Source organism: Heteronotia binoei, chromosome 6 (genome assembly GCF_032191835.1).
Source record: "Heteronotia binoei isolate CCM8104 ecotype False Entrance Well chromosome 6, APGP_CSIRO_Hbin_v1, whole genome shotgun sequence".
Lineage (NCBI taxonomy): Eukaryota > Metazoa > Chordata > Lepidosauria > Squamata > Gekkonidae > Heteronotia > Heteronotia binoei.
The window spans coordinates 69,540,332-70,693,764 of NC_083228.1; the positions used below are offsets into that span (position 1 = coordinate 69,540,332).

A 1,153,433-nucleotide genomic window follows, 5' to 3' on the forward strand; every position below is an offset into this window, starting at 1 on the left:
GTTCAGTTGTCATCCCAGGAGAGCTTCAGGCTTCACCTGGAGGTTAGCTACTCTAGGCCTGGCAGCACCCTCTAGGTGACTTGATGCCATCTGGCTGCCATGACTTAGCTGGGCCTGGCTACTTGTTCCTGTTCAGTAGCAGCCTATGTGACTTAGCATGAATTGTTATGACAGCCACTATGACAGCCACTGTGACTTAGCAGTTGCCAACTCCAGGCTGGAAAATTCCTGGAGATTTGAGGCATGGAGCCTGGAGATGGTGAGTTTGAGGAGGGGCGGGACCTCAGATATGTGCAATGCCATAGACACCACCATCCAAGTCAGCCTTTCATCCTGGTGAACCATTGTTGCCAATCTCCAGGTGAGGGTTGGAGAGCACTCAGAATTACAACTGCTCTCCAGAAGACAGATAACAGCTCCACTGGAGCTGGGCGGGGGGGCGGGAGAGAAATCAAGCCATTTTCAGAGATTTGGTTCTTTCTTTTTTTGTTGACTGGAGGTTGGGGGAACCTTCTACCATATCCTGCATATAATTCAAACCCCTCATCTTTGATATCTATATTGCTACCATATAGTCTTAAGAACTAAGGCCAAAGTAGATGTTGGATCTGGGTTCTCTGGACCCAAGTCATATGCCCTGTAGCACACAGCAGCTTTAGGGAATGGCTGTTTTTTAAAAATAAAGGAGATTCTGTTTGGACTTAGAATGATGCAGCAGAGAGGAGGAAGGACTCCTGCTCTCCCCCCCAGCTGTTTTACTGTGCCAAAACAGTGGGGGGGGGGAGTTGTTTTCCATTTTTTGCTGCTCAACATGGAATATCTGTGCATATAGAGCATCACAATTGGGAAAATAATTACCCCTCCAGCACAGTTTTTGCATGGGAAAATGGCTGAGCAGGCAGGATCCCTCCCTTCTCCCATTACACTGTTCCAAGCCCATTTTGGTCCTCCATTTCAAAAAAATATAAGCCATTCTCTGCAGCTGCTGTGTGGTTGAAGTAGGCTTCCCAACCCGCCCCCCCCAGCAGTGGACCCTTGAATTTGCAGCCTTCGCCCCCACTTTCAAAAAATCTGGAAGCGTGGGTGGGTGGGAGAGAGAACATACCTGTAGGCATCATGTTGTTGTAGAGCTTCTGATCCGTTTTTAAAATGTGTGCCCCTTTAAGGCTGCACAGGAAACAGGAAGGACTTCATGGGAAAGGGTCAGTAACAGTTTCCATGGAGAACGGCCCCTCCCTTTCTTTTCCTGTGCAGCCTTGCTTTTGTTTTCACAGCAAGCAAAGTTCTGCTGGAAGAAGACCAAGTAAGTATTTGTGTGTGAGAGAGAGGGAGGGGGCAGGGAGGGGGGATTCCCTGGTATGGAGGCCCTCCCCCCCTTTAGAAAGCATGGGGGGGAGGGAAATGTCTACTAGGCACTCTATTATTCCCTATGGAGAACGATTCCCATAGGGAATAATAGGGAATTGATCCATGGGTATTGGGGACTCTATGGGGTTATTTTTTGAGGTAGAGGCACCAGATTTTTAGTATAGCATCTAGTGCCTCTCCCCAAAATCCCAAGTTTCAAAACTATTGGACCAGAGGGTCCAATTATATGAGCCCCAAAAGATGGTGCCCCTATCCTTAATTATTTCCTATGGAAGAAAGGCATTTAAAAAGGCGTGCTGTCCCTTTAAATGTGATGGCCAGAACTCCCTTGGAGTTCAATTATGCTTGTCACATCCTTGTTCCTGGCTCCACCCCCAATGTCTCCTGGCTCCACCCCCAAAGTCTCCTGGCTCCTCCCCCAAAGCCCCCAGATTTTTCTTTAATTGGACTTGGCAACCCTAGGTTGAAGGGAAACTGAGTAGGATTCAGGGAACCCAATCCCAACTATTTTAAAACAAGCACATCTAGTTTAGCCCTTAGAGTGCCCCAGACTACTTGCATGGTTCTTTGTACAGGAAAAGGTTAGAGGCCAAGATTTCCCTAATCTTCTAATTCTGGGCTAAGTCACATTTATGGCAGTACCTGTGCAAGTGCCTTGAAAACACACAATGGGCTCACGTTATCATAGATGTGCTATTTTTTTACAACTGATGCTTTCACAGGGTTTTTTTTTTTGGTAGCAGGAACTCCTTTGCATATTGGGCCACACACCCCTGATGTAGCCAATCCTCCAAGAGCTTACAGGGCTCTTAGTACAGGGCCTACTGTAAATTCCAGGAGGATTGGCTACATCGGGGTGTGTGGTCTAATATGCAAAGAAGTTCCTGCTACAAAAAAACCCCTGCACTTTCATATGGCTGTTATTTAAGGCCCACAACTTTGAACAGGTCCTCTAAATGCAATTCTCATTTTTTAAAATTAATTTTTACTAATTTAAAAGAATGTCAAGGGTCCTGACCTGCTCATTAGATTGCCAGTTACTTTTGAAAGCCTTTTCCAATGCTGATGAAGCTAAACATGGAAGCATTACAGGAGAATATATGGAAATGATATATGTAATTACTTGTGGGAACTGTCACGAAATGCCAGTTCAGATTCATTCCATAAATGGCACAAATTCAATCTAGACTTTGAAAGAATCTAATTTAATATCTATTAAGATTAATTCCTTGTTATTGTTCAGTGTCAGCCCTGATCAGTGGCTGCACAGAGCACTGGAATCACACTTCATTGGTCTGTTTTGCTTTCCCACTTTCAGTGAAGAGAAATATACAACACAACTGTGGATGCTTAATTGGGTCATATGAAATCTCTGTACCATGGTTTTGCAAACAAGCAAAACAAGTTATAAACATGCAAGGTGCCATGGATTGAGTTGCTGTAAATTAATTCATAACTAACCATTATTTTAACTCTGGCAAGTCACTCCCAAGTCACTTCTTTATTGCTTTCCTGAGCTCTGTAAATTGCAGCAGAATTGCTACCTGCCATATCTCAGTCCTCTTCCCACCACTAACTTCCATTTTTCTCTTACCAACAAAAATGGAGAAATGTGGTGGTGGTTGGTAAAGCAACCAGACTAAGCTAGTTGGGGTTCCACAAGGGCACACACCAATGCTCCTCCAACTAGAAGGCCTTATCTTCTGTTGTCAGTGGGGAGCCACTTCCAAGATGGGAACCCAGAAAATATATTGTGCCTTCCTGAAATGTTCCTCTTAGGTAATTTTAGCCTAGCATTTTTCATTACTTTTTAATTTTGTGCACTATAGTGAGTTTAAACATACAGAATTGGTGTGTGACATGTAATATAGGATTACAGGCTGTTTAAGTAATATATTAGACTATTCTATCAAAGCTGGGCATTTACATCCAAAACCACCACATTACAAGTTAAGCTGTTGAGTTTTAATTATGGTGATATCGTTGCAGGGGAAAGGCAGTCTCTGGGAGCACATATTTCATTTGCCATCTCCTACACCAAACTCCTAACAGCAGTAGCTAATCCAAAATAGGAAGATGATTAAAGCAGACTCAGGAAGGAGATGCTTAGGGGTTTTAAATGTTTTTATTTATTTTATTTTTCAGTTGCTAGAAGCTTGCTAGTCTCTGTATGACTTTTCACAGAAAAGGCTTTCTCTCCAAGGTCACATCACTTCCTCCTAGGAGAAGACTTATATGCTGCTGGAAATTCTTGTCATGTTTGCATGTAGCACTGTGGATAAGTCTCATGCAAATTGTTCCAAACTAGAATTCCAATACAGAGACTTCGTAGTTCCAATTGCACTATTTTAATATCTACCATCCAGTGGAAATTTAATAGAGTGGATTCACTTAAAGAGTGTCTGCCAGTGTTGGAGGCTTATCGAAATTAACACATGAACTTATGATAATGTGAACACAGTAAGACAAAAGAAATATTAGACAGTTTTATATGAATATGATTAATAGCATCAGCCATTACTCTAGGTGGGCTGAAATTCACAAGGGTTATCAATCATGTTTCAAAATATAAACTGATTCTGAGAAAGAAATATTGTCCTCAAAGAGGGGCTGTCTGTGATAGCTGGGCTTGAGGCAGGGTTTGAGATGCTTCTAGATGCCTAACAGTGGCTATGGTTGATGGACACAACTGAATTAGTAAAAAAAGGAAACTTTCAGGGAATGTATAATGCACTCTGTGCATCTTGTGTTAAGTGCTAGACACTGATTAATTTCTTATTGTAGAGAGAATCTATCTTTTCAGCTCAGTCTGCCATGGCTGATGTATTTATTTATTTAGAAAACACATATGCCACCTCTCTAGAGATTGGCTCAAGGCAGCTCACAAAATAAAACTCATTTTGACATTGTGCAGAGTACTAGAAGTACATCTGAGAGACTTGGGTTCAAAATCGACCTCAGCTAAAGATTAAGAGGTCATTTTTTACTTTGAGAAATTTACCATGGGAAATATGGTCTTTCTGTGGGGAGGGATCATAGCTCAAGGAAAACTGGAACAGATGGACCAATGATCTGACTTGGTATAAGGCAGATCTCTCTCTTGATAAATTCACTAAGTGCAATCCTATGCAGAATCATTCCGGTCTAAACCCATTAAAATCAAAGAGCTTAAACTGGAGAAACTCCACACAGGATTGCACTGTCAATGGTCTTATGAAAAGCACTGTTAATTTAGCTTTAGCCTCTCCCTTCAATGCAGGTATCATAAGACTATTTTACCATACAGGGTTGTTGTGTGTATGCCAAAGATAGTACAAGAGAAAATGGCTTTTAGCCTTCTTTACAAATCTAAACTATTTTTAGTTCTCTAGTGGAATAGGAAGTCATTGTTGTTAGAGATTTAATAATCAGAAATATAAAAAGATGGTGACCAGCTTGCCTGCAGATATCTCACACCATGATGTTAGTCTGCAGAAATGATGGGAAGAAGGCAGTGGCTGTAGCAGAGTTGTACCAACAACAGTGGAAAATGTACTTATGTGACAATTAGGTAGCTAGATTGGATACTGAAGGCCATGACTACAGGAAATACCTGGTCCATGTGCAGAACTAAACATGCACAACTGCCAGGTCCCAAGAAGTGAAAGAAATAGAAGGAAGGTTAGCTTTAGTAATGTGGCAGGCTACCTGGCAACAGCCAACACAGTAGGACAGACGTTCCTCTCTAGGGTTGGGAGCATTCCTGGAGGGGGAGGGGACATCTCCAATGTGATGATGTCATGCATAAGTGACATCATCATGTTAGGGACGCAGACCCATGGAAGGTGCCATTAGCACCAGCTTGCAAGAACCATTTAAAGGGAACATTTACCTGCAGGTAAGCAGGTGCTACAGTGCCCTGCATTCCTCAACTCCAAGCAATGAATTTGACACATGGAATTCAGGTGTGCATGCCTTCACTTGCAAAAGGCATTTAAAGAGACCTTTTAAATGTTTTTTGCAAGTGAGGGCCACATGTACCTGAACTCCAACTGGCAAATTTATTTATTTCTATTTGTTTATTTATTTATTACTTTCAATTTATATCCCGCCCTCTCCGCAAGCGGACTCAGGGCGGCTTACAACATCATAAAATACAATCAATCCAATAAAACATATAAAACCATAATTTACATATATCAACTTTAAAACCCTTCTATGGCGCTATTTCAGTACAGTATAGGCAGTATCGAATTCTCAACTGTGATTGCCAGCATTCTGTAAGATGTCCGGTGGCAGCCCTTTTTCAAACCCACCATCCCTGCGAACAGGCTCAGGGTGGCTGGAAGCTGCTCCTCTCCCTGTTATCTTGAAAGATTTAAAGGACCCACAAGTTGTTGGGTGGGCCATGTGCTCCCACCAATCCATTGGAGGACCCTTTAAATCTCACAGGAGGGGAGGGAGATTGGTGGCTGCTGGTGGTTGCTCTTTGGGCTGGGGCTTGGGAGCAGGGCTTTCCCTGTGAGACAGCTGGCCAGTGGCAGGCAGCAGCCTGCAGAATAGGAGATTCCCCACTCCCACCTGGGGACTGGCATCTGTATTCAATCAATCAATCAATCAATCAGATTTTATTAACAACCCATGGCCAGTATATATATAGATGCTACAACAATCATTCAGAATAATAAAACCATAAAATGATTTAAACAATCTAAAATTAAATGCACAGTTTTACAGCTCTAGTAGGACAGTTAGCAAATCAGTTTTCCACATTTCCTTGAGAAACATAGGTGGAGGGCAGTTTTATCATCTGAGTGCAAAATTTTGCTATTTTCTTAAAAGTCTCCATGTTCTCATCAGAAAGAAATTTACTAACAATCTTTCAGAGCTTTTGGAACCTTTTGGTAATATTGGAGAAATAGAAGTCAAACGAATTTCATTATATATCAAGCAATGGAGATGGGTGGCCAACGGTAACTCTCCAGATGTTTTTTTTTTGCCTACAATTCCTGTCAGCCCCAGCCATTGGCCATGCTGGTTGGGGCTGATGGGAGTTGTAGGCAAGTTCTGGGATCCGTCATCATGGCTTCAGGTTGCTTGCGGACACTCTCCGCAGCAATTCTGATGATACCCCCAAAAGGGGGGGCTTGTTGAGCCATCTCTTTGGCATGAGAGTTCCACGAGTGGGTGAAAGGGGCCAAAGGCAACTGCCCCCAAGACCTGTCATGCTTCCCGAAGTTTCGCGGCTTTGAAAGCTGAAATCAGCAAAGAAAGGAAGACTCCCGAACACTTTTTGCTTTCTTTTTCTTTAAAGCAACATTCCTCCACATCAAAAGCGACAGCTCTGCCTAACAAGTAGGTGTTTTATCTTCTTCAATTCTACCCCCTGATGGGCCACTTAACATACCATCAATAGATTAGCTCACGGATTACTTCAAAAGGTCCAGCAACATGATGGGCAGTCTTAATTACTCAAACTGGTTTGAATATAAACAATAAAATTGACCCAGACTTTAATTGGACATATAGTACAAAGAATATCAAGAATCTGCAAAATGATCTGACTATAAAAGGGAAACACAGAAAGTTCTGTCTCCTTTATCTGTTTGTAACTGAAAGAATGTCTCTTAACAAGCTCTGTTAAAGTTGCTGTAGAACAAGAATTTACAAGGGAGAAGTGAAAAATAACCTGATTTGAAAGACTGAATTTACGCACAAGTTGAGTTCTAAAATGGCATCATTTAATGAAATAGCACATGGAAAAGATACCAGTGTAATTTTCAGATCTTTAAAAGAGGATTTTATTTCACTTAAGCAGCATCTTAAAGATTACTTCATGTTTACAGCTAACTATCTGAGCGAAGAGGATCTAACAGCTAATGAAAGGGCAAATCCACAGGAGCCTTGCATTACAAAGAGTGAATCAGTGGCAGTGAAAACAGAAGGGAAAATTGTGATTATGCAAAACAAACGAGGAGAAAAGAAAATGGCCCTCTCTGAAGCAGATGCTGACCATCAACAAGACCAACTGGAGAAGGAGAGATGGCGAAGAACTCTTTTTTTGGTGGTTGAGGAGGCGGTCCATGTCGAGAAGAGGCAAATTGTACTTCAATTGTCTAATCTGGAGTTGGAAAACAATCCGCAAAAAGGATTCTGGATCTTTTCTTCTGTTTTGGTGAACTACTGAATAAGGAATCTTTATCAAGAAATGTATGATGCCACTAGAAGATAAGTTATGATCAAACGGGCTGCCTTGGATATAATTTGGATGTAGAAAGAAAGGAACTTAAACGTTTTTAATTCTGGGGAAGAAGGATTTTGAAATGTGGGGCTTTTTTGTGTTTGGTTCTCTTTCTCTTTCGTATTGACAGTCTGCCTATTTAGAGAGCTCAGTCTAGTAGATTTGTTTTAACATATTTGTAGGAGAAATGTTTTAATTAAAGACAGATAAAGTATTTGATTATAATGGAGATATGTTATGCAATTTCTTATGAATAAAGAAAAAATATTCATGTGCTTTTTTGATTAAGCTTTTGGTTAAATTAATAATCTAATTTGTGCTAGTCATAGCTGCAAGTTAATTTAGTAAAATTGGAGGATGAGACAGTTTGATTTGTATTTAAGAAGAATTGTTTAGTTGTACAATGCTTTACTAGTTTATTAAAAGAATTATTCTTTTGTTTCTTTGTCCTGGTAAAAGAAGAAAGGAAGGTAACATTTAATGGAGATTGTTATACTTGTAGGTAGAAACATTAGAGTATTATATCGAGAGATGGAGTTATAATTGATATATTTGTACTGGTTTCTGTTTTCTGTTTTTTTCCCATTCTGTATGTTCCCTTTTCTTGCTTTTCCCCTTTTTATGTATTATCTGCAATGCTGCTGTCCTGTAGTAGTTTAAATCAATAAAAAAAAATTTAAAACTGGGAGTTGTAGGCAAAAAACATCTGGAGAGCTACTGTTGGCCACCCCTGGAGTAGGACATGTGTTGGCATCTGTATTCCTCTCAGCGCCATTGTGGCTACAGCAGGGATGCTCAGAGTTTGGCTGCAAGTGCACCCAATGCCACACTACTGCCACCTCACCCCCAACCATGGGACCCAGAAAACCTGAGCAGGGTTGGCTCAGCAGTTGGTACATTTGGACCCAGGCTCCAAGTGCTCTCATTGCTGCCCTGATCCAGCTCAGGTATCAGGAAAGCTGAGCAGGGTCAGGGCAGCAGCGAACATGTTCAGAGCCAGGCTCCAAGCACGCCCATTCCTGAGGAGCCCTGCCAAATCTGCTTGGCCTTCCTGGGGCTGGGGCTTCCTTCCTGGGGCTGGGAGGACTGGGTGGGGAGTGGCTGCTTTTGCGTTCAGACCTGGGGAATGCAAAAGTGGCTGGACAGCACCTGAGCACTTTGGTCCTTGGAGCCTGTACAGACCTGGAGAAAGCAAAAGCGCCCTGGTGGCATGTGTGCTCCATGGAGCCTGCTTTCCATTGGAGAAGGCACACTCCAAGGAGCACAAACACCATGCATGGGGACAGGGGGCACTTAGCAGTGCACCTTAAGCCAGGTGGCACCCGAGGCAGCCACCTACTTGGCCTTCTCCCACTCGCCAGGCATGGTTGTTAGGAAATCTATCTTATAGTATCTTTTGCATTTACATGGCTGACTCAGTGATAAGCAGATGTGCCTGCCTATCAGCATAATTTATAATGACTTCCCTGATTTTCTTGACCCCGTTCTTAAAACATATCAAGAATACCTGCTCAGAGCACTAGGACAGGAAAAGGGGAGAAGGAGGAGGAGGAGGAGAGATTGGATTTTTAACCCCCCCCCCCCTTTTCTCAGAGTCTCAGAGTGGCGTACAATCCCTTTTCTCTTTCCCTCCCCACAACAGACACCATGTGAGGTAGGTGGGGCTGAGAGAGCTCTGACAGAAACTGCTCTGAGCAAAACAGCTCTGAGAGAGTTATGACTGACCCAAGGTCACTCTAGCAGTTTCATGTGGAGGAGTTGGGAATCAAACCTGGTTGTCCCAGATAAGAGTCTGCACAACCACTACACCAAATTGATGTATATACAGAGGAAGCTTATGAATGTTTGCTCATATGTCAATCCCACTGCAATCATGCTTCTTATTACTTTTATTTTATGTTACAATGGCAATGGTTGCAATAAAAAGCACCCAGCTTCATCTTCAGGACTTGGACTTGGAGGGCAAGTAGAGGAGTATCTGGGGGAGGTCTCCTGTGACTGATGTCTCTAGCTTGCACAGGATCTGTTTTGTACACTCCTGAACCTTGGTCATTTTGACAGGCTCAGGTTCAGGAGTGTATAGAACAGATACAGTTCAAGGTAAAGACATCAAACTTGGAGAGCATGTAGAGAAGCATCCAAGGGAGGTTCACTGTGAATTTGGTGTTTCTTTCTTTATCCAGAAGACCTCAGACCATTTGCAAGACTTTGTAGAACTGACATAGATTGTTTTGAAGCAGAACTCAGACTTTCCCAAAAGTTCTAGAGAGGTATAAACAAGAAAGACAAATAAAAATCTACTCAAAAAAAATGCTTATACTTCTTGAAGAATGAAAACTGTCTTTCAGTCAACTCCACAGACTGCACAACAGCACTCACAATACCTCCATCAAGTGCTGGATGTGTCTTTCTTTCCGAATACATCCATCAAGTGCTGGATGCTTCCTTGTTTCTTTCTCATGGAGGAGGAAAGGAAGAAAAAAATATAGAACAATAAGAGACTTACTCAGATGAAGCAATCTTATAGCGACCAAAATCTTGAAGAACTAGTACACTATAGAGCTTCCATTTATTCAAGTCTATACAACAGTATTAATTCATGGTATACTTGTGAGATCCAGAGTCAATGGGCAGCTCTATTACTTATAACTATGTAATTCACCATCTGACTGCAATTTAGATCATGTTGACTCAGTCTTAGCCACAAGTTACTTAGGTTAGGTCACATTTGTTGCTAAAGGGGCTAACAGCAAGACAGTAAAGATGCTTTATATTTAACTCCCACTTGGTTCAGAGTATCAGTATGGTCAGGATGTTTTTTATCAGAGTGGTTTGATATTGTATTCATGTTTATATATGAATGAAAAATACACTTAAGAACCATTGGGACAAATCTGTGAAATGACTGCAACATACAAGGATACTAGCTATGCATATTTTTGGTCAATTCTTTTTCCATTTGGCAAATGTTTTCTCCTTGAGCTGTCTGTTTCTCTTTCCTCACGTCACTTTTTCTCGTTAATAATAAAACAGATCTTTTGCCTCTGGATTATTTCCAAGATTTCTAATAGAATTATTTAATGGACAGATGGAGGGAGTCTTTTTATATAACCCCACTGCGTGTTTGCCCAGCTCTTTCACACTCATTACTAGAGGTTCCATCTGAAGATTCTGGTCTAAAACTAAAATGATTGGAATTACTTAGAATTCAAATTTTCTAAAGTGTAATGGTGGATCTATCCATTGAAACAAATACTGAAAATTTAATATCCCTGTATACTGTAAAAGAAAATACATCTGCCATATTGAATATGAATCCCACGGGCTGAAGACAATGGCAGTATGGCAGTTGTTTTTCTACTAAAGAAATTAATTCTCTCTACCTGTATTTCTTCTCTTTGTGCAGTAAAACATAGCATCAAAGTAGACAACTTTAGTCACTGCTTTCTCCAATTGTCTGCATTATACTATCTAAAGAAGTGTTGAGAGTTGTTTTGTAAACCAGGGGCTATGCTAATTACAATGTATATACAGTACATTGTGACATGCTTTTAATGGTAAGCTGACTCTAGCAGGTATCTGAAGAGGTGGCATAGAAGTATCCTAAATAAATAAACACACTTGCAACTAAAACAAAATCCTAGATGCCTCTTCCTTCAAAAAATCCTCTTACCTGAAATCCCATCACTGGGGAGACAGGCTGCTACTCTGCCATGGATACTAGCAGCCTGAGTAAGAGTACTGGATGGCAATTTGGAAGGGGCATAAGGGAAGCTGAATGGCTCTTCTTGCATAGCCAAGCTTTGCTCCCCTTCAGCAGACCAATGCACTGTTCAGCATAAGCTTCTCTGAATCAGAGATCACCTCATAAGATACATAAAGTGTACATCTACTAGGTTGATTCATTTATACTAAATCCTGTCTGTGGAGAAATGCATTCCATTTTTGGACTACAAAATCCCCACCTTCCTTTTATCACTGCACAACACCAAGAAACAGCTGAGAAGTTAATGCCCCTCAGACACCCCCATTCGATTCCTGGCTTCCCCAAGCACTCAGTAGTTAAGGCTTGGGTGTGCAAATGCTTCCATCTGGCAGAGAACTATTAAAGAGCCATATCACACCCTAGCAGGAATGTAGACAGTTTGGAGGGGACAGAAACTTTGGGAAATCAAATGCCAAAGACTGTATCTTGCTATGAAGGTGGAACAAGAAGGAATAACATACAGAGGAGTTGGCATACAGATGAAGTAAATTACCTGGACATGATGGACCAAGGACCTTTTTTGGAAAGTCCATTTTGACTGATGACATCTGGAGGAAAGAACTCTCAACAAAGCTCCATCTTGATGGCTGTCATTGACACATGGAATTAACAGCAAGCCAGCAGCCCAAAGAAAGCCAAAGTAATGAGAAGCTGTTAGAATGCTGTAAGTTCTAAATTTAAAGAGCGCCGCCTTAGAATAAGATCAGCTAGGTTGTGTATAGAATCAAGGGGCAAAACGTTGTGTATTTGAACCATTTCTTTGTATTCCTTGCTTAACCCATGGTTGTACAGACTATGTGTGTGAACTTTTCATTTTCAATAAATCTTTTTTCTATTTTAAATGCTAGTAAGTTGTTCTCTGTTCCAGATAGATCTTGACCATTTGAGCACATTATCTAGTATAGTTATCTATCTAGTTAGTATATAAAGATTTAGCATTTGTAGTGGCTCAAATAGTATTTCCTAGGAGACTGTGAATGGAAACCAGTGGTACACTTACAGCATTGGTACTGAGGATGGAATCCACATGAACAGACTGCTCTCTTTACAATGATTGTGCCAGTGTCTCAGACAACTGAGTATCCAAGGCTTGTATATTTTGGGTAGTAGATAGAAGGTGCCAGTCAAGTTTCCTGAGGGTATCCATATAGATTTGTTCCTGCATATATGTGAGTAATTTCTTCATACTTCTATTTAGCTCTTTATGGTATTTCTTATTGAGGTCTTAAGATATTGTAAAATGTGGTATTGGAGAATTGTGTCTCTGTCTCTTTCATATAGTCCAACTTGATGATTATTATGACAACTGCAACTCCTTCAGCAGGTTCCATTACTGTGATGTCAGGATTTTTTTTTAAAAAATCAGTAATAATGAAAGATCTTCTCTATGTGAAAAACAGATATTTTTTTGCATGCCTTCATTATACATAAAGCCATGACAGATCCAATATGCACATCTACACATTCACAGTTAGGTGTATAATTTTAAACAAAGCTAGAGTACATAGACAAGGAACCCACAAGAAATGAAGCAGAAGACATGATGTGGGGGAAGGGGTTTCTTCCTTTCCATCATCTGTATTCTCCATTTAAAACAACAACAAAGATTCCTCAGTTCACAAACACATCTCTTGGTGATACCAGGAAAGAGAGGGAAGATCATTCATTTGTCTACTTATGCTGTGTTATAGTGGTAAAGAGCAGTGGACTCTAATCTGGAGAATTGGGTGTGATTCCCCATTCCTCCACATGAAGCCTGCTGGGTGACTTGGGCCAGTCACAATTCTCTCAGAACTCTTCTCAGCCCCACATGGTGCCTGTTGTGGGGGAGGAAAGAAAGGTGATTGTAAGTTGCTTTGAACACATTGAGGTAAACCTACTCTTCTTCCCTGCATGTGAGAATTTTAAATGCCTATAGAATATTGATATCTTTTCCTATGTGACTGATACTTGGAAGAGTGATGTGCAATCCCAAGCAGAGTTACACTTTTCAAAGTCTGTTGATTTCAATTCATTTAGAAGGGTATAACTGTCCTTAGGATTTATCTTTGAATCCCATGGAATTTCATCCAAGATGGTTTGTATAATGAACCCTGTTTACATTCTAATTTTCCTCCAGTAATGAAAATTTTATTACTGACCTATTTATTCTCACCACTGAAACCTGTCCCAAATTTTCTATTTGGCAACTTTAATTTGTTGCTATTTATCAGTAGCCAAGGACAAATGATTTTAAGTATAGCTAAGTAGGGTTATTAAAATCCCAAGTATTAGTTTTATGACGCTACTCATATTCCATCACTTTTCTTCATGAGGATCTCTTTCTTGGCCTTTTATTATTCTACTCTGAATTGTTTCCAATTTATCTGCCTCTTTTTTAAAAAAAATCTACATTTAAGTGTGAGCACAATACTCCAGCTGTGGCCTAACCCATGCCAACTGGAGTGGAACTATAACATTTCATGTCAGTGAATCAATTTGCTGCATATGAAATTAGTACATCAATCTTGCAAATATCTGTTGAGCTGGCACTGGCAACATGGCTATTCATCACTATATACCAGACCAAGAAGCAATGGATACACTTCTTGCTGATCACACTAGCAGTAGGTTCCATGAACCCTGACAGAACCTTTTTGATCCCTTAGAACGTTATGTTATGCTAGACAGCAAGAAAGACAGAAGCACATTCTTTTATAAATTACATTCTTAGCATATTGATATATTGTCTCTGGTGAAGAAGAGTACAATAGGAACACATGCTCTAGTCAAATTTGGTTGATATCAGCTGTGAACCAAGAAGTTATCAACTTCTGGCTAACTGTTCTGTCAATAAACTTAAATTAGCAACTGTTGTAGTTGGTGTTGGAAGACCATACTTAAAGAATACAGACTTGGACCAGATATATTACTGATAACTTATTCACAAATCAATCTGAATATTAATCAATATGACCTGCTGAACCATTACTCAATGTGCCCCTGGCCCAGAGTTTAAGCAGGTGGTTACTTAAGAGGGGGATTTTCAGTGCTAGCACCCTGGCTGTGGAATTCATTTCCTTCCTAACAAAATATACATGGGATATTAAAGTATTGTGTTTTACTGGGGACTATTACTTTTGTTTTATTAGTTTTTCTGTGCTTGTACACCATGCTCTAGCAGATATTTTAATAGAAAAAGTGGGATACAAGTTATAAAGAAGGAAGGAAAGTAGTCAATGCTGTCAGAAGTGGAAGAGGAGGGACATGCAAAGATGTTGAAAGGGTTCTAGGGAAATGTAGGTAACTTAAATTCAAGGATGTGACATATCCCTTCAAAATTAGTGGCAAACATTGGTGTACCCAGAACATTGCTACTTAAAATGGGTTAACTGGTGAGTGGTATAAAATGAAAAGCTGAAAAATTATAATGAATTATATTAGCAAAATGACTTTTTGGAAATGTAGGTTGTTATTTCTATAATGTCTGCTGCATAGGTTAAGGATTCTGTAAACAAATTTGCTTCTCAATTGAAGATGAAAATTTATTTCAAATATACCTTGTTTTGCATATTATTTTCACTGGGTGCTGAATATTTGAACTACCACTGCCTACAAGCTGCAAGTCAGTGGAGTGTCAAATTTCTGGTGGGAACATTATAGGCTTTACAGAGGTTTTACACAGACATTGTGTGCATTGTATAGCTAAGGAATATTACCTAAATGGGATACAAACATAGTGCTCTTAAAATAAGAATGCTCCCTTTGCATGTTTGGTTGCACACATGTATCTCTGGACAATCTGTATTTATTTGTGATCACTGTATGGTGTATATAGGGTCTGAATTCAGCAGTGCTTCATAAACAGGGGAGAAATCAGCAAACACAGGAAGAAAAATTAGAAAATATTAGAAAATACAGCAAAGAATAAAGTAGACTGTCATGGGTGCTGGGGACCCTGCAGAAGAAACCGAGCCTGCAGAGCCTGCAGAAGGAACTGTGCCCCTGCCACCTGCACCAGTGCCCCTGCCTCCTGCTGAAGAAGATCCAAGCCCCCCTGCCTCGCCCTCTCGGGTGGCTCGTGTGCGTGACCGCCTTCGTCAGGACCTCAGGGATCGGAGGAGGGCGGCACGCTCACAAGCAAGACGCTCCCTGAGCCCTGAGTGGTGAAAGGATTCTGGCCCTTCTAAGTGTGAGGATGCTTAAGTTTTGGCAGGATCCTGGCTGCTGCTCTGAGACAGCAATTAGCCCAAATGAGCAACAGGCAGCAGAGGGCTATATAGCTGTGGGCTTTGGGAGGAGGCTTTGTGGAAGCAACTAGTCACATACCCGACATCCTAGCATCCACTCCGGCTCTTGACTTTGGCTTTTGGATTCCTGACTTTGGCTTGGACCTCTGGACCCCCTGACTTCGGCTTCTGAACCTCTGACCTGTGATACCTGGATTACGATTCTGTTTTGGCGCCTTGGACCCTCCTTGCTCACGAGTTGCTGACCTTGGACTGCCCCTGGACTTTGCCTGACTCAGCCCCAGCTCGTGACATAGACAAGGTATGGAGTATTTACTCTGCAATACACACACACACTGCTAATATGTAGAAGGAGGTTGATGGGGGGGGGGGTAAAAAGGTAGGGGGGAAATCATAACTGCCAGATCCTGATGAAAGGGGAAATCAAGGGAAGAATAAGAAGATATTGGATTTACTCTGCCCTGTACTCTGAATCTCAGAGTCTCAGAGAAGTCACAATCTCCTTTACCTTTGCCCCCCCACCCCCCCCACACACAACAGGCACCCTGTGAGTTAAGTTGGGCTGAGAGAGCTCTTACAGCAGCTGCCCTTTCAAGGGCAACTCCAACGAGAACTATGGCTGACCCAAGGCCATTCCAATAGCTTCAAGTGGAGGAGTGGGGAATCAAACCCGGTTTTCCCAGATAAGAGTCCGCACTTAACCACTATACTACATTTAACCACTACACCAAACTGGCTCTCACTTCCACCAAACTGGAAGTAGGTAGCGTGATCTTGCTCCAAGTTTGTGGGGGTGGGATTGAGGCTATTTTTTCAGACTGATAATTCTATTATCCAGAGATTTCAGCCTCCTTTCCCCAATCAGGATTGGATTATATTTTTTATATTTTACTGGATGGTGAAGTTAACTGTTTCCAAATTCAGGTGGAAGATTTGGAATTGGATCAGATCACTTTGCACATTCTCAGAATTTGAAAGTTTTTATTGGTTTTCTAGAAAGTTAAAGGGAACGGGTAAAGGGGAATAGAAAGTTGAAGTTACAAATATCAGTACTATAATAATCTAATCTGCATGTAGTATACTTTCTTAAGATACAAATATTATCACATGTTATTATCTCTTTATATTAAATCATCAACATCTAAATGATATGTTTTAGTGATTGTAAGTCTTCTTGTTAAAATGTCTATTTAAGCTTATGTTTCCAATATAAATGATATTATAATATAGAGTACAGGAGAAAGGAGATGGAAATTCACACCAAAGAATCTTAAGAGTCTTGCGCATCTAGCCAAACATATATTCACCCAATATTTTCTTGCTTCTTCCTTAGATTTCCCAGCCAACAACTGGGATAAGTAGTCCAGCTCAGCCGTTTCCAGAATTTTCCCCATCAAGTCCATTCTCGTGGGGATCTCCTGAAGCTTCCATCTCTGTGCCAAAAGAATTCTAGCTGCTGTGCTAATGTGCACAAATAAATGTCTCATCTCTTTGGAGTAATCACTAAGATATATGTTCAGTAAAAATAGTTCTGGTTTAAATTGAATCTGTGTCTTCAGAATTTTCTGTAATAGTTCATGGACCATCGTCCAATAGTCTTTCACCACCCCACAGGTCCACCACATGTGACAGAAGGACCCAACATGTTTAGTACATTTCCAACATTTGTTAGAAATGTTAGTATACATCTTACACAGTTTCTGCAGAGTTATGTACCATCTATAAAACATCTTGCACAGATTTTAACTTAGTTAGTTTGATATTGAATTTCCACATCTCCCATTCTTCTAGCATAATATTACGCCCCAGATTTTTCGCCCATTGAACCATACAATCTTTTGCAATCTCGTCCGCTTTGCACATTCTCATACAACCAGCTGAAATTTGTGCACACTCTTAATATGTACTAATACAATGCTAGCAACCAGGGCTTTTTTTGTAGCAGGAACTCCTTTGCATACTAGACCACACACCCCTGATGTAGCCAATCCTCCTGGAGTTTATAGTAGGCATTGTACTAAGAGCCCTGTAAGCTCTTGGAAGATTGGATACATCAGGGGTGTGTGGCCTAATATGCAGAGTTCCTGCTACAAAAAAGGCCCTGCTAGGAACTGATCAATGCCGTTGATTGTTGAAACTTGACAATAGTACACCAAACAGAATATACCTGTTTCAAATGATGTATAACTTGACATGATATCCTTGGACAGATGTAATTCAAGGAAGCCAATATACACCAATAGCACCTATCCAAGAATGTACTGTGTTGAATGCCACCCGCTGTTCAGGTAGAAAACTACTCAAAGTATTGCTCATTTTAAATTACAAATTAAACAAATTAGTCTAACGCTGTGGGAAATAATTGCAATACTGTTGGGTTCTTGACTTGAAAGCACACAGGCATTGTAAGCAAGAGAGATATAATTTTTTTCCATTTTCAAAAAAGTCAAATCAACTATAACTGAAGGCTCTGTGAAAGGCTCTTCATGCATGCAGAAACAAAGCTGAGCATTCCAACCATCTTCTTTCCCACTTGTAGTTACATTCCACACATACATTAAGATTATATTTTTATTCCACTCCATGCATTTCTCATTTGTGTTCATAATTTTTCCAGATGACAGCTTCCACGCTATGTAACTATAGCATTTACTTCCAATTTCCTTATTTAGTTAAGTGTTAATCTTCATTGTGGTATGGTGGTAGTTTTCTCCACAATGCTCTTAACTGCTATTCTAATAGAATCATTCATTAATACTGATGGCTTATTCAGACTGATAATTAGTTTTCTGCAAGGTCACATTCTCCCTGCTTAATATAACCCCTTACACATACAGCAAAATTGGTTGATTTGATTTTCTAAAGCAGAATAAATAAAATAACATAAAGTGGCAGGCTATGGGCAGATTGATACTCTAACATCTGTCAATGGAAATGGATCAGGGCAGTCAGAACTGTGTCTAAACTATTCAACCAAAATAAAGAATGCATATTGCGGTTGCAATCTAATGCACAGTAACCTGGTAGCAAGCTCTACTGAATGCAGTGAGGCTTCCTTCTGAGTAAATATGCAAAGACATGTATTGCCCAAACACAAACTATTTAAAAACTGCATGCTTTATTTAAAACAAAGAACTTGAGCATTTGATTGCTTGTTTTTCAAAATATTAGATTTCATTTGCAGAGTGCTTGAGCTAAGTTGCTTTGTACATTTGTGCTCTCTTTTGTACATTTTTCAACACATTTGTGCTCTCTTGGGGGGATAGCTTTTTGTGGGGAGGGTCTGTGAATTTCTTCAAGGTGCTCTTACAAATAAAGTAGAACATCTTACTCATTTTGATAGTGTGAATCCTTCTCCACCCTTGTGACTTCATCAGCTTAGTTCAGCAAACTTTACAAAATTGCATTTGAAAAAAACAAATAAAATCTAAAACACCCACTGTTCACAAGCAGCCAAGCAGAAAGTTGAAATACTATGGCTTTTACTATTTTGACAGATTTAAGATCTATTGCCAAGGATAAAAAAGACACAAACTAACTGTGATAATATATTTTAAAAAGCTTTTCTTTGGTTGTGCTTGTGTCAGTTCTTCAGTCTACTAAGCCGAGGGCAAAATGATAAATTTGGGATAGATAGAATGGCTGAACTGAACTGAAATGTCTTTGGGGCAATCACATCCAGTAGTCAGATGTGGCTGTCCATTTTTAACCCAACAAAAATCGAGATATAGAGACTGATGCAGAGCTTAAGAAACTGTTCCTTTGGAGAAAAGGAAAAGGCTGCCAACTCTTAACTTGGAGAAAATGCCTGTTAAGCTCTGAGGCTGCAAGGATTCCTGCTCCATCATTGCAGTGATTCATTATTCCATTTAATTTTCCTGTTTTTTAAAACCAGTGTGACTCCAGTTTTGCTTTATAGTAAGCAAGAAAAGGAAGGCAAATTGTTCACCATAACACTGAGGGTGAGGTGCCCCATTCCTAAATAATGCCTTGCTTACTTAAACTATTAAAACAACACTCCTCATCTCTAAAAGCAATTTCACACATTACATGGCAGCAAACCCTGGTTTTCTGCTTACTGTGGTCTTGTTGGTCAATCTTGTGCACTTTTTTGAATGTACCTATTTATGAATTCAATCAGAATTTGTATTTTCATATGTTCACTTAAGTCACAAAATTACAACCACAGATGAAAGGCTATGTATGTTGGTTCCATTCACCAGGATGCATACCTTTTTCTTTATATGTCCACTATGGAAAATGCTAAAGACTTTTTAAAAATGAAAGCTGGGAATTCGGAGAACCCTCTAAGCCTATTGATACAGTGGTCCAGTGATATACTGATATTTTAGTGCCTTTTTAAAAAAGTGCCTTTAAAAAAGAAAGAAAGAGGGAATGGTTTGATCATAACAATCTAACAATCTAATCACTGAACAGTGGGCTAAAGGTGGTTGGGAGTCAGTGGGACAAGAAAACTAACAGAAATATGCACAAGGAAAAAGCTGAAACAAAATCAGCTTGCAGGAAAAAAAACATTGGAGTAAAAGTGATCTTTAAAAAAAAACCAGGAAAAAAAAACCCAGGGGGAAACAAAAAGGATAAAAGGATTCAGTATAGGGCCAGAACCAACCCCCCCCCCCCCAAAAAAAAACCCATGGGGAAAAGCCCTATTTATGTAAATAAAGAATTAACATTCTTATAGGAATGTTTGAAAGCAGTTGATGAATATGTTTATTTAACATTTCTGGTAGTTTTGAACCCCATAATATGGAGAGAAATTTAAAATGGGGAAATTTCATAAGCCTGATAACCCAATTCATGGCATTCTGAGTACTACTTTCTGTGAGGTTGTATGCTTGTGTAGATACATTTGAATGAACAAAATACTCACAATTACATACATTTTACTTACTTTTGCTTACTTTTAGCCTGCTTTTCTCCCTGATGGGACACAAATTAGCTCACAAGAGAAAAAAGAAAAACAAAATGCATACAAACCAGTCAACAAATAACTAGAAATAGTTGTAGTTTCAAAATAGTATTTGTTGTTAACACTTCCCCCATGACCCATCAAGTAATCTTATTTGCTTGAGTTCTGACATTTCTTTCAATGGCTGTGGACACAGAAAAGCACTGTTTGGAATCTGGCATTTGACAATTTGATTTCTCTTTCCCCTCTTTATCTTATTTGTATTCTTGTCCATGTCACATTAAATGATGCAGACCTTACTTTTAGGGTAATACCAGACCTGATGTTTATGAAATAAAAGATTGATATCAGCTTCATAAACTCTGGGGAAGCAATATCTTTCTTGCATGATGACAACCTTCTAACTGCAGGCATCTTTGTATACTGTAGTTGGTGAAAACATGTTCACAATACAAGAACTCGTGGGCATTCGATGAAATTGCTGAGCAGACAAGTTAAAACGGATAAAAGGAAGTACTTCTTCACCCAAAGGGTGATTAACATGTGGAATTCACTGCCACAGGAGGTGGTGGTGGCCACAAGCATGGCCACCTTCAAGAGGGGGTTAGATAAAAATATGGAGCAGAGGTCCATCAGTGGCTATTAGCCACAGTGTGTGTGTGTGTGTGTGTGTGTGTGTGTGTGTGTGTGTATATATATATATATATATATATATATATATATATATATATATATATATATATATATATATATATATATATATATATATATATATATATATATTTGGCCGCTGTATGACACAGAATGTTGGACTGGATGGGCCTTTGGCCTGATCTAACATGGCTTCTCTTATGTTCTTATGGAAGGGGGGGAGGTATTTTCTAGTAGCTGGAGGATTTTGTGTGTGCTCATGCCGGTGGAGGAGGGGGGGCAGAAATCCAGTGTGTCATTGACTTTGTTATCACTTTCGAACGTGCCAGCTAGGCTGTTTTGTAGGTTTCATGAATCCTCAAAGCCAAACAAAAATTAAACTGAAATGTCACTGGCTGGATGCTAAAAATTCATATTTTGCAAGCAACCTGTGAATTACCATGACCAAACAAAAAATAAACAATTTTTCATGATAGTTTGACAGTATGAGGCTCTATATCCGAACCTATGCAAGACAGTCCAAACTAATTTCCAAGTAAAAGCCTGCCCATCACCATGAGTATAATGGCAATTTAAAAATGGAGAACCAGATTTTCCATAAAAAGCTACAACATTCCACAAAATCCACCACTACTGGTTAAAGGTGTGCACAATAAAACAGCTACTTGTTTGTGTGCTTTCATGATAAAGGAATCATTTTTGAAATTTTGGGTAGCAAATTTCAGAGAGTCTGTGGCTTCATTCCAAAATAATAAAAAAACAGCCAATAAATCTGAATGCAGAACAGCAATCATTAAAGATAATAATCTCCATTTCTGTGACTAGTCCAGAGATAGTACTTAAAAGTTTAGTTTCTTTTGAATGCAAATTTATTGGAGACTTAAGGTGCCTTTGTAATGTTTATGTAAAATATACAGATGGGGCATAATGTAAGCAAACAGATTATTCTGTAAAGTAGCACAGCCATTGATTCCTGCAGCTGTTTCCAAGAGCCCCTTTCATTTTGTTCAGCTCTAAATAGAAACTGCCTTGTTTCTCATGCCTCCATCCTACAGAATACTTGTCACGTTATATGTTTCAGGTAAGGTGACACTGTTGGGAGTAAGGAACGGTAGTCATTGCATTCTCTTCAGAAAACACCATTTCATGAAAAGCAGTCAAACATAATGTAATGAAATAATGTAATTACGGTCAGTCTAGTTTGGGAAATAATAGGATATATGAAGAGGACTCACAAACACTTGGAGGTAATTTCATTTCCCCTTCTAACCTTCTCGCACACTGTCCTTTTCCTCTTCCCCAGCAACCCCAGTAGCCTCCCCCCCTTTCTTACTTTCTTCTCTTATTCCCACCCACAAACCAATCCAACTTTAGCTTTCCCTTCCCAGTTTTCAGTTTTTCCTCCTTCCCTCTCCCTGCCAACTCCCACCCCTAGGAATAGTATGGCCAAGCTGCAAAAGTCAGAGAGGCCACCACAGATGGACCTAGCAGGCTCACATGGGAACAGCTGCTATCAGATCTTGATATGGGATCTTAAGTCTATGCAAACTCGTGCATACTTGTGCAAAATTCAACATGAGAAGAGAAACTTTAAACTGAAAGAAAAGAGGTTGGTTCTGATGGAATATTGTATATATGTCATGTTGTACTCCCATAAGAAGTTTTTACAAGTTTTTCAACATAGAAGTGGCTAGATTTGAAAGGTTTCTTTTTCTGTTATAGAGCTCCTCTGGGAAGAAGAAAAAATTAAATGTGTGCCATAAAATAGTTAATTTCAAAGGGTTTTATGTTTGGGGATGTTTATGTTTCACAGATTGTTGCACTTTTGCAGGAATAAAACAAAATGAAAAACATATGCTGGATTCAAACAACTGTGAGTAGTGAAGAACCTGCAGACTCTTCCTTCTGCCCTCTCCCCACCCAGCAGCCTACTTACCTCAGTGCAACAAAATCTTTTTCCTCCTTCTATATTTGAAGCTGATTTTTAAAATCTTGGTTTGTTTCTTTCACAGAATCCATAACCAATGCTCCAAAACAAGATCTGGCTGTAGTAACTCTGTGCTGGGCCATACTATTCAGTTCCCTCATCTATGTTGAAAGTGTTTGAACTGTTACAAAATGATGAGATTTGGAGAAGAAACTTAAGGATATAGGAAGTGGAAAGGGCACAAGAAATAAAGTGTATAGGTAGAAATTAAACAGGTCTCAAAGTTCTGAGAATGATGATGAAACTCCTACCTTATAGTTCTTTCTCGGTCATTTCTAGTCTCTGAAATTTCCAGGCTTTCCTATTAAAGAATCTGAAGCAGGAAGTTTTAAACACACACACACGCGTGCACGCACATAAATATATATATGAACCATCAAGATGATATTTGATTCAGATAAAGGCAGGAAAGTATTTGGAATTCAAGGAAACATTGTATCCAAATGAAATTGATTGAGGAATCTGTAGGCGGAATGTAATTACCCACCTTGGAATTTGCTCAGGGCAAGAGGGCAGCTCTCCCACCCATCCCCTTTACTTGAATTGAATGTCTCATTTGGAAAGGTGGCACCTACATAAGTGGTTGCTTGATAAAGTAATCAAGGTGCTGAGGAGTTAATTGGACAATCTGCTGTGAAGTCTGTGCAAGCTTACTTTTAATATCAGCCAGTCCAAAAAGGGACAATGTGCTCAGATTAGACAAATGGCAACAAAATAGTTAAAGAGATGTAAAAACCCAGAGCAGTATTTGTTGCTTTCAAACTACATTTTTTTAGAATTTAATTGTGACAGAATAACTGGATTGAATAACTCAGTGAGCATAAATGAGATGTCCCACTAAGCTAACAATACTCTTTTAGTGGTATATGGTCAAATGGTTGATTACATCCATAGAGATTCTGGGCTGCAGCTTCAGAGCTCATTCTTCCAGAATCTCTTCTGATCATAAATTAACAGTTCCTCAACTGACCTTGATCTTTCTGTCACTTTATGACAGATTTTAGAATGATTATAAAACCCACCTGCTTAAGCCTGCATATTTTGAATATTGCCACATTCGCTAATGAATCAATTCAGTGCAGATAAACCTGAATTCTATATCTAAAAAAAATAAGTAAAAAGACAGCATACAAAAGCAAAACTACAGTTTCATTAAAAGCATCAAGAAAACATAAATTGTTATTAAAATAATCAATAGCACATAGACAGAGGGCAAGCTGACCTCCATTTTGACATAACTTTATTCATATTACATAAAAGCAGGGCTTGGATTCAATGGGAGCTCACAGGAGCACAGCTCCTGAACGTTTTTGAGAGTTCCACCTCCTCCATCTGAGAGTTCCACCTCCTTGTTCATTGAATAGTAGGTGCAGCTGCATAACAATCCCTGGATGAGCTCCGCCACCTATTTTTCTACAAAATGACCCCTGCATAAAAGGAATTTATCTGATTCAGTTTATGCTGCATTTTGACATATATTACAATGTATATTGCTTTGCAATCAATGGGACTTGATGCTTTGTAAGATTGCACTATAAGGCTGTTTGCTTTATTTGCATTATTACATCATTCACACCAACATCTTTTAAATAATTAGAAAACAGGTTTTGTAGTTAATCCATTTCAGGACATCAGAAGTTATTAAGGAATACACATGAGTTTATTTCATATTATTGGGTATTTTTTAAAATATATACTGTATATATATTTAAATGGAAAAACAGAATGCAAGAGAAATTTCTCTCCATTGCCACAACATAAACTCATGTAATAGATAAAGTACAGCCTAATTTGTAAGGGGCATTGGATTAGGTAGGGGTGGTCTCTGAACGTAAAATATATAAGAAGTGGAATAAATATCTGTGTGACAAACACTGGCTCCTAAAACAATGTTGATATAAAGCCTAGCTAGTCTTTTGCAGTTCTACAAACATAAACTTCTGTGGTTCCACATCACCGTTCTATAATCTAATATTTTAATTAGCTCTACATAATAAAACAGCAATGACAACAGGTTAGGAGGGGAATGTAGTTCCATTAGAATCCAAGAGGGGACAGTGTATTGCTCACCATTCTATTATGTTAAAAACTAAGAAATGGGCCAGAAGGTAAAAAGAAGCAATTTTATTTAAGTACTTAAAACTTTATTTTCCTGAATACCAAAAAACATACCTAATAGCAATTCATTTTTAAAGTAATGAAATATTTACAATTTGGAGCCTTCGGCAGCAGAACAGCACTGTATGTTTATTTTGCAGCTCAGTAAATTATAGATAGACAAGAAGTCAAATAAATGCTTTCAGCATATCATGTTAATCCAAACAAGCTTTCTTTATGCTTTTTAATCTGGAAAATTTGTTTTTGTTCCCATATTCATAATTATGAAGACACCTATAAGGCACCATAAATATACCTAGGATCCAAAAATTGTCTCAGTTGACTTGAAATATATTCTGTATGACTTCAAGCCATATAATTTCTCTGCACAATTGAGTGTTTTCTCTCACTGTCTCCAAGCCTCTGCTAGGCCTTGAAAGCAAAATTGTCAAGATTGCAATATAAATATTTACTAAATAAGAAAACATATATGTATGGTGCATGTATTAAAATGCATGCAAACCACATTGTAAAATACTTGGACATTTTGGTATTTGTACAGAAACGTTTGTACAAAATTCACCAAGGTGTCTTTTTCTATCAGAGTACTCCACTGATGTAAATACAGCAAAATCCTATGCAGATTTTTCCTATTTTAGCTTGTTTATTTCAGTGGATTTAGACTGGAGAAACTCTGCATAGGATTGTGCTGCAAATATCCAAGTATACAATGTATATTACTTTATTAACAAGATGGACTATCTCTGAACAAGAACCTGGGAAGATACTGAATATTCTGCAACAAAAGAAATTACAGAACAGTCAAAAAGATAAATTGGTAAACAGCAGTATGGGGTATAAATTTTATTCAGTATTTAGATAGTAAGATCAAGATATAGGTGCTCTGATTAGGGGAAGTTGTAGTGCCATATAGTAGTAAGCAAGTAGATTTAGAAGTCACAATAGGGCATTCCAAATGCCTAATTTCCCCACGGAGCTACACAATGAAATGGAAACCTTTATTAGCCCTGGCTGGACTTCAGGTCTCAAGAGTAGAGATGTTAAGTTAAATGTGCCTTTGGTTGCTTTATGAGCTTAAGATACTGTTTCAATACACTTTCTCAGTAATATGTTAGTTGTACTTTTGATGTCCACTATATGTGGTAATTATAATTAATACTGCAAGAAAACAAAGTATTGTGGCATTCACCTTAGCTGGCCAATTTCTTCCTGGCACTGCTGATCTAATTTTACATCCGACTTGTGCCTTTTTCACTTGACAGTGCTGGTGCTAATTTGGAATAAGCTATTTAAAATAGACTTTTGTTGGATCATGGAACTGAATGAACAGACTCAAATTGCCCCCACAGACAGAAGGAAGAGACGGACACAAGGGTTTGGGTAACTAAGGGCCACTTTCTTTATTATTAAATTAACAACAAGAGCTATAAACATAACAGGCAGTACGGCATGGATGAAATACCCCTCCCCTGCTGCATGACGGGCAGGCTACCCTGCCCCTAGGTATAGCCAAAATGTATGGCTCGTACCTGGCCGGCCTAGCAAAGGTTATGCCCTAGAGTTCCAGCCCCCATCCACATGGCTGAAGAGCAGATCAATCCATGCAAACCCGAGGCAGTCCGCTTCATCATTCAACTAGTCCGCACAGCCCAGGAATGATTTAGCTAGACCCCGTGCCCCAAAACTGGGGTGGTATTGGTGCTCACTAAGCTACATAATGGAAGTTAGGCAAAAAAAACAGCCAACCTGAAAGTGACCAGCCTACTTAAACCAGCCACACCCTAGCCAATTCCACAATCCCTTCTACAAGCAGTGTGAGGTAGGCAAAAAACACCACTTCCAACAACCAAATAGGAAGAGATGAAAAAATTCCTACCTGGTCCCCTATAAATTAAGAGCAGCCAGCTATCGCCCACACTGCCTCAAGGGCGGAGGGTGGGCTGAGCACGAGGTGAAGACTGAGAGGCAGAAGCGGAGACAGCCATTAAGGTGTGCCTGCTCCACCCTCACCTCCCATAATGTCCTGCCCGCTTCTCTTCCTTACGAAGGGGCAAAACGGCCCCCGGAGACAAGGCTATGCAGCCTGCCTCTGGTTGGGAGCCGCATTCTGTGCTCATATAAGAGGAAGTCTTGTGAGTTAACAGTTTAACTAATAAAAGCATGACTCTGCATACAAGTAAACTGCATTTGGAACATCACTGTAAAGGTTGCTTAGGTGGACATTTATGACTACTTTTGGATTTTTTCAACTTTTAGAGCTATCTCTCTTCGGAAAAGTTTGATTTTCCACAACATAGCTGATACAAAATACAAATACCATGTAATAGTCAAAGGATTTCAGCTGAACAATATGCCAAAAGTGTTTAAGCATGATCACTTCAGCTACAGCTATCACGGTTCAACTGCTGAAATCCAGATTAAATAGCTACCAATTGCCACTTGCTACCTTTTGGCATCAAAACCCATCTCAGGGGCTCATTCATCCATACATGATGCAAGTTCAGTGACATGACACTCTTTCTTAGATTGTTATATGTAAGTTGTGTCCTGAAGTGGCAGATGAAATTTCAGCTTTGTTGAGTTCTGCACAGATTTTGAGATCCAAATATGGTCTCTGCCTTTTAAGAGATTTTAATTAACCAAATAAGTGACAGAAGAAATAATTTCATATGAAAAATGAGTGCCTCAACTCTACATGTTTTGTAAGTTCTTTTCTCTTATACTTTAGAATTGAGTTATTACCATGAATCAGTCCAATGCTATATTCATACCTGTCAGTAACTATTAGAGTTTGAGCATATATTCACTTGGGGCTTTTTCAATTAAATTAGTTCATCAACTCAAAGCTAGATGAGCAGTTAATATATTTCAGATGGAGATCTATAAAGAGTTGGAAGAAAAAAGTTAAACACTTTTAAGTTGCATTTTTTTTAACAATGGGAGAATTAAGCATGTGTTGAAATCTTTCCTACCTTCTCTCATGTGCTCCACCCTTGAGGATTCTCCTCAGGCCCCAGATTAAAGGGAGGGAAGGGGGTTTCTGCACCCAGGCCCTCCTCCTCCCTATCAGCAGGTCCCTGTCCTTAGCATGGGCAACTGTGCACTGTCTTCCTCAGCCTGTCACAGGAGTCTCCTCTTATATCTTCTCACTCCCTCATTTCTTTCCACCCCTGAGCATCCCATAGGCCCTGAGTCCTGTTAGTCATGGATGGACTGCAGGCCATTGGTCAGCCCCCACAGCTCAAAAACAGTTAACTTTGCCCCTTTCATCAAGCCTGCTCTTGGCATCAGGTGAGCTCACCCAGGTCAGCATAATGCTGGGAGTAGGTGGGATGGGGCTTCCCCATCCAATGGTACATCCATTGCTACTTTCACCTGCCTTGGCCTGTTGGTCTTCCGCATTTAGTGAGAGAGGTTCCTGAAGACGCAAAGGAATCCAGTCTTGTACACAGCTGTGATTAGACTAGCTATATACATTTATTTACAACTATAATACACACTAGCAAAATGCTCCACACAAAATTCACCATCCAACCTCCAACAAGTAGCAGAGTACTACTGTACATTTATACATGTTGTCAAGTCTGAATAAAACTCTGGCTCAACCAGAGAGCATGTTGGGTAAAAACAAAGTAGAACCAAATGCTGCTAGTGCCGCTCTTCTACTCCCCCCTCCCTTTCTTTAGAAGCTCTCCCTGCTTTGAAATGGTGATGTGTGAAAAGCCTTATCTGAACCTTCTCAGCCCAGGCCTGTGGGAGTCGTAGGAGCCTAGTGAAACATCAAGGCCACTACGCCTAATCAACATGAGAATGTACTAGTAACATCTATGTGTGAATGTCCCCTGCACAATTTCCCTGCCCGTAGGAATGCTTTTGAAGTGACATTTATATGCAATGTTTTTACTGTATGATTTTAGTCTCTTCAAACCCTGGCTCAGGCCGCAAGAATCCAGTATCAATAAACTAGCTTCTTTGTATCTACATCGACTCGTTATTGAATCTGCAGACTCGACACATGTCCTCTACATAAGTGACCAGTCAGATTTAGTGCTGAGTGATGGTCACATCACTCTGGCTGATGAAATCTGGCTGTCTTCCAGATGCCCTTGTCAGCCAGATCATCTAATGTCAATTAGATCCTTTGCTTTCAGCGGTGGTCTGTTGCCTGCACATACACTGACACCCCTCCTCAGGTGCAGATCACTAGTTTCAGCATATTCCTTAGTGTTACAAACTTTTCCACAGTGACATTTTTAGTGAACATGTCAGCAACATTACATTCAGATTTACAATGCGTCAACATTACCAGTTCTTTATTTACTGCCTCTCTGACATTCTGATAACGGATGTTGATATGCTTACTTCTGCATTTTATTCCCTTTGCCACTGCTAAATGTTGAGCTGCTGTGCTATCGCAATGCATTTCTACAGGTGTTGGATCTGGTAACTTCAGATCTTTCATTAATTGAGTTAACCATTCTAGTTGTATATTGTTCTTACAAAGGAGGCACAAATCATCCACATTCCTGCCCATATACCTTGTGGCTAAACAGACATGGATCTGCCACACTTTGCTTAAACCCTAAGCCCTCGAGTGCTGTACTCAGGCACTTGTTCCATTCATGGGCTGCCTGTTGGCCATACAATGCTCTATTTATCTTAAGTACAGGCATATTATTTTTATTGGGGAACCCGGGGATTGGCTGCAGGTACAGCTCCTCTTTTATGGTGGCATTAAGGTATGCTGTGGTCACATCAAAATGATGTACTGCCATGCCACTGATATCAGCCTTACATAGTGTTGCTTTTAGTGTTTCGAGTCTGACTGTGGGGGCAAAACATTCATCAAAGTCCCTTCCTTCTAGTTGGGTAAATCCTCTAGCCACTAGCCTAGCTTTTTTCTGAAATGTCCCGTCTGTAAGCCGTTTAAGCTTATACAGCCATTTACAGCCAATTACTTTTTTCCCAGCCGGCAGCTCGGCAGGTGTAAATACGTTATTTTCAGTTAGTGAGTCGAACTCTTTTTGCATACCTTGCAGCCAGCCGGCACACTCTTTATCATTTAGAACTAACACGTCCTCGTAGCATTGTGGCTCTGTTGCGTGCACATAATTTATAGCTGTGTCAAACCCATACCTCTTCGGAGGCACTCCCCTATTTATTCTGGTTGACACTCTGATTTCAGGCTGAGTGCTCTGTGAATCATCAGAGCTTTCATGTTTTACATCCTCTGAACTGTCAGAGCTTCGAGTTCTCTGCCGCTCCTCTGTTGAGGAAGTCTCTTGTTTAATATTCACATGCCTCTCCTCACTCTGCTGAGACACCGGTAACTCTACACCACTGGGCAATTCATTTGCATGTACCCTGCTCCAACTTTCGTCTTCACAGAATGAGGCAGACCTGCTAAATCGCAGCATATTATGCTCATCTGCGAATCTGTACGCCTTCATTCCATTTTGGTATCCCAATTTCCTTGCTCTGGCACCCCCTTTTCATCTTTTATCTAATGGTACATTGACTCAAGCCTTGGAGCCAAAGATTCTAAGGAAATGTAAGCATGGTTTCTTCCCATACAGCACCCTGTATGGAATGTAATTTATTGCATGAGTCCATAACCTGTTTATTATAAAGCACGCTGTCTTCAGTGCTTCTCCCCAGTAAGTTATTTTTAGCTCGCTATCCTTCAACATAGCGTGAAGCATTGTCTGAAGTACTCTCCCTTTTCTCTCTGCCACCCCATTTTCTGCTGGGGCAGAAACATTAGCAATCCTGTGTTGTATTTCCTGGTCTCTGAGCCAGGAGGCAAATTGTTTTCCTACAAACTCTCCCCCCATATCCATCTGTAAAGCACTTATCTTGCAATTTAACTGCCTTTGCACATGATTTGCCCAGTATCTGAATGTTGAACACACTTCTGACTTTTGTTTCATGGCATACACCCAAGTAAAACGACTATGGTCATCAACCAAGATTAAAGCATATTTGTTTTTAGATACACTGGGGGCATAAGGGATGATCACGTCGGCATGAATTAGCTGCAGGGGCCTCTCAGAGTCTCTGTTGCTTACTTTGGCCACCGGGTAGGCCTTAGATTTTGCCTGCTTACACACATTACAATCAAGAAAGGCACTGCAGGACTCAACCTTTTCACCTTGTAGAATGGCCAGGGTCTTATTAATAGTGTTGTGACTTGCATGCCCCAGCCTTCTATGGAACCTATGAATACATTTGTGATGAGGCTGCTTGTTACATACCGCTTGTGCTTTCACTCCTTTCTGATCCAGCACGTACACATTGTCTCTCAATACACCTCTGGCCAATAGTTTACATGCCTTAAATATTTTACAGTTACTTACATCAAAGGATACAGTAAAGCCTGCCTTTGCCAATGCTGAGACATTTAGTAGGCTTGTCTCTAGACTAGGCACACAAAGCACGTTCACAAATTTGTACACAGTTCCTTGGCAGTGGACCTCAGCCTTTCTGCCATCAGCTAGACTCACGAATTGAAGACTTGCAGGCTCAGTGTCTTCTAGCAGTCTCTCCTCGCAGCAGAACATCTGGGTGGCCCTGGAGTCAATAATCCACGGTGCTCTTTGCAGACCCGAGTCAGTCCTCACCAGTGTCGCTTGCTGGTTCTGCAAAGACTTCTGCCTGCCTCTCCGTAGCTCAGGGCAACTCCTTCTCAGATGTTTTTTGCTGCCGCAAAAGAAACATTTTTTCTTTACTTGCAACACTCCTTCGGTGACTGCTGCCAGCTGCTCCCACACTATCAGGCTCTGGCTTCTGCTGGCTTTGACGAGCGTAGGCTGCCTCCTCTCTGCACTCTTGCTGCCTTTGGTCTTCTGCCAGGAGCTTTCCAGTTATGTAACTTAAAGTAAGTTTATCAGCGTCCTGGCCCTCGAACGCCATCAACAACATATCAAATCTCTCGTGCAGAGAGCTCAGGATTATATACACCTTATCTTCTTCCGTGATTGTTTTACCTCGCTGTTCTAGCTCTTGGAAGCATGCAGATAAGCTGTTGAGACGGTCTCTCACCGTCTCTCCGGCCAGCATTCTCTTCCGATACAGCTTCCTCGTCAGTGCTATCAGCGAGCCAGCTGTTGTCTGCATGTAGATGGCCTTAAGTGCATCCCAGGCTTCTTTCGCCTGCTGTTTTCCTCCAACGTGCACCAACTGATCATCCGATATACTTAGTATTATGGTTGCGAGAGCTTTCTGGTCCCAGACGGCATCTTCAGGTGTGGGGTTTGCAGGAGGAGCTGATACACAGTTCCACAGCCCCTCTCGCTTAAGAAAAGGTTCTATACGCAACGTCCACACGTTGTAGTTAGTAGGAGTCAGCTTATCTATCAGCACCATAGCCGCTGCTGTAGCAATCCTGTTCAGCAGCTGCTTCTCAGCTACTGCTGTTCTCCTCCACTGAGGCAGCTTCCTCCTCACTTGTGAAGCACTTCTGCGTCTTTCTCCAACACTGCATCTTTCTCCTCTACTCACAGCACTCAGCGCAGCGGAAGAGTGCTGGGCCCATAATCCTGTTGGTTTTCCATGTTTAGTGAGAGAGGTTCCTGAAGATGCAAAGGAATCCAGTCTTCTACACAGCTGCGATTAGATTAGCTATATACATTTATTTACAACTATAATATAGACTAGCAAAATGCTCCGCACACAAATTACCATCCAACCTCCAACAAGTAGCAGAGTACTACTGTACATTTATACATGTCCTCTAGGTAAGTGACTAATCAGGTTTAGTGCTGAGTCATGGTGACATCACTCTGGCTGATGCAATCTGGCTGTCTTCCAGATGCCCCTGTCAGCCAGATCATCTAATGTCAATTAGATCCTTTGCTGTCAGCGGTGGTCTGTCACCTGCACATACACTGACAAGGCCATCCTCTGCCAACTGTGTTCTTTGAGAGGAGGCCTTGCTGGGCCTGGGGCATCTCACTTGCCTTTCACTCAGGTGGCTGCCAGGACTTTTGGTTGACCCCAGGGATTTTCCTGTGCCCTGGCGTCATATTGCTGGATTCTCCCCAGCCCACTTTCTGCCTTCTTGGACCATCTGTCTCTGCCTCTCTCTTTGGAGGGCCCAAGCCGCAAAGCAAGATCACCCATGTTAAGGGAGGTCCAATGGGCCCTTAGTCTGTCTCCATGCCAAGTTAATATGATCAGCCAGGTTCCTCCTGGCTGGACATATCATTGGGGCATGGAATTCCCCCCAGAGGCTAGACTTCAGTCTGGACTCAGTGGAGCTAGCTCCTGACATAGTAGCATTTATGCTTAACTAGCTACAAGATGCTGTAGCTACATGAGTGGCCCCACAGAGGCCAAATGGTGTTGGCGTGCTCTGGACCACCTAGTCAAAATAAAATAGGACAGGATGGCTGGGATGCAAGGACACTGCCCAAAGAGTGGTGCCTACACCAGCAAGTGATGGAGCAAAAAGGCAGCAGCAGACAAGCCAAAGAGGGCAGGAGGCATAAGCTGGCACTGAGGAAGAAAACACTGGTGTTGGGGAGGTGAAGACAGAAGTCAGAAGAGGTCATTGACCAAAGATGGTGAGCATTCCCACTGTGAGGAAAATACCCCTATTTCCAGAACATCGTAGTCATCCGCTGGGTTGCCAGGGTGCCTGGAGATTCAACTCACTCACATCTGCCAGGAGAACGTGGGTTTTGTCTACCAAACTGGAAGGGACTTATGAGTACTAACAGCCACAACGTTGCAGCAGCACTCCGTGCCTCTGGAGGAGTACTAACCAGGAGAACGGATGGTTTCCAGTCCCTCCGTGCGATCCCATCTTGGCCTTGGAAGCAGAAGAAGCTGTGCCACTAGGAACTGTCCAGGAAGCAGTTTTCAGCCTTGACCAGAGAATCCATCTTGGGAGGCTAACACCACCAGCAGATATTTTCCTGCAGTGCCAGACTCCATTACAGCAAAGCGGGAGGCCCACATACTCAACAGATGTCACCTATGCATAAAAGCCATCAAGCTTATCTTAGGCATGGACCCTGTCAGATCGCCTAAGCCTTTGTCCAACGGAACTCAAGACAAAGACTGGTGCCAATAGAAGATCGAAGAGGAGGAAGAACATCTTCGCCCAGAGCCAAGTTCCATTGCATAGACCGGGTGTTACCTAGGTAGCAATTTGGCCATCTATTGTCACTCTTTTAGATAAGTTTGATAGACTTTAGTACCCCCCACCTTAACAACTTTTCCCATAACGGTCATCCTGGAGCCTCTCTACCTGGCCCATTGTTACCTGGAAGTCCAATCAGGTAACCAGGGCCCAAGCTTATTCATTGGTCAGTTATGGGCATCCAATTAGGTGCCACCAATTAACTTGCTATTGACTTCTGCAGAAGTCCAGCCCTTATGGTCACTGCAGAGCTTCCCTTTTTCTGAGGTCATGTACCAGCTGACCACTGTCATCCACCCCTGTACCTCCCATTCCCTGAGGGCTCAAGGTAGTCCTTATAACCTGTGACCCAGCTCCTCACAGGTGTGCATCTAGCAATACCCCAGTTCCGCTGTCTAGTTACATCCCCAATTCTTGGCCAGCTGAGGGTCCCCTCCCCCTAGTCCTCGTTCATCGCCATTGGAGCCTTCCTTGAAGACTACAATCGGTAACTATCACCCTGTTTGTCCATCCTTGTGTTGTCTCTGAATCTCTCTCTATTTTTCTTAGGACTGTACGTATGTATTATGAGTTTATTATCTTGTATGTGTGTCAATATTTTTCTGGAATAAATTTTAATTGTTTTTACTTAATTAGTGTCCCTGGTAATTTTAAGCAATAATTTCTGGACGTGTATCCTGTATACATAGATTAAAAGATCCTTTTTAAGCCAGTTGCCCACCTGTCAATTCCCCAACCTCATTTTGAGGGCATTTTGGCTTACACCACAGCCAGCAAAAGGCAAGGTTGGGGCTGCATCAGTTGGGAGACCTTAAGGAGAGACCAGGCACAAGTGTGGTAGACAATAGGTATGCTGGAGGCTCTCTAGAAAAGACAGTAGATATGGAATTGTAGCTGGGAGGAGAGCTCAAAGGAAAGGTTCACAAGGCTAAAGAATGTTTACAAGGCTAAAGAAGGCTATGGTTTTGGACACAGAAATGTGAGTAGGACTATTCGGGCAGCGCAGCCAATCAAGGGAATCACAGCAGCCAAGGTCATAGAAGAACATTTGAGGAACCTGGCCCATGCATAAACAGTCATGATCCTAGTTTGAGGCCACATACAGATTTGTCACACATGTCTAAGTTTGCTAAATAGCATCAGTGTGGCACAGTCACCAGACATCAAGAGTTATGTAGTCAAAGAACATCACTCCAATGTTAAATGTATTTATGAAATGTATTGGGTTTAATGATACTGCATCAGAAAATATTTTCCACTAATAACATTGGAAGTCATTACAGCTGTTGCTGAGATGCTTGGGCTTGTGTTATAAGCTAAAATAAGATTGGAATTTTATTAATAAACTAAAATAAGCTTGGATTTGAATTAATAAGCCTCTTAGATGAGTCTTGCTTTTATAACAAAAATCTAACCGCAATATTTGGGATTATTATGGAATTCCCCCATGTTATTGTCCTATGATCAGAAATGTATTCCTCTTAATCTTCTTCTGTGGCTTGAAGAATCTTTTTGTAAGTGGCTTTGGAAGTTCATTAACACAAAGTGAAAAAAATAATTATGCATCATTTGCAAATTGACTTGTTCCCATGTCTGCACAATTCACGGTATGGAAGAACTACATTCCAGTAGTTGGTCAAGGCTGTGGAAACCTTCTCAGTCTTGGAAGTGAATGGATTCAGGTACTGGCATTCCAAACAAAAATTGAGCTAAGAAGGGAGTCTGAAATCGCAAGCAATTGATCAGGACCATGGATAGAAAACAGGAGAGCTTGTTGCAGGGCTCACAGATGGTATATGGAAAGTTAACTTGCTGTCTCTCTAAGGCATGATAGCAGGTTCCTGCCTCTTCTTTGGTGAGGATTCTATTCAGAAATCTACAGTGACTCCTCCTGGAGTGGCCCAAGACCGAAATGTTTCAAGATCTTCCTCTTCCTCTACCGTTTTGGAAGATGAGCATGTAAATAACCCTGAGATAGTGAACCTGATGCTGTTAGATCCAGTGATTGTGTTGCCTGGAAACAGATTAACAAAGCCAGAATGGTAGCCAGAGAAAACCTGTTGCAAGACAGGCCCAAAAGTGACAATAACAAAACACCACTAGTGGTCACATATAGCTCTCAACTCAAAACAGTTTAATGTATAATCTGGGATTTACAACATCTACTGGGTAATTTCACAAGTACTAGGGGGCTAACCTTTTCTTGTGCTTAGACAGCCCCTCAGTCTCAAAAAACTCCTCACCCACAATAATGCAACATCTAATTTGAACATGGACACAGGTACCAAGGCTTGCAATAAACCCAGATGCCAACTTTGCTGCCACATACACCCAGACAACATAATCACTTGGCCTAACAACAAAAACTTCACCAAACCCTACACTGAAAGATAAATGGGCACAAATCTGACATCAAGAATCACAAGACTGAGAAACCTATAGGAGAACATTTCAGCCTTCCAGGATGTTCAGAGGGTGACCACAAAGTAAATGTTTTATGGCAAAGGAACTTCAGGAACATATTGGAAAGGGAAATGGCTGAATTACAAGTTATTTCAACACTCCAAACAACACTCCCCCAGACTCAACATATGTAGTGAGATAAGAAACCAACATAATTGTTAAGTTAGTTTAGTCCTTACATGTATTCTCACCAAGGACTATACTTCCTCTTTATTTTACTGCATTTCTTATTTGGAATAGTAGATTAGAATATTGATTGTAATGCAATGAATATTATAATGGTGTATTGGAATGGTTTTCTCTGGTCTGATAACAGAGGAGACATAACACTGCACTACAAATCACCCCCCTCAAAGAAAAAGATGCTATTTAAGCTTGAAGGGAGACAGAGGGAGTGCAACATCAAGGTCTCAGTTAATTACTCTTAGTGCTATTAAGAAGGATACATTTACACATCTATCTACAATTTTGATGCATATATTTGCTTTACTATTTCCCCCCAGAATTAAATTCAAACAATGGTGATGGTCAGGCATGGGCATAGAATGCAAAAATGGTGGTTTGTGGTGGTTTGTGTGATTGCCCTGAACCAGAGGTTCATTTTATTTCATGATTCATGTGGTTGCCCAACACAGTTCATGGTTCATTGTTTCATTTGGTTCAGTCACCAGGAGTCTTCAGCAGGCTCTCCTTCACTTACCCTCCAAGTTTGGTGAAGATTGATTTGGATGTCCAAGATCTAGCCCCCCAAAGCAGGTCCCCTCAGGAAAGCTCAGTTTCAGCCCTCATGATGAAAACTAACTCTTCTGTCTTTGTGTTGCAGTACAAAGAGAAAGTAGTGAAGTCAGGGTGTCTGCTCCCATATGGCAAAATGGGAACTCTGTGGTTGGTACCCAGAGCTACCAATCAAGTTATGGACAACTGCTATGAGTTTTTCTAGGGCTTCCAGAAGTCCATCCCCAGAATTGCCTAGGAATTGCTTGAATTGGCACCAGGCTGTCTGGGGAAACAAAATGCAAAGACAAACCAAACTGCAAAGACGAACAAATGAAGCACCAAGAAGAAAGGAGGTTCATTTTCCTGTTTGGGCATGGTGTGAACAAATGAACTGGTTCATCCCATCTTGAGCACAAATTGCATTTTGTGGTTCTGTTTGTGCCCATATCTTAGTGATCGTATAAATTCATCTTGAGCACTAATTGCAATTTGTGGTTCTGTTTGTGCCCGTATCTTAGTGACCGTATAAATTTAGCTTCTTATTCCAGTTTGATCTGTTAAAATATCTTTATTACATTGTATAGTAATTTGCTGTTCAACCTCGGCCTTATATGTATGGCCTGGTAAATTCCATTTCATTGTATCTGAGGAAGTGTACATGCACATGAAAGCTAATACCTTGAATACAACTGCGTAATAACTATGAAAACAAAACAAATCTGGGCAGCCTATCTGAACAGCCTATAAGAACAAAACCTATGTTTATATTTTGTTTTGTTCTGGTTTTTACCATTATTGCAGTCGCTGCTTTTATTGGTTTCACTTTCACAAGGCAAGTAGCATTTTAAAATAAGACACAAAGAGAGTGCAATGTTTCTTAGGGGGACAGAGGCTCTGAGATTTCTTGATTGATGGCAAGCTGTAAACCACCAGAGTTACATGTGTGAGGTATTCAAATTTTGTAACATATAAAGTTGGATTTGCCTTGCTCTTTTGCCTCAATGCCTGCCTTGCCCTGCCAACATTTCTCTTTCAGTCTGTTTCCCTGTTGTTCTCCAGGCCTTACCTACCATCCAAGCAAATCTGCCTCAAGGTCTCTCTGCTGCCTGCCTGCCTTCCCAGATACTTTTCTCTCCTGGTGCCACCAAATGTCCTTGCCTTGTCAGTCTGCCTTTTCCTTGTGCTACTGTTATTCACACTAAGAGACTGCAATGTTCACTGTGACTTTTTGCAATCTTGCCTATCAGTCTTCCCATAGACATAAGTGCCTTTTGTTGCATCAAAAGCGGGGAGGGTTTTTTATCTAAATTTAGACTACATGGGTTTCCTTGATGCTCCTGAATTTTCGCCAAGTTGGATGGAAAACTGAAAATACAGACCCAAGAAAGGTGTGTGTGTCTTCTACTGAAACCAATAATTGAACTGAATTCTTAAAACAAAGCAACAAAAACAAAACTAAACTACACAAATTGTCCAATAACAAAATAGTACTTTTGGAATAAATAACAAAAATGAAAGAAATGAAACAAATTCCCATACACAAGTCTATTGCTCAATCAATACTAAATAGAATTTTGGAAATAGACTAAAAAAGAGATGTCTAAGGGGGAGGTATTATAGAAGTTTATAAAATTATGCCTCACAGTGGAGGGAGTTGACGAAGATAAATTTTTCTCCCTCTCTCAAAATACTAGAACTTGAAAGCATCCAATGAAACTGATGGGCATTAGATTCAGGACAGACAAAAGGAAATACTACTTTACCATAGAGAGTAATTAAAATGTGGAATTTGCTACCAGAGGATGTAGTAATGGCCATTGAAATGAACAGCTTTAAAAGTGGATTAGATAGATTCATGGACAATAAGTCTGTTATTGGCTACTAGTCATGTTGGCTGAGGGAAACTTCCACATTCAGATGCACTAAGCCTCTGAATCTCAGAGCTAAGAGGCAATATCAGGGGGAGGCCTCATCCTCTATACCCTGTTGTTGGCTGTCCAGAGGAACTGGTTGGCCTTTGTGTGAGGCAAGGTGCTGGACTAATGGACCAATTGGTTTGATCCAGAATGTTTTTAAACAACCAAGTACCAGTGTTATGCTAAAATACAGCATATTCTGGATCAATACATCATCCATCATTTAGCCATTCAGGAAAGACTGGCTAGTTTTTACAGATGTAATCATGGGTCAAAGATTTCAAAACTATTTCAGTTTATAGTAGATTAAAATTTGGCATTATCCCCAGATTTGCATTTTTTCAAAGAAGTTAGAAAAAATAACAAATCATGCTTTTAAAAAGTGCCAAAAGTAGAACTGCAGACTGCTTAGCTGTTGCTTTTCACTGGATTGGTTTCTAATGCTGAGCGTTAATTGGAAAATAACAGCATTCCAGACATCTTTTAGAAAATCAATATGCATTCTTCTCCCTTCCACCTCTCTTTTTCTCTTGCCTTCTTAAGGATGAATCCATTAGAGAGAGATTTTTGGACTTGTGGATAAATGTGAAGCCCAGCACTGTTACCTCTCCTTTTGAAAATAATCATAATAAGTAAGATGGAGACTTGTCTATATTTGTTCAGCCATCTTCTTTTATAGTGGTCTTTTATTGCCAGCAACCATGGCAATGGCAAACCACCCCGCAAAAAGTCTGCCAAGAAAACATCATGCTCTGATATCACCCATGGGTTGGTAATGAATGGTGCTTACACAGGGGACTACCTTTACCTTTTACCATTTCTTTTACCTTTTACCATTGCCCTCTAAAGGCAAAAGGAGATATGACATGTGTTTCTGCAGGCACACAAATGTGGATCAACACTTCACCATGAGGGATGTGTTTTTTCTGGCTGTTTCATTGTAATGCTGCTTTGCAGCTGAAGTAACTGCAGACTGATGTCCAATAAACCCAAATAATAGAAGAAAGAAGATGGGAGAAAGACATTGAAACACTTAGAGATACAAGCCAATAACATATTTTTTTTTTTAAATGAAAGCACTGTAGTAAACAAATGATAATTCCAGAAATGTTGAATGAGACAAATGTATTTCAGATTCCCACAGGATCTAATTAAAACTTTTTTAACCACAAACCAATCAAGAATTATTTTAGTTGATGCAGCACAACCCTTGTACAGTAATAAGGGATACATACTAAGCTGTTGAGAGAGATTACTTGCACTGTAAAAAAAATGACCTGATAACTTTATTTACTGTGGTTTTTCAAGGCTGTCTGTGTAAATGTGCATATGTATGTTTACATGGCATTTCTTTTCAGAAACTGCTAAAGAACAAATTAGATAAAAAGCCTAGATGGTTTATTGGCTGAAAGTGTTTTGTGCACAGATGTTAGGGGTGGAAAAGATATCCCTTGCGTGTTAAGGATTCTGCAGAGTAATAGTATGGATTTGAAGTCCCAATAAGGGAAGTATATAGAGCCCTATAAAACATTTAAATGAGCTAACTGGCTGCTCAGAGGATTTGAATCTGAAAAAAACAGCTCTTCCTATGATGAAAAGAGAAACTCTGGAGACAAATTATACCAGAGGTCACAATTTAAAAAGCAGCACTTGACAAGGGTTGCACATCTGGGATCCAATGTGTATGTGACTTTTATAATTAGAACAGGAAATAACTGACACTTTAAATGTTGTTAGGAATATTTTATAAGCTATCCAAGCTAGGTAAAAGTTGTTAAGGTATAGCTGGAGAACCTCTCGGGTATTTGTCAAAAGTACAGATGACCCACAAAGGACAACCCTTTCTACTACACTTTCATTCTAGTTCCAATACATCTGTCTTTATCACTGTTGTCTTTCAGTGGCATTTTGAGGCTTGGTGTATCATTATAATTGCTATCCTTGTCTCAAAGTAGGAGTCAGTTTTTCCTCATTGCCTTTTCGGTAACATTCCTGTTGTGTTCAAGTGGGCGCTGTGTTGGTCTGAAGCAGCAGAACAAAGTTTGAGTCCATTAGCATCTTTAAGACCAACAAAGTTTCATTCAAGGTATATTCAAGGCATGCACACAAAGCTGATACTTGGTGCTTGTGTATAAAGTGCTATTAAGTTGCAGCTGACAAGGGAACCCTACAGGGTTTTTAGTGCAAGTGATTAAGCACAGGTGGTTTCCCTTGTCTTCTTCTGCAAAGTCTTCCTTAGTGGTCTCCTATCCAAGTTCAACCCTGCTTAGTTTCCAAAATATGATGAGATTGGGTTACACTATACCATTCCACATCCTCAACACATCTTTATAGTCACACAAAGAATACTCAAGACTGTCTTATACTGAGTCAGACCACTGGCCTATCAGGGTCAATACTGTCTGACTAACAGCAGCTCTCCAGGGTCTTAGGTGGAGGTCTTGCACATCACCAACTCTTTATTTATTTAAAATATGTATACTGCACATTCTTTGCTTAGATTCTATGTGACTATAAGTGCAGAACAAAATTACAAGGATGTACAAACATAAGTCCATGCAACTTGCCATTAACTGATAGTTTCCCCCAGACAATATATGACCTGAACCTGGGATTGTCTACATGCAAAGCAGATGCTCCACCACTAAGCCACAGCTCATTCCCTCAGATCTAGCTTGAACAGGGAAGATGTTGGCTCAGCCCCAGAATATCTTCATAGTACCAAACATAGCCTTGAAGTAGTGTAGTAATAACTACCGAGCATGCACAGAGTTGATGGCACTCCAAGACAAAAGTGTACAGTTTCATTTTGCAGACTTGAGGCTGATTGTGTGACTGACTTCTTAGAAATATGTACTGTCTAGATGGTTTTGCTTTCATAAGTATATCACATGGCAATGAGATTTTATTTTTAATTACTATTATCAGGGCTTTCTTTGAGCAAGAATGCAGAGGAACCCTGGCTTGCTGTCAGGCGGTGTGACCTAATATGCAAATGAGTTAATGCTGAGCTTTTTCTACCAAAAAAGCCCTATTATTATTTAAATTGTAATCCCATCCATCTTTGAAAGAGCACAGATTGACATTCATTGTCCCTCACAGCAGCCCTGTGAAGTAGGCTAGGACAAAAGCCAGTGACTGGTCCAAAGACATTCAGTAAGCATTGTGACTGAATGGGAATTTAAAGCACCAAGGTTTTGGTCTAACATTCTAACCATTATACTGTACTGGCACTCTAGTAATAATGTGATGGTAGCATTATGATGAAATGAATCCACTGATGAAGAGTATTGCACAATGAATGGCCTCTAAAAAACTCCTCCTCCTAGTGAATGGCAGTTTTGTATCCACCAATGATGTTGCCCTGAGCAGGTTTTCCACTTGAAGGTTGTAAGGTATGCGGGAAGGAGCTCTTCAAATTTCTCTGAATGCAGACCTTTAAATCTGATCTGAACACCACGAATTGTGTGGACAGACAACAAAACTGTAAAATGAATGTAAAGTGACATTACCATCTCATGCCAGTCTACTGATTGCAGCATTTTGAACTAACTGAAGTTTCCAGTTATAGTTAACAGCAGTAAACACCCTGTCTGTCATTATAATCAGGCAGCCATTTATAAGAATTATGATCATGTGCTTGAAAATAAAGCTAGTTCTTTAAACTAAAGTTTTATATTGACTTACATATTTTAAAGTGATATTTTGCCCATGTGAAGAAGGTTCTGTAGTACTGTTTGTATTACTGTAGCAATGGCAATCAAATCATCTTTGATAGCCTTAAAAAAATCCATTGAGACATTATATAAAGCATAATTCCAAAACTGCAAATGAATTAGCAAGGCAGAGTCATTAATCTTCCTATCATTTCTGTGTTCCAGTTTTATGGAAACAAAACAGTATCCTGCAATGCTAGCCATAATAGTTACCGCTGAACATAGAATATTTCAGATCAGATTAAAACCATGATTAATTGCCTTTTTTTTTTTTTTACCAAAAGTCATATGCATGGCAGTGCATTGACTGAATGGACTTGAAAGACCTAACTCAGTTTAGGACTGTACCATTAGCTGCTTACATTAAGTAAATATTCTCCTTAACCTTACAGCCCAGGCAAATTGAAGCTGGATTTGCCTTGCTGATATTTATTTAAGATTTTCAGACAAAATCCTGGCTGTTCAGAAGCTGGTGCTGTACTTTTTCACAGAGACAGATCTTTCTATTTATTACTGCTCACTTTTTCTGTTCCCACAACAACAAACTGAGACTAAACTTCACTATGATCTTATGCCAAAATAGCTAAATCTGAGTTATTCAAAAGGATATTTTATTGTTAATAAAGAAATCATTATTTTTGTTACACAATATCATGTTTGTACAACCCTTGGCATACTGCATCCCTGTTTAGTCAAAACTATATTTTTAATGTTTCTGAATTTCATACACTCCACTCATGTTCAAAACTGACTTTGCATTTTTCCCTAGGACTCTTTAGGTCCAATATTTTAACCTTGAAATACTCCACACTGATGCTAGAATGCTAATCCCCTATTTCAGGACTTGTTCCCCAAATTTCTTACCATGTGACATTTAGTTCTCCTTCTTCTGGCAACATAAAACATACCTTCTCCCTAGAATATAAAACCAAAGAGGTTATCAGAAGGGGGAGGGGGGAAATGAGTGTTTGGCTTAAGTACTGTTATTGTTCTAACATATTTAATTTGTTTGAATGTACTGGGTTTTAATTGTTCACTGCTTTTAGTATCCCTTTTTTTGTTCTAAAGCAGTAAAATAAATGCATATATCACCATATACTTATCTCATCAATAAAGATGACAAACGGCAAACAGGATTCACAGGCCATTACATTTGTACTCTTTCCCTTTTCATCATTATCCTCTTGCCTCCATTAAACTCCTCTAGAGTCAAGTGAAGAGCTAAAGGTGACAGTGATAGAAAAGAATTTTTATTGTCTTGTCAATACAAATAAACCCAGAGCTGATAAAATGTCAGATTGTTCCTTCAGCGATGGCTGAAAGTCAGTGATCTCTGCAGAAGAGGGGGGAGAAATACAAATGAATTTTTGATGTCTCCTGGGATCTGTTGAAGATTTATGCTATCCTAGTAGTCTGTCATGAGGGAAGGTAGCTTAAATAGTATTTATGGTTTGTCTCTATTTGAATTGCATAGAAGTTGGAGCAGCTTTGTGAAAAACGAGAAAAGGCATCCCTGGTTTAAAGCAATAATGAAGAACAGAAAGTTATTGCCCTTCTGGATGGGAAAAAATGGAATAATGAAGACGCAGTAGAAAAAGTACTGACAAAGAAATGTGTCTTGCTAAGAACAGATGGACAAACATCTTATAAATCACCAGTGCATGTGTGGGGGCTAAATTGATGGGGCATCTGATTCTATTTTTGAATGATTTAATTTAATCTCACTTTACCTCACAATGGATTTCCTTTAAAATTCTCCTAGCCCAGCTGTGAAGAACCCATTTAGAGTTACTACCCTTTAGGAGTTCTCCAAATATCACAGCTGTTTTCTAGTGTGCAGAGATCAGTTTCCTTGGAGAAAACGGCTACTTCAGAGGGCAGACTCTATGGCATCACATTTCTGCTGAGCTCTCTTTTCCATTCCAAGTTCCATCCTCCCCAGGTACCTCCCCCAAATTTCCATGGAATATCCCAAACTGGATTTGGTGAGCCGAGATCAATATGATGCTGTGGTTACATAGGTATAACCTGTAACTCCTGGAATTAGGCCTACATAAGAACATAAGAGAAGCCATGTTTGATCAGGCCAATGGCCCATCCAGTCCAACACTCTGTGTCACGTAGTGGCCAAAAAACCCAAGTGCCATCAGGAGGTTTGCTTAAGGGTATGGTTGCAACAATGTTATGTGAAACTAAGCTAATTTGGGACAGGACAGGAGGCCTCTAGGAACCCTCTATATGCCACCTGATTTCAATGGAGAAAGATAGGATAGAAATGTAATATCTTGTACTTGAATTGTAAGGTCAGTTATTCATATGGCTGACTATGTTTGCTTCTGAAACTCCATTACTCATTTTGTTCAGTGTTCCCAGCACTCATATAAATAGAATTATCCATGACTTCCAAGAGTGCTATATAGGGAGAAAGAGAGAGACATAGTCTTAATTTTTTCAGAATCTACCAAGGAAAGAAATTTCAAGAGTAAATACTTTTTTAAAAAAATCTCCCTTTCTGAAGTGAAATATAGTGGCTAGGTGACACTACTTCCTATCATATCTGTATACCAAAGTTCTTATCCTGTGTAACATTTTGAGAATTGCTTTCAAGTCATTCTTGTATACAAAATATGTCAGTGCTTTAAAAAAACAAATTCAGTGGGTTTTTTTCATTTGTGAAATAAACCTTCTGGTGGGGGAGGGCGGGATATAAGAATAAAATTTGATTTGATTTGATTTGATTTGATAAGCTGTATATGTTTTGATTTGTAAAAAGCAGAGTCCTGTATTCATTCCTGAGAATTCTAACATATACGACCAGCAATTATTCATACATTTTTTTAATGACATCTGATTTAATTTTCAAGAAATTCACATTCAGAATAATAATAATTATAAATACTGAGGTCCAAAAAGCAAGTATCATGGCACACACACACAAAAATTGTGGACATTCTGCATAAGTGTAAACAAATAAAATGTTCTTTTTTTAGGGCTTTACCTATTTGGTCTTTTAAAACATTACTATATATAAAATATAAACTGATTTGCTCAATTGCCTTTACATATTTGCTCATTTTTGTCAGCATATATGATGAATTTGACATTTACCACTAAACATTATGCTAATCTAATCTTAGCATTGTTTCTTTAGTATTTGAAATACCACAAATGTATGAAAGTGGATTTATTTCTGGCCTATTTGATTGACAAGAAACAATATCTGGAGGAACCTGAGTCAGGATTCAAATAACATTTTTAGCATGTTTTTAAGCCACCTTAAAAATACTGACAAATGAAGAAACTGACAAGTCAAAATATAAAACCATTCAAATAAAATTATTTAAAATATCTAAAAGAAACAAAGCACATAAATATGGTCAACAAATGTCACCAATATGAATCTAGTTGGAAAGCCTTCCATTAAAAAACTTTAGTTTGGTCTGAAAGGCCAATTGAGATGACTCCAAATTAGTTCTGCATGCTCAAGAGAACTTTGTACTTGTACTTAACAAACAGCCTCTCTTCCCTCCCCCATACTGTGCAAGAAATCACTTTTGACACTAAGATTTTCAAAAATGCTTTTGATACAGCATTGTAATTTGACTTCCAAATAAAAAAAGGTCAAATGTCTATTGGGAAAATCTAGCCATTGAATGGGTCTATAAATCATTGGGTTCCAGCTATGAATACTTGAGTGCCCAATGGCTTGGCCCATGTTGTAAGCAGGGAACTAACTGCTGTAAACCAAATTGCCCTCAAATGAGGTAGGGGAATATATTTAAGTGGGCAAAAATGGCTAATTTAGTGGGGTCAACAACTTTTTACACCAGAGTGGTTCTTCCCGAATGCCCAAACCAAATAATGAGGAGATGATAAACTAAAATTGGGTATTAGAAAAATCAAACATATAGTTGCTGAGAAATATAGAGATGAATAATTGGATGGGGAAACACAAAGGTAAAAACACAGACAGGGCAATACTTTACCAATCTTAAAGGCTGTAGAAGAAATGGTCCAGTAGTGAAAACATAAGGGGAGGGCCGAGTATGAAAGGGCCCAAAACAGAGTTTGGGGCTAAGTGTAAGACAAGACATACCTGAATGGCCATGTTCTGGCCTTGATATAGTCAAATTGGTGCCCTCAGGAGATGATCTCAGGTGGTCTGTGACATGTAGGTCAGATGACCTGTGATGCTATATGACACTTCTTACATGCCTCCTTGACATCACCAAAAGGGGCAGGTTCCCAGGAGGTTGACTAGGTTAATGGGACATAATGGGACTACCTAGCCTAAACAAAGAAACATAGATGGGGAACTGAGTCAAATTGCTACCTCATTGTAACACCCGAGCAAACACAATGGGGATGATCTGCATGACAGGATTCAACAAATTATTTCTTATATAATGGTGAGAGAAAAAACCATCCATCTTTTTTTCCCATAGTACATATAAGCGTGCCAGCCGAATTTATTTCCATGACCTTCCAACGCCAAAAGTTTTCTGTTTAATAGCATCACCCATTCTTTTATCCACAATAAGCAGACTGCTTCATGATATAGTTTTAAATCTGGTAACTGGAATCCTTCTCTTTCTTTTGCATCTGTTAAAATTTTCATTTTGATCCTTGGTTTCTTCCCAGCCCACACAAATTCTGAGATCTTCCTCCATCTGTTAAATTGTTTGCTGTCCTTCACAATTGGAATAGTTTGAAATAAATACATTATTCTTGGTAAAATGCTCATTTTAATTGCAGCTATTCTTCCCAGCAATGACAAATTAAGTTTATTCCATTTTATCATGTCTTCATCCATTTTACGCCATAGTTTCTCATAATTATTTTAAACAAATCAATATTCTTCATTGTTATCTCCACACCCAAATATTTTACCTTCGAGGTAAATTTTTGATTTTTCTTTATTTATATAAAATTCTGCCAGTTCTCCATATTCTTGTATTTTAGCTAACAGCAAGGGTGTTACTTGAGTGGGATTTTCATTTATAAACATTATATCATCTGCAAATGCTCTATATTTATAAGTAAATCCTTTTATTTTTAATCTTTCTATTTCTTTGTCTTCTTGAATTTGCATCAGCAAAATTTGAAGTGTCATTATAAACAACAGTGGAGAGAGCGGACACACTTGTCTTGTACCTTTTTCTAATTATCATCTCTTCTGTAAGGTTTGCATTTATACATAGCCTTGCACGTTGTTCAGTATATATTGCTTTTATCATCCTTATAAAGTCTTCTCCCAACTCCATTTTCTCCATAACTGCAAACATAAAGTCCCAGTTTAGATTATCAAATGCTTTCTCTGCATCCGCAAAGAATAATGCTACTTCCTTTTCTGGATGTCTTTCGTAATATTCTACATTTACAACAGTCCTTATATTGTCTCTTATCTGTCTTTTGGGGAGAAACCCCCGCTTGATCTTCCTTTATAAAGTTTATCAAATATTGCTTAAGTCGTTCTGTCAGTATTCTTGTGTATATTTTATAGTCATTATTCAAAAATGAAATCGGTCTATAATTTTTTATATTCGTGACATCTCTATCTTCTTTTGGAATTAACGAAATCACTGCTTCCTTCCATGTATTTGGTATTTTACCTTTTAATCTTATCATGTTCATCAATTTTAGAGTTTCGGTATTAATTCCTCTTTAAAGGTTTTAAAGAACTTAGCTGTATATCCAGCTGGCCCAGGTGCCTTTCCAATTTTCATTGCATTGATCGCAGCTTCAATCTCTATTCTTTCAATTGGCGCATTCAAAACTTTTTTCATATTTTCTGTTAAGGGTGCTATTTTAATATTTTGTAAATATAGTTCCATCTTTTCTTTCTTTATTTTAACACCCTTAAATAGTTTAGCATAATATTTAAAAAATTCTCTTTTTATTCCTTCTTGATCCACCATCTCTCTTCCATCAGCCACAATCTTAGTAATAATTTTACTTTCTCTCTTTTTTTTCAATTGCCAGGCCAGGTACTTTCCAGGTTTATTTGCTCCCTCAAAAGACTTTTGATGTAATTTTTTCAAATTCCATTCCAGTTCTTTATTTAACAAATGTCTCATTTATTTATTTATTTATTACTTCACATTTATATCCCGCCCTCTCCGCAAGCAGACTCAGGGCGGCTTACAACATCTTAAAAACAATTCAATTCAATAAAACATATAAAACCATAATTTACTTATCAATTTTAAAAACATTCTAGTGCTGTTTCAATCCAATATAGGCGGTATTGACTTTCCGACTATGATCGCCAGCACTCTGTGGATGTCCTGGTGGCAGCCCTTTTCCAATCAAACTGCAAATGCCTGTTTGTCAAAGATTTCAGGTTTTCATGGCTGGTAACATCACTAGGGTTTGTAGAATCTTTCGGGCTCAAGTGCTGTGTTCTACTGGAGAAAGTTTTCCTTCCAGACATTTCGTTCTCAGCTGCGGAGAACATTCTCAGTGGCATTGCAGCCAGAGCAGGCGCTCTGACCTTCTTGGCTGTTGTGCATTGAGCAGCCAAGAAGGTCAGAGCGCCTGCTCCGGCTGCAATGCCACTGAGGATGTTCTCCGCAGCTGAGAACGAAACGTCTGGAAGGAAAACTTTCTCCAGTAGAACACAGCACTTGAGCCCGAAAGATTCTACAAACCCTAATGTCTCATTTGTGTTTGCAATATTGTAATCTCCCTCATAATTTTCTTTTTCCCTGGCCTTTCCTTAATTCACCTTCTTTTTTCTTTATTTCATTTTCAATGTCCAACATCTGTTTATCTTTTGCCCTCTTATCTTTATTGTTCAGTGTTATCAATATTCCTCTCATTACTGCTTTATAGGCATCCCACACCATCTGGAATTCAATATCTTCTCTGTCGTTTATATGGAAGAAAGCTTTGGTTTCGTTTTCTAGAGATGTCACTATTTCTTTATTCTGTAGTAAATCTTCATTTAATCTCCATCTCCTTGATTTTTTCAACGATTTTGTAATCCACATTATTGGGTTATGATCAGCTCCTATTTTAGGCAAAATCTCGATTTTCTTTCTTATACGGCCCAAATTTTTAGTGCCCCACAACATGTCAATTCTAGAAAAAGAATGATGTCTCTCTGAAAAGAAGGTATAGTCCTGTACTTCAGGATTAAATTTCCTCCATATATCTTCCAGATTTTCTTGTTTAACCAATTAAAAAAAAAGATTTTGGCAATTTTTCTTCTTTATTATTTTTTTTGTCCAGATCTATCCAATGCATTCTGAATTGTTCCATTAAAGTCCCCCATTATCAAAACTTGATCATATGTCAATTCATCAAGTTGTTGTGTAACATCCTTAAAAAATACATCCTTCGCTCCGTTTGACGCGTACAATCCCAATAACAACGTTTTTTTCCCATTCAAGTTTATTTCTACTGCTACAAATCTTCCATTTTTATCTTTAAGTACTAATTTCTGATCCAATTCCTGTTTAACATAGAAGATTATTCCCCTTTTCTTCTGCTCAGCCAGGGAATAAAATTCTAATCCCAATAGTTTATTCCATAAAAATTTATAATCCTTCTGTTTTATGTGTACTTCTTGTAGACAAACTATATTACAATTTTGCTTTTTAATCCAATGAAATGTTGCCCTTCTTTTTTGTGGTGAATTTAGTCCATTTACATTCCAAGATAATAATTTGTAATCCATCATGGTGCAAATTCTTTATGTTCTTCATAAAATCTATGCAGTTCCTGTTCATTTGTAATTGTAATTCTTTTCCCCTGAAGTTCAAAGCTCAAACCTTCAGGTATTATCCATCTATACCTCATTTCATTTTCCCATAATTTCTCTGTCAGTTTTTTGTATGTTCTTCTGTCATTTATCACTTGCCTTGGTAACTCCTTCATGATTCTTACTCTACTACCTCCCACTATCAATGTCTTTTCAAAATTTTTATTCATGATCTTTCCCACCATTTCCTTTGTCATATGACCACATCTCTTCCGGGGTAGGAAAATGCCAAGCTGAGCTGCTTCTCATAAAGGGAGCAGGCTGGAACTTCTGTTCGGGGTAGTGGAAGGGAAATTAATGCCTACTGCCTACTTTTCTCAGTCAGAGATTAGTCCAAGATATGCACAAAAAACTTTGAGGAGATTTACCTTGGCTAAAAGGGAGTCCCAGGGGGCGGGGGCTCCTTTTAGGCTTTGAGGGGCCTCCAGAGAAGAGTTGCATTTTCATCATCTGCAGAAGTTTCCAGAGTCATTTATTTGACATAAGCTCAACAGAATCCTAACCTTCTTGGACATTACTAAACATCTAAAGCTACACAAGACCGGTGTGGATCTGGATAATTTGCAGAAAAGGTACCGATTACTATCTTTCATTCCGGGACTATTTAAAGTTAAACAGAATAAATTCAGAAGGTGGGAAATGGAAATCTAGAAAGCGTAGAAGAAAAAGGGATGAAGAGGTGAAATTTGGACTTTTTAAATTTAAAGGACAGTGCTAAAAAGTGAGAAGGAATTTATTGTTTGGTATACTTGCAGTTTTGAGAAAACAGCACCATCGTCACAGACCTGCAGCATATACAGGAAGTACGTCAAGTATCGTGAGATCTCTCTACCAGCGAAAACGGGATTTGGTGGCAAGTAAAGCAGGAAGCATTAGATGAAAAGCCTACTCTAGGATTATAATACCATAGAGAATCATCGGCGGCCATTGCAAGGAGGTCAAAATTAAAATAATATTTTAAGGTGTTTGGGACATTAATAATTGTTGGAAACAATTGAGGTGGTGATGAAAACATTATTGTTAATAATGGATTTTAGAAGCTTTTAAAGGAAAAAATAATTTTTTTAAAGGGAAGTAGAAAGTTGCTACCGCCATTTTGAAAGTAATAAAAATTTTAAAAATTAATATCTCAGCCTAGGAGGCTCTGAGGACGGTGAAATTAGGCTTGGTGGAAAAAGCAAGCTGTAATCTTTTGAATCTAATAGTCAAATTTTAAATTGGTTAGAGTAAAATTTTTGGTGTTTTTAAATGTCAGAGCATAAGCAAATCCGTACAAGGGCTACTTCTCTGGAGAAAATGCAGGAGCAATTAGAGGCAATAGAGGCTAGAATGATGAAAGGTATGAAAGAGATGATAACTGCCTCTAAGAAAGAAATTATAGAAGAGATTGAAAAAGATATTGAGGATCTCAGAAATGAGACTGAGGAAACATCTAAGAAGGTGCAGGAGGTAGAAGGGAGAATGAAAGTACATGATTCCACCTTGTTGAAAATACAAGAAAAAATGGCAATCCATGACTGCAAATTGATGGAGACTCAGATACATCTGAGAGGAAAACCTGAAAAGGAAGGTGACTTGAAAGAATATAATAAAAACAATTGCAGAATTTTTGGAGGAAGATCCAGAAGAGACTAAAAACATGTATGACTACATGTATAGAGTGAATTCATTTTATGCCAAAAGGAATATGGCTTCTGAAGGGTGGCTGCTCTATGCACTGTCTTTGCTTAGTGACAGGAATGCCATTAAAGTTCTGCAAGGCTTGGCTGGAAAGCTTGCTATCTGGGTGCACATTAGTACAAAGTTCTTATTTGGGCTATTATTATACCCACTGCTTTCTTCTTGCCACTGAATGTCCACAGAAGCAGTGTGTTAGTGTTATTTGATGGCATAAGTCCATAACATAAGCCCACAAAAGCTAAAGTCCTATAGTTCTGACTCTTGTCCAGAGTGAGCACAGTCCATTAAAGATGGAGGAGGGGGTGTGGGCTTATTTTGTTCAGCAAGGTGTTCAAATGTGCCCATTGACCTGATTATGCTGCTTTATCACAGAGAGTTTTTTTCCACAGCTGGCTCTTCAGTTCTTAAGCCGCCTCCTCCAATTCAGTTCAATGTTTTTGAACTGAAACTTATTACTAACGTACCTATATGCCTTCAGTGTCTGCCTGTGAATCAAGATAATCTTTTCTGAATAATTCTCCTGACTGTGCAAGCACAAAATGCAGGTGATGCGAACAAGCTAATACTGCTGATTTAAAAGATACATCTGATCACACAGCTGCATAGGGGAGACAAAAGTGATTCCCTGCTTTACAATATAGGAAGATCATTTTAATAACAATCATGAGTCCAGGAGGAGGAGATATGTGTCTTTAGAATCAATCAAGAAAATCTAGTTCTTATTCTGAGCAAAAGAAACTGGACACTGCAATTATCTGGGCCTATAGAATAAGCAGCTACCCTGCAGGCACAAGGCTGCTTGAGACAAACCTCAGCAGCAACCATTGATGCAATCCAGCTGGGAGCTTGCCTCATGTGCCATTGATGGAGTCAAGGAAGGCATGTTTGGCTGCTGATCATGTTCATGACAAACTTCACAGTGTGCCTAATCCCAGTTTGAAACTGATCAAACAGAATAATAAGTATTCTGATCTCAGCTATGATGGGCCAGTGCGCAGGAAAACAAGCTGAAGTAGATGGGCTAATGATCTGACCTGATCATGCTACACTTGTGATATTTGAAATAATGGGATAGTTGTTAGGATTTTATCTTAGTGAAACAAGAAAATATACCAGATTGATTATCCTGTTCTTGAAAACTAACAGCAGTCTCCTAGGAGGTAAGTCTAACACAGCAGGCCTCTTCTGCTCAATCACAGCTACCATTATATAATATACCTTGCAGACAGAAAAATAAAGATTGTTTAAAGTGGTGGTAGATTGGTAAATCAACAATGCTGTAAGAAAAAGCCCCCTACTTTTCATACTCATGGACATCATGATCACCAGTATGGTTGCCAGGGTGCCTGGAGTTCTGACTCACACACATCTGCTCTAAGAAGTGGACTTTGCCCATGGTTTCTAAGGCTTATGTGGATACTATAAGCCTCAGCTTTGCAGCAGCATTCTACATCTCTGGATGGGTGTTAGCCAGAACTAGAGATGAGCTTCCAGCTGCTCCTTGTGTGCCCAGTCTCGGCTGTTGCAGTGGAAGAAGCCACGCCGCCATGAACTGTACAGGCAAACAGTTTCCAGCTTGTTTCCATGAAGCAAAGGCTAACACCAACAGAATCCATCTTGTTTACCTGACTCCATTACAGCAAAGCAAGAGACTCATGTATCCAACAGCTGCTTCAACTTCTGCATAAGGCAATCAAGCTTAGCTTAGGCATGGATCCTGCCAGACCACCTAAGCCTTTGTCTAACGGAACTCAAGACAAAGACTGGTGCCAAGAGAAGACTGAAGAAGAGGAAGACCATCTTCAGTGAGCCAAGTTCCTTTGTGTAAACCGGGTGTTACCTTAGGTAGCAATTTGGCCATCTATTATCACCTTTTTAGATAAGTTTGGTAAACTCAAGCACACCTCCACCCAGTAATTTCCCCCATTCTTTCCCTTAACGGTCATCCTGGAGCCTCCCATCCTGGCCCATTGCTACGTGGAAGTCCAATCAGGTAACCAGGGCCCAAGCTTGTTCATTGGTCAGTTATGGGCACCCAATTAGGTGCCACCAATTAACTTGCTATTGGCTACTGCAGAAGTCCAGCCCTTATGGTCACTATAGAGCCTCCCCTTTTTCCACCCCTGTACTTCCCATCCCCTAAGGGCTCAAGGGAGTCTTTATAACCTGTGACACAGCTCCCCACATGTGTGCATCTAGCAGTGCCCCAGTTCCGCTGTCTAGATCCATCCCCGATTCTGGCCACAGTTGAGGGTCCCATTTCCCCCGTCCTCTTTCATTGCCATTGGAGCCTTCCTTGAAGACTACGATCAGTAATTATCACCCTGTTTGTCTATCCATGTGTTGTCTCTATATCTCTCTCTATTTTTCCTAGGACTGTATGTATGCTTCATGAGCACATTGCCTTGTATGTATGCCTATATTTTTCTGGAATAAATTTTAATTGTTTTATTTAATTAGAGTCCTTGATAAATCTAAGCATTAATTTCTGGACGTGGATCCTGTATACATAGATAAAAGATCCTGATTAAGCCAGGTGCCCACCTGACAATTCCCCAACCTCGTTTTGAGGGCATTTTGGCTTACAATGCTTGTGGCCCCAAAAAGGTAGTATGAAGTAGGCTATGCATAGGAGACAAAGCCGTAAGAAGCAGGCTGGATCATTGGTCATGAAACCATGCCTAACCCAAATCAAATGCTCTTAGTCCAAACAGTGTATGTCTGAAGAAGATGTATAAAAAAGATTCACTTAGCTTTTATGATCATTTTATACCAGTGGCATGAGAATTCAGACTCTGCTTTCACACCTCAGTGCAAGAAGATTTTGGTGCTATTAAAAAGACATATAGACCAATTTCTCACTAATGTTGCCCCCCCCCCCCCAGGCTTCTGTTTTCCCCCGCCACAAGTGATCAACCACTAGTTGCTCCATGGGCGCATTTTGAGGTAGGGCTCCTTCCAATTCCTCACACAGCATCATAATCCTTAAAAGACAGCATCACAAAAGTGTGTGGAGAGCTGGAGGGAGCCCCGCATCAAAATGTTCCCTCAGAGCAACTGGTGGGAAATTGATCGCCTGTGCTGGGGGAAACAGAAGCCTAGGGGTGGAGCAACACTAATGAGAAATCAGTCATAATCTTTGTGGGGAAGTTAATATATTTATTTATTGGAAATATTTATTAACCGCTTTTTTTCCTTACAGAGCTCAAGGCAGCTTACAACATAGATATGATACATAGAATATGTTTAAAAAATTAAAGCCAAAATTCACTACTCAGGATTGAAAGTAAACTTAACCAAATGCTGTCCTAAATAAACCATCTCTAGCTGCCTCCTAAAGAACAAAAGTGAGCATCAATACAGTAGCATTAATATGTTCAACTGCAATATCCTGGCTGAATGAACTTTTATGGGTTTATGAATTGAATCCAAACAGTCATCTTCTGAAGGCATTAATGGATGAGGATTTTCACTACAAGTCCATTTCTCTAGCCATTTGAATAGATTATTGTTGCTTTTTACTTGATGTTAAGCTCTCTTGGGCTCTTGGAAAGGTGGGGCATAATTTTGTGCAATTAAATTAATAAATGTCTGAGACACTCAGCTAAGTTTCTTTGTTTATCCAAGACCATGAGGCATAAATGTGGAGAAGTCATCCTGAGTTTCATAGTAAATCCATATCTAAACTTCTTTTAGATTGGGCAACCTTGGGTAAATACATAGACATAAGTAACAGGTATACCAAATAACTGACTGGCACATTTTATTTATTTGTTTATTTTATTAAATTTTATAATTCCAGCTTGGATTAATTTTAGCAAGCATTGCAGGCCAGAGCTCTGTCAGATATGGGGATGCAAGACAACAAAACAACAAACAAAAACAAAAGGACTTTCTTTCAAATCTTTCTTCCAAATCTACCTTTTCCAATAACAGCACTAGAGTCTTGCTTCCTTATTGGAATTAAGCCTGAGTATGTGTAACATTAATGAACATATATCCTTCTTCATTCCTCTTCACTGCACTGCCTCTTAACAAATGTTAGGTTGGTAGTTTCTCAAAGCAGAGACCTGTCTCCTTGTGATCTCTAAAGCACCATGTACATTAATGGTGCTGTATAAATGTAAATAAAATTCACAGAGGTGACCAGAAGATAGTTGACAGAGACTTTAAAAATATCAATAGGATAACAAAATAAGGCCCTGTTTGTTTTGATCAGTCCTGGATACAGGTGCTAAAAGATAGCCAGTTTGGTGTAGTGGTTAGGAGTGGTGACTCTAATCTGGAGAACCAGGTTTGGTTCCCACTCTTCCACATGAAGCCAGCTGGGTGACCTTGAGTTAGTCACAGATCTGTCAGAGCTGTTCTCTCAGAGCTCTCTCAGCCCCACCTACCTCACAGAATGTCTGTTGTGGGGAGAAGAAGGGAAGGCAATTAAAAGCTGCTCTGAGACTCCTTCTAAAAGAGAGTCTTCTTATGTATGACCCCCCCCTCCCTCAGAAGAATAAATCAGACACATTGGGTTGGAATGAATATAGGGCCACTTTATTAACTTTTTACAGACCATAAGCAGCAAGATTAACAACAAGGTGGAACAGGTCATGCCAGTGGTTAGCCTTGGATCCCTCCTTGCCATGAATTGGGTGAGCCATCCTGATCCTGCTGCAAATTATCCTAAGAGAGACACTAATTGAGAAAGGACGGAGCTTTTGAGGAAGACATGAAACTGCTTATATTCAAATAGCAAGTCAGGCTCAGGAATCCTTCTCTCCTATTTGGAAGCTTGTCTCTTGTTCAAGAGAAGTCCCATTGGCTAGTGGAAGAAAGAAGGTGAAAAGCACTCTCTATGGGACTACATCTGTAGAGTACCTGTTTTTGGACTGAAACAGTTTTTCACCATTCATGGACTGTACTTTATATTGTTTTACTGTTCTACACTGTAATATACTTTTTGTATGTTTGTTCTGAATAGCATGATCTTTTCATTGGCCTAATAAGGGCCCTTGGCTCCATCCCCGCACCAGTACCCAGATAGGCATGGAATTGTCCTGGCTCTTCCTCCTTCATGAGGGAGCACAGGTAGCCCCACCCCAGCCCTACCAGCCTCAAGTGCTGTCGGACCAGGAAGGGTCTGGATTGTGGTAGAGGAGTAAAAATGTACCAAAGTGGCTAAAAGGAAGATCAGCAACCTTTTAATTTATTGTTATCTACACTGGGCTACCTTAGCTGAGGTCCATGAAACCATCAGTGTGCTGTATCCCGTAGTTGTTAAATCATGTCAGTAGAAAGATGCTTCAAAGGACCCCTATAGCAACAGTTAAAGACTAACTGCTTGTAAAATTACAACTTATTTACTGTGGATGTTTTTACATCTGTAAACTACACTATAATGGAGCTATTTTAAACATTATGAGTTTTCTATATGGAATCTATATGGAAACAGTGTGAGTGGATTGTTACATGGGATGACTGTACATGCACCTGTGCAGAGAGTGCACATGCGTAGACAAAGCCACAGCCAACTGAGATGTTTGAAGCAACTCCAGACTGTCAGCTTTTTGATTTCTACTATAGCTAGCAGACATCCAAAGGGGAATTTCTCTTCAACTATGTTAGAAGAAACAATTGGCTTTGTACTGTCAGTCCTATTTCTCTTCTTTTTCAGCACTAGTTTGCTGCCTGTAAGAAAACTGTTTCTTGAGAAGAAAATTGCAGGCAGTCTTGTTAGTTTATTAGAAGAAATACAAAAGCCACACAGTTGGGTAATACCTTTATTACAACTGTCTGGCAAGCAAGTATGCATAGGATTTGAACCTTAATTAGGTCATGCTAGGTAAAAAAAAAAAGAGTCTCAAGCAACAGTGGGGACAGAGAAGCATGGTAACTCTTCCTTTGAAAATATAAAAGCCAGTAATGATTCAGGTCTGCCTCTTGAACTAACCAGAACACAGAGATGCCTTATGACACAGAAATTGGAAGAAAGAAATAATGTGGCAGTTTTTGTTGCCAATGCTGGAGATTAATTTTAAGTAATATATTTAGCATACAGTTAATAGAAGCCACGTGCAGTATTACCTAGTGGCCAGTGCTCCCTATAAGCTGAGTTAGCGTGAGCTAGCTCAAAGATTTTAGCCTCCAGCTCACACATTTTTGTATTAGCTCAGGAAGGATGACCTCAGAGCATAATAATTAATGCATAGCTTACAATTTATATGCCAGTACCTCACAACTTTAATTCCAGTAGCTCACAGAGTAGAATTTTTGCTCACAAGGCACTAAAGTTTAGAGGGAACATTGCTAGTGGCTGGAGTGCATATTGATTAATCCATAGATAAAGTTTCACTGTTCATCCTGTTGTGGAAATTTATATGTAGCCCACCAGTACATGCAAGTTTCCCCAATGAGGGTTCCCAAGCACCCAAGACAGAATCTATTACAGGTTGGGAAAATGGCTCCTGGGGAGGTAGGGGAGGCTTAAGCCTCTTTTCCATGCAGGCCATGCAGGTAAATCAGGCCTTTACCTCCATGGGAATTAAGTTCTGAGCATGGAACTCCCACAGCATATTTGTTGACATGTGGGGGATCCTCATAAATCAGCCCTAAATTTGGGTATTAGAACGCATAACACTTCACTTAGTCCAGATATGTCAGTGATAACAACTGCGTTTTGATTATCACAAACAAAACAAATGAGAGTGAACCAGGGCTGGCAAGTTGGCAGAGGAGCAAAAAGGGATCCTTTATCAGTTGTCACATTCAAAAGTGAGTCTTTTGTAAGACAGAAAGTTTATATAGGCCTTTTGGAAAGGTAAAATTAAATCAGTATTAGCCTGAGGAAGTTCTAAGATGACTGAAAAATAGGGCTTTTTGTCCCTGGACTAGAAGAGCTAAAGCTTTATAATCAACTAACAATTTAAAATGCAGCTGTCGCTGTTAGCACTCTCTAAAGCTACTATGCTTAGAAAATTGAGAACTGTACAGTCTGCTAAGAGAAGACAAGAGTTACTGGAAAAGATAATAATCAAGAAACAAGAAAAGAGGAAGACCCAACATGAGATAGACTGAGAGGTGATATGATCACCATCTTAAAGTACTTGTTAAGACTGTCATATAGAGGATGGTGCAGATTTTTTTTCTGCTGCCCCAGAAGGTTGGACCAGAACCAATGGGCTGAAATTAAATCAAAAGAGTTTTTGGCTCAACATTAGGAAGAACTCCCTGATCATTAGAGTGGTTCCTCAGTAGAACAGGCTTTTTCAGGAGGTGGTGGGCTCTCCTTCCTTGGAGGTTTTTAAACGGAGGCTAGATGACCATCTGACAACAATGAACAATGTGAATTTAGGGGGAGGTATTTGTGCCTTTGCTGCATTGTGCAGGGGATTGAACTAGATGACCCTTGGGACAGGGGCGACCCGATGCCCCATGGCACCCTAGGCAGACTCACTGCCTGGCACCCCCCCCAAGAGCCCCCGCACCTCTGTGCCCCCCCTCCCCGGCGTGCCTTTTCCTCCTCCCTCCCTTCAGATCATTCCCCACACTGGCGTGTCAATTTCAACACTGGAACCGGCTCTAGTGCCACGTTCTGGCTCTCTAAAGCCCCCCCTCCCCAGCCAAACACTCAAATAACGAGTAAAACCACACCGCGGTGTTGAGGCTCACTCACTGTCTCTCAGGAACAGCATCCTGAAAGGGCAACCCCTGCTGCCACTGACTTCTCCCCTCCCCACTTCCTGGATGGGAGAGGAGGCAGCAGGGGTCACCCTTTCAGGATGCTGTTCCTGAGAGATGGTGAGTGCACCCTGGCCCTGTAGTGCGGTTTTACCTGCAATTCGAGTGTTTGGCCAAGGAGGAGGCTCTTTAGAGAGCCAGAACGCAGCACTCGAGCCAGTTCCAGTGTTGAAATTGACACGCCGGGGTGGGAAAGGGTCCAAAGGGAGGGAGGAGGAGGCGCACCAGGGAGGGGTGAGGCGTGGGGGCGCAGAGCCACAGGGGGGAGGCGAAGGGAAGGGAATGGAGGGACAAGCAGTGGCAGCAGGTGGCGGTAGCTGTGGGGGGCAGGCAAACTAAGTGTTTGCCTGGGAAACCAGGAGGGGGAGTGAGGAGCCCAATTTGGCACCCCTACCCTCTTGGCACCCTAGGCAACTGCCTAGTTTGCCTAGTGGGCGAGCTGGCCTTGCCTGGAGATCCCTTCCAACTCTATGATTCTATGACTCATCAAGGAAGTCATAACCCTCAGTTTGCAAGACCTAAGCAAGGGGATTAATGACAGGGCATTTTGGAGGACATTATTTCATAGGGCCAACATAAACTGGAAGTGATTTGATGGCACTTAACACTCATACATAGTCTTCTAAGAAGCTTGACCTTGAAAATATAGGAATAGCTCTGCTGGGTCAAATCAGTGATCTATCAGACCAGCATTTAGTTTCTCACTGTGCCAACCAGATGTCCCAGAAGGCCTACCAGTAGGACATGGAACCCAGGTCTCTCCCGTATTTTCCATCCATCAACTGATATTCGAACATAAATTCATCTCATCCTTAATTATAGATCTGGTTTGAAAGTGACTTTTGGAGCAAGTCATAGGGCATAATCTTTCATTCTTCAGTTTTCCAGTTTTCAAGACAGTGATAACACCAAGCAACAAATTAAAAGAGATGGGAAAAGCTGTACAGTTTCTGAACATTTATTATTAATTGTTCACAGATTATGCTAGTAATAGTGATCATTTATCTGCAAGAAGTTCAAGCCAGTAAGAAGATAATTGGTTTACAGAAGAGTAGTTGAGGCCCTGCCAGTCAGATTACAAATAATACTTCATTATTTCAACTTGCACTGAAAGTACTGTGAAACCTCAATTAATCCCACTGTTCTACCTTCCTTGTTATCACTTGTTGAAATTCCCAATGCTGCTAAACCAGAGAATATTTAAGGGCAAGTAATAAAATAATTATGATGGGAATTTTTAAATAAATATCAGTTTGAAATACTCTGCAGTGAACCTGAGAATGGAAATACTTAAAAATAAATAAGTGGCCTTAAAATGCAGCCCAGTATAAATTGCACTCAAATAATGGAAACTTCTTGTAGGATTAATGAATGACATATAAGTTCCTCAACAATGGAGTTTGTTGTCATGTGGCTATATGAACACACAGATATAGGAGTTAATTAGGCTTCCCAACCCTCCCGCCCTGGTGGGGGACCCCAGGATTTCCAGCCTCTTCCCCCGCTCCCCCAAAAAATGGAAGCGGGGGAGGGGGGAAACGGCGCCAAGGAGTGTGGCGAGCCCCCCCTTCTCGGAGCGGGCGACACTGCTGCCGCCTCTTCTCCGTAGCTGCTGCTCCGAGATGGGCGCAGCCTGAGCCCATCTCGGAGGAGCAGCTACGGAGAAGAGACGGCAGCGCAGCGGCATCGCCCGCTCCACTCCACCTCTGAGGTAAAATCAGAGAAGGGGAGGCTGGAGGCAGGCCAGGAGCGTGGTGAGCCGCGAATCTGGGTCTTTCTAGGACCCAGACTCGCGGCTCACCACGCTCCTGGCCTGCCTCCACCCTCCTTGTCACACGCTCTGTGTGTCACACCCTCCTTTTCACACCCTCCACCTTTTCACACGCTCTGTCTGCGCCGCCCCGCTACTCACTGCTTGCAGGCAGGCAGGGAGAGGCCGAGCAGGGCCGCGGGGGTGACGGGACGATGCAGCCCCTGCTGCTGCTGCTTTTCCGACCGGGCGCGCAAAGGTGCCCGGCGGCCCGGAGGAAGAGGAGGGCCTTGTGCGGCCTGCTGCTGCTGGGGCGCCCACCCGGGCCTACTGCTGGGATGCTCCGCTGGGCCCTGGGGGGGGGGAGGAGCAGCAGGCGGCGGCTGGGCCGGGAGGCGGCAGGGGCTTGGAAGAGGCGCCTTGCGCAGGGCTGCTTTGCCGCGCCTTCGAGCCTGTGGACCTGGCAACTCCTCGTGCAGTGAAGGGGGCTCCCTCCCTCCCAAGAAACAGCTGGCCGTATTCAGGCGGGGGAAGGTGATGGCGACCGCTTTGGCATACTTGACATACCTCCCAATGTCAAGCATGGTTAAATACTATTGGTAATTGATTGTTTTAGGGTCCTGCATAAGCTGGTCTGTGCACTGTCATGAAGGATCCGTTCCTCTTAGTTTGTTATTGTTCAAAAGTCCAAAATTTTTACTATCCAGTGCTTTACAATTCCAAAGTATTCCTACATACATAAAGTATATGACTGAAAAGCCACAAGACATCCACACATTGATAGCAGCACAAGGTTGGCAAATTTCTATGTATGTTTTGGGTTGACAAAAGCATATTTCAATTTTCAATCTTCTTCCAGTTATTATTAACCAGTGGAACTACTGTTTACCAATAAGCATTACGTGTGGTATATGGCTGTCAAAGCATTATGTCAACACTTGAAAGCCATAATGATTACTGATGAGCACTAGTTCCACTGGTTAATGATTGCAACAACAAGAAGACTGAACATTGAAATATGCTTTTGAGCAGCCACACCAGCAATAAGGAAACTACATAAGCCTATTTCAGGATGCAAACTAAAATAGTGAAGAGTTTAAAACTGATTGGTGAGCAGCACACACAAACACATACTTCGAGTCTTAATGAATGCTTGTAAAAACATTTTATTTAGTTAGTTTTCTTATGCTATCTCTTCAGAGTCCTGTTTGACGCAGTTTGAGCAAACTAAGGATGTATCAACACTACTGTTTGTAAACTTTTTTGGGGGTCAGTGGGACCTGTAAGCCTATGGTGTGTTTCTATAAGAGGAACTAGAAACCAGGAATTCAGTACCCTCATCAAATGACTTATCCAGATTTTGGAGAAGTCAAAACATGTAAATGACTATAAAATGATATAAATAAGTAGTAACATCATCCTCAAGATCTTTAAGTACACAGCCTTCTTAAGGCATAAGCTGTACGTAGGATTGCCACCATTTTATGGGCTTGTGCCTTTAACAACCACATAGCAGGAAGAAATACAACACTGCTCCTCTTTTTTGAGAAAAGGTTCAGCATGTGATATATAGCTCTTAAAGATACAGGAGTCCATAAAAGGCAGCAAGTTTAGGAATACATCATTTTTTATGTGATATAGAAAATAAAATGAGTCCACTTGTGAAGAGGGTGGAATAAAAAGCTAAAGTAAATTAATTAAATAAATAAATGCTAGGCAGCCAAATTAATTACACTGCTAACTTATACATCTATATTGATCAGAATGTATTTTATATTTTTGTAACATCTCTCTTCCACTTTATCTATCACATTAAGGAATTAATTCATGTCACAAAGTGCAAAAGGAAGCCTTCTAGGGCTTTTTTGGTGTCACGTGAGAATTTACCTTCATGGCCACTTTACTTCTTGCAGGCAAAGAATGAGCACTTGATATACGCTGTTACATTTGAAGGAGTAGCATGTGTCTGTTCCAACATGTATATATACCTGTTAGCCATGGGTCCTCATTAAGGTTGTCAACCTGGGGGGAGGGGGCTGCATATCTCCCAGAATGACAACTGACATCCAGACTACATCAGTCCCAATGGAGGAAATGGCAGCTCTGAGGCTCCAACCCTCTCTAAAATCTGACCTCTCCAGGCTCCACTCCAAATCTCCAGGAATTTTCTGACTTGGAGTTGGCAACCCTAGTCATCAGCAAGAATTCAATATGTACATATGGACCGAAACAGATGCAGGAAGTTACCTCAAAAGAAAATGGCATGCAAAGAATTCATTATTTGTGGAAAACAGTTGTGAGCAAAAATGCTGTACATTCATTTATAAAGACTTGCATTGATTTCAGTGGTGTTAACATTTTATACAATATTTTATGCATAGTACTCATGGGTATATAAGCATGTGTATGCTTCATTAATGACTACTTGCATTTCAAAATCTTAATGTGGAATAGGTAGAAGGGGAGTAAACATAGACTTTCAGATGATTAACACTATAGAATATTTGACAAGGGGAAACCAAATGCTCAAGGGGGAAAATAAAATGTTCAAAGAGGGGCTCTAGTACTGGGCTATATATTACTTGCCATTTGGAGCGACAGGGCATACTCATTAGAAAGTAGAAATTTCTCTGCAATCCTCTTGCCACTTTTCTGTTCCTCAAACCATATTTCCATTCTTGACAGTTTTAATCCAAGCAGATCTTGGCAATATTTGAGTGATTTATTTGTTTCAATTCAGCTTGACAGTTACTATTCAAGTTGCAGAGTTATACGGTGAGTGTTGGCAACTTTGACTTCAGCAAAGGTGCCCCTTGAAGGTTGTGAGTATCCCGGGGGACACAAGAGGAGTCATTCTGATGAAGAAATATCAAATTTGTTGTGCTCCTTAGAATTCTGGGCAATCCTGATCAGGTTTACTTCAAAGTGAGTGAGTTTTACAGGACAAAATGTAGGGAAATATGTTTAGCATCACAGCTGTGCAGAATCTATGTTCACTTAGAAGTAAGTTCCTCTGCATTTAATGGGGCTTACTACCCCGGTGGGTGTACAGGAATGCAACTTAAGTGTGTGCGCATGCCAGTCATATTCCACACCATATGTTATGCTTATTAGGATGATTTACTGCCACTGTTGGCACTCCATCGCACTTTGAAATGCTGGAGCCTTGCACTCACCATGTCCTCCCTCCCATCCGAAGTAATTTTTAGTTCCTCTTTTAACCACTATAGAGTTACACACAAAGCAATCCTAAGCAGGTATACACAGAAATAAGCTCTATTTCATTCAGTAGGACTTGCTGTCATAAAAAGAGCTTTTATGATTTTCAGCCTCATGGTGCAAATAGGGATGCTGTCAGTCTTGAGAAAATTGTCCTGCCCCTTTAATAAAAGTTTAATTGCTTTTGACTGCCCATTTCTACGTATTAAGCTTCCATTAAGGGCCATGGCGTTTTCCTCTAGGTCTGTTAGCAATCCTAAAAAAGGAAATCCTGAACAGAGTTTAGTTGAAGACAGTGGGATCAGAAGAATTTGTTTTTATTTTAAAAATCCGTTTTATCGAGCATATTTGTGTTTATTTTCATGCCTTTTGGAAATATTTCTGTAATCTTCCCCGAGAAATAAGGCAACGGGTGGTGCAAAGATATAAGCCCGGTGCTTCAGATGGTGGAGAGAATGAAAAAGTTGCGGCGGGTGGCTGGAAGTGAATGGATCGCCCGCGCTTAGAAGCTATTTACGAGAAAATCCCAGCGAGTACAAGCGATTGGCGAGGAAACAGAGGGAGGGGGAAGGCGGGGGAGAGTGAGGCGATTTTGTGACTTCCACAAAAGCAAACCCGGAGAAATCACCAACCACGGCTTGCTTGCGCGCTCTCTGGCTCGGTCTCTTTAATTCAGCTCCTCCCCCATGTGGTTGTGGCTTTCCCTTCCATCAAAAGCCTGATCAGCGACGCCAGCTTTAAGGGGAAACCCGAAAGAAAGCAGTTTTTCTCTTCTCCTCGAACTGCATCAAATACGACTGTGTCTGAAACTTCTATGGAGTTATTGCGGTCTTCTGGCAGAAAAGCCAACACATCTGCAGCCCCCCAACTCTCTTCCCATTTTGCATCTCTCGCATAGACTCTCTCCTTTTCCCTCATCAGCATTAGGAGCAATGGGAAAAGTTACTGGCTGGTACCCAGGCTGGCAGATGGCTCTGCTAGCCGCCTGGACATGGCTTTTGATCCTTACTTTTGGCTTTGCCGGAGCAGAAATCACTTGCAGATCGTGCCATTGGCAGGTGCAGTTACACGAGCAGCAGCGGCAGCAACCTCAGCAAGGATTATTAATACATTTGAGGACAAGACGAGAAGGCGAGGAGGCATGGAGGTTATCTGTGGAGAAAAGAGGTGAGAGGCAGCCTGGTCATGGGCAGGAGGTGGCAGATGCTGGGGATCGAACCTTATTCGCTTCTGCGACCGCTGGGGAGAAATATGCCAGCCTGGAGCCACGGAGACCGATGGGATCGAGGAAACTGTCCGGCGAGCCCTCCGAGGCGCCGATCAGCTTCCGACTGTCGCGCTCGGATGTTGATAAGCCCACCCGCTCCAAGTTCCGTTCTGATTCTCCGCGGTCCCCCGGGGATAAAGAGCGGCGCTCCTCTGAGGCCACCCGTGCTGCCCGGTCGGCGCCCCTCGGCTGGCTAAGAAAAAGCAGGGCAGGTTGGACGAGGCAGCAGAGCCGGAAGCCTAGAGGAGCTCCTGCTGAAAGAGACCCGCAGCTGGAGAGCCGGGCACCGGCGGAGCAGCTGCAGGGGAAAGCCACGCGCTTTCGGCTGGAGGAGCTGAAATTGACTAGCACGACCTTTGCCCTCACAGGGGATTCGGCGCATAACCAAGCTATGGTGCACTGGTCGGGTCACAACAGCAGCGTGAGTAGATTGAAACCAAGTCCGGGATGTTGGGGAGGGGGGAGGCAGCAGTTCAGCCAGGTTCCAAGCCCTAATGTTGTGCACACCAGCAGATTCCAGAAAGCACGAGCTAGTCTAGCCATCCCACCGCTTCCGACAGTTTTGCTATTCATTGTCGTTTTGCTCTGGCGGGGTCTCGGGCTTGTTGTGTCTGAAGTGCTTCCGTGTGGCTTCTTCTTTGGAGCAGAAAGTTTCCTGCTCCACTTGGCACTCCCTTGAATTGCATCTCAGTGCGTTTAAACATGGCACAAAACTTGTCTTTGTGTACTGAAAGTGGGGAAGGGTGCGTACTTGTCTGGAAAGAAATTAAGTTTAATTGTGTAAGGGATAAATATTGGTCGTCATTTTAATAAGAAAGAGAAGCATGGGAAACTTCAATCCTGAAATGCTTTATAGGCAAAACCAGTGGCAGAAATGTTAACCTGAACTATAAGAGTGAGGGATGGAATTATTAGAGAAGCTATAGCTGAGGCCAGATATCTTAACTGACACCCCCCTCCAATCAGTTTCATCCCTGCCTTCCCATTGTTGATGCCATGACATATATTTAAATAGGCAGTATTGCATGGTTCTGCCTTTCTCCTCCTTGCTTCCAAGGCCATGAACAATTTTTCATTCCTTCTGTCATCAAGAAATCCTGTACTACTGACTGGTTTTGAAAAATTTAAAGAGCTGTCTTTCCTGAGTGGGACACTGGGGTAGAAAGTGTCTCTCAGTGTCTACTCTGTCAGGAGTTAGTCCTCTTCTAGTTTTAATTTAATAGATTGTGTCATGAGCAATCACAGTTCAGTTTTGATCAAAGGCATGCTAGTTTTAGAATCTCCCTTCAAGCCTTCCCTTTTCTGCAAGCACATGAAAAGAGCTCAAGTTTGCAGCTGAAGACTGCTCTACTTTGCCCCTGTGCTTTCCCTGGGGGCACTGAAGTGTCCATTTGTATAAAAATGAGACTTCAGTTTTAGGATAAGGGCTTTCGTTCACCTGTTGTTCTTTTGATTCTTCCTGTGGTTTAGAATCAGCTTTCCCCGCTTCTGTGTATCCAAAGCAACCCAATGCCTTTTTAATTCAGATATTCTTTGAAAAATGAGGTAATTTAAGCCTTCCTTGATGTTTTGTGTTGGCATGGTGAGGACTCATCCAGATAAATTAAGCTACGTTCATTCCCAGTCCTGTCTAAGTATTAAACTGGCTTTTAGATTTTGCAAATTGCAATGTGAAGTGGGGCTGTGTTTAATTCGGATCCCTGAGAACTAGTTTTTTTCCCTTATGAAAAGTTAAAATGAAGGCTAAAGGAAATATAAGAGGTGCCAAGAACACAGGGGGGGGGGGGGAGAAAGGAGTTGTTTCTTATATACAGGATAGATGGTTTATTCCAAGTAATACATTTAAACTTTCATGTGCCATTCTAAAACTTTTTGGGATTTTTTTGTGATTTAATATTGATAATTTTTGGATGCATGAACATAAATAATTGCATGCATTAGTGTCCATGTGGCTGTTGTAAACTCATCTAGAGGATTCAATTTTCATCGACTAGGCTATAATTTTAGAGGCTTTTCAGGAAGTTTTTAATCCAATAATGTAAGTACGATTCTCCCTCTTGCAAATTTCTAGGACCTTTCTCCTTTCTATCCAATTTTGGCTATCAGATCTTGGATACAGTGCCATTAAAGCCAGTCTTTCAGTTTGAACTCTGGACTCTTAAAACTGATTGAACAAGTTTCTCACTGCTAGTGCATTGATTTATTTTCCTTAGCAATAGCTTACAACTTAAAAATAGGGTATGGAAAGCGTTGATTAGACATTCTGAGGTTGAAGTACAGAAGAGCGTTGATAAAGTTTTTAAATTCAAACAATGTGTAATTTTGGCCATAACAATGATGTGGATAATAAAAGGCTACATTCCAATTTACCTTTATGGCAGCCCTTCTTTCCATGTAAGTGAAGAAATGTCTTCAAATCATATCCCTTGAAGATTGCTTGTCTTTAAAGCCAACACAGGGCTATACCAGTTGAGCTGAGTGTTGTATTGCTCAGGTCACAGTAATAATATTGTAAGAAGGGAATTGTGAATTACTGTGTGTTTTCAATAAGTTGTGTGTGTTTTTTTTTAAAAAAGCATGCCATTTCACAATCATTGTGACATTTCTTCTGGGAGTAACACATGGACAGAATTTGCTGAGTCATCCTCACTGGCAAAATCAAGGTTACTTTATGAGGTATCAGTGGCTTGAACAGTCTGAAGTACAAGGTGTCATCTTGACCAGATGTCTCTGTTGTTTCAGGAATTATAAATTTTAAAAGTTGTGTTAGATATATTATTGTTTCGAGCGTGGGTCCTTAACCTTTTTGAGCCCATGGGGACCTTTGGAATTTTAAGGGGGGGGTGGAGTGAGCTACTGTAGTAAGTAGAGCCAGACACAATACCTCCCTCCATGCTTACCAAAATAATTGCAGAATGGAAATAAAAAGAAATGAAGGAAAGCTTTGGGGAGGAAGAAAGAGAAGGGGAGATCAGGAAACCCTCAAGGGGGAAGAAAAGAAACTATAATGCTTAATAGTCACCTTGATCCTACAGTGGCTGCTGCCAGGACTTTTTGTTTGTTCATTTGTAGAAAAAGCACAGCAGGAACTCATTTGCATATTAGGACACACCCCTGACATCACCATTGTTTCACAAAGGGCTTTTTTGTAGAAAAAGCCCAGTAGGAACCATTTACATATTAAGCCATACTCCCTGATGCTAGGGCAGCTAGAACGGCATTTCTGTGTGTTCCTGCTAAAAAAAAAAAAAGCATTGGTTGCTGTTGCTGTATCTTTGGAAACTCCTTTCATTTGAAGGAGGGAAGCCAAAGAAAAACTCTGTACCATGCTACAGTCTGGAATCATGTTGCCTTCCAGAGATCATAAGCAATTCTTTGTGTCTCATTTGGATCCATGTAATTTGGACTTTAGCTCCATCTCAGCTAGATTTGAGAACAGCAGCACTTTAGAGACCAATGTTTTGGGTTATAAGCATTTGAGAGTCAAAGCTGCCTTTTTCAGACAAGTAGCAATGGAGATACCCAAGTCTTTTTATCCCAACCTAATGGTGGGAAAGAGGTTGCAAAGAAAGGAGTTGCTCCAGATCCTAGTCTGCCAACTGTTTATCCCTTTTTTATATGTTCATGTTTATTGTCCCTAGCCATTGGTCTTCTCAGTTAAAGCACATTTGAAACATTAAACATTCAAAACATATTTACAAAGAAAGTTAAAATTTTAAAACCTCAGCTCACATTCAGTTCAATACTATAAGAACATTTCAATTGGAGACATTCTAAGAGGAGACAGAAGGTTCCACAACAGACAGCATAAAAACTAGTTTTTTGCCACTTTTTATGTGGTAGAACCACCACTGTTTGTGTGCAGTTGTCTCATATATTCAGAGATGTTTTGCTTAACCATACAGTCCTAAGAAGAGTTATGTTCACCTAAACCTATTGACTTCAATAGAGTTAAAAGGCTACAACTCTGTTTAGGATTGCACTGCACTGTAAGAGGGGAGTCTATGGTTTTATCATAACTAACTCAACTAGGAGCCCACTGAGTGATCTTAGGCAAACTGCACTTGTTCCACGTTCTTCATTGCTAATTTGGGGGAGGAAATAATAAACTGTTGTGATGATGGATATGAAGTGTTTAAAAAACTTCAGATAAATATTATATACACATTTATTAAGCCTTTCCACATTGCTGCATATGCATTCCTAGACAACTGCTCCTCTTGAGTTTCTGCTTATTATGCACCTGTTAAAGGCAACCCTCCCCCCCAAAATGGCAACCTTATTACTCTAAGTAATAACTGGAACTTAGGGTTCCTTTATGTTGTACAGTAACTGGAAGTGCAACTGGTGAAATATGCACAACATTCAGAACAACTGTACAGTTGAATGTAGAACCAATTGGAAGCTAACAGGAAGAGCTCTCTTACATTTTTTTGTCCATGATTCTACTTTTTGTACTATAGAAATTCTGTGCAACAAATTATATAGCAATGCACCTCTGTCTAAACAGCATCAAATTTATGGTACAATTCTGACTTGAGCACATTCCATGGGGAGCATCATATGGCTTGTTTACTGGAAGCACATTACCTTAGCTACAGGGGACACATACCTAAATAGATTAGGTTAATCTTGGAACTGGTTAACTTACAGAGGAAACCTAACATTTTGTATGCATGTAGTCCACAAGTATCCTAATTACTGGACAAAACTGGAAGTGTTACATTTGTGCATCTCTTCCTCAATATTTGACCTATATATCATTGTATAGTTAAGATACTATCATATTAGCTAGAAAGCTGAAATTTGCTCCAGGTAGAACCAACACAATTTAATTACTTTAAAAACCTCAATGAATTGAAAATGACACATTTGTACATTACTGCTTCAAAATGGAAGATACTAAGTATCTACAAAATGGTTAAGGTGCCTCCACTCTAACATAAAAGCTGAAATTTGGTATATATGCAACACTAACTAAGGAATACATGGGATGGAGCATTGTGGAAGTCGCAGTGCCACTTCACATAGCTGAGTCAACTCTGCCTTGTTCAATGAAGTTTTCCCCATAGGACCTGGCATGTATAAAAATGCTTACAGAATGCAAACCATGTTAATTCAGTGTATGTTAAAAATCTTTTTATTTGGATACTGTTATTTGATAGATAAAAGGAATAAATGGAACAAACTTTTCCATGGTGGTAGGACATTTCTGGATTAACTGGTGACATTAATGGCTGATATTTCTCCTTTAGTAATATTTAGATTCAGTTAAAGGAAGTAGTGATTAGGACACCGAGGGAAGATTCATACATTCAGATTTATCTAAAATATGTATCACTCTACCTGTAGCAGAGGGATATTAGTACCCTACCTCTGGTGTTGCAGAATGAATGGCATATATCTACGGTTGTATGAAGGCCTGTTTTTAATTTATAGTGTAATGCAGAGTTATTCCAGTCTAAGCCCATTGAACTCAATGGCATTAGGCTAGAATAACTCTGTAAATGATTGCACTGTTAATCTCTTATATCAGCAGTTTCTTACATAAGTAGGAATTGCCTTATACTTCAAGTCAATTCTGAAATAGGCATATTACATTTATAACACCTGGAAATAAAACCAACTTTTATAACTTTCCATAGAGTACACAACAATTGAATTTTGTTAAATAGTAATTTGGCATGTCTGGAGCTAGCACAGTTAGCTATAGAATAGTTTGGATTCCTTACCTATCTATATACCCCATTCCCAACTATGCACCCTATGTATGGATACTTATTTTTGCCAATAGGGGGCATCTGGAGGGTAAAGAGATGTTTCTGCACACTTGGGGCACTCCCCTGCATTCCCCAGGTATGCTGAAAAATATTACATGTTTAAAAAAGTATATGGGGGATTTTTAAATTATCCCAAAAGTATAACTGCATTATCTACACATGAGCAGAGAATGTACTTACAGAAGCATGGGGAAAGTTACTGGAGTCCTCAAGGGAAGCTGCTGCACAAAGAACCATCCCTGCTGCTGCCTACACCACCACTAGGACTGCTGGGATAAGCAATTGGAGCTGCAAGGGAAGTCACAGTGACAATAGCCATCCCGGCTGCTGCTAGGTCTGCCACACCAAGAGCCATCCTTGCTGCCGCTGAGACCACTGCTCCAGGAACCAGCCCCACTGCCACCAGGACTGCTGCCAAAAAAAGGGATGGTAGGGTCACAGCTTCCCAAGCTACCACTGGAGCTGCTGGCAAACAAGAGGGAAGCAGGGCCGGAACTTACTAAGGCACAGTCAAGGAACAGTGGGAGCCTGTGGAAGAACAATGGCCTGGCTACCTCAAAGGTTACAGAGTGGGACTCCCAAGTTCCTGAAGCAGGAGCCTTCCTATTAGTAAGGGAATGGGGGGAAAGAAAAGGGAAAACCTTTGCTAACCTTTCCAAAGTCACAACACATTGCACAACGTTTTATTGCCGGTTTCCCCATGTTATGAAGCAGTTGTGCATATGACAGTGGAATTGGATAGTTTTAGTGGTATTTATAGGTGATCTATAGATATAATGCTACTCCATATTCTCACAGAGTAAGATTGGATCTTTGGCATATAGACATTGAGGGAGTCTCTTCCTATGGAAAGCCACTTCTCTTAATACAAAAGGCTCTTCCATTGATGTAGGTACCTTTTGTGTTATCGGAAGGCTCCTTCCATCTGAAAAATGAGCCTCTGTAAGCAGATCCAACCCATTATGTGGTTTTCTATACAATGGGTTTTATATTAGTTTACAGTCTGTTTTCTTGATTATTGAAAATGTTCTCCTGCTGTTTTCAGATATAGAGCTGTTAAGTCAAGTCATGCCTCATGGTTCTTCTGAATTTCATCTTGTGCTGCAGTCATCTTGTTCAGTAGAAGGCAGTTTACATATAATGGAGGTAAAACACTAATTTAGGAAATCATTGTTATGCAGGCAAGAGATCTTCATGGACAGTTTTAATGGGGTATATGGTACTTTGCTATGAGGACCTTGCAGGGAACAGTGGTAACCAGAATGTGACACTGCAGGCATAGGCCAGTGCTTCAGCTGGAGGTCTGGCCAAGCACTCAGCTGTGCAACTTCAAAAAAAAAATGCTGATGGTTCACCTTCCTTTGCCACAGAAAGACAAAACGTGGAAAAGACGGATATCTGAGACCTGGAACAACAGGTTAAGGAACATCTTGGCCTCAAGTGGAAGGCAGGCATCTCCAGGCAGAGAGGCATGAGGAAACATCCTCTCACATAAGGACTTTAGTACCCGATGCAGACCTGCAATGAGGTAAACCCATGCCCAGAGGAGGAAGTGGGATTTTTATATCTGGCAGGCCTGGGACCAGATCTGTATTCTCAGAGTACTATGAGAAATGTGGGGGCTGCTCAGGATATTTGGAGATGACTGGAATGCCAAACATTTGTTTCCAGTGTTCTTGCTAGGGACAGAAGGCTGCTATTCTAGCCATACGTACTTGGAAGTAAGCCCCATTAAACTCAGACTTTCTTAATAAATGTGCATAGTCTCTCAATACCTTTATTGGCATAGATTGAAAAACAACATAAATCACAGGTTTTCTTATATACAGAAAACAGTCAACTTACCAGAGCTTTATACTCTAAACCTCATACAATCAAGAGGTGTACTTTACTACTGAGAAAGTAGTATGAGTGCACTGAAACAAGCATAGGATGCTTAGGCTATGTTAGCATGAAAAATTGAAGTTAAATTCATCTTGCTCTTGCTTGAAAATGTTTGAAACTAAGGGGCGAATTAGACAGTGAGCTGAGGTATTATTTGAAAAATAAGGTATTCAGATTAAACAGATGTCTTTGAATGAAGATAACTTTCTCTAAGTAGGTTATCTACCTGTGTAAAAAAGGTTATCCACCTATGGGAAATTCCACAGCTCTACAAAATTGTCTGCTGTTTATTGGAGAAGCATTATGATGTCCCTGAAGTAAGAAAGGAATAATAATACAATACCTTACTATGTATTTTAATTTAGATGTCAGAAGAGTTAGGCATCGTAAATATTATGTCTATAGAAAGTTGTAAATAGCCACCTTGGAGACCACTGGTGGAAAGGTAAGATGTACATCTCAATAAAATAAAATGATGGCATCTTACTTTTTTAATGGTTAAAAGAAGAGAATCAAAATGGCACTGCTTGTGTTTGTAACTATTAGAACAAATAGTATATCTTGGCTTATTTGTTTAATAAAATGCTTTTTAAAAATATATATGCAGTGGGCTATAAGAGAAGCCATGTTGGATCAGGCCAGTGGCCCATCCAGTCCAGCACTCTGTGTCACACAGTGGCCAATATGTGTGTGTGTGTATATACATATATATATACACACACACACATACATACACACACACACACATACACATATATACTGTGGCTAATAGCCACTGATTGGCCTCTGCTCCATATTTTTATCCATTAATGCAGGCACATATCTGATGTACATATTCTCATTAATCTGCTTAAATATATCATGCCATCTAATGCAGCAAAGGCTAGGAAATGGTAACATTATTTTCCTGATATCTGCTTCATTAAGTTTACAGCCAAAAAGAGTGATTTCCCCCAAATACTCCCCCTCAAAAGAGGTCTGGAATTATGTCTACATAATAAGTCCAAGAAATTGTTCAAAAGAAAAGCTGTGTAATAAGATCCTTTGTTGTTGGTATTGAAAAGGCAAGGTGAATAACAGAACAATGACACAACTTTATTTATTGGTGTACAAACATTCTGTGTAGAACCACCGAGCTTTTGGGAATTTATATCTGCAATTCTATAAAGCTTATTCATTCTCAAGCATAAGAATTGAACTCTGAATTCCTTAATAATGTGAATCTCTAAATTTGTATACTAGGTCAGCTTATGTTTGCTTTATTGAAGAGAATGTCGGAGGCTACTCTATTTTTGAAGCACAAATAATTTCACTTATACAGTAACAGATGGCATAAACATGCTGTACACTGATTGCACTTAAACACATTGCATTTGGATTGATTTGAACACTCCCTCTGTAGTGATTGATCTATAATGGTTCATTCATTCATGCCAGGCATTCGTTCATATTATTGTCATCAAGTGATAAATCAGCCATAAGAATATTCCTGCATGGTATTTTTTCCCCCCTGCGTAATGCCTCAACACCAAGTGGAGACTGTTGTTCAGTCGCACAGTCAATTCCGACTCCTTGCGACCCCATGGACATAGTCATGCCAGGCCCTCCTGTCTTCCACCAACCTCCGAAGTCTGCTCAAATTCATGTTTGTTACAGCAGTAATACTGTCCAGCCATCTCATCTTTTGCCATCCCCTTCTTCTTTTGCCCTCTTCCTTTCCTAGCATCAGGATCTTCTCCAGGGAGTGCTCCCTTCTCATTTGGTGGTCAAAGTATTTGAGCTTCAGCTTCAGCATCTGACCTTCCAGCGAATAGTCTGGGTTGATTTCCCTTAGGATTGACTGATTTGATCTTCTTGCAGTCCAAGGGACTCTCAAGAGTCTTCTCTTCCTTATGGTCCAGCTCTCACAGCCATACATTACTACTGGGAATACCATCGCTTTGACTATACGGACTTTTGTTGGCAGGATGATGCCTCTACTTTTTATTATACTGCTCAGGTTCACCATAGCTGTCCTCCCAAGGAGCAAACATCTTTTGATTTCATGGCTACAGTCACCATCTGCAGTGATCTTGGATCCCAGAAATGTGAAGTCTGTCACTACTTCCCCTTCTATTTGCCAAGGAGTGATGGGGCCAGATGCCATGATCTTAGTTTTTTTGATGTTGAGTTTCAAGCCAACTTTTGTGCTCTCCTCTTTCACCCTCAACAAGAGGTTCTTTAGATCTTCCTTACTTTCTACCATTACAGCAGTGTCATCTGCATATCTAAGGTTGTTGATGGTTTTCCCGGCAATCTTAATTCCGACTTCTGCTTCATCCAGGTCAGCATTTACATGATGTAGTCTGCATATAAATTAAATAAGCAGAGTGACAATATACATCCTTGTCGAACTCCTTTTCCTATTCTAAACCAATCAGTTGTTCCATATCCCGTTCTGACAGTTGCTTCTTGACTCTCATACAGGTTTCTGAGGAGGCATGTGAGGTGGTCTGGTACTCCCATCTCTTTAAGGACTTGACACAGTTTGTTGTGATCCACACCATCAAAGGCTTTAGCATAGTCAATGAAACAGAAATAGACGTTTTTCTGATACTCCTGTGCTTTCTCCATAATCCATCAAATGTTGGCAATTTGATCTCTAGTTCCTCTGCCTCTTCAAAACCCAACTTGAACTTCTGGTAGTTCCCGATCTACATACTGCTGAAGCCTAGCTTGTAGGATCTTTAACATGACCTTGCTGGCATGTGAAATGAGTCCAATGGTGCGATAGTTTGAACATTCCTTGGCATTACCCTTCTTTGAGATCAGAATGTGAACTGATCTTTTCCAATCCTGTGGCCATTGTTGTGTTTTCCAAATTTGTTGACATAATGTGTGCATCACTTTAATAGCATCATCTTTTAGGACCTTGAATAGCTCAACTGGGATACCATAATCTCCGCTCACTTTGTTGTTAGTAATGCTTACTAAAGCCCATTTGACTTCACACTCCAGGATGTCTGGCTCAAGGTCATCAATTTCACTGTCATGGTTGTCCGAGACATTGAGAGCCTTCTTGTATAATTCTTCTGTGTATTCTTGCCACTTCTTCTTGAACTCTTCTGCTTCTGTTAGGTCCCTACCAATTTTTGTCCTTTATCATGGCCATCTTTGCATGAAACGTTCCCTTGATTTCTCCAATTTTCTTGAAGAGATCTCTTGTCCTTCCCATTCTATTATTTTCCTCTATTGCTTTGCATTGTTCCTTCAGGAAGGCCTCCTTATCTCTCCTTGCTGTTCACTGGAAATCTGCATTCAGTTGGGTGAATCTTTCCTTTTCACCTTTGCCTTTTGCTTTCCTTCTTTCCTCAGCTATTTGTAAAGCCTCATCAGACAGCCACTTTGCTTTCTTGCATTTCTTTTTCTTTGGGATGGTGCTGATAGCTGCCTTCTGTACAATGTCATGAACCTCTGTCCATAGTTCTTCAGGAACTCTGTCTATCAACTCTAGTTCCTTAAATCTATTCTTCACTTCCACTGTATATTCATAAGGGATATGATCAAGGTCAAACCTGAATGGCCTAATGGCTTCCCCAGTTTTCTTCAGTTTAAACCTGAATTTTGTGATGAGTAGCTCATGATCTGAGCCAGTCAGCTCCAGATCTTGTTTTTGCTAACTGTAAGGAGCTTCTCCATCTTTGACTGAGTTTATAATCAATCTGATTTCTGTGTTGCCTATCAGGTGATGTCCACTTGTAGAGTTGCCTTTTAGGTTGTTGGAAGAGGGTGTTCGCTATGACCAGCTTGTTCTCTTGACAAAACTCTATTAGCCTTTGCCTGGCTTCATTTTGTTCTCCAACAAGTGGAGATACAGGACAGTAAATCTAATCAAAGGGTCTGCTTTTGGTAGGAGGATCAGCCAGCCTTTCTATTAGAAGAGGAGTCTATTCAAGGCAGGAAACCTTCCTGTGTGGAAGGAGTTTTCATTCAATGGAAGGTATCTCACCAGGAGGAAGCAAAGGATATAATCCAGGAAAAACTAAAAATATGACCTTATTGTGAATTGGACAAAAAACTATCAGAATGTGGGAGAAACATTGACTAGATATGAAGTGCATGCAGGGTTCTTCTATGTATTTACGTTCGACCAGTCTGTGCTACAGTTTGTTGTGGCTTTACAGAAACTTACATCAAAATTAATGGGGTCTTTTTCCTTTGGAGTAAAAGTGAAACAGCTGCCAACAGTGGATATAAAAGCCACAGTACCATCAAACACAAAATAACATTCCCAAAGGTTTTCCTTTTGCCTTTTTTCACAATAGATTCACACTATGCTATTCTATGTACTCTCAAAATGTGAGTACATTTGTGCTCCTTATTGATACAAAACAAAATCCTATAGGACGGAAGCATTCAGCTGAGATAAGGCAACACAAACTGCAACTAGCCTTGAAATAATTTTTAAAAAAAACCCCTCTTTTCCTCCCAGAGAAGCCTTTCATGTTCCAGAACCAAATCATATGGCTGCCATAATTCTCCCTGTGTCATGATCCATCTCTGGCAGTATTTTCCCCGATGTTACACAGCTAGCTTTTTAAAATATACAGTTCGTGTGTGTATACACACACACACACATACATACATGGGAACTGTGTATTTTAAATATATATATGTTTTTGAGAATAGCTATGTGGTGATAAAAATAAATGAAAGAAAGATTATTCATGGTCTTGGGGAGAACCAATCTGGGACTGAACCAAGAAGATAAACCTGTAGTCCTTTGTGGAAACACTGGGTCCTTTAGCTGGGAGACTGACTTTGAAAAAAAATATCCACAGATAGTTGACCTTATGTTGTTTATTTATGGGCTTTTGCTCTTGCGGGGCCTTTTACACACACACACACGCCCTGGATCCCAGAATCACAACTAATCTCTAGACTACAGAGATCAATTCCCCAGGAGAAAATGGTTGTTTTAGAGATTGGACTCAATCTCTATACCATGCTGAGATTCCTCCTTCTTCTAAACCCTGTCCTTGTAAGGTTCCACCCCCCAATTTTTAGGAATTGCCAACTCACAGTCCAGGAGCAAATCCCAGCCCTCCTATGGAAGCTTGATGGGTGACTTTGGGCCAATAACATCACCTCAGACTATCCTGGATCAAGGTTGTTGTGAGAATAAATTGTAAGATAGGAAAATGATGTAAAACACTTTGGGTCACTAGTTAGCAGGGTATAAAAGAAGTAAATAAAATAAGGAACATAAAATATGTTCAGAGGCAGCATGCTGTAGTAGTAGATGTTGGGAACTTAGGCTGCAGTCAGATGACAGGCTTAGCATGTTTTGAGGACAGTTAATTTGATCCTTATTTTTTTTTGTGCTGGAGAATTTTATCTAAACATCCACCCTTAACCTACTGCTCCACCCACTCACCTCATGGTTGACCATTCAGTTACTTTCTGTGTGATAACCACGGAGTGGTTGAGCAGGCAGCATCATTTTGTTTGTTTTTAACGCATGTGCATAAGCTCGTAGCCAAAGCACCAGCTCCTTTTTGACAGCTCCGCAATCCTTCCACCAAGTACAGTGATCATTGGTTCCTATACAACTGTATTTCCCTATTAGAAAATACTCCCTTTCCCACCTGACCTTACTCCTTTTCCCACTCATTTCATAGGGAAGTTTTCTCTTTTTCTCTCCCCATAGAGTTTACCTGCCAGATCAATATTACAAAGTGGCTTGGAGTAAAGCTCCAGGGGTGGAATCTTGACTGCTTATATGGGAGCCTAAATAGGGACTATTTCGAGCACTGCCCTACTGCAAGAAATGGCAAAAAGGTCATTTTTCTTGAATTTGTCATTCTATAAGAACCTCCAGGAGCTTCCAATCCTGATGGAATACCTGAGCACTGAAATGTTCAAGCAGTGATTCACAACCCTGCCGCAAAGATCTGATGATGTGCACATTTGCTAACTGATTTTATTTTAAAGGAGTGAAAAAGTAAGGGAAGATTCAGACTTCTCAAATGGCTTGAGATCGCAACTGAGAGTTCAGACATCTGGAAATATGTAGTGAAACCAGCTACATCTGTAAGGACTGTGGACTTCCCCCAGCATCAAAAAACTCACAGAAAGTGGGGTGAGGAGGGGGAATGATGAATGGGGAGCAGGATACTGATGATGGTGTTTGAAATTTAAATAAGAGGGTAACAGCAACAACATCAGATCCAACAGCTCGTCTGATTGCAGACTTAGGTATTTGTCTGTCCACTTGTGGATGCAGAATGTATGTTGAAACAAACCTAGTTCTGATCCATTCAGGTGGGTAGCCATGTTGGTCTGAAGCAGCAGAACAAAGTTTGGGTTCAGTTTCACCTTTTAGATCAACAAAGTTTTATTCAAGGTATAAGCTTTCATGTGTGTGGGTTCTGCTTCAGATATAATGATACGGAAGTTACCAGTCCATACATACAGATAGAGGGTTAGTAGTAAGCATAGTGAAGATGTTTAATAGATTCAAGGATCAAACAGGAATAACAAGCTTAATTTATATGGTTATCATTTGTTTGGGTTTTATTCTGGGGGAAACATAGTGAAGGAAATAAATGTCAGAATTGGAGATAAATGTGTAAATGTACCTTTCCTAATTGTGGAATTCTGAGAATAATTAATTGAGGCCCCCCATACTTGAGAGGAAATATATGGAGCATAACAACAGGGTTAAAAAAAACAACTGAAGTAGCTCTATCACTGGAAACTCTATGGTAAAACAGCAGTTTATGGCAATTTCTAGAACTGCCCCATGTGGCTTTAGGAATTGCCAGAAACTCTTGGTAATTCTTAGAGCTACGCAATGTCACAGTTTTTTCCCATAGAAGTGATATAGTGGAATGTGTGTGTTTAAATTCTTCCACTGCCTCACCAAGTGGCAGTGGGCAATGGGAGACTGAGTATACTTCACCCCTACCAGGAGGAATGGGACCTCTAGTCAGGGGACAGCTTTTTTCTAAAATTATATAAGCAATTTTGATATAAGGATAAACTAACTAACGTAGAGCTAAAACCTTTTCTTACAGTTTCATTGAGAAGTGGTGTGTTAAAATGGTTGCATTTCAGATCTGTGACCTTCAGATGAAATGAAATTGAAGCAACTTGCAATGCTTTGGCATATTATATAAAGTTTCCCATCACTGTGCTCTTAATGTCAACGCAAAAAGGACATACACTGATGAGTTGGCTGAAGTGATTGGGGTGGCTGTAATGCATGCAGAGCTTGCTGGTGTTTGGATATCAGAACTACAAACCATTGATAATATTTGCCACAAGGACTAGGTAGTTCTCTGCTTAGCAACAAGCATCTGACAGATTGTTTTTTAATGTCTCTTATAATTTGAAGTCCAGTTGTAGATAATTTCATGTTATGCACTGATTTGCTAACTCATGAGTGAACAGCACAAAAGGAAGTGGATAGAGAAGCCAATCATGCATATTAACATTGGATGTATTAGTCCATTGTGAGAGAAATATTTTCATGGAGTCTGTAGCTCATTCATGTGTAAGTAACTATAGGTGAATTAACTCCAACTGATTGATTATCTGGAAGCACGGGAACTCTTTTGGTTTTTAAACTAATTAGGGAACCCTTCTCTACCTTAGGTTTCCCATACTGTAAGTGATAGGACTTTGGGATTGCTAGCTTGAAAGCACAATTGTCAAATGCTATAACCACATGAAAACTGAACAAAATAATGGTAAGTAGGTTGTTTTGATATAGGCTTTTAATGAGATGTTATTTTGATGTTGAAGGACTTTCAGACAAGTGGCCTTTTGTCCATGTAATCTGAAGGGGTATAGTTACAATGCAATCCTAAACATCCTTTTAAATCTGTGGATTTAGAGAGGTATAATTTTACTTAGAGTTGTTAGAGCCAGAATGTTTAAAGACTACAATAAACCATCCCTTGAAATTTACTTGAGCAAATATAAAAAAATATTAATGAATATAGTTTATGTTGGAAAATAAATTGATAATAAAAGGAGGACAAGTTTGGAATTGGCTCCTGTTAATGTCTTGGGTTTGATTTCCTCTAGCTGATTTATAGTTTTTGGCCTTGAGAAGAATAATTTATGAATCAATGGTTTTATATCCAGAATAAATCCTAGAACAAAGGGAACCAAGTTCACAACAGTTATCTTTGGTATGCTCAGAGGTGTCTAACCATGCCTTTTGAAAAAAATGAATCAGATGTTTTAATAAAGTCACGTGATGTGAGGCGCACATATTTATGTCTGTATAAGACAGCTACATTGTAAGCCCCCAAAATCTCTCATGTGTGGGTTGTGTTCAGATGGGAATAAACTACTTTGCAGTCTTTACTGTAGCATCTTTGAAATGGTTCATATGAGATATTGTGGGATTCATGATGAACTAACTGAATATCCTTTCCACCCATTCCGTATCAGAGTTGGTTTATTTTCCCCAGTTCACTGAATGGTTAAATTCCTATATATCTATTCGGAAACAGCTCCACATTGTTCAGTGCAACTTATTTCCATGTAAGGATATATAGGGCTAAAGTTTAGAGAACAAAAAATTGCTACGTTTTAGAATAATATTCTGGTTATCTTAATTTAAGATTTTGCATTTCTGAATAGGATCTTCTCAGTAAACATACATGGCAGAATATCATTATTTCTGAAGCATGTAGAAGGGTGTGAAGACGGGTGACTAATTCAATTTTATGCTCAAGTGAATGCTAAAGGACTATTTTTTAAAATAGAAGAATGGTAGGTGGGAGACTTATCTTAGTCTAATTTATACATAGGTACCTTTTAGTAGTGATAATGATAACATTTATTGCTAAGATCATACAATTATTGCAGAGGCATTTGACCGCAGGGATTTGACCTGGAAATGTAATTTGCCGTCAGTAGAGTTTTAACTCAGGCTTGCAAACAGACTTAAATATATCATTACTTGTTGAAATGTATTCAAGATAGTGCAACATGTTATCTCCAATCCAAAGGTACAATGCTCTGTAACTTGAAAGATAGTGGACTTTAGAATATCCAGTTATTTTATCTCTTTACTAATAAGTCTACAAAACGATACACATGTGTTGATCTGTATCAGATAATCAAGTGTTGTGTACTTGTACTTGTTCTGCTTATATAATGTGAAGATCCCTTTTCAGTAAATATAGATGTGAACATATTAAAATTGGCTTGCCATATGTGCTGGCTCTTCCCATTCTGCTGACTCTCACAATGGGAGAAAATGGGGTGTATGTGACACAATGACTTCTGGTTACCATGTTTTCAATACTTTAGGAATTTTCCCAATTTCTGTGGCCTTCACCATATAGATTGGGGAAATTCCTAGACCATTGGGAGACATGGTGACTTCATGGGTCTTTATCAGAAAGTGATGTCAATGTATTGTATGAAACTTCTTATTTCCTGCCTGTAAATGCACCTGGTATTGCCAGGCATAGGCACGGCTACACTAGCATAAAATCTAGCTAAATGGATTTACCCTTTTATTAATACCTACACCACCCACCTTTGGTAGGAAAAAGGTCTGTGTGGAAGAAACTCTTGAGAAAAGCTAAGACTATTGGGAAGCTATGTGTGGAGAAAAGGAGGAATGAATAAGGAATGTGGAGTGAATAAGGAGGAATGTGGGTGAATAAGACATAAATTCTTTTGATAAAAGACATATGAGATGTTGTAGTCAGTTGCTTTCTATACTGTGTCATCATTTTTGGTGCTTATTGCTTAGAGAAAGAATCTCTAAATTATGGAGGATAGTGGTGAATAGATATTTGAAGGTACTTTGCTAGTGGTCATCAAGGTGCTATTCAGGAATAAAAATATGTTCACAACATATATATTATGGTGTGTCACAGTGACAGTGCAGCAAGTGGCTCTGAACACTGAAAGTAAAATCAGGATAGGAATTGCACTGAAATAGGGACTTCCAGGATCCATCATCTTGGCTTCAGAGTTGCTTGCGGATGTTCTCCGCAGAAATTCTGATTCTAGTCGTTGGAGGGGTATCACACAAGTGATACCCCCAAAGGGGGGGCTGGTTGAGCCTTCTCTTTGACATGGGAGTTCCATGGGTGGGGGGAGGGGGCCAAAGGCAACGGTCCCCAAGACCTGTCATGCTTCCCGAAGCTCCGCGGCTTTGAACGCTGAAAGCAGAAAAAGAAAGACTCCCGAACGCTTCAGCTTTCTCTTTCTACAGTATGCTCTTTAAAGCAACATTTCTCCACATCAAAAGCGACAGTTTTGCCTAATAAGTAGGTGTTTTATCATCTTCAACTTTATCCCCCAATGGGCCACTTAACATACCGTCAATAGACTAGCTCACGGATTACTTCAAAAGGCCCTGCAACGTGATGAGCAGTCTTAATTACTCAAACTGGCTTGAATATAAACAACAAAATTGACCTGGACTTTAATTGGACATACAGTACAAAGATTATCAAGAATCTGCAAAATGATCTGACTATAAAAGGGAAACACAGAAAGCTCTGTCTTCTTTGTCTGTAACTGAAAGAATGTCTCTTAACAAGTTCTGTTAAAGTTGCTGTAGAACAAGAATTTACAAGAGAGAAGTGAAAAACAACCTGATTTGAGAGACTGAACTTATGCACAAGTTGAGTTTTAAAATGGCATCATTTAATGAAATGGCACATGGAAAAGATATCAGTGCAATTTTCAGATCTTTAAAGGAGGATTTTATTTCACTTAAGCAGCATTTTAAAGATTACTTCATGTTTACAGCTAACTATTTGAGCGAAGAGGATTTAACAGCTTATGAAAGGGCAAATCTACAGGAGCCTTATATTACAAAGAGTGAATCAGTGGCAGTGAAAACAGAAGGGAAAATGATGATTATGCGAAACAAACAAAGAGAAAAGAAAATAGCCCCGTCTGATGCAATTTTAAATCTTCAACGGATGCTGACCATCAACAAGATCAACTGGAGAAGGCGATATGGTGAAGAACTTTTTTTCTGGTGGTTGAGGAGGTGGGCCATGTCGAGAAGAGGCAAACTGCACTTCAATTGTCTAATCTGATGTTGGAAAACAATCCATAAAAAGGATTTTGGATCTTTTCTTCTGTTTTGGTGAACGACTGAATAAGAAACTTTGATTAAGAAATATATGATGCCATTAGAAGACAAGTTATGGACAAACGGGCTGCCTTGGATATAACTTGGATGTAGAAACTCAAGGAACTTAAAAGTTTTTAATTCTGGGGAAGAAGGATTTTGGAATTTGGGTTTTATGTTTGGTTCTCTTTCTTTTTCCCCTGATGAGTAGGTAAATATTGACAGTCTGCCTATTTAGAGAGATCAGTTTGGTAGATTTGATTTAACATGCTTGTAGGAGAAATGTTTTAGTTAGAGATTGATAAAGTATTTAATTATATTTGAGATATGTTATGCAATTTCTTATGAAGAAAAAAAATATTCATGTCCTTTTTTGGTTAGGCTTTTGGTTAAAGTAATAATCTAATTTGTGCTTGTCATAGCTGCAGGTTAATTTAGTAAAATTGGAGGATGAGACAGTTTGATTTGTGTTTAAGAAGAAGTGTTTAGTTGTACAATGCTTTACTAGTTTACTAAAAAAAATATTCTTTTTGTTTCTTTGTCCTGGTAAAAGAAGAAAGGAAGGTAATATCTAACGGAGATTTTTATACTTGTAGGTAGAAACATTAGAGTATTATATCGAGAGGTGGAGTTATAATTGATATATTTGTACTGGTTTCTGTTTTTTCCCATTCTGTATGTTCCCTTTTCTTGCTTTCCCCTTTCTTTTATGGATAATCTGCAATGCTGCTGTCCTGTAGTAGTTTAAATCTATAAAACTTTTTAAAAACCAGGAATTGCACTGAAACGCTGCGATAGTTCTTGTTCCTGACTGCCTTTTGGAAATGCCAACATTTGCCTTAGGAAAATAAATTGGATTATCTCCAAGTTAGAGAGTGTTAGTTCTTTCCATCCCCAGTTTGATGCCACAAAGTATATGTGAGATTACTTTGCTGACAAAAAGTTTGAGGGCTGGATCTATAAGGAAGCCACTCTTGTTGTAATAGAATCTCAATACCACTCCAATGATCTTGTTTGCTGAAGATTTTAAAGAAGCTATGTGGGCATTCCAACTCAGGGTTTTGCTGAATATTAGACGTAACAGGGTTTGTTTTATTTTGAGCAGGAATGCATAAGAACACAGTTGTGCCTGGCTTGGCCAGAGCTCTGACTCAAAAAAGGGTCTCTGGCAGAGGGAAGGCACTAGGTACCCACACGCTCCCAGACCATGCACTCTGTCCTCTCTGCCACCTCCAGCCTCCAATGAGCTTGCAAAGAGAGTGAGAGATGTAGAGGCTCCCACGAGTGCCCCTCCTGGGAGAAACTGGGCCTGCCATTGCCTGCTCTGCTGCATGTGGTCTCTCTCTCTCTGGCCATGTCTTGTGTGGGGAAAACAAGGTCTCTTATTGGGCTGTGTGAGAACACACATCAATGAAATGCAGCGGGTGGCACTGTACTGTTCTGTGTCAGTATGCGAAAAGTAACCTAAATGGGTGCTGTCACTTCCAGTGATGTCAGGGGGTGTGGTCCAATATGCAAATGAGTTCCTGCTGGACCTAAATATTTATAAATTTTACTCTGTTTTATTGGAGTTCCTTGTATACTCCAGAAATACTTTTTAGGCTTTTTTCCCCCTTTAATATCACTACTTTGGTTTTGAGTAGTTGATGGTAAATTTTTCTTCTGTAAAGTAGTCTCCCAAAATATCCAAAAGCCTCTTTAATCCACTCGTGGTTAAAGAAAGTAAGACCATATCATCTACATAGAATAGGATTGGTATTTTTTTGTTGGCCTATTGTAGGCGGGACAAATTTAGGGCCAATTAGGCTTAGTACAATATCATTTATGTATAAGTTAAAGAGTACAGGGGCTAACACACAACCCTGTTTGACTCATTGACATGTTGGTGTTTCGCTGGTCATTGAGTCTGAGGTGCCCACTCTAATTTTTGCATACGTGTCTGAATGTAGCTCATGGATAAGGAACAACAATCTCTGTTTTCATCAGTTTGTCCCAGACTCAGTTCCTAAAATGAATCAAAAGCTGTGGCCAAATTTTTCAATTTTATAGTGTTTTTATTGGATTGATCAAATCATACAAACAAACAGAATGATACCAAACATTGTCAGAAGCAAATAGACATCACATCGCCGTCATGATATCCCAATATACAGACCCAAAATAGGATTAGCATCATCCTATAACTACTTCTTACATACAGTGTGAGATAGTACTGTGGTCTTAGAATCTCAAATCTAAAATAAGTAACTTTCCTTTCTTCCAGGTATAAAGTAACCGTTTAAATTAATAGTAATGGTAATAGAAAAATAATAAATTGATAATAATATTATCAAAATAAATTTTAATTTCCTTCCAACCATAAATATACTTTTCCCCATCTTTTTTTTGCATCCTCCTTGAGATTTCCTTTTATCACATTTGCTAGTATATCCATTTCAGCCACTTGTATAATTTTTTGAATTATTTCTTCCCTCTTTGGGAGCGCTTTAGATTTCCAGTTTTGGGCAAATAAAATTCTCGCCGCAGTTATAATATATACTGTGATGAACTCATCCTCACGTGGGACCATCTCTCTAACTAACGAAAGTAACATACACTCTGGTTTGAGAGAGAAATTAACTTTAAGTATATCTACCAATATTTTATGGATCTCCTTCCAATACTTTTTAGACACACTACAGGTCCACCATAGGTGGCAATAAGTTCCTACCCTCACTTCACATTTCCAACAGGTAGGTGGGATAACATGATTAATTTTATTTAATAATACCGGCGTGATATGCCATCTGTAAAAAAGCTTAAAGAAATTTTCTCGAAAATTGACAGGCTTTATAATCCTATAATTATTTCTCCATTACATCTCCCATTGTTCCAAAGTAATATTAATCTTTAAATTTTTAGACCATTTTAACATCACATTTTTGACAGTTTCCTCTTCCAGTTTTATTTGTAAAAAATAATTATAAACCTTCCTAATCAGTTTTCCAAGTGTCGTTGTTATTATCATATCAAAATCGAAGTCTTTCTTGGTAAATCCAGCTATTTTATCTTTATTATACTTTGCCAAGATTTGTGTCATTACCCACCAGTCAACTAATCCCTCTTGCTTCCAAATCCTCCTTCTTTCTTATTTTATTAGTTTCGTCTAATAAATCTGTGTATCTTATTGTCTTTCCAGGGGACCACGACTGCGGTCGGATTGCTGCCTCCGCAGGGGATAACCACCTAGGCGTTTTATCATATATTTTCTTCTTAATTTTTGTCCAAACTTGCAATAAAGCTTTACGAATTAAATGATTTTTAAAGTAGTTTTGGGGTTTTTGAATATACCACATATTTGCGTGCCAACCTGCTTGCAGATCAGCCCCTTCTAATGTTAGTAAACGAGCATCTTCTAACGTTACCCAATCTCTCAACCATAAAGTTGAACAGGCTGTGTGGTAAATCTCATAGTCCGGGAGGCCAAGGCCTCCATTTTCTTTTTTGTCTGTTAAAATTTTCCAACTAACTCTAGGTTTTTTTCCCTGCCATACAAAATTTTTAGACAGTTGATTTAATTTAGCAAAAAAAGAATCCTTTGCGGCGAAGTTTGCCATTTGAAACAGAAATAAAACTTTGGGGAGGATATTCATTTTGAGTAGTGACACTCTTCCCATGAGTGAAAGTCTCATATTAGCCCATTTCTTAAATAAAATATCTATTTCCTTTAATAAGGGGTCGTAGTTGTCTTCGTAAATAGTACTGCATCTCTCAGAGATCACTAAACCTAAATATCTAACCTTTTTGTCCCTTGTAAAACCCGTTTTCCTTTCGAGATCAGAAATTGCCTGTGCTGTCATATTTTTAGTTAACAGTTTTGACTTGTTTTTATTTATCTTCAAACCAGCAACTTTTCCGTATTCCTCAAGGTGATTGAAAACCACCTCTACTGACTCCAGAGGGTTTTGGAGAACCAAAACCATATCATCTGCATAGGCTAATATTTTATAATCTTCACCTTTAACTTTCAAGCCCTCAACGCTATTATCAGACCTAATTATTTCATTTAATAATTCTAAAGAAAATATGAACAGAAGTGGGGATAAAGGACAACCTTGCCTTGTACCCTTACTGAGACAAATTTCTTCTGTCAGATCTCCGTTGATTATTATCTTAGCAAATTGTTTGTCATAAATTGCTCGTATATTATTTACAAATTTATCACCAAAATTTGACTTCTCTAAAAGTTCCAACATAAAATTCCAATCCAAATTATCGAACGCCTTTTCCGCATCAAGAAATAAAAGTGCTAATTGTTTATCTCTTTTGAACTCAAAATATTCCAAAAAATTAAACAACATCCGGACATTTGTTCGCATGTATCTCTTTGGTAGAAACCCTGTTTGATCAGGATGGATAATTTCCCTCAGAACTAATTTAAGTCTATTAGCTAAGATCGTAGTGAATATTTTATAATCTGTGTTAAGCAGAGATATAGGACGATAGTTCCCAATATCGTCAGTGTCCTTACCTGGTTTTGGAATAAGCGCAATATTGCTATGCCGCCATGACTCTGGAATTTTAGCCAGGGACCAAACCTCGTCCAATAAGTTTTTAAATGGGTCTAATAAATTCTCTTTAAAGATTATATAAAATTCTGGTGGTAGACCATCGGGTCCTGCAGCCTTATTACGTTTTATCTTGTTCCAGGCTTCTACAATTTCAGCCATCGTTATCGAACCAGTTAACGTTTCTCTCTGCTCACCTGTTAACTTTGTCCGCACCTTATTCGAAAGATATTCTTCTTGTTTAACCTTATGTCTCTCCTCCTTTTTATATAAATTCTTATAAAACTCTTGGGCTATTACTTTCATGTCCTCCAGCACAGAGGTATTCCGCCCACTTTTATCCCTTAAAGTTTTTATCATTTTCTTTTCTCTCTCTTTTCTGACTCTGTATGCAAGCCACTTACCAGGTTTATTTGCATTCTCGAAAAATTGTGCTTTCGAGTAAGCTATCTTTCTCTCCATCTGATCTATAAAAATTAAATGAACGTTATGCTGAAGATTTCTGATCTCAGACCTTAATTCTTTTAATGAGGGGTTAGACTTTAACAAGCTTTCTTTAGTTTTAATTAAATCTGTCCATTTCAACAAGTTACTACTCTCTTCACGCCACTTATTTGCACTGTAACTGATGACCAACCCTCTAAAGAAGGCTTTACTAGTTTCCCAAATGATTGACTGAGATACCTCCTTCTGTGTGTTTATAAGAAAAAAAGACTTCAATTCTTCCTCTATATATCGAATAAATTTCTTATCTTTGAACAAACTTAGGTTCATTCTCCACCCCGATTTCCTCTTAGGAGTATTTAATGATAACATAATGGGTGAATGGTCAGCAATAGTAGAAGGGAAAATTTCCGCTTCTTGTACCATTTTCATTAAACCTAACAATATCCAAATTGAGTCAATCCTAGACCAGGAAGCATGTCTATTAGAAAAATACGTATAGTCTCTTTTTCTTGGGTTAAGGGTACGCCAAACATCCACTAGGGCAAGTTCATCCACCAATCTCAAAAAAGGTTCGGGGAGGATATTACTACTATTCATTTTACCTTTCTTTTTATCATTTTTGGGAGTCCTGTCTAGCTCTGGGTTTTCGACTGCGTTTAGATCGCCAATAATACATACATTCTCATAATCAGCATCAGTTATCTTAGAATATAACTCTTTATAAAATAGTCTTTGATTGTTATTAGGCGCATAAACATTTATCAAAAGGAACTTTTTAAAATCCTTTATTATCTCAATTCCGTGCATTCTAGCTTCATTACCCTCGAAAATTAGTTCTGCTTGTAGTCCCTCTTTGACATATGTCACCAACCCTCTCTTTCTCTTATCCTTTTCTGATGTAATAAAAGCCTTACCCAGTCTTTTATTATATAAAAAAGCTTCATCTTTTTTCCTCATGTGAGTCTCTTGTAAGCATAAAATATCTGCATTAAGTTTTTTCAACTGAAGGAAAGTTCGCTGCCTTTTCTGGGGGGAATTCAAGCCATTGACATTTATCGAAATAATTTTTAAACTGTTTGTCATATTGATTTCTCAACTTTCTCAACTTTCTATTGGTTTCTTTTTTCCCCCTGTAACCTAGTCTCCCTTTGTAATTCTTCTGTTTGGGGAACCTCTCCCCCCTCTTGTTCCTCTAAATCCAGTAACTGAAATGCTTGTGATGGGTCTCTTTGTTCTAGCTGTCTCTCTACCCCATTTAGATTTATCCCCTTAGTTTTCTTTAACCAATTGCCACTGTGGACTTTGATAAATTCTTCTAGTTTTATGATCGAGTCTATCTTAAATCTATTGTTTGAATAAGTGAACAGCAGGCCCTCTGGAACTAACCACCTATACAGAATCCCTTTTTCCTGCAAGGCAAGAGCCAGCTGCATGTATTCTTTTCTCTTAATTCTAATCGACCAAGGTATTTCCTTCATTATCTGTATTTTTGTCCCGTTTATAGTCAGCAGCTGGTCTCTTGCTTCTCTCCAGACCCTTTCTTTAATCATCTTATGAGCAAATTTTAAATGGACCTCCCTGTTAAGTCCATTTTTCCTCGCATAGGTAGTGTTGACTCTATACACAAAATCAAATTCTTTCTCCATTTCTGTCTTATCCATCATCAGTAAGTCAGCTAAGGCTTCACTCATCAATTTAACCAAATTTTCGTTCTTCTCCTCAGGTATATTTAAAAACCTAAGCACATACTCCGCTTGACTCATTTCCATTTTTGTAAACTTCGCCTCAGATTTCCCCTGATTTGTTTCTATCTCTTCCATTTTACCTTCCATAAGTCTGAGCTTACCCTCTATTGATTTAGTCATTTTGACCACCTTGATTGATAGGAATCAACTCTGGAACAATTTTAAGTTTTGCATTTTACATTTTAGGGTATGCCTGCAGTGACACAAATATGATATTCTCATGGAAGTGTGCTCCAGGGCCTATCCACAAAGTGCTACCTCTTTAAAACCTTTCATTCAACCACCTCCTTGCTTTCCCCAGTTTTTCAATCCAGTGCAGACCATTGCAGACACACAAACACACAACCATGGCTTTTAGCAGATACATGATGTCTTATTCTTAATACTTACACAAAGTCCATTGAAAATGAAATATTTGTGTGCATGCAGAGAGACATTCTTTATACAGGTAAGTAAAATGCTGGATGAAGGTGATATGAAAGCAGAGAAAAACAAAGAGGCATAGAAAAAAGTGAAGCATGGAGACAACAGCCAGGAAAAAAAGAAAAACAGGCTAAAGTGAAAAATTTGTGCAGATATAGAATAGAAAGGAATTTGTAGAGGGGCTGAATGGGATCATATCTACTGAGCTGTCCAAAGTGATCCTTCATTGATCAAAACTTGCATGCAAGTATTGCATTTGTGTGTTGTCTGCACCCTCTATTTTTGTACTCTACACAGCCTGTACTTGTCAGAATGTGTAATATAGGCCTATGTGTAGAAGTTCTGTTCAACTAATGAAGGCCAGCAGATGTCTCCCCCTCATGTATTCATTTCTACACTGTTTGAAAAGCTACGCAGGGGAAAGTGTATTCAGTTGGTTCACAGTCTAGAAATGTTAATTGTGTGGTGTGAAATTGCCCCTACTTTGTACTAGTTCAAGATTTGGACTGAACATTAAATGTTAAAAAACAGTACTGTGTTCCCAGCAATACCTACTGCCATAGCAATTCCCATGTGCAAATAGACCCATCTTTTTGCTCTATGAGATTAGAATAATTGTAAAACAAGAAAATACATGCTAGGTTTCATGGGAGGTCACAAAGGGCCACAGCTTTTAAAGAACAAATTATACTACTGTGTAAGGAAGCTCCACTAACCTCTTCCTTAGACATAATGATAGATTTTCATTTCTATAAGCATTAATCTAGATCTCTACCATGTGAATTTCATAGCGAAAACTCATTTTTTGAAAAATGTGGATACTTGTCTTAGTTTGCTATTTACTGTGGGTGTTCAAATGAACATTTCAAGTCTTTGGTCATAGTCTCCTTTCTTTATGACAATATAGGAGGAAACAAATCTCCATTATTTTCTTCACAGTAAGGCCAGTAATTTTCTCCACTAGATTTGGCAGCTATGCTCAGTTGGTTGTCCATGCTGGAATATGGTTTGCTCTTTCCCTTCCCTCCTTTATTATGAAAAGGTCCTACTCTGTACACCACCTCTTTTCCTCCCCATGCTGTGCTGCTGATAGCCACAGAATGTTGACATTGTTTCTGGGATGCCTCATTGTGATGGACACATTGCAACAGAAATAGTGGTTTAAGTAACCTCAATTGCCATTGAAAGGTGAGCTCATTACTACAACAGGCAACAACCACTTGAGACACCATAATGTGCCTTTGAAAGAAACTTTTAAAACAAACAGCCTTTTATTTTGTCTGTAATGACTGGTGAAAAAGTTTACTCCATCTCATAGCACATGGAAGATAACTTTATAATATGGACAATAGTAGTAGGAACCCTGAGGTAGCTGGTATACATTTTGAATTTTTGATCAATATCAAAAGTTATTTGGCTTTTCAAACAAATGGACATGAACTAAGATGACTCTGGTTGGGAAGTGAATAGGGGGGCCCTGGGCAGAGAGTTCCAGGGGTCCCCTTCACATCCATTCAGTCATGTGTCTCACTACCAGCCGAGGCATCCTTCTCTGCTGGAGTTGCCAGGTTCCTCCTGGCAACTGGTGGGGGATGGGAGGGCTTACCAGTAGAAAGAAGAAGGCCTGGGCCACATCTTTGGCATTGCATAGGAAGTGACATCATCACACATTGACTTCTGGTGACGCTTTGGTATTTGGGCAAAAACTCTGTGGTAAAACTGGCTTCTACCATAGAATTTTTGCCCAAATACTAGAACATCACCTGAAAGTTGCTGGTATGATGACATCACTTCCTGAGCAATGCTGAAGATATAACCTAGGATTTCCTCTTTCTACTGACAAGTCCCTCCACCAGCCAATGGATTAGCAGCTGGGGGGCAAGGCCTGCCAGTGAAGGATCTCCGCCTCCACCAATGGGTATGGCAACCCTATTCCCTGCCTTGCTTGCAAGCTATCCAGCTGGCTATGCTGATAGCCATCTGCTTTGGCTGCAGCCCTTTTCCTCATGATACTGGTTGATATATGCAGCTTTGAGTATGAGTGGCAGAACACTTGTGACTAAGCAGGCTGGGAAAATACCAGTAGTAGAGTGCTCTGTCAGAAGTCCTGGGCTTTGGCAGCTGCCCTACCTGAAGGTATGCTGATGCTGGTTTGGGGGATATTTTGCTTCCTCTTGAACTGGCCTGTTCTGCAGATGGTTACCAATTAGTAGGGTTGCCAGTTGGCCACTTATAGCTGGCAATGCCCACCCATGCTCTCCTGTTCCTTGCCCACATTCAGTGGATGAAAACCTAGAAATGACATCACCATGTTGAGTGGTTTTTGACATAAAGGTTAGTTTGATTCCAAGCATGTTGATTCAGTGACAATGCTTCCTAGTTTTTACCTGAAAGTAACATCCTGTACTGTATGACATCACTTCCCTCAAACTCCACCCCATAAAGTCTCCTGGAACTTGTGCCTGGCAACCCTGCCAGTTCATTCCAAGTATTGGATATTACCTACAAAGCGTCTCAAAACCTACAAACAAATCTAAATGACTGAATCTGATATGTGCTTCACTGCAACAGCTGCAATCATTTGAGTAAAGGATTCTGAAAGTTCTAACCTGCAGCTGCCCATTTTGAGCATTTTTTTCCCTGCAGCTCTAAGTTTATGTACTTCATTTCTCTTCTCCCCGCCCCCCCTACAAGGGACACCCATGGTAGCTTACAACATTCTCCCCTGTCTTCTCACCCTTCTTTTCCAGTTTATCCTTAGAACCCTCTGAAGAGGTGAGGCTGAGAGTGTGTAATTGGCCTGTGGTCACCTAGCGGGCATCCATGCAAAGTAGGGATTTCAACCTGAGTCTTGCACAGCCAAATCTGACACTCCAACCACTATATACTGGCTCACTCTTTGTAATGGCTTGCCTGAAGAGGTCAGGAGGAGAAAGGGTCTCACACTTCTGTCATTCCACAGAATGACTACAAGGGATTTGTTTAGGAGGGTATTTTTATGCAGGGAATAGTGCTGTAGCAAAATTGTTCAGGAGGATGTGTTTTTCCAATGGGACAAGTTTATAGCACTTGTTGCATGCATTTTGTATTTTTACAGCATTGTTTTTTTAATCCCTCCAGTTCTTATGTTTTATGTCTTATTTTGTATTGTTTCTGTTCCATTGCTAAATTTTGTAAGAAGTATTGACAAGAAATGTGGTCTATAAAGTAAATAAATCAAATAAATAAGAAAAACAAATAACTTTTAGAAGGGAAACTTGTGCTGCAAGTGAGTAATTTTCAGTGTGAAATTTGGAGCCTGGGATTCAAATCCTGATTCTGTCTTGTACTGTCTAGGTGCCTTTGAACAGTTCATCATCCTTTGAGGACATGCATGAAGTAACTTTTTTAAAAGCCCATTTTATCCTTGCTGATTCAGATTATTTGATTCATGTAAGCCTCATAGCAGCTGCGGTTATACCACCTTGCTTGTCTGTTCTGAAAAGCAAGGTAGGATGACTATTTGCAAATATGTAGAGTTGACAGAATCCATATAGTGGAAAGAGGAAGAAAATTGTATAGAAACCAGGTTCAGGCCCCTGGTGGCAGCATGGGACCCCTGAACTGTAAAGATATGAAATGAAAGCACAAAACTTTATACTTACATCATAGGAAGAGGAATACGGAGAGTTTCAAGTCACTGCAGAGATTCTGGGGTTTTGAAACACATCAGTCAAGTTCTGACTTCAGTTATAGTTTATCCAGTAAAATAAAATATTCTCCACCCCCCCCCCCCCCCATTCACACACACCTTGAAGAAGGGGAAGGGAATCCAGGAATTTCCAGGTCTGTGGGATATTTACTAATAAGCAAAGTAAGGGACATTGCAGGGTAGGAAAGAGGTGTGTTATATCTCATTTAGCTGGAAGTTTCTTTCAACTATTTAGCATTGGGTCATGTGAGAAAAAACCCCCTATTTAGCCAAAGATGCTAATGTATGGTGATTCCCCCCCCCCACAAGACTTGAGTGATATAGTGACTAGGGATGTGTAAAAGAAAAAAAAGGAAACATTTGGATTTGGGGGTATTTGGGGCTAAAAAATTCAGGGAGCCACATATCACTGAATAGTAGATTTGGTAACCAAATCTGATTCAGGAGATATTTGACTATTCCCAACTATACAGGCCCATTATACTCTATGGCAAAATAGGGTGTAATCAATTGCAGCTGGGGGGAGGGGGTTTAAGGTAGAGGCTCCAAATTTGCAGGACAGCTGCAGAAGTCTCTCCCCCACAGACCCCCAAGTTTCAAAAAGATTGGACCAGGCATCCAATTCTAAGGGTACCCAAGTAGGGTGCTCCCATTCCCCATGCTTTTCTGTGTCGGGGGGGGGGGGGATGTGTCAATTTCCCCATGATTGGAAAATTGACACTGGGGAGGAGGGGTTTGAGGAAGAGGCACCAAATTTGTAGTGTACCTGCAGGAGCCTCTTCCCCAAGGAACCCCCAAGTAAAAAAAATTGGACCAGGGATTTCCATTTTTTGGGATCCCAAACTGGTTCCCATTGTCTCCTATAATGGGAAAAACTTGCAAACACAGGCAGCAGTCAGATTCTCTTAGGAAAGTCAACTGTGGTAAGGATGCATGTTTGCAAGGAACATAACAGTGCTATGTGCCCAGTAAAGGGTCAGGCCCATGCACAGGACTTAAGCAAATCTGAGAAACTCTCTAAATTACAAACTGGGGGGGGGGGTGCTTTCTGCAAGGACCACAGCACAGAAACAGTGCATTGAACACAATCTGCTAAGCAGCAGAGCCCTCTGCCAACCTAATAGTGACCAGTCCAGTAGCACACTACCAACTGTTGTCCAGCTGCTTAACATTGCCACAAGGCAAACCAAACGTTAGAGAATTAGAGATAGGCTGTGAGGCTTTTGCGAAATACTTTGCAGATAAAATCTCGTCGCTCCGCCAAGACCTGCCGATCACATTAGATACAGTAAGTGAAATTGAGGCTCTGCGCCTGTCTTCGGATTTAGTGCTGGACCACTTCGACCCACTCAGCCTGGAGGAAGTCGATGGGATCCTCTCTGCTGCTCGCCCAACAACATGTGATTTGGACCCTTGCCCCTCCTGGCTGATTAAATCTTGCCAGAGGGAGCTTAGATGTCCTTTACGGGACATCATAAATAGATCCCTCTTAGAGGGGCGTTTTCCAACACCTTTAAAAGAGGCCTTGGTCCGACCCCTCCTGAAAAAATCTACAGCAGACCTGACTGAATTGGCAAACTATTGACCGGTGTCTAATTTACCATTTTTAGGTAAAATTATCGAGAGGGCAGTGGCGCTGCAGCTACAGAGGTTTCTAGATGACGCTTCTGTCCTAGACCCATGTCAGTTTGGTTTCCGGCCGGGCCACGGGACGGAGACGGTCCTGGTCGCCTTGGTAGATGACCTCCAGCGGCAACTGGATCGAGGCGGTGTGGCGGTGCTGATGTTACTAGATCTGTCGACGGCATTTGATACGGTCGACCATCAGCTGCTGATCCACCGCCTCGCCGACATAGGGGTTAGGGGGTCGGCCCTTCAATGGCTTTCCTCCTTCCTCATGGGTCGGGGACAAAGGGTGGCAATTGGGGGCGAGCGATCCCAGAGGCACACACTAGATTGTGGGGTGCCTCAGGGAGCAGTTCTCTCCCCGATGCTATTCAACATCTATATGCGCCCCCTTGCCCAGAAGGCCCGGAGGTTTGGTCTGGGTTGCCATCAATACGCTGATGACACCCAGCTCTATCTGCTAATGGACGGCCGGCCCGCCTCCGCCCCGGGGAACCAGGACCGGGCTTTACAGGCTGTAGCAACGTGGCTTAGACTGAGTGGGCTGAAGCTGAATCCAGCGAAGACAGAGGTTCTCTGTGTGGGTCGTAGCGCTCTGGGGAAGGAAATATCTCTCCCAGCCTTTGACGGTGCCCCGCTGAAGGCGGCGCAACGGGTAACAGCCACTGCCAAGTCTGCATTCTTCCATCTGAGGCGGGCGAGGCAGTTGGCCCCTTTCCTAGAGCGTCGGGACCTAGCAACGGTGATCCATGCGATGGTCACCTCAAGACTGGACTACTGTGACGCCCTCTACATGGGGCTGCCTCTGTGCCGGACCCGGAAGTTGCAGCTAGTGCAGAATGCGGCGGCCAGGCTGTTGCTTGGTCTCCCAAGATGGGAACATATACGGCCGGGGCTACGCGAACTTCACTGGCTGCCGATTGTATACCGGGTCCAGTACAAAGTGCTGGTCATTACCTTTAAAGCCCTATATGGCCGAGGACCGACCTACCTGAGGGGCCGTTTCTCCCCGTATGAGCCCCAGAGAGCACTGAGGTCAGTAGGGAAAAACAGACTGACCATCCCTGGGCCAAAAGAAGTTAAACTTCGAAATACCCGCACACGGGCCTTTTCTGCCGCGGCCCCATACTTTTGGAATCAGCTCCCAGAGGAGCTGCGGGCCCTGCGGAGCCTTGATCAGTTCCGCAGGGCCTGCAAGACTACCCTCTTTAAGTTAGCGTTTATGAACAGCTGAACTATAAGTGTACAACACGCTAAAATGGTCCGGTTCAGGGATCTGCTATTGATATGCCAACCGACAGAGATAGCGTCAAACAATAAGGTTACCGCCAGATGTACTGTTAGATTTAGAATTGTTCTAATTAAGTATTGATTGGTTTAATGTTTTAATGTTAATTCAAGGTTTTATTACTGTACTATTTATTTTTGAATGCTGTTAGCCACCCTGAGCCTGCTGTGGTGGGGGAGGGCGGGATACAAATAAAATTTTACTTACTTACTTACTTACTTAACCCAGTGCCATTGTGGCCTGGGTATACTGAGAGATGAATGGACACAAATCTGAAATCAAGATTCACAAAACTGAGCAACCTGTTTTACAACATTATTTTAAAAGACTGGAACATAAGAGGCCAGGGGTAATAGAAAAGTGGAGATTCCTTCCCAGAATACAGCCAAATCAACTGTTTTTCAGAGTTATATTTGGTTTGGCCAAACCAAATGCACACCTCTAATAGTGACTCTTATGAGTTAAATATACTCTGATTAATTACTGAGAACTAATTAGTGTGTAGTCTCAAAGTCCAGGTGCTAGGCTGAAGCTGCCATTATTTCTCAGTGAGTGTAATGGGATCAGGGTGAGGTTGTTTCTGATTCTTCACTGTGGGTTTTTAACTTTTGCTGTGAAGAAGCCTTGAAACTGAATTTTCTGAGTCTGCAGAAAGAGGAAGATCATCTTAGGGGTAAATGGAAAGGAGGGGCAACAGCAGTGGAAATTTGATGGCAGTAGAGGGTGCATGTTATAGAGAAACATGGGAGCACAGTTAGGTTCAGAGACCTCTTTGTGTGCAAAAGTTCTCCTTGTCTTTCCTCTGTCCTCAATAGGGAGATCCTGGCCTGGAAACTTCCCTGCCTATCAGTTATCCATTGCTTCTCACCTGGAAAAGATAAAGTTTCTTGGGGAGAGGGTTCTCTACACTGCAAGCTTATGTGCAGAGCACTGAAGACCTGACTGATAGCATGGGCATTGTGTTGGCTAGGCCGTGCTAGGTAAGGAGAGACAGAAGGCAAGTGAGAGGTTTTGCAGAGAGGGGGAATCTTTAAACCTGCCTGTGTTCAAAAAGAATGCTTTCTACTGCAGGATGATTTTGCCATGATTTTCTGCTTCTTTTGGAAAAGTGACATTACAATCTTGGTTCTAGGGTTTCCAGGCAACCAGAGGAAGATAGGGGAGGAAGGAACTTACTAGTACGTGAAGGGACAATTGGCATCCCCAACACAGTAATGTCATTGCCAGTGCTACCTGGAAGTGATATCATGCCAGGGGAAGCACTCTCATATTCACCCAATGTGATGGCATCACTTCCTGCTTGTGCCAGAAGTTGCATCATTATGTCAGCCAGTTTCCTTCTGGTACCTAGCTGAGCAGCAGTGGGTGGGGTGACAGGGGACACAAGATCTCACACCATAAGTGGGAATATACATATGTACTTGGTTCTTACTAGCAGCAGGTTCTTCCAAAAAGAAGCTCAAAATTGCAACTCTATAGGGGCTCATAATCCAGTAGGGACTGGACAGTTACTTACAGGTTTCTTCCAGGTATTTCTAGGAAGGCAAAATCATGGAGAAGGGAACTGTCATGTATTCCAGTTATTCTGAGGACTTGCCATGGTTTTCTGAGGATTCTCCCACCCCCAATTTATTGAATTCTGTGGTTGTGCTAACACAGTGGCCAAATTGTGGCTTGGGAGCCACATGTGGCTCTTTCACACATATTGTGAGGCTCTCAAAACCCTCACTGCATTTCTCTTTTTAAATCACTTCTCCAAGCCAAGCCAGCTTGTGGCTTGGAGAATGCATTTAAAGTTAAAGTTGCTTTCTTTCGCTTCTTTCCATCTACTTTCCTTCCTCCCTCTCTTCCTCCCTCTTTTCCTTCCTTCCTTCCCCCCTCCCCTTCCCTTCCCTCCCTCAAACATCTGATGTTCATGTCTTGTGGCTCTCAAACATCTGATGTTTATTCTATGTGGCTCTTGCATTAAGTAAGTTTGGCCACCCCTCCAGTCTGTTTTTAATTTAAGATGATTTTGTGTATGAACAAATAAATTCAAAATAAAGAGTAAATCAGCGCTGCAGTGGACAATGAACTTAATAATCTACAGTCTCTCCATTTTATACCTTTGAAATGTGGTATATCCACAGAGTTGTTAGCTGCCCTGAACTTTTTAGGGGAAAGTGGGATATAAATTTGATTAAATAAATAAACAAGAATGCAAAAAAAAAATGTTATTATGGACAACATGAACATATACAATAATATCCGAAGCCTATGCAGTGTTAAATATAGCAAGTTGAACAATAAGACCAGTTCTAACCAGGTAGAAGAAACATTGATTTCAATAAATTTCCTTTTCCCATCATCTCATTTTTAAAAAAAATCCACCTAAAGCAGGGGTGGCCAACGGTAGCTCTCCAGATGTTTTTTGCCTACAACTCCCATCAGCCTCAGCCATTGACCATGCTGGCTGGGGCGATGGGAGTTGTAGGCAAAAAACATCCGGAGAGCTACCGTTGGCCACCCCTGACCTAAAGGAATAATTTTTTACCCACTAATGTGTTTTAGCTGGTTGTAGATGCTAAGACATGAAACCTGAAGCATGAGAGTTTCTGTAGCTTACATCTGGAAAGTGGGAAGAATAATAGCCTATCTTTTCATGTGCTTTTTGGCGTAAAGAATTTATGAGAACAGGATTGCAAAGTATTTTGTTCATTAAACATGTGGGTTTACTTATTTCGTTAGTTGCACTGCTTTCAAATTAAAAAGTTACATAAAATCAGAGTGCTTTTTTTTTAGTAGGAGCTCCTTTGCATATTAGGCCACACACCCCTGATATAGCCAGTCCTCCTGGAGTTTACAGTAGGCCCTGTATGAAGAGCCCTGTAAGCTCTTGGAGGATTGGCTACATCAGGGGTGTGTGGCCTAATACGCAAAGGAGTTCCTGCTACAAAAATAGCCCTGCATAAAAGCAACAATTAAAATCACATTTAACAAATTCTTATTTGTTTAAAATGTAAAGAATGCACATGGATTTTTTTACCTTGGCACTATAAATTGCCACCCCCCTTCCCCACACCTTTTTAGAATTTAATAATCTGTTAGTAAACAAGACAAACAGGAAGCAGATAGCATATGGAATAATAAATGCTAATTTAGCTGAAAACAGCACAAAAGGGGGGGAAGACTTATGTCTATCACAGAATATACAAGAGGTCACTGCTAAATCTCAACGCTCAGTATTTCAGCTGGAGCAAGTGCAGTAAATGATGCAGATGATAATTACTTTCTTTTTATTGCATAGTAAATAGCTGTGTACAATCTCTCATAAATAGCTAGAGTGCTACCCTGGAGCGCATAAATCTTAAGGAGCATTTCCCCTGCCCTGCTAATAATCTTTGTAACATGCAAGGCAGGCATCTTTCTCCAGCTGCTTTTGCCCTCATAACACATTAGAATTAGCTACCAGGGCCTAGAGGAGACAAAGTTGCAAAGAGAGAGAGGGGGGTGGTGGTGGTGGAAACAATTGGTGCATCTAATTCGTACTATGAACAGTTTAGTGTTCTTACAGTGTCATCCATAATGGAGCTAAAACTTTTTAAATCCACTGAAGTAAATGGATTTAGAAGAATGTACATCTATTTAGGATTGCACTAGTAATGTATTATGTTCTCTGTGCTCAGTGTGTCTGGAAGGGTGCGTTGGCATGTATGTGTGCAAGAAACTGCACTGAACACATTCCAGTGTTCAGCTGTCATAGTGCATGCTGGCAAGGAAGTGGATTCGCCGACAAACAAGTCTATTGTCTTGCCCAGTATATAGCTATGAAGGTAGAGTTTAATTGTCAATATGTGTGTGTCAAAGGACTCATTCATACCGAGTTGGCCTCCAGCCAAATTATCCGTCATTCAGTGTGTAGACTCTGGGGCTTGTTGCATTTGCTTCAAGATTGTTGACATTCATTACTGGAGCAAATTGTAGTCTTTCTATCTTTCTGGCATGATACATTGCACTTATATGCACAGCATATGTAGAGGATAAACAGAATAACAGAAAAATCCATTGTTTCTATCTCTTTTGATGAACCAGAAAGGCACATGGCAAGACCTTCCTATACAATAATAACAGTCCCATCTTAATAACTCCAGATGGGCAGCCATATTGGTCTGAAGCAGTAGAACAAAGTTTGAGTCCAGAGGCACCTTTAAGACTAACAAAGTTTCATTCAAGGTATGAGCTTTTGTGTGCACACACACATCTTCAGATACATTGAAATGGAAACTAACAGTCTATACATACAGGCAGAGGGTGAACAGCAAATGAGCATACATTACTCTTTGCATCCCACAATTAAGAAGGATGCATTTACACATCAGTTCCCTATTTTAAAATATTTGTTTCCTTCATGATGTTCTCCCTGTAATTAAATCAAAACAAAGACCATATAAACTTAGCTTGTTATTCCTGTTTGGTCTTTGCATCTGTTAAAACATCTTCATTATGTTGTATGCTAGTTCACAGTTTAGCCTCTGCCTATACAAATGGACTGAACTTCCATTTCATTGTATCTGAAGAAGTGTGCATGCACACAAAAGCTCATACCTTCAATGAAACTTTGTTGGCCACTAGTCCCATCTTAAGTTCCTGTTGTCAGTGTTATACCAGCCCCTCTAGCCACTGTTTGATAAGATGCAGACAACACCTTGCTAGTACCCTGCTAGCACGCATCAAGCACATAGCACATTCCAGTGGCACCCCGTGACAGGCAGTGATGAACGCAGCCAACCTTTTTCACAGTGGCATAGTCACACTTCCCATAGTCAGCCTACTGCTACACACTTGTAGGAAACAATGCATTGTAAGGGGAACTGTGGCAAGATCAGTAGGAACTTTGGTATAAACACATGCAGGCAACTCTGCAACTGTGGGTTAAAATGTCCTCCTGCAACCATGTTCCCTTTAGCCAGGTGCATGCTCATGGAACAATACATAGCCATCCTAGGCACATCAGCCTCTGCAATTCATTTGGCACGGCAATCCCAGTAGAGTATCAAAAACCTTTACTGCCCAAGGTTCATGCTGGGGGAGCAGTGTCACTAACCTTTTACCAGGATAGGGGCTGGAGAAGCAGACACCAGAACAGCAACAAGGAAACACAAACTGCAAATTCACAGAAAGCAAATCATTAGCTGCCTGGGGGAAGCATCTATAGGGACATGTCATAGGTTTGGTTTCCACTATGGGTGATGCTGTCAGAAATCCCAGAAATGCTGTACCCTACCACCACTCTGCCATGCAGGCTGAATAGAATATAAGATGTGAACAGTGATCTGGAGAGGTGAGTAACCTGACAGTCTCCCCTGTTCCTTTTGCAAAAGCATGCTCCTTACTTAGTGTGAGTCCCAAGGTCTATTCAGTGTTGGAATATTCTGAGGTGTTGTGCCAATGGAATCTTTTCCCAGTAAAATAAAGTAGTGACACACATGGTGAGCTGTGTAGGAGAGAGCTAAGAAACGAGGATTAAGCACATCGAAATCACAAGATGTGGATATAGTTCTGGTACAATGTAAATTTTATGGGAAAACCTCATTCTGTTGGCCCTGCTCACATGCTTACATCTTTCAGACAGCCTATAGGTGGGATACAAATAGCATCTTCAGTTATCAGCTGATTTCAATTATTTTATTAATCCAAACACAGAGAAATGTTCTAAATGAATTATCTGAAAGGTCCTTGACTGGGGTAATTTGTTTTCAGATCAGGGATATCAATACCAACATGACAACATTTGCCAAGGTTTAATGTAAGGAACTATGATTTATGATGATCGTTTGTATTGGCTTAAATCCTATGAAAAAGTTCCATACACACTCTTTCCTTTGCCTCTTGACTAGTACTCAGTTTTTACAAGATCAGTGGTTTCCAAGAACTAACAAGAACTTACAGAAAAGAAATCATGCTACTCCGTGTAACTTGCTCACAAGATACAAGCCCTTGTAATTTTGTTAGGCAAGCTTTTGATTTTTTTTCTCATTCATTTCCACAATGTGAGGTCAGTCCTTGTCATTCCCATTTTAGAGCTAGAATAGAGAGGCATAGAGACAGAAACTTGCCTAAAGGCAGCAGCAAATTCACAGCTGAACTAAAATTTGAACTTTTGTATCTGCTATTATGAAGTGTCAAAAACTGGAGAGTGTCACCCAGTGTGTGTTATTTTGGGATCTCTGCTGTTATCGCAGTTCTTCGCAAGAGTTCTGATTAGGAAATATTTTATGAAATATTAATTGGATCTCACAACTGATTGGATGATTCTAGAGGTAAAAGAAATAGAAAGAAATTGTCTCAAAGAGATTGCCATACCAGTGGGAAGCAGCATTGTATTTAATTTATTCATAATTAAATATTAAATTAAAACCAATCAAAAAGGGATTGGTTTTAAGTGAATATTTAATTGAATATAGAAGATATGTTTGATGATATTGTCGAGGTATATTAAATTAAGGTGAAAGTGGAATGTATAAAAGCCCATGGACAATATACTAATCTTCTGGGTGTGGAGCAGGCATCCCTGGGGTGTGTGTGTGGGAGAAGGTATTTGTGAACCTCTTGCATTGTGCAAGATCCATTCTGATTTTATGATTCTGTGTTCTTAAATTGTAGACTAATTCCTTCTTCCTTGAAGGAGGTGTTTCACAGTGTCATCCTAAACAGAGTCAATATTAGGGTGCCAACTTCTGGCACTTGATGGTGTGCCACTAACACCAGCACCTACTGCCAAGAACCTGGGTGTGTTTCTGGATGCCTCCTCATCACTGGAGGCCCAGATCACACACATTGCCTGCCTGATGTTTCTTCAAGTTGCACCAAGTCAGGAAACTGGCCCCCTTCTTGTTTTGCCCTGACCCTAGCCACAGTAATCCATGCAATGGTCACCTCCAGGCTAGACTACTGCAACTCACTTTATGCTGGGCTACCCTTAAGACTGACCCAAAAGTTGCAACTGGTCCAGAATGCAGTGACTTGGGTTCTGAGAGCCAGTTTGGTGTAATGGTTAAGTGTGTGGACTCTTATCTGGGAGAACCGGGTTTGATACCCCTCTCCTCCATTTGCAGCTGCTGGAATGGGCTTGGGTTAGCCATAGCTTTCGCAAGAGTTGTGCTTGAAAGGGCAGCTGCTGTGAGAGCTGTCTCAGCCCCACCTACCTTCCAGTGTGTCTGTTGTGGGGAAGGAAGATAAAGGAGATTGTAAGCCGCTCTGTCTCTCTGATTCAGAGAGAAGGGTGGGATATAAATTGTGGTATTATTATTATTAGAACCCCACTGTCAGCACATATCCAACCTGTGTTTCACCAGCTGCACTGGCTCCAGGTTGAATACTGGATCAGGTTCCAGGTTTTGGTGTTAATCAATCCTTAAAAGTCTGGGACCAACATACCTTCAGGATCACCGCTGAAGTGCACTATGCTCAGCTGAGAAAATCTACCATTGATCCCTGCCCCCCAAAAGTCTGGCTGTCCTGGTGGAACTCTCTGCCAAATGACATCGATGCCCTGAGGGACTTAATGCAGTTCTGGAGGGCTTGTAAGGCAGAGATGTTCTGCCAGGTTTATGGTTGAGGACAGCGAGAATCTTAAATCAGAGTGGCTCCTTCTATCCTTTTCCACTGGGATGGGGATTTAATTTGGCCCATTTTAGGCACCAGGGCTTTTTTTTTTTTTTTTTTTTTGAGCTGGGATGCACAGCAATGCAGTTCTGGCTGGCTCGGCATCAGGGGTGTGGCCTAATATGCAAATGAGTTCCTGCTGGGCTTTTTCTACCAAAACCCCCCTGCTAGGCACCATTTAGAATTAATTTTGAACTATTTAAATATTTTATTGTTTTATTGTCCATTGTATTTAAATTTGATCAGAATTTTATGAGATGTTGTACACTGCCCTGAGCCCCAATACTTCAGGGGTGGTGCTCTAGAAATCAAAATTATAAATAAACTTTAAATGGTATATCTCTGCTTAGGGCTCCCATGTCAGTATGTCAGACTGTGGGTGGTGAATGGTGTCATTCCAGACTAAATTGTGTAGCACAGCAACTCCTTGTTCCACCCCAAAAGCATAACTTGGAGCTATGTTTGGACCTGGAGTGGTGAATTATTGACCAGGACTCTGCCTCTGTAAGAGCCAATGAGTGGTTCTGTATAGAGCAGGCATACGGTGGTACTGTCATTATATGCAGACTGTGCACTAGGCACAGGAAATTGTCATCTGCATGTGCAGTATAGCTACCACTGTGAATAGAAGAAGCCATTGCTGTTGGCCCCCTCCCAAATGGAGCCACTTTTGTGGCCAGCATTTCTCCCCACCACTTTTTTCCCTTGGGGGCAGGGGGGCTCTACCATCATCTTCATAGGCAGGCACTCTTTCATTAAGCATTCAAGTCAAAAGGTTTTCTGCCAGTGTTAAAATTAGACAGGTTGGAAGGCACTATTAAAACTAAGAAAAATAAGTTCAGCATAGGTTTTTATGAGTCAGAGTTCTCTTCATCAGATTCATTATGTGCACATCCATAGTAGGGATTTTTATATTTGAAGTTCCAAGTAACTGAGAGGAGGGAGAGAAGAGATGTTACTAAGGGACAGACTACATAATACGTTTGTCACTTGTTTACAGTCATTTGCCTGTGTTCTCCATAACTATGCAGCAGCTGCAGAGTATAGCTTCTTTTTTAAAAAAGAGCCCAAATTGGCTGAGAACAGTGCCATGGTGAGAGGAGGAAGGGCTCCTGCTGTCCTCCCCCTGGAGATCAATTCGAAATAGAAATTTTAATTATACCAACCATAAGTGAGGGCAAAGTGAAATTGTGATATTTTCATCATTGGAATAATAACAATTCTAAATAAATGATTAACACTGATATCCTGAGAAGAGTTACACCCTTCTAATTCCTTTGAAGTTGATGGCCTTAGAAGAGTGTAATTCTGTTAAGGATTGCACAGCATATTAACCATATTAGAAAACAGATTTATTAAAAGCACATACAAATGTTATTTTTTTTTCATTATCAATTATCATTGGGACAAATATTTTAAAAAGTGACAGTCTCCACTTTCTGTTATTCACAGTACTGTATCCAAAAGGGTTGGTATCTGTCACATTATATGTTAGGGAAGAACAAACTGGGATCTTGCATGGTGAGGCACAGCTTTTTATCATCTCTTTTAATGAGCCATTTTTAATGGTCTCTTAGAGTTTGAGGAAATATTTGTCTTGCATTTCCTTGTTGCTGGTACAATGGAGCTAACAGTAGGGACTTTATCAGTTAGCTGTTAAAACACACACATGCACACAAAAGACTTTTAAGAGAAATTGTGTAGGTATGGTCAAGTGAAGAGAACAGATACAGTTCCCAGTATGCAATAATATCCTTGGAAAGTGCACCTTAAATAGGGATTCCATTCATTGATGCATGACAACTGAAACACACTGCTCAGTATACACTTTGTTTAAAGAAGGGCCCAGAATCAGTTCCCATCATCTTTAAGTAAAAAATCTAAAAAAAGTTATATACCAAAAGCCTTGGAGAGCTGCAGCCAGTCTTTTATCCCCTATTTTCTTTGATTGTGTGTTGACTGCCCTTTGAGAGATCTATGGATAGAGCCGGTGATAGTTTCCAAGGTTTCCCTTGTTTCTAAGTTTTTCCTGCTTTCTGCTACTGATCATGGTATTACATGGCTATGGCTAAATTTCTGGTAGCAGTGACTTCTACCTGAGATGGAAATAGAGGGGAATATTTGCAAGGCTGGTTCTGTCAAAGACTGCTGGAAAGTTTATAATAAAGTAAATAATACTGGGCTAGTATAGGGTTACAAAGCCCCTCAGATGAGTGGGCGGGGGGTGCACTTGCTGGGAGTGGGAAGCGAAGAAGTTGGAAATAAATGCAGTGTGCCTGCATCACCCAGAAGTGATGTAGGAACATTGAGGATGTTGGGGGTGACACTCTGGTTAGTGGGCAAAACTATAGTATAATAAGCTTCTTACCATAGACTTTTGCCCTCAAATCAAAGCATTGCCCCTCTGACATCACAAATGTGCCTACGTCACTTGTGGGTAATGTAGGCTTGTTGTGTTTATTTTTGGTTTCTTGCCTGGATTTTTTTTTGACCTAGGCTAATATGACCAATAAGCTGAGACATTATAATCAGTTTTATATGTTTAACAAGTTGAACAATATGGTGATTAGGTGATGGGTGGGTGACATCTACATTTTTGTGGGTAGGTGGGGAAAATAATCAAAGACACAAGTAAGGCTGGCATGTAGGAGTAGGCCAGGTAGGTGACTGCCTAGGGTGCCACCTGGCCTATAGGGACACTGGGGGTCCCCTTCTACTGTACCACCACACTGCTCTGGTCTTCCTGGGTCTGTGCAGACCCAGGAAGGAGGCAGCAGTATTTACATTCTTTGGAGCCTGCATAAGAGTGCAGGCTGCCTTCCCTTGCAAGGGAAGGTCGCTTCCCAGGTCCAGCAGGGGCAAGGCTTAGGATACTGGAACCTGTGGCACCAACCCTGGACACAAATACTTATTCTATCCTGGTTGATTTTTACATGTCATAAAGTTGGCAGTGGGAATTTATGTGTTGAGCTATTCCAGAATTTGATTTTACACTTCGGGTTGCTAGCCTCCAGGTAGTAAAAACCAGGGAGAGATTGTGAAAAGCAGCTATGTAACAACAACAACAAAAATTCCAAGGCTATCACAATTGCAATTACTAATATTTTAAAGAAAAATCTTAATTATCCTATTACAAATAATTGTGTAGTAAATTTATGAATATCGGTTCTCATTAACAAGATCACATCATGACGCAAATACGGCACATAAGTTGAAATTTCATACAGATTCAATATAACACAATTCAAATCAAGTCTCTTTAACCTCCTGACCTATTGAAGCAGAGAAATAACGAGGTCTGCACAGACTTACTGGTATGAAGCGAGGTTTACTTTTTGGTACCAAAAGGAGGACTCAGTCGGTCACAGGCCCCCATAATGACCGAGATGCATTTCTCTGAGTGCATACAATTTTCTAGCAAGCAAGTAGGCTGGCGCAAGTTTATCTGATTTCAAAGATCCCACCTCACAGACCTCTCCCCAGTAAATTTCCATTACATGATTCTTTTATCTATTTACAGCAAGTTGCCTGTAGAAGGCTGCTCCCTTATCTAATCTTCCAGCTGGAGCTCACAGCCGCTGGGTGGTGGCGAATTTCTAACCACAGCATTGCAACAGACACCTTAGTTTGGAGGCAAAACATGCTCTTATTCAATATAGCAATTATTATTATTAGGGTATTAATTATTCAGGGGCTCTCCATTTCCCCCTTTTCAGTCTTCTGAAAACTTATTTAGTCTGAAGGAGACTGACCATCCTCAAATTAATAAAGTACTGTTTCCTTTCCTCTGGAGACATATACATAATGTTAACATTTTTCCCTAAGGGAGTGAGAGTCTTCATGGCATTATTAACACTATACTTTATAATAGGAATTAAACATGGCAATAGCATTAACCCTCCTAAAGAAATGCCAATTAAAAATAGAATACGTTTCTAATCTCCCATAATTTGCCCAAACCATGATACATCCAAATTTTTCCATTTCTGCACTGGTACATGAGCAATTTTACGAATTTCAGGTGCTATATTCTGTACAGCTTCTCCACTATCAAAAATAAACAAACTTTCCACAGACTCCACCTTCCTCGGCTAACAGATAATCCAATGCCAGGCGATTTTGATATATTGCAGCACGCATCTGGGTCTGCTGTCTAGCTAACAACTCTAATGCCATGGCTGTTTGATACGTTATAATCTCTACCACAGCTTGCAATCTAATAATTTGATTAAGCATATACACAGATGTTCGGTAGCCCCAAGACCCATCCTGTATCCATGTCGCTAGGCCATAGTACTCAATAATCCGTTGTAGGGGGCATTCATCTCCCCACTGCGTACCTCCGATGTCCAAGGAACACTTTGATCTAACATAATCATCAAACACTGGGGTTCCTGGAGCTGAACCAACATTTGAAGGTAAAAGGAAAAAGCTGGGGTGTATTGTTCCAATAATGCAAGTCCAATGCCATCTCCTGGGCAGGAGAGTATAAGCCATTTTACCACAGATCCAATAAAACCCTTCAGGAGCCATCCATTGATCAGAGGACTCTGAAGCAGCTTTGGAATATTTATTTATGCTGCTAATATTTTCCCACGGCTGAAAATCTTCTATAACAGTGCCATCCACTTCTACTCATTTTGGCTTCTCCTTAGTGGAGCTAACTAGCAGGGTTCTGTGGCACAGAAAATGCCCAACATGCTTTCCATTCATCCACAACACAGCTCAAGAAATACACAATTCTCCATTCACAGCTGCCTGCAATTCCCAATTTTTTCTTTCTTCTGGCCTTGACTTCGATCTAGGTTTATTCCATCAGACCAAGACTGAAGGAAGAACCTCCATACCTACCCAAGGCTATCTTTCACTCATCAGTGGACCTCCATACACCCAACAGTTTGAAATATTTAGGGAGGCAGCTATCTGTTTAGCCAGGGCTATAAAAAGATTACTCCCAGGCTCTGGAATAACAAATTTCTCATCCTGAGCCTCATCAAACACAGTCCTATACAGCAGGGGTGGCCAACGGTAGCTCTCTAGATGTTTTTTGCCTATAACTCCCATCAGCCCCAGCCAGCATGGCCAATGGCTGGGGCTGATGGGAGTTGTAGGCAAAAAACATCTGGAGAGCTACCGTTGGCCACCCCTGCTACACAGAATTTTCTTAGTCTCCTGGACAGGTGCCTTAAACTTAGGGTTAGGCTTTTTGATTTTGTAAGATTTTAAATTAACCGGCCAGTATGCCCACAGTGAAGTCAGGCAGCAGAAACTCCCTCTATAGGGTATTGTCCCTCCTGAACTGGGATATTCAATTTTTGCCTGATAATATCACACTCCACATTCTACACAAACTATTTTTGTATTTTGTTCTATGCAAGCCCCATACACTTCCCTAGATTGAGCACGCAGCATGCGTTGTGAACTCTCTCCTTCCCAACATTTAGAACATCTTACAGTTTGAAAACTACGCACATAAGCAAAAGCACAGCAGAAGAACATAGCAATAAAAGTGCTTGAAGCTTGCATGATTCTTTGGTTACACACTCAACACAAGGCATAATGAGGGAGGCTCAAGAGATTTAGAATAACTAATACAAGGAAATATCTAACTCTTTTTGTTGCTCCAGATGACTTCCTCAAAGCTTCGGCCATGCGTAAACCAACCAGCTTCCGGGGGTGACTGGGACAAGGCTTGTCAATGAAGCTCGGGGGCACTGGACCTGCTTTCAAGCAAGTCCCACCAGTTTCAAGTTATTGACTTTTAACAGTCTTTACTAGATGGCTTAGGGCCGGATAGAGTCTTTAGTAAGTTTCAAAGTCAGTGACTTCCCAGGGATTAGCTGTGCTTTCCAGTGGTCTGCAGCTGGTTTTAAATGAGACCAGTGAATCCACATTGCCACTCCTTAAACCTTGACAGCTGTAGGGGAACTTAAAAGAACAGTAAACGGGCCCTTCCATTTAGGCTGTAAAGTCTTAGCCCTCCATCTTTTAACCCACACACTGTCTCCTGGCTGGTAAGCATGTACAGGAGAATAAATTTGATATGGCAGAGTCTCAAACACATACCTATTCACATCTTTTACAGCTTTGCCCAAGGCTTGCAATTCCTCATAAGTTATAAGGCTCCCTAACTGAGAGAGGTCGCCCCAAACTCCCTGAACTATAGGGAGTTCCATAAACAATCTCGAATGGCGACAGCTTAAGATGTTTGTGGGGCAGGCAGTGCAACTAGAATTGCAATTGGCAACGTTGTAGTCCATGGCAAATGGGTTTTTTGACAGAGTTTAGACAGGGCGTTCTTCAAAGACCTATTAGCCCTCTCGACTTTTGCTGAACTCTGTGGGCGGTAAGTGGCATGCGATTTCCAAGTAATGCCAAGCAACTTAGATACCCCTTGCACAGTTTTCTCAATGAACGACATTCCATTGTTGCTTTCAATAGTTACAGGTAAACCAAACTTCAGTATGATGTCTTTTAACAGAGCTTTTATAACCTCATTGGCTTTCTCAGTGAGGGTTGGGTAAGCTTCAGTTCACCCAGACATTGTGCAAATAAATACAAGCATGTAACGGTAATGTCCAGCTTTAGGCATCTCAGTAAAATCTACAACTAGGGAGGAGAAAGGTGTTGCTCCCACTGACTGACTTCTAGGAGGTTGCGTGGGGCTTGACCTAGGATTGTTCTTTGCACATGTAATACACTGCACAGAGGCTTGGGCTGTCAGTGAACTCACACGGTTGATGTATGCCCATTGACTCCCAGAGCGTTCAAGAGTAGTCTTCCCATAATGTGTTCCTTCATGCAGATTCTGAATTAATGGCCATGCGACAGCATCTGGAATATAAATTCTGCCATCGGAAAGAACATACCAGCCATCTCTTCGTTTGGTTACTGCCCCTTGAGTTTGAACCTACTGCTCCTCAGCTAGTGAATACCGAGGACTCCATTAGGTTAAGGAAACTTAAAAAACTGGCAGATTTTCTGTGCTTCCCTGATAAGACTTTAGTGCTACTTCCTTAGCCGTTAAATCTGCCTTCCGATTTCCTCTTGCTACCGGACAGGGACTTTTGATGGTCTTGGCAATGGATGACAGCTATGTGCTGGGATGCCCAGACAGCTTCTAACAATTCCAAAATTTCTTTCCCATTTTTAATTCCTTTGCCACTCACAGTAACTAAGCCTCTCTCTTTATACAAGGCTCCATGGGCGTGCAATGTCATGAAAGCATATTTAGAGACTGGGTAAATATTGGCTTTCAGTCCTTTTGCTAACCAGAGTGCTCCGATGAGGGCAATTAATTCTGCCTTCTGTGCTGAGGTTGAAACTGGCAGCGCTTCTGCCTCTATCACTGCTTCTAGAGTAATGACCGCATATCCTGCTCTGCGCTTTCCATCCTGGACAAAGCTACTCCCATCAGTGAAATATTCAATATCTAGATCTGAAAATGGGGTATCTTTTAGATCAGGCCAGCTAGAATAGACCTTTTCCATAAATTCCATGCAGTCATGTTCTAATTCTTCCCCAGGAGTTGGCAACAGGGAAACCGGGTTCAGAGTTGACACAGTCACTATTTTCACATGGGGGTTTTCACACATAAGAGCTTGGTATCTGACCAAGCGGTCATTAGTGAACTAATAGTACCCCTTGTGCTCAAGAAGCGTTTGCACCTAATGAGGCACTCTCACTTCAAGCTGGTCGACTTCCTTCACAAGTTCTGCCACTGCAGATACAGCACGCTTACACGGAGGCCAACCTTTGGCCACATTGTCCAGTTGTTTAGACAGATATGCTACTGGTCAGGGCCAGGATCCCAGCAATTGAGTTAGAATGCCTGCAGCTATTCTTTCTCGCTCATGCACATACAGAGTAAAGAGCTTGTCAGTATCAGGTAGTCCCAGAGCTAAAGCCTGCATGAGCTGGCACTTTTAGGTTTCAAAGGCATTTTGACATTGCTCTATCCATTCAAAAGGTGCTTTTTCTCCCCCCTTAGTGACTTCATATAAGGTCTTTGCTGTTATAGCAAAATTCGGGACCCAAGTTCTGCAGAACCCTGTTGCTCCTAAGAATTCTCTCAGCTGGCGCCTGATAGCGGGCACAGGAATGGCACACACGGTCTCTTTTCGCTCCATGCCTAGCTGCCATCTGCCCTGGGATATATGGAAGTCTAAAAATTTCACTGTCTCCTGACATCGCTGAACTTTCTTCGGAGACACTTTACACCCAGCCTCAGTCAGAAGGGTTAGCAGGGCAGCAGCAGCATCTTGGCAAGTCTGTAAGTCTTTGTCCCCTATCAGCAGATCATCAACGTATTGCAGGCACACAGCTTCTCCTGGCATAGTTGGGAACCAGCTCAAGTCTTTACAGAGGGCATTGCCAAAAAGGGTGGGTGATTTTTTTTACCCCTGGGGTAAACGGGTCCATGTATATTGTAACTTTCTACCAATCTCTTTCTCTTCCCACTGGAAGGCAAACAGTGGCTGACTTTCAGGTGCCAGTCTTAAATAAAAGAACACATCCTTGAGATCTACCACTGAGAAATAAGTGGCTGAGGCAGGTATAAGTCCCAACAAGACATATGGGTTTGGAACTACAGGATGCAGAGTCTGTGTGCAAGAATTAAGAACATAAGAGAAGCCATGTTGGATCAGGCCCATGGCCCATCCAGTCCAACACTCTGTGTCACACAGTGGCCAAATATATATACACACACACTGTGGCTAATAGCCACTGATGGACCTCTGCTCCATATTTTTATCTAACCCCCTCTTGAAACTGGCTATGCTTGTAGCCGCCACCACCTCCTGTGGCAGTGAATTCCATGTTAATTACCCTTTGGGTGAAGAAGTACCGTATTTTTCGGACTATAAGACACACTTCCCCTCCAAAAAAGTGGGGGGGAAAGTGTGTGCGTCTTATAGTCCGAAGGTACGTACCTTCGGGGGGGGCCGATCTGCTGCCTCTTCCTCCGATCCGGCGCTTCCCCGCGCCTGCCTGCCTGGCTCCATCTTCTTCAGGCAAGTGCTGAGATCGCTCCACGTGGCCCCAGCGCTTCGCAAGCGCCGGCTGCAGAGGGGGCAGCGTGCTTCCTACTTGCCTGTGTCCCTGCCTTCAGCTGTGATGTTTAAAGCAAGCGCTGGGATCGCTCCCTCCCCCCTCCGATCCCAGCGCTTGCTTTAAACATCACAGCTGAAGGCAGGCACACAGGGAAGTAGGAAGCACGCTGCCCTCGCCACAGCCGGTGCTCGCAAAGCACTGCGTTTGCGGAGGAGGCGGGTGCTTCCTACTTGCCTGTGTTCCTGCCTTCAGCTGTGATGTTTAAAGCAAGCGCTGAGATCGGAGGGGGGAGGGAGCGATCCCAGCGCTTGCTTTAAACATCACAGCTGAAGGCAGGGACACAGGCAAGTAGGAAGCACGCTGCCCCCTCCGCAGCCGGCGCTTGCGAAGCGCTGGGGCTACGTGGAGTGATCCCAGCACTTGCCTGAAGAAGATGGAGCCAGGCAAGCAGGCGCGGGGGAAGCGCCGGATCGGAGGAAGAGGCAGCGGATCGCCCCCCAGGAGGAAGGTGCGTCCTATCCTCCGGAGCGCCTTATGGTGCGAAAAATACGGTACTTCCTTCTATCCGTTTTAACCTGACTGCTCAGCAATTTCATTGAATGCCCATGAGTTCTTGTATTGTGAGAAAGGGAGAAAAATACTTCTTCCTCTACTTTCTCCATCCCATGCATAATCTTGTAAACATCTATCATGTCACCTCGCAGTCGACGTTTCTCTAAGCTAAAGAGCCCCAAGCATTTTAACCTTTCTTCACAGGAAAAGTGTTCCAAATCTTTAATCATTCTAGTTGCCCTTTTCTGCACTTTTCCCAGTGCTATAATATCCTTTTAGAGGTGCGGTGACCAGAATTGTACACAGTATTCCAAATGAGACCGCACCATCGATTTATACAGGGGCATTATGATAATAGCTGATTTGTTTTCAATTCCCTTCCTAATAACTCCCAGCATGGCGTTGGCTTTTTTTTATTGCAATCGCACACTGTCTTGACATTTTCAGTGAGTTATCTACTACGACCCCAAGATCTCTCTCTTGGTCAGTCTCTGCCAGTTCACACCCCATCAACTTGTATTTGTAGCTGGGATTCTTGGCCCCAATGTGCATTACTTTGCAGTTGGCCACATTGAACCTCATCTGCCACGTTGACGCCCACTCACCCAGCCTCAACAGATTCCTTTGGAGTGCCTCACAATCCTCTCTGGCTCTCACCACCCTGAACAATTTAGTGTCATCTGCAAACTTGGCCACTTCACTGCTTACTCCCAACTCCAAATCATTTATGAACAAGTTAAAGAGCATGGGACCCAGTACTGAGCCCTGCAGCACCCCACTGCTTACAGTCCTCCACTGCAAAGACTGCCCATTTATACTCACTCTCTGCTTCCTGTTATTTAGCCAGTTTTTGATCCACAAGAGGACCTGTCCTTTTACTCCATGACTCTCGAGCTTACTAAGGAGCCTTTGATGAGGAACTTTATCAAAAGCTTTCTGGAAGTCAAAGTAAACAACATCTTTTGGGTCTCCTTTGTCCATATGTTTGTTCACCCCCTCAAAGAAATGTAACAGATAAATGAGGCAAGATCTTCCCTTACAGAACCCATGCTGTGTCTTCCTCAATAACTCATGTTCATCAATGTGCCAGTCATTCTGTCCTTGATGATGGTTTCTACCAACTTTCCTGGTATTGAAGTCAGACTGACTGGTCTGTAATTTCCCAGATCTCCTCTGGAACGGAGGCAGATTTCAATGAAAGATTACATATTTTTGTCAGGAGATCCACAAGTTCACCTTTGAGTTCTTTCAGAATTCTTGCATGTATGCCATCTGGACCTGCTGATTTATTAGATTTTAATTTGTCTATCAGTTGTAGGACCTCCTCTTTTGTCACCTCAATGTGACTCAGGTCTTCAACACCCCTTCCAAAATAACTGGTTCTGGAGTGGGCAAACACTTCTCATCTTCCACAGTGAAGACGGAGGCAAAAAATGCATTCAGCTTCTCAGCCATTTCCTTATCCTCCTTCAGTAATCCTTTTACCCCTTGGTCATCCAAAGGCCCCACTGCCTCCCTGGCTGGTTTCCTGCTTCTAATATACTTGAAGAAATTTTTATTGTTGGTCTTTATGTTTTTTGCAATATGTTCCTCATAGTCCCTTTTTGCCTGCCTGATCACAGTCTTGCATTTGATTTGCCACAGCCTGTGTTCCCTTTTATTAATCTCACTTGGACTAGCTTTCCACCACTTAAAGGAGTCCTTCTTACCTTTTACAGCTTCCATTACTTTGTTTGTTAACAATGCAGGCCTTTTCTTATACCTGTTTGTGCCTTTCCTATCTCGTGGTATATATTTTATTATTTATTTATTATATATTTTATCTGAGCTTCTAGGATTTTAGTTTTAAATAGCCTCCAAGCTTCCCTAAGAGTTTTGACTTTTGTATAGCTCCCACTTGTTCCAGAAAGCACCCCAGTGCCTAACAAACTTAAACCCTTTCTCCCTACACCATCATCTCATCCACACATTGAGAGTTCTAATTTGTTCCTTTCTCTCCAGCCCTGCACGTGGAACAGGTAGCACTTTTGAGAAGGCTACCTTGGAGGTCCTGGCCTTAAGTCTCCCACCTTGCAGCCTAAATTTTTCCTCCAGGACCTCATGACTGCATTTCCCCACATCGTTGGTGCCAACATGCACCACGACCACTGGCTCCTCCCCAGCACTGTCTATCAGCCTATCTACTACATGCATAATGTCCACTACCTTCGCACCAGGCAGGCAAGTCACCATACGGTCAGTATGCGGTTTTGTCACCCAGCTGTCTACTTGCCTAAGGATCGAATCACCAACTACCAAGACCCCCCCCCCCCCCCGCCCAGTGATGGTTTCTTGGCATGAAAGGATACCCGCTCACCAACTGAAGAAGAGGTCCCTTCTGATGGCACATTCCCCTTATCCTCAGCATGGTGCCCTGTTCCCTCTCGACCTTCAGCAACGGGGCTGCCACGTTTAGAGTGGGGCTCATCTAATACATCTCCGAGAGTCTTTTCCAATTACAGGAGCTGGTTGGTAAAGCCGCCACTTTTCTTCTCAGAAACATATACACCTGGATACTGGATACATTCTAGAACATATACACCTGGATACTGTAGTTCGCCTTCTGAGGTAGTGTAAGGCAACTCAAAGTTCATTTGACTCTCTGACTCAAAAGTCAATTGGGCCCGCAACTTAGATAGCAGGTCTCTTCCCATCAGTGGCACCGGGTAGAAAAATGGACAAAATTGTGGCGGACTACATGGCCTCCTACTGTACAAATTCATTTGGCTAGAAGTGGTCTGGATTGCTTGTGCCCTGTAGCCCAATTATATTAATGTATTTGGGAATTGAAGGAGCAATCTTAACAGGCACCACAGACCGTGCAGCTCCAGTATCTATAAGTAATGGAATCTCCTGATCCCCAATATCAACTGTGACCATGGACTCCGCAGGGCCAGGACCATCGGTGCCCGGTCTGTTCTAGTCATCCCATCATTCCAGACCAGCCAGGCTGTACATAGGCTCTTCTTCGTTCCTCAGATATATGCCACTCTGGATCTGGCCTCTCCCTCTGCCTTTGGCTCTGGCTCCTCTGCTCCCATGGCTCCCATTGGTGAAAATGCAGGGTGGTAATTGACTGTAATCTTTCTTTTAGCTAATTTCCCTGTTCCTCTCAATTAAATGTTTAATGGGTTGCAATTATTAATCAGATTTGGAATATTTTCAAAATACCTTAAACATGTGGATTCAGAAATGCTGTTAAGAAAAAAGGGGTAAAATGGAGGGGAATCATTTCTTTAAAAATGTGTGATTAATGGTAGATTAATAAACCATAATGCAAAATGGAAGTATGAACACCTAGCTCATTTCCTTATAGCAAATCAAATTTTGTGTTTCCAAGGGTCACAATTGTATTTTGAAAATATGTTCCCATTTTATGTTGCATTGGGATTTGACCTGGAGCCTCAATGTGTAGATAGTGTACATATTTTGTGAATATGGACCTGTGGAACCTTGTAGCCCAATTTTATTCCTTGTGATAGAGGTGAGAAAGTACAGTTTATCAGCTTGTGTAACATCCTTTATAAGTCAAATGGGACAGATCCAGTCAGTTTCCGAACATAAGAAGACATTGCCTTTCTGCAGCTCATGAGTTTTCCCAGAGATTGTAAAACCTTCCTCCTCCAATTAGTTTTTAATTGGTAATCTGGGTGGTGAGCTATTTTTATGAAGGACTTTTGAGAGAATCTGACTAATGAGATGTTTTTATTGGGCTGTTTTTAAAAGTATTTTGAACTGGAAATTTTATAGATAGATATGGTTTTATTAGATTTTTTTAACATATTGATTGTTGTCAGTCTTCTTGAACATAAGAAAGGCAATGTTTGAATACATAAATGCCAAGAACAAAACTACCCTAATATTATGTCCTACTAAATAAGGCACAAGGTGTTGGAAACACTCCCATTAATATCTCTAGTATAAAGGAATCTCCCAAATTATATATAACGTTTTCTCCAGCTCTGAGGAAAGTACTACTTGGTTGTTGCATTAGTGTGGGGTTTAGGGCCACAGAATAAAGGCAAAGGATCTCCTTGCATTAATGGTGGGATTGTCACATAAAATTTTATAATCTTGCCTGTGGGGTGCAGATTGGGCTTCTTCTCTATACACTGCATAACAGGTGTAGATTATGAGCCTGCAGATAAGGCTCTTTACTGTGTATTAAGCAGCAGGTGTTGCCCAGTGTGCAGTGAAATAGTTATTTTACAAAAGGAAAAGCTCTCTTCAGCTATTTGACAGTTACTTAGATCTATGGAGACTTACAGTTGCGTAATGAAAGGAACAATTAGAGGGAGCTAAATGAAGCTTTGAGGTTAACTTTTTTTAAAAAAGCATAACTTCTTAATGCTTCTTCTTAGTGAATAGTTAGTTCCCAATGGACCCACATTTTGCTCTTCACCTTCACAGAGTGCAAGAGATTAGGAACTTCAGTGTTGTATTATTTCTCATAGCTCCAAAAAGGATGCGGTCCCTATGGCAACTACAAATTGCACATCAACAACAAAAAAAGTAGACAGTGCTACTAATGTCTCTAAAGTGGAGAAGTGGGATGGTGATTCATTGTATCTGTGCTGATATAATGTGGGTGGATAAGGTCACAAATGAAGTAGGCCTTAGAGACAGAGAAATGACTGTAGATATAGTTTTTCTTGTTGTGATTTGTTTGCTTCATTGCCTTAGTCTGGAAATTCAAAAGCAACCCAAGCCATCTCATCCATATTAGTAGACATACTAAAGAAAGCTGGCCAGTTCAGCCAATATGTATTTTTGCATCATTCGTTTTAATTGTATTTCTGTCTTTATATTTGTAGCTTTAATCTGTAAACAAGGACATCATAAGGGATACAGGTAATTACATGCATTAGATTGAAGAAACCTTGCCAGAGGAGATTAGTTTACCCTCTTGAATTTGGCAGAGATTGGCATTCTGTTGAAGAGCTTCTATTGTCTGGGGTTGGAGAGGACAAGAAAGGGGTATGTTCCTTTGTAGATAGGAGAGCAGCAATAGAACACAGCAGCCATGGGAAATTACAAAAGACAGGGACACCTGCTGAAGTATGTACTAAAACAGCATAATTGTTGAGCAGATTCACTGCTTTAGGAGGTGTCAAAGATGCAGAAGCCTTGAAAAAACTGCACACACAATGGCTTTATTCTTTTTCCCAAATAATCTATTAATGTGTATTTACTGAACCCCATGGCGCAGAGTGGTAAGCTTCAGTACTGCAGTCTAAGCTCTGCTCATGACCCAAGTTTGATCCTAGCGGAAGCTGGGTTCATATAACCAGCTCAAGGTTGACTCAGCCTTCCATCCTTCCGAGGTTGGTAAAATGAGTACCCAGCTTGCTGGGGGTAAAGTGTAGATGACTGGGGAAGGCAATGACTAACCACCCCGTAAAAAAGTCTTCCAAGAAAACGCTGTGATGTGATATCACCCCATGGGTTGGTAACAACTCAGTGCTTGCACAGGGGCCTAACTTTTACCTACTGAGTTTAATGTACAAAAAGTGAGGAACGTGTTTTGGTATGATCCTAAGCCTGTTTAAAGCAAGTTTACTGAGTTCAGTGAGGTTTATTCCCTAGCAAGTATGTTTGGGATTACAGTCTAAAATCTAAATTTCATACCAGCACATCCTGCTCAAGTTACTTGATTGTTTTACAGGGAAGTATTAGTTATTTGGCATTTAAAACCTTATATTCTGCACATTCTGTTTAAAAACAGACCATGAGTTCCTGCTGGTTAAGTCTGGATGAAAAGTTTATATGATTTCTGAAGTCTAAAATGGGAAATGGAGCATAAACAGTGAGGACCAATTGAGCACAGCATAATCTGGTCTAAGCCCGTTGAATTGAATCCAGACTAAATTTTCTGCTAATTTCCACCAATTTCCCTTTCCTGATGCAGGGAACTGAATTGCCTGTCATGCTGTTCCTGAGGGTCCCCTGTGCCCCAGGAGAAGCAATTTGAGGATAAAATAAATAAATAAATACCAATGGGCTCATGGGGGAGGCAGGAATGTTCTGTTCTATTGGCGGAAGTAGCTTGCATGAGCGCAAAATTTAGTCTGAATCCAACTCACTGATGTTAGTGAATTTAGCCTCGAGTAACTCTGCATTGCATTGCAATATATATTTTTAAATTCACTGAACACTTGTTCAGAAGTCACACAAAAAATCTGTGGAAGCTGTTTGTACAGAGACCATGGAGCTAACACCAGCCAGTTTTGTGATGCCTGAAAAAGTGTATAATTTTTTTAAAAAAACTATTATCCTGTTTTTTAAGCAGCAGACAGAATGCTTTTAAGTAAGAGAGATGCCTAACAGAGAAATGTACATTTTCATACAGTACCTCTCTGTGTTGTGTTCCAAAAGCTAACTATAATTTGCATCATTACTGTCTGCTTGTTCAGTTTCAGAGTTTCAATAAATAGATTTTAAGACCCAAAAGGGACCATTAGAGTCTTCTCTTTTGACACCTATTGTGTGTGTTACATAAAGAGATATTGGTACTTAGTAGAGTATTGATTTGGGCAGCATTTTGTACACCAGGGATAAATTTAGCAAAATTACACACATTAATTTAATCAGGTTTTTATTACTATTTGAAAAGGTTTGTGAGTGGGAGGAAAACAAAACTTTTATTTGTGTTGGTGAATGAACAGATCACAAAAATATGAATGTTTTCTATCATATATGCCAGTGGCATGTAAAAGAATGCTCTGGGGCATGGAAAACAAAGAGGAAAGTCTTCATTCTGTTGAGCACCAGAGACATCTCTTCATATGGAATGTGATAAGCATCAGAGTTCTACTGTTTCACATCATTGGGAAACAAAGAGGGGCAATATGTGCCTCAATCAGAACACAGATGTTCCCAGGTTCGGTACCTAATATCTTCAGTGAGAGGATTTCAGGTAGTATGTGCTGGGAAAGACTTTTCTCTGCCTGGGACCTAGAAGCTGGTCCCAGTCTACATCATATATTCTAATAACTTAATTGGCCTGATCTGTGGATACTTATATCCATGACTTGGGATCAGGTAGAGAAAAGGGAGATTTTTCTGCAAACTTGGGAGACCTCCCATGTTTGCAGAGATATCTGAAACCTTAAAAATAGGGTTTTTTCAAAAAACAAAAAACAAAACCCCCATACAGAGTAATTGTTGTCTGCACTTGCACACATAATGCACCTCTTCTGCCAGCAGCTACTCTCCTCCTCACAAGGTGTCTCCCGTTGCCAGCTCTGATAGCATGCATCTTTCTCCACTGTCGAATGTCTGGGCCTGTTACAGCTCCCCCCATTGCTAGCATTTCCAATAGGGCTTCCCCCATTGCTGGTGAGGCTTGGCCTGGCATGCTTTCCCCCATCCAGATCTGAGACAAAGTATGCAGTTCAGGAACCAATTTTCATGTGATGCTTTGCTATGGCTCACATGCTACAGTGGTATGGATGAAATGCTTGGGAGATTAGAGGAATGCTATTGCTAGAAAATTATTAGGATGCAAGACAATTTTATCTGGCAGGGCTTTGAATAGGATATAAGTTGCAGACATCTTTTGGGAGAGGAATTATGGGGATTGATTCAAAATTGCAGTGCTTTGGCTATGACATAAGAAGAGCAATTAGAGTTCCCAATCTCCAGTTGGGGGCAGGGGATCCCCTGGTTTGGAGACCCTCCCCTGCTTCAGGGTTATCAGAAAGCAGAGAGGGTGAATGCCTGCTGAGCACTCCATTATTCCCTCTGGCTTCAAGACTAAAAAGTCCCAGACTCTCCAGTTTGATGTAGTGGTTACAAGCATGTACTCTAATCTGAACTGGGTTTGATTTCCCACTTATCCAGATGAAGTCTGCTGGGTAACCTTGGGTAGTCACAGCTTTCTCAGATTTACCTACATCATAAAGTGTCTGTTGTAGGGAGAGGAAGGGAAAAGAGACTGTAAGCCCCTCTGAGACTCCAAGTGAATGGTGGGGTATAAATCCAATTCCTTCCTTCCTCTCTCCCTCCCTTCCTCATAAGAAATGTTCCCCAACCTCCAGTGATTCTGGTTGTCCTACTCTGTATTTTTTCCAGTTCTGCAGTGTTCTTTTCAAGATACAGCAACCAATATTGCACATGTTATTTTAAATGAGGCTTCAGCATAGTTTTGTACAAGGACATTACAATACTGGACATTTTATTTTCACTCCAAGCTCTGCTCATGACCTGAGTTCGATCCCGGCGGAAGCTGGGTTTAGGTACCTGGCTCAAGGTTGACTCAGCCTTCCATCCTTCTGAGGTCAGTAAAATGAGTACCCAGCTTGCTGGGGATAAAGTGTAGATGACTGGGGAAGGCAATGGCAAATCACCCCATAAAAAGTCTGCCATGAAAACGCTGTGATGCGATGTCACCCCAGAGTCGGAAATGACTGGTGCTTGCACAGGAGACTACCTTTACCTTTTATCTGAGGCTTCATGGCAGACATCTACTTGGCGAGCAGGACACAGGCATCTCCAGTTAAAAGGATCAAGTAGGAGGTGATGTGAAAGACCTCTGCCTGAGACCCTGGAAAACTGCTGTCAGTCTGAATAGACTGTACTGACTTTGATGGACCAAGGGTCTGATTCAGTGTAAGACAGCTTTATGTGTTCATGTGCGTTCTCTATTAATTTCTTTTTCCACTACTGCTGCACCCTGGCTTAACATTTTCATTCCTTTTTCATTGAGTTTTTCACAACAACCCCAAGATCTTTTTCAGTCTTAGTCTCAGTCAGTTTAAACTCTATTAGCATATATTTAAAATTAGGACTTTTTTTTCTTAGAAAGTAACAATTGTGTAAAATATGCTGTAGGGTACTGGCATTTCAGATGATCCTGCTTTGACATTCTTTTGCCTCAGTGGAGGCAAGGATTGTGTAGCAAGAATTTCATGTGACTCCTCTGTGATTTTCCTCCTATAGTGTTAACTTTAAGATGAGATATAGGAATGTTTTCTAGGGAAGCTGAAAAATTGTACAAGTGCCTCAGGAAAAATGGGACCATGTGGAAATTCCTTAGAAATTATGAGTGCTGAGTGAGGTCCGTGGACAGTGTAATGTGCAGTGGAACAAATTGGATTTGTGATAAAGCTGTACTTAGTGATTCACATTTCTACAATTCCATAAAACAATAGTCCTGTACTGCATATTCAATTGCCTGATGTTGGTTGCTATCCCGTCAGAACTTGTATATTTCTAGCTTCTTGACTAAAGGGTTTTAGACATCACCATTCATTAACAGTCAGACCCCCAAAAATCAATCTGTCACCTATTTCTATCAGCAAAGGATGCAGTTTGGTGGTGTGGTTAAATGCATGGATTCTTATCTTGGAGAACCAAGTTTGATTCCCCATTCCTCCACTTGCACCTGCTGGAATGGCCTTGGGTCAGCCATAGCTCTGGCAGAGGTTGTCCTTGAAAGGGCAGCTGCTGTGAGAGCCCTCTCAGCCCCACCCACCTCACAGGGTGTCTGTTGTGTGGGGAGAAGATATAGGAGATTGTAAGCTGCTCTGAGTCTCTGATTCAGGGAGAAGGACGGGGTATAAATTTGCAAATCTTCTTCTTCTTCTTCAGTCTCTTTCCTCTCAAGGCAGTCTCCATGTGCAGAGTGGTATAAATGCCCTTTGTTCCACACTGGTTGCCAATTCCCAGTTAAGGGTAGGGGATCCCCCAGTTTAAAGGCCCTCCCCCCACTTCAGGGTCATCAGAAAGTGGGGGGGAGGGAAATGTATGCTGGGCACTCCATTAGTCCCTAAGGATGCAGATTCCCATAGGGTATAATGGATAATTGATACGTAGGTATCTGGGACTCTGGGGTGGCTGTTTTTTGAGGTGGGGGCACCAAATTTGCAGCAAAGCATCCAATGCCTCTCCTCAAAAGACCCTCCCAAGTTTCAAAAAGATTGGACCAGTGGTCCAATTCTAAGAGCCCCCCAAAGAAGGTGCTCCTATCCTTCAGAACTCCCTTTGGCATTCAGTTATGCTTGTCACAATATTGCTCCTTGCTCCACCCCCAAAGTCCCCAGATATTTCTTGAATTGGACCTGGCAACCCTACGTCTAGACCACCTTCTAGGCCCTTTGTCCACACACTATTTGTTCCACCTCCAGGCCTTTCCAACAGAAATAGGGACAAAGCTGCTTTTGGAGAATATACTGTGAGGGCTAGGTGGGATTTCTAAAGATGAGGTCTGCAAAAACCATAATTTGTTGATACAGGCTTATTAAGTTTATTTAATTTTATCCTTCCCTTTAAGTTGTATAGAGTATACAAGGTTCTCCTGTGCCTTCTTCATTTAGTCTTCACAACTAGATTAAAAGAAAAAGTGACTGTCCAAATGTCATCCAGCAAGCTTTATTGCAGAGTGGGATTTGAACCTGGCTGTCCCAGATCTTAGTCTGATTGCCTGACAACAGTCTTCACTTTTCTATCCCTGTTTTTTTTTTTTTAAGATTACTGAATTTGTAATGCTTTGAATCTTGAAATCACAGCCAGCTTTCTCTTCTCATTCAACTTTACTGTAGAGTGCTCTTTAGCTTTTTAATTCTGGTGAAGATTTCTTTTGGAACCAAGTCTTGACTGTCATATCCTTTTCTGAAAATACAGAATAGTTATGAGAATATCATTCATTAGCATTATAATGTCTGAAGAAGAACTTCTCTCAAAGTCTGTTTTAACTCACATATTTACAAAGTTTTGTCTGAATTTTTCAGTCAAGTACCTCAACTACTTGTTTAGCTGTTAAGAGACTGACAGATAGGTGGAGATTTAAATAACTCAATACTTCTGTCCATTCAGCTGTTACTATTTTCCTTTTAGAAGATCTTTTGGCATAAAAGATGTTAGTAATCATTCACCCTATTTACTGGGAGGGGAGTCTATTTATGAAGTAAAATATAGATATCGGCAGGCCTCAGATTCAGCAGGAGCTCACCAGAATGCAGCTCCTGAACCTTTCTGAGAGTTCCACCTCCTCTTTCCCACCTTGTCCATTGAATAGTAGGTGCAGCTGCATAACAATCCCTGGATGAGCTCCATCACTTATTTTTCTATAAAATGACCCCTGGACATTGGAATGCCAGCTTTTTTGCTTGATACCTATTCCACTCCCTCTTAAGATAGCTGGGGAGGATTCCTGTTTGTTTTGTTTGATTTGTTAACAGTGTCTTCCTAATGTGGAAGATGGCACATATGTAAGTGCCATCAAGTCACAACTGAGTTATGATGACCCCAGAAAGGGGCTTTCTAGAAAAGTGAAAAGCAGAGGATTTACCAGGGTCTTCCACTGCAGTCTTCTTTAGTGGTCTCCCATCCAAGTAATGACCCTGATAGCTTCTGAGATCTGACAAGATCAGGCTACACCATGCTGCATACCTTCCCAATGTGTATATTAGTGAATAGCATTTTTCCAGTATAAAATCTTTTTAGTCTTTATTGGTGTACTTCTATTTGTATTTATTGTTTGAGTTAGTATTGTGGCCAAAAGAGTAATCCATGGTTTAGTAAGGCAATTGGATAATTCACCCTCACTTTGATATAAATAATATTGTTGCATTCCTTGAAAATTGCGGCATCAGGTCCAGTTTGTATAGACATTAAAAGCACAAGTAAAATCAATTAATAATATATTCTGGAGTTATTAAAGATAATATTCTGCTGCAAGTCTGTCAGAACCTGGGGATTATTTTGGCGGGATCTAGTTTGGGCAGGAAATTTCTAACAGAACAGCAAATAGCTAGTTTGAGATTTGTGCCTTTTATAATATAACTAGAAGTAAGGTCCGTTGTGAAGAAAAATACAACGGGCTCTAGAAGAAGGCTCTGGGTGAGTGCCCGCCACCCTTGCTATCTTCCTACCCACCCAAGTGAAGGCATTGACTCCCCCTCCACCTCAAGGGGAGTAGATCTCTGCCATCTAAAGAGCAAATGTAAATCTGAGTGATCTCCAGTGGTTTCCCAGGAGGAAATGGCATTGTAGCTTTCTGAGGTCCTATCTCTACTCAAACTCCACCATCTCCAGACACCACCCCTAACCTGGAGTTGGCAACCTATCTCCTTCCCTTTATCTGCCCCTCTGACGTCAAGTTTCCATTGCCTTCCCCCTCCCTGTGGCCTCTCCATAGAAGAATGACAGTTTTTCTTCACAGTGGGAGGGAGGATCAAAGCAGTTTACATAATTCTCCTCTCCCCCCCCCAGTGTGATCTGAACAACAACCCTGTGAGGCAGATTAGGCTGGAAGTCTGTGACTGGTTCTAAATCACCCAGTCAGCTTTCACAGCAAGAACCTGGGTCTGGCGGATTCCACTCTGAAGTCCTAACTGCTATGCCACAGTGGCTGTCATAGGGTGGCTGCTGCTGAGCAGTAGCAAGCACCCAGGTATAGGGCAGCTAGCCCCCAGTGGAGCCATCACTTTATCTGCCCCTCTGACTTCAGTTTTCCACCACCTTCCCTGCTGCCTCTACATAGGAAAAAGACAAACTCCACTACAGAATCTCCAGGAATTTCCCACCAGCCTGGAAAGGTACCACTAAAGGCCTTTGTGCAAGTGCCCCTCCAGCCTTGCTGTCTTCCCACCCACCTAAGTGAAGGCATTCACTCCCTGCCCACCACAAGAGGAGGTGATCTCTGCCATCTGGATAGCAGTTGTAATTCTTAGTTATCTCCAGCCCTCACCTGGAGATTGGCAACAATAGTTCCCTGAAGGAAAGTCTTCTCCCTCAGAGGCCTGTAGTGATCCCTTAAGAATTTCCCACCAACCTGGAAAGGTACCACTAAAAGCCTCTGGGCGAGCGCCCCCTAGCCTTGCTGTCTTCCCACCCACCCAAGTGAAGGCATTAATTTCTTCCACACACATACACCTCAGGGGGAGCTGATCTCTGCTGTCTGGAATTCCCTAACCTGGAGTTGGCAACCCTGGCAGCCTCTACATAGGAAAAGGACAGTCTTTCTTCACATTCGGGGGAAGGGGGAGGACCAAGCAGCTGGACATTGGTAACAATGGTTTCCTGGGAGGAAATGGCTGGTAGCATCAAGCAGCTGACACTGTAATGAAAGCCATTGCAAGCTTCCCTTTTGCTCCCTCTGAAGTGGCCCCTCCCTGCTGTGAACAAACATTCCTTATCAGTTGAAGATATGTTAACTGCTACTGTTTGTGTGGATTAAAGGGAGGAAAGTAGACAGACAGAATGAAATAAAAAGACTGAAAGACAGAGATACAAAGAAATAATGAGTGAAAGAACAGAAGGGGGAGGTAGAAAAAAGAGGGGAGAAAGGAGTAAGAAAGAAAAACGAGAAGGAAGATAGACAGGGCTCTGAGGAGAGGCAGTAGTGATCAGTAAGCCCCCTGAAGAGGACTGTCTCCCTTAGAGGTCAATGGCCATCTGATGATGTTCTTGCCTGACAGGGCTGGTGATGGATGAGGGAGAGCAGAATCAGCCAATGGCATGGCAGAGACAGATTGCAAGCCAATCGTGCAGGAATGTGGGGAAGGCTGCAGTGGGTGGGTGATAGAGAGGCTACCTAATTGTAGCAAAAAAGTGGTGACAGACAGTGTGTCAGCCAGTACTTGGTGCAATAGAGTCCTGGTGACTGCAACAAATCAGGACACCGGAATTTGCCACCACAGCTTTGGTTTTATGACAAAAGGATACACTGCATCACGCTTAACAGTGGTTAAATAAAAATGTACATAAAATTGGCTTGTTGATACAAAATTGTCAAGTTCACAGACATGCCTTATCCACCTTCCTCATGTAGAGAATCAGTTAAAAACTGACTTTGGATACCCATGACATATGAATGTAGGTAATGAGATTGAACATATGAAACTGCCTTATACTGAATCAGATCCTGAATCAGGGTCAGTATCATCTACTCAGACTGGCAGTGGCTGGAGATCACTCAGAATTACAACTGCGATCCAGATGGCAGAGATCACCTCCTCTTGAGCTGGGCAGGGAGTAATGCCTTCATTTGTGTGGGTGGGTATTATCAACACAATTGTTATCATAATACTAACAGTTAAAACTAACAATTAAAAGATGGTGCATGAAGAGGGAAGCATCACCTGGATGCTTGTTTCCCCCCTTATCCTGGGGGAGAGCAAACATCCTACAATTAGCCAATACAAATTTACAGACAAAAATGGGAAAAGGGGAAGGGGTGGAGGAGAAGGTTTGATTTTATACCCTGCCCTTCACTACCTGAGGGTGTCTCAGAATGGCTTACAATCACCTTCCTTTCCTCTCCCAACAACAGACACCCTATGAGGAAGGTGGGGTGAGAGAGTTCTGAGAGCTGTGTCTGACCCAAGGTCACCCAGATGGCTTCATGTGGAATAGTGGTAAATCAAATCTCGTTCTTCAAATCTCGTCCACTACTCTTAACCACTACACCAAACGGGCTTAATTGGAAGGAAAAACAAAAAGGGGAGGCCAAGTTAGAGTGAAAACTGTTGCTGCCCTGTGTAACTGAATGAAATCACGCATGCCTGGATCTTGCTCAGCAGAGAATTATTCAAAGCAGTTATTTTTCTTCAGAGAACTACTCAAAGTAGATCTATTTCTTCAAACTATATGAATCTGTTAAAATGTATTATATTTTTCTCTCTAACTAGTATTTCTCACATTATGATCCCCATAAATATACTAATAAATCATTAGTTCTCATTTTGTGCTTCTAAATTTCTGATGTGATTCATCATTTGTTCTTCATTCTCATTCTCCACTGTTCAAATAATTTGTTTTCAAGAACACTTCTCTTATAACCACTTTTAAAATACTTCTGTTTGCCTCTGAGTGATTAAGCAGTTGCAGTAAGAGGGGAGGAGCTGGATTCTGTTGTGACAGGTGTCAGTTATACTACCTTGGTAGAAGGACTTTGTACATTGTCATCTACTTGTTTTCAACTTATTTTCTCAAGGCTAAAATTACTCTGTACTGTTAATGTTTCTTCATGTGATACATGCTTGATTGTTTTCTTGCTCTTTCTAGATTCCCTTCCAATTTATCTGAAGAACTGGTATCCAGTAGACTTGTGCATTTCTTTCATAAATAATTGCAGTAATTACAAAAATGGAGTGTTTCATGATTCCTGTAATTAATTTGAAAACAAAATAAATTCTCCATCAGCCTATAAAAATTATTTTCTTTTGTTCTCTTTTTTCATTATTGTACTTTTGCCTGTTTCTGATTCTACTTGGTTTTACAGCCAGCTTTTTCCTTGTGTTTCTTAAGAGGAGGCTCTTGGCTTTCATGATTGACTATAAGCTTTAACCACTTAGATTACATACATGTGTGAGGTATTCCAATCCTGAAGGTTATGGGTAACACTTTGTCTTCCATGCTCCTTTCTACCCTGCAGTGCCAAATTTCCTCTTTCAGTCTGTGCTCCTTTGCCTACCTGTTGCTCTCCAACCTTTATCCTTTGTTCAAGCAAATCTTCCTGCCTGCCCAGGTACCTTGCCCTCCTTTTGCCACCAAATGTCCTTGCCTTGTCAGTCTCTCTTCTTTTTGTTACTGTCCTTTATGGTAAATTGTTGCTGTGCCAAATTTTCTCACTGAACACTGCTGTCTATATTACTGTATGTCTGGAATCTTTCCTGTCAGCTTTCCCACAGATTTTAATGCTAAACATGAGTACCTTTCATTGCCTCACGTGTACTCTATCTGCCTGAAATTTTAGGTTGTGTGCACTTTAGAGAGTGCTACAGTCTTCTGAGTGGTACAGTCCTCTGAGGTGGAAAATCATGAATGTACAGACCCAAGAAAGGGGTGTCTTCCCCTGAAAACAATCAGAAATAATAATGAAATGAAATTATGAAAATGGAGCAACAGTAACAAAAGAGACAATGCAAAATGAAACCTTATTAAATGACCCAATAATGAAACAGTCCCATTTTGATAACAATAATGAAATAAATGAGACTCCCATGCACAAATCTAGTGTCCAGAAGTGGGATCTAGTATTTTGCATTTAAATAAACACACGCTAAAAAACTATGTGCCTTTGTCTTAGGCCAGCAAGGAATATCCAAGCTAAGAAGCAGGATTCTGTGAGAGGATTTCCATGCTGAATCAGGAACTGGGTGCACAGAACAGGCATGGATTTGCATGCAGAGGCAACTAATTGAATTTGTTTGTTTTATTTGGATATTTGTAGTCTACTTTTTTCCCAAACTGGGACCCAGAGCATCATTTCCCTTCCTTCATTTTATCCTTACAGCAACAACCCTGCAAATGAAATTAGGTTGAGAATGTATGACTGGCCCAAGGTCACCCAGCAAGCCTCCCTGGCCAAGTGGGAATTTGAAACTGGGTCTCCCAGATCCTAGTCTGACACTTTACCTACTATATCTTGCTGACTCTCCCATCCAGTTGGGATAGGGTTGCCAGCCTCCAGGTAGGGCCTAGATGTCTCCAATTTTTACAACTGATCTCTGGCTGGCAGAGATTAGCCCCCCTGGAGAAAATGGCTGTTTTGAAGGGTGGACTCTATGGCATTGTACCATGCTGAGACCCCTCCCCAAACCCCACCCTCTTTGAGACTACCCCCAAAGTCTTCAGGTATTTTCCAACACAGACCTGGTAACCCTAAGTTGGGAGATGTTTTGCAAAGTGCATGCCATTAGGCAGCTCCTTTACATGTCTGAAGCTGATGTGTGCATATTGTTTGCACTGATACCTTTCACAATATTTTACTCCATGTGTCTTAGTTCAGTCTACTATCCCTTTTTCTTTATTGTGCTGTGGTATCCTCTTATTCACTCACATTCAGCATTATGTCCATTATTAGGCAGCTGTATCCAGTGTATTCTTGCACATTTGGGTTCTTCTTCATTGTTTGCAGTAGGGAAGCCCACTTTCTTCCATCTTCTGCTGTTACCTTTTCCAGACAAACATTACATTTTAAAGAATTAAACTTCCCAGTGTGTGAAGCCTGCCTAGAGTTCTTAGCCTTTGCTTTGTAGAAACCACAGCAGCAACCTACGCAACTATGCAGTAGTGAAGTAGGAGTTGACCCTGCCAATCCTTTGAAAAGGGCTCCTTCACATGTTTACAGTCAGGGCTTTAAGTATCTGAAAAGGCTGCATTCTCCTTTATTGCCTGGAAACCAGACTGAGGGAAGTAACAGAAGGAATTAAACCATCCCTTGGGAATGAAAGATCAGATGTTTAATGGTGAAGTCACTGTGTGGCAGTTAGAATTAGGACTGGAAGGCAGTTTGTTGGGTTAAATGCAAAACAGAATATGAGTCCTGAAGTGCTAAAAATTAATTGGACACTTTCAGGATAAGAAGCAGGATAAATTAATTGGACACTTTCAGGATAAGAACAGCCAGGCAGTTTATTTGCAACAGGGAAATGCTCTTTTAAAAGTATAGTTTGATTTCTCTTTGCCTCAAGCTGCTAGTAAACATAAGATTTCCCTTCACTTTGGCAATTAAATCAAGCCAGGTCAGTTTCACTCTTTTAAGGAAGACATTTTCCTTAGTATTTTAATAGATCCCTAAAAGTTATAATTCCCTTCTCCTTCCCATAGCTGTTTCTGAAATGTTACAAAGGCCCAGTTTTCACTTTACGTATTGTGCATGCACATAATTTCAGCCATGGTTAGGCTCCTTCTTGCATGATACAGCTAATTCATAGCTTGGAGAGATGCAAATCCATGTTGCCTTAAGTCACTATCCTACTATGGCCTCCCTCAAGTCTTCTGTACTGTTCCTAACAACTAGAAACAGACTGATCATAAGCCTAATGTACACATGCAAAAGAACGAAGCGGTAGACTCATGAAGTAATAGAAGGGCGAGGAACTGCATTTTAAAAAGCTCTCTGCATAAAAAAAAATGTGTGTGGAAAACTAGAACAGCAGGGCATGGAGTCCATGGCTGGACTAGTGTATCTATTGATTCTGGTGACTGCAGTGCTGTGCTAAGGGCACGCTGGCTCTTTTTATATGTCATGAACAAGAACTGCTGTCTTGTAAACCATTGCAAGTTTTTCAAATTTTGGATGAGTAGTAGCATGCATTAATATATATATATATATATATATATCATGGTAAGTGATATACAGTATGTCAAAGAAATGAATACACCCCCTCACATTTTGTAAATATTTAAGTATATCTTTTCATGTGACAACACTGAAGAAATGACACTTGGCTACAGTGTAAAGTAGTGAGTCTACAGCTTGTATAACAGTGTAAATGTGCTGTCCCCTCAAAATTACGCAACACACAGTCATTAATGTCTAAACTGCTGGCAACAAAAGTGAGTACACCCCTAAGTGATAATGTACAAATGGGGCCCAAAGTGTCAATATTTTGTGTGGCCACCATTATTTTCCAGCACTGCCTTAACCCTCTTGGGCATAGAGTTCATCAGAGCTTCACAGGTTGCCACTGGAGTTCTCTTTCACTCCTCCATGGCAACGTCACGTAGCTGGTGGGTGTTAGAGACCTTGCACAACTCCACCTTCCATTTCAGGATGCCCCACAGATGCTCAATAGGGTTTAGGTCTGGAGACATGCTTGGCCAGTCCATCACCTTTACCCTCAGCTTCTTTAGCAAGGCAGTGGTCGTTTTGGAGGTGTGTTTGGGGTCGTTAACATGTTGGAATACTGCCCTGCGGCCCAGTCTCCGAAGGGAGGGGATCATGCTCTGCTTCAGTATGTCACAGTACATGTTGGCATTCATGGTTCCCTCAATGAACTGTAGCTCCCCAGTGCCGGCAGCACTCATGCAGCCCCAGACCATGACATTCCCACCACCATGCTTGAGTGCAGGCAAGACACACTTGTTTTTGTACTCCTCACCTGGTTGCCGCCACCCACGCTTGACACCATCTAAACCAAATAAGTTTATCTTGGTCTCATCGGACCACAGGACATGGTTCCAGAAATCCATGTCCTTAGTCTGCTCGTCTGCAACAAACTGTTTGCGGACTTTCTTGTGCATCATCTTTAGAAGAGGCTTCCTTCTGGGACAACAGCCCTGAAGACCAATTTGATGCAGCGTGCAGTGTATGGTCTGAGCACTGACAGGCTGACCCCCCCACCCCTTCAACCTCTAGCAATGCTGGCAGCACTCATACGTCTATTTCCCAAAGCCAACCTTTGGATATGACGCTGAGCACGGGCACTCAACTTCTTTGGTGGACCATGGCGAGGCCTGTTCTGAGTGGAACCTGTCCTGTTAAACCACTGTATGGTCTTAGCCACCATGCTGCAGCTCAGTTTCAGGGTCTTGGCAATCTTCTTATAGCCTAGGACATCTTTATGTAGAGCAGCAATAAGTTTTTTCAGATTCTCAGAGAGTTCATTGTCATGAGGTGCCATGTGGAACTTCCAGTGACCAGTATGAGGGAGTGAAAGCAATAACCTTCACACCTGATACCTTGTACCACTAACGAGTCACATGACACCAGGGAGGGAAAACGGCTACTTGGGCCCCATTTGGACATTATCACTTAGGGGTGTACTCACTTTTGTTGCCAGCACATTTACACTGTTATACAAGCTGTAGACTCACTACTTTACATTGTAGCCAAGTGTCATTTCTTCAGTGTTGTCACACAAAAAGATATACTTAAATATTTACAAAATGTGAGGGGGTGTACTCACTTCTGTGACATACTGTAAACTATGCGTTTATCATGGGCACTGGAGGGAAGAGGCTGTCTGCCACCAGTCCTATAGTGATTGCATCTGAAACATGGGAGAATTGCTCAGGGCCCATGAAGTCGCTTTTGCTTTTTGTGGAATTTCCCCCACTGTAAATCTGTGTTATGGTAGGTTACGCTAGCCTTGTGACAGGTGGCACAAGTCTGAAATATAGGTAGGCTTGCCAATCCCCAGGACCCAGCAGGGGTTCTCCCGCTTTCCCAGGCTCCTTCCTGCTCCCAGTCAGCTGGCAGCGGGGGGAAGCCCTGCCCCCACAGTGTCAGCCAATGTAACTTTTCTGAATAAAATGCTTAGCTGAACTGTTGCCATCTTGAAACGCTGTTACTAACCATGAGAAAAGACCTTGCATATCAAATTAGAAAGTTGTAGATTGTTGCCAATGCTTGATGTGAACATTTCTTCTCCTTGATACTAACAAAGGCAGAAATTCCCCCTTTGAAGATAAAGCGCCTCCAGGGACAGCTGCCTGGCCATCCCCAGAAGACTAACAGTAACAATAAGATAAGAGAGGGAGACCATGTGAATCTTCGCACCTCAACTCAGCAATGTTTAGAATTGTGGCTTTGTATAGTTCCCTTTGATGTACCCCAATATAGCATGCCATCTACTGCTACAATGTATCAGTCTCAATCTTCCTTCGTGCCGATGCTTATGGATTATCAAATAAAGCCTAACTTTGCAACAATTCGAGGTCTGGTCAATTTGAGATCCCATCATCTGACACATAGCCCCCATGTGCCTTTCCACCTCTGGAGGCTTCAGACTCCACTGAAAAGGCTTCCTCTTGGGATGGTGCATCTCATCTTTAAGGCTGAAGGGGGGAGGGGGAGCAGGCAGAATAACATGGCTGTGAAAGCAGCCCAGACCCTCCGTTGGTTACACAATCTTTGCAGAGGTCGTTTGCAGCCCAGACCCTTCATTGATCGCATAATCTTTTCAGAGGTCGGTTGCTCTGTGTTACTTTTAAGAAGTTGGAAGTTCAGCAGCTCATGAGTAGAGATGCCAATCCCCAGGTGGGAGCAGGCCCTCCTCCACTTCAGAGTCATCAGAAACGGGGGGGGGGGGAGGGAGGGAAATGTCTGCTGGGCACTTCATTGTTCCCTATGGAAATCGATTCCCTTAGGGAATAATGGAGAATTGATTTGGGGGTATCTGGGGCTCTGGAGGGGCTACTAAAAGTAGAGGCACCAAATTTTCAGCATAGCATCTAATGACTCTCCTCAAAATGCACTCCAAGTTTCAAATAGATTGGACCAGGGGGTTCAATTCTGTGAGCCCCAAAAGAAGGTGCCCCTATCCTTCATTATTTCTAATGTAGGGAAGGCATTTAAAAGGTGTGCAGTTCCTTTAAATGTGATGGCCAGAACTCCCTTTGGAGTTCAGTTGTGCTTGTCACAACTTTGCTCCTGGCTCTACCCCCAGTGTTTCTTAGTTCCACCCCCAAAGTCTTCTGGCTCCACCCCCCAAAGTCCCCAGATATTTCTTGAATTGAACTTGGCAACCCTAAATAAAGGACATCTGCAAATGTAATACTGTGGGGAGAGATTAATTATTTGTCAAATGCAAAATGCTGTCATGCCTGTAATTTTTAAAAGTTCAGTTATCCATATTTTTAAGTAAACTATGCCCAGACAGTTCCATTTTTAATATGCTGTGGTTTGTTTATTTTGGGAGACTGCACTCTGTTTATCAGATAGATAAGACAGCAAATAGGGGAGAAAAACCCAAAGATTGAGAGGATTCTGGGGGCGGGGGGGGAATGGTGTGAACTTCATGCGACATGGCCGGATAAGAGCATACCAGTGGGCTGCTGGCTTCTCCTCTGTGTCCCACAGTCTTTTTTTTTGCCCCCATCATTCTAGAAGGAAAGGGAAAAGTGGCAGGAGCTTCATCATCCATTTTCCAAGTAACCCAGAGGAAGCTGCAAAAAAGACAAATTATGTTGTGCCTATTTTAAACAGCACAATCATCTTTGTTCCTAATTAATCTGTGCCTACACAGATTCCATTTTTAATCTGCTGTTGTATTACATTTAGACAGTCAATGGATGTAGGATATTTTTTAGCCAGTTTAGTCTAGTTATCAGAAGGATGTGTGTGAAGGTAAAGAGAGAAAGAGAGAATGGCAAGTGGTGTAGCATTCTCTTTTAAAATAAGCTGGGATGTCAGTAGAGTTGTCAGGTCCCCTTTTTGCTCCAGTGGGGGGGGGGGGTTGGTGGGGGTATTCCAGGGGTGGGCAGGGACATCACCCGGAAGTGATATCGTTGCTTTGGCAATGTTGGGGGCAATGATCTCTGTGCAACATCCCCAGTGTGATGATGTCACTTCTGGGTGATGTCACCACATTTGGGGATGTTCTGTGGTGATGTCTCTGTTTCCAGACAGGGTTTCCCCGGCCAGTCAGCTGATCTGTGGTTGGGGAAGCCCCCAAAACGAGGGGATTTCCCACTCAGACCTGGGGACTGGCAACCCTAGATGTCAGAGAACCTGGTACACATTGTTTTAAAGTAATAACAGTCAACTACTGATTTTTAAAAAGACCTTCTAGTGACAAGGGGAGGAAATGGCTGCTGCAGGGTCAGTGTCAGGGAAAGTGGTTGTGGGGAGAGGAAGGGAAGGAGACTGCAAGTTGCTCTGAAATTCCCAGTGAAGGGTAGGGTATAAATCCAACCTCCTCCTCCTCCTCCTCTCTCTCTCTCTCTCACACACACACACACTCACACACACACACACACACACAGTGTGTGCTTCCTGCTCTGTGCAGGAGAGATATAAAGGCAAGCCTCTCTCTCTTTCTGATGCATACAGAGAGAGAGAGAGCGCTTCTGCTTCTTTCTCCAGGGCTGTTCCAGGAAGGGAGGGGGAGGAAAAAGAGTCTCATGGCAGCTTCAAGACCAACAATGTTTTATTCCAGGTATAAGCTTTGGGGAGGGAGGGTAGGTGGATGGATTTTTATGACAAGCACAGTGCACATTGAGGGAATTATTTTGGCTTATTATGTAAAAAAAAATAAATTTAAGACTGTTCCTATCTAGATTTATTTTCTTTCAAAAAGACCCTGATTAGGAATTAGAACATCTGGATTGGTCATTATATCTTGGAGAGTGGAGTGATTTCAAATGCCAAATGATAATAGCACACAGTGGTAATGAGACCGGAAAAGCAGGTATGAGACAGAAAAACTAGCTCGCAATTCAGTCCAGAAGGATGCATTGTCTTGAGCTTCATTATGAATTGCAGTTCAACTGTCTCTCTCTTTCTAATCTCCCTTTGAAATTCCTTTGAAAGATCACTGCTGCTTTTAGGTCAGCAACTGAATGTTGTGGTTTCTGATGTCAGATTTATGACTGTTTATTCTTTGCATCCTCCTGGACTGAATGCTCCTGGATGGAACTGAGACCTAAGTTTCTTGTCTTATTACCAATGCTGGTATCTCAACATCTACTACCATTCTGCATATTACACCTAATCCAATCAAACTTACTACTGTCATTCATCTGCTATTGCCATTTGAGATCTGAACTCACCTTTATAAAGTTTCTATCTCCATTACCTCATGTTACATTTTATGGCATGTACAGCCTGCCCAACAAAGTCACATTTGTGTCAAATCCTGCCTTCATAACAAATGAGTTCAACACCTCTGAACTAAAGCCTCCTGCCTGTCACTGTCTCTCTGTCAGTGGTGCTGCAGGTGAGAGTAGGAGGAACTTCCTCTGCCACTGCCAGGCCAACCATTGCTGCCTCTTTGGCTGCACCTCTGTAGGCAGGAGGAGAAGAAGGAAGAGTTGTTGATGATCTCACTGCCTGTCCAGCAGAGCTCTGGATAGGGGAGAACTGTTGTTGTTATTGCCACCACGGGACCCATTATCACTTCTGGGTCTATCATCATTGCCTCTCCCTCCAGCTTGGGGAAGAAGAGCCAGTGGTAGGCAGGAGAGAAAGAAAGAGACTGCGGATGCAAGGGAAGACAGAGAGAGAGAGGCCAGGTCATATCATGAGACCTGCTCAGCCTGACAGACTGAATGGAACAGAAAGCCAGGCCAGGGAAGAAGTGATGAGAAACTTTCAGGCTGCAGTGAAGATGCCCATGGTAAGGAGAACACTGTGGCCACAATCCCTTCCACTTTGAGTTGTGAGGCCCAGCAAGCCTCGTCCCACTGGACAAGTAGGGCACAACTGGGGGACATTCAGGGGTGACCACACTAGAAAAATTATTGTAGGGGTTAAGTGCCAGCTCAACCTGCCTCCAGGGTGCTAGCACAGCCTGCTGCTGGGCTGCTTCCTGGCAGCCCTTCTCACAGCACCACAAATTTAACAGTCAGCTTCCATGTCCACCTAGCTGATAATTGGTGCCACACAGTCCCCTCTCCTCACTTTCTGCTTAGATGGCAGTTTTGGCCAGGTTCTGAAGGTTGCCAGTTCCTGGTTGGAAAATTCCTGAAGATATGGGGGTAAAGCCTGTGGAAGGAGGGGTTTGGGATCTCAGTGGGGTATAATGCCATACAGTCCACCTTCTGAAGCTGCCATTTTCTTCAGGGAAGTCATGTCTCGAGAGCTGGGGTTATAAGAAGAGATCTCCAGGCCCTGCTTGGAGATTGGCAACCTTACAGGTTCTTGTATCAAGGCCCTCTTGCTCGGATGCTGAAGGGGCCTGCCAACTTAGAAGGTGAATCTGGGAGGGGTCTCAGATTCAGATCCCTGGCCTTGCTGCAATCTTTCCCCACATTTTGTAGCAAATAGGTTGGAGAAAGATTGTAAGAAAGACACTGAAGCACCAGGATCCTGTGGGGAAATGGAAATAAAATAATGGAAATAAAACTCCTGCTCAATAGCAAGCTACATGTGCATACCTTTAGAATTTTGTCATGTTGGTGGACGCAACCACAAAATAGCCGCCACAGGAGACGGAGCCACACACATAGAGGAAACCTGAGTATTGGGGAGAATAGGGTAATTTTTAAAATACACTGGGAAAGAGGAGTGATGGAGAATAGGGTTGCTGAGTCCTGCCTCCTCCCTGGTGGGAGACTTTGGGAGGCTTTCCTGGAGGGGGCAGGGATGTCCCCAACATGATGACATCAAGCAGAAGTGACATCATCATGTTGGAGACTGGTGCCCAGCATGCTTGAACTCCAAGTAGCAAGTTCACCACTGGAGTCCACCCCCCCCCCCCACACACACATACACACTTCTTGCAAGCAGACCCTTTAATTTTTTTTTTTTTTTGCATAAAGTGGGGGATGCATGTGCCTGACCTCCAGTGGCAAAGTTGCCACTTGGAATTGAGGCATGTCCTCCCCTGCTTATTTCAAACAGCATTTATAGTGACCCTTGAAATGCTGTTTGCAAAAAGCAGGGCCTCGGATAACTGAACTCTAGCAGTGAATTCACTGCTTGAAGTGGTCACCTCTCTTCCAAGAATCTCACGGGGGGGGGGGGGAGGGGAGGCATGGTCCGGTGGTCAGTCTTAGGGGTGGGGTGCCCCCCCCCACAGGCCAGGTGGCTGGTGGCATTTTGGAGCCCTTGAAATTGGGAAAATCCCCGGCTCCCACCTGGGAACTGACATCCCTAGGAAACAATGTTTTTAAATCTATCCAACCCACTAGCCAATCAGAAGCCCTGCTGCACAAGTGCCCCCAGCCACCTTCTAAAAACACTTGATAGGCACCAGGAATGATGTCGGCAGGTACCATGTGTGCCACCATTGAGCAGTAATAATGAAATCTGCTACCTGCCCTTCCACAGCATATGCCTTACAATAGACTGTTCTTTGCCTGCAATTGACTTGCTACAGGATCTTGGGAAAACCCATGCAACCTTCTAATGGTCTGACATCCTCATCAGTCAAATGCATATAATAATATCAAATTGCTTCACACTGAGATTTAATTGAGAAATGATTGCTCTGTGTTGGCAGACCTCTGCTATATGAAAGTCCTCTCATAAAGTCCTTTCTTCAGCATTTTCCTGTTAGCCTTCGAGCAACGTATATAAACAAAATTGCAGTGTGACTGTTTTCATTAATAAAGAAAAAAATCGATGCAGCCATTTCCCCCTAAGGTAAAAGGTAAAAGGGAGACAGGGGAAAAAACCCCATATCTTTATTTTGCTAGAACAGCAGCCTCTTCCACAGTACGTTATTTTTCCCAATGAGCGTATTGAGCCAACTGCACACAAGTTCTAGCTTTTAAGCCTTAGGCAGTACATGGTATTTAAAAGCAATGGGATCAGACTCCATTTTTTTAGGATATAAAGCCTGCTACCTATGCAAAGGGAGCTGTGGTCCAAAAGAATAGCAGCTGAGCATGGAATGCTGCAAATGTGCTGGCAAGAAATGTACTGCAGTTTGAATGAGGCGCAATTCTGTTCTTCCTTTGTTGTGAAAATTCATGCAACAATGTTATGGGAAATGAGTAAAATAAGCCATATATGTACTTGTACCAGTTTGATCTGTTGAAAATGTAGGTAGAACTTTTCGGAGCATGTGAAGGAAGATAGGTAGGTAGGGTTCCAGATTGGTAGCGAGTATCCCTGACTCCTGTGCCTTCTTATAGGTTGCCAATATAGGATATGAAAAAGTCCTAGCCTTTCTTGGTTTTTTAAAAAAATATTGCCCCAGGTTTTTTTTGTATCCTTTTCACACAGGTGCTATGTAGTACTCATGAGAATTTCCCTCAGAACAGCAGGTGAGTTATGGGCTAGTAAACATGTGTATGTGGTGCAGTGAGATGAAGGGGTGATGAAGCCATACCCTTTTATCTCTGGTTTTAGCTGTAGGTATAAAGGTACAGACAGAATAGCTGGGTTGCAGCCTGGCAACCATATTGATAGAGGCTTGGGAGGAGGTGGGGAGAGAAACAGCACTTTTCAGGAAAGCAGACTCCACAGACATAAGAAGACTGCTATTCCTCTTGCAAGCGCTTTATTAAAAGGCTTCTGTGAAATGCCTTCTCTATACCTCCATCTCTGCTTATCCCACAATGGACGCACAGCTCATATTTGTGTTGTCCTATCCTTTTTTCCTTTCTCCTGTTATCCTGCTTGTTACTCTTTTCAATTGTAAAGTGAATCTTCATTGTCTCAAGGCCCCTTTGTCCTTCATCTGTAAAATCAAATTCAGATTGTGAGACTTTTTAGAAATGATTAATGCTAATTTTTTGTGGGGTGGTGGTGGTTATGAATAGTGCCCCAACCTTCCTGTATTTCTCTTCCTAATCTTGCTCGATCAGGATGGCAGGGCTTCAATTACAAAACAGTGTCAAGCTGCAATGATTAAAGGATTTTTAAAAAATACATTTGGAACACCTTATATTCTGTTTGCGGTGGCTTTGGACAAAAGCCCAGATCTGTGTGCAGAGTGGGGGGGTGGGGAGAGAGAAATTAGTGGGAAGAGAATTCATTTGGTGGAAGAGACTCTTGCAGTATTTTGTCACGGCAAGAAGATTGATAATGAGCATTAGTACAGCAAAATTGTAGTGATTTGTATATATTCCCATGTCGACAAGTTTGCCATTATAAAACTATCATAGGTTACCATGGCACAGGAATGCTGTTTGATACCATCAAACTGACTTGCTCTAATTTATAATGTTCTCTGAAAAGTAGCTTGCATTTGGACAATTGTGTCAAGCCTGTAACTAAGTTGTAACTTTTCATCTATCCAGGACAATTATTTTTAGTAAGGGTATGCTTTACAAGGTCTTTATTTTTTTCTTTTTTGCTGCCAAAGCAAACCCACTGTGTCATGGTGAAATGACCTAAGAGCTGTCATACTCTTGAAAGCACATACACAAACAAAGCACAATCATCATTTTCTTGTCAGTTGCCTTTACTTGCTGTAGGTGTTGTATGTGTGTGCGTACAAATGTGACTGTGTGGGTGTAAGAGCTGACAAGCTTAAACGTTTCAGCTTGTTGCATTAGAGAGGCTGCTGATGGACAAAAGTTGAAGGACTGTTTAAATCTTCATTTACGGAAGTTAAAGAAGCAGAAAGAGTCGTATTTTGCACAAGACTGTTTCTCCAGATGTCCTTATTTGGGTCACAGGCCAAGACCCTTGATTAGCTTGAGACAGGATAGATGCTATATGCACTACAATGCCTCAAGATGTATTATCTCTTTCCTGACTACTTCATGAATGACACCTCAGTTGTATTCTTGTGGTGGTGGGGGTTCTTTCACAAAACACTGCAGCTTGGCTCATTCTTTGTAGAGTAGGACATTTCATCTGCATACCAAAATGCTCATATTAGCTTTGCAGTAAAAAGATAGTGTTTTCTCTCCCCCCCCAACCCCCTCCCCAACATATTGTATCAGTACATGTAAAGGTAAAGGTAGTCCCAGTCGTTTTCGACTCTGGAGTGATGTTGCCTTCACAACGTTTTTATGGAAGACTTTTTTATGGGATGGTTTGCCGTTGCATTCCCAAGTCATCCACACTTCCCCCCGCCCCCCAGCAAGCTGGGTACTCATTTTATTGACCTCAGAAGGATGGAAGGCTGCATCAACCTTGAGCTGGCTACCTGAACCCAGCTTCTGCTGGGATCGAACACAGGTCGTGAGCACAGTTTGGACTGCAGTACTGCAGCTTACCACTCTGCCTCATGGGGCTCTTATCAGTACATGTACCTGTTCCTTATAAAAGCTGTCTTAAAAAACAAATCTAGCATAAATCTGAATAGGTTCTTTCAAGCAAGCATACACAGACATTGCATAGCTGAGCTTCCACCTTCTCCCAAAAGCAATATTGAGAAAACCAGCTGACAACTAATATGACTAGCACACAAACAACATCTTAAAAGTTTTAATCTGTAGACATCCTTCACAAGATCTTATTGCTTTAAAAGTCATGTTCTTTTCAATTAATTCATCCACTTACAAAGGACAATGTAAGATCTAGTGAGTGGCATCATGCTTTTCATCAGCTTCAATGGCAACAAGCTGGACCCTTAGCTCTGCCTTTCCTTCTGGCTGAATCTGTCCTCTCTGTTAGTGACTATGTCTTTCCTCATAACCCCTTTCTTTGTAGAGAAGATAGGATCTGGGATCGAAAAAATGAATGTCATACAGATTGGTAACTCAACAAAAAATAACTGTCAACAAAAATAATTATCACTTCTGCCAAAAAACCCCAAACACCTGTTTTTTCTTCTGTTCTGCTTATATGCTTTCTTTCCTTCCACAGGGTGAACACCTGTGACCTTGCAATGACATATGCATTATCCATGATAACAATGAAGCTACCCAGTTGTTGATGCTGAGCCCTGTCAGATAGTGGCAGTAAGTGGAAGAGGCAGCCATTGTAGCCCAGTGCCATCTTATGGCAGGGGCTGATATCATAGAGAGATAAAATGCTAGTTGCTGCTACTCTTGACTGCTGCTTGTCCATTCAATCCCTGCATGCCAAATTCTTCATGGAATTAGGAAGGAGCAGCAGTTGAGACCACCAGTACACTATTGTTGTGCTTCCTACTTACTACAACAATGCTGATCTGAAGCTCACTTCTCCAGCAGTAGTGCCACCAGAGATGGTAAAAGGTAGCATCAGGCCAACCAGCCCAACTGGCACCTTAGAGGAGAAACTGCAACCGCAGTAGCATCAGGGGAGGAGAAGAAAGTGATCCAGCTATACTGACTGTGAAGTGGGCTACTATTCATTTTATGAATAGGCTTGAATGAAAAAAAAAAGATCTGCCCAGGATCTTTTGCCTGCACTGTAATTGTCATGCTCTCTGTACCTGGCTTCTGCTTCAGAGGAATGTGGAGTCAATATCAGGAAAACACTGTCAATGACATAGGGTGGATTTTGCCCTTTTTTGGTTCAGCATTTTCCTTTTACTCTTTGGAGTGACTTACAGCCATTCAGAGGTGAAAACAGAACATCCAAGTTTAGGCCTGCCCCTAGTAATCCAAGCCATTGAGATTCAAGCTTGTTTCCTATCTAGGATTTTTTCTGGTCACACTGATGCTGGGAGCTGGTTTTGATATACCTAAGGTGCTCCGGACCATAGGACGCACCTTCCTCCTGAGGGGTGATCCACTGCCTCCGCCTCCAATCCCGGCGCTTCCCCCGTGCCTGCCTGCCTGGCTCCAGCTTCTTCCAGCAAGCGCTGGGATCACTCCACGCTGCCCCCACCGCAAACCCAGCGCTTTGCGAGCGCCGGCTGTGGAGAGGGCAGCATGCTTCCTCCGTGCCTGTCTGCCTGGCTTCAGCTCTGATGCTTACAGCAAGCGCCGGGATCGGAGGGCAGAGGGAGCGATCCTGGCGCTTGCTGTAAGCATCAGAGCTGAAGCCAGGCAGACAGGCATGGAAGAAGCACGCTGCCCTCTCCACAGCCGGCGCTCGCAAAGCGCTGGGTTTGCGGAGGGGGCGGGTGCTTCCTCGTGCCTGTCTGCCTGGCTTCAGCTCTGATGCTTACAGCAAGAACCGGGATCGGAGGGCAGAGGGAGCGATCCTGGCGCTTGCTGTAAGCGTCAGAGCTGGAGCCAGGCAGGCAGGCGTGGGGGAAGCGCCAGGATAAGAGGCAGAAGCAGCGGATCGCCCCCCCCCCCGGAAGATAGGTACCTTTGCTCCATAAGACGCACACACTTCTCCCCCCACTTTTTTGGGGGGGGGGGGAAGTGCGTCTTATGGTGTCTTATGGTGCGAAAAATACGGTAGACTAGCAGAAGGTCTATTGCTATGATTATGTCCTGAGCATGTCCTGAGAGGCTCTTATATTACTAGGACCCCTAAGCAGAGTGCAGTGTGTGTCTTTGCACTCTGTACATGTGCCTCTCCCCCATAGTTATTGTCCCTTCTAAGCAAGAGCTGGGCTATCCAGCTTTCCTTTTTGTGTGTGTAAAGATTTTTATTTTCAAATGAGGAAAGGGAAAGTAAAGTATAGAAAAGTAAAAAAGCAAACTTCTGTTCAGAAAAATAGAATGAATTCTGCATATCGTTATGTCCTCAAATACAAGTGGTTCTATCATATCATTATTAATAGGCATTTACTTCTTATCATTAATCATATAAAATTATATTGTAAGTTCCCCTTTACGTTATCAATATAAATTATGTTTGGCTCATATCCCCATCAAATAGTTTGAAAAGTATTTACCCCACTCATCTTTATAGCAGTTTTAAGTATCTAAGCATACACATAATTTCTCCCAATATTTTCTTGCTTCCTTTTTGGATTTCCCAGCAAGCATTAAAGATAAATAGTCCATCTCTGCCGCTTCCAGTATTTTCCCGATTAGCTCCTTCTTCGTAGGTAACTCTTGGAGCTTCCATTTCTGGGCGGACAAAATCCTACCTGCAGTATTAATATGTGCCATCAAGTGTCTTAGTTCTTCTGCATAGTCACTAGGATATATATTCAAAAAACAGTTCTGGTTTAAATTGAATCTGGATCTTCAAAATCTTTTGGAATAGTTCATGGACCATCTTCCAGTATTCTTTTGCTTTCTCATAAGTCCACCACATACGATAAAACGACCCCACCTGCTTTGTACATTTCCAACATTAGTTAGACATATTAGAATACATTTTAGAAAGTTTTTGAGGGGTTACGTGTCACTATTATGTGTAAACTGACAGCTTATAGCATGTGCTGCAAAACAGAAAGTAGATCTGAGAGGCTTAGATGATCTACTTGACAGCTGGTGGCTGGTTGCCAGAAGGATTGCATCAGCCAAGCAGAGTCAGCATGACACAGCAAGTTGCTGATTGGCTGTTCACTGTATAAATGTACAGAGCAACTGTGGTGATTGTGGGTTTAAGGAGTTGGAGTGCAGCGGAGCATATTGTCAGTCAGGAGAGTGAGTTGGTGTAAATAAATGTATATAGTGGTTTTACAGCTACTGTGTACAGCCTTCATTCTTGCGTCGCTAAGCATCACCCTCTGGGTCTCTCTACGCGCATCGACAGGGTTATGGGCCCAGCACGCTTCCGCTGCGCCTAGAACCTGAGACCTGAGAGAGAGGTGGTAAAAGAAAGGACGCTGACTTGCTCCAGAGGCTGCCTAGGAGGTGAGACCAGCAGTGGCTGAAAGGAGTCTGAGCAGGATGGCTACAGCAGCAGCTACAGCGCTGGTGGATAAGCTCACCACTACCAACTACAACACCTGGTCGCTGAGGTTAGAGCATTTCCTGAAGAAAGAGGGGCTTTGGGACTGTGTGTCAGCTCCTCCAGCTAATCCCACAGCGGCAGAGGCCGTCAAGGATCAAAAAGCTGTAGCCAACATCATCCTAAATGTTGCAGACGACCAGCTGGTGCATGTCCGTGGGCACCAGAAAGCAAAGGAGGCTTGGGAAGCTCTCAAGGCTGTGTATGTGCAGAAGTCAGCCGGCACGCTGATATCCCTATGGAGGAGGCTCTACAGGAAACGTATGCTGGCCAGGGAGTCGATGAGGGACCACCTCGACGGTATGTCTAATTGTTTCCAAGACCTTGAAGCAAGAGGGAAGGCTGTGGCTGACGAAGATAAGGTGTACATCTTATTGAGCTCTCTGGACGATAGATATGACATGCTGGTGTTAGCATTTGAAGGGCAGGATGCTGACAAGCTAACTTTGCCTTATGTGACCGGCAAACTCCTGGCTGAAGAGCAGAGGCAGCTGGAAAGCAAGAGAGAGCAGACTCGAGCCAAGAAAGAAGAGAAGCCGAGGTCTGTCGGGGCTGGTTCCAGCTGGCAAGCCGAGGAGGAAAAAGCTTTACAGGTGCGGAGGAGGCGCTGCTATCTGTGTAAACAGCTTGGACATTTACAAAGATTTTGTCCTCATCAACAGCAGAGGAAGAGCTGGCAGCAGTCTTCAAGGACTCCCCAGGTGACTCTGGTAAGAACTGGTCCGGGACTGCAGAGTCAGCCTTGGGTTGTGGATTCTGGGGCTACTCAGATATTCTGCTGCTGTGAAGAGGAGCTTCGAGACTGCAGGCCAGCTGAGCAGAAGACTGTCAGCTTGGCTGATGGGAGACAAGCTAGTGTTCTTTGCCAAGGCACGGTCTATTTTCCTGGACTCAAACACAGGTTTGAAAATGTATTATGTGTCCCAGAGCTAGAAACTAACTTGTTAAGTGTCTCTGTTCTGGCAAAAGCTGGGTTTACCGTAGTATTTGATAAGCAGGGCTGTGCAATTTTGAAACAAGGTAAACAGCTGGCTAAAGGCACTCTAAGAGCCAATGTGTATGAGCTCATGCAAAATGTGGGAAAAGCTCATACTGTGTGGAATGGGCAGCCACACAACAGGTGCATCCACAGGCTGCATAGAAGGCTGGGTCACGCCAGCTATAATACAATAAACAAAACTCTAGAGATATTAGAGGGAGTGAAGGTTGACAAATGCAATGCCTTTTTAGATTGCAATGTTTGTAAAGAAGCCAAATCAAGGGCAGTTCCATCAACCAGAAGGAGTGTGCGTATGTCGGAGAGACCACTCCAGTTAGTACATGCCGACCTGGTGGGGCCGTATGCACCCAGTGTTTCTAAAAATAGGTTTGGCTTAATTTTGGTTGATGACCACAGCAGGTTTGCGTGGGTATATGCCATTAAGCACAAAAGTGATGTCTGTGCCACCTTCAAATACTGGGCAAAGAGAGTGCAGACACAGTTAAATGCTAAGATTGCCTCAATTCAGACTGACCAGGGGGGTGAGTTCCTGAATAAAGAGTTTTCCAACTATTTGAAGCAAGAAGGCATAGAGCACAGGGTGGCCAATGTTTCCTCTCCATGGGAAAATGGGATTGTGGAACGGAAAGCTGGAATACTCCAAGGTATTTGCCATGCTTTGTTGCAAGATAGTGGTCTCAGGCAGGCATATTGGGGTGAAGCCTTAAAGGTGTCCTGTTATATTTCCAATCGCTTGTGGACAGAGGCTATAGACGATATACCCTACAGGGTCCTGTATGGGAGGAAGCCATCCCTAGATCACCTAAGGATATTTGGTTCAAAGGCTTGGGTGAACATCCCTCTGGATAAGAGGAGAAAGGGAGGTCCCAAAGCCAGAAAACTTGTGTTTATAGGGTACCAAAATGGCATGAAGTCCTGGAGGTTTGTGGACAATAATGACTTAATTAGGCTGAGTAGGTCTGCCTCGTTCTGCGAGGATGAAAACTGGTCAAAGATTCATGCCAATGAAATGCCTGGGGAAAATAAACTGCAACTGTCTCTAGAGAGTGAGGAGGGGCAAAAGCCAGAAAGCTCACTGAAGCAGGAGAGAGACAGTGTGAGCAGTAAAGCAGGCAGCAGTGCACAACAGGAGACAGCTGAGGCTGTAAAAAGGGAGCCAGTCAGGGTCTCTGCAAGAGAAAATAAGGGGGTGCCGCCAAAAAGATATGGTGCTGACACTGATGTGAATTATCTGGGCAAGGGAAACAGTTTGCCAGATGCAAAGCCAAAAAGCAGTGTAAGTGCACCAGAGGTACATGTGGATACTTCCTTCACTAGGGAGGAAAATGGTTATACTTATGTATACGATGACCACCCTAAAACATATCCCAGTGTGTTGGAGCTGTTAAATGAAATGTCTCTTGGAGAGGATGGAGACACCTGAGCAAAGCCTGGAAGGCAAGGTTGTAAGCAATAACTGAATTAAAAGGTTGCAATGTACAATGTAAAGTGCTGGCAAGAGACAATGCTGTAACGTTAAACAAACTTACTGTTTGAATGTATGTATTAAGCTGTAACTGAAAATGATTGTTTGTAAAAACTGAGCTGAGATGTAACAATTTCAAAACTGTAAATGTCATGCTATGTGTAAAAGCTATGTTCTGTAAAAAGTCTGTAAGAAATGTAAATGTCCATCTACAGAAACTCCACGGTACTATGTATGTTACTAACAAGTCTGGGAAACAAGCCAGCAAAGAGATAAGGCAAGTGCTCAGTCTGGGCAGAGAGCCAACTGAGGAGATATGGTCAGTCTGGGCAGAGTGCCAACTGATAAGGATGTGCTTGCAGGTTAATTGGCAAGCGGAGAAAAATGTGTGTGTGTCCAGGAAGAGTGGAAGTAACTGAACTGAACTGTAATGTATATATGGAAAGCTATGTAATCAATATATTGATGGTGAAGTAATCAATATGTATAAGCAATGTTGTAATGGATGGATGTCAGCACCGCTATAACCTGAGGAGGGGTGTCACTATTATGTGTAAACTGACAGCTTATAGCATGTGCTGCAAAACAGAAAGTAGATCTGAGAGGCTTAGATGATCTACTTGACAGCTGGTGGCTGGCTGCCAGAAGGATTGCATCAGCCAAGCAGAGTCAGCATGACACAGCAAGTTGCTGATTGGCTGTTCACTGTATAAATGTACAGAGCAACTGTGGTGATTGTGGGTTTAAGGAGTTGGAGTGCAGCGGAGCATATTGTCAGTCAGGAGAGTGAGTTGGTGTAAATAAATGTATATAGTGGTTTTACAGCTACTGTGTACAGCCTTCATTCTTGCGTCGCTAAGCATCACCCTCTGGGTCTCTCTACGCGCATCGACATTACGTACCATCTATAAAACATTTTGTAGGGGGGGGTGGGGCATGATGGAACATGGCGGACGCCTGAAAGAACTGCTCCCTCTCTGATCCACTCAAATTGCACATTCCTCCCTGCTTGGGACCACATCTTACCTGGACTCAATGGTGGGAAGAGTGAAGGGTAAGTCCAGATCCTCCCGGGCTACCCAAAACTTTTCCAAATTTCTCAAACAAGGCGAAAAACGCCATTCTTCTACTCGGGCCTACGAAGCGCTAACTGGTGGTGAAATGGCGAGTGAAACATCCGCTCAGGCTGAAGGGAGTACTTCCCTCTCAAATCAGACTTTTTTTGATGCATTGGCAGAGCTGGAAAGCAATACTGCCTCTAAAATCGCACAAGCGACTTCTCCTATACAGGAGTAACTTAAAAGGCTTAATGAAACCCTCTCTGATGTTGCCCAGACAGCCAACATTGCTCATGAAATGGCATCTCAAGCGCAGTCTGATATCTCTGCTTTAAAAATCACTGAAAAATGGGAACGACAGAAAATTATGTCCCTGGATAACAAACTGAGGGAATGTAACTTAAAATTTTTGGGGATCGGGGAGAATTGGAAGATTCACAGGGCATAATATGGTTTTTAATCTCATGGCTAAAACAAACATTGGACTTAGATGACGACGCTACACTGCACATTGAGGCAGTTTACCGCCGAGGGCCTCTAACTCCACATGCAAAAAACTTTCCTAGAGATGTGATCGCTATGTTCTCAAATGCTTGCACTCGGGACAAAGTACTAGCCACGGCACATTCCTCTGATGGCCTCCTCTTAGAGGGAAAAAAGATCTTAGCCCTATTAGACCTTTCCCAAGAAACTCTGCAACATCGTAAGGTTTTAAAGCCGATCAACAACCGTTGGATGGACAATAGAATCAGATTCGGCTGGTTCTCGCCAACCCAACTCCTCGTGGTCCACCATGTACAGACACCTGGCATTAGACCTTTCTTTGGGACACGAGTTTCTTCTAGCTCTTGGGTTAGAGCAACTGAGATCACCTTCCCGCATTTCGGATCACTCAGGTCGCTCTTCTTCTTCAACGCGCTCCATGAGACGAGACAAGAAGTAACTGCTTGCAATAGGTGGAGCTTATCGGACTTTTAAAAATATAAAACATTTTGTACAAGTTTTCTTTAAAAGACATTGATTTGGTAAGTTTGAATTCCACAGTCTCCCATCCATCTAACATAATATTACGCCCTATATTCTTCGCCCATTGTACCATGCAATCCTTCAAAATCTCATCTTGCATCCTCATCTGTAATAGATAAAAGTAAATTTTCAAAATTAATTTTTCTTGAGGACCTAATTTTTTTTTGTCAAACGGGTATTGGTCCTTATTAAACCCCATTGCCTTATCTTTTACATATCTGGATCCTATTTGTGTTCTGAGCCACCAGCTCATATTAATGTTCTTACTTTCTAGTTCTTCCTTAGTTTTTAGTTGATTGTCTTGTTGCAATAAGTCCTCATATTTATAACATTGATTTGGTTTCATAAGATTTGGAGGTGTAAAGGTTTCAACAGGAGATACCCATCTTGGAATACTTTTATAGATCTTCGGTTTTAACCACGCCCATGTATAGTAAAGAGATTTCTGCAACCAGTGGTTTTTGAAATAGGAGTGTCCTTCTAGTTTTTGGTACCACAAATACGCATGCCAGCCTTTGGTAAGTTTATGCCCCTCCAAAAGGAGTTCTCTTCTATTCTGTAACAAAGCCTAGTCTTTCAACCAGATCAACACTGAGGCCCTGTAGTACAATTGCCAGTTTGGCAGGCCTAGCCCCGCTCCTTTTTTACAGTCCTGCAATACTTTGAGCTTAATCCTTGGTATTTTCTTTTGCCAGATATATGCCAAAATCATCTTATTTAATTCTTGAAAGAAGGCATTAGTTAAAAGCACTGGGATAGTTTGAAATAAAAATAACAATCTTGGCAATATATTCATTTTAATTGAAGCTATTTTTCCATTAAGGATATATTCAAATCTCGCCATTTTTCCAGATCTCTTTGGATTTCTTTCAGCAATTTATCATAATTGTCCATCTTTAATGTACTGCATCTGTTTGATATATAAATACCTAAGTATTTCACTTTCTTCTCACAGGAAAATTTGGACTTTTCTTGAAGAGATTGTATTTGTTCTGTTGTCATGTTCTTAGTCAAAAATTTCATTTTCCCATAATTTATCTTCAATTCTGCCCAGTAGCCAAATTGGGTAATCTTATTTGTCAAACAGTCAATTGAATTAAGTGGTTATTCTAGTATGAAAACCAGATCATCAGCAAATGCTATCAGTTTATATTGCTCGCCCTTGACCAGCACGCCTTTAATATTAGAGTCTTCTCTTATTTGTTTTTTCAAAATCTCTAAACATAAAATAAATAGGAGTGGTGACAGTGGACAGCCTTGTCTTGTACCCGTCTGAATAATAATTGGTTCATATGATTCACCATTCACCATTACTTTGGCATTTTGAAATGAATATATTGACTGTATTATTTTAAAAAAAATTTCCCACATTCCATGCCTCTGAATTTTTGTATCTTAAATTGCCATCGGACATTGTCAAAGGCTTTCTCTGCATCTAAGCAAATTAAGGCTAACTGCTTCTCCTGATGACTTTCATAATACTCCAGTATATTCCATATAATCTTAACATAGTCTTTTAGGTATCTTCCTGGTAGAAATCCTGCTTGATCCTGGTGTATAATAGTCAACAGAATCTTCTTCAAGCGTTGTACCAGGATAGAAGCGAAAATCTTATAGTCCACATTCATTGGTCTAAAGTTCTTTACATCTTTCAAGTCTGTACCTTCCTTAGGGATTAAAGATATTGTAGCTTCTTGCCATATCAGTGGAATTTCGGCTTCTCTCTGAATAGTTTCTATCAGATGTTTAAATGGGACCGATAAACAATCTTCAAAAGTTTTGTAAAATTCTGCTGGGAAACCATCTGGATCAGGTGATTTACCATTTCACATACTTCTCTTATCATTATTGGTTCATTTAGAGTTTTCCGCTGATCATCTGTCAGTTTACTAAGATTATTCTGCTTAAGAAAGTCTTCTAGACCTTCCTTTGCCACTTGCTTATCTTCATACAGCTTTTATAAAATTGATCCATAATTTGAAGTATCTCCTGTTTTTGAAATTTTTCTATATTATTTTCATCTTTCAAAGATGTTATTATTTTCTTCGCATTTTCTTTTTTCAATCAATATGCAAGCCATCTCCCCGGTTTATTAGCATGTTCAAAGTAGTTCAGTTTTCTCTCTACTTCCACCAATAGTAAGTTAAGTTGATGTTGTATCTTTTTTATTTTGTCTTGAAATTCTTGTTTTGTTGGTTGTAGTTTTAGATTTTTCTCAGCCTGTTCTGCCTGCTTCTTTAACTTTTGAAAATTCTCAGTTCTTTCCTTCTTTTTCTTAGCATTGAATCTAATTGCCAGTCCCTGGAAGTATGCTTTTGCTGCATCCTATACCACCTGCATCTTCACTTCCTGAGTTATATTTTGTTTGAAAAAGAATTTCATTTCTTCTTTGGCTTCCTGGAGAAAGTTTTTATCTTTCAGTATTTGTGTATTTAACCCCCAATTCTTTCTTCTTTGTATTCCTTTAAAATTTGCGATTACTGGACTATGATCAGATATCATTCTGAGTCGAATCTCCACTTTCACCAGTTCTTTCATCAAACCTGTAGAAAGCCAACACATATCAATTCTTGACCAGGACTGATGACTAGAAGAGTAATATGTGAAGTCCCTTGATTTTGGGTATCTCGTCCTCCAGGCATCTACTAAATCCAGTTCATCGGCTAGTTTAAAAAAACTTGTTGGCAGTTGTGAACCATTAGATTTAATTTGCCTATGTGTCTTCCTGTCCAGTTGTCTATCAAAAACTGTATTAAAATCTCCAAGTATGCAATAGTCTGTATAGTCTAGACTCGCTAATTTGAGATGCAGGTCCATAAAAAAGTTTTCCTGATGATCATTTGGGGCATAAATATTTATCAGCAAGCTTTTTCTGCCCTCCACAGTAATTTCCACCATTAAAATTCTTCCATCTTTTGATGCAAAACAAAGCTGTGGATTAAATTTGTCTTTTACATACATTGCCACGCCTCACTTCTTTTTATTCATACCCAGTGCAGCAAATAAATTACCAAATTTTTTATTCTTCAACAAGTTTTGATTTTTAATCAATATATGGGTTTCTTGTAAACAGATAATATCAACTTCCAATTTTGCTAGGTATTTAAAAACTTTCCTTTTCTTCAACGGGGAATTAAGTCCATTCACATTAGTAGAGACTATTGACGCCATTATGAGTCCTTCTTATCACTATCCTTTTTATGTTTTTAAATCCATAATCTGGTTTGGTACTTCTTTGTCTCACTTAAGTCTTCTTCTGCTGAGCTTTCTTCTTGCCCATCCTCCTTCTCTCTTCTTCCTTCCCAAAGTTCTCCAGGAAGTTTTCAGCTTTGAAAATTGAGTTAATTCTGTATCTTTTACCTTCAAACATGAACAGTAAACCTTCTGGCATCAACCACATGTAGGGTACTTCTCTTTCTCTAAAGAAATTTGTCAAAGTATGATAATCTCTCCTCTTCTGTCTTAACAGGCCATGGAACCTCTTTCAGAATTTTCACTGTATGCTCTTCTGTTACCACTGGTTTATCTCTTTGTTTCAGAATGTTATCTCTGGTTACTCTTCTGGTAAGCTTCACATGAATATCGCTGGGTAGTTGGTTCTGTTTGGTAAAACTCAATGGTACCTCTTTCCCTGAGGTACTTGCAAGATTTCTGCAAAAGTCTCACTGACCATTTTCTGCAAATCTTCAGACTTATCTTCTGGAACATTCTGCAGTCTCAACATATAGACTGCTCTGCCCATATCTAGTTGGAGAAATCTGCTGTCATACATCTTTTGATTACTTTCCAACTGTTCAACCTTCTGAATATTACTCACCACCTACTCATCTAAGGCTTTCAATGCCTTATTAATTTCTGCTGTTTGCTTTCTATTTTCTTGAAGTTCTTGCTTAACTTCAGCCATTTGCTCTCCTATATTATCTGCCTTGTCAGTCAGTCGTGAAATGGCTGTTAGTAGCATGTTTTGCATTTCTTCTACTTAATTCCATAGCCTCAGAAACCCAAACAGCAGTAGTCCAAACTATAAACAATATCAGTTACGCTAGCAATGAGTCAGAAATATCAAAGGCAAACCTCAATAGGAAGAGAGATGAAAATAGACTCACATCAACAAAGTTATTGTACATTCTTAAACAATATAAACAAGTCCAGTCCAGTCCTCAAGGAAAAAGTTCAAAAAGAAAAAAAAAATAGTCCAGAGAAGAAGAAAAAAGAAAAATAGTCCAAAAAAACCCCACACCTCCAAGTAATCCAAATGCTCCCAGATTAATATTGCAAGTTATAATCCAAACCAAGATGTCCGGTTTACATATCTTCTTCCCACAGGTCTTATAGTTTTGTAATCCAAAGGAAACAGACAGCCCAAGCCACAGATCACTAGAATTAAAAAATAAAAATCCAAAGTAAAAAACATCAGTTGTAATCCAACAATTTATTTAAAGCCCTCCAGGTCTCTGTAATCCATCTCTAATCCATAAATGCAGGTAAAAATAAAAAAAATAATCCTGTGTATGGTTATATAGAGTTCTAAATCCAGTCAGTAATTTTAAAACCAGCCCAAAAAAAAATGAAACCATCTTCTTTACAGACTTTACGGGCTCCTCCATTGTTCTTTCTAAAGTCAACAACATGACTCCTTCTTGAAAACCGGTATTCAAACCAGGCACCTCTGGCTCTTTAAATATAATGCCTCTGGAGAAACCCAGCACCAAACCGATATATCACAGTCACTTCTTTAGCTATCTTGTACCTTAAGCAGTTTTTCAGAAGCTCAGTTCACTGCTTTTTAAATATTCAATATCAAAAATCCATGTGGGTCAATCTTTCCCGTGATTTAAATCTGTTAAAAGTCAACTTTGTCCTCTCATAGTCTGCTTGAAGCCTCACAGCAGGAGGAGGTTTACCCCCCCCCCATCCCCGTTCTCTTTATGAGCTTCCTCCGATACCGCACCAGCCTTCACACTTCCAGGCTTTGCTTTTCCAAATATTTAAAGTGAAAAAGAGAACTTACAGTCATCAGTGTGCTTTTCAGTTCATTTTGATTATGCAGAATTAAGATAAGAAGAAAGAAAAGTGCCGGTGTTCATCCCAAGTGCCATTTAAAAATGGCGATCAGGACAACGGGGCTCCACAGCATCCATGAATCCGGGAATCAGCTGCTGCTGATGTCTTGGTCACAGCAGACAAGTTGCTTGCCTGCCAGAATCCCTCCTGGATCTTGGACTCAGGTTCCCCAGCCTGGGGAATCCCCCGATGGGCTGATTTAAGACCGACCATCAGAAGCAAATCCATGGTCAGTCTTAATGATGGGTCGCCAAGACCGGAAGTCTGCATTGCTTTCCTTTAGACAAAGGAATGAATGGAAGCCATTAGTTCTTATAGAGGAGAGTGTAAGGGGCACAGTCAGTGACACCAGTGGGTACTGGCTTCCTTCCACTGGTTTCCATAGTCATTGAGATCAAAGCTGCTCTGTCTGTGTAGACTCATTGGAAGTTCTGTTGTTGGAAGAATTTTATGAAATGTTGAGAACTGGTTTTTCTGTAGAGATTATCCATTACCACAGGCATGTCCAACTTCGAACAGGTCGTGATCTATTTTTTCCAGACTGGTGATCTACCACCATGAAAATTAAGTTTCAAATTAGTTTTGAATTAGATTTTAACCCACCAAAGTTGGGTTCCACCGCCCCTCCCTTTTACAATGCACCTTCTGTCATTTACTGGTAAGCAAAATAAACAAAAACAAAACAGAGAGACGAAGATCCAGAAAGAACTGCGAACAGTTTTTCTTAAATTTTTATTGTTATAACTTAATAACTTCCTTTAATAACTTCTTAATAACTTCCTTTAACTTTTATTGAGTAATTTATGTTAAATGTAGGTCAAGTATTGATCCAGGCTGATCTTGCGCAATCTTTAAAATGTCGCTCTTGCTAATTAGTGAGGCGTATGTGTCTGCATTTCATCCACCAGCTTTTTGAAGTTAGGTGAATAATGCGTGGGGGCCAGTCTCAGGAAATCCTGGAGATGTTCATCTGTCATGTTGGAACACTGTGTACTCTTCATCATTTTCAGATGGGAAAACGCAGATTCACACAAATAAGTTGAACCGAAACAGGAGTGTACAGCTACACTGCATCTTCTCAAGTTGGGAAATTTGTCTCTAGGCACTAGCTTCCAAAACAATTCTTGCTCAGCATGGGTGTTGAGAAAAAATGTCATTTTTAAGGGTTACTATTTCGTTTTCAAGAGTAATTTTTACTGATAGCAGCTGCAGTTTCCTTAATGTTCATATCTGCTTTGAATGGGTATGACAAGTACTCCACAACTTTTTCAATTCTTCGAAAGTCACAGAATCTTTTTTCAAATTCCTGGATAACAGAGCAGATTTCTGTCACATACTTCTTGTTCTGAAAAACAAAATTAGATCCTGCATTAAGTGAAACTACTGCCTCCCAAAGTGGCTTATATCACTTGAGAAACACTTCTCTCAGACTTATAAAAACTTACAAAGACTTGGAAAAGAAGAACTTACAATCTTCAAAGATAAGAAACAGGACTGGAAATGTATGGAAAAGGAGGAGCACTGGAGCTACACTGAAATTTCCTTGCTCGGTATCCATCTGGGGAGGTTGCAAGTGCAAGATTTCAGTGGCCTTGGGCATCTGGCTGGTGACAGAGAGCAGGGTTTCCTTCCCCTTGCTTTTGTAGCCCCTAGGATACTGGCAGATGGAGCAGACTATTTAGGGTTGCCAATCCCCAGGTGGGGGCAGAGGATCCCCCAGTTTGGAGGCCCACCCCCCGCTTCAAGGTCATCAGAACGTGGGGTGGTGGGAGGGAAATGTCTGCTGGACATTCCATTATTCCCTATGAAGACTGATTCTCAGGGGGTATCATGGAAAATTGATCTGCAGGTATCTGGGGCTCTGGGAGGGGGGCTCTGTTTTTTGAGATAGAGGCACCATATTTTCACTATCACATTTGGTGCCTCTCCCCAAAATACCTTCCAATTTTCAAAAACATTGGACCAAAGAGTCCAATTTTATAAGCCCCAAAAGAAGGTGCCCCTATCCTTCATAATTTCCAATAGAGCAAAGACATTTAAAAGGTGTGTGGTCCCTTTAAATATGATGGCTAGAATTCCCTTTGGAGTTCAATTATGCTTGTTGCAACCTTGCTCCTGGCTCCACCTCTAAAGTTTCCTGGCTCCACCCCCAAAGTCCCCAGATATTTCTTGAATTGGACTTAGCAACCCTAAGACTATTATTTTGGGTGCAGCAAAGGAAGAAGCAAGTTCTCTCTGGCAGTTGGTTCTGGTTAGGATGATTTTATATTATTGGTCTGCTTTTGGGGATATAACTTAAATTTGACATGTCCCTCCTTTTTGGACAAATATCACTGATCTGCTCATTGTCGGAGTATTTTGATCACTGCAGACCGCCTATTTATGTCATCACTGTGTAACCAACCACAGCAGATCACTGACTAAATGCCTGACCTGTACTTCTTCATCATGTTCTCAAACTACAATTTAACAGATGATAAGAAGCCGATTAACATAAGAGATTTATTTTTAACAGCTTATGACTTGTACCAGCGTACTTGAAGGACCACTTACTCCTTTATGAACCTATATGACCACTAAGGTAATCTTCCAAGGCCTTGTTTTGGGTGCCCCCACCTTCTGAGATTAGGCAGATGGCAACATGGGAGAAGGCCTTCTTGGTCATGGAGCCAAAACTATGGAACTCTCACCATTGCCCTTCTGTCATTGCCATCCGTCAGCAGGAAAGGACTGCTTTTCTTCCCTATCTGGAATTTCCTCAATGATCCTTCCTTCCTGTCATTATGTTTTGTATATGTATTTTAGCTTGGTTTTAGTTGCTTCAATGATGTGTTTTTGTTTGGTTTTTGTGGTTTTTAAGATGCGTTTTTATGATGCAAGTTTTTGTTAGCTACCTTGGTGGCGTGATGAAGGTAGAAAGATGGGGCATAAATTTTGTAAATAAATAAACTTCTACCATAGTTGAGATACCTGTTGGCTGCTATGTTCTTACCCATTTTTTTATCATTAGTAGCAGCATAAAACTTGCCTACAAAAAGCTGGCTACTGACTCATGAATAGATCCAGTGGTGGGCAGCAGAGCCCAGGCTGCTTGGAGCCCTTCTCTTCCCAGGCAGCAGTTTTGCTGCAACCTTTCAACTCAAGCAGCTTCAGCATTCCATAAAATGTTGCAAGTCCATCTTTTTGAGATCACCTGGTATGTAGTACAAACTCAATTATTTGTTCTTGAGCCATATACTGGCAGTGAATGAGTGCAAGTTGCTGGGCCATCCCAGATACCAGTTACTCTTGAGGTTGACATATCTGTGATTGATGGAGCATACCTTATAAACTTATTTATGTACCACATTGGGCTGCCTCATTCACATTTTATAAATCTTGCTATCTTATCTTTGTAGACCTTGTGCAGAGATGAATGATGGCCTCAAAGCTAGAATAAAGATGGAGATAAACATCTGCCTTTTGCCTTTGGTTTCACGCTTTTTTCCATCATATCAGCATTCTTGAGTGTGACAGTTTATTGTTTCATTTTAAGACAGATACAGAGAACCATCTGTCCCATAGTTTAAAAATGGTGCTGAGATTTAAAATGAAGCATTTATCATCACTTATGGCTAACTGGAATATTCACAACTCATTCTAGCTTGGAGCTTTTGATACTGAAAGAGTTGCACCATAGACATTTCACAAATGTCTTCCCAGTGTGGTTTTGTATTGAACGATTTTATAAAAACTCAGCTCAGGATATTAATCAGGTATTCATTAAAATTGTCTTTTGCCTAGTACAGTATTGCCATTGAGTTTTTATTGTGTTATGTGGTGATGAAAAACAGTTGTACAATTATTAGGGCAGACAAAATAATTAATGAGAACGCAAAGCTGGGAACTGGATTTAATTTGCTGGATCCAGTGATCCATTTGCAGAAGGCTCTGGTAGTTGTGACTAGTGTCTGCCTTCCCCCCCCTCCCCTCTCAGTAGTAGTATTTTTGACCCAAAGAAAGTTGATTGGCAGAGCTGCAGAACTTGCGTGAACTCACAGTCATGCATGTGGAAGGGCTGCAGTATGGAGTGGAAAGGGAATGAAATTGTTCTTTCCACCTCTTTTGTCAACAGAGCAGTATTGATGGAAGGGGAAAATGAGGGCAATTTAACCCCTTAAACATAAGAGAAGCCATGTTGGATCAGGACAGTGGCCCATCCACTTCAACACTTTGTAACACAGTTACAAAAAAACACAAAGCAACAACAGGTGCCATCAGGAGGTTAACCAGTGGGACTAGAACACTAGAAGCCCTCCCACTGCTGCCCCCCCCCCCAAGCACCAAGCATAAAGAGCATCACATGCCTCAGACAGAGAGTTCCATCTATACCTTGTGGCTAATAGTCACTGATGGACATTTGCTCCATATGTTTATCCAGGGCTTTTTTTCTAGAAAAAGTCCAGCATGAACTCATTTGCATATTAGACCACTCCCCCTGATGTCACACAGGGCTTTTTCCACAAGGAAGCCCGGCAGGAATTAATTTGCATATTAGGTCACACCTCCTGATACCTAGCCAGTCAGAACTGCGTTCTTGTGCATTCAACCAGCCAGAACTGCTTTAAACAAGCCCTGTGTTTATCCAATCCCCTCTTGAAGCTGTTGATCCTTGTAGCTGCCACCACCTCCTGTGGCAGTGAATTCCATATGTTCGTCACCATTTGGGTGAAGGAGTACTTCCTTTTATCCTTTCTAATTCGACTGCTCAGCAATGTCATTGAGTGCCCATGAGTTCTTGTATTGTGAGAAAGGGAGAAAAATACTTCTTTCTCTACTTTCTCTACCCCATGCATAATCTTGTAAACCTCTATCATGTCACCCCTTAGTCAATGTTTCTCCAAGCTAAAGAGCCCCTAGTGCTTTAATATTTCTTCATAGGGAAAGTGTTCCAACCATTTAATCATTCTAGTTGCCCTTTTCTGCACTTTTTCCAATGCTATAATATCTTTTTTGAGGTGTGATGAACACAGTACTCCAAATGAGTACTCCAATTTATACAGGGGCATTATGATACTGGCTGATTTGATCTCTCCCTCTTTGGTATAAACATGGCCTTTTTTGTGTGTACTTAAATCCAGAGTCTGGGGTCATGAACAGCCAAGACAAATCTTTCTACAGAAAAATCTGATATTTTTTTAACCAGCAAGCAAACTGAGAGGGTTAAAACACCCTAAAATGATAGAAGCAGTGCCTGCTTGCTAGTGTTCAACAGCAGCCTCTCCACAAAGGCCAGTGTAGTATAGTAGTCAGAATTTCAGAGCAGATTTGGGAGACTCAGATATGAATTACAACTCTCTCTTGGAAGCTCCTTGGATGGCCTTGGGACAGTTATATATTCTCAGCCTAACATATCTGATGGGTGTTGTGAGAATAAAATGGTATGGAGAATGATGTAACTACTCTGGGTCCCCATTATGGAAAAAAAGTGTGGTATAAATGAAGTAAATACATAATAAATATAGCTGAAGAGGGGTGAACAAATAAAAAGTAGGTTGGGTGGTGGGTGGGAATGAGAAGGAAACAGGATAACAGGAGAGGCTCTAGGGACTTTTGAGAAAGGGAAAGGAAATAATGGGAGAGGGAGAAAAGACTCAAGTCTCTGCAGGATTAAAAAATCTACAAGCCTAAATCAGGAAGTTAGATGGCATTTATTTATTTAGGATTAATTTAAAAATGTGAATTGTTATGTAGAAAATATAATGTGGACTACTTAATTAATTATGTAACTTGGGTCATGAATTAATAGAGTGCAGTCTCCTTATCAGTTGGGGCACATAAGAAGCCGCTGAGCTATTTAATGAGTTAAAGTCCTGACTGTTAGCTATGTGGCTGTGGAAACCTTTGAATTTCTCAGCCCATGCTGTTTCAACCCCCAAATTCCCATTCTAGTTTTGCTTTTGCTTTATGTAAGTCAAACCTCTGACTTAATTTTTGTACCATTTTCTTTTTCCTCATATCAGAAGGAAGGTTCTTATAAAATGTATGACTTTTTCAATATTACCTATTGTTGAATCATTACACATCTGCATGATGTAAATAGTACATATAATTACTGTAGAAATTGCTTCTAAAACCCATATAAAATACATGGTAATACACATTGAGCTATAAAACAAACAACTTAAATGCAGACAACTTAAAGCAAGGGTGTCAGATGTCTGACCCAAGGGCCAAATCAGGCCTCCAGAGGGATCCTATCAGGCCCGCGAGCAACTCACTGTCATCTGCTGCCTTCTCTCTGTCTTGCTTCCTTCTGCATCACAGCTTGCTTTGCCTGGCTTGCTCAGTTGCACAGGAGCTACAGAGCAAAGACTCTTATTTTCTTTGTTGGCTGACCAGCACATGAAGCAACTTACTGTATGTGCAAAAGCTTGCAATGCCCAGTCATTTCATGTTTCCCCTTGGGTCTGTTGGTGTAATGAATCTATCTGCACCCAGTCTGACAGCTATGTTTTGACAGCTGGTGATCTAGCAGGCATGCTAGGTCACAATGACCTTATCAGCAGGCCGGTTTGAGCCGGCAGAAGCCAAGAGAAGAAACCTGCTGAGTCAGCATGACAGTGCACAGCCAGGATTGGCTAGTAGGACTATAAGAAGACTGTGTGTGGAACGCACAGGTCTCTCTTTGAGAGTTGGTGTGTAGGCGGAGCATTTTGTCTGTTAGAGTAAGATATTGGACTGCACTAGTGAGCACTTATTGTATATATCTGTAAATACACTATTTTGGCACTAGTTGCAGGTGTCTGGCTGATTTCTTTCCTGGAGCCCTGTGTTGGGCAGGTCACCAAGCTCACTCTGCTAACTCCCGCACCGACAGGGTTATGGGGCGAGGGCGGTTCCGCTGCGCGGAGGAGCACCGTGAGAGTTGAGCCGACCGAGAGTTTGGAAAGAGCCGGAGGCGAGGAACGCCGGTTGAAAGACAAAGCGGCACCAGCTATCTCGTTTTGAGAGCCAGAGGGACGACGGCAGCCAGCTGTGTGGAGGAGTCGGCATCATGGCTCAGCAGCAGCTCGCAGCGGCCGTTGAGAAGCTCAATTCAGCCAACTACGCGGTGTGGAGCCTGAGAATGGAACACTACCTCAAGCGTGAAGGGCAATGGCTGTTTGTGAGTAATCCCCCTGCAGCGTTATCTCCTGCCGAGACTGTGTTAGCCGATAAGGCACTGGCAAACATCGTGCTGGCTATAGGAGATGACCAGCTAGTATATGTGCGTGGGAAGGACACTCCCAAGGCTGCCTGGGACGCGCTCAGTGGGGTTCATGTTAGTACCACTGCTGGCTCCCTTATGGCCTTGACTAGGAAAATGTTTCGCACTGTTATGCCAGCTGGAGGGTGTGTGAAAGACCACATCAAGAAGCTAACGGACTGTTTCGTTGAGCTTGAGGCCAGAGGCAAGACTGTAGCTCCAGATGACAGAGTTTACATTTTGCTGTCATCGTTGCCGCCTGAGTTTACTCCCCTGATAACTTCCCTGGAGACAGTGGACGTAGCAACCCTGACGATGGAGTACGTCTGTGCCCACCTGCTTGATTTCCAAGAGAGGATTGCGGCAGTGAGCTGTCCGGGGGTTGAGGAGCGTGCGGCTATCGGCTCGTCCGGGAAGACAGCCAAGAGTGAGCCAGCTTTTGCTGCTGGCAGACGGCCAAAGGCTGAGAAAGAGGAGCCGACTGCAATGGCAGTCCGACGCTGCTATGGCTGTGGGTCGTCACAACACCTGCTTCGAGCTTGCCCAGAGAGGGGGAAGAAGCGGCGTGGATGGAGGCAGCGAGAGCGGAGGACCACCAGCCCGTGTGAGGAAGGAGCCCGGCTGGTCACGTCTGCAGTAGAGAGCACAGGGTCTGCTTGGATTTTAGACTCTGGGGCAACGAGCCATCTCTGCTGCAAGAAGGAGTTGTTGAACAATGTTGACATTCCTGAACACAGGCATGTTAGATTAGCTAACGGGACCATGGCCAATGCTACTTGCTCAGGCAATGTGAGGTTTCCTGTGTTAAATTGCACTTTGCAAAATGTGTTATGTGTACCCACACTACAGTCAAACCTGCTAAGTGTTAGCACGCTAATTGACCAGGGATACCAGGTGAGGTTTGAAAGGACCTGCTGTAAAATCCTGGGAGGTGGGGGAAAGGTGCTTGTAACTGGAAAAAGAGAAGGTAAACTATATGTGGTCCAGAATGAATGTGCCCAGGTGGCACAGGTGTCAAATGAGCCTGTGCACAATAAGTGTATACATTTACTTCACCGGAGACTGGGGCACTGCGGGTTTAGAGCGTTGAAAAAAACCCTGGAGTTGGTGCCAAGTCTAAAAGTGAAACCTTGTAAATGTTACTTGGATTGTCAGGTCTGCAAGAAGACCAAAAGCAGGGCATGTGCTGTGTCTAAGGAAAGCACAAGAGAAAGTAAGCGTGCCCTAGAGCTAGTTCACTTAGACGTGATTGGCCCATTGCCAAAAAGTCTGTCGGGGAGGAGGTACTGCTTAGTGGCCACAGACGACCATACGAGGTACTCTTGGGTCTTTGCCATGGTGCATAAATCTGAAGTGTACAAGGTGTTCACAAAATGGGTCAAAGCAGTTGAGAGACAATTAGGTGTAAACCTCCAGGCTATTCAGACCAACAGAGGGGGGGAATTCCTATCAAATGAATTGAAATGTTGGCTGGAGAACAAGGGCATTGCCCACCGTTTAGTGAACCCAGCCACGCCCCAAGAAAATGGGAAAGAAAATGGGCTAGCAGAGCGCACAGGAGCTGTGTTGCAAACGATAATGTACAGCATGCTTGAAGATGCAAGGTTGCCAATTTGTTATTGAGCAGAAGCCATGTACTGTGCTGTGTTTATTCATAATCGTGTTTGGTGTGAACCTGTAAATAATTTGCCCTATAGGTTGCTGTATAACAGGTATCCAGATTTGAAATTTTTGAGAGTCTTTGGGACACAGGCTCGGGTTGGCATCCCCTCCGAGAGCAGCAGGGAGGGGGATGTCCGGGCAGAGAGCCTGACTTTTCTGGGCTACAAGCCAGAGGCCAGGCGTTATCGCTTTTGCGATAAGAGAAAGAAAATAATCCTCAGTGAAACTGCCCAGTTTAACGAGCAGTCCAGCTGGCCTCACTTACACTCTGATAAGAGACAATTTGTACTCCTGCCAATTACTGATAATGATGCCCAGGGTAATTAAGCAGGAACATTCTCCCGACCGGGAACTGGCAAGCAGAGGCTCAGAGAAACGTGAGCTCCAAGGTGGTTCAGAGCCTCAGACGGAGAGTCAGGAGGTGGAGTGTGAAAGTCAGGAGGTGCAACCTCAAATCACAGGGACAGAACAACCAGCCCAGGAGGTGGGAACAGATCAGCCTGAAGAAGATAAGGCCGGTCCTAGCACAGAGCCACGGGTGTCTGCTAGAACCACAAAAGGCAAACCTCCTGCCAGGTATAAGGTGCCCTATGTCACTCTGACAGTTAAACCAGACCCACCAGGGTTTGAAGAAATGCTGAAGGAAAAGGCTAAGAAGTGGAAGGCCTGGGTGGCAGAGTGCGAGGCAAAGAATAGGGAGGCTGAAGCCAAACGTCAGAAGGAGCTGGCTGACCAGGACAGTGATGATATTTTCTATCACCCAGACGAGTTCCTGGACTGGTAATGATAAATGTGTAAATATGAAATGTATGTTACTGTCTGTATGTGAACATGAAGACTATGTACAGTGGTTGGGTGTACTGGGTTCAATAGATTAGGAGGTGTGTTGGTGTAATGAATCTATCTGCACCCAGTCTGACAGCTATGTTTTGACAGCTGGTGATCTAGCAGGCATGCTAGGTCACAATGACCTTATCAGCAGGCCGGTTTGAGCCGGCAGAAGCCAAGAGAAGAAACCTGCTGAGTCAGCATGACAGTGCACAGCCAGGATTGGCTAGTAGGACTATAAGAAGACTGTGTGTGGAACGCACAGGTCTCTCTTTGAGAGTTGGTGTGTAGGCGGAGCATTTTGTCTGTTAGAGTAAGATATTGGACTGCACTAGTGAGCACTTATTGTATATATCTGTAAATACACTATTTTGGCACTAGTTGCAGGTGTCTGGCTGATTTCTTTCCTGGAGCCCTGTGTTGGGCAGGTCACCAAGCTCACTCTGCTAACTCCCGCACCGACAGGGTCTTGGGCTCAAAGCATGGACCATGAAATTTCTGTAATGAATGTCAATAATTCAAAAATAGGTTTGGAATTTACAGGCACACACCTAAACAACACCTGAACAGCCTACTCAAGATTGCTACAGTACAGATGTTGTCTCCAGATTTTGATGCAATAATTTAGAGCAAGATGTGTCAGTTATCAGAGACTGTTAAATAAACAAAATTCCTCTTCTCCAGTAGCTGATAACCAAGATTTAAGCTTTTAAAAAGGGCTTCTGTCCCAGGACCTAGCTATGCATTCATTTCCATATCCAGCTAGGGGCACTGTGTGGATATCTGCTTCATAGTTCATATGGTCCTACAGAGGTATTAACTCGGCTTTTTCTGAACAGGAATGCACAGGAATGTAGTTCTATTTGGCTTGGCATCCGGGGGTGTCACCTAATATGCAAATGTGTTCCTGTGTGAAACTGTGATTGTGTCAGGGGTGTGTGTCCTAATATGCTAATTAGTTCCTGCTGGGCTTTTTCTACAAAAAAAAGCTCTGGGCATTAAAAACCCCATTTATCCCAACCCCATTTATCCCAACATTTGTGTGGATATCTATGCACTGGGCTGGGCACGCTATTTTCTGAAAACTGTATGTATATCAGCTTTACCACAATTTGCACACAAGCAGTGGCTTTCAGACATGTCTCAGTATGGTAAAATAAATGTTCAACTATGAAAATGTTCAAGTATGCAAAAAAACATAAAGACCAACAATAAAAATTTCTTCAAATATATTAGAAGCAGGAAACCAGCCACGGAGGCAGTGGGGCCCTTGGATGACCAAGGGGTCAAAGGATTACTGAAGGAGGATAGGGAAATGACTGAGAAGCTAAATGAATTTTTTGCCTCCGTCTTCACTGTGGAAGATGAGAAGTGTTTGCCTGCTCTGGAACCACTTCTATTGGAAGGGATGTTGAAAGACCTGAGCCAGATTGAAGTGACAAGAGAGGAGGTCCTACAACTGATGGACAAATTAAAAACCAATAAGTCACCAGGTCCGGATGGCATACATCCAAGAGTTCTGAAAGAACTCAAAGTTGAACTTAAGGATCTTCTGACAAAAATATGTAATCTTTCATTGACATCTGCCTCCGTTCCTGAGGACTGGAAGGTAGCAAATGTCACCCCCATCTTTAAAAAGGGTTCCAGAGGAGATCCGGGTAACTATAGGCCAGTCAGTCTGACTTCAATACCGGGAAAGTTGATAGAAACCATTATCAAGGACAGAATGAGTAGGCACATTGATGAACACGAGTTATTGAGGAAGACTCAGCATGAGTTCTGTAAGGGAAGATCTTGCCTCACTAACCTGTTACATTTTTTTGAGGGGGTGAACAAACATGTGGACAAAGGAGACCCGATAGATATTGTTTACCTTGACTTCCAGAAAGCTTTTGATAAAGTTCCTCATCAAAGGCTCCTTAGTAAGCTCGAAAGTCATGGAATAAAAGGACAGGTCCTCTTGTGGATCAAAACCTGGCTAATTAATAGGAAGCAGAGAGTGAGTATAAATGGGCAGTCTTCGCAGTGGAGGACAGTAAGCAGTGGTGTGCCGCAGGGCTCAGTACTGGGTCCCATGCTCTTTAACTTGTTCATAAATGATTTGGAGTTGAGAGTAAGCAGTGAAGTGGCCAAGTTTGCAGATGACACTAAATTGTTCAGGGTGGTAAGAACCAGAGAGGATTGTGAGGAACTCCAAAGGGATCTGTTGAGGCTGGGTGAGTGGGCGTCAACATGGCAGATGAGGTTCAGTGTGGCCAAGTGCAAAGTAATGCACATTGGGGCCAAGAATCCCAGCTACAAATACAAGTTGATGGGTTGTGAACTGGCAGAGACTGACCAAGAGAGATCTTGGGGTCGTGGTAGATAACTCACTGAAAATGTCAAGACAGTGTGTGATTGCAATAAAAAAGGCCAACGACAACATGTGGAATTCACTGCCACAGGAGGTGGTGGCGGCTACAGGCATAGCCAGCTTCAAGAGGGGGTTAGATAAAAAATATGGAGCAGAGGTCCATCAGTGGCTATTAGCTACAATGTGTGTGTGTGTGTGTGTGTATATATATATATATATATATATATATATATATATATATATATATATATATATATATATACATATATACACAGAGACATATATATATAATTTATTGGCCACTGTGTGATACAGAGTGTTGGACTGGATGGGCTGTTGGCACGATTCAACATGGCTTCTCTTATGTTAAAATGCTATAATAATAATAATAAACTTTATTTTTATATCCCGCCCTCCCCCGCCAAGGCGGGCTCAGGGCGGCTATATGTGAAGTAGGTTAGAATCAAGGAATTTTCACGTTCTAATTCCTGTTCCTACTGAATTATTTTATTAAGTGGCAACTACAGTGTGCTACTCTAGTGCCATAAACCCATTATGCATAAACCCATCATGCATAATTGCAAATTACAAAACTCTGTCTCTTTACCACCTGTGAAATGAGGGTGGAATGAATGAATGAATTAGTGCTTACCTTGCAGTGGACTGGGGAAGACTGCTTAATATTTGTATGGCATTGTTAAAAATCTAAAATACTATGCTCATGCTAAAAAGAATTGTGAAGATCATGGCATAATGTATGGTCTAGTCAGAGCATCACAGGAGACATATTACAGAAGTGTCAAGGATTAAAATAATATAACTCACTGGTGTTCATAGACTATATACATGAAACAAATATATCAAATCAGCAGTGAACTTTGGTGAGAAGGATGTTTTTCCAAGATAATTTCTCAAAGATTCTTGGAGTCTAGTATTTCAGTATAGAAAGACTTCCTAGAGACTCACTACCTTGACGAGGAGGTGAAGCTGATCAAGAGGCTGGGGGATCACGTGACCAACCTGAAGTGGGTGCGTGCCAGCGAGGATGGCCTGACGAGTACCTCTTCGATCGCCTCACCTTTGGCAAGTTCAGTGACTGAGCTGCAGAGTTGCTGGTTCCCTCCAGAGTCCTCCCACCAACTTGTCCAGTTGTGTTGCTCTAATTTGTCATGTGTCTGTGTTTAAAAAGTTTTTTTTTAAAAAAAGCTGGCTGTTCATTGAAGAGACATGCCTCTGTACCCTGCGCATCTTGGGGGGAAAGTCTGTAACTGGCATTAAATAAAACTTGGCATTAAGCAAAAAAAGAAAAGAAAAGCTTAACAGGGATCTTACGGATCAATCCTAAACAGTTATACCCTTCAGCAACTTCAGTGGATGGGTATTCAATTTTAGATGGCACAAACTCAGGTTGATAGGTTCTTTTGGAATTTGGCAAATTTTGTCAATGTATCTTTCAGAGAAGTCTCTATATTGTAACTTCACAGGCAAAGAAATATATTTCAGATACAGTTCCCTATGAGAAGATAAAACTGCCATGAAACCTGCAACTCTTTTAAAGCCTGAGTGTTTTGAGATATTCAGATGTGGGGGAGGGGGCAGGAAGGGCAAGAACAATGAGTCACACTGTGGAAATGTATGAGTCCCAATCCATGATGCTTCAAAGAAATCTGAAAAGAGACAGTGTAATTAGCTTACACTTCCTGATCTCCTTTAAAAAGTTTGACTCTCTGAAGCTACTTACAGTGAAATACTGATTGCTGATTAATTCTTCCCCCTACCCTGCTATTTGATTGAACAAGTTAAGTGCTAGCTATAGTAAAACAGTTTCCTTGGCTTTAATTGAAACTGTGCACTGTGCAATTACACTCCAAAAACATTATGGCTTTGTTGTTGCAATGTCCAATTAAGATTTTATTTTTCATAATTAATATTTTATTAAATTTTAATAAAAGAAACTATAAACTGTAGAAGGCTGGCTAGAGAGCTGATGATAAGACCAGCTTGTGACTCTTCCCTTTGCAAGGGCATTAGAAAACAGCTCTTGTGGACTAGGCACACTTAATGCTGACATCAAATATCAGTAATTATTAGTAAATAGACAAAGGAAGTAGCACACTTTGGGGCTTATTTAAAAATTAATTTAGACAACTATTTCTTTTCCTGAAAAAATCACCTCCTCCCAGTTCTTTGTTCAATCTATTCCTGTTGGTCTATGTCAACTTCCCATGCTCATTTGTTCCATGGTGACCAGTTGTTTAGCAATCCAGGTTAGGGCCCTTAATATGAACAAGTTGCAATCAGGAATGCAGCAGTTTTCACACACACACAAATGCATTCAACATGTGATTTCTTTATTTGTGGTACTGGTTTTGTGTTGAGCCAGACACCTCATCTCCTTACTTTGATATTTACTCTAAATTCAAAATAGTGTTTTCTTTTGTCCATGCACCCTGAATGAAGATGTGAGACACCAAACATGACCTTATTTGTAGCTGATGTATCTCTACAGAAATCGTAGCCTTAAATAATTCATTTCATGTGTGTGCGGGCTACTACAAGGTATGAACCAGTAGGCTGGGCAAACCCATCCTGGCTACAAACTTGACTATTGGCAGCTTCATTTATTGTAGTTTGCACATCAAACTGTGCCAAGAGGTGTTACATCTCATCATCTTTCCTCCATGACTCAAGCAACTGAGGGCTTGGGTGATGCTACTCAGCACCAAGGATATGCCCTACCAAACCTACCCAACTGCACAAGACAATTTTTAAAAATTGTATTCAATTTTTTTAACACAAAGATGAAACATGAGGAAAGGGGAAACAGTGTGAGGACATACATATGTAGAATATTTTGATTTATTTTCAAATGTTGAAGGAAATAATAATTTTTTAAAAAAGTTTGAGGATCCTGGCTGCGACTTATGAATAAAATGGAAAGGCAGTCAATTATCCGTGGCTGCAACTAGATCTTTGTGTACTCAAGAAGAAAGCACCCATTATGTTGTGGAAAGAGGTTATTGCACTACTTTCTCTGGCTCACTGATGTTCAAGGTTCTGTTTTGGCTAAAGTTGTATAGTGATGCAAAGACTGAATACTCGACATATTCATGATTTACTGTGAGTTTCAGTTCTTGGTTAAACATTCAGAATGTTTTTTTCATAGGGAAACAGAGTACATGGCAACTAGTTCATCAAGAGAAAATCTGAAATGGTTTGCACAAGATTGGAGTAGGGCTGACACACTGGATCCTGGGCTGTTTGAGCACTCACCAGCTTGGCTAGACCTGCTAGGTTCCCACCTCTGCTTATCTGGCCAGTGGGAGAAAAAGTAAATGGAAAAATCAGGAGTTGCAGGCAATGTTATGACACACTGACATCACTCTCTGTGTGCCTGGAAGTGATGTCAGTGCATTTCCAGGGATGCTCATGTCCTGTTTTGGCTCATGTCCTGTTTTGCCAGTTGCAAACAGGGGGTTGATTTTTAAGTAATTGGCTTGACTGTCAATTCGATTGTAGATGTTTGGCAGGTGACCTCACTGTATAGTTACCTAACCATGCAGTGCAATGCAGTTGGAACAAAGTTTCAGTTCAGTGGCTTTCTGAAGATGTGCATTCTCACAAAGCCTTATGGAATTCTTTACCCCTCCTCCATCCTTGGTGCATGACTCTTCTGCTCAGCAGGCAATTGTTTAAATAGACAGTTCAGTCACAGATCATATAAATCCGTCAACAAAATGTTGCATTTGAAAAAAATCTTACACCTCAGTAAGGGTAAGTCCAAGGGGTGTCGAACACATTTGTTATGAGGGCCGGATCTGACATAAATGAGACCTTGAGGGGCGGGGCCATGTTAGGTTGGGCCGAGCCATGTCGGGCCAAGCCGTATGTGTACCTATTTAAGATTAGGTAGTAGATAATTAAATTTTATAAAGAACACAGACAAACACATATATATATATTTTTAAAACTTGCTTAAAATGTTAGCACTCATTGGTCTTAAGGATGCTTTCTTTGTATTTCTCCCATGAGATCCAGAGAACTGGGCAAAGGAAGCTCTGGCTCTTTCCTTCCTTTCTCAGGGGACTGTGGGGAGGAGAGCCTCAGCCAATGCAGAAAATAGAGGTTTTGCTCTGTAGCTCCTGAGCAATTGAGCAAGCCTTGCAAAGCAAACTATTATGCAGAAGGAAGCAAGAGAGAGGGAGAAGGAAGCAGTTGACAGCCAGTTGCTTGGGGGCCTGATAAGAGCCCTCTGGGGGCCTGATTCAGCCCCCCAACTGCATGTTTGACACCCCTAGTCTAAGTAGTCTCTAGCACAGCTAATGGCTTTTAAAAAGTTTGAATCAGCGACATCCTCGCGGATGTATACTTTTGCAAAAAAGCAAAACAAAACCTGACTCAAATCTGGTTGATAGTCTTCATGGCCATTCAGCAAGTCCAAGTGCTGAATGGGTCTGTGGCAAAATTAGTAGTGTCTGTAACAAATCCATTAACTGGTCAAATATAATCAACTGTCAACAAATTGATGCAATGAATGATGATTAAACGTTGCATGAGGTCATGAATGTCGTTCAGGGGTGGGTGATTTTTTTTTTGGGGGGGGGGAATGCCAAAAAAAAAAAAAACTTCACCCATTGTCAGAAGACAGCAATAGAGGGAGATTGACAAATCTTCCTGTCACCCTATACAAAATTAATAAATAAAAATAGATAAATAAAATGAAAAATAAAAATAGATAAATAAAATGAAAAATAAAAATAGATAAATATAAATAAATACAACCATCCTTTGGAAACAAGAACAGATGATTTTGAACTCCAAATCTGGGTAAATTGATATGTGAAAAATTTCAGGACCATCCCTAGTTTCTGATATGGTCGAGACAAATTATATTAGCTATACCAGAAAACCAGTTTCCTGCCACTTGTATTAATGGCAGGATAACATATTTTCATGCCAGATTTGCATACAATATTCCCCGTGATTTTTTTTTACTGAGAAATTGTGTAGAAAATATATTCTGTGTGAAACATTATCTATTTAAAGAAATGACACTCTCCAGTTAGCTCCCATGTGCCATCACACTTTCCAAATGGCCATGAAGCATCTTTATAGTAAATACCATATGGATATGAAGATGGATCAAACACAGCAAAAGTTTCTGTTTTTATAGGTACTCCAGAATTAAATATCCCCACAAAGGATAGGTTTGATAGCTTTCATAACTATCTACATTCAAGGAATGGCAAATCTTGAGTACCTTTAATTGTTCAAGACCTATGAGCCTGCAGTAGTCAGGATCCTTTTGTTGATACATAGTTCATCTTCTTTGTTGGAGGACTTGTGGACATTGTACATCTACCTCGAGCAGCTGGGAAATGCCCCAGCCCCAGGTACATCTGGGCTTGAGAAGATATTGGATTTATATCCCGCCCTCCACTCCGAAGAGTCTCAGAGCGGCTCACAATCTCCTTTACCTTCCTCCCCCACAACAGACACCCTGTGAGGTGGGTGGGGCTGGAGAGGGCTCTCACAGCAGCTGCCCTTTCAAGGACAACCTCTGCCAGAGCTATGGCTGACCCAAAGCCATGCTAGCAGATACAAGTGGAGGAGTGGGGAATCAAACCCGGTTCTCCCAGATAAGAGTCCGCACACTTAAACACTACAACAAACTGGCTCTTTACAAGCACTGGGATTAAGAGATGTAATAAAAATGAAAGAAAAACTACAAACCAGCAATAAATGAGATCCCATTATAGTGTACTATTTGCATTATAACGGTTCATTAAAACAAAAACAAAAAGAAGAGGGGAGGGGAGGAGAGGGGAGTGAACAAACTTGATTCCCAGTACTCTGTCTCTGCTTTAAGGAAAATAAACCTAAGGCTAGTTTTAAACAGACACCTGTGCACTAATTTTTACATATACATATACTGTGTAATAGAACCTGTTATGGAAAATGCTTTCCTATAAACATATACAGAAGCAAATTCATCAGAGGACAGCAGCATAGGTCCAGAGCAGATGTAACCAGGGCTTTTTTTGTAGGAAAAAAATGCAGCAGAGATCATTTGCATATTAGGCCACACCCTCTGATTTCACCATTGTTTCACACAGGGCTTTTTTATAGAAAAAACCCCCAGCAGGGACTCATTTGCATATTAGGCCATGCCCCTGACACCAAACTGCGTTCCTGTGTGTTCCTACTCAAAAAAAGTTCTGGATGTAGCGCTGGTTCTGTGCAAAAAATGGTTTATAAATTATGAACCAGTTTTCAGAAAACACAAATCCTGAGTCTTTTCTATGCTCTGTTGTGAATTATCCCATTGTTTGCCTTATTTCTTATTTAGGATTGTATCTGTGTGATATTATGCATGATTAACACTAACCCAGGTTTCCACATTAATCAGGATTTGAAGCCAGGATTTGAAGGTCAGTTGCACAACCTGGTTAAGTGGGAGCCTGGTTAGTAGGCTTGCTAGCTCTGGTTTGGGAAATTCCTGCAGATTTGGGGATAGAGCATAGGGTTGTCAGGCTGGTGTTAGAAAATACCTGGAGACTTAGAGGGTGAATTCAGGAGATGGCAGGGTTTGTGGGGGGAGAGGTCTCAACATGGTACAATGCCATAGAGCCCATCCTTCAAAGCAGCCATTTTCTACAGTACTGTACTGCAGCTTTACCACTCTGCACAACGAGGACCCTTGGCTACCAAGGAGCCATTGTTAATTTCTGTCCTGGCAGTGAAGTCAGTATTCTTAAATGTCTATTATTATACACACACTTTCAAAAGGGATAAGATTCCCACCACCCACCACCCCCACATCAAGGTTAATTCAATAGAGAAGACTTCTCTTTTCATATTTGGCAAAATTGCATTTATATGCTGCTAAGATGTCACCTTCTGGGCAGCACATCTATTATGGTTAAATGTGATCCAACTCACTTTAGGGGTCATGTCCTTTCTGATTCTGGTGCAATCAAAATGTTGATAGAATGGTGCAGTATAAAACCCCCTGAGCAGCTTTCCAGTTTCTTAGGTTGTTTTACAGTGTAATACCTATAGGTTTCTCACCCTCCTTCCTTTCTACATTTCATAATGATCTGCTTTGACTTAAACTTATCCACTAATCAAAACCTTTCTCAAAAGTAATATTTTGTGGTCAGTATGGATTAGCTATTGCTGAGTAGTTAGCATGGCCTCTTAGTATTTCAGAATAACAGTTGGTATTATATTTTATGTTACTGCATGCCATATTTTACTTGTTCTGTGTTATTCAGTTTGGCGATTTGTTACAACATATGAATAATCATATATTCTGAACTAAAGGGCATTCATTTGGTATAACAGAATGATGATCTATAATAAGGGACAATGAAAATATATCCATACAGCTGTCATCATCATCACCATCATAATGAAAGTACTTGAAAGAGGGGATATAGGGATGAGGCGCTTGGTCTAGGAAGCATTCAATCAAACTGCATGGTATTGCCTACAGACCATGGTTATAAAAGTTTTAAATTGTAGTTTGTATACAGTTTCTACATTTTCTACAGTTTATACAATGTATATTGTTTAAAATGTATAAACTAGAAATAAGAATGGTCTGCCTCGCAGGATAGTTGTAAGGAGGGATGCTACAATTTTTGCCCTGAAAAGGTGGACTAAAAATAAGGTAATGGTGTGGCTGGTAAACATATTGTGTTTGACAGGGCAAGCCACAGATCTGTTCAGTCTGCTAACCATCCAAGCCAAACAGCTACTGAATAGCTTGGCAGCTGAGCAGTAGCTGTGGTAATGGATATTTGTTTGCTTGTAGTGGTGAAATTTCATTGACATACCTTGTAGATGCTTTTGCATCTGGACTGTGGGTGACATTGATTCTGCCCCAGGTCATGGTTGATCAGGTCAGGTAATAAATGGACATTGGAGTGGAACTGTGCTTCCCAAAAGGCTGTGTGAAAATGTACATACCTGATATAACAGAGTGAAATGAACACAAAATTGTGTGGTTTTTCAGAGCTTGTTTGTAGCAGGAGCTCCTTTGCATATTAGGTCTGCACTAAGGGCCCTGTAAGCTCTTGGAGGATTGGCTACATCAGGGGTGTGTGGCCTAATATGCAACGAGCTTCTGCTACAAAAAAAAGCCCTTTTTTATTATTCAAAAAGTGTATAACCACTGGTTGATTGATTTGTTGTCTATTTATATATACAATTTATGGCTGAGTGGCATAAAGTGAGAGATCTATGGTGGGAAGGAAAACTAGAAGTTTTACTGGGCTGTGTGAGAACACACGTGTGAAAAACTGCTGATTGCTCTGAATTGTACGGTTTGAATATGCATGAAGCAACTCAATGAACATGTTCGAACAGTTTGAGAACAGCCCAATGATTAATGAAACTTATTTCCCTTTTTGTGAGTGGTAAACAACATGAGCCGAACTGGTAAGCATTCAAGCAACTCTAGGTGTAAGAGAAAAATGAGATAAGGTCTGTTAAACGATCATGTAAAATATTAGAGAGGGACATAATCACACTCTGTGCTTTGTATGCTTTTCTTCCTGCTTCCAAGTACTCGTACTTAGATGGGGAATGGGCCCATCTTTAGTGAATAGTCACATTTGAAGAATTCCAAGTATTGCTATTTAGTTGATGTTAAATTGGCCAGCCGGGATCTTCATAATCATATATTTGGTCGATTTTTGGTTACTTCAGTGATGTTCAGTTTTGCAGCTGCATGTGTTTAAAAGAATGAGATATGCTTATGAACAATGGCTGGCTTATAAATGATCTTTCTTATCTGTCAGCACCTTTAAATAATCCATTGACAGGTCAGCATTTAGATTGCTTTCAAGCCACTTCCATTGATTTGAACTGAACTAATCATGCACTTAAGGTTGTCATGTTCTTCTGTGCAGATGGGGCAGAAATGCATTCTCTATTATTAGCCATGACAATCAAATTTTGTGTATTTATTATAGAGGGGGATATAGAAACTGGCCTCCTCTGGCTCATTCTTCCAACACCTTTGGTTAAATAAATAGGAAGAATAAAGAAGAGCAGCAATTTTCAATATTTTAAGTGGTTTTATCTGCTGTGCTATTATATATGATCTACTAGAGGTCACAGTGGTGTGTAGTAATTGGTCTGTCAAAGTCCATGTGCAGTCATTCACATTAAACATCTATCAAGCAATTGAAGAAAGTAACCAAATAAAATAAATTAATAATGCATTAGCTGAAAGCATTAACTACTATTATTAATCTCACTGGATCCAAGCTGGATCAGAATTGCACATAGAATTGAGCGGAATATTGTACTCAATAATATGGCTGTAGGAGTACTTGTCTATGTGCACTGGTATCAGATTACAACCTGGTACCTTGAAAAACTATATTCAGGGTGTTAGTTAAAGCTATGTCTTTGGTAAATAGCTGAACATGTTCTGTGGAAAATACAGTTTGTGAAGGAGAGATGAAACATTAAAGGAAGGTGAGAAGGTGCGTGCTGCTAGTGGCCTTTAGAAGTGCTGGAAGACTCTCTAGATGTTTAGTCAATGTCTGAGCTATAGATGTTTTGTAGCTGGCCTTTCACATATGAGAAAAATATTTGAAGAAATTAATCATTCCAGGCACATCAGGAGAGGTACACTCTAGCACTTAGGAAAAACTCTACAGTTATAGATTTTTTCCCCAAATGCTAGAATGCCCCCTGTGATGTGTCTGGTGAGATGATGTCACTTTCAGATGCCATCATTGCGCCAGGCAGATTGCAGTGTGCTGGTGCATTTTGAGCGTGGGACTCCCCTGCTGGCCAGTTCCATGGTGGTGGCTTGGAGGCCCTGAAATTGTGAAAAACCCTGTCCCTGGTGGGGGAATGGGAACCCTAGTTCTTGCTATTTTTGTGCTGTTTGCTGCTTTGCACAGTCATGCATCTTCTTTTGAACTTCATATAGAGTTGCCAACCTAGGGTTGCCAAGTCCTCCGCGGCCTCCGGCGGAGGATTGATGTAACCCAGAAGTGACGTCATCGCGCCAGTACTATAGAGTTTTCCCTCCCAAATTACTCGTGCATCTGGGAAAACCATAGAGTTTTTCAAGAAACACCTAGAGTGGCCGGTGTGTGGCGTCGCAGGCATGATGACTTCACTTCCGGGTGATGTCATTGCATTGGCAACATCGGGGGAGGTTCCCCCCACCAGCCCAATGTGGGTTGGCGGGTTGGAAACCTCCAGGGCAGGAGAACCCCCACCCAGCCCATGGGCTTGGCAGCCCTATGCCAGCTTCCAGGTGGGGCATGAGGATCTCCTGCTTTTACAACTGATCTCCAGCTGGCAGAGATCAGCTCCCCTGGAGAAAATGACTGCTTCAAAGGATGGACTCTGTGGCATTGTATCATGCTGACCTCTCCTCCCCAAATGTTCCCTCTCCCAGATCCACCCCTAAATTCTCCAGGTATTTTCCAACACAGACCTAGCAACCCAACTTCATAGTTCAAATCATAATAAACTGAAGCTTAATCCAGACAAGATGGAAATGCTACTGTTGAGCAGAAGGTCCAACCCAGGATTTAAAGTTTTACATGTTCTAGATGGGTTTGCACTCCCTTTGAAGGAACAAGTCTGTAGTCTGGGGGTCCTCTTGGACCCAGGCCTAATGCTAGATAAACAGGTGGCTGTTGTGGCCTTTTTTACTAGTTTTGACTGATTAGCCAGTTGCAGCCTTTCCTGAGCAGAAAAGATCTGACCACTGTGGTACGTGCCCTGGTTAGACTATATTACTTCAAGGTGCTCTGTGTGGAGCTGTGGCTGAAAAGTGTTCAGAAATGTCAATTGGTACAAAATGCTGTTTTCTGGAGTGTGTTGTAGGAACCATATTACTTCAGTTTTCCACCATCTAAATTGGCTCCCAGTCTATTTATGAGCTCAGTTCCATGAGCTGATGTTGACATTCAAACCTCTATATGGTTTGGGATCAACATACCTGAAAGACTGCCCTACTTTGGATGCTCCCACTTTCTGAGATTAGATAGAGGGCCTATTGCATCATGGGACCAAAACTCTGGAACTCTCCTCCCAGGGAGACTTATCTCTAGCTTTTAAAAGTTTTATTAGCTTTCTAGAAATTGAGAGCAAAGAGTAGGAGGAGACAGAAAATAGTAGTTACAGATCAATCCTAGTCTACATCTAAAATACTTTCTTAAAATACATGTTGTCACATATTATTATCTCTTAACTTTACATCATCATTATTTTGATATTTTTATATTGTAAATTTTCTTATTAAAATACCTATTCAAATTGACATTTTTAACAGAGAGAATCTTATAATACAAAATACAGGGATAAGGAGATATAAGTTCACACCAAAGAATCTTAAAAGTCTTGAGTGTCTAGCCAAATTTAGAATTTCAACCAGTATTTTCTTGCTTCTTCCTTAGATTTCCCAGCCAACAACTGGGACAAGTAGTTCAGCTCCGCTGTTTCCAGAATTTTTCCCACCAAGTCCATTTTCATGGGAGTCTCCTGAAGTTTCCATCTCTGCCAGAAGAATTTTGGCTGCTGTACAAATATGCACCAACAAGTGTCTCATCTCTTTAGAATAGTCCTCAGGAAATATGTTCAATAAAAATAATTCTGGTCTGAATTGAATCTGTGTCTTCATAATTTTCTGTAATAGTTCATGAACCATTTTCCAATAGTCCTTCACCATCTCACATGTCCATCACATATGATAAAAGGAACCCACCTGTTTAGCACATTTCCAACATTTGTTAAACATATTAGTATACATCTTACACAATTTCTGTGGGGTCATGTACCATCTATAAAACATCTTATACAGATTTTCTTTAAAAGTAACTGGCTTAGTTAATTTAATGTTAAGTTTCCACAACCTCTCCCATTCTTCTAACATGATATTATGACCCAAGTTTTTTGCCCATTGGACCATACAATCTTTGGAGATTAGCTTTTCTTGAGGTCCTAAAAAGATTTTGTCAAATGGATATTGCTCTGTGTTAAAGCCTACCATCTTGTCTTTGGCATACCTAGATTCAACATGTATTCTCAACCACCCACTCATTTTAATGTTTTCTAGCTCTTCTCTGGTTTTCAGTTGATTGTCTTTTTCCAACAGGTCATCGTATCTGTAACTTTGATTAGGTTTTAAGAGATTTGGAGAAGTAAATGCTTCACCTGGGGATACCTATCTTGGAATTTTCTGATAAATTCTCATTTTTAACCATGACCATGTGTGGTACAAAGATTTCCAGAACAAATGATTCTTAAAATAAGAATGTCCTTCAAGTCTTTGATACCATAAATACACATGCCAGCCCAAATTAAGATTGTGACCCTCTAACAACAGTTGTCTTTTGTCATTCAATAGTATCCAGTCTCTTACCCACAGCAGCACAGAAATCATCCAACTGCTCCAGGTCATAAATTGTAATCCAGGGCTGGATGCCCCATTTGTAATCCACAGGTGAAATCAAAAATTAACCAAACAGCCCAAGAGAAAAAAGAAAAAAAATAGAATAAACCAGAGCAAAATAATCCAGATACTCCCAAAAACAGAAAAGAAAAAAAAGAAAAAACTCCAAATATGATATGAAAAACAAGGAAAAAATGAACATAAAAATAACCCCCCCAAAAAATATTCAAACCATATGGAAAATAGAACCAGACTTAGTAGTTATATCCATAACATCCACCATCAGAGGTTTATAATCCACTTCAAAGGTTTGCACGGGTATTCTTCCTTCAGCCAACAATCTAATTATATTTTATAGTCCGATATACACAGCCCACAAAGGTTTAAATGTCTGTTTGAAGCTCACACAAATTAGTTCAGAGCACTTCAACACAACCTTCAGATTGCTTCTTATGCCAGCTGTCCTTATCCATATATATTAACAGGGAATTTTCCCAAAGCCAAGTATTTCTCCAGAAGGAAATTTAAAACAAATCAGTTCAACTGAGCCATCAAGTCTTTTCTATATTCGTAACTGGTGTGCTTCATACTTCTCATGCAAGAGTTATAAGCATACCAGATTAGGCAGGAACTTTTGGAAGCCTCGGAGGAGAAGGAGAGAGAGTCCTGTCCCCACTTTCTCAACCTTTGTCTCTGCTGAAGTTTCTTTTCAATCCCAACTCTCCACTTTCCCTGCTTAGAGAAGCTATACCGCAAAATTTGATATTTGAAAGAAAAGAGCACTTACAATCTTCATAAAGAAGATGCAGCTTGTTCAATTCATGCAGCGTCGCTAGTTAGAAAGAAGAAGAGTAGAAGTCCGGCAGTCAACCCCCGTGCCATTTAAAAATGGCGATCGGAACAGTGAGGCTTATGGCGAACCGGGATCAGGAGGCAGCCTTCACTATCACCCCCATCCCACAGCTCAAGCTGTCTGCCTTCCAGGACCCCTCCTGGGTCCCAGAATCGAGTCTCCCAAGCTGGGGAGACCCCTCTACTGCTTGATTTAGGATCGGCTCTGAACACGCTGATCTGAGCCACTCCTAATGCCGGGTCGCCAAAACCGGAAGTCTCAGGGAACTTCTCTCCTACAGTTTATTTCTTCTCCTGTTTATATCTTCTTCTTCTGTTTTGCTTGGCATTCCCTCATCTTTCAGTGTCCAATATTTTATTTTTCCTTCTTGTCCAATGTTTTATTTTTTTAATGTGTTTGCATGTGTATTTTAGCTTTGGTGTTAATTTATTTAATGGTGTGTTTTGTTGGTTTAAATGTTTTTATGATTATATTTTATTATATGTATATTTCTTTCTTTACTTTATTAGCTTCTATGACCAAAGTTCTTAAGCTCAACCAGAATGAATCAATTATCAAACATATATTATATGTACATTATTAAATTATTTGTAAAATATTAAATGGCTGAGAGGAGATACTGCTGAGAGGCACGGGGGGAGGAAGATTTTCTCTCTGCGTTTGCACCCCAGGGGTGCAAAAGCAGGGAGAAAGCCCCTGCCACCTGCACTTCTCAGAAAACTCCTGAGAGACATTGGGGGGGGGGGGGGGGGAAGAGATCTTCTCTCTGCATTTGCACCTCAGAGGGTGCAAAAGCAGGGAGAAAGTCCACACTCTCTGTATCTCTCGGGAGATTCCCAAGAGGTGTGGAGGGGGGAGATCCTCTCCCTCCATTTGCACCCCAGGGGTGCAAAAGCAGGGAGAAAGCCCCTGCCACCAGAACTTCTCTGAAGACTCACCAAATCACATGGGGAGTGCCCAATTCAGTGCCCCCAGAAGGCCACCACCCTAGGCAAATGCTTGTTTGCTTAGTGGCAGGGTTGGCCCTGACTGGCTGGTAGCTTGGGTATGGCTGGAAAGGCATGGGTTAGGAAGAGGCTGGTTTTGGGGTGCTGGAGCTGCTTGGGCTGGAAAGGGCATGCCTCTAGGTTGGAGGAGCCACTGAGCATGCAAGGAATGGGGATTCTGCAGTTATTTCACAGCTGCGGGACCCAAACCAGGGAAGAATTTAAGGGTGGGTGCACAGAGGAGTTGGGCAGTGCAGGATGTGAAGAGTACACATGCCTGAATGTGGAAAGAGGAGCCAGAGGGTGTAGGTCAGGTGAAGAGTACAATGTGGCCAGGAAAGGGAGTGACAAGAACTGCCCTGAGAGCCATGCCACTGTAAGGAAAGCCTGAATAAAGAGTTTGTGAACACAACCTGCTTGATGTAAGAGTCGTCCTCTTTGAGAGAATGGAGAGCCAGCCAAAACCAAGCCTGCTAAAGCCACCCTCCTTGACCCTGCATGTGGCATAGGTAGGCATGGAATGTACCCTGGATACTACACCTTCCCTTATTCTCCTAATAAATGTGCAGTGAAATGCATTATTACATGTTACAGAATCGCTATAATCCAAACATGTTGGATTTTAGAAATATCTTTTACAATTAAAAATACCAATGGCAAAGCAAAATAAAATCAAGAAGTTAATCTATTTATAAGAACCAATCAAAGGTGTGTGGGGGGGGGGGGGGGTAGAAGCATGGAATTGTTGTATCCTCTTATCCTGGCCTGAATTATTCCCTAGGTGAACTGTATTCTAGATATTTTACAAATTCTTTCTTTAGTCCATGCACGTTACATAAAGAAAGGACTTTGGCTGCTTTCTCATCCTTATATGGTCTTCTTATCAGTGTTCCCTCTAAGCTGAGTTAGTGTGAGCTAGCTTCTGGCTCGCACATTTTTGTCTTAGCTCAGGAAAAATGGCCCCAGAGAAAACTAATTTATGCGGTAGTTCACAACCTTGATGCCAGTAGCTCAGAAAGCAGAATTTTTGCTCACAAGACTCCACAGCTTAGAGGGAGTATTGCTTCTTATCTTTGCTAACTTCCAGAAAGGTCAGTTGAAGTTTCATATCCTAAGTAGGTTTACTGAGAAATTTTAGATGAATGTGATCATCAGGTTAACTTACCTCATTCACACTCTATTATTTACAGGTGAGGTATGTTCCTCTTTGCAGGAGAGGCCATTGCAGTGACCATCTGCCAGGCATAGCCAGACAGTGACCACGCGGCGTTCACTACACCGGGAGAGGAGAGGCTATGTATTGCGCATGCACTTTCCCTGGGGGGGTAGGATTCCCAGAGGGAGCCCACCCCCCACCACCCCCTTACCACCACCTTACCAAAGCTTTCGATACCGTTAGCAGGAAAGGCCTGTGGCAAATCTTGGAACGTTTAGGATGTCCCCCAAGGTTCCTCAGCATGATCATCCAGCTACACGAAGACCAGCAAGGCCAAGTCAGACACTGCAACGACCTCTCGGAGCCCTTCCCAATAGGCACAGGTGTAAAGCAAGGCTGCGTTCTCGCGCCAACTCTCTTTACGATCTTCTTTAGCATGATGCTTCAAAGAGCCGCAGTAGATCTAGATGAGGACGATGGTGTCTACATCCGCTATCGCACCGATGGCAGCCTGTTCAACCTGAGGCGACTAAAGGCACACTCCAAGACAATGGAAAAACTCATCCGAGAGCTACTGTTTGCTGATGATGCTGCACTCGTCTCCCACTCGGTATCAGCTCTGCAGCATATGACGTCCTGCTTTGCAGAGGCTGCCAAGCTATTCGGCCTAGAAGTTAGTCTGAAGAAGACAGAAGTTCTCCACCAGCCTGCACCCCAGGAAGATTATCACCCTCCCTGCATCACTGTGGGTGAATCAGTTCTGAAGACAGTCCAGCAGTTCAGCTACCTGGGGTGCATCATCTCCTCAGATGCCAAGATCGACAAGGAGATTGACAACAGGCTGGCAAAGGCAAACCGTGCATTTGGCCGACTGCACAAAAGAGTGTGGAGCAACAAGCATCTGAAAAAAGGCACAAAGATCAATGTTTACAAAGCGGTTGTGATGACAACCCTCATCTATGGCTCCGAATCGTGGGTTTTATACCGTCATCACCTGCGACTCCTTGAGCGCTTTCATCAGCGCTGCCTTCGCACCATCCTCAACATCCACTGGAGTGACTTTGTGACCAACACTGAAGTCCTCAAGCGGGCAGAGGTTACCAGCATCGAGGCACTGCTGTTGAAGACGCAGCTGCGCTGGGCAGGGCATATTTCTAGGATGGAAAACCACCGCCTTCCCAAGATTGCCCTGTATGGCGAACTCTCCACCGGCCATCGAAATAGAGGGGCACCAAAGAAGAGGTACAAGGACTCCTTGAAGAAATCCCTTAGCACCTGTCACATCAACCATCACCAGTGGTCTGACCTAGCCTCAGATCGCAAAGCATGGAGGCACACCATCCACCAGGCTGTCTCTTCCTTTGAGAACACACGCATAGCTGGTCTTGAGGACAAAAGGAGATTGAGGAAGAATCGCACTGCTACAGGACCAACCCTAAATCAGACTTTTCCCTGCAGCCGCTGTGGCCGGACCTGCCTGTCCCACATTGGTCTTGTCAGCCACCAGCGAGCCTGCAGCAAACGTGGACTATTGCACCCTTCTTAAATCTTCGTTCGCGAAGCCAAGCCGAGAGAGAGAGATGTTCCTCTTTGGATCACCTTGATGTTACCCGGCAAAGTTTACAGTTCACACTGTGACAATTTTGTGACTGTGTAATAGCTACTTGACAGTGCAGTTGTGGCCAGTTCAAAAACTAAAACATCTCATTTACCAGTGATGAGGTCATGATCATTCAAGTTTTCACACTGAATAACATGTGGTTGCACTTCGCAGTCAGATGCATCTTTGGATCTGACTTAGATGAGACCTTGTTGGGCTGCGCCATGTCAGGCTGGGCCATATGTGTTCCTATTTAATATTAGGCAGCAGAGAGATAAACTTTATAAAGGACACAGAAAAACACAAATATTTTTTTTAAAAAAAATAAAATAAAACATGTTTAAAACATTAGCACTCATTGGTCTTAAAGGTGCTTTCTTTATATTTTTCCCATGGGATCCAGGGAACTGGGTGAAGAAAGCTGTGGCTCTTTCCTTCCTTCCCCAGGGAACCAAGAGAGGGAGGAGCCTCAGCCAATAGAAGGGAGAGAGGATTCGCTCAGTAGCTCTGCTGTGTGATTGAGAGAGCCTGGCGAAGCAAGCTCTGCCCCCTCTTCCTTCCCAAGGGAAGAGCCTTAGCCAATGGAGAAAATAGAGGCTTTGCTCTGTAGCTTCTATATGATTGAGCAAGCTTGACAAAACAAGCTGGGATGCAGAAGGAATCAAGAGAGAGGGAGAAGGAAGCAGATGTCAGCCAGATACTGACACCCTTGCATTAAATGGTCAACATAGATTGTATTTCATGTTATTTATGTCTGCACAGCACACCAGCATCGATTTCCAAACAAGATCACAAAACCTAATTGCAAGATCAGCTGGGTTCATGAGCAGACAACTAATATACACAGAGATACTAAATAGTCTCAACTAAAAATCTCAAATTTGCTCATTTTTTTTATTATATGCCCTTTTAAAAATTAGAAATGGTGGGAATGGCACACAGGAAGTGGTGGGAGCAGTGATAGGTGGGGAAGTGGTGGTGAGAAAGTCTAATCACAACAAGAAATGTATATCATTGCACATCAGACATTTGAATAGTTCTTGAATAGTCGTCTCTATGCTTGCAACCAGTGTACAGGGTACGAATCAAACTTGCTAGTGATCAAGCTACCAGTAAATCAAACTTTTCTTTCTCTTTGTAATTTTCGAGAGGATTCTAGGAAAATTTGTTGTTGGAAGTTTCTTGCTTTTTCCTGTCATTGCATCTTCTCTTCCAAACCAGAGCCACTGAACAAGGATAAACCTACCATAGATTGGAATTACTAACTGCAAAAGTCCATACTGGAAGGCTGGATTAGACTAATTTCAGAGCATACAAAGAGAACAGTTTAGGAACTGTCCAACACAGATAGCTAAGACATCTTTTATCAAGAATATCTGTGGGGTGAGGAGTAATTTTTAGGAGTAATTTCACAGTGCAGTTTTTCACTGTACATTTGTGTCGGAAGAGGAAGTTGGTGTTGAATGATAACGTAACAGCAACAGTGAGGTAACTTGCACTGAGATATCTTTTTCTAAAGCTTGTAATAAGTATGTATTATATCTATAATAATGTGCTTGCTCATAAATGTGTAATAAATGTGTATTATTTTTGCAATGACATTTGCTTGGTTATAAATATAAATGGTTTCATTGAAAAGAAACTGCCCTTCCTCAAAACAAGGAAGCAGAGAAGTCTTTTATGATGAGAAGAGGAAATTGCTTTCCTTTTGGTAGATAATAGGAAAAAAGCACAATAGATCTTTTTGAATGTTCAGTGTAAATAGATACTATATATGAAAACCAAACAGATACAAACACCAGCTGGCACATGTGAGGTGATGGTATTTAGAATTTTATTGACATACTTGTAGAAATCATAAAGGGAACAAAGAGGTCCAATGAAGCTATTCTAGCTCATTTTCAAACAAGTGGAAACCTGCAGACATTTGTGGGAAGATTAATTCTGCATTTAGCTGTCCTCACTGAATGATCTGGAGGTACATGTGAACAGTTTCCTATAAATGCACCTCCAGATCCCAAGGCATGGGATTTTTGTTCTGTGCTTGGACAAATGCTCATATGAGTTATAACTCAAGGAGGGATTTGTGGTATCCAATATCTAGGGAGACTGTACTAAATTTTAAATCGTTGTTGAGCATGTAAAATTAACAGAAGAAAAATCTAGAAAATAAGTAAATTGAAAGACCAATAAGTTTGGGGAATTTGTGGGTACTTTTACATGGCGACTGTTTGCAAGTGAGTTTTGCTATTCTTGCACAGTAAAAATCCAGCTGCAAAGCACATTATTTAGTGTGTGTGAATGTACCCACTGAGTGAACTAGATGGCATTAAAAAAAGGCACTGTGGGAATAAGCAAGAACAAACAAATCAGATTATTCCTAGTGAAGCCATCCCCATTAAGCTAGATATGCTCCCTTGAGCTAGATCGAAAACAGAATCTACCTACAGTGTTTTTATGATTGTACAGTGTCCCAAAATAGGGAGGGGTAAATCGGAGGGCAAGGGTTGTAGATTATTCTCCAAGGGCACTTGAAAAAGAGGAGTTGAAAGGATAGGTTCAAAGAGCAAGGAGGCTAGAATTGGAAGGGGTTAGAGTATAGATCAGGGATGTACTGAGTAAGAAAAATCCTGTTATAGTTTTGAATCCAAGATTTGCAAATGACACTTTTACTCTTATTCCTGATTTTTGAGTAAGGTGGTGCTGGTTTGGGATTCAAATTTGTTTACCCCCTGTGGGTTCCAGAATTTTGGGACTATTATTTTAAATGGAGAAGCAATTTGAGGGTCTGGTGAATTTAATAATAGCAAATTTCCATAACTAGTACTGTATCTTATCTATAGGCTTCCTAAATTTCAAGCAGAATGGACAAAGGCGTTCCATGTTACAGACCACTGAAATACTCTTATCCAATGTTCCTATGGGGGCAAATGATGGTGGCCCAGCACAAGAATACTAGCCACTGATATTTTTTTTTTAAAAAAGAATCCTGTTTGGATTCAGTTTCATTACATACTGTCACAGAGACCAACTGACATTTTTTAAAAAACTTTTCTGATGAAAATCCAGCATTTTCCATCCTTCCTTGTTGTGGTCTCTTTTCACAGAGTAGAGAAAGTTTCCATTGCAGAAAACTGCTCTCCACCCCATCACTGCAATTTTTTGAAAATAGTTTGATTTAAAAAAAAAATAGAGCACATGTGTGTGTGGTTTTATGTGATGAATCAATCATATAGTTGCTCTAGAGGTTCCTTAATTATTTACTACTACTATTTAAGGAGTTCCTGGTGGGTGGGGTCTTTGATTTCTCTGAAAATATCATCTGGATCAGAGCAGCAGCTGTGAGCCTTAATAATTCCTTCTTTGAGGCTTGTCTGCAATGAGTGATTGGCTATAAGTGTTTCAGTTCATTTTCAAAAATCCAGTTTGAAAGGAGAATTATTGCCTGGTAAATCAGGGGAATCAAAGAAAAACAAGATGTCTGCTGCTCCTGCTACTAAGCACCGATATATATATATATTTAAAAAACAGGGTTTTTGGGGCTGTGTGTGTGAATGTATGTGTTTTGTGCACCTAAGAATCCCAGATTTGTGTTTCCCGTTTTGGTTATCATGGTAAAAACTTGAAACAGTGATTTTCATATATTTTTTGCTAAGGAATGTTGGGAAGCACTCTCTTAGTGTGAATTAAGGAAGCAAAGTGGAAAGTTTCATTAAATGCCTGACCCTATAATCTCAGTTTAGTTACAGGTTTCCTGAAGTAGGGAAGGGGTTTAGACAAAAGAGAGGCTTCTGTCTTTGCATATCAAAAAACAACCTTCTTGGAGTCCAGGAATCTGCCTCTGGCCTTAAAATTCAGCCTTTTCTGAAAAAACAGTATAGCCCATGACATCAACCCTATCCTTTACCAATGACATCAGGGCTGGCTCACCCACTAGGCAAACTAGATGGTTGCCTGGGGTGCCGGGAGCCAGGGGGCACCAAACTGGGGCTTCCTCCCCAAGACAACCACCTAATTTGCCTCCCTCCCCCCAACACCACCAGCTCCCTCTCACCTGCTGCATTCCCGCCCCCCCCCCCCAGAAACTCGCCCTGCCACCGCCCGCCCCCAAAGCTTGTGCTGCCAGCTCCCTTCCACTCCCCCAGAAGTTCGTCCTGTAGCTGCCCACCCACCCCCTGAAGCTTGCACTGCCAGCTCCCTTCCTCCCCACAGCTTGCCCAGCCCTGCTCTACCACTGCCAGCTCCCCCCACCCCTGCTTGCCCTGCCTCTGCAGCCAGCTGCCTGCTGCTGGGAGAAGCTCACTGCAAGGGTGCCTGGCTTCAAGAAGTCTACATGTGTTTTGAATGGACCTCTGGAGGAAGTTTCTTCCCCCTCCTTTCTGGAAAGGAGGGGAGAGAAACTTCCTCCAGAGGTCTGTTCAAAACAAGCACAGACCTCTCAAAGCCGGTATAGCCAAGCATTCTTGCAGCGAGCGGGGGGTGGCGAGCAGGGGGAGTGGCAAGTAGAGTGGGGGGGCAGGTATGGGGCTACTCACGAGTAGTGCCTGCCACCTACTCACAAGTAGGCGGCAGGTGCTGGGACTTAGGGGCGGGTGGAGCTGTTTTACCTAGGGCGCTGAAAGGGCTTGGGCCAGGCCTGAATAACATTAGCAAGATCTGTATCCAGATCCATCTCTCTGTCCCATTAACTCATCAGGTACCTTCTTTCTACCAACATTTTGCAAAAATAATATTGAATCTGCCACTGGTAGAGCGGGGCCAGCTCTATCAAAAGTAACTATCAGTCAGTGTTTACCTTTGATTTTGATCTCTTTTGAATTATTTTCTTAATTTTTTTCGTAAACAAATACATTCTTAGGCTCAATATGACATTTTATTTATGATGAGTTCTCTAAACAACATTCAGCAAAAGTTTCCTCCCCCCCCCCCCCACACACACACCTTGATGTACAAGACGAAAGAGTCCCTCTGGTTCAATTAAGAGACTCAACTACCAGAGTGTCAAGAGATAAGATCTGCAGTTCCTGTATTTAGTTTACATATGGATATGGAAGGATGAACCCCCCCCCCCAGCTTTCCTTAAACCCATCTTCATAAAACCATAATATTTATACATTTCTGATAAGAAAGGCCAGCCTGATGATTGGCCTTTAATCTTCAAGTTCACCTTATTGGTTCAAAGAAATCTGTCTCTATTCTGATAGGAGATCACCAGGATGAGGTAATTGCTTTGGCGTTCCTTTGATCTGTACTCCCCAATTCCTATTTCCCTGACATCTGGTACATGGGCCAGGAAGTCTGTGGTTATGGTGGTCCTCTAAGAATGTGTGTATAGCCAAGGGGTGTTTGTTCAGGTTCTTTATCTAAATTTTTGGCTTGGTTCCAGAAAATGTGTAAAAGGCAGAACTGTGTAGAGGCGTAATGACTCTTTCAGGCTGGGAGGGGGGGTCTCTGGAGGTAGGAAGAATGTTTTCCTTTTCAAAGGAAATGTTTACAAAACACAATGACCTTCATACACTATGTAGCTTCAGCTAGAGAAAAAATTGCTTTGTAATATGTAATGTGCTTAGTAGAGACTTTAAAAAGAAATTATCTTTCTTTGTTCTCAAAGGCTTAATGCTAAAATTACTAAGGCCTGTAGCCCATAGAAAAGTGCTATTTCATATATATTAAGGCTGCTTCTATTATTAGAGTTAGTGAAATATGCTCTATGATTAGATTTAGTGCAAATATGTTTGGCACTCTGTGCATGTTCTAGTGCAAATCTGAATCTACATTCTATACCCCCCTGTGAACTTTGATATAATGTGTGTTAGGTCAATTGAATGCAGGCATAGTGACATCTGGTTTTATGATTGTGTATTCAGTAAACATAGAGAGCCGGTTTGGTGTAGTGGTTAAGTGGTGGACTCTGATTTTGGAGAACTAGGTTTGATTCCCCACTCCTCCACTTGCAGCTGCTGGAATGGCCTTGGGTCAGCCATAGATCTCATAGGAGTTGTCCTTGACAGGGCAGTTTCTGTGAGAGCTCTCTCAGCCCCAACTACCTCACAGGGTGTCTTGTGGGGGAAGAAGACAAAGGAGATATTAAGCCACTCTGAAACTCTGATTCAGAGAGAAGGGCGGGGTATAAATCTGCAGTCTTCTTCAGTCTTCATAGAACAAAATAGAAGTGGTATGTATGGTAGGTGGTTGAGCCAAGTTTCTAAAAGTCAAGTGGCCACGTCCTGATTCATCATCCCTTTTTGAAAAGGCATTCAGTATTCACTTTAGTCTCCACCTGCTGTACTGATTGGTCACAGAGCACTATAAAGAAAGACTTTCAGCCACTTCCTGTTATGATGGCAACTCACTTTCTGTTTGACATTTTGAAGATTACAGAACTCAAAATTTAAACAGCCTAATGAGCTGCAGAAATAAAATATTTATATGTTAGAAAGAAAGAAGGTTCTATTGTATAGAGTGTGCAATCATTTGACTATCACAGATGTGCTTTGTAAACTACATGCTACTTCCAGGGAAGACAGCTGGAAAAGAATGAAATGTAGAGTATTTGTTGGTTTCAGTAATTTTTGATTGTGCTTATCTAACAACATATTGTACAGTTTTTTAAAAATGTTAATTTCCCTTTAATTTCTTGCCTTTGTTGTTCTTTCATCAGCAGCAAGAGGAGAACGTTTCCATTTCGTCCTCATCAGGGAGATGGCAGCACTAAGTGTTGGGTTGCGTTATTGAAATGATAAGTCTTGCTGACAGAATGAGGGGGAAACAATGCTTGCAAATGGAAGGGGCGTTCTTAGGCTTAGGGAGCAGACTAATTAAAAACCAAGCCAGTAAGTTAGATTAAAAAATAAAGAGGCCTGTTGATTATTCATTAAAACTCTAATAACAGAGACAGTTCAATGGTTCAATTAGTGTCTGCTTACAGAGAAGCCAGATTCCTGCATCATGTAATGCATAGTTTCAGAAGCATTGAATACTGTTGCACAAGAATGTTCAAACTTGTGGCTCCATCATGGTGTGTTCATGTGTACAGGGGCAGTGGCAGCAGCATCCAAATCACTTATGTGACAAGAAAGCTAGTGAAGCTTTATTCAAGTAATCTGTAGTTGCATACAGGTACACAGAAATTAAAAAAGCAGGATATAGATAATATGGTGAAATAATTGAGCCATAACTTCATTAAAATAAACTCCAGTGCTGAAGAACTTTTGATTAACTATATTAACTATTCCTCCATTGAAGTGGGTATACTCAGTCTGTGTTTAGATAGCTGAACCATAATCGTAGTCATAAGAACATCTATCAGGGGTGTCAAACATGCAGTAAACATGCAGTTTGGGGGCTGAATCAGGCCCTGGGAGGGCTCCTATCAGGCCCCCGAGCAACTGGCTGTCATCTGCTTCCTTCTCCCTCTCTCTTGCTTCCTTCTGCATAACAGTTTGCTTTGCAAGGCTTGCTCAATTGCTCAGGAGCTACAGAGCAAAACCTCCATTTTCTCCATTGGCTGAGGCTCTCCTCCCCACAGTCCCCTGAGAAAAGAAGGAAAGAGCCAGAGCTTCCTTTGCCCAGTTCTCTGGATCTCATGGGAGAAATACAAAGAGAGCATCTTTAAGACCAATGAGTGCTAACATTTTAAGCATGTTTTAAGTTTTTTTAAAATATATATATTTGTGTTTGTCTGTGTTCTTTATTAAATTTATATCTCTGCTACCTAATCTTAAATAAGTACACACATGGCCCGGCCCAATCCGACATGGTCCAGCCCAACAAAGTCTCATTTATGTCAGATCTGGCCCTCAAAACAAATGGATTTGACACCCCTGATCCACATCATTGTGTGTGCGGCAGAACAGTTCTGATCTGACCTGCAGGCCCTATTCCACTATTCCTTCCAAAGTTTTCCCAATACCCGGAGGTTCTTTTCTCTCTCTCTCTCTCTCTAATCAACTTCTGCCACCACCTGACTTTTGTAGGAATTACCAGCTAGGAGGATCAGGAGGACACCAGCTTGCCTTCCAAACTCTGAAGCCTTGCCTCTGTGTCTCCTGCTACCCATCATCTGGTTACCACAGGGACAGCCTTGTGATGTCAGCATATGCTTGCTAGTAAGACTGCAGGCTGGAGTCTAATGCCACTGACAGTTCATGATCTGTGACAGTTCCTGACATCTTCCCTTAGCAGGTGCAAACCGGTTCTGTCCAGAGGACTTGTGCCTAAGCAGAATGACTCAGCACAGTGTGCTGATTGGTGCTTGTATATAGCTATATGTATATAACTGAGGAGAGCTTGTACAGTGTATCCTTTGCTATCGTATGTGTTGTCTGGCGAAGCACTTTGACCAGTGTATATCAGGACAGCTATAACTTGTAAATCTGTAAATAAATTTATATAGTTAGCACAAGTCAGTGTGCTGTATATTCTTAAGCCTCTCGAACCCAGAGCATACCAGCGAATACGCCAACATGTGAACCATTAGGAGAGTAGCCACTTGCCAACTAATTAACCTCCCCTTCCTCCTGCGCTCCTTTTAAAATAGCCTGTCCAAGGTGGTGGAAGTCTATGTGGGACAGAGAACCATTACCAGTATTAAAAAGTTACAAAGTATTTATTAAAAAGAAAATGTTCACAAGTATACTCTTAGCATAGTGCCAAACTGAGCAAGGGATTCAAAAGAAAAGGGTAAAATGCAGCTCCTCTATCCCTCCCTTTATATGTGCCCTATCAGATGTTAAATATAAGTCAGTCCTCTTAGCTTAGCAAGTTACAGATACAGCTACCATTACCTTCAAGTATCTTTCAGTTGTACAGGCCAGCACATGGCAATGGCTGCCTCCTCTAGACCTCACTTAAGTCTGCCTTGATGGAATCAGCTCAAAAGAGCCCCTCCTTCTTGCTCCAGGGAGTTTTCTCATCTCTTTACTCCCACAGATTAGGTCAGGCTGGGTCAAAGAAGCTTTTTCTGAAGTCTCTAGGAGTTTCTTCCTGAAGTCTTTCTGGTAGGAAAGGGAGGGAGGGAGTTCTGGCCATCACATTTAAAGGAACCACACATCTTTTAAATGCCTCCCCTCCACTGGAAATAATGAATGATAGGGGTACCCCCCTTTGGAGCTCATAGAAGTGGACCCCCTTGTTCAATCCTTTTGAAACTTGGAGAGTCTTTTGAGGAGAGGCACTGGATGATATGCTGTAAATGTGGTGCCTCTACCTAAAAAAATAGCCCCCAGAGCCCCAGATACCCATGGATCAAGTCTCCATTATACCCTATGGGAATTGGTCTCCATAGGGAATAATGGAATGCCCAGCAGACATTTCCCTCCCCCCCCTACTTTCTTATGACCCTAAAGTGGAGGGAGGGCGTCCAAACTGGGAGATCCTCTGCCCCCACCTGGAGATTGGCAACCCTATGTGCAACCCCATTGTTGATCCTACTGCTCCACTGATTGAGGGTTGGGGCTGGAGCAATGGGGTTGGGAGGTTCTAGGCAATTGTGTCAGGCAACCTATTAAGTCTATCTGGGGCTGTATGCAGTGGTGGCATCCTGCCAGTGGTGGAATAGGAGGAATGCACTAGCATAGAAATTTCAAGTAAATTGATTATTTGGATTGTAACACACATTTGTGAGTTAGTGATTAAACATCAACAAAGTGTTCACATGCTGCATTGCAACCTCCATTTTGTTCTTTGTCAAATATTGTAAATATGGCATAGATATTTTTGTCTGTTGCTTGCAGGGCTTTTTTTTGTAGCAGAAACTCCTTTGCATATTAGTCCACACACCCCTGATGTAGCGAATCCTCCAAGAGCTTACAGGGCACTTTAGGGTCATATCATTGGGTGGTCATGTCATTGGCGTCCCAGACATCAGTTTTAGGCAGTCAGCCCTCTACAATGTAAATTTCCAAATGGGGTATGGATATTTGGCTGTATGACATTATGGATAGCTGAAGGTGTAGGAGTGTTGGCAGGAACTGAAGGAGGTAACCACCACCCCGGCTCCTGTGGTGGTTTGGGCATTGGGATGGATCCTTTTGGTTAGGAAGGCAGTGCTTGTGTGGCCACTTCTCGCAACTCTGGAGATTCTGTGAAGGGTTTTGTAGTGGAGCTAATTCAGTGGCATGCCCAGCTCAGGGGCTGTCAGCAGGACTTTCACCACTAGGTGGTATGAGAACCACATGGCAGCCGGCACCCACATGTCTCACTGGTGTTTGCTATTCCTTTGTTGCACCCCAGCAGGTGGGCTGGGGTGCTCATTGGGCCACAGGTGGGTTGCCCAATGCAGGACCTTTCCCTATGCTGCACCAATAATCCTTTGGTTTAATTAATAAAAGCTGTGGCCTTTATGTTTTCCAAATCACTGGTCTGATTGAATCTTTTGCATATTTCCTTGCCTGCAAGCCCTCTCTATGCCCCCAGCACCAGAAGAAGAGCCACTACTCTACTACTTCACATATATGCTGAGAGGGGGAACAGGATGATGAAGTAAGCTCACTCAGTGATAGCGATAATTCATTTTTATCTTCTAGTTCCAGTTCACACCCTAGAGATCAGTTTGCTTTTATGTTTCCAGGTTTTTCGGTTTGCTAGTCACACTCCTTATCCAGGCACTCGTAACAATGAATCCACCTCTTCCTGTCATGTGTGGTATGATTTATAGCTGTGTGTGTCTCTTGTGCCACCTGGTGTGTGTGTGTGTGGGGGGGTGTTAAATGTTGAATATCTAATCACTAGGTCTCAAGCAGTAGTCAGTCAGCGGGTCCAAAAAGCTCATATTCAATCAGGTTGTGATAGAGATGATCACTTCATGTTGTTCTTTTCCAGCAATGTGTTAAATGGATTAAATGAATGTGATTTTTAAAATAACCACATTTATTAGCCAGCTAAATATTAAGGCAAATATTTTGACAGTAACCTTCAAAGAAGAGTTGGGCACGGTATCACATATATACACTCAGAGTCACAAAGGTACACAGACTACAACAAACACAAAGGCTTGAGAAGCCAAAGCTTACTGCAGTTGGCTCCAGCTGTATTGAATCCTGTAGAGTTTTGTATTTTAATTCCCTGATATGTCTTCTAGAAGGGTTATACAAATTCAGTTATAAAACAGAAGTAACAAAGTTAATGGGAAAACTATACCCCCAGAAGCTGGAAACGTTGTTCCCAATTTATAATTCAGTATAGCAAAACAAGTTATACTTCACTATATATAGCAGACTACAGTTGGCAGAGATAAAGCGCAGACAACACACATACACAGTGTTTCTTTCAGGTTGGTAAAAAATGACCAATGTGCAAGCTTTGCATTCAAAATAACTTTTATTCCCACCCTGCTCCCAGTATGACGTGCTTTATAAAATATTACCAGCTAAAATTGAAAATTAGATTTTATAAGGAGTCTTGAAATGATGTTTACCAAAAATGTACTTTGATTAGTTTAGTTAAAGCTTATTAAAATTTGGGTGATAATGCTGTGTACAGTGTATAAAGATCTCACGAACAAACTCCAGTTTAAATAAAACAGAAGTCCAGAGGCACCTGTAAGTCTAACTACATTTATTCCCATATGAGCTTTTGTGAGTTAGAGATCACTTACTTAGACACAATGAAAACCTCATTATTTAACAGCAGATTAAAGAAGGGAGAAGGGAAGAGTGGCTCAAAGAGAGGCCTTTGTCATAAATGAGGTATGATTCTCCCTATTCCCCTTTTGTCATTTTCTGTGTAATAATGAAAGAAAAAGATTTTCTTTTCCTTGTATCTGAGAAAGGTAGTAATTCCAAAAACTCATGCTGAAATAAATGATTTTAGTCTTTAAGTTACCATTTGACTACTGCTTAGTTTTGCTAAAATAAGCCAATACTTGTTACCACAACTGTTCTCCTACCACCACTATTTCCTTCCCCAAGCCACCAGGAGGCTTTTAAAAACTTGGCAGTATTTAGATTGCTATTGCATTGTAATGTTATCTACTTAGGGTTGCCAAGTCTAACTCAGAAAATATATGGGGACTTTGGGGTTAGATCCAGGAGACTTTCTCATTCCCTAAAATAAATAAGTTATACAGTCTTTATTTCCCCACATCAAGCAGCTGCAAGTCCTGTGTTCATGTTCTCTTTCTCTCTCTCTCTCTCTCACACACACACACACGCAGCAGCAGCCAAAATAAACAAATTGTAATCCCACACTTCCGTGGTCTCACTGGGGCAATTTACTCACGAGTTGCTGAAATTCCAAGTTCTTCAGACTAACATAGAGAAACAAAAGGTTCTAGTTTCCCCTTTACTATGCAAACAATTTCTGAAAAGATGGTAAAACTAATGGAGGGTCTGGGCTGCTTCCCCCTCTCCTTTAAGTTTCACAGCTCAGTGGGAGCAGCCATGTTGTTCTGCCAGCTCACCCCGCCCCCATTCAGCCTGGCTCCTATTTAAAGGTACACACACTGTCTAAAAAGCAAGCCTTTCCAAACATCATCATAAGCCTTCTGAAGTGGAAAAGCACATGGTGGCTGTGGATACAAGGCTTCCCCCCACTGACCAGCTGACTGGGTGCAGGAAGGAGCCTGCAAAACCGGGAGATCCCCTTCTGGGACCTGGAGATTGGCAAGCCTATATCTACAAGATCCTTTTAAATCCCATCCTTAATTTTTTAACTCTTTCTTGCCAGGATACTCCTTTTCTCTTCTATCGCTGCAGTGAAACTTACTTTTTAAAAAGAAATGAAAGCTGGAAACTTAGAGAACCTAGTGGATAGATCAGTAAGATATTATAATACTATAATGACCTAGCTACAGCCAGTTTAAAAACAAAAAAAAAGCTGCTATTGGCATAAGAGAGGGAAGGACAGATATGTGGGAATGGGGGAGGGAAGAAGCAGGGAAAAGGACATCTGGAAGCCCCATTTCTGCTGCGTTAAATTTGCAGTCATAGCGGCAACAGGATAGCCACAGGGCTCATCTTTGTATAGAAGACACTGTGTAGAATTTAGAGAGAGGCAGGACCTGTGATATGCTCCAATTTGACATCTATTTTGTGTCTCTTTATTCTCTTTGTATAATATTTTATACAAACCATATATATTTTACATGCTTATGCTGTGCAGTCACTTAGCTCAGAATTCCCATTATTGATGGATGAGGAGCAGAGGTGTGTGTGTGGGGGGGGGGACATACAACACAACAACATCACATCCAACATTGCATTAGACATTGCAAGGAACAGAAAGATCACAGAAAGAGTTGTGGCAACAGTGTGTCTCTTTTCATTTTTCTCTTGGCCTTGAGTGTGACCAACAAAGAGCTAGAGGTTGCTTCAAGCCAGCTCATAACCCAAACTTGAACGTGCAATGTTTCCTGCTCTTTTCAAATATCACTGCCTTATTTGAACCCAGTGTAGCAGAGACCCTTGAGCCAAGCACATCCGTTGCTGTCCAGGGAAGTGTAAAGTAATAAATGCTAAAAAAATCTTGAGAAGGACTTTTGACTTTTAATAAAGCCTGGAAATACTATACAAATGAGGCAGAATGGTCTGTCACAGCTGAAGTTATTCTTTAGGGGGAAATTAGATGTGCTATATGTGAGCTGGCATATCAGAAAAGTCCTGAGGCGTATTAATTTCCATGTCTGTGGTACAACTATGTTTTGCCAGTATTTTAAAATAAAATATACATACTTTTTGTATACAACTGGGAAGATGTCTAGATATGTACTGATAACAGAAATAAGAAAAATATATTAGTGTTACACAGATCCTGAAATTCTGTATTTTAACTTTCTGTAAATACAGGTTGGGTACGATGAACTGCACTTCTAAAAGCGTAAAATTTTTGTATAAATATATATACTATGAAGGGTTAATTCTTCACAGAAACAGAGAGCCTGGAATGACAGGCTGCTCCAAAGAATCTACTTGGTTAGCATCAGCTGATCAGAAAAAGACTTGAGAGCTGAATACTGAGGATAAATTCAGTCTGATAAATTCAGTCTGATTTCAGCCCTAGCTGAGAAGAGTCAAGTATTGACAGTGTCTGAATTCATGCCTGACTGAAAATAGTTTAACACAGATGGTGTACTGGGGACATTGGCAAGGAAGAGTGAGTAGTTAGGGGAAGACTCCCATTTGAGCCAAGGAAAGAATTTCTCTAACAAGTCAAAACAGGGAGATAGCTCGGAAGAATGAAGCGATTCCTGGTCTGGTGTGGTTAGGACTGCCTTGTGAAATCTTAAGAGTCAGTTAAAACTCAAGAAGACTACTAGTGTGTTTAGAGAAGGGCTTTGTGTACTGAATAGAGTGTCCCAACTTTCTGGAAACAAAAAAAATCAGTAAATACTCAAAGTGTACTGGAGTGTTTGTGAAACATTGGAACAAAAACATGTGTCACTAGGTGTGTTGTAGGAGGCAGGGCTTTTTTGAGCAAGAATGCAGTTTCAGCTGGCTTGGTGATGGGGGCGTGGCTCAATATGCAAATGAGTTCCTGTTGGGCTTTTCCCACACGAGCACTGTATAAAGCAATGGTGGTGTCAGGGGGTGTGGCCTAATATGCAAATGAGTTCCTGCTGGGCTTTTTCCTACCAAAAAAGCCTTGGTAGAAGGCAGGTACTTATGAATTTCCTGCATTTTGCAAGGGGTTGTACTAGATGAGCCTGGAGGTCCCTACCAACTCTATGATTCTATGCTGGGAGAAAATGGCCTCTTAATGATTCAAAATCCCTCTTCTAAAAATAATAGCTAAGAGGAACAGCTAACATTGCCAAGTCTGATTTGGGCAATTCCTGGAGATTTGGGAGGAGGAGTCCAGGAAAGGCAGGGTTTGTTGTTGGGGATAGGGATTTCATCAGGGTGTAATCCCAGAGTGCATCCTCTAAAGCAGCCATTTTCTCCAGGCAAATTTGTCATCTGGAAATCAGCTGAAATTCCAGAAGATTCCCAGGCTCCACCTGGAGGTCCTAGGAACATCACTGTTCAGGTTGGCAGCCCCATCCATGTGCTCACCTGCTCCAGAAGAGATGCCAGCAGGGAATAGCCTCACCCAGGGACTGCTGAGGCATACAGCCCAGATAGAGTTTGTCGGGGAAAGAGAAAAAGTGAGGCCATGCCCAGAAAAGCACTAGGAACAGCTTTAGATACTGGCAGACTCAGTCAGCAGCCTACAGATGGGAACAGGCCTGATGAGGAAGCTAGCAGCAAATGGTGCCTGTGCTGGCAAGTCGTAGCAGCCTGTTGAACCTCAGAGGAGGGTGGGGCAGGAAAAGGGAGCTGAGAGTGAGGCCATCGGCCCAGATTCCACTGACCAGAGACCCACCCTTTTTGAGAGGGCACTGGAGGAATCTGAGGTCAATCCCCTCCCAGAAAGTCCTTTATTAGACTGACCCAGGGAAGACCAGGGAGGAAAGGCCCAACCATGGAATAGGCAATTGATGGGAAAGAGGGTGGGCAGGATGAAAGATATCCCTGCCCCTTATTCTGAGGCTCTTTCTTGGACAGGGGTTATAAAAATGAATGCTGAAGAATGCTATGGTCTTGTTCCACATTAGTCTGTCAGTCACTTAAGGTAGGGTGGCTATCTTTCCCTCCATGTATTTTGAGTACTGTACTGACAAAGGAGATCTAGAAGGCCCAGATACTTCCTCTTCTACACTAAAAACCTAGGTCAGGTAATAGGTCAAAATTACATTTGAGATTCCAAGAAAAATGCAACAATTTGGCAACCTTATTTAGATGCTGGTAATATTGGCAAGCCCAGTATAGGAAGAGATTTTAAGTAGGAATAAAGGGAGGGGAGAAGGAGGGGGGAGGAAGTTTGCTTACAGGCAAAGACAGTTATACAATAGTGATTAAAATTATATTGGAACTCAGTCAATGTTCTCCAGGCTCTACTAACAATGATAGGTTGACCCCAAGGTTTTTAGTCATCTACAGTAAAATGTAGTTAGTTTGCCAAGATCCAGGAATGTGACATTCGGGGGGGGGGGGGGGAGTTTCATTATAACCCTAAATTACTGCCCACTTATATGATTTAGACTGGGATTCCTTTAAAGAAAAGATGCAAAGGATCTTTTGAGCCTATGGTTAATATATTTAGAATAACACAGTAAAAGGAACAACATCAAAAATTATCAAATTACTGCTACCACAGTGGGTTACTCTTAAAATATAGGCTTAGTATTTCCTAAAGGTCAACACATCAGGATGTTAACAGTATGTTAATAACAATACTTTCTACCTAAGAAGCCCATGGGGAAATTTCTATTTAAGCTGACATTAAGCTGTTGTCAATTAGAGTGGGGAAAAGTATAATAGTGCTATTTTGGGATGCCTGGGAGCGTGCTAGTTAATCACAGCCTATGGATGTGAATGCAGTGGGCTACTGGGAGATAAAAAGATTACAGATTGAACATCTGAGCTGACTTTCAGGCGATTAATCTCTTCACACTGCCAGAGACTGGCTAATCCACATGACTTCAGCTTTTTAGGACTTCTTTGTAAGATGTATCCTTGATATGATGATATGCCTCCCAATATACTGGTATAATATAAGAGACTGCTCCCATCTGACAGCACTGATATGCCATGGGCAGGAAGAATGGGACTGGGGGTAAATGAAAGTGAGTGAGTTGTCCATATGCACTCAGTCAGTGACAAAGCTGAGAGGAATCATTGGTTCATCTTCCATCTTCTTGTGCAGCCTCACATTGGGACTGCACTTGTACAGGCCAGCCATGGGACATTTTCTTTCTAGTTCAAAAAACTGCAAAGAGGGGGTGCCCAGGTCCTTTCCGAGCTGATGCATGAATTGGGACCTCCCTTATCTTGGCAACTGGCTTCCCCACCCCCCTTGGCATTCTTATTATAATATGTCACCATCCTAGTTAAATAGATGGGCTGGACATCACCCTCAAATTAGAGAGGGGCTTGGCCAGAATGCATAGGGATACATGGATGCCCGCTCCACAATGGTTCTGTTTCAGTCTCCATACCATGACCCTGAAGTAAAGGTCTCCATGACACCTCACTATAGTTCCAGGAGTGCTTTCATGATGATTCCACCTGATGATACCATGGGTAACCCAACCTCAGTATCTCCTAGCTAAGACCTCCATCTCTGTGGATAACAAATGCTAAGAATGGTGAAAGCCCTTGACATTGATGTTTTCACTTCAAACAGAGGTCTGAAGGACAGAATTTTGAGTCATTTCTACTTCAACACTCCAGGAGTAGTTGCATTTCTGATCCTGGAAGGTCTTTCTGACATCATGGTTCCAACCTGGTAGAAACTAGAAACCTTGTAAGACTGAAAAATTATACAGAATAAAGCAGGACTCTTGTGAGTTTCTGTCTACATGCCCTCCACTGTCTTCATTGGTCATGGAAGAGATGCAGGCAGGGGTGGAATTCTAGCAGGAGCTCGTTTGCATATTAGGCCACATCCTCCTGATATAGCCAATCCTCCAAGAGCTTACAAGGTTCTTTTTTGTAAGCTATTAGGATTGGCTACATCAGGGGTGCGTGGCCTAATATGCAAAGGAGCTTCTGCTAGAATTCCACCCCTGCATGCAGGCATGCCAATGGCCTGGCCATCATTCATCCCCAGCCAACAGGGAAAGCCACCATCTGGATGCTTTGGGAAGTCAGTGTTATGCTTCCTCCTCTCTCAGTTCAGAGTAGCAAATTATCAAGTGATTATGAGAGGCTACCAACTTTTCCTCTGGGAAGTCTTTCCCAGTACCTGGATAAATTGCCTAATGAATTCAAGTCCCTGACTAAACTTACCCAGTCCAAGGTGATGAAATTTTTGAAACAGAGTATTCACAAAGTGTATACCTATAGTGGTGATGCATCTGCACACACAGGGTTGCTCTGTATTTTTGTACCTTGATGATTGGTTGTTGTGGCCTACTGAATGACCATGTTCACTGCACTATTTGCACCTGTAGCAGGTTAGCCCTAATGGTGAATTGGGAAAAGTCTCACCTTGAACCCTCTCAGTAAATACAATTAATTGGTACCTCCCTCAATGTCATCATAGGGAGAGCTGTTTTTTTTGCCTCATAGAATCATAGAGTTGGAAGGGATCCCCAGGGTCATCTAGTCCAACCCCCTGCACAATGCAGGTAATTCACAAATACCTCCCCGTGTATCCCTGTGCAGACAGAGCTAAAGGCATTAAGGCAATGGTGTTAAGCTGCATTAGAAAGCATTGGCAGCCAGTGAAGGCAATCCAATGGCTGTTAGGGCTTAGGGCTTATGTTTTCCATTAGCAAGACTGAACATGTGGAGCTTGCAAATCTGGTTTGTCAAGAAGTATGACCCTAACAAACATCCCCCAAGGCTAACTTCTGGTGCTCCTCCCCCCTGTACTGATAATGTCACCGAGACACATGGGGGATGCCCAATTCGGTGCCCCCAGATGTCCAGCACCCTAGATAATCACCTAGTTTGCCTCATGGCAGGACTGGTCCTGAGGGCCAATGGCTTTTAATGCAAAATATTAATGTCCTGGAACTTCACGTGGTAAGATTTGCCCTTACCTCCTTTTCAGATATTCTCAGAGGCAAGAGGGTGCTGATTCAAATGGACAACCCTGCACAGTATATTATTTAAGGAGGTTCCTGGAGGCTTTGCTCAGAGGCAATAGCAGCTTGGGAAATAGCTCTGAGCATTGGATCCCTTCTCAGGGCCATCCACATAACAGGGACTTTGAATATAGAAGCAGACAACATGAGCAGGGTTTATCAGACCAACTATGAATGGTCTATCTAGCACAGATACATCGAGGTGATTTTTGACATCTGGGGGTATCCTCAGGTGGGCTTGCTTGTCACAGCCAAGTCTAAGAAAGCACCAGAATTCTGCTCCCTAGTAGGCAGTGATCTGACTTCCCTGGGAGATGCATTCCAGAACCCTTGGTCAGGCAGATTCTTTTATGCATTCCCTCTCTTTCCTTTCCTAAACAAGGAAAGATGACCAGATGGACAGATTGTATCCTCATAGCTCTCTTCTGGCCCCTCTAGATTTGGTTCTCAGAGTTGTTCCACTTAGTGGTCATAGACTACATACTCTTTCCTCCTGCCTGAGACCTGCTGATGCACAGTCCACTTTTGCAGTCTGATGTTGCATGGCTACACTTGATGGCATGGAGGATCTGGCCATAGAGAGCTTCTTCTATCAAGGGGTACAGGACATATTGTTTAAAGCCGTAAACCTTCAGCTAGATATTCTTATGAGATGAAGTGGCCTTGATTTGAATCCTGGACATCTGCTAAAGGTGAGGTCAATGCCCTTTTACCCGCCTATTATCATCAGTTTTAGAATACCTGTTGTCATTAGCACAGACTGGTTTAGTGGTGTCTTCAGTGAGGACCTACCTAGTGGTCATTGCAGCTTTTCATGAGGAGGTGCAGGAAAGTACTGTTTTGCTCATAAATTGGTTCAGTGTTTTATAAAGGGACTATCCAATGTTTTTCTTCCTAAATCTCATATTGTCCCACAGTGGTCATTGCCCTTAGTGTTAGCCAGACTGATGAAACCACCCTTTGAGCCTCTAGCTTCTTGCTCCTTGGCTTTACTCTCAAGGAAAGGTAGCATTCTTAGTGGTTGTTACCTCAGCTAGAAGAGTCAGTCAACTGGCAGCACGCAGTGTTGATTCTCCTTTTCCTAAGATGTTCAGTAAGCAAGTCATATTACACCCAAGTCTAGACTTCCTGCCTAAGGTAGTTTCCAAGTTCCACTGAACACTGGAAATTTTCCTACAGGTATTTCCCCCGCTTCAAGCTCAGAAGCAGAAAAGACCCTACATACCCTTGATGTTAGGAGGACCCTCCTTTACTATATAGATAGAACCAAATCATTCCATAAAAACAAAGTACTATTTATTTGTTAGTGGGGCTCCAAGAAGGACAAAACTGTTTCAGACCAATCCATGTCCAGATAGGTAATTGCTACCATCCATTCCTGCTGCATGGCACCGAGAGTCATGTCCTCTTGATGTGAAAGAAAGCTCTACTCGAGCACAGAGGTCATCTGTCACATTTCATTGATGAGTTCCCTTGCTGGACATTTGCAAGGTAGCAACCTGGTTGACATATTTGTGAAGCACTATGCTTTAGAGCAGAGATGTCAAACTCATTTATTATGAGGGCTGGATCTGATATAAGTGTTACTTTGTAGGGCCAGGCCATGCATGCCATAAAATGTAACACAAGGTATCAGAGATATAAACTTTATCTAGGTGATTTCAGTTGTCAAATGGCAATAGCTGGTGAATGACAATAGCAGGCTTGTTTGGATTAGGTGTGATATCCAGAGGGGTAGTAGGCAAAGAGATAACAGTGTTGGTAATAAAACAGGAAACCTGGGTCTCCCAGTAGGAATCCAGTCCAGGAGGGTACAAAGAATAAATGGACATAAGATTGACATCAGAAGCCACAACATTAAGTTGCTGACATAAGAGTCACAGTGCTCTTACAAAGGAATTTCAACGGGAGATTAGAGAGTTCTGAACTGCAATTGATAATGAAACTCAACACAATGCATCCTCCTGGACTGAACTGAGAGCTCATTTTCCTGTCTTATAACCAATGTGTGCTATTACCATTTGGCATCTGAAACCACTCCACTCTTCAAAATATAAGGACCAATCCAACTGTTCTAATTCCTAATCAGGGTCATTTTGAAAGAAAATAAATCCAGATAGGAACAGAGAAATCCAATCTTTTTTAAAAAACTTTTCAGAATAAGCCAAAATAATTTCCTCAATGTAGATTGTGCTTGTCAGAAGAATCCATCCAGCCATCCTCCTGCCCTCTCTCCCTTCGAAGTAGTGTGCTTGCACATAAAAAGCTTATACCTAGAATAAAATGTTGCTGGTCTTGAAGCTACTATGGGATTCTAACTTTGTTTTCTCTCTCTTTCCTCCACTTCCTTTCCTTCCAAAAAGAGAAGCAGCTCTGGAGAAGGAAGCAGAAGGGGTGTATGTGTGTGTGTGAAAGAGAGGATTATCTTTGTGTCTCTTCTGCAGGAAGCAGCCATAAGAACATAAGAGAAGCCATGTTGGATCAGGCCAATGGCCCAGCCATGGAGCTCTGTGTTTGTATGTGTGTGTGAGGGAGAGAGGGAGGGAGGCAAAATGCAGGAAACAGGAAGCAGGAAAGAAAGAGCCACTGAGAGAGCTGGGGGGGGGGGCAAGCTACATTGCAGCTGTGGGGGACAAATTTTAGCCCTGCACGGGCCAGCTCTGGCCTATAGGCTGCATGTTTGACAGCCCTGCTTTAGAACTTCAGGTCAGGAAAGAAGCAGATGTGGGCAAGGCAATTCTACAGGCTCTGTTCCAGTGAGGGACTTGCCCCTCCTCCTCTGGTAAGTAGCTCGCAAATGGTCCCAATGTAGGGTTGCCAAGTCTAACTCAGAAAATATCTGGGGATTTTGGAGGTGGAGCCAGGAGACTTTCACATTCTCTAAAATAAATAAATAAAATTACAGCAGTCATGTTCCCCTGAATACAGTCTTCCTCATTCCCTAGCAGCTGCATGTCCTCTCTCTTTATCCTCCCCCGACAAAGCAGCCAAAATAAACAGTTTGCAAACCCACACTTTTGTGATCTTACTGGGGTAATTTACTCATCATGGGAGTTGTTAAATGTAACCATCTGCTCTATATTCAACCAAGTTCTTCAGACTAACACAGGGAAACCAAAAGTACTAGTTTACTCTTTACTGTGCAAATGACTTCTGAAAGGAATGTAAAACAAACCCTCCATTTGTTGTGCTGGTTTCCCTCCCTTTCTGGCAGTTCACTGGGAGCAGCCATGTTGTTCTGCAGGCTCACCCTGCCCCCATTCAGCCTGGCTCCTACAGATTTAAAGACACACACCCCTTCTAAAAAGCAAGCAGTTTCCAAGCTTCTTCTAGCCTTCCAATGTGGAAAGGTATATGGTGTCTTTTGGGCAGGGTTTCCCGCTTCCAGCCAGCTGACTCGGGGCAGGAAGGGGCCTGCAAAACTGGGGGATTCCCCTCTGGGACCTGGGGATTTGGAAGCCTTTCCCAATGTTGGGCAACGTGAGAAGACGAAAGATAAAAACAGAGTTGCACTTACCTGTAACTGTTGTTCATTAACATCTTCTGTGAAGATACACATTCCCTCTCTCCTGCCTCACCGAGAGCTCTTACAGAACCTATTGAGCCATGGAAGGGGGCTTGCAGCAGCTTATTGGGAAGTGAGTAAAGGGGTGCCTGCTGCTGGAGAATTTGATGTGTTGGGCAGAATTCCTATGCATGCCTTGGCTCCAAAAGGGACAAGGCACCTCCTCTTTGGAGTTTTTTGTGTTAGAAAAAAATGTATCTGTACAGAAGACGTTGATGAACAACAGTTACAGATAAGTACAACTTTATTATTTGCAGTATCTAAGTCAAGCTAAGCTATCCTCCTGAATTTCCGTCTGTCTCATCTTCATTTGCTTTGCAGTGAATAATTAACAAAGATTGTTTTTTAAAAAAGAGAATTCCCCACAAGCCTCTCTGTTTGGGTGTTCAATCACATGCTGTCTGTGGGTTAAAGAGCATTACCCTTTCTTTCAAACTGTCTGGAAAGCCAATAACATAACAATGGGAGCAGAATAGAATCACACTAACTCACATCAGCGAACAAGAAGCTCTTTGTGAATTAACAGAATGTTGGAATGCACCAAGAAAGTGAACCTACAATGGAGAAACTCAGACAATGTATCACAGGTTGTATGCTATTTATTAGAAAATAATATGGCCAGTTTAATGGCCTTTCTTACAAGCCTGTGATTTGTTTTCCTGGCTGGGATGTTGTGCCTTTACCCACCACATGGTAGTCAGAAATATAATCAGAGATAGGGTAAATTTCAACTTCTGCCTATTAAGCAACTGTTAAAAGGATAAAGGCCTAGCCACTAGAAAAGGTGTCAAACTGCAATATATTTATTTTTTTAGAATCCTCATGCGATTCTGTACCTCAAAAGTAGATAAAACAGAACAGGAGAAACTATAGGAAAATGCAATTGAAATGGTCAAGGCTGACCTCTGTGAATGAAGGTATAAACAAATGGGCTTCTTTAGCATGGGAGGTGGGATGCCGATGAATACAAGGCAGGGTTTCCCCTTCCTTGCCTAGAGATAGCAACAATTCTTATTTAAGCATTCTATTATCACTCTCTGCAGTAGTTATTTCCACAGGATGATTTAGGACTCCCAGCTCTCGGTTGAGAAAAACTTGGAGATTTGGGGAGGGTAGAGACCTCATCAAGGTTGAATGCCATAGAGATCATCCTCCAAAGCAGCCATTTTCTACAGAGGAACTGATCTTGTTTACCTGGAAATCAATTGTAACAGGAAGGGATCTCCAGGTACAACCTGGAGGTTAGCAACTCTAGGATAGGGTTGCCAGTGGGGGGGGGGCTTCCCTTGTGTGCACTTTGCAAGTGGGGTGCGATGTCTTCACCTAGAAGTGACATAATCATGCCGAGGATGCTCTAGTATTTTGATTAAAAACTCTATGGCACCATAGAGATTTTTACCAGAATCCTAGAGTGTCCCTGTGCCACATGCCTGACATGATTATGTCACTTCTGGGTGACATCATTGCACTGGGCACATAGGGCACTGATGGAGCTCTTTAAGGTGGGGCTTCCCCCACCGGCCAATCCTGTGTCAGTGGGTTGGAGGCCTCAAAATTGGGGGAACTCCCACCCCCAGCAGGAGGTTGGGAACCCTGACCTAGGATGATTATACATCTTCTATGTTTCTTTCCTCATTCTCTATGTTCTGTAGTGATTTGGGCTTCACATACATTTTGCTTCATAGAAAGCTAGGGACATACACAAGGGTCTATTTGGGGCAGATCCCCAAATTAAGTCTCCCTGGGTGTTAAAGCAACTGGCATTGTCTCCAGTTTAGGGTGAGTAAATTTACAAAAAATCATAGTGGCTAAAGTGACTAACCTGAGGCTATAGTATTTTGGTTACATTATGAGAGGTCAAGAGTCACTGGAAAAGATGGTAGTGATAGAAAAAGTTGGTAGCAAAAACAAGGAGGGAAACCCAACATGAGATGGCATGACTCTATATAAAGGAAGACATGGCCCTCAGTTTACAAGACTTGAGCAAGACTATTAACAACATGAGGTTTTTGGAGTTCAATAATTCACAGGGTTGCCATAAGTCAGAAGTGATTTGACAGCACTTAACACGATACATAGTGACAAACATTAGCCACTTTTCCTCAAAACACACCAAAGGGTAGTGCTAGCATCTCATATTTATCATTGAGTTATTTAGTATTGACAAAAGGAAGCTCTTTTTTCATAACATGTGATTAGTTTATGGAGCTCACTGTCACAAAGTGCTCCAAAGACCTGATAGGAAATTTATTCTAAATCATTGCGTGAGATGACCTACCAGTTGCTTTGAAAAGTTTCATTTCAGGTCTAATTGTCACATTAAAGAACCATAGTACAGACATGGAGCTCTGCTCAGGTAGAAGAAACAGAGGCTAGTTCCCTGTATGAGCACAAGCCTAACTGAAGCCAAGGCATACACTATCCATTCGTGCATGTGTAGGTTGTCGGCCAGTGTTTAAACCATCTCTGGTAGTTGTACCTTTAAGAACAGTTTGATTTGCAGGAATTAGCAGTGAAACTTTGAGCACTATGGGAATAAACTATATCATTGTTGATTTTTATAGACTGTGCATTGCTGAAAGAGCCATTTCTAAAGGTGGCCAGGCTTGCTACTGATGCAACTGTTCTGGATAGAGTTGGGGCTATGAGGGGGCACAGCATCGTGGGTGGTGCTATGTTACTTACAGTAAAAGAACCAGAAGTGACAAAGTAGTTATAGAGCTATGTTTTGTCACTTTTGGTAAGAACTTCTGGTACTGCCCTTTAAAAAAAAAAAACACCTTTTCTCCTGCTGCTACTTGAAGTGGCAGTGGGTAATGGGACCAGTGGGTGGAGGGTTCCTTGACTGCATTAGTGTCTTGACAGACCTACTTCAGGAACAGAAGTTGAAAAGGTATGCAACTTGGTCAGAACTGGGCAAAGGAGGATTGCGAAGGGAACAATCCTGGAAAAAGGGCCCTGTCCCCAGGCCACCTTGGCTATCCTTGCTCTGCCCCCTCAAAGAAAGGAGAGAGAGTCTGCCTGACTAGCACAAACAGGAAGTGCTGGGTCAAGCCGTGCAGCTGTGTAAGATGAGGCTGGACAGGGCCCATCTGGGTAGGTTGAGGCTGGCAAGGCCCATCCTTTGCCAGATAGGGCAAGGCCAAGCTAGGACTCTTCATCTCTGGATCAGGTGCAGTTAGGTTGGGCCAGGCATGTCCCTCACTGTGATGAAATAGATCAAATGGACACATCTCTCACTGTGGTGAGGCCAGACAAGGGCAGTACATCCCTTAATGCATGGAGCTCTTGGCTGTCATGTAGCTGGTTCATTCTATTGCTGCTAGGGGTTGCCATCCTAGAGAAGCTGAGCTACAGAGAGAGTTTTGTGGATGAGACATTGGCCATTTTCCCACTGAGCTTACCTCGGAGCGACGTCCCTCTTCACCGCGCAGCGTCTGCACGGATTTCCCACCAACTGCTCCGAGGCTGCTCCGAGTAACCAAGTAGAGTCGCGGCTTTTGCATCGCTAACGTAAACTGGTTTTTAGCGGTTTCCATTTGCGACGCAAAAGGTCGGGAACTTCCTGGTTCCTGTGCTGACTCCTGTGCTGACAGCTCTTTTACTGTAATGGAGAGTGAAAGTCTCAGGGTTGGAGGTTGTCCATCTGAGGAGGAGGGATATGCTCCTTTAGAAGGGACCCCTTTTTGGGCAACCAACCAATATCCTCTCATACTGAGGATACCCTTCTGGGGTTGGGTGGAAATAGGATTTTGGTAGTGGGGGATTCAAGTATTAGGAATATAGAGAGAAGTGTCTGTGACAGGTGTTTTGACTGCATGATAACTTGCTTGCCTGGCATGAAGCACACAACACAGACTGTTTAGACAGGTTGATAGATAATGCTGGGAGAGGAGTCAGCAGTCATGGTGCACATTGGCACCAATGATATTGAGAAATGTAGTCATGTGGTCCTGGAGGAAAAATGTAGGTTACTAGGCAGAAAATTAAAGGCCAGGACCTCAAAGATGTTATTCTCAGAATTGCTACCGCAAGTGTAGGACCAGCTATATAGGCATGGATCAGGAGTTTAAAAGCATGGGTAGAAAATGATGGCAGGAGAAAGGGGAACTTTCTGGGACAAGCTGAGCCTGTAGAAAAGAGACAGGCTTCATTTGAAGCAAAAGGAAACCAGGCTGCTGGTGATTAGTATCCAAAAAGTGGCAGAGCATCTTTTAAACTAATCCTGGGGAAAAGCCAAAAAGAGCTGGGGAACGTCTAGTTTGGGACAAGTAAGTCCAAAAGGTTGATTGCTTAAACACTCAGGGTAGAACTGATAGGACCATAATATAACTTGGGAGTGAAGGGAGGAGGGAAAGTATGGGGCATGTACCCATGCTACAGTCACTGTTTTCAGGAAGACAGTCTGAACAACTGAGTAAAATTGAGGTGACAAAAGATGAAGTTCTAGACCTATTTGGGAAATTTAAAACTAATAAGTCTCCAGGTCCTGTTGGTATACACCAGAGAGTTCTTAGAGAACTTGAATGTGACATTGTTGCTCTCCTAACCTGTATACATAACCTCTCACTACATTAAGCTGCTATACCAGAAGAGTGAAAAGGAGCAAACATTACACTGATTTTAAAAAGGGTTCCAGAGGGAACTAGGAAATTACAGGCCAATCAGCCTAACATATGTCCCAGGCAAGTTAGTTGAAACTGTAATCAAAGACAGAAGTACTAGGCACGTAGAGGACCAAAGCTTACTGAGGCAAAATCAAATGGAAGTCCTGCCTCACCAGTCTTTGGGAGTTCTTTGAGACAGTGAACAATGTAGACTGTGGTGACCCGGCAGACATTATATATTTGAACTTTCAAATAGGGTATCTTGTCAAAGACTCCTGAGTAAACTTAGCAGTCGTGAGGTAAGTGGATGGACTCTCTTTTGGTTTAAAAATTGGTTAAATGACAGGAAGCAAAGAGTAGGATTCACTGCCACAGGATGTAGTGATGGCCACAGGTATAGACAGCTTTAAAAGGGGATTAGGCAGATTCATGAAGGATAGGTTAATCAGTGGCTACTAACCATGGTGACTAAAGGGAACCTCCACAGTCAGAGGAAATAACCCTCTGAATACCAGTTCCAGGAGGCAACTTCAGGGAAAGGCCTTGGTCTCTATGGTTTGTTGGTGGACCTCTAGAGGAACTGGTTGGTCAATGTGTGATATAGGATGCTAGACTAAATGGACCACTGGTCTGATCCAGCAGGGCATCCTTATGTTATGTTCATTGAACCTTGGGTTGGTAAGAAAAATGGGCTGCATGCATCCTTTGCTGTGTTGGGTGAGGCCATGAGCCTCTCCTTGTGGCAGATTGCATCCATCCTCTTCTTTGGGGCATAATAGCCCAAGTGGGCAGTTATCACCAGACTGGATGGTCCCATACTATCAGCCCACTGAGTTTTTTCCTGGTGGCCTTAATGGCCAGTTCACCACTGAATTTGAGGATTCTGCTTGAATGTGGGAGAGGAGACAGGAAGCAGTCTAGTGTAGGTTTAGAAGATGAGTTATGTAAATTAACTAGGGTTTGTACAACAAATTGTGTTTTAAAGACGCTCCAATATACCAGTATATTTGATAGTAGTCTAGTTCTTATATTTGAAATGTTTCTTCATTAATCACTCTGTGTGTTTGTGTTTGCATATACACACACCTTCACAGTAACTGGCGGTGCTGATGCTGTTAGACCTGTCGGCTGCGTTCGACACTGTCGACCATTGGCTACTGGCCCGCCGGCTCGCCGACGCAGGGATTAAAGGGTCGACCTTACAGTGGCTTTCCTCCTTCCTTGATGGACGGGGACAAAGGGTGGCAATTGGGGGAGAGCTGTCCCGGATGCACCCACTAGTGTGCAGGGTGCCACAAGGGGCAGTTCTCGCTCTGATGTTGTTTAACATCTACATGCGCCCCCTTGCCCAGATTGCTCGGAGATTTGGGCTTGGGTGCCTCCAATACGCAGATGACACCCAGCTCTATCTACTAATGGACGGCCGACCTGACTGCGTCCCAGAAAACCTGGACCTAGCATTGCAGGCCGTGGCAGGTTGGCTCAGGCTGAGTGGGCTGAAGTTGAATCCAATGAAGACAGAGGTCCTTTGCTTGGGCCGCGGTGCTCCGGGAAGGGAAATCCCCTTGCCGGTTTTTGACGGTGTGCTGCTGAAAACGGCCCATAGGGTCAAGAGCTTGGGGGTTCTTCTGGAGCCTTCATTATCAATGGAGGTACAGATAGCGGCCACTGCCAGGTCCGCGTTCTTTCACCTTCGACGGGCGAAGCAGCTGGCCCCCTTCCTGGAACGCCGGGACCTAACAATGGTGATCCATGCTATGGTCACCTCGAGACTGGACTACTGCAACGCCCTCTACATGGGGCTGCCCTTGTGCTGAACTCGGCGGCTGCAGCTGGTGCAGAACGCGGCGGCTAGGCTGCTGTTGGGACTCCCAAGATGGGAGCACATACAGCCGGGGCTGCGCAGACTGCACTGGCTGCCAGTGGTGTACCGAGTCCCTTACAAAGTGCTGGTTATCACCTTTAAAGCCCTATATGGCCCAGGACCTGCCTACTTGAGGGACCGTCTCTCCCCATATGAGCCCCAGAGAGCGCTGAGGTCAGCTGGAAAGAACCAGCTGAATATCCCTGGGCCAAGGGAGGCCAGATTAAAGACCACTCGGGATCGGGCCTTCTCCATTGCAGCTCCACTGCTGTGGAATCAACTCCTGGAGAAGGTATGGGCCCTACGATGCTTAGACCAATTCCGCAGGGCCTGTAAGACCTACCTCTTCAAAATAGCCTTCACCTAATACCGAGCCAAGAAAGTCCCACTGGACATGTTTTTAGCCACTGAATTTTACTAAAGACCTAAGTTATAGCACCACAATGTTAATTTTAATACATCTTGTAAATTGATTTAATGATGATTTTATAATTATAATTGTAATCACTATGTATGGTTTTATTGTATATTATATTCGTATGTTGTGAGCCGCCCTGAGCCTGCCCTGGCGGGGAGGGCGGGATACAAATAAAAAGTATTATAAAAAAGTATTATTATTAACTAGGGCATTGAGTACAGGACTAGATTAGTCCCATTCTTCAAGTTGGAAATAGAGTTGCCAACTGCCCTGGAGAAAAATGTCCTGTCCTTTAGTATTTACCAGGTAGTATTGTTTTCTTCTATGATTTAGCTACTTCTTTCCACATATTGAGCTTCTAAGGGAGAAGTTCATTCAATTAGGTTGCTTTGATTCATTTAAATTTAGCATTTCAAATTTGCAGATCATAGGCATTCTAAACTAATTACATCGCATCACTAGTATCCATAGTTTCAAATCTTATTGCCACAGCACACAGCTGTTCTCCATTCCATGGCACCACTTGGAGAGAGTCACCCACACTTGCACACTATTCAAGGTCATATTTAATGGGCCACTACTGGGTTCCTTTCCTTTCTCTTATCACTGTTGAGAATGTAGTTCTTTATAGCTGTGAGGTCTCAATTAGCTTTAATTACAGTTGGCTCTGTAACTTTAATTAAATATAGGTGATAGCCTTTCTTCAATAATTGTTCCCCAGAGAAATTACTTTAGAGGGTGTGATATCTTTCATGAGGAACAGTCACAGTGCACTTGGACTGATATGTGGTGAGACACATGGTGTAAAGAAAAGAAATTCATCTCTTCATTAATATTTGAATACTGTCATTTTCTCCCCCCCATCCTCCAACTTTAAACTAAATTTATTGCATTTTTCAGCTCATGTCAAATGATGCAACTTAATGAGATCTGATGGAAAGATTTGTTCCATAGTCTATTTGATTTATAGTTATTACTAATTATGATATAATCAAAGCAATGTTGATGGTTCATAGAGACCTGGATGTGCCCTCTTTCTGTATTCTCAAAAGCTTGGCTGTGTGAAGGATCTGTGACCATAGATGCTATCCTGAAGCCTCTTATCACCCCAAGATTGTAGTCACTGGGATATTAGTAAAAGCACAGTCAGTTACCTTTGTTTTCTCTCAGTTCGTTGGTAGCTTGTCTGTTCTGTTCAGACAAAAGCTGCTTTTGTAGGGGACAGCTCAATTTCATTTTGAAATTTCTGAATTTCCCTAGTAATTTTCCAACAAGCCACAATCATGCCTGCTTAGATGTTAACAATTCTGTGATTTTAGTTATAACATTCCCAAAGCTTGCTGGCTGATAAACTTGCTAGTGACTCACTGGCAGTGGGCAACCTCCTGCTTCCTCATCCCCAGTGTTCACTTGATGGAGCATCAGGAGAAAAATTGGGGGCGGGGGAGGCCAATGTCATGGCATCTATGATACTCTAGAAACTTCCTGAAATATCAGTGCTTTTGACCATAGAGATTAGGGAAGATCCTAGAGCATTGCAGTGACTCTGACATCACTTCTGGGAACTTGCATGGTTTTCTTAGATAAGAGGGAAGCTACCCAAGCTTGAATTTTGTGAAGCTGCATGGCTGTGAGAAGGTGTTAATTGGGATCCCAAAAAGAAAAAAAATTCTTGCTTGAGTGTGAATAATTAGACCAACAGAATTATTCTTAAGTGGAATAAGACTGCTTGGTGAAGGGCTACACTCTGAAACCCACGAAGGCATCCAGAAATTGCATTGTGTATTTCAGGAGGCTTCAATACATCAGATTACATTTAATTTGGGAATATTGCCAGCAAAATACCTGGAAGAAGATTTTCTGCCGCATTTCAAGGACATTGTTTATAACTGAGCCTTTTGGACTTTTGATACTTGTCATTTGTTTGTTATGTTATGTTGATATTGTATAAATATTATTTGCATGATCTTGTAGTGATATTGAACATAGTTTCTCAGTAGTTGTTCCTATGGCATCTGTACCATCATCCCTGGCTCTACTGCTGAATGCTTCCGGGTGTTTCTTGCAGAAAGCTGGCAACCCTACTGGGTGATCTTTGGCCATTGACACATTCTCAGCCCAACCTACCTCACAGGGTTATTGTGATGATAAAATGAAAGAGGATGATATAAGCTGTTTTGAGGTTCTCACATCAGAGAAACATGGGGTATTAATGAAGCAAACAAACAAATTGGCTTTTAGCTTTTAGTCTTAAAAAAAACCCTAAACCAAGAGAAAGAGAGAAGAGCTTTGGGCTACAAAATGGGAGTAAGACCCATTTAATAAAGTAGTGCTTTCTTCAATGCAGTCCATACTTAAGAAAAATTATAAAGTTTTGTTTAGGAATCTGTAAAAATATGTCTATCTGCCTCATTCATCACAAATAGATGAAGACAGTCTAGGATGGCAATTCTGTGCATGGTTACTTGGCAATCAGTGCCATCAAACAAAGAGCAAGTTCTGATTGGTCTTGCATCAGACCAAGATATAAATATGTTTGACCTCCATGAAGAAAAGGCAAGTAATGGCATTTATCTGGTATTAGACACAGAGGGGTGGCAGAACCCAGACTTTGAAGTTGTTCCTTAGAATGGCTTCATCTCATGTAATCCCTTTTATTTATGTCTTTCTATATGTGGTTCTCCCCCCCAAAAAAATCATAAAGAAAAGTACTTGTACTGGGGCCCACTTTAATTATTCAAACCTATTTCCTATTTCACATTTCTCTCTTATTTTCTATCTCACGTTCACTTTTTTGTTTTCTTTCAAAGTCTACTCTGATCAACTACAGCCGTGTTCAAAGACAAGATTTTCTTCCCTACAGCCCCATGATGATAAATCTTCTTGGCATCTATATTACAATTTCATCTTCAAAGTGTTGCATGCAGTAAATAATTCAATCCCTTGTTACCACATGTGAGGCAGGTAGGAAGCACTGTTAGCCCCATTTCACAGCTGCAAAAGAAACTGGTAAACTGCAGGGGTGCTAAAGGTTAGCTCTTAGCTTTATACTGATGCATCTAAGTAAAACTACCTTATTTCCTCTTAGGCATCATTAAAAGATGCTCAGAGCAACTTGGTGTTGTGTTTAATGATTGCACAGATAAGTTGGGATGGTTTGGGAGGAAACCTTTGCAATCTCAAACAAGAACCATATTTTTACCAATCCATTCTATCTACTTTATCAGCATTAAACTTATTATTTACCTGTGAGGTTATTGTGAAGATAAAATGGGCATATGTAAGCATACATCATGCATGCCATCTTGAACTCCTTGGAGGAAGTTGGGATAAAAATGTTCTAGATTGATAGATAGGTAGGTAAGTTATGGAGATGGTCAAGTCATTATCTGCTGTATGGTCTATGATCTTTAGATTTTCAGTGTCAGTCTCTGATGGATAATAGTTCAAAAACGGGTGTGTGATGCTGTTTGAAAATATTATACTTTTAGGTGATGAACTCACATACTTCCGAGCTCTTTCTATAGGATCACTCTTTTGGTGGTAACTACAATAATATTTTTTTCTCTTCTGGAAAACACTCACTTTCATGACAACAATTGCAAAATCCCATTGTTTAGATTAAGATTTAAATTCTTCATAAACAAATAGAATACTGAAGAGATTTGTGCCACACTTTAAAAAATATTATGTTGCCATAAAGAAGTAAATATTCAGCATGCTTGAAATTCAGGATTAGAGACTATAATTTACAGCTCATTTTGCAACTTTAAATGAGTGCGTGAATTAAACTAGAGGTACTTTGCTCTGCTTTGAATAGAAAGGCTTTGTTGTTTAGTAGCAGACAGGTGTCAAATACTCAGAACAACATAGACTAGCTTCATAAATCCCTCTCTTCAGCAGTTCTCATATATACTCACTAAATCTAAAGGCTGGATAGCTATGAACAGTTTCAAGAAGTATACATATTCACCACAATCAGCGTTCTGAAATGGTTTTTCATTCTGGTGAAATTTAGGATTCAGATTTCACTGATGGTCCTAAAGAAGGGCAAAGGGGCCTCATTGTACATTGTGGTGAAAGCTGTGGAGTCTACCATTCTCCTGTTGTGCAGTGAGTTCCCTTCCACTTGAATATTCAGTGATAAAGCCCACTTGTGGGATAGGGCAAGATATAAATCTAAAAAAATAAATTAAATAATAGTCCTATAACCTGTTATATTGTACACTTGTAATTGTAGCCAGACTGTCCATGTTTCTTGTAGCCAGTCACTATGGATGGGGACTGAGTAGTCTAATCTATCTGGCTGTGCTGTCTCACTGCTAATATGCCTCATTTTTTCTGCTCACTACTACCACTGCTCCCCCAACAAAGGAACATTGGCACTGCCGCCTCTTTTTCCTTTCTATGTTTCTGGCCTCCTTGCTCATTTCATTAATGAAAGGAAACTATGTGGCCCCCTGAACTAGTGGTACTGGTGTATTGGAGGGGGACAGTCCCCACTGAAAAGTCTAAATTCATCATTTTTTTTGTTCAACCCTCAAACCTTTCAATCTGGGCCAAATTTGAACTGGGTCTCACACCTGCCTTGTACTGATACCCAGTCTTCCCTGACATTCCCTGCACCTCCTGGGTAGGGTTACCAACTTTCCACTGGAGGAGGGAGATCTCTTGCCTCCAGCACTCATTGTCTGCCACCATTCAACTGTGCAACAGGAGGAAATTCCCAGGCAAAAACGGGAATGTGCAATCAGTGTCCCTGGTGGTCAAGTCAAGTCAAGTCAATCAACTTGACTTGAATAACACTGAGTAAAATGTCCCTGGTGTTGCTTCTGGTATGATCTAGAAGTGAGATAATTGTGCCAGGTGACACTCTTTGGTTTAAATAACAGAAATCTGGGCAAATGCTAAAGTGTCACTGTTGGTGCAATGGTGTTACTTCCAGGTCATGCCATTGTCAGAAGCAACATTATTGCACTAGGGACACTAATCGTCCTCAAACAGAAGTCCCTGCCTTCTCCATTTCCTGATGGTTGCCATGCCATGCCTGGTGACTCTACTCCCAAGCAACAACCTTTACTCTTGTGATGTGTGTAAATGCCAGATGGTGGGGAAAGGCTCCGGTGTACCTCCTTTATAAATATGTTTTTGTTTTGTGTGTGTGTGTGTTATTGTTGTTTTTTTGCTTGGGGGAATTGGTAAGAAGAGTAGAGCAGCCTTATCATGTACAGACTGGAGAATGTATGATTGTCCATTTTTAGCGCTTACAAAATTCTCAACTTTTTTCTAGCACTTGACAGGGATGCTTAAAAAAGCCAGGTTTCCAGTGTTCATGCCAGAGGCATGAGGTTGCCTGCCTCTTGGGTATGTGTATAAAGTGCGGCCAAGTCACAGCCAAGTTTTGGCAACCCCAGCAAGGGGCTTTCAAGGCAAGTGAGAAGTAGAGGTGGTTTGTTGTTGCCTTCCTCTGCAGAGTCTTCCTTGGTGGTCTCCCTTCCATGTACTGACCCTGCTTAGCTTCCAAGATTAGACAAGATCATACTGTGCTTTCTTTACTCCCATTCTGCCTCTTACTAACCCAGAGAAGACTCTGTATGAGACCCCTGTCCCTTTTTTTATGCAGTATGAATTGCATCGATCCTTTTCTTCATGCAGTATGAACTGCAGTGTTCCTTCCTGTGTACATACTGCTGGATATGGGGCATATATAACTGCTTATCTTAGAAGCAGGAGAAGTGCTATCACCGTATACGATCCCCTGCTGTAATCTACCACATTCTCACAGGTTCATTTCATGCTGAACTGGCAGTGCAGGAATTTGTCATGTAAACATCATCCTCGATTCTGCTGTTTGATGCCATTTGATCAACAATACTGAACATGTTAAGCTAGCTTGATATATTTCCATAACACATTTATGTAATTAAAAATAATAAAATCTCACCGGCAAGAAGAGAGAAACATAAAATATGATCTACAAGTAAGACTTTTCAATCAGTTACAGTGACATTAAAACCTTTTAAAAGGTGTTCTTTTTCTGCTAACAATACCTTTGAATGCTCCAATGTTACGGAAATCAGATATTTTCCCCATGCTGAGTAACATGGAACATTGAATGAAAAGTAGTCATAGTTTTTACAGCGTTATTCAAAGATTGAGTATCTCATTCGAAAATCTACTAACATTTCTGCCAACATCTGTTTGGCTAGATATAATATCATCAAGCAAGAGACAAAAAAGCTACAAGTAATTGTTTTTTGTTACAGGATTCTCGAATATGCATGGAAAATATTTTTGGGGAAATGAGGCATTGTCTTCTTTCATGGCATCACTGAAAACAGAAAGCCCATATTTGTTGCTTGCCACTGAAAGGATGTCTTTATAATTTGCTAATGGATTTATTTTCAACTTCATTTTAGAAGTGTTCTATAAAGTCACTGATTGCAGATCTCTTGAAACTGGCCTTGATGCTGCCCTGACCTGGCAGGCCTGATCTTGTCAGGTCTCAGAAGCTAAACGGTTGACTCTGGCAAGTACATGGATGAGTGACTTCCTTGGAATACCAGAAGCTGAAAGGTGGGGTCAGGCTTTATTCAGCCACATCCTTGAATATCCTGCAGGTCCCCAGAAGGGCTCAGTCATCAGAAGTCGCCATGACTTCCAGGCACACACACACTCACATATCATACACACATGCTCATAAAAATACAAAAAAAGAAGAAACTGACCTTGCTGCTGTAACAGTAAATGGACATTCAAAAAGCAAACAGAAACTTGCTCTGCCCTGTTGGAGACTGACTCTGAGTGTGGGAGGAGTTTTTCATTATAATACCCCCTGAATGAAAAAAAAAATTAATGCACAAAAATATATGTAGTTGTTTCAGAGGCAAAGAGCAATATGTGAATCTTATCATAGTAGCAGTGCTTTGTGGTATCTAAAGAGATGGGTTACTACTTATTGTAATGGAAAATAGAAGACTCACTGGGCTATATGTGTTCTTTGAATGGTGAGTCTTCTCTTTGAAGAACTTTGCTGTGCATAGAAATGCGTAAGTATGCATAGCCTTGGGAGGCAATATTGAAGTCTCCAAAATTTCCTCCAAAGAAAATGATCTTGGATATATTCCATCCCAGAATAGAAAGGTGTGAAGAAAGAGGCTGGTGACCTGGACAAGGCCTATATTACAATTCAGATGTATCAAAAACTTAGGTTCTTCCTAAGGATTTCTGCCATCCAACCAGTTTGTATATGGAGATGCACAATGCCAATAAAATATCAAAGTAGAAATGAGGAAAATCCACTTTAATATTGCCTTAAAACGTGTGATTTTTAAAGAAATACTGATTTCTGCCAGAACGAAGGGCATACAAGTAAGTTTTCTTGACAGATATACTTTTTATTTCATAATTTCTAAAAGATTGTGATAAAATTATTTACCAAGCCAGATAAAATTATTTACCAAGCCTCTTTGTCTCAAGCGAGCGTCAAAAAAAAGTTAAGGAAGTTTAGATGAAAAACATTACTCATATTGGTTTCATTAATCCTGTTTTTCAAGATTTTTTAAATTGATTGTTCTTTATGCCTTTGTTTGTGCGGCTCCAGTTCAGTATCAGAGTTTTATCCCAACAATCAGGAATCTCAGTCGAATTATTTGGTTTTTAAAAACAGCTGCCAAGGGAGGGGATATAGTTGACAGTTGTCAGGCTAAAAAAGGAAGTATTAATTCTTCACCACTCCAGTATTCATTGCTGAATAACAACAGCAACAAACAACATCTGATCTTGTGTATTTTTACACCACCTGTTTCTACTAGGGAATGTAGAACAGCATACAAGACTCTCCCTTGTCCATGGTATCCTCACAACAACCCTGTAAAGTAAGTGAGAATGAGAGAGTATGATTGGCCAAAGATCACCCTGCAGGTTTCTTGCTAAAATAGGGATTTGAACCTATGTAATCTTCCATAACCCTAGTCCAACACTCTCAGCCAGAGGTGTTGAACTCATAGGGCTGGGTCTGACTTAAATTTCACTTTGACAGGCCTGGTCATGTGTGCTATGACATGTAATGCCAACTAAAAACGTAAAGGTAGTCTCCTGTGCAAGCACCAGTCATTTTCGATTCTGGGGTGACGTTGCTTTCACAGCGTTTTCACAGCAGACTTTTTACAGGGTGCTTTGCCATTGCCTTCTCCAGTCATCACTTCCCCCCCTGCAAGCTGGGTATTCATTTTACCGACCTCAGAAGGATGGAAGGCTGAGTCAACCTGAGCTGGCTACCTGAACCAGCTTCCGCTGGGATTGAACTCAGGTTGTGAGCAGAGGGCTCCGACTGCAGTACTGCAGCTTTACCATTCTGCACCACGGGGCATATAAACTTTATAAAGGATACTGTCAAACCCAATTAACAGCAAAAATTAACAGAAGTTACAGAGAGAAAGAGAGAGACAGTATAAGTGAGTGAGTTAAGGTAGCGACAGGCAGGCAGGCTTGCTCACCCACTTGCTGCAGTGGGGAGAAACCCTTAGCTGACACTGCCTGGTTGTTTCCAGTGGGTGAATTTATCATTTTGCATTTTGTCATCCACTTTCAACTCTCCTGTTCATTTGTTTTCAGCCTCCCTCTGCCCCATTTCTTCACTATCCCCCTGCCACTTTTAAACCCCTCTTTCTCATGCCTCAGCTTCTCCCTTCTTCCTCCCCACCCCCCAGCTATATTTGCATAAGGCACCTCAGATACAATAGGAAAGAAGCTACAGCTCCTTCCTGTTTCTTTGTATCCTATATTGGCATCTCATTCTCACCCCCCCCACACACACTTTCCATTCACTTCTCTTTTCTCCATGCACTAGACTTTGTACAGCTGACTATAGCAAGTTTGAAGCAGTTGCCACTCTTCGCTCCAGGTGCATGTGTGTGTATGTTCTCCCTCAGGAAGCAGAGGGGGGATATTTGGAGAACTGCAAGATTTGCTCATGAAGCATGTGCATTCTTCCCTTAAGAATTTGGGAATGTTTGTGGCAAGGCAGATGGGAAAGAAAGAAACTTTTCATCTAGTTGAACAAACTTTTGCCCCATGTGCTACTGCTCTTCTTCTCCTCCTCCTCCTCCCTCCTTCCCTCCCTCCCTCTCTTCCTTGTATACTGTGACCTTTACAGTACAATCCAGAGAGGGGGAGCGGAAAGTCTTTTGGGAGCAGACGAGCTGCTACGTGGATGCAGGAAGGGTTTGCATTCACATATGACTGGTGCTGCCACAGCGGGGGGGAGTTACGTGGGCGGAGGGCTGCCCGAGCGCTGCTCTGCCCGAGAGCAGTGGCGCCTGAGGGCTGTGCCTGAGCATGGGTGGAAGTGAGGCAGAGCGCAGCGTTCAGGCAGAGGAGGGGGTGGAGTTGGGGGCACAGCTTAGGCAGGTGTGTGTATGTCAGCTGCCCCGTTGCAGGGAGGTGGATCAGAGACTGTTCCTTTAAGAGAGCGCCCAGCTGAAACGCAGTCTGCTCTTCCAGCCACCGCCTCTAAAGGTGCTCTTGATCTCTACCTCCGTTTTGCAGGTGGGACTCAAACACAGAGGCTTCCACGTGTGCCACTCCATTGCCCCCCCCCACTCCCTCAGTTGTTTCTGCCCGCTGTTCGGAATGGAGCCCCGCCCATGGTGAGACTGCCCAGAGTGCTCCAGTGAGACTGTTGCACTCTGTTCTAGAAAAATAAAGTCTGAGCTGTGCTCTTTGTTGTCCCTCCTGCTTGGCTTCTGCTGCACATTCCCTGGGTAACCCCCCCCCCCGTCAATGGTCTCTCCAAGGGAATGCCTGGGAGGGTGGGCAGACTTGGGCCGCGGTCAGACGCACCATCAAATCCATCAGCAAGGCGTTCCTGTTTTGCCGAGTGCCTGTCCCGTCCTCCACCTTGCCGAGTGCCTGTCCCGTCGTTGACTAATCAGATGGCCCGGCCTTTGCGCATGTGCATAAACAATGCCGCTGATTGGCTCAACCTCAGGAACTATTTTCTAGAAATACGGACTAAACAATGATTATGTCACAAAATTCAACCCCACAAAATTAAAAAGAAACATTTGCAGTTGCTCGGAATTCATCTGTTGTGGTGCTTAAAGCACCCAGGAGCCCTTTTGCCTTTTGCTGATCCTTTTGCGGTTATGCGTGTATCGCTAAGATTTAAAAAAAATGGCGCTGATCTGGGATGCAAGTTGAGACGACTCGCTAATGCTGGCATGATCAGACAGGGGAAATCTGTCTTTGGCCCGTTGTCAAGCATTTAGAACCGGATTTTATCCACTATCAAAAAAGTCCGACAGTAAGTCGCAGCATGACGGGATACCCACAACTCACCGACTACTCCCAGATGTTGTCATGTGGACGTGCACTTTCAATCCGAAGAGCATGTGCTGCTGTGTCGGATAAAAATGTACGTCTGACCGCGGCCTTGGTTTTGAGGGGGGCGGTCTATGAGCCGCCACGCTGCCCCCCACGTGGCTGGACGGGGAGGGAAGTGCTGCCCCTCGGCCTGCCCAGGCTGACAGCCTACCTGACCTCACAGGGCTGTTGTGCGCAGGGCACTAAGGGGGGGCTGATGAGGTGGACTCAAAGTTCTGCAGCTGATGCACTCGCACTCTGAGTTCCGCGGCCCCCGGGCGAGGTGTTCCGTGCACATGGCAGGGGACATCAGGGCAACACAGGAGGGTCTCTGGGTGGGGGGGTGTCTGCTGCTGGGCTGCTCACTCCCACACATTCCAGCCTCTGTCTATGACAGCGAACTCCTGAACTTGGTACTTCCTGCTTGTCTGTCTGCCTTTGGCAGAGTCTCTGACAGCAGGAGGGTGTGAGAAGATTGACAGCTTCTTCGTGGTCCCATGCGGGCCTGTCTCGCCCCCACCCCCACCTCATCACCAAGCCAGGCTTCTTGTGCGCTCATGCCCAGCCTCACTTCTGTTCCCTCCCTGTGTTGGTGGGACATCTCTCCTTTGCCTGTGATTGTCTGCCCATCATTGGCTCCGTTCTCTGTTTGGGGGTGGGTTGGGGATGACTGTCAACCTCTCTGGGGCCTCCTCTCCCCATCCCTGACTGTCATGAGCTGCGGCCAGGATTGGCTAATGGGGGGGTGGGCTGGCCCTCCCCTCCGGCTGCCTCCGTCTCCCTTGTACCTCCTCCAGCAGCATTGCCATGGCGACTGTCTCCCTCATGGCAAGCTACATCTCTCCCCTCCCCATGCTCCAGCATGCCAAAGTCCTCAGGAAGTCTACTAGCAGCGCGGCAGCTAAGCCACGGCCGGCCACCCCTTATGTCTGGATTGGGCTGCCCATGGACAGGCCTTTGGGGCTCACACCTTTCTATGTGCCCACTGAGCATGAACTTGCCAGTTGTTCATTTTCACATGCAGAGACTTCCAAAGCATTTGCTTGCACCACCACCACTCCTTCCCCTGCAGCCACCTGCCTTCCCTCCCTCTCACCAGTTGCTCACAGGCCAGATAAGAGCCCCAGCAGGGCTGCTTGTGGCCCAAAGGTTATATGTTTGACACTACTGCTGTAGGTACATCACACTGACTTTCAGAAATGCCTGTCATGCTGCTTTTAGTGCTGTTAAGGAAAAATATACCATATTTACTTGAAAAGAATATGTCTTGCAATGTAACATGATCACCCCTAAACATGTTATACACACACACAACTATTATTGGAAATAAATGTAACTTGTATGCAAATGCAAGTTAGCCCGCCTCCCTTTTGATGGTATACCCATGAAAAAATCCTAGCCTTGCAGACAGAATCCTGTGCATTTTGAAATATTGAAATAAATTCAGAGCAGTTCAGAACAAAGGTAAAAATAAAGTATTTTGTATTATAAAAAAGAAAAACATGTCCCTAATGTCACACCAATAAAACCTCACCTTCTTTCTTTGTACCCACGCATAAGACAGGGCTACACATTCACTTTGAGGTTTTTCCTTGTCCTTCTACTTTCTCCACTAAACAAAGAATTTTAAATAGGGAGTGATGGGGAGAGGAAAGGTCAATGGGTCAGTTCATGGTTTAGAGATGAAGTGGGAGGTGGTGTAATTAAACCCCACTTGGAGGCTGCTGCCAGAGTCCTTGCAAATAAGGGCACAAAGAGTAAATGACAAAGTGAGGGAAGTTTGATAAGCCCTTCTTCTGGATGACACATCTGGCAGCTGGAACTGCTTTTCAGCTTGGCAAGGTTTCTCAATCAATATTTCTACACTCCATTGATCTAGTGGAATGTACTATAAAACAGCAGCAAGATTACATCCAAGCCACCAATTTTCTCTGCCTGTAACTCATGGGATTGCTGATGGACCAAACATGAGTCCGTGCTATAAAAATTAACATCATGAAATATGGCTTTTAAATTTCAGAAGTGGGTAGGTGGATGATCTGTGAGGCTTAAGGCTGTATGGGTTTAATTTCATTCAAACTCCTCAGGGATGGGAAGCCAGAATAAATGCTACAAAATGCAGAATGGTTTCTCCTATGTGCTGAGACAGTGGGACTGGGAGATAAGCCATGATTATCTTTCTCTGTAGATAGATAACAACAGCGCTCTAAAATAATACCCTCTTTGCCTATGGGGGCTACATTAATATCCTCCTCCGGCAGTGTTATTGTATGCTGTGAGCTTTACTCAGTACAGTTTTGTGACAGGTGCAATACATTATTTTTACTTTCCAAAGTACACAATCTAGTAATAAGAAAATGGTATCCAGAGCTCTGAATATTCAGGACTACTCTTTTGTCTTGACTTTGCAGTCAGCACTGGCCTCTTGGCCTCTTTAGTCCAACAGGAACAAAAATCAGAGCATCTTCAAGGACTGTAAAGGTGTTTTGGAGAGCCAGACATAGCCACCCCAGACTAAAATGGTAGTGGATATTCTTAAATTAAGTAATATGCCAATTTGGAAAAGGAAACCTGGAAACTTAAGATGTATTAAGTTGGGACCTGAACTCATTTAAAAGAGGAATGAGAGTGCCCAAGTCTCTTCTTTATGGCTGCCAGTAGAAGTTTCCAATGTGTTGTACACAGTTATAAAATTACTGGGAAATCAAGTCAATGTGGCTATATTTTTAGATGACTTCCAAGTGCAGTGTTTGCTAGTTTCTTCTTGGACACAGCACATTTAATTACCAAATTCCAATTTCCTTCCATGCTTTAATGTTGCCAGTTAAGGTATGTTGATAATAAAATATGAGTTAATGGTTTCCAATTTCTTCTAATTTTATGGAACAAGTTATGATTAACCTGTGGTGGCACCTCACCCTTGGAATGCTTTCAATCCCTGGCATCTCCAACTAAAAAGGGTCCAGGCAAATAGGAATGAAAAACTTCAGCTTGAGACCCTGGAGAGCTGCTGCCAGTCTGAGTAGACAATACTGACTTTGATGGACTGAGGGTCTGATTCAGTATAAGGCACCTTCATATGTTCATATGTTCAATTTCTCCTTTGAGGCTTACCTGACCTTTACTTTAGTGTCTTTTAGACATGAGGCAAAACCACAAATATTTATCCAGGTTAGGGGGTTTATCCTAGCACCTTTTCAGTAGTCTAATTCTGTTATATGACAGCTTTTATCCTGCTTATGTCTAGTAGTTTGAGTATTTTGAATCTAATAAGCTCCAACTTAACTTTGAAAAAACCAAAATTCTTGTCTTCTCAAGAACTTGGAAATTATTCAAATGGGACTTTAATGGAAATAGAATAGAGCAGGTTAGACACTTTAAGTATCTAGGTATTCATTTCCAATACAATGCATCTTGGACTGTTCAGCGAAGGTCTGCAACTAATATGGCTAAGGCCAGTGCCCAGGCTCTCTGTCGTTTCTTCTACAATAAGGGAAATCAATTTGTGCCGGCTGCTCTGAAAGTTTTTAAGGCCAAAACATGTGCGCAACTACTATATGGTATGCCGTTATGGATTGGTGCGTTTGATTATTCCTTGGAATGCATCCAAGCCAAATTTCTTCATAAAATTTTGGGAATGCCATGTTGTGTGCCTTATGCAGCCCTATGCCTAGAATCGGGGCAGGTCCCACTTGAAACTAGGGCATGGCTCTTAACTGTTAAATATTGGTTGCGAATACACTATAACTTCGATCCTTCCAGTCTTATCTTTCAAATGCTCTCAGAATCTAGTTACTCTAATTGGCTAGACTCCATTGAGAAAAAGATTAGCACTGTTGGTTTATCTTTAGAGTCATTATCCATGCTCTCACAAACAGAGGCATTTCGTATGATTAAAGTCAGAATTCTGGATATTGAATTACAAAATCTCCACAGCGCCGCTAATAAAACTTGTTCTCCCGTGAGTCTAGGGCTCTCGTTTGATGTTGGCCATATGGCTTCCTATCTCTATTCTTTGCAAAGTCATCAACAGCGTAGGGCCTTTTCATTGGCAAGATTTGATGTTATGCCATCAGCAGTTTTATATGGTAGATATCACAACATACCCTACCCGGCCAGACTATGTCCATGTAAGTCTGGATCTATTGAAACCATTTCACATATTCTTCTGTATTGTCCTTTTTATCTAAGTATTCATGGTCGATTTTTGGATCCTATTCTTTTAAATAAGATGGGTCTGGCTGATCCAGATAAGGTCCAGTTTCTTTTGAAGGATGTTACTCCTGACATAACTGTAAACACTGCCTTATTTCTGTACTGGGTCAAAATGATTCGTCAAGACAAGGAACAGTTTTGTTGTCCCATTTAACTGTGATCTTATGTAAATGTGCTTTAATCCTGATGTCCAGTATTTTCTGTTTTTCAACCCATTGTTCTTTTAACCTGTTTTTACATGCCATTAAAGGTTGATAGATTGATAGTAGTTTGTGTTAATGTACAGTTGCCAATTTCCAGGTGGGGCCTGGATATCTTCTGGAATTATAATTGATCTCCAGACTCCAAAGATGTTCCCCAGGAGAAATGGCTGTTTTGGAATCTGAACTCAATGGCATTATAACTCATTGAGGTCCCTCCCTTCCCTAAACACCATTTTCCCCATGCTCTACCTTCAAAACTCTAGGAATTTCCCAAAGTGAAGTTGGCAACTCTATTTTAATAGCTTTTTAAAAATATTGTAATGTTTTTAATTGCTATCTCAGGAATCCAAAGAGACACATAGAAATATCCTAAACAAACAAATATAACTTTGGTTGGACCCTTCTACCTCTTAAATACATAACAGCCAAAATGAGGGCTGAGACACCTTTTACACTGATAAAAATCATGCATAATACTTCCCTATTCCTTCACTTGCAGCTGCTGGAATGGCCTTGGGTCAGCCATAACTTTCCTAGAGCTGTCCTTGAAAGCTCTCACAGCCCCACCTACCTCACAGGGTGTCTGTTGTGCGGGAGGAAGGTATATAATAATAGATTTTATTTACGGCAAAAGCCAACATCTTCAACAAAAGGGATAACTATACATATCCATAAGAACTATCTGTAAAAACATAATAAAAGTATTATAACATTATTAAAATTGAAAAATATTGAGAAATGGCCATTAAAATAAATGGACTCCAGCATTTTAAGCTACTAGTAATTTTCTCGTCCTAAAGATGAACCAACCAAATTTAGCTATTTTAAGAGTAACTGCATGATATTTTCCCTCCAGGAGTTCTTTAATTTGGCATATTTTTTGACTGCTAGTAGGGGGAGTAATCATGGAAGACAGGAGGGATTCCCTATGCTTAGTGTTCACCTTGCTTTCATAAAAGACATGAACTAATGACTCTATGCCATTATTACAGCGAGGGCATATATGAGCTTCATAGAGGATTTTCCTGTATCTATCCGTAACTGCCGAAAGGAGGGTGTCCCACATCATAAGGGAGAATATTCTTCTGTATTCATGGTTTTCTAGGTGAAACAAATATGGCATGGGAGATAACCTATGAAATGGCTCTATAAAGGTGCACCATTTTTGTGAGTTATTAAGTCAGTTTGTCTGACAGTATCTGATATTCTTTATGCCAGATTGCTAAGGTATTGAATTGATAGGCCATAAAAGGGAAGTCTTTCAGCCATGGGGGCTCTATAATATCTTGAAGGATTAAGCCTGTCAGTCCTTTGGGATAAAAAATTGGATGGTATTGGATGGCCAATATCCAGAGCCTTGCCTCTACTGGGACCATGCCCAATTCATAGGCAGAGTGGGCTGAAGCTGAATCCGACGAAGACAGAGGTCCTTTGCGTGGGCCGCGGTGCTCTGGGAGGGGAAATACCACTCCCGGTTTTTGATGGCGTGCCGTTGAAAGCGGCGCGCCAGGTCAAGAGCCTGGGAGTTTTACTGGAGCCTTCATTATCGATGGAGGCCCAGGTAGCTGCCACTGCCAAGTCAGCATTTTTTCATCTGAAGCGGGCAAGGCAGTTGGCCCCTTTCCTAGAGCGCCGGGACCTAGCAACAGTGATCCATGCGACGGTCACCTCAAGATTGGACTACTGTAATGCCCTCTACATGGGGCTGCCTTTGTATCGAACCTGGAAGCTGCAGCTAGTGCAGAATGCAGCGGCCAGGCTGCTATTAGGACTCCCGAAATGGGAGCATATACAGCCGGGGCTGCGTCAACTGCACTGGCTGCCAGTTGCATACCGGGTTCGCTACAAAGTGCTGGTCATTACCTTTAAAGACCTATATGGTCGAGGACCTGCCTACCTGAAGGACCGTCTCTCCCCATACGAGCCCCAAAGAGCACTGAGGTCAGCAGGGAAGAGCAAGCTGACTGTCCCTGGGCCAAGGGAGGCAAAATTACAGACCACACGGGCACGGGCTTTCTCCATGGCAGCCCCCAGCCTGTGGAATCAACTCCCGGAGGAGGTGCGGGCCCTGCAGAGCTTAGACCAGTTCCGCAGGGCCTGCAAGACCATCCTCTTCAGGCAGGCTTTTTTAGAATGCTGATAGAGGATGACTGAACGGAGGATCCAATAAAGTGATTCTTCAATGACTCTTGCCACTATTTAAATATGTAACAGTGCCCGGAACACCTCTGCTGCTGTTAAACTATAGAATAGATATATTATAGATTATAGATGCTGGATTAGTGTTGTTTTAAAAAATTTTATGCTGTTTTATAATTTTAGTGTGTCTATATGTTTAATGCACTTAATGTATTTTAATTACTGTACTTATAACATGTTTTATTGAATGTTTGTTAGCCTCCCTGAGCCTGCCTAGGCGGGGAGGGCGGGATATAAATAAAATTAATAATAATAATAATAATAATTTCTAATAAGAGCATTTGGAATGCTGGGAGAGACCCGCAGAATTGATCTCAGAAATTTTGCTTGGACAGTTTCCATTTTGGGGGGATTGTGGTGATATTAAAAGGGGCACCAAATGTAAGCTGACTGAGCGTTTTTGCCTTGAACAATTTGAGGGCGGCTATCACACATTTACCCCCCTTGTTCTAATAACATTTCTGGATTGCCCCTGCACTGCTTTTGGCCTTTAAACTAATGGCATTCATATTATGCGTTCTTGAACTGTTTGTCTGGAACATAACCCCCTGGTAACTAAAGCTTTTAATTTGCTCTATTGGAATATTGTCTAAAAACCAGCTGTGAGGTCTCGGTGTTCTCTTGGCAAACACCATTACTTTAGTTTTAGAATGATTTACCTCCAACTTATTGGACTGGCAGAGCTGAGCAAAGGCTTTCAGCACTCTTCTGAGACCTATGGGTGTTCTTGACAAGAGGACAGCATCGTCCGTGTAAAGGAGAATTCCAACAGGTTTGTTTCCTAATTTTGGAGGATGGTGATCGGATTTATTTATGTATGCTACCAATCATTAATAGGGGAGGAAGGTAAAGGCTACTGTGAGACTTTGAGATTCAGAGTGAAAGGTGGGGTATAAATCCAATTTATTTCTTCTTCTTCACAAAAAGGTGGTGGTTTGGAAGTATGTGCAAAATGCTTGGTATCCCTAAAGGATCTCCATACCCTTATAGATGAGTTTGCAGAACTTGAATATGCTTTCACTGGTATACTAATTAAAACATACTCTGAAGGTCAATGTATGATGGACTAATACGAACAGTACTCTTTCATGAAGTAGTCAATATACGACTGGAAGAGAACACTACTGGGCAGCAAGCCTAGTCTGGACCTTTAAATTTTTGTGGCCATTCAGAGTGTCGCTAGCTTCTGGTGAAAAATCAAGAAAGTTTCATAAGCACTGAAAGAAGCATGGTTCTCCAAGAAATAAAGAACATGCCCCCCGAAGTGTTCTTGAGATTGTTGCCTAACACTCCTTGTTTCCTTTTCTTCAGTGGTTTTGTAGCCCAATTAACTATGCTTTCTGCTGGCCTCACATGTTGATTGCAGGCTAAGCCATAATGGGAGCTGTAGAAGCCTCATTTCTGCCTCTCAACCAAAACTATATGAGTCCCTGAAGCAAATCCTAGAGGCTGTGCATCCTCCATTCAAGCACCTTTCCCATGATTAGGTGTGGAGATAAGGTATTCCTGCTCTCAGTTTTTTGCTGTTTTATGTCCATTGCACAGAAAAAATAACCAGGGTTTTTTTGAGCAGGAATGCACAGGAACGCAGCTCCGGCTGGCTTGGTGTAAGATGGTGTGGCCTAATACGCAAATGAGTTCCTGCTGGGCTTTCCAGGAGAGCTAGTTTGGTGTAGTGGTTAAGTGTGTGAACTCTTATCTGGGAGAACCGGGTTTGATTCCCCACTCCTCCACTTGCACCTGCTAGCATGGCCTTGGGTCAGCCATAACTCTGGCAGAGGTTGTCCTTAAAAGGGCAGCTGCTGTAAGAGCCCTCTCCAGCCCCACCCACCTCACAGGGTGTCTGTTGTGGGGGAGGAAGGTAAAGGAGATTGTGAGCCGCTCTGAGACTCTTCAGAGTGGAGGGCGGGATATAAATCCAATATCTTCTTCTTCATCTTTTTTCCTATTAAAAAAGCCATAGAACTAACAATGTTGGCCTTCAGTTCTGTAGCTAAGGGCTTGTTTATATATAAGATTGCCATGTGTCCACTGGCGGTACAGCAGCTAGTAGAAGAAAACAATTGCTGTTGGTAACATGAGGAAAAACAATTGCTGTTGGTAACAGCATGATGTCACTTCCAGGAAAACCTGAAAGTGACATCACAGCTCTCTAAGAATCACAGGAAACTATGTAAAACCACAGATTTCTGGGAGATGCCTAGAGAGGTGTGATATTACTTCTGCATTTTCCTGGAAGTGATCTCATGTCATTGCTGAGGGCTACCCCCTATTTGCCTGCCCCACCCAGGCCTAGCAAGCCTATTTACAATTATGTTTCTGATTAGATGTTATTTATGTGCATGAAAGTTCTTAAGTGCTGTGATAGCATATAACCAAAACAGCAGTTTTTTCTCCAAAAATGAGCTTGCAGCGACTCACTAATCTATGACTTCAACTACACACTTTAATGTATCATCAATTGGAACTGTATTTGGACAATTAACTTGTATGATTACTCGGTTGAAAAATGCAGCATTTGAATTGGGTTTTAATCAGTCCTACTTCTCTGTGCCATGTTCTTTGCAGAGCTGCTCTAATCAGTGCATGTATGAATGAATCAGATAATGTGTTTTAAGGCAGATTTTGAACTAAATTTGCCCATGTTATCCAGGAAATAAAACTATCTTCATTTATATATAGAAATGTGTGTGTGTGTGTGCAATAAATAAATAAATAATATTTATAGATCAGTATTATTTATTTATTCATTCATTCACATTTCTATCCCACCCTTCCCAAATGGGCTCAGGGTGGGTCACATCAGAGATAAAACAATTACGAAGATAAAACATAAAATCAAACAAACCAATTAGGATATATTGATACTTACTGAAACCTGTTGGCCACAGATGAGTTAGCTAATAAGGCTGCCTAACTATTCAAAACATGTAGCTTACTGTTGACAGCTGTCAGAAAAGACGGTCATGTGCTCTCCTATCCAAACAGTTGAACGTTTGGACTGCTGGCTGTGAACAGTCCATTGAGATGGGAATGCCTAAGGATGGAAAATAAGACTAAAATGAAATGACTGTGTTTGCCAACCACACATCTCAAACAGAGATTAAAAAAAAATCTCTTGAACTGGTTCTTCAGTTCTTTCAAGGAGTGGCCCTTTAGTTCACAACTGTAGACTGAATTTTTGATATAACTGACTATGGCATGACCTTGTGCAGTTGTTGCTCCACACATCATTGTCATTCTGATAATCTGAATTTCTGCCATCTGCTGAGTTCAGGTTTGAACTTGAATGTCAGTTTTTGGCTGCAAGTTAGAAGCAGGGAAAGTTAAGGACCATCTGCTACTTTCTACCAAGCCTTATTTTAAAGAGGCCAGTGTGCTGTTCTTCCGATAAAAGCACTTCTCATAAAAGAACATTCTGCTTTGTAGACCAATACAATGTTAAATCAAAATTTGTTTGTTTAAATGCCTCTTGTACTCTTGAGAGCACAACCTCTGCATAAAATTTGTTTATGCCTTAGTAGTTGGTGAGGGTGATCTCTTCTTGGTTGGAATTTGATCAGTATCTACAAGTGTTCTTGGCAAGTATTTGATATTACAGTCCCAATCTGTTTTTCAAGAGTTTTCACTTGGGTCGTTTTCGCACTCACCTTAATCAGCAGCGACGACCCTCTTCACCGCGCAGGATCTGCGCGGATTTCACACTAATTGCTGCGGAGCACCCAGAAGAGCCGGAAAGTCCCGGCGCTTTTGCGGCGCAAACGGAAACTGGTTTTTGGCGGTTTCCGTTTGCGCCGCAAAAGCGGCGGGACTTTCCGGCTCTTCTGGGTGCTCCGCGGCAATTAGTGCGAAATCTGCGCAGATCCTGCGTGGTGAAGAGGGTCGTCGCTGCTGATTAATGTGAGTGTGAAAACGACCTTGGTTTCTCATGTTGGGTAATGGGTGCTGATGCTGCTGTGTTCATGTGCATTATTCCCATGTCCTATTGGAACTGAAATGGTAATGGATGTGGATGTTACAAACTCATAGTGTGGATGTTTTCCCATATCATTTTCTCAAGCAGTAAGGTTTTGTTTGAAGAAGTACATGCCTATATGAAGACTTCATAATTTCACAGTGGTCACTGAAAATCCTCATGCAAACAAGGGGCTACCAGTAAAGAGCTTCTGTACATGCACTTGTAAAACAACACAGTATGGATGCATGTACAGTTGAATGCTTACTGTGCATCTGCAGACTCTCATTCAACATTCTCAGCTTTTTGGAAGAAATGACACATGATGTGTAATGTAGCCATAATACTATAAAAGCTTGGCAAACTCTTATTCTAAACCAGATAAATTTGGATCTTATCACTGTTATGCTTGTGTCTCATTCCAGCTCTTCAGGTTGCTCTGGTGCTCTTAAAAGTTATACCTTTTAACTTAGGCTTGCCAACCTCCATATGGGGTCTGGATATCTTCTGAAAATACAACTGATCTCCAGTCTACAAAGATAAGTTCCCTTGGAGAAAATATCTGCTTTGAAGGGTGGAGTCCATAGGGTTATAGCTCACTGAGGTCCCTCTCCAACCCAAACCCCATCCTCCCTAGGCTCTAAAACTCTAGGAATTTCCCAACCCAGATATGGTAACACTATAAACTTCTTCCTTTCTAATCTCCAGACATCTTAGATGTTTTAGAATTTTTTATTTTATTTTTTTGCTGTAAGAATTGCAAAATTTTAGTTCTTCAAGTCGTTTTGTTGTTGTTATTTATTGCTCAGGACTGTTTGAAAATCTCAACCATATTTATTTAGAAAATGCATATGCTGCCGCTAGAGACCTGGTTGCAGTGACTCACAAGGTAAAAACAATATGGTATAATCATAAAAACAGCTAAAATTATATTCATAAGGGCATGGTATGGTGATTGTTTCCGGTATCACAGTCCAGAAAATAGTTGCTTTATACTAGAAAGCATCCACTGGATTTATTTTTGTCCAAACATATACATATAATCTTCATGATTTGGACAGCTCAATGGATGACATGGAATTAGAGTTGCCACTGCAAGATCCAGGTTGGAAAATTCTTGGAGATCTGAGAAGGAGCCTGGGGAGAGTGGGATATAATGCTTTCCAAAGCAGCCATTTTCTCCAAGGGAACTGACCTGTCACATGGTGATCACTTGTAATTCTGGGAGATCCCCAAGCCCTATTTGGAGTTTGGCAACCCTACATGGAATCAGAGCATTATAAAGAAGCAAATAAGAGGTAGGTTTGATAATACAGTTATATTCTCTGACCACCTTGGCACTATGAAATAATTGCCGTGTATGTACATAAACCTTTATTCTCTAAGTTTATATGATAACAGCATATTAAAATGTGGGTCTGCATGAAATATAAATGACTGCTTCAGGCAGCTACTCTATGACATAATACAATGGTCAGACTGGCTGTAATATCATAAAACCATGCTACATACTAATGAAATTCAGGGAATTTAGTAAAGGTTCATGTGAAATTAATACTGTTATTCTTACTGTAAATTTACCAGAGGTCAGCTGCAGTTCAGCATTGGATGAACTGAATATATTGGTTAATAGACTGAAACAAAATTAAAACCATGTGAGGGGAAAATAAAAATCATACCTGGGTTCTAAGATTAAGGACTTAACTGGAGATTCTGGTATCTAAAAGTGATTTTTTTGTTACAGATAAATCTCTTTTTTGATTGAAATGAAAATGTTGGAGATCATTAAAAATTAACTATGTGTTTAATAATAGAAGGACTATCAGCTCACAGGCTCTGAACAGGCACCCAACCAGGAGAAAACACATGTTCAGCATGAAAAGAAAAGGCAAATAACAAAAGTTAGGTGGATAATAAGAATAACCTCACTTAGAGAAATGGAAACGGACACTACCATGATCTAGCAATGGCAAAGAGTTGAGTATGTTTGGGAAATTTTAGTCCTTTAGAGGTTTTAAAATATTTAAATATTCTTCTATGCCTCATTGAAGTAGGTTCAAGGGGGCATCTGTTGGTATTGTCATTTTTTTTTGGGGGGGGGGTCTCTTCCCTCTCTCTGTTAAACTCAGATTTGGATAATACAAAGAAAGAGCTCCAAAAGGGCTTCAGACTAGGTCTGAAGACCCTAATGTTGTGACAGTTGGCAATTCCTGGGGATAGCAGGGACTGCAAGATATAATGCCATAAAGGTCACCCTCCAAAATAGCCATTTTTTCACAGCACTGATTTCTGTAGTCTGGAGATCACTTGCAATTCTGAGATATATCAGGGCCCTATCTGGAGGATGGCAAGCCTATAAGACCTCTTTTGTGGGAATAAGCTTCTGCTTTGAATGGTAAGTGTCTATCTTTACCACTACCTGTTTCTGAGAAAGCTCTGGCCACATAGGTAGGGATGAAAGGAGGAGAAAATAGATCAGAGTATTGTTGTGGTAGGAGTATGTGTAACAAAATTCTTCTCAGATATATGGGAACTCAGGCTGCCAATTCCAAATTGGGAGATTCCTGAAGATTTGGTATAAGGGCCTTGGGAGGGCTTAGTTTGGGGAAGAAAAGGTACTCAGCAGCAATGCAGTGTTGGAGTCTTCCCTCCCAAGTTGCTATTTCCTCCATGGAATTGTTCCCTGCATCCTGGAGTTGTAATTCCAGGAGGATGACAATATTAATTTCTGGAAATTGGCAATATTAATGAAATCCCTGTTCAACCTGGACCCCACTGACAGGGTGGAATCACTGATCAGAACTGTGGTTCTTGATTCCACATTCAGTTTTTAAACAAAGAAGTGGACGGGTTGAATTTTTAAAGGATATTTTTCCCTAAATCCCACTGAGTTAGGTGTCTTTCCTGGTACTTTTTAATGTGAGCATTGACATCCCAATGTATACTTAAGACAAACCAAATGTTCTATACTTCATGCAAGATTGTATTCACCTTTTTCCAACTCAGATACTGTCTCTGCATATGTGAAATGTTATAAATGCAAGAGCTCTTAAGAATATTGCATTGTGCAGGAAGGTTAGAAACCATTCCACTGCTCTTGCTCATTGCCTAACACAAAAATTCAGCAGGTAGATCATTTCATGTCATGCAGATAAAGTGGTGGGGAAAACTTCATTTGCTAATGTGTTAGGCTACTGTTAAAAGTGCAAGACAGTGGAGCAGATTTAAAGCAATGGCTGACAACCCTATTAGCAGATGTTTGTACTCCTGAAGCCTAGCAATTTGCTTTTTTCAACTAATTTGATGCTCTTGTGTTATAAATTACAAAGTACAATTCATAATTGTGTTATGAATCACAAAGGCTGTTTTGCCAAATATTTATTTACCCCTTACTTTTTCTCCCAAAACACTTTACAAAACATACCCCCTTCCATTTTATTCTTACAACAACAACAACAACAATAATCTGTGATAGGTTAGGCTGAGGGACTGTGTCAGGCCTAAAGTCACCTAACAAGGTTTCATATGGCAGTCAAGATTCATACCTGAATCTCCTAGATCTTATCTGACACTGTAACTACTATATGACACCATCTATCCCTTAAAAAAACCTACTTTAGTTAAAATGTTCAGGGGCCTTTTTGTTGGTGCCTAAAGAGGGTTCTCTCTATCTTCTAGCCAAACCTATATAGTGTTAGTGGGTAGATAATTGGATAGAGAGGTCAGCTGATGTCACTATTGCATTGCTGAAATGCATGAGGAAGTGGTGTAGTGACTCGTGGTACTCTCCCATTGAGTGGGAATCATCTCAATATGTACTATTATAAAAAAGAAGTTATCATACAGCACTGAGGAATGTAGTGATGAGGAAATATAGGATCCCTGATTGACACACCAGAGACTGTGGCCCAGCAAAATCAGCCTCTGTCCTGGAATTCAGGCAACACAGTGGAGATGGTTCTCCCTGTATGGGCAGGACAGTGATAATCTTTTGCCCACCTGCCAGTAAAAGGCAAGATACTGTATGTAGCTTTCTGAATATCCTGATTTGCAGCTAGGGTTGCCAATCCCCAGGTGGGAGTAGGGGATCCCCTGATTTGGAGGCCCTCCCCCCGCTTCAGGGTCATCAGAAAGTGGGTGGGGGGGAGGGAAATGTCTGCTGGAAACTCTATTATTCCCTATGAAGATTTATTCCCATAGAAAATCATGGAGAATTGATCTGCGGGTATCCGGGGCTCGGGGAGGGGGCTGTTTTGGGGGGTAGAGGCACCAAATTTTCAGTATAGCATCTAGTGCTTCTCCCCAAAATACCCCCTCCCAAAGTTTCAAAAGGATTGGACCAAGGTGTCCATTTCTATGAGCCCTAAAAGAAGGTGCCCCTATCCTTCATTATTTCCTATGGAAGGAAGGCGTTGAAAAGGTGTGCCGTCCCTTTAAATGTGATGGCCAGAACTCCCTTTGAAGTTCAATTATGCTTGTCACAGCCTTGATCTTGGCTCCACCCCTAATGTCTCCTGGCTCCACCCCCAAAGTCCCCAGATATTTCTTGAATTGGACTTGGCAACCCTATTTGCAGCCATAGTTATGATTGGGTAGAGGCAATGTCGGGAAGCATGGGGACTCAACCACTACTTCAGGATAGGTCAAACAGAAACTCCCCCAGACAGGAGATAAAGAGTTAAAGGGTTTAGCAAGCAAGGCAGGGACCAGCAAATGAGGAGTGGAGGAAAGTCTGCCTCAGCTAGTATCTATTTAGAAGTTCCAGCTTTGATTGAGTCAATTTCTCTGAGAGTGGCTCATCCACAGGGTATAGATGGAACTGGGGCAGTGATGCGCTGCATTCTTGGTGTAGGGAGGGCAACAGTGGGAGGGCTTCTAGTGTTCTGGCCCCACTGGTGGACCTCCTGATGGCATCTGAGGTTTTTTGGCCACTGTGTGACAGAGTATTGGACTGGATGGGCCACTGGCCTGATCCAGTATGGCTTCTCTTGTCTTCCTATGAGAGGAGGAGCAGGTGGAGCAGAAGAGTTGAATTTATACTCCACCCTTCACTTGGAGTCTCAGAGCAGTTTACAATCTCCTTCCATTTCTCTCCCCATGACAGACACCCTGTGAGGTAGGTGGGGCTGAGAGAGCTCTTTTAGAACTGCTCTTAAGAGAGCAACTCTTTCTGATTTCAAGGATTTATAAATTTCTATTGAAGTGGTCTACAGAAACTGGCAAAAATGAATAATCAGGCATCAGACAGATGTTGGAAATGTAAAAAACATGAATGATCTTTCTACCATATAAGAACATAAGAGAAGCCATGTTAGATCAGGCCAATGGCCCATCCAGTCCAGTCCAACACTCTGTGTCACACAGTGGCCAAAAAAAAAATTATATACACACACACACACACACACACATACACACTGTGGTTAATAGCCACCGATGGACCTCTACTCCATATTTTTATCTTTTATCTTGAAGGTGGCTATGCTTGTGGCCGCCACCACCTCCTGTGGCAGTGAATTCCACATGTTAATCACCCTTTGGGTGAAGAGGTACTTCCTTTTATCCATTTTAACCCGTCTGCTCAGCAATTTCATTGAATGCCCACGAGTTCTTGTATTGTGAGAAAGGGAGAAAAGTTCTTCTTTCTCTACTTTCTCCATCCCATGCATTATCTTGTAAACCTCTATCATGTCACCCCGCAGTCGATGTTTCTCTAAGCTAAAGAGCCCCAAGCGTTTCAACCTTTCTTCATAGGGAAAGTGTTCCAGCCCTTTAATCATTCTAGTTGCCCTTTTCTGGACTTTCTCCAATGCTATAATATCCTTTTTGAGGTGCGGCAACCAGAACTGCACACAGTACTCCAAATGAGACCGCACCATCGATTTATACAGGGGCATTATGATACTGGCTGATTTGTTTTCAATTCCCTTCCTAATAATTCCCAGCATGGTGTTGGCCTTTTTTATTGCAAACGCACACTGTCTTGACATTTTCAGGGAGTTATCTACCATGACCCCTCTTGGTCAGTCTCTGCCAGTTCACCCCCCCATCAACTTGTATTTGTAGCTGGGATTCTTGGCCCCAATGTGCATTACTTTGCACTTGGCCACATTGAACTGCATCTGCCACGTTGACGCCCACTCACCCAGCCTCAACAGATCCCTTTGGAGTTCCTCACAATCCTCTCTGGTTCTCACCACCCTGAACAATTTAGTGTCATTCGCAAACTTGGCCGCTTCACTGCTCACTTCCAACTCTAATCATTTATGAACAAGTTAAAGAGCATGGGACCCAGTACAGAGCCCTGCGGCACCCCACTGCTTACCGTCCTCCACTGCGAAGACTGTCCATTTATACTCACTCTCTGCTTCCTATTACTCAGCCAGTTTTTGATCCACAAGAGGACCTGTCCTTTTACTCCATGACTCTCAAGCTTTCTAAGGAGCCTTTGATGAGGAACTTTATCAAAAGCTTTCTGGAAGTCAAGGTAAACAACATCTATTGGGTCTCCTTTGTCCACATGTTTGTTCACCCCCTCAAAGAAATGTAACAAGTTAGTGAGGCAAGATCTTCCCTTACAGAACCCATGCTGAGTCTTCCTCAATAACCCGTGTTCATCAATGTGCCTACTCATTCTGTCCTTGATAATGGTTTCTACCAACTTTCCCGGTATTGAAGTCAGACTGACTGGCCTGTAATTTCCCGGATCTCCTCTGGAACCCTTTTTAAAGATGGGGGTGACATTTGCTACCTTCCAGTCCTCAGGAACAGAGGCAGATTTCAATGAAAGATTACAGATTTTTGTTAGAAGATCCACAAGTTCAACTTTGAGTTCTTTCAGAACTCTCGGATGTATGCCATCCAGACCCGGTGACTTATTAGTTTTTAATTCGTCTATCAATTGTAGGACCTCTTCTTTTGTCACTCAGGTCTTTCAACACCCCTTCCAAAATTAGTGGTTCTGTTGGGATTACAAATGGAAAATTTTCTGAAACAAGATAGAACGATGGTGTGGTATCTGCTTTCAGCTGCAAGGACATTATATGCGCAGTTATGGAAGCAAGATAAAATACCAGAAAAATGGGACTGGATTTTAAAAGTTATGTCATGGAGTGAAATGGACAAACTTACAAGAATCTTAAAAGACTATGATTTGGAGAAGTTTAGAAAAGAATGGGAGAAATTTCAAAGCTATGTTGAAAAACAATGGAAAGTAAAGGGACATTTAGTGATTTTTGATAATAGCTGAAGTGTGGTGGAATAATGGACTAAAGTCTATGAAGGGATTATTTCTTCTTTCTTTGAGTTTAAGGAGACATTTTTTTCCATATTGTTATAATGTTTTAAAATGTAGATTTTTGATTTGTTAAGTTACCTTGGTGTTTTGTTTTGTTTTTACAATTTTAAGTAAACACCGGCGGGGGTCAAGAAAAGGGAAGGGAGAAGAAGGGGGGGGGGGAAGTGTGATGTATTTTTTTCAATTTGTATTTTTTTAAAGAATACTATAACAATATATTGCAAACTAATAAAATTGTTTTAAACCCAAGAGAGCAACTCTTTCAAACTATGACTGACCCAAGGTCATTCAGCAGGTGCTTGTAGAGGAGTGGGGAATCAAACCTGGTCCTCCCAGATCACCTAATCACTACACCATGCACTTAAGCACCACACCAAACTGGTGCTCTCTGGTAGGACAAAATACAGAGGACTGTCAAGGAAAAAAAACAGGACTCGTGTAACATGGTTTGCCTTGTAATTTTCTTTCTTTTACTTGGTTTATATAACACTTCCTCTTATGTTAGGATACTTTCTTGTGCATCTGTGATCCTAGAAAATAGAGGTGTGTGTTAGTGAATGAAGATCTGTTTCCTTTTTAAAAGTCCCCTACTGAGATCAAAAGGTTGTTATCCAAGAGACTGGCTGTTACCCATGCAAGGATCAAAGCACCTGACTCTAGAGAATTAGTAAACAGGATAGAAGGAATGAATAGTAGTTAGCACATCCATGTAGATCACCTCTGTCAGTGCCTCAAACTACTGACAACAAAGCCATTTCTGAGCTGGTCCCTGTTTGAAGTTAGTTGAGACTATATGTCCTGTGATGAAACATTGTGAGATTACTTTAGTGTTATATGGAAGAGGTTGTTGATGTTGATTAACTGTGAAGCTGTATGAATTGTGGTTCGTGGATTATTTGATTTGAAGGAAAATGGAGTAGAGCTTTTCACTACTTGAAGATTTGTTGAAACAGGAGCTATAAGTTGACTCCCTGTGCTTTGGTGCTCTACTATTTTCCATGAATGCACTCTTTGAGAGTTTTGTCTATGTCTCTATGTATTTGTGCATTCTCACCATTCTCACATTATTGTATTGCTATATAGTCTTAGTAATTGTTGGTCACTATAACCATTTATGGTTGTGTTTTGTTCATTTACCAGTGACCTCTCTCCATTGTAAATAATGACAACAAAGAAAGGGCAGAAAGATTTGAGTGGTGACCAATGTTTCCTCTAAGCTGAGTTAGTGTGAGCTGCCTCATAGTTTTTTAGCCTCTGGCTCACACATTTTTGTCTTAGCTCAGGAAAAATGGTCTCAGAGCAAACTAAATTATGCAGTAGCACATAACTTTAATGCTAATAGCTCACAAAGTAGAATTTTTGCTCATAAGATTCCACAGTTTAGAGGGAGTATTGGTAGCGACAGGTATCTACCCCATATGATAGGTGGGAAGGGGGCAATTTAGGGTTGGCAGGTTCCGGTTGGGAAATACTTGGAGATTTTGGGGGTAGACCTTGAGAAGGATGGGGTTTGGGGAGGAGAAGGACTTCAATGGGGTATAATGTCATAGACTCTACTTTCCAAAGTGGCCATTTTCTCTAGGTGAATTGACTTCAGTTTTCTGGAGTTCTTTTGTAATCCCAGGAAATTACCAGCTTTGATTTGGAGGTCTGCAACCTTAGGGCAAGTGAAGATACTAGCAGACAAGGAGAACAAAGAAGGGTGGCAGATCATTACAAACTCTCCCTTTAATGAAATTTAGAGCTCCTGTTATTACATAAGTGGTAGAACCTACAATACTGGTCTTGGCACGTATAACATTTGTAATGATATGGAAGCTTTTTGTCTTTTTGGGAAATGCACCAATAGTGAGTCAAAAGCCTTGGCCCAAAATAGATTAGAGAGTAAATGGATATGAAAAACAATGGTTTGGATATAAACATCAAAGTGAGAGTGAGGGTCAATGATAGGTTTGGATATACAGCTGTGCTTGCTGACTTCTATCACCCTCCCCCCCTCCATATTCTCCCCTGGAACTGCTGAGAAGCAATGAGATGGTTGCTCATTTTACTTATTTTAATGTCTGTGCTACTAAGGCTTCAACTAAGGTTCATCCCAAGTTATGATGATCTTTTCTAAACCAATTTGAATGAGTCTGGAGGATGTTAGTTCTATCCTGCCTGCATTAACTCTGACAGACAAGATGAGAAGGAAGTTGTATAACCTATATATTGTGAAGAAAGAAACAATGAAAGATATGCCATAAAAATATAAAAACTGCCTCTGAAATCCCATAATATTTTATTGCATAATTAACTTGCTGACATGCTCTCCCTCCTGACTCCCTTTAACTTGGAGCATCTGGATGGGGTGTTGTGCGGAGCTCAGTTCCGTTCTCCCCATACAGCAATGTTCTGATTAATTAATCATTGTGAGGGTTTGAATAATACATTAAAGATAAACTTCAGTGCTTGGCAAAAAAAACAACAACCCAAAAAGAAAATCTTGCTCTTGTTACAGAAAAGATGTGGTCCCCAAACAGCCAGCAAGTTGTAAAGGTAAATACGACTGAGTGTTCCTTGTTCACAAAGCAACAATAGCTTGTGTTCAGATTCATGACATGAGCATTTTCCAGCCTAAGCTGTCACCTACTCAGAGTTATGATCTTTTCATATAATGAAGAGAAGGACAAATGTGGTGGCAGATAATGAATATTTGAGTAAATAAACAGTACCATGAGAAGAACAATGAATGGGAATGTAAGAATCATGGTCTCAGTTGGTAGGACTGCAATCAGGTGATTAATGTTTTTGTATCTGGAAATCTGTTAATTTTTCTTTTGTATTGTTTCAGTGCTTTGATTCCTCAACACACTAGAAACCTCCATATTGCTTCCCCAACCCTTAAATGACCGTCTCAAGTTGAGAGAGAAAGGCTTGGGGTAGAGAACAATAGCCATATCCTTCAGAAAAAGAGAATTGTTTTCCTGCAAGCCATATCTTGCAGAAAAAGAGAATTGTTTTCCTGAGGATTTTATTTCCAGTGGCAGTTTTGGGGAACATTAAAAAAATTGTAAGATTATTTTTCTTTTTGAATGAGTGAAATACAGTTTTAGGACATGGTCTTACTCAAAATGTATGGTATGAATTTTGTAATATGAAACCATTGAAAGAATTAAAGATAATCCCTATTGTATACTCTAGACATTCAACATAACATATTCTCAAGGGTATGTTAGATGTGTGGAAGAAGGAAACGAGGAGTAGTCTGCTTTTCCTTGCTTCAGTGCCTCCCATTCCAGGATCTACCCAACCTCACTAAACTTTGAGGGGCTTGCAGAAGATGAGAGGCTATTAGGTAGGGTTGCCAGCTCTGGGCTGGGAAATATCTCGATATTCCGTTTCTAGCAGCCAGCAGCAATGCTGCTAGGCTGCAGGAACATATTTGCCCGGGAAGGGAAAGGAAGACTTTTGCAGCCCGTTTGGGCGTGCTTTGGAGGGGGCGGGGCTTTGCTGTAGTAACAGCAGGACCATCAGCTCCCTACCTTAGTTCACGGCTGAAGTTCAGCCCTCCTGCCCGCCCTGTTTGTTATATAGGCAAGTGCTGGTTGCCTCATGATTTCGGGGGCCGGGTATGAATTTTTTGCTCTCCAGCTGATTGACTGTTTGCTGGGGTGTTTTTTCGCCTACCTTACATAGCAGGTCAGTGGATTGTGGATTTGGCTATATGGAGGTGCTGTTAAATAGGTTGGTCACTTTAGTTTGGGAGGTTTAATGGGTTTATGGTACTATGCAGCATGGGGAGGACCAGAAAGGGAGGACCTTTTGGGAAGTTAGGGGTCTGGCAGGATCAGCCTTTGGGTTTGATGACCCGGGGTGGGAGAATGCAGACCATCCTGGAGGCTTGACTAGAGGGTGCCTTCCACTGAGTTGTGCGTCTGGTGGTTGGGCCCTCTGGGGCTTGCCTCCTTGCTGGGCCGGCCTGGCAGGAGCTGTGACACACAGCTCTGGCTGGGGGCTGGGTCTTTCTCCTGTTAATGGCAGGGGAGCAGTCTGTTGAGACCCCTGGCTCTGACCAGGCCACAGTTCTGGTTGCCCTTACCGTTTATTATTATACTTAATAAAGTGGCCCTTAGTTATACCAATACCTTGTGTCCAACTCTTCATTCCGATTTGGAGGACAGTTGGGGAATGGAGCCTGGAGAGGTCAGGGTTTACGAAGAGGAGGGACAGCAGCAGGGTACAATGCTATAGAATCCACCCTCCAAAGCAGCCATTTTTTTTTAGATGGGGCTGATCTCTGTTGTGTAGAGATCAGTTGTAATAGAAGAAGAAGAAGAAGGAAAATAATAGAAAGGAGTCTCAAAGCAGCTTACAATCATTTTCCTTTCCTCTCTCCACATCAGGAATCTTATGAGGTAGGTGGGGTGAGATTATTCTGAGAGAACTCTGACTGGCACAGGATCACCAGCAGACTTCATGCAAAGAAATAGGGAATCAAACTCAGTTCTCCAGATTAGAGTCCATTGCTTTTAACCACTACTATACCATGCTGACTCTCATGATAGTGGGAGGTCCCTACCTGAAAGTTGGCAACAATGAGTGCTCCTTCATCTTTGCAGCACTGACAGTGTACTCCTAAACTAAGTTACACCCTTCTAAATCCACTGAAGTCAAAGTGTTATGCAGAGTTAATTAGATTATATCATGTTTTCTGTTGAAAGATCTCATGCTTAGGAACATTGTAATTCTACCTCTGTAAACATACAAGCCAAAAGCAGTTTGGTTCTGCCTTCCAGGTTAATTGGATCACCTGAGTCTCTTATGAAATAAATAATAGACGTAAAGAAAAACATGGTAATTGTTTTATTAGCAAAACTGGAGATTAATTTTAGATACTATATTAGAGAAAGAGTCAACCTGGGTACAGTTTACTTCTGCTGCCAGTAGTGATGGGAATTTGCTTTTGACAGGTAATGCACCTTTTAGTGCAACAGGCAGATCATTTTTTTTTAATTTATATGGCTTATATTTTTAAAGATTCAATAACAAATGTCAGCTTTTCTGTCCCTGTATCATTATATGCCAAGATCAGTTTGTGACATTTTAATTCATAGAATCATAGAGTCATAGAGTGGGAAGGGGTGTCCAGGGTAATCTAGTCCAACCCCCTGCACAATGCAGAAAACTCACAAACATCTGCCTCTAAATTCACAGAATTTTCATTGCTGTCAGATGGCAATCTAACCTCTGTTTAAAAACCTCCAAGAAAGGAGAGCCCACCACCTCCCAAGGAAGCCTGTTCCACTGAGGAATCGCTCTAATGGTCAGGAAGTCCTTCCTAATGTTGAGCCGGAAACTCTTTTGATTTAATTTCAACCCATTGGTTCTGGTCCTACCTTTTGGGGCCACAGAAAACAATCCCACACCATCCTCTATATGACAGTCCTTCAAGTACTTGAAGATGGTGATCATATCACCTCTCAGCCACCTCCTCTTCAGGCTAAACATTCCCAGCTCTTTCAAGCTTTTCTCATAGGACTTGGTCTCCAGACCCCTCACCATCTTCGTCGCCCTCCTCTGGACCCGTTCCAGCTTGTCTATATCCTTTTTAAAATGTGGTGCTCAAAACTGAACACAATACTCCAGGTGAGGTCTTACCAGAGCAGAGTAAAGCAATACCATCACATCACATGATCTGGACACTATATTTCAGTTGATACAGCCAAAAATTGCATTTGCTTTTTTAGCCACTGCATCACACTGTTGACTCATGTTCAGCATATGATCCACTAAGACCCCCTAGATCTTAGTGGATCATACTATTTTTTGCACATACTACTGCTAAGACAAGTCTCCCCCATCGTATAACCATGTATTGGATTTTTCCTACCTAAATGCAGAACTTTACATTTATCCCTGTTAAAATTCATTTTACTGGTTTTAGTTCAGTTTTCCAGCCTGTCAAGGTCATCCTGTATCCTGTTTCTGTCTTCTACTGTATTTGCAACCCCTCCCAATTTAGAATCATCTGCAAATTTAATAAGCATTCCCTTTATTCTTTCATCCAAATCATTGATAAAGATGTTGAACAAAACAGGTCCCAGGACAGATCCTTGAGGCACTCCACTTGTCACTCCTTTCCAAAAGGATGAGGAACCATTCACAAGCACTCTTTGGGTGCGATCTGTCAACCAGTTACTGTTAGGATTTTTAGAGATACGATTAGCAGAGTAATGTAGAGTAAACTGCAAATAACAGCCAGGCACAAGGTTTAGTTTAAGAACAAAGTAGTTTACTTTACTAATGAGGAAAGGGTATGACTGGGATTTCTAGAAAACAAAGGAAGGATTCAATATCCTAGCTAGCTTCTAAACTACGCTGACTCTCTTGAGTCTTAACTTCAACTGTGTTGAGATCTAAGGGCTTAAGACAAAGGGCAATAAAGTTACCAAATGCTTTCCCTCAGACCACCACCCAAATATATGGATTAGCCTATTAGGGCTTTCCCTTTCAGGTCACTATGCATATTGATACCTAGCCTTTGGCGGGAAGTATGTGGAGATATTCTCATTGGCTCTACCAACTCACTGGCTAAACATCAGCATGCATAAACAAACACTTAATTAACTCATGATGACAGGAAGTGAAATTGCATCAAAAAAACCCAACAGTTACAGATCCAACTAATGGTAACAAGATCCAAACCAACTTTTACCAACTTGTCAACAAGGATAGTATGTGGAACCTTATCAAAAGCCTTACTGAAATCAAGATAAACGATGTCTACAGCATTCCCCTGATCCAATAAGGTAGTCACTTTCTCAAAAAAAGAGATCAGGTTAGTCTGACATGACTTGTTCTTGAGAAACCCATGCTGGCTCTTAGTAATCACATCCATTCTTTCTAAATGTTCCAGGATTGGCTGTTTGATGATTTGTTCTAAAACTTTTCCAGGTATAGACGTCAAGCTGACGGGTCAGTAGTTACCCAAATCGTCTTTTTCCCCCTTCTTGAAGATAGGGACAACATTTGCCTGCTTCCAAACTTCTGGCACCTCTCTTGTTCTCCAAGAATTCTCAAAAATAATAGCCAGAGGCTCAGAAATTACATCCGCAAGCTCTTTTAGAACTTAATAAAAGATATTACATTACAAATTGTTTTGAATTTTTTTTCTAATGGACCAGCACAGCTTCCTGCTAATTGAGTTAGCATTTTAAGGCAGTAGAGTTCTTAGGAGCTTCAAAATTTATACTGGACTTCCTAATTTCAAATTAAAATTAATTAGTTCTTTGTAGTAAAGTAAGTACATTATTTGTACTGGAACAGTCTCATACAGTCACAATAGAATTGTGTATTTAGATATTGAGTGAAACTTTATAACTTTAAAAATGCTGAACTGTTTAATAGTGTATTGTAATTATCATACAAGGTACACTATAATAATCATATACCAAATTAGTCATGTTCAAGCAATAGCAATATCCTTGAAAATGTGTCATATATGCCTAAACACATTAAAATTAAATATATTAATTTTTTTGTATTCTGGGTAAATAAAACTTTTGAAACAAATGTCACTCATCTCAAAAGAAAAATGTTTCATAAAAATTGTTTAGCCCTTCCCCAAATTTATTTTTCTTATCAAAAATTGAAAAAAGTCATTGGGGAAAAAATGTGGAATGTCATCTTTGTCCACTTTTCCCCCAGGCTTTCAGAGCCAGAACAGAATCTAATGGATTTTAGCAAGGCAGAGTCAGATTTGTTTTGTTATGGATAGATCGTGGCAAAATCTGATGTACAAAAATTGATCCCCTGCCTCCCCTAAATAAAAGCAATATGGTTTTAACTTAATGTCACATACCTCTTTTCACTTTTTCATAATTCTCAAGTAATTCTGAGGAGGTAGTTTGGATTCTGTAGAAGTATGGATTCTTTATACTGTTGTATTCATTCATTTGCAAGTCCCTTATAGTAGACTTTTTTTTTTTTTTTGCCAGTTCTCCTCTTTCTTTAGATACAGATTTGATATTCCTTGGCTCTTTTCTTATCAATTCCAGAGCCTTGCCATGCCTCATGTTTACACAGCAGGCCAGTGGGAAAAGGTCAGGTTTATTTCTCTGACCTTTTACAGTTCTGTAAACATTGGCAGCTGGTGGTCCTCATTGCCCACATGTCAGCTACAATGAGGTGTTATTTCAGGTAATGACATGCAAGCAACCAGTAGCTGAGCTGACCACTAATGCTCTTCAATGGGCATCTCTGAATTCTTTCTCACTAAGAGAGTATAGAAGCTCGTCTCCCTTCTCCCTTCATTTACATTCTGAGGCTACATTTATGAATCTTTTTATCTCTCAAGTCAGACAATATATGATATGGAACATGAGGCACTGCCAGGGTGAATTGTTTGCTTGGCAAACTGGTGTCAAATTGTTAGGTTCTAAAATGGGAGCCGTAAATTGAAGAAAGAAATAATTCTCTGCAATGCAGAACTGTGTGGTGACATATGTCAGACAGGATGGTGAGAGTAAGAAAGAAATAGCCCCACAGTGAAAGGACAAAGTGTTTTTTTTAAACTGCCAAAGGGGAAAAAAATAGTCAATGCTGACCTTAGGGTTCTTGAAATATGTTCACAAAGAAGAAGCAAATCTAGAATATTCAGTAATTTTGGAAAGGGCTTTAGATACCATTCATATATGACAGAATGAGAGGCTGCACATGTTCACAAAATGTGCAGAGACAGAGAATGGGAGCAAGTGCACTGGCCCCATCCCTTGCCTCTGCATGATCAGCCCTAGAGGAGATTATATAGCCAAAAACATAACAAATTTAGTTGCTAAATTTGCATCCTGCCTTTCTGACCTTACAAGGGTTACTAAGGCAGCTCACAAATTAAAATATACATGATAAAATCACACCTTAAAACCATTAAAATAAACCCCCTCCCAAGCACACTATATTAAAACATGCACACACACTCACACACACAGTTAAAATACATACAAAACAGAGTAAAAGTACATGCTAAGGATGGACATGGAATGTGAAAATGGTGGTTTATTTTGTGATTTGTTTGATTTTGGACCTGGTTCACGGTTTATTGGTTCATTTGTTTGGGAGGTGAAAAACTCACTGGGAGTCTTCAGCAGGTTCTCCTCCACCCAACCTCCAAGTTTGGCAAAGACTGGATTTGGAATGTCCAAGCTATAGCCCCCCAAAGCAGGTGCCCTAAAGGAAAGCTCAGCTTCAGCTCTCTCAGGACAATTCCTCATGCTGCAGAATGGGAGCTTTGTGATTGGCTTTCAGAGCTGCAAATCATGCTATAGACAACTGCTATGGGTATTTCTAGGACTCCTGGAAGTCTTCCCCCAGCATTGTCTAGCAATTCATTGAATCAGCACCAGGCTGTCTGGGAAAATGAACTGCAAAGATGAAATGAAGTACCATGGTCAGAAGCAGTTTGAAATAATCCATGAATCTGCCTGATTCATACCTGAGTCACGATTTGTGGTTTAGTTAATGCCCATGCCGAGTATATACAAACCATAAAAGCTTTGATTAAGAAGGTGGCATAATTGAGAGACTGCAAAGCAAAACAGAAAGTCTTCACCTGCTGGCAGAAGACAGAAACAGGAGGCAGATGAATCTCTCTCTGGGGAGAGAATTCTAGAACGTCGGTGCCATGAACAAGAAGGCCTTCTCCTGGGTTGCCACCTTCTCAGAAGGTGAGAGCACCCAAAGCAGGGCCTCTAAAGATGGCCATAGTACTTGGGTAGGTTCATGAAAGAGTGCGCAGTCCTTCAGGTATGTTGGTACCAAATCATATAGGATTTTGAAGGACAAGACCAGAACCTTGAATTGTGCCCAGAAACAAATTGGGAGCCATTGTAGATGGTCCCTACAACCCACAGGCTGCAGCATTCTCTACCAATAGAAGTTTCCAAACACTTCCTGAGGGCAGAGTTCATTGCTGTAATCTAATTTAGATAAAACCAGGGCATGCATCACAATGGCCAGATCTTTTCTGCCCAGGAAAGGCTGCAGTTGACCTATGAGTAGGGTGGCCAGAATGTCCCACCCTCCCGGGAAAGTCCTGCCCCCGCCTCCTGAATCCCGCGTCTCGATTGGCCAAGCTCGGGACTCATTCAGAGTCCCGGATTGGCCAGTGCCCCTGTCCGTCATTTTTTCTCCATTATTTTTTTAATGATGAAGCCAATTACAAGGCAGCCTGCCTCCCCCAGCCAATCACAGGGGCACCTGGAAGGCGAGGGGGGGCATGCCAGGCACCAGGGCTCTCACCAGATTGGGCCCTGCTGCCTGCCCTGGAGGCGGAGCTTCCCGCCCGACTGCAGTTAACCAGAGAAAGAAGAGAGGAGAGAGAAGAAGGTACGATGGGGAGGGGAGGGGGAGGGAAAACTGGGGTGTTTGGGGGAGGAGGGGAAGCCCCAGGACCATGTGCTTTTGCACCTCCTGTGGCAGCAACTCATGAGTAGGGAGGCCAATCCCCCCTTCAGAGGCAACTAGCCAGGAACGGGGAGGAGGGAAAGCCCCAGGAACATGTGCTTTTGCACCTCCTGTGGCAGCAGCTCGTGAGTAGGGAGGCCAATCCCCCCTTCAGAGGCAACTAGCCAGGAATGGGGAGGAGGGGAAGCCCCAGGACCATGTGCTTTTGCACCTCCTGTGGCAGCAACTCGTGAGTAGGGAGGCCAATCCCCCCTTCAAAGGCAACTAGCCAGAAAGGGGGGGGGGCAGAGAGAGGGAAACATCTTCATTTCCTATGAAAGGAAGACATTTTAAAAAGGTGTGCTGTCCCTTTAAATGTGATGGCCAGAACTCTCTTGGAGTTCAATTATGCTTGTCACACCCTTGTTCCTGGCTCTGCCCCAATGTCTCCTGGCTGGCTTCACCCCCAAAGTCTCCTGGCTCCACCCCCAAAGTCCCCAGATATTTCTTGAATTGGACTTGGCAACCCTATCCTTAGGCCAGCTTGCTTTTTAAAATTGGGGTTTCCTCTCCCACTTTGCCTTGTAAAATTGTCTATCACAGGGTGCTTAGGCTGCTTGGTGTAAAGGTTGCTTGTTGGCTCTCTGGATGTTGTTATGGTGGTGGTGTATATTTTTTTTAAAAAGAGAAATAATATCTGTCTCCTCTCCGACAAGAGGCTTGTTGTGGAAAAGACCAACCCCCTGTTGTCTTTTTTCCCCCTCCTTCTCTCTCTTCTTTCTTTCTTTCTTTCTTTCTTTCTTTCTTTCTTTCTTTCTTTCTTTCTTTCTTTCTTTCTTTCTTTCTTTCTTTCTTTCTTTCTTTCTTTCTTTCTTTCTTTCTTTCTTTCTTTCTTTCTTTCTTTCCTTTTTTTGTTTGTAGGGATCCCTGGAGGTCCCTTCCAACTCTGGATTCTTTGATTCTAAGCAGGTGCTCTGCCACTGAGCCACAGACCCTTCCAGTCTGCTGTAGACTGACCTTTTGTCTAGCGAGATGGGTATTGTCTGCTCAAGCTAGCATTGGCTCTCCAGGGTTTCAAGTGGAGGTCTTCACATGACATGATCCTTTTAACTAGAGATGCCAGGGTTGAACCTGGGACCTTCTGCATGCCAAGCCAAAGCCGCTTTCTAGCTGCTTATACTGCTTTCTAGCTGTCTTATACTGACCTTTGGTCTATCAAGATGGGTATTATTCAGAGGTGGAATTCTAGTCGGAGCTCCTTTGCATATTAGGCCTCACCCCCTGATGTAGCCAATCCTCCAAGAGCTTACAAAAAAGAGGGTTTAGTTCCATAGAACTTACAGCAAAACCCAAAAAAGAGTTATAGTGTTTTAAAGGCAGTCTTTTTGTATGTGTGTGTGTGAAATCCTTTTCTGTTTGCCATTGGAAGTTGTGGAAAGTACTTCTGAGCATCTTTTAATAGAGGCATGTGAGAGTCCTGAGATCTGGGGTGGCAGGGTGGCATCAGGAAATACTTCTTAGTTTTAGGAAAGGAGAATCTAGGTTGTTTTTGTAATAGTTATTTGAGGGTGGAAGATAAAGTGAGTAAAAGTTTTACACTGCCCACAAATAACGTTCCTGAAATGACCAATAATATTAGTACTGGGATCAATGACTAGGAGTTGTTGCATTCATAGGATGTAATAGAATGCGGGCAGAATGAATTACTACAGAAACTATGAATGTGCCAGTATTCTCTTAAATATTATGATCAAGTTTCACTGTCTTGATTCTGCGCTTGCCCCGTGCATGCATAGAGACCATGTGATCACATTTAAAGGATTGTGCATTATTATTATAGTGAATAATAATCCTACAGTGGAAATCTGTTGCTCATTCTAACCAGTGTATGTGCTGCAGTATCTTAATTCTTGCTCCCAGAGTTGTGGTTAACCAAGCGAAGACTGTGCAACTTTATTCAGTTTTCTTTCTTTTTTGAGAGAGCAAGCAAGGCCCTTCTTTGCATCAGATTGCATGTCAGAAGCATTTTTGAAATTATTAACTTAAAGGGTCTATGGTGTGATTCCAAGAATAGTTAAGCAAGCATGTTGTGAGAAAATACAGTCAGTTTATGGCATAGTTGACAATGTGTCTATTTTTAAATAGAAGAATAAACTTTTAACTAAATTGAAGTGGTCTGAGTATCAAAATCTTCTAAATTTTGTTTCTTAAAATGAGGCTTCAGGTTATGAGCTCTTCTGCCAGTAGGTAGAAATGTCTTTTTAGGTTTTGGCTAAGCAGGATTGGCATTTGAAAGACCACCAAGGACAACTGTGCAGAGAAAGGTAATAGCAAACCACCTCTGCTTCTCACTTGCCTTGAAAGCTCTTGCTGGTTTCGCCATAAGTCATCTGCAACTTGACTGCACTTTACACACATGCACACACACAGTTGAACAAACATTCTGCTGGGATATGGGACCTTTAAGGAATTCTTTATATCCCCTTTGGACACTGGGTGTACTGTTTTCCACTTTGGGAGAAGAAAAATGAAACTGGCATATGACTCATCCGTTGGAAGGGAAGGTGGCATGGTATAGCTAGATCTTGTCAGTCTTAGTTAAGTCTTTGGATGGGAGACTTCCAGGAAGGCTGCTGAGGAAGACAATGGCAAACCACCTCTGCTTTTCACTTTCCTTGAAAGTCCCTTGCCGGGGTTGCCATCAGTTGACGGCACAGTACACACACACAGCTTATCCATTACACTGCATCTGGCGATCTTTGCGGACTCCGCTTCCTTCAGCTTGCGTGTTTGGAAGCTCTCTGGGGTGGGGACCTGGCAGAAGTCCGGCAGCTGGAGGCGGATGGGAGCAACCCTAAACGGTGTTCCACCCCCGCTCCCCAAAATGCGAATCTGGGAGCACCCTATGGATTGCAAAGCAGGTCTCTCTGCTGGGAGGGAGGGCTGCTTTTGCTCTTTCCCCAGGATCGGAGGAGCGCCTGTGGGGGGAGCGCGGCAGGGAGGAAAGCCGGATGAGAGTCGAGATTGGCCAGCCGCTGGCCGTGAAAGCAGCCTGAGGGGATAGGGTTGCCAATCCCCAGGTTGGGGGCAAGGGATCCCCCAGTTTGGAGGCCCTCTCCCCACTTCAGGGTCATCAGAAAGCAGAGGGGAAGAGGGAAATGTCTGCTGGGCTCTCCATGATTCCCTATGGAGACTGATTCCCATAGGGTGTAATGGAGAATTGATATAGGGTATAATGGAGAATTCTCGGGTGTCTGGGGGGCTGTTTTTTGAGATAGAGGCACCACATTTTCAGCATACCATCTGGTGTCTCTCCTCAAAACACCCTTCAAGTTTCAAAAAGATTGGACCAGGGGGTCTTATTCTATGAGCCTCCAATGAAGGTGCTCCTAGCCGTTATTACCAATGGAAAGGAAAGGTCCCCTGTGCAAGCACCAGTCGTTTTTGACCCTGGGGTGACGCTGCTTTCACGTTTTCACGGCAGACCTTTTTAGGTGGTGGTTTGTCATTGCCTTCCCCGGTCATCTACACTTTCCCCCGAGCAAGCTGGGTACTCATTTTACTTCCTGTTTCCGGCAGTGGCATTTGGGGGAAATGATGTCACAGGAAGTGATGTCACTTCCTGCTTCCGGCAGGCGGCGCAGGGAAAACGATGTCACAGGAAGTGATGTCACTTCCTGTTTCCGGCAGTGGCATGACATCACTGGAAGTGACGTCACTTCCTGTTTCCGGCGGCGCGCGCTTTGCGCGCGCACGCACACATTCATTCCCCCCTCAAGGTGTCCCTGGCTGGCCTGCAGATATTATGGCCACCCTACCTATGAGCTGAAGCTAGTAAAAGGCACTATTGGTCACAGCTGACACCTGATTATTTAGCAATAGGCCTAGGTCCAAGATAATGGACCTGTTCTTTTAAGGGACTGCAGATCCATTCAGGATGGATGACACCTTAAATCCAGGGTCAGACTTTTCACCCACCAATAGCATGTCCATTTTGTCAGGATTGAACTTCAGTTTATTAGCCTGTGTTCACTCCAAAACTGCCTCCAGGTATTGATTCAGGGTTTCTACAGCATTCCTGGGATCAGCTAGAAGTGCAAGATAGAGCTGAGTGTTATCATATTGGTAACATCCAGCCCAAATCTCTGGATGCAGGCCTCATTTTGGGCAGGAGCTCACAAGAGTGGAGTTCCAGAACCTCTAAATTTTATTGTGCTCTTTTTCTCACCCCTTCCCCCAAATACTTACTTCTGGGCTCCATTGTTCAAACTCCCTGTGAGAATTTTGCTGAATTCTAAGATTTGACAAATTTTCTAATATTTTCCCCATAAAAAAGGAGAAATAATCAAAATATATAAAGCAGACAGATGGAAATCATCATGCCACTGTGGCCACATAGGAGAAAGTAATTTTTAAAGTATGATGGGAATAAGGGTTTATGATAACAATTATAATTCAAGAAGCATTTTAAAGTGGATGATGAGTTGATATAATTTAGTACACCTTCCAGTGATGTCAGGGGTATATGCAAATGAGTTTTGCTAATGAGCTCTGGAACGTCTTTTTCTATGAAATGATTCCTGTCTAGATGACTTCACCCAGTGATTTCATGTAGATGTTGAAGAAGAAGATGATGATGATATTGGATTTATACGCGCTCCTTCAATCTGAATCTCAGAGCAGCTTACAATCTTCTTTACCTTCCTCCCCTACAACAGACACCCTGTGAGGTGGGTGGGGCTGAGAGCATTCTCATAGCTCCACAAGAGCTATGGCTGACTCAAGGCCATTCCGGCAGCTGCATGTAAAGGAGTGGGGAATCAAACCCAGTTTTCCCAGATAAGAGTCCACACACTTAACCACTACACTAAACTGGTTTGGGGACAAAATGGAGCCCTGTTAGACCCCAAAGACTGAGCACCTTCTGAAACCCATCTTTCAGGTAGGACTGCAACCACTACAGAATGGTGCCTCCCAATTAGGGTTGCCAAGTCCAACCCCAGAAATATCCGGGGACTTTGGGGGTGGAGCCAGGAGACTTGCCCGCTCCAGGATGGGGCGGCTCGCCATGCTCCCTGGCGCCGTTTCCCCCCTCCCCCCGATTCCGTTTTTTGGGGGAGTGGGGGAAGAGGGTGGAAATCCTGGGGTCCCCCACCAGGGCGGGAGGGTTCGGAAGCCTACTCCCAATCCTACTCTAGACAGGTGGTTCAGAAGAATACCATAACTGATGGTATCAAAAGCCACTGAAGGGTCCAGGAGAATCAACACAGTTACATTTCCTGTGTCCATCTCCCTGTCCAGGTCACCCAAATCTTCATGTGTCTCTCAGATGACTGGATCCTGCTCTTATAAAACGTAGTTCCAGTGTAGCTACAAACTGCATTTGCGCAACATATTACTTTGCAGGGCTTTTTTTGTAGAAAAAGCCCTGCAGGAACTAATTTACATATTAGGTCACACCCCCTGATACCAAGCCAGCCAGAACTGCATTCCTGATCAAAAAAAGCCCTGTTTCTTTGCATACTGATTTTTTTCCAGATGACTGGACTAAGATCTCACTTTTAACTGCAGTTTCTTGGATATCCACTTGACCACAACAGGCATTCTAATAGAGAAATCTAGTCTCCAAGATCTTACAGCAGTCTATGGTCAGCTCACAGTAGCTTCACTCAACATACCTTCATAACAGATGTGGTTAGAAGTAGGGGTGTCTGCTCGGTAAATACTGAGCAGAATAAGTATCTATTCAGTCAACTACAGATTATACAATCTGAATCAGCTACCGAAATAGTCTCACCCAAATAAAAACGGCTATTATTCGGCTTCTATTCAGGCGCAGCTAGAAGTTATTTAAAGAGACCATAGTCTCTTTAACTGCCTTCTGATTTCACTCATCGAGTCGTGCCATGGTGGCTGTATGGCTCAAGTGAACTCAGAAGGTATTTGAAGTTTAAATGTCTTCTGAACTCTATTATACCTATGGGGGCAGTCCCCATAGGGCATAATGGAGCCAAATAAATCTGGGTTTCCCTGAATATTTACCCAAATCCTAATACGATTCTGATATTGGGGTTCAGGGATATTCAGGAATAATGATATTTTTCAGGTCCAATAGACCCAAATCAGAAAAAAAATTTTTTTGCAACCCTAGTTAGAACTACAGTTTGCAGTCGTGCTTGAACTGTGGGAGAAGATGTAAAGGGGCTGGTTTTAATAAGTGTGGACAAATGATACCTCTGTAGTCTTACCATAGATAAAAGGGCTATTGAGAAAATATAAGTCAGAGACATTTGTGTAATTTGAGCACTGGTGCTGAGTCAGCCCTATCCCTCTATACAGCAGTGAATATCAAGCCCAAATTCAGTTTACTGTTAAACTATATTCATTGGATTACCTTGGGCAAGTTACTTTTCTTTGTCTTTCCCACAGGATTCTTGTGAGGCTAGAGTGCAAGTTTCAGTAACAAATAAGAAGCTCATTGTGTGTATGTTGGAGGTCAAGCCCACAGTTTGAATAATGAGAAATATGGATAAATGTCAGCACAAATGTGAACTGCCTCCCTGTAGAGAAATTAGTCATTTCCCATCTTATGTAAGTTATGGCTGACACCTTCCATTCTACCTGGGGCTGGATTTCACTGGCTGGTAATTGAGTCCTGCATTATACACCATTTGGAACATGTTTTGTGATTCCCACAGTGACAGATAGTACACCGCATAATCAAGGCAATGTTATTACTCATTAATACTGACTAGCTAGGTCACCCTCATACATTATGCAGGGAATACACCTCTGCTGTGCTTTAGCCCAAGGGAAACATTAATGGTCAAGTTCCAAATCTTCAACCAAAGACCTAGCAGGTAGTTAACTAGACATGTTGACATCTCTGTTACTTTAGTGGCACTCTTGGGTATTTTTGTTCTAATACGTGCAACTCCTTTTGTGTCTTGCTAATATCTCATTTTGGTTGTTGAATATTTATAATAATGGGGGTCTGACAGTTTTACATGCTGTGATCATTTTCATCAGCTGTATGAATGGTGTTCTATTTTCTAGGAAAAATGTTCTGTTTTGCAGAAGAAGAAAGGAACAATCAAATGGTCTTTGTCTTTTGTTCAAAGCAAAACAATGAAACATTGCAATTGGGAACCTGCAGAGAGAATTTATCATTGTGACTGGTAAGCAAAAGAGAGGAACAACTCCAATATCACCAGCAAGCCTAGTACTGCAACAGAGCAGCTTGGTTTGTTTCTCAACATTGAATGTATTTAAGAAAATTTTTGAACAGACGTTAGGATGCCAACATAGAAATTCAGGGTTTCATTAAAGGTCAAGAATCTACTACTTACCCAGGAACCAGAAAGTTTTGGGTACCCTCTTTTTGAGAAATGGAAGTTTGATTAATTCTGTTCATTTCTGCTTCAAGAGCAATAGATTTTTATCTTGAAGTTTCCCTGTGAATGAAAGCCTGAATGAGTGAGTGCCAATTTGTATTTTCCTTCCATGCCAGGCAAATGGTCTTCACCACCCTCTAGATAGTACTTTGACTATTATTATTTGGCATACCAAAGTGATGAATGAACCAGGAAGTCCATAAAAATTCTTTTTAAGATTTAAGATCACATATCTGAAGTAAATGATCATGGCAGCTTGGGAACCAGAATGAAATAATTAAACAATATATAATTTGATTGTTAGATGTGACAGGTTGTAGTTGAAAGCTGCATGAATGCTACCTAAGTCTCCATGACACTGTGAGAAGAAAATCCACCACCACCACCCCGGCATTGTGGTTCTTTCACCCAATCCCCATCAGTGGCCAGTGGTGACCTGGCAACCCTACTCCCAAGGTAGCAGCAATATGTTTCTGAACAGATGAATATTTGCACATTTTTGGGCCATGTGCTACATTTTAGATGGATATAGCAACAGATCACTGGGGAAAGACAAATTGTTTTAACTCTGTTGTTGCCATTCCTGCCCTCCAAAATTCTCTGTATAATTTCTGATAGTTTTGGTACTATATATATATATATATATATATATATATATATATATATATATATATATATATATATATATATATATATATTATTGGCCACTGTGTGATACAGAGTGTTGGACTGGATGGGCCGTTGGCCTGATCCAACATGGCTTCTCTTATGTTCTTATGCTCAGATATTATAAAAATCACCTTGATATGGAAATATGTAAGAATGCAACATTAAACTCAGAATGCAAATATAAAATATTAAATGTTAAATGTTTGCCATTGTGAATCAGAACACAGATTTTAACTTGAAGTAGAACTCAATTTTTGTAGTATGATGCACTCAAGGCCAGTCTGCCTTAGCAGATGCAAATACTTTTAATGCTCTTTAATGTTGTGGCATTGCTACTTCTATCAACTAACTGGAAAGGGAATAAAGTCTTTTTGCTCTCAGAAAATGGTTTACATAAGAACATAAGAAGAGCCTTGTTGGATCAGACTAGTGATCCAGCATCCTTTCTCACACAGTAGTCAACCAGTGTCTCTAGAGGGCCAACAACAGGACATAGAGGTCAAAACCTTCCCTTGATGTTGCCTCCTGACTATAGGATTCAGAGGTTTCTTTTGGGATTCCCTTGCATTGATAAGGAGAAAGGGACCAAATGCTTTCTTTAGGACTGGTACAGCTCAATTATATTATAATGCAGAATTGTTTTTAAACCTGAAAATGCAGCCAAAGTGGTGGTGGTGGTAGGAAAATTTGGATCTGATCCATGGCATAGGGGGAATGTAACCCCTCCCCTTATATCCCCCCCCCCAATAGAATATATATCCCAACTGTTAATCTCAGTAAGGCAAAAAGGCAAGCAAAATATGGATACCTTTTTACAGCCCGCCCCCCCCCCCCAAGGGCTAATAGCAGCTTTGGGGATTGAATGTCATTCAGATAAAATAGCCAAGATAGGAAAGTGTTAATCACTCCCCTCCCCACCCCCGCCCTGCAATAAGAGGGTGTGCTTGGTATAAATCAAGTCTAAAAAATACCTTATCTGTGTTTATTGGGTATTAATTCAGCCAAATACAGATCAAAGGATCTGATTCGGCTACTGATATAGTTAAGCCCTAATAAAAGCTTTTAATATATTTATAGCTTTTAATGATGTTGGCTATACCAAGGAGAAGGTCTGGTGGGCTCCTCAAGACAGGTCTGTGTGGGGCGAGGAGAGACCTTCTCACTACATGCAGATCCTGCAGCCAGATTCTCCTGCCAGGTAGTTTAAACTGCTGGGGAGGAGAAACCTCCAAGCCAGGTCTGCATGTGATAGAGAAAGAGCTCCCAACTCATATAGATCCTGGGGCCAGCTCTTCCTGCCTGGTGGTTTAAACTGTCAGGCAGGAAAAGCCTTCAAGCCATGTCTGCATGAGATGGGAAAAGAATTCCCTGCTGCATGCCAATCCTGGGGTCAGCATTAATGCCTGCCTTCTGCAAGCCATGTGACTGTCCCTTTAAATGCCTTTTCTAAGCTATGCAACTCTGCAGTGAGTGAACTCACTGTGGAGTCATGTAACTTGGAGAAAGTATGCATTTAAAGGGAAATTCTTTTTTCCTTCTCCACTGGGAAAAAATGGAGGATGGGGGCGCCTTGTTCTGGGGCCTAGAAAATTGGACCCCCGGTCCAATCTTTTTGGAAATTTTGGGGGTTGAGGAGGAGCACCAGTAGCGATGCTGCAAATCTGGTGCCTATACCTCAAAAAACAGCCCCCTCAGAGTCCCAATTGATTCTCCATTATAGCCTTTGGGAACCATTGACTAAAATTGTCCCTGTAAGGTATAATGGAACTTAGAAATTTGGCAATCCCAATTATTTCCTAGATCCCAGTACCATACTGATCGTGGGATTTGGGAATATCAGGAAATACTGATTTTTTTTTTTGTTCAATATATCAGCATCTGAAAAATATCAATTTTATTTGTCCTACACGCCCCCCCCCTGCATTTTCCAATGCTGCAGTCCTGATGTGAATTGCTCTTCTGTGGTTGTTTTTCTAAGATTTGGAGGGGGGGTGGAATATTGGAAGATTGGATAATGAATGTTTCATGTAATGTATGGTCTGACCCTATCACATTTGATCTTTGGAGCGTTCTAACAAGTACAATAGAGAATCTTGTGACAGCTTTCAGATTAACATATTTACTGTGGTATAAATTTTTATGGGCTAGCCTAGAGCCCATTCTTCATTATTTTGGCCTCAGCTCTAAAATATATCTATGAGACCACCAGAATGTGTTGATTGATTTTCTTTCAAATGCTATTTGAAAAGGTATCCGAATTACAGAAATTTCAAAGCCTGTTTTTAATCAGATGACTGATTATGAGCATGATCCAGCTAAAGCTGACCACTTTAAGTCTCATTGATTTCAGTGACTGAATGCATTATGTGCCTAAATCACTACAGTTGAAATCAATGAGACTTATAATTGCTAAACTTGGACTGTATCATGATCCCTGTTTGAAACTAGCTTCAATGTTTTAAAGGTTGAATCACACCATTTTTACTTTTTTAAAGACAGCCGTGCACAGTTCAGGAAGAAACTTCAAGGGACAAATGACCTCTCTTTGTCAAGGCGAGGCACCACATACTTTCTTAAAAGTGTGTGGTTATTATCTACATTTATAAGTAAATTGTAATAGAAACTTGGCATCTTTGAGAACAGTATTGTTGAACACTTGAAACTAAAAGCTTCATCAGTACTGGATCAATTCATCTGAAAACTCTCTAAGCTTGGGTATAAATGTTATACCATGATTAGCTTGCTTTACAACACTTCAAAGCTTCAGTAAAGCCAGTCATTGCAATAAATAAATACCTAATGAGCCTTTTCCCTGCCAAGTAAAGGGGGTCCAAGCAGCAGGTGATGTTTTCAATCAATCAGCATAAAACCTGCCTCAGCTATGTGAAATCTGTTTAATATAGAGAGTGGGATGATGAAAAACACTGGTTGGGAGAGACTTTCAATGATTAGTTTGCTTTTTTGGCCAGTGGGAACCATAAATACAACCTATTTTAATCTCCTCAAGTAAAGTCCAATATAATTATATATAGTACTAAATTTGTGTATATCATTCTCATTGGCATATTTTAAGGCCTTTGGCTATACCATGGAAGGCCATGGTTATAAGTTTCTCATGCTGTCTTGTAGAATCATCACAAGGGGCCCAGTTCAGTCTTACTTCCTCTTCTTAATTGGCATTGACATCACAGAGAGCAGTAACTAGTTCACCAGAAACTTAGATGATGGATCATCATGAGTGTATATATATTTTTATGGGCTAGCCCATCATGAGTGTATATATATTTTTATGGGGGGGGAATGTCCTGCTGTATCTACAACTCCAAGATTAGTTAAGAACCCAAGGGGTGGCTGTTTTGAAACATTTTCCTTCCCAGATTGCTTTTTTACTGGGCTTGTTACTCTAGTATTGAATTGCCACCATGACAAAAAAAAATGGATTCACTGAACCTGGTTACTTTTTCAACACCAGAAAATCTATGTGTTTATGTGTGTAAGAGAAGGATCCATGGACCCCTCATCACCAATTCTGTGCATATCTGTGCAGTCCTTTTTTCAGCATTGACTAACCTCATCAGTGTAACCCCAACAGTCTTAATATGTGAGCTCCTCCCGACAAATCCTCAATACACACCCAAAAATAATGAGTAAAATAAATCTTTAACATTGAAACATAAATCCTAGGAAGCATTTGTAATTGGGAACCATCAAAAGGCAAATACAGTTAGGCAAAAAAATTGGAATATAATTGAAAGGTAAATTGCTAGAAAATCGTCTACTAACAAAAAACATTCCCCTGCTCAACATTCCCCTACTTTGGAACATGTCAAAAGTAGAGCATTTTGGCATCGCTTGATGGGGCCTTTACATGGTATCAGAGTCTTGACATACAATTCCAATCCAGCTAACAATTATATAGATTTTACTGCAGCCTAGGAGTACCTTTTTTACTCCAATCAAATGGCTGGTGGCTCAGATCCTATGCTTTACTCCAGTTCAAATTAGTCAACCTGTTGTTGACTAATAATATCAAAGTCTAGATAATAGAGGCTATGCTTCCATAGAAGGAAATTAGAAATGGTCCACCATGTCTTCTCTGTCACCTTGGCCAAATGGTGAGATAAGCCCAGAATTCATTTCTGTTCTGATTGTTATATAACCCTCCTTTCCTGAGTTTAATTGTTCCAATTCCACAGTATAGCATATGTTGTTTTAAGGGCATCCTTTCATAACAAAAGCAACTAGATTTCAGGTTTTCACGGCTGGTAACATCATTAGGCTTTGTAGAATCTTTCGGGCTCAAGTGCCGTGTTCTACTGGAGAAAGTTTTCCTTCCAGACGTTTCGTTCTCATCTGCGGAGAACATCCTCAGTGGCGTTGCAGCCACTCTGGCGCTCTGACCTTCTTGGCTGCTGTGCGTTGAGCCAAGAAGGTCAGAGCGCCTGCTCCGGCTGCAACGCCACTGAGGATGTTCTCCGCAGCTGAGAACGAAACGTCTGGAAGGAAAACTTTCTCCAGTAGAACACGGCACTTGAGCCCGAAAGATTCTACAAACCCTAATAAAAAAGCAACTAGCATAATTTAAAAATGCATTAAGTGTACATCAATATAAAAACAGTTAAAATACTGAACTCATGACATATTAAACAGCTGCCAAATGTTTCCATTATTCACAATTAGGTCATAAATACAGTTATTTGTAAAAAGCCATATAAATAGGTTTGCTTTGCAAGATCTGTCAGCAGACTGAATATCTATCAGCAGGCCATTCCATAATACTAGTGTCACAATGGAGAATATATGAGAACTTCGTCAAAAATAGTGTTACAAATGGAGATTATCACAAAAACAAACTATTGTGAGGTCCATTTTTCTTGCATTGTTGAACAAAATATCATTATTGCAATTAAGTTAACATAATTTGAGGTACTGCTGCTTCATGAGATTAGGTTTTGGGGGATGCAGGATTGATGGATTTCAGTTTATGGCAGTTCATGAAGATCAGAAGGCTGTGATTTTCTTCCGCCTTTCATAAAAAACAGCTATTTTCAGCTGTTTGGTTGAAATGGCTCAGAGGCTGTCTTTATTCTTGAAAGGGAATTACTAGCGTATTTCTTTACCAATCTAATGCTTGCTTTTTTGTGTATGTGTGAGGGGAGTGTTTCTACAGAATATTGAAGATCTCAAGAGATCTCCAAAAATCGATCTTCAGATCCTAGTTTAGCAGAGATCTTAATGGTTTATATAAATCATTTTTGTCTTTCAGTGTGAGGGGATCCTCTGACCCTTCCCATCCCCCAGTCTGTAATGCTTGCACTCAGGAGGTAGAAGCAAAATTTTCTTGGGCATAACAGGCAAGCAGAAGAGCAGTATAAAGGTTCAAAATAATTGGACCACAATAGTCTATAACTCCTAAATATATTAAAAATATGGACAAGGACTATATTGGGTGTTGCTGGAAGTATAAAGAAGCAGAAGACTCTTTTCACCATATGTGGTGGACTCTCAAAAAGAAAATAAAATTTTGGAAAGATATGCCTCCAGATATTCAGAAAGTTTTAAAAATTAATTTTGAAATGAAACCAGAGACTATGCTACCGGGCATTTTACCAGATAAAACTGAAAGAATACTTCATGAATTTTTCAGTTACATTCTGACGGCAGCCAGAATAATATGGGCAATGAAACGGAAAGCTGAGGAATGTCCAAACAATAAAAATGGCAGAATATGCCATTATTGCCAAACTAACCAACTGTCTAAATTGGTCAAAGAATTTGAGGGGGATGGGAAACTTGCCATGCTTACTATAAGTAAGGATAAAAAAATGAATGACTTGTATTAGCTACTGAAATGCTTTCTGTTATTTCAATTATTAGCATAAATTAGCATATATATTATTATAGCTGTATATTAATATACTAATTTAGGCTGCTACAGATAATAAAATGGCATAAATATAGGTATTTTCTGAAACAATGTTATACTTCATGAAATAATGATACACAAGATTACAAAAAGTTAACATTGATGTATATATGAACTTTATCGCTATCTTTTTGCATTGTTAAAAATGCTTTTAAAAATAGTCTTAGATTTAAATTTGACTGTGATAACTGCGAAAGTACTGGGATGTATGAAGATTTCACTTTAAACAAAGAAACCTGTTGCAGCAAGAAATAATTAATGTTAGCGAGAGTAACTCATGATAATAAATGTGTTTTTTTTTTTGTTTCCCAAAAAATCCTGGATATCTTTGGGATTCTGAAATATATCCCCAAAACACCAATATGTCCCCAAACCACCAAAATCTGAAATATACTCCTAAAATGCCAATAAAGTATTTTTCAATTATATTTTCAGCTTAGGTGTATCTGAATGCACATCCCTACTCTCAAATAAAATTCAGGCACAATTCATTTCAACATATTTCATGAATATGCATTATAGATGATAATAAACACTGATTTAAAGTAATCTGAAGCGAGCAGTGGCTCATGAAAGCTCATACCTTACCACAAATTCTGTTAGTGTTTAAGGTGCTCCTGAACTCTTGCTCTTTTCTACTCCTAAAAACATGATTGCCCATTTTGACTGATTTAAATGAATACCGATGCCTTCACAAATTTTAAGACTGAAAGATATCCTTTCTTGGATCATATGCATATTTTGGTTCTAGAAATAATTTCTTTTGTGTGGTGTTGCAGATCTTTTATGATATTATCCCTCTCTGCAGTGCTTGCTGAGTGAGAGGAGGGTGGGTTAATTGTTTTATAATTGTGCATCATGTTTCTCCCAGACAACCCAAGTGATTTATGCTCTGTCTTTGCTTTGCTTGTTTTCCTCTGTAAATCATTATCTTAGGAGGTGCATACTCTTCAGTCACTCCTCGGAAAAGCACGCTCCTTCTGCTAAACTCAAATATATATGGGGAATTGCTACTGAGAAACTTCAAATGGATAACTGAAAGCAATATCATAGGAGCCAGATTAAACAAGGATGATAAGAATGAGCTAATATATTTATTTATTAATTCAACTTGTATCCTGTCCTCCCCACCGAAGCAGGCTCAAGGCAGCTCACATTAGGAGGTTATAAGACCAATATTAGTAGACAAAAGATAAAAATACATGTACATCATAAATAAAAACATATAAAACAATTACATAAAATATACAGCAGAGATCCATGAAACCATGATCCTATGCTTTACTCCAGTTCAAATAAGATGGTCATCTTAGCTTAGTGATGCTGATGTGCAGGAGGAAGGGTGAGAAATATCATGCAAGCATAGTACTAAGATGAGTGACCTAAAGAGCAGTGATTCACATGAACAGGGATAATTAATTGTGAGCAGAAGTATAAAGAATGATCATGTACACAGTTTAAATGAATTCTGGTTTTTTTGCTTGAAGTCTGCACAGAACATATTCAATATTACACAAGTATCATATACTTTTAAGTTATATCATGGTTATACTTGCAGACATGTTGTATGTTAAAAAAAAAAAAAGAAATCAGGTTTTGTTTCCTGAAGGAACTCGTTTTGATCCTCCCACATTGGAAAGAAGTTTGTTATGTATTGAACATAAGTGGCCAGGCCACATGGCGATGGCTACCGAAGGCGACCCTCGGGGTCCCGGATATGGCTCGCCAGATGCCCCGCCCCTCAACATCTGTGGCGGGAAGTTTAACCGACCAGGATTGGCCTGGTCGAACCAGGGGGGCCCGTCCGAGGAATGTATATATGCGGGACCCCGGCCTGCGTGCTTCGCTCTTGTAATGTGCTTCCATTAAAGTATGTTGCCTTCAAACCGTCTCGGTTCTCAGTACATTACAGTGGCGATGAAGGTGGGATTCTAGCCCGCCGAATTAGAACGGGCTTCGCGGATCTGACGGAGACGACCAAGGCAACCTGTTGAGCGATCACGGCCGCCACCATGGCTACCCAGAGCGGGACCACGGGCCGTCTCAAAGAATTCAACCCCGCTACCCCAGAGGGATGGGAGACCTACACAGAGCGGGTCGAGTGCTACCTGCGGGCAAACCGCATAACTGAAGACTGCATGAAGCGGGACGTCCTCCTGAGTGTCTGCGGGGCGGCCACGTTCGAGATCGCCAAGGGTCTCTCGGCCCCCGCGAGGATCATGGAGAAGTCTTACGAAGAGATAGTCCGGCTCCTCATCGGGCACTTCCTGCCACAGCCCTCAAGTGTGGCCCGCCGGTTCCTCTTCCACAAGTGGGACCAAGAGGCGGGAGAGTCGGCTGCCGACTACCTGGTGGCCCTCCGCCAAATCACGGGCAAATGCAGTTTCGCGCAGCTGGAAGAGTCCCTGGCAGACCACTTCGTCTGGGGCATGAGGGACGAGAGGCTGCAGCAGAAGCTGTTCGCGAGAGAAGAGCTCACCCTCCAGAGCGCTTTCAACAAGGCTGTGGCGTTTGAGTGGTCCACGAGGACCTTTCCCAAAACAAGAACCGACACCGTCCACCAAGGAGAGATGGACCCCTACGGACCGGAGGAGGAGGAGGCACTCCAGCTGCGCCGCCAACCAGGGACGGGCCCACGAGTGACCCAGCGACCCTGGGCAACGAAGAGACCAGCCTTGACCAGGTGCGCCAGCTGCGGGGACCAACATGAGCGAAGGTACTGCCCCTACCGCCACGTGGTCTGCAGAAGCTGCGGCAAGACGGGCCACATAGCAAGGGCCTGCCGGTCCAAAGTCACCCGACACCGCCAGGCGACCACCAGGAATCGACCGGGGACTACGCGACAGCATCTACCAGTGTACAGGTAATGAACTTGCCCAATGAGACCCCTGCAAGGTCAAGGTCTCAGTCAAGATAGAGGGCAAGCCCTGTCTGATGGAACTGGACTCGGGTTCCTCCATCTCCATAATATCGGAGGAATCCTTGAGGAGGCTGTGCTCGCGGGCCAGCCCCGACTGCATCTGGCCGGTTTCGTGCTCCAGGACTTCTAAAAGAACCCTGTGAAAGTCCTGGGTTGGGCAACGGTGGCGGTAGAGTACAAGGGGTTCAGGGGCAACCTCGAAATCCTGGTGGTCAAGCAGCAGCTCACCACACTTTTGGGGCTAGCCTGGTTCCAGCCACTGGGGATAAAAATAGTGGGGGTGCAGCAACTGGGTATGCGGGGATTCGATGACGTGTGTAAAGAGTTCCCAGAGGTGTTTGACAGGGCCCTGGGGTGTTATAAGGGGCCCCCCATATCCTTACCCCTCGACCCCCAAGTGCGGCCAGTAAGGTTAAAGGCCAGGCGGGTTCCGTTTGCACTAAAGCCTAAGATTGAGGCCGAGCTAGATCGCCTCACGGCCCAAGGGGTGCTGGAGCCCGTTTCCCACGCTGAATGGGAGATTCCGATTGTGACCCCGGTTAAGCCGAACGGGGACGTGCGCTTATGCGCAGATTATAAGTGCACTATCAACAAGGCACTTCAGGATAACCCCTACCCCGTCCCAGTCATCAGCCACGTTTTGGCTGTGCTGGCGGAGTCCAAGATTTTTGGGAAAAGAGGCTTGGCCCAGGCGTACCAGCAACTGCCCGTGGACGCCGCTATGGCCAAGGCACAGACCATAGTCACCCACAGGGAGGCGTTTAAGGTGCGGAGGTTGCAGTTTGGGGTGAGCGTGGCCCCAGGGGTTTTCCAGAGTCTGTTGGATTCTTTCCTCAAAGGGATTCCCAGGGTACAGCCGTTTTTCGACGACGTTTTGATCGCTGCCCCGGACACAGAGGAATTCTGCAACCGGCTGCGTGAAGTGCTCCGGCGTTTCCAGGAGGCCGGCCTGAAAGTAAAGCGGGAAAAGTGCTCCCTGGGTGTGCCCAGGGTAGAGTTCTTGGGGTTTGTGGTGGACGCAGCAGGAATCCACCCGATGCCCAACAAAACCATAGCTATTGTGGGAGCCCCAACCCCAAAGAACAAGGCGGATCTCCAGAGTTTCTTGGGGTTATTAAATTTTTACCATTCGTTCTTGCCCCACAAGGCTGCTATTGCAGAACCCCTCCACAGACTCTTGGATAAGAATGCCGGTCTGGGGACAGCAGCAGGCAGCGGCATTCCAAGCGGTAAAGGACCTTGTATCGAACGATGTGCTCCACCATTTTGATGAGGGCCTACCGGTGATCATAGCATGTGACGTGTCGCCGTATGGGGTGGGCGCCATCCTGGGTCACCAACTCCTGGACGGGAGGGAGGTCCCGGTAGCCTACAACTCCAGGACCCTAACTTCAGCGGAGTGGAACTACGCGCAAATAGACAAAGAGGCCCTAGCAATTGTTGCGGGGGTGCGCAAGTTCTACAACTACTTGTATGGGAGGCGGTTCACTATAGCCACGGTCCACAAGCCGCTCCTTGGCCTCCTGGCCCCGGATCGCCAAACGCCACAGATTCTATCACAATGCGTTTTGCGATGGAACCAATTCCTTAATTCTTACACCTATGCCCTGGTCCACCAGCCGGGCAAGGCCATGGGTCACGCAGACGCCCTCAGTCGCCTACCACTTCCCTCCATAGACCCCGATCCGGCTCCAGCCAACTATGTGATGCTAATGGAAACACTGCCAGAGCGGCCCCTACATGCAGCAGAGGTAGCAAAAGCCATGGGGCGAGACAAAACTCTCGCACGGGTCCTCGACTGGGTGGTGAGGGGCTGGCCAGAGGGAAAACTGGGGGAGGAGTTCAAGGCATACTCCACGAGAAAAGAACTAGCCGCCCACAAGGGGTGTCTGTTATGGGGGAGCAGGGTGGTGGTTCCCCCCACCCCGCTGTGGAGACAAGTGCTGGAGGCCCTGCATGAAACGCATCCGGGGATCGTACGGATGAAGGCCATAGCACGCAGCTACGTATGGTGGCCAGGGATGGACGAAGAAATAGAGGGATGGGTCCGGAGGTGCACTGCATGTCAGGAGTCTCGGCCTGAACCACCCAGAGCCCCCGTTCAGCGATGGGAGGCACACAGAAAGCTGTGGGCCAGGCTACACATAGATTTCGCAGGCCCCTTCCAGGGCCAGATCTTCTTCATATTGGTAGATGCATACACTAAGTGGCTGGAAGTCATCCCGGTGGCTTCGACATCCATGGCTGCGGCAATTCGGGTGCTACGCAGTGTCCTGAGCACACACGGGATCCCAGACACCATCATCTCTGATAATGGAACCTCCTTCACCTCCCGGGAATTCCGGGAGTTTTTGCAGAGGTACCTGATCCATCACATAAGGTCTGCGCCATTCCATCCAGCTACCAACAGCCAGGCAGAACGGATGGTGCGCACCACAAAAGAGGCCCTGGGCCGCATAGTGCAGGGGGACTGGGACCACCACCTAGCCGCATTCCTATTTGACAATAGGATAACTCCCAACCCTAGTACAGGGGTCAGCCCTGCTGAGCTGTTAATGGGACAGAAACTCATAACGAGATTAGATCGGCTGCACCCCGACCGGGCCACCGACATCCGAAGCTCCCCCGAGTGCAGAGAGGCAGCTAGGGGGTTCTTCCCGGGAGACCCCGTATATGCTAGGAACTGCGCGAGCGGTCCCGAGTGGGTGGCGGGGCGGATACTTCGAGTAACCGGGTCCCACCACTATGATGTGTCAACGGAGGGCGGCCTCCTCTTACGGAGGCATATCGACCAGATACGGCACCGCACCGTGCAAGAAGAACCAACAGAAAGGCAGAGCATAGAGGCGCCCGCTGCCGTGGGTCCACAGCAAAATAGCCCCGATCCTCCGTCCACTCCAGCCGAGCAGGGAGCCTTGCCCAACCAGGGCGAGAGCAGTGCGGTGGCAGGAGCCCTGGCTGAACAGCCAGTCAGGGACAACCACAGGTCGACGGGTCCTCCCAGCGGGGAAACTGCCGTTCCACCCGGCTTAGTAGCCACGGTCCCGGCGACGGCAGTGGCCACCGCTCCCGCTCTGCCGGCCAGCCTAAGAGGTCCACGCGGGAGCACATGGCCCCCGCGTACTTAAGGGATTACGTGTCCCGAGCTAAGGGGGGAGGTTATGTATTGAACATAAGCGGCTGGGCCGCATGGCGATGGCTACCGAAGGTGACCCTCGGGGTCCCGGATGTGGCTCGCCAGATGCCCCACCCCTCAACATCTGTGGTGGGAAGTTTAACCGACCAGGATTGGCCTGGTCGAACCAGGGGGGCCATCCGGGGAATGTATATATGCGGGACCCCGGCCTGCGTGCTTCGCTCTTGTAATGTGCTTCCATTAAAGTATGCTGCCTTCAAACCGTCTCGGTTCTCAGTACATTACAAAGTTAATATCTAAGGATAAGTTACATAGTTAAAGGAGGAGGAAAGCACATGTATGGTCCAGTTATCTGTTGGATGGTGTGTGTTTGCTGTCCCTGTTTACAGCTTCAAGAAACTGACAACCACTTTGCAATGTGATTGTCTTATAGTGAATTTGTGGTTTGATGCCACAAACAGCCCAATTGTTGTAAAGAAAACATTGCTCATATAGCCTGGAAACAAAACAAGACACTAAGTAAACATGTTTTGTTTATTGTCTAGATACTGTTAAATCACACTATCAGTATGAAAAATAATCAATGTAATGCTCTGTAAAGAAAACAGATTCCAAGCTTCAGAAAAAAATTAAAGCCAAAGGGTTAACTTGGAAGCAAGGGAAGGTTATGGTTTCAAAACACTCATGCCCTTGGTGCACATGTTTAATACATCAGGTCTGAGCTGCTGTTCCAGTTTCCGATGCTGTCCTTGAGAGAGGATGTCATGCAGATGCTTGAAGAATGAATATAAGTTTATGATTCCAGCACCTGAAGTCCTATCATACAGTGAGCTCCCTGGAGATGATAATCATACAAAACTAATATTACTTAGCTAGTGATACTGTCATGCTGCCATGCTGAGTTACATGGATTACTTTATTTGGCCACCGTGAATGTGTGACCGATTAAATTCTGATTCAGTGTAAATAGAAATGTGATCAAGGATATTGTAAATGAAAAATGGATAGCCATTAGCTGGATCCCAGGATCATACAGTTGTGTCCTTCAGTCAGCCAGAGATAGTATCCTTGTTATAATATACAATGCTGCCTTCATCTATCTCTGTATTGGGAAGGGTGGAAATCCCCTTGATTTAAATTAATGTATTTCCTGCTGACTTGAAGGTTGGAGTAAGCTTTTAGTTGACTTCACCAGCTTTGACAGAAGCTGCAATTGTGTGGTTTCAGCTGTACACATGGGTGATCACAAAATCTGTGGTGAATCTACTTATTGTAATGGAGTAAGCCAAGAGTCTTTTGTAATGGAAAGCAACGGAGTTTGTGGGGCCACAAACCTATTTGGTTCACAAATGAACTTTCCAGTTTAGTTTGTGGTTCAGCCAAAAAGCAACACAAACCACATTTTCTGACTTATGCCCATCCCTCTTTACCACATTTTTGATTCTAAAGCCATGTCTAATAGTGTAGAATTCATAATTACTTATAATAGTATCTGTTGGTTCTGTTCATATAGTAAAAACATTGGCAGCCACTCTTCTAAACAGGAAAATATGAAAATATTTTGAGCTGTTTACATCCAGACTGCAAATATGCAATCATTTCTGATTGGTAGTATGTGTTGCAGTAATACTTTTGCTAAAGAAGCATGATGTCCATTCTGTGCTTGCACAGAGTGCCTACCACCCTCTACAACTTCTCTTATTTGGATAATGGGTCGCAAATAGGCTAAGATGTCAGGCTCACCACCCTTCTTTTCTCTTTTAAAATATACAGAGAGCCATGACCATTCAACCCCTCAAGTCCTGTCTCTCACTTCCAGGGACATACACAAACAGGGTAGTCCAGCCCCTTTTAATAACAAGCTCACACTGAGTTATTGGAGTTGGGGCTCAAAACACTGTTTCAGTTACTCAGGGGTGTCAAACATGTGACATGGAGGCCGAATCAGGCCCCTGGAGGGCTCCTATCACACCCACAAGCAATTCATTGTCATCTGCTTCCTTCTCCCTCTCTTGCTTCCTTCTGCGTCACCACTTGTTTTTTCAGGCTTGTTCAATCACGCAGGAGCTACAGAGCCAAGTCCTCTCTTCCTCCTGTTGGTTGAGGCTCAACAAGCATCACCACTTGTTTTTTCAGGCTTGCTCAATCACACAGGAGCTACAGAGCCAAGCCCTCTTCCTCCTGTTGGTTGAGGCTCAACAAGCCAGTGAGGTGGATTAGGCTGAGTCAAACTCATTTGCTATATGTGTGTTTGTCTGTGTCCTTCATAAAGTTTATATCTCCCTGACCTGGCATTACATTTTATGACACACATGGCCCAGCCCAACAAGATCAAGATCTGACCCTCACAGCAAATGAGTTTGACACCCCTGCCTCCATTATATGTATAGACCAAGATATTAAATTTTGTGTGTGCATGCATGCACTTCTTCCCTTAGACACTCACATGCAGGGTTAAAAAAACCCAGGAAGTTAAATTTTATTTATGGTATGAACCTAACTCTGATGAAAGTAAGGTATAAGTAACAACATTTTGCTTCCATTGAACTTTTGAACTCATGCCCCTGTAATTGAGATCCTTTAGCTACAAACTATTTTCCGTCTGCTCTAAGCAGCTGTTCTACACAGTTCTGCTCCATCAGATATCCCCCCCCTTTAAAATTTCAAACTGCCAACTCTCCACTGCTGTTCTTACGCTCTCTCTCTCTCTCAGCATTCCATCAACTCTCATTGGTTGCCTTAGGGAAAGGCAGAACCTAGCCTATCTGTCATAATAAGTTTGCTGAGTGAACACACAAGTGGGGAGTCACAGTTACATGCTTTTACACCAAGTTTTGACTATATGGTGATGCAAATGTTTTCTCATTGTAGTTATCAGGGTTTTTTTGGTAGAAAAAACCCAGCAGGAACTCATTCACATATTAGGCCACACCCCCTGACATCACCAATGATTCACATAGGACTTTTTTTGTAGGAAAAGCCCACCAGGGCCTCATTTGCATATTCAGCCACACCCCCTGACACCAAGCCAGCCTGAACTGCGTTCCTGCTCAAAAAAAGCCCTGGTAGTTATAGAAGAAAACACCACAAAATAAATGTCCCCATGTGAACTGGAACAGTTGGAAAGTTTAAGGTTAGAGTGGAACTATATAATCCTTGTTGATATTCTACATCATAAAAGCCATATTGTGGTGCAGAGTGGTAAGCTGCAGTACTGTAGTCCAAGCTCTGCTCACAACCTGAGTTCCATCCTGGCAGAAGCTGGCTCAAGGTTGACTCAGTCTTCCATCCTTCTGAGGTCAATAAAATGAGTATACAGCTTGCTGGAAGTAAGGTGCAGGTGACTGAGGAGGGAATAGCAAACGACCCTGTAACAAAAAGTCTGCCAAGAAAATGTCATGATGTGATGTCACCCCATGGGTCAGTAATGAGTCAGTGCTTGCACAGGGGACTGCCTTTACTTTTATATAACCCTTGTTGATATTTTGCGCCATGAAGGCCATATCAGTGTCAGGTAAATTGGCTTGTAACTTTAGACCTGTCTGATTTCTCTGATCCATAGCACTACATTTTTCTCTTGTTTAGTTATTTGTCTCCGATTGTACTCTGATGTTGCAGCTTTCTTCTCCTACCCAAGAAGGAAAAGGGAAGAAGTTTTAATAGGGAGGGAATTTTACAATAAGAATTAGGGATGAACAGATCACCTCTCCCAGGTGTATTCTGTCACTGTTCTATGGTTCCTTTATACATTGTGTTCCTCTCTAACTGCCATCAAGCAAGAGAAGAGAACTTGAAAATCATTAAGAAATCTTGAAAATGGATGTTCTGTGGTGCCCTCACATTTTGGCCACTGATTATTATCTCCTGTTGTATTATATATTTTGTTTTATTTCACTTGTTCTTAGTGTGCTGAACCACTGGTGGGATGGTATATACATTGTTATTATTATTATTATTATTATTATTATTATTATTATTATTATTATTTAAAAAAACATCTGATAGGAAGAACTGTTGGTTGTTGTTATTTATGTATTTTACAATTTTAAGTACAGACAGCACAATCCTGGGGGATGCCAAGGCAGAGGCAAAATTCTGCACGGGGGGGGGAAGGGGAACAGACAATGTGCACCCCTCCACAAAACATGGATAACATAGCAAGAATGCTGGAGCCCATAGCTACACCCAGCAATTGGACAACATTAATGGATGATGTCCCTGTGATTGGCACATGCAGGTGCAGCCAATCACCACCTGCTGATCCAGATACTGCCCATCAATGCTACTTTCCCCTCCTCCCCACAGAGCCAGTGAACAGGGTGGCACCGGGAAGACCAAGCAACATGTAACAGAGGCACAGAATTTGGGGAGTAGAGGGAATGGGAGGGCTGTGATACCATGGAGTCTCCCCTCCAATGCTTTCTTTAGGGCAGGGTTTCCCAAACCTTTCTTTCCCATGGCCTGGTTATTTTTATACTTCTCCTTCATGGCCCACTAAAATTTGGGGGTTGGGTGGAGCTGGGAGATAGGAATTATGTCATTTCCTGTGGTGTCACTTCCAGGTCAAGGGCCAAGTGATGTCACTTCCAGGGCACACTGAACCAAAACTCCACCTTTTCCTGTGATGTCACTTCCAGGGCACTTCCCAAACCTACCTCTTCTTCTGAAGTAACTTGGTTTTCAGAAAAATCTCTCTGAAAGTCATGCTGAGCTAAAATGGGAGTGGAAAGTGGGTGGCCTGCAACTTTTTCATACATTCCCAGAGTCCTCTCTTTCTACCCTCACACCTGCATGCACCTATCTGTTTGTGTGTTCTTCTTCAGCTTGCAAGCACTCCTAATGCCCATGTTCAGTTGCCTGCACCACCTACACACCCCTTCCTCAACAGCACTGCCCAGTGTATGCAGTTGGAAATGCTGTTGCTGTTGCCATCAGGAATGCGAGTGCTGTGTACCTCCCGTTTTGGGCCCTTAAAGCTGTTGTACCTGAAAATATGCTGACACATTTAGTAGGCACTTTCAGCTGCTACTGCTGAAACCCTTCCTCAAGCTACAACCAAGCTTGCTTGGTTTCAATAAAATCTTTTGACAGTTATTTTTCATACTTTTCCTTGACGGAAACAGCGGGAAATTGCTATGAAAGGTAGCAGAGAATTGTACTGCAATTAATGAATTAATTTCAAGTTATATAAAGTTCATACAAGCTTTTCTGCAGTTATCCCAAAAAGGATATTTTAAGGGTCTTGCAGCTTTTTACTGGCTGTGTTTTCCATGCCTTTAAAAGCAACCTGTTGTGCAGATATTTAGCCAGTGAACTTCTTTCATCCTTTTTAATATCTACAGGAGAAGTTTAATTTTGGTGTCAGACAGCTGTTAAAAGCAGGACCAGTAAAATGGTGCCAAGTTCATAGTACCATCACTTCCAGTGCTGTTGAGATATACAGCAGTAATCTCCAAAAATCTCTTTCTGTCCCACACCTCTAACTCTCACTCACTCACACAGAAATCTCATAGAAAGGCCAGCTGGCTACAACTGGGGGTGCCAATTTTTCATTTACAGGGCTCCTATGTCTGCAACAACAGTATGATGAACAGAAAAGTTTTATCCAGTAAAAAATGGAAGGAAAGAAAGAAAGGGAAAGAATGAAATGGAAGGAAAGGAAAGGAAAGGAAAAGAAAAGAAAGATATGGAAAGAAAGAACATAAGAGAAGCCACATTGGATCAGACCAGTGGACCATCCAGTTCAAAATTCTCTCATACAATGCCCAAAAAGCACCATAATGTCCACCAATGGGGCCAGGGCACTAGAAGCCCTCCCAATGTTGCTTCCCTCCACCCCCAGCACCAAGAATACAGACAGAGCATCCCTTGCAGAGGGAAAAAGAAAGAAGGGGGGACAAAGGGGGAAAAGCCTTACTCACCATCAGATTACCCCAGCCAGCAACAATTCTGCCCAGGAGTCGTTTGGTAAAAAAAAAATAGCTACTGGAATGCCCACTCCCTGCCCCTCCTGGCTGAAAAAACACACACCCCTTCTTTGCCGCCCAGGGCTCCCAGGGAAATCTCCCCAAAAGAACATACTGCAAGATACATGGAAGTTCATATCTTGAAGAACACTTCATGGATCTAAAGTGCCAGTGGATGCCTGCTTTTCTCTCAAACACTGGGAGAGGGGGAGAAGGAAGGAGAGGCAGCCCAGCTCCTCTCTGCACAACACAGAGATGGGGGAAGGAAGAAAGCCAAACAGAGCTCAGGCTTTGCAGCTTGTGTCAGTCTTCAAGACTAGCTTTTCTCTGCATATCACAGAGACGGTGGAAGAAAGGAAGCAGAGCAGAGGCCATGCTTTGCTGAGTGCGGGGCTAGCTTTGGCTTTTCTTGTGACCTGGTAGTGAGGCTTTTGTGGTCCCAACCCTGCAAATGGGAAACAGTGCTTTAGGGGAACTAGGGTAAACAGAGGGCAGGGGAGGCACAGTGGCATCATGCTGATGAGCTGATGTCAGTTCCAGTAAAAAGTGAAAATGACATCACTGGATGCTCTAGGATTTACAAAAAATATTCTGTGGTGAAACCTCACCATGACCAATTTTGTTCCCTCCATTTCCTCCCACCAACGTTTCAGGTACTGGCAGGCAAAGCATGAGATCTCCCACTACAGCAATATACTATAGGAGAATACTTCTCAACAACCTTAAGGGGAATTGATCTCTGTCACCTGGAGATCACTTGTAAATCTGCAAGAGCTCCAGGCTATACCCAGAGGCTGGTATCCACAGTTCAAAGGGGGACAATTTCATAAGCATTCCAAGTAACAATTCTGAAGTGAAGACTGGTGACTTATCAATGCTAACTTTTTTTTTAAGACTTGCAGTAAGAAAGGTTGTAGCTAGCCTTTGATAATTATCAAGATGATCTGTTTTCCCCCCAAAATATAAAGCTTCTCTGGGGGACTATTTTTTACTAATGAAACTTAAGTGGCTTTAAATAGAAAGGTAATGAGGCAACAAGGAGAATATCAACTTGAAAGGTATGTAAGATTGCAACAGTCTTTGAGATATATCACATAGATTTTCCCTGGAGTATACTGACAGCCAGCATGATTTAGTAGTTAAAAATAGCAAACTCTTTGATTCCCTATTCCTTTGGATGAAGCCTGGACTGGCCACAGTTCTCTCCAAACTCTCTCAGCTCCACATGCCTCACAAGGTGACTGTTGTAGGGAGAGGAAGTAAAGGTGATTGTAAACCATTTTGTAACTCTTTGGGGTAGAGAAAAGTGTGATATAAAAACCAACTCTTCTTCTACTGTCAGTTTTGTTTCCCAAAGATCCTGGAAAATCCCCCCAGCTTTCCTTTTCCGCATGTACCTTTTTAGTGATGGAGAATTCTACCTATCCACATCACATGTTTTTGCTTAAACATATTCAGCCGTTAACTGTTTTATGATTGAAATCAGAATCTGACCCTGGCTGAACTTCATTAATGACATCTCTTGTCCCATCTTTTGTATAATTGTGCAGAGGTGGGAGTGGGGCATGTAAAATGGCATATTAAAAGTTACATTAGTGAAGTCAGTAGAATCGGCATTCTATTTGAGCTAGCTGCTTTTGTTGCACTAAGTAACATAGGCATTACTCTCATTTGTATTTCATTTCACTTACCATTACCTAAAAAGCAAGCTGGATTTTTAAAAAGTCGTTTTCACTGTTGTCCCCAAAATGATAAGAGTCTTCTATTAGTCTTCTAAAAGAGCAAATATAGTACATTAACAGAGGAATTGGATGTGATGGGAAACAAAATATGTGCATGTGTATATGTGCCCAAAATATTGAGTCTGGTCTTTTTTATTAATATATGCATTCTGTATATAACCTAGCACAAATTAAAACAGTAACATATATGAAGTCTCTCATGTTCTCAGGTGTATGTGGGTGTTAACCAAGGATGTACAAATACGTTTTTCCTTTTTTTAAAAAAAAATCATGCACAGATTATTTTCATTCTGCCTCTTTTCTCTGACAAATTTCACACTTTCTTTTATGCCATTTATTGACACAAAATAAGTGAATTTTAACAACAGTATTTCTGTCAGATGTCATTAGTGTGATATGGCGGTAAGTGTGGCTGCAGTTCTCTTCTGAGCATGCAGAAACCATAAAGGAACTCTGAATTTCCAAATCAAACCAGAACATGTCATGTAATTTTTGTATACATGTAAGAGAACTTGGTTGAGGTGCATAATGAGAGGAGTCTCTTAGGACAGGGGTGGCCAACGGTAGCTCTCCAGATGTTTTTTGCCTACAGCTCTCATCAGCCCTAGCCATCAGCCATGCTGGCTGTGGCTGATGAGAGCTGTAGGCAAAAAACATCTGGAGAGCTACCGTTGGCCACCCCTGTCTTAGGAGGTATTCTGGGAGATATATGTTAGGTCATTGAAAGTCAGATTGACCCTTCTGCAGACATACACACACTGGGGGTGCTTTCACGCAGCGACTGTTCACAAGTGGATTTTTCCATTCTTACACAGTAAAAATCCAGTTACAAAGCACATTATTTAGTGTAAACTCACTCACTGTCTACCACTTACTGATTCCCAACATAAAGCTTTTGAGAATGGATTCAGTGTAATGGTTTTGAAACGCATTCTTCAGCAGTATGCCAAGCACTTCCACTACCGTGGAAGTTTTTGAGAAGATGAGGCTGTTCCCCTGCTTTCTATTGTGCCTTTTTGGTCCAAGCGGGTGGAACCAGTGAGATCTGGCCCCTGTAGCACTTGGCTCAGTTCTGCAGGGTCTGTAAAATTGATACGTTCCACCAGGCATATGGTTCAGGACAGTGACAGTTAGAAATAACAGTGACTGCTCATGTTCTTTCCTTCCTTCATTATCCTCTCCTGTTTAAGATCCCTTCCTATGGTTAGAATACAGATTGTATGCCATCTATCCAGCTGTACTGTGGGAGTAAGATACAGCACCATCTAGTAGATTAATTGCTGAACAGTGTTGGATTTTAACTGCATTTTATATATTTTATTATGCACTGTTGTATATTACAAGTTGTAAGCCATCCAGAGTCCTGCTTGCAGAAATGGAGTGGGATAGAAATGAACTAAACTATACACCTCCCTTGCAAATGGCCCAATGATGATATTGCAGCTACTAGCTCAGTGGGTTGGGTGCCAGTAGGGTTGCCAAGTACCTCTGTGCCTCTGGCGGGATACCTGGAAGTGACATCATTGCATCAGTGGTGTCGCGTGGTGTACACTCTAGATGTTTCTGGGAAAACTCTATGATTTTCCCAAATGCTCTAGGCATTTGGGAGGGGAAAATTCTATGGTGCCTTTTGTACCATAGAGTTTTCCCTCCCAAGTGGCTGGAACATCTGGGAAAATCATAGCGTTTTCCCAGAAATGCCTAGAGTGGACACTGTGTACCATTGTTGGTGTGATGACTCCCCTTCCGGCTGATGTCATCATACCGGCAATGTCGGAGGAGGTTCCCCCCACCAATGTGCAATGTGGACCAGCAGGTTGGGAACCTCCTGGGTTGGGGAACCCCTGCCTGGACTGGGGGCTTGGCAGCCCTAGATGCCAGCACAGTGAGGTTGGGTGACACACAGACCCAGCCGTATGTTACCTGATCCTGTTGCTGATGTAGAAGTGGTTTTGAACTTTGTACTCAGAGTGGAAATTTAAGAATGCTTTGAAAGGTTATTTTCCAAGTGAAGTGAGCATCAGAGCTGCTGAATTTTCTTGTGACTCAAATGGTGAAGAACTGTTAGGGAAATATTCCCCCTTCTTCCCTCTTTCACCTGCCTCAACCTCCACTCTACTGCCTGGGAGTGAGTAGAGAGCTGAGATGAGGGAACATTCTTATTGCCTCTCTTTATTCTTCTTCATTCTTGCATGCTTAGCATCCTATGGACATTACATGCCCTAGTTATTGAGGAGTATGGAAGAGGCACGGAGAGAGTCAACAGAATTTGCTCCTCCTCTAAACTACCTGCTGTTGCCACCAACACATCACATCCAGTGTCAAAGAAGATAAGTCGGCAAGGTGAATGAAAAGAGGAGAGGAGGTAGACATTGTAGGTGGGGTGCACTCTGAACCCTGTGTTGCTCCTGATGACATGATTGGCTGTGCTGTATTGTTCCAGGTTCCTGGAATCAAGCTTGTAATAACACAATCAACATTCACAAGTAGCTAGGTTTGTAATAGGTTGTGACAAAGGAGAGCTCGGTGAGGAGAAAGTGGGGAAGGTCACTCATTTCCAGTATGCAGACTGAGACAAATATTTTGCTCACACTGCTGTGACCATGGGCAGAGGTGTACATGTAGGAATAGAATCAAACCCTATTCTTTGCTTGCAACAGGTGGCACCTGCTATCTTGTACCAATAAATGGTATACACTGCAATCTGCAGCACACATGCTGGGGTCATATTTTCCTGTTCTAAAGGGGAATTTTGATGTGATCACTAAAATAAGACAAGAGTCCAGGAGATCATTATAGTCAGTATCTTACTGACTGTAAATGTTGGATGCAAAATCACTAGTAAACCTAGAACTCAATGCATTGCTCTAGCATTAGTAACAAATCGAAACAAATATATAATATGGAGAGAAACTGGAACTTTAGTCTTGCACAGAAATGTGTTGTTCACAACCTGTCTCCAAAGTGAGACAGCTCAAAGAGACAGTGCTTGACTGTAGAAACAGGAGCTCTAACAGGTGGAATACCTCCTGATGTCTCAGAACTTGGCACAGCAGAGGAGGAGAGCTCTACAAATGGTCTTTCCCACCTGCTTGGCATCTTTCTTCTGTGTGGGGTGCCAATTAATCCAGAAGACTCTATGTGGTTAACTCCCTTCATATATTTGGAATAGTTACGCACATTCCCTGGAAATATGGGATCACACTGTGGAGGAACCACTGCCATGTGTATCTGAAAGGAAGCCAAGAAAAAAACCCACAATTTAAATATTCTGCTCAGTCCTCCAGACTATACAAATTAACTATGATTATTCGAATGGGAGCAGTTTGTGCTTAAGTGTTCTAATGGCAGCATCTAAGTGTTCTGAGTTACAGAATCATAGATGTTTGTATGTACAAGAACCAATCCATAAATAGTAAGTTCTTTAATTATCTTCCCTTCATTGGCCTATTTCAATCTTTCCTTCTGTCTCACTGACTATTATTGTAAACTGTTCTCATTCCCATTCTGCATGGTGAGTCCTCCTGGTCTGTGAGAAGCACCAATATTCTTCTGGGGCATGAAAAATACACTGCCATTGCTGCATGTATTATGTCAAGCAGTTAAATTTCAACTCTGAGAGAATGCAAAACAATGCCCCCTTTTCTCTCTTGCCCTTCATCCCTTCATGATGCAATTGTGAACATGTATATGTGAACAGCAATGACCTGAAGAGAATTCCCTCTGCTTGTTTATATCTTATTTTTATGTGTGCAGGCAAACCATCAGTCTCCCACCTGCAATCTACTGCTGCCCTCTTTTGCAAAGAAATTGCAGACAGAAAAGTGGTAATGTGAAGAGTAAATACTCAGCAGTGATTGAAATCTAAATGAAGCTCAGACTGTATCCGCTTATGATGGTTGCTTCAGGGCTAGATGTATTATAAATCAATTCAATAGACAAGTTATAAAATATTTAGTACTAACGAACTCCAATGGTTAGGAAAAGGATTTATTTTTTTTAAAGCAAGATTATTGTTGTAAACAATGCCAAACAATTTCACATTAATTTCTTAAAATCGGTCACATTGAAGGGAACTTTTCTGGCTTGTGAGCATTAACTTCAAACATTTTTTTGTGCTTCAAAGGCTAGAAGAACCAGCAAGAGACCAGCTGTGCATGTATGTGACCCGTCTTAACATTTCCAGCAGCTAGTCAAAGAGCAAGGATGATAATATGCCAAAGTGTTTTAACCAATCTTCAGACTTTTAGGACTTATAGAATGCCTCTCCTTTCCCTCAGAAGTCATTACCATTACCACCCTGCATATTACATTTCCTATTGTATTAATTTTAAAATACTTTTTTTTCTTTTGCAAATGTTGACAGGGCTGCTTTATTGAAGGTGAGAGACAAAAACACAGGACTCAGTCCTTTCCTTCCTGCTGTTTTCTTGCTGAAAAAGTCACCTTGCATTGTTTTTACCTTTTCTGGAGAAAATGTATGGACATTTGTATTCTTTCCTGTAACAGATGCCCAAGCATCTCAGTGAGAAAATAGCATAAGGGGAAAGGATTAAAGACCTTTCTCACCCCAGCATTTTGTTCTCCATGCCACTTCTCATTTAGTTGAAATTCTGCCATACAATAAATAATAAATACTTTAAACTGTTGGAAAAGATAATCCAGAGATTTCATGTGAGAGGCCACCAATAGGCAGGGGGTGTGTCCAGCTAGATTTCTCCCCAAGAGCTGAGTCAACTAGTTTTGTGTTAGTCCTGGTCAAATGCTTGGAGAAGGTGATGGGATGGATGAGGACCAATAAACTGAAGCTTGATCCAGGCAAAACTGAGATGCTGTTGGTCAATGAAATGTTTCCTTAACATTCAAGGTATTAGATTATCCTCAAGGGCTTGACTTCCTGTGAAGGAACAAATTAGTTTGGACTTGCCTTGGGCCTGCTGCTGAGTTCTGGATTTTGGTTGTAGATTTAGGTGGCTGAAGGCATGTCAGTTTGGGCCAGTACACTAAAGACAGCAATACTTTGATAACTTGAATCTGGCCACAGTGACCCACACTTTAGTTACATCCAGCTGATTTGCACTTTATGTATAATGCCTTTGAAAACTGCCAGGAATTTCAGCTGGTCTTAATTGCAGCAGCTGGGCAGGATACAGTGAACATATCACCACTGTGCAGGAAAATCTGCATTGGCTGCTCCTTGATATCCAGGCACAAGTCATCATGCTGTTTTTTTACCTTTAAGACTCTAAAGAGCTTAGGGCCAGGTATATGAAGGAGCAGGACTTTTTTTGGTACAAATACTCTGCAGGAACTTATTTGCATATTAGGCCACACACCCTGATGCCAAGCCAGCTGGAACTATGTGTAGGGTTGCCAAGTCCAATTTAAGAGATATCTGGGACTTTGGGGGTGGAGCCAGGAGACTTTGGGGGTGGGACCAGAAGGTTGTGACAAGCATAATTGAACTCCAAAGGGAGTTCTGGCCATCACATTGAAAGGGTCTGCATGCTTCCACAGGGAATAATGGAGTTCCCAGCAGATATTTCCCTTCTCCTTCCCCCCACTTTCTGATAACCCTGAAGCGGGGAGAGGGCCTCAAAACCGGGGGATCCCCTGCCCCCACCTGGGGATTGGCAACCCTAACTTGTGTTTCTGCTAAAAAAAAAAAGCCCTGATCAACAGTTTGAAAACCATACAGAAACAACACTTAGTTTAGAGTATCATCTACATTCTAACTACTGTAGTATAGCAAAATGGAAGCAAATAATATCCAGAAAAAAACTTTATACCAGAGATAAAACACAAAATAAAACTGAGACAGCCTATGCTATAAGGAAGTAAAATAGTTATCAGATATTAATGCAGCATTAAGCATTTCCTGCTTAACAGTTGAACTTTTAATACTGTATGGCTGAACGAGCCTCTCTCAGGAAAGTTCCAACTACTGCTTTATGACAAAATAAATTGTCAATCAGTAGGAACCAATACAAGGAGTATAGCTTTAACAACAGAAATGCATTTGAGAATCACACTTTTCCAACATATGCCCTGCAAGGCAGCTTACAACATATTAAAACTATGACAAAGAACTGAACAACAACAACAAAGGTGAAAATAACCATGTTCAATTCAAATGAAGTCACTCCAAGTATTAAGAACCATTTAAAGTGGAGTGACACAAAGGCCTGTGGAAAGAACTCTGAAGAAGGAAGACAATAATAATACTAACTAATAACATCAAAAAGAAATAATATAGAAGAAACTTCTGAGGATAGTTCAAGGAATTAAGATACACACACAGAGAGGCTGTTTCTACACTTGGCAGAAGATCCTCTCACAGTGCTCATTTTAAAGTGACCCTCCACATAGCATATCATCTCTACTTCTGTCTTGCTTTGTATTTTCCAAAGACCTCTACATTCATTTGGTTGAATTGTCATTGAAAATGGCCTGGTTCAATCCCTAGTACTTCTAGTTAAAAAGATCATGTAATAGGTGATGAGCAAAGATCCTGGAGAGATCTTGGTAGTCACAGTAAATAACACTGACCTTGACAGACCAATGGTCTGACTCAGCAGAAGGAATGTATGTGTTGTTGTTTATAGTTGTTTTAGGCATAGTTTTTATGCTGGTGAAAACTGTTCTAGGCTACTTTTTAACCTCTGGAGAATGATTTTAATTGCTGTTTTTATTATAATTCTATCCCTCTTGCTTTTTATAAATATATTTATTTATTTACTTCATTTATAACCCCCATTTATACTCCCAAGTGGGGACACAAAATGACTCACACTGTTATCCACTCCTCAGTTTTATCCTCACAACAACCCTGTGAACCAGGTTAATCTTAGAGGGTACTTATTGTATTCTTTTTACCTTTAGTTGTGATGTATCTTAAGTAGGTCTCTATTTAGAAAATATATCACAGTGCCTCTAGAGGAACCTGCTTGAGGTACCTCACAAGGTTAAAAGAATACAAGTTCACACACTGTCATCTAACCTAGTTTTTCTAAGGAGTTCAGGAGAACATAAGAAGATGACAGTAGATTTATACCCCACCCTTCTCCCTGAATCAGAGTCTCAGAGCAGTTTACAATCTCCTTTATCTTCTTCCCCCACAGCAGACACCCTGTGAGATGGGTGAGGCTGAGAGAGTTCTGACAGAAGCTGTATGTGAGAACATACATATATTATTTGTTTATTTAAAAAATCAAATAAATATCATAGTGCCTCTAAAACAAATAAGTATGTTCTCCTGAACTCCTTAGAAAAAAATGGGGAGATCTGACAGGAAGATGTGGTAGGTAAGTACTTTCTGCAAAGCATTGGCTGCTTTCTTGTGTCACTACTTTAGAATGGCACAAGCAGATCTGTGGTGGGCTTGCAGATGGAAGGGCTCTATTGTGTGCACTTTGGTCTTTTCCAAGGATAGAATTATATGGACTGGGTTTCAAATCAACATTGTATCAGACCAGTAAAGTACATGCAAATTCAACAGATGGAGCAAGGAAAAGGGGGCAAATGTTTCACACGTGTTGAAGTACCCTTTAATTTCTTGTGCAAACCTTTTTCCAGTAGATTTCATAATAATGACAAACACAGGCACTCAAACTTCTATATAGTCTACCAGTGACTCAGGCTGTGCTACTGAGATAAAACTTAGCTGGCTTTCCAAAGACTTCCAGGAATAAATAATATTCTAATCTTAGTGTGGACTACTTTTTTTAAACAATAACTTTAGAATAAATTTAAACTGTGAAAAAAAGTCTTTCTAGACTTCAATAAATATTCTTAAACAGCTCCTTTCTGTCTTCTCCCAGTACTTAATTACAATGTGTAAATATGCATATGGCCCTATTACTGATGTTAATCCCAGTGCTGATAAGGTAGAGTAGGAGAGAATGGAAATGAATTGGAATATGGATAAGCACAGAGCTTTCATTAGTCTACCTAAAAGTAATCACAGATCCATGACTAGTAATATACATCTCCTGGATACACACCACTAATTACTTTTGGCAGAACAGTGCTCCATCATGCCTATCTGCATTGTTTTTCTGCAATCATCAAGTATCCTTATATCCTGGATTTTTGGGGTGGGTAGGTGTTGATGTGCTTTTAAAACTAAATTGCAAGCATGCATGTGAAGTATGGAAGTGTCTCAGATTTTTATTTTATTGACCTATACCAGGGGTGGCCAATGGTAGCTCTCCAGATGTTTTTTTGCCTACAACTCCCATGAGCCCCAGCCATTAGCCAATCTGGCTGGGACTGATGGGGGTTGTAGGCAAAATTCATCTGGAGAGCTACCATTGGCCACCCCTGACCTATATAGTATTTTTTTAAAAAACAGTGTTAAATAAGGGTCAGTATAGAGCCCATCAATCCAATTTAAGCCACACATCTCAATGGATGGCAGAAAAATATACTAGTTATATTGTGGATAGACTGACATCAGAATGTTGCATATATTCAAAGCGCTGACAAAGGTGACGTTGTATATTCGTTCCAGCTTCATGCTTGGAAGTCTGTCTAAAAAGTCCACTAGTTAAAGACCTGACCTTTGAATCTGGGTTCAGGTGCTACCTTATGCATAGATAGATTTGTGACCTTCGGCAAGTTACTGATTTTTCAGTCTTAGTAAACTGTCTGGAAACTATATGAAATATCCATACAACCTCATTTTGGCAGGTGGACTCTATGTCATGATACTCTGCTGAGGTTCCTCCCCTTCCCTTCCCTTCCCTTCCCTCCCCAAACCCCACCCTCCACCCTCAATTCGCCAGGTATTTCCCAACCCAGAGCTGGCGACCTTATTAAGGGTTCTTATTGACTTAAACAGTATACCCAGTAAGTACAAATTGCACAGGAGCAACTTGGTTACAATGCAGTCCTAAACAAAATTACACTCTTCTAAGTCTGTTGAAGTCAATAGAAGTGTGTAACTATGCTTTGGATTGCACTGTTAGTCTGCTATAGCAAAGCAGAGGCCCATGGCAGCTTAAAGACAAATAATTATAGTATGGCATAAGCTTTTGTGGGAGGGATCTCACTTTGCCAATAATTGCAAAATGCCGTGCACATTAGAAGTGTTATATAAACAAGAGAAGCTCTTTTCATGTGGTATGCTATCACAGCATGAACATTCTCCTGATTTTCCAAGGCTGTGTTTGTAATTAGGCAGAATATTTTGTGTTATGTTTAGCAATCAAGGAAGGCAACACATACATCTATTTTCCTCTTTTCTTATGTCCCTTCTTATTTTCTTCCAAGTTACTTTGTAAAATAATTGTGAATTTAAATGTTGATGATTGGACTCGGAATAAAAATAAGTAGTCTGAGGTTCTTTCAAAATCTAAATATGCTGAACTGCCTTTATCATTTTACACTTTACAAAAAAGATCAAGGTAGTTTTTTTCATTTCTACAAGTAAATCAAACTGAATTATTAAACAATGCAAAATGTTTCCCAAATACCTTTTCTCCCTCCCTTTCCCTTTTTATATTTTGAAGTGATTCTCAGTCCAGTGCCTTACACTTATGAACTTTTGGGACCTTTGTACTTGTTCTAAGCCTACATATAGCACTTTCATGTCTTCCTCTCCATTGTGGCAGTATGTAGAAATTCAACACCAGAATTTTTTGTTGTTGTTTCTCGAGAGTTTGGAATTTAGTAGAGCTTAAGCCTCCTGTCCATGAAATCTTTGTCATTTGAGAATGGGGTGGAGTGTAGCATACTGACGGGACTTACAGTTGCAAGTAGTATATAAGCAAGCATTTTCCTGACCTAATCATTCACAGTGTATCACCTCAAGGTAAGTGTTCTTGCCTGATGTCTTACCCTTAGAGATAAACTTAAAAGTGCAGTCTGTAACTTACTGTGAGGCAGGCCATGGCTCAGTGGTCCACCATCTGCTTGGAATGCAGAAAGTTCCGGGTTTAATTCCTGGTATCTCTATAAAAGGATCACGCAGTAAGTGATGTGAAGGACATCCATCTGAGAGTCTGGAGAGCTGCTACTGGTCTGAGCAGACAACACTGACCATGATGAGCCAATGGTCTGATTCCATATAAGGCAACTTCATGTATGTGTATGTTCAATCCTAAACAGAGTTTCATCTTTCTTGGCCCTGCTGTGTGTATTGTGTATAAAGGATCCTTGTCCTACATGATTGAAGGGGATTAATGGAGGATATATTGTATAGAGTCTGAGAATGTGTGCATATGTTGCATGTTAGGCTAATAAACAACTGGGTTCCTCTTTCTTTGTGGGTTTACCCTTATGCATCTACATGAGAACTAAGCCAGCTGGACTGGGAGACAGAACCCAGAACTCTTAGTACAGGGCCTGCTGTAAGCTGCAGGAGGATTGGCTACATCAGGGGTGTGTGGCCTAATATGCAATTGAGTTCCTGCTACAAAAAAAAAAAAAAAGCCCTGAGTCTTCTGGAGAGGGGTATGTTTGTCTGGGTCTGTTGCCCACTGAGCAAGGTCTAGGGTTGCCAATCCCCAGGTGGGATCAAATATAACAAACCATTCTGTGAAAATGCTATTACAGAATATAATTCATACAAGGAAAAGAGTGCATTTCAGCAACCTTATAATTTTAAATACCGCATGTGCATATTTATGCATATATGTACACCATTATGCAAAAAGTCCAAAATAGCATAAGTCCAGAAATGAGCTCCAACGAACAGCTAGCAGAGTAAAATCCATTTCAGACTGCCAGGTCCTTCCTCTAGGGAGCGTCTTGCAATACTTGAAAGTATTCATAATATTCTGAAAGGTATATCCATTACAAAAATGCATTCATAACAAATTTATCAGTATACAGTATTAAAAATAAAACAATGTGGCAGGGTACAAAATGCTCACCAGCGCTTTCACAAATTCATGCATAATTGGAACACTGCTGCCTCCATCTGGTCAGCAAGTTAATTGCATCCATAAAAGAAAAGCTTTCCCCAGTGTGTGTGTGTGTGTGTGTGTGTGTGTGTGTGTGTGTATATATATCTCAATTCACAGGTGTGAGCAATTAACAGTGAAAATATAGTTACGTCAGTTATCATAACAGTTTTTTCAAAGCTAAAGTATGTAGACAGTTTTTAACCCAGAAAACAAGGAAGATCTGGTTCATGATTAAGATCTGAAAGCTCCACAGTTCCAAACCTATAAATCAGCTTTGCCTCCTTTTGTAAGAGAACCTTCTTAGCATCTTGTCTATTAAAGGGATGTGCCTTCCATTTATATACTACCATAAATCTTAAGTCTTCAGGTTTATGCCCTGAGATTTGGAAATGTTCAGCGAGTGGAACATCCTTGGTGTAATGTTTAATTCTTGAGATATGTTCAAGGATTCTGACCTTAATTGGGCATACAGAGTATCCAAAATAAACCTGGTTGCAAGGGCACCAGATTGCAAAGCAACATTTTTTTTGTTTGATAGTTTGCAAAGAAATTAAAGTGTACAGTGTCCCCTGTGCCATAAGAAAATTCTTTGGCCTTTACAGCATATGCACAGGCTTGGCATGTGTGGCAACGAAAAAATCTTTTCAAAGTATTGCTAGACACATTCCTGGGTAGCCTGTCAACCCTCACCAGTTTATCTCTAAGATTAACAGCCCTTTTGTGTGATATTAGTGGTTTCTGCTGGCATCCTGGTATATTTTCAATTAGATGCCAGTGACGTGTGACAATCTGCTTAATTCTGGATGCCCTGTTACTATAATTCAAACTACAAACCAGCCTAGACATAACAGGTCTCTGTTTTTCTTCAAGCAATTGTTTCCTACTCATAGCTGTAGCTCTCTGCCTGCTGCTAAACAGGGTCAACAGAAGGCTGGGGGTGGGGAGAGAGGAAAATGTCTACTGGGCACTCCATTATTCCCTATGAAAACCAATTCCCATAGGGTATAATGGAGAATTGATCTGTGGGTATCTGGGCTAATGGGGCTGTTTTTAGAGGTAGAGACACCACATTTTCAGCATAACATCTGATGCCTCTCCCCAAAATACCCTCCAAGTTTCAAAAAGATTGGACCAGGAGTCCAATTCTATGAGCCCCCCAAAAAGGTGCCCCTTCCCTTCATTATTTCCCAATGGAAGGAAGGCATTTAAAAGGTGTGCAGTCCCTTTAAATGTGATGGCCGAACTCCCTTTGGAGTTCAATTATGCTTGTTGCAATCTTGCTCCTGGCTCCACCCCCAATGTCTCCTGGCTCCACTCCCAAAGTCCCCAGATATTTCTTGAATTGGACTGGCAATCCTAGCAAGGTCTGTTTGTGTGGGGTTGATTGCAAGCCCCACTCTTTGCTGTTGTTGCTTGGAGGCAGGGGCTGTGGACCTCTGAACAGTAAGGGTCCTCCTAGACAGAGGCACAAACTTTTGGCGCAAGCTGTAGAGTGAGAGTTAAAAGGCTCTTGACCTGGGGATCAGGCTTGGGGACCCTGAATCACTTTAGATTCCCTCAAAGTGCCAATGCATATTGGGTAGAAACTGTGGGTGTGTGCTCACTGCATACAGCTTATGGTTCTCAGGGAGCAGATTTGTTCTCTTGAGACTAGGGTTGCCCACCTGGAGAAACAGAGGTGTGTGTGTGAGGCTGGAGAAAAGACCATCAGGGACTTACAAAAGCAGTCCCAACTCTTGTGCTTACAGCTCTTCTGCTGTTGTGGAGAGTGAGAGTCTTGAGGTTGGAGGACTTTAGTCTGAGGAGGAGGAATGTGATTCCTTAGAAGGGACTCCTTGCTTGGGTGATGGACTGATATGCTCTTGTACCAAGAATACCCCCAGGACTTCTGGTAGTGGGTAATTCAGTCATTAGGAATATGGAGAGTGGGTTTTGTGACAGGCATTTTGATTACATGGTGACTTGCCTACTTGGTGTAAAGGTTGTAAACATCACATGTTGTCTAGATAGGTTGATAGATAGTGCTGGGGAGGAGTCAGAAGTCATGGTGCATGGTTGGCACCAATGACACTGGAAAATATAGTTGTATGGTTCTGTGGGAAAAAATTAGGTTCCTAGGGAAAAAGTTAAAGACCAGGGGGTCCAATCCTATGAGCCCCAAAAGAAGGTGCCCCTATCCTTCATTATTTCCTATGGAAGGAAGGCATTTAAAAATTTGTGCAGTCCCTTTAAATGTGATGGCCAGAACTCCCTTGAAGTTCAATTATGCTTGTCACACCCTTGCTCTCGGCTCCACCCCCAATGTCTCCTGGCTCCACCCTCAAAGTCCCCAGATATTTCTTAAATTGGACTTGGCAACCCTACTGAGCAGGCTTGCAGCCAGTTCAGGCTAACAGCTGTCCCTTTTCAGGGATCATTTTTGCTCCTCCCCCCTCATTAGAAGGTGGGGGGAGAAGCAAAACTGGCCATGAAATGGCTGGCAGCCATTTGAGTGGTCCGTTTTCATCCCCCTAAATACCACTCAAATGACTGCCAGCCATTTCCTGTTTGGGCTACTTCTGCTTTTACTAGAAGTGGTCCAAAAACCATTTGCATCCACACCCACCTCCCGGAACATCCCTCCCCAAAGGCCTTCACTGGAAAGGTAAGGGGACTTGGCAACCCTAGTGAGTGTGTGTGTGTGAGAGAAAGAGCAGCCAGCTACTGGGAAATGAGGAAATGATTGTATTCAGGAGAACTACGCTGCTGTATTTTTATTTCTTTATATTAGGGAATGGGAAAGTCTCCCGGCCACACCCCCAAGTGCCTAGGTATTTTCTTAGTTAGATGTGGCAACCCTACTTGCTGAATAAAAAAGCAGCATGGCTTCTTCAAAAGGACGTTCTGCCTCACCAAGCTTTTGGAGTTCTTTGAGAAAGTGAATAAGCATGTAGGTAGCTGTAATCTGGTAGACATTATCTACCTGGACTTTCAAAAGGCTTGTGAAAAGGTACCTCAGCAAAGACTCCTGAGTAAATTTAGCAGTCATAGGATGTGAGGACAGGTTCTTTTATGGATTAAAAGCTGTTTAAATGACAGGAATCAATGGACCGTTCTCACAATGGAGGGAAGCAAGCAGTACAGTCTCACAAGGATTGGTATTGGGGCTGGTACTATTTAATTTATTTATCAATTATCTTAAACCGGGGGTAAGTAGTGTAATGGCCAGGTTTGCGCATTACACCAAATTATTCAGGATGGTAAAAATGAAGGATGACTCTGAGGAGCTCTAAAGAGAGCTCCACAAACTGTGAGAGTAGGTAACAATGTGACCAATTAAGGTCAGTGTTGGTACATGTAAAGTGATTTTTTGGGACAAAAAAATCTCAACCTCAAGTATGGACTAATGGGGTCTGAACTTCCTGAGACTGAGAGGGAAATAGATTTTTGGGGTTGTGTTGGATAACTCAATGAAAGTGTCAACTCGGTGTCCTGCAGAAGTAAAAAAGTTAAACTCTGTGTTATGGATTGTTAGGAAAGGGGTTGAGAATTAAATAGCGGATATTGTAATGCCCCATATAGATATATGATGCGGCCTCATTTGGAATACTGTGTATCGTTATGGTTCCCAAATCTCAAAAAGGACATTGTGGAGCTGGAAAAGGTGCAGAGGAGGGGGCAACCATGATGTTTAGGGAGCTGGAGCACTTCCTCTATGAGGAGAGGCTGAAGAATCTGGGACATTTCAGTTTAGAAAAAAGATGACTAAGGGGAGACATGATAGAGATTTATAAAAATATGCAGGGGATGAAGAGAGTTGACAAAGACAATTTTCTCTCTCTCTCTCCCGAAATACTAGAACTCAAGAGCATCTAATGAAGCAATGGGCAGTAGGTTCAGGATGTACAAAAAGAGGTCCGTTATACAGAGAGTGGTTAAAATGTGGAATTTGCTTCCAGAGGATGTAGTGATGGCCTCATGGAAGTTAAGTCTATCAATTACTACAAGCAATGGTGATGGAGCGAACCTTCCACTTTCAGAGACTCTAAGCCTCTGAATCCCAGAGCCAGAAGGCAAAATCAGAGGAAAGCCTCAGCCTTCATGCCCTGTTGTTGATTGCCCAGATGAATTAGTTGGCCACTGTGTGAGACTTGATGCTGGACTAGAAGGACCACTGGTCTGATCCAGCAGGGCTGTTCTTATGAAGGTGTTTTGGGGGGGATTCAAGTGCTGTGTTTGCCAGTTTCTGAGTTATATTGGCAAGCTGATTAATTACAGATCATGTGAAGCAGCAAAACTTTTGAAACAACTCTCCCCAGTGCAATATATGCTGAGAAAACTGCTGGGGACAGGGGAAAGGAAGACGCTATTCCTCCTCTTGCTGCTCCATTCCAAGCCTGTTTGGGCTGTCTTTTTCAAGTGGTCCTCCAGGACTGCTGGGTGCACAGAACATGGAAAATAAACAGAAATAAGTGGAAAAAATGTAACATGTACTCTAGTTCTCAAGCTAGGTTTCCTCCATACAGACTGAAAGTAGTATTTAGCTTCTTAAGGTGATTGCCAAGATGAGTTCAGATTTCATTGTTCATACAATTATATATTTCCCTTTGTCTGTTTCAGTTGTCCAAGAAGGACAATAACATGCATGTTCATTGCAAAGCAGTCCATTTAATTTACAGCTTTGTCTTTGTCTGATGTAGAATCCTTTGTCAGTTGCAAGTTTGACACGAATGATCTTCTTTATTTTCCATGCATGCATAGGTGGGAAGAGAGTGGGGGGAGAGAGGAGGAATCGCCTGCTGTGTGCTTGACTTCAGGGCATCTTTTTCTTCTTACCAAGATTGCTAACAAGGAGAATATGAGAGTTATTTCCTCTCCATGTAGCTCTTATTCTCTCAAAATGTTCTGTTTCATTTTGTTCTGTTTCATTTCATAGTGTGATTTTTTAAAAAAATGCTTTTTGAAGCTTTACATGGAAGTTTGGTACATGAAACTAATACCAAATAACATACCACACCCATCTTATAAGACTGCTATTAAAACCACAGGGTTTGTTACCTGACTAGAGGACACATAATGTGAGATCCCCCCCCCGCCCCGAATTGCTTTGATCATCCGTTACAATTCTAGGCTTTTTTTTTTAAACCCACTCCACTGTATTTCTTGTAGAGAAAAATGCTGACAGTGTTTTCAGTGAATCCATTTATTGGTTTAACAACATGTCAGTCAGCTTAATCTTCAGTTGTCATTTATGTAGCATAATCCTTCTAGAGAGTTATCAACCTGATATCACCCTGAACTGAATTTTATTTTGGGGTTGTTACAAGGAAAGGCTTCAAGCCAGGTATCTTGTTCACATCTGTCTGCAAAGGGAATGTGAAATTTCATTTTGGTCACTGGTGAACTGAACCTTGGATTGGATAGAATTAATATCAACTCCCCCCAAAAAACAAACCTTAAATTTCATATTTTACCTGTGATAGAGTCTGACAGTATTAAAACTCTTTATATTGTTCCTTTCTGACAGAAATAGTAATAATAAATAAAAGCCCTATAGTGGTGGCAAATCTGACCATCCTGATTCATTGGGATTCTGTGGGACTGTGCATTACAAACTTTTGGCCCATCAAACTGTCAGTCATGAATATTTGCATGCCATTGGTTGAGTCTGCTCCTTTTTCCTGCCCAAGTGGCTGTTGCTAGCCAGCAAAGCTGATTCTATCAGTAAAATGCAAACAACCTTAGATCTGGCCGTTATTGAGGGAGCACACTATTGACCCATCACACATCAGTCACCATCTCTGCTTCTCATTGGCTGACTCCCCTGACCCCGCATATTGCTGACCCAGGAATGTTGAACACACTGCCAAAAGTAGCTTTACCTCAGAAACAGCTATATATCCAACTCTTCTCTGTCACCCGGCCTCAGAAAGGGCTGCAGAGTTAGTGGCCTCACAAAAGGCCCTATCAACTGCTCACACAGACAGCCTCTTAGCACAATAGCCAGGGAGCCTAGCACTGCCTCAGAGGGCCTGGCTGTCCCACTTTTACTGTCTTTCCTGCCTCTTTTCTGTCACTCCCTCTCTCCCTCCTCCCCTCAGCCTCGTCCCAGAATGGTTGCTTGAGGAGATAGGGAAGCCTCACAGGGTTGTTGTTCAGATCAAAGGGGGGAGAGGAATGAGGAGAATGATGTAAGCTGCTTTGGTTCCCCCCTACTGAAGAAAGATTGTCCTTTTCCTATGTAGAGGCTGCAGGTCTGCCAACCCTAGGTTAGGAAATTCCTAGAGATTTAAGGGGTAGGGCCTGCAGATCACTCAGATTTACAACTGCTCTCCCCATGGCAGAGATAAGCTCCCCTTGAGGTTGTGGGGGGAAGAGTGAATGCCTTCACCTGGGTAGGTGGAAAGACAGCAAGAGAGGCACTTACCCAGAGGCCTTCGGTGACACCTTTCCAGGTTGGTGGGAGATTCCTAAGGTATTACTACAGGCCTCTGAGAGAGAGGCCTTTCCTCCTGGGGAACCAATGCTGCCAATGTCCAGGTGAGGGCTGAAGATCACTCAGAATTACAACTGCTCTCAAGATGTCAGAGATCAGATCCCATTGAGGTGGGGGGGGGAGTGAATGCCTTCACTTGGGTGGGTGGGAAGACAGCAAGGGTAGGGGGCACTCACCCAGAGGCCTTTAGTGGTACCTTTCCAGGTTGGTGGAAAATTCCTGGAGATTCTATGGTGGAGTTTGAGGAGGGCATACAAATTAGGGCTTCAGCTTAGGGTCTGCCAGTTGCAGGTTCTTGCTGTAGCAGCTGATTGGGTGATTTTGGACCAGTCACAGAACAACCAGCATATTCCACAGAACAATCAGCACAGTCAACAACCATCTTCCTTATCTTCACACCCCTTCCAACCCTCCCAGCAATTAACACAGAACAATGGTCACATTCAACAGCCAGTTTCCTTATCACTACCCTTCCAGGAAGCCCCACAAAACAATGGGCACATCCACAAACCAATTGCCCTTTCATCACACCCTCTCCAGCCTAGAAATAGCAGCTCTCCAGCAGCCCTGGCCCCACTCAATGCACAGCAGCCAAGAAGGTCAGAGCGCCTGCTCCGGCTGCAACGCCACTGAGGATGTTCTCCGCAGCTGAGAACGAAACGTCTGGAAGGAAAACTTTCTCCAGTAGAACATGGCACTTGAGCCCGAAAGATTCTACAAACCCTTATGCACTTAGTTTTGCATTTCAAATGTTTGCATATGTCTTATTAATTGAGCTAATTCTAATACGTTAATTAATTAATGTAGGAATGTCACACGACTCAGGATTGAGGTTCATCACACCAGTCTGTCTCTGCTGCTCTCGTGACAGTGATGGTATTTTATTTTATACATTCTGCTCTGCATAATCATTTACTAGAAGTATACAGAGTAAGGAAACAGATGTTTACTTTAGCTGGCTACCCCAAATGTATATTCCAGGAAGGAGGTGGAAGGGCAGAACATTCCAAGGCCCTCAGCATTCTTGCATAGGGCAAAGTACATAAAGGCTTAAACCTGCCTTCTAAGTCTATAGATGAAGTCAGGACAAGATTGGCCAGACCGTTGCCCTTCCTTCAAATTAATCCTGATGCCTTTGTGCAGTGTTGGTGTCTGAACACAAAGTGTTCTTGCTTGGCTACAAGGCATTCTGTTCCCTCACTCAGCTGAACCTGAAATTTGTATATAAAAAGGCAAACACTTGTTGTTCGTTACTCCTCTATGGTTTAGTTCAGAGGTATTGAATATGCAGCCTGTGGGCTGGATCAGGCCCTGGAGAGTTCCCATCAGGCCTGTGAGCAACTCACTGTTGTCTGCTTCCTTCTCCCTCTCTTGCTTCCTTCTGCATCACAGCTTGCTTTGCCAGGCTTGCTCAATTAAGCTGCAGAGCAAAGCCTCTTATTTTCTCCATTGACTGACCAGCACATGAAGCAGCTTATGTATAAAAGCTCACAATACCCAGCCATTTCATATTTTCCTCTGGATCTTAGGCGCAAAGCATTGACTGTGATATTTCTGTAATGAATGTCAATAAATCAAAAATAGGTTGGCAACTTACAGATACACATCTGAACAACACATGAACAGCATACACAAGATTGCTACAGCACAGACATTGTCTCCAGATTTTGATGCTATAAGTCAGAGCAAGATGTATCAATTAATAGAGACTGTTAAATATTGCAAAATATTGCAAAAGTGCTAATCTTTTAAGCATGTTTTTAAGTTTTTTAAAAAATCTTTAATTGTACTTGTCTGTGTCCTTTATAAAGTTTATATCTCTTCAACCTGGCATTAAATTTTATGACACTCATGGCCTGGCCCTACAAGGTCTCATATGTCAGATCCAACCCTCATAACTAATGAGTTCAACACCTCTGGCCTAGTTATTAAATAAACTGTCTATAACCTGTTCCCAAGGATTGCTGTATCAGCATGTAAATTGTTAGGACTGTGTATATTGAGTATTATAGCAACACATCGCATAGCAAGATGTTATGTCAATGTCAAAAGAGTTTTATCCAGATTTGAACAGTACATTATGATCAAAACATGGCAACCAAAACTGTGCACAGTATTCCAAATGAGGCGGCACCATACATCTATATAGGGGCATTACAATATTAGTTGTTATATTTACAGTCCCCAGCCAAATAACTCCAGCAAAGAATTTGCCTTTTCACTGCTGCTGCACACTCAGTCAATGTTTTCAGTTAGCTACTGGTTGCAAACATGCAAGAAAATGTCTCGTGCATTCAGGGAGTCCTGAGGCACACAGCTCAATCCCTTCTCTGCTCAGACTTGCAAAGTAGGATCACAAACCCCACCCTGATTTGTAGCACAATTTGTTGAAACCAAAATGTGGATCTGGAAGAAGTTACAGATTTTGCTAGGAGAAATTGGGCAGGTGGGAGGAAAGGGAGCAAAACAAAACCAGCCCGTTCAAACAGTGTGTGCAACACAGAACCCCCTTTGGCACACAAAATGCTGAGCAACAGCAGCCAAATGAAACCATATCCCCACATTTGAACCAATGGATCCATCATACATTTTACTTTCCAGGATCACTTGGCCCATATGGGTCAGTTTCACTTTGACAACTGGAATGGCAGTGGCTAAGCAGCAAGGTCTGGGAAAACAGTTAAGGAAAGAAAAGGAGGTAGAATTCATGGTTGCAAAGCAAAAGCCATACAAAGAGTTCCCTCCTTACCCCAAACTCTGTCCCAAGCTCCATCCTCAAATCTCCAGGACAACAAATGGTTGGCAACTGTGAGGAACGGTCAGGGTCAGCATGGGGAAAGTGACCACTGTGGGTTTTTTGTCACCTTCACCCAGTACCTCAAGCACACAGAATAAAATCCTGTCAAAAAATAGCTAAGCACCAGACATTTTTTAAAATTCAAAACCAAATATGAAGCTTATTAAATTACAGAGGGCAAGGAAGGAAGTAATTAATAATTATTAGTTGATTTATTAACCAAATCAGTTGGCAGGCAGAAGTTCAACTAAACAAATGATCTCTAATCGCCAGGGATCTTGGCAGGCTGAAGTACTATTAAAATAACAACTGGCAGGCTGCAGATATATAAAACAAATAGGCAGGCATCGTTTCCCCTAACACTAGAAAACGCTCTTATCAGAGAAAGATTACAAAACTATACTCAGGCTTTCTAAAACATAAAAAAGGTCCACACTTTGTCTTTCTCACAGAGGATTGTCTGACTTGTGCTAGAAATATCCCCACACAGACACTCTCAGTAGCATACAGGTACACTCCAGATCAGGGGTGTCAAACATACAGCCTGGGGGCCAAATTAGGCCCCCGGAGGGCTTCTATCAGGCCCCCAAGCCACTGGCTGTGATCTGCTTCCTTCTCCCTATATTCTGTATCCCATAGGAAAAATACAAAGAAAGCACCTTTAAGACCAATTAGTGCTAACATTTTTAACCTTTAATCAGTTCTAATTTGCCCTGCCTAGAATTGTTCTCTTGTGTTTTATCTTCTCATCAAAGTACAGCTAAATATATAGACGTGTTTATTCAAGTCCTTTTTAGGTTACATACTAGGAACTACTGTGTTAAATAAGTTGGAAAATTAAAAGGTCATACAGTATCCTGAGCAGCTGCTGCAATACAAACTTGAGCCCATCACTTTGAGTTTCAAGCCTTCTTGCTCTCTTCTTCCCAGTAGTTATCACTTTCTAGTGACAGTGGAAGGGTGAACCTTGCGGCAACTGTGCTAATTTATAATGGAACTGAGGTCTTTTGAATTATTTCTCAGGAAAACCTGCTGCCTTGTCACCAGTTCAGTGAGCCATGTACCAGACTAATTTGACTTACACTTATGGTCAGCTATTTGTCAAAGAGCTGGTATGGAATGGAGCTTTATATCCCATTCCCTTTGACTTATGGCTTACTTTTGACATGTGTGCCTCCAGGGAAACACATACCTATTTTTCCACCCTTCACTGATGCTTGTTCAGCTTCAGAAAGAACAGAGTTGTGTATCACATGTGTGGGTGTACATGTGTTCTTGCAAGAAAAATGAACAGCAAATATAGAATTCTCAGCAAATAAAAAATCCAAGTTTTGTGAATGACCACCATCCTTCTTGCTTCCTAACCATACTTTCCCATTGTTAATACTAGCACTTGAGGCACCTAATGAAATTGATTGGCAGTAAGACTTAGGATGAACACAATGAAGCAGTTCATTTTTGAAGGTGCTGAACTACATATACTTCAGTTTACTAGCCCAAAGACATCTGGCTGTTCTCGACTAGTGCTAGGGCATTCGCAGTCCTGGCCCCAACCTGGTGGAATAGTCTGCCAAATTCCATCATGGCCCTGTGGGACTTTATGCAAACTGCTGGGCATGCAAGGCAGAGATGTTTTGCCAGGTTTTTAGTTGAGGACAGCAACAATTTCCACCCATTCTTCATTCTTGCTTCACCCCCTTCTTCCTGCCCGTGAAGTGGCCAGAGATCTGCAAATCAGGAAAATAATGTATTATTATCTGCTATACATATATATGATGTATTTTAATTTTGTTCTTCATTTTTACTTGACATATGTTTTTAATGCCTTTGTACATTAGCAGGGATTGGCCAATCTATACATCAAATAAATAATAACTAATAATATGGTAATGGTCACTAGCTTCCATGGAAAATATGACTACCAACTAAGGATAGACATGAACTGACTCATGAACTAAAGTTTGTAATGAATTTTGGCTGGTTTGTGGTTCACAAACTGAAGTTCGTGGCAAGTCAACTGACATGAACTTTCCATGAACTTTCAAGCAGTTCGTTGAGGTTCATTGTAGTTCATGAATGGACACATTTCCAGATAGAATGTCTTTGCTCAATCTAAATGTTTATCAAACTTGAAACCAACAGAGGAGCAGAACTTGGAGGACATATAGAAGAGCATCCAACTGAAGTCCCCTGTGACTTTGATGCCTTAAGCTTGCACATGATCTGTTCTATATACTCCTGAACACTCTGAACCTGTCATTTTACCAGAAAGGACTTTCCAGGGGCACCTTCTGGGGTGGTGGGGGTGGGGGTGTGTAATTCAGACCCCACAAATCCAACCCTCACTAAACTTGGAGGACATGTAAAGAAGTGTCAACTGGAGATCACCTGTGAGTTTGGTGTCTCTAGCACACAAGTAGGCTGTTCTACCACACCATGAACTTCACAAACTGAACTAGTTTATTTGCCTTCTAAAAGTTTGTGATGGTTTGTGGTTTGTAAACTGGGCATACCATGAACTGAATTGTATCTTCCCAGTTTGTACTGTTTCCTGCTACCAACAGCTAAAGCAGTAAGCCATAAGTATGATACTAAAAAAAACATGCTATGTGACTTTACAAAAGCCATTTAAAGAGAACATGTTCCCTTTAAATGGCTTTTGCAAGCCCCATTGACATGGACCTCCTGGGAGGGTCCTTGGAACTCTGTTTTGGTGGAATAGTGTGGACCGGGCTCATGGACCATGAACTGGGCTCCAGTCCAAGAAAAAATTAGGTCCATGGTCTGGTCTGTGCCTATCCCTAGTTGTAATTACAGAAGTTGCTACTGGAATCATTGTGCTCATTTGGTTTGCATAGTAGATGCTACATCCCTATAGATAGCCAAATGTATAAAAAATTGACTGTCTCAAGTGGGCTTCATGCTTTTAAAATCACAACACAGTTCTAAAGACCAAACAAGCAGTTCTTCCTTGAGTTTTCTGAGGACCCTATATTACATTTCTGGACTGTTAAAAGAAAGTGAACTCATTGACATTTTTGTAATGGCTCTTTTATGGTTGCATGAGAGGTAATTCTGGGCATGTGATGGAAAAATATGTCGAGCTTAGTGACTAGGGTTGCTAGACCCAGGAGGTGGGTGAGAACATGGTGGGGTGGGGTCACAACATGATGTCATTTCCAGAAAGAAGTAACATCACACCAGAAAGTGTATGGTAACACTTACCAAGACTTAACATTTAGGACACAATTAGCTATATTCTACTATACTTATTTTAAAAAAATGAGTGAATTAAACAATCCTTTTGACCAAACAGAAACGTACCGTAAAGTGATGCTACGTAAAGCATTTATTGAGAGTTATTTTCAGATTCTCCATGTGGATTTAGACAGGTTTGTCTCTTTCCTTATTGTTTTTGGGGTATAGGGACTCCCACTCCCATTTTTAGCTCTTTGGTCCAGAAATTCTTGAGTAAAAAGCCCCTTTGGATCATTTTTCTAAGGATCTATATTTAGTCCATCCTGCATCTTTGTTAATAACCCTGCATGCCTGTCCATATTTAAGCTCTATTGGGAAGATTAGATGCTTTATAAAACAGGATATTTTGCTTCTTGGGGGGGGGGGGGAGATTGCTCTGAATTGTTTTGATTTTTAGGGGTTATTTCATTATAACTACATCATTACTTTCAGCATCTTGAATGCCACCACTAATACCTTGCTTGAAAGCTGACACTTTTAGAAGACACTAAAATGGCTTCATTCAGAGGTAGGAATGATTGCTTCCATTACGGTATTTCTGCTCAATCCTTGTAATGGTAGTTGAATGCTTCCTAGATGTTTGGTATTGATAGCACTATCTCCAACTCAGCTGATACATTTCTTTTCAAATATGAAAGAACCAGGACTCTCTGTCTCTTTATGTTCATCATACCTAACAGAAGCAAAGGACTGTGCTAATAAAACCATTCTTAGGAATACCCTGCTCTAACAATGAGGAGAGAGTACAATAAATTTCCACTACTTGCTTTAGAGCAACCTTGGTTATGTGTAATCTCCTGAATAAGTGGCCAGAGCAAACTTCAAGTTGTCCTAAATCTTTTCAATCAGAAATATGTTCCAAGGAATTCAATGGGATTTTTCCTGATGAGTATACTTACTTATTTGCAGTCCTTGGCCCATATCCACCATAGAGATAATTGCACTTCAGCCCATTAAAATCACTGTAGTGGATGTAAACACACTTAACCCTGTGCAGCCTGATCCCATTAAAAAAAAATGTGTACAAGCTGTGATTACAGAGAATACAGGTTCTTTCTGAGTTCCCCACCTGTGTCCAATGTAACAGTCACATGTGAGTTGTGGGTTCTCTTTAGAGTGTGTGTGTGTGTGGTGTGCAGATTTATGATTGTTATGTGTGTGATAATGGGACTTAAGCCCTCTCTCTGTGTGCTGTTTTCCTAGCCATCAATGATCTTGGGTTAGTGCTATTGGTCCCATTGGGGAAACCTATATTTGGGCCAGAGTTTAACAGTGCTCAAGACCTAAGAAGCAATGACAAAGATGAGTGACTGTATAGAATGTGATTCCTTTGTACAAATGGACCCCATATCTTTGGAACTGAGTGGAAAAAACTTCAAGGTCACAAGTTGTGGCTCATAAATACAGCCCACCAGTTAAACACAATCTGCAGCTGAGTCAATTATGTCATAATCCTACCATGCAGCACTTCTACTTTTTCCCATATGGTGCTACAGTTTTGCATATTATTATGCCACATTTTATCTGGAGACCTGCTGTTGGCGTATGTGTGGCAATTGCCAACCCAAATTCCAGTGTGAACATAAACATTGACAGAAAACTTGGTCACATCACCAGTGCAGACCTTGTGCAGACATTGATATACTCTTGAACCTAAATTGTTATTCACTGGCAGTAAGGCTCTTTTCATAGTTTTATCATCACACAACAATTGTGTGTTGCATTAATGATTCTTCTGTTTTTCCAAGCTAGAGAAGAGTGAGAGGCCAAATATTTTCAACACACATGGGGTTGCAAATCCCCAATTGAATACAGGGAATCCCCTGGCTTGGAGCCCCCCCCCTTCTTCAGGGCTATCAGAAAGCAGCGGAGGGTTGAATGTCCACTGTGTACTCCATTATACCCTATGGAAACTGGTCTCTATAGGGTATAATGGAGAATTGATTCGTGAGTATTTGGGGCTTGGAGGGCATGGTTGTTGTTTTTTGGTAGAGGTACCAAATTTTCAAGATAGCATTTGGTGCCTCTCCTCAAAAAAATCCAAGCTTCAAAAGGAGTCCCAAAAGGTGCCCCCATCCAGGGGCAGCCCTAGGGCATCTGATGCTCCTTGCCACAGTGCCCTGATGCCTCTGTTTCCACTGCTCCCAACCCCCTGCCCCTGCTGCCCCCACCCCTGCCACTCCCCACTGCCCCAGCTGCAAAGCCAGAGGGTGGGGAGAGTATGTGTGGCAGAAAAGAGAGGCTGTGTGGGGGCAGCAGGGGCAGGGGTTGGGAGTGCCCTGGTGCCTCTGTTTCCACTGTTCCCAACCCCCTGCCCCTGCTGCTCCCACCCTGCCACTCCCCACTGCCCCAGCTGCCTCTTCACAGTTTCCAGGGCCTCTCCTCCCGGGTGATATTAATCACTCTGGATGCAGGGGTGGAGAAGAGGGCCCAATCTGGCACCCCTCAGCCTGCACCCTAGGCAGCTGCTTCCTAGTGGATGGGCTGCCTCTGCCCCCATCCCCAATTTCATTGTCACAGCCTTGCTCCTGGCTCCACCCCAAAGTCCTCAGATATTTCCTGAGTTGGACCATGCAACCCTAGGTTGCAGATTTTTAAAAAAAATATAACTGGTTTTCTTCAATCTGCTAAATAGATGTAAAATTGGGTTTTTTTAACCAGATAGTAATTGCATTTCCTAAAATTTAAGGGAAAACTCCCTTTTTTGGCCACAAAGCAGGAAATTTATTTCCCATCACATTACACAAAAGATAATCTGGGTGTAGGATCCTCTTCTTTGAGGCTTATGTTTGCATGCAAAAAGAGAGGGGGAGAGATCTTAAGCAAAGGTTTAAAATAGTCTCTCACGTCCACAGCTTTTCATCTCAACCTTTCTTTAGTCTCTTCGAAAAAACAACAACAACAAAATTATGCTGACAGCAGTACCAGCCCACTGTGTTAGACCCCTGGGAACAGACCTTTAGTAAGAATTCATATCTGTACTCTGAAACATGCACTTTATTGGTTATGTTCCCTGAAGGCTTGTTAAGGGATTAGTTACATTTTACCACCCCAAATGTCTTTACCATAAACAAATGAAACCTCAGGATCCAAGTTCAAGGAATAAACTCAAATGAAAAGGAATTTAACCACTCTTTGGGGATGAAGAGTTAAGTGGGGAAGAATGAAGAATTGATGGCCTATTACAACTTGTAATTTTCCACCTTGAATTATTGACAACCTGTGACATTACACCTTTACAAATTACAATCTATAAACAGCTTGGAAAATATGACCTTTGCATTCCAATTGGCCTCCAGATGCCTTGGAGCTTATATTCAAGTACCTGGCACAGGCTTATTTTCATGGAGGTGAGTAGGTGTGAGAATGCAAGGAACTGAAGAGCTTGATTATACACTCAAGCACAGCTCTCAGGCCAGTAAAAGTCGAAAACCTGATAGATTATGGGTGGCATGGCTTTTTTTAAAAAAAGTCTGGGCTGAGGAAAAGAGAGAAGTGGAAGTCATTAGAAATTTTTGGCAGTAATTGATTAGCAGTCATGGAATAAATAGAACTAATTAGTTTGAGCTTGTTGACTTAGCAGGTTTTCAAAAAGGAAGGGGGATACTGTGCATTCATAAATGTGTTAATAAAGGGAAATCTGTTTCTTTTAATCCCTTGCCTCTGAGAACAGTGGGTAGATTGGAAACCATTGTTTCTAGGAAATTAATGGCATTCCATTCCATTCCTTCACTGGCATGCATCCCACACAAGGTCACAGATTATGAGATAGTAGGAGAACGCTGGGTTAAACTGTGCCCACAGGCAACTAACTGTGAGGAATTCAGCTATGCTGCCAAGACCCAGTTTAGTCCATTTCCCCATGTTTTTGGACAATTTTAGATATAATTGTCCCTCAGATTTAATGATGACATTTGTTGTTCCTGATACAGATCCACAAATGACAATGGATATACTTGCTCTGGTCAGTTTGTTGTATATATTTTTAAATATTGTGAACAAGGCAGTGGTGGCAAGAATAATTGGTGCAGAAGAAAGATTTCATTTTTTTCCACCAGTGAAGTTTATCAGTGTAAGGAAAAAACAGATTTTATCTCATTGTGGTAATGTTCAATCTGGTGATTTCAAGTGAGTGATAATTGCAAAATGAGATATGATGTGTCTCAGGCATGTGAAGAAATTCAGACTTAGCCTGACTCTGGCTTACTGTAGTTCTAAACAGGGCTCTTTTTTAGCAGGAACACAGTTACAGCTGGCTTGGCATCAGGTGATGTGGCCTAATCTGCAAATGAGTTCCTGCTGAGCTTCTTCTACAAAAAAACCCCAACCCCTGTGTGATACAATGGTGACATCAGGGGAGTGCTAATCAGTTTCTGGGTGTTGATAGATTGATGACTTTAGTCACAGCAGTGGTTGAATTTTAAACCTTCTTCAGCCAAAAGTGAGTCAGATTGGGCAACTGAAATTACCCCAGAAATAATTCCCAGAGTAGCCCAATCCATGCTCTTGATTAGGGTGAAGGTACAGATTTGTAGTAGATCAAAAGGTACATAATTGGCTAGATCTTTTCGGAGTAACCCTAAGCAGGTATCCTTAGAAGTAAGTCCAATTTTATCCCCAGTTTTCTGTTTATCTTTTGTATGAGCTTTTTAAAATTTAACAGAGTATTAATTAATTGCAAGGTATCGTATCTCCATAATATGCATTTTAATGGAAATTACAACTGCTTTTCTTCCTTACTAACAAACATTTTATCATGGGTATAGCAATATCTGCAGACTGAGAACTCATTTCATGCATCTGATGAAACAGATTCTAACCATAAAAACTGAACCTATAATGCAGGGTTTTTATGGTGCTTCAAAATGCCTTTTTGGTTTTACTCAAATGCCTATCCTCTAGAATGTGTGTTTTCCAGTTACTGAGTTTGTGCAAATATCTCACTAGGATTTAGCCTAAGAATTTGCTTCCAACACTAGCTGAATTCTGGAAGAAAAATGTTTCTGGGCATGCACAGACTGCCTTTATCTCAAGATTAAAAACCCTACATCTCCTTTCTTCTGATACACTTTTATAAGTCATTAACATACTTAGAAGAAGCAGTAGGATCAGAGAATAATATTTTAAAAACCATCTGTACAATGAGAATAAGATAACTATGTGTCCTACACCTTACATTAGGATACAATAAGAGGCTTGCTGGATCACACTGGGCTCGAGCTTTCTGTAGTCCAGTGTCCTATTTCTCACTCTGGCCAACCAGATGCTTCTGGGAATCCCATCAGCAGGGAATAAAGGCAACAGCCACCCCAAAAAGTTGTCCCCAAATCTGGCATTGAAGGTGAGTGTCTGACTTGGTCCCTGAACATGGACCTCCTATTTGGTCATAGCTAATAGCCCCTTGTGGACCTGTCTAATTCCATGAATCTGCCTAATCCCCTTTTAAATTCTTCCAAATCAGTGATTGTCACTAGGGGTATGCATTCAGAGCTATCCAAGCCAAAAATATACCTGAAAACACCTTAATCAGTATTATCCTGGTATATTTCAGCATCCCAAATATATCTGGGTTTTCTAGGGAAAATAAAAAAAAATCCAAAAAAGTCCTGGATATATTTGGGAATTAGCAGGTAGATCCAAAAACAGTGGAGAGGCAGTAGCAGATTGATCCAGTCTCTCAGCTGTCAGGCAGCCTGAGGATCAGGAGGGGGAATAATCCTTTCACTACTTTAGAAAGATTGTTGGGAAATATTAACTTGACACAGAGATTTTTTGTTCTACTATTATTAAGTATGTTTTAATGCCTGAGTCAGAGTAGGGATGAGAAGGAATGAGGTGGCAGGAGGGGTGGGTGGGGACAAACAGACTAATTAGATGGTGGGGGAAAGACAGAGATGAAGGCATACCAGGTTTGATTGATGGATTTAGGAATAATTTATGATAAGAAAATGTTTTCCTCAGCCTTGTGGTTAAAGAAGTTTGCAGCCATAGAGAGCTTTCTTTAAAAATTACTGTGGAGAAATGACAGACAACAGCACTAACTAGAAAGAGCATCTATCTGTTTGCTCTACTTTCGCTTGCCTATGCATCTAGTAGCTTCCATGCAGAACTGCACTAAAATAAATGCACTGGTTAAATGCAGGGTAATTCTAACTTCACTGGGCCCTCAAGCTGACTTAGTCCCCCATAATTTTATACCACCAATCCCCTGCCAGTAGACCTTGACATTTAGATGAAAGGGAATCCTAGAGTAGCTGCACAGTGAGGAAGTACAAGGGACTTCCACTTCTCCTAACTAAGGAGATTCTGTAATATACTAATATACCATAAAGACTAGGAGAAACTGATTGTTGCCTGTAAAAACAATTTGACATTGAAAAGAGGATGAGACTGCTTTTGGCTGCCATCCTCCTATGGGTTTTCAGAGTGCATTTGGAGGGCCTTTTTTTTTAAGGTTGAATGAAATATAACTGGATAGTAGCCAGTTATACCAGCACAAGTATTTCATATAAAAATGTTTTGAAATATAGAATAAATACATACAGAGACCTATGAGTGGTGTAAGGTGAGAGAAAAAAGTGGCATCTCATTGATATGAGGTGGGAAATTAAGTTTTGACTTTTGGTGGGAGGAAGTAACCTCAAAGGAAGGGGAGAAGTTGGAGGAGATGACCTGTGACCTGGATGTAATGTCACACAGTGTATCATAAGATTGCTGTTGAGCCCATTTCTCTCCCCACACTTCCCAGGCATTGCCCCCAAATCTTCAGGTATTTCTGGAGCTTGGGTCGGCAACACCAAAATCACCTATAAAGCATTCTGAAGAAATTAAAATTTGTTGAAGTAAGCGTTTCACATTTAAATTTTTTAAATTCATGTTATATGAAGTTTTAGAAACAAATGTTGAAAAATACTTTCAGTGTTATATTTTTTCTGTCATTAAAAGTTTTTTTTTTTTTTTAAGGAATGGTGCTTTTCCTTCTAACTCTGGTGAATCTCAATTGTTTAAGAACATCTCAATCTCCTTATCTTGCCACATGACCACACGTTTCCATGCAATAAATCTGTCAGGTGGTATTTTTCCCCCTCATGACAGAGAACTAAACAGTGATTTATTACTTGAATAAACATCTCTTTCATGAAAATTGTTTGTTGAAACATCAGAAAAGCACAACATTAATTATTCATTGCATGCTAATATTTGACTTGTACGTGTCTTAAAATAAGCAGATTGTTAGATTTTCGAGTTTCTCATAGTTGAGAGTGTCATACCAGGATCTGAAAGACTGAGGTTCAAATCCCTCTCCACAATGGAAGCTTACTGTGTGCCCTTGGGCTAGTCTTACTCTAATATACCTCACAGGATTATTGTGAGGATACTGTGGAAAAAGAACAATGTAAAGCTGTTTACACCTCTATTGGGGAGAAAGGACCTGTCCTCTTACTCCATGACTGCAAAGCTTATGCATGTTACACAGAAAGTCTGTGTTTCATTGTGCTTCCCCAGCCCAATGAAGGAACACACGGACAGATCCTGAAGGAGAGAAAAATATCTAAAGCTTTATTAATAAGAATATACCAGTACTGATAGGAGAAGTCTGAGCCCAGAGGGCGTAAAGAACTCCAGGACATCCCAAACTCCTCAGAAAAACAAAGGGTTGCAGACCCTCTTGTACTACCAATGATGCATGAATACATTAAACATTCAAACAACCACTATTGGACCAAAAATAAGGCCTCATAGTCCTGGCACCTCTTCATTGGCAAGACTTACTTGTGGGGGGGGAGGGTTTGGTGAAACTAGATCTTGTTTACCTATCCAGGAGGGATGGTCTGATACCCTAGAAGGGGCAATAAAATATACTGATTTCCTGTTTTCCTGCTTTTTGATCTCTGGACCATTTAGTGACAGGCCAGGCTCTTCCCTATAGGAATGCAGATTGATGTCCACATCAATGTATTGCAAGGATGTTCTGTATCTCTAAATTGCCCTGTTTCCCAGGACACATGTCTTCCTTTATGGTGTTGCTAGGAAACCCAGAGCCTTGGTGCCAAAGGTGGAATTCCACGCCCCCCCTTTTCTCCCCAAACAGGGCCAGCTTCTAAATAAAGATTTTTAAAAGGAACTACTTGCCTAAGCATTCCATCTCACCTCTTCTAGATTTTATATGCATTGTTACTAACTATTGCTACAAATCAAGGTTGTCATAGCTGGTTTATAGGTAGTGATAGGAAATATCAGAATAAAGTATCAGAATGTGCCGGATCTGTATCTCAGCCCCCCCCTTTTTGGTAAAGCAGGGGTACCTACACCTTGCTGATGCCAACCCTCTCTCGTCTTAATTCAGCACATCTTCTGGCAACCATCATCATACGTTCATGTTTTGGAGGGGGCTTCAGTATACAAGCTCTTACTCATGATATTATGAATGGACAAAACTGAATTGCTGTACATACTCCAACAATCAACAATATTCCCACAAGCACATAAATGAGAATTGCCTTCAGTTTGGCTCCCCACCTTCCAAAGATGTTACTGATGCAACCAAACCAATCTTCAAACCAACTTTCTTCTTCCCTGGACTGAGTGGCTAAGTCTTGGAGATCCCGGATGTGGGCCTCAATGGTCTGAAAGTGTTCACTTAGATTAAGACAGCACATTCCCTCAAATTCATTACATCCATGATTTGATTCGATTTCAAAGCAAAGTCAATAGCCATTCGATTCTGAATGGTAGCCTGTTCAGTAGCTTTGAGGTCTTTCATTATATTAAAGACCGCATTAGATGTATCATTCATACCACACATCAGTTTACAGACCAAGGCATTGGTATTTTTCCCATTTAGAAATGCTAATGCCGGCACACTCACCAAAAAGCCTGCCACCAACCCATATTCTGAGGTAGAGAGTAGGGGAAGTGTTGGGTTGCAGGTATGCTCAATGACAAGCCACTTTACCCTGTGGCCTGGTAACCTTGGTTCCTGTTTCTCATCCCTGTGATCCCAAGGAACAAGAAGTGGGGTAAGTCTACCTATAGCACATGGTCTTCCATATGCACTATCTGGAAGATATGACATTGCCAAGACCCCACATAACAAAAACCAACCATCTGGTAAAGGAGAATAACTGGTAGGTGACATGGTCTTGTAAGTTCTGTTACACTTCAATCCTTCATGTGACATATCAGTGCATGGTCTGTAGCTAGGATTGCACCCAGAGAATGTTATGCAGTCTGGGGCTGGGTGATAATCCGGGGAGGTTCCCTTCTCTAGCCCACTGGGTCCCAATCAAATACTGAGATTGGACCAGGCTCACACACCCAGAAAAGCCTTCCTCTGGGTCGCCCTTTCAGAACTAGCCTCCAGGGACCCTCGTATCATTTCCAGTTCCGACACCTTCTAGCATAAAAGCATAGATTATCCTTATTAACTGGTCATCCCCCTCCCCTTCCCTTATTTCATCACTGAAATGCCAAACACAAATAAAAACAGTTCCTTCTGGATTCCAGATTGCCCTTCACGGGCACTGAGAGTGGCCGGGACAGTCACTGCGGAAGATGATCTCGTCTGGTGGGAGAGGGTGCTGATGTCCTAGGCGAGGTCGCTGTGGCCAGTAACACCTCTGAAGATAGCGGAAGATTGCAACTGGAGAAGGTGATGGTCGGGGGGATCCAAGCTGCCTCAAGAGAGGCAAGCTGGGTCTGCTGGATGTTCAGGATGGAGACAGAATCCATATGTCAGAGCAATCAGTGTCTTTGAGGTGCCACTGGACCCAGAAGTGACGAAGGCGAGGCTCATCAATTGGACAAAGGATGGGACCAGACTTTCGTTGTTCCCACCAACATTGCAAAGACCAGTAGTGGGTACAGCCACCAGCAAAGTTAAAGATGGTCTAGTGGTCTTTGTCTGCTCTGCTGGAGTCATTTCGGGTGATGAGAGGGAACCCTAGGTGAGGACTATTGTGCTGAAAACGGTGGCCAAAGACAGAAATCCGGTCAGGAATGTGGATGAACTGGAAGGCAATCCAAGCCCAGTGTCCGGAGTGGGGCAGAAATGTCTATAGAAGTAGTCGAGTGGGAAGGCCAAGCGCTGTTCTAATGGCGGCAGAAGAGGATCTTTAATCTATCAAGGGGTTCTGCATTCCAAGGTTTGTCTGATTCTGGCTCCTGCCTGGCCACTGCTAGGGGAGGTGGCCCTCCCCTGCCGTCATCTGGTGGAGATGGTGGTGATGGTTGTGCTACACCTTCAGGAGACCTGCTGTCATCTGCAGGTCCTGGCTAGTCAACTTGACTCTTGCTGGGCTGGTCTGTGTATTCTTGATGCGCTTGACCCTGGCATGGTGGATCCAACTGTCAGGAGCTGTGGTCTTTACTGCGCTGTCAGAGATCAGGAGGACCTGGAAGGGGCCTTTCCAGTGCAGCTTCAGGGGCTCTTTCTTCCAGGCCCTGATCAGGACCCAGTCACCAGGCTGAAATGGATGTACAGGACAGTCGTAGGGGAGTGGCTGGGCTCCCTCAGCAGCTCTGTGAAGGGAAGTTATACAAGACTGTAAGGCATAGACATATTCAGCTTACATTTTATCCCCAATTTCAATGTTTACAGAGCCTGGCCCTGGTGTACTGAGATGATAAGTCTTTGGTGGCCTTTCAGATGAATGACAGAGACTTCCTTTGGTACCAGGATGCTGTTCAGGATGGCTAGAACTCAAGTCTTTGTGTGCAATTGGTTTCCTGGTGGCAGTGAGAAAAGCCCCTTTCTTTCCAGAGTGTACTGGAGGCGTGTGCTATCCCAAAAGCATACCTGGAGTCTGTGTAGATGTTGACATGCTGCCCTTCAGCACATTGGACAGCTCTGTCAAGTGCTTAGAGCTTTGCTGCCTAGGCTGAATAGGAGGAGGAGAGGGATCCTGCCTCCAAGGTGTAATGTTCTGTAGTTACAGCATAGCCAGTGAATCTATTTCCATTTTCCAAGAAGCTGCTACTATCAGGGAACATTTCAAGCTCTGCATGAGGGTAAGGGTATCCAGAAGGTCCACCCAAACTGAGGGTGGCACCACCACTAACTCCCAGACAGGCAGGTTCCAGATTCACATCAGAAACAGGGAGCATCAGAGACGAGTTACAGGATTCAGGCAGTTGCAGACTTCAAGGGTGATATCATCAGAACCAAGCAAGAGAGGGCTTCATACTTGGCTAATCAGGAGCTGGTCAGCTGCTTGGCCCCTCTTTGCTAGGATAAGGAGGCCATGGGGTGGGGGTAGTACATGTGAATTGCATGTTCAAGAATCAATTTCTGGGCTTCCTCAACTGCCATATCTATAACTCTGATGCAGGCTGGCCAAAACTGTCCTAACAGGTAGGTCACTGGTCTAAGTTGCTGTCCTAGGTACTCATGCACAAATAGCTGGAAGAGCTTTCTGAGGGGGAGCTCCAGAGCGGGAGTTGGCATCAGGGTTCTCTTGACTTTTTCCCCAAGCATGTACTTCCTCAAAAGTCAGAATTAAACACTTGGGCTCATCCAGAACATTTCTCTGCTAGGGTCCTGGTCCTGAATTCTGGAATCCGGCTGTGGCAGAATTCCAAGACCCTCTTGGTGCTAGGGAGGGGCAGTTGACAGATAGCCTTCTTCCTTTCACATAAGAGTTCCTTCTGCCCTTTTAAAATCTAGAGGCTTAGAAAGGTAACTGTTTGCTGGACTAGCTGTGCCTTATCTCTGGAGACCCTGTATCCCCGTTGTCCCAGAAAGTTGAGGAGGGAGATGGTGGCCTCCTGGACTAAATTCTGATCTGGGCCAGTCAGTAAAAAAAGAATCCTTGGCGTACTGAAGTAAGGCCACCTTTCTCCCCCTTCCAGTCCAGGAGTGCAGGCCCTGCACAAGGCAGTTTCCAGAGAGGGTAGGGGACAACAGGGTGGGTGCTCTCTGCTAAACTGTTGATAGCAAAAAGGTCCTGAACCTGGTACCCTGTGGTCTGGGCAGTGTCCTTGGGCACAGCTAGTATTGGGGCAGGGTGAGTTGTCTTCCTCCAGTCTTCCCTCTATGATTAGCTGTTTCATCACTGGTTTCAGGCCTAAGCAGCCCTTAGCTGATGAGGGGTACTGCCAGATCCTGACTGGAGCTTTTCCTGACTTGAGGGTGATTTTAACTGGAGGGACCACTATAGCCAGAATTGGTGAACTGACTTCTATTCAGACAATGGGGTTACTCCTGGGAGGGGTCTGACCTGTTGACATAAGCTACTCTGAGATCTGCCAGGTAGTGTGGGGCATTCTGAGTGGGGAGATGTAAAGTCCAGGCTGGCCCCAAACTTGCCTACCAGGTCCCATCCTTGCAGAGCAATAGGGCAATCAGGGGTTAACAGAAAAGAGTGTTCAAGGTGATGCCCGTCTACTGACATATCACATTCTTGGATAAACCTTTGTGCTATTAGGTCCCCAGTAAATCAGGTTACAGAAGTAGGCAGTCTACGGTCCCAGTTAGGGTTGGACAAAGGGACAAAAAGCTTGGGCAGAGATTGCTTGCATGCTAGCAGGTCTGCATTTTAGACTGGGCAATAAACAAACCACAAAAATAAACAAAGGTGACTTAGCCCTTTGCTGTAACAGCCTCTCTCAGTGGCATCATGCTGACTGCTTTTCCCCCTGATGCTGTTGCAGACGAGCATGACCCCTCCTCAAGTGGACTGGCTGCTTGTTCCTGTTTAACCCCTGGAGAGGCCTCCTTGGCAGATAAAGACTCTGGGGTCTGAAGTAGCCTTGTGACTGGGTCAGCCAGATTGGAAAAAGCACCGAAGACCCACCCTTGGATGGCCTGCTGCTGAGGTGTGGGGGAGGGGGCTGGTGTCGAGCTTGGGGGAGCCAGATCAGACTGAGACGGCTTGAATTTGCTAGAGAATGGCTTTCTCAGACTTGCTAAAAATGGGCAAACTTTGGCTAGCATCACCATGACCCACTCCCCCTAAATTACAGGATCCTTGGCTGCTCTCTGGCTGCGTCCAGGGGGAGAGCAGTTTGTATTTCAGATACATCCAAAGAGAGCATGGGACCAGGGGCTCACAGTTCCTTGCTCAGGAATCAAACACAAAACATTGTTTTGATCCTCAGTGGGCATGCAGTCTGTGCAGGAAAGGCTGTGCCATTTGGATAGTCTGTCTGCTAACTGCCTGGAGGTTGGCAAGAGGCTGGGGTTGCTGAGAGGGAGGGGCTGCGGTTGCTGCTTATTGATTAGCGTTTGGACAGTTCCTGTGGCTGCTGAAAGCCCCTCTCTCCTTTTCCTTCCCCCTTTTCTAACTGAATGGCTTTTGGTTTGCAGGCACCGAGTTCAGCTTTTACAGCCTGCAGGGTTTCCCCTTCTCTTACAGTATTTTGCCACAAAATAGCATAATCTAACTGTTCCCATTTCTGGTTTTCCTGCAGAAAGTTGACAAGCTTCTAGATCTTGCTCTTATTGAAACTGCCTGTTGTGGGCCATTTTGTCCCCCAGACCTCCATGCAAAAATACATCAATTTATCAACAGGAAAACCTGTCTCTGCTGCTCCAACAATGAGGCCCCAGTTCTGGGCAATTTGCTCAAGGGGTGGTGGTGGTCGGTTTCCGCCCTGCACCCGCATCCTGTTTACTAAATAAGTTCCCCATCCCCAATGTGGTAAACGATGCAAATGTAAACACAGTGCTGGGACAAGAAGGGGGGGGGGGAGCCTGTCAGCCGGGACATGCGTAAACCCCTGGTGGGATGCAGAGTCCGGGTGGGCTGCTCATAGATTCTAAACATCAGCACACATTGACAAACAAGCAGGACAAATTCAGCAGGACAAATTCACACAGTGCAGTTTAAAAGCAACTGGCAGAGCAAATTCACAATGCAGTTTTTAAAACGATCCCCCCTCCGATCCAGGAGTCTTTTTATTGTCAAAAGTCCAAGTATATAATGTCTACTGGATCATCCTTATCCATATGCTTATTAATCTTCTCAGAGAACTCTAACCTCTTGGTGAAACAGGAGTTCCCTTTGCGAAAGCCATGTTGATTTCTTCTCAAAACTGTTTCTATATGCTCTGAATCTTTAATAACAGTTTCTATTAATTTACCTGGAACAGATGCTGACCTGTAATTTCCTGGATCCCTCTGAACCTCTTTTTCAAAACTGATGTAACATTTGCTAATTCCCAGTATGGATGTTGACTTTTGTGACAGATTACACATACAGTGCCCATGTTCCTGCTTGCTGGCTCTGCAGCAAAGAGGAGCACAGGTACAGGGATATCTGATTTCACTCTGTATTGGAACGGTGCATCTGGTGGAAAGGAGCACAGGCACAGCAGTGGCTGGCTTTGCCCTGCTGGCATGGTTGGGGTGTGGCTAGCAAGGGAGGAGCATAGTCAAACCCCACTTTGTGCAGGGTAGTAAGGAGGAGCATAGGAACAGAAGCACTAGACTTTGCTCTGTGCTGGCTGTGGCATTGTGTGGCTAGAGAGGAGAAGTGTGGCAATGCTCACCTTTAACCTACTGAATTGACCAAGGTGTGACCACAAGCTATCAAGGAATGCCTCTTAAGTCCTCCATGTTGTGCCTCTTGGGTCCTTCATGAGATTGGGGGCATAGCAGCAAGAGGGTGTGCCCCACTTTTCCAGGACTGTTTTGGCCTCTCAGTTTGTACTACTGACACTTTGAATCTCCAGATACTATTCTCTGATATTTTCTGGGAATATTAAACAGCTTGGGGGACTTGCCAAAGTCAAATGGATAAAAAAGTGGATTTCTCAGACATTTCTTCAGGGATCTCATCTCCAGGAAGGACTGGAGCCACTATAAAACAGTGCCTCAGCTAGGTCACCCAAAAGGATACTATGGTTGATTGCACCAAATATTGCTAGGAGGGTCAGGAGAACCAGTAGAGGTGAACCCCCCCCCCATCAGCTGACTGGCATAGGTCAACTCTATGATTCTATTCCATTTCCTATTTAGGGGCTACTATCCTTTCATATATTTTGCTCAGGAATGGTAAATTTAATAATAGTGAATAATTATGTAGATCCTCTGGAGTCGGACCAAAGAAAGGATGGATGCTTACTTTTCATCACTTTATTGAATGTGTCCAGGAGCATGGGAAGAATTTGGAGATAGGGGAGAAGAACTTAGTGACACAAAAGCTGCAACAATATTTTTTACATGAAGAGATTTTGTTATTTCTGCAGAAAGAAAAGATAATTGTGAGTGTGCAGGGATTATTTTATTTGGCATTAGGATGTTTGAAATAGCTTGTGCAATCAGCACTTTCCTCCTGGAATCTATTTAGAAAAGAAAACAAAGTGAGTAAACACCCCTCTCTGTTCTCCAAAATACAGTTTTTTTTTAACTGAATGTATTTTGGAGAAAGTATTTCCCTCAATACTGGCTTTTGGTTTTATACCACAAGGTATGACCATTTTGGGACAAAACTATTGACTAATTTTGGGACCTTTCAAGAACATAGAAAAGTAAGTGGTTGGTTAACACACTGGACTAGTGCCGGTCTAGTCCAGTTTAAATACACACTTAGCTGTTAATTTTGTTCTTTACCTAATTCTTTTCAACTGAACTCACTTCACAAGATTTCAGATCATGGATATGAAAAGCAATATTGGAAGTGGCTTTGGTATGTTTACAGGTAGGGTCTATGTGTTTCTGGCCTTCTGTATTCATGCTAGACGTGATTCTCACCACGCTTCACCTGATTGTTGCTTGGTCTCTTTATGAACAGAACCATGGAGAAAATGAATAGGGTGATTGTGACTAATCTTTCTAGATAAATGTCAAATTTGTAAAAGCAGTCAGTGTAGCTCCAAGGGGAAAAGAGCATTAGCGTCAGGGAAGCCAAACCAAGCTATTAAGTATTTTGTTCAATACAGTAACATGATAATGGCTTGATAAACTGTACAGGTTTCTAAAAGTAGTGTCATTCCCTGTGCACTTGTATATGAGCCTTCTGGGATCTCCTAGGAGCAGGATTTTTTTCCCCTCAGTGCCCTTATAATTGTAGAATTTCTTTTATTAGTGATTGTAGAATTTCTTTTATTAGAGATATTCTAAAATGAGACTAAATAAGAATATGACAGAATCCAGCCCAATGAATTGCTGTAAACATGGTGGTTGTGGGATATGTGTGTATATGTGACTTATAAAAGACTAGGAATAAGGCCTGTTGTTAGAAGAAATACAACAGATTATAGAAAAAGGCTATGGGTAAGTGCCCCCTATGGTACAACATGGTACATTCTGGGCCACTGCCTACCAGCTATGTATGGCTCTGCTCAGCTATGTATGGCTTTGCTCACTGTGCTGGATTCCTCATCTGATGAAGTGTGCTTAAGAGCACATGAAAGCTTACGCTCTAAATAAAAATTGGTTGGTCTTAAAGGTGCCACTTAACTCCTGCTTTGTTCAACTGCTTCAGATCAACACGGCTGCCTCCTTGGATCTGTTTTCTCCAGAGAAACTGATCTCTGTTGTCTGGAGACCAGCTGTGATTTGAGAAATCTCCAGGCACCACCTGAAAAATATTTGAATGATTTTTTAACTTAATGTATAGAAGAACATTTGCTATGTGAAACCAGATTTTAACCTCCTTTATTGGGCTGCTCTCTCTCCTCATCCTTTTGTTACTTTGTATTGATTGGTTAAATGACTGGTTGGGAAGAGACAAGGCAAACGAGAACAAAGAGCAACACACTACCCCCCCCCCCTTTCATTACAGCATTCCTTCACAGCCCATGTAGTGACATTTAGAGCAGCATAAAATGTATGTCTTTGTTCCTTAGGGCCTTATTCAGCTAGTGACAATCCAGGAAAAAGAGGGGGGGGGAAGGAGAGAGAGAATAGAATATTAAATATAAACTAACCCTTTATAGCCTAAACAACAAAGAATGGAAAACAAAAATAGTGGATGAAATAAATATTAAAGAAGGTAGGTTTGCATAGATTTTTAAAACAATGCACACAAAGCTGGAGCTTCTCAACACAAACATGCAATTTGCTACCTCCTTTGTATGTTTGTCTTGGTATCAAAAATATGTCCTTTGTGTTTGAGAAAAAGTAATTGGAAAAGAGGGGTTACAGCACAATAATAAGAAACAAACTAAAAGGAGATTCTGAAATAAAAGCAATGCTCTACAAAGGGAGATAAATGGTCACCTAATAGTTTTCCCAAGTGGACATTGACTGCAAGAAAAGGGAACTAGGCATTTAACCCTTCAAACACCACTCACTTTTGCAAATTGAAACCAATGTTATTAATGAATAAAGCGGAATAAAGACAGGTTCTAAAAGGGCACATTATTCTCCTTTGAACATTTCTGCTGTTGATTTTGACAATAATTATTTTTACAAGATTGTCAATTTTGACAATAATAATCCTGACAAGAATATTTCATATTCTTTTAAACTCTTGTTATAGAGAGGGAAACAGATTTCTTCCAATAAAAAGAAATATATGTAGCTATCTATTAATTAAAATATTCATATGCTCCCTTTCCTTTTGGGCAACGGGAGTTTATAGAAAATAATTAAAACATTACAGAAAAAAAATATCCCCCCTCCCCCCCAAAAAATACCTCTGCCAAAAGATGCCTGCTGTGGTTGGTTTCATCTTAAGAACAGCAAAAGAACAACAAGTAAATTGCAGGTTACAAATAGCAACTATCAAATGCATGTTGCTATGAGCTTATTGGCACAATGGCAGCTGAAAACAAATAGGTCAAACATGGACCAAACAATGTGGTAGCCTTTCACAGATATTAACTACTAATGGCAGTGGAAGATTCCTGCTTGTTTGGCTTCTCTCCCCCCAACTCAGGTCAGATAAGTTGATAATTTCCATTTTTAAAAAAAGAAAAGAAAGAGAACCAAAACTTGCTTTAGGTGTCAGTCAGGCTGCCTACCACCCTGTCGGATGGCATTTCCATAGCAGGTTCATATGCCTTACAAAGACATGTGCCAATTAAGGCTTGGAAAATACTAAATTTCAATCACCACCCTCCCAGGAAAGCTTATCAGTGGCAGCAGGGTGGCTGTTTGTTGAAGATACAGAATTATGTTGCTGCTCTGCTCCCTGAATAGGCCTATAAATCCCCTACTATGAAAATGGCGAAGGGAGGGGTCTGGGTACATAAAACATTTCTGGTAGTTGCTCTCCTGATGCAAGAAAGCAGTAAACTAAATAATGAAGTCAAGCTAGCAGTGTGCCAGGTCTCACATCCATCTGGAGCAGGAAATAAGGGCACTGTCAGCAACTGAACCTGTTAACCTAAAAACAGTTTTAACAGATCTCCAACAAAGAGATTATTTAAAGCCCTTTTGTCATTTCAGATGCACTATCTTTCTTGTTCTGTATTGGTGTGGTCAGGGGTCACCTTGTAGAAAAATAGGTGGTGGAGCTCATCTAGGGATTGGTATGCCGCTGCACCTACTATTCAATGGACAAGGTGGGGAGGAGGAGGGGGAACCCTCAGTAAGGTTCAGAAGCTGTGCTCCTGTGAACTCCTGCTAATTCCGAGGCCTGGGTGTGGTGAAGATCCCTAGACTTCATTGCAAGCTATATTATCTACAGAGCTGCCATTGTCCCATTCATGAGAGGGGAGAAGGATCATCATAATTAGGGCTAGGAAACGCAGTATTTGACTTAAGGTTGCCAGCCTCTATGTGGGATAAACCAAAAATAATACAGTGAACAAATTACTACAATATATATTCTGTTATTTATATTCAATCTTAAGCAGTCTTCAATAAATACTTATATAGTTGCTCATATAAATATTATTGTCCTAATAAGTCAAAAATTCAAAATAGACCAATAGTTCAATCACCATCCAAGTTTCTCACAAAGGTACTTTCAAATATAATCAATTGTCCAACTCTCATCCAAACTTCCTAAATGAATTAAAGTGCTTGTGCTGAGAAAACAAGTTGCAGTTTATCAATTTTCAATGTGCAGAACTCGGATCATTGAAAGGATGCTCTCATGCCAGCCTATACATCAGGGGTGGGAAACCTCCATCCCGAGGGCCGTATGTGGCCCTCAGGGATTGTTGGGCCCAACTGAGCCATGTGGCAGCCTCTTTGGGGCCTGGCTGACCAGCAAGGATCGTGGGGCCCAACTGTGCTGTGCAGCAGCCTCCCCAGGGCCAGGCAGGGATCACACGGCCCAGATGTATTGTGCAGCGGCCTCCCTGGGGCCTGTCTGGCTGGCCAGAATTGCTGCGGGGCCTGGAAAAGTTACTGTCACAGTTCAGTTTGCACTTGATTATCCCAGATGATGTGGCCTAATATGCTAACGAGTGTGTGACCTAATATGCTAATATTAGGGGATGTGGTCTAATATGCTACTGAGTTCCTGCTGGGCTTTTTCTACAAAAAAGCCCTGGATCTAGGCATTTGTCTAGGGCGGCGGACCGTGTGTGTGTGTGTGTGTGTGTGCCAGAATAGGCTCTCCCCACATGACTTCAAATAGAAAAACAATTATTTTCATTAATTTTGCCGGCCTGAATCGTTCTCCCTTGGTGGAGCACTGTTTTTTAAGTTGATAATTTTTTATGGCCCACAAATGATGTTATAAATATCCATATGGCCCTTGGCAGAAAAAAGGTTCCCCACCCCTGCTATACATTCATTTCCATGAGACTTTCTCAAAGAGGGGATAGAATACCATCCTATATTTCTCTCAGTTCTTTGAAACCTACAAATACAACCTATTCCATACCTACAATTCCATTTCAATGATAACCATGATGAATAAGGTGCTACATTGTGTTTCTGGTAATTATATTTCTCATGCATTTCCCCCCATTCCTTTTTTTTCATTTCATATTCTCTTAAAAACTCAAAATAAAATTTATTAAAACATAGCACTTACCAATTGAAACCATCAATATATCTTACATACACATTTTTTGGAGAATAATATCACAAGACATTCTTACCACCATAATCTTATAAATATATCATCGCAACCAATTAGCCACAGCTGTGAAATTTCTTAAAGAAACATACATTCAGCACAGATCATGAACAAAAACAAGTTTAAAATATAATTTACAAAAGAGAGGGAGAGAGAGAGAGGAATCATTATTTGGTTCTGATGAGAAACAGACTGTTTTGGAGGGTGGACTCAATGGCATTACCACTGTACTGAGGTCCCTCTGATCCCCAAACACTGCCCCCTTTAGGTGGCTAGCTTCCTGCTGGACATGGGAGATGACCTGTCCCCAGCTCCCGTTCCCTGCTGCCACTCCTGCAGCTGGTGGGAAAAAAATAATTAGGAGGAGTATTTTGTAATGTCACTTCTGGGGAAAACCAGGAAGTGATGTCAGTCCTCTAGGACTCACTAGAGAATTCATAGTTTTACCTTAGAATGTCTAATAATTCTAGTAAAGCATTTGCTTTACAAGACAAAACAAATGAAAAGGGCATAAGTGCAACACTGTTGGAAGGATCATAGGATTGTTTCATATGGATGAGAGCCAGTTTGGTGTAGTGGTTATGTGTGTGGACTCTTATCTGGGAGAACTGGGCTTGATTCCCCACTCCTCCATTTGCACCTGCTGGAATAGCCTTGGGTTAGCCACAGCTCTGCCAGAGGTTGTTCTTGAAAGGACAGCTGCTGTGAGAGTCCTCTCAGACCCACCCACTTCACAGGATGTCTGTTGTGGGGGGGAGAAGATATAGGAGATTGTAAGCTGCTCTGAGTCCCTGATTCAGAGAGAAGGGCGGGATATAAATCTGCAGTCATCTTCTTCTTCCAGAAGAAGGCTAAGGTGCCAGGTCCTTCCAGGTGTGATGAATTTTCCTCAGAAGTGATGCCATCCTGTCACTGAGCATCCTCCATGTCCCCACCCCCTCCAGACTTTTGCCATTTACTACCAGCGGTACACTTTCACAAGAAATTTCACTATTTTGCACCATTCCCAGACTGGATATGGGAAGTCTGACTCGTCTATGAGTTCTTTTAAATGAGAAAAGTAGGTTAAAAATGAGAAAATAAATGTCTGACACCTCTGAAAATTCTGCTCTAGATATTCATAGACTTACCAATAGAGATCGATATTTATGTCTATACAGAGGTGTGATGCTGTCTTTCCAGTGCTTTCTGTCTGTGTCATAATGATCAAGTAGACTTTTTCTAGAGATGCCAAAATGGGGAATTAAAAACCTGGCACCTTAGCCTTTTAAGCAAGTCTCATCCATATGAAACAATCCTATGATTCTTCCAACAGTGTTGCACTTATGCCCTTTTCATTTGCTTTGTCTTGTAAAGCAAATGCTCTCTTCCCCTTTTCTTCTGGGAGAATATGCCACATAGAACAGCCTGTGCTGGCAAGGAAAATCCTGATTTCTGTGAATGGTCTCTGCGGACACTTCCCATATCAGTTTAAGCAAATGGTTGAGCAATTCATTTAATTATGTTAAGCAGCCATTAGCAGCAGCCTAAGCCTTCCCTTGGGTCATATCTGTTCTATGAGATTCTAATTGTTAGAGTCTAACCGTGATTTTCTTCTTGTGCCTGCAGGTGATTTTAATTCTGACAAAGCTGTATGACTACAACCTTGGGAGTATCACGGAGAGCTCACTGTGGAGGTGCGTAGATAAATTGAGCTAATAATTACTAACTTACTTAAACCTGGACACTCTGGTACAGTCCTTTCATTAGATTTAATTAAATTATCTTTGTGATGGAAAGTTTGCAGCTAAGTTGCTGCTAATTTCAATACAGTTTAAAGATGACATTCAGTGATCTTAAACATCCATTTAGATCTAGTATCTCTGTGGTGATCATCATTTCAGTTAAATGCTAGCTGAAATAGTATCATTTTACAAGCCTTGTGGAACTGGGCAAGGTCTTGCAAGGCTCTGACCTCCTCAGGCAGTTGGTTCCACCAGTAAGGGGCTGCGATTGAGAGGGCTCTATCTCGAGTTGTTTTCAGTCTTGCCTCCCTTGGCCCCGGGGATTGATAGTAAGTTTTGTGTTCCTGATCTAAGTACCCTCTGGGGAACGTGTGGGGAGAGACGGTTCTTAAGGTAGGCAGGTCCCTGGCCATATAGGGCTTTAAAGGTAATAACCAACACCTTGTGGTGAATCCAGTATACCACTGGCAGCGTCTGCAGCCCAGGCTTTATGTGCTCCCACATGGAAAGCCCCAATAGCAGCCTGGCTGCTGCATTTTGCACCCAAGGCCATTCCAGCAGCTGCAAGTAGAGGAGTGGGGAATCAAACCCGGTTCTCCCAGTTAAGAGTCCACACACTTAACTACTACACCAGACTGACCTACCCTTAACTACTACACCAGACTTAACTATTACACCAGAATGACAGTGTGAGTTTTGATGGGAATGCCATGGACAGTACACATTTGACCTGTGCTGCGCCAGTTACACTGGCTCCTGTTTGAGTAGTGAGACAGATTCAAGGTTTTGGGCCTTTAAAGCCTTGAATGGTCTTGGATCAACACATCTATGGCAGGGGTGGCCAATGGTAGCTCTGCAGATGTTTTTTGCCTACAACTCCCATCAGCCCCAGTCAGAATGGCCAATGGTTGGGACTGATGGGAGTTGTAGGTAAAAAACAAAAACGGAGAGCTACCATTGGCCACCCCTGATCTATGGGATTACCTCCTCCACTATGTCTCTGGAAGAACATTACACTCTACTGGTTGTGTTGTGTATGTGGAGTCAAGTGAGGACTGAATTGGGTGTTCCTGCCTGGTTTATTGGAGCCATAAAAATGGAGCTTGGGGGACTTGGGAACAATGGGCAGCAGGATTCAAATCCCTGCTGCCCTGCACCAATCACTGGCCCCCTGCTGGTTTGAGTGATTCAATAACGGGCTTGCACGGGAAACCTGAGTTGTATACAGTTGGCCCCGTTGGCCCAGTTCACCAGTCTTTGTAGTGCAGCCACCTACCATGCTGTATCTAATAAAGAGCTGATTATCACTACCACCTCGCCTCTTACATGCTAAGAATTCACTATATTATAGGTTGAAACCTGCTAGTGATTCCTGGTTCTAAAGAGGTCTGGCTGTCCTCGACAAGGGCCAGGACCTTTTCAGTCCTGGCCCCGACCTGGTGGAACTCTCTGCCAGAGAACATCAGGACCCTGCAAGATCTTTTACAGTCTGCAGGACCTGTAAGACAGAAATGTTCTGCCAGGCTTTTGATTAGGACAGTGACAGTTGCTGAGCTGGCACCTTCTTCCTCAGCCTCTATGAGGTCCCCCCAAAGCAATGTCTGGAAATCTGTATTAGAAAAATGTAAATAGGGCACCATTGGAGTTTATAAGCTATTTTAGTTAATTGGTTTTATTGGTTTTATGCAATTGTATTTATTATTTACCATTGTAAATCGCCCAGAGCCTGCCATTAGCCAAGATGGGGCAATTCATTGAATTGAATTGAATCAGGGGGTGTAGCATCAAGGGTGTGGCCTAATATGCAAATGAATTCCTGCTGGGTGAAACAATGGTGATGTCAGGGGATGTGGCCTAATATGCAAATGAGTTCCTGCTGTACAAAACAGACCCTGGATATGCTATTCATTTTATTTATGTTTGTATCATGACAAGTTTAACTTTGGCTTAAACTCAACTGAGGCTATTATATTTTGGCCACAAGAAGAGAAAACAAGCGTCAGTGGAAAAGACAATAATGCTAGGAAAAGTGGAAGGCAGTTCTATATGTGCAGTATAATACTAAATTGTGCCATAAGAGCTCTGCTCAGTTTTCCTGCCAGGAATGAAGAAGGACTCACACTCAAGTATGCTTGCACAGGATTGCAGCTATAGGCAGAGTGGCAGATTCTGACCCCTAAAAAGGCTGAAAGTCTATTCCCAGCTGTATGAATGCCTTTTAAAGTGAACTTGAGTTTCAAAATGACTGACAGTTGTCCTAATATCAGGGAAAGTAGAACAAAACCGGAACTAAGAAACATTATCTAAATAGAGAAAGAGGGATAGCCAGGTTAGACTGTCTGCAGAATTAGGAAAAAAGCAATTGTTCAATAGCAGGTTAAAGACTAACAAAAATTTGTGTTTGGGTGTGAGCTTTTGTGAGCCACTGCTCATTTCTTGGGAGGGGGGAAGAGGAGGCAGGAATCTCCAGCACAAGGAATGAGATGGGAAGCAATTTCCAGGAGGGTGGGCATGACAAATTCCTTAACCTCCCCCCTTTTTGAAATGCAAACCCAGTTGTGGATGATTTTAAAAGACCCTCCTTTTCTCTCTCCATGTCAACAATGGGCTGCCAGACTCTGCCTCTGTACAGGTTACATTTGTTTTGTTGTGTGTGTGCTTCTAATGCACTTTGTGTGATTTTCAGATTACCGTATTTTTCGGACCATAAGACACACTTCCCCCCCAAAAAAAAAGTGTGGGGGGGAAGTGTGTGCGTCTTATGGAGCGAAGGGAAGATAGGACGTACCTTCCTCCGGGGGGGGGCGATCTGCTGCCTCCGCCTCTGATCCCGGCGCTTCCCCCGCGCCTGCCTGGCTCCAGCTCTGCTTCCAGCAAGCGCTGGGATCGCTCCACGCTGCCCCCACCACAAACCCAGTGCTTCGCAATCGCCGGCTGCGGGGACAGCGTGCTTCCTCCGTGCCTGTCTGCCTGGCTCCAGCTCTGATGCTTAAAGCAAGCGCCAGGATCGCTCCCTCCACCCTCCGATCCCGGCACTTGCTTTAAGCATCAGAGCTGGAGCCAGGCAGACAGGCACGGAGGAAGCACCCGCCCCCTCCGCAAACCCAGCGCTTCACGAGCGCCGGCTGCGGAGGGTGCAGCGTGCTTCCTCCGTGCCTGTTTGCCTGGCTCCAGCTCTGATGCTTAAAGCAAGCACCGGGATCGGAGGACGGAGGGAGCGATCCTGGCGCTTGCTGTAAGCATCAGAGCTGGAGCCAGGCAGACAGGCACGGAGGAAGCACACTGCCCCCTGCGCAGCTGGCACTCACGAAGCGCTGGGTTTGCGGTGGGGCCAGCGTGGAGCGATCCCAGTGCTTGCTGGAAGCAGAGCTGGAGCCAGGCAGGCAGGCGCGAGGGAAGCGCCGGGATCGGAGGTGGAGGCAGCGGATTGCCCCCCAGGAGGAAGGTGCGTCCTATGTTCCGGAGTGTCTTATGGACTGAAAAATATGGTACTCCCCACACACGTATAGCTGAATAGGTGATCTACGGTAACTATAATATTTATCCAGAAACCATTCCCTGGTTTTATCTGTAAAATGAACATGCAAAGTGGGGCTGTGGTTAACTTGATTCTCATCCCTATCCCTTTCTCCTTCTATACCCCAATTTTTCCTGAGAAAAAAAGTTAATATTGAAAAAATTCCTTGTCATGTCATCCCCGATGTGCTGATGCCACTGGAAGCAATGTGGGAACACCGGGGATGATGCTCTGGTTTTTGTGCAAAACTCTATGGTTTGAGGGTCACTTTACTGTAAAGTAAACACCAGAGTGTCACCCCCGATGTGGAGGGGTGACACTTCCAGAATGTCCACCCAACCTTAGCAACCCTAGCAAGAAAACCTACTTTCCTTCCTCCTCACTCCACTTCTCTGGAGTCAGGAGTGGGATGGAGGAAATGAGGCATCTTTGTTTTTTCTCTCAAGTAGGTGGTTTTGTGTGTGAGAGAGGGAGAGAGAGAAATGGTCAAAGTCCACCTCTACATGGTCCATTACCCCATTTCTTATCAGGGAATCCTTGACTATCCTGTTTATCTGGCAGTGGGTATACAGAGTTCTAAGATAAGGGAGTTGATTGAGATCTTCCCCTTCTGGAGTGGAGAGAGCCTCATCCCAAGAAGTGAAAGGTCAGGCTGGATTGTATGGCTTTAGGGTGATGTGTACATGTGCAACATTGAGGGCTGGATTGCAAACATACAGCCTTCTTTTTAAAGTATTCTCCCACAAGGCAGGGACTATTGGTAAACACATAGTTGAGGGTGGTTGAGCTTCTCCCACTCTCCACCTCTGACTGCTTTGTGGTTTTTGCTTCTTTAGTTTGGCACTGCGTTAAGCCATGGCCCGCAAACCAAACCTTCCCTTGTGTGCACAAGTGTGAGAGAAATGAAAGTCATATGCCAGAGCCTAAAACTGTATTTGACCATGGCCCACAAACCTTCCGTTTCATGTGCTTGTGAGAAGGAAATGAAAGGTGTGTGCTGATGGAGAGGATGAATCTGCCAAATGCAAAGAGTGAGCCACAAATCTAGCTTGGTGGCTGGGTGGTTTGGATTCTAGAAGGAGCCCTCCATCAGGGATGGAGGTGACAGTGCCCGGGGCAGACTACCCCCTTGTTATATAAATATATAAATATAAATAATAAAAGAAGTTATGCTGAGTTGTGTTTAACCCAGATCTCCCTAGTCCACCTCTATAACCACTACACCACACTGTATTCATATTTTCATATTTTACAAAGTGGGAGGCTATTGGAATGGGTGGATACATTCCTTTCAGACTCTTGTAACCCCAGACCTCCATTTGCTAGGGAACACAAAACTCAGTATACCTTCTAAAATATATGAGACGAGTGGAGATTCACAAGAAACTTGCAAGGTGGGGGCATTCCTCTCACCCCTGTTTCTCCCCCTATTTCTCTCTTGCTCTCTTCCTCATTCCTGTCACTTTGTCTACTACCCCATCACTCACTCCTCATGCTCCCAGCACAATGTCTTTCTGTCTCTTTCAGTCTCTTCCTGTGCCTCTATCCCAGCTCTCTCTCTCTTTTTCTACCACCAGCATTCTCTATTTCTTTCTCTGTCTGCCCCTCACCTCCTCCAAAGCTTTCCTCACCCTCCCCAGCTCATTTGGACTGCTTCAGGTGGACCCACAAAACTTTCCTTCCTTGTTGTTCTTGGTGATTCACCCAGAGTTGCCCTGGGTGGGGCCAGATGAATTTCTCTTCCTTCCCTCACTGGCTCACCCAGAGCAGCTTTGGGTGGGCCAGCCAAGCTTCCCTCACTTTCCTAGCTAGCTTGCCTGGAGCAGCTCAAGGTGGGCTGTTGAACTCTGCCCCTACTGCTCTCAGCAGCTTGCCTCGAGAATTACTCTGAGTGGGCCCAATCTGTCACCTCCATGGCTCATCCAGAACTACATGTGGGCCTGCTGAGGCCCCCTCCCACACTGATTTTTCTGTGAATCAAGAGGGTCACTCTGTTTGGGATAAATGTACCCCCTGTCTGTGGATTTAGGTACCTGCAGACAGGGGGGACATTTAGGGATTAGATATACAGATGTACAACTGGATCTCATGTTGATCAAAGGATAGTAAGAGCATGCAATATGTGTCTTCTGCTTGTCCTTATATACATAATATGAGAGCTAGCACAGTGCATCTTTGTACCAATGGCTGATCTCTGTTTTGCAGAGTCTTCCTTGAGTTATTAATAAATACGTTGAAAAATTCCCTTTGAGAGAAGAAAGAAAGTGACATAAGGACAAGTCTTAAGAGTGTTTGACAATGGGCTACTGGCTATAGTTCCTGTTTGTTGTGTAGCGTTAGTTTAGATCTTAGTACTTGTACATTAAAAATATCAGACACATAATAATAAAATGAAAAGAGTAACCTTCTACAATGCTTTGATGTTCTAAGCTTTTGGAGGTCTTATGTCAATGAATGAAAGAACATATTATCCTGCATATGAGTGTTTTGATCTTGGTTATTGATGAATGGCATCCTGTTCCTGATGGCTGAAAAGAGCTAGAAGCTCCTTGCCTCATCTTTAGTAACAAAATAATTATTACTTTAAGGTTTCCAATGCAGTTTTGGTTTTTAAAATTATATAAATATTTAAGGAGTGTATAATATTCATAACCTAATTCATGTATGATTTGTAACTAGATCCAAGTAATTCATCTATTTCACTGTGGTCTGTTTTAATTGTATTGTAAGAATTATGATTTTAGAGGGGTTCTCAGGTTTGAAATTGTAACTAATAAACTATTCAGGTGTTGAAAGAATTACAGCAGTTTCCTTGAGACACTCTCCCATCCGCATGGGAGATCTTTACAACAGGCTTCAAATGTATAAGAAAGTTTAAATGAGTCAAACATGTGGGTGGATGCCAATTATGTGGATTTTCCCTTGGAATATGCACCTTCTGACCATCAATTCTGCATTTTACTTGCAAACCCAACACAAGCCTTAAGGACATAATTGGATTTTGTCCTGATTGTTCAACCCCTGGAGCTGTTAAGAATGTATAATATCACAATTTAGGGTATAATGAGGTACACTTAAGCCCATTAAATATTTTGGGCATCATCCAAAGCACCACATAGGGTAGGATCTTCCTGTTTTATGATAGAAAATATCCACACTTATGTGAGACCATGTGGAAGCAGAATATTGATATGCTCATAATGAAAGCTTTATGTTCCATATATATATATATATATATATTGAAGGGAATGCTAATCAAGATGCATTCAGGAATTGAACTTATGGGTGATTGCTCTGTGGTAGCATGGCCTCATTTGTCCACCTATCCATCTTTCATCTTGTTAATGTTATGGTCCAGAATCCTGAGTTGGGTATTCCTGCATCAGAAGATAAATCCTGCAATACCAAGAGTTTTCTCTGAGAGGATCATCTTGAACGTAGCATCAAAATAATTATTCTTCCAAAGATTTCCATGAATGATGAGGAAGACACCCTGCCCCGCTCCCAAGAGTGCTTTTTAATCAACATCCTCAGATACTAAAGAGTTTACATGAGAAACCTCAGTTCCAGAGATCCTTCACCCCCATGCTTGAGGCAGCAGGAAACTTAAACACACACACACACACAAACCCTTTAAACTGAGCAAAACATTTTTACATGAGAGATGACCTCCTCCAGGGAGGTGAATCCTAGCACACAATTTGCTTTACTAGAGTACTTAGCTCTCAGTAGGTTTCAAACCAGAGCTGGAACAACGCTCTGGATTTCCTGCTCCCACCTCCAGGACTTGTTTGTTATTCTTAAATCTTATATTCAATCCTCACAGTGTGTTCTCTTAGGTACTCTTGTAGGACCTCACACTGACTACGGCTCCTTTGTCTAAATTCTAAACTCATTAACTTTTCTGTGGCAGTTTTTCTTCCTATATGCTTTGTGGGCAGGTGATAACCTAGGTAAACTATGCATAGGTGTTTTGTATTTTGAGAGTAAAAGATTTGCTGAATGAATGCAGATACACCCTAATATAAAATAAGTGGAAGGAATCTTATAGGCCTTCTAGTACAGCTTCTGCTCAGTTCATGACATCAAAACGGAAGCATCCCTGACTGATGGCTGTCCAGCCTCCCAGATCTTCAGTATCAGAAAATACCTCATAAGAACATAAGAGAAGCCATGTTGGATCAGGCCAATGGCCCATCCAGTCCAACACTGTGTCACACAGTGGCCAAAAAAAACCAGGCACCATCAGGAGGTCCATCAGTGGGGCAGGACACTAGAAGCCTTCCCACTGTGCTACGCCCCCAAGCACCAAGAATACAGAGCATCACTGCCCCAGACAGAGAGTTCCTACAATATGCTGTGGCTAATAGCCACTGAAGGACCTCTGCTCCATATGTTTATCCAATCCCCTCTTGAAACTGTCTATGCTATACCTCCACCAAGTATTTTGTCCCATCACTGAACTCTTCTTACATTAGAAAGTTTCTTGTAATGTTCACCTGAAATCTGCCCTCTACTGTATTTTGTATGTCATTCTAAAAATTAATATAATTATAATAACCTGGTTTCTATCCTCTGACTCCAGAAATGTACACAAAGGGTCATTGTGCTTTAATAGTGAAATGAATCAGTCATCAAAGTTCCTCTTTTGAAAAAAGTTACTGAGAATTCATGATTACATTAATTACACTCTAATCCTCTAGTGACCTACCTTCCTTGTGCTCTTGATTTTTCTGTTTTAAGAAAGCTTTATTTTTTCTCCATGAAATGGAGGAAGTAGAAGAAAAGATTGTTATACAGAACAATTAGTCAAGTTGAATTTGTTTATTTTTTGTTCCAAGTTTCAATGGTCTCCTTAATATTTTCCAGATCACAAAAGGGATTCAACTTTGAGACTCAGGGGAAAACTGTGGTTTCTTCTACTAAAGAAAGATAAGCTTATGTTTAAGATAAATAAAATGTCAGAATAAAAGATACCATATCTGTGGGGAATTGTCAGTGGTAGCAGGAAGCAGAAAAAAAGGAAGGGAAAGAATCATCTGTACATTTTTAAGGTGACTGCTACTATGCAGAGACAAACATTAAAAGACTGTGATTAACCTTATCTTTCAAGGTTTTGAATGCCAACCTGTGATGTGTTTTCGAAAGGAAGAGACACTGCTGTGAAAGCGTAGCATCATTTTTGACCCTATCCATCTCTCTCTTTTAAAGGGTGAACTTATTCTGTCTTAAATTCACCTATACACTTTCCCTCAAAGATTGAGTTCATGCATAAATATCCCTTACTTAATGGCAACAATGCAAGTGATGACTTGTTTGTGCAAAATGGCCATCACAAACCAAACACAGAGCATGAACTTATGTCACTTCATAAGAACATAAGAGAAGCCATGTTGGATCAGGCCATCCAGTCCAACACTCTGTGTCACACAGTGGCCAATATATGTGTCACACAGTGGCCAATATACATACATACACACACACACACACACACATATATACTATGGCTAATAGCCACTGATGGACCTCTGCTCCATATTTTTATCCAATCCCTTCTTAAAGGTGGCTATGCTTGTAGCCGCCGCTACCTCCTGTGGCAGCGAATTCCACATGTTAATCACCCTTTGGGTGAAGAAGTACTTCCTTTTATCCGTTTTAACTTGACTGCTCAGCAATTTCATTGAATGCCCACGAGTTCTTGTATTGTGAGAAAGGGAGAAAAGTACTTCTTTCTCTACTTTCTCCATCCTATGCATAATCTTGTAAACATCTGTCTTGTCACCCCGCAGTCAACGTTTCTCCAAGCTAAAGAGCCCCAAGCGTTTTAACCTTTCTTCATAGGGAAAGTGTTCCAAACCTTTAATCTTTCTAGTTGCCCTTTTCTGCACTTTTTCCAATGTTATAATATCCTTTTTGAGGTGCGGTGACCAGAATTGTACACAGTATTCCAAATGAGACCGCTATCGATTTATACAGGGGCATTATGATACTGGCTTATTTTTTTTCAATTCCCTTCCTAATAATTCCCAGCATGGCGTTGGCCTTTTTTATTGCAATTGCACACTGTCTTGACATTTTCAGTGAGTTATCTACCACGACCCCAAGATCTCTCTCTTGGTCAGTCTCTGCCAGTTCACAACCCATCAACTTGTATTTGTAGCTGGGATTCTTGGCCCCAATGTGCATTACTTTGCACTTGGCCACATTGAACCTCATCTGCCATGTTGACGCCCACTCACCCAGCCTCAACAGATCCCTTTGGAGGGCCTCAGAATCCTCTCTGGCTTTCACCACCCTGAACAATTTAGTGTCATCTGCAAACTTGGCCACTTCACTGCTTACTCCCAACTCCAGATCATTAATGAACAATTTAAAGAGCATGGGACCCAGTACTGAGCCCTGTGGCACCCCACTGCTTACCGTCCTCCACTGTGAGGACTGCCCGTATATACTCACTCTCTGCTTCCTATTAATTAGCCAGTTTTTGATCCACAAGAGGACCTGTCCTTTTACTCCATGATTCTCGAGCTTACTGAGGACCCTTTGATGAGGAACTTTATCAAAAGCTTTCTGGAAGTCAAGGTAAACAACATCTATTCGGTCCCCTTTGTCCACATGTTTGTAACAGGTTGTGAGGCAAGATCTTCCCTTACAGAACCCATGCTGAGTCTTCCTCAATAACCCGTGTTCATCAGTGTGCCTACTCATTCTGTCCTTGCTAATGCTTTCTACCAACTTTCCCGGTATTGAAGTCAGACTGACTGGCCTGTAGTTACCCGGATCTCCTCTGGAACCCTTTTTAAAGATGGGGGTGACATTTGCTACCTTCCAGTCCTCAGGAATGGAGGCAGATTTCAATGAAAGATTACAGATTTTTGTCAGGAGATCCACAAATTCAACTTTGAGTTCAGAACTCTTGGATGTATGCCATCTGGACCTGGTGACTTATTAGTTTTTAATTCATCAATCAGTTGTAGGACCTCCTCACTTGTCACCTCAATTTGACTCTGGAGCGGGCAAACACTTCTCATCTTCCACAATGAAGACTGAGGCAAAAAATGCACTCAGCTTCTCAGCAATTTCCCTATCCTCCTCCAGTAATCCTTTTACCCCTTGGTCATCCAAGGGCCCCACTGCCTCCTTGACTGGTTTCCTGCTTCTAATATATTTGAGGAAAATTTTATTGTTGGTCTTTATGTTTTTTGCAATGTGTGCCTCATAGTCCCTTTTTGCCTGCCTGATCACAGTCTTGCATTTGATTTGCCACAGGCTGTGTTCCCTTTTATTAATCTCACTTGGACTAGCTTTCCACCACTTACCTTTTACAGCTTCCATTACTTTGTTTGTTAACTATGCAGGCCTTTTCTTATACCTGTTTGTGCCTTTCCTAACTTGTGGTGTATATTTTATCTGAGCTTCTAGGATTGTAGTTTTAAATAGCCTCCAAGCTTCCCCAAGGGTTTTGACTGTATTTACCTTTTCTTTCAGTTTCATCTTCACATGACTCCTCATCTCAGAGAATTTACCCCTTTTAAAGTTAAACGTGGTTGTGCTGATCTTTTGGGGCAACTCCGTATTTATACAAATGGTGAAATCAATAACATTATGGTCACTGCTCCCAAGCAGTGCGATCACTTTTACATCTCTCACCAAGTCTTGGGCATTACTTAGGACCAAATCCAGGATCACCCCACCCCTGGTAGGTTCTGTGACCATCTGCTCCATAGCAAAGTCATTGAGAGCATCTAGAAACTCAATCTCTTTCTCTCGACCTGAACACATATCGACCCAATCAATCTGTGGGTAGTTAAAATCACCTATTACAACACAGTTTTTACGCTTAGCCGCTATCTTTAATCCTTCCATCAGCCCCAATGCTATTCAGCCATGGAAGTTCACGCATGTAACTGGTAAGTTAGAGTGATAAACCTTCAAATGATGACATATAACCAGTGTTGTACTAACAAATAGTTCCTGTTGAAGCCCCAATGAAAAGAAATGCTCCATTTCCACTGAGTTTTGTTGAAGTTGCTCTTTATGCATAATGGATATTGAAATATTCAGACAGTTTAATTTAAAATGACCTTTTTAAATGTGAATTTAAAGTGAAGAAGGACTTCCTTTTATCCATGGCGGCGGCGGTAGAAGCCTAGCGCTGGGGCTCCCGCCGTTTAATAACTATAACAACTGAATAACTAATAACTAATACTAACAGACATAGCAACTAAACTAAACAACATCAACAAAATAACAACAACCACTCGAACAACTGTGGTGCAGCAGCAGAGACGAGGAACAACGGCGGCCCAACCGGGAGCAAAGTAACTCACCGAAGACCGACTGGCCTAGCGCTGCGGTGGAGGTGAGGCGCGACCACGGACTGCCGTGGAGAGCTTGCCCCGGTGAGGAGAGACTGAGCTGACGAGGCCTAGCGAGACGTCGGAGGCCGGGAGTGAGGCCAGCTGAGGGCGCTGCGGACGAGCTGCGGGGGTTGGTGTACATCAGAGCCGCACGCGAAGAGCTCGCCCTGGTGAGACGTTGGGGGCTGGGAGCGAGGGCGACGGAGGGCGCCGACTTTGGGCGTCGCGAGCGTGCTGCGGGGGTCGGGAGGCAACAGAGCCGAGAGTCGAGCGGAGAGAGCTCGCCCGGGGAGACGCTGGAGGCCGGGGCCGAGGGCCAGCTGAGAACGTTGTGGTCGAGTCTCGGGGGCTGCGAAGTGGTGGAGCGGCGCGTGGAGAGCGCGCGGGGAGCGGCGGCCAAACAGCGGGCCACCCCGAGAACGGAGACTAGGTGGAAACTAGGAGGGCGCTCTCTAGCCCCTGCCTTCGACCGCCCACCTCTTGCTCCCCCCCCTCTTTTTCATCAACCCGTCTTACCCTTACCCTCCACCTCCCCCTCCGACTGATCATTAAAACGCCATACAATACAACTGACCACCGACTTGGGCAACCCCAATAGAGAAGCCCTGTACGGGGCTCAGGGGAGCTCAGTTTGCACACGGAATAAACAACATTGGCGTGGATCAGAGAGACAAAAATCATCAATGTGGAAGACCATAGAAGAGATCGCCTCCCTCATCTCTCCTCCAGACTGTAACACCTGCACTTGCACTTTAAAACACCCAAGCCCAATAAACCAGGCGGACAATGGACAACGTGCAATCTATTCCTTAATGACTGACCAATGGCCTGATTATCAACAGAACTGTCATAATTTTATTGTTAATTAATTTATTAGGATATTTTAACTCAATCAATTGGTAAATTAGATTTAATATATATTTATATATATTGGAATGTATTTATTGATTCTCAGTTTCTAAGAATGAGGGGTGGGGAGGGAGGATATTTATTGATACTGGGAGGATTAAATTTATAGAAGTTTTTGTAGCAATTGATTGAAATAGACTGGGGAGGGCAACTAAATTAATTAAATTAATTGATCCAAGGTATAGGAAGTGGGCCAAGTGGTGGGAGTCAGAGAGGTTAGTAAGAGGATAAGCTAAAACGACAGACCAGGAGGGAATTGGCAAATAAGATCTGAGAATTTTACCCAGTGCAACCGCAATGTCCGGCCAAGGGATTCCAGTGCTCCTGGGGAGGGGAAGGTATGACGGTGGGAGTAGACAGTTATTCAAAGGAAGGAGACAGAGACAAAAAGGGGCTCGGCCACCTTCCAGTCTACTTCCCATCCCAACGGTGGCAGGTAGTGGGGCCAAGAGGAATGGCTCGCCTCTGTCATTGGTGTTATGCAACGCCAGGTCCGTAAACAACAAGACTGCGATCCTGAGGGAGTTTCTGCTCCAACAGGACGTGGACCTGGCTTGCGTGACCGAGACCTGGGTGAGGGAAGGGGAGACAGTGGCTCTCTCCCAAATGGCCCCCCCGGGATACTCGGTCTTTCACCAATCGCGGACCAGCGGGCGGGGGGGAGGAGTGGCGTTACTCATACGGGAGGATTACTCCTTTCGGGCCCTCCCGGACCCAAGGATCGATGGTATTGAATGTGCTGGTTTGGCGTAGGATGCCGGAGAGGGGTTGGCAGTCTGGTTGGTGTACCGTCCGCCTAACGCACCAACCGGCGCCTTATCATCACTATTGGAGGCAGTGGCGGGCTGGGCGTTGAGGTTCCCGAGGCTTATGGTCTTGGGTGACTTCAACGTCCATGCCGACGACATGGCCTCCACTCAGGCGATGGACCTAGTGTCTTCCATGGCGACACTGGGGCTCTCTCAATTTGTTACGACTCCCACGCACCAAGCCGGACACACACTAGACCTGATCTTTGCGTCCGGGATTTCGGTGAGCGATATCGCGCTGGAAGCGGTACCATGGTCGGATCACCTAGCCCTTAAGGCTCGTGTGGGGACGCCACCCCAACCCTGTATGGGCGGAGAGCCTATTTTGGCTCGCCCTCGGAGCCTGATGGACCCGGAACGGTTCCAAACGGCCCTGAGGGAACCCTGGCCCACTAGCAATTCCCTCGATGGCCTTGTGGAAACCTGGCAAGACCGATTAACCAGGGCCATTGACGAAATAGAACCCCGGCGCCCTCTGCGCCCTCGTAGGAGGTTGGCCGCATGGTACACCTTGGAATTGCGCCAACTCAAACAAGGGCTCAGACGACTAGAGAGGCAGTGGAGACATACTCGGGACGAAGCAATGAGAACATCCTACAGAACGCTTATGAAGTCGTATGAGATGGCAGTCAAGGCCGCAAAGAAAAATTACTTTGCAGCCAAGATTGCATCCGCAGATTCGCGCCCAGCACAACTGTTTAGAATAATTGGGGACCTTATAACTTTGCCACAAGGCAAACCAAACATTAGAGAATTGGAGGTTGGCTGTGAGGCATTTGCGAAATATTTTGCGGATAAAATCTCATTGCTCCGCCAAGACCTGCCTACCACCTTGGAAACAGTGAGTGAAATTGAGGCTCCGTGCCTGTCTTCGGGGTTGGTCCTGGATCGCTTCGACCCGCTCGACCTGGAGGAAGTCGATGGGATCCTCTCCGCTGCTCGCCCAACAACATGTGATTTGGATCCTTGCCCCTCTTGGCTGATTAAATCCTGCCAGAGGGAGCTCAGAAATCCTTTACGGGACATCATAAATAGATCCCTCATAGAGGGGCACTTCCCAACGCCTCTGAAAGAGGCGTTGGTTCGCCCTCTCTTAAAAAAATGTACAGCAGACCCGGCCGAATTGGCGAATTACCGTCCGGTGTCTAATCTACCATTCCTAGGCAAAATTATTGAGAGGGCAGTGGCGTTGCAGCTACAGAGGTTCCTAGATGACGCTTCCGTCCTTGACCCGTGCCAGTCTGGGTTCCGACCGGGCCATGGGACGGAGACAGTGCTGGTCGCCTTGGTGGATGACCTTCAGCGGCATCTGGATCGGGGCGGCTCTGCGGTACTGATGTTATTAGACCTGTCGGCGGCATTTGATATAGTCGACCATCAGTTACTAAAGCGCCGCCTTGCCGACATAGGGGTTAGGGGGCTGGCCTTACAGTGGCTTTCCTCCTTCCTCTCCGATCGGGGACAAAGGGTGGCCATTGGGGGCGAGCGATCCCAGAGGCACACACTTGATTGTGGGGTGCCTCAGGGAGCAGTTCTCTCCCCAATGCTGTTTAACATTTATATGCGCCCCCTTGCCCAGATTGTCTGGAGGTTTGGGCTGGGTTGCCATCAATATGCAGATGACACCCAGCTCTATCTACTAATGGACGGCCGGCCTGGCTCCGCCCCAGGGAACCTGGATCGGGCCTTGCAGGCTGTAGCGGCGTGGCTTAGATTGAGTGGGTTGAAGTTGAACCCAGCGAAGACAGAGGTCCTTTGCGTGGGTCGCGGCGCCCAGGGAGGGGAAATAGCTCTCTCAACCTTCGACGGCGCACCATTGGAACCAGTGCGCCAGGTAAAGAGTTTGGGTGTTTTACTGGAGCCTTCATTATCAATGGAGGCCCAGATAGCAGCCACTGCCAAGTCAGCATTCTTTCATCTGAAGCGGGCAAGGCAGTTGGCCCCCTTCCTGGAACGCCGCGACCTCGCAACAGTGATCCATGCAACGGTCACCTCAAGATTGGACTACTGTAATGCCCTCTACTTGGGGCTACCTCTGTGCCGGACTCGGAAGCTGCAGCTAGTGCAGAATGCGGCGGCTAGGCTGTTACTGGGGCTCCCGAAATGGGAGCACATACAGCCGGGGCTGCGCGGACTGCACTGGCTGCCAGTTATCTACCGAGTCCAGTACAAAGTGTTGGTTATTACCTTTAAAGCCCTATATGGCCGAGGACCTGCCTACCTAAGGGACCGTCTCTCCCCGTATGAACCCCAGAGGGCACTGAGGTCAGCAAGTAAAAACAAAATGACCATCCCTGGGCCGAGAGAGGCCAGGCTCCAAAGCACCAGGGTGCGAGCCTTTTCAGTTGCGGCACCTGCACTGTGGAACCAGCTCCCGGAGGAGGTGCGGGCCCTGCGGAACCTCGACCAGTTCCGCAGGGCCTGCAAGACTGCCCTTTTTAGACGCGCCTATAATGATACGGACTGCTGAGTTGCAATGAACGAAGAACCGCCATCTTTAACACCATTTAAATTGGCAGAATCAGCGCCAGAACAGCTATTACTGCCAGATATATATATAATGTAATGTAAATTAAGTATTTTAATTGAATTAACGGGTTTTTATGTGTAATTTTAATTGTTAATCTAATGTTTTACTATTTATGTTAATATATTATTTACTGTTAGCCGCCCTGAGCCGCTTTGCGGGGAGGGCGGGGTAGAAATAAAATTTATTATTATTATTATTATTATTATTATTATTATTATTATTATTATTATTATTATTATTTTATTTTTATTTTTTTCCTCCCAGGAAATGACTGTACCTCTGAGCTTCAGAGCACATTTCTAGAATTTGAGCTGATCTTGAGCAATTTTTCAGTCTTAAATAATTTTTCATCCAGTTCTGGGGGGAAAACCAAGAAGCAAAATTTAATATGAATATCAGAATCTTAGGATTTCTCTGTGTCTATAAGAAGAATATTTTAATTTGTCATGACGGAATTGTCTATATATATAATTTATACTCCATTTCTCTCTCCAATGGGGATCTGAAGTGGCTTATAACACAGTCTTCCTTTCTACATTGTATTCTCACAACAAACTTATGAGTGAAACTGTGTGACTGGCGCAGTGTTACCCAGCAGAATTCAAATCTGGTTCTCTGAGAAGCTAGTCTGACACTCTACCTGCTTTACCATGTTGCCTTTGTTTCTGTGACTCAGAAGTAAAAGACAGAAAGTGGCTCATTCACATTATTCTCATGGCCCACATTTGCTTAAAAGCATTTAATCTTTGGAAGAGGACCCATATAGTGACATCTGTATGATTTTTGAAATAATAATCTTCCTTGATTATTTTATATAAGTCACCTTGATGCTCTCTGTTATTTGCGAAGGGATTCCATTCTTTGGTACTTGCTGATCTGTATTAATAAGTTCACAGCCTTTGTTTTACTGATATACTTTTACTGACATTAATTCTGAGAATTAGGGCACCCAAGCAGGAGGAGAAAAAAAGCATGAGAGACAAATTGATTCAAAAAGCTTTTTTGAATTTCATACATCCTAACTTGCTATTTGTGGAAAATGGACTAAAAAGTACTCCTGGAAAGGCTTAATGCATTGAACATTGTATGTATTAAATTGCTCCTTTTAAAAATCCATCAATCAAGCAATAAATGGAATTGTGGAAGGGCTGTGGAAGGGGCTGTGGCTCAGTGGTAGAGCATCTGTTTGGCATGAAGAAGGTCTCAGTTTCAATCCCTACCATCTCAAGTTTAAAAGAGCAAGGAATAAGTGATGTGAAATACCTCAGACTAAGACCCTGGAGAGTCACTGCCAGTCTGAGTAGACAATACTGAACTTGAGTGACCAAAGGTCTGGCACTTTTTTCCCGTTTCAGTGTGATTGTGTGTGGCATACCCAGGGCTTAGCTAAGTGGACCTTTCAAGCAACTGCAGGCCTTATGCACCTGTTAAGGTTGAAAGAGAACTGGGATCTTCTACCTTTAACAATTGTGTAGGGAAGGACAGCTTTCCATAACATTAGTCTGAAAGAATGCAGGATTTCCTAAGCAGTGCTGGCCCATGGGCGGATGGCGCCCCAGGCAGGCTCCCTGCCCCCGCCCCCCACTGCCCTCCTTCCCTTCCCCCCCCACAAAGGCTGGTCCTTCTCCACTGCCCTCCTTTCTTTCCCTTCACTGCCCCCCCAGGCTGGTCCCTACCCCACAGCAGCCATCTTCCCTCCCTTTAGCGCCGTGCTCTTTTGCTCCCCTGCCTGGTCCTTCCCTGCAGCTACTGTCCCCTACCTTCTCTTGCTCCCCCATCTGCCAAGTCTGGTCCCCCTGCCCACTTTCCCTTCCCTTTTCCTTTGCCGCCGAGGCTGGTCCTTCCCCGCCGTCGCCCTCTTCCCGGCTTCAACGAGGCTAGCGCGGTATCTTATCTTTTGAAGAGTCCGTGGGAAGAGAGTTCACTCCCCCTCCTTCCCAGAAGCAGAAGTGAAGGGGAGCAAAGTCTCTTCTCGCGGGATCTTCAAAAGATCATCAAAAGAAGCCAGAACAGCCGCGGCAATGGGGTGGGGCATCGGAGTGAGGGGGGAGGAGTGGGAGAGGGATGGATGGATGGCGGGCGGGCAACGAGGATGAGGAAAGCAGGCAGGCAGGCAGGCAAACTAAGCATTTGCCATGGGTGCCAGGAAGGGGGGGAGCCAAATTCATCACCCTGAACCTCCCAGCACCCTAGACAACCACCTAGTTTGCCTAGCAGGAGGGATGGCCCTTTTCCTAAGAATCTGGTGACTCTAGAAGTTGCCTGAGCTGCCTAGGTATGAAATATAGCAGGAGTGGCAAATGGTAGCTCTCCAGATGTTTTTTTCCTACAACTCCCATCAGCCCCAGCCATTGGCCATGCTGGCTGGGGCTGATGGAATTTTTAGGCAAAAAACATCTGGAGAGCCACCTTTGGCCACCCTTGAAATATGGCAACATTTTCTGCACATTTCTGTTCTCCATTAGTGTTATGATGTCAATAGGGATTCTTGGCTTCTATTATTCATTCTCTACATGCTCCTTAATTGGGGGTATAGGCAACTATCCTAAGCTCAGACACAGGCATACCCCATGCACACAAGGAACACAGCAAAGAAAGGAACATAAGGGCCAAACAAGATGTGACAGTAGCCACAGAGCCTACTTGTGGCCACCACTGCCATTTTAGAGAAGAACTTAGCCATTTAAAAACTGCCATGAGGTCCATAGCATGGCAGCAATATGTGATCTTATTTTCTCCCCCCCCCCCCCCCACACACACAACTTTGAAGAGCTGTCACACCTGGTTTCGCCCTAAGACATGCTTCCCAATGAGAAGACAACTGTGGCATGACCTAAGAGAGCCCTGCAGCTACCAGACTGCTGGGAGCTCTGCAGGTGTCTGCTCAAATTACCCCCTGAGGATACGTTTGCCTTGACTCATGGACATATGGAGACAATTCTCACTCTTTTATGCTCACAGGAAGTTGTATGTATTCATTTTAGGATACATTTTGTGAGTGTGGGAGGACTTGTGAAATTTGGTTAAGTTACAGTCTTATGTTTAGCCATCTGCGTCACTTCCCATCTCTTTAAAGTCTAGAGGCAAATCTACTTAATACTTTTGAGTTCTCATTTAAGCTGTTAAGGAGGATTCTTAGACAAAACTGAATATTCAGCAGTTAGCTTTATTTTTCATACTAAATCGAAATACACATTTAGGTGGTTATATCTATTTATCAGACTTTTATCCATGAGCCTGAAAAAGCAGAGAATGTGCATATTCAATGCAAATGCATTTAGTAATGGGGACTGGGCAATTCTCTGTGTAGATTCTCTGATATTATTCAGCATATGGCTTGAAGGCAAAAGACCTGTTTTATATAACTCAGTAAGACTTTTCCTTTATTTGATTGTATTCTTTTCTTGCAGCAGATCATTCTGTTGAAAAATAACTTTTTAATACCTCAGGCTCTGTTATTTAAAACAATGTTTGAATTTTTTGTTTTTTAAAAAAGGGTATGAGAACAGAAATGAAGCATAAATCCTTTTAATATTCTTATGCTTTAGCTTTATACCTTGACCCAGTGCTTCTCTCCCTGTATCACCAAAAACTTTATAAGGAAAATAAATAGAAGGAAGTGCAATAGAGCAGTATAAGGGAGAAGTCATTCATTTCTGGAGAAACCACTGCTGTCACCTTTACTGCTAAATCTTTTTTTTGTGCCAGCAATATGCAAGGCTGAACCACAGCTAAGCTACTCTAAGCAGAGTTATAGTCCAAGATGCAGCTTTGTACAGGTACCTCCAAAAGTATGATGGCCCTGTCCGCTTTCCTCCCTCAAAGGCAAGATTTTCCCTCTGGTTTTTTTTCCCCTTTACTGACTGAGCTACCCTAGTAATGTATTTTCTTCTTTGCTGAAGATCTCTGGCTGCCCCACCCTGTCACAGTATGATATTTTGGCTGTTGGCTCAGCCCAGGAACCTGAGGGAAGGGTTGAGAACCTTCTTTAACTTAAGCAACTTAAATGGCACTTGAGGCATTTTGAAATTCAAAAATAACAATATATTTTGTTTAACACAGGAAAGGTCAGGTGAAATCAGAGGTTGAAAATTTCTGAGGTAACTCAGTATAGTTAACTCTGAGATAAAATCAGTACATGCACATAATTTAGTTCTTGTGTTTCAGGCTGATGAGAATTTCTTAAGCTTTTCACATTTATTTAAATCTTTATGTTGAGATGCTTTTGTTCCAGTGTTTTCCTCAAACACTTCAATACATTTTCTCTGAGTGTTCTGTAACTCTTTTGGTTTTCAGAAGGCTGGTACATTCTTTCCAGTGCCCAAACACCTTCTCTTGAAACAACAGTAGTCATCTTGAGTTTTAACTGACAGTTTCTAATCACAGCAGACTAGGGATTGCTGCACTCTTCAAAGCTATCTGCCTGTTTTAATTGAGTAAGGAAAGTTTCTCTCTCTCTAGAAGATCTGTATCTTTTTTTTATGGCCTGAATGGGAGTCTTTGCCTAACTACCCACTTGTCCTTGCCAACTTTCTCCAGTTCTCTGCTTATGTTAGACTCTCTCTCAAGTCAGTCAAGGGAGAAATCTGACTGGCTGTCTCCTCAGGATTCAGTTCTCAGGTCTTTCTGTACTCTAACCAATTAGATTGTCAGGGAGACTGAACTGGCAAAATGGGAATAACAGGCAGGATCATACACTTGTGGATACCAGGGTAAGTTCCAAAGAGAAAAATTCTCAAATGATTGAGACCAATTTAAAAGAAAAATAGCTTTCTTGAAAAATACTAGTTAAATGCAAGACACACACACCAAAGCAAGCAAACAAGGCTACAGAGAAATGGAGGAGCATAGAGACATAATGGAGGTTTTGAGGTGATATTTACCATCCAGATGTGCAGAAATATATGGAAGGAGATTGTGAATGGCAAGTGTATCATGGACAAAGGGGACCCAAACAAAGTGTGAGGGTGCAAGTCAGTGGGCACCCAAAACAAGACACACTGAGCTGTGGCTGGGCGGCCATTTTTATACACTGGAGAAGGTATCTTAGGAGGCAGGGGTCTGAGTCTGAACAAAGGACTGAGAAGTTTCTTATCTTTGATCATGAGATCCCAAACATTCATCAGGGTTAAGAACATAAGAGAAGTCATGCTGGAACAGGCCAATGGCCCATCCAGTCCAACACTGTGTCACACAGTGACCAAAAAACCCAGGCTCCATCAGGAGGTCCATTAGTGGGGGCAGAACACTAGAAACCCTCTCACTGTGTCTTTCCCCAAGTATCAAGAATACAGAGCATCACTGCCCCAGACAGAGTTCTAACAACATGCTGTGGCTAATAGCCACTGATGGACCTCTGCTCTATATGTTTATCCAGTCTCCTCTTTAAGCTGTTATTTTGTTGAAGTCTTTCAATATTTTGTTGAAGGCTTTTTATCAGGTTTTTTTCCAGATTTTGATCAAGAGGGATGATGGCACTCTAGTGGGCATATCCTGTGTATGTAGGGTGGATGGCTGATACCATCTATTTGATACTTCAAAGGTAGTACCTTACTTGTTTGTTTTGGTAACATAGAGGATAGTCCAAGAAGAGTATCATAAACCTTTTTTCCAGAGAAGTTTGCAGCTTAAAGGGACTTTTGGCCAGAGGAGAGGCAATAAAGACCAGATGAAGATGTATCACAGATGAATGTCACTAAAGGAATTTTACTCTTCAGAGAGATAAAGGAGAGGACATGCTGGGGCTTTTCTGAAGATACTGATACCTACTGGAGAAAAGATGGGGAGGCAGATGGCATGTAGACAAGATAGCTGTTCTATTTCTGCAACCTCCAGGGCCCATGTTACAGGCAAGCTCCCATGATTATATGTGAGTTCCTTTTCAGAATTGTCCATAGGCTTTAGGAGAAATGCTTTTGGGAGGCCCTGGGGAAGCTCCAAAGTAGGGTGTCTGACAATATGACTGTAGCAAGCCACCCTTAAATGCAGGACATGACAGTGTGGTCACATTGGAGCAGCCTATCACTCAAGGCTCTCTGTTTCTGTGAAGAATTAACCCTTCACAGTCCTTGAGTTGTTCATAGAGTACTTCTAAGCTTTTAAAAAGAGCAGTTCATCACATGGGGGATTGATCAAGATGATCCGCTCCCATAATCTGTTGGATCCAATTGGTTATGGGCAACATTAGGGGATTTTCCTGTTAATATGGTTGGGGCTCTTGTCAGTGCCCTGGTTTTATTATCTATTTATTTTAAACATTTTTAGCCACCCTTGAAGACCTCAAGGTAGCTTACAAGAACATAAGAGAAGTCATGCTGGAACAGGCCAATGGCCCATCCAGTCCAACACTGTGTCACACAGTGACCAAAAAACCCAGGCCCCCATTAGTGGGGGCAGAACACTAGAAACCCTCTCACTGTGTCTTTCCCCAAGTACCAAGAATACAGAGCATCACTGCCCCAGACAGAGAGTTCTAACAACATGCTGTGGCTAATAGCCACTGATGGACCTCTGCTCTATATGTTTATCCAGTCTCCTCTTTAAGCTGTTTCTAATCAGGAGAAATATTTTACAAATGCTTAAACCTACTGGGAAAGCTGGTGGACTGATTCTGGGAGACAATAAACACCTCCCTGAGAGAGGGGTGGTCTTTCTTGCCTTGAAATGAACAATGGTGCATCTGCTCCCAAAGAAACCTACTCTAGACCCAGGAAAGTTAAATAGCTACCATCCAGTCTCAAATGTACCATTCTTGAACAGGAACGTAAAACATGAGGCAGATAGACTAAGTTTTAATTTTATAGCTAATTCTTAAATACATTTTATGGCTGTTTTATCCTATCTCTTTGTTATAGTTACAGATACCCAATTTTATGAATGCTTCTAAGAACATAAGAGAAGCCATGTTGGATCAGGCCAATGGCCCATCCAGTCCAACACTCTGTGTCACACAGTGGCAAAAAAATTTATATATACACACGCACTGTGGCTAATAGCCACTGATGGGCCTCTGCTCCATATTTTTATCTAAACCCCTCTTGAAAGTGGCTATGCTTGTGGCTGCCACCACCTCCTGTGGCAGTGAATTCCACATGTTAATCACCCTTTGGGTGAAGAAAATGGTTTTCTAATGGTTTTATTCCACGTGTTATAGTCAAATGCTTTGTATGAATTAAGTGTGCTGGTTGCTGACTGTAACAATGACTTGACTTTACATTCTTGAGCAAGCTGATTTAATAAGTGGTAACTGGCCAACTTCAGCGATTGCTGAATGTAGTGGATTATTTTGATCCATTACGATCTGTTTTTAGGCCTAGTTATGGAATTGCAGTAGTTATTCTGGTGGATGCTGCACACGGGGAGATGGAAATGCAACCTGGCTGATTCTCCTGGACCTCTCAGCAGTTTTTGATACCATTTATCATGGTGTCTTTTTGTGTGTGTGTGTGTGTGTGTGGGGAGGTCTGACCCAGGATGCATTGATAATCCCTTGTTTTGGATGGGGTTTCATTCACCCTAAAATAGCAGGTTTGTATAGGGTTGCCAAGTCCAATTCAAGAAATATCTGGGGACTTTGGAAGTAGAGCCAGGAGACATTGGGGGTGGAGCCAGGAACAAGGATGTGACAAGCATAATTGAACTCCAGGGGAGTTCTGGCCAACACATTTAAAGGGACAGCACACCATTTAAAATGCCTTCCTTCCATAGGAAATAATAAAGGATAGGGGCACCTTCTTTTGGGGCTCATGAAATTGGACCCCCTGGTCCAATTGTTTTGAAACTTGGGGGGTATTTTGGGAAGAGGCACTAGATGCTATACTGAAAATGTGGTACCTCTACCTCAAAAAACACCCCCCCCAGAGCCCCTGATACCTGCAGATCAATTCCCCATTATTCCCTATGGGAATCGTTCTCCATAGGGAATGATAGAGTGCCCAGTAAACATTCCCCAGTAAACATTTCCCTTTCTAAAGTGGGAGGAGGGTCTCCAAACCAGGGAATCCCCTGCCCTCTCCCTCTCTCTCACACAGAAACACTTACTGGGTCTGGTTCCTTCACAACTTTATTTGCTCTGAAAATGAAAGCAAAACAAAGGGAGGGGCTGTTCTCTGACAAAACTGTTACTGACCCTTTCCCATGAAGCGCTTCCTGTTTCCTGCTCAGTTTTAAAGGTACACATTTTAAAAATGGACCTGTTTGCAGGTTTCTAAACCTGCCCCACCTCTAAAGGTAGATGGTGACTGTGGGGGCGTGGCTTCCCCCTCCGACCAGCGGGCTCTTGGTGGAGGGGAAACCTGTAAAAACGGGGGATCCCTCACTGGGACCTGGGGATTGGGAAATCTAGGTTTGTATCCTGAGGTGCTTCTAGACTCAAGCCTTTTGTTGGATAAACAGGTGGCAGCGATGACCAGGAATGCCTTTCATCATGTTTGGCTGGTGAGTAAGCGGTGGCCTTTCCTGGGCAAAAAAGATCTTGCCGTTGTATTTCACTCCCTGATAATGTCTAGATTAGACTACTGCAATGTATTCTACATGGGTCAAAGAAGCTGTAGTTAGTATAGAATACTGCAGCCAGGATGTTGACAGGAATGAGTCATAGGAACCATATCAAGTCAGTTTTGTTCCATCTACACTGGCTTCCCGTTTTTCTCCAGGCTCAAATCAGGGTGCTGGTATTGATTTTTAAAGCCTTGCAAGGCCTGGGACCAATATACCTCAAGGACCACCTTCTCCATATGATCCTACCTATACTTCAGAAGCTCTGTTTCAGTTGCCCCTGCCATTTGAGGCTCGACAATTGGCAATACTATACCTCAGAGATTATTGGGAAAAAAATAAACAGAAGAGGAGGATATGGTCTGAGGTCCATTTCTGTTGGGTCTCTATGGAGATCAGCTTTGGTCTTCCTTCTGCCTTGTGTTACAGGGAAGGAGAAGTGCATATTTCTCTGTATAGGATGCAGATATATTTCCCCCCACACTGTATGCAGGAATTTCTGTTTACAGTTCTGGTTTTAGACATGATATAGTTGCATATAAAATTGATATGGGTCCTGCTTACACGCAAAAATGTTAGGTTCCAGAACTACAAAGGAGGATCAACTATACTGGAAACAGGTAAATAAGCAGCCACATTCACAGGGACCTCCCAATTTATGATAGCTGTGTACAGCACAATGTTGGAATAACATTTCCCATAGCAGCCACAGGTATAACCACAGCATCTAAATACATGAGTGTACATTCATATCTCATGTATATGGCTAAGGAATCTTATTAGGCTAGTTTTTTAGGTATGTGTGTGATATCTACATGTTGCAAAATTGCTTTTAGATGTATGACATTAGATTTCCTGTAGTGATCTCAATGTACAGAACTGGTTTTAGAGGTCTTCCACAAGATTATTTACACAATCCATTTAACAAACCTGAATATTGTTGAATACATCCTAGATTTAAAGGCTGATTTCTGCTTTGGAGGAAATGTTGTTTTTGCCCAGTGTAGAATATGTACTCAAATAGAAGGTCTTGTCTGATTTTACTTTAATCATGTTAGAGTAATTAATTTAATGTGTGCCAAATATATGCTACAAAATTACAATGAACTAATCTCAGTTCAGAATTGAGCTTAGTACATTCCTCCATTGGTTGGCTGGCCTTTATAAATATATTTCATGTTAATGAGAATGCAAATTTATTACAACTTTATGCAAATTTTATTACAAATTTATTATTGATTAAAAGTGCATTCTCTCTTGCATCCAGTCATGAAATGTAGTAGAACTGCCATGCAAATCAAGAGAACTTTGATCCATTTGAAGCAGAAAAGTCAACATGTAAATCAAAAGTATAAATATTAATACTGACATTTATTAATCATATACTGTAAATTACGGATCTGTGATGCTCATGGGGTGTCTCAGTTACATATTCTTTTTTTTAAAAAAAATGTCAGTTCTGCTCTCTAAAAGGGGCTAAGAACTGTTTTCAGTTATTAGCTTGTTTTCAGTCTGTATTTGCCTCTATCATGATGGACAGAGTTGGCATTAGAACTGTCTCACATCCTCTGGAAGTAGACATATCATATGATCTGATAATCATATCTGGTTATCATTGTGGCTAAATTTGTGGATGCTTAAATCCTGAGAGTGGAGGCATGAAAATACAAGACAGATCTTTCTACAAACCTGAAAAAGGCCCAGTTTTGTAAAAACATTTGAAATCTTTTTTAAAAAAAATATGGCAGGGAGTTAAAACTTCCCCAAATATTAGAAACAACACTATTAGAAATGAACATAATCAGTGGCTGTTGTTAGGCAAACACAGACTTCAAGCCATGGTTTCTGTTAGTGAAGGGCAGGGGGAAGGACTGTTTTGGTCTTTGAAGGAGGACTCACTGGGGCCAGGGCCAGCAGCAAACACCAACAAACATGATACCACATGACTTATCTGGCACCTGGGCCTGATTGCTTGCACTATTTAACAGTAGTCCCCCTCCCACAGAATCTGATGTAGTGTTTAGAGTTTCCAGCTAGGATCTGGGATATACAGGTCTAAATCATTGTTTTGCTGTGGAAGCTTATTGGGTAACCTTGGGCTAATTATATATTCTCAGCCTAATTTACCTCAGAGGGTTGTTGTGAGGATAAAATGAAGGACAGGATGTAAGCTGCTTTGAGTTCCTATTGTGGACAGTAGAAGAGTATACATTTATTTATTTATTAGAGTCAGCTTATGTCCAGCCCTCCCCACAAGTTGGCTCATGTTTATTTACATGAAGTAAATAATATTATTTAAATGAAGTGAATAATATGGGGAGGGACGGTGGCTCAGCTCAGTAGTAGAGCATCTGCTTGGGAAGCAGAAGGTCCCAGGTTCAATCCCCGGCATCTCCAACTAAAAAGGGTCCAGGCAAATAGATGTGAAAAAACCTCAGCTTGAGACCCTGGAGAGCTGCTGCCAGTCTGAGTAGACAAAGACTGACTTTGATGGACCCAAGGGGGTCTGATTCAGTATAAGGCAGTTCATACATTCATATGTTCAATAAATATAGCTGAGATATAGGGTTGCCAATCCTCAGATGGGGGCAGGGGATCCCTCGGTTTGGAGGCCCTCCGCCCGCTTCAGGGTAATCAGAAAGCCGGGGGGGGGAGGGGAGGGAAATGTCTGCTGGGAACTCATGATTCCCTATGGAGGCTTATTCCCATAGGAAATAATGGAGAATTGATCTGACAGTATCTGGGGCTCTGGGGGCCCTGTTTTTTGAGGTAGAGGCACCAGATTTTCAATATAGCATCCAGTGGCTCTCCCCAATATACTCCCTAAGTTTCAAAAAGATTGGACCAGGGAGTCCAATTCTATGAGCTTCCAAAGAAGGTGCCCCTATCCTTCATTATTTCCTATGGGAGGAAGGTGTGCGGTCCCTTGAAATGTGACGGCCAGGACTCCCTTTGGAGTTCAATTATGCTTGTCACACCCTTGTTCCTGGCTCTGCCCCCAATGTCTCCTGGCTCCACCACCAAAGTCTCCTGGCTCCACCACCAAAGTCCCCAGATATTTCATGAATTGGACTTGGCAACCCTACTGAGATTGGAAGGCAGTTAAAAGGCAAGCTGCTTGGTAGGTTGGAAGGAGAGAAGTAAGCAAGTTAAGATGAAGATTGGGGGTAGCTAAGAAAAGGGAAATAACATGGGAGAGGGGATACAAAGGGAAATGATGTACCCCTTATAGGTTCTTATTGGTCTCCTACTGTGCAACTGGACCTGGCCTGGTGACTGGCACTAAACATTTTCCCCAGGAGAAGCTGCAAGGGGAAAGGAAAGAACATTTCCAAGGATGGTGGCCCCACCCACACACCTATTTGAAAGGGGACTTTGGTGAGAGATAGCCTGACCAGTGGCTGTGGAGAAATACTAGGATGAAGCTATGGCTGGGAATATGCCAACAGCAACTTCAGACCCGAGCAGGCCTGGTGCATGCCTCAGCCACGAGGTAGGGCTCAGGCAGCAAACTGCACCTGGGAACAGGCCAGGGGAGGAAGCCAACAACAGCAGGGCCTCATGGGACCTGTGCAGGCCAACCCAGCAGCCTCTTAAAATCTCAGGACAGTGTTAAAAATTAGAAAGGAATTTATTGTTTTGTCTACCTGTGGTAGTGGAGTGAAAGCACCATCATCAGAGATATGCAGTTTCTACGGTCAACACAGGAAATACGTCAAGTATCGTGAGACTTGTTACCAGTGAGAACGTGACTTGGGGCAAGCAAAGCAGGAAGTAATTATTGAAGAAGTGGACCTACTCTAGGATTGTATTACCATAGAAAAACATCAGTGGCCATTACTGGGAGGCTAAATTTTAAAAAAATTAATATCTGAGCCTGGGAAGGTCGGACGGTGAAATTAGGCTCATTTGAAAGGGCAAGTTCTAATCTATCAAACCTGATAGTTGAAATTTAATTTGGTGATATCAAATTTTTCGCTGTTTTTTTAATGTCAGAGTCAAAGGTAACCCGTGCAAGGGCTGCCTCATTGGAGAAGATGCAAGATCAGTTGGAAGCAATGGAAGCTAGGATGATGAAAGGGATGGAAAAGATGATAAATGCTTGCAAAAAAGAACTTTAAAAAGATATTGAGGACTTTAAAAAAGAAATGGAAGAGCTTAGAAATGAAACAGTGGTAGTGTCAAAAAAAATGCAGGAGGTAGAAGGGAAAGTTAAACTCCAGGATTCCACCTTATTAAAAATGCAAGAAAAAATAACAATCCATGACTGTAAATTGATGGAGACACAAATACATCTGAGAGGAGTACCTGAAGAAGAAGGGACAGACTTAAAAGAACATGTAATAAAAATAATTGCTGATTTCTTAGAGGAAGATCCTGAAGGGACTAGAAATATGTATGATTGTATGTATAGAGTGAATTCATCATATGCCAAGAAAAATAACTTACCAAGAGATGTGGTTGTAAGATATATGACAAAAGAAATGGTGGGGAAAATTTTGAATAAAAATTTTGAAAAGACATTGATAGTGGGAGGAAGCAGAGTAAGAATAATGAAAGAATTGCCAAAACAAGTGATAAATGACAGGAGAACATATAAGAAATTAACAGAAAAACTATGTGACAATGGAATGAGGTATAGATGGATAATACCTGAAGGTTTGAGCTTTGAGTTACAAGGAAGAAGGATTACAATTACAAATACACAGGAGCTGCATAAATTTTATGAAGAGAATAAAGAATTTGCACCATGATGGATTATAAATTATTATCTTGGAATGTAAATGGACTAAATTCACCACAAAAAAGAAAGGCAATATTTCATTGGATTAAAAAACAAAACTGTAATATAATTTACTTACAAGAAGTTCATATTAAACAAAAGGATTATAATTTTTTATGGAATAGACAATTGGGATTGGAATTTTTTTCATTGGCTGAACAGAAGAAAAGGGGTGTGATTTTTTATATTAAACAAGACTTGGACCCAAAAATAATATTTAAAGATAAAGATGGAAGATTTGTTGCAGTAGAAGTAATAATAAATGTGAAAAAAAATATTATTGGGACTGTATGCACCAAATGGTGCAAAAGTTGTTTTTTTTAAAGACATTATAAAACAACTTGATGAAGTGACATATGACCAGGTCATGATTATGGGAGACTTTAATGGAACAATTCAGAATACATTGGACAGATCTGGGAAGAAAATAACAATAAAGAAGGAAAATTGCCTAAATCCTTATTTGAACTGGTTAAACAAGAAAACCTGGAAGACATATGGAGAAAATTTAATCCTGAAGTACGAGATTATACTTTTTTTCCAGCAAGACATAATACTTTTTCTAGAATTGACATGTTATGGGGTACAAAGGACTTAGGCCTTATAACTAAGAAAATAGAGATCTTACCGAAGATAGGGGCAGATCATAACCCAATACTATGGATTACAAAATTGTCTAAAAGAGTGAGAAGATGGAGATTAAATGATTTACTACAAAATAAAGAATTAGTGACATCTCTAGAAAATGAAACTAAAGCTTTCTTCCAAATAAATGATAGATATAGAATTTCAGATGGTGTGGGATGCTTATAAAACCGTAATGAGAGGGATATTGATTACATTAAACAATAAGGACAAAAGGGCAAAAATAAATTCGGCTGGCACGCTTATATGTATTATTGGAAGAAAAAGATGGATAGTTTTTTCTCTCACCATTATATAAGAAATAATTTGTTGAATACCTGGATGAAGTATAAGAAATATGGTGATGAAAGAAAACCGTTATGGATAGTGCCAGCAGAAGTGATAAAAATAACAGCTGAGACAGGTGAGGAAAAATTGCTGTCATACAATCAACTATTAAAAATACAAAGTGGTAAAATAGAATTGAAAACTGCTGTGGAGTTGAATAACAAATACAATTGGTTTCAAATGCAACAAATAAAGAGTTTGGTGGAAAACGATATTAAAACTGAAGGAATAAGATAGGAGCAAACAGAAATGGAAAAAGTTCTGCTTGGAGATAATGAAAAATTAATTTCAAAAACGTATAAGTTACTTTTAAAATGGTCTACAGAAGATGTAGTGAAATCTCAAATGATTAAATGGGCAATAAATGTAAATAAAGAAATACAGATGGATACATGGGAATATTTATGGAAGAACTCTATGAAACTTTCAACATGTCAGAGTATTAAAGAGAACTGCTTTAAAATGATGTATAGATGGTATATGACTCCTAAAAAATTGGCAAAGATGAATAACAAGATGCCAGATAGATGCTGGGAATGTAAAAAACATGAAGGTTCTTTCTACCATATGTGGTGGACTTGTGAAAGAGCGAAAAAGTATTGGCAGATGATCCAACAAGAAATTTCTAGGATCTTAGGATATGAATTCAAGAAAGCTGCAGAGACTTTTCTGTTGGGATTACAAATGGAACAATTTCCAAAAGAAAATAGAACTATAATTTGGTACTTGCTTTCAGCTGCTAGGACACTATATTCGCAGTTATGGAAGCAAGAAAAAAATACCAGAAAAATGGGATTGGATTGTACAAGTTATGACATGGAGTGAGATGGACAAATTAACAAGAACTTTAAGAGACTATGATTTAGAAGATTTTAAAAGGGAGTGGAAAAAATTTAGAAGTTATGTAGAAGACAAGTGGAAAGTAAAAGGACATTGGACAATTTTTGATAATGATTAAACTTTAGAAGAAAGAAGAATATTAATTTTAGTTCTTAGGAATTAAGGGTACCTTTTAATGTTAATATTTTGAGAAAATAACACTGGCGGAGGTCAAGCAAGGGGGGGAGGGGTGATTAGAAAGAAGCATATGGGATAGATGAAAAGAAGTTATTAATGGAAATTATTACCATATGTTATCAATAAAATTGTTTAAAACAACAAAAAAATCTCAGGGGAGGACAGGTCAGAAGAAGGGAGGGTCCAGACATGGAGGCCATTGACCCAGATTCCATTCAATCACTGTGAGCCTGCCCCTGAAGAGAGGGTATTGAAGGAATCCAAGATCAGCTTGTCCCCACACATTCCTTTATTAGGCCAGCTTGAGAGAGTCAATGAGGAAGAACCTGTCCACACTCTTGCAACCAAAAAGACTGGTAGAACACCAGAGAGAGGGGACTCAGTGTGTAGTGAATCCCCCACCTCTTCCTAAATTGAAGCCTGCTCAAGAAAGGACATTGGAGGGCACACACACACCTTGGACTCTGGCCCAAAGGAATTGGAGCCGGACAGAGGGAAAGCTGAAGATAGGAACAGATAAAGGTAAGTTTGCTGGTGATTAGGAAGGAGCAAAAAAAAGTAGAAAAAGGGAAATAGTGGGGAGGAGGTTATAAGATACCTCTGCAAGTGCTTTTGGGTCAATATATCTTATTCTCAGCATTGCCCCATCAGTAGATACATCCAGAGACTGGATGCATGAACAGACAAAAGAGACCTGGAAGACTGGTTCAAATTCCTACTCTGCCATGGCAGCATTTTGGATGAGTTTGGGCCCTATTATTCTGGGTTAGATTAATCTACCTCAGTGGGTTGTAATGAAGATAAAATAGATGAGAAGAGAATGATGTTAGCTGCTTTGAATCCTCACAGGGGAGAAAAACTAGGTTATAAATAAAGCTGAAAATGGGGGAGGGGGAGATAAAGAAAGGTTGGTTCATGAGTGGGAAGGAGGGAAGGATGCTGGGAAGCAGGGTTACCAGGTCATCCTTGACCACCTGCAGGGGGTGGGTATAGGGATTTCTCCAGGTTAGGAAACTCCTAGATATTTGGCCTACTTGGCCTACATGCCGGCTCTGGTGCCACTGCACGGCAGCATAGGACAGGGGCTGTGTTTGCCTCCCCGGAAGGATGGGAGGCTAATGAGCTTTCCTGGCCATCCAGGGAATTGGCAGGAGTGGAGTGCTGGGGCTTTATTAGCCCTGCCCTGCACTGCCCAGTTCTTCTTTGGTCTCGGTCCGCCCTCCCTCCCAACAATAGTACCAGCTTTGCTGGTTGCCTAGTTTATGGGGCAAGGTGGGAATTTTTTCACCCCAACTGATTGGCTCTGGTTGGGATGTGTTTTGCCTGCCTTGTGCTGTTTCTTTGTGGGTGGGATTTAATTAGGGCAATGTTGTTTTATGTTGTGTAAGGCTGGAGTAAGCTTAGGGCTATTAAGGCAGTGGTGAGCATCCATGATTTACTGTTTTGGGAGAAGTGGCAGGCTTGAACGGCAGCTGGGCTGTACAGCTCTCAGCTGTGAGCACCTGCCACAGGGTGCCCTCCTCTGTTAGGGATTTCCTGGGTGGGCAGGGCCCAGACTGGGGAGGGTAAACCTGGCCTTGGCCATCCCGGCAATAGCCAATCTAATTGGCTCGTGCCAGGGGCTGGGTTGCTCACCCTCACAAGACAGGGAAGGATCATAGGTTTCCCTTGACCTGTCCTGCTTGGTAGTTAGCCCCATGCTGTTGTAATGGTTAATAAGGTTGCCCTGTTTTGTTATTCAAAATTGCGTGTTCACCTTGTTATTCCGACTGGGGGGCAATAGCCACCACTACCTGTTTGCTTTGTTGTTATCTCACTTTTCCCTAGGAAAGAGGGTGAACAGGGTTGTGGTGAACAGGCATGAAGGAAGTAGGTATACTAAGGACAAGAACTGTTTAAGGGATGGAGCACTTGAGGCTAAAGATCCCCTGACTGATTTATACAGTGCTATTACATATGACTCATGCTCCTGTGTGTTTGAGTTACAGGCATATGCAATTCATTCTCCATACTTGCATTATGCAAATATCTGTCAGAGCCTCATATGAAAAGGCAGAAGCTTGGCTGGCTACCTTAAGTAGAAGTGTGTGCTAGAAAATTCAGACTGACCAGGACCTTCCTATTGTTGTAGAATGAATGTGCATTGAAGTATTCCTTGACAAATAAGAGTGTGCGAACTGGTACTTCTATAACCTCCATGTTTGAAGTGGAGCCCCATCAAGTATCACATGGCCACTGAACTTGTGTACAGTACATAATAACATCTTTACTTAATTAAATTCAGTAAATAAATACATAGGTATTAAAAATACAGTTCTATTGTTAATTCAATGTATGTTGCCATGTTTCCTAAATATATATCACTGTCTGTATTACTGTATTCAAAGATAGAGTGGAAATGTAATCAAAAATTCCAAGATGTTCCTATTCACGCATGAAGTTCTGAAGGGGAACTCTTTATGTGTTCACTTAAGAATGGGACTTCTGTGTGCTTTTGGAGTTTCCACATATACCTTGTGATACCACATAGATTGAAGTCAAGATATTTAAGCACATCTAAATGTAGTTGAACTCCATATAGTATTTAATTTAATCCCCCCTCCCATATACACACACCAGCTTGGTTTCATAGAATATAAAACATACTTTCTTCCTGAATTGGCTTTTATGTGCAATATTCTGGCATAAACTTAGATGGTTATGCATGTATATATTTTTAGATTTGATCTTGGCAAGCAGCTTTAATGGAACTAAAAATGTGCAAAATTTATAAGTAGCACTCAAGGCAGTGTTTGAGGAAACTTTGTATTCAGTGACCCTGACAAAGTGAAAAGGGAAGCAAAATTGCATAGATTTTTGTTTGCAAACTTTTAACGGTAATCAAGGTCAAAGGACCCTTTTTTAAAAAGCTTTTTACTACTTGAAATGTCACAAAACTAGCCAACAAAAGTCTGAGGTATTGTATATAGAAGGAATACTATGAATCAGTTTATTTAAGAATCACGTACCTGAATTATTTATTTATTTATGCGATATTGCACTATGTCATATATGATTTTGAAATTTGATAGTATAACTTGTTTGCAGTCAGAGAAAAGTTCTGTGTATGTAAACGTCACCAATATTGGAGCTCCATAAGGGTTGCATCAGTGGTTAGTTCTTGTGACCCTTTCTTACTTGCCCAGGGAAGTGTGGTCAAGCAGCAGTTTTTCTACAGGCCAGTTTTGCCAGGGATCCTGGAGTGTTTTTTTTTTTTTTGCCATCTTCTGAACTTGGAGCAGGTGTCACTGGGGGTGTATGGGGAAATATTTGTAAGTTTCCTGCATCATGCAGGGGGTGGAACTAGATGACCTTGGAGGTCCCTTTCAACTATTATGATTCTATTATTTAGTTTTACAGTTCCATTATTCAATTTAGCTCAATCTGGTGGGTTTTATACTTCAAAGGCTTCTATATATGTCTGGAGATCTACCAAGACATGAAAGCCTCTGAAACATAATAGAGCTGTATTGAATTCTACTTAGCCTGCAGTTATGGCACACTAATGTGGCGGGTGGCACCACAGGTTTGTCACCCGTTCTTACTGACATGGAGCCATATATTGTGTGGTGCAGATGAGTTAAAATCACCATTGCAATGGCTACACTAGAGTCTCCATGGTGTCAGGAACAGCGCTGCACTGGCATGTCACTTATTAGATTGTTTGTAATTTAAGAGCTACTACCAGGTTTACCTTGACTTTTCCTCCTACTACCTGCTGTGATTAAACAACAGCTCTAGTATTAGTGTCCCAGAGAACATAAACATAGTTGAAAGCTAAGTCTGAAAGACTAAAAAAGTGGTTAGGAAGTTTACTGCTAAGCATTTGTCATCTGAAGTCTGTTGTGTTTCAAGGCTCCAACAGGACATTTTAGTCCAGTCTATCACTTATGTATGGTAAAGTTCCCAATCACAATTTACAAAGTCATCATCTTTCATTTCTCTCTTTAAAACTCATCTTGTCTACTATGACACCTAAAAGAAAAAACTGTTAGACAGGTGGTATGACATCATTATGTAGTCTGATTAGCTGTGTACTATGTGCTTAGCTACATAGCGCAAACATGCTGCTTTACAGAACCATTCAGATTTCTTTTGCCTTGAAACCCATTGTTTATCTACCTGTTCTGTCTTTTCAGCTTTCTGAGTATTGGCAATCAGTGGGTACCCCATGTACCTGAGCATTCTAACATTCCCTCACCCATAGGTATAGTCATGGCCTTGTATGGGAAAGTATCTTAGGTTGTAGCTATCATTCAGCCACATTACAGTATCAGATCTCAGTTCCAGTTATTTTGGGAAATGCAAGCCTTTGGGTTTAATCAGATTCTGTGAGTCATAGGGTGATAACAGACAGGCATTTTGGGGTGGTTGGGAGGTGTCTTAAATTGGGCTGGCTCAAAAAGAGCCATCCTGAAACCTCCACACGCTCCCCCGCAACCCTTCCCCATCCCGTCCATGGGACGACATGGGTGTGTTCAGATGGCTGTTGTGCACCATTCCCAGCACTCAGCTTCCCCATACATTTTCAGTAGTCATGTGCATGCGCACGCATATGTACACATTGAGGCATTTTATAGGCCTTATATGCCCTTATATGGCCTTCCAATTTAAGGGCATATAATGCCTATAAAAGCCTTCAGAGCTCACTCTGAAAGCTCAGTCGAGTTGGGCCACCTGATTCAGTTGGGCCAGCCTGATCCGGAGGCTGCACTCCTGAACTGGGTGAACCAAAAACTGGTTCATCCAATGGAGGAGTTTGTTGAAAGTTCATGGTTTGGGATTCGTAAAAACCATGAACCTCCAATGAACTTCAATTTTCCAGGTTCATGCCTATTCTTAGTGGGAACTCCTTAAGAAAGCATACAACAGAGAATTGAATATCCCTGTTTAATATTTGGATCACTGTGCAAATTATTATTTGCAATGCAGTTGCTACATCTGATCAGTGTTGCTAGTATTGATGTTATTGTCTAAGCACATTTTCTCAGAGAAGTGTGTCTCACTGGCTGGGTACAGACAGGCAGATTGGGGTGGCAGCCTCCCTGCCAGCACAGCCTGCAGCACCCCAGGGTGGTCAGACAGCATGTGCCTCGCTGCTGGAAGAGGGGCGAGCTGCACACACTCCACAGAAGTGGTCAGACTGCTCAAGCACATGGGAGGCACTTCCCTGGTGCTCCCCAGCCATTCAGATGGCCGGGAAAGGTGACAGGGAAGCGATTTGGAGATTTGCTACCACTTTGTAAGTGGTAGCTTTTAAGGTGGTGGAGAGGCACTGGAGGATGACATAAGGGCAGGAGTGAGGCAGGACCGAGATGTATGTGTTTAAACACACAATTTAAATCCAGTTGTGGGGAGTTCTTGTGTTAGCCCAAATAAGCCATCTTTATTCAGTTACTGGGGTTACTGTAACTTTCTTCCAAGTAAACCTGCTTAGGATTGGACTTTCAATTTCATTTTGTTGGTATAATTTTAATAAAACATGGATGATGAAGATAAGGTTCTCAAGTGTTGTTGAAAAGGTTTTTTGTTCTGTTATTCTAGACAGAATGTGGTATCTCGAGTAAGTTTTTTTTTAATATTTACTACATAATATACATAATTTCATGCTATTTGAGTAACTTTTGATGTTGAAACTGATGTGCTTTTTACTTTTCTAAGAGCAGCAATGGTTATGAAGAATTTGGAATTCAAGACAGATGGTGAAAGGCAGCAGGAGCATATTGACTTTACAGAGATCATGATAACACTGCAATTTTCCTAAAACACTACCATTAAAAGGAGCCATTTTATCCAGGTGAATAAAAGGATCTGTTTTATCCAGGTGATTAGCGTAGGGCCAAAGAGCAAAACAGAATGAGGCTGATCACACAGGGACGCTTAGTAAAAATCAGTTGGATAGTTAAATTGGTCAATAAAACTATGGATTCTTGTTACAATTCCTATAGTGTTTTCAAGAGTCAAAGTGACAAATTTGGCTCTTAAATTGGTGTGAGTATTTTGGCTATCTAACTATACAACTGCCCTGATCTGGATGGCACTGGCCAGCTTGATATCATCAGATCTTGGAAGCTAATCAGGAATGACCCTGGTTAGTACTTGGATGGGAGACCACCAAGAAAGGCAGACAATGACAACTACTTCTGAATGTCAGTTGCCATGAAATCCCTACCGACTTGCCATAAGTCGGCTGTGACTTGATGGCACTATCCACCACCAGCTATACAACTGTCCCATTTTAAATATACCATAAATATTCCACCATAAATATTTCAGTTTCCTACAAGGCACCAACCAGGTCCAGTATCTTCATGGACAGGTTAGAAAAGGAAGGGGGGTTGTTGGAGAATAGAGGCTACAAATCATTTCATTGCTTGGAGAAGGTAAGGGGACTGACAACAAGGTCCACAGATTCTAGGCCAGAACCTGGCTTGACCAGAAGCTAATCCTTTGTCTTTGGGACTGTCTTTTGTTACCAAATTACCCAAACTATGACAATGATGGAAACCCACATTTCACAGCTAATAGCTGTCAGAGATGAAGAAGATATATAATGCTACAAGGCCCATCTCACAGGAAAACAGTCTCCTATTAAAGGATGCATTGGCTATTATGCTGGTCTTTTACATAAGCATATACAAATAGTTCTGTTTCTATCACCACAACCTTGCAAGGTGACAGTCACAGTGATTTGTCTCTCTTCACTAAGTTCAAGCACTAGTGAAGAAATCCCTTATCGTAGGAAAGAGTGAAATAATGATAGTAACAATAATGAAAACATGATGAATCAGGTTAAGCTCTCAATGTTAATGGGATATGCAGGCACATAGAGGACTCTGCCAGTCTTCAATAGACTCAGACCATAAAAAGTTTTCTCAGCAGGAGCTTTATAAGCCCAAGGAACCCATCAGTACAAAGCAGAAACACCATCCAGCATACTTGTAAAAGGTTCATCATACAGACCCTTTCAGGGCATCAGACTTGACTGTAACCTTGAAGCATCTGTTTATGAATCGCAAGCCTTCAGTACAATTTTGTGCTTCAGGGGAAGTGAAGATCATTAGCCAAAGCTAGGTTTCATGTTTGTTACACATTTTCCTGCTCACATTGCCCATATCTACAAGGTACATGATACATCATCACAAGGCTGTCAGGTCAGTGTATGTTCCAGCTGCGAAATCCAAGTGTGCTGTAACAGACGTATTTTATGTCATCTTCTCTTTTGAAGATTTGATAAGAGACACACAGATCTGTGGTGGCTTGGGAGGTTAAATTTACAATCTTTATCAACATTTAGCAAATACAAAATAATAGATAAGATTACATGTGCAGAGTGCTTTCGCCCACATCTTGGACTCAGTACCAGTGGTTCTAGGTTTCAGTGTAGCTTCTAAAACAAATTTAGCAAAAAAAAGTCATAAAATAAATGAAACAAAACATACAGACAATAGGAAAATTTGCCAAATAAAATAGACTGTATACATATGTTATACACAAAATGAAAGCACACACATATTCATACAACATTTATGTGCATACATTTGTGATACAGAAATAGAATGTTTTCCCCAAAATGTCTGAAGTTGCTTCCACATAGTTTTGCTCCTGTTTACCACCCAATCTGGAGCTTTCTTTTGGAATCCACATGGGATCATTGTTGACTCTCCAGATTCTCTGCCCCCACTTGCACCAGACTTTACCAAACTTGGTTTGGCACATTTTTTTTTAAACTATCACAGTCTAAGTGTGTTTATATGCCATATGGATGGGAATGTGCACATTTTTGCAGATCCCACCCACAGGAGTAGCATTTCCCTTGCTTCAGTCCATAATGGTTGCCATTCCTCCCATGTGTCCCTGGAGGGCTGTTCTAGGCTTACAAGACAAATCAGTAATTCAATATTGTTATGGCTTAAATTAGTAATTTATATATTACTGTCCTGTAAAACTATAGCAATATGCCAGTCAAAAAACAAAAATATGTCTGTTAACCATTTAAAAACAACAGCAAAAAACAGGAAAAATCCCTCTGGTGTCTGGTCATAGCTGTCAGGCAAAATGTGGGGGAAACCATGGGCTGGGATGCTCTGTTGCTGCTGTAAATGTCTGTTCATTTGTAGCAGCAATGAGAACTCCAAGGAGAGTTGCTGCTTTGTGTAAACAACCATAATTAGAGGCCCAGTGGATGTTAGGGTGCAAGACCCTTGAGCCATGCCCACATTCTGCCCCCCCCCCCAATTGAAGAAGCCCACCTGCACACTTATCTGTTCCATCTAGGACACTAATCTGCCACTTCATGCTTTTCCCTCACTTCATTCTGTTCTCAGGGTGGGGTGGAGATGAAGTATGGAATATTTTCAATCCAATCAGTCTTCATAAACATCTCTTGCAGCAAATTTCTTTCCTTGCTTCCCTATGACCATGTCACTCAAAGATTTGTCAAATTGGCAGCTGAGGATTGTGTCCATTCCAGCTTGTGACATATGTCAAAGGGAGTACTTGGAGACTCAGTTAAGATGACAGTTTTCTAATTACTAAGGGGGAAAAAAACCCTTCCATAGTCTGAAAAGACAGTAATATCAGTTTGCCCTTTTCGTTAGACTTTGCTGCGGTGCAGTATTGGAGCAGAAGGAGTGGAAGGATAGCCACTCATGACCCATTTCACTATAGTTCTGTTTATATTTTCTTCTGCTATTTAAAAAAAAAAATACTTCAGGCTAAATCATGTAATGAAAGAATGAAAACATTGCCAAAACTGAAGTACTCAAAGCCACAGTACAATTGGAGGAAATTCCAAGAAAAGGCAATATAGATGTGTTTTTTTATTTTTATTTTTTAAATTTGCTCTCAAATATCCTGGGACTCTTATAAATTATGTAATGCATATGCAGTGTTTTTACAAGACAGTGTAAGTTACTAAGTTACAAGACAATTACGAAGCTGTGAATGTGTTTTGTAGACCTCAGGTTTCAATCAACAATTAAAAAGTGTAGCATTCTTGAAATGTTTACCTGAGCAAAGTCATTTTAATCTCCTGTAGACGCCCACTGGAATAATTGGGAAACACAAAACCAGTTAACTTCACTATGTTGTGTGCACCATAGTTTTATCTGTAATAGAAATAGCAAATGTTCAAATTAAGGGCAATAATGAATTCTCCTCAAGACAGAGTTGCCGCAGGGTGGTAGTGATGGAGATTGATGCTATGTCTAGTTAGTCTTCAAGCTGCATATATGTAATGTGTAACATGACAGCATCTCACTGTGCCTCTCTCTGCAACAACCAATGAGCCACTGTTCCATGGGCTAGTTATCTTTACTTGGTCTTGAAGGAACTGAATGGAAGAAACTGCATATTCACAGCCCCCCAGACCATTTCCTAATTCATTTTTTCCTACTTTGTGAGCAACCAAGAAATTTGGAATGCCAAAATCCAAGGAGCTATTCAAATGAAATTCTTTTCAGGGATTGAAATAAGACCCAACCCCTAAAGAAACTCTCTTCTTTGAATAATTCTTATGTATGTGTACATCTTTCATCCATTGGGAGTAATTTTATTTCTATCAGTTTAGTCTTCTCATGTCAAACTCACCCAGACTCAGTGAGTAGTTTTTTTCATCACTGCATCTGTTTACTGGGTTAGCTCAACAGGTCCCAAATGCCAGTTTCAGGATCTACTGTGTCATCACAAACTCTGTGCTAACTAGCTTTAATTATAGCTTTCTCCTCCAAAGAGTCTGTATGGAGTTACAGGAAACATTTCTTCCCTTTTTACCCTGGGAAATAAATTATAGCAGGAATTTATACCTTACATCATGAACAGACTTTAGGAGAGTATAACGTTTTAAAGTGACTGACCTTGCCTTAGAAAATTAACAACAAACTTGGGAGAAAAGGAATAAGTGGATCAATATCTCATGCTATCTACTACTCTTCTGTAACTATCTATTGTTACAAAGCAGCCCTATTTACAGATAGTGTTAGTCCTGCAGAATAATCATTTACTTTTTAATAATCTTTTTACAGTACTTTACAATTATAATAATTACTTATTTTGAAAAGAAGTCTATCCTGACCCATCACTTCTTACTTGTGTGCTCAATATTTTTATGTGGAGGGGGAGAAAAAGAGCATAGTGTGCCAATTTCATTTATAGACATGGAAAACAACAGAGATGACATATTTTGTGTAAAAACCCAGTATATTTCCCCCAATTCAATCCCACAGTCTTTGTGCATAGACTATAAATTGCAAGAGTTTGCGCATTACTCTGGAATTTGAGTTTCATGTCAAAAGTGTTTTAATAGGCTTTGATTTACTTTCTTAAGTGCTTATTAGGATGATCGATGATAACATTTTGAAGCCAGTTCCAAGCTTTGGAGACACTTACTGTAGTCATTAGCCTTCCTATGTATTTTCACCCTAATAATTCGTGCACATGGGATATAGGGGACACATCCTCTTTTTTTTTTTGTCGGTGTTAAGTGGTGCAGTTTGCCTTCATATGATCACTTGCATAAATTCCGTAATTCACCCCCCCTCCAAAAGCAAAACAAACCTTAATGTTATAGAACTGAGGCTGCCACAAAACTTGGCCTAGTGACCCTGTCTGAATCTACCACCCATCAGCTTCATTCATTCACTTCAAGTTATATTATTATAACATGAATAATTTTGTAAACTTTTATCATGTTCCTCCTTAGTAGACTTTTCTGTAAATGACAAAGATTGAAAATTCTTTGCTTTTCCTTGTAGAGGAGATGCTCCAGTCTTCTGATTAATTTGGTTGCTCTTTTCTGGGCCTTTTACAAAATCTTTCTAGCCTTATTGAGCATCACTATATACTTAAATTGACTATCATGTGCTACGTTCTTGCCTATTTATGTTCTTGCCTATTCACTTCCCTTGAAGGAACAGGTCTGTAGTTTGGGGGGCGCTCAGACCCAGGATAAGCAGGTGGCAGCTATGGCCAGAAGTGCCTTTTACCAGCTTCAACTGGTTAGCCAGCTGCAGTGTTTTCTTGACAGAATAGATCTGGCCACTGTGGTGTATGCTCTGGTTACATCTAGATTAGATTACTGCAGTGTACGCTAGATGGGGTGCTATTGAAACATGTTCAGAAACTTCAGCTGGTGCAGAATGCTGCATCCAGAAGGTTGATTGGAGTGACCATATCACTACAGTCTTGATCCATCTACACTCTCTGTTAGTTTACAGGTACTCTGTTAGTTTACAGGTACAATTCAAGGTGCTGGTGTTGGCTTTTGAAGCACTGTGGCTTGGGACCAGCATACGTGAATGATTTCCTACTCTCTTGCCTGCTCTCTTATGAAATTACCTGACTGCTACAGTCATCTTCCAAAGTCCTGCTTTTGGTGCCCTGGTTTTATGAGATTAGGCAGATAACAATCCAGGAGAGGGCCTTCTTGGCCATGGCACCAAAACTCTGGAACTCTTTCTACAGGAGACTCATATATTCCTTCCACCAATGGGTGAAAATGTCTTTTTTGGCTTCATCTGCTGTTACCTCAGTGATCCTTCTTTCCTGCACTTATTTTTTTAATTGCTATTTTTATATTTTTGTATGAGTGGTAAACTGCAGTACTGCAGTCCAAGCTCTGCTCATGATCTGAGTTTGATCCCAGCAGAAGCTGGGTTCAGGTAGCCAACTCAAGGTTGTTTCAGCCTTCCATCCTTCTGAGAATGGTAAAATGGGTACCTAGCTTGCTGGGGGTAAAGTATAGATGACTGGGGAAGGCAACGCAAGCCACCCCTTAAAACGTTTGCTAAGAAAATGTGATGTGATGTCATCCCATGAGTCGGTAACGACTTGGTGCTTGCACAGAGGACTACCTTTACCTTTTTTAAAATGTGGCTTTTAGCTTGGTTTTAATAGTTTTAATTATATTTTTGTTTTGTTTTAATGTTTTCTAAGACACATTTTTCTAATGATAATCTATCATTAAACTCTGCCTCCATTCCTGAGAACTGGGAGGTAGCAAATATAACTCCCATCTTTAAAAAAAAAAATTCCAGAGGAGATCTGTGAAATTACAGGCTGGTCAGTCTAACACTGATACTGGGTAAATTGGAATCTGTTATTAAAGATAGAGTGAATAGGCATACTGATGAACAAAACCTATTGAGGATGAATCAGCGTGGATTCTATAAAGGATGATTTTGTTTTATTAACCTGTTAGACTTCTTTGAAGGGATGAATAAATATGTGGACAAGGGTGACTCAACAGATGTTGTTTAACTAGACTTTCAGGAAGCTTTTGATAAAGTTCCTCATCAAAGGCTCCTCAGTAATCATGGGATAAGGGGACAAGTCCTCTTGGGGATTAAAACCTGGTTAATTAACAGGAAAATAGAGAGTGAGTATAAATGGGCAGTTTTCACAGTGGGGAGTGGTAAACAGCAGGGTCTTGCAGGGATCAGTACTGGATCTGGTGCTTTTTAACTTGTTCATTAATTATTTGGCATTTTGGGGTAAGCAGTGAAGTGGCTAAATTTGTGGATGACACTAAGTTGTTCAGGGTGGTGAGAACCAGAGAGGATTGTGAGGCGCTCTAGAGAGAGCTGTTGAGGCTGGGCAAGTGGGCATCAATGTGGCAAATGAGATTCAACATAGGCAAGTGCAAAATAATGCACATTGGAGCCAAAAATCCTAACTATAATGGGGTACAAACTGGCAGGGACTGACCAGAAGAGAGATCTTGGAGTCATGGTAGATAATGCACATGTCAACTCAGTGTGCAACAGTGATAAAAAGGCAAATGCTATGCTGGGGATTATCGGGAAGGGAACCGAAAACAGATCAGCCAGTATCATAATACTCTTGAATAAATCTGTGGTATGGCTGCACTTGGAATATTGTGTACAGTTCTGGTCACCACACCTCAAAAAAGATACTATAGCATTGGAAAAAGTGTAGAAAAGGGCAACTAAAATAATTAAGGGGATGGGACTAGGGGTCGTTTCGTAGAAAAATAGGTGACAGGGCTCATTAGCATAACTCATTAGTATATTCTGCCCCCCCCCAGCCAAAAGCAACCCGATGCAAGGAAAGAGAGCTCTGGGCAAGCAAGGCCTGTTTGGGCTTTCTAGAGATCCAGCCAGCCCAAGCAGGCCTCGCTCTCCTGGGCCTCCCCCTGTAACGTACTCAGTCCGGAGACGCGAGTAGGGCAACATTCTTTATTAGGAGCACGTTGCAAGAGAGAGAACACGCGGGCCGGGTCCCGCTTATGTACAGTCCCTGGTACAGCCTACTGGACAGGTCAGGCCAATCCTGACCTGTTAAACTTCCCGCCGCGGCTGGTGATTGGCGGGGGATTTCGCGCCCCGCGCTGGAGGCGCCTGGGACAGCCCAGTCGCCTCTGCGCATGGCGCGTATGGCTGCCGATACACTACACCCCTCCCCCCCTGGTTAATGAACATAGTCCTTAAGGTACGCCGGAGGTCGGCGCTCCCTGGTGGACCTTCTGGGGAGGTCCGGTGGAAGCGGTGCGGCTTCCGCTGCTGGTGCGTCGGGGGGCCGTGATGTGGCCGGAGGCTGCGGGTCTGGTTCCGTCGGTCTCTCAGGCTCTGACAGTCCCGGCGCTTCGTGCTGGTGTAGCCGGTGTTGGGGCCGTGTCCTCAGGTCGGCCCTCAGTTGGCTCCTCCCTGGGCCTCGCCTCTTCAGTGTCCGCAGGTTCCTCCGGTAGCGTGCGGCGGCGTAACTGGTCTATGTGCCGCCGTAATACCTGGCCCCCCTCGGTCGATATATCGTAGTGGCGGGACCCCATTACTCATAACACCCAGCCTGCCACCCATTCGGGCCCCCTGGCATAGTTCCGGGCGTATACCGGGTCGCCCGCGAAGAAACCCCTGGCTGCGTCCCGGACCTCGGGACTTCCGCGGGTGTCTGGGGCCCTGTCGGGGTGTAGCCTATCTAGGCGGGAGATGAGCTTGCGCCCCATGAGGAGCTCTGCCGGACTGACCCCTATGACCAGGTTGGGGGTGACCCTATTATCGAAAAGGAAGGCGGCTAACCTGTGGTCCCAGTCGCCCTGCACGATTCGGCTCAGTGCTTCTTTGGTTGTGCGGACCATCCGCTCTGCCTGGCCGTTGGTGGCCGGGTGGAAGGGGGCAGACCTTATGTGCCTTATCAGATATCTCCGGAGGAATGCCTGGAAGTCCGCCGAGGTGAACGCGGCCCCGTTATCCGAGACTATGGTGTCCGGGATACCATGTGTGCATAAGACCCTGCGCAGCGCTCAGATGGCGGCGGCGGACGAGGTGGACCCTACAGGAATGACCTCCAGCCATTTGGCGTAGGCGTCCACGATTATCATGAAGATCTGCCCCTGGAATGGCCCCGCGAAATCGAGGTGGAGGTGCGACCATGGCTTCCTGGGGGACTCCCATCGTGTGGCGGGGGCGCTGGGAGGCTCGGGCCACGTCTCCTGACATGTCTGGCACCTACGGACCCAGCTCTCAATCTCCCTGTCCATCCCCGGCCACCAGACGTAGCTCCTGGCTAACGCCTTCATTTGGACTATGCCGGGATGGGTCTCATGTAGGGATTCTAGAACACGCTTTTGCAGCGGGTGCGGGACCACCACCCTGCTTCCCCATAATATGCACCCTTTGTGTGCGGCTAGTTCCTCCCTCCTGGTCTTATACGGCTTGAATTCTTCCCCCATGTTCCCTTCTGGCCAGCCCCTCACCACCCAGTCGAGCACCCGTGCCAGCATTTTGTGTTTTTGGGTCACCTTGGCGACCTCCTCAGCATGGAGGGGCTGCTCTGGGAGGCCCTCCATCAGCATCACCTGGTGTGCAGGGGCCGGGTCTGGACCTACTTCAGGAAGTGGCAGCCGGCTGAGTGCATCTGCGTGACCCATGGCTTTGCCAGCTCGGTGGACCAGTGCGTAAGTGTATGAGTTGAGGAATTGGTTCCACCTCAACACGCGCTGTGATAGGATTTGGGGGTTTGCCGGTCTGGGGCCAACAGACCTAGGAGGGGCTTGTGGTCCGTGGCAATAGTGAACCTCCGGCCATACAGGTATTCATGGAACTTGCGGACCCCCGCCACGATTGCCAGAGCCTCCTTATCTATCTGCGCGTAATTGCGCTCGGCCGGAGTCAGTGTGCGGGAGTAGTACGCTACCGGTACCTCCCTCCCGTCCGGGAGTTGGTGCCCCAGGACTGCTCCCACCCCATAAGGCGATGCATCACAGGCCAGGATGACGGGGAGGCCCTCGTCAAAATGGTGGAGCACCGTGTTGGACACCAGGACGTCCTTGACCGCCTGAAACGTGGCGGCTTGTCGTTTGCCCCAAACCCAAGGGGCTTTTTTGTCCAACAGCCGGTGAAGGGGCTCTGCAAGGGCTGCCTTGTGGGGGAGGAATGAATGGTAGAAGTTAAGCACCCCCAAGAAGCTTTGTAGCTCCGCTTTGCAGGTGGGGGCTGGGGCTTGCACGATGGCTCGGGTCTTTTCTTCCGTTGGGTGGATTCCTGCTGCATCTACGGCAAACCCCAGGAACTCCACCCGTGGGACCCCCAGCAAGCATTTCTCCCTCTTAACCTTGAGCCCCGCTGCCTGGAACCGGCGGAGCACCTCACGTAAGCGGTTGCCGAACTCTTCGGGGTCCGGGGCAGCGACTAAAACGTCATCGAAGAACAGCTGGACTCCGGGGATCCCTTTAAGAAGAGCGTCCATTATGCTCTGGAAGATCCCCGGAGCGATGCTTACCCCGAACTGTAGCCTCCTCACCCGGAAGGCCCCCCTATGTGTCACAATCGTCTGGGCCTCGGCCGTCTTATTGTCTACCAGAAGCTGTTGGTAGGCCTGTGCCAGATCCAGCTTCCCGAAGATTTTAGACCCCGCGAGGGCAGCCAGGACGTGGCTCACCACCAGCACTGGGTAGGGGTTATCCTGCAGTGCCTTGTTTATCGTGCATTTATAGTCTGCACAGATCTGCACCTCCCCGTTTGGCTTGATTGGGGTTACGATGGGGGTCTCCCAGGTGACGTAGTCCACTGGCTCCAGGACTCCCTGGGCCGTGAGGCGGTCTAGTTCGGCCTCTATTTTTGACTTCAAGGCGAACGGGACCCTCCTTGCCTTGAGCCAAATAGGCCTGACCGTGGGGTCTAGTGGTAGGGAGATGGCTGGCCCTTTGTAGCTCCCTAGGGAACCATCGAATATGTCAGGGAACTCTTGGCATATCTCCCCGAACCCTCTGGGCGTTAGGGTTTGTCCCACCCCCTCCAAGCGGATCCCCAGGGGTTTGAACCACGCTAGTCCTAGCAGGGTGGTAAGCTGGCGCTTTACCACCAGGATGTCCAGCGGCCCGTAGAAGGACCCCCGCTCGACTTGCACCCGCGCCCACCCCGTGATCTGCACCGGGTTCTTCTGAAAGTCCCGGAGTATGAAGTCCGCCGGTCTTAGTTGAAGCCGCTGGCGGGGGCACAGTTTCCTCAGGGTCTCCTCTGCTATAATGGAAATGGAGGAACCTGAGTCCACTTCCATTTGGCAGGGGTTCCCTTCGATGAGGACCGCCATTTTAATTTTGTCAGGGGTGGCGAGGTGCAAGTTCAGTACCTGAAGGGACGTGGAGTCTGTGGAGTTGAACTCCGCCGACTCGTGATGCGTGGTCGGCCTCCGGCAGTTGGGCTTGGCTCGGCAAGCCCTGGCGATGTGGCCAGTCTTCCCGCAGCTCCGGCAGTCCCAGGTCCGGTACTGGCAGTCTCTCCGGTCGTGGGGGTCGCCGCAGCTGGCGCACTTGGTGGCAGGGACCCTCTCTGGCGCTGGTGGTCGATTGGGCACTCGGGGGCGTTGGGCTGCTCTGTTGGGCGGCCCGGCGGGGCGACGCAGCTGGTAGGCTTCTCCCTCCTCCGGGCAGTCGTGGTCCAGCTCCTCATGGTGGACGGCGTCTGTCCGGGCCTTGGGAAAGGTCCTGGAGGTCCTCTCGAACGCCACAGCTTCGTTGAAGGCGCTCTGGAGGGTGAGCTCTTCCTTGGCGAAGAGCTTTTGCTGGAGCCTCTCGTCGCGGAGGCCCCACGTGAAGCGATCGGCCAGGGTGTCTTCCAGCTGGGGGAAGTTGCAGTTCCCGGCGATCCTGCGGAGGGCCGCCAAGTAGTCGGCGGCCGATTCGCCTGCAGCCTGGTCCCTTTTGTGGAACAGGAACCGGCGGGCCACCCGCGACGGCTGAGGCAAGAAGTGGCCTGTGAGGAGTCTGCTGATCTCCGCGAAGGACTTCTCCTTGAGGCGGGCGGGGGCCGAGAGACCTTTGGTGATCTCAAATGTGGCCGCCCTGCAGACGCTCAGGAGAACGTCCCTCTTCATGCTGTCCTCCGTGACTTTGTTGGCCCTCAGATAGCATTCGACCCGTTCCAGGTAGGACTCCCAGGCCTCTGGATTCGCGGGGTCGAAGGGCTCGACGTGACCGGTGGTTCCGCCCTGGTTGGCCATGATGGCCGCGGCGGCGGTCGTGGCCTGGTGGTGCCCTTGGTCTCCTACGTAGCCAATGAGGCTAGAATCCCACCTTCGTCGCCAGTGTAACGTACTCAGTCCGGAGACGCGAGTAGGGCAACATTCTGTATTAGGAGCACATTGCAAGAGAGAGAACACGCGGGCCGGGTCCCACTTATGTACAGTCCCCGGCACAGCCTACTGGACAGGTCAGGCCAATCCTGACCTGTTAAACTTCCCGCCGCGGCTGGTGATTGGCGGGGGATTTCGCGCCCCACGCTGGAGGTGCCTGGGACAGCCCAGTCGCCTCTGCGCATGGCGCGTATGGCTGCCGATACACTACACCCCCCTCCACAGTCAAAAGGCCATCAAGCCACCCACTGCCTAAAATCACAAAAGAAGTGGAGAAAGGGTGGCATGGGCTTCTCCAGGGGTTGAGGACTGTCGGGGGCATGGCAAAGCCCCTGGTGGCTGGCTGGCTGCCTGCTATCCTAATCCAGGGATTATTATGCAGCTGCACCTACTATTCAATCGACAAGGTAAGTGGGGAGGAAGAGGTGGAACCCCCAGAAAGGTTCAGGAGCTGCATTTCTGTGAGCTCCTGTTGAATCTGAGGCCTGGATGGGACAATTTCTTGATGAAGAAAAGTTAAAGAGGTTAGGGCTCTTTAGCTCAGAGAAACAATGACTGAAGGGTGACATGATAGAGGTTTACACAATTATGCATGGGATAGGATAGAGAAAGAAGAACTTTTCTCCCTGTCCCACCATACAAGAATTCATGGGCACTCAATGAAATTAATGAGCAGTAGGTTTAGAATATATAAAAGGAAGTACTTCTTCACCCAAAGATTAATTAACATGTGGAATTCACTGCCATAGGAAGTGGTGGCAACTACAAGCATAGACAGTTTCAGGAGAGCATTACATAAACATATGGAGCAGAGGCCCATCAGTGGCTATTAGCCACAATGTATAGATGGAACACTGTGTCTTGGGCAGTGATGCTCTGTATCCTTGGTGCTTGGGGGAGGGGCAACAGTGGGAGGGCTTCTAGAGTTTGACCTCACTGGTGGACCTACTGGTGGCACTTGGCTTTGGCCACTATGACACAAAGCATTGGCCTCGTACAACATGGCTTCTCTTACATTTTTATGTTCTTATGAACTGCTAGTTTCCTTGGTGGCCCTGATATGGATAGAAAGATGGAACAGAAATTCTCTAAATATATAAAATAAATAAATAATAGAATCCAGCTATGACCCCCTTCCCCCTTCCCAGTCCACTCCCTCCCTCAGAGGCAATATTTTCCTTCCATTTATCTTTCCTTTTACTGACTCAGCCACCCTAGTATGTGTTTTCTTCTTGGCTGAAAAACTCTGGCCCACCCTGTTATCCTGGCTATTGTCTCAGCCGAGGAACCTGAGGGAAGGATCAGGAGCCTCCTTTAACTTGAACAACTTAAATGGCACTTGAAGCATTTTGTAATTCAAAAATAGGATATTTTATTTAACATAGAGGGGAAAGGTTAGGTCAGTGATGGCGAACCTTTTAGAGACCGAGTGCCCAAACTGCAACCCAAAACCCACTTATTTATCACAAAGTGCCAACACGGCAATTTAATCTGAATACTGAGGTTTTAGTTTAGAAAAAACAACTCAGTGAAATTAACAAACTGAAGGAACATTTGGTCTGGATAGCATTTGCTTAGGAAACCAACAAAATAGTAACATGTCAGAATGGGAGAATGATGGTGAAAGTGTCATAAGGCAATAAATGGAGGCTGTTCATTGCTCTGTTGCTTGCAAGTCTGGGTTAAACTGAGAACATGCCTTTCCCAGAGGTGTTTCTGTCCACCTAATTTACTTTTGAAAATGTAAAATACATTATAAGCATCATTCTAGTTCACCATTAGGGAAAAAGAATACATTAAAATATAGTGTGTTTTGCAGGAGCTGGTGGTTAGGGTGTCCAAATCAGATCTGGGAAGTCCTGATTCATATGCCCACTCTGCCCTGGAAGCTTGCTGGGAAACCTTGGAGCAGTAATATACTCTTGAGTTAACCCACCTCATAGGTTCGTTGTGAGGATAAAAGAGAAGGAGAGAGTATGTCAAACCACTTCAGTGTCCTTTTGGGAGAGGAAGGCAGCAGATACATGATGTTAGTTAATAAATTAAGTTGATGAAAGGAGTCCACTGATTTATATGGCTAAATCTGCGTCCAGTAGCACCTCAGAGAACAAGATTTTTGAGAGTCAAAGCTCCTTTTATCTAATTGAGAGAGCTCTAATGCTGGAAATCTTGTGCCTCCTCCCCCAAATCTTGTTGGTCTCTTAAGGTGCTCCTGGGCATGAATCTAGTTGTTCTACTATCGACCAGCATGGCAACTCTTGGAAACTTCAGGGATAGTCTGAATTGTAGAAAATCTGATGTGAGAAAGGAGAGCCAGTTTGGTGTAGAGGTTAAGTGCGTGGACTCTTACCTGGGAGAACAGGGTTTGATTCCCCACTCCTCCACTTTCAGCTGCTGGAATGGCCTTGAGTCAGCCATAGCTATCACAGAGCAGTCCTTGAAAGGGCAGCTTCTGGGAGAGCTTCTCTCAGCCCCACCTACCTCACAGGGTGTCTGTTGTGAGGGAGGAAGATAAAGGAGATTGTGAGCTGCTCTGAGACCCTGAGATTCAGAGTGAAGGGCGGAATATAAATCCAATATCTTCTTTCTTTAAACTAAAACTGCAATCCTGTGCATGTGTAGAGAGTAGGTGCCACAGTGCTCACTGTAGATTACTTCCAAGTAACCATGGAAAGCAAGCCAAATGAGGAAAGGCTAAGGGACTTGGGGATATTCAGTCTGGAGAAGAGGAGGTTGAGGGGGGAGACATGATTGCTCTTTTGAAGTATTAGAAGGGCTGCCACTTAGAGGAGGGCAGGGAGCTGTTCCTGCTGGCAGCATAGGAGAGGACTGAGCCGCCCTGAGCCTGCCTCAGCGGGGAGGGCGGGATATAAATAAAATTGATGATGATGATGATGATGGAGAAACCTTTTAAGAGTAAGAGTTGTTCAACAGTGCAATCGACCCCCTCACTGGCAGTCTTTAAGCAGCAATTGGACAAACACTTGTCAGGGATGCACTGCAAAACCAGAACAGCAGTGCAACAGTTCAAAAACAGTTTATGGTCCCTGTAGCTTGAAAGAGCCCTGCTCAGATACTGCTATCAGAAGCATCGTATTTGAAAGCAAGGGAAACTGAAGTTCCTCCCTTTCCACTCCTAAACCAGAGGCAATCCTGGCCGTTGTTTCTGCCAGATTAGTAGGATCCAACATTTCCTGTAAGAAACCCATATCCCTTCAAAAAAAACAAACAAACATGCTTAATTCAAGGTCCTGATCTCTCCCCACCCCCCATCCCCACACACTCATGCTCTCTCCTTCCCTTCGGCTTGGACTGTGCCACAACAGTTTTGAAATATAAAATGCAACCAGGTCTTGCCCGTATAAAAATGTGAAGCTGCCTTATACCCATCTCTCTAGTGCAGGGGTGGCCAAACTGTGGCTCTTTCACACAAATTGTGTGACTCTTGAAGCCCCCACCAGGAAAGGAATTTATCTTTTTAAACCACTTCTTCAAGCCAAGCCAGCCAGTGGCTTGGAGAATGCATTTAAAGTTCAAGTTGCTTTGTTTCCACCTCTTTCTCTCCCTCCCTACCTCTTTTCCTTCCTTCCTTCCTTCCTTCCTTCCTTCCTTCCTTCCTTCCTTCCTTCCTTCCTTCCTTCCTTCCTTCCTTCCTTCCTTCCTTCCTCCTCCCCCCTCCCTCCCTCCCTCCCTCCCTCCCTCCCTTCCTTCCTTCCTTCCTTCCTTCCTTCCTTCCTTCCTTCCTTCCTTCCTTCCTTCCTTCCTTCCTTCCTTCCTTCTCTCAGACATCTGATGTTCATGTCTGGTGGCTCTAACACCTGACATTTATTCTATGTGGCTCTTATGTTAAGCAAGTTTGGCCACCCCTGCCGTAGTGAGTCCCATCTAACCTCCTCTCTAAAACTGCAGGGACACTTGCAAGAAATTTTCCTCTGTGTGTTCTGCTTGGGGGTAGGAGTGCGCAACCCCCCCCCCCCGGAATTAATCAGATTCGAAAATATACGGAGCCAAAATATTCAGAATACCGGTACTCGGAATAGCCGTATATACAGGAGATATACAGCTATTTCTGAATATATGGTCCCATTATACCCTAAGGGCCATTGAAATCAATGGCAACATAGGGCATAATCAGAGGCTACTGGGGGGGCAGGGGGTTTGAGGGAGAGCTCCCCAAACTGCAGAGAACCCAAAGGGGACTCTCCCCTACAAAACCCCCAAGTCTCAAAAAGATTGGGCCAGGAGGTCCCTATCTTTGGGCTCCCCAAAAGGCCCATTGCCACCAATGCTGGGGAAAGCCCAATTAGCCACTTCCTCCACTACAATTGCTGTGGGGAAAGTGGCTCTGGCCAGAGGGGGGTTTGAGGGAGAGGCCCCAAAACTGCAGAGCAGCTTCAGAGAACTCCCCTGCATGCAACCCCCCTGCCCCAAAAAGACTGTACCCATCTGTGAGCACCCCAAAAGGAACACTTTTCCCAATGGTGAGAAAAAACCAATTAGAGCCACTTCCCCCACTGTAATTATTGTGGGAAAAGTGGCTCTGGGGAGCAGGGGGTTTTGAGGAGATCCCCTCAACTGCTGTGCAGCTTCAGGGCACTGTCCCACACAAAACCCGCAAGGCCAAAAAAAAAATTGGACCAGGGGGTCCAATTCCTGGGGCACCCAAAGCCAAACCCAACTTCACACCAGAGAATCTCTATAGGACCTAAATGCACTGCATCCATCTATCTACTCCAGGGGTGGCCAACGGTAGCCTCCAGATGTTTTTTGCCTACAACTCCCATCAGCTCCAGTCTGCTGGCTGGATCTACTCTATGAACCCTGCTGGCCTGGAACAAATATAAACCCAGTTGCCAATGTAACTGCCACACAAAACACAATCTGCATCAAACACAGATGCCAGCTCTCCAGCCCTGCCCCAAACAACGCGGAGAGAGCTGACCAAGCACAACAAACATGCTGGTTCTGGGTCTCTCACCCAGATGCCAGCTTCCCTGCCACAGAACGTGCAATCTACAGATGCCAGCTCTCCAGCCCTGCCCAAAACAACGCAGGGAGAGCTGGCCAAGCACAACAAGCATGCTGGTTCTGGGTCTCTCACTCAGATGCCAGCTTCCCTGCCACAGAACACAAAATCTACAAATGCCAGCTCTCCAGCCCTGCCCCAAACAACACAACTCTCAAACAAGACCACACCTAACTCCACACCTAACTCCACATCATTCTGTATCTGACACAAAGCAAGAAGCATTTAGACTTATCTTGAGTGATGGATGGTTGGCTGGTCCAGGCTCTTTTGCGTTACCCATGAGGAGGCGAGCCAGAGTTGCACTCCAAATGAGGAAGATCACTGGGAGGGCCTCAGATTGTGTGAGAGGAAGGGAACCATTCCTTCTCTCTCAGCTCAGCAGCAACACACCGGCTATCACTGTCCCATTAGAGGGACCTCAGCATTGGTATGGCTGCTGGCTGGATCTAGTCTATGAACCCTGCTGGCCTGCTGGCCTCATCATCACTGGCACTTCCCTCTTTCTTCCTCCTGCCCCTGAAAACCCCCCCCAAAAAACTGGGTTATCCTGGCTGGACCTGTGGGTGCTGTCGGTTACAGTTGGGGGCTGCAATGGCCCTTTCAGTATTATTAGGCATGTATGGATGGGGACTGGGGAAATTTGGATTGCTTTGCAGATTTTAAATCAGCATTCACTTTTGGTTTGGGGATGGATGAGGCGTGGGGGGGGGTGTGCACTGCCAATCAATATGTGAGTGAGTTTTTGGACTGTCTTTGGACTCTAGTCTATGTTTAGTGGGAGAGTGTTACAACTACCTTCCAAGCATGGACCAAGAGAGGATGCAGGCACAAGTAGGTGCTCACTTCATTTACTATGTTCAGGGAGCTGAACAGAGGCAAGTTGACCTTCAGGAAGACCAACTGTTCAACTGTCCAGGGTTGCAGGTGATTGCGATGTGGGCAGACAATGCCACCCATATGTGAAAAGATGCGCTCGCTCTGCACGCTCATCGGTGGGCACGAGAGGAACACCTTGGCCATGGAGGAGAGAGGGCTGGCCAGACCCCCTCCTTCATGACCCAGTAGTCCAAAGGAGACATTTCTTGTGACTTGTTGGGCTTCGAAAGATAGTCCCTCACCATCGCAGCACCCATCTCTGCTCTCAGGGGCCTACCGCTCCCAGAGGGGCCAACAAGCTGCCCGATGAGTGTCATCTCGGGACTCTTCTTGGCATGAGTCTGGTGGGAAGAACTGCCTAGCCAGGGAGGTTGGGAATGAACAGCAGTGGAAGTGACAGATGAGCTGCTTCCACCCCCCTCCTCCTCAGCTACCGGCATTGGGCTTGCCCTGACTCTGCAGTGCTCGACCTTCTGGGAGAGCTCGTCTCGCCAGCGATCGAGCTCATTGGTCTGCTCAGCGATCGTGCCCTTAAGGCAGATATCTGAGGTGAAATGACCAGATATCTGAGGTGAAATGAACAGTCCCCCCAGCAGCACGGGACAAATGCTTCTTCACCACAGATCTGGTCGCCCTGAAAACAGATGGCACAATGGTCTTGCTAATGGTGGTTCTAGCAGGAACTTTGTACCAGGGCACCAGGTACTAGCGCCCCAGGATTCTTGACCACTGAAAATGGAAGCCCATGGGCAACCAACCTGGCAAGGTTCCAGGCGATCACCCTCCTGCCATACCTGATTCCCGATCTTGGCACACAGGTGCCACCCCCACCAAACAGCTCAGGAAGAGATGGCTGGCATCCTTGCCCTGTCACAGAACTCTCCTGGAGAGCATTGGAGGTAGTCGCGGTGGGATGGACCTCCTGGCTGGGTGGTGTTGGCCGCATGGGCACCTCAGCACCAGCCTGCTTCTCCCCCTTAAGAAGCACTGCCTGGTGGTGCTTCCGAAGGTGGTTCCGCATCCCCCCCTGGAGTCAGATGGGCAGCATCCTGCCCACGACTGATTCGGGCCATGCACAGCTGGCACTGCATATAGCGGAAATGCTTCCAGACTTCGGAGGTGTACAGATGCGCAAGCTGACTAGCAGCTTGGGTGTCTGGAGCCACCTTCTGTGAGGTGCTCGGGGCAGACACCGTGTCTTGGGGTGGCAGGAGGGGCTGGCCACCAGGGGGAAGTGGACGGAGATGAAGGCACCTCGTGTATCTCCATTTCTTCCCCCTCCACCCCATGCAGCCTCCCCTCCTGGCCATCCACTGAAGGACTGCTGGTGCCTGAAGGAACCGAAGAAGGGGGCTGGTCCTCCTCAACCAGCTTCTCCTTCAGCTCCTGCAAGACACTCTGCACCCTCCTTGGGGTGATCATTTTGGACAGAAAACTGTTCCCAAACCTCATCTCCAAGGAAGGCTGCTTTTGCTGCCCCTCCTCCGGCTGCTGAGGCTGAGCGACATCAGCAGGAGGAGAGACTGCCCGAGCAGCAGACCCCTGCTCAGTTGCAGCACCTCATGGCACCTCTGCTGGGGGCGCCCCAGCAGCAGCCTCAATGAAGGGCCCAAGGCAGGACTTCATCATCACACTCTGGCCAGAAGTCGAAGTGCTGGAAGGCAGCTGTGGAGTGGCCCTACGCAGAGGTTGGGGGGAGGAACTGGGTTCTCCCCCTCCCCTCCATCCCTCTAGTCCTCTCCTTGGCCTTTCGCCCACGGCCCCTCTTCTGCTGCCTGTCACTCATGTCACCCTTGGCCAGTCTCACACAACGTGAACTGAGAATGGGGTTTTCTACAAACCTAACTCACTGCACTGTACCCTGAACCAACAGGTGCCCTGACTTCTTTTTAAAAACTCTCCCATCAAAACTTGTTTGTTTTTTTGGTCCCTAACCTGTCCTTCTTTGGGTTGGGGTAGTAGTAGTCTGGTAAAGTTTAGGAGACTAGGTGATCCTGCCTCTACCTGACTACAGTTTTTAAAAGGCTACCTTGAGATGAAGGCAATCCTTGTTATATCCTCCTAGTTAAACTTCTCCTAACTAGATCCTGGGACAAACTGGATTTCCTTGCAAACTAGAAATCAGGTTTCCCCTATAACTAGAGAGAAGCTGTGGTTTACCCTATGGAAATCTAAGGATGCACCGGCTTTCAGTGGCTGATAGCTAGATGCACTGCAACCCTAGTCTCTTTAAAAGGGAGCCTGATGTGGCCTAGTAGTCATGCTGCCTTTTATGAGAAACCTAAAATATTTTTAAATTGCCCCTATCTGGCCTAGTTGAATTTTGAAAGAAGACAAAGCCCTAAACTGGATTTTTTTTTTTAATTTCAAAAAACACAATCCCTAAAAACACCCTTATTAGTGGGGCAGCCTATTTAGTGGCCCTAGCCAAACCGAAAGCACCCTCAGACTCCAAAAATAACTCTATAAAACATGAAAGTGACCCACACCACACAGCCCACACACAATCCCCCTCATACCAACCAGAGGTAATTTAAAAAACCCAAAATGTGACAGAAAAAAACTTAACTTTTAACCCACCCACCCACCACCCCCAAAACCAGAACCAGGAAAAGGGACAACAGGACAGGATGCAAAGCCAACAACAGATCCAAAGAAATTACTGAGAAAATGCTATGAAACTCAACTGTTAAAAAACTGATGTTTTAACAATAAAAAGCCTCAGGCCAAATCAATCAACAACAACAACACCGCCCCCAAAAAACCAGAACCAGGAAAAGGGACAACAGGACAGTATGCAAAACCAACAACAACAGATCCAAACAAATCACTGAGAAAGTGCCAAGAAACTCAACTGTTAAAAAATGGATGTTTTAACAATGAAAATCAGGCCAAACAGCCTCCCCCCCCCCAAAGAACCAGAACCAGAAGAGAAAAGGAACAACAGCAGCACAACACAGCAGCAACAAATCAAACATAGAATCCTTTTAAAACAGAAAAAAACCCCTTGACTTTTAACAATACAGGAACTTTACCAACCCCTCCCCCAAAAAAACCTTCACCCTAACCCCAAGAAATCCAAGCCACCCAAATCAGGAAAAGTAAAAGGATTCTGCACTTTTAAAAGTCTTCTCACTAAAGTAAGATATAGGGAAATTGGCAACCCCCCACCCCAGGCCCCCACCACCAGCAGAACCCCCTAACCCTAACCCCAAATACGCTACCCAGTACCCACCCACCCAAATCTGGATAAGTAAAGGGACTCTGAGTCTTTAAAAGTTCTTTTACTTTTATCCTATCTAAAATAAAAACAAGAACCCCAAGATTGTCTTACCTTAGATATCTTCTCTTCTCCAGGCAGGGCAGGCAAGGCTGAGAGAGAGCAGCAGCAGCTAAGGCCAAGGGTTAGCAGGTTAGAGCAGCACAATCTCTCTATCACACTAACACCAACACAGCAGCAATGGAATGGAGTCTAGCCAGGCAGACTCCTTAAAAAGGTTCTCTGGCCCTAAACAGAGCCGTTTCAAAAAATACCACTGCTCTGTGATTGGCCAGAGCAGTGTTTACTTGGATACCCAAGTAAACAAAAGAACAACAATGTTGCTGATGGCTGGGGGATTAACCCAGCCATCAGCTACACAAAAGCCCTGCAAAGCATGCATTTGCAATGCATTTTGCAAATACATGCATTGGATTGGCTGCTGGGGCTCCTCTCCCCCTCCCCCTCCCTCCCTGATCCCAGGGAGGCTATGGGAGAGGTGGGAAAAGGCTTCCAGAGGCGGGAAAGGAGGCAAGCATCTCCCCTGAGGCTGCAGAAGCTCCTTTCCCACCTTTTTTATGGACTTTCAAATACTTCCGAATATTGATTTGGAAGTATACGGCTTCCATATAATGCCTGTAAATTGTAAGTAAGTAAATTTATTTTTCTATCCCGCCCTGCCCCGCCAAAGGCGGGCTCAGGGCGGCTCACAGACATGGAATACCATGATTTAGATAAAATACAATGTAAACAGGAGTTTTAAAAATACAATTCAACTACATAAGTTAATTAAAATAAATAAAACAGGTACTATAAGGTGCTATAGATCACAATCATGCATAAGATGGCTAGGTGGCTACAGGTCGGTTTAGCCAGGTTCTAACTTAAAAGCAAGCTGAAAGAGAAAGGTTTTGCAAGCCCCGCGGAATTGATTCAGGTCCCGCAGGGCTCGCACTATCTCTGGAAGTTGGTTCCACCATCGAGGGGCCATTGCTGAAAAGGCTTGCTCCCTGGTTGTCTTCAGTCTAGCCTCTCTTGGCCCAGGGATTTTTAAAAAATTTTGAGAGCTAGATCTCAGTGCTCTCTGGGGAACATATGGGGAGAGGCGGTCCCTAAGGTAGGCAGGTCCTCGGCCATATAGGGCTTTAAAGGTAATAACCAGCACCTTGTAGCGAACACGGTACACAACCGGCAGCCAGTGCAGGTCCCGCAGCCCAGGCTGTACGTGTTTCCACCGAGGTAGTCCCACCAACAGCCTGGTCGCCGCGTTCTGCACTAACTGGAGTTTCCGTGTTCGGTACAAGGGCGGCCCCATGTAGAGGGCATTGCAGTAGTCCAATCTCGAGGTGACCATTGCGTGGATCACAGTTGCTAGGTTGCCACGTTCCAAGAAGGGAGCCAACTGCCTCGCCCTCTTAAGGTGGAAGAAGGCGGATCTAGCAGTGGCAACTATCTGGGCCTCCATTGATAAAGAGGATTCCAGTAGCACTCCCAGGCTCTTGACCCTGCGCACTGGTATCAGTGGCGCACCGTCAAAAGCCAGTAGGGAGATCTCCCCTCCTGGTCTGCCGCGGCCCACGCAAAGGACCTCAGTCTTCGCCGGATTCAACTTCAGCCCGCTCAGCCTGAGCCAGTCAGCCACGGCTTGTAACGCCTGGTCCAGTTTTATAGGGACATCGCCAGTCCGGCCGTCCATCATTAGATAGAGCTGGGTATCATCAGCATACTGATGACAGCCAAGCCCGTACCTCCGTGCAATCTGGGCAAGGGGGCGCATGTAGATGTTGAACAACATCGGGGAGAGAACTGCCCCCTGAGGCACCCCACAATAAAGTGGGTGTCTCTGAGACAGTTCCCCCCCCCCAATTGCCACCCTTTGTCCCCGACCTTCAAGGAAGGAGGAGAGCCACTGTAAGGCTATCCCCTGAATTCCTGCGTCGGCGAGGCGGCGGGTCAGCAACCGATGAGCGACCATATCGAACGCGGCCGATAGGTCTAGCAGCAGCAGTACTGCCGAGACGCCTCGGTCCAGTTGTCGCCTCGGTCCAGTTGTATAAATTGGATGTATAATGCCTGTAAATTGTACGTCGTATACTTCCAAATCAGAGGGTATTCAGAGGTTTATTCAGTTCGGCCGAACCAAATGCACACCCCTACTTGGGGACTGCATTGTGGTTGCACACCCCGCCATGTCAGAATTCCAAAAGTGCCCATGAGCTCAAAAATTTTAGAGTGCCCTGTTGTCTCTCTGAAGGAGGCCCAGATAGGATTGCCAGGTTTGGGTTGGGAAATGCCTGGAGATTTGGGGGAAGGAGCCTGAGTTTGGGTAGAGGAGGAGGTTCAATGAGATATGACTTCAAAGTCCACCTTCCAAAGCAGCCATCTACTCCAGGAAAACTGATCTCTTATTGCCTGGTGATTTGTTGTAATCCCATGAGGTTTCCAGCCACCACCTGGGGGTTGGCAACCCTTTTTCTGCACCCATGCTCAGTAGGGTATAATGCCACAGGGTCCACCTTCCAAAGCAGATATTTTTTCCAGGTGAACTGACCTCCGTCACCTGGAGATCCATTGTATAAACCAGCAACCTCCAACTACCACCTGGAGTAGGGGTAGTCGAACCGTGACTTGGGAGCTACAGATGGTTCTTTCACAACTATTGTGTGGCTCTCGAAGCTCCCATCGTCCCATCAGCCAGCTTGGAGAAGGCTGAATTCCAAAACTGTCAGTACTCAAAAATCTGTGTTCTGAAATCTGACTAAATTCTCCTCAACATCCAGTTCAGAAGTCTTCCTCTGCTCAGCTGATGCTAACCAATCAGATCTCTTGGAACAGCCTGTCACTCAAGGATCTTTGTTTCTTTGAAGAATTAACCCTTCACAGTCTTTCAGCTGCTTTTACAGCACTTTTAATCTTTAAAAAAGTGCAGTCTGACACATCAGCATGAATAACTTAACTTTCAAGGATTCTTGGGTTTGTTTGGTTGTTAGTTTTGTTTCTTCCTCTCCCAGCGATCATTTTTGATTCCAAGAAAGTAAATTGTTTGCTGGGAGGCTTCAGTGTAGAAGGAAAAAGGAAACAAAAATCAATCCCTTCTGCCCTTTCCTTCAGCATAGCTGTGTTAACACATGCTATAGGGGTGTGCATTCAGTTCGGCCGAACCGAATCAGCCATCGAATCACCACTGATTCGGCTGCATATGGAATCTCCTGCAGCCAATTCCAATTGGGGCCCATTATGCGGGAGCCGAGTACGGCTCCCCGTATACTTCCGTGTATATATTCAGAAGTATACGGAATTCAATGCAAAAGGCGGGAAAGGGGCTTTTGCAGCCTCAGAGGAGCTGCTTGCCTCCTTTCCTGTCTTTGGTAGCCTTTTCCCGCCTCTCCCATAGCCTCCCTGGGATCATGGAGGGGGGGAGGGGGAAGAGGAGCCCCAGCAGCCAATCCAAAGCATGCATTTGCAAATGCATGCTTTGAAGGGCTTTTGTGTAGCTGATCCTCCAGCCATCAGCAACAATGTTGTTCTTTTGTCTGGCCAATCACAGAGCAGTGCTGCTGTGTTGGTGTGTGTGTTGGTGTGAGAGATTGTGCTCTGCTGCTGGCTGGCCTTGGCCTCAGCTGCTGCTGCTCTCTCTCTCAGCCTTACCAGACTTCCCTGGAGTAGAGAAGACAAGGTAAGACAGTCTTGGGGTTCTTGTTTTTATTTTAGTTGGTAAAAGGACTTTTTAAGACTCAGAGTCCCTTTACTTATCCAGATTTGGGTGGTGGTGGTGGGTAGCTTATTTGGGGTTAGGGGGTTAGGGGTTTCTGCTTGGGGATGGGGCCTGGGGTGGAGGGGGGTTTGCCAATTTGCCCATATCTTACTTTAGTGAGAGGACTTTTAAAAGTGCAGTGTCCTTTTACTTTTACTTATTTGGGTGGCTTGGATTTCTTGGGGTTAGGGTGAAGGGTTTTTTTGGGGGGGGAGGAGTTGGTAAAGTTCCTGTATTGTTAAAAGTTAAGTTTTTTACTGTATTAAAAGGATTCTGTGTTTGATTCGTTGCTGCTGTGTTCTGCTGCTGTTGCTCCTTTTCTCTTCTGGTTCTTGGGGGGGTGCTGTTTGGCCTAATTTTCATTGTTTAAAAGGCCACTTTTTAACAGTTGAGTTTCTTGGCCTTCTCCTGTTGTCCCTTTTCCTAGTTCTGGTTTTGGGGAGGGGGGGAAGCTGGCACCTGGGTGAGAGACCCAAAACCAGCAGGCTTGTTGTGCTTTGCCAGCTCTCCCCGTGTTGTTTGGGGCAGGGCTGGAGAGCTGGCATCTGGGTTTGCTGCAGCAGGTCTGCAGAGCAGACCTTGAGCAGATTGTGTTTTGTGTGGCAGTGACGTTGGCAACTGGGTTTATATTGGTTCCAGGCCTGCAGGGTTCATAGAGTAGATAGAGGGATGTAGTTCATTTGGGTCCTATAGAGATTATCTGGTGTGAAGTTAGGTTTGGCTTTGGTGCCCCAGGAATTGGACACCCTGGTCCAATTTTTTTTTTTGGCCCTGTGGGTTTTGTGTGGGACAGTGCCCTGAAGCTGCACAGCAGTTTGGGTGGCTCTCCTCAAAACCTCCTGCTCCCCAGAGCCACTTTTCCCACGACAATTACAGTGAGGAAGTGGCTCTAATTGGTTTTTTCTCACCATTGGGAGCAGTGTTCCTTTTGGGGTGCCCACAGATGGGTACAGTCTTTTTGGGCCAGGGGGATTGCATCCTGGGGAGTCCCCTGAAGCTGCCCTGCAGTTTTGAGGCCTCTCCCTCAAACTCTCCTCTGGCCAGAGCCACTTTCCCCATAGCGATTATAGTGGAGGAAGTGGCTAATTGGGCTTTCCCCATCATTGTTGGCAATGGGCCTTTTGGGGAGCCGAAAAACAGGGACCCCCTGGCCCAATCTTTTTGGGACTTGGGGGATTTGTAGGGGAGAGTCCCCTGCAGGTTCCCTGCAGTTTTGGGGGCTCTCCCTCAATCCCCCTGCCCCCCAGTAGCCTCTAATTATGCCCTATGTTGCCATTGATTTCAATGGCCCCTAGGGTATAATGGTGGAATAGGGGCAGCCTCTTTGGGTGCCCCTGGAATAGGACCCCCTGGCCCAATCTTTTTGGGACTTGGGGGGTTTGTAGGGGAGAGTCCCCTGCAGGTCCCCTGCAAATTTGGGGGCTCTCCTTCAAACCCCCTCCCCTCCAGGCGGCTTCAAATACACCCTATTTGCCATTGATTTCAATGGCCCATAGAGAATAATGGGGCTGTATATTCGGAAATAGCCGCGCATCTACCGTATATTTGTCTATTCCGACTACGGAATTCAGAAATATTCGGGATTCTGAATTTTTCCCCCCTGTATACTTCCGAATCTGTGTAATTCCAATTTTATTTTATTTTTTGCACATCCCTAACATGATGCTGGAGAGAGCAATTCTCCACTCACACAGCAGCTTCCTGACCCTTGTGGCTATTACTCCTTATGGGTCCTGTGACCTCAGGAATAATCTTTCCATAGGTCAGTAACTGCTGTGTGGGGGCAGGAGGACCTATGGCTATCACTACTTTCTACTGATTAATTTCAGGATCCAACCCTCTTACCTATCGAGCCCACAATATATGTATAATCAGCCAATATTTACATGAGAAGAACTCCTACTATAATTATAATTAGGGCCTTTATAGCTGCACAAATCCATGCCCATTTTGTGCTTGATACAATTTCACATGGAAATGCAAAGTAAACAAAAAGAAAGGAAGAATATAGCTATAAAGATCATGCAGCCAAGGGTCCCATTACAAAATAATACTGGTCAGCTTTTCCAATATGTAGTGCAATTCATTCTACAAACTCTGTATTAATGCATTTGGCAAAGAGTTAAAAAAAACCCATTTGAAATCTCATATATTGTTCCCCTAAGTCTTGCTGAGTCAAATTGATCTTGGAAAAATAAACTAAAAACAAATGATTGCTAATTTGGAGGATTTCTTTTCCCTGAAACGGCTCCACAGAGAAGTTACCAGGAATGCAACATCCAAGCCTTGGATGTGTGTGTGTACTTTCTAATTATATGCTGGCTGTACAGTGCCTCCTGAGATGCCAATACACAATTGGCAGTTGCAATTCTGGGATATATTTCCTCACCAGATGTATTTCCCAGGCTGTGTTGACTCAAATAACTGCCTGTCTTGGAAAAAATAAACTCTGTTTAACAGCAAATAAATCTTCATGGTTTCTCTGGGTTTTATAACAGCATAGTTTGACATCATTAGAATGCCACTTTTTTTTTAGATCACTGTTTTGCCTTTAATAATATTGATTTTGTTTTTAAAATAATTCCTCCTTTTAAGACCAATGTAACTTTAAGTATCCAGGTCTTTTATTTTACTAGAAGGCATAAAAGCATCTACTGAAGCTTGGGCCTAAAATAATACATGCAAAGCCCCCGAAACTGCCAAATGCTGCTTTGGGCAATAAACAAATTGGTACAAGGGCTGATTTCACACAAAAATGCTTGAGAGCAAGTATCAGTGAGGGCTATAGCAATAGAACCAGCATGAAAATTTTGTCTACATTATTAACAAAACTATATGCAATTGAATAAGGCTTGGATCCAACCGGCAGGCATTCACTTAGGGCACCATCTGGGACAGGGGCGTAGCCAGGATTTTGTAGGTAGGGGGGCTTTTAAAAATTGGAAGGGGGGACTCCAATTTTTAAAAGCACCCCTGACCTTTAAAAAGTGGGGCCAGCAGCCCAGGTTTTCCTGCTTCTCACAGTCAGCCACCTTCAAGAAGAAGGGAGAACCACTGCCTCTTGCTCTCCTGTCCTTCAGGAGGATAGAGAGAGAGAGAGGTGGGTCTCTGCTTTTGTAGCCAACTTTAAAGCTATCTGCAAAAGCATGGAGACTGCTGCCTCTTCCCTTCTGCACTTCTCAGGCTAAGCAGGATGGGAGAGAGAGACAGGGCCAGCAGCTCCAGTCTCCATGCTTTTTCAGCTTGCTTTCAAAACATGGAGATCTACTGCCTCTTCCCTTCTGGAGAGAGAGGCAGGGCCAGCAGGTAGGGTTGCCAAGTTCAATTCAAGAAATATCTGGGGACTTTGGGGGTGGAGCCAGGAGACTTTGGGGGTGGAGCCAGGAGGAAGGGTGTGACAAACATAATTGAACTTCAAGCGAGTTCTGGCCATCACATTTAAAGGGACCACACATCTTTTAAATCCCTTCCCTCCATAGGAAATAATGAAGGATAGGGGCAACTTCTTTTGAGGCTCACAAAATTGGACCCCCTGGTCCAATCTTTTAGAAACTTGGGGGGTAATTTGGGGAGAGATACTGGATGCTATGCTGCAAATCTGGTGCCTCTACCTCAAAAAACAGCCCCCCCTCAGAGCCCCAGATACCCGCAGATCAATTCTCCAGAGTCTATACTCCTGTGTATAGTTTGCTGTAAGTTGTATCCTGCTATGTAATTTTGCATTATTTATTGGGTGCCATTAACATTTATGCTTTCCTTCAATACTGTTTTTCGGACTCCTGGTTGGTTCTACTATCCAAATTCTATTTCATAGTTTATTGAGCATACCATCCTATTGATTGCATTGAGTACTATTAAATGGCAGGCTATAATTAATGTACATTTAGGAGGGTAGCTGTATTGGTTTGAAGCAGAAGAACAAAGTCTGAGTCCAGTGGCACCTTTAAGTCCAAAAAAAGGTTTTATTCAAGGTATAAGCTCCCCTCCTGAATCTATCTTCATGGAATGCACCACATGAAGCTATGAGGAATTAAACTTTATCAACCTTACAAAGAAACTCACACTGTCGTACAGCTACAGCTTGATATTTCCTTTCTTACAAAATGCAAAAACCTGGACTTTTCTGAAGAAGTGTGCTTGTACCCAAAACGTTATACCTTGAATAAAACTTCATTTGTCTTAAAGGTGCCACTGGAGTCACACTTTGTTCTATAATTATGCAACGAAATAAAACAGAGACAACCCAAAAACTGCAGATGGGGGGAGCACTGGCCCAAATGTGTAGTACAGGGGTGTCCAAACTGTGGCTCAGAGTCACATGTGGCTCTTTCATACATATTGTATGACTCTCAAAGCCCCCCACCCCACCCCACCCCACTGACCAGTCTGAAGAAGGTATTTGTCTCTTTAAATCATTTCTCCAAGCTAAGCCAGCTGGTCACTTGAAGAATGCATTTAAAGTTAATGCTGCCTTCTTTCTACCTCTCCCTCCCTCCCTCTCTCCTCCTCTATTTATTTGCCTTCCTTCTTGTGGCTTTCAAACATCTGATGTTCATGTCTTGCAGCTCTCAAACATCCGACGTTTATTCTATGTGGGCTCTTACAATGAGCAAGTTTGGCCACTCCTGGTGCAGTACTTTGAATGATTTCTCTCATGTGATCATCCCTGGGACACCATGGTGGCTATTTATTTGATCAAATGTGTATCCTTCTCCTTCCCCCCCCTCCCCCCTGGAATGGGACTCAAGATGATTTCCAACATGTAAGAGACACTCGATAGAACGGTACAGACAGAAGATCCAATAAATTGAAAAGAAAATTAAAACAATGAGCAATCTATCCCAGATAATATATTTCCACCCTGCAGGAGGGCAGGATTCAGGGACGCAGGTGGCCTGGAGTCTGGACCCCCACCCCTCCACTCTTTTCCAAACCTCACAAGCAAGCCCTGCGGACACTCCACCCCCACTCGCCAAGGCAAGACAAAGGGAAACTCCGACAGAGAAGAACATCACCTTTGCTAGGGATGTAAACACCCCTTCTTCCCCCCGCACGTGGTGAGAGCCGGATTTCTTCCTTCTGAGACTGCAAGGACTTACTGGGGAGGGGACCTTCCTGGGCTCCGGCTGCAGGGCTCTTCCCACTTTGGCCTGTCTCAAGCCGCCACCTCACCCCCTAGTTCAGTTTCCCCTACGCCACCCCTCCCCCCGGCCTCTCTAGCAAACAGCTCGACTCTTTTAACCCTTCCGCGGCTGCAGAGCCCAGCAAGAAAAGCCCCGTGCCTTCCCTGTAAAGACCGCCCCCGCTGGACAGGGCTTCATTCAGCCCGGCTTCGGTCAGCGAAAGCCCTCTAGTGCGGCTCAGTAGGGCTGATCGTGAGTCACAGCCGTTTCAGAAAAGAGGGGGCTGAAGCTGGTTCCCAGTTTCTTCTACCTCTGCCCAATAATAAGGACTGGGAAACTCAATGTGGCAGAGTGGCACCAAAATTGGTGCCGTTTCCCCACCCCACCCCCCCATCCCCGCTTCTGGATTTTTGGAGAGCGGGGGAGGAGGCTGCAAATTCGGGGGTCCCCCGCCAGGGCAGGGGAGTTGGGAAGCCTACCAGCAGGCCAGGTCTCTGTGCTTTCACAGCCAGCTTTAAAGCCAGCTGTGAGAAGCAGGGAGACCTGCTGTGGCCACCTGTCATGCTCCCCTGTTTGGGAACTCTGAGTTAGGGGCCTCTGCTGGAAGTTGGGGGCCTGGCTCCCAGAGGCCCTTCTATGGCTATGGTTGTGATCTGGGAGTGCCCCATTTAAAAATCTTACTGGTGGCTGAGGCTTTTGCAGGATATTCAGCAGTGATGGCTCCATGGTGCCTCGGCAACTGGATTCCTGCTCAGCTGAAACTGCTGAAAGCAAGACATCTCAATCAAATCTTTATGCTCATTCTGCCAGGTGTTCCTTCACTAAAAAGTGGGCTTTTGTCTCTCATGCCCCTCCACCTTCAGAACACTCTTTAATATGTTTATTTTCCTTGAAACATGTGGGTTTATTCCTTAAATCTCATGTGCAATTGTTAACACCAATTGTGAACAAGACAAAATGAATGTAAATCACTCCTGTGATTGCACTGGCTACCTATTTGCTCCCTGACTCAATTTAAAGTGCTGGTTATTAATTTAAAGTTCATTACAGTCTAGGGATAGGGCTGTCAGGTTTTGTGCCTTACCACTCTCTCACCCCTGTCTCCTGCTGCTCTTCACTACAGTTTTTTTCCCTCTGGCAAACTAGTTATTAACTGGTTTCGCACACAGCTCACCTCGGAGTCATGCCTCTTCACTGCGCAGCGTCTGGTCGGATTTCCCACCATCTGCACCGGAGGAGCAGGAAGAGCTGCGGCTTCTGCCTCGCAAACGGAAACTGGGTTTTAGCGATTTCCATTTGCGATGCAGAAGCCGCGGCTCTTCCTGCTCCTCTGGAACAGATGGTGGGAAATCCGACCAGACGCTGCGCAGTGAAGAGGGACGTGACTTCGAGTTGAGTTGTGTGCGAAATCGGTTTATTACTCTTCATAATAAGAGTAATAACTCTGACCTTTGGCACCTTTAAGGGTCCTTCTCTGACACCTCAAAAGCCTTTGCAAGTCCTACTCTGCCAGACTACCAGTCTTTCCCTTGGGATAGTAAGCTAAATACAGGAACCTTTGTCCCTCTCAAGATGTGTTTCTTTTTTAGTACACAATCAGAGACTGCCCTTAATTTCTGGGATCAGTCTCCCACCAGAGTCTACAGTATTCAGAGCTACACCACAGTCATCCTGAAACTGACTTGGCTTCTGTGACATACTGTCACACACTTGAGAGCTTCACAACAGACACAGCTCTCTAATGCAGACCCTTTTCAACTGAACCACTCTCTCCAACTGCATCTCTGACTCCCAACTGCCACAATTTGACCATTAGAAGCAGTTGCCCAATCACAGTGAGTTCTGTGCCCTGTCACTCACTGAGAATCCGTCACAGCTATATTTAGGAAGGCATGCAAGACAGTTCTTTCCAAGGAGATTTGGTAGTAGGTGAATGGTTTCAGCAGGTTTGGCTATTTGTTTTGTTTTTAAATTTCTCTGTTTTCAGTTTGTTCATGAAAGCTTATATTTTGTATCCTTACAAATTGTTGTTGCATTGTTAGCTGCCTTGAATACAAGGAGAACGGAGGGATATAAATATTTTATAAATATAAATGTTTTTGCCCCCATTCACTGTCTAAATGATTTATCTAGCAACTTTTCCCATCATAAAAATAAAGGTAGCAAAATAAGGTCCCTAGGAGTTTCATATTCAGGTGATGACCAGACCCAGACCGGCAAGATTGCTGTTTAATGTGCCTAGCAACCACAGCTTAGGTCATATCCTCCCTGTTCTTGTCTTCCCCAATGTCAAAATGTGCATAGATTCTTGGGATCAGAGACCTCATTTTATTTATTAAGCTCTGTAAATCATCATGTACATAAATAGCAGTGTCTAAATAAATACTTCTCATATGTGAGATAGATAAGGAATTCAGAAGTTATCTACAGAATACAGTGACATACAGCTATTCATCTGGTCTATAGTATCCTATAACAATATATATTTAACATACCCAGTGCCATCTTCTCCTGATGCCAGTATATGCCAGTCATCCAGCAGGATTATCCATTTGGCCTTCTACATCATCAGATGCAGCAAACAGTTTTCAGAAACCCCTTCTTCTTGGGTGTCAGAATTTCAAATTCCCCAATGCCAAGCTGGTACCGAATTCTTTCCAGAAAATTCAGTTTGTGCAGAAACTCAGCTTCTGAAGACCAATGGATGTGGGAGGAAGCATATTATATCTGTGCTTTCCAGCTTTTACTGGCTTTCAGCATATTTCCAGGGCTAGATTAACTATGAAAACTGTGGCCATTTTGGAACTGTGCATTACCTTGAAGACAGCTTCAAGGCTTCATATCAGAGGAATTAAAATAATCCAGAATATGGATAGTGGGTTTGGCTTGAGGAGTGGCCTGATTTGCTAATATTGATAGTCTCCTGTAGCACTCAGTTTGACTGATTCCACTTGCCCTGCAAACCTATATTGGTTCTGTTGTCACAGCACTGCAAAGAATCTAGGGAACTGTATTTTGGTGGTGTGTTGAGAATTTTATTTATTTTCTTAGCAAACGTGTAAGAAATGGGGCTGCCCATTTAAAGATGTTCCCACCCTTTGCACTAAACAAAGTAAAATGAAAGACTCTTTTTCGGAGGGATTTGCTTGCCACACTAAGCAATCAAACAGATATCAGTGTTTATCTGAGGAGTCAGGGCTGTCTCAAATCCCTATTTTTCAACACTCACAATTAGATGAGGGTTAGAAGGAATAATTTAATTTTAGTGATTTTTTTTTAGTATTTATTTATTTAAAATATGCATTAGCTGTCTTTCCGCCTTGAAGCACTCAAGGTGGCTTACACTATAATAAAACAACCGTTATAAAATACATTAAAGACAAATGTTAAATCTCAATTAGGACTGCCAATAAATAAAAACTAAATAAGTCAAAAGCAGTCCTAAATAAAACAATGAAGGCCTTACTAAAACATACAATAAGCCACTGTATTAAATACAGGCTGCCATTGCAGATGGGGAAATTTCTGGAGATTTGGAGGTGGAGCCTGGTGAGGGCATGGTTTGGGAAGGGTGGGAACCTCAGCAGGTATAATGCGATGGTGTCACCATCTGAAGCAGCTATTTTCCCCCCAGAGGACCTGAGGGAGATCAGTTGTAATTTCAGGAGATCTGGAGGTTGGGAACTGCAAGTAAACATCATAGCAATCCTATAAATGCTTTGTTTCTTTTTATTTTTACAGATACATTTGACTTCTAATTCATCCTTAATAATAAAACTGTAGTGGTATTGGCAAAATAGAGTTTTACCATTGGTTGAAACCGGAGCTCCAGCAACCATTGGCCTATCACCCGTCATTCCACACCTCTGCACACCTAATGTCTCACTCTCCTGCCCCCAACCCACATCAGTCCCAGAATGCAACTGCCAAAACCCTCATATATGCTCTTGCCTCTGACAAGCACACATCTGAGACACTTCATTGACTGCTCACCCTCAGAAATCCTCACAAATGGCTCCCACTGTCCTGTGCCTTTCCAAACTGCCTCCAGGCTGCCAATGCCTATTTAGCTCTGCCAGACAACAACAGCACACTGCCTCTTCCCACCAATGGCTTTAAGCCCTCACAAACAGCCTCCAGTCCAGCAAGTACCTCAGCCGGCCCCTATGGCACACACAGGTGGCTGACAACAGTGCCCAGTCTAGGGTTGCCAAGTCCAATTCAAGAAATATATGGGGACTTTGGGGGTGGAGCCTGGAAACATTGGGGTGGAGCCAGGAACAAGGGTGTGACAAACATAATTGAACTCCAAGAGAGTTCTGGCCATCACATTTAAAGGAACAGCACACCTTTTTAAATGTCTTCCTTCCATAGGAAATAATGAAGGATAAGGGCACCTTCTTTTGGGGCTCATAGAATTGGACCCCCTGGTCCAATCGTTTTGAAACTTGGGGGGTACTTTAGGGAGAGGCACTAGATACGATATTGAAAAATTGGTGCCTCTACCTCAAAAAACAGCTCCCCCAGAACCCCCAAAACCTCCAGATCAATTCCCCATTATTCCAAAACACATTAATTATATACTTGGCTAAAATTAAACATTATGTTTTATATATAACCTGTTGTACTTTGGTGACCATATCCTTGTACATCACAGCCATATTTCCATTCATGGTGTTAATTAACGCAGATACAATAATCTCAGATTGCAGAGTGGTGAAACCATTTTCCTCCATAAGGCACATAAGGGCATGGGTGTCAAAATAAAGCTTCTTGCTTCCTGATGGGGGGGGGCGGGGAACTCGCCTTACTGGTTTCTACGTGTAGGGGCGATGCACAGATGCTGATATCTTGCTGTTTGGAGGCGAGGGAATGACCCCCATTGAGGCTGAGGAAACGGCTCCTCCTCGCCCCGAACACGCCGATGCTCTCGTGGCATGAAAAGCCACGTGCTGCTGAACTTGCGCGGCCATTGGTCTTGAGGCTGGCGGAAGCCAGGAGCTTGCCGCCAGCTCCCGGTGAGCCGTTACTACTCCTCCGCTTCCAGTCTCCTAGGCAACGGTGCTAGACCGCCGAGCGTATGATGACATTACGTGAGGCACCAGAAAGGAAAGCTCCTCACTCCCGCTGGATAAGGAAGACCCTCTTCCTGCCACCCACAACCACTATGATGGCTGCGGCCTGACCTCTCACCATCCCGGCTCTTCAGATCCCCAGCGGGGATCGGTGGGAAGGGAAGGGGGGAGGAGAAGCTGCTGGGATCAGGGCTGGGTGGGAAGGGCCGCCATTCCCCCCCCCCGCTTTCCAGATTTTTGGGGAGCGGGGGGAGGAGGCTCCAAATTGGGGGTCTCCAGCCCAGGCGGGGGATTTGGGAAGCCTAGCCCAGTCCTTTTCTCTCTCACAAATGCCCTTAGCGGACTTCACACAGGGCCTTGCCCCTCTGCTACACACTCCACAATGTAGCTGGGACCTCTGCTGCCAACAATAATAAATAATATTTATTATTAATATAATAAACAAACAAATAAATAAATAACAGCACTCTGACTCCCCCTGCAAGGCCTACAAAACAGCTCTCCAGGTTGCTGGTCGCTCTGGACTGCTTCCCAAGTTCAGGCAGCATCGATCACTCTCCTCTGCCCTTCCAAGGCTATGCTCACAGCCCGGCTCCTGTACATCCACCTCTAACATGGCCTCAGAGTTGCTGCCACAAAAGCCCTCTCCCAATCCCTCAACAGTACACAACACTTTCAAAAGGCTCTCCTGACACATCCTGACAATTCCTCACTGGCCCAACCTCTATCAAGGTACACAGCAACTGCTGAAGCCATTAATGCCTGTGTCAGCCAGGCTGGGGGTGGGGTGGGGTTGATACTATGCTGGATTGCCCAGTGAGGATTTTGTGCTGAGGAGGGAGAGAGTTGACCTCTATTGAGAAATACTTTACATTGCACAACACAGGCAGGGGTTGTGCCTTGGGGATGAAGCCAGGCCATGGGGGGAGGGGCTTTCAACAATGCATTGCACAGGCAGAAAGGCAAAATCACACAACATCACTAGCCTCTGCACAAAATTCCATTAATATCTCAAATAATCGTTGTCCTTTACAATTGCTGTCTTGCAATAGAGAGAAAATACCTTCATATTCTCTGCAACTGACATTGGGAGACTGTTAAATCCAGAGGGATGACAACAGCAGGGGCTGCAGCTCAGTGATACAGCATCTGTTTGCCATGCAGAACCTTGCAAGTTCAATCCCTGCTTTGTTCTTTAAAAAACTCTGAATGAGACACCAAGAGCCTTCTACCACTCTGAGTGGACAAAGCTTACTTTGCAGGACCAGGGGTCTGCTCCTGATAAGGCAGGGGGAAAGAGGCCTTTTCAAGGCCTATTTTACCCTTTGAGGCAGAACTCCTTGGGCCTATTCCTGACTACTGCTGCCAGCTCCAGGTTGGTGGGAAATTTCTGGAGATTTTGTTGTGGAGTCTAAGGAAGTCAGAGTTTGGAGAGGTGAGAGGGCTTGACTGAATATAATGCCATAAATTCCATCCTCCAAAGCAGTTCTTTTCTCTAGGCTGGGGACAGAGATCTGTTGTCTGGAGTCCAGTTGTAATCCCAGGAGATTTTCAGCCTCCACCTGGAGGTTGGCTACCTAGGCCACTCGCTGGGTGACTTGATGTCACTTGACTGGCATGAATTAACTAGACTTGGCTGCTTGCTCCTGTTCAACAGGAACGACCCCCCCCCCACATGACAGCCAGTGTGACATAGCAGTTGTCAATTTCAGGAGACTTGAGGGGTGGAACCTGGAGAGGGTGGGTTTGAGGAAAAGAGGAGGCTCAGACAGGTACAATGCCATAGATTCCACCCCCAAATCAGCCATTTCCTCCTGGGAAGTTCCTAAATGTTAGGAACTAGATAGTAAAGAGGATAAACAGAGATAGGGTCCTAACCAGTGTTCCCTCTAAGCCACTGTTGTCAGTCTCCATGAAATGAAGTGAGTTCAGCCAGCTCTGAATCAACCAAGAACACTTTATTGCAAGAAGAATCAGTCACAAACAGCACAGGCACATCACCATCATATACATTGTGGCTGAGGTAAACACACCCTTTTATTTGGTGGCAATCCCTCCTATTAGTCTCTCCAGGATCCTTCATTTGCATTTCTTTGAAAAAAATGCCTCATGTCCTAATTGGCTGATTTAAGAGAGCAGCTAATCAGAATGCAGGCATCAGGATCCTGGAGAGTAATGGAAGCATGCTTCACCTCAGGCCTACTAACACTGCAAATACACAACAGGCCTACTAACAGTGAACACAGCAAATACATAACACTCCTGGTGAAGGCTGGAGATCACTCAGAATTACAACTGCTCTACAGATGGCAGAGATCAGTTTGTCTTTAGGTGGAGGGGCGGGGAGTGAATGCCTTCACTTGAGTGGGTGGGAAGACAGCAAGGGTGGATATAGGCTTCCCAAACCTCCCACCCTGGTGGGGGAACACTGGATTTTCAGCCTCCTCCCCCGCTCTGCAAATATTCGGAAGCGGGAGGGGGGACGATGCTTCCCCCTCACAGCGCCGGGCCGCCGCCGCAGCAACACCAGCGCAGCGCCACCACCACAAGCGCTGCTGGCCCAGGCACAGGCAGCAGCCACCGCCATCACCGCGGCTGCAGCCCGATCTACAGGCTGCCAGTGCCTGAGGAGAGCAGCAGAGGGTCTCCTCTCCCCCCCCCCCTTTGATCCTGCCTTCTGGGAGGGACTTGCGAGATTTTTTTTTACAATAAATACCAATTGCCCTTTCCTTCCGAGGAGCGGCTGTAGCTGGGAAGGAGCGATCGGGAAAGTCAAAGGGAGGAAAGGTAAAACAGAAAAATAACAACCCCATGCAAGCCCCCCCCCCCATCTGAGGCTGCCAGTTACAGGCCGTTTTCCAAATCGACACCCCCGGTTGAGATCTTTTCGCCCTCAACCCCGAAGAGAAGCTAAAACCGGCATGAGGAAGCCCGCGCCTGCCTGCACTCTTTGCTTTCTTCCTGAGTGAGAAGGAAGCCGTCCACTTTCTTAACGCTTGCAAGGTCTGGGTAAAGTTAGAGAGTCCAGCGGCTCCTTTAAGACCAGCAAAGTGCTATTCAAGGTATGAGCTTTCGTGTGCACGGCACGCACACCTCAAATACGCAAGGTCCGGGTAAATAATTTTAAAAGCACATTATGCAGTGGAAAAAAGGCCAGCAAGGCATCGCAACCAGCCAGGCAAGACTGCCTCTCTAGTGAGAGAGAGCATGTGACTTACCAGACTGGGGAGGGAACTGACTGCTGGGCATTCATTATTCCCCATGGAAACCGATTCCCAAAGGGAATAATGGAGAATTGATCAGCGGGTATCTGGTACTCTGGGGGGGGGGCTGTTTTTTGAGGTAGAGACACCAGATTTTCAGCATAGCATCCGATGCCTTTCCTCAAAAGACCCTCCAAGTTTCAAAAAGATCTGACCGCGGAGTCCAATTCCGTGAGCCCTCAAATAAGGTGCCCCTATCTTTTATTAATTCCAAGGAGGGAAGGCATTGAAAAGGTGTGTGGTCCTTTTCAATGTGATGGACAGAACTTCCTTTGGAGTTCAATTATGCTTGTCACAACCTTGCTCCTGGCTCCACCCCAATGTCTCCTGGCTCCACCCCCAAAGTCCCCAGATATTTCTTGAATTGGACTTGGCAACCCTAGGTGGATAGCACTCACCCACCGCCTCTTTCTTGACTCTGTTGTATTTTTTCCCACAACAGGCCATATTCCTAGTCTTTCACAATGAACCATGTGGTGCATATGTTTACACCCATTTTTCTACCCTGATCTGTCAGAAGCCAGAGCTGCTCTCTCCACAGCACTGGCACACTGGACTTGAATGGCTTGCATCTCTATACTTCTTTATAGGCACATTTTTGTGTACTGAAGCAACAACAAACACCCAGTTCCATTTGGCTGGAAGCCCCTTTATTAACAGTAACTTTAGTGCAGGTAACTTGGATACTGAAATAAGGAATAACGATACTTAGCTAAGCTGTTCTAGGGTCATCCCGGCATGGTTGTGCAGATTCTTAGAAAGCCCTGCACTCAAGTAGGCTGTTAGTAGAGAGACTGAGAAAAGACACACTGAGTCCCTCCTGTACTCTTGCTTGCTCTGAAGCTCTTAAAGAGACATATATAATCCTTGGGTGCAATGTTAATACATCTTGCTTGTGTTTTTTCTTTGATTGTAGTACAATATTGTTGATTGTGTGGGCAGGCTCAGAGTGAGCATGGGATCCAGGGCTTTTTTAAAAAATGGGAAAAGAGGCGTCAGAACTCTCAAGAAGGAAATGAAGGAGAAACACATAGGTGTTCCTTATGGACTTTAAAACATTTTTTTTGAGAATTTTGTTTCCACTAAGAGGCTCCAGAACTCTGTTCCACCAAGTTCCCCCAGAAAAAAAATCCCTGGATTAATCTTTCCTTTAGGCAGAGCATTTACTCCCTTCTGGCTTTGTAATTAATATGAACTTGGTCCAGATCTATAATAATGGCCAAGTATGAACAGATTGGGCCTGGATTTGCTTTTGGACAGTTGGTACATTGTTTTTGCTAATCCAACCTGGAGATCTTTCACAAGCAGGCTTTCTTATGGCTTACTCTTGGGCCAAAAGCATGAGAATATCTTTTGTGTGAGATTCTGGCACTTGTATTTTGATGTCTGGGACAAACTACCCAAAGCTGAGAGCTACAAGAAACTGAAATCAAGCACCTGGTTCATTTTGAATTTGAACAAAGTCTGGGTTTATTTAGTACATGATTTGAATGTGCTCCATCCCTAGGGATGATTATTTCTGTACAAATGCTAATATTTATCCTTTGTTCACTGCATAAGGACACATAATAGTTTACCATGGGGGGGGGGAGGGAATGCACCAAGTACTAAAATAGATTAGATAATAGTTGTGTTAGACATTTTATAATTAGAATCACAATGGAATCATAAGATTTTAATACAAATATACTAGCCTGAAACCTGTGCTTCGCTATGGCATTTAACTACTTTTAATTTTAGTTAGTTTGTTTTAGGTAGAAAGGGTGTTTCAATTTTGGAAGATTTATAAACTCAGTCGCCATACTGGCCGTTAAGAAGCGTAATTTGGTTTAGAGCAGACTTCCCCTTTTGGTCTGCACAACAATCCCATGAAGTAGTCTGTGAGTGGTCTGAAATCACAGTGTGGACCTATGCAGGAGGGAAGCAAGTAGGGTTCCCAAATCCCCCGCTAGGCCTGGAGACCCCCGATTTGGAGCCTCCTCCCCCCCGCTGGCCATAAAAGGGAAAGCGGGGGGAGGGGAGGGGGAGAATGGCAGCCAGCCCCGATCGCAGCAGCCAGAGCTCTTCCCTTTTCTCAGGCTGCTTCCCGCCCCCAGTCAGCTGGCCGGTGAAGGGAGGGGAGCCCAGCCACGCCCCCAAAGGACCATGTGCCTTTGCACCTCCGGAGGTGAGTGAGTTCTGCCGGCTTCCTATTCCATGCCATAAAGTGCCCAGCTGGTGTGCCTGTGTTGCTGTGAGAAGCTGGCAGCAACTCGTGAGTACAGAGTCCCCTGCATCAGATTTGCCAGAAACGGGGGGGGGGGCAGGGGGGAGGGGGTGGAGAGGGAAACGTCTTCTCATAGGGTATAATGGGGAATTGATCTGGAGGTTTCTGGGGGAGCTGTTTTTTGAGGTAGAGGCACCAAATTGATCTGGAGGCTCTGGGGGAGCTGTTTTTTGAGGTAGAGGCACCAAATTTTCAATATAGTATCTAGTGCCTCTCCCCAAAGTATCCCCCAAATTTCAAAACGATTGGACCAGGGGGTCCAATTCTATGAGCCCCAAAAGAAGGTGCCCTTATCCTTCATTATTTCCTATGGAAGGAAGACATTTAAAAAGGTGTGCTGTCCCTTTAAATGTGATGGCCAGAACTCTCTTGGAGTTCAATTATGCTTGTCACACTCTTGTTCCTGGCTCTGCCCCAATGTCTCCTGGCTCCACCCCCAAAGTCTCCTGGCTCCACCCCCAAAGTCCCCAGATATTTCTTGAATTGGACTTGGCAACCCTAGAAGCAAGCTCAGCAGGGTATAATGACACAGAATCCACCCTGCAATGCAGCCATTTTCTTCAGGGAAGATGATCTCTGCTGTCTGGAGAACAGTTGTAATTCTGAATGATCTCCAACCTGGAGAGTGACAACAATGGTTCCCCAGGATGAAATGGTTGGTTTAGAGGATGGGGTCTATGGCATTGTATCTGAAAGCAACACCCTCAGGACGCTAAGGTTCTTTGACTTGTTTGGTTAGCCAATTGAAGTCACACACTAAGATAAAATCCAGGCGGCAAGAGGGTTAACACCCCACCCCCCTTTTTTCCAAATAAGGGACAACATGCAACCAAAAGTTTAGCTCAGGTGCTCACTGAGCAATAGTTGTATTCCAGTTTTTATACTCTTGGTTCGCCTCCCATTTTACATCATCTTTGACATCACTTACTAATGAGTATTTCAATTTTCCTTGTTTCCACCATCCATTAATTATTTTACATTTGACAAACAAGATGTTTCTGGCTTTTATTGTCCTTTTATCCACAGGTGTCTTATCAAAATCTCTTTGTTAAAAATGAAATATATTATTCTTTTCTGGACAGAGTCCTTCATGTTATTTTAGTTGGCTATTTTCCCAAATGTTCCATCTCTAAAAACATACAGGCTTAAATACATATTACAAACAAAAAATATTTTTTCTGCCATTAATATAATTCCTTTATATTAACACATGCTTATGAAACATGCAAGCATGTTTATAAAGTACTCCTATATGGAAAAAAATTCAGCCATTTCTTAGAAAAATCAAACTTCTTACATGCATCTTTCAGTTTCACAATAGTTCATGGCATAGAACGTCTTTTTCTTTCTTGAATACATAACTCATAAGGGAGCTCTTATTTTTTTTAAATAGTAATGTTTCCTTTTTAAAATAAAAGTTTACAAATAAGCCATTCTTCTTTTAGCTACTTGAGAGTCCTCTCTGTACAGTAAAATCTAAATTCTGTTGATCCAATTAAATTGTATTGTCAATGTCTTATGAATTATTTCCGTGTTAAAATACTCCCACAGGATACAGGTATCTGCGATGGCAATTTGGTCCCTCTTACTGAATATCTGTTCATTAATTTCTGTTGTCAATCTGGGAATCTTGTCTTAGCCTTGTGCTTTAATTGGCTGAAAATACTTTCATTTAGAAAAGATTACCTTTGCTTGTTAAAATAATGCTTATTATAGCAGTTTAATTCCTTCATAGTAACCTTTCTATTAAACAAACAGCCTGTTAACTTTAAATGATTAGGCTTTGCTTAAACTGCTGTGTGTGTGTGTGTGTGTGTGTGTGAGCTACAGTTCAAGCCCCAGCCAAAACCCCTGTACCTAAAAATTTAAATTTGGGAAGAACTTTCTTTTCATGTTGTCCACAGCCACTAAGAAACTATTTTTAGGACATTGACCCACTAAGGGGGTGAAAAAAGGAGTAAAATGTGTTTCTCCATAAGGATACATTGTGGAAAGGAGGCTGCTGTCTCTTCCCCCACTCACAGAGACAGTTACAGCAAATGGTCATTTGCATAATCTGCCTGGACATCATCCCCAACATTCTAAAGCTCACTAGGTTTGCCAATCTTCCTGAGGAGCCTGGCTGGTCTGAATTACAAGACAATTCTTTTGACCTACAAACATGGTTGGTGTGTGGGAGTAGGTGAGATAGGTGGCCACCTAGGGCACCACCTCACCTACAGGGCACCTCTGGGCACACCCTCCCCACCGCTCTTGGCTTCCCAGGTTGCAAACCCAGGAAGCTGAGAGCAGCAGGACAGTGTGTCAGTGTGTGCTGTCCTCTGTGGTCAGCTTCCCTCACAAGGAAAGTCCAGCTTGGAGGAGAATGTGCCCCATCTGGCAGTTCTTGCCTCAAAGGCAAAAGCAGCTGGACGGGGCATTGGCACAGCTCTTCCACGCCCCTGCTCATCTTGCATCTGCAGATGGGGGTGCGGTGGCAGGGCAGGCATGGTAGGTGCTGGCCTGGAGTGCCTGAGGCCCTAGCGCTGGGCCTGCCTACAAATCAAGCCCCAGCCAAAACCCCTGGACCTAGAGACTTGAAATTTGAGGAGAACATTCCTTTTATGATGTAGACAGACACTAAGAAAGGATTTTAAGGAATTCACCCACTAAGGGGGCAAAAAGGAGTAAAATCTGTTTCCCCATAAGGATGTGTGGCTTGGAGGCTGCATCCCCCACTCACAGAAACAGAGCAAAAGGTCATTTTCATAAACCGCCTGATTGGATGTCACCCTCAACATTTTGAAGCTCAGTAGGCTTGCCACTCTTCCTGTGGAGCTTGGCTGGTCTGAGTTACACTTACAGCAAAACAACTGACACCATACCTATCCCCCCCCCCCAAAAAAAAATAGTTGGAACACAGAGACTATTCGCATATGAGGCCTGATGGGTCCTCACCCTGAACATTCTAAACAGTATGCATTTCCTATTGCTGTAATTCTATTTAGGATGGCATTGTTAGAGTGGTATCAGTTGCATCAAAGAAGGTCCATCTAGTCCATGCCTGTTTTGTATTGTCTGTGTTCTTGCTTGTTTGTAAAATTATGTGCAGTTGGGGGAAATACAATATCTGTTAACCTGTCATTGGGGGTGGAGGTACTTGCCACTAACTGTTTCTGATTTCCTACCCTCTGGAAACAATATGTCTTGTGTTTAGCAAGATTGTTTCCCTTCAAGTAAGAATGAGAGGATTTCTCCAGTCTTGCTCTTTTATTATTATGGAAGTTTTGTTCGTGCTGAATTCTACTTCTCCTTAATTTTAGTTGAATTGGATAATTTTGTAAAATTAATTTTGAATTTAAATCATGTGAAGCATATCACCATTACCAGTGTCGTCAGTTCACGTGTGTCTTTCCTAGAGATGTAAAATTTCTGGATTTTTTTCCATTCCCTCCCTGAAAAAAATGAAACTTATGGGGAAACCACAATATTGATACCCTTTCAGATTGAAAGTCACTTCCATTGCTATGGTTCTCTTTTAAATCCTTGTAAGATTTTTTACCGTCTTCAGGGTACTTCTGATATACAAGCATGTTTTGTCATCATAGTAGCGTTTGGAAAAGCATATTTCATTTGACAGGTTTTGCAAATTACATCTTTTTTCTTAGAATAACTTGCAGTGTGGAAACATTTCAAAATGCTAGATGTTGGTCTCACCATTTGACTGAGGGGAGGAAAACAGAAAATGATTTAGAAGTAACGGCCAGCTTGCAGGTAAACACCATGCTATGGTCGGGGGAGGGAGTTGCATCAAAGAAGAAAATTGGTAGGAATTAAGTTATGATTTCAATAAGGATTAGGAAGTTAAACTAACATAGTTAAGATATGGTTCAATTTTCTGAACTCAGATGAATTTAAGCTATTAAGTTTTCAATTAAGTATAGTTTCAGCTCCTTTGATTGCTCTGAGGTACCTTCTAGCAACCTTTGATTCCTAGCTCAGAAATAGATCCACCAACTATACTAGCAAGATGAAGCCCACAAACAAAAGGGAAACTGAAACTTTTCCCCTTCTCTTGTAACAACTGCAGTTCCACCTGGAGACGGAAATGCATCTTTCTCTTGTATTTGAGAACTCTGCCCTGGGTCTTCTGAACTTGGCCTTAGAAGCTGTGGCAGGATGGTTGAGACAAAGTAGATTGAAGCTTAATCCAGCTAAAACAGAGGTCCTGTACCCGGGCCGGTGGGGTATTAAGATTAGGAATCCAGCTCTCACCCCTGGACAGTGCATCTTTAGTGCCAGCTCAGAAGGTGAAGAGCTTAGGAGTGACACTGGATGCCTCACTTTCAATGGAGGCAGAGATCACAGCAGTTGCTTGGTTTGCCTTTTATCATCTTTGGCAGGCCAGGCAGCTAGTGGGTCAATGCAGATGCAAACGGAGTAGCCAGCAGTTGGACAAAAGAGCTTGCTACAATGCCCGCACATAACAAAGGTTTGTTCCTGTCAGCCATTGAGAAGAGCACTGGACACAAAGAAAAAGCTAAAGACTTAATCCCATTATGAACATCCCCATTGTGTTAGCTATGGTGTTACAGTAGATTATAATGTGGCTCTAAATTGACCAATTATTTTCTTTGTTTAAGGTACTTTACCTTAAGTAACCCCCTTATGACTTGCTAATCCTATCAAGCCTCTGGGAGCCTTCCCCTGTCCACCCCTTTTGGTGACATAAGTAGTCACATGTACTGGCGTCACTGCAGTGTCACAGGTCACCTGACTTACTGATCACACACCACATGACCTCATCACCTGAGGGCACAGATTTGTCTATATCAAGGCCAGCACATGGCCAGTTCTGTGTGTCTTGTCTTACCCTACCACAGACTTGCACCCTCAAACTCTGGACTACTTACCCTATCACAGACTTGAACCCCCAAACTCTCCACCTTCATGCCTTCTGCTTCAAAGATCCATGGACCAGATTGTATCACCCCCCCCCCCTACAATATTCCTAAACATCCATCTATTCCTCACCACTTATTTCCTAGTCTCTTGTTATGGGTGTTTGATTGTTTATATGTGATTGTATCTTTACATATTTTTCTAAGTAAACATTTCATTTTATAAAACTATTTTACTGTTGGCATTTCATTCTGAAACTGGACATCCATAAATTGGCAAAAGATCTCTCCTAAGCTGTACCAGGGTCTCCTCTGCTAATTCCCCCATCTAAGAGGAGATCAACAGCAATTTGGCTAGCAACCTGGGCCTCCATAGAAAGGGAGGCATCCAAGGTCATTCCCAAGCTCTTTACCTTCTGGGCCAGTGTAAGTAGCACACCAGCCAGGGCTGGGAGCTGGATACCTGACCCTACTCCACCTCAGCCAAGGTACAGAACCTCTGTTTTAGTTGGATTAATCTTAAACCAGTTCTGTTGCAACCATCCAGCCATGGTTCCCAAAGCCTCAGCCAGATAATCTGGAGCAGTGTCTGGACAGCTGTCCATTAACAGATAGAGCTGGGTATTATCCACATATTGGTGACAACCCAGCCCCAAACTGCAGGCTAACTGGGCAAGGGGCTGCATATAGATGTTGAACATCATTGGTGAGATAATTGCCCTCTGAGGGACACCACATACAAGTGGATGCTGTGACACCCCTTTGTCCCTGAGCATGGAGAAAGGAGGAGAATCACTGTAAGTCAATCCCAATGAACTCCAATGTCGGTGAGGCGGTAGGTCACAAGATCATAATCGATTGTGTCAAATACTGCTGAAAGATTGAGAAGCGACAGCAGTGCCAACCCACTTTGGTCCAGATGCCTCCAGAGGTCATCTGTAAGAAGGACCAATACAGTCTCTGTGCCATGGCCAGGGTGGAAGCCGGACTGGAATGGATCAAGGATAGATGCATCCTTCAGGAAAGCCTGAAACTGCTCAGCCACAACTTTCTCAACCACCTTACCCAAGAAGATGAAGAAGAAGAAGATATTGGATTTATATCCCGCCCTCCACTCCGAAGAGTCTCAGAGCGGCTCACAATCTCCTTTACCTTCCTCCCCCACAACAGACACCCTGTGAGGTGGGTGGGGCTGAAGAGGGCTCTCACAGCAGCTGCCCTTTCAAGGACAGAGCTATGGCTGACCCAAGGCCATGCTAGCAGGTGCAAGTGGAGGAGTGGGGAATCAAACCAGGTTCTCCCAGATAAGAGTCCGCACACTTAACCACTACACCAAACTGACTCTCCCAGGAATGGAAGGTTTGAGACTGGGTGGTAGTTGGCCAGGACCACAGGGTCCAGTGTTGGTTTCTTTAAAAGCAGGTGAATCACCACTTCCTTCAGCCCCAAATTCCCCAGATAATGGAATAATAGAACAATGGAGAATTCCTGATATAGCAGATCATGCAATTCAGAGCTCCAAAATTAGGTAGAAGCTTTGGCTTTCAGTAATTTTGCAAGTAGCCCTGCCTTTAAGAGAGAGTACTTAGAATGTCTGTGAGTGAAAAGTGTTCCAGTTCACATGATAGTTTATTCAACACAGTGTATTCTCATTGTGATACATTACACAGATTTAGGAAAATAGTACTAAAGATTCAGATTGTTACTTGCAAACAATTTAATGTGCCTCAGCTTAATTGACCAAGTATTCAGTCCTTGCTAGTAGGTTAAAGTTGCACTTAACTGTTAATTTCACATGACCACATGGGATTTCTGATACTGCACTTTATGCAACATTTCTGGGGTCCATTCTGATTTATAAGCTTAGTTTCAAATCTGTTTGTTATATGTCTGAATATTCACCAATTTAGATGAGTCATATGGAGTTGCTAGTAATGTATAAGGATTGACATAGAGACCATATAGCCACCACTGTTTTTTCAGTGTGAAAGATGCCCTCAGAAAGTTTACAAGTGAAATAATTTTCTTTCTTTACTGTGATGAGCAGAATAAAGAGATTCTATTGTTAACTATCAAGGCTAATGCTTAATATGGATGTATCTTCCATTAATCGGTTTAATACACTTAAAACACATCTCAGCTAATGGCTGTCATAAAATCAGCAGCAAACAATAATACTTTATTTTGGTTGTCTTCATTAATGTCAATCATTATGATGTTACAAGGGAGAATAGTATATTTATGTTAATTAGGGTTGCGAGGTCTGACTAAAAATATCTGGGGAATTTGGGGGTGGAGCTAGGAGACTTTGGGAGTGGAACCAGGAGCAAGGGTGTGACAAGTACAATTGGACTCCAAAGGGAGTTCTGGTAAACACATTTAAAGGGACTGCATGTCAATTCTCCATTATACCCTATGAGAATCAGTCTCCATAGGATACAATGGAGTGCCCAGCAGACATTCCTCCCCTTGCTTTCTGATAACCCTGAAGTGGGGGGAGGGCCTCCAAACTGGGGTGTCCCCTGCGCCCAACTGGGGATTAGGAAGAAAAGCAACAGCTCTGTGCACAATAAGCCTCTACTTTCAATTCCAATAAAGACTATTAACCAAGAATTTTTTGTAAGTCCAATTTTTTACTAATGGCAAAACATTTAGTATAGTTTAGTATAATTCACTAACAACTTTACCGCAAGGTAAACCAAACGTTAGAGAATTGGAAATTGGCTGTGAGGCTTTTGCGAGTTTTTTCACAGATAAGGCAACCTTCCCGCCATAATTGATACAGTGAAAGAACTTGGGGCACCAAGCGCATCTTCTGGTCCAGTTCTAGATTCCTTCCATCCACTCAGCCTGGAGGAAGTTGACAGAATCCTTTTTGCTGTACGCCCTACGACCTGTGGGTTGGACCCGTGCCCGTCCTGGCTTATAAAAGCTAGCCAGGCGTTGCTATGTGAGCCACTGCAAGGTATTGTCAACAGATCCCTGGTAGAAGGGATCTTTCCCACACCTCTTAAAGAGACTGTGGTCCATCCCCTCTTGAAAAAAACATCTGCAGATCCGGCTGTATTGGCAAACTATCGGCCGGTATCAAACGTTCCCTTTTTGGGTAAGGTTATAGAGCGGGCGGTGGCAATTCAGCTACAGGGATTCCTGGATGACACTTCCACACTGGATCCATTCCAGTCCGGCTTTCAACCAGGTCATGGGACAGAGATGGTTCTGGTCGCCCTCATAGATGACCTCATGTGACATCTGGATTGGGGCGGCTCAGCGGTGCTGTTATTATTAGATCTGTAAGCCGCGTTCGATACAGTTGACCATCAGCTACTGACTAGCCACCTTGCTGCCTTGTCCAAGATCGGGGACAAAGGGTGGTGATAGGGGAGGAATCATCCCAAAGGCACCCACTTATATGTGGTGTGCCACAGGGTGCAGTTCTGTCCCCGATGTTATTTAACATCTATATGCACCCCCTTGCCCAGATTGTCAGGAGCTTTGGGCTGGGATGTCACCAATATGCAGATGACACCCAGCTCTATCTACTGATGGGTGGCCAGTCCGACTGTACCCTGGAAAATCTAGACCTGGCTCTTCAAGCCATAGCATCTTGGCTCAGGCTGAGTCAGCTGAAGCTGAATCCGATGAAGACGGAGGTTCTCTACCTGAGCCGGGGTGGTCTGGGGGGGAGATCCGTCTGCTGGCTCTTGACGGGGTGTCACTAATACTGGCCCCTAAGGTCAAGAGTTTGGGTGTGCTCCTTGAGTCCTCTCTTACAATGAAGGCCCAGGTAGCGGCCACTACTAGATCTGCCTTTTTTCATCTTCGGCGGGTGCAGCAGTTGACCCCTTTCCTGGAGCATGCCAACTTAGCAATGATGATCCATGCTATGGTCACCTCAAGAATAGATCACTGTAATGCTCTCTACATGGGGCTACCCTTGATGCTGACTCGGAAACTACAGCTAGTGCAGAATGCTGCGGCATGGCTGTTAATGGGGCTCCCCCGATGGGAGCACATTCGACCAGTGCTGAAAGAGCTGCACTGGCCACCTATTGTGTTCTGAGTCCATTTCAAGGTTTTGGTATTGACCTTTAAAGCCCTTTATGGTCAGGGGCCTGTCTATCTACGGGGCCGCTTTTCTCCACATGTTCCCCAGAGAGTACTGCGTTCAGGGACAAAAAATCTATTGTCCATCCCTGGACCAAAGGAGGCTAGGTTGCATTCGATTCGAGCTAGGGCCTTCTCGGTGGCAGTACTAGAATTGTGGAATGCTCTCCCAGAGGCAATAAGGGCCCTGTGGGATCTTTCCACTTTCCACAGGGCCTGTAAGACCGAACTGTTCCGGTAGGCCTTTGATATCTAACTGGGAGAGAACTGCCACCCGACATCATATAGAGTACTAGGTGATCACCGTCAGAAGAGAAGAACTCGCCTATATCGTAGTGATACAGCACCACAAAATGTTTTTAAAATCTTAAATTGTAATTATGTTTTATTGGTTTTAACTTGTGAATATGAATGTTGTTAGCTGCCCTGAGTCCGCTTGCGGAAAGGGATAGAAATTTAAAGTAATAAATAATGATTAAATTAAATTAATTTTTTTTTACAAATCTGGGTTTGCTCACTATATGCAGAGGGTACTTCAGCATCGTTAAAGTACCAACATCAGCTTAAAGGCATAACTGGTCTGTGTTCCTGTTTTACATTACAGCGTTATCCAAGCTACAGGGTTTTTTTGCCAATGATTTGCTTCACTCTTCACACTCAGTAAATAACTTGCTCGCACTAAATCCAACAATTAATGGTATCTAGTGAACAAACCCGAATTTGTCAAAAAAACATTTTTTGCCATTAGTAAAAAATTGGATTTACAAGGAATTCTTGGTAAATAGTCTTTATTGGAATTGAAAGTAGCGGCTTATTGTGCATGGAGCTTTTGCTTTCCTTCCTGGTCTCTGATCCATGTGACTTTTTTTCTGTTGCCTAACTGGGGATTGGCAACCCTAATTAATTATATCTTGAGATATGATTTGTACTCAACACCACTAAAGACATTTAAATATGCATAATCTCTTGGTCTCCATTCCAAGAAGATCCCAAGCTGCAGACTTCATGCTTTGCCATCTTTTTTCGATATCCTCTCTCCCCACCTCTTTCTGTGTCTCTCATTCTTTCCGTGTAGCTTGAGGAAGAATTCAGGGAAACTTGAAAGTTTGCTCGCTATTTTGCAAACATTTACTTGATTCTATTTTTAACACACTTTTTAATCATTTTCTGGACTTCTCTATGGCCCATCTATAATTTTTCAGTGGGAATGGCAGGATAGAATTGCTGTAAATACATAAAGGCTAATTCTAGAATAGACCTTTAATCCTGGCACAACGCTGTCCCCAAACTGACATTCTACACTTGAATTATGGGATCATACACTGTGATTCTAGTGTAGAAAATCAGTTTGGGGATAGGGCTGAACCAGGATTAAAGGTCTAGTGTGGAAATGGGTTTTTTGTTTGTTTGTTTGTTTATATTGTGAAGGTTACTGATGTAGGAGGGATTTATGCAGAGAGAACATGTGAAGCATAGTTTGAGTAGTTTCATGCTATTGCTCTTAGAAAATATGCCATTGGGGATGTTGTCCCTGCATCAGCATCCTAATTTGTCTTCCAAAGTAATCTTCAGCATTGCTTGGCTGATTCTCTTTATCTGTATTCACATCCAGAGAGTTTAGATCAAAGACCTTGGCAGCCTAGGGACCCTGTCTTCAGAGTGACCTGCAAATGATTTAATTCTAGGCACATAGAACTGCAGTAAACCCTTGTTTCCTCATTAATTAGCATTAAGGTCATGAGGAGAGTTAGCAATTGCCTTCCTCCCTTATTGTTGAATGAATTAATTCAGTTGTGGGAGGATATTTGAGTCCCAATTTAGTCAGAGTGAATAGCTCAGGAGAGCAATATGAAAGAGATGGTGTATCAAAGAATGGAAAGGTAGGAGAGGTCACAACCAGAACAGATCACATGGCATGTATTTAGGACTATGTACTGATAATTTTGTTAGAATTATGGGATTTCCCACCACCATTACTCACATTGTTCCAGGTTTGGTCTGGCATTGAGAATAGATCAGAGAGAAAATGGGTGAAGAAACAGGACTCCCTCAGAAAAAGAAAATGTAAAATGAGGGATGGGAGCATATATTCTTGTTCTAGGGGAAAATAAAATAAGGATGGCAGTGCAGCAGGGGAAAAGAATAGCCTTTTTGTGTTCCTTACTTTACATGCTTTACTTGAATGCTCAAGTAGTACAGTAGGGTAGTACTTGCATGAACCCTGGGAAGGAGGGGTTCCCCCCCCCCTTTTTAATTAAAAAAGCCTATGAAATGGTCAAAAGTTGCACAGCAATCTCATGGCAACTGATGTGCTAGCTTAAGGTATAATTGGGGGTAAGCAGCAGCTTCAGATCTCAGCCTGAGTTCTGTGGAAACAGTAATCCCTAAAAGAAGCAGTATGGAACCCAAGGCTGTTGAAATGTTTGGGCCTGAAGAAATCAACAGTCAGGGGATTTGTTCCCCTTTGTACTCTCACTTGTTGCTGAGTTTGGCAGATTTGTGTTCAGGAAAGGATTTGTGCCACTTCTCTAAATGCACAACCTTTCTTTAAGGACAAAATCTTTGTTCAAGATAGCTACAAAGGAAAATGCCTGTACTTATGAGACTGGCATCACATCATACTTTGATCATGTTTAACAGTTGATCACATGAACTGGAGGAAGATATTCCTTGGGTTGTGGGAAAGTGCCACAAGATGCAGCCTCATAACTTAACTAAGTTATGGACAGTATGGTGCAGACATTGAAAATCTTTACATCTCTGCCACCTCAAGTTTGCATATTCATCTGAATATTTCCCACAAGTCTTACTCACATATATGAGTATAATGTCCACCATGTAAAATACTCTGAAATTTTCATAAATACATGAAAGATCCAAGGGACATATGATTCATTGCATGTAGACTCAATGCAGGTATTTGTTTGCTTATATGGCCAGCAAATGTGATTCCATTTCAGAGTATATACAAGTGCTGTGTGATTTTTAGTGTTTGATCAGGACTACAGAAAGAGAACAAAACTGCACTGAAGACTCATAATATAATTTTAGGGGAGCTGAAATTCATGGAGGAATCACTGCTACACATTCAATGAGATTGTTGCCTGTTATCAACTGTGGGAATTGTTTTGAATGGTTTTATCTGTTCTCATATAGCATACATGTGGTCCTTGCATAGAAATGTGACATACCATACCTAAGCACATAAAGTTGCCTTATATTGAGTTAGGGCATTGGTCTGTCAAGGGCTGCTTCCACACAAAGCTTTTCCTCTGGTCAATTATGCATTATCTTTAACACTACCCCCTTTAAATCTGGCAGTGTGGGGAGGAGGGGAAAAGATAGCCACAAGAACTGGACCAAAGAAAGTGTAGGACAAACTAGCATATGTATGCTCCTTTGCTGCTGTGAATATCAGAAAAATGTCACCATGTAGATGCAGCAAGCTCAGTAGTGTCTATCTAACTGGCATAGGCTTCCCAAATCCCCCGCCTGGGCGGGGGCCCCCTGATTTGGAGCCTCCTCCCCCCGCTTGGCAAAAATCCAGAAAGCGGGGGGGGGGGGGGAATGGCGGCCCTTCCCACGCAGCCTAGAACCCAGCAGCTTCTCCTCTCCCCTTTCCACTGATCCCTGATGCTTCTCCTCCTCCCTTCCCTTCTCACCTCCGATGGCAGCAGCTTCTCCTTGCTCCTCCCCTTCCCACCCAGCTCCATCATAGCAGCCAGAGCTTTCCCAGGCTGCTTCCTGCCCCACCCCAAAAGACCATGTGCCTTTGCACAGAGCTTTCCCAAGCTGCTTCCTGCCCCGCCCCAAAGGACCATGTGTCTTTGCACCTCCGGTGGTGAAAGGCTTCAACTTTGTGTGTCTGTGTTGCTATGAAGAAGCTGGCTGGTGAGTAGAGAGCCAATCCCCTACATCAGATCTGCGAGAAGGGGGGTGGTGGTGGAGGAGAGGGAAACGTCGTCATTATTCCCTATGTGAAATATTTCTCATAGGGTATAATGGGGAATTGATCTGGAGGTTTCAGGGGCTCTGGGGGAGCTATTTTTTGAGGTAGAGGCACCAAATTTTCAGTATAGTATCTAGTGCCTCTCCCCAAAATACCCTCCAAGTTTCAAAACGATTGGATCAGGGGGTCCAGTTCTATGAGCCCCAAAAGAAGGTGCCCCTATCCTTCATTATTTCCTATGGAAGAAAGACATTTAAAAAGGTGTGCTGTCCCTTTAAATGTGATGACCAGAACTCCCTTGGAGTTCAATTATGCTTGTCACACCCTTGTTCCTTGCTCTGCCCCCAATGTCTCCTGGCTCCACCCCCAAAGTCTCCTGGCTCTAGGGTTGCCAAGTCCAATTCAAGAAATATCTGGGGACTTTGGGGGTGGAGCCAGGAGACTTTGGGGGTGGACCAGGAGACATTGGGGCGGAGCCAGGAACAAGAGTGTGACAAGCATAACTGAACTCCAAGAGAGTTCTGGCCATCACATTTAAAGGGACAGCACACCTTTTTAAATGTCTTCCTTCCATAGGAAATAATGAAGGATAAGGGCACCTTCTTTTGGGGCTCATAGAATTGGACCCCCTGGTCCAATCGTTTTGAAATTTGGGGGATACTTTGGGGAGAGGCACTAGATACTATATTGAAAATTTGGTGCCTCTACCTCAAAAAACAGCTCCCCCAGAGCCCCCGAAACCTCCAGATCAATTCCCCATTATACCCTATGAGAAGACGTTTCCCTCTCCACCCCCTCCACCCCCCCCCCCGTTTCTGGGAAATCTGATGCAGGGGACAGAACTCACTCACCTCCGGAGGTGCAAAGGCACATGGTCCTTTGGGGGCGTGGCTGGGCTCCCCTCCCTTCACCGGCCAGCTGACTGGGGACGGGAAGCAGCCTGAGAAAACGGAAGAGCTCTGGCTGCCGTTCTCCTCCCTTCCCTCCCCCCGCTTTCCCTTTTATGGCCAGCGGGGGGAGGAGGCTCCAAATCTGGAGTCTCCAGGCCTAGCGGGGGATTTGGGAACCCTACCTGGCTCCACCCCCAAAGTCCCCAGATATTTCTTGAATTGGACTTGGCAACCCTAAACTGGCAGCACTTCTCTTGGAGAAGGTTCCCCAACATGGTGCCCATTATTGTTCCTGGAATTTAATGCCTTTGTGGACATAATGGATAAGATCCAGCACAAAATTTCTATTTTTACTAAAGCTCTTGCACAAGCAGAAAAGCAAGAAAAAGGCTGCAGTAACTGCTTATGCTAAATTGAAATTATTGTATCTTTGCTTGTGGTTCCACTTGCACAGGATGTTGTACAACCAATTTATAGGCAGTAAAATATATATGGAAAAAGGACTCAGTGTTGTACAAGAATTAGTGCAAGTAGAACTAAGCTGTTTATGTTTCCACCAGTGCATTACTGGATCCAAGTCCAAGTTTACATTTTTTGTACCTTTGTGTGTGTGTACACTTGGGAAAAAAATCATAGCACTGACTGAAATTTAAAGGCAACATTTGGGTCTTTGGATTTAAAGCTAGGTGGATAATTCCACACATGATTTGGCAACAGCATCTGGCAAACTAGGAATTATAATAGATCCAGGTGTTGATCTGAAGCAGTAGAACAAAGTTTGAATCCAGTGGCACCTTTAAGACCAACAAAGTTTTATCTAAGGTATGAGCTTTCATGTGCACACACACTTCTGATGAAATGGATGAGTCCATACTGTAAATAAAACTTTGTTGATCCTAAAGGTGCCACTGGACTCAAACTTTCATTCTAGGAATTATAATGTTCCCAAATGCCTGTTAATAAACCTGGGTTTCCATCAAGGGAACAGATGAGTAATGCCGAAGTATAGGGTTGCCAAGTCCAATTTAAGAAATATCTGGGGACTTTGGGGGTGGAGCCAGGAGATATTAAGGGTGGAGCCAAGATCAAGGCTGTGACAAGCATAATTGAACTCCAAAGGGAGTTCTAACCATCACATTTAAAGGGACAGCACACCTTTTCAATTCCTTCCTTCCATAGGAAATAATGAAGGATAGGGGTGCCTTCTTTTGGGGCTCATAGAATTGGACCCCCTGGTCCAATCTTTTTTGAAACTTGGGGGGTATTTTGGGGAGAGGTTCTAGATGCTATACTGAAAATTTGGTGCCTCTACCTCAAAAAACATCCCCCCCAGAGCCCCAGATACCCGCGGATCAATTCTCCATTATTTTCTATGGGAATAAATCTCCCTAGGGAATAATAGTTCCCAGCAGACATTTTCCGCCCCTCTCCCTGCTTTCTGATGACCCTGAAGCGGGGGGAGGGCTTCCAAACCAGGGGATCCCCTGCCCCCACCTGGGGATTGGCAACCCTACCAAAGTAGTTTGCAAAATCATTGGTATTCCAAAATGAAGTTAGAATAATAAGTTATGTATATATTTGTCATGCATTTATAATCATTATAATGGAAGTGCCTAAAAAGATCCCCTCTTTCCCCATCATGCATTCCAGGACCCACACCTTATAAGCAATATCAGTCTGCGTGCAGTACAAACTAGTGGATGTTTGAAACCACCAAGGGGTTTGATAATAGGGATCTTTATATATGGGTCACATTCAGAGATTTATTACTAAGTGTAGCAGAGGATGCAAGATCATGCAAGGGAGAAGACAGACATGCATTCTAAATGCATTGAAAGTGATGAAAATACATATTCCCAGTCTGAAAATGAATGCAGTGAATACATATCCAAATGACTTCTATGATGTTACATCTCTTTTTATTTGTAAGAAATGCTAACTTGGGCACTTTCTAATCTTAACATTTTATATTAACATGCTACTTTTATCAGCCATTTCTAGCATTACATTTTTATTAATGGTAGGAATCCACTGTTTGGCTGGGCTTGTAGCCAAGTCATTTTTTTGGATTGCTTCTGAATTCTCAATCTTCCGCATGTTCCACAAGAAAGCTTAGGGAAGGAAGGGCTGTTTGCACTTTTGCTACGTTTTTAACAAAAGGTACTGCTTCTGGGGCAACTTGCAAAAGTCCTAGAGAAAGGAAGAGAATTGAATCCTCCTCAAAGTTCTTTATGCAGGAAAAGAGGAGTGCATCTACTGCCTGTAGGCTGGGCTTCCACAGGAAGTGTCTGCTGCAAAAATCACAGAAGAAAGGCTAGAACAGGGGTGTTAAATGGGCCAAATCAGGTCTCCAGAGGGCTCCTATCAGGCCTGCAAGCAACACACTGTCATCTGCTTCCCTCTCCCTCTCTTGCTTCCTTCTGTGTCTTAGCTTGCTTTGCCAGGCTTACTCAGTCACAAAGGTGCTACGGAGCAAAGCCTCTATTTTCTCTATTGGCTGAGGCTTCCCATATAAGTAGGCTGATACTGACCAATGTTCCCTCTAAGCTGCAGTCTTGTGAGCAAAAATTCTACGTTGTGAGCTGGTGGCATTAAAGTTGTGAGCTACTGCATAAATGATTATGCTCTGGGGCCATTTGGCCTGAGTTAAGGAAAAAATGTGTGAATTGGAGCTAAAAATCTGTGAGTTAGTTCATGCTAACTCAGCTTAGAGGGAACACTGATACTGACCACTGACCACTGCTGTCTCTATATTCTTGCACTGCCTCATAGAAGCTGTAGTTATTTTTCTGGGGAATACTATAGTTTTATAGACAAACAACTAGCCCTTAGGCTATGTCATGGTGCCTTCACATGTTCTTGACCAGCACATGAAATAATTTATGTACAATAGCTCACAATGCCTAGCCATTTCATGTTTTCCTCTGGGTCTTAGGTTCAAAGCGACAAATCAAAAGTAGGTTTGCAATTTAGAGATACACACCTGAACAACACCTGAACAGCATACTCAAGATTGCTGCATCATAGACATTGTCTCCAGATTTTGATACAGTAATTCAAAGCAAGAGGTGTCAGTTACCAAAGAATGTTGAATAAACAAAATATTGAAAGAGTGCTAATCTCTTAAGCATGTCTTATTTTAAGATTTTTTTAAAAAAAACTTTAATTATACTTGTCTGTGTCCTTTATAAAGTTTATATCTTTGCTACTTGACATTACATTGTATGACACACATGGCCCAGCCCAACAAGGTCTCATTTATGTCAGATCTGGCCCTCATAACAAATGAGTTCGACACCACTTGGTTAGAAACTGACCTCATTTGCTTCATGGAGAATGAGAAGGGAAAGGAGGAATGTTTTTCTGTTCCTTCTTTCTCAAAGACCACAAACAGGACACAAATTACCCTGTTTCTTTCACCAGATTTCTGGATAGATTTGTATACAGATATTATTTGTATTACAGATGTTATTAATCGCAAGCTTTTAGCTAGATATTGCTTATTGTGCTACTGAGGAAGGCAGTACCCAAAATGTGTTTGGTGTTCTGTTTATTTTGTTTCTTGACTGAATGGTGATTGCTTTGTATTATTTAATTTAATAGTTTATTTGCCATATTGGTAAAGGCATGCATGCAGACCCTTTTTTCTAGCAGGAACTCCTTTGCATATAAGCTCACACACCCCTGATGTAGCCAATCCTCCAAGAGCTTACAGGGCTCTTAGTACAGGGCCTACTGTAAGCTCCAGGAGGATTGGCTACATCAGGGGTATGCAAAGGAGTTCCTGCTACAAAAAAGTCTGTGATGCATATACAGTAGAGCAATTTTAATGGGTTTTATGGTCTGTTGTTTTTATCTTAATATAATTAATGGAATATTACATTTTTTTTAGTTTTTTTAATTTGTAAAAATTGAAGCCTGCTTATTTAACCCTTTTGGTTATTTGATCATACATGATACCACTCAAAATATGAATTTCCCAGAGCTTGGCTGCAGTGGTAGCTGGGGCACAGTGGAGCTTAAAGGGCAAAGGGAAGCCCTGCCAGTGGGAAGAGCCAGAGTATATCAACTCTAGTTTTGTCCCTATCCTTGACTCCTGGCACACTAAGAACACTCACTCAGAGTAATCAGCTTCGTAGCAGATAATATCTAAATGCAGTTAAGAAGAGTCTCTTTCCTCTGTTTAATAGACTTGTGTGCTGTCATTCTTGGCTTTTTAAAGAGAAAATGGTGTGGTGACTACCACCTCTAGCTACAACTAGTTAGCCACCTAGTTCCAACCACCTCTAGCTACAACTAGTCTGCCAATTACTTGCTGATTCCTCCCAGTTAGGCTTCTCACTCGATTTTGTATTTAGTTTCTTTCATCTACATAATACGTTAGTTAGCTTTGTTAATAAAAGCTGCAGACTGCAATTCTATGCATGCATGCTTGCTTGATTACAAAACCTACTAGACTCAATTTTCTTCCAAGTAAATAAGCGTATCACTGGCTTGACAAGTCAAAAAAAGGTAGGGAGAACTCTTTCTGGCAGTCTGAACTCTCTGCTCACGACATGAGCTCGATCCCGGCGGAAGCTGGTTTCAAGTAGTTGGCTCAGGTTGACTCAGCCTTCTATCCTTCCGAGGCTGGTAAAATGAGGGGGGAAAGCTTAGATGACTGGGGAAGGGAATGGGAAGCTGTAAAAAGTCAGCTGTGAAAATGTGGTGAAAGCAACATCACCCCAGAGTCGGAAACGACTGGCGCTTGCACAGGGGACTACCTTTACCTTTTTAAGCCTATTACCTCATGTGGACTTAGACTGCAGCAATTCTGCATAGGAATGCACTGTAAGGATCCTGTATTTTCTTCCAGAAATACTCCAACCATTTGTGTGTACACTTTTGCCTGCTATTACAATGCTTAAAAGAAAAGTACCATTTCATAGAATGCTGGATCAAGGCGGGTTGGCACTGCTGTTACTGCTTGACCTGACAGCAGCATTCAGCATGGTCGACTATGAGTTTTTGACCCACTGCCTTGCCAATGTAGGAATTCATAGGACAGCCTTAAATTGGCTTGCTTCATTTCTCCAAGGTTGGTGACAGATGGTGGCACTAGGAAAAAGGGATTCACCACAATATTCTTCTGCCAAGTGTAGAAACAGTCACAGAGTGAAAGTGAGTTATTTATACATTTTATATTCCACCAGGCCTATGATTGAGGACAGCAAAGGTTTTCTAGGCTTATTCCTTCCTTTTCCCCCATTGAAAAAATGATACTAAATTGTGTGTCTTTTTGTGCCATCTGAAATTATTTGTTGCACTGTTTAGGTTATTTTAATTTCTAAATGTTAAAGTGTTTGTGAATATTGCTGAAAACGTTGTTCTCCACCCTAAGCCCTGACTTCTTCCACTGTAAATAGTTAGTAGGATACCGAAGCATACTTCATTGCCCTCCAGGATCCTGATGCCTACGTTCCAATTGGCTGTTCATTTGAATTAACTAACTGGAATGTGAGGCATTTCTTCAAGGAAATGCAAATGAAGGATTCTGGAGAGACCAATCAGGTGGATTGCTGGCAACTCCAGGGGGGCATGTTTAACAAACCCCAATGTATATATTGCCGGCTGGTTGCCTTTAGTTCTCAGTTACGCTCTGTTCAATAAACTATACAAATCTTATGACTGGCTAACTCACTTTATAATAAACTCCATGGACAGCACATTCTCGATCTGTGCTTCGCCAGCTGCATTGGCTCCAGGTTGAATACTAGATCAGGTTCAAGGTTTTGGTATAACCCTTCAAGGCTTTAAGCAATCTAGAACCAATGCATCTATGGGACCACCGCTCCTGGTATATCCCCCAAACTATACTATGCTCAGGGGAGAAGAACTTACAGGAGATCCTGGCCCAAAAAAGTATCTGTCTATTCTCAACCACTCTGTCTTATCACATCAGGAGCACTTAACATGTAATCGTATGTGTTGACAGACTATGGTACCATATAGCAGTTGGTTAGAACAATGTTTAAGAATGGACCCCACAAATGGGGTCTTCTCTTATTCATGGCAATAGAGAGCTCTGCTAACTAAATATCCATTTATGTCTGTTCCTCTATTCTTTAGCCTGATCTGGGAGTCTGTGTGGGACTGCTTTAATTGTTTGTTATCTGCTGTTGCATAAACTCTATTTTGGATAAAAGCCTGTTTTTGTTTTTGAGAACATGTAAAGAGCACTCCCAGAAGTGCTGATCCTGCACCTCTTGGGTCTGATCTGCTCTTCTGCCACTGGCTGTGCCCATAGCTCTAGAATAAATACTACCCCAGAGGGCGTAGCATCCCTATTTGTGTAACCTGTGAAACTACACTCTGTGGCCACCCCTGGGATGTAGGACAAATTCCAAACACTAGCATTCCTTTTCATATTTAACAAATGTTCTTGCTTTAAAAAGTAAATGGGTCCTTTTTTTTTTAATATACCCTCCTGAGATGCCTGCATCAACTCAAGTGTTCCTTATCTTCAGCTTTACTGTAAAAATCACACCACATAGGGTAGCTAAGGGCTTTGTACAAGAAAAAAGCCTGCACCTTTAAGAAAAATGGGGGGAAAGCCCTCTAGCTTGAGTGTAGGAAAAGACAAATAGGCAAAAAAACTAAGATTGCTTAAGGAGGGAGGTGATAGCTTGCAAGCCTTAAACTGATAGTAAGTCTTTTGTTTTTCTTTACTTTTACTCTAAAGGAGGCAAAAAGCAAGTACCTCAGCTTGGGTGAGCACTGACACTTTTGCCCTAATACACCACCAGTCCCTCCTTGGTTGGTCAAATTTTAATTTATAGAAATGTGCCCTTGGGCATGGCAGCTTAGGGTAGTAATGTGTGTGTATGCATCTCTCTCTCTCTCTAATTTACATTAATCCATAGTGCTGTTTTTAACTAATATATTGTTTTAATGTCTGTTATACATCACCCAGAGGCTAGCGCGAGCTGAGATAGGGCATTTTATGAAGTTTAAGAAATTATATATTTTGCAATTGCCTTGCGCTTGCTATAGTTCTGGTCAGAAACAGCCCCCATCACTCACTTCTGATCAGAGTTATTTAAAGTGCTTCCCTTTTGATTTACTGCTAGGGAGCTCAGAGAATTCTCCACTTTTTAACACTGAACTTCTGACCTCTTTTGCCTTACCCAGGTAAGAATCACACCCACCCCATTTCTATGCTTATAGTTGAACAAAATGATAGTTCATCTCTAAATATAATCCACTCTACTATATTTCACAAAAAAGACTGCATCGTTTCAATGCTTTCAATTCTCCAAACAAGGGGGAAAAGGCTAAATTTTATATGCAAATTAGTTGCATTCAAACGACAAGTGTGGGTGTAGATTCAAATTGTGCAGACTGAAAAGACATTTCTGTTTTTATAATGAAAGGTGATGTTAGACAGACTGCAGTCAAAGGGACCTGTACTCTATTTATATAATTTATTCATTCTGAAATCTATATTTGTGTAAGAAAGATCATTACAGGTACTTAGATTTCACTCCGGTAGATCCCTGTTATTTATTTGACCTGTCATTTATACTTTCATAGCAACAACCAGTTATTTCACATACTTCGGTCTGTTTTGTTGGCAAGATGTACTGTGTACAGCAGCAAGATAAGCTTCCTTTGTAGTACAAAATGTGAATTGGTATCTCTTTCTGGAAATGAAAATAGAAGCTATGACCAACGGACAAGAATGGCTCAAGGAGAGACTTTTTTCTCAGTATTAGACTTTCTATTCAAGTGGCTGTATGCTTGACACATTCCTGTTAAGGTTGCCAGGTCTCTCCTTGCAACCAGCAGAGGATGGGAGAGACTTACTGGGAGTTAGAAGGAGTCCTGGAAATGATGTCATCATGCAGTGATGGCAGGGCTATGGTTTGGTATTTGGACAAAAAACTCTACAGTAAATTTGGTTTCTACTATAGAGTTTTTTCCAAATACCAGAACATTCTCCTGTGGTGCCGGCTCATGCTGGAAGTGACATAGACAGGTCACTACAACATTGCCTGGCCTCACTCTTTTTCCTGTTAAGTTCTCCTCTGCCGGCCAGCTGATTGGTGGTGGGGCAGTGGGGCCTGCCTGTGGGGAACCCCTGCCACCACAGGGGCTCTGGCAACCCCAATTTCTGCTGACATACACATTACATTCCGGATTTTTAAATTAAATTTTAATTTACTCATTAGTATCCCAGTCCCTATTGTCTGATTGTACAGGATGGAAAAGAATACTCACAGGAGTCTTATTAATAGGGTTTGCCATCTCTTGGTGGAGTGTGGGGAGAGCAGGGTTTGGGGAGGGGAGGGACCTCAGGAAAGTATAGTGTCATAGAGTCCACCCAACGCAGCCATTTCTCTCTATGGGAACTGATCTTGGTTGTCTGGAAACCAACTAATTTCAAGAGATCTCCAGGTGCTACCTGGAGGTTGGCAACTATATGGCTCACAGTGAAGGTGGAGGGATGGACCAAAACAATTTGTCTTTTCTACTTAAGGTTTAAACATTAAAAAGGAGCCAGCATTATCAAGCAATGGTCAACTTTTAGGAGCCAGCAGCACTGTAGTTTGCCTTTGGAGATCTGGATTTCTAAACACTAGCATTTTCATGAAAGTGCTTTACTCTATACCTTCTCTACAGAATATGATGTTTTTATTAGCACAGTTTTAGGTACATTTTGCTTTTTGGTGTGCAGTATCTTTTGTCTTTAGCTACAAGGGGATAGTTGCTCAGTTCTTGTCAATGTAAGCCTCATGTTATTTTTACATAGAAATGATAGAGACAATCCAGAAACCAGTACAGTTCTGTAATATTGCAGCTACTTGGACTAATAATAATTTGCCATCAAGCTCCTAGCTTTTAGATCTTAAAATGAGCAGAGGGTGCTATGCAAGAAGGAACACATCTTTTCAGGTGCTGCAAGTTGTCTCTGCAATCACAAACTGCTGCTGCCTTTGAATTGACAGCACTGTTTTATCTGACGCATAGAGTATGTTTTCACTCAAGAGGAGTGGAGCAAAATCTAATTTGTCTGGAATAGACCCTACTGTGAAATGTTAAACTGACCTTTTCAAGCAAAATTTACTTGATAGTTCCAAGTGAAGCTCCAGCTTTAAGCTAAACCTGTCACCAAGACATGATTAAATTCCCTTAAATGTACAGCAGTTGAACATATTATTAATGGAAATTGAAATCACCCTAAATGGTAACCATAAATTTCAAAAGGCGGACAGGGGAGGGGGAGGGGGGAGATAGTATGAAAGTTAAGGTGCCTTATATACCCAAGGATTCATCACAATGGGTGGAAAACATTGCTCCAGAGGTGTGAAACAGCATATCTTGTCTTCCGTAGATTAATATTTGCATTGTCCTATTTCAAAAATCCAGGAGCCATCTCCACCTTCTCAGTTGGGACCAACAACAGTTACAAAAAAGGTTAATTACACAACTTATCAATTTTCCAGGGGGAGGGGCTGGTAAAGACCAGTCTTATTTATTTAGAACATTTTTCTGCTGCCTCTCCAAGAAACTGTCCAAGGCAGCTTGCAAAATAAAAATAATATTATTTGTATGAATACTTTGTATTTGAGCACAACAGCATACACTTCTTACTGAGTGCAAATGGCTTTTAATGACTTGTTTTTATATTATACTGTGATTTTTAATCGTAAGCCACCCCAAACAGGATTCTAAATAATAACAGGTCTTTGCATACAGAACTGTGTTCATGTATCTTTAACAAACTCAGAGCAGAAGCCCAGTCCTTTTCCCCAGGGCATGTGTGTATTTCATGTTCATGTTATATGGCAAAAATTCTTTCAGTAAAATCCTGTGCAAACTTACTCCAGTCTAAGTCCACTGAAGTAGCTTTAGTCAGCAACCGTAGGCTGGAGTAATGCTGCATAGGATTGCACTGATAGTGTCTAGTGGTTTTAGTTTTAGAAAGGGTAGGCAAGGTCATAATGTGTGACAATTCTTGCAAAGTAACATGATCAGAACTTTGTGAGAGTCTTTTACTGAAATACTGGAATGCTTAGGTTCCTTTTTTACACAAATACTATGGAAAAGTCTTGCTTTAGAGCATTGAAAACTGTATTGTAAATTATAGCCAAATGGTAAGTGAATTTTGTCAGACACCATTTATTTCTGCCATGGTATCTCTGCCCACTTTTACTTGTGTTCCATTATGTTCTGACGGCATAAGAATAAGACACCATTTGATCTGTTGTAGGCATTGAGTTACAAAAATCATTTTTAGAAACATGGCACCGCTCATTTCAAAAACATCGGGCTATAACTCTATGACACAGAAACACCAGTGTATCAATTCGCTAATAGACTGCTTGAGCACTTCACCTTGGCCACTGCACACTATATTCTTGATACATAATGTGTGTTCTTGACCATTTTTCTCTAGCACTTTTTTTTTCTTCAGGCCTCAAAAAACTATATTAATCTTCTGCTGTATGCTTTCATTTTGTTTCCTGTAAAAATCCATCTTCCACTGCTGGAACTGACCTCAGGTTAGATGTCAAGGGAACAAATTACTACTCCATATTCCAGGAGTAGCTATAAATAGACTGCTTTATAACCCAATTGATTCCCCAGATATATTGTAGTAAATATACTACTAATGACATAAAAGACTCAAATGTTTCTCTAGTTGATGTACTAAATGTTAGATACATGGAAAATCTGTGTAACACAATGTTTAATAATGTTTAAAAGATGGCTCTGCTATATGAGATTTCATGAATCAACTGGATTCGACAGAAATAATTGAAAAAAGTATATGCTCTTAGATTTTTAATCAATTGATGTATACATTAATATCATGATTTAACTCAAAATATAAACTTCCAAGTGGACAAAAACATCAGCCCATCTATTCATTTGTGTAGGTTTACTAAGATTTGAAAATAATTTAAAGTTTTAATGTAGGGTGTATTTTTTCTTTTCTTTTTCCTTTTATTTTTGTCAATGGGCCCCTGAATAGTGATCAGATGAAAAAATCTTGGATTTGTGTGACTATTCCAGAAAATCACATTAATGGCCCAAACCAGTGATTACTCCTAATTTCTGAATAGAGCAGATTCTGTTAATTCCCTCCTTAACAGTAATCCAATTCCAGCATTTGAGCTTTGATATTCTGGCAAATGCTTGTGGCATCATGAGATCTCTATGGTCCCTGAGATTGGCTTGGCATACCACTCCCCCTTCCGCTCTCAGTGAAATTTGACAGTATCTTGGACAATAGTTTATGGGAAATCTCAGGCAGGATTAGGATCAGATCAGAGATCAGCTGAGTTTTCTGATATTATAGGACAGTTCTCAAAACTGCATGTTTGAAATATTTCTGTGTGATTGTTCAAACTTTACCCTTAGTAGCTAAATTCCAGATCTTACTAAATAACTATAAGGCTGGACCTAATGGAAGGACCTCTGACTTTACCTTCTTTCTCCCTTCATCAGCCACTTCCAACTTCAGGAAAGTTTATTCCTGGGTCATGGATATAAACATATGAGCTGGGCATGGGGAGTAGAGCAAAATAATCCCTTATGCCTCTTTCCATCAGCAGTATCCCTCTCATGTAAGGGAACAAAGGGAACAATTTTATCCCTGTTCCCCTTCCATCCATAGCATTTTGTTCCATGTGGCATTTACTCCATTGACCGTGGTAATAAGCTTTCCTGGAGTTGGAAATGACTGCTGGAGGAGGAAACAGCCATTAAGACACATGGCTATCAATACTTTTCACTGATGTATCATGGAATCCAACCCATTGTCCTATCAGTAACATCACTGTGCAGTTATGCTAAAAGAATTAAAAAGGTATTTATAGTATTTATCAACAGTTTGTTTAATAAGGGATGGCCAGTTATCTGTTGTCTAGTAACACCTTAAAGACTAACAAAAATTGTGGTAGTGTATGAGCTTTCATGAGTCACTGCTCACTTCTAGCAACTCACAAAAGCTCATAGCCTTCCACAAATATTGTTAGGCATTAAGGTGCTACTGGACTCTTGCTCTTTTCTACTGCTACAGACAGACTAACAGATTAACATTTTGATCTAAATAAGTATTATACAATTTTAAATTAGGAGTGAAATTGCACTGGAATTGCATAGTACCTGTAGAAATCAAAGTGCTTTATAATGTGTTCCCATGTCATCCTTCCGCTATGATTTTTCTGGCACTAAATTGTGATCTGCATGAATGATTGAGAAGATCAGATTATGTCAAATCCCTGTGATAGATGGTGTTGGGTAGGGTGCCACCTGCCTTTCAGCTCCCAAATGGAAACCTTATTAGCCACCCACCAAGCTTGCATGATATTTTGACTATTTACATCAATTGGAAATCTAATAGATTGCTGATTATTCTATCATTTTGGGGGCCCAAATGTAGCCATTAGAATGATATATAGCAAGAATTGGTGGCAGAGAATTGGCAAAAAATGAACTCTTTAACACATGAGTGCTTAGGGAATGCATTCAACTGCATAAGGAATGTCTTTCTAAGAGTAAGCCATATAATTGTGACAAGTGATTTTAAATTGTTCTTTTCTGGAAGGGGTAATGTTTCTTAGTTTTTGTAAGTTTGTTTAATTTTAATTTACAGAAACAGAAAACAAGGACAAGATACTGGCTGTGAAGACACTCTTATTGTTGCTGGATAAACAGTTATTCTAGATTGGGGTACCTTAAAAATGGATCAGATGTATTTTGGCTCTGGTTAAGAAACCTGAAACAGGTTGTGCCAACATGATCATATGGTTTATGCCAGTTTCTTATTCTTAAAAGCACAATTCCTATTCTTCTTCCTCTGTTGGGACATCTACTGCAAGAAAGGATTAGGGAATATGTACCTGATGAAACTATGAAAAGAAAAATTCCTCCAACCCCCCATGACCTTTTTTTGGGGGGGGGAGGGGTTGGAGGAACCAACAAAATGACACTGAAATTGCAGGGAACCTAGTCCTGCGTATCCACTAATGACCTTCTAAGATTTAAGTGATTTAGATTCTGGGTCCAATTCTACAGGCCCCTAAACAAGGTATCCCCAGCAATCCTATGCTTTCTCCATGGCAGAGAAACCAACAGCCAAACAAACAAGAACAACCACTGACCAAAAGCTTTCAAATGCAAGCCCACCAGAATCAACATTAGTCCAACGAACCACAAGCTAGTGTGGCAAGTCCAACACATGCAATGTCAAACTAGAGAATCCAAGGCACAAGAAATGATGCAAGAGACAGTGTTGGAAGCCCAACAGAACTTATACTATAGAAACCAAACAGAACTCTGATCCAATGTGACAATCCCAACAGAATCAGTGTCAAAACAAAGAAGCCAAGCCAAACCAACCTGGAAGCCAGTGCCAAGGAAACCAGTCAGACCTGGCAAGACACTGATACTAATACTCACACACACACACACACATTCACATTCCCAAGGAAGGCTTTGGAAAGTAGAAGCCAATGGGTTTGGCCATCCAGGTTCTCTCTCTACTCTCTGTAGCTTATGCCATCACTGCAGGAATCTCAAGAGCTTCAGCTGCCTTCTTCATTTGTGCACTTGTTTCCTCCCATCCCTGAAAAGATGAAATACAATAGCAATATAGCACACAACATCTTTATAAATGATTTGGATGAAGGGATAGAGGGAATGCTTATTAAATTTGCCGATGATACTAAATTGGGAGGGGTTGCAAATACAGTGGAAGACAGAAACAGGATACAGGATGACCTTGACAGGCTGGAAAACTGGGCTAAAACCAATAAAATGAATTTTAACAGGGATACATGTAAAGTTCTGCATTTAGGTAGGAAAAATTCCATGCATAGTTATAGGATGGGGGAGACTTGTCTTAGCAGTAGTATGTGTGAAAAGGATCTAGGAGTCTTAGTGGATCATACACTGAACAAGAGACAACAGTGTGATGCAGTGGCTAAAAGGACAAATGCAATTTTGGGCTGTATCAACAGAAGTATAGTGTCTAGATCACGTGATGTAATAGTATCGCTTTACTCTGCACTAGTAAGACCTCACCTGGAGTATTGCATTCCGTTTTGGGCACCACATTTTAAGAAGGATATAGACCAGCTGGAACGGGTCTAGAGGAGGGCTACGAAGATGGTGAGGGGTCTGGAGACCAAATATTATGAGGAAAGGTTGAAGGAGCTGGGGATGTTTAGCTTGGAGAGGAGGCGGCTGAGAGGTGATATGATCACCATCTTCAAGTACTTGAAAGGCTGTCATATAGAGGATGGTGTGGAATTGTTTTCTGTGGACCCAGAAGGTAGGACCAGAACCAATGGGTAATTGAAATTAAATCAAGAGTTTCCAGCTCAACATTAGGAAGAACTTCCTGACCGCTAGAGCGATTCCTCAGTGGAACAGGCTTCCTCGGGAGTTGGTGAGCTCTCCTTCCTTGGAAGCTTTTTAAAACAGAGGCTAGATGGCAATCTGACAGCGATGAAGTTCCTGTGAATTTGGGGTAGTTATTTGTGGGTTTCCTGCATTATGCAGGGGGTTGGACTAGATGACCCTGGAGGTCCCTTCCAACTCTATGAGTCTATGAGTTTCATTTTAGGTTCTTTTGCAGTTTCTGCCTAATGTATTTGAGATGCTAATCTACTCTACTAATATCTTTCTTCCAGAGCTATTTGCAGGAATTTTTATGAGAACATTTTTGGCATTATACTTTTTTGGGGGGAGGGGGTACAGAATTGTGCTCTGATCCCCACCAACATTACCTGTGCCACACAGCAACTAGGGTTCAGTTGATGGTTTTAAAACTTTTTTTTAAAAGAACACAATTTGGAATTAGTGCCAATCAAATTGGAAAACTTCCCTGATGTTTCTTCTTACTCCTGATTTTCAGGTTTTGGGAAGAGCATTTTTTCCCTGACAGGCACAAGCATGTTCTCACTTCAGTTTCAAAGTCTAGAACTGGGTAGCTGAAGAGTAGCAAGTTGACCTTCAAGAAGACTAGTTGCTCTACTCTCCAGGGAAACTGACTTGAACAACGTGGGCTGATAGTGTTGCCTGTCGGGGTGTGTGTGTGTGTGTGAGAGAGAGATGTTCTCACCAACTGCTGGTAATCAGTTGGGGCTTGAAGGGGCAGGGAAATTTAAAATGCTGTCACTCCAATGGTGTGGCATCACTTCCGACACAAACTTTATGATTCCATAGCATCAGTAGAATCCCAGCTCATCACCCCAATGGGATGAAGAACCTGCTAGACTAATTTAGGTTGTAACTGAAAGCAGGCTTGAATGTTTGTACTGGTGCAACATTCTCAGTGCTTTGTTGCATCAGTGCAGCATCATGACTCACAGTGTTGCACTAATGCAAGCATCTGTCCATCTGAAACAATCTGTTTTGTCATGCACAATGAAACAGAAAGTTTTAAAAAGGTTCATTTAATCAAAGACCAGGCCTACAATAAGGAGATTAGCCTGGCATTCAAATGAGGATTGAATGACATTTTGCTTTAAAACTGATATTAGGATATCTTTACCTGATTGCTTTCCACACAGAACAGTGTTCTTTTACACTGCCCTCATTTATGGTGTATGTGTAGCTCTTTTTTACCCATGGATTCTGCATAAGTTCCAAACAATATGTCTGGCTGATTTTAATGATCCACCCTACCTTTTGAATCCAAATGGAATTTATCTGTGAGGTTGGTGAGGCAATCATCTTTAAGACAATTTCTTTTGAGAAGACTAATTTCAAGGGCTGTAGGTATTATAAGGACATCTAACAAATGATACCCTTGAACTAGTCTCTGAACATTGTAAAAGAAATTTTCTGATCTCTGCAAAGCAGCCTGTCTTTGAAGCAAAAGTTGTATATATTAGGACAGGTTGGGGACAGTATCTGAATTAACGTTAAGGGGAAAGTTTAAGATCTAAATGTAGAAATAGCCAGTTAATGAAAACTGCTGGTTGGAAAAGACCTGGAAAAGCTAGATGTGTATTTATGCCGAACATTTTTGAGTGATAAACATGAGGCCTTTGGTTTTTTGGTTGAGCATTTACCTGTTCAGCATTGCTCTTTATCTGTCAGTGTGTTCACAGCATGGAAACTAACTCTGCTAAACCCAGGGATATTATTATTATGAAAGCTGCTATACACCACGAGGGCATGATCTACATTTCAGGTTTTAATAATAGCTCAACTACTACATCTACATTGAAGGAAGAGAGGGAATGCTTGAAGGAACAGAGGAAATGCTTATTAAATTTGCAGATGATACTAAATTGGGAGGTGTTGCAAATACAGTAGAAGACAGAGACAGAATACAGGATGATCTTGACAGGATGTAAAACTAGGCTAAGACAAATAAAATGAATTTTAATGGGGGTAAATATAAAGTTCTGCATTTAGGTAGGAAAAATCAAATGCATAATTATAGGATGGGAGAGACTTGTTGGCAGTAGCAGGGCTTTTTTTGAGCAGGAACACATAGGAATGCAATTCCAGCTGGTTTAGCATCAGGGGGTGTGGTCTAATATGTAAATGAGTTCCTGCTGGGCTTTTTCTACAAAAAAGGCCCTAGGCGGTAGTATGTGTGAAAAGGATCTAGGGGTCTTAGTGGATAATGCGCTGAACATGAGTCAGTGGTGTGATGCAGTAGCTAAAAAGTCAAATTCAATTTTGGGCTGTATCAACAGAAGTAGTGTCCAGATCAAGTGAAATAATGGTATTGCTTTACTCTGCTCTGGTTAGATCTCACCTAGAATATTGTGTTCAGTTTTGGGTACCACAATTAAAGAAGGGTATAGATATGCTGGAACATGTACAGAGGAGGGCAATGAAGAATGTGAGGGGTCTGGAGACCAGGTTCTTCGAGGAAAGGCTGAAGGAGCTGGGTATGTTGAGGAGAGGAAAGGTGACATGATCACCATCTTCAAGTACATGAAGGGCTGTCATATAGAGGATGGTGCAGAATTGTTGTCTGTTGCCCCAGAAGGTCAGACCAGAACGTGTGGGTTGAAATTAAATCAGAAGAGTTTTTTGCTAAACATTAGGAAGAACTTCCTGACAGTTAGAGCAGTTCCTCAGTGGAACCGGCTTCCTCAGGAGGTGATTGGCTCTCCTTCCTTGGAGGTTTATAAACAGAGGCTAGATGGCCATCTGACTGCAATGCTGATTCTGTGAATTAGGCAGATCATGAGAAGGAGGGCAGGAAGGGGTGTGTGGGAGATTGGGCTGCCAAGCTCCCACCAGGGGCGGGGGAATCCCCTGCCTGGGAGGGCCCCAACCTGCTGGCAGAAACAGGCTGCTGGGGAGATCCCCACTCCCAAAAAGCCCCATCGGCATGCACTGTCTTTGGTGCGATGATGTCACCCAGAAGTGATGCCATCGTGCTGGGGACATCATGCTGGGGACACTCTAGGACTTGCACTAAAAACTTTATGGTTGGCTCTGCCTCCTACAATAGGCACTTGCCCAAAATACTTCATGTGCAGTCCAACAATGGGGCAAAAAGCACTCTGGGATCATTTGGGCTGATAAAAATGTGTTTGGGGAAAGGCTGGAGCCCTTCCTTTCCTACTGGCATAGTCCTGATCCAAATGGGCTGTGTGGCATTTGGGGAATAAATTCACCACAGTTGTCATGTGGTTGTGGGGAAAATGAACCTGGTCACCTGCCCCATGGCCAAATGTATGGTGCAGTTTGGCTGTTAATGGAGGCCCACTGAAGATACTAGCTCTTCCTGAAAATTTCCAACAGGTAGAAGGGATCCGTTATGATTTTTTTTTAAAGGGGGAAAGCTTTTGTTTTTAGGGACATCCTTTAAAATTCTTAGAGGTCAGAAACAGATGGTAATTTTATGAATATTTTAGTACTTAGCTAACCATCATAGGTCAGGCAGGGGTTCTAAACCTTTTTGATCACATGGGCATCTTTAGAATTCTGACACAGGGTGATAGGCACAGCCACAAAAAGACTGCTGTAGAACACTGAGCCAGCCATAAAATGGCTGTTGTAGGAGGCAGAACCAATGATACAAATGAAGCCAAAGTGCAGAGAGAAGAGGGATAATTAAAATGTATATTGCCGGAAAGAAGTGAGAGAGAATAAAACCAATGGTGTGGAGACAGCTGCCTCTGGAAAAAACCAACAACATGATTTTAATCCACACAGCCAATCATATCTCCACTGGCCAGAAGTTCTGCTAGGCAAGAGTCCACTTTTTAAAAACACTTTGCTAGGCAAAAAAACACTTTTTAAAAACACTTTGTGGGCTCGAGGAGAGGTGTTTGCAGGCACCACAGTGTCCACAGACACCAGATTGGGGACCTCTGATCATCGGGAAATAAATTAATCATGTGCTCAGTTATTAGGTATACTCTTGCTTAACTGTATGTTTCTGTAATCATTGGTTTTAATTATGAAGAAAGATTAAAAACAACTGGTGCCAGGTGACATCATTGTGCTGGGATGCTGATTGCTCCCCAAGGACAGAATAAAGAGTCAGACACAGAGTATTGGTATAAAATTGGGCCACTTTATTCAATATTCTAATAAACAGCAAGGGTGCCCCACCAGCAACCTGGCCAGGGCTAGGGGTCACCGCGACCGCTCCCCTGCCATTAACGGGCGAGAGACCCAGCCCCCCAGCTGGGTCCCTCCAGGCAGGCCCAGTAGGGAGGCATGCACCAGAGGGCCCAAACCCAGACGCACGTCTGGACAGAAAGGCACCCTCTAGCCGAGCCTCCCGGACAGTCTGCATTCTCCAAACCCGGGTCTTCAAACCCCAAGGTTGATCATGCCAGACCCCAAGTTCCCCAAAAGGGGGATGCTTCACAGACCTCCCCTAGCCGCAAAGTGCCCTAAACCCCCAAAACCTGCCACTACTAAGGCCAAGTCTCTACTTAGGGCTTAGCGCCCACCGGGAGGCCCAAAGCCACCCGCAACGCTTGCTGCAAATTTCTCAGGAAAAGCATATTACCCTTTTCCGAGAGATGGACCCCATCCCCTCTGTAGAGGTCAGGAAATTTCAACAAAATGTCCAGATGGAGCAAATAGTGGCCCAACCCCTTTTCCAGCACCTTCCTGATCTCCTTATTAGCCTTATACCGGGCCCTTTCTATAGCTGCAGGGTCCCAAGCACAACGCCACACCAGGCGGGGCAGCATGGCTGTAGGGTGGCCAGACCGTCCCAGTCTCCCGGGGCATTCCCGGTTCTGGCCACCCAATCCCGGCTCCCGGGCTGCCTATACCGGGACCATTAAAGGTCCCGGTTTAGCCAGCCCCGGAGGCGGTGGGCAGCGGGCGCCGGCGGGGAAGGCGGCGAGTGAGGGAGGGAGCGTCCCTGCGCACGCGCAGGGACGCTCCCTCCCTCACTCGCCGCCTTCCCCGCCCGCACGCGGGGCCGGCAGCGGTGGCGGAGGCCTCTCCGTGGCCTCCGCTGGTCGCTGGAAGCCCTCCAGAGTCTCTGGAGGGCCTCCAGGGACCAGCGGAGGCCGCGGGGACGCCGCGGAGCACCGGGTGCTGGTCCCGGAAGGCCTTCCAGAGCCTCTGGAAGGCCTTCCGGGACCAGCGAAGGCCTCCCCGCGGCCTCCGCTGGTCCCTGGAGGCCCTCCAGAGTCTCTGGAGGGCCTCCAGGGACCAGCGGAGGCCGCGGGGACGCCGCGGAGCACCCGGCGCTGGTCCCGGAAGGCCTTCCAGAGCCTCTGGAAGGCCTTCCGGGACCAGCGAAGGCCTCCCCGCGGCCTCCGCTGGTCCCTGGAGGCCCTCCAGAGTCTCTGGAGGACCTCCAGGGACCAGCGGAGGCCGCGGGGACGCCGCGGAGCACCCGGCGCTGGTCCCGGAAGGCCTTCCAGAGCCTCTGGAAGGCCTTCCGTGACCAGCGCCGACCAGCGAAGGCCTCCCCGCGGCCTCCGCTGGTCCCTGGAGGCCCTCCAGAGTCTCTGGAGGGCCTCCAGGGACCAGCGGAGGCCGCAGAGAGGCCGCAGAGCAGCCGGCGCTGGTCCCTGGAGGCCTCCAGAGGCCAGCGCCGGCAGCTCCCTCCCTCCCTCGCCGCGAGGCCGCCGCCGCAGGACTCGCCGCCGCCGCTGGACTCTCCGCCGCCCTGGAAGCAGGTAAGGGGGCTGAAAGCGGGGGGGGGCGGGGGGCGGCCTTCCTTTCTTCCCTCCCTCCCTCCCTTCCTTCCTTCCTTCCTTCCTCCCTTCCTTCCTTCCTTCCTTCCTTCCTTCCTTCCTTCCTTCCTTCCCTCACTCCCTTCCCTTCCTTCCTTCCCTCCCTCCTCCCTTCCTTCCTTTCTTCCTTCCTTCCCTCCCTTTCTTCCCTCACTCCCTTCCCTTCCTTCCTTCCCTCCCTCCTCCCTTCCTTCCTTCCCTTCCTTCCCTCCCTCCCTCCCCCCTTCCTTCCCTCCATCCCTCCCCCTTCCTTCCTTCCCTCCCTCCCTCCCCCCTTCCTTCCCTCCCTCCCCCCCTCCCCCTTCCTTCCTTCCTTCCTTCCTTCCTTCCTTCCTTCCTTCCTTCCTTCCTTCCTTCCTTCCTTCCTTCCTTCCTTCCTTCCTTCCTTCCTTCCTTCCTTCCTTCCTTCCTTCCTTCCTTCCTTCCTTCCTCCCTTCCTCCCTTCCCTTCCCTTCCCTTCCCTTCCCTTCCCTTCCCTTCCTCCTCCCTTCCTTCCCTCCTTATGTTCTTATGTGACACAGAGTGTTGGACTGGAGGGGCCACTGGCCTGATCCAACAGGGCTTCTCTTATGTTCTTATGTGACACAGAGTGTTGGACTGGAGGGGCCACTGGCCTGATGCAACAGGGCTTCTCTTATATTTTTATGTGACACAGAGTGTTGGACTGGAGGGGCCACTGGCCTGATCCAACAGGGCTTCTCTTATGTTCTTATGTGACACAGAGTGTTGGACTGGAGGGGCCACTGGCCTGATCTAACAGGGCTTCTCTTATGTTCTTATGTGACACAGAGTGTTGGACTGGAGGGGCCACTGGCCTGATCTAACAGGGCTTCTCTTATGTTCTTATGTGACCAGAGTGGTGGAGTGGATGAGCCATTGGTCTGATGCAACAGGGCTTCTCTTATATTTTTATGTGGCACAGAGTGTTGGACTGGAGGGGCCATTGGTCTGATGCAACAGGGCTTCTCTTATATTTTTATGTGGCACAGAGTGTTGGACTGGAGGGGCCACTGGCCTGATGCAACAGGGCTTCTCTTATATTCTTATGTTACACAGAGTGTTGGACTGGAGGGGCCACTGGCCTGATGCAACAGGGCTTCTCTTATGTTCTTATGTGACGCAGAGTGTTGGACTGGATGGGCCACTGGCCTGATCCAACAGGGCTTCTCTTATGTTCTTATGTGACAATACTGACTTTGGTGGACCCAAGCACTGATTCAGTGTAAGGGAGCTTTGTGTTTGTGACTGGAGTAGATAATACTGACTTTGGTGGACCCAAGCACTGATTCAGTGTAAGGGAGCTTTGTGTTTGTGTCTTCTGGTGCAATTTTGTTCTCAGATCCTGTATTTACTTCATCAGTATATGGGATAAGGCACTTTCTCAACTGTGCTGCATAATGCAGCCTATTTATTTTGTCCTGTTGGCTCTGTTGGCTCTGTCTGCGCCACCTTCATCACTTTCGGGGTGTGGATCCCCCAGTGGAGTGGTCTCGTGACTCCCTCCGCTGGCTGTTTCTGATAGCCCTGCGCCCCCTCTTTCATTTGATATGTGTCCCGTGCGGGTGCCACCCTCCCGCCGGGAGATGCCGCAAAATGAGCCCCCTTGAGGCTTATGGCGGCAGGGCTCGGGGGAAGCGAGCTAGACTGCTGTTCTTTTGAGGGGTTATAGAGTGTTTCGAGCCCGTCCCTGTGGCATCGGTCCCATCGTTGTGGGGCCCAGGGGGCCGGCGCAGCGGCACGCTGAAGCAGCCTGTCGGTCACTTCCGGGTTCCTGTCCTGCATCTCGACCTGTGTTATTAGTGACAGGCTGCTTCGGCGTGCCGCTGCGCCGGCCCCCTGGGCCCCACAACGATGGGACCGATGCCACAGGGACGGGCTCGAAACACTCTATAACCCCTCAAAAGAACAGCAGTCTAGCTCGCTTCCCCCGAGCCCTGCCGCCATAAGCCTCAAGGGGGCTCATTTTGCGGCATCTCCTGGCGGGAGGGTGGCACCCGCACGGGACACATATCAAATGAAAGAGGGGGCGCAGGGCTATCAGAAACAGCCGGCGGAGGGAGTCACGAGACCACCCCACTGGGGGATCCACACCCCGAAAGTGATGAAGGTGGCGCAAATAGAGCCAACAGAGCAAACAGGACAAAATAAATAGGCTGCATTATGCAGCACAGTTGAGAAAGTGCCTTATCCCATATACTGATGAAGTATATACAGGATTTCAGAACAAAATTGTTTCCGGCGGTGATATTTGGGGGATTTTTGGGGATGTCACAGGAAGTGCTGTGAAGTCACTTCCTGTTTCCGGCAGTGGCATTTGGGGGAAATGATGTCATTTGGGGGAAATGATGTCACAGGAAGTGATGTCACTTCCCATTTCCGGCAGGTGACGCGGGGAAATGATGTCACAGGAAGTGATGTCACTTCCTGTTTCCTGTGGTGGCATGACGTCACCGGAAGTGACGTCACTTCCTGCACCCCTACCTTCCCCCCCCCCAACGTGTCCCTGGCTGGCCTTCAGACATTATGGTCACCCTACATGGCTGACCAAATAATGGTGGTCCCAGGCCATCGCTCCCGAATGTGCTGGAAATCATCCCAGGCCTGCCAAACTAGGTCTTGCTCTTTAAGAGTCCCAGATCGTTACCTCCCAGGTGAACAATTAAAACCTGAGGAGGAGGACCCACACTATCTTTAAACAACCACGGCAGTAGGCCCGGCCACTGAAGGCCCTGGTGCCCCCGCCATTTGATACACACATGCTGGCTGAGTCCCAGCTGAGAGCCAACTGCAGTTCTCCGAGCCTGATGAGCAGCCCAAAACATGTGGCTATGGCCGCATACAAGAACTCGGCTCCTCTGGCCAGGAACAGCATCATCTAAAGAGAAAAAAACAGTTAAACAAGAACAGAACCAACAATAAACAGACACCAAGTCACTCACGGCCTAATAAAAGGTCGCACGTAGGCCTTATAGGCTGAGGAACGCCACCTGCCCAATCTCTGAATGGAAGTGGAATGATACCCCATGACAGCCGCTGTTGAGGCTGCCCCAATTCTAAAGGAGTGGGTCCCAAACCGCACCCCAGACAACCTCAACTCACCCAAAGCCCGTGATGTTACTGCCCAAAACTGATGCTTCGTCAACGGGCAACCATTTGAATGTATAAACAAAACCCCCTCCATGGGCTCCCTAACTGCCAAATAAGCAGCCAACACAGTAACTGGACACAGCTCAAGCTCTGAACAACTACCCAACTTGAGCACCGTACCCTTCTGCAACTGATCCGTCTTAGAGCGACAGACAGTGATGACTGCCTTACCCACAAATAGCTGCAGATCCCTTAACAACAGAGCCTTAACAGAAACATCATTTCTAGACTGTGCCACCAGCTCACTTACTCTAAGAGCCCCCCAAAAAACTAACAAAGATGCAGCGTGAAACAAACATGCTTCAAATGATGAAGCACACTCCATGTCCCAAACCCTCTTCAAACCCCGCAGAATCGAGACAGGATTCCGCGTATCAACCCTGGGACCGGCCTCTCTGGCCCACCCCTTCGAATACAAAAGTCAGCTGTTTCTTTCCTATAACCCAGCGCCTTACTGACAAAAGCCAATGCAGACAGGCACCCCCTAATGGATCGCACGGCCAACCCCTTACCTTGCAGCAAAACACAGTAATGGAGCAAATGCTCCACCGGGAGGGGCCAAACTCTGCAATATCCTACCTTAGCCCTAAAGTCTTCAAACTGCCGCACAGCCCATTCATAAGACTTCCTGGTGCTGGGCGCAATGGCTAGACCTATCGCTCTGCAGGCCTCGGCTCTCCAATCAGCCATAGCTCCTGGGGCATTGGCACCGGCTCTCTGTTGGCATCTGGGGCCAGCTAACGAAACCTCTCCATCTGTTTACAAGATAGAGCATCAGCCACCCCGTTACTCACCCCAGGAACATGCTTAGCTAAAAACAAAATGTTAAGCCGCAAACAGCGCAGAGTGAAGGCCCTCACCAATCTCATAACCCGGCCAGATTTGGATGAAAGGGAATTAATGATGTGGACCACTGCCATATTATCACACCAAAAATGAATGGTGTGATTGGCCATAACCTTCCCCCTCAGCCAAACCGCAACTAAAATGGGAAAGAACTCGAGAAACGTAAGATCTCGGTTCACTCCTACCTGTGCCCAGGAGTCAGGCCAACTATCCGCACACCAATGTCCCCAGAAATAGACTCCAAAACCCAAAGATCCAGCAGCATCAGACATGACCTGGAGCTCAGCTTTGAGCTTCATGTCGTCCCTCCAAAAAGAGACTCCATTAAAGGACTCCAAAAATTCCTGCCAAACCCTCAAATCATCCCTCATGCTGCAGGTGACCCTAGTTCTATGCTGAGGCAAGCGTAACCCTGCCATGGCATCGCACAGCCTTCTAAGAAAAGCCCTCCCAGGAGCAACCACTTTGCAAGCAAAGCTGAGATGCCCAACTAGCTGCTGCAACTCCAACCAAGTAACCTTCCTTTTAAGAAGGAAAGTAGAAATCCTAGCCCTCAGCTCCACTATTTTCTGAAGAGGCACCCTAGACAACTGCACAATAGTGTCAATCTCAATCCCCAAAAAGGTCAACCTCTGGGTCGGACCTTCAGTTTTCTCAGGCACTAAAGGAACCCCAAGCTCCGCCACCAGCTCAACAAAGGCAGACAGCATGTTAGGGATGTGGCCTAACATGCAAATGAGTTCATGCTGGGCTTTTTCTACAAAGAAAGCCCTGCAAATGTATGGTAATGAAATAGAAGTGTAATTAAATATGTAGAAGTGGTGAAAATATGTAATATTGAATTCAAAGTAATAATGAAACTAATAATGTAGCAAAACAGATTAGTTATGAAGTATGAAACTTAAACTTAAAATATTGAATACAGTTGTACCCCAAGAGAAATAAGAACTATTGTATTTTAAATAAAAACTTTTTGAAAAATTATAACGAAGGGGATGTGTAAGGGGAAATATTCTGGTTTATACATTCTATACTGCATGATTGTCTTTGGCAAATGCAATAATGTTGTATAATCCCTTTCTTTCCTTTCCTTTTTATTGTCTACATTCCCACTATTTTAGAATAAAGAATAATTTAAAGAACTGAGGGAACCATTTGACCCAGTGCTAAGCCAGCAATGTTCTCTGTGTTTTCAGCTGAAGTCTCAAAAAAGCCTGTATTTTTTGCTTCATAGGGAAAACTAACCTATATGTGCTTATGCTTTTGTCTGTAAAGTTGTCAATGTCTTGAACTTATGATCAACTGAATAAAGACTTTGCTTATACTGTACATATTTTTACTTATTTGGAGCCCCTCGATAGAACCCAAATCTCTCCTGTCACTACACACAAATTTGTTTGGATCAAGAACTAGGACAAACATTTTCTTGAGAAGGAGGAAGTGGACAAGGAAATTTCTTAGTGGGGGAAGAAAAAGCTGCCAGTCATGATATACGATTCCAGGGCCTAAAACATCTCATAGGTCAAAAGAACTTATCAAGCAAGGCCCAGAGCTCTGAACTCCCATAAATGCACAGCAGTGTTGAGTTTATTATTTTGAATGTTTGTTTAAGAAATTAGCATGAAGATGGCACATTTTTACCATTTCATGGGTGTACTAATTGAAAAGGTATGGTTTATAGAAAACATAGCAGCAAAGCCAGAGAATAAATTTAAAGAAATGTATTAAACATGCATGTTTTCATTAGTCCACACACATGAAGATACCTTCTGCAATTGACACTGTTATGACTCACCCCAGCACCCCCCCTTGGCTATTCACAGGGTTGCCTTTAAGATTTAGCACCTCCATGCTGGGAAGTTATGGAAGCAGTTCTTATCTATTTTCCAGCTTTTCTGCCCTTGACCTTCAACACCCAGCCCAGTCAGGGAGCTATTTAGGGAAACACAGCCTATGGTAGTCTGTCATGGGGGGGGGGGGGGGAGGAGAAGCCCCACCTGGCTCTACTAAGGGTATAACCAGCAGCCCTGCAAGATAGACCAGTTGCAGGCTGCAACCCCACCCAAAGCTAGTTGGACAGAATGTAGCCATGGTCTAAGGTCATTGAACCCCTAGAGAACTCTAATGCACAGCACACAGAAATACCATTAGAAAAAGATTAAGGCTTTTTATTAAAGTAACAAAAAGCAATCAGAGGTTAAAACAATAATTAAGGTGGTACAATACAGAAAATAAAAACATCATACAAATAACTAACTAAACAATAATTGGACAGGCAGAAATTTACCATGTGGGATGATAGCCTTAAACTCTTCATCCAACAGCACTTTGTCATCTTTGGAGACCGGCCAGAGAGCGCGGCAACAATCATGTTCCATTCTACACCCCTCTACACTCAAATCTTCCGATGGTACCTTGTTATAGGATCCCTAGCCTCCATTGGTATTTCAGACTACCAATGGGAACTGCAATCTCATTACCAGATGACTTGACAGATCTTAAATTTTGACAGCTCCATGAGATTACTACCAAGGCCAGGTGTAACATTTTCCCCAATTCCACATAGGCCCAGTTAACATATCTCAGCATCTGAAGGGAGTCAAAGGCACTTTGCCTAGCAACCTGAATCTTAAAGGGACCCTCCCCACCTGCTAAGGATTTATACACCCTAGGCCATAGAGCCTGATTTAGGGCTCAGGACTCATGAAAAGGCCAAGGCCAGAAGGCCTTTTCATGACAGACATGTTCAGCCAAAACTTTGCATAAGTTAGGGTTGCCAATCCCCCTCCACTTCAAGGTCATCAGAAAGTGGGGAGGAGGGAAATGTCTGCTGAGCACTTCATTATTCCCTATGGAGACCAATTCCCATAGGATATAATGGATAATTGATCTGCGATTATTTGGGGCTTGGAGAGGGCTGGTTTTTTGAGGCAGAAGCACCAAATTTTCAGCATAGCATCTGGTGCCTCTCCCCAAAACACCCTCTCTAAGCTCCAAAAGAAGGTGCCCCATCCTTCATTAATGCCAATGGAGAGAAGGCATTCAAAAGGTGTGCGGTCCCTTTAAATATGATGGTCAGAACTCCCTTTGAAGTTCAATTATGCTTGCTCCTAGCTCCACCCCCAAAGTCCCCAGATATTTATTGAATTAGACTTGGATCTGTACTGTATTGAATTAGACTTGGATCTGTACTTGAATTAGATGCCTGTCATTCAGATGGTTACATAAAATATGAGAACAGACTTTCAAATGTGCAGGAGCTCAGGTGAAATAAGAATTTCACTCAGCTCCTGCCCTTCTGATCAGAGAAATGAACAACATGTCATTAGGCAATATACTGAATCTCTGTATTCCAACTGACAGCCTCAGATATTTCTGTGTACAATGCTTAAGAAAGCAAATGACAATTTCCTTTGCGTTCATGTGTTCAGTTGACGTAGATTGCCTATTATCATTCCGACATATTGTGAAGAGCAAATTGAGATATAGGCTTGACAGTGGGTGGACTAATGGAATTTGGTGACTTTATTTAAAGTGTGCAAGTGTTTTGTTATAATACTGTAATAGAAATGTCATTTGTCTGACAGGAGGAGCAGTAAAAAAAAAACCCTATCAATGAATAATAATGAAGTTATTTAAATGCCAGGATCTTTTTTTGGAAAACATTTTATACAAAATAGAAATTATTCTAGGTATGCATAAGCATGTTTGAGCTAAATTTATCAAACAGTAGCAGTGTAGGTGTATTGGAATGTTAGTGTCAGTTTTCTGTAGTCAAAGCAACCAACAATGATTAGATTTATTTTCCCTCATACAATGTTGAATCACATCTTTGGCTGAAATTTTGCTGCAGTTATATATATTTAGGTGTAGAAAATACTCATAAATCTGAAATAGATATTCTTTCATGTTCATCAGTGAACTCTCTGGCAAAACAATAGATGAGTTAACCCTTGGAGCATAAGAAGGGACTCATTTGTTTTTATTATTATTAAACCACTGATATCCTACTTTTGTTCATGGCTTGAGGCAATTTACTGTACAAAATTAAAAATCAAACAATGAAACCTCAAATTCCCCCAAGTAATAAAGCCCAAAAGTTATTTATTAAAACTTGCTTATCATGGAAGACCGGATGGGGAGGGATGGTGGCTCAGTGGTAGAGCATCTGCTTGGTAAGCAGAAGGTCCCAGGTTCAGTCCCTGGCATCTCCAAAAAAGGGTTCAGGCAAATAGGTGTGAAAAACCTCAGCTTGAGACCCTGGAGAGTTGCTGCCAGTCTGAGTAAACAATTCTGACTTTGATGGACCAAGGGTCTGATTCAGTATAAGGCAGCTTCATATGTCCATATGTCCATGTTACAATACTGATCTAGGGTTGCCAAGTCCAACTCAGAAAATACTTGGGGACTTTGGGGCTGGAGCCAGAAGACTTTCCCATTCCCTAGCATCTTGAGTTTTGTATTTCATAAAGGTAGCTTGCCTCTGCATATGCAAATCATCAGGCAAATTTTATTGGGTTGAAAAATCAGCTGAAATCTAGAATTTCCGCCATCCTTTTTACACAGGAGAGGGGAGTCAGCAAATCGATCTTTGTTCCCCGCTATAGTTGGCACATTAGCAAAGTTATATTGGGATTCTCTAAGGCAACAACAAAGCTTAATCTCTTCAGTTGTCCCAGTCATCATCTTCATAAACTTTTCAGACTTCTCATTAGTTTCTTTTAGTTGCCTCAAAATACATTTAACCATCATAGCAATCAAATACATTGTTATCTAACTCCCCTTCATGATCACAACAGCTTCCATTGCTTTTTAAAGGGGCATTGTTTATTTCTGTTGTAGCCTCCATCTCTTCATTTCTTTCTGTCCATTCACTCCTCTTCTTATCTGTTAAAATTGTGTATTTGTTCAAAACAGGAAGGATATAAACAACCCGTAGTAGTCAGTCTATTTAATATGGTCAAAGATCCATTGAGTAGCATAACATTGCATAGGATAACAAAATATGCCGTATGACCAAATTACAAATTATACAATTCAAGGCAGACACAATTTAGAACCTAGACATACAAATTCCAATATTATAAACAAGCCTTTCAGAAAGAAAATAATCTATCTTTGTCTATTTAGACACTGGAGAGGAGGAAATTTCTTCTGCATCTCTTGGGTGTTTTCCAATTCCCATTAAGATTTATTTTTAGCCAGGGCTTTTTTGGTAGCAGGAACTCATTTGCATATTAGGCCACACATCCCTGATTTTTTAATTTAATTTATATCCCGCCCTCCCCACCATAGCAGGCTGATGTAGCCAATCCTCCTGGAGCTTACAATAGATCCTGTACTAAGAGCCCTGTAAGCTCTTGGATGATTGGCTACATCAGGGGTGTGTGGCCTAATATGAAAAGGAGGTCCTGATACAAACCCCCCCCCCCCCTGTTTTCAGCATGCAAAATTAGATACCTTCAACCTACCACAGGAGGCAAGTCCAGCAATTAGAATATCTAATATCCCCAGGAAAATAATATCAAAAGAAGACAATATCTGGAGTATCTGAAGGAGTTGCTGGAAGAGAACTCTCACCAGCCATCCACAACTACCATCTTCCTGCCCTTAATTTAAACCCATTATTGTGAGTCATCTCCTCTACTGCCAACAGGAACAGCTCCCTGCCCTCCTCTAAGTGACAGCCCTTCAAGTACTTAAAGAGAACAGTCATATTTGCCCCCTTCCTCTCCTGTTGTCATGCATAGATCTTTTCACAGTAGGTCTGCTACTGATACTTAGTAGCAGCAATTGAGGCAATGAGTCTGTCCCCCTTTTCAGTCCTTCTTGCTGTGGGTATTACATGAACATTGAGAAAATATTAAAAATAAAACACCTTACATTAAAGCTAAAGACTAGACATTTTAGATATATGTTCATTATAAGAATCTGCTATTAGCTATCATTTGCAAAGTGCTTGTGCTTTTACTCTGAGTGGCTTCCCCCCACCCCCTTAGCGAAGTGGGTGAGAAGTCCTTTACTCTGTAGAGAGAGAAGAATACATAATATAGTAGCCAGAAAATGCATGCTGCTAATCACATCAATTTGGATATGCTACAGCTTTATGAATAATAAAGATGCGAAGAAGCTTTGTATAATGACTAGCAAAAATGTTAGTAAAAGTGAGCTGATCTTGATGATGTATGCTCATGAAGCAAATTCTATGCTGGTTTGAGTTTATGCATGCCATTCCACCCTGCACATCACCGAGAGATGCCAGGGGCACTCTGGCATTTCAACAAAACTCTGTGGTTAATCCACATAGTTTTACTCAGATGCCAAGGCATCCTCAACATTCCTTGAAATGCACTGATGTCACTTCTGCGCACATTTGGAATGATGTCAGCATGTCACCAGCAATGTCATTATGTCACCAGTGAGGGCCTCTTCCACCACTTTGTCTCATCACCAGTTGCCAGGCCCTGTCTGGCAACTCCATTTGAGTTCTTTAACCAAGTGTGTAGAGAAAGCAGGAGAACTGAGGCCTGAGTGGTGGGCAATTGATGGATTTAGTTTCTGTCCTCTGCCTCTTGTTCTTGTCTTATCAGCTGTCACCGAGCCATCTTGTGAAGGACAATGCTTGCAGACTTAGGAAAACAAAGAGAATCAGCCACTGTTGCCATTAAACTTTATAGATATTTGTAGATGTTGGTGTCATTGCATTTCACACCAGTGCCTTGGGACTTTAGAAGATGGTCAAAACCAGAATAATTTAGTATGACAATATAGCCAAAAGTAGCTGTGTCAAATTCTGGTGCACAAACTGGAGGCCTAGATCAGGCAATGGTTCCACTGTTCATAGATAGCTCCAGCTGCAATATTGCCACAGCAGCTGATAATCCTCCTGGCCTGGAAAACTGGTGGGCATCAAAGGCCCAAAGTGGTATCACTGCCTGATATAAAGATTTTAGAATGTCTCTTACCACCATACAGGCAATCTCTCCACGTACTCTCTCGGTGCTACTGGATTGCTGCCCTTTAGCCTTGCCTTGATCTTTTTTAACCTATTGACATTTAAAACCCTCTGCTTGTTCATTTATTAAAGTCTTCAGTTATGGATAACTTTCAGCATACCTCTGCTTGAGAGAGTATTGATCATTCTCATCATCTCTTTGAGCCTGAAAGGCTAGGAAAGAAATCTGGACAGCCTGTTCAGTTGCCAGTGAAAGGAATTACAAGAATCTAAACTTTAATATAGATTTTCCAAACATTTTGCAAAGCAACTATTAAACACGGAACTATAAAGTCAAGATTCTAAGAACTGCAAATGTGGAGAGGTTTTTTTGTGTGCTATCAACTCATAGTTGATTTATGGCAACCCTGCTGGGGTTTCATGGCAAGAGACATTCTGAGGTCATTTGCCTACCTCTATGTAGTGACCCTGAACTTTCTTGCAGGTCTCCCATCCAAATACTAACCAGGACCGACCCTGCTTGGCTTCTGAGATCTGATGAGATTTGGCTAGCCTGAATCATTTTTTTTAATTTGAAATAACTTCCAGTTTAGAATTGCCAATGTCCCATGGAGGGGATTTTCCCACCTCATCCCCCCACTGATCAGCTGGCTGCTGGGGCAATTTACCAGGATAAGGAGGGGGGCCCAGGCTACATCACTGGCAATGTGATGATATCACTTCTGGCATATACCAGAAACAATGTCATCATGTCAGCGATGTCTGGGCAACCCCAAAAACTTTATGGTAAAAGCCATTTCTTACCATACAGTTTTTGCTCAAATGCTAGAGCGTCACCAGCATGATGATGTAACTTCCGGTATACTCTGGAAGTGACATTGTTGCATTGCTGGCAACACAGCCTGGGTCTCGCTCCCATTCCTGGTAAGTCTTTCCCATCCCCTGCCACTTGCCAGGAGGGACCTGCTGGGGGGTGGGGCTGGCAACTCTATTCCAGTAGCATTTCCATTACTGAATTCACTGGTAGCAATGAAAACAGATTTTTCAGGCATTTTAACATTCTAATGTAATGTGCCTGGTCAATATTCGGATGGGAAACCATCAAGGGAGTCCAAGGTCACTACACAGAGGTAGGAAAACCAACTCTGAATTTCTCCTGCCTTGAAATCCCTATAGGGTCACCATAAGTTGACTGTGACTTGACAGCATGCTACACCACAAAGGTAAAGTGCAGCTGTGTCATCAAAGCAGTGTCATCTGAGTTAAAAACCTATTGGAAAGGAAAGGTCCCCTGTGCAAGCACCAGTCGTTTCCGACTCTGGGGTGACTTTGCTTTCACAACATTTTCATGGCAGACTTTTTTACGAAGTGGTTTGCCATTGTCTTCCCCAGTCACCTACGCTTTCCCCTCAGCAAGCTGGGTACTCATTTTACCGACCTCGGAAGGATGGAAGGCTGAGTCAACCTTGAGCCGGCTACCTGAAAACCCAGCTTCTGCCAGGGATTGAACTCAGGTCGTGAGCAGAGCTTAGGACTGCAGTACTGCAGCTTTAACACTCTGTGCCACAGGGCTCTGTTGGGGGAGGGGAAAATTCCGGTTTAATAGCTAATTTTTAAAGCAAAGGCCAGGCATTTCAAAGGTTTGAAGAGCCAGCTGCTATAAAAGTTACCTTTGTCTGTTGTGTTGCCCACATGTAAACTGACACACAGGCAAAGAGTTCTTTGCAAATTTATAATAGTGACCCTGGCAGAGCTTTTCTTTTGTGCTGGATCTCAACTGTTCATAGGGTTCTTATAAAGTAAATGTAATGCATGATAAGGAAGGCATTCATGGGATTAGCAATTACTTTGGGACCAATGGGAAGCTCCTGGGAGTCATGCTGAGGCTACTGAAACATAAATACACTTTCAATCACTGCCTTATTACTTCTGGAGTATTGTGATGAATGGTGGCCATTCCCATGATAAGAGGATTTATTTTCGTTTGCTTTCTAAATCATCCCTTCACTGAAACTGCAGGAGAGTCCAAAGTTCATGAGGGCTTCAAAAACATAGAACAAGGAGTCCAAAGGACTGTGGTGTCCTGGGAATTGGAAAATAGTTTATTATTGTCTTTGATTTTGATACATACCTTTTTGTGTACTTTTTTGACAGTGGTTCTCTTTAATAATTAGTTCTAAATGAAAATAGTTTCATATCTTGTGGGATAATCACAAGGAATGGAGGAAATTGCATTACAGGGGGTATGCATGCAGGTGTATACTTATTTATTTTTTTATAAAATTATTAAGAACATAATTAAGTAGTTGATGCTTTGATCATCACTGATATGTTTGTTCATTTTCAAAACACCTAACTTGTAAAACCTTTCTGTGATCTCTGTTAAAGAAACATGCCCTTCTACGGCCAACTGTATCATAATGATATATTTTAAAAGATATGAACAGAATGCAGTTGCCTTAGAGATTTGGGGGGGGGGTGGAGTTCTGGGCAATTTGAATTGTCATCTTGAAACTTAAAAAAGGTGATCAACTGGCACACATACTCAGATTTCATGCACTCACAATCAATGTGTTGACACAAGCTATTACTATTCCTCCCTCCCATAAGTTTTTACTTTATCATCTTCTCTCTTTTGGGGGGGAGGGAGGGTGCTGAGCAGTTCCTTTTTCCTTTTCTTCTGTGTTTTTTTCTGGCTGCCCCACCCAGTCTTTGAATATATATTGGTAAAAGCTGACCAAGCCTAGGGAACTAAGGGGAGAGACTAAAATCCTTCTTATGTCCTGGTTTGATAATGGCACATGAGAGGCTGCTTGCAGTTTAAAAATAAACTATTTTATTTCACTTTGAGGGGAAATGGTCAGGTAGGAATCAGGTATAGAACTTTTGAGGTGAATGGGCAACAGGAATAAGGTAACTTTGCATAAATATAAGTGGCAGATAATTTTGTTGCAGGTCTTTAAAGCTTGAGGAGAGAGGTTTCTTGGCAGACTCTGCTTACATAACAAACATTATCTTCCTGGTATCACAGACACTAAAGCTGGTGAAGGCAGGGACATTTAAACAACTTCCCATTTCCCTTCTTAACCACTTAATAGGGATCACCCCCCTTCTCTAGGGGCTATTTCCCTCAGACTGGATAGGGATCATCCCCCATTTCCCTCAGACTGAATAGGGATCATCCATCTTTTATTTTATTTTATTTTATTTGTTTTATTTTTATTTTAGTATATTTTTAATTCACCCTCCCCACAAGTGGGCTCAGAGTGGATCACAGCAGCAGAAAATACAATACAATATTAAAAGTCCAATAATTCAGAAATTAAAACAGTTAAAACCATCTAACAGAAAAGCTGGTTACAAAATGTTCTAGATCTTCTAAGAGTTATTTCCCTCAGGTTTGATGGGAGTCCTTCTTGGTCCTCTCACTCCTTTCTAGTTAACTGGCAGTTCTTAACTGCCACCCTTAACTGTCACGTTCAGCTGAAGCATTCAGTTTGAATCCCCTGTCCCTCAAGGTACTCAGACTAAGTTGCAGCACTAACCATTTCCTGTTCATCATACAAGCACAGCCAAAGGGCCAAATCATATGATCACCATGACATACTGCTACTCTGCATAGCCAATGTGTGTGAGTTTTTTTTTTCTTTAGACATGTTGCTCCATGTATATGATAAATTAACTGTCTAATCTGATATATTTTACATTAGGCATGTTTCTGCTGCTTTTTCTGTGTTCATAGTTCACAGCTGCATGCCAGTCATAATTAGTATGTCGAATGAACAGTGCAGATAACTGATTTATTTATTTTAACAATATACTCTGCATTTCTGTTGAAATATACAAAATAACTTAAACATTTAAAGTTTTAAAATAGCATACTATTAATCCAACAATGGTTAACTAGTTAAACCATTATTTAAAATCTACATGGTTGTTCAGTGCTGGAAAGGGCATGAACAATACAGAACACCCACAGGGATTAACCTGTTGACAAATGGAAGCATACTGTGATGTGCTAGCAGTAATATTCTTTGCTACAAAGACTGATGAAGTAAACTTCTGTAATTATACACAAATAATTTGCAAGTTTTTGTCAGTTTTTTGTGTATCATGTGGGCTATAGTGCGGTGTAGTGGTTAGGATGTTAGAGTAGAATCTGGAAGACTCAGATTTTTATCCTTGCTCTGCCATGGAAGCTCAGTGGGTGACCTTGGGCCAATCACACATTCTAAGCCTAACCTACCTCACAGGGTTGTTGTGAGAATAAAATGGAGGAGAGGAGAACAATGTAAACTGATTTGCTCCCCACTGGGGAGAAAGGTGGGATATAAATGAAATGAAATGAATGAATTGTCTTGCTATATACCAAATGTCCCAAGTGCCTCTGATCACAGTTAATCATAAGAAGAGCCTTGCTGGATCAGACCAAATGATCTATCTAGTCCAGCATCATGTCCCACACAGTTCTTCTGGAGGGCATAGAAGCCAAGGGCAGGGCAAGAAAGCCCTCATGTTACCTCCTAGCTCTGGGATGCAGAACTTTAGTGCCTCTGAAAGTGGAGGTTCCCCTCTGTCACCATAGCTAGTAGCCACTGATAGACCAATCCTCCATGAATCTCTCTAATCCCTTTTTAAAAGCTATTTACTCCTGTGACCATCACTACATCCTCTAGCAGCAAATTCTACATTTTAATTACTTTTGTGTAAAGAATCAGATGACATGGTTATTCTTTCCAAGTATCTGATTTTTTGTTAACAAATCACCACCTTTTTAAATATATAGCACTTTGCATTCAGTTTATTTTAGGAAATATCAAACTACTAGACTAGCATTTTTGCAGTCTCCAAGAATGCAAGATATTAAGAAGTATGCATTTCTCCCATGCCTACAACTGGTGGTTAGCACATGGAGCAGGATGAGATGGCATGATAGTGGAATCAGTGGAATCCAATTGGTAATGCTTCCTTTTGTTAAGCCCTTTCAATTATAAAGACAGCATAGCAGGAAAATAACTGGTCTAGAATTTCTCCTTTAATGTGCTTTTTATTTTTAGAAATCTCTGTGCACAAGTATAGAATAAGTGGCACCCCACTTTCAGCCAAAAGTAATAGTCACTTCTGCTTCCTCAGCATTCAGCCACCTCATTCCTACCGTATTCTGCATAGTGAGGTTACTCACTGAATCCTGACACTGGAAACAAATGAAGTGACCAGTCCCTGTAAAGGGAAATCAAAAGGCTATGACATTAGCAGCAAATCCAATGGACAATTATGATGTATATCCCAAATCTAATTTTAGAGATAGTGAAAGGAGAATCCTTTATAATAATTCGAAGATTCCAGTGTATTTTGAGGAGGACCTCTTATCAGTGGCCTACAAGATACAAATCATTAAATGAAACAGATCTCTATTCCATAATCATGTCTTGCTAATTCAAGGGCTTATGCTGCAGTGACGATGAATCAAATCATGTATGCAACTCTTTGGACATTTAGCAAAAAATCAATTGTCCTGAGCAGCCTCTGTAATAACTGCAGTCTTATATGCCATCACTGAATAGAAGGTTAAATGGACTGCAGTAACAGGACAATGTGAGAGGTGCTAAGATGACATCATATCTTAACAGTATTTTCCAGTATGATTTTCCTTTACTGAACAAACATCCTGAATGGGTAGCATTTTTCTTTCCTGGAATTAATCCTATGTCTTATCTCAATGAGATCTTACAGCTGAGTCTTGCATGAAGGGAAGAAATAACTCAGCCTTTGTTGCCTTGACACTTGGCATTTACGACACACATTGCCATCACCTCTTGGAGATAGATTAACTTTCCTATTGTAGGCGTTTACTTCAGAATGGCATCAGGAGGCTGCCGTTTTAATTTTTTCAGATCCAATTTATATGCAAATGTTAACCACTCACATGATGACATGTGTACATAATTAAGCATCATTATGCTACACAAATCATTCAAAAGTTCCAAAGAGCTATTTTACAGCACAAGACATGTCTTAAATTGGAAAGAGACCAAGTTGTTTGCATCTGATTTTTGCTTCAGTGTTTATGCTTACTTACTAAAGCTCTCTAAAATTACAGGTCAACAGATTATGGAACAACGTATGAAAAGCTAAATGACAAAGTGGGCCTGAAGACTATTCTGAGTTACCTTTATGTTTGTCCAACTAATAAGCGCAAGGTAAGCGGGAAAAGTCTGAAAGAAAAATGGTTGCTTTGCAGCATGATATAATGCGTCTCTTTATTGGTTATTATTATTCATATATAATTGTTAACATCCATGATATTGAACAAAATCTCACAAACATAGAGGAGCTTGCCCTTTATCTATCTTGAATTTGCTTGATATTATACTAGTTTATGACGAGTGGTGGTTTTTTTACTTTTAGTTTCATGTGATTTATGCCATATTTCAACAGTCTCTTCTTTAGTAAGATCAAGCACCATTTCTGAGTGTGTCTCAGCAGCAAATACTAAATAGTGGGAAATGACAATAAAAAATATTGTCAATGTTCATGGCAATGATGGTGACAATAAAAAGTATTGCCAAGAGAAACACCAGCTTTTGACCATCTAAGTCTCCCAAGAGTTGCTGGCAGTCCAGGCTTTCTGGGGGCCCCAACCAATCTTTCTACAGACTGGCCAACCAGACCCCACCATGGAAGAATAAAGAAGAGCTCTTCTGCATGATTCCTTAGCCCATCCAGTCCCACCAAGCATTTGGGGAGCCCCGCTCAGAGAATTGAGCAGGTCAGTGCTAACCATGGATGCCAGCCTCCTGGGAGAATGGTACCGGGCCTCTGGTCTCAGAAGGGCCCTCAAAACATCAGCTTTCTGGAACTCAGGACAATCAGGTTCAGTCTTTTAGCTGACCAAATCAGATTGCCCTGATTTCAAGAAAGTTGATACTTTGAGATCAGAGGCCCTGTACCATTCACTTTCAGGATCTCCTAGTAGGGAATGATGTTTGTGTAAACACAAGTCCTATATCAATTGCCAGGGCAGCATGAAATTCAGGCCTCTTCATGCAAAGGCAACACAGATATTGCCAGGGCCAGTTCACCCACTAGGCAAATTAGGCATTTGCCTAGGGCACCAGGAGGGGGGCACCAAATTGGGCTCTCCCTCCCTCCCGGTACCAAAGACAAATGCCTAATTTCCCCTCTCCCAACAGTCACCATTTGTCCACTGGCTGGCGGCGGGCCACCTTCCGCACACACAACCCAGCCCAAGGGCGTGCTCAGAGGAGTGCCGCTAGCCTTGGCCCTACCCGCTTTGATGTGGGTATTTCAGCGTTCTCTCTTAAAAGAGCGTTGGACGAGGCTTTGCTCCCCTTCACTTTTGGTTCCAGCTCTGTGGAATGCTCTCCCTGGAAACATCAGGGCTCTGTGGGACCTGCCACAATTCCGCAGGGCCTGTGAGACCGAACTGTTCAAACTTGCTTTTAACAGTTACGGGGAGGTGGCTATTATCCCACAGCACTGACAATCTCACTGAACAAATATAACTGAAACAAGAAATATCAAAATAACTAGAACATCAACGTGCCTTTTGGACTTTTAATGATATAATGGAAAATATTTTATTGTATATTTGTTTTTAATATTTGATGCTGTTTTTATTTGTTGTTAGCCACCCTGAGCTAACAGGGGAGGACGAGATATAAATTTGATTAAATAAAAATAAAATAAAATCCAGAGCTCTCTTAAGAGAGAATGCTGAGATGCCTGCACTGAAGTGGGTAGGGCTGAGGATAGTGGCACTCCTCTGAGCATGGTGTGTGTGTGTGGGGGGGAAACAGAGCACAGTGCCATTTTGCAGTGCTGAAGAAGGGAAGCAAAGGGAAGAGAGGGGGAGGAGGTGGGCAGCAGCCTGGCCTGGGGTGTGTGCGTGCGAGCATGCTTAGGGCCCCCAGGGGCTCAGGGCAGTGGGCAGTGAGTCTGCCTGGGGCACCACATGCCCTAGGGCCAGCCCTGGATATTGCAATGGGTGGAAACCTGTTTCAGGTAACTCAAAACTGTCCATGTGACTGGGAAGTCCAATGCTGTGGTGGACGGATTCAGCCAGAAATGTTTGAATCAGGCAGAGTAGATGCTGAAAAAAGAAATCTTCCACCAGATTTGTCATAAATTCAGCATGATAAACATGGACCTCTTCACCTCAGAGCTCAATCATTAGGTGCCCAGGTCTGTAACAAGAGAAAGATGCCTTCAGGCAATAGGTATAGATACTCTAAGCTGTGATTGGCTGAATCAGCTACTGTATGACTTCCCTCCCATTCAGTAATTGAAAGAGTGATTCGGAGGATCATAGATATAAGAGCAGAAGTTGTGCTGATAGCTCCATTTTGGCCATGCCAACCCTCGTTCCAGGATCTAGTGATGTTTTCATTAGAGGAACCATGACACCATCCGGTCAGCAAGGACCTTTTTCTCCAAGGGTCCCTCCTTCATCCTCAACCAAGATGTTAAGCCTCATAGCTTGAAGGTTGAGCAGTCACAATTTAGGGAGATAGGTTATTCAGATAAAGTCACAGACACCTTAGTGGTTTCTAGAAAAAGCACCACCAATAGGATCTACAACAATACTTGGCAGGTTTTCCAATCTTGGTGTCTGGAAAAAGGTTTAGATCCACATAAAGCTAAAATGGTAACCTATTCTCTTTCCTTCAAGTGGGTAGTAATTTCAAAAAGCAGACGGCTGCTATTTTTGCTATTAGGGTTGTAAAAAAAGATGAGGTTTCTCTCACCACCCTCATATATGGACATTTCTTAGAGGTATGTCACTCCTGAATCTTCTGTGTTCTCATCAGTTTCTTTCCTGGAACCTAAACATAATGCTGAAAGCTCTCTTCTAGCCCTGTCTTTGAGGCTTTTGAGGCTTTTTCCACCTCACCTTTAAGACTATTTTTCTGGAGGAAATCACCTCAGCTAGGAGTGCCTCTGAGCCTAGGACCCTCACTGTGGACAAGGAACTTTGCATTTCCATAATGATGATGAAGTAGTGCTGCATACTGACCCAGCTTTTATATTTTAAACTAGAACCACTCTTAGAGCAGTGCTTCCCAGCCTGATCAGTATGGTGACCCACAAGTCCAAATTTACCTTGTATAGTTACCTATCCAAAGTTGGCCTGAGATTTTTTTTTGGTGGGGGGAGGGGGTTCTAGGGAAACCATGACTTTGGCATCCATCTAATTCAGCATTCCATTTTCTACAATGGCTAACCAAATGTTTTGAGAAACCAGCATATATCACACAAAGGTTACATCAGTCCCTATTAAGAATCCTAAGCAAGTGGCATTCCAACATGCATACCCTTTGCATATAAAATTACATTCCAGCCTTTGACCACCCTCTCTTTCTCTATTATCCCCTTTAACCCTCCCCCCACCCCCACACTCACTCTGGTAATCATCAGGATGCGTTTTTACCAGAGGTCGTTTTGTAGAAAAATAGGTGGTGTAGCTCCGCCAGTGATTGTTATGCAGCTGCACCTACTATTCAATGGACAAGCTGGCGAAGAGGAGGGGGAATCCTCAGAAAGGTTCAGGAGCTGTGCTCCTGTGAGCTCCTGCTGAATCCAAGGCCGATGTTTTACTTCAGGTGTGGCCAACGGTAGCTCTCCAGATGTTTTTGCCTACAACTCCCATCAGCCCCAGCCAGCATGACCAATGGCTGGAGCTGATGGGATTTATAGGCAAAAAAATCTGGAGAGCTACCGTTGGCCATCCCTGTTTTAATTGATCAAAATACATATGCAGTAATAGGGTTTTTTTGAGCTGGAACACAGTTCCAGCTGCCTTGGCATCGGGGGGGGGGGGCAGCCTAATATGCAAAGAGTCCCTGCTGGGCTTTTTCTACAAAAAAACCCTATGTGAAACAATGGTGATGTCAGGGGGTGTAGTCTAATATGCAAATGAGTTCCTGTGCAGTAAAGAAAAAAATACCAACTAGTGTATTCATGGAAGATACTGTATCCAAGGTTAGATCTTTGATTCCAAAATACAAAAGAGATCAATGGAAAAGATAAGGACAACTATTAGGGAGGGCTGGCCTGCAACCGGTTTATAGAGGCTACAAAACCAACTGTTGGGTTCCGATCCACAGGTTGGGAAACAGTTTCTTAGAGGAACATTCAGATCCTACCACTTCACACCAATGATTTAATATGCAGCTTATACATTGGGCTATGTTTTGCCTTCTTCAGAGTAGCATGCATATGCTGGATGTTTAATTAAAGGTATCCTGTGGGGAGAACACAATAATTTACTAAAAATAATCTACTACTGTGCCATGTGGAATATCACTAATCATGTAGAGAATCTTTGCCTCAGAATTATTCTACCAGAACTGCAATGTTTATTTCATATTTTGCATAGAGCTTGAATTCAGAACCATGCCGCATATTCTTTAAATGTGTTGAACACAAAGTTTAATAAGTTTGATTCAAACTTAGAGTAAAAAATGCACAAGATGTGGATGATGATAAATGCTACAAAGATTTCAGTCATTTTTATTCTTTCTGAATGAGGATGAATTCATTGTTTGGGAAGAAAAAGGCTAATTAAGATGTTAGAAACACATCTACAGAGGCCAGATTGTATTTAAAGTTGTTTGCCTTTTAAGCTCTCTCAATAGCAAACTGAGAAGGATTTGACAAAATCCTGCAGAGAAAATACATCCCAAAGCCTGGAAGGTTTTAATCATATGAGCACCCTAGTGAGCAACAATTTACCAAGGATTTGTAATGAGGAAATTCTTTAAAAAGGTGGGTTACTATGTCAACCCCACATACATGTGACAGGGTTGCCAGTCTCCAGGTGGTGGCTGGAGACCTCTTGGAATTACAACTGGTTTCCAGGAGACAGAGATCAGTTCCTCTGGAGAAAATAGCTGCTTTGGATTGTATGACATTATACTCTACTGGCATCCTTCCCACCCCCAAACCCTGCCCTCCCCAGGCTTCATCATTAAAATCTCCACAAATTTCCTAACCCATAACTGGCAGCCCTAGTAACAGTTTATTTATTGTTTTAACAGAGAATTTTGGACTGGAGAAAGACGGCCCGTTTTAATAGAGCTGAATGTTTTGAGAGAGGCTTTGATTCTGGATATTTGCTCTGCAACTGGACTCCACATGTTTACATATATTTTAGAATTATCAACATTTCTTTACAAGGTGTAGGGAGACATTCTTAAAGAAAACTAGGCTAGTCCCTACTGCCATTTATTTGATGGTTGGTTGGTTTGTTTCCTGCCGTATCCTGCTAGTGGACTCAGGGCAGGTAACAATATATAAAGTAGGTTACCAACCATAGAAGTGTTAGACATAAACAAGTTTAAAATGAACAAGTAATAACAATGATGTCAACAAGAAAAAAAAATTCAAGTGCCTCCTGCAGTTGGCTGTCTTCTAAATAGGGTCAGTTTCAACAAAGCACAGTGAAAAGGATTGTGTGCAGGGGAAGCCAGAATGGATTGGACATCTGCCACTTCAACCAAAGGCCTGGTGGAACAGCTCTAGAGAACTGTAATAGTTCTTGCAGGGCTCTGATCTCAGAAGGGAGTGTGTTTCACCAGGCTGGGGCCAGGACAGAAAAGGCCCTGGCCTGGTTTGAGGCTAAGCAGACATCTTTTGGGCCAGGCTCTACAAGGCACATACAGGGAGAAACAGTCCTGATACGCTGGCCCCTGGCTGCATAGGGCTTTAAAGGTTAATACCATAATCTTGAACTGGATCTGGTATTTAATTGGCAGTCACTGCAACTTGCACAGCACTGGCTGAATGCATGCCCACACAGACGTTGCTGTCAACATGCCTACCATGGCATTTTGCAGTAGCTGCAGTTTCCGGGTTTGACTGAAAGGCAGCCCGATGTAAAGCAAGTTGCAGTAATCCATCCTGGAAGTGACCATTGCATGGATCACAATAGCTCCTGGGAAGTGAGATAGAGAACCAGTTACCTGACCAGCCAAAGATAATAGAAGGCTGACCTGACAATGGTGATAACCTGGACCTCTTTGGAAAGCAAGGCATCCAGGATCACCCCACGCCCCTCACTCTTGCCACTGGTGTTAACAGTGCCCCCACCAAGGGTTGGGAGTTGGATTCCTGATCCCAGGCCCCCACAACTCTGGAACAAGACCTTCGCCTTTGCTGGATTTAATTTCAGCCAGCTCTTCTGTAACCATTCAGCCACAGTCTCTAATGCCCTGTCCAAAACATCTGGGGTGGAGTCCAGCTGTCCATCAGTACATATAGCTGAGTATCATAAGCATACTGGTGACAACCCAGCCCAAACTTGCATACTAACTGGGCTTGAGTAGTGCTGCCAACATACCGTAGGCCACACCCACAGATGATTACATACACAACACAGCGGGTAGCACATGTAGAGTAATGATTTAGAACAAATGGTCTAGTCTTTTCAGCAAAATAATGCTCTTTGACATTCCTAGATAAATGACAAATTGCACATCTTTTACAAGCAAGGTGCACTTTAAGAGTATGCTTGACAGATTGGTATTCTCTAGATCTTACCAATTTATCCCTAATGGAATAAGTACGACACAATCCTATTTGTGGTGGCATTTCACAACCTCCAATATCACTTACAATGTGCCAATGCTTCCTTTCCACATTACAAATCCTGCTAGATAATCTGCTAAATTCTAGTCCCAATAGTCTCATCCTGGGATTCTGTTTTAGTAACTGTGTTCTATCTAGATTAGCAGCCATTTTTCTAGCCATCCTAACATCTTTTTCTGGATAGCCTCTACCAACAAAATGAGATGCCAACTTATCACTATCCTCAAGATAATCAGACATTAGGGTACTATTTCTTCTCAATCTTACAAACTGGCCATATGGTATATTCTTTTAATTGACAGTCACTGCAACTTGCACAGCACTGGCTGAATGAATGCCCACCCAGACGTTGCTGTCAACATGCCTACCATTTTTTTGCTTGTAAAAAGTGTGCAATTTTTTGCTTGTAAAAGGTGTGCAATTTGTCATTTATCTATGAATGTCAAAGAGTATTATTTTGCTGAAAAGTCTAGTCCATTTGTTCTAAATCATTACTCTACGTGTGCTACCCGCTGTGTTGTCTATTTCATCATCTGTGGGTGTGGCCTACGATATGTTGGAAGCACTACTCACGCCCTTAGAGTACGTATTCTGGAACACAGGAGCAGACTTAGGAACCATGTAATTGAAGCTCCTATGGTCAGCCATTTTATGCAAAAGAATCACGACTGTGAAGATTTTTGTTTTTTCACCTTATACAAATATGAACAAACAGATAAAAATGAAGACATGCACAAGATCCTGCTGCAAAAAGAGGCATACTGGATACACCAGTTGAATTGCATTTCTCCATATGGACTGAATATGACCAATGATTTGATATGTTTTTTATGTATGATCTTCTTTATAATATTATGAGTGCTGTGCATAATTTGCCTGTGTGATAACATATTTTTTTTGTATAAATTATGGGATTTGACATTCTTTGTATGGAATACTTTGTATGTTGTATCTGCTGTGATATAGTTTGTAGTGTTTGTGTCTTTTAGCATGTTGCATTAGAAATATGTTACTTTACCTTTAAGAGGTTTGTGTAATGGCAGCTGTAAAAATGGGATGTTTGCCTTTTTAAATATGTTGGTTGCACCATTAGGGTGCACAAGAAGCCACATACTGAGCTGTAGCCGATGTGAAATTGCTGCTGGAGACGCTCTGCATCTTTCTATTTTGAAAATTGTGTAAAAATCTATATAATTGAATCAATATGTAAGTATGTTATATTTTTTCACTGGAAGAGGGTTGGTGGTATCTAAATGTCCTTCTGATATTTTTGTATAATATTTTCTTTTGTTAGTGGTCCCAGGTCTGATGAAGACTGAAAAGAAACAAGTACGTAATTGATTGGCTTGTCACCACACTGCTTTGGGACTTGAATATACATGTTTTGGACATTTGGACTGATTTCTATATCTCTCGGCTTGACTTCGCGAATGAAGATTTAAGAAGGGTGCAGTAGTCCACGTCTGCTGCAGGCTCGCTGGTGGCTGACAAGACCAATGCGGGACAGGCAGATCCGGCCACAGTGGCTGCAGGGAAAAGTCTGATTTGGGGTTGGTGCTATAGCAGTGCGATTCTTCCTCAATCTCCTTTTGTCCTCAAGACAAGCTATGCGTGCGTTCTCAAAGGAAGAGACAGCCTAGTGGATGGTGTGCCTCCATGCTTTGCGATCTGAGGCTAGGTCAGACCACTGGTGATGGTTGATGCGACAGGTGCCAAGGGATTTCTTCAAGGAGTCCTTGTACCTCTTCTTTGGTGCCCCTCTATTTCGATGGCCGGGGAAAAGTTTGCCATACAGAGCAATCTTGGGAAGGCGGTGGTTTTCCATCCTAGAAATATGCCCTGCCCTGCCCAGCGCAGCTGCGTCTTCAACAGCAATGCCTCGATGCTTGTAACATCCACCCTCTTGAGGACTTCAGTGTTGGTCACAAAGTCACTCCAGTGGATGTTGAGGATGGTGCGAAGGCAGCGCTGATGAAAGCGCTCAAGGAGTCGCAGGTGATGACGGTATAAAACCCACGATTCGGAGCCGTAGATGAGGGTTGTCATCACAACCACTTTGTAAACATTGATCTTTGTGCCTTTTTTCAGATGCTTGTTGCTCCACACTCTTTTGTGCAGTCAGCCAAATGCACGGTTTGCCTTTGCCAGCCTGTTGTCAATCTCCTTGTCGATCTTGGCATCTGAGGAGATGATGCACCCCAGGTAGCTGAACTGCTGGACTGTCTTCAGAACTGATTCACCCACAGTGATGCAGGGAGGGTGATAATCTTCCTGGGGTGCAGGCTGGTGGAGAACTTCTGTCTTCTTCAGACTAACTTCTAGGCCGAATAGCTTGGCAGCCTCTGCAAAGCAGGATGTCATATGCTGCAGAGCTGATACCGAGTGGGAGACGACTGCAGTATCATCAGCAAACAGTAGCTCTCGGATAAATTTTTCCATTGTCTTGGAGTGAGCCTTTAGTCGCCTCAGGTTGAACAGGCTGCCATCGGTGCGATAGCGGATGTAGACACCATCGTCATCATCTAGATCTACTGCGGCTCTTTGAAGCATCATGCTAAAGAAGATCGTAAAGAAAGTTGGCGCGAGAACGCAGCCTTGCTTTACACCTGTGCCTAAAGGGCTCCGAGAGGTCGTTGCAGTGTCTGACTTGGCCTCGCTGGTCTTCATGTAGCTGGATGATCATGCTGAGGAACCTCGGGGGACACCCTAAATGTTCCAAGATTTGCCACAGGCCTTTCCTGCTAACGGTATCGAAAGCTTTGGTAAGGTCGACAAAAGTCACATATAGACCCTTGTTCTGTTCCCTGCATTTCTCTTGGAGCTGCCTGAGAACAAATACCATGTCGGTGGTGCTCCTGTTAGCTCTGAAGCCGCACTGGCTCTCTGGGAGGAGTTCTTCTGCAATGGTGGGCACCAGTCTGTTCAGGAGTATTCTGGCAAGGATTTTGCCTGTGATGGAGAGCAGGGTTATCGCCCGGTAGTTGGAGAAGTCTGACCTTTCCCCTTTGTTCTTGTGTAGAGTGATGATGATTGCATCGCGAAAGTCCTGTGGTGGTTTGCCTTGTTCCCAGCAGGTGACAAGTACTTTGTGAAGTGTGCTATGTAGTACTGTGCCCCCATGCTTCCAGATCTCTGGTGGGATTCCATCAACTCCCGCTGCCTTGCCACTTTTCAGTTGCTTGATGGCTTTAACAGTCTCTTCTAGGGCAGGGATCTCATCCAACTCTGTTTTCACTGGTTGAAGTGGGGTGAGGTGGATTGCTGAATCTTGAACTACACGGTTGGCACTGAAGAGAACCTGAAAATACTCCGACCACCGGTTCAGTATGGATGCCTTGTCTGTGAGGAGCACTTGGCCGTCTGCACTACGCAAGGGACTCTGAGCCTGATATGATGGGCCATATACTGTCTTCAGGGCTTCGTAGAACCCTCTTAAATCACCAGTGTCTGCACACAGCTGGGTTCTCTCTGCAAGCTTGGTCCACCACTCATTCTGAATGTCTCGAAGCTTGCGCTGGAGGTTGCTACATGCAGTGCGAAAGATTGCTTTCTTCCCGGGACAGGAGGGCTGAGCAAGATGTGCTTGGTAGGCAGATCTCTTTTTCGCTAGTAATTCTTGGATCTCTTGATTGTTCTCGTCAAACCAGTCCTTGTTCTTCCTTGTGGAGAACCCGAGGACTTCTTCAGAGATCAACAGGATGGTAGTTTTTAGGTGTTCCCAGAGTGCTTCTGGAGAAGGGTCTGTGGGGCAACTGGGGTCCTCAATTCTTGACTGGAGTTTTGCCTGGAAGGCAGCTTTAACTTCGGCTGACTGAAGGCTGCCAACCTGAAGCTTCCTCCGAGGGATACCTCCTCTCCTGGGTGTGGGTTTAAAGTGAAGACGGAGATCGCAGCGTACAAGACGATGATCCGTATGACATTCCGCACTGGGCATTACTCGGGTGTGTAAGACATCTCGAAGGTCTCTCTGGCGCACCAGAATGTAGTCGATAAGGTTCCAGTGCTTGGACCGTGGGTGCATCCAGGTTGTCTTCAGGCTGTTCTTCTGCTGAAAGATAGTGTTGGTGATGGTGAGCTGGTGCTCCGTGTAGAATTCTAGCAAGAGGCGCCCGTTATCATTGCAGTCGCCAATGCCGTGTTTGCCAAGTACTCCTTTCCAGGCTTCCGAGTCTTTACCTACTCTGGCATTGAAGTCGCCAAGGATGATCACCTTGTCCTCTGTAGGGGTCTTCCGTACGAGGTTGCGTAGATCAGCATAGAACTTGTTCTTTTCTGCAGGATCTGCTTGAAGGGTTGGGGCATACACACTGAAGAGTGTTGCATGCTGCTTGTTTTGAAGTGGGAGGCGCATGGACATGATGCGATCTGAGTGACCTGTTGGCAGGTTTTCGAGTTTGGAGGCAATGGAGTTCCTGACCATGAAGGCAACGCCAGAAAGGCAGCTCTCAGCCTTTGACTTACCCGACCAGTAGAGGGTATAGCCAGCACCATGTTCTTGAAGACTACCTTCCTCAGGGAAACGGACCTCACTGAGAGCTGTAATGTCAATATTCAACCTGAGAAGTTCATGGGCAACTAGATCAGAGCATCGTTCAGGGCGACCACTCTCTACTGTGTCAAGCATGGTTCTGATGTTCCAGCACGCAAGCTTTAGTCTTTGCACACTTTGTGAGGCAGGTGCATGCCTTTTCTTCGTTGTTATTTTTCGACCGCAAGTAAGGATGCCCGTTGACCGCAGCTAGCCAACTGGGGTGGGGGAGACGAGCTTTGTTTAGGCCATCTTTTCTAGGCCCCTCTCCGTGTGGAGCAAGCAGTGCTGTCCCTAGATAAAGCTGCTTTGTTATTCAGGGTGCTGCCGAAAAATGCTTTCGTCTCTGGATCAGCATCAGGTGACCAATACCCTGAACCGCCTACATGCAGGATCGGGACTGCGGCTTCCAGTGCCATCTTCCACCTGCCGTTTCGCCCCCTGCCCATCGCTGCAGGACTTGGTGTGTTGTGTGTTGTGGATGTGGATATGCCCTTCAGGCCTGCGCAGAGGAATTTTTAGGTGAAGCACAGTGTGCGCGGTACTGGCTCCACCCTTTCACCTTGGGGTCATCTGCCATGGCCCAGTAAGCCGGGATGCCAGCAGCAAGTCCTCCAGGTGGTAGGTGTTACATTAACGAGCTCTATGTGCCCCGGTTTGATGTTAGAGTTTTCCTTCTCTTGGCTGGCGAGGTTGGTGAGCCCAGCCTGCTCATCTGGTTATACCGCCGGACATTCGGTCGCACCATGACATGGCAAACTCTGTGAGAAATGGGGGGGGGGACAGCGGGAAGGTGTTGCTACTGATGCAGTAATGCAGGAGAGGCCATTGCAGTGACCATCTGCTAGGCATAGCCGGACAGTGACCACGCGGCGTTCACTACATCGGGAAAGGAGAGGCTATGTATTGCGCATACACTTTCCCTGGGGGGGCAGGATACTCAAGAGGGAGCCCACCCCCTCCCCACCCCTGATTTCTATATACTTCTTAGTAAATTGATCACTAGCTTGCATTTTTTGTTGTGGTCAACAATGCTGGCAGACATTGAAAACAACTGTCTTGGAGGAAAGATCAAGTATAAATTGATTCCTTCTGTTCCATTTTATTGTTTCTTCACAGTTAAATTCTGATTTGAGTTCTGCTTCTGTTATTTCCCAGTAAGAAAGAATTGTAGAAAGCTGAAAACAGATTTCATTCAAGGTTGATAAATGCATATAATGTATCTAAAAATAAATGATCAGCATTCGGGGGGGGGGGGGATGCCTTTTAAAGCTTGTGGTTTAAGTTTAGACATTCCCAGGCTTAGAAATCCCAGAAAAATGTTGTGTCAGTGAAGTCAGAGGAACGTAGTTTGTAAACATTGTTTCCACTTGAGGTGAACTAAACTATATTCCTATACAGATTTTTTAAAGTAAATTCCAGTAAAGTAAAGGAGCCTTACTTACAAGTCATTGGCTTGTATCCTAGGAGAAGTGCAAGCAAAGCAAAGTTTGCAAAGAAGGACCTCCTCCTCCTCACGGGGCAGCCCAAGAAGCCCTCTCTAATTTGTTTTGTGGAGGAAATCATTTGATCCCAATTAACACTTTAGAAAGCAAAATGGTTATCTTCAGTGGGAAGAGGAATCTCTGGAATACCACTCCATCCAATGACAGAATGTCTTTCTATTATTGGAAAAATCTGTTAAGACATTGTACCATTATGCTTTCTTAAGTGTGGAGCTGTCCTCTATTACGAGTTTTCCATCAAAGGAAGAATTTTCCTTCAGAAATGAAACATGTTTCACTGGAAGAAAACTGCTTCTATAGATGAAGCCTCTGCACTGAACTGAGCAGAAGGATCCGAGTTATTTAGTTTAGCATCAGGAACAGTAGTCTTATTGAATGCAATTTGTCTAATCTTATTTAAATCTGAGTTTTATAATTTATCAGATTTTCATTAGTTGAGGCTTCATTTGTCTCGGTGTAAGAGCTGAAGTGCACCAGTTCTATATGATTTTAGTATTCATTTGACCCGCAGAGTGATCCAACTAAATACACACAGACATTTTCAACAATGTCTACTATGGTATGTGATTGTCAGTTTTCTCTTCAATGTTGTTATATTCTACCTTTTGTAGCTCATTTCATTGTTTTAAAAATGCACAGGATTAAACAAAAACCCAGGATGTTCCAGACCAGTGTTCCTTCTAAGCTGAACTAGCTCACAGTTTTTTTGCCTCTGGCTCACAAATTTTTGTCTTAGCTCAGGAAAAATGGCCTCAGAGTAAGCTAATTTATGCAATAGCTCACAACTTTAATGCCAGTAGCTCACAAAGTAGAATTTTTGCTCACAAGACTCCACAGCTTAGAGGGAGTATTAACAACTTTGTTGTCTCCAAAGGGTTTTATGAGACATAAGAAGAAAACATTATTTACTGATCAGTCAATATTGGGATTTTATTTGGATAAATAACAGCTTCTCTGGACCAATCTATAACCATGGAAAACAATAACCAATAATACAGAGAGGTATAAACCTTGGAGAAATAGCCATGGATTCTCTTTACAGAAAGATGTCATGTACCTTCCTGAAATACACTGTCACCTGATCTTGTGATTTATGTCAAAGGCAAATCTCAGTATATGCATTTTGTTGATGTTATTTGTCAACAAGTTTCTAGAAAAGAAAATCCCTAATGCTCAATAAATCCCTTAGTCTGCTTTTGTCTCAGCAGCATGTTATAATGGAACAGGACGCATATAAACAGCACCTGGAAGTGGGGGGGGGGGGGGGGGATAAAGTTTCAGGAATAATATAGATGAAATTGTGTAGGTGATTGCTTTTAACTATATGGATCATGAACAGCTATGGTCAGTTTTAAAAGGAATGAGTGTGCCACAACATTTATTTATTTGTTATTTTATTTATTATTTTCAATTTATAGCCCGCCGTTTTCCAAATGGGCTCTGAGCAGATAACAGTCAACAATACAAGGTTAAAACCAGATACATATAAAATAAATAAATAAATAAATAAATAAATAAATTTTATTTTTATATCCCGCCCTCCCCCACCAAAAGGCGGGCTCAGGGCGGCTCACAGACATGACTACGTCATGATTCAATTAAAAGCAGATAAACATTATGAATACAATACAATTACATATATAGATTAAAATACATAAAAATAGGTGCTATAATTTCTGGTGTCACAATTACATATTATCAGCTTCAGTTACAACATAAGATGGCTAGAGTTAGAATGATTTTATCAAGTTAGTCTGGTCCTAATTCAAATGCGAGTTGGAAAAGAGAGGTCTTGCAAGCCCTGCGGAACTGGTTCAGGTCCCGCAGGGCTCGCACCCCCTCTGGGAGTTGATTCCACCAGCGCGGGGCCACAATATACAATCTAAAAGCAATATAACAGTCCAAAAACAAACTCCAATTCTGCAGTTGTTGGTGTCAGTTGCCTCCACTCCTTCCATACATCCCCCAGCTGGTATAAGATAAACGGGTCAAAGGAGTTATTTCATCAAGGTCCCTGCAGCAGGGAGGCTACAGAATAACAAAATGTCCACCACCTCAGTTAAATGCCTGTTGGAACAATTCTGTTTTACAGGTCCTGCAGAACTGTAACAGTCCCTGCAGTGCCCTAATCTCCAATGGGAACTTGTTTCACCAGGTAGGGGCCAGGACAGAGAATGCCCTGGCCTGGGTTGAGGCTGTGGACTTCTTTTGGGCCAGGGATTACCAGCAGATGTTGATCCATGGAGCGCAAGGCTTTCTGGGGAATATACGGGAAAAGGGAAAACATCTGATTGTTTTGGTGTACAATTTATACTCTGGACAATATCAGAACTTGAAGAACTTCAAACGAAACCCATTACTTTGTTGCAAAAGTATAGGACGTTTATTGAGAACTGTGTTCAGAGAAGGCACAAGTTGATACTGATAACAGGCTCAGCGATTGATACATTCTTTATGCAGTTGTTACAGAAACAATAAAACCATTTCTCACAATCTGGGAGACAGTTGTCCGTTTTCAGGGTTCCTTATCAGTCAAAGGGAGGAAGGAGTCCTGCTGTGAGATTCTAGCAGGCCAGCTTCAAAGGACACCTGCAGATGTTTTCCAGAGGCTATCTGTCACCCTTCAGTGGTTACAGTTTGTTTGAAATGCAAAGCATTTAGTTAGTGGCTCTAGTTACCAGGATACAGGGTTAGTATACAATTACAATATGGAGTCGGTTAGGCTAACATTACCAAGCTTGGCAAGCATAACAGTTACAAGTTCTGACAGACAAAAGGCTACCAGAATATAGAGAAACAATGTTTTCCAATTGGCAAAAGTGTCAGACAAGATTTTATCCCCCCCCATCTCTTCAGTCTATATGCAGAGCATATCATAGGGAAAGATGGATGAGATTTACATGAAGAGTGAAAATTGGTGGAAGGAACATTAGCAATTTGAGATATGCAGAACACACCACATTACTGACAAAAGAGTAAAGACTTGAAATGACTACTTATGAGGGTTAAAGAAGAAAGTGCCCAATCAGGATTACAACTGGATATCAAGAAGACACAAGTAATACCTACTGAGAATTTACACAACTTTAAGGATGATGATGAAGAAATTGAAATTGTTCAGGATTCTCTATTCCTCCTCCATCATCAACCAAAAGGGAAACTGGAACCAAGAAATCAAAAGGAGATTGAGATTGGGAAATGCAACCATGAAGGAACTGGAAAAGATCCTTAAGTTTGAAGTTATGTTGCTGGTAACTAAGATTAAGATAATTCATAGTGTAATTTCCTCATTACTATATATGGATGTGAGAGTTGAAAAATGAAGAAATTATACAAGAAGGAAGTTGATTCATTTGAAATGTGGTGTTGGAGAAGAATTTTATGGATACCATGGATGACTAAAAAGACAAATAAGTGGGTTCTAGAAGAAATCAAGTCTGAACTCTCCCTGGAAGATAAAATGAGCAAATTGAGGCTATAACATCCTTTGGCCATATTATGAGAAGTCAAAAGTCACTGGAAAAGACAATAATGCTAGAATAATTTGAAGGCAGCAGGAAAAGAGGAAGACTCAATTTGAGATGGATTGTCTCAACAGAGGAACCAGCCTTCAGTCTGCAAGACCTGAGCAAGGCTGTTAACAATAGGATGTTCAGGTCATTAATTTATGGGGTCACCACAAGTTGGAAGCAACTTGGTGGAACTTAACAAACAAACATCTTAGTTCTCAAAATCTCTCATGAAAATATTTTTTATAGAAAACTTTTTCAAACTTACCTAATTAACAAAGCATGAATAGACTGGCTTGCTTCTTGTGTAAACTTTGAGTTGTAAATATGAGGCAAGTTTAAACAACACAGCATACACTCCTTCATATTATTAAGATTCCATTTAGCAGCAAGGTATCCCTTGTGTTATAACGATCATAGTTAATTTTAGAGAGAGAATTTATCAGGAAGTTCTACTATGAATAATTTCTGAGAAAGATCAACTACTGAACAGCCTTACATCTAGATGCTTGTCAACATACAACAACTCATTATAGAAGCTGTGTACAATGGGACTCAGCCGACCTGAGCCTGCCTTGGCGGGGAGGGCGGGATATAAATAAAAATTATTATTATTATTATTATTATTATTATTATTATTATTATTATTATTATTATTATTATTATTATTATTATTATTATTATTCTAAATTTTGTGATGCAGGATCACATTATTAGTTGTGATATTTATGTATGTAATGTGTAAGGACCATTTGTATTTTGATTGAATGTACAATACAATAGCCATAAATCACAGTGATTGCTTGTTATTAGGTTTTTATACTGTAATCTTGGATATTTTAACCCTGCATGCAAGAGAATGTGGGAGGGAATGAATTAAGAGAATTATCTCACTTAGGTACACTTGGTGGTTGGCCCCTCCCTTTCATAGGTTGCATATTGAGCTTCTTTGGTTTAGCTTGCATTCTTTTTCATCTTACATAGGACCTCTCCTCTCACTTACCTGGGCTTGGAGCTGTGGCAAGTTAACCATTTTGAAGTTAATTTGTTCTCAATGTTAAATGTACCTACATGGATATGTCATTTAAGGTGTGCTTCTATTTTTGTAATTTTGTAAAATTTCTTGTTACCATTGGAGCTAGATATTTTTATTTTATATGAACAGCATTTTCCCCTTAGCCAAAAAAACATGGAGAATCCAGGATATAAAGTAAATTTCTGTGCTTTTTAAAACTCTGTGTGCTTTGTTGTTAAATGTTTCCAAGTACCTGTCTTTTTGAATTACTTGGGACAAATAAAATTCTGAAGTGATATGAAAACAGAAAGGGGAGAAGAGAATTACAGTTGGTTGGAGGGAAAAAAATGGTTGGGTTGTAGAGCTGCCAGCTAATTTAGATGCTGAAGACTCATAAATTGCACACTATGTTCTTTCCAAAGAGACAGTACATTTGTCCCTTGTTCGTCCAACACCATTGTATCTTTGCATCTCCAGTTAATTAATAAAACTCCAGTTGATAGTATCTGCCAGCACTTCCATGCTATTTATAGAACTATGTCTTCTCATTAGATATTGATTATTTCCTGTGGAACTGGGTTTTGTTTTCTCTTGTCTTGCATAGCGGCATTAAATTTTGCTTTTATATCTTCTGAACCTTTCATTTTTAATTGCTGCTCTATACAATGTGTCTCTGTAAAATGAATAGATTACAAATGCCTGCATCGTTCAGCATTTTTCCTTTTTACACTTAGAAGACATGATTAATATGTTTAGCACTGCATATTGCAAGACTGACCTCTTTACATGTTTTCAGTGCAAGGTATTACTAGTTGTTCTTGGGTTACAGAATTGATGGGGAGGAGCTGTTTCCCACCCCCACCCCCCAAAAATGGAACATGGGGAAAACACATTTGTTCTTTCATCTCAAGCTGTATAACTTCATAAATTTTACAGACAGGGCATAAAGAGAAACTTTGCAAAGATGGGATATAAGGTGAAGTTTACAAGTAAAATTTAAAATCATGTAACTCACAATGGATTAGATTGCATGGATCTGGAGATGCTCAACCTCAGCGGCAACTGTTTTGCCCACCTGCCTGCTGCCCTCACCCTGTGCAGGCCATAGCTGAAGCAGAGCCTGCGGGGCACTGGACAAGTGCTATAGAGGAGGTGGAGGTGGTGCCGGGGAAGTGGCCTCCTTTCTTGCATCAAGGCACCTGGTGCTGCCTGCTCATGGCTATTGCCATTGAGCAGGTTGCCTCTGGGGCTGGAGTGCTGATTCCTGTGTCTGGAGGTGCTTGATATAAGCAGGATGGGGCTGAGGGCTCTGTGCATGGAGCTGCTCTCACTTGGCTGCCTCCACATACTAATGGTCAAGAACAACTGGCTAGGCATGGAGGGCTTGCTGCCCAAAGGCCTGGCCAGCTCCACAATGGTCTGCTCACTGCGTGTCCTCAACCTTAGCGGCAACTGCTTTGCCCACCTGCCTGTCACTCTCCTTGGCCTGCGTGGCCTGCAGAGCCTCAGTCTGGGGCACAACCACCTCTACAGCATCCCTGCCACCATCCAGGAGCTCAGCAGGTGAGGAGATGCCCCCCCCCCAATTCCTTGAAGCAGGGGGGAAAACCACTGTTCACTTAAGAGCCTAAAACTAGTTTGTCTCTGCAGCTTATATTTAGAATTAATTGTTTTACCCAGGGCTTTGTTTGTAGAACAAGCCCAGCAGGAACTCATTTGCATATTAGGCCACATCCCCTGATATCACCATTGTTTCACATAGAGCTTTTTGCAGAAAAAGGCCAGCAGGGACTAATTTGCATATTAAGCCACACCCCTGACACCAAGCCAGCCAGAACTGTGTTCTTGTGCGTTCCTGCTCAAAAAAAGCCTATGCCACAGTTTCGTCCCTAAGGCTATGATGTGCTTAGAACTGAGGCTGATAGTGATTTGCTTGCCACTAGCTAGTGGATAAGAAATGTTTCTTCTGCATTAGATATGGTATTTCTTGGCTTTTGATTTAAAGTTACACCTACTGCATGACTAAATGGTACTACTTGTATTTTTGTTGGGTTTTTTTTGTAAAACTACCAAGGCTTTACATGAAATGTATGTCATCTTAGTGTTGTTTTTGGAAGTCTCTTAGTGCGTGTCCAGTGATTTATGTAATTTATGCTCTTGTGTTGGTAAATCAAGTTTTCTTGGTTTTTTTAATGGAGAGTTGATACCTCCCCTCCACCCCAGCAAAGAAGCCATTGTAAACTGGAAGCCTGCTCATGCTAGGTCTGAGAGTGTTGATATGCTACTGGGCAGTCCATACAGCTGATCAGTTGATATGGACTTTTTCCCATAGTGCTACTTGCCATTATGTGCATACTATGTGCAGACTTTGTTTATGTATGCAGCCTGCTGTACTGATCTACATGTTGGGCTGAGCTTGGCTATATATTTCAAAAACTTTTTTTTCAATATGTAGTAATTTTAAATTATGCTAAACCATGCTAACAATGAACCAGTTACCAGAGTTTGTCGGGTAAGGTTTTCTTGTATTTTCAATGCCATACTGCAAAAACTGGTTATGCCCTTAAACTGTCACAGGTTAAGTTTGGAATATTGGAATATTAATAGTCTAGTCCAGTCTAAGGCCATCAAAATCAATTGGAGGATTGAGCAATTCTCCGGAGGATTGCTCAGTAAGAAACTTTCTGTGTGATATGGATGCTGATATCCTGTGGTTAGCCTGTTCTGTCTTTTTCAGGTGTGTTGAAATGGTCCTTTCTGGGGTATCTGAGGTGGGTGTGGCTGGATGACCACACTTCTGGTGATGTCAGGGGCTGCAGCCTAATATGTTAATGAGTTCCTGCTGGGCTTTTTCTACCAAAAAAGCACTGTGTAGAAGTATATTTGGTGATATGAACTTATTCCTGCCTTCTCACATATGAACCTACCCACTCACTCAGTTCATCTTTGAAGATCTGCTTTGGTTGTCCACACCATCTTTGGATAGATGAGTAGTAACCCAAGAAATGACTTTCTGGGTCATGGCACCAATATTTTGGAATTCTCTTCTCAGGGATCTCTCTCCCTCTTTCTCTCTGTGTCTCTCAGGCAGCCCAATCCTGAGTACTGCCGTGTAGCCCCGCCCTAGTGTAGAACTAATGTGGGCAGAGCTAGTCAGCTTTGAAAGGGGAGAAGTTACGCCAGGCGGAGAGGGGAATGGAGCTCAGCCGGATAAGCAGGCATGAGAGAGAAGCCATCGCCATGGTGACCCGCCCGTGCATTCACTACCGGCTTGCTGCCAAGGTGGGGCTGGGGGAGAGAAGGGGCAGCACAGGATCACAGGATTGGCCAGTCCATTGCATGTGACTGGGAGGGGAGGTGGAAAGCCTGCGCCTGAGAGGCTGTCAACCCCCCCCCCCATATCCACCCACTGTCAGAAACTCATGCCAGAGGCAGGCAGATGGGCGGGGGCACATCCTTCCTGGCTAGCCACAAACAAACAGGGAGCACATGCCCCCTGGCTAGCCAGCTTGTAACAGCTTGTAAATCTGGAAGAATGTGTTGCCCGTAAACGAAGTTAGACTGGGTCCCAACTAATGAATGATCGTACTTGAAACTGGAGGAGTTAAACACAATTTATTGTGTGAGAGTCGTGACTAAGGAAGGCGTGACGGAAACCAGTCTCTTACAATGAATCATTTCTTCTCCTTAACTTATTTATATGTCATTGAAGACTACAAGTACAAGAATTTGGACTGAATAGTATATTTTGTGCACTGGGACTTTTGGAAGGAATTTGGAAATTTGTGTGTTACTGTGTCTTTAAAAGTGTAAATTTATTACAATAGAGTTTGTGTGTGCTACTTGGATTTTGTATTTTTTGCTACCTCTTGTGCCGCAGGCAGGGCAGGGCGCTGCTCTGCTGGCAGCCATGGGCAGGTATATGCCGAGGCACCAGACAATGGATGCAAGTACCGTTTGCGCCGGCGTGGAGGGATTTAGAATGGTGCAACTCACACTTCTGACGACGTAGCAGTTAGTTTGCTCCCAAAGCATTCTCACCCCCACCCCCCGCTTAGGATTGCACTGTAAGTGTCTTCGAACAGTGGGTGAAGACTTCTTTTCTTTTTTTTTGGCATACCTCCAGTAATGGCTATTGACCCTGTTCCCTGGTTCTAGCTTTGTATGTGCTTGTATTGAATTTTATAATTTTAATATTGTTTTAATTCTTCTAATGTTTTATGTGAACCACCTTGTTGACCCTGTTCAGGTGGAAAGGCTGCATAAAAATGTTTCAAATAAATAAATAAATTGTCAGCTTAAGACTGATTGATCACTATACATTTGATACATAGTTATATTTATCCTGAGTACAGATATGCAGAGTATAAATATAGCAGGGGACCCTTGCAGGGTACATTTCACCTCCCCCCTCATAATTTCCTGTTTTTTCCCTGAAAGCCCCCATAGGATCTCCCTTTTTCCTGCTTTCTTCTCTCCTTTCTACCCAGCAGCCAACATACCTTCATTTTCTTTTCTCCCCATCTTTAGTTTTCCCTCTCTCTCTGTCCTGAGTAGCTTTTACTCAGGAAGACCAGTTGTGCAGTGCCAGCTGCTAGGCCCAATAGCAGAACCTGCAAGGACTTGTGCAGGGCATTTTATTTCCCCTGTACCCTTTCTCTTACTATTTCTTCTTTCTCTCCTCCTGACAAGTTTTCTCTGTTTCCTTCTCTAATTTCCTCTCACAAACCAACATTTTATTTCCCCCATCTTTAGATATGTTTATTATTTACGTACTATGTTTATACCTCATCTTTTTCCCAATGAGGACCCAAAGCAGCTTACGTCTTTTCCAATTTATATTCACAAACAACTTTGTGAGATAGATTAGGCTGAGAGTATATGACTGAGTAGGGCATTCGCAGCAGATTGAGGCTCTTAACTTGGGTCTCCCAGATACTATTCTAATTAGGGTTGCCAAGTCCAATTAAAGAAAAATCTGGGGACTTTGGGGGTGGAGCCAGGAGACTTTGGGGGTGGAGCCAGGAGACATTGGGGGTGGAGCCAAGAACAAGGATGTGACAAGCATAATTGAACTCCAAGGGAGTTCTGGCCATCACATTTAAAGGGACAGCACACATTTTAAAATTCCTTTCTTCCATAGGAAATAATGAAGTATAGGGGCACCATCTTTTGGGGCTCATAGAATTGGACCCTCTGGTCCAATCGTTTTGAAACTTGGGGGGTATTTTGGGGAGAGGCACTAGATGTTATACTAAAAATTTGGTGCCTCTACCTCAAAAAATAGCCCCCCCAGAGCCCCCAATACCAACAGATGAATTCCCTATTATTCCCTAAGGGAATCGTTCTCCATAGGGAATAATAGAATGCCCAGTAGACATTTCCCTCCCCCCCACGCTTTCTAAAAGGGGGGAGGGCCTCCAAACCAGGGAATCCCCTGCCCCCTCCCTCACACACACACACACACACACACACACTTACCAGATCTTCTTCCTGAGAACTCTTGCTGTGAAAGTGAAAGCAAAAGAAAGGGCGGGGCTGTTCTCCCAAGCCCTTCCTGCTCCCTACCCAGCCTACAGGTATGTTCTCCCCCCCTCCCCCCCCCCACCCCCCGCTTCTCACTTCTTGAAGACCGGGAGATGAGGCTGCAAACCCAGGGGACTCCCGCCAGAGCGGGAGGGTTGGGAAGCCTAATTCTAATCACTTTACCATATTGGCTTTCATGAGGTGCCTGCTGCTGAACAATTGCAAGTAGCCAGGCATGGGTGAATCATGCAAGTCCAGTGATAGCAAGTTATCTGGAGTTTGCCTCTGGGTCTGGCCCCAAACGGTCTTCCCTCACAGGCCAAAACAGCTGTGGAAAGGGCCTTGCCATTTATGAACAGAAACCAAGGCTCAAAGTCTGGCAATACTGTTGTAGTTGGCAAGCCACCACCACCAGCAGCATTTGTTGCTTAAAGCTACAGGGGGTGCTTCTATTATTTTGTGCTTAACCCCCATTCTATTTTAATTTCAGATCTTTCTGCAAACTTGGCTTTTCTTTGGTGTGTAGAAATGTCTTCCTTGTCTGCTCATAGCTCCAGTCCCTGGATTGAAGAATCCTCAGATTCAGCCAACAAGAGATATTGATGATAATTAATATGCAATTATTATACAAAGTGTAGATATTTGAACAAAATTAGTATTGGATTGGAAAGCATTAGTTCCCCAATTCAAACTTACTATTAATGTGAACAGATGGAAATGATATTTATTTATTTAGATAGTTATACCTCACTTCCCCGGCATTGGGACCCTAAGTGGTTTATAACCTCCCTTCCTCCATTTTATCCTCAGAATAACAAAACAGAGAGAGGGTGACTTGGTGAAGGTCACCCAATGAATTTCCATGGTAGTTATGTTTGCCTGTACATTATGGTTTGAAATATTTTCTGAACTCACCCGAAGGCGACCACTTGGCTGTCACTTTCTTGTAGGATATCGTCTCCAGAGTTTTGTACCACTGTGTGGTCTCCATTATGTGGAGTGATATATAATAATTGATTTTTTTTTAAAGAAGGGGGGGGGAGACCCTAGGTGAGATTTCCAGCATATATTGTTGCTATTGTTGATAGCACATGTTATTGAGACCCAGTTTGGTGCAGGAGTTAAGAGCATGGACTCTTATCTGGGAAAGCCATATAAGCTTGATTCCCCACTCCTCCACCTGCACCTGCTGATATGGCCTTGAGCCAGTTATAACTCTCAGAGCTGTTCCTCTCAAGAGTAGTCTTGGAGAGCTCTCTCAGCCCCATCTGCATCACAGGGTGTCTGTTGTGGGGAGGGGGAGGGAAAGGAAATTGTAAGCTGTTCTGAGATTCCAAGTGAAGGGCGGGGTATAAATACAATCTCTTCTTCTTGATTTCCAGATATACTTTCAAAAGAAAATGTTTTTTTTTTTTTTAAGGCAAGTAACTGAACTGTAGCCTACCTGTATATTCTAACTGGAAGACATCAGATTTACCGTTAGAAGTTAGATCGCTTCTCATATACTTCCTTTTTCGTGTTAAGTGTATTTTTGCTGTGCTGTGACATCTTCCTGGTTGTTTTATTGATGCTGCTGGATCCCTAAAGATGAAAATATTTATAAATATGAGTGTAGTATTAAGATTTCAATATATTTTATTTTATAATGGATGACATTGCATAGCTTAATCCATTGAAGCTGGTTTCTTTGGGTGGTTGGAACTTGGCATCAGCTGAGACTTATAACCTTGGATGTTGTTCAGAAACAAATGCAGCTGATAAAACCAAGGCTGAGTTTCATTGCAACATGAGACCTTGTCTGTTTACTTTTTTAAAATGATAGTCTTGGGAGGGAGGTTGTTGTTAATAACAACTAAAAGCTAGCAGACTGGTATTCTGAAAGGAACATGACCCAATTTCAACAGCTGAGATATATGCTTAAAAGTCAGTGTCTTATTTTATAAGGAACAGTTGACTTTTGTTAAGGATCAAATGCTTTTAATTCCATGTCCAAGAGAATTAATAGTAGAATCAATAGTAGTGTTTTTTTCCCCTTTTGATTACATCTGTGGAGTTTTCATGCTTGCAGTCTTCAAAGTCCTTGCTGAGAGCTTATATGTGTATGTATGCTAGGGTTGCCAAGTCCCCTGCGTTCTGGAGCGGAGGACTTTTGTGTGTGCACACAAAGAGCACATGTGATGCAATGACATCACCTGGAAGTGATGTCATCGTGCCAGCGACATCGTGCACGGCTGTTCTAGGCGTTTCTGGGGAAACTATGGTTTTTCCAGATGTTCTAGCCATTTGGGAGGAGAAAACTCTACGGTAACTATTGTACCATAGAATTTTCCCTCCCAAATGGCTAGAGCATCTGGGAAAACCATAGAGTTTTCCCAAAAATGCCTAGAGTGGCTGCTGTGCGACATCGCTGGTGTGATGATGTCACTTCCGGGTGATGTCAGTATGCCAGCGACATGTGGGTCAGTGGGTTGGAAACCTCCCAGGCGGAGGAATCTCCACCCAGACCGGGGGCTTGGCATCCCTAATGTATGCTCCACTTTTTTTTTTAAGAGCATAGGTCCATTGCATACAATTGCTCCACCCCTTTGTTCTTCAGCCATGTCAACTTTCTGGTTAAGATTAATAGATTATCATCTCATTCATCTGTTACAAACAGACATTGCCCTTTGTGTACCTTGGCAAACCCTCACAATGTAGGATTTTCAGCTGTATGAACTTCACAGTTCTTGTCCATGGCATATGGGTAAACAATCCATTGATTGATTTAATGTCTATGTGAGGATTCTCCTGTCCCACTGGTGGTGTCCCATTTTCATCCATCTTCCCAATAGCTCTTACCGTCCACCTGTGGCCTCTGACATGGGAAGGTAGAGGGTGGGGTTAAGACACTCTTTTCCTTCTTCCCCAGGCTGGCTTTCTGCTGGTCTCTCTCTACACTTCTACTCTGAGCACAGTCTGCATATCCTTCCCACCCACAGAAGTACCTCTTTTATAGGGTGCTTCCATTTCATCCCTTCCCCCCTCCAAAAGGCATAAAGGATGAAGCCAATTCACTTTTCACTTCCTCTCCTGGTTGGCTTCCTTTCTCCCGTTGTTTGATCAAAATGTGAAAAACTAGTTCCATTTCTGAGATTTCTTGCAATGCCTACAAAATCATCCTCCTGTTCATTTGCATTACCTTGTTTGCTTTCTCTTTCTGTTTCTTTCATTTGCTCTTAATATTATCTAACAGCCAAAGCTGAATAGATACATAGCATCAGGTTGTCATTCACACTTCCTTGAATCCTGCCAGAAATGACTGCTGATGGAAGGATTTCTATCAATGTAGCGTGACTATTTCAGTTTCCTCTTCATTCTGCAGCCCAAAATGCCCCTTGAATGCCCAGAAACAGCATGAAGGGGAAGTTGGAGCCTGCAGTAGAGGGGGGCGGGGTCAATTAAAATCACTCCCTTACCTCCCACAGAAATGTTATGGATGATGTAGCTGGCAAAGATTGCCCCAATGACTTATCCAGGAAATAAAACAAAATAGGAGTCAATTGCACCTTTAAGACCAACTTAGTTTTATTCAGAACGTAAGCTTTCATGTGCATGCACACTTCTTCAGATGAGGAATGAGGTACAGTAAGCAGAGCCACTTATAGCTGGTGAGGTTTGGAATGCAAGGTGGTACAAAGTTAAAAACCAATAGCAGAATAGTAAAATTAACAAATTCAGAAAACCTTTGATCTGGGTTGCATTAGCGTGGGAAACCATAAAACAGTAACATGTCAGAATGTGAGAATGCTTGTTAATTATTCTATTACTAATAAACCTGGGTCAAAATGAGGGCATTTCTTTCCCAGAAGTTTTCCTGTCCAACTAATTTACCTTTTAACATGTAACATAAATATATACATTATTCTAGTTTGTCATTAGGAAAAAATATAATGGAAGATGGGTTTAGTATACGTAATGAGATAAACAGCCAATATCCCTTGTTTGTGTTTGGGCTTAGCGTGGGGTCTTCTCAAGACTTGCAGAATGAAGACTGTACACAGTTGCTGTTAAGCTAACTATATACAAGGTTTATTTACAATATTTACACATCCACTATACACACACCACAAACAGAACACATTTATAGCACATTTATACGATTCAGTATCCAATCAGCTTAGTGCTGAGTCACTAAGCACTACCCCATTACATCACCTTGGCTGATGCAACCTGGAGCAATGCCAGCTTGTTCAGCTGTCATTTAGACCATGCAGATCTAGCTGTGGTCTGTAGACTGGATATACTGACAGTTTGAGTATGTCAATACAAAATCATTATTCTGAAACACTATCCTAAAAGAGAAATGCATTGGAATACTGTGGATATATTGCCATACTTGGTGAAAATGGGTTTAGCATATGTAATGAGATAAAAAACCAAAACATCTCTGTTCAGTCCTGGGGAGGTGTTTGTTCCAAGTTTCATAATAGTTTGTAATTCAGCAATTCCCCTCTCCATTCTGTTCTTGAAGTTCTGAGAGTGGGTTTAGCATCTGTAATGAGATAAAAAACCAATATCCCTGTTCAGTCAACTTCAAGAACAGAACGGAGAGAGAAATTGCTGAATTACAAATTATTATGAAACGTGGAACAAACACCTCTCCAGGACTGAACAGGGATATAGGTTTTTTATCTCATTACAGATGCTAAACCCACTCTCAGAACTTCAAGAACAGAATGGAGAGGGGAATTGCTGAATTACAAACTATTATGAATATCGTTCTTATGAAGATTTTTAATTAAACGTTTTGTTGCTGTTGTCAACAGGGAAAGAAAATAATTTTCTGATTTCTGCATGGTAATATGGCTTATTTGCTCTTTCCTCCTCTACTTTACACTATGATGTCCCAATTATTCTACAGGCTGACGTTTGTTAATAACTGGGGAGCAGGATCTGTGTCTGGCTTTGCAATACCTGCTGTGTTTTCTCACTGATTCAGGTGTTAAAATATCCTAGAGTGATAGGATTTTTATAGGCTAGCATGCCTATCAGGTTTTAAAGACCCCTGTTGCTGGGTTCAGCTATACCAAGGGTGGCCAACGGTAGCTCTCCGGATGTTTTTTGCCTACAACTCCCATCAGCCCCAGCCATTGGCCATGCTGGCTGGGGTTGATGAGAGTTGTAGGCAAAAAAACATCTGGAGAGCTACCGTTGGCCTCCCCTGAGCTATACTTTTGAAGAAAGTATGTTGGTAGTAATACTTGTTCAGCCATCCTTAGAAGTTTAGATGCCTACTGAATCAGAATAATATGACAATACATGTTCTAGGACATGCTGCACAGAATATATGCCCCTTTGAACTCACCTTTATTTTGAATCAGATAAGATTCCATGACTGACTTTTGTTATCATAGAAACTTAGAGTTGGAAGGGGCCTCCAAGGTCATCTAGTCCAATTTGAAATTTCCCCAGAAGTTTATGAAAATATAAACATTTTTTTCCCCTGGGAAAATCTAAGTAAATGGCTGTATGTGAAAAGTATCCTCCAGGAGTCAATTCAACACTTCCATCATTAGAATTCAGCCGGAGCCAGGTTGGTTTGCATGGTTTTTTTTTTTTTTTTATCATCAGCATAGTGGTGTGCTTTAATATTAGAAGCCCACAGAAACCATAGCTGATTCTTAAACTTCCTTTCATATGGAAGAAGACCCCCTGACTCACCACAGGTGCTTTAAGTAGGCAGGGAACGTTGAGGCCTTCTTGACAATTGTAAGGCATAGAAGCCACCTGCTATTCCTTACTTGCCAAAAGTATTCTCTTAGTACTTTAAAGAATGTTCTTTAGATGGTGGGATGCAGTGAGGGCACAGCCCTGTACCTCATTACCTCTTGTTGAACACCAGCCAGCAGGTCTGTTCCTCTGAAAAACTGTTTCCCTTAGACACATGCTTCCTTTGAGAACCTACATTTCTGAATATTCCTATGGAAAATTCAGCATAGAACACAGAATCCAAAGTTACAGTGCAATTCTGTGCATGATTAATGGAAAGCAATTCCCAACGAAATTCAGTGTTGAGTAAAGATGAGTGGATCTGGAGCATACCACTAATCAGGATTTGCTTCCAGAAAGACCGAGTAATGTTGGGTTCAGTTCCTATGAGTCTGCCTGTGAAGAAGAGCAGCAGTGGAGAAAGCAAGTAAATCTGTGTGATCATCACATGTTGAGATGAATCCAGAGTAAAGGAAAACTGGATAGGGTACAGAGAAACAGCAGGGTAAATATGCATGCAGAAACAGCCTAGGTTCCTGTAGACCTTCCAGTTTTTAAGAAGGCTTCCTATTTTGTGAACTGAACCTGATTCCAATACCGAAACTAAAAAAAGTTATATCCTGAGAATCTGGAAAAATGTGTGCCTTGTAGTGATATAAACATTTCATCTGTTACTATTCTAAATATGATTTTAATGTAATATTCCTATGATAGAAAATTATTTTGGACATCAGTTTCACAGTTTCATATTCTGCAGGCAGAATTAGAAGGCTTAAAAGGGTTTGGTTGCTCATTAGCACATGATAGTTATGTGCCAGATTGTAAGAACTAGCGACTATGTCTGTTTTCAACTGCTTGAATATTTATTGATGAGGAGGGGGTGTTGGAGCTCACTTTAGCCATACTAATTCAACGTGCTTGCAACAAATGAAAAACTGTTAGAATAGCTGTTAAATCTTCCTTCACTTTTGTAAGACTTGAATGCCTGACAAAGTTTAAATGCCTAGCACCTCATCATATATCAAATTCTAATTAATCCAGCTGTTGTTTGCATCCTAGATCCATCTCTTTCCCACAATTAATGTCTGAGCCAGCATCCACCTTTTTCCTTCCAGATCCATCATTTACCTAAGAATACACTAGCATGTATTGGTTTTGTTTTTTGTTTTTAAAAATTCCTTTTTAAATTTGCAGAGTCCATGGTCTCCCTTCCTGTTTTTCTTTTAATATTTTTTCAAGGTCAGTTGCTTCTTTTAGACTATTATGTGGCTGTTTTATGAATGTTTAACTTCTCAATGACAAATTAACTTTTCGGTGACAAATGATGTGTTATTTTCCCCTTTGCTTGGAACTTCTCATCTAATTACTCTTATTTTTAATACATCTGAGTCATCTCTTTTATTAGAAGATCACTTCCTAGTTTGACAAGTATGTTTTGTTTTTGAAGCTCTGAGGCGGAGATGTTGAACTCATTTATTATGAGGACTGGATCTGACATAAATTTCACTTTGTTGGACTGGGCAGTGTGTGCCGTAAAATGTAATGACTGGTTCCAGAGACACAAACTTTATAAAGGACAGTAGCTGGTAAGTTCCAGGTTGATGCATCCTCACTGCAAGACCTCATGGGCTGGTGGGGAAGTGCAGTGGAAAACCCACATGGTTGAACTGTATAACCCGTATTGCAGTGCTGGACAGACACTCCCACACTGCCTGGTGTGGGGGGCCAAACACCTCTTCCAGTCTGCTCCCAGCACCAAATAGCAAAACAGCTTGGTCCCACCTGCCCCTGAGCCACCATGGAAGGGGAATGGGAAGACAACTTGAACTAACCCCTCCCACCTGAGGAAGCAAGAGGAGGCAGTGGCTGAGGCACAAGACCATGTGCACAGCATGACTCAGACCAAGTAAAGCCCGATAAACTAAAAATGCACATGCAGTAGCAGCTGCCTGCAGCCAAGGCTGCCAGGCAATCCATGGCAGAGTGATGCAGGGAGTTCAAGCCAGAGATCATCAGCAAGCCATACCACCCCAATTTGGCCCAAGCCACCCTTGGGCAAAGGCCACTGGATTGTCTGATGTGGAAGTCGACACCATGCACACATGGTTGTGTGTGTGACAGAGGCCCCAGGCCACACAGTGACCAGTATAGCTGGAGATTGCTCCCCCATGAGGCAGCAGCTGGCTATGGCTGAAGGCTGCTCAGGGAGGGAAGCCCAGCTGCTGAGTTGTGTGCTGGGTGGCAGGACTAGACCTCTGGCATGTGGAAGAAACAGCCAAAGAAAGCCCCCCATGGACCAAAGCACAGCTGCCGCATGGGGTATGTGAATAGGGTGATGGTGCTGGCCATCATCCAGAGGATCATCTGCACCCCTGCCCCCAAGTGCAAATGCTGATCCCTGTGGCCATCCAAGACAGCATCCCTTGCGCTGCAGGCAGACTGGAGATGCTTGCTACCTCACCTTGGAACCCTGAGCCAGCGTGACTACAGCTGCACCAGCTGCCAACTTATTAGTGAGGCTACCACTAAAGTGAAGGGATTCTGCTTGGCTGCTGCAGGTGATGTTGTTCTGCCATGCTGAATCCCCCTTATACTCCTCCTCACACTGAGTGGCCTGAAGCCTATTACACGTCAAACCTCCAGGTTTATCCTCTCTGGTCTGCTCTCGGAACCTTCTTTTATCCCCCTCCTTCCCATCAGATATGTCTCTTCCTCCTCTCCATGGCCCTTCCACTTGCCCATCATCAGATGTCCTGAGCCATTGGCTCACTGGACCCTTGACCTGAGCTACTGCCTCACCCTCTTGCCTATCTGATGGCATCAGCAGGGCCCACCTTTCCAAGCCTGAATCATTGTCAAAGTTCATGGTGGTGCAAAATGAATTTCATTGATTTGTTTGTTTAAACCTGCTTTCTTCCCAAAGTGGCTTACAACATCTTTCCTTTTCAATTTAATTCTCACAATACCAAAGGGAAACCAGCGTCCAGGTGGGGCCTATGGATCCCTCAGAATTATAGCTTATCTCCAAACTACACACTGGAGAAAATGGACTCTTTACCTCACTGAGGGAAAATGGACTCTGTTCCCCACTGAGGTCCCTGAGCTTTACAGGCTTCACCCCCAAATATCCAGGGTTTTACATCCTGGAGCTGGCAACCCTGTGCCTCTTGTCCCCTGCCGATGGCTAGGTGGGATCAGGCCTACAGTAACAACTCTGGAATATTGGTGGGAGGGAATTAGAGGTACTGAATTTTGACATAGATGTGCAATTAAAGGGCATGATATTGCAGAGCTCCCCCCACCCCGAACTCCACCCTCCCCAGATCTCCAGGAGTTTTCCATACTATTGGTAGTAATGCTGCTGGTCAACCAGTGTTGTGGCAACACCAGAGCTTGAATTCAGCAGGAGTGCAGCCAGCGTCTGCATGCAGTGGGGAGTTCTCACCAGGGCTTGAATTCAGCAGGAGTGCAGTGGGGAGTCTGTATGCAGTGGGGAGTGCAGCCAGGGTCTGCATGTAGTGCAGATCCCGAGGCATATGCAAATGAGATATGCTACTGAGCTCCTGCACCTTTTTTTTTACAACAGTATCCCTGGGCAACACTGTCAGTTAGCTTGCTGCTTGTCCCATTCAGACACTCCTGTTTACTGAAACACTTTTCATAGCCCAGACTTAATGCACATCAAAGAATATATCTTCCCAGGGCTTTTTTGGTAGAAAAAGCCCAGCAGGAACTCATTTGCATATTAGGCTACACACCCTAACATCACCACTGTTTCATATTGACACCTTTTCGGGGGAGGAGGCAGGCACCAGTTTTGCTGAGGTTTGGGCTGGCTTTGTTGGGTGTTTGTTTTTTTACTTAATAAATTAATGTGCTGAAAACCATTGTGGCTGCTAGAAAAAGATTATTTCTGTTCTCATTTTATACTTACGCAGAGTGTTAAAGCTGCAGTACTCCAGTCCTAAGCTCTGCTCACAACCTGAGTTCGATCCCCGATGGAAGCTGGGTTTTCAGGTAGCCGGCTCGAGGTTGACTCAGCCTTCCATCCTTCCGAGGTCGGTAAAATGAATACCCAGCTTGCTGGGGGGAAAGTACAGATGACTGGGGCAGGCAATGGCAAACCACCCCACAAAAATTCTGCCGTGAAAACGTTGTGAAAGCAACGTCACCCCAGAGTCGGAAACGACTGGTGCTTGCACAGGGGACCTTTCCTTTCCTTTTTTCCATGTATCACACAAGAATGAATAACATGACCTGCCCAGATCCGTGTACCTCCTGAATTATGCTGCCCTAGCCCCACTTCTTGGGAGCTGTATGTAGTTCTGAGAAGCAGAGATTTAAGGTGAGTGTATAGCTTGAAGAAAAGATAAGTAGCAAGGAATATCCCTTAAAGACAGGAAGAAATCAATGATATTGCTAACAGTGGATTGGGGTGAATCTGCAAGGGAAATATTGAAGGCTGTGGATTAGAGAACACAAATGGTAGAGGAGTAAGGATGAATTGTACATATTAATTGGAATTCATTAACTAAAACATAGTTGACATGCCACTAGTTTTTCTGCTTCAAAAGAAGAAAAACCTTTAATAATGTGATTTCTGATATGTGCAGAATAGGGGATTGGAAGACAGTCGTGTCCACCAGACAGCAGCTTCAGTAGCTATGCCAGCCATCTTCTTGGCTGTGTCTATGTATACCTCTGAAGTATGTTTAAAATTACTGCAGTGTTGAAATGGAAAGGGCTTGTTGGGCAGGCAGTGAAGAACTGGGACTAGCCTTTATGGTACTAGTGTTCCAGTCACCTTGTCAATAGCACTGGCAATTAGAATATATTATATGCATGTTACCTTTTAAAAAGGTACTGGTAGAAGGTAGTGACTACAGCTGTGACCTGTTGTAGCCCTGAATCCAGAAGCAACCATGGTGGGTGGATGAAATATAAGTAAACACACTTTGGAGTTTTTACTATTACTAAATAGTCAATTCATGTGCATCTTTTAAAAACTAGGTACATACTATAAAAGAAATTATATTGTTCAATATATCTAAGTAACAGCCATCGTAAAGCAATATGTATAGATTCTTGTATGAAATATATGAATAGGACCCATACTGCAGTATATAATTTGGTGCATTATTGCTTTGTGAGAGTTATAATGCGCCTGAGATGGGAAAACATTTCTTATAGTTTAAGGACATTTGCCTGGACTAGGCACAAAGATTCTTTATGAATAAATGCATTTTTTAAAAATTGGATTCATCACCAGAATAATGAGCAAATAATTCTCTTTAGGTGATCTATCTCTCCTCCCCTCCAAGTGGCATCCCCCTATAGGATAGCTGCTTTGAAATTCTAAGCAGTCAGAAGACTGTTAGTTGATTAAAATGCAGAACCTTCAGAAAGATAAATGTGTCTCATCCCTTTGATGAATCCATCCCCAAATATCATAAAATACTCCTTAGTATAATCCATTGATTTAGCAGTGCTACAGTATTCTATATAGTATCAGGTGGGTTACTCTGTAGTACTAGAACAAAATCTGATTCTAGTACCACCTTAAAGACTAATATCATTTCTCAGAGCTTTAATGGGTCGAAGTTCACTTCATCAGACATAAATAAGAATGAAGATCCATCAGTCCTTATATCCAGGTCAGAAAGCAGGAAGAGTATTATAAAGAAGGACCTGGACTGGCACTCTAGGCAAGGCTTACTACTTTCCCCCACACCCGTCAGCCAGTGATTAGGAGCTGGGCAGCAGGAGCAGTGGTGGCGGGGTCTACTTGGAGGTATGTCACTGTGGACAAGATGAGGAAGGAGGCCAGGCACCTCCGTGGCTCTCCCTTAGACACCTAATTCTCTGTGTCTTCCTGACCAAGTACAAGCCAACAACTTCCTCAGCTTCCAAGAGAAGGAGGGAGGGAAATGGGAGACTCCAGCTGCTGCAGCTCATAGGTGGAAGCAATGTCCGGCTTTAAAGGCATGCTTTGAAATGTCTGGGACTAGTGGTGGCTTTTCCCAACACAGCACACCCTACAAAAGTCTGCCCAGCTCCTGTGCTGCTGCCAGGTACCCCTTTGCCCACTGCCTCCTCCTTCTCCAGCCACGTCTTCCTGGTCCTGCATCTGTCTATCTCCTCTTTCAGACCCAGTTGATTTTTACTTTCTTTCTCCTTCACCCCAAAGTTTGGCTCTGCTTCTCAAGAAAATGCAAGCCGCCTGAAAGACTGACCAACAGCAGTGTGCTCATCACTCTGAAGGACAGCAGGACAGGCAGGCAGCACCTCCACCTGCATGGGGCTGCTTGAAAGCCCATAGTTCATCAAAGAATGAGTAAGCCCCACAGAACAGAGTTGGACAGGGTTGAGATGAGTGGACCTCAGTGTTGGCAGCAGCCCTCCCCCACAGACCAAGCTGTCCCATGACAGCAGCCCAACTCCATCCCTCCCTGCACAGCCCACTGGAGCTACTTCTAGTGGGGCAGAGAGAAAAGTTTGGATGCCAACCTCCTTCTCCTCAGACCTGCAGCCCAGCACCCCAAAAATGTCCCCAGCAGCAGCACTCCCTGCCCTGCTGGCTCCACAGCCTGCCTCTCTCCCAGCTGAGTCTCTGGCTGCCAGGAGGAGTTTGCACAAAGAGGGCGACATGGACTAATCCCCCCCTTCCCCTCCCTGAGGAGAAGCCACCAGACATGGCAGAACCTGTGGAGGGGTGGGGAGGTGAGTGTCTGTGTGTGGGCTCCATGACGCTCCCTCCCCTCCCCTCTGCTGTAGTGTCAAAGAACTTGGGCACAGGGAGGGGACAGGCAGGCAGTACATGGTCAATCATTGGCAGGGCCGGATCTGGAGGGGGGCAGAGGGGGGTGCTTGCCCTTGGTGCTGATGGAGAGGGGGTGCCAAATTGGGTGTGGAGTCCATTGTATTCTATGGGACCATAAGATAGAATGGCCCATAAGGGAGTGTCATTTTTTAATTTTGCCCCCCCCCCCCCCCCTCAAAAACATGTAGATCCGATCCTGATCATTGGAGATGTTGGAAAAGGAGGATGCTACTACCCGGAAACCCCTGCTGACCCCATCAAGGCAAGGCACCGACCCGCTTCCTCTTGCCTCTCCCCCAGTGACGGTCAGAGCAGTGCTGCTTGACCAAATTGTGTGCCCCTGGACTGCCACCACCTAAATTGCCTAGCCCCTGAAAGAAGGGCGTATTGGAATCAGGATGCAGAGATACAATGCAAAATAGAATCATCTTTATTAGAGCAATGAGATAAGTATTGAGTTGGGAAATGCAGAAAATTAGCATCTGCAATGAGATAAGAATCCTATATGTTAGTGGGTTCATTGTCTTGAACTTGTTAATGAATTTCAGTTCAGCAATCTCATGTTGTCTTCTACCTTTGAATTTTTTTGGTTGGAGAACTACTGCTGTCAGGTTAGGTAATGGAATGTCCTGGAAGATTAAAATATTCTCCCACTGGTTGTGATTTTTACTGTCAAATTTATGTCTATTTATTCTTTTGTGTAGGCACTGTCCAATGTAGAAATCAAAAGGGCATTGTTGGCACTTGATGGCATATATAACACTGGAAGATGAGCAAGAGAATGAACTAGAGATGGTACGGCTGGTGTTATTAGGCCGAGATACATAGGGACAAAGCTGGCATCTTGGTTTATTACATGCCATGTCCGCATTATGCAGTGAATTATTGTAAACTAGGAATAAGGCCCGTTGTGAAGAAAAATACGAGCTCTAGAAGGAGGCTTTGGGCGAGTGCCTGCCACCCTTGCTGTCTTCCTACCCACCCAAATGAAGGCACCGACCCCCCCACTCCCCACACCTCAAGGGGAGCTAACATCTGCCATGTAGAGAACAGTTGTAATCTGAGTGATCTCCAGTGCCTCCCCAGAAGTAAATGGCACCTGTCAGAGATCCTATCCCTTCTCGAACCTCACCCTCTCCAGGCCTCACCCCTAAACTGAAGCTGGCAACCCTATCTGTTTTCCTTTATGTGCCCCTCTGACTTCAGCTTTCCATTGTCTTATCCCCCCCCCCCCTGCAGCTTGTACATGGGGAAATGGCAATCTTTCTTCACAGGGGAGGAAGCAGTTTGCATCATTCTCCTCTCCTCCTGTGAATAGCATCTGAACAACAACCCTGAGAGGCAGGTTAGGCTGGAAGTCTATGCCTGGTCCAAAATCACCCTGTCAGTTTCCACAGCAAGAACCTGTGTGTGGCAGATCCCATTCTGAAGCCCTAACTGGTATGTCCTCCTCAAATTCCACCACAGAATCTCCAGGAATTTCCCTCCAACTTCAAAAGGTATCACTAAAGGTCTCTGGGTGAGTGCCCCTGCCCCCAACCTTGCTGTATTCCCACCCACCCCAGTGAAGGTATGCATTCACCCTCCCCACCTCAAGGAGAGCTGATCTCTGTCATCTATTTGGATAGCAGCTGTAATTCTGAGAGATCTTCAGCCCTCACCTTGAGATTGGCAACAGTGGTTCCCCGGGAGGAAAGGCCTTTCCCTCAGAGGCCTGTAGTGATCCCTTAGGAATTTCCCAGCAACCTGGAAAGGTACCACTAAAGGCCTCTGGTTGAGTGCGCCCTCCCATCCTGACTGTCTTCCCACCCACCCAAGTGAAGGCATTCACTACTCCCCCCACCCCCACCCCCGACCTCAGGGGGAGCTGATCATTTACCTGGAAAGCAGTTGTGATTCAGAGGCTGCTAACAGACAATCATTTTCGGCCGACCCAGAGACGCCTCAGGAGGTGACCCAAAAAACCCCCTCCACACGCAAACATCCGGCGGGCGTACCAATCCCGTACTCACCCCGTCCTCTGGGCCGCTCCACCCGCCTCAAAAAGGCACATTAAAAGTGGTGCCTTTTCACTGGGGTGGCTTGGAAGCGCCTGAAGAGCGTCCGGGGAGCCACGAATGGGACACATAAGTGTTCCAGATGCTCCCCTGGCACCCACAGCCCGTCCCTTTTTCCAGTGCCATCTGGAAGCCCCAGGGTGCTTTATTTCCGGCCAGCTTGATTTGGGGCAGCTTTAAGCCGCCCCAAACCGGCCGTCTGACATCACCCTGAGAGATCTCCAGCCCTCACCTAGAGTTTAGCAACAGTGGTTCCCCAGGAGGAAAGGCTCTCAGAGGCCTATAGTGATCCCTATAATTTCCCACCAACCTGGAAAGATACCATTAAAGGCCTCTGGGCGAGTGCCCCCCTCCAGCCTGGCTGTCTTCCCACCCACCCAAGTGAAGGCGCTCACTCCCCCCCCCCCTCGCCCCAACCTCAAGGGGAGCTGATCTGTGCCATCTATTTGGATAGCAGTTGTAATTCTAAGAAATCTCCAGTCCTTACCAGGAGATTGGCAACATATGTTCCCCAGAATGAAAGGCCTTTCCCTCAGAGCCCTATAGTGATCCCTTAGGAATTTCCCACCAACCTGGAAAGGTACTACTAAAGGCCTCTGGGTGAGTGCCCCCCCCCCCCGGCCTGGCTGTCTTCCCACCCACCCAAGTGAAGGCATTCATTTCCTCCCCCCCCCCCACCTCAAGGGGAGCTGATCTCTGCCATGTGTCTGGAGAGCAGTTGTAATTCTGAGTGGTCTCCAGCCCTCACCTGGAGACTGGCAACAGTGGTTCTCCAGGAGGAAAGGCCTTTCCCTCAGAGGCCTGTAATGCCTGTAGTGATCCCTTAGGAATCTCCCACCAACCTGGAAAGATACCACTAACAGCCTCTGGGCAAGTGCCCCACCAGCCTTGCTGTCTTCCCACCCACCTAAATGAAGGCATTAATTCCCCTCCTCACCTCAAGAGGAGCTGATCTCTGCCATCTATCTGGAGAGCAGTTGTAATTCTGAGAGATCTCCAGCCCTCACATGGAGACTGGCAACAGTGGTTCCCCGTGAGGAAAGGCCTTTCCCTCAGAGGCCTGTAGTGATGCTATAGGAATTTCCCAAAAACTTGGAAAGGTACCACTAAAGGCCTCTGGGCGTGTGCCCTCCCCAGACTATCTTCCCACCCATCCAAGTGAAGGCATTAATCCCACACAAACACACACCTCAAGGGAAGCTAATCTCTGCCATTTATTTGGATAGCAGTTGTAATTCTGAGAGCTCTCCAGACCTCACCTGGAGATTGGCAAGACTGATTCCCATGTGGAAAGGCTTTTCCCTCAGAGGCCTGTAGTGATCCTTTAGGAATTTTCCACCAACTTTTAAAGGTACCACTAAGGGCCTCTGGGCAAGTGCCCCCCTCCAGGTTTGCTATCTTCCCACCCACCCAAGTGAAGGCATTAATTCCCCCCTCCACACACACACACACTCCTGAAGAGGAGCTGATCTCTGCTATGTAGAATTTTCTGACCTGAAGCTGGCAACCCTGCAGCCTCTAAGGAAAAGGACAGTCTTTCTTCACAGTGTGTGTGTGGGGGAGGGAGGGGCAAGGGGACCAAGCAGATGACATCATTCTCCTCATTTCTTTCCCCCCTTTGATCAGAACACCCACCCTGTGAGGCTTCCCTATCTCTTTCTCAGGCAACCATCTTGGGGCGAGGCTGAGGGGAGGAGGGAGAGAGGGAATGAAAGACAGTAAAGGTGGGAGAGGCATGCCCTCTGAGGTGGAGCCAGGCTTACTGGCCATTGCAGTGGCCTTTGGAGGCTGTGTGTGCTGGGAGGCCGTCTGTGTGGGCTGTTGATAGGGCCTTTTGTGAGGCTGCAGGAGCTCTGCAGCCCAGTTGACAGCGGTAAGAGATGTGTTTCTCTCTGAGGTAAGACTGCTTCTGGCAGTCTGTTCAGCATTTCAGAGCCTGAGTACGTGGGAGCAGGGGAATCAGCCAGTGGGAGGCCAGAGGCTCCGGCTGAGCTGTGATGGACCAATGGTTTCTGGAGTGCATGGAATGTTCACAAGAGAATTATTACTATAGATGATGAGAATTGTGAGATTGTAGGTCATTAATGGTGCTTTGAAATCATTTGTATTGTGAGCTATATGAGATGTTCTGTTGTTGTTGTTGCTTTGTTGGGGCCTACCTTGTAGTAGGTTTACCATTCAAGCTGGCTCAAGTGTATATTGTAATTCCAAATATGTGTGCTGTAGATCCCTTAGGTGAGAATCTCTGTAAAATATACAGATTGGGTGTAGACAATAGAAGAAGGAGAGATTGGCTTTATACTTTGCCCTTCACTCAGAGTCTGAGAGCAGTTTACAATCTCCTTCCCTTCCTTTCCCCACAACAGACATCCTGTGAGGTAGGTGGGGCTGAGAGAGCTCTGATAGAACTGCTCTTGAGCGAACAGCTCTGAGAGAATTGTGACTGACTCAAGGTTCCCCAGCAGCTGCATGTGGAGGAGTGCGAAATCACAATTCTCCAAATTAGAGTCTACCACTACACCAAACTGGCTCTCACAATAGGTAGGTTGGTGTGTTTAGGATGATATCTGAAGGCATGTATATATGTTGGGTGATCAGTAGGTTTTAGTAGCATCCTATATAGGCCATAATCCAGGGAAATGAAGGCACAGCAGAAGGGACATGGATGTGTGGAACAATCATAAAATTGCTGATGGTAGAAGAGGTTACTGTTTGGATCTCAGGGTACTGCCTGCCCCTTCTGCCCCTTCTGCCACCTGTCAGGAAATTGCCATTGTCAATCCTGATAATCAATTGGGTGGGTATGCATGATATAGTAGCACAACAGATGTACTTTCCCCTGTCTCTACAGTGCTCTTGGACCAAGAGAAGGTAGCAGATATAATGTAATGAAAAAATAGATTATCCAAGTTCAATTGTGAAATTTCAAATTCGGTAATTTGAAGCACTGACTGAATATACTCCAGCACTAATGACAAATTCAGTCTGTCTACAGAAACTAAGGATCTATTTGGGTTTACATTATATATGTATATCCATATATCAGGCTTCTGTGATTTACTAGCCAGAATCTGAGAAGAATGTCATACTGGTCCAACTTGCATTTCTTAAGGGCCAATTGATCTCTTCCGCATCTGTTAAAAAAATAAAAAAGCCAAACAAGCTTCATGAGGCAGGCCCCAATTTGGTAGTAGAGATGAACTAAGCATTCCACACTTGCCCCATAAACTATGGTTCTGCAGTGTTATTGTTTTTTGCTCTGCTACCAACAGAGCTATGAAACTGCCATGAAAGACATCAAATTGATCCAGACCTTCCATAAGTTTGAGAATGGCTAATAAGTGAAAAGCTGGTATATGAATCAGCTGTATTTCAGTTTATAAAAATCTTTCCTGTCTAGCACTAGAGAGATTTATTCTTACACTAGGAATAAGGCTCATTGTGAGAAAAAAAAATACAAAGAAAGAGGCTCTGGGTGAGTGGCCCCTACCCTTGCTGTTTCCCACCCACCCATCCAGGTGAAAGCATTCACTCCCCTCCTTGGTGTCTTCCTATCCACCTCCAACTTCCCATCCACCCCTAAAACACCTCTTCCTCTCAACTACCCCCTCACCCTATTAGAATCCAGAACAAAGCAAAAAATTTTAAAAAAGGCAATCGCCCCGGGCTAAAAAAAAAAAAAAAAAAAACCATTAATCTACTCAAATCATAGAGATCAGTAGTCTCTCTTTGGTCTGTACTGTAACAAATTCTAGGGTCCCTAATAGACCTCTATGGGCCCATCTCCATCCTACTTAATCACCTAATACACAGACAAATTGAATCTCCTCATTCCCTTCAACATCCAGCCATGCCAGTACAAAGTTTACCCTGAAATTAACATCCTGCAAATTCCCTTGTTTCACACATCTTGCCCTCAACCCCTCCTGGCTCTTGCATTAAGCTGATATAAGGTTTGTATTCCGTTTATATGAGCTAACCAACCCTAAATAGCCTGCTTTTCCCTTTACATTCTCTTCAAGACTTGCATAACCTTGTCTTATCATTAATTAATTATCATTAATTAACAAGTATTTCTAGAATAACCATTGGGCATATATCATTGAAGGTCTCTCCTGCCCAGCCTCCAGCACATGGTTGACAACCAAATCTACATAAGAAATTCAAAGAAATAATTCATCTATAGCACAGACCTAATAAACAATAATCACAAACTGAATTATTTCCCACTTGCCATCCATTAATTAATGAGTGTTGGTAAGTTACTGGGTTAAAGACTTTGCATCATTAACAACCCAGCTGGAGAGTGCATTCAGGATTACCTTCAAAAGCATAATTGCAAACAATTGCCATGGTGGGATTCATATAAACAGATCCTCTATAAGCCTTTAAAATTACGCAGCCACCCAATTCAGAGTTGAACCCTTCTTACGTTAATCAGGACTTCATAAACGGAGGGATAATCAGGTGCCCAGGAAACTATAAATTACATTCCTTTAACCAGACCAAGCAAATAGGGTTTTACGTCACCACGTCATTAGTTATTGTCCCCCTGATATTAATACAGATCCAACATGGAAACCCCAGGCGGAATATGTCCAGGGTCCTAGCAGGTCTTGTATATAGAAGAAGCCAGATCACCTAGTCAACTTAATGCAAAGGGGGAAAAAAAGAAAAACTTTATTTTAGTGTCTTCCACCTTAGCACTTAGAAAGAACTTAGAAACAGCGTGGAGGAAAACCATTATAAGGACCCATGCGAGGGAGGAGAGGGGGGCTATTATCTGCATTCAGTATAGGGTATCCAACAGGAAAAAGGACATGGGGAAAGCTGAGAAAAGACCAAAGGGTTTTGAGTAGTGGGGATAGTAAGCAAGAAGGAAAGAAAGAAGGAAAAAGAAACAACCACCACCCGGCTTTAATTGCAAGAATCCAAAGACTGTCCATGCTTCACGGCGCAAGCCTCAAGTGTCCATTGTTCCTGGTACAGTCTCTCCTTCAATAGCACGTAGATAGTCTTCTGCACTTTGTGGGGTGTGAAATAGGACTCTTCTGCCATTGCGAATCAGCACCAGTGTAGACGGAAAAAGGATAAAGTTCTCCACCTTTAATTTCCGAGCTAATTCCTTGGCTGTCTTATATGCACGACGCTTTTGAATTATTGCAATTGGGAGATCTGGGTAAAGTGAAAAAGAGGCTGGTTGGCCCTGCCAGAAAATGCCCTCCCCCATGGATAATTCCCGGAACTTGCGTAGGACGAAATCACGCGTAGACACACGTACAAAAGAGATCAGCAGCGTGGATCTTATTAACCCTTCTGGGCCTGGTCTGATAAGTCGCACCACGTCAGCAATTTCTAAAGGGAACTCCACTGGGAGCTTAAGGATATGGTGGAAGAAATTGTTTGCAAAATCAACCAGCTCTGCTGGGGCCCGAGCTGTCAAATCTTTAAGTCCTACTAAACGCAGGTTACGGCGTCGAGACTGCCCCTCTAGAACGTCTACCTTCTCACGCAGGGCAAGGACCTCCTTCCTTGTTTCACCCGCTGCTGTAGCTTGTTCGGCCACTGTATTTTCTATAGCCACTACTTTCCCCTCACACTGCTGCACTCTGTTTAAAGCCTCAGCAGTAATTTGCTGTATCTGCTGCAGCTGCTGAGTTATTTGAATCGGGAGAGACTCCATTCGTGCTGATAATGCATCTATTTTCTTCTCTAGCTTCTCCAATGAGGAGCCCTCTGATACAGAAGCTACCTCAGCCATTAGAATCTCCTCTTCACCCTCAGAGTCGTCTTCTGCCCCCCTTCTACCCCGTGTATCCTTCTTTCTTTTTTTGCTGTAGTCTTGGAGGCATCAGCTGTAAAGGAGGGGGGAGGAGGGAGGGAAAAAAAAAAAACTACCCCCTCACCCTTGGCACTCCACTACTCCCCTACTTGTGAGATTCACTCACCCCCACCCTCACTATATTCCTACCCACCCTTGAACCCTTGGCCTTCAATCAACCCCCACCCTCACTTTCCCACTCACCCTCCAACCCTTGACATTTACTGACCCCCACCCTTGCTGTCTTCCCACCCACCCCACAGCTGAAATAGATTACAGCTCCCTGTCAGTGTATGTGCAGGCGACAGACCACTGCTGACAGCAAAGGATCTAATTGACATTAGATGATCTGGCTGACAGGGGCATCTGGAACATGGCCAGATTGCATCAGCCAGAGTGATGTGACCATGACTCAGCACTAAACCTGATTGGTCACTTACCTAGAGGACACGTATAAATGTACAGTAGTACTCTGCTACTTGTTGGAGGTTGGATGGTGATTTGTGAGTGGAGCATTTTGCTAGTCTGTATTATAGTTGTAAATAAATGTATATAGCTAGTGTAATCGCAGCTGTGTACAAGACTTGATTCCTTTGCGTCTTCAGAAATCTCTCACTAAACGCGGAAGACCAACAGGGTTATGGGCTGAGCACACTTCCGCTGCGCCTGAGTGCCATGAGTAGAGGAGGTGTGTGTTGGAGAAAGACCCAGAAGTGCTTCAGAAATGAAAGCTGCCTCAGTGGAGGAGAACAGCAGTAGCAGAGAAGCAGGTGCTGAACAGGATGACTACAGCAGCGGCTACGGTGCTGATAGATAAGCTGACTCCTACTAACTACAATGTGTGGTCGTTGCGTATAGAACCTTTTTTTAAGTGAGAGGGGCTGTGGAACTGTGTAGCAGCTCCTCCTGCGGACCCCACACCTGAAGATGCTGTCCGGGACCAGAAGGCTCTCGCAACCATAATACTAAGTATATCAGATGATCAGTTGGTGCACGTCGGAGGAAAACAGCAGGTGAAGGAAGCCTGGGACGCGCTCAAGGCTGTCTACATGCAGACAACAGCTGGCTCGCTGATAGCACTGATGAGGAAGCTGTATCGGAAGAGAATGCTGGCCGGGGAGACGGTGAGAGGCCATCTCAACAGCTTATCTGCGTGCTTCCAAGAGGTAGAACAGTGAGGTGAAACAATTCTGGAAGAAGATAAGGTGTATATAATCCTGAGCTCTCTGCACGAGAGATTTGATATGTTGTTGATGGCATTCGAGGGCCAGGACACTGATAAACTTACTTTAAGCTACATAACTAGGAAGCTCCTGGCAGAAGACCAAAGGCAGCAAGAGTGCAGAGAGCAGGCATCCCACGCGCATCAAAGCCAGCAGAAGCCAGAGCCTGAGAGTGTGGGAGGTGCCTCTAGCTGGCAGCAGTCACCGAAGGAGAGAGTGTTGCAAGTAAAGAAAAAATGTTTATTTTGCGGCAGCGAAAAACATCTGAGAAGGAGTTGCCCTGAGCTATGGAGAGGCAGGCAGAAGTCTTCACAGAACCAGCAAGCGACACTGATGAGGACTGACTCGGGTCTGCAGAGAGCACCATGGATTATCGACTCCAGGGCCCACCCAGATGTTCTGCTACGAGGAGAGACTGCTAGAGGACACTGAGCCTGCAAGTCTTCAGTTCGTGAGTCTAGCTGATGGCAGAAAGGCTGAGGTCCTCTGCCAAGGAACTGTGTATTTTCCTGAACTAAAGCACAAATTTGTGAACATGCTTTGTGTATCTAGTCTAGAGACAAGCCTACTAAGTGTCTCAGCATGGGCAAAGGCAGGCTTTACTGTATCCTTTGATGTAAGTAACTGTAAAATATTTAAGGCATCTAAACTATTGGCCAGAGGTGTATTGAGAGACAATGTGTACGTGCTGGATCAGAAAGGAGTGAAAGCACAAGCTGTATGTAACAAGCAGCCTCATCACAAATGTATTCGTAGGTTGCATAGAAGGCTGGGTCATGCAAGTTACAACACTATCAATAAGACCCTGGCCATTCTACAAGGTGAAAAGGTTGAGTCCTGCAGTGCCTATCTTGATTGTAATGTGTGTAAGCAGGCAAAATCTAAGGCCTACCCAGTGGCCAAAGTAAGCAACAGAGTCTCTGAGAGGTCCCTACAGCTAATTCATGCTGATGTGATCGGCCCTTATGCCCCCAGTGTATCTAAAAATAAATATGCTTTAATCTTGGTTATGAACATATGAAGCTGCCTTATACTGAATCAGACCTTTGGTCCATCAAAGTCAGTATTGTCTTCTCAGACTGGCAGCGGCTCTCCAGGGCCTCAAGCTGAGGTTTTTCACACCTATTTGCCTGGACCTTTTTTTGGAGATGCCAGGGATTGAACCTGGGACCTTCTGCTTCCCAAGCAGATGCTCTACCACTGAGCCACCGTCCCTCCCCGATGACTGTTGACGACCACAGTCATTTTACTTGGGTGTATACCATGAAACAAAAGTCAGAAGTGTGTTCAATATTCAGATACTGGGCTAATCGTGTGCAAAGGCAGTTAAATTGCAAGATAAGTGCTTTGCAGACGAATATGGCGGGGAGAGTTTGTAGGAAAACAATTTGCCTCCTGGCTCAGAGACCAGGGAATGCATCACAGAATTGCTAATGTTTCTGCCCCAGCAGAAAATGGGGTGGCAGAGAGAGAAAGGGGAGTGCTTCAGACAATGCTTCATGCTATGTTGAAGGATAGCGAGCTAAAAAATAACTTACTGGGGAGAAGCACTGAAGACAGCATGCTTTATAATAAACAGGTTGTGGACTCAAGCAATAAATTACATTCCATACAGGGTGCTGTATGGGAAGAAACCATGCTTAGATTTCCTTACAATCTTTGGCTTCAAGGCTTGGGTCAATGTACCATTAGATAAAAGACGAAAAGGGGGTGCCAGAGCAAGGAAATTGCTATTCTTGGGATACCAAAACGGAATGAAGGTGTACAGATTCGCATAATATGCTGCGATTTAGCAGGTCTGCCTCATTTTGTGAAGACAAAAGTTGGAGCAGGGTACATGCAAATGCATTGCCCAGTGGTGTAGAGTTACCAGTGTCTCAGCAGAGTGAGGAGGGGCATGTGAATATTAAACAAGAGACTTCCTCAACAGAGGAGCGGCAGAGAACTCAAAGCTCTGACAGTTCAGAGGATGTAAAACATGAAGGCTCTGATGGTTCACAGAGCACTCAGCCTGAAATCAGAGTGTCAACCAGAATAAATAAGGAAGTGCCTCCGAAGAGGTATGGGTTTGACACAGCTATAAATTATGTGCACGCAACAGAGCCACAATGCTACGAGGACGTGCTAGTTCTAAATGATAAAGAGCGTGCTGGCTGGCTGCAATCTATGCAGAAGGAGTTCGACTCACTAACTGAAAATAACGTATTTACACTGCTGAGCTTCCGGCTGGGAAAAAAGTAATTGGCTGTAAATGGCTATATAAGCTTAAACGGCTTACAGACGGGATGCTTCAGAAAAAAGCTAGGCTAGTGGCTAGAGAATTTACCCAACTAGAAGGAAGGGACTTTGATGAATGTTTTGCCTCCATGGTCAGACTCGAACACTAAAAGCAATGTAAGGCTGATATCAGTGGCATGGCAGTACATCATTTTGATGTGACCACAGCATACCTTAACGCCATCATAAAAGAGGAGCTGTACCTGCAGCCAATCCCCGGGTTCCCCAATAAAAATAATATGCCTGTACTTAAGATAAATAGAGCATTGTATGGCCTTCGACAGGCAGCCCATGAATGGAACAAGTGCCTGAGTATAGCACTCGAGGGCTTCGGGTTTAAGCAAAGTGTGGCAGATCCATGTCTGTTTAGCCACAAGGTACATGGGCAGGAATGCTATATATTATTTCATGTGGATGATTTGTGCCTCCTTTGTAAGAACAATAAACAGCTGGAATGGCTTATGGAGGAAACACAAACACTATTTAAAATCAAGTATTTTGGGGGAATACAACATTATTTTGGGATGGAAATTACCAAGAATACAAAAGGGCACTATCAAGTAAGCCAAAAAGAAAAAATACTGAAACTATTAGAGATATATGGAATGACTGAAGCCAAAGTAGTTCAGAGCCCCATGACTACTGGTTATGCAAAAGAGGAAGATGACGCTTTACTAGAAAAAAAGTAAGTATACCAGTCCTTAGTTGGGTCACTGCTATATTTAGTTTGTTGGACTAGACCCGACATCTGTATGGCGGTCCACCTGTTAAGCCAGCACTGTGCAGAAGCAAAGCAGAAGGATTGGATAGCTGCTAAAAGAGTACTCAGGTACCTGAAGGGTACAATGGATCATAAATTAGTAATGAGTACTGATAGCGATCAAGTCCTGGTGGCATACAGTGATTCTAGCTGGCGGGAAAGATCAGATGGAAGGTCCACCTCAGGTAGTGCAGTGTCCATGCATGGTGCACTAATAAGCTGGAGAGTACTAAAACAAACTCACATGCAGAAGTAAGCATATCAACATACGTTATCAGAATGTCAGAGAGGCAGTAAATAAAGAACTGGTGACGTTGACGCAATGTAAATCTGAATGTAATGTTGCTGACGTGTTCACAAAAAATGTCACTGTGGAAAAGTTTGTAACACTAAGGAATATGCTGAAACTAGTGACCTGCACCTGAGGAGGGGTGTCAGTGTATGTGCAGGTGACAGACCACTGCTGACAGCAGAGGATCTAATTGATATTAGATGATCTGGCTGACAGGGGCATCTGGAACACGGCCAGATTGCATCAGCCAGAGTGATGTGACTATGACTCAGCACTAAACCTGATCGGTCACTTACCTAGAGGACAAGTATAAATGTACTCTGCTACTTGTTGGAGGTTGGATGGTGATTTGTGAGTGGAGCATTTTGCTAGTCTGTATTATAGTTGTAAATAAATGTATATGGCTAGTCTAATCGCAGCTGTGTACAAGACTTGATTCATTTGACTCTTCAGAAACCTCTCTCACTAAACGCGGAAGACCAACACTCCCCCTACCCCCCGCACATGTATGTGTATGTGCTCCCATGTCTGTGATGTCTCAAAGCCCTGAAAGAGGACCAGAATGGAGTTAAGGAATAATAATTATGGGGAGTGCAGGGTAGCATGGCGATGGTCACACTGATGCTGAAGTTCAGCATTCCTTTTGTTTGCAGTACATTTTTGCCATCTTTTCCTATCATGTTGAGCTTTGCAGCATTTGGCAACAGTGTGACATTGTGGTGTGATTTGGGTTTTTTTTGGCCTGGCATGATTGTGTTATAGTATACCATAGAATATGTGCCTCAAGGTGGCTGTTCTCTGTAGGAGAACTGATCTGACTTCAGCTTTCCATCTCCTCCCCCCTTTCTGCAGCCTCTGCCTAGGAAAAATACAATCTTTCTCCACAGTGGGGACCAAAGCAGGAGGGAAGTGACCTCAGCAGGGTGTAATGATACAGAGTCCACTCTGCAGACCAACCATTTTCTCCAGCGGAAGTGATCTCTGCCATATGGAGAGCAGTTGTAATGCTAAGTGATCTGTACCCCTCACCTGGAGATTGGCAACAATGGTTCCCAAGGAGGAAATGTCTGATTTGGAGGGTGAAGTCTATAGCACAGTACCTGTCTGAGACCCCACTCCTCCTCAAACCCCACCCTCTCTAGGTTCCACCCCTCAAATCTCTAAGAACGTAACCACTTGTAGTTGGCAACCCTATCTCCTTCCCCATCAACCATCCATGTACCTTTATCTGCCCCCTGACTTCAGCTTTCCATATCCTCCCCCCCTGCATCCTCTATCTAAGAAAAGTGAAGTCTTTATATGCCTTTATCTGTCCTCTGATTTCAACTTTCCATCTCCTCCCCCACTCCCTGATGTCTCTACCTGCAGTGGGAACCAAAGCAGCTTACATCATTCTTTTCTCCCCTTTTTGATCTGCACAACAGCCCCTTGAGCTAGATTAGGGTGAATGTCTGTGACTGGTCCAAAATCACCCAATCATCTTCCACAGCAAGAACCTGGGTCTGGCAGACTCGGCTCTGAAGTGCTAACTGATATGCCACACTGGCTGTCATAGGGGGTTGCTGCTGAACAGCAGCAAGCAGCCAAACCTAGTTAAGTTATGTCAGTCAGATGACATCAAGTCAGAGGGTGATGCCAGGCCTAGGATAGCCAATCTCCAGATGGAGCCTGAAGATCTTCTGGTAGCACAACTGAACTCCAGACAACAGATCGCTCTCTTCCTGTAGAAAGTAACTGCTTTGGAGGGTAGACTCTATGGCATAGTATTCAGCTGTAGCTTCTCTCCTCCCCAAACCCTGCCCTTCTCAAATTCCACCACAAAATCCTCAGGAATTTCCCACCCATCTGGAGCTGGCAACTCTAGTCAGGACTAGCCCCAATGAGTTCTCCCTCAAAGGCCAAAATAGGCCTGGAAAGGGCCTCCTCCCCCTGTCTTTAACTTTTACAGCCCTGAGGGAAAATGAAGGACCTGGCAGGATGCATCAATAGTATACAAAGGCAGCTTCGCAATGGCCCAATCCTCATCTGTCCTGGGGCTAGAAGGTGGGGTTGGTCTCCGTTGAGTTTGAGTGACACATTGTTGTCTATATCAACCAAATTGATATAGACAACAATGGGCAAGCAAGTTTGTATAAGATGGTGCTATGGAAGGAAAACATTTGCTGAAGCTCTATGCAGGAATTGCAGTATACCACAGGAAGAGAAGGAGTTGGAAATCCTACATTATTCCAAGAAAGCTGCTCACATGAGCTCTGAAACTGAAGGTGCTGAAGTGTTTCAGTATAGATTACTTAAAAGAACAGCATTCTTACTCTCCTGATGGGTAGAAGGTCATAGAAATTCCACTGTCCAATAGCAGAGCTCTAGGAAAGAAATAACTAGTGATACTGCTCTAGGGTCATGGCGACAGAGCATAATAACATACATATATGTGTTTTACAACCAAGTGCTTGTTAGCATGAAATCCAAATGTAGCTATCAGATATTCTCACAGTTTTATCATTATGTGATATCAAAATGCTAGAGGAAGCAACTTCTAACACCAGTAGCAAATATGATGGGACTGTTTTATCATGGTACCCTATCTTGGATAACCCAGAATAGCCGGATCTTGTCAGATCTCAGAAGTTAAGCAGGGTTGGCCCTGTCTAGTATTTGGATGGGAGACTACCAAGGAATACCAGGGTCATGATGTGGAGGCAGGCGATAGCAAATCGCCTCTGAATGCCTCTTGCCTTGAAAATCCTACAGGGTCACCATAAGTCAGCTGTAACTTGAAGGGAAACAAGACAGTGCCTGTTTGCGCTTGCCTCACAGTGGCACCTAGTAGCCATTTGTGTTGAATTATAGAAATCATAATGATGCTTAGAAAAAGAAGCAGTCAGCAATGATCTCAGGCCCAATTACTTCAGAGTTTTGTAGGCTGAAATTGGTTCCATGAAGTGTGCAATTGATAGTTCCATACTTGGGATTTTCTGTTAAAAAGAAATTGGGGGAATTACAGTCTCATCCAGGGTTATCCACCCACTTGGAAACCTGCTGTTCTCATATAGCAATCACAGAACACTTTTTCCCATTAGCAAAACAGAATCTTTATCTCTCATTATGGAACAGAGTGAAAATGGCTTAATTCCTGTGCAGTTGACAGACTTCCCTTGCTCTTCAATGGCTAATTGCTTCTTTCTTCAGAACATTGCCAAAAATAGTAAATGGTAAGGCTGTAGATCATCTCTGTTTAATCATTCAATTGTCAGCTCCTAAAAGCCTCCAAATAACTAGCAAAATTAAATGTGTCTTGGCAAAGCAACATTGGTATGATTAGCACATAATGGAAAGCATGGTACCCTACAAAAAACCATAGCCAAAGAAGGTCAGTACAATTATGATGGTGGTTGCTTGAAAAGTCCATTGGGACTCCCATCATGTGTACAGCCATTTACATATAGATTCTCACAAAGCAAATTAGAATATTTCAATCCTGTTATCAAGAATGGGTGTTAGTGCCACTTGCATCATTGTTTGATCACCATGATGGTTTCCAAAAGAAAGTAATTTACAGTACAATCTTAAACAGAGTGATGCCTTGCTAAATTAATTGAAGTCAGTGGGTTTAGGGGTGTAACTGTCACAGATGTCCCTTTTGGAAAAGCTAGACAGACCAGGATCTTGGAAGCCATCAAACTATCCAGTTACCTTAGCTGCCAGCCTTTAATCCAACAGAAAAGGTAGAGAATCCATTAAATAGGATTATTTTCCAACAGAATAAAAAGAGAATCCAATGCATTACATCCTTTTGTGGTTTTTATTATAAAAGCATATATATAGAAATGTGGCAGTTTTAAGGAATAAACAGGAAAAAGATACAGCAAATGCTTTGTCTTTCTGCCTTTTCCCCTCGATTCTACCTCCTTTTTTGAGCTAAAAGAACAACATGCTATGATATTGTGACTCCATTGGCATCAACAATTTCTGCAGGCGGGATTAGCTGCTTCAGACAGGGACAGTGTAACCTTCAGAAAACTCCACAGTCTGTTTTTTCAAAGATGCTGAGCAAGGCTGTCATATACAATGGAAACCTTTAAGTCTTCAAAAACAACAACAGAATAGTCAGGGTATCATGGATGCATGACATCACTGCTTATAACTGCATAGTTGAGATGGTGAATAATTTCAGTGAGAATTTTACAGACTCATGGAGGGATTTGTCCATTTGCATCTTCTAGTCATGATGATGACTAACAGGACTTCCACATTAAGAGGCAGTAAACCTCTAAATACCTGAACACCAGCCTGTCAACTGCACAGGAGTTAAACCTCTGAATATCAGTGTGGAGAGGCCACATAGAGTTAATTGGCCATTGGGGTAAATTGATCTAATTATTAGCTAATTAATTGGGTAAGAATTAAGGATGGGGGATTTAGAATTAATTAACTATTTAGGGGAGATTAATTGGCAGGGAAGGGTAGGCTGTTTGGGGAGGGTATTCTTGGCTAGCAAGGGCAGGGAGAGAAGAAATCAAGAATACACAGGATTGTAAGCAGGGCATCCTATATATCGGTCTGAGGCTTCGGCAGAGACCAATAGGGAGATGACCGACTTGGGGATCCCAGTACTCCTGGGGAGGGGAAGGTATGACGGTGGGAACAAACATAAATGTAAGGGAAGGCAGCTGAGACATGAAGGTGCTTGACCCCCTTCCAGTCTGCGTCCCATCCCAACAGTGACAGGTAGCGGGGTCAGGCTGAATTACTCGCCTCCGTCATTGGTGTTATGCAACACCAGGTCCATAAATAATAAGATCTCAGTCCTTTGGGATTTCCTGAATGAACAGGATATGGACCTGGCTTGCATGACTGAGACCTGGGTGCGAGATGGGGAGATGGTAGCTTTCTCCCAAGTAGCTCCCCCAGGGTACTCAATCTTTCACCAGTCACAGACTAGCAGGTGGGTGGGAGGGTTTGGCAATCTGGTTGGTGTACTGACCACCTAACGCACCAGCCAGCGCCTTGCTGTGCCTGATGGAGGTCGTAACAAGCTGGGCATTGGAACACCCAAGGTTTTTAATCCTGTGTGATTTCAGTGTCCACGCCAATGACGCGAGCTCCAATCAGGCGGCGGACCTAGTGTCATCCATGGCAACACTAGGACTCTCCCAATTTGTAACGACACCCACACATCAGACCGGACACATGCTGGATTTGATCTTTGCGATGGGAGTTACTGTGGACTGAATTACCACAGAAGCAGTGCCATCGTCGGACCACTATGTCCTGAAGGCTCGTATGGATGTGCCACCCCAAACCCATTTAGGCTACGAGCATATTTTAGCTTACCTGTGGAATCTGATGGACCCAGTACAGTTCCAGATGGCGTTGTGGGACCCCTGGCCCCCCTGGTGATTATCTCGATGGCATGGTTGAGTCTTGACAAGACCAGCTCACTACAGCTATCAATGAGATAACTCCCCGGCGCCCTCTGCGCCCTCGTTCTAAGCTGGCACTGTGATATAACCCGGAACTGTGTCTGATGAAATAGAGGCTCAGACAGCTAGAGAGGCAGTGGCGGTGTACTCGAGACAACGCAACTAGAACATCTTATAGAGAGTTTATGAGGTCCTATGAGATGGCAGACAAAACCACAAAGAAAGCTTACTTTGCGGCCAGGATTGCATCTGCGAATTCATGCCCGGCTCAATTATTTAGACTCTGCCATAAGGCAGACCAACTTGTAGGGAATTGGATATTGGCTGTGAGGCTTTCACAATTTTTTTCACAGATAAGATCTTGTTGCTCCATCACAACCTCCCTGCCACAGTTGAAACAGTATACGAACTTGAGGCTCCATGCCTGTTTTCACGACCTCCTTGCCACAGCTGAAACAGTATATAAACTCAAGGCTCCATGCGGACCAGCTTTGGACCATTTTACAATACTCAGCCTGGAGGAAGTTGACAGAATTCTCTCCACTGTGCACCCAACAACATGTGATTTGGACGCTTGCCCATCTTGGCTGATTAAAACTTTCTGGGTGGAGCTTCGATATCCTATACAGGATATCGTAAAAAGATCCATCTCTGAGGGGTTCTTTCAAAGGCCCCTTAAAGAGGCAGTAGTCCACCCTCTCTTGAAAAAACCAACATTAGACCCGGCTGAATTGGCACACTACTGGCCGGACTCAAATTTGCCCTTTTTGGGTAAAATTATTGAGAGGGCAGTAGCGCTACAGTTACAGAGTTTTCTGGAGTATGCTTCCGTCCTAGATCCATACCAGTCCGGCTTTCACCCAAGTCACGGGATGGAGACAGTACTGGTCACCCTGGTGGATGATCTCCACCGACATCTGGATCGAGGTGGTTCGGCAGTACTGATGTCATTGGACCTGTCAGCTACATTTGACATGGTCAACCATCAGTTACTGATTCACTGCCTCACTGACAAAGGGATTCAGGGGTTGGCTTGCAATGGCTCTCCTCCTTCCTCTGTGATTGGGGACAAAGGGTGGCGATTGGGGGACAATCATCCCAGAGGCATCTGTTTAACTGTGGTGTGCCTCAGGGGGTGGTGCTCTCCCTGATGTTGTTTAACATCTATATGCGTCCCGTTGCCCAGATTGTTTGGAGATATGGGCTGGGTTGCCATCAGTATGCTGATGACATCCAGCTCTATCTACTGATGGATGGCCGGTCTGTCTTTGCCCCAGAAAACCTAGTTCTGGCACTGCAAGCCATGACAGGGGGCTTAGGCTGAGTTGGCTGAATCTGAATCTGATGAAGACAGAGGTCCTTTGCCTGTGTTGCGGCAGTCCAGGAAGGGAAATCCTCCTTTCAGCTTTTGATGGGATGCCACTGATGATGGTGCCCAGAATCAGAAGCTTGGGGGTGCTGCTGGAGCCTACATTGACAATGGAGGCCCAGATAGCAGCCACTGCCAAATCCGCCTTTTTCCATCTTAGGTGAGTAAGGCAGTTGGTCCCCTTCCTCGAGCGTGGTGACATGGCAACTGTGATCAGTGCTACGGTCACCTCAAGACTGGACTGCTGCAATGCCCTCTACATGGGGCTGCTCTTGTCTCGAATCCAGAAACTGCAGTTGGTGCAGAATGCGGCAGCCAGACTGTTATTGGGGCTCTCTATACAGGAGCACATACAGCCGGTGCTGCGGGAGCTGCACTGGCTGCCAATAATATACCGGATTCACTACAAGGTGCTGGTCATTACCTTCAAAGCCCTATATGGCCGAGGACCTGTCTACCTTACGGACCGTCTCTCCCCACATGTTCCGCAGAGGGTACTTAGATCTGGGACGCAGAATTTACTGTCAATCCCCAGGCTGAGGGAGGGGAGACTGAAGTCGACTAGAGAGATGGCCTTCTCTATTGCGGCCCCCTACTAGTGGAACCAATTCCCAGAAGAAGTAAGGGCCTTGTGGGACCTTGCCCAGTTCTGCAAGGCCTGTAAAACAGCACTCTTTTGACTTGCCTTCAACTGAATAATAGTTTAAGAGAATGCCCAACATTGCTGAACACACTGGAACTACTATACTAGCACCAGAACCGTTTTTAAATTGTTTTAAATTATTTTAATTGCTAATAGTTAATCTGTCCTAATTGTTAAATCCTAGTGTTTATTGTTTTATTGTTTTGGTCTACTTGCTGTGAGCCTGCTTCAGAGGGAAGGGCGGGATATAAATCCAATAAATAAACATCAAGGGAAAAGCTTAACCTCTGTGCCCTGTTTGTTGATCTTCTGGTCAACTGGTTGGCTGCTGGATAAAATAAGATAGTGGATCACAGGTCTGATCCACCAGAGCCATTTATGACTTTCTGCTATTTCATGTATATTGAGTCTTACTTTTTTTTTTCTTTCCTATGAAACAGAATGTTTCTTTTAGTACTTGGAAGTGCAGTGGTTCAGTTTCCTAAATACATGATATGAATTTAAATAGCAGCATATTTTACATTTGTAGATTTTGCCTATTAATCTTGTGGGAGCATTTTTATTTTATAGAAGTATTTGCCATTTTATTATGCATTAACTTGGAATTTTCTCTTTGGTAATAGCAAATTTAATCACATGGTCCTGGTTTATGTCACTTGTAGGTGTTTGATCTTCCTACATGATATATCAGTAGAAATGTGTGGGTTTTTTTTTTTTTTAAATGTGGGTTGAAAATGCTTGCTTAGTGGACCTGAACACTCCAGTTTCATTTTAAAAATGACATAAACATTTTCAAGACTGCCTTAATGTTCCATTTTCATTCCCAAATGTTACCAGGTTCTTTTCTTGTGTCCAGTCAACTTAGCATCCAAGTACTGTCCCAGTTTTTCCTAATTTCCCCCATTCTTTTTAAAACTAATTTTTCCTGTTTTTTCTTTGCAAAATAAATCAGCAAGATAGCCTCTTCCTCAGAATCTGAACATTTTCCTCCATGTCAAGGATTGCCACTCAGAAAGGGCAGGTTTGGGTGGTTTTTTGAAATCTGCATGTCAGCATCAAACTATTACAGTGCTGGAGGGCTGAAACAAACAGTCATTCTAATCAGGGAGGCCCAACACCAGCAGCCAATCATTGCACTCCTTACCAGTCTTTCATTCAAACTTAACAGCAAATTCTAGCATGTCCCTGGGTACATTTTTAAATACATTTTAGCATCAAGCACACTCTTTAGTCTTTCTCAACAAGATCTGGACTGCAGCTTACCACTCTGCACCATGGGTCTCCTAGCATGGCATTATAATATACATATAATATACATATCTCCTATACTGGATTTAAAGATCCTGGGAAAAGAAGAAAAGCTCACTCACACATAATTGTCACATCTCCCTATGTCCACTCTGAACACAAGAATTTTAATTGCACATAAATGAAGACGTTCACTCTAGCTTTCTAGCCTGGGTGAAGAACCAAAAAGTTGCACCCAGAAATTAATTTATGAGAATGCATGGGAATGAAAAAACCAGTATGATCTTTAATCCTGATCATAAACAAAAATCTCAGTCAAGATTTTAAAAATAAGGAAAAATTCTGTTCATAGTATAATATGGATTTATTGAAGATGATTAAAATTATAGTTGGATTGCACTGCTATCCTAAGCATAGTTACACTCTTCAAAGTGGATGGGGGGGGGAGGGGGAGGTTAGGATGTAAATGGCACACAGGGAAATGTTTTTGTTTGTTTAAGCAAGAGAAAGATCAGAAGTTGTACCTGCATTTTTTTCCTGGATTATGTTCTGCTATTCTTGAAGTACTTGAAGGTGGCTGGGGGCGGGGAGAGATCAGGCTGTGAGATTTGTCATGTTCTTGGATAGTTAGTACATTTGTTTGATGTTTCACCCAGAAACTGCAAATCCCTATAGCTTGGCAGAAGGAGCTGGGCACATTTAGAGGTTCCTAATTCATGAATATGCAAGTTCTAGCTAAGAGACCCACAAAGACTGAACACATTTTCCAATCCTCAATGGCACATTGGTTTGCACTTCTGTGCTCAGTCAACTAAACAATGTATTATATCAAGCCCTAAAAGCTTCATTTAAATAGAACTTTGCATATGTGAGTGGGACTGCATTAAGATAATATGCTGTTTTGATTGTAATCCAGATTTGGGAACAGAAGGAAGGTGATATTTCATCCATTAAGTATCAGCCCTGGCAGTGTTAAGAGTTTGTTTTATTTTAAAATATTCCTTTTTTACTTTTATGAATATTTTTATTACATTGCTCAATGAAGACAGCAAGATTCAGGCTACAGAAGGAAAGTGAGGAAGTAAAAACTAATGGGAAAAATGAAGGCAGGCAGGTGAGGTTTGCCATTAAGGCCACCAGGAAGAATCCCAGTGGGCCAGTGGCCTTCTCCCATTGCTACAGTTGCTAGTTTTGGGAGGGGAAATACTTTGAGATTTTTTGGGAAGTGGAGCCTGATGAGCTGGTTGTTGTTTAGGAAGGAGAGGGATGTCAGCAGGGTATAATATCATAGAGTCCAGCCTCTAAAGCAGCCATTTTCTCCAGGGGAACAGATCTCTGTTGTCAAGCAATCAGTTGTAAAAATGGGAGATATCCAGGCTATACCTGGAGGTTGGCAAGCCTATGTGCTACTCCAAGCAAGGGGAGGTATAATCTGCTTCTGCTGCAAGCCAGTGGTCCTTGCCCCATGTGTCAACGAATGTTCCTAGCCTGGACTTATCCTGTGCAGTGAAGGATGCATCCAAGGTGGCCTTCCTCTCTTGGTGTAATGCAGGGAAGGATGTACCCGGTCCAGCTGCACCCTGCCTATGCAGCAAAATTCAGGGAAGATGATGCCTGGCCTGGTGCAGTGGGCATGGGGAAGGACATGCCAGGCTGAGTCATGTGTGGCAAAAGAGGTTCCTGGCCAAGCCAGTTCAGGCCTGGGCTGGCTGGGTAGACTCTTCCTTCCTCCCTATCTCCCTTCTTTGACAGTGGGGACAGAGTAAATCAGAGGGCAAAGTGGGTTTTCCACTGAGCTATGAATTTTGTTTCATTTGATACGCCCCATTTGAAGTTAACAACAGCAACAACAATAACAACAAAAATGAATTTGAAAAGAAAAATCAGTGAAATACAAAACTTACGGCCATTGTTACAGAAACATCTGGAATGGTGAGAGGCTTCAGCTTCATCCTGTGTAAGACATTGCCGTATATATTTTATATACTATATTTATATTGGGCTTCATGAACTGAGAATAAAATCTTAAAATAAATCCATTGACATATAAAATACTATTGCAGAATGCACACAACTGAAGCATTGTGTCTTGGTCAGCCCAGGCCTTCAGGAAACACATTGATCAATTTTGCATCAGTTTCTTTATATTCGTGTCAAGGGAAACTGAACCTTTCAAGCTGATGATGTCCAATTGATCTGCTGTCAGACAATAAACAGTGCCTAAATGGTAGAGGGCTTATCTATTAACAAAGAATTGATCATCTCAGTGAATCCAAAGTTCTTGCCAAAGACATAAATCTCTATCTTTGATAGTTGCAGCAGAGTTATAGAGGTAAACAAAATATTCTCAGCAAAGTCTATAAATATCTGATTTCCATGGCCTGAAATATATATTGTTTTCTCTGAGAGTTACTTGCACGTTGTATTTTCTGACACAGATATTAATCTCCATGTCATAAAAAGTGTATATCTCACAAGGCAGATACCCATAAGAAAGCTGATAGGCATGAGACTTTTTCATATGTTGCATTTGAGTTTTCCATCCATGAGTACCAGGAGCATGTACTACCCATGGTCCCTCTTGGGGCCAGTATGCTGTAGTGATTAAGAGTGGTGGACTCTAATCTGGAGAATTGGGTTTGACTTCTCTTTATGCAGCTGCTAGGTGATCTTGGGTCAGAACAGTTCTCTCAGAACTGTTTACTCAAGAACACTTCCCTCAGAGCTCTCTCAGCCCCACCTACATCACAGGGTGTCTGTTGTGGGGAGAGAAAGGAAAGGAGATTGTAAATTGCTCTAAGACTCCAAGTGAAGGGCAGGGTATGACTTACTTGGAGGTTCAAATACTTATAGGGTTGTTGTGAGGTTAACATAGGGAGTATGTAGGATGTCCTGAGCTCCTTGGAATTAGAGTGGGCTGTGCATGTAACCCAAGACTAGCCTGATCTCATCGGATCTCAGAAGCTAAGCCAGGTCAGCCCTTGCTCCAAGGAATACCAGAGTTGTACATGGAGGCAGGCAATGGCAAACCACCTCTGGACATCTCTTGCCTTGTACCCTCCAGGGTTGCCATAATTCAGCTGTGACTTGATGACAAAAAATGTAACAAGAGGTACTTATAAATAATATTATGGCACAGAATGTGTAAACTTGGTTAAATCCTCACTTCAGTTTTGAAATCATCAGGTGGTCTTGGACATGCTATAATTTATCTTTTTCTAGAAACCTAGTGTGGAATAATGCTTAGAACATTCAACTTGAACAGGGAAGTTCAGTCCCCTCTTGCCATGAAACTTGCTAAACCATCTTTGGTCAGTCACTTTATGTCAGCCTAAAATATCTCACAAGGTTGTAGAGAGAATAAAGTAGGGTTGCAAACCCCCAGTTGGGGATAGAGGATCCTCTGGTTTGGAGGCCCTCTCCCCAATTCAGGGTTATCAGAAAGTGTGTGTGTATGGGGGGGGGGGTGTTCACTGGGCACTCCATTATATACTGAGGAAACAAGTCCCTATAGGGTATAATGGAGAATTGATCTATGGATAGCTGGGGCTTGGGGAGGGGGTTTGGTTTTTGAGGTAGAGGCACCAAATTTTCAGCCTAGCATCTGGTGCCTTTTCTCAACCCCGCCCCCCAAAAAAAAGTTTCAAAAAGATTGGTCCAGGGGGGCCTATCCTCTGAGCAAGAAGGTGCCCCCATCCTGCATTATTTCCAATGAAGGGAAGGCATTTGAAAGTAATGAGGTTTCTTTAAGCATGATGACTAGAACTCCCTTTGGAGTCCAATTGTCACAACCTTACTCCTGGCTCCATCCCTGAAGGCCTCAGATATGTCTTGTGTTGGACTGGCAATCCTAGGATAAAGTGAAGGAGGGGAGCATTTTGTATTCTGCCCTGAGCACCTTGAAAGGAAGATAGGATGAAAATACACTTAAAAACAGTTATTGTCTTTCCCTAATTTGCAATATGAGATAATAACACTGTCCTATCCTCTTGGGTGGTTGTGCAGAGTATCTAATGACATAGATAATAGTTTCTAGCATTCATATTGCATGTTTTGTTGAGCAAACAAAAAACACTAATTAATTTTGTGTGAGCAGAGGAAGGACTTGGGATCATGCCATTCTCCCATGCTCTATCAGTATCCCTCCCCACCCTTGCCTTTTGGCTGCTATATCTTGTTTGAATCCTTGTTTGAATATCTGGCCAAGTCTGACAGCTGTAGAAAAAAAAAATCCTTCCCCTCTTCCTTGCCTGGAACTGGAAGGGAGAAAAAATAAAAAGACAAAAGTCAAACAATCTAATGTGAATCGTCATTAACATAGTTCCTATAAGAGTTGCCAACCTCCATGTGAGGCCTGGGGAGTTCACAATGTTACAACGGATCTCCAAACAACAGAGATTAGTTCCCCTGGAGAAAATGACTATTTTTAAGAGTGAACTCTATGTCATTATACCCTGCTGAGATTCCTCCCCTACCCAAACCCTGCCCTCCCCAAACTCCACTCCCCAAATCCTCCAAGAATTTCCCAACCCAGAGTTGGCAATCCTGTTCTTATATTTTGTGTGTGTATGTGTGAGAGAGAGCACACAATTGTGTCCTTCTGGCAACCCTTGTTCAGTGTCCTGACTGCTGCATAGGCACTCTGCCAACACTGAGAAGGAGTGTCCTTAATATAATAATTGTATAATTAAATATAACATGAGGAATCAACAAGCCCATATATCACTACACTTGAATGAGGCCGCAATGTTGACTTTCTCCTTGGATCCCCCATATTAGAGCCATCATCCATGTAGCTCTTTTAAAGTGTTCCCCATTGCATGGATTATAATAGGGAGGGGAGCGGAAATATGTTTTGTTGATGCTAAAAATTCTTGCAGTGAACTCACCAAAGGATGAAAGATTTCATATCCCACCATTTCACTTGAGAGACAGCATTAAGTAGCTTTCATACATATTACATGTCCCGTTCAGTGGCTGCTGATAAGTTATTCTGTTTCATAACTTCTCCTGTGTAGTAGTGGAAAGATACAGAGGTATCAAAAGAAACACAAGGAAATTATTTTTTTCATAAATGTACATAGATGTGTCTTCTTATGTAGAAATGGATAAGCAAAATTCCAGTCAGTATTTTCCTAGTGTATTTTTTTTTTGTAGCAATATGCAATACATGCTGTTTTTCACTGGAGCTGCTGTTATATCCATGAACATCACCATATTCATCCTTATATCCATCATGGTTTTGCATCTCAATTGTTGGCAAGGATGTGAAGACAAAGGAACTTACATCCACTGTTGGTGGTTTTGTCCAATTGTCCAAAAGTTCCGGGGGGGGGGGGGAATTGTGCAACAAATAACTAATATAAGAAGATAGATCCAGATGGGCAGCCGTATTGGTCTGAAGCAGTAGAACAAGGCAGAAGTCAAGCAGCACCTTTAAGACCAACGAAGTTTTAGTCAGAATGCAAGCTTTTGTGTGCTCTAAGCACACTTCATCAGACAAAAGTAAGGAATGGCAAGCAGTCCAAAAATAGAGAAAGTGGGCAGTGGGTTAGTATGCAGAGTCATGGAAATATTTTTTAACAGATTAAAAGAATCATGAGTTGGGGTCTAGTGTTTGTTAGTTAGTGTTAACTGGGTTGAAACAACAATAAAAAGTGATATAAAGCAGGTTGATGTCCATGTACTAGCAAAGACCCGGAAGGAACAAAGTGGTGTGGCCACGTGGGTGCTCCTCAGAGCCTTCCTTCTCTTGCAGGGAAGGAAGGCTTCAAGGAGGACACTTGCTGCCACCCTGCTCCACTGCTTTCTCTTTCCTGGGTCTGTGCTTGCAGGGAAGACAGGCTTCAAGGAGCACACTCACTGCCATGCCACCCCAGTGCTTTCTCCTTCCCAGGAAGGCAAGAGTGGTGAGCAGCACGTGTGCTCCTTGGAGCCTGCCTTTCCTGTAATGCAATGTATTGGCATTTAGAGATCTTTCACATATCTTGGTATCTTAAAAAATTCTTATGAACACACTTCTAGGTTAGTGGAATTGTAGGAGGTTCATCAGTGTTGTTTTGATGGTCATGGGTTATTTGCTGTCATTAGGGATGCTAAGGCTAATTTTCTTCCTTCACAACCTTTTAAAAATAAATATAGTATTTTTGCTGTCCTTTTATCATGTTATATTCAAGAAATGCAACACTTCTGAGAAATCTTTGCTTTTCAACCATTAAAAGTTTAAGATCGAGAGCTCCCTTGCCTTTGAGAGCCCAGCATGTCGAATGATGGGAAAGAGACAGAATGGTGTATTAGCCCTCTGGCATTATGCCTCTCCGCCTCCTCAGTATGGGGTTGTGTCTGTTCTGCATCACCCTCCTTGAACAAAATGCACTGTCAGCATGACAGAACAAAGCTTGCAGACAAAGCCCCCTTCTGAAATCCAGGCTCTAGCTCCATGCTGTGCATCAACCTCAGACAATTTAAGAATGTCTCTGTTTTGTCATTGTTTCCCCTGCTCTCCTGGGGAACAGCTATTAGAACGAGTATCTCCCAGAGTTCAGCCTTGCATTGCCTCAGTGACAGAACATCAGGAGAGAGAGCTTATTTTGCAGTGTGTACAATAAAAACAAACCAAAAACAACCCCCCACACTTTTATACCTTGAAAACACATTGCAATAGGCATTTGTGCTGTTTTATGCAGACTGTAAAGGTTTGTAGGTCATGACATGGATGGCCCAGGCTAACATATTTTTGTAAGATCTTGGAAGCTGAGAAGGGTCAGCCCTGATTCACATTTGGATATCAGACCACCAGGCCTTTTTTTGAGCAGGAATGCACAGGAACACAGTTCTGGCTGGCTGGGCATCAGAGGGTATGGCCTTATATGCAAATGAGTTCTTGCTGGGCTTTTTCTACAAAAAAAGGAATACCAGTGTCATAGTGCACAGGTAGGCAATGGTAAACTGCCTCTGAATATCTCTTGCCTCGAAAAGCCTACGGGGTCACTATAAGTCAGCTGCAACTTTATATAAAAAGGGGGGGAGGTTTATAGGTCAACAGACACCACATACCTAATCAGTGTAAAATATATTTTAATAGTGGATCAAAAGTGGATTAGTTCATTGGATTTAGTAGTCCATGTCAGCATGATGTGGTGAAATGACCAGACTTCAGTCTAGCATTGTAGTCTGTTGGAGAAGGGTGGGGACAACACAAACTAGACTTTATGCCAAAAGAAGAGAACCTACCTAAAAATGCTTGCATGTAGATATTTACTTTTTTTAACAGTTCACTTTCTCTAAACTTCAAAGTACTTGGGTTAGCTCATTCAAATAACAAAACCTGAGGCAAGTCAAACATATATAATGAACCTATGTTCATTAGATTTATAGAATTTGCCTACTGCCATACCAGCCTGAACTCGCCCGATCTCATCTGATATTGGAAACTGTATAGGACCTGAGGAGATCTAGGTTCAGGCTTTGCATTCTGCTATGGAGTTTTCCAGCAGTGAAAACCTATGCTACATTATTCCAGTTTAAACTCAATGTAATCAATTCAGTTAGACTGGGTCAATTCTATATAGAATTTGTTTGTTTAGTAGATTTATATTCTGCCCTACTCAGGGCAGATTATAACATACTCGAACAATTAAAATGGATACATTAAAAGCAATAAAACAGTATGTTAAAACAATTTAAACCTGCTCATATAAAGACCTGGTGGAACAGCTTTGTCTTGTAGGCCGTGAAAAAAGGTAACAAATCTGGCAGGGCCCAAACCTCTAATGGGAGGATGTTCCACCAAGCTGGGGCCAGAGCAGAAAAAGTCCTGTTCCTAGTTGAGGCAAAGTAGATGTTCCTAGGGCTGGGGACAACCTGCAGATGTTGATTTTCTGAGCATAAAGCCCTTTGGGGCACATATTGGGAGAGGCAGTCCCTCAGATAAGTTGGTCCTAGGCCACACAAAGCCTTGAAGGTCAGTACCAAAACCTTGAAGCAGACCCGGTACTCAATAGGTAGCCAGTACAAATGGTGTAGCACCGGCCAGATACATCCCCACACATGCAGTGCCATCAGCAGACATACCACCAAATTTTGCACCAGCTGGAGTTTCTGGATTAGCCCCAAGGGCAGGCCCATGTAGAGTGAGTTACAGTTGTTCATTCTGAAAGTGACCATTGCATGGTTCACTGTAGCTAAATCCTGAAGGGAGACATAGGGTGCCAGATATCTGATTTGCCAAAGATAATAAAAGGCCGAACTGGCAACTGCAGTGACCTGGGCCTCCATAGAAAGTGAGCCATCCAGGATCATTCCCAGGCTCTGTCTTCTGGGATGGCACAAGTGGTGTGCCTTTCAGGGCTGGGAGTCTGTTACCATGTCAGCCCAGGTACAGGACCTGGATTAAGTTTAGCTGGCACTGTAGATAACCGAGAACCACTCACTGTTTCTTAGCCTGACCTCCTAAGGCTGTTGTGAAAATACAAATGGGGAGTTAGGTACATCACTTTGAGCTTTCTAGAGGAACAGGATAAAAATCTAATACTGTGAATGCAAATAATCTAATAAATTCTATTAATACAGTTTTGAAGACATCAGTCCCATTTTGCAGCTGAAAAACACTAAGGGACAACAGTAACTGATATGCTCAGTATCAGTGCATCTACAACAGAAAAACAGTTTTGTAGATAATAAAGTATCTTTAAGAGTTCTTTTACCTTACAATTGAGCAATTGCAGGCTTCCCTTTTAGAATTAAGAAGCGTGGCATAAACAGAATGCAGCTGTATTTCCCACAGATATTAAAACCGCAGTACTTCTTTAAATACTGACCCCCACCTCCTTGGCAAAAAACCCGAATATAACCTGTTTATATCCCACCTTTCTTCCATTTAGTTCAGGATGGTATTATCCTATTTCTTGAGGTTATGCTGAAAGAGCCAATAGCTACCCAACCAGCCTGAGTGGAAGCTCGAATTGGATGGTGTTGGTATCAAAGCGATGAAATGATCACAAGGGAAGTTTGGAAGACTGTGGGTTAAAGACCTTGAATAGCTGCTCAGAAACCTGAAAGAGGTTGGACTGAATTTTGCATATTGATTGGAACTTGTCAGCCAATACTTTGACTGCCAAGCCTTTGGTAAGATATATCTTGTATCTTTTCTATGAGACTACAGATATATTATTGGAAATGTGAATTGATGGATGAGCAGAGACTTTACTGCTTGAGGTAAAAAATGTATGGATTAAATAGAGAACTTTATAGGCCTTAACATTTTCTGCCATCAAGTATCTATCCATCAATTATTCTTTTTTCAAAAAGAGGATACAAAACACGGCAAGCCTGTGTGGGTCTGAAGGACTGGGATGATATACTCCTTTCTATTGAGTGCTTGGGTACAGAAATCTCTAGCAGAAATTTAAATAATGTGCATTTTAACTCCATTATAAGGGTACTGTTGAGTACCGCCATTATTTCAAGGTAGCAACCACAGCTGCCTTGATCCAAGAGGGAGGGCTGGGTGTAAATGTTTTAATAAATAAATACATTTATTGCTTCCTTCAGTTATCAGAGACTGTTAAATAAAATATTGCAAGAGTGCTAATCTTTTAAGCATGTTTTATTAAAATATTTTTTTAAACAAAATCATTGTGTTTGTCTGTGTCTTTTATAACGTTTATGTCTCCACTACCTGGCATTACATTTTATGATACACATGGCCCGGCCCAACAATGTCTCATTTATGTCAGATCCGTCCCTCATAACAAATGAGTTTGACACCCCTGCTATAACTCCTTTAAACCCATTGCAGCAAATATCACACTTATTTGAGATTATAGGCAGCTATCAATAAATCTCTCTTTAGTGTTTTGGGTATTTTGACAAACATCAGCTTACTAACAAATTTCTGTAAGTCAGTCCAAACCAGCCACATTTAATTCTATTACCCACAAGTATCTCAATTATGGAATCTGCTGGATAATTAAGAAAGGAGGAAACAAATGAGAATTGCTTTTGCTATCTACATGGAGTTTGGCACGGCCCCACATATATCCAAGCACCAGTTCTCAGTTTCATTAGTAAAGTGAATGTATGTTGGCTGTTTCTTACAAACAAGTGTATGCAAGTACATACAGTAAATACATGCACAACCTGCAACATATTAACAGGGCTACTATTTAAATGTTTTAACAGTAAATATACCATTTGGAAGCCCCCTTGCAACTGCATCCAGTTAAATGTATGCAATTGCACAAAATCAGCACATTTTAAAGGGAAAATAATTTCAAACTCAAGCTGACAATGATTGGAGAAGAAATAATGTGCAAACTGGAAATGCTGGAGATTGTACTAGTTCAGGGAAGAATAATAGAAAGAAAACCATGCACATAGCTGGTCCAGTTATGCAGATGTACACTGGATGTATATAGATGTATCCATTTAATTAGCAGCCTTTCACTCTCATTCACAGTCTCTCTCTCTCTCTCTCACACACACACACCCCCTCTAATTACTTGGTTTACAGACCGATGGCAGTGAGCAAAGCCAGCTCTGCAATCTCTATTCATGTTTACCTAGCAGTGAAATTTATTTTCATCATTTCAGGGGCACAGCCAGAGATACAGGCATGAGGGTTGGTGAAGCTGAGCAGGTGGCTGGAATAGAATAGCTGGTTTAGCAATCAAGCTGGGCAGTCTCTCTTTTCAGTCAGTGGCAGTTGGACAGTAAACAACTGTGGCCTTAGTCACAGCCAGACCCTTGTGAGAGCTCTCAACCATTCATTGGAGTAATTCTTTGGGAAGGAAGGACAGATTGTGGAGCCCCACCTGGCACCAAACCTTCTCTCTCTTCTGAGCTGTTCATGGTTTGGCTCCTGGTAACCCATTGACCTCACTGTGGAGCAGCATGGCTGGGAAAAGGAGACTCCCACCTGGCATGACTGATAAGCTTCTGTCAAAAGAAATCCCTTTTCCTTATGTGAGGGAGGTGCAAAAAGCGCACAAATGCCCCAGGAGCTCAGCAGGGCCGTCTCCTTTTGCAGTGAAGAGTTGCAAGCCACTGCTGAGCACTCCAGCACCACTTCCACATGGCTGCCCGTGTCCATCTTCTGGTGCACAAACATGGGGAGGGAGCAGCACTCAGTGAGGAGGAACCACCCCCTGCTGCTTAGCCACAGCTGTTGGGAGGGAAGTCAGCTGCCGCCTAGGGTGATATGAGGTAGCAAGCCAGCCATACATGTGAGCCAGCTGTGCTAGGCACCCTGCACTGAGGGGAAAAAAATCCATGCACTAGGGGCTAAAAATTAATGCACTATTGTATGGTAGTGCATCTCAATGGGTACAGTGGCCTGGAGTTACAACTGTTTTTGAGGCTACAGAGATCCTTGGAGGCAATGGCATTTTGGATGGCAGTTTCTATGGTTTAGTCCTAAAGTAGTTGCAAAATTAGATGCTCCAGAATTTCCATTTCTCCAATGATATCCCATAGATACTATACAATATACCATATTGACTTGGAGAAACTGGTTAACTGCCATCCGTAAAGTCACTATAGCTCTGAAGATGGTTGGGGGAATGAGAGAGGAGCAGGAATGCTGTTGGCTGGCATCCTCCTACAGGCCTTCAATCATTTTTCTTCTAACACTGAGAAGTCAAACTAGAAGTGATGGCATAGCCATGAGGACAACCTGTGGCCACTGTTTTTGGCCTGTACTTTTAAAATGCTGAAACTGCTCCTTCCATGGAGTGAAACAAGATCATCTGTTGCTGCTGTACTATGGGCCCAATACCACAGATTTAAAATAGCTAAATTCTCCTCTGAAATGGCATCAGTAGCCACAGGGCTTACCCATGGCCACTGCACATCTAATTTGATCCTGAGAAGAACTGAAGGATATTTTGAGAATCATCATCATCATCATCATCATCATCATCATCATCATCATCATCATCATCATCATCATCATCTTCTGTTAGTCATAGTGCCTTTTTGAATAACCTTGAGAAATTTTAATTAGGTGGGCAAGATGGCAAAAATATCATGGGATCAATAACCAGAGTCATTTCCCAGGAGACCTTTAGTCAATTAAGAAAGTTTAAAAACTAAAGCAAATTATATTTTCTTGGAGAAACTTCAAGCATACCAAAGGGAAGAACACACATTCAACACACACAGTTTAGAACTAGGAAAAATAGTAAGGAAAAATATAGAGACGTTTGCATTAGCAGGAGTATTGTTGCTGGGTAATACTTTGCCTTTCCAGATGAGAAGCAGAGATTCAACAGCTGCGGGGGGGCTCGTATGATGATCAGCACCACACAATAAAGAGATCCACACTGATCAGGAGTGGGGGTGATTTTCCAGCAAGGTAGTGGATAGGAAAATGCACATAGAATGGTGGACAAGTCTGTCTTAAATAGCCAGATTTGTGACCTGAGGCAGGGCCAGTAAATGGCTTGCTCAGCCAGTTAATAGTTCCCAGGTAATTTAACAAAAGAACTCAGGATGGGATTAATGTGGGTCTGATGGCTTGTTATTGTGACACCTCTTGGGGGAAGAAAGGGGAACAAAAGGGGTGGTGATACAATACTCCATTTATGATGTGGAGTCTTGTGAGCAAAAATTCTAATTAATAAACTGCTGGTGTTAAAGTTGTGAGTTAGTTTGCTCTGGGGCTATTTTTCCTGAACCAGAGCCAGAGGTTAAAAAAGTGTGAGCTAGCTCACACTAACTCAGCTTAAAGGGAACACTGACAATAAGTAGCAGAAACTGCTTGATGATTTTTGGAAGGTGAAGGGATTACTGTAACAATGGTCTATTGCAGGGGTGGCCAACGATAGTTCTCCTGATGTTTTTTGCCTACAACTCCCATCAGCCCCAGCCAGTGGCTATGCTGGCTGGGGCTGATGGGAGTTGTAGGCAAAAACATCTGGAGAGCTGCCATTGGCCACCCCTGGTCTATTGTATGTGTTGCAGTGACAGCAAGAGTACTTTGTTTGACGGGGCTTGGTATGATTGCTTCACATCAGTTTCTTTTGTCTCTAGCTAGGCAGCTTGACATCTCCATAACTAAGGCTGATGTATTTATTATTTATTTATTTTATTGGATTTATATCCCGCCCTCCCCGCCGAAGCAGGCTCAGAGCGGCTCACAACAGTAAAAGAATTTACAGGTTAAACATTAACTAATTAAAATCTTACAATAAAACAATTAAAACATTTTAAAAACATTAGGGTTTGTAGAATCTTTTGGGCTCAAGTGCCGTGTTCTACTGGAGAAAGTTTTTCTTTCAGACGTTTCGTTCTCGGCTGCGGAGAACATCCTCAGTGGCGTTGCAACCGGAGCAGGCGCTCTGACCTTCTTGGCTGCTGTGCATTGAGCAGCCAATGCACAGCAGCCAAGAAGGTCAGAGCGCCTGCTCCGGCTGCAACGCCACTGAGGATGTTCTCCGCAGCTGAGAACAAAACATCTGGAAGAAAAACTTTCTCCAGTAGAACACGGCACTTGAGCTCGAAAGATTCTACAAACCCTAATGATGTTACCAGCCGTGAAAACCTGAAATCTTTGATTTTAAAAACAATTTGGTGCTAATAATAATAATACATTCCAATAATTTCAGTCTTCTTGAGTACCCTCATATGTGGCTATCCATTAAAAGCAAGTTGAAATAAAGCTGTCTTGAAAGTCTTGCGGAACTGAACAAGGTCCCACAAGGCTGTTTCTTCTGGCAGTTGGTTCCACCAATAGGGGGCCACTATAGAGAAGGCTCTCTCCCGAGTGATCTTCAGTCTTGCCTCCCTTGGCCCAGGGATCGATAACAGGTTCCGTGTCCCTGATCTGAGTACCCTCTGGGGAACATATGAGAAGAGATGGTCCCTAAGGTAGACAGGTCCTTGGTCATATAGGGCTTTAAAGGTAATAACCAGCACCTTGTAGCGAATCTGGTACACTATCGGCAGCCAGTGCAGCTCCCACAGCCCAGGTTGTATGTGCTCCCGCATGGGGAACCCCAATTACAGCCTAGCTGCTGCATTCTGCACCAGCTACAGTCTCCAGATTTGAGATAAGGGCAGTCCCATTTAGAGGGTGTTACAGTTTGGAAGAGTTTGGAATGCTGTACCTGATGGAGATGGTGTTGCAGTATGGCATCTATAAGGAAGTAGTTGTCATTTTGAAATTTCTCAGGAACATGGCTTCACTCAGAGTTGCTGCTGCTGTTGTCTCTTTGAAGACATGGCTGCAGTCATCTGCACTGGGATGGCTGGCAGCTCAAAGGGTGAAGCAAGGCCTGAAGTCTTTGTGGTGTTCTGGCAACCACTACCCACAATGTAGTAGTCCAAGCAGGAGTGTCCTGAGTCTAGTTTGGCTCAGTGCTTATAACAGTCCATAGGGCCATGTGCCTAAGGTCTGGTCTGGTGTAATTGTGTACAGTCAGTGAGGGCTACATGCCCAAAAGCTGGCCTGGCATGAGTGCCCGTTAATGCACAGTTCATTAGAATCCATAGGGGATTGTGGGTTTTTTTCTGGAAACTGTGGCTGATGGGCAACAAAAGTTACTGACACTTTAATTATTGAGTTTCTACAGAGAAGGTTGGTGTTAGGATTTGATGACCACCTGAAGAATGTCAGTGTGTCAGCCTGTGTGCTACCTTCTAACTATGGAAGAACTTCCAGAGAGAACAGTAATGACAGAAAGAATGCTAGAGCAGTTCAGGTGGAATTCTCTAATACCTGTAATGATTCCAGGGAGAGCTTGGTCTCTAGTCTGAGTGACTAAACTATGGTTTTGCTAGTCCTTGCTGGATACATAACAAGATTGTGCATAAATCTGATAGTAACTTTTCAACATTTCAGGCAAAAGCTTCATTTAATAATCTGTCTTGCCTTTTAAAATGTTGTTTAAAATGTTTTCTTGTATATACAAAAAATAGATATACATATTTAGCTATCTAAGAAATCTAGTAGTATTTGTCTTTGTTTTGCAGTGACCTAATCTGACTGTCCCCATTATGTGAGCTGGACAAAAGCCCCAGCTTCCCTCCCATTTTCTAAAATCTCTTGGTGGGCACTTAGGTGCGGGCAGGCTCCATGGCATTGGTGGGTGCTATAAATGCGCTTGTGTAATATGTAGAATGCATCTAAGATATTCTAGATAGGGTTTTTTTAAAAAATCATTCTTAATGAATTAAACAGTGTATGGGGAAAATACTCCAAATATTCAACAGAAAAAATGGTGTAAGGAGAAATAATGAAAACAATGTTCCTCATTGTGACCTATATGCAAATATATCACATGTATAGCTATATCCTCAAGTGACCTATATGCAAATGCATCACATGTATAGCTCCATAAATGCACTTCTAGGAACTCATGAATGCTTTCTAATAAGTTGTCGCCATGATCTTGCTCCCCCATCTCACCTTATAGACAGGGCTCTGAGGGCATACCTGCTATTGTACATGATTTTGTAGTAGTTGCTGTCCAATGGGCTCTAAATAAGCTGCCCTAGTTTATCAGCATTTGGGTGTCTTAAAACTGGTAACATTTTGAATTGTTAAAGTAATCAAATGTCCAGAGAATCTAAACATTGAGTATTTTGAATTCCTCCTCCCCCCTTCCATTAAAAATTACAATCTGATGCCAGGCTTTTCAGAAAGGCTTTGCGCTCAATTAGTTCATCATTTATATGCTTTTAAGAAATGGGAACATTGTTTCATTATTAAGGACATGAAAAATTAAAAGTACAGTTCTGTTATCACTTTGCATTCAGTCCAATATTCCATTATTGTCACAGCTGACTGAATATCAGGAAGGAAAAAAAATAAAAGCCCTCATCAAATAAATTATTCAATTAAAATACATCCATGTTTGCTGAATGGTGTTTCCTTTGAATAGCAGGCAAGTAACTCTAATTATTGAAATTAACAATGCAGCTGATGAGACTGGAAAATACTGTTAGCAAGAGGAAGGAGATTATATCTATTTGACAAAATTGTCTAGGGCAAGCTAGACACATGTTCCTTATAGGACATAAATTAGCTATAACTGCCTCCCCCTCCAATTTGGAAACTGCAGAATTTTACATTTGCAAAAAAAAAAGAAAAAAAAAGAAAGAAAACCATGGGATGTTTATTCATTTTTTTGCCCAAATCTCTTTTTTTTTTCATTTGTTTTCAAATTTATCAAAATTAGTATTTGGAATGAGAAGTTTAAAAAAGGACAGTGAGCAATGAAAATAGATGAAGCTGGTCTTTGGACTCTTTCTTTGCTAGCCATTAAAAGTCCTCTGACTTTCTGACACTAACAGTGCAATCATATGCAGTGTTACTCCAGTATAAGCTCATTGACTTCAATGAAGTTAGACTAGAGTAACTCTGCATATGATTGTCCTGTCAATGTGTCAACCATATTAAGGTATGGAGTACCACATTCAGAGGAAAACAGATGAAAACTGTGACTTGTTCTAGAAACAGTTTTGAAGAGGTGCCCAAGACCCATTGTTTTTGAGTCCTGCTCTGCAAATAAATAGAGGCATGCAGGATGATATTCTGATACAGGCTGGAGAGATTGGTGGGAGAGAACACAAGTCATGCTAGGCCTATATGTTGTATGTTTGTGGCCTTAGTATGGAAAGAGGTGGTGAAAATGCCATATTTTTGCACACTAGACACCACAGTCATAGTATGGCAGGTCACAGCAAAACTAAGGGACTCCATAGCTATGTTTCTGAAAACTGATTCTAAGAGATTTTTTTTGGGGGGGGGGCGGTGCTGAGAACTGGACTTGGGGAGGATGTCTTGTTGCTTCATGGTGATGGTCTAAGCCAGGAGTCCCCAAACTTTTTTGACCATGCAGGAACCTTTGGAATTCTGACAGTATGGTGGGTGCAACTTCAAAATGGCTGCCACAGGAGACAGAGTAGGGTTGCCAGGTCTGACTCAGGAAATATCTGGGGACTTTGGGGGTGAAGCCAGGAGACTTTCCCATTCTCCTGAATACAATCTTCATTTCCTCATCCTCTTTTTTTGCCTACCCTGGCAGCTGCACTTCCGTTAAATGAAAGTGAAACTTGTATGCCCCCACAAGTCCCCTTGTCCACCTGTCAGGCTTTGGAAGCAGCTCCAAGAATGGCTTTTTAAAGGGACATGCACACTCAAAAAACTGCCAAAATAAACACAGTTTGCAAGCCCACACTTTTGTGTAATCTCACTGGAGTAATTTACTCACTGGGAGCAACTGAATGTAACAATCTGCTGTATTTCAACCAGCTTCTTCAAACAAAGGAATACAAACTGAGAACATTTTAGGGGATGGAGTTTTCCTCCCTTCCATTATCAGGTTCTAGCTAACTCTTTGTAAGGTTTTGCCCAGATACTATCATAAGACACCTTGAGTATATGCAGAAGCAGCTTTATTAATAGATTAGATAGCAACCATTATTAGCATGCGGTCGCAAGATTGCCAGACTAACATACGTGGGCAGTTCCCCAATAATTATACCTCCTGAAATAATGACTCCCCTTTTTCTTGCGCCCGCCAAAGTAATTTGAATTAATTATTATAAAGTCTTTTCTCAGGTCTCAGTATTGCTTTTGTCAAGGTCACATTCCACAGGCTCATCCCAATTCAGTTAGTCCATATCAGTGTTGCCCAGAGAAACCAGATTAGAGCTGTCTCCCCACACTCCCTTTCTAAGTGGAAAGTGAGAACATCCCACTACACACACAGCCTGGATGTTTAAGGAATACAACGGATGTTAATAGTCGTGAATACATTTATAGTATGGAGTTAGTACATCATATGGATACAAATACATCTGCAAAATGATGAGTTGTTAATGAGTAAAGCTAACCATGCTAACAAATTAGTGATAGTGCCATCCCCAGTTATACTTGTCAGCAAGACTTTTTTGGGAGCAGGAACTCCTTTGCATATTAGGCCACACATCCCTGATGCTGCCAGTCCTCCTGGAGCTTACAGTAGGCCCTGTACTAAGAGCCTTGTAAGCTCTTGGAGGATTGGCTACATCTTTTTGACTTCAGAAGTCGGTTCTCAGTCTCTGTACCACCAAGATCCCCTCACCATCTCTGACACACTGGTGCAAGAGGAGCCCCCCAAGGTGGGAGGAAAGCAGTCAGTGTGCATGTGGCTATTTCTCCAGGGGAACTCCAAAGTTGTATTTGGTCTCTCTGGTAACCAGTTGCTGGGTAGTGGGAGACACCAAGGCCAGGCCTTAGAACTAAGAAGGGGAACTGGGAATTCTGTTCTTCCCAGTGGGAAATCCCTTAAATTAGCAGGTGGTACCAATGAGTTCCCTAGTGGAAGGAAGCAGTAAAACTTCAGGAGTTGGCAGTGTCAAGGAGGGTAAGCAGAGCATTGTTTGCAAGTCAAAGCAAGCCTGTTCTGTCACAGGGACAATTTGTATTTTCCCTAACTGTTCTTCATGGACTACGCATGTTGTTGTTTTTTTCCCATCTTCCAAACCCATTAGGAAAAGGTTTTCATTCTCTACAGGTTTTATCCATCCTGCATAAAGTACTGACCTCAAATCCCATTTTCCTGAGCTATTTTCTATCAATTCTCCCTGGCCCCTAACCTTTGTAACCCTTATAATATTAGAAAATTCAAACACCATTTTCTTAATAATTATCCATGAGCTCTCTCACTCTGTTGACATACAGCTACACTCCCTTTATCATAAAATATTGTTTTATCTACTTGTCAAAGATTTGGCATCAGAAGACAGCATACATTAATTACAAGCTTTGATTGTAGTCCTTTTGATACTTGCTTGTGGGTGATGTTACATCAAATCAAATTATATGTGTTATTCTGTGTTATATAAAAACCTGCTGCCATCTGCCTACCAAGTCAATGAAATTCTTAACATCACAGAAGGAAAATACAGTTCTAAATCTGCAGTGATTCATTGTTATGTGAGCCCACAAAATAATGCAACAGCTGTTCCAAAACCCAGAAGAAAACATTCAAAAATACTAATCTTTCCCCCCTTGTATAGAAGATATATGATTCGTTGTACTTAAAGAAATGAAAGGTCATTAATCAGATGCCTTTGACTGATCGTTTTTTTTTTATAGCAAAACATATTTTGTGGGGAGAAAATAACCCAAATCCAAAACAATTTATTTTGTATAAGCTGTAATAGCCTGAATAACCTAATTAAATGTTTCTATCATTCATATTTTCCTGTTTCCCAGAACGGAATAGTGTAATATTCCAGATTTATTTGTTTGAATTGTGTAATCTAAATCTACCTTTTTCTTGTTCCTCACTGTACCTTAGAGCAATTATTTGCTAACAGGAAGAAATGAAGAAGCCAGTGAACATTCAAGACCCCTCAAACACATCAACATTCAAGACCCCTCAAACAATCACTGGATCAATATATTTACTCTAGATTACCCACCCCTCTTGCACATGCATACATCAATAGCCAGTGCCCATCAGGATGGGGTAGCTCATTACTTCATAGCTACCATAATAACCAGTATAAATCTACAAAAAGTGTAGGTCATGCTCTTGATTTTGTGCTCTATGGAAACAGGGTTTGGTATAATCTGGAGTTGGGAGAGCTTTTAATTATTTTGTTGTGATTAATAGATGTTGCTTGGTGATGTTTACTATACCAGCAGCTCACAACCTTGGTCCACATCTAAATGCTAATGAATTCTATTGGTTTTCAGACTGACCTTGGAGTTTTCAGCTTGCAGACTGTTCTCAATGCTTGAATTGCCTGGTGGAATACAGAAATTACTTGCACACTAGGTAGGATTGATTCTAGATTCCTTCTGCTGACTAGAGCCAACTCTGCTCCCTGTGTCAACAGTCAGCCGTGAACAATGAAGAATATGGATTAAAGGGAAAAAACATGATGAGGCAGAGAAAACATTGGCTTAAGCCACTTCAGCACTCACTGGCAGCTCTGGGGGTAAATTTTGCATCCACAATTCTGTCTTCACAGTGCTATTTGGAAGAATGCTTCTGAATGGTCCATAATTTTACAAGATCCAAGCTCTGGGAACTAGAGTTGTTAGGCCATGCCTGGCAACCAGAGAGAGTCAAGAGAGGGTCATGGGAATACCATCAGTGACAATGGCCACAATCCTAACAGGCAAGACAAAAGGATAACATTGTTGATGATTTCAAATGGGTCACACAAACCAGCTATCCCAGCCATTTGCCATGCTGGCTGGGGCTGATGGGAGTTGTCGGCAAAAACATCTGGAGAGCTACTGTTGGCCACCTCTGAGCTATGCATTTCCAAAGTCATCTAGTAGTTTGACCAAGGTCTCCAGTGCAGCTGGTCTAAAATGGATCCCAATTAATCAGCTTCACCCCAAAGAACCTGTAGCTGTTCTTCACAATGCATCCAGCCTCTTACAATGTTATGATGCTATAACATTACTGCATATGCAGAGAAGTGAGGTTCCATCACTGATGAAGTACATGACAACATGACTGCACAACCCTTTTTCAAAGGAAGTGCGGAACACATGGAAAGGGTCAGAACCTATTTCAAGAAAAAAAAATCCCCCAAAATAAATGCTCTTTTGCGGAAGAGGTGCCACAAAGTCAAAGCATCAGCTGGGAATTCAACTTGCTGGGAAACAGTGGCAACACTGAAGTGCAGAAATGGTCCATGTCTCCTTGCTTGCAATGTCTCCTGACAGCAAACAGCAGAGTCATTTTATTCTGCTAACCATAACCCAAGGAGAAAATCCGGGGTTCTAGATTTCTCCCCTGGCTCTTTAAAAAGGTGCATTCAGCTAGTAGAAATCAAATCTAATATTAAAGAATTGGCTGACAGTTTTGAGGAACAAGAGTCTGACTGAATATATGCCCAAGACAGGGCTGCCAGGTCTTACTGGTCCTCTTCCCCAGGATGGCATGATGATATCACCCAGGTGACACTATCATTTTGGGAAAACTCTGGTTATCATAGAGTTTTTTTCTAAAATGATAGAGTGTCCCCTGTGCAACATGACCTGTGCGATGATATCACTTCTGGGTGACATTATTGTGCCAGGTGTGTTGGGTGTGCTGGTGGTTTTGGGCGGGCAGGGCTGCCCCACTGCCCAGTTCTATGGCAGTGGGTTGGAGGCCCTGAAATTAGGGGAAAACCCACCCCCAGCAGGAGGCTGGAAACACTAGTAGTCTGAGATAGGTATATTGTATGCATACGTATCATAAATGTATCAAAATAAATATAGGGGCCTTGTCTAGAATGTTGTTTTTGTATCCTATTTTAATTATTATTTTAGAGCCTGTTCATCCATTCAGACCTTCCCAGGATACAGGTTGAGCTTTTTCTTTGGGGTGTCTGTTTGGCCACAACATGAGTCCACAGTTTTTCAGTTGGCAACACCATGAAATGCCCTCCCTAAGGAGGTGCAGAGACACCATATGCTTTCCACCTGTCAATTTACTGTAGGTCTTTTTTTTTTGAGGGGGGGGGGGTAATACTACTATAAGAGCTTAACTGTTTGGGTGATTGGGTGTTTTTTTATTTTTTAAAAAATTAAAGAACTACATATTTTAACGAGTTCAGGTATAATATGATGTGGGTATTATGCTTTAAGAGATGTGATTTTGGCATGGGACCAAACTAAGGTTTGGCTCTGGGATTTGTGTTCAAAGTGAGTTGACATTTGTCCAGAGATGGTCTCACTAAAAAGTATCCAAAAATATTGATGTCTTTTATTGATGTTTCTAGCCTTTCATATGACTACTTTTAGCTCAATCATCTATTGTCCCTAAATGTGTAATGTTTCACATGGTTTGATTTGTACTTCTCCAGTCCCTTTCCTATCTTTCAGTATCACCAAATGCATTTTAAACAACCAAAAATAAATTACAATAGTTGAAGCTGCCTTATACTGAATCAGACACTTGGTCCATCAAAGTCAGTATTGTCTTCTCAGACTGTCAGCGGCTCTCCAGGGTCTCAAGCTGAGATTTTTCACACCTATTTGCCTGGACCCTTTTTTGGAGATGCCAGGGATTGAACCTGGGACCTTCTGCTTCCCAAGCAGATGCTCTACCACTGAGCCACCGTCCCTCCCCAGTAGGTGGGCTACAATCCTTAGCATATTTATTTGGAAGTAACTCCTATCAAGATCAGTAGGAATAAATGGTTTTATGATGTGAGGAAGTAAAGTAATTCAATTTGCATATATGGTTTTCATTACAGATTTTGTATTTTCTGGTCCACAGTTAGAAATACTGTTACCTGTTGATTTATAATTCAAACAAGTCCTATAGGGGATTTGTACATGGTTCTAGTAACAAGAAAAGTTATAATGCAGTTTAGAAGTACATCACTAGGAGGAATGAGATCTTATTATGAACAAGGATGTTTGAGATGAATATTGTCAAAGAACACCTTATAATGAGCCATATAAGACTATGAACTAGTTTCCCAGTATATGTAGATATATAGTTTTGTGTTTATGAGGCTTAATAAAAATAAATGGAGTAGAAATTCCTGAAGCTGTGGATCTCCCTGTATGTATAAATTCCTCATTCCCCTTGGGTTAAATCCCACTCATCAGCTGTCTTGCCATAATCTTACCCATCCTCATAATATTTTATGGATAATGAACTCTGAGTCACGCTGGGCAAATCTCTCATTTAATAATGTTGGTGCATCCATTCAGATTCCTGCCAGGTTTGGCCACTTAGGTTCGCTTTAGAATATAATAAATTATATATTCAAACTTCCTGTGACTCAGTAGCCTACTTTGCAAGAGGGAGTAGGATGTTCTGAACCTGTCCCAAACCTGTTAGTTCCAGAAGAGAAGGTGACAGCCTGTACAACACTAGGGACTTTGTAGAAGCAGAAGAAAATAGTCCTAGGGCTGAAAGACATGCAGGTTTCTGTGGCTTTCCTGCGCAGTTTTATCTGTGAGGGCTAGAAGCAAGATATATATATCTTAGAATTCAGCTTATGCTATCAGTTTGTACATTAGGGTTTCCACTGGGAAACACAGTCATGCCTTGTCTAGCACTAAGATTATGTCTTCCTACTTTGCTTTTACCTCTGTGTGCGCCATTTACCATGATAATCACAGTGCAATGGGTTATAATGAAAGAGTCTCTAAGAAAAGATAAGTAAGCCTATATCTGAGCACCATTTCTTTCTATGCTTGATAAATAGTGGGTGAATACAATTATTATTTCTCTTGATTTATAGCCAAGCCAACACCAGTGGATTATGATGGGGTTTGTGAACACATGTGTGTGCGCGTGCACACACACAAAAAGCCCATAATTAAACAGGCTAGTTTGGAGTTTTTAATCTCTTAAGTGTCCCAGCATGCAAATTAGTGGTCTATACAGAGAGAGATTTAAATAAACTCTTTAAAAATAGGTCAAGCATAAGAAAATATGTTAACTTGCTTTGTAAGTGGCTAAGGTGAGCGGTATTACATCTTCTGTATCAATGAAAGTGGAAGGTTTGTTTTTATTACTGTGTTTATATGTTTCTTAAGAGCCCTATGGTGCAGAATGGTAAAGCTGAGCTGCAGTACTGCAGTCAAACTCTCTGCTCACGACCTGAGTTCGATCCCAGGGGCAGCTGGGTTCAGGTAGCCAGCTCCAGGTTGACTCAGCCTTCCATCCTTCCGAGGTCGGTAAAATAAATACCCAGCTTGCTGGGGGGGGGGGTGGGAAGGTGTAGATGACTGGAGAAGGCAATGGCAAACCACCTCGTAAAAAGTATGCCTCGAAAATGTCATGATGAGATGTCACCCCAGAGTCGGAAACGACTGGTGCTTGCGCAGGGGACTACCTTTACCTTTACCTTTTTATATGTTTCTATTCTGGCACAAATAGAAATGCTGGTTAGCTTAGTCAAATGGAGTAAGATTGACTAAGGGAAATGAATGCATGATTAAATTTAAGTTGTTGCTCAAGAATAACAACAAATGAAAGTGTTATACATTTAAATCACATATACAGTAAACTTTGAGTAACTTTGTTTAGGAGTACTATTTAAAGTACTTTGTTTAAAGTACTATTATTAATGAGGATTCAAGCTAGAGGTAGTAGAGACACCTTTCTAGGTGGTTGCTGTCACTTGTTTCTTTTTGTAAGTGTAGTAGATGACATATAGAAGCTTATTATTAAGCATGGCAAACAACATACAGGGCAGTCTCTCTCTCTCTCTCTCGGCTTGACTTTGCGAACGAAGATTTAAGAAGGGTGCAGTAGTCCACGTCTGCTGCAGGCTCGCTGGTGGCTGACAAGACCAATGCGGGACAGGCAGATCCGGCCACCGTGGCTGCAGGGAAAAGTCTGATTTGGGGTTGGTGCTGTAGCAGTGCGATTCTTCGACAGGGCAGTCTAATCTTGAAAGAACTGTGCAGTTTCAGAAAGATGCTGTAGATCAGGGGTGTCAAACTCATGAGGGTTGGATCTGACATAAATGTCACTTTGTTAGGCCAGGCCATGCATGCCATAAAATGGTACAAGTTACTGGAGATGTAAACTTTGGATCCTCCAGGACTGAATTGAAACCCAGTTTTCCTGTCTCATTATTAATGCCTGCTATGTCATTCTGCATCTGAAATCACTCCAAGATATAAGGATATAAGGACTCAAGAAAGCTCATACCCTACCACAAATTTTGTTAGTTGTTAAGGTGCTTCTGAACTCTTGCTCCTTTCCATTAATAAAGATTACAAGCTGTCATGTTAGGTTTCTTTCCTTCTGATCTTCATCTGTCTAAACTGGAGAGGGGTATCTCTCTAAGTGAAATAATGTGTTGATCTGAGACTGAGCTAAATTTTGGAGCATCCAGCACCCAGCAGACCAAAGGGGCCACAGGGCAGGCAGGGTTCATCTATGAAAGGAATCAAGGGCACCTTCTCATAGGATTGAAATGGTTGAGCCAGGGCTGCATTAGATTATCTTAGCCTCATTACCAAGGTAGTTGCCACTCACTGCAACTTTCAGGCTCCAAGTGATAGCTAAGAACCCCAGCAACAATACTAAGCATGAAGGAGGGGAAGAGGACGCAGATGCTGTCTGCCTCCAATTGAAAGAAAGGGAAGATTTTTCTTTCTTCTGTTGGTAGAGTTGAAGCTGCCCTGCTGCTAGTCCCCTACCAGTGGCTACCCCCCAAGCTCAGAAGAGGGAGGATAGAAAGGTGCAGAAACAGGGGAAAGAGGGAAAAAAACCCTTCAATAGTCAACACTGAGAGGGACACTGAAGGTGCAAAAACAGGGCTGGCATGACACAGGAGGCCAGGTAGGTGCCCACCGGGTAGGTGGCCATCCCCGGTACCCCTTCCACATGTCCACTGTGCTCACCCTTGCTACCTCCTGCCTCTCTGCTGTCCTCCTATGCCTCACCATCCAGCCTGGCACCTTGTGTGTGACCTGTGGGCAGGTGGCAGTGGTAAAGGGGCTGGCACAGTGGTGGCACAGTGGTGTGGCACAGTGGTGTGGCAATGGGTGCTCTGTGGCAAGGGAAGGCTGGCTCTGAGTACCCCCGAGTGCACACACTGCCCCATCCTTGGTCAGCCTTTCTGGGTCTGTGCTTCCACAAGAAGCACAGACCTGGAAGGACTGAGCAGGATGGCAGGGCAGTGCATGCTCTCAGAGGTGCTTGGAGCTGACCCTTCCTTGCCGTGTGCCCTACTGCTGCCTTGCATGCCCTCACTGCCACCCAGGATGGTTGTGGGGGAGGGGATGAGCAGGGACGGCACAGTGGCAGGTGTGCTGTGACAAGGGAGGGCTGGTTCCAAGCCCCACCCCCCTGAGTGGTGTATGCCCTTGGGGCACTCAGAGCCAGCTCTGCTTTGCCACCTAGGGCACCAAAACTCCTGGCACCAGCCCAGGGGGCAGGGGAAAAAAAGGACAGTTAACAGTGAAAAGGATATTAAGGCAGGGAGTCTGCAGGAGGAGGAGAGGGGAGCTCACACCAAACAATCTCTCAGCATGCCTTTGGAACGAACGTAGAACAGGCATTGTTGCTTTTGTTCAACATCTTTATCAATGATTTGGATGAAGGAATAGAGGGAATGCTTATTAAATTTGCAGATGATAATAAATTGGGAGGGGTTGCAAACACAGAAGAAGACAGAAACAGGACACAGGATGACCTTGACAGGCTGGAAAACTGGGCTAAAATCAATGAAATGAATTTTAACAGAGATAAATGTAAAGTTCTACATTTAGGTAGGAAAAATCCAATGCATAGTTATAGGATGGGGGAGACTTGTCTTAGCAGTAGTATGTGCGGAAAGAATCTAGGGGTCTTAGTGGATCACACGCTGAACATGAGTCAACAGTGTGATGCGGTGGCTAAAAAGGCAAATGCAATTTTGGGCTGTATCAACAGAAGTATAGTGTCCAGATCATGTGATGTGATGATATCGCTTTACTCTGCTCTGGTAAGACCTCTCCTGGAGTATTGTGTTCAGTTTTGGGCACCACATTTTAAGAAAGATATAGACAATCTAGAATGGGTCCAGAGGAGGGCGACGAAAATGGTGAGGGGTCTGGAGACCAAGTCCTATGAGGAAAGGTTGAAGGAGCTGGGGATGTTTAACCTGGAGAAGAGACGGCTGAGAGGTGATATGATCACCATCTTCAAGTACTTGAAGGGCTGTCATATAGAGGATGGTGTGGAATTGTTTTCCGTTGCCCCGGAAGGTAGGACCAGAACCAATGGGTTGAAATTAATTCAAAAGAGTTTCCGGCTCAACATTAGGAAGAACTTCCTGACTGTTACAGCGATTCCTCAGTGGAACAGGCTTCCTCCTTGGGAGGTGGTGGGCTCTCCTTCCTTAGAGGTTTTGAAACAGAGGCTAGATGGCCATTTGACAGCAATGAAGATCCTGTGAATTTAGGGGGGAAGTGTTTGTGAGTTTCTTGCATTGTACAGGGGGTTGGACAAGATGACCCTAGTGGTCCCTTCCAACTCTATGATGGTCTGCAAGACCGTCCTTTTTAAACTGGCACATCCGGACTGTTAGGAAGATCAAGAATTAAGGAGCCGCCAATGCGGTCTGAAGATTCACACCGCAGAATAATTATATCATTGAACTGGTTTTTAATGTTAGTAGTTTTATTGTTGATGTTTTATATTGTTGGATTTAAATGTTTTTATAATATCACTGTATGTTTTGTAATATGCTGTTAGCCGCCCTGAGCCCGCTAAGGTGGGGAGGGCGGGATAGAAATAAAAATTTATTATTATTATTATTATTATTATGATTCTTTGATTCATGCGGAAAGGGGAAAAGTCAGCCACTGCCTCTCTCCAGGAAAGGGGGTTTGTGCAAGGGAAGAGCTGCCCCAGCTAATCAGTGCCTATGAATTTTGCGCTGGAAGGGTGGAAGAGAGTTGCTTTCAGCAGAGGGAAGCTGGGTGGCTTCATTCTTGTGCTACAACAGCAAAAGCCAAGCACTGAGTGTGCAAGGCAGCTGATTTCAGGCCTCCAGCTGGAGAAGGCACTTTCTGTTCTCTCTGAGGCAGTTGGAAGAGAAGCCCAGCATGAGAATGCCATTTCATTATGAAGGAGAGCCCCTGAATAATTAATTAATACCCCTATAATAATGAATAAGAGCATGCTTTGCCCCCCAAAATTAAAATGTCTGATGTAACTTTCCGTTAAAGCGCTGGCCACAGCATAGTGGGTGTATGCCCAAGCTGGCTACCTAGATAAGAGAAGCGGCCTCTTAGAGGCGACTCGCTGTAATAGATAAGTGAAGGGATGGTGTCATGGAATTTTACCAGGCAGAATTCTGTGAAGGAAGGATCTTGAAATCAGATAAGCCTGCTTGCTTGCCTGTTGTCTGCATGCAGAATGATTTTAACTCAGTCTTTGGGGCAGCCAAGCCAAACTGAGCTCACTTTTGGTACCAAAAGTAAAATACCTTGCTTCAAACCAGAAATTTTGTGTGGACCTCATTATTTTTCTGCTACTTTTTCCTGGTGCATTGGCCGGGAAAATAACAGGGTAGGATATTTTCTTCCCCTTGGGGTGGCTGCATAACCGTTTTCCTTCCACCCTCACGGCGGGAAGATCAGACTAGGCGCCATGGTCACATTTTTGATCAAGTCCAGCTCTCTCCACCCCAGTGGGGGAAGGTGCCCGGTTCACCAATCAAGACCCCGTGCCTGGTTGAACCGACGTGCGCAGGGAATTGGAAGATCTTCAAGATTGTGAGTATGAACTGTCTGGGAATCTGGAATTACCTCTCCTTAGGAGAGAAGAAGGGTCTGACACCCCTTAAGCCCTGTCCAGTAGTGTCAGCTCTGGTGTTGAAGCACAGAGGCTAGGATCTGGGAGGATTTCTGTGTGGGGGGTGTGACTGAGAGGAGGCATAGCCTCTAAGTGAAAGCGGACTCTTTTTTGTGCATTTCCCAGTAGGGTGACTTCACTGGGTCACAAGAGAGAAGAAGTGAAAACCCCCAGGGCTTCCTGGCTGTCCAGACCCCTTACTGGGGGCTGCTGTTTTCTGTTCTCCCTAGAAGTGTCTTGTCTAAATGTCTGGTGCCATGGGTGGAAATAAGTCAAAAATTCCATTAGAATGTGTGTCAGAACTTTAAGGAACATTGTTGTGATGATTATGGAGTCAAACTGACTCCCAAAACTCTGAAAGCATTATGTCAGGAAGACTGGGTGGCCTTACATGTAGAATGGCCACCCGAGGGTAGCTTTGACCAAGGCTTGGTTCATCTAGCTTATAAAAGTGTAGTACAGTCCCTGAGTCACGAAAGTCAGTTTCCCTACATTGACAGTTGGGCAACAACGGTGCAGAACTCTTACTGGTGGCCAGAAAAGTTGCAGAGGATGAAAAAGAAGTAGGCTCAGAAGGCCGCTGATAAAGCCACAAGTCAAATTATGGCTTTGCGCTGGGACGTGTTAACAAAAACAACTTCTCCCGCAAAGAAGGAAAAGCCCCCAGTGGTAGATGCTGGACCCGAAGACCCCTTGGCCAGTCCCCCGCCATATGTCCCAGCATACCCACCTCTCCCGATGCTGCCAGCTGGAGGAGGTGCCGGGGCAGCGGAAGGCAAGGCTGATGGTGAGAGACAAGCGCAGCCAGTTAAAGGCGCTCCAGAATCCTTTGATGAGGAGAACCAGGAAGCAGAAGTGAATGAGGGAGCCGGGGCTATGAAAGTGCGAACAAGATCCCTGCGAACTTTAAATCCAATCCAGCAGCTGTTTTCTGAACGATCATTTCATGCAACAGCCCCCCATTACTCCACGCCTGTGTGTAATACCAGAGGTTAGCTGCATGTTTTAATTCGCACCTAGAGTTTTCATCCAACACTGAACTCTCTTCCAGCACTGAGCAAACTTCCAACTCCTCCATGGCCTCCCCCTCAACTTTTCCAGGTTTTATATCTAGCTCAGAAGGCTCACTGCTAGCTCCCCTTCAGGAAGTTCACATCCCTCAACAGCCCAGCATTCAGACTCGATATATGTATGTGTCCTTCACTTCAAGTGATCTAGTAAATTGGAAAACCCAAACGGTTGCATTTTCTGACAATGCATTTTCTGACAATGCTGACCCAATGACAAATCTGCTAACCAGTATTTTGGCTACACATAAGCCTACCTATGCAGACTGTCAACAGCTTTTAATGGCCCTTTTTACAACGGAGAGAAGCCGCATCCTGCATCATGCCCAAAAACATGTAGACGGAAAAGTCCCCCCAAAAACTGCAGATAGAGAAGAGTGGATAAAGGCCTGTTTTCCTGCAACAGACCCAAATTGGGATCCCAATGGCCATGAGTCCAACGACCATCTACCAGAATACAGGCAGGAAATCTTAGAGGGGATGAAAGAGGCAGGCAAGAAGCCTATTAATATGTCCAAAGTCAGTGAAGTTCTCCAGAAAGTAGATGAGAGCCTCAGAGCTTTTTCTGAGTGCTTGGTGCAAGCATTTCAAATGTATACTCCATTTGATCCAGAGGCTGCAGAAAACTTGCGCATGGTGAATACAGCTTTTGTCACTCAAGCCTATGCTGACATCTGAAAAAAGCTCCAGAAGCAAGACTGCTTTGCCAGCATGAATTTATCCCAACTGCTAGAGATTGCGCAGAAAGTTTATGCCAATCAGGATGTAGACCAAAAGCAGGAGGCGGAAAGAAAGATGAAAAAGAAGGCTGATTTGTTGGCAGCAGCTCTGGCTGGGCAGCCATCTATGAGAGGCAGAGGGGCTGTTCAGGGGCAAGGAATGCATGGCGGAAACCAAAGAACTGCGATGATCTTCAGATAGGCGCCAAAGACTTACAAACCTGCCAAGAAGCCACCGCTACTTTGCTAATGCTCCTAACTTAAGCGAGGTATAAAGTGTCTCAAAAAAAAGCTCAGCTATGCCAAGAGACCGTGAAATTTTTGGGCTTCCATATATCCCAGGGCAGATGCCAGCGAGGCAGGAAGCGAAAGGAGACTATGTGTGCTAATCCTGTGCCCACTACCAGGTGCCAGCTGAGGGAATTCTTAGGAGCAGCAGGGTTTTGCAAAATTTGGGACCCCAATTTTGCTATAATAGCTAAGCCCTTGTATGAAGCCACAAAGGACGGAGAAAAAGCACCCTTTGAATGGACAGAGCAATGTCAGAATGCTTTTGAAACCTTGAAGCGCCAGCTGATGCAGGCTCCAGCCCTGGGATTACCAAATACCGAAAAGCTCTTTACTCTGTATGTGCATGAACGAGAAGGAATAGCTGCAGGCGTTTTGACTCAATTGCTGGGATCCTGGCCCTGACCACTGGCATATCTATCTAAACAGCTAAACACGGTGGTTAAAGGGTGCCCCCCACATCGGGTATGCATCTAATAGCAGCTGTAGCAAAACTTGTGAAGGAAGCAGACAAGTTTACCTTTGGGAGTCAACTTGAAGTAAAAGTATGTTGATGCTCACGCTGTGCATAGTGAGTGCAGTGACTGAAGACGAAGAGATTAAGTCTAGCACACAGTAGCTGTTAAACTAACTATGTACATTTATTTACAGAAAATATCTCAGACTGACAAAACGCTCCGCACACCTTCACCATCCACATTCCCAACACATTTGAAGGTACTTCTGTACATTTATACAATCCACAAGTCTGTCTGACCAATCAGGCCAGTGCTGAGTCATGCTGACTCTACCTTGGCTGATGCAACCTGGCACTCTGCCACGTTGCCCCCTCCAGCCAGATGATCTATTGTCACTTCAGCTATCTGCAGTAATCTGGATACTGTCACATATATCAACAAAGTACCCCACTACATGCAGGCGCTTCTTGAGCACAAAGGGAACTATTGGTTCACTAACGGCCACATTGTCAGATACCAAGCTCTTATGTGTGAAAATCCCCGTGTGAAAATAGTGACTGTGTCAACTTTGAATCCAGCCTCCATGTTGCCAACTCCTGGTGTTGAATTGGAACATGACTGCCTAGAAGTTATGGAAGACCACCCCCTATAGTCCAAGGAGTTAGGGGCGACCTCTCACAGTTGGGGAGCCTCATAACTTGTGAGGAATTGCAAGCCTTGGGCAAAGCTGTAAAAGATGTAAATAGGTATGTGTTTGAAACTTTGCCATATCAAATTTATTCTCCTGTCAATGCTTACCAGCCAGGAGACAGTGTGTGGGTTAAAAGCTGGAGGGCAAAGACTTTACAGCCTAAATGGAAGGACCCCTTTACTGTCCTTTTAAGTTCCCCTGCAGCTGTCAAGGTCCAAGGAGTAGCAGCGTGGATCCATTGGTCTTATTTAAAGAGAGTCGCCGTTCACTGGAAAGCACAGCCAGTTCCAGGGAAGCCATTGACTTTAAAATTTTGTAAAGACCCCATCTGGCCTTAAGCCATCCAGTAAAGACTTTTAAAAGTCAGCAGCTTGTAGCTGGTGGGACTTGTTTGAAAGCAGGTCCAGCACACCTGATCTTCATCAGCAGCCCTGCACCAGCCATACCTGGAGGCTGGCTGATCTACGCACGGCTGAGGCTTTTGAGGGAGTCATCTGGAGCTACATAGAGTTAGATATTTCTTTTTATTAGAACCTTTTTATTAGAACCTTTTGAGCCTCTTCCATCATTTCTAGTATTGAGTGTGTAATTGAAAAAGGTGCTATTTCATTGTAAGTTTTTGATGAAAGACCAAAAAATCATGCATGCTTCAAGTGCTTTTATTGCTACACTTTTATGCTGTATTTTTGTCTGTGTGCCAATATGCTGTACTCAAAATGTGAGATGTACTAAATGTTGGGAAGGAGGAAGTTCACAATGCATGCTGTGTGTCCAATCTAGGGAAGTGTATGGAGCTTGTATGGAATGTAACACTCAGATAGTTTGTGTAGAACGTGGAGTGTCTTATTATCAGGCAAAAATTGAGTATCCTGGTTCAGGAGGATTATTACCCTATAGAGGGAGTTACTACTGCCCGACTTTACAGTGGATATGTTGGCCAGTTAATTCAAAGTCTTACAAGATGAAAAAGTTCAAGCTTAAGCCACCTGTCCAGGAGACTAAGAAAATTCTGTATAAAGCTGTGTTTAATGATGCTCAGGATGAAAAATTTGTTATTCCAGAACTTGGGAGTAATCTTTTTATAGCCGTGGCTGAACAGATAGCCACCTCCCTAAATATTTCAAACTGTTGAGTGTGCGGAGGTCCACTGATGAGGGAAAGGTGGCCTTGGGTTGGCATGGAGGTTTTGCCTTCAGACTTGGTCCGATGAAATAAACCTAGATCAGAGTCAAAGTCAAAAGAGAGAAAGATCTGGGAATTGCAGACAGTGGTGGAATGAGAATTGTGCATTTCTTGGGTTGTGTTGTGGGTGAATGGAAAGCATGTTGGGCACACTTTGTGCCACCGGGCTTCATTAGTCAGCTGCACTAAGGAGAAGCCAAAATGGATAGAGGTAGATGGCACTGTGATAGAGAATTTTCAGCCATGGGAAAATGTTAGCAGCATAAATAAATATTGAAATGCTGCTTCAGGTTCCTCTGATCAATGGGTGGCTCCTGAAGGGTTATATTGGATATGTGGTAAAATGGCTTATACACTTCTGTCCAGGAGATGGCATGGGACTTGCATTATTGGAACAATACGTCCCAGCTTCTTTCTTTTGCCTTTCAATGTTGGTTCTGCCTTGGGAACCCCAGTATTCGTTGACTATGTTAGACCAAAGCATTCCTTGGACATCAGAGGGATGCAGTGGGGAAACGAATGGCCCCCACAATGAATCACTGAATACTATGGCCCAGCCACATGGGCACAGAATGGGTCTTGGGGCTACTGTACACCTGTGTACATGCTAAACCATATTAACATAAGAACATAAGAGAAGCCATGTTGGATCAGGTCAATGGTCCATCCAGTCCAACACTCTGTGTCACACAGCGGCCCAAAAATTATATATATATATACACACACACACACACACATATATATACACACTGTGGCTAATAGCCACTGATGGACCTCTGCTCCATATTTTTATCCAATCCCCTCTTGAAGCTGGCTATGCTTGTAGCCACCACCACCTCCTGTGGCAGTGAATTCCACATGTTAATCACCCTTTGGGTGAAGAAGAACTTCCTTTTATCCATTTTAACCTGACTGCTCAGCAATTTCATCGAATGCCCACGAGTTCTTGTATTGCGAGAAAGGGAGAAAAGGACTTCTTTCTCTACTTTCTTCATCCCATGCATTATCTTGTAAACCTCTATCATGTCACCCCACAGGCGACGTTTCTCCAAGCTAAAGAGCCCCAAGCGTTTCAACCTTCCTTCATAAGGAAAATGTTCCAACCCTTTAATCATTCTAGTTGCCCTTTTCTGGACTTTCTCCAATGGTATAATATCCCTTTTGAGGTGCAGCAACCAGAACTACACACAGTACTCCAAATGAGACCGCACCATCGATTTATACAGGGGCATTATGATACTGGCTGATTTGTTATCAGTTCCCTTCCTAATAATTCCCAGCATGGCGTTGGCCTTTTTTATTGCAATCGTACATTGTCTTGACATTTAGAATTTACTTCTGAGTAGTAGTACTCCTTATAGACTTTTTGGAATTTTCTGGAGTCATCCTTGGGAACTGTGTTTTTGTTTGGGACTTTATGCTCTCTATGTGATTTATATCTTTGGAATGCATTTTGGTTGCTTTTGCACAATATAATATAGATCTTTGTAAATTTGTCATAAGTGTTATGTATTTCTTTCACAGTTGTTTTTTAGACTTATGGATTTTTACCAGGCAGAACTCTGCGAAGGAGGGATCTTGAAATCAGATAAGCATGTTTGCTTGCCTGTTAAGAAAACTATCTGTATGCAGAATGATTTAACTCAGTCTTTGGGGCAGCCAAACCTGACTGAGCTCACTTTTGGTACCAAGAGTAAAATACCTCACTTCAAACCAGAAATTTTGTGTGGACCTCATTATTTTTCTGCTACATTTATTCAGGTTGTGCATGAAGCAAGAGGAATGGTAGGATTGCTTCAGGTCATGTGGATAGGGAATCTCAGAGGGGGAAAAAAAAACACAGTAGCTCACTTTGGAGATAATTTCAGACAGACCAGCCTGGCATCACCTGTTTCAAGCTTTTTAAAGTGAAACAGGCAGCAGTGGTGGGTTCCTAAAATTGTAACTGAAGCTTTTAAAAAACAAAGTGCTACACTCACTGCAAGACTTGCTCTTCTAACTCTTCTCACATTCTCATATATACAAACCCCTGGCAGGGCTGGTAACAGGCAGGCAGCCCTGGAAGCAGGACTGGAACAAGGACCCCCTGCTGCTCTTGGGTCTCACCTGCACAGGGTCCTGGGGAAGAGTGGAGCATGAGGGACTCAGCAAGCACATCCTGGCAGCTGGCCCAGGTAGCAGGAGCTCCAGACAAGTGCAGAGGCAAACCTCCAGCAGGACCCAATACTAGTCAGGAATCCCCAGAAGCCAAGGCTGAAATGGAGTTAGCAAGCAAGCCTGCAACCTGGATACAGGCAATGGGAAGCTTGACAGCATGCAGGCTGCCCAAAGCTTGGGAGGACTTTTTGGACCCGCCCCCAGAATAGCAACAAGGCAGACATCATTGAAAGAAGAGGGAGGGAGGAACAGGAATGAGATTGATGAACTAGAAGAGAAATGAGGTGGAGACACAAGGGAGGAGGGGGAAGGGAGGCAGGTCAAAAGGGAGCTGTGGGGAGGATAAAAGGAGGGAAGAGTTGGGGAAAAGATGCATCTCCATTTTGAAAAGGAGCCAGCAGGAAATGGCAGTGGTGGTGATGATGAAATAACCTCATCCTGTACCCTATTCTAAGACCTAACAGAGGGAAGCCTTGGAGAAGGATGCAGGAGAGACACAGATGCTCTGCAGGCTTAATAGTAGCCTTGCAGGGGCCAGTTCTGGCCTGCAGGCTGTATGTCTGACACCCCTGCATAGTGAGTGTGTGTATATATATATCAGAGGAAGAAAGACATGGGAGTGCTTTACAAGAAATTATTCAAGGGCTTGCCAAACCTCTGAGAAGAATATTTATGAATGTATATTCTGTGGCTGAAAAGGCTTTTTGTGTTCTTATAATGTAATTAACTTAGGGATGAGTACTTGTTCCTTCTTTTCTTTCTTTTTATATTTTGATAAATTTCATTCCCCCCACACACACTTTTGTCATTAGCATTGTAGGTTTGCATGTATCATGAATACATTTTGTACCCTTCTTAATATACAATAAAAACAAATCAGTATTTTCTTCACCCTTTAAAATGTTTGTGTGAAGGTATCGTCTTTTAAGTAATGATGTGCAAATGTGAACTGAGTTTCAAATTCTACTAGTGAAAAAAATATTACTATCTGTTTACTATGGTTCCATGAAAAAAGCCCATGGGAAAAAAGCACACAGGAAAAAAGCTCACAGAATACCCCCCACGGTCATGAATGTTCAAAGGAAAAAAGCCCACTTGAAAAAATGCCCACATGGAAAAAGCTGATACAGAAAAAAGCCCACGCAGGAAAAGTCCACATGGAAAGAAACCCTCATGGGAAAATACCATGTAAAGCACCATAGATATTTATAATTGTGGATAACCATTCACCTCCATTTATGAGAATAAACAGGTATTACCTATACTTTATGTTATTATTTCAGGATTAAAAAATGTCATATTCACATCCAACAATTTGTGTTGTAATTTTATCAAGTATAATTAAATAATAATTTTACTAAATTATTTCTATATTTGATGGACTGTAAAGGGACCTTGTTTGCCCATGGCTGGTGTGTGAGAGTAGGCGAGGTAGGTGGCGATCTGGGGTGCCAACTCACCTATGGTGCGCCACTAGGTGCCCCCCTCCCCCTGCCGCTCTAGTGGCTGGATGGCACATTGGTGGGGCTCTCCTCTGAACCCGGCTTTCCTTACAAGGGAAGCCAGGCTTGGAGGAAAATGTGACCTACCCAGTTACTCTTGCCTAGGAAGTGAGAGCAGATGAATAGGGCCTTCAGGTGAGGGCAGCCAAGTGGGGAGCCTTCTTCTCCAAGCTCAGCTTCTCTGGCTAAGGAGACTGGCAAGGGAAGCTGAGAGTGGCCTTCTTAGGGAAGTTTCAGAGCACCTCCAAGAGCAAAATTGCAAGCATTCTCCTCTAAGGTCTGCATCCCTTGCAAGGGAAGTCAAGCTTGGAGGAGGAGAAGGCACCTCACTCTTTCCTGAATGTGGAGATCACATTTAGTTCTGCACCCCACAAATAGTTGGAAATATTGTTTCATTGTCTGTATGAAAAGCAGAAGTGTGGGAGCATGATATATTTGGCCTATTGCCTGGACATCCATTATGTCTGAGAACAAATAGTTCCCCTTTCATGTTTCTGTTCCCTTTCCATGTTTTGTTCCTCTTTCTTGAGAAGTGCATCTCTGGAAATAGACATTGCAGGCTAGCATTTAATCTTGATAAGAGTTGTGAATGCCATCTCCTTATTTGGAGTAAGATGTTTCCGGTTATGAGGTATTACCAAATGTATTTTTAGTCTACCTTGAAATCAAATAAATAAAGTTGGCTTGCAGCAGAAAGCAAGTGTGTTTTCCTCTCCCAACACTCCTACACCTGAAGGCAAGAGCAACTGGGCAGGGCTGGGTGCACTCTTCTCCTCTAAGCCTGGATTCATTTGCAAGGGAAGTCGAGCTCAGAGAAGAACATGCCCCATTCATCTGCTCTCGTTTTCAAGGCAAGAGCAGCCAGGCAAGGCACATTCTCCTCTGAGCCTGCAAGAGAAGTCAGGCTCAGAGGAGAGCCCTGCCAACACACCGTCCAGCCACTAGAACGGGGGGGGGGGGGCACCTAGTGGCACCCCATTGGTGAGGTGGTGCCCTGGGCCACCACCTACCAATCCTACTCCCACACACCAGCCATGGGCAAGCTGGGTGGGGCTGGATGCACTCTTCTTCTCTGAGTCCAGCTTCCCTTCCAAGGGAAGCTGAGCTCAGACGAGAAGAGTGCACCCTGTTCATCTGCTCTTGCTTTCAAGGCGAGAGCAGTCAGGCATAGTGAGTTCTCCAAGCCCGGCTTCCCTTGCAAGGGAACCCAAATTCAGAGGAGAGCCTCACCAACATGCCATCCAGCCACTCTCAGCTTCCCAGGTCTGGCTTGCCCTCACCTACTCTCACATGCCAGCTGTGGGCAAGCCAGGACCCTCTGTAGTCCATCAAATATAGAAATAATTTAGTAAAATTAATATTTAATTATACATGATAAAATCATAACACAAATTGTTGCATGTGAATATGACATATTTTAATCCTAAAATAACAACATAAAGTATAGGTAATCAGTGTTCCCTCCAAGCTGAGTTAGCGTGAGCTAGTTCACATATTTTTAGCCTCCAGCTCACACATTTTTGTCTTAGCTCAGGAAGGATGACCCCAGAGCACAATAATTTATGCAGTAGCTCACAACTTTGATGCCTGTCGCTCACAACTTTGATGCCAGTAGCTCACAACTTTAATGCTGGTAGCTCATAATGTAGAATTTTTGCTCACAAGATTCTGCAGTTTAGAGGGAACATTGTAGGTAATACTTGTTCATTCTCATAAATGGAGGTGAGTGATTATCCTCAATTATAAATATCTATTGTACTTTACATGGTAATTTCCCATGAGGGCTTCTTTCCATGTGGGATTTTTTCTGTGTGGGCATTTTTCCATGTGGACTTTTTTCTGTGAGCTTTTTTCCTGTGGGCTTTTTTTCTAGTTACTGTTTACCACACAGAGTGCTGAATCCTGATTACCACTTAATGCACATTGTCATCACAGCAGCTGATTACATCCTAAGCCTTTGTCTAAGGAGGAATAGTGTGCTGCAATAGTAAAACAAAACAAAAAACATTTCAAGCAATTCTCGGTAAGTATGGGTTGTTTTGTAGAAAAATAGGTGGTGGAGCTCATCCAGGGATTGTTATGCAGCTGCATCTACTATTCAATGGACAAGGAGGTGGAATTCTCAGAAGGAGGAGGTGGAACTCTCAGAAAGGTTCAGGAGCTGTGCTCCTGTGAGCTCCCACTGAATCTGAGGCCTGTCAGTAAGCATCCTGATTTTTTCATTTGTAATTATAAATGCTTATGGTTGCCATAAATAATAACATACGTTAACAAGAGCACTTTGCTGACTTTTGTATAGCTTCTTTAACAAGGGACAATTAGTGTGAACAGTAGCAATCCAAAATAACATTGTATCCAGATCCATTTTTGTAAATTGAAGACACTTGGCAAAATTGATGTCTTTATTGGTAGTAATAGGGATTTCTTCATAACCTCCCCCTCACCAAATAGAGTTCACCTAAGAACAGATGGTCTTGACAACAATCTAAAAGTCTCATATTTCATGTGTGCTAAGGAAATGGATGTTAACCTATTGCAGCATCGTAATCTTGTCTGATAATGCCTAGCATTTTTAAAGAAAGAAGTAACCTTTTGGATTTTCAGATCTTGGAATCTGGGAAAGCTTGCATTAGCAGTTGTACTAGATTTTCTGAGAATGAAGTAAAAATTGAAATGTTCTGTATCATTCCGCGATCAGTTTGCCTACCTAACCCTGCACAGTCCCATACAGATTACTTCCCTGGTAAAATTTCAAGCAAAGCTACAAATGATAGACTTAAGGGTTAAGATGCAGGCATATTTTTATAGATTCTATAAATAAAAAAGATTACCACCCCAACTGTAAGATGAATAGTTATGAAAATTAATATTAGAACAATAAACACTTCACAACTGTATTTTTCCTAGACCTTTTAGTCTGCAGTCAGTTCCAGTTTCTTACATTACCAAAAGTAGAGGTGTTTCAAGGCATCATATGAAAACCCACAGACTACAATTTCCTTGATCCAGAAAGTAAGGGAGACCTATTCCATATTACTTCCTGCTGTATGGATCCAAACCTGCTTCATTCTCCAGCTGACCAATTTGTTGCTATGAGAAGCCATGAGACAGTCCTCTGTGGTACCAGATTGTTTTATACCAGTGTTCTTGTCAATTGGTCAATTACCTGTCCTGCCTTCTGTGACTTAAGAAGCTTTGGTGTTGGCTAGGATTCTTGTCTAGGCTTCACATTCCAAAATGGTACCTACAGACTTTCCAGATATTGAGTCCTAATGCTCCTGGCACACAATTCTGGACACAAGATATTGGACAAGAGTTGGATTCTAGATCATCTGTTCTGATTCAGTGGTCTGTGGAGGAAATCCAAAGCTCTGTTGTTGAATTGCTTTTTCTGTGAAGAGGTTTCTTCTGATATTCTACTGAAAGCTATCAGGCTATAATATTAGATCTAGTTTTTAGCTCAGAAGCAGCAAATAACATCTTTACTCTTAAATACTAGAAAAAACTTTCACATGGAAGAGAGCAACAATGTCAGTTCCTTCAACTTTTATTCATGATACTTGTTTTCCAGACTTCCATTTCCCTGTTTTGCAGTTCCATCTCAATGGCAACTCATGTTCAGCTTGTGATCATCTGTAGCTCCAACATCTTCTCCACATGCACTGTTGCCAAGCCAAGTGTCCCCCAAACTATATCTGCACTTTTGATTCTTTTTTTGCCTATGTGTAGAACTTTGCATTTGTTTTTTATATTGTTTCCTCATGCTAATCTCAGCCAAGCTAACCTTAGCCTATTAAGGTCATTTGGATTTTCCCTCTCTTCATAACTATTAGATATCCCTTGTTTAATTTCTTATGAAAATTCTGTTCTTATGAACTCTTAATTAAATTTGCTGATAATCATGTTGAAGAGTACTGGCCTGGGTCCAAGTCTTATCTATAAAGATAAGAACCTCATAGTTTTTCAGCTTGCAGTCTGTGATTTTATCATGGATGCCAGCTGATAGGCAGGTCTTCTAGTAATGTAAGGTACTCAGTGCCTTGGCCAGCTGGCTTCACCAGGCCCAGGTCCAAAGGAAGTCAATTTGTCCTTTCTAGTTTTGACTGTTCTGTATAGAAAAAATGCAAAAGAACCTGGTGATTTCATTTCAAAGATGACACAGAAGACTTATCCAGCTTCACAGTAAGCTCTTTTCTTGAAGAACAGAGCAACATTGAGTTCCTCACAAAGAGTATTTGTATATTGAACCTGTAGCTTATTACCATGAAGCATGTATGGATTTCTTTTAGTAAGTTTCTGCATTTAGTGACAGTGTTTTATTACACTTGCCTATTGATTTTGATTCCTTTGGAGCTAGCCTGTTTTATGTCATATAAGGATTCAAACTGAATCCTTTAAACAAATAAAAATGCCTGTAGGGGACTTAACAGAGAACCTGGGGAGAGCTGGAAAGATAGTGAGAATCCATTTTTAATTTTTTAAAAGATATCACTGTCACCCTAGCTGATAAAATGTGCACATAATTTGTTAGAAACGTACACATTTCAACTCATGTTCCTGCATAACTTTTAAGAAAAGCAGAAAAATTTTCTTCCATTTTGGGGAGTTAATGATAAATGGGCACATTTGCTTTGGTTGCAGGAGCTTGCATCATCTTTATTGACTTTCTGCCCAGAAAAAAAATAAAGATGGGGGGAACCTTAAACAATTCATATGAAGCATCTGTAAAGGCAACCTTGTCTGCTGTGAGTAAATGGATTCTGATCACTTCTAGGCACCAGCCTGAGAAGAGAATAATTATCTTTGCTGGGGGTGATGGCTGAACCTTGATTTATTTACACTTTTTATTCTTACTACATGTACCTAGTAAATAGCAGTGTGAGCCAAAGAACTTTTGAGAGTTAGCCAGTCTCCCCACACCAACTTTTGGGACCATCCCAGCAGGTGTATCTTCTTGTCTACCATTTCAGACAAGCTGGTGATTCTTCCCATTCGAATTCATGTACCTCTTGGTTTTGTTTAACCAGCGTAGGAAATGAGATACATTTCATTTCAGGAGGGGAGCTGTATTGGTCTGCAGTAGAAGAGCTAGGTTGGAATCTAGTAGCACCTTAGAGACCGACAAGATTTTCAGGGTACAAACTTTTTAAAGTCAAAGCTCTCTTTATCAGATACTTTTGTCAGTGATCAATTATGATGTATATTTTAGAGTAAATTTAACCTAAGTGGCTGCATTTAAAGAGAATGTCCACCATATTAATCTGCTTCTTAAAACAACATCCCAATAATAGTACTTATTGAATAAGGACGCATAGTGTTTATGACATGGAGGAGGTGTGTCCTCATTCTGTAAATTTTAGTTGACCAAAAGATAGCTTTGGGTATTCTTAAATTCTATATAATAGTAAACAACCACCTTCTATATATAGGGGGCTATCTGATGCAAGACAACCAATCCTGAGTGTGTTTATTTGAAATTGACTCTCACTAATTCAATCAGGCTTACTCCCAGCCAGATAAGTACGAAGCTTTGCAGTCACAGATGATCAAATAGGCAGAATTCCTAAATATCCAAAGAGAGCCCAAACAAAAACAACCAGCATTTCCCAACATTTGGTTCATTGATTGCAGAATGAACATGCATAATAAAACTAGAGAATTAACAAAGTGGCAGATGTCAGTCATGTTGCTTTATACTCTCTTTGGGAGGCACTTACTATCAATTACTATGGCAGTGTATTAAGTAGAAATTACTTTCTTGGCCACTGTCCAGCAAATGTGATTCCTGCACAAGCCGTAGCAAAATGTTTGATGGAATAATTTTCACCTTTAAATAAAATGCTCCTCTCTTTATTTGCGTTCTCTCCCCGCCCCCCACCATTGTCATACATATGGAATTTTAATTTTGGTTGAACTGGAAATATACCAGGTAAAAGTTTTGTTTGTTTAAAATTCCCATGCAAAACCTCCCAGAAATTCTACTTCCATTCAGTAGTTTTGCTGGTACATATTTGTTTTAAGTATTTGATTCATATGACTGTACTTAATTAGATTGTCATGCATTTGCATATGAATAATAGTACCAAAGGGAGGGGAATTTGTGTTTTGTTTTTAATGATGTCAGCGCATGTTGCATCTAGAACCATCTTAGAAGAGGCAGTCCCTCATCTTTAGCAATGAAGGAGGACTGTTCTTTTAAGGTGTGTCTACTACTATGAGTACTTATGTTAGTATTTTACAACTTGGTTTAAATTAATCCCAGTGGTTTTACTAAATATTCTAGTATGGGAAGAGAAAAGAGTAATAGACCAAGATCAGGGTGGAGGATATTTCTGCAGGTACTTTTTTATTCTATAACTTGTATTCCCAGCCCAACATCTCTTGGCACTGATTGTGGTTCCTTGATGGAGTTTCATGTATGTAAATTTCTGATGGCTTTGTCCTGAATATGGGAATACATTCTTATTCTGTTTTCACTGCATTAAGGTCACATTGTCATATTCTGAAAAACTCTAGCATAAACTCAATTATGATTAAATGCAAAATCCAATATTAATGTTCAATAGTAAACATAGTAAAATCCAACTGTAGCACCATTTAAAATTTATAGAGCTTTCCAAAATGATAGCAAACAACCTAAGACCTACAATTTAATCTGCATCCATCCCCAGGGGGGAAAGCCCTAAATCTCCTGAAATTGCAAAAATCATCAGACTACAAAAGGCACATGTTTTTCCTGTAATGAACTTTGGCACTACGTGGTGGTCCAGTCAGAACACATTCTACTAGCAATTCTTTCCCCCACCTTCTAAAAAACTTGTCTTGTGCAGGTTCTCTGAGGAATGTATGGCATATCATCTGGTTTGCAGCTGAAGGGTAACTAGACACCTTCAAACTGCTCCACTAATAGGACTTTCTGTATTAAAAAATCAGGAATGAGCCTTGGCCTGGATAGCCCAGGCAAGTCCAGTCTCATCAGATCTCAGAAGCTAAACAGGGCTGACCCTGGCAAGTACATGGAAGGGAGACCTCCAAGGAATTCCAGGGCTGGGATGTAGAGGCAGGCAATATCCAAGCAACCTCTCTGAGATGACCTTCCCTCATTAGGGGTTGCCAAAAGTCATCATGACTTCCAGGCACACAAGCACATATACAGGAATGAGAAACTGATGAAAGATTCCCATGAATCAGGAACATGAATAGAACCAACGTCTTTTCTTGCTTTTTTGTTCCATACTTGGACTACATGCCCTAGGGCAAGATGGGGACTAGTCTTTTTCCTTGCTACTAGGATCTAGACTTTGAGAAATTGCATAGTTTCATCCAGATTACACATTAGTTTTCTTACTGTCTTAGGAACCACAGCACTTGCCTTTTTATATAGATTGTAGATGGCTATGTCCACCAAAATCATGCCCGGGGGTTGGTTGGCCCCTTGAAATAGCACAGGGGTAAAGTGGGGTCTGTAGCAGGAGGTGAGAATCTGTGAAAGTAACCCCATTTTCCACTAACCATAGCATCTTTCATTGGCAGAAAACTGGGTTAGAATCCATTCATAGTCTCTGGGCCTTTCCAGGGTGAACATTCTCTTTGCATTTCATCATTACATACTCTAATTTTCAAAATGTGGGCCAATCTGTGGATATCCAAATCAACAGTTCAAGTCCAAAGTGACAGAAAGATTATCCTCCAAAGTTGGGGGAATCCACAGGTTTACAAACTATTAAAAACTACATCAGGAGGGTTAAATTCCACCCCCCCCCCCCGATAAAAATGTTTGCTGCGCATGTACAGATGATGAACCTACCTCCTTCAGGCAGTGGTTGGCCCCTTGAAATAGCACAGGGGTAAAGTGGGGTCTGTAGCAGGAGGTGAGAATCTGTGAAAGTAACCCCATTTTTTTGGAATACAAGCAGTGTGAGGTTTTGCTGGTATAGGTTCATTTATATCCATACCAATGGCTGTTTCATACATCTTGTTTATGGAGCTTTGTGGTCCATTAGTATTTTATTTGCCAAGAGACATCAGATATTCAAAGTTTGTTCCATGTTTTATGTAACTGTAGGCTGATAACACATAGAGAAAGAATAATTAACTATGTTCACAATTTAAATATGTGAGAAGTGGATATCAGGCAGCAGGACATAGGCATTATCTGGGCTTTGTTTGATGTTATGCTCTGCATATTGTGATGGTCAAAAAGACAACCTGGAATTTAGTTTTAAAATTAACCTGTCTTTTTGGTCATGGCCACTGGTCTGTCTGCCCTGTATGCATATCAGTCATTATGCTTGTTGCGTCCTGCATTTTGGTCCCTGAATTGCCAACACAGCGCTGCCTGGCGCGAATAGGGGAACTGTGGGAAACCACGAGTCACCTGACTAGGAGCAGACTTAACAGACTGCCTATTAAGATCTGTGGCGTGAACTTTAACTGTCCAGGATTGGACTGGTCTTGGGAGGAGGTTGCTCTGGGTGCATGTGTATAAGTGGGGATCTGGCCCTGCTATGCTCTCTTGTTGTTGTGTGATCGTTAATAAAGGGTGTTAGTGGTTGAATGTCTCCAAACCCAGTACTTTGCAATGCTTCAGAGGTTTATTTTGCTAGTTTTATAGTAGTACTTCAGCAGATTGTAGATTTATTTGTTTATCTACATCTCTGGAACCAGAACTAAATGAACAGATCAAACCAACCTTCCCAATACTGTTCTAAGTTCAAAATGGGAATTAAAAGTGAATAGAAAATGTAAAGAAGAGAAAGAAGTTGGAGGTGCAATATAACTTAGAACTATTATATGTGTGCCAGAGGCAGACCAGTTTAAGCCAGCTCCCATTGTCATGTGGCAAGTTACAACTTCTCCAGAATCCTTATTCATTTCATCCTTTATCTCTGATGATTAGGCATGAGATTGGATAGGAATTGAGTACTTGGCGGCATAGGGAAACAGAAGATGCCATGTGCTTTCCAACACTTCAAAGGCTGAGAATGAGGCAGTTTTCCCAGTGCCTCTAAGCAAATCCAAGGCTGGATCAAGTCTCCCAGAATAAAGTTCAAATCTGTCTGAGAATGCAAATATTTGAGAATGTGTGTGAGAAAAGCAGGGCCTTTTTTGAGCAGGAATGCACAGGAATGCAGTTCCAGCTGGCTTGGTGTCAGGGGGTGTGGCCTAATATGCAAATGAGTCCCTGCTGGGCTTTTCCTGCAAAAAGCACATGTGTAACAATGGTGATGTCAGGGTGTGTGACCTAATATGCAAATGAGTTCCTGCTGGGCTTTTTCTACCAAAAAAGCCCTGTGTATATGAGTGAACACATGGGAACTGGCTGGTGTGGGTAGCCCAAGCCAAAGCCAAATCATTGTTAATAATGAATTATAAGCATGGGCTTATAGCAATACCAACCAGAAATGACAAACATCATCTTGGTCATCCTCATGACTTGTGTGAGGAGATAGACAGAGGCCAGGAGTGTGATTCTGTTGATTCTCTTGGACACTTTAGTGGCTTTCAATCCCAGCAATAAAGATATATTTCTGGGGACTCCCTGTCTGGGAAGCATAATTCTGTGGTAGTTCTGGTCCTAACTGGAAGGCAGAAAGTGGTGCTGGCAGTTTTCTAATCAGCCCCTTGGCTTTTGGGTATGTTCCATCTTGTCGCCCATATTATATTACTGCAGTGCACTTGATGTGGGGCTGCTCTTGAGAAGCATTTTGAAATTTCAGTTGGTACAGAATGCTGCAGTCAGGATGTTGATTGAAGTGAGCCATAGAGACCATATAACTCCAGTCTTGGCCCATCTACACTGGCTTTCAATTAGTTTCTGGGAACAATTCAAGGTACTGGTCTTGACTTCCAAAGCCCTATACAATTTGGGACCAACATACCTGAAGTACTGCCTACTCCCTTTTGAAACCGCCCAACCACTATGGTCATCTTCAGCAGCCCCACTTCAGATGCCCAACATACCTGAAGTACTGCCTACTCCCTTCTGAAACCGCCCAACCACTATGGTCATCTTCAGCAGCCCCACTTCAGATGCCCAACATACCTGAAGTACTACCTACTCCCTTCTGAAACCACCCAACCACTATGGTCATCTTCAGCAGCCCCACTTCAGATGCCCAACATACCTGAAGCACTGCCTACTCCCTTCTGAAACCGCCCAACCACTATGGTCATCTTCATCAGCTCCACTTCAGATGCCCAACATACCTGAAGTACTGCCTACTCCCTTCTGAAACCGCCCAACCACTATGGTCATCTTCAGCGGCCCCACTTCAGATGCCCCTGATTTCTGAGATTAGACAGGGGGCAACCTGGAAGAGGGCCTGCTTGGTCATGGTACCAAAGCTCTGGAACTCTCTCCCCACGGAGATTTGTTTGTCCACTTCTGTTGCCATCTTCTGACACAGGGTGAAGACTTTTTTTGTTTTGTTTTGTTTGGCAGTCTCTCAGTGTTCTGTCCTTACTGACCAATGTTTTAATTGATTTTTTTTTGTATTTGTACATGTTTAAATTGTGTTTTGATTTTTTTAAAATGATGTGTGTTGGGGAGGGGTGATTTTAATGGTTTTAAAATATAATTTTATCATGTATATTGTTACCTGCCTCGATGACCCTTGTAAGAGAAAATAAAAATAAACAGGGAGGCACTGAAATCAACTAGGAAGTTTTGATGCATGAATGCAAGATGCCCCAAGTCAACCAGAAAATTTGCTGTCTTTGTTGCCTGTTGAAGTCTCCTCATATTGCCAATACAGAGAGTTGAACAATGCATGTCAGGACTGTTATAAAAGTGTTTTTAAGGATCATACCTCACAGGGATGGCCTGCAGAGAGTAGTTTCACAAGTTACCACACCAAAACTGAGCTGTTGGCTCCTGGGGAATGTTGTCTCAAACACTGATTACCCAGCTGCAGCCTGTCATAGAAGAAGAATTGCAGATTTATACTCTGCCCTTCTCTCTGAATCAGAGACTCAGAGTGGTTTATAATCTCGTATATCTTCTCTCCCCACAACAGACACCTTGTGAAGTGGGTGGGGCTGAGAGGGTTCTCACAGCAGCTGCCCTTTCACGGACAGCTCCTATGAGAGCTATGGCTGACCCAAGGCCATTCCAGCAGCTGCTAGTGGAGGAGTGGGGAATCAAACCCGGTTCTTCCAGATAAGAGTCCTCGCACTTAACCACTACACCAAACTGTCTCTCTCTAGATTGGTGGTTCAGACCCTTCCCCAAGAGAAGCAGGATCAGCCCTGTGAAGAGTGTTCTCCACACTCTCTCTTACTTCACAGAGATTCAGAAACAGGGTCTCATCCAAAGCAGAGTTTATTCAGCAACAGATACACAACCAATTAGTACAATCCCACATTGACTCCCCAGATAAGGCTAGAGAACAAAGTAACAGACATGCATAGAGACAGGATAATTACCTGAAGCTCTCTGTTGCCAGGGATAAGATGGACTGCTATAGCAGGGTCACCCCCTCAGGAGAAGAGACTAGCCTCTGCTACTCTGGGGGTCCTTTTTTATTCCCTTTTCAAAACAGATGGTACCATAGTCCATCAGAATGAACATGCATAATTACATGGTCTGTACATGATGCAAGTGCCCCTGATGTGATAAGACAGAGTGGAACCTCCTTCAGGCATTATCTGCACTTCAGATATGGTATGCTCTCATAGGGTGTGTAGAAAGAGTATTTGTTCTCTGTCAAACAACTGATCTTCAGGACCAGAAGTTTGGCCCTCTGTGCTATCTCCAGCTGGTATAAGAGATACACTTGTTTCTGAGAGGGACAGGCAGGCATTTACTTCTTAGAAAGACAGAGAAGCATAGATGAGTCTAAAATGGCTATGCTCTGGATAATAGAAAAGAGCCTATGAAATGAAAGAAGTGGTTCAGGAAAATGCAGAGCTGGTTTTTATTTCTGACAAGGATGGGATTCCTGACTGTTCTGGTTCTTCTTGTGCTGTTAGGAAGAGAGATTCCTCTTACTTCTCATGCATTTTGATGCTCGGTCTCTACATGAGTTGAACATTAAGTAATACAAGGCAATCAACGTCTGCTCAGACTTGACTTCAATACAGAGCACAGCTGCTGTGTCCTTCACTGCCAAAAATCCAATCTACTTTAGAAGTACCTAGGGCTATGAAGCTGGAATGCATTGGATTTTTGGCAAAGAAAGATTTAGGGAATCTGTGCCTTATAATAGACAAGATTACAGAAGTATTTGTAGAAGTTCTGGTAAGTGAGATGCTTAGTTACTGTATCCCTTTACCTTTGGGAAGGTCACCTTTGTTTCATTTCTGCTTATTTGCTACACCTGGGTTATTTTGCACAGCTATAGAGCCTAGTAAAATAAACAATCATTCACACCAAAAAAAATGATTTCCCAGAGATTTGGAGGGCTTTGCCATTTTTTTGCCTTTCTCCAATTTAAACCTTCAGTCTTCATCTCTTTTATCCACACAGATTATGTTGCTTACTGACCCTGAGATTGAGAGCAGTCTGCTGATCAGTTCTGATGAAGGAGCCACTTACCAAAAATATCGGCTAAACTTCTATATCCACAGTATGCTCTTCCACCCCAAGCAGGAGGACTGGATTCTGGCCTATAGTCAAGATCAAAAGGTGAGTGTCTGTAGATGTGTTTGTGGATGACATGGAACTTCCCTCTCCCAAGTGTCTGAAGTTATTTAGTACATTTTAATAAAGTCTCTTTTTCAAGGAAATCTATTATTAAGTCTCCTTTTCAAGGAAATAAAATCTATCTGTCTATATTTATGAATGCACGCACACACATACACATACATATATGGGTGGGTGGATGTGTATACACAGCACACACAATAAATAAAATCTTGAAACCCTGTGCACATAGGAGAGCTTGTCATTTTGGACAGTTGGACTAATAGTTATAGTGTTAATAGCATAACACAGGGAAGTGAAGATTTCCTATCTGTTGATAGCAGATGTTAGCACCTGATCTAGTTTTGTCAACCTCCAGGTGGTACAGCCCCATGGTGCAGAGTGGTAAAGCTGCAGTACTGCAGTCGGAGCCCTCTGCTCACGACCTGAGTTCGATCCCAGTGAAAGCTGGTTCAGGTGGCCGGCTCGAGGTTGACTCAGCCTTCCATCCTTCCAAGGTCAGTAAAATGAGTACCCAGCTTGCTGTGGGGAAAGTGTAGATGACTGGGGAAGGCAATGGCAAACCACCTTGTAAAAAGTCTGCCGTGAAAACGTTGTGAAAGCAACATCACCCCAAAGTCAAAAACAACTGGTGCTTGCACAGGGGACTACCTTTACCTTTTAGGTGGTAGCAGGAGATCTGCTATTGCAACTGGTTTTCATGAGACAGAGATCAATTCACCTGGAGAAAATGGCCACTTTGGAAGGTGGACTCTATAGCGTTATACCCCATTGAAGTCTCTCCTGTCACCAAACCCCTCTTCAGGCTCCACCCCCAAAATCTTCAAGTATTTCCCAACATGGACCTTCTGTGTAGAGCTTACTTTGAAGCCTGGTAGATGCTATGGAACATGAATGTTGGACTGTCTGCACTTGAAAACTATGCCTCTGTGATGCATATTGATGTGCATCTCTGTGATGCCTCCAAGTCAGATATGGTCTACACAGCAGGTATTGGGCTCTTCTTATAGCCCTGCCTTAATGCTAATAATTCTGTGAGGATAAAAGGGCAGGAGTAATTTCAGAATTCAGCAGTATCTCTACCCAGGGCTGCCCTTTTCACTAGGCAGCCCAGGCAGCTGCCAGGGGTGCGGCCCTGACAAGGGTGCTAGTATGAGCCCCAGGAGGGCACTGGAATGGCCCTGTCACCTGTCCTCGCCTCCGTGGCGAGGGAAATACCAGCAAAAGTGGCTGTGGGGGAGCCACATCCCTGTGCTGCAGAGCATGCTCTGGGGCTGCCCATCACTCTGCTGGCTGCATCAGACGCAGGGACAAAGCTAGGGCAGCCTCACAGCATGCCTCACTGCTCCCCACTGCTTTCAGAGGGGGCAGGGCACCTTGCCTTGGGTGCTGTTCTGCCTCAAACTTCTGCTGTCTTTACTCCCAAATGATGAATTGGTTTTCAGTGTTGGCTTAATTCAGTATATTGATATTAGGGTAGTCACTATGGTCCATCCTATCTATTTGCCCATGCACTAGAGAGAAGGATCCTTCTGTTAAAGATCTCGAGCAATACAATCTAGGAGCAATATTCATGGTCATAGAAAAATAAAATGACATTGGGAAGATAAATAATAAATAATTTTCCTTGACTGTCAAGCAAATTATTTATCATTCAATTCCACTAGCTCTGATGGGTTCTTACAATGCATTACTATAGTACTCCTTCCTTCCTCTGTAAGAATATGAACACTTCAGTTTGCTTTTAGCAATTACATTTTTTTTACAAGTCTTGTGTCATATCCACCATGGCTTTCTAGTTCAAAGTTAAAAATATATCAGACACCCCCCCCCCATCTCTATTCTTGGTGTACACTTGGGAACTTTAAGAAAGTAATGTGAGTGCTCCCCCCCCCCCCCCCCGCAATTCCTAAATCTTGAAAGAAAATGCATTGTTGTTGTTTTAAATAATGTGTGATCTCCCTTCAAACAGGTAAGTGGAAAACCGTTTTTTTCCAGATGAGCAGTTGGGGGCAGTCCCTTGTTTCCATCACTACATCTGACATAGTAGGATTACACAATCATCTCTAGACTGAAAAAAAAAGTTATTATAGGTTCTGATTGGAATTCATTGTCAACACCACTCTTTTTTTTTTTTTAGAGGTGAACTTAGGGGGCCCTCTGTGGAGTGCCAGAAATTAAATATGGGTGTCTTGCTTTCTTTCTCCCTGAAAAAAAAAATACAAAATTATTTCTCAACAAGAAGAAAAGGGGAAAAAATTGAAAAGAAATTAAAATACTTCCTCACAGTCTTGGGCATCATTGGCTCCTGCTTCAGGCAGATGATTATTTTGACTTTGTATGAGCAACAGAACAGTATCCTCTATATGCTACACTTGAGCCTACCCACTGTAAAGAAATTTGATCCTAACAGAGAAAAGAAACAACACCCATTTTTCCTTCCTCTCTGTGTTTTCCAGCTGTGACCATAAATGTCTCTGTGGAGATTTAAAGCCATGTTACTGACCAAACTCAGTTCACAGAGGGCTTTTATTATATCAATGGCCGGGCTCTTGTCTGTCTAGCTATTTAAATGGCAAATTAATCTACCATATTTAGACATTGTGCAAAACTTTATACTAATATAGGAATTCCTTCTGAGACAACAAATAGGCTTTCAGAGTTAGTAACAGAGGTTTTGAACACTGTGCATCTATCAGGCTTTCCACTGGGAATAGGCACCTCTGAAAAGTGATGCATTTATAAATCAGGGGTGACAGAAGAATTGCTTACCTGTGTAAACCAATGTCTGTTAAAGAGATGGTTTGTGAGAAAAGAAGAAAACAGTGCAAGGCTGGTTCTTTAAGTAAAGTGGCAACTTTTACTAACCAGCAAATGTGTGCAGTCTTAATGGGTCCAATACACAGTGCCCAGTAGGACTGCCCCTTGTCAGACTAAGTTGTTTATATTAGCAATGCAATGAAAATAACCCACTATTCTGAGAACACAGCTGCAAACGGAGCTGATAATTACTTTAACAATATAACCTTCCATCTATATAATCTGATGAAACATGATATAAATACCTTAAAATGTAATAATGTAAACAAAATGCTGAGCAGTAGTGAAGAGATGACACTTATATGAATTTGCATCTGACTGCAAAAATATGGCAGGATTAAACAGATTCAGGCCATTATAATCAAGCTTTTAAATGAAGCTAAAAGAACATTGTGGTTAGGTGAAGTCTTGAGTGTGGCCTATATAAGCCTGCATGCATCAATGGGAGAAAATGATGCATAGCTGCCATAAATGTACAACACGAGTGTGTGTGGGGGGGAGGGGATATTCAGGGCTCAGGATCAAGGTAGGGATACTTACACCTACTGCTAATAAGTGATATGAATGAAGGTGTGGGAAGGATCCTTCCCTGTCTAGGAAGGGAGTAACAAAATTTATTATGACTCATTTTAAGTATTTGTATTCCACTTTTCTTCTTGAAGGGACCCAAAGCAGTTTATGACCAAGCCTTATACTTGAGCAGGAAATGAAAAAAATTATGTTCCATCCCTCTTTCATTCCTTGCTAAACTCCCTTTGCCCACATCAAAGTTTTATTGATGCCTGAGACAGAAAGGGGAACAACAAGTCAAAGGTAACATGCTATACAGCTGACAAAGATATTTGCTCTCTTACCCTTCCTGGCTGCTCAGATTTTTAAAATATTTTCTCTGCATTTGAACAAAACTGTTGTTGTCCCTTTTCCCAGTTCTATTAATGAAATTCAATACAAATATTATTAGGTGCAAAATATGGCATAAAAACTTGAACTAAACTAAACAATCTGAAAATTATGCCAAATTATTCTATTTTGTACTAACTTAGTAATACTCAGAGGGCTTCACTAATTACTCATCTTCAACAGTACATATGGATATATCTAGGGCTTGTAGCAGGAACTCCTTTGCATATTAGGCTACACCCCCCTGATGTAGCCAATCTTCCAAGAGCTTACAGTAGGCCCTGTAAGAGCTAGGATTGCCAAGTCCAATTCAAGAAATATCTGAGGACTTTGGGTCTGGAGCCAGGATACTTTGGGGCTGGAGCCAGGAGACATTGGGGGTGGAGCCATAAGCAAAGTTGTGACAAGCACAACTGAACTCCAAAGGGAGTTCTGGCCATCACATTTAAAGGAACCTCACACCTTTTAAATGGCTTCCCTACATTAGAAATAATGGATAGGGGCACCTTCTTTTGGGGCTCATAGAATTGGACCCCCTGGTCCATTCTTTTTGAAACTTGGAGAGCATTTTGAGGAGAGTCACCAGATGCTATGCTGAAAATTTGGTGCCTCTACCTCAAATAACAGCCCCTCCAGAGCCCCAGATACCCCAGATCAATTCTCCATTATACCCTATGGGAATCGATCTCCATAGGGAATAATGAAGTGCCCAGCAGAAATTTCCCTCCCCCACTCTGTTCCTGATTACTCTGAAATGGGGGACTGGCATCTCACGAGTTGCTGAACTTCCAACTTCTTCAAAGTAACACAGAGCAGCCAAAGGTTCAAGTTTTCCTTTCATATGCAAACGACCTCTGAAAAGATTGTGCAACCAACGAAGGGTCTGGGCTGCTTTCATAGCCACTGGGAGCAGTCATGTTGTTCTGCCTCCTCCTCACGTCCCCATTCCACCATAAAGACACAGACACATCATCCCAAGAGGAAGCCTTTCCAAGTGGAGTCTGAAGACTCTGGAGGAGGAAAGGCACATGGTGGCTGTGGGGGGGTGGGGCTTTCCCTCACCAGCCAGCTCACTGGGAGCAGGAAGGAGCCTGGGAAAGCAGGAGAACCCCCCCCCCCCTGGGACCTGGGGATTGGCAAGTCTAGTAAGAGTTCTGTAAGCTCTTGGAGGATTGGCTACATCAGGGGGGTGTAGTCTAATATGAAAAGGAGTTCCTGCTACAAAAGAAGTCCTGAATATTATTTATTTATTGCATTTATATATCGCCCTCCCCGCTGAAGCAGGCTCAGGGAGGCTACCTTATACTGAGACAGACCATTGCTCCATGTGGTTCAGTGTGTTCTACTCCAGCTGGCATCAACTCCCCAGGTTCTCATGCCGAGAAAGGTCCTTCCCAATACCTCTTGCCTGAAGTCCTTTAACTAGACCCTACATCCTAAACCCACAGTGCATGATTTATGTAATACAACAAATCAAGCTGGACTTTTGCCTCCAGCACAAAAAAATCTAGAGAGTGTCAACCAAAAAATGTGGGAATTTTCTTATTTCAGAATGACATTTTATACTGGTGTCTTGTTCTTCATTTATGTTCTTCAGCAGACATTTGGCACAAGGTACAACTGCTAGAATGCATTTTTTTCTTTTAATTTGTCCATAAACTAGTGTACAAACTAGACCATAAAACATACCCTCAGAGTGCATCCATCAATACACCTCACTAAACATTATGTTTTGGGACACATCTTGAAATAAATGAATGAAATAAACTAAATAGCATTGGGGAACAGGAGTACAACCTCTAATAAAAGAGAAAAACAAACAGATGAGACAACCAGATGATATTGGCAATCTAATCTAGAGAGGCATCTATGGAGGTTCCTAAGCAAAACTGAAACTGAAAATGCCAAAAGTGGCCTCAAAGATATTTTTAACCCAAACTAAAGGAAGTTTTCATATTTCAAATTGAGTTGTTGCAAAATGATGGCATGGACAAAGCATGATGACATTCTTAACTGTCGTTGCAATCAGTAATTGATGAACCATTTATCTAATAATACACCACATACCTTTGTAATACCATTGTGGACTAATGCACATTATAGTAGTCTCATGGAAGTCAAATTATTCTCTATACTAGCTGAGACAGCATGTGACAAGCTGTCCATGTCTGCTGCTGAATGTCTTTGTGCCACTACATACAGTTGTGATAGTTTCTGGCATGAAATTACTTTCTTCTTTGTGAACTATTGCAGAAGTAACAGCCCCTGTGTGAATGGACTTCATGTCCTGGATATAAAGGGTTAGATCCAGAATAAAATATATATCAACAGGATTAAACCTGCCTGCCCGCCCCTTCCCACTGCAGCCCATTGATCTCTAAAATTGCTGCGGCTGGGGCATAGAGGACCCTAAGGACTGGCATGAGGGAGGTCTGCAATGGAAAGGGGGGGCAGTTTAGTCTGGATCTAACCCAAAATGTTCACTGAATCATATATAGATTTGGAAAGAATTAAATTAATTCTCAATGGACAAATCTAGTTTATAATGGAATCCCAGTGTTCAGAAGCAGCATATTTCAGAAAGATGAATTATGAAGATAAATAACAAGGAATCACTATAATAAAGTATATAAGGGATGTCTGACTGACTACTGTTGGAAACAGGATGCTGAACTGCTTTCATCTGATCCACCAAAGTAAATCTGTTGGTCTCTGGAGGCCTGATGGAGTAGGAGATTCCAGGGATGTTTATCTAGTTATAATATAAACTTTGATCCTTTTTGGTGTTAAGAGAGTATAATTTAAGATAAAGAAGCATTGAGAGAGATGAATAAACCTGTCACTAAATTTAAGAGAGAGATTTGAAAGAAGAGCATTAAGTAAAGGTATTTTTAAGTAAAGGTATGTTTAATGATGATTGTAAAGAATCCAGAGGGGACAGTGGAAAGACTAAATGTTGGGACATTAATCTAAGTACATTTTAAATCTGTTTCTCCTCTAGATGGATATCTGAAGGCTTTATCACTATCAATGGTCTGTTTCAGGAATAAATGAATTAGGACCAAGATAGCCAGTGAAGTACATTAATAACTTCTGTGCAGACTGATTGATTTCTTGCTACCATTGCAAGGACTTCAATTTTCCAAGCCTTATATGTTATTTTATGCATTAAATTAATCTTTACATGTTTGAAGTATCTGAATTTGGAACTGCCAGAGAAGAACAATGAAAGTGTGTCACATTATGTGTCTCATGGTTTCTAGAAAAATAAGATTGTTTGTGAATAGCAGTAGATCAGGGATAGAATCTGGTCATGCCAGGGCTGCTTTTTTTGAGGGGGGGGGCTTTAAATATTTTGTTTTATGCCTTTTTTGCAGTCTTGTATGACCTGCTGGCATGGCTGTTTGTCTTTAGAGAAAACATACAGACAACCTATATGTTACCCATATAGTATGGGAGGCAAGGAATCTTCAGAAAGTATTACTTGAGGCTACTAATGAAGCTACTTATTCTATCTGTTGGGGACAAAGGCAGCCACAGAACAGGGACTGTCAAAATTCATTCTAGTGGAAGTCTGTATATTTCTACTGTGTTTTTCAGACCACACGCTTCCTGCCACCACTTTAATTGGGATACAGACACTAGGAAATCCTCCTGTGCAAGTCCCATATAAGTGAATGGGATCTGTGCAATGTCATGTTTTTAGTGGTTTTGATATAGCTGAATGTATCGGAGAGTTGAGCATTTTGACTGTCAGCATTTGCATCAGAGATGCACACCACTCATAACATATAGTTAAATGTTAAATAGTAGCAGCATGTAATGTATACACAAAGCCATAGATGCTGTTTCCAAGTGGGATACAATTCACAACCACTGAGAATCTAGGGCATTTGTATTGTCAGTACAAAAGAGATGTTTGAAATACAAGTTTTCCCATGATATAACAGAAGAAAATGAAGACTGTTTGTTTTTGGGAAAACAAGGATACGTCTCTCAATTTGTATTTGTTTTCTATTCTGTACTGTATATTTTTTTTTCTTGGACTGACTGAAAACAAATGGATGAAGATATCAAAAGCTGGCTCTTTGCTTACAATGTCACAACAAATGCATAATGTTTTGATGAGTACATCCTAAAGCTTTATCTAACAATGACAATTATCAGCTTTCAAGGTAGAATCAGAATAAAAAAATCTATTGTACCATGGAAAAATCTTCTAAGAAATGGGAGCTCTCAGCCTCCCTCCCCTTAAATAAACAGAATGAAAACAACAACAAAAATCAACATCCAATGGATGTACAGTTGTCATCACTTTCTCTTACTTACAGTCAGCATGTTTCCTCCCAATCCATAATGGTCACCATGTAACTAGCATGTGACAAATTCTTCCAGTAGAGAAAATTTTATTCCATTTATCTAATCTGTTAGTTCAAGCCATATTTGTGATGCTTCAGTTTGTACAATTTGATTTGACATATATTCTGTTTCATGGTTAATCTTTTTAAGTGGACTATTGGCTTTATTTTTTTTAACTTGAATGGCATTTATATTTTGTGACCAGACTTGTATTTATGGTAACCCTCCATCCCAGAGAGAAAACAGAGAATGGATTTCACATCCAAACTCAAGTGTATGTGTGGGAGAAATCTGTTTCTAGCAGCCAGCAGCAACGCTGCTAGGCTGCTGGAATGTCTTTGCCTCCCTGGAAGGAAAGGGAGGACTTTCACAGCCCATTTGGGCGTGCTTTTGAAGGGGCGGGGCTTGCCGTTATAACAGCAGCACCATCCGCCCCCTACCTCAGTCTCCAGGCTGAGATTGGTGAAGACAGAGCTCCATTGGCTGCTCTGTTGTGCTGGTCAGTTTCAGGACTTGGAGGCTGAAAAGCACGTTAGCTTGCTCCTCTGCTGCCCTGATCGAGTCGGAGATAAGGCACGCTCCTGAAGAGCAGCTGGGACAGAGGCTGTAGGGGCCGGCAGGAGCGCGTTTGTTTGCTCCTGCTGGGGCTTGAATCAGTTTTGGCTGCTGCAATCAGGCCTCTGATAAGGCCCCGTGGCTGGCTGTTTCTCAGCGTTGGACTGGGTGGCGTGGCAGCTGAAGGGTGCAATGGAGTGCCTTTTCACGGCTCCTTATCGCACCCCGCACCCCGTCCCTGGTTGGAAGAGGAGCTCCGGTTCTACGGCTTGATACTTCTTCCCCTTCCTTTTTTCTGTTACCTTCATTCCTATCCCTCCCCCACCTAGAATTCGAAAGTTCTCAGGGTAGTGGTGGGGTTTTTTCTGCGCACTGTTCCCTCTGTTTTGCCAAGGGGAGCGGGATTTTGTACAGGGAAAATTTCTTTATCTTCATTTCAGTTTATCCGATTTTTGCTTACCCAAATTGTGTTTTGTGGGCTGCCTCGAGCTGAGTCGGCCATATTTGCTTCCCCTTCTTCTTCATAAGGACAGCAGCCATTTTGGAGGCAGTGGAGCAGAGGCCATTTTGGGGGTATGTTTCAGTATAAGGCAGCTTCATATAGGCATCCAGTATCAGCTTCCAGTTGCTGGTCTTTTTGAAGGTGTAGGCAGCCAATTTAAGTGGTGCCTGGCGGCAGCCATTTTAGAAGAGTTTCAGTGGATTCAAAGGCGACCATTTTTAGGGGCATTTTGTGAGGTTTTATTCTTAACTCGGTTTGTAAAGTGCCTGGGAAGAAAGGGTCTGGTAAGCCTAAAGGCAAGCAGCCGGCACCCAAGGCCCCTAAGGCCCCACCAAAAAGGCCAGCTCCCCCTTCATCTTCTTCCAATGAGGAGGACGATGAAGGGGTTAATACAGCTATTCTGCAAAGGCTTTTGGCATTGGAAATGGTGTCTGGCATTCCTTCCTCACAGAGTTCAGGCTTGGGCTTGGGAAAAAGCTCTAAGGTGGCATTGCAGACTGATATATTGACTAGGTTGACCATCCTTGAGGACAGGTCTGCAGGACTCGGTGCTGGAGGAGTCGGGGGCACTGGCGGTGCAGATGGAGGTGCGGCTTTGTTTCCAGTGGATGCCAGAACAGGGTCAGCACTGGTGCTGATTGGATCTGGGGGTAAGGCTGGGGGCATTCCACAGTCATAATGGGCATGGCTTGGCCATGGGGTCCTTGGGCCCCTGCTTCTCAGGCAGTGCAAGGTGCTGCCACTGGGGCTTCAGGTACCTCTCCCTCCATGGGCATGGGTCCGCAAGAAGCTTGGTTGTGGCCAACAGGCCAGTTTGGCCCCTATGGACCCTGGCCTGCGGCTGGGCAACAAGGGATGCCATACCCCTTTTTGGGGGGATGGGGCTGTTCCCCTCAGTTCGGTGCTGCATATGGGTTGGTCCCATTTACTGCTATGCCTTTTGGGGACATAGCGTTACCTTTAGGCGATCATTTGTTGCCTGCAACAAAGGATAAGATCCTAAAGGGTGATTATGTCAATATTTTCTCCCTCCTCTTCTGTGAGTTGAAGAAGAAAGATAAAGAGGAGTTGGATGACAAAGAAAAAGAAAAATTGAAGAAGCGCAAAGTGGACCGGACTTGGGCCAATTGGCTGCCTGGGTTTTTTATATATGCTGGTGTGATTGCACGCGACCAGCCTTGACGGACGGCTGCGCTCATCCAGTATATTAATATCATTTATAAGGGGAACATGATGTTTAGTGGGCCCGCCTGGATTCAATATGATGAAGAATTCATGATGAGGGCCGCTTTGTACCCTTCCCTTCAGTGGGATCGCATCATCCACCAGCAGTTGTGGCTTCACGTCATGTTCCCAGTGTGACCAAATTTGGGTGACCGCTCTGACAGTGGTCATTTGGTTGCTAGGACATCAGCTACTTCTTCTGCTTCGTCATCCTCTTCCTGCAGTTTTGCGGGGCAGGTGGTTCAACCCCACTTGTTTTGCTGGGAGTTTGGCTCCCAAGGAGTGTGCAGTAGAAAAGCTTGTCAGTTCAAGCATGAATGCCCCATGCGTGGTGGCCCACACTCCTTTAGTAACTGCCCCAGAGCCTGGCCACGTAAGGGCCAAAAGAGACAAGGTAGGGGTGGAAGTAATTACCAAGCTGGAAAGGGGCCCAGTCCGATAAAGGTGGGACCTCTTGAGTAGCGGCTGTCTAGGTACCCACAAAGGGCTGATAGGGTTTACTTGTTAAATGGTTTCACTTTCGGTTTTAGAATTCCTTTTCAGGGTTCTCGGGTTGCATTTTGGTCTGGGAACCTTAGTTCTGTTAAAAGTTTAGAGCATGTAGTTAAGGATAAGATTGCCAAAGAGTTAGCAGAGGGCAGGATTTTGGGCCCATTTCTTAATCTTCCAGTGCCTAACCTTAGGGTTTCCCCCTTGGGAGTGGTGCCAAAGAAAGCGCATGAATTTAATTTGATTCACCACCTTTTCTACCTCAAGGGTGCATCAGTTAATGATGGAATTCCTGAGCATTTATGCTCAGTTAGGTATACCAGCTTTGATCAGGCCGTGGACATTGTGCGACGCTGCAGAAAGGGGGCAGAGATGGCTAAATGCGATATTAAGTCTGCGTTTTGCCTTCTACCTGTCCATCCAGCTGATTTTGAGCTTCTAAGATTTTCCTTTGAAGGACAATTTTACATGGACAGAGCTTTGCCAATGGGCTGCTCTGTCTCATGCGCAGCTTTTGAGTGCTTCAGCAGGTTCCTTGAATGGGCTGTCTGTGAAAAAGTTGGACTGCAGGAGGTGGTTCATTGTTTGGATGACTACCTCTTTGTGGGTCCTGTAGGGACTGGGCACTGCACACAGCTGTTGTCTGGCTTCATTGAGCTGGCTGCAAAACTGGGGGTTCTGTTAGTGCAGGAAAACACTTTTTTTTTTTTTTTTAGGGATTGATCTGGATACCCTGGTGCAATTGTCTAGAATTTCTATTCAAAAAATGGCAAATTTGAGTAGGACTAATTCCTTCCTTCTTAAGCAAAAAGTCACATTGCTTGAGCTTCAGCAGCTGGTTGGGCATCTTAACTTTGCTTGCAAAGTGGTTGCTCCTGGACGAGCTTTTCTTCGTAGGCTATGTGATGCTCTGGCAGGCCTATGCCTTCCTCAACATAGAACATGGGTTACCAGCAGTATGAGGGAGGATTTAAGGGTATGGCAAGAATTTTTGGAGTTCTTTAATGGGATTTCTTTTTGGAGGGATGACATGAGGCTTGAGGTGGAGCTTCAAGTCATGTCTGTTGCTGCTGGGTCTTTGGGTTTTGGGGTTTATTTTCATGGACATTGGTGCGCGGACACATGGCCAGATTCATGGGTTCAGGCAGGTTTGAACCAAGATCTTATGTTTCTCGAGTTTTTTCTCATTCTTGTTGCAGTTTGGCTGTGGGGGAATTATATGGCCAATCGCACAATTCATTTTTGGTGTGATAACATGGCAGTGGTCCATGTCATTAATTCCCTTTCATCCAAATCTCAAAGGGTTATGAGATTGGTGAGGGCCTTCACTCTGCGCTGTCTGCGGCTTAACATACTGTTTTTAGCCAAGCATGTTCCTGGGGTAAATAACGGGGTAGCTGACACTCTCTCGTAAACAGATGGAGAGGTTTCATTAGCTGGCCCCAGATGCTGATTGAGAGCTGGTGCCAATGCCCCAGGAGCTATGGCTGATCGGAGAGCCGAAGCCTACAGAGCAATAGGCCTAGCCATTGCGCCTAGCACCAGGAAGTCTTATGAACATGCTGTACGGCATTTTGAGGACTTTAGGGCTGAGGTAGGGTATCACATTGTTTGGCCCCTCCTGGTGGAGCAGTTGCTCCACTACTGTGTTGCTTTAAAAGGTAAGGGATTGGCCATGCGATCCATTAGGGGACACCTGTCCGCTCTGGCTTTTGCTAGCAAGGCATTGGGATATAAGGAAGAAACAGCAGACTTTCATCTTTGAAAGATGCTGGAGGGATGGGCCAGAAAGGCCAGATCTAATCTCGATACTAGGAAGCCTATTTCCCCTCTGATTCTTAGGGGCCTGAAGGGGGTTTGGGGCACAGTGTGTGTATCTTATTTCCAATCCAAACTGTTTCATGCTGCTTCATTAATTGCCTTTTTTGGGGCCCTTAGAGTTAGTGAGTTAGTGGCCGGCTCCAGAAATGATGTTTCTGGTTATGCTTTGTTGCTATGGGACCTGAGGTTAGTTGAGGGTAAGGCGGTCATTATTGTTTGACGCTCTAAGACTGACCAGTGTCGAAAAGGGTGTTGAAGCTGGACACGTGCTCGGAGCTTGAGTTGTGCCCAGTTTCTGCTTTGGCTGCTTATTTGGCAGTACGGGGACATGACAATGGGTTTTTATTTTGTCACTTTAACAGCAGCCCACTGACAAAGCATCAGTTTTGGGCTGTGACTTCCTGGACTTTAGCTAAGCCGGGGTTGTATGGGGTGCAGTTTGGTACCCACTCCTTTAGAATTGGAGCAGCCTTTAAGGCTGCTGCCCTGGGATATCCTTCCTCCTCCATTCAGCACCTGGGCCGTTGGTGCTCAGAAGCCTACAAATCCTATGTTCGCCCTCTGCTCAGTTCCTAGCTTCGTTTGTTTGTAGTTAAAATGTTATGGTTCTTGTTTCTAGTTTGTCTGTTTTTTTCTTTTTATATGCTGTTGTTTCTGGCCAGAGGAGCCAAGTTCTCATCTGTGGACACAGCTATGTGTTTTGGGCTGCACATCAGGCTCAGAGAACTTTGGTCAGCTCTCAGCTGGTACTCAGCTAATATGTTACTATCGAACGGCATGGGCGCTGGGGTCTTCAGTGGCCTGACTTGCTGCCATTGTTATTTCATGCGAATGCGGGCCCTCCTCCTGAGGTTCTAATCATCCACCTGGGAGGGAGTGATCTAGGGCTAGTAAAAGGCAAGGCGTTGGTTTTGCAGGCCCATGAGGATTTTTGGTACATTAGAGAGAGATGGCCCAGGACCACTATAATTTGGTCAGCAATGATCCCCTGCCTTGTTTGGCGTAATGCTTGGGACCCTGCAGGTATAGAGAGGGCCCGTTACAAAGCTAACAAAGAAATTAGGAAGGCATTGGAAGGGGGGTTGGGCCACTTTCTGCCCCACCCAGATTTTTCTACGAAATTTCCTGACCTCTACAGAGGGGGTGGGGTGCATCTTTCTGAAAAAGGTAACTTGCTTTTCTTGAGAGATCTCTGGCAAGGGTTTCGGGTGGCCTTGGGCTTCCTGGTGGGTGCTAAGCTCTAAGTAGAGACTTGGCCTTAGAAGTGACAGGTTTTTAATTGATTTATGGTTCTATGTGGCTAGGGGAGGACCAGAAAGCATCCCCCTTTTGGGGAGTTAGGGGTCTGGCAGGATCAACCTTAGGGTTTGATGACCTGGGGTGTGAGAATGCAGACTGTCCTAGAGGCTCAACTACAGGGTGCCTTCCATTGAGATGTACATCTGGTGGTCAGGCCCTCTAGAGTTTGCGTCCTTGCTGGGCCAGCCTGGCGGGAGCTGTGCCACACAACTCTGGCTGGTGGCTAGGTCTCTCACCCGCTAATGGCAGGAGAGTGGTCTGTTAGACCCCTGGCCCTGCCCAGGCCACAGTTCTTGTTGCCCTTGCCCTGGCCCTTAGTTATACCAATACCTTGTGTCCGACTCTTCATTCCGACTTGGGGGACAATCCATTTCTAGCAGCCAGCAGCAAAACTGCTAGGCTGGTGGAGCGTCTTTGCCTCCCTGGAAGGAAAGGGAGGACTTTCACAGCCCATTTGGGTGCGCTTTTGAAGGGGTGGGACTTGCTGTTATAACGGCAGCACCATCCACCCCCTACCTCAGTTTCCAGGCTGAGATCGGCCCTCCCTTCTGCCCTGTTTGTTATGTAGGCAAGTGCTGGTCGCCTCATGGTTTTGGGGGGCTGAGTAGGAATTTTTTGCTCCCCAGCTGATTGATAGTTTCCTGGGGTGTTTTTTTGCCTACCCTACATAGCAGGTCAGTGGATTGTGGATTTGGCTATAGGGAGGAGCTGTTAAATAGAATGGTCACTTTAGTTTGGCAGGTTTTTAATGGGTTTATGGTTCTATGCGGCTAGGGGAGGACCAGAAAGCATCGCCCTTTTGGGGAGTTAGGGGTCTGGCAGGATCAACCTTAGGGTTTGATGACCTGGGGTGTGAGAATGCAGACCGTCCTGGAGGCTTGACTAGAGGGTGCCTTCCATTGAGATGTGCATCTGGTGGTCGGGCCCTCTGGGGCTTGCCTCCTTGCTGGGCTGGTCTGGCGGGAGCTGTGCCACACATTTCTAGCTGGGGGCTGGGTCTCTAACCCGCTAATGGCAGGGGAGCGGTCTGTTGAGACCCCTGGCCCTGACCAAACCACAGTTCTTGTTGCCCTTGCCATTTATTATTATATTTAATAAAGTGGCCCTTAGTTATACCAATACCTTGTGTCTGACTCTTCATTCTGACTTGGGGGGGGGGGCAATACAATTCTTGCTGCTATGCCTGCTGTTTGCTAAAAATATGCCAGTAAAAATATGTCTTCCATACCCAACTGCCTTGGAAGAAGGGCAGGAATCCATTTTAATGGTCCACATAGTTACACACTTCTCTTTCCTTCACAACAATCTCCAAAACCTCTAATTTCTAGTTTCTGTGGAACTTCATGCTGGTTTTCTTGTATTTTTTTAAAAAAAACTTTGGGCCACCTTTAACCAATAAAATGCATATAAAGTAGCAGCTCTACCTGAAAGTTGCCTAGGTGAGTCTAAAAATGTTGTCAATTGCATTTTGTTTTAACCTTAATCAAAGGGACTAAATCATGATTACATTTGCTTAGATTCTGCTTAATCTATCAGACTCTGCTTCCATCCTGCCAAGCTTAAGTAAGTTGGTTTACTTTAAGACTAGCAGTAGGCTGCATGATCTACTAGTTTCCCCAATCTATGAACTGGGGATGAGGAAAAGTTCCTAACCTCTCGACTTAGCCTCATGTTGGAAGGGATCTACATGACCAGTTTCTTCAAAACCTTTGTGCACAGGCTCCAAGCACACCACTGTGTGGAAGTTTAGGTGCATTGAATGGTAGCCTTATTTGCTCATTTCAGCACTGGATGAATAGCTATCTGTTTCAGAGGTTGGACTGGCATACCAACTGGATGAGGAAGTAATGCAGGCTCTCCTTATCCTCTTTCCTTCTTATCCCCCTCACTGAGAATATTTTCCAGGTTCCAAATAGTAATTAATTAGGCTCCTCTACTCCTTTACTCCCTAATTGGAACATATTCTATTGTTGCCCAATCTGGAAATGAAAAGCAAGGATCAATAAGATCCAAAGAGAAGTGTAAAAAGTAGGCAAAATCCTCAGCCTCTTTTGTTTATGCGTCAAGTTCATTATTTATTTATTTTTTGCAACATCCTTCATTTCCAGGTCATCTGACAAAGGCTTTAAGAAGTTTAAGTATTCCTTTCCAGCAGATATTTTCTGCCACTTTTGCTTGAGATTGGCTTTGAGGCTTTGAAACTAACACAACTGTTCTCTTGCACTGGTGACAACACCGTCAATTAAAGTATGCAATAATCTTTTATTACCATTATTCACCACCTCCCTTGCAATCTTTTCAGGATACTTCTTCTGCATCAGGTTATATACTTAGCAGAAGTGACAAGTTAACATATTGTTAACTGAGCTTAGTCCTTGAAGCAGCCTAGATCCCTTTTACCAAAGAGGGAATTGATCCATTATTTTAAAGCACAACATTTCCCAGCAAATAGAGCAAAGGTGTTCCTTAGATAAACAGTGTCTGATAAGAATTCACAGATCTTGGAATCTCTACTGAAATCTTCACTTTTGCGTGTCTCACACTATCTGGGTTTTCTTTTTCTTTCAATATTCAACACTGTTCTTCCCAGATGTCACAGCTGAGAAATCAGTAGGAAGTAACATTAGTCACTGCCACAACATGATTTCTTGATCAAGAGAAAAGAAAGCTGGCTAAAATGCCTGGAACAGTTAGAATGGAGGAAGATTGACAAAATAAGTATAGCCAGGATGGTATCTGGATATTCTATTGGGACTGGGGAGACCCAGGATTAGATCCATGCTCTACCCTGAAGCTCACTGGAGGGTCTTTCTCTTTTAACCTAACATACCTGACAAAGCGGTTGTGAGGATGCAATATGGTGACAGGAATGCCATATGTATGACCTGGAGCTCCTTGAGGGAAGTTTTTTTTTTTTAAGTAACAGTTTGCTAGATATTTAGAGGATAAAGATGGGAGAACAGGAGAGATTGGGGATGAGTGGGAAAAAGGAATAAAACAAGGATGGTGAGACAGAATGAAAGAAAAAGAGAGAAGGAGACACACACACCTCTGTTCATGTTTTTCTGCTTGATTTTTTAGCTGCTCCACCTTACCGTATTGGAAATTTATAACACCAATGATCTGCTGGTATCAGCTCATTACATAGGCTGATTTTACTCTGGGCAGAAGATTCTCTCTCAGTGCATATTTAAAAGTGTCCATCCACATTTCACACCACCATCACTTTTGTCTTGCTTTGCATTTTACGAAGTCATTAAATTAACTTTCTTGAATTGGCACCAAAAGCAGTTTCACCCCGGAGTTGCTCCTCATTTTGCAAGAGTACTTTTGAACTAGGGTTTTCCTGAACATCCAGATCTAAGTTAGTAATTGTAGAATTTTATTCCAAGTTCTCAGACACCTCCCCAAAGCCCCATCCATCATTCACTTGCGAGAGAACTTACTCACAAAGTTGCTAGGTGTGTTGATCAGAGGTGTGTTGGTGCTTTCCTCTAAGCTGGGTGAGAACATGCTGCACCCAGCTGCTCTTGCCTTCAAGGTGAATGCAGCTGGGCAGGGCATTGGCGCAGCTTCTCCAAGTGCTACTTATAGGAGGATGCCTCTGCAGTACACTCTTGGAGGTGTTCCACGCCTCTGAGAGTGCACTGCACAGGCCTGGCTCAGCTGAAGCCCACCCAGCCCTCCTTCCATGGTACATAGCCCACTCTCGCTGCTGGTGGGAGTGTGGTGGCGGGGCAGGTGCTGGCCTGGGGTGCCTGAAGTGCTAGTACTGGGCCTGCTTGAATCCCGAGCACGCAAAAGAGGAAGTAGTGAAGTGTGCATCACTCAGTGACTGCCTTCCTTTACAAAGGAAGGCAGCCTCCGAGTGGCAAAGAGGTGGCCCACCAGCCCCTTCACCTGCCTGGGTCCTGGGCATGCAAAAGAGGTGGTGTGCGGCAACAATGTATGTACTGTTGCAAGGGGCGGGGGTCATTGCCTGGGGTGGCAGAATCTATGGCCAGTGCATGGGAGTAGGCAAGGTAGAAGGCAGCCTGGAGCACTAACTTGCCTACAGGGTGCCCCCCGACTCTTGGCTGAGAGCAGCTGGACGGTACATCAGCAGGGAAGCTGGGCTCGGAGGAGAACGCATTCCATCCAGTTGCTCTCACCTTGAAAGCGAGAACAGCTGAGCAGGGCACATTCTTCTCCAAGCTCAGAGAGAAGAGTGTGCCCACCCCTGTCTGGATGCTCTCACCTTCAGGCAAGAGCAGCCAAATGGGGTGCCTTCTTCTCCTCTGAGCTTGGCTTCCCTTGCAAAGAGTTGGTGTGCGGCAGCAATGTGCACACTGCTTCATTAGGGGCTGAGGTGGCATCTCTCCCCAGCACCAGGTTGTTGGCAGCTCTGCCCACTTCTCCTCCCTCCTCCTGGAATAAAAGCCCAGTTCCAACCAGAGCCAAAGCAAAGCCCATTTTGGGGTATGTGACAGCAGCAATTTGATTGGGGTTTCAAGCCCGCCACTACCACCTATGACCGGGCAATCTCAAGAGACAGCTGAATTGAACCTCCAGCCTCTGGGAGGGGTGAGGACCTGCAGGCTTTCTTCCTTCTTCTGCAAATATAGATGTAAAACTCTGCAAAAGGTGAGGAGTAATTTTTTAAATGTGGAAGCATTTTGAATGATGCAAATTTGTAGCAGGCGGATTCAGTGCTCATCAAACCTGAGTGTAGAAATATCCAGACAATGATGTGTTTGTGCAGGTGTATTAGATGAAAACAATTAGAAGATCAGAAAATTTCAAGTAAAGAGGAAACCCAGAAGAGTGAAGGGAGAATTCCTCTAGACTTGATTTAGTAAAGGGACAGCAATTATGAACAATATTTGAAAATGTTTTGAAGTGTTTCCTTTCCCCTCTAAATTTCCCTTTCCCTTTGAAATCTCCTTACCTGATGCTATAGTGGTGGTGGCAAGACCTGCCTGTCTCCTTCATTCTTTCCTCCTACACTGGTGTTGTCTGGGACATTGCCATAGCAGCATTCCAAGTGCTGGGAAGGGAAAGAGACCTCCCTCTCTATGCTACCATGAAAGCAGCTCCCACAGTAGCAGCTAGATACATGAAGAGAGTGGGAAGAAATATTTTTTCTTTGATTTCAATTGATATCCATAATTGAAGCTTGTAGTCTAACCAAGAAATTACAAACTCTGACAATATTGCTAATCAAGAGGTATCCAATGAATATGTGTATCTCCTGCAGTATACAGAATATGCTGGTTTTATGGATCCCTTGTCAGATTTTAAAGGAAAGGTGGTTCACAGAAGCTGCTTTCAATGGAACCTCAGTTTATCAGTATTTTCATGCTATTAAAAATCTCCACAAATTAAACACACACAAAAAATGTTGGGAGAAGATTAAATTGTCTTTTTGTCTTTCTTTAGCTGTATAGTTCAGTTGAATTTGGAAGAAGATGGCTACTTCTCCAGGAAAATGTAACACCGAACAGATTCTATTGGTAAGTGTTAATCAATTTAACATTACACGCTTCACAATCAACCACCTAAAGAATGGGTGATGTTTCTGAGAAGGAACAGCCCCAGTGCTGTTATCTGATTGATTCATGGATTATAAGTTCTTGTACACTGTGTCATCAAAATGTTCTGAAAGTTGGGTATCATCATAATTAATTGTACATATTTGTGGTTCCTCACATTAAATCTTTCTTTTTCAGTACAGTTTAGGTCACAGCTCTGTGCATGGTTTCTTGGAAATAAATCTCACTCAATGCAATTTAACTACTAAATATAAATATGTGTATGTGTAATAATTAAAAGTATCAGACTCCTATTTGGCAATGGCAGCATACATTGGTGGTTGGATCCCATGGACAATTTCAGAAGAATTTTTGTTGATTCTCCTGACCACTGCAAACTTCTCTTCCCCCACCCCCAACTGTTCCTGTGGAGTCTCACTTTCTTCCAGGGTCCATTTTGGTGACCATTTGGAGCTGTAGTGAGAAGAAAAAACTGAAGAAGTCTCATTCAACTGACAGAAATCCCTTCCATCAGCAGAGATTTTCCATGAGACCCAAGCCATGGCCTGTCTCCTAGTCAGATCCTCAGTTGTTGCTAATTCTCACATCTGTAAATTAGTATTGCAACATTCTATCCATTAAGTATTTTGAAACAGAGTAGATGATTGATACTAACTTAGAAAAGCTTCTGCTCTACATTATATTTGTGATTTTAGAAACCTCTCTATGACTTGACACTGACTTCTGGAACTCCTTTGTAAAAATGCAGGACTTTCCAAAGTACATATAAATTTCTGAAACCAATTTCCATCTGTCCTAGGAACTCCTGTGTTATTTAATATGAAAGAAGAGGTGTCTTCCAAACAGCTCTGTGTACAGAACAACTTGGGATGGCTGGCAAGATATTTCCAGAATATCAAGCTGTACAGTTTAATTATCATTTGACCCAGCCATTACCCTCAATTAATTATTTCCTAGGCACTTTTTGGCTTATGTATACATGTGTATCTTTGAACTGCTGTAGAGAAATCTGCAAATACAATTATTGGGACTGTTATATTCCTGCCCCTACCCCAGTATAAGTTATTCTTCTATTTATACTTTCAGGTCTTTCCCTATATCTCCCCAGGGAATCTACAGGGTAGAAAAAGAGTCCGATGATGTCACCTATAAAACTTTAGAGCATCATATTTCGAAACAATTTGGCTGCCTGTAGGTGCTAGACATGCTGTGTTCTCCTGTCCTCTGTTTCATTAGAAGGGAGTTATTAACATAAAAGCAGGATTTTTTTTAAGGGCTTATGTTTCCCCTTTCTCTTTTCATCCCACCACCTGCAGCTGTAAGTCATTTGGCAGGAATAGTGATGCTGCTCCTGGGAAAGAGATAGCAGGAGAACATGAAGGCATACACAGAACAACAGAGGATTAAGGAACTCATAGAGTGGGCATAGGGATCTTTCTGCTCTCATGGAAACCATACTCATATAGTTAGCTTCCTAAAGAAGTTGTGATTCTGTTGCTAAAAAAAAAGTACTCCATGGAGATGGTATAATCTTTTATGGGTTTAGGATAGATTGATGAAGAAAACATTTTCTTCCACTAAGCTTTCTGGAAAGCAAAAGGTTTGCATATACTTTTGGGAGAACTGCTGATTTTAATACTTTTTTAAATTATTCATTTTTATTGTGTGCTTTCATCATTTTATAAGTGTTTTTATTTTGTTTATTATTGTTCACTATTTTGGCATCCTCAAGATAGCAAAGCAGTATAAATAAATGCATTCATAAATGCATATTCATTTAGATTGCTGTCTTTGTTTTTGTTGGCAAGCCACTGTTTGGCACTGCTTAAGGCCATGTCTGCACTGGCACAAGTTGGTGTATTAGATCTATATGGGATGAACTCCAGTGCAGCTCATCTGGCTTACATAACCAGTATTGTGCCTTAAGTTCAGGGCAAGTGGATGCAATTTCACAGTCAGGTACCGCATTACAGTTTGCACAGCTTCAAAGAGGAACATTGTTCCTGTTTAAAGATGTTTCATGTTCTACTGCAGCAGAACTTTAAAGCAGGAACAACAGCCCATTGCAGACTAGTAGGAATGCAAACATAGCCTAATTATTTGCCTCCTCAGTGGACTAGCACACATGGAATGGCCATGTTCTGGTTGCCTTGCCAGCTTACAGTGTCTCTCTAATTTCTGATGGACATGTTGAGTCCATGCCCAAAAGCTTCTCTTGAGACTTTATAGCCACACATCAAGACATCATGCATATAGCCAGCTTCTCAGGAACAATCCTGCAAGGATTCCTCTCCAGTATCAGCAGGTAGCTGGCAATGAGAAGTGAGGCATGCACTGCACTGCCTAGCCTCTGCATCTGTTTTCAGCCTTCTTCTGTGGGATTCCAAGGGTGCTGGTCACCTTGGAGAACTGGAGCCTGGTGACTGATCTTCACTTGCTGAATTAGAGCTGGAGGGTAAAGGGTGATTCTGAATCAACTCTTTGCTACAAGTCAGGGAATGCCTGCACCTTATTCCCTGTTAATCAGATTCTGTTGAATCTGAGCTGGCTACAAAGGGTCCTTTTTCTGAAGAGTCCTCCCTGGCTGGCTGATGACCACATGGAGGCCACCTTAAACTATTATTTGTAAGCCATGACAAGACATCGAAAGCAACCTCCTCACTGTTGTCCCTCACCAGCCTTTTGGACCTACTCTTCTCAAACATAGACACAATACAATGGGGCAGATTTCATTTCAGACATCTACAACTGCTTCTGAGACCCTTTCAAACTCAGATTAAGTAAATCTCAGTCTAGTCTGGTAGACTAAGAGGCCCAACCATATACAGGACAAGAGAAATATTGGTTTACAGAAGTGAAGCATTCACAGATCTTAGCCTCTCCAGATGGGAAGCAACATTGGAAGGGGACCCTGTAAAGGGGCAGAGAAGCAAGAAGGAAACGACCTTACCAATCAACCTACTAGACTAGGGGTGGGGAACAGTGGCTCTCCAGATGTTTTTGCCTACAACTCCCATCAGCCCCAGCCAGCATGGCCAATGGCTGGGGCTGATGGGAGTTGTAGGCAAGAACATCTGGAGAGCCACTGTTCCCCCACCCCTGTACTAGACCTATGAGCCATTTATCTAGGTCTTCTTTACTTCAAGCCCAAGATAACCCACTCTCACATTTTGATACGAATGGACAATATAGCGGTAAAAACATATCTCAGCAAACAGGGAGGTTCCAGGTGATCAGCACTTCACAATGAAATATCCAAATTCTTTACGTAAACACAGAAGAACCTGCTGTAGAAACAGTTAGAATACATAAAAGGGACAGTGAATTTACATGCAGACTGGCTTAGCCAACAGATGATACAAGAAGGAGAATGATCTGATCATGAATCACTTTGGCCTCCCACTAGCCGATCTTTTTGCATCCTCAATGAATCATTAAATCCATTGGTTCTTTACCAGGTTTCTATCACCTCTGAACCAAAGCAACATTAACGTCAAGCTGGCTGAGAGACCTATTGTATGCCTTCCCTCAGGTTCCAGTTCTACCAAAAGTGATCTGTAATATCAAAGAACAATAGGCAGAGATCATTCTGGTGGCTCCTTTTTGGTCCTGATGGTCATGGTTTTCAGCTCTACATCAAATGCCTACAGACCTGTCTCTGAGGCTACCATTATCTGTGGGCATATTACATGAGGGTCTAATATAGCATCCACATCCAGAGTAGTTAAATTTGACTGCTTGGAAGCTGAGAGGGACAACTTCATAAGTTTAGGATGCAGCACAGCAGTTACCAACACCTTCCTTGCTTTTAGGAGACAATCAACCAACAAACTACAACTTTACCTAGAAGACATTCGTTCAATGGTGTAAGAGAAAGAATCAAATCAAATAAATAAAATTGAATAAATAAATGACCTAATTCCTAAACTCAAGTCTGTGTTAGAATTCATACAAGAAGACATCAAAAGAAGTCTTGAGGGCTGCTACCCTAAGAAGGCAAGTGGTGGCATTAGCGACTGTATTACCCCAAACCACAGGTGTCAGTCTCTCACGACATATGCACATTTGCAGATTTCTCAAGGCAACAGCTGGGAAGGACTCTCTGCAGATACATAGATTCCCAACTTGGAAATTGCACACCATACTGTCATCTCTCACAACACCTCCCTTCAAACCTATTAGCCAGACATCATTGAAGTGGCTGAGAATGAATACTCTATACTTAATGGTAATCACTTCTGCAAGACGAGTGTCAGATCTCGGAGCACTTTCCATCAAACCCATACTCAGAACAGAGCATATTTGAAGAACAGATGCCTTGTTTACTTCCATCTCTGGATATGGGAAATAAAATGTCCATCAGCCATCAACAGATGCCTCAAGGCTTGTATCATAGAAGCTTACAAGCTCCACAAACTGGGCATTCCACATGGAATCACAACTAATTATCTGAGAAGCATGGCAACGAACACAGCCTTTGCTAGATATGCCATGGTAGAAGAAGTATGCAAGGCAATGATGTGATCATCTACATCTACATTTATAAAACATCATAAGATAAACCTCTACAATTCAGCCAATGCTGCCCTTGGCAGAAGAGAACTCTAGCACGTGATAGAAGAAAATAAGAAGAGATTGGATTAATATCCCACCCTTCACTCAGAGTCTCAGAGTGGCTTACAATCTCCTTTCCGTCCTCTCCCCACAACAGACACCCTGTGAGGTAGGTGGGGCTGAGAAAGCTCTGAGAGAACTGTGACTGATCCAGTCACCCAGCAACTTCATGTGGATGGGTTGGGTATCAAACCTGGTTCTTCAAATTAGAGTTCACTGCTCTTAATCACTAAACCAAACCGGCTCTCTGAGGCACAGAAGTTGATGACCCACCCAGAAAATGAGAACACTGCTGTGGGAGGTCTTTCAAGATGTCATTCACCTTGGAAAATGGACCACTAGAAATTTATCATGAAGGGTCATTCTCTTCTGAGGATAGGAGGACAATATGTCCCTCCCAAGTCAATCTATCAACCAATTATCTGCAGGATTCCTTCCTATCTTAATTGTTCTATAGGTAACTGTTTCCTACTTGTCTTATGTTAATGTAACATATTGCCTGTTCTATCCAACTGCAGAGTATAGAGTAGCTTATCTGCATTTGGAGTTGCCAGAACTGAAGAATGGGTAACTCCCACAGCAGAGACAGAAAGGAGAAAAAAAAGTTGTTGCTGCCTCCTTGAGTGGATGGTGGAGCCTTGCTTTTGGTTGTCCCTGGCCCAAAGGACATTCAGCTAGCCTCAACTAGGGCCAGGGCCTTTTCAGCTCTGGCCCCAGCCTGGTGGAATAAGCTCCCATCTGAGATCAGGGCCCTGCAGGATTTATTGCAATTCTACAGGGCCTGCAAAATGGAGCTATTCCAGTGAACTTTTAGTTGAAGCAGTGATGTTCAAATTCCATTCTGTTGGCCAGTGGCTCAATTTTCCATAGTGCCACTCAGAAGGCTTCCATCCACCACTACTGAAGGTGACTTTTACTCTGTTTTTTATTTATGATAGTCTGAAATTTTTAAAATCTTAAATTTTAATTGTGGATTTTAAATTGCCTCTTCATTACTATTTATGTGAAGCTGGCGTGATTCTACTTGCAGGTAGGGAAGGATATAAATTGAAGAAATAAAATAAATAATAAATCACCCACCAAGATGTCCTCCTGTCCTCAGAGGAGAAGGACCCCTCATGGTAAGTTTCCAATGGTCCATTGTGAGATTTGAATACCTTTTCAAATTCTAACTAGAGCTGAATGCACATACATAGAGAACAAAAGGTCTGTGTATGTGTATGCAATCATCTTCTTTAGAGGTACTTTATTAATATAGGGTACCAGGTAAAATAGTTCTCAGGCAACTTTTTAAAAAAAATCTGCAACCTGCTTTTTAAAATAAAAACAGAAGCAACAGCAAAGGTCCTCCAGGCATTGAAAAAGACCCAGATTTAAAATTAAAGTGTCAACACTTGTACTTGTCACTGAAAGCAGGTTTCAGTTTCTTTTAGATATTAACATCTTCATAAAATGTAGCTAAAAAAAACAGAACATCAGATATTGTGTCCTGAGCCTCTATTGATGGTTCCACCTGTGTCTCAAAAACTTATAATTATGTTTAGACCAAAGTTGCTGTCTTTGCTTAAATCCCTGTTTAACTTGAGAGAAAACTTTGGTTAACACATTATCTTGGATTCAGGTGGATAGCTGTGTTGGTCTGAAGCAGTGGAACAAAGTTTGATTCCAGTTGCACCTTTAAGGTCAACAAAGTTTTATTCAAGGTATAATCTTTTGTGTGCACACTCATTTCTTCAGATATAACTAAATGGAAGTTACCAGTCCATACAAATAAGTAGAAGATGAGAAGTAAATTAGCATACAACATAATGAAGACGTTTAACAGATTCAAGGATCATACAGGAATCTTAGTTTATATGGTTATCATTTGTTTGGGTTTAATTCCAGGGGGAAACAGTGAAAGAAATGAAGCTGTCAAAATTGGAGATTGATGGGCAGATGTTATCCTTAATTGTGGAATGATGAGGGGAAGTCAGCATAAGGCCAGATTACATAAGCAAGAAAAGAAACTATTTGCTTAGAGATTCAGGAAAGAAAGACAGTTTGTGGTCCAGACGGCACAATCCTATAAAAATAAGAAACCCTAAATGTCATCATCCTTTTCCAGGAGTAAAGTATAAGAACAGTTTTTAAATGTGGAAAGATGTGGGGATGGGCAAAAAAACAAATGAACACAGGGTCCGTGAAACGAAATGGTAAATTGAGGGAAGATAACATTCAAAAGTGAAAATGCCATGAGTGGAGGATATAGTACAGAGACAGCTTCAGCTAGCTTCCTGAAGCTAGACATTCTGAAGACATGGTAATTATTGAACAGAATTTTGTGTCATATGCATACAAATCTATCCTAAGAGTAGAATGATACTTTAAATCCAACATGGCGCTGCTACCACATCTTCCAAATTTATATTGAATCACATGCATTCGTGGTAATTTGTAGGATTAACTTTTCCCCCCAAGTCGGAATAAAGAGGTGGACACAATGAGTTGGTAAAACGATGGGCCATTTTATTAAATGACAAAATGGCAAGGGCAACCAGAACTGCGGCCAGGTCAGGGCCAGGGATCTCAACAGACCGCTCCCCTGCCTTTAGCAGGTGAGAGACCCGCCCCCCTCCAGCTGGAACTGTGTGTCACAGCTCCTGTCAGGCAGGCCCAGCAGGGAGGCACGCACCGGAGGGCCCAGCCACCAGACGCGTGTCTCAGTGAAATCCTCCAATCGAGTCTCCAGGACAGTTTGCATTCTCACACCTCGGGTCACAACTACCCAAAGGTTGATCCTGCCAGACCCCTAACTCCCCAAAAGGCTGCATAGAACCATAAGCCGAGTGAAACCTGCTACAACTAAGGCCAAGTCTCTACTTAGGGCTTAACACCCACCGGAAGACCCAGAGCCAACCCCAGCCCTTGCCGGAGATCCCTCAAGAAAAGCATATTACCCTTTTCCAAGAGATGCACCCCATCCCCCCTGTGGAGGTCAGGATATTTCATAGAAATATCCGGATGGGGCAAATAGTGGCCCAAACCACCCTCCAGTGCCCTACACATTTTCTTATTTGCTCTGTAACGAGCCCTCTCTATCCCCACTGGATTCCAAGCGCTGCACCACACCAAGCGCGGAATCATGGCCGACCAAACTATAACGGTACTGGGCCATCTCCTCTTAATGTACTTAAAATCATCTTGAGCCTGCAAGATCAAAGCCTTGCCCTTAATCAGCCCGAGATCATTCCCCCCCCCCCCCGGTGAATGATTAAAACCTGAGGAGGAGGGACAACATTCCCATGAAATAACAGTGTAAGCAAACCAGGCCACTGAAGACCCCGGTGCCCCCGCCATTCAACAGTAACATATTGGCTGAGTCCCAGCTGAGAGCCAACAGAAGTTCTCCGAGCCTGATGTGTTACCCAAAACACATAACTGTGCCCGCAGATGAGAACTCGGTTTCTCCGGCCAGGAACAGCAGCATCTAAAAAGAGAAACAGACAAGTTACAAAACCTAACCATAACTACCATAACCATAACTTAGCTCCATAACAAAGCTAAGAGTGGAGCAAAGGGCGAATAGAACATTTATATGCCCGAGACCGCCAACGGCCAAGGTGCTGAATGGACGAAGCAGAATATCTTAAGGCCGCAGCCATAGAGGCCACCCTAATTCTAAAGGAGTGGATACCAAACCTTACTCCAGACAACCCCAACAGAGCTAAAGCCCTAGACGTCACCGCCTAAATTGATGTTTTGTCAGAGGGCTGCCTCCAGAATGACAAAACAACAACCCTTTGCAGCATCCCCCACACCACCAAATAATCAGCCAATGCGGAAACAGGGCAAAGCTCCACCTCTGAACACGGACCCAGCTCCACTACAGTCCCAATGCCCCGTTGGTCCATCTTAGAGCGCCAGACGGTAAGAGCCGCCTTGCCCTCCACTAACCTAACATCCCCAAGTGACAAGGCCCTGCCAGAAACATCATTCCTAGAGCTTGACACTAACTCACTGATCCTAAGTGCCCCCCAAAAGACCACCAAAGAGGCTGCATGAAACAAAACAGCCTCAAAGTGAAATGCACAAACTGCACTCCAAACCCCCTTAAACCCCTAAAAATCTCAGGGGACATAGGATTTCTGGTGTAAGGATTAGGTCCGATCTCTGGACCACCCCTCCAGTATCTTTTGAACACGAAAGTCTGCTGTATCCTCCTTGTACCCTAACACCTTGCTAGCAAAAGCCAGCGCAGACAGGCGTCCTCTAATAGATCGCACGGCCAATCCCTTACCTTTTAAGGAAACACAATAATGGAGCAACTGCTCTACCGGGAAGGGCCAAACAATGTGATACCCTTCCTTGGCCCTAAAGTCTTCAAATTGCCGCACAGCATGTTCGTAAGACTTCCTGGTGCTAGGCGCAATGGCTAGGCGTATCGCTCTGCAGGCCTCGGCTCTCCAATCAGCCATAGCTCCTGGGACATTGGCGCCACCTCCTGATTGGCATCTGGGGCCAGCTGACGAAACCTCTCCATCTGTTTATGAGAGAGAGTATCAGCCACCCCGTTATTCACACTAGGAACATGCTTGGCCAAAAACAAAATGTTAAGCAGACAACGCAGAGTGAAGGCCCTGACCAACCTCATAACCTGTTGCGATTTGGATGAAAGGGAATTAATAACATGAACCACAGCCATGTTATCGCACCACAAATGTACGGTGCAATTGGCCGTATCACTCCCCCACAACCAAACCGCAACCAAAATGGGGAAGAACTCTAAAAAAGTGAGATCCCGGCTCACACCAGCCTGCACCCATGAACCTGGCCAAGCATCCATGCACCAGTGTCCATGGAGGTAAACCCCAAAGCCTAATGACCCAGCAGCATCAGACATGACCTGAAGCTCTGCCTCAAGTCTCATGTCCTCTATCCAGAAGGAAATCCCATTAAAGGATTCCAAAAACTCCTGCCACACCCACAGGTCCTCCCTCATGCTGCTGGTAACCCTAGTCCTATGCTGAGGCAAGCGAAGGCCCGCCATAGCATCACAAAACCTGCGAAGAAAGGCTCTTCCAGGGGCAACCACTTTGCAAGCAAAGTTAAGATGCCCAACTAACTGCTGAAGCTCAAGCAGTGTAACCTTCTTCTTGAGGAGGAAAGTACTAATCCTATGGTTTAAATCCTCTAGTTTCTGGAACGCTATTCTGGACAATTGCGCAAGGGTGTCCAATTCAATTCCCAAAAAGACAACGCATTAGGTCGGGCCTTCAGTTTTTTCCTCGGCCAATGGCACACCCAACTCAGCAGCCAGCTCAATAAAGCCGGACAATAACTGAGCGCAACGCCCAGTACCCTCAGGACCCACAAACAGTAGTCATCCAAATAGTGAACAACATCCTGTAAACCCATTTTTTTTGCGCACAGCCCATTCAAGGAATGTGCTGAAACACTCAAAAGCAGCACATGATACAGAGCAGTCCATAGGCAAAGCTTTGTCCATGTAAAATTGCCCTGCAAAAGAAAAACCCAAAAGCTCAAAATCATCCGGGTGGATGGGGAGAAGGCGAAATGCAGATTTGATATTGCATTTAGCCTGCTCAGCCCCCTGACCCGAGTGTCAAACGACGCCCACGGCCCCATCAAAGGTAGTATACCTAACTGAGCATAGTTCTTCAGGAATCCCATCATTAACAGAAGACCCTTGGGGTAAGAAAGGTGGGGAATCAAATGAAATTCACCAGGTGCCTTTTTTGGTACCACCCCCAAAAGGGGAAACCCTAAGGTTAACCACTGGAGGACTAGAAAATGGACCCAAAATCCTGCCCTCCACCAACTCCTTAGCAATCTTGGCCTCCACCACATGTTCTAAACCATTAACCGAACTAAGGTTCCGAGACCAGGACCCGAGAACCCTGAAAAGGAATTCTAAAACCCAATGTAAAAGCATTTAACAAATATAAACTATCAACCCTGCGTGGGTACCTATGTAGCCACCGCTTAAGAGGTCCCACCTTTATCAGGCTTGGGCCCTTTTCCATCTTGAGAAGAGCCCCCAGTCCCTCCCTGTCTCTTCTGGCCCTTACGTGGCCAAACTCTTGGACAGTTGCTGAAGGAGTGCGGACCAGCACACACGGCGCACTCGTGCTTCAACTGGCAAGCTTTCCGATTGCATACCCCCTGTGAACCGAACTCCCAACAAAGCAAGCGGGGTTAAACCGCCTGCCCCGCTGAATTGCGGGAAGATGATGATGAGGCAGTAAGAGAAGAGGAAGCCTTAGCAACTAAATTACCACTGTCAGAGCGGTCGCCCAAATTGGGCCGAGCCGGTGACATAACTTGCAGCCACAATTGCTGATGGATACGATCCCATGGAAGAGAAGGGTACAAAGCGGCCCTCATTCTGAATTCCTCATCATACTGAATCCAGGCTGGGCCGCTAAACATCGTGTACCCTTTGTATATAATGTCCATATACTGAATCAGTGCTGCCGCCCTCCAGGGTTGAGCACGCACTATCACGCCAGCATACACAAAAAACCCTGGCAGCCAATTAGCCCAGGTTCGATCCACCTTCCTCTTTTTTAACTTCTCCTTCTCCTTGTCATCAAGATCCTCCTTGTCTTTTTTTTCAAGCTCCCTAAATAAAAGAGAGAAAATATCCACATATGCTCCCTTAAGCCGCTCTGAGCCTGCCTCGGCGGGGAGGGCGGGGTATAAATGAAAAAATTATTTTATTATTATATTATTATTATTAAGGATCTTGTCTTTTGTGGCCGGCAACAGGTGGTCGCCCAAAAGTAAGGCGACATCACCAAAGGGCATGGCAGTAAAAGGAACCACACCATATGGGGAGGGTAAACTCCAACCCCCAGTTTAGGAAGGTGCATCCTTCTGGTGCCCAGCCCCTGGCCAATTCCCAAATGGTCCAAACTGGCCCTGCGGCCATGCCCAGCTAGCCTGAGGCCCCACACCCAGAGTGGAAGGAGTGTTTGAACTCCCAGGAACCATGCCCGCACCATTAAGTGCATCAGGTCCCCAAGGCCCCCATGACCAAACAAGCCCTGTGAAGGCAGTAGACCCATCACCAGACTTACCTGGCAATCCAGCAGCTACCAAGGCAGTACCTGCACCCACAGCACCAGAAGAAGGGCCAGGTCCGGCATCAGGAGCACCCAGACCCACGGCTCCTCCGGTGGCAGCAGCAGAACTGCACTTTAGAATAGATAATCTTGTTAATATATCGGCCTGAAAAGCCATTTTTGAAACCGGCCTCTTTTTAGAACCCCACGAAGATGGCAACCCAGACGCCTGCTGTTCAAGGGCCCGCAGCCTCAAAAGAATGGCTGCATTCATCTCATCCTCCCCCTCCTCATCAGACAATTAAGGCAGCGGAGGACGCTTCTGCGTAGGCTTAGGTGCCTTATGCGTCACGCTCTCCTCATGACACTCAAGCCCAGTGAGTCACTGGCCTGCCCCACAGGCCTGACCCAATGATGCTGGCAAGGGCTCGCCTCGGCCTCAACAGGCCTAATCCCTCGATGCTGGCAGAGAGGAAGAAACACGCTCCTCTCCAGCTGAGCATCAATGAGGGACTGAAGAAAGGAGGCGGAGGCTTGGCCTTTAGTATGTTCAAGCCCCACCCCCACAAAAACGCACCCAGATGGGCATGCAATGTCCGCTCTTTGCCTCCAAGGCGGCAAAAGTTCCCCGTCAGGCGAGCCGCAATGTGGCCGGCTGCCGGAGATTCCATCTTGTTAACATTGAGAAAGTATCTGCTGTAATAATAGAAACATCCTATGTTTTGTTCACACAATGTATTACTTACAACTAAAAGAATCAAAGAAGGCCGTTAAAAGCAAGTAATTAAAAGCAAACTAGGGTATAAAACAGCATAAAACAAACATTTAGCACGTTCAATCATATTGATAAACAGAAGAAACAACAAAACAGCTCAAAAAGACCTTAGTTACAAGCCTAAATAAAAAAGAAATGTTTTGCCCTAGCACTTAAAGGATTTTAAGGCAGACACTCAAGTGGTAAGGATTCCACCATGACAATTTTGTCTGTGGTTGCTGCTAGCTTCACTTCTGAAGGCAAAGACACATAGAACAGGGCTTGAGAAGATCGTAACTGGTTTGTTGGACAATATGGGTGGAGGCCGTCTATCAAGTACCCCAGCTCCAAGTCCTTTTTGACCTTAACATTAAGAACTAATAGTCTGAATTATTTATACCTAAAGGCAGATAGGCAGCCAGTGTAAATTTTACCACACTGCTATTATGTATGGACCAGATCACATAAGCCTGACAAACAGTCATTTCCATGGTTACCCTTGCAGACTAAGGTTCAAAGTAAATGATATATTTCACTATGAGTCACTCCAGTTCATAGAATTTAGTGTATGTGTCACCAGCCAAGGAGGCAAATAGCTACTCTGGTTTGAGTCAGGAAAACGGTGTGGAGGGAAGGCAGAGGGGAAGCCTGTTCACCTTCAGTACTGTAGTCTTGATCCAAGTTGGTTCCAGGCATGTTTGGGAACCTGACACAATTTGTTCGGTTTGGACCTAAGAATCACCTCCAGGCAATGAAAGATAATTGTTTTTCAAACTTCTTAATTTTCAAAGTTATTGGGATAAATCCATATCAGAGGCTTAGAACCTGTCTTTTAAAAGTTGATCACATTTGATTGACTGAGCTTGATATGTATATTTTGGCAGAGGGAGCCAAATGAGATGGTGTGGAGTCTGGCAAGCTTAAAAATTACTATTTATCAGCATTTGAGACCTTTCATCCCTATGGGCATTTGCTGGAGGCTGATGTAAAACTTGCCAATCAAAGTGACACTACAGAATCACATCTGGGAAAATCATCTGCTTGATATAACACAGAAGCTATGGCAGAGGATTGGAACAGCTCAAGAAAAAATAATTAAAAATAGATAAAATTCATAGCTTATCCATAAAGCAAACATGTGCTTGCTGGCAGTTTCTCTGGAGCTCTGTGGAACTGGGAGTTAATGAAGCATTTTTATTGTCAAATGGATTTCGGTATTGGAAGGAAGTCTGGGTCAAGGTTAGAGCCTCAGGGTAAAGGAAGATGTTGTAGCCCTGATATTCTTAAAGAGGCTATTGCCTCTGAGGAATTTTGGATTTATGGACCACTGCCATATGCAGGAGGGGGGGTGGCACTTTGAGGTGCCAGACAGCCTGAAAAACAAAATGTTTGAATTCTCTGTAATTAAAAGATGCTGTTGCCAGCACAACTGAAGGGGACTTTATACCTAAATGAACCAAGGCAGCAGTCCAGGCCTCCGGCATCTTGTGTGAGCAAGCCAGTAATGTTTGTGTAACATCTTTGCCTCCTGATGTGACTAGAGAAGCATATGCTCCATTTGGCATGCCTCTGTCCATTGGGATGCCAAAGTTATTGCATTGTATTTAGTGAAGACTTCTTACTAAAAACTCTTTTGTTTTGTTTGTTATTAGAATCCATAAACTTGTATTATTTGAAAGCCAAAGTTCACAGACTGGTAAAAATAGATATCCTCAGTGCAAACCCCCTGAATTCAATACATAATGCCACCTTATCTTCTTCCATCTGCCATAATGAAACACACTACAAACACCACCAAAGGTATTACATACTCTGTTCCATGTTCCTGATTAGGTTTTCAGGAAGAGTGAAGAATTCTGGCTGAGCAAAGGAGCATAAGTTGTGTAGTAGTGGTCAGAGGAAGTCATGGTGTTGGCAGATGGAAAATATGTTTCAATAATATATGGGACACACAGAATGCCTCTGAATCCCTGAAGAAAGTTTGTTTGTCAGAATTGGATATGTCTTTCATATGGGAACAGTGGTGCTTCTCCTCCACTGACTTGAGATGAAATAAATGGGACAGATGAATAACTTCTCATGAGAGGATGAATTAATGAATGTCCCTTTGTGAATTCCATAATTGGGGTGGTGCCGCTTCCTTTTTTTACCCTTTCAGATCCTTCCTTTATATTACCAAACCTTGCTGACTATCATACTGATATTCAAGAGAAGCTCTAGACTACTTACAGAACAAAAATTAGTACATTGACGAACTTCATTTTTCCTACTTGTAATACCTTATACTTTGACCTTTTAAAGTCCAGACCAAGGTTCAGTGTTCTGAAATGAATTGTTACACATTTTAAACAAGAGGATCTTTAGAAAATAGGGAAGTAACTTTAGCTTCTCTTTGATATATGGTAAGGAATTTGTTAGACTGCTGAGGCTAAAAGAAGATGAATCCCCCAAGCCAATCTTGGCAAGAATTGAATTACAAAGTTATTATCAAGTGCTGAACAGATACCATTTTTGACTCTCTAGTGACAGGGTAAAATGTATTAGATATTTATACTTTCAGTGAGAGAACTGTAGGAAAAACATCTCTTTTTCTCACTTGTCTTTTGTGGCCAATTAGCCTTTCAGAATGATATACGGTAAGAAAAAAATGGAAATAAGTGAAGCTGTGTCCAGATTGTTGCTGAGCTGGTTTGCCAAAAAGAGGTATGGGGAAATCACTAATTCAAATTTTGCTAGCAGTAACCTGGTTGATCTCTTCTAGTTTACCATTGGAGGTTGGACTAGCAGGATCAATATGAAAATCAGCACAGACTCATGCTGTTTTGGGAGGGGGGCCCAAGCAGAAAGCCTGGCACCCAAGCATCATTTCTTGGTATATGCTTAGAAGCAGAAAAACAAAGGGTATGAAGAACTGACAAAAATGTTCACTCAGCCATCATAAAATAACACAACTGACCTTTAAAAAAAATCTCAGAAGGGATTCATAACTGAATCAAAATTTCTGCTCCATATATTTCATAGGAGAACAAAGTATTTTACAAAACCATAGTGGTAGATCAGGAAGTTTAATAAACAATGTGATCGGCAAGCACAATTGCTGAACAGTTAGTTAACCAATTTGAACAGAGCAATGACAGGTTTTTAATAGCTCCCACACATTGGAGCCAACTATTTTCTTCCTAAAGCTGCCCTTTCATTCATTAAAAAAATGTGGAATTAGTTGGTCAGCTCCAAGATAAGAAGTAATTGTGGGGGGGGGGGAGGGGGGTCTTTTCAAATTTGCACAGATAAGTACCTTTTTCTTTTCACTTGCTTAACGCAGCTTGCATAAGAGCCAGTTAAATAGGCCTGGTTTATTCTGGTTAGGTCCATCTAAGAGACAAACATGATTAATACCTAGCAGTGCATTCCTAAACAGATGTAACACTCATCTAAATAAACTGAAATTGATGGAAAGACCAGCAAGCACCCGGAGGTATTTAGATGTGGGGAGTACAGTGCTGCTGCTCCAAGATTTAAATGAGTCTGTTTCTGATCAGACACTGAAAAATCCATTACATAGTTTCTTAGGGAGCCCCCAATGATAAAATAAAGTTAATAAATTGCACTTCAGGTGTAAATAATAACTTACCCCCCCTTGTCTGGCATCTTTATTTGTGGTGTGTGGTAGCAAATGGGTGTCCATAATACAGTTTAACATGAATGCATGTTGAAGATTTAATTAATGCAAAGCTGAGAAGTAATTTCACATCCTATTTAAATACTCACTTCTGACCACAAGGTTTGCTGAATGCATGGAAATAAACCAAACATTACATTCTCATTAAAACCAAAACAAAACTCTGTTTTTAATAGGCTTCCCAATCCCCAGGTCCCAGTGGGGGATCCCCAGTTTTTACAAGCTTCCCACAATCACCATGTAGTTTAGAGCTCCTGCAGGTCCGTTTTTAAAATATGTGCCTTTAAGGTTGAGCAGGAAGCAGGAAACAGGAAGGGCTTCGGAGAACGGCCCCTCCCTTAGTTTTGCTTTAGTTTTCAGATCAAGTAAAGTTCTGCAGGAACAAGACCCAGTAAGTATTTGTGTGTGTGAGAGAGGGAGGGGGCAGGGGATTCCCTGGTTTGGAGGCCCTCTCCCCACATTAGAAAGTGGGGGGGAGGGAAATGTCTACTGGGCACTCTATTATTCCCTATGGAGAACGATTCCCATAGGGAATAATGGGGAATTGATCTGCGGGTATTGGGGGCTCTGAGGGGGCTATTTTTTGAGGCAGAGGCACCCAATTTTTAGTATTGCATCTAGTTCCTCTTCCCAAAATACCCCCCAAGTTTCAAAATGATTGGACCAGGGGGTCCAATTCTATGAGCCCCAAAAGATGGTGCCCCTATTCTTCATTATTTCCTATGGAAGAAAGGCATTTTAAAAGGTGTGCTGTCCCTTTAAATGTGATGGCCAGAACTCCCTTGGAGTTCAATTATGCTTGTTACACTCTTGTTCCTGGCTCCACCCCCAATGTCTCCTGGCTCCACCCCATAGTCTCCTGGCTCCGCCCCCAAAGTCCCCAGATATTTCTTGAATTGGACTTGGCAACCCTAGTTTTTAACGGCCCAAAACAGAAGTGCCTAACATGGGATATTAACAGTGTTTCCAAAATACCTTTTAATTTTTGTGTCTTAGTTTCTGTTTGTCCAGCCTAAAATTCTACTCTGTGACTTGGATTCTCAAATAAAATATGATGGTACTCATTGTGTAATGTGACAGCCTACCGTTTTGCACCATAGATCCAAGTGGGCAGCTGTGTTGGTCTGAAGCAGTAGAACAAAATAGGAGTCAAGTTCACCTTTAAGACCAACAAAGTTTTACTCAGAATGTAAGCTTTCGTGTGCCCTAAGCACACTTCATCAATTTTGCACCATCTAAATAGTAAAACAATCAAATATCAAAATGCCTTTCAAATCTCAGCTATTATTAGCTGCTTAGGAATGAAATCTACCCCTTATTGATCTGAACTTTGAGTTAATAATTGCTTTCTGTAAAAAAAAAAAAAGTGGCTGTAATGCTGAAACACTCAATGTGGATGATCTTTATTGCCTATTTGATTATGTGTCTTAGAGCAAAGAGAAGCTTGACTCCCTAACACTTCCTTTCCATTGCTGGCCAGGAGTTATAGACTTTTTCACACTCGTAAAATAAATATAATAGGTGGAAGACTCTACCTGACAAGGCCTTTATTGAATTTCCTGGACAAGGCAAATAACTGATATCAAAAGGGAGCCATGTTTTGGCAAAATACAATCTTGGTGTGATGAAAGAGGAAGGAAAGGAGATACTTTAACAAATCTGTTTTAGAAACTTAGAGAGCCCTTATGATTAGAGTATAGCAAAAAGAGCTTATAGTGGCCATTACTGGTGATTATGAAGAGGCTTCTAAGTATTAGGAATATAGTTCTCAAATCCTGTTCCAAGAATTGACAGAGAAGCAAAGAACCACATTGATTATTTTCAGAGTCCAAGAGATCTTTGAGATATTTAATGTAGCCTACTTTGAAATTGTGAAAGAAATTTTGCAGACTGTACTTTGAATATAATTTTTTAATCAGGAAAATGTGTATTATTGCAGTCTATGTTATTAACTGTGTCCAAATACAGTGGAACTAACTACAGTGTATAATTGTGTTCAGAAAGCATGGGCATGAACTGGGAAAATGGAGGTTTGTGGCTTGGGGTTTTCATGAACCCTGAACTCCCAATGAACTCCTCCATTGGTGTTTTTAAATGGCTTCAGAGTCTACCTCTGGGCTGGGCCAGCCCAACTGAACTCCCAGAGGCTTTCATAGGCCTTATATGCCCTTATATAGCAGGCTCCACCTAGAGGTGGGCTCTGAAGGCCTATAAGAGCTCAGTCAGGATGGTCCAACCCAGAGGTGAGCTCCAAAGTCACTTAAGTATAAATCCTCCCCAAACCTATGGAGGTTATAGGTTTGGGGAGGGTTTGTGGGATGCTCAAACAACAGTTAGTGGTTCTGTTCATGCCCATCCCTAGTGTTCAGTGTAGGGTTGCCATTCCGCAGATGGAGGCAGGGGAACCCCTGGTTTGGAGGCCCTCCCACTGCTTCAGGGTCATCAGAAAGTGTGTGTGGGGGGGGATGTCTGCTGGGCACTCCATTTCCCCCTATGGAGACCAATTCCCATAGGGTATAATGCAAAATTGATCAATAGGTATCTGGGGCTCTGGGGGCCTGTTTTTTTTGGGGGGGGGGGTTAGGTAGAGGCACCAAATTAGCATTGCATCTGATGGCACTCCTCAAAATACCCTCCAAGTTTCAAAAATATTGGACTAGGGGGTACAATTTTATGAGCCCCAAAAGAAGGTGCCCCAATCCTTCATTATTCCAAACGGAGGGAAGGCATTTAAAAGGAGTGTGGTCCCTTTAAATGTGATAGCCAGAACTCCCTTTGGAGTTCAATTATGCTTGTCACAACTTGCTCCTGGGTCCACCCCAAAGTCTCCAAATGTTTCTTGAATTGAACTTGGCAACTCTAATTCAGTGTTCACTTTTCTGTTATGTCTTTATTAATTACTATCCTGAGCTAATTAATATTAGAAACATTATGTTAAAAGGTGGGAACAGAGTCACATGTTTATTCAGTTTTCTCAGTAGAGTATTCAGACCCAGCAAAAGTTCTTTCTTTCCATAGTACAGCTGATGCTTCATTTCCATATTTGGCTTCAAAGAAATGAATGGGGAATCAGTGATATTATCAGAACCCTCTCTAGTTTCCATAACCCAATATAAGTTAGTATCTATGAATTGCTAGAATCAGAAACATATAAATGAAATAAGAATAAGTGTAAAATATTTTTTTCTCCTTTTAATCAGTGTCAAGACAGATAGGGAGCCTAGATTTGTGGATCTTTTTGTTACGCTCAGAAGTTCATCTATAGTTTCAGGTGTTTTTTTGGAAGAGATAGTCAAAAGGCAAAAACAATTATTTGGGGGCATAGTTTTGGATTATTTTCATCCAGGAATTTAATGGAAAAAGCACCTTACAGGTATTTGTGCATATTGACAGATTTTGTGCATATTGACAGATTTTTTTTTTAAAGTCAAGCTGAATTTTTGTTTCATTTTGGTTTGTGTATATAAAGTGTGCTTTCTTAGAAGCAGAGACCTAAGAGGGAAGCATGCAGCATAAAGACAAAGAGGACAAAGAAAATGAATTGATGGCCAGGAGGAAAGTGGGACTGAAGGAAAATACCTACATAACCTAGGGATGACATAAACTTTGTGGAAATAAAATCAATAGTATGGGTTAGACAGAGGAAGTTTTGAATGTTGCAAGCTATATATTTTGTGGCCAAAATAAATGATTAGGGGAAGAAGCTGAACATGACTTGGTTACCAGGCTACTAGTAATATAAGGTGTCCTTCATGTTGCACCTTGGTTTTCAGACTGGAGTAGTGTTTTTGGGTATATCCACAGAACATCTCTTGAGTCATCCACTTACTAGGTTTTCTGCTGCTTTGCCCAGATCTCTCCCAAACAGGATAGGAGGGTGCACGTTTTTTATACTTCTGTCCACAGTGATACCATTTTACTGTCGTCACCCTTTTGAAGCTGCCTTTTCCCCTGCCAAACCATTGGAGGGCTTTTGGCCTTTAGCTACTTGCTATATTGCTGTGGCATTAGTACATCATAATGGTACAACAACTATCAGTTACAAAACAAAACAAAACAAACCCAAAAAAGCTCTCATGGCTAATAAAGGGCAACTATGAGGGGAGGACTAAGGAAGGTCATAGGACTCTTTGTGGTTGCAGTGGGTTCACAACAGAATCATTGGGCGTTTTCGCACTGACCTTCAAGTGGCGCGAGCACCCTCTTCACACCGGAGGATCTGCCCGGATTTCGCACAAGAAGCGCCGGCGCACCCAAAAGAGCCGGCGACTTCCGTCGCGAAACCCGCTCAAACGTTTTCCTGCTTCTTGGCGGTTTCCGTTTGAGCGGGTTTCGCGACGGAAGTCGCCGGCTCTTTTGGGTGCGCCGGCGCTTCTTGTGCGAAATCCGGGCAGATCCTCCGGTGTGAAGAGGGTGCTCGCGCCACTTGAAGGTCAGTGCGAAAACGCCCATTGTCATGTGGATACAGCCTGGTTTTGTCTGTTCTATTATTTCTATGGTATGCATGGTTGTGGTGGCCTATTCTATTAGGAATCCTTTGGGGACACATAGCAGGAGATTAGACTAGATGCTGGATCACTGTCAAAAATCTCCTTCTGTGATTCTTATTGTAAAGCTTCCTCATTCCATACATCACGCTAGTTTGTCTTAACACTTTCTTACAGCAATAAAGGAAAGGAAAAAAAAACCACCAGGAATGGGCCTGTTTTTGAACTTCAACTTCATTACACATGCAGACAAAACAAAATAGCTATTGTACTATTATTGCTGGGCCACAACATAAATTATTTTGAAGCTTTGAAGCCCTCATAGTGACTTAGAGGGTTTGAAGATGATTAAAATTTTAGGAAGTAACATTGTAATAGAAGCTTTTGAGGGATCTTACATATTTCATAACATAACCACTTTCTGCAAAGGCAGCCAGAAACATTAGTTTGCTATTCCCCTTGGCATAACTCTGTCTTAAGCCCCCATTCCACCCCAGTCCCTAATTCTCCCACTATTCAATTTTAAATCCATCCAAACAATTCTGTAAGTAAGTAAGAAAGCCATAAGCAAAATGTACAGTAAATGCCACCAAGTCACTCTGTTTCAAGTCTTCCCCTAGTGGATGAAAATGTAGAGATTCTTTGGTGTGTGTTCATGGTAATGACCAGCAGTAAAAAGGGTGAAGGATGAATTATGACTCTGTTTCAACTATGAATCATGTAAAAAGAATTTCAAACACAGGTCATGAAGTTTTAGTGAGCTGATTGTTATGTCTAGGATAACTGTGATCTTGCTGGTAAGAATGCAATGGTGCCAATACTGCTTTTATTAAGTTGCTATTAAAGAATGTGAATTACAGTTTGGTTCAAGAAAATATGTTTTTTCCCCCACAGACCCACTGTTGAAGGAAAATATTACCCTTGGTTGTGTTTATCCTGAATCATTGGCCTTGTCTCTCTACCTAGAGATTTATTTACTGGCCATTTCCATGGGTTATTTGCCCTGTGTTTAAAGCTATTAGGAAGCATCCCCTCCCCCGCAATTTTCCCTAGAGTACTGTGGTGCTTTCATGAACCTCTCAGTGTTTCCCTGGCTTTTCTCTGATCTTCCTGAAACCTACTTTGCTGCAGAAATTTGGGAAAGATCTCAGTAAAGCCTGGATGCATGCCATGTGGGTGGGGAAGTTGAGATTTTGCTGTTGACATGACAGCCATTTTCCCAGGCCCTGTCCCCAGGCAGTCCTTTCCATTCTCTACTGCTGGTTATTTTATAAATTGGCAACTGGTTACAGCTACGTTGAATATAACATTATGTATAATAGGTTAACAGGTTCCCAGTTTTCATTTAAAATCTGAATTTCCTGTTTTCATTTAAAAAAAAAAAAAGAAAACTAAGTTTCTATCCCATTTGCTGTGAAGACATACAGTATGGTAAGTCAAAACTCATATTTCTGCAACATAAGGGCCTTTATTTGTGAACGAGTGATGTCTGTCAGGATGTCCTTGACCGCCTTGACCAGTGGAGGAGGTCTGTACCATATACTTTGTATCAGGGGTGTTAAACGTATGGTCTACTTAGGACTCTTATCTAGTCCACAAGCAATTGATGCAAGGGAGGGAACAGGAAGCTGTTCGGGCTGGAGCAGGCAGGGGGAGCTGCTCCAATCATGGCTTTAGCATGGTGGAACAACCTCATCTGCAGCAGTCAAGCAGAACCTCTTCATTTCAGCAGCAGCTTCACTGGTAAATTGGGGGTTGACCATAATTGCATTTATGCCTGCACAGGGTTCCAAGGTGAGGTCACATGCTTCTCCACTCAGCCCACAGCTCCAAAGGTGCTGTACTGGATGGCTACAGGGATTGACATTTGCACATGGGGGAATGCAGAAGATCCCTGCTGCCAGTTCTGTCACCATCTTCAACAGTTTCTTCTGCATATTGGGGGCTTAGCCCTGCCACCAAGCACGTGATTCAGTGGTTAGGCTTTCCTCTCCCATGGCCCACCTGGTGGCTTTCAGTTTTAGGCCGAGGCTGCCTTGTGGAGGGTTTTGCAATCCCTAGTTATACTGATTGCTGGGAGGCCTGGAGCTTCCACCACACACGGTGTAATGTACTGAGTTCTGAGACGTTTAGAAGGCAACATGCTTTATTGGTGAGTACATCACAAAGACAATATGGCGGGTCCAGGTCCCCGATTATATACATCTCCCGGAACAACCCCCTTACCTGGCCAGGTCCAATCCTGGTCAGTTAAACTTCCCACCACAGATCTTTGGTTAAAACAATTTTTATTTAGTAACATATGGTAACAATATCTGATTCCTGCATCATTAATAACTTCTTTTTATCTATCCCATATATTACTTTCTAACCACCCCTCCCCCCGTTACTTGACCCCCGCCGGTATTATTTACTTATAATACTAATATTAAAAAGTACCCTTAGCTAATAAAAACAAAAATTTACATTCCTCTTCATTCTAAGACTTAATCATTATCAAAAATTGTCCAATGTCCTTTTATTTTCCACTCTTTCTCTACATATCTTCTGAATATTTTCCACTCCATCTTAAAAACTTCTAAGTCATAGTCTCTTAAAATTCTTGTTAATTTGTATATTTCACTCCATGTCATAACTTTTACAATCCAATCCCATTTCTCTGGTATTTTTTCTTGCTTCCACAACTGCGCATATAATGTCCTAGCAGCTGAAAGCAAGTACCAAATTATAGTTCTATCTTCTTTTGGAAATTTTTCCATTTGTAATCCCAACAGAAAAGTCTCTGCAATTTTCTTAAATTCATATCCCAAGATCCTAGAAATTTCTTGTTGAATCATCTGCCAATACTTTTTTGCTCTTTCACAAGTCCACCATATATAGTAGAAAGAACCTTCATGTTTTACATTTCCAACATCTGTCTGGCATCTTATTGTTCATCTTTGCCAACTTTTTAGGAGTCATATACCATGTATACATCATTTTAAAACAGTTCTCTTTAATACTATGACACGTCGAAAGCTTCATAGAGTTCTTCCACAAATATTCCCAAGTTTCCATCTGTATTTCTTTATTTACATTTATTGCTCACTTAATCATTTGAGATTTCACTACTTCATCTTCCGTAGACCATTTTAAAAGTAATTTATATAGTTTTGAAATTAATTTTTCATTGTCTCCAAGCAGAACTCTTTCCATTTCTGTTTGCTCTTTTCTTATTCCTTCCTTTTTAATATCATTATCCACCAAGCTCTTTATTTGTTGCATTTGGAACCAATCATATTTATTATTCAGCTCTTCAGCAGTTTTTAATTCAATTCTGCCATTTTGTATTTTTAATAGTTGATTATATGACAACCACTTTTCTTCCCCCATCTCAGCTGTTATTTTTATTACTTCTGCTGGCACTATCCATAACGGTTTTCTCTCATCTCCATTTTTCTTATATTTCATCCATGTATTTAGCAAATTATTTCTTATATAATGGTGAGAGAAGAAAACACCCATCTTTCCCCCCCCATAATACATATAAGCGTGCCAGCCAAATTTATTTCCATGACCTTCCAATGCTAAGAGTTTTTTGTTTACCAGCATCATCCATTCTTTTATCCACACTTAACAAACTGCTTCATGATATAATTTCAAATCTGGTAATTGGAATCCGCCTCTCTCTTTTGCATCTGTTAAAATTTTCATTTTAATCCTTGGTTTCTTCCCAGCCCACACAAAGTTTGAAATTTTTATTTGCCATCTATTAAATTGTTTACTGCCTTTTACAATCAGGATAGTTTGAAACAAATACATTATTCTTGGTAGAATATTCATTTTAATTGCAGCTATTCTGCCCAGCAATGACAAATTAAGTTTATTCCATTTTAACGTATCTTCATCCATTTTATGCCATAGCTTCTCATAAATATTTTTGAACAAATCAATATTCTTCATTGTTATCTCCACACCCAAATATTACCTTAGAGGTAACTTCACAACCCGTTAGCCTCTGCAATTCTTTTTGCTTATTTACTTGCATATTTTTACGTAGAAGTTTTGATTTTTCTTTATTAATACAAAGTCCCACCAATTCCCCATATTCTTGTATTAGCTAACAACAAAGGTGTGACTTGTATAGGATTTTCATTTATAAACATTATATCATCTGCAAATGCTCTATATTTGTAAATAAATCATTTTACTTTTAATCCTTCTATTTTTTTATCTTATTGGATTTGCATCAGTAAGATTTCAAGAGTCATTATAAACAACAGTGGGGAAAGCGGAAAGCCTTGTCTTGTACCTTTGCTAATTATCATGCTAAAGATCAGCATTTATACATAGCCTTGCACGTTGTTCAGTATATATTGCTTTTATCATCCTTATAAAGTTTTCCCCAAACTCCATTTTCTCCATTACTGCAAACATAAAGTCCCAATTTAAATTATCAAACGCTTTCTCTGCATCCGCAAAGAATAATGCTACTTCCTTTTCTGGATATCTTTCATAATATTCTACAATATTTACAACAGTTCTAATATTGTCTCTTATTTGCCTTTTGGGGAGAAACCCCGCTTGATCCTTTATAAAATTTGTCAAATATTGTTTAAGTTGTTCTGCCAAGATTCTTGTGTATATTTTATAGTCATTATTTAATAGTGAGATTGGTCTATAATTTTTTACATTCGTGACATCTCTATCTTCCTTTGGAATCAACGAAATAACAGCTTCCTTCCACATATTTGGTATTTTCCCTTTTATTCTTATCATGTTCATCAATTTCTGAAGTTTTGGTATTAACTCCTCTTTGAAGGTTTTAAAAAATTTAGCTGTATATCCATCTGGCCCAGGTGCTTTTTCATTTTTCATTGCATTAATTGCTGCTTCAATTTCTATTTTTTCAATTGGATCATTCAAAACTTTTCCCATATTTTCTGTTAAGGGTTCTATTTTAATCTTTTGTAAATATTCTTCCATCTTTTCTTTCTTTATTTTAACACCCTTAAATAATTTGGCATAATACTTAAAGAATTCTCTTTTTATTCCTTCTTGATCTACCACCTCTCTTCCCTCCACCACAATTTTATTAATAATTTTACTTTCTCTCTTTTTTTTCAGTTGCCAGGCCAAATATTTTCCAGGTTTATTTGCTCCCTCAAAAGATTTCTGCTGCAATCTTTTCAGATTCCATTCCAGTTCTTTATTTAGCAAATGTCTCATTTGTGTTTGTAATATTGTAATCTCCCTCATAATTTTCTTTTTCCCTGGCCTTTTTCTCAGTTCCCCTTCTTTTTTCTTTATTTCATTTTGAATGTCCAGCATCTGTTTTTCTTTTGCCCTCTTGTCTTTATTATTCAATGTAATCAGTATTCCTCTCATTACTGCTTTATAAGCATCACACACCGTCTGAAATTCTATATCTTCTTTATTGTTTATTTGGAAGAAAGCTTTAGTTTCATTTTCTAGAGATGTCACTATTTATTCTGTAGTAAATCTTTATTCAATCTCCATCTTCTTGACTTTTTAGACAATTTTGTAATCGACATTATTGGGTTATGATCAGCCCCTATTTTAGGTAAAATCTCTATTTTCTTTTATAAGGCCTAAATCTTTAGTACCCCACAACATGTCAATTCTGGAAAAAGTTTTATGTCTTGCTGAAAAAAGTATAGTCCCGCACTTCAGGATTAAATTTCTTCCATATATCCTCCAAATTTTCTTGTTTGACCAATTCAAAAAAAGACTTTGCCAATTTTCCTTCCTTATTATTCCCCCCCCCCAGACTTATCCAGTGAGTTCTTAATTGTTCCATTAAAGTCCCCCATTATCACTTCATCAAATTGTTGTATAATGTCTTTTAAAAAAGCATCCTTTACTCCATTTGGTGCATACAGTCCCAGTAACAACATTTTTTTTTTTTTGCATTTAATATTATTTCTACCGCTACAAATCTTCCATCTTTATCTTTAAACACTAATTTCGGGTCCAATTCTTGTTTAATATAAAAAAATCACTGCCCTTTTCTTCTGTTCAGCCAATGAATGAAATTCTAGGCCCAATTGCTTATTCCATAAAAATTTGTAATCCTTTTGTTTGATATGTACTTCTTGTAAACAAACTATATTACAATTTTGCTTTTTAATCCAATGAAACGTTGCCCTTCTTTTTTGTGGTGAATTTAGTCCATTTACATTTCAAGATAATAATTTGTAATCCATCATGGTGCAAATTCTTATGTTCTTCATAAAATCCAAACAATTCCTGTGTGATTGTAATTGTAATCCTTTTTCCTTGTAGCTCAAAGCTTAAACCTTCAGGTATTATGCATCTATACCTCATTTCATTGTCCCGTAATTTTTCTGTCAATTTCTTATATGCTCTTCTGTCATTTATCACTTATCTTGGCAACTCCTTCATAATTCTTACTCTGCTGCCTTCCACTATCAATGTCTTTTCAAAGTTTTTATTCATGATTTTTCCCACCATTTCTTTTGTCATATATCTTATAACCACATCTCTTGATGTGGTAGACTATTATTTTTTGTATATAGTGAGTTCACTTTATATGTATAGTCATACATGTTTCTAGTCCCTTCAGGATCTTCCTCCAAAAATTGTGCAATTATTTTTATTATATATTCTTTCAAATCAGTTTCTTCATCCTCAGGTACTCCTCTCAGACGCATCTGGGTCTCCATCAATTTGCAGTCATGAATTGCCACTTTTTCTTGTATTTTTAACAAGGTGGAATCATGTACTTTCACTCTCCCTTCCACCTCTTGCACTTTTTTTGATGTCACCACAGTCTCATTTCTGAGATCCTCTATATCTTTTTTTTAGCTCTTCAATATCTTTTCTAACTTCTTTTTTGGAAGCAGTTATCATCCCTTTCATTATCCTGGCTTCCATTGCATCTAATTGGTCCTGCATTTTCTCCAGTGAAGCAGTCCTTGCACGGGTTTGCTTGTGGTCTGACATGTAAAAACACCAAAAATTTTGACCTCACCAAATTAAATTTCAACTATCAGATTTAAAAGAGTGAGGCTTGCTCTTTCCAATAAGCCTAATTTCGCTGTCCTCAGAGCCTCCTGGGCTCATATATTAATTTTTAAAGTTTTTATTTTTTCCAAAATGGCAGACACGACTTTTTGCTTCACTTTAATTTTTTTCCCCTTTTTCCTCTAGAGGCTTCTAAAGTGGTTATTAACAGTAATGTTCAATAATCTTTACCTTATAATCGTCACCTCTGTCGGCTCCACCAATTTTTAATGTTCCAAACACTTTAAAAATTTTATTTAAATTTTAGCCTCCTAGCAGTGGCCGCCGATGTTTTTCTATGATATTATAGTCCTAGGGTGGCTGCTTCAATGATTTCCCTTTTCCATCCGATACTTCCTGCTTTGCTTGCCACCAAATCCCGTTTTCACTGGTAGAGAGATCTCACGATACTTGACGTATTTCCTGTGTTGGCTGTGGGAGCTGTAAATCTATGATGATGGGGCTTTTTCCTCCAAAACCACAAGTAGACAAAACAATAAATTCCTTTCCACTTTTTAGCACTGTCCTTTAAATTTACAAAGTCCAAATTTTGCCCCTTCTCCCCTTCTTCTTCCAAGCTTTCGAGATGTCAATTTCCCACCTTATGATTTCATGTTGTTTAACTTTAATTAGTCCCAGAATGAAAGATAGCAATCTGTACCTTATCTGTAGTTATCCAGATCAACACCAGTCTTGTATAGCTTTAGATGTTTAGCAGTATCAAAGAAGATTAGGATCCTGTCGAGCTTATGTCAAATAAATGACTCTGGAAACTTCTGCAGATGATGAAAATGCAACTCGTCTCTGGAGACCTCTCAAAGCCTCAAAGGAGCCCCCCTCCCCTCGGGACTCTCTTTTAGCCAAGGTAAATCTCCTCAAAGTTTCCTGTGCATATCTTGGACTGATCTTTGACTGAGAAAAGCAGACAGTAGGCATTAGATTGTCTTCCACTACCCCGAACAGAAGTTCCAGCCTGCTCCCCTTCTGAGAAGCAGTTCAGCTCGGCATTTTCCAACCCCAGAAGTTTTCAACTTCCCACCACAGATCTTCATAGGCGAAGTGCATTTTCGTCCTTATGTCCGACAACCTGCAGTTTCCCACTGGTCACCTCTGCACGTGTGCAATCGCACTGTGTTGTAAATTCAGGGACCGAATTGTGAGACACAACACTCCTCCCCCCCAGTTCAAGAAACATAGTCTTTCAAATAAGCTGGTGGCCTTCGTTCCCTGCTCGACCTCCTAGGTTTGATCTGGGGAGCCAGAGCGGCTGCTGTTGCTGCAGGGGCCGCTGGTTCCTTGTTGTGGGGCGAAGCCAGAAGAGAGTTGTCTGGTGCCTGCAGCCACTCTGGGGGCCTCCTTGGTAGTGCACACCATGCGCTCTGCTTAGCCATTGGTGGCTGGATGAAAGAGAGCAGACCGTATGGCCAGATGAGGCACCTATTCAGAAACTCCTGGAAGCCCTGGGAGGTAAAAGCGGTACTGTTGTCCGTGATTAAGATCTCAAGGATCCCATGGGTTCAAAAGACCCTCCATTGGGCTCTGACCGTGGCCGCGGTGGAGGTTGAAGCTACAGGAATCACCTCCAACCATTTCGTGTAGGCGTCCACCAGGATAAAGAATATTTGGCCCTGGTATGGCCCTGCGAAGTCTAGGTATAGCCAGGACCACGGCACATGATTGGACTCCCAGCTGTGGATGGGGCGCTGGGCAGATCGGCTGGGATTCTTGGCAGGGTTGGCACCTTCTAACCCATCCCCGGCCACCAGACATAACTACGCACCAGGGCCTTCATACGCACTATCCCCAGGTGCATCTTGTGCAAGGCTTTGAGCACTTGCTTCCGAACTGGGGAGGAAACCACCACCCTGCTTCCCCAGAGAATGCACCCCTGGTGTATGGACAGTTCATCCCGGCGGAATGTAAATGGCCTGAAATCAGCGTCCAGTTTGCCTGTGGGCCACCCCCTCCCCACCCAGTCCAAAATGCGTGCGAGGATGCAATCTCTGCCTGTGGCCTGAGCTACCTCAGTGGCTTGGAGGGGCTCTCCGGTAGAGTCTCTAGTAGCATCACGTGGTGGGCAGGGGTTGAGTCGGGGTCCATTAAGGGCAGCAGAAGGCAGCTAAAGGTGTCTGCATGTCGCATTGCTTTGCCGGGATGGTGAACTAGCTTATACTTGTATGAATTGAGGAACTGGTTCCACCGCAGGAAGCACTGTGACAGGATTTGCAGCGTCTGGCGGTCCGGGACGAGGAGGCCCAGTAGCAGCTTGTGGTCTGTGGCAATCATGAAATGCCTGTCGTACAGGTAGTCATTGAATTTGTACATGCCCGCCACGATTACCAATGCCTCCTAGTTGATTTGGGCATAGTTACACTCTGCGGGGGTCAGGGTCCGAGAGCAGTAGGCCACAGGGACTTCCCTCCCATCTGGAAGTTGGTGACCCAGGACTGCACCCACCCTGTATGCGGAAGCGTCGCAGGTTAGAATCACTGGAAGGGACTCATCAAAATGGTGGAGCACAGCATTGGAAACCAGGATGTCCTTGATCACCTGAAAAGCAGCAGCCTGCTTTTTTTGTCAGACTCACAGGGCGTGTTTATCGAGAGCCTATGTAGGGGTTCTGTGAGGGCGGCTTTGTGGGGCAAAAATGAATGATAAAAGTTCAAGAGTCCCAAGAAACTTTGTAACTCCGCCTTGCATATGGGGGCCGGGGCGTGGACTATTTCCCTGGTCTTGTCGGCCATCGGGTGTATTCCCGCAGCGTCCATTGCAAATCCCAAGAACTCCACCGTTGGCACCCCAAGAGAGCACTTCTCTCATTTCACCTTAAGTCCTGCAGTCTGGAAGCGGCGGAGTACCTCTCGCAGATGGCAGCTGAACTCCTCGGCATCCAGGGCGGCAATCAAAACATAATAAAAAAAGGGTTGTACTCTGGGAATCCCTTTGAGGAGAGAGTCCATTGTGCTCTTCCGGAGCCACGCTAACCCCAAATTGTAACCGCCGCACCTTGAAAGCCCCCCATGTGTCGCTTTTGTTTGGGCCTCAGCCGTCTCAGTGTCCACTGGGAGCTGCTGGTATGCTTGGGCCAGGTCCAGCTTCCTGAAAACCTTAGAGCCGGCCAGAGATGCAAGGACATGGCTGACCACTGGGACGGGGTATGGGTTTTCTTGGAGCATTTTATTTATTGTGCATTTATAGTCTGCGCATATGCGTACGTCCCCATTTGGCTTCACCGAAGTGACTATGGGGGTCTCCCATGCAGCATAGGAAACCAGCTCTAGCACTCCCTGGGCCATGAGGCGGTCCAGTTCCTCTTTGATTTTTGGTTTTAAAGTGAACAGAACTCGCCTGGCCTTCAGCCTTATTGGTCTCACATGGGGATCGAGCTGTAAGGTGATGGGAGGTTCCTTGTAGCACCCCAGGGTCCCATCAAATACCTCTGGGAATTTCCAGCACACATTTTCAAAATTATGCGTTTGTATCTGCTGTACCCTGACTATCTGTATGCCCAGAGGTCTGAACCAGGCCAGACCCAGTAATGTGGTGAACTGGCACTTGACCACGAGTATGTCCAGTGCCCCTTTAAAATTATTGAACTCTACCCTCACGGTGGCCCATCCCAAAATCCGTATGGAGCATGTCTCGCTTCCGGCTGTCGTCCGTAATCACATTCGCCTGTAGGTAGCAGTTGACACACTCTGCGTAAGTCTCCCAACTTTCGGGTTCGGTGGGGTCGAACTCTGCGATGTGGCCCGTCATCCTGCTCGGGGTTGCCATGACGACGGCAGTCACTCCAGCAGCAGTGGTTGCTCTGGCAGCAACAGGGGAAACTAACTGCCCACAGACCCGGCTAGGATCCCATCCTTGCAGCCAGTGTAATGTACTGAGTTCTGAGACGTTTAGAAGGCAACATGCTTTATTGGCGAGTACATCACAAAGACAACATTGCGGGTCCGGGTCCCCAATTATATACATCTCTCAGAACAACCCCTTTACCTGGCCAGGTCCAATCCTGGCCAGTTAAACTTCCCACCACAGATCTTCATAGACGGAGTGCATTTTCATCCTTACGTCCGGTGACCTGCGGTTTTCCACTGTTCACCTCTGCATGCGTGCACTCGCACTGTGTTGTAAATTCAGGGACCAAATTGCAAGACACAATACACAGACTTGTGCATTTTTGGATAGATTTTGTTGTTCAGTCACACAGCCAAGTCCGACTCTTTGCAACCCCATGGATCAAATCACACCAGGCCCTCCTGTCTTCCACCATCCTCCAAAGTCCACTCAAATTCATATTATTACATCAATAATGTTGTCTAACCATCTCATCTTTTGCCACCCCCTTATTCGTTTGCCTTCTGTCTTTCCCAGCATCAGGATCTTCTCTAGTGAGTGCTCCCTTCTCACTTGGTGGCCAAAGTATTTGAGCTTCAGCATCTGGCCTTCCAGGGAACAGTCAGGGTTAATTTCCCTTAGGACTGACTGATTTGATCTTCTTGCAGTCCAAGGGATTTTCAAGATAGATTATGGGTATGTAAAACTGTAAATAAAGAGTTTTAGATATATAATGGTGTTTTAATTAACAGACTCCCAGATGTAAGGGGTCTGTCCCAGAATCAGAGACAAAGCACAGATCCCAGTACAGTACAGAACAAAAGCTACACTCATTCGTCTGTACACACCACTCTCCCATTTACTACTCAGTTGTTCCTCTGGCCCAGTTTTCTCTGGGACAAAGAGAAGCAAACAAGTTCTGCATTGCCTTACTATATGCCTCAAGCATCTTGTCAAGTCCAAATTAAGCAGCCTAAGTGCAAATTTTGGTCTGACACTGGTGCTTGCATTTCCTTTCCCATTAACACCACATCTCATTAGAATCTAGTCATCACTTCTGCATCTTCATGCAGTCTACACCTTTAAAGTAATTTTTTGTGTAGTTTAAAGTGGGATTACTATTTCTGTTACATATGTTTTAAAAATTATAAGGGGAGGCCTGTACCTTGCAATCATTTTGCATGATTTGCTAATGTAAAAATGTATTTTGTTGTAGTATATTTTGTTGTGTAAATGAAGTCCATGTCTTTTCTGCTCCTTCAGGTTGAGGTATCTTATTACTTTCACTAAGTAGGAAAGGGGAAGATATAGCATATAATTAGGCCTATGAGAAGATGATTTTGCTGCTAAATCTAGTCAACCAGGCAAAAAACAATTATGTTTGCTGCAACAGCAACTTCCATAATAACTTACAACTAGGAACTGCCTGTGACTCTCCCCCCCACCCCCCACCCCCCACCCCCTGGCCCCTGCCAAGACAATAGTTTATAATATTAAGGCTTCCTGTAAGGTTAGCCTGCAAGCTGCATAACTGCTTGCTTGCTTTCAGGATAGAATAGGAAGAAGTGACAAGCAATGGCTTTACCTCATACCTTGCCCCTGACCTTTGGCAGAATGACACTGCTGGGTAAAATGAGAGTTTGACAGCAATCCTTTCTGATCCTATCTATTTGAAAGAGGTCTTCCTTTCATTTTCCTTCCTTTGTTTGATCTATGGATGAAGCTGTGTTATTGGGCAGGCTTGAAGCTGTACAAAAAGCAGTCATCCCAAACTCTATGAAGTTTAGGGCTTCCAAATGTTTTTTGCTTTAATAGTGCTATTCCTCAGTCCAAAATATTGAGACCCTTTAGAGCAGGGGTGTCAAACATGTGCCCCTGGGCCAAATCAGGCCCTCGGAGGGCTCATATCAGACCCCTGAGCATCTTCTTCCTTCTCCCCCTCTCTTGCTTCCTTCTTCATCACAGCTTGCTTTGCAAGACTTGTTCAGTTGCACAAGAGCTAAAGAGCAAAGTCTCTATTTTCTCCACTGACTGAGGCTCCTCCCCTGGGGAGGATGGGGTGAGGGGGAGCTTGCTTTGCCAGGCTCTCTCAATCACATAGCAGAGCTACTGAATCAAGCCTCTCTTCCTTCTGCTGTCTGAGGCTCCTCCCCCTTCTGGCCCTCAGAGAAGGAAGGAAAGTGCCAGAGCTTCCTTTGCCCAGTTCCCTGGGTCCAATGGGAGAGATACAAAGAAAGCACCTTTCAGACCAACGAGTGCTAATATTTTAAGCATGTTTTATTTTAAGTTTTAAAAAGCCTTAAAATTGTGTTTGTCTGTGTAATTTATAAAGTTTCTATCTCTGCTGCCTAATCTCTACACAGATGTACCTAATAGGTACACCTAATAGGTACCTAATAGGTACACAAATGGCCTGGCCCAATATAGCTCGGCCCAACAAGGTCTCATTTATGTTAGATCTGGCCCTCATAACAAATGAGTTTGACACCCCTGCTTTAGAGAATAATAAATGTATAATCAATAGAAAGCTCTGAAAAGTCCTAGCTTTCTGAAGATTCTACCTGTATGATGCATGTGTGCAAAAGAAAAAGAAGATATTGTTTTTATACCCCCACCCTTCATTTGGAGTCTTAGAGCGGCTTACAGTCTCCTTCCCCTTCCCACAACAGACACCCTGTGAGACAGGTGGGGCTGAGAGAGCTTTCCAAGTACTGCTCTTATGCAGAACAGCTCTGAGAGAACTGTGACTGACCCAAGGTCACACCAGCAGTTGTATGTGGAGGAGTGGGGAATCAAACCTGGTTCTCCCAGATAAGAGTCTCTGCACTTAACCACCACAGCAAACTGGCTCTCATGCCCATATTGAGACTGCCTGTCCCCATATGTCCACAGAAGGGCTTTAAGAGGTTCATCTGGCTTTGACTAGGGCCAGGACCTTCTTGGCTCTGGCCCCGACCTGGTGGAATGAGCTCCCCATGGAGAACAGGCCCTGTGAGGCTTACTACAGTTCCTCATGGCCTGTAAGAAGGAGGTCTTCCACCAGGCTTTTAATTAACTGAGACTCTGAATTGAGGCAATGGACATATGACATGATCAGGCCCTCCTGCTGCAAACCTGCTGAATTTGTTGTAAATTGTCTGTAAGCTGCTGTATAGTTGTATTCATTGGCCCAGACCTCCCCATATGAGCTATACTATTACGAATGAACTTTGATTTGAATAGATCAAAGTAGGAGTCTAGTATCACCTTTAAGACCAACATAGTTTTATTCAGAATGTAAGCTTTTGTATGCATGCATACTTCAGTCAAGGAATGAGGTACAGTGAGTAGAGCTGCATTTGATTTGAATACTATTGCATAGACTCAGGATATCGCCATCATTGTTTATTATTTGTATACTGTCTTCACTGTGATTTTTATGCTTTTATTATGATATTGTACTATACTTATCCCTGTAACCCACCCCGAGCCTGCCTTGGCGGGATAGAAATCTCCTTCACACCCACAGAAATCTTTGACATTTACAAAAAATGTTAATCAACCCATGGAAATACATGAAAGACACACTAACAGTGCCATCATAAGCAGAATTATAGCTTTCAAAATTCATTGAAGTCAACTTAACCTATTATTAAGGTATCTTTCTAAGTTACTCAGAGCCAGCACTCTGGTCCAGAAGCTTTTTTTACTTAAAAAAAAAAAGTCAGGCACTTTGACCCACTGGTTCAAGTAGGATTTTATGGCTGGCATGACTGCAGTCCCTATATATGACTGGGTTGTGGAGTACATACTGAACTTCTACCTGACTGCTTAGGATTGTGCTGCAAAATACACATTATTTATAACTATTTACACATGAATACTGCGATGGTTAATCTTATGAGGTTGCCAAATTTGTAGAAAAGTTAATAAACGATCCTCCCACCCCCCTTGGAATTTTTTTAGTGATCCAAATGAAAGTTTATTTCAGTTATGAAATGAGCCTGCCCCATTTTTAGCTGCCCCTTCCCTTTCCCAAAGCTTTACTTTTTACCAGTAGCAATGGGAAGCACAAAGCCATAGTTTTTCATCAGGGAAAGGATTCTTAATATCTCCATCTGTATTCTACAATTAAGTCAAGAGACCAGTGGAGGATCCCCTTTGCCCCGTATACAAGGGCACCCCTCAGACAGTGGAACTTTAGAGTTGAGACTTACACTCTCTCCTTCCTCTGTGAGTAAGAGGAGGAACAGCAGAAACAGAGCAAATAGTGGCAGTGCTTCCTTTTGCTTATCACCTACTGCCAATGTGAAAAGCGGACAATATTCCTTCCTCATCTCCATGACTCCCAGCCTTTGGTGAGACTTTTATTGGGAAACTGTGGGAGAAGGTGCAGTGAGTTGATCTGCAGGTCTAAACATGCTTTTAAATGTCTCTTTGGTGATAACTGCTATTGTTCTTCATTGCCACCCAAAAGGCCTTGTCAGTTATAAGATCCACTGGGCAATGGACTCTCTTCTGGTGTGTAATATTTGCAATGTGGACAATTGATACATGGCTGTCTTTTAGACTGTCAATGGTGGCTTTGTTAAAGTGAGTGATAGAACAAGGAAATGGGGAAATGACATTCCTTACCCATCATGAGAACTTTGTCCATAAGAGCCACCAGCAGAATAAACTACACAAAGACTTCTGGTTCCCTCTGGTGGTTTTTGCTATATCATGCAGGAATTAATTTGGCAGAGCAGTGACTCTCAAAGTGGATATATTAATATATTAAGAGATAGTAATCACTGGCTGATATCCTGTTGTTGGATCTTTGCTCCATTTCCTGCTTTAGGGCATATCCAAGAAGCTTCTGCAAAACTGCTTCAATGGTTTAATGCATACTCAGAAATGTTGCTAGGATGTCCATGCTGTAAATTCTGCTGCTTATGTCTGCCACAGAAGATCATATATGCACTGGCACTATCTGGCTTGCAAAAATGGGAAGTGCTAAATAAATACATTCAGGATAGGAGGGGCCACAGCCATGCTTTTAAAAATAGAGTTTCCATTTGCCAAGATCTCAAATGCCATATCAGCTCTATTCCACTTTAGGAAGAAGGCATGGTTGTTGATTAAATAGCTGCATAATTTACAAGGGAGTGCAAATTCCATTAAGGAGTGTCAGTGTAACATTAGACATATTTATTTCATTATAGTCTCTCTCTCTCTCTCTTTCTCAAAGCTGCTTACATAGGATTCCATTCAGGCACTTTGCAACTTCAAACCGCTTAACTTCTGCTGTAGAATTATATCACATACTTTCAGACCAAAAAATGCATCATTTGCCTTCTGGCCCAAGAATGTTACACATCGACCAGTGAGACCTGTATTCAAATCTCCTCTTGAGCATGAAATTACCATCTGTTGACTAAATTTATGTCACACTATTCTGAGGATAGTTCTGAGGATACAGTGAGATAAATCCACTCTATGTTGTACTGAACTTGGGACAATGCCAGGATATAAATGTGATAAATGAACTGGGATTACTATTATTCTTTTTAAGTGTCCTGTTTAATTCAATTACATCATAGTACATGAGGCAGAACACATAGGGTTTCCAGGACATCTACCAACCAGACTCATACCAACCGAATTAGCTTCACATATTGCTATATCACGTGCACTTGAGAAGACTTGTGGTGGGTTTACACAGCCATTTTCCCTCCAGAATAACACATGATGATGCATTGTGGATATCCTAAAATTGTATTATGGTTGGTCTGCAAACCCTGTTCCTTGAGCTGTTTCCCATAGGTAGTGTCAGATGGGAGATGAGTGCCTCTCAGACATTACCTCATCTTCAACCCTCCATTTGTTTGATCCCTATGCTTAGTTAAAGAAAAGGGACTTTTCCACATAGTTTGTTTATCTGTATTATCATCAGTTGGTTGGAAGAGCAGTTCCCCATGTGCTCTTTTCTGTCTGTAATTGACAGAACTAGAGCGTGGCACAGAACTTTAGATCTGGAAGGCAGATGATAAGCTTCCAGTGATAGTCAGCTCTCTCTGTAACCTCCTCCACTCTCCTTATTCTTGTTAGGGTTGTTGATGGAGTATGTAGCAGTTTTCCTCCATTGTGTGTGTATAGCTGTGTGTGTGTGCTCTTACCTCCTCCGTGTTCCTTATTGTCAGTGATGCTTATCAGGCAACAGGAGTCTTTCACCATGTCCTACTTTCTGTTTCAGCACTAACTAACCATCCTTCCGGTATGTATCTGGAAGATGTGTAACTGAGAGAAGGGTAAGATGGTGCAGACATTCTAGGAAATGTGGGAACATGGTTTGTATATATTTATTCATTTTAAACTGGATTATTAGGTGATTCATTGTGTCTTTTTATTAGGATTTTTGTGTCTTTTAATTAGGATTGTGTGTGCTTTTATTAGGATTTTTTTGTTAGCTGCTTTGAGCAGTTTTGGGAAAGTGGAGTAAAAGATTTAAACAAATAATATATGTGTTAGAAATTTTGGCTCAGAAAATCTGTGAATGGATGATGGAATTAGTAACATAAGGGTGCCTTTGAGCCTGTTGTGAATTCTGTGAAGGAGGAGGAGATTGGATTTATACCCCACCCTTCACTTGGGTCGTTTTCGCACTTAGCGTTTGCTCCCCTTATTCCGCGGCGCAATTATGTCCAGATCATTTTTCTCGTTTTTGCACATTGCCTCTTTAGTGGAGTCACTTTCCATGAAGCCCCGGCTCAAATCGTTTTCGCACTAGCATCGACTTGAGTTCGATGCCCTGTCAATCATTTTTTTTTTAAGCGCAAGTCTGGTTGCGTAACGACGTAACAACGTAACAAGAGCGTCACGTGTGCCGCTTCTGCTTATGGATTGGCTGCAGTTGTAGCATCCTCCACAGCCCTTTATGTGTTAACAGAAGCATTCACAGTGGAGAATCTGGATGTCAACTTCCCGCCACTGATGGTGATTGGTGGGTGCTCAGCGCGCTCTGCGGAGTCGTCTGGGTGTCCCCAGTCGCCTCCGCTGGCTGCGTGGACTAACGCTATTTCGTTATAACGAAATGGTTGCGCCATAACGAAATGGTTATGGCGACACACTACACGTTGTTCAAACTGGAGAAAGCTTTTACATTTAAGCCTCCCAGCACTAGTGTGTGTGTGTGTGGCAGATTCTTCCCTCCCCAGCCTCGCTCCCTCCCGGGTGGCGAAGCTGGGATTTCCTCTGCGCTCTTCCCCCTCCCTGGCTGGCGCTTGCAGCTGCAACGGGGACCTAACAAACTAACGAAATAACGCAACAGCGGAAAAGCAATAATATCGCTATTACGCAAGAAATATGAAGTTTAAAAAAAAAATGGCCGGGCGGGCACTTTTGGGAAGCGCCGCGAAGGGCTGATGATTGGCCAAGGGGGTGGATGGGGTGGGAGGACGGAAAGGGAGAGGGTGACGCCCACAAAGCAGTCGATCCGGCATGGATGGATTTCCCACAGCAAACTCCGCGGAGTGGATCCGGAGGTTTTCAAAAACTCCGGAAGCAGGTGGATCAAGATACTCCGGCGTGAAACCCCTGCAGCACCGGAGCAAACCACAGCGCCGGAGCAACAGGTGCGAAAACCAGGAAAAGATCCGGAGGTAAATGGGGTGCTACGCCGGAGTAAACGCTAGTGCAAAAACGGCCTTGGAGTCTCAGAGCTGCTCCTTTCCTTTCCCCTTCCCATAACAGATACCCTGTGAGGTAGGTGGGACTGAGAGAGCTCTCCAAGAACTGCTCGTGAAAGAAACAGCTCTGAGAGAGTTATGACTGACCCAATGTCAAAGCAGCAAGTGCAGGTGGAATAGTGGGGAATTAAACCCAGATTAGAGTCTGCATACTTAACCATCACACTGTACTGGTTCTCTATGATAATAGGGCTGCATAAAACCAAATCAAGACATTTTATTTTGCATAGTGGATTTTGCATTTTAATGAAATATGAACAGTTTGTCATTCTAATACTTTTATGTTTCACTTGTGAGACTAAAGATGGTTTGGAGCTAAAACCATAGAGTAAATCTAGAACCTCAACCCAAACACCAGTTCAGGGAGGGTCTTTTTTTTTTTAACCAATAAACTAGAACTTAACTTGAATATTTATTTGCTCTTGAATATTTATTTGCTCTTCAGAATTTAATTTCTAAATTTAAAAGAAAAATAGTAATCAATAATAATTATTTTGAAATCATCAAATAATACTATTCCTCATTTTGGACTTCTCATTGAACTAGTTCTCAACCCATGGTCCTTCCAGTGAGCAGTCTGATAATATTTTGTCCAAACTAATGCACCAACTACTGTTCCAGGTATATGCTGAAAATGAAAGTAGCCAAGGTTTTAAGAACGTAAGAGAAGCCAAGTTGGATCAGGCCAATGGCCCATCCAGTCCAACACTCTGTGTCACACCGTGGCCAATATATGTGTGTGTATATATACATATATACACACACACATATACATACACACACACACACATATATATAATACTGTGGTTAATAGCCACTGATGGACCTCTGCTCCATATTTTTATCCAATCCCCTCTTAAAGCTGGCTATGCTTGTAGCCGCCACCACCTCCTGTGGCAGTGAATTCCACATGTTAATCACCCTTTGGGTGAAGAAGTACTTCCTTTTATCTGTTTTAACCTGACTGCTCATCAATTTTATTGAATGCCCACGAGTTTTTGTATTGTGAGAAAGGGAGAAAAGTACTTCTTTCTCTACTTTCTCCATCCCGTGCATAATCTTGTAAACCTCTATCATGTCACCCTGCAGTCGACGTTTCTCCAAGCTAAAGAGCCCAAAGCGTTTTAACCTTTCTCCATAGGGAAAGTGTTCCAAACCTTTAATCATTCTAGTTGCCCTTTTCTGCACTTTTTCCAATGTTATAATACCCTTTTTGAGGTGCGGTGACCAGAATTGTACACAGTATTCCAAATGAGACCGCACCATTGATTTATACAGGGGCACTATGATACTGGCTGATTTGTTTTAAATTCCCTTCCTAATAATTCCCAGCATGGCGTTGGACTTTTTTATTGCAATCGCACACTGTCTTGACATTTTCAGTGAGTTGTCTACCACGACCCCAAGATCTCTCTCTTGGTCAGTCTCTGCCAGTTCACACCCCATCAACTTGTACTTGTAGCTGGGATTCTTGGCCCCAATCTGCATTACTTTGCACTTGGCCACATTGAACCTCATCTGCCATGTTGACGGCTACTCACCCAGCCTCAACAGATCCCTTTGGAGTGCCTCACAATACTCTCTGGTTCTCACCACCCTGAATAATTTAGTGTCATCTGCCACTTCACTGCTCACTCCCAACTCCAGATCATTAATGAACAAGTTAAAGAGCATGGGACCCAGTACTGAGCCCTGTGGCACCCCACTGCCTACCGTCTTCCACTGTGAAGACTGCCCATTTATACTCACTCTCTGCTTCCTATTAATTAGCCAGTTTTTGATCCACAAGAGGACCTGTCCTTTTACTCCGTGACTCTCAAGCTTACTAAGGAGCCTTTGATGAGGAACTTTATCAAAAGCTTTCTGGAAGTCAAGGTAAGCAACATCTATTGGGTCCCCTTTGTCCACATGTTTGTTCACCCCCTCAAAGAACTGTAACAGGTTAGTGAGGCAAGATCTTCCCTTACAGAACCCACGCTGAGTATTCCTCAATAACTTGTGTTCATCGATGTGCCTACTTATTCTGTCCTTGATAATGCTTTCTACCAACTTTCCCGGTATTGAAGTCAGACTGACTAGCCTGTAATTTCCCTGATCTCCTCTGGAACCCTTTTTAAATATGGGGGTGACATTTGCTACCTTCCAGTCCTCAGGAATGGAGGCAGATTTCAATGAAAGATTACATATTTTTGTCAGGAGAGCCACAAGTTCAACTTTTAGTTCTTTCAGAACTCTTGGATGTATGCCATCCGGACCTGGTGACTTATTAGTTTTTATTTCGTCAATCAGTTGTAGAACCTCCTCTGTTGCCACCTCAATGTGACTCAGGTCTTTCAACACCCCTTCCAAAATTAGCGGTTCTGGAGCAGGCAAACACTTCTCATCTTCCATAGTGAAGACTGAGGCAAAAAATGCATTCAGCTTCTCAACTGTTTCCCTATCCTCCTTCAGTAATCCTTTTACCCCTTGGTCATCCAAGGGTCCCACTGCCTCCCTGGCTGGTTTCCTGCTTCTAATTTATTTGAAGAAATGTTTATTGTTGGTCTTTATGTTTTTTGCAATATGCTCCTCATAGTCCCTTTTTGCCTGCCTGATCACAGTCTTGCATTTGATTTGTCACAGCCTGTGTTCCCTTTTATTAATCTCACTTGGACTAGCTTTCCACCACTTAAAGGAGTCCTTCTTACCTTTTACAGTTTCCATTTCTTTGTTTGTTAACCATGTAGGCCTTTTCTTATACCTGTTTGTGCCTTTCCTAACTTGTGGTATATATTTTATCTGAGCTTCTAGGATTGTAGTTTAAAATAGCCTCCTAGCTTCCCCAAGGGTTTTTACTGTATTTACCTTTCCTTTCAGTTTCCTCTTCACATGCTTCCTCATCTCAGAGAATTTATCCCTTTTAAAGTTAAACGTGGTTGTGCTGGTCTTTTGGGGCAACTCCCTATTTATACAAATGGTGAAATCAATAACGTTATGGTCATTTCTCCCAAGCGGTGCGATCACTTTTACATCTCTCACCAAGTCTTGGGCATTACTTAGGACCAAATCTAGAATCGCCCCACCCCTGGTAGGTTCTGTGACCATCTTCTCCATAGCACAGTCATTGAGAGCATCTCGAAACTCAGTCTCTTTCTCTCGACCTGAACACATATTGACCCAATCAATCTGTGGGTAGTTAAAATCACCTATTATGACACAGTTTTTATGTTTAGCTTCTATCTTTAATCCTTCCATCATATTATAACCATTCTCTATCTTTTGATTTCGTGGATGATAACAAACCCCCATAGTTAAATTTCCTTTTAGGCCTTTTAGATCCATGCCAGTCTGGTTTTCGGCCAGGCCACGGGACGGAGACGGTTCTGGTCGCCTTAGTAGATGACCTCCAACGGCAACTGGATCGAGGCGGTGTGGCAGTGCTGATGTTATTAGATCTGTCGGCTGAATTTGACACAGTCGACCATCGGCTGCTGATCCACCGCCTCGCCGACATAGGGGTTAGGGGGTTGGCCTTACAATGGCTTTCCTCCTTCCTCATTATTATTTATTTATTTATTACTTTGCATTTATATCCCGCCCTCTCCGCAAGTGGCTTACAGTATCATAAAAACAATCAATTCCATAAAACATGTCCCCGACTCATGGGTCGGGGACAAAGGGTGGCAATTGGGGGTGAACGATCCCAGAGGCGCACACTAGATTGTGGGGTGCCCCAGGGAGCAGTTCTCTCCCCGATGTTATTTAACATCTATATGCGCCCTCTTGCCCAGATTGTCCGGAGGTTTGGGCTGGGTTGCCATCAATATGCAGATGACACCCAGCTCTATCTGCTAATGGACGGCCGGCCCGCCTCTGCCCCGGGGAGCCTAGATCAGGCCCTACAGGCTGTTGCAACATGGCTTAGGCTGAGTGGGCTGAAGCTGAACCCAGCGAAGACAGAGGTTCTCTGTGTGGGTCGTGGCGCTCTGGGGAGGGAAATATCTCTCCCGACCTTTGACGGTGCGCCGCTGAAGGCGGCGCAGCGGGTAAAGAGCTTGGGTGTTTTACTGGAGCCTTCATTATCAATGGAGGCCCAGATAACAGCCACTGCCAAGTCAGCATTCTTTCATGTGAAGCGGGCGAGGCAGTTGGCCCCTTTCCTAGAGCGCCGGGACCTAGCAACGGTGATCCATGCGACGGTCACCTCAAGATTGGACTACTGTAACGCCCTCTACATGGGGCTGCCTCTGTGCCGGACCCGGAGATTGCAGCTAGTGCAGAACGCGGCGGCCAGGCTGCTGCTTGGCCTCCCAAGATGGGAGCATATACGGCCAGGGCTGCGCGAACTGCACTGGCTGCCGATTGTATACCGGGTCCAGTACAAAGTGCTGGTGATTACCTTTAAAGCCCTATATGGCCGAGGACCGACCTACCTGAGGGACCGTCTCTCCCCGTATGAGCCCCAGAGAGCACTGAGGTCAGTAGGTAAAAACAGATTGACCACCCCTGGGCCAAAAGAAGTTAAACTTCGGACTACCTATGCACGGGCCTTCTCTACCGCGACCCCTTCCTTGTGGAATCAACTCCCAGAGGAGGTGCGGGCCCTGCGGAACCTTGATCAGTTCCGCAGGGCCTGCAAGACCACCCTTTTCAAACAGGCATTCATGAACGGCTGACCAAGTCCACAAAGAAACATCAAAATGGTCCAGTCTGGAGATCCGCCATCATTACACAAACTGACAGGCATAGCGTCGATTAAGAACGGTACTGTCAGATCTAACTTAATGTTTTTAGACTTAGTAACTGTTTTAACAAATGTATTAATCGGTTTGGGGTTAATTTAATGTTTTGTTAAATGTATTGTTGTTTTGCTGTTGTTAGCCGCCCTGAGCCTGCTTGGCGGGGGAGGGCGGGATATAAATAAAATTTTACTTTTACTTACTTACTTACTCTATTTCGACCCAAAGCATTTCTAGAAGGGAATCTAATTCTTTGACCTCAGTTTTCCTTAGCTACTGAAAGGCTTGCAGTGTTATTGTAAGCAGATGACCCTTATAAGTCCATTACAGCCAACTCTGCTTAGGACAGCACTGGGTTAGCCAATGTCATTGCAGGTGCACTGGGAAAACAGCGCATTAATTTACATAGGTTCAAGACTAGGAAGATTAATCTAAGTTATCACAGATAGTGAACCTTCAGGAGGAAAATAACAAAGTAAAACAAAATCCCCCCCCCCAACAATGGAGAGCAAAATGAGTTAAGGAGAAAAAGGGTACCTCCCTTTCTTTCTTTGCTTCAGGGTGCTGCTCCAAGTTCAACAATTTCAGTAGTACATATTTAGAATGAATCCTCTGGAGAAGACTAGATTGCTAAATGGAATGGTTCTAAGGAGTGGTACAGAACCCAATCTAAACCAGCTATATGTGGAGAAATTATACTTCTCAGTAGGCCATCTGAAATAAAGAAGAAGAAGTAGGATAACCCCACAGGGCTTTTTTTGTAGAAGAAGCCCAGCAGGAACTCATTTGCATAGTAGGCCACACCCCCTTATGCCAAGCCGGCCAGAACTGTGCGTTCCTGCTCAAAAAAAGCCCTGAGGATAGAAGAGATTGGTAGGTGCAGGCTTGGACTTGGACTTCTTCTGATATGTAAGTAAAGGTTTGCCCACCCATAAACTGTTGTCCAATAATGGTGCTGGAAACTTTCTGTGCTTCCTCGACCCTGCAGTTCATCATTGTTGCCATTCAACCATTTATCTTAAGTGGGGAAGTTCCTTCCTTCCTTCTGGTAAGTCTGAGCAATTTAAAATTGACTCTTGTGAAACAAAATAATGTATTTATTTCCTTCATCTATACTTCTTTTTCTCCTCAGTGGGGATCCAAATTGGTTCACAACATTCTTCCCTTCTCCATGTTATCCTTAAAACAACCCAATGGGAGATGTTAAGGTGAGCATGTGTGGCTGGCCCAAGGTCACCCAGCAAGTTTCCTTAGCAGAGTGAGGATTCAATCCAGAGTCTCCCAGATTATAGTCCAAACACTCTATCCACTACTAACCATTCTAACCACTACACCCTGTTGGCTCATCTGTAGGATTTGGCATTTATTGAAATTGGCCTTTTCCTTCTCTAAAATAGACTTACTAGCTCAGTTATCACAGCAGTGCAGCACCCACCTGTCTCTGAGCTCCTAGCTAAGCACGCATAGTTGCTTTGTGCAGACAGTTGCCTGGGTGAAATAACATGCTGTGCTATGAGTGCAAAGTCCTGTGGGGGAGTTCTTTTTCTTGTTAGCATCATGTTTAATTTGGACCTTACTGGAAAGAAAACTTAAAGCCCCCAGGAGTTGTGGGTAGGGGAGATGATATTAATAAAGGAAGAAAGGTTATGAGATTCAGCAGGGGAGGCAAGAGAAAGCTTGAAGCTGGGGAAATGTGGTGGGGTTTAGCAGCTTTAATTTTATTAAAATAATCACTTTATTACTTTGTTTGAGGCCTGTCTTGTTCTATGGGCCTCACACTTCCCCCCACCCCCTCTATTCATCAGCTTTCCTCCAGAATAGAACCATAGTTCTATCATCATCATCATCAATCACTAGGAAGGACAGACAGACTTTCCTGATAAGGATTAATTCATGCATGCAATTCATGCATGCTCGTTTTCACACTACCTAATGGGAATTGTAGTTTTGTTTTTTGGGGGGGGGATTGGGGGGGCTTTGCATTCCTTCAGCTAGTGGTCTTCAAACCATGGGCTAAAACCCTGGAAACATAAAGCCCCCAGGAGCTATGGGTGGCAGAGCTCCACACATCATATTGTAGGACCCTGTGGAGTAGAGCTGCCATTTTTTTTGCTGCTTTTTAGAAGAATCTATTTCTCATGCTCATATGCAGAGGGCAAAATTGCATCTTCTTGTGCATCTCCTTGCATGCACATTAACTGGAAAAGAAGGAGACAAGGTGGTGACAGTAGAGAGAATTCAGTATAGAGAATATTGCATCTGATCTCCTGACTACAGAAATCTGTTTGCCCCCCAAGGTCAGAATAAAGAGTCGGACACAATACATTGGAATAAAATTGGGCCACTTTATTAACTTAACAGTGTAAACAGCAAGGGCACCCCACCAGCGGCCTGGCCAGGGCTAGGGGTCACCGCGACCGCTCCCCTGCCATTAACGGGCGAGAGACCCAGCCCCCCGGCCGGAGCTGAGCAACTCAGCTCCCTCCAGGCAGGCCCAGCAGGGAGACCTGCACCAGAGGGCCCAAACCCAGACGCACGTCTCGCCGGAAAGGCACCCTCTAGCCGAGCCTCCTGGACAGTCTGCATTCTCCAAACCCGGGTCTCCAAACCCAAGGTTGATCATGCCAGACCCCAAATTCCCCAAAAGGGGGATGCTTCGCAGTCCTCCCCTAGCCACATAGTGTCCTAAACCCCAAAAACCTGCCAACTAAAGTGACCACCTATTTAAAGGCACCATCCCTGAGCCAATTCCACAATCCACTGTAGTGCTATGCAGGGTAGGCAAAAAACACACCCCAGCAACAGCCAAACAGCCGGAGCGTAAAAAATTCCTACCCGGCTCCTCAAATGAGGCAACCAGCAAAGCCTACATAACATACAGGGCGGGCGGGAGGGCCGATCGACGTCGAAGTGCCTGGAAGGGAGCGCAGAGCCAGCCGTTAACACGGCTATGCTCCACCCCCCAAATTGCGCGCCCAAACGGGTGAACTCCTCCCAGGGAGGCAAACGGAGCGACAGCAGCCTAGCAGCTATGCTGCAGGCTGCACGCTCTAGATTGCCCCCCAAGGTCGGAATAAAGAGTTGGACACAATACATTGGAATAAAATTGGGCCACTTTATTAACTTAACAGTGTAAACAGCAAGGGCACCCCACCAGCGGCCTGGCCAGGGCTAGGGGTCACCGCGACCACTCCCCTGCCATTAACGGGCGAGAGACCCAGCCCCCCGGCCGGAGCTGAGCAACTCAGCTCCCTCCAGGCAGGCCCAGCAGGGAGACCCGCACCAGAGGGCCCAAACCCAGACGCACGTCTCGCCGGAAAGGCACCCTCTAGCCGAGCCTCCTGGACAGTCTGCATTCTCCAAACCTGGGTCTCCAAACCCAAGGTTGATCATGCCAGACCCCAAATTCCCCAAAAGGGGGATGCTTCGCAGTCCTCCCCTAGCCGCATAGTGTCCTAAACCCCAAAAACCTGCCACTACTAAGGCCAAGTCTCTACTTAGGGCTTAGCGCCCACCGGGAGGCCCAAAGCCACCCGCAACCCTTGCTGCAAATCTCTCAGGAAAAGCATATTACCCTTTTCCGAGAGATGGACCCCATCCCCTCTGTAGAGGCCAGGACATCTTACCAAGATATCCGGATGGGGCAAATAGTGGCCCAAACCCCTTTCCAACAGCTTTTTAATTTCCTTATTGGCCTTACATCTAGCCCTTTCTATAGCTGCGGGGTCCAAAGCACAACGCCACACCAGGCGGGGCAGCATGGCTGACCACACTAAGGTGGTCCCCGGCCATCGCTCCTGAATGTGCTGGAAATCGTCACGGGCTTGCCACACTAAGGCCTTGCCCTTCAACAGCCCCAGATCGTTACCTCCCAGGTGAAGAATTAAGATCTGAGGCGGGGGACCCGCTCTATCATCAAACAATAAAGGCAGCAAGCCCGGCCACTGAAGGCCCCAGCGCCCTTGCCATTCAATAACGGCATGCTGGCTGAGTCCCAGCTGAGAGCCGACCGCATGCTTGATGCGCGGCCCAAAACATGTGACTATGGCCACAGATGAGAACTCGGCTCCGGCTCCTCTGGCCAGGAACAGCAGCATCTAAAGAGAAAAAACAGTTAGACACAAACCAAACCAATAACGTTCCTACCAAAATTACTCATGGCCCAATAAAAGGACGTACATAGGCCTTGTAGGCCAATGAACGCCACCGACCCAGCCTCTGAAAAGAAGTAGCAGTATACACCCTAAAGTCTTCAAACTGCCGCATGGCCCGTTCATAAGACTTCCGCGTGCTAGGCACAATGGCTAGACCTATCGCTCTGCAGGCTTCAGCTCTCCATAGCTCAGCCATAGCTCCTGGGGCATTGGCCATGGCATTCCATCTGCCTCTGGGGCCAGCTGACGAAATCTCTCCATCTGTTTACGAGATAGAGCATCAGCCACCCCATTACTTACCCCAGGAACATGCTTGGCTAAAAACAAAATATTAAGCCGCAAACAATGCAGAGTAAAGGCCCTCACCAATCTCATAACCCGCCCAGATTTGGATGAGAGGGAATTAATGACATGGACCACTGCCATATTATCACACCAAAAGTGAACGGTGTGATTGGCCATATCCTTCCCCCACAGCCAAACCGCAACTAAGATGGGAAAGAACTCAAGAAACATGAGATCCCGGTTCACCCCTACCCTTGCCCAGGAATTGGGCCAGCTATCCGTGCACCAATGTCCACGGAAATAAACACCAAAGCCCAAGGAACCAGCAGCATCAGACATGACTTGGAGCTTAGCCTCGAGCCTCAAATCCTCCCTCCAAAAGGAGACTCCATTAAAAGACTCTAAAAATTCCTGCCAAACCCTCAAATCATCCCTCATGCTGCAGGTAACCCTAGTTCTATGCTGAGGCAGGCGCAGCCCTGCCATAGCATCACACAGTCTTCTAAGAAAAACCCTACCAGGAGCGACAACTTTGCAAGCAAAGTTGAGGTGCCCTACTAACTGTGCAATTCCAGCAGAGTAACCTTCTTCTTAAGAAGGAAGGTACAAATCCTAGCCCTCAACTCCTCTATCTTCTGAAAAGGAATCCTAAAACCAAACTTAAAACCCTCTAACAAGTATAAACGGTCAGCCCTCCGAGGATACCTTGCCAACCACTGCTCAAGAGGTCCCACCTTTATCGGGCTGGGCCCCTTTCTTGGCCGGAAAACTCCCTCCGGGCTTCTTAGCATTCCTACGCCCCCGGGCTTTAGGGCAATCATCAAAGGAGTGGGCTCCCCCACACATGGGGCACTCGTGCCTAAACTGGCACGCTGCCCGATTACATACCCCACGGGCTCCGTACTCCCAGCAGAGTGAGCGGGGTTGAACCGCCTGCCCTGCTGTACCGCTGGGAGAATTTGATGAAGGAGAAGCAGAGGTGGACAACTTATTTACTAAGTGACCACTATCAGATCGCTCCCCCAGATTGGGCCTAGCCGGGGACATCACCTGCAGCCAAAGCTGCTGATGGATCCGATCCCATTGAAGAGACGGATACAGGGCGGCCCTCATCCGGAATTCCTGGTCATATTGCAGCCAGGCTGGACCACTAAAGGCAGTATAGCCTTTATAGATAATATCCAGGTACTGGAACAATGACGCCTCTCGCCACGGCTGTGCCCTGGCAATCACCCCAGCATAAATACAGAACCCAGGAAGCCAATTCGCCCAAGTCCTGTCCACCTTCCTCTTCTTCAACTTCTCCTTCTCCTTATCATCTAAATCTTCTTTATCCTTTTTTTCTAGCTCACGATACAGGAGGGAAAATATGTCTACATATTCCCCTTTTAAAATCTCCTCCCTGGTGGCCGGTAGCAGATGGTCCCCTAGCGGCAAAGCAACTTCCCCAAAGGGCAAGGCTGCAAAAGGCACCATCCCATATGGAGAAGGTGCCCCCATAACAGAACCCGCCAAGTTCATCTGCCCTGTAGCTGGACACGTCCAAGGCATACCCTGCCCACCTGGCCACGGCCAATTTATCGGTATTCCTGCTCCAGGAGATGCAGGCACCCCTGAAGTACCCTGCCCGGTCGCTGCAGCAGGCCCTCAAGGCCAAGCCTGTCCAGACCCACTTTGCCAATTATCACCAAACCTACCTCCAAATCCAGCAGGCACCAGTGGCAAGCCGCCGCCAGACATTCCAGCCGCTGCCGAACCCGCATCCGGAGCACATGGACCGACATCCCAGCCAGGCACGACTCCACCAGACCTGCCCTCAAGCATAGACAGCCTGGTGAGAATATTAGCCTGCCTCGCCTGCTTGGATTGCTTTCCGCCTACCCCCCCCCCCACTTAGAGGAGGGGCACCCGCTACCTCCTCCAGCGCCCTTAACCTGTTTAAAATATTAGCATCCACCGCTGCATCACCCTCCACATCCGAGGAAGATAATGGGGGAGGTGGTCTCTTAGGAGGTAACTTAGATGGCCTAGGCGCAGGCTTCTTACCTTTGGATTTACCTGAGCCCTTACCCCCAGCCATATTACCACAGAAATATGAACAATTACCTCAATAAACCTAAGATGGCCGCCACACACCCCACCAAAGAGGTGACTTTAAAAGGCCACCCAACTGTCAAACTTAAGGAGACAAAATGGCTCCCCTACCTAACCCCTGAAGATGGGCTCAAAGTGGTTGCCAATATCTCTAAATGCCTTGCCTCCCTCCAATAGAGGGATAAAATGGCCACCTGATCTTCTGCCCAGCAACAAGCCCCAAAATGGCCGCCAATGCGATAAAATGGCCACCTGATCTTTTGCCCAGCAACAAGTCCCAAAATGGCCACCGATGCTAATGATGCCTATCCAGGCACAAAGCAGGGGCTTAAAATGGCCGCCACCGGTTATTCTCCCCAGAGACAGCAGTAAAAGGAACCAGCAGTGGCCCCTTGCCAGCAGCCGGGGGGGGGGGGGAAGCTGACAAGAGCCTCAAAATGGGATTTGCAGGCCTCGAGCTGAGGTTTCTCACATGTTCCCACCTGAACCCCTTATAGCTGGTAATATGCTAAATCTCAATGACCGAGATGCTCCCAGCAGGCTCTAATAGTTCACAAAGCCCTGCTGATGTTACCCTGCCAACGTCCACCTCCCTGGGAATGGTCAGAGTCAATGGCTCTTTGCCTCCAAGCAGGGGATTGCCCTTTCTGCCCAGAGACACAGTTAAAAGAAACAGCAGTGGCCCCCTATCAGCCCCAAATACTTACAGCAGCTCTCCCGAGGCTCAGGCTGATGCCTTTTACACAACCTGCCCAAACCCCTCTCTAGTTGGAGATAGCAAGCACTGAGCCAGTGACAATCTGCCTACCCAGCAGATGCTCTACCACTGAGCCTCCAGCACTCTCAGGCAATCTAATCCTTTCAGCAGTTGGGGGGGGGGGGAGAAGTAGCAATCTACTCCTTTCAGCAGTTGGGGCGGGGGGAGAAGTAGCCCAGAGCCTCAAAATGGGATATTCAGGGTCTCAGGCTAAGGATTTTCACGCCTATCTGCTTGTACCCCTTAAATTCAGCGATATAACAGCTAACAGAGATGGTCCCCGCAGGGTCTAAACACTCACAATGCCCTGCAGCCTCTCTGCCGCCGTGCACCACCCTGGGAAGGGGCAAAGCTGCCCGTCCAAGCTGCCTCTCAATTCTCTAAGCCTGTGCACCCCTTAGAGCTCCTAGAGCCCACAACTAACAAACCCCCAGCCAAAACCCCAAACACTCAGCCGTCTCTGCAAAGGAAGCCAGGTCCCACGACGCGTCCAAAACAGCTGCTGAAACCGCCGTTGCCCGAAACAACCGCCGACAACAGAGCCTTCAAAAGAAGCCCTACAGAGCCGGCCAGCAACAACCCGATCGACGTCGAAGTGCCTGGAAGGGAGCGCAGAGCCAGCCGTTAACACGGCTATGCTCCGCCCCCCAAATTGCGTGCCCAAACGGGCGAACTCCTCCTCCTCCTCCCAGGGAGGCAAACGGAGCACACTCTAGATTCTCTGGGGGAAAATAGCAGCTTCAGAATTCTGTGGCATCCTCCCCTCCCCAAACTCCATGCTCATCAGGCATCCCAGTTGCCAGGAATTTCCTCCTTTGCCACAAATTTCCCAACCTAAAGTTGGCAACCCTAGTCCTCGGTCTGGAAAGGTTGATGACCTTTTTCTCTGGCAACCACATGGTTCTCATCTGCATTATGACAAAGAGCTGCTAAGGGGGCACTGTATAAGCAGTACTGCAAGCAATATTTTAATGATTCATCTCCACCAGTGATCACAAACCTGTAGTTTATTGACTACACTGGAACAGAAAGTGTCTACAAGCTGCTGCACCTAAGTTACAAATATGTCTTACTTGCCAAAGCATGATCTGGGTACAGCCCTGTAGTGTATGTGGGTGTTGAACATGTGCAAAACTGCTTGTCAAACTTCAAGCAAAAACATCAAGATGATCAGTGAGGGGGATCATGTCACATGTATATGAGGAGTGCAGTCATGTGCTAAGTTCCCACTGAAGTTCTCAGTACATTTCATCATTATTCAAAGTACCATTATAATATGACAGAGATGTTTCACTTTCAAGTAGGAGGGTCATTTTAGTATAATTCATTTTTTGTATAGGCTTAGGTTCTAAGTGGATAAATTGAAGGCATTCTTTTGTACTGAAGCTCTTGGTATTCTTCAAAAAAGCTTTCATAAGTATTGACATATTCAGTTTCTGTAAGTCGTGTGCACTTATGCTTTGTCTCAATTTATTCTCCTTTCAATAATGCAAATATGTACAGAGTAAGAGTGCAAATATGAAATATATCTTAACTAGGAATAAGGCCTATTGTGGGGGGAAATACAATGGGATCTAGAAAGAGGCTCTGGGTGAATGCCCCCCCTTGCTGTCTTCCCACCCATCCAAGTGAAGGCATTCAAATCCACTCTAGGGGAGCTGCTGTCTATCATCTGGAAAGCAGTTGTAATTCTGAGTGATCTCTAGCCCTCACTTGGAGACTGGCACCAATGGTCCCTGTAAGCCAAAATGCCCTCAAAACGAGGTTGGGGAATTGACAGGTGGGCACCTATGGCTTAAAAAGGATCTAGAAACTATGTATACAGGATTCCACTTCCAGAAATTATTGCTTAAATTCACCAAGGACACTAATTAAATAAAAACAATTAAAATTTATTGTAGAAAAATATAGAACACACATACAAGGTAATGAATACATACAACACACATACAGTCCTAATAAAAATAGAAAGAAATGCATAGAGATAACATAAGGATGGACAAACAGGGTGATAATTACCAATCGTAGTCTTCTAGGAAGGCTCCAATGGTAACGAATGAGGACTAGGGGGAAGGGACCCTCAACTAATCAGGAATCAGGGATGTATCTAGACAGTGGAACTGGGGTACTGCTAGATGCACACCTGTGGGGAGCTGGGTCACAGGTTATAAGGACTACCTTGAGCCCTTAGGGGATGGGAGGTACAGGGGCAAATGACAGGTGGTCAGCTGGTACATGACCTCAGAAAAAGGGGAGGCTCCGCAATGACCATAAGGGCTGGACTTGTGTGGTAGCCAATAGCCAGTTTATTGGAGGCACCTGATTGGATGCCCATACCTGGCCAATGAGCAGGCTTGGCCCTGGTTACCTGATTGGACTTCCAGGTAACAATGGGCCAAAGGGGGAGGCTCCAGTATGAACATTAAGGGAAGGAATGGGAGAAATTATTGGGGTGGGGGTGATTAAAACGATCAAACTTATCTAAAAAGGTGACAATAGATGACCAAATTGCTACCTAAGGTAACACCCGATCTATACAAAGACACTTGGCTCTAGGTGAAGATTTTCTTCCACTTCTTCATCCCTCTACTGGCACCAGTCTTTGTCTTGAGTTCCGTTGGACAAAGGCTTAGGCAGTCTGGCAGGATCCACGACTAAGATAAGCTTGATGGCCTTATACATAGGTGACATCTGTTGAGTACGTGAGCCTCTCACTTCTCTGTAATGGAGTCTGGCACTGCAGGAAGATAACTGCTGGTGATGTTAGCCTTCCCATATGGATTCTATGGTCAAGGCTGGAAACCGCTTGCCTGGACAGTTCCTGGCAGCGCACCTTCTTCCGCTGCAACGGCCGAGATGGTGATCACACGGAGCGACTGGAACCCCATTGGTTCTACTGGTTAGCACTCCTCCAGAGACACTGAGTATTGCTGCAACATTGTGGCTGTTAGTACTCACACATAAGTCCCTTCATTCTGGTAGACAAAACCCACATTCTCCTAGCAGATGTGTGTGAGTTGAGTCTCCAGGCACCCTGGCAACCAAACGGGTGACTACAATGTTCTGGAACTCGGGGTCTTTTTCTCACAGTCCCCTGGAAGGAAATGGATGGTTTGGAGGCTGGAGTCTATGGCATTGTACCTGTCTGAGGTCTCACCCCTCCTTTAAACCCACCCTCTCTAGGCTCCATCCCTCAAATTTCCAGAAATTTTCCATCCTGGAGTTGGCAACTGCTAAGTCACACTGACTGTCATGGGGAGGGGGGCTGCTACTGAACAGGAGCAAGCAGCCAGGCCTACTGAAGTCATGCCAGCCAGGTGGCATCAAGTCATCCAGAGGGTGCTGCCAGGCCTAGGGAAGCCAACTTCCAGGTGGAGCCTGGAGATTTTCTAGAATGACAACTGAATTCCAGACAACAGTTCTCTCTCTCCATCCTGGAGAAAATAACTGCTTTGGAGGGTGGACTGTATCCCATTCTATTCAACTAAAGCCTTTCCCTTTACTGACAGAAGTTGGTTGCCTAGCAACACCTAGGGGCAAGGCTGAGGGGAGGAGGGAGAGAGGGAGTGACAAGAAAGGCAGCAGCCATGGCCTGTGAGGAAATGCTCCCAATGGAGCCAGGCCTTGCCACCTAGTTGCATTACAGCAACACTGGCTCCCTGGCTATTTCTGCAGCATTTGGAGGCTGCATGTAATGGGAGACCATCTTTGTGGGCTGTTGATGGAGTGGCAGAGGTCTGTTGCCAGTGATGCTTTTCATAAGGCTGGTTAACAGAGAGGATACAGAGAAGTATTAGAGATGAGATGTGTCTGTCTCTGAGGTAAGACTGTTTTGGTGGTTTGTTCAACACTTCTGGGCCTACAGTAGGCAGGGGCAAGGGAGTCAGCTAATAGGAGGCCAGAGATGCTGAGTGAGCCATGATGGGCCAATTATTTGTTGAGTGCATGGAATGCACCCTTAAGCCAATGGGAGAGCTCAATTTGGCCACCGCCATAAGGGAATCGTACATAATGATTTAATTTGTCTGAAATCTAACAAAACCTGTCTACTCACAGAAATGTATGTTTCGCCTTCTGTGTCCCCTAATGCCCCTTTTCCTCTGGTGCCTCTGCTGCTGTTTCTACCACTATCTACACCAAGGTGACTGAAAAAGCTCTCTCCCTGTAGGAAAACTGTTCTTGTGAATCAAAATCTCAAGGTTCATCTCCCCTACTGTTAGTAGTAGACTGGATAATGCATTATTGTAGATCCTTCTCAGAGGTAGGTAAGTATAGTCTGCTTTCCTTCTCCCTGACAGCATCCCATTCAGTTCATAGCCTGGCACTATATTGCCTTCCTAGATTTGGATCCAAATCACATTCTCCTCTGTCACGGTTCTTTATTTCTTCAGTGCTTTCTCTGTTATCTGCATCAGGACATTATGGGACTTTACAGCATTTATTAAGTAATACCATCAACTGCTCTAAAGAGAGACAAAATGCCACCAGAAAGATAAACCAGTGACATTTCAAAATCTCTGAAAAGGGAAACTTCTAAAGAGACAGGATTTGGTATACATTTTGAGAGTCTAGCTTGACTAAGGCAATACAGCTTGCATGTAAATCAATTGTTAATCTGTTGATTTTCCACATTTGGGGTTTTTTTTATTTTAACCATTTAATAACATTCACTGTTGATTTTTTTGAATTCTGTTTTTATTTTGACTCTGCTACATGGGCATCTCCAGTCTGTATTTATTTTGGCCCTGCTACATAGGCATTTCAATTCTGATTTGGTGGTGGCAATCAGCCACCAACATAATGGCAGCACTGGTCAGTTTTCAATGGAATTTCTTCATATGCGTACCAATTAGGCAGTAGTGTTTGATGACATTCCTCTGTGTGGTACACAGAGGTGCAGCGAATCACCACCAATCACTGCACATGCCTTTCCCCAGAAAAAGAAGGAAAAATGAGAGACCAGGCTTAAAGCTTCCCAACCCCCCCCCCTCCATCAACAACCTAACTGCTGGACCAAGAAGGTAGATGCAGAACCATCAGTAGACATTAAGAAGTAGTTCTGATGTCACTCACCACCAGGCACCAGCAATATGAAACCAGATAGACAACCTGACATAGACAGGCAAACTCTGGAAGAACTAGGGATAGCATGGCTAGATTCAATCTCCATGCACAGAGAGGTCAGAGGCAAATGTTTTGGAGCTGGTATTTTACCACACAAAGTTTCAAAAGGGGAATAGGATGGCCCACCTAATGGGCTACCCTGGACATCCATAATTTTGGCTGTCACTCCTTCAAAATCTGTCCATTCTGCACCCTTACTCTCCATCCATCTTGCATTCCTCACATGCCTCTAAAATGACAGCCTGCATAAGTAATCAGATGCCAGCAGTTCTATGGGAAGACATGAGATTAAATCTGCATTTGGACCAACCCTAACTTGCTCCTTGTGCTAGCTACATACAGCAGCCAGCAAAGTTTATGAGCAGAAAAGAGATGGAGACTGCAGAGGGGTGGACATGTCACTTTGTTGAAGAGGTGAGCTGCACCACATGAAAGCTCATGGTGAGCTATATGTCATCAGTCTTTAAAGTGCTACTGGACAGTGTTTACATTTTGCAGCTAAATGAAGCAGAGGTCCAGTGGCAAAATAATGAATGATAGCATTGATCTCAGCTTCTGTGAGTCAGACGCTCACATGCGTAAGAAGCAGATCCATTCAAGAGATACTACAGGGAAACCACAGAAGGGGGGCATAGAATGGCATGCTGTGAGGAGCTGGGAGAGGGTAGATAGCAAAAGACTGGGACAGAGTTATAGATCACTACAGACTTTATTGAAGCATGGAAAGAATAATAGGGTATCCAGTATGGCCCCTATGTCTTTGCAAGCTGCTCCAGAAAGTCATGGGAGATGGGGTGAGACTTCCCTTTCACAATATCCCTGTGAATCAGGTGGACTTGCCAGTAGGGATGTGCATGAACCCCCAAAAAACTGTTTGTTTCAGGGTTTGGGCAACTCCTGAACTGAACCCTAGTTTCTAGAGAACCTGGGATAAAAATCACATAAAAAGACCTGAAGGCGCCCCCTGAATAGGCTAGTCCTTAATAGAAGTGCCATCACTGAAAAGGCCCTACTCTAGTCTTCCGCTGCCCCTTTCTCTCTGATATTTTGCAAATGGTAGAACAAAACTTCATTTAGTGATCTCAGTATCTGAGGAAGCAGATATGAATTAAGAGTTCCTCTAGCACACTGAGCCCAGGCTATTTTATTATTTTCTTAGAAAATGTATATGCTGCCTCTCAAGATTCCAGCACTAGGCAGTTTACAAACTGCAGAATAAAAATAACACATTTAACAATATTGATTGAAATCTAGTATCAAACAGTAAACCAAAAATAAAAATACAGATCATTCAATCAATCAAACCACTGACTTCTTAACATAACAGTTTTCAAACTAAAATAGTATTTCATGTATACTTCATCTTTCTCCCCAATGAAGACTGAAACCTTACATCATTCTTAGAGTTCCCAGGTCCCTCCTGGCCACTGATGAAGAAGATGAAGAAGAAGATATTGGATTTATATCCCGCCCTCCACTCCGAAGAGTCTCAGAGCGGCTCACAATCTCCTTTACCTTCCTCCCCCACAACAAACAACCTGTGAGGTGGGTGGGGCTGGAGAGGGCTCTCCCAGCAGCTGCCCTTTCAAGGACAACTTCTGCCAGAGCTATGGCTGACCCAAGGCCATTCCAGCAGGTGCAAGTGGAGGAGTGGGGAATCGAACCCGGTTCTCCCAGATAAGAGTCCACACACTTAACCACTACACCAAACTGATGGAGGATGGGAAGGGGTAGAGTTGCCAGATCCAGGTTCGGACACCCTTGGAAATTCAGAGATGGAGCCTGATCAGGAAAGAGACCCCAGTGGATACAATGCTATAGAGTCCACCCTCCAAAACATCAGTTTTCTCCAGGGATACTGATCTCTGTAGTTTGGCGATGAGTTGTAATTCTGGGACACCTGGAGGCTGATATCCCTAATTCTCCTTCCCTCCATTTTATCCTCACAACAACTCTTTGAGGCAGTTTAGGCTGGGATATTACCCAAATTGGGGGTCTCTATATTAATTATGGGAATTAGCAAAATTAGAGACTAGTGAGAGGTGGTAATGAGGATCTCCACTAATGTTTATGGGGATGTTTCTTGAGAATTCTCAAATAAACCAGACTGTTGTGCAACAGATAAGGTATTTTATTATAAAAAGAATAAAGAATAAAATATACATACAAGGCAAACAAGGAAACACACACACTAAGAGGAAAATAAAAATAAAGTTGTGGGGAAAGTTATTTCGGAAGGGTAATATTTACCAAGTCTTGGAGGTCAAGGTCTGTGGAAGTCAGAGAGGGAACCAACCGGCATTTCCTGGAGTGAAGAAAAGATCTACATGCAAGTAGGGGTGTGGTGTTTGACACTCAATAACACACATGTATGTGCTGGGCAGAGTGTGTCTAGTTATAGGAAAAATGATCTTTGGGCTGTCTAACATTTATGTCCCCAATACAATAATATGGTCAGCCTTTTGGGGTGGGGGGGGGGGGAGTAAAACAAAGTTTTGAGAGAAGTTTGATGGCTTTTCCAAGAACTGGCAAAGGCCTGAAGAAACTCATGACAGTTTGCATGAGTGCAGTTAAGGGTGTGCGATGAACTAGCTTGGTGTAAACTGAAAGTGTTCATGTTCCTCTGATGATCCTTGAATATGGGATGGGAGAGGCTATTGAACTATATGAATAGCCCATTAATTAAGATGAGTGAGTAAGGGAAAGTGGAACCAGGTGTGGGGAGGGGTTCTCAGGAAACCCATCATTGAGACAAAGTATCTCATTTTAGGGTGGGATGCTGCCAATTAGCAACTCTATGTCACCTATTTAAAATAGTTGCCCAGGCTAATCTCTGGCAAGAGTGATTTTGTTTCCACTTCCAGGGCAGGACATACAGTACACATATGATTTGGGAGGGGATGCAATTAAAGAGGGGTGTCTGGTTTCAAATTTTTCATCTGCAGGAGTGGTCTGGCTGTTAAGACAGTATGTGATCGGTCCAAGGTCACTAAGCGAGCTTTGTAGATTTGGGATTAAAACCTGGGTATCCATGATTATAGTCCAGTCATCTAACAACTCCACACGTGAGCTCACCTATGTGATTCATTTGTGGGATTTTGAACTTGTTTAAACTGTATTGTTATCCTTCTAAACCAGATTTGAAAGCTCAGTTATGATAGTCAGCACCCACCTGAACTTCCTGCCTTTGGCCTGCTAATTGAATCTGACCACACTGGCTCAGGACCTAAACCTGGATGCTAACAGGGAGCCAGTGCCATTCATCAAAAGCTAGCTTAGCACCTGACTTTACTGACATGTGTTTAAATCTCTTTTCTGGGTCAGAGCCAGTACGGCAACTGTTGCAAAAAATAAATAAAAAGAAAAGACCACTCAGTACTTGCTGGAATCAACTTTGACATACAAGAAAAATCAGTAATATGTTTCTAGAGATGGCAATGAATACATCTACTAGTTATTAGAACTACTGCCTCTCCACTCATCAGATCTGCATCTCCTAGAAAGCCCCAGCCCAAAAGACATCTGTTTAGCCTCAACCAGAGCCAGGGCTTTTTTAGCTCTGGCTCCAGCCTGGTGGAACATGCTCCCAATTGAGATCAGGGCCCTGTGGGATTTATTACATTTCCACAGGACCTCTAAGATGAAGCTGTTCCACCAGGTTGAGGAGGCAGGTGTTTGATTACATTGGCTTCTCCTGCTCTAAGCCACCTATCCATCAGGCTTCTCCTGTTGCTTTGTTGCTCTTTCTGTAATTAAGCTTAATGCAAACTTGTCCCCTCAAGAGCTGAAGATAAATTATACTTCACTGGATTGATTGAAACATATGAAGTATATTTTGGTTGCCATCTTTGTATATTAGATTGTGCTTTTAAATACTGATTGTTTAAAATTTGTTTATATGTATATTTTATTGTCAGGTGTCTGTTGTACTCTGCCCTGAGCCTATTCGGGGGAAGAGTAGGCTAAAATTGAATAAATCAAATCTATATGGTATCTTCCACCAATTTGTGCTATAGTCATTGGTTTGAGCCCACATGTTTGATACGCATGTTCTCTGTACACATTTACACCACACTCTAAGGATGTCGCTGATTCTATAAAATTTTATCTCACCATGATTTGTTAATTTGTTTTGCTTTACTTTGGTTTTAATGTGAATTGTATGGGTACTGCTTTATAGTTTATCATAACCTGCCCTGAGCCTTGTGGGGAAGGGCAGGATATATAAATAAAATTATGTATCATCTTCCAAAAATATGCATTAAAGCATCCAGTACTAGAAAGGAGTGAAAGGGACAGCACTATTTTAAACATTAAGATACTATGTATCTGAGCTTGGACAAAGCAGAATGATTTTTTTTTTAAAAAAACACTGTGGACTAATGAAAGCATTCATCAATGAATCTGCTTGATTAGTCACATAATTAATGCATTGTATATTAAAGAGTTGATCTGAATAAAATCTGGCCGGTGTGAAAGGATCTCTAATCACTCTGCATAAGTACATTGCTTGTATGTGCTATTTGTTTAAGATAAATGATTTTCATCATTCATATTATCATAATTCCACCTGAATTGATACGTTATAACATGTTTTTAATGAGTGTATTAAATAATGGGATAACAGCAACAAGATGAATTAAGCTAAAACCCCTTAATCAGTCAAAAGCCCTCACTGGATCCATAAACTAACTGAACTGTGGAATTACAAGAAAGAAATGCCTTCTAAACACATGTCTAATATTTCCAGTGCTTCTGATTCCTCCTTGTGCCTCACTTTAAAAGCTGCTGAACTGTCCCCATTTTCTGACCCAGCAAACTATATAACAGAAAAAAATAAAATAGCAAATGAAGCTTTATGGAGAGAGCTGTGACTCCATAGTAGAGCATATACTTGGCATGCAAAAGGTCCTGAGTTCAGTTCCTGATATGTCCTGTTACAGTGATCATGTTAGTAGGTGATTTGAAAGACCTCTGTCTGAGACCCTGGAGAGTTGCTGCCAGTCAGAAATGGCAATAAAGATATTGAAAAGCTATGGCCTGACTCAGTAGAAGGTGTTTTCATGTGTTCACTTATGACAAATAGGGCAGCCGTAAATGCTTCTTACTGACTGTATTAAGGCAAAGTGGCATTGGGAAAAGGCCAGGATTAAATTAGTATGTCCATATTTGTATGTCATGCAAAATCATAGTTACAGTTACCCATTGTTAACAAGCAACTTCAAACCATAGTTTGACTTCTTGGTTTTACATGCACAGTTAGTGTATTGATCACAATTGCCCCAGATTTGAGAATTATCACACAAACTCTAGTTTGTATAAGTCTGAACAAAAACATTGACTGATTCCTCAATAGCAGTTGCTCCACTTCCAGGCTTCTTCTTTCCCTGGCTCAAGTGATCAGTTCCCCACCAGTTGCTGGCAGATTCATTTTGATCCATGGCTCCTTACAATTTCCCTTGCAGCTTCCGAATCTCCAAAAAACAAGAGTAGGAAGCCATGAGGGAAATTGAGGGAAGCAGTAAATTGAAATGTGCCCGCGTAGCAACTGGTGGGGAATTGATCACTTGAGACAGGGAAAGCAGAAGCCTGGAAGTAGAGCAACTGCTAGTGAGGGATTGGTCATTCTGTCAGTTGTGGCAAGGATGTTCTCTGTGTGGGAGAGCTACCTTTGGCAAATGAGCCAGAATAGGTGGCCCTGGAGATCTTCCAAAATTAGAACTGTTCTCCATACTACAGGGATCAATTTCCCTAGATAAAATGGCTGCTTCAGAGGGTGGATTATATGGCATCACATCCCTGCTGAGCTCTCTCTTTTCCCAAACTCTATCCTCCCTATGATCCTCCCCCAAATATGCAGGAATTTCCCAAACCTGGAGTTGGCAACCCTATGACAAAGTTGATACATAATGCCAAAATGGGTGGACATAGAATATCACAAGAGCAAAGTTAACGCAAGATGTGATACTAGTTGAATTAGTAGCACCCTACAATAATTTTGGCCACCACTTTTCCATTTTTTTTAAAAAAACAACAACTGGACCAATAAATTCATTATTCTGGACACATTTTCCCATAAATTAAATAAAATAAGTAACTCTTCTTTTGCAAATTGAAGGAAGGTTCTTGGATTAGAGTCCTCTAATCCAAGAACTGATAATAGGTAATTATTCAAAAGATTTAAGGTTTTTATCCCTCCTGTGCACCTTATTTAGCTAGCTTCTGGCAAATATGGACTACTGTCTACATTAATAATTCTTAGGTCACTCAAATCTAGTAAAAATAATTATTGGTATTTGTTCCTTTGCATTGAAATATTGCTGACAGGTTAGGGCTTTCAAGAGATGTTTGTAAAAAAAAAGTTTTTAAAAAGAAGGGATGTTATTTTGATTTAATTATCTTTTTGTAGCTTAGTGTGGACATAAATGAATTTGACTTCTCTGTTAAAAATAAAGGGAGGGTATCTCAGTGTTTGTTGTCTATTTGAAATAATTGTTATCTTTTATGCCACTTATCCTCTGCACTCCAATTATTTCTTCTCAAAACTATCTTAATTTCTTCAAAACAAAAACAAATATATAAAGGACACAATGCTCAAATAAAATAAATGCCCTGACAACAGAGCGCAGCCTGCAAGCCTCATAATTCAATTGTAACCAGAACTGAAAGCCAAAATCATTGTTTAAAATCTGGAGTAGGGTGCCATGCCATCAATATGCAGATCACCCAGCTCTACCTCTTTTTGAGAAGGGACTGGTAGCTGGAATTCCAGTCTTCGCCTCCTGCCTAGATGCAGTGGTGGAATGGGTAGGTGAGAGTTGGTAGAAACTAAAGCCATCTAAGACAGAGATTGCGAGGAAGCTGGGCCACCGGGATGGCCACTTCTATCAACCATTGATGGGGTCCAACTTTCTACAGTTGACTCTGTCAGGAGTCTGAGAATGTGTCTCATTTTTTTGCTCCTTAATGAAAAAGACTGTCCTCAGTGACAAAGACTGTGCTTTACCATCCATGCCAGTCCAACTAACTGGATCCCTATCTGCATGGGGCAGACTTTGCCACAGTAATTAATACAGTGGTCACCTTGAGACTGGACTACTGCAACATGCTCTGTGCAATGCTATCTTTGATGACACTACAGAAACTGCAAGTGGTCCAGAATACAGCTACTAGACTGTTGACAGGATCATACTGGTCAGCGCTTGTAGTGTCTTGTGCTGTAACAAAGCACCACATGGCCCCGCAGTAAAGGGCGACCAGGGGAAGTCCCTTGGGCACCCTGCGCAGCGCGGGAAAAGACTCCGCCTATCAAGACCAGTGGCGGGAAGTTTGACTGGCCAGGATTGGGCTGGCCAGCTAGAGAGCTGTTCCGGGATAAATGTATATAAAGCGGGTCCCGGCCCGCATGTCTCAGTTCCGTAATGTACCTTCTAATAAAGCATGTTGCCTTCGACACATCTCGTCTCTGAGTACATTACACTGGCGACGAGGATGGGATCTGGCTAGGAAGGCTTCCCCGAGTGGAACCTGACCTGGCTGGAGACGAGGAAGGCGCTGCATTCACCTCCCAGGAGATACCTCATAAAGCACATTAGGTCTTCCCCCTTCCATCCGGCCACCAACGGCCAGGCTGAACGCATGGTGCGAACCACCAAAGAGGCACTGGGTCACATTGTCCAAGGGGACTGGGACCACCGCTTCGCAGCCCTCCTGTTCCATAACAGGATTACCCCCAACCCAACAACAGGGTCCAGCCCCGCGGAACTACTCATGGGGAGGAAATTAACAACCAGGCTAGACAGGCTACACCCGGACCGAGCCACAGACGTTCTTAGTTCCCCAGAAGTCAGGGAAGCAGTGCGGGGGTTCTTTCCGGGCGATCCCGTCTATGCGAAGAACTTCGCAAACGGTCCAGAATGGGTAGCCGGCTTGGTACTGAGGGTGATGGGGTCCCGATCATATGAGGTAGCGACCGAGGGGGGCCAGGTTCTGAGGAGGCACATCGATCAGCTGCACCGCCGCACCTTGCCGGAGGAACTACTTGTACTGGAAGAATTGTGAGTTTTAGTTCAGCAACATAGTATTCTGTCAGATTAAAATGTTCTTTCATTGGTTTCTGAATATTATAATTGTTTATGTCACATGTATGTCCAGGAAGCTTATATAGGAGAGACATGCTAAGAGCCATAAATTGATAAATTTCAGCTGCCTCTTAATTAGGCCTGCCTTTCACCCACCTGTGGACGGGTAACCTCCACTCTTGGTTCCAATCTATAGCCCTTGAGAAACTGAGGAATAGAAGAAAAATAACCAGAAAATTGCCTCCTTAGTAACCCTTCAGGAATTTCTCCATGTCGGTATGGTCTTTACTATAGAAACTAGGAGGAAAAATCATTGTCCCAAAACTTCACCCTCCCCTGGTATCACCTTCAAAATCTCTCAGTAATTGCCAAGTCAGTGCTGAAATCTTACTTTAAGTACCTAAAAGGAAAGTGGGGATAGTTATGGGGCAGAAATGAATTTCTAAAGAGCTGAAAGTCCTAAGTTTTTATTCTATTAATATAGCTACATAATACTTAAACTAGATGTGACAGCCAGACCGATTTTCCACTCACCCTATGTCACCCTGACGTTCCTCTTTTCAGCGCGGCATCTTTCCGATTTCCCACTATCTGCCCTGGGGCTTCAGCAAAGATTGGCATTTTTGTGTGGCAAAGAGAAACTGGTTTTTAGCGATTTCGCTTTGCCGCACAAAAATGCCAATCTTTGCTGAAGCCCCGGGGCAGATAGTGGGAAATCAGAAGGATGCTGTGCTGAAAAGAGGAATGTCAGAGCGGTGTAGGGTGAGTGCAAAATCAGTCTCAGTGGTAGAGCATCTGCTTGGTAAGCAGAAGGTCCCAGGTTCAATCCCCAGCATCTCCAAATGAAAAGGGTCCAGGCAAATAGGTGTGAAAAACCTCAGTTTGAGACCCTGGAGAGCCGCTGCCAGTCTGAGTAGACAATACTGACTTTGTTGGCCCGAGGGTCTGATTCAGTATAAGGCAGCTTCATATGTTCATGTCACCTTTAGGTGGGCTGTAAGACTAGGGCTGAACTCTTGGTTCTCATTGTGATGAGCCATAAATAAGTGGTATAGTACAACCCATTGTGCGGTTAAAAAGGTTTGTTTTTGGGGTTTTTTAGAATTTGTAAAATTAGCTGAATTGTAATGAATTGTATTGCATTTACTGGAGCATTTTATTCCATTCATATAATCTGCAGTTTGTATTGTATTTTGCTGCTTCTAATTCTATGAGCAAATAAGTATATTTTATTTTCTAGTTATTCTGGCATCTCGTCATTTAATATTTGAATCAATAACTTCATTGAAAATTAATAGGGAATTTTGTTTTCCATTTGGCAAAATAAATGATAAAATATTTCTCATTAAGCATTCATTTAAACAGACTTAAATGGTTCAAAATAAAAATAGTCTGTTTAAATACAGAAATACAGGAGCACATACATGCATGTGCACGTGCGCGCATGCACACACACACACAGAAAATATTAAACTAAAGCTTTGGTTTCTACTTTTCCAGGTCTAAGATGGGAACCAGTAAAGAGCCAGACATTGTGCACTTGGAAGCAAAAGCAGTGGATGGTCGTAAGTACTTTTGCATTTGGGTAGTAATTTTATCATGCACATAAATGCTAGGAATTAAAAAAATATATAGGATGCATTAGAGAGATCTGGTGACAGATCCATACCTGGATTTGGTCCTGATAAAAGTATTCTCAGTATGCAACAGTTGACAGAATATTCTGGAGCCAAAGACAGTTTCTCCAGGGACCTGGTCAAATGTTAAAGGGAATGCATGCATATCCTGCATGTCTGTGTATATGTGTGTAAGGAACAGCCAATGTGTGTTCACTTTGCAACTGAAACTGGAAACTACTGGAGAGAGTTGAGGGCACCTTGTAAAGGGGCTGTAGAATTCAACTCCTTGGTCCAATTTGCTTGAAACTTGTTCTTTAGAACAAGAAGAAGATATTGGATTTATATCCTGCCCTCCACTCTGAAGAGTCTCAGAGCGACTCACAAGCTCCTTTATCTTCCTCCCCCCACAACAAACACCCTGTGAGGTGGGTGGGGCTGGAGAGGGCTCTCACAGCAGCTGCCCTTTCAAGGACAACCTCTGCCAGAGCTATGACTGACCCAAGGCAATGCTAGCAGGTGCAAGTGGAGGAGTGGGGAATCAAACCTGGTTCTCCCAGATAAGAGTCTGCACATTTATATGTGTGTAAGGAACAGCCAATGTGTGTTCACTTTGCAACTGAAACTGGAAACTACTGGAGAGAGTTGAGGGCACCTTGTAAGGGGGCTGTAGAATTCAACTCCTTGGTCCAATTTGCTTGAAACTTGGGGGTTCTTTAGAACAAGAAGAAGATATTGGATTTATATCCTGCCCTCCACTCTGAAGAGTCTCAGAGCGACTCACAAGCTCCTTTATCTTCCTCCCCCCACAACAAACACCCTGTGAGGTGGGTGGGGCTGGAGAGGGCTCTCACAGCAGCTGCCCTTTCAAGGACAACCTCTGCCAGAGCTATGACTGACCCAAGGCCATGCTAGCAGGTGCAAGTGGAGGAGTGGGGAATCAAACCCGGTTCTCCCAGATAAGAGTCTGCACATTTAACCACTAGACCAAACTGGCTCTCCCTCTAGAGGGTAGACAGATACTACAGCCTTCCTGAAATGTCCCCCATAAGAAATAATGGAATCAATAGAGAGAATTGTGGCTGTGCGGAGAATCACCTACTTTGGGTGTCTGTAAAATCAAACCCCTTTGTTCAATCTGCTTGAAACTTTGGGGATTTATAGATTAGAGGAAAGATTGTCTGCTGGGCAAATTTAGTGCCATCATCTTAATGAGCAATGCAAAAGAACAGTGGCAGCACAATATGTAAAATAAAAAATACAAAATATTGTGCAAAAACAAACACTCTTGACTGGTGTATACAAAATTCTATTGTCATGAAATGAACAGCCTACAACAGTGGGCATGCATTCATACAGTATAAATAGACAACAAACGAAAGTCTCAAAACAATATTCCAAGGAGGACCCCACACAGTCTCTGAGTTTTCCAAACTGAGTACCAAGACTCAATAATAAAGTTCCACAGGAGTCCCTCCGTTGCTTGTTGACTTCTGAAGGAAAAATTCTAGCCTTCACGCAAACCCCGGCTTTGATTGCATTCCGCTGCTCCTGCAGCTTCCTCGTAAGTCAACTGAAACCTCCAGCCAAGTTCTCTCTCAAACGCCCATTTTGGTATCTGGAGGGGGATTATAACTGATAACATGTTTGACAAAACTTGGGCAAATTCCAGATATAGCTGCATCAAGTGTATTAGAGATGGTTAAATTAACCTGGGGGAAATGTTGGGTAAGCAAGGGGGTCTGTAGGCCTTTTGCAGCTGCTCTCCCCACCAGTCTGCCCTGCCAGTGAGTCATGACCCCATATAGCACACCCATTATCCAATTGTGCGCAAGCTGCACTGCAAGATACTAAGTCCCATGGTTGCGGAGCCAACAAACATAGCTGTGCAACTTGGCATCTTGCCTGGCCATGAACATACCAGGGTTTAGATTGCCTGCCAGGTGCCATCATTGGCTATAGAGGGAGTGGGATTCAGCAGGAAGCCAGTGGGTGCTTTCTGTGATGTTCACAGCACTGGATGGGGGGCATGGACTGTCGGGGAGGCTGATTTTTCACTCCATGGGTGCATATGGGTTATGCCATGGATTTTACTGGGGGAGGGGCATTCCTGGAATGGAACAGCTTCTGAATCTAAGTTACTCATTCCTGCCATGTCCCTAAGCTGAATCTTACCAGCATAGAAGGCTGCACTAATGGTACTGTCATCATGCCAGCTAGATGGTATCCTCTTTGCCCCCTTTTGAAGATTGCCTTGCAAATAACTAAAATACATATTTATATTTAATAATTTTCTTTAAGGAATAAATTTTGATAATTTTGACCCCTCAAATGAAAGTATGAGTGAAAGTGGTGTTCACTTCTGCATTTCCCATTGAAAGAAGCTCATATAACAGGCTTCTGTTTATTTGGTCCTGTGTCACTTGCGTATTACTTCAGGTTTGAAATTGGCTTAGAAAATTTAATGGAAAAGAATGTCAGCAGAAAAAATCACAAATGTTTTGCTTTGTTGAGGTAAACAAATGCAGCTACTTTCAGAGTTTAAAGACTTTCAGTTAACATTGGGCCTTATGAGCCATTGTGTTTGATCTTCATGTGTTACAAATTATGTCCAGTGCTTCAGAGAGCCAGTTTGGTGTACTGGTTAGGACTCTAACTTGGGAAAACCAGGTTTGATTTCCCACTCCTCCACATGCACCTACTGAGTGGCCTTGGGTCAGTTACAGTTCTTGAGAGTTGCTCTCTCAATAGCAATTCTGGAAAGAGCTCTTTCAGCCCCAACTACCTCTCAGGGTGTCTGTTGTGGGGAGAGGAAGGGAAAGGAAATTGTAAGCCACTTTGAGACTCCAAGTGAATAAATCCAATATCCTTCTCCTCCTCCTCTTCCTCCTCCTCCTCCTTCTATTTATACGGTGATATTCTTGGAATAGAATAATTCTGTATACTACAGTTAGGGAAATCAAATGCTCAGTACATCTCATGTAATTATGGAACCAAACATACTCCCCAGTAACATCTGTTCAAAAATGGCTCTCTTCCTATGGGACATAATTATATAACCATATAATGTCACCATGCATGCAAGAGGAGAGGCTGGCCACTATACCAGGATCTTTATACCAACAGCACATATGGCCTTTCCTACCCCGCCAAAGGCACAGATTGAAGTTGGTTCTGCTAGTTGTCATTGCTGTAACAACTGAGCTTTGCCCAAATATCTGTACTTCAGGCTGCCACAGCTTCAGGAGCTCTCTATGCAGAGCTTCTGCAGCTGGTCTGTTTATTCTTTTTTATAGGTCATTCCCTGGAGGGCCAAAAGGCAGTTCAGTCCAGGCAGTCTGCAGCTTTGGGTTTTATGATAACTGTTTGGATCCTATCTGTAGTCATTTCAATGTTAGGAGTTATCAATTGAGATGCTTTTCAATTCATAGCTTCTACCTTTACATAGTCACCTCATTTGCTCCTGTTTTTTGATTCACCATTGGCCTGTTTCCACAAATTTATTTTCTTGTCAAATGAAGATGAGCTTATTTTAGCCATCTAATTAGCTTTCCCTTTATTTATTTAGAAAGCATGGGAGATTAATGGCTTTTCTCACAGAGACTTAAAGTAGTTAACAGTAAATGTAAAGTTTGCAACTAATGAATTTTAGTTGCAGAGTGACACTTCTGAATCTTCATGTTCTTTTATTGGTGCACCGTTATATCATTAGACTGATTCTTCTTTGTGAGATTCTATTGCCAGCTTTCATTCCATTTTTAAAACTTTTAAAAACCAATTTATGTTATTGTCTATTTTTCTTCCTGAGACTCAAGACTAAGGATATGTATGAACCTAAAAAGGGCCGTTTGGTTCAGGGTTGGGGGCAGCCTATAAACCAAGCCCCAAACAGGCCCCACCTGAACTGGTCCAGCAAGTTTGGTTCCCCCTTTCTCTTGGCCATGGCTTGCTGCAGCCAGGAGAAAGAGGATGGGGACCACTCTGGCAAGGACTTCCACCTTTCTTCCAGCCACAGCTCACTGGGGCCAGGAGAAAAGGGAGAACTACTCAGGATATGACTTCCTTTCCCCCTTTCTCCTAGTCATGGCTCACTGTGACCAGGATAAAGGGGGTGGGGATAGTCCAAAAAGGATTAAATGGCCCTCCCATTGTATTATAGCCCTATTACCTGTGTAAGAATGCCCTCCTGAATAATTTCATTTTGCAAAATCTGATGAATGCCAAGAGAGTGGGAGCCTTCCTGACCACATCAGGTAGGCCATTCCATAAAGTGGGGACTGTAATGTACATGTACAGGCAGTTGTTGATCTTGCCCATTTTCCTGGTGACACCTTCAGAGACCCTCCTCAGGTGAGCTAAGCTGTCATGCTGGAGCAAAGCCATGAAGGACTTCATGTCCAAAGCCATGAAGGACTTCATGTCCAAAGCCATGAAGGACTTTATTTTTATTTATTTTATTTATTTATTTATCTGAGATTTATATCCCGCCCTTCCCACTAGGTGGCTCAGGGCGGCTTACAACATGTATATGGCAGGGGTGGCCAACGGTAGCTCTCCAGATGTTTTTTTGCCTACAACTCCCATCAGCCCCAGCCATTGGCCATGCTGGCTGGGGCTGATGGGAGTTGTAGGCAAAAAACATCTGGAGAGCTACCGTTGGCCACCCCTGTAGCCAGCACCTTGAATCGAACCTGACAACTAATGGGCAGCTAATGGAGTGACTGTAACAACAACAACAACAACAAATTTTATTTGTATCCCGCCCTCCCCGCCGGAGCAGGCTCAGGGCGGCTAACAACATGGTTCGGAGTTAACTTATACAAGTGAATAAAACTACATTAAACATTATCAGCATTTACTTAAAATCTGATTAAACTTTAAAATTAAGTTAATTTTTAAAAGTGCTAGTGCTATGTTTACTTTTTCTGATGGCGGTTTCCTTCGCAATTTCCATTTCGATCAGGGAAAGCCAGTCTGAAGAGGAAGGTCTTGCAGGCCCTGCGGAACTGTTCTAGGTCCCGCAGGGCCCGCATTTCCTCTGGAAGTTGGTTCCATAGGCTCGGGGCTACAGAGGAAAAGGCCCGGTTACAGGTGCTTTGCAGCTTCACCTCTCTCGGTCCGGGGACAGTCAGCAGGTTTTTCCCGGCTGACCTCAGTGCTCTCTGGGGTTCATATGAGGAGAGACGGTCCCTAAGGTAGACAGGTCCTCGACCATATAGGGCTTTAAAGGTAATGACCAGCACTTTGTAACGAACCCGGTATGTAACTGGCAGCCAGTGCAGTTCGCGCAGCCCAGGCTGTATGTGCTCCCATTTAGGGAGTCCCAGCAACAGTCTAGCCACTGCGTTCTGCACCAGTTGCAGCTTCCGGGTTCGGCACAGAGGCAGCCCCATGTAGAGGGCATTACAGTAATCCAGTCTCGAGGTGACCGTTGCATGAAGCACCATTGCCAGATCTTGGCGCTCTAGGAAGGGAGCCAACTGTTTTGCCCGCCTTAGATGGAAGAAGGCTGACTTGGCAGTGGCTGCAATCTGGGCCTCCATTGATAATGCAGGCTCCAGTAAAACTCCCAGGCTCTTAACTCGGTGCGCCGCTTTCAACGGCGCCCCGTCGAAGACCGGGAGAAGTATTTCCCCTCCCCGAGCGCCCCGACCCAGACAAAGGACTTCTGTCTTCGCTGGATTCAGTTTCAGCCCGCTCTTCCTCAACCAGGTTGCCAAGTCCTGCAGGGCCCGGTCTAAATTCTCTGGGACGCAGTCAGGCCGTCCGTCCATTAGCAGATAGAGTTGGGTGTCATCTGCATATTGATGGCACCCAAGTCCATGTCTCCTGGCAATCTGGGCAAGGGGGCGCATGTAGATATTAAATAACATTGGTGAGAGAACTGCCCCCTGAGGCACTCCGCAATCCAGTGTGCGCCTCTGGGACAGCTCGCCACCAATTGCCACCCTTTGTCCCCGATCCTCGAGGAAGGAGAATGGGATGCATGACTGGCTAGCTCCTGATAATATCCAGAATGCAGCATTCTGCACCAGCTGCAGTCTAGTATTGATGTCACCATGGTATGGATCCAGGAGGCCAGATCAACCAAGTCAATGTAGGATGCCATCTTCCTGATTAAACTAAAGCATTATTTGCAACTCCATTAACTTGGTTCTTCAGCAGTAATGTTGGATCTGGTATTACTTTTAGGTTCTTAAATGGGTCAGCAGGGCTCATCTGAACCTAATCAAAAACAGGAAGGAATATGTCCTTCAAAATCTGCTCAAGCAGCATTACCTCTTTGTGAGAGTTCACCCAAAGGTCAGGTGGGATTAGGGAGGCTCCAGGAGCTACTGCAGGTGGAACTGGGGAGGCTTCAGGAGCTACAGGCACAGGATCACCAAGAGGTCAAGACTGCTTGGAGCCCAGCACTTCTCCAGGTGGGACTGGAGAGGATTTATGGGTTTCTGAACTGGACACAAGGACCAGCAACCAGTAAGACAAGGAGGAATCCTGGCCAGTTGTGCAGCCAATCATGCAGCAGCCAGATGCTGAGAAGGAGCGGTGCCAAACCACTCCTCCAGGTCAGACCCTATACTGGGTAAGAGACTTGTTGGGGTGGTTTGTTGGGGTGGTTGGGGTCCCATCCCACTGGAGGGAACACAGCACAAGATTCTCTGCCTATAACAAAGAAACCACTGTTCAGCGGAAACTCCCAGGACTCGTTTGGTCTTATTTGCCAAACTCTGTTTATCAGGATTTAGTTTTAGTTTGTTCACTCTTAACCATAGCAGACAGGCAGTGATTCATCAGGACTATTACCATATTACCAGGACATTTCACCAAGGAGATAAAGAGCTGAGTGTCATCAGCATATAGATGGCAGTCAACCCCCAAACTGTAAATAGTTTTTCTAAGCGCTTTATATAGAGGTTGAATAGCATGGGGGATAGGTCCCACAACCTTCCATTATGGCCCTATCCACCTATCTTTAAAAGCTTTATTAAAATCAGTGTGCCATGTTTACATTTTTAAATAGACTTTTAAAAAATACTGGCTGCTGATCAAAATAAGAACGTTCAACAAAGCTATTCACTCCATTTTGGCTTGATCCAGTATGGCAATTCCCCATACCCTTTCCTAGTCAAGATGCAGTATGTTTTCACTGTTACTGTAACAATCAAAACAGCAGCTGTTGTTGGAGATGAGACTGTTGGAAATGAGAAGCATAACATCCCAATTACTGAGAGGAGAGAGAACATCTGTGCTAGAGAAGGAATAAAATTAAATCCTCATCTCAGCATTAGAATATATTAATTGACATGAATTAAGTGTAAGTGATAAGGTATTTCCTGTATAGCTGGGTAAATAAAGAGCCCAAATGGATTAAATATCAAGAGGCAAACTTTTGTTGAATGCTACCCTAAAAAGCCCCCTTAAGATGAAACAATTATTGTGAAAAATGAGCCACACTGCTTGTAATGTGTTGGTATCTTGTATTACTTTTCCTGCAATTTTGTTTACTTACTGTAATGACACCCCCACTCCAGATCTAGAGCAAGTGATTAAATTCTATACCCCACAAACCAACCCTGGAGGTTGGTTTGTAAACCAAACCAGTTTGTAGTGGTTCATGACTGCTACTTTCTCCTCACTGCTTTTCATGGGGAGCAGAAAGCAGGGGCTCTCCCCATGAAAAGTGGTGGGGAACAGGAAGCAAGGGATTAAATGGCTCTGACCCATTTAAAACCAGCTTTTTGCTGCCTGCTGCTTTTCATGGAAGCAGAAAGTTGAGGTTTCTCCTCAAAAAGGAGTGAGGAGCAGAAAGAAGGAGAGCCATTTTAAATCCCTTGCTTTCTGCTCTTAATGAACTGCCATAAAATTCATGCACTTTCATTGTGACTCTTCAGTTTACAAACTTTGGTTCATGAACCCTAACCCAGCCAAAATTGAGCAGTTCATGTCCATCTCTACTCAAGATGTCACCTAATATGAGGGGATTATTGACTTGAAGGAACCACCAACAGTAGGCTTGATGAAAACAACTAAGAAACAGATTTATTTCTGTGGTATGAATGGCTTGTTGTTTCCTTGTTTTCCTTACCTCTTAGTATAACAGCAGAATAACAGCAGTATAGTTAACTGGAAAGTTGGGGCTTGAGAAAGCACCAGTTACCAAGTAAATTTCTTGCTTGACTTGTATATTTCCAGAATACATGTAACCTATCCCCCATGACCCCAAGGGTAAAGAACACAAGGGGCCAAAGCTAAAGCTAAGGTCAAAAGGGGAGCCCACATCTTGCAGTTCCTTTGAATAAAATGGAAAATATTTATAAGTAAATATTTAAAGGATTTAATTGCTAATCACCTGGTGCTACTTATGCAGAAGTAGCAGAGCTTTAAGCCTTGGAAACATCAGGACATCCACATGGAAAAAGGTGTTTGAGTGAAGAATATTTCTCAATAGGAATTTTTGTGTGTGTGTGTGTGGATATGCCCTTCAGGCCTGCACAGAGGAATTTGTAGGTGAAGCACAGTGTGCACGGTACTGGCTCCACCCTTTCACCTTGGGGTCATCTGCCATGGCCCAGTAAGCCGGGACACCGGCAGCGAGTCCTCCGGGGGGGGGATGGGCTCCCTCTTGGGTATCCTGCCCCCCCAGGGAAAGTGTATGCACAATACATAGCCTCTCCTTTCCCGGTGTAGTGAATGCCACGTGGTCACTGTCCGGCTATGCCTGGCAGATGGTCACTGCAATGGCCTCTCCTGCATTACTGCATCCATGGCAACACCTTCCTGCTGGTCCCCCCCGTTTCTCACAGAGTTTGCAACGTCATGGTGCGACCGAATGTCCAGTGGTATAACCGGATGGGCAGGCTGGGCTCACCAACCTCGCCAGCCAAGAGAAGGAAAACTCTAACATCAAACCCGGACAGATAGAGCTCGTTAATGTAACACCTACCACCTGGAGGACTCGCTGCCTGAAGGGCATATCCACATCCACAACCCACAACACACCAAGTCCTGCAGCGATGGGCAAGGGGTGAAACGGCAGGTGGAAGATGCCACTGGAAGCCGCAGTCCTGATCCTGCATGTAGGCAGTTCACGGTATTGGTCGCCTGATGCTGACCCGGAGACAAAAGCATTTTTCGGCAGCACCCTGAATGACCAAGCAGCCTTATCTAGGGACAGCACTGCTTGCTCCACACGGAGAGGGGCCTAGAAGAGATGGCCTAAACAAAGCTCATCTCCCCCCCCCCACTTGGCTAGCCGCGGTCAACGGGCATCCTTACTTGCGGTCAAAAAATAACAACAAAGAAAAGGCATGCACCTGCCTCACAAAGTGTCCAAAGACTAAAGCTTGCGTGTTGGAACATCAGAACCATGCTTGACACAGTAGACAGTGGTTGCCCTGAACGATGCTCTGCTCTAGTTGCCCACGAACTTCTCAAGTTGAATATTGACATAGCAGCTCTCAGTGAGGTCCGTTTCCCTGAGGAAGGTAGTCTTCAAGAACATGGTGCTGGCTATACCCTCTACTGGTCGGGTAAGTCAAAGGCTGAGAGCCGCCTTTCTGGCGTTGGCTTCATGGTCAGAAGACCCCTACACGGAAGACCCCTACAGAGGACAAGGTGATCATCCTTGGCGACTTCAATGCCAGAGTAGGTAAAGACTCGGAAGCCTGGAAAGGAGTACTTGGCAAACACGGCATTGGCAACTGCAATGATAACGGGCGCCTCCTGCTAGAATTCTGCACGGAGCACCAGCTCACCATCACCAACACTATCTTTCAGCAGAAGAACAGCCTGAAGACAACCTGGATGCACCCACGGTCCAAGCACTGGCACCTTATCGACTACATTCTGGTGCGCCAGAGAGACCTTCGAGATGTCTTACACACCCGAGTAATGCCCAGTGCGGAATGTCATACGGATCATCGTCTTGTACGCTGCAATCTCCGTCTTCACTTTAAACCCATACCCAGGAGAGGAGGTATCCCTCGGAGGAAGCTTTAGGTTGGCAGCCTTCAGTCAGCCGAAGTTAAAGCTGCCTTCCAGTCAAAACTCCAGTCAAGAATTGAGGACCCCAGTTGCCCCACAGACCCTTCTCCAGAAGCACTCTGGGAACACCTAAAAACTACCATCCTGTTGATCTCTGAAGAAGTCCTCGGGTTCTCCACAAGGAAGAACAAGGACTTATTTGACGAGAACAATCAAGAGATCCAAGAACTACTAGGAAAAAGAGGTCTGCCTACCAAGCACATCTTGCTCAGCCCTCCTGTCCCAGGAAAAAAGCAATCTTTCACGCTGCATGTAGCAACCTCCAGCGCAAGCTTCGAGACATTCAGAACGAGTGGTGGACCAAGCTTGCAGAAAGAACCCAGCTGTGTGCAGACACTGGTGATTTAAGAGGGTTCTACGAAGCCCTGAAGGCAGTATATGGCCCATCATATCAGGTTCAGAGTCCCTTGCGTAGTGCAGACGGCCAAGTGCTCCTCACAGACAAGGCATCCATACTGAACTGGTGGTCGGAGTATTTTCAGGTTCTCTTCAGTGCCAACCGCGTAGTTCAAGATTCAGCAATCCACTTCACCCCACTTCAACCAGTGAAAACAGATGAGATCCCCACCCTAGAAGAGACTGTTAAAGCCATCAAGCAACTGAAAAGTGGCAAGGCAGTGGGAGTTGATGGAATCCCACCAGAGATCTGGAAGCATGGGGGCACAGTACTACATAGCACACTTCACAAAGTACTTGTCACCTGCTGGGAACAAGGCAAACTACCACAGGACTTTCGCGATGCAATCATCATCACTCTACACAAGAACAAAGGGGAAAAGTCAGACTGCTCCAACTACCGGGGGATAACCCTGCTCTCCATCGTAGGCAAAATCCTTGCCAGAATACTCCTGAACAGACTGGTGCCCACCATTGCAGAAGAACTCCTCCCAGAGAGCCAGTGCGGCTTCAGAGCTAACAGGAGCACCACCGACATGGTATTTGTTCTCAGGCAGCTCCAAGAGAAATGCAGGGAACAGAACAAGGGTCTATATGTGACTTTTGTAGACCTTACCAAAGCTTTCGATACCGTTAGCAGGAAAGGCCTGTGGCAAATCTTGGAACGTTTAGGATGTCCCCCCAAGGTTCCTCAGCATGATCATCCAGCTACATGAAGACCAGCGAGGCCAAGTCAGACACTGCAACAACCTCTTGGAGCCCTTCCCAATAGGCACAGGTGTAAAGCAAGGCTGCGTTCTCACGCCAACTCTCTTTACAATCTTCTTTAGCATGATGCTTCAAACAGCCGCAGTAGATCTAGATGATGACGATGGTGTCTATATCCACTATCGCACCGATGGCAGCCTGTTCAACCTGAGGCGACTAAAGGCTCACTCCAAGACAATGGAAAAACTTATCCGAGAGCTACTGTTTGCTGATGATGCTGCACTCGTCTCCCACTCGGTATCAGCTCTGCAGCATATGACGTCCTGCTTTGCAGAGGCTGCCAAGCTATTCGGCCTAGAAGTTAGTCTGAAGAAGACAGAAGTTCTCCACCAGCCTGCACCCCAGGAAGATTATCACCCTCCCTGCATCACTGTGGGTGAATCAGTTCTGAAGACAGTCCAGCAGTTCAGCTACCTGGGGTGCGTCATCTCCTCAGATGCCAAGATCGACAAGGAGATTGACAACAGGCTGGCAAAGGCAAACCGTGCATTTGGCCGACTGCACAAAAGAGTGTGGAGCAACAAGCATCTGAAAAAAGGCACAAAGATCAATTTTTACAATGCGGTTGTGATGACAACCCTCATCTACGGCTCCGAATCGTGGGTTTTATACCGTCATCACCTGCAACTCCTTGAGCGCTTTCATCAGCGCTGCCTTTGCACCATCCTCAACATCCACTGGAGTGACTGTGAGCAACACTGAAGTCCTCAAGAGGGCGGAGGTTACAAGCATCGAGGCACTGCTATTGAAGACGCAGCTGCGCTGGGCAGGGCATATTTCTAGGATGGAAAACCACCACCTTCCCAATATTGCTCTGTATGGCGAACTTTCCACCGGCCATCGAAATAGAGGGGCACCAAAGAAGAGGTACAAGGACTCCTTGAAGAAATCCCTTGGCACCTGTCTCATCAACCATCACCAGTGGTCTGACCTAGCCTCAGATTGCAAAGCATGGAGGCACACCATCCACCAGGCTGTCTCTTCCTTTGAGAACACACGCATAGCTGGTCTTGAGGACAAAAGGAGATTGAGGAAGAATCGCACTGCTACAGCACCAACCCCAAATCAGACTTTTCCCTGCAGCCACTGTGGCTGGATCTGCCTGTCCCGCATTGGTCTTGTCAGCCACCAGCGAGCCTGCAGCAGACGTGGACTACTGCACCCTTCTTAAATCTTCATTCGTGAAGTGAAGCCGAGAGAGAGAGATTTCTCAGTAGGAATCCACCTCAATATTCTGTCAGATCTTTCATGGGCCTTCTTGCCTACTTTTAGTTTTAGATTGCTGTATGCTGCTCTCAGCTGCCAACCCTTAACCTATGACCTGACAGCATATATTCAGAATCATCAAATCAAGGCTTCCCTCAGCATGTATCTATGGTTGTCTACACTAAAATTCAGTGTCAAAACACTGCATTCAAGAATTATTCATGATGAATTAGCTAGAGTGGGTTTATGATTTTCCTTGTGGTGTCCATTTCCAGTCCATTGAATTTGTTAATTCTCACAGACCAACAGATTTGCTAGACTGTTCCCAGGTCTTTTGTAAGATTTTTGAATCTTTTCTTAAAGTTAGCCAATAAAGGTACTCGTAGGCTGAGAACAGCCAGCCAGCTCAGGGCAGCATCAAGCCACCCTGGAAGTGAGCTGGCCAGAAAAGGAGTGACCAGGAGCTTCCAGATGGTATATGAACCACCCCCAGAACAGGGGTGGTCTATGTGCACCCTGGAGGAGCTTCCAGAGCACTTGTGTGCCCGTTGGCCACTCCTCGGCCACTTTCCAGCTATCCAGACAGCCTGGAAAGCACCTCAAAGCCTCCTTAGAATTTAGGTACCACTTTGAAAATGGTACCTTTCGGAGGCATCTTCAGTCTGGCCCATGATGGGCTGCCTGTGGGATGGGGAAGGCAGGCAGACATGCACATGTGTACATACTTTTTTGATCTGCCTGCTTGCCGTCCCCAGGGTGGCTTAAACTGCCTGTTATCAGCTATATAGTGTCCCTAGGAAGTGTGCTCTGTAGGCTGTTTCCTAAACCAGAAGTAGAGGGGATGGAATAAAAGCTTGCACTTTGAAAAAGAAGGTGCCTTTTTGCAGCCTTAAGGCTTGGGGCATGATTCTTGCTTTTCAGACTAAAAACCACACTCATCCCAAAATTGCCTGAATTGCAAATGGATGGTGGGTTATCATGAGACAGCATATTATGCAGAGTGAACGAATTAGATATGACTTCCAAACAATATCTGCAGAAAGATCATATATAATATTATATATGTTTTGCTTAGGAATCAAAGTAAGCAACAGGTGGGTCAATCAACAATATTGGTCAGCCTATTAACTAAATTCTTTAGCCTTAAAAAAAAAAAAAGCTTTTGTCTTGAGCTACAGATATCAGAGTTGGCTTCATTAGAGAGGAGAGACTGTCAGAAATACATATAACAAAATTCAAGACATATTTTGAATTTCCTGTTCAGGTGAAACACTAAAGGCATTCTGAAGAAAGCAAAACCAAGGCCAATGGGATTAGTGACATTCCTTCAAGTGAGGATGGGCACTTACCCATTTTTACATATACACTTACAGCCACTATGATCTTCCATTTTCTGAAAAGCCACTGTGCTTGTCTGGCCTTTTCACCAGCAGTGACTGACAATTGAGCAGGGAAGAAGTTTGAGCCCCTGCTTTCCTGTTTTCTGTCCTACATTGAGTCACACTAGAACTAATCCATTTTAAAAAGGTCATTAAGTCAATATGCAGATAAAAGCAGAGCTAAAATAAATTTCAATGTAAAAGTTAAGTCCACTCAAAATGATTTTCTTTGTTTGTCATTTCAGATGCTCAATACATCACTTGCAGGATGCAGAACTGCTCTGAAGCAATAAGAAGTAAACCGTTTCCAGGATACATTGACTTTGACTCCCTCATTGTCCAGGATGATTATGTGTTTGTTCAGGTCTGAAACAGCCTTTTTCCTGCTGATTGATTGCAACTCATTTGTTCTCCATTCCTGAATTTTAATCTCCCTTTCCCACACATGCAACAAAAACAGCTTGAGTGTTACATCTTAGTGCATCAAAACGAAGCACTGGTCCCATTGGGATGATAATTGTTTCCTTCTGCCTATACCTCAAGTGCCTTATCAACACTAGGGTCATGGGGGATCTGTCTGGAGTGTGTGCTCTGTGTACAGAAAGAATCTTCCTTGCCAATCAGCCATCCTCATCTTGCATTCAAAGAGTATCCTCCTCCTCACCAGGTTTTTAAGTTTGTATGCCAGGTTCTGATGCTACAATTGCAACAGACCAATCAAGGCTTTTTTTCTGTTAGTTTCAGATAGGGGGAGAAGAGGTGAGGGAGTGAGACAGAGAGTGCTAGAGAAGAGTAATCAGGCATGATTGTCATGCACGGGCTATGATTATTGCGAAAAGGATGGAGATGAGATGTATTCAGCTGAGCTGTGTTCCAGGTGAAAGCCACAGAATATAACTGAATGGTTTCATGTTTCATTATCCTCCTGCTGCTGTCCATTTCATAACAAAGAAGCTGGAAATAAACTGCAGGTAGAGTGGAGATGAGCTGTAAATTATCTGGCTTCAAGCTATTTTATGAGACTCCTAGGTCCTTGAATTGTTTCAGTGCATACTAGAGGGACCACTTTCTGAGCTGGAATGTGTAAGGTCCTGATTTTTGACCTGAAATTATACTTGGCTCTCTGCAAATGTTACGAAACATCTTTTTTTATCGTAGCCTTCCTACCCCATGACGGTAAGCAGAAGTTTCTCCCCAAAACTCCTTCCAACACAGAGAGAACATTCACTAGCTTTCCTGGGTATAATGTGCTTCTTTTTGGTACAGCCTCAGAGATAGACGGGCAACAGACGGGCATTTGGGGGCAGATAGGAGGTGTCCTGAAGCCTCCACACACTCCCCTGCAAGCTGTCCTCATCCTGTCCTTGGGGCAAAATGGGCGTGTTCAAACAGCAGTTACACACCATTCCCATCACATTTCCCCCCATATGTGATGTGATGGTATCGCTTTACTCTGCTCTGGTAAGACCTTGCCTGGAGTATTGTGTTCAGTTTTGGGCATCACAAACTGGAACGGGTCCAGAGGAGGGTGACGAAGATGGTGAGGGGTCTGGAGACCAAGTCCTATAAGAAAAGGTTGAAGGAGCTGGGCATGTTTAGCCTGGAGAGGAGGCAGCTGAGAGGTGATATGATCACCATTTTCAAGTACTTGAAGGGCTGTCATATAGAGGATGGTGTGGAATTGTTTTTTTGTGGCCCCAGAAGGTAGGACCAGAACCAGTGGGTTGAAATTTAATCAAAAGCGTTTCCGGCTCAACATTAGGAAGAACTTCCTGATAGTTAGAGCGATTCCTCAGTGGAACAGGCTTCCTCAGGAGGTGGTGGGCTCTCCTTCCTTGGAGGTTTTTAAACAGAGGCTAGATGACCATCTGACAGCAATGAAGATCCTGTGAATTTAAGGGGAGGTGTTTGTGAGTTTCCTGCATTGTGCAGGGGGTTGGACTAGATGGCCCTGGAGGACTCTTCCAACTCTATGATTCTATGATTTTCAGTAGTCATGAGCATGCATGCACATGCGCTCATGCACACTGAATAGTTTTTGTTTTTAAAAAGCTGGATGCGACTTGGGGTGGCTTGGTGGTTTCACACTACCAAGGCACTTTGCTTGCATCCTTCTGCGTCCAGATGCCAAGGAGGCGACTGGCATGTGACTTAGATATTTGCTACCACTTCAGAAGTGGTATCTTTTTGAGTCGCACAGCAGAGGCCGGAGGATGGGGTGAGTACAGGATGAGGATGAGCAGCAGATGTTTGTGTGTGGAAGGATTTTTTGGGTCTATTTCAGAACCATCTCTGAGTCAGCCCAAAGTGCCAGTCCGTAATCACCCCTTGAATCCTACATGACTTTTCTCCATTCAGATCCCATGATCCACATTGTTGGTCAAATGGGACAGCTGTGGTAAACGTGGTTACATCTATGTGTTGGCATGTTTCTCCTCCTCCACCAAGTAAAAAATTCCAAACAGTGACTGTGTGCTTCATACCCCCAGTGTTCACTACCAAAGTGTTTGGAGGTAATTCACCAGGCCCTAATATAGTTTCAGTATGTATTGATAGTGGTGTGACAGCAAATACTTGAAGTTAAGAGAGAGTAAGGCATGGCATTACAATTATATGATAAGCATATGTAGAAAGTCTGCTATAGGCATCTGTGGACAAAAGTACATTGCATGAATGTATGATCCTTGAATAATCCTTCTTTTAATTAAGGGGATAATTTTTAAACACTGTTTTAGCCTGGAAACTGTTATTTTAAGCTGTATGTGGTCTGTTTTTTATGATCTTTGCTTTTAAGCTGGGCTGGGGCTTTCTAAATGCTGGATTTTAATTAATATCTATTATTTTTTATTGTTTAAGCTGCCTCAGGCAGGTTTCTGAAGAGGCAGCATTAAAAATGTTCTAAATAAATAAATAATCACTGGGTATCATAACAGTCCTCCTTTGATTTCTGGGGGCAGTGAAAACAATTCATGTTCCCAACATTTTCTACACAGCCACAGATCCTAAAAACTCATTGTTACATTCTGAGGATTGCAAGATCTTTTCACTATTAGCCTCAAACAAGAGTGAAACCATGGAATCTGTGGCAAAATTCTTTTACCATGCTTCCAGGAGATGTTCTTTTTGACCATGGACTCTATTGTTATCTGTATGGTGTTGTCTTGTTATGCCAGTAAAGGTTTTGTGATGTGTTGTGATAATGTTGCTACATCTGAAATTCTGAAAACATCCAGTGCTTCACTAGTGCTGATGAGCTCACGGTTGTATGAACCAAGCCTCTGAAATATCTCACCTATTGCACAGAAATTAAGAGTCAGTTGCACAGTATATTAAAAAGCCAGATACACGTGGATCAGTGCCATCCTTAGCAGAATTCTACCCTTCTAAGTCCATGGAAGTCAGTGAGTTTAGAAGGGTGTACATTTATTTAGGATTGCACTATAAATTACATACTATAATTAGTAAGTCTATTGTATAACTCACAAGAAACAAGTATGCATAAGTTAGTGATGCATTATGCCTAGATGCTGCTATGTAATTCAGTATGCTTAACTACTAGAAAGTATTATATTGTAGCATTATGTTATTATATTCTGACTGATTTGATTATGCTTAAGTTATGAAATGAAAGCCTTATGTACCACACCTGATAGTTAATATAGACCCAAAGCAAACCTGAAAGCATCTTCATGTTACTTAACATATTTGTGAATGACTGTCACACCTGTTGTTTTCTTTATATGAATATATCATGCCAGCCATTTATTTGCTTTTACCATGTACAAGGTAGTGTGATTCCCTTTTGTTTTGCCCTTGAGGCCTCTTGGGAAGAAAGTCAGTTTTTCTGGTTTATTTGCAGCTAGCCTTTATCTGTATAGTAGGAGAAGATAGCCGGTTTAATTTTTGCCAGCTGTTAAAAACATTAACGACTCTGGCAGATGTAATGATCAATGTTAATGAAATGGAACACTCTGCAAAACTCAGAGCACTGTGGTGTACTTGAAAAGTCTGGCTGAAACTTTGGGGCTCGGTGTTTGGATAAAGTTTTCCAAAAGTTGACAGGGACATAAAGGCTTCTGTCATTGCTCTCTGAAGTCCTGATTGTGAGGTATAAAGAGCAACCACCATTGACTGAGCATTATAATTGCCACATGCTCAGCCAAGGCTGTATCTAGACTCTCAAGTTTCTTGTACCCTTCTGTCTTTCTGTACAAACAATCTGAATAGGTTATGCTACTTCACACTGTCAGTTTCCATTGCTGATGATGTGAATGATGGCTATTTTGTCTCTTGCTGTAACTGCAGTGCCATTTTTGAGCTGTCACTGCCACAATTGCATTCCCCTTTCCAGCTTGCCTATTATTTTCTCCCTGCCCTAAAAAAAAGGAAACAGTTATAATAATAACTTTGATAATAAAAGAAAACAACATTCTATGTTGCAGCTGACATCAGGAGGTCGGCCTCATTACTACGTGTCCTATCGGAGAAGTGCGTTTGCGCAGATGAAGCTACCTAAGTATGCATTGCCAAAGGTAAACTATTATGCCTGGAACATTTTTACAAATGTATTTTCTGATAACAGCTAGATCAAGCACCACAGCTTCTGAATGGCGTCTGCAGGATGGGTTTAATTAATGTAATTCACCCAATTCCTTTTAAACAAAATTGCAGCCACACACAAAAGAAAATCCACTCAATGAGGTCAATGTTTCAGCTGGCCAAGGATGTCAGTTCAAAATACAGATTGATTTTCAGGTTGGAGGAAATTACTGATTAGTATTTCTTTTTAATCATTAATGACATTTTGGGATTCTCTCTGAAAATGTTTTCCCCCTCCTTTCTCTGTGTGGGAGCCTACCATGTTTTGCTTCATTAATGGATTTTAATGGGAATTAAAGAAAAGGATGCTTTTGTATGTCTGCTTTACATCTTCCCTAATTAAGAACAATGAATAATTAGCAATAGAGCCTGAAAATATATCATTGCCTTCTGAAGCCAGGATTTAAAGAAGAATTAAAGAAGAAAATGTCAGTCAGAAGGAAGCAAACTTCCCTTGGCAGTCATCAAGGTTTTAGACCTCAAACCATTCCTTAAGACAAATGAGAGGGTCAGGGAAATTGCTGTTGAGGAGTGTTGTTCCCCACACCAAGGGATTTGATTCATTCTGTCATGATTCAGGAACATGGTCTATGAAACTGCTTGCCAGATTCAAGGTTCTGCACCTTTTATATACACAACAGCTGGGGGACTGCTTATGCAGCAAACTAACTCATCCTCTTTGAGACATCTGGCATTAGCCAGTGTCAGTCTTCAGCTTCTGCATATTTATATAAGGTCCCATGAAAGTCATTTTTTCTGTATCTTTGAAATATACAAAATTTGAGTATCTTTGAAGCCATCTTTTGAAAGTCTGGACTCCATTTGATATTTAAAATTTCCAAAATCTGACTATATGTTTCTCATTGCTCTCAAGGAATTCTGATGTAGAATGAAACTTCAGGTATTTGAAGAGACCCTGGGGGGATTTATTCTGTCAATTCACATCATAGTCAGACAAGTGTTTATTTGCAATAGATGTTTAAAAAGTCATCAAAACCTTTTCTAGCCAGTTATTATAATGGATGCGCTAAAGGTCACTTGGAAATGCCAAACTGCAGCTCACACTGCCCATTTGGGATGAGGCTGTTTGCTCTTAGATGCTTAGGCTTTCCAAATTGCTTAGTGTTCATCTGCCCATCTACACAAAATCAGGAAGATCACTTAAAGCATGAGACCAGATTACACTGTGTCTATCTCCATTTTATTTTTGTTTCTTGTAAGAGAGAAAGGGACCCAGGCAGCATCACTTTCTGTTTCCTTATGCTAATTTCCCTATTAAAATTTGTACATTTTTCAATGTTATTTTTGTATTAATTACATACAAATGGCACCAAAATGACTTTAAATTGAATAAAATCCATTGGAAGAGCAGGGCCTTTTTTGTAGAGAAAAAACCAGCAGGAACTCATTTGCATATTAGGCCACACCCCTGATGCCAAGCCAACTGCAATTACGTTCCTATCCAAAAAAAGTCCTGCCGTTGAGTAAGTTCCTCTTCTTCATCATAGATTGGGTCTTTTGGCTAACACCAAGTGGTCCTCCTTAGTCCCCAGACCAACTGTATCTGTTTAGAAGGCAACAAGTTCCTAATTTTACTCCTACTCAAGTTTTTATTTTTTAAAAAAAACAGCCCTTCCCCCCTCCATACCCTGATTTTAATTATAAGGACTCCCAAGACTTAGAGACAGGAGAGAAGGCTCAGTTGCAGTTCTGCAGACAACTTCTAAGTTTGTCTTTGAGACATATATCTTTGTGCCAGTAATATGTCATCAGCAAAAGTATACATACTTAAGGAAATGAAGGAATTTTCTCTGTGTGGACTTGCAGGCAGATTCCTCCCTGGACTCTTCAGAATTCAGTCAATATAAGACATGACATAAAATATAAGCTGGCCATAGAAACAGCTGACTACATTACCAGGACATAGATCTGGCCAAAATCTCACCTAATCAAAGTACCTTTTGCTGGTTCTGAGCTTCTTTTTTGATAATCACTAGATGCTATACTAGTGGAGACTAAAACACTATCCAAGCTGTGGAAAGTAGAGGTTATTATGTTCCAGAGTGGTAACCATCCAAACTTTCTGGCAAACCATGAAGCACAGAGCAAAAATAGTTTTAATAATCCTGTAAAGTCCAAGAAAACTGGAGTTTCAAGATCTTCAATGATGGCCTCAACCCTCACAGCAGGCCCATAGCTACGAGGGAGCCTGTGGGGGGCACAGTCCCCTGACTTCTGGCCAAGGACCCCTGACATGGGGCCCCAACCATCCCCCTGGGCCTCTGCACTGTCAGCGGGGGCTGCTGCTGGCCCTGCAAGCGATTTGCATGATGGAGAGGTCTTTCGTAGGGTTCGCAGCAGAAACAGCGTAGTCTCCTGCTGGAGTTAAAGGGGCCCCTGATCAGCTGATTGGTGGATCCTTTAACTGGCGGGGGAGGCTGAAGGCAGCTTCTGCCCCCAGCCCAGCACTCTATTTTAGTGGAGGGGAAGGAAGGCTGGCAGCGCTCCCCCCCCAGCCGCTCTCACCGCAGCCCTCGCCTTCCCTCCACTCAAATTGCTTTCGGGGCCATGGCAGAAGCAGTCCCAGTCTCCTGCCTGAGTTAAAGGGCCTGTCAATCAGCTGATTGGGGGCCCTTTAACTCGCCCAGGAATCTGGGTGCTGCTTCTGCCCTCCCTCTGGCTGGCACGCGATTTTAGTGGAGGGGAGGGTAGTGGCAAGAGCAGCAGGGCAGGAGGGTGTTAGAGCCCAACCACTTTCCCCTTCCCTCCCGTTCCAACTCTGATAGACTGGAGCATCCTACAATCAAATATTGTTCACCTTTAGAGCACTGCAAAATTCCAGTTTCTTTTGGCTGCACCAGAGGAACTCTTGGAAGGCAAGTCAAGATCATGGAGGCATCCAAATGCAAACAACCAGGGTTTAAAAAGATAAAGGTAATCCTCCGTGCAAGCACCAGTCATTTCTGACTCTGGGGTGATGTTGCTTTCATAACATTTTCACGGCAGACTTTTTATGGGGTGGTTTGCCAGTTCGATTCCGGCGGAAGCTGGATTCAGGTAGCCGGCCCAAGGTTGACTCAGCCTTCCATCCTTCCGAGGTCAGTAAAATGAGTACCCAGCTTGCTGGGGGGAAAGTGTAAAAGACTGGGGAAGGCAATGGCAAACCACCCTGTAAAAAGTCTGCCATGAAAACATTGTGAAAGCAACGTCACCCCAGAGTCGGAAACGACTGGTGCTTGCACAGGGGACCTTTCCTTTCCTTTCCTTTCCTTTCCTTTCCTTTCCTTTCCTTTCCTTTCCTTTCCTTTCCTTTCCTTTCCTTTCCTTTCCTTTCCTTTCCTTTCCTTTCCTTTCCTTTCCTTTGCTTTCCTTTGCTTTCCTTTGCTTTCCTTTCCTTGCCTTGCCTTGCCTTGCCTTGCCTTGCCTTGCCTTGCCTTGCCTTGCCTTGCCTTGCCATTGCCTTCCCCAGTTAAAATACAGCAATATCGTAATAATATTCAATTAAAAACATAACTCAATAATATATACACAGGTGGGCGGGCACAATTTACAAATTAAGACAGTATTTGACCCATTGTGGAGGAGGACAATAGATGGTATAAACAGTAGGATGGAAGGACATCCGCTTGCCTCAACCAAAAGCCTGGTGGAATAGCTCCGTCTTACAGATCATATGAAATGGAAGTAAGTCCGGTAGGGCCCGGGTATCCATGGGGAGCTGATTCCACCAGTCGGGGCCAGGGCCAAAAAAGCCCAGGCAAGTCGTACATTCCTCAACCAGGGGATGTCAAGGCAAGTCAGACATCCCTCGACCAGGATGTCAGTTGGCAGATCGCAACAGTCTACGGGGCTCATATGGGGAGAGATGGTCCCACAGGTCTGTCGGTCCCAGGCCACATAAGGCTTTGAATGTCAGTACTAGAACCTTGAAGTGGATCCAGTACTCAATTGGTAACCAGTGCAATTTGCACAGCATCAGCCAACTGCTTGCCCATAAAGGCAATCCAGTTAACAACCATGCTGCCACATTTTGCATCATTTGGAGTTTCTAGATCAGCCCCAAGGGCAAGCCTGCATAGAGCAAGTTACAGTAGTCCAATCTGGAAGTAACCATTGGATGGTTCACTATAGCTAAGTCCTGGGGAGTCAGATAGGGCGCTAGCTGTTTGTTGTGCCGAAGGTGATAAAAGGCAGATTGTGCAACTGCTGTGACCTGGGCCTCCATAGAAAGGGAGACGTCCAGCATCAATCCCAAACTCCTCACCTTCTGGGATGGCACAAGAGGAGCGCCATCCAGGATGGGAAGTCAGATGCCTGATCTTAATCCCCCCCCAGACTCAGGTATAGGACCTCTGTCTTAGTTGGATTAAGCTTCAGCCGGCTTAATTGCAACCATCCAGCCACAGCTTCTACTGCCCTGGTCAGATGGTCTGCGGTAGCATCTGCATGGCCGTCTATCATCAGATAGAGCTGAGTGTCATCTGCATACTGGTGCCAATCCAGCCCAAAACCTCGGGCAATCTGGGCAAGGGGCCGTATGTAGATGTTAAACATCATTGATGAGAAGAGTTCAAGTGAATGTCACAGGGAAGTCCGCTTGCCAACCGCCACCCTTTGTCCCTGTAAGGCAATCCCCTGAACTCCAATGTCAGCAAGGAGGTGGGTCATTAGATCATAATCGACCATGTCAAAAGCTCCCAAAAGGTCTAACAGCAATAGCAGCACTGACCCACCTTGATCCAGATGCCTTATTTACCTGCTTTATTGGGTTAAAGTTATATAGAACAATGTGTTCTACATCAGAGTTCCAGAGGAGATTTTCCAGGCTTCAAGCATAATCATTGGACTGAGATGGAAGTTCCTCCACTTTACTGGTAGATCTTGCCTATGACCATGGGTGAGAGTTTACCCCAGAGTCAAAGCCCTACCCCACCTCAGAACCACAGAGAAAGAAAGTCACAATACAAATTTAATCACAAAGGCTCCCCTCCCCAACATCTGTATTTCAAGGAATTTATAATCTTGAACATAGAATGAAACATTAATTGTATTTCTGTAAGTCTTCTTTTGTGAATCTTTGGCTAATTTGGGGGCGGTTGGGAGGTGTCCCAAATCGGCTCAAAAAAAGCCATCCTTAAGCCTCCACATACTTCCTTGCAAGCCATCCCCATCCTGTCCATGGGGCGACATGGGCACGTTCAGACAGCCGTTGCGCACCATTCCTGCGCACCATTCCTGTCCCCTTATATTTTCAGTAGTCACGTGCATGTATGCACATGTGCACATGTACACTGAACACTTTTAATTTTAAAAAATTGAAAACACAATTTTATTGATAACATATGGTAACCATATCCGTTAATACCTTCTTTTTATCTATCCCATATGCTATTTTCTAATCCCCCCTCCCCCCGTTACTTGACTCCCACCGAAGTTATATACTTAAAATACTAACATTTAAAGGTACCCTTAAACCATAAGAACCTATATTCATATTCTACTTTTTTCAAGTACTTGATCATTATTAAAAATTGTCCAATATCCTTTTATATTCCATTCTTCTTCTACATAACATCTAAACTTTTTTCACTCCTTTTCATACACTTCCAAATCATAGTCTCTTAAGATTCTTGTTAGTTTGTCCATCTCACTCCATGTTATAACTTTTACAATCCAATCCCATTTTTCTGGTATTTTTTTCTTGCTTCTATAACTGTGCATACAATGCCCTAGCCGCTGAAAGCAAGTACCAGATCAAAGTTCTATCTTCTTTTGGAATTTTTTCCATTTGTAATCCCAATAAAAAAGTCTCTGCTACTTTCTTGAATTCATATTCCAAAATCCTTGAAATTTCTTGTTGAATCATTTGTCAATACTTTTTCGCTCTTTCACAAGTCCACCACATATGGTAAAAAGAACCTTCATGTCTTCTACATTTCCAACATCTGTCTGGCATCTTTTTATTCATCTTTGCCAATTTTTTTAGGAGTCATATACCACCTATACATCATCTTAAAATAATTTTCTTTTATACTCTGACATGTTGATAATTTCATAGAGTTCTTCCAAAGATACTCCCATGTATCATCTGTATTTCTTTATTTACATTGATTGCCCACTTAATCATTTGAGATTTTATTATCTCATCTTCCTTAGACCATTTTAACAGTAACTTATATATTTTTGAAATTAATTTTTCATTATCTCCAAGCAGAACTTTTTCCATTTCTGTTTGCGCACATCTTATTCCTTCAGTTTTGATATCATTCTCCACCAGGCTTTTTATTTGTTGCATTTGAAACCAATCATATTTTTTATTCAACTTCTCAGCAGTTTTCAATTCTATTTTGCCACTTTGTATTTTTAGTAATTGATTGTATGGCAACCCTCTCTCTTCACTGGTTTTAGCTGTTATTTTTATTACTTCTGCTGGCACTATCCATAATGGCTTTCTCTCATCACCATATTTCTTGTACTTCATCCATGTATTTAACAAATTATTTCTGATATAATTGTGAGAAAAAAAAACATCCATCTTTTTCTTCCCATAGTACATATAAGCATGCCAGCTGAATTTATTTCCATGAGCTTCCAACATTAAAAGTTTTTTATTCAACAGCATCATTCAGTCTTTTATCCATACTAAGCAAACTGCATCATGACATAGTCTTAAATCTGGTAACTGGAATCCTCCTCTCTCTTTAGCATCTGTTAAAATTTTCATTTTAATCCTTGGTTTCTTCCCAGCATATACAAATTCTGAAATCTTCCTTTGCCATTTATTAAATTGTTTGCTATCTTTCACAATCGGAATGGTTTGAAACAAATACATTATTCTCGGCAGAATATTAATCTTAATTGCAGCTATTCTGTCCAGCAATGACAGATTAAGTTTATTCCATTTCACCATATCTTCATCCATTTTATGCCATAGCTTTTCATAGTTATTTTTGAACAAATCAATATTCCTCATTTTTGTCTCCAAGCCCAAATACTTTACTTTAGAAGTAACTTCACATCCCGTCAGTCTCTGCAATTCCTTTTGTTATTTACTTGCATGTTTTTACATAAAAATTTCGATTTTTCTTTATTAACATAAAGTCCCACCAGCTCTCCATATTCTTGTATCTTCCAGTTTGGGAATCATGCTGAGCTGACCTGTCCTCTGAACGGGGACAGACTTAAGCCTCTGTTCAGGGTAGGAAAAGGCTTTTTTTGGCATCTTTTAGTGATCCCTGGGCCAAGAGAGGCGAGGCTAATGGCTACCAGGGATCCCGCCTTCTCAGTAGCAGCTCCCTACTGGTAGACCAACTGCCAGAGGAGGTTAAAGCCTTGTGGGACCTTGCCCTGTTCCGCAAGGCCTGTAAAACCATATTCTTCTGGCTTGCTTTCAGCTGACTCTGAGATTTGTAACAGTGGGAGGAATCCAGGGAATACTGATGTCATCAAACTTGAATAACATCAGAATCGAACTTGAATAACATCACAATGTTATTATCACCAACGGTTTTAAATTGTTTTAAATTTTAAGTGATTTTATTATTATGATGTACTAACGTGTTAGTCTCCTATTGTCTTATGATGATTGTTGTAAGACGCCCTGAACCTGCCTCGGTGGAGGAGGGCGGGGTATAAATTTAATAAAACCTAAACCTTAGTGTGTCACACACTCTACCATGAACCTTGTAGATGTGATCTTGGGCCAGTCTCTCTGGCTTACATACATCACAGAGTTGTTATGGGGGGTGGGGGGTGGGGGGGGAATGGAAGAAGGAAAATAATGTATACCACCTCCCTGACCTCCTTAGTTACTGTTATAACCCTCAAGTCATCAAATTTTAACATGTAAATTATTTGTGGGACTTCTAATAAGATACTTTTAAGGTTGTTCTAGATGACTAAAATGTTCTGGTCAATGACTGTAATAATAAACTGAACTGAACTGACCTCCTTGGAGGAAGAGCAGGAATAAAATGTTCCAAATAACTTGGCATGAAAGGAACTGGACATTTCTTTCCTTTTGCTTGTTTTCTTGATAGATCACCCCTACCCAAAGCTTGCCCCTGCTGGGAAAATCTTGTAAATTAGGGTTGCCAGCCCCCTGGTGGGAGCAGCGAGGGGAAATCCCACCCTAACTGACCTTTGCAGGCCTACTTCTGGTTGGGGATTATGCTCTGGTTTTGGGGCAAAACTGTATGTCTTGAAACTGAATTTACAATAGAGGTTTGCCCCAAAACCAGTGTGTCACCCCTGACTGGAAGTTGGCCCAAAACTGGAAGTAGGCCTGAAACTGGAAGTAGGCTTGAAAATGTTCAATATGTGCAACCCCCAGTGGCCAGGCAAGTTGACCTGGCAACCCTATTGTAAATGTCCATATTTTCCTTCTTCCCTGTGATGGCAAAAGCAAAAGCAATTCCACCCCAAGCAGCTTTTACTGTTATTTTGCTGCTGCATGTATCATGTATCATGTTGCTTCTAGTTTTTTTACAAGAATAGTAAAGGGGAATTATTTGTGCTTCCAGATCTTTAGCCTAATTTTTTATTCTGGTGATTTATTAAAATATTTTCATTGAATTTGATTGCTTCACATTGCTCTGTGAACCTCCTCATGGATTCTTGTTCAGCATATAGCCTAGGCAAACGGTCCATAACCTTTTGCTGCCTTCAGGCACCTTTGGAATTCTGACATAGGGTGGTGGGAGCAACCACAAAATGTCTGCTGCAGGAGGCAGCACCAACTGCAAAATGTCTGGGAGTGAGATTATGCGTAACTCTAACTGTAACTTTTCAGCATTTCAGGCAAAGGCTCTTCTTGACAGGACACCTTTTGAAATGAACATATTGGTTAAAAACATTTTATTGCTTAAAAAGAGCTTCCCTTCAGTCATGTGGTGCTGTGGTGGCAGTTGTTTCCGAAGCAATGTTTTAAGAAATCTGGAAAACCAATTGGATCTCCAATCAGAAGTCCTGCTGGAGAAAAGCCCCATCTGGTCACATCCACATTTTAAAACCACTCAGTGGGTCCTAGGAAAAGTGATGGATGCTGTGATGCCCATGGGTATGCTGGAGAATCCTGGTCTAGGAATATCTTAAATAATATCAGTAGAATTTCAGTTGTCCAGTAGAAGTGAAGAATACCCTGAGTAATGTCTTCCCTGTGTGATTTGGGAGCATGAGGCTTTGGGCCAAAGTGCTTCAGTGCCCTCAGGCTGCCTATTGGTTGCCCATCTTGGCGTAACTTGAAGGACAGCTTCCTAACTGAGCATTTATTACCTTATTCCTTTGAGAAATAACCTCTATTAAACACTTCCCAAGCAGTTTGATCTGATGTAGAATGCCACTTTTCTTAACAAGCCCCAGGAGGCCGTCTCTGTCACCCAGCACAAGAAGTAGATGTTCCTAAATTCACCTACATGGTATTTAAGGCAACAAAGTGCTTCATTACAATCTCACAACATCTTCAAAGGGTGAACACTAAATCTGTATGCAAGGGAGCTACAGTGGAAAATGTGTGTTTAGGATGCTGTTATCAAAGCAGGTAACTGCTTTTATTAAAAATGAACAAAGTACAGTGCAGTCAAAAGGAAATGAAACAAGAAGGGTCTTTTATGACTAGAAGGTCTTTAATCTCTTTCAGCTCAATTACTTTGCCCAAATAAAATCAATGGTGCAAAGAGTTCTTAGAGACTGCAGTGGCTTGTGGAATGTTGGAGCAGAATTTTCATACCCAAAGTAGTTTGATCTCTGCATTCCTGACCTCTTCAGAATTCAGTCCTTTAGCTGACTTAGGCAAAATGAAGTGGTTGAATTTAGTGCCTTTGATGTGGTTATTATTGATAGTGGTTCCAGGTGTCAGCTTTCCAGCAATGACTCAAAATGGAAACAATGTATCTAATAGAGAATGTGTGGGTTATCATACTTCTAAAAAATATGAGATTTATATCCTGCCTTTCTGCCATCACAAGGGCTACCAAGGTAGCTTTTGTGGGGTGGAATGATGGGAGAAGAGATGTACGATGATACCTATGAGCAGGGGTCACTTTGTAGAAAAATAGGTGGTGGAGCTCATTCAGGGATTGTTATGCAGCTCCACCTACTATTCAATGGACAAGGTGGGGAGGAGGAGGAGGAACCCTTAGAAAGGTTCAGGAGCTGTGTTCCTGTGAGCTCCTGCTGAATCCAAGGCCTGCCTATGAGCAAAAAAAAGGAAGCAAAGAAACATAATTAAGGAACCAAGCAAGAGTGCTGCATGAAAAAGTAGACCTCCTTACTTTTGGGGTGCCTGTGTTACGTGAGACATTCTACTTGGCTGGTGGGAACTGAAACAATCTTTTCTAGCCTGTAGGTTGGGATCTAGAAGTGGGTCATAAAGCCTCTGAAAGTGGGTCATGGGTCAGCCCTTTCTAGTTATCGCCTCTGTCCTTTCAGTTGCTCCCTTTTGTATTTTGGAAACCAAGATCTGATCCTGGAAACAGTATTTTCAGTACATTAGTTGGCATTTCTTCCTCTTCACTGTATATACATATTGATCAAGTAAAATCTGTTGTGATGGTTACTAAAGTGAGTTTTTTAAGAACCTTAGATTAGAGGGAGTTCTGGAGAAAGAGAGGAAGGTCAAAGGCTGGAATGAAACCTGCATATTCAAAGGTGTATTTAAAGAATGCCACTTGCTTTGGTTTCATAGTGGAGGCAGCATAAGAACATAAGAGAAGCCATGTTGGATCAGGCCAACGACCCATCAAGTCCAACACTCTGTGTCACACAGTGGCAAAAAATTTTATATACACACATACACTGTGGCTAATAGCCACTAATGGACCTGTGCTCCATATTTTTATTTCCTTTATTTTGTTTGTTTGTTATTTAAACTTTTAGGCCACCCTTTCCCACAAGCAGGGTTAAGGGTGACTCACATTAGGAAGTCTTATGCAATGTTTGTTTGTTTCTGTAGATGATACAATGCTGAACTAGACTGGTACCAAGGTCATAGTTAGCCTTATGTGCCAAAAACCTTGGGCCAGCCCAGGATGAGTCACCAAACTCAGTAAATTTGTACTTATTGATCACAATATCAAAAAGTTTGAAAACCATTGAACTGGAATACAGGCCCTATCATTATCTGTGGATGCTGATGTCTCAAGAAATGTCATCTGGGACTCTTTAGTAAAGTGTGTGAAATGTTTGTAATCTCAGAAGCAGTGGAGTCTGGTCTTCATATCCTCAGAGAATCCTTTTCTACATCAGAAAAACTACTTTGGAACTACTGCATGTTAGAGATTCACTGTAGGGCTCATTCTGCATTTGTAGTAAGTATGAGTGAGGCTAGCATTCCCCTATACCTATGCATTTCAGGCAAAGAGGGATAACAGCAAACTAACCCACCATTATCATTCTTCAGGGTGTAGGACCCTTCATACTATTACATTCTCCAGCACACCATTGGAAACAGCACATGCAGTTAAGTCATCTATGAAAAGGATTCTTCCAATGGTAGTTTTAAATAAGAAGAGCAATTCTGCATTTTTATAGACTCAGGCCACCCCCACAAGTACAATCCTATACAGGGTGATCTGAGTACAAGAGTGGTCATAAGGAATTAGTTGAGTGGCTGTTTCCCTAAATTCTTGGATCTCATCTCTGAGGATCAAGAGAGAAGAAAAATGTACCACAGGATGGAACACTTTGCTGATGGAAACCTGAAGCAGAAAAGAAAGAGGAATTTTTACTCAATTCCCACTCACTCTGTGGTGCATTTTCTTTGTCTCCTGATCCTCGGAGAAAAATGACAGGTTTCTTGGGGAAGGTGGGAAGGACACAACCCACCAGATCCTTCTCCTTCTCCTCCACTGGATCCAAACCTATGTATGTAGTGATGTGAAATGGTGACAAGGACTATGTTCTTAAAATAGACCACTGGGAAATGAAGTGTCTCTTTAGCGCTGCCATCCATCCACGCCACCTACTGCCATTCATGCATGCTTGCCCTATTTGGATAGCTTTGCATTTCCAGCCTCCAGAATGTGCCACATCTTATCTGCCTGACTTTTGTTAGCCTGCCAGAACATTTATATTGTTGCAAGTTCTGTAATGGTGGAAAGAATCAGCATTCCCTGTCCACTTTTAATCCGTGGGTTATTAGGACAACACACCCCGGCAACCTCTGGAAGGGAGAAAAGCCCACAAAATTCAAAAATAGAGGCTCTTTAAAATCATTGACAGTATCTGCAATAGAGATAATAAATCAAATACTACATTTCTAGCATTACAGGCACCAATAGGCCAACTTCTTCTAACCAACTGAGAAAAGGGCACTTGCAGCATGATGGTGTTTCAGAAAGCATTGACCTTTTGCCCCTTCAGTTACCCAAGCAAACTCAGTGTGCATGATGTTGCTCATTCTTTTTCTTTGGAAAAGCATAAAGGCCAGACAGATGGACTGCATGTAAATGCAGACTCTCCTGCATTGCTGTAAACTGGGAGTTCTGAAGACTGGGGTTGTGATGTTATTGTGGGAAGCAGTATAGGAAAGTTAAACCAACAAATGTCAGTGGGGTATTCATTAATTGGAAGATAGCTTTCTTTTCTGTTTTTTCAAAAGGCAAGAGGTGAATGGTTATTTCTCTTGAAAAAAATGGTGGTGGTAGCACTTCCCTCTCTGTCGTCTTGTATTTGGCTTATCCATGTCAACAAGGAGGTTGTTTCATAGAATGATTTACCCAGCAAAAATAACAGGACAATTACTGCACCTGATAGGAAGAATAAGGGCCTCATTAAGTGGAACATGTGAGAGGTGTCTGTTGCACATGACAAGGTTCTTGACAGTCCCCCAGCCTAGTAATATAAGGAGTGAATAAAGAAAGAGTTTTTAAAAATTGAGAAAACCAGTTTTAGCTCATTGTTATCAAGAATGCAATGTATTCCCTCTCTGTGTGCACATACACACACATGAATGGTCTGGTTATCTGCAATTTATGAGCACTGAACTGGCATTCCTTTTGGTCTTCTATTGTGGACTCCAAACTCTGTAACAGGATTGCCATTTTGAGACTAGAAGACTGACTTGATTCAATGATAATGTCTGTTTAGTGTGGGTTTGAGTAGGAGGGTGTCAGTGAGTTGGGATTTCACCTCAGAAGGGCTGTCAATCCCCAGGTGGGAGCATGGGATCCCCTGGTTTGGAGGCCCTCCCTCCACTTTAGAGTCATCAAAAAGAAGGGGGAGGGGGGAGGAAATGTCTGCTGGGCACTCCATTATCCCCTATGAAGACCGATTTCCATAGGGTATAATGGAAAATTGATCAGTGGGTATCTGGGGCTCTGGGGCCCTGTAGAGGCACCAAATTGAGGTAGAGGCACCAAATTTTCAGCATAGCACCTGGTGACACTCCTCAAAATGCCCTCCCAAGTTTCAAAAATTTTTTACTGAGGGATCCAGTTCTATGAACCCCAAAAGAACGTGCCCCTATACTTTATTATTCCAAATGGAGGAAAGGCATTTAAAAGGAGTATGGTCCCTTTAACTGTGTTGGCCAGAATTCCCTTCAGAGTTGTGGCCATTTGTGCTTGTCACACGCTTGCTCCTGGCTCCACCCCCAAAGTCTGCAGATAATTCTTGAGTTGGACTTGGCAACTCTACTCCTGAGAGATGCCTGCTGAAGACTTCTTGGAAACTCTGAACTGAACTTTTTGCAAGAAATGGGCAATGAAAGACTAGTGGCACCCTTTCACCATGTCCAGGACTGAACATCAGCACAGAATATAAAAGACATAACTTCCAGATCTAAAACTAAGACCCATATATCTAGTTTGAAGTAGGGTTTGATGTTGGATCCTAGAGCTCAATAATGTAAGAAATGGCAGTTTTAAATTTGTGCAAAGTTCATTGAACCCCTTAACCATCTGTACAGATGTGATTGTGCACAAATAACAATAACCTTATGTGTAATGGCACACAGAAGTAGCTTGCAGCTGTATAAAGTGCATTTTTGGTGCAAATTGCTATCAGTTTGTCTGTGGGTTCTACCCAGTTCACATTACCTCATATGATTGTGGACACACACTGTATGCATCTGACTGTGCAATGGCTGAACAATTTTCTACCACCAGTTCCCAAACATCAAAGCTTAACAAACAGGGTTTCCAAAACTTTAGGGAGATTGAGGAGTCCTGGAACTTTTATTTCTAGAAATGACTTCTTGAAGGTCAGTTCTCTTGAGGAAGACAGAGTATTAGTGAGGCTCATTCAGAGTACCCAATAATATACATTTGCATTTAGCAAAGGCAGAGGAACAGTACTGTAGGACTTAGTCCGTTGATATGAGTAGTTTTCTTACCTTTCATTGTTCTCGTCAAAGTCTAGAATTTTGCTTTTTTATTAATTATTTCATTTCTAATTCTTCCGCTTCAGATGGCACCACCAGTACATATCTACTATAAAATTGGCTATGACTACTTGTTTTGCAACCCAGCTATGGAGTAATTAGAAATTGGGACTAAGAGTTTGTTTCTTGGGAGGCAGCAAATGCCACCTTGGGACAAGAGCTGGACATTTTAAAGGAAACTCTATAAACTGCATAGTGCAAATAATTAAAAATATATAGTTTACAAGTATCAACATCACCAATAATTGACTGCAGTCTGAAGTTTAATCATGATCAGATCAGTAATTTATATTCTCTCATAATGGAAGATTAAAATAATAATGTAAAAGCACACAAAAGATCTGAAAAGAACATACTGTTCTATATCTCTGTATTTATATTATGTATCATTGTAGATCTATAAGTTTAATAGCTGTTCGTAAATAATGCAGTTCAATGCACATTCACTCTAGCCTTGACAGGAGTAACTCTGCATAGTATTTCTCTATTTGTGCTAGGGCAGTGTAACCCTATACTGTTAATTCACTAAATGATATATTAGCTTCCTTCCTTCCTTCCTTCCTTCCTTCCTTCCTTCCTTCCTTCCTTCCTTCCTTCCTTCCTTCCTTCCTTCCTTCCTTCCTTCCTTCCTTCCTTCTTTAGGTCTCATGTGATACAGTGCATATAAGGGGCTCCTTGAACCACTAGAAGGATAACCATCACATATAAAACTGACAACCTGTGTTCCCTGATGGTCCCCTTCTCCTCCTCCTCTCACATCAGTGTTTCCCAGTTGTAGAATTTTCTCACATTGATGAAGGACAAGAGCTGGATAAATATTGTATATTTCCTGTACTAAATGTGCCCATCTTTCACTGCTATTGTGCAATGATATTGCCAGTGTAAATGTTCACTTAACAAGTTCTCAGTCCATTCTTGATCTGCATATATTTGCAGAAGAGGATGTGTAAAATATGCATGTGCACTTGCAAGTTGATTGGCTTTGGTTTCTGATTAGATTTCTTAATGAATCTCTGCTTTTCTCCAAGAAGATATTCCTTCCCTGCACTTGGAGTGAAGACAAGGGAGATGCCCAAGAGTAATATTTGTTTGTACTCTTTCTCCCAGGACATGCATGTTATCAGCACGGATGAGAATCAGGTCTTTGCTGCAGTTCAGGAGTGGAACCAGAATGATACATACAATCTTTACATCTCTGATACCCGAGGGGTCTACTTCACCCTGGCTTTGGAGAATGTCAAGAGCAGCCAAGACCTGGAGGGCAATGTGATGATAGACCTCTATGAGGTATGTGACAATAGCAACCATTCTTATATATACACAGGATAATACCTCACTAGGGCACAAATACCTCACTAAGGTTTTTACCTGTAGCTAAAAGCTTCTCCAGGCCAGTTTTCTGAGAAGGAGTGGAGATACCGAGAAATTTGTTACATCAGGCCATTCCAAGATGTTGAGTTTGATTTACAGCCCTCTAAACAGTATAAGCTTGTTTCACTTTACAATCGCTAAAACTGAACAAGTGCTATCTAAGTGTCAAGAGAGGGCAGTTGTGGAAGACACAAGAGTTGTTTTCAAGACCTTCTGCACACTCCTCTCTCTAAAGATTAATCTCAACATAAGGCCAAATGTCTCTAGAAGCACTTAATACTTTTATTTCTTTGGACTCCCTTTTATAGGGAATGGGCTATTTTGATAGCATTTTAATAGGATTTTAATATACTATTTATCTGTATCATATAGCAATATAAGAGGCAATATTCAATCACCATCAATTTTAAAGGCTGATATGTGATTTTTTAAACAACAACAATAAACAACTGTTGGGTGGAACCAGCTTCCTCTTTCTGTCCCTCTTAGCTAAAACCACTAATTTGGGGTTTGTTTTTGGCTCAGATATAACTGAATGCACACATCTACAGCAGCCAACTGTCAGGTTAGCATGTATAGTAATATACACTTTTAGACTGTTCTTTGAAGACTAGACTGGCCCCCAAATATCCATGTTATAAATATCTAATAAAGAGAATGCCTCTAGGTAAATCTCTATGACGGAGCTGTCCCTCTTGCTGCCTCTGGCGGGAGGAATGGATGGACAATTGCTAAAATGATTCCAAATTTTGGAACCTCCCCTAAATACCTGGATTAAAATCCTAAAATTGTAAGAAGAGTCTCAAAAATTCAGGTTAGCAAGAACCATGCTCTTACCCAAATCCAGATCTGAAATTAATTTAACATTTTTGAAGTGCACTCTGCTTCTTTGCTGAAATATGTAGGTACAGGTCTAGTCAGTTCCTTTATAGAAAATCAACTGGAATAATCTGTATACCCTCTTTGGGTCCCATAGTAGAAGAAAGAAAGGATATAAATAATAATTCAGAGTCGTGTATGGTAAGGAGCTTCGCTTTCAGATAGACAGCATTCAGGGACAACTGGAACATTACATACAAGCCCCTAGAGAAATTTAATTTTGAAATATGACTTTTTCCAGCTTATACAGCATGGGAGTATCCTTTTTCTTACAAGTGAAACTTGGGGGAAAACTTCACCACAATTTGGTAGGGCCACCAAAGGCCAGATAGAATTGTATCTATCTTGCATACAACCCAAAGATAGCTAATTGGCCAACCTGGCTATACAGAAAAATGCCATTAGGATTTCAAAATGATGCCTCAAGAGTGCCCAGTGCTGTCCACCTGAATCTGAAGCCACTTGGTGGATTGAGTTTGACATTGATATTTGACTTTGCATGTTGCTGATTGGCAAGCACCCTGAGACAACTGTGCACAAACCTGGAACGTCTGTTGTTTAAAAGCAGACAGATTGTGGAGGAATGGGCATGCCATTTCCTGATCACACAGAGAAAGGTTTCTTTAGAGAGGAAAAAAACCTGATTAATCCCTGTAGCACTTTGGCAGGCCACTGAAAAGGCTGTTGCCTCCTATTACCATCAGGTTGAGGAGTGGTTTCAGTCATTATGTAAAGGTGTCATATATCCCAAGAGAAGGGGGAGCGGTCGAACGAAAGCCTTCTGTATTATTAGCCTGACAGTTCATAGAAGTCTGGATTGAAATTGATGTGATCAGACCAGTCATGTCGTATCTGCTGATTGCCTAGATAGAAAGAATATTGTCTGACACCAAGGCTGGCACAAAACATTCCCTTCAATCTGATTGTTCTGGCTAGGAGTGAGCTGAAAGCCACCCAGTGTAAGTCTCCCAGTAGGATTGCTATGAATGATGAGTGCTTAGGGGTAAATGGAGTTAAATAACACAGGAGGAAAATCAAGAACACGGGGGGGGGGGGGGTGCGTTCAGACGTACCATTAGTAGCGACACAGCTCCATCTTGCTGATGGATTAAATATGTTAGTCCAGACATCCACATCTGGCAATCGAGCGTCATCCAGGGTCATCCCGGCTTGCTGCGGAACAATGCCGCATTAATTTGACAGCACAGAAAGTCTGGCCCTTTTTCAAAGAAGTGGCACAAAATCGGTTTTTTCCTGTTTGGACAGCTCACGCACGATACTGCCCCTTGGAATGTTTACCACCCCTCCCACCTTTTTTTTTTTTAAAGCCCCAGCAGACATGCGCATTGCCAGATCATCTGGGAATCTGAGGTGACGCTTCTGCTTCTCCAATCAACACAGGATTGGAGTGGGGGGGGGGACATTATCCCACTATTCAGAACAGGAAGAAAATCTTTTTTTTCCAATGTGGAGGATTTCCAGATATCATTGTCACTGCCAATTTCTAGGAAAGTAATTCCTGGCAGTTCCCTGGTTTGAATCGGCAACGTTAATTCCAGAAACTTTTCCCCCTCCCCCCCCGCCTCTGAAGCAACATTTGATTTCCCACCTCCAAACAGTTGGGCGCATGTTCAATGGACCCCCCCTCCCAGAAATCACCATCTGATCACGCATGCGCCAAGAAAAGAGCGTGATAGTATTCGATGTCTGATCGCTCAACAACAGAATGAGTCGCATTCTTGGATGCTCATCTGATCAGCCCTGCATCTAATCAATATTCAGCGGTTCAAATTTGAGTGCTACACACCCGCTTTTAATGTGACGTGTGACCGCACCCAGGGTTGAGTAATCAGAGTCTATGTGGGTGGGAAAAGGAGTAGTGGTAGATAATAAACATATACGCACATAATCCCAGTAACAGTCATTGTAGCAAACATCAATCATAGGCTTTATTCTTAGCTTATTCCCCCTCCCTTGGCAAACTATAGCTACTACACCAAACAGGGATACTCACTCCCTACTTCTATCAGGTTTGGTGAATACATTTCACTTTTATTTCCAGGCAGTTCACTTTCATTTCCAAGTTTTGTATAGCATTGCCAATTGCTAGGTGGGGCCTGGGAATTTCTGGAACCACAACTGATCTCCAGACTACAGAAATGAGTTATCCTGGGGAAAATGGCTAGGACTGGGGAGATCCAGGTTCAAATTCCTACACAGCAATTAAACTCACTGAGTGACCTTGGGGCAGTTTGTCTTTCCCTCAGCCAGATCAATTACAAAGGATAGCTGGGGGATGAGAGAAAAATGGATACCAGCAAGCTCCTTCAAGAAAGTATGAGAGTAAAAAAAATGTAAAAATAGAAATCTTCACTTTTCCAGAGGAAGAGGGAATCTGCTCATAAGTCTGAAATCTTCTAGTGTCCAGAAGATGAGATAAGAGTGTACAGGCTGGGATAATTCAGAAAGACTAGTGTATGGTATCTCATTTTTCTTTGTGTCCCACTCTCAAATCTCCTGGGTAGTTTGTGTGAGTTGCTTGGTGACCATCATTGGGTCAAGCCGACTTGTGCAAATTGTGTGTTAGTGAATCACCAAACAAATCGTGCTGGTTGCCATTTGGCCTGGCCAAGTTGCTTAGTACTGAATTGCCTTGGTAAGTTCCATGGTGGCCACTGCTGGACTTGGCCAAGTTGTATCAGGTTGCAGTGGTGAGTCACAATGGCTGTTCCCAGGTCTGGCAAGCTGGGTACTCATTTTACCAACCTCAGAAGAATGGAAGGTTGAGTCAACCTTGAGCTTGCTACCTGTACCCAGCTTCCACCAGGATTGAACTCAGGTCATAAGCAGAGAGCTCTGACTGAAGTACTTCAGCCCAGAGGGCACTGAGGTCATCTGGGAAAAACCAGTTGAATATCCCTGGGCCAAGGGAGGCCAGACTGAAGGCCACCCGGGATCGGGCCTTCTCTATCGCCGCTCCAATGCTATGGAACCAACTCCCCGAGGAGGTGAGGGCCCTAAAATGTTTAGATCAATTTCGTAGGGCCTGTAAGACCCACCTTTTCAGGATGGCCTTCAACTAGTGACAGAATCAGTGACAAAGCTAGTTATGCTGCTGGAAATGTTCTATAACGCCACACTGTTATGTTAATTTTAATAATTTATAACTGTTTTAATTATGTTTTTATGTTTTTATTATGTAAAACCGATGTAATGTATCATTATGTTGTGAGCCGCCCTGAGCCCGCTCCGGCGGGGAGGGCGGGATAGAAATAAAAAATTATTATTATTATATTATTATTATTTACTACTCTGCACCATGGGGCTCATAGAATCTAAATCCTAGAATCTAAAAAAGATTTTAGATTTTTTGAAAGTCCTCCCCCCTGCCTGAACGTATCTCCATTTTTTATCCACTTTCTATAACTGAGTTCAGAATTAAAAATATTATATAGAGTGGCTTCAGATTGTTACTTCAGTACCTCATTATACCCAAGAAAAATAGAAATGAATGCTGTGGAGTGTGTGCATACATTTGTGTAGCTGAAGAGTATCTTTTCTCATCAGAAGAAACATAGACCTCAGTTTCTTATTACCACCTCCCAGCCTAACAAAATTGCATGGTTATAAACAGTCTCCAAATGCAAGTGATATCACCAGCAGGAACCCACCAGAGTTTCAGGTTTGCTATCACACCATGGCTTCTCTCTTGACTGCTGATAACATGAAGAAAGAAAATGCCCTAATTCAGCTTCTGTTTGTGTTCTGATCTTGAGCAAGTCATTAACAATGGGAGTTCAAAGTTTTTCTACTGCTAGAATAGTTTACTGTTAGATGCCAATTAGGCAATAACTGCTGAGAATAAAAATGTCCCATGGGCAATATTATGTCTCTGTTCTTGTACTCTCTTGTCAAGCAATAAGTACAGGATGCAGGATCCAGAAACACCCTGCTGAAAGACAAAGGTCCCCTCCCTCCTCATTTCACTGCAAAGCCAAGAGTTGGCGCAATGACAGATTGTGTCTCCTTATGCTGTAGATATTGTGCTATTGATTTTCAGGACATGGGAAAAGGCAAGTCTGTTTGACAAAGCAAAGTTGTTTTTCTTGGTGCTTCTTGAATCCTTTTCAGTTTTATTTAGAGCCAAACAAATTGTCCTTTCCAAACCTGTAAACTAGTTTTGTACGACTTCTGAAGATTTTAACACTTGCCATTCCTTTTACTTCCCTTAATTTGAAGTGGAAACTTAAGGGATCAAAATAAGATGGCTTCGTTTCTGCAAACACCATTGGGAAAATTTGGTGTCCTTATTTAAAATTTGGTATCCTTACTTAAATTAATTTCCACACCTTTTCCCAAATCAGAACCCCTTAATTTTTTTTAATTGCTTCAGTGGTTTCTTCCAGATAGGTAAATTAATTACCACTGTTCAGTTTTTATGTATTATGGCTGAGAGTTGTGCCATCAAGAAGCCACTTCCAATCCATAACACTGGTTTAGGTTTTCTAGAATTTCATAGCATACACTTTGAATTTGCAGTCGTGTTTTATTTTATTCCCTCAACCAGCTCTAGCCTGCAGCTAATAAGGGTTCCTTTGATGCATCTTCCACCTTAGAGTTTGCTGTGTATACAGGCTGTGCACCATATCCCTAAGCTTGATTTGACAGGTAACAATGCGCACACAATCTGCGTCAAATTGATCTATTTTTCAGCCATGTCAATTTTTCCTAGGTAGCAGGGATAAAGGGAATGTTCTTGGCTAACAAGAAGATTGACAACCAAGTAAAAACTTTCATCACGTACAATAAAGGACGAGACTGGCACTTGCTGCAGGCCCCAGACACAGATCTGAGAGGAAACCCAGTTCACTGCCTCCTTGTAAGTGATGTTTTGTGGGAAAGGAAAGGAAACTTTTTGGGGGAGGAGGGCAAAACAGCACAGTGACATTGCTTATTAAAAATACATGCATCTTGCAACAGAGGTTTTTCTTAAGGAGCATACTGTGTGAAAACTTCATTCCTGCTTTGGAAATCAAGTTCTATTGGAGTTTCAAGAAGAAAAGTGAGTTTGTTAGTGAACCTTTTTCCTGATTTATCCAGTTTTGTGTATGTTGCGCCATTATGAAAGAGAACACTAGGTGGGGAGAATGAGCTATTTGTGGAGACAAATGAGAGACAAATTTGCAATGCACTGTAATCTGGGGTGTTTATTTGGGAGTAGGGAGCAAATGCTGTAGCCAGGGTAAAATATTTCAATTAAAATAATCTGTGAAAAAGTCAAGAATCATATGGCAAAATCTGGGAATACCAATCTGAATTCTGAGTTTCTTTAGAGAGGATTTGTAGAACTTATTAATAGGTTAATAAATGTACATCCATAAAAAATAACTAAATGTATTTTTCCTTGTGAACTAACCCTCACTTACTCATACATTCTCTGTTCACTGCTTTTTTTGCTTGCACACCTCATGCTCATGTGAATTACCTGGACTTGTATCATTCTATTGGTTTTGTCCTGTCAAACCTAACTGCTAGTGACTAACAGACAACTTCCTTTACAAGAAGAGTTCAGTTCAAGCTGTCTTTCCCTGGCTCTCCAAAAGAAGCAAAGGTGCCTTTGGGTTCTCTTATTTTAGGAAGATGCTTTGAGAGAGTGATGGAAATATGATCAGTGGAACCTAATTTTAGCTTGATAGTCAATTCTTGCATCAGGATGTAACCCCAGTACCCTTGTACTCAGCAGAAGTGGAGAGACCAGTTGGAGCAGCCTGCCTGGGACAGCCTGCTTACACCAGAATTCAGCCCTGCCCCTGCCAACTGACACAGCAGGGCTGTCTGTTTCCAGGTGGCAGGGCCATTGAAACCAGGCCCTTCCCAAGGGTTCAACAGCATTCCCAACCCAGTAGAGTCAGACAAGGGAAGAACAGCTGCCATGAGGAGGGTGGGGGGTGGCCCTAAACCTTAATATACTGACATCAGCTAGCTGGGGGGAGGTGAGGCAGCTGTTTAAATGAATTACTGGGTAAGGCTGGAGGCTGGCCTGGCTCAATTGACAATAGCTCCTGTCAATCAGCCCTCAGGTTTCCAGGCAGTGCCTGGCAAGTGGTGGGAAGGATGGAGGGCAAAATCTCAGGAGAAAAAGTGAAAAGGGAATCTCCCTCATAAATGCCAAGGACTCAGACCTGGGAGGATAGGTTAGCCCTCCTTCTAGCTAAACAGCTACAGGGAATACCAACACCCTGTGACCTGAGCATTGCCCTGATATTGCTATAAATGATAGCACAGTGTTGGTTGTAAATATATTGTAAATAGTAACAGAAATAGTATCATGAGGTTCATTGGCAGAAAATGAATATGCCTTCTGTAGAAAATATGCCAGACTTCTGCCTTGTAACCCCTCCTTCCAGTACCGTTTCTCATCTTAATGCCTAGTCTGAAAAACTGTATGTCTTTTCCTTGCCTCCATCATGGATATTTTTGAGGGAGACTGTGGTCTTTGTTCTCTTCATGAGAGCCAGCATGGTGTAGTGGTTAAGAGCTCGTCCTGTCTACTCCCAGCTGTCCACTGCCACACACACCCACACACCCCAGCACCTGTGTACTGCCCCTGACTCTGAAGCTTATGGCCCCATGCCCCAAACACCAACCAGAGAGGCATTCCCCATTCCTCCATATGAAGCCTTCTGGGTGACATTGGACCAGTCTCAGTTCTCACAGAACTCTCTCAGCCTCACCTACCTCATACGGTGTCTGATGGCCTCTTGTGGGGAAGGAAAGGAGATTGTAAGCCACTTGGAGATTCCTTGGGGTAAAGAAAAGCAGGATATAAAAAACAGCTCTTCTTAGTTGTCATATTTCTGTTGCTTGCCACCATCCAACTGTTATAGTGGGATGATGAGTTGTATTTCTAAGTGACTAGGAATAAGGCCCGTTGTGATGGCAAATGCAACAGGCCCTAGAAAGGGGCTCTGAGCAAGTGCCCCCCAACCCTTGCTGCCTTTCCACCCAGTCACTCAAGTGGAGGCATTCACTCCTCCCATCCTTGGTGTCTTCCCACCCACCCAAGCCAGCAGTTTTCTGTAAGGGAACTGATCTGACTTCAGCTTTCCATCTCCTCCCCTCTCTCTTCAGCTTCTATGTAGGAAAAGTACATTTTTCTCCACAGTGGAGACCAAAGCAGCTTACAACATTCTCCTTTTCCCCTTTTGATCTGCACAACAACCCTGTGAGGTAGGTTAGACTGAAAGTCTGTGAGTGGTCCAAAACCAGGAGGGAAGTCACCTCAGCCATGTATAATGACAGAATCCACCATGCTAAGCAGCTGTTTTCTCCAGGGGCAGACTATGCACTGAAAAAATACAGTAATATGTAAATTTTCTACCTTGAAGCACTAAAAATGTATATTTATCAAGTACTTTAATTACAATAGCCACATTCCAAGGGTCATACAGGCAACATCTACTTAAGACCTCATGCTCTACTCCTTTGCAAATTTCAATGACAATGTCCAAAGTATCATCTTAACCAATGTTGATCTGGAGCCATGCACCTTGAGGAATGTCAACAAAAGTCCACATGAATAGAGAGAGAACTCGCCTCTTTCAGAACTCAAGGAGGTTTTGGTGCTCTTCTTCTGCTCAGTCTCTCATACAAATCACTTCTAACGGAGCCACACCTTCTTATGCATGGATCAACACAATCTCTTGAAAGTTCTGCACCCAGCTCTTAAATTCTTAACCATAGGACTGCTGTTTTTAAATTATATTTTAGCGCTTGCAAATGTATTATTAAATTATATATTATATTTTGTATATTTGCACTAAGTGCACAGTTATATTTTACTTTCTTTTTCTTTGTTTCAACTGTTTTGGTTACCTTTCTCATACAGGGTTGTGTTTCTCTCCCCTTTTTTGGTTATGCTCATGTTCCAAATGTAAAAGATGAAGAATATTGAAACAAAGAGGAGCAAAGCATGCCTATAAATGTGCACCATTTGTGTTGGAGCTAATTTGGAGAAACATGGTGGAGAATTTTTTGAATTTATGCTCCATCAGAGAGAGAGAGAGAGAACCATGATTGGATTGTAGAGCTGGGCAAATCATATCCATCTGCTAGTAATTTAAATATGCCAAAGGATATTCCCTGGCAATCCTTCAAAACAGATAATCCCATCAAGGCACACAAACTTCTTTCCCCGCTTTACAGCTACAGTTTTGTTTGCTTCTTCTCATTCCCAGTTGGGCTGCTACATAATATGACCCTTCCATGACCATCAGTTGCAGATACTGTGTTTGGTTCATTGTTCTTGCCTGCTGACATTGCCATCCATCCTATTCTGTCCTCCCCCCACCTCCTTATTTTCTCAGCAGGAGTTCACAGCCCATCTCTCAACATTGACATTCCACTCATTTAAAACAAAACAAAAAATGTCATCATTCAGGGCTCACAGGCTTTCCCCAGTGGTGTCAAAGCTGGACAGAAGTTTTGCTCCCAGGGCTCATTTTGGATTGGGGCAGGCAGGTGAATGGATTATCTGATACCAAGTTTATTGGCATTTAATCTGGTCTCCAGCAGTTTTGCAGGTATCTGTTAGCTGGGAGTATAGCAGGTTGGTAAGTATCCTCAGAAGGTCTTTTCCATATGTATCTACAGAGATACTGCTAGTCATGAGAGAATATTTCAACCCCAGGGCTCAAGTGGGAAGAGAAAATGGCCTTGTTTTATTATTTAGTTTGACTGCTTTCCTATCTGTACCTCATGCCTCCAGCATCTACACAAACAGATGTTAGAGACCGTATTGAGTTATTTACAACTCCTGTGTGCTGTTGTATTACAGGAGAAATCAGTGTTCTCAGCTCTTGTTTTTTATCAGCAGCCTTACAAAAAACTAAGACATTCTTATATTTGAGGAATAATATCAAGAATACTTCACCTATAAAGTTTGGATAAAAAGTGGTTCTTGACTTCTGTAAACTTAAAATATGGTATTATTGTGATGCATAAATTCAATACCAGTAAAATTAAAGAGATTTTTTGCTAATGGGACTTGGATTTTCCCTTAATCCACAAAAGGTCTACAGAACCACAGCAATTAGTTGTCACATGAAATCTCTAAAAAGATTTTTTAAAATTATTTCTACATCTATGGCATACAGAATTATGCACACAGAGCCCTCTTTTAAAAGTAGTATATATGCCTATCAATTGTTCAGACAGTTGATCAGAGGTGTGATTTAGTTCTGTTGCCTGTCTTTCAAAAACAACTAGTTGGTATGACTATTGCTTGCTGTACATGAATATAGTTGGATTAGGGACTAAGACTGCAGTTCCATAGTCATGTGTGCTTACATTCTGTTGCTTTAAATTATACTTAAAAACGAGATGATGCTGGTGCACTGCATCCATTGTTACTTGTTGTCATTTGGGACACTTCAGATGATTTTAGCATTTATAATCAGAAATTCAAAGGAAGTTCACAAAGCAGAACATGGCAATTTTTCTCTTATTTGTCCTAGATCTGGTACTCAATTATATTGCCTCTAAATGTACAATTCCATTTCCACCCATCTAGCTTAGTAGATACAATGTTTGCAGCACAAGCCATAGCAAGAATCATATATGTTATACTGAGTTGCCCTTTCTATGTAAACATTCATTTTAAGTATCTTGACCCTATTCTTGAAAATAAGATGGGATTTCCTTATTAGATTAAGGTCCAATATATTTAGAACAATGTTTTTCCTGGCATAACTGACAAGGTTGCTTCATTTCTTCAACATTGTCAAGCCAGTTTGGTGTAGTGGTTAAGTGCATGGACTCTAATCTGGGAGAACCAAGTTTGATTCCCCACTCCTCCACATGTACCTGCTGAGTGACCCTGGGTTAGTCACAGTGCTTGAAAAAGCTCTCAAAAGAGCTCTCTCAGCCCCACCTACCTCATAGGATGTCTTTTGTGGGGAGCTGAAGGAAAAAGAGATTGTAAACTGCTCTCTGAGTGAAGGGTGGGGTATAGCTCCAATCTCTTCTTCTACAAGACAGCAATGATTACATTTAAATTTTAACTGGATAGCTCTTTCTCCTCTTATTCTGACAAATATGTACTTCATCTTAGTTCACTCTGTTTACTATTAAATAATGATCAATCAATCGATATGCAAAATAGAAGATAGCAAGATCTAGTCAAATTTTAAGCAAATTATCATATGAACAGGTACTTTTAAGCTGCAAATGATCTTTTCCTCTATATAAGATACTATGGCTGCTCACGACACCTTTTATTTTGTTTAGTTACCATTGGTAGACTTGTCACTCAGTAAATGATTGTTTAAGTACATAATTGTTCCTGACCTGGATAGCCTAGGCTAGCCCAATCTCATCAGATCTCAGGGGCTAAGCAGGGCTGGTCCTGGCTAGTATTTGGATGGAAAACCTTCAAGGAAGTCCTGGGTCATGACGCAAATGCAGGCAATGGCAAGCCACCTCTGTTTGTCTCTTGCCTTGAAAATCCTATGAGGTTCCCTTAAGTCAGCTGCAATTTGATGGCACCACCAGATAAATGTGTAGGTCTGTACCAAAATCCACACCTAAAAGCCATATAACACCATATAATAAAGATATGTTATAGGAAAGCTGTGCAAATGTGTGTGTGAAGAAAAAGTTCCCTCTATACTACATTCCTGAATTGTGTGTTATTCCTTTCTAGCCATATTGCTCCCTACATCTTCACCTGAAGGTTTCAGAAAATCCATACACTTCTGGAAATATTGCTAGTCGGGATACTGCCCCGGGCATCATTGTGGCTTCTGGTAGGAGATGTTCCAATGTTATGTAAAGACTTGTATAATTTCCTTAAATTTTTCAATTTGTGTAGATAGATCCAGGTGGGCAGCCATGTTGGTCTGAAACAGTAGAACAAAGTAAGAGTCAAGTAGCACCTTTAAGACCAACAAAGTTTTATTCAGAATGTAAGCTTTCATATGCATGTATACCCCATTCCCTCATCTGAAGAAGTATAAGAGTGTAAGAATAGAAATCTTTAATCTTGATCATTTAGATAAATTACCCATTTTTCCCCAAACTTATTATGAATTATTTAGTCCTATGAAAGCAGAATGCCTGCCTCTGGATTGATGTCTAAAGATGCCATTTCATTTCATGATACTGTCTCTCTTTACAGGTAACATTGGAACTGAGTTATCAGACAGTGATATAAGCATGTTTGTTTCATCAGATGCTGGCAACACTTGGAGACAAGTGAGTAGTTGGTGGAGTTTTAGAGGGTCAACAGTAGGCAAGCTAATATGAACTGCTTGTGGGGAAAAATGTCTTTTGGGTGATGCTAGGGATTGTGCTATCTTAGAGAAGGATAACAGCCTAGCCTTTGGAGGGTAGGCTGTATGGCATTATACCCTGCAGAAATTCCTCCCCCTCCTAAACCCTGCCTGCCCTAAGCTTCATCCCCCAACTCTCCAAGAATTTCTCAACTCAGAGCTGGCAACCCTAACAAAGGCTAATTTTTCTTTTTGGCTGGCAACCATTTTCTTTTGAAGATTTCAGTCCCATTTTGCAAGATCTGCAGCTGAAAATCAATTCTATTCCTAAGGCCTAACTAGTATTTCAACAAAGGGCAGCTTGCCCTTCATTTCATGCAATTCGAAAGATTGTAATTATCTGTATAATCTCATTTTTAATACTGTCATATTATTATCCTTAATAATAGTCTACAAGAGGGACAACGTTTAAAGAAATCCTTACCTCTGTTCTATTTAAATTCATTGCCTTTGTGTTTCACTTCTTTATCCTTGGCCTTATTCTTACTATTTTATAAGAACAGGATAATGTCATTCATTATTTACATGCTATTACTTATGGTGACATTTTCTTATTAACTTATAATGAAAGTTATACTAGCATCACTCCAGAAAACCTCCAGAAAACACTAAATATTCCAGTACCATCCCAAGGCATATTCCAAATCACTGTAATTAAAGCCACAATGGTACATAAGTATTAAAATACAAGCTCCAAGATATTATAGGTAGTATTAAGTAGTACAATATCTGCCTAATCCTAGTTCAAAAACATATGGGATTTGCATTCAGATGTAACATATTCATAGATAGTTTTCCATTAGCTTGGTTCCAGCACAGAGTGAATAAAGTCACCTGTGACTTGATTGCTTCCTCCCTTCCATATAAACATTAAATGCCTCTAAAGTGCTGTTCTGGGAGTCCTTTGTTCCCCAGAACAATACTTATTGGGAGGCATTTTGGCTTTCAGTGCGATGGAGGAGGTGTCTAGAAATCTTTTTGTCTAGAAAAACCTGCACCGAATCCAAACCATTACATCTGATTGCCCTTTGCCTGCAAATATGCACTATCTGTGGCAGGGGAGGAAGTGAAGGTGGGGGAGAAGAACACCAACAACATGACCGGAGGATAAATGGCTGTAATTTTTATTACATGCAACCACAGGAGCATTGGCACACCATAGAGATGGATTCAGCATCAGACAACCCATCTGTGACCTAATATTACCCATTCCCCCAGTCTGCTTACTGGGATGCAAAACTGGAGTGGCAAACTATGGGATCCTACATGGGTACAAGCTGCTGTGAGGTTCCCTTTCCACCTGGGGGTGAAAGAGCTGATAGTCCTGAGCTGGGCATGCCCTGTATGTCTCCACCCCAAAACCCTTTAAGGGAGTTCACAAAATGGGAGAAGTAGGCATGCAGCCTCCTCACCCAATGGCATGACCTCTCCAACCAATATTCAAACCACTACAACAGCTGAACAAGCTGCTCTGCTCCTGCCAAAGCTCCTACAGCTTCAGCCAACAAAGCAGCCCATCATGAATGCCATGAAACCAAATGGTCAGGCCCCCTTCCAAGAGGTGAACACCATCAGCCCTGAAGAGGATCTCCTGCCTGAAGGGAAAATCTAGGTGCCAAATGACCAAGCCACCAGCCCCTTTGAGGGGCTACCCTGCCACACCACTAACTTTTATCCTATCAAAGCCCATACCATCTGGTGAGATAGTCCTGTGCCAATCTCATCTCTGAAGCCATTCCAACCAGAAGAGTCATGTGTCTTGGAAACTGGAGATGGTCCATAGGTTTACAGCCATGCTAATGGTGAGATCAACCTCTTTTCAACTTAGAAGCTAGTTTTCACTGACCTTGAACGATGGTGACATCCTGGGAACCCCAGTGGAAGACCTGATGAGTGACAGTAGATGGAATAGATTTCCAGAGCATCCCTCTGAGGCCCATCCTCATTACTGGTCTTCAAGTTCCAAGGCAGTCCCCTACCTGGAGGAAGCTGCATAGATTTTAGTCCAGTAAATGATTCTGTAACCAGTGATCCATACTGCCTTGTGCTGCCCTAGGGGGCTGAAAACAGTTTGGGGATGGATGTAAGTGGAGGAACTTCAATGTCGTATGGCCTCTATTATGGCTGGAGGAAGCCCCATCTCTGCAGTATCTGGCAGCAAAAACAATAAGAGGAAACTGCAAATAAATGCAGATATGAAAACCAGAAAGGTTCGCAGTTGTAAATTACTGGCAACGTATTCAAACTATTTATGTGTATAATTTAAAAAGTCTTAAAAATACATTTAGCACGAAGCTGATAACATCAATTTATACAAGTGAATTCTTATGACATCAAATTGACACAGCAAAAACCGGGAAAACTCGAATCATCAGTCCAAGATATATCAAATTCTACCACAATCATTTCCACACTTTATGAGGCAATCATAATGCCATTTTTCAGAGATTGTCAGTGGTGCAAGAGCTAAACCCCAATTCCATGAGTTGATCACTGGGCTGCATGCTGGAGGCGGCCGTTTCACACTGAATGGCTTCATCAGATGTTAAAAACGGGGTTTTGCAGTAGTTCATATCTAAACATAAACAACATTACAAAACATACATTTTTGGGCTTAAATACAAATAGTGAATTCTTAAAAAACACTTAATAAGACTTACATTCATTAATCAATACATTCAACATTCCGAGTCAAGATTGCTGGCTCCTCCCAGGAAGTCCAGAAAGAACGCCTGGGAGTCTCACACTCTAAAAGATCTTAACTGTGCACAGCTGCAAGCCACTACAGGTTTAAAGGTACAGTAACACAGTACGTGTGTACAAAAATGTATTACCATCACAAGAAGAGCAATTAGTTGGGAAAACACCAAAAGTGTAAGTGGAGGAACTTCGATGTCGTATGGCCTCTATTATGGCTGGAGGAAGCCCCATCTCTGCAGTATCTAAGGCAGCAGCAATGCAAAAAGAGTGCACACCATAGTCCTTTGGGCAGAGACCCAGGGCAGTGATGCCTGCCCACATGATGTTGGAGAACTGGAACCTTGTAATGCAAACCTTGTTTGCATAGATGAGAAAAGGACCAGGGTCAGGTGACCTAATGGCCAGGTACTCAGCAATGTAGCAGACAGAGCAAGGCTGACCTATTGGAGCAGTCCAAAGAAAAATACGGGACTCCTGAATCCTGCTGGTCTGCTTTGGACCTGCACAACACGAGACAGCACTCAGAACCCTGTATGTAGACATCCTGCTACCTAATAACCTGCTCAGAGCAGTCATAGTGTGGTGTGAAGCCTAGGGAAACTCACTGCTGCAGAAGGCCCCAAGAAAGGCAAATGTGAAAGCCACATGGAATAGGGTAACCTTGAACCCTGACCAGCAAAGAGAGGAGAGCTGCTGCAGGAGCCCTGGATCATTTATATGGTGACAGGCTTTCAGGCATTCAGAACTAGGGGAGCAGCCCTCTGCCAGCCCTTGGTAGTCCACCACTCAATAAAAGAATTGCAGGGATTGGCAGTCCCAAGAGCCTGCTGTAAAATGAGATCTCTGACAGGAGGATGGCCATGGTTCTAGATGCAAGGCTACATGCTCTTAGTGATGCCAAGTAATGCAGGACCAGAGTCTCTGATGGCCAAGTTCCACACACCTCCCATTTGCTGCCCAAAATGCCAAAATTACTTATTTTACATGGGAATATGCTTGCAGTGTGGAGAGTGCAGTGGACTCCAATACTCCCTGAATGGTTACTCATTGCCAAGTGTCCACAACTTCTCGGGAAAGGGGTCCAGGTAGTGATCTGCAATGAAGCCAGTGCCTGCAACCATTCCTCCCGAAAGTCATCCATGGTGTCATTGTTGATGCTTATGATGTACTGGGCTGAAAAGGAGATGTTAGCAGTGTCCTGTGCACCAGCTGCATGACCTGCTCAGAGTGTGACAATTGGTGGTTAATCACTCTGACCACAGTCTGGTTGTCATACCAAAACAGAGCCTCCCTGTTCTTGAAGAGCTCCTGCCAGATAATGACTACCTCCAGAATCAGGATAAAGGTAAGGTCCTTTAGTGTGTTAGTCCAATAGGAAGGCCAGTACGATGCACACCAGTGTCCCAAAAGGTAATTACCAAAACCCAAACTGCTGGCTGTTTCTGTGTGAACCTGCAAGGAACTGCCAAGACCAAGTGGCAACTGTCATGAAAATACCATTAAAGCTTGATAGAAAACAAAGACAGACCAGAAGTTCCTCTTTCATGCCTCAAGTAATTCCCATGTGATGGTGCAAGGATGAAATTCATGGCCCAGGCAAGCCAGGCACAAAAAGCCTGTTCTGGAGATATGGCCCTGCAGGCAGTTATGTTGCCCGAGAAGCACCTGGAGCTCCCTCAGTGCTTATTTCCTGCTATTGATCACCTGGGCAAAAAGAGCCCGAGGGCCTCCAACTTGTCATCAGGTAAGCTGGGAGATGTGGCCTTGATGTAAGGCCCAACAATTAACAACCATGGTTTATCATTGATGTGGTCCCATCTGGTAATTTCACTATGGATGCCTTTTTTCAAAAAAGTCTCATCATATTCAGTGGCTGTGCTGCACTGTCCCCCACTAAGGCTCAGACCCTAAGGATATTTCCCTGTGGTTTAACAAATGTGAGCCATGATCTGGGTATGCAAAATGTCTAATTCCCTTAAAGAATGACTGCCTGAGCAAGGAGCTATAATACTACTGTACTAGGCCCCAGATAAAGAGATGTTCTATAAGTCAAATCACCTCTGAACCATGACATGGCTGAGGCAAAGGCCCAGCTAACCTTAAAGTCCAGAACCAACTGGGGGTGGGAGTAGCAAGCTGCTCAAGGGGCTCCAGGAGAGTACTGACCCAGAGAGAAAAGAGTGGTCCACTGGCTGATTGCCCCCACATGGCCCTCCTATGAACTCTCACAATAATACCCCAATATGATACCTAGGCTTGCCATTTTCAGGTCCCGGTGGAGATCCCCCAGTTTTGCAGACTCCTCCCCTCTATCAGCCAGATGGCAGGCAGTGGGGAAGCCCTGCACCAACAGCCATGATGTGACTTTCCACCTCAGCAGGTTTAGAAACTTGCAAAAGGCTTGTGTTTTGGAAGGTGTGTGTATGCCTTTAAATCTCAGCAAGACTAAAGCTGCAAGGTGGAGTGAACAGGCAGAGTCACGTGGCTCTTCCTGGTGGGTGAGTGTGAGAGGAAGAGAGAGAGTCCCGTCTCTCTGTCTGTTTTGTGTTCCTTTCAGAAGTCATTTACATAGTAAAAGGGATAGTAAAGATTTAACAAGAACCTGATGATGGGATGGAGGAAAACTCCAACCCCTAGACTTCTCTGTTCAATACAGCCGATTGCTACATCCAGCAACTCCCATGAATAAATTACCCCAGTGAGATCACAAAAGTTTGGGCTTGCAAACTGCCTATTTTGGCTGCTTTGTGAATGTGTATGTGTTCACTTTAATGGAAGTGTAACTGTTAGGGAACCCTTTGAAGGCAAAAAGAGGAAGAGGAAATAAAGACTGTATTCGGGGAACTGCACTGCTGTATTTTTATTATTGATTTGGAATGGAAAAGTCTCTCAGCTCCACCCACATAGTCTCCCAGTTTCACCCCAAAGTCCCCAGATATCTCCTGAGTTGGACCTGACGACCCTAGTGATACCCTGCTCCCCATGTGCACCACTGAGCCTGAAGCTGATATGCCTTGACTTGCCCCTGAAAGTGCTGCTGCTTGAGCCCTGTGCCTATCTGCCTTTGATTTGCTACCATAGACTCCCCAATGCATTTTGCTACCTCTTATTCATGCCACTGCAAACATGTAGCTTGATAATGAAGAAGTGTTGAGGATCACAAGAGCATCACTGAAGAAGCCATGTAAAGGACCATGCCACAACTGAGGCATGTTGAGAATGCTACCATTCCAGAAGCCTGGATGCTGAAGAGAGAAGCCACATGAAGCACACCATGGCTGCTTATCTTCTAAAGATCTTCCCACAGAGCCAGAACCAAGTACAGTTGGACCCCACTAGCAGCCCACATAAAAACAGGAGGAGCAGACCAGAGAAAAGCCTCTGTACTCTTCTCCCAGGCTGACTCCAATGAAGCTGATTGGCCTGCCTGGGCCTGCTGTGGGAACTTGATCTCTGACTCATTGACATTGGCATGAGGCCAACAAAAAAACCCCTTTGTTCAGCCAGACTCCCTGCCCATGTCTGCTAATGTGGCTCTCAGAAAGTCCAAAACTGTTGCTTCTGGAAGACATTATCTACATATAGACATCACAATATATCAGGCATGTCCAACTTCGAACAGGTCATGATCTATTTTTTCCAGACAAAAGTGCTGGTGATCTACCACCATGAAAATTAAGTTTCAAATTAGTTTTGAATTAGATTTTAACCCACTAAAGTTAGGTTCCACCGTCCCCCACCCCCCATTTACAATGCACCTTCTGTCATTTACTGGTAAGCAAAATAAGCAAAAACAAAACAGAGAGACGATGATCCAGAATGAACTGCAAACAGTTTTTCTTAATTTTTTATTGTTATAACTTCCTTTAATTGTCTTAATAACTTTCTTTAACTTTTATTGAGTAATTTGTGTTAAATGTAGGTCAAGTATTGATCCAGGCTGATCTTGCGCAATCTTTAAAACTTCGCTCTTGCTAATTAGTGAGATGTTTGAGTCAGCATTTCATCCACCAGCTTTTTGAAGTTGGGTGAATATTTCATGAGGGCCAGTCTCAGGGAATCCTAGAGATGTTCATGTGTCATGTTGGAATGCTGTGTACTCTTTGTCATTTTCAGATGGGAAAACACAGATTCACACAAATAAGTTGAACCGAAACAGGAGTGTAAAGCTTCACTGCATCTTCTCAAGTTGGGAAATTTGTCTCTAGGCACTAGCTTCCAAAACGATTCTTGCTCAGCATGGATCTTGAGAAAAATGTCATTTTTAAGGGTTACTATTTCGTTTTCAAGAGATGCCTTGTTCAATGAGTAATTTTTACTGATAGCAGCTGCAGTTTCCTTAATATCCATATTTGCTTTGAATGGGTATGACAAGTACTCCACAACTTTTTCAATTCTTTGGAAGTCACAGAATCTTTTTTCGAATTCCTGCATAACAGAGCAGATTTCTGTCACATACTTCTCGTTCTGAAAAACAAAATTTGGATATTGTCCCAAATGGCTTTGCATATTAGGAAAATGATCAAAAGTGTTGTTTGCAAGGTCAGTCATCATTAGCTGAAATTTGCTCTTGTAGGATGAAACTGTACTCATCATCTCACCAATGCATTTGTTTTTACCTTGTAGTTCAATGTTCATATCACTTAGTTCGCCTGTAAAGTCAGCGAGAAATGCCAGATCACATAACCACTCCTCATCTTCCCTGCTTTGTCATCTCCCCTCTCTTTCAAAAACCTTCTTATTTCATTCAGCAAATCACAAAATCTTTGCAGAAATTTGTGCCTATAGTCACCTTACATCTGTGTGCAAAATGATTTCCGCTTCCCCTTCATCAAGAGTAAGATTGAAAAGCCATCTTTGAAGTGCTCTTCCACGAACTGAATTTACAATTTTGAAAGTGATGTCCATGACACTCTTTGTATTGAGTCTCTTGCTTGCCAAAACTTACTGGTGAATGATGAAGTTGTAAGAAAGGAAATCTGGAAAATCGTCATGCTGTCTACAGAGGCCTATGAAACCATTAACCTCACCTGTCATTGCTCTTGTTCCATCAGTAGTGATGGAAGCAAGTTTATGCAATGGAAGATTACACTTTGTCACAAAAGAATGGAAAGAGCTGAATATTTCCTGAACGGTAGTTCTCTCTTTTAAAGAAATCATTCCAAGTAGTTCTTCTTTGACACCGAAGTCTTCAAAAACCACCTGGATAAAGACTAGTAACTGGGCTATGTCTCTTATCTGTAGATTCATCCAGTTGGAGTGAGAAAGCAACACAAACTGAAACATCCTCCAACAATTGTTCCATACATCTTTTCTATTTGCCGCACAGCAGTGTTTCTTGACAATTGTACATCTTGAACAGCAGCTATGATCTCTTTCTTCCTTCAAAAAGATTGTCTGCTGCTTCAAGAAAACAATCTTTTACAAATTCTCCTTCATTGAAAGTTTTGCATTTCTTTGCGATCAGGTTGCTGACCTTGAAAGATGCCATGGTTGAATTGACCGAATGTGACTTTGGCTTCGCCATCAACTGTTGCTGTGCAGCCAATTTAGATTTAAGTTCTTTGAGCTTCAGTTTACGAATTTCACTTTTGGGTGGAAAATCAGCATCAAACTTATTGCTATGCAGAGCCTTATAATGACACTCCAGATTACCCTTTTTGGGCAAGGATACAGCGGCATTACAAAGTAGACAACAACACTTGTCTTTCACCATGATGATGAAGTAGTCCATTTCCCATTCATCATGAAAGTGGTAGGTTTTGCTCTTCTTTGGAACACTCATATTCGTTATACTGGGATGGCTGGGGTGCTAAGTTAACACTGGCTGAATCTGGTCCAAAACTGTCACTGTCCCAAAGTATTAAAGATCAACAGGAACTGAAGACCTCTGGATGATGCCAAATCCACACATGCAGTTCTAAAAGTTAAAATAAGAATTCATCATACTGGCACCAATAATCAAATACCACCACACCAAACAATCATCAAAAAAACCCAAACACCTGTCCAGCAAACCATGAGACCAAGTGGGGCTGGTGATCTACCTCTGACCCCTCCACGATCTATTGGTAGATCGTGATCTACCTGTTGGACGTATCTGCAATATACTGTGGGTGGCTTGTTTAATCCACAGTATGTTGGTCTGCCAGTTTGTTGTTCTACCAGATGTACATAATACAAATAGGTTCCTCATTCACATTCAGTCTGCTGCTTGCCTCCTTTCCGATCTAGAAGCAGAATACCCAGATTCTATCCTAAGCTTTCTTTTCTTGCCAGGCATCTGGTAAACGTTCATTTTACATTGCTAATGCAGTAAATGTGAGGGACATAGATAGGAAGACACTGAGGTAAAGCTAAACTTCCTCCTATTAAGGATTTTAGTCTTCTTTCCATTCTCCCAGCTATCTATAGAAGCTACTCTGAGTTAAATTCTGGAACAAGAATAAACAGGGGTCATTTTGTAGAAAACTGGGTGGTGGAGCTCATCCAGGGATTGTTATGCAGCTGCTATTCAATGGACAAGGTGGGAAGGAAGAGATGGAACTGTCAGAAAGGTTCAGGAGCTGTGCTCCTGTGAGCTCCCGCTGAATCCAAGACCTGAGCATAAATATTTTACAGCCTTCTTCCCTTTTCTCTGTTGGACTGAGAATGATTGTCCCAGCCTTGTCCCAGTCTCATGCTCCTCTTCTCTGCAGGGCTTCCTTCCGATTTTGCACAAGCTGTCCCAGGGCTGCAACTTGCTCTGCCGCTTTCATTTAATGATGCCCAGGGCAGCTTGTATGAAATTAGGAGGAAGCCCCACAGAGAAGAGTGTGAGACTGGGACAAAGCTAGTGGGGAATTGGTCTGAATCTTCACATAGATATTGTGTTATGGTTGTGCTAACATAAACATTTGCCTCTTGGATTTTCTTGACGGGAGAAGACAATCAGGTGAATTATTATGATAGCTCAACAAAAAGCACAGTATCCACTGATATGTGGAACCAGCTTTGCTGATGATCAGCTACCCCTTGCTTAGTTTTATTGGTTTAGCTTTTAACTATTTTGAGAATGTTCTGGAGAAGTGGCATACAAATTCTGCAAATAAATAAATAAATAAAACATGAAAGTGAAGAGGCATCAAACATGCCCAAGTTGGCCAGTACCACTTTTTTATCTTCATATTTGTCTTTTTTTCATATCTGGTCCAAGACAAAAAAAAGAGTTTAAAAATTCAGTTTGATAAAAATGAGTCCAATGGACAAATGTTTACTCTACTAAGACTTCCCACAGAAATCAGCAGAGATGGGCATGGACCAATCCAGGGACCTAATTTTGACACTGACCTGGGGCTGGTTTGTGGTCCATTTGTCCAGTCCATGCATTTGCAGTTTTGAGGGACTGCCCACAGACCATTATTTTTTTAAAAGGTGGTCCATTTGGTCCATTGGTCCACAGCAGCATTGTGATCCAGAAGTGGGCTCAGGAGTCATTTAAATGCCCCCTGAGCTCATTGGCATTGTAGTACTATGGTGGCACAACCCGGAAGAATGCCCAGGAGGCATTTAAATGCCTTCTATGCCCACTTCCAGGTCCCCCTGCATCATGGACTTCATGCACCACAAAGAAGTTCATAAATTTGGAAAGTCCACGGAAGTTCATGGTTCATGAAAATTCATGAACCTCCATGGATCTTCATTTTTCTGGTCTGTGCCCATCCCTAGATATCAATCGAGAGTATTCTGCAGTTGTTTGCTGAAGCTTAAGAGGTATCTGCTATTTTTAACAGTTATCACTGTTAGGGGAAATAAAGCTTCAGTTCATTTCATGCAACCTAGAAATGAGGATTTCCAAACAAGAATTTTCCCCACTCCACCCTTCTTTTTCTGTCAGTTAATTGCATATCCATTACTCTGAGTATAAACATTTAATTAGTTTTGGCACTCAGATAATAAGATGGACAGCACAATGTGTTGGTTGTTGCGCAGAAGTAAATATGTTTTTAATAAGTTGTTAGCATTTAATTAACATACATTTACTATCTTCATAAAGTGGAATCAAGTGCACACATAAGTGGAATTAACAAACAAAAAGTGTGTAAGGCAAATGGATATATTGCCTTCTATGCATAGAATACTGAGGGTCACTGCTTTAATTAGATAATTAAAAACATCTATGACTGTGTGGTGCAAAAACTGATAACGCTCTTGAAACTATTATCTATAGTGGGCAAAACACATGGAAATGGAAAAGAGTAGGCCCGTAACATTCATAAAAACAAACAACCATTACAAAGATTAGCATTAGGGATATATTTTCATTGCTGGGGAAGAAAATACACCCCAAGGGCCATTTATTCCCATTCATTTAGGCAACAGACAGGATGGAAAATACTACTGAAAGGAAAAATACCAGCCATCCACCCATTGTTTTATTTTTCCTTCCTCTTCTTTCTCTCTACTTTTTTCGTGTCCCCTCAACAATGTCTCCTTTACTGTATCAGCTCCTCTTCCTATACCTGCTATTGCTGCTGTAGGAGATAGCTGGTCAGATAAAGGGCAGGTGGGTAGAGTATCTCTCCTCCTCCATCCCTTCTGGTGAACCAGATACTGTTTCCATAATATTCATGCATTTATATAGGGAAATGTAGTCCCCTGGATATACTGATGGATACAAAGAGGAATGCAATGAGAACACACACATCTAATAAGGAATTGAATTAAAAAAGCATAATACAACAAAATGAAACAAAAAATAGTAGTTCGTCATCTTTGTCAGAAGAAGTACAAAGGCTAAAGTACAATAGTGAATTTTGCTTGATAAACTTAAGTGCTTGTAGTGAATATGAAGCCAGTGATGCTCCCAGAGTCTTACACTCTTGTTTACAGTAATAATTTGGCAACTGTTGCCTATACGGGCTGTTTCAAAGACTTGACCCACAGAGCCAGCTATGCATCATATTTACATGGCATTAAGCAGAGCATCTTTCGGGTCGATGTTGACTACATGTTATGAGACAAGCTGGTGCAATATAGGAATGAACACTGTGGTGGCATCAATCACTTCTTTCAAGAAACTTGTTAGACTGTAGCTAAACTCTGCTGAACCCTTGACACCCAGTAGATGTTTCTTTTTGTATTGCTCTCTAACAAATGTTTTGAAAACTCAAGTCATTCATTCTTCTGAGAACTGCAAATGGAACTGCTTCTGATTTCATTCTGTATCAAAGTGCAGCTTGTCTCAGTTTCCCCAGAAAGCATTTTAGGTGTGATTATTATGATCTAGGTAGTAAGCAAACATTGCATATGCATTCTTGTGTTCTTGTAGTTCAGGCATTTTTAAAAAGCAAGGTGCTGTACAGTATGGAACATAAAAATAGTAAACTGTCTTTAGGCTACGGTATAACCTCAGAGATTTAGTGATAAGCCCCTGTTAATAACATTCACCAGGTCTTGTCACCAAAGAATGGCAAAAACCATTTCACTTTTACCACATAAATATTCTTTTGTGTGAGCCTAGTCCCACATGACCAGTTTCATACAGACTTGTTGTGTGCAATCTCATCCCATGCTTTTTGTGAAAAAGAAAGGAGTCACGTGGACTTTGGATTTCTACAAAATCCAAAATCATCCAGAAGTCCTATCTCTGTTATTTGCAATAGCAGAGGGAAGGGACTCATACTGCTTCTTCAACACCACGTTTCAGCACAGGCTCTGTTGAAGGTATAAAATGTGACAAATGTGGATGCAACCAAGACAGAGCAATTTTTTTCTTCTAATCTTAATTCTAATATTGTTTCTACCTGTTTTCATTTATTTTGTGGGTAGTAAAAGAGAGTTATTTCACATGTTGCATTCTTCCTGCACAGCCAGCACTTCAATCCATATTTAAAAAGTCACATACACTCATGATATATATAATAAAAAATGCATACATATTTATTATGTGTTTGTTCTTGGGTTGGAAAGCCACAGCTAAGCATTGATGCATTAAGCCCACTTTGTCACCATAGTGATTCAGGTTTGTGAAATCCACCCACTGAGATACATTTGTGAGGGAAGAGAGACTGAACATCAGATCTGTGGATATATATATTTTTTTCCATGCAGGTTTACTAGCTTCACCGAATGGACAGGCAGTGAAAGATAATGTCTTTAATATTTGAACTAGCATTCCAGGAAATTAATATTTTTCAGTGTTTGCTTAGCTCATATCTGCAAACTGAAGAGTTTGTTGTCTTCAGTAAACATCCATAATCAATTAAATGAGATTATGATGATTCTCCTATCCAAGAATATCCTTGCTGGGTTGGGTAGTGTAACAAATTCCAAATGACAATGGCAGCTTGATGACCAGATTGGTTCCTGCTTTAAATTGCATGACCTATCTCTTGCAAAAGAAACCCTTTCCAACTGATTACAGAGCTGTGACTCACATTAATGAACTTTGTGTCTTTCTATATTTTTTCCAGATCTTTGAAGAGGAACACAGTGTTCTTTATCTGGATCAAGGTGGGGTTTTGGTTGCCATGAAACATACATCTTTGCCTATCAGACATCTCTGGTAATTACTATGACTTCTCTAATCTCATTGGTCAGGGAGTCCTTCATCATACATTACATGGTAGTAGCAATTGCCCATGACGGAGTATTTTGAAATAAATTCCAAGATACGCCAATTAAGACACTTGCATGCTTTCTCTCTGGATCACATTAAAGCAAGTCTTAGTATTTTGCATGCAAGATGCCTAAAAGATGAAAGCTTTCAGTGGTCATATTGACATTTAGGTTAAAATTAATGGAGGTGCTGTACTTTTTATTGTCCGAGAATGTGAACTCTTGAAACAAAAAATCAATATACATTGAGGACCATTCCATGTTGGTTATGCTTTCAGTTTGACACTTTCAAAATTTGTTCTATAAATACAAACAGTCACATCTACAAAGCATAGAACACATGCTGCGTTCATGCATAACATTCATATATTTGCAGCCAATAGTACAATAAAATGACACTTTCTCTTGATTCTACTGATTGTCTTGTAGGCTTGTTTTGCTATTTGTATTTAGTCACCCCCCCCATCTCTGAGGATTTGTGACTCTGTCCTTATAACTGTCCCCCTGACCTTTGCACATCTCAGACCCCCCCCCCCCAAATATGTATATCCTGTCTGTGTCTTCTCCATCCCTACCTATTGCTCTTGTCAATTCTTGAATGGGGTATTTAACACAAAAAATATTATAACATTCAGATGAAAATGTATTCAATAGTTTTAAAGGAAAATGAAGAAAGAATGGAAGACTTTGTAACAATTGAACCAACTGTGGATTTTCTGCATTAAGGTGCATCCCTAGTCAAGAACAGAAACTGGAGAAAGCAAACTCCATGCAGAAAGGCCCGCTGTAGAAACAGCCCAGTTGCCTATTGGCTTGGGGCTCCAAAAACACTAGTTGCCATGGAACCAGATTTGTTGACAGCCCTTGGTGTAGGCCATTTTAAAAGGATTAGACTCATTAAAGTCAAGGTGCTACTAGACTCAAATCTGGCTCTTGTACCAACAAAGCTATCTGAAACAGTATTTATTTATATGTTTCTATCTTACCCTTTTTCCAGTGAGTTGAATGTGTCAGTTTAGTTTTTAAAATATGTAAGGAAAAGTACAGCATTCCCTTTTTCTCTGGAAAGAGGAGATCTGACAGGCCTCAAACTGGAGACCACAGTGGTTCCCCCAGGTTTCATATTTTACTTATTAGCCATTAATATTACTGTCTTCTGATAGTGTGCTTAATCCTTTTATAAACTCATTCACACTTTTGGCTCCCATAAAAACCTGTGCATATAAATTCTGAAAATAAAATATAGGTCGGTTTATTTTTTTCTTATTTTGAACATGTTATGTAATATTTTCATAAAGCATCCTTGTCATAACACCTGATGATGCCTCTTGTTTAAGTGTTATTGTGCTCTTTTTAAAAGGTGGGGCTACTACTGCTGCCCTGCAATTTCTTGTGACATTTTCCATTCCTTGTGCAATAATTCCAGTTATTACTTTTTTGATGGCTGCAATGTGTTGCCCTTATATTTTCAGGATATGGTCCACAACAATTCAAAATAGTTTCTCTCAAATGGAAGGGAAATACTATTTCAGAGCCTTGCAGGGCATCTGGATAATTGTAGTTATTTTTCCAGTATTCAGCATTTTGAGCCTATCAACAATGAATTTCGTCTGCCATTCTATTTCACTCTTCCAGTGTCAAGAGATTTGTTTAGAAGACTCACCCTGTGTTTTACAATTAAATGTTTTCAATGAGTGAAATTTCTCTGTGAATATTTGCCATTTCTTGGATCCCTTTCACATTAATCAATAACCTAAAAGTAAAGAGTAGTCCTCAGTGTAGTAGTATCTCTTTCCACTGTCAGTGTTTGGATATTTAAGGTACTTGCCTGTTAAAGTACCCTATTTTTCAGAACTTTGCAATTTCTTGAAATCTTTTTTGTGAGAAGTGGAGTGGGACTATGTTCTTAGAATTATTTTTATTGTTTTGTTTGAAATTATTATTTAGTTCAATAATTCAGTTCTTTAATTTGGTCTCATTTTCCCCCTGCAACAGAAGCATCCATTTGTCCTTGCTCTTTCTTTTACCACAATATTTGTAGCAAAATGTTCTCTAGTATTTTTGTCATCACCAGGTTAAGTTTTGATGAAGGAAGATCCTGGAGCAAGTACAGTTTCACTTCCATCCCTCTTTTTGTTGATGGGGTGTTGGGAGAACCTGGAGAGGAAACACTAATAATGACGTAAGTGAGAAATATAAAGAAAATAATAATGAGCGTGAGATAATTCCCATAGAAATTTTCCCTGTTCCTCTTTGGAGGCACTGAATACAGAAGAACAAGTCTTCATTGTTGTTATACCCCATTCCATATTCCCATTTGTACTCATGTTCAACTCTTAACAATTACGAATTGGATAAATATTGATTAAACTAATATTTGTTTATGAAATGGTTTTATTTTTAAACCATGTATGCTGCTTATAATTGTTTAGAATTTGCTATTATCTATCAGTGTTCACGTTTGTACAAACAAGCCATGCTCTACATGGGAACTCTTACTTAACTCCATAATGTACCTTAGCTGGAAGCAAGGAAGTAGAACTGGAAACATGTTTGATTATATGACTCAGGGTAAAGCTAATTAACTTGTAAAGTTTTAAAAACTCATAATACAAATAGTCAAGTTCTTGTGCTGCAACTTGCCAAGCCCTGAGACTCATGAGGCAGAGCCCTTTGAGGTTATGGCATGTAATTTGATGATAACTTATATATAGGGCCTTTTTGTAGTAGGAACTCCTTTGCATATTAGGCCACACACCCTTGATGTATCCAATCCTCCTGGAGTTTACAACGTAGTAATATTTTTCAACCAAATTTTGGGGAAAACCCCTCCTAAAAGTTCATGACTGTTTGTGGTCACTAACCAGGCACACCGTGAACCAGAACAAGTCACATTTTCTCAATTCGTGCCCATCCCTACCACCAATGTATTTGCAAGTGGGGGGCAAGAAGGATAAACTTACAGGCAGGGGGAGGAATGGGAGCCAGCACCGATGCCATCCAAAGGAGCTGCTAGTGGCCCCCCATAGGGAGCTGGTAAATGCGTGAGCCAGGTGGGCTGGCAGACAGGAGAGGGTACTGCAGTAGCAGTGTTGCTGGGGGTGGACTGCCCAGCATGGCTTGCTCAGCAGGCAAGCATGAGGAAGAATGGAATTCTGCCCTACATAAGTCTTGCTGGTCCCCCAGTTGTCATATTGAATAGTGTTAATGTAGTATAGAGGTTAGACTATCAGATTAGTACCGGGGAGATTCAGGGTTGAATCCCTACTCTACGTTAAGGTCACTAGCTAATCTTGGACCAGCTTTGTCTTTTGCAATCTGTCATACTCCACAGAGTTTTCATAAGATTCAGATTGGGTAAAGAAACAAAGCTTCCTGGAAGAAGCAAAGGATTTTTAAAAAGGTTAAATCAAAGGTAGTACTACTAGGAATAATAGTATAGAACACCACTGAATCATAGTTATAAGGCTTTTAAGAGATGGAAAATTCATCACACGTGCAACAAAATTATGGAAATTATGAACTAAATATAAAATGTAGTTGATTGGTTAGTGCAGTAGTTAACACAAGCAAACATAAATAGAAGTCTTAAAAGAAGCCATTAAGGCCCTGTTCAGACACACAGTATAATCAGATGCCGCTGCTGTTTCCTTCCAGATTTAAAGTGGCTGATCAGACAGCAATATCTGCCTCCCAGTATTAACTCATGATAGCCCCCCCCCCCATCCTTCTCGGAACTGGATTATTTTGTTATTTGCTCCTTTTTGAGTTCTCTGGTTTCACCTCATAGTTTTCTCCATCTGGATAGTTCTTCTGCGATATTAACAAACTTCCTGATGTCTGAAGGCTGTCCCAGAGTAAAAGGAGCCTCAGACATCTGGTTTACGGTCGCCATTTTTTTTTACTACTTAGCGATATGCACATAACCACATAATGTTTTAACCTATGCACATACGTGCATAATGGGTGTATGCGCATAATGCACGCATGTGCATAATAGTGGAAGAAAAAAATAACTGCATTGTGCCGTCACGTGAACAGCAGAAGACGGTTCCACGTGGAGTGATTCAAATTGCAGTATGGCAGTCTGATCAATAATATCCGGAACAAAGCTATTCAGAACAAAACCGTGTCAGTTTAACACGGACTCAACATGCTGTGTAAACAGAGCCCATGTGTGAGGGCTACCCAATGACCTTAAAATATGAAGCAACCACCTCGAGGTTCTGAGAATGAGTCCCAAAGTCTGAGTCTCTGGACTGAACCTTGACAACCCTAATAAAGTAAAATGAAATACAAAAAACGTCCTCTTCTGGTAATGTGGCAGTTTTTGCTTATTAAATGTAAGTTAGCTCAATTTATCAATCTCTGTAAAATGATCCCAGTTATGCAGATATTTGCAGCATGAATGATAAGATCTTTACTGTATTCAGAGGTCACAAAATACTCATTGTATGCTATACCATCCACATTAGCTACCTTAATGGGTTTCTGACTGTGTAGTACAATCTGACATCCAGTTGTAATGTGGGAAGTATTAAGTGTGTGCCTGTACACTTATTATGGCTTCCTAAATTATATTTTCTGATAAAGTGATATTATTTTAACTGAAGCCAATGGAATCTCCTAAATCCCTCTTTCTGTATTGTGCAGAGTTTTTGGACACTTCAGCCATCGTTCCGAGTGGCAACTGGTGAAAGTAGATTACAAGTCCATTTTTGACAGACGGTGTGCTGAAGAGGATTACCGACCCTGGCAGCTTCATAGCCAGGTAACAAGTCTGAGAGCTGGATGTTAATTTTTAAACTGAGGATAAAACTCTGTTCGTTCTAATGTATTGGTTCAGAATTAAATGAATTAGCATCCCATAGTGTCCCAATCTATGCAAATTAAATTGTTTCCGGTGAACCCATAAGGAGAATATTAAAGGAGAAGTTAACTAGTAACAGAAAGTATGAATGTAGGGTTTATCATTCATTCACTCATTCATTATGGTCTTTAAAACCAGCATATAGTTTAGTCACACATAAAATACAGTAAAATTAGGGTTCATCTAGTATTTTCTGTTACGGGTCATTCAGACTCAAATAACTCCATGGAAAGTTTTGCATTTGTCATCCATGTTCTTTATGTCATTAAAAGTATTTTCTGAAATAAATGAAATTCCTTGTTGGCCTTGTCCTTATGCAACAGAGGTCAAAAAGTGTACATTTTCTATACCCTATGTGTAAACCTGATCATTGTGGCATGTAAAAAAAAAAATTCCCTCCCAAATCAGGGAGAAGCATGTATAATGGGCGCAAAAAGGATCTACAAGAAGCGTAAGTCGGAGAAGAAATGCATGCAGGGAAAATATGCTGGAGCTATGACATCTGAACCATGTGTTTGCACAGAGGCAGACTTTGATTGGTGAGTAGAGCTTGTAAAATATGGTTGAAAAGAGAGTTGTAGCAAGGCTATAATTAATATCCTGATTGTACTTCCAACAGTTACCAAGCAGTAACACCATCATCTGAAATGAAAAGATTTTTCCCCCAATAACTTCATCACTAAAATAAACAGAAGTTAACCTTCTGCCTATAATCAATACATGTGAATGTGCTAAAACTAGTGGAAACTACTGGGGCATACTAACAGCTCAAGTGAACTCTGCCTGGCTCCTCTTACCCTCAGCTGGGCATCTGCCCAAGAACCAGGTGGTTAGCCATGCTTTGACTTGAAAGAAGCTTCCCTCATGTCTGCTAAAGAGCTTATCTCCACCTTTTGTGCTTCTTGGCCTTTGTCTGAAATGTGATGGGAAATTTAAAAGAGCAGGAAAGGCTGGGAAACTGAGTAGCTTTGCAGGTTCTCTCCCCACCCCCCACAGGACCTGTTGGTAGTCCAGGATGAAGAAAAAAACCCTATAGGATGCCATCTGAGTTTTATAATTATAACTAAGTTTATGCTGTTTTAATTTGATTTGATTTATTGGATTTATATTCCGCCCTCCCTGCTGAAGCAGGCTCATGGCGGTTCACAAACAATAAAAGCAATACCTTACAGTAAAACAGTTCAATTCAATCAAACATTAATTAAACATTTAAACAATTCCTCATTTCAACAATTTAAACAATTAAAATAATTTGGTGTTAATAATTTCCGATGGCATTCAGTGCTTTTAGGTATCCTTTTATGCTACTATATCAGCAATTCAGTTAAAGGCTAGCCAAAATAATGTTGTCTTGCAGGCCTTGTGGAACTGGGCGAGGTTCCACAAGGCTCTAACCTCCTCCAGCAATTGGTTCCACCAATAAGAGGTGGTGATTGAGAAGGCTCTTTCCCTGGTGGTTTTCAATCTTGCCTCCCTCGGCCCAGGGATTGATCGAAGCTTTTGTGATCCAGATCCAAGTACCCTCTGGGGAACGTGTGGGGAGAGACAGTCCCTAAGGTAGACAGGTCCTTGGCCATATAGGGCTTGGCCATATAGCACTTGTAGTGAATTCGGTATACCACTGGCAGCCAGTGCAGCTCCTGAAGCCCCAGCTGTATGTTCTCCTGCATGGAGAGCCACAGTAACAGCCTGGCTGCTGAATTCTGCACCAGCTGTAGTTTCCGGATTGAGACAAGGGCAGCTCCATGTGGAGGACATTACAGTAGTCCAGTCTCAAGGTGACCGTAGCATGGATTACAGTTGCCAGGTCGCTGCGCTTGAGGAAGGGGGCCAACTGTCTTACCCACCTAAAATGGAAAAAGGCAGATTTAGCAGTGGCTGCTATCTGGGCCTCCATTGTTAGAGACGGCTCCAGTAGCACCCCCAAGCTTCTGATCCTGGGCGCCGTTGTAAGTGCCGCACCATCAAAAGCTGGTAGGGGGATTTCCCTACCTGGACCGCCGTGACTCAGACAAAGGACCTCTGTCTTCATCGGATTCAGCTTCAGTCGGCTCAGCCTAAGCCATTCTGCCATGGCTCGCAACGCCATGTCTAGATCTGTATATTATGGTTTGATTATTCATGCTATAAATCACCCAGAGCCTGGCATGAACTGGGATGCGCAATCAATTAAATATAATAATAATAATAATAATAATAATAATAATAATAATAATAATAATAATAATAATAACAACAACAACAACAACCATAACAGTAACAGCAAGTATTTAAAAATTCTGATAGTTATGCTAATAGCAATAGTAGATCCTAGGAATTTGTACTTTCAAAATTGTTATAATTCCATATCAGAAACTCAGAAAGGGTATGGTTATCATTTTCATTAAATATTGGAAGTATCATTATCCTTCCAGAAAGCTGTGTTGGGGAAAAAATCCATGCTAATAAATAACAGAACAGTATTCCTAGTTTAAAGAAAGCAATAATCATGTATTTTCTGAACTAAATTGAAATGATAATTTTAAGTGCCTCCCCCTTTGGGGCAGTTGTAAGAAGGAAGGAGAAAGAAGAAGCCTGCCCTACCCCCAGCTAGGCTTCCCAACCCTCCCGCCCTGGCGGGGGACCCCAGGATTTTCAGCCTCTTCCCCCGCCCCCCCCAAAAAAATGGAAGCGGGGGAGGAGAGGGGAAATAACGCCAAGGAGCGTGGCGAGCTGCCCCATCTTGGAGCGGGCGGCGCTGCTGCGCAGCTGCCACCTCTTCTCCGTAGCTGATCCTCTGAGATGGGCTCAGCCTGAGCCCATCTCGGAGGAGCAGCTACGGAGAAGAGGCGGCAGCGCAGCGGCATCGCCCACTCCGCCCCGCCTCTGGGTCCTTCTAGGAGTTCCAATAGTTTCAGTTGCTTTTCCCCAACTTCAACCTTTCCAAATACCCGGCAGGAGTTCACCCAGAGAAACCAACATTTCACGCCCGACGAAAGAAACTTTGCTCAAGTCCGAGCACCGCTCGCCCAGGGCTCCTGATTCGCTGCATTAAAATTTACTCCCCCCCCCTACCCTGCCACCTTTGTTTCAAGGACCACCACGACTGCGCAGACCTCATGCGACGTCCCTTGTTTGGAAGCTTCGGCAGGCGGTTCAGCTGAAAACTTCCCTTTCTTGAATAAGGGAAGAAGCCTGATGAGGATGTGCGGGCTCCTCTCCAGGGCACCGGCTCCTCAGGGATCCCGGAACGCAGCGAAGGGGTTGGATGGTGCTTACCCAAAAGGGGGAGCGGCAGAAGGCATCCATGCTGCAGGCCTCGAGTAGCCCGTCGCTCAGCCAGGAGCTGCAGACCTCTCACCGTCAGTACAACTTTTCCTTGCCCTGGCCTTCCCTGCCCGGCTGCTTTCCTTAGCTTCCCTTCCGCCACGCTGGGGCAGATGCTCGCCTTGCACGGAGAGGTGGGCAGGGAAGGGCTTGCCTAGGCAGCACCGAGGCGGCCTGCTCGGCTGCAGGGAGGGCGAGGGGAGAGTGACACAGGTAGGGGCTTTCCCTTGGCGCGCTTGTATTGTATTGTTTTGTTGTACATGTAGAGGTTGAAGAGCGCGCTCTGGGCGCCGGCTGTTTGCGTGCACAGAAGCTGATCTGCAACTCCTACGATTAAAACATGGGTGGAGAGGGGCTGGGGCTGGGGAGAGAGAAGAAGGGCAAGCGAATCGTTTTAGGGACGTGACATTTTGTTGTCCAGATGGCACGTCCCCCCGCCCCCGCTTCTCTCCCTGCCTGCCTTCTTTTTTTTTTTTTTGCCGTTACGTTTCGTTGCGTGCAGCTAGAGTTGCCAATCCCCAGGTGGGGGCAGGGGATCCCCCAATTTGGAGTCCCTCCTGCCACTTCAGGGTCGTCAGAAAGCGAGGGAAGGGGAGGGAACTCTATTATTCCCTATGGAGATTTATTCCCATAGAAAATAATAGAGAATTGGATCTGCGGATATCTGGGGCTCTGGGGAGCTGTTTTCTGGGGTAGAGGCACCAAATTTTCTGTATAGCATCTAGTGCCTCTCCCCAAAATACCCCCCAAGTTTCAAAAAGGTTGGACCAGGGGGTCCAATTCTATGAGTCCCAAAAGAAGGTGCCCCTATCCTTCATTATTTCCTATGGAAGGAAGGAATTGAAAAGGTGTGCCATCCCTTTAAATGCGATGGCCAGAACTCCCTTTGGAGTTCAATTATGCTTGTCACAGCCTTGATCTTGGCTCCACCCCTAATGTCGCCTGGCTGCATCCCCAAAGTCTCCTGGCTCCACCCCCAAAGTCCCCAGATATTTCTTGAATCGGACTTGGCAACCCTACCCCCAGCTGGTCCATGGTGCACCAGCCTTTTAAACTTAAAATGGCCACTGTCTCAGTGGGTGGAAGACCTGGTTTCCAGAGTCTAGAAACAAAAGGTCATTTGGTTGTTCATGGGAAGGAAAGAAAGGGAAAGTGAGGATATGGGAGCTACCATGAGGAAGAAAAGAGGAAATAGTGTGGGAAGTGTGGTACATGGGAAAGCGAGGTACTTCCCTTCAAGTTCCTGTAGGTTTCCTACTGTTCAGCTGGGCCTACTGGCCAGCAGTGCAAAACTCAGCCATTGTTTTCTTAGGCAGAGGCTCCTGGGGGAAAGAGGGAAAGTTGAAGATCAGGGTGGGGTGGGGACAGATAAAGGTAGGCTGGCTGGTGGAAAAGGAGCAGGAAAAGAAAGATACTATGATAGTTTTCAAAGAGGAGAAAGAAGAAAAAAGTAGGTAAGGAAAAAAAATGCTCCTACAGGTCTTTATGGGTCCACTGTTTGTGTGTGTCTAAACTGACCTATGCATCCAGTGTTAGATCCTCTAAAATCATAATTATATGACCCATCAGATCCTCGAAAGACACTGGTAAGAATACTGAGATTCTGTAAGGTCTTCTTTTTCATCTTGCTTTGAGTTTACAGGGAAGAGGAAACACAGCATTTCATGTTCTTGATTGTTACTCTTTGCACAAAATTCAGTGGGCAACCTTTAAAAACCTGATCCCAGTGATATAAATATGAGATTATCAAAGTCAAACCAATGTCCATGTGCTTTTCTTTAGCATAAAGAGTGGGCAACAATAACACCAGTCTAAGATATTTAAATATAGTCTAAAACGACTTTTTAAAGAAACAAGCACATCTGACAGATTAAACATACTTAAAAAACTGTAAAATTTGAGTGGCACATCAAATTTTATTTAATGCAAAGATGGCAGTTTGTTGAGAGCAGACAGGAATCAAAGATTTCAGTTATTTCCAACCATGTCACCAAAATCACTGTTTATATTTGGGGACTGAAAACAGATGATCTCTGAATGATACTTTGAAGAATGAGTAAGTAAGAAAACAGCTAGCAAAGGAGCCAGGACTGCAGTGATATTAGATTTGCATGCATTGCCCATATCTTGCTACCAGGGGGCAATGGTGTTCCAGGAATGATTTTTCCACTGGCACTGGTCTTTCTAGCCCTAAGGACAATATTTCCTAGCAACTGCCTAGAAACTAGATTGTATTTATTCAAGTAGTAAATGGATTACATAGTGACACATGTGTTATTAAACCATTTATTTACCCGTATTCCTTGTGCTTTGCTGCAACGTGCACAGTATCATCACTGTAGCAGCAGATCAAGCCTTTTATTCTATATAAAGAATAGTTAAAAAAAAACATCTTGATCATTCAGTTTGGATGCTTGGCTGGCAACAAGTATGATTTCATAATGTTTTATTAACATCCTGTCTTGCTTTATTGAGACAAAATCTGAGAATACATATTTATGCAAGGGTTGAAAAGACCTTTATTTACAGTCTAAACTCCACTCCTAATCTGCCAGACTAGTTCCATTCACCATATCATCTGAGTTCATCCATTATCTTGGCCATTTGCGGAATGATAGAGCAGCATGCCCTTCTGTTCACCATTCAGATAATGCAATATATGAGCTGGGTCCTCCACATAAATGCCACATCATGCAGGAGATCTGTATATGCAGTTTTTACCACCATCACACCCTTTTGATATCGGGAGATGGCACAAACAGGGTCCCTGTGGAAATAGGTTTTATCATGGAATCCCAGATTTTCTGTCTGGTAGGAAAAGGGTGTGTACAACATTAATCATGTAGATACCACAGGTTATGCATGAATTAGAGTACTATAATCAAAACCACATTCTCGCTGCCAAAATACAGGCATCAGTGTGCAGCTTCTGTACCGGCATAACTCATTGCAAAATTTTGTGAAGTTTTGTATCAAACTGTTATCTGAATTTTGTTAGTCAAATAAAGTATATTCTACATATGACACAAAATCAAGCATTAGACACTATTTCATGTATGAGTATTCATAGGATGTTTGAGTCTACAACACTCCAGGGAAACCAGAAAGGGCTGTTGTGTGACAGTGTATCATTGCAGGGGAGCCAAATCACAACCCAGTACAAACCTTGATCAAATTGTCATTGGAGCTGGAAGCTCAGGTCTTCTCTTTGGCATGCAGAGCCTGTTACCAGTTTAGCTTGATATGCCAACTGTAATCTGGCTTTCATGATCAATGCTAGATTACTATAATGTGAGTTGTGTGGTGCTGCCTTTGTCAACTGTCTGGAAACTTAATTGGTCCAAAGTTCAGAAGTTTAGCTATTGTCAGGGATCATATCCCACTCTCTGCGAAAGAATTGCACTGACTGCCCATTTATTTTTGGGCACAATTCCAATAAATTTAAGGCCCTAAACCGCTTGGGCGAGGAGTACTTGAAGAACCACATCTTACTGTATTGTCCAGGTCACCACTTATGATCCTGTTCTCGAGTCTTGCTCTTTGCCTTGCTTGCAGAGGTAAGAGATGTGACAATAAGAGAAATGTCTAGTTTACACCTCAGCCTGTCACAGAATGTAGACTGTTTGTACCAATTTTAGGCACCATTGCCTGGCTGTAGCGTGCTTCACTTTGCACTCAGTTCCCATGTTCAGATATCAGTAGGCAGGCTTATCCTTCACTGCTCAAGTTGATGCTAATGCTTGTTGATTACAAGACAGCCTGTTGTGCCTACAGGTAGGCAGCAATTTGTCGCTATCATCAGAACTCTGTGTGCATCAAAGAGAAGACAAGAAGTTCATTAGATTACAGGTCTGTAAGGTGAAAGAAGGATGCCTCTCTAGTGAACTGCATTAAGGATCTGCTTGTGTGATTTATCTGCATATTTGTATCTGTGAAAGTGAGCCAAGATCAGGAAAAAAAACCCGTTTTCAGTAAAAAGTCTACGTACATGGTTTTGGGTGTATCTATGGACACTTAAGATCAGGAAAACATAGCATTGACACCTAATTTAATAATGGCTAATATGCAGTGACATAATAAGGCAGATCCACTTTCAGCTGGGATTTCTGTAAAGTATGTGGTTGATTTAAACATCAAAAGGGATGCGCTTGTGCAGGTGATGAATGTGGAAGCTTCTGGGAATCCCTGCTCTTAGAACATTTTCCTTCAGCCAGGTTCTCTTCTGTTACTGGAGTTTGGCTGAGGGAAGTGTGACTTCACAAGACATACACCAAGGAGATGTTTTGTGTGGGAGGAGAGTTAGCATCTTGTTGCTTTTACAATTAAATAAACCTCCTTCCCCAAGCATTATTTACTCAAGTGACCATCCTGGCACATTATGCTTTTTCTCTCTCACATATTTGCCTGGTCATCTGTATTACCCAAGTATGTGTATGTGTTTTCCTGCTGCCATTCTTTTATGTTCAGTGTGAAAAAAATGCATTTTTTTTTCTTTGGAGGTTTGAGGTGAGCAAAACATTCACTCTTCATTTTAACGCCCCCCCCCCCCCCGACAGAGAACAGGGTGGGGGGAAGGCAGTCCAATTGATTTTCAGCTTATCTTCATAGAAATGCTATTAGATCTAGCAGAAGAGATAATGGGTGGGTAAAGTTCTCTGCCCCTCCTCCAAGCAGGGACAGAGATTTGGAGAACTTATACTAGACAGGCTCCAGGAATAATCTTCAGGAGACATCTAGAAAAGCTTCCTTGACCTGGCCTGATTGGGTCAGTGGGAGGGGAAAGAGAGAAGGATAAAAACTCCTTGCAGCAAGGAGGAGGGTTCTTTTATTTTGGTGCTGGCTCCATGACAGCTGTCAGAACTCTTAACTGAAAAGGCAGCCATTGACCATGTGCTTGCCTGAAAAGCTGGGAGAACGTTGCAAGGTACTTGAAACTCTGTAAGGATTCGTAACTTCCTAAACCATGAAATTAAAAGACGTTTGCTCCTTGGAAGGACAGCTATGGTGAACCTAGGCAGTATAATAAAAAGTAGAGACATCACCCTGCCAACAAAAGTTCATATAACCAAAGCAATGGTATTCCCAGTAGTAATGTATGGCTGTGAGAGCTGGACCATAAGGAAGGCTGAGTGCAGAAGAATAGATGCTTTTGAGCTGTCGTGCTGGAGAAGAATCTTGAAAGTCCCTTGAACTGCAAGAAGATCCAGTCAGTCAGTCCTAAGGGAAATCAACCCAGACTGTTCCCTGGAAAGTCAGATGCTGAAGATGAACCTCAAATACTTTGGCCACCAAATGAGAAGGGAGCACTCACTGGAGAAGATCCTGATGCTGGGAAAGACAGAAGGCAAAAGAAGAAGGGGACGGCAAAAGATGAGATGGCTGGACAGCATTATTGATGTAACTAACACAAATTTGAGCAGACTCTGGAGGATTGTGGAAGACAGGAGGGCCTGGCATGACTTTGTCCATGGGGTCGCAAAGAGTCAAACTTGACTGTGCAACTGAACGACAACAACAAGCTGTAAAAGCCTGACCTGTATTTTAACAACTGATAGGGCATGTGTAGAGAAAGGGACAGAGGACTTGCATTTTACCCATTGCTTTTAAACCTATTGCTCAGTATGGTGCTATGCTAAAAGTATGCTTGTGAACCTTTTGCTTTTAATAAATACTTCATAACTTTTGATGCTGGTAGTGGTTTTCTGTACCACATAGACCTCCATCATCTTGGACATGCTATTTTAAAAGGAGCATTGGGGAAGCCTGGGAGTTGGCAAGTGGCTATTCCTCCAAGGGCACACAAGGCAGTAAACTGTACCTGTGGTGACTAGACGCTGGGCCAGGGCCGGTGCTAGGCTTTCTGGTGCCCTAGGCAAATCACCCACTAGTGCTCCCCCATTAGTAAAAAATATAGGGAAAACAAAGAGCCCCAAACTTGGAACTTTTCACATTTTTAATTTACTAAGTTTTAATGTTAGGTCTTTTTAAAAAAATGTAATAAGTTATTAAGAATTGTGAGAATAAGTGCTTGCTGGTCACACCAGGAAGGAGGGTGGCAGGACTGGATGAGGTGGGAGGCCAAGTCACACATCGGGGAGAGGGGTGTGTCTTGGCTTTGTTGAGGGCAGCTTGATGATGGGAGAGGACAAAGTGACAGTGGTCAGGAGCCAGAGTGATGTGTTGGGAGGGGGCGCCCAGTGGTGCCATCTAGGCCAGATGGTGCCTAGGCAACTGCCTACTTTGCCTACTCCCATGCACCAGCCTTGCGCTGGGCAGAGGGAGACACTGAGGCAAGGCCTCAGAACTTGGGAGGCAAATGGAAGACCTGACCCTCCAGCAGGCAAGGTCAGGTGGTGGTAGTGAGATACAAAGGTGGGGGAGCCTCTCTAGATATATGGAAAACTTTGGAGGGCAGGGTGGAACAGGGTCTTCAGGCTAGAGTGGGCCCATTCTGCCACATTCTGAAGATTGAAGTCTTTTCTAAATGCTAATGATGCCCCATGTATCTCATATGTTGAGTTCGTTGTTTGCATTCCCAGTAGCAAATCTCTGAAGAACATGCATGGCACATTTCCCCACTGTCTGAATGGCAAAGGTGTGCAGTGCACATGCCCCACATGCACAGGAGAAGTCTGAATGCTCCTCTTGTGCATGTGTGGCCTATGCATCTCCTGGCAGCAGGGCAGAGGCTGTATGATTGCTGTGACATGCATCAAAGAGCACTAGCTTTTTCAAAGTTGGGAGACAGCCGCAGCAAATTCCAACTGAGATTGTACCCTCTGTCTCTCCTCTTTCCTATCATGTTGGTTAATTACTAAATAAACCTTTATATATTCTTTAATCAGGTTGTGCACTGTTGCTGTGTCAATTACTCTGCGAACACCTACATGATCCCTACCCCATCTTCACATTTGCAATATTGGGAATAATGAAGCTGGTCTACTTTGCAGGACTTTTATAAAGTTTACTGAAGTATTTTGAACATGCTTATGACATAATAGCTTTAATACTCTACAGACTTCTAGCCAAACTGCTATTCCTCTACAAAAAGTCATAGCTTCTCAACAGTGAAGTAAACGAGTAGATTTATATTGTGTTTAGAGGCCATACTTAGTGTGGCACAGGGAGGAAGGCTGTGGCAGAGAGTGTGCTGTAGAATAAGGAAATATTAGTTTGTTTATTTCTATTTGTATCCCACCCTCCCTGTGAACAGGGACTAGTAGTCTCTCCCTCTCTCTCTCTCACACACACACACAATTCCAGCATGTTCTTCTTTTAAAAAAATTAAGCGCTATTTTCAGTAATCCATATCTGGCATAGAGATATATTACTCCAACCTCTCAACTAGAAGGAAGAGGACATGTTGAATGGTAACACAAACAAACATTGTTAGATTAAATCTGGTGCTGTACAAGTATTCTCTCTGCAGCATATTGGGCTGCTTTGTTTTATATTTTATTATTGAGCATGGTGAGTGCAGTGCTTTGTCTTTTTTTTAATTATACTGATAAATAAGAACTTGGAAATAAAAGCATCTTGGACTTGTGACAATCAGATTTCAGAGGACAGAAGCCTCATTCTTATGCAAATACTTGCTTTCCTTGACAAAACTAAAGCCCTTACAATCCACTGAATAATCATTTTAGTAGCTGTCATGATGCCACTTGACTCAGGGTGCTTATCAAAATAAATTTGCTTCTTTTAGTATCCTAAATGAAGTAAATTTCTTTTATAAAGATTCTTACAACACCACAGAGTTTCTAAGTCCATTGGAGGCAATGGGTTTAGAAGAGCATAATTCTTCTTAGGATAGCCTTGTTGCTCTCATACTGAGCATGGCTCGGCTATGTTCTGTCTTCTTTAACTCACTGTTTTTCAGTATATTTGAGAGGCAATTAACTAGCCTTCCTCTGCTCCCAAGTCACAGGAAATACCCAGAGAAAAATCATATAAACCAGAGGTGTCAAACTCATTTGTTATGAGAGCCAGATCTGACATAAATGAGGCCTTGTTGGGCCGGGCCATGTTAGGCCGGGCCATATGAGTACCTGTTTAAGATTAGGTAGCAGAGATATACACTTTATAAAGGACACAGACAAACACAAAGATTTTTTTTTAAAAAAACCCTTAAAATAAAACATGCTTAAAACATTAGCACTCACCGGCATTAAAGGTGCTTTCTTAGTATTTCTCCCATGGGACCCAGGGAAGTGAGCAAAGGAAGCTCTGGCTCTTTTTTTCCTTCTCCAGGGGACTGGGGGGAGTCTCAGCCAATAGAAGGAAGGGGGGGCTTGGCTCAGTAGCTCTGCTATGCAACTGAGAGAGCCTGGCAAAGCAAACTATTCCTCCCCCCTTCCTTCCCAAGGGAGGAGCCTCAGTCAATGGAGAATATAGAGGTTTTGCTCTGCAGCTCCTGTGTGATTGAGCAAGCTGTTATGCAGAAGGAAGCAAGAGAGAGGAAGAAGGAAGCAGACGACGGCCAGTTGCTCAGGGGCCTGATAGGAACATTCCAGGGGCCTGACTTGGCCCCTGGACCGCATGTTTGACATCCCTGAAATGAAGAGAGAAATGTTGGATATTTTAGCTTATTAACATAAAATATGCATACCTCTGGAACGATAATTCTTGAGTGCCCCCATAACTTCCAAGTTCATTATCTGGTCATATGGAAAAGATCATAGGTATAAAAGAAAACTCAGAAACCCTCTGGCTGATTTCGCACTCCCCTTATGCCACTCTGACATCCATCTTCTCAGTGCGGCGTCCTCCCGATTTCCCACTATTTGCGTTGGGGCTGCAGCAAACATCGCGGTTTTTGTGCAGCAAACGGAAACTGGTTTTTAGTTGTTTCTGTTTACTGCATGAAAACCACGATGTTTGCTGCAGCCCCAGCACAAATAGTGGGAAATCAGGAGGACGCTGCACTGAGAAGACGGACATGAGAGCAGCATAAGGGCGAGTGTGAAATCGGTCTCTGCCTGAAACCATCAAGAGCAGCTGCCAATCAGAGTAGAATATACTGGGCTGAATATCAGAGTATAGGTTTGCTTCATATGCTCATATCTTTCTGTATTTATACTATGAACAATTCATTACAACTAAATGCCAGAAAGGAACAGCATAGAGACTAAATGAAGGATAAGCTGAGTCCTCTGATAAGAGAATTGTGTTAATACTCTCTTGTCTTTCTGTCTATCCATAAAGTGTCACAGAGTAGCTTCAGCTAACATTGCTCTGATGATAACAACTAGTACAATCCAAAATGATGCTGTGTAATCATTATTGTTGCACACAACCTGTGAGCCAAACGTGCTCCCCTACCCAATTCAGAGCACACTTTGAGTCCTGTGGAAAAAAATGGAAACTGATTAATTAATTAATTAATAAGAGAGAGATTGTACAGAGGGATAAATATCCTCAGGAACCAACCATTCTCTGAGGAATACAGGAAGTGCAGGTCATTTTATACCTAAAATGACATCACTCAAAATTATTCAAAACAGCTCTAAGTGCTCCATCAGGTGCCTGACCTGATGACCTGTTCCTATATTACTAGATAAGTCCCCCTCGGGTTACTTGAGCTGATATGAAATGTCTCTCTTGCACTCTTCAATTTGATACAGTTTGATACAGTATATACAGTTAAAGTATGCATGTGTTCAAAAGTCCTTTGGCTTGCAAGTTCAAGATGTAACTTTGCTTGCAGATTCCAGATGGCACATTTTTTTGTCCTCTTAAAAATGTTATCTAGAAGTTATTGCAGCAAGAACAATGGCAATTCAGGAGTGCCGGCTACTGTCTTAACATTTAGTGTCTAGTTTGAGTCTAGCTAGTTTTAATAATCCAGCTGGCACGGCACATGAAAAATGAACTCTAATATAGATATGCTGTATGCCTAATCAATATGTATCCCATATTCTGATGTGATTCGGAATGTAAAATATGATTTCTTGATGTGTCTTTGGGTTGGCAGTGCAAGCTAAAATTTGCAAATAGATGATCATGTCTATCGTTATTGAAGATGCAACTACAGAAAAGAGGCTATCCTCTGGTTATGGAGGACTGATGCATATACAACATCAAACACTTCTGATGGATAGATGTTAATGTTACCTTGAAGAGAGGTTGTGAATGTGGTTGTTATAAGCTGCTTAGAAGTGTTGTATAACCAGATAAAGAATTGTGAAGGGTAAATTCTTCACAGAGGCAGAGAGCCTTGAGTTACAGGCTGCTCCAAGGAATTTGAATTCTCAGCTGAGCAGAAAAAGACTCCTGAACTGAATACTGAGGACAGATTCAGTCTGAATTCCATCCTGATTGAGATCAGTTTTACACAGAGTACTGGGGAGGTTGGCAAGGATAAGAGGGGATTAGGTGAAGGCTCCCATTAGGCCAGAAAAAGGGATAGATCTTCTAGTGAGAGAAGAAATTTCCCTATCCAGCCAAAACAGGGAGCTAACTCTGAAGAGTAGGACGATCCCTGGTCTAGTGTGGTTAGAAACTGATGTTTGAATCCTGAAGAGTCAGTAAAGCTCAAGAAGAGTAGTGGTGTTTTAGAGAAGGGGTTTGGGGTACTGGATAGCGTGTACAAACTTTCTGAAAACCAAAAGAATCAGTGAATACTCAAAGAAAGTATAATGGAGTGTTTGGGAAACACTGGAACAAAAACCTCTCCTCTTAAAGATCTTAAGTTACTGGAAACAGCTTATGAAACTCTCAATAGCCTGAAACTTATGAACTACAGTCTGTGCATATACTGATTTACTTCAGAGTTCTATATTGAGTTACCTCAGAAGTTTTACCCCTGCTTTCACCTGATGTTTCCCCTCCATGATGAATATATATATATATATATATATATATATATATATATATATATATATATATATATATATATATATTTTAATTTGGAATTTCAAAATAGCTTGAGTGCCATTTAAGTTAAAGAGGGCTCTTGCTCCTTCCCTCAGGTTCTGGGCTGAGCCAACAACCAAAATATCATATTGTGATAGGGTGGGATGGCCAGAGTTCTTCAGGAAAGGGGAAAAAACCCCAGATAAGTAGGGTGGGCTCAGCCACAAAAAGGAAAGAAATTAAGAGGGAAAATCTTACCTCTGAGAGAGGAAAGTGACCAAGGGGCATCACTGACACCCAGAATTTCATGGTTATATTGCAGAATGTGGTATGTGTTTCACTGAAATGATCTGTCCTTTTACCAAACCAGTGACTATGGATTTGAGCGTCACAGCAATGGCCAGTGTTTGCCAGCATTTTGGTACAATCCATCTTCCTTGTCCAAAGACTGCAGTTTTGGTCAGAGCTATCTCAACAGTACTGGGTGAGTTACCAAATATGGCTCATGCAGATTCTCATTGTGCATGATTGCTACACTTTTCTCATGCCATGTTACATATGTTGGATAGAGTGGACTGTGACTTGTTGAAGCTCATATTGAAATAAATATTAGATTTCCAGGCATTGTTGAACATTTGTTTTGTTATGCTAATTTTGCACATGCAAGGGACTTTTAACATGGTGGTGCATTCAAACATGCTGTTGCAAATGTTTCTGTCAGGTGGTACAGTAAAGCATTATAGCATGAGTGCAGTCAGCATGTGAAGTGATTCTGTGTTCACTTTGCTTACAGTGTCATGGAAATTCTAATCAAAAGCAGGTAAAATGCATTGCTGTATATAGAAAAACTAAATCAGGGCATTTAAAAAAAATACTGATGATAAATGAAAATGAAACTTCGTGTACACATTTATGTGTGTGCTTGTGGTCCCGGGACCGGGAACTGATGCTTCTCTGTTTCTGGGATACCAGCAGTGACGTCTGTGTGTGCCAACTTTTGTCAGTACTTAGACTCATATCTGATCCCTTGCTTTCTTTTTGTAACAAAACATAAGAACATCCAATGGTGCTGAAGTGCCTAAAGCTGTACAGTTAAAGCTAGTTATTAATTTGGTTTCTTTTACTAGTCGGCATGTGATAGTGACAATCTGGGAGAAACAAACATCCCATTAAATAATCTTTTGTATCTCTGCCTTTAGCCAGTTTGTGTCACATTCTCAGGGTGCAGGCAGGCAGGAGTCCAAAGCCAGTCCAAGGTCAAAGTCCAGGAAGTCAAGCAGGAGCCAAGTCACCAATGCAGAATCACAAACCGGAATCAGAAGTCAGTGTCCAAAAGCCAAAAGGTCAGGGTGCCAAGGAAATCAAACAGATCAGGAAGGAGCGTGGATGCAAGGCAGAGAATAGACTTGTTGCTTCCACAAGGTTACCAGGTCCTGGGTGGGAGCTATATGGGAGTCTCAATCAGCCTGCTCCCTGGATGGCAGTGACTCTGCTAGAACTCAAGGCTGAGAGACCTGAAGCATCGGCGTGCCTCATGTCCTCACTCTGAAAGTTCTTTCCGGAGCCTGCTTCGAACTCTTGAGATGGGAGGAGGAGAGCTTGGAGGAGACTGATTGTCAACAGCTGACACTGGTGCCTGGAGAGTGATTGATGGGCCAGCTGCTGTTTGTTCAGCTGAGGAACTGGCTGGCAACTCTTCCAGGTCTGTTAACCCTTCCAGCTCCTCCTCGTCAGGGCTCATGACAGTCTGTCTGTTTCGCTTTTTCAACAGGTATAGGAAGGTTGTATCTAATAACTGCACAGATGGTGTGCGTGAACAGTACACAGCCAAGCCTCAGCAGTGCCCTGGCAAGGCTCCCCGTGGGCTTCGAATAGTCACTTCAGATGACACACTGACATCTGAACAAGGACACAATGTTACCTTCATGGTCCAGCTAGAAGAGGTATGGTCAATTTCATTTGCTTCCACTTGGAGCTTTAGAGTCTGAATCATTTAGGGAAAAAATAGTACAGTTGAATGTCATGAAGTCTGTCAACATACCTTAACTGATCAATGGCTTGATCACAGATTTCAAATTCTGACAAATTCATGTTATCTGATTGAGCCCTCCACACACACATACAAAATGCAAGTTCTGATCCAGTGGCTTGTAACCTCTGCATGTCTCCACTTCATCTCTCACCCCTTGTGATATATACTGGAGAATGAAGCTAACAGGGCTAGTCTTGGAAAGAAAATGCTGAGGTCAACACATGTCAGACAGACAAGCAGAGGTGGTCGGTGCAATTATGAACTCCGTAGCCACTATTTGTTATAAAGGGTAAAAGAAATTGATCTAATCCAACAAGTGGTGCCTGTAGTGGTGCCAGTAACCTCATTTCATATGAATGCCACCACATGATGACAGGGATATCAAACATGAGATCCCTGGGCCAGATCCAACCCATGCAGGGCTCAAATCCGGCCCCTGAGCAACTTCTTTCTCCTTCCTTTTCCAGGGCTGCAGCTGCAGCCATACAGTAGCTTGCTTTTCCCCCAGCTCCATCATTGGCTCTTTGCTTCCTGCCTCTTGCCTCTCTCCCCACACCACACACAGGGCTCTGTGGCTTCTTGCTTCATGCGAGAGAGATTCAAAGACAAGCCCCACCCCCTCACACACACAGAGAGATTCTGTTTCCTTCTCTGGGGCCGCTCCTCCTCTTTTGGAGAGGAAGTAAGGGGGAGGAAAGAGAGAGAGAGAAAAACAAAGTTGGAGTCACTTGATGGCAGCTTGAAGACCAAAAACATTTTATTCCAGGTATAAGCTTTTGCATGCAAGCACACTTCTTCAGAGGTAGGGTGAGTGTGTGGGTGGATGGATTCTTCTGACAAGCACAATGTACATTGAGGAAATTATTTTGGCTTTTTCTGAAAAGTTGTTTTTAAAAAAAACAACACTGAATTTCTCTGTTCCTTTCTGGATTTTATTTTTCCTTCAAAAAGGCCCTGATTAGGAATTAGAAAATCTGGATTGGTCCTTGTATCTTGGAGACTGAAGTGCTTTCAGATGCCAAATGATAATAGCACACATTGGTAATGAGACAGGAAAACTAGCTCACAGTTCAGTCTAGGAGTATACATTGTCTTGAATTTCATTATCAATAGCAATTCAGCACTCTCTCTTTGTAATCTCCCTTTGAAATTCCTTTGTAAGAGCACTGCTACTCTTAGGTCAGCAACTGAATGCTGTGGTTTCTAATGTCAGACTTATGTCCATTTATTCTTTGCATCCTCCTGGACTGAATCCTCCTGGATGGAATTGAGACCTAGGTTTCCTGTCTCATTACTAACACTAGTATCTCCACACCTATTATCCCTCTACACATCACACCTAATCCAATGAAGCCTGCTATTATCATTCACCTGAAATTGCCATTTGACATCTGAAATCACCTTAGAACATAAGAACATAAAAGAAGCCATGTTGAATCAGGCCAATGGCCCATCCAGTCCCATCACACAGTGGCCAATACACACACACACACACACACACATTGTGGCTAATAGCCACTGATGGACCTCTGCTCCATATTTTTATCCAATCCCCTCTTGAAGCTGGCTATGCTTGTTGCCATCACCACCTCCTGTGGCAGTGAATTCCACATGTTGGGTGAAGAAGTACTTCCTTTTATCCGTTTTAACCTGACTGCTCAGCAATTTCATTGAATGCCCACGAGTTCTTGTATTGTGAGAAAAGGAGAAAATGACTTTTAAAAGATAAAGAGCCCCAAGAGGTTTAACCTTTCTTCATAGGTAAAGTGTTCCAAACCTTTAATCATTCTAGTTGCCCTTTTCTGGACTTTTTCCAATGCTATAATATCCTTTTTGAGGTGCTGTGACCAGAATTGCACACAGTACTCCAACTGAGACCGCACCACTGATTTATCCAGGAGCATTATGATACTGGCTGATTTGTTTTCAATTCCCTTTCTAATAATTCCTAGAACATTGTCTTGACATCGCACACTGTCTTGACATTTTCAGTGAGTTATCTAGCATGACCCCAAGATCTCTCTCTTGGTCAGTCTCTGCCAGTTCACAACCCATCAACTTGTATTTGTAGCTGGGATTCTTGGCCCCAATGTGCATTACTTTGCACTTGGCCACACTGAACCTCTTTTGCCACATTGGCACCCACTTACCCAGACTCAACAGAACCTTTATAAAGTTTATACCTCTGGTACAGTTTATGACACGCATGGCGCAACCCAACAAAGTGACATTTATGTCAGATTTAGCCCTCATAACAAATGAGTTTAATACCTCCTTGTTAGAGCATTTCAGCAGCTCCACTTCACCAAAACAATCCACTCTTTAAAATTAGTAGAAGCCTATAGACATGACCAGTGTTCCCTCTAAGCTGAGTTAGTGTGAGTTAGTGTTAGTTTTTTAGCTTCTAGCTCAGTGTGAGTTTTTGTCTTAGCTAAAGAAAGATGGCCCCAGAGCAAAATCACTTACTCACAACTCTGTTCCTTTCTGGATTTTATTTTTCTTTCAAAAAGGCCTTGATTAGCTCATGAAGTAGAATTTTTGCTCAAAAGACTCCACAGCTTAGAGGGAACATTGCACATGACCCCTCCACATGTTGACTGAAAACATGGAGAAAGATAACAGGCATGATTACGCTATCCACACCCCCTTATGATTAATGGCTCATAAGTACAGCGCCTACATGTGGAGGAAGTGTCCTCCCTGTAAATGGCAGCATTCAGAAAAACATTGTTGCTGATCATTGGGAGGGAGCATATGTATTAGCATTTCCTTTGCACATTCACATCACACAGATGGCCTGGCAGTCATGTGCAGGCAGGAGGCAGGACTACTGTACTTCTGCCTCTTTTCCTTCTCCTCATGTTCCATCCATTAACAGAGGAGTAATGTATGCGTGATGTGTACATGAGCCTGCCTTGGTGGGATGGGCGGGGTATAAATTCTATGATAAAATAAAAATAAATACAGGGCTAGTCTTCCAAAGAAAATGCTGAGGTCATCATATGGCAGACAGACAAGCAGAGATGGTCAGTGCAATTACGAACTCTGTAGCCATTATTTGTTATAAAGGGTAAAATAAATTGATCTAGGCCAACAAGCGGTGCCTGTAGTGGCGAAGATTACTCCAGTAACCTTATTTCACATGAATGCCACCACATGATGACAGGGGTGTCAAACATGAGGCCCATGGACTAGATCCAACCCATGCAAGGCTCAAATTTGACCCCTGAGCAACTTCTTTCTCCTTCTTTGGCAATGAACACTGCTGCAAGGAAACTATCTAAGAAAACTCTGGCTCTGCATGTGATTCCATTTACTCTGCATATCTATCTTTAGCATTTTTGTAAATGGCAGCTTTGGGCAGGTAATTATTTTTAAAAAATTCAAAGTAGTTCTGTTGACCACAACTTTACAAAATGATTTGATGCTGTGTGTTTTCCATGTCTCACAGTGCAAGCATGGTTATACCCAGATAAGCTTTTGGGCTTAGAAGGGTGAGCAAATCAAACTCAGGAGTCTTTATTTTAAGTTCATTTTCCGTTTCTCTATTTTATCAATACATATTTGCAATTTAGTTTTATTTTTGAATGGTTATAAATATTGTATAAATTTTGCGTAAAATGTCATTAAAATTCCATAAATCAAGCAAACATGTCAGAAATACCAGCCCTGGAAATCTGAGGAAAACATTTTTTAAGAAAATGGAATAATTGTGCATTACTCCATGAAAAGGAGGAATCCATCAGTGCATCTGAAGGCACATCTGTTAGAGACTTAAGCAACAGTGAAGCTAAGTGAACGCAGTCATACTTTCCACAGTGATAATGCACAAGATTCTCGGTTGGGATGAAATTAGGAAGGAAAGAATATGTTTTATGCTAATAGTTTTTTTCATAACAGCTTTCAAATTCCTCAAGCCCATTTCAGGTGGTGTTTTAAAAGAAATAAACACACATCAGTTTAAGTAGCAATTCATTTGGATTTGTCCTTTGTGTTTTGCCTAATAAGGTTGAGCCTAAACTGATTTAAATTTAAGCACATTCCTAATAGTTTATGGAGTCAGAGATGTCTCTTTAAAAAAAAAATGAGAGCCTACAGATTGCATTGGAATATATTGGAAATATCTTCTGTAAAGAAATCCCATCTAAATGTCTTCAGTGTTGTGATCTAGAAAAGTGCTATGGGGAGGAAAAATAGTAATCTGCATAGAGACTGCATAAAGCAGATTTCTGAGAATTTCATTCTGGAAGACAACTGAAGAGAACTAACATCTGCTTTTTGCAAAGGCTGATTAAAAATCCATTTTAAACATCTGCAAGGATAAAGAACTGCAAGTCATTGCATCATTGAAGACTAGCAAATGAAATGTGATACTTGGGGACTCAGTTTAAAACATTTTTTGGTTGCATCTCTTTGCTGTAATACCGATTTACATCGAAACCTCAGTGCTTTATAAAACAAATTCATGCTCACTGCCTCTTGGGCAAGATTAAAATTGAATATTTGAAGGTGATTAAAATGAGGAATATAATCTCTCAAATGGCAAAATACTAATGATGGCATATCAGTAAACAGGACAGGTTGTTACTTTAAACTCCATTGATTAGAAGAATCAGGAGAATGCAATAAGGAGTGTTATCTAACACGCAAACAAACAAACTGACAAACTGCACCTTTTTAGAAGCCTAGAGGTACTGTACAGAGTAAAGGTATGTGAAGGGTTAATTCTTCACAGAGCCAGAGAGCCTTGAATGACAGGCTGCTCTGAGCAACATGATTGGACAGCATCAGCTGAACAGATACAGTCTTGAGAGATCTGAATGCTGAGAAGAGAGAGTCAGTTTTGTGCCTTGACTGGAGAAAGTCAGAATTCTGCCTTGACTGAGAGAGCCTGATTTCAGCCTTAACAGAGAACAGTTTAACACAGGCAGGAAAACTGGGGGGAAATGGCTACAAGGTATGTGAAGCATACAGAGATTTCCATTCAGATATTTTATACCAGGGGTGTTGAACTCATTTGTTATGAGGGCCAAATCTGAAATAAAAGAGACCTTGTTGGGCCGGGCCATGTTGGGTTGGGCCGAGCCATGCTGGGCCGGGTCATGTGTGTACCCATTTAAGATTATGTAGCAGATATATTAATTTTACAAAGAACACAGACAAACCCAAATACATATTTTTAAAAACTTTAAACATGCTTAGAACGTTAGCACTCATTGGTTTTAAAGATGCTTTCTTTGTATTTCTCCCATGGGATCCAGGGAACTGAGCAAAGGAAGCTCTGGCTCTTTCCTTCCTTCCCCAGGGGACTGGGGGGAGTCTCAGCCAATAGAAGGAAGAGGAGCTTGGCTCAGTAGCTCTGCTGTGCAATTGAGAGAGCCTGGCAAAGCAAGCTATTCCTCCACCCCTACCTTCCCAAGGGAGGAGCCTCAGTCAATGAAGAATATAGAGGTTGTGTTCTGTAGCACTTCTGCAATTGAGCAAGCCTTGCAAAGCAAGCTATTATACAGAAGAAAGCAAGATATAGGGAGAAGGAAGCAGATGACAGCTAATTACTCAGGGGTCTGATTCGGCCCCTGAACTGCATGTTTGACACCCTTGTTTTATACATTTGTGAGGAATTACCACAGAATTCCTATCAGAATGGCACCACTCCTTAAAGCTAAAGATGTGCAGGGGGATAGTCAGGAAGAGGAAGCTTCTGCTGAGGAAAATCCTAGTTTGGAGATAGAAATTATGAGAATGAAAACTGAACTGGCAAAAACCAGAATCTGAGGGAGAAAAGGCCAGGATTGAAGCAGAACAACAATTAGGCAGAATTCAGTCAGAACAAGAAAAAGCAAAAATGGAAAAGCAGAAGAGAGAGAGAGAGAGAGGGAAGCCAAGAGGGAATATGAGAAAGAAATGTATAATATGAAGGAAATCCAGGTAAGGGCAAAATTACCACTTCCACAGAGAAGTGGGGAAAGTACCTTAGTAGAACAAAAGGAATTTTCACTACCAAAAGTGGGATGATTGGGAGTCATCCTCTTCAGCTTTGAATGAACTTGTAGAGATCTGGGAGTTCCAGATGGGGACAAAATGATTTATTTGTGCCCACAGATTTGTGGATGACTGAGTGAAATTTATTTAGAGGTGATGGATGAGGAAACCTCAGGTTATGTAGGGTCAGGGTTAGACTGACAACTGAGCAAAGTAGAAAGCTTTCAGGGAAATTAAAAGACAACAGGGCAAAACATATGCACAGTTAGGCTATCATCTGGACAGAGCCTTAAACAGATGGGCTGAAGGAAGTAAAATACAGACATTTGAAGAACTGAAGCAATTAATAGATTTAGATCAGTTTACAGACGAGTTCCTACACCACTTAGGTGTAGGGTTGCCAAGTCCAATTCAATAAATATCTGGGGACTTTGGGGGTGGAGCCAGGAGACATTGGGGGTGGAGCCAGGGGCAAGAGTGTGACAAGCATAATTGAACTCCAAGGGAGTTCTGGCCCTCACATTTAAAGGGACAGCACACCTTTTTAAATGCCTTCCTTCCATAGGAAATAATAAAGGATAGGAGCACCTTCTTTTGGGGCTCATAGAATTGGACCCCCTGGTCCATTTTTTTTAAACTTGGGGGATATTTGGGGGAGAGGCACTGGATGCTATACTGAAAAATTGATGCCTCTACCTCAAAAAACAGCCCCCCCCCAGAGCCCCAGATACCCACGGATCAATTCTCCATTATTTCCTATGGGAATAATACTCCATACGGAATAATAGAGTTCCCAGCAGACATTTCCCTCTCCCCCCCTGCTTTCTGATGACCCTGAGGGGGGGAGGGCATCCAAATCAGGGGATCACCTGCCTCCACCTGGGGATTGAATACAATCCGAGAGAGGTTACTATAATGGATAACACAACAAAAATACAAGCTAGTGACCAATTTACTAAGAAATATACAGAAACCAGTCAAAATGTCCAAAACATGTACATTCAAGTCCCAAAGTAGTGTGGTGACAAGCCAATCAATTAAATACTTGTTTCTTTCCAGTCTTCATCAGACCTGGGTCCAATATTGATTCAATTATATAGATTCTTTACATAATTTTTAAAAAGGGGGATGCAGAGCGTCTTCAGCAACAATTTCACATTGGTTACAGCTCAGTATGAGGCGCAAGACTACCTTGGGACTTGAATGTACATGTTTTGGACATTTGGACTGGTTTCTATATATTTCTTAGTAAATTGGTCACTAGCTTGTATTTTTTGTTGTGTTACCCACCTGGGGATTGGCAGCCCTAGCTACTCTGCTCTCTCTCACATACACACTCATACCCAACTACTTACTTGGTCTAAAATGAAAGCAAAACAAACAGAGGGGCTGCCTCTGAAGAGCTTCTGCTACTGACCCTTCCCCACGAAGTACTTCCTGTTCAACTTTAAAGACACACACACAGAGGCATTTTGAAAGGGGACCTGTTTGCAGGTTTCTAAACCTGCCTGAGATCTAGAGGTACATGGTGGCTGTGGGGACGGGGCTTTCCCCCACCAGCCAGCTGTCTGGGGGCTGGGGGAAGCCTGTAAAACTGGGGGATCCCCCGCTGGGACCTGGGGATTGAGAAGCCTCCTTAGACGGTTTCTGAGGGGTATAAAGTTAAAAACAGTAGATGAAGCCACCACTTTAATAGATGAGAGAAGGGACTTGGGAAGATCTCTTTTCCCACCCACTCCCATCAAGAAAGAGCATTTCTGGCACCTCAGGGAAAAGTGAGCCATCCAAAACCAAGCCTGCGAGGCAGAACATCCCCAAGCCAAATAGAAACGGAGGGATAGTAAGTTTTAACTTCCGGGAAGAGGGACAAATAGCAACTCTGCAGTGATATTACAAGCAGAGGCCAGTGGAAGGGATTCAGACAGTTTGTTACAGCATATCTGTGCTGCACAATTTCTCACTGAACAAAGAAAAAATGATTCCTTGCAGAAATTGTGGCAAAAGACAGACATCCTTTCAAGAAGTGACAATAGCGAGTCCTTGCTTGTTTAGGATTCTAGGCCAGAAGCTGTATAGAACCTCTATAAGACATAAATGTTCTGATATCTGGGAGAAGCACAAACAGCTAGTGATCACTAGAAAAAACAGGATGCAACTTTTACTGTTGGCCCATGAAACACTTATGTCAGGACATCTAGGAATCAACAAAACTAGAGACAGGTTTCAAGCAAGATTCTGTTGGCTCAGTATGGGGAAAAAAACCCATCAGGGTGTTTTGCAAGTCTTGTCAAGCATGTCAGCTAGTGAGCAAGGGCTCTTACAACTGATTCTGTTTGTGTCAGAAGTGTTCTCTAATATTGGAGTGGACATTGTAGGCCCAATCTCTAGAGTGACCAGGCAGGGGAATAAATATATATTGACCATAGTGGACTATGCAACAAAGTTACCAGAAGTTATGCCTTTAAGCAAAAACCATAGAAGCAAAAACCATAGAAGAAGCCTTAGTGACTCTGTTCACTAGACTAGGTTTTCTACACAAGACAGTTGCAGATTTGGGAACCACATTCATGACCCAAGTAATGAAGGAACTGTTACAGGCTTGTAGAATCAAGCACCACACCACCACTGCTTACCAACCACCAAATAAATGGTTTAAATGAAAGATTCAATGGCACCTTGAACCATATATTGAAGAACTACATGGTGAAACATCCTAACGATTGGGATCAGTGACTTCAATGTCTGCTATTTGGATATAGTGAAGTGCCACAGGAGAGTTTTGGTTTTAGTCCCTTGAGCTGTTCAGACGTCAGGAAAGAGGGCTGATGGACAACCTGAAAAAAGTGTGGATGGGATGAAATAACATCAAAAAGTATCTTCAGGAGCTACAGCAACTGAGAGAGGCTGCTGCAGACAACATGCAAAGAGCCCAGATGAAATAAAAGACCTGGTACAACGTCAAAGGCAGAAAGATAGCCAAATCTGTATTGAACACCACCAACCACTGACAATTGTTTCAGAGAAGAAATGGGGCTTATCTGACTATAAAAGCCTCAAAGTGCCCAATAGTGATGAGCCAAGTGAAGTGTCTAAGGCATGTGCTCAGAGGTGGAATAATCAAACCTGACTGGAGCAAGGTCTCTCTCTCTCGGCTTGACTTCGCGAACGAAGATTTAAGAAGGGTGCAGTAGTCCACGTCTGCTGCAGGCTCGCTGGTGGCTGACAAGACCAATGCGGGATAGGCAGGTCCGGCCACAGTGGCTGCAGGGAAAAGTCTGATTTGGGGTTGGTGCTGTAGCAGTACGATTCTTCCTCAATCTCCTTTTGTCCTCAAGACCAGCTATGTGTTCGTTCTCAAAGGAAGAGACAGCCTAGTGGATGGTGTGCCTCCATGCTTTGCGATCTGAGGCTAGGTCAGACCACTGGTGATGGTTAATGCAACAGGTACCAAGGGATTTCTTCAAGGAGTCCTTGAACCTCTTCTTTGGTGCCCCTCTATTTCGATGGCCAGTGGAAAGTTCGCCATACAGGGCAATCTTGGGAAGGCAGTGGTTTTCCATCCTGGAGATATGCCCTGCCCAGTGCAGCTGCATCTTCAACAGCAATGCCTCAATGCTTGTAACCTCCGCCTGCTTGAGGACTTCAGTATTGGTCAAAAAGTCACTCCAGTGTATGTTGAGGATGGTGCGAAGGCAGCGCTGATGAAAGCGCTCAAGGAGTCGCAGATGATGACGGTATAATACCCACGATTTGGAGCCGTAGATGAGGGTTGTCATCACAACCGCTTTGTAAACATTGATCTTTGTGCCTTTTTTCAGATGCTTGTTGCTCCACACTCTTTTATACAGTTGGCCAAATGCACGGTTTGCCTTTGCCAGTCTATTGTCAATCTCCTTGTCGATCCTGGCATCTGAGGAGATGATGCACCCCAGGTAGCTGAACTGCTGGACTGTCTTCAAAACTGATTCACCCACAGTGATGCAAGGAGGGTGATAATCTTCCTGGGGTGCAGGCTGGTGGAGAACTTCTATCTTCTTCAGACTAACTTCTAGGCCAAATAGCTTGACAGCCTCTGCAAAGCAGGACGTCATATGCTGCAGAGCTGATACCGAGTGGGAGACAAGTGCTGCATCATCAGCAAACAGTAGCTCTCGGATAAGTTTTTCCATTGTCTTGGAGTGGGCCTTTAGTCGCCTCAGGTTGAACAGGCTGCCATCGGTGCGATAGCAGATGTAGACACCATCATCATCGTCTAAATCTACTGCGGCTCTTTGAAGCATCATGCTAAAGAAGATCGTAAAGGGAGTTGGCGCGAGAACACAGCCTTGCTTTACACCTGTGCCTATTGGGAAGGGCTCTGAGAGATCGTTGCAGTGTCTAACTTGGCCTCGCTGGTCTTCATGTAGCTGCATGACCATACTTAGGAACCTTGGGGGACATCCTAAACGTTCCAAGATTTGCCACAGGCCGTTCCTGCTAACAGTATCGAAAGCTTTGGTAAGGTCGACAAAAGTCACATATAGACCCTTGTTCTGTTCCCTGCATTTCTCTTGGAGCTGCCTGAGAACAAATACCATGTCGGTGGTGCTCCTGTTAGCTCTGAAGCCACACTGGCTCTCTGGGAGGAGTTCTTCTGCAATGGTGGGCACCAGTCTGTTCAGGAGTATTCTAGCAAGGATTTTGCCTGCGATGGAGAGCAGGGTTATCCCCCAGTAGTTGGAGCAATCTGACTTTTCCCCTTTGTAGAGTAATGATGATTGCATCGCGAAAGTCCTGTGGTAGTTTGCCTTGTTCCCAGCAGGTGACAAGTACTTTGTGAAGTGTGCTATGTAGTACTATGCCCCCTTGCTTCCAGATCTCTGGTGGGATTCCATCAACTCCCGCTGCCTTGCCACTTTTCAGTTGCTTGATGGCTTTAACAGTCTCTTCTAGGGTGGGGATCTCATCCAACTCTGTTTTCACTGGTTGAAGTGGGGTGAGGTGGATTGCTGAATCTTGAACTACGCGATTGGCACTGAAGGGAACCTGAAAATACTCCGACCACCGATTCAGTATGGATGCCTTGTCTGTGAAGAGCACTTGGCCGTCTGCACTATGCAAGGGACTCTGAGCCTGATATGATGGACCGTATACTGTCTTCAGGGCTTCGGAGAACTGGAGCAAGGTACAAATCATACAAGAGTGCTCTAGACCCACATCCAAAGGCAGATCAAAATATTTATAGGGGCCATGGGCTATCACAGGAAAGAGGCCCAGGCTCCATTGCTGTCAGCATAGCAGCAGCAGCACATTGACAACATCTTGGCAATGCTCTGTTATTTGGGCAAAAACTCTATGGTAGAAGCCATTTGTTTCCATAGAATTGTTGCCCAAATACTAAAATGTCTCTTTGGCATCATGGTATGATGATATAACTTTCAGTACATGCTGGAAGTGATGTCACCACATAACCAGTGACATAGCCTAGACCTCTCTCCTGCTTCTGGTAAGCCCCCCTCCCCAGATGTGTGGAGGGACATGGCAACCTTATCTGCATAGTACAAGGAGGTCCCACAGTGACTCTGTGGGGATCTTGGCAGTCCTGATTCTTAATGTCATAAATGGACAAGATGTGGAAGTTTGCAGAGCTCTGAGGAAAACAGCATGACTAAGTGAGATTGTATGTATTGCTTCTAGGCCAACTTAACATTTCCCTGTCTCCTTTTCCACTGCTCTAGGGCAAAGAGCATAAAGTTTTCCAAGGGGAATGAGAAGCAAACTTGCTATAGAGGCATAGTGCATGAATGGGCTATTTGCATCCAGAAAGAGGAAGTCTAGGGATGGAAACACCCAACAGGTTATGCTGTGGAAGCAGTCCTGACCCTATTCACTGGTTCTCTCTGCCTCTCCATGCATCTGCTTCTTGAAGCCCTCTGTGAATTAAACCAGGGAAGGGTACTGAAAGCCAAGGGTGCTGAAAGACAGGGAGAGCTGTTGAAAGCAATCTGTATGTGTGACTGTGCATATGCGTTTGCAGCAAGAAATAAAAGGGTGAGGAATAGGGTTGCCAAACCCCCAATCGGGGTGGAGCTCCACCCCCAAACAGCCCTCTCTTGCATTGATGTCAGTGCAGTGAAATCACTCTGAAGTTATGTCATTGCTCTATGCATGTCAGCACTCTAGCATTTTGGCTGAAACTCTGTGGTTATGGACCTGGGTGCCTACTACTGGAAACCCGTAAGAGGAAAGACATTGAGGATTATGCTATGGAAGGAGCACTTCCTTTTCATTGTCTCTATCTCTGCCTGTTGCCTGTGCCTCTCAGGGCCCTTGCCTATAAGAAAATAGGAAAAGCCATTGAGAAGCAGAAAGAGCCATTGATAAAGTATTAGTAATTAATTTAATGGTATACAGATGTGGTTGACACTTTAAGTTGTTCAAAATGTCCATTTATGACAATTTGCTTGCAATTAAAATGAACAATATTGTAAGAAGTTTTGCATTTGTGCAGTGATAGCATTTTGCATGGCCATTGGCCAGGTAACTGCTGATTACACATGCTTGATTACTATAGTTATTACGGAACGCCTCTGATAAGCTGATAAGTTAGGTTGTTTGTGATGCTTCTGGGCCTATGTAGTATTTCCCTATCTTCTCTTAGACAGCAAGGAATCTTTCCTCTCTCCCTCCCCACCACCTATGCAGAAACTATGCTCAATTTCAATTTCAGTGTCTTGCCTCAAAACTGCACTGATAGGGTAAAGTGCTTTCCCAGAGTATAGAAAAGGAAATTGATTAAGGCTTTCAGCTGCTTTTGAGTTTCAAAGGTGATGGTCACAAATTTGCAAGCAAATTGCAATCTGAACAAAGAGGCAATCAAGCATTCTTGGTGTGGTTGCCCTGTGATTTTTATCATGATCCACAGGTTGGATTCTTTGCCCTCTCTTTATTATTTATTTGGATAATTTTGACTCACTTTCTTCAAAATGTATTTACAGAATAAATGTTTAAAAATAGCTAGGATTCTGCCAAACTTTTCTGCTAATAGTTGCCTGCATCCACAGCATGCAACTTCCTCACCTCCATCTTCCACCGCCTCCACAAATGCCCCCCGAATTGCATTTGGAGGATAGGGAAGCTCCCAGGAAACCCATGGACAGCATAAGAGGGTGTCAAAGGTCTGAATAAAAAATGAGGAGTCAGCAAAGATCTCCCCTTCTGTCAGCAGAAATCCTCTACGAGATCTCATTCCAAACCAATAATACAATTATACTTTAAAATAACCAGCATCAAATCAATCAGCAGTATCACCGTTCTGTGATTATACAGCATAATAATTAGAAGTCAAAGCCAGCAATAGTGAAGATCAGATATATTTACACACAAAAAGCTTAAATAAACAGAAATATTAAATTAAAAAACAAACAAAACCAAGCAGCAGCTCCAGCATTCTGCAAAAGGCAGCTGTTTTCAGAACAGGGGGGTCATTATGGAAAAAGCCTCTCAGAATTGGCTGTCAAGCTGATTTTATCAAAAACTAAAGGCAGATTGCCCTGCAGATATTAATTAACAAGAGGGAACACAGGGGAAAGAAGGAATTTTCTCAACTCTCTAGGTCAAGTGCTGTAATCTGGACTAGGCCAGGCTTGCACATTCCTGTTCATATGCTACCACTGGTGCAATTTTTGTAACACCTTGTACCTCCTACTCACCCTTTGTGCTCATACAAAGCAAATACAGTACTTCAAAATGGTGTCCATATTTAAATTTTTTTATCTAATCTTCCCTTCTCTTGATTATGTACGCATAAAAACATGAAGTTGCTTTATACTGAATCAGACCAATGGGTCCATCAAGGTCAATATTGTCTACTCAGACTGGCAGCAGCTCTCCTTGGTCTCAGGTAGAGGACTTTCACATCACCTACTGCTCAATCCTTTAACTGGAGATGCTGAGGACTGAACCTGGGATCTTCAACATGCCAATAAGATGCTTTACCACTGAGCCACAGCTCCTTCCCTCATCTTTCCTTCATCTGGCCAGCAGCAGTGACATGATGTCATTGAGTCACATGGGGGTGTCCAATTTGGCACCCCCCAAAGGCTGGCACCCTAGGCAATTGCCTGTTTCACCTACTGGCAGGGCCAGCCCTGACTGCCAAGTGACTCCTACAACTGATCCCATGCTGCCATTTAGCCAATTTTGTGACTGTCTAGAGCAAAGTTTCCTCTAAGCCATGCCAGGGGGTGCTGCCACACAAAATTTTAGAAGAAGAAGAATTGCAGATTTATACCCTGCCCTTCCCTCTGAATCAGAGACTCAGCGCGGCTTACAATCTCCTATATCATCTCCCTCCACAACATATACCCTGTGAGGTGGGTGGGGCTGAGAGGACTCTCACAGAAGCTGCCCTTTCAAGGACAACCTCTGCCAGAGCCAAGGCTGACCCAAGGCCATTCCAGCAAGTGCAAGTGGAGGGGTGGGGAATCAAACCCAGTTCTCCCAGGTAAGAGTCCGCATGCTTAACCACTACACCAAACTGACTCTTATTAGCTGGCAGCACGGCAATTTTTGCCACAGCCCATAAGTGAACTGCAACGTCATTTTCCCCTCCATTGGGAGTAATGGAGGATGTGGGCACCTCCTTCTGGTGCCCAGAGAATTAGACCCCTTGGTCCAATCTTTTTGAAACTTGAGGGCGGGGGTTGATGAGAGGCACAAGCAGCTATGCTGCAAATTTGGTGCTTCTACCTCCAAAAACAGCCCCACAGAGCCCCAGATACCCATTTTTTTCACACTTCTATTATGATTTTCAGTATAATTTGTAAGCAGCCTTAAGGTACAGGAGAACGTGGGATATAAATATTTGAATAAATAAGTAGTTTGATCAGGTTAATACATTTAAGCAACTTCATGTTTGTTAGGTTAGGCAGGGTTCTGACAGTGATTGCTTCACATCTGTTATCTTGACCTGTAATGCTGGTTGTCGTATTTCACTTTAAAAAAAAAGGTTAATTGCAAGAGTCCCCCCCCCCTCTCCAGTGCTGGTATGCTTTCTAAGGCTCGGTGCAAGGTAGACCAGAGAACAGGTCTACCAATAGAGTAGAAAGAGGAGAGTAGACCTCATCTCCAGAGGCCTGGTCGACCCCCCCCCCCCCCAGAGGACAACATTTTATGTAATGAAATATGACTTAATTCTGTTTTCTCTCATAATGTTTAAATATAGCTTAAAAGTCATTTTGAGTTTTTTACAAGTTTATGGAAATAATCTAAAAACTAATTTATGTGATAGTCCAATGTAGACTCACTCACAACTTTAATGCTTCAAGTTTTTTTGCTTACAAGGTAGAATTTTTGTTCACAACACTGTTGAGTGTAGAGGAAACATTGAGAATATCCTGACTTCAGGCCACTGTATGTGGACCAAATAGCAACTTTCTTTCATTATGCAGAAATGTCTTTACAGGGCTGTGAACTGTTCTAAGCAGCTGCTTGTATACAGTACAATAATGCAGGTCAATATTTGTATCTATATGTTTGCTTCACTGTTTTTCTTCCTCAATTGTATTTGATCTGGGTGCTGAAAGTATGTCTCCCAGATCACACACATGTTCCTTAATCTCTGAAGTGAAAATATTTAAAATATTTAAATATTGGTTTTGTAAATGTGGCCTTTTCCAAAATGTTTTACCAGTGGAACTATACTTAACTGAAAGAATTTGCAGTTCAAATGATTTAAGTAATAATAATGAAAAAAGCACTGGAAAAATCAACCACATTTATCTTATGAAGGAGGCTTTCTTAGAGTGGCAGCTGCAGGACTTCTCAAAATAGATTGGAAGGGGACATATTCCCTGGCAGAAAGCCTTGATGAAAGCCAGAAGACCACATCCTGCTGAGCTTAGAAATAATTTTCTTCTTTGGCCTATCAGATTTAGCCATCCAGGTTTCTACAGAGATCCGCCCCAAACAAACCTTTTTACATAATGAAAGTTGGTAGTTGCAGAATCACATTTAAGCCTGAGTGTATAGCCACACCACTATGACCTTTGATGCGGAGATCAAGTTGGGCTGATGGATGTTTTCCATATCTGAATTCACTTGAAGAGGTTTTGTATACTAGAATTTGAGTTTTCTAGAGTACACCAAAAAGTTTTGGAGTGGAACCTAGCAATTCCAGCCTACCTTATATATTGTGAGTTTGCACTAGAGCATGTGAATCTTCTTCAAATTGTTGTCAATGCTCAGTTTTATTAACTCCTGGCTCCTTTGCACTTCTCTAATTCAGGGTGATATCCAAAGGTCAATAATCCGTGTGGACTTTGGAGATGGCAGTGCCGTGTCATATGCCAATATCAGCTCTACAGAAGATGGGATCAAGCATGTCTACCAGAATGTGGGGATTTTCCGAGTGACAGCGCAGGTGGAAAACAGCCTGGGGGCAGACAGTGCTGTCCTGTACTTGCATGTAAATTGTATGTTATTACTGTTGGTATACAAAACATTTTAAAGACCTATTTTTCTTTCTTAGTGAACCTTTTTTGCTTTAAAGAAAAGCTAGTAGCAGCAGAAAGAGCTTAACATTTAAAGTTTTTATAAGGGATAAATGAATGCTAAAGGAAGTATCTTTAGATTATGGTGCCTCCATTTTGGCGACTCATAAAGATAGAATAGCTGGAAAGGGAAGCATCTACATTCATTGATGTGGTTACCACTCAGCTGCTTACTGTAAAAACTGGGAAAGGAGGATTTTCCAGCCATAATGCAGTTGAGATTGGAATCTGCAAGTGATATGAAAACTGGTAGAGTTTGTCATGAGCCCTGAAATGAATTTCTTAATGTGTGTGGCAGACTAGCTGAACAGTTTATATGAGCATTGGGGAGGCCACTGTTTGACTCCCACACAGCTTTGCCATGTATGTTTTAGATGCAGCAGGGCACAGGAGGGAGAGTCAGGTTTGTGCTGTTCCCTACCCCCCCCCCCACACACACACTGATACACTTTGCAAAGAACTGTTAGTGTTTAATAAGATTTACATGTATATATGCTTTCCAACTCTGGTTCTGGGAAATTCCTAAAGATTTGGGTGGTGTCTGGGGAGGGTGGAGATTCTGGGTAAGAGGAAGCTTAACAGGGATGTGAGGCTGTAATTTGCTTTCCAAAGCTGCCATTTTGTCCAGGGGAATTTTTCTCTGTAGTTTGGAGATCAGTTGTAATTCTAGGAGAAATCCAAACCCTGCCTCAGAGTTGGTCCTGCATTTATGTTATTTTATGCACTGAAGCCCTGTTATTCCCCCCCCCCCAGTGAAATAATATAAACACAATAGACTGTTTATATCCAAAATGGTCTGACCAGAAATGCTAATCATTCTGAGTATTCAGCATTTTTTTAAAAAAGTTTTTGTTTAAAATTTATTAATGATTTATTTTTTGTAGACTGCCTTTCTCACTGAGTAACTGAGGGAAGGCATCCTGAATTAGTGATTGATTTATGATGGACACTAAGGGTTCACTCATGTTATCCTTACATAATTTTAGCAGACAGCCTTTGAAAGCTCCCAAGGTGGAAGAAAATAAAATGTTTTAAAATATTAAACACTGTAAATTTATAGATACCATCGTGCCAACCATCCCAATACTCTCTGAAAGCAAATAGACAAGATTCTGTCAAGCAGCAGGAAGTTGCTCTCTCTGCCTCTTATTTCTTCCCATCTTCATGAAAAGCTAGGAGAGTAAAGCCAAGTCTTGTTTGTAAAGGTCATTGCAAACAAACACAGAATGAGTTCTCCAGTAATATCTTTAGAGAGGCTCTGAAGGTCTCTGATAATATAAGGCCAAGCTGTCTGTGGCAATTCTGACAGAAGAAGATCCCACAGGGTCTCATCGTCATTGTGCTCTACTCTGTTTGCAAGCTAATGAGACGACTTGATGGAATAGGTGTTTGCTTACAAGCCACAAAGGAAGAGTCATTGACTGGGCCATTCCCTTCCTGTAATGGCTTTTTCCCACCAGATAATTTTATCAGTGCAGGTCAACATTGGAACAAAATGCAAAACAGCAAAGTGTTAACTAACATTCTCAAGGAGATGGCAAGCTTTACAGCTGTTCATGTGTCCTTTACAGATTCTGGGATCTAATTCATAAGAAGTCTTACAACTGTGGGATCGTGCTAGGCTGGGGGCTCAATGGTGCAGGTGTGGTTGCCATAGGTGTTTCTTTACTGTATTTATAGTTTATCTTTCTTACTAAGACTCAAATTGTTTAGTTTTGAGTTTTGCTATAACCATGTTAGTCAGAATATCAGTTCACTTGGCTGATTAGTGTATCTTCTTAAACACTCATGCTACAGAGGCTGCCAATGCATGCATGATCAATAAAGATACATTTTGAAAAAAAGCAATTGACATTTAAAAAGAAACTAATTTGATTTTCTTATATTTATCTTTAAAACTATCCATATTAGTTATTCAATTAATTCCTCACTTCTAGCAATTTCTAAGGAAAGACATTGCCAGTTGTAATCCTTTCTCCTAACAGGGATGGAATTCTCATAGGTAGTAAACTTTCTCCAGTATATCTTTCCTGACAAATTTTAGATAAATAGAAAAATGTCTGCCTATTTTATACATAAAATGGGCAAACAAGTGTTTTTCAAAGCCCACTAGCAGGCAATGGGCAGAGCAGAGGCTTGCTTTTGGCAGCTCAGTTAACAAGTAGCATGACAAACATATTTCTAATAGCTAGCTATGCCCCAATCTGTAGATGCCTAAATCCACAGATCAGAGTCAGTTACATACATAGAAATAACATTTTTCAGAAACTAGGGGAACACCTCAGGCTGGCAAAAAAACAAAAGAAAAGTTAAAACCATAAAAATAGAGGCAAGGATTTTTTTTTTTAAACATACCCAAACATAGGAACCATTGTCTGGGCAGCTCCAAATAACAAAGGAAATAGCTCTTAGGAAGCTATGGCAGGTAAAGATAAAGGCAGCTGATAAAGAAGGGGAAGGCAAGCAAGCAGAGGTGGAGGTCAGGAGAAGAGAAGCTGCGTTACTAGTTCTGCTACCTGACAGAAATGAAGCTGGATGAGCAGAAAGATAGTGGTGGTGGCTGGTATGGGGAAGAGGCAGTGCAGCATTTTTCTTTCTTTGACACAAAGGGAACGCAGACAAGGAGCGCTGGCTGGAAGAAGAGAAGGAGGAGGTGGCACTGCTTTTTGTTTGTCCAGTGAAAGTGCCTGAGCAAGAGATAAGGGTGGCTGGGACAATAAGGCTGGGTACAGACCAGAAGCTTCAGGCACATGGGAGGCCTCTCAAATCAGGCCGGTTCAAAATGCAGCAGAATATTCCCAGTCAGATGCTCCCGCATGAGTTGCCGGGCAGGGGGCGCTTTGGGGCGGTCATACAGCTGCTGCATACCATCCCCTTAGCACAGTTTGAGTTGTGTTTCCCCCCATTCATTTTAGTGGTCATGTGCATATGTGCTCACATGCTCCGTGGATATTTATTTTTTTTTAAAAAAAAGCTGGAAGTGGCTTGTGGTGGCCTAGTGGCATGTGGCAGAAGAATTTGCCACCACTTCATAAGTGATAGCTTTTTGAGCTGCCTCAGAGAGGCCGGAGGACAGGGTGAATGTAGAAGCATTACAGGTAGCAGATGTGCACATCTGTCCCTGTTTCAGCTTAAACTGCCAGTCTAGACCAAGCCTTAGAGGAGCTGCAACTCACACCCACTGCTGGAGGGAGAGGGGGAGGAGCAGGAGGAATTGTGACTTGCCTCCTGAGGAGGACAATGATAATGAGGCAACAATAAAAACTCACTCCAAAACCTCTGGCTGCAGCAGTTATCAAGGCACACTTCAAAATATTTACTCCCCCTTCACATAAACAAAGTGACTGTGCCCTGACTGTGCCCAAGGAAAATGAGCAAGCCATAATATGTGGGAAAATGTAAAGATTGACTCCAGTTGTTGTAGATAACAAGGGAAAAGTAATAGCAGCTGATGAAAAGAGAGAAGAAGAGGGAAGAGATTGGATTTATACCCTGCAATTCAGTCAGAGAAGCTTACAATCTCCTTTCCCTTCCTCTCTTCACAACAGACACCCTGTGAGGTAGGTGTGGCTGAAAGAGGTCTCAGAACTGCTCTTGAGAGAACAGCTCTCTTGAGAACTTGTGGCTAACTGAAGGTCACACCAGCAGCTATGTGTGAAGGAATGGAGAATCAAACTCAGGTCTCCCAGATTCGAGTCTGTGCACTTAACCATACTGGAAGAGAGGGCAAGCAAGCAAGTAAGCAGAGTTGAAAGTCAGGAAAAGAGGAGCTGGATTTCTGGTGCTGCTGCCCAGAAGAAATAAAGTTGGAGGTGGTCCATGGTGTTGTCTTCCTTTGACAGTGAGAGAAAACAGACAGTGGCAGTCACTGGAAGAGTAAAAGGAGAAGGTAGCAGGTAAAAACATGTGCTCACTCCAAACCCTCTGGCTGCAGAAGTGAATGAGACACCTTCAAAACATTTATGCCTCCTCTCACATGAACAAAGTTGCTGTGATCTCACCCTGATTGTTCCCAAAGGAAACAAACAAGCCATAATGGCAAAGTTGAACTTGTGGATCTTCAGACAAAAATCTGTAATCTTTCATTGAAATCTGCCTCCGTTCCTGAGGACTGGAAGGTAGCAAATGTCACCCCCATCTTTAAAAAGGGTTCCAGAGGAGATCTGGGAAATTACAGGCCAGTCAGTCTGACTTCAATACCGGGAAAGTTGGTAGAAACCATTATCAAGGACAGAATGAGTAGGCACATTGATGAACACAGGTTATTGAGGAAGACTCAGTATGGGTTCTGTAAGGGAAGATCTTGCCTGACTAACTTGTTACATTTCTTTGAGGGGGTGAACAAACATGTGGACAAAGGAGACCCAATAGATATTGTTTACCTTGACTTCCAGAAAGCTTTTGATAAAGTTCCTCATCAAAGGCTCCTTAGAAAGCTCAAGAGTCATGGAGTAAAAGGACAGGTCCTCTTGTGGATCAAAAACTGGCTAATTAATAGGAAGCAGAGAGTGAGTATAAATGGGCAGTCTTCACAGTGGAGGACGGTAAGCAGTAGAGTTCCGCAGGGCTCAGTACTGGGTCCCATGTTCTTATTCATAAATGATTTGGAGTTGAGAGTAAGCAGTGACGTGGCCAAGTTTGCAGATGACACTAAATTGTTCATGGTGGTGAGGAACAGAGAGGATTGTGAGGAACTCCAAAGGGATCTGTTGAGGCTGGGTGAGTGGGCGTCAATGTGGCAGATGAGGTTCAATGTGGCCAAGTGCAAAGTAATGCACATTGGGGCCAAGAATCCCAGCTACAAATACAAGTTGATGGGGTGTGAACTGGCAGAGACTGACCAAGAGAGAGATCTTGGGGTCGTGGTAGATAACCCACCGAAAATGTCAAGACAGTGTGCGATTGCAATAAAAAAGGCCAACACCATGCTGGGAATTATTAGGAAGGGAATTGAAAACAAATCAGCCAGTATCATAATGCCCCTGTATAAATCAATGGTGCGGTCTCATTTGGAATACTGTGTGCAATTCTGGTCACTGCACCTCAGAAAGGATATTATAGCATTGGAAAAAGTCCAGAAAAGGGCAACTAGAATGATTAAAGGGTTGAAACACTTTCCCTATGAAGAAAGGTTAAAATGCTTGGGGCTCTTTAGCTTGGAGAAACGTTGACTGCGGGGTGACATGATAGAGGTTTACAAGATTATGCATGGGATAGAGAAGGTAGAAAAAGAAGTACTTTTCTCCCTTTCTCACAATACAATACTTGTGGGCATTTGATGAAATTGCTGAGCAGTCGGGTTAGAACGGATAAAAGGAGGTACTTCTTCACCCAAAGGGTGATTAACATGTAGAATTCACTGCCACATGAGGTGGTAGCAGCTACAAGCATAGCCAGCTTCAAGAGGGGGTTAGATAAAAATATGGAGCAGAGGTCCATCAGTGGCTATTAGCCACAGTGTGTATATATATATATTTGGATTTTTATCCCACCCTATACTCTGAATCTCAGAGTCTCAGAGTGGTCACAATCTTCTCTACCTTCCCCCTCACAACAAACACCTTGTGAGGTAGGTGGGGCTGAGAGTGTTTTTATAGCAGCTGCCCTTTCAAGGACAGCTTCTATGAAAGCTATGGCTGACCCAAGGCCATCTCAGCAGGTGCAAGTGGAGGAGTCACACACCCCCACACAGAGAGAGAGAGAGAGAGAGAAACACAGTCTTCAGTGATTCTCATAGTCGCAGAAGTACAACCAAAACATTTGTTATTTTTGCACATTCCAAAACTGGTGGGGCAAAGTAAAGTATTGTGCAATACTGCCTGTGTTTCAGGATGTGCAAACAAAATAGTTGTTCTTATGCCTAGCAGACACAGCAGCTAAAAATATATTTTGAACCAACAGGAACAACTGTTTATGTAGAATCAGAGCAAGCTGCTGAGCTAACAGTGTGATCAGGGAAATATTTTGAAAAGCCAGATCTATCAATGCAATTGCATTCAATAGCAAGATCTGTCTAACTCTGCTGATTGGTAAACATCCTTGTTATTTATATTTCTCTCTCTCTCTCCTTCTGATCTACACAAACTCTAAGGAGAACAGCCATGAGCAAGATTAATGGCCAGATTTCCAAGTATTATTTACTTCTGTCAGTTTTTCAATTTTGATTAGACATAATAACTATGTTATATAGAAAGGTTTTTCAGTGCAGGTTGTAATTATATGTTAGAAGGAACATCCTCTCTATTGGCCATATATTAAATGTCAAACAGTATTGATGTGACCCAACACTGACACAGATGGAACTTTGTCTCTGATTTTAAATTCTGTGTCTATATGAATTCTATGCATATGTGGAAACCAAGGAAACAGTGGGTAATTGCAAATAAATTAAAATGATAATTGTCATAAAACAACATTCTTAAATTAGTGCAGATGAACATGTCTTCAGGGTGGTTTTCTTTGGATTTCAGAAGACCTATGAAAGTGGATATTGAACATGTCACATTAATCCATCTATGATACTTTACTGCCAAGTACACATTTACCTACCTAGCATTCATTCTTTACATATTTACATGCTGTGCATAGGATTGGATCCAGCACAGAGCTTGTGTGGGTGCTGGAACTTCCTCTCCCAGAATGTGACTTTCTGTAACCCCCACCTGTGGCAGCTCAAAATAGTCCCCAAAATCCTTCACTTGGAGGAGAGAGAACCCCAAGGAATAGGGGTTATTTTGCTCTGCGACAGGTGGTAGAATTTGAGAAATTTGCTTTTAGAAGTCCCTGTACTGGATTCAACCCATATTGTTTTCAGCTTGATGTAGAAGTCAAGCACGCCCACTCTATAACCTTTTTGGGTAAGGTTATAGAGCGGGCGGTGGCAATCCAGCTACAGGGATTCCTGGAGGACACTTCCACACTGAATCTATTCCAGTTTGGCTTTTGAACAGGTCACGGGATGGAGACCGTTCTGGTTGCTCTCATGGATGACCTCCTGCGACATCTGGATCGGGGTGGCTCAGCGGTGCTGCTATTATTGGACCTGTCAGCCGCTTTTGATACGATTGATCATCAGCTACTGAATGGCCGCCTTGCTGACATGGGGACTCAGGGGTCCGCCTTACAGTGGTTGACCTCCTTTCTCCAAGATCAGGGACAAAGGGTGGTGATAGGGGAGGAGTCATCCCAGAGGCACTCACTCACATGTGGTGTGCCTCAGGGTGTGGTTCTGTCCCCGATGTTATTTAACATCTATATGCGCCCCCTTGCCCAGATTGTCAGGAGGTATGGACTGGGTTGTCACCAATACGCAGACGACACCCAGCTCTATCTATTGATGGGTGGCCAGTCCGACTATATCCCAGAAAATCTGGACCTGGCTCTTCAAGCCGTAGCATCCTGGCTCAGGCTGAGTCGGCTGAAATTGAATGGAGATGGAGGTTCTCTTTCTGAGCCAGGGTGGTCCAAGGGGAGGGGTCCAGCAGCCAGCTCTAGGCGGGGTGCCATTGATACCAGCCCCTAAGGTCAAAAGCTTAGGCGTGCTCCTTGAGTCCTCCCTTACAATGGAAGCCCAGGTAGCAGCCACTATTAGATCTGCCTTTTTTCATCTTCGGTGGGTGCGGCAGCTGGCTCCTTTTCTGGAGCACAATGACTTAGCAATGGTGATCCATGCTACGGTCACCTCAAGAATAGATCACTGTAATGCTCTCTACATGGAGCTACCCTTGATGCTGACTCGGAAACTACAGTTAGTGCAGAACGCTGCGGCACGGCTGTTAATGAGACTTCCTCGATGGGAGCACATTCAGCCAGTGCTGAAAGAGCTGCATTGGCTACCTATTGTGTTCCGAATCAGTTTCAAGGTGTTGGTATTGACCTTTAAAGCCCTTTATGGTCAGGGACCTGTTTATCTGTGGGACCGCCTTTCCCCATATATCCCCCAGAGAGCACTGCGTTCAGGGACAAAAAATCTGCTGTCCACCCTTGGACCAAAGGAGGCCAGGTTGCGTTTGACACGAGCCAGGGCCTTCTCGGTGGCAGCACCAGAGTTGTGGAATGCTCTCCTGAGACCATAAGGGCCCTGTGGGACCTTCCTACATTCTGCAAGGCCTGTAAGGCTGAACTGTTTCGACAGGCCTTTGATGCTTAAACTGAGAGAGAGCTGCCACCTGACATCAGCTAGAGTTCCCGGTGACCAACCGCCTGAAAAGCAGAACCGCCAACATAGTAATGGTACAGCACCGTGGAATAGTTTTTAAATTTTAATTGTATTAATGTTTTATAGATTTTATTGACTTATTGTATTAAATCGTGTAAACGACTGTTGTAAGCTGCCCTGAGTCCACTTGCGGAGAGGGCGGGATAAAAGTCTAATGTAAATAAATAAATAAATAAAAGTAACTTATGGAATTTCAAAACTCAATAGATACTAGCAAAGTTGCAAGTTCACCAACTTTGGAAAACTTTAATTTTGGCAGCTAAACAAAAGTCTCATGTACATGGTGAGAAAATAGGAAGTATACCAATTCTGTGTATCTGCATAGTTCTTGCAAAAGCAAACTCTATTTTCTTAGGGTACCTTGAACAGATTTAAGTAGCAAAAATGACTAAAATAATAATAGTAATCCCAGTGCTATCAGAAAAAGTCATTCAGATTTTTCCTTGCTATGTCACATAGATAGTAGTACAACACCACCTACTGTTCCAAAGCTGTATTTTCAAAATTGCATTTTTGTTTGTTTTTTAGCACACTGGTGGTTGTAGTTAATCAGAATTACCTGCTTCACTGATTTGCTTTTAAACCAATATTAGAGAAGTAGTGGGAGTCTCAAAGGAGATGATATGTTATACACATGCTTCTTCGAAGGACCTTGTTGATTTGAACAACTTTTACGATAGCACAGAGAATATCTTTGCCTCAGTAAGAACTAAATGGTTTAATTTGTTCAGCCCTCACTTTAGATAAAATCAAAACATTGAGCATTCAATGGAATATTAAAAATCCAATTTTGGATATTTAATGAATGATTTCTAAGCAAATACTAATTTCACTGCAAACACTTACTGACAGGGGGAAAGAAGTTTCTTGAATGGACCAATGTGAGATGTTCTTGTACTATCTTGACCAACATATTTTATACCCAGCTTAACGTTTTAAAAAATCAGATATCCATTTCAAGCTATGTGCATGTCTGGCAGGATATCTGAGTATCCATGCTTTGTTTGTAATGGTTTCTACTAAGGCCTTTTTCACCTCTTAAGGTAAAACTGTATATCATTAAAATAGGATATGCGATCAATCTGTTGTTCCTTCTTTGTTTCAAGGAGGTAATGAAAGTGGAGGAATGTGGTGGATTTGTTCCTTTCGTTATCTGTTACCACACTTCATGCTGATAGAGGGAAATATGCTAAATTCAAGGGAAGGGTTAGCCATGAGTAGTTTATGGTTATTTGTTCCTCAGTGATACATGTGAACACAGATAAGCAATAACAAGTGCATAAAAAGGAAGAAAAAGAGTAGCTTCCAAGCCAGGGGTGGGGAACCTCCATCCCGAGGGCCACATGCAGCCCTCGAGGTCACTTAGTGTGGCCCTCGGGGATTGCTGGGCCGAACCGAGCCATGTGGCAGCCTCTCTGGGGACTGGCTGGCCAGCGAGGATTGGGGGGCCTAGCTGCACTGTGCAGCAGCCTCCCCAGGGTCAAGCAGGGATCACAGGGCCCAGATGTACTGTGCGGCAGCCTCCCTGGGGCCTGGCTGGCCGGCCAGAATTACTGTAGAACCTGGAAAAGTTACTGTCACAGTTCAGTTTGCACTTGATTATCCCAGATGGTGTGGCCTAATATACTAATGAGTGTGTGACCTAATATGCTAATATTAGGGGATGTGGTCTAATATGCTACTGAGTTCCTGCTGGGCTTTTTCTACAAAAAAACCTGGACCTAGGCATTTGCCTAGGATGGCGAGCCGGATGTATGTGTGTGTGTGCCAGATTAGGCTCTCCCCACATGACTTCAAATAGGAAAACAATTATTTGCATTAATTTTACTGGCCTGAATCATTCTCCCTCGACGGAGCACTGTTTTTTAAGTTGATACTTTTTTATGGCCCGCGAATGACATTATAAATATCCATATGGCCCTTGGCAGAAAAAAGGTCCCCCCCCCCCTGCTCTAAGCACTCATATAAGAACAGGAGCCATATGTAACATGTTGCTGTGAAATGCAGCACCAGTTTTATATAGTGTATGAATACTTCATAATAATAACACAGGGGTCAAATGATTAATTGTGTCATTGTGATTGACCACATTGACAGATACATATCCTGTATGATAGTTTCAGAGGATAGCCATGTTGGTCTGCAGTAGAAGAGCTTTAGAGACCAACAGGATTTGGGGGGCTATAAGGTTCCGAGAGACAAATCTACCTTCATCAGGGAGCTTTGACTCACAAAATCTTACATCCCCCCTCTTTTTTTTCTGTCTCTAAGGTGCTGCTGGACTCAAATCTAGCTATACTGTAAAATTTGTAAAGAAAATCTTACCTTGGAACACTTGGTTTCAAGGTCATTATCTTCATTTTATTTTCTTTAAAAATATATTCGAAATGAGAGACAGAGGGAAGTAGGGACAAGTTCAAGTGTAATTTTTCTGCTGTTTTGCAAATTATCTTTGCATAGGAAATAAGAGACAAGAGAAGGAACTTTACAGCTGGAATTACTGAAGATGCGAATAAGTGCTAGCAACAGATTCCTGCTGAGAATAGATACTTTACTGTTTATTTAAAGCAATCTCTCTAGCCTTTGTGGTGAATGTGATATTCTCTGACTGTTTGGATTTTATGAAAATACAACACCCTTATATTAACACTATCACTGCCTGCTGAGAATGTGGACTTTCTAAACCAAGTTATGATCCAAAGTGCCAAAAACTTTCTTATCCTTCAATCAGTTTTATTTATTAATTAAAATATTTATATCCCACATATCCTTGTGGTTCAAGGTAGCTTACAATAATACTTAAAAACTTCTTCAGTTTAAACCAAAAACAAAATAGCAACCCCTTAATCACTTCCCTCTCCCCCCCCTTAAAAGCCCTGGGGAACAGGCAGGCCTTGTAATACCTCCTGAAGATCTCCAATGAGGTGACCCCCCTCACTTCTTGAAGGCACCCCTTCCACAGAGCTGAAGCTATGAGGGAAAAGGCTGGGCTCTGGCTGATACCAAGATGGGCCACCCTAAGTGGTGGGATAGCCAAAGGCTGCCTGACTATCATAGTTGGCACACAGGGAAATAAGGAAAGAGACAGTCCTTCAAATATGTGGGTCCAGGTCATGAAATGTTTTAAAGGTCATAAGCAGGACCTCGAATTGAATTCAGAAAGATTGACAGCCAATATAGTTGTTTCAAAATGGGTAATATATATTCTCAGTGGCTAGCCTCTGACAATAGGTAGACTGCCATATTCTGGATCAGTTATAGGTTCCAGGCTGTTCTCAAGAGCAGCTCCCCATAGAGCAAGTTGCAGTAATCCAGCCATGAGGTTACAGAAGTATGAATCAGCGCAGCCAGTTCAGCTAAGTCTAGATAATGAGAGAATTAATGAATCAGATGCAGCTGATTAAAGGTGTTCCTGGGCACAAAGCCAACCTGCTTCCAAACACCAAGGCAGGATCCATGAGCAACCCCAAGTTCTTAACCTGCTCTGGAAAAACCAACATCACTCCCTAGGACAATCCATCTAGAATATCAGCCTTGCCTACCAGCATTAATTCTGTCTTTTCTGGATTCAGCTTCAATGTGTTCTTCCTTAGCCACCTGACTGCAGCCTTAAAGCACTTTCACTTGCTGTTGTAAGGCTACAGCCCTTAGATCCTTAATCCAGACTAGTTCCAGTGCCACTAATTCCAAAACCAATGGTTAGAATTAGACTATCCAGATGCGACGGGTTCCAAAGCAAAGGCATTGAATCAAAACACTGGCACTTTGTGTCAGTGTCCCAAGCAATGCAGCCGGAATTTTTGACCCCTTGGAATAACAGGTCAAAATGTGGGACGATACTTTGCATATTGTGACACACGTTACATTCTGAGTTTGAAATCTGCCAATCAAAGTGTTACCTGGATAGTTTGCAGAAATAAACAGTTTGTTTACATATTATTTTAAAAAGTTGATTGATAGAAAGGCTTTTATGCAAAACCATGGTTTAATTAAAATAATGATAGTTCTCAGGATTGTTCAAATGTTGGCAGTCCATGAACTATGATTTGTGAACATACATCAAACTGGGTCCTAAAACTATGATTTGATGTTTATTTATTAACCATAGTTTATCTTGCCTAGGGATTTATGTCATGTACAAATGCGGACATCCTGGCCTAATTCTGTCTTGTTTCCCAGCACTGTCTTCAATGTAATGTAGGCAAGGTTTTCCACTGCCTGGGACTCTGTTCAGGAGATGGGAGAAAAAGCTATGAATGATAGTCTGTAAGCCAAATATTTTTTTTTAAAAAAATCATGATTTTGTATTAAATCTGAACATCTTAGATTATTCATCTGCACATATAAAGCTGCTTTATCTCGAATTAGATCAATCTAAAATCTAGCACAGTAGTAACTACTCTAATTGGTATCAAATGACCAAGGTCTCATATGAAGGTATTTTCTACCACTGCTATTCAAGGTGATTTAATAGGAAATACTAGGGACTGAACCCAGAGCCTTCTAAGAAATTAAATTATTGTACATTTGACCCACTAAGCCTTTGTTGCCAAATGCCTGGTTCCAATTGGGAAACCCTGCCGTGCTCCCAATCCCTCCACAGTACTCATTGGAGCAGTGGGAGAGGAAATAGGGGTGGAAAGACATGATATCACTTTCAGCTAGGAAACCAGAAGTGACATTGTTGCAGCACACAGTGCTATAAGAGTTTCCCTGATGACTGCAGAGTGTTGGAGAAACCCTAGAGTGCCATGCAATGCCACTGAGATGTTGTGGCATTTCACAAAACTGTCACTAGGTCTCTCCCCCAACTCCAGTCTCCTACCAGTTACCAGCACTAGGCTAGCAATCCTGTTTACAGTGAAATCTACACATATGTTGGGTCTCAGGAGCAAAGTATGTATCACCATGACTATTAGGCACTCATTTCTTCCTTCAGTTGAGTAGTGTACCTATAGTTAAAAGTAAATAAATAAGATGTTTCCAATTGCAAGTTTCCTTGATTCTTCCTCTTGATAATGTACCCTATTATGGAACTTCCTAGGGTGGGCTGATTGATTCCTCTATGACTGTCCTTATGCCAAAATAATGGGGGGGTGCATCAAGGAATACAGTGAATCCAATCACATGGCCTGATGTTAAACGCTCAAGCAACATTCTCATTTCAACTCAAAAATGGCTATATAAATCAACAATGCTTAGAACATTACAAAGTCCCTACACAACAATCACTTCTGTGTAAGAAGCTGAAGTAACCTTGTGTATTGATTGTTATGTGTGGTGATCTTCCATGTGTATTTTGCTACGAGTGCATGAGCTTTAGTTGTCCATAGCTCCATAGTATGAGCATATGTAAGATCATACTGTGTATGAGCATGTGTAAGATTACACTCATGTGTAAGCAGCATGTGTAAGATCATACTGTGATCTATATCTAGGGATCGCAAACACAGAATACAGAATTTAATATTACCATTTTATTATAACAAAGTTGGAGTCCAGTATTTTTTATTATGTATTATGTATGAAGGGGGTGAAGTATAGATGACTGGGAGAGGCGATGGCAAACCACCCGCTAAAAGGTCTACTGTGAAAACATTGTGATGCGACGTCACCCCAGAGTCAGAAAAGACTGGTGCTTGCACAGGGGACTACCTTTACCTTTTTTTTTTTTTTTAATGAAGATGCTTGCAACACTTATTGAAGTTGAGAGAAGGACAGGACAAGATTAGAATATTAATGGACAAAACTAATTTACAATCCCCCCTCCTTGTTTTCAGGCCCTTTGGAACATGTCCATTTATCACTGCCCTTTGTAACAACAAAGAACAAAGAAGTTAATGCCACAGCAGTGCTATGGCCCAGTCAAGTTGGAACATTAACTTACATCTGGTGGTTTGGAAACAACACTGAGGTTTGTAGTTTATGCAGCTAAAATTAATTGTCAAATCATGACATAATAACATTATTGTGGAGCTTTCAAATTCTCTCGAGGAATATACAGACCCCTGCAGATCATAGAGAACAATTCTCAGCACTTTTATGTTGCAAATCAGCTTTTTATAAAGTTGCTTAACTCTCTCTGTTTAGCCCTCATTTGCATCTTATGCGAATCACCAATCCCCCATTGGACACTGCTGAAGAGATCAAACTGAGAAAACTGCACAGTGACAGATTATCAAAGATTTCAAGATGTGGGCCTTTTTCTCTCTTACTCTTATGTGAAATATGGATTCTTTTATTTAAAAAAAAGCAAGGAAAAAAAAGCTCATGTTACAAACCCAGACTTGAAAGAAAAAAGTTTTGAATCTGGCTGATGCTCCTTCTGTGTTGCTCCAGGGTTTAAACTGTAAATTCTAATCCATGTGCTCTGTTGGATTAATAAAAAAGGAATGTTTGCCTAGAGTACCAACACCTACACTTTCATACTGCTCAACCTATTTGAAGTTCTCATTTGTGCAGTTAAGCTGAAAGAATGCCTCATTACTACACACTAGGAGAAGTGAAATGATTTGTAGCATTTCTCTGCCTACAGACTGCATTTAGCATAAAAGAATTGGCACAAAAAAGACACCCCCCTTTTTTTCCTGCCTCATTTATGTTTTGGAGAAATCTTAACAGGTGCCTTATCAAATTGCTCTTTATTTGTATTGCTGCACTTTTCACAAGCTCTTTTAATTTTCAATAGGGAGTAAAGAAAAGTAAGACAAGCATGATTGACAAATTTTCTTTATGTGCAAGGTTGAAAGGTTATGGTTTCGATCCAGAAATTGGCAGTTTCCACCAATTTTCCCCTTCCTCTGCAGACCTTACTATGTCATGGCTCAGGATTGGTTCACCCACAGGAGCAGCATTTTATAGAGGTCTGTGGTGGGGCATGGGAGGGCAAAGGCAAGAAAGTCCTTTTGTGCTGTTGGAAAATTTAGTTGGGATCCAACCCAACATGTACATAAAGATGTCTCAATAGGAACATGTGAATGATGACAAGAATGTTCATTGGTCATATCTGACATATAATTCCCAGTTTTTCAATCCATTCTGCTAGTATGCATACTGGTGGTGACATACAGAACAGTGTGCCATGCACTGCTGATTTATATCAGGAGTCTTTTTTTGAGATTAACCCACCCTCTGATGCTACCTACCAATTGTAATCCCATTGTTAATCACTTGCAACTGGTTATTATAAGCCTTGGTTTCATTAATATAGCTGATTACTCAGTAGTGGGTGGAAAAAATCTTCTAAAATGGTGTACATAAATTTTATCTATCCCACCATCTTACCTCAGTGACTTTTGGTTTCAGAGTATTTCTGTGCTTTGTTGAGTATCACCTCATCTCTTAGGACTTAAACAGATGATATACAGTGTTGTTGCTAATACAGAGGATGCCTGTTGAAAGAGTCATTCCTTTGCTTCTTTTCGATTTTGCCTTTTGCTTTCTTTCAATCCCCTCTTCTGTCATCACTATTCCAATTTTTAAATGCCTCGTGAAGGGCATCCTCTGATGCTGATTGTTGAACTCATTATTGTGAGTCAGAATGACAAAGAAATGTTGTTGCAAGTCAGATTGGTTGGTAATTCTAAACTATTTCTACCTCACTCTGGAGCTCTTTACCGGGACATTCCTGCCTTTCATCTGCTTTTTGTTCACTGTGATGCAGATGATATGAATCCATCAGTGAGACATTTAAAGATGGTCTTTCCACTAAATATTCTGTTGATCCCTTCCAAATGCCTGCTTCTAGGATTCCTGAAGTAGAAGCAGAATAATATTATAGTAGGTCCTTTGTTGCCTTCTCCATGCCAATGCTCCATTCAACAGGTAGATTTGCAGGAAGTCAGGAGGAAGATCCCTGCTTGGCTGTTTGTGTACCTACAAATACAGTATACATAGGATTATGTACCTTCCCCATTTTCATGTTCCTTTGCAGCCACTAATCACCTTGGAAGGGAGCATCACATTTACATTCTCTACAGAAGGGATGACCACTATCACAGTGCAGGTTTCTGCAGGGAATGCCATTCTTCAGGACACCAAGACAATTGCAGTATATGGTGAGCCTTTTTGCTTTTGTTAATCCATTCTAAAACCACCTGGAGTATTTCTCACTCTGCTATATGCAGGCCTTGAATTCAGAGGGAGCGCACAGGAGCAGAGCTCCTGAACCTTTCTGAGAGTTCCACCTCCTCCTTCTGAGAGTTCCACCTCCTTGTCCATTGAATAGTATGTGCAGCTGCATAACAATTCCTGGATGAGCTCCACCACCTATTTTTCTACAAAATGACCCCTGGCTATATGGATATGGGCAAGATAAAGCCACACAAATTCGGATGTATGTAAGGCACCAAAATCAGGTTGTGTAGAACAATAGTAATTGAAAAGCCAGCATATTTCCTTTGTTCTGCAGAGTTCTGTGTAGCTATAAGGACAGAGAAGTGAAAGATATTATGTTCAGGACTTTATATTCTTGTTGTAGACTTTGTATTCCAAATGGATTTGACCCAACGAAAACCATGCATTTATGTCAGAAATCCAAGCCTGGATCCCCCTTGTCCCTTGAACAATGCCCAGCAATGCCTAGTAGACCATTAAAATATATAAAGGTTTATTTTTTAAAAAAAGATTTCCTTATGCAGTACAGTCTCTATAGTTTATCATTAGACAAAATAAAGAAGCTAACTGTTCTACTGCACTGAATACCTCGTATTGGCATAGCTTTTTGCAGCATAAAATCTAAGCAGTAGCATAAAGGCATTCTATACTTTGCAATCCATCATGATGAAGCACGATGGATTGCAAGCATACTAAAACATACTAGCATGGCAGGAGAATAATGTTAGCATGGCTTCCCTTCGGCCTGTATGTCTATTATACATTTTTGCCCTCTGGCATCAGGTGGTTCTTTGGATCCGATCAGGAAACTCTCTTGATGGAACTTTCCAGAAGACATTAACATCTGCTCCTAATTCCCCCCTCCCATCTGGTTATACAACTGAGCACAGGTTCTCATGATTAACCAATTATCTCATTCCTGAGTCCAGCCTTGAAAGAGATAAGAATAGTAGCTGTGGGAAGGCTCAAATCATGAACACCTATGAGCCACACTAGGCCCTCTAATCACAGTAACAATCTAGTAAACACAATAGCTGCTTTCCACCTCATTTTATGAATTATATCCAGATGGCATTCTGTTGACAAAAGTGTGGCTAGGGTAATCATCGCTTCACTGCAGCTTCTGACCTCTAGCTGCTGGGTCCTCGGCATCAATTTTTCAGGGGCTACAGAGTGCTCCTGAGAAAGGGAAGGTGGGGACTGATCCATTTCTGCCAGCATGAATCCAGTGGGACCCAGTCCTATAGCTTCAAGAATAGCAAACACACCAAATCAATCCCCAAACCAAACAAGAATCCTGATTTTCACTGTAACTATGGCTGTATTTTATGTCCTCAGGAGAGCATTATGCTCCTCAGACAACAATTTGCTGGTGATCCCTAGCCCCAAAGTTCTCCAGCTGTCCTCCACCATGGCCAGGCTTTTTCAGTTCTGGCCCCAGCCTGGTAGAAATGTCTGCCAAATACTATCAGGGCCCTGCAAGATTTTATGCAATTCTATAAGGCCCATAAGGCGGAGATGTTCCACCAGGCTTTTGGTTGAAGGAAGAAACAGTTTCTATTTTGGGTGGCATCCTCCTCTTGAGAGCCAATTTGGTGAGTGGTTAAGGGCACAGATTCTAATCTGGGAGAACTGGGTTTGATTCCCCACTCCTCCACCTGAAGCCAGCTGGGTTAGCCACAGTTCTCACAGAGCTTTTCTCTCAAGAAGAGACAGAACTCTACCTCACAGGGTGTCTGTTATGGTGAGAGGAAGGGAACGAGATTATAAACCACTCTGACACTCCAAGTGGAAGGGCAAGGTATAAATCAAATCTCTTATTCTACTACTCTACATCCTACTAGACCATCCCAGAACTGGGAGGAAATGGTAATCTTTCACCACTTGATTTCTTTTAGATTACTGTATTAATGCTTTTTTAATGTCTATTCTATAATTTTAGTGTTTCTATCATGTTTCAATAGCAGTGATTAGGCAATTCATAAACTGAATAAATAAAAAAATAGGCTAATAATGGTTACTTCATAGAAGGTTGGACCTAGTCCTAGCTGAAAATAGCACTTGTCCAATACACTTGTAGTGCAATTGTAAGCAAAATTATACATATCTAAGGCCTTTTTTCTTCAATGCATGTGGAAGGGTATAGGTCTGTTAAAGATTGTTCTGTGGTTACCAGTTGTACCACACTAGTATCCACAAGCTTAGCAATCCTGCTAAACACTAAAGAGAAGGAAGAAATAACCACGTCTGCGAGATTTAACTGGAATGTTAAAAAACAGATGTGGTGGTTTAGATATTTTTGTCCTATTCCCATTCAGAATAAAATTTACTTTCTATTGAAATGCAGTTAGCATTTGCATTTCCCAATTCAATATTCACAAGGATTTTCCAGCCAGGAAAAAAAAATTAAGCTGAAAATGTTAATGTAGTGCTCAGAGCGCTGACAAAATGGATTTCTAACTTGCAATGAGACTCTTTCCCCATATTTCAAACACTGAGCTTAGTGTAACACTTTTTCTTAAATTCCCCCCTGCTACTCAGCCCTTTAAACTAATTTCCAGGCTGCTTCACTTATTTTGAAGGATGTTTTGGAGTGTTTCATTTGCATCCTTTCAAAAGACAAATATTCTAATTGCTACATGCCTTCATTTTGGGTGCAGGCAGAAAGAAAAAACACATCAGAGTAACCACTGTAAATGAGGGTTTTGCCTGATATCAAGAAGTCTCAGTGGGCTGGTTTGTATACCCACAACACTTAATGAGCTGTTTGCTCATAGATCCTTGGGTTTTTCAACATTAAGAGTTTTTCTCTGGGTCCGTGCTAAGCTGAAATTGATTTAATCAGAAACTGACCCAATACTTCTGTTCAGAAAACAAGAATGATTGCAGGAGGCACCAAATTCCTAAATCTGCAGGATTTAAATGGCATAATTCTGAAAAGCAGCAAATAATGCAGCTACAATACTATCGTGTAAGACAAGAAAGTTTGATCAGGGTTATAGATAGTTCATTCCTGGTAGATATCCAAGAATGAGCTATCTATCCAGGGGCTTAACGTTTCAGACAGTTTTCTCAGTTGGTGTTAAATTGCTTAATAAAGTAAATTGTGTTATCATTAATTCCAATAGTGAATTTCTGCTGCGCTTATCTGAGACTGACATAGAAATGGCACAAAATCACTATGGCTTTTAACTCATTGGTCAGTTTTTTCCTTCCTATGTACTCTTCATACACTAATATCCGATGACTGAAAATTCACTTCATGTATCTAATGAAGTGGACTAAATTTTGTAAAAGCCAATTCATCAATAAACATGTTATCTAAAATTGTTACTGTTGTTGTTCTTATGGACATCTTTATATCCTGTTTTTCCTGTGGGTTAAGGTGGCTTTAAGAGCCCCATGGCACAGAGTGGTAAAGCTGCAGTACTGCAGTCAGAGCCCTCTGCTCACAACCTGAGTTCAATCCCAGCAGAAGCTGGTTCAGGTAGCTGGCTCCAGGTTGACTCAGCCTTCCATCCTTCCGAGGTTGGTAAAATGAGTACCCAGCTTGCTGGGGAGAAAGTGTACATGACTGGGGAAGGCAATGGCAAACCACCCCATAAAAAGTCCGCCATGAAAACATGAAAGCAACATCACCCCAGAGTCGAAAACGACTGGTGCTTGCACAGGAGACTACCTTTACCTTTTTTTTTAAGGTGGCTTTAAAACCATCATTAAAACACTACAATTTAAAACTAGAAAACCTACAAATAACCCTCACTCCAAAAGAGACTTCAGGTTATACCTCATTAAGCACCTTGGAAACTAAAATGGTCTTTCAGTGTCTCTTGAAGATGGCACCCCTCTTCATCTACTCAGGGATCCTGTTCCACTGAATGGGAGCTATGGTGTGGCACTGGCTCTCGTTGATTATCAAGCAGGCTACCTTCGTTGAGGAACAGCCAGTAGGTAGCAGCCTAAGGACTGTAGTTGGCACTTAGAGATATATAGGAGGAGGCATATGGGAGGATACAGACATTTAGATGTGTGGGTTCTAGACTATGAAAGGCCTTTAAAGGTCATAACCCAAGTGGAGAGAATTGATGAACCAGAAGAAGCTGACAGAAGATACTCTTGGCAACTAGTCTAGTGATTTACAAACAACAAGTTACATTATAAAATGTGAATTAATATCTTTGATTAGAAAGTGAAGCAAGTTTTTAAAAATCCAGTCACCTTGTTTGAGGAGTTTCCACTCATAACCAGGGTCATTTTGTAGAAAAAGAGGTTCCAGAGGTCAATAGCACGACTCACTAGCATAACTCATTTGCATATGCTGCACACCCCTGACATCACTAGAAGGTGTACTAAATTATATCAGCTCAGCATCTTCCTTAAAATGCTTCCTGAGTTATAGTCATAATAAAATCTTACTCCCATCATACTTTTTAAATTATTTTCTCCTATGTGGTCACAGTGACATGATGAAGATTTCCATCTGTCTGCTTTATAAGTTTTGGTTATTTTCCCATTTTTTGTAGGGGAAAATATTAGCAAGTTTGTCAAATCTTAGAGTTCATCAAAATTCTCACAGGGGGCTTGAACAAGAGTCCAGAAGCAAATATTTGGGGACGAGGTGTAAGAAAGAAAAAGCATAATAAAATTTAAAAGGTTCCGGAGCTCTGCTCCTGTGAGCTCCTACCCAAAATGAATCCTGCTCATAACATTCCTGATTTTTTCCCCCTTCTCCAGAACAATTTCAGTCTTTACGACTAGCCTTCTCTCCAAATCTTGATGAATACAACCCTGACATTCCTGAATGGAGACGGGACATCAGTCGAGTTATAAAAAGAGCACTTGTTGAAGTAAGTGAGAAAAAAATGTTACTACTTCTGATCGATGCCTTTCTGCCACATGTGTTTTCACCTGTTTTGCAAGTTGACTCCAGGAGAAATTCTTCTATAAACCAGTTTCAGACATGAGAATGACTTGTGAGAGTAACTTCTGTGGTAATGGGGGAAGCAGACACTGGTTATAGATGAAGATAAAGCAAATGAGTTTTTTTCTTAGTAGTCACACATATTATTGGAAGTTAGTTGCAAGAGAAGGAACCAAGGCTCAGCGGCTGAGTACATACTTTACATGTAGTAAGTCCTTTACATGCATTCAATTCAGAGCATTTCCAAGTAAAATGTCATACGAAATATCTTCCTCTACCTGAAACCCTTACAGTAGGTCCTGTAAGAAGAACCCTCTAAGCTCTTAGAGGATTGGCTACATCAGGGGGGTGTACCCTAATATGCAAAGCCCTGCTACAAAAAAGCCCTGCTTCTTTCTATAATTTTGCACTGGCAGGTGTGTGAGTATGTATGTAAAATTAAACGTCCTTTCCTGTCCTTGGAAGTTCCCTGATGAGAAATGCAAATCTGGTTGCCTGGACATCAGTTGTAATTAATTCTCAAAAAAGTTAAGCTAGATTCATCCCAGTATAGAGGATATCCAAGCTTGCATCCAAGACAATCTACTAAAAGCTGGCAATTTGGTTTTGCAGGACACTCAAGTCCATTTAATTTTGTTTGTAAACTTGTCAAGAAATAGCTGTAATTAGATATGCCCAAACCTTCATGTTCTGCATGAATCATATTGTTTGTTTTCACAAGTCAGTAACGTGCTGGCTCAGAACATTCATAATAAGATTTCCAGTTTGGTCAATGACACATTAACCAAACTCTGGCTACTTCCCCTATAATTTAAAAAATATTTTTATTAACATAATGATAAAAGACAAACAATACATAACGTATATTTTATTTTTCACCTTGTCTGTTAAAGACAATACCTATAACTAGATGAAGAAACATACAGATTTTGATAACAATTGTTCCCAAATTGTTCATAAGTACAAACATTTTAAATTCTATTTTAGATTCTGTAATGAGGGAGGGACGGTGGCTCAGTGGTAGAGCATCTGCTTGGTAAGCAGAAGGTCCCAGGTCCAGTCCACGGCATCTCCAACTAAAAAGGGTCCAGGCAAGTAGGCGTGAAAAACCTCAGCTTGACACCCTGGAGAGCCGCTGCCAGTCTGAGTAGACAATACTGACTTTGATGGACCGAGGGTCTGATTCAGTAGAAGGCAGCTTCATATATTTTTTTGGGGAAGGACGGTGGCTCAGTGGTAGAGCATCTGCTTGGGAAGCAGAAGGTCCCAGGTTCAATCCCTGGCATCTCCAAAAAAGTGTCCAGGCAAATAGGTGTGAAAAACCTCAGCTTGAGACCCTTGAGAGCCGCTGCCAGTCTGAGAAGACAATACTGACTTTGAGGGACCAAAGGTCTGATTCAGTATAAGGCAGCTTCATATGTTCGTGTGTTATTTGTCTACTGCCAGTACATAGATAACTTCATATAGCTATTTGTTCTGATATGGTACCTAGGGATGGGCACGAACCAGGAAAATGGAGGTTTGTCCCAGTTAATGGTTTGTGAGGTCCCATGAACTGGGATGAACCTTTTCTGCTTTGTGAACCAGTTTGGGTTTGTGAGTTTTGTGGATATTCCCTCCCTCCTTTCTGCTGATTGTTGCTCACCAAGAACATTCCCTTTACATGGGTTTTGCAAGCAGGCATTCTGTGGGAATGAAGGCCAAGTGGTGAATTCCTGCACAGGAGTGAAGGCCAAGTGGTAAATTCCCATGTGGTGCCCATTTGCACAAGTGATTTAAAGGGAACACTTTAGGCATTTGTTTTAAATTTCCTTGTAGCAGCAAAAAGGTATTGGCTGGATACTGGAAATTTAACATGTACCATTAAGAATGGGCAAGAAATGACAAGCCTAAATGCATCATAAATGAGGCCCAATTTGTGGTTCACAAGACTCAGTTTGTGCCCATCCCTATACAAACCTCATAGGACTGTCAGTGGTTTTGGAGGTTTGTGGGGTTCACGGTGGGAAGTGATTTAAAGGGAACACTTCTCACCATGAACCCCACAAACCTCCAAAACCACATTGACAGTCCTATGAGGTTTGTATAGGGACGGGCACAAACTGAGTCTTGTAAACCACAAATTGGGCCTGGTGTATGATGAATTTAGGCTTGTCAGTTCTTGCCCATTCTTAATAGTGCATGCTAAATATCCAGTATCCAGCCAATACCTTTTTTGCTGCTACAAGGAAATTTAAAACAAATGGTTACGGTGTACTTTATTCAATAACCCAAGGAGAATTATGAGAAAGTATTTTGTTGAGGGAGATATAGATAACCTGATACATTCTAGATTACATCTGTATGTTTTGTTACTATCTCTATGAGACCAAATACACACTACATGGATATCAGTTCTCCTGCAAAGATATATAATTACATTGCTGAAACAATGGAAAGGATAAGCCCTGTAGGATGCAATAATGATTGAACTTGTCCTCTCCACTTTTCCCTGTGGTTGCTTCTTACTCTTTAAGAAAATGTCAGATTAAGGCACACATTTGTTTGAGGGTTTTCTGCTTTGTTTTGTTTTGCTCCAAGAGTTCTTGCCTATAATTGCCATTTATATGGATTTAGATTAAACATTTGCATATCATGAAAATCCTGTGGATCCAAGAATTTGATGTATTTCAAGACATTAGGCTGGATCCAGCTAGCTTTTCAATTCAATCTTCAATCTCACCTATCTCCCCTATAATCCTCAAGAAAGATCTTTTGGTTGTAAAGGGAGACCCTCCTACCCCCCTTTCCAACACCAGAAAAATTGGTTGGATTCAGCCATTGGTCCACTGAAGATTTTTTAAAACAGAATTGAACGCAGATGATTTTTAAATTATTATTTGTACAAAATTTAATTCAACAGCATTTAAATCTGAAATTTTGGAAGGCAATATTTTTAATTCAGTTTGGCTGCAGTTTATAAACCAATACATATATAAGCTATAATTAGTTTTATTTAAAGTGCCAAAGATACCTATCTTTAAGCATCTGATAGTCTAGACTACTGACTACATCAGACTACTGCTAGGCTGAAGGAATCACAGGGTGATATCAGATGGCCGATTCAGGGCAGTTTGAGGCCGCCCCAAATAAAGCTGGTCAGAAATAGAGCGCTCCGGAGCTGCCAGATGGTGCTTGAAAAAGGGGCAGGCCATGGGCTCCTGGGGAGCATCTGGAATGTTCATGCACCCAGTTTGTGGCTCCCCAGGTGCTCTTCAGCTGCTTCCCAGCCTTCCGGACAGCCGGGAGCCACCTTGGAGGCGCCTCAGCAAAAAGGCAACACTTTTGATGTGATGCCTTTTTGAGGTAGGTGGATCAGCCCAGAGGACAGGGTGAGTACGGGATTGGGATGGCTGCCAGATGTTACTGTGTGGACGGGAGTTTTTTGGGTACCTTCTAAGGCATCTCTAGGTCAGCCCAAAGTGCCGGTCTGTTAGCAGCCAGAGATTTGCTTTTTGTTTTTTTCCTGAAGGCAGCCATTTCAAACCACTCAGACAAGCTTGTAATACCACTCCTGTTTACTTTCGCCTTTTCCCCCTCTACATATCAGGCAACAGCTATTTCGAGCAAACAAATTTTGGTGGCAGTCCTGCCTGGTTTACCCACATCTGCTGAACTCTTTATTTTACCCTATGAGGACCCCACAGGAGAAGACAGACAGACAGTGGAAGATCTGCAAGAGGTATAGATTTTCATGAGCCAGAATTTGTATTTAATGAATAGAGGAGAAAGGTGCAACTATATTAAAATAAGATGTTGGCAAAATATCACCTGACATTTCTTTGGAGGATATAGAGGGAACTGAAATTGCTTTTCACATTATGGCGACATTTAAGAACTAAAAGCACAACATATGTGTGATCCAGTGCAAAAGGGAAAAATTCTAAGACAAAAAAAACATTGAGAAGATAAATGTGTCTTTTTCAAGATCACTTCACCCAAAATATTTTTCCATATAAGGACAGAGTGTACATGAATATGATGTAGTCTTTAAAGATCTGAGAAAATATGATCGTGGAAGAAGGAACAATTCCTCCCTTCCAGTGTAGCACCATGCCACCGTGTTCTGGAGGGTCCATTTTTCCAGAAATAGAATTTCAGGAAGAAAAAGGGGGAAAGCCAGAAAGCTCCATTCTACAAGCACTGCTGTTATCTTGTATCTTAGGAGCAGATAGTGTGCACATCCATTCTGTAATCACAGGTTATATCAAAATGATAATTAGATGATACATAGATGCAAAGATTCTGGACATTTTGTGAGCCATAATTTACTACCATGCATAATTTACTACCTTCTTGCTATGCTTCAGGATAAATTCAGATAAAGTGCATATTTTCAGGATTTTCATTCTGATCCAATAGCTCATGTTAGCATTCTAAGAATGCAGTATGAATGAGTGGGATTGCTCTAAGGGTGCGGTCACACGTACCATTAAAAGCGTGTGTGTAGCGCTCAAATCTGAACTGCTGAATATTCGATGCAGGACAGTACAGACAAGCATCCAAGAATGCGATTCATTCTGTTGTGTGCGATCAGACATCCAATACTATCACGCTCACTTCTTGGAGCATGAGTAATCAGATGGTGATTTCTGGGAGGGGAGGGGGTCCATTGAACATGCGCCCAACTGTTTGGAGCTGGGAAATCAAAACTTTCTTCAGAGGCAGGGGGGAAGGGCGAAAGTTTCCAGAATTAATGTTGCCGATCCAAACCACGGAACTGCCAGGAATTATTTTCCTAGAAATTGGCAGTGACAATGATATCTTGATAACAGGAATTTTTTCCTGTTCTGAATAGTGGGATAACATTCCCCCCCCTCCGATCCTGTGTTGATTGGAGAAGCAGAAGCGTCACCTCAGATTCCCGGATGATCTGGCAATGCGCATGTCTGCTGGGACTTTTTTTTTTTAAAGGTGAGAGGCAGTATCGCGCGTGAGCTGTCCAAACAACAAAAAGCCGATCTTGTGCCACTGTTTTGAAAAAGGGCCGAACTTTATGTGCTGCCAAATTAACACGGCACTGATCCGCAGCAAATCGGAATGACCCCGGATGACACTCGATTGCCAGATGTGCATGTCTGAACAAACACATTTAATCCGTCAGCCAGACGGAGCTGTGTCATTACTAATGGTACGTGTGACCGCACCCTAATTGTTTCTGGGAATAGTCTGGAATAAATGGATTAACTCACTGACTTTTCTGGATATCTGAAACCTTATCCAAACTCTTGATGGACTCATAAAGTCTCACAGTTTTTGATGGCACCATCATAACATGAATGGATTTAAGGGCCTCAGTTGGTGCCAAGCCCTTTCTTGGAGGTCCTCTCAATATACAGTCCAACACAGTTTGTTCAGTTTTCAAGGCAGTTGGAGGGACTGTGAATAGGTGCTCTTTTGAATATAGCAATAGTTTTGGAAACCATAAGATGCTTGATAGTATGAGTACTCAGAAACACTGTACTTTCCAGTTCAAGGTGTACTGTCTTGCTGAACAACTTATAATTCCCACATATTGCTGATAAATGTGTTGCATGTTTTCCATCTCTAATTTTTGTTGCCTTTTTCATGACAGATGTAGATGTGACATTTGCAAAAGAAAGTTATTTAACTGCAATATTGTATTCACTCATTTAAACTGATCTTCTACTCATGCAAAGCATTTCAGTGGCACACATAGCTTATTTGCATGGATTGCAGCCCAGTTTAAACAAGTGAGTAGGCAAGGTAAGTTATTTTTGCCATGCTCAAGTCAGATGAAGCAAATTTGAAAAAACAAACAAATCTCAAGCCAATTCTCAAGGACAAATTTGCTTTCAAAAACTTTGAATTTTCATTCCCACCCCCACCCCCCCAAAAAATATTACTAGTTATGAACACTGTTGGATTTAGGAACTTTAGAAGAATACTGGGAATCCTGGATCCCCAACACCACCATTTTATTTTACCTCTGCTTTCAGTGCATGTCAGCTTTGCCACAGCTAGAGCCCAGTGGTCTGGCTGAAGTCATCTGAAGTTTATGGCTTCTCATTTTACCCATTTGGCTTTCATCTTGCTTGACAAACTACTTAGCTTTGTAATTTTCTTCCCGTGCAAGGAATAAACATCAAGAACAGAGATTTACTGCTCTGTGGACACCCCTCCGACTTCATAAATTGAAAAAGAAGGCAGTTCACAGAATGGCAAATTTACAACTTACCCAACTCGCCTTAGGCACTTGGCTGCTTTTTGTATTCCACAAATTATTACACAGATATTTTTCCCATGCATTCCCAGACGCTTTATGGTCATAAAGAATTGTAGTCCTGGCACATTGTCATCAGTGCCTTTAGAGGAGAGATGAGATTGGTATAGCTTTCAGTGGGAATTCCAGCATCCAGCACTATGCTTCCTGAAGGGACAAGATTGTAATTTGCTGTGTTACAGGAATTATTCTTGATTTATTGCTCCTGATTTCCTGAGAAGCAGTATCTTTTTAGGCTTAACATTTAGAACAATATATATGTTTTATTTCATCAGGAAAATTGCATGCATATTTCATAGTGCCCCCCCCCCCTTTTAAATCTGGCATTCTGTCCTCTTATCCTTAGAATTCTTATTCAGCGACAGAAACAGATACTTGATTGGGTCCCTGCCAGTTTTTCCACCAGTAAAAACGGACCTCCTTTGAGCAGGCTTGGGTTTGTGGGACCTGGGCTGAGACTGAACAAAAAAGCTGGCTTGAGCCAACCCGTTTTATCATTCTCCAATAATGATTTTGTGAATCTATGGGGCAATGCAACATTTTTTTCTTTACACTTACCTGGTGGTGAACACTAGGTTCTGGTGTTCTGTTATTATTCCCATTCAAACTGTTGCCACAATTTCATTTTTAAAAATATTTTATCTATTTATAAGAGCAATCAAAAGCATTCCTCATGACCTAAAAATGCACCAGAAATGTAACATGCGGTATGTTAAACTGAAGATTTTAATCTTTAGAAAATAATTACAATCTGCAGACCATTCATTTCAAGACAATGAATTCCAACCCCAGTTGGGGTTCCAGCTCCATTGTGGGGTTGCAGGATCTTATGCCCCCAGCTGATGTTTCTTGCCACTGCTCTGAATAGCACTAAAGGATTTTTTTTAAAAAAAAAATGGCTGCCAGCTAACAGCATGACTTCAAAAACCCAGCGACAACACCACACTGCTCTAGGAATCCACCAAAATCCTATAGTTAAAGCCCCTGCCTCACATGTCAATGGCCTTTGATCAGCAAAGGGACCTTATTTTTATGTCTTCTGCACAAGAGAAGAGACATGCAGTTGTAGGAGGTGGAACAGATTCCACATGGCATATCTGAAGTTCTCTAACCTATGTACTAGGCAAAAATATATTCACTTCACTGTTGCATATAGCCTATTGGGCTGCCAGATATTGGAGCTTGTTTCCCCAAAGCTCTCTGACCTAACAAGGGATCAATAAATTGCAGAAGCCATTCTCACTTCTGTAATCTGTTCCAGAATTGTGAGAGTGATATAATGTCATGCCTTTCACTGCTAAATTACTGCAGAATGGAACCAGGCATTTAATTTTTTTTATTATTATTTTTTGATATACAAGTATATATACATTTAACTAATTGATCAAATGATTAAAGCACTTAAAATCAGAGTGTTTGTGAACAAAATATTCTTGAATTGACTGATAAGTCCAATATTAATTGATTAGTAAAACCTAACGACAATCAAATATTAATAACCTGTAAGAGCTTGATATTCCTGCTGATGTTTGTGGAAGAGTATCTTAGTGGTTGCCATGCAACAATAGCATACTTTTGTTAAACCAGGCATCAGAATGACATACTAGTAGCTTCTTATTTGCTGAAGCATAACAGTTACATTCTGTTTTGTTTTCTTTTCCTGTGGAGGTCTGCCTTCACTTGACTGATTCCAATTATTTCCTATAAGGTTGTGGGGCATCAGTTTCTACTTCACACACAATGCTCTTGCATCATATTGAATCCAGAGGACCAGAGTATCTCTTTAAATCAGCCGTATTGTTCAGTTGTCTGGAACTGAGGGTTTCAGCATTCAAGGGTCAGTACAGGTGTTAGATTATCACTAGTGATTTTGTTCCTGCTGTAGTCCATGTGAATGTAATGACATTTTATCCTGAAGAGGCAAATCTTCAAATTGTTTATATATTAGGGAAAAAAAATCATTTCCTCCACCCCCAATGCTGAAACTGTCAGCTGACAGCAAGCCTTGCAAGGTGGTGTGGGGGGGGGTGTAGGGGTGTGCAAAAAAAAATTCAGAAAAAATCGGATTCGGAAATATACGGGGCCAAAAAATTCGGAATACCATATATTTTCTAGTACTCAGAATAGCCGCATATACAGTAGATGCACGGCTATTTCCAAATATACGGCCCCATTATACCCTATGGCCATTGAAATCAATGGCAAAATAGGGTATATTGGAAACCGCCTGGAGGGTAGAGGGTTTGAGGGAGAGCCTCCAAATTTGCAGGAGACCTGCAGGGGACTCTCCCCTACAAACCCCTAAGTCCCAAAAAGATTGGGCCAGGGGTCCCATTCAAGGGGCACCCAAAGAGGGTGCCCCTATCCCACCATTATACCCTATGGGCCATTGAAATCAATGGCAACATAGGGCATAATTAGAGGCTACTGGGGGGCAGGGGTTTGAGGGAGAATCCCCAAAACTGCAGGGGACTCTACCCTACAAAACTTCCAAGTCCCAAAAAGATTGGGTCAGGGGGTCCCTGTCTTTGGGTTTCCCAAAAGGCCCATTGCCCCAATGCTGGGGAAAGCCCAATTAGCCACTTCCTCCACTATAATTGCTGTGGGGAAAGTGGCTCTGGCCAGAGGGGGGTTTGAGGGAGAGGCCCCAAAACTGCAGGGCAGCTTCAGGGGACTCCCCTGCATGCAACCCCCCTGGCCCAAAAAGACTGCACCCATCTGTGGGCACCCCAAAAGGAACACTGTTCCCAATGGTGAGAAAAAAAAAAAACAATTAGAGCCACTTCCCCCACTGTAATCGTCATGGGAAAAGTGGCTCTGGGGAACAGGGGGTTTTAAGGAGAACCCCCAAACTGCTGTGCAGCTTCAGGGCATTGTCCCACACAAAACCCACAAGGCCAAAAAAAAAAAAATTGGTCCAGGGGGTCCAGTTCCTGGAGCACCCAAAGCCAAACCTAACTTCACACCAGAGAATCTCTATAGGACCCAAATGCACTACATCCATCTATCTTCTCTATCTTCTGTAACCAATATAAACCCAGTTGCTAACATCACTGCCACACAAAACACAATCTGCTCAAGGTCTGCTCTGCAGACCTGGCTGCAGCAAACCCAGATGCCAGCTCTCCAGCCCTGCCCCAAACAACACGGAGAGAACTGGCCAAGCACAACAAGCATGCTGGTTCTGGGTCTCTCACCCAGGTGCCAGCTTCCCTGCCACAGAACACACAATTTACAGATGCCAGCTCTCCAGCCCTGCCCCAAACAATGCGGGGAGAGCTGACCAAGCACAACAAGCATGCTGGTTCTGCGTCTCTCACCCAGGTGCCAGCTTCCCTGCCACAGAACATGCAACTACAGATGCCAGCTCTCCAGCCCTGCCCCAAACAACACAACTCTCAAACAAAAGAAGCATTGGACCACACCTAGCTCCACATCATTCTGTATCTGACACAAAGCAAGAAGCATTTAGACTTACCTTGAGTGATGGATGGTTGGCTGGTCCAGGCTCTTTTGCATTACCCAACGTGCACCATGAGGAGGCGAGCCAGAGTTGCATCCCAAATGAGGAAGATCACTGGGAGGGCCTCAGATTGTGTGAGAGGAAGGGAACCATTCCTTCTCTCTTAGCTCAGCAGCAACACACCAGCTATCACTGTCCCATTAGAGGGACCTCAGCATTGGTTTGGCTGCTGGCTGCCTGTCATCATCACTGGCACCTCCCTCTTTCTTCCTCCTGCCCCTGAAAAAAAAAAACCTGGGTAATCCTGGCTGAGCCTGTGGGTGCTGTCGGTCACAGTTGGGGGCTGCAATAGCCCTTTCAGTATTATTAGGCATGTGTGGGTGGGGACTGGGGAAATTTGGATTGCTTTGCAGATTTTAAACCAGCATTCACTTTTGGTTTGGGGATGGATGAGGGGGGGGGTGCACTGCCAATCAATTTGTGAGTGAGTTTTTGGGCTGTCTTTGGAATCTTGTCAATGTTTAGTTGGAGAGCGTTTTACAACCACCTTCCAAGCGCAGGCCAAGAGAGGATGGAGGCACAAGTAGGTTCTCATTTCATTCACTCTCAAAGTCTACATTCGAGGAGCCAAACAGAGGCAAGTTGGCCTTCAGGAAGACCAACTGCTCAACTGTCCAGGGTTGCAGGCGATTGAGATGTGGACAAACAATGTCGCTCATATGTGAAAAGACGCGCTCGCTCTGCATGCTTGGTGGGCATGAGGGGAACACCTTGGCCATGGAGGAGAGGGCTGGCCATACCCCCTTCTTCGTGACCCAGTAGTCCAAATGAGACATTTCCTGCGACTTGTTGGGCTCTGAAAGATAAGTCCCTCACCATCACAGCACCCATCTCCGCTCTCAGGGGCCTACTGCTCCCAGAGGGGCCAATGAGCTGCCCAATGAGTGTCATCTCGGGACTCTTCGTGGCGTGAGTCTGGTGGGAAACACTGCCTAGCTGGGGAGGTTGGGGATGAACAGCAGTGGAAGTGGCAGATGAGCTGCTTCCACCCCCTTCCTCCTCAGCTACCAGCACTGGACCCACCCTGACTCTGCAGTGCTCGACCTTCTGGGAGAGCTCATCTCGCCAGCGATCGAGCTTGTTGGCCTGCTTGGTGATCATGCCCTTAAGGAGCGGGTCTAACATGGTTGCCATCATGTAGACCTTATCCTGGGTGAAAGTCTGAAAGCGGGCCTCAAGCCGTTCCTGCAGCCTAACAACCAGGACACGCACCGCTGGAAGAACGTCTGCACGGCCTTGAGCTGGCACTAGAAATGAGGCCAGGTCCTCACGGGCCATGTGGACCATGTGGACGATCAGTGCGATGCTTGCCATGTCAGACAAGAGCATTTCCGTGTGGGTCTTGAAGGACCCAATAACTTCCACAGTCTGAGAAACAACCACCCAATCCTCTTGGGTGAGACGGTTCTCATCCCAAAAGAACCCCATCTCAGAGACAAAGGCATCCCGGGCTGCTCTTTGCTCCACCATGCACTCCAGCATGGCACAGGTGGAGTTCCAGCATGTGCTGACGTCACCGATCAGACGGTGCCCTTGCACACCTGTCAGTGTCTGTTTCTCATGCAGCAGATACGAGTCTGTATTGCTGCATGAGAAGTGACCCATGATGTGCTGACACTTCTGGAGCAGAAGTCGGTACTCATGGGTCGCGGCTAGATACCGACGATCCTGGCTTTTCGTCTGGCCCAATGCGTCCTTAATCATGAGGTGGAGAAGGTGGGCCATGCAAGGAAGGCATTGTAGGCCCAGACGCTGGACAGCTGCCTTGATGTTGGAGCCACCATCAGTCACCACGAAGCCCATGGCGACATCCCTGCTGCCTACCCAGCCCTCTAACTGCCATGAGAGGATGGCTCTGAGAGTGTCCGCCGTGTGTGGCATGTTGACTATTTCAGCGTGCAGCAAGGCCCAGTGATAGCTGGCCTGGTGACCCTGACTGCCACTACTGCCACCCCCACCCTGCAGCTCACTGGGTTGCCACCAATGTGCAGTCAAGGAGAGATATCCCTCGAATGCATGTTGGGAGCTCCAGATATCTGAGGTGAAATGAACACTCCCCCTGGCAGAACGGGACAAATGTGCTTTCACCACAGATCTGGTCACCCTGAAAACAGATGGCACAATGGTCTTGCTAATGGTGGTTCTAGCAGGAACTTTGTACCAGGGCGCCAGATACTCGAGCAACCCTTGCACCCCAGGATTCTCGACCACTGAAAATGGAAGCCCATGGGTCACCATGGGTGACCGACCGACTTTCATGTGTCTAAGATGTGCCACGGGGGGGGGGGGGGGTCCTTATTTCTATCCCATCCTCGGGTCCTCTTTCTGGGGGTTTTGGAAGTTCGCTGTTATCTGGATTTTGAAAGTTCACTGTATCACCCTCCTGCCATACCTAATTCCCCCTTTTGGCACACAGGTGCCACCCCCACCAAACATCTCAGGCAGAGATGGCTGGCGTCCCTGCACTGCCATGGAGCTCTCCTGGAGAGCACTGGAGGTAGTCGCTATGGGATGGAACTCCTGGCTGGGTGGTGTTGGCCACTTGGGCACCCCAGCACCAGCCTGCTTCTCCCCCTTAAGAAGCACTGCCTGGTGGTGCTTCCGCAGGTGCTTCCACATCCCCCCCCTGGAGTCAGGTGAGCAGGGTCCCGCCCATGACTGATCTGGGCCCTGTACAGCTGGCACTGCACATAGCATGGATTCTCCATATGTCAGAAATGCTTCCAGACTTTGGGGGTGTATGGATGACCAAGCTGACTGGCAGCTTGGGTGTCCGGAGCCATCTCTTGTGAGGTGCTCGTGGCAGACACATCGTGTCTTGGGGTGGCAGGAGGGGCTGGCCACTGGGGGGAAGTGGATGGAAATGGAGGCATCTTGTGTGTCTCTGTTTCTTCCCCCTCCACCCCATGCGGCCTCCCCTCCTGGCCATCCCCTGAAGGACTGCTGGTGCCCGAAGGAACCGAAGAAGGGGGCTGGTCCTCCTCAACCAGCTTCTCCTCCAGCTCCTGCAGGACACTCTGCACCCTCCTTGGGGTGATTGTTTTGGACAGAAAACTGTCCCCAAAGCTCATCTCCAAGGAGGGCTGCTCTTGCTGCCCCTCCTCCGTCTGCTGAGGCTGAGCGACATCAGCTAGAGGAGAGACTGCCTGAGCAGCAGACCCCTGCTCAGTGCCAGCACCTAATGGCACCTCTGCTGGGGGTGCACCAGCAGCAGCCTCGATGAAAGGTCCAAGGCGGGATTTCTTCATCACACTCCGGCCAGAGGTCGGAGTGCTGGAAGGCGGCTGTGGAATGGCCCTACACACAGGTGGGGGGAAAACTGGGTCCTCCCCCTCCACTCCACTCTTCTAGTCTTCTCCTTGGCCTTGCCCCTAGGACCCCTCTTTTGCTGCCTGTCACTCATGTCACCATTGGCAGTCTCATACAACCTGAACTGAGAGTGGTTTTTTTTACAAACCTAACTCACTGCACTGTACCCTGAACTAACAGGTTCCCTGACTTCTTTTTAAAAACCCTCCCACCAAAACTTGTTTGTTTGTTTTTTGGTCCCTAACCTTTGGGCTGGGGTAGTAGTAGTCTGGTAAAGTTTAGGAGACTAGGTGATCCTACTTCTACCTGGCTACAGTTTTTAAAAGGCTACCTTGAGATGAAGGCAATCCTTGTTATATCCTCCTAGTTAAACTTCTCCTAACTAGATTCTGGGACAAACCGGATTTCCTTGCAAACTAGAAATCAGGTGTTCCCTGTAACTTGAGAGAAGCTGTGGTTTACCCTATGGAAATCTAAGGATGCACCGGCTTTCAGTGGCTGAAAGCAAGATGCACTGCAACCCTAGTCTCTTTAAAAGGGAGCCTGATGTGGCCTAGTAATCACGCTGCCTTTTATGAGAAACATAAAGTCTTTTTAAATCACCCCTATCTGGCCTAGTTGAATTTGGAAAGAAGATAAAGCCCTAAACTGGATTATTTTAAAAAACAGGACAACAGGACAGGATGCAAAACCAGCAACAACAGAGAATAGATCCAAACAGATCACTGAGAAAAGGCCAAGAAACTCAATTGTTAAAAAAGTGACCTTTTCAATAATAAAAAACCTCAGGCCAAATCAGTCAACAACCCCCCCCCCCGGCCAAAAAAAAAAAAACAGAACCAGGAAAAGGGACAACAGGAAAGGATGCAAAACCAGCAACAACAGAGAAAAGGCCAACAAACTCAACTGTTAAAAAAGTGACCTTTTCAATAATAAAAAACCTCAGGCCAAATCAGTCAACAACACTCCCCCCCAAAAAACAAAAAACAAACCCAGAACCAGGAAAAGGGGACAACAGGACAGGATGCAACAACAGAGAATAGATCCAAATAGATCACTGAGAAAAGGCCAACAAACTCAACTGTTAAAAAAGTGACCTTTTTAACAATGAAAATTAGGCCAAATAGCACCCCCCCACCAAGAACCAGAACCAGAAGAGAAAAGGAACAACAGCAGCACAACACAGCAGCAACAAATTAAATACAGAATCCTTTTAAAACAGTAAAAAACTTGACTTTTAACAATACAGGAACTTTACCAACCCCTCCCCCCCAAAAAACCTTCACCCTAACCCAAAGAAATCCAAGCCACCCAAATCAGGAAAAGTAAAAGGACACTGCACTTTTAAAAGTCCTTTCACTAAAGTAAGATATGGGCAAATTGGAACCCCCCCCACCCCCAGCAGAATCCCCTAACCCAGTACTTACCTACCCAAATCTGGATAAGTAAATGGACTCTTAGTCTTAAAAAGTCCTTTTACTAACTAAAATAAAAACAAGAACCCCAAGACTGTCTTACCTTAGATGTCTTCTCTTCTCCAGGCAGGTCAGGCAAGGCTGACAGAGAGCAGCAGCAGCTGAGGCCAAGGGCCAGCATAGCACAATCTCTCTCTCACACCAACACAGCAGCAATGGAATGGAGTCTAGCCAGGCAGACTCCTTAAAAAAAGTTATCTGGCCCAACACAGAGCAGTTTCAAAAAATACCACTGCTCTGTGATTGGTCAGAGAACGCTGTTTACTTGGATACCCAAGTAAACAAAAGAACAGCAGTGTTGCTGATGGCAACAGCCCCACAAAACATGCATTTGCTGGGGCTCCTCTCCCCCTCCCCCTCCCTCCCTGATCCCAGGGAGGCTATGGGAGAGGCGGGAAAAGGCTTCCAAAGGTGGGAAAGGAGGCAAGCAGCTCCCCTGAGGCTGCAGAAGGTCCTTTCCCACCTTTTCCATGGCTCCCGTATAATGGCTTCCAACTGGATTTGGAAGTATACGGTGCCGTATACTTCTGAATAAGGGGTGATTCGGAGGTTTCTTTGATTCGGCCGAACCAAATGCACACCCCTAGTGGGGGGTTCCCGGCTGTCCCTGCACTGACCAACTACTCAGACTGCCAGATATTGGACCTACAGTTTTGACATCTATGACACCTAGGCTATCTATATCTTAATCTATAAAACATGCTGTACCATCCATGCTGCATATTTTGATTGTTCGTTGATTGTTTTATAGTTTTATTGTTGAATTTTTACTGTTTTTTCATGCTTGTGATCTGTCCTGAGCCCATTATGGGGAAGGGTGAACTATAAATCTACTAAATTAAATAAATAAATAGACAAACAGCAAAAAAGTAATGACAATATAAGCCCAACCGAACAGAATCAAAGTCCAAGAGAATCTCTGCAGTAGAAACTGAAAGTGGAGGAATTTTTGCAAGTCTAGCAGAACCAGTGCAATGTGCCCAGCAGAACCAGTGCCACTGTGCCACTGCCAACCTACCAGGACTAAGGTCAAACCAGAGAATCTCTGCAGTAAAAACTGAAGGTGAGAGGGGCACAGAATCACAGCCCAAGCAAGTGGTGGGTGTTGCAAGCCCAGCAAAACCAGTGCAATATATTAGTGGCCAGCAGAGAAATGTACTATAAAGAATGACAGGATTGCCCTTTGGAAACAATGGGAGAGGCTTGAAGGCCCACTGGAGATAATGGGAGCCAGGATTGCAATTGTCTTGCATGGACTCCATTAAAATAGATTAAAGCTAGATGTGTGCATTTTTTTCTCCCCTCCCCCCCACCCGGTTTGGGTCTACTGTATTAAAAAAAAATGTTGGGACATCTGAAAAATTCCAGATCCGGCAAACTATTTGGATATGGGATTTTTCAGAAATCCTGTTTTGTTTTTGTTTTTTTCTAGTCCAGTAGAACTGAAATGGGGGAAAACAGAAGAAGAAGAAGCAAAACAATCCCTGAAGAGACAAATCCATAAAACATAGCTGAGTGGAAAGCCATGAAACTCAGCTAAGCAGGAAGATTGGGGGAAAACAGCTGATGGGTGGGGATACTGCTTTCTTTTGCAGTCCCTTTAAACCAGACTGGTTTAAACCCCAACTAGAATAACAACCACTAGGAGTAGCAGAAATGTTCTGGGACAGGAACAACAGGTTGCAGTATGGAATGAGAATCCCTGGAAATAGCAGACATATCCTGGGACTGTAATGACAGCCCCAGAGTGGAATACCAACCCCTGGGAGGAGCAGAAGTGTTCTGGGACTGGAATGTTCTCCATTTTCCCATTATGTGTCACACACTGAGTTCCTTGTGCACTTTTGCCCACACTGCTAACCAGTGCCCCACAGGGTCTCTGTGAAAAATCCTGTCACCAACTTTTTTTACTCTGTGAGCACCTTTAGAATTTTGACACATCGCGGTTGGCACTGCCACAAAATGAGTACTGCAGGAGGCAGAGCCAACCAGAAAGGATGACAACAGCATGCCTTCAGTCTAGGGTTGCCAATCCCCAGGTGGGGGCAGGGGATCCCTTGGTTTGGAGGCCCTCCCCCCGCTTCAGGGTTGTCAGAAAGCGGGGGGAGGGGAGGGAAATGTCTGCTGAGAACTCTATTATTCCCTATGGAGATTTATTCCCATAGAAAATCATGGAGAATCGATCCGCGGGTATCTGGGGCTCTGGGGGGGTCTGTTTTTTGGGGTAGATGCACCAAATTTTCAGTATAGCATCTAGTGCCTCTCCCCAAAATACCCTCCAAGTTTCAAAAAGATTAGACCAGGGGGTCCAATTCTATGAGCCCCAAAGGAATGTGCCCCTATCCTTCATTATTTCCTATGGAAGGAAGAAATTGAAAAGGTGTGCCGTCCCTTTAAATGTGATGGCCAGAACTCCCTTTGGAGTTCAATTATGCTTGTCACAGCCTTGATCTTGGCTCCACTCCTAATGTATCCTGGCTCCACACCCAAAGTCTCCTGGCTCCACCCCCAAAGTCCCCAGATATTTCTTGAATTGGACTTGGCAACCCTACTTCAGTCCCACAGTGAACATCCTTGAGATGTGGTGGCAAAAAATCTCCACAGCCAGCCAGAAGCTTTGTTGGGCAGCAGTTCCTTCTAGCCCCACCCACTTTCTAAAAACACTTGGTGGATACTAGGAAAAGTGTTTATAGGCAACTTGATGCTCACATACATCACAATGGGGTCATCTGCTTCAGGTTATATGTTCTTTCATATATGAAGATTTAAATATCTGATCCCATCAAGCTATTTGCCCATCTTGACAAATGCCTTTGACCACTAGTATCTCAGGCACAGTTCTCTCTCTGCTTCCTGCCTTCCCTTTGACACCCATGACCTCCACCTCTCAACACACATGCTTATCCACAATTCACTATGCTAGTTGCAAGAAGGATTCATGAATGAAAATTTACCCATACAATATTAACTGTTGAACAAAACTGGGTAATTAGTGCAAGTTGACCACCTACTGGTATCTTTAGTGGCTAATGGCAAAAGGTACCAGGAAACTATTACTCCCAGGGGCTGTCATTCTAATATGGGGGCTGTCATTCCAGTCCCAGAATAGTTGCTACTCCCAGGGGCTGTCCAAGAACACTTCTACTCCTCCCAGCAGCTGTCATTCAACTCTTTAGCCTGTCATTCCTGTCCCAGAACACTTCCTCTATTCCTAGGGGCTGTCATTGCACTGTGGAGCCTCACATTCCTTTCCCCCAAACAATCATTCCAGTTGGGGGGCTGATATTCCAGCCCCAGAACACTTCTGAGGGCCTTAATTTCACTCCCAGAACATTTCTGCTGCTCCCAGGAGCTATCATTCTATTTGAGGGGCTGTCATTTCAGTCCCAGAGTACTAATTCTGTTTCTGGGGACCGTCTTTCCACTCTGGGACCTGTTATTCCACTCTCAGAGTGGTTTATCTGAGCCCAGAGAGATTAATTGAAAATCTACACCGCATGTTCATTGCAAATATTTGTGATATTATGTACTTCAATGGAGCCCATGTATTCTAGTATAGATTTTATCTTCTGTGTTGGAGCTTTTAAATTCTTGGGTTTTTTACTTGGTCTATGACCATAAATAAACTGACTGACTGACTGACTGGAGCCCATGTAAGTCAATCGGTAACCTTGACTCCCATTATCTCCAATGGGTCTTCAAATCTCTCTGATTATTTCCTGTGGGCAATCCAGTCATTCCTTTTAGTACAGCCCCCTCAGTAGAACCCAGTGCCACTGTTGCAATGCAAGCAAAAGAAGACTAATGTCAAACCTGAGAATCCCTGCAATACAAACTTAAAGGCCATGCAAACACAATAGGACTAAAGTCAAGCCAAAGAATCTCTGCAGTAGAAAAAGAAGGGGGGACATTTTTGCAAGTCCAGCAGGAACAGTGCAATTTACAGAATGCCTGACAGTACCAGTGCAATCAAAGAGATCAAATAGGACTGATGTCTAACACAGAATGAAACTCCCAAGGGGGCATTTTGCAAGCTCTGTGCAAGAAAATGGGAAGGGAACTCAAGCAGGCAAGGGGGGGGGAACCCTCTTGAAACTGATGAGCAGTGGTTAACCAACAGAAACCAAAGACACGGGGAGGGGGGCAGTCCAAGCCAAGAGAATTCCACTCATCTTGTTGCTTTGCCTTTGTTGTTTTGGAATTTTGTAAATAGTTTAATTGAGTTGCTGTAGATTTTCCGGGCTGTGTGGCCATGGTCTTGGCATTGTGAGATCTGACGTTTCACCAGCAACTGTGACTGGCTTCCTCAGAGGTGTAACTCAGAAAACTGGAGTTCTCTCTGTGTCAAATTGGATGCCAGTCACAGTTGCTGGTGAAATGTCAGGTCTCACAATGCCAAGACTATGGTCATACGTCCCAAAAAATCTACAACCACTGGACTCTAGCTGTGAAAGCCTTCAACAACATAGTTTTATTGAGGGGTGACAGTGTGTCTGGAAATTTATCCATTCACAAACTGCCATGAACCGCACTAAAGTTTGTAGAATGTTCATGCTAGATTGCTTCATGAATCATGACTCAACCAAAATTCTTGACAAACTACATCATGAATCAATTCATGTTCATCCATAGCTGAAAACCTCCCTATACAACATCTGTAAAAGGCTAGAGTCCATTATATACTTTGCTAGTACTCTGGATAAGGAAAGCTTCCAGATTGATTGGGTCAATATGTGTTCTGGTTGAGAGAAAGAGACTGAGTTTCTAGATGCTCTCAATGACTGTGCTATGGAGCAGATGGTCACAGAACCTACCAGGGGTAGGGCAATCCTGGATTTGGTCCTAAGTAATGCCCAAGACTTGGTGAGAGATGTAAAAGTGATCGCACCGCTTGGGAGCAGTGATCATAACATTATTGATTTCACCATTTGTATAAATAGAAAGTTGTCCCAAAAGACAAGCACAACCACGTTTAACTTTAAAAGGGGTAAATTCTCTGAGATGAGGAGGCATGTGAAGAGGAAACTGAAAGGAAAGGTAAATACAGTCAAAACCCTTGGGGAAGCTTGGAGGCTATTTAAAACTACAATCTTAGAAGCTCAGATAAAATATATACCACAAGTTAGGAAAGGCACAATCAGGTATAAGAAAAGGCCTGCATGGTTAATGAACAAAGTAATGGAAGCTGTAAAAGGTAAGAAGGACTCCTTTAAGCAGTGGAAAGCTAGTCCAAGTGAGATTAATAAAAGGGAACACAGGCTGTGGCAAATCAAATGCAAGACTGTGATCAGGTAGGCAAAAAGGGGCTATGAGGAGCATATTCCAAAAAACATAAAGACCAACAATAAACATTTCTTCAAATATATTAGAAGCAGGAAACCAGCCAGGGAGGCAGTGTGGCCCTTGGATGACCAAGGGGTCAAAGGATTACTGAAGGAGGATAGGGAAATGGCTGAGAAGCTGAATGCATTTTTTGCCTCCGTCTTCACTGTGGAAGATGAGAAGTGCTTGCCTGCTCCAGAACCACTTATTTTGGAAGGGGTATTGAAAGACCTGAGTCAGATTGAGGTGACAAGAGAGGAGGTCCTACAACTGATACATGAATTAAAAACTAATAAGTCACCAGGTCCGGATGGTATGCAAGAGTTCTGAAAGACCTCAAAGTTGAACTTGTGGATCTTCTGACAAAAATCTGTAATCTTTCATTGAAATCTGCCTCCGTTCCTGAGGACTGGAAGGTAGCAAATGTCACCCCCATCTTTAAAAAGGGTTCCAGAAGAGATCTGGGAAATTACAGGCCAATCAGTCTGACTTTAATACCGGGAAAGTTGGTAGAAACCATTATCAAGGACAGAATGAGTAGGCACATTGATGAACACGGGTTATTGAGGAAGACTCAGCATGGGTTCTGTAAGGGAAGATCTTGCCTCACTAACCTGTTACATTTCTTTCAGGGGGCAAACAAACATGTGGACAAAGGAGACCCAATAGATGTTGTTTACCTTGACTTCCAGAAAGGTTTTGATAAAGTTCCTCATCAAAGGCTCCTTAGTAAGCTCGAGAGTCATGGAGTAAAAGGACAGGTCCTCTTGTGGATCAAAAACTGGCTAATTAATAGGAAGCAGAGAGTGTGTATAAATGGGCAGTCTTCGCAGTAGAGGACAGTAAGCAGTGGGGTGCCGCAGGGCTCAGTACTGGGTCCCATGCTCTTTAACTTGTTCATTAAAATGCTTGGGGCTCTTTAGCTTGGAGAAATGTCGACTGCGGTGTGACATGATAGAGGTTTACAAGATTATGCATGGGATGAAGAAAGTAGAGAAAGAAGTCATTTTCTCCCTTTCTCACAATACAAGAACTCATGGGCATTCGATGAAATTGCTGAGCACTCGGGTTAAAATGGATAAAAGGCAGTACTTCTTCACCCAAAGGGTGATTAACATGTGGAATTCACTGCCACAGGAGGTGGTGGCAGCTACAAGCATAGACAGCTTCAAGAGGGAGTTAGATAAAAATATGGAGCAGAGGTCCATCAGTGGCTATTAGCCACAATATGTGTGTGTATGTATATAATTTTTTGGCCACCTCGTGACAGAGTGTTGGACTGGATGGGCCATTGGCCTGATCCAACATTGCTTCTCTTATGTTCCAATAAAAGGGGAAATTTCTCACTAACTGCTTTGAATCTCGCTTGCTATCTATGGCATTCTTATTTGGATCCAAAACAACTCAGGGCCAAGGGGAGCAGGCACATTCTTGAACTTTAACCAGTAAATTACCAAGAGAGGATTGGGGACAGTCTATCTGAAATCAGGGCCTTGCTCTAAGGCTGTAAGCTGCCTTGAGTTCCACAAGCCAACCCCCTCCCCCTTTGTTCTGCACGCTGAGTTAGGAAAAGGGAGAGAAAAAAAATGAAAAGACCAGCATCAATGCTACTACTTGTTCAGAGTGGTGGTGAACAAAGGGAACAGATTGGGGTCCCTCCAATGGAGAGGCCATACAGTTGGAGGGGGGTTGAAAGGATGAACCTGCCCCCCCGGGGCCCCCTGTAGCTACAGGCCTGTCTGAAATGGATATGAAGAGCCACACAGAGGTGGACTGGATTCTGTCTGTTCCTCTGTGGGAGTGAATGTTAAAACTTCTACAGAAGACCTGCTTAGATCTAGCTGATATCTTTGCTTTCTGGAGATCCAGAATGCAGTATTAAACCAGTTAACAGATATCTGAAAATTCATCTCTGGAATATAGGGGGCAGCAGGAAGGTAGATTACATGTTTACTTTATTAAATTATACCTCACCTTTCTCCTCAATGGGGGACCTAAAGTGGCTTACGGAAGTGGCTAATGCTATTTTCTTCTCTATTAAGGTAGGCTAAGTTGAGAAGGTGTGACTGGCTCAAGCTTCCATGACAGAGCAGGGATTCAAACTTGGGTCTCCTAGATCCTAATCTAACTCTCTAACCATACACTACACTGACTGTCATCCCTGAGCAAGATGAGCCCATGTTACCATGGGAGAGGGATGCTTCTGTTAAGTTTCTTCACAGTTTCTTCAAGATTATAACCTTAACTTCAAGGGTAGAGACTTCTTTCCTGGGAGGGTCATTGTACTAAGCACAAACTCATGACTTCTGCCTGGCAGATGGGCATTCACACCACACACTGTTGTTTGCTGGATTTGAACCTAGTTCTCCTTGTCATAGGCCAACAATCAAACTGATACATTACACTGGCTCTCAGGTTGCAACCATATAGTCTTCACAACAAAAACATACGGTACTTTATCAGATTGTTATGTACTAGATAGTCAGTTTGCTGACTTGGATGGTACATATAACTAAACTGCGTACCATCTCCCGAGCATGTCTCACTGTTATCTACTACTCTGTCTGTTGCCTCTAAATTGATGTGCTGAATTGTGTTCCAGTGATGTGGTTCATGCAGCTTATAAAATGACAGTGATAATGTCTGAAGCATTTGAGGGTGTCAGGGAGCACTGGGGAGGAGAATAGTTAACAACTCCTCTTATGAACAAGGCAGCTGAAAGCTGTACAAGGCTAATATATACTAAGATGGATGGCTGTTAAAATAAGATTTGTGAAGCACTGAGGTGCCAGTGGTTTTTCCCCATTTGTTTTTCATGAGACATCCTTAAAGTTCATGGCTCCACCATTTTATAAGACATTTGTACTTGTTTGTGAGACATAGAAGAATTTAGTTTCTCCATCACATCACTATTTATCATTCATTTTATTTAACATATTTAAAATGCATATCCCATCTTTTCCAATAAAGTAAGCTAAGTTCTAGACTTTTTGTTAGCTGGTTGTGTGTGTATGTGAGATGCAAAGGAGACTGGAAGAAGTGTGACATTAAGCTACAAAGTGGCATAGAAGCATATATAGGACTTGTACAGTGCTCAAGGATAAATTATCATATCTTAATCATATTTAAATATAGCAGTATGCATTAATGCTGCCCTATATGTATGTATATCTTCCTCTGCTACATCCATAGTTGTAGTCTTCTGACACACAGGACACGCTGTTTTCAATGAGCCACTAGAGGGAAGTATTACACATGTGTGGACACAAACACACACATGCACAAAAAATGAATTAAAAATCCTTCACACCCACTACATTCTTACATTTATTATACTGAGTGAAAACACTATAATGAAATGAAATTTTATATTGAAACCAAATGCTGAATTATCAACTGTATGCACATTCCACATGCCAATATGGGATGAAGTTTAGGGATTTTTAAAATGGTATAAACTATATCACTCTTAGAATTTCTAGGCCCTATTTTGCCATATAGTACTCTTATTTATTTATTTTTAAAATGTCTAGCCTATTTGAAGCAGCACAATATACAATAAACAATATAACATTCCATTATTTATGAGCTATGCTTTGTTTGACGCAGCCTAGGATTGCCAGCCCTGCACTGTCAAGTCCGTCTATTTTCTCATAAAGATAGTTTTCTAATGTCAAGCGTGAGCCCTGGTTTTCCTTCATTCCCTACACCCCACTTTGCCATGTCCCCTCTGTCATCTGGCAAAGGATGTTTACGTAATGGTAACTGCCTTGCTATGTCTAAAGCACAAACTCCCCTACAGTCCCAGGCATTTCACAGGCATTATCAGTTCACGGGTTGGTGATAGAATGCTTTTGTAGAGTAAGGGAAATTTACTGCTGTGCCCTTTGAACCCCAGATTTGAATGGAGTGCTTTTTGTAACAGTTTATCACACCCTATATAGCATCTTGTAACCTTTTGATATCTCAGTCTTCTCAAGTACCATGTTCTGTGAAGACTCTGGGGTTTTTAAATAAAGTAGTTCATTTGAAACAAAAAAAGGGACTTCATTATTGAAAATATCAGGGCTTGACATGCACTATTAAATGCTGGGACATTTTGAGGTATGATACCTAGAGACCATGGAGTTTCAGAGGATGTGGCATCACATCCTTTTCAATGCTCTAAGAATTTCCCCACAGTGTGACAAAGATCATAGAGACTGGGCAAATTCTTCCTAGAGTGTCACCATCAGTGATACTCCTCTCTCATTTTTCTGCTGTTCCTCAAATCATCAAAGGTTGGGGATCAGAGGGCAAGGACGAGGGTTTGCCTGACATGAGTGAAAAAATGGCAAGGTTGATGTGGTCACCAACTATGGACTTTTTCTTTATTTTTTTCCCCTTTCTGTTTCCTGACTTACAAAAGTGCACTCTGACTATAAGTTTATACTAAATTGCATTAGTCTCAACAATACCTCTTGACTCTAGTTTTATTTTGCCTTGCTCTAAATTTCACTGGATGCTGTCTTAAGAAATGAGTTACTGGAACCAGTTTCACAGATTAGATTTGCTCATGTAAACATATTCCTGGGTAAGATTGGCCATCCATGGGTGGATAAATATATAAAATATTTATCTATTTGAAGCAGCACAATATACAATAAACAATACAACATAGTGATAAAATATTGAAATTATTTGTTTTGCTTCTCCACTGACATACTGCACTGGGTACTGACATATTCCACTGGGAATTTGTAGTGCAATATTGTGGTTTGGATCTAGACTAATGTTTCTATTTTGGTCTACCATGGCTGGGGAGTCCTTGCACCTATGGAAAGATCCATCTGGATCCAGCCCTATATGGATAATCTGAAAAGCATTTGAATAAAATTTTAGTTAGTGTTTGATAATCTTGATTTTGGAAGAGGGGAAGAACTAAAGGAACCTTCAAATGCACTAAGTATCTTTCACTTGCTGAAGGTTGTTCTTTGGCTTGTACTAAGGCAAGGGTGGCCAAACAGTGGCTTGGAAGTCACATATGGTCTTTCAAACATATTTTTTGACTTCCAAAGCTCCCACAACCCAGCCAAAGCCAGCTTAGTTAGTGCATTTCTCTCTTTAAATCACTTCTTCAAGCCAAGCCAGCTGGCAGCTTGAATGCATTAAATTTAAAGCTGCTTTCTTTCCACATCTCCCTTCCCTATCTATGTGTTTTCCTTCCTTCCTTCCTTCCTTCCTTCCTTCCTTCCTTCCTTCCTTCCTTCCTTCCTTCCTTCCTTCCTTCCTTCCTTCCTTCCTTCCTTCCTTCCTTCCTTCCTTCCTTCCTTCCTTCCTTCCGTTGTGGTGGAAAGTGCTGTCAAGTCACAGCTGATGTTTTCAAGACAAGAGACATTCTTAGGGGTTTTGCATAGTGACCCTGGATTTCCTTGGTGGTCTCCCATCCAAGTACTAACCAGGGGTAACCTTCTTAGCTGCAAAGGTGACATCCTGCTAGCCTGGGTCATCCAGCTCAAAGCCAGGAACACTGTAGAATCTATCATAGTAGCATGTGAACTTGTGAGGAAGTGCCATAGGGTTGCCAGTCCCCAGGTGGGGGAAGGGGATCACCTGGTTTGGAGGCACTCCCTCTGCTTCAGGGTCATCAGAAAGTGGGGGAGGAAGAAAATGTCTGCTGGGCATTCCATCATTCCCTATGGAGACCAATTCCTATAAGGTATAGTGGAAAATTGATCTCCAGGTATCTGGGGCTCTGGGGGGTGTTTTGAGGTATAGGCACCACATTTTTAGCATATTATCTGATGCCTCTTCTCAAAAGTCCTGACAAGTTTCAAAAAGATTGGACTAGGGGATCCAATTTTATGAGCCGCAAAAGAAGGTGCCCCAATCCATTATTTCCAATGGAGGGAAGGCATTTAAAAGGTGTGCTGTCGCTTTAAATGTGATGTCCAGAACTCCCTTTGGACCTCAGTTATGCTTGTCACAACCTTTCTTCTAGCTCCACCCCCAAAGTCCCCAGGTATTTCTAGAATTGGACTTGGTAACCCTAAAGTGCCATGCAATGTATTTGGATTGTGGCTCAATGGCAGAACACATGCTTTTCATGCAGAAGGTACCAGGTTCAATCCAGTATTTTTCCAGTTAAAGTATCTCAGATAGCAGTTGCTGGGAGATCCCTTACTGTGCCAAAATCTAGAGAACTATCACCTATCATGGTATGTAATACTAGATAGACCAATAGTTTGACTTTATATGGTTCACTACTTTTATGGCTCCCTATCTGGGAAAACAACTTGGGAGAGTCAACCCTCCTTTTCTCAGTCCTCTGGCCCAAATCTTTTTCCCTTGCCTCCAGAGTTTTTTCATAGCAGGTTCCAATCTCACCTCCATCACTTGTAGTTTGACCCTTAAAAACACAAGTCTAATACTGTGCTTGGTATTCAAGACTAGTTGTACAGTTTTTTGGAGCTAGGCACACATTTTCAACATGTCGGGTGAGGTGTCCATGTGAGTCTGTGGGGAGATCTTTATGTCTAATTAAGGTCACTGGTGCACACATTGAGAAAAAACGGCAACTCATATTCAGGCAAAGCTACATTAGAAGCCAAATTAATTTTGTTTTGTTCTCTTTATAAATTAAATCCCCCTTCTCTTTTTTATTTGTTGTTATTATTCATTAGATGTCCATTGATGAGAGAATGATAAGCAAAGAATGGCTTCTATTACAAAAACATTTTTTGCACATTGTGTCTAATTCTGCAAATGAAGCAGATAAAGTCAATGAAGCTCTGTGAAGGACCTAAACCAATTCAGAGAGCTAATTATTTTCACAGGGGAGACTCTTGACGACTCTAAATTAGGTGTTTTGCAATGCTGAGAAGTTTTATCTTTAATATAGTTTGCTTGATCTCAGATGCCAAAGAACAATATACTGCTGCACTGTTAAAACAGCTGGCATAAATATGAGATCTGTGTGTGTGTGAGAGTTGTGATTCTCTTCTTAGCCACCTTAAATACAGGGATAAATTAGTGAATATAAAACTAGTTTATAACTTTAAAATATATCTCCTCCTACTTGAATATGTGGTTTGAAATCTCTAATTGATTTGTGTGCAGTCCAACAAGATGTGCTCCTGCATGTGCCATTTAAATAAATGTGGCGCTGGTACCATTCCCATTGGTTTCAGTGGGGATTGCTTAGGAGGAATTATTTTAAGATTGTGCTCATACTCCTTTGTTGATTACAGGATTCCCCCCCCCCCCTTTACATCCTTGGGCGTCTCCCTTTCACTGTTTTTCAAGGTTCCTTGACACTGCTGTTCTGAGCAGCCTTGGTAGCTAGCTGATAGCACAGGCACTGGTTTCTACCATTACTACCTCTGCAGCATCCAAACCTTAGCTAGAAGTGATACCTTGGTATATACAGAATGTCACTGACAAGAACTATCAATAGTTCCACCCACTCACCCTAGCATAGCTTGAGTTCCGTGTAGTTGTGGCTTTGCCTGGTGCAGGCACACAAGCAGAAAATTCCTAGCAACAGGATCTAGGGTTATTTCCAGCAGGACAAACAACCAGCATGGGTTTGGAGAGTTTTGCCCTATGCCATTGCTGAGTTAGCAGAACAAAAACAACTTTTCTTTTCCTTGCTTGTTTTCTCAATGATTTTTGCTTTGTTTTTGTACATCGTGCAGCAAAAGGTGGCTTGGGAAAGCAGGAAAGGAAGCTTCAAAGTTGGAGTGAATGAATCACACTGGGGCTGATGTCAAGGCCAACCTGTTAGTTTTAATCCTTCCTTGGCTATCAGCTCCAAACACTCATACCAAAAGCATCAACTGTCAAGTTTTTGGGGTGAGGGAGTATCAACATCAACATCCCAAGTGTGTTTGTGTGCATGTGTAAGAAAAAGGAAATGGATGAAGTTGAGAAATATCATATGAAGACAGAGAAAAAGAGGAGGTGTGATGAGTATACATATATGGGCATATTAATACATCTTTACCATATATCCATCCAGACTATAAATATTATTATTTATAATCTGGATGGGTATATGGTAAAGATGTATTAATAGGCCCATTTTTATTTGTCTAAGTGTATTGTTGTGAACTTTCCCACCAGTTGTTGTTGCTGGCATTCCCAGTTCAATTGTTTCTTTTATTCTGTTATGCCATTTATGGACAATTGTTGGGGGGAAAGAATATGGGTATCAATCTTAATTGTAGTTTTCTATCAGACACTGTTTGTGTAGCTGGGGGGAAAAGCTCACTGTAGTTTCATCCTGGACAGGAAGATTCCATGTCAACAACTCAATTTCTGAATCAAAACTGAGCATTGACAGAGTTCAGCATACAAGGAAACTGCCTTACTTTCTTGAGTTATCTGGTCTCTGTGAGGTTTTAGTTCTCTGCCAAAGATTCAATTATTCTTTTGCAGTTATGATATCTATTTGAATTACCTGCTTTGCATGGATTTGAGTTCTTTCTATGGACTTTGACATCTGTGGCTTAGCTTTCTCTTCCCGGAGTTGATTTCTATAGATTTTGAGTTATCTGCTAATTTCACTGATTGTTCTTCTAAACAGGCACTTTCAACCCCAGTATTTCTCATCTGTATAATGGGTACACTAGAATCAAGGCTTTAGCATCATGCTGGGGAGCACGCTTGATAGGCCCAGATCACTATGTAGTCAGCCATCTGCCATGGTTTCTTGCTGGTGGATGGGAGATGAGTGGCTATTGGCTGTGCAAAGGCCAGAGGAGGGATTGAGGCAAGGCCTCGGCCCCTCCTTCTGCCCTGGAGCTCAGTGATTACCCAGCCCATGTAACATTTATCCCTTGGCACCATGTCATCAGCCTGTTCAGTCATAGCTGGCCTGGCAGCTGTACTGTGGACTATCAGGGGTAGCCATCAGCCATCCCTCACCATTGTTGCCTTTTTCAGTGGGAACAAGTTCTGCTTTGAAGGACCTACCATCTAGAGGCAGCAAGGGGTGAAGGCTTGGGTTCATGGCAAGCCAGCAGATTTCTCTTTCTTACAGTGGTGGGAGGAGACTGCAGCAAGAGTAGCCTATTCCTGAGAGACCTGCATCCAGGATGCTGAAAAACATAGGCAACTGTCTCTGGCTTGCTATTCCTGCTGCTGTCCTTCTTCCTTCAAAGTGATGAATGCAAGTAAAAAATGGCTTAAAAGATATTTTGTCTTCTGTCCTGTAAGGGTAGCTGCTGGAAGGTGCATCATTTGCTGTCCTGGAAGGTGCACCGTAGGATGACCTCTTCTCAGCTGTGGGGGAGGGATTCCCTCAGTCCTCTGACTCACATGTTATCGTCTCAAAGGCTGCCTCTCCTTCCAGCCACCAGTACCCTGAGCTTCTTTTTCCAGAGCATGGGAAAAGAAAGGAAACATCAGCTTGTGTCTTGTAGGCCCATTGCCTGACGCAAAGGTCAAAGCACTCTGTGGTAGGGTTGCCAAGTCCAATTCAAGAAATATCTGGGGACTTTGGGGGTGGAGCCAGGAGACACTGGGGGCGGAGCCAGGAACAAGGGTGTGACAAGCATAATTGAACTCCAAGAGAGTTCTGGCCATCACATTTAAAGGGACAGCACACCTTTTTAAATGTCTTCCTTCCATAGGAAATAATGAAGGATAGGGGCACCTTCTTTTGGGGCTCATAGAATTGGACCCCCTGGTCCAATCGTTTTGAAACTTGGGGGGTATTTTGGGAAGAGGCACTAGATACTATATTGAAAATTTGGTGCCTCTACCTCAAAAAACAGCTCCCCCAGAGCCCCCGAAACCTCCAGAACAATCCCCCATTATACCCTATGAGAATCGATCACATAGGAAATAATGAAGACGTTTCCCTCTCTCCCCCCCCCCCCCCCTCTTTCTGGCCAGTCTGAAGCAGCGGATCAGCCTCTCAACTCACCATTTGCTGCCAGCTTCTTCACAGAAACAGACACACCATCCTAAATGGAAGCCTTTCAAGTCAAGCCTCTGGAGGTGCAAAGGCACATGGTCCTTTGCAGGTGGGGCTCCCTCTCTCCCCCCCTTCCCCGCCAGCCAGCTGATTGGGACCGGAAGCAGCCTGGGAAAACTGAAGAAAGGCTGCTGCGATTGGGGCTGGGTGGGAAGGGCAGGGCAAGGAAAAGTTGCTGAGATCGGGGCTGGGTGGGAAGGGCCCAGAGTTTTGGCTAGCGGGAGAAGAAGGCTTCAAATCGGGGGTCACCAGGCAAAGCGGGGGATTTGGGAAGCCTACTCTGTGGAGTGCTTTTTAGTAATCCCCACCTGCACTGTTCACTTGGGAAAATGGAGAAACTCTTGCAGTTTGCAGGTCTAGAAGAGATCACTTGCAGTGCACTCCTATGCAGAGTTATTTCAGAAGGAATCTATTGAAATTGGGAAGCATAGACTGAAGTGACTGCATCCACTGGCTGCTCTTCTGCTGCCCGGCCTGCCTCCTCTTTGCTATGTTTAGCTTTCTCTTCAGAGAATCAAATAGGATGGCAGAGGCAGGAAGCCTGGCTGTGCCTACCCAAGCAATTTCACTCCTTGTTGTGTTTTGTTTACTCAGCGCGGATGCATTTACACCCACACTCAAAAAAACATGGATTTTCTCTCCTCCACTACAGAAGCAAGAAAAACAAAGCAAACTCTTTTGAACTTTCCAAGGGCCAAGGAGGAAAGGGGGCTAGTAGTTGCAAAACTATGCATTCTTTCTTTGTTTTTTCTAAGTATCCAACTCTTACTGTCCCTCTCTTTCCCTTCTGCCAGTATCTTTTTATAGACTCTGCCCTCTTTTATTTGTAATAGCATTGTTTCAACACAACCCTAGGCATGGCTGCTGCGATGTAAGTACGAGTATGTTCAGTGATGATTGTTACCTGGTAACGACATAAAATTGTGACCCTAAAGTGCAATACCATCAGTGTTTAATCCTAAAAAAATCCCATTGCAATCAATGGGTTTATTCCAAGGTAAGTATATATAGGACCTTATAATACAATCATTACCTGGAAATAAACCCTGCTTAATGCAGAGAAGGTTTCTTCTGAGTAGACATGCATAATATTGTGCTGCATGCTGTTTCATAAGCCTCATATTGGGTGAGAAGCAGGCTACAAAGAGAAGGAGCCACTATAATTGGAGTGGGGTGGGACCTATCATTGATGTTTGCCTAGGGCTCCAGTATCACTAAGATTGTGCCTGACTAGATATCATTTAAATGTTTAATCCCTTAATAATGTGTTGATATATGTTGCTATATGAGTATCACATCTAGTCTGCAGCTGGGTTTACCTGCTTGAGCTATGCACTTTTAGTTCTTGTGACACAGTTGAAGTCTGGGTTGTGCAAGGATGATCTACTTTAAACAGGTATAATAAATTGTTGCATTGGTAGATGGCATGGGATTTGTAAGTACATGGAAATAGCCTTTTTAACAGAATTTTTTATTTTTTCTTGAACTTCAATATACAACAACAAAACAGCTTAATACAATTCAGGTAACCGACTAAATATCAGTAAAATGTTACATCAGTATAATTGTATTTTCATAGCTTTAGATGAACAGAAGGTTTTCTATGGACCCCTCTGTTTTGCCACTGGGTTCTGCTCTTAAGGGTTTTTTTTTTTTACTTATAATGCTTGCCTTTCCCTTGAGTACACAAAGATTCTTCTTCATGACTCCACTGAACTTACTCCCTGTCCATCCAAAGCAGCACTTCAGATTCTACTAGACTGTATTGACCGCTCTGTATCCTATCCAGGAGCAAAAATTCTGTCTTTCAAGAATTGATAGACTTGGTAGGATACATTGGATATGGAAAAGAGCAGAGGTATGATCTTTTATATGCAGAGAACAGAATGTGGAAAGCCTTCACATAATCCTCCCCATGTGCTGGGTCTGCAAGTAGGTGTATTGCTGCCATGCACATTCCACCATAACTCAAAATTCGTAGTAAACAAAGGTCCTACCTAAAGACATCCTCCTCAGACCATTGCCTTGGGAGAACTAGGCTGTCAAATGCAGCCAAATAGTTGGCTGCAGAAGAGAACAAACCTTGATCATGTCCTCTAATTTTTTTCATGGTCTTGAACAACAAATTGATGCAGCCTCAAATAAGTACAGTAGTAGTTTATCTGCTTCAGAAATGTTTTCATGCCATGTATGCATACTGGAGGCCAAATTCAGATTTTATATGAAGTAACCTCCAGTATTTCTCTTGCTGTTTTAGAGCTATTCATATTGCTGTGGCATGTAATTCAAGACTTTGTTTCTCTGCATCAAGCTGGAGCTATAGCCATAAAAGGCCACCTGTCTTTTTGGAAGAATGAGTGATGCTGTATATGGATTCAGTGTTATGGAACATTATGTATCATGGTCATAAATTCTCTACTGAAATGTAGTAATTATAATAGATGTGGACATCCTCATGCCAAACCTTAACTGATGAGTATTTGTGGTTTATAAACCTTAGAAAAGTGGCAGAGCTTTGAAACTGGCAAAGTAATAGCTTAAACCAACTAGGTTCTGTTCCTGTATTCCATGTGCTCTTGCATTCCATGTGTATTTCTTAGGTCACAAGAGCCTTTAATTGTGTGTAGATCTATATGATTTCTGTGCCTGAAACTCTAGTATACTGATTGTTTATAATCACTGATAGGTCACTGATTGTTTATATTGCTTTATACCAGGATTAAAACCATAGATGAGAAAATGACTGTTCCCTGCTTGAATACAAGTAAAAAAATGCCTGAAGTTACAGCTGACTTAGGGTGGGGTTTTCAAGGCAGAAACATTCAGTGGGTCTTGCCATTGTCTGCCTCTGCATAATAACCCTGGACTTCCTTGGTAGCCTCCTCTGTGAATAGCCAGGGTAGTCTCCTATCTAAATTCTAGCCTGAGCCATCCAAACCAGGACTCCAGTAAATCACACTACATAAACTCCCCTGAAGTTTGCTTAAATGTCAAAACATCAAACAATAATTGAATAGGCTATGAATATAAGATAATGCCTCAACTGCTTTGACTTTGTCTCAGATGATCAAGGAAATTGTGATTATTGCAGTGCTCCCTACTTTTGCTCACTCCAGGAGTTTGAATTCTTTTGGTTCTGTATCCCCCAAAATGACTAGTTAGTACACTTTGTAAAATAACTGCTAAGACAAAGCAACTTCTGAACATTTATTTTGGCCCATTGTGCTTCCCATAGGCATGACATCAGTACTAAACAGTAGTGCTTTTGCACTACCAAGTATACAGTATACCTGTCATGGCTGGTTCATATCATGCAACTCTTTTCTTATTGCTAGGAACAGGGCCATCCCTACCCAGCAGGCAGATCTGTCAGAAATGAATGGATTTCCTAAATTAAACTGGAAAGCAAGATGTGTGTGTGTATTATTTTAGTATTTCTACTGCTGTGCTTCTTTTCTGCACTCTGCATCCAAGCCTCACCATGAATTCCAAAGCTGTCTCTCATTGGTGATGGGCAGTGGATCTCCTCCTAAATAACTAGATGTCCTTCTTATTTGGTTTTGAGCCACAAGTGCTGCAGAAAGCTTTTTGCCATACAAAGAACTTAAGCAATCACCTGTGCCTATGGTTTTTCTACTGATATAACTGAGACAGTGTATAATCTAGCTTGTAGTTCAATTATGAATGTCCTCTAGCACTTAAAGAATACTTCAGGAACATGACAAGAGCCTTTTACTGGACCCAAAGAAAGGGAAAATAGCTTGAAAGGGTTCCGGAAAAGAATAATGTGAGACTTAGTAAGTCTGGTGTACCAGGGTAGCTCTTGGTGTAGATAACCCCAAATAAAATTATGGAGAGGGAGGGAGGGAGAGAGATTGTAAATGCAGACATATATACAAATAAAATTTTAAAAAAGAATGAAACTATATAGAATTTACACTGGGCACCTGAGAACTAATTCCCTAAAAAACTACTCATACAAATACAAACAAGAGGGTGCACTTATAAAAGGAAGGAGGGAGGAAATTGGGAAGTTTTAGGGAAGGGACAAACAACCTTAAGTTCTGGGCTTGAGGTCTGAAGTGGTCCAGGGACAAATGCAACTGAGGTCCAAAGAGCCTGGGTAAGGCAACATGATTTAATTGATTTAGTCAGATCTGCACAGGCACAAAAATTTGGGATGAGTCAAGATAACTCCTGAAACAGAATGGAGGGCAAATTAATGGTTTTAAGTGCTCTTCTTGATTGAATATTTTTGGTTATTGGTTAATGAATTAGCAAATTCCTTTGGGTTGGCAGGTACCTCCGAGGTATGTAGGGTGGCCAGACCGTCCCGGGAGCCCGGGAATGTCCCGGTTCTGGCCCCCTATTCCCGCCTCCCGGGCTGGCTATACCGGGACCATTTAGAGGTCCCAGTTTAGCCAGCCCCGGAGGCGGTGGGCCGCGGGCGCCGGTGGGGAAGGCGGCGAGTGAGGGAGGGAGCGTCCCTGCGCCTGCGCAGGGCCCCTGCGCACGCGCAGGGACGCTCCCTCCCTTACTCGCTGCCTTCCCCGCCCGCGCGCGGGGCCCGGCGGCGGTGGTGGAGGCCTCTCTGTGGCCTCCGCTGGTCGCTGGAAGCCCTCCAGCGACTCTGGAGGGCCTCCAGCGACCAGCGGAGGCCGCGGAGAGGCCGCGGAGCACCCGGCGCTGGTCCCGGAAGGCCTCCCAGAGCCTCTGGAAGGCCTTCCGGGACCAGCGCCGACCATCAAAGGCCTCCCCGCGGCCTCCGCTGGTCCCTGGAGGCCCTCCAGAGTCTCTGGAGGGCCTCCAGGGACCAGTGGAGGCCGCCGGGATGCCGCGGAGCACCCGGCGCTGGTCCCGGAAGGCCTTCCAGAGCATCTGGAAGGCCTTCCGGGACCAGCGCCGACCAGCGAAGGCCTCCCCGCGGCCTCCGCTGGTCCCTGGAGGCCCTCCAGAGTCTCTGGAGGGCCTCCAGGGACCAGCGGAGGCCGCGGGGACGCCGCGGAGCACCCGGCGCTGGTCCCGGAAGGCCTTCCAGAGCCTCTGGAAGGCCTTCCGGGACCAGCGCCGACCAGCGAAGGCCTCCCCGCGGCCTCCGCTGGTCCCTGGAGGCCCTCCAGAGTCTCTGGAGGGCCTCCAGGGACCAGCGGAGGCCGCGGGGAGGCCGCGGAGCACCCGGCGCTGGTCCCGGAAGGCCTTCCAGAGCCTCTGGAAGGCCTTCCGGGACCAGCGCCGACCAGCGAAGGCCTCCCCGCGGCCTCCGCTGGTCCCTGGAGGTTCTCCAGAGTCTCTGGAGGGCCTCCAGGGACCAGCGGAGGCCGCGGAGAGGCCACAGAGCAGCCGGCGCTGGTCCCTGGAGGCCTCCAGAGGCCAGCGCCGGCAGCTCCCTCCCTCCCTCGCCACGAGGCCGCCGCCGCAGGACTCGCCGCCGCCGCTGGACTCTCCGCCGCCCTGGAAGCAGGTAAGGGGGCCGAAAGCGGGGGGGGGCGGGGGGCGGCCTTCCTTTCTTCCCTCCTCCCTCCCTCCTGTCGGTCACTTCTGGGTTCCTGTCCTGCATCTCGACCTGTGTTATTAGTGACAGGCTGCTTCGGCATGCCGCTGCGCCGGCCCCCTGGGCCCCACAACGATGGGACTGATGCCACAGGGACGGGCTCGAAACACTCTATAACCCCTCAAAAGAACAGCAGTCTAGCTCTCTTCCCCCGAGCCCTGCCGCCATAAGCCTCAAGGGGGCTCATTTTGCGGCATCTCCCGGCGGGAGGGTGGCACCCGCACGGGACACATATCAAATGAAAGAGGGGGCGCAGGGCTATCAGAAACAGCCGGCAGAGGGAGTCGGGAGACCACCCCACTGGGGGATCCACACCCCGAAAGTGATGAAGGTGGCGCAGATAGAGCCAACAGAGCAAACAGGACAAAATAAATAGGCTGCATTATGCAGCACAGTTGAGAAAGTGCCTTATCCCATATACTGATGAAGTATATACAGGATTTCAGAACAAAATTGTTTCCGGCGGTGATATTTGGGGGATTTTTGGGGATGTCACAGGAAGTGCTGTGAAGTCACTTCCTGTTTCCGGCAGTGGCATTTGGGGGAAATGATGTCATTTGGGGGAAATGATGTCACAGGAAGTGATGTCACTTCCCATTTCCGGCAGGTGACGCGGGGGAATGATGTCACATGAAGTGATGTCACTTCCTGTTTCCTGTGGTGGCATGCCGTCACCGGAAGTGACGTCACTTCCTGTTTCCGGGGGCGCGCGCGCGCCCCTACCTTCCCCCCCCCAACGTGTCCCTGGCTGGCCTTCAGACATTATGGCCACCCTAGAGGTATGTCAGAATATTAAATGATGTCTCCAGTGTTGAAAATTCTTTTGTTGTTGAGAATGATATGACTCTGTGCCAGGGGAGACTGCTCTTAATCAGTTTATAATTTCAGCACACCTTTCTTCTTCTTTCTTGGGATTTTCCAATGTCATGGTTGTACCCAGGTGTTTTAATGAGATCACAGGCCAATGTGATGCAGTGTAAAAGGATTAGATCAAGATGTGAGCAGTAACTCAGAAAACCTCTTATCCTAACACAAATTTTGTTAATCTTTAAGATGCTACTAGATTCTTACTCTTTTCTACTGTCAGAGGATTAGATCTGCAAGATCTGGATTCAAGTCCCTCACTCTCAGCATAACGGACTTCACAGGGCTGTAGTGAAGATATAATGAAGACAGAATGAAAATGTACAAGATAGATTATGTCTGGTGGTATGGCTTTTGATTGCTCTTTGGTTCTTCCGATACTCATGTATAAGGATATCTGATACTTCAGGTTTTTCTGAAGCTGGTGGCTGCCCTAGGAAAGTGTGAAAGTAAAAAAAAATGTGCAGGCTTCTGTAGGTTCCATCATCTTTCAGAATCTCATATCCTCTCTTTCATTTTTTTAAAAGTGCATTTGTAGCTAGTTGACTGGGTCTGTTTTTTCCTTTCTTCTTTATGTATGCTGTTATTTCTCTTTATGGAGGTGAGTGAAGCTCATGTAGAAAGGAGAATCAGTTGAAGAAAGAAATAATAAAGCCTCCAAATTTTCAGATGGGAGAAAAAATAGCAGGCTCCCTCCAGAGATGGTAAATTCAATGTCAGCATATGAAATGTGCACTTAATGTGGTGATTGGAGGGGTTTGCTTCTCTTCACATTAATGCAGTTTTTGGCATATAAATGATTTCATCCTTAGTGTTGAGGAATAGTGTTCTGAGCAATCAGTGGCCAATATGAAGTGCAGGAGCAAAAATAGTCTAATGAAGATTCTAAAAAGATGTTGATAAATTTTTCACACTGGGGAAAAAAATGAAATTCAGAACATTGATTCCCATCTGAGCATCATTACAAAATAAATCAACAACATTAGAAAGATTGGAAATGACCTAAAAAGGAAGGGAATGTCTTTTTTACTCAATAATTTCTCATTAACCTTTGAAAATTACATGACTCAATTACATCATATGATGAACTCATTAACAAGAATAGGTTCCACAAGATGATTGCCTTCAAGTCAAATGTTGAGAAAAAAGAGTGATGTGGGTTGGTCTTAACTGTATATGTGTCACTGCATAGGTGGTATATATAGCAATTCTGGGACAATAAAACAGTTACTCTGCATCTTTAAGGCACGGTTTGCTGGTTGTTCAGCTTGTGAAATAAACGCTTTACTGCAAAAAGCATTGGGAAATCAGTCACTAGATTATTTTATACCTTGGGATGGGAGCAATATGTACCTTCAGCGCTCAGAATAGTTAACTCTAAGGTAGCTGGCCATTTGTTATTTGTGGCTGGTGTATGGCTATAGGCTGTTACTGAGGATATTGATTAACCACTAATTAACTTTCTTTGTGGTATACTGGGGGCTTTCAAATGTATGACTGGCATTGTTCTAAGAGTTGAAGTGAATGAAGTCTCTTATGAAGCTAGGGCATGGGGCAGGGCATTTAATTTAAAGTTAAACATCCTGCAATCAGAACCAGAGTTAAGTCTGCTGAGTCTTATTAAATTGGACAATCATAAGAGCAAATGGGATAAATTGATGAAGGAGGAGAGTAAATGTCGATGAGCTAAGACATCTGATTGAAGTTCATCTGAAACATATGGCTTATGAAAGTATAGCAGTAAGGTCATGAAGAGTTTGCTTAACCTTCACAGTTGGCATTCTCTTACCAGTTAGCATCCCAATGTATTTTATGACTTAACATATCCTATGACAACATATGCCTTTATGTTTGCCTGTCTTAATGCTTTACTATCTGAAGTCTTGAAATGTAGATATGCTGGTATTCTGTATTCAGAGAGAGTTTGTAATTGCAACATTAATTGCATTTAATCCCTTGACCATGTACTTTTAAGCTGCTCTGAGTTTTTAAAACGTAGACATGAGCTGATTTCCTGTCTACTTAGTGATTCCCCAACTGCTGAGACTTCTAGTCATTTTTGATGGATGGGTTGCATATAGGGTCGCTGCATTTTTGGCTGCCATTGTAGAGACATGGAAACATTATAAAATAACTGCATAAACCCTACCTTATTCTGTTAAGGAGATCCCATTATGTTGGTAGCTTTCTGTTAGTTGTTTAAACATAAACTCTCAGCAGCTGTTCAGGACCACTGGGTTGAATGAACAGTAATAGAAAAGAAAGATATAAACTTACCTAAAATATATATATGAAGCTGCCTTATACTGAATCAGACCCTTGGTCCATCAAAGTCAGTATTGTCTTCTCAGACTGGCAGCGGCTCTCCAGGGTCTCAGGCTGAGGTTTTTCACACCTATTTGCCTGGACCCTTTTTTGGAGATGCCAGGGATTGAACCTGGGACCTTCTGCTTCCCAAGCAGATGCTCTACCACTGAGCCACCGTCCCTCCCAACTCTTTTGTGTGCTGCAGCTAACAAAGAGCTATTGGTCTGCTGTGTTGTGTTTCTTCATTCTTGCTGTATATATTATTTGTTCTCTAAATAAAGCTCGCTTGGGACCTCATGATAGCTATTGTGTGAACTGTATATGTAAGAGTAGTGCTGTACATATGTAGAAATATTTAGGGCCCCTCTGTGGAAAGCTGTTTTCTGAGGTTAACACATTCATTTTCCATTCATGATAGCCGCATCCAAAAACAGTTAAACAAGAATTACTGGGAAAGGGAAACTCTTTCTTAAATTATCCCATCCAGTTCATTGACTACAGAAGAAAACAATGCAGTCATTGTAACCACTCTGAGACTTCTTGTGCTTTTCTCTGAAGCATACAGTAATGAAGACAAGGCTAGGTAAAATATTGTTCTTGCTCTTTAAGGCAGCTCTTGTGTCCTTTCATAATAACTGGGTTGTCTCCTTTTCCCCCCCAGATTTCAGAAATATTAGTCCAGAAACTGAACCAAAACTCCATCCAGTTTGACTTAAAACCTGGGGTTAGAATCCTTGTTCATGCTGCTCATTTAACGGCAGGTTGGTATTGATTTTTTAACATCATACTTTTTTTGTCAAGTCACACCAATGTAGATGCTTCCTATTTTTTATATTTGGAATTTGGAATTTTTTTTTTAATAATTGGAGAACCAATGTGGTATAGGGATTGGGATCTAGAAAAGCTGGATTCATATCACAACAGTGTTATGGAATGAGCTCAGTGACCTTAAGCTAGTCTATCTCTTTAATATATATATTTGTCTGTCTTGTCTAGTGTGTTCTTATTCTGCTTTTTAGGAATGTGCAGCCAAAAAAATGCCCCCCAGATACTGATATATTGGAGCTGAAAAATATTGGTACCCCCAGATTCCTGGGTTCCAAATGCAGGCAAGGTATTTGAATCTGGGGATGGGGGGGGGGAAGGGGGGTTCCAACATTTTCCAGCTCTTTCTGAGGGGCTAGGGGGCTGTTTTTAAAGGTACTGGCTCCAAAATTGTATGGAAGCTGCTGGTGCTTATCTATTAAATAACCATCAAAACAAGTGAATTGGACCAAGGGGTGAGCCAGTGAACAAGGTGTCCCCAGCCATCCTCCATTGTTTCCTATAGAAGAGGAAATCACACATGCACAATAGAAAACCTGAGAATCTTCCCCCAATGTTATTGCAAGCTATTTTTAAGCCCAAATGATGTAAAACGAGAACCTGAAACTATGCAAAGCCCAAGAATCTCAAACTGTGCCAGATGTGAGAATCTTGATATCCAATAACCTTGCACAAACCACCTCCAACAAAGAATGTACTTTTAAAAAACACCCCAAACACTTGACAGACAGAATCTTATCTAAAGCCGATACCAAGCTCTGATAGACACAGAAACATGGGAGGGGGGCAGTCCTGGGAGCCTACAAACACCAGCTCTCGATATTGTCAATTAATCCCAAATATTTCTTCGACTTTTTGAGACAATTTTTTTTTGGTATCCCAAAAAATTCCAGGTATATTTGGGAAACCCAAACTATCCAGAAAATACCAAAAGTATTTCCCAGGTACATTTTCAGACAAAGAATATCTGAATGCTCATCTCTACTGCTTTTCTTACAAGTGAAATATATAGTTTCCTCTTCTAGATAGTCTGTACTTTTATAAGGATAAACCAAAATTAGTTCAAGATACTAATCAGTATTAATCTTAGATACTTTGGTGCCTGAAGTAAAAAGAGAGAGGGAGAGATACAACCCTTCCTATTCCTCTATATGGTAGCTTATGTGTCTGAAAGCTAATGACATCTTTTAAAAAAGAATCTTTGACCATAATATTGAGAAGAGGTGCATCCTTGGGCCTTCTGTGTGTCATATCAATATACATTATTATTTTTAATGTGAGGACTAACATAACTTCTGTTGTTGTTTTTAATAAAATGCATTACTTTAAAACACAATAAAACTTCATCGAGCATGTAATATATATAGCAACAGCAATCACAAAAAAAATGCCATGAAACAAATGTAATGCTGAGAAAAGATATATCCTTATTATAATGAAAAAGAGAGGTATAGCCTTAACCTTGGCATATAATAATATATGGATTTTATTTATTACTTCTTCATTTGAACCCTGACTCCATCCTGAAGATGAAATCATGCACAGACTGTATTAAGTTCTGAATGACTTTATAGTGAAGGAAACAAATCACTTCCCTAAGCATACCCAACAGAAAAAATACAGCACATCTCAGTAGAACCAGTTACTGATTCTATTGATCTATTGATTACTGCATAAGAATAGTAAAAGAAAAATCACCTCCCCTGTATTACAGTTTCATGAATACCATTCCAAGGCAAAATCCGATTTTACTGAGTCCTTTTTAAAGTACTTTTGGTATTTTCCAAAGATAAGCAGGTTTCAGGGAAATGTGAACATGATACTAATCAGAATAAATTATAAATAATCATAATTAACAAATGCAACAATAGCCAATTCAGAAAAAAGCCACAGAAGCATGGGGACTTTGGGGCTTCACTATGGGGGTGGGATTTCCCCCCTTTTCAGTGTATTCAGGATACATACATTTAGATTAAGAATGTGTAACCACTTTGTTAATCTTTACATGATCACAAAGATTTTTTGTTGTTGTTATTGCTGCAATAGTGTAACATGTGTGTGCTCTGTTTCTTGTTTAGTTAGAGATCAGAAGATCTTTTAATGCAGAGCGGTGCCCCATTTGTTATTAAGTGCCACCAAGTCTCTTCTGACTTATTGTGACCCTATGAATTAATGGCCACCCAAATGTCCTGTTGTTAATAGCCTTGCTAGGAAAAGCTGAAGGCAGCAGGAAAAGAGGAAGACCCAGTGTAAGATAGATTCACTCAATAAAGGAATCCACATACTCAGTCTGTAAGACCTGAGCAAGGTTGTTAATAATAGCATGTTTAGGAGGTCATTAATTCATAAGGTTACTATAAGTCAAAAGTGATTTGATGGCACAACACATATACACATGCACACAGGACACTGGCATAAAAGTTCCCTGTCCACAAAGTTCTTTGGTGTTTAAATGCTCAGTCATGAGCAGAGCATAGAATGACTGCTGATGCTATGTTGCTTCTGTATAGCCTTTGCTGAACAACCACCCCTTGAACAAGCTGCATACAAATGTGATAGCTAGTACTACAAAATAGCAGCAAAGTAGCTCATACGAGGTGAAATAGTATGCACACCCTAATGTAATAGTGCTACAGTGCTTGGTTTACAGCTGGCTCAGAAGTGAGCTGCAAACAGGAGCACTGTTGCACTACAATGAACTAGTTGGAATATAGCACAATATATGGGATCCTGACTTGGAATATCAGTGTTTGGTAGATGAGGAGAACAAAGTATGAGTCCAGTGGCACCTTTAAGACAAACAATTTTTTATTCATTGTATGAGCTTTCATGTGCCTGCATACTTCCTCAGATACAATGAAATGGAATTTACTAGTCCATACATATAGGCAGAGGTTGAGCAGTAAATTAGAATGGTAAGTTCCATTTCATTGTATTTGAGGAAATGTGCATGCATACAAAAGCTCATACAGCAAATAAAAAATTGTTGGTCTTAAAGGTGCCACCGGACTCATACTTGGTTCTACTTCTTTAAACCAGGGGTCCCCAACCCCCCAAGCTGCAGATTAGTATTGGCCAATGGCCTGTTAGCAACAGGGCTGCACAGGGCCTTGCCCCCTGCCCCCCCCATGGCACCTCTTCTTCCCTCGGTTCTTCACAATTTTAAGGCCTGGGAAGGGGCAGTACAGTGCCCCGTTCTCAGGCTCTTTAAAGGAAGAAGTGGGGAGGAGGCAAGGGCGGCACCACTTTCTCAGCGGGTTGCTTGCCGCTGCTGCCCCTAGCGTTGATTGTGAGCGCTCCAGAGGGGCATAGGAGCCCAGCCTTCAGTGTGGTTTTTCCTGCTGATCAGCTGATCGGGGGGGGGGGTCGGCCTTTAAGAAGTCCAGGAGGCACTTCACCGCCCCTTCCTGGGCCTTACATTTGTGAAGAATGGAGGGAAGAGGAGGCTGAGGAAACAAACAGGGATTTGCCAAAGGGGGGTGGGTGGGGGGAGTCTGAATTTGGTGCCCCCACCCTGCCAGCCCTGGGGCCATGGTGGGTGGGTCAGCCCTGGTGGCAAAAAGGTCCCTGGTGCCAAAAAGGTTGGGGACCACTGCTTTAGACCAACATCCAAATCTATCTTCATGATAGATGAGTAATCAAGCATGATCACACTCATACAGGAATTACATTTTAAATGTAAAATGTAGATCCAGAGCTTGTGTAACTTTATTCCAAAACATCATATAGCTTGAATTATGGTAAAATGGGTTAATACTGACTTTCCACTTCTGATGTTCGAATTCACTTTTCATAAACAGTCTTTGGCTGATAATAATACAGGCTTTCTTCTGCTGCTGCTCATCATTGTCACCATCTATTGCAGTGTGTGTGGTATAGCCAGGAGATCCTAAGATTGTCTGACAGCCAGAAGTTCTTGTTCTTTTAATGTTATGCGCCACTAGATTAGCTAGACTTGTTCTTAACACAAGAAGCATTTCAGAGGTGGTTTTCCATTGCTTACCTCTGCATCACAACCCTGGTATTTCTTAGAGGTCATCCTTCTAAATACTACCCATGGCTGGCCCTGCTTAGCTTCTGATGAGACCAGGCTAACCTAGGCTATCCAAATCAGGATGTTATACAGGCTTTCTATTTAGGATGCAGATTATACCAGTGAAATTTGAGCCCTGTTGCTAAAATCAGTGACATTTTGATATTTATCATAACTTGAATTGGGATATTTTAGATATAGAAAAAATACGTGATTTTTAATTCAGACAAGTTTCATTTCACCATTAATAACTTTAGTAGTGTTCAGTTTTTTCCACTTTCTTTCCTTGCAGGCTAATTAGTAAAATATGTCATTATCACAGTTTGAAAACAAGCCTCTGACTTGATAAGCTACTGCAAATGTGATGCCAGTTTTCTCAAGATAACATTTAAAATCCATCAACACAAACACAATTGTATCATTATGACACTGGGAGAAGACTGATGTTTCAAATAATTGCATTAAACATGCAAGAGGTATTTTAAATGAAATCTGCTAACTCCATGATCTTAAATGACTTCTGGGAAAAGCCTACCACCATTTATATTTAAGATCCACTGACATCCTGGGATGTATGCATGAGTCCCTGAAAGCCACTCTGACTTCTTTTGTTTAGCTTTAATCATATGACCAGTATTCATGGTAGCCCTAAATATTAAGAAATGTAGCCCTATCATTGATTGCCATATTTTCAGGATTTCTTTTGATCATATTGATCTCTCAGAGCTGCCGGCTAAGCATGAAGTTTCTCATGTTTATCAAGACTGTACTTGAGCTGAATGCATCATCTTGTCAATTCTGCTTAACAGATTCTACTAATAAGAGACTATCAAGCCATGTTTTACATCCATGAGTTCGCTGTTCTTCTCTATGGACAAGATGCTTAAGTCTGAAAGTGAAGTAGTATATGTAGCATCAAGATTTCCTACCTGTCCATCCTAGGCATCCTCTGAGCGTAGCCATCAGAGACTTACCTGGTATGCTCATAAAAGACACATAACAAATCCCCTTTTCAATACAACAGTGACCATCCCAGGTGGGCCTAGGCCAATCTGCATATTACATCACTTTTCTATTATCCATTGGGTTTGACTTAGGTTTATCTTTTTCCTTGTTTCACATTGTGCTTCAGAATTAGTCTGCAGGGCTCTTCATACCTTCTGGGAAGAAGAGATATGTTCCTTATAATTTGGAGGGAGAGCTTGCTAACGGATTCTTGTTAATTTAAAATGAGTAGGTTTGGGATGGGAATTTTCCCTACTAATTTCCCAGTGGTTGATCAATTAAAGATGATGCAAACCAGATTCTCCATAATCTGAAGCAGAATGTATGACAGGTCACAATCTAGATTTCTCTTTCTTGCTGTTCAACAGTGGATGGGCTATAGTTCCATGGAAGAACACCTGCTCTAAGTTTGGTCCCTTGCTTCTCAAATTATATGATTATACCTGTTATCACAGGAACCATCTGTACCAGAGACACAAAGAACAGCTGCTAGTCAAAGTAGGGAATACTGACAGATAAACTAATGGTCTGACTGGTTATAAGGCTCTTTTACATGTTGAGAGCTGTAAACTTCACACTCTTGAACAAGAAATGTATGTCTCCTGATGTCCATATGAAGATTCTAATTGCATTGGATAAAGAGTGTCTCTGTACAGTTGCTAAGTAGCCCATAAAGAGTAAGGACATTGAGCTCTGGAAAGGGCATATACAGTGAACAACATTCTATTAAATAGCACAAAGGAAGAGTCCTTGTTTGAAACATTTTCTAAACCAGGTTTACTAATAGCTTCTCTTGGGATTATGACTGTGAGTTCCTATAGCCAATTAGTGGCACAACAGATATCTGCATGCCCTCTTCATAACATTGCAAAAAACTACAGGAGGTAAGTAGAAATTCTGCCTTAATTCTATCACCAATTAGCTGAAATTGTTATCCTAATAGGTAGCTGTCACTTTTTAAATGACCTAATTTCTTTAAAAAATATAAATCCCCCAAAGCTAAATGTTGGCATATGCAAACAAACTCTAGGGTTTTGGTTATTTCAATTGCCTACATTTTCCATAATGCCTAAAGATTTGGAGTGTATTACCCGAACATGTCCCACTCCATCTACGTTACATACCTGTCCAAGAGTCAAAGTCCATATATAAAAAAAGTATTTCTTGTGTCATTACATTTTTATACTTCATTGCAATGTCAATTATACAATGGAATATTGTTTTATTTAAATAATTCCATTGAATGGTAGAGCCTATAAGATAATTTTCTAAAGAATGTGGCTTTGAATGCATCTATATACCTCCAGGGATGAAGTAGGATGATTTTATTGGGAATGGGGTCACATAATTTTAGCATTCAGAAGACTTTTCCCACATTGGGCACTCACTAAAATTCTATGAAGGTCTATGAAGAAGATCATAACACATGAACAGATTCATTTTGAAGTAAGCAGCCTTTTAAACATTCCTGGGTCCAGACCGTTCAGGGTTTCAGATGTTAAACCAGTCTTTTAAATTTTATCTAGAACAGCCAATGAAGGTGACTGGCATAATATAATCCATTATCTTGGCTCCCATTTCAATCTGTCTGCTGCAACTTGAATCAATTGTAACTTGTCTTGTTTGAGCCATGTATGGGCTGCTTCTTGATTTATTATTTTTGAAGTAGCTGACAGAAAATCTTTTACAATTAGAAAAAAAACCTTATACAATGAATTAAAATTAAATGATACTGTAAAAGAGCAAGTGAAAAAGCATCCAACATAATGGGATAAAAGTAGGAGAAATGGTGGTGTAAAAAAGCCCCTGCCAAAAGAAGAAGAAGAAGAATTTTAGAGAGATCCTTCTATAGTTTAATAGGAAATCCTTAGACAAAAAGCTTTTTCACTTGGCAGTTTCTGGGGGAAGAGTATTAAATAACTGAGGTGCTACCACTGAAAATGCTCTGGCTCTAGTATTCACCCACCTCACTTTAGAAAGTGACATCACAAAGAGCAGGGCTTGAGGAACTGATCATATCTAGGAGGTTGGTTAATATCAAAGTAGGCAGTCCTCCTCCAGACAGTCTTCAAAATCAGCTCTCCATAAAACCCAGTTCTATAGTATAATCTGCCATTTCGTTTTAAGCAATGGGATATTTATTTGATGTGCCATTTAATTGTTTATAACTGTTTATAATTGTTTATAACTATTAACAGAACTGTTTATAATTTGAGATCAATGAAGTTGAACACAGTCCACAGGGACCAGGATTTTCTAAACTTCCCATTTTTGCTGCTTTCCTGAGATTACAAAAATGTTATATGTATGCAGGATGAGTTATGAAGCATTCGGCAAGTCACAATGGTTGATTGTGCTGTTTTGGAGAGTAATGAGTCGTGCAAACTGGATTTACAATAATAGCCAGGGCTTTTTTTGTAGCAGGAACTCCTAAGAACATAAGAGAAGCCATGTTGGATCAGGCCAACAGCCCATCCAGTCCAACACTCTGTGTCACACAGTGGCAAAAAATTTTATATATACACACACACTGTGGCTAATAGCCAATGATGGACCTGTGCTCCATATTTTTATCTAAACCCCTCTTGAAGGTGGCTATACTTGTGGCCGCCACCACCTCCTGTGGCAGTGAATTCCACATGTTAATCACCCTTTGGGTGAAGAAGTACTTCCTTTTATCCGTTTTAACCTGTCTGCTCAGCAATTTCATCGAATGCCCACGAGTTCTTGTATTGTGAGAAAGGGAGAAAAGTACTTCTTTCTCTACTTTCTCCATCCCATGCATTATCTTGTAAACCTCTATCATGTCACCCTGCAGTCGACGTTTCTCCAAGCTAAAGAGTCCCAAGCGTTTCAACCTTTCTTCATAGGGAAAGTGCTCCAGCCCTTTAATCATTCTAGTTGCCCTTCTCTGGACTTTCTCCAATGCTATAATATCCTTTTTGAGGTGCGGCGACCAGAACTGCACACAGTACTCCAAATGAGACCGCACCATCGATTTATACAGGGGCATTATGATACTGGCTGATTTGTTTTCAATTCCCTTCCTAATAATTCCCAGCATGGCGTTGGCCTTTTTTATTGCAAACGCACACTGTCTTGACATTTTCAGTGAGTTATCTACCATGACCCCAAGATCTCTCTCTTGGTCAGTCTCTGCCAGTTCACACCCCATCAACTTATATTTGTAGCTGGGATTCTTGGCCCCAATGTGCATTACTTTGCACTTGGCCACATTAAACCACATCTGCCACGTTGACGCCCACTCACCCAGCCTCAACAGTTCCCTTTGGAGTTCCTCACAATCCTGTCTGGTTCTCACCACCCTGAACAATTTAGTGTCATCCGCAAACTTGGCCACTTCACTGCTCACTCCTTTGTATATTAGGGCACACACCCCTGAGGTAGCCAATCCTCCAAGAATTTACAGGGCTTTTCTTATAGGGCCTACTTGGAGGATTGGCTACATCAGGGGTGTGTGGCCTAATATGCAACGGAGTTCCTGCTACAAAAAAGCCTTGATAATAGTGTGAGGCAGAAGTGAATTGGCCATGAGAAGTAGATGTATTTTCTGACCAGAGATTCTGCAAAATTTGATCTGGCAATGCAGTTATATCTGTCCATACCTACTTGTTACCAACCACATCCTTTAGCTTTGATGCTCAAGGTCAGGACAAGTTCAGAGTCATCATAACTGGGAATGTGGTCCTTGAATAACTTTTGTCTGTATTATGCCATTAAATATTTGGAGTTTGGAACTGTGCATGCAAGTATCAGCTCCACAAAGGTACTGACAGTACTGTGAAATATGATACACTCTGACATTTAACATCTATATATATATAAAAGCAAGTATCCTGACAGATCATCAACACCCAAACCAAACCCCTGGATCTAGAAACCCAAAATTTGGGGAGTGCATTCCTTTCATGACATCAATGCCCACTAAGAAGGGATGTTTAGAAATTTGACCCTCAGTGGGTGAAAAGGGGTAAAATGTGTTTTCCCAATGGGGTAAAGCTTTGCTGTGTGCCTGGCATCCTGCTGCCTGTTTCCATCCCATCCCCCACTTCTGGTGCAGCTCTGTGTTCTGAAGTAAAAAACAGTTCATGGAGAGTGCAGACAGTTGAACAGGTGTCCTGACTGACTCATCAATGCCCAGCCAAACCCCTAGACCCAGGGCTTTTTTTGAGCAGAACACACAGGAATACAGTTCTGGCTGGCTTGGCATCAGAGGGTGTGGCCTAATATGCAAATGAGTTTCTGCTGGCTTTTTCTACAAAAAAAACCTTGTGTGAAACAATGTTGATGTCAGGGGGTGTGGCCTAATATGAAAATGAGTTTGTGCTAGGCTTTTTCTACACAAAAAAGCCCTGCCCTGCCTTTCTACACAAAAAGCCCTGTAATAGCACTGTTACTGCTGCTGTGAAGGACATATAGTTGCCAACTCCACATTAGAAAATTCCTGGAGATTTGAGGGGTGGAGCATGGCGAGGGTGGGGTTTGAGGGTGGGTGGGGACCTTGGAGAGATACAATGCCATAGATTCCACCCTCCAGACCAACCACTTCCTACTGCGAAAGCATTGTCACTCACCAGATGAGGGCTGAAGATCACTTAAAAATGATAACCACTCTCCAGAACATGGTTACTGTTGCTGGGAAAGAGAGAGGGGTGCCAACTCCAGATTGGGAAATTCCTGATATTTGAGGGGTAGAGCCTGGAGAGGGTGGGGTTTGAAGAGGTGTGGGGCCTCAGACAGGTACAATGTCATAGACTCCACCCTCCAAACCAGCCACTTCCTCCTGGGGAACCACTGTTGCTACTCTCCAGGTGAGGGCTGGAGATCACTCAAAATTACGACTGCTCTCCAGATGGCAGAGATCAGGTCCCCTAGATAAAATGGCAGCTCTTCAATGAACTTCTGTCTTCTGTGTAATAACATTGCTACAGTTGCTGGGAAGGATATATGGTTGCCAACTCCAGGTTGGGAAATTCCTGGATATTTAAGAGATGAGGTTTGGGGAGAGTTGGGACCTCAGACAGGTACAAGACCATAGACTCCACCTTCCAAGCCAGCCACTTCTCTTTGGACAACTACTGTTTCCACTTTCCAGATGAGTATGGAGATCACTCAGAATTACAACTGTTCTCCAGATGGCAGAGATCAGGTCCCCTGGATAAAATGGCTGCTTTGTAGGCTGGATTACTGTCGTTATACACTGCTGAGGTTGCTTGCCTCCTGCTTTGGTCCACACAGGGTGAGGGCTTCTGGTATCTTGGCCCCACTGATCAACCTCCTGATGGCACCTGTTTTTTTTGGCCATTGTGTGATCAGAGTGTTGAACTGGATGGGCCATTGCCTGATCCGACGTGGCTTCTCTTATGTTATTATGTTCACACTGTGAGTTCAGACCACTCACAGACTTTCAGCCTAACCTACCTGACAGGGTTGTTGTGCAGACCAAAAGGAGAAGTCAGCTATAAACAAGAATTGGGAGTTTTCATAACAGTCGGTATCGCAATTAAGTTTCTAACTCTTCCAAAATCGAAACACCCTTCATACTAAAAAAAAAAATTCCAATGACAAAATATAAAAAATGACTACTTAGGAAAGGCATTCATTCTGTAAATTCTGTGTATGGTTATGTAATTGTGTGCTTTATGATACCTCAATTTATTTATCTGGGTCTAAGGAGAAGTGTTGATTGGGAAAGGCTTGTGAATGAGCTGCCAAATACTCAAGAACTGTTTGGCATGAACAAGAAGAACAGACCTAAATAAAGACTGGAAACAAAATGCAAGTAACAGCTGCTGTTGGCAGTCCCCCTGCTCTAAAGTTCTCTTTAACATTTTGCAGCCCCTCTCATAGATGTCACACCTAGCCACAGTGGTTCAGCCATGTTGATGCTGCTCTCCGTGGTGTTTGTGGGCTTGGCAGTCTTTGTAATCTACAAATTCAAAAGGTATGAATGCTTGCTTTTTACTCTTCTGTACATCTTTCAGATGTGAAAACATGATCCCAAGAACTCCATAGCATACCCACCAATGATGGTTTCTGTTAATGTTTTAGGAAGATTCCGGGGATTAATGTTTATGCACAGATGCAGAATGAGAAAGATCAAGAGATGGTCAGTCCAGGCAGTCAAAGTGAAAGCATGCCTAATGTCCCTCAGAGGGAGATGACCCCAGAACAACTAGTAGAGGAGAAGGTGGATTCCCAGCCCATAGGTAAATAAACTACAACAGCCAGGAAATGGTCAGATTCTGCTTTCTGATTGGCTAAATTTATTCTGAGCCTTCCAGCCTTCTCTGCTGTAATGCTTAACTATTCCCACTTTTGTGTTAACCTCTTTAAATTACTCAAAGCTAACTCCAAGAACCTTCCTCCTACTGATCTACTACATAAATAAGAAATTCAGCAGTGTTGTGTCTTCACTGTAGTAATTCTCTCTGTAATTGCTTAGGGTTTCATGCAAAGTACATGAAATATATATATATATATATATATATATATATATATATATATATATATATATATATATATATATATATAGAGAGAGAGAGAGAGAGAGAGAGAGAGAGAGAGAGAGAGAGAGAGAGAGAGAGAGAGAGAGAGAGAGAGAGAGAGAGAGAGAGAGAGAGAGATAGATATAGATATAGATAGATATAGATATAGATATTTCATGTACTTTATATGTACTTCATATATATATGGATTTCTCATGTACAATTTAAAGTTACTCCTGTGAAGACTGACACCACCCTTTAAGATGCCATCCAGCTGCTAGGCAAAGTGCAGAATTCTCCTTACTAGCCACTCAAATAATTTTAAAGCAAACCTTCATTGGTTAAAGTTATGCTTTCAAAATGCCTTCACATGAACAGATGTTGTAGACTCCCAACCCTGAACATTTTTCCATACTTGTTGAAGTTTGCAAGCAACCTTGAAAAAGATATATGAAAACTTTCTGAGGTCTTCCATGGGGATATCTGCTCAAGTTCAATGCTTTGGGGAAGCAGGATTTTTCCTGCTTTCCCACAGCATTGTGGTTCATTCACTCACCTCCAGAGGTTTCTTCAGCTGTTCCCTGATCTTTCTCAAACTTAATTTGCTCTGAAGTTTTGGGAAATATCACAGTAAAGCCTGGATGGCCACATTGTGGGTAAGTTTGAATGATCTGGTCCACATGGCAGTCATTTGCTCTGACCCTGTCACCATGGCAGCCATTTGTTCCCTTGCCCCGAGGGCTTTTTTTAAAAAAAACCAAAAAACAAAATCAGCACTAGAATATTGTTACATTGTTATACTACTGCAACAACATGTGTAGCAATTCTCTGAATTCCCAGCTTGCATTTTAAAAATGTAATTATCCCTTTTTCTTTTTAAAATGAAAGCTGGGAATTCAGAGAACCTACTACACCTATCATTACAATACTATATTGATATAACAATACTCTTGGGTTGATTTTTTTTTAAATGCAAAAGCCCATGTTGCCCAGGGGAGGAGGGGAGGCCACTTCTGGGGACAGAGAAACTGCAAGAAATCTGCCATGGGGAGGCCCTGTTGCTGTGGTACTTGAACTATAGCTGCACCAGCAATGGGGAAACCACAAGACCCTATCTCCATGTGGAAGATACACCATCCCATCTTCCTACCATGCCTGTTAGTGGAATTAGAAAAGGAAAGACTGACTTATAAATAACTGCAGGATCTAGGGTAGTTCTGGAGCAGTACTTTAATGGTATTTTTTTAAAGCTCCATTATTTATGATCATTTTTAGTACTGCAGAATTAATGCTATGTGTTTTGGTTTAAGGCTGTAGCCTACCTTTTCCCCACCACATGTAACTCTTGCTTAATTTGGTTGATCTTGATAGAAAATGTGTGGAATTTTGTCACTTAACAGACTCAGTTTTGCAGCCAAAAACAGATAGAAACAAGCATACTGTATGTATGTGAAGTTTTATTTGATTAATTTAAATGTATATATTCATCACTGGCCCATTAGTTTCAGAAAGCTGTTTTGTACCCTGAAACATGCTTGGTGACAGATGGAGAGGGTGAAATACACTATGAAGAAAAGGAAACTATTTCATGATGAGGCTTTACAATTGCATTTTCATTTCATCCTCAGATGTATTTGGGGTCAGAATAGATCTTTAATCCACCAAGACCATATGGACTAGTATGAAAACACATAACATTCATCAAACATTAAGCTACTGTGAGGGATAAAGAAGGGGCTCCCATCTTCTGTGAGGGGCCCATCTTCTGTAGTATCAGTTAATCTGGTGAGAAGAATCTTAAATATATGATCAGAAATATGAGAAATCATGAATAAGAAAATGTTTCCATACAATCTCCTATGGACAGCTGTCTCCTTGGCCACTTATTTGACCACCACTGCAAAATGCTACATGGCACATTGTTATTAATATTCATCTGCTGAACAGCTTTCTTCCATTAATTTTTTCTTCCTTTGCACAGCTTTATTGTGTGAGACTCCTGTACTTGCTTTATTAACCCTATTCCTTGCCCTTTAGACAATTGTATCTTTGCTACATCTGCATGTCTTTTCTTCCTGTTTCTTGCACTTTGATTACATGTTGTAATGTTTCAGTTGTGACAGAATTTCTAAGATTCTGTCTCAATGCAGAGTTTTAAATTGTATGACCTTCTGTTTCTTTTCAGTCAAACAATTCTATATACAACTGGATATGCTACACTTCACCAGTTTTGGATACTTGAAGTCTACTTAAGCAGAATACCCAAAATGTTTCCTTCTGTAATGTTCCTGTAAAGGCATACTCTAAATGTCGTGTTATGACTCATAAAGCATTGAAAATGTGGTAGCTGCATTCAAAGTGGCATGATTTTTAATGAAGTACTACAGTTTTATTATATATATATATATATATATATATATATATATATATATAATGAACTCTGTTTCTGTGTGACAAGTGGGAACCCACAAGAACTTGTAGGGGCATACATATCATTTCCCCCTCCCAATTTCCTCTTTCACTTCCCTGAGAAAATTTGTAGCAGAGTATGAACTTTTGTGAGTCACTGCTCTCTTTTTCAGTATCTGAAGTGAGCAATGACTCAGAAAAGCTCATGCCCTGTCACAAATGTTATTAGTCTTTGAGGTGCTACTGGACTCTTGCTCTTTTTTTCTGCTACAGACAGACTAACCATCTTAATATGTCTTCCCTGCGAGCCTGAATTGTGTCTCCCCTTTTTCTGTCACCTTCCCAACCATCAGTCAAGTTACTGTTACCTGCACCCTTGTTTATAGCTTTCCCTTCTCTCCTACCCCTGGCAGCCTCCCCTCAGGTACAACATGAGTTCCCAGGCCCACACCCAGGTGCACAGTGGGCAACCTGCAAGGGGGAACCTCATTTCCCCTCGTATCATCTTCCCCAACTCTTTGCTTCATCCTGACAAACCCCCATATCCTGACCTCTCTCTGTTTCCTTCTCTCTTTCCCACTCACACACCAACCTAACTTTTATCTGCCCCCAATCTTCATACACACACTTTATTTATACTACACCTTTTTCCACAATGTGGACTCAAAGTAGCTTATGTCATTCTCTTCTCTACCATCTTATCTTCAGGGAAAACCTGGGAGCAGGAGTAGAATGAAACACTCTGGAAAGCAGACCCCTTCTCCAGCCTCATGGCCCCACCTCCCACCAAATTAGAGAAAGAGAGAGGAAGGTGGTCTGCCTGACTCTGCTCTGCTCTCCCAAAGGGAGGAGGTGGGGAGGAAGGAAGAGGAAGCCTGCCTAACAAATTGACTGGGTGCCACTTTTGTTGCCTCACACATGACTCAGATGAGCTAGACACTACTTCCCATGCCTCAGGTAGGGGGTGGATGCTTCTTTCCTGATTTCAGCTGGGCTCAGGCAGACTGAGTTAAGCACCTCCTCCCCCTTCACCTTGGGCAGGTCTAGCTAGCTGCAGCCTCCCCCTCACCTTAGGTGGACCAGTCCAGGCACCATCTCCTATACCTTATCTTGCCTCAGGTGGGCCATGCATTACCTCCCCTGTCCTGCTTCAGGAGGACCTGTCTCACCTTGGGCAGGCCAGGTGCTGCCTCTCCATCTCGTCTTGTCTCAGGTGAGTGAGCTCAGCACTTTTGCCACAGGAGTGGGGCAGAAGCCATCAACCCACTGAGAGGTTTAATAGCTAATCCAGCCCTGGTGGAAAGGTAAACTGCAACTGTGTATCTAGCCCAACGTCACCCAGTGAGTTTTTAAGGGCAGAATGGGGATTCAAGTTCCTAGTCTGAAACTCTATTACACCACACTGGCTTTTGTGGGTGGCTGCTGTTGAACATTAGTAAGCAACCAGATCTAGGTGAGTTATGGAAGTTGTGTGGGATCTAGCAGCAGTGCTGGCACTTCTGGCCCCTCAGGCAAGGGGCTCATGCTGTCTTGCAGTCCCCGCTTAGCCCAGGAGAGCTGTGCAGGAGCACTGTGCGCCCTCTGGACCTGGAAGGGGCTGGGCAGAGCACATGGCACATCTGCTTGACTTGGAGACATTCAGAGCTGCTCCAAATGTCTCCAAGGCAAGCAAATAAGCCATGCCACACACCCCACTCAGCCCCCTCCAGATCCAGAAGGGGCTGGGTGGGGTATGTGACATGTTTGCTCACCTCAGAACAGGGATGGTATGCAGGTCTGGTGCACAACAGGGACAGCACAAATGGGGATAAGGCGCCCACCCCCCACCCCTGTGGCCAGGTGGCACCCTAGGAGGCTGCCTACCTGGCCTGCTCCTGCATGCCAGCCGTAGTGGGATCAAGTGCACAGTGGTTCCTGCTAGGCCTGGTCCTGAAGAGTCTTCCCACAAAGAACAAACAATCTGTGTAAGGGCCCTGCCCCTCCCCCTGCCTTTTACAGAAACCAAGGCTGTTGTGGTTGCCTTGTAATGGCCATGGACATCTCTTTGTTAAAGCTACAGGTACTCCTTTAATAATTTTGAGGGGATTAACCCCACAATGTATTTCCCTTTTTGTTAGATTTCAGATTTTTCTGCAAACATGTAGGATTTTACAGGCTTGTAGGAAACTTTGTTGTCCATTCTCAGTTCCATTCTCCAGATTCATGTTCTGTCAGATTTGGTTGACTTGGCTATTAGAATATACAAGCAGGGATTAGCAAGAAACTTGCAGGGGCAAACATCCTTTTCTCTCTGCTTCTTCCTCTCTCCCCTACATCTTATCTCAGTTTCTCTTTTTCCTACCCACTCTCTACTACATGTAAAAGTGGGGCAACCAAGTCCCCACCAGCTGCCAGTGGGGGACTTTTGGGTGATGTCATTGTGCTGCATGCACTGCGCATGATGGAGCTCTTTTGGGGCGGGGATCCCCCTAGCAGCCCACTCCATGCCAGCGGGTTGGGGGCCCTGAAATCAGGGAAAACCCCGCCTCCAGCAGGAGCTTGGGAAGCCTGTAAAAGTAAATCTACTGTCATTCCTTATGTCCTCTCTGCATGACTGTAATTTCCTCTCTCTTCCTATCCCATTTTATATCTTTCTGTCTCTTTCTCCCTATTACTTACCTTGATCCCACCCACTGGCATAGCCACTGCTCTTCCCCCCTCCAGCATCCAGAGCACAGCCCCTTCACCACCTTTGAGGCCCTTTGCAAGCTCGCTCCTTGCCACCCCTCATTGTTTTTCCTCCTCCCCACAGCTAGAGTGGTAGGGGGAAACAGGAAGAAACTAACTGGAAGGCACCCAGTGTCCAGGCTTCAACCTGACCTCCTCTCAGCTCCTCCTGTCTTCAGGATGTCCCTTTAACAGCTGCGACAGCAATTTCTTCCTTGCTCTCCTGCAGCAAAAGTGTTTAGCCATGGTTGTGCAGACAACTTGGGAGAATTCTGAGGGAACTCTTGCCCCTTTTCAAGTTCTCAAGTTTTTCTGCAAACCTGGGAGGGGGAGTCCCCCAAGCTTGTTGAAAACAATTAATTCGGTGTAAAGCACCATGATCCATGGGTTTGAGTATCCACAGATTGGGGCACATTTTGCTATTAGATATGATACTGAACCATAGGATGTGGATGGAGGAGCAAATACACCTCCAAGACAAAGCTGTGGGTTGCTCACCATAGGGCCATATCTGTCTGCTTGACTGGGGATGAGCAACAGAAACAATGGATCCTAAAATTACCCTGTTTTTCATTTACTTGAGTGCTTTTCATAGCAGCCTGACTTATAGACATTAAACAGATTAAGCTTTTCCTATTGCTTTATCTTATACCAGGAAAAGCCTTGCCTACTCTTGGCATTTCTGCATGTCATATTGCTCTTAAAGACACAAGATAAGAACTTTAAAAAGTTGTCACTACTGCTATATCCTTCCCTTTCATAACAAATGCCAATATTTAATATTTTGCCTTTCTACTTTAAGACTGACCTAAGGCAGCTTTCACTTGATATGGTTGTTGAAGCATATAGATGAGAGGCTAAAACATTACATTCACAATTTAATAGAACATTAGAAATTAGTTTTAAAAGGACTAGTGAAATTTAAAAAAACCCTCTCTTTGAAAAGCCACCTCTGACACCTGGATAGCTTCAGAAAGAAGCACAGGAGCATACTATTTCAGGCTAACCCCTTCCTGGGTCAGGTTTAACACCTATCCACAACATATTCAATTTTGTCTGGATTAAGTTTTATCTAATCCCCCATGATTTGAGAAACTGTACATCCATTCCCTGGACTCAGATGAAAAGGAGAGATAAAGTTTAGTATCATCTGCATGTTGACCCCTTTTGCTATATAGGAGACATTTTTTACAACCAATAATATAGAAAATAGAAAGAACATTTTCTATTACTTTTTCATGCCACTTACACAGTTAGTAAGCTCTCTTGCCCAAGAAGTAATCCTAAGCATGCATGCACAATCATTGACCCAAATCCTGATTCACTTGCTTCCTCTTAAGGCCAGGACATAAGTAAGCATTGAAGTATACTTAACCACAGTCAAGAAAAAAGGTATAGGCATATCTTCCATATGTCCGGTCTTCTACCTTACATGGGTTGAGAACAGGCTAGCACATGTGCACTGTGAACCATGATTAACCTGATTCTCTCCTTAACCAGCTTTTGAAGCTATTTAACAAATTTTGGTAAACAGTAGCCACACTTAATGTTGAGTGAAACATTCCTACACTGTCTTGTCCTCTCGTGTTCATTTTAGCACCATTCACAGGGGAAAATATACTTTCAGATAGGCTCTGGGTGTGCAAATGAGAGCCTTTTAATATATTCTTGAATATTTGCATGCATATTCCTCTTACCCCTTACCAAGCCCCTCCCCTTTTCCTGTGTTACTTCATAATCTGCTTTTTAAATTTATGAAATGAAAACATCCCTCCCCCTCAAAGCTTATACAAGAAAAGGGCAGAATAAAATTAACAAAGGGAAGATAAAAAGGAAATTCACAGTCAGAAATTGAACTGCTGAAAGTAAAAGCAAGAATAGAGTATTACTAGTGACTAGACTGAGTACAAATATCCAGCCAAAGAATGAACACAAATGCCATGACAAGGGAGAAAAATTAAATCTTAAATAAATAGGAGGCAAGAGGAAAAGCAGAAAACTTATTCATTGAGGAAAATCAAATAGAAAAGGAGTTTCAAGGAGAAGATAGAGCAACAATTTGTAAGAAAGAGGATAAATATCATGAATTTTAAATTTGAGAAAATGACAGGAGGAAGGAAGCATAAAAGCTTTATTGTCACAGTCTTCATGGTGGCTAGAAGAGAAAACAAAATCACTAAAAGAAATAGCAAGAAGAATCAGAGAGAGAAATTACAGGGAGAACCTAGAACTTGAAAATATTGAGAGGAAAACAAATGATAATGAATAAGAGCAATCTTATTATACACAGTGCAACAACTTATGAGAGTGAACAAAAGGAAATGAGGAGAAGACTGATCAAGAACAAATCTGGGCTAAAAACTAAGTAGAGGCCAGGATTTAGAGAAATATATCCAGCTAACCAAAGGAACTAAATCCAGGGTGTCACTCATTTGTTATGAGGGACGGATCTGATATAAATGAGACCTTGTTGGGCCGGGCCATGTTGGGCTGGGCCATATGAGTACCTGTTTAAGATTAGATAGCAGCGATGTAAACTTTATAAAGGACACAGACAAACACAATTAAAGATTTCTTTTTTTAAAAAAAACCCCTTAAAATAAAACATGCTTAAAACATTAGCATTCAGAGGATGGTGGAAGACAGGAGGGCCTGGCATGACTTTGTCCATGGGGTCACGAAGAGTCAGACTCGACTGTGTGACTGAACAACAACAAAACATTAGCACTCATTGGTCTTAAAGGTGCTTTCCTTGTATTTCTTCCATGGGATCCAGGGAACTGGAGAAAAGAAGCTCTGGCTCTTTCCTTCCTTCCCCAAGGGACAAGGAGGGGGAGGAGCCTCAGCCAATAGAAAGAAGAGATGCTTGATTCAGTACCTCTGCTGCACAATTGAGAGAGCCTGGCAAAGCAAGCTCTACCTCTACCCCGTTGTCCCCAAGGAAGGAGCCTCAGCCAATTGGAGAAAATAAAGGTTTTGCTCTGTTGCTCCTGTGTGATTGAGCAAGCCTTGCAAAGCAAGCTGTTATGCAGAGGCAGGAAGAAAGAGGAAACAGACAACAACCAGTTGCTCGGAGGCCTGATAGGAACCTTCCAGGGGGCTGATTCGGCCCCCGGGGCAGCATGTTTGGCACCCCTGAACTAAATAGTGATCAGCAAAAGCTGAGGTTCTAAAGGAAAGAATGGAGCTAAGAAACAAAACCCAAGCAGGTTTTTTTTCTTTCCCTCCAGCCATCTACTAAATACTATTAGGTTGGCAGAAGCATCTCAGAAAAGAATGTTTACCACAAAGACTAACTGACCAGCAGAGAACCCAAGGAAAACAGGAGAGACCATGGGAGACAAACTAATCATAATAAATTTAAATTAAGGCTATTAACAAAAGGTCATCAAAAACAGGGCTTCATAAAGTCCTAGGTTCTCACTACAGTCTTCTTCAAGTATTTCTTTAAGGTACCCCAGGACTACGATAACCAGGAGACTTATATATCCAAAAGGGCTGGAGGAAGAATAATAAGCACAACAATCATTTCGATTCAAAATTTTCTTTTTCAAGAGCTCTGGTCCAGTATCTGTGGTCTCCCTGGTAGAAGAAATTCACAATGGAACTATAAACCTTCTCTCAATGTATATGCGCAGCCACTGCTCATTCCCAGTACGCAGTATTGGAAATAAGCAATAGGCAAATCAGGCACCTCCATGAAGAATGCAGAGCCTATTGGAAATGAGCAGGGGCTGTATATGCATTGAGAGAGGGCTTATTGTTCCATTGTGAATTTCTTCTACCAGGGAGACTACAGGTACTGGACCAGAGCTCTTGCAAAAGAACATTTTGAATTGAAATAATTGTTGTGCTTATGGTCCTCCGCTGGTCCTTTTGGATATATAAGTCTCCTGGTCTAATGTAGTCCTGGGGTTCCTTAAAGAAATACTGTAAGAAGGCTGTGGTGAGTACCTAGGATTTTATGAAGATCTGTTTTTGATGACTTACCTCTGAGAGTTTGGAATGGATGCTGTGGAAGTTTTTTTCCTATTGGATTATATATATGTTATATTGACTGCAGGATTACTAATGCATTGTTTCTATTATATTCTAGTGTGATATTGTTGTAAACTTTGTACTGACTTTTGTTAATAGCCTTAATTACAGGTATTATGATTAGTTTGTCTCCCACAAACTCTCTTGTTTTGCTACTGTGATTTTAAAGACTGTGGTTTCCCCATACAATTGATAAAAATAATAAAAAGGGGGGGGGGACCTGTAGTTTTTCTTGGGTCAATAAAAAGGTGATATCAAACAGTCTTTGGAGGATATTTTCAGTTAGGATTGTCAACAGACCTGGGGGAAATGTTCTGTGTGGAAATGAGCTGCTGAAGCTTTTTGTGGCATCCAATGTCTTAAAAGAACAGACCATTTTTCTCTAGGCTTGTCGGCAAGCCTATCTGCAGTAGTATTCCACTGTTGTTGTTGCTAGCAAGTCAAAGCTTCTGGTGACCTCAAAGGGTTTTCAAGGCATGAGGCGTTCATAGGCGGTTCACCATTGCCTGGTTTCGTGTCACAACCCTGGTATTCCTTGGTGGTCGCCCATTCAAATACTAGCAAGGGCTGACCTTGCTTAGCTTCCAAGATCTGACAAGACTGGGCTAGCCAGGGCTGTCCAGGTCAGGAGTACTTCTTCTGGTTGCAGAAACCTTGCATGGCCTGAGGCTGCTACCACTGCTACAATAATTTGTCAGATTACCTCATCTCCTTCCCTTCTCTCTTGATCTTTAACTCCCTCTTTAGCCAGGGGGAAGAGGAAGCCAGCTGAACTGAGAGGAAAGGAGGAGGAGAATGCAAAATGTAGATAGTGTGATGAGAAAGTGGAACAGAAACCCAGCAATAAAGTTGCATATATCTCATCATCGTCATCAAGAAAAGCTAATTGCACTATATTCCATCAACAAAATCCCTAGTTCCTTTGGTTTTTATTGGTGGAAAACCAAGTCTAGTGATAGATCAGCTCTTTTCCACCATATGAAGATAATTCCGCAGTCATCTAATGTAAGTCACAATAGAGCAAGGGTGAAATATGCCACTTAATAGTTTCACAGGGTAGCTGTGTTGGTCTGCAGTAGAAGAGCTAGATTTGAGTTCAGTAGCACCTTAGTGACTAAAACATTTTCAGGGTATAAGTGTTCAAGAGTGAAATCTCCCTTCAGACCTAAACCTGGAAATCTTCCTGCTCTCTAAGGTGCTACTGGATCCAAATCTAGCTATGCCACTTAAATACAACCTTAGGTGCAAGGAAGAAATCAAGACTGCCAGTTGTCGGTACAAGTTGACAGTTTTCTCAATGGAAAGAAAAATGCATAATGACCTAATGTAAATGTATGATCTATTGTTACTGTGTGAATTTGATTCTGAATTAACTTCACTTCTTCCCCATCATCTTGCACTCTGGGAATAGTGTTCAAGAACTGCTTATCATGAATCTAACTGATTCTAGCTGGGGTTATTTGTAGGGTTGCCAGATTTCCAAAGACCAATTCTTGTACACAAGAGGCTATTGGGAGGAAAATTTCCTGGACATCCTGGACACCAACCAGCGAGCGTGACCAGACAGCCAAGGACTGCCCTGGGTCCAGAACCAGACAGTGCATAGACTGTTGCCCTGCTGATGAGCATGCTGGCGGTCAGATGTATGAGGAGCGCTCGTCAGGCGCAGGTGCGCTGGGTTGCTGACCTGCTGATTAGAGAATGGGCAGTCAGCTACATGGAAGGGTGGGGGCTGGTGCTGCTGTCTGCAGGGGGCAAAGACCAAAGCAGCTAGACTGGGAAGTAAAAGGGAAATTTGGAGCCTTTAGGGAGCTGTCAGTAACAATACTATATGAATGCTGTTCTGGATACTGGACAAATCAGGCACTTCTTCTACTGCCCAAGTGAATCCTGGATATCTGGCAACCCTATTTTGGATCTAGCCTTACCTCAATTTGAGCTAGGGCTGAGCCCTGAAAGCTTTATGTAATGTGGGGTTCAGCCCTGGATAATATGATCTTAAAAATCAGACTGCTTTTGAGCATGGGATGACTTTCTTTCTCTGCACAGTGAGTAACAGCAGCCAGCCTCAGCATATCTGGGATTAAGAATTAGGGTCTAACAGGAGAGGCACTTCCTGACTAAGCGTGGGAAGACCTGTGGAATCTATACAGCTTCTCTAGGATTCCAGCTGGTCCACTTTTGTGCTACCATGGCTGCTATTTTATACTGGCCTCACATGCTTTCACACATACATTTTCTGTATCTGCATCACAAACTGGATGAACAATATACTTGTTACAGAAATAAATAACACCAGCAGATGCTATAGAACAAAGCAGTAGACAAGTGCACCTTTAAGACCAATTAGGTTTTATTCAGAATGTAAGCTTTCGTATGCTGCTCATCATCAATCTAATCCTTTCACTTGCTTAACAGGGGAGGGCAGATTTCCCCCAAAAACCATTGCACAGTTTTTCAGTCCCACCTTCTTCTCTGTCCGGCCTCTGATTTCAAATGTAGAATTTCTCTAATTACTTACTGAAATGGCATATGTGCAATTTGTTCTTTCTGCACTTTTCATTTATTTCATTCATATGAGTCCCCTCCCCTCTCTCTTTATATGAGATATAAAAACCAGCAATCGTGAACTTAAACCACTGGTATAATTTCTGTTGGCACACTGTTGTGCACAATTGCATTTATATCCCTTTTAGTTAATGTGAAGTCCTGACTTGTTAGTTCCAGTGTTAATGTAGATCCTAGTACACATTGTTCCTTTTAGTTTGCAGAAAGGTTCTGTGCTTCCAAGGCCTCAGATGGGAAATCACACACAATTAAGCCACTTCTGCCTCTCCTCATTTCCAAAATAATGTGTTCTTTTTTAAAGGAGGAGGGAGGATGTATGTATAAACACTGAAAATTAACATCTCAGAACATTTAAATGAATAAGCAGCAATGCACATTACTGCACTTGTGAACTCTCACATCAGGATCTTTCCATTATCAACAGCAACAAAAAGGAATGTTAATACAATTATATACATAATCACATACAGGTGGGAAATGTCTAGTGTTTCAATGTGCCTGATTGCCAATGAGCATAGCTTACATAAACAAGAGGGGGGGGGGATCACATGGTCATAAGATACCTCACTCAATAGCAGATACTAATGTGTAGTTATTACAAATGTTGGAAATCTAGTCTGTATGGAAGTGGGAAAACAAATGTTGCCATATTGCAATCGAAATGAGGTTAATCAGAACTCCCCAAAGTTTGGGAGTGGGAAGATTTGGAGGGACAGAAATTCAGAAGCAATTTGTTGATTGCTTTTCATTGGCAACTGTTAATTGTGTATGTGCATGTGCACAGCTGTTGTAGTCTACAAAGCCCATATGCATGCAACATAGCAGTGTATGAGAGAAAGCATTCAAGGCTTTATAATAGCAAAAATTAGCAAACATGGCAGCACAGTTCCAAAGGGCTAGACAAAATTTCTTCAGAGACCCCTGGCCTGTAACCAAGGTAAGTGGAATTCATGGTGGATTCTGCTGGGTGCTTTTGAACTTCTCTAGAAATCATGGCTTTCAAGTCATAAGAAATTGCTTCTGGGTAGGCTTAAAGCTCACTTGCCCCCAGATATGGAAATTTACCATGGGCTGTAAAACCTAGCTTAATGCACATTCTGCATTCTTTTTATGCACAGCATGTATTTGAGCAAAGGCAAGTGCCTAAAAAAACTTCTGACACCCTTGTTTTCTTTTCAAAGCCTTCTGAGGAACACTTCTAACCCTGTTCCTCTTCTTGCCTACTTGCTGTGCAATTTGACAGGATTAAGTCACATTCATTAATATAGGAACAAGATGTTACATTGTACCTTCTAAATGACAAGCAAATATTCTGGGCCTTTTTCATGTTAGTGTTATATGGTTGAATCCAAAGATAAATGTCATGATATTGAAGTATTTTCTGTTCCTTCAGTAGCAGTCTATTATTTTGCTAAATTTCTTTTTTCGTGTGTTTCTTTCTCTGTCACAGGAAGTATTTCCACAGTTGCTGAGACTCAAAGCACAAAAGAGATCCCTACTTGTATAAATGTTTGAAATAAGGACACCGGTCTATCTGTATCCTCTTCACTCCAAGATATATATATATATATGTATATATGTGTGTATAAAAAAGAAACCAATCACTGATTTTGGACTTTTTGATTCTTCTGATGACAAAAGGGTTTTTAGCTTTAAGCCTGTGCATGTGGATGTCATTTGGATAACATAATTTGGACTGCAGTGTACAGGTGCTCTCTTTTAATTGAGGAAAGGGGAGGGCATAGAAAGACCCTTTCTTCTTATTCCACTTCTCTTTTCTTTTCTAATCCAGGTTTAATTTGTAGATGATTCATAATGGTATAGGTCAAGTATGTGCATGGGATCTTTTGGGAAGGGGTTGAGATGGGGTGAAAGTTCCTGACTTTTTGTATAATTGTTTTTTGCTTTGAACACTTCAGGCTTATAGGTGGATTTGCCACCCAGCTTATATTTCTAACACATAACACACATTGCACTGGAGTTTAAAGGCACCACAGTGTTCTTATCCATTTACATTTTTTTCATGTGCTCATTTTGCCTTTTCATATTTTTTTCATGTCCTTTTTCTAGAACTGTTTTTGGCTTCTTCAGATATAACAAAGACTCAGAAGAAGCTTGCATATTTCACTGACAAAGTCCAGTTGTTGCATAAGCTAATGGCTGTCCTTTCATTTTTGCCTATCCAGTAAAGTGAAATGTCAGGTATACATTTTTAACAATCTGGCCACCCAAGACAACTTACCTCTGGAGTCAGGTATCTTCTGCATTATGTCCACTGGAGTAAAAAGTGAGGGCATGATACTATCCAGTTCAAATGGATTCGGTCCATTTAAGCATTTATATCAGCACCTAACTGATTCAGTTTGATTTAAAGCTTCTTCAGATTGGTAATGGGTAAGAGTTTTTCAAAACATTGACAGTGGTTGAAAGACACATCAATTATCTCTCTTTTTCTTTTTTGGTCAAACGAGTTTGGCAGGGTTTTTTTTAACAATAGGAAAACTTGCAAAAAATTCTCCTCCTCCCTGCAAAAGTAAAACAAGCATCTATCTCTCAAATCATCATCAGCTCTGATACAGTATGATCTGTCTCCACCCATGGTTTACTTGTTCTCCAATTGCTTAACATTCCATCAAGGCATTTGTTGCAGAACAATAATTTGTGATGTCTTTGTGACTCCTGATGAAAGTTTAATGATTATAGAATCTATTTGTAGACAAGTCCCCAAGCTGAGGATATCTGAAGACGCAGCCTTAAGAAACTTGCACAGATGACCTATTCACATTAAATGTCTGTTCAATCCTGTGAAATGATCCCAATATGCACTACCTGTGAGAAATGACTATTGAACTGCTCTGGTCTCCATGTTGTATGTATCACTATACAGCATCTAAATACAAAAATGTATCTCCAACTCTTATGTTTCTCAAAAATCTCAGTCCTTTTTCCTGGCCTGATTGGATGATCATGGAATTATCCGATCAAATTTAAATAGATTATTTTCATGACTTGATTCAATGAGTCCAGCAAAAATAAGTATGACTCATTGTACTGCAGACCCTCTGGTTTGGTATCCAATCAAACAGCCCTGATGTCAAATGAAAATGAAGTACAATTAGAAGAGGTGGCCAAGAAGACCAAGTTATATAGTGAAAGTTTTAGGTTTGATTATTCCTTCCATGCATGCATTGTCTGAGGGGAGGGACGGTGGCTCAGTGGTAGAGCCTCTGCTTGGTAAACAGAAGGTCCCAGGTTCAATCCCTGGCATCTCCAACTAAAAAGGGTCCAGGCAAATAGGTGTGAAAAACCTCAGCTTGAGACCCTGGAGAGCTGCTGCCAGTCTGAGAAGACAATACTTACCTTGATGGACCAAGGGTCTGATTCAGTATGGCAGCTTCATATGTTCATATGAGGAAGCAGGTCATCACAGAAACTACAACATCTTCCAGGATCTCCAGCTGCCTCAGATGTACTGCAAACACATGCAGTCATCAAATATTTCTTTGTCACTATGTGCTATGAAGTCAATTCTGCTGGCTATTACCTCTGTGATTAATGGGTCAGTGGGAAGCAGCCAATTCATGGTTAGGACTGCCAGCTCCAGGTTGGGGCTGGAACTTGAAGAGGGCAGGGTTTGGGGAAGGGAGGGATTTTAATACCCTAGACTCCACCTACTAAAGTGGCCATTTTGTCCAGTTGAAGTGATCTTTGTCACCTGGATATCAATTGTAATCCCAGAAGATCTCCACCTGGAGCTGGCAACCATAATTCATCTGAGATCTTCATTCCCAGAACTTATTGCTAGTGTTTAGAAGTGTCTGCTTGAGGATGCTATCTGAAATACCAGTTTGGATCTATCTCAGATGTCTAGGTAAATAACCCTGTCCTTTGAAACTGTTTCTAAAAATGGGAGTACATTAATCTCTAGGCAGTCTGGTATATTTTTCACAGCCCCCTAGGTTATTAAGAGTAGGCCAGAAGCAAACTTGAAATTTAGCATTGTAGTTTTTCAAATCTATTTGAAAAAGTAAATTTGAGCTGTGTATAAGGGTTCAGAATTAATTAGAAATTCAGTGATTCAAACAGTTGAATGTTTTATTGAAACTTTGAGATGTTGTACAGTACGGATTTATAACTTTCAAAAAAAGAATTATTGAAAAATATTGGCATGTTAATAATCACAACAGCTTTTAAAATTCATTAATCTTTTGTATGAGAAATTGCTAATACTTTGATCCATCGGACACTGTAATGTTTAAAAAATCTTCATAACACAACAAACACAAGACAAAACTTAAATCCAAAATTAATTAACTGAAACTACTTAAACGTTTTTAAGGGACAAACCTATAGCCCCAGCAACCTGGGGTTGGAGGAAAATACACAAACACCACTGTATGTCAATGTACGCCCTTGGTCAATGTTGGTGGACTCTTGTTTCTAGCCAATTCAGTAGATGTAGTTGCATTATAGCAGTGATATCTATCTTTGCAATTAGACTCGGCTTTTTTCCATTAAATGGGACCCAAACAGACTGAATCTGAGAATTCTGCACTAAGTGGTTTGTAGATTACAACCCCAATGCCTGCCATGCCATTTTGGCATAGTTATGAGGGAGACAAGTCTCTGTGGGTTGACTTTTGGAGCATGCTTTCATCTGTATGTTTTCTTCATTTTACTAAGCAGTGTGGAAACTATTTTATGTGGCAAGATCCTAGATTGCTACAATAAGCTATAGTTTCTTCACAAAAAGCCAAACATTAAGTTTTACTGGTCCTGCCCCAGTGATTATACAGATTTATCTCTGGAGTTAGAGTTCCAAATTATCCAGCCTCCCCCCCCCCCTTAAATAGAACTGATGTTCTATTTAGAAATCCTTAATTTTTCATGTTTTGGAATTTAGTATAAAGCACTAAATAAGCATAGTTTGCCACATCTTTCTATTGCTTCAATTCATTTGTGTCTTTTCCCTCCTCTATATTACCAATGCCGATGAGTGCTCTTATAAAGCATTATAAAAAAAAAAAAAGCAGTCTGAATGTATGTGTGTATAAATCAAGACTGGGTGTGTGTGTACAATTTTTCCCATTTGAACACTGATAAAACACACACACAAATCAATATCAGATTCTAGTATTCTGTTTTATGATTGCTCAGAAGAGCATGTGAGCATCAGTAAACCACCACACAAAATGATTTTCATGCAATTTCATGCATGATTGCACCAGGGTTGCTTTTCTGAAGTGTTCTATCAATAAATATTTTTTTTTTTATTTATACCCCGCCCTCCCCGCCGAGGCAGGCTCAGGGCGGCTTACAGGACATGGCATAAGCCATATTATAACAATAAAAACAGGATAATACAATTAAATACAATTCACAATTAAACATTAAATAATCTAAAAACAGTCTAAAGCAATATAATTTAGTGGTGCTACCATCTCAGTTGTGTTAAAGATGGCGTGATGCTTATGCCAGGTTCCATCTTAGAAGGCTAGTTGGAAGAGGGCGGTTTTGCACGCCCTACGGAATTGATTAAGATCCCGTAGGGCCCGCACCTCTTCCGGCAGCTGGTTCCACCATTGGGGAGCCTTTATAGAGAAGGCCTGTTCTCTAGTTGTTTTTAATTTGGCCTCCTTTGGCCCAGGTACTTCCTGAAGATTTTGTGAACTAGATCGCAGTGCTCTCTGGGGAACATATGGAGAGAGGCAGTCCCTAAGGTAGGCCGGTCCTCGGCCATATAGGGCTTTAAAGGTAATAACCAGCACCTTGTAACGAACTCAGTATACAATTGGCACTATATTGGCACTCGGTATACAATAGTATGAACTGAAGGCACTAAAAGCTGGTAAGATGACTATGCTGAGATTCTGAAATTTAGAAATTATTCTAGTTAAATTAAAGAGGAGTATTATAGCTCAGCATATTTCCATAGCAATGAATGAACAGAACCAGTATAATCTGTAATCACATGGTTCTTGCTACATTAAGTTTTTACGTATGGACTTTAAATGTTAAATCTTGGAGGTATTTTTGTTATTTTTAGACAAATTATATTCTTAAATGTTTTATTGAATAGTTCTTGCTTTTGACTTGTACTGGTCGTGGGCCAAATAAATTGATTGATTGATTGGTTGCTTGCTTGGTTGGCTCTTACTACTGCAACAACCTGGAATTTTGTTACATGGAAGTGAATTAATAGAACAGACCCAGAGACACCAGCTCCCTCCTAACTAATCCATGACCTCTTACTGCATTAATTCCATTATTACTGAATATCTACAACTACATGGAAATCCAGGAATATAAAGAAGTGGTGGTAAATGTAAATACATAACCAGAGTCTACAGAATATCATCTTCCAATGTTGTTACAAGAATCACTTGGTAAGATTTTAAGCAATGCCTAATTTACAACCATCCTATAACACTTTTAAAATGTGGATTGTTTCAAGAGATGCATATGTCAGGGAGATAACTTAGTTAAGCAGAATTCTAAGGGCTGTCCTACATTTCTACTTGAGATTAAATTTGAGTCCTAAACTAAAAAATGTCAAGAAACAGGGAGGCTTTTAAATATTTTTCATCTGGATTGTGGTATCTAGAATTCCTCTACAATTTTTGCTACAAGATTTGGCATCTGTCATATCTCTATAGCGGTAGCATTTTGGAAGAAAGGAAAATATTAAATTATCTCTGCACAGTAACCCTCACAATTCTAATAGGCCATGGACATCCAATATTAGCCAAGTTATTTTTATAGGAAGTCGATTTGATTTTTTTCTTATAGCATTGGAACTATTGCTAATTTTAAAATGACTTTTTTGATGTAATTTTTTCTCTCTTGGTTGGATACAATGTAGTGTAATGTATAATTGCGATTGTTTATTGCTTTTACAGTCATATTTATTAAACAGATTATGTCTAAACAAAGGCACAGTGTTTCTGTTCCTTGTTATCTCTTTGTGCTTGTCTGTGAATAAAGAATTCAATATTCTTAAAACTGCCAGTGTTTGCCAGTGTTAAAAATCCCATTTTATTTAATGGGGCTTACTCTCAGGAAATAGTTAATGTGCTTTGCAGAATGACTGTTTCATCTACATGCTAGTATTGAATTCTGGGAACAGGTGAAGAGAGGGAAGAGGAGAGAACTCAGTGCCCAGTTTGGGCAGTTGTTGCATCACTACAGTGTGCATTTATCTCTTAGTTTAATAAAATAATTGTGTTTTAAAGAATGCACTTTTTTTAGCTTTCTGGTTTACACAGATTCTCTAGCATACAATTGTGTTTTAGCTTTCTGCTTTATACAGATTCTCTAACATACAAAGTGATAAACCGCATATCAGTTTTTACTGAGAAAGGACAATTTATTTCCTAAATTTTCAGATTAAGGGATTGGCTTTTGGATTTAGTAAATTGGTTTCTACTCTGTATGTTTTATTTCCTCTAAAATGTTTTTTTGTTTGTTTGTTTCATCTGTTCTTGGATGGATGGCTCCAAGCCAGCACTTACCAAAAGCAGGGCCTGATAGATCTGTCATTCTAGTTAGCTCTTCTTACCTCCTTCCTTTGTGGGGGCAGAGCCCTTTTTGTTCTCTGCAAGTAGTTCAGGTTTGTTCAGGTAGTTCAGGTGCTCATAGAATTGGAACCTTGACCCAATTTGCTTGAAATATGCATGGTCTTTAGTGTACAGGCAGCACTACTTCCCCTACAAATTTTGGTGCTATTTGGTTGAACAACAGCCACTCCAGATTCCTCCCCAAGTCCCCTGTAGGCAAAGATAGCAGAATAGCCATTCTAGCTTGCTCCTTCCTCCATATTTTATGAAAATATGAAACAATTGATCTCAAGAAGTAAGGATGAAAAACAGAATTTTCAGTGGAAAGATTTTTTAAAATAGTCACTGTAAGAGTACTAAAAATAAGTGAATGCAGAGACATTTTTGGAATCAGTGGAGAGAAGTGCACCTTTGCAAAGAGGCGCCTACTTCAGGGGTATGCACAATCAATCAAACCCCATTGTTAAAAAACTATTTGAAATTTAGGGGGTCTTTAGATTAGAAGGACTATGAAAATTTGATGCCATCACCTTCAAAAAAAAAAAAAAAAAGATCTGCCATACGTCCTCAAATTGGTTTCCAATGAAAATATGGCCCTGAAACTTCAGAACCCAAAAAACCTGCATGAATTTGAATCTCAGCTGGTAATGTCCTACCCAAAAATCAGCTGTCAGTATAAATTTCCTCCATGAATTCCAGATCAGAATTATAACATTTTATTTTCTTGGAGCACATGCCTACATATTCTATATGAAATAGAACATAATATTTGTTTCATTCATTCTTATTTCCCCATATATTTCCATAGGATATTTTCCCCCAATGCAATTAAACTAACATTTCTAATCCAGTGACAACTTCAGGAATCACATTCCTCTCACTCAAGGGATCCTCCCAGACAAGGATCTGGCAGGCCTAGTGGAAAATATGTGAATTTTAGATTTTGTTAAAATGGTTGAATATTTGAGCTATGCTCCAGAGCATATAAGAACATTTCAGGCATATACAAAAGACTTTTTTTAAAAAAGAAAAAAGGATCTCAATAATTATAAGGAGCATACTTTTGAAATTTTGTTCAATAAAGACACTATGGTTTACAAAATGATGCTATGCTCGTTGTAGAATACATGCTATTACATTGCACAATGTGATATACCTTGATATTTTTAAGGGATTAAAAAAATATTTGTCTATTTCCCCATTTGGTGCAAGTAGTAGCAAATAGGAAAGTGACTCAAACTAAGGAAGCAGCCCAGTGGACAGGATAAACTCATCCAGAATTACAGCCCTGCTATTGCTTTCTGCTGGACCACATCCAAGTAGTATCACATAATAGCCCATGAACAATGACCTTTTTTGTGCACATAATGGCATTTATTGTTTTGCTGGTGGGGATTGGAACCATCAGCTAACATTCACTAGTTGGAAAGCAGAATTTGAATGGAGTATCATGTTTATATTCTTAGAATGTAAAAATTGTTCACTGTTCCATAGAGGTATAGAGGGGTTATGGAGGATGTGTACCAAGCCATTTCCTATGGCTTCATGAACTCTTTTTCCTTCTAACATAATCAAGGAGATGGGATTTCTATCTTCCCCTTTTGGTTCTATGGTTAAAGCACCATCTTTAAGAAGTCCCTCAAAATTCCTGTTTTTCTGAATATACAGCTTCCTCTTGTCTTGTATTCTCTCTTCCTCTTTAATCATGTTGAAGTAGAAGCTATGTATGTATCATCCCTGATCAATATATCCTGGCAAGGAGTGCCAATCAGGGTGGCTCATGTAGGACACTGATGCTGAACTGGTCAAGAAGCCTGCTTTTAGACCCCACTGACATTGCAGATTCGATGATAGCTTTAGCAAAGGAATTAAGGTCAGAGTACATGCAATTAAGAAGCTGTTGCAAGGGAAAGTAGCTTGGTTCCCATGGGAACTCTAGCCCTGTTCATAAGTTCCAGTGAAAGCACATGCAATCTGTCTACAGTTTCCACTTGATTTTTCTTTATATGTGCATTGAGTATTTATTATTTTATATTAAATGCAGGTACAGCTGAAGATGTTATTAAAACTCCAGATCTATCCAGGTGCACAGTTTCATTTGTAAAGTGAACATGAGTTGACTCTTTCTTAAAAATAGATGTATGAAGGTACACTGCAAGATATACATACATTCACTGTAATGTCAACAGGGCTTCTGATGCACCATAACCAAAGGCTCTGTACTGGGCCCCTCTTCTCACAGAAAATAGATCAGTGTATAAAAGTTTCTCTTCATTCTAGCAGATAACGGGGGGGAGTCATACATCTGTGTTTTGTTTTTCAGCTGCAAGCTATCTAATTTCAGTCATAATGAACTCCCAAATAAAAGAGTTCCAGGTGGACTTCATCTCTCTCTCTCTCTCTCTCTCCATCCACACACACAATGCCTTCCCACAGCCTCTTTGAGGTTTATCAACTTTCTGGTCATGTTTAATGACCAGGTCATGCAAGACAATGACCGTTTTCGCACACAGCTCACCTTGCAGTCACAATCCTGTTCCCTCCGCAGCGTCTGGTCAGATTTCCCACCATCTGTGCCGAAGTTACAGGAAGTGCCGCAGCTTTTGTGTAGCAAACGTAAACCACTAAAACCCAGTTTACGTTTGCTACGCAAAAGCCGCAGCACTTCCTGTAACTCCGGCACAGATCGTGGGAAATCCGACCAGACGCCACGGAGGGAACAGGATTGTGACTGCGAGGTAAGCTGTGTGCGAAAAAGGTTAATAACTTACCTTACTACACCACTTAAGAATCTTTCTTACAGTTCAGGTTTCCCTCTTTCACTGTGGGCACTATATGTTCCTAAGAAACACTTGGGAGGAGTTCAGTTTTGGGACTAGCCCATGGGAGGACATGTCTAGAAGAAGAGTTGGTTTTTATACCCTGCTTTTCTCTACCTCAAGGAGTCTCAAAGTGACCTACAATTGCCTTCCCTTCCTCTCCCTACAACAGGCACTTTGTGAGGTAGATGGGGCTGAGAGAGTTCTGAGAGAACTGTGAATGGCCCAAGGTCACCCAGTAGACTTCATATGTAGGAGTGGAGAATCAAATCCAGTTGACTACACCACACTGGCTCAATGTAAACTTACATCCCAACAAGTTACTCATACTTAATATAGTTACCAATTTAGAATACTGCATTGACTTTTCAATATGCCTACTTTGGCCTTTTTTTGCTATTTTTGTATATTCACCTAAGACTAAAAACCAATTTATGTCACCTTCTATCTTATCCTGCAGTTCTACCCAAGGTATTCTTCTAAGTTTGCATTCATATAAAAACAGATTCTATAGTCTCTTACCCTGGGACAGAGATTTTACACTTGAAGGTCAAAGGTGTGCAGCCCCCTCAAGTAATACATTTGAGCCCAAGCTGCTGTATAGGATGGATGGGACAAGGGGGATCTCATCACTTCTAGGAACAGATTTTGTGCAGGTGATGAAAAGTAAGGGACAACAGAATTAGCTGTGCTGAGTTTAGAGCCAGGGTGGGGCTTTTGCTGTTCAGACAGCTTTCAGTGGGCTGCTTTAGATTTGACCAGAAAATCTGGGGAGAGTGTGCTTAATATTTTGCTGTAGATTGTCACATTCTCAGGATGCAGGCAGGCAGGAGTCCAAAGCCAGTCCAAGGTCAAAGTTTAGGAAGTCAAGTAGGAGCCAAGTCACCAATGCAGAATCACAAACCAGAATCAGAAGTCAATGTCCAAAACCCAAAAGGTCAGGGTGCCAAAAAAATCAAGCAGGTCAGGATCAGAAATCAGGAAGGAGCGTGGATGCAAGCCAGAGAATAGGCTTGTTGCTTCCACAAGGTTACCAGGTCCCGGATGGGAGCTACATGGGAGTCTCAATCAGCCTGCTCCCTGGATGGCAGTGACTGCTAGAACTCAGGGCTGAGAGACCTGAAGCATCAGTGTGCCTCATGTCTTTGCTCTGAAAGTTCTTTTCGGAGCCTGCTTCGAACTCTTGAGATGGGAAGAGGAGAGCTTGAAGGAGATTGATCATCAACAGCTGGCATTGGTGCTTGGAGAGTGATTGATGGGCCAGCTGCTGTTTGTTCAGCTGAGGAACTGGCTGGCAACTCTTCCAGGTCTGTTAATCTTCCAGCTTCACCTTGTCAGGGCTCATGACACTATCCCCCCCCCCGCAGGAACCCCCCCCAGGCCGGTCAGGGTAGGCCGTGTGGAACTGCTGCACGAGGTCAGGGGCATGTAGATTGTCTGTGGGTTCTCATGAATGTTCCTCAGGGCCATAGCCTTCCCAGTCCACGGGGTACTGGAGGTTCTCGCGGTGGATTCGGGAGTCCAGGAGCTGGTGGACCTCGTATTCCTCCTCGTCATCGATCAGGACAGGAGGAGGCGGTGCTGGAGGATGGGATCCTGTAGTGTAGCAGGAACAAGGAGGGACCAGTGGAAGACCAGGTGGATGCGGAGGGTGGCTGGCAGCTGTAGCTGGAAAGCAATGGGGTTGATTGGTCTGTGATCAGGTAAGGTCCCGCAAAGCGAGGGTCCAGCTTGTGAGACCTACCAGGCTAATGCAGGTAATGGGTGGAGAGCCAGACGTGGTCCCTGTGCTTCAGTGGGGGCCCCACCTGTTGCTTTCATTCAGCGGCTGTCTTGTAGGTTTCTTTAGCCTGTTGGAGTTGTTCTCGAAGCAAGTCCTGGAGAGTCCGGAGTTCCTGAAGGTGTGCATCAGCAGCAGCAGGAACTGCTGTGGGAGGCAGAACTGTGAGGAAGAAGCGAGGGTGGTACTCATAGGTGGCAGCAAATGGGGTCTGTTGCGTGGATGCATGTACGGCGTTGTTGTAGGCAAACTTGGCCAGGGGTAGCAAGACGGCCCAGTCATCCTGCTGGTAGCTGGTGCAACAACGCAGGTATTGTTCCAGTGTGATGTTGGTGCATTCAGTCTGCCCATCTATTTGGGGATGATACGCTGAGAACAAATGCACCTGGGTGCCTAAGCTGGAGTGCAGGGCTTGCCAAAATCAGGAGGTGAATGGGGGCCTCGGTCTGAGATCAAGTGTGCTGGGAGCCTGTGCAGGCAAAAGATGTGCTGGAGATAGAGCTGGACTGTTTCAAGAGCCGTGTGTGGCTTGGGACATGGAACAAAGTGAGCCATCTTGGTGATGAGGTCCATCATCACCAGGATGCAAATTTGCCCCTTGGATCTGGGGAACTCGGTGGTAAAGTCCAGGGAGACTGTGTTCCAGGGTACTGCAGGCGTGGGTAGGGAATGCAAAAGCCCTGGGGATTTGCCCCTGGTACCAAATTAATGGCGCAGTCATAAGGCCGGTGTGGGGGAAGCTGGCCGGCCCCCTTTTCCTCAAAGACATTGGCAAAGTCTGTGTAGGCTGGGGGAAGTAGAGAACCAGTAGCCGGGGTGCATCAGAAGCATCGGTGTGCCTCATGTCTTTGCTCTGAAAGTTCTTTCCGGAGCCTGCTTTGATCTCTTGAGTTGGGAGGAGGAGAGCTTAGAGGAGATTGATTGTCAACAGCTGACACTGGTGCCTGGAGAGTGATTGATGGGCCAGCTGCTGTTTGTTCAGCTGAGGAACTGGCTGGCAACTCTTCCAGGTCTGTTAACCCTTCCAGTTCCCCCTCGTCAGGGCGCATGACATAGATCAGTTTTAGTAAAACCCAATTTAACTCAAGTATTTGTGTCTTTCTTCTGGGATGCGAGGGCAATTTCTTGTGGAAGTTGGTACCTATTGAGAGAATCCATATATTAAGCACCCTGTCACAGGCACTTCTAAAGAGCCCCGTGGTGCAGAGTGTTAAAGCTGCAGTACTGCAGTCCTAAACTCTGCTCATGACCTGAGTTTGATCCCTCGTGGAAGCTGGGTTTTAAGGTAGCCACCTCGAGGTTGACTCAGCCCTCCAGCCTTCCGAGGTCGGTAAAATGAGTACCCAGCTTGCTGGGGGGAAAGTGTAGATGACTGGGAAAGGCAATGGCAAACCACTCCGTAAAAAGTCTGCTGTGAAAACATTGTGAAAGCAACATCACTCCAGAGTCAGAAACGACTGGTGCTTGCACAGGGGAGCTTTCCTTTCCACAGGCACTTATCCGTCTTTCAATGCTGTTTATATTAAGGATGTAGAAATTTTCCTTGTTGTGCCAAGACACATGGAGCAGATGTATTATAGTTCAGGGGTAAAACATATCCCTTGCATTGAGAAGGTCTCAGATTATACCTCCAGTTGAACAAATCTCAGGTATGAGGGCTGGGAAAAGTAATTGCCAGGCTAAGTATCCAATAGTGATCTAGAAAGCTCTCAATATATGGAAGATTTGTATATTCATTTCAACCTCTGCTGAGTATATGTTAAACTTTGCATATTCTTGGTTTCTCGGCAATTCAGACCATATTCCCATACTTTGCAGTAGCATCCAGCTGGATATAACCATGGGAAGTATATTTTGTCCCAGCAGTTTTGATTGTTCAAATATGGTTGTACTCATAGATGTAGTAATTCCTGTTTAGGGGCAGTCACTGCTGCTATTCATTTATGTTGTGTGTATGGCCCACAGTCTTTTGCTGGGCTTGTTATTTTTTTTTTTATCATACCCATGTGGCCAGTTTGCTGTAGCAAAGTGGTTAAATATGGATCATACTGACAGTAGTGCTCCTGCCTTTTGCTACCTGCATGATGGTGAATAATGCATATGGGATATGCATAGATAGTACTGTTTATATTACTCTGGGACAGTGTGCTTGATAATTAATCTGGGACCAGAAAGAATTTTTAATGGATAGTAGAACTCCAAGGGAGGATGATCAGATCCTTTGTATACTCCCAAGAGTATATACAGGTGCACCAACAGCATCAGATATCCATGTCGGATCTCATTCCTCCTCATCTTGTTCTAGTGGGTTGCCACTGATCTCTTGGATCCATATACCTGGCATGGGAGGGATGAGCAAGTCAAATTATGTGGAACTTCAGTTTCATGTCAGTGAGATTAAGTTTTTGAATATGAGATTTTAATGGTATATTCCTAGAAGAGAATGCACTACTGTGACATATCTCTTTATCTGGGCTGACATTTTTCAGCCACTGGGGAAAGCCTGCTAATCAGATCTTGGAATGCCCAAGACACACATAATAACTTTTTATGCCAATAAAGGCTGATTTGACTTGACATAATAACTTATTACTCGGTGGGATATAGCTCTAATTAACTCACTTGCCTTTTCTGTTTGTCTGCAATTTAATAGGATTGATTCCTAACTATTTTCTGCTCTTGGAGGTGGCTCTTCCCCAATCTGCCCACTTTCCCCAAAAAAGCCATGTGAACAACAGTGATGTGATATGGATCATTGCAACCTTGAGGAAGAATGGGTAAAACCACCACCACCATCACAACAGTGTGATATCCTTTATTAATAAATATGTGCCATTCACTACTGTAAAAAAAACCTACACGCTAGAATGGGGGCAAAATCAGAACTTAACACCAGGTGACTTCCATTGCAAAAGGCTGTGGCAATGTATCCCTTTGAAGAAGACCCTTTCCAAGCCTCTCTCAAAACCAAAGTTTCAGCTTGGTTCAGATCTTTGTCACCTCTGTAGACTTACTGTGTAGTCCTGCAACAGCTTGTTGCAAAGAAAGTGACAGCACCAATCTCAAGGCTGCTTGGGATCTGATTGAAAGGGGAAGCTCTACATCTAATAGGTCCTCAGATGGTAATTCAAAGCAGCTGAATAAAAACAAAGTCATTATCTTAGAAAAAATTCAGATAGTGGAATGTGAATTAGAACTAGGAACTAGATTCCTATGAATCCCTAAAAATATGTTTGTTTGTGGCACATAAATGTAAAAGAAGGTTCTAAACAATGCATTTCCATCTAGTCCAGCAAGCTGTCTCACATAGTGACCAACCGTTCCTTTGAAGAGCCAACAAGAGGGCATAGAGCTTGATGTTGCCTTCCCCTGATTTTGCCTTCTGGCCCTAGGATCCAGAGGTTGTCTGCCTCTGGATGTGGAGATTCCCTTTAGTCCCCATGGCTAGTAGCCACTGACAAACCTGTCCTCCATGAGTCTATTTAATCCCCCTTTAAAGCTATCTATGCCTGCGGCCATCACTACATCCTCTGGCAGTGAATTCCACATTTTAATAACTTTCTCAGCAAATAGTTTTTTCTTTTGTTTGTCTTGAATCTAAAAAGTTCTAAAAAGTGCATTTCCAATCTCATTGTTGTACTAAATTAGCCAATGAAGAGGCTTGGGCATGTTACATACGCTTTAACCATATGAAACAGTTGTTCATATAATGCAAAATAAGTGTAGCCAATATACTATAATCTCAGTGAGTTTAGACTAGAGTAACTCTTGTAGAACTGCACTGTTAACTTGCTAAATACTGGAGGCTATGAACTTCCCATATATGCTTATCTTTAGACATATACATGTACGTAATTGACACATATTTTTGTCAATTAGAATCTAATTGTGTTGTGTTCTTTGTACATCTGCCAGGTTTATGAAAGCAAAACCAAACACATTGTCTATCCCCTGAAGATTTTTGATATATAAAATAGTTGTGTATTTTTTTTTAGCAAAACTGTTTTTTGAACAAAAGGATTCAGCTTTTGACAAGCCCATATAGAATAGAAGTAGTCAAGCGGTGAATATTTCTTGCTTTGAAATTAGATTCTGTTCTAAAGCCTTACCACTTTTTCATATGCCTTCAAATCTTCTGCAAGGATAGGTGACGAAGAAGTTACAACTTTAGCGGTAGCAGATTTATTTTTTAACTAGATGATGCATGAAATGGTATTACCTTCAAGCCTACAATTGGAGTTTGGCAGCTATCTTCAGTTTCCTAGTGGTGAGATTAAAAGGCCTCTCTGCAGCCTTCAACTTTGGCATCTTTCAATGCCTTTTTGGCTTTCATGTCTGGACAGAAGATGGCACTGCTAAAAAGCACACTTTCGTCTTCTACAAGGTGCCCTGAGGAGATTTGTACCATTTCAAAACTTCCCTGCCAAGCTATCAAGAGATTCTGTTCTCTTTGGAAGGAGTTTAAAGGACAAGGTGTCAGCAGGGATTCTGGAAGTACAAAACTGGGTAAATATTCTAAGGATGCCGCGCTGAGAGGTTTGCTGGAGTGTATGTCTGCATCACAATTACTTGGATGTGATCTAGCCTTGCATTGCTTTTAGCATCCCATCTTCAGGCATCCCTTGCTCAGTCCTCCCAACTTTGACTGGCAATTGTGTGTTTGCTGGCTATTCCTGTTTAACCCACACTGTTTAACCCACACGTTCCCCAGAGATCTTATAGAGAGAGTTTGAAGGCCTATGAGATGGCAATCAAATCCGCAAAGAGAGTATTCTTTGCGGCTAAGATTGCGTCCGCAACTTCGCGCCCGGCACAATTATTTGATATAATTAGAGGACTTACAACGCTGCCACAAGGCAGGTTAAATTCTATTGAATTGGAAATCGGCTGTGAGGCTTTTGCGAAATTTTTTGCGGATAAAATCGCGTCACTCCGCCCCGACCCCCCTGCCAGTTTGGAGACAGTTAGCGAACCTGAGGCCCCGAGCCTGTCTTCGGATTATACTCTGGATGGCTTTAGACCCCTCAGCCTGGAGGAAGTTGACAGGATTCTCTTATTGGCTCGCCCAACAACTTGTAAATTGGACCCATGCCCTTCCTGGCTTATTAAATCTTGCCAGGGGGATCTTAGATATCCTGTGCGGGATATCATAAATAGATCCCTAACGGAAGGGCACTTTCCAACGCCACTCAAAGAGGCTGTGGTCCGTCCCCTCCTAAAAAAACCATCTTTAGATCCGGCCCAATTGGCACATTATCGGCCGGTTTCTAATTTGCCCTTTTTGGGTAAACTTATTGAGAGGGCAGTGGCGATGCAATTACAGAATTTCCTGGAGGACGCTTCCATCCTCGACCCATTTCAGTCCGGCTTCCGCCCGGGACACGGGACGGAGACAGTGTTGGTCGCCCTAGTAGATGACCTTCAACGGCATCTGGATCGGGGTGGCTCGGCGGTGCTGATGCTGTTAGACCTGTCGGCGGCGTTCGACACGGTCGACCATCGGCTACTGACGTGCCGCCTCGCCGACGCGGGGATTCAGGGGTTGGCCTTACAGTGGCTTTCCTCTTTCCTGGAAGGTCGGGGACAAAAGGTCGCAGTAGGGGGGGAGCTATCCCAGAGGCGCACACTTGATTGTGGTGTGCCCCAGGGGGCGGTTCTCTCCCCGATGTTATTCAATATCTATATGCGGCCTCTTGCCCAGATAGCCCGAAGTGTTAGGGAAACTGCTCTCAAAATGAGATTGGGGAATTAGGCTGAGAGACAGTTGTCCCAATAGGAATCTTTGTTATCAATTGTATACCAGGCTCAACCGTTCAGAGAGTCAATGCTCAATAAGAGACTCTAATTTAGTAAAAATCAATTGTAATTTATTTAGAATAATATTTCTTTCATACAAGGTAAAAATACAAAACACTCACACATTCACACAGGTCTAGGAAATATAGATAGATCAATAGGGGAACATATATGGATAAACAGACAGGGTAATATTTACCATCGTAGTCTTCCAGGAAGGTTTCCAATGGCGACTTAAGAGGACAGGGGAAATGGACCCAACACTGTGGCCAGAATTGGGGATGGATCTAGACAGCGGGTAATAGGGGTTGCTGAATAGAAAGCACACATGAGTGGAGTTGGGTCAGAGGTTAAATAGGCTTCCTCAGACCCTTGGGACTGGGAGGTCCAAGGGAGGAGAGATGGGAGGTTCAAGAGGGCTGGACATTCCTTACTGACACCTAATTGGATGCCTGCTTTGGCCAATGAACTTCACCTTAGTCCAGTGAACCTGGAAATTTCCAAGCTGCAATGTTGCCTGGGTTGGCCCCAGGGTACTTAGGCTGGAGTGAGAATGGGAATGGCTGGGTACTTAAGTTTAAATGGGATTAACTAGGAGGGTGACAATAGGGAATAAAATACATGGCCTAGGTACCACCCGGTGTAGACAAAAGACTTGATGAAGACAGGAGATGTCCTTCCTCTTTTCTCATCTTCTGCTGGGCAAGAGTAATTGTTCTGGTATTGCTGAGCAATTAGGATCAACAGTTGAGCTATTAATCCATTCATGAGTTAATGGGTTGCTTGCAGGCTAGGGTGTGTACGTGTGACTTTCCCACTAAGGAGGAATGGAGTCTCTAGCCTGGCAGGGTGTGCTTGGACAAGCTTGATTGCCTTATGCAAAAGCTGAAGCAGATGCTTGAGATGGAATCAGGAAAGCAAGATGGATTCTGCTTGTTGTTAGCCTTAGATTCATGAAGGCAGGCTGGAAACATGGTGGCCTTGCTTCTTCCACGGCAGTGGCCAAGACTGGGCACACGAGGAGCAGCTGGAGCATGTCTTCAGAGACGTAGAATGCAAAGCTGAGGCTTATGGTATCCACATAAGCCAGAAACTGCAAGCAAAGTCCACTTCTTAGAGCAGAGGTGTGAGAGTCAAATCTCCAGGCACCCTGGCAACCATGCTGGTGATCATGATGTTCACATGTATGAAAAGTAGGGGGCTTTTCCTCACAGTTGGTATGGGCTGGGGTGTCACCAGTATGCTGATGACACCCAGCTCTATCTACTGATGGACGGCCGGCCGGTCTGCGCCCCGGAAAATCTGGACCGGGCATTACAGGCCGTGGCTGAGTGGCTCAGACTGAGTGGGCTGAAGCTAAATCCTACGAAGACAGAGGTCCTTTGCTTGGGTCGCCGCGGCCCGGGGGGGGGGATCCCCCTGCCAGCTTTTGACGGTGCACCGCTGATGGCGGCGGACAGAGTCAGGAGCTTGGGGGTGCTGTTGGAGCCTTCCTTAAAGATGGAGGCTCAGATAGCAGCCGCTGCCAAGTCCGCATTTTTTCATCTTAGGCGGGCAAGGCAGCTGGCCCCCTTCCTGGAGCGCGACGACCTAGCAACAGTGATCCATGCTACGGTCACCTCGAGGTTGGACTACTGCAATGCCCTCTACATGGGGCTGCCCCTGTCCCGGACTCGAAAGCTGCAGCTGGTGCAGAATGCCGCGGCCCGGCTGTTATTGGGTCTCCCAAAGTGGGGACACATTCGGCCGGGTCTTCGGACTCTGCACTGGCTTCCAGTGATGTATCGAGTCCGGTACAAGGTGCTGGTTATTACCTTTAAAGCCCTATATGGCCTGGGACCTGCCTACCTGAGGGACCGTCTCTCCCCATACGTTCCCCAGAGAGCACTGAGGTCAGGAACACAAAATCTCCTCTCTATCCCCGGGCCAAAAGAAGCCCGCCTGAAAGTCACTCGAGATAGGGCTTTCTCCGTTATGGCCCCCACTTGGTGGAATCAGCTGCCGGAAGAGGTGAGGGCCCTGCGGGACTTGGCTCAATTCCGCAGGGCCTGTAAGACGACCCTCTTCCGGCTAGCTTACACCTAGCCGGGATGGAACTTGACGTAACTGGCCTGCCATCTGTTTATATAAAATGATATGTTATTGATTTTAAGCTGCATTGTTTTTATGAATTGAAATGTATTGGTTTTAATGTTTAAATGTGAAGTATTTAATTGTTTATATTTAAATTGTTAAATTGTTATTGTTGGAAGCCGCCCTGAGCCACTCCTGGGAAGGGCGGGATACAAATCCCGAATAAATAAAAATAAATAAATAAAAAAGCTAACAACTGGGTTGGCAACTGGAAAAAGTACTCTATTTCCCTGTTTTAACAGATTCATTACCTAATTTTAGCAAATTCTTGATAAATAAGCCTCCTTGAGGATACAGGTAGTTTCTGTTAAAGTGATATAACCTACAATTAAGCAAACAAAAAGCTACTGCTCATCTTTTAATCATAATCATTCTTATATACCAAAGCAAAAATATTTTAAAATAAAACTCAGCCACAGACTCACCAGAGGCCACTTTGCAACTGAAGGGCAAGGGGCAGGATGAGAAAAGTGCTGCCCATCACAGCCATGGCAACATGTGGGAGTTTTGTGACCATAACATGAAGACTTCTGGGTGTAAGCCCAACAGCCTTTCTGGTAAGCCAGCCCATCTCTGGTGGCCAGAATGTTCCAGAGGTACAGGACGGGCTTGGACCTGAAGAATGCAGTCTTTGTTCTAGTCTGTGCCTCCCCTTCTTCACGTCGTGCTGTCTGGGCCCAGCCACTTTGCTTTGAACATCCCTCCCTCCTTCCTTTGGTTGCATGCTGTTGTGTGCTTTATTATTACCTTGATGCTTTATTTCTTGTCACAGATTCAGGGTGTCTTCAGACATTGGGCCAATCAATTTTTGGGGAGGCTGTGCTTGTTTGCCTGCTTTCCCCAGGTGGGGACCCTCTTAAGAGACTAAGCCCTACAGTAGCATTCCCAGGTTGGGAGCAGTTGCCAGGCTTCACTCCTAGATGGCATGGGTACCGCACAAAAGGTCCACTGGCTTGCCATCCCAGGTTTCTCCCAGCATATGGAAGGGTTCCATAGGTCAGCAGGTGGATTGCACAATTCCTGGATCCATGCCCTATGCTGTGCCAATGCTTCATCAACTGTAATCAACAAAGTTGTGGCCTGTTTCACTCTACTTGGTTCTCTGTGTGTTTCTTTGTTCCCCTTTTACCATTTCAGCCACCTCCCTCAGTCCCCCAGGCCACCTCCCTCCAGTTCATAACCCTTCCATACCATGCAAGACTTACATTCAGATTTGAGTGTGTATGTGTGTGTGTGAGAGAGAGTGTTTGTGTTGGTACATGCAGGTAAGCTGTACCAATACCTCTTTCAGCCAGTGGGTCTTGTTCATAGAGTTGTCATGGTTATCATAGAGGGGTTTTTTTTCCAAATGCCAGAGTTTCCCTCACAATATGCCTTCTGGTGATGTCATCAAACCAGGCACATCACAATGTGATGGTGCTCTTTGGGGGCAGAGCTCCCCCACTAGCCAGTTCTATGGCAGCGGGTTGGAGGTCCCAAAATTGAGGAAAACCCCACCCCTAGTGGGGGGCTGGGAATCCTAGGCCTGAAAGACCAATAGGGATCCTAGATGGTGATGTGTAGCCAATTTGTTAGGCCAGTAGCAAAGCAGATAACCTAAGTGGTGGTCTGACCGGGGGAGAAGAAACAAAACTATTTGCAGCTAGGGTCAGCTCTTTTCTTCATGTGCAAATTAGACCTTAATTGAATGGAATATAGCTAATTGGAAGCTGGAACCAAACATCTCTGCAGCAGGGTGTTATCTGCAGTTTCACAAGGTCAGTGTGTTCTAGCTTCAGCAAGGCTGTTTCTGAACTGTATTCACTCACAAGCAGGCCACATTTGAAGCCTGAGCCAAACTTTGAAATAAACAAGAAATTTTAAGGAACCAGTTTTCTTTAGTCTCCACATCAATGTAAACCAAATTCATGAATGCTTCCAATGAAAGCAAGACCCTTTTGTTCATTTATTAGGCTGTATATTGGCCATGACATATGACTGCTCCAAATGTCTTCTTAAGTGGCTCACAGCAACACTTATGTGTGTGTATACAGAATCCTCATTCGATCTCTCTGTTCTTAAATTATCTACATTTGAGTATATGTAACATTGTCTAGAGCTAGTTGTCTTGGTAAGTTTATTTATGTTTTAGTCCTGCCCATATATATTTGGAAGCAATTCTTAATGAAGCAATTAAAACTGGCTTGAGTGCACAGGTCAATCTGCTAGAAGTTCCTGATGGATTTTTGCTGTGAGATACTTGAAAAGGTAGTTGGCCAACATGTAGACTGTTAGTGCAAGACTACTTGGTACACCTGGACAGAATCTCACAAGCTGGGCTGTAGTGGGGAATAAGGAAATTTGACATTTAAAAAAAGAAAACCAGCATCATGGTGGGCATTTAGTGGGTTTAGTAGATGAGATGAGCTTCCTGAATATGCATACTCAGGGCTATTTTTGTTCCAGAACCCACCATAGAAGGACATTTTCTGATGAATTTTTCCCTTTCAGTTTTCTTCAAAGCAATCATTATTTTTTTTTTCTTTCAGCAGTTTAGAAATGAGAGAGAAGTAGCATGTGCCCCGTGTCAGCTGCTGAGCAGTCCTCAATAAGCAGGCCTCTTTCTGATGTTCAGAAAAGGTTTACTTTTATTGATAGACACGTCACAGCAGTATGTCTGTCAGATCTGGCTCTGACCCTTGGGGCCAGATCTATATATCCCAGTTCAGAGCAAAGAGCCCATGCAAAGGTAACATTTTCTCATCCAGTCCCCCATTGCATGCTAACAGGTGCCAAGACAGTCTTTGAGGAGAAGATAGCATGTCCTTGCATTCCAGACTTGAGCATCCCCACCAGGGTAGAATGATTACTTTATACATTACAGACAAAACCAAAGCAAGCAAGGTAGAGCAGAGCAGAGCATAACTCCCCCAACATTTCCAATACAACAAAGCAGGAGTCAAGTTGTACCTTTAAGACAACAAAGTTTTGTTCAGAATGTCAGCTTTCGTTTGCTCAAAGCACACTTCATCAGACAACAGTAAGGAATGGCAAGCAGTCCTACATATAGAGAAAGTGGGCTGTGGGTTAGTATGCGCACGTTCGCTGTATTTAAGACTGCTTGCCATTCCTTACTATTGTCTGATGAAGTGTGCTTAGAGCACACGAAAACTTACATTCTGAATAAAACTTTGTTGGTCTTAAAGCTAATACTTGACTCCTGCTTTGTTCTACTGTTTCAGACCAACATGGCTGCCCATTTGGATCTATTTCCAATACAGTTACAGCAAGCTCAGAAACCAGCAGTACTCATGGCAAGGCCCGTATAGATAGCCCTTCTAAAGTCCAACATATGTTCATGCCCTGAGCCCACTAATTAATGGTAATATTATAAATCTGTAAGGAAAGCTTTGATTAATTGCAAATATTTATTAAATCTTACAAACTTAGGAACAGGACATTACATATCTAGGATTGCATAAACTGGGTGCTTATGCAACCCTAGATATTTGATGTCCTGTTATCCCCACTGGGTCAGCTGTCTTGGGTTCTCTCCACAACTCCTTTAAACCAGGCTGCATGAGGGAATCCACAGCTGGGCCAGTGGACAGTGTTCTTACTACTGGCTCTGCTGTCTTGGGTTCCATTCCTGTAGCCACTTTAAACTGGGCTGCACAAGGGACCCTGTAACTGGGCTGGTGAGGAGAGTTCTCCCTGCTGGCTCAGCTGTCTTGGGCTCCCTCAACAGCTTCTTTAAACCAGACTGCGTGAGGGAACACACAGCTGAGCTGGTGGGGAAAATTCATCCTGAGCCTCATTTGTTGGTTTAAATGGCTCAGAGTCATTTAAACCAAACTTCTGAGTGGTGGGGAGTTCCCAGGAGCTTACTGTTTCTCTTAAAGAGCAGAAAGCAGGGGTAAATCCCTGTTTTCTGCTCTTCATGAACTGTCATGAACCACCATGAATTACACCTACATTTGTAGAAGTTCAATGCAGTTCTTTAGTTCATGAATTTCATTTTGCAATCCATGAACCAGCCAAGGTTTGTGATGAGCTTTAGTTCATCAGCCAGTCATGCCCATCCCTAATATTAATAAGGGAGGTCTTTGTCAAAGCATTCTTTCCCCATATAAACTGCTCTAGAGTTACTCCAGTTTAGAGGAAACATTATATTGAGATTTAAAAGAAAGCATTTGTGCCAGTTGCCATAAACCTGTGAACAACTGCTCAAGGATATCAGACATTTCAAAGGATCAACATAAAATTCTTGTAGCATCTCCATGGAAGTGAAGACTGATTAAGAAGAATGATTGACTTTGAATGTGCTTTGTGGTAGGTGGCTGGCACTTAGCTAAAATTAATACTAATATAGTACAGGTAAGGATACTGGAATATAAAAGGCATATGTCCCTCCCCCCACAAATACATCCTTCAAATTGGATGAAAACACAGGACTGGGAAACTTTGCTATGCTTTAATCAAACCTGTTACTTGTGATAACTGAATGGTCCAACAAATTGGGCCTCATTGTCTGGCACTAAACTGGGATTCAAATGAAGGTTTGTGCATGTTGTACTAAATGTTAGCTTGTAATGATATCTGAAGTTGTGTTAAACAGCATTACTCTTATAGCTGTCTAGCCACAGATATGATCACAGAGACTGTGGAGAGCAGAGTAAGAATATATATTAAAAGATTTTCCCATAAACCAGGGCTTCTTGTTTACAACTGATTGACTAACCCAAACTTTGTGTACAAACACACAGCTAAACAAATCACAGTTCTTCTGACATCTGAAAATCTTCTCATCTTGATCCAATAATGTTTAGCTTTATTGTATATAAATAAATCAGGTAATGAAAAGTAATATGGAATACATTTCAAAATAGCAATTGCAAATAGCAAATCTTTTGCTAACAAATCAAATATCACCCAGAAACACAATTTCAATGGGAAAATTCCCTGTTTTAAAATACCACTATTAGTAATTAAACTTTCTGAACACAGCCTGAATCTTGCTTGGAGGTTTAAAGAAAAAAATATAATAATACTAGAGGGACATCATAGGATAGTGTGTTTTTTCTTAGTTTACAGTGCTTATGATTATAAACCGCAAGACATTTTAATTACCATTACAGATACCTGTGGGCTGCTACTGGAAAGAAGCCAGTGTGGAATCCCATTGCTAATTAAATTTCACTGACTATTTCCTTCACCTGAAGCCCCTTAAGAAGATTGTGTTTGTCAAATGCCTTCCAGCCAAATAACCACTTACCTAATTTCAAACTGAATATCTTATTCAGGATTGGAAATGATCCTTCCTCCCCAGGGAGTGGTGGCAAAATGTTATTGCAGTGTCATCTGGGAAATAAATTCATCCCTTCTACTTGGAAAGAAATCATATTCCTCTAAATAAGATTTTTGAAATGAATTCAGTGCTGAATACACAAAAGGCTGATTTATATATTTATTCTAGAAACATAATTAAAAATAGTGCCAAGCTCATTATAAGATAAAGGCAGCAGTCATACACATATTCAACAGACAAACTGAATGAAATCAATAGAATTTACTTCCAAGTAAATAAGATTAGACTTGGGATGCCAGTACACTTTGAGCTGCATAAAAAAGCACTTTTACTTGTCTGAAACATATTAAAAAGAAAATCACACATTGATAATAGATGGGCATTTAGGGGTGGATTGGAAGCATCCAAATTAGGCCGGCTCAGAAAGAGGCATCCCAAACCCTTCACACACTCCCTGGCAATGCTGCCCCTTCCCTTCTGTAAGGCAGCTTGGCGCTATGGGAGGCGCATCTCAGACTGCTCTTTTTATCCCCCAATGAATCAGGCACTCATGTGCTCATGCACTGAAGCATTCTGGGTAGTTTACAAAAAAACACAAGCAGAAATGGCTTGGGGCAGCTTGGCAGTTTCACACTGCCAAGGCACCTCACTTGCGCACTTCCCCATCCAGACACCAAAGAGGTGACTGACGTGTGGCTCAAAAATTTGCTACCACTTTGACAGGGTGAGTCCAGGATGGGGATGGTGTTCGCATTTGCAAGGATTTTTTGGGTCAGTTTCTGAGGCATCTCTGAGTCGCCCCTAACTGCCTGTCTATTATCATCCTTAGGGTCTTTCCCCCCTCTACATACTATGCTTAGTCAGAAATATACTAATCTTAAATCAGTTCCCACCTGGAAACATTGGGAAAATTCATAATCTGGCCAAAATTATTTCCAACATTTGAGAGCAGCTGAAAATCATCCAGACTGATGGTTATTCCAGTGCATCCTGGTCTAGTTCCCTGGCAGCTCTCATCAAAGAACTCTAAACCTTTCAGTGCAGAAACCTAAGTCAACTGGCTGCTTAGCCTTTTTCCCCAGACCATTTGGAGTAGACGATCTCTCTATGTTCCCACTATTTTCTCTCTCCCCTCCCCCTCTCCCCTCTTAATCTGGACATTTTAGCATTGTATGCTCTATTTATAGTCTAATGTTATTTTGACTACTTGAATGTATTCTACTCTTTTGATTTAATTTCAACCCATTGGTTCTGATCCTACCTTCTTATTTTCTGTGGCCCCAGAAGGTAGGACCAGAACCAATGGATTGAAATTAAATCAAAAGAGTTTCCGGCTCAACATTAGGAAGAACTTCCTGACAGTTAGAGTGGTTCCTCAGTGAAACAGGCTTTCTCAGGAGGTGGTGGGCTCTCCTTCCTTGGAAGTTTTTAAACAGAGGCTGGATGACCATCTGACAGCAATTTGGATCCTGTGAATTTAGGGGGAGGTATTTGTGAGTATCCTGCATTGTGCAGGGGGTTGGAGTAAATGACCCTGCAGTTCCCTTCCAACTCTATGATTCTATAATTCCACTCAGCTGAACCATCTCTCTTTTCTACTTTATGGAGAACTCAGGGTTGTTTTTCTCCCTAGCTTGCTCTGGAGTCTTACTACTTTGTCATAGATTTCTGTTATAGAATGGTCTAAATCCAGATGTTGACATATTTTTTTCTTTAGCCAGATATCAAAACCTAAATCAGCAGTTCCTGCTGGGTCAGAAGGGGTTCCTGCAGGGTCAGGAGTAAGTTCTTTTCTTACACTTGACTGATTTTGACCCTCAGATCAGTTTTGAGAATCTGGCTTCTTCATACAAAACATATGTCTGACTTACAAAAATTCAGATCAGGCAGGGTTAACATCCAGCTATTTATGGTATCAGGTTTCATAATTTATAACCTGCTTCAGCTGCTAATCCTGAATTGTGATCACACAAAGTATCTTTGGTGATGATAATTTCAGTGTCATATCAGAAGAATGTGTATAGCCTTCTCTAGTACCATGGGTAGAATTCCTTTGTTTTTGTGGCTTCCCCAAAAAATTTATAAAATTTTGTATTTTATGTCTTTCAATTATATATAACCATGGTAGCATTTCCCCCCAAAAAAGAGTCAGAAGCCATTTCACTGAATTGGAGGAGCATTTGTCCAGATGCTATTTTTATAAGAGGAGCCAAGATGTCAGATAGCCTTTCAGTTATGAAAGGCATCACTAACATGTAAATACAAAACAAACAACAACAAACCATAGACAGAGGTAGAGGCAGAGAAGTTGTGGTTGGGTCCTAGATAAGAAGGCAACAACAGTGGCATTAGAGTGGAGGGAAGGCTTACTGAAAAAGAATGTGGGTGGGTTTATGAATGTGTCTCTAGTTCTGGTAGTGGGGGGGAACTGTCTACTCAGAGCACCAATTCAGTATTCCCCCTTTACACTAAATTATTTTAAGGATAGTTGAGGAATGGTTTACTTGTTTATGGACTATGATCACTTTTCTCTCTCTGTGTCTTGTCAGAGACAAAAGTAAGTGTCTTGCTGAAAGGAAATTCACTATGGATGAATGGTGTGAAGAGAAGCCCCCTTTTCGAACATCGTAGCTACCACCATGGTTGCCAGCGCACCGGGAGAAGTGACTCATACTCGACTGGCCAGAGAGTGTGGGCATACCTATCCAGGAATATAAGGGACTTATGTTGTACAAATAGCCATAAGTTAAATAGACACTCTAAACCGGTATAGAGTGCCTCTAAGCAGAACGGATGTCTTTCTGTCGTTCTGAGTACCAGCCATGGAGTGGAGGAGACTGCGCCATCGAGGAGCTGTCCAGGCGAATGGTTATGAAGCACTGACCATGGAATCCACCGTGGAAGGCTAACACCACATGCAGTCATCTTCCCAACAGGCTTGCCTCCATTCCATCTTAACCAAAGGCTCACGTACACACCAGATGTCACCTTTGGCCGACCTGCAACTCATCAACCCAAAAGACTGTTTAAGTGTTCAACTGCCACTCCCTTTGATCAACGGAACCCAGAACAAAGACTGGTGCCAAGAAGAAGACTAAAGAAGAGGACGACCATCTCCAGCCAGAGCCAAGTCTTTTGTCTAAATCGGGTGTTACCTAGGCAATGATTTGAATATCCATTGTCACCCTTGTGTTAGTCTTAAGTACCCCTTTACACAGTCGTCTTTCCCATTCTTCTCCACAGCGGTCACTTTGGAGCCTCCCCTGGGTATCTTTCAATATGAAAGTCTCACCAGGTATCCACCAACCCAGCATGTTCATTGGTCAGTCACCAGCACCCAATGAGGTGCCACCAATTAACTCACCATTGGCCACTGCAGAAGTCCAGCCCTTATGGTCATTGCAGAGCCTCCCTTTTCTCCTCCCCGTACCTCCCATCCCCTGAGGGTCAAAGGTAGTTTATTTAACCTCTGACCCAACTTCACTCGGGTGTGCTTCTATCAGTATCCCTTTTTCTGCTGTATAGATCCATCCCCAATTCCTGATCAGTTTCGGGCCCCTTACCCACGCCCTCACTTGTCGCTATTGGAGTCTTCCTTGGAAACTACGATAGGTAAATATCACCCTGTATATGTCTACCCTTTATGTTCCTCTATCTATCATCTATCTATCTATCTATCTATCTATCTATCTATCTATCTATCTATCTATCTATCTATCTATCTATCTATCTATCTTCTATATTTCTTAGGATTGTATGTGTGATTTTATGATTATCTTGCTTGTATGAAAGTCTATATTCTTCTCAATAAAAAGGAATAAAGCTAGAATCCCTAAATTCTTGTGCATTACTTCCTGGATGGTTGACCTTGTATACATTGGTAAAAGATCCTAGTGAGCCAGGTGCCTATCTAACTAATTCCCCAACCTCGTTTTGAGGGTATTTTGGCTTACAATGGAGGGTAAATAATCCAGAATAAATCATTCTTGGCCAATGTTTGTGGCCTGGCCAGGCTTGGAAGATAGTCATGACAGTCTTGGCAACAGCTGGATGCAAACTGGGAATCTCAAGGGTGATCTTATTTTAATGACTTCATTGCATATGAAAATCTAGCTGCAGCAAGTTGTCAGCACAGTGGCTGAAGAGTGAAAACTAGTGAAGCAAAACTCTATACAAGGGGAAGGCATGATGGAAATCTAGCACCAAGATTTATGTGTCTAATTAAGGCATGTATAGTCATGACAGCACAGAAGGAAATGTATTCACTGACCTGGAGTATTGAATCATGTCCCAAGTGAACAGGAAAGGAAGGTCTCCAGACACTTCATGTTAATATTTACTGTGCTGCACAAAAGACATAGAGAAAGGCAATAACCATGCTGAATAATTGTAAAGAACCCAAAGAGAACTCAAACAGCAGAGTCAAAAAAGATCATTATGTTGTCTCTGGAAAGCTGATATGAGTAAGATGGCACTGTCCAGTGGTCTGGATCAGTATAAAGCAGCTTCCTATGTTAAAAAGTGTTTTTAACCCCTGAGGGTTTTTGGAAGCTTAATAATGGGGGTTCCTCAGTGAATAAATCACTTGTACGCAAGTTTACCCTGAGCTGGTGTACTATGCAGATGTAGGGGACTTGTGAGTATGTTCTGTGCCATGCTGTCAGCTCCTATGAATTGTTGATGAAACACAAGATGTAAGAATCAGGTATACGCCCTAAAACATGCTCCAGGATCCTCCAAACTATGCAGGGGCTCTGTCACAGGCATCAATATTAGGCAGATTGTCTGAACTAGTAAGCATAAAAGCTATTGAATTAATTCAGGATCATACTCTGGTTTTTGGTGCATGCTTCAGTATAGGTGTGTTGGGTCATTACAAGATGAATGTGGAGATGAGTGAATAGTTCCTATTCTCTTTTACAGGGTTTTTAAAAAATGATTTTGGCAGCTATTTTAGTTTTACAGTTTTTACTGTGGGTTTTGTGAGAACCATTTTTACTGCAAACAGCTACTGTGTGGTTTTTATATATGTACATATAGCATGTATTATTTATATGTATAATGTACACGTAGTATGAATTTTTATACTTAACATTCAAATGTGTGCACATTGGGGATGGGGGGAATCAATGCAAGAATAATGGCAGAAAAATAAAGAATCATGGGCTCAGTTTGCCCAAGAAAGAACTAATTTTGAAACATTAATCCCTACGAAGGAATTATTAGGAGAGGGAGAGAAAATAAAACTTGCATTAAATGTGTGTAAAGAGCTGCTATGTCGCAGTCAATTTATGGTGACAAGGCAAGTGAGAAGCAGAGATGGTTTGCCATTGCCTTTCTCTGCAGAGTCTTTCTTGGTGGTTTCCCTTCCAAGTACCAACCCTGCTTAGCTTCAGAGATATGATGAGATTGGGCTATACTATGCTGCCTTCCCTTTGCATTATAGTGCCTTTATATAAATCCATGGGGTGGCTATAGTTGGAATATTGTATAAAAGGTCCTAGATCATAGCTCTGTTTGCAATTCCAGGAAATATAATGGTGGAAGAATGACACATCCAGATCTATATGAAAAAGAAGCTCATTATTTGGGAAACAGCAAGGTTTATTTTAGCAGTGTTTAACTATAGATGTTTCCATTTTATTTCATTTGTTTATTGTCATTATAACCTTTTGTTTCACCCCATTTTCATGGATAGTGTTCCCAATTTGTTTGTTTCTTTTAAAGCAGCTTAATGCCATTTTAAAACCATCTATACACAATTATAGGCAACTGATACTGAATTAATGCTAAAAATTCTCAATTGAATTGGAATTATTCATTGCATGGAAACAGAAAATGGTGTGCAAATAGATTCACAGGTTTGATTTACTTAAGGCAAAAGCAAAAATGAAATGGGGATTTCTAAGTCAAAACAGTGTAGCTACAGAACTCAGGAGCACCCTTAGTATTGATAGGAAGCCATGCACTGTTTGATGGAAATAGTGTTACTGAGGATGTAAAAAACAAAACGGAAGTGAAGTGAGTGAAGAAACTTTGGGTAGAAAGCTGTGTTTTAAGGTACTAATGGAATACACTGGAACCCAAAAGAAGGCAGCATTTTATCATTGAGCATTTCACAAGGACACAAATGTTTCACTTGTGTTAATTCTCTGTTCTTTTCTTTTTTTTCCATTAATATTCCATTCCTACGGAAATTTCAAGGTAATAATATATTAAGGCAGTATCAGCAGCAGCAAACAAGGTCGCATCAGGAGAGAGCAGTTACATGCACAGGAAGATTTCATAAAGCTAGAGAGTTCAAACAGTAATAACACACAAGTATGAAAGTAAATAGAGGGAGAAACCTCACAGAACCACTCATTTAAAAAACAGCATTCACTGACAACATGAGCAGATCTTCATGTAGCTTTTCTCTCCAAATATTTTCAAGGGTAGTAATGGGATTGGGTGGAGGGGGAGCACCTAGCTCTATAGTGGCAAATATCAATCCTGAAATTCATAATCTGATGTATTAGGTCAACTGGAGATTTTGGCTGGGTTATTACCAACATGAACATTATACTCAAAGTTACTACCGTGCTGGATCAGGGAAATGCTGTAGACATAGTTTATTTTGATTTCAATAAGACTTTTATTAAGGTAAAAAGAGTCCCACGGTGCAGAGTGTTAAAGCTGCAGTACTGCAATCCTAAGCTCTGCTCACAACCTGAGTTCGATCCCCGGCGGAAGTTGGGTTTTCAGATAGCTGGCTCGAGGTTGACTCAGCCTTCCATCCTTCCGAGGTCAGTAAAATGAGTACCCAGCTTGCTGGGGGGAAAGTGTAGATGACTGGGGAAGGTAATGGCAAACCACCTTGTAAAAAGTCTGCAGTGAAAACGTTGTGAAAGCAACATCACCCCAGAGTCGGAAATGACTGGTGCTTGCACAGGGGACTTTTCCTTCCTTTATTAAGGTGCTACAAACTTTCCTTGTTGATAAATTGGTAAAATGTGGTTTGGATCTTGTTCCTGCTAAGTGGATCTGTAACTGGCTGACAGATTGCACCCAAAGAGTGCTTGTGAATGGTTGCTCTTCCTCTTGGAGAGGAGTGACAAGTGGAGTGCCTCAAGGATGTGTCCTGGAGCCTGTTTTGTTCAACATCTTTATACATGATTTGGATGAAGGAATAGAGGGAATGCTTATTAAATTTGCATATGATACTAAATTGGTAGGGGTTGCAAATATAGTAGAAGACAGGAACAGGATACAGGATGAACATGACAGACTGGAAAACTGGGCTAAAACCAATAAAATGAATTTTAACAAGGATAAATATAAAGTTCTGCATTTAGGTAGGAAAAATCCAATGCACGATTATAGGAGACTTGTCTTGGCAGTCATATGTGCAAAAAGGATCTAGCGGTCTTAGCGGACTATATGCTGAACAAGAGTCAACATTGTGATGTGGTGGCTAAAAAGGCAAATGCAATCTTGGGCTGTATTAACAGAAATATAGTGTTCAGATCATGGGAAGTGATGGTATCGCTTTACTGTATTCAGTTTTGGGCACCACGTTTTAAGAAGAATATAGACAAGCTGGAAGAGGTCCAGAGGAGGGTGACAAAGATGGTGTGGAATCTGGAGACCAAGTTCTATGAAGAAAGGAAGACGGAGCTGAGTATGTTTAGCCTGGAGAGGAGGCAGCTGAGAAGTGATATGATCACCACCTTCAGGTACTTGAAGGACTGTCATATAGAGGATGGTGCAGAATTGTTTTCTGTTGCCTCAGAAGGTAGGACCAGAACCAATGGGTTGAAATTAAATCAGAAGAGTTTCCGGCTCAACATTAGGAAAAACTTCCTGACAGAGTGGTTCCTCAATGGAATAGGCTTCCTCGGGAGGGGGTGGGTTCTCCTTCTGTGGAGGTTTTTAAACAGAGGCTAAGTGGCCATCTGACAGCAATGCTGATCCTGTGAATTTAGGGGGAGATATTTGTGAATTTCCTTTATTGTGCAAGTGGTTGAACTAGATGACCTTGGAGGTACCTTTCAACTCTGATTCTATACTCTGCTCTGCCTCATGCTTCTGGCTGATCCCAGGGAGGCTATAGAAACCCCAAACTAGTGCCTGGAGTCAGTTATAGAATGCATGTGGGCTAATAAACTGAAGCTTAGTGCCAACAAGATGTAAGTGCTACTGGTGGGCAGAAGGTTTGATCTAGAATTTAAGGAGTTACCCATTCTGAAATGGGGTTGTACTACCCTTGAAGGAATGGGTCTGTAGTTGGGGGAGCCCATGGATCCAGGTCTACTGGTAGACAAGCAGGTTGCAGCTGTGACCAGGAATGCCTTTTATCAGCCAACTGTGGCTTCTCCTGAGCACAAAAGATCTGGCCACTGCCGAGCATGCCCTGGTAACATCCATATAGAGCTAACCTTGAAAAGTGTTTGGGAACTTTTATAGGATGTTGACTGGAATGGGTCATGGGGACTGTATTACTTCAGTCTTGACCCTTCAACATTGGCTCCCAAGCAGTTTCTGGCACAATTCAAGGAGCTGGTATTGATCTTTAAATTCCTATATGGTTTGGAACCAACATACGTGAAGGACCACCTATTCCTTTATGAACTTGCACCACTTTCTGATATTTGGCAAGTGGCAAACTGGGTACCAAAACTCTAGATCTCTGTCTAGGCTTATTTGTCCTTTCTTATTGCCATCTTCTGCCCACAGGTGAAGTCTTTCTTGTTTCATCTGGCATTCTCTCAGTGGTCCTTTTTCGGCCCAGTGCTTTAATCATTGTTTTTGTATGTGTATTTTAGCTCTAATTTTAATTGCATTTATGATGTATTTTGGTTAAATATTAATATTTTAAAGACACAGTTTTAATATGTATGTTTTAATTTATTAACCACCTTGGCCAAAAAGACCCAGTACATTTTTTTTTTTGCAAAGAAATAATGAATTAAGGTTTTAACTGAAAGATGGCACTAAACATTTGCATTACTTAACTGCAGTTATAGTTGTTTATTGAAATGTACAAGCACAGTCCAATTGATTTTAGGTATCAGAAGCCAGTTATAAAGAGTAAAGTGGTGATGATAATAAATACAGTCTTGTTCTGGGTTTCGTAACAGCAGGATCCCAAGCAAAATTATATCCTCTGCCAATTGCCTTTAATCAGACATAGCAGTGTTTAGGATTGCTCTGTGTCAGCTGAAGAAGTTTTGAGTTAGTTCTTCAGTGGCTATCCATAGTTTCTCCCCCCCCCCCACCACCACCCCCAGCCAGGTTGTTCCCACAGCAATTAAAGTTTTATGGCCAAAGTGTTGTTACAAGTTTTATGTTGAGTGACTATTTGGATTATTAGAGTTGATAGCTTTGTTGATTTACTTCTTGAAGCTTTTTCTTGGGGGGGAGGGGGGAATGAACAAAGTTCCCTATTCTATAGCCTCCCTGGTCCTTCAGCTGTAATCAGGTCTTGGACCAGTAGAATGCCAAGCTTAGGAGTAGCCTTTCCACCTTTACTTGAAGGTTCTGTTTTCTAGGGAAGATGCTGGTTTCCTTTCCTCTGTATATTCTGATTGCTACATTTCACAATAGAGTCTCAGTTTTGATTCTTGAATCTAAACTCCATATTTGGGGGCTGTTCATTTTGGTTATATACTGCCCCCCAGGCCACAAGGTGATCTCATAATAGAGCGCTGGAAGTCTTGAGAGCCAGTTTGGTGTAATGGTTAAGAGCGTGGACTATAATCTGGGAGAACCAGGTTTGATTCCCCACTCCTTCACATGCAACTGCTGGTGTGTCAGTTTGGTCAGTTACAAGTTTCTCAGAGCTGTTCTCTCAAGACCAGTTCTCAAAAGAGCTCTCTCAGCTCCATCTACCTCACAGCATATGCTCCCTCTAAATTGTGGAGTCTTGAGCAAAAATTCTACTTCATGAGCTTCTGGCATTAAATTTGTGAGCTACTTCATAAATTACTTTGCTTTGGGGCCATTTTTGCTGAACTAAGACAAAAATGTGTGAGCCAGAGGCTAAAAAATTGTGAGCTAACTCACACTACCTCAGCTTAGAGAGAAGGGAACACTGCTCGCAGGGTATCTGTTGTGGGAAGAGGATGGAGATTGTAAACCACTCTTGAGATGCCAAGTGAAGAATATGGTATAAGGCTAATCTGTTTTCCTTTACTAGGCTCCTAAAGTATATTCTGCATTATTGTTTGGTATTGTGCCTCCTTCTAGACTTCTATTTTTTGTTTCATTGGTCCTCCTTAAATATCAGAGGGCTTTTCTTTTGGCTGGGTTAAATGCTTTCCCCCTCTATTGTTTTGCTGGATAGAGCGCTTATTCTGACAGACCATGTCCTTCTGGATCTTGTGTGTCTGAAACATTGGTTCATATCTTCTTTGATTGCTGGTATCCTGCTCCTTCTGAATTCAGCCTATGAGTGCATCTGATGCTTTTTTCTGCTTCCCCAGCTTTTTTGCTTGCTGATACTGGTTTTGGCATAACACAGAATGTGGTGAATTTTTTAGCTGTAATGGCTTGAAGCCATTAGAGTTAGAGGACAGTATCAATGTGTTTTATGTTTCCAGGACCATTAGGTCATTGGCTTTTTTCAAATTGTAAAAAAGAAATAATTTGGTTACATGTTGATATATTGCATGGAACAAAAAATGAAACAATAGTGATAATTTGTAAATAAATCATATAATCTTTTTAGGTCACTCTATGTGATTGTGAAGGTGTAAAATGAAGCAGCATCTTTGAGATTGAAGCTGCAATCCTATGCCCACTTATCTTGGCATAAACCCCACTGAACATAGTGGGATTTACATCTGATTAGACATGCACAGAATCACACTCTATCTGATGCAAGAGGATGTACAAGACAATGCCAAATTTTAAAGTTATAGGATAAATCATCTTAATTTATTTTGAAATATAATGCATATTTTGTGTGTATGTGATCACCTTTAACTTTAGAATATTTTCCATTACTATAATATATCCCCTTATTTGCTTTCATATACCTTGTTGTATATGTTTCATATTATCCAAATGTTGCAATTAATCTTAATTTCAGAGTTGGTTGCCAATCTGTGGCATTTGGGAGGTGAGGAGACAGTATGAAAACTCACAAACTTGGCAACCACATATGGAATGAGGAAATCTAGCCTCAAATACAAATCTGCTCCTACTGTTAGGGAATCTTTTGCATGGGGCGGATAATTTCCATTCACAATAATATTAAAAAAAATAGGCAGAACCATTTTCTATGGCTTTAGATATGAATAACATTCAACTTGTTATTTATTCATTTAAAATATTTATATCCTGAATCAATGAAGACTCCTGAGGCTGCTTACAACAAGGCTTTTTAAAAAGCAGGCAAAAAAATACCAGCCAATGATTTAGAGCCAATCAGCTTTTCCTCTGGTAGAAAAGAGAGGAGAGGTCCCTGATCCTCACCCCAAAAGGTTGGGGATCATGGGGTCTGCATGGACAAAAGCCATACACAATGGAGGTTACAGTAAGAAGGAAAATTGATTGAACAGAAAAGCTGGCACAATCCAACTCAATGAATCCAAAGTACTTACAGCAGAATTCTAGAAATATAAGAGTTCTGAGTTAAAACTGTGATTTGGTCTCTGACTTGAAAGGAGCAAGAGCATCCTTGTCCTTCTTGATTGTCTGTCCTTATCTACTTTCCTCTTATACTGCTTCTTCCTTTTCTTAGCCCCCTTCTCTCTTCTTCATCTGCACCTTATCCCAGTGGTCTTCTTCCTTCCTTCACCTGAGCATCACCTGATAAGTACCGGTAAGTGAAAAGAAACAAAATCTTGAATGTAATACATACAATTATTACCACATCTTTGCACTTTGTCAAACCTTATTACATCCCTATCATGTAGGAAGCTGGTAAGTGTCTGATTACCATCTGCAAACAAAATCAAGATTGCCTTCCTAATGATTTCCTTCAAACAGGGCTAAAATGAAATTGTTCACTAAATGAAGGGTGCTTTGGGCCTGTTAGCCTATGCTGTTTTTCTCCCTTCTGCAGACTCCATTTGTAATTGATTAAGTTCTGTTGATGATGGTTGTGACTGTTGGGACTAGAACACTCCCTCCCCAGAAACACCTACAAATGGCTTCTAAATAAATTCCTGACCAATTTAAACTATTAAGGGGAGGTAAGTAAAAATAATTAGGATATTCAAATACTTTGTGCATTTCCAAATCATCGGTTTATTGCTGGCCTGGAACTTTTCCAAAGCACAATAATGACACAAACACATTAAAATGTAGCATTTGTCCCTTAATATTAAGTGATTTACTCATGAAAAGATTACTGATAGCCTGCATTAAACAAGAAATAGACCAATATTCTGCAGACATACCCAATTTGGAATAAGAGTTAATGGTAAACAGTACATATTGAGTATATTAAAGGAAAAAACCTACAACAATGCAGATGTTTAATCAGTGTACAGACTAACACACGGAGGGAATTTGGAGCCAGACTGTCCTTCTTAGTAACAAGTCAGATCCTGAGCAGCAAGAAGCAGGACAGCAAACCATCCAGGTGCAAGGCAAGAAGAGCTGTTGAGAAAAGCTGCAGCTGCAGAGGCCTGGCTGCTCTTCCTGTGTGTCCTTGGCCCTTGCAACAACTCCTTTGCTGCTTTTTGCCTTCAAGTTGCCTTCAACTTTTTGCCTTCAACTTTTGTCTTCAAGTTGCTAATTGCCCTGAACCTGGCTGGACTGCTACCCTGCACACGGGGCACCTGTGAATTCTGATGTATGGAGGTTGGGACAGGAGCAAAGGCAGCATGGCCCCTTGAGTGAAATGTACGAGCCCTGAAAATTGAATCCATATTGAATGGAAAGTAAAAAGGGAAGAGTTAATTATATATTTGTCATTGAAATCTGTAGAAGATGAAAACAAAAATAATGAAGACAATAAAAATGAAATTAAAACAAAAAAAATATTTCAGGGGGAAGTGTTTATTATTCCAAAATATCTTAACTATAAGAAATCAGGGATACACAGTTGAATGCATTCACACAAAGCTGCCTTATACTGAGACAGATCTTTGGTCTATCTATTGCCTTGCAGTGGCTTTCCAGTTTCTCAGGCAGAAGTCTTTCCCATCACCTGATCCCTTTAAGTATAGAGATGTGGGGATCAAACACAGTTCTAATAGCAAAGTTGGCCAAATCCGACTATACTTAATCCACTGATTGCTGTAAAAAGGCAAGACAGATCTTTTGACAACTCTGAAAAATGCCCCAGGTTTGCAGAAAAATGTGAAATTAAAAAAACCCACCAATGGGTTTAAAAACAAACAAACCCAAATAATAAAAGAAGTGCCTATAGCTTTAACTAATGGATTCCCTTAGTGATTGTTGCTAAGCAACTACAGCATTTCAGGCTGGGTTTCACTGAGTAAAAGGCAGCAGGGCAATGTCCTTTCCAGGACTGCTTTGGCCTTTGAGAAGGAATTAATCAGGGCCAGACCTGGTTAGGGTTGCCAGCTTCCTGGAGATTCTGCGGTGGAGTCTGAGGAGGGTAGGTTTGGTGAGGGTCCTCAGCTGGATATAATGCCAAAGAATTCATGCTTCAAAGCAGCCATTTTCTCCACAGGGACAGATTTCTGTCATCTGAAAATCAGTTGTAATTTGAGGAGATATCCAGGTCCCACCTGGATATTGTCGACCTTAGACCTGGCAGCAACAACTGGGTTACTTGATACCATCCAGTAACTCAGCTAAGTGTAGTTCCTTGCTGCTGCTCAACAGCAAATATAAAAACCAGAAAGGTTCACGGTTGTAAATTACTGGCAACGCATTAAAACTATTGAAGTGTATAATTCAAAAAAATCTTAAAAATACATTTAGCAGAAAGCTGATAATATCAATTTACACCAGTGAATTCCTACGACATCAAATTGACTCGGCAAAAACCCAGCAAACCGGGAAAACTCAAATCATCAGTCCAAATTCCACCACAATCATTTCCACACTTTATGAGGCAATCATAGTGCCACTTTTTAGAGATTGTCAGTGGTGCAAGAGCTAAACCCCAATTCCATGAGTTGATCACGGGGCCACATGCTGGAGCCGGCCGTTTCACACTGAATGGCTTCGTCAGATGTTCACACCAGGGTCTTGCAGTATTTCAAATCTAAACATAAACAGCATTACAAACCATACAATTTTGGGCTTAAATACAAATAGTAAATTCTTAAAAAATACTTAATAAGGCTTACATTCATTAATCAATATGTTCAACATTCCGAGTCAAGATTGCTGGCTCCTCCCGGGAAGTCCCGAAAGGACACCCGGGAGTCTCACTTTCTACTTACACTCTCAGGATATTTTTTTTTAAACCAATTAAATGTATTCTGGAGAATTAGAGTTAACATACATTCTCCTAACAGTGCAGCCAACCACTGTTGAAAAGGATCTTCTGGCCACAAAATACACCTCTTCCAATGGATAAAGATTCTTTGCATAAGTGGAAGGCTTCTTGCACTATGCGAAGACTTTGCCATTACTGGAATGAACCCCATGTATTCTCTCCTTGAGTATACTCCAAGGAGGACACAAAAATTGTACTTGGATCATTTAGTTCTTGTACATATTTATTATCGTTATAACACATGTTCAGTTTCTTTATTCTGTTCTTGATTTCAATAGACAATAAATTTCTGCCTATGGCATTTTTCCATCCAATGAAGTAGTTTGCACAAGTAGAAGCCATGCTTATATACAATCAAAAGGCAATAATTTGGTGTAAAGTGGCAATGCTATGCTCAAAAATACCAGCTACACCGCCACCCCCCCCCCCTCTCCCAAATGGAGCATATTTTTCACATTCTCAGAGAATAGGGATTGGCACAAAACAGCTCATGAATTAAAGCTTGTGATGAATTTTGGCCAGTTCTTGCTTTGCAAAGTCAAGTTCATGACAGGTCAACCAGCAGAAACTTTCCATGAACTTTGAAGCTGTTTGTGCAGGTTTGTTGCAGTACGTGAATGGATACATTTCCAGACAGTCTCCTTACAATTAAGATATTTACCAAACTTCAAAGCAAAGGGGTGGGGCCAGAGGTTTCCATATAAGTTTGGTGTCACTGGCTTGTTCCTGAGCTGTTCTATAGATTCTTGTAACTGCAGCAATACAAGCAAAAGAAGACTAATGTCAAACCACAGAATCCCTTCAATTTTTTACTTTAGGGCACGTTTTTTCAAGCCCAATACAACCAGTTCAGTGTATAGAATGCCCAGCTGAATCCAGTACCACTATGGCAATGCAAGCTTAAAAGGACTGATTGATCTCAAAGCACAATGTCACAAGAAATCCAAGTCCAGCGAGGAATGGGGGGGTTGCAAGCTCTGTGCAAATGAGAACACAAAAGAACCCTGGCAAAGGGGGGGGGGATCCTGTTGAAACTGACAAGACTCATTTGAAACTGACAAGAGCAGCAGAGAAACTTGAGACATAGCAGGGGAATGAACTTCCTGAATCTTCAGCTGTCATTTTCCCAGAAAGTACTTTCCTGTTGGCACCTTTGAGGGGAGGGGGTCATAACAGATTCTGTAAATCCATCCTCATGAAAATTGGAGGTCAGGTAGAGGAAAGTCAGCCGGAGATCCCCTCTGAGTTTGGTGTCTCTAGCATGCCTGGGGGCTGTTTTACTGGATCATGAACTGAAGTAGTTTGTTTGAACCCTGAAAGTTCATGACAGTTCATGGTTTGTGAAGCACACACACTACAAACCATAAACTGAGCTGCACTTTCCTGGTCCATGCCTATTCCTATAAGAGAATTCAGGGAGCAAACTCAGGTTTTTGGAGGCAGGATAGCAGGGATATATCTGCTGTGTCAACTCTTTCAGTTTTCTCCTCTGAATCCAACCCATTTTTTTTCTCAGTCCATATTTTATGCAATCTTATGTATAGCACCAGAAATACTAAGACAAGTTGTTGAGCAATGATTTACATACACAGACAATTAAGGAATCCTTCAACTGGATAACCATTTTCCATTCTACATAGCATGACTATAGTGATGACCCTTAACTTTCTGTTTTGCAAAACAGTCCAAATGAAACAAAACCCCAATGTCCTGATACTGATCCTGCCATTTGCTGAGCTTCCACTTCCTACGGAAAGCAAACCATGTTTCTTAAAATAGCTATGATTTTAGCAAAGCAAAAAAGATATGTGGCTACCTCATGAAAAATTCTTGCCCTATTTCTGTAAACAACCTTGCTTGCTACAGTAGGAAAAAGCAACAAGAGTTGTCTTTCAAATTCTGAAAGTTTCATTTTTTCCCACTAAATTTGACTTTATAATAGTTCTTTCCTTTTAAAAAAAAACTTGTTTCCATTCTCATAAGGCATCACATAACTTCATGCTAATCTGCTTCATTTACATTGAATATTAACTTGATGGAGAATGGTACTAATTAATCCTGCATAAATGTAATTTGGTGGCTGGATAGCAGAGCAGCATGACAATTAATATGGCAATAGGAAGCTCTGCTATCAGATACAATTTCTGCTTTAGTTCTATTACGTTACACAGGACAGTCACAGCTTGCAATGAATTTAATTACGCTGCCTATCAATCCAGTCTCTCCTAAACTGGAGAACCACCTTTTAGCCTTGTGGTTTTTTCCCCCTTCTAGCTCACAATCCCTTTCTGCATCCACTTTACCACCCCACTTAACTTGCAACTCATTCTATTTGGGTTTTAATCATTACTAATAGCTAGTAGTTAATGACCTTGCCTGGTCACTGCTGGCTAAGATAATGCTGATGGCAGCAAGCTTTTGATAATTACCAACAATACTGAACTCGATTTTTTGTAAAGAGAAAGCAGCCGTAAATAAAATAATAATACACAGGGATGCTCAGCACTGGTGCTATGGATCTGGTGCAAGTCTGGCACCCTAGGCCAGGTGCCCCCACTGCCCCTCGCCTCCTCAGTGAGGTGAGCTCAACAGTGACTGCCATGGGGCTAATGGCCTCAGCACGTGCGCACATGCCATTGCTCCACTCCTCACGTCTGTGCTTGGAAGCACAGATGTGAGGGGTGGAGCAATGGTGAGTGAGCAGCATGTGCACTGAGGCCAGAAGCTCCATGGCAGCCACTGCCGAGCTCACTATTTCCCTCACCTCAGAGGTGAGGGTGGGTGGGAGGATCAAAACTGGTGCCCTCCCCCCAGGGCAACACTCCAGGCAGCCACCTCAGGCTGCCTAATGGACACACCGACCCTGGGGATGCTATAGATTTCACCAAGAACATGTTTGACAGCTGTTTTTATCATGTTGAAGGTGACATTCAGATGTGAGCCAATCACCTGCCCTGTTCAGTTTGTGCTACACAGCCATGAAACAGCTCTGCACTGGGCTTTTGTAAAATTGCACATGCACAAAATGGTGCTGATTCAAACCAATCCAAACCAAAATTAAGTTTTGCAATTTTAAAATAACATCATGCCCCTCATTTGTAGTGCACCCAAATTGTTCAAATCATATTTGCCATGCATACCCTACCATTTTAGCTGATTTATACATTTACTTTATTTGTAGTAACCCTGTTTGACTTAGACCCAGGTAGATCACACAATTACACAATTTCGTTTTTTAAAAAATGTAATAAACCACTGTAATCCATGTAAATGATACATTCAGAATGGATTACAAAATTAGAGAACACTGTGAAAATGGCGATCTAATACATACAACAAAGAACATCAGAAAACTGAATGAAAAATAGAAAACTATTCAAAATTAATGATGCATACAGTATATAATACAATGAAAATGCCTGATTTTTTCACAATTAAAACTATAACTGTATGGTTTCCTGTACAACTCCATTTTACACGTTATGTGAAATAAAAGTAGTGTGGGAGCCTTTTTGACCTCATCAGGTAATCCATTCCACTATGTTGAAGCCACAGTGGAGAATGCTCAAGATACAGTATTTTTTGCACCATAAGACTCACTTCCCCCCCCCAAAAAAGTGGAGGGAAAAGTGTGTGCGTCTTAAGGAGCGAATACTGCAAAAAATTCACACAAATGCCTCTAAATTCACACAAACGGCTCTAAAAACTAGGTGCGTCTTATGCTCAGGTGCGTCTTATGGAGCGGGAAAAAAAGGTACCTATTTGCAAGGTTGTATCTTTGGAAGGGGCTACTCAGATGAACAATGCTCAGTACATTGCTGAATCCCATTCCATTCAGCCTGTAGATAATATCATTAAGACTTTCAATGCAATCCCCTACAGAATTACTCCAGTTTAAGCCTTTTGGAATCAAGGGATTCTGACTAGACTAACTGCATAGGATTGTATTATGCATTTTACCTGTAGCTATGAAATAGAAATGAACTAATTTCCCCCTATGACAGACCCCAATCACTTTCCAACTCACAGGCAGATTTTCAACTAAAACCTTTTAGTTCCCCTCGTGACTGAGATCTCTCTCTTGGTCAGTCTCTGCCAGTTCACAAACCATCAACTTGTATTTGTAGCTGGGATTTTTGGCCCCAATGTGCATTACTTTGCACTTGGCCACATTGAACCTCATCTGCCATGTTGACGCCCACTCACCCAGCCTCAACAGATCCCTTTGGAGTGCCTCACAATTCTCTCTGGTTCTCACCACCCTGAACAATTTAGTGTCATCTGCAAACTTGGCCACTTCACTGCTTACTCCGAACTCCAAATCATTAATGAACAAGTTAAAGAGCATGGGACCCAGTATTAATAATAATAATAATTTATTTATATCCTGCCCTCCTTGCTGCAGCAGGCTCAGGGCGGCTCACAACATATAATAGATGCATAATTACAATATAAATATTATATCAATACAATATATAATTCATAATAGTTGCTATTTAAAACCATTGTAATTAAAACCATCAAAAGTTAAAAACTAATATTTATAGGTGTTCTCCTCTTGTAATTTATGATGGTCGTATGTAGTAGACTAAAATCCACATTAAGAGAAGGCCAGTTGGAAAAGGGTAGTCTTGCAGGCCCTACGGAATTGAACAAGACTCCGCAAAAGCCCTCACTTCATCCGGTAGTTGGTTCCACCAGTGTGGAGCTGCGATCGAAAAGGCCCTTTCTCTCGTACTCTTCAATTTGGCCTCCTTCAGCCTGGGGATTGTCAAAAGATTTTGTGCACCTGATCTCAGCACTCTCTGGGACACATATGGGAAGAGATGGACCCTAAGGTAGGCAGGTCCTCAGCCATATAAGGCTTTAAAGGTAATGACCAGCATTTTGTAATGAATCCATATACAATTGGCAGCCAGTGCAGTTTGCGCAGCCCAGGCTGTATGTGCTCCCACTTCAGGAGTCCTAGTAACAGCTTGGCCGCCGCATTCTGCACTAGCTGCAACTTCCGGGTTCGGCACAAGGGCAGCCCCATGTAGAGGGCATTACAGTAATTCAATCTCGAGGTGACGGTTGCATGTATCACTATTGCCAAGTCATCACGCTCTAGGAAGGGAGCCAACTGCCTCACCCGCCTAAGGTGGAAAAAAGCGGATTTAGCAGTGGCTGCTATTTGGGCCTCCATTGACAAGGAAGGCTCCAGTAGAACCCTCAAGCTCTTGACCTTGCGCGCCACTTTCAATGGCGCACCGTCAAAAACTGGAAGAGGGATTTCCCTTCCCAGACTGCCAAGACCTAAGCAAAGGACCTCTGTCTTCGTTGGATTCAGCTTCAACCTACTCAGCCTGAGCCAACCTGCCACAGCTTGCAGTGCCAGGTCCAGATTTTTTGGGATGCAGTCAGGCTGACCGTCCATTAGTAGATAGAGCTGGGTGTCATCCACATATTGATGACACCCAAGCCCATATCTCCGGGCAATCTGGGCAAGGGGGCGCATGTAGATGTTAAATAACATCAAGAGAGCATTGCCTCTTGTGGCACCCCACAATCTAGTGAGTGCCTCTGGGACAACTCTCCCCCAATTGCCACCCTTTGTCCCCAACCATCAAGGAAGGACGAAAGCCATTGTAAGGCCAACCCCTGAATCCCTGCATCGGCGAGGCGGCAAGTCAGTAACCGATGGTCAACCATATCGAACGTAGTCGATAGATCCAACAACATCAGCACTGCCATGCTGCCTCAATCCAGATGCATCTGGCAGTCATCCACCAAGGTGACCAGCACTGTCTCCGTCCCATGACCCGGGTGAAAGCTGGACTGGTGAGGATCTGACGGAAGCGTCATCCAGAAAACTCTGCAACTGTAATGCTACTGCCCTCTCAATGATTTTACCCAAAAATGGTAAATTTGAGACCAGCTGATAATGTGCCAATTCGGCCGGATCTGATGTAATCTTTTTCAAGAGAGGGCAGATCACAGCCTCTTTAAGAGGTGTTGGAAAACACCTCTCTGAGAGGTTTCTATTTATGATGTCCCGTATAAGACATCTAAGTTCCCTCTGGCAAGATTTAATTAGCCAGGAGGAACATGGGTTCAAATTGCAAGTTGTTGGGTGTACAGTAGAGAGGATTCCATCAACTTCCCCCAAGCTAAGTATGTCAAAGTGATCCAGAACTGAACCAGAAGACAGGCACGGAGCCTCGAGCTCTTGTACTGTATCTAATGTGGCGGGAAGGTCGTGGTGCAGCGACGTGATTTTATCTGCAAAAAATTTCGCAAAAGCCTCACAGCCAATCTCTAATTCCCTAGCATTTGGTCTGCCTTGAGGCAGTGTTGTAAGATTCCTAATTATCCTAAACAATTGTGCCGGGTGCGAATTTGCAGACGCAATCTTGGCCGCAAAGTAATTCTTCATTGTGGCTTTGACTGCCATCTCAGAGGACCTCATAAACTCTCTATAAGATGTTCTAGTCACTTTGTCTCGAGTATGCTGCCATTGCCTCTCTGTCTGAGTCCTTCTTTCAGCTGTCGCAGCTCCGGGATATACCACAGAGCCAGCTTAACACAAGGCCACAGAGAGCATCAAGGTGTGATCTCGTTGATGGCCCTGGACAGTCGGTCATGCCAAGACTCAACCAGATCATCAAGAGAATCGCCAGGGAGCCAGGGATCCTGCAAGGCCATTTGGAACCACTCAGGGTCCATCAGACTCCGCAGGTGAGCCAAAATAGGCTCTCTGCCCAAACGGGTTTGATATAGAGCATCCACACGAGCCTTGAGGGCAAAGTGGTCCGACCATGGCACCACCTCGGCAGTAATACCGTCCACCAAAGACCAAATCTAACATGTGCCCCGCCTGGTGAGTGAGTGTTGTAACAAATTGGGAGAGTCCCAGTGTCACCATGGATGACACTAGGTCCATCACCTGACTGGAGGTCACGTCATTGGCATGGACATTGTAATCACCCAGGATCAAAAGCCTTGGTACACCAATGCCCAGTCTGTTATGGCCTCCATCAGGGATAGTAAGGCGCTGGCCAGTGTGTTAGGTGGACGGTACACCAGGCAGATCACCAACCCCTCCCCCACATCCCACACCAGACCGGCACATTCTATACCTTTGATCGTTGGGACCGGGAGAGTCTGGAAGGAGTAATCCTCTTGTATGAATAGCACCACCCCACCCCCCTCACCCACTAGTCCACGATTGATGAAAGACTGAGTATCCTGGGGGAGTCATCTGGGAGAGAGCTACAGTCTCCCCATCTTGCACCCAGGTCTTGGTCACACAAGCCAGGTCCACATCCTGCTTAAGCAGGAACTCCCTAAGGATTGACATCTTATTATTTATGGACCTGGCATTACATAACACCAATGATGGAGGCAAGCAATTCGCTTGACCCCTCTGCCTGCCACCGTCGGGATCGGACGCAGACTGGAAGGCGGCCAAGCACTATTTTGTCTTGACCTCCTTCCCTTATAATTCTGTCTGCTCTCACCGTCATACCTTCCCCTTCCTAGAAGCACTGGCCCAGGTCGGGCTTCCTCACTGGTATCCGCTATGGTCTCAGCCAAGGTGGATATGTCCTCCCTCACCACCCTATATCAGATGTTAAAACTTCCAACCCCTCCCCTCCCTCGCCGATCAAATTTGGCTAGTTTACTAATAATTTAATCTAATTGTTAATTAATTTAAAAATCCCAACCCTATAATCTCCCCTTTAATTGGTTAGCTAAAAATTCTTAATTTAATGTCCAGAGTGGGGCTTATCTAATATGTCCCTGAGAGTCTTCTCCGAGTGCCTAACTGATTGACTCTGCTTCTCCAGGTCAGTCACCTTTGCCTCAAGGGTATGAACTCGTTCCCTGAGTACCAGGAGCTCCTTGCATTGAGCACACACCCAAGACTTCGGTCCTGTGGGCAGATAGTTATACATGTGACACTCAGTGCAAAACACTGGAAAGCCCCCACCCCCTGCTGGCATTCTACCTTCATGATAGTTTTTTAAAAATATACAGTCTCCTTTTAAATCCTGTTTGTTTATGTGGCTCTCCTTCTGGAGGGTCTACTTACCTTATTGGGAACACAAGGAAAATAGGGATCTGGGTTGCTGGTCCTTACACAGCCCCCAGGCTAAGAGCCACAGGCCAAGAGCCCTTTAGCTCTCACCCTTCGACTTGCGCCAAAGGCTCGCACCTCTGGCAAGACGCAGCTTAATAATGCAAAGATGGTGGGGCCTAGGGTGGCCAGATAGTCCCGGTCACCCGGGAAAGTCCCGCTTCTGGCCCCAAATTCCCGCCTCCCGGGCTGTCTATACCGGGACCATTAGAAGTCCCGGTTTAGCCAGCGAGAGGAGCCGGCAGGCCGCGCACGCGGGCGGGGAAGGCGGCGAGTGAGGGAGCGAGCGTCCCTGCGCGTGCGCACGGCGATTGGCGGCGGTGTGGCGGGCTCTGCGCATGCGCGGGGCCAGGAGAGTGGGCGGCGTAGGGCCCGCCACACCGCCGCCAATCGCCGTGCGCACGCGCAGGGACGCTCCCTCCCTCACTCGCCGCCTTCCCCGCCTGCGCGCGCAGCCCACCGGCTCCTCTCGCTGGCGTAGGGCCCCGGCGGCGGTGGCGGAGGGGGAGGCGGCGGAGAGGCCGGCGCTGGAGGCCCGCGGGGGGAGGCGGCGGAGGCAGCGGTGGCTGGAGCAGGAGGCGGGCCGGTGGCGCCTGCGGCGGCAGCGTGGTGGGAGGCCCTGGGTCGGTGGGCTCAGCCGCCTCCTCCTCAGCCGCCGCCAGCCCCGCCAGCAGCGCCGCCACCAGCACCAGCCGCCGCTGCACCTCCTGGCCAGCCCGCCCACCCACCCGGAGGGGAGGCCACCACCCGCGCCCTGGGAGAAGGTAAGCCCCCCCGAGGGCCGAGGCAGGCAGGCAGGGAGGGAGGGGGCCGAAAGCAGGGGGGGGCGGCTGGCGGGAGGGGGCGGCCGGCCTTCCTTCCTTCCCTCCTTCCCTCTCTCCCTCCTCCCTTCCTTCCCTTCCTCCCTCCTTCCTCCCTCTCTCCCTCCTTCCTTCCTTCCTCCTTCCTTCCTTTCTTCCTTCCTCCCTCCTTTCCTCCTTCCTTCCTTCCCTCCCTCCTTCCTTCCTTCGCTCCCTCCCTCCTTCCTTCCTTCCTTCCTTCCTTCCTTCCTTCCTTCCTTCCTTCCTTCCTTCCTTCCTTCCTCCCTCCCTCCCTCCTTCCTTCCTTCCTTCTCTCCCTCCCTCCCTTCCCTCCTTCCCTCCCTCCCTCCCATCCTTCTTTCCTCCCTCCCTCCCTCCTTTTCTTCCTCCCTCCCTCCCTTCCTGCCTTCCCTCCTTCCTTCCCTCCCTCCCTCCTTCCTGTTGGTGCGGGCGCTAGCAGAGAGAGCTGTGTGATGAGACCGACACTGAGCTCCAGGAAAGAAATCAGCCAGACACCTGCAGCTAGTGCCAAAGTAGTGTATTTACAGTATATACAACTTGTGCTCACTAGTGCAGTATAATATATTAATCACAGGAACAAAATGCTTCTCCAGCACGTCCACTCTCAAAGAGAGACCTGTGCATTACAGACACAGTCCACATATAGTTCAGTCAGCCTATCCTGGCAGTCCACTCTCATGCTGACTCAGCAGGTTCCTTCACTTGTCTTCAGCCGGCTCAAACCAGCCTGTTGATAAGGTCACTGTGGCCTAGCATGCCGGCTAGATCACCAGCTGTCATTACAGAGCTGTCAACCTGGGTTAAGATAGATTCCTTAACCAACATACCTCCTAATCTATCGAACCCAGTGCACCCAACCACAGTGAATTCCAACATTGGATACAGTTTACATTCATACTTGATAACTGTACATCACTCACAATGTTCTGTATTGTTATGCACACATGCCTTCACATCGGTTCACAGACAGCAGTATTACATACATATCATATTTACAAGTTTACAACTTCCAGTCCAGGAACTCATTATCACTGTCCTGGTCAGCCAGTTCCCTCTGGCATTTGGCTTCAGCCTCCCTGTTCCGTGCCTCGCACTCTGCTACCCAGACCTTCCACGCCTCAGCCTTTTTTCTGAGCGTTTCTTGGAACCCTGGTGGGTCTGGTTTAACTACCAGTGTAACATAAGGCACCTTGTATCTGGCAGGAGGGATGCCCTTTGTGGCTCTAGCAGATACTCGTGGCCCTGTGCTCAGACTGGGCTCGTCTCCTTCGAGCTCATTGGTTGCCACCTCCTGGGCTGGTTCTGCTACTCGACTCAGAGGTTGCACCTCCTGACTTGGAAGTTCTACTCCCTGACTTTGCACCTGCGGCTCTGTGCCAACATTGGGCCCACCTTCTCCTGGCCTACTGCTTGCCAGCTCCTGGGCTGGAGATCTGGGCCGTGTTCCAGCACTGTTATCAGTACTTGGCAGCAGCACAAGTTCTCTTTCTGTAGAATGTAATTGAGGCCACCTGGCACTCTTGTTAAATTTGGCAGTTCTACTGAACGTTAGCTTAGCTCTCTTATCGCAAAAGCGATAACAGCTAGCTTCTGGCTTGTAGCCCAGAAAAGTTAGTCTCACTGCCCGGCCACCTCCTTCCCTCCTGTTCTCGGAGGGGATGCCAACCCAGGCTTTTGTCCCAAAGACTCTCAGAAACCTTAGGTCTGGAACCTTATTGCATAGCCTTCTGTAAGGCAAGTCATTTACAGCTTTGCACCAAATTCGATTATGCAGGTACATTGCTGAATGCATGGCCTCTGCCCAATAAGAAATTGGCAACTTGGCATCTTCCAACATACAGTACATCAAAGTCTGTAGTGTAGCTCCGTGCCGTTCCGCTAACCCATTTTCCTGGGGCGTGGCCGGGTTCGCTAATCGGTGGGCAATGCCTTTATTCTCCAGCCAACGTTTTAATTCATTAGACAAGAATTCACCCCCGCGGTGGGCCTGAATAGCTTTGACATGCGTATCCAACTCCCTTTCCACTGCTTTTGCCCATTGAGTAAACACCTTGTAAACCTCGGCTTTATGCACCATAGCAAATACCCAAGAATACCTGGTATGGTCGTCGGTAGCCACTAAACAGTACCGCCTCCCCGACAGACTCTTTGGCAATGGGCCAATAACATCTAAATGAATGAGTTCTAGGGCACGTTTATTCTCTCTGTTGCTCTGCTTAGCAACTACGCAAGCCCTGCTCTTAACCTTTTTGCAGACTTGGCAGTCTAAGTAACACCTGCAGGGCTTTACCTTTAGACTTGGCACCAACTGTAAGGTCTTTTTTAACGCGCTAAACCCACAGTGCTCGAGTCTTCTGTGGAGCAGATGTATACATTGATTGTGCACCGGCACATTTGACACCTGTGCCACCTGGGCACAATGACTCTGAACCACATATATATTTCCCTCTCTTTTCCCCATTGCAAGCAGATACCCCCCACCTCCTAGGATTTTACAACAGGCTTTTTCAAACTTTACCTGATATCCCTGGTCAATTAGCATGCTCACACTTAGCAAGTTCGACCTTAGTGAGGGTACACACAAAACATGCTGCAAAGTGCAATCTAACACAGGAAATTCAATACAGCCAGAGCAAGTAACAGCTGCGGAAGTACCGTCAGCTAATCTGACATGACTGTGCTCAGGAATGTCAACATTTCTCAGCAGCTCCTTGTCGCAGCAGAGATGGCTCGTTGCACCAGAGTCTAATATCCAGGCAGACCCTGTGCTCTCTCCTGCAGAAGTGACCGGCTGGGCTTCTTCCTCACATCGGCCGGTGGTCCTCTGCCCTCGCTGCCTCCGTCCACGCCGCTTCCCTTTCTCCTGGCAGATGCGTAACAGGTGCGAAGATGATCCACAGCCATAGCAACGTCGGACAGACAGTGCAGTCGGCTCCACTTCAGCTTTTGGTTGCCTGCCAGCAGCAGAAGCCGGCTCGCTCTTGGACACCTTCCCAGACGAGCCGATAGCCACACGCTCCTCAGCCGACACCCCTGGACAGCTCACTGCTGTTATCCTCTCTTGGAAATCAAGCAGGTGGGCACACACGTACTCCATTGTCAGAGTCGCCACATCTACCGTCTCCAGGGATGTTATCAGGGGAGTAAACTCAGGCGGCAATGAAGACAGTAAAATATAAACTCTGTCATCAGGAGCTACAGTTTTGCCCCTGGCTTCAAGCTCAACGAAGCAGTCCGTTAGCTTCTTGATGTGCTGCCTTACACACCCTCCAGCTGGCATTAAAGTGCGGAACATCTTCCTGGTCAAGGCCATAAGGGAGCCAGCAGTGGTACTAACATAAACCCCACTGAGTGCGTCCCAGGCAGCCTTGGGAATGTCCTTCCCACGCACATATACTAGTTGGTCATCTCCTACTGCTAGCACGATGTTTGCCAGCACCTTATCGGCTAACACAGTCTCGGCAGGAAATAACACAGCAGGGGGATTACTTACAAACAGCCATTGCCCCTCACGCTTAAGGTAGTGTTCCATTCTCAGGCTCCACACCGCGTAGTTGGCTGAGTTAAGCTTCTCGACGGCCACTGCAAGCTGCTGCTGAGCCATGATGCCGACTCCTCCACACAGCAGGCTGCCGTCCTCCCTCTGGCTCTCGAAATGAGATAGCTGGTGCTTCTTTGTCCTTCAACTGGCGTTCCTCGCCTCCGGCTCCTTCACAACTCCCGGTCAGCTCAACTCTCATGGTGCTCCTCCGCGCAGCGGAACCGCTCTGGGCCCATAACCCTGTCGGTGCGGGCGCTAGCAGAGAGAGCTGTGTGATGAGACCGACACTGAGCTCCAGGAAAGAAATCAGCCAGACACCTGCAGCTAGTGCCAAAGTAGTGTATTTACAGTATATACAACTTGTGCTCACTAGTGCAGTATAATATATTAATCACAGGAACAAAATGCTTCGCCAGCATGTCCACTCTCAAAGAGAGACCTGTGCATTACAGACACAGTCCACTTATAGTTCAGTCAGCCAATCCTGGCAGTCCACTCTCATGCTGACTCAGCAGGTTCCTTCACTTGTCTTCAGCCGGCTCAAACCAGCCTGTTGATAAGGTCACTGTCGCCGAAGCAGCCTGTCACTAATAACACAGGTTGAGATGCAGGACAGGAACCCGGAAGTGACCAACAGGCTGCTTCAGCGGGCCGCTGCGCCGGCCCCCTGGGGTCCCACAATGATGGGACCGATGCCACAGGGACGGGCTCGAAACACTCTATAACCCCTCAAAGGAACAGCAATCTAGCTCGCTTCCCCCGAGCCCTGCTGCCATAAGCCTCAAGGGGGCTCATTTTGCGGCATCTCCCAGCGGGAGGGTGGCACCCACACGGGACACATATCAAATGAAAGAGGGGGCGCAGGGCTATCAGAAACAGCCAGTGGAGGGAGTCGGGAGCCCACCCCACTGGGGGATCCACACCCCGAAAGTGTGGCACAGATAGAGCCAACAGAGCAAACAGGACAAAATAAATAGGCTGCATTATGCAGCACAGTTGAGAAAGTGCCTTATCCCATATACTGATGAAGTATATACAGGATTTGAGAACAAAATTGTTTCCGGCGGTGATATTTGGGGGATTTTTGGGGACGTCACAGGAAGTGCTGTGAAGTCACTTCCTGTTTCCGGCAGTGGCATTTGGGGGAAATGATGTCACAGGAAGTGATGTCACTTCCTGCTTCCGGCAGGTGGCGCGGGTGAAATGATGTCACAGGAAGTGATGTCACTTCCTGTTTCCGGCGGTGGCATGACACCACCGGAAGTGACGTCACTTCCTGTTTCCGGCGGCGCGCGCGCGCACACACACACACACATTCCTCCCCCCCTCAAGGTGTCCCTGGCTGGCCTGCAGATATTATGGCCACCCTTGGCCTCAGTCTGCCCCAGGAACACAGCCACTCCTAATCAATCAGCAACAATCACCTTCAGCCCACTCAAACCAAACAAACAGAAGTTCCCCAGCAACCACAAACTCAGAATTTTCAGCAAATCACACAGTCACAGAAACTCAGAAATTCTCAGCAACTTCCCCAGCTGTTTAGAAAGCCAAACCTCACCTTTATAACACTTCTTATCTGCTCTCTCATTGCTCTCTGAAATGTGCTCACCTCTGGCAAGGCGCAGCTTAATGAAATCCAGGTAAACAACATCAACAGCATTCCCTCAATTCAGAAAGTTCATCATTTGATCAGAAAAGGAAATGAGGCTACTCTGGCAGGACCTGTTGGGGAGAAATCCATGCTGTCTTCCCCGGATCACCAAGTTGTCTTTTAGATGCTCGCAGGTTGATCCCTTCAAAATCTGCTCCAGTATCTTCACTGGAACAAAGGTCAGTGACTGGACTATAACTTCTTGGGTCAGCTTTCCTCCTTTTTTGAAAATTGGAATAATATCTGGCTTCTAGTCTTATGACATGTCTCTCATCCTCCAAGAGGTCTAGAAGATGATGGACAAAGGTTATGCAAGCTCTCTAGAATGCTCTTTGAGCACTCTTGGGTGTAAACCATCTGGCCCAGGGGATTTGTACTCATTCAATGCAAACAAGTGCTTCTCAGCTACCTCTCTCTCCATGTCAACCAGTGGCCAGGATGCCATGCGTTGCCTACTACCACCTCTAGATGAGCCTGTACTCATCTTCAGAGAAAAATACTGATGCAAAGCTGGCATTAAGCCTTTCTGCTTTCTTTGTCCTCTGTCAGAGTTTTCTATTTTTACCCAACAGTGAATTTATATGTAAAATATTTATCTGAAAAATAATTTTAGTGCTAGTTATTTGTAAAAATAATTTTAGCTGCTAATTGTGCATTCCAGTCAAATTTCAAGGCTGTTACAACTATGGAACAGATGTTGATCAGGAGCCCTCTTGCTAATGCATTTAGCTTCCCATAGCACCAAAACCAATAAAGCAGCCAAATCCTGCAATCTTTTGGACACAGTTATTGACTCTTTCTTTCAAAACCCTTAGGAAAGGTTGCACCCAAATCCCATTTTTGACAGTGCCACTCAAACCTTTTCTGAAATATTAAAATATATATTCAGAAATTAATTTCAGAGTATGAATTTCTGTCTTTTACCTATGTTTGAAGTTATTTTAATCTCCTTTCAATATTGTTATTCTCGTCCTGTTGCATCCTGTTCCCCCACCCATTAATTCTGGACTCATCTAATTTGCCTTATTTCAAAATCATTATGATATCCTCAAGACACCATTTCATAACTTGTTTTTGTTGAAATGTTCATTAAAATCTAATTATTGCCATCTCATTCTGACTTTAAGGCTACTGAAATTCACAGTAATAATAAATATCCATATTGCAAGAGTATATATTGGCACCTGAATACCAAGACAGAAAAAAGATAGATATGTTAATGGGAAATAAGCCTGAGATTTTTAATATAGTCCTATATGACACATATATCTTTTTTAGCTTCATTTAGGCCTATTTCAATATTTTTACATGCTATTAAGATTAGTGAGAACGTTAATCAGAAGAGACTTCCTCTGATTTCAGCAGCCAAACATGAGGAGTATTTGGCTTCGTCAGATCCATTATTTAGAGCCAAGATCTAAAGTGCCAAGGAAGAAAGGTACAATATTGCTTCTGTATTTGATCCAAGGTTCAACAAGAACTTTAATGCCTTCCAGTGAATATCATAAGCAATTTTGATCAAGGGAGAAGAAATCATTTATGAGAATTTGGAACATTCCTAGTTTTAACTGGCTTCAGAGAATATGGGTAGGTAAAACTTGATTCTCCATTATTTAGTATATTTATTTAGATTTATTTCCTTCCCTATGAGGTCTTAAAAGGTAAAGGTAGTCCCTTGTGCAAGCACCAGTTGTTTTCGACTCTGGGGTCGAATTCTTCTTTACCTCTATTCTGGGCCTCTTTCAGGGCTTTGAGCCACCACAGACGTGAAGACACACACACACTCAGCATCTGTTTCAGCCACGGGGTGGGTAGGAAGACAGTAAGGGTGTGGGTGACTGAATGTCACAGCTGGGAGATAGTGATGTGCCAAGGGTGTGGGGGTAGTTGAGAAGAAGAGGTGGTTGGAGGTGGTTGGTATTGGGAGATGGGAAGAAACCAAGTATGGGTGTAGTGGATGCCTTGACTTGGGTGGGTGGATGGAAATACAGCAGTGGGGAAGACAGCAGACACTCTTGCTAGAGCTCATTGTATTTTTCTCCAAAACAAGCCTTATTCCAAGTGCTAACATAGTAACCTCATCCCCCAGTGGCACCTTGTTCCAGAACTTTATTCACTTGGAGAGATATTGATTATTTTTATTTATTTATTTGATTTTTATTTGAGCCGCTCAAAGCGGCTCACAGCATAAAACTTCACAGAATTAAAACAATACATATCATAAAATAGTACATTCTATAAAATTATATATTTAGAGATTTATTTTTATTTGATTGAAAAATATTGAAAAAGAGGCTACAATCTGAAGAAAGAGGCTTGAGATCTAGCAACCTATTATATGTGGACTTGGAGTTGAATAGTGCAGTTCTAAGCAGAATTATACCCATATACTTAAGTGGATTTAGAAGGGTGTAGTTATGCTTAGGAATGTACTGTTAGTTTACATCCGCCAGATACAAGGATTTTCAGAATAATCCAAAGAGATTTCATACCAGGCAAAATATTTACAAAAGCCGTCAAATGTTATGATTTTTAGAAGCACTTGAAATGAAGGTAAGCTTTCCTATGATCTAATTTTCACTATGGAGAATAAAACTCCCTTAAAATAATGGGCTTCCCTGAACAATGAGCTCCCATCAACCTTTAATGTTTTTGCTTTTGTTTTTAATGAATGCCAACATTTGGAAACAGACAAAATATGTTTCAGAAACCAAATCAAACCCAAACTGTACTGTGGTGTCCTTAAAGTCTCTAAGCTAGAGAATAAATCCAATGTCATGTTGATCTTCTTTAGTCATCAGAACTCCTTTACAACTCCTGTCTGAATTCTTCTGTCTGTGTGTCCTGTTCTCAAGGCTATCTGCAATTTGATTATACCAAGCATAGCAGATGGGAAAGTGTAAACAAATGATGGGAAGTATGACAATTCCAATTATATTTTTGGTTATCATAGGCTCTTCAAGAATTCACCCCCTATTTGTGGAAATAAGATTTTGTTAAATTTAGGGCCAATTATAATTAAGATGAAAAATCCTGAAACAGTTGGAAATGATGGGTGATATTTGGAAGACCAAATAACTTTAATTTCCACGTCAGTGTGGTTCTGCCCTTCTAAAAATACCTGTAACTGTTCATTTTATTCTGGCTGAAAATCTCTTGCTCTGATGCCCTGAATGTACCATTATTCTGATGAGGGCAATCTGCCTCCAGAACATGGTGTCAGAGGAAAAGACCTCATAACGACAAAATAAGAGCCATTTGATTATTATAGTGAATTTTTATGCTCATTTAGATCAAGAACTTCTGCCTCAGCTAGTTTGATATCTCTTGGCAAAGAACTTCCTTCTGGCAAGTCATCAGCAAGACCATGAAAAAACCCATTGGGAAGAATTCTGCGCCATCCAGGCCTGACAGCAATTACACAGAAGTACATCACTTTACGGACATTAGAGTATTGGAGAGCACTGATGTAGCTGCAAAAGAGGCAGCTGAACTAGCATGACCAGAAGAAAAAGTCTAATGGTAAAACTATTTACTTATAATCTTTTCTTTTACATAAGGAAGAATATGGGAGTGGGGAAGGTCAGAAAAAACCCCCACAGTCAAATAATTGTTGTTACAAATAGTTCCAGGGGTTTAAAGAATTGAAAACTCTGCTCTGTTCTACACAGGGTAATCATGGTCCAGTTAAACATATTTATATTTGGTTTAAATATGAGGCTTCTTTGAGAGCTGTTGGAATCTTCTGCACTGGTTTATGCAGTCATGCTACCTAAGCATGGCAGAACTGTGTATCCACACATTTCCATCATGAATTTGCATTTGATGCCATCAGTGTTTTCAGAAATTTATTTATTTATTTATTTGTTCGATTTATATTCCGCCCTCCCTGCCAAAGCAGGCTCATTAATTTCTGTAATGATGTATAAAAAAGATATTAGGACATACAAAGTATTAAAAAAAAATAAGAAAGCTCAAACCTTTTCCCTGAGTTCAGAAATAATTTTAATGAGGGTGACTTACCTGAAACTCAAACTGCACAAATAGAAGTAATGATTTGGTGATATGCTGGGAAACCTGTTTTATATGGGATCACTTGAAGGAACTCCTTGAAGGAACAGGAGTATAGCTTCAGTGGAACTCCTGGCTTTGCCTCTGGATACTCAGTTATCTGTGATGTCTTGATGCTACTTTTCCTAGCTACAGCCAGCACATCAGTTGCCATGCTTCATTGACTATAGTATATTGTCATGCTTCACTGACTATAGTATATTTCACTAGTTAGACTTCTGTGATAGATGAGGCTTCCTGTGAAGACAATAATGAAGCCATGACCATTGTAAATTGCTATCCAGTGCCTGCTGTAGATGGTATATTGGTTTACTTGCATTAAAATCTTCAATTTAGTTACCAGTAGTAAAGGGACATGTATTGTATATTAATTAATTAATTTACATATTATGGCACATTCTTTACATAACCAGAAGTGGCATCAGCAGGCCATGCCCTCCCTCACATCCTTGGAGGTGACATCAACCAGCCACACACCCCTGCCATATCACCAGATGTGCTGTGTGTAGGCCACTCCTCCTCCTGTATCGCAGGAAGTGATGTGACCAGGCCACTTCCCCAGTCTGTTGTAGTTGTTCAGTGCTTGGACTCTTATCTGGGAGAGCCAGGTTTGATTCCCCACTCCTCCACATGTACCTGCTGATGTGACCTTGAGTCAGTCACAAATTCTCGTAGAGCTGTTCTGCTCAAGGGCAGTTCTGGGAGAGCTCTTTCAGCTCCACCTACCTCAAAGGTGTAGGTTGTGGGGAGGGGAAGGAAAAGGAGATTGTAAGCCACTCTGGGACGCCTTTGGGTAGTAAAGGAGGGGTACAAATCCAATCTCTTCTTCTTCTATGTCACCAGAAATTATGGGGATATCCCACATATTAATTAGGCAATTTCCATATTTGGCCATACTCCTTCCCTACCACAAGAAATGATGTACTTAAACCTACTAAACACCAGCCCTGCCCACTTTCATGTCATGGATGTCTTTTCTTCAGCACTACCTGCTGCAGCATCATTGAATTTCCATTTGTTGCACTTCACACTAGAAATGGGGTAACCACCACTGGGTATGCCTGAGAATGGTCATGTGACCCCTCTAGCAACATGCCCAGTCACCATGACCAACAGGAAGTGGTCTGGGACCCATCCAGTGTTGATGATTTTAGCCACCTGTGTAAGCATACTGTGCCCAGGCTCTTGGTGTTATCATGGACACTCCTGTCAGACCCCTGGTACATATCAGTCCACCACCATCGGTGAGGCTTAACTTTAAAAAGGGTAGTCTGAATTATGGAAGAGCATAATGTGGGCATTTTTTCATGTGGGCTTTTTCCCATGTGGGCTTTTTCCTGTGAGCATTTATGTCCATGGTTTTTTTTTCCCTGTGAGCTTTTTTCCAGTTACTGTATCAGGACACAGCTGCTCTGCAACTGTGCCCAAACCTTAACAATGGCCCAGGTAGGAAGTAATTGCCATGATGCCTTTCCTTTAAGCACAATATTCTGTCTTTGAGAAGTTATTTCAATCTCTGGGATGCTGCCCCAACCCAAGATAATCCTTTATATTTCTATTTCACCTTCTGGCATCAAAGACATTAGCTCTGTCTTATAGACAGAGGACCCAATTTGTCCTAGATGGTCTCTACCTAATTGCCACCCACCATTACTCAGAAGAAAACTCTTATCTTTCTACCCCTACAGGCTAAATGCTGCTGATTTTTTTCCTCCTTACATCTAATGGAAGATATCAGTTAAAAGTCACTGTAAGTCTTTCTGAGTCTTGGCTAAATTTGATCCTGCTGCCTTCAGAGAGAAAACTGTTTGCTTTGTGCTTTGATATGCAAGAGCTAAAATCTACTTTTTAAAAAATCTTTCAATTAGGAGTATCATCAAAAGGAATTAATTGTTATATGATCAAATAACCTGCTACATGAAGTGGTGAATCTAGGACTAGTGAGGGTGGGTGAGCGAAGCCAAGTTTCCAACATTTCTCTCCTCCCTTATCCTTCCCCTTCCCAGAGGTTCCACAGTTGCTCTTTGGCTGATGCTGCTTAGTATCTGCATACTCCCCCTGTAGGCAGGGATTTGTTGGGATGCCTGGAGCACAGAACTAGAGCTTGTCTGTCACAAGAGAGAAAGTTCAAATAGCAGTTGGACATGACTTGGCCATTTTGTGCTGACTGTGTGTATGTGCTGAGCTCACTGCTCATTGCATCTTGAGATAGACACCTTGCTTGGATTATGGTAAATCTCAGCCAGATGAATCCTGCCCGGACTACAGTTCTCAACAGACTGGTCTGATTATTTTGTTATTACTAGCCAGTCTTTCCTGATTCAACTTCGAGATGGCTACCTGAAAACCCAGCTATTGCAGACTCAGCCTTCCATCCTTCCGAGGTGGGTAAAATGAGTACCCAGCTTGCTGGGGGGGAAAGTGTAGATGACTGGGGAAGGCAATGGCAAACCACCCCATAAAAAGTCTGCCATGAAAACGTTGTGAAAGCAACGTCACTTCAGAGTCGGAAACGACTGGTGCTTGCACAGGGGACCTTTCCTTTTCCTTTCCTGGTTAATGGGTGGATGTTTGATTGCTGGGGGGAGTTTGGGCGATGTATTGTTTTTGGGTTCTGTGTGGTTTAATATTTGATTTGTTAAGATTTTTTCTGCCTTTTCTTTTTTGTTCTTCTGAGGAGTTACATTTAAACTCCCCATGTATGTTGCTGCATATGTGGGCCACAAAATAACAATAGTAGTCCTTTCCCTGCAAGGATTCTCATTGCATGTTTTGTAAAGCTATTCACTATTCTAGGTGGAGTTCCTACAAAATTTCAATTACAGGAAAAACTGAGACCGATTTCGCACTATACTTGTTCTAGGGTGGAGAGCCCTTTTGTTACTGGGGCTTTGCTCCGTTTTCGCACAAGTTGCCTTGGAGCCACTTGTCAGTGTATCCTGCTTGCTGCAGAACAGTGGCGTGCCAACTCGCAGCTCCGGGGCAACTTGTGTGAAAATGGAGTGAAGCCCTGGTAGCAAAAGGGCTCTCCACACCAGAACAAGCGTAGTGTGAAATTGGTCTGAGCTAAATTTTGACATCCAGATCTACCAAAACATCTCTCTGAATTCTGAAGGAAAGGACTACAAATGACCTTGATAAGATTAGTGAAAAATGCACACTGTTCTAAATTGGATATACAATAAAAGTGAAATTGAAGGTGAATCTTGAAATCTTGCTAAGAAAATAATAGTGTTTTGCTAAGACATAAAAAAAAAATCTTGCAAAGAGTACTTTAAGCATCTTCCAAAGTTACCATTCTTTAAAATGCATTATCTGTGATGCAATATTGACACAATCATGCATTTATTCTCTTGGATAAAAACAACTGAGGTTAAAAATGAAAGCCTCACTGGTATAACACTGTCACAAATGTCGACAGTAATTGAATGTAAACCAATTCACATTTTATTGGCACAAATGAGACTCAGCTGGTATATGCCAAAGTCTTCCACATTAACTAGTTGCTCAAATTCAAGCTGACAGTGGAGACTGAGGGATGTCGGGTCTCGTGGAATTCATTGTTCTGCCACCACCAAGCTCTGACTGATTAGGGAAATTGATGAGTAAAAAGCTAGAGCAGTAAAGAAACCCCATGAACACTCTCTTGAACATGGTTAGTTCTGATTCCTATAAATTTTTTTAGATAAGACTTGTTCTCTGATCTCACTAACATGAACATTCTGCTTGTGTGCCTTGATATTGTCCAAATAGTGGGGTTTTTGAGCACAGATGTTTAGCTCTGTGATCCAGATGTTTATTTTAATGCTCTTTTCCTAGCACACATTATTTCTTCATTTAAATATAGAATACTGTCATGATTGATATCCTCAAATTCCATGTTTCCCTTTCTTTAAAAGTAACAGTGGAAAATCAGCACATCAACCATGAAATGAGAAGATACGATACAGTAGCTCCATGAGGTCTTTTCAACACTCCCTGGTTCACAGAAGTGTTAACTAAAGTAAAACTTACACAAACTATAGAGTATATTATGTGGTCTCAAGAAACTTCAGCACTTTCTTAAAGAAAGCCTCAGGTTCCCTTTAAGACTTATATCGTGTGAATATTTTATGTATTTGTATTGTATTTCCAAATTGTCTGATAACTACTTAGAAACTACATTTTCTGGACATTTGTTTTCTTCACCCCACCCTTAATGGACAATGACACATGGAGGGTGTGTTCACACTACACTAAATAATACATTTCGCAACTGGATTTTTACTGTATAAGAATAGCAAAAATCTAGCTGCAAAACACATTATTTATTGTGGTGTGAACAAATCCTATGTTTCAGTAGAAACATAAAAAATACTGCAGTCTGAATTCCTATTGAACTATACTATCTTAGGAAATATATACATACAAACATAGTAAGCCAGTTGATGCAATGCAAGTATAAACTTACAAAATGATCTTGCAAAATTTCCAGTTAAAGTGAGAGCTTGTGAACTCATGGCACTAAAAGGAGAAATGGGTAATTCCCTCAAATTCATAATCAACTTTTCATGAACTGAAGTATGTACAGGGTTATTTTGAGTCTTATCTATGAACTTTTATAAGTTCATAGAAGCCCAGAATTACAAGATACTCCCAGTGATGTCAGCAGAAGTATATTAGGCTCCTGAATCCCTCAGTCCCAAATGCAACTTGCCATAATAAGATTAATCATTATATCTGGGTTTTGCCTCATACAAAGGATGCAGACACATATGCAAAAGGAAAACACAAAATATTTCATTTCATAAAACTATTTGAAATCATTTAAGCACAAAACATAACTGAAATAAGTAACTTTATGCATGTTTATTCAGGTAGTAATATTTTTGCTTTTAATTGTCAGTTGTTGATTTTGCAGGCATGAAATACACACAAAGTGATTAATAAAAATAGAATGGGGAAAGTAGAAAAGACTTTGAGACACTGGGGGATTTTGATAATTTCATCAGGTTCTCCTCCTCCTAAAAAACAGCAGATACAGCAGGGCACATATTTACAAAACATAATGAATGTCAGAAGATCGTTAAATACTAACTGAAGAGTCAGTGAAGCTGAAAAACTGGCATGATATTCATGTGGCATGGAAGGGAAGTCCTTCATGACCAGACATAAGGATCTAGAAAACATTCATCTTATACAAAACTCCACAATTGCTAACTCATAAATATCAAACTAGACTGGCTTGTTGAAATATAAACACAGGTTCATGGATGAAAAGGCCAGATGCCAAGGTATACAGCACAGGACTATGTGACCATTAGGCTTAGCATCCTGTATCATGCTAGCAGCTCACATGCACTTGAGTGATGGGCACACCATGTGAGAGCATGACTCACCAACAGGGCAGATAGATGGGGAAAGCAATAGCACAGAGACAGTAGGCCCCTGTGGACTTGTTTTCTCCAACATAGGGTGCCCCTCAAAAATGCACTCCATCTCTGTCCCTCAGGCAAACCAATCTGGAGCAGTCATGGCAGAAGCATGCCGTATGGCCACCATACTTTGGTTCAGTGGTCATGGCATATGGTACTACACCAATTTGGTGTAGTGGTTTAAGCGCATGGACTCTTATCTGGGAGAAATATGTTTGATTCTCCACTCCTCCACATGCACCTGTTGATGTGACCTTTGGTCAGCCATACGTTCTCCCAGAGTTGTTCTGCTCAAGAGCAGTTCTTGGAAAGCTCTCTCAGCCCCACCTACCTCGCAGGGTGCCTGTTGTGGGGAGAGGGAAGGAAAGGAGATTGTTAGTCACTCAGACTCCAAGTGAAGAATGGAGTATAAATCCAGTATCATCATCATCTTCTTCTTCTTCTTCCCGGGGCTTTCTTCTGGGAAAAAAAGATGCTGGAACTCTCAAGAGGGAAATGAAGGAGAAACACATGGGTGCCCCTCATGAACTTTTAAACATTTTTAGAGAATTTTGTTTCCACAAAGAGGTTCTGAAACTCTATTCCATTGTGTTCCCCCCCAGGAGGGGGAAGCCCTGGGCATAAGAGCAGTGTTTCTGGGGTTGTCTAATCCTCAGCATCTGGGGTTGTCTAATCCTCAGCATCTGGGGTTGTCTAATCCTCAGCATCAGTGTTTCTGGGGTTGTCTAATCCTCAGCATCCCTTTAGCCAGTGAACCAGTGGTACTGCTGTTGCTCTGGTGAACCAAGCCACAAATGCAGAAACCACAATGCTTGTGAGTTTTTGGGGAAAGATTCCACACAGAGAAAGTTCACACCAAAAAATGGGACTGCTAATTGAAATAGAAATGTGTTCATGAAATTTGGTAATATCCCTGCATCTGAGTAACAACCAAGAAAAGCTGCCAATGTGTGGAAGAGTTGGATGAATGCCAGCCATGCAGACATGTAATATGCACGTATGTTTGTAATACATATTTTGGGACAGCCCACTAGGACAGCATATGTTTTTTTGGGACAGCATGCGTTGTTTTAGTTTATGGTTGTAATGTTTGTTTCATTACATTGTTCATATTATTTAACACCAGGGCTCTTTTTGTAGAAAAAGCTCAGCAGGACCTTATTTGCATATTAGTCCACATCCCTTGATGTCACCATTACTTCACATAGGGCTGTTTTGTAGAAAAAGCCCAACAGGAACGAATTTGCATATTTGGCCACACCCCCTGTCACCAAAACTGCATTCCTGTGCGTTCCAGCACAAAAAAGGCCCTGTTTAACACTATTGTTACCCTCCATGGGTCCTGGGATGCCTGGCAAAAAAGGCAAGGTTATAAATATTTTAAAGAAATATCTCAAAAGTCATTATAACTGAATTGGCAAATTTAAGAAATAGAAGCTCAAAACACAAAACAGCTGGATACTGCATGCTGGATTAAAATTGCATATGAAACAGACCATATTCAAATTTTGTGGCTTTTGTAAATATAATAGATATGATTCCTCTTTTAGCAAAGTCAAGCAGAACCTAGTCTGACCATGACAAATGATGCTGACATCAATAGCCTATACTTTGTGTATAGGTTAATCCTAATAGTTTATGCAGACAATTCTTTGAATACACTTATAGCTAAATAGCTGTGGTTGCCCAAGCAATGTCATGCCGTATCTTAGAATCCTCACTTCCACAATGCTGATTGGCTGTAGTGATCTTTAAAGGCAAGAGCTCTTTGAAGATATTTAGTGCCTTCTACTTTACAAGGATCTTGTCCTTAGCATTAGAGGCCTGATATGATTTAGGGTGTTAACTAGCACTACATTCCTGCAAAATAATTTCCAAAACAAATAACACATATTTTCCCCTTTCCCCCACCATGGTAGAACCATATGCACCTTTAGGAAACAATTAAAATAATTTAGGAGGAATCCTTTCCTACCCTACCTCATTCTCAAAAGCAGCCACGTGCAGTTATTAGTGATCTTGAAAAGTATGGGAGGGGGACTGCAGGAGACTATTAATCATCATATATTCCAATAGCCAAGTTGGCCAAATCTAGGATATTTAAATGTAAAAAAACAGACCTGTGAACAGGAAAGGCAGGCAAACCTGAATAAACACATCAGCACCGATTTCTCGTTATCATGCTCCACCTCCAGGCTTCTGTTTTCCCAAGCTCAAGTGATCAATTTTTCACCAATTGCTTCGAGGGCACATTTTGAGGCATGGCTTCTTCCAGTTCCCCTCGTGGCTTTGTGATGCTCTCTTTTATGGATTAAGGAACCATGAGGGGAACTGGAGGCTGCCACATCTCAAAATTCACCCACAGAGCAACTGGTGGGAAATCGACTGCTTGTGCCAGGGGAAAACAGAAGCCTGGGGGCAGAGCAATGCTAGTGAAAAATCAGTACCAGTTTTCAGAAAAATCTGGAATCTTAAAAAAGGAAACATTGAGGGATCACCCCCCACACACCAATTATTAAAGGAGTGCCTGTAGTTTTAAGAAAAGGCAGTGGGGCAAGACAGAGCACTTTGCGGGGATAGTTTGGCCTTTGAAGGAGGACTCAATGGAACTAGAACTGGTAGCAACCACCAGGTGACTTGCTGCCATCTGATTTGCATGACTTACCTCGGCCTATTTGCTTGCTACTGTTCAACAGTAGTGCCCCCCCCCCCCCCCAAATGCTAGTGTGGTGTAGTAGTTAATCTGACTAGGACTTTGAGTTCCCATTCTGGAAATGCACTAGGTAACCTTGGGCCAGTTATACATTCTCAGCATAATTTACCTCACAGACAGCAGGGAATAGCCCTTAAGAGCACCAGGATGTCTCCCACTGGGCCAACAGCCTCTTCCCTTTATTGACTGGCCCAACCTGTGACAGAAGAGATGAACCTCTCCTGTCCAAAACCTGTGCAATGTGAAGGGGTTTAATCCCAACCCATCCATGGTGAGGCCAGCTTAATCTGCTGTGGGCAAGAGGGGGAAGGCAGTGTCAGAAGGAGAGAGAAAAGAAATAGCATAGAGAAGTGAGAAAGAGGAAAATGAGGCTATCCTTCACAAATCTTTGCAGGTTACCAACTATGCAACTGGGCTCCACCCAGAGACTGGTTCCATGCAACTAGGCCATAGTTTTTCTGTGTAGAGGCTCTCAAGGGAAGGGAAGAGATAAAACTAAGGACATGAGAGCAGATAAATATAAGTTACTGGTGGCTGGGAAGGAGAGAAGGAGGCAGGAAAAGGGTGAAGAGGAAATAGTGGGGAGGGAATGAGATGTCCCTCTTCAAGTTCTTGCAAGTACTTGTACATTCTAAAAGCCAAGTCAGCCAAATCTGAGGATTCTTAAATCTAGAGACAGAACTCATGAATGGACCAAGACAGGTTTGCAGTAAAATCTGCCGTCTAAAAAAAAGCTCTTTAAAAAAAATCCCTCAAATGATAAAGGCAGTCCTTGAAGCTTTAAGAAACAGATGAAAGAGGGAAATAAGACCTTCTTCACAAGTCCTTGTGGGTCCTGCTTGTCATGAATCTATTGCATGCAGTGCAGTTTACCCCAAGTGAGAACAGGAAAGCAGATAGTGTTGGACTATCATTGCTGCTTCCATCCCCTTCCTACTAGCAGGAAACTGGCACTGTCAGTGCTGATGGTACTGAACAGATCTTCAAAGGTGGTTTATCTGAGATACAGACGTACCATTCATACATTCCTAGTGCTGAGTTTGGGGTTCTCCCACTTGGTCTTTTGCAGCCATAAAGCCAGTCCATGTATGGAAAAGTGTGGATAACTCTTTTTATACATACACAATATTTTTTTAGAAAAGTCTTGAAGCTGACTTCAAGATGTGCCTATACTCTGAGAAAGAAGCCTTTCATCTACTGCAACTGGGTCTTTCTGAGGTCAACCTGAGTGGGTGCTTTTTTTGACAGCTCCATCATCTTGCATTATTCTGAAGATGAAGAGCAACAAGAGAAAAGGAAGGGAGAGATGAAATCTGGAGTTGGGACACTCTCCCATTCATCAGATTGTCAGGCCAACACCTAACCAAAGCTTGGAAGGGACTGATATAACATAGAAGATAGTAAAAAAAAAGGTAAAGGTAGTCTCCTGTGCAAGCACCAGTCGTTTTTGACTCTGGGATGATGTTGCTTTCACAATGTTTTCATGGCAGACTTTTTATGGGGTGGTTTGCCATTGCCTTCACCAGTCATCTACATCCCTCCCCCGCCTCCAGCAAACTGGGTACTCATTTTACTGACCTCGGAAGGATGGAAGGCTGAGTCAACCTGGAGTTGACTACCTGAACGAGCTTTTGCTGGGATCGAACTCAGGTCGTGAGCAGAGGGCTCCAACTGCAATACTGTAGCTTTACCACTCTACGCCATGAGACTCTTTGGAGGATAGTATTGACCAATAAATAGGAAAAAGTATTTAACTATTTATACTGTAGAGGCAGAGTTTATAATTTAGAGATATTCCCTTTTATTTTATGGTGTGAAGGAAATTGTAATTTCTGGACGTGCCTTAAGTTTACATGACCATAATTAGTTCCAGAACAAGTCTTACAGTCAGCTGGATAAGAAGCTTTAGTTGTTCCCCATTTTTCTTCTTTTGCTGTTTTTGTTTTCAAATCAAAGTAGACTCATGGCTACATGATAAGGTTTTCAAGGCAAGAAATGTTCAGAGGTGGTTTGCCATTGCCTGTCTTTGCATAGTGACTCTGGGGTTCCTTGGCAGCCTCCCATCTAAATACTCTTCGGCCAAGTCGCAACAGCAGCCATAGGCCGGGAGGCTGCATTTGCCTCCCTGTCGGAGGAAGAGGCTGCGCAGGCTTCCCGGGCATCCGGGGCTTCGGGGAGGGGCAGAATGTCGGAGCTATAATAGTCCTGGCCTTGCCCCGAGCTACTTAGTTCTTCGTGGCTTTCAGTGGTGGCTCGTCAGTGCAGCCAGGTCGAGAGCTCGAGCAGGAAGGATGAGGCCGGCGGACGAGGCGGCGGGCAAGCGGCAGTGGTCGCTGTGGTTTGGTGCTGTGAAGTTGGCATCAGGGCGGCTTTTATTGGCGTTCGAGGTGTGGAAGGCTTGTGTGGTGGCAGGTCCTTCGAACGGGGGGCTTGTGATTGGATGGGGTCTTATTGGGGGGAAGTGGGCTCAATTAGGTGGGGAGGGTAAGTGACTTTCCCCTCCCCCCATTCCCCCCCCCACACATTTCCACCTTCCATATTAGTGCGTGGGCGCTGAGTTGGTAAGGGAGTTGAACACTCCTGGGCTAATCTCCCTTGACGCCCCCCCCCATTATTCAAATGGGACCAAAGAAAGGGCAAGGAACCCAAAAGGATAAACAACCCACCAGGCCTCCCAGGAAGAGGGTGCAGTCCGCCACCCCTAATGCAGAGGCAGATGATATGAGCCTGTTGCGGCAGGTGATTATTGATTGACTGGGGGGCCTTGAGCGGGAAAGGTGTTCTGCTGGGGTGCCTTTGGCTTGAACCGGGCACTCCAGAGCCACTGGGTGGTCCGGAACATTGACCTTTGAACGGGAGGTGCTGGCACGGCTCTCTGCATTGCAGGAAGGCAGTGTTGGTAGGGAGTAGGCAGCAGAACTGACCCAGGAAACGGAGCCAGATGTGGATTTGGAGTCAGATGGAGGGGTAGAGGTCCAGGAGGTGGCCGTCGAGCAGGAGTGGCCGGCCCAGTCAGCACCGGTGGCAGTAGCAGTTACACCATCAATGAGTGAAGGTAAGTACCTGCAGTCACAACAGGTGCAGACCTGGCCTTGGGGCCCTTGGGGTCACCCTTCACCACCAATGGGATCGGGTCCGGCTGGCATTTCTTCAACCCTTTTGGGGCAGGGGGCGCTGTGGGCATACCCCGGATAACCAGGACCATCATGGGCAATGGCTGGACTTTCCCATCAGAGTCCGAGCCAGGGTGGCTTGGGGGGGGGGGGGTTGTCCAGTCACAAGTAGGGGTTATGGCGGCAACACCTTCACAGTGAGTGCCAGTGCAGGCATTGCCCGGAGTTCTCCTTTGGGGAGGGCAGATGCTGATGCCACAACAAGTAGGGTGGCCCACTTCTCAGTGGAACAGATGGGGCTATTTGCCCAATCCATATGGGTCAGTGCCATTTCAGGCCCTTCCTTTTAGTGATGCCATTAGGGGACCACTTGACCCCAGCTACCTGGGAAAAGACTTTGCGGAGCGAATACGTGGACGTATTCAGTCTGCTATACAGGGAGCTGGAGAAGGAGGACCTCGACGAAAAAGAGAAGGAGAAATTAAGACGCAGGAAGGTGGACAGGACCTGGGCCAACTGGTTGCCAGGTTTCCTGATTTACGCTGGTGTTATTGCACGGGTGCAGCCTTTCCGGGCAGCGCCTTTGTTTCAGAACTGTGACATCATTTACCGGGCATATACCGACTTTGTTGGGGCTGCCTGGTTGCAATATGATGAGGCCTTTCGAATGAGGGCACTGATTAACCGGTCTCTTCCATGGAACCAGATAAACCAGCAGTTGTGGCTTCAGCTGATGTCCCCAGCTAAACCCAACGCTGGTGATCAGGCCGATAGTGGCCATCTGGTCCAGAAACTGCAGAGCACGTTAGGAGCCTGTGCGGTAGCGGTCCAATCGGTTCAACCCCGACTGCTATGCTGGGAATTTACATCCCAGGGTGTGTGCTCGCGGAAAGCCTGTAAATTTAAGCATGAATGCCCACTTTGAGGGGGGTCACATGCCTTATCCTCTTGCAGTAAAGCCAAGTCAAAAGGCAGCACCAAGCGGACAGGGGGTGGGGGTAACCTCCCACAGCCTGGAAAAGGGTCCCAGCCCCATTTGTCTGAAAGTACATAGGAAGTTATTGGAGGGGTACCCTGTAATGGCCGTTGGAATCTATTTGTTAGAGGGCTTCACCTATGGGTTTCGGATTCCATACCAGGGCACTCGGGTGCCTTGCATGGTGTCCAGTCTTCATTCTGTGATGGGAATGGAGCAGGTGGTTTGGAAAAAAATTGCCAAGGAATGCAGGGAGGGACGGGTGATTGACCCTCCGGTGCCCAACCTGAAGGTATCTCCCCTCAGGGTGGTGCCTAAGAAGGCACATAGTAAGTATCGCCTCATTCACCATCTGTCCTACCCTGTGGGGGGGGGGGGGCTCGGTGAATGATGCCATCCCCAATCAACTTTGTTCTGTGAGATACACCTCCTTTAACCAGGTGGTCAAAGTGGTGTGGGGGTGTGCTATGGGTGCTGAAATGGCTAAATGCAACATTAAGTTGACATTTTGCCTGCTACCCATCCACCCCAGTGATTTCAAGTTGCTGGGTTTTATGTTTGATGGAAAATATTTCATGGGCAGAGCACTGCCAATGGGCTGCTCAATTTCTTGTGCAGCCTTTGAGCTGTCCAGTTCCTTTTTGGAATGGGCGCTCCAAGTTAAGTCTGGGTTAACCAAAATGGTTCATTACCTTGATGATTTTCTTTTCATGGGTCCGGCGGGGTCTAGCAGATTGTTGGAAGCATTTGTTCAAGTGGTGGAGGAGCTTGGGGTACCGCTGGCACATGAAAAGACAGAGGACCCAGCACCAGTTTTTCCTGGGCATTGAGTTGGACACTTATCAGCAAGCTTCACGGCTTCCTGCTGACAAGGTCCAAGGCCTGAAGAGGCAGCTTGCAGCTATTAAAGGGCAACGTAAGGTGTCTCTGCTGGAGCTGCAGCAGCTCATGGGGCATCTGAATTTTGCATGCAGAGTAGTTGCCCCAGGTAGGGCATTCCTTAATCGCCTACGAAATGCAATGGGTTCTCTCTGCTTACCTCATCATAGGATGCGGATAACCGCAGGCATGCGGAAGGATCTGGATGTTTGGGAAAAAAATTTGAAATCCTTTAACGGAATCTCCTTTTGAAGGGAGGACATGCGAATTGAAGCTGACCTCCAGATAACTTCTGACACTGCGGGTTCAACAGGTTTTGGGGTATTTTTCCGGGGGCACTGGTGTGCTGAAAGGTGGCCCAGGGAATGGTTGGCTGGCGGGCTCCGCAGAGATCTAACATTTCTGGAGTTTTTTCCCATTGTAGTGGTGTTGTGGCTCTGGGGGAATCAGCTAGCCAACCATGTGGTGCACTTCTGGTGTGACAACTTGGCAGTGGTCCACGTGATCAACTCGTTGTCCTCCAGATATGCACCAGTAATGAACCTGGTCAGAGCTTTTACGCTGCGCTGCCTTCAATTGAACCTGCTGTTTATGGCTAGGCACGTTCCCAGTGTCTGTAACTGTGTAGCGGACACTCTGTCTCACCAACAGATGGAGCATTCTCACCAGCTGGCTCCGGAAGCCAACCCCTGGCCGGTCAGGATGCCCCAGGACCTGTGGCAGCTTGGAGGGCTGAAGCCAGTAGGGCAATCAGTTTAGCCTTGATTCCAAGTATCAGAAGAGCATACGAGCGTGCTGTCCGGCAATTCAGGGTATTTAGAACTACAGTGGGATTACAGGACATTTGGCCGGTGCCCATGCTCCATTTGATGCAGTTTTTAGTGCACCAAAGGGAAAGAGAGCTAGCAGTCAGATCCATAAGAGGGCAGTTGGCAGCCCTTGCCTTTGTCAACAAGGTGCAAGGATTTACTGAGACCACCAGAGATTTTAGAGTCAAAAATATCCTTGAGGGTTGGTCTCGGGAACGGGGGTCAAGGGTGGATTTACGGCAGCGCATTTCCCCCACCATGCTCAAGGGGCTGGGCCAGATTTGGCCCGAGGTGTGCATGTCACACTATGAAGTTGCCCTGTTCCACACAGCAGCGCTGACAGCCTTTTCTGGGGCCCTTAGAGTCGGCGAGCTGGTGTCCCACTCCCGCAGGGATCAGTCTAACTATGCCATAAGGGCCAGCGATATCACCATTATGGGCGACCAAGTTGTATTGATGGTTAGGCAATCCAAAACAGACCAGAGGGGCAGGGGCGTAGCTGTTGCACTCAGGCCATGTGGGGAGACTGATTTGTGCCCAGTGAAAGCACTGCAGCAGTTCATGTTAGTTAGAGGGGAGGTGGAGGGACCATTATTTTGTCCCAGCGATGGTTCCCCGCTGACCAAATACCAATTTTGGGCGGTAACTGCATGGGCATTGGACAAACCTAGACTCGGGGGGGGGGGAATCAAGTTTGGCACCCACTCATTCAGGATTGGAGTGGCCTCCACAGCGGCTGCGATGGGGTACCCTGGCCCTGTAATACAGAGAGTGGGCCGGTGGCATTCTGCTACCTACAGCTCTTATGTGTGCCCTTTGTTTTCTCCAGTGTGAGCAGGGGAAACCGTGCTGCTATCAGGTTATTCCCCTATTGGGCAAGTTGTGTTCTTGGTTAATTGTTTTTTCCTCTCCTGTGGCTTGTCAGGAGAGGCTGTGGATCCTTGTCTGAGGGCACAGTATGGTGTTTTGGGTGGCCCACTACGCAAGGAGGTCTCCAGTTGGTTCCCAATTGGTTCTCAGCGAATGGGCCGTGTTGGAGTGGCAAGGTCGCCATGGACTTCAATGGCCTGGGCTTCTGCCTCTCTTATTTCAGAGGAGGAGGGGTCCTCCACCCAACATACTGGTCATCCACCTTGGTGGGAATGACCTCAGGTGGATGAAAGGGAAGGCCCTTTCTCTACAGGCAGTGGCGGACCTGCAGGTCATCATGGGGAGGTGCTTTGGGGTCCACCCAGTGCGGTCTGCAATCCTCCCTCATAGGGTCTGGCGAGCAGCATGGGACCCGGCGGGCATCAAAAGGGCCAGGAGGATGGCCAATCAGGCCCTGCAAAAGGCAATGGAGGGGGGTTTGGGGATCTTTCTGGCTCACCCGGCCATTTGGACCAACTGTGTTGTGCTGTATAGACCTGATGGAGTTCATCTGTCAGAGTCGGGTAACTGGGTCTTTCTAAACGACCTACGGCAAGTGCTTCAGGCGGTTCTGGGCCACCCGGTGGGGTGCTAATGCCTAAGCTGAGGCTTGGCATTGGCAGAATGAGCAAGGGGCTTACGGAAGCCCAGGTGAGCACTCAGGGCACAGCACCAGTTGAGTGCAGGCGATTGGCAGGAGCAGCAGATGGCCTCCATGGCTCAATATCGCATAATGCCAATCATGTGATACCTCCCCACAGAAATTGGCTCTTTTTGGGTGATGAGGCCAGTGTGGGATAGGATTATCTGGCCTGGTCGGCCTGCCATGAGCCACATCTGTGGCTCATGCCAGGGGCAGGGTGGCTCGTGCACATTTGGACAAGGAAGGGTCATGTGACAACCCCGGGGCTTGTCCAGCTTCAGGTAGCCCTTGCCGTGCAAGTTATAATAAGGTTATGTTTAATAAAGTAGCCTGTTTACCCAAAAATATAATGTCAGCCTCTTCATTCCGACTTGGGGGGCAAACCGGGGCTGACCCTGTTTAGTTTCTGAGACCTGACAAGATTAGGTGACCCTGGGCTATCCAGCTCAGGGTGCTCTTTATATTAAAATCAGGGTTTTTTTGTAGAAAAAGGTCAGCAGGCATTCATTTGCATATTAGGCCACATCCCCTGATGCCACCATTGTTTCACACAGGTTTTTAAAATAAAAGGCTCAGCAGGAACTCATTTGCATATTAGGCCACACCCTCCGACACCAGGCCAGCTGGAAATGCGTTCCTGCTTAAAAAAAAAGCCCTGATTAAAGCTGTTTTGAACCATTCCTCCTGATAATTCTTTTTCTGTGAACCCAGAAGTGTTACACATATGGAATGTGTTTATGATAATTCCATGTTCCATACAAATTACAAATAGTATACTGCAGATAATAAGGTAGGCGGGAAACAATTATTTTGCAAGGTAAGTAAAATTACAACAGTAATTCTGACATTATCAGAAGATTAACTACTACAAGTCAAGACTGAGAATCTCCTCCTACTTACTGGAAAAGAAGTGAATTTATGATGGTGTAATTGCTGCTTTTAAAATTAAGAAGGTCTTGTTAAAATTGATTTAGTCCTACCTACTGGTCATGAATGAGAAAATTAAAAGGTAAAATCTTAAAAAAATTATGCACAGTAAGCGAAGTTGAGCAGGGGATATTTTCAAGGAAATTATCATTGGTTGCAGGAAATGCATCTGACAGAGAAAATGAGAAGATATTTAGTACTCAGAGAACCAAGTTCAAAGTGTGGCTCATATATGATGATGACTGGAGCGATATTTAAGGGGGGAAATTAAAAGGGACAGTAGCCCTGAGAAACTTACATAGCTTTTAACTGGTCACATGACACACACTTGCCTTAATTTTTTTAAAAAAGATCTCATGTCTGAAAAATATAGGTGATCAAAAGGGAAAACTGTGGAAGATAATAGGTAGCGAATTATGTTGTCTGGACTCACCATCAAAACTGACTAGCCAAGTCAGGGCTTTTCCAACAAAATTACTAGTGCAAAAACATTGTTACTAGTTTCCCGTTTTTCTTTGCCTTCACAGTCCTTGTCTCATTTATACATGCTACCCTCTGATTGGGAAACCACACAATTTCATTGCTGGGGTCTCACATGCTCATAAAGAAAATCATGTGAGTTGTCACAGCCATCTGGGGTCAATTACATGTCACATTTCACTTCCTGCTACCTCCAAGCAATTTTCTAGTGTAAAAAACATGCCAGGGGGGAGGAGTTATTTCACCAATATTGCTACTTCACATGGAGTATCTGTGCAAATGGAGCAGTAAAACTGGGGAAACTTCCAGGGTGCAATTTTTGCATGAGAAAACTGCTTGGGTGGGAGGTAGGAGAACTTCCTCCCTCTGTGGCGCTGTTATGATCCTGTTTGGGCTCTCTTTCTTTTCAGGGCTTTTTCTACAGCATATTAGGCCACACCTCCTGACACTAAGCCAGCTTTTATGTTCCTACTCAAAAAAAGCCTTTCCTTCCTTCCTTTCTTTCTTTCTTTCTTTTTAACAAGGAGTTCCCTGTGGCTGCTGGGTGGCTGTGAAGAACATGAGAGGCGAGTATGGGCAGGCAAGACTTAAAAGGACAATGAAGACAGAATGGACAAAGAAGCAGCTAAGGAAACAAAAGTTTGTGTTAAATCAAATCAAACAGCATCAAAGTAACACTAATCAATGAATTTCACTGCATCAGACATATGATTTAGTCATTTTCAAAATGAAAATTAGGTACTACTTGGTGCAGCCCGAGAGAAATACGTGGGGAAAGTAAAACTTTTCCATTTTATTTTTGCTTGTCGAACAGACCTTGTTAGCACACCTTGGTGCATTTAATCATCTCCTCAGAATTAATGCTGCTTGCTTAGTGTAATATGTTTTATCACATGCGCAGTCACGCTTCCTGTGGTGTAACAGGAAAGGTCAGAAGGTCTCAATGTGCCTGATCAAAATTAAAACATGAAGTTACTGGCCTCGTTTGCATTTTATATAAAACACATTTTATATAAAACACATTTTATATAAAAGGGGAGGTTTTACAAAATATATTTGCAATTGGGAAAATTATCATTCTTGATATACCATCTCTCTCTCTCTCTCTCTCTCTCCACACACACACACAATCTTTCTTTGATTTCATGTATAATCTTTCCTTGAATTCATGTATAATCAGGGACCTGGAGACCAACTCCTACGAGGAAAGGCTGAGGGACTTGGGGATGTTATGTCTAGAGAAGAGGAGGTTGGGGTTGACAAGTGTTCTCTTTAAGTATTTGATGGGCATTTAGGAGGACAGGGAGCTGTTCCTGTTGGCAGCAGAGGAGAGGACTCACAATAATGAGTTTAAATTAAGGGTGGGAAAGTATCAGCTGGCTATTAGTGTAAAAAACATGCGGGGGGGGGGAGTTATTTCTCCAATATTGCTACTTCACATGGAGTATCTGTGCAAATGTAGCAGTAAAATTGGGGAAACCTCCAGGGTGAAGTTTTTGCATGAGAAAATGCTTTTCAAAATGAAAATTGGATACTATTTGGTGTAGCCTGAGAGAAATAGGTGGGGAAAGTAAAACTTTTCCATTTTATTCTTGCATGTTGAACAGACCTTATTAGCACACCTTGGTGCATTTAATCTCAGAATTACAGTAAGAGGTGTTAGACAGCGGAATCAGCTACTGAAGGAGGTGGTGAGCTCCTCCTCACTGTCAGTCTTTAAGCTAAATGAACACTTGTCAGGGATGCTCTAGGGTGGCTGAGCCATTGTGTCTCTCACTGAAGAGTCCAAGGGGATGGCTGCCTTGTCATGTGACCTTGCTGGCCCAGAATACTTAAATAAAACTATTGATTTTTTTCCTGCATTAAGGGTTATTGCTGTGTTTTCCTAGTCTAATTTAACAACAGGAGCCAATTTGCATTTGTCAATAACTATATTGTAGATAGGATAATATGTCTGATTGTAACCTCATTTTCAGAGTATCTTTTTAGAGGGTACTTTGACATTTGCTTCAAGGTGGAGACCATTTGCTGAAGTAGTGAGCTATGGATTCTAACAGAAGTCTTGTACACAAGACTCTTTCATGTGCTGACAGAACTCTTAGAGGAGGAAAGTGGACATATGTGTGCTGGTCCTGCCCAATGCCTCTGTTGCTGAATTGTGAGGAAGAAGTATCCATGCACATGCTCACTCCCTGTGATTGGCAATGTTTGAAAAACAGCATCCCTGATATCAGAGAGGGAATGCATGCACATACCCTTTCTCTGTGTTTTTATTTCATGCAGACTACTTGGTAATTGTGCAGAGGTTAGGGGCAGTCCAGGACATACATGCCCTCTGTTCCTGCCCACATGTTCAGCCAACAAGTGAAGAGGTTTAAAGGGCTGCAGAAGACTATAATCAGCTGCAAATAAGATAATGAGTTCAATCCAAACTAACATTTCACTAACAGAAGGTGTGGAAGAATTTTCACTTGTTTCTCTTCCTGCTGCAGATCCTCAGTTAGCTTCTCAAACTGTTCCTGAGTATCACCTATACCACAGGAAGAGCTTTTTCAGGGATATCAGTGGGCTCCAGTTCAACTCTAAAAGGGTTTGTTTCATTGAAAGAAGTATCTTGCATAAATGGAAAATTTAAACTGGATCCAGCCCTTTATTTCTAACAAACTTCAGTTGCCCCCCCAGTCGGAAAGAAGAGGCAGACACAATTGTTGGGTTTAAAACCGGGCCGCTTTATTAAAGTTAACAAGTATAACTGGCAGGGGGGGGAAACCAGACCAGACAAGCCCTGGGGTCAACACCTGGACCCCGCCTTGTCTAAAGGGCGAGCCACCCTGCCCCCAGCACAAACCCGCCGAAATCGGGTTGTAACTGAGCGGCCAGGCCTCCAGCCATCACCAACCGGGCTGGCATCAATCCCCATGGAAAGATCCACCCAGGTGAGGCTCCCTGTGATCTGCATCACCGTACTGAGCCGTTTAGCCCATCTACGGTTCCTGCAGACCACCGCACCAACGGTGCTAGGCCATAGGTGCTCCCCTGGGAAACCCTGTGGCCAAACCTCATCCAGCCTGCGACCAACAAAGACTTAACCAAACCTAACCTACTAGGCAGTACAAGGTAGGCGAAAAACACCCCCACGTAGGCCAATTGTGTGGGAGTGAAAAAATTCCTACCTGGCCCCAACAGGCGACCGGCGTACGCCTGTACTGCCAAAGGGAGGGTGGGCGGGCAGAGAGCCAGAAAACAACTGCGTGGGGAGGCGGGAGCCGGGGCTTATAAAGCCTCGGCTCCACGCCTCGTTGAACACCCGTATGTCGGGTGATCGTGCTGCCCCTCCTACCTTCCGATGAGGCAACGACGGCCCCCAGCCTATGGTCAGCCAGCTGGCTCGGCTGGGAAAGGGCCGGACATTGCCCCCCCAGTCGGAAAGAAGAGGCAGACACAATTGTTGGGTTTAAAACCGGGCCGCTTTATTAAAGTTAACAAGTATAACTGGCAGGGGGGGGAAACCAGACCAGACAAGCCCTGGGGTCAACACCTGGACCCCGCCTTGTCTAAAGGGCGAGCCACCCTGCCCCCAGCACAAACCCGCCGAAATCGGGTTGTAACTGAGCGGCCAGGCCTCCAGCCATCACCAACCGGGCTGGCATCAATCCCCATGGAAAGATCCACCCAGGTGAGGCTCCCTGTGATCTGCATCACCGTACTGAGCCGTTTAGCCCATCTACGGTTCCTGCAGACCACCGCACCAACGGTGCTAGGCCATAGGTGCTCCCCTGGGAAACCCTGTGGCCAAACCTCATCCAGCCACCGCCAATGCCAAGCCTCTGCTTAGGCATTAGCGCCCCAACGGGTGGCCCAGAGCCAGCCGCACCCCCTGCCGAATTTCCTCCAGAAAGGCCCGGTTACCCAAATCAGACAAATGCACCCCATCCGGCCGATACAGGTCCCCTTGGTTGACCCGTATGGCCGGATGGGGCAGAAAAATACCTAATCCCTCCTCCATGGCCTTCTGAATGGCCCTATTGGCCTTACGTCTGGCCCGTTCAATTCCACCCGGCGAAAAGGCATGCCTCCACACAATGCGCGGCAAAATTGCCGACCAAACCAATATAACCCCCGGCCACCTGCGCCGAATTTCGCGGAGGTCAGCCAACGCCTGCTGGGAGAGGGCCTTCCCCCGTAGCAACCCCAAGTCGTTCCCTCCCAAGTGAACGACCAGAATGTGTGGAGGCAACGCCCTCCGTTCCCTGAATAACAGTGGCATGATCCCGGGCCAGCGCAACCCCCGACGTCCCAGCCATTCCACAGTGGCCCAAGCACTGAGACCCAGCTGGGTGCCCACAGGAGAACGTCTGGCGAAATGGGCAGCCCAGAAAACCATGCTGTGCCCACAGATGAGAACCCGCCTTCTCTCACCCCGAGCCACAGCACCTGAAAAAACAAACAACTGTTAGCATAACAAAACAACATGCAATCAACCGACTCCCCCCACCTACCACTAGGTGACCAGGGGACGAACATAGGACTTATACGCCGCCGACCGCCATCGGCCGATATGCCGAATGGCAGAGGGCGTATAGCCCATAGAAGCGGCTGTGGAGGCCGCCCCAATCCGGAAGGAGTGCGTCCCAAACTTGACGCCAGAGAGACCCAATCGGACTAGGGCCTTGCTTGTAACCGACCAGAACTGATATTTGGTAAGGGGGGAACCATCCTCATGTCTAAGGAACGGGCCCTGGCCCTCACCCCTGAGTTGGGCGTAGTGGCGAACGGCCCTGATCGGACATAATTCCTGCAAATCACACCTGCCGATCGTGATGATGGTTCCCCTCTGCCTCTGATCAGTCCTGGACCTGCGAATAGTCAAAATCAGCTGACTATTGGTAATTTTTACGTCTCCGGATTGGAGCGCCCTCCCAGAAGTGTCAGCCTTTGACTGCACAACCAGCTCGCTTACGCGCAGGGCCCCAAAGAAGGCCAGCAACGAGGCAGCATGGAACAGTGCCGCCTCAAATGAGGAAGAGCAGACCCGGGGCCAACCCCCAAATAGTCCACTGAGGACAGACGGCGAAATAGGCTGTCTGTCGTCTACCGGCCGGACCCGCTCACGTGCCCAACCCTCTAACATCTTCTTAATTCTAAAGTCCCCCGTGAACTCTGGGTATCCGCGAACCTTGCTGTCGAAGGCCAGTGCAGCCAAATGTCCCCTTATGGTTTTCAACCCCAAGCCTCTTTCCTTTTGATGCACGCAAAATTGCATAATGTGCTCCACAGGAACCGGCCAACAATCCGGGAGTGCGAAAGCACTCCTAAACTCACCAAACTGAGCGGTCGCTCTAGCATACGCCCTCCTCGTACTGGGGGCTAGTGCCAACTGAATGGCCCTACCGGCTTCCTTTTCCCAAGCCTCCAGAGCTCCGCGGGCATTTCCGCCGGGCATGGATCTGCCTCTGGGGCCAACTGCCGGAAACGCTCCATCTGTTGGCGAGACAGAGCATCCGCCACACCATTGCACACGCCCGGTACGTGCCTAGCCAGGAATAAAACATTCAACCGGAGGCAACGCAGGGTAAAAAACCTAACCAGATTCATAACCGCGACCGATTTAGACGTCAAGGAATTGAGAACATGCACCACAGCCATGTTGTCACACCAGAACAAAACTGAATGGTTGGCAAGCTGCTCGCCCCAGAGGCAAACTGCCACCAGAATGGGGAAAAATTCCAGAAACGTGAGATCCCTACAGAGCCCACTATCCAACCATTCAGCGGGCCATTGCTCAGCGCACCAATGGCCCCTAAAGTACACCCCAAACCCGCTAGCACCGGACGCATCCGAGGAGACCTGAAGCTCAGCTTCAATCTTCAGGTCCTCCCTCCAGAAAGAAACCCCGTTGAAGGATTCCAGAAACACCTCCCAAAACTCGAGGTCAGCTCTCATACCAGCAGTGACTCGGACCCTATGGTGAGGGAGGCGAAGCCTGCCCATAGCGTCGCACAAGCGTCGCAAGAAGGCTCTGCCGGGGGCCACCACTTTACAGGCAAAATTGAGGTGGCCCACAACTTGCTGCAGTTCCAGCAGGGAAACCTTCCGCTGTCCTCTCAAAGTGGCCAACCGGGCCCTAAGATCAAAAACCTTATTCTCAGGCAAACGCGACGTCTGCCGGCGAGTATCAAGTTCTATACCTAGGAAAGTAAGGACCGTGCTGGGGCCCTCGGTTTTCTCATGTGCCAATGGCACCCCAAGTTCGAGGGCTAACTCTTGAAAAGAGCTTAACAACCTGGCGCACTGATCTGATCCCGCTGGACCTACAAAAAGGTAGTCATCCAGGTAATGCGCCGTGTCGTTAACCCCAGTCCTATGCCTGAGCGCCCATTCCAAAAAGGAACTGAATCGCTCGAACGCAGCACAAGAAATGGAGCAGCCCATCGGCAGTGCACGATCCATGTAAAATTTTCCTTCAAAGGAAAACCCCAACAACTCGAAATCCTCGGGGTGGACCGGCAAGAGGCGAAAAGCAGACTTAATGTCGCATTTCGCCAACTCTGCCCCAACCCCGCAGCCGCGAACTACTTTGACCGCTTGGTCAAAGGAAGTATAGCGCACTGTACAAAGCTCCTCGGGTATAGCGTCGTTTACCGATGCTCCCCTAGGATAGGACAAATGGTGAATAATTCTATACTCACCCGCCGCCTTCTTGGGCACCACCCCCAACGGGGATACCCTCAAGGTAGGGACAGGCGGTGCATCGAAGGGGCCAAGGACCCTGCCTTCCAGACATTCCTTATTTATTTTTTCCCTGACCACATGCTCGAGCCCCGCCACTGACCTTAGGTTGGGGGCTAAAAAGGGGGCCCTAGGCCCCCTGTATGGTATCCGGAAACCCAACGTAAACCCGTCCAGTAAATATCTGGCATCCGCCCTGCACGGGTATGCCGACAACAGCTTACTGAGAGCCGGCAGGCGGATGGGGCTGGGGCCCTTTTCCAGGTGGCTGCGGGCCGCCGCCGCTGCCGCCGGGGCGCCTACCGCCCGCTCCAGGCTTAGATCTACTGCAGGCGGACAGTGCGTGGGCTCCCCCGCAGAGCGGGCATTCGTGGCGGAATTTGCAGGGCTTCCTGGGGCACACACCCTTGGAAGCGAACTCCCAACACAACAACCGGGTTTGAACCGGCTGGCCCGCGGAAACGCGGGCACCTGTCGTAGTCTGCTGCTGTTGCGATCTGTGCACTAAATGGCCGCTATCGGACCGATCCCCGGCATTTGGTTTTGCCGGGGCCATCAGCTGCAACCACAGCTGCTGATTTATTTGGTCCCATGGCATGCCGGGATTGACAGCGGCCCTCATCCTGAAGGCTTCGTCGTACTGCAGCCATGCTGCACCGACGAAGTCCGTGTAAGCCCTATAGACGATGTCAATATATTGAAAGAGGGCCGCCGCCCGAGCCGGCTGAGCCCTTGCGATGACACCGGCATAAATCAGAAATCCAGGCAACCAGTTTGCCCAAGCCCTGTCTACCTTCCTACGCTTTAGTTTCTCCTTCTCCCTATCGTCGAGCTCATCCTTACTCTTCTTCTCGAGCTCACGGAAAAGTAGACTGAACACATCCACATATTCCCCGCGGAGAATTTTCTCGCGCGTGGTCGCCGTCAAGTGATCCCCCAAAGGTAAGGATGTGTCACCATAAGGGAGAGCGTGAAAGGGGATGCTTGCATAGGGATTCGGGGGATAAAACCACCCGCCCCCTTGAGCTGCAGGCCAAGCCCCTTGTATTTGAGCCCACTGCTGCCCACCCCATGGCAAAACTCCAGGTGTGGGCAGGGGGGCGGGGGCCGCAGGTGGCGCCACCGCGCCCACATGCTGACCCGTAGGAGGCAACACAGCATTGGAAAGCAAACTAGGCGTGTGGAAACCCCAAGCACCTGGCTGAACCGGGGGCAACTGCTCACTAGCTCCCATCAACCCAGGTCCCCACCCACCCCCACTTGTCCCTAGCGGTTGGGGGGGCGGCTGAATGGGACCCCAAGGCCAACCTTGAAACGGCAACATAAGGGGCTTACCCACGTCACTTGGTAAGCCGCCCGAACCTCCAGGGGGCTGTGGTCCCCCGCTGCCCGATGAACCGTCCCCAGCTGGCACGCCCGATGGGCCTTCTCCTGGGTCCTCATCTTGGTCCGGCTCCAACGGCGTTTCTGGCTCAGCCGGTCCACCCTGAAAAGCAGACAGCCGTGCGAGCAGCTCTGATTCGAAGGTCAGCCGTGCCGACCGGCCGGTGGCACGGCGACGCCCTTCCCAAATGGGTGCTCCCCTAGCCACACGCTCTTGTTCAAGGGCATCCAACTGGCTCATAATAGCACGGCGAACCTGCTCGCTCTGCCCGTGCTCCTCAGCTGGGGCTCCCTGCTGACCCCGCCCCCGGGGCGGGCGGGCGGGCTGCTTGCCCTTGGATTTGCCCTGCCCCTTTCTAGGTGCCATAGTGTAACGATGAACCGTGGATAGCAAATGCTGGTATCAGCTGGCCACCAAAAGGCCCCTATCAAAACAACCCCCTCAACTGATATGAGAAATGAAGAGGTGATCAATGGAGTAGGCCCCAGCCACCAAACCCAGCCCAAACGCAGGCACCAACCCCTACACTCACCACCCACACAAGGAGGCAGGGAAGGGGGGGGGTAAATTACAGAACGAGCCCCAGCACCAGGAAGTTGAGGCAATGAGCTAAAAACTATTCCACCTGGAGAATTGAGTAATGAAAGGGGGGAAGAATTCCACTACCCCCACCGGCAGGACCAGAGGCCAACCCGTCTACCCCTGGCAAGCTAGATATTGAGGGGCCTAAGGCCGCTCAGGGAGAGGCAACCGACGTTAATGGCCAGCCGCTTGCGCTAGAGGGAACCAGGGGCCGCTTCGCGCTGCCCTAAACCGGGCTAGCCTGATAAGAGAAGAAATGCCCGGGATTGGCCCCCACCCCAGAGGGGCCCTATAAGGAAGCGTCCACGCCGCCCGTTCGGCCCAAGCCTCCCTCCAAGCCCACTGATACAGCCTGAATCAAAGCCGAAGTCCTCGCCGCCGCAAGCGCGTCTCGCCGCGCCAAGCACAACACAAGCCGCGCCGCCTAATCAGCCGCCGCAAGCACGCCCTGCCGCGCTCAAGCCGCCGCCGCCGCCGAACAGCTGATCCTCCGATGTCCCGGCGCGCGCCCTCAAGCTGCCCAGGCCCCGGCCCTGCTGCAGCTCGACACCAGAGGCTCTCCACAGAGAGCCAGAAAACAACTGCGTGGGGAGGCGGGAGCCGGGGCTTATAAAGCCTCGGCTCCACGCCTCGTTGAACACCCGTATGTCGGGTGATCGTGCTGCCCCTCCTACCTTCCGATGAGGCAACGACGGCCCCCAGCCTATGGTCAGCCAGCTGGCTCGGCTGGGAAAGGGCCGGACATAATCATCATAGAATTTCACATATATGAATGTCTAGGGCTGTGAACACTTTGATCTGAAGTTGTTGCTGTTCCCTTCTGGATTTAAAGTGCATGATCAGACAGCAACATCTACCTTCCATTCCACAGTTGTTAGCACCCCTTTTGGATCCATCTTCAAAGCAGGGTTATTAAGCACCAGAGAAAGTCTGGTTAGCCAAATTGCCTTATAAATTGATTTGGGGAAATTTTAGTTAGGTTGGCAAGATGGCAAAAATAATAAGGGAGCAAAGACCTATGTTTATTTATTTATCAGATTTACATCCCACCCTCCTCTGACAGGCTGAGGGAGGCTAACGTTAAAAACATTAACAATTAACAAACATAGAATATTAAAAAGTAAAATATATAATAAAACATTTCTATACATATCAGCAATAATCAATCTATTCATTAAAAGTCCAAGATGGCAGGTTTCTGATTTCCATTATATTAATTGAGTGAGATTGTTGGTGCTGGAAGGTAATAGTCACCTCCCCCTTACTGTTGAAGGCAAGTTTGAAAATTCAGTCTTACAAGCCCTGCAGAACTGTGGCAGGAGCCAGTATTTCCCAGGAGACCCCGTAGTCAATGAGGAGAGTTATGTACTTTAAAGAGAATTAATTTTATTGGGGATAATCTTAATCATACAAATTAAAAGAAAACATGCTTTCAATGCAAGCAATACAGGACTAGGAAAAATAGGTATGAAAAACAGAGACATTTGCATTACCAGGATGACTTGATGAGGGGTATACTGTACCTGTACAGCGAGATGAAAGAGAGTTCCACAGCAAAGACAAAGGGAAGGGGAAGTGGTAGTGTGACACGACCAGTCTCACCTGCAGTAATGTGCCCAAACTGATCAGGAATGGGGGTGGCTATGTCAGAGTCACACCCAAATGGCCAAAAAGGTGGCCATATAGCCAATTTCATATCCTGAGGTGGGATCCCATGATGAGAAGTTCCTGCCTGGTAGTGGTTTCCAGGGGATTTGACAAAAAACACCCAGAGATTATAATGGTTCTCTGAGTGGGCCGTAGGTTAAGACAAAGAAAACGATGTGTTAATGTGGAGCTTAATATCTGCCTATTGTAACATCTCTGGAAAAACATTGAAGAGACAAAAGGTTTGAAAGGAAAGGAGATGTGTGACAGGATCTGGTTGCTGGCTCCAATGATAGTCTATTGACATTCGGTGATTACCTGGCCAGGTGGCAGGCAGAGTCTATTGTTCAGCACAACAGCCCTTTGTTAGCAGAGAGGCAATTACATTTACATAAGTAAAGCTTATGCAATGATGCTGGTATGCAGCACATGTGACCTCTGAAGCATCTTCATGGAGACTGGCAAAATTCTCAGGAGCATGGCTTCGCATTGCCTGTAGCTGCCTGTGTGTGGAGGAACTGGGATTGCAGTTGATGGTCTACATTGGCTATGCAGTCAAGGAAGTGAAGTGAACCAATTGCCAGAGGAAGTTAGGGCCTTGCGGGACCTCGCCCAGTTCTGCAAGGCCTGTAAGACTACACTCTTCCGGTTGGCCTTTAACTGATTCTGAGTCACTGTTATTATAGGAGAAAATCTAAGAAATACTGAAGTCATCGGAAGTGAAACAACACCAAACGATACTAGCACTAGATTGTTTTTTACAGTTGAATTTTAAATTATGATGTATTAATGTTGTGAAATTTTAATTGTTTACTGTGATTTTATTGTTGTGAGCTGCCCTGAGCCTGCTTCAGCAGGGAGGGTGGGATATAAATAAAATAAAATAAAATAAAATAAAATAAAGCATGATCTGGAGTAGTTATAACTGAATTGACAGAGTTGCTAATAAGAGAAACCATATTGGATCTGACCAGTGGCCAATCCAGTCCAACATTCTATTTCACACAGTGGCCAAAAAACCTGAGATGCCATCAGGAGGTTCATTAGTGGGGCCAGGACGCTAGAAGCCCTCCCACTATTGCCCCCCAAGCACCAAGAATAAAGAGCATCACTGCCCCAGACAGAGAGTTCTATCAATACCCTGTGGCTAATAACCACTGATGGACTTCTGCTTATCCAACCCCCTCTTGAAGCTGTCTATGCTTGTAGCTGCCATCACCTTCTGTGGCAGTGAATTCCATGTGTTAATCACCCTTTGGGTGAAGAAGTACTTCCTTTTATCTGTTTTAACCCAACTGCTCAGCAATTTCATTGAATGCCCATGAATTCTTGTATTGTGAGAAAGGGAGAAAAATACTTCTTTCTCTACCTTCTCTGTCCTATGCATAATCTTGTAAACCTCTATCATGTCACCCCTCAGTTGACGTTTCTCAAAGCTAAAGAGCCCCAAGCATTTTAACCTTTCTTCATAGGGAAAATGTTCCAACCCTTTAATAATTTTAGTTGCCCCTTTCTGCAATTTTTCCAATGCTATATCTTTTTGAGGTGTGGTAACCAGAATTGTATACAGTTCTCCAAATGAGGCTGCAGCATTGATTTATAAAGGGGCATTATGATACTGGCTGATTTGTTTTAATTTCCCTTCCTAATCATTCCCAGCACAGTGTTGGACTTTTTAAATTGCAGTTGCACACTGTCTTGACATTTTCAGTGAGTTATCTACCACAACCCTAAAATCTCTCTCTTGGTCAGTCTCCACCAGTTCACATCCAATCAACTAGTTTTTATAGTTAGGATTTTTGGCCCTAATGTGCATTACTTTGCACTTGGCCACATTGAGCCACATTTGTCACATGGATGCCCACTGGCCCAGCCTCAACATATCCCTTTGGAGTGCCTCACAATCCTCTGATACTTACTGTGTAGCAATCCTAACAGGAGTGTTCTGAACCTGACGTGGTTCAGCAAACTTACAGTCCATGTGGGCCTGCTGCCCATAACTGGCCTGGTGCAAATGCCAATTCATATATAGTCCAATACAAATATGGGGGTTTGTTGAAAAACACAGTCTTTGGCCAACACTTACAAACGTCAGTGCTTTTATCCTGCATTTCTGAATGTCTGAACTCCCCTATTGTGAACTGAAGCTCGTTGGGAAGTATGAACCTCTTAAGACAAAGCTTCCCATCACCTTGGAGCCACAATCAAAAAGCCCTTGTCCTGATCTGGGTTAAATGATCTACTTGAGGGCCAGGCACCACCAGAAATCAAGTATTGTAGGGGAGGCTTTTTTGCCTTCATTTATGCTTTGCTTGTATGCTTGTAAATAAAGCCAAATATTACAAAAAGGCCATGTGTCCATTGTTCTCTTGCCCAAAGAAAACTTAATCTGATAGCCCACCTGATAGCCCACTAAATCTGATAGCCCATCATAAGGAAGTGCCGATTCATTTTTAGGTTCCTTTTTAACTGGTCTTTTATTGGGAAGTAGTATGTTTGTGAATACTTTCTGCAGTCTTCAGCTGTCTTTGGTGCTTCTTATTTAATTCATTTACTTGATGAAACCTAATTGATTTATCATTGAAGACCATGAAAATCCCCCCTTGAATGTTAAGTAAAGGGCGTTAGTAAAGGCATCAATATCGTACTAATTAGACAACTTCAAATACAGTGTTAGCATACTCTCAATGCTAACATTCTTTTAAAACCCACAACATTCATCCTACAGACAAATTCAAATAAAGCAGAATAGAAGGAATCTGAATTTTCTATAGTTCCTAGGATATTAAAAGCATTTCAAAGACACCTCCGCAATCTTGTAAGTACACTATTCTACACTATCACTGCTTTTTCTATAACAAAAAAAAATCAAGTCTGTGCTGTGACTGTAGTGTAGGGATGCTAATCTTCAGGTGGGACCTGGGGATACTCCAGAATTACAGCTTCCCCCCCCCAGACAACAGAGATCAGTTGCCCTGGAGAAAATGGCTGCTTTGGAGGGTGGACTCTCTGGCATGGTACCCCATTGAGGCCCCTATTCTCCCCAGGTTCCATCCTCAAATCTCCAGGAGTTTCCCAACCTGAAAGTGTCAACCTTCCCCCCTCCCCGCCCCATTCCCTGCTGGTGGAAAGCTGGCACCTGGTAAGTGGCAACCCTACTGTAATGCTATGATATTATGCCCCATGTTTTTCCTTAAGAGGATTTTATTAAACCGCCAGTTTACTTTTCAGTGGCTATTTACCAAACTGGTCCAAATTGATATAATCAGAATTTACTAAACTGGTAATTACTAAATGGCTATGCTTAGTAAACCTGAGTTGAAACAAACATGTTTGGGATTGATTTTAATTTTCTCTGACACTACTGTCAATATTCCTAGGATGGAAAATAATGTCAGCATGTAAAACTCTCTGTACCTCAGTTCCTTTACAGAAGGTTCCAGCCTCCTTATACCAAAGCAGAAGCACACATAGGAAGACTGAGACAGGTTAGTCTAATGTAATGGAATAGTTCTGCTTTTGTCTGGTTCCATAGGGCCTACATTCCTGACTACAGAAAGAAGATTATTTTTAGAAAGTGAGAATAGGAATAAATGGACAGTTCTCTCAATGGGGAGAAGTGAGTGATGGTTTCCTGCAAGGACTGGTATTAGGGCCAGTGCTATTTAATTTGTTCATAAATTATCTGGAAGTAGTGGTGAGAAGTATAGTGACCAGATTTTCAGATAACAAAAAATCATTTAGGATGGTGAAAGCCAACTCTGAAGAGCTCCAGAAGAATCTCCATAAATTGGGTGAGTTGGCAATGATGTGGCAAATGAAGATTAAGGTAGGTAAGTGTAAGGTGAAGCATATTGCAACAAAGCCCTTCCCCCCCCCCAAAAAAAAAACTTTAAGGATATGATAATGAAATCTTATCTTGGTAAAGTTGAGAAGGAAAGAGACTTTGGGATCATAATGAACAGCTCAATCAAAATGTTGACACAGTGTGTCTCAGCAGTGCAGTCCCTATGTACCACCAGTACAAAGATTTATGGTATGGTGTCATTTGGAATACTCTAAACTGCTCTGGTTACCAGGCCCATAGCCAGGATTTTAGGATGGATAGGACCCACCAACATGATTTTTGTTTGGGGGAAAGTGGCTGCTACAGAGGCTACAAAGCTGGTGCAAAAGGCAAAGAGAGGAGCAAAAGAAACAGACTTATGCAGGGAGTGAGAACTGCACTCAGCCAATGTAGCTCTTCTTGCCCTTATACCCAGAATAAAACTAATCTTGTTGAGTCATCTATTTTATACCAGCTGGGGATGTATGGGAGGAATGGATGGAATTGATACCACAATCTGCAGAATTGGAATTCATTTTTAGAAAGTTATATTGTTTTATTATATGAATTTGATTTCAATTCTCTTTTGATCAATTGTTGTTACCCACTCAGAGCTCATTCGGGGAAGGGCAGATTATAAGTAGAAAATAAATAAAATAAAACAATACAAACAATTTTTCCAACACCACCAATTTTTACACACCAATTTATATGCAAAAGAGCAGATGGCAGGATTTGAATACAAGCTGTGTTGGTACTCTTGCGCCTCCACACCCTGAATTCATTTGGCTTGCTCCTACATTTTCCTCCCTTGCAGAGTGATCACAGGAGCTCAATGCAGATCTGGAACTCCAAGAACCACCAGACACCCTCTGGGCTTTGCATTGGGTAGGGAAGGGGCTGCTCAAGAATAAATGGAGCAACAGCAGCAAGCCAAGGGTGAATGATTGGAGGGGCCAGAAAAGTGGGAAAAGGGTTTGATTGATGAGGCCTGGACCCCCCAGGCTCTTTTGTAGCTATGGGCCTGCTGGTCACTTTATCTCAAAAAAGGATATTGTAAGGTGAAGTACAGAAGAGGGCAATCAAGATGATTAAGAATTTGGAGCACCTTTCTTATAAGGAAAGGATTAAGTGTCTGAGACATTTCAGTTTAGAAGAGAGACAACTAATGGAGAGCATGATAGACGTTTATATGTTAGAGAAAGTGAACAGAAAAAACGTTTTCTGCCTCTCACAAAATACTCAGCAACATCCAATGAAACTGATGAACAATGATTCCAGAATGAACAAAAGAAAATACTTTCCTTTACTCAATGAGTGATTATTATGTGGAATTCACTGTCAGAGGTTGTAGTGATGGCCAAAGGCACAGGCAGCTTTAATGGAGGATTAGACAGATTTATGGAGGATAAGTCTATCAGTGACTACTAGCCATGGGGACTAAAGGTGATTATATTCAGAGACAGTAACTCTTTGAATTGTTGGAAAAGGCAATGCCTGGTGTACAAAGAAGAAAAGAAGAGCCTGCAAGGGCAGCAAAAAGACAATTAGACAGTATAGTGTGGTCAGCATCTTCTCTTCTGTTAAGTGTCATTCCTTGTCTGTCTCCAAATTCTTAGGCAATTTCCCCCTTCTTCTTGGAAGTGCCACATTCAGTTTTACCCTCTCTCTCAGCTAGAGATATAGTTAGGAACCTACCTCTGCCTCACCTCTTTCCTATCAATTATGTTAATTCCTAAATAATCCTTTATCTACTTTTTAATCAGGTTGTGCACCATTGCTGTATTAATTACTCTGCCGACAGAGGTTGTGGTGGCTCAGATTAAGCATATCTCTGATTAACGGTAGAAAGATCACCAGAGGCTCTTGGCATAGCAGGTGAGAAGATAGGCTCAAAGACAGTAACCTGTGGTACAAAGCATGGTCACTTGATAGGCTCATGGGGAACAATTATCTGATTTGGAGAGAACAAATGTAGAGCCACTTCCTTGAAACAGGATTTTGTTGTGAACTGCCCTGAGCCCACTTGCATGGGAGGGTGGGCTGTAAATCACATTTAAAAAAAAAAAAACAATTATCCAGGATGCCTGACCAGGAGATGATGACCCAGCAAAGCGGAGAACCTGGGACTCCAGTAATGAAATGGCAAGACAGGCCATAATCATGGGTTTAACTGACAGAAATAGCTTTTTTTGAGCAGGAACATACAGGAATGCAGTTTTGGCTGGCTTGGCATCAGGGGGTGTGGCCTGATTTGCAAATGAGTTTCTGCTGGGCTTTTTCTACAAAAAAAAGCCCTGTGTAAAACAATGGTGATGGTAGGGGTGTGGCCTAATATGAAAATGAATTCTTTCTTGGCTTTTTCTACAAAAAAAAAGCCCTGGACAGAAATATAAGCGTAATACAGATGCCAACAGCCAAAGCTGTGTGTGGTATGAGTTGGAAAGGCTGAATGTAAATTCCTTGTTAAAGAGCCAGCTTTATCTACAAAAGCAACTTCAGTACTAAAATGAAAGAGGGGGCGTAATTTATGTCATCATCTGGACAAAATGAGCAACTGAGCAACTGAAGAGTTCAAGAAAGGAAACTGTTGACCAGTGTCTGACTGTATTGCTATTAATAATCCTGCCAGAGTTATATGGAAATATAGGCTGAATTCAGATAACCAATTTAGGCCAACACAGGAATGGCCCAAGCCAGGATTTAAATGGTGCATTCAAACACACACATCTGGGTCGCGCCTCGCTTCCACCCTTACCTCATCCTCTGCCATTGCTCTGCTGCTTCAAAAAGCTACCAGATAGTAAGCAGTAGCAAATCGCTGAAGCACTTCCGGTGCACCTTTCCCAGCTATCTGAATGGACGAGAAGCACCAGGAAAGCGTCATTCATGCTTGAGTGGTGTGACCACTCCTCCAGGGCATGCACAGCTGTCTCTGTTCTGGCAGTGGGCCTGTTTAGACAGTGTGCTGTCTGACCACCCCTGGGGTGCTTTCCACTAAACTGTTTTTCTTTAGCGATGGGAGGCTGCTGCCCCAAACTGCTTGTCTGTATCCAGCCATAATGTCTCAGCCTGAGCTGGAGGAAATGTAGAACACAGACAATTAGAAAAGAATTTAAGCTGGATGCTGATCAGATGGCTTTGAATTTAAATAACAAAGGCGGGTCTGTTTGGCACCTCTGTGGGAAGCCAGGCCATAGTAAGAGGAACTGCATTGCCTTTAGTACCAGTTTGTGGAACTATGACATCTTATGATTTGGATGTTATGCCTCTGTTGATACACTCCAAGATTGCATTAGGCTTTTTTGTCGCTGTCTGCTCATATTTAACTTATGGTCCACCCATACTACAATATGTTGTTGACACACACTGCTACCCAGAAGTGTATCCCCCATCCAGCATATATTTTGCTCATTCTTGTTACCCAATGTAGAACTCAGCATTTATTCTTGTTAAATTGCATCTTGTTCACTTTCCCAGATCTCATTGAATCCTATCTCTATCGTCTGATATTTTTGCTGCTCCTGTTTGCTGCTCCTGTTTGCTGCGTCGTATGCTGTGAAATGACAAATCAAAACTCAAATGTCATCAATGTTTATAATAGTTTCCAGTAATCAGTTCAACTTCATTGGGCTCCTGAGAGGTCCAATAGAAACATAACATAATGCTAATACCCTCTTCCAAGGAACCCTTGTGGGAATCTCCATTTTCAGTTTCTGAAAGGAATTATTTAAACATTTATAATAATAATAATACTTTTTATTTGTAACCCGCCCTCCCCGCACAAGCAGGCTCAGGGCGGCTCACAACATATAAATGCAATACAATGCAATAAAATCATACATAGCAATAAAATCATCTTAAATCAATATACAGTTACATTAAAATTAACATTAAGGTGCTAAATAGATCTTCTTAAGTTCAGCGGAAAGAAAAGAAAACATACACAGCGGCATTATCTTAGCTCGGTATGGGCGAAGGCTATTTTGAAGAGGTATGTCTTACAGGCCCTGCGAAATTGGTCTAAACATTGCAGGGCCCGTACCTCCTCCGGGAGTTGATTCCACAGTAGTGGGGCCGCAATGGAGAAGGCCCGATCTCGGATGGTCTTTAATCTGGCCTCCCTTGGCCCAGGGATATTCAGCTGGTGCTTACCAGCTGACCTCAGTGCTCTCTGGGGCTCATATGGGGAGAGACGGTCCCTCAGGTAGGCAGGCCCTTGGCCATATAGGGCTTTAAAGGTCATGACCAGCACCTTGTAACAAACTCGGTAGACCACTGGCAGCCAGTGCAGTTCGCGCAGCCCTGGCCGCATGTGCTCCCATCTTGGGGAGCCCCAATAGCAGCCTAGCCGCAGCGTTCTGCACCAGCTGCAACTGCCAAGTTTGGCACAGGGGCAGCCCCATGTAGAAGGCGGCCCCTCTACATACACCACTTTTTCCCACACTTGCATTCCAAAACTGCATATATCTATAAATGCTCTCAATTTCCTCCCCTTCTTCTTTTCAAGCACTCTGGTGCTGGAGAAAGTTTGTGAATATGGCTACATTGTATCCTAAAGAAGTAAACAATTTAGAATTGCTATAATTGATTTCTACATCTGACTTTGATAAGCATCAGAAATGCCAGGACTTGAGTTTTTCCAGCTTTCTAAAAGTCTTGGGGAGTAAAAAACAAACAAACAAACAACATTTCTCACAGACCTAAGAGGTCATTTTCCCTTTCCTAAAATGAAATTGATCATGCAAATGCAAACTGTGTTAGCTGAGTGGAAATAAAATATGGTAATATATGAACTTCTGTAGTTTATACATTTTTCATATCGCCTCAGTGTCATAGACATTGATCATGTAAGCTTGTTGTGACCCTCTACTGTCCATCGTTATCTTCACGATACTTTGATTGGATATACTTGGTGGCTTTCCACTAAAATGCTACAAATGGCACCAGCATTTTTTCCTTATCTGTCTTCTGTCCTGACCTCCATCAAGAGAAGCGAAAACTGGCAGGAAAGGGCATGCAGTTTTCATCAGTCTTTTCAAGACTTGTCACATAAATTTTCACTTCATCCTCTTGGTACATCTTGGTGGAAAGTGGCTGCTAAGAGACTCCAGCATCCCTAATCCATTACTCTGGGGAAAACTACAGCTTGTCTTTATTCCCTTTATCTGCACACTGACTCTCATCATGAACCAAAGACTGACTGAAAGAAAAATGAAGAGTTAATTGAAAAAAAAGAATATAAGCCAAGCTGGAAAGCTGCTAAATGTTTTAATTTCATAATGAGTCTGTTTAATGCATGTAGATGGTTTCCTCTTTGATAAACCAATTAGAAGAAGTAAATTGGTTTCCTGCAAAACCCCCACAAAAAGAGGATTACATTTGCAAGAAAACCATAAAAAATGTTTGAATATCAACAAGAATGGCAAGAACAAAATGAATCAGCTTAACAGCTGCCAAAATATGAAATGCTTCATGACAGAAGAATAATTCATAGGCTGCACAGTGTGAGAATTATTCTTTCTAGGATGACTTTTTTTTTTTTTTGCAGGATAGCAAAATAATAGCTAACCTTGGAAAGCTGATTTCTAGGACTGGAGGAGCAAGACTAAAATGCAGATGAGAAAAAAATACTATATTTAACAGTAAACTGCCCCTCCCCAAAAAAATGTGGATTATGTAAACTGTCTATCAGGGACACCCATAATTTCTGGAGATCAGATTTTGAGGGGAAAAATTATTTTGAAAATTGACCAGAAGAAAAACATAAAAACAGCCTGAAAACTGAACACATTTTAGTTGGTTTGAATACTGAGGGCAGTCAGCTAACAGACAGTTAAAGAAAAAAAAGAGGGAATGGGCAATTTAGCTGATTCAAGTGCATAAGAGGGAATGGAAGACCTTCGAATTTTTGAATTGCTTTTGCCTCCTACAAGTTCTTATCTTGTTAGTGCAAGATATGCATCCTCGTCTTGTTATAATAATAATTTGAATGAACTAACTTATACATTGTGGAATGGACATATTTAATATTTAATTTTCTGAGCTAAAAGACCTGTGTCTAATACATCATTATACACATTTATACTGTGTTAGGGCTGGGTCTGGGTCTGGGTCTAAAGACAGTTTGGTTTCTCTTTGCAAGATTTCAGAATTGGTGAATATGTTTGTGTTCAGGGTCAATACACTGAGCATTAACTATTCTTGTAGCACATTTGAAATTTTTATCACAGTGGTTATAAAAATATGTGTTATTTTTGTATAGGCATTTTTTGCATATCTTTGCTAATTGATATTTTAATGGCCCAAACATTATTTTCTGCCTGTAATAAGAGTTTATGACCAATTTGCCAATCAGTTCAATCCAACATTAGTCCAGGTGACTGAAGATTGTCTCTCCTACTTGTGCTAGTGTAGTTTAATCAAATCAGTTTTGTAGCCCGGGAAAGTTGGTAGAAAGCATTATCAATACCGGGAAAGTTGGTAGAAAGCATTATCAAGGACAGAATGAGTAGGCACATTGATGAACACGGGTTATTGAGGAAGACTCAGCATGGGTTCTGTAAGGGAAGATCTTGCCTCACTAACCTGTTACATTTCTTTGAGGGGGTGAACAAACATGTGGACAAAGGAGACCCGATAGATGTTGTTTACCTTGACTTCCAGAAAGCTTTTGATAAAGTTCCTCATCAAAGGCTCCTTAGAAAGCTTGAGAGTCATGGAGTAAAAGGACAGGTCCTCTTGTGGATCAAAAACTGGCTGAGTAATAGGAAGCAGAGAGGGAGTATAAATGGGGAGTCTTTGCAGTGGAGGACGGTAAGCAGTGGGGTGCCGCAGGGCTCGGTACTGGGTCCCATGCTCTTTAACTTGTTCATAAATGATTTAGAGTTGGGAGTGAGCAGTGAAGTGGCCAAGTTTGCGGATGACACTAAATTGTTCAGGCTGGTGAGAACCAGAGAGGATTGTGAGGAACTACAAAGGGATCTGTTGAGGCTGGGTGAGTGGGTGTCAACGTGGCAGATGTGGTTCAATGTGGCCAAGTGCAAAGTAATGCACATTGGGGCCAAGAATCCCAGCTACAAATACAAGTTGATGGGGTGTGAACTGGCAGAGACTGACCAAGAGAGAGATCTTGGGGTCGTGGTAGATAACTCACTGAAAATGTCAAGACAGTGTGCGTTTGCAATAAAAAAGGCCAACGCCATGCTGGGAATTATTAGGAAGGGAATTGAAAACAAATCAGCCAGTATCATAATGCCCCTGTATAAATTGATGGTGCGGTCTCATTTGGAGTACTGTGTGCAGTTCTGGTCGCCGCACCTCAAAAAGAATATTATAGCAATGGAGAAAGTCCAGAAAAGGGCAACTAGAATGATTAAACGGCTGGAACACTTTCCCTATGAAGAAAGGTTGAAACGCTTGGGACTCTTTAGCTTGGAGAAACGTCGACTGCGGGGTGACATGATAGAGGTTTACAAGATAATGCATGGGATGGAGAAAGTAAAGAAAGAAGTACTTTTCTCCCTTTCTCACAATACAAGAACTCGTGGGTATTCAATGAAATTGCTGAGCAGACAGGTTAAAACGGATACAAGAAAGTACTTCTTCACCCAAAGGGTGATTAACATGTGGAATTCACTGCCAGAAGAGGTGGTGGCGGCCACAAGCATAGCCACCTTCAAGAGGGGTTTAGATAAAAATATGGAGCAGAGGTCCATCAGTGGCTATTTAGCCACAGTGTGTGTGTGTGTGTGTATATATATATATACACACACACATATATATGTGTGTGTGTGTGTGTATGTGTATATATATATATATATATATAAATTTTTGCCACTGTGTGACACAGAGTGTTGGACTGGATGGGCCATTGGCCTGATCTGGCTTCTCTTATGTTCTTAGCCCAAATACACACGTGTCATGATTTGTGGATGGCTCCTTTACAATTTGGGAGGGGAGGGAATCTGGTTTATTGTCTTGTCCTGCTCTTTTATTGCTCTGCAGTTCTGAGCTGTTATAGTTTTCCTGCTCTTACTCTTTTATGTATATATATATATATATATATATATATATATATATATATATATATGGATTGTACTGTGTTTTCTAAAATTTGATTAAAATTTATTTATTAATATTTTTGTATGCATGCCTATTTTATTAGCTGCCCAAGGCTTTCTCAAGAATGGAAAGGGGTTAAATCTTGGAAACAAACAAAAATAGCTTGCCATATTGATGTGTTTTAATGAAAACAAATATGTTTATGATGTTCACTAGGGATGGGCACGAACTGAAAAATGAACCATAGTTCAAGCATGAACTGGGCCAGTTCATGGTGCATTTGGAACCAAATTGTTTGGTTGTATTACTCCTGAACCCAAAAATGAGCCTTCCCCCCCAAATGATGTTAAGTGGTTTATTTTTGCAGTTCATTCTCAAGACAAAATGGCACTAATTTAATCAATTCCTAGGCAACATTGGAGGTGGACTTGTGGAGAGCCCTAGAAATACCCAAAGCAGTTGTCCATTGCTTGATTGGCAGCTCTGGGAGCCAGTCATGGAGCTCCCATTCTGCTCTATGGGAGCAGATTATATACCAGTATAATCCACACCCTAACTCAGCTGCTTTCAGTTTGCAGCATGAAGAGAGAACAGTCATGAGAGCAGAAGAAGAATTGTTAGCTGTGTGGCTGATTTAGAGGAGGCTTTGACGCACTCCTCCCCCCCCACACACACACATAGTGGGACAATTTTTTAAACACCTCTCCTGGCTGGGAAGGTGTTCCTTGCAGTGGTTTCAGGGACTGAACATGAATCTAGACCTGAGCTTTCCAGGGGGCACCTGCTTTGGAGGGCTACAACTCAGACATCCCAAATCCAATCTTCGCCAAACTTGTAGGACAGGTGGAGGAGAGCCTGCTGAAGACTCCTTATGAGTTTAGCATTTCTAACTTGCAAAGTGGCTATTGTATCACCTCCCAAACCAAACAAATCACAAACCAGTTTGAGAAATGGAAAAGTTCATGTAAATTCATGGTTTATAGCTCACGCAATCAAATGAACCATGAACCAATATGAACAACCATTTTTCCAATTTGCGCTGATACCTAATGTTCACTTATTATACACTGGATTGAATGTTTTTTTGTTTTTTTTAAGGATTTTGAGCACTTTTAAGGGTGGGCTTTTATAAATCAGTCTTTACACAGAAGCAAGAAATCATCATCTGCCAAACCATTTGAATTAAATTACTGAATGTGTAGGTACCATTATCCAAATCATGCATGCCTTTGCCCTACAATTACAAGATACAGCAGTCATACCAAAATTTCAAAAGGACATAATTTTTCTTCCTGTCTTTATTGACAGCACTCTAAGTTAAGCAGGGATTACTGTTTTAGCAATCATGGCTTAAGTTCACACATTTCATCTGCCGAGGGGAAAAATGTACTTTATCATATGTAAAGTACAGCATGGGTCATTATTTTCCCCAGAACCCCCCAAATGAAGATACAAGACAACTAAAGATGGATTCAACTAATTTATTTAACTGCATTCAGATTACATAAATGGCTGGTCAACATCACTGCTTATTTCAATAAACTGATATTTTGAGGGTAGACTGCACTGAGAATCCACATGGTCTGCCTTTTCAACAGATCCACCTCAGTTTCAACTCTATTGTCATTTCTTAATGCCTTGCTTCTTACCACCTGCACAGCCATATGTGCAGAGATGTGTCCAGCTTCAACCCTATATCATGATGTTCCACAAGGCTACTACTAGGTTCAAAAGATGGTCCTTAACCAGGGCATTCCTTCACCCAGCTCCAAGGTATGTGGTGGCCTGTTCCAGAAATGCCCTCCATTATGCAGATGACTCAGGGTAATTGCCAATTAACCCTACCTATCCAGAGCAACCTGCTCTTTTCCTCCTAACTAGGTGTGGCCTATTTAATGGGGTGAAAACTCATCCTATAGAAATAGCATGGAGTAGGTGAAAAAGAGGTTTCTGGCACATTCCATTTCTAGGAGCACCCCGCCCCCCCATCCTGCTCAGCCCTATATAGCACCCAGCTAATCTTGAGCTGCAGCGAACAGGCTAAAAGTGAGAGAAGGCAGCAGGGGAAAATGGCCAGCTGCCTTCACCTGGTTAGCTGTTGTGTTTTTCTGCAGCCAATGGAAACTCGTACCTGGGGCCAGGCCATATCAGCCAACAGTGTGACATGCTATGACTCTCACTTTTTAATGGGAAAGAAATCTATATGTTAACCAAATTAGTTTCATGATAGCTAACATCATGACAGGCTGCAAGCTTGCAAAAATGGAAAATATCTTGTTTTTGTTTTTTGGGGTTTTTTTCTTAGGTCATTTAATGACATATGAGTTACCAATCAATGCAACACTAGGAAGCTGTGGCACAAATAAAAAAAAGAGATGACCAGAGTTTAGTTAAAAGACAATTATTTGAAAATCTCTTTGCCCCTTGGGAAGTCAAGAAGACACCATGAATATCCACTACAGCAATGTTTTTCATTCTGTGCTCCAGGTCTGAGATAACTTTGTAGAATTGCTGCAATCAGAGGAAACAATGAAAGACGTCAGGGATAATCACTGGCAGCCCTCAGAGTAAGGGCTGGGTGCAATATTATTCACTGTGTTGCTATTTATTACACAGACAAATAGCAGTCAGCTACATCATTCTAGCATTAACAGGCTGAGTATCACCAAACTGCATGCATTTCCTTTCATATGCAATAAATCTTATAACAATATACTGATTACCATTTGCTGTGTTACATCATTGGGATGACAAAAAGAACCTCAAATGTAAGGCCTACATAGCTTTCTTCCCACTCTGCCCCACCCCCCAACTTCTCAGACTTTCACACATATTCATATATACTGAGATTTTACCTCTACTTTTGAATCTGGAAAAAACCTTGAAGGCCTTTATATGCTGCTTACAGCCATCAGCTATACAGAGAACATTTATCCATTTGATTATTTAGCTGTCATGAATCAATTTATCTGTTAATCTGCTTATCTGTTAATTCTATTGTCCTTGTCTGCATAGTTACAGGGATAATGAGAAATATATTGGAATGAAATTTCAGTTTCCACTTCATTACTTCAGAAGTGGTAAACTCTAAATTACAAATTTAAGCAAATGGTTTTCTCACAAGCAGGCATCACTCTGCATAAACTCCCTACTAGGCAACATGTTCACCAGAATATGTAACTCCTTCTTGAATCCTGCATAACAACAACTGCTAAATGTGAACACACTAGAGATACCCATCTGGATCAGTTCAGTAATCTAGTCTATCCATCTTGTTTCACACAGCAGTCAACCAGTTGCTCTGGTGGGACAAAAACAGGGGACAGAGGCCAAAGATTTCCTTGATGTTGCTTCCTAGAACTGGAATTCAGATTTTACCATCCTTAGCCATGGAGGTTCTCTTTAGTAATCTTGGCTAGTAGACATTAATAGACTTGCACCCTATTGAACTCTAATTTTGTTCTATCACTTCAGACCGGCTATCCTCCTAGAGCACTCTTTTACACATTTTTCAGCTTTCCATTTAGATGCAAATACCACAGGAGGTGGTGGCAGCTACAAGCATAGCCAGCTTCAAGAGGGGGTTAGATAAAAATATGGAGCAGAAGTCCATCAGTGGCTATTAGCCACAGTGTGTATATATATGTATATATATATATAATTATTTTGGCCACTGTGTGATACAGAGTGTTGGACTGGATGGGCCATTGGCCTGATCCAACATGGCTTCTCTTATGTTCTTAATTTATTAGACAATATTGATGATTATAAATGATGGTTTCTCTCATTTATTCGTTCATTATGGTGTTGTCCATCCAAAATAACTGTTTATATAAAAATGTAACACAGTGGTATTTCTATCTTAACTTACCTTTCTTCAATGTTTGTATTGTTTATATAAAATTTTAAAAACCATACTATCCTCAAAAAGATCATTCTGATAAAACTGCATGCTTTTGGCAGTCTTAAACTTTGAATTACTATTTTCTCTCCCCGTTAGACTCAGAAGAGAGGAGGGCTGCACAAGAATTTATAAAGCTTCCCTAAAAAGAAGCACTTCCTTTTATCTGTCCTGATGCTAATGTCCATAAATTTCATTGGTTTTCTCAATGATCCAGGAGATGCTTTCCATCTGCTACCCCCTCTCTGCAGCCTCTACCTAGGAAAAGTACAGTGTTTCTCCACAGTGGGGACCAAAGCCGCTTACATTATTCTCCTCACCCACTTTTGATCTAAACAACAACCCTGAGAGGCAGGTTAGGCTGAAAGTGTGTGACTGATCTGAAATCAAACAATATATATGGAGTGATGGTATAAACAATATGACAGAAACAACAACACAGACACTAGGCAACTATTATTAAATGAATTCAAGTCTCACAGAGATTCTCTAGCCCAATTGGTCCAAATGAAGACCTAGGTTTTTTATTTTCTCCATTTCAATTCTGAATAAAACTTTCTACGGTGGTATAGGCTTCACTTCTGTGTTCATGAGTCAAGTAACCAATTATGTCTGTAATTATTAATTTTTTTAAAAAACAAAATATTCTTCCTTCTCTCTTTTTTCTTCACTTAAGGGTTTGGACACCAAGGAGTCAATTATTTCTATGTAATTACTTTCTTTCTCCAAATTATCTGAGCTTCAGTGTGAAATCAAGTCAGTTGGTGTTTTTGTTTCTGTCATACTGGTCCAAAATCACCCAGCTTCCACAGCAAGAAGCTGGATCTGGCAGCCCCTGCTCTGAAGTGCCAATTGCCGTGTAACACTGGCTGCCATAGGGAGGTGACCTCAGCAGGATATAATCACTCAGAGTGTACCATTTTCTTCAGGAGAACTGATATCTATCCATCTGGAGACCAGTTGTAATTCTGAGAGATCTCCAGGCTTCACCTGGAGATTGGCACAATGGTTCCCCAGGAGGAAATGGCTGGTTTGGAGGGTAGAGTCTATGACATTGTACCTGTCTGAGGTCGCACTCCTCCTCTAGCCCTACCCTCTCCAAATGCCACCCCTCAAATCTCCAGGAATCTCCCAACCTGCAGTTGGCAACCCTCTCTCCTTCCCAGCCAACCATCAACTAACCTTTCTCTCCTCCTCTGACTTTGGCTTTTCATCTCCCTCCTCCATGCAGCCTGCACCTAGGAAAAGGCAGTCTTTCTCTGCAGGGGGAACCAAAACAGTTTACATCATTTTCCTCTCCCTCTTTTGATCTGCATAACAACCCTGTGAGGTAGATTAGGCTGAAAATATGTGGGTGATCTGAAATTACCCAGTTAGCTTCCACAGTAGGAATTTGAGTCTGGCAGACCCTGCTCTGAAGGGCTGACTGTCACATCATAGTGGCTGTCATGGGGGGCTGCTGCTAAACAGGAGCAAGCAGCTAGCCCTAGTTAAAGTGATGCCAGTCAGCTGACATGAAGTCACCCAGAGGGCATTGCCAGGTGTGAGTAGGAAACCTCCAGGTGGAGGCTGAAGATCTCCTGGTATCACAACTAGACTCCAGACAGCAGATCTCTCTCCCCATCCTGGAGAAAATTACTGCTTTGTAGGGTGGGTTCCCACCTGGAGCCTCTCCCCTCCCCAAAGTATGGCTTCCAAAGATGCTATCACAAGATCTCCAGGAATTTTCCAACCTGAAGCTGGCAACCATAGTCAGAGGTGTCCCCAATGAGTTCTCCCTCAAAGCCAAAATAGGCCTTGAAAGGGACTCCTCCTCCACCTTTAACTGACATAACAAAGTTGGTTGGCTAGCAACAGACACTGAGGGGAAAGTGGAGGCTGCTTCCCCAATGGCCTAATCTTAAACAGAGGACACCATATACTCTCTCTCTCTCTCTCTCTCTCTCTCTCTCTGTTTCCCCTTTTCTCTCTGTATCTGGAATAAAACATTGTTGTTCTGCTGAAAAGGGATGCAATTTTTTGTCTATGTCTCTCTGGCAGTTTGGTTCACCAGAGGAGGAGGGGGACGAGCCCTCAGCCAATTGAGGGAAGGGTTTTTGTGTGTGGCTATTGTTATTGTTGTTGTTGTTTTATTTCTATTCCACCCCTTTCCCCTTTTGGGGGGCTCAGAGCAGAGTACAACAATATAAATTAAAATCACAATAAAATCATAATAAAAAACAAATTCAACATTCAGTAAGTGCAGTAAGTTAGTTCAGCAAGGTAATATGAGCAAGATGGCATAGCTCCACAATACAGTGATGCAGTGAGCCATAAAGGTGTAGGGGGAGGCCAACCAATTGAATAGATGGATGCCTACTGCCTCATCCAAAGACCTGGCAGAACAGCTTTGTTTTACAGGCCCTGCGAAAGGCCAGTAGGCCAGGTAGGGCCCAGATCTCTATTGGAAGCTGATTCCACCAGGTCGGGGCCAGGACAGAGAAAGTCCTGGCTGTGGTAGAGGCAAGACGGGCACTCCCTTGGGCCAGAGACTGTCAGAAGATCCTGGGAGGCTGAAGCAACCTCCAGGGCGTATACAGAAGGAGACAGTCCTGTAGGCATGTTGATTCCAGGCCGTGTAAGGCTTTAAAAGTCAAAACTAACACCTTGAAATGGATTTGGTACTCTATAGGCAGCCAGTGCAGGTCGCGGAGCGCTGGCCATATGCTCACCCGTATAGGCGATGCAGTCAGCAGGTGAGCTGCCGCATTCTGCACCTGCTGCAGTTTCCGGATCAGTTTCAGGGGCAAGTCAGCATAGAGCAAGTTACAGTAAGTCAGCCTGGAAGTGACCATTGCATGAACCACTGTAGCCAAATCTTGGGAGGATAGGTATGGTGCTAGTTGCCTGATCTGCCATAGGTGGAAGAAGGCAGACCGCGCAGGTGTTGTGACCTGGACCTCCATGGAAGGGGAGGCATCCAGAATCACTCTCAGACTCTTCACCTGCTGGGCTGGTACCAAAGTGGGCCCATCCAGGGCTGGTGGCTGGATGCATGAACCCCCCCCCCCCCTTGATTCAGGTACAGGACCTCTGTCTTAGTTGGATTTAACTTCAGTTGACTCTGCTGTAGCCATCCCTCTCGGTTCCTAATGCCTCTGACAGCTGTTCAGGGGTGGAAGACGGTCTGTCATCCATCAACAGATAGAGTTGGATGTCATCAGCATACTGGTGACAACCAACCCAAAACCTCGAGTAATCTGGGCAAGGGGGCGCATATAGATGTTAAATAATGTAGGCGAGAGAATAGCTCCCTGCGGCACTCCATATATAAGTGGGTGCCACAGGGAAGTCTGCTTGCCAAGCATCACCCTTTTTCTCTGTCACCGAAGGAAGGAGGAAAACCATTGTACAGCCACCCCCCGCACCCTGGCAATGGCAAGGCAGTGGGTCAATAGGTCATAGTTAACTGTGTCAAATGCTGCTGATAGGTCAAGAAGAATCAGCAATGCTGATCTGCCTTGGTCCAAATGCCTTCTTAGGTCATCTGTGAGAGCGACTAGCACCATCTCCGTCCCATGGCCTGGGCGAAAACTGGACTGGAATGGGTTCAGGGCAAATGTTTCATCCAGGAAAACCTGAAGCTGCTCCATTACTGATTTCTCAACTCTCTCTCTCTCGGCTTGACTTCGCGAACGAAGATTTAAGAAGGGTGCAGTAGTCCACATCTGCTGCAGGCTCGCTGGTGGCTGACAAGACCAATGCGGGACAGGCAGGTTCAGCCACAGTGGCTGCAGGGAAAAGTCTGATTTGGGATTGGTGCTGTAGCAGTACGATTTTTCCTCAATCTCCTTTTATCCTCAAGACCAGCTATGCGTGCGTTCTCAAAGGAAGAGACAGCCTGGTGGATGGTGTGCCTCCATGCTTTGCGATCTGAGGCTAGAACAGACCACTGGTGATGGTTAATGCAACAGGTACCAAGGGATTTCTTCAAGGAGTCCTTGTACCTCTTCTTTGGTGCCCCTCTATTTCGATGGCCGGTGGAAAGTTCGCCATACAGGGCAATCTTGGGAAGGCGGTGGTTTTCCATCCTAGAGATATGCCCTGCCCAGTGCAGCTGCGTCTTCAACAACAATGCCTCGATGCTTGATTTCTCAACTACCTTTCCAAGAAACAGCAAGTTAGAGACTGGGCAGTAGTTAGCTAGCACACTAGGGTCTAAAGAAGTTTTTTTTCAAAAGCGGGTGAATTACAGCCTCCTTTAGCATCTCTGGGAATGTCCCGCTTGTCAGGGACAGATTAACAATATCACCCAGAGAGTCCCTAATACCATCCTGGCAAGCCTTCATGAGCCAGGATGGACTGGGATCCAGGGGGCAGGTGGTAGATTTCACTGCAGCTAGGATCCTGTCAACATCCTCTAATGTGAGTCGACTGAAGTGGTCCAATGTCGGACCATCCGACAGCCAAGGGACTTCCAGTTCACATACTGTATCAACCGTGGCTGGGAGGTCCTGGTGGAGAGTCCAGATTTTATCTGCAAAATATGTCGCAAAAGCCTCAGAGTCAATATACAATTCTCTATCTTTTTGATTGCTCGATGGCTAAGTTGTCAGAGATCAAATCATTCTAAATAATTGGGCTGGGCACGACTTTGCAGACTCTATGGAGGCCGCAGAGAAAGTTTTCTTAGCGGCCTTCACAGCCTTCTCATAGAGTTTCATAAGCGTTCTATGAGAGGTTCTGGACTCTTCATCATGAGCATGCCGCCACACTCTCTTTAACCATCTAAGCTGCCGTTTCATCCTTAGCAGGTCCAGGGAGTACCAGGGAGCTGCTTTGGTACGGCAGTGAAGAGGGCGCCAGGGAGCGATGTTGTTGATGGCAGTGGAGAGTTGGGAATACTAGTCCTCCACAAGCTCATCTAATGACCCACCAGGGGGCATCGGATCCCGCAGGGCCTCTTGGAACCACTCTGGGTCCATTTAGCTCCGCGGGCAAGCATAAATCTGCTCGATGACTAAACAGGGTGGAAGCTGCAGGTCCAGCCGGACTTTCAAGGCATAGTGGTCTGACCATGGAACAGCATTTGCCGCCATCAGATTCACTGATATCCCTGCCTCGAAGATCAAATCTAGCATGTGACCGGTCCGGTGTGTGGGAACTGAAATAAATTGGTTGAGTCCCAGAGTTTCCATGGATAACACCAGGTCCTGCACCTGCAAGGACACTGCATCATCAATGAGAACATTGAAATCCCCCAAAATTAGAAGTCTGGGAAAGTCCAATGCCCAGATGGACACCGCATCCAGCAGGGCAGGTAGGCTCTCCGGTGGTGCATTAGGCGGTCGGTACACCACCCAGATCACCAAACTGTCCTCAGTTTCCCACACCAGATCGGTACACTCTATGCCAGCGATGTTCGGGTCAGGGAGTGCCCTGGAAAAAAAAGAGTCTTGAATGAGCACTGCAACTCCACCCCTCCCCATTTGGTTCAAGGCGACAGTTTCACCATCCCGCACCCAGGTCTCCGTCATACATGCCAGGTCCACTTGTTGTTCTGTAATAAAGTCCTGCAAAGTAGTGGTCATTATTAATGGACCTGGTATTTATCAACACCAGTAAAGGAGATGGGTGATTTATGCTAGCCCCACAACCAACATATCTGGGGATGGGACATAGGTGAGAGGGGGTCTGAGGGAGGGTTTCCCTCCTCCTCCCTCCCTCAGCCAATTGGAGGGAGCTTTCTCTGGCAGTTTCCCTCCTTGCTCCATCAGCCAATCAAGGAAAGGCTTTCTTTCTCTCCTCTGCGAAGCAGAGCCTCAATCCTCGGTCAATGGAACACAACAGACATTGAGTGGTGGTTGATGGACCAATGGTTGATGCATACCCCTCAGTCAATGAGAGACCTGCATTTGGCCACCCCACAGGGCTTTTATTATAGAGAGAACTATAAAAAAACTATGAGCATTTATATAATTTTTTTTTAATTTTAGGAAAAATTCTAATTGTGTAGTAATGCCTTTAATCACAGTCTTTTCTGTATTGACACCAGAGAATAATTTTGGTTGCCCTCCTTTGTGCTTTCTCTACTTTTTTAAGATACTTGGACAAGAACTGTACACAGTATTCCAAATGAGGCTGTACCATAGATTTATCCAAGTACATTATACTATTGTTCATTTTCAGTTTCATTCCTCAGCATGGGGTATACCTTTTCCACTTCTGCCACACACTGTTTGGACATTTCCATGGAGCTATTTAGTGTAATGCCAAAATTTCTTTCTCTCCAGTATACTCACAAAATCCATCCATACAAAAATATTGATTGCAACACATTGCATCAACTAGATATTTGAGTGTATATCATATACAAATCTATATGAAGTTAACAGAAACTAGTGGAACATCCCTAGAAATATGTAGAATTAAACACCTAATGCAGAAAACCTACAAAACAAGTACAAAACTCAATGAATCATAGAAACATAGAGTTGTGTCCTAGGGTCATCTAGTCCAGCCCCTTGCAGAATGCAAGACATTCACAATACCTCCTCCAGACACACACACACAGTTATACCTGCTCTATGCCCAGAAGATGACAAAAGAAAGAAAGAAAGAAAGAAAGAAAGAAAGAAAGAAAGAAAGAAAGAAAGAAAGAAAGAAAGAAAGAAAGAAAGAAAGAAAGAAAGAAAGAAAGAAAGAAAGACAGACATCCCTGGACAATCGGGCCTGGAGAAATATTGCTCCCTGACCCCAAAGTGGCAATCAGCACTTCCTTGGGCATGTAAGAAAGGGCCACAAGAACTAAGCATTGATGCAACCCTTCTTGCTCTCCTTCTCATGTTCTGTGCACTAGGTGCACAAAATCAGCATTTCTGTCAGATGGCCATCTAGCCTCAGTTTGAAAATCTCCATAGGAGAGCCCACCACCTCCTGAGAAAGCCTGTTCCACTGAGGAACTGCTTTGTCAGAAAGTTCTTCTAATGTTTAGTCAAAAACGTTTTTGTTTTGACCAGAGGGTCCAATTCTATGGGCTCCAGAAGAAGGTGCCCCATATTCCATAGTTTCCAATGGAGGAAAAAGGCATTTAAAGGGATGCAGCCCTTTTAAATGTGTTCTCCAAGCTATGCCATAACTGTGCCATGGTGAGTGAACTCCAAAAGCATTTAAAGTTACCACAGTCCCTTTATATACCTGAGAATTCACTTTAAAGGTGTTTAAACAGACTGAGAACCCATTAAATGCCCTGTAACTGCAGCTATCTGATGGCCATTTTTGGATAGCCAGATCACTAGCCCCATAAGTGATCAGCTGCAAAAATACCTGATACATGCTGATAAGGTATTTATTGGGTATTGTTTTTGTTCAATTTATACCAAGCTAATAAAAAGGTAAAGGTAGTCTCCTGTGCAAGCACCAGTCATTTCTGACTCTGGGATGACGTCGCATCATGACTTTTTCATGGCAGACTTTTTATTTTTACGGGGTGGTTTGCCATTGCCTTCCCCAGTCATCTACACTTCCCCCTCCCGCAGCAAGCTGGGTACTCATTTTACTGATCCCGGAAGGATGGAAGGCTGAGTCAAACTGGAGCCGGCTACTGCAGAGATCGAACTCAGGTCGTGAGCAGAGCTTAGGACTGTAGTACTGCAGCTTTACCACTCTGCACCACGGGGCTCTTAATTAACCAAGCTATTACCCTTAGGTATAACACGCTTTACATTGAGATATTGTAAGAAAGGGGCTCCCTTTTGGAAAACCAGCTGCTTGTCTGATGCATGCACCACAGGTTTTCTAGTCTGAAGTATTTTAGAAGAGATATTTCCTTGTAAAGACATGAAAGTGGCTCAAATAGACCGCAATTTAGTTCCAGTAAATATCTTAAAATCACTGTCACTGCAGTACATATTGTCAGAATCCTGGCCTAGGCTGTTTCTATTCTATTCAGCCATTTCTTTTCATTGTGATCTCTAGACAGCTCCAGAACACTGAGTCAAAACTGATTGCCTGGTAGTTATAGACAATTTCCCCCACACTAAGAGAGAATGCTAGTGCAGGAACTATGTCACTTTAAACCTTTCTGCCTTTTGGTCCTGAAACTGTTGACAGAGTGCTAAATTCTTGTCTACTTTGTCAGTTGTATTGGAGTCTGTCAATGTTTGGAATTCTTTGCTTGTGAAGTAGGATGATAAGTCATCCCCACAGAGCTGAGAGGATCATAGCAAATGATGTTCATGGCAATTAGAGCCTTGTCATATCAAAGGAGAGGAGGAGTAGATGTCTTCATCTGCTTGGTCTCCTGAGAGGCAAAAGTGAACATGAGTATAAAATGTTTGGTAAAGGGTGAAAGGTTGAAAGATCAACTTGAAGATAACAATGGTTAAAAAGAAGACTCATTAATTTATCTCAGTGGTGCTTTCTATTCAAAAGATCTGAAGGTCTCAAGGTGAACCTTTCACTGGGACTGCTTAGAAACAGAACAAAGACTGCCTTCTAGAAATTGTTGAGTGTCAGTTTCTGAAAAAAGTGTGAAACACCAAAGAACCAAAAATACTCTTTTAAAGCTGACTTCTATCCAACTGGAAAATCTACTTAACTTAAAACTTCCATTTGGACATCAGAATTCTTCTTTTCCCCGGTGCTGTATGTTTTAGTACCGTACACTTTTGTGTATGTTCTCATGTAGAGTTAATTAGCAGGTTCTAACTGTAGTGTGGATCTGGACTAAATGGGTTGGATCCAGACTAAATTTTCCTTTTACACAAGGTACGTCTGTCAGTTCTACTGAACATTCCTTCCTCCTCCTTCTACTGCAGCCCACTGATCTCCTCAAACTGCTGCTCCTGTAGGACAAGGGACCCTCAAGAACATCATGGGAGGCAAAGCAGAAATCTGCAGTAGGAAGAAGTTTGTGGAAATTACCTCAAGCATTACATTACTGTTGCTTGAATTACTTTGGCTTTTGGGTCCATCTGGAGGCTTTGCCCCCTGCATCCAGCCCAGGCTGACTCATAACATTTCCGGGCTGAACACCACAGCCCCTCACTACCTATTACAGAGCCAAGGGGAAATCCTCTCCTATCTACTGTTCCCAGACCTGCAGCCACAAAAAAAAAACAAAAACAAAATAAAAATAAAAATAAAAATAAAACAGGCAAGTCCAGGACTGCAGTTTGTAGTCCTAGTTGCAAAGAAGAGAGCAAGGACTCAAAGGAGAATAATGAAGCCAAACACATAACTAGATAATAAGAGGCCACAGCTTTTCTTGAAGAACAATCACAGGATTATTGGTACAGCATGGGACATTGGTCAACCCATCTGTCAGCCAATGAGACCAACTACCCATCCAGTTTACCGGCTGAGGGAACCAATGTGGAACGGCAAGCTGTTAAGACCCACACAGGCTCAAGCTTCTGTATAGTTCCTTGCCATCTGAGCAAGGGTGGCCAAACTTGCTTAAAATAAGAGTCACAGAGAATAATATCAGATGTTTGAGAGCCACAAGACATGAATGCCAAATACAGGCCCGGGACTAGGGGCTCTAGTGCCCCAGGCCAAACTCTGCACCCCTGCCCCTTTCCAGTCCCGTGCACAGCTTGATGTCAACACTGGAAGTTATGTCATTTGGCCGCACACACTTCACACGGCTGCTCAGTCTGCCTCTCTCCCACGTCAAAGAGAGGCAGGAAGAGGCTGCATCCTTCTTTCTTGTGAAGAAAGAAGGATGCAGCCTCATTTCTGGGTCCCTCTGAAGTGGGAGAGGGCCAGGGAAGAGGCAGGCACAAGCTGCAAGTTCTTTCTTTCAGAACACGTAGCTTGGCATACCTCCGCTCCTTGCCTGGCTCTCTCCGGCTTCAGAGGGACCTGGAAATGAGGCTGCCTCCCTCTTTCTGCACAAGAAAGAAGAATGTGGCCTCTTCCTGGCTTCCTTTGAAGCAGGAGAGGGGCAGGCAAGGGGTGGGGACATGCCAAGCCACAAGTTCTCAAAGAAAGAATGTGTGGCTCATGCCCACCCCTTGCTTGCCCCTCCCCCACTTCAAAGGAAGCTGGGAAGAGCCTGCGTCCTTCTTTCTTGCCTCTTCCCTGCTCTCTCTGAAGCTGGAGAGGGTAGAAGGAAGGAAGGAAGGAAGGAAGGAAGGAAGGAAGGAAGGAAGGAAGGAAGGAAGGAAGGAAGGAAGGAAGGAAGGAAGGAAGGAAGGAAGGAAGGAAGATATCTGGGAAGAGGGAGGAGGGAGGGAGAGGTGGAAAGAAAGCAACTTTAACTTTAAATGCATTTTCCAAGCCGCCAGCAGGCTTGGCTTGAAGAAGTGATTTCTTCAAGCTGGCTGATGAGCCACACAATCTGTGTGAAAGGGCCACATATGGCTCCTGAGCCACAGTTTGGCCACTCCTGCATCTGAGGGTAAGGCCTGTGTAACAGGATTGTGGTTTTCTCTTGTGCCAATGGTACCTGTCATAGCTACAATTGCTGCTAATTTATTTAGCACCATATACATTTGTGCTCAGAATACTATAGAACAGTGAAAAAATGAAATGAAAAATTATTGGAAATGGAGCCAACAGCACTTAGAAAACAAACATAACTACACCCCTTCCTTTTAAATATTTTTTTCTGTTGGTTTTTTGTTCCTGTTTAAAAAAGAAAACAATAAAATTGAATATGACAAAATACATTATAACAATATCATACAAAATACCAAGCAAGTGAAGGGATCACCCAAAGGACCCCTCCCCCCTGGCAATGGCAAAGACAGTTTGGGAAATTAAAAATCTGTTTGATGTTTTCCATCTCCATACCCAGTTGACCCTATCAATTTGATCATGTGTAAGCAAGCCTTTGCAAACAGATGCCATCTTACTATATTCCCTGAGAAACTGGGTGCTATATTTCATATAACCTTTTAGCTTCCATGAAGAGGGCCCCTTGTTTGGGTGATCTTTTGCAGGGTGTATACACGTAAAATACATTTTTCACCCCCATTAACTTGGCAACTTTAAAGAAGGCATTCTACAATACAATCTATGTTCTTGCCCTTGTCTTAAGAAAGGATTTTGCCAAGAAAAAGGGTAAGGGATTCAGATCCTAGAATGGATAACTGTATATAAATTGAAAATTGCACAGCCAGGATTCTGTATATTTTTAGCCATTTATTTAGGACTAGGAATAAGGCCTGTTGTGAGGAAAAATACAATGGGCTCTAGAAAGAGGCTTTGGGTGAGTGCCTCTTCACTCTTCCTGTCTTCCCACCCACCCAAGTGAAGGCATTCACAGCTTCTCACCTCCAGGAGAGCTGATCTCTGCCATCTGGAGTGTTTGTAAATAATTATTTGCAGTTTATCTTTAGTGTTACTCAACCTCCAGATGGAGCCTGAAGATTTCCTGGTAACACAACTGACCTCCAGACATCAGATCTGTCTCCCCTGGAGAAAATAACTGCTTTTGAGAGTGGACTCTATGGCATTATATTCAGCTGAGGCCTCTCCCCACCCCCAGAAATCCTGCCCTCCTCAAACTGCACAAAAAAATCTCCAGGAATTTCCCAGCAACCTGGAACTGGCAACCCTACTCAGGACTGGCCCCAATGAGTTCTCCCTCAAAGGCCAAAAGAGGCCTAGCAAGGGTCTCCTCTTCCCACCTTTTAGTGAGAAAGCCAAAGTTGGTTGTGATTTACTAGCAACAGCTACTGCCCAACAGTTTCCCCAATGGCCCAGTACTTGTCAAGTCAAGTCAAGTCAGCCTTTATTGGCATAAAGCCAATCCTTGTCTGTCCTAGGGCCAGCAGTGGGTAGGAGAGAGGAGCAGACCCAGCCAATGGCATGCAAGTTGTCATGACTGGTGGTTCATGGGCTAATGGCTGATGTGGTATACACCACAGCCAATGGGAGAACTGGAAAATGGCAAGACATTAGGCATATATATATATATATATATATATATATATATATATATATATGATGACAAAGCCAAAGTACACTTTTAAAATTTAAACTACACATGTACTCAAGGCTTCTTCTGAATATGAGACAATATGATGATATCTTTACCTTTGATTGTAGAGGGGGTTGGACTAGATGACCCTGGAGGTACCTTCCAACTCTATGATTCTATTATTCTTATTCAGGAAAGTACAAATTATATTCCGTACCAGTGAGTTCACTGTATTAAAAATAGTAATTAAAACTACATGGTAGATTCTCAAGTTTAACAAAAATGAACAAGTACTTTATCTCTAATCAATTGCAAAAAATAAACATTTCAATAGTTTCAGTCTAAATTAGGCATGTTCTTGATCGTTGGTTTTGAAAGTGCCACTGGACTCAAACTTTGTTCTCCTGTTTCAGACCAAAATGGATATCCACCTGAATCTATCTTGATTTGATTTGAAATGTTAGAATGGAATGCATTTATTGCTCAGAGTGTCTCTCTATTGTAGTCTATTATAGTATTTTTCATTCAGCAAGGAACCCCCTCAAGTTTACATTCTAAGTAGCTGGCACATTATTACGACAGCAATTTCAGCAGAATGCACAAACAAAACAGATGGAAGGATGCTGCCCAAAATGAACAAATAGTGCTTTTAGTCCTAAAAGATTATTTTTTCTTAAAAAATATTTGCCCTTCTTGATTTTGACTGATGGATACAATCTGGTACATTAGGAAACACAAGGCAAGCCAGCCTAGTATATTTACAGGAACAGATGGCAGACTGTCTCAGAATCTGCCACAACCGTGAAACCGCCTGTTCAAGCCATTTCTGGGGTATGTGGCAGACACAATTCTTCTTGTCCTAGCCTTTGCTAGAAACTGCTAGAAACTTTCTATAAGAAATGAGAAAGTCTAATAGTTACAATCTTGATGTTTTAAAAAATAATGGAACCTGTACAATTATTTTGAAACATATAACAATTTTAAAGCATAGAAGGAAATAATTAGAAACCAGAGAACCATGTATCCATTGGATACATGTATTGGATACATGTATTGGCATGTATCCAATGATGCAGTTCTGAAGACTTTATGTCCCTTATGTCTTCAGAAGAGGAGGTGGTGATATCCACTGATTTCCTCCCACTGCAGTTTCACAATCTGACTCCCATGTTGGGGGAGCAATCTCAGTAGACCAAAAGTCAAGGAAAGTTCTGCTTACAGATGGTTGGGCATTTGCCAAGAGCAGAATTCTAATAATGATAATAACTGAAAATTAAGTCTACTTTCATTAAAAACTCATCTTCTGTTTGTTTTTGTTTCATTTCATACCATTGCATATACAAAATCCACAGATTTGTCATTACAATATTTCACTTTAATCCTGCCATTTTATATGTAGCGGCTTATTTTTTTTTTTTTAAAAAAAAACCACCCCTTTTTTCTTTAATATATATGTGTACAAAACAAATACCAAAACAAAAACAAAAACATATGATAACCCATATATCATATCCAATATGTAAGACGATACCGTCATGTTATGGTGATTTTCCAACAAAAAAAATTAATTTAGTTAATGATCCATTTATTTGACCTTTCATTTCCTTCTTTTGGAGAAAATTTAAAATTTGATGTTTCATCAGCCATTTAGTCCCCTCAGGAATCCTTTCTTCAATCCAGAGGACTTATATTATGTAAGAGTGTAATATTTGCATTAATTAATGTTATTTGATTAAGAAAAGAATCTCTGCACTTGGAACCATATCTTTTTAGCTGGAACAAATTTTGGTTGGTACAGAATGGGGGTCAATGGATAAATCCATGGGTATAGTACCCTTTTCCATTTCTTCCATACCAATATAGGACCATGGAGGACTGAAAACAAGTTCAACTTTATTTTTTTTTTACAAAAGAAATAATCATATAAGTGAAATTTCCCCATCTGTTTGAAATTAAATCTCTCTAACTCGAGCCAACCTTGTTCCTTGGAGAAGGACAAACAGGGGATTAGATGTCTCAATTGATATGTGTCATAATATATTCAGAATATCAGACCCTCCTTGAATAGAATGATACCTTAGGGATGGATATTCCAAGATATCAAAACTTTTATATATTAATCATATATGTAAAATGTGAGAGGCTTTCCATTGGATTTCAGAGAGAATGTTACCACATGGTATATTAGAATTTGGAAAGTTTACTGTGAGGCTAGAAATATGATTGAATTTTAAAAGTTCTGTCTTTAAAAAGTGTATAGCTTCTGTCAAATTTATGAGAGATAACAACATATAATCCAAGTTCATCATTAACAGATGTTCTTTTTCTCCACATTTAATTCATCTAATATCTTGATTAGATCTTAATATATTAGCCAAAGTCCAAACTAAGATAAAAAGCAGACAGAGTGGACATCCTTGTTTCATACCACAGTTAACATTTACTAAATCAAAAGCATAATTATTTACTGCTATGTTGGCACTATATGATGAATTAATAGCTGAAGTTGTGCTATTCATTTCCAAATTGATAAAAATTTAAAGATAATTCTAGTTAACCAGAACAAAAGTTTTATAATCAGCTTTTAATGTTAATTCATTTTTTATAGTTAAACATAAGACCCACATAAGACCCACAACCTTTTTTAACTGCATCCACAATAAAACAGGAATAAACCTATACTGATCTGGATTTACTACTGTTGAAATACAAGCTCTCGATCTGAAGGCTAATATCTTAGTAAAAAAAAAATAGTATGTATTAATCAATAAAATGTGATGGTAAAATTCCTTAGATGTGGGGTCTTTATTTGATTTTGATATTAAAATTAATGTCATTTCCCACCAAGGAGGCAGTGGGCATCCCTCCATGATCTCATAAAACAGAGGAAGAAGATCAGGGGTGGGTGGACGGAATATCTTTATAAATGCTTGTAGAATTCTGATGTGAACCCATCTAAACCAGGTGTAGAGCCTGTTTTTAATTACTTAAGCACCACATGAATCCCTTCTAAGATTATATATATATATTTCATGAATCCCTAAACCTAGGATTCAGTAGGGGAATAACCACCAAGACACAATATTCTTTAATCACTGAAGATTGAATCTTATTTCCTCTATAGATATTATAAAACTCCTAAAAGGAATTCAATTATCAATTATCTTGGGAAGTCCATAACCCTTATAAAGTGTGGAGTACTTCCTCCCTTCAGTTTTTTTTTAATTGAACTCATGACAATTACAAAGTAACACTGGGGATATTCCTTGCAAATAAACATTCATATAGCCCCTATTGTTTTTATAAAGGAAGATTTTTTTTGCAATTTCCTAAGAATTTCTAAAAATAATGAGAGCAAAATCTAATTGGCCACTGTTTGGGAAATATAATGATGCAAGGGTAACTCCTTGGGAAGTTCCAAGTGTACCTTCCACAAAAATGAATCTGCCCTTAAGAGCTCTCAAAATCCTTTTGGGTTTAAAATCAAACTTTGAATGCACTAGAATTGCAATCCCTTGGCTTTTTAAATACTCAGGTGCCTCAAATTTATTTGTTCAACCATACCCTGGGAGCAAAGCATTTGTTTGCTTATGCTTATATACATCTTGCAAAAATAGAATATGTGATTTTAAGTCTTGAGCGTATGCTCCAGTTCTGGCCGGCTAAGCCCTTAAGATTCAAAGATGTTGGCAATAAATTAATTTTACTATTTCCTATACAATTAGACATGGATAACAGGATCAAGAATGTTATTCAGCCTTATCAGCCAGAGAAAACACAGAGAAGACACCCCCCCCAAAAAAGAAAGAAAAAGAACATAATACAGAGAACAAATATCCAGGTGACATTATAAACTTTCCTCTTGGACTGTTTACTACAGAGAATTTGAATTGTATTCCTTCAATGTCATGCCTGAACTGGCCTGAAGAAGAGTACTTTGGCTTCAAATAACTTTTGAAGGCATTGAAAAAGTGTGTGGTCCCTTTAAATGTGATGGCCAGAACTCCTTTTGGAGCTCAATTGTGCTTGTCATAACCTTACTTCTGGCTCCCCCCCCCCTAAAAAAAAGTATCCTGGTTCCATCCCAAAAGTCTTCAGATATTTCTTGAGTTGGACCTGGCAACCCAAGATCCAGATGGCCTATATAATGGGGGTATTATGCTCCTATGAGTCTATAATACATGTCTAGAATTGAACAGCAGTGAAACATTATCCCCAAAGCCATTAAACATACCAGATTGGGGGGTAGGGGGTGGAGCAGGGGATGCAAGAGTAACAAGACACCCATTGTTTCAACCAAAGGTCTGGAGGAACATATCCTGAAGCAGATCAAATTGAATCTTTCAGAGATTTCCACAAAGCCCCCTTCAAGTCTTTAAAAATGTTTTCCATTATATTAAAGGTAGGTCTCCCATCATTTAGCAGAGGATGCTTGATCTTTATCAGGTCCATGGATATTTACAAAGAGAGAAGTCCAACTGAAACTTTAAAGGCTGCAGTGTCTTTTGGAGTTAATACAAATGCTGACTCTCCCCCCCCCCCCGCCCCGTGATGCCTAATTGGATTTTGTGCAAAACAGGTTATAACCTTTCTTCCTGCAGCTGATAGAAAATATATTATATCATTGTCCTTTTTTTGAAATCAAAGCACCTTCCTTTTAGCTCTTCTGACTGAAGAGCAAGTAACAAGGGGGAAATGAATGATGTTCTGAAAAACCTAACATATATAATGAATTCTATTGTTACAGTTCAAAGCAATTCTTGCAAAGCATAGAAAGATGGTAATGAGGGAAGACTAGTACTTTTGTTGATAACAAATGGCTGCTGCTTTACTGCAATTGCAACATAGGACATGGCCTACAATGCATTTCAGTAGCTTCCATAGAACCTTCACATTATCACTTTTGCCTGGCAGTAGTATGGAAAATCCCCTAACAGAAAGCCATCAAAAGGTAAAGGTAGTCCCCTGTGCCAACCCCAGTTGTTTCCAACTCTGAAGTGATGTCACATCATGATGTTTTTACATCAGACTTTTTATGGGGTGGTTTGCCATTGCCTTCCCCAGTCATCTACACTTTACCCCCAGCAAGCTGGGGACTCATTTAACCGACCTCAGAAGGATGGAAGGCTGAGTCAACCTTGAGCTGGCTACCTGAACCCAGCTTCTGCCGGGATTGAACTCAGATCATGAGCAGAGAGCTTGGACTACAGTACTGCGGCTTTATCACTCTGCATCATGGTGTCAAGTCTGATGTTTCAATAACGAGTCCTTGTTGATAAAAGTAGCAAGTTTATTGTAACATATTGCAAGACTGGTCGACAGAGATTGAGAGAACTGGCGAGCATACACAAAGGGCAAACATTTAAGGTGCAGATCAGAGGAATTCCTACGGGGGGGGGCCTCCTAAGCGAGCACATTCACACATCGTTGTTACTTTATCGTTCTCAGGCCTGGCTGGCCTTGGGCACTTCCTTGGTACCCATTATCTTTGAGAAGGCACAGTAATCTTTTTCTCATAGCTAGTTGCAGAGCTTGGCTACATAACAAAGGGAAGGAGGGGGGGAAGGAGAGGTTGAGCTAACAGCACTTGAATACAGTATGGCTTTTACCCAGGAGTCATTTCCTGAACCAAAGTTTGAACCAGAGTTGAAAATCTATGCTAGTAGAACATAACTCAGACTTGACATACTGCCCCCCCCTAAGCCCCCTCCACGGCGAGGAGAGGGGTCCTAGCTTGGGGCAAGTGTTCCAGGGGTTCGGTAGTGGTGAGGCAGCGGTCCGCCAGGGTGCAGAGGAGTTGCGAGGGGAGAGGATGCCAGCTGGATGGCCCCGGATCTCGCCGGATCAAACTGCAATGAAACACAGGGTGGATTTTACCTAGGGCAGGTGGCAAGTCCAGTTCCACAGTCACTGCATTGATCACTCTTTTCACTTTGAAGGGCCCTAGGAATTTGTAAGCTAGCTTCTTAGAGGGCTGGGTTAGAGGAAAGTTTTTGGTTGATACAAACACCGAGTCCCCCACTTTAAACTCTCCCGCCGAGACATGGGATTTGTCATACTGCTTTTTGTAGGACTCCTTGGCTGCCTCCAGATTCTCTTTAATGATTGGCCAACTGTTGCTCGGCCCCTTCCACCATTGTTCGAAAGAGGTGGGCGTATCTGTTAACCCCCCCTGCAACAGCGGAAGCGGCTTCCCCTCGTAGCCAAACACTGTGAAAAAGGGGGAGGCTTTGGTGGAACTTTGCATAGTGTTGTTGTAGCAGTATTCAGCGAAGGGGAGTAATTCTACCCAGTCTGATTGTCTTTGGTTCACGAAGCACCTTAGATATTGTTCAAGCACCCCGTTAACCCTCTCCGTCTGTCCGTCCGTCTGTGGGTGGTAGGTGGAGCTCAACCCCTGTTCCATTCCTATTAATTTACAGAACTCCCGCCAGAAGGTGGCAACGAACTGCGGCCCGCGGTCGCTAATGACCTTATCGGGGAATGAGTGTAGTTTTATCACGTGATCGAAGAACAGGGCTGCCAGTTTCTTTGCGGTGGGCAGTTGTGCGCAGGGGATGAAGTGCGCTTGCTTAGAAAAAGTGTCCACTACTACCAAAATGACAGTCTTTCCCCGCGAGGGGGGGAGCTCCACTATGAAGTCCATGGACACTATTGACCATGGCCGCTTGGCGGTCTCAAGTGGTTGTAGCAAGCCCGGCGGTTTTCCCCCCCCTCTTTTTGGCCATTATACAAATGGGGCAGCTGGTGACAAAGTCGGATACGTCTTTGCGGAGGGAGGGCCACCAGAATTGTCTGTTAACCAGGTGCAGCGTCTTGACATAGCCAAAGTGCCCAGCTAGCTTAGAATAGTGGCAGAGCTGTAAGACTTCCCTTCTCAGGAGCTTGGGCACATATAGTTTTTCCCCTTTGTACCAGAGTCCGTCTTTGGCCTTCTGCACTCCCCCTGGCCTCTTGTCTCCCTCCCTCTCGGTCTCCAGGGCTATGAGCTCAGGGTTGATTCCTCCCAAATCCCTCTTCCTTTTCTAGGAGCGGGTAGTGACCATGGCGGCTATCTGGGAGGGAGAAATCAGCGAGTCCACTACCTCTTCCCTCTGGCTCTCATGTTGCGGGAGCCACGAGAGGGCGTCCGCCAGAAAGTTCTTTGCCCCCGGGATGTGCCTCAGTGTGAAGTCAAATTTCGAGAAAAACCCTGCCACCGGATCTGTTTTTCGCTCAGCTTTCTTTTACCCGTTAGAGCCTCTAAGTTTTTATGATCGGTCCATATTTCAAAGGGGAGTCTCGCCCCTTCCAGCCAAGACCTCCACGTTTTCAGGGCAAACATCACTGCGAACGCCTCCTTGTCCCAAACGGACCAGTTACGCTGGTCGGCTGAAAACTTTCGGGATATGTAGGCGCATGGTCTTAGCTTCCCCTCCCCATCCTTCTGCATGAGAATGGCTCCTACGGCCACGTCGGAGGCGTCGCATTGGACCACAAAGGCCTTTTGCTCGTCCGGGTGGCTTAGGACCGGTTCACTTGTGAACAGGCGCTTCAGGTGCTCGAACGCGGATTGGCACTCTTCCGTCCAATTTAGCCTAGCTCCGGGCCGCTTGGCCTCGGGGCCCTTGCCCTTGGTCTTTAGGAGATCCGTCAGGGGCAGGGCTATCTGGGCGAACCCCTCAATGAATTGTCTGTAAAAATTTGCGAACCCGAGGAACGATTGGAGCTGTCTACGTGTCCTCGGGGGGGGGGGGCATTCCAATACTGCCTGGACCTTCGCTGGGTCCATGGCCAATCCGCGTTCTGACACTCGGAAGCCTAGGTAGTCTAGTTCCGTCCGATGGAACTCACACTTAGACAATTTAGCATACAGTTGATTTTTCAGCAGGGTGCTGAGCACCTCTCGGACCAATTTCACATGCGATTTCTCGTCTTGCGAGTAAATAATGATGTCATCAAGGTACACCACCACCCCCTTATACAGGTAATCCCGCAGCACATCATTGATAAAGTTCATGAACACCCCCGGGGCCCCCTGCAGTCCGAACAGCATTACTAGGTATTCAAACTGTCCCATGGGGGTATTAAAGGCCGTCTTCCACTCGTCCCCCTCTTTAATGCGCACTCGGAAGTAGGCGTCTCGTAAGTCCAGCTTGGTGAATATTTCCCCCCCCCCCGCAACCGTGCTCAACAAGTCCCGGATGAGGGGGATGGGGTAAGCATTGGACGTGGAAATCGCGTTTATCCCACGAAAATCAGTGCAAAGTCTCAGCGAGTTGTCCTTCTTCTTTCTGAATAGGACTGGGGCCGCGTGGGGGGCCGTGGCCGGCCGGATGAACCCCCTTGCTAAGTTCTGATCTAGGAACTTGCGTAGTTCTTTCTTTTCCGCCCACCCCATCTGATAGAGTTTTGCCTTGGGTAGGGTTTCCCCCGGGATCAGTTCTATGGCACAGTCTGTGCTTCGGTGGGGGGGCAGCTGGTTGGCCTCTTTCTCACTAAAGACTTCCATGAGGTCCCGGTAGGGCGCGGGGACCGAATGTACCTCCTCCACGGTCACACACGCCCTTTCTTTGGCAGCGGGAGCTTTTGGCCCCCACGCCTGGTCCCACCGATGGGATTCGCACCCCGGGTCCAGGAACCTGATGGTTTTGGCCCTCCACCTGATTAAGGGTTCATGCTTTTCCAGCCATCCCACCCCTAGCACTACCGGGTATGAGCACGAAGGAGCGATCACAAAAAGCTCTTGGTCCCAATGCTCCTCGATCCCTACCGGGCACGGTTGCGTCTCGTGCGTGCAAGGCTCTCCGCACATCACCGACCCATCCATTTGTTCGAATAGCATCGGGTGGGGTAGGCGTGAGCTTTCTAGTCCCAAGGCCTCCACCACCCTGGGGGACATCAGTTCCCTATTATACCCCGAGTCTATTAGGGCCCTGATCTGCATGAACCTCCGTAGCTTGGGGTTCAGCAGTTTCACAGTCACAAAGTACAGTTTCCCCGTCACGCTCACCGTCAGTGGCTCCCCATCACGATCGACCTGCTGTCGGGCAGCCTTCAGGGCAGCAGGTCGGCGTCGTTTTCCGCCGGTTCTTCGATCCAGGCCAGGTCCGCGAGCTCGGCGGAGAGGAGCACCTCCTCCTCCTGTAGCTCCTCTTGCACCAACGCTGCGCTGCTCCTCACCGCATCCTTAGGGCGGCCGGGTGGCTTCTTCGGGGTTTGGGCGACGGCTTTCGGCGGGGTCGGGGCGGCCCTCGATGGTGGGGGGTGCAGACAGCTGGAGGCTAAGTGATTAGGGTCGCCGCAGCGGAAGCACCTGCGCAGCCCCACCAGCACTGCCGTCGCCGGTTTCTTCCCCTTTGGCAGCTCTACTTTCGGGGTCCCCCCTTTCGTCTGGGTCTTCCCGGACTGGTGCTGCCGGAGCATGGCCACTCTCTTGAGGTTGTTCTCCACCTCTCCCGCTAACTGGATCCACCCCACCAGGGTGGCCGGACGGCCTTGGGTGAGGGCCCGGTCTAGGATGCTCGCGTTCAGTCCATTCGTGAACTGCTCGATCTTCATTACTTCATTCCAACCCCGGACTCTGGCCACGTTGGCTTGGAAGTCGGCAGCGTACTCGCGAATGGGTCGGGGCCCCTGCTGCATGTCTCGTAAAGCCGCCAGCGCCCGGGTCTCTTGCAGTGGGTCTTCATATTGGGTCAGCAAGGCTTGCAGGAAAGTGTGCACGTCGTCCAGGATCGGGCTCCTGGTCTCACACAAGCCCACATACCATCTTTTGGCCGACCCCCTCAGCTTCGACCCCAGGTAGTCGACCCGGCTAAACTCATCTGGGAAGGAGTTCCCCCAGTAGTGCATGAAGTTGTTCGCTTGTATCACGAAGTAGTTCACTTCTTCCGGGTCCCCATCGAAGATAGCATCTAGTTCCCTCCCCACGTGCCGGAGACCCACCAGGGCCCCAGCGGCTGGGGGCGCGGGTGCCGGTGCCTGGGGCGCCCCGGCCCTCGCCGGGGGAGGGGTGGCCGCTGCCGCCGGTTGGCTGGGGCGGCCTCTGGCTGGGGCAGTTGGCCCCGCCGGGCGTCTGGAGGTCACTCCCCCCATGGCTCTTCCGAGCTGGATCGTCAGGTCCCGGACCTCGTCCCGCAGCCTCCCGAGGGCGCCATCAATCTCCCTCCGGACCATCGAGTGGAACAATTGATAATCCTCCTCGTCTTGCCCCTTGAGTCGGGGTTCTTCACATTCGGCCTTCCTGGCCCCAGCTCCATCGTCCCCACTTTCTCCCATGTGGACGACGATGATGCTGTCCGCTTCTCCCATCTCTCCGGAGCCCGGGTTGGCGGCCTCACCCTCAGCCATCTGGATCTGCCTGACGTGGCGGTTCAGGATGGCGTCTCTGCGCAGCGGGGCCTGGTCCATGATGGTGGTCGAGGTCCGCGGCTGGTACTGCCTCGGGGACAGCACTAGTTGGAACTCGGGCGGGGACTCCGCGGCCCTCCTGGGGTCCAGTACGTGCCACGGGGTAGCCCCTTCCGAGCCCGCTTCGAGTGGGAGTTCTCCGTTGCCTGGAATCTGGTCAGCCATTTGGCTTTTCAAGTTGCCGGCACAGTCAAAACCCCCCAAAAGGGAGTTCTCTCAAAATGTCAAGTCTGATGTTTCAATAACGAGTCCTTGTTGATAAAAGTAGCAAGTTTATTGTAACATATTGCAAGACTGGTCGACAGAGATTGAGAGAACTGGCGAGCATACACAAAGGGCAAACATTTAAGGTGCAGATCAGAGGAATTCCTACGGGGGGGGGCCTCCTAAGCGAGCACATTCACACATCGTTGTTACTTTATCGTTCTCAGGCCTGGCTGGCCTTGGGCACTTCCTTGGTACCCATTATCTTTGAGAAGGCACAGTAATCTTTTTCTCATAGCTAGTTGCAGAGCTTGGCTACATAACAAAGGGAAGGAGGGGGGGAAGGAGAGGTTGAGCTAACAGCACTTGAATACAGTATGGCTTTTACCCAGGAGTCATTTCCTGAACCAAAGTTTGAACCAGAGTTGAAAATCTATGCTAGTAGAACATAACTCAGACTTGACATACTGCCCCCCCCCTAAGCCCCCTCCACGGCGAGGAGAGGGGTCCTAGCTTGGGGCAAGTGTTCCAGGGGTTCGGTAGTGGTGAGGCAGCGGTCCGCCAGGGTGCAGAGGAGTTGCGAGGGGAGAGGATGCCAGCTGGATGGCCCCGGATCTCGCCGGATCAAACTGCAATGAAACACAGGGTGGATTTTACCTAGGGCAGGTGGCAAGTCCAGTTCCACAGTCACTGCATTGATCACTCTTTTCACTTTGAAGGGCCCTAGGAATTTGTAAGCTAGCTTCTTAGAGGGCTGGGTTAGAGGAAAGTTTTTGGTTGATACAAACACCGAGTCCCCCACTTTAAACTCTCCCGCCGAGACATGGGATTTGTCATACTGCTTTTTGTAGGACTCCTTGGCTGCCTCCAGATTCTCTTTAATGATTGGCCAACTGTTGCTCGGCCCCTTCCACCATTGTTCGAAAGAGGTGGGCGTATCTGTTAACCCCCCCTGCAACAGCGGAAGCGGCTTCCCCTCGTAGCCAAACACTGTGAAAAAGGGGGAGGCTTTGGTGGAACTTTGCATAGTGTTGTTGTAGCAGTATTCAGCGAAGGGGAGTAATTCTACCCAGTCTGATTGTCTTTGGTTCACGAAGCACCTTAGATATTGTTCAAGCACCCCGTTAATTCCTACAGGGGGGGCCTCCTAAGCGAGCACATTCACACATTGTTGTTACTTTATCGTTCTCAGGCCTGGCTGGCCTTGGGCACTTCCTTGGTACCCATTATCTTTGAGAAGGCACAGTAATCTTTTTCTCATAGCTAGTTGCAGAGCTTGGCTACATAACAAAGGGAAGGAGGGAGGGAAGGAGAGGTTGAGCTAGCAGCACTTGAATACAGTATGGCTTTTACCCAGGAGTCATTTCCTGAACCAAAGTTTGAACCAGAGTTGAAAATCTATGCTAGTAGAACATAACTCAGACTTGACACATGGGGCTCCATAACAGAAAGCCATATTAAGTGGTAAAACAGACACCTGTTTGTTTTTACGAGGAGTTTGACTCTGTTCTTGGCATCGCAGTTAAGGATCTTGAGTAGCTGACCTAGCAAAGACATCTGCCTGGAAATCACAGCTGCTCATATCACTTTAGAGAGCAATCTTGAGAAAGTCTGCTCATAATTCTGCTCAGTGTTCTTAGGACTGTACTGTGACTGCATCAGCACATACTTGATATGTAACAGAATCACTATTGTTATCCATGAACCCTTACAAACCCAGGCTCATAAGATCCCAAGGATTTAGGAAGAACCCATCTTTGAATTTTAATTGATCCTTGGAGGAAATAAAATACATTTCATGATGAGACAACAAGGGACTGTGAACCTTGCTCTTCCATTCATCTTTGTTTCTTAAGACTTGTTTTTTACTCTAAGATGTTATCCTAAAACTGATGATTGTGCATTATCAGACATTTTAGCATACTTAACATATTTCCAAAATAATGCTGAGCCATCAGTTATAGCAATCAAGCTACCTTCTTGAGCCAATTAACATAGACAGGGTCGTCTCCTGATGCTAATTAGCATACAAACAGAGTTTTTCTGGTAAGGGTTAAGTAAACCAGCTTTTAGACTGGCAAAATAGGTTCACATTTTCTCTCAAAATCTGTCCTACACTGCAATATTACTTGGACAACTTTTGCACTGCAGGATCAGGCAACTTATAATTCAGCTTCTTTCCCTGATTGTCAAAGCATCCTTGTCCCATATATGAACATATGAAGCTGCCTTATACTGAATCAGACCCTCAGTCTGAAAATCCCTGTGTGAGACAATGGTGATGTCAGGGGGTGTAGCCTAATTGCAAATGAGTTTCTGCTGGGCTTTTTCTACCAAAAAAGCCCTGTGTGAATCAATGGTGATGTCAGGGGGTGTAGCCTAATATGCAAATGAGTCCTTGATGGGATTTTTCAACAAAGAAAGCCCTGTGTGCAACAATGGTGATGTCACGGTGTGTAACCTAATATGCAAATTAGTCCCTGCTGGGCTTTTTCTATAAAAAAGCCATAAGGCTTTGGGAGAAGGTCAAGAGCAATACTCCCAAAAAACAGAGGAATGAATCCTCAATTCCCAGAGTAACAAACCACAATCAGCCCCTTTAAAACTGACAGCTAAGAGACCAAGTGTTTCCAGCCTTGCTGGGTGTTAATCAAGAAGTCATCCCTAGACACTATCAAGTTGAGTTCCAAAAGCAATTACTTTGATAGCTGTAGCCAAAATAGGCCAAGGTACTGGGTTTAGATTGAAGCTCCAAAACCCAAATAATACTGCAGGAGTATGATTAATAAGGTTTATTAAAATAAATGTGCAAAAGTATACAAATATAGAAGCAGTGCATAATAGAAAAGAAAATAATAAAACTAAATCGCTAACCCAAAATACTTATCCAATTTATAATCCTTGAATCCAGATGTTATCTGGCCAGACTGAAAAGTCCAAAATTCAAATAGAACTTCAAAGTCCAAAATCTCAGGAGCGGGTGTTCCAGCTGAGCAGGGCACATCCTTTAGTAAAAAGGATGTATAGCAGTTCCAAACTAGAACAAATTGTCTTACTTTATGCCAGTCCCTCTACAGTTAGCCTGATCCTGTGTGGCCGGTCAGGTGTGTTGCTGAGATGCGTGATCATGTACATCTGCAGCTGACATGCATCCACAATCAAGTAACTTTCCCATGCCTAGGGTTCCTTTTCCTAATGAGACAGAATGAGAGTGTGAAACTCCCTCTTGACGTCTGACTGGGATATTAATTTGTGGCACAATTGGTTGCTAAAAATCCCAGCAATATCCTGAAAAGCTTAGGTTAGGCAGCTTATTACCAATTGCTAACTGTAGTTTCAGATTACAGTTTTACATACACATATGGGTTCAAAGCAGGAGTCAAGTATCACCTTTAAGACCAACAAAGTTTTATTCAGAATGTAAGCTTTTGTGTGCTAGAAGCACACTTCATCAGACAATAGGATGGAAGTGTGCTTCTAGCATATGAAAGCTTACATTCTGAATAAAACTTTGTTGGTCTTAAAGGTGTACTTGACTACTGCTTTGTAATAATGCTTCAGACCAACACGGCTGCCCACCTGGATCTATACACATGTGTTCAGTGAGGCATCACCCAAAGAACTCTGGATAACACAGATACAAAACCTTATATACAATTTAGGGCTGACAAGCTCCCGGGCCGGGTTGAGGTTCTCCTGCACTGGAGATTTCCAACCCGCCAGCCCACATTGGACCAGTGGGGAGAACCTCCCCTGATGTCACCAGCATGATGACATCACCCAGAAGTGACATCATCGCACCAGTGACGCCGCACGCCAGCCACTCTAGGTGTTTCTGGGAAAACTCTATGGTTTTCCTGGATGCTCTAGCAATTTGGGAGGGAAAACTCTATGGTACAATAGGTACCATAGAGTTTTCCCTCCCAAATTGTTGTCCAGGAAAACCATAGTTTTCCTGGCAACGTCTAGAGTGGCTGGTGAGATGACATCACTTCAGTTTGATGTCATTATGCCACGTGTTCAAAATGCATGAAAAAAAAAACCCTCCAGAGGCCACGGGGGACTTGGCAACCCTAATACAATTACATTTCTGTATTAAATCAACAATCAAAACTCTTAGTCAGAGACATTGCCATATAAGGCACAAATTAATCATTGCTGTCACCAGGGCTTTTTTTGAGCAGGAATGCACAGGAACGCAGTTCTGGTTGGCTTGGTGCCAGAGGTTGTGGCCTAAGTTGTTTCTGCTAGGCTGCGGGAATGTATTTGCCTCCCTGGAACAGAAAGGAGGACTTTTGCAGCCCGTTTGGGTGCACTCTGGAGGGGGCGAGGCTTTGCCATTCTAACAGCAGGACCATCCACCCCCTATCTTAGTCCACGGCAGAAGTTCAGTCCTCCTGCTGGCCTTGTTATGTAGGCAAGTGCTGGTCACCTCATGGTTTGGGGGGCTGGGTAAGAATTTTTTGGTCTCCAGCTGATTGACTGTTTGCTGGGGTGTTTTTTTCCGCCTACCCTACATAGCAGGTCAGTGGATTGTGGATTTGGCTATAGGGAGGTGCTGTTAAATAGGTTGGTCACTTTAGTTTGGCAGGTTTTACTGGGTTTATGGTACTATGCGGCTAGGGGAGGACCAGAGAGCATCCTCCTTTGGGGGATTTAGGGGTCTGGCAGGATCAGCCTTTTGGTTTGATGACCCTGGGTGTCAAGTCAACTCAATAACGAGTCTTTGGTATCAAAGTTTACTAGTTTATTGAAAACAGAGCTGAAGACCATAATAGAGATTGAAGGACTGGGGTACACAGAAATTAACCAAGCATTTTAAGGTAAAGATCAAAGGATTCCTACGGGAGGGGCACTCTATGCAGTATAGTTTCACACTAGGATGTTACTCCTTCGTTCCCAAGCAAAAGGTCTTGGCGCTTAACACTCCCACAGACACCCAGCTTGAGAAGGCTCCGAAATCTTGTTACCATATCAGCATTTCAAAGCAGGCTACACAACAAAGACATAGCTAAGAGGGGAGGGGGGAGGAGAGATAGCTAGCAGCATTCGGTGTTCAGTAAAAGTCCAGAATCCTTTGCTTCTGAACCAGAGTTGGATAACATGTTAACAACAATACAGCAGACTTGACATACTGCCCCCCCTAAGCCCCCCCTGCAGCGCGGGCTCGAGGTGGCTCCTGATTATGGCTTTGCGTTTCAGAACTGTGCTTCGTTGACTCTGATTGGTGCCAGTCAGTCGGGTGCGGGCTCCGACGAAGCAAGCTGCAATGAAATACAGGGTGGATTTTACCAAGTGCCGGAGGCAAATCTAACTCCACCGTTACTGGATTAATTACCCGTTTGATCTTAAAGGGCCCCACGAACTTAAAAGCTAGTTTCCTGGATGGTTGGGAGAGGGGTAGATTTTTCGTTGACAGGTATACTGAGTCCCCCACTTTTAGTTCCCAGACCGGCACATGAGACTTGTCATATTGCCTCTTATAAGCCTCTTTGGCTGTTTTTAAGTTTTCCTGGATGGATGGCCAGCATTGGCTGGGTCCCTGCCACCATTGCTCGAAGGCAGAGTCTGTGCCCAGATCTCCCCCCCCTGGCAGCATCGGGATCGGTTTTCCCTCATACCCAAACACTGTGAAAAAGGGGGAAGCCTTGGTGGAGCTGTGGGCACTGTTGTTATAGACATACTCTGCAAAGGGGAGGAGGTCTACCCAGTCGGACTGGCGTTGGCTCACAAAGCACCGCAAATATTGTTCCAGCACCCCGTTCACTCTCTCTGTCTGTCCGTCCGTCTGGGGATGGTATGCTGAGCTCAGTCCCTGCTCCATCCCTAACAATTTGCAGAACTCCCGCCAGAAGGTGGCAACGAACTGAGGTCCACGGTCACTAATGACTTTGTCGGGGATTGAGTGGTGTTTTGCCACGTGGTCAAAAAATAAGGTCACCAGTTTCTTGGCTGTGGGTAGCTGGGCACAGGGGATGAAATGTGCTTGTTTGGAAAACGTGTCCACCACCACCAAAATGACTGTTTTTCCCCTCGACTAAGGGAGTTCTACTATAAAATCCATGGACACAATGGACCAGGGGCGTTTGGCTGTTTCCAGTGGCAGCAACAGACCCGGGGGCTTCCCTCCCCTCTTCTTAGCCATTATGCACACCGGGCAACCGGTCACAAACTCTGACACGTCCTTTCGCAGGGACGGCCACCAAAACTGTCGGTTCACTAAGTGCAAGGTTTTTACATAGCCAAAGTGACCAGCCAGCTTGGACGAATGGCACAGTTGCAAAATTTCCCTTCTCAGTGACATCGGTATGTAGAGCTTCTCCCCCTTGTACCACAATCCGTCCTTTCTCTTCTGCACCCCCTCGGGCCGCCCACCTCCCTCCCTTTCGGTCTCCAAGGCGATGCGCTCGCGGCTGAGCCCGTCTAGCTCCCTCCGTTTCTGTGAGCGGGTGGTGACCATGGCCGCCACTTGCGTGGGGGAAATTAGTGAGTTACACTAATTAACACTAATTCAAAAAAACTTGGTTTAGAGAGGACTTTCCTTTACCAAACTCATGATGATTCTCATGCAATAGAACATTTTCTACCATGTGACTAACAATTATGTTATTACAGGATTGATTATGGACTTGAAAACTTTATTTAACAGTCCTCCTTAGAGTTTCCTCTAATTTCTACATTAACTGTAATATAGATTGGGAGGCAGAACCTAGCGGGTTACAATTCTGAGTCAAATTGGTATTGCTGATAGAAAGGATTTTTTTTGAGACCTACCTGAAGGCACCTGTCCCTCCTTTACTGACAGGACTCTGCTGGTACTGCAGGGAGGTTTTTACTGAAGAGTAAACATCTGTCATTAATCAATGTTATTTAATTAAAAGCTTCCAAAATGCAAGGAATCAAAATTATACTAAAGCAACCAAGTAATCAGGAGAATCAGGAAGATGACATTTCCTGCCCTTCTCATTGACACATAATGATTCTGTACCCAATGATATTAATCGTGCTTAATATATGAGCTGAGTTGAATGAGCCATGAGACAGAAATGCTGTGAGCACTGTTGACAGGGAGATCCTTTTGGGAAACATTTTATTACATGCAATAGAAAATTTTAGTACTGAGAGAGACAGTCCCTCAACCCTCTTTAATGGGCTTAGGAAAGAAAAATATGGCAGGTTGTCTGACTAATTCTTCTTCTTAAATGTTACTTGTTTCTTCCATGGTCAATGGAAGTCACCTCAGAAGAATTTTATACAAAGTACTGCTTCAGTAAAGTGATTTTGCATGAGTACAATGTTTTTTACCTAGCATGTAGTTGTGCTGGATCTTCAAGCACATTTTCATATTTGTTGCCTATGTGGTAGTTTTTTTTCTATGGCGTTCTCTTCCCCACTATTAGAAGCTATTTCCTTTTTTTCATTCTGTTTTAACTTCCTTGGCTACTGGGCATAAATATCAGGTAATTACTATGCAGTACATATTGACAAGTTAACCTCCTAGTAAATTGCCACATGGGAGGAAGATATGGCTATTTACATATTTAAAGGGCAGGTACATGATAATATCTTTCTCTTACACTCTATCCTATCCTATTCCATAATTATTTTGCGACTATAAACTCCTCAGGGAGCTTTGCCTGTTGTGTTTTTGCCAAGTGCAAGTAAAGGTAAGAAAATTAGTACATTTAAAAGACAGGTAAAGAGTAGTTTTGTAGAAGTCCAGGTACCACCCTTTGTGATCCAAGAGCTGTCTTTGCTCATAATCACTACCTTAAAAGGAAGATACAAACTGTCCAGGTTTGGGCATGCTGGAAGACTAGGCTCTTGACAAATCAGGAAATGGGAGCAAGTATGGCTTCATATGCATCCTCTACCCAAATGACATATACTTTTTGGAGCTGCCTAAACACCCAGCCTATCAGTTGGAAAGATGGGAATAACTGGTTATTCTGGGACAAGAGATTTTGTACCTTTTTATTGGCCGATATAGGTTCTTTTCATCTTCTCTCACACTACCCATTTTCAGGATTTTCTAAGTAGGCCTGGTTGTTGAACTATTTGGACCTCACTGGGTAGGACAATAGTGTGAAATTGCATGAGGCAAGGTATATTTTGCAAACAACCTGAGGCATCTTATGATTGGTGGCTGTTTCTCAAACTATCCTTTCATGGTTTACCAGTTAGGGGGATGAAAGTGGGCCTCTTCAGAGTATAGCCTCTAGTGCTTACCAATACAGAGAGACAGTTCTTCTCGGTCTGCAGATGTAAAAAAAAAGCTACAAGTGGCTCTAATGTTGCCTCATGCTTTGAGCCAATATGAATTCAGGTGTACGATAGAATAAAGTTTCAGTCCAGTGGGACCTTTAAGACCAACAAAGTTTAATTCTGGGTATTTGTACAATATTATTAATGGCTGCATTGTTCCTAAAAAGTTTTGAAGTGATTCCACTTGTTTCTTTAAATAAAATTGACTTTTGTAGAATATTTGTGAATGGAAAGAACCATGGTTTAATGTAAATGAAAGCAGAAGACCATAAAAATTATATTCTCGTGACAAATTGATTGAAAGACTTGTGAAAACTTGAAAGGCCTTTGCAGGTGTTTCCCCCTTCTCTTTGTACAGTAATTGTATAATTATTACAAGCAGGGCTAGCCCATGATTTTGGCTTCCTGAACAGCCCCTCCCTACTCCTTTCCTATGTGTTCTTCTACCCATAGCAGAATGTACTATTAAAGAAATTCCTTATTCACCTGACAGAATTATTTCTCAATACACAACTGAAACCTCAACCTGAATGCTGCTGCCGTAGTTCACCTAGAATAGACAAGGCATTACAATGGAGTTAGTCTGGAAGAGAAGCACAAGGCATGTTTGGAAATCAACTCCTTAAAGTTCACCATACAGCAAGTTAAACACTGAAAGATGAGAAGGAATGAGGATGCTTTCAAAATAGGTTTGCTAGGTCTGTGTTGGAAAATACCTTAGAGATTTTGGGGGTGGTTCTGGGAGAGGGGAGGGAGCTCAGCATAGCTGAATGCCATAGAGTCCACCCTTCAAAACAACCATTTTCTCCAGGGAAGCTGATCTCTGCCAGCTGGAGATCAGTTGTAAAAGTGGGAGATCTTCAGACCCCATCTGCAGGTTGGCAACACTATTTCAAAAGCCTCCTCATCCAAGTGGCTCTCCAGATTTTAGCAGGATATGTAGGCCCATAACTATTTCCTCAAACTGAAGTACTTTCTCAAACTGAAGCATGGAAAATGCCACTGAACCCATCAGTGATATAACATTATAAACTCTTCTAACAAGCATTTGCAGAACAGATGTTGGGATCCTGCAGAAAATTTCCACTAACAGAAATGTGGTGATGTTTCCCCCCTGCCCCCAGACTCGCCTTCCCACTGTTGATATCCAACTCATCCCTTATCCTCTTCCAGGAAGTCCCCTGTTTCCATGAGCAACATTTTAGGAATCATTTTGTGCTGCAGTGGGAGCGGGGAGGCAAGGAAGCTCTGTTCCATTGAAACAAATTATTTCCATCAATGGAGATTTACCTCAGGATCCAAGCCAGTGCTAGTAGTTATTTTATCACAGCTCATATTTCTTTGGCTCAAAACCCCATAAAACCAGTGGGTTAGGTAATTAATGACTAACTTATGTTCTGTTAATTTATATAGGACAAGCACAAGTTTCTTTGGGTAAGGATAGTAGCACTACAAAAAGATTTTCCTTATAGGCCTTTAATTTAATTCCTCATCTTCATAACAAAGCCTATGTGAGAGGTCATTTTATTTTCACTTTACAAACAGGGAACTGAGACTGAGAGGCAACATCACAGAATTCATGGCTGAACACAGATTTGAACATGCTGCCTATTATGAAATACTGTTTCCCATCACATCATATTGGTTCACAATATTCATTTATATAAAGTTCAAATCAAGTTCAAGAATGAAATGAATGTAGCACTCTGAATATATAGGAGTATATGGGGAGGGACGGTGGCTCAGTGGTAGAGCATCTGCTTGGTAAGCAGAAGGTCCAAGGTTCAATCCCCGGCATCTCCAACTAAAAAGGGTCCAGGCAAATAGGTGTGAAAAACCTCAGCTTGAGACCCTGGAGAGCCGCTGCCAGTCTGAGAAGACAATACTGACTTTGATGGACCCAAGGGGGTCTGATTCAGTATAAGGCAGCTTCATATGTTCATATCCAAATATCAAAGGTTTTTGTTGCTTCACGTTGTTTTCAAAGTATGTAGGTATATTTAAGATTTTGTTTCCAAATCAATAGTTTATGACTGAAACCCAGCTTTAATAAAACTAACCAATACATTTGCTTCAAGGGCTTGTTATAATACAGCATATTGAATTCATGGCTTCTCGGCACCCTGAGAACAGCATTAGAAGCACATGAATTTGGAAATATTCCCATCTCTCTGAAACCGATATGTGGTTAATAAAAACAAACATTTATATACATACGTACATACGTGCTTTATTTGTTTGTTTGTTTCACTTATATCCCTCCCTATCTCATGGTGGGCTTAGGGTAGCTAACAAAAAAAATCAATAAATATATAATTAAAACCAGTTAAAACAAGATGCAGCAAAAACATACATTGTTTAGAGCATTCCAGTATGCTTCGTGTTGTACATTAGCAGGAATAGCAGGCATATGTAAGCTTGCTATAGGCAGGGGAGGCTGTGATGTTAGAGACATCCACTGCCTCAACTGAAGACCTATTTGCCACAATTACACAAGCAATTAAACAATGGCAACACAATATAAGCAAAAATGCAAAAAACAAAACCTATTGTGTCAAAAAACAATTGACAACTTCCAAAAATTAATACATTATATTATAGAAAATATCCAGACTAAATGCCAATATTCAGACATTAAAGACCAAAGAACAATCCCATATAAACAATATCAAAGGATGACTCCGAAACAATCTTCATACAGTCTGTAAGGAGTACTAAGACTCAAGTGTAAAGTCAAACGGAGTCCTTCCATGGCGTCGGCTTCAAAGGAGAAATTCTTTCCTTCATGCAACCACCGGTTTGAATTGCGTTCCGCTGCCTTTACAGCTTCTTCATAAGCCAACTCTAAAACCAAATGTGACAACACATATAATAACAAAATATCTAATATATAATAATAAAATATATAAATAGAAACTACTCAAACATACAACCTGAAAAGGTCTTCAGACCAATAACTCTCCCAGCGCATACAAGATAATCACATTAATGACAAAACTCTCCGTTCTAAAAAGACAAGTCACAGCTGGTAACAATAAGAAACTCGAGGGGATCTCAATAAATTTCTAAAAGCACATTATATAAATTAAGGCCAAAGGGTTCTATCGTATTTAGTGGCAGAGAGGCAGGCGGTGGCAAAGGCAAGCAAGGTGCTGGTGGGGAAGGGGCACCATTTATACCCTATATTGAGGACTGGAAATCTCCTGGAGATTTGGAGAGGGTGCCTGGAGAGTGTGCAGTTTGGGGAGGAAGGTCTGGTGTTACACAGTAGGACAGGTAGGCAGCCACCTAGAGCGCCACCAGGCCACAGGGTTGGTGGTTGGTCCCCCCTCACTATGATCACCCTACCACCCTGGTGCCCCTTCCCCACCAGCAGCATGCTTGCCCTTGCCACCGCCTGCCTCTCTGCCACTCTCCTCCACTTTGCTGTCCAGCCTGGCGGCCTGCTAGGAGTGCAGCGGGATGGTGGTGGCAGGGGCAGCAGGGCAGCTTGGAGGCAGGTGTACTTGGAGCCTGCCCTTTCTTGCCACAGAAAGCAGGTGCCTCCCCCAAGCATGGTTCCCCCTGAATCCCAGGTAGGTAGGCATGCAAAGCTTGAAGCGTCATTTTGGGAGTGTCTGCACTGGGCACTGAGATGGACTATGTGGGTGGAGTGGCCTAGATGATCCAGGATTCTGATCACTTCCCATGTGACTGGCTCAGATTCTGATCCCTTTCCGTGTGATTGGCTCCACAGAGCAAGACATCTTTTGGGCCAGGGATGGTCAAAAGATGTTAGGTGGCTGATCATAATGACCTCCAGGGCTCATATGGGGAGAGATGGTCCCGCAGGTTGTGACAAAGCCATCTGAAGCTCAGTCCAGCTAAGATGGAGGTCTTGTACCTGAACTGAGGGGGTTGGATTGGGATCTCTTGTGCCAGCTCAGAAGGTGAAGAGTCTGGGACTGATACTGGACGCCTCACTTACCATGGAGGCCCAGGTCACAACAGTTGCTCGATCTGTCTTCTATCATCTTTGTCAGGTCAGACAACTGGCACCCTATCTATCCCCCAGGATTTAGCTACAGTGATCCATAAAATGATCACTTCCAGGCTGGACTACTGTAACTAACTCTATGCAGGCTTGCCCTCGAGGCTGTTTTGAAAACTCCAGCTGGTGCAAAATGTGGCAACATAGCTGTTAACTGCATTGCCTTTATGTGCAAGCATTCAGTCAGTGCTGTGCCAATTGCACTGGCTACCAATTGAGTACCAGATCCGCTTCAAGGTTTTGGTACTGATATTCAAAGCCTTACACAGCCTGGACCTGACATACTTGAGGGACTGCTTTTTCCCACATAAGCCCTGGAGGTCATTGTGGTCTGCTACACAGCATCTCCTGACCACTCCTGGCTTGAAGGACATCTGTCTTCCCTCAACCAGGGCCAGGGCTTTCTCAGCTCTGGCCCCTGCCTGGTGGAATCAGCTCCCTATGGAGATCCAGGCCCTACCTGAGTTACTACCATTTCGTAGGGCTTGTAAATGAAGCTATTCTGCCGTGTTTTTGGTTGAGGCAGCGGGTGTTCTATTCCAGTAATTATTCCATCAGTTGGCCTCCCTTGTTGTGACATCATGCTTTGCAGCCTTGTTGTGGTGCTGAATCTTATTATTAACACCATCACTTCTTCTTGGGCCAAAAACTGCTGTATTTTGTGAAATGTGCCCTTCCCGCCTGTGGTACACCTTATTTCGTTCTGTTGTTTTAATTTTACTGAATTGTTTTAAATTTAAATTGTAGGTTTTTTATTGTTCAATTTATGTTGTGATCTGCACTGAGCTCATTATGGAAAAGGGCGGAAAATAAGCCTAAAAAAAAAATTGGATGGTTTTTATGGGAGGGGGGGATGGAAGGCGACAATGCTGTTGGCTGCTCAATGAGTGCCTCATTTGTTCCTTTCTTGGAACTGAATTGACCATGGTTGGCCAGCTCTGTTGCAGCTTTCTCCTTGTTATTTCTCCAATGTTATTAACACCATTGCTGACAGTTTGCTAAACCTGGGAACAAAGACACACCAGGTGGAATGGGGCTCTTGTCTAAGGCTTTCTGCTGAGCAAGAAAAGCTGTGGGACTGGGACTGGCCCCAGGAAGGGGTTCCGGGAGCACAGAAAGAACACTGAACTCAGAGCCCAAGTGCAGCCAGAACGTTGCCAGAAACCCACGCTCTTTCCAAGGCCTGTAGCTTATTGGCTATAGAATGGCCAAGAGGTTGGTCTGGATTCCTTTCGGCTTCACCATCTTTGCACCCCACCCCCTCTGCCAGTTTTCAGATGCGCACATGCGAGGGCTTTCTCCTGCAACTCTCGCACTGGGCCAGATTCCTGTGTGGAAGATGAGTGTGTTATTCCAAATGGGACCTCCCCACATGGAAGTCAATACTGTACAAGGAGGTGACCAATCCTGTAATGAATCAAACTTTTAATGCATTAAGAAGGGGGAGGACTTAAACCATCCTTCCCAAATTAGAAACAAAGCAAGCGGCAAATTTATACATGTTTTAATCGATGAAACTCCTACTGATAAGCTAAAATTATGTCTTAGCTCATTTTCCAGTTACCATATTAGTACAACTGATTACAACATTACAGGCATGTGCTAGTGACCTTTCGAAGGATCCAAGCATACATAAAAGGCATTCCTTGTAGTTCAAAGAATACATTATTTGGTTCAAAAAGCAAGCATCCTACTAACCTCATCAATATGCAGACTGATATAGAACACAGATATATTGTTAGCTAAATTAAGTAAATACCAGTTCTCTTGCCTCCCACTCCTTCCGCCAGGCAGCCAGGTAAACCAAATGTTACTTATTTACTAAGAGTACTGCATTCTCTAAAATCTATAGTCAGAGAACTAAAATCAATCCTGGCTTCAAAGGCAAATGTCAGATCCTAAAATTAGATCTGAGTCCATCAAGTGGGAATGCAGCTAGACTAAAGAAGGTGTTGAGTGACCAAATGTTACTTATTTACTAGGAGTACTGCATTCTCTAAAACCTATAGTCAGAGAACTAAAATCAATCCTGGCCTCAAAGCCTTTCTATATCTTGGACATTTTATCGAATCCTAAAATTAGATCTGGGTCCATCAAGTGGGAATGCAGCTAGACTAAAGAAGGTGTTGAGTGACAGGGAAGGGGCTGAGTGGGGACGGCAGAGCAGGCACAGTCAGCGGGTGGCAGGGCCGTGGCCTGGCTTTTCCTGTGGGTGGTGGAGAGGAAGGCCATGGGTGGCAGGGGGGCCTCATCTAGGGTGCCAAAAACCCTGGCATCAACCTTGTGGGGAGGGGAGAGGAGGAAGTTCAGTAATGCAACAGAGTCTACTGTTTAAAGCTGCTATTTTCCAGGACAACAGATTTATGTAGTCTGGAAAACCATCCCTAATCTTGAGGTTGGTAACCCTAATCATATCATGAGCATGGTAACTCTATGAAATTTGGGATTTTTTAGTTTAGAAAACAGATGACTAAGATAGGTCATTAATAGAGGTTTATAAAATTATGCACAGGTAAAGTGAAGGGACAGAGAGAACTTTTCTCCCTATCCCAAGAAACAAGAATTCAGGGGCATCCAATGAAGTTGCTGGGCAGTAGATTTAAGATGGACAGAAGGAAATAAATACTTGTTAAGTGAGTAAATTGTGGAGCTCACTGTCAGAGGATGTAGTGATTGCCATAGCCATCGATGGCTAGGAAAGCAGATTATAAAGATTCATGGAGGATAAGTCATAGAATCATAGACTCATAGAGTAGGAAGAGAACCCCCAGGGTCATCTAGTCCAACCCCTGCACAATGTAGGAAATTCAAAAATACCTCCCCCTAAATTCACCGGAACTTAATTGCTGTCAGATGGCCATCTAGCCTTTATTTAAAAACCTCCAAGGAAGGAGAGCCCACCACCTCCCAAGGAAGCCTGTTCCACTGAGGAATCGCTGTAACGGTCAGGAAGTTCTTCCTAATATTTAACTGAAAGCTCTTTTGATTTAATTTCAACCTGTTGGTTCTGGTCCTACCTTATGGGGCAACAGAAAACAATTCCGCACCATCCTCCATATGACACTTGAAGATGGTGATCATATCACCATTCAGTCGCCTCCTTTCCAAGCTAAACATACCCAGCTCCTTCAACCTTTCTTCATAGGACCTGGTCTCCAGACCCCTCACCATCTTTGTTGCCCTCCTCTGGACCTGTTTCAGCTTGCCTATATTTTTCTTAAAATTTTTGCGCACAAAAATGAACACAATACTCCAGGTGAGGTCCTACCAGAGCAGAGTAAAGTGATATCACTTCACATGATCTGGACACTATGCTTTTGTTAATATAGCCTAAAATTGCATTTGCCTTTTTAGCCACCGCATCATACTGCTGACTCATGTTCAGTGTATGGTCCACTAAGACCCCTAGATCCTTTTCGCACATACTACTGCCAAGACAAGTCAATCCCATCCTATAACTGTGCATTGGATTTTTCCTGCTTAAATACAGAACTTTACATTTATTCCTGTTAAAAGTCATTTTATTGGTTTTAGTCCAGTTTTCCAACTTGTCAAGGTCATCCTGTATCCTGTTTCTGCCTTCTACTATATTTACAACTGTTTCCAATTCAGTATCATCTGCAAATTTAATAAGCATCCCCTTTATTCCTTCATCCAAATAATCTATAAAGATGTTGAAAAAAACAGGCCCCAGGACAGATCCTTGAGGCACTTCACTTGTCACTCTTCTCCAAGAGGATGAAAATCCATTCTCAAGCACTCTTTGGGTGCAATATGTCAGCCAGTTACAGATCCACCTAACAGTAACAGGATCCAAATCATATTTTACCAAATTGTCAACAAGGATAGTATGTGGAATCGTATCAAAAGCCTTACTGAAATCTAGATAAACTATGTCTACAGCATTTCCCTGATCCACCAAGGTAGTAATTTTCTAAAAAAAAAAAAAGATCAGGTTAGTCTGACATTACTTGTTCTTGAGAAACCCATGCTGGCTCTTAGTAATCACAGCCATCCTTTCTAAATGTTCCAGGAAAGTTTGATGATTTGTTCTAAAACTTTTACAGGTATAGACATTAAGCTGACAGGTCAGTAGCTACCCAGATCCTCTTTTCTCCACTGTGCAGACCACAGTGTCTATCAGTGGCTATTAGTCATGGTGACTAAAAGGAACTTCTGAATACCAGTGCCAGGAGACAACATTAGAGGGAATCCTCAGACTCTGTGTCCTGTTCTTAGAGTAACTGGTTGGCCACTGTGTGAGACAGGATGCCGGACTAGATGGATCACTGGTCTGATCCAGCAGGGCTTTTCTTGTGTTCTTATTTTCTGATTTTGCATGCTTGATGATGATGATATTGGATTTATATCCTGCCCTCCACTCCAAATTTCTGAGTCTCAGAATGGCTCACAATCTCCTTTATCTTCCTCCCCCACAAGAGACACCCTGTGAAGTGAGTGGGGCTGAGAGGGCTCTCACAGCAGCTGCCCTTTCAAGGACAACCTCTGTCAGAGCTATGGCTGACCCAAGGCCGTTCCAGCAGAGGCAAGTGGAGGAGTGGGGAATCAAACCTGGTTCCCCCAGATAAGAGTCCACACACTTAACCACTACACCAAACTGGCTTCTGAAAGATCCTGAACTCTACCACCAGATTTCCATAAATCATAATTATTTCCCATTCATTATTGCAACTAAATAAATCACAAACCTTAATCTTTCTTATGGTTACTAGAGCATTCACCATTATTAGGAACTAAAAACAATAGATAAGGGAAATAATTATTTCTTAGAAAATATGATTCATCTAAAAGAAAGAGTCTTTTGTATGGCCACATGATAATTTTGAAAGGACATCTGGATGAACTACTCTTTAGAAAGGAGCCTTGGTTAATTTCGGGTGCTTCACCTACATAAGAGACTGCATATCAATTGATTTCCCCCATTCTACATGCTGTGGAAAGGGAAGATAATCCAGAAATGACAAGTATGTTTCCCTCTTGATGAGCATTTTGCAGCATATTAAAGCAAATAGGAATGTTTTGCTCTTTCTGTGAATTGCTGCTGTATTGGTCCACTCTGCTCTTCACGCACTGAAAAAAAAAATCCATTTAGCGCCTCTTTGGAGACTGTGAATGGATTTGCCTTGACAGTAAGCATTTGTGTCACTATCATTCATATACATGCTCATTCAAACTCTGTGTGGGAGGGTTCACAATATCATTTCCTTAGACATTTTGAGAGTTTAGGAATTTTACATGTTTCATGTCATCACTTCCTTCATAGAATATAAATGCTACACTCTAGGATGGTCTGACAGTAAGAAGGGGGAAAAAACTCTTCCAGCTATGAAGCCCCTTTAACGATAAGGGAACTATTAGTTACCTGTTGACAGGGCCAGATTAGGCGAAGTAGGCGCCCACCTAGGGTGCCACCTTACTGCAGGGGCGGGGGCAGGCATCCCCTCCCCCCATCCCCGCTCACGCTGACCCTGATACTCCACATTGTTTTTTCTCAGCTCTGATCAGTTGGAGCCGAGAAAGAATGATGTGGCCCCTGCCCAGCTCCCTCTGAAGCCAGAGAGGGCTGGGCAGTAAGGGGGGGGCACCAAGTGTTCTTTCTCAATTCTGAGTGATCAAAGCTAAGAAAGAACTCTTGTGAAAAATGCACCATCATGATGACATCACTTCCAGGTGACATCATTGTGCCCAGTGCGCCTTGCGGGGGGGGGGGGGAGCGGGATTCTCCCTGGGATGGCAAAATACCTAGCGCCAGGGATGCCTGTTGACAACATAGGTTCTCATTGTCCCACTAAAACAAGTTAAATTAAACAAACAAACCTAGATCTTAGACAAAGTAGACAGCATTTTTGTCAGTTTTTTCAACATTACTGTGAAAGGGGAGATATGGTTGCCTATTTGGTTGGTCACTGTTTGGCAACCTATGTCTAGAGTGATATATTCCTGTCTAGTCTTGCCCATGTGATCTCTCTTGATTTATTTGTTCTTATCTCATTGGCTCCTGGGGTCATCACATTTATTGTGTTCCCAGAGCACTCAGGTCATGCTGTAATGAAGAAGGCACAATGAACAATGGGAAAATGGCACAAAACTAGAGCAAGGGACTGATGGCAGAGACATGATATAAGGTGAATATTCTGAATGTTTTCCCATTGTTTCTGAGAGTCCTTTCAATATTTTTGTTATTCAAAGCTGTGCTCATAGGAAACTTTGCTAGGTCTTGACCTAGCTATCTACAGTCTGAGCTAGCCTATGATGCCCAATTCCAGACAGCTCCTGAATTTTGAAAGAAGACTCTGATAGTCCAGAAGTACAAAAATTCAGAAACTCTACATCTTGATTGAAATTTAGCTTCTCTTTATATAGCTCGTGCAAGTCATCAGACCATGTGAATGGCAAATGTCCTACCACTCTACCCACCATTTCACAGGTGAAAAATGGTATCACACACATGCCTAGCCTTTGCATGCAGTCACTGACTGTGTAGCTAAACCAAGTTATTTGCCCTTATGTACAGAAATATGGAGAAAGAGCTCATCAACATTATTGGAAGTGACTGATGGCTGTCTCCTCACACTTTTATGTAGTTGCATCACTCCCAGGTATCTTAATCTGTCTGTTTTGCTATTTGGTAAATCTTTGTGAGCAAACAATAATGCAAATTATGACCAAGAAAATATGACCAAGTTGCTTGCATTTTAGTATCCTTGCTCCCAGCTATCCATAAGATAGCCAGTCAAGGACTATTACTCTCTGTTCACTAATCTTTTGTGACTAGAAATCTTACAGGCAAAACAAAACAAAACTCAAAAGTTGTACAATGTAGTTCTAAACACAAGTACACCCTTCTATGTGCACTGAAGTCAATGGGTTTAGAAGAAAAAATCATTTTGATAAGTTAATATTATTATTGGTCAGATTGGTTAAATATATAGATACATATTTTGAAAAGCAAAAAAAAAAAATAAAGTCATGCAGAACATAGCCAATACAAAAAGCAAAACATATAGAATAATCCTGTTTAATACCGTATGAGCATTTTGGAAGTGTTTGGAAGTGCTGCTTGCAATCTGCCATCAAACTAGATTTCCACAAAGGAGACTTCTCCCATCGTTGTGCGGAATAATATTCATTTTCAAGCTATTAATTTACCCACTGAAAATTATAGTAAGAGCCATTACTGATTACTTTAGGTGTATAAGTATGATTGTTGAAATTTTACAGGGATACTAATCTCTTGTCAGTACTCAGAATCTCATATAATAAGAAACTGGGTCTGCTAAAAGTGTGCTCAAGCAAAATAAGTTAAAATGGACTTGGTTATCAATAGAACAGCACACAAAGCTCTATTCATAACAAATCAGATCATAAAATATGCTGTTAGGATTATTCATAGAATTCTCCATCACATTCAGCCAAGAAATATATAGTTTAGGTTTTCTCATTTATTTTTACTGCTGTGGTATCCTCACTGTATCTCAAGCAGCAAGAGAAGCACCTCTCAAATCACTCTCCCATGAAATAGCTATAACCACATTTACCCAACTCTGTATTGTCCCAGTTCAGTGGCTCCTGTGCATACTTTGCAGGTGAAAGTCTGAATGCACAAGGGTTGCTATTGTCCCCTGTGAATCAGCAAACATTCCATAAGATTCCACAAAAGAATGATTGTAATTGATCTAAAACTGGGAAACTGGCAAATATCTTACAGAGTGAGAACAGCAAAGCATGGTTCATACTGACTGGGAGGATCAGAAATCGTTGCAAAAAGCTGCAAACACTGCCCTGATAATTTGTGCTGAATAAATATTTAACTCTAACTGTCAAAATGTGTATCACCACAGGATGGTGGTCCCAGTCCCAGTCCAGTCTATGATCATGGCTGATATCTGATGAGATCAGGCTAGCCTGGGTCATCCCAGTCAGAGCAACTAACTTTTATATATTTACATACAACACAATAGAATAACAAAATATAGACACTGTGGTCTGCACAGAACTGATTCATTGCTTTGCTTTCTTGTGATCTGCTCTCTGCTATTGGGGTTTGGGACTTTTCTGGAATCAGGGATCTGAATCAGATCTTTTTTCCTGTGCTCACATTGAGCAAAAGAGCTTGCTATTGGGAACCTTTGGGAGTTTTCTGGAATCAGATATCTGATTTGGATATTCCTTCCTGTGCTCACACTGAGCACAGCTTCTTGTTTTTGGGTGCCTTTATATCCCCCCACCTGTCCTGCTAGTGATTTGCTCTGCTCTCATGTGCCCTTGTCCCCAGGTACAAAACCCAGCTTGCACCTCCAAGTCCTGCCCCAGCAGGGCACCACCAGGGGTCTTGAAGCCTTTCTTGGGGCTTTCCCAAGGAAACAGAGACTTAGCAATGCCCAGACACCAGGAGTTGCTAGAACTTTTTGGAAAGGAATCCTATGACCACAATGCTTCAGAGATTACCCTGGGTGTCAAGGGCGTCTCTCGCACACAAGTTTATGAAAAAAAAGGAAGGGGGCAGGGGGCAAATTTCAACCTGGGGTGCTGGAAACCTCAGTGCCAGGCCTGGCATAAGGACAGTGACGGTTGCCACGCTAGCACCTTTTTCCTCTCCAACCCCTCTTGGGGGGATTCCCCTCCCCCAATATAACAACTGGGAACTGAACAACAGCACTTTAAATGAGACACCAACGGGGTTTATAATTTCTTTTAATGTAACTGGCTTTATTTATTTAAATGTACGTAGATGACTGGGGAAGGCAATGGCAAATCATCCTGTAAAAACTCTGCCATAAAAACATCATGATGTGACGTCACCCCAGAGTTGGAAATTATTGGTGCTTGCACACCTTTACCTTTTAAAAATTTTATTCTTGTGTTGTACATCACCCAGAGCCTGGCACTGACTGGGATGGGGTGACAACAACAACAACAACAACAACAACAACAACAACAACAACAACAACAACAACAACAACAACAACAACAACAACAACAACAATAATAATAATAATAATAATAATAATAATAATAATAATAATAATAATAATAATAATAATAATAATAATAATAGTTAGCCTGTAGACTGCAGTCAGACCCTGAGGGACTGCTGTACTCTGATGGGTGTGGACCTTGGTGGAGGTTGCAGGTGGGCATCTCCATCAGGTTGCATCCTCTTTGCAAAGAATGGGAATACAAGCTGGCTTTTATGTGCACCCTACATACTGAAGTCAGTATTGCTCCCTGTAATGCAGTGCTCATGGAGTAGAAGCATGAGTTCTGCAGAGAAATGGGAGGCTCCAGCAGCAGATGTGGCCAGAGGGAACAGTGGGTGGAAGAAGCTGGAGGGAGAAGGAGGGGGGGGGCTCTGCCTCCAAGAGTTAAACTAAACAGAAGTCTCACTACTGGTTGTTGGTGGTGAGATGCAAGGTTAGCAGTGGCGGGCAGGCCAGATGTGCCATGGCAGAGGATTTGGCAGAGGTGATGGTGAGGTAGTACCTTGCTGAATTCCTCAAGCCAATTTCCTCAAATAGTGGTCATGCAAGGTCATCATCTGGACTGACTTTTCTTGTGATGCCATAAATCTCCTCTCCCACCCTCCCACCAGCATCCAGAGCAAGTGGGTGTTCTCCTTCCTGGGAGACCCACTGTTCTCACCTGGACTTTGCCAGGGTCGAAGAGTTGGCTTTCCTGAAGATCAGACTTTCCCTGCTGGGCCACAGCTCTTTGGACTTACTGGAGTAAGATTCAGGCATCCCAGTGTTGTTCCCTTGTGTATCCCCTCCTCCTATTCCTCCAGAGCCAGTTTGGTGCAGCAGTTAAGTGTGCGGACTCTTATCTGGGAGAACCGGGTTTGATTCCCCACTCCTCCACTTGCACCTGCTAGCATGGCCTTGGGTCAGCCATAGCCCTGGCAGAGGTTGTCCTTGAAAGGGCAGTTGCTGTGAGAGCCCTCTCCAGCCCCACCCACCTCACAGGGTGTCTGTTGTGGGGGAGGAAGGTAAAGGAGATTGTGAGCCGCTCTGAGACTCTTCGGAGTGGAGGGCGGGATATAAATCCAATATCTTCTTCTTCTTCCTCCTCTCTGTGTGCTCTTGTTGCTTGGATGGGAGGATGGCCACTCTGCCAGGTGGGGGTTTACTGACCCCACACCCAACCCAAACAATATCTATCTAATGGTTCTAGGAAAAAAAGCACAAAGGAAAAATGTTCAAAGAAAAAAACCCATACTAAAAGAAGCCCACATGGAAAGAAGCCCACATGGAATAGGTTTGCCAAGTCCAATTCAAGAAATATCTGGGAACTTTGGGGATGGAGCCAGGACCAAGGTTGTGACAAGCACAATTGAACTCAAAAGGGAGTTCTGGCCATCACATCTAAAGGGACAATGCTCCTTTTAAATGCCTTCCCTCCATAGGAAATAACTATTTTGGGGCTCATAGAATTGGACCTCCTGGTCCAATCCTTTTGAAACTTGAAGAGTATTTTGGGGAGAGGCACCGGATACTATGCTGTAACTTTGGTGTATCTACCTAAAAAAACAGGGGCCCCCCAGAGCCCAAGATACCCGTGGATGAATTGTCCATTATGCCTTTTTTTTAGCTAATTCCAACTGTTTATGGTTTCTTCTTTCCAGATACTTGCCAGAGTTAGTCTTGCTTAGCTTCTTAGATCTATGAGGCCTTAACTACGTCTGCTATTTAAGAAAGAGAAGCTATCACAGAGCAGGCAGTAATTTGCCTAACCCAAAAATTATACATTTTGACATTCCTGAAAAGTATAGGCAACTGATACTTCATGATTCCGGTGTGGAAAAATCCAGACAGAATTGTAGTTTTAGGTGATAGAGATCTTATGCTTGAATTAAACAAAGATAGCATATATGGAGATGGCACCTTTGATAAAGTGTCAAATATGTTTTACCAATTGTTCACATGGTATGCCAAGGTGGATAATTCATATCCACCATCCATTTACATTTTTCTTCAAAAAAAAGAACATGGATACCTGTAACATAATGTTTGAAATAATGAAACCATTGATTCCAGATCTGTCACCTCAAAAGGTTTTAGTGGATTTTGAGAAGGCTTGTATGACTACAGTGAGGATTACCTTTCCACACGCTGAGGTCAAAGGGTATTATTTTCACCTGTGCCAGAGTCTCATTAGGAAAAGCAACAGTGTTGACTTGAAGACTGAATATGAAACTAATATGAACATAAAAATTACACTGAAATCTCTTGCTGGATTAGCCTTTGTCCCAAACAATAATGTGAGAACTGTTTTTGATGAGCTTGCTGCCACATTTCCAGATGAAGACACCTACAATGCAGTGCTCATGTATTTCTTTTCAACATATATTGAGGGTGCAGCAGGTAAAGATCCTCAGTTTTTTATAAGAATATGGAATCATCATGATACAACCCTGGAACGGTTACCAAAGTCTATGAACTGTTGTGAGGGATTTCACAATGCTCTTAATTTCTTGTTCCATTGCAGTCACACCAGTGTGTGGTCTCTGTTCGATGGACTGCAGAAGGACCTGGCTTGTCACATACTAATGTTGGCTAATGCACAGGCAGGTTGCCTAGAGGTGAAAAAGAGGAAATATGAGGCACTACATGACATGGTTGCCACTTTTGTGTAGCAGATGGAAGATAAACTTTTTGTTGCATGTGAATATGACTTATTTTAATCATAAAATAACAACAAAATATTATTAATGGTTATCCACAATTATAAACATCTAGGCTGCTTTACATATTTTTCCATGGGGGCTTTTTCTATGTGGGCTTCTTTCAGTATGGGCTTTTTCTGCATGGGCTTCTTTCCATGTGGGTTTATTTCCATGTGGGTATGTTTCCATTTGGATTTTTTTTTTCCTGTGAGCATTTATGTCAGTGGGGGGCTTTTTTCCTTTGTGCTTTTATCTGGTTACCCTACCTAATAAGGAAACACCTACCTCATGAACCAACATCTACCTCACAACAAAACACCTACCTCATGATTGAACCAACATCTATCAAGAAGAAGAAGAGGAGGAGGAGGAGATTGGATTTATATCCTTCCATTTATTTGTCAAAGGAGTCTCAGAGCAGTTTACAATCTCCTTTCCCTTCCCTTCCCCACAACAGACACTCTGTGAGGTCGGTGGGGCTGAGATAGCATGCACCTCATGGAACATCATCGACTACCATGTCTATTTAATTCTCAGAGCTTCGAGCCACCAGGTCTCACTATTTCTCAGGGCTTTTGACACAAGTAGTTCCCCCAGGATACTCAGTCTTTCACCAATCACGGACGAGCGGGCAGGGGGGGAGGGGTGGCCCTATTCATGAGGGAGGCGTACTCCTTCTGGGCTCTCTCATCTCCTGAGATGGATGGCATTGAATGTGCCAGTCTGATGTGGGTGAGGGGTTGGCAATCTGGCTAATGTACTGTCCGCCTAACACACCAGTCAGTGCCTTACTGTTCCTTATGGAGGCCGTAACAGGCTGGGCATTGGAACACCCAAGGTTTCTGATTCTGATGACGCCATGCTGATGACGTGAATTCCAATCAGGCAGTGGACCTAGTGTCATCCATGGTGACACTAGGATTCTCCCAATTTGTAACTACATCCACACACCAGGCTAGACACATGCTAGATCTGATCTTTGCAGCGGGAGTTTTAGTGGACCAGATTACTGCAGAGTCAGTGCCATGGTTGGACCACTATGTCCTCAAGACTCATATGGCTGTCCTACCCTAAACCCGTTTAGGCGATGAGCATTTTTTAGCTTACCCATGGAGCCTGATGGACCTAATATGGTTCCAGACAGCTCTACGGCTCCCTGGCAATTTTCTAGATTATTTAGCTGAGTCCTGGCATGACCAGCTCACTAGGGTCATCAATGAGATCGCTCCCCAGCACCCTCTGTGCCCTCATTTTAAGCTGGCACTGTGGTATAGCCCGGAATTGCGGCTGATGAAACGAGGGCTCAGACGACTAGAGAGGCAGTGGTGGCATACTCGAGATGAAGCGACTAGAACATCTTATAGAGAGTTTATGAGTTCCTATGAGATGGCAGTTAAAGGCACAAAGAAAACTTACTTTGTGGCCAGAATTACATCTGCAAATTCACGCCCAGCACAATTGTTTAGCACAATTTGGACTTTTACAACCCTGCCATAAGGCAGACCAAATCTTAGGGAATTGGACATCAGCTGTGAGGCTTTTGCGACTTTTTTTGCAGATATGATCTCGTCGCTCTGGCACAACCTCCCCATTAAATTTGACATGGTATGTGAACTCAAGGCTCTGTGCCTGTTTTCCAGACCACCTTTGGATCGGTTTACAACACTCAGCCTGGAGGAAGTTGATAGCATACTCTCCACTGTGCGCCCAATGACATGTGATCTGGATCCTTGCCCATTCTGGCTGATTAAAGCTTACCGGTTGAAGCTACAACATCCTATACGGGATATCATAAATAGATCCCTCTCTGAAGGGATTTTTCCAGTGCCTCTAAAAGAGGCAGTGGTCTGCCCTCTCTTAAAAAAAATCAACACTGGACCCGGCCGAATTGGCACATTACCAACCGGTCTCAAATTTACCTTATTTGGGTAAGATTATTGAAAGGGCAGTAGCGCTACAGTTGCAGAGTTTTCTGGAGGACGCTTCCATCCTAGATCACCATCAGTTCAGCTTCTGCCCAGGTCATGGGACAGAGACAGTACTGGTTGCTCTGTTGGATGACCTCCAAAGGCATCTGGATTAAGGTGATTTGGCAGTACTGATGTTACTAGATCTGTTGACTGCGTTTGACCCATCAGTTACAGACCATCAGTTACTGACCCACTGTCTCGCCGATGCAGGGATTCAGGGGTTGGCCTTGCAATGGCTCTCCTCCTTCCTATATGGTTGGGGACAAAGGGTGGTGATCGGGGTACAGTCATCCCAGAGACACTTGCTTAATTGCTGTGTGCCTCAGGGGGCTTTGCTTTCCCCAATGTTGTTTAATATTTATATGTGCCCCCTTGCACAAATTGCCCGAAGGTATGGGTTGGGTTGCCATCAGTATGCTGATGACACCCAGCTTTATCTACTGATGGACAGCTGGTCTGGCTGTGCCCCAGAAAATCTGGATCAGGCGCTGCAAGCTGTAGCAGGATGGCTTAGGTTGAGTTGACGGAAACTGAATCTGACAAAGACAGAGGTCCTTTGTCTGAGTCGCAGCGGTCCAGGTAAGGAAATTCCCTTACCAGCTTTTGGTGGTGCTCCATTGACAACGGCGCCCAGGGTTAGAAGCTTGGGAGTGGGGGTACTACTGGAGCCGTCCTTGACAATGAAGGCCCAGATAGCAGCCACTGCTAAATTTGCTTTCTTCCATCTTAGGCGGGTGAGGCAGTTGGTTCCCTTTCTGGAACACGATAACCTGGCAACTGTGATCCATGCTATGGACACCTTGAGACTGGGCTACTCTAATGCCCTCTACTTGGGGCTGCCTTGAATCTGGAAACTACAGTTGGTGCAGAATGTGGCGGTCAGGCTGCTACTGGGCCTTCCCAGGTGGGAGCACATTCAGCTGGGGCTGCGGGAACTGCACTGGCTGCCAATAGCATACCGGATTTGCTACAAGGTGCTGGTTATGACCTTTAAAACCCTATATGGCCGAGGACCTGTCTACCTTAGGGACCATCTCTTCCTGCACATTCCCCAGAGGGTACTTAGATCTGGTATGTAAAATCTATTAACAATCCCCAGGTCGAGGGAGGCTAGAGTATAATATACTAGAGAAAGAGTTTTTACAGACATCACCCCCTATTGGTGGAATCAACTGCCAGAGGAGGCCAGAGCCTTGTGGGACTTTGCCCAGTTCCGCAAGGCCTGCAAGACTATACTCTCCTGGCTTGCCTTTAATTGATCCTAACATGCTGATACAGTAGCAGGAAGAACATCCATCATCCAACTGAACTGAAAGGATATCCTGAAATTAGCACCATATTGTTTTAAAGTGTTTTAGTTTTAATTAATGGCTGATCTGAACCTGTTTAAATGTAATAGTTAGCTATATTGTTATTGTGATTTCATAGGCTGTGAGCCACCCTGAGCCTGCCCTAGCAGAGAGGGTGGGATATAAATATAATCAATCAATCAATCAATAAATCATGACTACTTACTTCTCAGAACTTCAAGACATCCTGTCTACTTACTTTGCAGGGCTTTGAGTCACCATGTCTTCATTTGTCTTAGGGCTTGGAGCTACCACATCTTCATATGTCATTATACAATGGTTTGGATTTGGGTGGCTGGTCTCAGGGCATATTGCCCTGGTTCTGTTGAGTTGGCAAAAATACTCCCATCTTCAATTTCTACTTGGAGGTAAAGGAGAGTCAGCCAGAGATCTCCTGTGAGTTTGATGTCTCCAGCACTCCAGAGGGCTGTTCTACTGCATCATGAACTTCATAAACTGGTTCAATTTGCATAAACAGTTATTTTGTCCATGATGGTCTATGGTTGGGTTCATGAGTTCACCAAGAACCATGAACTGAATTGCTTTTTCCTGGTTCATGCCCATCTCTAGACTGAACCTTCCAGCCACAGATCCCTTCCCTATCATCACTGCTTCCCCCCATGATCTCCTCATACCTTTTCTCTGGTCAAATTTTAAAGCCCCTAACAAGCTGCCCTGCTCTCCTTCTCCTGCCAGTGAAGGTGCACCACTTCTGCCCCTTTAGTATTCATTTCTGACAGGGCAGCAAGAGGCCACCAGCTGCTGATCAGGGCTCACAGGGCCCATCTGCCAGCCACACTATTGCAGTTTTGTGATCAAATTATTTTGGAGGGCTCACTCCTTTTTTCAGTGGTTGGTGTTATGTCTTGAAAAGCGTATTTGAAATTTTTGGCTGAAGAAGTTAGTATTTTGCAAGCCTTGACAAGTGTTAAAAGATCAAGGGAGATGATTAAATAAAGAAGAGCTAATGAGACAATAAGCTTGTAAGCCAAGTGCAAATCTATTTCTGTATATACTTATTTGTATCAACCCTCTTACTAGAAAATAGGGGGAGAGGAGGAGGGAGGTTTATAAAGGCCTTGTAAGAGTGGGGCTTTTCCCATTATCGTCACACACATCTGTCAATTCCATGCATTTCTTTTAGATGAGGTAAAGGGACCTTTGCCATTTCCAAAGCATCACCCTAATAAAGTCGCTATCTTTCCAAAATGATTTCTGAAGAATGCATTACACAGCTGTACAAAACTATGGGATGAATAATACTTTTGAGACAAAAGGTAAAAGGTGCTGAGACCTGGCAGAAATAACTAGGCTCACCTGTGTTATGAGGAGAAAGTGCCATTAGCTCCTAGAAAGCATGGCAGTCCTGCAAAACAGTGGTGATATTTCTGGCTTTGGGAGTAATGTCATGGATTACCTTGGTATAGTATGTGCTATTGAAGAGAAATTGCAATATAATTTCTTATGGCATTGTCTTTTCCATCCTGGTGGCCAAACATGGAGGACTGAGTAAAAAGAAATCTTTGCAATATATTTTCAGCTGGTCTATTTGATCAATCCTATTTGTTTTTCTCTAGCAGACATTCTAGGATCCTTTATTGCATAAACAATCCTTGAGAGTGTTGTCTCTTTAATATATTTTCTGGTCATAGGGAAATGATACAGGATATATTAAGTTCTGTTTCACTCATCTTAAAATATATATTAGTTTTTTATTATTACCAGTTGTCTTATATTAAAACCATAATAAAGTCTCAGGAAAATATAATGTTAACATATATAATATAATGGCAATCCTAATACTCAGAATGCCTGATAGAGTGGAAACATCGTCACAACTTAGTATAGAATGGAGCCTGGCAAATTTCCCTGGGGAGATAAGTCACCAGTACAAGGACTTCCACTGAAAAATCTTTTGTTACTGTTAGGGTTTCATGTTCTCTTGGGAAAATAGCAGCAACTTAATATATGGGAGAATCCACACTTATATGAGGAAAGAGTTTGTTCCCAGAACCCTGCCTTCCCCAAATGAAGATATAAGACAATCATCATCAATTTAATGTATTTTATTAAAATGGCTTATCTATGTAATAAACTACTAGCCTATTTAATGGCAGTTGGTGCTAGGCAGTCTGTGTATGGTTGCCATCATTTAGGCAATTCTACCCTGGCTTTGTTTATTCTTACCTGTACATGATTATGCCAAAACCTGTCAAACTTTACCTTCCCTCCCCCAGAGAGCCTCACAGACAGTTAATGGTTTGGTTAATGCTGCTAAGTATCAATTATGTTCCCCCCCAAGTCTTCCATATGTGCATGACCAGTTGGCCCTACCTATATGCAATGCTGATTCTGTGAATTAGGCAGATCATAAGAAGGAGAGCAGGAAGGGTTGCATCAATGCTTAGTTCCTGTGGCCCTTTCTTACACACCCAGGGAAATGCTGATTGACACTTTGGGATCAGTCAGAAATTTTTCTTCAGGCCAATTTGGCAAGGGATCCTGGAGGTTTTTGCCATCTTCTAGGCATGGAGCGGAGGTCACTAAGTATGTATGTGTGTGTGAAGTATTTGTGAAGCTCCTACATTGTGCAGGACTAGATGACCCTTGAGGTCCCTTCCAACTCTATGATTCTGTGATATGGATTAACCAGTTGTAACCAGTTATGGACTAAACACTTCTAACCCCAGGCCTATTAAACCTGTTCCTCCCAAGGCAGCATGAAGAGATGGAAAAAGTCTCTTGAAAACCAGTTTTAGGAAACTCAGAAAATTCATGCTTATGCTCCAAACAATGAGTTAATTTCATGTTGCCTCTAGGGAGGGAGGGCAGGTTAACAGTTTATGTAAAATGCCTGCATGGAGGAGATGGGAAGCCACATATATGCTCTTCCCCTGGCTAATTCCCATTGTCCAAAGCCACATTGGTTTTAGAAGCAGCTGGGACCACAGCATCCCTGTTCCAACTGGTCATGAATTAATTCCTTTATTTCATTTAGGGATGAAAGCCTAAAACCAGAACCTTGAATTTAGCCTTGAGACAAACTAGTAGTCTGTGATACTGTCACAGACATGCCATCATGTAACAGCTGAATTTTCCAGATTATCTTCAAGAGCAATCCCAATTTAAATTGCAACAGACATCAAGATTACCAGAGTGTGCAGAAGCAAAACCTACTTTATAATAGCACATCTCATTCCCACTACATGCCCCAGTGTAGAAAAAAATACGATGGATGATGGTATCAGAAGTTCTTTGGAAGTTAAATAGAGTTGACAAGATCACACACTAGGGCCCTCGAGGCTTTTGTTTCAGTCCATTAGAATGGAGTAATATGGAACCTGGGTGCTCTGTACTGAGTAGCCTCTATGGACCAGGTGGCATGCATCTGATTAAAGGGAGGGATGAAGCAGGTCTATAATACCCCAGCATAAAGGTATTGAAAGAAGGTTTTTCAGTAGTGGTCTTACAATTACTCAAACTGCATTTATGGTCCTAGGAGACAGTGGAGGGAGTGAGGGTGAAGAGGAGAACAAAACAACCAACAAACATGCCTGGAGTGAAAACAGGGGACAGCTTTATTAAAGATAACAACAGGAGCACTGGTGCGGCATGGGGATGGATCCAGCATCAGGTGACCCACTTGTCAACCAATAACATCCCTGCTCCCAGGCTACCCACTAGGGGAGAATCATGGAGTGGAAAGTCCAAGACTTCCACATGGGCGCAAGCCACTGTGTTGTTCCTTTGCTGCCTGCTGGATCAAGCCAGCCAACAGCCCTTAAGCTGGGCATGCTGCTGTATGGCCCCCATTCAAAGACCCCTTATGGGGTCCCCAGAATAGAGAAGGCAGTCATGCAGGCACAACCTCCCCCTCCAGCCCAATGCCTAAACTGCCCACATAAAGCTGTGACACAGAATGCATGCAAGAAAACTCAACAATGCAGTGTTGTGGCACACCAGAAGGAGAACCAAGTGAAGGTGGGAGGGGGAGGAGGGGAAAATCCAGAGTTAAGACTCTGTACTCCAGGTCTTCCCTGACAGCCACACTCTGTACTCCAGGTCTTCCTGGAACTGTGCCCCCCTGCCAGCCACAGAGGCCTGATTGGCCCTCCTGGGTTGCTGCAGGTCCAGCTCACCAGGCATCTCGTTGCAGCCACAGAGCCAAAGGGGATCCTTCCCTTCTCAGATAGCTCCTGGTCCTGCAGGTGCAAACACAGATCCAGCTAAGTGTTGGGCTGTTGCTTTGCCTCAAAGATATACTATTATTAGTAGGACTGAGTTCTGTGATTTCTGTTTATTAGACAAAATGGACAGGGACTGAGCAGGCACATTGCAAAGTCTGCTTTCCTCAGGTTAATAACATTTGTTTATCATATGGAGACAGGCTGAAACAGCAGTGTCACAACTCAGAAAAGCTCTGCTGGATGACAGTGGCAGAAGAGAAGAAAAATGTGTTTGCTGCCTTCTGTCATTACATAGGCCTTTCAATGTACTATATTACATTGAATTTGATATGATATTTTCTCACTTACATTCCATCTGTAGTTCTAGGTAACTCATTGGCTGCAGCACCCATATATAAGGAGGAAAATATTGGCTAGCAGCCAAGGCTATCTAAGAATTCCCTTGTCCTGCCAAGTGATCTCCCTATACCAGGAACTCACAAAGGCTTTATATATCGATTGTTTAGTGGTTACTAACTATAGGCATCCATCACCCGATCTAGACTACCACACCTATAGAAATTAGGAGAGCCTATGAATCTAGCTTCAACCATGTATCTTTGGGATCACTTCCTATTGAATTTTGGTGTAACACCATATGACTTTCAGAAGCACAACTAGCATGACACCTTTTACCAGCTCAGAAAGCAGAAAAGCTTGCTATTTACATGCTGGTCTAAATTAACTTTGCACTAAAAGTCTGGTAAAAGCAAAATATTCTGACTCATACTATAAAAATTTAGTTTTCTGTCCATATTCCCTATTTTTTTTGCTTGTTTTTGGATGTGCATTGACACTTTAGCTCCCCCACCCCCAATCTGTTCAGCATGTAAATTGTAAAATTTCTCTAATCATTAAGTTCGATGTATTGAAAGCAATACATAAATTAAAGCTTTCCAAAAATACAAACATCTTGTAAGGCACAAGTAATACACATCAAACCTTCCACATGTAAATAAATTCAGATTGATTATGTATAATTGATGACACTATGAAAGCTGGCCAGATGGGAGTACATTTATTAAATGAGAAGGCAATGTAACATCTCTGAAATGTTGACACATAGGCTATGTATTCAGGTTTCTATTTATCAATAAAATTTCTTCAAAGGAGACAGAATTTCTCTTTTGAATATACCATATAGCCTTGCAGCTGCTGATGTAAACACAACATAGCTCAGTTAACTGGAGAAACCATCACTTCCAAGTTGCAGCAGATAAACCAAACTTTGTAGCTGGGGAGCTTTTCTTTCTGCAGATTTGGGTGATAAATATAAACTGGAACACTCAAGTTCAGCATTATAGATTTATCTCAATTTGGAAAACAACATTATATAAAGCTCTTGGTAACAGAATAAAGCCTTAAAATGACAATATTTAGATTGAGTATATCTGCAGAACTGCCTGTACTGCTATGCTATGCTGTGACAGCTTTACTTGTTTGAGCAAACCCTTGTAAAGGTGCCACTCTTCAAATGGTTACCTGTACATTTCTACTGTCAGAACTTGGGAGCTAAGAAGGGTTTTCCACAGTTAGTACTTGGATGAGAGACTGCCAAGGAAGGCAGAGGAGGGCAATAATAAACCACCTCTGCTCTTCCCTCTCCAGGAATACCCTGAGAATGGGTTACCATGGGTTAGCATGACTCAGTCTTGACTTGTGCAAGTTCTTTTATAAGTTTCAAAGTTTTGGTAATGACTTTAATGCCTTGAGTGGTCTGGGACATAAGTATCTTCAGGATTACCTCCTCTGCTATGTCTCCCAAAGAGCTCTATACTCCACTGGAAATAATCTACTGGTGATTCCTAGCCTGGCTGTCCTTGACCAAAAAAAGCCCTAGCTCCTACTTGGTAGAACTCCTTGCCAAATAACATCTGTCCCACATGTAGGCAGAGATGTTCCACCACGCTTTTGGATGAGGACAGCAATGGGTACCACCTTATCTAGCACTCTGTCTACTCACCCCACTTTGTTTTCTCTCACTTGTGGGGCAGTAATGCATATAATAATAATAATAATAATAATAATAATAATAATAATAATAATAATAATAATACTTTTTATTTGTATCCCGCCTCCCCGCCAGGGCAGGCTCAGGGTGGCTCACAACATATGAATGTAATATACAATAAAACCATACATAGTGATTACAATTATAATTATAAAATCATCATTAAATCAATTTACAAGTTGTATTAAAATTAACATTGTGGTGCTATAACTTAGGTCTTTAGTAAAATCCAGTGGCTAAAAACATGTCCAGCGGCACTTTCTTGGCTCGGTATTAGGTGAAGGCTATTTTGAAGAGGTAGGTCTTACAGGCCCTGTGGAATTGATCTAAGCATTGTAGGGCCCGTACGTCCTCCGGGAGTTGATTCCACAGCAGTGGAGCTGCAATGGAGAAGGCCTGATCCCGGGTGGTCTTCAATCTGACCTCCCTTGGCCCAGGGATATTCAGCTGGTTCTTTCCAGCTGACCTCAGCGCTCTCTGGGGCTCATATGGGGAGAGATGGTCCCTCAAGTAGGCAGGTTCTCGGCCATATAGGGCTTTAAAGGTGATAACCAGCACTTTGTAACAGACTCAGTACACCACTGGCAGCCAGTGCAGTCCGCGCAGCCCCGGCTGTATGTGCTCCCATCTTGGGAGTCACAACAGCAGCCTAGCCGCCGCGTTCTGCACCAGCTGCAGCCGCCGAGTTTGGCACAAGGGCAGCCCCATGTAGTGGGCATTGCAGTAGTCCAGTCTCGAGGTGATCGTAGCATGGATCACCGTTGCTAGGTCCCGGTGCTCCAGGAAGGGAGCCAGCTGCTTTGCCCATCGAAGGTGAAAGAACGCAGACTTGGCAGTGGCTGCTATCTGTGCCTCCATTGATAATGAAGGCTCCAGAAGAACCCCCAAGCCCTTGACCCTATAGGCCGCTTTCAGCAGCACACCGTCAAAAACCAGCAAGGGGATTTCCCTTCCCGGAGCACCGCGGCCCAAGCAAAGGACCTCTGTCTTCATTGGATTTAACTTCAGCCCACTCAGCCTGAGCCAACCTGCCATGGCCTGCAATGCTAGGTTAAGGTTTTCTGGGACGCAGTCAGGTTGGCCGTCCATTAGTAGATAGAGCTGGGTGTCATCTGCGTATTGGTGGCACCCAAGCCCAAACCTCCGAGCAATCTGGGCAAGGGGGCGCATGTAGATGTTAAACAACATCGGAGAGAGAACTGCCCCTTGTGGCACCCCGCACACTAGTGGGTGCCTTTGGGACAGCTCTCCCCCAATTGCCACCCTTTGTCCCCGTCCATCAAGGAAGGAGGAAAGCCACTGTAAGGCCAACCCCCTAATCCCTGCATCAGTGAGCCGGCGGGCCAGTAGCCGATGGTCGACCGTGTCGAACGCAGCCGACAGGTCTAACACCATCAGCACCGCCACGCCGCCTTGATCCAGATGCCGCTGGAGGTCATCCACCAAGGCAACCAGCACTGTCTCCGTCCCATGACCTGGACGAAAGCCAGACTGGTGGGAGTCTAAGGTGGAAGTGTCATCCAAAAAACTCTGTAACTGTAGCGCCACTGCCCTCTCAATAACTTTACCTAAGAATGGTAAGTTCGAGACCGGTTGGTAATTCGCCAATTTGGACGGATCTGCTCTACTTTTTTTCAAGAGAGGGCAGACCATAGCCTCTTTCAAGGATGTTGGAAATTGCCCTTCCAAGAGGGATCTATTTATGATATCCCGTACAGGATATCTAAGCTCCCTCTGGCAAGATTTAATTAGCCAGGAGGGGCATGGGTCAAGATCGCAAGTTGTAGGGCGCATGATAGAGAGAATTCCGTCGACTTCCCCTAGGCTAAGTGCGTCGAAGTGGTCCAAGATAAAATCAGAAGACAGGCACGAAGCCTCGGGTTCTTGTACTGCATCCAATATCATATCATATACTGCAGGGGTGGCCAATACTAGCTCTCCAGATGTTTTTGCCTACAATTCCCATCAGCCCCAGCCAGCATGCCCAATGGCTGGGGATGATGGAAGTTGCAGGCAACAAAACATCTGGAGAGCTACCATTTGCCATCCCTGATATACTGTATTTATTTGGCGGCATCTAATGCTCTTTAATTTTAACTTGATTGTTTCAAATCTGGTTTTATATTGTACTTTTTGTTGCTGTTAATCACCCTGAGCCCTGTGAACTCAGGGAAGGGTGGTATAGAAATAGAAATTATAACTATAAATAAATAAATTACTGGTTTACGAGAGCATTTTCTTAAAGGGAACAAAATTCTATTCTAGTTTTTGTTTATGTATTATCTTGTTCTTAGTGCCTTGTCTTCATATTTTGTAATTCCACCTCTGCATTGTTTATATCATATTTGATTTTTTTGTACTGTTTCAATTTTTGTAACCGTATCCTATTGCATTGTATATTGCATGTCTCATGCTATTTGACTACATTATTTCACACTGGGCATTTTCGCACTCACCTTCAGCCGGTGCGACCCCCCTCTTCACCGCGCAGGATCTGCGCGGATTTCGCACTAAATGCCGTGGAGCAGCCGGAAGAGCCGGAAACTCCCGGGCGCAAAAGCCACTCAAATGTAAACCGCCAAAAAGCAGTTTCCGTTTGCGCGGCTTTTGCGACGGGAGTTTCCGGCTCTTCCGGCTGTTCCACGGCATTTAGTGCGAAATCCGCGCAGATCCTGCGCGGTGAAGAGGGGGTCGCGCTGGCTGAAGGTGAGTGCAAAAACGCCCACTGTGTAATCCATCTCAGGTCTCAGTGAGAAACATTGGCTGGCTGGCTCAGTATCACTAAACACCTGCCCAACTGTGATAACAGTGGAGCAATTGATTAATTTCCTCCTTTGGAAGTTTTAGAGCCTTTTGCTTAGGGTTCTTTTAAAGAGGAGAGTGTGGAAGTCTCTGTTGAGATGGGATGTCTAGATTTTAGGAATCATAGATTACAACAGTGAACTTCCAACTGTATGTTTAAAATCAAAACCCTAAAACATGAGTAAAACATACTGCAAGTTGCGCAGAAAAAGTTGACCAAAATAAATGGACACCCCATTCCCCCTATATCTTAATTACCTAATCTCCAAATTGTTTGCAGACAGTGGTAAAAAGCAATGTGAATGGGACCCTTTCATTCACTGATTCTGGTTCATATTTATGCAATCATGCAACTCTGCAAAAAGGGCATCAAGTGAAAGCCACATAAGCATATGTGGGTGCTTTAAAGGTTGCTTCACATAATGGTATGAGCATCTAGTTGTATGCTTCAGTCCCAAGGGCTAATGAATCCCCCAGACTCATGCTCTATATTTTTTATTTCTGTCTCCAAGAGCAGACTACTTGAAAATTTTCAATCCTTGCTAAGAAAGATAAGAGGGAGGATACCAGAAAATGATTTTATACTCTGTGGACATACTGCTTTGATTCTATTGTTAAGAGGGAGACCTAGGAGAAATTCAGTCAAACTTCCATTCCAAGCAGATTGCTGCAGTCTAATCAGTTATTCTACTCTGTCATTGCTATAAAGGGCAAGCTGACAAAATTAGCTTCCTGTGAAGAATTTAAAGAAGCAAGTCAAACACACAGCAAGTGGGTTAGATCTTCTGCAGCTCAGCATGTCTCAACTTATTTGCACTAACCAATTTGACTGAACTGCTTCGTTATGTTACCTGTGCTGATGTCAGTAAGTGCATATAAAAGTTAGGCTTTAAAAAATTGCATAGCAAATTTCTTTAGATTTACATTAAATTCTCCTGTTTAATCTGGTTCTTTATCATGTCACAGGCCTTCTCCAGAAAATATATCTGACCTATTCACACACTAGAAAGGTATCTTTCTCTGAAAATACAGCAAGCTCCAAACTGTAACAAAATTATTAAGTGTATTTTCAAAACCAAAACAGCACATTTAATAATTTTAATTTGAGTGTAGTTTTGCTGAGTAGAGTGGTAGGACATAAACCAATATTAATGATGAAAAAGGTAAGGAGCAAAGAAATTCTCTTACAGTCCAATCCTGTACTTACTCCAGATTAAATCTCAGTAATTTATATGAGACTTTCCATAAGGTAAGAATGCATAGGATCACAGCCCTATAGCTTAATCCTTTATCCATTGATTTATACTTACTCCCAAATAGAAATACAGAGGATTTCAACCTATTTTCAAGGTATCATAGGCATTTCTTTGCTCATAGACTTTAGGGAACCCTTTAATTTCCCTTATAACACTGGCTTGTGAGAAAACTTTACACAACAGATTGGAGCCAGTAGCTGGCTTATCTTTATATACTGTCTGTCAGTCTAGAAAACCTTAATGATGCTATACTCATCTGGTTCCATAGTTTGAACAAGAACCTGTCTTGGAAAAGTAACAGATTCATTAGTTATCTCTAATGAAATAACAGACTGCCTCTTTTACTAATGAATCAAACCATTTTTTTGATCTGGACCAATCACAAATTTCATTATACTTATGGAAAGAAGCTGGAGATGGTCTTTTATGACTAAGAATGTACTTTTCAGAACCAAATTAGATATGACCACCTTGGTGGGAAGGGCGTGATATAAATTATAAATAAATAAAAATAAATAAATGACACTGACCATGGCTCCTGAAGCTGATGTGGCACTTTAAAAGGTGATGGAGAAAACAAGATCCCCTGTTCCTGTTGTGGTGCAGGCCTGATCAGGACCCTTTTGGCATTTTTAAATAGTTGAATTTGGCTCTAAAATGGCATCAGCAGCCACAGGTAGGACCTACAGCCAAAGTAATGTCCATTTTGGCCTTCAGTATCATAGCGAGCCTTTTGGAAGTTTCACCAACAACTTGTTGTTCTTTCTCTATTGAATCTTCTTCTGATTATTCTGTCATCTGGTTCCTAATAAGATATACGATGGCTGAAACCAGACGGTCAGTTTGGGACGGCTTGCAGCCGCCCCGAAAAAAGCTGGCTGGAAGAAGAGCGCCCTGGAGCTTCCGGACAGTGCTGGAAGAAGGGACAGGCCTTGGGTGGCCAGGGAGCATCTGGATTCATTCATGCATCCTGCTCGTGGCTCCCGGGCACTCATAAGGCACCCTCCAGTCTTCTAGACAACCGGGCGCCGCCTCAGAGCCACCCCAGTGAAAAGGGACCACTTTCCAAGAGTTGCCTTTTTGAGGCTGTTGGAGAGTCCTCGAGGACAGGGTAAGTGCGGGACAGGGATGGGCAGCAGATGTTGCCATCTGGATGGGTTTTTTGGGTTGACTTCAGAGGTGTCTCTGAGTCAACCCTAAGTGCCGGTCTGTAATGAGCCTTAAATTACATCCTCTGTCTCCAAGTTCTCCACTTCACCACTTTCATTCAGGCTGACAGAACAGACTGTTATCTGGGAGAACTGGGTTTGATTTCCCACTCCTTCACATGAACCTGCTGATGTGACCTTTAGACAGTCACAAGTTCTTGCAGAGCTGTTCTTCTCAAGAGCAGTTTCTGTCACTCAGCTCCACCTACCTCACAAGCTGTCTGTTGAGGAGAGGGAAAGGGAAAGGAGATTATAAGCCACTCTTCCTTCAGGTAGTGAAGGACAGGATATAAATCCAATATCCTCCTCCTCTATTCTCTCTTGGCAACTCCCTTGCAAATTTCACCACCATCTCCCCTTATTTTATTAGTTTTCATTGCAAACTTATTTCATGGCCTGCTTTGGAAGTTTTCTGTTGTGTTTCCTGAGTGCCAAATCAACCATCAGCATTTTTAAAGCATCCAACAGTCATGAAATTGCTCAATTATTTCTAAAATGCAAAATGATGGCTTTTTAACTATTTCCCCAAAGGAAAAGAAAATGAGGTTTATTTTTATAATTGTCTAACCTCCTCTTACAGCCATTTGGTATTCATTACATTAAATGGGCTTTGCAAAATTGGCCTGGTTAAAGGATTCTAATGCACTCCTGATGCATCTTCCCTACTGTGCTGCTTCTTTTGCAGCTTTTCAGGCATGTCATTCCTCTTCCTTGTTGTTTTTGACTATAATTAAACCACCACCTAGATATGAGCCAGCAATGAAAGACAATCTAATTTCGTACTTCTGCTATGACCAAGAGAAGTGTTGCCTGCTGTTTCCAAGTTCTGCCAGCACTCCTTTGTCTAAATGCAATACCACAAGGATTTATGTTGGTATTCCAGACACATAGATATTAGTTGACTGTTGCTTGTATGGAAATGTGAGGCTGAATCCAAATATGACCTTTTGCCTGTGGAAGGCATCTTTGCTCACAAATGTTTTTATACCTTGTTTTACCATGCTGCACAAGAAAAGTAGAACTATATCCAACAATGTACTTCCATTTATAGTCTCTTCCATAAGTACAACAGCAAAATCTTCCAAAAACATCATAGTGTGAATTCATGTATAAGCCTGTGGGGCAGACTGAAATCAAACAGTGCTACAGTCGTTTGGCTCTAACCAGGGCTTTTTTTCTTATAGAAAAAGCCCATCAGGAATTCATTTGTATATTTGGTCACACACCCTGACATAAACATTGTTTCTACAAAAAAGCCCAGCAGGAACTCATTTGGACATTGGGCCACACCCCCTGATGCCAAGCAAGCCAGAACTGCGTTCTTCTGCATTCCTGCTCAAAAAAAGCCCTGGATCTAACCATAGCAATAGAATCCAATCCTTTGTTGCATTTGCTGCAACAAACTACAATGGCTGCCCCTCTGAATGTTGTTACCTATTGTCTTTGCCCTTAAACTTGTTTAACTGGACACTTCAAAGCATAATTATTGGTAAGAACTTATTTGTATAGATGGGCGGAGATGCTATAGTATAGCCACTATAGTAAAATAAAATACTAGAAATTACAATTCTAATTCTCACTTCCCCTTTCTCTCAGATGTTACACATATTATATTGCTCAACAGCAGATTCTCATTTGTTCTTGTTTCTGATCCCTATTTGAAAATGCATCCAGAGAATGAACTAAATAGTTAATCTAACACTTCATTTTTTTCTTCGTTTCAGTGAAGGAATAAAAGACATAAACATAAATAAAATCAGAATTCATTACACTTTAAACACAGACAAGGAACTGAACAGCTGAATGAGGAGACATTTCCCAAGAGCAAGAGAGAGACTAGGATTGATTAGCTTTTTGCATATATCAAACATTAAGTGCATTTGAAGGACAATATACTCAAAATTCTTGTTCTCATAGTATTGTACATTTAGAAAAAAAGCAAGTCTGAAAGATAGTAATAGTATAGCTTCCAGATAAACCATGACAGATAAGTAGTCCATAATCCAGTGGCTGAAGTGCAGTGCTAGAGAACTGAATGAGATACTAAATTGTGATGTATGAGAGGAAAGGGGAAGAAGATTGACTTCAATAGACATAGAAGGGTGCAACTCAGTTTCACAAATTGCATTTGCTCAATATTTCCATCTGCAGTGTTTGTGAATTAGAAAAAAGTACGGGACCTGCAAAGACTTCTGTGGGGGCATATAATTCCTTCCTCCACTATTTTCTCTTTCCTGTCTCTGAAAGCCCAGGTAGCTTCTGTCTTCTTTTCCTGCTTCTTTTCCTATTTATTTATTTATTTAAAACATGTATTAGTTGCCTTTCTACCTCCCAGAACTCAAAGTGGCTTATGATTTAAATAACACAATTATTTTTGCTTTTTTAACAAAACAACCTAAAAGATGACAATTTAATATCTAATGTAGGACTGCCAGTAGTTAAAAACTAAATTACTGAAATGCAGTCCTAAGTAGAACTGTTTTCAACTGCCTTCTGAAGACTGAAACTGAGGAGGCCAGGCATACCTCTCTGAGGAGGTTGTTCCATAACTGTGGGACTGCCACTAAAAAGACCCTCTCTTGTGTGCTTGGCCAGATATGCTTCTTTGATGGGTGGGACAGTCAGGAGGTGCTCTCCCTGTGATCTTAATTCAGTCCAGCCTACCTTTACCTGTCCCCATCTTCAGTTTTCCCTTCTCCCCTCCCCTTGGCAGCCCCCCACGGGAAAACTCTGGCCAAGTTGTACAGTGCCAGTCAAGCCTGGTCCAGATGTAGGACAGGGAATGTGGAAGGACTTGGGAGGGGTACCTCACTCCCCCCCCCCCACACCATATCCTCTCCTGATAATATTTTTTATCTTTCCTTCCTCCTGGCAGCCCATGCATCCTCATCTCTGCTTCCTTTTTTCATTCCCACCCACCCACCATCAAACTTTTATTTTCCCCTCCCCCATCTTCAGCTATATTTATTTAGTTACTTCAACTGTATCTTGCTTTTCTCCACAATGGGGGCCCAAAGCAGCTAAAACATTTTACAAAGTTAACAAAAAGAAGGGTTTTCCCCACAGAGGAGAAAGGTGCAAATGGTCAAGAGACAATCTGATGGATCTTACATAAGACTAGCACTATTGGCTTTGCCATGTCTGCTCTCACATAAAGCAAGAGAAGGACATGCTCCCAGGCTTTCAAGCCGTAGTGAGAAGCAGATAGAAGAGACCAGACCAGACTGCCCCAAACACACACACAAGGCAGAGTAATGAGGAAGCAATCCTAAATGGGAATGATTGCTTGTTTCAATGCAGGTATCTTCCATCTTTGAAATGTTTCTCTTCTGGGATGCATGTAAAACAACAACAGCAACAACAACATTGCCCAAACACACCTTTCTGGTGGGTTTTGGCAGGCAGGTTGTGCCGGAAGTCAACCATGTGGAAAAACTTCGTTCAGATTATGAGCAGAGGCTTTCTTGCAGTAGTCTGTGTGAAAAGGATCTAGGGATCTTAGTGGACCATACGTTGAACATGAGAACAGTGTGATGTGGTGGCTAAAAAGGTAAATGCAATTTTGGGCTGTATCAACAGAAGTATAATGTCCAGATAATGTGAAGGGATGATATCGCTTTACTCTGTCTGGTAAGACCTCATTTGAAGTACTGTGTTCAGTTTTGGGTACCACATTTTAAGAAGGATATATAATAACAAAGACAAGCTGGAATGGGTCTGGAGACCAAGTCCTATGAAGAAAAGATGAAATAGCTGGGTATGCTTAGCCTGGAGGAGAGATAACTGAGAGGTGACATGATCACCATCTTCAGGTACTTGAAGGGCTGTCACATAGAGGATGGTGTGGAATTGTTTTCTGTGGCCCCAGAAGGTAGGACCAGAACCAATGGGTTGAAATTAAATCAAAAGAGTTTTTGACTAAACATTAGGAAGAATGTCCTAACAGTTAAAGTGGTTCCTCAGTGGAACAGGCTTCCTTGGGAGGTGATGGGCTCTCCTTCCGCGAAGGTTTTTAAACAGAGGCTAGATGGCCATCTGACAGCAATGCTGATCCTGTGAATTTAGGGGGAGGTATTTGTGAATTTCTGGCGTGAAGGGGGTTGGACTAAATGGCCCTGGGGGTCCCTTCCAACTCTATGATTCTACATTTCGCTTTGTGGGGGGAAGTGTGGGAGAAACCAGCTTTATTAGGATTGGGGGGAAAAAACCCAGGGAAAATCTAGAACAGGGGTGGATGTTGATAAAGTTGTCTGAACACAAGAAAAAAATGCTAATATTGAGTAATGCAAGTGGATTTCTAATGTGAAAGATGCCTTTGTCTTAAACTGCGCTAAGCTCACTAACTGTAATTTAAAAGCACTTTGGCCCAAGGGTATCCTTTATTTATATTTGTATTCTAGGCCAGATGATGTTGTATTATAAAATCTATATACATAAGTATTGCCTAGTGCTCTGCATATTACTGGTGATGTTATCTTACAGAAACATGATTCAAATGTGCCTTTTCAGTGTAGATGGAATCCTCTAGTAATTAAGGTCATAAACACTTCTGTTAGAGAACCAGTAAGCAAGTCTGTATCATGAAGATAATTTTTACCAGAGACAATGGAAAACAACATCTATGGTATAATAGAGTAAGTTGTGTAACGAAAGCATTGTTACAAGGAAAAATGAGTTATACCTCATGCAACAACCTTTTATCAAGTGATGGAAGGCAGCAGCAGAAACTATAGGCTTGCAGAATTAACAAACAATACAAACAGACCATTTCTCATGATTGAAAGTGACTGCGATGTCACTTTTTAAACACTGTGGTAAGCAACTCTCAGTAAAAAGATTGCAGCAGTCAGATTCAGAACTTTAATAACTCTTTTTCTTTTATTTAATGATTTCATTCATTAAAGTCTGACTCTTTGATGGGGGAAAATCATGTAAAAAGGAATGGACTTATTTCCAGTGTAACCACTTCAGAGATGAAAATGGTGACTGAGAAATAATAAAATGCAAAGAAACTGAATGAAATCAAAGCTCATGCTACACTGACCAATCAATACTGTTCAAGCATTATGGATGCAGACTTACAGTGGAAGATCCATATTTTACTGTATATTGTACCACTGAAATTGCTATATATTTCAGAGGCATATTACACCTTCCTGTTGTAAGGATATATTTTGTATTTCCAAGTGTAGTGTTACCTTCTCATTGTAGAGAGTTTTGTCTGAATACAGACCAAAACCACATGTCCATGAGATTCAAGGAACTCCTTAGTAATATGCTTCCCCACCCTCCAAGTGGAAGATAGAAGGTGAAAGGGAGTACTGAAAAGTGAATGCAGGGGACTTCCGGGGAGGAAAATGGCGGGCTGAGTTGTCTCTCACATCGGGAGCAAGCTGAAGATCTTGTTCGGGGTAGTGGAGGGCAATCTAAGCCCACTGCCTACCTTTCTCAGTGAGAGAAAGGACCAAGACATGCACTTAAAACTTTGGAAGAGATTTACCTTGGCTGAAAAGGAACCCTGAAGGGGGTTCCTTTGAGGCTTTGAGGGGTCCCAGAAGTTTGCATAGTTATCGTCTGCAAGATCTTTCAGAGTCATCGATTTGGCATAAGCCCGTCAAGATCCTAACCTTCTGGGACAATTCTAAACAACTAAAGTTTTGGAAGACCAGTGGAACTTGGATAAGTGAAGAAAAAAAGGTACAGAAGCTCTCTTTTCACTCCGGAGTTATTTACAGACTAAAGGGATATATTAAAGGTGGGAAGAAAGGGAAAATATAAAACTTGCAATTAGAAGAAAGAAGTTGAGAAGTTGGTACTGTTTTAATACAAAAGACAGTGTTAAAAACTGCTAAAATTCGAAAAGGAAATTTAGTTGTGTCTACTTGCGGTTTGCGGTTTCCTGAAATGTAAATAGCCACGTTGCACTGGAATATTACTGGAATAGCTCTTCAACCCTTCTGAGCAAGACAGGAAGTGCGTCAAGTATCGTGAGATTTCCATGAGAGTTGAAGCTGACAGAGACAGGAAGCAGTAAAGAAAAAAGCCTACTCTATATCATAGAGAAACATCGGCAGCCATTGCTGGGAGGTCCGATTTAAAATATTGTTTTAAAAAGAACTGGGACTTTAAAAATTGACAGAATCGACGGGAAAGAGGGTAAGAGGACAAGATCTATTGACTACATTACTGGTGGGCTCCTGGGAGGACTTTAAAAGGGGAAAAAAATTTTCTTTAAAGGGGAAAAATCGCGGCCGCCATCTTGGAATTTTTGAAGGCTTTTTTGATGAATATCTTGGCTTTGGAGGCTCAGAAACCAGCGAAAATAGGCTTGCTGGAAAGGGCAAGCTCTGCTCTATTGAACCTGACTGTCAAATTTCAAATTGGTGAAACTAAAAATTTCATCATTTTTTAAAGGGGAAAAATTTCTTTAAAAATATATATCTGGGCTTGGGAAGCTCAGAAAAGAACAGAACAAAGACTAAATAAGAGAGAAAATTTAGACCTTTTGAACTTGGTAGCCAAACTTGTAAATTGTGAGACGGAAATTTTTGGTATTTTTATTTTATTTCCCTGCTTCTTGCCTAAATGTCAGAGCCCAGGCAGCCCCGAACAAGAGCCCTCTCATTAGAAAAAATGCAGGACCAAATGGAGGCTATGGAAGCCAGGATTATGAAAGGAGTTAATAAAATGATGCAAGAAATGAAGGAAGAACTTATTACAGTAATTAAAAAAGAAGTGGACGACCTTAAAGGCCAAATTGGGAAAATAGACAAGAAAGTACAGGAGGTGGAGGAGAAAGTTAAAGTACATGACACCACCTTGCTGAAAGTCCAAGAAAAAGTGACGATCCACGAATGCAAATTAATGGAAAATCAGATACGCTTGAGAGGAGTACCTGAGGAAGAGAATGATGATCTGAGAGGATATATAATAAACATAATTGCAGAATTCTTAGAAGAAGACCCTGACAAGACTAAGAATATGTATGATCATATGTATAGAGTCAATTCGTTACACGCCAAAAAAAACAACTTACCAAGAGATGTTGTTGTAAGATTTATGACAAAGGAAATGGTGGGAAGGATCATCAAAAAAAACTTTGAACAGTCATTGATAATAAGAGGTAGCAGAGTGAGAATAATGAAGGAGCTACCCAAAGAAGTGATAAACGACAGGAGAACATATAAAAAGTTGACAGAAAAACTGAAAGACAATGGCACAAGGTACAGATGGTTAATCCCTGAGGGTTTGAGCTTTGAACTTCAGGGGAGAGAGTAACAATTACAAATGCTAGAGAGTTGAGGAGATTTTTTGAAGAAAATAAAGAATTTGCACCATGATGGATTACAAATTACTGTCTTGGAATGTTAATGGACTAAATTCACCACAAAAAAGAAGGGCAACTTTTCATTGGATTAAGAAGCAAAATTGTAACATAATTTGTCTGCAAGAAGTACACATCAAACAAAAGGATTATAAATTTTTATGGAATAAACAATTGGGAAGGGAATTTTTTTCATTAGCCAAACAGAAAAAAAGGGGAGTAGTCATTTATGTTAAACAGGACTTGTAGCCAAAACTGATGTTTAAAGATAAAGATGGAAGATTTGTAGCAGTGGAAATAACATCAAATGGGAAAAAATGCTGTTATTGGGACTATATGCACCTAATGGTGCAAAAGATGTTTTTTTTAAAGACATTATACAACAACTAGATGAGTTGACCTACGATCAAATACCCTTAATGGGAGATTTTAATGGAACAGTTGAGAACTCATTGGATAGATCCGGAGGGAAAAAAAATAGTGTGAAAGAAGGGAAATTGCCAAAGTCTTTCTTTGAGTTAGTCAAACAGGAAAACTTGGAAGATATATGGAGAAAGTTTAATCCTGAAGTGCGGGACTATACTTTTTTTTCTGCAAGACATAAGACCTTTTCTAGAATTGACATGTTGTGGGGAACTAGAGACTTAGGCCTTATAACAAAGAAGATAGATATTTTGCCTAAAATCGGTGCCGACCATAACCCAATAATGTGGATTACAAAATTGTCCAAAAGACTGAGAAGATGGAGACTGAATGAAGATTTGCTACAGAACAAAGAAACAGTGACTTTCCTAGGAAAAGAGACTAAGGAATTTTTCCAAGTGAATGATAAAGAAGATATTGACTTCCAGACGGTCTGGGATACTTATAAAGCAGTAATGAGAGGGTTGTTGATTACATTGAACAACAAAGATAAAAGGGAAAAAGAAAAACAATTATTGGACATTCAAAATGAAATAAAGAAAAAAGAAGGCGCGTTGAGGAAAAGACCAGGGAAAAAAAAGATTCTAAGGGAAATATCAATATTACAAACTCAACTAAGACATTTACTAAACAAAGAAGTGGAATGGAACTTGAAAAGGCTTCAGCAGAAATCGTTTGAAGGAGCAAATAAGACGGGGAAATACTTGGTGTGGCAGCTGAAAAAAAAGAGAGAAAACAAAACAATTAGTAGAATTGTAATAGATGGAAGAGATGTAGTTACTCAAGAGGGAATAAAAAGAGAATTTTTTAAGTACTATGCCAAGCTGTTTAAAGGTGCTGAAGTAAAGAGAAAAAAGATAGATGAATACTTACAGAAAATAAAAATTGAGCCTTTAACTGAAAATATGAGAAAAATTTTGAATGACCCAATCGAAAAAATAGAAATTGAAGCAGCAATTAATGTGATGAAGGATGATAAAGCTCCCGGGCCAGACGGTTATACAGCTAAATATTTTAAAATTTTTAAAGATGAATTAATACCAAAATTACAGAAGCTGATGAATGTAATAAGAGCTAAAGGGAAGGTACCAAATACATGGAAGGAAGCTGTTATTTCTTTGATACCTAAAGAAGAAAGAGACGTCACAAATGTGAAAAATTATAGACCAATTTCACTTTTGAACAATGATTATAAAATATTTACAAGAATTCTGGCGGAACGACTTAAGCAATATCTGATAAATTTTATAAAGGAGGACCAAGCTGGTTTTCTCCCCAAAAGACAAATAAGAGACAATATTAGAACTGTTGTAAATATTGTAGAATACTATGAAAGACATCCAGAAAAGGAAGTAGCACTATTCTTTGCGGATGCAGAAAAAGCATTTGACAATTTAAATTGGGACTTCATGTTTGCAGTGATGGAAAAAATGGAGCTTGGAGAAAGTTTTATAAGAATGATAAAGGCAATATATTTTGAACAAAGGGCAAGGTTGTGCATCAATGCAGATCTTACAGACGAAATGAAAATTAGTAAAGGTACTAGACAAGGCTGCCCGCTTTCGCCATTGTTGTTCATAATGACTCTTGAAATTTTACTGATGCAGATCCAAGATGAAAAAGATTTAGAAGGACTACAAATAAAAGGGTATACCTATAAATATAGAGCATTTGCGGATGATATAATGTTTATAAATGAAAATCCCTTACAAGCTACACCGTTGTTGTTAACGAGAATACAAGAGTTTGGGGAGTTGGCGGGACTTTACATAAACAAAGAAAAATCAAAAATTTTATGTAAGAATATGCAGAAAAATAGACAACAAGAACTACAAAGACTAACGGGTTGTGAAGTTACCTCTAAGGTAAAATACCTAGGGGTAGAGATAACAATGAAAAATATTGATCTGTTTAGGAACAACTATGAAAAGCTCTGGCGCAAAATAGAAGAAGATATGCTAAAGTGGAACAAGCTCAATTTGTCATTGTTGGGCAGAATAGCTGCAGTAAAAATGAATATCTTACCAAGGATTATGTATTTGTTTCAAACTATCCCCATTGTGAAAGATGCTAAGCAATTTGATAAATGGAGAAGAAAAATCTCGGAATTTGTGTGGGCCGGGAGGAAACCCAGAATTAAAATGAAAGTCCTGATAGATGCAAAAGAGAGAGGTGGGTTTCAATTACCAGATCTGAAACTGTATCATGAAGCAATTTGTTTAGTATGGTTGAAAGAATGGATAACGTTATTAAATAAAAAACTTCTAGTGTTAGAAGGCCATGGGAAAAAATTCGGCTGGCATGCCTACTTGTATTATGGGAAAAAGAAGATGGACGGTCTTTTCTCTCACCATTATATAAGGAGCAACTTACTAAATGTGTGGATAAAGTACAAGAAATATGGCGATGAGAGAAGACCTCTGTGGATAGTGCCGGCTGAAGTGATAAAGTTAACGGCCAAAACAGTTAAGGAAAAACAACTATCATACAACCAACTACTAAAAATACAAAGTGGGAAAATAGAAATGAAAACTGCAGAAGAATTGAACTATAAATATGATTGGTTTCAAATGCAACAAATAAAAAGCTTGATGGAGAATGATATCAAAGCTGAAGGAATAAGGAAAGAGCAAACAGAAATGGAAAGAGTTCTGCTTGGAGATAATGAGAAATTAATTTCAAAAGTGTACAAATTACTTTTACAATGGACTACAGAAGATGAAGTAGTGAAATCTCAAATGATAAAATGGGCAATTAATGTAAATAAAGAAATAAAAATGGAATCTTGGGAACATTTGTGGAAAAACTCTATGAAACTCGCAACATGTCATAGTATTAAAGAGAACTGTTTTAAGATGATGTATAGATGGTACATGACTCCAAAAAAATTAGCAAAGATGAACAATAAGATGCCAGATAGGTGTTGGAAATGTAAAAAGCATGAAGGCTCTTTCTACCATATGTGGTGGACTTGTGAAAGAGCTAAAATGTTTTGGCAGATGATTCAACAAGAGATATCTAAGATCCTAGGATATGAATTTAAAAAAGAAGCAGAGACATTTTTGCTGGGATTACAAATGGAGAATTTTCCAAAAGAAGATAGAACTTTAATATGGTACTTGCTCTCAGCTGCTAGGACATTGTATGCGCAGTTGTGGAAGCAAGAAAAAATACCAGAAAAGTGGGACTGGACTTTAAAAGTTATGTCATGGAGTGAAATGGATAAGCTAACAAGAAAATTAAGAGACTGCGATTTAGAACTCTTTAATCGGGAGTGGAAGAAATTCAGAAGATATGTAGAAAAAGAGTGGAAAATAAAAGGACACTGGACAATTTTTGAAGATTAAGACCTTTAAGACAAGAATATAACTTTTGAAGGGTTTTCTTTCTTTTCTTTTTTTTTTCCTTAATCAATTTTCGTTTTTTCTTGATAGTTAAAGGTACCTTTAATATCTGTTTTCTAAAAAATAACACTGGCGGGGGTCAATTATTGGGGGGTGGGGTGGGAGGAAAGTAAGATGTGGGGTAGAATGATGCTTTCATCTTAAAGCTTTTTTTTATAAGCTGTAGAAATAGTTATACTACCACATGTTACTAATAAAATTGTTTATACACATGAAAAGTGAATGCAGGGAAAGCAAAGGAGAATTTGAAAGGTAAATCAAAAAGAGGAGCAAATGAGTGAATGTAGAATAATGGGGTGACACTTGTGCGAGAAAATGTCATAGATAGAAATCTGAATGAAGGAAGTAGTCTGAGGTGGGAAAATAAAATGCATATATGATCTGTAAAAAGAAATGCCAGTGGCAGATATTCTTGGGGAAGAAAATATGTCTAAATTTCATTACTTTAACATATTGAGAAAGGAAAACAGAAGAATCATAATTGTTTCTAAGTGCTAATTTTGTTTTTATATCTGTTCTTTTTGTGTTTCATTTGTAACTTCTATGCTTTATGAGAGTCAGCTGATAGCTACAAAATATATAATTTTTATTCTTTTCTAATAACCAGCATGCCATGCACTATTTGTACACCTAATCTCAGATTTCTATCTGTACGCCAGAGTAATCCAAATAGACATATGATGATAATTTCCAGGTATATCAAGGCTGTCTCATCCAGCTCTGGAAATATACAGCGATTTTAAAATTAATGTAAGTTACCTAAATTTACAATATGGGCTGCCCAATTGTACTAAAAGGGAAACTCTATTCCAGGGCTAGTTGGGCAAACATACTCTTTGGCTAATGTTTTGAGATGTAATTATTATCTGATTTAGAATGCAAATAGGGGGAGTGGTGACAGACAGAGTGCAAGGCCACTCCTGTGGTTGCCACAGCTTCCAATAAAAATTGAGGATTGAGCCAACACATTGAGTTTTTATTATATCTATGATGACATACACACACACATAAATACACACTTACTACAGCTTAAACCACTCACTCAAGTGAAGGCACTGACTCGCCCCTCCCCCCTCCCCACCTCAAGGGGAGCTGATCTCTGCCATCTGGATAGAAGTTGTAATTCTGAATGATCCCCAGCCCTCACCTGGAGAATTACAATGTATTCGAGCAGCACATACAAGATTCTTAAAGAAATATTATTTAAAGACACAATGCAACAAAATTACATAAAGAATACAAAATTCTCTGATACAGTCTAGACTCCAGTACTTAGAATACTGTTTTTCATTGAAATAAATCCTCAGAGAAGGAATAATAGGAGACCTGTTTCGGCCATGCCTTCCTCAGTCATGAGTTGCACCTCATATCACTGTGCATTTCTCCTCCTAAGACAAAATATAAACCAGTACACAAAATATTAAATATATATATATATATATATATATATATATATATATATATATATATATATATATATATATATATATATATATATATATATATATATATAACCCAACCCCCTTTAAATAATATTTCTTTAAGAATCTTGTATGTGCTACTTGGATACATTGTAATTTTTTGCCAAATATTTACTGGGTATCCTCCGTATTTACCAAACTCACCTGGAGAATAGCGACAGTGTTTCCAAGAAGGGAAGGCTTTAGGAATGATACCTTAGGAATTTCCCACCAACCTGGAAAGGTACCACTAAAGACCTCTGGGTGAGTACTCTCCCAGCCTTGCTGTCTTCACACCCACCCAAGTGAAGGCATTAATTCCCACACACACACACACACTTTAAGGGGAGGTGATCTCTGCCAACTGGAATTTCCTAACCTGAAATTGGCAACCCTGCAGCCTCTACATGGGAAAAGGACAGTTTTTCTTCACAGTAGGGGGAAGACCAAGCATCTGGGAACTGTGGTACCCTGGGAGAAAATGGCTGGTAGCATCAAGCAGCTGACAGGTGGACCTGCACCACTGGTGGCTCTAAGAGGCAGGGACCCATTGAAAGCCTCCCTTTCACTCCGTCTGTTTATATGCTGATGTTGGTGGCCCCTCCCTGCTGTGAATGAACATTCCTTTTTTGTCAGTTGAAGAGATGCAGGAAGGTAGACCAAGAGAATGAAATAAAAAGCCTGAAAGACAACGATACAGAGAAAGAATGAGAAAAAGAACAGAAGAGGGAGGAAGAAAAAAAGGGGGGGAGAAAGAAGTGAGAGAAAGAAAAATGAGAAAAAGGAAGATAGATAGGACCCTGAGGAGAGGCAGTTGTGATCAGTAAGCCCCCAGGAGAACCTTTTAGCAGAGAATTGTCTCCCTCAGAGGTCAGTGGCCATCTGCTGGTGTTCTTGCCTGACTGGGCTGGTGGTGGGCAGGGAAAAGCAGAGTCAGCCAATGGCAAGGCAGAAGTGGATTGCAAGTCAATTCTGCAAGAATGTGGGGATGTCTGCAATGGGCAGGTGACAGAGAGGCTACCCAAAGGTAGCGGGAAGTGGTAACAGACATTGCCCCCCCAGTCGGAAAGAAGAGACAGACACAAAGTGTTGGGTTTAAAACCGGGCCGCTTTATTGAATAATTAATTAACCTGTAAACTGGCAGGGATGAGACCTAACCAGGACAAGCCCTGGGGTCACCCCCGGACCCCACCTTGTCCAAAGGGCGAGCCACCCTGCCCCCAGCACAAACCCGCCGTATTCGGGTTGTAACTGAGCGGCCAGGCCCCCAGCCATTCTCCACTTGGGCTAGCATCAATCCCCCATGGAAAGATCCACCCAGGTGAGGCTCTCCGTGATCTGCATTCCCCGCACTGAGCCGTGTAGCCCATCTGCGGTTCCTACAGACCACCCGCACCAATGGTGCAAGGCCATAGGTGCTCCCCTGCAAACCCTATGGCCAAAACATCCTCCAGCCACCGCCAATGCCAAGCCTCTGCTTAGGCATTAGTGCCCCAATGGATGGCCCAGAGCCGACCGCAAACCCTGCCGCTGCGCACGTCCAGCTTCCCTTTGTCTTAGACACTACACTCCCCCCAGAATTAACTGCCGCACGCGCTGCCGGCCCCCGTTCCGGGCACCAAACCACAATGATCGAAGCCGCCGTTCGCGCTAGCCCAGCCGTTCGCTCTGCCATCATCGCCGCACTGCTCCGCTAACACTCTGACCAAGGCCCCAGGAATCGTTCGCGCTAGCCCAGCCGCTTGCGCTGCCGTCATCACCGCGCTGCTCCGCGAAGACTCCGACCAAGGACCCAGGAATCGTTCCTCGCCGCTCCGATCTCAGCACATGGCTCTCCTTCAGAGAGCCAAACAAGACTGCCATTGCTCTGGGCGGGGCCGGGGCTTATATAGCCCCGACGCCACGCCCAGAAAAGGACCCGGATGCACCGGGGCCGAGCGGTCTGTTGCTCCCTCCTTCCAAGGGGGCAAAGACGGCCCCCAGCCTGAACGCCGGCGATGCCGGCTTGGCTGGGAAGGGCCGGACCTAATGTCAGCCAGTAGTTGGTACAGTGCAGTCCCCATGACTACAACAAATCATGGTGGGATTTGCCACCATGACTTTGGTTTTATGACTAAAGGATGTGTGTTTTAAATTCCCAGGTGAATGCAAGAAGTACAAGGGGTAAAGAAGCAATGTTCAATATGGTTGCACTACCAAAATTTCCACTCCCTTTTTTCCTTTTGTTCTGAAGTAAACAGTTTGAGGAGTTGGGCACAAATGTGTGTGTACACAAAATCAGGGAACAGGCAGTACCTCACAACAGCCCCCAGCCCCTAATAAAAATATTTTCATACCACACAAGTATAAACTGCCTCTTTCAGCAAGTAATGGCTAATTAGGAACATTTTGACAAGTGTGTAATTTCAATCAGTAATGCTCACTGTTACGGCAATTTCATGGTTTGTGAAAACCATTGTGTAAAATTTTAATTCAAATATGTTAAAAATTGTCATGTGTGTAGGAATTGCTCCAAATGAAGTGGCATGGGATAACATTCTCATTGGTAATAATTCAAATTAGAATCCCCAAGGAAGATACAAAAGCAGAAAGTAGGAGGGGAGGGAATAAACCTGCTTTCTTTCACTTGAGCACTTTGTGAAATAACAAATGCAGTAGCTGTCAGTAGCTATGGAAAAATAAATCTTAATAATAGCCATATTTGAAAAATGAACCTCACCCTACCCCGGGAGAGTTGTTCTTCTGCTTGTGAACAGCAAGATGTGTACTAGAATGATTATATATTAATTCCCACACACAGATAATTAGATCCTAATCTTCACACTCATATCCACCTGCTCATATGCCAACATCTTGTTAAGAATATAGTAGAAGGCTGTCACTATTCAGCTATGACTGAGAAAACAAAGTGTAGTGGGAGTTAATTCTGTGCATGTAAATATAACAGATAGGTGTATGTTTTTGTTGCAATGGTTGAGCAGAGAAATGAATTATGCAAGCAGCTAAAGATACAAAGTACTTAGACCTGATAATTTTATTTTGACTGGGGGACTTCTCCCCAAATGGGCTACATCCAAATTTTGCTGTGCAAACATAACTCTTTTTCTTATGAACTAGAGAAGACTTTCATCCCAATGTCCTTTTCACTGTGGGCTGCAGCCAAGATTTCTCAGGGTCTCCAGTGAACCCCAGATAGCTGGTCCCTTCCTCCCAACAGCAGCAAGATGTACTAAGCACTGTATGTCATATGACCTACCCAGCTTCCTATGCCTCCCAGAATGTTGTTATTCCTAACACCCCACCTATTCTAGCTACAGCCATTAAAAATTCACCAAAGTCAACAATAGGGTTGTCAAGTCTAACTCACAAAATACCTGGGTACTTTGGGGGTGAGGCCAGGAGACTTTGGAGGTAGAGCCAGGAGACTTTCCCTAAAATAAATAAATAAAAATACAGCAGTGCAGTTCCCCTGAATACAGTCTTCATTTCCCCTATGCAACTAGCTCCTACTATAAATTGCACCTACAACATCAAACTGTATGCTGAATAAAATTAATATAAAATGTAATAGATGGTGTAGTGCCAGAGTTTATGTTGTTAGTTTGCCTACCTAAATCCACGCAGGAGCTTCTGTTTATACTTAAGAGGTGATAACAGCCAGCTGAACAGCACTAGACCTTGGTTGGTAATTAGTGGTTCTCTGTTAAAGGAGGAGATTTTTCTTCCTTGTGGAGTTTGCTTGCTTGCCTGCTTGTTTACTAGCTTGCTTGCTTAGGCAACAGGTTGGTATGGCTATAGGGCTGTTGAAGCAAATATTTTGGAATCCTGAAAGACTCTGGCAGACCCGTCATAGAGATGCCTCTAGAATTGTATCCCAAGAATCTTGGGTGCCCATAGAATTGGACTCCCTGGTCCAATCTTTTTGAAATTTGGGAGCACTGTAGGGGAGAGGCTCCTACAACTGCACTGCAGTCCAGGTTAGTGATCTCCCCCAATATTCATAACAATTAGATAAGAAGTACAAGGTAAGAAGAAAAATTAGGTAAGAAACAATGACAATTCTTTGATCTTTAAACATTTTTGCAAATGGATCAGCATTAAGTCCTCTTGTTTTCAACACCAAAATCAGCAACAGGAAGAAAGACAGCGATGGTTTTATTACATTAAAGTGTGTTTAATTACACCCACCAAAATTTGGTAGCTCAGCTCCATTATACCCTATGGGCCATTTAAATCAATGGTAAAATAGGGTATAATTATTGCAGCTGGGGAGGAGGGGCATTTGAGGTACAGGCTCCAAATTTGCAGTGCAGTTGTAGGAGCCTCTCCCCCACAGTGCTCCCAAGTTTCAAAAAGATTGGACTAGGGGGTCCAATTCTATGGGCACCCAAGATTCTTGGGGTTCAATTCTAGAGGCATCTCTATGACGGGAAAAATTACAGTGGGAAAAGTGACTCTGAGAGGAGAAAGGGGTTTGAGTGAGAGGTACCAAATTTGCAGGCCTGCTTCTACTGTTTCTCCCCCACAGAACCCCCAGCTTCAAAAAAGATTGGATCGGGGGTTCAACTCTAGGGGCACCATATATGATGAGAAAACCTGTCACTGCACCATACTTATTCTAGTTCACTGTTTTGGCATGGCACACACTTGAACAAAGAAGCATGCCTATCTATCATAACAAAGCCAAGAGACTAGTCACTGCAAAAATACCCAAAACACAGGAACCTCCAGGACAAGATATCGGCTTCCTATCTCAGTGGACATAATAACTTGGTTAGCTCTTAAGTTTTCTCCGAATTCAGACTCTGTTGGTTTTAAAAGTGCCACTGGTCTCAAACTTAATTCTCAGGCATGTTATTAATAGGAGTGCGTATACCTTTGTGGCCTGGGTATACCAAAAGATGAATAGACACAAATCTGAAATCAAGATTCACAATGCTGAGCAACCTGTTTTACTGCCACTTCATTTCAAAAACAGGCTGGAACAGGAGATTGCTGAATTACAATTATTGCAAAACTCAGGGCAATGGAACCCCTATAGAACCAAAGGTATTGGATTCTCATCTCATTACGCAAGCTAAGTCACTCAGATCTTGCTTATACACAGAATTTTAACTTTGTTGTCTTAAAGGGGTCACTGGACTCAAACTTGGTTCTCACACAAGTTTTTACCTCAAACCCCCTCTCTCCCAGCTGCAATTCATTATACCCTATTTTGCTATTGACTTCAATGGCCCATATGATATAATAGGGCTGTATATTCGGGAATAGCCGAATATCTCCCAAATCAGATTTGGCTACTGAATCTGCTATTAGGAGATACCCCCTCCCCCCCCAAAAAAATTAAGCCCTGAATAACCCGTAGCTGAATTTTCCTGATTTTTGTTATTATTTTTTTATACACCTCTTGTGGTGAGCGCTCCCTGACTGGCCATCTTTAAGCAGTAGCTAGACAAACACTTGTCAGGGATACTTGAGGCTAATCCTGCATTGAATATGGGGTTGGACAAGATGACTCATATGGCCCCTTCCTACTCTGTGATTCTATGGTCCTAAATGTTTGCCTATATGTAGCTTTGACATTGGGGGCTATTGAATTAATTGGCAATTTTATTTGGAAGACATAAAGGAGGGCCAATGACAGTGAGCAAATATCAAGCAAAAATGAAGAGGAGAGGGATGACTTTCCCTGGGGAGAGAGTTTAGAAGTTTGGGCGCCATGACTGCAAAAATCTTTTCATCAGGTTGCCATTCATATAGCCTCAGATGGTGGGGATACACAAAGCAAGGCCACTTAAGATGACCAGCAGGTGAGTCTGTGATTATGTTCACATGGGATCAGGTGGTTTGTAAGATATGCTGGGTCTAAGCTGTATAGTGCTTTGAAGGTCAAAACCATATTTTTGAAGCAAATTATGGGGCAGTGTAAGTGGAACAAAACTAGAGTGATATGGTCATTACAACCAACTCCAGTCAACGCTCTGGCCTCCATTGAGTGCAAGACAGTACATATGGGCTCTATCACCATAGCCCTGTGAACTGAATAGACTGGTTCAAGTTCACAGTGTGTTTGAACCCTGGTATATCAAGTCTCAGTCCAATTTATTACTAAACCATACTGGCTCTGGGCAGGGCATTATCCATTGGGTCCTGAAAGCCTCAGGACTACTGGATGGGGAGACTTCAAATGGTTCACACCTTTAAGAGGTATGTGTAAGGAAGATCTAGGAACAATATTGTCACTGAAATTCCCTTGCTATTCTGGACCACAATCTATGATTTTAATATGAATGTCATAAACTCTGTAAGCAATCACTATTTATTGTGCACTGCCCTATATGGTTTTGAAACAAGACAAAATATTTTAATATTAACTTTCTTGTCCTTCCTTTCTTTCCTTCATCCAAAACTTCTTTGTTGAGCCAGTATGTAGTATTTCATGCTTAACTATGTTAATGTAAAATATACTCAACTTTGCTTTTTTGCTGATTTTCCATGCATGTTAATGTTTCTATTTTCTGTCCTGCCCAGCATTCAGATATCAGCCAGGAATGAATTCTGAAATATACATGACTTTTAGTCATGCAATGTTTGCAGATTCCCAAATACAAATTTATTCTTCCCTCTGCAAACAAGGGAGCTTTTTCATGTTTTGTAATCTAACTAGAGGCTTGTGAGTATTTAAAGATATATACAGAAGGCAATATTAAACAGTGGAAAGGAGAAAGACTGTGTTGGAGATTTGTGAGTCTGTGATTATGTTATATTCATGTAGCTGTATCTATCTATACAAATATTTCATTATGCAAAGATTAAATTGCATCTTATAAATGCAATCCTAAAAAGATTTAAGGTAAAGGTATCCCCTGGGCAAGCACCAGCCTTTCCGACTCTGGGGTGAAGTTGCTTTAACAATGTTTTCATGGCAGACTTTTTTACTGGGTGGTTTGCCATTACCTTCTCCAGTCATTTACACTTTACCCCCAAGAAACTGGGTACTCATTTTACTGATCTTGGAAGGATAGAAGGTTAAGTCAACCATGAGCCGGCTACCTGAACCAGCTTCCACTGGGATCAGACTCAGGCAGTGAGCAGAGAATTTGGACTGTAGTACTGCAGCTTTATCACTCTTCTAAATCCATGGACTTCATTGGATTTAGAAGGGTATAGCTCTGCTTAGGATTGCACTGCTCATTGCTGGAGAACTGGACGTAGAAAAATCTGTACCACAACAGTTGGACACTCTGCTCTTCACTGTTTAAATCACCCTAACTGGTCTGAAGTGCAGCTGGTAAACTGGTACTAAACTGAAATCACTGTGAGGCTTCATATGCTTGACATAACTGGGATCGTGACCACCATCTTCAAGGCTGTGTGATAGCTGTGTTTCAAGGCCTTATGCAATATATCTAAACTACTGGCAGCCTTTTATCTAATTTGCTGTTCATAAATAAGATCCTGAAGAAGATGCTTGTTTCTCAGCTTCAAGTAGGGGTATTTCTATGTGTGTTTAAGTACTGTCAAGTTGCTTCCAACATATGGTGACCCTATGAATTAATGTCCTTCAAAATGTCCTATCATTAACATATGTTCTCAGAGACCTGAAACTCAGGGCTGTGGCTTTCTTGATGGAGTTAATCCATCTCATATTGGGTCTTCCTCTTTTCCTGCTGCCTTCAACTTTCCTTGGCATTATTGTCTTTTCCAATGATTTTTGTCTTCTCATAATGTGACCAAACTACAATAGCCTCAGTTGAGTCATTTTAGCTTCTAGGGAGAGTTCAGGCTTGATTTGGTCTAGAACCCAACTTCAGGTACTTCTTGATAAATCTGTTTAACTAGATCCTTTTCAATCCAGATTTCATCTAGGGCATAGCAAACAAACTTCCTTGGTTGCCCTAATGACTGAATGAATGTCCACTGACAGGGGGAGTACATCCCTACTGGTTCTCTTGAGACTTTCAGCAGCTTTAGATTCCATCTACCATATTATCCTTCTGGGTCACCTGGTAGGAATGGTATTGATGCTTTTGTGTTAGTGTGGTTTCGATCCTTCACTGAGTACGAGTGATGTTTTATTCTGCCACTTGGTCTTTGCCCTATGCATCTGTGGAAACCCTATGCGGGTAGAAATGTTCATGATTCATTATACACTATGTGGTGGGAATTTTTTAAGGTGCCAATAGAATTCTGTTTTATTTTCTCTTTTGTGTTTTCTGCCCTGACCTGGGAGGCCCAGACTAGCCAGATCTTATTAGATCTTGGAAGCTAAGTAGAGTTGGCCCTGGTTAGTATTTGACGAGAGACCACCAAGGAAACCCAGTGTTGCTACACCACCTCTGAAGGTCTCTAGTCTTGAAAATCCTAAGAGGTTGAAATGAATTGACTGCAACTTGACAGCACTTTCCACCACCATGTGGTTTCTGTGCTATGCCCCAGGTGAGAGTTGAGCTAGAATAAATAAAGCTGATAGTACTGCTGATCAAGTTGTGAGTCATGCATAGCATAAGCATCTGAACTGATTCAGAACAAACCATGAATTAGCTATTTTAAACACAAATAGTGAATTGTACTTTGATTTGTGCCCATTCTTAGTCACAATCCATCATGTTTTATCTCCTCTCTCCCATTATGTGTGTGCACTAAAGCTCTCTCTAAGCATATCATTCATTGTGCTATTTTTTAAAATTGACTGCATTCCCAAATATGGAACTGGTTGAAAGGAAAGTTAAAGGTAACTTCAAGCTAGAATTTAGGCTATCCTGTTGACACAGGTTTGTTTTCTTGAGGTTTTCTCAGGTCCCTTGGGTTTTCTGAAGCCCCCAACACAATTGAATTCAGCAAGAAACATGGTAACTGGTAACAATTGCTCAAATATTTTGTTAAAAGAATACATTGGGGGTTTTTTTCTATTAAATGCTGGCAAACTGTGTTTTTTTTTTCCCAGTTAACAATCTCTATGTTTTTTGTTTCAAATATTTGCATGGAATTATTTTCAAAATATTTTGTTAGATTAAAAGGAATGAAGGAGTTATAGCCCTGATTCTAGGATGAGGAAAAACAGTGAAGTTATAGTGTACATGCAGAGGGGGTGACTATTGGGAGGCTCGCTATAAGGCTGAGAAGAAGGGACTGCTGTAGTCTCAATGGATGCTATCATTGAACTCAATTGGACCTTAAAGTGTTTCTTTCGATGGATTGCACTCTGTTCATTTGAGTAGATATTCCATAATATTTCTCCTTGAAACACAATATGGATACATGTACTGTGGAAGAATTAAATTAATGGTCACAAATGACAGAAACCAGCCATGTACTGATGAATCAATAAAGCTGAAATGCAGTAAGACTAACAAGAGACAAATCAGTTGGCATCCATTTCCCTTTGAAGACAGTTTTTTGTAGATTTGAGCGATACTGCAAGTGACAAACATTGATTTAGTGGTCATTGCTTAACACAATTCTCATTCTTCTGAAATTTTTGCTATTGAATGAGCTGGGAGTAAAAATTAAAGTGCCATGGCATGGAAATGTCTGTGCAAAAACTGTCCTTCCCTCACCAAAGGAAGAAATGCAAAGTATATAATTTAGAAAACCATATTTCAGAAAAGCATTTCTCTGTGGTTTCCACATTTTGCACTTGCTAGAAAAGCAATATGATAATGCCATTCTCATCATAGTAGCTTTAAAAAAAAAAACTTCTAAATGTACTGTATATTCCCCTACAAGTAAAAATACATATGCTCTTTGCTTTGACAATGTCCTGTTTATCTGAGTTTCAGTTTATCCATATGTTTTGCATATCCATCAGAATATTTAGGGAAATGAGGCGTTGATTACTACATAATTTTTTATATTAACACTGCTTAGTTCAAGGAAGACAATTCTGGACTGTGATTAAAACATCAATAAAATATATTCCACTGCTTTTACTTTTTTTTAGAAAATTAAAATCAGATTTGGGAACATGTGTACTTTAAATAAGTTTGAAATTCATGATCCTACTCTATAAACTTTCTTAATTATCTAAGCTGTTAAGGTACTGTGATGGGCATATATAGATAGGATCTCTCCATAAAACTCAGTAAAAGGACATGCAACAGCCATGAAAAAGTATAGACATAGATCTCTCCTTCCAGTGAATTAAGTAGAGATCAATTCTCAGGCAGGAAAATTCCATGTATCTGCCCAAGTCCTTACATCAATCAAAATAATTGAATCAAAGCATCAGTTTCTTTCTCATGTATGTTGTATTTTCTTTTTGGGAAAAACTCACATTCTCTTGATGTATATGTTGTAGCCAGTCTTCTCTCTGTTGCCATATTTCCAGATGAGATCCCCCTCCCCTAAGAGATGAAAGAAGAATGAACAATGAGTGGAGACAACAAAAATGTGTCCACTGGTAACCATCAATATACTAAATGTCAGAGATATATAACCTGAATACATTATTTTTGTTTAAATTCAGGTGTTTTCTGTTCATTATTTATTTAGAAAACTGTATGCTGCCTCTCTAAATATCTTAGTAGAAGCACCTTAAAAAACAGAACATGATTAAATGATAGAACAACATAACAAGATTAATTTTTTTTAAAAAAACCCAACCTATAAATCCAGTCAGGATGTAAATGCAGCATCAAACAATTAGCCTAAAATGATGACCATATAACAATTCTCAGACTAGAAGCTACCATGAAAACAATGTTAAAAGATAAATCCCTTAATTAAAAACTGTTTTGGCCTGACACCTAAAAAAAGATTGGGTAGATGCCAGGTAAAACGTCAAGAGAAAGGGCATTCTGCAAGTCAGGTGCAACTGCTAAAAACCCTCACCTCTTTTCTTTTACATGAAGAGTTAGTACACCTGAATAATTTCTCCTGAACTTGGAGAAATCTTAGATGGGTTAATATGTTTGAACAGAGTAGGTGGAATTTTGAAAAAAAAAATAAATGCCCTCCTCCATCCTTTTAAAATCCAAGGTGATGCAAACCAATGGTCCAGAAGAGGCAGATCTATGGGTTTCATGTAGGTTCCCATTTTTGGTTTGCAGAATGCCTCAGTTGATAGGGACTATGGCAGCCAAAATTCAGATAAATTTGCTATATGGAAGCCTCATTATTGCTGCACAACAGCAATGGGAAAACTATATAAGCCAGTCCTGATATGGAAAACACCTGAATTATGAATTTCTAAAGATAAGATTCTTGTAGGGCTGCCAATCCCCCAGTCCAGGCAGGGGTTTCCCTGCCCGTAAGGTTCCCAACCCGTCGGGCCAATGTGGAACCTCTCTCAACGTTGTCAACATGATGACATCACCTGGAAGTGACATCATTGCACTGGCATGTGATAGCCGCTCTAGGTGTCTCCAGAAAACTCTATGGTTTTCCTGGATGCTCTAGCCATTTGGGAGGGGAGACTCTATGGTACAATAGTTACCATAGAGTTTTTCCCTCCCAAATGGCTAAAGCATCTGGGAAAACCATAGTTTTTTTTTCCAGAAATGCCTAGAGCAGCCGCAAGTGCTGTCGCCAGTGCAATGATGTCACTTCCAGGTTACATCATTGCATCGTGCACACACGCAAAAGTTCCCCGCCGGAGAGTGGAGGGGGCTTGGCAACCCTAGATTCTTGGGTCCTCTTCAGTTGAAGCTCCATGGACAGAGCCTTTTGTATACCAACAAATTCACAGTTACAGACTCAGGAAAGGGATACACACATCTACCAGAGTACACAAGTTTTCTGTGTCTGATTTTTTAAAAAAATGGCTTGAATATCAATCTCAATTATGTTTTCCTCTCACTGAAAGTATTTCTGCCAATAGAAAGGGGAAGACCGTTTTTTACTTATTTATCCTCTCTCTGCAAAATCCTAATTCACCCACTACTGTTTCTTGAGGTCCAATGGGCCATCAAGGACAGGATTTCTTTGTTGTGAGTGTGTTTGGGGGGGGGGGAGCAGCTTGGAGCACCAGAGGAAGAAAGATTGGAAAATTCTATACCACAACATATTTTGTTCATGTAGTATAATGTCCAACCAAATATACTGGAAAGAAGCAAGCCATCTAAAATCTGATTTCAGTACAATATGACATCAGAATAAAGAGCCAGGTGGAAAGAAAAGATTTCAAAAATTTCAAAACTTATGAAGTTAGTAGCCCAATTTTTAAAAATCCAGGATAACAGGCTATGACAGTAGATCAGAAAGCAAGATGGAAATTTAAAAGGGTGCTTATAGTCAGGAATAAAGAAAAAACAGAATGTACTTTTTACTTTTTAAAAAAGAGCTTATTGTCATATTTTAGAAACACCTTAAATTTTCTGCTAATGCCTTAAATGCCATGGTAACCAGTTCAATATGGCTGCTGCTGAAGAATCTTTGTGTCTATTTATTTATTCAGTTAATTTATATCCTGATTCAGATTGAGAGTCACCCAGCAAGTTTCCATGGCAACAGGGCTTCAAATCTAGATCTCCTAGATTCTATCCCACACTCACCAGTAGTAGTAGTAGTAGTTGTAGTTGTAGTTATAGTAGTAGTAGTGATTATTCTATAAAAAATAAACAACCCACTGATGATAAGATTATATCCATCATATAAATCCATAGGGTTCTATGTTAGACAGCTGTGGAACCTTCTAAATATCCTGTACTAATCCTTAGAGGATAGGAAGCATCACAACAGAACTGAGGAAATAAGAAAAGGGCACCTATGGACAAAGATGCGTAGCTGCAAGGACTTTACATATAAAATGCTACATTTTTATATTTCTTTTTTGTAATTGCTTGACCAGAAAGTTCAAATGCATTTTTAATACAATTCTTGTGAGTTTATTAGATTAATGTGAGAGATGGGTCTTATGTAATGCGCACCATGCAATTCATTTCAACCTCATTACGTAGAGTATTTGATTGAAAGAAAGGAATCCTTAAGTACCTGTTTATTAACTTACTGTCAAAGTCTTCTGATTATTTCAAGGAGATACTACAGAATGAAAAGATGATGAATCGAAGAATAATCCAATGATTGATTCATTTCCTTTGGTTAAAAAAAACATCATAATGAAACATAAATGTGTCAGATTGGCTTCTGCAGGATTGATATTTAATGTAACTTCTTTTGAAGATGAAATTAGATTTCTTTAAAAGTCCATATTAAAAGATGATGGGATAGAGCCTTCCACTAAGGCACCATTGCTGCAGAAATCTTACACAGAAAAAGGAGGATTTAAAAAAACTTTTCTGAAGTGTGGCAGTAAATTGATTTATGCAATTCTAAGCAGTAATTATAAAATGTGCTTATCTAGACGCCCTCTGTTTCTATTGATCCCTGATGAAAAGCTCATAATTTATGGCTTTCTGATGTTTATGATTTTTGGAATTATTTATGACTCACAGTCCAAGGGACACTGCTAAGACAAAATGGAAGTTCGAAAGCTTATTTGAAATGCAACAAGATAGACTGTTTTCAAGGACTGAGCATAGATAGTTACAGCAGCATACCCTGAAGCTAACAGAGAATAATGTTCTGCAAAGGGGAGAAAAATACTCTTGTGCATTTAAGGGTCAAATAAAAGAGTAGAACCTTACATTCCACTCATAAAAGATGCAGATTATGATTTTTTCTACAAAGTTTGCAAACTCCCTTCTTACCACTCAAGTCTGGCAGAAAATGATTGGAATGGTATGATGCATCCTTTTTGCAGGGATTGGATGTTGAATGTCCTCTTTCACAAGCAATGAGCTGGCAGCTGTTCAGCTGAAACAACAGGTATAACTGTAGCTGGGTCTTCATTGATCCCATATTTCAGCCCGTGTGCAAACAGCATACTTCAAGCACATAAAGTTGCTTTATACTGATCAGTCCACCTTGTCTGGTTTGATGGACCGTAGTCTCTAGAACCTCACACAGAGAAAGATCCACTTTCCTAACATTTCCTGCTTGTAGATACCACTGATTGAACTTGGGAAATTCTGGATGCAAAATGTATGCTTCTGTTCTTCAGATGCAGTTCCTCAGTCACATCCTAGTTTGTATGCATCTGTATTTTAAAAGAAAATCATTGCACAATAGAAATGTTTTATGATACAGGAGTATTTGCAGAACAATGTGTAAAAGCAAAGGCAGAAGAAGGCCATGAAAGAGCAATGGCAAGTTTAGCCAATGCAGTCAGGCCCCGAAAAATGAAAGCTGGCATAATGGAGAAGCCCAGAGAAACTGACCCAGACACAGTTGACCCTATGACTACTGTTCTAAGCATTTTGATCCAATGTGACATCGCTCCCAGTTATGCACGGGAGTGACATTGCATGTTGTTGGTATGATGCCAGCAAGCCTGCCTTGCACCCAATTTCTAGTTGTATCGAAAGGTTCTGAGTAAAGCTTTTTCCATCTCCAGGTTTGCACACTGAGAGAACAGATGCTCCAAAAAACCAAGGAACTATCTGAAAATAACCTGTTTGCATTTTTAACAACTGTTCTGTATTGTTCCTTTCTTGTATACCTAACTTGCAGTGCTCACTTAAGGGTTCTCCTTATTCATGTATCTTTTGTACATCATCTCTTCTGTAGCCAGATGGTGTCCTTTCTGCCTCTCTTTAAAAAGCATGAATTAAACTTTGATTAAAACACTTCTATATTTCTGTTCTTCATGTCACATAGTCTCCAGTTGTCTATGCTGTGTTCTGGCCTGGTCCCTTTTAGAGTGGTGACTGACATCTCAAAAGCTCCATATTCTCTGTACTTTGCAGAAAACAAATTCCTTATAAGTGAAATTTCTACGAGCATATTTTTTGCTTAATGTTTAATAGTTTAGGGAAAATAAAATCAACTAACAGGGCCTTAAGTAGATGGAAATATGTATTTATTTTGCAAATCCCATCCATATGGGAAAATTCAGAATGTGCAAATTTAAATCTTCCCATTTTAAGAGTTTCTTTCCAGCACCAGACTCTGCAACTATATCTGATAAAATCCAATAAAGCATTTTAAGCATTTTCATTTCTTCAGAATTTATTCCTCCAGGGTTCATCAAAACATCTTCGACTATTCATTCAGCTTAGATGATGGGTTCTAATTTTAATCAAACTCAGTCTTGTCAAAGTTCACCTTAACAGTTATAATATTATTCAGAAACATCCCAGCGGAAAATGAAGAACACCTGAAGCCAGGCTATGTGAAGCTTCCTACACTCTTTCTAAGAAGATTTTTGCCTCAGGAAAAGTAACACTACATGCTTGGTATCCTTATACATTTACCTAGGGTTGCCAGGTCCAATTCAGGAAATATTTGGGGACTTTGGGGGTGGAGCCAGGAGACATTCACATTCCCTAAGTAAGTAAATAAAATTCAGCAGTGTAGTTTCCCTAAATACAGTCTTCATTTCTTTATCCTCTTTTTTTTTTTTGCCTACCCTGGCAGCTGCACTTCCACTAAATGAAAGTGAAATTTGGCATACTCCTACACGTCCCTTTGTCAGGCTTTGGAAACACTTCCAAGCATGGCTTTTTAAGGGACATGCACACTCACCCACAAAGCAGCCAAAATAAACAGAGTTTACAAACCCATACTTGTGAGCTCACTGGAGCAATTTACCCATGGGAGTTGCTTAATGTAACAATCTGCTATATTTCAACCAGCTTCTTCTGAAAGGAAAAGGAAAAGAGAGCAGTCTAGGGGGTGGAGTTTTCCTCCATCTCATAATCAGGTTCTAGCTAACTCTTTCCTATCCATTTTACTATAGAAACAACTTCTGAAGAGAATGCAAAACACAGGGACTCTGCTCTCTGCCTTTCTCATGGCTTCATTCATGGCTCTGCCTGCTCACCCCACTCCCTGCTTTCCTGAGAATTAAAGGCACACGCATGTTCCAGAACACAAAGAGTTGGCAAGGCTTAAAGGCACATAGTGACTGTTGGGTAGCAAGGAGGATCTTGCAAAACTGGGGGATTTTTTAGTAGTAGAAGCATCACAATCTTTCCCAAGACTGCGGCAACCACCCTGTCACATTATGTGCCATTTGGTTGGCCATAATAAAAAGTACTATTGTGAATTGTGTTCTGGCTTCAGGAATATTAATTTGGGACACACACAGCTGCTAATAAATTCTTTCTAGGTTTATGATACCTAAATACAGCTGATAAAGAAAGGAACATGACATTTGGAGGATAAATGACTTGCAAGAGATTGTCTGAGATTACAACATGAGGTATATTATTACATAAGGCTACACCTCATGCAACACCTCAGATTTCATGGATAGAAAAGATCTTGCTGCTATGGTGCATGCCCTGGTAACATCTAGATTAGATTACTACAATATGTTCTATCTGGGGTTTCCCTTGGAGACTGTCCAAAAACTATAGTTGGTACAGAATGCTGATCAGAGTGAGTCATTAGGACCATATCACTTCAGTCTTGTTACTCTAGCTCCCAGTTTCCTTCCAAGCTCAGTTTAACATACTGTTATTGATGTTTAAAGCCCTCCTAAGGACGACCTTCTCCCATATGAACCTACCCATTCACTCTGGTCATCCTTGGAGGCCCTCCATCAGTTGCCCCCACCATCTGAAGCTAGAAGGATGGTGACCCAAGAAAGGTCTTTCTCTGTCATGGCACCAAAAATTTGGAAATCCTTTCCCAGGGAGATTCACCTGTCTTCCACTATCAGTGTCTTTCAACAGTGGGTGAACACTTTTTTTTTTTTAATCTGTCATACCTCTTATAACAGGGTCTGGTCCTCCTCATGTTGTTTGTTTATGTGTTTAATTGAATTGTATATTTTAACTGTATTTTAATTTTTTTAAAAAAATTTTATATATGCTGCTTTGTGAACCCTGATTGGGTGGGAAAAATAAATAAATATATTTATTTCCCAAGGTTGTTTTTTTTACTCTGTTCTGAAAGTGGACTGAGTCTTGCTGATTAAGAAAGAAATTTTTTTATATATATAAAGCATATGAAGTTTAATTGTTTCATTGCCTCTTAGTCTTGCCTGAAACAGCTTAGTGTAACTTGAAGGCAGCGCCATTTAAAAAAAGCATGACCAGGGCTCACCATCATGTCCTCAGGAATTTTCCTATCTCTTTTAAAACTTTTTGTAAAGAAAAAAAATACAATATCCAGCCTGATGAAGGGTTCTGGTGAACTTGAAAGCTCGCACATTATTATGTATCATTTAGTTAGTCCTGAAAGGTATTATGTGGACTGCAATATGTTCTATTATTATTATTATTGTTATTATTATTATTAAAAGAACATAAGAACATAAGAGAAGCCATGTTGGATCAGGCCAATGGCCCATCCAGTCCAACACTCTGTGTCACACTGTGGCCATATATACACTGTGGCCACACTGTGGCCATATATATACACACACACACATACATGGACCTCTGCTCCATATTTTTATTTAACCCTCTCTTGAAGCTGTCTATGCTTGTAGCCGCCACCACCTCCTGTGGCAGTGAATTCCACATGTTAATCACCCTTTTATCTGTTTTTACCTGACTGCTCAGCAATTTCATCGAATGCCCACGAGTTCTTGTATTGTGAGAAAGGGAGAAAATAACTTTCTCTACTTTCTCCATCTCATGCATAATCTTGTAAACCTCTATCATGTCACCCTGCAGTCGACGTTTCTCTAAGCTAAAGAGCCCCAAGCGTTTTAACCTTTCTTCATAGGGAAAGTGTTCCAACCCTTTAATCATTCTAGTTGCCCTTTTCTGCACTATTCCCAATACTATAATATCCTTTTTGAGGTGCGGTGACCAGAATTGCACACAGGATTCCAAATGAGACTGCACCATTGATTTATACAGGGGCATTATGATACTGGCTGATTTGTTCTCAATTCCCTTCCTAATAATTCCCAGCATGGCGTTGGCCTTTTTTATTGCAATTGCACACTGTCTTGACATTTTCAGTGAGTTATCTACCATGACCCCAAGATCTCTCTCTTGGTCAGTCTCTGCCAGTTCACACCCCATCAACTTGTATTTGTAGCTGGGATTCTTGGCCCAAATGTGCATTACTTTGCACTTGGCCAATTTAAACCTCATCTGCCACGTTGACGCCCACTCACCCAGCCTCAACAGATCCCTTTGGAGTGCCTCACAATCCTCTCTGGTTCTCAACACCCTGAACAATTTAGTGTCATCTGCAAACTTGGCCACATCACTGCTCACTCCCAACTCCAAATCATTTATGAACAAGTTAAAGAGCATGGGACCCAGTACTGAGCCCTGTGGCACTCCACTGCTTACCGTCCTCCACTGCGAAGACTGCCCATTTATACTCACTCTCTGCCTCCTATTAATTAGCCAGTTTTTTATCCACAAGAGGACCTGTCCTTTTACTCCATGACTCTCGAGTTTTCTAAGGAGCCTTTGATGAGGAACTTTATCAAAAGCTTTCTGGAAGTCAAGGTAAACAATATCTATTGGGTCTTCCACAGTGAAGACAGGGGCAAAAAATGCATTCAGCTTCTCAGCCATTTCCCTATCCTCCTTCAGTAATCCTTTGACCCCTTGGTCATCCAAGGGCCCCACTGCCTTCCTGGCTGGTTTCCTGCTTCTAATATATTTGAAGAAATTTTTATTGTTGGTCTTTATGTTTTTTGCAATATGCTCCTCATAGTCCCTATTTGCCTGCCTAATCACAGTCTTGCATTTGATTTGCCATAGCCTGTGTTCCCTTTTATTAATCTCACTTGGACTAGCTTTCCACCGCTTAAAGGAGTCCTTCTTACCTTTTACAGCTTCTATTACTTTGTTTGTTAACCATGCAGGTCTTTTCTTATACCTGTTTGTGCCTTTCCTAACTTGTGGTATATATTTTATCTGAGCTTCTAGGATTGTAGTTTTAAATAGCCTCCAAGCTTCCCCAAGGGTTTTGACTGTATTTACCTTTTGCTTTCAGTTTCCTCTTCACATGCCTCCTCATCTTTTGGGACAACTCTCTATTTATACAAATGGTGAAATCAATAACGTTATGGTCACTGCTCCCAAGCAGTGTGATCACTTTTACACCTCTCACCAAGTTGTGGGCATTACTTAGGACCAAATTGTGTAAAACACATTATTAGACATACACAAAAATGAGAAGTTTGCCAAGGGAAACAGGCAAGACAATAATGCTTTTCTCAAGTATGCATGAATACTAAAATAAAGGGGAAAACATATTTATACAACTCTAACTCTTTGAGATTCTTTTAACTGAACTGCAGAAGATCATATCTTCAGTTTTATTGAATATAAAAATTAAATATAGTGATTATTAAGAATCTATCAATGTAAGTGCTGAGCATTTCCACTACTCTAACAGCATCTGCATATTGCTGTATGATATTCAGATGAGAAAACAGGCAGTATTTCCTAACCCATGAGGAGGAGAAAGCCTTGGGAGAGTAAGGATGAAATCCACTAGTATATAAGTTTAGCTGGGGCATAGATTAGGATCACAGCAACACTGGACGTATCCAGATGTATCCTGAAAGGAGCTGTACAGAGGACAGAAGCCAGGATATTGATACACTGGGGGCAATAGCTAGTAGTAATAGTAGTAGTCGCCACCCAATATTTTTTTAAATATTTCTATACATTCCAAGGTCTACAGTGCTAACTAGATATAGTTAATGTCAGAAAGGCTTAACATGTACATTAAAACATCACACAAAACAATAGCAAATACTAAACTGGCAGCACATTTATGCTGTGAAATATTACTAGCATTTGTTTTAGTAGCAAACTACATACCAAAGGGACTGGATTGTCATCTCAGATGTTGCCACCTATAATTACTTCTAAAGATTCATGTCCTATAATGATCCCAGGCACTTCTGTTATCTCCTTCTGGTGATTGATCTGTAACATCTGTCACCAACTTCCATGTAAGTTAAGAGAGCAATTTTGCTTTAGAATGACACAGACAACAGACGTTGACACTAAGTTACAGTATACGATGCATTCAAATTAAGGAAGAAAAAAAAAGAAATGAAAGAGGAATGTCACATAGCATCTGCCAGCTAATGTTTTAATAGTGAATTTGTAGACTGATGGATTTTGTTTGGTGAAAAATAAACAAGCAAAGTTATGCTGTTAGTAGGTTAGCTGCTGTGCTGTCTGAAAGACCATCTCATCTAGAATGAACCTGCGCATCAGTTTAAATCCTCTCAGCAATTAGTCTTGCTCAGGGGTCGTTTTGTAGAAAAATAGGTGGTGGAGCTCATTAGCATAACTCATTAGCATATGCCGACCCCACCAACCAAAAGCAACCCGATGTAAGAAAGGAGAGCCCTGGGCGAGTGAGGCCTGCTTGAGCTGGCTAGAGATCCAGCCAGCCCAAGCAGGCCTTGCTCACCTTCGGCTCTCCTTGGCCACCCCCCCCCCAGTCAAAAGACCAGCAAGCCACCCACACCCACCACCCAAATTCACATAAGAAGTGGGGAAAGGGTGGTGTGGGCTACTCCAGGGGTTAATGAGGGCTGCTGGGGGTGTGGAAAAGCTCCTGGTGGCTGGCTGGCTGCCTGCTCTCCTAATCCAGGGATTGTTATGCAACTGCACCTACTAGTCAATGGGCAAGGTAGGTAGGGAGGAGGAGGGGGTCCATCAGAAAGGTTCAGGAGCTATGCTGGCTATGGTGGCTGGCTGGCTACCTGCTCTCCTAATCCAGGGATTGTTATGCAACTGCACTTACTAGTCAATGGACAAGGTAGGTAGGGAGGAAGAGGGGGTCCATCAGAAAGGTTCAGGAGCTATGCTCCTCTGAGGTCCTGCTGAATTCAAAGCCTGGTCTTGCTAACTCCTTCCAAAACATTGTCCCCATGTGCAGGGATCATTTTATAGAAAAATAGGTGGTGGAGCTCATCCAGGGACTGTTATGCAGCTGCACCTACTATTCAATTGACAAGGTAGGTGGGGAGGAGGAGGGGGAACCCTCATAAAGGTTCAGGAGCTGTGCTCCTGTGAGCTCCTACTGAATTCAAGGCCTGCCCATGTGTTCCTTAATGTGTGCTTTTTCTGTCAATGTTCCTTTATTATAGAATCGCTTGCCCAGTAGATGTTTGTGAAAGTCTTTAGGAGAGCATGAAAAACCATTTTAATTGTTCATTTTATTTAAAGTTTTTTTTAAAAAAAAATTATATATTCAGTCAGGGACTTGCCAGGGAATCCCATTTTTCCCCATATCCTCCCTCCACGATTTCTCTTTAGTTTCCCTGGCAGCCTTCATAGCCTTTTGCCTATTTCCACATCCTTTTTCCTGCTTCCTTCTTTCCTTCCCACCCACCAGCCAAACTACCGTTATCTTCCCTCTTATTTTCTACCTTCTCTCTTCCTCAGGGAAAAATCTGGCCAACCTGTATGGCAGCCATCACTGCTGGGCCCAGCCATTCCCTGATGACTTCTCCATCAGGGGATGTGACAGGGCTGTTTGGACCTTCGTGTCCACCCCATCCCCCTTGCTTTAATTAAACTAAGGCTTGGAAGGATGGACAATATTGTTGTAGTTGCCTAGCAACCCCCCAATTGGGGCTCAGAATTTAGTATTAGAGGTCATTATTTTCTTAAAGTTAAAGGTGTTGTTTTTATTATTTTTGGGAGTTTTAATTTCTCAATATTTGCTTTGTTTTAGGATTTTTGCTTTGTTTTAGGATATCAGATTTTTCTACAAACATGGGTCTTCCTTTAGGTTAGCAGAGAAATCTGTCTTTCCCTGACTCTATTATGTGGATTATCTGATTGATGCTGTATGGTCTGAACTGGATTAGAGATATGCTAGGACTGTTATCAGTTGTGTGCTTTAGGACAATCTTTCTGGAGATTGTTTTACAGTGCTTTTAAGATATGTATTTTAAGATTTTTAGGTGGTGTGTACTGAAAGCTGGTCTTGAAATATTTGGAAATGCAGGCTGTCAAGGGTTAATGCTTAACAGAATCTGAAAACCTTTCAGTGACTGGCTGTTCAAACAAAATTCTGTTGAGAGAGTCAGTTAAGGAATTATAGTTGGGGACTGACAGCTGAAAAAAGGGACAGTTAAGCACTGACTGTGGACTAAGAAGGAGGCTAAGAGAGTGAGTGGATCAAGGTGGATTCTTTTTCAAGCAGAAAGGAAAAATAGCCTCTAGTAAGAATCCCTGGTTTGTGTAAAGAAGGATTTTGGAACTTTGTTGTATGTTCCTGCCTTCTAAACTTTATGTATTGGTAAAACATGCTTGAGTGTTTAGGCAGAAACTGAAAAGAAAGCATCCCTTCTCAAAGTTTTAAATGCCTTGTTGAATAGCAGAAGCACTTAGTTGTTTGCAAATAATTATCTGGGTTTTGTGTGAATACAAAGTTACCTCAATTTTATCATTTGTTCACCTCATACATCCTACACCTGATTCCACTTGACTTTTCCCCCTCCAACTTAAATTAAATATTTTATTTTGAACTTTCAAATCATATCAGACTAACATATATATATATATATATATATATATATATATATATATATATATATATATATATTTAGAAAATTACTACCTTGCCAGATCAGGGGAATGCTGCAGACATAGTTTATCTTGATTTCAGTAAGGCATCTGATAAAGTTTCACATAATATTCTTGTTGACAAACTGGTAAAATATGGCTTGGATCCTATTGCTGCTCAGTGGCAGTTCACACCCAAAGAGTGCTTGTTAAAGGTTCCTCATCCTCTTGGAGAGGAGTGACAAGTGGAGTCCCTCAAGGATCTGTCCTGGGGCCTGTTTTGTTTAATATCTTTATAAATTATTTGGATGAAGGAATAGAGGGAATGCTTATTAAATCTGCAGATGATATTAAATTGGGAGGGGTAGCAAATAAGGTAGAAGACAGAGTTAGGATGCAGAATGATCTTAACGGGCTGGAAAACTGACAAAAATTACTAAGAGCTATATTAATGCAAACATGTATACTAAGTTTAATAATGACCAGAGCAAGATCATTTTCAGTCCTAAAACAAGTCCAACATAAAGTAACCCACAGTTTTATAAGGAATCCTCTTCATCCAAGGAAGGTTCCATGCAACAAGTCAAAGAAGAATCAATCTCAATGAGATGGTATCTCTTTACTCTGTTCTAGTTAGACCTCACCTGGAGTACTGTGTTCAGTTTTGGGCACCATAATTTAAAAATGATATAGACAAACTGGAACATGTCCACAGGAGGGCAATGAAGATGGTGAGGGATCTGGAGACCAAGTTCTACAAGATAAGGTTGAAGACGAGCTGGGTATGTTTAGCCTGGAGAGGAGATGACTGAGAGGTGATATGATCACCATCTTCAAGTACTTGTCATAAAGAGGATGGTGCAGAGTTGTTTTCTGTTGCCCCAGAAGACTGGACCAGAACCAATGGGTTGAAATTAAATCAAGAGTTTTTAACTAAACATTATGAAGAAGTCCTAACAGTTAGAGTGGTTCCTCAGTGGAACAGGCTTGCTCATGAGGTGGTGGGCTCTCCTTCCTTGGAGGTTTTTAAACAGAGGCTAGACAGCAATGATGAATCTGTGAAGTTAGGCAGATCATGGGGCTGCATTGGTGCTTAGTTCTCGTAGCCCCTTCTTACACACCCAGGGAAATGCTGATTGCCATTCTGGGGTCTGGAGGGAAGTCAGAGTCAGTATTGTAAAAGGGACCACTTTATTTTTTTTCTCCTTTACCCAGCATCTCAAGCACAGAGAAAATGACCTTGTCAGAAATTAACAAAGCACCAAGACATTTTAGCATTTAAACCAAAATATTAAGTTTTTTCCATCATGGCGGCGCGGAGCTCTGTTTTGAAGCTCCCATCATAACATCAAATTACTGGAATTACTGGAAAACCTCAAGCTACATGCCTTTTTCAAACTACCTATTCTATTTAACCAACTTCTGGAAAGGTCGAGACGACTTTAGAGCCTATCCCGTCTTCTCAACCAGTGAAAACAACAAGAAATTTTCTTACCAGCCGGGGCCGACGCCGGGCCGACGCTGAGACTGACGCAGAGGCAGGGAAGGGCGGCGCGGCCGGAGGGCGTGGACCGACCGGGACTGACTGGGACCGTGGCTGGATATTGAGACACCTGGAGTCGGGGTGCACTGGTTGGGGATCAGGCGCAAGTGAGTGCTGAGTGCGGTTGGCGGACCAGATGAGGCCAGGTGTGGTGGGAACGCAAGAACCCCAGAGGAGAGACTGGTAGCGGCCCGTCCGAGTACGAGTGGTCCCGGAAGAGTCACGGTGCGGGCCTTTGGTGAGCTGACAGAGAAAGACGGGGCGAAGTACCACGGCAGCTGGGCTGCCAGTGGGACGACGGCTCCCATCTCTCCACCCCCTTCTCCTCCCCCCCTGACGGGGGCTGTGGGGAAAGAACTAGGAGCTGGAACAAGCTGTGACTACCAGCGGGGTGAGGTGCAACCAGAGGATGTTGGTGGGCGGGGGTGGTACTAACAACAGATTGCCTATGGTTCTGGGTCCTGGGGTTGCAGCCGCGCGACTGTGGGGACGCAGGGGGGGGCTAGTACCTCTCTGTGCCCCCGGTGTTGTACGGAGGGCTGCCCCGGGTTCCCGGACAGTTTGGTAATATGCTGCACTCTGAGTAAGAGTGCATCTCCCCCCTCCCCCCAATAATAAGAACGAAGTGCTCCTTTGCACTCCACGGGCACCCTATGGACACTGATGCACTTTAACATCGATGCACCTTGACAATTGATCAACAACAAGAACTAGAGCTTGCACTTTATGATTACTGTCACTTGTCACCTTCTAAACTACAGCACTTTACTCTTCAACCTTGATGATTTTAACTGCCAATTTTGTGATTGATTATTTATTAGTTAACTACCAATTTGTAATTAATTTATTTATTAGTTATTTAATTTGTATTTATTAATTAGCTAAGTGGATTTACTTATGGCAAATTAATTGGAGATAGATAGTGGGTAAGGTTTTTAATTAAGGAGCCAATAGATATTTAATTAATTTATTGTTAGCTAAGGATTTATAGGTAGTCTAGGGAGAGGGATTTAAATTAAATAACTAGGGGTCATTGGTGGTTGGCTAGTGGAGGGTGAATTGCTGTTGGCAACAATAGGGTTGAAGGGGAACAGGAATAGGTTTATATACTGCTGGTTGAGCTGGTTTTCACCAGTAGGAGATGGTTGGCCTGGGGATTCCAGTGCTCCTGGGGAGGGGAAGGTATGACGGTGGGAGCAGGCAGACCTATAGGGGAAGGAGGCCGAGACATAGTAGTGCTCGACTGCCTTCCTGCCTGTGTCCCATCCCGATGGTGACAGGTAGTGGGGCCAGGCGACCTTACCCACCTCCGGCACTGGTGTTATGTAATGCCAGGTCCATTAATAACAAGACCGCTGTCCTCTGGGATTTCTTATTGGAACAGGAGGCGGACCTGGCATGTGTGACCGAGACCTGGGTGCGCGATGGGGAGACCGTAGCTCTCTCTCAAATGGCCCCCCCGGGATACTCGGTCTTTCACCAGTCCCGGATTAGTGGGCAGGGGGGGGAGGAGTGGCACTACTCATACGAGAGGCTTACTCCTTTAGGGCTCTCCCGGCCCCGGAGATCAGGGGTATTGAATGTGTCGGCCTGATGTGGGACATTGGGGAGGGGTTGGCGATCTGGCTGGTGTACCATCCGCCTAACGCACCGGCCGGCGCCTTATCATCCCTGATGGAGGCCGCGGCATGCTGGGCATTGGAGTCTTGGGTGACTTCAATGTTCATGCCGATGACGTGGTCTCCAGTCAGGCGATGGACCTGGTGTCATCCATGGCAACACTGGGACTCTCCCAAGTTGTTACAACGCCCACTCATCAGGCGGGGCACATGTTAGACCTGGTCTTCGCAGCGGGAGTTTTAGTGAACGATATTACTGCTAGAGCAGTGCCATGGTCGGATCACTATGCCCTTAAGGCTCGGGTGGATGTGCCACCCCAAACCTGTTTAGGTGGAGAGCGTATTTTAGCTCGCCCGTGGAGCCTGATAGACCCGGAATGGTTCCTGACGGCTCTGTGGGATCCCGGGCCCCCTGGCGATTCCTTGGATGATCTGGTGGAGTCCTGGAATGATAGACTAGCCAGAGCCATCGAAGAAATCGCACCTAGGCGTCCTCTGCGCCCCCGTTTGAAGTTGACACCCTGGTATAACCAGGGGTTGCGACAACTAAAACGGGAACTCAGACGACTAGAGAGGCAATGGCGGCGTACTTGAGACGAAGCGACTCGAACATCTTATAGAGAGATTATGAAGTCCTATGAGGTGGCAATCAAAACCGCAAAGAGAACATACTTTGCGGCTGAGATTGCGTCCGCAACATCGCACCCGGCACAACTATTTAATATAATTCGGAGCTTAACAACGCTGCCTCAGGGCAGACCAAATTTTAAAGAATTGGAGATTGGCTGTGAGGCTTTTGCGAATTTCTTTGCGGACAAGATCGCGTCGCTCAGCCTCGACCTCCCTGCCACATTGGAGGAAGTTAGCGAAATCGAGGCTCCGTGCCCGTCTTCGGATTGTGTTCTGGATGGTTTCAGCACTCTCAGCCTGGAGGAAGTTGACAGGATTCTCTCATCTGCATGCCCAACAACTTGTAAATTGGACCCGTGCCCCAACTGGCTTATTAAATCCTGCCAGAGGGAGCTTAGATATCCTGTACGGGATATCATAAATAGATCCCTGATGGAAGGGCAATTTCCAACACCGCTTAAAGAGGCGGTGGTCCGTCCCCTCTTGAAAAAAACATCATTAGACCCGGCCCAATTGGCACATTATTGGCCGGTCTCAAATTTGCCCTTTTTGGGCAAACTTATCAAGAGGGCAGTGGTGATGCAGCTGCAGACCTTCCTGGATGACGCTTCCGTCCTTGATCCCCTTCAGTCCGGCTTCCGCCTGGGCCATGGGATGGAGACGGTGCTGATCGCCCTAGTAGATGACCTGCAACTGCCTCTGGATCGGGGTGGCTCGGCAGTGCTGATGTTGTTGGACCTATCGGCAGCGTTCGATACGGTTGACCATCGGCTACTGGCCCGCCGCCTTGCCGACATGGGGATTCAGGGGTTGGCCTTGCAATGGCTTTCCTCCTTCCTTGAAGGTCGGGGACAGAGGGTTGCTATTGGGGAGGAGCTGTCCCGGAGGCACACGCTTGATTGCGAGGTGCCTCAGGGTGCGGTTCTCTCCCCGATGTTATTTAACATCTACATGCGTCCCCTCGCCCAGATTGCCCGAAGGTATGGGCTGGGTTGTCACCAGTATGCTGATGACACCCAGCTCTATCTGCTTATGGATGGCCGGCCGGTCTACGCCCCACAAAATCTGGACCGGGTGTTACAGGCTGTGGCTGGGTGGCTCAGGCTGAGCGGGCTGAGGCTAAATCCAGCAAAGACAGAGGTCCTTTGCTTGGGCCGTCGGGGTCTGGGAAGAGAAATCCCCCTTCCGGTTTTTGATGGTGCGCCGCTGATTGCGGCGCATAGGATCAAGAGCCTGGGGGTACTACTGGAGCCTTCCTTAACAATGGAGGCCCAGATAGCAGCCACTGCCAAGTCCGCATTTTTCCATCTTAGGCAGGCAAGGCAGCTGGCTCCCTTCCTGGAGCGCGACGATCTAGCAACGGTGATCCATGCAACGGTCACCTCGAGGTTGGACTACTGCAATGCCCTCTACATGGGGCTGCCCCTGTGCTGAACTCGGAAATTGTAGCTGTTGCAGAATGCCGCCACCCAGTTGTTATTGGGGCTCCCAAGATGGGAGCACATCCAGCCGGGACTCCAGGCTCCGCACTGGCTGCCAATACTCTGCCGAGTTCGGTACAAGGTGTTGGTCATTACCTTTAAAGCCCTATATGGCCTAGGACCTGCCTACCTGAGGGACCATCTCTTCCCACACGTTCCCCGGAGAGTACTGAGATCGGGAACTCAAAATCTCCTGGTTGTCCCTGGGCCAAAGGAAGCCCATTTGAAAACTACAAGGGACAGGGCCTTCTCCGTAATCGCCCCCTCCTGGTGGAACCAGCTGCCAGAAGAGGTAAGGGCCCTGTGGGACCTTGCTCAATTCCGCAGGGCCTGTAAGACAGCCCTCTTCCGGCTGGCCCACAACTAACCGGCACTGAACTTGAACTGAGTGTAGCTGTAAGATCGCTGTATGGTTTAATGTTTATGTATATAACTGTGATAAATGTCTAGATTTTAACTACGTAAATTATGAAATACTAACTTTTTATGTTTAATTTTATATTCCATGCTAGTTTTATATGTTAGTTTTTTACATGTTGTAAGCCGCCCTGAGCCACCTGGTGGTAAGGGCGGGATATAAATTCCAAATAAATAAATAAATAAATAAGTTTATTAATTTACAGAAGGCAAGGAAGGGAGTAAATAATAATTATTGGCTGGCTATTAAATCAGTTGGCAGGCAGAAGTTCAAATAATAAAAAATCTCTTAATACTAGAGACATTGGCAGGCTGAAGTAATACAATAACAACAGGCAGGCAGTGTTTCCTGAACACTAGGAACACTCTCAGAGAAAGATTATTAAGTTGTTTCAGGCTTTTCTTAAATATAAAATCCACACCCACTTTGCCATTCACTCAGAGGACTGTCTGAATTTGTGACTGAATTATTCCCACACAGACACTCTCCACTAGCACACAGGTACACTCTTAGGTATTGAGTAATACCTAGGAACTAACACCCTCGAGTGCTATTACACCAGCACCTCAATTCCCTGTGTTGAATCCCACACAGCTAGTATCCCTATCTGACTTCTGGAATTTCTATACAGTCACAAGAACTTTTGCCTTTCTCCCAGTGTGTTTGTGTGTTCTGTATTTGAATCAGGAGTCTGCCCTGTGTCAAGTCCCCAGACTTCCAGTTAACAACGTACTCCATGATTAATCAAGAGTTTTTTACTGAGACACTGAAATTGCAGGGCAAGATGCTCCTTGTGAAAACTGACAATGGTGGGAATGCATCTCTTCATATACCTTAGGTTAACTGTTACATTTCAAAGCAAAAGGAGCCAAGCTGCTCATCTCTTCCCCCATAGTTCCCTTCCTATGGCCCTTTCACAGGTGCAGACATATTCCCTGGGAACCAGACAATGCCCTTGGCTCCTTCAGAGACTAGGCAGAACGATACTTGTGCTTAGTACTGAAAGGATATAGTGATGACATGCAGAGCAGGAATCCAAGCAAAAGTAAGGCTTAAGATTACTACAGTGCATAAAGTAAGATAACAAAGAATGGCAAGAGACCCTCTTGACATAGATAATAAACAATAGCAAGAGACCCTCTTGACACCCTGTAGCACTGACAGATCTCAGCAGAGCCTCAAAGTTTTCCTCTGCTCTAGTGACACAGTGTCCACAACTCAGAGAGTTTTTCAAAAGAAAGATCCTTGGTTCTGCCCCTTCTTATAAATTAAACTATCTTTCAGACAGAAACTCTAATTCACCAGTTCTGTCTCAAGGAACTGAGCTAAAAGAGTGCTCTTCACTCCTTCCTCAGTCAAGCCCCAACTGAACTAACCCCCACACACTAGCCTCCTTCCAACTCAATAAATTTTGTCTCCATGGAAGCGACTCAACCAATTAGAGTTAGCTGTTACACACTCACCAGGCTAACTGCTTTAGTCTATCACATGTCCAACCCTTTGAAAACATTCTGCAAAGGGAAAGTTGTCTGACTTTTCCCTGAACAATGGGTGCATGCTTTGGAACCTAAACATAACCATTTGCAGGTTTTAAAACATACCTCAAATATCATAAGCTCATATACAAAACATTGCATTTAACCTTATCAAATAGATTTACCAATAACACAATATAAAAAGTCTTCAGGTTATTTCACACATGCTTATATTTACTTTTGCATTCTAGACAATGCATCTGCAATCACATTTTCTTTATCTTGGATGTGCTCTATGTCAAAGTTGTAGTTTTGGAGTTGCAAACTCCACTTTATCAATTTGCTGTTTGTGCTTTTTATCTGATTCAGCCATTCCAATGGTGAATGATCCATGCACAGTGTGAATTTCCTTCCCCATGGTTTTAATTTACCAATGACCCACACAATTGCTAAGCACTCTCTTTCAATTACCAAGAGGCTGGACACATCCCAAACCACATTAGATCTCATTGCAGATACTCAGGAACATTTCAAACTCATCAGTGCACCCTGGAATTTTAGGGGACAAGACCAAGATTACTTAAGAATTTACCAAATTATTCCAGAATAAGATTACTTTAGAATTTACCACATTATTCGAGAGAGTACTCCAATTGCTCCTAGTTAAGAGGTTGAACTCCTGTGGTTTTTCCAAAAATCCTACTAACAACAACAGATGTTGAGGTTAGGAACTGATATTTGTTATTGAATGGAAGAATACCCCAGATTATTTTTGTTTCTGCAATTTCTTCACTGACAATGTTGCTGCCACCACCTAATCCTACTTTTATACCAATGATTTAGAGAAAGGCTAATGCATAGGTACCAAATCAACAGTATAAATAGACAGAAAGAATCTGAAGTGGAGCCCACAATTCTACATTGTTTCATGTACAGATTAGGGAAAACTATTAAAAGCTTGAATTATATTTTACCAAGATGGCCTTAAATAAATTTAGAGCTCCCTTTGGGATCTGCACCACCAGTTATTTATACCCAGTCTATGAAAGTGAACCTTGCAGTGTTGCTAAGCACAGCTGGTGAGAAGGAGGCTATAGATCAATCGTATCTTTGAAATCCTTAAAAGGAGCCCTTACTGTGTAGGAACCTTTCATCTCTCCTAAATGACAGATCTATATAAAAAGCAACTATTGCACTCCCATGAACTAATCCTCCTCTCAGTTATACCTGCTGACTTCTGGTGTGAATCATTGGACTTCAAAAGAATTTACTTCTGGTTAGCAACACAAAAACTGGAGAAAACTGATTGTTTGGGAATTTTTTATACTACTGGCAACAGATTGCTGAATTAAGATTTTTGTCCATTTCACAGCATCCAAGTTTTTATTTGAGAAAGTAGTTGGTACGATGTACACACTACTAGTATAATTTATGTTGATCAAGATTGCCATCTTTTGCTATTCATGGGAGACTTTCTTTCATGATAATAAGGAACATAAGGAAAAGAGCCATATGAGAGTCAGTTTGATGTAGTGGTTAAGTGTGTCGATTCCAATCTGGGAAAACCGGATTTAATTCCCTACTCGTCCACTTGCAGTGTCTAGTATGACCCTGGGTCAGTCACTGTTCTTAAAATAGCTGCTTTCTCAAAAGAGCTTTCTCAGCTCCACCTACCTCACAAGGTGTCTATTGTAGGAAGAGGAAGGGAAAGGAGATTGTAAGCCACTCTGAGATTCTGAGTGAAGGGTGGGGCATAAATCCAATCTCCTCTCCTCTCCTCCTGGATCATACTAGTGGTCATGTAGTATAGCATCCTGTTTCTATAGTCCCCTGGAAAAATTTCAAGTAGGGCTTAGAGACTAAAGCCTCCAACAAGTCCATTGTGTCTGAACTTGGAAGTTCTATTTGAAAGGGAGGGGAAGAAGAGTTGGTTTTTACACTCCACTTTTCTCTACCCTAGGGAGACTGAAAAGCAGTTTATAATAGACTTCCCTTTCTTTCTCCACAACAAGCACATTGTGAGGTAGGCGGGGCAGAGAGAGTTGTAACGAAACTGTGATGTGATATTTTTCCATCTGTGGTCATAAAGGGCCATTACAAAAAGGTCCCAGTGGCCAAGTGTCTTCACCACTGTGGCTCTGGGAAAGTGGAAATGATTGAATATACTCTATTCAGTTGCAGATATTATCAATAAATATGTGTTAAATACATCCAACCTCTACTGAAGAGATCCCCAGGTTTCCAGGATTCAGAATTAAGTAATATGCTTTTGTCAGATTCTAATCCCAAAACTACATTTGCTTGCACCAAATTTTTGGATGCATTTTCTAGAATCCACAAAGATTATGTAAAGAAGAGTCCTCATATTTTCCAGTTTTTTTAAAGAAACAAGTTTTCTTCTTCCTCGAATACTATGCTTATAAAGTTTAATCATTTTCTTATCAATTACTGTGTATCCAGTGTATGGTATTCAATTGTGTTTTAACTGTTTTGCACCAGTTATGTACCGAAATAAACTACTTGGATTTGGATTGACCCAAGGTACCAAGCAAGCTTCATGAGGAGGAATGGGGAATCAAACCTGGTTTGCCAGATTAGAATCAGCCACTCTTAACCACTATCAGCCCCATAGGCAGGAATTTTTTTTGCAGGGGGCATTTAGGAAACTTTTGGGGGCTGTCATTAATCAAATTCAAGGTAAGTGAAGATAATTGAATTACATAGGTTTCCTGCACCAATCAGAAACTGCTAACATATTCTTAGAGTTTCCTCATAATATATGAGTGCATTTTCCCCCTTTCTCACATTTACAAGTTGGCTGGATGGCAGAAAGCTTCTGATCATAAACAGAATGCTAGTTCCTTGCTACAGACTGCCTTACATGATTCAGATTAGCAGGAAGACACTCACTGAAGTCGCACAAGTGCCAAATAGCACCCATATCAATAGGTTCTATTGGAGATCTTATTTCTTATAAAACAGATCTGTTCCCTGCTAGTCCAAGACTTCAGGGAATTCTTAAAAAATCTACACAAATTAGTGCTCTACTGGGCCTAAATTCAGGATAACTAAATATAAATTGTAAGAAGGTTCATGAGGAAGAGTGGGGAATCAAACCTGGTTTGCCAGATTAGAGTCAGCCACTCTTAATCACGATCAGCCCCATAGGCAAGGTATATGTGTTCTAAAACAATCATTAAATAGTTCAATTTTCATTCTGAAGTAAATCCCATGTTTACATCTCCATATCCTTCAGTGCAAAGTAAGATAAAAAGCAAAGTAATATAAAATGTAAAATAGCATATTCAACTTGAACAATCTCCAGTATTTTGTAGCACCTACAAAACAAAGACATTTGGTATATTCCCTGAGTAGAAGAGTGGAAGCCATATGCTCAGAAATGTATCTTGGGCAGGAACTGTCTACCTAACTCAAGCATTTTATTATAACTTCTAACATAGTTACAGTTTCAGGTATACATAGAATAATAAATTACATTTATGATAATTATTTTTAGGTCAATGGGAAATGTTAAAACTTATTGACATATATTAGTTAATCTCAAGAACCACTAAATACTTTTCTCCAGGGACCTAATTTAAGCTTTGTATATATAATTACTAATAAATATCAGCAGAACAAAGTTTGAGTTCACTGGCCCCTTTAAAACCAACAAAGTTTTGTGTGTGAGGTATCTTTTTGCTGAATGTTTGCAAAACAAACACATATGACTGTCTCTGTTGTCAAGGCAAGCAATCTGAAATTTCAAGCTGGTGGGTAGGACTATCAAATGGATCTTGGGAAAAAAGAAGTCCTCAGCATCCTACAGTTTGAGTGACAGCTTTCTATTCCTTTCTTTTCATCCTAACAAATCAGAAGAAGGCAGTAAAAAGGTGCAGGGTGCCAGATCTAAGGAATTCACAGAACCCCACCACCACCAAGTGCCATTAGTCTTACTTAAATCTTTTTTCCAAGAGCCAAAATGAGGGCAGATGACCCAGGAAACTGGTTGGGATGCTGGACTATCATAGGCTGTAATCTATTGTAACATTATTTAATGCTGCTCTACACAGTATCTGGTGCACAATTCAATTTCTGCTGCTTCTCTGTTTCAATAATTATTTAGAATTAAAGCATTTCTATCAAAATTAGATGAAACCATTTTGGATTAATTTTCTTCTACATAAATGAACACTAGATGGCCCAGGCTAGCCTGATAGTGTATGATCTCTGAAACTAAGAAGGGTTGGTATTTGAATGGGAGACCACCAAGGAAACCCAGCATTGCTACACAGAGGCAAGTATTAGCAATCCACCTCTGAATGTCTCTTGTCTTGAACGTCCTAGAGGGTCACCATAAGTTGGCTGTAACTTGAGGGCATTTTCAACTGCCATTTCCACCAGAGTACAAATTTACCATCTTATATGGCAGGGATAAATTATGTGTACAAGTTTTGTGTCAAAGTATAGAAATGGGCTGAAATCTGATGCAATGAAATATCCAAAAGCTGAACAACTGTTGACTTCTGGCAAATGGCCTCCCATTAAGGGAGTATCTTCATTGGGGTCTGAGACCTTTACTCCCCTGGGGTGTCAGAAAATGCTGGTGAGTGATAAAATCTGCCTCACCCCTCATCAGAGGCTGTACACAAGTGGTGTGGAGCAGAGTCAGAGCCGAGTCCATCTAGTAACATGAGTCAAGGTGACCATGTGCTGTTTGCCTGTGTTGTCAAGGGAGGTCTGCTGTTAGCTTGCTTTTTAGACTTCTGGGGGATTTATTCTATCTCTCTCTCTCTCTCTCTCTCTCTCTCTCTCTCTCTCTCTCTCTCTATGTGTGTATGTGTGTGTGTGTGTGTGATGTATTTTTGTTTAAAAGAACTTTACGTAAATCAAAAGAAATTTGTTTTACTTTCATTTTCACTGGGATTATAACAGAGCATTATTCAAGTTAATTGGACATCTCAGACTGCATTTCTACTCCATTTCAAACTAATGAGCATCTAATCAGAAGGTTTTCACATCCTAGAATTTATTACAACTATCTGCACATTAAAATGCCTCTTGCAAACTAATGTTTATCTAGTAACCGAGGGAAGAAAAGTTTATTTCTAGGAGACGCTTGAAACTATGGTGTGACCTGTGCCTTCCTAACTATTTTAAAGTTGGATTATAGTTTATTTCCCTTCAGCTTTACATCATTGTTGCTGTATTGATATTTCAGAGAAGGGAGTATTGGAGGAGGAAACTGAATTCCCAAGCCCCCAAGTTTCTTATCACATTCAACAAGATGTTACCAGATTTTCAACTTTTTCTAACCTGAATTTATGACATGGTCTTTGCTACCATCCAATGGAATTTGCATGCATTACCAGTGGAATTTATAATCACTGCTGAATTTGCCCAGTTCATATTGGAATTTTGGATTCATGCCAAGATGCTTTCTGAAGATGACAAGTGAAGACTGAGAGTCAAGCTTTGAATAAGATGAAATAAACTCAACACAATAACTTAATTTCTTTAATTTTTACTAATAAGTAATTAATTTGTTTTTAAAGCTTAACAAATACTAATTTTTATTAATAGATTAACTTAATTCCAATATTTTATCTAATCCTATAATTTCAAACGTGCCAATTTTACTGTTCTGAATGTTTTTGGATTCCGTCTTTTAACATAAACTATGAATTAGAGTTTAAACAAATTTCCAGTCATTGAATATTTGAAATACAAGTTTCCTATTGTTAAATATTGAAATATAGTTTTATTCTGATATTAAGTTTTATATTATAGTAAAAGGTTTTAGCTCAGTTTTAATTGTCCTAACCATTTTATTGTGCTGACTGTAATCAAATGAACAGTTTAAGTTAACAAGTGAACAAAAAGCCTTTATAAGTGGCAAAGAAAAAATGTCAACACAAGCCAAAAAGAAGCCTGAAGTAGAACCAGATCCTGAAATGCCTGAATGGATGGAAAAATTTCAAGACAATCTGACCATATAAATGAACTTGATAAAAAAACACACTATCCTCTCAGATATATCAGTCAGGGGATCAAATGCATCATAAACTGACCCAAATAGAAGAAAGGATTCAACAACAAATTGCACAAGTAAAATTAGGGCAAAATAATACTTTTGATCATATAAAACAGGAATTTTATCATTGAGATAAGAAATATTCACAGGACTAACACAGACACAAAAGATTCAAGAAGATACTGAACAAATTGTTCGTATTCAGGGACAATACAAGGAGATAGGATTCTGTCAAGAGACTCAAGAACACTACTGGAAAAAGTAAACCAAAGGATTGAAACTCTGGAAGTTGAAAATAGAGTCTGTGATATTAAATTTCATTTGATTCTAGAAGAATCTGGCGAAGTAGATCTTGAAGAAGACTTTAGTAAGCTGCTTCAAGACCATTATGAGATCAAAGAAGATTCTGTGCACATTGATGAGATATATAGAATTAATTATAATATTATACTTAATATATAATTATTAATATAATTAATATATAAAGATTTGACAGAGTTTTTTAAATTAAACATCATGTAAGATGTATCAATGACATTGACTTGGGAAGCGAGCAACACTTAAATGAGAAGAAACCTTATAGTGATAGCCACTAAGAAAAAGAAGGAAAAAAGGAAAAGAACTACCATAATAACAGAAATAATTAAAACACTGGAAGATCAACATATAAAAAGTTGAAATAAAATAATCTTAAAAGAAATCAAACAAATGAAAAATCAATTAAATTTGAATCAATCAGAGGAAGTCCAGAAAAAAAAAAATTACTAAACAGAAATATTTTGAACAAGCAAATAAACCTGAGCCTTATGTAGCTTATTGTTTAAAAAAAAAGACGTAACATTCACAGCGAGACAAGCACTTAGAGAAAACTAGTATGAATTTACTCTCAAAAACATTAATAAGATGGATAAAAATTACAAAAGGCTATGTTGTAAGTGTAATCAGATATATGGTACCTTTTGCCATATGTGGTGGTCTTGTAAAAAAAAAAACTAATAAATTCTGGATGGAAATACATAGCAATTTTTAAAAAAATGAATATTAAATTTGCTATGTCACCAGAGACGATGCTACTAGGAATTCTACCAATTAACATAGATAAAACAATATATGTATTGCTCAGATATATGTTAACTGCAGCAAGAGTTAATATTTGCAGCTAAGTGAAAAACTGAGAACTGTCCAATACTTGAGAACTGGATAACAAGATGGAGGAATATGTAGTTATGACAGAACTGACAAACTATATGAGTGTTGGCCAAACTGCAGCTCTTAATCACTACACCAAACTGGTTCTCCAACTTGTCTCTGAAAAGGGAGGGAGACAGAAAGGGAAGGAAAGGGAAAAGAAGGGAGACAGAAAGGAAGGAAATAAGACAGAAAAAAACTTGGGGAGGGAGACATGGAAACAAAGCAAAGAGAAGAGAGGAGGGAGGGATGAACACCCTCCCTCCCCCAAAAAAGACTCCCACTCACCAACCCATGGTCCGATTGAGCCATCACCAGAGTGCACTCTAAGAACACTCCAAACCCCCCTGCCACAAGAAGACTCCCACCCAGTTACCCAGTAGCCCAGGAGCAGCAGAGCTGCCAGAGGACTCCACATGCCCCGCAGAGGCTCACCCTGAGGCAGTGTGGACTCCTTGTGGCTTGGCTGCTTGCAGCCATCCCCCAACAAGAACAACCCACCCCCCGCCCACAAGAAGACTCTCAGCCAGCCACCCAGTAGCCCAGGAGCGCCCGAGCTGCTAGAGAGCATATGGCCCATGGAGGCGGAAGCTTGCCCCCAAGACCATGTGGACTTCTCATGGCTCAGCCGCTCGCAGCCGCCCCCCAATAGGAGCACTCCAACTCACTCCCCACCCAAAAAAGACTCCCACCCAGCCACCCAATAGTCCATGAGTAGCCGCATCACCAGAGAGCACAGGGCCTGTGGAGGTGGAAGCTTGCCAGCAGGACCATGTGGACTCCATGCAGCTTGGCTGCTCGCAGCGATCCCCCAACAAAAACACTCCAACCTACCCTCACTCAAGAGAAGACTCCCACCCAAGCACCCAGTAACCTGGGAGCAGCTGAGCCACCAGTGGACTCCACATAGCCCACAGAGGTGGAAGGCCATTCCTGGGACCATGTGGATTCTGCTGGGCCTGGCTTGGCTGTCCCCCAACAGAAGACTCTCATCCTCCCACCTCCCATGAGAAGACTAGGAACCACTTACTGCTCTGGCTCATGGAGGTGGCAAGAGGAAGAGGCTGCAGCTGCATCCCCCCAGCTGATCCTGACCCAAATGAGGGCTGCTGGGAGCTGGGAGTGGGGCTTAGTTGACAGGGCCTCCTTCTCAAGCGTCTTTGAAGATATCCTATATAGCAACTGTGTAACTCTGTATACGCCATTACTCCCAAAATGTCAAGTGTTGATATTTCTCATTAAGCAGTCTTTTGTTGTAAATCAAAGCTGTTTTATTTAAGAAACTCAGAAGCTGTACCAAGGACACAAGCCTTGGGAGTAATGGTGTATACAGAGTTACACAGTTGCTATATAGGATATCTTCAAAGGTTACATTACAGATGCATACTTGAGTCATGGGTTCAAAGGTTACTAAACACTATCTCTTTTATTACTAAAGAATTTAGGTTACTAATAACATCTCCCATTCTCACACTTCTCTAACAGAAGATAAGAGTTGTCTGTGTGAACCTGGGGAAGAGGCGACTTGAAAGTGATACCAGCCAGGCTGTAGCATAAACATCCTTGGGCCGTTTGGATTTTTTACTTGCCCTGGAGTTGTAAATAAGGGGGGAGCAGTAAAGATTGGGAGACCTGCTCTTTTTCAAAGAACCCATTATGTCACAGAAATAAGCACGCTTGACACTCCTGGCTGCCCGGCCACCTCTTTGCTGTGGCTGTAATTGATTTCCTCTCTGCTTTCAAAGCGGAGATGTTTGGGGGAGGGGAAGGACACAGGGGGCTTGGGGGGAATTTAGAGCTTCTGGTTTGCTCCAGCCTGAACTGAGGTCTGCCTCGGACAGACATACCAACTTCAGCTGTCTGGCTACTGTCCCGCCAGAGATCACAAACAGCCCCAAAAGACACATTTCATCTGCACTCAGCTTCTCTTAAAAGAAGAAGTTCTTAAAAGAAGAAGAGGTTCTCCTCATCTGGCACTGTCCAATGGGGAGGATGCATGCAGGAAAAAGCATGTCAATCAAACTCTGCATTACCGTGAGGTATTAACTCTTTACCTCCCAGATCTCTGAAATAGCTGCACTAGGGAACCTGTTTTATGGACAGTCCATCACATGGGACTTCATACAATGATCCTGACAAGTATTTTTACTGATTCAAGCAAGAGCAGCTGTTCTCAGAAGAATAATTTGCAGGCATTTCTGCCCATACTGCAGAGCAGCTTTTGCCTTGAGCTGTGGTGCAGAAGATATACAAAGAGAGAGGTAACTTGAGTATACAAACTTGGCACAGGCATTTCAAGACTCAACAACAGTGCTGGTACTCCTGTTACAGCTGTGCCACTGGGACTCTTTGGTCAGCATTTCATATTGTGTCAGCTTGATCTAAAGAACATCAATGGCATAAAAATGCCTTTTCCTTCAGATAGTTTCTTTTTATATATAAAATATTCCTGTGTTGATCTCTCCCTGTCAAATGAACACAGATGCTTATGGCCAATCAGCCTTTTATGTCTGCCGAAGACAGCTGATCAGAAAAGCATACGATAGACGTCAAAGCTTGGCACTGATCGTTTCTACTTTGGTTCCCCTTGCTTATAGGATTAACTTCTCCCAGCAGCTTTGATAGATCAGTATAAAATAAGATGAGCCTCCAGAGCCCTGTTAAACATCACTCATACTGTATTGCATTGATGCTGTGCCTCAAAATAGATAGAAAGGGGTGGGTGGGTGGAGAAGCAGCATAACAGGTAATTCATTACAGAAACAAAATTGCAATGTAATTACCTTTTGATTAGGTCATGTCAAAGTTCACGAAAGATTAAAAACAATTTACTACTATTGTCTGTTGCTTTTCAATAGGAGTTTTCAAAGTAGTTTACATCTTAAACACAGTACAATTTGTTAAAAGAACGAAATTAACAAAACCAAATAGCAGGAAGCTTCCACCTCAAGTCTGAAGTTATATATTCTTCTTTGTCCCAGTACAGAAGTGTTAAAGTTTGAATTATGCTTTAATAAAATAGCCTCCACAGGCTTCCTTGTTTCATTTAGGGAGGAATTTATCCTGCTACCTAAATTAGCAGATATTCTATGCAATCTTCAACAGAATTATGCTCTTCTAAATCCACTAAAGTTCAGGGACTCAGAAGGGTGACATTCTGCTTAGGTTGGTATTGGTCAACAGGGAGATCTATTTTTCAGCCTTTGCCTGCTGGCATCTGACAAATTGGGCTGCAGTCTGCAAAAACCTATGCTTGGATAAAATATTTTCATCTTTAAGATGCCGAAAGACACCTGTTTTTTTTCCTAAAGACCAAATCAACTGCCTCTCAAAATGCTTTATACAATAGTTCCAGAAGTTCTTTCCTAGCATCTTATACTATTTATTTTGGGTGTGAGATAAGTCCTTGGAAGACAGGATTTTCTTGGCAGTTTTATATTCAGAAAGGGTTTTTTTAAACCTCTTAAATCTCAAGTTAGCACAGACCACAGGAGGTTTTTCTGTGAGATTGTGAAAAGCTCACAGATCAGCACAGATATAATAAAATATGAAAAAAACAATGAAAAATGAAAACAGAGGCATGTATACAACATGCTCAGCAAAGGAAAAATAAAAATATGTAATAAACACATTCTAGTTTAACAAAATCTAATGTACCCTAAAATTGGAAAAAAGTAGCTCATAAAGTTAGCCAAATAAAGTGACTCTACACTCTTTTGCTCCATAATAAAAATCATTCTTTCTGCCTGGTAGAATTTTCCAAACAAAGCTAATATCTTTTGGGTGCCTCTTTAAGAATGTGTTACCTTGTCTTGGTTCTCAAAAAATTTCCTTACACTTTATACCAGCCAGTAGGGATGCTCCAAATAGGACCTGGGGATACCCCAGATCTCCTGACTACAGAGATCAGTTCCCCTGTAGAAAATGGCTGCCTTGGAAGGTGGGCTCTGTGGCACTGTACCACACTGATATCCTGCCCTCCCTGGGATCCATCCCCAAATCTCCAGGAGTTTCCCGACCTGGATCTGGCAACCCTACCAGCCAGTTAGTTCATGTATGAAAGTCAAGTTTTCTCGTAGACAGATTTCCAACTGAACTCAAACCAATAATGACAAGTTTCACAGCTGCTTTCTCCTACCTGGAGAGGCATCTGAGCATCAGAGTGCAAACTGCACAGGCTACAAGTAAGCAAGATAACTTTTCACCATATAGCCATGTCTTGCACACAACTGCTTAAGCAGTTCTTACAAAAGATAAGAAATTCAACTTGTTTTGAGAAACATTTGATAAAGGACCTATAATGCAAGGTTTCCAAAGAGTATAGCAGCCTAGGCAAAGATAGATAGTAGAGTCTCAGAGTAACAGAAGATAGAAAAAACACCCAGGGTACATGTAAGAAACAAATGACAGGCAGACTGCCCAGCAGAGATCAGTAAACGAATGCTAATGGAAACCCTGTTGAGCTACAGATTAAAAGAATCTGTTGAACTGTCTACATTACAGCAAATTAAAGGTAAAAGTAATCCTCTGTGCAAGCACCAGTCGTTTCCAACTCTGGGGTGACATTGCTTTCACTACGTTTTCAAGGCAGACTTTTTATGGGGTGGTTTGCCATGGTCTTCCCCAGTCATACCCCCAGCAAACTGGTACTCATTTGACCGACCTCTGAGGGATGGAAGGCTGAGTCGACCATGAGCTGGCTACCTGAACCCAGCTTCTGCTGGGATCAAACTCAGGTCCTGAGCAGAGCTTGGACTACAGTACTGCAGCTTACCACTCTGCACCAAGGGGCTCTTTCCTATGGCAAACTATATCCCTGCATTTCAGATTTTTCCTACCAATGTTTTTTTTTTTAAGTTTGAAAAATCAGCTGGGAGAGTGAGGTACTTACATGTTACAAACTGCTGTGGGAAAGAGGAAGAAGGACAGGATATCTCATCACAGGATATAGTTAAATTAATGAAGAAATAATTACTAATTGTGAAGACTGCACATTTTGTGTGTAAAAAAACTAGGCTAGAAGAAAACTATGTTAAAGAATGACAAGTTGAGGGGGGGTGGGGACAGCACAACTGAGACATACTATTCTTTTCTCCCATGTTGCTGAAGAGAAAGAACTGCCCATTCTAGTCAGTTCTCCTTTACATATGGAGACGGATTCCTTACTGGGAGTTGCTTTGCCCCCAAGTTTCTGCTTGAGCCAGCTCAAGTGATTGATTCCTCAGCAGTTGCTGCACAGGCACATTTTGATCCCTGGCTACCTCCCATTCTCCTTGCAGCAACTAGATCTTCAAAACACCAGTGATCAGATCTCCAAAACACCAAACATCATGAGGGCAATGGGAGGTAGCTGCAGATCAAAAGGCACCCGCACAACAACTGGTGGAGAATTGATTGCTTGAGCTGGCTCAAACAGAAATCCCGAGGCAAAGCAATTGCTGTTGAGGAATCAGAGTACAAGTTCCTCCTTACTTAACTTGCTTAGCATAGTTTTGTTAACAATAAACCAAAAATGCATCAATCTGCCTCTTGAGCATTAAAATGGCTTCCTTTCAGATAAGTAAAATAAAACTAAGCTCTTCATACTGCTAATTGTCTCTATATGGTTTCTCTATATGGCTTTTGGTGCTTAAAGCCTGGCCTCCAGCAAGCAAGGTTATAGTCTGGTCTCTCAGCAAGCATGAACTGAAGTTATCTGTTGAGTTGGCGTGGAAATATGTTTTTCTGTCTACAAAACATCTGGAAACATGTGTCAGCTCTTTCTTATGAAATGGTTGAAAACAAGAACATTGGTGTTATCAGGAATCAAAAACAAGTTGTCAATGATGAAACAGGTCAAGACGACCTGATGATTCCGGATGGATTTGGAAGGACTGTTTGATTTTCCTCAAATATGGAGAGTGATTCAGTTAAGAAAATGCAAGGACTGAACTATACAGGAGACATGTGGCCAGAGTTTTAGAGAATTATGTATAGGAGCTTTAGGACAGGGGAAGGATTTTATACATAAACTGTTGCGGGAAGGTTGGGGAAAAGAGGGATGTAAAAGTTATCTCCTAATGTTGAGTAGATCAAGAGGAATCTCCAAAGGGAGATGAACCAACGTTATACTAGGATAGTAAGAGGTAGGGGGAAAAGAGAGAGAGTTGTTTTTAGAGTTCATTTTCAGGCCACAAACAGTGAATAATTTTCTTGAAAAGGATTTTTAACAGATTTGTATAGAATTTAGTTAAATATTCAAATGCTACACATATGTATAATGTTAGGGGAAGCACTATAGTACATAGACATATATTGTATGAAGTAGGAAGATTTAGAGAGCTATAGATGGGTCTGAGCTGATTAGAAGGAATCTAAGCATAGCTAATCAAGTTATTTAGTTGCAGAAGAGTTAGAATACAGAGAGTCAGAGAGAATATTTTAGTAGTAGTGAGATAGATATTAGTGAGAGCATATACGCATATAAACACATATAGGTAAGAATACATACCTATGAACACATATACATACACAAGTATTACTTTTATTGAATATTATGATGTATTCACGGTTTATGAAATGTACTTTCTATACTATGTAAGATAAAATATCTGTACTTATATAATAAGAATGACTCTTAAGTGATGGGTCTTCAAAATGGATCCTCTGACACAAAATAAAGATTTCCAGAGTTTTCTGAGCTCTCTGAAACCTCCAATACTTAGGGGAGGAATTAAAGGGCCAAGAATATGAATAAGGGTCAGACTGACATTTGCTAGTAAAAATATATATATTTCTTACATAAAAGGGCTCTTGTTACTGGAAAGGACACTGGAAAAAGTCCCTGGAAGAGGTCCCTGGTAAATTCCAAAATATAGTGATAATTTGGGATTTTCTAGCCAGGAGACAGCCAAAGATGGTCTTCTTATTTTGATTGGCCAGAAGAGGTAGTCAGATACTTTGGAAAAGTGTAGAAAAATGGAGGGAAAATTCAGTAAAGGTAGGAGCTTTTGGGGAAACCTTGACTCCTCCATCTCTTCATAGACAACCTAGGGGTGTGCAAAAAAATAATAATAATTCGGAATTGGATTCAGAAATATACGGGGCCAAAATATTTGGAATACCATATATTTTCAAATACCGGTACTCGGAATAGCCTTATATATGGTAGATGTACAGCTATTTCCGAATATACAGCCCCATTATACCCTATGGCCATTGAAATCAATGGCAAAATAGGGTATATTGGAAGCCACCTGGAGGGGAGGCGGTTTGAGGGAAAGCCCCCAAATTTGCAGGGGACTCTCCCCTACAAACCCCCCAGGTCCCAAAAAGATTGGACCAGGGGGTCCCATTCCAGGGGCACCTAAAAAGGGTGCCCCTATCCCACCATTATACGTATGGGCCATTGAAATCAATGGCAACATAGGGCATAATTAGAGGCTACTGGGGGGCAAGGGATTTGAGGGAGAGCCCCCCAACACTGCAGAGAACCTGCAGGGGACTCTCCCCTACAAAAACCCCCAAGTCCCAAAAAGATTGGGCCAGGGGGTCCCTGTCTTTGCGCTCCCCAAAAGGCCCACTGCCACCAATGCTGGGGAAAGCCCAATTAGCCACTTCCTCCACTATAACTGCTGTGGGAAAAGTGGCTCTGGCCAGAGGGGGGTTTGAGGGAGAGGCCCCAAAACTCCAGGGCAGCTTCAGGGGACTCCCCCGCATGCAACCCCCCTGGCCCAAAAAGACTGCACCCATCTATGGGCACCCCAAAAAGGAACACTGTTCCCAATGGTGAGAAACAACCAATTAGAGCCACTTGCCCCACTGTAATTGTCGTGGGAAAAGTGACTCTGCGGAGCAGGGGGTTTTGAGGAGAGCACCCCAAACTGCTGTGCAGCTTCAGGGCACTGTCCCACACAAAACCCACACGGCCAAAAAAAATTGGACAAGGGGGTCCAATTCCTGGAGCACCCAAAGCCAAACCTAACTTCACACCAGAGAATTTCTATAGAACCCAAATGCACTACATCCATCTATCTACTCTATGAAATCTGCTAGCCTGGGACCAATATAAACCCAGTTGCCAATCTCACTGCCACACAAAACACAATCTGCTCAAGGTCTTCTCTACAGACCTGGCTGCAGCAAACCCAGATGCCAGCTCTCCAGCCCTGCCCCAAACAACATGGGGAGAGCTGGCCAAGCACAACAAGCATGCTGGTTCTGGGTCTCTCACCCAGATGCCAGCTTCCCTGCCAACGAACATGCAATCTACAGATGCCAGCTCTCCAGCCCTGTCCCAAACAACACAACTCTCAAACAAAGAAGCAGAGGAGTACACCTAGCTCCACATCATTCTGTATCTGACATAAAGCAAGAAGCATTTAGACTTACTTTGAGTGATGGATGGTTGGCTGGTCCAGGTTCTTTTGTGTTACCCAGGGTGCACCATGAGGAGGAGAACCAGAGTTGCACCCCAAATGAGGAAGATCATTGGGAGGGCCTCAGATTCTGTGAGAGGAAGGGAATCATTCCTTCTCTCTCAGCTCAGCAGCAACATACCAGCTATCACTGTCCCGTTAAGAGGGACCTCAGCATTGGTATAGCTGCTGGCTGCCTGTCATCATCACTGGCATCTCCCTCTTTCTTCCTCCTGCCCCTGAAAAAAAAAACTGGGTTATCCTGGCTGGGTCTGTGGGTGCTGTTGGTTATAGTTGGGGGCTGCAATGGCCCTTTCAGTATTATTAGGCATGTGTGGATGGGGACTGGGGAAATTTGGATTGCTTTGCAGATTTTAAACCAGCATTCACTTTTGGTTTCGGGATGGATGAGGGGTGGAGGGGTGCACTGCCAATCAATTTGTGAGTGAGTTTTGGGGCTGTATTTGTACTCTAGTCTATGTTTAGTGGGAGAGTGTTTTACAACCACCTTTCAAGCGCAGGCCAAGAGAGGATACAGGCACAACCCTAGTGCCCCAGGATTCTCGACTACTGAAAATGGAAGCCCATGGCGACCGACCTGGCAAGGTTCCAGGTAATTACCCTCCTGCCTTACTTGATTCCCCCTCTAGTCACACAGGTGCCATCCCCACCAAATATCTCAGGCAGAGATAGCTGGCATTCCTGCCTTGTCATGGAACTCTCCTGGAGAGCTCTGGAGGTAGTGGCGATGGGACAGACCTCCTGAATGGGTCGTGTTGGCTGCTTGGGCATCCCAGCACCAACCTGCTTCTCCCCCTTAAGAAGCACCACCTGGTGGTGCTTCTGCAGGTGGTTCTGCATCCCCCCCAGAGTCAGGTGGGCAGAGTCCCACCCACGACTGACCCGGATCCTGCAAAGCTGGCACTGCGCATAGCGTGGGTCTTCTGTAAGTCGGAAATGCTTCCAGACTTCAGTGGTGTATGACCAGCAGCTTGGGTGTCCGATTCCACCTCCTGTGAGGTGCTTGGAGAAGACACATCGTGTCTCAGGGTGGCAGGAGGGGCTGGCCGCCTGGGGGAAATGGGCGAAGATGGAGGCACCCCCTCCACCCCATGCAGCCTCCACTCCTGGCCATCCCCTGGACTGCTGGGGGCTAGTCCTTCTCAACCAGCTTCTCTTCCGGCTCCTGCACGACACTCTGCACCCTCCTTGGGATGATCGTTTTGGACAGAAAGCTGTTCCCAAAGCTCATCTCCAGAGAGGACTGCTCTTGCTGCCCCTTCTCCGGCTGTTGAGGCCGACTGACATCAGCTGGAGGAGAGACTACCCAGCAGCAGACCCCTGCTCAGTGCCATCCCCTAATGGCACCTCTGCTGGGGACGTCCCAGCAGCAGCCTTCATGAAGGGCCCAAGGCGGGCCTTCTTCATCATCACACTTTGGCCAGAGGTCGGAGTGCTGGAAGGTGGCTGTGGAGTGGCCCTACACACAGGTGGAGGGGGAAACCTGGGTCCTCCCCCTCCCCTCCACCCCTTTAGTCTTCTCCTTGGCCTTGCCCCCAGGGCACCTCTTCTGCTACCTGTCACTCATGTCATCCTTGGCCAGTCTCACACAACCTGAACTGAGAGTGAGGTTTTTACAAACCTAACTCACTACACTGTACCCTGAACTAAAAGATGCCCTGACTTCTTTTTAAAAACTCTCCCACCAAAACTTGTTTGTTTGCTTTTTTGGTCCCTAAGCTGTCCTTCTTTGGGTTGGGTAGTAATAGTCTGGTAAAGTTTAGGAGACTAGGTGTGTCGGCTGGAGTGTGTGCAGAGTGCTCCCAGACCACACCGTGAAGTCTCCTAGAGGTAGGAACGCCAGCAAGAAGAGCCAACACACCAGTTTCTTCCAGAACAAACCGTGTATTATACAAATAATTTAGAGAAGTGAAGATATATACAAACACAGTCCTGAGTAACAGAATGCTTTGCCAGTCCTTCATCCACATCGAGAGAGATAGCATGCTGGCTACTCAGCTGTTATATAGTCCAGTCCACCAATCAGCTAATTCTGCTGACTCACTGTGACTCCCTTAGAAAGTCCAGCTATTACCAGTTCTGGTTGCATCAGCCACAGCAGCCCTGTGACTTCTATCTTGTGACACCTGTCATTCTGACAGCTCATAATCAAACCATGCTTTCACAGCAGACTTCATATACCAACACACCTCCTAGGCTGCTAGTGAATGCATGCCTAATAATTCAGTTAGTTTTACATGCCTTTCAGTATACAGGCATTTGGTAAACAAATCAACAATGTTGTTTTCCGTGGAACATTTTTGTAACATTATAAGTCCACGAGTAACCGACTCCTTTACATTGTAGTATCTAATGAGAATGTGCTTACTCCTCCCTCTTGCACATAAATTTTCAGCTAACTGTTTTGCAGCAGAACTGTCATTAAACACTGTAATTGGTAAGGTACATATCACATTTAGATCTTTTAACAATTGCAGAATCCATTCCAGATTTAACATGCATTCATTTAATGCACTGAATTCTGAGTCACATGTGCTACAAGCTTTTCACAGACCCATCAGCTCAAAAGTATATTTTTCCCTTCCAGCCTCCCTACAGGAGAAAACACTTTATTTTTATACAGAGAAGAATACTCCTTCTCCATGGCTTCCAGCCAAGCTTTCTTCTCTGCATTTGCCAGAGTTAACACTTCCCAATAACTCTCAGGTGCAGTCACGAATACATGGTTTACACTGCTTTCAAAACCATAACCTACAGGAGGCACACCTTTCGTACTCCTAGATGATACTCTAGGCTCTTGGCTGGTACTTTGCTTACCCTCAGACACTTCCTCTTTCACTACAATAGGCAATTGTGAAGAATTTGACTCATGACTGTCTTCAGACAGTGGTAACAATACATGTGTATTACCTCTAGTACCATGAATCCTAGACCAATTGCTATGCTCACTGGAATTTGCAGATCTACTGAACGTAAGTTTCTTGTCAGTGTCACTGAATCTATAGGACTTCATATTGGTTTGATACCCCAGAAACATTAATTTCCTGGATCTGGCACCTCCTTTCTTTCTCAACTTCAGAGGTATATTAACGTAGGCCTCTGAACCAAACACTCTAAGGAACTCCAGGCTAGGTTCCTTGTTGAACATGACCTTATATGGGATATTGTCTATGGCTTTAGTCCACAATCTATTACTCAAGAATGTGGCTACCATGAATGCCTCAGCCCAGAATGAAATAGGAAGAGATGAATCCTCTAGCATGGCATACATCATCGTCTGTAATATTCCGCCTTTCCTTTGGGCCACACCATTTTTTGCAGGTGTTGCAGGATTAGCCACCCTATGCACAATCCCCTGGTGCTTAAACCATGTAGCAAATTGATTTGACATAAATTTACCCCCTTTGTCTGACTGTAGGGCCAGCAGTTGTAACCCAAGTTGCTTCTGTACTCTTTTAGCCCATTGCTTGAAACATTGAAACACTTCAGATTTTTGCTTCAGTGTAAATGACCAACAATATCTAGTGTGATCATCTATTATTACAAGTGCATACCAATTAGCAGAATAACTCTTGGGAAATGGCCCAATTATGTTGGCATGAACTAAAGCTAGAGGCCTGTCAGACACTCTTGTGCTCTCCTTGGCAACAGAGAATGCCTTACTTTTAACCTTTTTGCACACTTGGCAATCTAGATATGCCTTACAAGATTTTACTGATGCACTTGGCAGCAATGAAAGAGTTTTACTAATGGTATGAAAACTTGAATGCCCAAGTCTCCGGTGCAGGAGGTGTAAACATGAATCGTGTGGGCACACACTTGACGCCTGATCTGCCTTAACAGGCTCACTCCCCACCACATATACATTATCAATCAATTTTCCCTTCATGAGGACCTTCCCTCCTCTAGACACTTGACACTCTGTGTTATCTCAAAACCTGCTTTAGCTAACAAGCTAATGCTTAACAGATTTGATTTCAATGCTGGAACTCACAGCACTCCTTCCAGGTCACAACCCAGTGCTGGAAAGTTTACCCAGCCATCACAAATTACCTCAGAAACAGACCCGTCAGCAAGATTAACATGTGACAACACAGACTGCCGAGCACCCTTCATTAAAGCCTTAGAGGTACAAATATGACTAGTCACTCCTGAGTCCACTGGCCAAACAGACCCCTGTGTGGTTGCTCTTGTAGTCACCAGCCTGGCCTGCTCACAGTTCACTGGTTTCTGCAGAGATGTCCTCTTCTGTTGTTTTCCAGCCTCTGGACAGAACCGCCTGATGTGAGAAGCCGATCCGCACCGATAACATTTCCTCACGTGTAGAGCAACTGAGCTGACCTCCTGCTGCTGCTGCTTAGCAATGACCCTCTGACTCGGCACGGCCTTCGGATTACTCCCACCAGCAGGTGTGCTGGCTCCACTCCCAGAAAAGGAAACTGCAGACAGCCTGTCTTGGAAGTCATACATACGGGCACAAACATACTCCATGGTCAGAATGGTAGTATCCACAGATTCCAGCGCTGTTATCCATTGAGAAAACTCTGGAGGAAGCAACGAAAGCAGAATGTACACTCTGTCTTCAGCAGCCACGACTTTTCCTCTGGTTTCCAGCTCCACAAAACAGTCTGTGAGAGCTTTAATGTGCTCTCTTACACAGCCACCTGAAACCATCAGCATGAAATACATCCGGCATGTTAAAGCCATGAGAGACCCTGCAGTGGTGTGCAAATAAATTCCTCAAAGTGCGTCCCAAGCCTCTTTTGCAGTAGCCTTCCCTCTCACATAAATCAACTGATTATCCCCCACGCTGAGGATGATATGTGCGAGAGCCTTCTGCTTTTGAGCAACCTCATTAGCCATTGGAGCAGCGGGGGGGGGGGGGGGCAGATACAAACGACCAGAGCCCTTCTTTCTTCAGGAAAAACTCCATACGCAGAGCCCAAACCATATAATTCACTGAAGTTAGCTTTTCAACCAGTACAGCCAGTGGTTGAGCCATCTCTCCACCTTCCACAGACAACTGGAATTTGTCCTCCTCCTTGTCACTCAACGATAAGGACAGCAACAAGTCATCAGCACTCTCCTGCGACTCATTCATTCACTTTCTGTGACAGCATGGCTCTTCTCCACTCTCCACAAACCTCCACACCAAGGAACAGACTTCTGGTTTTATCTGCACAGCGCACAGATTGGGCCCATAACCCTGTCGGCTGGAGTGTGTGCAGAGTGCTCCCAGACCACACCGTGAAGTCTCCTAGAGGTAGGAACACCAGCAAGAAGAGCCAACACACCAGTTTCTTCCAGAACAAACTGTGTATTACACAAATAATTTACAGAAGTGAAGATATATACAAACACAGTCCTGAGTAACAGAATGCTTCGCCAGTCCTTCATCCACATCGAGAGAGATAGCATGCTGGCTATTCAGCTGTTATATAGTCCAGTCCACCAATCAGCTAATTCTGCTGACTCACTGTGACTCCCTTAGAAAGTCCAGCTATTACCAGTTCTGGTTGCATCAGCCACAGCAATCCTGTGACTCCTGTCATGTGACACCTGTCATTCTGATAGCTCATAATCTAACCATGCTTTCACAGCAGACTTCATATACCAACAAGGTGATCCTGCCTCCACCTGGCTACAGTTTTTTAAAGGCTACCTTGAGATGAAGGCAATCCTTGTTATATCCTCCTAGTTAAACTTCTCCTAACTAGATACTGGGACAAACCAGATTTCCTTGCAAACCAGAAATCAGGTGTCCCCTATAACTAGAGAGAAGCTGTGGTTTACCCTGTGGAAATCTAGGTATGCACCAGCTTTCAGTGGCTGAAAGCAAGATGCACTGCAACCCTAGTCTCTTTAAGAGGGAGCCTGATGTGGCCTAGTAGTCACGCTGCCTTTTATGAGAAACCTAAAATCTTTTTAAATTGCCCCTATCTGGCCTAGTTGAATTCTGAAAGAAGATAAAGCCCTAAACTGGATTATTTTTTAAAAAAAATTCCAAAAACTCAATCTCTTAAAACACCCTTATTAGTAGAGCAGCCTATTTAGTGGCCCTAGTCAAACTGAAAGCACCTTCAGACTCCAAAAATAACTCTATAAAAACATGAAAGTGACCCACCCCACACAACGCACACACCAACCCCCACACCAACCAGAGGTAATTTAAAAAAACCAAAATATGACAGAAATAAACTTAACTTTTAACCCCCCGCCAAAAAAAAAAAAAAACAGAACCAGGAAGAGGGACAGCAGGACAGGATGCAAAACCAACAACAACAGATCCAAACAGATCACTGAGAAAAGGCCAAGAAACTCAACTGTTAAAAAAGTGACCTTTTCAACAATAAAAAACCTCAGGCCAAATCAGTCAACAACCCGCCCCCCAAAAAAACCAAAAACAAACAAACAAACAAAGCAAAACCAGGAAAAGGGACAACAGGACAGGATGCAAAACCAACAACAACAGAACCAAAACAGATCACTGAGAAAAGGCCAAGAAACTCAACTGTTAAAAAGTGACCTTTTTAACAATGAAAATTAGGCCAAACGCCCCCCCCCCAAGAACCAGAAGAGAAAAGGAACAACAGCAGCACAACACAGCAGCAACAAATCAAACACAGAATCCTTTTAAAACAGTAAAAAACTTGACTTTTAACAATACAGGAACTTTACCAACCCTTCCTCAAAAAAACACCCTAACCCCAAGAAATCCAAGCCACCCAAACCAGGAAAAGTAAAAGGACATTGCACTTTTAAAAGTCCTCTCACTAAAGTAAGATATAGGCAAATTGGCAACCCCCCCACCCCAGGCCCCCACCCCCAGCAGAACCCTCTAACCCTAATCCCAAATAAGCTACCCAGTATCCACCCACCCAAATCTGGATAAGTAAAGCGACTCTGAGTCTTAAAAAGTCCTTTTACTAAAATAAAAACAAGAACCCCAAGACTGTCTTACCTTAGATGTCTTCTCTTTTCCAGGCAGGTCAGGCAAGGCTGACAGAGAGCAGCAGCAGCAGCAGCAGCTGAAGCCAAGGGCCAGCACAGCACAATCTCTCTCACACACCAACACCAACACAGCAGCAATGGAATGGAGTCCAGCCAGGCAGACTCCTTAAAAAGGTTCTCTGGCCCTACACAGAGCAGTTTCAAAAAATACCACTGTTCTGTGATTGGCCAGAGAATAGTGTTTACTTGGATACCCAAGTAGACTGTCATGCCTGCACCAGACCCAGCCCTTGCTAACCCAGAACAGGAGCCACCTGAAACTGAGCAGGCCACACCGGGCCCTAGCTCAGCCCCCGCCCTTGCTAACTCAGAGCAGGAGCCACCTGAAACTGATCAGGCCACACCGGGCCCTAGCTCATCCCCTCCTGAATCTCCACCTCCTGTAAGCCGGCTACGTGAGAGGAGGCGACAGGAGTTTAGAAACAGACGGAGAGATGCACGCATGCATGGGAGGAGAGATCTCAGCCCGGAGTACTAACGAGTTAACAAGCCAGCACAGTATATCTGTAGTCCTGGCCTGAGGGCAAACTGTGCTGGCAACGAACGATCCTCCTCGGACATGACCACGCCCTGCACCCTCTTGCCTGCTGAGAGAACCCGTGTGTGCTCCTGACCCGGCTTGAATCTTGGACTGGAAACTGGACTCTGCTTTGGCTCTGTGGACTGGCTTAAGTACTTTGAATATATTCGGCTTGTTTTCTGGCTTCTGACCCACTGCATTCCTTTGACGACGCGCTCTGCTCCTCCCTTCGGCTGGCCTGATTTATGGTAGGGACTAATTAGGACTGCTAGATAACGTCGGAGCTGCCCCTGAAAGCACCGTAGCCGGCTGCCAGCGTCCTGGCCGATTGCCAGGGCAACCGCAGCTGCCCGTCTCTACCTGCAGGTCCGGGTCGTAACAGCTTGCCAGCACCCATATAACTCACCCGGCTCCCCCATGACTGACCAAGCGGCAGGAGGCGTGGACCCCCTGTCGGGGCTTCTCGACCAAGTGCAACAGCTGACGCAGGCTGTAATTACACTCCAGCAACAGACTGCTTCCAATGCTACAGCTCTGGCTGCTGCAGCCGCGCCTCGCTCCCGCTGCCCGGTGAGTGTTCCTGACAAGTTTGAAGGAAGCCTGGAAGCATTCCCTGCCTTCCTTGCTCAATGTGAACTGTACATGGAGATAAGGCAGGGCGACTTCCCTACAGACAAGACCAAGGTCTGTTTTGTTTTGAGCCTGCTTAAAGGGCAAGCGGCCAAATGGGCCACTCCCCTACTGCTGGAATCTTCACCGCTGTTAGCAGATTACCCCCGTTTCAAGGCACATTTCACGGCTGCCTATGCCAACCCCGTGCGAGCTGAGACGGCCAACCGCAAGATACGGACTTTGCAACAAGGCCAAAACTCTGTCTCCCACTACACCACTGAATTCCAGTTGTTGGCTCAGGACCTGGCCTGGAATGAAGCTGCCCTGGTGGACCAGTATACGGAGGGACTCTCTGATGCCATCCTGGACGAACTGGCCCGCAGCGACCGACCAGCCGCCCTACAAGACCTGATCCGGTTGTGCATGCGCATTGATGGGCGGCTACAGAGCCGCCGCCAGAAGCAGAAAGGAGGCAACGCCCCAGCGAGGGTCCCCACCGCTGCTCCACCGCCGGGTTCCCTGGCTCTTCCCCCCGCTGCGGAACCCATGCAGCTGGGCATCACCCGCCCTCGCCTGACTCCCGAGGAGAAGACCCGTCGGCGCACCCACAACCTGTGCCTGTATTGTGGCGGAGCTGGACACTTTGCAAGTACCTGTCCAGCCAAAGCACAGCGCCCCGCAAGCTCCGCTGGCCCGGTAAAAGGCCAGCCCCAGGTCTAGTTGGAGCCCCTGACCTGGGGCATTTCTTGAGGGCCTCCAGCTCCGTCGATCCCCCACCTACCCCGTTCCTGGTCCCGATTCGTCTGCAGCTCCCTGACGGCCGGTGGATCTTCGTGCATGCCATGCTGGACTCAGGGGCCGCCTGCTGCTACATGGACCACCTCTTCGCCAAGAAACATGGCATCCCCATCCGGGAAAAGAAGACCCCTACCCTGGTCGAGGTCGTGGACGGTCGCCTGCTGCGCTCTAGACCCGTCCGCCACGAGACCCAACCACTCGCCCTATGGGTCCAGCAACACCAAGGGGAACAAACCTTTGACCTTTCCCGCATGCCACGTTTCCCTGTCATCCTAGGCCTGTCCTGGCTCCAGGCCCACAATCCTCACGTGGACTGGGTGCAACGAGAACTGCAATTTCCCGGGGCCCCTGCGTCGTGCTCCACGCTACAACCAGACCCGGCTCCGGTGTCTCCTGATGCTCGACCCAGCTCTTCGCTCCCCACCAGCCTCCTAGGGGCCGCCACCACACTACCAGCTCCCTACCAGGAGTTTGCAGACGTCTTCGACGAAAAAGAAGCAGACCAGCTTCCCCCACATCGGCCCTATGATTGCGCCATTGACCTAGTGCCCGGCGCCCCGCTACCAGCAGGCCGCCTCTACCCCATGGCGGACCCGGAGTTGGCTTCCCTACGGGAGTATTTGGAGAAGAACTTGGCCCGAGGGTTCATTCGACCCTCCACCTCGCCCTTGTCCTCGCCCGTCCTGTTCGTAAAGAAGAAAACCGGGGACTTGAGGCTCTGCAATGATTACCGGGCACTCAACAAAATTACCATCCGGAACCGTTACCCGCTTCCACTGATTCCGGAGCTCCTTGACCACGTGAAAGGGGCCACCATCTACACCAAGCTCGACCTTCGAGGGGCCTACAACTTGGTTCGCATCAAAGCCGGAGACGAATGGAAGACCGCTTTTGGTACCAGGTATGGCCAGTATGAACACCTGGTCATGCCATTCGGACTCACCAATGCCCCCGCCGTGTTCCAACGGTTCATGAACGGCGTGTTCCGCGACCTGCTGGACCGGTTCTTGATTATTTATCTGGATGACATTTTGGTCTACTCCACCTCTGAGCAGGAGCACATCCAACACGTCCGACAGGTGCTACAGCGGCTCAGAGCTCACTGCCTGTACGCAAAACTAGAGAAATGCGCCTTCCACCTCCCGTCAGTCGAGTTCTTGGGGCATATCATCTCCCCCCAAGGAACTCAAATGGATCCCAAGAAGGTTGACGCCATCCTCCAGTGGCAGGCCCCTCACAATCGGAAGGACGTCCAGCGCCTCCTGGGCTTCGCCAATTACTACCGGCAGTTCATCGCTGGCTACGCCGATCTAACCAAGACCTTGACTCGGCTCCTCCGCCCCAAGGAACCCTTCCAGTGGACCCCGGAAGCTGACCAGGCTTTTCACGACCTCAAGCACAGCTTCTCCTCCAGTCCCCTCTTGCGGTACCCTGATCCCCGCTTGCCGTTCATGGTGGAAGCAGACGCCTCCAACGTGGCCATCGGAGCCGTGCTCTCCCAGCGGGACGACCCCAGTCAGCCCTGGCAGCCTTGCGCTTACTACTCCCGGCAGCTCTCCGCCGCCGAACGCAACTACACCATATGGGAGAGAGAACTCTTGGCAATCAAAGTGGCGTTCGAGGTGTGGCGGCACCACCTTGAAGGAGCAAGACACCCGGTCCAAGTATTCACAGACCACCGGAACTTGGAACACTTACAGACCACCCGCCGGCTGAACCAGCAACAGATCCGGTGGTCCCTGTTCTTTTCACGTTTCAACTTCACCATCTCCTACATCCCGCACACCCAAAACCAGAAAGCCGACGCTCTGTCCCGCCGGCCAGACTATGACACCCCTGGTACTACCGAAGCCCCCAAGGCTAGCATCCTGCCACCCACGGTCTTTGCCGCCGCCCTGACTGCACCCGCCTTGGTGGCCGAAATACAGGCCAGTCAGGCCACCGACCCCTGGGCCCAGAAGCACCTGCAAGACCCGCAGCCAGACCCTGCCGGGGAACTGACCACCAGGGATGGGCTGCTCTACCATCGGGAGCAGTTGTACGTCCCTCCAGGACCTCTCCGATCCCGCATCCTCCACCTCACCCACGATGCACCCCCGGCCGGCCACTTCGGGCAACACAAAACCGCCCACCTGCTGACCCGTGACTTTTGGTGGCCTCGCGTCCGAGCAGACGTCAGTTGGTACGTGGCGTCATGCGAGGTCTGCCGTCACGCTAAAAACGTACCCGCCAAGCCCTCCGGTCTCCTGCAGCCACTTCCTACTCCCACCGGTCCCTGGGACGTGGTGTCCATGGACTTCATTGTCGACCTACCTCGGTCCCAGGGCCACACCTGCATTTTCATTGTGGTGGACCTGTTCACCAAGATGGCCCACTTTGTCCCCTGCGCCAAAGTGCCGTCAGGGCCGGAAACCGCCCAGCTCTACCTGAACTACGTCTTCCGCCTGCACAGGTCACCCAAGCAGATCGTCTCGGATCGGGGCCCGCAATTCACCTCGCGCTTTTGGCAGGCTTTCCAGCAAGGCTTGGGGACGGAGCTTCACTTGTCATCCGCCTACCATCCCCAGACCGACGGCCAGACTGAGCGCACCAACGCTACCCTGGAGCAGTACTTGCACTGCTATACCAGTTACCAACAGGATAACTGGGCCTCCCTGTTACCCCTGGCCGAGTTCGCGTATAACAATGCGGCCCACAGCTCCACGCAGACCACACCGTTTGCGGCCAACTACAGACTGCACCCCCGGTTCTTCCCTCCGCTCGGCCCGTCCACCGATGTTCCCGCAGCGGACAACCGGATCGAGGAGCTCCACGCGCTCCACGACCTCCTGCGCGCCCAGCTCCAGCGCGCCAAAGTCGCCTATAAACTGGCCACAGATCGGCATCGCCAGGAGGGAGCCCCCCTCAAGGTCGGGGATTCCGTCTGGCTCTCTACCCGATATCTCCGGACCCCTGGCCGGTCCTCCAAGTTGACCGCTCGATTCGTCGGCCCATTCCCCATCGAGGCGCAAATCAACCCGGTGGCATTCCGCCTGCACCTTCCCGCCCACCTCCGAATCCACCCGGTTTTCCATCGCTCCCTCCTCCAACCCGTAGCTGCGCCAGACCCGAACAGGGACGCCCCACCGCCACCTCCACCACCAGTTTTAGTGGATGAGGAGGAGGAGTACGAGGTCCATCAGATCCTGGACTCCCGGCTGCACCGAGGTCAGCTCCAGTACCTAGTGGACTGGGAGGGCTACCCCCCCGAAGATCGTTCCTGGGAACCAGCTACCCACCTGCACGCCCCTGACCTGCTCCGGCAATTCCATGCGGCCTACCCGGATAAGCCAGGCGGCTTGGATGAGGGGGGGCCTGAGGGGGGGGATAGTGTCATGCCTGCACCAGACCCAGCCCTTGCTAACCCAGAACAGGAGCCACCTGAAACTGATCAGGCCACACCGGCCCTAGCTCAGTCCCCGCCCTTGCTAACTCAGAGCAGGAGCCACCTGAAACTGATCAGGCCACACCGGGCCCTAGCTCATCCCCTCCTGAATCTCCACCTCCTGTAAGCCGGCTACGTGAGAGGAGGCGACAGGAGTTTAGAAACAGACGGAGAGATGCACGCATGCGTGGGAGGAGAGATCTCAGCCCGGAGTACTAACGAGTTAACAAGCCAGCACAGTATATCTGTAGTCCTGGCCTGAGGGCAAACTGTGCTGGCAACGAACGATCCTCCTCGGACGTGACCACGCCCTGCACCCTCTTGCCTGCTGAGAGAACCCGTGTATGCTCCTGACCCGGCTTGAATCTTGGACTGAAAACTGGACTCTGCTTTGGCTCTGTGGACTGGCTTAAGTACTTTGAATATATTCGGCTTGTTTCCTGGCTTCTGACCCACTGCATTCCTTTGACGACGCGCTCTGCTCCTCCCTTCGGCTGGCCTGATTTATGGTAGGGACTAATTAGGACTGCTAGATAACGTCGGAGCTGCCCCTGAAAGCACCGTAGCCGGCTGCCAGCGTCCTGGCCGATTGCCAGGGCAACCGCAGCTGCCCGTCTCTACCTGCAGGTCCGGGTCGTGACATAGACAAAAAAACAACAATGTTGCTGATGGCTGGGGGATCAGCTACACAACAGCCCTGCAAAGCATGCATTTGCAATGCATTTTGCAAATGCATGCTTTGGATTGGCTGCTGGGGCTCCTCTCCCATTCCCTCCCTGATCCCAGGGAGACTATGGGAGAGGCAGGAAAAGGCTTCCAAAGGCGGGAAGCATCTCCCCTGAGGCTGCAGAAGCTCATTTCCTGCCTTTTCTATGGACTTCCATATACTTCCCAATATTGATTCGAAAGTATACATATAATGGTTTCCAATTGGATTCGGAAATATACGGTGCTGTATATTTCTGATTCAGGGGTGATTCGGAGGTTTCTTCGATTTGGCTGAACCGAATGCACACCCCTAACAACCACCTGAAGACCCTAGGAGAGGTGAGATAACTGCTCATGCTGCTATATACATAATGGCTTTGCTTTTATTAATGTGACAGGCTAACTAAGCTTAGCAATAGGGAAGGTTGTAGCCATGTAGATCTGTAACCATGTAAATCTGTAACCATGTATTCACTGCACCTTTTTTCTTAAACTTTAGACTCATGTATTGATCAACACTAAAAATAAATTCTTCCATATATTCAAGGACATGGAGTCTGGTGTTCTCTTTTCTCTAAGGGTATTTTCCCAGAGTATTTTAATATGGATGCTGTCTTGCTATATACTACATGTTAACAATACAAACATCAAACCCAGGAATTCACATTGTCATAGAATTCAGATTTCAATAAATTCCAATGCTTGACTCATCTCCCAAAATCATATTATGAATATTTCATGCAGTGCTTGACATTTTAATTATTTCTTGTCACTGACATTCATGTCTTTAGAGATATCAAAAGAGCTTTGTTTGGTGGTTTTGGGGACATTATAATTTTGCTGACTTCCTGATTTTTTTTTTTTTTAAAAATCTACAGTGTAGGTGAGAATTTTGTTGCAGAATATATTTGACACTTGTCAAAGAAATAGTGGCGGAATAAACAATTTTCTTCATAGAAACATTTATATTATGCAATTAAGACATAAAATACTTATTTAAGTTTTGTGGGGCAATTATAGGGGAAGAAAGCAGGCATACAGAAGATGTATAAACTTCAAAGAAACACAGCCCCCCCTCCCCAAAAGAGGACACTGTGGGATAAGATCTTAAACCCTGGAAGAGAAAGTGGCACCAGGAATGAAAGTATATTAGAGCCTAGGTAATTCAGGGTGCAGTTCTGGTTGGAGGATAGTTTCCATTGAACCCACCAGGGCTAAATTCTCAATAATCATGATTGTTCTATTTCATAATTAATGCACTTGTTGTTATTAAATATTCTCATGTCTTTACCTAGATGTTTTGCACTTCACAACTTGTTTTAATTTGATGGAGACGTTACAGCCCTCTAATAAATGCAATCCATCTGGAAAAGTGGCCTAAAGTTCAAAAGATATTAATCTCAGCTCAACTGAGATGTTCATTTTCCTTGCTATGATGCAATTAACCAGACTGTGTATGTGTTAGCCGGGGGGGGGGGTGTAGAAAAAGACAAGCAGGAGCTCATTAGCATATTAGACCACAACCCCTAATATTAGCATATTAACTCATTAGCATATTAGACCACACACTTATTAGCATATTATAGTATACCAGCTGGGATAATCAAGTGTATGTGGAATGGGTGGTTGCTGGCTGCCACCCCACTTCCACCTGCCACTCCTTCTCATCTTCCATGCAGAAGCTGCAGCTGCTCCCACCAGACCTTTATCCAAACAGCAGTCCTTCAGAAGACAACAGCCACCACTCAAGCTCCACAGAGGAAAGGAAGGAAGGAAGGAAGGAAGGAAGGAAGGAAGGAAGGAAGGAAGGAAGGAAGGAAGGAAGGAAGGAAGGAAGGAAGGAAGGAAGGAAGGAAGGAAGGAAGGAAGGAAGGAAGATTTCATGCAGTTGGAGTGGAGGAGTATCAACAAAGTTACCTCAACTGCAACACTGAGGGGAATCCCAGCCAGCAACAATCCCACCACCGCAGCTTGAGTCCACGAGCTCAGCCAGCCAGCAGGGAGTCCGCCTTGCAGTGCAGCTTGGTCAAACGAGTCTGGCTGGCCAGTAGGGCATTGGGAGGCCACTGAGCAGTGTGGCTCAGCCGCACAAGCCCAGCTGGTCAGCAGGGCACCAGGAGGCCACAGTGCAAGGGCAGCTCAGCCACCTGAGCCCAGCTGGCCAGCCGGGCTCCAGGGAAGCTGTCAGGGCTGAGCCAGAATACCAGCTAAAGCAGCTGGAATGTTGCCTGAGGCAACCAGAATGGCATTGTGACGTGCTCAAAAAAAGCCCTGGTGTTAGCCCACCGAAAAATAACAGTAAACTGAGAGCTTGGTATGTTTTGTAATTAAATGCACTATTTCTTTCCTATGCAATATTTAAAATATACTTGAGCACATTTGCTAATTTTCAATGCATTAGATAAACAAAGTTTGCATGTGGATTTTGTGAGTTACTCAGAGAGAGGGTCATCTAACATTGGATGAGACAGAATCCTTTAGAGTCACTATACTGAGTTTGATCCACCATTGCAGGCCAGTAGTGTCCACTCTCCCAGACAAGAGTTTGGGAATATCTCAGGTTTATAGAAGGTCTCTTAAGACTTTTTCACAACTTTTTTTCTCTATTGGCAGGCAATGGCAAACCATCTTTGTCTCTTGTCTTGAAAATCCTAAGGGATCACCTTAAATCAGCTGTGACTTGGCTGCACTTTTTACCAAAATCTAGTTTGAACTGTGGTTAATGTCTAGGTGAATTGTGGGCAATTTTACCTAGATGACAGTATCAGTCTGCCATGAGATATATTTTAGGATCAGAAATTTAGATTGTGGTTTAAAAACAGCATGCAGAATATTGATTGAGAGAACTTTCCATTTTAAGTCTTGCTTCAAACCTTTTTGATGTTGTATAAACATGTGTGTCTGAAAATTTCTAGCTGCAGAGCTTTTAGTTAAGATTTCATTCAAATACAATAAACAGACATATGCAAATTAGCAATTATACTTTCCCCCTCAAGAAAAATGGACACAAAATCTTATGAGTATAATTTTTTTAAAATTTATTTAGTAGGTTTATAATCCACCCTTTCGCATAAACAGGCTCAGGTGGATCACAACATGCAGTAGTAACAATAAAAATTTACAATTCAAAGTTAAAACAATACATTAAGATTAAACTAGTAGAAACAATAAAAAAAATAATAAAGTGCACCACAGGTGGGAAGGGCACATCATACAGAATAAACAATTATAGGCCTAGATTAAATGATGGTAGTAATAGCAGGATAGCACTGTTGTAAGACACAATGTCGCTACAAGGGAGGCTAACTGATGGAATAATAGCTGGGATAGGATGCCCGCTGCCTCAGCCAAAAGCCTGGTGAAATAGCTCCATCTTGCAGGCCCTACAAAATGGTAGTAGCTCAGGTAGGGCCTGGATCTTCATAGGGAGCTGATTCCACCTGGAGGGGGCCAAGGCTGAAAAGTCCCTGGCCCTGGTCAAGGCAAGTCAGACGTCCTTTGGGCCAGGGGTAGTCAGGAGGTGTTGTGTAGCCGATCGCAATGACCTCTGGGGCATATTTGGCGAAAGGCAGTCCCTCGGGTATGTTGGTCCCAGACCGCATAAGGCTGTAAACATCAGTACCAGAACCTTGAAGTGGATCTGGTACTCAATAGGTAGCCAGTGCAACTGGCATGGGACTGACTGAATGCTTGCCCATAGAGGCAATGCAGTTAACAGCCGTGCTGCCACATTTTGCACCAACCGGAGTTTCCAGATCAACCCCAATGGCAAGCTGCACACGGAGCTTGTGGGCATAGAAAATCCTTTGTTTCTTCGTTGAAACATGTAATGGGATGGGCACTAGATCTGCTGCTTCCACTGAAGTGAATGGGGGCAGCCCTTCTGGATAGGTGCATAATCAGCCCCTTTCCCCTGTGTTCACAGGTGGTTCCTAGATTTGTATGCATGCATGCAATTCAGAATCATTCTTCCACAAAAGTTCTGGGTAGATTGCACCCAGCAGGAATTTTGGTATTGACTTCACTGTGATCTAATATGTACAAGGAGACTTTCACAGAGTTTGCATATTTTGCTATGTGTTGGTGATAGGATCCTAATGCCAATGAACACATTTGCTCTCTCACTGCAGAAAAAGAATTTTCTTCCTTAACACAATTCTGTATGCAAGGTCAATCCATATATCATTTTCCTATTTATCAAAGCATCATTTATGGCTGTGAATAAATCTGAAAGTTCATTTACTTGAAGATGATCAATATCTCGTGGTTTTATGTCTGAAATTGACTCTGCAGAAAGAAATACACCTCTTGGAAGGATTCCCTGGAGTTTGCTTCAGTCTTTTTATTTATTTTTGTAACCCAGTTTTGTAATACAAAGGCATCTGAAATAAGCACAGCAGATACAAATTACAGATTGTGCCTGGTTTTGTCCCTTGGAAGCAATGAAATCTGTGTGATCTGAAAATTAAATCTCCCATGCTTTTGTATCTGCCCTCTGCTACCTTCACACATGCAAACTTAGTTGTGATGAGACTCTGATCTTTTATGCACAACTGCAGATGAAAAATTACTCTTATTGACATTTGATAAAGAGCACATCACCAGGGAATTTGGAGGGAGGTGAACACAGGGGCAAATGGAAATCTAGTAAATATATTTTGTGTGTTTCAGTTTTTACACACTTTGCACATGTGCTATTTCTTATATAGGATTAATATAATTCACAGCTGCTCATTTATTTTAAAACACTAAAAATATGAAACAGCTAGGGAGAAGGAAGAACTAGAACTGACTGAAAAAACTTATTTTTTTATTTGTCTGGTTTCGGGCCTGTATTTATACAGTGTATCTGGAGGAGGAAGGCGTTTGCTAACTTGCAGTGTTTTGCTTTCTCTAGAGTGTCTGTGTTATTGTTTTTTTTTCCACTTCAATTTGCTAAATCCTGGCATGATAGGACTTGGTACATCGGATGGTCAGTTAGCATGTGAGTTTTGCGCTGACTGAGAAGGTCAACAAGCTGTAAGAACAGAGAGAAAGAGATTTCCAGAAAAGGATATTATGGCTGATAACAGATTGGCAATTTTTGGAGGGGGGGGGGGTTGGGAGGCATCCCAAAGCCTCCAGATGCTCCTCTGCAAGCTGTCCCCATTCTGTCTGTGAGACAGCTGGGTGCCTCCACACAAGAAGGCACCTCAGAAGCCAGATTCCTCTTTTTTTTCTCAGCAGGTCAAGTGTTCATGTGCACAAGCGCTCAAGTGCTCTAAGATTAAGATATCATTTCCAGATATCTTAACACAAAATAAACCAAGACTATGCGTTAGTAATTATTAAAATTAACCTTCTATTTTCTCATAATCTATCCCCCTATAAAATTGCATATCAGATCAGAAAACCATATTAACAACTTTATCTTTCCATTAAAAGTTCATGTAATATTATCAAAGACCACTAAGTGTCTCTTAACTTTCCATTGTTTTTCAACATATTCTTGAAATTTCTTCCAATCATCCTTAAATTTTTCTGAATTACAGTCTTTTAAGATTCTAGTAAGTTTATCCATTTCACTCCAGTGTAACACTTTTAAGATCCAGTCCCATTTCTCTGGTATTTTATCTTGCTTCCACATTTGCGCATATAATGTCCTTGCAGCTGAAAGCAAGTACCACAACAAAGTTCTATCTTGTTTTGGAAAACTTTCCATTTGTAATCCTACCAGAAAGATATCTGGTGCTCTCTTGATGTCATAACCAAAATTTTTGAGGTCTCTTGTTGAATCATTTGCCAAAACTGTTTCACTTTATCACAAGTCCACCACAAATGGTAGAAAGAACCTTCATGTTTTTTACATTTCCAACACCTATCTTAGATTTGATTGTTCATTTTTTCTAATTTCTTAGGTGTCATATACCATCTATACATCATTTTGTGTTTTAATTGGAGGGAATCAGACGGGAACAAACAGAACTGGAAAGGGTCCTGCTTGGAGACAATGAAAAATTGATATCAAAGTATACAAATTATTATTGAAATGGTCTACAGAAGAATAAGTAGTAAAATCTCAAATGGTTAAATGGGCAATCAATGTGAATAGAGAAATACAAATGGATACATGGGAGCACCTTTGGAAGAACTCGATGAAGGTCTCAACTTGTCAGAGTATCAAAGAGAACTGTTTTAAGATGATGTATAGGTGGTATATGACTCCGAAAAAGCTGGCTAAGATGAGTACAAAGATGTCGGATAGATGTTGGAAATGTAAAAAACATGAAGGTTCTTTCTTTTATATGTGGTGGACTTGCGAAAAAGCGAAAGAGTACTGGAAGATGATACAAGAAATCTCCAAAATTTTAGGTTATGACTTCAAGAAAACTGCAGAGACATTCTTGCTTGGATTACAATTAGAAAAATTTCCAAAGGAAGACAGGACTTTAATATGGTACTTGCTATCAGCTGCTAGGACATTGTATGCGCAGCTATGGAAACAAGAAAAAATACCAGAGAAATGGGACTGGACTATGAAAGTTTTATCGTGGAGTGAGATGGACAAACTAACTAGAACGCTAAGAGACTATGATTTAGATATATTCAAAAAGGAGTGGAAGAAATTTAAAATATATATGGAGAAAGAGTGGAATGTAAAAAGACATTGGACAATTTTTTAGCATTAATGAGGGAAAAATATATATATTGAACTTTGATCAGTTAGTAGTACCTTTAGTATTGAACTTAAATCTATAACTTCGGGGAAGTCAACATTGGAGGGAGGGGGGATTGAAATACCATATGGGTTAGTACTGAAAATTTATAATTAAGATTTGTAACCATGTTATCAATAAATTGTTAAAACACATCATTTTGAAACAGTTCTTTTATGTTGTAACATGTTGATATTTTCATAGAGTTCTTCCATAGGTGTTCCCATGTCTCCATTTGTATTTCTTTGTTCATATTTATTGCCCATTTTATCATTTGAGGTTTCACTACTTCTTCTTCAGTAGACCATTTCAATAATAACTTATAAGTCCTTGAAATCAATTTTTCATTCTCACCAACAGCATTTTTTCCATTTCTGTTTGCTCTTGTCTTATTCCTGTATTCCTAATATCCTGCTCCACCAAGCTTTTGATTTGCTGCAGTTGGTACCAATTAAATTTGTCCTGCAATTCTTCCACCGATTTTAGTCCCTCCTTGCCTCCCTGTATTTTTAGCAGTTGTTTATATGATAACCATTTATCTTCCTGTGGATCTGACGATAACTTTATGACTTCTGTTGGCACAATCCATAGTGGTTTTCTCTCATCACCATATTTATTATATTTTTTCCAAGTATTCAACAAGTTTCTTCTTATGTAATGATGTGAAAAAAAACCATCCATCTTCTCTTTGCATGCCAACCAAAAACGTTCCCATGGTCTTCTAATGCCAATAATTTCCTGTTAAGTAAAGTTATCCAGTCCTTAATCCATACCAAACGAACAGCATCATAGTATAATTTAAAATCGGGCAGCTGGAAGCCACCCCTTTCTTTCGCATCCGTCAGAATTTTCATTTTAATTCTTCGTTTTTTACCCGCCCATACAAATTCTGAAATCTTTTTTTGCCAATGATTAAATTGTTTAATGTCTTTCACTATTGGAATTGTTTGAAAAAGAAGCATCATTCTTGGTAGAACATTCATTTTGATTGCAGAGATCCTACCCAGCATAGACAAATTCAGCTTATTCATAAGACATAAGAGAAGCCATGTTAGATCAGGCCAATGGCCCATCCAGTCCAACACTATATATATATATATATACACACACACACACACACACTGTGGCTAATAGCCACTGATGGACCTCTGCTCCATATTCTTATCTAAACCCCTCTTGAAGGTGGCTATGCTTGTAGCCGCCACCACCTCCTGTGGCAGTGAATTCCACATGTTAATCACCCTTTGGGTGAAGAAGTACTTCCTTTTATCCGTTTTAACCTGTCTGCTCAGCAATTTCATCGAATGCCCATGAGTTCTTGTATTGTGAGAAAGGGAGAAAAGTACTTCTTTCTCTACTTTCTCCATCCCACGCATTATCTTGTAAACCTCTATCATGTCACCCCGCAGTCGACGTTTCTCCAAGCTAAAGAGTCCCAAGCGTTTCAGCCTTTCTTCATAGGGAAAGTGTTCCAGCCCTTTAATCATTCTAGTTGCACTTTTCTGGACTTTCTCCAATGCTATAATATCCTTTTTGAGGTGCGGCGACCAGAACTGCACACAGTACTCCAAATGAGAATGCACCATCGATTTATACAGGGGCATTATGATACTTTAACAAGTCTCCACTTTAACAAGTCTTCCACTGTAACAAGTCTCCTTCAATTTTACGCCAAAGCTTTTCATAATTGTTTTTATACAGATCAATATTTCTCATCGTAATCTTTACACCTAGATATTTTACTTTCAGGATAACTTCACATCCAGTTATGCTTCGTAGTTCTTTCTGTTTGCTTAATGACATATTCTTGCTTAATTTTTTTTTATTTTTCTTTATTTATATAGATGCCCGCCAACTCTCCAAACTATTTAATTTTACTTAACAACAATGGTGTCACGTGTAATGGATTTTCATTAATAAACATCACATAATCTGCAAAAGCCCTATATTTGTAAGAATAACCTTTCAATTTCAGCCCCTCTATTTCTTCATCCCTATTTCTCCATCCTCTTTGATTTGTATCAGCAAAATCTCAAAGTCATTATAAATAGCAAAGGAGATAGAGGGCAACCTTGTCTTGTACCTTTACTAATTATCATTTGTTCTGTCAGATCTGCATTCACACAAAGTTTAGCTTTTTGTTCTGTATAAATTGTCATAACCATTCTTATAAAATCATTTTCCAATTTCAATTTCTCCATCACCACAAACATAAAGTCCCAGTTAAGATTGTCAGAAGCTTTCTCTGCATCAGTAAAAAATAATGCCACCTCTTTTTCTGGTTGCTTTTCGTAATGTTCTACAATATCTATTACTGTTCTTATATTGTCTCTTATTTACCTTCTGGGGAGAAAACCTGCTTGCTCCTCCTGAATAAAAGTGTTTAAATGCTGTTTGAGTCATTCTGCTAGTATCCTAGCAAATATTTTATAGTCATTATTGAGTAATGAAATCGGTCTGTAACTTTTAACACACGTGGCATCTTTGTCTTCCTTTGGTATCAATGAAACAACTGCTTCCTTCCATGTGTTTGGCAATTTCCCTTCTTGTCTAATGATATTCATCAACTTTTGGAGCTTTGGTACTAATGCGTCTGTCAGGACTTTATAAAATTTTGCTGAAAAACCATCAGGACCCGGTGCTTTACCTAATTTCATTGAACTAATTACTGCTTCTATTTCAACTTTTTCAATTGGTTCATTCAAGGCTTTTTCCATAGTTTCTGTTAAAGGCTTTACTTTTACTTTCTGCAAGTACGTTTCTATTTTCTTTTTATCTACTTGTTGGTCTTTAAATAGTTTAGCATAGTATTTGTAAAATTCCCTTTTAATTCCTGCTTGATCCACAATCTCTTTACCTTCAACTATAATTTTGTTTATAAATTTGTTCTCCCTTTTTTTCTTCATTTGCCATGCCAAATCTTTCCCAGGTTTGTTAGCTCCCTCAAAAGATTTCTGCTGCAGTCTTTTTAGGTTCCATTCCATCACCTTATTCAATAGGTGCTTCAATTGACTCTGTAATATTGTAATCTCCCGCAAAATTTTCTTTTTCCCCGGTCTCTTTCTTAATTTCTTTAATCAGTTCCGCAGGGCTTGTAAAACTGTCCTCTTTCAACTGGCTTATAAGGTGGAATCCTGAAAGTGACATCTAGCCATCCTGATATATATGTATTGTACTGTAGCACCTTTAATCTATAGTGGTTTTAATTTATTTATCTAACTGTGTTTTAACTGTATTTTATTATATTAATTGTATTTATTGTAATCATGGTATACACCATGTCTTGTGAGCCGCCCTGAGCCTGCCTTGGCGGGGAGGGCAGGATATAAATAAAAGTTTATTATTATTATTAATTCTCTTTTTTTTTGCCTATTTCTTTTTGTAAATCCACCATTTGCCTTTCCTTGTCTCTTCTGTCTTTATTGTTCAATGTAATTAAGATTCCTCTCATTACAGCTTTATACGCGTCCCACATGGTCTGGTATTGAACGTCCTGATTTTCATTCATTTGGAAGAAAGCTTTAGTTTCTTTTTCAAGAGATGCCACTATATCTGTGTTTTGCAATAAATCCTCATTTAATCTCCATCTCCTCACATTTTTCCTGTCTTTTGCCAACCACAATAATGGATTATGGTCTGCACCTATTTTCGGAAGAATCTCTATTTTATTTGTATTAAGTCCCAAGTCTTTGGTGGTCCATAACATGTCAATTCTTGAGAAGGAGTTGTGCCTTGCTGAAAAAAAGGTATAGTCATGCACATTAGGATTGAACTTTCTCCATACATCCTCCAAACCTTCTTTTTATTAGTTCAAAATATGACTTTGGTAACTTGCGTCTGTATTTTTTTCCTGGATCTGTCCAAAGAATTTTTAATGGTTCCATTAAAATCTCCCATTAACATTATCTGGTCATATGTCACTTGGTCTAACTGTTGTATAATGTCTTTGAAAAAAACATTCGTTACCCCATTTGGGGCATATAGTTCCAATAACAACATTTTTTTTTCTCATTTAACAACACCTCCACTGCAACATATCTACCGTCACTGTCCTTAAAAATCAACTTTGGCTCCAATTCTTTTTTAATGTAAAAAATCACTTCCCTTTTTTTTTCTTAGCCAATGAAAAAAATTCTTCACCTAAAAATTTATTCCTTAAAAATTTATATCCATTTGTTTGATGTGTACTTCTTGTAAACAAATTATATTACATTTTTGTTTTTTAATCCAATGAAATGTTGTTTTTCTTTTTTGTGGTGAATTTAGTCCATTTACATTCCAAGAAATTAATTTGTAATCCATAGTGATTCTTCAATTATTCTGTATCTCCAAATTCCTTGTTGTCCGCAAAAAACCTTTCCATGTCTTGAATATCTATTATTGTATTTTTCATTTATACTCAAAGCTAAGACCTTCTGGTAAAATCCATCTATATCTTATTCTCTTCGCCCTTAGCTTTTCTGTCAATTTTTTGAAATGTCTTCTGTCACTTACAACTTTCCTTGGCAGCTCCTTCGTTATTCTTATTCTGCTTTCTTCCACCACCATTGCTTTTTCAAATTGTTGATTTAAAATCCTTTTTACCATGTCTTGTAGTAAATTTTATTACCACATCCCTTGGTAACTTGTTCTTTCTAGCAAATTCAGAGTTAACCCTGTAAACATAGTCATACAGATGTCCAATCACATCAGGGTCCTCTCCAAAATACTCAGCAATGATTGTTGAAATATACTTTTTAAAGTCCTTTTGGTCATTTTCAGGTACACCTCTCAGACGAATCATGTTTTCCATTAACTTACAGTCTTGTAGTGTTGCTTTCTCCTGCATTTTCTTGATGGTAGCATCTTGGTCTTTAACTTTATTTTCTATTTCCTGCGTCTTCTGAGCATTAGCTTGTGATTCTTTCCTGAGCTCATCAATATCTTTTTTAATTTCTTTCTTGACTTCTTCAGCACTGGAGTTTATTTCCTTTGTTAGTTTCTTCTCAGTTCCATTTGCTAAATCTTTCATCACCTTCAGCAGTCTTGTCTCCATCGCCTCCAATTGCTCTTGAACTTTAGCCATTTTCCCACCTTCCAGTGAACCTGATCTTAATCGTGTAAGCCTTGGTTCCAACTTTTGATCAGACATCACTGTCCTCCCATTGCACAGAATGGGCTTATAGGTTGACCTCACCAATCAGCATGCCCTTTCCAACAAGCCCAAAATCACCGTCTTCTAAGCTTCCTAGCTCAAGATATTAATTTTTAAAGTTCTAAAAAAATCCAAAATGGCGGCCGTGATTTTTCAAGCCCCCTTTTTCAAAAAGTTTTCCTTTTTCTAGTAAGCCTTAAATTTTATTTTTAAACATATAGTCCAAAATATTTCTTCTTTTTAAGATGATTGTTGTCAGTTTTATAAACTTTTAAAGTCCCATTCTGTTTTAAAAATATAAAACCTTTGACCCTTCTTTAATGGCTGCCAATGTTTCTCTATGATTTCTGGCTCTAGAAATGTCCCTGGAGGTTTAAAACAAAGTTCTTCTTTCAGTGTTCACTTCCTGACTTTCTGGCCATGAAGTCACATTCTCTATGGTTAATAGTCTCTCGATAGTTGTAGCACGTCACTTCCTGTTTCGTCTTGAAGCTCAGCACTCTGTTATATCAGGGTATTTTTTTTCAAAGCCACAGGTATGTCAAACATTAGTTATTTTTCTGTACTTTCCTCCTTATTTTAAGTTTCAAAAAGTCCAAATTTACCCCTTTTACTTCTTCTTAGCTTTATGCTCTTACAGTTCTTTCCAGATCTTAAATATTTAATTTTAAAAATCTGCTTATTGCTGAGCAGACAGGTTAAAACGGATAAAAGGAAGTACTTCTTCACCCAAAGGGTGATTAACATGTGGAATTCACTGCCACAGGAGGTGGTGGCGGCCACAAGTATAGCCACCTTCAAGAAGGGTTTAGATAAAAATATGGAGCACAGGTCCATCAGTGGCTATTAGCCACAGTGTATGTGTGTATATAATTTTTTTTGCCACTGTGTGACACAGAGTGTTGGACTTGATGGGCCGTTGGCCTGATCCAACATGGCTTCTCTTATGTTCTTATGTTCTTATTTTAATCCTGGAGAGGTAGATAACAATCTTTACCTTAATGAAAAGTCTCTGCTTTCTCACACTGATCTTTTCTCCTTCAGCTGTTATTGTAATCCATAGGAAGTTGGAATCTTGATGAGCTTAAGTCAATTTAATGACCCAGGAAATCCTTTGTAGATGATGGAATGCAATTCTTCACCGGGGGCTCTTCAAAGCCAGAAAGGAATCCCTCTGGGACTCCTTGCCAGCCAAAGTAAACCCCCTCAAAATTCTTCAAGCATGTCATAGACAATTTCCTCACTGGAAAAGGTAGATAGCAGGCATTGAAGTTGCCTTTTATGTCCAAAACAAAGGCTCCAGTCCACTCCTCTTGCAAGAAGCGGGTCATCTCTCCATTTTCCCAACCCCGGAAGTCAAAAACTTTGAAAGTGGTAGCTTTTTGATCCAGTCTCAGGAGCCTGGAGGACGGGATGAAGATGAGAGGAGGATGGGTGGCAGATATTGCCATCTGGAAAGATTTTTTGGGTTGATTTCAGAGGCATCCCTGAGTCTACCCAAAGTGCCGGTCTGTACTCATCCTATGTGTAGAAAATCCCCAAAAATTCCTGTATTTCCTAATTAAAGATTCAAGAGATAACCTACATGAATGAAAACATGCCAACATCTTCTACACAAATATATCTATTCAGTTTGTCCCAGAAGAAAAATTCTGTTAGTATTCTGCAGCAAAAATATACCTGAATCTTCTGGCACCTCAGGTTATTTATTTAATATGATTTTATTTTACTCTTTTTCCAAAGAGAGGAGGTCAACACACCTGGTTCTCTCTCTTCCTTTTATCTTCACAACAATCCTGTGAGGTAGGTTGTTCTGAGAGGCAGTGATTGTCACAAAGTCACCACGTGAGTTTCATAGTGGGGACTTCAATTTGGGTTTTCTAGGTTCTAGTGAAGCACCCTAATCACTACACCCCACTAGCTCTCCAACATATTTTTTCTCCAGTATAAGTTTTCAGGGCAATGAATGGATTTTTACTTATCAGCCATTTTGTATCGGTATGGATGGGGGGAAAACAAGATCAATGGGCCATGAAATTCAGAAATAAGATAAAATGCAATGGTTTAAAATCAAAATCAAATCAAGAAAAATATGATTGTTACATAATGGTATTTTCATGTGCACTTCCTGCATTTTATGGTTCCTTTGATTTGCATTTTAAATATCCTTATCTACATGGTGCAATCCTAAACCAATTCAGGGGTGGAATTCTAGCAGGAACTCCTTTGCATATTAGGCCACATAACCCTGATGTAGCCAATCCTCCAAGTGTTTACAACAAAGAGCCTTGTAAGCTCTTGGAGGATTGGCTACATCAGGGGTGTGTGAATGTGGCATCAATCCAAAAACAATACCAATACCTAATCAATATATGGCTTGGCAATGCTAGAATTAAATAACAGTGCTTTTAGAAAATAATCTTCTGTAGCAGTTTTAAGCAAAGGAGTATTAGCTTGCTGAGGAAAAGGGAACTGCAAAAGGTCATTGCCCTTTCACAACTAACCGCAGGGTGAAAGCGCCATCAAGAAGCATAAAAGGAACTTCATCAGGTGCTAGCAATGGAGCAATGAGGAATGTGTGTGTGCGAAATAATTCCATATAAGGGAACAGGGGACCAACAGGAGCCCTAACCGGGGCTCAGGGAGCTGGTAAACAACCCAGATTGTGGTTAAAGTATGACGTGGACATCCTCCCAGGGCACTGGAAAATAGGGATGTTTTGAGGTATAAAGGGAGGTAATTGGGGGACGTGTTAAAGGTGCCAATTGGGGTAGAGACACCCGATAAAAGGCGGCCGGTAGCTGCAGTCATTGCTCAGACCCTCGGGTCTGGAGCCCGTGTATAGAGCGCTTATGCACGTAAAATAAAGAAGCTGTTTTCCTGACCTTGCCTCAGACCTCGTTCGTGAGTATGATTTACTATTAATTGGACAACACAGGACTTTCCCTGCTACATAAATTTGGCGACCCAGATGGGACAGGGGCCTTTAGCCCCTGATGATTAGCCCGGCCAGGTGCTGCTGTTGGCAGGGAGGACCAGATTCACGGTAAGGAGCTCCCAGCCTTCTTTTTGGCTGACCGTCATCTGCCCGCCCTGTCTTCAGTTGACCTTTGACCGATGGCCTATTCTCGGACCGGCGAGGAGGCAACGGGAACCAGCTCTGCTTAGAAGACTCCGGAGCGTGAGTATAGAACCCCAACCTAGATATTGGGTACAGGGTGCTGCCAATTATAGCCCCCTGCCCTCAACGTTATAGAACCTTGAACACAAGGGCGTGGCAATTTTTTTCGGACCTTGTGCTCGACGTACCTTTCCTTTACGTAATAGTTTGACTGCAGTAACGAACCTCTCCGAGATGGTCGGGTAGGTGACCCAAAGGGTCGCCTGACAGCCCACTTCCACCTCCGGTGAGGGGCGGGTAGGAACACCTCGCTGAGCAGCACTCGCAGGATCCCACACAGCGGCCTCCTAACAGTGTCTGATCGACGGAGAAGGGAAGGTTTTAGCCCCTTCTGCCGGCGGGCCTTAGTCGGTTCCATATGCAGCCGCTGCCTTAGGCTACGGGCTGCATTCGATGAGGGGAAGGGACGTTTTCGACCCTTCTGCCTCCCGTAGGTTTATAAGTAAAGAAGTATACCATTTGGGGGGAAAAGTTTTGTGTTTAATGTTTAGGGGAAATCGTGGGTCCAATATGTCTACAATGTTTTGTCTGTCTGGTTAACCATCAGTGATTTATAATCTGGGGGACGCCCCTGCTGTTTTGTGCTTGCCATCCTTCCATAGGTTTTAGGCAAGTTGACCGACTCCTCTTCCAGAGAGTCAGAGGGACCTGTTACTTGTGCCCTCGGTTGGGGCGCCTAGCCCCTACGGCGATACAAAGCTGTATATTTGGAAAACAGAGAAACAAAACTCCAAAAAAAAAGGAAAGTGAGGGAAGTAATAATAATAATAATAATAATAATAATATTTTATTTTTATATCCCGCCCTCCCCGCCAGGCGGGCTCAGGTTTCGAGTCCACTTACTGCCTCAAAATTGGCGGGGCAGTCCTGGTGGTTCCTCCCTAGAAGCTAAGAACAGTAACATATCTGTCTGGTGCGCTTGATGAGTGCTTGATGTGTGACTGAGATGACGCTCTGCGTCAAGGCAAGGGCGGACCTGTGAGCAGCCCGTTCCCGGTCCACGAGAATGCTTACCGGCGGCAAAAGCAGGGAAGCGTGTGACTAGGCTCCCGTATGTGTTCTCCCTCCCCCACTTACTGTTTTAGTTGTCCTGTCTGTCTCACCGGGGGAGGACCGCACTCTCATTGTCCTTATGACAGAGTGGACCACGACCTATGGACACCAGGTGCTAGGTTTCACTATTTAATTGGCCCATGGGTGCGCACCCCAGATAAGCTGTCCCTTCGGTGGGAGGAGATCCTCTGCCATTTTCTTAGAATTCAGCTGTGGGAGGGGTCCAACGGTACTACCACCGCGTGGCTCATATCACGGCGCAATAGGCAGCTTAAGGACCGCGCCCACGTCTGGTCGTCCTTTTGGGCACATTGGTATTGCTTTAGACAGCAGGAGGGTGATCGCATTAATGCCTGGACAATACATCGCCGCACTGCACAGCCCGTGCGGAATGACGGGCCTGTCAGGTGGGGAGATGTAGATTGGGCTCCGCTGCTTGCACGGGATCCCGAAGCCTTGCAGCATTTCCACTATTTGCATTGTGATCACTGTAATTAGTAGAGTACTTTTTCATTGCTGAAATTTATCCCCCCCCCCGGTCTATAGTGCTAGCCCAATGCGCAGGAGTAGTGGTGAATGCCATCCACCCCCGGCTCTGAGCCAAAGTGATCAGCTCTATTGGAGCCCACCCCAGAGATTTAGGAAAACTGTCTACCCTTGGCTGCGCCTTCCCGATATTTGGACTTGGGTGTGGCAGCAGTCGCTGTGTCAGAACTACAGCCTTCAGCTGTGGGAGAGAAAGCTTCCAGGACACCCAGTGTCTGTTTGGTTGCTAAAAAGTCGGAAGAGATCCTCGGAAGGGGGACGCTGGAACTCCTACTGGTCTCGGTGGTACTTTTTCCGGTTGAAAGCAGGCGAACGATTGTTGGCCTGGCAAATTAAAAACCAGACTGCCCGGCCCGACTTAGCTCTCTTGGGTTTGGACGACTCCGCGGAGTCTAGGGCTGCCGCTTGGCAGTATCAAATTTTGCATAGCAACCCCGCAGTGATCCCCGCGGCCTTGGGGGCACTTCATCCCCTCCGGTGTTCCCGGTGTCCTGATCTGCCCTCTCCCCCGCTGTCGCCCTCGTGGGAAAATCCTGATCCTCAGACGCCTGGGTGCACCACTTGGGATCGAGGAGACCCTCTTAACACGCCAGCAGCGGTTGACCAATATCTTCCGTATGAATCCCTCCCCAGACTTTCAGTTGGAGGATCAGCCTTACTGGAGCCCCCGTCAGAGGTTCCGTAGGTTGGTAGGACCCTGGGTCAACACCCCGGGATTGCTGACCCTTTGCTGGTGCACTTCACCGCGCTATAGGCACAGGCATAATATCTGCCTGTGGGTTGGAGAACAGGGGGAGACGACTGCCTGGCTACTAGGGGGTCAAATCAGGGGCCCGACTGGAAACTTAGGACGCACGCGGTGGTGCTTCCTAAGGAAAACTCGGGAGGGTCCCCTGCTGGTTTGGAAGATCAGAGGTCGAACTGCCACCCCTGGTAGCCTAGAGGTTGAGTTGCCACCCTGCCTTGGGCCGCCACTGAGGATTTGATGAGCCACCCTTGGCCGAGATAGTTTGAATTGGAAGTAGATTATAAAAGGGACTGTGATATAGACAAGAAGAAATTTTTAGCAGCTCCCCTTGTTGGTGTGGTTCTGCTTATAGTTATCATTGTAATGGCTGTCCAAAAGGCACAGCCTTGCTCACCATGCCCCTTTCTTGGCACCACTGCCTGCCCACAACACTGGATTGGGTACCATGGGAAATGCTATTATAAATCTGAAAATGAAAGAGATTGGGATAGCAGTGAGATTAAATGCTCCACATTTGGTGCCACTTTGGCATTGATTGATTCACAGTGGGATTTGAGTTTTTTTATGAATCAGACTCACCCTGTACACCACTGGATTGGCCTCTCCAAACAGACAGGCCTGGTGTGGAAGTGGCAAAATGGCACAGAGTTTGCTGATCGGTTTCTTGTGAGAGGAGACAATACATGTGTTTATTTAAATGATACTGGGGTGAATAGTACCAGGTGTTCCCTGGAGAAAACTTCCTCTGTAGCCAGGCGGATGCCTGCGCTGCAAGTAAAGGGAGAAATTAAGATCAGGGCAGTAAATGGTTCACATTACTAGAAGCAGCAGGGCAGTGTAAAGGCTGATTGTGGTAATGTGAAATATCTCTGCAGTATTGCATAACCCTAGCCTTGCTCAGGAAAACGGGAAGTGTGAGTGTGGTTAAGTTAGCTAACAGATTGGTGTGGTGCCATATAGTGTGACAAAACAATGCATTTCACCCCAGGAGATTCCTGGAGACCCCAAAGATGCTATTTATTAATCAGGGAAACTGTAGTTTGGTTTGTTTTATGATTGCAATGATACGGCCGTGTGAGGCCATGTAGGAAGAGCCATTGGGAAAACCAACCATGTCCCATTTGTGTTTTGATATGCTTCCCAGTTTAATCAAGTGTATTAATGTGTAGTTTTAAGTAGCATATGGTTGCCAGATATACTGTCCCTGGACAGGCATCTCAGTCTCAGGACAAGGCACTTTTAGTTAAGGGACCCCTTGGGAATCAGATGGTAAGATATAGAGCAGTGTTTTCTGCTGCCCCTTATAGGGAGCTGATTTTAAGCCCAACCCAAAGCTCCCAGCTTCTTCCTCTTTTGCCACTTAGACCTCACCCTCGCCCCCTTTATTGATTAAGAACTGAAGAGTTCCAGATCTATGGGCCCTCCCAGAGAGAAGTGCTCCAGAAGCAAGTCCTCTGCCTCTGGTCAGCTTACCTTCTCAGAAGAAATCCCCATCAGCCATGTGATGTCCAGCAGATCCAGGGCTCCCAAGCTCCTGGCCCATGACAGGCTACAAGATATTCATTGGGCACAAGGGAGAAGAGACTTTTAGAGTGCTGCTGAGTGTCTCTGAAGTAATCCTCCAAAATGGCGGAAGTGAAGAAACAACTGCCCTCGAGTAAGATGCCAACAGGGAGACTCCCATCTGCCTAGTAAGCCGATGCGGACAAGCTCTACCAGCAGGCACAAAGCCATTAAATCCTCCAGAAGCCAGATGCCTGTGGGAAGCCCACCAGATCTATTTTGCCCCCCAACCACAGAGTCACAGGTGCTCAGCCTTTGCGGCTCAGTCAGCTCCAGATGTCAGGCGAAGGCAGCAGGAAGCCGAGTCCAGCCTGAAGGAGGTTAGAAGATTGATGTTCAGCCAATAAGATGCAAGGCTATGGGCATCAAGCCAAACAACTGGTCCAAGAAGTAAAAGGCCACAGAGGAAGCCGTGGGTTCAATAGCTTTTTCCTGTGCAATTGCTGCCGAAGATAAGAGAGAAACCCTAGCAGAGGGGCCGGTCCAGATAAAGAAACCAAGGGTCATTTGAAGGTCCCGATGTCTGTGATGCCTGAGCTCCTGGATGTCAACAAGAAGGCCAAGCAGCTGGCAGAAAGAACGCTGCCCAGCGGCGAAGCAGGTCGAGCAGACCCACAAAGGGGAACTGACTGGCATCAAGGGAGGTTGCGTCTGAAGGCTGAAGCCGAAATTGCATCAGAGAGATGGCTAAGGAAATGGTAGAAGCACGGAAGAAGCAGCTGGCCCGGTGCCAGAACGAGGTGTGAGCCTACAGGAGCCTCTCCTGAAGGAAGAAAGTCCCAATTGCTAAAGCCATGAGGTGCAGTTACAAAGAGGGGACCCCTTTGAGGTGACTTTGACTTATTTGACTTTTTGATGTTTTGACTCTTTTTCTTTGATAGCAACAGTTCTATGCATAAGACTTGTTTGCCCCAGAAGAAGAAAAGAAAATAAGATGGTCCCTAGGGGTAAGTAGTCAAAATGTGCCTAAAGCTAGTTTTAGCTTGACACATTGCTCAGTGCCTTGGCCATATATTGTAAGTAAGATAAAATATTTAGTTCTTTGTGATTTTATTCATGAAAGGCCCTTTGGAAAATTGTTAAAATGAGGAAACCCAGCCCCAGAAAGAAATGCTATATGCTATGATGATAGGATAGGCTTGTATCGAACCTGACTTTGTTTTGCTATGCAGCTTTAATCAAGGTTTTCCTAGATAGGCTTTCTAGGTGAAGCTTTGCTCCCAGACCCGATTGTTTGAAGCCCGACCTCTGGACCTCACTCACCGGCAACAGTGAGGTTCCACAGGCAACGCCCTCTGGAGTCCTAGCCTACCGGAAAAGGCAGGATTTCACAGACATCTAAGATGACCCCCAGCTGCAGTCACACAGGAACTGACTGTTCTACGCTCAGGGAGAAGAAATTCCTCAGGCAACAGCCAGCTGATCGAGTTGAGAGATCCATGATTGGACCTGTTCCAGGCTTAGGGACTGTAGTAATGTAATGGTGCAGTCCTGGGGTCTGGGGCGGGCCTGGCAAATGGTTATCATATGTATTCCAGATGTGTTCCTGAGTATGGGTTTGATGTTTGGTTTTAATAGGTTGATTTTAGTATGTGTGGTGGTTTGTGGATGTAATGATAAGTATTCAAACTCTGTTTGAAAGAGGGGAATGTGGCATCAATCCAAAAACAATACCAATACCTAATCAATATATGGCTTGGCAATGCTAGAATTAAATAACAGTGCTTTTAGAAAATAATCTTCTGTAGCAGTTTTAAGCAAAGGAGTATTAGCTTGCTGAGGAAAAGGGAACTGCAAAAGGTCATTGCCCTTTCACAACTAACCGCAGGGTGAAAGCACCATCAAGAAGCATAAAAGGAACTTCATCAGGTGCTAGCAATGGAGCAATGAGGAATGTGTGTGTGCGAAATAATTCCATATAAGGGAACAGGGGACCAACAGGAGCCCTAACCGGGGCTCAGGGAGCTGGTAAACAACCCAGATTGTGGTTAAAGTATGACGTGGACATCCTCCCAGGGCACTGGAAAATAGGGATGTTTTGAGGTATAAAGGGAGGTAATTGGGGGACGTGTTAAAGGTGCCAATTGGGGTAGAGACACCCGATAAAAGGCGGCCAGTAGCTGCAGTCATTGCTCAGACCCTCGGGTCTGGAGCCCGTGTATAGAGCGCTTATGCACGTAAAATAAAGAAGCTGTTTTCCTGACCTTGCCTCAGACCTCGTTCGTGAGTATGATTTACTATTAATTGGACAACACAGGACTTTCCCTGCTACATGGCCTAATATGCAAAGGAGCTCCTGCTAGAATTCTACTCCTGAGCCAATCTACTCAAAAGTAAGTCATATGTTATTCAACAGGGCTTACTCCTTGGAAAGTGTCTTTAGAATTACTGCCACAATGACTGCATAGTAAGGATCCCCTAGCTTTTGCTGGACTAAGATGTTGTTAGTCATAAACATGGCAGAAGACTCCTGTGTATTTCTGCTCTATCAGTATCTATGATTTAATTTTCTACTAGTCTCGCATACCTTCTAACCCTTCTCTTACACTTTGTGTGTGAAAATTAAACCATTTAACATGCCTGGTTATTTAATAAACACCCACACACTTTTTCTGAAGCTTAGTATCTCAGTGTTAAATAATTTTGTGCACAGATGATGTAGTACCAGGGTGTCAAACATGCAGCCCTGGGGCTGAATCAGGTCCCCGAGCAACTGGCTGTTGTCTGCTTCCTTCTCCCTCCCTCTTGCTCCTTTCTACATAACAGCTTGTTTTGCCAGGCTTGCTCAATCAAACAGGAGCTACGGAGCAAAGCCTCTATTTTCTCCATCGGCTGAGTCTCCTCCCTAGAGAAGGAAGGGAGGGGGAGGCCAAGCTTGCTTTGCCAAATTCTCTCAATTGCACAGAAGAGCTACTGAGTCAAGCCTCTCTTCTTTCTATTGGCTGAGGCTCCTCCCCCTCCTGGACCCCTGAGGAAGGAAGATAAGAGCCAAAGCTTCCTTTGCCCAGTTCCTTGGATCCCATTGGAGAAATACAAAGAAAATATCTTTAAGACCAATAAGTGCTAATACTTTAAGCATGTTTTATTTTATTTTATTTTTTAAATCTTTAATTGTGTTTGTTTGTGTCCTTTATAAAGTTTATATCTCTGCTACCTAATCTTAAATAGGAACACGCATGGCCCAGCCTGACATGGCCCGACAAGGTCTCATTTATGTCAGATCAGGCCCTCATAACAAATGAGTTTTACAGCCCTGGTGTAGTAGGTGCATATCTATAAGAAATTCACACAAACATAACTCTCAATAACCAGCAATGGATAGATGAAACAAGGTAGGATGAAGCCAGGGATGTCAATTTGATTGAGTTTGATCCTAAACAAGCACAATGATTTGACCTACATATTAAGGATTACCATTGCTAGCTAATATACAGTGATGTAGGACTTGCCTTCATTGAAAGGCATTATTAGCATGATAATACGAACAGGCTTTCCATTGTGCTTAAAGAAGGATGAATACGTAATAACTATTTGGTGTGACATATCACACCAAATAGATCTAAAACGAGAGTAGTTCAAAAGTTTGGTGCTTGAGAGGTGCTGAGAATTTTATCTACACAGCTTGGTACAGGGAGATAACTTTATCTCCAATCATTTTGTAATACGTTAGAGTAGTCATATTATCTATCCCATCTTACCTGACCTTGAGTTTGCCTTCTAGATTATAGATTTGTGGTAAGTGAAGGTGAGGTGGTTGTAAACAGGATCTCAAAGGCTGAGAACAGACAGGCATTCTGGGGCAGCTTGGAGACATTCTAAATTGGGACGGCTCAAAAAGAGCTGTCCCAACGCCTCCACACGCTCACCCATATGCCACCCCCATTCTATCAATGAGGTGGCTAGGTGTCTCCACATGTAAAAGTGCCCCAGAAGCCAGATTCCTTTTTTTCCCCTCAGGGGGCAAGCGCTCATGCACACAAGCGCTCCAGCACTCTGAATTATTTATTTATTTTTAATAAACCTGGGAACAACTTGGGGTGGCTTGGCAGTTCCACACTGCCAAGTCACCTCGCTTGCGCCGTTCCCCATCCAGACAGCAGGGAAATGACTGACAGCAGGCTCAAAGATTTGCTACCACTTTGGACGTGGTAGCTTTTCAAGGCAGTCTCAGGCGCCTGGAGGATGGGGTGGGGATGGGAGGAGGATGGGCAGCAGATGTTGCCATCTGCACAGATATTTTGGGTCAACTTCAGAGGTGTCTCTGAGTCGACCCAAAGTGCTCATCTGTTATCAGCCAAATTGTTCCTAAACAGCTGTAAAACAGAATGCCTAAAAACATCTAAAACGTGGGAGAAATTTTGAATTGAATTTATTTTGGCAGGTGCAGTAAATACAGAAAATACACTTTAAAGTTCCTTTCCAATAAAGTTCCTGCTGGGGGTGGTGCAGTTTGGTGGGCCCCAGTTTGGTGGGCCCCATACCACTGGCAGAGAGGAGGCTGCCAGGGGGATCCCCAGCCCTGAAGAGTTCCACCACCATGTCACATGCATGGCACAATGATGTCACCTGGAAGTGATGTATGTCACATCCGGGTGATGTCATTGCACCTTGTATGAAAAAAAGTCATCTGCTGGTAGCTGGTGGGGACTTGGCAACTCTACCATGAGAAGAAAACCCAAAATTTTAGAGAACAGTATGGAATGTGAAAGTTGTCATTACAATTGATAATACAAACAGGCTTTCCATTGTGCTTAAAGAAGGATGAATACAAATATTGAAATAGATTTGTCATTAATAAAGAGTTTGGTAACAAACTTCTCAAAAGACACCACAAAAACAATACTTGCATGCTATGCACTGCCATTGGCAGCTCCAATGGCATTTACAAAACTGACCTATAGCAAAATATTAACTTTGTTTAACTTCTAAGGTCTCGTTATGAGGGTTAGCTAAAAGTAGTTCACTATAGGCTGTCTGAGAAGAAGAGTTGGTTTCTATATCCTGTTTTTCTTTACCCTAAAGAGTCTCAAAGCAGCTTACTATCATCTTCCCTTCCCCTCCCCACAGCAGTCACTTTGTGAGGTAGGTGGGGCTGAGAGAGTTCTGAGAAAACTGTGACTGGCCCAAAGTCATCCAGCTGGCTTCATGTGGAAGAGCAGGGAATTAAACCTGGTTATCCAGATTAGAGTCAGCTGCTCTTAACAACTACACCAATGCTGGCTTCACACAGTGCAGCTTATGCTGCCATGCCATAGTTTTCATTGCCTGCAAAGAATATTGCTGAGAGGTACTGAGTGCCATCACATCTTTTGATGCCATACAGCAGCTGTAGTTCAGTTGATGTAGTTCATGGAGCTGTCCAGCTCCATGAATGCCCCATTTTCATACCCCCTGGCAGTACAGCTGACAAATGGCTAGCTTAGGTGAACCCCCTTTACCAATAGAGGCCTCAGAGCACTCACCAAAATTTCTTCTCCTATCTCATACTAACCTGTACATTCTTGCTAACCTGGTCAAAACCTCACCAGTCCTGGGATCAGACCTACTTAAACTGCAGTTCCCCACCAAGTGTAACAGTATGACGCAGGGAGGGGCAAGGGGGGGGGTGATCAGGCAATTCAATAGAACCACTCCCCTCTAAATTCCTGCTCAACCCCAAAGTGTTCAGATAATTCCATGGTGTCAATTTTGGATGGGTCAAAGGGAAATGCCAAAAGAAGGGGAGGAAACCAAGCTGCACTGATAACGTGCTCAAAGTCTACCTGATTGAGCAAATATGTTGCCAGAGGGCCTAATTATCTAGAATGCCTTGTGCCCTTTATTCCTTCCAAGAGGGGTACAGGTAAGAATGCCCAGGGCCCTATTTAGGGACAGGAAGCAGAATTACTAGCCAACTAAAGTGACTGAAGTCCAAAGCAACATTTTGTATGTCTTCCATCTCTAAGCCTATCCCATTACTTTAAAGCTCCCCCCCCCCCCCCCCAGTCTTATGCCTCCCAATTCTCCACCATTATTTGGCTAGGGGGGAGATGAGCAAGTGCTTCTGACGTTTTCATCATGGACTCTGGATCCATTTATAAATTTGAGGGGATGGGAATTAATAGTGACAAGGGGCAATTATGATACTTGAACATGCAATCCTTAATTGAAGTAAATCAATGGCAGGGAGGAAGCTAGAAAGAGAGAGCTGATTGAAGAGGTTTGAAATGGAAAATAACAGACTGAATTGCACTCTGAAATGTTCCAAACAGATCAAGAACAGAATGTTTTATCATGGGAAGAAAACTACTACACTAATCAACTCTGCTTTTTTCTCATTCCCCCAGTTTTCCCTCTGTGTTGGAAAGAATAGGGGTACTTTTGTAAAACTGAAAAAAAGTGCACGAGTTTCTGAAAATCCTTCCCCCCACACCCTTACATTTAAGTGTTTTTGTTGTTTTTCAGTTGCACAGTCGAGTCTGACTCTTTGTGACCCCATGAACCAAGTCATGCCAGGCCCTCCTGTCTTCCACCAAAGTCTGCTCAAATTTGTGTTAGTTACATCAGTAATGCTGTCCAGCCATCTCATCTTTTGTTGTCCCCTTCTTCTTTTGCCTTCTGTCTTTCCCAGCATCAGACAGGGCTCCCTTCTCATTTGGTGGCCAAAGTATTTGAGCTTCAGCTTCAGCATCTGGCCTTCCAGGGAGCAGTCAGAGTTGATTTCCCTTAGGACTGACTGATTTGATCTTCTTGCAGTCCAATGGACTCTCAAGATTATTCTCCAGCATCACAGCTCAAAATCATCTATTCTTCTGCGCTCAGCCTTCCTTATGGTCCAACTCTCACAGCCATACATTACTACTGGGAATACTATCGCTTTGACTATATGGACTTTTGTTGGCAGGGTGATGTCTCTACTTTTTTTTATACTGCTTAGGTTTGCCATAGCTGTCCTCCCAAGAAGCAAACATCTTTTAATTACATGGCTACAGTTACCATCTGCAGTGATCTTGGATCCCAGGAATGTGAAGTCTGTCACTACTTCCATGTCTCCCCTTTCTATTTGCCAAGGAGTGATGGGGCTGGATGCCATGATCTTAGTTTTTTTGATGTTGAGTTTCAAGCCTACTTTTGCACTCTCCTCTTTCACCCTCAAGGGTTTACAGGTTTAGTGTTTAGTGTAAAGTGTTTACAGGTTTTTAACAGTATAGGTACTCATTGCAGTCTTTGTGATTCTGAAACCCTAGGCAAAAGACTAGGATGACCCCCCAGGATTACTGGATGCTGTGGATAATGCACTACATTCCACCTCAGCTGCTGTACAGTTGTTTGCTGCTAACCCCTGCCACTAGCCACATCCCTCCCTGGTGTCATTTTTGGAATTGTACTGGCTGGGCCCATAGCCAGAAATTTTTGGGGGGCGGGAGCATGGAATTAAATTTCAGGTGGAGGGGTCCACCGCTCTCACAGCCACCGCTCTCTCCGTGGCTGCTGCTCTGGCGCCTCACAATCTGCCCGCTGCTCTGGCAGCCCACACCCCCTCTGCGGTGCCTCCTCCTTCCACTGACTGAAGCGCCGGCTCCCGGAACACTTTCAAGGCCACCCCCCTCTTCAGCTGATTGGTGGGAAAAGCGGCAATCTGGGGAGGAAGTGGGGATGAGGCAGCAGCATAGGAGCTGCCAGCCTCAGCACCACTTTTTTCGCCAATCAGCTGATTGGCAGGGGGGGAGGTGGCCTTGAAAGAGTCCCGGGAGTCAGTGCTTCAGTTGGTCAGTGGACAGGGGGAGGTGCCAAGGAGGAGGGTGGGGGCTGCCAGAGAGACTGGGAGATTGGGGGCTGCCAGAGCAGTGGCCGCAGAGAGAGAAGGGGTCACAAAAATGGTGAGGAGATCCAGGCCGCCAGGAGGGGCCATACAGGTGGAAGGGGGGGTTGGTTGGAAAGGCCCCCCTGGCCCCCCCATGGCTGTGGGCCTGGTACTGGCAGCAGCTTCATTCAGGCACAGGCCCATAGTATTAAAAAACGATGTGCTAGATGGCAAATTAGGACAGTGGGGGGCAGCCCATCACACTACTTGACTGGTTTAGGGCAGGGGCAAGCTCCAAGTCAGTTTACAGTGCAAGTGTTTTGTAGGATTAAATATTGTAAAGAGTACTTCTAAGCATATGAGAGCATCTCTCCCTCTCCCTCACTGAGTAGACCCAGCCCCATATTACCAAGTGCCATATTTGCAGTCCAGATCTGGAACAGACAAGAAAGGACACAACTGACCATGTGGAGAGAGGAAGGGGTGGGTCCTAGCAGTGACCATAATGTCCAGTCATGTTGCTTGGGCTGGTTGGTCAGCAGGGAGTGGCTTGAGGCTGGCCCAGTTATGTGCACCCACAGCTGGGCCAACTCTCCTATACTTCACGCAGTACTACTGGGGGTCTTTGTACAGTTTGCTCTGGCTTTCTCACTCACTTTCCCTCAATTGTTATGGGCATGTTTAATGTTAATCTTGTGCTCTTCTGTCACAGCTTTGATGATTTGGGCATTGAGACAGATCATTCTAAGGGAGGAGGTTGTGCCTGTATCTTCCATTTGGGAACTCCTTAAGGAGTTTTGGAGAGAAGCCACTACTTAGCATGCTCAGCTCAAGAGCTGTTGGCTGGCCAACTGTCAGGTGGCATGGGGGAACCCTGCAGCAGCTAGCATCTCTGCAGTTCCCAGGGCTTGCCACTCCTCAGCTTTTCTTCCTAGTAGGTGGGCTAGGGAGGGGTCTGGCTTTATCTGACAGCAGGAGGGTCACCCAATGTCGGATCCATCCCCTTACTGTTCCAATACTCCTTGCACATGTGCTCAATAAAGCTGTCATGATCCTAGGCCTAGTGCAGCCTACAGGCTCCAAGGAAGCCTGTATTGTGGTAGTAATCAGGTCTACATTTCCCAGGATCCCTTCTGTCCCTCTGATTGAATGGGCAGAAGTTTAGGAGGGAAAATGTGCCCAGTGATGAACAGAAGCCTGGGACCTGGGAGGAAACAATAAAAATTATTCTCTCTGAAAAGGCTGCAGTCAGAAGAGTTCTCTCTGGAAATAGCTGGGCTGGAGAGAAGACTGAAGTCATGAGAATTCCCTCATCCAAAGAGTGGTGAGTCACTTGAAATTAGAGGAAGGGAACATACAATTAGTCATGTCAGGGTGTTTTTTTTCTTTGAACCACCTTTACTGGTTTTTACATGTTCACTATTGCACTAAAAGTTACTACCCATTTGTTTGTTCTTGAGCACTTATAATAAACTTATTGTTGTTATACTGTCTGGGTCTGCACCCCTCTTTGGTCACAGACAAAAGTGCTTGTTGAGAAGGAAGACAGGGGTTGGGTTGATGCTCTGGGCTCTCCCAGACAGACCCTTACCGGAGTGATGACAGCCAATAGAAGGCCCTCCCTGGTCCCCTGCTTCTGACAAAAGCTGGGACCAATTTCCTTTCCACATATCTGTCTCTGGAGTCTTCCTTTTGCACACCCATTCAACTTTAAATCTTGGGCCCACAAAACATATTTCCTTTACCTACAAAATCAGGGTAAACATCAGATGCAGATTGGGTTGCCAAGTCTGACTAAGGAAATATCTGAGGACATTGAGGATGGACCCAGGAGACCTTGGAGGTGGATTCAGGAGCAAGGTTGTGACAAGCATGATTGTGCTCCAAAGGGAGTTCTGGCCACCACATTTAAAGGGACTATGATCCTTTTATATGTCTTCCCTTCATTGGAAATAATGGAGGATAGGGGCACCTTCTTTGGCGGGTTCATAGAATTAGACCCCTTGGCCCAATCTTTTTGAAATTTGGGGGGTGGGTTGTTTGAGGAGAGGTACCAAATAGGGATGTGCAAAAAAAATAAATTCGGATTGACACGGATTCGGAAGTATACGGGGGGGGGGGGAATTCGGAATCCCCATATACTCCTGAATACCGCATTCGGAATAGCCGCATATACGGTAGATGCACGGCTATTACCGAATATACGGCCCTATTATACCCTATGGGCCACTGAAATCAATGGCAAATAGGGTATATTTGAAGCTGCATGGAGGGGAGGGGGTTTGAGATAGAGCCCCCAAATTTGCAGGGGACCTGCAGGGGACTCTCCCCTCCAACCCCCCCAAGTCCCAAAAAGATGGGCCAGGGGATCCCATTCCAGGGGCACCCAAATAGGGTGTCCCTATTCCATCATTATACCCTATGGGCCATTGAAATCAATGGCAACATAGGGCATAATTAGAGGCTACTGGGGGGCAGGGAGTTTGAGGGAGAGCCCCCAAATTTGCAGGGAACCTGCAGGGGACTCTCCCCTCCAACCCCCCCAAGTCCCAAAAAGATTGGGCCAGGGGATCCCATTCCAGGGGCACCCAAAGAGGGTGCCCCTATTCCATCATTATACCCTATGGGCCATTGAAATCAATGGCAACATAGGGCATAATTAGAGGCTACTGGGGGGCAGGGGGTTTGAGGAAGAGCCACCAAATTTGCAGGGGACCTGCAGGGGACTCTCCCCTCCAACCCCCCCAAGTCCCAAAAAGATTGGGCCAGGGGGTCCCTGTCTTTGGGCTCCCCAAAAGGCCCATTGCTAACAATGATGGGGAAAGCCCAATTAGCCACTTCCTCACTGTAATTGTCGTGGGAAAAGTGGCTCTGGGGAGCAGGGGGTTTTGAGGAGAGCCCCCCAAACTGCTGTGCAGCTTCAGGGCACTGTCCCACACAAAACCCACAAGGCCAAAAAAAATTGGACCAGGGGGTCCAATTCCTGGGGCACCCAAAGCCAAACCTAACCACACCAGAGAATTTCTATAGGACCCAAATGCACTACATCCCTCTATCTACTCTATGAACCCTGCAGGGCAGGCCTGGAAGCAATATAAAACCCAGTTGCCAACGTCACTGCCACACAAAACACAATCTGCTCAAGGTCTGCTCTGCAGACCTGGCTGCAGGAAACCCAGATGCCAGCTCTCCAGCCCTGCCCCAAACAACACGGGGAGAGCTGGCCAACCACAACAAACCTGCTGGTTCTGGGTCTCTCACCCAGGTGCCAGCTTCCCTGCCACAGAACACACAATCTACAGATGCCAGCTCTCCAGCCCTGCCCCAAACAACACGGGGAGAGCTGGCCAACCACAACAAACCTGCTGGTTCTGGGTCTCTCACCCAGGTGCCAGCTTCCCTGCCACAGAACACACAATCTACTTTATAAAAACAAGAAAGTGACCCAGCCCACACACACCCTCACCAACCCCCACACCAACCAGAGGCAAGTTAAAAAAACCAAAACAAAACCAGCAGAATCACAAAAGGCCAAGTGTTAAAAAAGTGGCCTTTTCACCAACAAGAAAGCTCAGGCCAAATAAGTCAACACCCCGCCCCCTAAAACCAGAACCAGGAAAAGGGGGACAAAGAAAAGAGTAACAGCAGCAGCACAACACAGCAGCAACAAATCAAACACTGAATACTTTTAGAACAGTAAAAAATTAACTTTTAACAATACAGGAACTTTGCCAACCCCTCCCCCCCAAAAAAACCCTTCACCCTAACCCCAAGAAATCCAAACAAACCCAAATCAGGAGAAGTAAAAGGACACTGCACTTTTAAAAGTACTCTCACTAAATTAAGATATGGGCAAATTGGCACCCCCCCCCCACCCCAGGCCCCCTCCCCAAGCAGAAACCCCCAAATAAGCTACCCCACCACCACCACCACCCAAATCTGGATAAGTAAAGGGACTCTAAGTCTTTAAAAAAGTCCTTTTACCAACAATAAATAAAAACAAGAACCCCAAGAGTGTCTTACCTTGTCTTCTCTAGTCCAGGGATTCGGGAAGTCTGGTAAGGCTGAGTGAGAGAGCTGCAGGCAGCAGCTTAAGCCAGCCAGCCCTTTGCACAATCTCTCACACACAGCAGCAATGGAGGAGTCAGTCCAGCCAGGAAGGAAGACTCCTTAAAAAGCCCTTCAAAGCATGCATTTGCAATGCATTTTGCAAATGCATGCTTTGGATTGGCTGCTGGGGCTCCTCTTCCCCCTCCCCCCTCCCTGATCCCAGGGAGAGGCGGGAAGAGGCCACTAAAGGCGCGAAAGTAGGCAAACATCTTCTTTGAAGCTGCAGAAGCTACTTTGCCGCCTTTTGAATTGACAGCCGTATGCTTACGAATAGCTATTCGTAAGTATACGGCGAGCCATATTCGGCTGCCGTATAATGGGCGCCTATGGGGATCGGCTGCAGCCTATGGGGATCGGATACAGCCGAATCAGCACTGATTCGGCTGTAAATACGGTTCGGCCGAACCGAATGCACATCCCTAGTACCAAATGCTCTGCTGAAAATGTGGTGCCTTTACTTAAAAAAAAACAGCTCCCCCGATACCCATAGATTGATTCTCCATTATACCCTATGGGGACCAGTTTCCATAGAATATAATAGAGTGACCAGAGGACAATCAACTCCCTCCCTCCACTTTCTGATAACCCTGAAGCATGACAACTCACATGCAGATAGCCCTGAAGTGAAGGGAGAGCCTCCAAACTAGGGATCCCCTGCCTCCAACTGGGAATTGAGCAACCAACAAAGAGCTATGCGGATAGTGGAGCAGGAAAACAGGGAAAACCATCCGCAAAAAGCAGCCTCCAAATTATAAATAAAAAACAACAATTTTCATTAGTAGCATAGATAATTGAAGCTAAATAATACAAAATATTCCATAAGTTAATGAAAGTGCATAAGGAAGTCCAACCCTCATCCAAGGTCCTTTAAGAGACAAGCCAATGTCCAATCCTTCTCAATAGTTGGGTGTAGGCAGAATATCTTGAACGAAGTATGAACGGAGATCAACACTCCAGAGAATATTATTTCAATAAAACAGTCTTCAAAGCAGAGCCTTGCTCCAATAATTTCTTCTTCTGTACAACACGGCAAAGAAATAAAACACAAACAAATTAACCATATAAAATATACACTAAGTATATACATTTAGCAACACATGTGGGATAATCTCCGTAGTAGAACTAGCCTACCTTACAAGAAAATTTTCAATCCTGTTCAAATGCTGATGCTTACAGCGATAGTTAACTGATATGGTCAGTTCTTCTGAACTACTACAGGAGGTACTCATTTATAAAGCCACAGGTGCATGCAATCTTAGAGTTCCTTAAGGATACAGCATTTGAGCTAACAGTGATAAGGTTCCCTAGAAAATCATTTGACAGCAGAATAGTACAAACAGAAAAAAGAATTTTACCAAAAGGATCATCTTTACAACAAGCATTCTTACAAAAAACATGTTAGGTCCCAGTCATTGTTCAGACCTTTAGGTGTCAATGTCTATAACAAAAATATCCATTTCATCTCACGTCTTAGCAGCCATTTGGTCATATCCATCTTACCCTGTAGTCTATGAGGGAATTTCTCTGTTACAAGAAATCTCAGGCTGTTAGGGTCATGATGGAAATTTTTAAAATGTTCCACAAGGGGAGCATCTGTCACAAATTTTTTTTATTCTTGATTTGTGTTCCAATACACGTGTCCGGATCTTTCTTGAAAAGTACTCTTCAAAACTTCCCTAGCTTGGTTTTCTTCCAGGGATGATGGGAACTGTAATTCTCATGATCTCCCAAACAGTATCAGAAGGTTAAGAAAACTAATATTTTACAAAATACCCAATTAGTTCTGAACATGTATTAATGGTGGGTGCTCACCACCTGCCCATGTGCATATATATCACCCATTATGCAGGTGCTTCAGTAAAAATGCTGCTTGTTTTCATTTGTGAGTGGATAATCAATGAGAGCATATGGGATGCTCAGCTTGAGAGAAAACATACATTTTAAGCAGACATTCTATTTCTGAACAGAAAGACTACCTGAAAGGTTACACTATACTACATCTATCCATCTTTTAAAGTGCCTCAACATGCCTTGTTGTTGCTGCAACAGACTAATAGGGCTATTTCTCTAGTATTAATCTAAGCATTTGTAGAGCTTCTAAATCACCCCCTTCTCCCTATCCATATTGGTGGAAATGCCTTCTCCTGTAAAATCTGTTATATTCAGGGCTTTTTTTTGAGCAGGAACGCACAGGAATGCAGTTCTGGGTGGCTTGGCATCAGGGGGTGTGGCCTAAAATGCAAATAAATCCTTGCTAGGCTTTTTCTACAAAAGCCCTGTGTAATACAATGTGATGTCAGGGGTGTGACCTAATATGCAAATGTGTTCCTGCTGGGGTTTCTCTACAAAGAAAAGCCCTGGTCATATTTATTCTACTCTTTGAAAGTGCAGAGGTCAACCATCAAATAAGCTTGTTTGGATTTACAAGGCATCTTGATTAATACGCCTTGTCTAATTCCCTAAGAAATATATTGTATCTCTCTGAGTAATTAAGACAAGGCTGAGTTATTTAGGTAGTTGTTAGTGAAGCTGATTTGCATACAATTAGCTGTACAGATTTCTTTGGCCATAGAGAGCAGAGGATGGCTTGCCCATTTTTTAAAAACATGAATGTATTTGTCAGCTTCATGATAGATTAAGTATGAAGTGATTTTCAGATTACAGTGATCCAGAAGGGTAACTAAGTATTGTCTGGATGATTGATAAGCACTAAAGGAATGCACAGAAAACAAATTGCTTCTCCAGCATCATGCAATTTATAACCAGTGTATTTCTTCCTGTATGGTGTGTTTCTTAAAAATATAATTAGAAAATATGCATAGAGATTAAAAACAAATACAAATTTAGGGTTATTGCACTAAGCCTGAAAATGATTTCTTCTGACCTACTTGTTTGGGAATTAATATTGCTACAGGTTTGCTGCTGCTGTTGTCTAAGTATTTTGATCTATCACAGTTTGGCACACTTGATACTTCTGTTATGAAGAAGCAGCTAGCATAAGCATGACAACCCAGTGAATTCTGCATTAAAAATACATACTAAAGAATGTCAGATTCCACAGCAGAACTTTTTTCAGAATTGGTTAGATCTAAGAAAATTGGATTTTAAAGAAACTATAGGTACAGCTGTGAAGAAGGTAAATGTAAATAAAATAAAATGTCTGAGAAGAAGTCATCAGTATTCCCTGTAAGCTGAATTCATGTGAGCTAGCTCACAGTTCTTTAGTCTCAGGCTCACACATTTTTGTCTTAGCTCAGCCTGCTCAGGAAGGATGCCCCCTGAGCACACTAATTTATGCATTAGTTCACAATTTTAATGCCATTAGCTCACAAAGTAGAATTTTTGCTCACAAGACTCCACAGCTTAGAGGAGATACTGGAAGTCATTGGTTTGAATTCCATTTAGACTTTCTATGGACAGAAAGGGAGGGCGGTTTGGGGTTGTGTGTGTGTTTTTGCTTTGGGGTTTGTTTTGCCATCCTACTTCAAACCTCTGATTTTCTTAAGGTGCTGTCTCCTCTCTCCCAGAAGCAGTATGGGGTGGGTGGAGAGACTATTGTAGCTGCATTAGGATGCAGGGAATTCATGCTCTTTGAATAAAATACCTTCAGTTGGTGGAACTCTCTACTGTATCCAACCCCAGTCAGTCAGTCATTACTTATTATGGTTATTTGACCAATCGTATAACATATTTACACATTAAAAATTCAAGGCATGTAATAAACCAGATAAAATAATTTAAAATTAAGATCTAATTACAGTACAGGTTCTGAGACCTAAAAATCATCAAACAGAATCTAGCTACTTGATAGAGTAATCTTAGCATTCTTATCAGAGAGAAGTGTCTGGTCTAAGGACTATAATAACAATAAACAATTGATATCAGAGAGAAATAATCGTTTAACTTTTTCAGTGAGACCAGAGATTTTGTCAAACAATGGAGTTATATTAGGGATTGTAGAATCTTTCGGGCTCAAGTGCCGTGTTCTACTGGAGAAAGTTTTCCTTCCAGACGTTCTCAGCTGCGGAGAACATCCTCAGTGGCGTTGCAGCCGGAGCAGGCGCTCTGACCTTCTTGGCTGCTGTGCATTGAGTTATAATGGAGTTATAATCTCATCATGTGATTCCTTATAAAATGGGCAGCTAAAAAACATGTGCTCTATGGTTTCAATCTCTCTTAGCAGACAGGAGCAGAGTCTTTCCAGGTAGAGAATTTTGCTATATTTGCCTTCCAATACTGCAGAAGGGAAGGTATATCTAACCCCATCAGGTTTCACATGCCTCTGGGTAACTAATTAGCATGGTCCCTCTTCACAGGAAGGTTACACCTTCTCCTGGTGCCCTGTTTGGTCCTGGAAGTTACTGAGAACTCAAACTTTGGCCACACAAATTTTCCTGCATAGATAAACAGAAATGTTGTGATGGAAATCAAAGTAATTTTTTTGTGTACTATGTGGGAATGACTGTGGCTCAGTGACAGAAGATCAGCTTTGCATGCAGTAGGTCCTAGGTTCACTTCCCAAGATCTCTAGTGGCTTGAAAAACCTGAGATCTTGGAGAGCAGCTGCCAGTCTGAATAAACAATACTACTATTATGGACCAAGAGTCTGATTCATTATAAGGCAGCTTCATGTGCACTCCCAATTTCATAAGGGCCTCTGGCAGTTTCCTCTAGTTTTCTTCATGTGTCTGAAGTTTGTGCTGTGTGAGAATATTACCCTAGCTCCTCTTGCATGTTGTGAGGGGAAAGACTTTTACACTCAGAAAGGACTCAACTTATAATTAATCACGAACATACCCTCATGCTTTCTATGTTGTTCTATGAGCCAGTTTGGTGTAGTGGTTAAGTGTGTGGACTCTTATCTGAGAGAACTGGGTTTTATTCCCCACTCCTCCACTTGCACCTGCTAGCATGGCCTTGGGTCAGCCATAGCTCTGGCAAAGGTTGTCCTTCAAAGGGCAGCTGCTGTGAGAGCCCTCTCCAGCCCCACCCACCTCACAGGGTGTCTGTTGTGGGGGAGAAAGGTAAAGGAGATTGTGAGTCGCTCTGAGACTCTTCAGAGTGGAGGGTGGGATATAAATCCAATATCATCATCTTCTTCTAGTGACCTACTTAGTGCTTGCAGCACAGTGCAAGTGCCACAGAAATGCCAGTCTGTCTCTTCTGTCTCATTCATGAGGTGACTGTGAGGTTGCTGTCAGTGCCCATTCAGGACTCCTTCAGTTGATTTGCCTGTGTCTACTCTCTTGCTTACTTCACTGACTTATGCAAGAATGTGCCTGGTTTGATACCCAGAACATATCATCAGGAGAGGAAAGAAATTTGGGGTTGTGATCTGAAACTTTTGCCCGCCCCAGAACCACTAATTTTGGAAGGGGTGTTGAAAGACCTGAGTCAGATTGAGGTGACAAAAGAGGAGGTCCTACAACCGTTGGACAAATTAAAAACTAATAAGTCACTGGGTCCGGATGGCATACATCCGAGAGTTCTGAAAGAACTCAAAGTTGAACTTGTGGATCTTCTAACAAAAATCTGTAATCTTTCATTGAAATCTGCCTCCGTTCCAGAGGACTGGAAGGTAGCAAATGTCACCCCCATCTTTAAAAAGGGTTCCAGAGGAGATCCGGGAAATTACAGGCCAGTCAGTCTGACTTCAATACCGGGAAAGTTGGTAGAAAGCATTATCAAGGACAGAATGAGTAGGCACATTGATGAACACGGGTTATTGAGGAAGACTCAGCATGGGTTCTGTAAGGGAAGATCTTGCCTCACTAACCTGTTACAGTTCTTTGAGGGGATGAACAAACATGTGGACAAAGGAGACCCGATAGATGTTGTTTACCTTGACTTCCAGACAGCTTTTGATAAAGTTCCTCATCAAAGGCTCCTTAGAAAGCTTGAGTCATGGAGTAAAAGGACAGGTCCTCTTGTGGATCAAAAACTGGCTGAGTAATAGGAAGCAGAGAGGGAGTATAAATGGGCATTCTTCACAGTGGAGGACGGTAAGCAGTGGGGTGCCGCAGGGCTCGATACTGGGTCCCATGCTCTTTAACTTGTTCATAAATGATTTAGAGTTGGGAGTGAGCAGTGAAGTGGCCAAGTTTGCGGATGACATTAAATTGTTCAGGGTGGTGAGAACCAGAGAGGATTGTGAGGAACTCCAAAGGGATCTGTTGAGGCTGGGTGAGTGGGTGTCAACGTGGCAGATGCAGTTCAATGTGGCCAAGTGCAAAGTAATGCACATTGGGGCCAAGAATTCCAGCTACAAATACAAGTTGATGGGGTGTGAACTGGCACAGACTGACCAAGAGAGAGATCTTGGGGTCGTGGTAGATAACTCACTGAAAATTTCAAGACAGTATGTGTTTGCAATAAAAAAGGCCAACGCCATGCTGGGAATTATTAAGAAGGGAATTGAAAACAAATCAGCCAGTATCATAATGCCCCTGTATAAATCGATGGTGCGGTGTCATTTGGAGTACTGTGTGCAGTTCTGGTCGCCGCACCTCAAAAAGGATATTATAGCATTGGAGAAAGTCCAGAAAAGAGCAACTAGAATGATTAAAGGGCTGGAACACTTTCCCTAGGAAGAAAGGTTGAAACACTTGGGACTCTTTAGCTTGGAGAAACAAGCGGGGTGACATGATAGAGGTTTACAAGATGATGCATGGGATGGAGAAAGTAGAGAAAGAAGTACTTTTCTCCCTTTCTCACAATACAAGAACTCGTGGGCATTCGATGAAATTGCTGAGCAGACAGGTTAAAACAGATAAAAGGAAGTACTTCTTCACCCAAAGGGTGATTAACATGTGGAATTCACTGCCACAGGAGGTGGTGGTGGCCACAAGCATAGACAGCTTCAAGAGGGGTTTAGATAAAAATATGGAGCAGAGGTCCATCAGTGGCTATTAGCCAAGTGTGTGTGTGTGTGTGTGTGTATATATATATATATATATATACACACACATATATATATACATTTTTTTGTCCACTGTGTGACACAGAGTGTTGGACTGGATGGGCCATTGGCCTGATCCAACATGGCTTCTCTTATGTTCTTATGAAACAGAGAAAAAGTAGGTGACGACAGAATTATTCATCCTTCTCTCTGTCACGAGCTGGGGCCAGGCCAGGCGAAGTCCAGGGGCAGTCCAAGGTCTGTAACCGGTGAGCAAGAGTGTCCAAGGTGCCAAAGCCAAATCGTTGTCCAGGTATCGTAGGTCAGAGGTTCAGAAGCCGTAGTCAGGGGGTCCAGAAGTCAAGCCAAGGTCAGGAGATCCAAAGTCAAAAGCCGAAGTGGATGCTAGGACGTCAGGTAGATGACTAGTTGCTTCCACAAAGCCTCCTCCCAAAGCCTACAGCTATATAGCCCTCTGCTGGCTGTTGCCCATTTGGGCTAATTGCTGGCTCAGAGAGGCAGCCAGGATCCTGTTGCAACTCAAGCATCCTTGCTCTTAGAAGGGCCAGAATCCTCTCAAAACTCAGGGCTCAGGGAGCGTCTTGCTTGTGAGCGTGCCGCCCTCCTCCGATCCCTGAGGTCCTGACGGAGGCGGTCACGCACACGCGCCACCCGAGAGGGCGAGGCAGGGGGGCTGGGATCTTCTCCAGCAGGAGGCAGGGGCACTGGTGCAGGTGGCAGGGGCACAGTTTCTGCTGCAGGCTCAACTTCCTCTACAGGGTCCCCAGCACCCATGACACTATCCCCCCCCCAGGGCCCCCCTCCGTCGAGGGGCCTGGGAGGTCGGGGTGGTCGTTGTGGAACCGTTGCACCAAGTCTGGGGCCTGAAGATTGTCCACGGGCTCCCAAGACCGGTCTTCTGGGCCGTATCCCTCCCAGTCCACAAGGTACTGGAGGCCTCCACGATGGTACCGGGAGTCCAGGATCTGGCGCACCTCGTATTCTTCTTCATCATCCACCAACACTGGTGGTGGTGGCGGTGGAGAAGGAGGCCGAGCTGGGTCAGGGCGTGCAGCTGGAACAAGGAGGGAGCGATGGAACACGGGGTGAATGCGGAGGTGGGGTGGCAACTGGAGCCTGAAGGCGACGGGGTTTATTTGTTCTAAGACAGGGTAGGGTCCAATGAACCGCGCATCCAGCTTGTGAGACCGACCAGGCCGGCACAGGTAGCGAGTTGAGAGCCACACCTGATCCCCCGGCTGGATTGGGGGGCCTTCCTGCCTCTTCCGGTCCGCAGCTAGTTTATAGGCTTCCTTGGCCCGCTGTAGCTGCTCTCGGAGCAAGTCTTGGCTGGCGCGGAGTTCTTGCAGGTAGGCCTCAACGGCGGGGACATTCGTGGGTGGCAGGATCGCCGGGAAGAACCGAGGGTGGTACCCGTAGGTTGCAGCAAACGGGGTCATTTGGGTGGAGGAATGGACCGCGTTGTTGTATGCAAATTCCGCTAGAGGCAACAGAGTGGTCCAGTCGTCCTGCTGGTAGCAGGTGTAACAGCGGAGATATTGCTCTAGCGTGGCATTGGTGCGCTCTGTCTGACCATCTGTCTGTGGGTGGTAAGCTGAGGACAGGTGCACTCGAGTCCCCAGGCTGGAATGGAGGGCTTGCCAGAACCGAGAGGAGAACTGGGGGCCCCGGTCTGAGATCAGGTGGGCTGGGAGTCCGTGCAGACGAAAGATGTGTTGCAGGTAGAGCTGGGCTGTCTCCTGAGCTGTGGGAAGTTTCGGGCACGGAATGAAGTGGGCCATCTTGGTAAATAGGTCGACGACCACCAAGATGCACGTCTGACCCTTGGATCGTGGAAGTTCCGTGATGAAGTCCATCGAGATGGTATCCCAGGGTCCTGAGGGTGTGGGCAAGGGCTGTAACAACCCCGAGGGTTTGGCTGGGACGTCTTTGGCCCGTCGGCAGACGTCACAGGAGCTGACATAACGGGCAACATCGGAGCGAACTCGTGGCCACCAGAATTCCCATGTCAGCAAGTGGGTGGTCTTATGTTGTCCAAAGTGCCCAGCGGGTAACGCGTCGTGGGTCATGCGTAGTACTTCTGCCCGCAAGGGCCCGGGCGGCACATAGAGGCGTTCGTGGTGTAGCAAGAGGCCGCCTCGAGTCGTGAACTCGCCTGTTGAGCCATCTTGGAGTGCCTGGAGGTGTTGCTGGACCCAGGGATCATTGGCCTGGCTAGCACGAATGTCCTCCACGAGTGCTGGTGAAGTGGAGGTGGCTGCAAACACTGAGGGTGGCAGGATGGGAGCAGCAGGCACGGTCTCAGTCGAAGCAGGAGCGTATTCCGGTTTCCGCGAGAGCGCATCGGCTTTCCGGTACTGGGTATGGGGGATGTAGGTGATCTTGAAGTCAAAGCGGGAGAAGAATAGGGACCACCGGATCTGGCGCTGGTTGAGACGGCAGGTGGTCTGGAGGTGCTCCAAGTTCCGGTGGTCGGTGAGCACTTGGACGGGGTGGCGAGCCCCTTCAAGGTAATGTCTCCAAACCTCAAAAGCCACCTTGATCGCGAGCAACTCCCTCTCCCAGATGGTGTAGTTCCTCTCTGCCGCAGTGAGCTGGCGTGAGTAATAGGCGCAGGGCTGGAGTGGCTGGGACGGCTCCTCGCGCTGGGACAGCACTGCTCCCAGGGCCACGTTGGAGGCATCAGCTTCCACCGTAAAGGGAAGCTGGGGGTCGGGGTATCTCAGGAGTGGCCCGGTGGCGAAGCGGGTCTTCAGGGTGGAGAAAGCGTTATCGGCCTCTGGGGACCAGTGGAAAGGTTCTTTGGGGTGGAGTAGTTGAGTCAGGGGTGTTGTCAGAGATGCATAGGCTGGGATGAATTGCCGATAGTAGTTGGCAAAACCAAGGAACCGCTGCAGGTCTTTGCGATTCTGAGGGGCCTGCCAGGTCAGGACCGCTTCCACCTTTTTCGGGTCCATGAGGATTCCCTGTGGTGACACAATGTGACCAAGGAACTCGACGGAGCGCAGGTCAAAGTCGCACTTCTCCAGCTTGGCGTAGAGGCCATGGGCTCGTAGGCGCTGTAGGACCTGGCGGACGTGCTCGGCATGCTGGGCAGGATTGCGGGAGTAAATTAGAATGTCATCCAGGTATATGATCGCGAAGCGGTCGAGCAGGTCCCGGAATACATCATTCATGAACCTCTGGAAGACAGTGGGGGCGTTGGTCAATCCGAAGGGCATCACCAGGTGCTCGTACTGCCCGTATCGGGTCCCAAACGAGGTCTTCCATTCGTCTCCGGGCCGTATGCGCACCAAATTGTACGCTCCACGGAGGTCCAGCTTGGTGTAGATTTGGGCCCCCTTTAAACGATCCAAGAGTTCAGGGATCAGTGGTAGAGGGTACCGGTCGCGGATGGTGATCTTGTTCAGGGCCCGGTAGTCATTGCACAGCCGGAGCTCCCCGCTTTTCTTCTTCACGAAGAGGACTGGAGCAGACAGGGGAGAAGTTGAGGGTCGGATGAATCCGCGCTTCAGGTTCTTGTCCAGGTAGTCTCGCAAAGCTGCCAACTCAGGCTCCGACATTGGGTACAGACGCCCCACCGGGAGTGGTGCCCCAGGTACCAAATCAATGGCACAGTCATAGGGTCGGTGAGGGGGAAGCTGATCTGCTCCTGTCTCTTCAAAGACATCGGCGAAATCTGCATACTTCTGAGGGAGCTGAGGACCACCACTCGGGATGCCGGCTGCTAGAGTGGTGGGAGGAGTCAGATGGGGGCATGGGTCTCGGAAGCGTAGTTCTTGCTGAGCCCAGTCCACGATGGGGTTGTGCAGCTTCAGCCAGGAAAGGCCTAGAATCAGCGGGAAGCGAGGCATGCGGGCGACATCAAACTGCAGCTGTTCTTGGTGCTGCTGGACGTGGAAGGTGATGGGACAGGTCTCCTGGGTGACAGGGCCAGAACGGAGGAGGCGCCCGTCAATAGCCTCCACCAGCGTCGGAATCTCTTTTGGCTGCACTGGGATCTGGTGCTGCTTTACAAAGGCGGCATCTACGAAACAGTGGGCCGCTCCCGAGTCCAGCATGGCATACACGAACAGCCAGCGTCCATCGGGCAGATGGAGTTTGGTAGCAGGAACGGGCCCGGGGTATCAGCCTGTTGTTCGGAGGACCCAGCTAGTCGCCCCAGGCTGGAGGGTCCACTTACGCCTGGGGCTGGCCTTTTGGCGGCGGTGGCAATGTAGGTCTGGGTATTCGATGTTTAGCAGGGCAGCCAGAGGCATAGTGGCCTGCCGTGCCGCAGTAGAGGCACAGGTTCTGCGTGCGGCGTCTGGCCTTTTCTTCTGGAGTCAGGCGGGGTCGAGCAGCTCCAAGCTGCATAGGCTCACCCTCGTCTCTGGTACTAGCTGGGGATGGGAGAGGAGCCAAGTGGCATGGCGCAGGGAGCTGGCGCCCTCGGGTCTTGGCTTGGCGGCGACTTTCCAGGCGGCCATCGATGCGGAGGCAGAGGGTGATAAGTTTCTGGAGCGTGGGGGGCCGCTCCACCCTGGCCAGTTCGTCCAGGACTTCCTCTGCCAACCCCTCGGTAAACTGGTCCATCTGAGCAGCCTCATTCCACGCCAAGTCTTGGGCCAGGAGCTTGAATTCGGTGGCATACTGAGCCACCGAGGACTGGCCTTGTTTCAGGGCCCTGATTTTCCGGTTGGCTGTGGCTGCTTGGACTGGGTTGGAGAAGGCAGCAGACAGGTGGGCCTCAAACCCCTGGTAATCAGTCAGTAGGGGAGAGGACCCAACCAGTAGGGGTGTGGCCCACTTGGCCGCCTGCCCCTTTAACAGACTAATGATAAAACACACCTTCGTCTTGTCATTGGGGAAGTCCCGTGCTCTTAGTTCAAAGTACAGCTGACACTGTGCCAGGAACGCAGGAAATTCTTCCACAGCACCCCCAAATCTGTCAGGTGGGGGAACTGGGCACTTGGCTGGAGCACTGGCTGCAGGCTGTTGCTGCAAGTGCACTACTGCCTGTGTCAGCTGCTGTACCTGGGCTTGGAGGGCAGCCAGTAGTCCTGCGGTTCCACTTGCTTCAGCATCCATCCTGTGGAATGGGTGTTTGTGTGGGTGGAAGCAATCTGTCACGAGCTGGGGCCAGGCCAGGCGAAGTCCAGGGGCAGTCCAAGGTCTGTAACCGGTGAGCAAGAGTGTCCAAGGTGCCAAAGCCAAATCGTTGTCCAGGTATCGTAGGTCAGAGGTTCAGAAGCCGTAGTCAGGGGGTCCAGAAGTCAAGCCAAGGTCAGGAGGTCCAAAGTCAAAAGCCGAAGTGGATGCTAGGACGTCAGGTAGATGACTAGTTGCTTCCACAAAGCCTCCTCCCAAAGCCTACAGCTATATAGCCCTCTGCTGGCTGTTGCCCATTTGGGCTAATTGCTGGCTCAGAGAGGCAGCCAGGATCCTGTTGCAACTCAAGCATCCTTGCTCTTAGAAGGGCCAGAATCCTCTCAAAACTCAGGGCTCAGGGAGCGTCTTGCTTGTGAGCGTGCCGCCCTCCTCCGATCCCTGAGGTCCTGACGGAGGCGGTCACGCACACACGCCACCCGAGAGGGCGAGGCAGGGGGGCTGGGATCTTCTCCAGCAGGAGGCAGGGGCACTGGTGCAGGTGGCAGGGGCACAGTTTCTGCTGCAGGCTCAACTTCCTCTACAGGGTCCCCAGCACCCATGACACTCTCTGATAGAGGAGTTGAGCTTAGGAGTGGTAGAAGGGACAAAAGATAGGTAAGTGTGTATGTGTATTCATGCATGTGTGTTTTTGCTTCAGGTCATGTGACTCTTGAGTTGTGTAGTCTATCTTTCTGTGTGAAGTTTACTTCTAACTCTTGGTGTGCAATTCTGGTGAAAGGGGCTTCTGTTAAGTGAGATGAGTCACTTGACTGCTGCTTCCTGAGGAAAGAGCCACAGTTGTACACCAGGGTTCATTAGAGTTTAGTCATTCTTAGAAAGGTCAAATTTCTCTGGTGCTTTAAACCACTGTTTTCAATTGGGGGAGTTGAACTTGAAAGTTCAGTGTGGGAGTTCAAGGGATAATAGAAGACAGAGTCCATGAGTAAAATTCCTTGAAAAAGGAATGCAAGTTTTATATCAGGATGAAGAAGGCAGTTTACCATATTTTCCTTCCTGCCTCATGAAACCAAATAGATTAAGGTAAGCACCCTTTTAAAATCTTAAACACCTTGAACAACAAGGCAGTTATAAAAGTAGAAACCAGCAGTGAAATGGGAGGGTATCCAATGTTTTACAAGGAATGCCACCTACATGACTACCCGCCCATTGGATAGAAGTTGTAGGTGTGTGTGCATGGAGCTTTTATCTCTCAGAATGCAGGTTTATTCCCTTGAGGCTAGGGTTGCTGACATGAAAAATATGAGAGAGGAAGAAGGAGAGGAATGCATGTGGACAAGACCTTCAAAAATGTATTAGTACTATCCCAGTTCTGTGCCGACAACTCCATTGCCTTTATGGCAATTGAGGAACTCGATGCTGGGACTCCTCTTGTTCTGAGGATGACTCTCCAGGACTGGGGGGACTTCAGCTTTTGGTAGTATATGACTAGAACCATAGAGAGAGGTGTCTGTGATGGGCATTTTGATCATGTAGTGAATTGTCTGCCGGATGAAAAGGTTGCTGACATCACACACTGTTTTGATAGGTTTAACCATGGAGTTTTCCCAGAAACGCCAAGTGTGGCTGGCGCATGGTGTCGCTGGTGCGACAACATCACTTCCGGGTAACATCATCGCACTGAGAGTGTGAAAAAGTCCCCCACCAGAGGCTGTGGGGGACTTGGCAACCCTAAGATAGGTACACTTTTGGGACTTGAGAAGGTGGTGCTGGGAGGAAGGCTTTTGGTTTGGTAGGCACCAGGGAACTTTCCAGGATAAGCTAAATCTGTATGAAAGGCTTCATTTGAAACAAAAGGGAATCAGGTTGTTGGTTCTTAATATCAAAAAGGTGGCAGAGCAGACTTTAAATTAACATCCTGTGGAAAAAGAGTTGGGTTTATACCCTTCTTCCCATTTCTGATGTTGGTTTTATAGATTTGCTTGTGCTGTGTTCACCTGAGGTTTTTTTTTTTTTTGCATTTCATGTATATGTACAATGTATAATGATGAGTTATTGCTGCAAAAGTAATGTTCAAAATGCATATGGTTTGCAGGAAAATTAGATATAAAGAAACAAAAAAGTGTGAAAATAAAGAATTTATAGTTTCAATATGCACAAAGGAAAAGTGAAGCTGAAGTGGATCCTCAACCGACATAACAAAGGCCAATATTTACCATACCCCGCACATGAAGCAGTATACACAGTAAATCAGGTCTCTAGGCAAAGGCAGGCAGGCAGGCAGGCATGAAGGAAAGAAGGAAGGGTTAGATTTCTACCCCACTCTTCACTTGGAGTATCAAAGTGGTTTACAATCTCCTTCCCTTCTTCTCCCCACAACAAACACCCTCTGAGGTAGGTAGGGCTGAAAGAGCTTTGAAAGAACTGCTCTTGAGAGAACTGTGACTGATCCAAGGTCACAGGAGTGGGGAATCAACCTAGATTAGAGTCCATTGCTCTTAACCACTACACCAAACTGGCTTTGAACAGTTGTTCAGATCCAATAGCCTTTTTGACATCCTTGTTACTATCCTTCTATCACAAAATAAAACAGCCAGATAATGTAATACATTACTGAAAGAAATCAGAATAATGAAGGTATTAAATTAGTCACGTTCTGATTATAATGTTCAAATGTGACAATAGCAGTTGAAATCACAAAGTCGGCAGTGGTTGAACTGTGTCCTTTGGAGCCAGTCTCATAACACTGACAAACCTTATGAAGTCAGCCACTAATTAGAGTAAGATTTACAAGAGTCGAATTGCAGTGGCTAACGATACTCATTAATCACTATAAGGTTTTGATGTCATTACCAAGGATGACAATGAACTGAAGCCCAAGCAAATAGCTTGTCTGTAATTAGAAGCACCACAGCTGAAATAAAGAGACTAAAGATTGAAGTATGAAAAAAATGAGTTAGCTCAGTCAGCCAAATGTTTTTTTTCCCCTCCATGAAGTTGCATTGAAGAAATATGCTAGGGGACTTGAGATACTTTTGATACCAAGCAATATGTTATCTGCATACAATAATTTGAAATCATGCAAACACACCTCTACACAGTTGGTAAAATTTTACCAAATTAGAGACACAGTCAGAGATAATTCATACATTCATATGCATTGCTTGATCTCATTATTTGATAACTCACATGCAGGTGTGAACTGCCTCCACTGAAATGTGTTGAATCTGTGATGTTTATTTCTGTGGAGGAAGCTCTGTCTGTGGTGTTTTTTTCTGGGCTGATGCATACAGGTTGCTGTTCCTGTGATTAACATACATCAGAAGGTAAACTGAAAGCATGGAGAGATGGAGATGGAGAGAGAGAGAGAGAGAGAGAGAGAAAGATTATTTTTTCTTCCAGAACTCAAAGTCATTCAGTGAAACAATTAGCAGTGGCTGACCAACAAATCAAATGAAATATTTGGATATGCATAATTAATCCATGGAATTAAAATCACAAGATACTTTAGTTAGTTTTTAAGTGCTGATACTTTAGTTAGTTTTTAAAGATTACCCAGATTCATAGAAAATTATTCTATTAGTATCTAGTATACATGATTAAATGGAGCCTTTGTCTTCAGATGTCCATTTAAAAAAAATATTCTGCTTCTGGGGATCTATCAGGCATCTATCAGACAATGTTTAGGAGCTTGGGGCATTGGCCAAAGAACATTGAAATCAGTTAAGATGGAACTTTATTCTGATCTCAAAGGGGCTTTTTATTATTTAATTTTCCTCTTCCCAGATGTCATCACTGGAATTCCACTTTAATTTTTGTGTCCCGGAGAATTTACTACATTACAGCTTCAGAAAGCTGGGGATATGTTAATTCTTAACCTTCTCTGAATACCTGTGAATATGAGTCTATCTCCTGAGGATATATTTGATTCATCCTATTAACCAAAAGTATTTATACAGAAACCACAAAATCTGGTGGTTATATTCTAGTGCTTCCCATTAAACTAGCCTCAAAATCAATCAAATATATACTTAATACAAAATTGTATGCAACATTGGGTTTTGAACTGGAATTCAGAAAGGCAATAGTTAATATTTGTGAAACTTGTATGATATTTTATCTGCAAGCTTTATGTCCCACTTGCATCCCACAATATATATATATATATACACACATATATAAACATATATAAATGTTTATTGTTTGTCTTGATGCTTTTATGTTGGGGTTTAAATATACTATTAGCAGAGTAACATGGAGATAGCCACGAATAACAGCCAGGCACACGGTTTAGCTTAAGAATCAAAGTAGTTTACTTTACTCATGAGGAAAAGGTATGACTGGGATTTCTAGAAAACAAAGAAGGATTCAGTATCTTATCTAGCTTCTAGGCTACATCTCGACTCTCTGAAGTCCTAACTTCAACTGCATGGAGATCTAAGGGCTTTACACAAAGGGCAATAAAACTGACCAAATGGTTTCCCTTAGACCACCACCCAAATATATGGATTAGCCTATTAGGGCTCTCCTTGAATGGTCACTATGCATATTGACACCTAGCCTTGGCAGGAAGTATGTGCATACATTCTCATTGGCTCTACCTATTCACTGGCTAAACATCAGCATGCATATACAAACATTTAATTAACTCATGACAACAGGAAGTGAAATTGCATCATTTTAGCAACATGTTCCTAAAAAAAAAATTGCTTGCCTAATTACTGACTCACATTTCTTTTGCCAGATACTGTGATCCCTTCTGTTTAATTTATTGGGGCAGACCTTTCACTTTTTAAAAGAAGCCTCTTTTTATAGCTCTCTTGACTTATGTAACCATTGAGATATTCTTTTAGACTTGTCATGCCTTTCCTAATCTGGGGAATGCCTTCCATCTGGGCTTCAATTAGTGTGGTTTCAAATAGGTTCCAAGCATCCTCTAGAGAGGTCTGACTCTCTTGTGTTTCCCTTTCAGCTTCCTTTTAATTATTTCACTCATTTGTGTGAAGTTCTCTCTTTTAAAATTTAGTGTTCCTACTTTGGACTTCTGGGGAACTTTCCATTGAAATGAATGCTGAAATTTATAGCATTGTGGTCACTGTTCCCAACTGATGCAGCAACCTCTACATCTCTCACCAGGTCTTGATCCCCGCTCAAAACAAAGTCCAAGATCACTAACCCTCTGATTGGCTCTGTGACCAGCTCTTCCAGCATATGGTCATATAGGAATCTAATTTCTACAGAATGATTCCAGCACGCTTTTATCCAGTCAATGTGAGGGAAGTCTCCCAGTATTATAACATTATCTGCTTTAGTCACTTCCCTCATTTCCTTCTCCACATCAGTCTCAGTGTTCTGATCAAGTGAGTGATAGTTCACCCCCACTTTGGGTCTAGTATTTTCACCCATATCTCTATGGTTGGGAAGTTAATTCCTCTGATGTTTTCTGACTTGATTCTATGCCCTCTTTGATGTACAATGCAATACCTCCCCAAACCCACCTCTCCCTGTCCTGCCTACAGGTTTATACCTAAGAATGGTTATCTCCCATAGGTTTCCCCCATTCCACCATGTTTCTGAGATATTTATAGTATTTAAATTGTCATTGAACACCAAACAGTCCAGCTTCCCCATCTTGGCTCAGAGACTTCTAGCACTGGCATATAATGTGTTTGCATCTCCAGAAACCCTCACCTCTCTTGTCCTCTTAGTCACCACATATGGCACTCAGTCACCATCCTGCCCTCACTCCCAAGTTCTATTATGCTCTTATCAATATTACTCTGGGTGTTTAAGAAATCATCCCTATGGACTGACTTGTTCTGAACCAGAGGCTCCCCAGCTTCTGTTGGCTTTACCCTGCAGATTAGTTTTAAAGCTGCTTTGACCATTTTTTATATTAGCCACCAGCAGCCTGGTTCCCTTTTGGTTCAAGTGAAGCTCATCACTTTTGTACAGGTTTGGCTTGTGTGAGAAAATTCTCCAATGACTAAAAAAATTAAACCTTTCCTCCTGGCACCACTTTCTCATCCACACATTGAGATCCCTGATCTGTGCCTTTCTAACTGGCCTTCTGCATGGAACTGGCAGCAATTCTGAAAATGTTACTTTTGAGATCCTAGGCTTTAAACAGTAACCTATTTTTTTCCCCTAGGACCACACAACTAAATTTCCCAATGCCATTGGTGCCAACACACACCATGACTGCTGACTCCTTTCTAGCATTATCTATTAGCGTATCTTGACAGTATGTGATCCCAGCAACCTTTACATCAAGCAGGCAAGTCACCATATGGTCAAAACACCTGTTACAGACTCCACTATCTATATCTTTAATAAACAAATCACCTTCTACCAGCAATCCATCTCCCCCCAATCACATCCTTGGTATGAGAAGATATTGACCCATCACCAAAGGAAGGGCTACCTTCTAAGGGATCACATTCCTCCTTCTCAGACTGATGCCTCCAACTTTGAGACTCTCATTATTTTTTCAAAACAGTAGAAGAGCAGTCAGCACAAGAGTGGGATTATTCTGGTAAGTCCCTGAAGGTCTCTTTCTCAAACCTTTCTCTCTGGGCGTTTTCGCACTCACCTTCAAGTGGCGCGACCACCCTCTTCACGCCGGAGGATCTGCAGGGATTTCGCATAAGAAGCGCCGGAGCAGCCAAAAGAGCCGGCGACTTTCGTCGCAAAAGCCGCTCAAACGTTTTCCTGCTTCTTGGCGGTTTCCGTTTGAGCGGGTTTCACGACGGAACTTTCCGGCTCTTTTGGCTGCTCCGGCGCTTCTTATGTGAAATCCCTGCAGATCCTCCGGCGTGAAGAGGGTGGTCGCGCCACTTGAAGGTGAGTGCGAAAACGCCCTCTGTTTCAGCTTCTTCAAGTTGGCAATCTTGGGAGCCAAGAACTCCATGCAGAAAGTACATGTCCATGATTTCCACACAGTGGGTAGATAACCATACATGATTGGGGCTCCACCCCCAGAAGTGAGACAATAGCAGGCAGCTGAGTCACCCCACTCAAGCGGAAGCCTCTCCCAGCAGTGTTACCAAAAAGCCATGATTTCCAGCAACCCCCACACCTGATTCTGGGTTCTAATGGATTGTTAATAGGCTGGTACTTATGCCAGATAACCTTTTGAACATTTCACCCTCTTAGACTGTCTTGGTGCTGAGCCAAGCAAGGCACCCCTTACATGGACTATTGAACTGTGGACAGAGGTACTCACAGAAACATAAAGGCCAAGCTTCACCCCCAGCTGCCCAGCCATTCTATTGCAGACCACAGCAACTATGTCTTCACAGAGACAAGACTGGCAGCAGACCTGGGTGAAGCCATGTTCCTGTAGCAACCATGAAGAGGCTGTGTCTTCACCACATATTACATTCCAGAGTCCTTGCATCAAGCTTTGGTTATGCAGATTTCAGATGCCCAGTTGGAGACAAAGAAACTGTCTCGTGAGGCAATCACAACAAGTACTGGTGAACTCTTCCTGCCACCCATTCAAACAGCACCTCTGACAATAGGCTACTGTTGGAATTAATCTCTTCACCTTCTGACAAGCAGTGGCCAGATCCTGCTACTCATCTCCTCCCCTCCTGATTCCTTTTGTTTCCCATTATTTCTCAATGATATGTCATTATAGCAACCATCAGACCCTAAATTGTCCATTCTGGCTTTCTCTGTCTTGGCTGCAATCACACATGCTAAATAATGCAGTTTCAATCCTTTGTCAATGCATTTTCCAACTGGATTTTATCATGTGAACTGGCAAAATCCAGTTTGCAAGTGCACTGAAAGTGGATTGAAACTGTATTATTTAGCATGTGTGATCACACCTCTAATGTATGTTTCCACTCAGAGAAACATTAGTCACTCTCTGAGTTCTATTGTTAAATTTCCAGGGAACCATTAATCTGCCAGGATATCCCATCATGGGATCCTGCCTCAGGTCACAAATTTGGCTACTTAAGGCACATCCTTCTGCCATTCAGTGTGAGTCTTTCCTAACCGCTACCTTGCTGAAAGAGCCACCCCCCATCCCTGATCAGTTTGGGTCCTTGTCTGTGTGATGTCAGTCATCTCGCAGCTTTCCCCCTCCCCCTTCTTCAATGCCAAATCTTTTCTTCTTGCCTGGACAGGTAACATATTACCCACCAATGATACTCTTGCTAATGCAAACATCCCTATCTTTTCCAGATGCTTTCCTTAGTTCTGAACTGTGTGTTGAATGTATGCTTTTCCCCTTGCATGTTTGAGTTTCCTTCAATAAATATAATTTACTTTTATCCAAACTCTCATCATTGACTTAAGGGCTCCTGGGAAATACCGACTCTGGCATGTGTAGGCTATTGACCCCGCACTAATTTTTGCCATCTTGTCTAATTGACTAAAATCCCCCAAATTGACTTTAAAAAGGCATTTTGGCTAACAGTAGAATCATGTGTTTCTAGTCCAGCCATGAAAAGCTAGGAGATTTTCACACACACACACACAAATGTGAGGAAAAGCCCCCTACTTTTCATACATGTGAACATCATGATCACCAGCATGGTTGCCAGGGTGCCTGGAGATTTGACTCTCACACCTCTGCTCTAAGAAGTGGACTTTGCTTGCAGTTTCTGGCTTATGTGGATACCATAAGCCTCAGCTTTGCATTCTACGTCTCTGAAGACATGCTCCAGCTGCTCCTTGTGTGCCCAGTCTTGGCCACTGCAGTGGAAGAAGCCACCATGTTTCCAGCCTGGCTCCATGGACCTAGAGCTAACAACAGCAGAATCCAGCTTGCTTTCCTGACCCAAGCTTACCCTGCCAGGCTGAACTCATTCCTTCTTAGTGGGAAAGTCACACGTACACACCCTGAGCCTGCAAGCAACCCATCTGTTTTAAGAATGGATTAATAGCTCCACTGTTGATCCTAATTGCTCAGCAATGCCAGAACAATAAATCTTGCCCAGCAGAAGATGAGAAAGAGGAAGGACATCTCCTGTCTTCATCAAGTCTTTTGTCTAACCCGGGTGGTACCTAGGCCAGCATTTGATTACCTATTGTCACCCTCCTAGTTAATCCCATTTAAACTTAAGTATCCAGCCATTCCCATTCTTACTCCAGTCTAAGTACCCTGGGGCCAACCCAGGCAACATTGCAGCTTGGAAATTTCCAGGTTCACTGGACTAAGGTGAAGTTCATTGGCCAAAGCAGGCATCCAATTAGGTGTCAGTAAGGAATGTCCAGCCTTCTTGAACCTCCCATCTCTCCTCCCTTGGACCTCCCAGCACCTGAGGGGTCTAAGAGAGTCTATTTAACCTCTGACCCAACTCCACTCATGTGTGCTTTCTATTCAGCAACCCCTATTACCCGCTGTCTAGATCCATCCCCAATTCTGGCCACAGTGTTGGGTCCATTTCCCCTGTCCTCTTAAGTCGCCATTGGAAACCTTCCTGGAAGACTACGATGGTAAATATTACCCTGTCTGTTTATCCATATATGTTCCCCTATTGATCTATCTATATTTCCTAGACCTGTGTGAATGTGTGAGTGTTTTGTATTTTTACCTTGTATGAAAGAAATATTATTCTAAATAAATTACAATTGATTTTTACTAAATTAGAGTCTCTTATTGAGCATTGACTCTCTGAACGGTTGAGCCTGGTATACAATTGATAACAAAGATTCCTTTTTGGGGCTAACTGTCTCTCAATCTAATTCCCCAATCTCATTTTGAGAGCAGTTTCCCTAACAGAAATTGGTGGAGAATGCGGGCATTATCCTGTTTGTGTGAATGCACGCGAGTCGACACGCGTGTCTTCATACAGACAGACGTAAGGTTGCACCGTTCAGAAAGTCTTGCTAGCGAGGCTATTGCGTGAGTGATTGAGTGAATGAGTTCTGTGTGAAAGGCTCTAGCGAGCATCTCTAAAAATTGTGGGTTGGGCTGCTCCCGTTTCTACCATTCAGCGTTGGACTTCTCAGCCGCCCCGAGGAGGCCAGACACCTCGCAAGAGGACTGAGCCCGATCGAATGCAAGGGGGAAGTCCCGTGAAGCCTGGCCGCCGTCCCGAGGCCTTTCTAAACGCGTCTATCGTGGGAGGGAATGTCAGGATAGGTCAGAGCTGTTAAGATCTGGATAGAGCACCCTTCCCTTCTCCCTTTTCTTTAGAGCTTAGTGCACACACACACACACACTACATACACATTCAGACACTTGCACACACACACCCAAGTCCTTACACGAGTCTAGACCAAGGCTAGTCTAAGGCACCCGACAGTCAAGGAGGCAGGCGGGTCACAGGACCGCTGCAATCTGACTGCTGGGCAACTTTTTATTTTGTTTGCCCGAGACGCGATCGTTGGGTCGGCTCGTGGCTCCCTTTTGCCCGAAGACGCGACCGTTGGGTCGGCTCGTGGCTCCCTTTCGCCCGAGACGCGATCGTTGGGTCGGCTCGTGGCTCCCTTTTCTGGCCGAGACGCAATCATAGGATTGGCTCGCTGCCCCCTAAACCCAAGCCGAAGCGCAATCAGAGATTGGCAGTAGGCAAAACAAAAAAAAGGAACATAAGTAAAGTTGTCAGCCCAAGTGTAAAATAGCACATAGGAGCCAGGAAGCATCTGGAAATATGCTGCTAGTTCTCTCACTTGGCTGTGCCTTTAAGAGAATTTAGTGGAAGGAGCAAGAAGCTCTCCCTTGGGGTTAAAAATTTGTCCCGGGTCTGAGGAGATAGGAACTCTTCTCAGCCGAAAAATTTCCCTTTTGCTTAGGGCCAACAGAGGAAAAGCTCAGGCTCTAAGACTTTTAAAACCTTTTGGTAAACTCAGAACTGCCCTACTAAGGAAAGGTGCAGTGCCAGTGACTTTTGATGGTTTGGAGGCAGAGGCTAGAGAAAAGCCCCTCCTGAGGAGCTCAACAATGTGTGCAAGGCCATAAGCCCATGCCACAAACATTTGTTAGTGTTGCAGAGAACTAAGGAAGGTCCTGCAACTCCCTCCTTTACTTGTGAGGCACACAGACGTGTCCTGCAAGTTCTTTGCTCCCCAATAAGCAGGAAAAGTGCCAGGGAAGGCTCCTGCATCAGTTAATTTTGGTGGCCTGTGGTTAGGCACCTAACAGTGCGGGAAAACCAGCCCTGCAAGTAAAGTTAGAACTTTGAAAGGAACTAAATTGTAAGCTATGGAAATCTTTGCCAAAAAGGGAGAACTCCCCAAGTTGGAGAAATGGTTAATAAAGAAAGGGGACAACCCCTGGAACAAGGGAATCTTTAACCAAGGCTCTGATCCCCTTCAGTCCTTTAGAGATATATTTGAGGAGAACTGTAGCAACAAAACGATTAGCACTGGCAAGAGAGGCCTTTTTGCCACATGGGGTTTGTTTGAAGCCCTGCGGGATAGCTCCGCCCTGATTAAACAACTCAGGGAGCAGCTTACGCAGAGAGATCAGGAAATAAAGCAGCACGAAGTGCAGGCAGAGAAGAAAGAACAAGAATTGGAGACAATTCTTAAGAAGCACGCAGAGGTGCTGGAGAAGGAGTTCCAAAAGCAGACTGCTGAAAGGGAGTCCATACTCCAGAACCATGCGGCGGTGCTGGAGCGGGAATTCCAGAAGCAAACTGCTGAAAGGGAATCCATGCTCCAGAGCCATGCGGCGGTGCTGGAGCAGGAATCCCAAAAGCATACAGCGGAAAAGGAACTCTTACTCCAGTCCCATGCAGCAGAGATAGATACAATTTGGCAAAACCATGAGGCAGAGAAAGCAGAATTGTGCAGGAGACACGCTGCAGAGGTAAATAGACTGGCGGCGGAAAACAATTGCTTGGACCTCGACTGGCAACATGCAAGTCGAACCATAGAGGAGATTAAGGCAGAGAAACACACCTTAAACTTAGTGCATCAAGACACCATGTCCGCTCTGAAAAAGGCCCAAGTGCAGTTAAAAGCATTGGACAAAGAGCTGGAACAAACAAAAGACAGAAATAGTAAGTTGCAACATGCCGTTGAAATTGTTACAGAAAAGATCCGAAAAAACAGAGAAGCAGCCAATCATGAGGCATGTAAAAAGGAGATTGCCTTGCTGCATCAAAAGCTAGACCGTAAAAACGCTCTTATAGCGACGGTCTCTCCATCCACCCTTTATGCTTTTTCGGACGAGGAAAGCGAGGATGAAGAGGTGGTAGAAGGAAATAAAAGCAGGTCAGCCCCAGTCCGTCCTGTGGTCACTAAAAAGACCACAGCCAGAAAACAGAATGGAGCTGATTCTGTAAAAGTAGTGAAGGAAACCAGATCTTGGGGAGCAGAGGACATTAAAATGGCTGCCAGCTTCCTTGGCCCCTATAACATAGACACCTCAGTGTTGTGGATGGCCAGCGCTAGAATTTATAAAGAAGCCTCCCTAACTGAATTAAACCATGTGCTGAGATTCTGCGCCTCAGGCCCTGAACTAGACAAAGTAAGAAATGTAATGTATCGCCTGAACCCTTCTAAAGCCACCATCTTAGAATGGATGGCTGAGGTACTATTTGCCACCTGGGATGGAGAGGATATAAAAGATCTCTACCATCAGACCTTACAAGGTCATGATGAGCATCCAGTGAGCTATCTAATAAGGAAGAAATTCCTAGCAGAAGCAGCTAAGGTAGTATCACCCAAAGACAATGGGGAACCAGATTATGAGAATCAAAATTTCATATCCGATGTGATCAGAGGTCTCAATATACCCACCTTGAGGTGCTATGGCATAACAGCCCTGGTAAACACCACCTGGAAAGATCTAGAGGCTAATCTTGACAGAGTTGGCAATTTTATGGAAAGAGAGAGTAGAATGAAAGCTGACTATGCAAAAAGGGAAATAGTTCATGAAGACTACACAGCTAGATTAAGTGCTCATGAGAAGGAGATAGCAAATTTAACCCACTCTCTCCATGAGGTCAAATGGAGACTGGAGAATGCCTTAAAGCATGCCCAAGTCTCTGAACAAAGAGTTGCTGTTTTAGAAACACAGCTCACTCAGGCACAATATAATCAAGAGCAGGGTGGGCATGGAAAAGAGAGCCAGAACTGGAAGTTCCAAAACAATGGCCTTGGTTCCAGCTCTTCTTGCCATCCCCAGCTTGCCCCAAAGGTTCCCCTTCACAAGCAGGCTTATGCTCCTAGGCAGACGCAGTCAGCCTCTGGGCAACCCTGGCCTCAGCGGACCCCTCGAGACAAAGTCAGAATGGCAGCTTGGTCCCAGCTTAGAGCCACTGGAGCAGACATGAAGCAATTTGATAAGCAGCCCACACATGTGCTACTTGCTGCACTTTCAGAAGCCATGAAGCCACCAGGGCACATGGTTCCCAAAGCCCCAGGGTTTGCAGAAAATGGAGACAGCCTCCCCAAAGCTACTGCTTTGGAAAATTTCCCTAATAAGGAAAGGGTAGGGAAACTTACAAATCCTACTCAGGAAAAAGATTTAGAAATCCAGAAGCTTGCTGAGAAAAATCAGGAACTTCAGCAAAAGTTAGAAGCTAGTAAAGAAAAGGAAACTGCCAGTCTCCTGCAACATGTCCTGGAGTCTTGCAGGGCCACAGAGAGGAGACTGGAAATTCTGGAAGTGCAGGATAAAAGGAAATATGGCGGGGCAAACCCAGCTGTGCAGCCCCAGACTTCTTTCCCCCATGAAAATGAGAAAACAGTCCCTATTTCAGTTCTCTTACCCCAGAATCATGAAGGAAATGTGGTCTCTGAGCCTATGCAGAGTTCCACAATCATGGCACAAGGTATTCATTTTAGCAAGGACTTGCTCCAGACCCTCCTACATGAGCAAGTCTCAGCCCTTCTGGCTAGAAATTTACTGTCTTTATCTCATCCCATTTGGGGAATTTGAAAGCCAGAATTCTGTGGAACTTCAGAGAATGGTAGTCCCACATGGGCAGGCAAGGTTCCTTTGTCTCTGAACCTCCCCCCACCCAAAGGAAAATCTAACATCTAGACTTGAATGTCTCTTAAAACAGAGAGATCTGGCTTTATTAGGTTTAAAGGTAACAAGGGCACCTTTTCCCTTGACTAAATAAGAAAACATACAAGCAATGACTTGGACTACAATTAGACCAGGCCATTTCTCCAGGTGAGGCCTGGAGATCTCCTGGAATCCCAGCAAGGGTTCCAGCCTGCAGAGTTAGTTTTCTCTGCAGGGTAATGGGAGCTTGATGTAGTATGTATTTAGTTTAACCCTTTAAAGATGCCAGCATCAAGCACCTGAGAAAGAGACTGAACTGGTTTTTGTTAATTCAAAACATTTAGAGCAAAATGTAAGAAACTGACCATTTTTAACTTTCAAATTGGCTGAATGAAAATCTGTGAAACTCCCAAGTTCATCTTTCTCTCTCTCGCTTATAAAGTCAGAAAATATTTATTTCCTCAGTTCTATGAATTTTAAATGGTATAGCCTCTGAGCTTGTACAGAGTGCCTGCAGATTGGCCCAAATAGAACTGGCTAAAGTATTGCAAATGCTCAGCACTCCTGCCATCAGGAAGAAATGCTAATTGTTCTCCCTCTTGCTCAATGGAGATCTGTAGCAGTAAAGATTTGATAAGTAACTAAGGCAAAGGAATAGAATTTTAAATGCATTGCCCTGAGAAATTAAATTTTTGTTTATCTCAGGTCTCCTTAAGGTACAAGCAACTCAGTGTCTTTGAGAGAAAGCCTCATTTTCTTATAGACCTATAACTAGCCAGTGGCAAGAGGAACCACAGTTTTTGTTTGCCACCATTCTGGTAAAGAACTTTTTGTCCCAGTATCTTCCAGTGGATGGCTGGCTAGGAAAGTTTTCTTGCAGAGCCTCAGAAGAGATCAAATTCAGTGTTTGTAATATAAGAGGTGTTGCCTCTCCTTCTCAAAGGTCACAGCAACACAAGACAGCTAACCTCAAATGGGCAAGTCTGTCATTTAAATTTGAAAGTACAGAAAGGAGAACCTCCAGCTGCAAGAGCAGCAACAACTAATGTAGTACTGATTGGCAAATCTCCTGCAGACCCTCTTGAAAATAAAATCAGCCAAATTCAGCTTGAGTCAAAGAAACTGGAAAAGAGTTACAATTTTGAGCCCCACCCAGGCAGAAAGCTCATTATTTTCCTCCTCCACCTTTCTTTGTAAAAACTTATCAGGGTCAGATAAGAGAGTACTGGCCAAATCCATTGTGTCTGTTTTAGCCTTTTGTTAAAGCTAAGCCCTCACTTTACCCAAGAGGGAAGGAATTTTGGTTTGTCTGTTAAAACCCTCCCCGCCTTCTTCATCTAGGGGGGGTGGAAATACAGTTGAGGTATTTTTTTTGTGCTATTTTGAATTCTCATCTTCTGATTTTGGGTCTAAAAAGATATAATTTCAAAAGTTTTTCATTACCAAACTTTTTTTATATTGCAGTCTCTCACAGAGACAGCCTCTTCCCAGCCAGAGAATACCTGGGTGGAAGATGTGCATACTACTGTGTTTTTGTAAGGTCACCAGTCTCCAGGTGGGACCTGGAGGTCTCTCCCAAAATCATAGCCTTTTCCCCAGTACATTGAGGCTAAGCCTCTGGAGGAAATAAGTGTCCAAAGAAATGGACTGCATGCCTTGTGATTTTCGAATTTAATTCAAAATTTCAGGAATCTCCAGCCTGGAGCTGGCACCCCAAAGCTCTACTTACAGCCAATCCTTCTCTGCTAAAGGAAATCCCCTGCCTGTAAACTGCCCTAATACTAAGAGTTCTCTTAGACTAGAAGCTTTCTTTCTGTTATTTATTTTTTGCTGCACCTTTTAAGTCTTAAAATTTTTTTTTCTAGTGACTGGTACCAATCTCTCCTATACTTAGATTTTGTAGCTTTAATTTTAAGGGAAACACTTTTAGGAAATTGCTCCTCAAAGTCTATTGGGCATTCCCAGTGCTTTGTAGTAAAAGGAAAATGCTTTACAATCTATAGGCCCTTTGCTAAACATTAGAGCTAAGAAAATTTTATCTCACAAATTTTGGTTCCTACAAGAAGTACAGGACATCTGTACACTCCCTTGGGGTAAAATTACCCTCTCCCTGTGCTTTTTCTCTCTCAAGCCTCAAGAATTAATACTCTTGTTTTGACAGAATTCCTGAAGGTTTTTGGTCTCCATTAGAAATTTGGATTCCTCAAATGTACTTCAACTATTGATATCTTCATTTTCTCTCTGAATGCCATTTGCATCATCAATCTTCCCTTGTAGCTATTTGGTGAATCTTGAGTTTTAATTTTAGTTTAATCCAGTCTGCCTGTGGAAAGAGGTATCCACATGTTCTTAAGAGGCCCCCACCTTGTGGGCTCAGTATCTTTGTTTGGTCTTAAGCAATATAATGACCACTGAATGGTTCTGCCTCCACCTATATCTTGTTAGAACTAGACTTTTTCTGAGTGAAAACCCTTTTCTATTTTCCATGTTCTCAAGGAAATGAGCAATAACCTGTTAGATCCTTAATATAGATTCCTCAGGGTTCATTTCTAATCATGATTTTCTTCTTGCCACTAAATGTCCTTTGTGTTATTTTTGCATCTATAACCAGTTGGCTGAGCCTATCAAGGCTCCCCAAATTAAGTCTTGTATTATGCTCAAATTTTGGTCTACTTGGTATTTCTGACAGCATGTTGCCTTCCAGCAACACATTCTTTGCACTCTGTGTATGCACAGAGGAAAATCATTCTCTGGCACAAGCCTTAAACCTGGAGCATTGTGCCATCATCTTAGTTTTGCCTTTTACTCCATAAAAGGTTTCTTCTTCAGGGGATATGCTTTCGTGCTTCAAGTCTTTCTTTTGACTTGCCCTTGCAACAACTAAGCATTTTTCTCGTGGTACTACAGATGCCTTGCCCATCTTTTCTCTTTTTATGAATTGTTTAATGTGTTTGTCACGGTGGATTAACCATAATTTGATTTCTAGGATGTTGTAACTATTTTGTTAAGTTTGCTCATCTTTTCTTTCAATATAGATGTGCAGGGAATCTGGACCTGCAAATCAAATCTAATGCATGCTCAATAGTTTTAAGAATTGTTTTATGTATGTGTAACCATTATGTTGCTTTTCAGAATTCTGGTTTTGTTAACTTTTTGTTGAAATCTGTGCTCACATGTGAGATCATTTTAGCTGAACTAGCGCAGAGAAAAACTGGATGTAGTGGGACCTGATCACCTCACTTAGGTCCAGGTTTTAATTTCTCTGATCTAGCTCACCTCTCATATAAAGCTAGCTAACATTGTTCTATTGAGGCCTCAGTTTTTGTTTTTGAAGTTTTTATATTGTTTTGACAATTCATTATATTCCAAAGCTATAGCAAAGGTTTTCTTTTGTCTCTTCTTTATGGAACTATTTTCGTCATATGGGGGACGCCCCAAACTATGGTCATTTTCCTGGATTGTGCACAATGTTTTATTTTAAGTTTTATGTTGCAACAAAGAATATTTGGGGTTGTGTTTTCTGTATTGTGTATCTTACTTTCCTTCCTTGACAAGGAAAAAGCCTCCTAAAAGTCCTGAATGCTTAGTGTAATAGGCAAACCTGCCCAATGCAGGCCCCTAACATGACATATGTAAGCTTGTGACGTAAAAGCTCACTGGTCACCATACTTTGGACAGGAGGACACTTCACTAATAGCTTTTTAAAACTCCTTTCTTCATGGTTGAATGTATGCATTTTTGATCTGCTGTCACTGCTCCCTACAATGGTACAGAATCATCTCTATGTTGTCATGTGAATGTTTTTGGTTCCTTTTTGGTTCTTTCCTCAAAGCCCACTGTTGCTCTATGGACCATCAGTGAGACAGGAATAAAAGCACCATTGCCAATTACATGCTGGGTTACAGGAAGACTCCCTTTTAGCAACAATAAAGACAGATTTCGCTGGGTGCTAGGGGGGGTGGGAAGACTCTTTAGTTCACCCTCCACTAGGACTTTCACATACCCAATAGGTACATGGAAGAAGATCCTCTTCAAACCCCAGTATAAGAAGCTTATCAAGGGGGGGAGAAGAAGAAAAGAAGACTCAAGATTAAGATATGGATTCACTTGTAACCATGAACTCTAATGTACCTGTGTGTTTTCCTAATCAAGTATTGTCATGATTGTGTGTGATTTATAGATCAATTCTTATTACTTATCTGGTTTAAATAGCAGTAATGATTTTATGAACTCAACTTTTATTTCAATGATTGTAACCCTGTGTTTTAATACTGTATGCCCTACAATGTTGCCAATGCCTGTTATCCCTGTATCGTAGTATTCAAAGGAAGGAACCTTTGGCCTATTGGAATATTTTTCCAAATTGATTTTTGAGTAGTTTAGATAGTGGCTCCAACCTTTTTAGATAGACGGTACACCCCGGTAGACAATTGAAGCTACGTGGACTCGCCGCCTGTCAACTACAGATATGGACATTGTGTTATTGCAAGACCTCGCCACCAGATGGTGACATAGGTCTTGAGGGGGGGAACTGTGAGGAAAAGCCCCCTACTTTTCATACATGTGAACATCATGATCACCAGCATGGTTGCCAGGGTGCCTGGAGATTTGACTCTCACACCTCTGCTCTAAGAAGTGGACTTTGCTTGCAGTTTCTGGCTTATGTGGATACCATAAGCCTCAGCTTTGCATTCTACGTCTCTGAAGACATGCTCCAGCTGCTCCTTGTGTGCCCAGTCTTGGCCACTGCAGTGGAAGAAGCCACCATGTTTCCAGCCTGGCTCCATGGACCTAGAGCTAACAACAGCAGAATCCAGCTTGCTTTCCTGACCCAAGCTTACCCTGCCAGGCTGAACTCATTCCTTCTTAGTGGGAAAGTCACACGTACACACCCTGAGCCTGCAAGCAACCCATCTGTTTTAAGAATGGATTAATAGCTCCACTGTTGATCCTAATTGCTCAGCAATGCCAGAACAATAAATCTTGCCCAGCAGAAGATGAGAAAGAGGAAGGACATCTCCTGTCTTCATCAAGTCTTTTGTCTAACCCGGGTGGTACCTAGGCCAGCATTTGATTACCTATTGTCACCCTCCTAGTTAATCCCATTTAAACTTAAGTATCCAGCCATTCCCATTCTTACTCCAGTCTAAGTACCCTGGGGCCAACCCAGGCAACATTGCAGCTTGGAAATTTCCAGGTTCACTGGACTAAGGTGAAGTTCATTGGCCAAAGCAGGCATCCAATTAGGTGTCAGTAAGGAATGTCCAGCCTTCTTGAACCTCCCATCTCTCCTCCCTTGGACCTCCCAGCACCTGAGGGGTCTAAGAGAGTCTATTTAACCTCTGACCCAACTCCACTCATGTGTGCTTTCTATTCAGCAACCCCTATTACCCGCTGTCTAGATCCATCCCCAATTCTGGCCACAGTGTTGGGTCCATTTCCCCTGTCCTCTTAAGTCGCCATTGGAAACCTTCCTGGAAGACTACGATGGTAAATATTACCCTGTCTGTTTATCCATATATGTTCCCCTATTGATCTATCTATATTTCCTAGACCTGTGTGAATGTGTGAGTGTTTTGTATTTTTACCTTGTATGAAAGAAATATTATTCTAAATAAATTACAATTGATTTTTACTAAATTAGAGTCTCTTATTGAGCATTGACTCTCTGAACGGTTGAGCCTGGTATACAATTGATAACAAAGATTCCTTTTTGGGGCTAACTGTCTCTCAATCTAATTCCCCAATCTCATTTTGAGAGCAGTTTCCCTAACACAAACAGCTCAGAAACCACCCCATGTCATGCATACAAACAATCTCCTACCTATCTTTTCCTCTTGTACCATTCCCAGTCTCAACTTCTCTGTTAGTTGCCCTGTTTGAAGCATCATTCACAAGAGGAGCAAGCCCCACAAGGATGTCATGATCTCACTTCTGGCTTTTGATGGAAGTGACAGTGCATGCTGCTGTAACATAGTTACATTTGTTCCTGCCCCCAAATCCTCCTTGGCATCCCTACTTGATTTTATTGTCTATTGTTTTTTAGTATTCTATGTGGTTTTTAACTGTTGTTAGCCACCCTGAGCCCTTTAGGGGAGGGCGGGATATAAATCTAATAAAATAAATAAATACTCTCATGGGGAAACAGTTACAGTGGTATTCAAATGGATCCTTCAGATTCCTGAAGTGCTCAGTGCTGATTGTACTATGGGTTGTTATTCATAATTATCCTCCCTGCACCATCCCATCTTCATGAATTATATTGATGTTGTGCTTAATTTCAGTATAAGTACCTAAATATAGAACACATAGCATAGATGGCAGAGGATTTCAGATTTAATTCTATTTTCACTTCAAGTATCTCAGGGGGCATGCATAATAAAACAAAGGAACTTTTTTTCCCCCTAACTGGAATCCTGGGAAGTCACTGCATGCCAGAGACAACAATTCTCTGTCAGTTTATCAGTGATTTGTTAGATTATCAGTGACTTGGTAACAGTCAATTTTATATAAGATCTGTGTATTTGATTTTCTATTTCCATGGTTTATAGTGTACATGGGTGAAACATGTTTGAAGATTGACTTCAACATCAATCCCTGTTATAAGTGGGGTCATTTGATTCAGCCCACTCAGTTGTTATGTCTTTAAATACTTTATGTTGTATAAATGCTAATCATCAATTATCTTTCCATCAATAATACAGGGTCAATTGCTTATACAGGGTCAATTTTGCAGAGAATAAGGTGATTTAAGAAACTATGTATCAAGAGTTAACGGACAAGTAAGAGCGTTACAGAGGTATTTGCTCCAGCACCCCACCCATGCTGAAGACACAGACAACAGAAAAATGAGTTTAATTAGTTTTTGTTTGTTTAAAGTTATTTAAATTGATTAAATTTAAATCAATTAAATTTGATCCCTGGCTCTAAAGAGGTCTAGCTGTCCTCAACAAGGGTCTGGTCCTGACCTGATAGAACTATCTGCCAGATGATATCAGGGCCCTGTGGAATCATATGCAATTCTGTAGGGCCTGTAAGGCAGAGCTGTTTCACTAGAAGATGAAGAAGAAGATATTGGATTAATATCCCGCTCTCCACTCCGAAGAGTCTCACAGCGGCTCACAATCTCCTTTACCTTCCTCCCCCACAACAAACACCCTGTGAGGTGGGTGGGGCTGGAGAGGGCTCTCACAGCAGCTGCCCTTTCAAGGACAACTTCTGTCAGAGCTATGGCTGACCCAAGGCCATTCCAGCAGGTGCAAGTGGAGGAGTGGGGAATCAAACCCGGTTCTCCTAGATAAGAGTCCACACACTTAACCACTACACCAAACTGGCTTTCACTAGGCTTTCAAGTAAGGAAGGCAATGGTTGCCAAGCTGGCACGTCATTTAGTATAAATGCTAATCATCAGTTATCTTTCCATCAATAATACAGGGTCAATTGCTTATAGTGGTGGAGATAGTGTAACAATTTCTGGGAAATTAATGTACTCTACAGATGCTATTTACAGACCTCCCAAACACATATACATATTTCACCCAGTAAAGTAATGGGTTAAATTGGGTTGCTATGGTATTTAGCAAGGGAGCCAATGTCATGTAATGTTAAGACTATTAGGATACAATTGGGGATCTTCAGATCTCTCTACAGCAATGAAGCTTACTTTAAGTCAGCTTTTTCTTAACTTTGGGGAAGAGGTGCTTGGGTCTGGCATAGCTGTTTGGGTTTACCTTTAAGCGTAGGCTTTTCTGTGTTCCCCCACCCCACCCCAACCTAGCCATATTCAACTGCTAAGAGGATGCAAGCTAAACCACTGTGTGTTTGTTTTATTTGGAATGGTACAAGGTAGCAGCAAAAGGGAAGGGGGGAACCTGGGTCATCAAGGAATGGCACCAAGCAATTTTATATAAGATCTGAGCATTTGTGGCATATATAAGGCAGGGCTGGAGTAGCACATTTAGTGTGATGCAGGTGACGTGGTGTAATGAAGGCTTGATGATGGTCCTTGAATGGAGATGGCAAAATGAAGCATCAGGGCCATAGCCAGAATTTTTTGGGTGGTGGGACAGGGACTGGGGCACTGGGGCAGGTGGACTTTATTAGATCAATTAATCTACTTAGCAGTGATCTAATTATTTACCTGCCAGGCCACAAAGGGTTGGTGGAATGAGCAAGCCAGCAGGGAGTTTAAGAAGCAATGGAGCAAAAAGGAGGGCAGGATGGTGAAAAGAGTGGCAGGTGGGGAAAGGAGCTCTGCTGCAGTTGCCAGTGACACTTCACCCTCATCACAATTCCAAAGGAGTCTGCATTGTCAAAAGGATTTCTCATTTACTGTGGGTAGGCATCAACAGGAGCTCTGACTTTGAAACAGCCTCTTTTGCTGCCACCTGTGGCATTAACAGCCTTTAACAGACTTCACTACATGAGAAGGAGAGCCAGCTGGTGCACTCTCCACTCTGCGGCAGAGAGCATTCCGTCTGGCTGTTCTTCTCCAGGCACCAGCCAGGGCAGTGAGTGAGCGAGCCAAGAGGGCATAGATCAGACAGGCAGACCTCTCTGCAGTGTGCCTGGCATCATGTGACCTGATCACATGATTGAGATTTATAACTCATCCACAGCACAGGTACATAGTAGAGAGGCCTACCTCCCTGATCTGCCCATTCCTCACCCACCCACTTGGCTCACTTGCCTGCTGCCCTGACTGCAGTCTAACCTGGGAAAAGGAAAGCCAGCTGGAACCAGCTGCAGAGTGCAGAGCATACTGGCCTCCTCTCTTTCTCCTGTAGTGCAGCCTGGCCCGGCCTGGCCGGTAAATGAATGACCTTTTGGGGGTGGGTGGGGCATGGCTCAAAACACCCCACCAGAGCTTCAGGCCTGAGCAGGTTCCAGATCCAAAAGCTGCGTTGGATGTTGAGATTAGAGGCCATAGCAGTGGTCTGTGGCCTATGTATGGCCTCTTCAGTGCCTGAAGACAGTTGGGTACTTGCAGGTTTGGTTCAGGTTCTGTGATGTTTATTGATTTAGAAAACCATTGTTTTACAGGAACCTGCCCAAAACAGTTTACAGAATAAAAATAATAATGCATATACAAATCCAGCATAAAAACTCACCCAGGCATAAACATAGGCCATCAAAACAGACCACTGACCACATAAAATAGCAGTTTCCAGTTTATGAAAAGTTCTGGGTGTGGTTTTTGTATAGTGTCTAGGATGAACTGTATGGTTAAGGTCAAATAAAAGAGCATAATTGGGTTTTTCAGCTACTGCTCTTGACATTCAAACTCCCTCTTGCAATTGTTAAGAACAGCTGCTTCCTAACAGCCTTCTAGATGGGCTTCAGAACTACCTTTTCCAGAAGGCTAAAGATTATAATGAAATGGCGTGACTGAAGAACTACCCCTACATTGCCTGGCTGCTGCTGCCATAGTGGGAGAAACTGGGTGGGAAATAGTTCTGTTGCAACCTAACTAGAACCTAACCTAACTAGAACTATTGTCATTCATTGTTGTGACTCTCTAGCAATTCCCTGAATCTGTTTGATTTTACATTCAGAAAACCTTTACATTCAAGTTTGCCTGAGTCATATAGACAATTTCTCTTTAATTAAGCACTTTATGGAGTATTGAAGTGTCTGTTGTGCTATTCTTATGGCAAATTACTGGGATTTCTAGAGAATTAAGCTTCCCAGATTGACTTCTGCCCGAGATGCTGCTTTTGGAGAGTTTTAGGCTATGGACAGACAGAAGATAGATAGATAGATAGATGGATAGATAGATAGATAGATAGATAGATAGATAGATAGATAGATAGATAGATAGATAGATAGATAGATAGATAGATAGATAGATAGATGTGAAAAGGCAAAAGGCAAATGGACCTTGATACCACTGCTCTTACTCCTGGCCCCAGACAGGCTTTAGAGACAGGATGTGAAGACTCACATCTGGGAAGGGATGGAGAGTGGTAGGGAAGAAAGCACAGTACTATGAGCCAAGGCTCAAATTTTGAAGCACCTGAACCTGATGTTCAGCTTTGAATTCATAGTCCAAACTTCCCAATTTCCACTTTGATAATTCAGTCCCGACAACCCAAATTCTAAAAGCTGTGTGTAAGATCTAATTTACATAAAGTAACATCCACTGGCATCCACATGTATATAAAATTAATTTTCATAGTCTATTAATTACACCTAGAACAAAATAGGCAAATTAGTTGTAGGCCTTACGGTCATAATAAACAATGTCTTTTCTAGATAAGGCTGATCTGTACATTCCAAAACTTCTTAGTTAACTGCATGTTCATCTAGAAGTATTAAAGTTTTAATTAAAAGCCGGAATACTTCACTAGTGCATGCTATAAACTTTACTATCTGTTTCCCGTCAAAGGTGGTGGGTAAATTACAACTACTTCTTCATTTTATTTTAATTAAAAATTGTTAGATGGCCATGATCGCCTCTCTTCCACTTTTGTTATATAATAGCCATTAAAGAAACAGAACTGAAGAGCTCTTTAGTATTCCGTGAAATCACAGATAGTTAAATAAGGCAATAGAAGCTTGGCTTCCAGGGATGGATATGATTAATTAATTTAATGTGTTCAGGAAATTGCCCTACTTCTAGGCTAAAAGCATATTGCCCAAGGAAGGCTTTGGGGATTTTCTTTGTACAGAGGTCTCCCCATTCTAATTTTATTATTTCTCATGGCAAAGCAAAGCAAACCTAGACTCAAATGCAATTACTGATTGTATCGTTTCCAATATAAGTTCTGATTAGGAAGGCCAGCATTTCTCCTGTAGGGACAATGTTGCACTGTTGAGCTCAAATTTATCTAATTGATTCAGCATGAGGGTCAACTGTTTGTACACAATTATAACTAAGCTATTGACACTGAAATACTAATAGAAATGTAGGGCTTTTCTGCACACTCTACTTGCTCCTGATTTTCTTGGCAGTCAATCCACAACCATTAGCTGGAGCACAGTTCTTCTGCATATCTGCCCTCCCTCTGCATTTGCGCAATCGTGGAGTCAGTTTATTTTCTTCCATACATTATTTTATTCCATACAATAATGACAATTTTCAATGAAAGTTGCTTTCATAATTGGTGTCATCTCAGCACTTTCTTTTTAAAAAAATTTTGCACATGCTTGGATTAGTATAGCAATATCATGCCTACATTTCTTAAAAAGGCACTAAAATATCAATATATCAATATAATGTAAAGTGGGTTCTCAAAATTCCCAGCTTAAAAAAATGAAAGCTGGAAATTCAGAGAACCTACTTAAACTGTCATTACAATCCTTATATTTATATATTGATATTTTAGTGCCTTTTAAAAAGCCCTTGTTACACTGGAGTCAACAGCATTAGCCTGAACAACAGTATTAGTCTGAACAATAGATAAATCCAGTGGGGAAGCCTCAGCAGGGCTGGCTTTAGCCCTAACCAAAACGAACTTTGTGCGCCCCTCTGCAGTGGCACACCAGAGGAGGGATTTAAAGTTTAAATCCCCTTCTCTAGAGTCATGCAGCAGTGGTGCTTAATCCCTCCATTCTATCCTATGGGGCCATAGGAAAGAATGGAGTACATTTTTTCCAGTGGGTCCATAGGATAGAATGGAGAGATTGGGCACCACTGCTGCACGACTCTAGAGAAGGGGATTTAAACTTTACATCCCTTCTCTTGCCTGGCGCAGCAGAGGCAGCCCGATTCCTCCATTCTATCCTATGGGCCTATAAGAAAGAATGGGTCAATAGGATAAAATGAAGGGGGGGATCCTCTCCCTGCTTTTGCACCCCAGGGGTGTAAAGGCAGGGAGAAAGCCCCCACTGCCCGGCTGCTTCTCAGGAAACTCTGAGAGGTATGGGGGAGGGAAGATCCTCTCCTTGCCTTTGAACCCTAGGGGGATTATGGGGGGAAGAGATCATCTCCAGGCTTTTGCACCCCAGAGGTGCAAAGGCAGGGAGAAAGTCCCCACTGCCCGGGCACCTCTTGGGAGACTGTGAGTGGTGGTGGGGGGAGAGATCCTCTCCCTGCTTTTGCACCCCAGGGGTGCAAAGACAGGGAGAAAGCCCACACTGGGGCTGCTTTTGCCACCCTTCCGCCTTGCAGAGAGGATCTGATTCCCTTCCCCATTTAAACACCCACTAGGGAGGAGAAGCCACAGGGCTCCTTTTGCCTCCTCTCTGCCTTATGGAGGAGTGGCAAAAGCAGGAGATCTGACTCTCCTCCCCATTTAAACACCCAGTGGGATGTTTAAATGGGGAGGAGAAGTCCAGGGCTGCTTTTGCCTTAGCAGCAAAAGTAGCGATCTTTCTCTCCCATTCCACTGAGGAGGTGCCCAATTTGGCACTCCCCCCTCTGGTAGTGCCAGGGGCAAAACACCCCCTCTGCACCATTCCCACCCCTGATCTGGCCCTGGCAGCACACAAAGATGATAAACAATGCATATTGTTTTGTCAGAGAACTTTTTTATTTATGAATCTTGGATTCATGTTACTATTCTGTAAAATCATGGTAATGGCCTAAACCATTACCATGACATATGAAAGACATTGGGCTAGATGGTGTGATCTAGCAGGCACCTGTTTTGTTCTTAATGCTATGCCATTGCATGCCACCTTGTTCTAATTTAAACATGTGCATGGGTGATAGCAACGACCATGCTGGGTCCCCACCCAAGTTGCTAGTAGAGCCTGCAGCCAGCCCCATGGACACTCCAGGAGCTGACAGCTTGCTGATGCCACCTGAGTAAGCATTCTCCACACATGACCTAGAAGCAGTTGAGGAGGCACAGCTGCAAGCAGGAAGCTTGCCAGACTTAGCAACCCGTCCGAGGGATGCACACTTGCAAAGAAGACAGTCGCTGAGAGAAGCTGCACCATGCACTAATGTTAACATTGCCGGAGGACCATTTAGCCCCCTGCTTGGGGCTGGGCTCCTTGTGGAAGCAAGTCACATCCATGATGATTCATGTCCACCCTGGCTCTCATGCCCCTGATTGAATTCCTCAGCTTCCTGACTCTCAGCTGCAGATGACCTTGGTTCCGCCCCCTGACTCAGCTATCTGACTCAGCTTCAGTTAGAACTCCCTGGCTTGACCCCGCACCAGACTTGGATTTTGCTCCCAACTGCACCCAGCCCGTGACAGAGCTAGACTATCTCCCCTATTATATTAGAGCACTGGCTTTACCCCAGATGCAAGAGTTTCTGATTATCTGCTATTCAGTTATATTGTATCTTTAATCCTGAGATGTATGTATTACTGGTACCTATAGTCTTGCCAGTAACATTATTTACATTAGTGATATTGTCTGTTGTGAAATTCCTGTTCCCTAAAATCCCATTGGAGACTATGCCTAGAAAACTGTCATGCACTCAGCTGTCTTCTTGTTGATTAAGCATCAGTGATAAGCTTCTTAAGGTGTGTAATTAAATTTTAGTACCAATAATTGTCATATGCAATGTGTATGTCCACAAAAAAATTAAATGTGCAATGTCTTTTTAAAAATCTCTTCTCAAATATGTACCCATATGGATCAGATGGCATTGAACTACAGAGGCAGGATACCATATCTGAATGATTCCTTTTGATCAGTCTTTTATTGATTTCTGAAGGGTACTATTTTCATTTCAAACAAGATGTATGTGACAGGTTAATTGAATAAGAAAATGACATAATTTTTAGAGAAGCAATGTATATGGAAGCAGGATTCCTAAATAAATAGGTAGGTATGTTTCACTAATACATTATTGCACAGTGAATATGTAACTTGTATAGACAGTTTCTTTCAGAAAGACAGCCAGTTTGGTGTAGTGGTTAAGTACATGGACTCTTATCTGGGAGAACTGGGTTTGATTCCCCACTCCTCCACTTGCACCTGCTGGAATGGCCTTGGGTTAGCAATAGCTCTGGCAGAAGTTGTCTCTGGCAGAGGTTGTCCAGAGGTTAGCAATAGCTCTGGCACTCTCAGCCCCACCCACCTCACAGGGTGTCTGTTGTGGGGGGAGAAAATATAGGAGATTGTTGCTCACCAAGTCGGAATGAAGAGGCTGACACAATATGTTGGATAAACAGGGCCGCTTTATTTAAACAACTTGAACAAACTAAAACTGGCAAAGGGGTAAGGCCTAACAAGACAAGCCCCGGGGTCAGCCCCATGACCCCGCCTTGTCCTGAAAGGGTGAGCCACCCTGCCCCCAGCACGAGCCCAATATATTCTGGCTGGTGCTGAGCAGCCAGGCCCAAACTCCACATCCACCTAGGCCGGCATCGATCCCACTGGAAAGATCCTCCCCGGTGAGGCTTTGTCGTGATCTGCACTCCCAGCATTGAGTGGTAAAGCCCATCTGCAGTTCATACAGACCACCTGCACCAACAGGTGCTGAGCCATAGGTGCTCCCCAAAAACGCTGTGGCCCATACCTCATCCTGCCACCGCCAATGCCAAGCCTCTGCTTAGGCATTCGCGCCCACCGGACGGCCCAGAGCTGACCGCAACCCCTGCCTTAGTTCGTCCAAAAAGACCCAGTTACCCAATTCTGATAAATGAACCCCATCTGGCCTATACAAGTCGGCATTCTCGACTCGTATGGCCGGATGGGGAAGGAATATCCCTAAGCCCCCTTCCATGGCCTTCTGAAAGGCCTGGTTGGCCTTGCATCTGGCTCGCTCTATCTCCCTGGGGGACAAGGCGGAATGCCAGACCCTGTGTGGCAAAATTGCTGACCATACTAAAATAACTCCTGGCCATCTACATTTAATGGCCTGAAGATCCACTTGCACCTGCAACAAAAGGTCCTTCCCCTTCATCAAACCCAGGTTATTCCCACCCAAGTGGATGACCAGGATGTGCAGAGGAGGCACCCTCCTCCCACGAAACAACAGTGGCATGATCCCTGACCAGCACAGGCCACGGCGACCCAGCCACTCCACTGTTGCCCACTCGCTGAGGCCCAGCTGGGTGCCAACTGGTGATCTTCTGGCCTGATGGGCAGCCCAGAACACCATACTGTGCCCACAGATGAGGATCCGATGCCTCTCTCTACAAGCCACAGCACCTGGAAAACAGAAAACAGTCACCAACAGGAAATAATTGCCAACGGGCACGAAAATACTAACCAGCCCCCCCTGCGTTCCTAAGTGACCAATGGGCGCATATAGGATTTGAAGGCTGCTGACCGCCAACGGCCAATCCGCTGTATAGTAGGGGGTGGATAGCCCATTGATGCTGCCGTAGATGCAGCACAAATTCGGAACGAATGTGTCCCAAATTTAACACCCCCTAACCCCAACTTAGCCAGCACCCTACCTGTCACTGCCCAGAATTGGTATTTTGTCAGGGAGGACCCATCGCTATGGCAAAACAAGGGGCCATCCCCCTCCCCCCTGAGCTGTAAATACTGCTCCAGTGCCTTAACTGGGCACAACTCTGGCATTGCACACTGGCTGATTGTAATAAGCATGCCCCTCCGATGCTGGTCCATTTTGGATTGCCTATCCATCAGCCGTACTTGCCCCCCTTCAAATTTGACATCACTGGCACGCAGCGCCCGGTCAGAATTGTCCTTCTTTGACTGCACCACCAACTCACTAATCCGAAGGGCACCAAAAAAGGCCACCAAAGAGGCTGCATGAAACAGAGTGGCCTCAAAGGAGGATGAACACACACCGGGCCAAACCTTATAAAGTCCCTGCAGGACAGAAGGGGATATAACTTGCCGGGCATCCACACGTGGCCCACGCTCTCTAGCCCAGCCCTCCAGCATATTCCTGACTCTAAAATCACCTGTACCTTCCTGCTTTACTGATAAAGGCAAGTGCTGCCAACTGGCCCCTAATTGACTTCAGCCCTAACCCTCTATCCTTCTGATGAATACAAAACTGTATGATGTGCGCCACTGGGACCTGCCAGCTATCTGGCAGCCCGGCAGCACTCCTAAACACCCGAAACTGCAAGTCAGCCCTTTCATAGGCTTTTCGGGTGCTTGGAGCCAATGCTAATGGAATCGCCCTACCGGCTTCAGCTTCCCAAACTGCCAAAGTTCCTGGGGCATTCGTGCTGGCTGCGGGTCCGCTTCTGGAGCAAGTTGGCGAAAGCGCTCGATCTGTTGATGAGATAGAGCATCTGCCACCCCATTGCACACTCCCGGAACATGTCGTGTTAGAAATAGAATGTTCAACAGGAGGCACCGCAATGTAAATGCCTGCACCAAATTCATAACCAATTCTGATCTGGATGACAAGGAGTTGATAACATGTACAACAGCCATGTTATCACACTAGAAATGATTGGCCAGTTGCTCACCCGAAAGCCAAATGGCTACTACAATGGGAAAGTGAGGTCACTCCAAAAAAGTGAGGTCATGGCAGAGCCCACTGGCCAACCACCCGGCGGGCCAATGTTCCGCACACCAGTGGCCTCGAAAATATACTCCAAATCCGGTGGCACCCTCCGCATCTGAAGATATCTGGAGCTCCACTTCAATCTTCAAGTCCTCCTGCCAAAAAGAAACTCCGTTGAAGGAATCCAAAAACTCCTCCCATACATCTAAGTCCCTCCGCATGCCTGTAGTCACTCGAATTCTATGGTAAGGGAGCTGCAAGGACCCCATGGCGTCACATAGGCACCGCAAAAAGGCCCTCACCGGGGCCACAACTTTGCACACAAAGTTGAGATGCCCCACAATCTGGTGGAGCTCAAGCAACGACACTTTGTGCTGCTTCCTAAGAGAAACCAATCACTCTCTGAGACCTTCCACTTTTTCCGCAGGCAGCCATGAAGCTTGCTGTATGGTATCCAACTCAATACCCAAAAATGTGAGCACTGAACTAGGGCCCTCTGTCTTTTCGTGTGCCAATGACACCCCGAGCACCTGTGCCAGCTCTACAAATGACTGTAGTAACCTGGGGCATTGCCCAGACCCTGCCGGGCCCACAAAAAGACTGTCATCCAAATAGTGAACCGTATCGCTTAGCCCAGACCTAGCCCGGAGTGCCCATTCCATAAAGGAACTAAAACGCTCGAAAGCAGCACACGACACCCATGGGTAAGGCCCTGTCCATGTAATATTTTCCTTCAAAACTAAAGCCCAGCAGGTCAAAGTCCTCCGGATGCACTGGCAAAAGGCTGACTTAATGTTGTATTTTGCCATTTCAGCCCCCACGCCACAACCCCGAACCACTTTGACTGCTTGGTCAAACGAGGTGTACTTGAACGAACAGAGAATGTCCGGAATGGAATTGTTAACTGATCTGCCCCTGGGGTAAGACAAGTGGTGTATCAAGTGGTATCCCCAGGTGCCTTTTTAGGCACCACCCCCAGAGGAGATACCCGTAAAGTAGGTACTGGTGGAGCCTCAAAGGGGCCGAGGACCCTCCCCTCTGCACACTTAGCTATTTTAGCTCTTACCACATGCTCTATTTCTACTACAGAACGCAGGTTGGGAGCCAAACAAGGTACTCTAGGTCCCTGATATGGAATACAAAATCCAAAGAAAAGGCCGTCCTATCTGCCACCAGAGGATAATTGACCAGCAACTGCCTAAGTACCTTCAGCTGTATGGGACTGGATCCCTTTTCCAGGTGGCTGCTGGCTACCTCCACCCCCGGGGCGTTTAGCACCCACCCTGGGTTTGGACTTGCTACAGGCTGAAAAGGCGTGTGGCCCACTGCACAGTGGCACTCATGTTTAAACTTACACGCCTTCCTGGAACACACGCCCTTGGACATGAATTCCCAACATAACAGCTGGGGTTGAACCAACTGGCCCGCCGTACTGCGGGCACCTACACTCACCTGTTGCTTATGCACTAGTTGTCCACTATCAGCCCTATCACCTAAGTTAGGTTTTGCCGGTGACATTAACTGCAGCCAGAGCTGCTGATTAATCTGGTCCTAAGGCATCCCAGGGTTGACTGCGGTCCACATCCAAAAGGCCTCATCATATTGCAATCAGGCCGCACCCACAAAATCAGTGTATGCACAGTACACTATGTCGCAATACTGAAAAAGTGCAGCCGCCCGAACTGGCTGCGCCCTAGCTATAACCCCTGCGTAGATTAAGAAACCTGGCAGCCAATTAGCCCAGGCCCTATCCACCTTTATCCGCTTTAGCTTTTCCTTCTCCTTGTCATCTAATTCCTCCTTATCCTTTTTTTCCAGTTCTCTAAAGAAGAGGCTAAAGATGTCAACATATTCTCCCTTCAAAATCTTATGCCTTGTAGCCACTGACAGGTGATCCCCCAATGGCAGTGCAGTGTCGCCATATGGAAGCACCTGAAATGGTATGGTTCCATAGGGATTTGGGGGGTAGCTCCATGTGCCACACGGGGAACTTGGCCACCACCCTTGCATTGGCAACTGTCCTTGCCCACCCCATGGAAGCACGTCCAACGCAGACTGTGAGGTGGGGGTACTCTGTGAAGCCACTGAGGCAACTGCCTGTGAAGCAGCACCTGCAGTGCTCTGACTTTGTGGCAGTACCAAAGGAGCGCCCCAAGCCCAGGATGGCCCAGCCAAACCCTGGTGTACCCAAGGCCCAACATTTTCAGGCATTACCGCTACCCCACCCACCATACTTGGGGACACTGTTGACTGTGACAAGCCCCAGGGGCCCCAAGGCCACACCTGAGGTTGGTGTTGAAAAGAAGGCTTACCCACATCCCCTGAGGGGGTAACCACCACCGCAACAACCGGGGCCGGCTGCCCAACTTTTTCCACTGCCCCATGAGCCCGGGGTTCCCCGCCGGGCAATTCCCCTGTGTTGTCGCCATCTTTATGGTCCAACTCGTGTCTCATATCTGCACCTTCGGCTCCGCCCTGTAATGCAGAAAGACTGGCCAGCACTTCCTTCTCGAAAGTCAACCGGGCAGATCAGCCTGTTGCCCTACGGCGCCCCTCCCATATAGGTGCCCCTGTAGCACCCCTCTGCTACTCCAAAGCGTCTAATTGGCCCATAATGGCCTGCCTTATCTGGGACTCCTGGCCCCCCTCTCCAAAGGAGCCAGGTTCCTGGCCCCGCCTCCTTGCAGGCCTGGCCAGCTGTTTCCCTTTAGAAGGGCCCTGACCCTTCTTAGGAGCCATTACCAAGGCCCCTGTACTAACTCCACCCCGGTGGCCTCCCCAACTCACCTATATGAAACCCTACTTTGAAACAAGGGGGGGGGAGAGGGGGAGTGGGGGTTACATGACCTGCTCCACTCCTTGTCACCCCCTGCACCCTGTGCCCAGCAAGAGGGGATAACAAAAAGAGGGGGGGGCGCAGTCAACCCCTTATAATTAACCCCCCTTGTCCACCAACCAACCAATGGACACAAAACAAAACAGGGGGGAGGGGGACAACCCCCAACCAGCCCCACATAGGCCTCCGCCAAGTATAAATATGAGGGGGAGAGGCTTACCGGTCAAGCCCCCTACAACTGTGGTCCTTCCACTGACACCCCCCAGCCCACTGAGGCCAAACCCGCCGTCAATGCTCCTCTTGCTGTCCGCAAACGGCCCGACTATGCTGCTGCCACTTGCGCCGGAAAACTGGTCAAGCCCGCTGCCGCCGCTCACACCAGAAAACTGGACTGCCCCTCGCAAGCACGGCTGATCGAGTCGGCACTGACTTGTCAAGGCCCGAACAGGACGACTCCCCCAACGCACCTCTCCTGCCGAGAGCTGAAAACGATCTGCGACACACTGGGCGGGGCCGGGGTTTTTATAGCCCCAATTCCACGCCAAGCAGCAGATTTCCGGATGGCTGGGACGTCGCTCAGCCTTCCCTCCATCCTGGTAGGCAACAGCATTCCCCCAGCCTATCGCTGGCAAAGCCAGCCGGCTGGGAGGGGCTGGTTAAGCCGCTCTGAGTCTCTGATTCAGAGAAGGGCAGGGTATAAATCTGCAATTCTTCTTCTTCTTTCACAACAATTTGTACTCACCCAAAGATGCTAGAATATAAAATACATGAATACCATTTAAATGAATGACATATATCTGTATTATTCATCACTTGTACCTTTAAAATAGGTATATGTTAGCAACATTATAAAGAAAGCTGGGAAAGGAAATGTATCACATCTTAAATTGAACAATTAACAGCACAATCCAGAAAGGGGGGGGGTGGAAAATCTTTTGGAAGCAGATGAGTCGCTACGTGGATGCAGGGTGTGCACCGATGTACTACCAGCGCCGTTACAGTGGAGGAGAGGTACGTGGGTGGGGGGCCGCCTGAGCACCGCTCCGCCTGAGGGCTGCGCCCAAGCGTGGGCAGAAGTGAGGCGGAGCGCAGCGTTCAGGCATAGGAGGAAGTAGAGTTGGGGATGCAGACAGGCTTAGACAGCTTCCTGAGCAGTTTGGCCCATGACACACCCCCTCCCCGAGAGGCACAACTTTACGGCGGCAAAAATGGCAGCATGGCCGATAGACACTCGTTGAAATCAAAGACAAAGGTCGCCTCCACTCCTTAGGGAGTGGCGTGATTGCCTCGCTGATCCCCTCGCCCCTCAGGCTAACAAGCCCCCTCCCCAGCACCCAATCATGGTCTCCCCCCCCCTAGAAATACTTCCACTCTGGCCTTGCACAACTCAGTTGTTAGGGAGAGAAGCACATGGTGGGAATCTATGCCGGCAAGCTCCTGGCCATACAGACTTAGAGTGAGGGACAGCCACTCACGTTGGTGACGGGTTATGCACTGGGCGGTTGCTTTGAGAGTATCTTTGACTTGCAAGGGGTAGACTGCTCTTGTTACCAGGGGTAGACTGCTCTTGTTACCAGGTCTCCACAGGTTCCGGGCTCCCGGAGGCTCTGCGTGGGAGGACTGTTGCCCATGGCTGGGTAAGTTCCACTATCCCCCCCCCAGTCTCCCCCTCCCCTTGCTCCTGACCGCTTGGTGTGCGAGCATCTCTGGCACTTGAACCAGGCAGTGGGCTCCAGCAGGGGGCATTTGCTGACCCCGCTCCCTTGTGCTGCCACCTGTTCCCTTCCCTTGGTCTGCCCTCTGCCACGTTCCCAACCCCTGGCAGGGCACGGGGTGTGTGTGTGTGGCAGCTGCCCCATTGTGGGGAGGTAGGTCAGAGACTGTCCCTTTAAGAGAGCGCTCGACTGAAACGCAGCCCGCTCTTCCAGATGCCACCCCTGCAGGTGCTCTTGATCTCTATCTCTGTTTTGCAGGTGGGACTCCATCACAGAGGCTTCCGCGTGTGCTGCTCCACCGCCCCCCCCATTCCCTCAGCTGTTTCTGCCTGCCACTTGGAATGGAGCCCCACCCATGGTGAGACTGCCCAGCATGCGCCAGGGAGACTGTTGCACTCTGTTCTGGAGAAATAAAGTCTGAGCTGTGCCCTCTGTTGTCTCTCCTGCTTGGCATCTGCTGCATGTTCCCTGGGCAAACCCCCCCCCCCCCATTAGTGGCCTCTCAGAGGGAATGCCTGGGAGGGTGGGCAGACTTGGTTTGGGGGGGAACGGTCTATGAGTCTCCATGCTACCCCCATGTGGCTGTACAGGGGAGGGGAGTGCCACCCCTCAGCCTGCCCAGGCTGACAGCCTACCCAACCCCACAAGGCTGATGAAGTGGACTCAAAGTTCTATGGCTGATGCAGTCGCACTCGGAGTTCTGCGACCCCCAGGGGAGGGTTCTGTGTACATGGCAGGGGGCGTCAGGGCAGCACATGGGGTCTCTGGGTGTGGGGGGGTGTCTGCTGCTGGGCTGCTCACTCCCATTCACACATTCCAGCCGCTGTCTATGACAATGAACTTCTGCACTTCGTACTTCCTGCTTGTCTGCCTGCCATTTGCAGAGTCTCTGACAGCGGGAGGGTGTGAGGAGATTGATGGCTTCTTTGTGGTCCCGTGCAGGCCTGTCTCGCCCCCACCCCCGCCTCGCCACCAAACCAGGCTTCTCGTGTGCACATGCCCAGCCTCACTCCTATTCCCTCCCTGCGTTTGTGGGATATCTCTCCTTTGCCTGTGATGGTCTACTCATCATTGGCTCCGTTCTCTGTTTGGGGGTGGGTTGGGAATGGCTATCAGCCTCTCTGGGGCCACCTCTCCCCATCCCTGACTGTCATGAGACACGGTGCATGCGCCAGGACTGGCCAATGGGGGGTGGGGGGTGGGCTGGCCCTCCCCTCCGGCTGTGTCCATTTTCCTTGTGCCTCCGCCAGCAGCATTGCCATGGCGACTGTCTCCCTCATGGCAAGCTACACCTCTCCCCTCCCCACACTCCAGCATGCCGAAGTCCTCAGGAAGTCTACTAACGGCACGGCAGCTAAGCTGTGGCCGGCCACCACTTATGTCTGGATTGGGCTACCCGTTTTTTATACTCCCCCATACCTCTCACAGTGTGTTCTCCATCCTCTGGGAGTCCCATAGTCTTTCCTGGTGATGGCTGTGGCAGCCTTTTCTATAGTAATGGTCAGAGATATGAAAGGTTTCCCTTGTTCCCCCTCAACTTCCTGACATGTGGTTGCATCTTAGGCTCTAAGGGCACTGGGGAGCAGTGATTTTCAAGGGCTCCCAATGACTTTAATATAGATTTCAAGTGCCCATAGAAAACTAATATCTGGGGATGTCACTAGTTTCTTAGCAGCAGAATTTCTCAAAATTTCTTTTCTTAATTTAAATGTATCCCCAACTACCTTTTGCTCAGGGTCCATATTCTTAATAACAAGAAGCTCCATGTTTTTTTGTGTTACTCTTTTCTTAGCTAAAGGATTGCTAAGTGGGATGAACAAAGGAATGAAGAGTACAGAAATTTAAACCAATTCCTCACTAACAGTTGCTCCACCTCCAGGCTTCTGCTTTCCCAGGCTCGGGCAATCAATTTTCCATCTGTTGCTGCATGGGCACATTTTGATCCATGGCTCCCTCCAATTTCCCTCATGGCTTCCTGCTCTTGCTGATACCACCCACATGTTTGAAGTGAGAATCTGGCCTGACTGTGTCTTTGTCTCCAAGATGCTAGCTTATTGCTTGTATGTCTATTAGGCTATAAGTGTAGGGGGCAATAACTATAATGTAGACCAGCTACCCACTGCTAGGTGTGATGTCCCCACCACCATCCCCAAACACATTCTGCTTTTTCTGATAAGGATAAATTATACCCATAAATTTATAGAGCAGAAAGCAGAGGACCATACTCAGATACAACTAAGATAGGGAACAAAACCTCTTCTGTGTCTTTGGTGGTTCCAGCCATTTAAATTAAAATCTGTGCCCATCTGCACAGTCATAGCCTAAGTTTTATTTCTTGGTTTCAATTGAGAAAGACTTAGGAAAAAATATTTTATATATAAATACAGAGAGAGAGATGAACTCATCTCTTCCCTTTTCTCTGTTTCTGTTTCCTCATTTTAAGCTTTCAGTATCTCTCCAGAACAGACATGTGCACCTTTCTTGACCCTCCGAAAGCACCATTCATATTGAGTGTAGTATTTATGATAAGTTTCGCTAGGACTTCCCCTTTTCCATTTCTCAAAACCTTGTGACATTCCAATGTTATTCTGACAAATTTCAAACACATTCATTTTTAAAGGGAATTATGTGCCATGTGTCATGTATGTATCTGCTGAATTTAAGTAGCAACAACCATAACTTTTAATGGAGCAGCAGTATGGGAGCCAGGCCTTACTTACTTACAGACTTTACAAATAAGGATCAGGGAGCCAGTGGCAAACATTATAAATAATTCAGCCGTCCATCACTCTGCCTAACAATCAGAAGAGAGCTCTTCTGTCGTCCCACTGGATAGACAGATAAGAGAGAAGGAAAGAATCTGTCGGCAATGATTAAAGGGGGTACTCTATAACAAGCCTTCCATGAGTTATGGCTGGTAGCAAAGAATCTGGTCACTCATATTTAAGCACATATTATTTCCATCTTCCTGACAGTTTGTTCTGTGAGCTGCTGTTATTTGTCTTGGCTGAAATGGGGGCTAGTGAGCAACTGAGCAAACATGAAAAATCAATCTGAAGAATAACATAGTCCTAACACACTGCTGCAGCACAATCCATCCTAGAATTTTTTTAAAAAATGTATCTATGTCTTTGTTGTTGATCAGTGTGATCTTGAATATGTATATTGCCCAAAGAGATAAGAATAGATCAGAGTGAATTTATACATTGTTCAAATAATATGAATACTTTCTATGTGCATTTTTTATATTGTAGCTAATTGAGTAGTGATTTAAAAAATCACCATGTTTTAAGTAATGCTTCCACTGTTTTACTTTTGGATTCAACAGGGTATCTCACATGTATGCTATCTGATCTTGGAAGACTTAGAAAGTAAGGTGTCTTCTTTTTCATGTCTGTTCAATGCGTTTCCTCAGATGCTACACAAGAAAGGAAGTTAATATGAAGGTATGGAATTGTTCATGACATATCTTTACTACAAATGTATTCGTTTTAAATTAGTTTAATCTATCCCTATGCTCAACAAGGATCTTAGGAATTGTACTTTGGTGAGGGATCTGAGAATCTTCTCTTTCTTCTCTGCCTCCCAGGGTTCTCTACAGTGGTGCAGTGACAGTTAAACCAGATTGTTTCAGTATGCCTTATGAACCATTTTGGTGTAGTGATTAGAAGTGGTTGATTCTGATCTGGAGAAATGGATTTGATTCCCCACTCCTCCACATGCAGCAGCTGGGTGACCTTGAGTCACTCAGTTCTCTCAGAGCTGTTTTCGCAAAAGCAATTCTCTCAGAGCTCTCTCAGCCCCACCTACTTCACAGGGTGTCTGTTGTGGAGAGAGGAAGGGATTGTAAGCTGCTCTGAGACACCAAGTGAAGGGCGGGGTATAAATCCAACTCTTCTCCTCCTTTCCCCCTTTTGCCAAAATATTAATACTGGCTGGAATCATATACAAATACATTTGTATACCCAAATACATTTAAATATGAAATACACAGATACATTTAGGTGAGAATGGCTTCCTGTGTACATTGATGTCTCATAAAAACCCCTTTTAATCCACATAAACCTATACTAACATGTTTTGTTTTGTTAATATATAAGCTTAGTTTCCCTTTAAACCAAGAGATTAAAGGTGCTGGTTTATTAATTGGATTTTATGTTCAAGCCACACTGTAAGCAGGTAGTAAAAAACTGCAACTCCTTAAGAATCTTCTTGATGATAATAACCCTGAGGTAACATACATATTAGCAAACTTTGGCTAGCTTGTAGGGATGGGCACAGACTAGGGATGTGCATTCGGTTCGGCCGAACCGTATTTACAGCCGAATCAGCACTGATTCGGCTGTATGCGGAATAGGCTGCAGCCGATCCCCATAGGCGCCCATTATACGGCAGCTGAATACAGCTCGCCGTATACTTACGAATAGCTATTCGTAAGTATACGGCTGTCAATTCAAAAGGCGGCAAAGTAGCTTCTGCAGCTTCAAAGGAGCTGCTTGCCTACTTTCGTGCCTTTAGTGGCCTCTTCCCGCCTCTCCCTGGGATCAGGGAGGGGGGGAGGGGGAAGAGGAGCCCCAGCAGCCAATCCAAAGCATGCATTTGCAAAATGCATTGCAAATGCATGCTTTGAAGGGCTTTTTAAGGAGTCTTCCTTCCTGACTGGACTGACTCCTCCATTGCTGCTGTGTGTGAGAGATTGTGCAAAGGTCTGGCTGGCCCTTGGCTTAAGGTGCTGCCTGCAGCTCTCTCACTCAGCCTTACCAGACTTCCCCTGGACTAGAGAAGACAAGGTAAGACACTCTTGGGGTTCTTGTTTTTATTTATTGTTGGTAAAAGGACTTTTTTTTAAGACTTAGAGTCCCTTTACTTATCCAGATTTGGGTGGTGGTGGTGGTGGGGTAGCTTATTTGGGGGTTTCTGCTTGGGGAGGGGGCCTGGGGTGTGGGGGGTTGCCAATTTGCCCATATCTTAATTTAGTGAGAGGACTTTTAAAAGTGCAGTGTCCCTTTACTTCTCCTGATTTGGGTGGCTTGGATTTCTTGGGGTTAGGGTGAAGGGTTTTTTTTTGGGGGGGAGGGGTTGGCAAAGTTCCTGTATTGTTAAAAGTTAATTTTTTACTGTTCTAAAAGTATTCAGTGTTTGATTTGTTGCTGCTGTGTTGTGCTGCTGCTGTTACTCTTGACCTTGAGCAGATTGTGTTTTATGTGGCAGTGACGTTGGCAACTGGGTTTTATATTGCTTCCAGGCCTGCCCTGCAGGGTTCATAGAGTAGATAGAGGGATGTAGTGCATATGGGTCCTATAGAGATTCTCTGATGTGGTTAGGTTTGGCTTTGGGTGCCCCAGGAATTGGACCCCTTGGTCCAATTTTTTTTTTTGGCCTTGTGGGTTTTGTGTGGGACAGTGCCCTGAAGCTGCACAGCAGTTTGGGGGGCTCTCCTCAAAACCCCCTGCTCCCCAGAGCCACTTTTCCCACGACAATTACAGTGAGGAAGTGGCTAATTGGGCTTTCCCCATCATTGTTAGCAATGGGCCTTTTGGGGAGCCCAAAGACAGGGACCCCCTGGCCCAATCTTTTTGGGACTTGGGGGGGTTGGAGGAGAGAGTCCCCTGCAGGTCCCCTGCAAATTTGGGGGCTCTATCTCAAACCCCCTCCCCTCCATGCGGCTTCAAATATACCCTATTTGCCATTGATTTCAATGGCCCATAGGGTATAATAGGGCCGTATATTCGGTAATAGCCGTGCATCTACCGTATATGCGGCTATTCCGAATGCGGTATTCAGGCGTATACAGGGATTCCGAATTCCCCCCCCCCCCCGTATACTTCCGAATCCGTGTCAATCCGAATTTTTTTTTTTTTGCACATCCCTAGCACAGACCCGAACCCGAACTAAAATCTGGCCCGAACTTTACCTTGTTCGAGGCTCGGACAGCTCAGTTTGAAAGTCACATGTTTGGACCAAGAAGTCTCCAAACTTTCTGCCCAGTTGGGAACCTCTTGTACACTCTCAATGAAGAAACTCCACCCATGGAGTTTTGCGCTGAAAAGTGGGTATGGGTGGGATATTTCTAGTCATCAAGGGACCAATAGTGACAGTCTGAAGCTGACAGGCAAGTCTGATTTCCAATGACAGGCATCAATCTGACTTCCTCAGGATGGGGGGATGAGAATGTATAGAATCACTGGAGGCACATTTCTGTCCTCTGTTTGCATCTGGGTTTTGTGAGTCTTGTTCTTGCATGTGAAAGAATATCTTTTGGTGGACTGAGGGGGGATTACTGGGGTGAGTGCAGAAACCTGTTGAATCTCCTGGTCTCTATACAAACTGTCAGAGTAAAAACATCGCCTTTCTTCTCCTTTCCTTGCATTCAGAGCTAAATTTCTCTCCCTCTTCCCATCTTTTTCTTTGCTGTGAGGTGTGAGAAACATGGATAGATTTTTTTTTCATTTAAAACATGTTTTTGATTTGATTTGGGGGTGGACTGTTCACTTTTGTGGGTTCTGAAAACTGCCCTTTTCTCTGCATGCTGGCTGTGGGGTCCCCTTTCTGCTCCTACAAAAAGCACCCCAGTTCTTCCTGCATTGCTTGAGTCTCTGCCTGGGCATCCTCTCTCCTCTCCCACTCAGGCACCCAAACTACCTACAGATTTCTGAGGGCATTGGCTAACTGCCTTCTTCCCTGGCTGTGGGATCCCCTTTCTGCTCCTCCAAAAAGCACCCCGTTTCTTCCTGTGTTGCTTGAGTCTCTGCCTGGGGGGTTTCCACACTTCTTTCCCACTAAGGCACTCAGACTACCTACAGATTTCTGGGGGGATTGGCTAACTGCCCTCTTCCCCAGTTGTGGGAACCATTTCTGCTCCTCCAAAAAAGTATCCTTTCTCCTCTGCCACATATTCCCATAAATTCTTTTAGCTAGTCCACCAGTGCCCCTCCCACAGCTGTGCAGTGAGTTCCAGTTGCCAGGCTTGGTTGTCCCTGTCACCTTTCCAAGTAGGATGGAAGGCCTGGCCCCAATCAGTCATCATGTCACCAGGGCTGGGTGACTGGTCCCAGGAAGACACAGTCACCTGCAGCTATGTGGGTGGTCCTTGAGGAAGTACTCTGACAGTCTGATGCCTGTAGCTTAACCAGGTCCACACTATAGCGTCTCAAACTGGTGCTGGACAACTCCCCCAAAAACAGCTTCCTGGAGGCACCTTGCTTGGTGATCTTCTACATGGATCCCTCCCAAATCTGACATGCATGTAACATGTGGGCCATGTAGAGGGTCACCACAGGGAGGAATTGTGTGCATTGAAGGCCTCTAGCTTACCCAGGTCAGTTTTTGTCACTCCTAAACCAACAGAGCTGTTCTCTGTGCAAGCATCAGTCGTCTTCGACTCTGGGGTGATGTTGCTTTCACAAAGTTTTCACGGCAGGCTTTTTACAGGGTGGTTTGCCATTGCCTTCCCAGTCATCTACACTTTCCCCTCAGCAAGCTGGGTTCTCATTTTACCGACATCTGAAGGATGGAAGTCTGAGTCAACCTGGAACCAGCTACCTGAACCAGCTTCCACTGGGATCAAACTCAGATCATGAGCAGAGGGCTTCGACTGCAGTACTGCAGCTTTACCACTCTGTGCCATGGGGCTCATTGAAATAGAAATAGAATCATATATAAACAGAAATAGAATAGTTAATACGTAATTATTAGATCCGGGTGGGCAGCCGTGTTGGTTTGAAGCAACAGAACAAAGTAAGAGTCAAGTAGCACCTTTTTGACCAACAAAGTTTTATTCAGAATGTAAATCAAATCAAATCAAATCAAATTTTATTCTTATATCCCGCCCTCCCCCGCCAAAAGGCGGACTCAGGGCGGCTCACAGACATGGCAAGCCATGATTTAGTTAAAACAGATACACAGTGATTTAAATGGTACAGTTATAAATTAATTAAAGTTTAAAAATATAAAATAGAAAAATAGAAAAATAGAAATAGGTGCTATACTTCTATCGGTCACAATTTACGCATTATCATAAGTAAGCTTTTGTGTGCTAGAAGCACACTTCATCAGACAATAGGATGGAATGGCAAATAGTCCTAAGTATAGAGAAAGTGGGCAGTGAATTAGTATGCAAAATCATGGAAATATTTGTTAGCAGATTAAAAGAATCACAATTTGGGGTCTGGTGATGGTTAGTTTATGTTAACTGGGCTGCATCAACAAGGGGGTAATATAAATCAAGTTAGGTTTCTCTTCTTAATGCAATCAACTGATTAACAACATTTTGTATGTGAATATAAATCTTTAAATTCATCTCCTCCATAGCTCTGGTGCTAGCTATGAGACACCCTGCCTTCAGAATGTCTCTGCAGTACCCCAAGCTATTTAAATTGGATTAATTATATCTTTAACTTGGATTAATTGGATTTACAGTGGGCATGAGGTAAGAGCAAGGAGAGAGGCAGCATATACATTCTCTGAAATGATACCAAGAGAGAACTCCTCATTTTTAACTATGCCATTATTGCTATAATAGAAACATTTTAACAACCAGCCTTTTAAAATTATACATTACTACTACACTTTAAAGATAATTTCCCATATTTATTGCTCTTTCCTGTCACTGGGAATAGCATGTTAGCAGGTATGATGAGCAACCTTACTGGCTCATAATGTCAAGTCATATGAGAAACTTAAAATGCTTGCTAGGCAAAGAAGAAGAAGAAGAAGAAGAAGAAGAAGAAGAAGAAGAAGAAGAAGAAGAAGAAGAAGAAGAAGAAGAAGAAGAAGAAGAAGAAGAAGAAGAAGAAGAAGAAATTGGATTTACACCCTACCCTTCACTCTGAATATCAGAGACTCAGAGCAGCCTATAGTCTCCCATCACAGAGGGAAGCATGCTTAGAACTTAGATAAGTAGAATTTACAGCCAGGAACTCCAGAGAACTCTAAGTGTGTTCCCCTGATGCTTTGCCCAGTATCTGAGCATTATTCCCCGCTAGGGTCTGAACCTTCCCCTGTGAGAAACCCTAAACTTTCTATGAGGACTTCCTCTGTTGATTAACTTAAAGATGAGTTTGTTTTAATTTATTTATTTATTTATTGCATTTATACCCCGCCCTCCCCAGTTGGGCTCAGGGCGGCTAACAACAAATCAAACAACAAATTTGGGTGATGTAGTTGTGGTGGCCAGGCTTCCTTCCCTATATGCCCCCAACTGTTACTCAAATGTTGCACCTGTGCAGGGGCCCTAAAATTCAGAGCATCTACCTTACACTTCAAAGAAACACAAAAACTTTTGGGCTAACTTCATTAGGGGATCACTGGGGTCCCACTTTGAGTAACAGTTTGTTATGGTAGGTAGGTTAGTTAGGTAGGCAGATTCCCAAAAATCATCAGGCAAAAGACAGCACCAGAAGCAGCCTTGACCAAAGCCATTTCTCTGAGATGTCCCAAAACAACAGCTTCAGCTCTTGCAAACTGCCATGCAGAGATGTGTGAACCACATGTTACATTCCAGAGACCAGGCATGCTTTGGAGATGTAAATGAAGAAGCCAATGGTCAATAATAGTCTTGCTGCAACATCTTCACAGGATTCTTCCTGTCAACCAAGAAGGCAAGCAGCTCACACAATAGAATATCATGGAAGATGATGGCTTGTCAATTACTCTATCCTGTCATGTAGACCTTCATTGTTTCAGCTAGGATGTCACAATTGGTAACGATTTGGCACTAGATTGACCACTCATAGTTCTTTAACGATGGTTTACACTAGGTAAAACCATCATTGCCCATTAATCCTTTTGTCAAATTCCTGGGAGCCAACTCCGGGGTGATATGAGGTACCACATGACACTGCCTCAGGATATGAATTTTGCTATAAGTAGACTGGTTTTTGGCCAGTTTGGTGTGTCTCTGATGCTATCCCTCTCCTTGCTGTCTGAGCCATCCCCAATTACCTGATCAGTATTGGGCCCATTATTGCGAGATACTCTGGTAATTTCTTGCTCCCCCTTCCCTTATAGTCTTCGCTATTGGATCGTTCCTTCTGTTTCATTGAGAGGTAAAGTATAACCCTGTATATCTTTCCCTTATATGTTTCTGTATTTAATTTTCCCTTATATTCTCCTAGGACTGTGTGATTGTTGTATGATTTATTTTTCTTGTATGCCTGATTAATTTTCCTAATAAAAACCCATTTGAGTTTACAAATCTCCTTGTTATTTAGAGGGCTTGTGGGGGGAACTGACTCCTGTATACATGGGTTATTGACCCTGCTTAGTTAGCCATCTTTGCCCACCTATATTAATTCCACTATACCTCATTTGAGGGCAATTTGGCTAACACCTTGGGTGAATGGGAAGACATCAAGATTGGGAGGAGCATATGCCTTCACTTGGGTGTGTGGGTGGGAAGACACCAAGGTTGGGGGAGTCACTTACCCAGAGTCTCTTTCTAGAGTCCATTGTATTTTCCATCACAACAGGACTTATTCCTAGTGATTGTATAATGTCTCTATAAAGTGCTGGTACAAATTGCCCTCCTTTGCAATAAAAGAATTTTAAAAAAATGAAGAAAGAGTTTAATGTCTGTATTAACGTATGGATATGTAAAAGAGATTTTGTGAAAACATAACCCTGAGGTACTTGAAATTTCTTACTGTGAGGATCAAGAATGCATCCTTTTAGGTTTAGAGATTAATACCCTTATTTTTAAATATTCTTTGATGCAGAAATCATAAATCTCATTTAATATTTTAATTAAACCTGAGAGAGTACAGGCTAATACAGGGATGTCAAACTCATTTGCTATGAGGTCCTGATCTGACATAAATGAGACCTTGTTGGGCCAGCCATGTGTGTCATAAAATGTAATTTCAGGTAGTAGAGGTATAAACTTTATAAAAGATATAAACACAATTAAAAGTTTTTTTAAAAACTTAAAATAAAATATGCTTAAAAGATTAGCACTCTTGCAATATTCAAATTACTGCATCAAAATCTGAGGACAATATGCTGTAGCAATCTTGAGTATGCTGTCAGGTATTGTTTAGGCATGTGTGTAATTTACAAACCAACTTTTGATTACAGAAATCTCATGGTGAATGCTTTGAGGCTAAGACTCAGGAGCAAACCTGAAATGGCTGGGCATTCCAAACTTTGTACATACATTGCTTCATGTGCTGGTCAGCAAATGGAGAAAATAGAGGCTTTGCTCTATAGCTCCTGCATGGTTGAGAAAGCCTGGCAAAGCAACCTGTGATGCAGAAGGAAGCAAGAGAGAGAGAGAAAAGGGAGCAGATGACAATGAGTTGCTTGCAGGGGGCCTGATCTGGCCCTTGGGCCACACATTTGACAACCCTGGGCTAATAAAACTAGATCTGAGTATGCCAAATAAGGTACAGGCTGACCACTTAGCTGAGGAAAACAGAATCTACAATCCTGGTCAGGATGAAAATAATTTATGTATAAAATAAAATAAATACTGGGCCAAGATGCAGCCCTGCCTAACACCTCTTTTTACCCCCACTGGGTTCAAGAGGGTGGAACTACCGTATACAAATCTGAAGAATATTTGCAGAGTACAGATTCCTAATAAGCAATTTGCCAGGCATACCCATGTTTATATACAGTTGAAATATTTATTAATATTTATTAATATTTATTGATAACCATGGTTTTATCTGTTTTTATCTGTTTTAAATGCTGGTCCCTTTATATGTTTAAATACTGTAATTTTGTTGGATCTATCACTGGAAGCCGCCCTGAGCCACTTGGGGGAAGGGCGGGATATAAATCCCAAATAAATAAATAAATAAATAAATAAATTAAAACGATTTTTTTAACCAAAGTCTAATAGAAGGTATAAAATTGAATGCATCACATAGATCAATAAATGAAGAGTAAAGTACTGCACCTTTTTGTATATTTGCACCACCTGAAGCTTTTGTATATTTGTTTTCTAGAGAAGATAACATGAAGCAAAGGTGCAAATAATGATATTTTTCCCCCTAAATCTATATTGGACATTGTTTAAGACATCTGAGTCCTCTATCCATACTTTCCCCTTACTGGTAAATTACTAGCATAAATCTTGAACCCAAATGGAGATTTTAACTTCCTTTCTGAAAAGGGCTCCAGTGTTATAGATTATGTAATAATTTCCTCATATAATACAATGTCTTTAGAAAAGTTACAGGTTGCTGATATTTTAATCAGCAACCACTTCCCACTGGAATTATACCTTGAATCAAAAGGTCTCTCATACATCAATAAAGCAAAATAATAGAAGGAAATGGGATAAAATTTAGCTGCATAAGATAGGGAAATAACAAGGCAGGAGGAAGTAAATCAGATTGTGCTAGCAGTATCTGTATTGTAAACCTTTTTTCTAAACTGAAGGCTCTAATCAGTTTTTTTAACTTTAATTTTAACTAAAACAATTTTGAAGATGGAAATGTACAGCAGGAATCACTAGTTCAATGGAGATTGTAGAGTGCAAAAATCTTAAGAGAACATAAGCTATATTTAAGAAGCATCTTAGTCCATAAACCATTAAAGATTTTTCCAGCGCAAATAATACAGTCTACTCAAAACTAAAAAGAAAGAATTCTTCAAGAAAGAATGGTCTACGGTAATATTCCTTACTAAAAGAAGGAATCATATAGACTTCTGGCATGAGTATAAGAACTCCATCTCTCAGTTGGATCCTGTACTTCCAATTCGCCCTTCCAAGTGGAAACATTGTTATGAAAAAGGCTTTGTTGCAGCTAGGGATAAACTTGAAATCCCACTTAATCTAAAGATTTCAAAATTTCCAAGTTGGCCATATGTCTAAAAAAAAGGGTGAGGGGTATTAATCTAATAAAATCTTTAAAACCTGGGAAGTCTCCAGTTTGTGATTATATTCCACCTGAATTACTTAAACGTGACCCAGATTGGTGGGCTTTCTTTCGGGCATCATTATTTACTGAGGTAAATTTACTGACGTAAATAAGATAGGAGAGATACCTGATAGAATTAGCGATCATAGTTCCATTTTAAAAAAAGGAACTAAAGATGATCCAGCTGTTTATAGGGTGACACCCTATAAACTTACTCTCTGTTAAAGGCAACTTGGATTTAATTGCCAGGTGGGTAAATTATGAGAAGAATACACTCTTACCCATGTGTGATTCTTGTTGTCAAGATGACAGCATGTCTGGTTACTTTAGATGACAAAGGATCAGGAATGCCTAATGACTATGTCCAGGAAGCTTGATAGCTTTATGATAGAAAGGATTACCTGAAGGATCCTCCTGTGCATTCGGATTGTGTTATCAGGTTTCCAAAATTACAGAAGTATTCTGAAGGCTACTGAACACTCTGAGCTTTTATTATACATATCTTGTTTTTGCCATTTCAGCAATGCACAAAGTGTGGTGGGCTAAACCATGAATGATGTTTTCAATGCAGCTGTAGGTTTATAGTAAATTAGCTCTTAAAGTTGATGAGGAAGGACTACCTTTTAAAAATGAAATGTGCTTTTAAAATTATATTATTTGAAATTTCACTTTGAACATTAATTCCTCAGAGTTTTACCAGGTTCTAAGCACACTTCCAAGAAGAGTAATCTGTGCTGTCTGGTTGGGCTGCTTTTTGGGGTGAGGGGTGGGGGGTGGGGGGAGATTTCATTATTGGCCATGATGCAGAAAACTGAGCCATTAGCAGCCACCAGTAGACAAGTAGTGGAGATGATAGTGATGGTTTAACATCAAAGAAGCTTCCCACTAATTCTGTCTTAGTCCTGGGAGAAACATAAATAGCATGTGCATTTTTATACAGTGATAAGAATGCTGATTATGTTCTCTCCCTCTTTTTATGGGGGGGGGAGGGGGGAAGGTTTAGCAATTAAAATTAAACATGTACTAACCAAACAGACTATGGAATGAGCATCTCAAAATCCCCCCCAAAAGAGTGACAAATGTGAGATGCAAAAACTTCTTATCATGCTTCTGTTATGTATACCCTATCTACCCCATGCCATCAAAATGGATTTTAATTGTTGTTAAGGCACTTTAGGAGTCAATTGTATTTGTAATAAATACACTGGCTATCCTTAACAATCTGTAATAAATACAGTTGCTATGCTTAAATCAGTAATAAATAAACTGGCTATGCTTAACAAACATACATTTGTCAATAACAAAAACTTGTTCATACCAAAACATCTTACTCTAAGTTTCAAACCTGTTAAATCTCAGTCCTACAGTTGCCGATATGATACCAGAAAGCCACAGTCATTGACAGAAATGGCAAATGTTGTTCCATATCATGAAAACTATATAGTCAAAACAGTTTTTCTGAGTTTCATCTAAATGTAATAGTACTTTGATCAAATCTTCACTCTCTTGCCTGTCTCCTGAAGCCTGACCTATCCATAACCCTGCAACTTTCATGTGGT

General features: G+C 43.1%; 1 protein-coding gene and 1 pseudogene across 4 annotated transcripts; one reads left to right on the plus strand and one right to left on the minus strand.

Moving 5' to 3' along the window:
• The first annotated feature begins 66,126 nt into the window (after window positions 1–66,126).
• Window positions 66,127–829,739, plus strand: SORCS1 (sortilin related VPS10 domain containing receptor 1). Of its 4 annotated transcripts, XR_009555572.1 has the most exons (28): window positions 66,127–67,056; window positions 327,386–327,453; window positions 456,219–456,318; window positions 561,287–561,445; window positions 580,851–580,924; window positions 646,847–646,911; window positions 661,001–661,119; window positions 665,198–665,287; window positions 680,842–681,021; window positions 686,717–686,863; window positions 692,687–692,789; window positions 693,161–693,237; window positions 706,469–706,560; window positions 708,688–708,795; window positions 711,267–711,384; window positions 711,892–712,022; window positions 726,014–726,127; window positions 727,415–727,586; window positions 743,925–744,111; window positions 758,188–758,321; window positions 760,341–760,464; window positions 765,257–765,369; window positions 769,033–769,164; window positions 804,700–804,799; window positions 815,761–815,866; window positions 815,974–816,131; window positions 827,030–827,232; window positions 829,582–829,739. XR_009555572.1 is itself a non-coding variant. In XM_060241701.1 (27 exons), exons 1-27 carry the CDS (start codon window positions 66,301–66,303, stop codon window positions 829,644–829,646), a joined length of 3,792 nt encoding a protein of 1,263 aa, XP_060097684.1. In that variant the 5' UTR covers window positions 66,127–66,300; the 3' UTR covers window positions 829,647–829,739. The 4 variants fall into 4 exon arrangements, 3 of the variants coding, with proteins under 3 accessions (XP_060097684.1, XP_060097683.1, XP_060097685.1); XM_060241701.1 differs by lacking the exon at window positions 827,030–827,232; XM_060241700.1 differs by lacking the exon at window positions 815,974–816,131.
• LOC132573435 (uncharacterized) lies at window positions 339,447–399,756 on the minus strand (annotated as a pseudogene).
• Window positions 829,740–1,153,433: the final 323,694 nt, after the last annotated feature.

Excerpts from the sequence above, each read along its gene's own strand:
- SORCS1 (XM_060241700.1), top strand. The coding sequence starts at position 66,301 with ATGGGAAAAGTTACTGGCTGGTACCCAGGCTGGCAGATGGCTCTGCTA. Across the intron at positions 708,796-711,266 it reads GAGGAAACACTAATAATGAC|AGTTTTTGGACACTTCAGCC; the intron begins GTAAGTGAGAAA and ends TGTATTGTGCAG. Across the intron at positions 769,165-804,699 it reads CAGTGGAAGATCTGCAAGAG|ATTTCAGAAATATTAGTCCA; the intron begins GTATAGATTTTC and ends TTTCCCCCCCAG.